The 962,807-nt window shown below is 39.9% G+C and overlaps 5 protein-coding genes and 3 long non-coding RNA genes across 25 annotated transcripts; 5 read left to right on the plus strand and 3 right to left on the minus strand.

Moving 5' to 3' along the window:
• The first annotated feature begins 9,616 nt into the window (after positions 1 to 9,616).
• scn3b (sodium channel, voltage-gated, type III, beta) lies at positions 9,617 to 40,442 on the plus strand. The gene is made up of 6 exons (XM_069894561.1): positions 9,617 to 10,298; positions 20,203 to 20,363; positions 22,999 to 23,224; positions 25,405 to 25,543; positions 27,575 to 27,671; positions 32,100 to 40,442. The coding sequence occupies exons 1-5, from the start codon at positions 10,244 to 10,246 to the stop codon at positions 27,639 to 27,641; spliced, it is 648 nt and encodes a 215-aa protein (XP_069750662.1). The 5' UTR covers positions 9,617 to 10,243; the 3' UTR covers positions 27,642 to 27,671; positions 32,100 to 40,442.
• Positions 40,443 to 61,702: 21,260 nt separating this feature from the next.
• On the minus strand, positions 61,703 to 637,349 carry gramd1ba (GRAM domain containing 1Ba). 16 transcript variants are annotated; one of them, XM_069894563.1, is made up of 25 exons: positions 526,466 to 526,594; positions 526,057 to 526,174; positions 521,130 to 521,361; positions 493,767 to 493,956; positions 458,225 to 458,946; positions 400,110 to 400,187; positions 220,128 to 220,335; positions 181,119 to 181,139; positions 122,532 to 122,616; positions 119,955 to 120,058; positions 109,864 to 109,959; positions 108,556 to 108,636; positions 106,586 to 106,701; positions 102,497 to 102,653; positions 97,945 to 98,122; positions 97,269 to 97,307; positions 95,249 to 95,392; positions 90,498 to 90,616; positions 90,017 to 90,159; positions 87,811 to 87,914; positions 84,437 to 84,640; positions 82,492 to 82,582; positions 76,590 to 76,697; positions 69,579 to 69,699; positions 61,703 to 67,820 (listed from the first exon to the last, which is right to left on the minus strand). In XM_069894563.1, the coding sequence occupies exons 5-25, from the start codon at positions 458,563 to 458,565 to the stop codon at positions 67,734 to 67,736; spliced, it is 2,625 nt and encodes an 874-aa protein (XP_069750664.1). In that variant the 5' UTR covers positions 458,566 to 458,946; positions 493,767 to 493,956; positions 521,130 to 521,361; positions 526,057 to 526,174; positions 526,466 to 526,594; the 3' UTR covers positions 61,703 to 67,733. The 16 variants fall into 16 exon arrangements, with proteins under 16 accessions (XP_069750664.1, XP_069750665.1, XP_069750675.1 ...); XM_069894564.1 differs by lacking the exon at positions 493,767 to 493,956 and having other exon boundaries at positions 526,559 to 526,644; XM_069894574.1 differs by lacking the exon at positions 493,767 to 493,956 and having other exon boundaries at positions 102,620 to 102,653; positions 526,466 to 526,595.
• LOC138741067 (uncharacterized) lies at positions 385,462 to 400,222 on the plus strand. Of its 2 annotated transcripts, none has more exons than XR_011343307.1 (3): positions 385,462 to 385,567; positions 386,784 to 386,925; positions 400,136 to 400,222. It is a non-coding gene; the product is annotated as an uncharacterized lncRNA (long non-coding RNA). The 2 variants fall into 2 exon arrangements; XR_011343306.1 differs by lacking the exon at positions 400,136 to 400,222 and adding an exon at positions 390,067 to 390,182.
• Positions 637,350 to 703,980: 66,631 nt separating the features above from the next.
• On the plus strand, positions 703,981 to 810,034 carry LOC138741068 (CXADR-like membrane protein). Its single transcript, XM_069894580.1, has 7 exons — positions 703,981 to 704,398; positions 775,424 to 775,581; positions 782,578 to 782,782; positions 791,472 to 791,639; positions 794,981 to 795,103; positions 795,582 to 795,720; positions 804,881 to 810,034. Exons 1-7 carry the CDS (start codon positions 704,362 to 704,364, stop codon positions 805,164 to 805,166), a joined length of 1,116 nt encoding a protein of 371 aa, XP_069750681.1. The 5' UTR covers positions 703,981 to 704,361; the 3' UTR covers positions 805,167 to 810,034.
• An 8,771-nt stretch (positions 810,035 to 818,805) lies between these two features.
• On the minus strand, positions 818,806 to 827,952 carry smfn (small fragment nuclease). The gene is made up of 7 exons (XM_069894582.1): positions 827,649 to 827,952; positions 826,839 to 826,922; positions 826,668 to 826,745; positions 823,868 to 823,979; positions 822,421 to 822,529; positions 819,991 to 820,044; positions 818,806 to 819,448 (listed from the first exon to the last, which is right to left on the minus strand). Exons 1-7 carry the CDS (start codon positions 827,904 to 827,906, stop codon positions 819,310 to 819,312), a joined length of 834 nt encoding a protein of 277 aa, XP_069750683.1. The 5' UTR covers positions 827,907 to 827,952; the 3' UTR covers positions 818,806 to 819,309.
• An 11,099-nt stretch (positions 827,953 to 839,051) lies between these two features.
• Positions 839,052 to 842,884, minus strand: LOC138741071 (uncharacterized). The gene is made up of 2 exons (XR_011343308.1): positions 842,457 to 842,884; positions 839,052 to 840,189 (listed from the first exon to the last, which is right to left on the minus strand). It is a non-coding gene; the product is annotated as an uncharacterized lncRNA (long non-coding RNA).
• On the plus strand, positions 842,231 to 853,485 carry rbm7 (RNA binding motif protein 7). The gene is made up of 5 exons (XM_069894581.1): positions 842,231 to 842,427; positions 843,000 to 843,162; positions 848,710 to 848,800; positions 849,416 to 849,539; positions 851,111 to 853,485. Exons 1-5 carry the CDS (start codon positions 842,335 to 842,337, stop codon positions 851,516 to 851,518), a joined length of 879 nt encoding a protein of 292 aa, XP_069750682.1. The 5' UTR covers positions 842,231 to 842,334; the 3' UTR covers positions 851,519 to 853,485.
• Positions 853,486 to 918,672: 65,187 nt separating this feature from the next.
• LOC138741074 (uncharacterized) lies at positions 918,673 to 934,079 on the plus strand. Of its 2 annotated transcripts, XR_011343312.1 has the most exons (4): positions 918,673 to 918,837; positions 919,686 to 919,913; positions 923,969 to 924,170; positions 933,802 to 934,079. It is a non-coding gene; the product is annotated as an uncharacterized lncRNA (long non-coding RNA). The 2 variants fall into 2 exon arrangements; XR_011343311.1 differs by lacking the exon at positions 933,802 to 934,079 and having other exon boundaries at positions 923,969 to 924,394.
• Positions 934,080 to 962,807: the final 28,728 nt, after the last annotated feature.

Genomic DNA, 962,807 nt, shown 5'->3' on the forward strand with positions numbered 1-962,807 from the left:
CAAACAGTCCTTCTGAGGGAAGCAACACTTCACTGAATCTCCAGGCATCATCTACTGCATCCAGTGCTCCAGTTGTGGCCTCCTCTGCATTGGAGAGACTGGACACAGATTATTTTGATGAGCACCTTCACTCTGCCCTCTCCCAGTGGCCAACTATTTTACATCAGTCCCACACTGACCTGCTTATCCATGGTTTCATGTACTACCAAATCAAAGCTACCCGTGAATTGGAGAAAAAACACCAAATATTTCATCTGGGCATTCTCAACCAGACAGCATTAACATCTCCAGTTTCCATTAAACCCCTCTCCCAAGTCCTTCTTTATCCTCTCCCTCTGCCTATTTACCTCTAGATACCCACCCCAGTCCCTTTCCATTCACAGCTACCTACTCTTCTACCACTTCTCAGCTTTTTTTTTTCTCTTCTACCCTCCCACTCATTTCCATCCATGACTATTTGCCTATGGTCACTCCTCTCTTCTTCCCCCCACCCCCCACCATGTTTTCATTCAAGTTCCTCCCTACTTTTTGCTTATATCTTGCAGAAGGGGTCATTGGTGGTCCTTTACCTCCTATAAATGCTGCGTGACCTGCTGAGTTTCTCCACACTTTAGTGCATTCCAACCTACTGTACTGCATTTGGTATTGAAAATACAGTGCACTAGATCGGAGAAACCAAACACAGACTGGACGATAGCATTGCAGAGGGGTGACTTGAGCTGCTCATTGCCAGTCACTTTATTTGTGGCCTCCGTACTTCCACAACAATGTCAAACTCAAGCTTATCATTTGTCTGGGCACATTGCAGTCTCCTGAATTCAATATTGAATCCTATTGCTTCAGGTAATCTGATTTATCTGTCTGCATCAGTCATCTGACTGAGACATCAGCTCATCTTTGTTCCCACCCTCAGGGAGTGGCTGTCATCCCAACATTATCTACTAGATGTGTCTTTCGGCTCTGCATCTTACACTCCTACATTCTGCTGTCTGTGTTCTTTTGTCTATGTTTACACTCTTTAACTGCTCCCATTCACTCATTGGCGAGAGAGCCTGGTTTACAGTTGATATTCCTAGTCCTCCCAGTTTTACCCACTCAGATACATCCCTTTCCCCCAGTTTCTCTGCAGCTTAACAATCTTCATCTGTCTCCTTTCCAGCTTAGATGAAGGATCTTCAAGGTGCAAGGTTACCTCCGTCTCACTTTCCACAGCTGCTGTCTGACCTGCTTTATTTCACGCAGTCAGACATCAGTTGCATTTCCTGATCTTGCAACCACAATATCGACGTGACTGCTTTGAGCAAAGGATGTTTGATGATATCACAGCTATTAAAGTGAAGGATTGAAGTCTGTGCTTATTATTTGTGATGGTCTTCACTGACATTTACACTGAAGGCAATAGTACACTGCCTCTCAGTTTGAGCCAAGATGTTGTTCAAGTAATGCTATAAGGTGACATTATCTTAGGCAATGTAAATGTTGTAATTAATGACAAGCACCCTCACCACTTTACCTAATGTTGGAAGAGAAGCTAATGTCCAACATCTTATGGACTGGTGGAGGATTCGTCCCTGAGGAGCAGTTACAATGATATCCCCAGTAGACAAACACACCACATTGATTTCAGCTGCTGAAAGATTTTGATTTTCGTCATGAGCATTTTTGTTCAGCTTCCTGAATGCCTCGATGTCAAAACTAACTACCCTCTCCTCTTAGCAGTATCCAATTCTTGTGCCGATCAATGCAGTGTCCACAATCAATGCAGTGATGTAGCCGAGAGTGGAAACATGGTGCTTAAACCCGAGCTGCTGAGCCAGTTATTGGTGAGGAGATGCTGTTCAACTGCAAAGGAGGCACTTTAGATCAATTCGATTCCGAGAAGGCGTGGATATGGCTGAATTTGATATGTCCTGGGGAGTTTTCCTGGTTCAGTTATACCTGGACAATACTTCATTTTATTTGACAAATGCAGGCTGTCTCAAGAAATTTGCATGATATAAAATGTAAGTGTGATAAATTTTGATGACAGCTTATTAATCGGCAGAATTCTAAATTAAAATAAACCTTCTGGTTGACCATGGTTCCAAAATGTCCTATCTGGGTGTAGCCTAACAATATATTGGCAGCACCACTGACTGCACTTGCGGTGAACTGTAAGCTACAGCCATGCCTCTTCCCCTCGTGACTATCATGTGCGACTAGTGTCTCGATGCAATTTGCCTTTCACGGTACAGCAGTCACATACAATAGTAAATGCACTTATTAAAGAGGACATCTACAGACTTCAGGATCATTTGGAATCAGTCTCATTTTTTTCAGTACTTTTATTCCTACAATCCCCTTGCTAGTTCAGACATATATCTCTAAACCCAGATCATAAAATCAGGTAAAAGAATTACAAAAGAAGGAACTTGAAAAAGATTATAAAACATAAATCTCTCATGCTAACAGCTCTGTGCAATTCACATATTTTAAAATGTCTTTGTCTTACAATGGCTTAGCATTGACATGTAATTATATAGGCCAGAGACTCCATTAAATGGGCATATGAGAAATTTCATTAAAATGGGTGTGTCCTAGATTAGATTTTATTGCTCACATGTAAATTAGTGTCATTTACATCTATCATCTATGCTTTCTAACCTAGGTTAAGTTGATGTCAACATTAGAAACGAAAGTGACAACTGTAAAGAACTGGGGTTTTTTTAAGTATGGAGATTGGATATCTTGCACTTCAGTTGCATTGAGTCTAAACAATAAGTTAGTGTCAGGAAGAAATAATTCAGTTCCAGTTCTATCAAGATCTATAATATAAATGATGTTCAGGCTGAATATCTGTGTACTGCACAATGTTTTTCAGATCCTCCGATTATAACAATTCAATCATTAGATGGATTCAGTAATTTATTTTGAGGTGCAGTGTGTAACACAAAAGTCTACAGACGCTGTGATAAGTAGTAAAAGCACAGAAATGCTGGAGGAACTCAGCGGTCTCACATTTCAGGCCCAAGATGTCAGCATATCTTTCCCTCCTCTGGATGCTGTGAGACCTGCTGAGTTCTTCCAGCATTTCTGTCCCTTTAATTCATTTTGAGGTACAAAATTAATAAGTACCCAAATTCATTATAAATGAAAATGTTCGCCCATCTTCAAACATGTGAATCTTGATATTTTCACATAACATGAAAAAAAATGAACATCTTCAGCCATGTATTTTTTTAAACACAAATAACGTAATGATACATGATTATGTGTAAATAATAAAATTGCAAGTTAAAGGAGTTAACTGCAAGATTCGATGGAAAGAACAGAAGTTTTGAGGAACGATGGGAAAAGTATTCGGTTTTACAGACAGATTCTCATAAAACAGAAATCATTATTTTTAAAGAGCTGCTGAAATTAGCAACTTTTGGAATGTCCTCAGACATATTGATTTGTTGTTGAGAATTTGGATCTGTATCAGGAAACACTAGGCAAACTGATCATAGCATTTGTTCAATTTGCTTGGTCACTTTTCAGAAAAGGTTATGACAAATCTCCACATTGATATCCAATCCAATATTATCAAACCTTTGCATTGTTAATGCGGTCAAACATGGTACCTCATACAGTACAGTCAGAGCATTCACATTATAAATTGGAGAAAAATACATTGTTTAATAAGGTCACCCAAGTCTGAATTGAATCTCATGACTGTTTTGAATCCCAGCTCCAATTAGTGCCCCCTGTAACATAATAAAAGGTCATCAACTATACCCTATGCAAAATACATTTCATTTGTAAAATAGATTTCTAAGCATAATCTATTATTACCAGCAAAGTTACAGTTTAATAATGGTTGTACATCTTTTAATTTTGTTTAAGCTTCATGTAGATTTATCATGGCTTTATCAATAACAAAGGGGCTCAAAATAGCTATGTTCATTTGTTTTTTTAAATGTCAGCTTCCGTCACTTCGGCAGGCAGTGGTTTGTTTATCTGGGGCTTTTCCATGATGTATGGACCACTTCCCAGTGCTGGCATTTTCGTTACATGTGATCTTTTCACAGTTGGTGTCCTAATTTCAGAAATATTTTCATTTCAAATATATTTTTACCAAGTGTTATAAACAAGATTTAAACTTCTCACTTTTTTTTTGAAGTATTATTTTCTAAAGGACATGGGCATTGCTGCCATTAAAGGATGGAGTCACTCACATGTAAATCAAGTCAAGTTTATTGTCATCTGATTGTACAAGTGTTCTCCGGTCCTTGATGTAAAACATCCAGACATAATACACATACAGAAAAATAATACATATGCAGAACAAGTATTTTATCTATATATAAAAATTGTTTTGTACAAATGAGAGTCTCGGGTGGTTCGTGTGAGCAGTTCCTTTGGTCGTTCAGCATTTCTCAATGCCCATGGGAAGAAGCTGTTCCTCAGCCTGGTGGTGCTGGCTCTGATCCTCCTGCACCTCTTCCCCAATGGGAGCCACTGAAAGATGCTGAATGCAGGATGGAAGATGTCCTCAATGATTTTGCACGCCCTCTTCAGTTAACATTCGAGTAGATCACATCGAATAGGGTGGGGGGGGGGGGGGCTTATGATCATGTGGAATGATCTCCAATCCATTTCTCTGCAGCAACCATACCACACTGTGATGCAGCCAGCCAGGACTAAGGATGGCAGATTTTCTCCTTTGAAACGTCAATAAAATGCTATTTTGAAACAATTCCCCACCAAAGTCCACCTTTTCCCCCATAAAATAGGCATATGGAACGAGCTGCCAGAGGTTGTGGCAGGGTCGGGGGCAATTTCAATGTTTAAAAATCTTTTAGATACATGGATAGGAGTTTTTGAAGGACATGGGCCAAATGCAAGCAACTAGGACTAGCTTAGGTGGACAATTTAGAACTTGATCAGTAAGGACCAAATGTTCTCACAGCTAAGTCTCTGTGCAGCAGGGCTCATAATTTTAACTGATGACCCCAGTTTTTAAACATCCAGGTTATTAGCAGCTGCCATAATAAGATTTGAACTTGGGTCTCTAAATCAATCTCTAAACCAACGCAGGCCTCTGGATTACTAAATCTTATAATATGGAGTGATTGGATTTTCAGAAGGCTTTTGATAAAGTCCAACACGAGAGATTGCTGAACAAGATTAGAGAATATATTAGAATATCTATGAATTTTGATTAATAAAGCAGAGTAGAAATAAATTCATCTTCCTCAGGTTTGCTGGCAATGGACTTGTGGAAATCAAGTGATCCATGGTTGGCCCCCTACTATTCAAAATCCATATTAACAATTTAGATGAGGGGGCACGATGGAATGTTCCTGAGTTTTCTGATAATAGGTGGGAGTATGAGAAGTAATGAGAATGGCAAAAAAACCCAAAATCATGAAATAGCTCCAGATAAACAAACCACTGTGAGATGACGGAGGATCACATAATGATTGTTTACACCATCTGTTTGCTCTAGGTTATTGAAGTGATGGGAGCCAACATTAAAAAATTGAATATACCCGGTAGCTGTTTTGAAAAGTACTTCCCAAAGCATTTGTTATGAATGAATGGGAATGACATGGCAGTTGGGGTACAATGTGCAAAAATATGAAGATATTCACAAAAAGAAAAAAAAGCAAATGGTGGATTGTTTTCAAATATTGATGAATTGGAATGTTAATATTCAAAAAGAGGGGTGGGGCTAAATAAAAGCATTATGTAATTTTAAAAATATTCAAAAGAGACCTCATCAACCACAGAGAAGTCACTGAAAACTAACATTCAATGAAGCAGCAGTTGGGAAAGCAAATAGTATGCTGGTATATGTTAGTATTATTAAGGGAACAGAGTACCAGGGTAAGGATATCTTACCACAGTTATATAGGAAAAATATAAATTTCTGGAGGAACTCAGCTGGTCTTGCAGCATCCATAAGAGGTAAAGATATATAACCAATGTTTCAGGCTTAAGCTCTTGTTCAAGGTCAACACTACAATCACAGTATCTGAAGACTTTCATGTTTCACACAAAAAGATAGGACATTAGAAAGATAATTCCTGGAGTAATGTACACTGCTTTGGTTTATCTACTATTATAGAGGGAGTGCCACAGACATTGACCAAACTGGGGTGGAAGGTTTGTCACATGAAAACAGATTAGGTAGGCTAGGTCTCTCTTCATTTGAGTTTGGGAAAATGAAAGTTGACCTCCATGAAACATAATTCAATTCTTAGAGAGTTGGCAGGAATAGTGCCCCAAGATGAGGATTCTAGAATGAACAATTAGTCTCAACACTTAAGCTATTTAGGACTAAAATAAAGAGAAACATCTTCATTCAGACAATGGTTGATTTTTTTTTTAAATCTCTCTACCCTGGAAGGCTGTGGAGTCATTATGTGACATAACAAAAAAACTGCCGTTCTGAAAGTACAATCTTGGACTTTTTTTTAAATATATAAAAATAAAATGTGCCACATGGAAATATGCCAGATATGTAGACATTTTGTTTATTGTATATAATAAAAATCACAAAAAATATCTTAGTTTTATACTGAGAATAATATACCATTTACTTGGAGTGTACTACCTCCTTTATTATACTGTATATTTTGTTCAAATCTACAAATATGTCTATTGTCAAGCATGCAATTAAATTAATAGAGCCTACATAAAACCCACTAATGGTGTTATCAGGAAGCATTAATTTTATGAAATTAAAAAACAACCATCAGCTATTTGACTGATTTTTGTTCTCTTGTGGGATGTGAACATCACTGGTGAGGTCAGCGTTTAATGTGCATTCTATTCTGTTCAGATGGTAGTAGTTAACTCATCTGCAAATGTTGTAATGCTTGTGGTGAAATTACATGGTGCTGTTAGCTTCCATCGCAGGATTTATCCCCCATGCTCATGAAGGAACAGTGATATATTTTTATCTAACTGAAATGAGATTTGGAGGGGAACGTCTAGCAGGTGATATTGTAGATGATATACATGCATCCATAATGTACCATTGGTGGAAGGAGTGAAGGTTTCGACTGATGAATGGCATACCATCAAGTGGGTTCTGTAATTCTAAAGAGTGAAATCCTTGTATATTGATGGAGGTACATTCATCTAGGTAGCAGTGTTCCATCACACTATAGACTTGCATCGAGGAAGGATTTGCCGAAAACAGATGTCGAGTCATTTGCTTACACCAATTGAAATCCCCTTGTTTTCATTGAATCGATGGGGCCAATCCAGTCAAGGTTTTACTGATTCTGGACATTCTTCCCAAACTGTTTAGGTACACAAGAAAGTTAGATCTTGTTTATTTATTTCATTGAACTCTTGAAATAGCATTTTACAGGAAAACTGCAGATTCCAAACCATCCTGATAGAATAAATTGTGATCTAACTTCTGGTAAGTGATATTAAAGGCAAAATACATTAACTGGTTAATATAGATCGAGAAACTATTTAGTTCAAGTTTAGTGGATCATCACAGCTGGACTCATTGAGTTGTACGGGAAATCACAAAAGGTATCTTTTCTTTTATTAATAAATCATTCTTTGTGTCCTCTTAGTGAGCAGTCCAAGATTGTTCTGTACTTTCAGTGGACAGAGGTACACTGTGTATTTCAACAGCAAAATTCCAAATGGCTTTTGTTTAATTTGCTATCAGGATCATTTCCAACTTGCTCAATGAAACCTTTTTGTTCTCCGACTGTCCAGTCAATTTGGATTTGAACTTTAGAAACCCAGAATATCCCATTGCTTAACAGCTGTTGTGACTTCTTATCTGCCTGAAACTGGCCCTTCCAAACAATTCCCTGACAGAATAGCTTCTGGAATAAAGCACAGAAGGACAGTCAACTCTCTGCATCATGACTCAAGTGAGTAAGTGTCTTTCTTCACAAGTGGACAACAAGTTTATTCTAAAGGACTACAGGGCCAGCCATTTAGAATCAAGAAGAGGATAGATTTCTTAGTGGATGGCAAATCTTTGGAATTCTCATGCCTACAACTGTGGATTCTCAAAGCTGATTTTTGAATTAAAAATACAAGTGCACTGTAAAGAGCATTCCGGTCAGTTGCATAAATGTCACAAGACAAAACTCCAGAGGGTTGTTAACTCAGCCTGCAACATTACAGGCACCAGACTTCACTCCATCAATGATATCCACAAGAGGCAGTGTCTTTAAAAAAAAGCCTCTATCCTCAAAAGACCCCCACCACCCAGGTCATGCCCTCTTCACTCTACCATCGGGAAAAAGGTACAGGAGCCGAAAGACAAGCACTCAGCAGCACAAGGACAGCTTCTTCTTGCTGCCATCCTGAATAATCAATGAACCAAAGACATACGCTATTTTCATGCACTATTTTTAAAATGTTATTGTTGTAAGGTGGTGTACATGAATGTTTGCTCTATGACGCTGCCACAAAACACTGAATTTCATGACTTGTTCATGACAACAAATTCTGATTGTGGCAAGCAAATGGACTTGGGTCACAGCTCTGATTTAGTAGAATGACAAAAGGGCTTGAGGTATCACATGGTCAAGTTAGTTCTGTTCCTCACTCCTACAAGATTTTTGAGGATAGCTGTTAAGTGTGGCCTTATACTTAATCTAGTAGTAGATTAAAAAAATAAAATTACTATAATATTAAGTACAAATATAATTTAAACAAATTTCACTACAGTAAAACCAATGTCTATAGTCCATCTCCCAAGGGTGCATCCCATTTGAATACGGAGGTATTTTCTGTTAAACATTCAATGGCATTTCCTCTTTCTGAGTCCTGTTTTGTCAACGAGATTACCCTGCCACAATTGCAGCATGTAAAACCATCAGCGTCAATCGACATGATACACCGGATTTTAGAAAACTTTGCATAAGGAGTTCCTGGGATCAATGCTTTAAATACCCGGAGACAGAATGGAGTCCACATAACGTCAACAGCATACTCAATGTTGCATTCAGGCAAGAAGTGAAAGTAAAGTTAGTGGCTGATGTCACTACGGTAACTTTTTTTAAATTCAATTAAGTCTATTTGACAGACATTTGATTGATAGGGTCGCAAGTAGACTGTGTCACAATACTTTGATAACCCATTCTCAATCTTTTAAGAAAGCAGGTGTCTAAAGTTTCAACCAAAATGGTTACAAGTATCTGCACTTAGTGAATCTTATAAAAGAATGATTGTCAGCGAACAATAACAATCGTGCGCTCGCTCCTCACTTGTTTTACTGGGCTCAGGGTAAAGCCATTCCCATTTTACATGCAAGTTGGCATCTTTCCCAAGGGCAGAGGTTTCCCCGAACAAAGATTGGACACCATATTTAGCTTTGTTGGTCTTAACTATCTCGGATAGTAAAGTAGGGTGAAGCATTATCAGAGCGTTGATAAATACATCAGGGCGAACGAGAAGGGCGTATTCAAACAGGCTGATTCCTATGTCTTCACAAGATTGGGGGGTGGGGGAGAGGGGAAGAGAGGATCAAGTTCAGATTTAGACATTTCAGTTCATGGTGAAACTACCCCCCCCCCCCCCCCCCCCTGTCCTCTTGGCCTTTCGCAGGTAAAACCCGGCGAGACAAACGTGGCTGACAGAAGCAGCACAGATGGCAGGAACAACGAGGATAACAGGTTACAACGCAAGCTGCCAACGCATGCGTGTGTGTGCGGTTACTCTTTCTGGAAAGAGGGTGGAGTAAGGGTGGGAATATTAATAGAGGAACCGAGACAGACAAGAGAAGCTCAAACCCAAATGGATCTCCACCAGGAGCCCAAACGAACAATATCGTGAATTGGTTTTAAAGTGGATATTAATAGGAGATTCTTCAGTCATTTGACGTTTATTTTGTTTGCACCTGACCCCAACCTCAGGACCCAACAAAGACTGAACATCTCATGTTATTCGCCCTGGGTTTGGAGGTCAACACCGGCTCTATTTCCAGGTTGTGGCAGCATTTACAAATAAGCGAACTGAAAGCATCATTCGTTTCAAAGAATGCGCTCTATCAGGCGCTGTCCGTCGTGCTGAAATTCGCAAAAGGCAGAACGAGCCACACAAAGGAATCAACCCTCGGCGGAGGGGAACCTGTTGGTTCAAGGATCACGCCGAAGATGTATTCGACCCCGCCGCTTCGTTGAAACAGCACTGGTCAATCTGTGCAGCGACAGACAGGGTGGGTTCCCACGAAACAGCTGCGAGTGGATCCGTGCAACAGCTCTCAAGCCGGTTGTTCCCGCTTTCCACTACTATGAGTGCGTGGAACACGTTTCTTTATTCGGTCCCGTTGCTATTGATTCTGTTAGGTAAGCTGAGAGATATTTCAACTTACTGGGTCAATAAGCTGAATGTCTGAGCCACCAACATCAATGGTTTATTATATTAGAGTAAAAGATCATTTGTTAGAAAGAGAACGTCTTATTTTTGTCCTGTCTTCAACAAGTTCCAGAATTGATCATGGTGACTTCAGCATCGGCTTTATAGTAGTATCGCCATTGTTTGATGAGTGAACCGGTTGACTTGATCAAAAACAGGAGGCGCCGCCAACCCAGACGCGTTTCCCCCATGTACATGGACTGGGTGTGTTTGGAAAGAACCAGCTCCGAGCTCCTATGGCCTTGCTTTCTGCTTTGTCTTCAGTTTTCCGCCTTACTTTTTTTTAATATAGTTGTTCAATGAAGTTTCATCTCCAGGGCGGGGGGTCGAGTTCAGCCCAATGCTCTCCTCCAAAAGATCAGAACCAAATTATTCGCTGAAACCAAATTTTTCTCATTTAGAAAAGGGACAAAGCAGCAGTGATGGGTCCAGCCAGAAACATGGAACATCCAATCCTTCTTTCTTTCGGTGAAACCAAATTTTTCTCATTTAGAAAGGGGACAAAGCAGCAGTGATGGGTCCAGCCAGAAACATGGAACATCCAATCCTTTTTTTTCGGTGAAACCAAATTTTTCTCATTTAGAAAAGGGACAAAGCAGCAGTGATGGGTCCAGCCAGAAACATGGAACATCCAATCCTTCTTTCTTTCGGTGAAACCAAATTTTTATCATTTAGAAAAGGGACAAAGCAGCAGCGATGGGTCCAGCCAGAAACATGGAACATCCAATCCTTTTTTTCGGTGAAACCAAATTTTTCTCATTTAGAAAGGGGACAAAGCAGCAGTGATGGGTCCAGCCAGAAACATGGAACATCCAATCCTTTTTTTTCGGTGAAACCAAATTTTTCTCATTTAGAAAAGGGACAAAGCAGCAGTGATGGGTCCAGCCAGAAACATGGAACATCCAATCCTTCTTTAGTAATTAACAAACCCCGTGTCCACTTGTAAGTGTTGAGTGTGTAAACAGACAACAAATCCTATGTTCACTGCCCTGGGAGGCAGCAAGAGGTACGCCTTTATGAATAAGAAAGGTGTCATTAACCCGCCAATCTAAAATTGTTCATTGGGAAATTCCAGTGCATACCCAAATACAGAGCTGGTGTTGGAGACACTGTCTCCTTTTATTTTAGCAGCTAGCCAATTGTAGGACGGCCCGTTTAACATTACGGTAGTGTGGAGCCCCACTAACATGAACCCACGTTTATTCTATTGATTTGGGCATCTCTCTCTTCCCCCACCCAACCCCGCCCTCCCGAAGCATTCAAAAGAAACTACATTGCCCACAATGATTGGCGTCAACAATTTGACATATGTGTGTGTGGAATGGGGGGGGGGGGTGTACAGGGCTAAAATTATGTTGAAACCCGGCAATTTTTTTTTAAACTAATGATATCATCAAGTGTCCTGCGTACTTCATAGTTATTGGTTCAACAACCTGACTGCCTTTTGAAGAATAACAGTTATAATTAATATTTGGGGGGTGGTATGGGCGCTATGTGCAGGTCTCTGGGACTAGGTCTAATAGAAGTTTGGCACATACTAGATGGTGTTCTCTGGTTCATAAATGCATGAATTTAACTTTTATTTTGGCATCAAATAAATATTCTGTGATCATAACATATTTGCCATAAAGGGTCATCTAATTTGATTTTTTTTTAAACACCTTGGGTTTAATACTTCTGTAAGATAATTTAGTTCAGCAGTTTTCAAACTTTTTCTATGCCATAAGTGCTCTGCGATTAGTAAGGGATTGCTCAAGGGAGTATGTGAGTGGGAAGGGAAGGTTGAGAATCACTAGACCCAATTGTTATTGAGCTATTTTGTCATTGGCCCATTTCCTTTGGAGTTATGAAACTGTGCACATAACGAGTCAATGAGGTGCAATTAAAACAGTAGTTTTCAAACTTTCTTTCCACTCACATACCACGTTAAGCAATCCCTCACTAAACAAAGAGCACCCATGGCATAGGGATTACTTAAGGTGGTATGTGAGTGGAAAGAAAAAAGTTTGAACACCACTGTTAAGGAGGATTAAAAATAATTGTCCGATCAGCCACTTGTTGACTGACCATCTTTGCCAACCCAAGAAATTGGTCAACGTTTACAATCAAACATTTTTTTTTCTAATCCAAAGCCAATGAACTATAATCGTTTATAGAAGCAAATACCTACAATCAACATTCAGTGAAATAAGACTTTCCAAAACAGATTGAACTATTGGGCGGGCTCCTTTACCTGTACTGTGTTGTTTACCAGTTCATTTTTGTTTTCCTCACTGTTGCTATTTGTTCAGAAATGGATAATTTGACTTTCATGACTGATACAAAGAAAAAAATAATCAGTTGATGAATTGTTCAATGGCCTTCACAAGAGAGAATAACCTACACGTTTGTTTTAATGTTTTTGCAAAGCATTATTTGGACAGTGTCATTGGAAGTCAGAAACATTTTCTAGCAAGAAATGGACTTCCTAATCTTTTTTAGTCTCAAAAGCTGATTTTCTTTACATTTTTCATGTAACTGCATGAGTTTATAAAACATTATGCAACACTGGGGGACACCTCATATTAATAACTATGCTTTTAAAATATAAAAAAAGCTTTGTCATTTCTCTGTTGTGATGATCGAATTTCTTGTCCGATCATAATTAATATCATGTGAATTCACCAGGTTTAACTACTTCCATGTTAAATACTTCAATTTAATTTTGAAGTACAGCAAAAGTCCAAAAACACAGATCCAAAAATCCAGACCACCTGAGAAACCATACTTCTCAAGCTCTCCAACTTTTTAAATTCAGCAGGCTCTTGCATGGGTATACAGAAGACGTGGATATGAACGAATAAACATTTTGGGGTGTTTTTTGTACTTGTTATTTTATATGAAAAATGTTTGTAAATAAACTATCAACATTTACCTGTTTATCTCTTTATTCCCCTTAAATTTAAATCTTAAAAGTGCCGCCCAAGAATCCAGAAAAATCCAGACTGACCTAATCCCCGAGAAGTCCGGATTGAAGGACTCTTACTGTATGAATTTTAATAGGACACTATTGTATAAAACCAAAGTAGTTTTTTCTCACAAATGTACATCAAAGACTAAAAAAATTCTGGCATCATAAATAAAGCTAAAGATCAAAGAAATGTCAAGGGATAATAATTAAACCAAAGTTTATGGGCCAAATTTTCTGATCAATATTGTTACAAGCCCAGAGGACCCCACAACCCAGCAGCAATAGATATTCACCACAACAAATGGTTTCTTAAACAAAAGTTGCTTTTAATTATCTTTAAACATGAAAACAGAATCACACTTTAACTTGTCACTATTGACTTACTTAACTTAACCCCCCTTCTAATTCTAACCACAAGTGTCTGTAATGTGTGTAAGTTCAGAAAAGTTCTTTAGTTCACAGACCAATCTCACTTCTCATTCCTCCAAGTTCACTGGTTGCAGGCAATTCTTATACTGTGCACAGAATTTAACATTTATATAGTTCACCAGGCTTTGGTGCTTGAAAGGTAAATGGTTATCGCTCAGGAAGGTTCTTTTCAGAGAGACATTTATTGTTCCAGGACATTCACAACTGATGTTCCTCCATCAGCCACTTCAGTGTCTTGCTGACAAATCTTGCCCCTTCAGGAATCTCCAGATGATAACCTTTTTCTTTCAGGTCACCACAAAATTCCTTTTTGTTTCACTTATTCCAAGTGAAACATTAGAAAGCAAGTCCTCTCCTCTTGCATGAACCACAAAAGCTTTGACCAGGCCATCTTACAACTAGACATGCCAGCTTGTCCTGTTTCAGTCCAGCTTCTTCTGGTGGCTATAAGTCTGTATAAGTGATCTCTGTGTCTCTCTCTCTGAGAGAAAGCCTGTTTGACTCTCAGTACAGCAAGTTTGCTTCCAGACAGCTGTGGCTCTGACATGCTCTTTCATCTGTTGCCTTTTGTAAACAACAATCCACTAGTGAAGTCTCTTGAGCAATCTTCAAACCTCTTGCAAAAGCTCTGGAGCCGATAAGTCTACCATTGGGGCAGAGCTCTAGTATTTTAAATAAGATCTGTTTTAAAGTGTTTGTATGTAACCTACTCTAACAAACCTTTCTCAATTTATCTCCCAGAAACATTTCTATATACTCTGTCACAATATATTACTGCCTTGATCGATGATCCTAGGCCTCCAATTTGTTCCCTGAACCAGTATGAGAAAAAGTAAAATAAACTGTTCAAAATATTGCAGGCACACAATGGTCATGTTATGAAAGGAAAGAAAGTTTGAGAAGTCAAAATCCAAATCCAGAAGGCAAGGGGATAAAGCAAAAATGTGCAGATGGAGAAATTAACTCTCAGAAAAGCTTGTTATTAAAAGTTAAGAAATTGAAACGTCTAATTCATGAAGATCACAATATTAAAATACATAAAAGAATTAAATGAGCTGCCAACATTCAGATACAACATACAAATTTTCAATAATAATCTTAGATAATTTTTGAGTCCTGAAAAACCATACATGTTGTAAAATTCAGCCCACATGCAAATTATATTTAAGTTAATTATCAGTATTTATAATAAAGATTAGTAAAGGAAATGAAGATTTATGCCCCCAAGTATTAATCATCATGTAATAAATTCATTGAGCTATTAAAAACACAAGTCTGGTGATATTGTGGTAGAAGTTTTAAAAAAAACAATGCTGGAGAAACTCAGCTGGTCAAAGCACACTTTATATAGCAAATCTAAAGATGCATAGCCAAAGTTCAAGCTTGAGCTCTGCATCAAGGTATGAGCAAAATGTCAGCAGTCCGAACAATATGGTGATGGTGGGGGGACAGGGAGGAGCATGGTCCCAAAGGCAGGCAGGCATAGGTGGAAAAGGGAAGGAGGGCACAGCAGCAAGCAGGGGGAGGAGGGATGGCTCTGTGAATGGAGGTAAGGGGTTGGAGAGCATGAGGAAAGAAGACAAAGGGAAAGGGAATGGATGGAGAATGGAGAGTAGGCTAGCAGAAACCAGAGAAGTCAATGTTAATGCCATGTGGTTGGAGAGTTCCCAGACAGAAAGTACTGTTGTTCCTGCAATTTACGAGTTGTCTTGGTGGGATAGTACACAAGTACACGTGAGCATGGGAGTGTGGCGTGGAATTGAAGTGGTCGGCCTCTGAGAGATCCCCATCACTGATGTGGGCAGAGTGCAAGTGCTCAGCGAAGTGATCTCCCAGTCTGTGCTCAGCCTCTCCGATGTAGAGAAGGCCACAGAGGGAGCACCACCTGCAGGAGATGACTCCTGCAGCAGATACACAAGTGTTACTTCACTTGAAAGGCCTTTTTGGGGCCCCAATTGGTGGTGAGGGAGGAGGTGTGGCACAAGTGCAGCCACAGGGTAAGGTGCTGGGGTTGTTTTGGTGGGGGGGGGAAGGGACTCATTGAGGGAACAGTCCCTATGGAAGGTGGACAGGGGAAGATCCAGTGGTGGATCTTGTTGTAGGTTGTGTAAATTACAGAGGGTAATGTGTTTGATGTGGAGGCTAGTGGGATGGTAGGTAAGGACAAGGGGAATCCTGTGTTTGTTACATCTGGGGGTAGAGGGGGCCAGGGCAGATGAGGGTGAAATTTGGGATCAATTACCAAATTACATTGACCTATTTCCAACCTGAAGATTGGATGTTTGAGTATTTACCTTATCTAAGGGTTTGTGTGGTTTCACTGAATCCACTTTGTGTGAAATTAATTCCAGCTTCCCAGTCCTAGCTTTCTCGTTACCCAAGCCCAATAAAATTCAGATGAAATGGCCTGCTAACCTTGAATACGGACTTTCTGCATCTGTAACTTTTGTGAGGAAATAATCTGGATGCTTGTAAAAAGGCGTAGAAGTCGGAAATTAAAAATAACAGGAAATGTTCAGAAAGTCAGATAGCATTCATAGAAAGAAAATCAGATCAAGCATTTCAGATTTAGACCCATCTTTGGAACAATGGTGATAAACCTTCAACCTGAACCCGAAGGGTTACATTCTCCTTTCAGCAGATGCTGCCTGGCCTGCTTGATTGTTTCCAGCATCTCCTGTTTTAATTTCATCAATGGCTCTAGCTTTCTGTTTCCGACTGTGGAACTCTTTGTGCAATGTGGCAATTCAATTTTGGGTTGAGGACAGTCCTGAACTTTTGAAATATCTATTTAGGACTTAAAAGTCTTGGACTCAAATTGTTCCCATGTGTTGGTAATGTCCAGTCCTGAATGGGTTCCTCAGTCATCAGTTTCTCAATTCATCAGCTGAAAAATCTGCCGTCATCTCAGTCACCTTTCACACTCTCTTTACAGTAAGTGTTGAATTTTACTTTCAAAGAGTCAAATACAGCCTTCATGTTATTGTTCATGATCTAGAATTTTACGACTGGCCCAGTGATATCACGTTAATCCTTCTTCCCAGATGTAAAGATTCAAACCTATGTTTACATCGTATTTTTAGTCTACAGGTCATGTGTTCCTGAGATAAACAGGTTTTCAAGGCAGAGTATAGTGATGGGGTGTACTACATACATTTCGTATACATGCTTCTATAACATTTTTGATTCCTATTCATTTTTGCAATCCATGTTTGGAATTTTCCTTTGTCTAGACTATAGAAAACTGGAATGCTTTTCTGATTTAAATATACATTTTTAGATATTCATTTGAAGTACTTTCATGACCTCTCTCAAAAGTAGTAGCTAATTTTAATATATTCTATTATATATATTAAAAAAATCATGCTTCTCAGGGGCATTTACTTTTGGATTCTCTGCATTTAGCCTAATGAGGAAGCCAACTTGAAAGAAACTGACCTATTTTGTGATACAAATCACAGGCTTCATTTTAAAAAAAAATTCAGAAGACAGGTTGAAAGTTTCCTCTTGGTGCTAAGAGTAGCGTTTCGAAAGAGTGGAAGAGGCACGGTGTCAGTGCTCTTTAACTTGGCACCTACTGAACATTACTTCTATTGGCTTAGAGTTTCAAATAGAATATTTTGTATGCTAAGTAGGAAAATAAATAGCAGCTGAAACTTGCCAGCTATTATTGATATATTTTAATACATGGGAAGGCAGGTAGTGGACATTTAGAGCACGCAGTTCATGAAGGGATCAGGGGTGAAAAGTCTTGCTATTTATGTTGGAAAGTTTTGAGTTTGGTCACATGGACAGAGTGGGATTGTCACACAGTCGCAGTTCACTTTCACTTAGTAGATTGGAGCATAAAGGTGCAACCTTGTGCAAGATTGTCATCCCAGGAACATCCAGCTGCAGGAGATCAAGGTCCAGGACCCAGTGAAATTGAGCAGGTTCACAAGGGTGACAAACGGCAAGGAGTGCCCAGACCTGAATTATTAGCTATACAAATAGCTACAACGATTCTCCAATTCCAGCTTAAAAAGCTCTGAGAATGAACAAATATTATAAATGTAGCACTTCAGCATAAAATGTTCATGGGTTTATCAACAAACCCGTATGTGTTTACTTTTTACTTTTCCTTCCCCTTCTATACAGTACAACCTTGTGGCTTCATCAAAAGAATGGCTGCTCCCTTTTCTGGATGATTTCAGCTGATGTCTTGTGAATTATGGGGCTAACGAGGGATCCTTCACAGCGTTTCTCCCTCCAGTTACCCAGGGATCCATGGATTTTGAACCCCATTGATTTTTGTCTCTGTCCTGGCCTTCTGCTTGCATGACTCTGCCAATCAGGTCATCTGTCATCCATTAAACATGAGGCAATGCACAAGTTCTAGGCGCAAAACCATACGTCATTGTCATGTAGCCTCATTTACTGTTTCTAGTCCTTTCATAGAAAGAGACAAACATTCTAGAATAATGTTTTTAAATATCACCACAAACCTGTCCTAGTTCAACCATATTGACATGATTGCCATGAAACTGCACCAAATGCAAGAATTCCTCAGAATCCTGAGGAAATTCAGCACGTCCCCAGTGTCTTTTGCTAATTTTTATTGATGTGCTCATGGAGGTGTCTTGTCTAGATTTATTACGGCCTGGTATTTAAACTCTTCTGTCCAAGATTGCAGAAAACTGCAGAGTTGTGAATGCATTTCAAACCAATATCCCCATCATTGAATATTTTCCACTCTTGCTGCCTTAGAAATGCCGCTAACATATTAAAGTACACATTCCAATTCAATCACACACTCTTCTTCCCTTCTGTCTTCATGCAGAAGATGCACATATTTAAAATCACTCATCTCCAGCTGTTATCAGATTTATTGTCAGAGTACATACATGACATCACATGTATCCCTGAGATTCTTTTTCCTGCAGGCAAGGCAGAATTATCACACTCTTGCACAGACCTCTCATTAGCAATGGAGCTTGCATTAAGTGTACTTTTTCTCTTCATTACACCCTGCACATTAGTTTTATTGTAATTTTGTTTTATTCCTGCTCTATTATGGGGAAGTTGACCTGCCTGGATAGCACACAAATTAGTGTGCTTGGCAAATAATTTAATTCATAGAACAAAGGGACAGAGTCCCAGGCTAATGGGTCAACCACAAAGAGCTAAGATGGGACTAATATCTTGGCACAATGTAGTTAAAAAATTAGAATTCATTACTATGCTGACCTTCTGCAGCTAGAATTCAGACAAAATATTTAGACTGATGCCATTTTCTTCACATAAGCAAGGAATATAATCATCCTGTGAGTGTTCACAGCCCTCAACAGTGTCCTTTGTCCTCTCTTTTACTGCATTTACAAATTCTGGAGTAGGTTTTCAAACTCATCTTCATTCAGACAGGAAACCTGGATCTAATATAGAACTATTGTCCAGGCTGAGTTAAAATAACTCCATCCATAGACCTGCTGAAGTACATTATGTGCTGACAAGGACCCTTCCTGTATCTTGCACAATGGTTTTGGGGTTTCATTCAATAAAAAAAATGACAAGAATCTTTTGTGAATGTAATTCACTTAAATGTCAGCCTCTTAAATAAAAGATTGGTATTAAAAGATTAGATATTACTCCAGATATTCATAGAAATCAATGACAAAAGAACAAATTATAATTTTAGTGAGACTGTTTATTGTATGAGAAAATCTGAACAGATCAGTAAAAGTTTTGAAACAGTGTAAAAAGATTGAAAGGTAGCATTAAATAGTTATAGGTTTTAGATCATTTACTGATGCAGAAAGATAAAATTTTTATCCAATATTTAATTGGATAACGGTAAAATTAAGTGATTAAATTAAGAAATGGAAATAAGCTTTTGTGATCAGATAAATCAATTTCATTAAATTTTTTCTGTGAATTAAATTAAATTTGTCCCTTTGTTCTATGAATTAAATTAAATTTGTCCCTTTGTTCTATGAATTAAATTATTTGCCCATTTCTAAATAATGTTCAATTGCTGATAATATTCAATAGGTTGAGTTGAAACCATTGAAAGATCTGTTGTTCCATGGAAAATTAATACCTGTTACATTTTACTAATGAAGTACTGATGAGAATACTGAATTAGTCATTAAATGTATTTTTTCAGTGTGAAGGTGGAAAGGAATAATAGAATTAACCGATTATTGTTTAAAATGTTAAAACAAGTTAAATATTTTAACTTATTTAAATATTTAAAGCAAGCCTTCTCCATTTCTCCAAAAAATGCACTTCTGTAATGTACATCACAATACGAGATAGCAAGGTGTATTAGGATGGTTGAATTCAGACTGATTTTACAGAACACCAGTCAAAAGCAAGCAGAACGTGATTGCCCTTATGGAGCCTATCCACACTGATGAGAAGTATCGGCCATTACATTGAGGTAAATATTGATTGATTTCTGCTTCTTTCCCCTATAGTACGGTGTTGCCAGTTAGTCTGTGTCGAAGTTCCTTCGGATACTGAAGCTCTCCATGGAACCAATATGAAGCTCACTTGCATTTCCTGTGTGAAGAGAGAAGAAGTAGATACAGACACCATGGTTGAATGGACTTACTTGAACAATGATCGAGAGATATCAGTATGTGTTAACTTTAAAAAAATATCAAATGGGCAAGCTATTTTATTCATTAAGTAAAAAAGATATTTTAATGTGCAGATTAATATTTGCAGGTGAAGACTATGTAATGACCCAATCAAAAGAGGGTTAAAATTTGCAGAGTTATCTTAAGGATTGCAGTGAACTCAATCTACCCTATTTAAAGGCACATATTTTCTCAATGGCGCCTTCCATTCTGTAAATAAATCTGCCTTAACTAACTATTAGCTTGACACATTTCACAGAAAATTGCAGAAGGCCAACTACCACAAAGAGAAAGTGAAATGTGTATTGCTACAAACTACATTTGGAAGTTTATCCTTCACTTTTCCTGATCTAGAATAGATTGAATGACTTATTAAAATTAGGTGTAATGGCTTCAACAACCTATACACACCAAAAAAAAAACAAATGTGGATCTGTTCATTCATTATTAAGTGTCTGAGATGAAAACTCAGGGATTCACACCATATTACCATATGTGCACTCTTTAGTATATTGAAGAAAAAGTTAGAAACTGAAGCTATTCACAATCAAAATAAACAATTATGTTGCCTGAGAACTGCAATCCTTAAATGCTATAAAAATACTTAAATCACAAGAAAATGTAGTACAACTTTTTCAATGGAGCCAAATGAATTGGATGGATATTTTACCGATGCTGCTTGGTCCACTGAGTTCTTCCAGCATGATATTTATGTTCACCCAAATATAAGTTTGCCTTTGAAAAACTAAATAAAACTGCAGATGTCATAAATCTAAGATTAAAAACAGAACAAGTTGGAAAGGCTCAGGAGGTTCTCAAGGATCTGTGGAGAGAGAAAAAGTTAACACTTTTTATGGGCGGAGAGCAGGAGGGGGAAGCTAGTGGAGTTGTTCAAGTGAACCGGCGTGGACTTGAAGGGCCGACATGGCCTGTTTCCATGCCGTAAGCAGTTATATGATAGTTATATGGTTCAGGTGGATGATTTGAAAACAGTTCATTCTTGGTTGGTAGCATTAAACATGCAATCTAGTGGCTGCTGCACACTGAGCTGTTAAAATTCAACTCCATCGACATTAATGAAATTGAATTTTGGCAGAAAAAATCTGAAGCCAATACCATATTGCACATTTTAGTGCTGCTAACTGATGGAAATTTCTGGAATAGTTTGCAACTAGTTCACCAAGGATTTTAGTCCCTTTATGGATCAAAAGCGTGCTTAGGTATGATCGCCATTATTGAACAACTTGCTGGAAATTGAAAAGAAAATTCTAAAAGTTTACAATCATATGGAACATACAACATAGGAAGTCGGCACAGGAGTAGGCCAAAAATGGCCCATCGAGCCTGCTCCACCATTCAATACGATCATGGCTGATCTAATTGATGACCGAACTCCACCTACCTGCCTTCTCCCCATATCCCCTAATTTCTCTATCATGTAAAAATGTATCTAACTGAATTTTAAATAAGTTTAATGAACCAGCCTCGACCACTTCCCTGCATAGAGAATTCCAAACATTCACTACTCTCTGGGAAAAACTATTTTTCCTCATCTCTGTCCTAAATCTAGACCCCCAAATCTTGAGACTGTGTCCTCTCGTTTTAGTTACCCCGGCCAGCTCAGAAAACCTTCCTACATCTATCCTATCCATACCCTTCATAATCCTATATGTTTCTATAAGATCTCCTCTCATTCTTCTGAACTCGAGCGAATACAATCCTAGACGATTTAATCTTTCATCATAAGTCAACCCCTTCGACCCAGGGATCAACCTAGTAAACCACCTCTGGACCGTCTCCAAAGCCAGTAGATCCTTCCTCAAATATGGAGACCAGAACTGGACACAGTACTCCAGGTGCAGTCTCACCAGTACCTTATACAGTGGCAACATTACCTCCCTACTCCTGAAAGAGAAAGATCCCAAAGCAGAATGTGATTAAAATTTGAAAACCAAGGTATGTTGACAATCAGATTAAAATTATAGAAGTCAAGTAGATTTGAAATATAATTAGTCTAATGGCTGCACTTCTCAGTAAAATATGATCTGTCATATGAGGTACACAATAACAATAGACCATTATCAATGGCCATTGTACCATAGATTTTTTTCTAGACATTTTAAATAACTTCATTTTATTCATAGCTGTCTAGTGGCCCTTAGTTTAGATCTTAAGGAATATCTTTAGATATTTTTATATGACATTAGAATTTGTACTGTTTCATGGTGAAATCAGTTCAGTTTTTTCCCAATAAATTAAACATTGAATAGTCCATCGGAAGTTAAAAATGAGCAGAATGGATCATAGTAAGGTTTCACATTTGATGATAGGTTTTGGCCTCAGTACCCTTTGGCTTGTGGAAGAGGAAACATCAGCCCCCTACTAAAGAATACACACAACTGTGGAAAAAGCATGTTTGTGGAGGCATTGCCAGGATGAGCTTGGATTCCCTTCTAGAATCCAAGAGTCTGTGAAAATTGTATATTGGCGAGACATTTCAAAGGGTACATGTGGTTGCATTTCAGCAAAACTCAGTGTGTTCAATGTAGGAGATTAGGGGGGAAAAAAACTGACATATAAAGTTGGCATTTTAGCAATTCATCGTTGATGAAATCTGTATCTTTGTGACAGATTTATGAGTTCAACGGAGAACCACGAGAGCTAAAAGGACCTTATCAGGGCAGAATTCTGTGGAATGGAAGTAAAGATCTGCAAGATGTATCCATAACCATAGTGAATGTTACAGTTAACGACAGCGGTTTGTACCGGTGCACAGTCAAACGGTATTTTAATTATAAGAAACACAGACCTTCTGTGACAGATGTGAAAGAGGTTCGCCTAACAGTGCATGAAGACGGTGAGGAAATTAAGTTCTGAGTGCTGAGAATTACAGAATTTAGTTCACATCACTGATGGTTAATACTGTTCAACTTTTGAATGATACCATCATTTAGAGCAGCCGTTCTTAACTTCCCCCCCCCCCCCCCCCCCCCAGCTATGGCCCTCTGTTCAAAGTTTATGGGCTCCCTTCACTGTGAAGCAGTCAAATTTAGTTGGTTTCTGTACTTTTCTTCTTCTCCCTATACATCTTGGGCCCCCCCCTTAGTAAGGTTTTCAGTCCCATGACCCACCTCCTCCCTTATGCTGTGTCCCCCATTGAAAGTAGCTGATTTAGAGCACCACTTCACAGACAGAGTTTTGCAAGATACTCTTCTGTGATCCTAACTCATGGACTCTGGCAGACCATATGGATAGATAATGCTACTGTTTGAATTGTGAAGCATCGTTAAATATTCATTTTAAATTTGATATTAACATGCAGGTTCAGTGTGCAAGACAAGCTACACCTAGCAATTGTCACCTGTCTTGATTTGGCTAATTTCACTTCAAGAAAGCATCTGGCTGCTGAACTCCCATGGGCAAGGAAAGACAAAAATAAAACAGGGAGCTTTTCGACTGCTATCCAGAGATTCAGTCTCTGCTCACTCCCTTGACACACAAAGCACCACTTTCACAAAAGGATATTGTCAATGACTGGTCTTTAACATGAATAGCATAGTCAGGAGAAGGGAATTTTTTTTAAAAAGTGATGTACCTGATGTTTATCAGCTTAGAATAGCAAGAACTATATGGTACTGTGGGCAGTGGGGAAACACTACATTTAATCCTTTATTTAGGCTTTGCAATTATAAAAAGTGATTGTTTTATTGAACATAGTCTTATATAGAACACAATTCTTTTAATTTCTAACCAGTGTACAGAATAATTAAAGAGTATATAAAAATGTAAAATACTTATTGAGCATTAATTCATCATTCTGAGAATTCATTTTAAAATGTTAACTGAACCCATGTATGTCTATTACATCATCCATGGATAGTCTTGGAAATCTTCGTGTTAAACTCATTTAATTTAGAAATATTTTGGCACTGTAATAAAGGGAAAAATATGAAGAAAATGACAGCTGGATGAATGAAGTTTTGCAGAAGTCAGAATGCAAAGATAAATAACAATCAGATCAAAAGTGGTGAGATAACAATTGAACTTTCAAAGGAACATTGCCACAAAGAAACACCTCAGAAACAATGGAGTTCATGAAAACTAGGTTATCCTGGTGTAATGTTTATTTCACTGAATGGTTCGAGTCCCCGTTCAAGGCAGAAGCTTTCAAACTGCAGCATCCTTAACCATTGTGATATGTACTTCAGTGATACTAAATATGGGAAAAAAATGAGAGAATGAAAGTCACCTCCATCAGAAATTAAGAGAACCTCAGCAATTATGGATGACTTTTAGCTCCAGTAATCTCACGTCCAAGGAAAAGTCATTAATTACTGAACATTTTAATTAGTGTTTCAATAAATACTTAAATAAATTAAGACTGGGGTGTACAGATAGGATATCAGAAAATTACCTTTCAAGTGGTTGTATTAATCCTGGAGAAATGACAAATCCATGCACTAAACTTTTTCAGATCCAGAGAAGTTGTTCAACATTGTTTCATTATATCATCAAAATTCACTTGAAGCTCATTCAACCAGGATCACACCTTTAAGTGGCTTTCACATTGAAAGTTTAAAATTTACACACAATTTTGTAATTCTATTATTATAACCACAGAAACTACAACAGTGCTCCTTTTAGCTGTGTAGTTCTCACTAATGTTTCTTGTATTTTTGTGTTTTATTTCACACACCCAGACACCAGAAGATGTCAGTTTCATTGGCACGGTGATGAATTCACCATCTGCAAATTCTCAGTCATCTTATTTTAAGTTTCAAAGGGCTTAATCTTAAAACAGTGGCATATTTCTGACAAAAGTATTTAGCAATGGGAGTTTGAACCGTACCTTATGGCAATAGATCAGACTACATTTGAAACCATCTCACATAGTTATTGTTCCGAGAGAAGGTGCAAAAATACGGCCTATGGAAATGAAACACGAGATACAGTGGAAAGTTTAAATAGGCATAGCAGAGATTTGAAATTGCATGACCTTTTCATACAATAACTGGTTTCACTTCCATTTCCTTCTAGCTCTTGAAGACTTCACTTCATACATTTCAGAAATCATGATGTATCTTCTCCTTGTTTTCCTCACTTTATGGCTTGTTATAGAGATGATATATTGCTATAGGAAGATACTGAAGTCAGAACAAGCTGCACAAGAAAATGTGTAAGTAGCACCAGGGCATTGTGTACTTGTTTTGGGCCCAATTTAGTGGATGTATTGCCAAAATAATTTAACATTATTCTTATAACATTTAACACCAGAAAAATTAAGATGGGAAATTGAACCTTTGTTGGAGTTGACATTCATCTTCAGCTGGTAATGCAATGTCTACTAAGTCATCAGAATCCATTGGAAGTCAGCAGTTATTACATTGATGCCTTAATTCTACATGCTTAGCTCCACTGACAGACTACATTGCTTGCATGCCCATGACCAAAGAAGGATGATCTATGGCAAACGATTACCAGGGAAGAGAGGAAAAATAAAAATAAAAATCAAGAATATTGCCAAAAGCTCCTTGGAGAAATATAACATTCCCAACAACAGACCTTTAATTACTCAAAGGAGCATTTAGGTCAGGATTAAGAATCTTGAGTCAATTCACAGATGCCCTGTAGCAGAAGGGGTGCACTGCCTCTCAAATTACCCTCCTGCCCTCTTGAACAAAGAAAGCCTATCCTGTGGCGAAGGCAGCTGATTCCATTGTGGCTCATTAACCACCTCAGAGCCCACAAAACTCGTCTGAAAGTTATCCTTGGTCCCAAGTAATTGCCCAAAAAGAAATATCAATAATGTTGTACCTTGTTTCAGAAATTTAGTTCCATAGCAATCAATAAAAACAAAATGTAAAAACAAAAGTTTTTACAACTGTTTCATCATCAGTGCCAACCTCCCAGCTGCACTTCATTCAGCGAGGTGAATTTCTATCTTAACTTTCATTACTTTCTACAAACCCACGTGTAGATGCGTTAACAAAATGAAGTTGGTGTGTATTTATTCATTTTATTTTAAGACAGCTGACAGCAAAATGTAATGAGCAGAATTGTAAGTCAGGTATTGAAAACCAAGCAGTATTTCCAATTTTATCTCCCTTGTGTGAATCTCAAAGAAGGAACTATTACAATCTTCCATGAAAGGATGCAGTCCATGTTTTTTTTTTAAACTGCATGTGTTAATTACAAGCTATTTTTGTCAAGCACACTTGCATATTCACCTTTCTGTACAAATGAATTATTCCCAATAAGCCAAATGACATTTAACAACTGACATTAGAATACTTTGTACAATGATCTCATAAATGATAGAAAGCAAGAATTATGTTTGGCCCAAACTTGCATATTAAACATTATTTACAGCTGTCTCAGCCTTGTAATCAGAATACGCAGGTTGAATAATTGAAAAAAAAACTATTTTTGAGTCAGGGACTTTGTTTTCAGTTAATGTTTTAATGTACCCAAAAATAACACCACAGAAAGTTTCACAACTGAGGTTTGACCAACAGTATCCTACACAAACCCAACAATTAGGGGAACCCAAGATGAGCAATTAGGCCACGGTGGACCTTTCCTCTTCTTTGGGCACTTAAATGTTCCCATTGTTGGGCACATTTATAGAGTGGCCAAAATACATCAGTGACTCTGCCATCTGTGACCCACTCCCATGTACATTCAAAAACGATGGTTTATCCTTGCTTGAAACTGCCCCTTGTCATTTCTGATGAGTTGAATGTAGACAAAAAGCACCCCTAACCTGTCCTTCCTCCTTAAATTTCATGAGAAATGTTGCATCGTCACATTGCTCATGCTTATGATTCTTCACTCGTTCCACACAAACAAGGTCCAAGTTCTGATGCACCTTTGGCCTAGCCATTCAACCATAGGGATGGATTCTAGTGCTTGGTTGAATTTTTAGGATCTGAATACTCGACTTAACGAAATATATCCAATTATTTTAACATTCCATTTAGACCTTCCTTTGTGCAATCTCACAGTTGATTATTTTTCTCAATAATGCATATTCAAATTTGTCTTGGTTCCACTGAAGTTGTATTAAATTAAACAGCAAAGTTATTTCATGGACTTCCCTGAGTACTAACAGTAAATGATTTAGTAGACTGGGTCCAAGACAATCACAGTGAAATTTGTGTGACATTCTGAACCATTAAATTGATTTCCAATCCAATTATCATTACAGAGCAGACTACCTGGCAATACCCTCTGGAAACAAAGAGAACCACTCATCTGTTCCTGTGGAGGAATAGAAACATTTGCTTTGAATATCGAATAGACTGGTAAGAATTATTTGGAATAGGGCTTGCTTGAATAAAAATTAAAGCTGCAAAGTTTGAATTGCCAGGTAACATGAAGGTTTTATCATCATGAATATAAAAAAAATCTAAGTTCACTAAAGAGTAATAATATCAAATTCCCAAAAATCAATTTGAGTTAAAATGCATAATAGGACTAACTGTTTGCTATTAAAAGTAGTCCCTTTACATAAGAACCTAAGAAATAGGAGTGTTTCTAGAAATAAGCCCATCATTATTACCCAATTCTGTTACTTAAGGTTTTCAAACTGAAGCAAATCTGTTCCAATTAAAACTGATTATTTTCCATTTAATTTCCAATGCAGTTTTCATACAAGGGATGGGACCCTGTTAAAATTAGCCATTATTAGTTAACTTTGTGAGGAAGCAAGCTGCAAATGGGACATTTCACCAGGAAAAGAGATTAGATTTAAGAGTGCTGAAACATTCTAACCACAAATGTGCTCAAAATTACGTTCTTCCTGCCCCATGCCAGGCTTCGGTTCCAGCATGGCCCCGGCTACCACTATTTTGGTACAGCTCAGTACAATATCAGCGCCTTCCTAGTGTAAGCAGTCAGCTCCACTCAAAGAACCACTTTGACATTTGCAATCAGTATACTTAAATTGCTCAAGCTCAATTCTTCAACAGTAACTGAGCTACAGGACTGGAGAATAGATTCACAATCATATATCACCGCTACATATTCACTTGATCCACACAGAATTCATTTTGGAAATGATATTAAGTGTGTTTTTGAATTACAAACACCATTACTTCAGTCAAATCCTACAGCTCATCAATTTGATTACGCAAACTCTTTCACTTAGAATTTATTTTCTTTACCTCAAAAGATCACTTATTAGAATTATTGCCTTTCTATTCCCCCTTGTACTTTGTACAAAGCTAAAAAGACATTGTGATAGCCCTAAAGTAAAGCCAGCATTTTACAGTGTTCATAATCAATTAACCAATGATTCATTGTGAAGTCTTTATTATTTAGTGTATTTTAATCATACATGAAGATATCGCTGCTTTCCTACTAGAATCACGATTAGTTTAGCGGTTAGCGCAACACTATTACAGCACCAGTAGCATCTGGTGTTGTCAATAAGGAGTTTGTACATTCTCCCCGTGTCTGTGTGGTTTTCTCCAGGTGCTCTGGTTTCCTCCCACTCTTCAAAACTTAACAGTGGCTGCAGATTAATTGGGGTATTTGGGAGGCCAAAGGGGCTTGTTAGCATGTTGTATGTTTAAATGCAAATTTAGGCAGGAATGTTATGAAAGGATGAACAAATTATGCCACACCAATCAACAAAACTGTCAAACAAATAAGTGACTATCAGACAACTAGCCATTGTCATACACTTTCCCACAATATTCCATGGATAGCAAAGATCCACCTTAACTCTTCATGGTTCATTATCGTATAATACCTATACCCATTCAATGGGCATAAATGAGAAAAAAACATTGTTCATTTTTGATAAAAACCTGACATTAATTCATTGGAACAATCAAATGATTCACTTCCATGGATAGAATGATCGCATGGGTGTATTATTCTGCATTGCTGGCAAGCTGAGCAAACTGACACACCTTTAAACCTTTATTGTCAAATATGAGCCCAATGTAGCTCAGCCAACATCACTTCTGAGAATAGCAGGGATAACATTCTAATGCGCTTATTTGACAATTCAATCGCTCATTGTACAATAGCTTTAAATTTTCATTTATACAGTTGTCCATTATAACACAACAGAGATAACAAATTCCTTCACCTCTACAGTAAAAGTAGTCCAGGTTCAAGATGTAGTTGAAGAGCTAACTTCATCAAGTAACCAATCTGTCATACTGATTTAAGAAGATCCCATATCCAGATGTATCAAAATACAAATAATGTTTTCTTAAATCTCTTGGGGTTAGGTCTTAGTAGTCAGAGCCTTGTACTCTGCCCTTTTAGGGAGATCTTCTTCTGTTGCTGGTCAGGCTAGAAGCCCAGCAGAAGCAAGTGTTATCTAAATCACAAGCAGACTTCACTTCTCATGTTCCCTCAAGTGTCCAGAGACATTGCAGTTCAAACTTCAAGGTGAAGGTGCCTCAGGAGTTCTATTATCGACAAACCTGGAAATAATTGAAGAGCCCATTGCATCATGCAGGTTCAAGGCTTTCCTTGCTATCAGTTCTAATTTCTTGAACCTGACCCACACAATGTGGCCATTGCATTTATGCTAATCATTTTCACAGGCATATGACAGCGTTTGTGCAGGAGAATTTACTTCATCCCTACAGGCTTAAGGCTTCTGTGCAAGTTTGCCAAAGACTTACAAAACATATGTCATGAGTGAATTTTTAAGGAGTTATGGTTCCACACATTATTTTCACAGTCCTGATTACGATATCATTAGGACATAATTGAAGAAGACTGATTAATTAGATCATCCTTAGATTGAGCTTCTGCTCAATTTCATGGTTGGTTTATATAAGAAATAGGTGCAGGTGTGGGCCATCCAGCCCATTGAGCCTGCTCTGATCATTGAGTCCGTATGCCTTTTCCCCACAGCCCTTCATTCCTTTTTTTTAATGTAAAACTCTATCTAACTAAACCTTAACTATGTTTAATGAAGTAGCCTCAAGTGCTTCCCTGGGCAGAGAATTCCACAGATTCACTACTCTCTGGGTAAAACAGTTTTTCCTCATCTCCATCTTAAATCTATTCCCCTGAACCTTGAGGCTATGTTCCCTAGTTCTGGTCTCACCTAACCAGTGAAAACAATTTTCCTGCCTCGATCTTATCTATCCCTTTCATAATTTTATGTGGTTTGTAGGGAAGGGAGAAGATTTAAGGTGAAGAGGGAAAAGGAAATTCCATAGCTTCTCTTAGAAATGTTAAATGCCTCAGATTAATTTGGGGAGATTTGGCAATGGCCCTTTGTACCTGGCCATCGGAATTAAATGAACTCAGAAAGCCAAGTTGGTATTTTACTAGTTCACATCGTATTGTGTTTTATTTGAAGCTTGAGAATAATTTGATACAGGAATAATTTCCAGGTGAGACAATTTGGACTCAAACTAAATACAAAGTTAACAAATTATCCAAATTTATTCCCTGGAAAAGCAAAAAAATGCAAATGCTGGAAATTCTAAAATTAAAAACAAAAAATATTCAGCACCTCTAATTTGAAGCTGAGGATTTCAAGCATTTTTTGCTTTTATTTTAAAAGTATTCATTAATCTTGTATATGTAGCAATCTTTTCAAATTTGACCACATCCCCAACTTTACCTTCTTGCTTTAGATAAACCATCAAGCGATCTCCTGAACCAAAATGATTTCTCTACATTTTTTGGAAGAGGTCATTTTACATCAGAGAAGAATTACTCTTACTGGAGTCTGATTACCAAACATGAACATACATTTTGGATATTGAAAATTATATATGGGTGAACTAATTTGTAATTCTGCTATGGGTACTTGATCATGCACATTTGACATGAATATCAATTGTTACTTATCAAGATAGTTGCAACAATTTAATAACGATGAAATACATGTACTGTAATGTATAAGGGACTAGACTTTCATGTGCCATCCAACGTAACACTTAAGTAAAATAATAAGATTATTTAATCAGATTAGCAATATTTGCTACAAGTGCAAGGTATTGGACTTTGGTAGATTAGAGCAGACTTTACACACTGAATGCTAGGGCAGTATTGCAGAACAAAGAGGCAGGGTTATAAGTACATAGCTTTATTAAAGTTATGATGCAGGCAGACAGTGAGGTGAACAAGGTATTTAATGTGCTTGCCTTCATCAGACAGAACATTGAGTACAGGAACATCGTGTTACAACTGTTTAATGTGTTGGTGAGTATTATGTGCAGTTTTGGTCTCCCAGATATAGGAAATGAAAAGGATGCCAAAAGGATACACGAGAATATTTCTGATTGTCTTGCTTCATAAGGAGAAGCTAGATAAGCTGGATTTTTTCCTCCCCAGAATGTGGGAGGCTATGGGTGGGCCTTATAGTGTTTTCAAAAATCAGAAGAGGTTATGGATAAGTGAATAGCCATAGCCTTTACCTTAGGAATAGGGGAACCTCAAACAAGAAGCCAGACATTTTAGGTGAGAAGGGAGAGATTTCAAAGAGACCTGTGGGGCACCTTGTTCACACAGAGCTTGATATGTATATAGAACCAGCTCCCAGAGGAAATGGGGACAATTGTATTTTTCAAACGACATTGAGACATAAATAGGAAAGGTTTAGATGGACATGAGCTGGATGCAGGCAAATAAGATCAGCTTTAGCAGCATGGACAAGCTGGGCCAAAGGGCTGTTAAATTCTATGATATTTCTATAAAATATGAATTTTAATATTTGGTACCTTGTCCACCTTCTGCTTCTTCTCAAGGTAATTGACTGCTGCCCACAGGAAGATAAGCCCACTAGTAAAAGAATTGATTGGAACACTGAAACCTAGAAAGACAAGCAACTGTTTGGGCTCCCATGGATTGAACTCCAAGCCACATTCATTATCTACCACCAACAACCGATTGGCAAGTGATAAAAAGGAGTCAAACACTCCCTTTTACAGCACAGTGCAAGGGGTTCTTGTCCATCTACTTGAGTCTTTTACATTTAATTTGGATGACTTTCCTATTTAATAGTTGAAGTATTATGCCAAATTTACTATTTGCACAGATTAGATTGCCAGTTGACAAGTTTGCAAATAGGGTGCAGGCTAACTGATAGTCTATCTGTTTATCTGTTAAACAGGTTTGCAATATTTAATGTACAGAATCTATTCATGATATCCCACAGCTTTATAATAATTCTTTGTTCATGTTATTGGTCATTGAAAGATAAACAGTTTTTCTACAAAAGGAATAACAGTGGATTTCATCATACTATTTGTTGTACAAAACCTTTTGCATTGACACACATTTAATGGGAGTGTTTAAAGACTGTAATATTTCAAATCTAACACAAAATCGAAGGAAACGGGTTTCCATTTCTGATGAAATTATAATGTTCATTTCTCTTTCCACTATTTCAGTCATCAACGCTACTTTTGTGGCAAAGTGATAACATTTGCTTACAAGCTTCAAAACAATTAATAGTGTCTTATACGGTGTTTGGATAAATTGGTATTCAAGTGCTATTTGTGTTTAAAATGTACACACAGAAGTCACACTGCCAAATGTGGATTTGTATAATCGGTTCCATTCTGTGGGCTGGTACATATAATTGCCATATTTCCTTAAAAAATATTTTCTAATGTGTACCTTGAAATGTAAACATTCATGTGATTAGTGATGGAATTAGAGTTTCTTACACAGTAAAGAAAGAGTAATAGCAGAGGAAATTAAAAGATACAGAAATGGTGTTCAGTCGATTCTCTGCTAAAAATTGCTAGAGTTGATACAAGAACAATTTTCCTTCAGTCAGCTGCAAATTAGAACTCAGTGCCCATTGGAACAGTTCAGCTCATCCAACACCTTGGAATTAGTGTTTTCTTTTAAATTGTGCTATTAGCTATTAATTACATCATGCACATAGTTGTAATTGAAGATCGTCCAGCACATTCACTTCAATAAGTACTTCAAGGACATTAAGTCTCCAAGTCTCCCATTAATTTAATTTCATAAAAACAGAATTTGCTGGAAATACTTAGTAGGTCAGACACAATCTGTGGAAGAGAAACAAATGTTGCAGGGGTCTGGGACCCTTTCCTTTGCTTTCTAATAGCACTCATTCAACCCCCATACTTTTCATAAAATGAAAGTGTTAAACCTTGTTCTCTTTCTGTTTACCACCTCACTGTGTTTTGATATTTGGCAGATTATGTAACATTCATTAAGGGAATAACAACAGAATTAATAATGGCCCTTTCATTGGATCTTCTTGGAGTCAACAAGACTGATTATTCTATTATATGATGGGGCAGTAAGGTTTCATTTCTACAAAGAAAATCATTTTCAGATTTTGTTTAAATCTTATGAAATTTGCCTGACTCAAAGTTCAGATTTATTGTCAGAGTACATACATGACATCACATACAACCCTGGGATTCTTTTTCCTGTGGGCCAGACAATATTACTAAATATTGGTAGTGCAAAACAAAAATGTTTTCCCTTAACTGTATTCTTTAACTGGAGACAATAAATGATTATTAAACATCAAGAACATGCAAATTACTAAAGGGACCTGAAATTATTTTATTGCAACTGCAAGAAAATTTTCACTCTCCCATTTCAGTCCATTTCAGCTAAAGCTCTGATTGCTGCTTCTTCACTTCATCTTCCAATCAATTTGTCACAGTGGTTCAAAAATCTTCTCCCCTTCAAACTGAAATTCCTTTACTCAAAATGACCAAATAATAACAGTAATTTCTGAAAATTATACTAGGTGCACCTTTTAAGTGCATATGTAGCTCATGTCAGAAGATGAATAATGACCATCCTTGTTCACTCCAACTAGATCTTCCATCAGTAATTATATTAATTGAGGGCCTACCTCTCAGTTGCATAATAAAATTTTACTAAAATTTATTATGAAATTTATTTCATAAGTTTAGAATGCTTCTTTGGCATTTTCTTAAATCTAATGTTAGTTATTGACTAGGTCAGCTTTATAACAAGGCACCTAGCTTTTATGGAAATTACAATTTGCAAGGTCAATATTAAAGCAGAGAAACTAAGTGATAGGAATATATCATATAAATGTAGTGTTTTAGATTGGTATTATGTGCTAAAATACATCGTTTCTGTACTTTGAAGTTGTGTGATTCACTGTAGATGATTCAATTGAAGCTGATTTTGACTTGTGGTCATAACTCACAGGTAACATTAAGTTTATGTGAAATGAACTGCAGATAGTTGATAAAATTTATTTATAAAAGAGTACAAATTATGGAACAATGAGATAGAGTGGATAGAGCATTGTTTCCCTTAGCAAGGAAATTAATAATTGGAAGATACAGATTTAAGGATATGTGGGGAAGTGGAAAAACATCCCATTCAGAGTATCTTCACCACACAACTGTAATGGATCAAGAAATCCTTCCAAATATACTCTTAAATGAATGAAGATGAAGCTTTCCAGAGTATTGTAGGGTCCAAAATTCACTACCTGAAAGGATGTTAAACACAAATATTCATCACATTTGAGAATTACCTGAAGGAGCACTCAATATGATGTGACATGAAGCAAAAGCTAAGAACTAGAATTACGCTGGATTATGTTGGACAGATGGGCAAAATGTAATAAATTTCTATGATATATTTAGGGAGGGGGGGAAGAAAATCTGCACCTTCCTTTCATTGCTCAAATTGTTCTAACCAAAGGTTACTTCTCATCAAAATGATAGATTTACTCAAAAGCCGCTACATTACTCAATGACTGTCTTGGCTGTGAAACCGTGGGAATGGCAAAAAAAGTCACAAGTAACAAGAATTATTTTAGGATCAAGAACAATAAAAGAAAAAAAATATTAAACATTGTAGTCACCCTTTGGGGAAAAAAATGACTATTTTTCTGAGGTTGAGATAATTTAAAATGACCAGGGAGAAATGTTTTTATCAAATTACACATATGTAAATGAGCCTATTGCAGGAAATGCAGTAATATAGATTTTTAGGATTATTCCAACATCTTTTAATTCAAATCATCTTTATTTTCGACTCCTTTCTACATATAAATTTTCTGGTGAATACATAACCATTGTCAGCATTATTGAAATAATGCCATGGCAACTATGAGGTGCCATTTGACAGTTAACAAATTAAATTAAGTACTTAAAAGCAGGTGAACTGTACAGATCTGAGATCACTTGTGTGAATGCTTGTCATTTAAGGTAGCATTTTTGATGTATTGAATCCAGATATTGATAATCCCAGTGGGAGGTAGACTTTTAGAGCTTAAGGTGCATGAATGTTACAAGAAAAGCTGAGTAAAGTTCTGGAATCAGATTTCTTTAGCAGTACAAATTTCTTGGAATCCAACTTCTAATTGTCATTTATCACCAGCAACTTTTCATGGGTCCTACTGCCGCTTCCACTGGAGTTTTGAGATGCAATAATACTCTTGTAGCAAAGGGAGACGGATGCCAAATATCTAGGGTAGATTTTTTTTGTACACAGTGTTACGAGCCCAGAGGACCCCTAAACCCAGCAGCAATAGATATTCACCAAGACAAATGGTTACTTAAGCAAAAGTTGCTTTTAATTATCTTTAAACATGAAAACAGAATCACAGTTTAACGTATCACTATTGACTTAACTAACATAACTCACCCCGTTCTAATTCTAAGCGCACGTGTATGTAATGCGTGTGTAAGTTCAGAAAAGTTCTTTGGTTCACAGTCCAATCTCACTTCTCATTCCTCCAAGTTTACTGGTTGCAGGCAATTCTTATACTGTGCACAGAATTTAACATTTATAAAGTTCACCAAGCTTTGGAGCTTGAACGGTAAATGGTTACCGCTCAGGAAAGTTCTTGTTAGTTTTCAGAGAGAGATTTGTTGTTCCAGGACATCCACAACTGATGTACTTCCATCAGCCACTCCAGTGTTTTGCTGATGAAACCTGTCCCTTCAGGGTTCTCCAGATGATAACCTCTTTCAGGTCACCACAGAGTGAAACATTAGACAGCCAGTCCTCTCCTCTTGTATGAACTACAAGGGCTTTGACCAGGCCTTCTTCCAGCTTGTCTTGTTCCAGTTCCAGCTGCTGCCTGCTGGCTGTAACACTATACAAGTGATCTCTGTGTCTCCTCTCTCTCAGAGAGAAAAGCCTCTTTGACCCTCTCCGCTTGCAAAACCACATGACCCTTTTAGAACAGCAAGCTCTCTTCCAGACAGAAGCGGCTACGACATGCTCTTTCATCTGTTGCCTTTAGTAAACAACAATCCATTAGTGAAGTCTCTTGAGCAAAGCTCTTGCAAAAGCTCTGAGGGCCCGATATGTCTAGCATGGGGCAGAGCTCCAGTATTTTAAATAAGATCTGTTTTAAAGTGTTTATATGTAACCTACTCAAACAAACCTTTCCCAATTTATCTCCCAAAAACATATCTATATATTCTGTCACAACAGGAACGCATTAAAAATTGTTACTGATAAACTTAAGTATACAATATTGAAGAAATAAATCAATAATCCTTTCGAGGATTATGAGTCAGTTGTTTAAACAGCAGGTACTTTAAAGGATTTGTTGAGAATTTTCATACAGAAAGACGTTGAGGTGAAATCTCTTGGCTGTACCTATTTTGAGACACAGATCTCGTGTACAGTAAAAGCCCACTAAACCAAATAGAAGGATTCATTACATCAGACATCACAATGTCAACTATTGTATTTTATTTGTAAGAGCTACTAAAACAGATCCCAGCTCCAAACTATCCTCTGGTCCATTTAGTGTTTTCCAATTGAGGAAAATTGATTTGCAAAATATTGTTGCATTTTGATTATTGGTAGTCCTGGAAATTGACTTTTTTTGGCTTGAGATTTGGTATTAACTATAGTTAACTATATTAACTATAGTTAATACCAAAACTTTCTTAACTAAATACCGATCAACCAGCTGGTAAAATGAAACAGACTAAGCCTATTGTGTCTCCATCACTGTCATTGATCTACATTGATTCTTCAAAGTAGTATGTTACTCCTATTTATATCTAATTGGACTGTGTGATTGTACACTTTCTTGAGATGAACCAGTCCTGAACTGGTATAATAAAAGCCATTTAAATACAGATGGGTCATGTTCGATATTAAAAAAAGACACACTGAAGATGAAAAGGACTAAGGGGATCTGCTGAAAACATCTACATCTTCTGATGATGTCAGAATTAAATTTATAAACCAATCACTGTTTATTGTTTACTCACAGACGATTGTAGTGATAGTGGTTTCAACTGAAGGGTTTTTGAGCCCAACAATGCAGAAAATTGCAAAAAGCATCTCTTCCCCATCCGCCTCACCCAGTAATGAAGATGTCCATCCTCTTCAATGAAAAATTTAATTTTTCAATGTTTTATTTAAATTTTCTTGCAGCATTGCTAACTAATGTGCAAGCATTAACTCAAAGTATAATCAATTTGACTTTAAAACATTTTTCTTTAAAATCCCTGCTGCATTAAACAACTGATGATAGTATCATGGACAACTAATTTATGCTGCATTACATACTTATTTTATGGACCATTTTCTCTAATTTGATCACTGGTTTATGTAGAAGCAATTTTATCTACCATGCCTGAAGTTCAAAGGAGGCTGGATTTAATTTCCTGGGGGACTTTTACTAACTAGTAAAAAGTAGCGAAGGAGAAACTCCAGAGAAATCACTGGTAAAGAGTTTCCACCCCAATCCTATTGGAAATGAAGAAATCAGTTTGGAAGCAGTGATGTCACTTTGTTTAAGTAATGAGGATGAAAGTGAAGTTCAAGCAACTTATCACTAACGTTATGGTTGATAATTATTACCGTGAAACCCTCTCCAAGAATTATTCTTGCATGTATAGGACTAGATTTTGTTGTCAATGGTGCTAGCCACTGACTTCAAAGAAAGCTGCCATAAAGACTTTGCCATGCCTGTGATAATAAACTATACATTTTCCACTATTTGTTGTGGTCTCAGATTTACGTATTAGATGGATACTATCCAACATAACTCACCCTGATAACAATCACGTTGAAGAATTCTCACAGGAAGCAAGCCAATTTTTTTTAAAAAAGCACAGTACTAATGTACACATCTCAGAAGACAAAAATAAAGAATGAATGTACCTATGATTAAAGTGGAATCTTATATATGAAATGTACTTTAAAAGTTTTAGTTTAAAAGTGCATTATCTATTAAATAATTGATGAATTAAAATCACCCAGATAAATTATTTTCTTAGTGAGAAAGGTTTCAAAGCAGCAAAATAGTGGAGTATGTTAATAGAACATTTATAAATCACGGAACATCTTCAAGGTATTTTGCACCAAAATCATTAGTTCTTCTTAAATACAATTCTTGCGAATCAGACTGGAAATGGTGACAGATCAACACACCCTTTGGAGGAGCACTGATGACAAATTCTAAACCCACATTTAATTGCAGAGGCACGCACTCTAAAAACTACTGCCAAATTCACAGTGAATATATGCTGGATAAAACAATTTAATTCAATATTTAAGCATTAGTATTCTTAGCTGGTCAAATTTGAGATGGCCATGTAAATTGAAGGTTCATTAAGTAAGACAAATATATTGTTGATTTATTGCTATATCATTCTGGACTTTCCTTAGACATTACATTCAGTTGTCATTGACTCTTAGAAACATCTGGAAGGATTTTCATTCATACTTGTTAATCATTGTACTGCACTTAAATGCAACGAGTTAACGTTTATTTAATTGGATAAGGATAAACAAGTGGAATCCTTTCATTATATCTTCATATAGTATGTACTATTGCTGCACTGGAGAAATTTTTTAATAATGTATAATGATGTATCAGGAAAGTAATTTAGAATGGCAAACCTGGTCACTTTTTAATTATTCATTTTAATTGTGAACTCGTTATGTGTGTGAGTTTTAAATTATTTACAATTATATTATTGTGAGGGATTTAATCTGATGATTGATTAAATGTCATAGTATGTGCCAGGTCATTTATCAGGCTGAACAGCATTACCAGTTTAATTTTTGCATTTTCAATTATTACAATAGCTGAGTTTGATAATATTGACTCGTTTGTCTCAGAATGTGTTCTGAGACAATGTGAAGACATTATGTATCATCTCTATAAACTACCTGTCTCTTGAGAAATGTAATGAGGCGGAGTTTATGTTTTAAAATGCAGGTCTCATGCATCTGTTCAATTACCTTGTCTTAATCCTTCTTTTCTTCACCTCTGGGATTCCTTGTTCTCCCACCCACCCCACATCCGGACAAAATTTATAGATGGATACGGAGTTCTAAAATGTTCTTAATCATATCAACTGTATCCATTTAAATTCCAATACAAAACAAATGTAATACTGGATATGGACATCTAGCTTATAATTTTTGAATCAGTAGTTACCCAAGTGTTACTGTTCTAAGTGTCTTTGAGGAGTGAGAAAAGTCTTCCTGTTGCACAGGCTTCCCTCATAGAAATGAAAGTTGCATTCAACTGAAAAACTAATAGAATAGATCACAAGAACACATTTCTAAAATTCTCTCTTTCTGAGATGAATTAACCGTACTGAGCTTTAGAAGGATGTAACAAAAAGTAACAGTTGGGACCAACCTCTTCTCACAAATTAATCTTTCAAGTTGAAGTTTTAATGGATTTTGTATACGGTATATATTCCTACTGTTTTGCTATGTCATTGATGCCAGATTAAGCAGATCAGTCACTAGCTCAGATATTTGGAGAAAACATGCAGAACATACAATTTATAGTGAGCTTCTATTTGGTTCAGAATTATGCAGTAAAACAATCAATTCTTAAAGCAAATATTTTTGAAAAATGCAAATATTGATGTAAACATTGGGATAAATAGCTGATAATAGAACTGGATCATTTATGATTAAATTGAAATCTGTGTTCTTTCTTGAAGCAAATAATGCATTCAATGCATTTTGGTATTTTAGCACTGACCAATGAGCATTACTCTGGCACACAATGCTGTTTTCCATATTCTCAAATAGTCATAGCTGATATGATTCATGAGATGTATTGTGGAACATGTATTTATATTGTGTCTTTTAGTAAAGTAAATCTCTTTATGGCTTTAAACTATCAGTGTGTTTCATTAGGACCGCAGGTCCTTACTGGTTCAATAATAATCAAAGGGAACGTAATATTGGATTAAAAAGTGGCTTTAGTGAGAGTTAGGAACAGATAATAAATGGCCCAAGAAGTAGTGACTGGGGAGAGTTAGGCAGTGAGGCCCTACATGATTCTTGCTTCAGTGAACAGTATGTATAGATGATTTGGACTTTCGTATTCTGAGCGTAATAAAGACAGCGACTCCAAAAGTAATGGAAGCAAGTTTTAAATTTCAGGAAGCTATCATTAGACTAGTTAGGTGGGCTATGTGAGGTGCAAGAAAATGCATTTGGAAAATGTAAACACGTCAAAGGATGAGTCAAGGGATCACCCAATGAAGATATGTGGAGGGACAGAGGGATCTCGGAATCCATGACCATATACAGGTAGTCAAGGATTTTCAGAAAGGAAAAGGTGAATTTGCCTGTTAGAAGAAAATATAATTATTGGGTAAGACTTGATTTTTTTAATTGAAGAACTACAAATATGATGAAGTAAGTTATTTTGAGCCAATCTATATGAGAAGTCAAATTCAATGCAACCAATTACCATAAAATTTGAAAATGGTTTGCGATGAAAATTAGTGGTTTGGATGATTGTTTGAATTCAATTATAGCTGTTTTTAAAACTTTTCCGCATATTAACATTACTCATTTAGCTCCTGTATTCAGCGTCACAATTAAAATTCATGTTTGCGTTACCTGGAGTAAATGTTGAAAATCAGGAGAACTTTAAAACAAATTCTATCTCGGGCTCATGCCATGTCCTTTTCTCTTAATGCTCATGCTTCTAGATCCCAATGCCTACTTTTTGTTTAATATAAACACTGTAGAGTTGATTGGTCTCAGATCCTTCGCCATTCAATTACAGTAAATCAGAAAGAATTTAGTAATAATGTGAACAAACAAAATTACAATGACCTATGAGTTATGAAAAAAATAGTGGATAGTCCAAAATCTTTTTTTTTAAATATTGGTTCAATTTTTCCTCTTTAAGACCATTTTAAAAAAGATAAGAGCAGAATTAGTCCATTCGCCCATTGAGTCTGCTAGGCCATTAGAATCATGGATGATGTAATTATCACTGATTTCCTGTGTCCAACACAATGGAAGGTCATTTAGTCTAAATTCAAATGCCCCAAGATAATTTTAGTGTCATCTGCTGTGATTCTCTGCAGGAAGTAGCTAAATGTAAATTTTAATCTAACATCAGAGGTAGTGAAGAATTAATTTCAAAAAAAACCCAAAAACTTACAATTGGTCACTTCTATACATACCTGTGTTGAAAAGGAGAACCAAGTCTGTGCCAAACTGTTAGTCTGCCCTGTCTCAGACCATAGCCCTCCATACCTCTCCCATCCATGTACCAACCCAAATTTCTCTTAAAAGTCAAAATTAAAACAGAAAATGCTGTGGAAGCATAGCAGATCCATCTGTGTTCAAAGAAAAATATTGACAATCATTTAAAATTCCAATCATTATTAGGAGTCTTTTAATGCATTTGGTAAAATCCTTAATCAAGGTTTATACACAGTTTAAAGCTGGTGAATCTTTTACTATATAGCAAAGACAATGCAGAAGGCTTTCTCCAGGTACTTGTCGTGGTCAGGCATTTTTCTGACCAATATAATCCTTCATGATCTATCTCCACTACCACACCACTGGTGATTCGCGTTCCAATGAAAAAAAAAATCAAATTGAATTCACTTAGTATTGTGGATCCAATTACACATACCATTTATTATTGGAAAGACACATCCTGTCCTATAACGCAAACCAAACAGTGATTTTGTTCTCATGAATTATTCTTAATATCTTCAAGTGTTGCATGATATCTGTTGTGGAAAATCACTTCCAGCAATTATTTAATAATATGGCAGAGAAACTGATGACAAAATGACAGACAGGAAAAGTTTCACTTCGGACGGAAACCACAGGACAAAAAAAATCATTTGACTCAAACCAGTTTACTTTTTTTCTTCCACATGATCTTCTTTTTCCATTTAATTCTGATCAACACTTTTCCTTTCACCTTCATGTGATGACCTCATTATAAGCATTTATGTTGTCAATTCAGCTACTCCCTGCTATTGCAAATTCCCCATCTCTCCATTCTTTGTTATTTCTCATGCCATTCCTATACATAATTTCCATCCATGTGATATGTTGAATTTTTCTTCCAAATTGACCAGGAGCTGGTTTGAAATGCTGAGTAAATGTTGTACTGAAAATTAGTGTTTTTTAAACAACAAACCAAAAATTTCACTTACCAAGTCAGGTTTCTCTGAAAGGAAATGTTATTCTGAGTGAAATTAGAGTGACATAATTCAAAAAGAAATCACAGAACCATAGAACATTCCAGCACAGAAACAAGCCCTTTGGCCCTTCTAGTCTATGCTGAACTATTATTCGACCTTTCCGACTGAACATTCAAATCACTCAAACGATTCTGCCTTTACTGCCTCAAATTAATGAGGAAGTAATGAAATTTGAAAGTAATGAAATTAGGCTAATCTGACTATTCTTGCATGAGAGTCAAGCCCTTTCCAAATATTCCTTCAATTTGTTTTGAAAACCTGCTACCACTGTTCTTTCAAGAAATAAAATAACATAAATTGTGTTGCCTTGAGCAACATAAGGGCTCATTTTGTTTTGTTTTATTTGATCGATACTTCCTTTAGTTTGAAACTATCGGTTTACATTAAACTGCTATAGTTTAAACATAATTATCCTTTAAATTGTGAATAAACAGTTCTATGGTCACAGTGTTTTTTGAGGTGGTTCTGCCCTCTTCTTAAAATTACAATTTTTATATTGCTGGAATTTATACATTGGGCATTAATAAATTTCAAGTTTTGGTGAATAGTTCACCAATGGGTGAAATAAACAATCAATGGGATTTACCAGGATTGTTGTTTAAAGAGGGTTCGCAAAATCAGGGAGGTCCCCTACCACTCCACATGCAGTATCATCCAACTACTCCAATCAGGAAAAAGAGATCCAGGAGGATCAGAGCCAGAACCATCAGGCTGAGGAACAGCTTCTTCCCTCAGGCAGTGAGAACGCTGAACGACTGCTTAAAAACAACTCTCCATGACTTTCCTATTTATCAAGAATATTTATTTTAATACATGTGCTGTGTAGATGTATTGTTTATCTGTATGCGTGTAATATCCATACATGTGTCTTGCACTGTTCTGCACTGTGCACCGGAGAATGGTGTTTTATCAGGTTGTACAGTTACAATTGGAAGACACAAACTGGAAGTAGAACTAGATAATGACAAATTAACCAAGAGGCCAGGTTGAAATAAATTTCTCAGAACTGCATGATTTTTTAAAAAGCAAAACAACATATCTTAATATGGGAAAAAAATCATTTATTTGTTCTTTTAAATATTTTATTTAAAAATTTTCATCCATAATGCAGTCAATTACAAAGTTTAAATACGTACATGAAACATTAATCACATATATATCTTCTTTCTTTCTTTGGCTTGGCTTCGCGGACGAAGATTTATGGAGGGGTATTAATTACATTGTGTTTAATTTCCCCCCCACCCTCCTTCCCCCAGAAAAATAAAGTGGGAAATAAAAAGGCTAGAATAGATATAGCAAAAGAAAGAAGAAAGAAAGTGAGGATTTTCCCAGAAGTACTTTTCACAGCACAATATAAAGAGGATCATTATAAAATAATGTTTCATGTCTCTAAATTAACATTTAACTTAATGAATACAGGCATCCATTTTACAAAGTATAGTAATTTCTTTTCATCTCCTAGTATTCCTTATCAATTAATTAAAACAAATAAACTACCTCTTCCATTTATAAATGTATATCATTATACTATTCCTTTGTATCTGCCCAAGCTACAAATCTCCTCCAATAAATAAAATTTTTACTTCCAAGTCACCCTCAACTTCTCTATAAATCAAAATATAAAAGGAAAAAAAATAGTGAATTTAACCATACCATTAATTAATACATAATTAGTAATAAGTAAGAATTTCCCCTACTGGAGGTGTTTAAATATACACAGCACCATCCCCCTCCATTGTTTGGGATGCAGCATCTGCCACATCATCAGAAGCTATCAGACCTTGACATCCTGACCTCCTGGGTCATATCTTTTAACAAAGTAATCAACCTTAATAATCAAATTACAACAACCAATAAAATAAACACATCTCATTCCCTTGGTTCATTAATAGGCAATGTCTCCATGAACTTTTCCACTTGTTTACAATCTGTAAAAAAAATTCTTGTTGCCATCAGGTAATGAGATCTCCAATGGAGCTGGAACTTGTAACCTTTTTCCCCAAAGAGTCTTCTTAACCGGATTGAACTCCCCTCTTCTAGTCAGCAATTGTGTACTAATATCTGGGTAGAAGAAAATCTTTGATCCATGGTATTCAAGTGGGTTCTTTCTTGTTCTTGCTCTTTCATATGCCAACGCTGATTTTTTTTTTCTTTATCTTGATATTTTAAATATTTAACCACTATAGAGTGATGCTTTTCATCTGGTTGTGGTTGTGGCCTAAGGGATCTATGTGCCCTTTCAACTTCAATAGGATTATCAAATTTGTTCACCCCCAGAACTTTAGGTATTCATCTTTGTAGGAATCAAATCATCTCCTGTTTTTCTTCTCTTTCTTTCTATCCAACAATCTTAATATGATTTCTTCTACTAACATTTTATATATTGTCAAATTTTCTGACTGTTTTCCTTTCAATATTGCCTAATATAACTTCATTCTCCAATTTCCCCACTCTCTCCTAAATATTTTCAACCTTTGCATCCATTTTTTTTAACCTTATGATTTGTTTTACCCACATTTGCATCTTTTCCACATCAGCTGTCAGCTTAATAAACTTTGTATTCATGTTTTACTTCAGTCCTCAGATATAGTATTCCTTCACTCATTTCATCATATGTTGGCGAATTTCTCTTACAACCACCTCAAGTGGAGTCTCTTTAAATTTACTCTCCCCTGTAGCTTTTTGCTAAACCCAGTACTTAACTTGCTCTTGTTCTTGAGATACTGGTTTATCTTCTTTTTATTTACCTTCTTCTTCTCCTTGTTTCCCTTCTCCTTCATTTTTATCACTGTCTGGCTTCATCTCTTCTTCTGATCCTTGTGAGAAGCTCTATTTTGTTAGGTCTTTTTTTATCAAATGAACTGCACATGTGTGCCAATTCTTTTCCAGCACTATTTTTGTTCCAGTCTTCAGGAGGGACGCACCTATGAGCGTCCCCTCTGTCTCAGCCTTCCATCAGGACTTTGTCACAACTCCAGCTCCAGGCTCCTCCTGCAATGGAGGCTTCCCTTTGAATTCCCTGGAGATACTTCTAAATGGTCCAATGATGGTTTTTCTCTTGTTTCGATACATCTTAAAAGGTAAGTATATTATTCTTACAATGTTTCTTCCTGTTTTTATTTTGTTTTACTTCATTTAAGTTTTTTTTTCTGTTTGGTCTTCCCTCTGCTGTATTTAAAAGATATCCTTCATAAAGGCTTCATTGTCATAATTTTGTGCACAGATATTCATAAAAGTCCATGTCTCTGCATAAATTTACAATGTGCCATTACAAACCTTCTGGCTTGGTCAGTAAACATCTCTTCTATTATTATTGGTATATTTTTATTAATTAAAATCACTTCTCCTCTTGCTTTTCAGCCAAATGAAGATGATATTACTTGTCCCACACATCCTCTTTTTTAGTTTAGCATGTTTCGATATGGTAAGATGTGTTTTTTCTAGAAAGACTACATCTACCTTTAATTTTTTTTTTATAGCTGTGCCAAGACCCGCTTCCTTTTCACCATCCCATTTATTCCATTAAGACTAATAAATTTTAGCATTCTATCCATATTTTAACAAATATGGTTTAACACTAAAACCTTATTGATTGTTTAAATAATAGTGATTTTTTTTCCCTTTAGAAAAACATACAATATCCCTGCCCCGACGGTGACATAAACAGGAAACCCTGAAAGCCTGTGAAAGAAGCCTGTGGAATCCTTTGAGGAAGAAGAACCCTTCCCTTTAGTGCCATCTTTTATAGAAACTCCTCTCAGGGCATCATTCTCTCCCTTAGATAGAGTCTGCACCCTGCTACTACTTTTCCCAAGTTTTCACTCTTTTCTGAGTTCTTCGTGAAGATTTCAATAAAATTTACTTTTCAACAATAAACACAAGACAGTTTTAAAAATTACAACTTTTATTTAGTCCCATTGTAAATATTCTTCAGTCTTTTTTATCAACCTTAGTCTTTTCATAATCCTCTCAGGAAGTCTTCCACCTTGTTCTTAGTCTTCTGATACTTTAACCCTCAGAGTCACAGAGTACATCATTGAATATTTCAAGATTTTGGAATGCAATTGTCTTTTTATATAGTCATACTCCTTCCTTTGCTTAATCAAAATTGGACTAAAATTTTGTAAAAAAAAAGCACTTTTTCATGGTCATTTTTGGGCACCCATTATTTTGCTTAGAGCATTCATATACTGCTCCCAGAATTGTCTCCCATTCCTAGTAACTCAAAAGTCTTACCAGGACCAGTCGTGGTCGGTGATCGCCAGCTTTCCTGGGTTCGATGGTCCAGTGAGCCCTTTCAGTATGTAGTTTTTCTCTGAATTTGTCTTCTCCCAGCACATGCGGGATCCATGTTTCAAAGAAGTTCATCGGATCTCTTCCCTCGATTCCTTCTTTCAGTCCAATAATTCAAATATTATTTCATCTGCTAAAATTGTCCATGTGGTCAATCATGTCCAGCAGATCCTGTCTGTCCAATCCCATTTCTTCACATCTTTTTCCAAAGCTTTTAGCTTCTCTTGCATATTTACCATGTCTACTTCTGCTTGGTTCATTCTTTCCATTAAGTTTTCAACGATTTCTTTAATTTCAGTCATCCTTTCAATCATGTCTCTCATTACACTTTCAATACTTGCAAATTAATTGCTCAAGTCTCCATTTTCTCCAGGATAATATTAGTTCTTGTCACAATTCCCCAGCTCTGCCAGGCTGCGCCAGTCCTAGGGTCACTCTGACGCCGCTCCCTTTTGGGCTTTCATTCGATGTTCCTCAATTTTTCTTCTCATCTGCCTTGGTTTCTTAGTACTAGTTTTGCTCAATTTTTTGTTGAAAAAAATGTTAATTTTTAAATTTAATTGTATTTTTGATACTTTTCACAAAGAGTTCAATCAAAACATGTCTGTCACTCCTTCGCACGGCCACAACCCAAGATATCTTGAATTTGAAGGAAATTGCAGAAATGCTTGAAATGTTCAGCGAATCAGTCAGCATTTATGGACAGTGATGTAAACGTCAGCATTTCCGTCAAGAACTTTTCGTCAGACCTGGAAAAACTTACAAAACAGGTGTGTTTAAGTTTCAGAGAAGGGAGAGAAATGGAGAAAACAAAGGAATATCCATGATTGTGGAAAGCAAAAGAGTATAGATAATACAAATAATGGCAGTCAGCTGAGAGAAGATGAAGAAAATTTGTACTAATTTTGAGAGGTATAGTTACAGGACAGAGCAGAATTTAAAAAAAAAAACAATATATCTGCGAGGTTCAATGCTGGAAATTTGAAGTAAGTGAAAATGCTGGAAATACTAATCAAGGATAGTCAATAAATGTCAATTACACTGAGTAACCTTGTGGAATCCTGAGGATGTAGTGTAACCAGAGGTCATCGGGGCAGTATGGTTCATGTAGCAGTTAATGCAACGCCTTTACAGCACCAGCGATCAGGACTGGGGTTAAAATCCCGTGCTGTCTGTAAGGAGTTTGTATGCTCTGCCCATGTCTGTGTGTGGGTTTTCCCTGGGGGCTCTGGTTTCCTCCCACTGTTTGATATGTACCTGGAGGGGGAGGTTCATTGGGTGTAAATTGGGCAGCATGGGGACGTGGGCCAAAATGGCCTGTTATCGTCCTGTATGTCTAAATTTAAAATTAAAATTTAAAGCTGCTCCTTCATTTTACATTGGGCTTTGATGAAAGAGTGTAAGAGGGCAAAGGCAGATGGATCATTGTGTTTGAGAAGGAAAATTAAAATGACAGGCACCTTTACGTTCACAACCTTTGAACTAAATGGGTATCATCCAATCTGCATTTTGCTCCTCCAATGTTGATAGAGGAGAGCAATCAAGCACTACAATGTACCTCATAAGTAGTACAAACACAATACTAAATTGGAAATATGTGAGTACAGTAAAATCCCTGTTATCTGGAATTCAAGCAACTGGCAAAAAAATAGGTGAAAAATACAGAAATTTAAAGTTGGCTCATCTCGCTGGCAGTTCACCAATCACACAAAACACAACCTCAAGCAACTGGAAAATGAACTTATCTGGTATCTACCAATCCCCATGGGTGCCAGACACCAGCAATCTACTGTATTAGCTTTTCCTGGAAGGCTAGTTTAGGTGCCTGGATGGAGGGATAGGAATAAGTGAAGGGGCATGTGCTGCATCTCCTGAATCAGAAGGTGCTGTGAGAAGGAGAATAGATATTATTGAAAAATAAACAAAGGATTTGTGAAATGATTTCTTCAGAGCACTGAAAAGGGTGAAAGGGGAAGATGTTAATGGAGTCGGGTGGAGTGCATGGTAAACACCTTGTGTGAGTGGGAGGAGGAGCAAAAACTTCATTTTAGATCATCTAAAATCCCAAAAATGACTTGCACCAGATGTGATGTCTAGTGTAAATGTGTGCAAATATGAGACAACTGTATGTGGAAGTGCTCAGTGACCTTGCACCAAAGAACTATTACTAGATGGCGTGAACTGGTGAATGTAGTTCAGAAAATGAGACAGTCTTTTGGATCATGAAAACAGTGGAAAAACTATTTTGTGGAAAGTTAAATCTATCTGTCAAAGAAACAAAAATTAAAGTTGAAACAAAGGAATATAGAATTTGGATTGGTGCATTTGAAGAATGGGGAGATTATAATTGGGAAGTATATTTACAAGATGGATACTGAGAAACAAAATTATGGAGGGATCTTTGAAGTCCATGATCTTTTGATATTAAGGCTCACATTGAACTAGCTGGATAGTATCATAAGATTTTCTTTGACCATTGTGTATTTTGAATTGTATGCATAGAAGAATGAGAAGCCATGCTGCAGAAGGGTAAGAAATAGGAGCTCCCCTTCATGTCCACGACTGTGCCATTGTCAGCTTTTGACAAACAGAAGAATTAGATGTTTCTTAATGCCCAAGGTTTGGCTAGAACTTCTAATCAATAAATTGAACTGCATTTAGATTTTCTGAAATTTTAGCTGGTGCTTTCCAAGGAATTAATTGTTTGTATTGCTAGAGAAAGATAACAAAATATTTTATATTTTGATCTGAAGGCATTGTCAATAAATAATTCTCTTTTACTTTAAATCCAGCATTCTCTGATAGATTGTAGTTTGACATTAAGTTCAATAGACTGAAATAACAAACAGAGAAAAGAAACTTTTCTATTTAAGATCCTCTGGAAATCCCATTGAATGAGGATTACTAAAACATTAGTCTCAGCAAGTTCCAAAGTCTTGAACACAAATTTTCTCCCAATGATTGTTTGCTACTGCAGGATTTTCCTGGTTAGTCTCAGAAGGGCACATGCGCACAAGCTTTCTAAACAAGGCTGAAACAAGATGTAATTCACAGCTATCCTTTAAATGCTGTATGTATTCAGTGCCATTTATAATTAAGCAAAAATTACAACCAATATCTAAAAATATTTTTGAGTATTGAAAAATTTACATTAACCTCTTTTGATCAGATAAAATAATGACACCGAAAAAGACTGACTGGTACAGATAAACTTCCCATGAAATTCTGAGTGGTAATTTCAGGTACATATGTAGCTTACCTGTATTATTCTTTGTAATGTATGTTGGTTCCCCAATGAGATCCCATCTGCGCATGCATAACCATTACATCCGTTGACTTGTGAAGAGCAGTGTAAAACAGTACAAGATTGCAAGAGAGTGATCCACAAATGGAATCAAACTCCCGAACAAACCCTCCGGAGAAGGCGGTGAGCGGAAAAAATTCTGGGATGACTGGCGGGAGGTTCTCAGGTCCTGATGAGGGGAGGCCCTGATGTAGCCCTCTGGAGGTGGAGGTGTATAGGAAAAGCTCCAGGATGACTGGCGGGGGGTTCCTGGGTCCTGATGAGGGGCTAAGGCCGGGCAGTGAGCCCGATGAAGAAGGCCTCCAAGAAGTGCTCCTGTAGCACTTTGAAAGCACCAAAAAGTCAGTGGGCCTGCCGAGGTGTCCCAGCTGAGGAGCAGCAAGGCTGATCTACCTCCACTGGGGGTGGAATCAGGCGGCGGTAGCCTACCTTCGCTGAAGGTGGGACCCAAGGCTGGTTGCACCGACCTGGCTTCGTGGAAGTCAAGGTCTAAAAAACAGGCAGTGATACTGTTACGCTGCCTCATGAGGTGAGCTGCATGAGACAAATGGACCTCAGTACATTGAGCTGCAGCAAAGGGGAATACCCTGCACAGGTAGGACCTGATTTAAACATAACACATCGCATAGCAAAGCCGCCCACTTGACGGGCGAGAATAACCGCCACACCAAGGGTGTGGTCTCTATATGACGGGCACCCGCTCGACCAGGGTTCGAGTGTAAGGCCTGCCAGAGAGCAAAGCCCTCAACCACCAATGAAATTGTATCATCTGGACAAATTGGAGGAACTGATGACGGCCATGGTGAGTAAAGTTCCAACATCATCAGAGCAGGGGGAGAACCTTTATGATTATACATGGGATGATGATGAAGGTCCGGTAATGGAGGCCGAGTCACCTAAATCCCCATACACTACTCAGGCCAGTCAGGGTGAGAGCCATATACCAGCTATTGCCTCAAAGTTTGCAGTACCGAAGGGTATCAGCCAGCCGCTAGAGGATGATATTGTGGGGTCAATAACTTTTCGAATGCTTTTCAGGAGATGGTTGTGGTGGTACACCACCGGCCTACTGCAGGGGGCAACCTCTGTACCTGCAGGAGTGCAAGGGGACAGGACAACACCTGGCCGGATGTCAATCAGTCGGCCTGAATGGATCAAGCCCCACCCGGTCGTGTGTCAATCACCCTCCAGGATATAAGCCTGCGCCGGCCTCCCGAGGCCTCACACAGAGTTGCTGCAGCCACAGCCAGCTTGGCTCTGTGGGAAGTCTTTGTGGATTAAAGCCTGTTGTACAGTCTTTACTTTGTGTGTGTCTGATTCTGTCTAACAGCACACCACAATTTAATCCACAAAATTTTCCCAAGGCTGCGACGGAAAAACTCCTGAGCCCAGGGAGCTTTGAGGTCGACCCACGCCACCCGGAGCCCAGACATGCTTTGAGATCTGGCAGCACGTGATCGAAGCAATCATCGAGGCACACTAGGGCGACATCCTGGACTCCAATTGGAAGAGGTTGGTCCTACTCCAGTCAAAGCTGGGTCCCCACGCCTTCCAGGTACCAAAGGCTGCTCCACGTACAAGAGCACAATTGACACTCTCGAGAACTTGTATAAGCCCCCCATGAATGTGGTCTGTGCAAGCTACCTCCTCAACACCCGAGCCCAGCAACCCGGAGAGATGGCTGAGTCTTACCTGGGACACTTGGAAGAGTTGGCCCGACCGTGTCTGGCTGAACCCGGGATAGGTGTAGAGGAGGTCGAGAGGCTGACCTTGGATGCCATCATCCGAGGGCTACACTTGAGGGCCATCCGACAGAAGCTGCTGGAAGACAACATCTATGCCCTATCCAGGACTGTGGAAGTGGCCCAAACCCTGGAAGCAGCAGCCCTGCACGTCGAAGCCTTCGATTCCAGGTTCTCCCAGGCTCCCTCATGGCCCTCTCACACTGCAGCTGCAGCCCCAGGACGAGCTGGGGTGGAGAACGTCGCTGTGGCAGGCACCTAGCACCCCTGTAAGTACTATGGGTCCTGGTGTGGGTCAGATCGATGATCGTGCCAAAACTGCCCAGCTAGGAACCAGTATTGTTTCCGATGCGGCAAGAAAGGCTACTTTGCAAATGTGTGCCTCTCTAAACCTGCCGGCAGCTCACTGGCCCTCTATGACCTCCCTACCTCCCCCGCGGACACCCCACGTGCGCATGCTGGGCGGCGCCATTGTCCTCGCGATGACTTCCCCCTTCCCCAACTTCGACTGCGCAACATCCGACCCTGCCAGCAACCGTCACAGCGTGTGCCATGAGCATCTGCACCAGCCCCCGCCCTCGCCGGTGCCGATCACTGAGAACTACAATGACGTCACTTCCGGCGCACGGCGTGATGTCACTTCCAGCTGACGTAACGACATCACTGCTGCCGGCCGTGATGACGTCACTTCCCCCAGTGCAGCGAACACGGCTGGGGAAGGAGGCCAGCCACTCAACGGTTCCCCACGTGCCACCACCATCTTGGGCCATCCAGTGCCCGACACAGAGGGTCGACACAATGACCAGGCCGCCCTACCAACGCTCCCCACGCCTCCAGGTGCCATCAGCTGCCGCACACCGCACCCAGCAACCGACGGCAACGTGGTCAACACGGGCAATAACCAGGCCACCCAATAGACACTTCCCATCCCTCTGGATAGCAACGACTCCGACACCGAGATGGTCCTGGCCATCACAACGCTGACCAGGGACATCCCCCACAATCTTGGGTGATCGATGATGGACGTTTGAGTCAATGGGCAGGTAACAAAGTGCCTGTTGGACAGTGGCAGCACCAAGAGCTCATACACCCGAGCGTGGCCCACTCCCTGAGGTTAAAGGTCCACCCCACCACCTGCTCGATCGCCCTCGCCACCAAGGATAAGACTGTTGGTACTCTCGGGCGCTGCTCGGTCGATATAACAGTGGGAGGGGAGACTTACACAGGATTCAGGCTCCTGGTCATGCCCAAACTTTATGCACCACTCCTCCTGGGCCTGGATTTCCAGTGCCACCTGCAGAGTGTCTCCCTTGCTTTTGGAGGGCCCCAATCTCCACTCACATTGCAGAGCATGTCAACCTACCAGCCCTGCTCAACCTGTGGCCTCTCCACACTGCGCATCACCCCACCGGATGCTCTTTCCACATCTTGTGCTAGGCTGCAAGCCGATCGCCGCCAGAAGTAGGCGCTATTGCACTGCAGACAGGGACTTCATCGAGGCGAAGGTGCGGCGACTCCTGGTGGAAGGCGTTATAGACCCCAGTAACAGCCCTTGGAGAGCCCGTCCTGGTGGTCAAAGGGGGAAGTAAGCTGAGGATGGTCGTGGATTACAGCCAGACCATTAATCGCTACACCCAGCTGGATGCCTACCCTCTGCCTAGGATCACAAACATGGTCAATGAGATAGCCCGCTACCGGGTTTTCACCACGATTGACCTGAAGTCGGTGTATCACCAAATCCCTATCCACATGAAGGACAACCCCTTCACCGCCTTTGAGGTGGATGGGCGTCTGTACGAGTTCCACCGGGTTCCTTTTGGGGTCACCAATGGGGTCTCCATCTTCCAGCGGAAGCTGAAGGTGACTTTCCCATATCTGGATAACGTCACTATCTGCAGCCATAACCAGCAGGATCACGAGGCTAACCTGGAAAAATTCCTCCAGATGTGCTCGGAGCTGAATCTCACTTACAAAAAGGAGAAGTGTGTGTTCAGCACCACCCGCCTCGCCATCCTGGGGTAAACCGTGGCCCATGGAGTCGTCGGCCCAGATTCGAGCTAGGGCACTCCGCCATTGAAAAGGAAGCTCAGGCGATTGTGGAAGCGGTCCGCCACTGGCGCCACTACCTGGCCAACAGGAGATTCACACTCCTCACGGACCAATGGGCCATGGCGTTCATGTTCAACACAACCCACAAAAGAGCAAGATCAGGAATGACAAGATCCGGCACTGGAGAGTCGAGCTGGCAACCTACAGCTACGACATCCAGTACTGCCCCAGGAAATTTAACGACTCCCCTGATGCCCTCTCTCGTACCTGCGTGTCTATGCATGACGACAGGTTGCAGGCATTGCATGAGTCCCTCTGCCATCCGGGCATCACCCGGTTGTACCATTTCGTTAAGTCCCGAAATCTGCCGTACACCATCAGGGACAAGACCGAGGTCTGTCGGGTCTGTGTGGAGTGTAAACCCCGTTTCTTCTGCCCTCCACCCCCCCCAGGCCCATGTTGTAAAGGCTACTCGGCCTTTCGAGCGTCTCGGCGTGGACTTCAAAGGGCCCCTGCCTTCCACGAACTGAAATGTTTACTTCCTCACAGTAGTGGACGAGTACTCACACTTCCCTTTCACCATCCCTTGTCCGGACACCTCCATGGCCACCGTCATCAGGGCCTTGGGGCAGATTTTCACCATGTTTGGCTACCCCACCTTCATCTACAGTGACCGGGAGACTAGCTTCATGAGCGACGAGCTGCACCAGTACTAGACAGCGCAGGGCATTGCGACCAGTCGCACGACAAACTATAACCCGAGAGGTAATGGGCAAGTGGAATGCGAGAATGGGGTGGTCTAGAAGGCAGTCCTCCTGGCTCTCAGGTCAAAAGGGTGGGCTGTTGAGCACTGGCAGGACGCCCTGCCCGAGGCGCTCCATGCCATTAGGTCACTGCTGTGCACAGCTACCAATGAGACCCCTCATGAACGTCTGTTCTCATTCCCCAGGAAGTCGGTGACTGGAATATTCCTCCCAGCGTGGCTCACGTCCCCGGGACCGGTGCTTCTGCGTAAGCATGTACGGACACACAAGGCCGAAGCCCTGGTAGAGCCGGTTTTCCTCCTTCATGCAAACCATAACTACGCTTACGTTAGGTTCGGCAGTGGTAGGGAGGACACCTTCTCAACCAGGGACCTGGCACCAGCAGGAGCATCCACCACACCACGCCACCCTCCAACCCAGGACGATGCTGACAGGGCATACATCCCCGTCCCCAGGCAGCTATGGGGCATGTAGGTCCTCCTTGACCACCAGGATCCCGTTCAGCCTTAGGAAATGAACCCGCCCCCCCACCCATCCAATACGACCTGCATACGTCGACCACGGCCACCACACCAGCCACACACACCCCTGCCGCCAGCACCCCCCACTTCCCCTCTGATCAGTGACAAGGAGCCAAATTGTCTCAACCTGTAAATATTGTATGTACATAGTGGGTGCGATTCCTTGTTACTGCCCGCACCCCCCCCCACCTCCGGGACAATTTTAAAGGGGGTGAATGTGGTGGTACACCACCGGCCTACTGCAGGGGGAAACCTCTGTACTTGCAGGAGTGTAAGGGGACAGGACCACACCTGGCCAGCTGCCAATCAGTCGGCCTGAATAGATCAAGCCCCACCCGGTCGGGTGTCAATCACCCTCCGGGATATAAGCCTGTGCCGGCCTCCCGAGGCCTCACTCAGAGTTGCTGCAGCCACAGCCAGCCTGGGTCTGTGGAGGATTTTGTGGATTAAAGCCTGTTGTACAGTCTTTATCTTTGTGTGCGTCTGATTCTGGCTAACCACGCACCACACTGGTACTAGAAGAATCTATCAAGAAATACCCCTTCCCTGTTAATTGCTCTGTGCTGGAGATGCCTAAGGTAAACCCAGCGACATGGTACAATTTGAACGTTCCCACAAAGGCAAAAGAAATGAAATTGCAAAGACTACAGGGGGTCACTGGATACATCCACTAGGTCACCAGGTGAGATGGAGACCCAACCCCCCTCATTCTGGCCTAGGCTTGTACAGAGGCAAGGCCTCAAGACCTAGCTCTATATATTAGCCTATTAAAACTAGCGTTTTACCTGCACTCTGCTTCGTGTGATTTGATGCTAGTCGCCATCACACTGGTTAAAGGTATCACTGCATTCGCACAAACGCTCTCACATGATTTATCGGAGAACCGACAAGATGCTCTGGGGCTGTTATTCCATGCAAACTATGAACTTATTTAGTGCCTTCAAGAAGGAGACGACGAAGCCTGACCTAAATGTAAAATTCACTCATTTGTGCAGACCATCTATCCCTGTAACAAAATTCTATCTGGTGATCATCTCACCAAACAGGTGAAAGATTTACATGAACAGCAGAAGGCAGCATCTAGCATGGTCAGAAGTTCTAGAGCACAGGCAAAAGAACCCGTATTGTTTTAGCCCTATTAAAGGTATGCGGGTGAATTGAAGCAGGTAACCCAAGGCGGATTCCCGCTCTAAGCGGCAACAGCCAGCAGGCCTTTTTTAGGGCAATGCCCTCTGTGGAGAGAGTGGCAGCAGAATTTTCCTGCTCAAAGTGCTTTCCGGAGATGGGCCCAGAATGCACGAGCCCGCAGACAAGGCAAGTCAAGGAAGTGAATGCTACACAAAAACAGTTGAGTGCACTTAATAATTACAAGGCTTTAACGGTTGGCGATCGATTAACGCTATTCTTTGACAGATAGTATATTACCACTGATGCTTCTATTCGACAGAGAGTGAAGGGGTATAAAATCAAATTTGATTTTATCTCTCTGATAAGGGGAAAGAGTCTATATAAAGAGTCTACATGCAGACCGCAACTGACAGAGACTATATATGCCGAAATCATGGCATTAATAAATGTTATTGAATGTTATAGTCATGAAAAACATGACTTTGTATCGAACATCTTCACATGAACTGAAAGAAATGGCGGCACTAGAGTGATACTGGATCTTTTGGATCTTATCGAATATGTCATGTACAGGCATTTTAAAATGGATAACATATATTCTGTGATGCCATTGTTACGCAAGGGCTATTACATGGCCTCGATAGATTTGCAAGATGCATACTATTCGGTTCTGATCTGCCCACAGTACAGGAAATTCTTGAAATTTAACTGGAAGGGAAAGCTATGGCAGTACAAGGTTTTGCCAAATGGGCTGAGCTCATTGCCCAGGGCATTTACCAAGTTACTGAAATCGTTGTTTGTAAGGCTCAGGAAAGAGGGGAGCATGGTAATGGGATACCTAGATGATAGGTTTGTGGTTGGCAGATCGATCAAGGAAACAAAATGGGAACAAAATGGGCAGTAGCGGCCACTTCGAGGTTATTAAACCATGTGGGGTTTCTTATACATCCCGAGAAATCAGAGCTGGTGCCTACCAAGAGGTTAAAATTCCTCGGCTTCATTATCGATACTGAAGCCATGAAAGTTACCCTGCCAGAGGATAAAGTGGCAGAGATTAGGGCATCCTGCAGAGGGCTCATGAAAAAGTCTCATCCCTCTGTAAGAAAGGTGGCCAGGTTGATTGGGAAACTGGTGGCGGCTTTCCTGGTGGTACAATATGGCCCACTAAATTGCATGGTTCCTGGAAAGGGACAAAATATCAGCTCTTAAGGCAGCTAGGGGTAATTTTGTCAGGACAATGATAACCAGAGGCCAGATAAAATCTTGCATGTTAGATCAACAATATCTTGTTGGCTTATGTGATGATTGAGCTCAGAAAGGTGGACCTGGAGACCAGGTTAGATGCTAATGGCGAATGTTGGGAACCCACGAATCTAAAGGTCTCTACTGGGGGCAGATGGATGGACGAAGAGTTTGGGGAGGCCTCAAAATCAGGTATCATTTATTTGGAAATGCTGGCGGGCTTATTAACACTAAAGTATTTCTGTGCGAGGGAAGCCGACATTCGTGTATTGCTGAGGTTGGATGATAACACTTCAGCAGTAGTTTACCTCAATAATATGGGAGGTCTCAAATCTACCTCCTGTAACAAGCTAGTCATTGAGACTTGGCACTGGTGCATTCAAAGAAATATTTGGATTAAAGCCGTCTACCTGCTGGGTCGGATAAACACCCAGACGGACCTGATGTCTAGGAAATTCAATGATAGCACTGAGTGGACTCTGGGGAAGAAATACTTTAAATTGCTAGCAGACACCTTTGGCACGCTGGAAATAGATTTGTCCGTGTCCCAGCAGAATGCTCAGGTTCTGAGGTCCATGTCCTGGCTGCCAGATTCCGAAACGGAGGCCGTTGAAGCCTTCATCCTAGATTGGGCTTAATATAACTTTGTGTTGAAGTGCCCGAATAAGATACAGGACAGGGCCACGGGATTGCTGGTACAGGTACACGATCCTTTATGTGGACAGTGTGTTCCGAATTTTGGGTTTTTTCGGATTTTGGAAAGCCCAACCGAATTGTGCTGCCGTATCCACCCCCACCCCCTTCCAGTTGCTTGGCCGTCTCCCCAACCTTCGGCCACCTCCACCAAGCACCGGTCCCACAGCCGCCTCTCTCCCCACTTACCAGATTTTGGAGCTTTTTGGATTTTAGATATCCGGATAAAGGATCGTGTACCTGTAGTGCCAAATTGGCCTTCCCAATGTTGTTTCCCCATACTTCTAAGGCTTATTGTGGGGAGTCCATTGGTATTCACAAAAAACAAAGGTCTGCTAATTCATGCAGTGTCAAAAGATATCTCATTGATTGTTTCATTTGTCTGTTAGGTTGCAGGATCCAAAACAAAGGTCTGCTAATTCAACCAGTGTCAAAGATATCTCATTGTTTCATTTGTCTGTTAGGTTGCAGGATCCAGGAGAGCGAGGATCAACATAATTGCTCTGCAGCCTAGAACTCTGGACATTCTGCAGACATCTTGGAGAAAGTCTACACAAAAACAGTACACCTCCTATGTGGGGAAATGGAAAAAGTACTGTACCCAAAATGGTCAATGAACAGTCAGCCTCTATTGGAGGTGTATTGAGATTCCTAACTGATATGTTCTATGTGCAGGGGGCCAGCTACAGGGCAGTGAAAACAGCAAAGACTGCAGTGGCTGCTTTCTTGACGCTCCAGGGCTCTGAGCATGAGCCGATGAACCACACCTGACCAAAAGATTAATGAAAGGAGTGTTTCACTTGTACCCAGATATAATTTGGGACGGACGTAAAGATTGTTGTGGACTATTTAAGACTATTGTTGCCAACTTCCAGTTTGGACTTAAGTAGCCTGTCCCATAAGTTGATCATACTAGTGGCCTTGACATTGGCCCAAAGGGTACAAATTTTGTCTTGTATTCATATGGACTATATCTGTTGGGAGGACTGCATAAGCATTAAAGTTACAGACATTCTGAAACATAACAGGCAAGGGATAATTGGGACAAAATTTTCATTGTATGCATAAAGAGAGGACGAACAGTTATGTATGTTGGATTGTTTAAAAAGATACGTTGTATGTACAAAACATATTAGGCTAAATGAGAAATACCTTTTTATATGTTATTAAAAAAAACCACATCAGCGGCAGATGGCTGTGGGAGGTCATGAGAGTGGCTGGAGTGGATATTACTCAGTTTGGGTCCCACTCAACAAGAGCAGCGGCAACCTCGACTGCCAATAGGGCCGAGGTCCCTATATAGGATATCCTCCACCAAGCGGGATGGAGTAATGAGAGAACCTTTAATAGATTCTACAATGAGCCATTAAATTCAGAGGGGCAGTGTTTCATGGCCTCCATCCTACACGCAGCAGATTGTCAAAGGCTGCAGATGGGGGACCCATTGAACTGATTATGTTCTGTTGGACCACCCGAAGGGGATAAGCCTCTGGGCTACAAACTCTCACGTTGGCGAACCAACGTACATTGTGAAGAATAATGGAACATTAAACGAGCATTTACCTGTGGGAAGTTTGATGATTATTATTCGAGCAATAAGAGTTGGTGAGTCAATGTGCTCACCTCTCCCTCCCTTTCTTGATTATGGATAAAGGTTTGTGTTATGGTTGGTTCGTCCAGTTTATCTCAGTTAGGTTCAGTGGCTTCTCCCCTCCGGACTGTAAAGCAATGGCTGCGAATGGGATCTCACATTGACTCACCAACTCCCAGTGTTCGAATAATAATCATCAAACTTCGCACAGGGAAGTGCTCGTTTAGTGTTCCATTCTGTGACTCTACTGTGGAAATGCATTAATTCTCAAATGTACATAGGTATTTTAGAAGGTCTCGTGCCAACTGCCTATAGCTTATGAATTTTTGCATTATTGTTAATTCCTGTTGCTCTAATTTGCAAACAACTCAGAAGAAACCAAATGGAGTAAAACCTTACAAATGTGATTAAAGAGCTTTTGAAAAAGCAGATTTTATCCTGGATGGTATAGACCTTCATTTTAGAAGTTGGAATTAAAATGTGCAAATTTCAAAAACACTTGCACTTAATTTATTCTGTTCTTTTGAACTGCTTTAGTAAACACTAGTGTTGCTATTCTGGCTTGCAAGAGATTCATTTCACAGCCTTAAGTATTTTTGTAACTATCAGTGTTCTGAACTCTCTTCTATGGCGAGCTCTCCACTGGCCACCGTGACAGAGGTGCACCAAAGAAAAGGTACAAGGACTGCCTAAAGAAATCTCTTGGTGCCTGCCACATTGACCACCGCCAGTGGGCTGATAACGCCTCAAACCGTGCATCTTGGCGCCTCACAGTTTGGCGGGCAGCAACCTCCTTTGAAGAAGACCGCAGAGCCCACCTCACTGACAAAAGGCAAAGGAGGAAAAACCCAACACCCAACCCCAACCAACCAATTTTCCCTTGCAACCGCTGCAATCGTGTCTGCCTGTCCCGCATCGGACTGGTCAGCCACCAACGAGCCTGCAGCTGACGTGGACTTTTTACCCCCTCCATAAATCTTCGTCCGCGAAGCCAAGCCAAAGAAGAAGAATATATGTTGTATACCGCAAAATATAATCCAGAGGTCTGATCAGAATAAACTGTGGAACCTACAAAAAAGGGGGAAAATCTGCAATGAGGATCCTTGATCTTATCCAATCTCACACTGGAAACAAGTTAATACTTTGGCTTGGATCTTTCAAATTCCTCAGATCTTTGTTCTCTTTAACCATTGATAGAGACAAATATTTATGTTAAATGTGACACAATTCGTTTGGAAAGAAAACAGATGTTCACGAAAAATATTAACATTTTACTTATGAGCTTAATTTCTGCGTCACATCCAAGAAATGAAACAATATTTAATAAACATGATATCCGAAATGGCATATTTTTTTAAGAGATTGGTAACATTACTTTAACTACTGGTACATCTCCCCCCCCCACCCTTCAAAACCATATACAGAAACAGTAAAGCTGAAAGTAGGCCAAGTATATGGCTGTGTACATTTCTAACACATTTTCTTAGACCTTAACAAATAAGTAAAAAAATACTTTCATAACCAAAAGTAATTCTTCAACATCACCCAAAAAAAGAGGTGACTAAAGTATTAAAGATTTTTTCGAACATTTTTTATTCATAGTTTGATTCTACTTTACATGAACTTGCAGGTGGGTTTTCATGATTATCTAAACTCTAGTAGGCAAGGTTATTAAAATGAAACCTGCGCACAGCGCGAAGTTCATAGGTCATATACGGAGATCGAAACATTTTTTTTTTAAAAAGTACCTTTTTCTTGAATGCACATTATGATATTTACTACATCATGTTGAGGCGTTGTCAAGCCAAACAATACAATTTTACCTTACTTCACCTGATGCATATCCTGCAGGCTAGCATTAGGTAGCATCAGATCCACATGCACCTTAATAAAAAAGATCTGCCTGGACTGGGCACAATGTTTAGATGAACTAAATTACACTATAGTACAGAATCAGCCAGTTAACATCACGCCATTGAATTGGAAGATCATATTATAAAAGGGGAAAATTTCCTTTTGAGAGCAGTTCATTCCTTCTACATTCTAGAGAGCACTTAAATTAAAGCAATAGGGCAGAGAAGCCAGTTTGTACAATTGGGACATTTACAATAACATTTTTTTTTAACTGCACTGTTAGCCACATAAAAATCTCTGCATTTTCTTCAGTTGGGAATATTATAGAATCGAGAACCATAATGAGTTACTGAGCATCAGGCTCAATGGTTTAAGTAAATATTAATTTGTCCAATTCTCCATAAGCCATGTCACCTTAGAAGATCCCAATCCCATAACTATGACCACAGGTAACCCCTGTATTATATGGTCGGTCAGTTTCTGAAAATTCACCCTTACAGTATTTACAAACCATTACCCAAAAATTTGACGTAGAGAATAAAATTTGCTGTCTCAGAATTTTTTGTGGGGAAAAAAGGAAATCAATGAATAGAATTTTTTTCAACTTGTGTTTCGAGACACAAGCGCCAATGAAGAGACTTTGCATGGTAGAAAAAGATGATATGGGCAGCTATCCACCTACAACACGGGGCTCACCCATATTTTTCTGATTCTTTGCATTATTTAAATACAATGAGTAACTGATGATGCAGACCCTGTCTCTTTTAAATTATATTCTTGCTGCAATCACAATTTGAAATCTTGCATACAATAAAATGATCATTGTTCAATGCCTTATAAAACTGCAATCAGTTTAATAAAAATGCTTTTCATATATTTCTGAAAATATACAGCCCATAAAACACTTGAAAAGCAAATTCCATTGTGTTATGAATCTACTTTTTGCAACACACAATAGAGCAGTAAACCAAATTTAACATTTTATGAGCTGTTTATTTTATTTCTGAAACAATACAATATTAACTTTCAGTTCAAGGAAAAGAAAATGCAGTAATACAGCTGTTACCTTGAGCAACACTCAATGAATGGGAGAATTATCACAGTATAGTGCCTAAATTATAGATTTAATTGATGTGCAATAAAGTCACTGCAGTTTACTCAAGGAAAAATGGTTCCAACTCTTAAGGTCCAATGCCTAGAAGTCCAGATGTACCCACATTGGGCAAGTGTGGGCTGTGGGAGTCTGGGAAGGGTTGAAGATTACTCAGATATCTTCTTACATTGTGACAGAACTTACATTTGGCTTTAATGAGAGATTGATTATTATACCACCACATCAAAAGCAGCAGCCTTCATGTAAATGATTCAATGACTGGAATGGAAGAATAAGGGGAGAGACAAGCAATGGGAGGTGAAAGTGAGCAACAAAACACATTTTAAGGTAGGATGTAGAGGAGATGATTGGGGGAGGAAAGTAGCAGAGACTGAAGGGAATAGGAAAGCAATGACTGGCAGTATCTATAAACATGGGATAAGAAGCAGCAATCCTACTCTTGCTGGTTCCAATACAAGTATATTTTGAAGCCTTCCACATGTCATTTGTGGTCTAACGTGTGGCCCCTTTATGACATGTAAAAACTAGTTTCCCCAAAGTGTAGCCAGTGCCAGCACTGCTATCCTTAGGGCAAATGTACTGTGGTGGAGGCCTCAAGAAAGGATTAGACCTTTTAATTGCATATGCATATAATTTTTGGTCTCTACCAATGGGCTATGACTACTAGCTTGCAATAAACATGTGTTTCCTGTCCTCCAATGCTGGAGGTTTATGAAGCAAATTTATAGGCTCACATTAATGTTCAAGCACCAGTGACTAAGCAGCTCCCTTTGCAATTAAACATAGCACTTCCTTTACCTGTAACTTGATTTCAGAATATACTGAGTTTGGGAATGATTGATGGTTGCTGTGTTCAATCTTGTTTAACAATAATATAGAAAGCAGGAAATAAAAGATGGCCAATGTGCATGACCATTAACTTGAGCGTAGAGAAAGCAAATAAGTGTTTAAATATGTATAAGTAGGCCCTGAACATTCATACACATTATTTGTATTTTGTTCAATAGGGCACAACACTTTTGCAAATGCACTTTAGTTTGAAGCAACATTAATACACTAACATTTCAAAAGTACCATATATGATTACGAAATGATTTCAATAAAGTTTACTAAAATTCATCATCATTTCTACCTTTGCTTGAAACTCAATTCTTTTGGTCACAAGTTATTTTCATGCATGGCACTTTTACCACTATTAAAACATAATGATTATATAATGGTAAAATTGTGCTAATTTTCTTTAAAAAAAAACTTCAACCATGTCATCCAAACTATTACTTGTAATCCAGATTAAAACAAGAAATAAAATGATATACAGATAAAAACCACCCCTCGTCATAAAATCCAACAGAATTTTTATTTCCTCTATTGAATTCTTTAAAATATGTTGTGAAAGCCTTACGATTCCAAATGGGAGTTTTCATTTTTTTAAATTGAAAGCTAAGGATATTTCAATCAGATGACTCACCAGGCAAAGTATTGGCTCATCTATATTTCAAGCAAAATAAACATTCGGATTTAATGAGAATATTCAACAGTGTTCTCTCTCCAACTGAAATTTGATTCATGGGTTACCAACCAGTAGTCCTTGAATGTATGTTGTGCAAATTTGCCTTTCCATGCACACTCACAACCAACATAGACTTGTAATCCTAACTTCAGATCCTGACCCTTTCATTATACACAAATCTGTCTTGAGTGATTTTTGGTGTAACACATAATAAAAACACACAGAACAAAACTAGACATAGACATTAGCTCATTTAAAACAAAAGTTTCAACTCAATTCTGGCAGAGTCCTATTCCATACCAAGCACAGAAATAAAACTAAAATGAACTTAAGCAGCTGGACAGCATCAAGATATCCATTTTTTACTTCTGCAGTGCAAATCTATTTTTCTGACTACATTTGAATCTCATAACATCAATTGAAAAATTGAAATTAAATATTATAGGCAACAAAAGTGTAATCCAGAATTTTACAAAATAAGTTACTACTATAGCACAAAAAGGATAGCCTGTACTCATCAACATGATGCTAAATATGGAGTGATTGACGTCACAAATAGAACCTACTGAATCGGATCAGTGGCATGCAACACAATTCCACTGCTCTTGTTGAGTGTAAAAACAATGCAGAATTTAAAAAAAAAATAAAAAAATGATGGAGCACTGAATAACAATGACCTGTTTAAAGAAAATATGGTGCCATCATTTAGTTAGAAATCGATTTGTTAGCATTTTCCATCTAAAATCGACATGGCAACCAGACAGTGCCTTTCTCAGTACACTCAACAAGCCACACAATCCATTGCACAGAAAAATTCAGTTTTTAGGTGAAAATAGTGCACTTGGACACATCTTCCCACATAATTTAATACAAAGTCAGCTGCCTAGCCATTCACACCTCATCTTAACAGATTAAATATTACTAATTTCTAATTGGTAGCAAAAATTGTCTGACCAATAGAATGCTTTGTTCATTTTAGAATGCTATCTTTTTAAAATGCTGTATCAGTCACGTTAAAAGCACCTCATATTTGATATCAAATCTTACTACATCTCACGCTAATAAAAGGGTAGATATTGGTCACTTATCATTGTCCACATAGCAACAACCTTAGGCAAGATTCATTCATATGGTTAGTTACTGCAGTTACTTTTAACAATTCTAAATCGCAAAGGTCTCTTACCACAAAGTATTGGATGTCTCCGAAATTTCAATTTTCATTTGATTATTAAGTATTTCTAACAGCCTACAATGCTGGAGAGTAATACAGCTGCCCGTAAAATACGTAGGCCAATTTGCCACCAATTTCACACTGAGGAGCATAAAAATCCATCAAAATTATTTTGTTTAAAAATGTCAGAATTCCCTGACCTCCCTCCAATTTGTCCCACCAATTTTAAATAAATCAGCTCAGGAATTTTCATTAAAATTGTCATAAATGAATAATCAAATCTTCGAACAAAATGAAGAGGCAATTCTCTATCTGTTAACCCTACACCATATCTTCCAACTTGATCAGTTCAAACATTAGTCCTGATAGACAAATAAAAAAACTATTTAAATATTTATTTTCCCATATCAGCTAATTTTTTTATTTGTTCAAACCCAAACAGCTCAGAGATGAACCCCACTTTTCACGGATTTAAAGATTGTATTTTAACAGGCCGTATTTAATTTAGAAATCTACTTTGTTTTATTCTTGCACGATTAAAGCATTTTACCTACTGAAGGTTAAAGTACCAGCATGCACTTCTTCAGTGCTAACTGGATTTTACCATTTTTTTCTTGTTTTTTTTATCAATTCTGCCAGTATCCCATCACTCAGCATACCTCTTTTTCCAGTTACAACTGCCTGTATTTCTGCTCTGGTCTGATTAAAAACTTTGAATTTTGGTACTAAATATTGCATCTGCCTAGATTAGCAAGTGCACAGCACAATTTATCTGCTTTTCAAGTAAGAGATATCATCAAATGAGAGGATATTCAAAAAATTCATAGCATCTGATAAGATCTTGTCAAATCCTTGAATCAACTTCTACAATGACTTTTGAGACAATTCTTTAATATTTTCCGTTTCTTAAACTGTGGCTTATTAACATTTGTTGGACAATTGAAATCTTATTTTTTAGTCTGGGCTATTTAATTTTTCAATTTTCCACCATATGACCACAAAATTTAACATTAATTAGACTGGCATGCTATACATTTCCGAAAAGTTAAATATGACAGTATCACACTTCCCTTGTGGGTGCCTCGGTATGTTAATAGGTGCTAATTAAGAAATTCCTCTCTGATGAATTGATATCATTATGAATGCTTTATAATCAGGCTTCACATCTGTTCACTGCAAGTTTGAGGTGAGCAATCTACAATTCTTAGACATGCTGCTTTGAGGGTAACAGAAGGTAAACATGCTTTTGCCCTATCTCTTCTTGGACCTGCCTATGATAGATTGTTTTAGACTGTTTTTAACAATAATAAATAACTAAGTCAGTTGTATCAGGATTCCAGTTACTTTTCATTTGTAACAAAGAAAATATTCAAGTTTTATCAACACAGATATTCACAGTTTCTTTAACCATCACTCTGAGCTGAATCAAATATTGGATTAATTTTGTTAATATTAAATACATTGTATCTGATGTTTCTGCAGGCACAATTAACCAGTAACAGCTTCAAGATCCTCACCCTTCTCCTATCTCTGTTTGATGAGTACCTTATTTTAAATAAAGGTCACATGGTACATCAGTTACACATCTTCCATAAAAAAGACAGCTGAGAGATTATTACATGCTTCTGTGAACTGTTACACCTACAGTACAACGTTCTGGAATTTATAACAGGAGTGTGTGGGCAGATTAGTGTGGCTGCTATTTTCCCACAATGTCTCAATAATTTTGCTACAGTTTTAAAATCAGTGCAGGATCTTAGTTTTGTCAATTGTGAATTTGCTGACTGGGCAGCAATCCTGCAGATCCAGCTCAGCTTGTGGTTCCAGTGTCTCTTCATTTCTTTTATATATACATATATATATGTATGTATAATATATATGTAACATATATATTTGTAATTTATACATAACATATTGCACACAATTCCCTCTTCGGCCTTGGTAATGCCCATCAGTGAAATCGATCATGTGTGTCTGTTTCTGAATTGTAATCACGCAAACCAATGCCTTTTTGTAGAGTTATTAACGAGTTTCTCATCTGTAATACAAATCAAAAAAAGAGGTGATATTCTATAATTTATCTGTTCAACTCAACTTACATTTGCTTTACATGCAAAGGAAGCTCAAATTCTTCCTGGCACAAGGCCATGGCTTCAAAGTGAGCAAAAGCTCTGAATACTATTTCTGTGTCGTTGACACACACCTTTAACAGACAAGGCAAATACAAAAGGAAGCATCACAACACAGTTTGCTCCCATTGGATGTGGACAAAAAAGGAGCAGTTTTAACAAAGAGCTATTACAGATGAAAGAGAATGATTTTCATGAGGGGTGAAACCATGCACAAAAAATAGAATTTTTGAAGTGAAAAATGAAATCCCCCCCCCCACCCCCCATGGATGCTGCAAGACTGGCTAAATTCCTCCAGTAGTCTGTGTATTTTTTAATAACATTTTTGAACCAACTATGCCAGTACACTGCAACAATCAGGATATTTATTGGGGAAATATTCCTTTCCTGAACTTAATAAGGATTTTGTGTTTAATTTTCACCCTGCAGTTACTGAAGATTTGGTGTTTGGTAAAATGTCATATAAAAATCTAGTTAGGAGGATAATTAATAAAAGCCAAATAAATGTTCAAAACAGGAGCTGGAAAGATTAATATTTCTTGCATCTAAGATGAAGATTCTAACTGATAATCTTTGCCAAACAGCTTATTGGAACCATACTGCAAATCACAGACCCATAGATCCTCTTGTCAGTCACAGCTGCTAATTTGGTAAAAGCCAGATTGATGTGGTATAAGCTTCTTCAGGATGTCCAGCTGCTGTGTTTCACAATATATAGCTGCATTCATGCAGAATGGGATCAGATACTGGAGTAGTGAGATCCAAAAATAACTTCACTTAAACTTGATGAGTGTTGTGCTTATAAGAGAAGAGTGTCAGTAAATGAAACGCGTTCTCATTCCAGATACCCCACCCTAAACTGTTCTTTCAATGTTCCTGTCGTGGGAAAGCCATCTGAAACCATTTCTTGCTGCCTCATCTTTCTGATAACCAGCTCTATCAATCTGAGTGTCTGGGTGGGAAGGGGCAAGGTGGTGCATGGGGGAAGGGAAGGAGAAAAAGTGCAAATGCTGGGAAGTCTTGACACTTATATGTAATAATCCCGATTGGTGCTAGGGAGTCACCTTTGGACCAGGTTGGTCTGTTATTGAGGTAAATCAATCAAAGGTGGCATACTGTGATTCCTCAGGAACAATATTAGAAGCAGACACTTGCTATAGTTAGCTGAGATGCAGAGAAAAGCAATCTTAATTCTGTTCTGTCCCACAAAATTATTTAATCTCTTTAAGAGGAGGCATTTAAAAAGCCAATAAATTTGAAGTATTTTTAAACTGATGAAAATTTGTTGTAGATGATCTACATTTATATTAAGCAAATCTGGAAAAGATGTGAGTGAACTGCACCATACATGTAAAAGTTGTTTTCTTCCCCAGAAGGAAGTAATCTGCATTTATATGTTTTGAACCCAGACCGATGTGACAACCAAACTCATTAGGACCACCAGTTTTTTCTCAATTCCTATGCTGTGTAGTCAATTAATAGAAGGTAAACAGGATACATCATGGAGAACACTTGGATTCAATATTATCGACTTTTCAATGCAACAAACAATAAGAGTAGGGACGAATACTCCAATAACTCTTCAAAGCAGGTTGGTTTTGCTCATGGTTAGAGCTGCAATATAGACTTGGCTGTGTAACTATACTAGTTAATGAGAGAGCAATCACCTGATCTAGAAGCACCACTGATGATTTTAAAATATCTCTCCATTTCTGTAGTTCAGTATCATGGTAACGCTGTTGTGACTCTAATAACTGGGCCCACTCCACTTGAGACTGGGGTAGTTTGCTGTAAAGAAGAGAAGGAAAAAAATAAGACCAGTTTGGTAAATAGCAAGCCAGGATTGTGGCAGAAGCTGTAGCTCACAAGGCAATAAACAACTGATGCTGTCACATGAAGATGGTCTCATAATAAATTATTTCAGAAATCCCATTCCCTTCTGAGTCCTTACATCAGGCAGAAGATATGAGCTTGAAAACATAATCAATAGAAAAACTTTTAAACATCCAGATTAAAGGACAATTTCTTTGATGCTGTTATCAGACTCTTGAGTGGGTTGATTGTTGGTTAAAGATGATGCATTTGCACTGTTTTAACTGCACATTTTTCTGTATCCTGCACTTTGTCTTTGTAATACTTTATCTGGCTCTCTGATTTACAGTAACAAAACACCATGCTGTTCTTATGAGTTGTCTAGCCTGAATGGCATGCAAAACAGTTTACACTGTATGTCAGTATTGGTGACAATAAACAATTCAATTTAATTGGGTTGACCAAATACTATTGGCTCAGATCCGATTTAAATTATAAATAGTACTAATTAAGTTTTAATCTTAAAAAAAATTAAAAGAATTAGCATAGAAATTGAACTGCATAGTGTCTAATTTGTTAGAAAAATCTAATTGTAAATGGATTGAGAAACACAAGAGATTGCAGATCCTCGAATCTGGAGTGAAGAACAATCTGCTGGAAGAATTCAGTGGCTTGAGCAGGATCAGTGGGAGAAAAGGAATTGTTGGCACTCGAGGCCTGTATCAAAACTGAGAGGAGAGAGGAAGATGGTGGAAAAGAGGGGGGAGGAATGTGACAGGTGTTGGGATGTGATAGGGCAAACCCAGGAAATGTGAACAATAACAAACAGAAGGAGCTAGCTCAGGGCAATGGAGTTTAGAATCAGAGGCAGGCAGGTGACAAATAGAAGCAGACAAGGAAAGAAAACATGTTCCTACAGTCCTACTATGTAGGAAAAAAAAGGTCATTTCCAAATAACAGCACTGAAATTAAACTGAATACATGTACTTTCTGCCCACTGTCTACAATCATTAGTTATGTACAGTAAACATGCAAACTTAGTGTTTTTTTTCTTATTTCATCAACTGTTTGATTATTGTGCTGGCAATGTACTTATGGTAATGCAATACTCTTTATAGATTAAAGATACTATTGGTTTAACTCAACCAAGAAATTTGCAGTTCAGAGTAAACTGCCTCATAGCAAAGGTCGTGAATATTAGACCATAGAACAGAGAACCAGAGCAAATTAACAAGTCCTTTGGCCCACAATGTCTGCACCAAACATCATGTCCAATTTAAATGAAAATACTGCTGCTTGATACTTAAACACTATTACCCTGGCAGCCCATTCCAGGCACCTATACTAGTAAAAAACTTTTCCTGCATATTTCCTTGAAACTTCTGGGCACCCTATAAAGTTTGTTCCTGTATGACCTTACAGATATTTGTACTCTCAGGTCCTTTTACTTTTTACCTATTTTAGATTCTGACCTAAAAATAATAATAATGCAATTTCCTTATCATTCTCACCAAAATAAATTTCACACTTACACTTGTTGAAAATAATTTGTTGTCACTGTTTTCCTCAGTATTGTTACCTACCAACTCAACCAAGTCAATAAAATTTGTCATCCCAGAGTTTTCCTTTTTAAATTGATGCCTGGAGTCTAAGTGCCTGTTAATTATGAAACTATAGATAAATAGAGTCACACAGGAGACTGCAGATGCATGAATCTGCTGGAGGAACTCACTGAAAAAAAATGTTTATGTTTTGGGTTGGAATCCTCGATAAAGACTGTGTTACGAGCCCAGAGGGCCCCAAAACCCAGCAGCAATAGAAATTCACCAAGACAAATGGTTACTTAAACAAAAATTACTTTTAATTTTCTTTAAACAAAAAAAAACAGGATCAAATTTTAACTTATTACTATTAACTTACCTCAACCCCCTTCTAATTCTAAACGATGTGTATGCAATGTGTATATGTTCAAGAAAGTTCTTTGCTTTGATAGTCTAATCATTCACTTTTCACTCCAGGTTCACTGGTCTCAGGCAATTCTTTTACTGTGCACAGAATTTAATATTTATGAATTTTCACCAGGCTCTGGTGCTTAAAGTTAAATGGTTACCCCTCAGGAAGGTTTTTGTTGGTTTCGGAGAGATATTTGTTGCTCGTTGGACACACACAAACTGATTTCATCCAATCAGTCACTTCAGTCTTACCAAAGAAATTTGCCCCATCTTGGGTTTTCCAAATGATAACCTCTTCTTCCAGGTCACTACAGGTCACTGTTTCCCTTATTTCACGAGAAACACTCAAGCCAGCCAGATCCTCTTGTAAGGACTACAAGGGTTTTCAACAGGCTGAACTCAAGAACTCACAACCCGTCTTCAAAATGGAACTGACTTTTCTCTCTCTCTAAGGGAAGAATCCTGTTTTCTTTCCTCTCTCTCTACTTGTAAAAACCAGAAACCCTCCCAAGGCTCCAAATCCAATCCTTGAAAGATCTTTATCAGCATTTGAGCCCAGAATCTTCCATTTGCACCTGCTTTTGTGAAATTCTTTCCCAAAGCAGTTCCATTGTCTTTGCAAAATCACTGGTGCCTGAATGTCCAGCTTCAGCCAAAGCTCTTGCATTTTAAATGAGACATGTCTTGTTACTTTTGTTTGTGAAGTGGCTTACACTGAATCCCCACAATCTATCTCTTATAAAGACATACATGTCAACCATAATAACTGAGAGTGCAGAGAGGGAGTACAATAATGTAGACAAAGTGGGAGGGGTTGGGCAGGGGAAAGTGCAGATTGATGAATCAGGGAGGGTGGAGGATGATGGACAGGGGAAGTTTATTAGCTGGTGCCAGACAAACAGAGAAAGAAGAGGAGTAAAAGGGATCAGATTGGAGATGAGTAGATAAGAAGACAAAGGCTGCCAGTGCTGGAATCTGATAAGGTGACATAAGTAGTATAATGAGACCTGTTGGGGAAGCACAGATGGGACCAGATGACCCAAAATGAGAAGGTGGAAGGGGAAGAATGTAGGGAAAATGTGGGTGGAAGTTGATGGAACTAGAGAGGAGAGGGGAGGAGACTAGATTGGGAGCTGGGTAGGGGGGTGCTTGGGTGTTGAAGGAGACAAAAATGGGGCAGAGGGAAAAGGAGTAGAATTGTTTGTTGTTGAAGTAGTTAACTGGTTCCCATAACATTATTAAACCCCCCCCCCCAAGGAAAATCAAAAGCACTGCAGATGAAAAAAATTGGATATAAAATAAGATAATGCTGGAATAACTCAGATGATTCTATGGAATGAGAAACAAAATCAGAAATGTTGGAAGAACTCAACCGATTGAGAAAAATTAGTGATGGTTTCAGTGAATAAGTGAGATGAAGAAGGAAGGGAAATTCTGTGCAACAGAAACATTCTTTGGCTTGGCTTCGCGGACGAAGATTTATGGAGGGGGTAAAAAAGTCCACGTCAGCTGCAGGCTCGTTTGTGGCTGACCAGTCCGATGCGGGACAGGCAGACACGATTGCAGCGGTTGCAAGGGAAAATTGGTTGGTTGGGGTTGGGTGTTGGGTTTTTCCTCCTTTGCCTTTTGTCAGTGAGGTGGGCTCTGCGGTCTTCTTCAAAGGAGGCTGCTGCCCGCCAAACTGTGAGGCGCCAAGATGCACGGTTTGAGGCGTTATCAGCCCACTGGCGGTGGTCAATGTGGCAGGCACCAAGAGATTTCTTTAGGCAGTCCTTGTACCTTTTCTTTGGTGCACCTCTGTCACGGTGGCCAGTGGAGAGCTCGCCATATAATACGATCTTGGGAAGGCGATGGTCCTCCATTCTGGAGACGTGACCCATCCAGCGCAGCTGGATCTTCAGCAGCGTGGACTCGATGCTGTCGACCTCTGCCATCTCGAGTACCTCGACGTTAGGGGTGTGAGCGCTCCAATGGATGTTGAGGATGGAGCGGAGACAACGCTGGTGGAAGCGTTCTAGGAGCCGTAGGTGGTGCCGGTAGATGACCCATGATTCGGAGCCGAACAGGAGTGTGGGTATGACAACGGCTCTGTATACGCTTATCTTTGTGAGGTATTTCAGTTGGTTGTTTTTCCAGACTCTTTTGTGTAGTCTTCCAAAGGCGCTATTTGCCTTGGCGAGTCTGTTGTCTATCTCATTGTCGATCCTTGCATCTGATGAAATGGTGCAGCCGAGATAGGTAAACTGGTTGACCGTTTTGAGTTTTGTGTGCCCGATGGAGATGTGGGGGGGCTGGTAGTCATGGTGGGGAGCTGGCTGATGGAGGACCTCAGTTTTCTTCAGGCTGACTTCCAGGCCAAACATGTTTGGCCTGGAACAGAAACATTGCTACAGATCAAATGATCCATATGGGTTATTGGTGTGTTATTGAAATTATCCAGTTGTAATTATTCTGCTTTTTACCAATTCATTTTACTGTCGGCCTTAAGATTCAGTTACAATGAAAATACAAAGAAATTCTCTACATCAGCGTCACGCAGCTGCCCTGTGGCACTGACCTCCATCATTATGAAATGCTTAGAGCACACATGTCAAACTCTGGCCCGCAGGCCAAATTTGGCCCGCGATATAATTATATTTGGCCCGCAAGATCATTTAAAAAATGTATTAGAGGTGGCCTGCCCTGCAGCGAGAGCCGATGCTGTTTTTTGGTAATGTCACCCCCACCATCCTCCCCCTTCATTGCACATCCTTCCCCACTGTAACACGAGAAATTGTAACACGAGAAGTCTGTCGACGTCATCAGCCGGCAAGCCAGTTGGAAGGCTCCCCGCACAACCAGTCACTTCTCCCACCTGTCGAGCGGTGCGGCGGATGGGCGAGCGCCTGTGATTTCCTGTCGGCGCGACGGGCATGGCAGGCTGCGCACGGCCCCCGGGCAGCGCGAGCCCCGCGCGACTGGCAACGGACGGCCCTTCCACAGCGCGAGCGCACTTCTCCCAGTCGCCACGGCCTTCAGCGCTTGCACCCGCGCGGACCCCAGGGACGGCTGGTTCGGCCCTGCACGTGAAGAGAGAGATGGTGGCTGTCCGCAAAGGCTGATCGGCAGCGCGCTGGGCCTGAGTGGGTGGGTAAGCAGGGGTGGGCAGAGGGTGTAGGTGAGGAGTAATGGGCAGGGGAAGTTATGGTGGTGCGAGGGGCAGTTAGAGGGAGGGATGAGTAGAAGGAGGGGTGGATAGGGAAGAGGTAAAAGGGGAGGGGCAGGGCGAGTAGGGGAGGGGTGATTAGAGGGTGAGAGACGGGTAGAGGGAGGAACAGGTTGAGGGGAGAGGCAGTAGAGGGGCGTGTATAGGATGGGGTGGGTAGAGGCAGAGCGAGTGGAGTGAGGGGTGAGTAGAGGTTGGGTAAAGGACTGGTCAGGTAGAGGGATGGTGGGTCGAGGGTGAATAGAGGCCTAGAGCCTGAGGAGTGAGCAGGAAATGCTGAGTCCTGATGCAAGCCAAAATGGACACAGCCTGTGAATGTTGACTACATCTCCACAGGGACCAAATATGTTTCCCTCAGGTCAAGCAAATGGTGAACTTGAGCTACCTACTCTTGACCTGTAACATTATCCTCCTAAAGTTATATCCTAAAGTTTAACATTACATATGTTGAAAGAAGAGAAAACATGCAGATGTTGTTGAAAATTTTCAATAAATATTTAGTTCGGCCCTCGACTTAGTCCAAGTTTTTAATTTTGGCCCTCCGTGAATTTGAGTTTGACACCCCTGGCTTAGAGAATCTAGTGAGGGAACACATCATAGTGCATCTCTTTGGACCCATTTCAATTCACCTACAGACAGAATCATCCCACTAATGACGCAAAAGCTTTGTCCCTCCACCCCATCCTGACCCACCTGGAGAATGACGCCTCATATTCTAGGCTGCTGTTCATTGACTTCAGCTCAGTGTTTAATACAATCATTTCACAGAGGCCGGTAGAGAAGCTGTCCTTGCTGGGATGCAACACCCCTCTCTATAACTGGACTCTGGACCTTCTAACGGAAAGACCACAGTCTGTCTGCGTCAGCACCTGAACATCGAGCACTGGAGCACCTCAGCAGTGTGTGTGCAGCCCACTACTGTTCATGCTACTGACCCACGACTGTCCTGCCAGATCCAGCTCCAACAGAATCATCAAGTTTGCAGATGACACAACAGTACTTGGCCTCATCAGCATGAGTCGCTCTACAGAGAGGAGGTGGAAAACCTTGTGAGTCTCAACATGGACAAAACAAAGGAGATGATTGTGGACTTCAGAAGGACTAGGGACCACCACCCTGCACCACACATTATAGCTTGGTGGTGGAGAGAGTAGAGTGCACCAAGGTCCTCAGAGTCCACTTAAGAAGAGACCTATCGTGGACATACATTGTCAAGAAGGGGCAGGAGTGACTGCACTTCCTTAGACGACTGAAGCAGGCAAAGCTACAGGCGACCATCCTGTCAACTTTTTGAAGGAACTCTGAGCATCCTGACCAGCTCCATCACCGTGTGATATGGTTGCTGTAGAGCACTGGATTGGAGGTCAATACACATGAGCATAAGAGCAGCAGAGAGTGGGTCTCCCACTCCCCATCGACATGATGTTTGAAGAGGGCTCGCAAAATCTTCAAGGACCCCTACCACCCTGTGCGCAACATCTTTCATTGGGAGTGAGATAGAGGACTATCAGTGCCACAGCCACCAGGCTGAGAAACAACTTCTTCCCACGCACAGTGAGAATGCTGAACGACTGAAATAAATTACTCATACAAACCCTCTGAGACTCTACTATTTATTAAATAATACATTTTTATATAAGCCATTTATTTAGTTGTCATTTTCAGATAGGTTTTACTTCCGTTAAAAAAAAAACCAAAGGAACAATTACCTCTCCTGAAGCCTGATCCCATGCCAAGAAGTGAGACTCTGCGTTGTATACTCTAACATCCAGAGCTTGTAAAACAGCATCATATTCAGAAATACTAGTAACACCAAGCTGAGGAAAACAAGGTTGTTAAGTCATTACTCAGGCCAAGACTAAGGAGCTTGTGCTATAGGAAAGTACAATGCTATATCGGTTTATGGATTGGTTGGAGTGCAGAGGTAAACTTATTAAATATGGGAGTAATGCCAAAATTTCATTGGAAAATCAATGATTACTTTAGACAAAGTCGTTTTTTTTTTAAGCTTTCACTGCCTTGATTTCAAAACAACATTTCAATCTAAGTACTTAAGGTGCATTTTGAGTTTTCAAAATCATATCGGTTAAATTTTATAGAAAGCAATAATTCCTTAGTACTACATACAGATGTTTTCCTCTCTTGCCAAGCCTGCAACTAGCATCCACCATCCTTAGCCTGACTCCCTTACAGGGTTAGTTTCATGGGCATCTATGATTCAAATATGTATCTATATTCATACATGAACTTCAGCAAGAATTTAAATCTGGAATTGAATCAGAGAACTTCCCATCTTTGGAACTAATATGCTCTTGGTGTAAGTTACTGAGACACGAGCAGAACCCAATCCAGATTATTAATGATAAAATTATATCTTGCAATTGGATTTATCATTCAAGAATGTGAGACGATTATTCATAATTGGAATTCTAGTGATTCAAAATTTTCTCAATTTGAGAAACATTTCCCTCTTTTGAAATATTGTCCTCTCTCTGCTATCTAAAAAAAATGTATGAAAAACAAGGTAATTGTAAATCAACTCTGTAAATTATAGATCAATCATTGCACTCTCAAAGATAACAGAAGATCTGAACAATGAAAATTAGCAAGGACTTCTTAGTCAAGGCAATGAACTTGAGTGAACTTTCTGAAGAGACAACTGAATTAAGAGACAGAAAACATCCATTTATTTAACAATGAGTGACTATCAAGTCCCACAAAGCTCTCTGTTGCAACTTCAACAAAGCATTTGAATGGTGTGTAGGGACACCAAAAAAGGTGCTGCACCAAACAGCGTACATGGAAGCATTACACTACCAAGAGACATTTAACATGTTGAACAAATGGGTATGAATATAGGCAAAATGATAGGTCTTGATTATGGAGATGAAAAGAATATTGAAAAGTAATAAATATTGGGAATCCAAAGAAAATTAGGGATCCAATCACAAAGTATTAAGGAAATTATGAACTACTTCAGAGAATAACATTTATGAATTAGTTTTTTTAATCCAAAGGATTGGAATATAACTACTTAAAAATTATGTCACGGCTATCCAGTCCCCTGCCTAGAGCACACCACATGTTCTGTGAGTTTCTCCTCACACTAATCCTTAGGAAAGGAATAAGTGTAGGTTTACCATTGAAACAAACTAAGGTTGTACACCAGAGGAAGTACAAGTTAACGGGATGATTTGATGGAAGTTTAAGGAAAGAAGGCAAATTGATGAGGGCAGGTAAAACTATTTTTGCCTTTTCGAGCATTGGTGAGTGACTAAAAGTAGAACAAGGAGTGAAATTAAAGAATAAAAAGAAGTTGATGTATGGTTATGTAAATTTTAAATGTCTTTTGTTAACCAAACTTCTTATGACGGGGAGGCAAGAGTGGGTACCTAGAATTATGACACCCCACTTACTGCCAAAACAACCACATAAGTCTAAATACTGTGGACCTGTCCCATATTCCTAATCCATAATGGCAAACATATTTGTTTTAAATTTTAAAATGGAATTTTACTACTAGTCCAGATTGTGAAATTATTATACATTTGCCATACTTCAATAGCCACTGCACAACAAACCATCATTCAACTTTGAGATCTTTTTAGTGAAATCCATTAGGACCCTACATAAACATGTATTTCTTACACTACAGTTTGTTCTATATCTGTGAGCAGGCTGAGAGGAGTATGGTTTTTCTTTCCCCTGTGGGCCTGGTTTCTAAGGTGTCTGGTTTGCAGAGTTATTTGGATTTTCAAAAATTAGATGGGTTGATAATCCTTATTATTAGATTTCCAAATGAAAATATTCCATAGAGGGTAGATTACACTGAATGGGTCTAATCCATTGGGACTTTTAGTCCCAAATGAATGATTGGAAATTGGATAAGATCCTAAATGACAAGTGCAAGCTCTGCCATGGACTTGATTAAGCAGGTCAGAGGTGAAATATAGAAATAAACAAAGGACTGAGGAATGCATGATCTTAGAATCAATCTCCCATTCTACAATTCAGAATTCAGCAATGCTGAAACAAAAAAAGCCATTAAGTGCTGTATATCTGCTTATACAGTGTCTATCACAATTCAGAATCACTTTAAACAAAATAAATAATTGAGATGTAAATGAATACTTTTCTATGAACAAGTCACAAAAATGGTCAATAGACAAATGATCCACAGAATGCTAAAATTTCTGGAGAACTAAAAGTTGCTTTTTTGAATGTTGCTAGGAATGGTGCTGGTGTGGAACACCTCACTGTCTCTGCTTGAACTACAGCATGCTGGTACAAAAAAAATAGAGAGAGCCTGAATGAGCCACCAGAGCTACAAATATAATCTTCAAATTAAAAAAGTAAGTTAGCATCTGCTGCACTTCAAATCTTTCCATATACTTGCAGCTGGGATTTCAGAAAATATCCCATGCAATCATTCAAATCCTTTTCAATCTGCTCTCTCAAAGAGATATTTGGCTTCCTCTGAGCTGGAATTAATTCATGAGTTTGAAGTGCACTGTTCAAATGAGGTTCATGTTAGTTCTTCTGTTAAGCAAGTATCCAAGAGAAAGTATAACATTCCAGACTGTGAAATAACTATAGTTGTACCTTAAACAGATCCTAAAGAGAGCAGCAACAGAAGAGGAAAATAGTGATCAGAAAGGAAAGTTTCTCTATTCATCCAGAATGGCCCAGAATTATAAGTTTTAAATATATTTATAGACTGAAAAATATAATAATTAGCTAAGCTTTAAAAGTGTCTGGAACAGCTTTAACCCTTGAGGATGAAAAAGTCAAGCAGTTCATGAATTATACATGTGTATTCTGAAGGAAGGCAATTATTAATTGCAAAGGAGATCTAAAATTCCACATTCACAAGAAGCACAAGTTGAAAGTGAGGCGATATTATTTTTGGATCTCGTCTGACCCATTCTTCCAAGGCAACAAACAGTGAATGCTGAATTGTAGAAATCTCCTTTAAAAGTGTCTTGCACTTTTAAAACAAAATCTGATGCAAAATTTCCTGTAGGATTGTGTTTCAACAATTTCAATTGCTTGCATTTTCAGGATACAGATGTTGCTTTGCATTCGAAAACATGGATTGCTAAAATACAAAGGAAGCTTATATCATTGAAAACTGGCTCGAATTTTTCAGTTAAACTGGGCTCACACAGAGTTCATGTGCAATGAAATTACACCAGTTTTTTTTTCAATCACAAAACGTTACAGGCAGTCCACAGGTTAAATACAAGTTCCATCACCTAGGTCTGTCTTTAACTCGAATTTGTATTTAAGTTGGAACAATTACAAATAGTTCTTCTTTAGTGACAGTTAGGCAAATATTTATCTTATTGTATAGCATATTTAGTATAAATTTTACCTTTCAATGCATATAAAACACTTCCCAACACTAAAACATCTTAAACATAATACAGTACATAATAATGCAGCACTGTACATAAGCAAATCTAAGATTGATCTTTAAGCAAAACAGATTAGAGTTCTATACCCAGTCTTTAACTACTATATTAATGTCATAAAGTGAAAATAATAAATCACACAAGTTTTATTGATAATTCAGCAGGCCACTTCATACTTCATTCAGTGCTGTAAGCTACTGTATAAAGGATTACTTTGGCAAGCGGGTGGGGGGGAGGGGGTATATATGGATCATATTCCATTTAGAATTCACTATACAAAAAAAAATCCAAGGATCAAACAGGAGAAGCAAACCCTTGGAAGTTACCAATATTCTTGGAATGGCACACTGCTAGCAGAAAATTCAAGACCCATCAGCAAATGCTATCACTGAGTTTTAACAATGCCAGTTTGGAGAACGTTTTCATCTCTCATAAAGATGCTAGATACCAAAATCAGCAGTTAAAAGAGTTTTATTTGGGTGAGTTTTCCATCTGATTTAGAAGATATCCAATCCAGTGGGAGGGCGGTGGATGCATCAGAGTGAGTGGAACGGGCAGGGTGGTGGCTGGGCCACACTAGAGCGATGAGAGGGGGCAGGAGGGAAACAGCGCCGGTGTAGAGAGTAGGGTAGTTGGGGAACCATGTCAGTGCAAGCAGGGGATGGGGACCACGTTGGAATGAGGGGGGGGGGGGGGGGAACCACGTTAGCGTGAGTGGTGGGGGTGAGGCATCACTTTTGAATTTAAATTATACTCAACCACACTCAAATCGAAAGTTGATGCAATTCTACTTCTGGTGGGCTTGCTGGTTCGTAACTACAGGTTGTTCGTAAATCGGTTGTCTTTGATCTTCAGTATACAGGTTGACTGCCTGTATACTGTTTCCCAACTTCTGAATTTACTTCTGAAATGATGAATTTATACCTTTCTCATTAACTCGTATACTTCCCACGGCTTATAGGATATAATTTTCTCCTGTTTATCCAATCAAAACTTTCAAAACATTGAGCAGAGGCATTTTAGGATCCAGAGGGCCACAATTATGTTAATCATATTTCCACAAATTAAAATGACTGCACGTTGTGTGAACTCCATGTGGTTGGCATAGATGAATACCATTGCAACTTGAGGAAGCAGATATAGTTATTATATTGGTTTGGTCATCCATAAGACTGGATTAATGGTCCAAAGAAAGGAGCTGAAATACTACCACACAATTTACCATATATACGTGTGTAATAGTCGATATCATGTAAAAGTTAACCCCTATTTTTGCCCCAAAAATATGGAATTTTCCATATATCGCTTGTAAAACTCAACCCCCCTTTTTTTGAGACTGGCCGCCTGCCCATCAGAGCTCCCTATGCCCCAGCAGTCTGCCATCCAAGCTCCCGATGCCCCTAATGAGGCATTACCACCCGGTCCCAACCATCTGCCCACTTAATGCCCTCCCGATGCCCTGAATGTGGACTTACCACTCGGTCCCAACCATCTGCTCCCTTATTCATACTCCTGATGCCCAAAATGCGGACATACCACCCGGTCCTGGCCAGCTGCCTGCCCAGCAAGTTCCCAGTGCCTCGAACAATGCAGACACTTACCGCAGTCAAAAGTAGCATACGTGTAATAGTTGACCTCCTAAAGTTCACCCTAAAGATTGGTCCACAAAATTAGTCTAGTACACATGTATATACTGCAAATTCAATTATTTAATATAAATATCAGGAATTAAGAATTAGTTTCAATAACAATGAGCACAGAGTGAAATAGAGATCCATTTGGGTCAAGAAAGGAACCTGCTATCCAAACTAGACTACACATGACCTCAGACTCACAGCATGGGTAGATTTTTAACTGCCTTTTGAAGTGGACTTGCTATCCATTTAGTTCAAGGGCAATCGGAAATAGGCAGAAAATGCTGACCTTACCAGCAACATCCACAATTAAATGAATACTGATAAAATACAATCAAGGGAAACATATTTGTTAGTTTTTATTAGAAGTAAATATCTTAGTGCCTGTAAATGTGGAAGGGGATTCCATCAGATTTAATGAGAAACCAAATATGTTTTAACTTAGCTAAAAATTTCCTGGACATACAGTATTTACCAGTTTTATGTGCATAAAGACATGGCAGTCATTAACCCAGGTATAATAAAACTGATCAGGAAAGGCAACTGATAAAGATGTTACTTACACAAAGGTTATGATGAGTAATAACTTGGAAACACTGTAAAGCTGAATTCCTCCTGGAATTTCTTCAGGGATATGTTTTGTCTGAGTGGAACCTGTGAGAAGAAAGAAACCGGAAAATGATATTTTGGATATCTGTATCAGACAGTGTTTGAATGTTAAGACCTGAAACATCTCATAATAACTGATTTTTTTTTTCCATGTCATAACTTGGTTCATACAGTTCTTTGCACTACTGACAAGTAGAAATTTTGTCTGGCCTACAGGAAAAAGAATCTCAGGGTTGTATATGATGTCATGCTTGTACTCTGACAATAAATCAGAATTTTGAACCTGCATGTAGAAATAAAATACAAAAGCCTCTGGAACAAAAACCAATAACAAATATAATGGTCAAACTCATGATAACTGCTATTAATTTTAAAATTAATGCCAGGTCTGCAACTGAAAAGAGACCACATAAATTGAAAATACCTTGTTAATTGACTTGTATTGTTTTTATTTTAAGGCACCTCATCTGTGACATTTTATAACATTGGATTTGTACCTAAACTAGCCTATGCTGAACAACCTCTCCAGCCCAGAAACTGTCTTATTCCTGCAAGTAATACACTGCTGTTGAGATAGTGAAATTTTCAAGTTATTTATTTGCTCTCATTTTGAGTTTGTTTTTAAAAGTTCCTCCAAATCCAATTTTCAATATTAATTTTTCAAAATTTGAGAATCACCAGCAAGGCTAACACTTGTGATCTAATCCTGCAAATTAAAATGATAGTGAACTATTTTCTTGAACCACTGCAACTTTTCTGGTTAAAGCATGTGGCCAAAGCTATTCCTTTTATGTTAGATTTGACTCAAGCCAATGCATGCTAATTCAATCTTCTCTATTTTTAATGAGATCTTTTTCAAACCTTAAGTCTCCTAGGTTGAGAAAAAATAAAACATGTTGAAGGACACCCAACACTTTTATTTGTTAGCATTTTCAATTTACTGTCTGACGTCAAAGAAATCACAAGTTCATTGATTTATTTTTAGATACATCACAACTGCATACCATATCAGTTTAAATCTGCACGTGATAAATTCTATTTTTACTGAAAGTTTTACAGGTACATAATCCTTTATCTGGAACCCTTGGGGGAACAGTGTGTTCTGAATTTCGGATTTTTCCGGATTTTGGAAAGCCAGATTTAAGCCCCCCCGAATTGTGCTGCCATATCCACCCCACCCTCTTCCAGTCACGCTGCCGTCTCCCCCCCACTTCGCCCGCCCGACTCGTGCTGCAGATCTCCCTCTCTCCCCCCCCCCCCCCCACTTCGACCGCCTGACTTGCGCTACCCATCTCTCGCCCCACTTGCCGGTTTTTGGAGCTTTCCAGATTTTCGATGACTGGATAAAGGATTGTGTACCTGTATTTGCAAGCAGTTGGATATAGTTGAACAATTCTATGATGCAGTAGGAATGGAGGACTGATTCACGCAGAGTTGTATATTCAGACAGAATCCTGTAGTAATTACATAGTACTCATAATGGCTTTTTTACACACTAGACCTTCAAGTCAGAGCAGTGGAAGTAACAACGTGCAGTTTGGAAAAAAATGGCATCCTTTCTGCCACACTTATTCCAAGTGAGAAAATGTATAAACACAATTAAAAACCATCAGGTTAATGCATCTGTTGAAGATGGAGGCTCACCACCGCCTTTTGAAGGGAAATTACAGATGGATAACAAATAGTGGCTTCTCCAACAACATCCAAATTCTATAAAATGAATAAATAAATAAAAATATGATGAGAAACTATTATTGACTCTTATTCATGAAAGTATTTGGAATTATTAGAAGGCAAAATGCAATTCTGTTCATATCTCAGAATTTCGATAATGAAGCACAAACCAATAAATAAAAACCTAAAAGATACTTGTGACTTGTTTTCTATTTTCACCTTTACCTGCCACGTGTTTTATCCTCTGGCCGATCTCTTCGTCGGTTGGTGTGGTTACAGGGCTGGCGGTTTCATCGAGGTGTTGGCCTCGCACATGAATGTGAGGTCGCTTTCTCCGCCGGATTGTGGATGATTTGTTGTTTTTATCTTTTGGAGATTGCCTGTGCAGTTCAGCAGCATATTGTTTCTCTACCTTTGCAAGCTCAATATCTGTGGAAAAAAGCAAATTGGTCAACCTTTATCAATGATTCCGTTTCATTTATTTTATGCAATTGTGATGGATAATTCTTGTTTGACCACAAAATTAAAATAAAACATTAAAAAAGGAGTTTGTACGCTTCCCCATGTCTGTATGGATTTCCTCCAGGGGCCCTGGTTTCCTCCCACCTGTTGAAACATAGTGGATGGGGGGCGCAGGGCGTAAGTTAATTGGGTGGCACAGGCTCATGAGCCAAAATGAACTTTTATCGTGCTGTATGTCTAAATTTAACATTTAAAATCTCAATTTAAATTTATATTCAAAATTTTCTTTGTCCACCAAAAAAAAGAAAAAGCAAATTGGGAATGTTTTCAACCCACATTAAATCAAAGAAAATGGAGCCTAGTTTGATTCAGTTGCATTATCGCTTCTCATGATGAGACCATAAAACCACAAAACATAGGAACAGAAATAAGCCATTCAACCCATCAATCTGCTCCATCTAATCAGGTGCTGTGAAATTGTGCCCTCTTGCCCTGGATTCAGGGTCTTCACGGACCATAAACCGTTAACCTTTGCCTTCCATAAAGTGTCGGACCCATGGTTGACCAGCACCAGTGACGACATGCTCACCACTATCATCCAACACATCGCGGGTAAGACCAACGTGGTGGCCGACGCACTGTCCCGTCCCACGACTGACTCCATCCAGGCCCTGTTCCAGGGAATAGACTATCCGCCCTAGCCAGGGCACAGCAGGAAGACCCTGAGAGCCCAGCATACAGAACAGCAGTTTCCGGGTTCAGGCTGGAGTATGTCGCCGCTGGCCCAGGTAACCAGATGCTCCTCTGCGACGTCTTCATTGGCAAACCCCACCCCATCGTGCCTGCAGCATGGAGGCGGCAGGTTTTCGACGTAGTGCACAACCGGGCGCACCCAGCCATCAGAACTACTGTAAAAATGGAGGCCAGTAGGTTCATCTGGCAAGGCCTCCGTAAACAGGTCAGTCAGTAGGCCAAGACCTAAACGCTCTGCCAGATGTCTAAAGTGCAGACACACTTCAAGAGACCACCCCCCCACCAGATTTTTGAGCCAGCGCGATGTAGGTTTATCCACGACCATTTTGACATAGTAGGGCCGCTACTGGTCTCCCACAGGGTGAGATATCTACTCATCATGATTGACCGCTTCACGAGGTGGCCGTAGTTGTCCTGCTGGACAACAGAACCACCGTTAACCAGGGCACTGATCAACACCTGGGTGTTGAGATTCAGAGTCCCAGAGCATATGACTTCTGATAGAGGTACACAGTTCACTTCGGGACTCTGGGCAACACAGGCCAATTTGCTGGGAACCCAGCTGCACCATACCATGGCGTACTACCCTCAGACCAACAGCTTGGTGGAGCAGTTCCACAGGCACTTAAAAGCGGTCTCTGGCTCAAGGGGCCAAACTGGGAAGATGAGCTACCTTGGGTCCTCCTGGGGATCTGCACCACGCTAAAAGAAGACTTCAACGCCTCAGTAGCTGAGATGGTGTAAGGCGCACTGTTGGTGATATAACCATATAACGATATAACCGTTTACAGCACGGAAACAGGCCATGTCGGCCCTTCAAGTCCGTACCGGTTCACTTGAATCACTCCACTAGCTCCTCCACAAACTCCTGAGGAAGTAGAGGCTTTCAAATCTAGGATGAAAAATCACCTTAAAATTTTCCTCACATACAATTTTTTTAAGATATAAAATATGACAAAGAGAAAAAATCATTTCAAGCATACAAAATCATGAAGTGCCGCATTTCACTGAAAATTAATTTTCTAAATTCGCACTTAGACTTCTTCCCTGCTGATCTTGGTGCAGTGATACCAGGGAGTTCTTAGCTGCCGCCAATGACGCAGAGGTTGGCCACCGAAAGTGCAAACAGTGCTCTGATCGCTGGTTTTGGTGGGGGGGGAGGAGGGGGGAGGAGGTGTTAATGTAACGGCCCACTAACCAGGACGCGACTCATTACACAAGATGGTCATTGAACGTGGTGACTGCATAGGCCAACGAACTTCATTTCAGGTGACAACTTGCACGGCGGGGAACAATGAGCAACAGCGGGAACACCGACCAACCCGAGGCCAGCGCTGCTGTGACATCAGTCCTGTTGTCAGCAGGTGGGAGAAAGTATAAACCGAGTTGCCAGTGCAATAAATCATTCTTTGACTTCTTGAGTGTGTGTCATTCTTTCCACACTTCGCAGTAGAGCATACGTTACAATATTCCATATTTCCTCAGGTGGCAGTAGAAAGAGCATTTAGCGACTGACTAACCCTCAGAGCATACCCATCAGTTTATTTCTCTGTAATTTAGTCTCTCGCATAAATTTGCCATGATGCTTCTGCCACCATCCCCCCCTCCCCCACTCTAGGGCCAATTGATAGTAGCCAACTAAATTTCCAGCATGCTTTTGGGATGTGGGAGGAAACTGAAGTCATGTAGGGGAAACCATGTATATTTTACACAGACAGCTCTCAATGTCAGGACTGAACCTGGTCACTGGACTGGGATGTGGACATTCAAGTGTAAGATACAGAGTAAACCATGGATACGTTGGTGTTAACTCAATACAACTGTCCCAGTAATTTTAATGGAATACTTGTAAATAAATTTCCATTTAAGACTATGCTACTTGGGAAAATATTAACTCGAAGGCCACTCTACAATTTAGAGAAAAATATGATGTGGCTCCAAACTTTAATTCCTCTTCAAATTATGTTTCTTGTCAGGGACACAGTTTTCACCCCACCCCCAGTGTTTATTGATACTATCTTGGTTGACATTCGGTGCTCAACTTGCTTTTAAAAGGATTGTGTAAGTTCCTGCATCTGATCAACAATCAGCATCTTTCATAGTAAATACACCAAGAGATATGGCACAGCATCCACTTTGAACATGATGGTCACAGAGGTGAAACCAACACTAAGTGAAAAACTGGCATTTAGATGACCAGAGCTGGCAGAATGCCAAAAATTATACTCAGCATTTATACAGGAGTGAAAATGATCAAATCAATGTCTGGAAAACTGAAGCGTAAAAATGCAGGAAACATTCAGAGAGTCAGGTCGCATCAGTTAGGATGGAAGATTTTTGGGTTGATGACCTTTAACCAGAAATGAAAATTAAATATTCCTTACCTAAATGTCTGAAGTAGTCATCTAAACCATTCCAGAAATTCTTCTCAATAAACGATTTTACCAATCCCCAAGGTTGTTTCCGGTACTTCAGTTCTGTTGATATCCTGGATACAAAAAAATTACATTTAATTCATCAAAGAATAAATTTTCAGTGTGGTTACTTTTGAAAATTTTTATTTACAAAAAGCATTCTAATAGCAAGATAGTGAAAATGATTTACTTTCCTAAATTCCCAAAGATCTGAGTGAATGAATTGGATCTTACCCTTCAGTAAGGTTATGGGAAGGGTATGTACCGGGTGCTGGTCAGTGGGACTAGGAGGGTGGGGATTTGTTATGGCATGGACTAGTAGGGCCGAACTGGCCTGTTCTGTGCTGTAAGTGGTTATATGGTTAAGATGCAGCGTTTCTTTGTTCTGTTTATTGTCCATTAAAGTCAATAGAGTTTGTAATTAAATGTTAAATGGTGCAACAGCTGTTTGAAGGAAAGTACTGATACTTCAAAACCCAACCTGAAAACCTTCCATACGCATTGTGACTATATTTGGGCTTTGATGTATACAATTTTGAATGTGATTCTGCCTTATCAGCATTTAATTATATAAGGAGCACATTTCAGCATCTTCTAAGTTTTATCTATTACCATTGGAAGATATCAGGATTACAGGAGTGGTATTTGGTTGTATTGCTCATCAAGCAAATTCTCCACTTTGACTGGATCAATTCCATCTACTCATCTTGATTCTGTAATCACTAATACTCTGGATTTAGAAAAAACCAATCTATGTTTGGAAATTGAGGAAACTGAAGAGAGTTCCAAATATCCATTACACTTTTTCTGAATACACAACAGTAAGTTTACAAATGACTAAAAGCGAAGAATACCTTGCAAGGTTATTGCTGAGGGATACCTGACAGATCTAGGATTAATAAGATTAGTAAAGAATTTACAGTTGGCATAGTGGTTAGTGCAACGCCTTTACAGCGCCACTGATTGGGACCAGACTAGGGTTTGAGTCCTGCCCTGTCTGTAAGGAGTTTCTACATTCTCCCCGTGTCTGCATGGGTTTTCACCTGTGGCTTCAGTTTCTTCCCACCATTCAAAACGTACCGGGGGTGTAGGTTAATGTGGTGTCAATTGGGCGGCATGGACTCGTGGGCCAAAATGGCCTGTTACTGTGCTGTATGTCTAAAGAGAATTAAAAATTATGTGCTTATTATTTTTTGTATTGGAACTTTTGGCAAATACTAATACCTCTGTATTTTCTTTCCTGTTGATATCAGCAGCGTATTCATGAACTTTTCCTTGATTTAGGTTAAATAGTGTTTCTTGACTTAGTCTTCAGAGTTTTGAAAGAGTTTTTTTTATTAATTAAAGGGACGTGGGCTTTGCATGCTGAACCAGCATTTAATTGACTATCGCTAATTTCCCTTAAGAAGTTGCTTTGTGAGGTGGTGGGTTGCCTCGAAGCATTACAGACCTTGAATTGTGGCTATTCCCACAATGCTGTTAGGGAAGAAGCTCCAGAATTTTGACCCAGCAGTGGAGAAGGAATGGTACTATATGTCCAAGTAAGGACAGTAAGGCAACTTTTAGATGGTAGGATTCCCATGCTTTTGCCCCACTCCTTCAACCTTGTTCTCTAGCTGGTAGAGATAGTGGGTTCGGAAGATCCTGTCTGAGGAGTCTTAGTAACCTGCTGCAGTGCACCGTGTAAATGGTACAAACTGCAGCTACTTTGCGTCTGTGTGCTGTGTTAATGGTTGTTGATGGGGTGTCTATCAAGTCTATAACAATGATATTCAATATTTGTAGGATGACAAATTAAATGAATCAAGTTCATCATTGAACTGTGAACTTTTCATATTACCAAGCAATGGGTGTATAATACTCCAAGTTAATTCTTAGAGAGTAAAAGCTCATCCACATAGAAGGTCGACAGGAATGTATTTGATAACCCACAGTCAGGTATTCATTCGCATTCCATTTATATTTAAAATTAAAGGACTTTAATATATGTAAAACTAAAGGATGCAATGATTACCCTCCTTGGCAGAGATGGTCTTAAATGATACTTACTTGAGGGAAGAAACATAAAAGTATGAATACTGTAACCATGGATGCTTTTTTGACACTTGCCAGATTTAAAAGTTGCCATTGAATGTATATTTCTGTAAATTGCTAATTAATCAAAAAACCTCCATACCTCAGTCTGCTTTTGTTTTTTGCGACCCGTGTAAGGCTGTATCTGTTGATTGTATAGAAGTAATCATGATATGGAACATCATGAGTTATCACTTCTGCATCGATCACATAACACTCACTCTCCTGGCTGGCTTTGTACAGTGTCTGAAAATACATTTCAAAGGATACAAATCACACAAATGACAATAGAATAATTGACAGATGATTGACCTTGTCAATGGTATCTGCTTAGTCCAAGATTAATCCTCCACAAATATATCCCAAAGCTCCGTGAAAATTACTGGCTCTAAACTGTCTACACCTTGGGGTTTGGAGTGGATATATGATCATCTAGTACTCCAAGACACAGACTGCAATTCAATGTCAATAGCTCTTTGTAGAATCATGAAACTGACAGCTCTGGTGCATACATCTATGAAAATTAACTAGGATATCCTATAATCAAATTTTAAATAGTGCTGACTGCAACAGGAAAGTCTCACCTGGGTCTCAGTAACTGTGGCAGTTTTGGGCGCAAGTGGATTAGAGAGGGCAATAGTGTACAATATCACTCGAGTCTGATTGCCATTAATTTCCTTCTTCCAGGGGTGACTTACCATGTCTGGAAAAAAAAATTAGTTTTACTGGATTTATTTTAACTCAGAATGCAAGGTATACAGCAGTAATTTTCATAGTGAATAACATATTCAATTTTATCATCAATCACTTTTATGACACAAATATACATTTGTGATGAATATACATTTATTGAAAATCTTTATTTGAGTCATAAATGTGAAACAGTGGATTTTTGATGAAGTAAGATTTATTTTAATCCTACTTGGAAAAATTTTGATTTTTTAAAGATTAAAATAAAGCAGTATTTGCAATTCTTGTATGAAAATATGTCTTTCTTTTGCCATTTTTTAAATGTCAGCTCTGGGTTAGTTTTCTACATTTTATTTTTACTTTGACCAAATGTGGTAAACAATTTCATCACAATTAACCTCTATCCCTTGCTTCAATTTTACTCTTTCTGGTTCCTCTGGCCTCAGTGCAGTAAAAAAGTTCCAAACCCTCCACTTCCGTGTTTCCCAAAATGCTATAATGTTTGCAATTTAATTATAAATGAAATAAATTCAAAGGCATATATTGAAGAATGGAATAGATTGCTTTAACATTGGAACTTAATTATGCTCAAAAGCTGTGATTCAATTACTCCCTCCCCTTTGATCTTGTTTTACCTGAAAACTGCGCAGTATTGAGAGATCCTGAAAACTACACAGTATGGAGACTTCCTATGTAACAGTATTGAGATTTCCTGAAAACTACACACTATTGAGACTTCCTATGTAACAGTATTGAGATTTCCTGAAAACTACACAGTATTGAGACTTCCTATGTAACAGTATTGAGACTTCTTGAAAACTACACAGTATTGAGACTTCCTATGTAACAGTATTGAGATTTCCTGAAAACTACAGTATTGACACTTCCTATGTAACAGTATTGACACTTCCTATGTAACAGTATTGAGACTTCCTGAAAACTACATAGTATTGAGACTTCCTGAAAACTACACAGAATTGAGACTTCCTGAAAACTACACAGTATTGAGACTTCCTATGTAACAGTATTGAGATTTCCTGAAAATTACACAGTATTGAGACTTCCTATGTAACAGTATTGAGACTTCCTGAAAACTACACAGTATTGACACTTCCTATGTAACAGTATTGAGACTTCCTGAAAACTACATAGTATTGAGACTTCCTGAAAACTACACAGAATTGAGACTTCCTGAAAACTACACAGTATTGAGACTTCCTATGTAACAGTATTGAGATTTCCTGAAAACTACACAGTATTGAGACTTCCTGATAACTACACAGTATTGAGACTTCCTGAAAACTACACAGTATTGAGACTTCCTATGTAACATCACAGGTATTTGACAACATGAGCAGAACAAAAAATGTGTTATCACACTTTTAGATGCTCCAAGACATCAAAAATAAAAAAATATTGGTGTAAGAGCATGTGTTAGCACAATCTGTAAACAATAGAATGATGGCAGATATGCAATTATGTCAAAATCAAACTCATGACCAGGTAGTAACAAGCATCTATATTGTGAAAGATTTATTTTAAAGAAAATTACTGAACTCAGAATGCAATTACACAAAGCAATTGTTTGTCTCAATTAAGATCAATAGCAGAATAGAATATAATGTACTGATAGTGATATTATTTCAGTGGGCCACAGGGAGAGAGCAGGGCAGTGAGATCATTGTGGGAACCAACAGCAGGAGGTGGCAGCACTAAAAACGCAGCGCTGGCCACCTGAAGGGACAACTGCACCAGATGCGTTTCTGAGTGCACTCTGGCTCCTGTCCCTTCAGACTGTCAGAGTTGGGACAGCCGGCAAGGGCTGTCAGTGTGGGGACTCATATCGGGCTGTTGGGAGAGAGTGGGGCAGCGGTATCTGTGTAGGGACGACCCGTGCAGGACGTCCCCAAGCTGACAACCCATGCCGGCTGCCCCTGCCCTGATATCCCATGCTGGGGTGCAGGGGCAGCTGGGAGGGGAGCTGTCAGGTGCTCGCCAGCTGACTGTCATCCCCTTAGTAGCCGCTTTCAGGTGGCTGCATTCATGTGCCGGGGGGAGGAGGGGGGGGAGAGAACCTCAGTGCTCTGGCGATTATCCTTCCTGGAGGAGGGTTACAAAGTTCGCCTCACAGGTGCCTCCTGCACTTTCAAGTGGCCTCCCAACAGCCACATATTGGTATAATATGTGGGTTTACATTCGGGGATTTTGGCCACCTGAAAGTGCCTTTATACCTACACAACTGAAACAATTAAACCCAACTGAGTACTCACAAACACCTGTGAAGCTAAATGTCCCAAATATTATGGTGCCTTGAAATGAGGGGAGTATGTATAAAAAGTGCTGTAATTTCTATGTGGTCAAAACAAAATGTACACAAATAACCTTGAATAAATTCTGGAATGTGCACTTTAATTACATGTGATGTGATGAATTATGTTATATTTGATATAAAGGAGTTAAATTGTGGCAGGCTTCACTTGATACAAACAGTTCAAAACAGATCTCATTTAAAATGCCAGAGCTCTGTTCAAGCCAGACAGTTCAGACTCCAGTGTCTTTGGAAAAACTTTGAAGATAAGGACTTCACAAGTAGGTGTTAATTGGACATGCTGAGAAGTAATGGATTATTGGTTTGGAAAGCAACAGATGAACAAATTCGGAAGATTAGGTCTGGTGCCTGCAAACTGAGTGCAGTTTGCTGTTCTAAGAAGGACATGTGGATTTTCTCTGTGAGGAAGGGGGGGGGGGAATACAGAGAGAGAGAGAGATAGAGAGAGAGAGTAGAGAGAGAGAGAGAGAGAGAGAGAGAATTCAGTTCTACAGTTCAGCAGCAGCAGCTGGGACTGGAACAGGACAAGCTGACAAGCTTATGGAAAAACCCCATTTTGAAGATGGTTGTGAGTTCTTAGTTCAGCTGAACAAAGCCTTGTGCTCTATACAAGAGGAGAGGACTGGGTGCCTAATGTTTCACTTGGAATAAGTGAAACAAAAAGGAACTCTGTGGTAACCTAAAAGAAACAGGTTATCATCTGGAAAACCCTGATGGGGCAAGTTTCTTCAGCAAAACACTGAAATGGCTGTTCAGCGGGAATCAGTTGTGGTGTCCAATGAACAACTAATCCCTCTCTGAAAACCGACAAGAACCTTCCTGAGCGGTAACCATTTACCTTTCAAGCACTAAAGACTGGTGAAATTCATAAATGTTAAATTCTGTGCACAGTATATGAATTGCCTTCAACCAGTGACCTTGGAGGAGTGAGAAGTGAGATTGGAATGTGAATCAAAGAACTTTTCTGAACTTACACACACATTACATACACGTACACTTAGCATTAGAATGGGGTAAAGTTAAATTAATAGTAATTAGTTAAAGTTTTATCCTGTTTTCCATGTTTAAAGATAATTAAAAGCAACTTTTGTTTAAGTAGCCATTTGACTTGGTGAATTTCTATTGTTGCTGGGGTTTTGGGTCCTCTGGGCCCATAACATTGAATTGTTTCATTACAGATTTAAAACTGTTAAGCACAGGGTCAAATTTAAAAAAAGTGTCACAAATGGAAAGCATTGCATAAAGATGGATATTTTACATTTTATATATATACACACACACACACACATATATATATACACATATATACACACACACACACACACACACACATATATATATATCTATATATATAGATATATATCTTGGCTTGGCTTCGCGGACGAAGATTTATGGAGGGGGTAAAGTCCACGTCAGCTGCAGGCTCGTTTGTGGCTGACAAGTCCGATGCGGGACAGGCAAACACGGATGCAGCGGTTGCAATGAAAAATTGGTTGGTTGGGGTTGGGTGTTGGGTTTTTTCTCCTTTGTCTTTTGACAGTGAGGTGGGCTCTGCGGTCTTCTTCAAAGGAGGTTGCTGCCTGCCGAACTGTGAGGTGCCAAGATGTACGGTTTGAGGCGATATCAGCCCATTGGCGGTGGTCAATGTGGCAGACACCAAGAGATTTCTTTAGGCAGTCCTTGTACCTCTTCTTTGGTGCACCTCTGTCATGGTGGCCAGTGGAGAGCTCGCCATATAAAACGATCTGGGGAAGGCGATGGTCCTCCATTCTGGAGACGTGACCTACCCAGCGCAGTTGGATCTTCAGCAGCGTGGATTCGATGCTGTCGGCCTCTGCCATCTCGAGTACTTCGATGTTGGAGATGAAGTCGCTCCAATGAATGTTGAGGATGGAGCAGAGACAACGCTGGTGGAAGTGTTCTAGGAGCCGTAGGTGATGCCGGTAAAGGACCCATGATTCGGAGCCGAACAGGAGTGTGGGTATGACAACGGCTCTGTATGTGCGAATCTTTGTGAGGTTTTTCAGTTGGTTGTTTTTCCAGACTCTTTTGTGTAGTCTTCAAAAGGCGCTATTTGCCTTGGCAAGTCTGTTGTCTATCTCATATATATATCTAAACACACACACACACACACACACACAAGCATATATATACTGTATATATGGTTCATCTTTATTCTCCATGTGATATCAAGGTTTTATTGAAAGAAAACCAATTTCTATCTTGTTTTAGTCACACAAAAAAAATTGTATTATTGTTAGTAAATTCAGAGTTCTCCAGCTATAATTACACAAGTTATAATGGAAAATACTGTACCAGTAAACCGACGTTGCTCAAAGAAATCTCGTAGAAACTGGGAGTCAGTGAAGAGCAAATCATATAGCTTGTCCACATTAACATGAAAAACTTCATTAATGTACTGTCTGCCATTGAGGTCCTCATAAAATGCTTGCACTTCACCTGGAATGAGGCAGGGAGTTAAAAGTAAGATTAGACACAAGTTTACTTTGCACAGGACAACCAAAAGAAATACAGTTAATTAAATATTATAACAACATTGAGAAAGATGAATAATTGCAAAGTTTATTTTATTTGACCTCATATCGTAATATACAGTAACAATAGCTCAATAATTATGGTCTTATTAGGGAAAGCTTCAGGTGGTAAGATCTCCTGCTCTTACATTTAATCTGATCAGCTGCACATTTACTTGATTTTTTTTTCCCCTGTGATTTCTTATGTTTAGAACAAAAATTGGATGTCTCTGGGCTCTCTTGGTTACTTAAGAAATGATTTGCCATCAAGAAGTAATATTAAAGGTGACATAACTTGGATGGGAGAAATCCAAATATTCAAACGATATTAGATTTTTTAAAAAATTAATACATTATTTTGAGATTTATGAAGAACATTTATTGCCTATCCCCAAATAACGTTGAGAAGGTAGTGGTGAGCCATTGCAGTATATCTAGTGAAAAGTCACTAGTTTTAGGAAAGCAGTTTTAGGATTTAGACTACAAAATTAATGTAATAACAAAGTAGTTCAAAGTCAGGATGATTTATGACTTGGATGCTAACCTGCAGCTAGAGTGGGCCCATAAGAATGTAGCTTTTTTCCTCCTTGGTGGTGAATTTGATTTAGGGACTTGCCATTCATTGTCCTTTTCTCGGAGGAAAGTGGGCAATCAAGTTCACTCACCATATGATTGTCCAGCAGATTTTATAATAGTTATCAGTAAATATTCATATCCTAAACAATAACCATAAATTCATTTGTCTTAGATTTAATCTGATTGTTCTAATAAATACCTACCTGCATTCATTTCTGATCAACATCACTTATTATTTGAACATTTGTGAAATTTATTCCAATATGAAAACACTGATGCTTTGGCTCAAATTGATTGCCAGTAAATGATCCACATCATGTGTCAACTTTGGGGCTCAATTTGAATCATAGAGAAGTAAACATGCACTAGTGAAACAAGATTAAAATAAAAATAAAATTGTAGTGATAATGTCATGCCTGATTTCTCTTTTACTTATAATTACCTGAAAAGTCACCGTGAGCATGGGAAATGAAAAAGTAAAACAGCATCACAAATGAAATAACTCATCTGACAGCTTTATTTACATGCTGTAAAATGTCCAGTTTACTTGGTAGAAAAGAATTTCAACCCCATTTAAAATTTTAAAAGATTAAATATCTACGCACCAACACAATCCTTTAGTTATTATTCTATACATGAAATAACTGAAGCATTCAACAAGGATTGTGATGGTTCCTGCTCCATTATGTTAATTTAGAAAAATAAACAAAAATTCCTTCATAATAATTTTTTTGTCAGGGTTGAGAATCTAGCTTACATGACATTGCTAAATAAGTAGCTGATCAGCAGGGAAAGAGAGAAGGATGAAGAGGCAGAAAGAGTGCTGTGTGTGAAAAGCTTTAATGATAAGTAAATAATTTCACATCAGGACCATGTTGTGCATGTTTAACTCCGGGAATATAGGGATGAACCATAGTGAGTGATGTCTACCAAGTTTTACTAGCGACAAATAAGGCAACTTGTACAGTGATTCCATGGGTAAACCATATGATTGTGAGATTCCTGTCATGAATATAAACAACATGTAATAGACAAACTAATTTGAGGATCTTGGCAGTAGAATATGCATTTCTAAATATACTACTAAATGTAACTAATTTTAAATTGAGTTGAATTCCACTCATAGGTATGAAATCTTTAAAGCATTCACAAGACACAAAAAGACTTATGAAGTAATCTTAAAGTATTCTAAAGATCGTTTATTTTTAAACTCAATGGTTCCATACCTGTCTTCAGTTTTTTAAAATCAGCTGTTGTTAGTCCCACTGAAATGAATGGAGACAGGAAAATTGAAAGTGAAAACAGGACAACATTTTGTAAAGTGTGTTATGTTTACTCCAGTTTTCATTACATCTTTCATCTGCACTTTGTGTCCATGGATCTGATCCCATTTGTTTGGTGGGGAAAATATTCTAAATTTTATATAGATGTAGTTTATAAGATAATCAATAATAAACAAGAAGGTTTCTGAAAATGTTCTAGAAATTTTAAATATCAAACCACATTTTTGAAGATGCATGCTGTGCTTTATTTTATCATGCAAAATTTCAATTAGTTAAAATTCTAACTGCTCATTTCTGTCCCAAGGTGAGAGGGCTTTAGCCCCCATGCAATTTTTAAAGCAGTTCAAGCCGATTAAAATTATGCAAAACATGGTTTTGCTGATTAAAAAACTCCCACAAAGTTCACATTTTCAGCATGATGGTCGATCAACATAACATGATCAATATCACATGATTATTTTCATAGGTCTGCACAATATTTACTAATGGTTGAAGTTTTAATCTAGTCATCAACCTCCCCCACCATTCAGTTATATCCAGATTTCAGCTCTGAACTTGTGGAAAACTGTCTGTGACAAGTTTGAAAGTAACAAATGATACCAAAATGTAATGACAATACCCTCGTCATGTGTTTCCGATGAGTCACTCAGCTCTGTTGGAATGTCTTCATTATCATTGAAGTCCAAAGATGGAGTGTTTACAGACAAATTGATTTCATTCTTGTCAATGACCTGAAGAGCTGCAATTTCTCCTTCTAGCTGACAGTCGACTTCATCTTCCACTGGAATACCATCAAACTACAACAGAAATAAACAAAGTTCAATTTTCCATAATAATTTTGAAACTCTCTTCTGAAATTCTAGCAAATTACAGAATATTGTATTACTTATGATCAACATTTTCTTCCCCCATTACACTACAATAGGGCTTAGTTCTTTTTCTGGAACCTTTAAAATTTGAGTTTGTTCATTTTTCCATTAATGAAACTAAGCTGAGGTTGAAATTTCTTCAGTTTTTTATATTCTATGAATCCCATGTGGTAATAAAATGAGTTTACTTTCAAAAGATTGTGATCAATTCTGAGCAAGAATGTTTTTTTTGTTTTCAGTCAACCTCTAATATGTTGATTAAATGCTATTGCCAATATAATAGAAGGCTGACATTAAAGTGGTTAAATTTAATGAAACACTGATTAGTAGTATATCTACTATTAACTAGTAAATCTTCAGCTATAATGTTGGACTAAAGTTTACCAACTAAAATTCATGAAGGATTTTGTATAGTTTAACTCAGAGAAAAAGGTGGTGAGAGGGAAGGAGGCAGCTTACACTGAACTACACGAAAAGGATCCTCAGACCCTTCCAAGCTTCCAACAATTATGAGGCTAAAGAAGTACTGTTGATTGCTTGGGAAGATTATCAAGAAGGTCCTAGATCACCAAGCAATGCCTTATTAAAATGTCATCACAACTGAGCATGGGGATCAGTTTAATATATTAAAAATGTACTAACATTTCAAACTGAAAAATATCTTGAAAACAAGTCAAGGTTTTAGTTGATACCTGTGATAACTGACCCAATTGTATAAATGCATACTGATGACTTACACGAGAATGAAATTTACGCATTGTAAAATTAAAAATAAAATTAATCATTTTAGAAAGCTAGTTGACATTTTTTAAATTTCCGGATCCTTTAAATATTAAGATGAATGTGGTCGGCTTTGTATAGAGCCAAAGGAGGTGGGGGAGATCTTAAAACATGTTTTTTGTTCCATCAGTATTCACTCAAGAAATGGGTGCAGAGTTGTGGGAAGTATGTAAAACAAGCAGTGAGATCATGGAACCTATACAGTTTCAAGAGGAGGAAGTGCTTGCTGTCTTAAAGTAAATAAGGGTGGATAAATCCCCAAGGCCTGACAAGATATTCCCTTAGACCTTGAGGAAGGCTGGTGCAGAAATTGCAGGGGCTCTGGCAGAAATATTTAAAATGTCCTTAGCCACATGTGTGGTGCCAGAGGATGGGAGGGTAGGTCACATTGTTCCATTGTTGAAAAAAAAGCTCCAAAAGTAATCCTGGAAATTATAGGCTGGTGGGACTGATCTCAATGCTAAGGTGTTCTAAGAGATCGGATATACAATTATTTGGAACGCCAGCGACTGATTAGAGGTAATCAACATGGCTTTGTGCGTGATAGGCCATGTTTAACCAATCTTACAGAGTTTTACGAGGTTACCAGGAAAGTCGACGAAAGAAAAGCTAAAGTCTCCATGGAGTTTAGTAAGGCCTTTGACAAGGTCCCTCATGGGAAGTTAGTCAGGAAGGTTCAAAAGCTAGGTATTCATGGTGAAGTAGTGAACTGGATTTGACAATGGCTGGACAGGAGAAGCCAGAGAGTAGTGGTGGATGACTGCTTCTCGGATTGGAGGCTTGTGAATAGTGGTATGCTCAGGGATTGGCAGTGGGACTATTGTTGTTTGTCATCTATATCAATGGTCTAGATGACAATGTGGTAAATTGGATCAGCCTGTTTGCAAATGACACTAAGATTAGAGGTGTTGTGGTCAGCGAAGAAGGTTTTCAAAGCTTGCAGAGCTGATAAAAAGGAATGAAAAATGGAGGCTGGAGTTTAATGCAGACAAGTGTGAGGTGTTGCATTTTGGAAGATCAAATTAAGAAAGGACATACACGGTAAATGGCAGGGCTCTGAGGAGCGCAGTAGAACAGAGGGATCAGGGAATACAGACACATAATTCCCTGAAAATGGTGTCACAGGTGGATAGGGTTGTAAAGAGAGCTTTTGGCATATTAGCCTTCATAAATCAAACTATTGAGATCTGGAGTTGGGAACTTAAGTTAAAATAGTATAAAATATTGATAAGGCCAAATTTTTAGCGTTGTGTGCATTTTTGGTCACCTAACTACAGGAAAGATATCAATAAGATGGAAAGAGTGCAGAGAAGATTTACTTCAGGAATTGAGTTACAGGGGAAGGTTAAACAGATTAGGACCTCATTACCTGAAGTGTAGAAGAATGAGGGGAGATTTGTTAGAGGTACAGGTACTCCCTGTAATTGGGACCGAAGGATTGGTCGTATCTCAAAATGGACGCAAATTTGAAATTTTCCTGCTTGTGTGGAGTAAATGTCGAAAAGGCAAACTTTTTAATAAAAATTTCATCATGTGAACTTTCCTTGTTAGTCAGCTTCATTTTTATTATCTGAACTCGTTCATCGGCATCCAAGGGTTTGTAGGCAGGGCACCGCCATCTTGATTCCTGTGCACATGTACGTCTTTGGCTAGCGCATGCATGGTGGGTTTGGGTACTGGAGATCGGTTGCGAATGCACAGGAGTTAAGTGCCCTGACGATATTGAATTCGCACCCTGAAATCTCATGCATGTGTGAACTAAACTCCAATACACGAACCTACCGAGCATGCGCCAACCAAAAATTCACTCATGTCCAAGGAATCAAGATGGTTGTGCCCAGCCAATGGACCCCGGACGCCGACTAACAAGGTAAATACGTACATTTTGGTTCTTACTTGCCCTGTATCCCTGTAAAAGTTTGTCAAATACAACATAAACTGTGTAAATTTTATATTTTTAAAATTCAGTCTTATATGCGGATGGACGTAAGTCACATAGGTCGCAAATCGGGAAGTACCTTATTTCAAATTATGAGGGAGATAGCAGAGTAAATATAGATAGGCTTTTTCCATTGAGGGTAGGTGAGATAGAAACCAGAGGACACGGGTTAAGGGTGAAAAGGTAAAAGTTTGGGAGGAACACGAGGGGGAACTCCTTCACACAGAGAGTGGTGGGAGTATGGAACAAACTTCCAGCTGAAGTGGTAAATGCGGGTTCAATTTTAACATTTAAGAAGAATTTGGACAGGTATGTGCATGGGAAAGATATGGAGGGCTACGGGCTGGGTGCAGGTCAGTGGGACTAGTAAATAAAAATGGTTCAGCACAGACTAAAGGGGCCAAGGTGGCCTGTTTCTTTGCTGTAATTGTTCTATGGCAGTGATTCTCAACCTTTTTCTTTCCACTCACATACCACTTTAAGTAATCCCTATGGCACAAGTTCTCTGTGATTAGTAGAGATTGCTTAAGGTGGTGTGTGAGTGGGAAGGTAATGTTGTGAATCACTGTAGACCCAATTGTTACTGAAATATTTTGCTTGAGAAAAATTGTCATTGGCCCATTTCCTTTGGAGTTACAAAACCATGCACATAACGAGTCAATTAGGTACGATTAAAACAGTGGTTTTGAAACTTTTTCTTCCCATCCACATACCACCTTAAGCAATCACAGAACACCTATGGCATAGGGAGTATTTAAAGTGGTATGTGAGTGGAAAGAAAAAAGTTGAGAATCACTGTTCAATGGGTTCTATTAACAACTTATAATGTAGCATCCAAAAGTATTTTCTGATTATCTCTATTAGTGGCACTCCCAGAAAATGATTGCTGGTAGGCTGGTTAACCACCCAAACATCTTAGGTGAATTTGATCTTATATTTATCAGGCATCCATAAAGCAACATTTTCCTGTAAAAATCTTTAAATATCCATTAGCAGAAGGAATTGGAGTTGATTTTCATTTCTTAGACCAGGACTATTGCAACCTCCTATTATCTTGACCTTTGAAGCGATTCCTCTGCAGGCATTGAAAATGTATCTAAAAGCATTGTGGAGGTTAATTATTAGCAGATTATTTTCTATTCCTATTTGTCATTTTTTTAAATCTGACAATTTGATTCAGGTAAACACTATACTTAAGGCTTAACGAATTCATAAAGATAGGAAAGTGCTGAGAGCATACACTCTTGGAAGAATGGGATACAATTTATGAGCACAGTTTGGCAAACATTGCAATGCTGATACACAAAATGAAATCGATCACTTTTTGCATTCTTCTTGTTTGCAGTGTCCTTCATGTGAGTCATTGAGGTTTCCTATATTAAATTTAAACATATGGAGAGTGAATGGATTATTTCAAAATATTTATCCTCTAAATTGGTTTTTGTCAAATTACACTTATTTTACTATTTCAGAAATTCTGCAGTAACTGGATTTTTTTTCTTGTTTCTGAATTGCATTGTTACTTGGTTTTATTGAACTGATTTTCGGGCAGTGAATTAAAAGCATCTGAGTTATTCACATACTGAGGCAGGAGCCTCATTGCTCCCTGTAGAGGTTAATGTGCTGTTCGTGACTGATTTCTTGTGCAACTGAGGACTGGCATCCGTCTTTACTTCTATGCTGCTTTTAGATGAGTTATCATTCACCTCTACTTCTTCTACTGGGATCTCCTCGCAAAACCTGTGAGACATAAAATACACACGAATTCATGTTGCAGAAAAATACTCATATATATTTCACTACAGTTAAGCAAGACAAACTTTCTGCATATAGGATTATGCATTGTAATAACAAATTCCTCAGACAGGAGCATTAGCACAATTAAAATAAAAAGTTGGGGGAGACGGCCGGGCAACTGGAAGGGGGTGGGGGTGGATACACCCCCAATTCGGGTGGGCTTTCCGAAATTCAGAAAAATCCGAAATTCAGAACACACTATCCCCCAAGGGTTCCGGATAAAGGATCGTGTACCTGTATTGCGTTCAGTTCTGGTCTCCAAATTATAGAAAGGATATAGATAAGGTGGAGAGGGTGCAGAGAAGATTTACAAGGATGTTGCCTGGCATACAGCATCTAGAGTACGGAGAAAGATCAAGGAGACTGGAACTTAATTCATTGGAATGTAGACAGCTGAGAGGGGATTTGATAGAGGTATTTAAAAATATGAAAGAAATAGATAGACTAGATGTGAGTAGACTCTTTCCCCTGAGGGCAGGGGAGGTTGGAACAAGAGGGCATAGTTAAGGGTAAGGGGGCAAAACTTTAGGAGAAATGTTAGAGAGTGGTGGCAGAATGGATTGATCTTCCAGAAAAGATAGTTGCGGCAGGGTCCTTTCTGTCATTTAAGAGAAGGTTGGATGTGTACATGGATATGAGGGGTTTGGAGGGTTATGGCGGAGAGTGAGAGGGGGGAGCTAGTGGAGTTGTTCAAGTGAACCGATGCGGACTTGAAGGGCCAACATGGCCTGTTTCCGTGCTGTAAACGGTTATATGAGGAATTGATTAGAAACAGAAGGCTTTTTAGTCCCTTGCCAAATACATCACATGAATCTGGTTTGCCTGAACTGATTCTGATGCTGAATTTCTGAGTTGCCATCAATGTCCATGAGTCCGTCCAAACCAAAAATATCAAAGTAACTCTCAGTTTCATCTTATGATCATATCTGTTTAAGATATTTAAATCACTGAAACATGCTTTAAAAAGACATATTAAACTCAACTATTTTGTTATGATGTCCAAGTATTAATACCAGATATAACAATGTTTGAACACAGAGATGTCCATAGGAGGTAAAGATATTTTACCAATGTTTCAAGCCTGAGCCCTTCCTCAAGGTACAAGTTTAAAAAAAAGGGAGAGAATGGGAGGGGTGGAGTACAGAACAACAGACAAAAAGATATGATAAAGAGGACAGGAGAGAGGAAAGATGAGAATTGATTTTTGGCTCTGTGAAAGGAGACAGAGGGAAAAGGGAAGAGAGAGAGGGAGAGAGCCAGAGCTAAAGGACAGGAGACATGGGGAAACTGTGGGGGGGGGGGTTAATGGAAACCAGAAGTCATTGTTAATGCCATCCAGATGGAGGGTGCCCAGACAGAATATGAGGTGTTGCTCCTCCAATTCAAGGATGGTCTCAGTCTGGCAGTGCATGAGGCCATGGACAGACATGTCCGCAAGGAAATGGGACCGAGAATTGAAATGGGTGGCCATTGGAAGGTCCACACAATTGTGGCAGACAGAGCTGAGGTGTTTAACAAAGTGATTGGCCAGTCCACGTCCAGTCTCACTGATTTCAAGGAGACCACCACAGGAGCATTGGATGCAGCAGATGAGCCCTGCAGATTCACAAATTAAGTGTTGCTTTTCTTGAAAGGACTGTTTGGGGCCCAACTGGTGGTGAGGGAGGCGATGGGGGCAAGTGGAGGACCTCCTGTGGTCACAGTGCTGGGTGCCAAGGATGAATAGTGGGGAGGGAGGAGTGGACGAGGGAGTCACGGAGGGATCGGTCTCTGCAGAAGGTGGAGAGGGGAGGAAAGGGAAATGCATACACCGTTCCCTCCGTGACTCTCTTGCCCCTGGCTTTTTACCCTTACAAGAATATTTGGTCTTATTATTTCTCTTTTGAATGCTTTCCACATTGCATATGTAAGCTTACATGAAAGTAGATGTACCCAATCTACTTTTGCCATGTGCTTCCTTACATAAATAAAATTGGCCTTCTATTCATTTAATAGCTTTATTACGAGTTTATCCCTATCTTTTTCCACAACATGTTAAATACACAGAGTTAATGCTACTAACTCCCAAACTCTCCCCACTGACACTCCCTCCTCTTGACCAGCTACAATCCCCAAGATAAGATCCGGTAATGCTCTTTCCTTCATTGATCTAATTATATACTGCACCAACAAGCGCTCCTGGACACATCTCAAAAAATTTTGTCCCTCTTGGGACAAAGATAATCCATTAATATTTGGGAACTTAAAATCCCCCAGTACAATGACAAAATATTGTATCTCTCTGATACCTGCCTACATATATGCTGCTCTATTTCCTGTTGACTGTTAATTGGGCATGGAATAATTATTACTCAGTACAGAGGAAAAAACTACATACCATATATGTTGTTGCATAGGATGATCCTTGAAACTTAAAAATGTCACCTTAAAATCAGGGAACATCCAAAACAATGAGTATAAAATTCTTACCTTGATGACGAAGTCACAACTCAGCTGCCAAGTTCCCGCCAGCTTCAATGCAATCCCATAATGCCCGTTTATTATTTTCAAAGTCAGCGTTCTTATGCGGTGTCCATCCACCCGGTCTGACTGCTGTCGGCTCTCTACAGACTTTAAACAGCCTGTTACAAGTGCCGACAGTGACATTTTAAAATATTTTATACAAAGAGTATTGCTCAAAACCAATATTTTAGGTAGAAATTTGATTCTATATCTTTCTTTCTTTGGCTTGGCTTCGCGGACGAAGATTTATGGAGGGGGTAAAAAGTCCACGTCAGCTGCAGGCTCGTTTGTGGCTGACCAGTCCGATGCGGGACAGGCAGACACGATTGCAGCGGTTGCAAGGGAAAATTGGTTGGTTGGGGTTGGGTGTTGGGTTTTTCCTCCTTTGCCTTTTGTCAGTGAGGTGGGCTCTGCGGTCTTCTTCAAAGGAGGCTGCTGCCCGCCAAACTGTGAGGCGCCAAGATGCACGGTTTGAGGCGTTATCAGCCCACTGGCGGTGGTCAATGTGGCAGGCACCAAGAGATTTCTTTAGGCAGTCCTTGTACCTTTTCTTTGGTGCACCTCTGTCACGGTGGCCAGTGGAGAGCTCGCCATATAATACGATCTTGGGAAGGCGATGGTCCTCCATTCTGGAGACGTGACCCATCCAGCGCAGCTGGATCTTCAGCAGCGTGGACTCGATGCTGTCGACCTCTGCCATCTCGAGTACCTCGACGTTAGGGGTGTGAGCGCTCCAATGGATGTTGAGGATGGAGCGGAGACAACGCTGGTGGAAGCGTTCTAGGAGCCGTAGGTGGTGCCGGTAGAGGACCCATGATTCGGAGCCGAACAGGAGTGTGGGTATGACAACGGCTCTGTATACGCTTATCTTTGTGAGGTTTTTCAGTTGGTTGTTTTTCCAGACTCTTTTGTGTAGTCTTCCAAAGGCGCTATTTGCCTTGGCGAGTCTGTTGTCTATCTCATTGTCGATCCTTGCATCTGATGAAATGGTGCAGCCGAGATAGGTAAACTGGTTGACCGTTTTGAGTTTTGTGTGCCCGATGGAGATGTGGGGGGGCTGGTAGTCATGGTGGGGAGCTGGCTGATGGAGGACCTCAGTTTTCTTCAGGCTGACTTCCAGGCCAAACATTTTGGCAGTTTCCGCAAAGCAGGACGTCAAGCGCTGAAGAGCTATATAGAGTTGTCCTATACAACAACATATACAGTATTTTTTGTTCTAGTTCTGCTTTGATCCATGTCAGTTCTTAAATATAGTTCAATTATTCAATAGTCTCCAGTCTTGCCTGGTTCTATTAGGTCTGTTTACTTTACATCATGGTAAATCAATACTAAGAGAAACTAGTTTATTCAAATGAAAGAAAATGTTTGCTCACCCCATTGTGTTGAAGTCATCATCCGGGGGAACATAATCTTCATCGTCACTAGTCAGACCAAGTTCATTCCCATAACACTGATGAACAAAGTGCCACAGCTCTTTGGGACAAAGAGGCTGTAATCATAGGATTAAATCCATAGTGATATTAGGTTAATTATATTGCATGAAAAATAATTAAGTTTGCATTAACAGCTACAGTTTTTCCAATAAAAATGAAGCAAAATGAATCTCTATCTCAATCTATCATATCTAATGAAATGTGCAAGGTACCTTTCTCTAGTAATTTATCAGATAACTTTTTTTGCAAATCTCACCATATATTGTTCAGTCTAGAAATGATCTTGCATTTGCCAGTGATATTTGCTTTAATAAATGCTCTCTAAATTGTTCAATGCATTGACAATATTGATGCTTATACTGGAAAGCTTGCATTCACTGACTAGGTCTTAAGGGAAGTGGAAATTTTTAAAAATCTGTAATGTTGACACAAGGTTAAAATGCAGGGTCCTGATAGATATTTCCATTAAAAAAATGTTGGTGTCTATTTTTGTAAAGAAAACCTGTCATACTGTGTTTACTGTCCCTATGTGAAGAAGCTGCAGGGCTATTTTGGGCAAAATGCCATAATTTATCTGGGCAGTTCCTCTTAATTAATTTCAAATAATTCTTTTTCTTTGGCTTGGCTTCGCGGACGAAGATTTATGGAGGGGTATGTCCACGTCTGCTGCAGGCTCGTTGGTGACTGACAAGTCCGATGCGGGACAGGCAGGCACGGTTGCAGCGGTTGCAAGGGAAATTTGGTTGGTTGGGGTTGGGTGTTGGGTTTTTCCTCCTTTGTCTTTTGTCAGTGAGGTGGGCTCTGCGGTCTTCTTCAAAGGAGGTTACTGCCCACCGAAATGTGAGGCGCCAAGATGCACGGTTGGAGGCGTTATCAGCCCACTAGCAGTGGTCAATGTGGCAGGCACCAAGAAATTTCTTTAAGCAGTCCTTGTACCTCTTCTTTGGTGCACCTCTGTCTCGGTGGCCAGTGGAGAGCTCGCCATAGAACACGATCTTGGAAAGGCGAGGGTCCTCCATTCTGGAGACGTGACCCACCCAGCGCAGTTGGGTCTTCAGCAGCGTGGATTCAATGCTTGCGGATTCTGCCAGCTAAAGTATTTCGATGTTGGTGATGAAGTCATTCCAATGGATGTTGAGGATGGAGCGGAGACAGCGCTGATGGAAGCGTTCTAGGAGCCGTAGGTGATGCCGGTAGAGGACCCATGATTCAGAGCTGAACAGGAGCGTGGGTATGACAACGGCTCTGTACACACTGATCTTTGTGTGTTTCTTCAGGTGTTTGTTTTTCCAGACTCTTCCAAAGGCGCTATTTGCCTTGGCGAGTCTGTTGTCTATCTCGTTGTCGATCCTTGCATCCGATGAAATGGTGCAGCCGAGGTAGGTAAACTGGTTGACCGTTTTGAGTTCTCTGTGCCTGATGGAGATGTGGGGGGGCTGGTGGTCATGGTGGGGAGCTGGCTGATGGAGGACCTCAGTTTTCTTCAGGCTGATTTCCAGGCCAAACATCTTCAAATAATGAAGACTGTGCAAATGTTCAAATGGGAACTGAAAGTGGCTCCTTAATCTGCTTTCTTACAAGACATCTTAACCAAGTTTATAATTTTTGACACTGATCTCCTTACACTTTTGCAGCTGCTTTCTTCCTCAGATAAATGCCAAATTTTGGAAAATGTTACTTTGCATAAAAACTAGATTTTCTTGTAACTGGATGAATGACTCTTGTCCTTTCTCTTGAAACCCTTACACCTGATATCTAACATCTTTGAACTGATTATGGCAGGAAAGGAAACTTTGCAGAGAATGGGATGTTGAGTTCCACTCAATGGGGTTTCATCTTCATATTCTAGCATGTTCATTGAGATTACTTCAACATAAAACTCAATTCTCAATAGCTTTGATTCTTATTACCTTTTCAAGCAGTGCATTCTGCCAGAGTCTGAACATCATCATGTAGGTTCTGTCCCGGGCTCCAAAAGAAGTAAAAAAGTGCTAGCAACAACATAAATAGCAACAATTAACCCAAAAAAAAAACTTTTCACAACTAAATTTCAAGAAATCTAAAGTCAAACCCGTATAGTCATTCTCAGCAGAAAATATATTTTGCCTCTGCAGAAGTTTCAGCCACTCTTGAGTTATAATGTCAAATCCCAGCCACAAAGCAACATTAAATATTCCTAAATATCATTGTATGAGGACTGTACATCTTCTCTATGTGAAATGGTCTTTCCACGACACCAAGCTAACACTGGTGCAGCTGTCACTGAAGTTAACCCGAAAACACAAAAACACATTGCCCATTTGTGACAGGGCACAATGATTACACTGAGCTTCTGTGATTGGCCTTGACGTTCTCAATTCGATCCCTGATGCCCTTTTTCAACTTTAGATGGTCATTGGCCAGTGGTTCCTGCCAGTCAGTGGGGTCACTGCACTTCTTCAATGAAGTTTTGAGTATATTCTTGAATTTTTGTCACAGGTCATTGGGTAATCGCTCATCACAAAACTCAGAATAAAGTATATTGTTTGGGAATTGTAAATACTAATGAAGTGGTCTTCCCAAAATAGCCAAATGAGGATAGCTAGAGCCGCAAAGTTCAGAATGTTTCCCTGGAAGAGGACACTGAGGTCGATTCACTTATCCGTCCAAGGTTTTTGAAAGCTATGACAGCAACACACTGCTAGTTTACCATTGCCTTAGGCAATTATTTAAGTACTTCAGGTCTTAGGACCCCATATGACAACAAGGATCACTGTAGTTTAATAGATCATATGTCTTATCACAATGTACGAAGTATTCATCTTTAAATATACTTTGTTTCTAAATAGACAAAGGGTGTTTTTGTGCATTGCAGATGGTGGTGAATTTTACAATCTCCATTGGCTTTCACCAAGATAAGTTTCTGAGAGATGGGAAGAGTCCACATTTTTCAGGTTCACACCAATGACCTTTATCGATGGATACCAACTCCGTGAAGTGAGGCAAGTTGGTAGTAGAGGAACTTGGTCTTAATGGATGTCTGAAGCAATTACTGTTCAGATCACTTAGCATTGCTAAAAAACACAATACAAATTTCTGTTGTTGATTGACTGAGAAAATCCATGTCACTAACTGCTTCAATAATATCAATTTACTACATTAGACAGAGCATTATTTTCAACATTATGCTTTGGCAGATATGCTTTGGTTCTGATGTATGAAACTGTGATGGTACCTACCTTTTCAGTATCAGTGCAAACTTGGACAGCATTGGGAATAAGTCGGGCTGTTTTCTCCTTTGTCATTGAACAAACATCCTTGAGGCGTACAGTCAGCTAAAGCAAAAAAAAACAATCATTCAATGATTGCTAGAGCTTATACAATGTAGCATCATCATGGGTAAGTTACTCTGGCAGCCAGAGATGTGAAACTGTCATCCACATATTTATTCAGGTTCCATCATGTAGTTGTGGAATTCAAATCCAAATAATTATCATAAATATCTGGAATAAAAAGAAACTCTTTGGCAGAAATCATAAAATGCTGTACAATTATAAAACCCCACCTGGCTCACTAATGCAGTTTAGTGAAGAAGCCCATCAAATATGGGATGGTCTGGCCGAATTGACTTCAGACGCACCCATGCGGTTGACTTTTAACTGCCTCAAGACCATTAGGAATGGACAATAAATGCTGGTATTGTCAACATCCTCCCCAATTCAGAATGATTAAAAAAAAGTATGCTGTGAAATAGTCATCGAATATCCAACTCATGGAAGTTTGTGCGTCCTTTCAGCTCGGGTGAATTTGCTTATCTTAAATGAAGTTGATAATAGTGATATTTTAAAAAAAGCTAATTTTTAGATTTCCAACATCTGAAGTTTGATGAGCCATCAATAAAAAATATACCCTCCTGAATGTGATTGAGAAAAATAAATGGGCATAAATGTAGGATATACTTCCTCTGTCTTAAATTGTGGGACATTTCATGATGACGTAGATTAAATTTTCTGTGAAAGGACTGGATGGGTTAGAGTTTGTGAAATGTGTGCAAGATAGTTTTTTACAACTATATGTAGAGGTGCCAACCAGAGAAGGAGCAGTGTTAGATCTACTGTTGGCAAATGGGATGGGTCAAGTGACGGAGGTTAGTGTTGGCGAGCACTTCGGGTCCAGTGATCATAATGCCATCAGCTTCAATGTCATTATGGAAAGAGAGAAGTCAGGGCCAAGGGTTGAGGTTTTTGATTGGGGAAAAGCTAGATTTGAGGAGATGCGAAAGGACTTGCAGGGTGTGGATTGGGAAAATTTGTTTTATGGGCAGGATGTAGTAGAGAGATGGAAGTCTTTTAAAGATCAGATTTTGAGAGTGCAAAAGCTTTATGTACCTGTTAGGTTAAAAGTAGGGGCAAAAGGTTTGAGAGAGCCGTGGTTTTCAAGGAATATTGGAAACTTGGTTCGAAGAAAAAGGGAGGCATACATTAGATATAAGAAGCATGGAGTTAAGGGGATGTTTGAAAGATACATTGAATGTAAGTGGAATCTTAAGAGAGGAATTAGGAAAGCTAAAAGAAGGTACGAGGAAACTATGGCAAGCAGGGTGAAAACTAATCCAAAAGAGTTCTACAAATATGTTAATGGTAAAAGGAAAGCTAGAGACAAAATTGGTCCCTTAGAGAATCAGAGCGGAAAACTGTGTGTGGAGCCTAGAGAAATGGGGGAGATATTGAACAGTTTCTTTTCTTCGGTATTCACTAAGGAGAAGGATATTGGGAGATGTGAGATAAAAAAAAGCAAATTGGGTAAATATGGGGAATATAGAGATTACAAAAGATGTAGTTTTAGGGCTTTTGAAGAATATAAAGGTGGATAAGTCTCCGGGACCAGACGGGATCTTCCCCAGGACATTGAGAGAAGTGAAGGAGGAAATAGCAGAGGCTCTGGTGGTAATTTTCCAAATGTCATTAGATATGGGGATAGTGCCGGAGGATTGGCGCATTGCGCATGTGATCCCGTTATTTAAAAAGGGTTCAAGGAGGAAGCCTGGCAACGATTGGCCTGTAAGTTTGACGTCTGTGGTAGGTAAATTAATGGAGAAAATTCTTAGAGATAGTACTTATAAACATCTGGATAGACAGGGTCTGATCAGGAGCACTCAACATGGATTTGTGGGAGGAAGGTCATGTTTGACCAATCTGATTGAATTTTTTGAAGAGGTGATTAGGAATGTGGATGAGGGTAGCGCAGTGGATGTTGTCTATATGGACTTCAGTAAGGCCTTCGATAAGGTACCACATGGAAGGTTAGTTAAGAAGGTGCAGTCTTTAGGTATAAATTTTGAGATAGTCAAATGGATTGAACATTGGCTGAAAGGGAGAGGCCAGAGAGTGGTAGTGGATGATTGTCTGTCAGGTTGGAGGCCGGTGACCAGTGGTGTGCCTCAAGGATCTGTATTGGGCCCATTGTTGTTCGTTATATACATCAATGATCTAGATGATGGGGTAGTAAATTGGATTAGTAAATATGCAGACGATACTAAGATAGGTGGAATAGTGGATAATGAAGAAGGTTTTCAAGGATTGCAGAGGGATTTGGGCTGCTTAGAAAAGTGGGCTAAAAAATGGCAGATGGAATTTAATGCTGATAAGTGTGAGGTGCTTCATTTTGGTAAGAAGATTCAGAACAGGACATACGTGGTAAATGGGAGAGCATTGATGAATACAGAAGAGCAGAAAGATTTAGGAGTAACGGTACATCGTTCCCTGAAGGTAGAAACTCACGTGAATAGGGTGGTGAAGAAGGCTTTTAGTATGCTGGCCTTTATCAATCATTGCATGGAATATAGGAGTTGGGAGGTGATGTTGAGACTGTATAAGACGTTGGTACGGCCTAATTTGGAGTTCTGTGTGCAGCTCTGATCGCCTAATTATAGGAAGGATATAAACAGAGTGGAGAGAGTGCAGAGAAGGTTTACCAGAATGTTACCTGGGTTTAAGCATCTAGAGTATAGGGAGAGATTGGACAGATTAGGTCTTTATTCTTTGGAGCGTAGAAGGTTGAGAGGGGATTTGATAGAAGTATTTAAGATTATGAAAGGGATAGACAGAGTGGATGTGGATAGACTATTTCCGTTAAGAGGAGGAAAAATTAAAACAAGAGGACATGAGTTAAGAATTAAGGGGCAGAGGTTTAGAGGGGGAACTTCTTTACTCAGAGAGTGGTAGACGTGTGGAATGAGCTTCCGGGAGAAATAGTGGCGGCGGAATCAATTGTATTATTTAAGAATAGGTTGGACAGGTATATGGATGAGAAGAAGATGGAGGGTTATGGGCATTGTGCAGGGAGGTGGGACTAGAAAGGGGAGTTTGGTTCGGTGTGGACTAGAAGGGCCTAATGGCCTGTTTCCGTGCTGTAAATTGTTATGTTATATATGTTAACTGAAATAAACAGAAAGTTATTTCAATTGAAGAGAGTAATAATAAACAATATTAAAAGCTGCAGAAGATCGATCATATCATTGCCGCAATCACTATATCACTGAAAATTACATTATTACTAATTTAAATGCAAAAATGTTTAGAGCAGAAATAGAAGTTTTCTCCTTGCATTTAGGAACATTGAAATTGGAGGATAAAGAACAAAAAAGCAGCAGAATTTATCATGGTTATTATGAAGCTGCTGTCAAATAATTTCAATCTGTGTCATCTTTTGTAAAGCAGCTAACAAAACAGTAAACACCACAAACGGCAAATACTGACGTGCAAAATCAATCACATTAAAAAGTCCCATAATTCTAATAATTTTCTATTTCAACATGTTTACTTTAAATGTTTATTTAAATAGTGATGGCTGACAAACTGATTGTGAATGTCGGCTAATATGAGTTACAAACCTGAGGGCCTTGAGCTAACAGTTAATGCAAGAACATCCTAACTTGAGAGTTCATTGTGTAGCATTGATAGAACACTATCTCAATGCTTGTATTCATTTAATTGCCCTTCGAACATAACTTCAATGCTCAATTATAAATGTTTAAAAGATCAAAAAAATGCAAGGATGTTAACATGAACAAGATCACTAAATCTGTTTGATTTACAGAAATTATCAAATTATTCTATTTCTTGTGTGATTACGTATAACTAGGCAATTTTGATGATAATTTAAAAGGAAGAGATTGATCACTAAATTGTAAAAGTTTCATGCCAAAAGACTCGCACCACCAGGTTTAGGAACAGCTGCTCCCCTTCCACCATCAGATTCCTCATCAACAAATTCAATCAGGGACTCATTTTAAGGATTCTTACATTAGCACTTCATTGATTTTTTTCCTCTATGTATTGCACAGTTTATTTACATATGTTTGTTTTGTACAGGTTTTTTTTTGCATTTCAATAAGTGGTAATGCTGCCTTGCCCGCATGAAAAAGAACCTCAGGGTTGTATGAGATATCATGTATGCACTTTGACAATAAAGTGAAATTATGATTGGACTGCTGGTATGTCAACAGACAAAGATTCCAGCAGGCTTTTCTCATCTTAGCTGAGCCCTGTCACAGAACAGAAAATGGAAATACAAATGTGGCAAGTCATTATAAGCTGCACTAAATTCCTGACACTACTGGATAGTGACATTATCCACTACTCACACTACTGGATACTACATGAGGTGGTGTTGTGGTGGCCCACTAAGTATGCAAGACAGCCTCCTGTATGAGACAGACAGTCTGGAAGCTGCTCCTTAGTCAACACTGGAGTGGAAATCAGTGTAATTCTCCCGATGGGGCACTACACCTGCAACAGGAAGGCAGGTCCTCCTCTGACAGTGGCAAACAGCAGCATGATATGCACCTATGGTAGTTCAACAGTCCAGCTGCAGTTTGGTACTTACTAGCTGTGCATGTGGGATTTCACTGAAGCCGCCGTGGACCAATGCTCCTGGGGGCAGACTTCCTGCGAGCCAACAGCCTGCTGGTGGACCCACAGGGGAAATGACTGGTTCATGCCAAAACATTACAGACATTCTCTCTAGGGGAAGCCAAGCTTCCAGCCCCACACTTGGACTAAAGCACACTCTTGGGGGTCGAGATCTCCAAAATCCTGGCAGACTACTCATTGGTGCTAGCCGCACAATTCATGGCAACCATGCCTAAACATGGGGTGCAGCACCCTATAGTGAGCCAGAGACCACCATTTCACGTCAGAGTTCGCAGACTGCCCCCCAGTCAAGCTCCGCCTAGCAAAGGAAGAGTTCAAAGAATTGGAGGAATTGGGGATCATCTGGCGATCCGACAGACCATGGTGCCCAAGGCAGCAGGGGGCTTGTAACCTTGCAGTGACTATCGCCTGCTGAACGAGGCCATCACACCAAACCACTAACCTGTACTGTACATTCAGGACTTTGTGGCAAACCTGTACAGGGCAAAAAACATTTCCAAGGTGGACCTAGACCAGAAGACATACCCAAGACATAGAAAGATAGAAGATAGGAGCAGGAGTAGGTCATTCGACCCTTCGACACTGCTCCGCCATTCAACGAGATCATGGCTGATCTTAAAATTCAGTACCCTGTCCCCGCCTTCTCTCCGTAACCTTTAATACCCTTATACTGAAGAAATATATCTAATTCCCTCTTAAATATATTTAATGAACCTGCTTCTACTGCCCTCTGTGGCAATGAATTCCACAGATTCACCACCCTCTGGGTAAGAAATTCCTCCTCATCTCGGTCCTAAATGGTTTGCCTATTATCCTCAAACCATGGCCCGGGGTTCTGGATTTTCCCATCATTGGAAACATCCCATCTGCATCCATTCTGTCCAGTCCTGCCAGAATTTTATATGTCTCTATGAGATCCCCTCTCAATCTTCTAAACTCCAGCGAGTACAATCCCAATTTGCGCAATCATCATCCTGTTCAGCTTGTTCGAGTTCCTCCGCATGCCGCTAGGACCGAAGAACGCAGCACAGACCTTCCAGTGGCTGATGGACGTGGAGGGGCACAACATGGACTTTGGTTTTATCTACTTAGATGACATCTTGATTGCCAGCAACAGTCGTCTACAGGATCTGTCCCACCTCCACACTCTCTACACCTCCCTGTACAATTTCGGCCTCACCATCAACCTGACGGAATGCCAGTTCAGGCTGAACTCAATCGATTTCCTGGGCCTCAGAATCACCAAGCACCACTACTAGCCAGATTCGACACAATCTGCCAATTCACCAGGCCCAAAAAGGTCAAAGGCCTGCAGGAGTTTGTTAGCATAATGAATTTCTATCACCACTTCATCCCCTCAGCAGCCCAAATCATATGCCCTCTGCACACCATTATGGCGGGTAAGGCCAAGGACTGCCTTCATGAAGGCAAAGGAAGCTTTGGCAGACGCCATGCTGCTAGTGCACCCCAGGACAGATGTTCTGATCGCCCTCACAGTGGACCCTTCCAACACAGCAGTCAGTGGGGTGCTGGAACTGTTAATCGAGGGGCACTGGCAGTCGCTGGCATTCTTCAGCAAACACCTGAGGCCACCTGATCTAAGTACTGCGCTTTTGACCAGGATTCGCACTATACCTGGTCATCTGCCATTTCAGGTATTTCCTAAAGGGCAGGGCATTCACCGCCTTCATGGACCACAAACCATTGACCTTTGCATTCACCATGAGATCCGATCCTTGGTCCTCCCGCCAAAAAGCAACATCTGTCCTACAACTCCAAGTACTCAACAACCATCAGACATGTCTTGGGGATGGACAATGTGATGGTAGACACACTTTCCAGGCCAACAATTCAGGCCTTGACCCAGGAAGTGGACGATGCAGCGTTAGCAAAGGTATAGCGGAGGACAGTGAGATGCCCAGCTACAGAACTGCAGTCCTGTTAGGGCCTGGTGGGGACACCACCCTGTGCGACATGGCCACCGGCCCACCATGCCGTATCGTTCCAGCAACCTGGAGACAGTGAGTGTTCAACTCTATCCACAATCTCACTCACCCCTCTATCAGGATAACCATCTGGATGGTCACCAGCAAGTTCGTATAGCACAACCTCTGGAAGCAGGTCAATGACTGGGTGAAAACTTGCACACAGTGCCAGATGGCCAGAGTACAGCAGCATACCAAAGCCTGCTGCAGATGTTTGAACCCACTTGCATAAAGTTTGACCATATCCACATGGATATTGTGGGTCCTCTCCTAGTGTCACAGGGAGCACGATACCTCCTCACCATAGTGGACTGCTTCACCAGATGGCCGGAAACAACCCCTGTGCCCGAGCACTGATTGCGTCCTGGGTGGCACTTTTCAGATTACCTGCCCACAATAACGTCCCACTCAGGCGTATAATTCACCTCCAGCCTGTGGTCGGCCATCGCCAGCCTGTGGGTACACAGCTACACCACTGCATACCATCCTCAGTCAAATGGGCTAGTAGAGCATTTCCACACACCTGAAGTCGACATTCAGGGCCCACCTGGGTAGACGAACTCCCCTGGGCCCTGCTGGGAATCTGCATAGCCCCCAAAGAAGATCTGAACACTTTGCTAGCCGAACTGGTCTACGGGACATCCCTGGTGGATTCATACCAGCCTCACGGGAGCAGGAAGAAGAATCTGCAGGAGTCCTGGGCAGGTTACAAGAGCAGGTCGGCAACCTGGCCCCAATACTGACTTCGCAACACAGATGCACCGGATGTGCATATCCAAGAGCCTACAGAACTGTGAGTCCATGTTTGTTGTTGGGGGTGATGGGGGGGAGGGGGGGTGGGCCTCATCAGGCATCATTGCAGCAGCCGTATGAAGAGCCATTCAAGGTGATCAAGAATAACAGCTCCATGTACGTTCTGGAAATTGGGGGGAAAGAGGAGGCTTTTACAATAGACCGACTGAAGCCGGCCCATATGGAAATGACTCAACTGGTAGAGCTCCAGTCACCTCAGCGCAGGGGCAGATCATCCAAACAGAGACTCATTCAGACTTTGGGCACTGGGGCTGTCGCGCAGGTTCTGGATGGGGGGGTGCCATTTGATGGCCCACTAAATACATGGTCGAACCGGCGAAAATGGCAGCCGCACGCAGCTAAAGAGATCCGCTCTCAAAATGGCACCTCTTCATCGCAGAGCAAAACCCCCATCTGTGAAGAATTTTTTGTATTAGTAGGCGATTTCACTTCTGGCGAGAGGGCCACGCCCTCTTCACTGTGCTACCATCGGGAAAAAGGTACAGGAGCTGAAAGACAAGCACTCAGTGGCACAAGGACAACTTCTTCCCCACTGCCATCAAATTCCAGAATAATCAATGAATTTAAGACACTGCCTTACTTTCGTGCACTATTATTTTTATTTTTTAATATTTATTGTTGCAAGATGTCTTATAAAATGAATGTTTACACTATGATGCTACCACAAAACAATGACTTATTCATGACTATAAATTCCGACTCTGATGGTGGGAAAAAATTAACCACCTCTCCCCCCCAAAATGAGCTTTAAAAAGCATTCAGGGAAAATTAGAATTTAGACATATTTTGTCAAAGTGTAACAGGGTTACTTTGAAACATGAATCTTCAGAGTTTAGAAGGTATTGGATAAATAAAACATGAACTTCAAATTGTATAACAGCATAACTAAATAAACAACCCAAGGCACCAAACAATATTTACTTTGGAAGGAATCCTGTGTCTTATGTTTGAATTTGTCCTTGTGGTGAACTGAAAAAAAACATCAGACTCAGTAAAATAATTAATTGAAACCTCTTGATCTGGATCCATTTCATTTGCTTACCTATTACTGACAATAAGGTCCAAAACAACCTCTGAAAATTGTGTTGTTAAAAAAATTATTATTTTAATCATGAAGTAATCTCCTGAACCTATTCACTAGAAAGCCAATGCAAAACATTTTCTTCAGCATTTTGCAATTAAAAAGTTTATTTTTCCCTGAAGTGAAACATGGTAATAACCACTCTGGATTATTTTATGTCAATCCAGAAACTCAACAGATTATGATATCAAAGAAACAAAAAAAGTTGCAGATGCTGGAATCTTGAGCAGAAAAAGAAAAGCTAGAGAAACTTATCAGGTTGGCAACATCCATGGGTAGAAATGGCCAGCCAATGGTTCGGGTCTGAATCAAGATGAGGCTTATCACCTCTTCTAACCTGATGCAATTAGAATGACTATTTATAAGACAGAAACTGGTCATTCAATGCATCTGGTCCATGTTGATCCAACAGAGCAACTTTGTTGGTCTCGTTCCTCCTCTCTGTTGGGAGTCCATCATGCTAATCCACCTTTGTATTGATCTCACCCTATTCATTCCTCTCCCAATGTATTATCAGTTCAGATTCCTCCACACAAGATCCAGTCTCCCCATTCCAATGTGCCAGTAAGCAGATTGATAAATTAGCTGGGTCCTGGGAATAGCCAGACGGAAAGATTGTCATTTAAGATTAAACTGTGTGATGCTGTAATTTAATTCTTCAATGTTTTTATCCAAATAAAACTATTAATTTAATTGTAAAAACACAAAGCTGGAGAAACTGAGCAGGTCGAACAGTGAACTTTATTTAACAAAGATAAAGAGACATAACCAACATTTCAGGCTCGAGTCTTTCATAATTTAAATTAATTTAATAAATTAAGATTTATCTTAATTTTAATTAGAAATTTAAATACAATTTAAGCAGTTTAGTCAATGGAAAATTTTGCAGTTTATCAAATGGAACGAAGCATCCAACATGGTGGGGATCTGGGAGGGTAGAAGGGAAAACTCTATTACTGGTGTCTTCCACTCTACTGTCCCTGATCTCCTCTATAAGTCCCACCCATCTTAAAACCCTTCACAAGTGTTGGTATTTTTAACCCAAATTTTCTCGGATTTTCTTGAAATGCTTTCACTTCTGACTCCCTTTACAGAAGCTGGTGTCCACATGATTTTCTCCAATCCACTCCCATGATCCTTTTCTTGGGTATACTGTATTACCTTTATTTTCAGTACCACCTTTTCAATATGACATCCTAAGCTATTACATGATATGGCCCTCCAACAAACAATTGAATTTTTCAGTGGTTAAGGTCTATTTCACGTTAACATGTTTTCCATCGAGACCAAGGCTACAACTTAGTTCCTTAGTAAATGAGTTACATTTTATTTGGAAAGATATTACACAACCAATTTTATAACATTCACAGATGAAAATTTATCCATCTCAGTATGCTCAGGATACAACCCGTTTATAATCTTGCCTCCTGGCACAGTGATTTACTGATACTTCCAAATCACAACAATATTTTCTTTGCTATGATTCGCAACATAAGAGAAAAAAAATATGATCTTACCAATGTTTCCCATCTGAAAATGTTGCTATAGAAACAGATCCAGTTTTCTGAGAGGTAGAGTCGCCCCTGAAGGAGGATGTCCCTTTGGAGGGCACATGAGTAATCTGGAAAAATGTCAAATCACACAAGGAATAAAATGAGTCATGACCAACAGGCATAAAGCTATCCACTGACTAATAAATCAAGCACTAAAGAAATGTACATTCTAAAGGTCAACAGAATTCCACTTCGAAAATTAGTCAACACACTAACTCAATTTATTGAAATGAGACTGTTTTCCAGGTGAAATGTATGAACCTTAAAATGAGGTGAACCAATATACTATAAAAATGATTTTGGATATAAACAAAATGGCAGAAAGTATTTTAAAATTAAATTATCATTTAGCTTTTAAATATGTCACTTTAAAATGTCTCATTTCCTCCTTCCAGAGGAAACATTGTTCAGTTCCACAGTTAACAATATCCGCTTCACAAAAACTCGTTTTTATGGTGTTACTTTTGAAGCTGAAAAATAGGTATCTGAGATAGGCTTTGAAGGAAATAAAATAATTAGCTATTGATGCAAATCTATTTGGCCACAGTCAGTATTCCAGGAGCAAAGACCAGCTTTAGGCCATTGAAACCTCAGCAATTATCAAGTTTTCATAGAATCCAACTGCAAAGTCCTGGTTGGTGGAGTTTCTTCAAACATTATGCTGGGGGAATATTAACCGTGTATCGAGAGTATGGCTTCTTTCCTTGTTAGTCTTTGTCACTCAATTTAAGGCATAATGAATCAGCCTTCTGTATTCAGCTTGGAAAATTCAGGACCAATAAAATCAACTGGACAATTGAAATGCAGAGGCATAAAACTCTTTACCCCAGGGACTCTCAATCCACTTAATTCTGGTGCAAGTTCTAACTGATTCTGGTTCCACGATGCACATAGACTATAGATGTAAGAGTAATTTAATCACACACTCCCCTTTTATTAACTTGAATGATTTGTTATTAATTTATTAACAGTGTTTTGCTCCAATCTAAACAATGATTTATTCCCACACATCCATGAGGAAGGAAAAAATCAGCTTATTACTGTAATGAAGAAAGGATGGCTTGCAACCTGGAGAGCTCAGAAATGGTAGTGGTCTGATGCAACTGCTGCCCTAGCATTTATTGGGGTGGGGGGGGGGAGGTTATGAGGAATGGGTCTGGCAGCTACTGTCTGTGAATTACAGCATTACTAAGGAATAAAGCACTGAGGAAGAGAAACATTGCCTGTATTACATGGAAAATGGGCAAACAGGATCAAGTGCAAGCATGTAATCTGAAGAAAGACAATTGCTCCAAGGCACTTATTGCAGCAAAAGCCTGTGGCTAAAATGTCAGGTGTCCAACAATTACAAGCAATTTCCTTTAAATCAGATAGAGGAACTTAGCATGTTGAGTAACATCAGTGAGAGAAATTGAATTGTTAACGTTTCAACAATGTTTGGAGTCTGACCCCAAAAAAGTCAGTTCTTTTTCTCCTGCTGTTGAACCCACTGAATTCATCCAGCAGATTTTATTTTTTGCTCCATAATTCCAGCATCTACAGTCTCTTATGTTTTCTCTTCCTCTGCTCTTGGAGGGTGATGGAGAGATTTCCTCTTAAATGTAACTGTCTTCAATTTTACAAGAGTTCCTTAATGCTATAGCTGATCAGCTGCTGCCTGATAACAAGGGCAGTCACCCAGGCTTCACATCCAGAATCAACTTCTGGAGCAGGACTGAAAGGAGGTCTTGAGCTCCTGGCAGGACACAGTTGAGTATTACTGAGTAGGTTACTTGTAAATAACTGACGCTGAACTACATTTTGAGGGAACCCTTTCTCACTTTATTGATAACAATTAGGAGTATCTTAATTAAATGATCAGATTAGACTGACCTACATTCAGAAGCATGGGCAGGACTGGCAATGTGCTACTAAAATGGGTAAACTTTGTGATTGCACAGGAACCATTTAGTTGTATCTTTGTCTGGAGGAAACACTTTGAGCACTGAAACTCTGTGGTAGTCACCAGGACACGTGGATTTTTCTACCTCCCTAATATTTAGCCATTTCCTTCTATCACGTCATGAAAACCAGCTTCTTTGTATGTAGAGACTTCAGAAGTGGGCCAAGTAGGATGATTTGTTTGGATGAAAATAGTTCTAACTGGTTCATTCTGGTCTTTTATACTCAGTTGCTGGCTGCCATTGAGAAGGGTGGTATTCATGAAGATTCATTATCTCTTTATGTGCTGAATTACTCCCCAACATTTTGTTTGTCATTTCATAAAATTAATTTAACCAGAAATTTAAAAAGCATAATATTCCAAAAATCATTAAAATTAAGCAGCTTTTCTGGTAAATTTCAGAAACAATTATAATAGTAAAAAAATTCAGTATCACTGGTGCTTTGATGTGGGCTTTTTAACATCAATAATTTTATACTTCTATCAACAAAATGCATCTTTATTAGAATGTAAATATCTTAACTGATGTTAAATGTTGCAGCCAATCTTTTCATAAACAAGCTTATAACAGGGGTCCCAAATGTATGCTTATTCTTTACCAACAATAAGACGCTCTGTATCTGGCAGCTGCTTAAAGAGCTTTCTGAAATCCTCATTCCGTTGCTTGTATGTTGGACTCAAAACCTGAAACATAAAAGTGAACTCCTTTTAAACCATTTTATAAAATTCTAAGAGGAACAGTTTGGAATACTTTGCAATGCTTTATTTACAGATATAAGAGCACAAACTTCCAATCCATGATTAATGTATCAGTTAATTTTAAATCTAATTTTAATTCCTCAGAGAAACTGAACAATCAAATGAGTTTGAAAAGGTGAAACTCATTGGACTATTCAGTTTCTCTGATGAGTCCTAAGTTATGCTACCCTCAATGCATTTCTTCCAGGCATACCATAGAGTCCCTACCTGACCATATTTTAAGTTACACTGCTTATCTCAAAATGATTGAGATCCTGATTTATTCAGTGAAGAGGAAACTACTCTTAATATTTGTGCCCTCAATATCATAAAGGACAAATCATTACGAGTCAAATCAAACCAGATTCAGCCTTCTACCTGAATTCACCTCTATCTGTAGTATCTCCCAACCTGCACTTACCTGGGGTGGATGAGAAAGACTGAAGAAATTAAATTGTCACACCCAAAAAATGGAACCTGAGTGATGAGCTGGCTCAGATGATATACTGTTGTGGCCTTACCCACCATAAAAGCCTGACAGCATTTGACAGGAAGCAAAATCCTGGGTTAGAGCTTTATTTCTTGTCAAAACTAAAATGGGTTTTCATTAGTTTTTAAATATCTCAAACAGATATTTACAATTTAAATATTTCTGAGATTATTTTTAAAATATGATTAGTTAAAATATACAATTGCACCAAGAAATAATAAACCAATTAATTTTTTTCTCTCCTACTATTCTTAAGGCTTGCAATCTTTATTCAAGTGAACAGCATTTTGACCCCATGCCTTGCTTAGTATGGATTTCCCAATAAGAACTTCAATGTTGGACTACATTTCAATTCCAGCAATGAAATGTAATGATAGAACGTCCCAATCTTACAGCAAGTCTAGGACTCGCATACCTCACTGCAGCAGAATGCCAACAATCCAGCACAACTTATCTCAAGAGCTTTAGAAATGATACATAGATGCCTGGATCAATCATAAATCCTGAAGAACAGATTCTAATGTCCTGATTAACTCTTCCACAAAATCATACAGAATAGTTATTGCAAAGGACAATGTTGTCCAATCTTCAGTTATTTGTCAAAGATAAATGGTGTTTGATTATTTTACAACCAATGTAAAGAAGGCTTCTAACTGAAAAAAATCACAATGTTACAATAAATATTTAGCTTTGTTAAATGTTAACTCACATGAAAAATATGTGCATATTGTAACATTTTGATTATACATTACAGCATAATGAATAGCTTTGATTATTTAAAGAAACTATGTCAAAAGTTGGTAATTATATGCATGAAATTCAGACACATTTCAAGGCGATTCTTTTATTGTCATCCAATAAAAACAGTGTAATATTATAAGAAATTGCCTTTTGTCTGCTGTAAGGCAGACAGATTCACCCTGAGCAGAAATTGCTGGGCACCTCTCAGAGAAAGAGAAGCAAAAGTGAATCCCTCCAGAGTCACTGAGTGTCTGAAGATTCGTCTCTAGTGCTCCTGCAGCATTCACAGCCACAAACTCCAGTCCAAACTATCAGCAATCCAAACTCCAGATCGGAACTTCAAACACGATTAGAAACCCTCAGCACCCTTTTGCATCCTTTTTCCAATACCTGATACCCCTTCAGCCAATCTTGAGCCAGTCTCCAGCATTCTGCAGCCTGCTGAGAGTCTTTTGACCGCAGTCTCCAGCAGTGCGCAGTCTGCGTGGGTTCCTCGCGTCGTATTTACATTGAATAATGACCAAGAGACACTCATTCAAGTCCACCTATTTTTCAATTATATTGAGACTTGTACTCTTTTAGATATTGGAAATTGGAAATTTGTGGCTACTTTATGACATTACAACAAGGAATTAAAGTATACAGAAAGCTAACTTTACCATAGACAAAATAAATATTGGAATGAATTATGCAACATGTTTGAAATTATTCAAATCTCATGCATTTTAAATTTACATAATGCACAATAATTTGTTAACTTCACTTTAACCTTATGTCAATCAGAAAGGATAGCGTCAGAGTTTCACAGCACAAAAAACAAGTCCTTTCAATCCAAACTGCACATCCTAGTCTCATGCCTTGCGTTCAAACCTTTCCTATCCATTTATCTCTCTGAATGTCTTTTAAATGTTACAATTGTACTCATCTTTAACACTTCCTCTGGCAGCATTGTCCACCAATCTTGTGAAAAGAGTGCATCTCACATCCCTTTTAAATGTTTCCCCTCACCTATGCCTCTAGCTTTAGATTCCTCTTTAACAAATGGCAATAGGGAATAAACATTTTTGTTCCCCTACTCCTTTCGAAAACCTCTACACAAAGAACCTAATACATCATGCTTTTTTCTCTAAATCCATAGAGGCCTTCATAAAAACAAGCTCTTTGTTGTTCCCCCCAACCCCCCCGCTCATGCCAACCATTAGGGACATATTTAGACAAATCCTACATGAATCTCACGATTTTTATTCTCCCCACTTTCCATTCAAGCCCTGTAGATTCTACCACTCTCCAATGCACAGTGGCCAATTATCCTACTGACTCACAAGTCTTGGAATATAGGAAGAAACTGGTCCCAAGGGAATGTGCAAAGTTCACACAGACAGCACCCAATGTCAGGATTGAACCTAAATATCTGGTACTGCAAGATAACAGTTCTACTAACTGCACCACTGTGCTAACCATACACAGAAATGAAATAAGAGGACAACCAAACATGACACTAAACAATGCAAATGAGATTATTTAAATTTAAGGTGGCAGTGTTTGAAACACATATGAACTGTCAGAATGAAAATAATGGTTATGCCAGAGGTAAAATATCATGTCAGAATGCAGCTTAAGGATGAATACAAATTAAAATTTAAAAATGCTAAAATAGGTATCTACTTGTTGGATTGAGCTGATAAAACAGCTGAAAAACTAAAAGGATGCAAGTACACTGGTTAAGTGTAGATTTGAGCAGCAAAGCAGCCAGGTCTTTTTTAGATGCAATATACATCCTGTAATTTTATAAAGAAGACATGACCACTTTGTAACAACAGAAGGATCATCAACAATAAAATAGCAAAATTATTTTTGCCCTCAGATGACAACCACAGAATATTGCTCAGGTCAGGTAGCTGGTTGGAAGAAGGAATGATGCCTTATGTTTCCTGCCCAGAACAAGTGTATTGTGCCAATCTTAATTAACCTTCTGCTAAGATCAATTTGCACTGATCAGAGTTAAATTCTGGGGTATCTTAGATTTCTGATCATCAAATTCTGTAATGTTTACTGTTCACAATGGTTAAATTAATAATGATGAGACAAATAAAATATATAACCTTGAAGTATGCCTGACAATAAAGATTAGATAATATAACTCGTCTATAATAACAATAAAAAATACCTCAGAGTACATTTTTTTCTATTTCTGCATGGAAGATTTGAGTAGCGAGGGAAGGATTGGGTGAGAAGAGCAAGCGTCTTTCTGACAGCATCTGAGACCCTGACCATCTACAACAGGCACTGGAAAAATGTTGTTGGTGCAGACTCTCCAAAAATTTTCAAATTCATTAAATATGTAAGTATCCTCTTCCAGGCCATCCTAATTGAACTCAGTGAGTTATGTTGGGCAGTCCACATAATTTCAAGTCAAATTTATTGTTTCTAATTCTACAAGAACCTGATGAAACAGCGTTCTCTGGTCCTCAATGTAAAACATGCAGATACACATCCAGACATAACAAGCATGCAGACAAACTTGTTGGACAAGTATTTAATCTATACAAATAAATAAATAGTTTTTTTTTGTACCTATGAGAGTCTCGGATGATTAGTGCGAGCAGTTCCTTCAGTCATTCAGGAATCTAGATTCCTGAACAGACATTCTATTTCAAGATCTGACATGGGAAAAGATTACCAGTCAGAAAGAAGAATTAATTCAGGGATGAGCTCAAAACTTTCGTAGAGGGTTGCAGCATCCCATCAATGCCTGTCCCAACTTCATTCAATGGAGGAGGAGCATTCAGGTTGGTACTGAGACCTCAAAGCCAAACTTTAGGAGAACACAAAGGTTCAGCAGAAGAAGGGGACACCACTTGTTCCATCAGCTACCAGATGACTCATGTGTGGAACAGTCTGCAGTTTCTTTAATTACCTCATTATTGAAGTTCCAAAACTGTGTGGACCAAGTTATCCCTGATCTCAAGGGAATTCTTAGAAAAATAATTTGGAGATACGTGATTTGAACATTACATACTGTACATTTTAGATTTGTTTTTTTGAAATTGTTTAATTGTACTCAGAATATATGGGCAATACCGAAAATATTCCAAAGAAAGTTCAGTTAGATTAAAGCAAACTCTGGTTAGCAATATTTTCCCATTCAACATGTAATTGTGGAGTCAGGACCAAAATTTAAATTCAGAATTTAAGTACATATATACTGGTGGTCAAACTAATCATCACCACCTACTCTTTAACAGCTCCAACTCCTTCAAGCTGTCCATCAAACATTCTTTCTTAACTCCTGCTTCTTTTAGTTATTACCAGATGAGGACATTGACCAAATTATCATTTTAGTATGAATCTACACAGAGTACAATTTTAGGCTTTTTTTGGAATTATGGTAATTGAGACATAATGGTAATTGAGACAGACTGAAGACTAAAAAGAACTCCCAACTATGGTTGGGATTATGTCATTAACAAGAAAAGAATAAATGTTCAATACATGCCCCAGGCTGTCATTAACTCATTGAACATACAAATCAAACAAGATTTTTTTTGTTTTCACACTCACTGGTCCATCACAAAACTTTATGGCCAAAACGTCATACCCAAAATAAACTCAACAACCATCATTATATTCTCTCCCCTCCTCCCCTCATTACATTGCATGTCCCAATTGATAATGTCTGATTTTATAACAAGTGCTTTATTATAGGAAGTACCTCATTATAGGAAGGATGTGGAAACTATGGAGAGCGTGCAGAGGACATTTGCCAGGATGATGCCTGGATTGGTAAATAATTCTTTTGAGGCAAGGTTAGCAGACCTGGGAATTTTCACTTTGGAGCATAAGAAGGTTGAGAGGAGACTTGATTTAGGTCTACAAGATTATGAGAGAGGCATAGATAGCTGCGGGGGGGCGGGGGGGGGGGGGGGCAGGCAGCACCAGTTTCCCAGGGTAGGATCAGCAAATGCCAGAGGACATATGTACAAAGTTAAGGGAGGGAAGCTTAGGGGAGACTTTAGGATTCAGTTTTTTTACAGAGAGTTGTGGGTGCCTGGAATGTCTTGCCAAGGACAATGGTGGAAACTGAAACATTGGGGGCATTTAATAGACTCTTGGATTGACATATGAATGAGAGAAAAATAGAGAGTTATGGGGTAGGGAGGGTTTAGTACTTTTTTTAATAGGAAGGGATATACTGGTCAGCACATCGAGGGCCGAAAGGCCTGTACTGCGCTGTATTGTGTTCTATGTTTAACTGAATGACGATGCAAACTACAGGGGCAGAACTAAACTGCATATTAATCTTCAGAAGACAGAGTACATGAGCAACTAGATTATTTTCACAGGTCTTTCCTCTCTCCTCCTCCCCCCAACCATTATCTTCCTTATTTTCCTCAATGTTTATAAAATTGACTCTGTAATTTTTTTAGGCTTTCCTTAAATCTGATGTTCATGTTAACTTAAAGCACGACAGAAAATAATTGTGTCTGCAATGACATTGAACAGGCCAATCCAAATAGTTCTGCTCTTTTGCTCTCCCAGTGGCCATGGCAGCATCTTTTTTTCACACAGCGTGGATCCATATTATGCAGAGTTCTTTCTGTGCTTCAAATGATGTTGAGGTTGGTTAATAAAACCTTTTCTAATCTCTGGAACTAATTATACCATCAAGCTGAAGTTAAAAACAGAACAGGATAGTGCAGTACTCCTTATTTGGAGAGTTACTGCTGATAAAAGTTTCATTTCAACCTAAATTTGCACAACCTTGACATCTAATGTAGCAGGCAGTTTGCTGACATTCCACAAATTAATTTTACCAGACCCTTGGAGGTAGAAAAATCATATTGATTGTTGTGGTTAGACATCAAGGATAGTCCTTGAATGATTAAAATAGTCCAACCTATGGTAGGTATCCTAACCAGTTCCCTTCTTTTGTCCACAATTAAAGCTGGTGACAATAAATCAGAACAGTACAAGCATCTGTTGAAAGAAAGCCTGACATTTACTGGAAATCAATCCAATTTATTACATTATTCTATTTCTCTAAAAAACCTCAGGAGTCTTTTGGAGATTGCAGTGGTGCCAAATTTGTAACCCATAAAAGATTTTATTTTAGTTCCTCAAATTCTAGAGATCATAGGCTTAGAATTTGACTACATTTAACAATAGTTTTATGCATATAGTTTCATTGAAAATCCAATCACTGAACTGTGTGTGGTGGTCTACATGAATATTCAATTTACACTTGGAAAGGTGTTCGAGTTACGTAAGCAGCCATGCAGCTGGTGCCTATGCTATGCTAATGGAACCTTCTGCTCCACACATGCAGGACTGGAACAGAGCAGGATTTATCTGCAGAAGCAGGCTTGTTCTCAATTTATTTGAGGCCCTTTAATTACCTATCATCTCATATGCCAGTGCCAATGAAGTTCTCATCCAGCAAAAGCCACAAGGTAGGACTTGGAGGCAAGTTGCATGCATTTTCAGAAAGCAGGACTATGACCCTGGATTTAAACCTGCACAGTGCTTTACATGGCATGTAAATTATATCACTCCCATCATGCAGGGCTCACTTGACACACTTCAGATGTGAAGGACATCTTTCAGCCATTCACCTGTTGAAGCAGTCTCAAGTGAATCAAGAATATAAAAGCTCCTGACACCCATGAGAAGCCCTTAAAAACAGTACAAAATGACAAATATGCTTCATATTTGGCACAATGCAAGAAATCATTCACATATCGGCTGGAATGATTGGTGTCACAATAGGAAATCTCAGACATATGAAATAATGAATACTTTTCTTAGGCTTCGGTTAAACATGCCAGCTAGGCATTGATAGAATTCTTGTCCACAGGAGTATTTGATATCAAATGACATAGAAAAGGTTTCATTCCATCCTTCAGCTTGAAGTACACAAATAAAACTCAGTAATTATTCCTGCAGCTTCAAGTTTGGATATCAGGCAGGTACATTAATCTATTGGTTTGCCCCAGTTTAAAAGTATCTTAAAGTCCAGTGTATACCATGGAAGTCCAGGAATTCTACTGATATTCCAACTAGAGGTATGTAATTATCTCCAAAAGGACAATAATAAACTAAAAGTGGAAGCTATATCCTCTTCAACAAAGGCACATACACCAAATTTTAACAGCCCACTGGAGGAAATATTTTCTCTTTTTTTAAAATTATTCATTAGTAAGTGCAAAATTCCAGGATTTTATGGTGCGGCCATCAGAGTGGCTGAGGGTAGGTAGCTGCATTGTACACCTATGGTTGCAGATTGGAGTTCCAGTGCCTACTAGTAGTCCAATCCACCATATACATGTAACAATGACTATTAGTTTTCAATAGGGCCACCAGGTGGGACGGTGGAAAAGCATCGTCCAACTCACCCCGCAACAAGCACAACTCCTATCAACTGAACATGGAGCACCACCAGCAGAAGTCATCAAAGAGAAGCCTGCGTTCCCGTCCGCCTGGTCCTCCTGGATTAAGGAGGATACTTTGGGGTGAGTGGCCTTGGGTGAAAGGAGAGGAAGGAAGAAAATGGAGGGCAAAAATACATTTGAATTGAATCATCACAAATGACCAATATAAACAATAAAGCTGCAGAAAGTTTGAAGAATGACTTAAACTGGAAACTTCACCTGTTACATCTGGTTGGAAAAAAGACTTCTCTCACCCCCTCAGCCAATCCCTGTAATATTGCTCTTGATGGTTTTGTATAAATAATGGCTATTAGCAGTATCGCTGCTTGGGACTCTTTTGGGGATGTTACTTGGGCTATAACGAGCTGAGGGAAGATTACCGTTGGCTGCTTCACTTAAAGTTCATCAGCTACACTCCCATTTCAAATAATTCAGCTTACTCATGCATCTGGGGTCCCATATTCTTTCCACCCAATTTACCAAATTACATGATTAATAATTGCTCAACAAATACTCAACAGATCAAACAAACTGACAGAAAACAAGCTTCAAAACTATTGAAGTTAAAGTGAGCACTCCTTACTCAAAATGCTCAACTTACAAAAAAAAAACTATTCTTGGGTTAAAAAAAATGCAACACCACCTCAACCAAAATCTGCCAGTTTATCTCCTCGGTACAAAGCAACACCATGATGTTAGACAGATAATTTGAGCAACCAAGTGAGAGCCACAATGGAGACACACCATCAGAGAAAGATTCAAATCTAATACCATTTTTTAAAATGTGAGAGGCGAGTACTTTAAATTAAAAATAGTCCCAAGACCTCCCACCCGCTTCCAACATCAATCTTGGTAACTGAATGGTTTAAAAAAGATGCAAATGATGAGACAACCTCATTTACCAACCATGCCATAGATCTGTTTCATTGCAAGACACGTGCTCTGCACCTCCAGCATTCCAAAGCTATATATGGGAAAATTATTCATGAGATGTATACTGATGAAGCAAAATGCAGATTTGTGAAATTATGAATTTCATGCAGCAAGGAGAACTTATCATGAATTTTTGACAAGGCAGATTTTAAGTGGCTTTGCCAGTCGACTGACAGAGCTCTTGCCCACTCACAGGATAGCATGAAAAAAAATATAGAGCAAAAGTAACTATACAGGAACAAGTAGGGATGTTCATTCACAACAGCTTATTGAACAACATTGGTTGTCAGGTCTGACAGGACTAAAGTGATCTGCATTGTGGGAAAAGTAGAAGATTTTGCAGTTTCTGTTATTTTTCCCAAGTGTCCCAATTAATACAGATAATCTCTCTTTCATTCCAGAATATAATGATTGTTAATATTTTACTTCACATTGGTTGGTGTAAGTAGTTCCTGGTACTCTTCTCGTACTCAAGTCATGTAAGTAAAACTGATGGCAAACCTAGGAATTGGTCTCAAGCTAGTATAGCAGCAAAGCCAATATATAACCCTAAATTTGCTAAGAAGACAATTTGTGAATGATACATTGAGAATGATATGATAACCTAACTCCTTTATAACCAGCTATCCTTCCTAATTGACACAGTCTAGTTAACACTGACATTATCCTGAAAGGCAGGTCTTGAAGGCGGCCATTATCTCCATGTACAAATCTGCCCTATGATTATCTTTGCAAATCAAAAGGTACATTCACAAGGAATTAAGAGAGCTTGATATGGAGCCAAATAAATTACACAGACTAGGGTTTTTTTGGGGGGGGATGGGGAAAGAGAGGATAAGGGAAACACCTCTATGTATGTTATCACACTAAATAACCAAGAAGTGTGTTTGAAACTGATCGATGCCTTAAGGAAGTGATCTAAAGCAATCCTATAAAATTGGGCTTTATTGGTGAAATTTTGAAAGGCATGTTAAATTTGGAATCAGAACCGATACTGGTGATTCTCATATGCCAGTACTAAAATATTAATCTGTATCCAGCACAGTTAGTGTCCGTGGTTAACTCAACGTTGTTACAGTGCCAATAATCGGAACCTGGGTCTCGAAGGAGTTTGTACATTCTCAACAGTCTGCAAGGGTTTCCTGCAGATGCTCTAGTTTCCTCCCACCATTCAAAAGGTACAGGGGGTTGTAGATTAATTGGCTGTGATTGGACGGCATGGACTCATGGGCCAAACGGACCTGTTACCAGGCTGTTGTCAAAATTTAAAAATTAGAAAAAAAAATCAGCTTAACTCTTTAATCCAAATCGCAAACTGCCCTCAGTAAATCTCAAACCAGTAGATTTCTAAATGAGTCTGCTTCATGTGTTGAAACAAAATAACAAATATATTTATCAAAACTGTAAAAAATGAGAATATAAGCATGTTTTAAGCTGCAGCAAGGGGAAGGAGTGGAGGGAACAGAAGAATGCCTGACTATTAACTCATCATAGCTACTGTCTGAGCTGTTGAGCATCCTTGGCAATTTTTGTGCATATTTACTTTCCAAATGGATGTGTTTTCTGTTCGTCCTTTTGCTTGTAATTTTGAATGCTCATCTTCTAAGTCCCTTTTCAGAGAATTATTGAATGTGTCTTCAAACAGCTCAAAGAGGCTTTAGTTTCAGCTTGCATTATTACCTTCTGAATTATTGTTTAGTTTTGGTGCTGGAAATTAGGGCATCCTTCAGGAATATTATCTAATGTGGTTTGTTTTGAGAATTCAATGAAATTTGGGCCCAGATTGCTTCATAATTATTGCTGTTTTATACATTCTTTATATTTTCACACAGAAAAATTATAAATTGACGATTGTTTACCAGATCAGATTACAAGTTGGATTAAAATTAGCAAACACTATTTTTTATTGTATTGATAACCAGATAATAGTTTGAATTCTGAACAAAGTTTAGCATATTACAGTGGCAGGATCTACCTCGCCAGGGTTTGAATCCGGCGCTGTTTTTGTACATTCTTCCTGTATCTATGTGAGTTCCCTCTGGGTGCTCCGGTTTTCTCCCATGTTTCAAAGATGCATGGAGTAGGTTGATTAATTGGTCACATAAGGTCTATTTGGGCAGCGTGAGCTCAATGGGCTGGAAGGCCCTGTAACCATGCTGTATCTCCAATTTAAAAGCAAATAAAAATTAAAATACCTCAACTACACGATGCAATAGCCCTGACCCAGCACTCTGTCCTGACCCACTTTAAGAATGATGCCTCATACTCTAGGCTTTATTTCACTGATTTCAGATTGGGATGCAACACAATCGTACTTTAGAGGCTGATGGATAAACTGTCCTCGCTGGGACTCAGTACTGTACCCTTCTCTACAACGGGATCCTGAAATGTTTGATTGAAAGACCACCTCAGGGCTGCATGCTCAGCCTGCTGATGTTAACACTTACTCAAATTACCAGGTTCAGTATCAACAGAATCATCAAATTTGCCAATTTGTGGCCTCATCAGCCACAACTTAAGTCTCAAAGTGGACAAAACAAAGGAGATGATTGTGGACTGCAAGAGAAATTATGACCATGCACCACTACATATCAATGGCTCCATGGAGTGAGAATGGGGAGCACAAAGTTCTTTGGCGTTGATTTAAAGGACGACCTATTCTGGACTCACAACACCTTCTCATTAGCCAGGAAGGCGCAGCACCACCTACACTTCCCAAGGAGGTTGAGGTGAGTAAGGCTAGTGGCCAGCATCCTAACAACATTCTACAGGAGCACTATAGAGAGTGTCCTAGACTGCTGCATCAGAATATGGTATGGCAGCTGCAAAGCATCAGATCAGAGGTCAGTACGGAGGGTGATTAAAACTGCTGAGATCACTGAGGTCTTCCTTCCCTCAATGATATCTACAGGTAGTGGTGCTTAAAGAGGGCTCAGAGAATCATTGAGGATCCTTACCATCCAGCACCTTCAAGGAAGAGGTACTTGAACATAAAAACAAGGACTGCCAGACTAGGAGACAGCTTCTTCCCACAGGTGATGTGACTTGAACAATCCTAGAAATCCATAAATTTTATATATATTTATATTTTGTTTTTGGATCACAATATATAGATATCATTTGTGTTTACCCCCTCCATAAATCTTCGTCCGCGAAGCCAAGCCAAAGAAAAGGGTGTACTGTTTGTTTGTCAGTGTGTGTGCACTTAGTCTGGAGATATGCTGTTTCATTAGGTTGTGTATGCATATGTACAATCAGATGACAATAAATTTGAATATGAACTTGAACCATAACCACCATTCCAAGTTATCCACGATTGCCATATATTGAAATTATTCACTTTAAATTAACTCCTTATTTAAGATTCTATCCTAACAATACAGACTTTTTTTTTCCTTTGCAGTCTGATGCAGTGCAAAGCAAAGCCCCTTTTCCACTGGGACCCTGTCCCAGGAATTGAGAGCCAATTTATTGGTTAAGGGTCCAGTGGAAAGAAGGGGAGGGAGGGAGAGGGTGGAGGAGAAAGGGAGAGAGGGAATGGGGAAGAGAGCGGAGGGAGAGAGAAGGGGAGAGAATACCTGCCATAGGTGAGGGAAGTGAGACGGGCATGTAAGAAAGTTTATAATCAAAACAAACGATCTATAATTATACAGCTTGTCAGCAGATATTTAATTGTACATTTTATTAGGAGGTAGAATTATGTACTTGGTGCTAAAGTGTACGGTCTGTGCACATTGAACCCTGACGTGTGTGCAGGTGAATCTGATCACTGAAACTCATGGACAGGTTAAGACACAGTGAAGGCCACTCCACACTGTGTTTTAATAGTTGCTCTTGCTTTCTCATTTGATGTTTATGATATTAAAAACATAGGAGCTAAATAATTTTTAAAAATGGGTCCAGTGGAAAAACAATGCAATTGGATTGACGGCCTTGCCCTCCCACTCAAATCCCCAGCATCAGCTGACACCAGCGTGCCGATTAAACCAGTGGAAAAAGGATAAGTTGCAACCCTGGACTACTGTTGAAGGTAGACTCTCCTATCCCCAGGGATTACTTGTGGCCAGTGAGAAAACAGTTTGTATCCTGGTTAAAAGTGGCCCAGTGGAAACAACAAAAATGGCTTCGTTAACCAGGACATTGCATGGCAAATAACTGGGATGCCAGTGGAAAAAATAATTTTGATTATTACCATTGCTTATAGACTGAGATAGAAACATAATACTATACCAAACTATGTGAATTAACATTATTGGCTAGATATCAGGTATTGGAAGTTAGAAAACTGTTCACATAGACAATTCAGTATCGCATTGAAGGAGCTTAGTGGACCACTGGAGGCTTTATCATTTCAATGAGGTATTAAACCCAGATTACTGCAGGTTTCAAATCAGTGACCTCCAGCATCATAGACAAGAATGACATCCATACTTACAACAATCATAAATATTAAGACTAATTAACCATTTTTGATTTACTGCATTATGATGCTGTCAAGCAAAACAAAAAACACCTTGATTATTTGTAAATAATAATGTTAACAAAATAATTCTACCTTACAAATATAGTGGGATTTTGAACCTTAGAGAGGGAAATTTCTAATAAGTAAAAATGTGTTGACGTCTAGTGAGTTTTTACAAAGTTCTAATTTGATTTGAGTTGTGATTTTCAAGAATTATACATAAATCTGAGAGAACATGATTCTATAAACATAATCTTTCTCCTATCTGGGTATAGATCTTACAATTGAAAATAGTGTTCACACAGTGTGCAGCACAGCAGGTAGTGTTGATGCCTCACAAGTCCAGTGACCCCAGGTTCAAATCAGACCTCCAGTGCAATCTGTTTGGAGTTTGCATATTCTTCTTGTGATTGTGTGGGGTTGTTCCATGTGCTTCAATTTCCTGCCAGACTTGCTGGTTATTCTAAATTGCCCATAGTGTTGACTCGTGATATGAGATTCAGGGTGGAGCTGCTGGCACATGAGAAATGATAGGTTACAGAGAAATAAGTTGGGTGATGGCATCTGAGAGTCGTTAAAGCCACAGTGGGCTGAATTGAAAAAAAAAGAGATAATACTGGTGTCTGCAGACACCAGGTGGCTGCTTTTTCTCTCATTGTAGCATTATTTTACCTTTACCAAACTATGTGAATTAACATTATTGGCTAGATATATCAGGTATTGGAAGTTAGAAAACTGTTCACATGGACAATTATGATCAGCGAGTGACATCAGTATGTATTGTAAAGAGAGATACGATTCAGTCCAATCTCCAATCTTGTTTAATGAGAGTAATTCAAATTTGTTAAATCCAGAGAATCTGCTCAGCAGGTTATAAATCCTGGGCTCCCCTGCAACTCCCCAGACCCCCAGTTCCCACATTCAGTCAGCTTCTTCAGGTGGATTCTCCGCTAAGAATGCGCCTGAAGAAGAGAAAGCGGCCCTTTGATTTGCTGTTCAGGTGGCAGTGTGTTGGACTCTGGCTTTAACTTACTCTTAATTTAGTCTATGTGTAGTCTGAGTCCAGCGCGTTCTTTGAATGAAGTGATAGGAGAAGGTATTCGGTTCAACAGTCAATTTATTACACAGCACAAGAATAAAACTTAACAGAGCTCTGGGTCAGTCTGTTAGTTCATAGGTCACCTGCCAGTGAGCTACTCCCCGAGACTGACCCCTATTGTCCAGTTGGCACAGTTTATATAGGTCAATCTTATCACACAGAACAAAAGTTGTTTTCCCTGCTAGATCTTTTTGCATAAGGGTTATCACAAGTCATCTCCTGTTTTGCAGATTTCTGGGGTGTAGCATTCCCATGTTAATCCTCCAGGCCAGACTATCCTGTTGTTTAGATCTGAAATTAATTCATCCCCAGATATTTCTAATCACCATTCGGTCCCTGTCTGGCCAATTTCTGCTGTTCTCTTTAACACCTCCTCGTGCCTTAATCTTCCTCCTAGACTGGTTTTCTATTCCCTTTGATTCTTGCGGGCCATTCTTTGTTCTGATCTGGCCTGTGTCTCCTGTGCTATTTCCCACCTCCTTCAGTTAAGCATTCCTCCTAAATCGTTTTATTCATATCCTCTCCCTGTATCTTGGGAGCAGCCAATTTTGTTCAGCCAACTTTGCTCCATGCTGTGACAGCCACTTAGCCACATTCCTCTTTCCCTGACTCATGCAGTCCAAATAAACTTATTGATTAATCATTTATTTCATACTGTTTTAACCCCTAGATTCCAACAAGTGCTAAAAGCGCCGCGCTGGACACCTGAAGGGACAGCTGCACTGGGATGCGCATCTGAACACATTCCGGCTCCTGTCCCTTGGGCTGTCAAGTTAGGATGGCTGGCTGTCAGCTGGGACAGCCAGTGCGGGCTATTAGCGCGGGGATATCCCCCGTGGAATGTCCCCACACTGATCGCTCTGCCCCCCTGGCGGGGGAGAAGGGGGCTGGGGTGGCCGATGGGGGGAGTACGGCGCTCGAGTCGGGTACCGGCATTGTTTCGGCCAGCCCCCTTCTCCCCCACCGGCCGGTCCAACCCCCTTTTCCCCCACCGGCCGCTCCAGCCCCCTTCTCCCCTGCCGGCCGCTCCAGCCCCTTTCTCCCCCGCCGGTCGCTCCAGTCCCCATTCTCCCATGCCGGCCGCTCCAGCCCCCTTTTCCCCCGCTGGTCACTCCAGCCACCTTCTCCCCCGCCGGCCACTCCAGCCCCCATTCTCCCCTGCCAGCCGCTCCAGCCCCATTCTTCCCGTCCAGCCGCTCTAGCCCCCATTCTCCCCCGCCAGCCACTCCAGCCCCCTTCTCACCCCTGCCGGCCGCTCCAGCCACCTTCTCCTCTGCTGGCCGCTCCAGACCCCTTCTCCCCTGCCGGCCACTCCAGCCCCCTTCTCCCCCGCCGGCAGCTCCAGCCCCCTTCTCCCCCGCCGGCCGTTCCAGCCCACTTCTCCCCCGCCGGCCGCTTCAGCCCCCTTCTCCCCCGCCGGCTGCTCCCCCGCCAGCTGCTCCAGACCCCTTCTCCCCCGCCGGCCACTCCCCAGCCAGCTGCTCCAGCCCCCTTCTCCCCCGCTGGCCGCTCCAGCCCCCTTCTCCCCCGCTGGCCGCTCCAGCCCCCTTCTCCCCCGCCGGCCGCTCCAGCCCCCTTCTCCCCCACCGGCCGCTCCAGCCCCCTTCTCCCCCGCCAGCCGCTCCAGCCTCCTTTTCCCCCACCCTCCTTTACCCCCACCAGCATCTCCAGCCCCTTCTCCCCCGCTGGCCGCTCTAGCCCTGCAGTTCCCATGCTGACAGCCTAGCCAGCTGCCCCTGCCCCGACGTCCTGTGCCGGTGAAAGAGGCACCTGGGAGAGGAACTGTCAGGCGCTTGCCATCTGACTATGTCATCCCGAATGCAGCCGCTTTTAGGTGGCTGCATTCAGATGGCTGGGGAGGCCACTCTGCTGCAGCGATTATCCCTCTCGGAGGAGGGTTACAAAGTTCGCCTCGCAGGTGCCTCCTGCACATTCAAGTGGCCTCCCAACAGCCACATATTGCCAAAATATGCAGCTTTACAAGCAGGGCAAATGACCACCTGAATGTGCCTTATGAAACTCACTCAGACCAGTTCCTGAGACATGAGTTGACTTGCATAACAATAATCAATTAATTCAGACAGGATGCTCCCAGCCTTTTGCAGTACAATTGATGTGCAATCTAAAGTCACTGCATGTTTTATAAACATCATCCACCCCATTTCAGCAAAGAAAGTGCTTAAGTAATAGCAAAAGATTGCAAAATTCATCCTCTTGGTCCTTCACATTGTGAGCTATTTGTTTACAAAGAGGATTTACCAATATGTAGCCTCCTGTCTTCAGTTTATAAAGGTCACAATTGTTACATATGAATTGCACAGATTTACTAACAAAGCTAAAGGCATTTTAGAATGACAAATCTTAAATAAGCTTGAACTGAATGTTGGCTATTAAATACAGTATGAGAGCCAACCCCCAACAACATTTGGCTGAAGGTTCACAAATTTGATTTATATACTCGAGAAAAATCTTGGAAATAAAGAAATATTTGCCAGGCAACTCCCCAATAACAAATCATCTAGTACTTCATAGCAGATAGCTTGGGAAAACCACCATGTGCAGCGCAATAAGGCACTTTTAAAATTGCTTAATGTTTTGTGACTGGGGCAAACTATTTAATGTTAATACACAAATTAATATTTATAACTTCTACCCAAGTGTTAGCTTCAATGGTACAGAACCCTCAGTGAGTGAGGGACTTGAAAATTTTCATATATTTCAAAACAACACTTTGACAAAGATCAGTTAGCTTTTAACTTACTGCTGGGATTTCTTCATCATCCGTATCTGGATCAATCCAAATATCAAGGCTGTCTGGGAAATAACGAATCTTCTCCAGATACTGTGCCACTGTTGTCTCATGAAGCTCATATGGGACATCCCAGCCAGGATACAGCTCACTTTCAACATTCATAATTCACACGATTAAACTCAGAAATGTAAATCTAGTTCCCTGATCAGTTGTCTTTTGGGAGCTGCAACTCAACTGCAATTTTAGGTTGAATGCTGTTTTTGCTCTCAATTTAATTTTCTTTTCTGTTTACCAGTACTGTTGGAAGACACAACCAATCTGACTTCCACATGCAACAATTAGGTGTCCGACTGCCTTGGTTCTCTGTAATTCCACTGCCCTATAGTAACCTCAGCTCTTGCACATCGCCAACCACAGATGTTTCCTGTCAGCAAGGAGGAAGAAAACTGTTCTAAGAATCTAGCTAGAATAATTTCATACAACTTCAGAACAAATGTAAAGTATCTCTTTCGGTACTTTTAAGTAAGTACCAAAAGTTCATCAGATTGCTAAGATTTCTCCCTGTGGGACGAATTTGACATGGTTCCACAAATTGAACAAACACAGGCAATTCATATGTGCCAACTATAGGGCAATGGCAATATTAACTATTAACCTGTCAGCAAATAATAAATGATGGAACCAATTGGTACGCAAACAGGCTCTCCTCTCCATCACAATAACCTTTGTTCTGTGGTGACTTATTTTTTTAAACTTTGAAAAAAGAGATCTTTGATCTCTTGAGAAATGAATTATCAGATTGCCCACATGCAATAAATGAGAACTTTTTCACAAACATTGCATGAGTCAAATGAAAGGCTGAAGTGCCAGGTGAAACTGAAATTGGATATACTAAGGTCACAAGGTGAATGAACTCTATTTCTCTATAATCCAGATACAGTCTTCTTCTTTTTTTCTTTCTTCTTCTTTGGCTTGGCTTCGCGGACGAAGATTTATGGAGGGGGTAAAAAGTCCACGTCAGCTGCAGGCTCGTTTGTGGCTGACCAGTCCGATGCGGGACAGGCAGACACGATTGCAGCGGTTGCAAGGGAAAATTGGTTGGTTGGGGTTGGGTGTTGGGTTTTTCCTCCTTTGCCTTTTGTCAATGAGGTGGGCTCTGCGGTCTTCTTCAAAGGAGGCTGCTGCCCGCCAAACTGTGAGGCGCCAAGATGCACGGTTTGAGGCGTTATCAGCCCACTGGCGGTGGTCAATGTGGCAGGCACCAAGAGATTTCTTTAGGCAGTCCTTGTACCTTTTCTTTGGTGCACCTCTGTCACGGTGGCCAGTGGAGAGCTCGCCATATAATACGATCTTGGGAAGGCGATGGTCCTCCATTCTGGAGACGTGACCCATCCAGCGCTGCTTCAGCAGCGTGGACTCGATGCATCGAGTCCAGATACAGTATAGAACACATAAACATCAAACTGCTGGGCTGTATCAGTTTCTCCTTTACAGACAACATGCAATGAAGCAGATAATACCTTTCACTATTTCTATTGTGATTATATCCATTGTGCATATTGCATTATTCTACAGTTTTCTGATTGATGGCAGCAAATTGCCCTTCAAGAAGCACTCTATATAAAGGATAAAGTGTACTTCAACTTCTTCACTGTCCAGAGACTCAATAGGGATCAGCAAGAAATTTTCCACATGAACATTTTATAGTCTTTTTAATTATATTAGCTGGAAAGATGCTCACAAATTCCTGTTTCTAGGCATGGCTGTAGCAAGGTCTGAGCATTTTGTTTTTCCTATAGGTGCATCATTTCAATGCCCACAGTGTTGGAAGGCACTAAGATACATTGAGATGGTTATATTGTGCATTTTCATCTCAAAATGTCATTACCATTTGCAATAAATACTTTTTCATCATTTTGATTTCTGTGATTAATTTCCCGTCGCACAAAATCCCCAATGAAGATGAAACTGAGCAGCAAACTACTTCCAAGCTTTTAATATTTAACTGATTATTGGAAAGTGTACAAAATCAAAATGCAACTCTCTATTACCAATCTGTCAAACACAGAATGATTAGAACATGGAAGACATTATACCTAATACATCTGTATAGGCAATACAATGGAAATTCCCCGCAGCCATGCAAATTCTTTCAAGAGATTTTCAGTTTCCTTCAGAGGAATCAGGCTCCACTTCCAGACTAAAGTCTCTCATTGTAAACACATTTTTCCTCATGTCACTTCTGGATCTTTAATCATCCCTCTTCATTCTATGTTCCTTTTCTCTTGAGGCTTCTTCCACGTTGTGCAGTTTCTTGCTTTTCAATCTGCATAATTTTATGTATCTTTCTCATATTCCATCAGATTCTACTTTGGTTCAAGGAGAACATCAATTTCTCAAGTCTACCCAGACAACTAAAGTCTATTGTGCTCGGAATCTCTTCTGTACACTCTTGTAATCTTTCCTAAAGTGTGACATCCAACACTCCAACTCCCACTGAGCCTCCATTAAGATCCTTTGTGTTCTTTCACTTTCTCAACCTGCCCTGAGAGAAACGTATGTGTTAAATACATACATGTATCCCCTTTAGAACTGCCCCTAGTTTACTTTCTGCTCTCAATTTTCCAAACAAAATCATACACTTCACATTTCTCAATGTGAAATGTTAGCTTGCCTCCTGAGATCATTTCTCTTTTTTTTCTGCAACTTATCAAACACTCAATTTATTTCAGATAAAATTTGTCCCTGATATAAAGATGATCATCCTACTTTGAACAAGTGATTGGGGGCAAGAGGAGAGAAGGTTACCATTAAACTGGATGAAAAAAGGCAAGTCAAAGGGATGGTAGTGACATGGGTGCACATGACCAGAGGCTGAATTTTGAGTTTGGGGCCTTGAGAAAAAAGTCAGTAGTGAGGTAGATGTTGTGCAAGTATTGTGAGCATGAAATAATCAAAAATAAAGAAGTATACAAGTTAAAGTCAACCTAATTGACTCAGATCTGGTCGGGCAGTGTATGTTGAATCATACAGCTGTAGGGTTGGTGGAGATTAAATAGCAAGGATTAAAACCAAGGCTGGGTGTGGAAAAAAATGTCCTGGAACGTGCAAAGGGTAAAAGATGAACAGAGTCTAATAGCAGGAAATAATTAAGATCAGAAGCTTCGTTCAAATAAAACTTTAAAAAATTGTGCCCTGGAAATTCATTTTGATGAGGTTGAATTTATGGGGGGTAGAATTCAGGAAGTTGGCTTGGAATATATTAGAATATCAAAACTCAGTGAGCTGTAGAGTTGAGCAAGATTTATGGAGATGAAAGTGAGGCACAAATTCCCAACAAAATTGATTTATTTTCACAACTGAACCTTTTGTTAAAGTTTGGCTGAAACTCAAGTATAAATTTTCCAGTTATGTAATCTTACAAATTTTAGAATATGTTTATAAAAATACTTTGTTTCCACAACGTTATTTTATGTAGTCAAAAATATACAACGAAAAGTAAGCAATTTACTGAGAACTTTTAATCCAACAACAATGAAGAATCCAATTTTATATTAATGACAACAAAACTCAAACCATTTACTTAAGCTCTTTTTTAGTTACATTGGCAAACAGTAATCAGTTTAAGAACATTAAACATTTTTTGATGGTCAAAAGCTTTTAAAGGGTGTCTGTTAGCAATGGTGGTCAAACTTTGGTCCACAGGTCAACTGTGGCTCATTGCCCATTTTTATGTGGCCTGTTAGAACATTGTCTCTAACAAAAAATTGTATTGTATGTAAATTGCACTTTTTAGTTTCAACACTAGATGTCTCTGCCATTTTGAACAATTACTAGCTGACCGTTGCTGTTACTCATGGATTAAAATGTTTACCTCAGTTAAAAAGTTTACTTCAGTTTAAAAAAAAGGTTAACTTAATTAAACAAACATGTATCTCAGTTAAAAAAAAGTTTACATCAGTCAAAAAGATGTTTACCTCAGTTAAAAAAAAAGTTTACCTCATTTGATTAAACATGGCGGAACTGTAAAGATGGAAAATAGAAAAAGAGTGCCTAAAATTTCAGACATGGTGGGAAAATGAATACTTTATCACAAAAGTCAAGTTGAAGTGTGTTTGTTTGATTTGCAAGGAATCAGTCAGTGGCAGTGATGCAAAATTATAATGTTCAAAGACATGATGAAACATCAGTCCTACACTTCGTACACTAACACAGAGCAAGACTAGGCAGTTAAACAACTGACAGATAGCCTGTTAGCTCAACAGCAACAGATTTTTGTGCCAACAAAGCACAAGTATGCGCTGCTTAACGTCTGTTCGGGCAATGTCCGACCACATATTCGACCGTCATGCATGGTCCCATAAGGTTATAATAGAGTTCAGAAATCCCAATCAGAGAACAGGATGTAGTGGACGTAATTGGACACGTGTATCTCATGTCTTTTGTATACAAAGGCTAATGTATGTAGAAACTGTACTGTAATTTCTATCTATCATGCCTCCCAAACGCAGCAAAACCAGTGCAAGTGATAGCAGCAGCAAGAGGCAAAGGAGAAGTATCGATATGGAAGTGAAACAAAATTATTAAACAACACAAAGGTGAAAAAACAGTGAATGATATTGCTTGCAATTTAGGCATGTCACACTCAACAATCATGACGATCCTCAAAAACAAACAAAAATTTTTCCAAGCTGTTGAAGTATCTGCTTCACTGAAAGCTACAAGGCTAACTAATGTGAGAGGGACCTATATCAAATATGGAGAAAATACCAATGACATGGATTGAGGATCAAACACAAAAGTGAGTTCCTCTCAGTATGTTGACGATCACAGCTAAGGCACAAAGCTTAAAATATAGAATGATACAGCACAGTACAGGCCCTTCGGTCTTCAATGGTGTGTCTACCCTTGTTCCAGATGCTTAAAGAAAAAGCAGGACCTGACTATGATATCCATTTTAGTGCTAGCTCTGTGTCGTTCAGGCACTTTAAACAACTTTTTTCGATTCTTAACGTGAAAGTGAGTGATGAGTCTGTGAGACATCAGAAGAATTTGTTGAAATCTTAGATAAACTAATTATAGAGGGAGGTTATTTGCCTCACCTCCTTATTCTGGAAGAGAATACCTGAAAGGACATTCCCAAGGAGGCCAAGTGAATGCCAGGCTTTAAGGCTTTTAAAGACAGAGTGACAGTGTTGTTAGGAGGCAATGTTTCTGGGTACAAGTTAAAGCCATTTCTTATTTGGCATAATGAAAAGCCCAGGGCTTTCAAGAACATTAACAAACACACCTTACTGGTTTATTACAGGAGCAATAAAAAATCCTCGATGACACAAATGCTGCTTCAGGATGCCCTTCTCGATTGCTATGCCAGTGAAATAGAGAAATGCTGCTTGGAAGAAGGCATACCTTTTAAGACTTTGCTAATTGTAGATAATATTCCAGGATAACCTTCTTTCATTGGTGACCTCCAGCCCAACATCAAAGTGATGTTACTCCCACGAAACACCACCTCGTTATTCCAGCCAATGGACCAAAGGGTTATATAGCATTCAAATGCTACTACCTGAGGAGCACCTTTCATGATACTGGCAAGACATTGATGCAGTTCTGGAAGGAGTACATTTTCCACTGCATTGCTTGGATGATGTGAGCAAAGAGTGCATGAATGGCATATCAAGAAAAAAATACTGAAGCGGTATGTGTATAACTTTAAGGGTTTTGAAAAAAATGATGATTGCAAGGATTAATAGAGCAGTTAACGATATGGTACACAACAACATGAACCTAGATATATATGATGAGGACATTGAAGAACTTCTAGGGGGACGTCACGTAATGTGGTAGAGATAGGAAGCAGAGTTCTGGCTCTCCTGGAGAATTGTTTTTCTTTCTCTTTTTTATCAATGTTTAACAATTCAAGTTGGAATAAAACATAAATTTAAACCTTACCAGAATATCACCAAAGAAGAACAAGGGCAGCAACAACCTCTGGAGTCCAATGAGTTGGAGACGGTAGTTGGGAGCAGAAGCCTAGGGCTGAGGCTCACCATGGTCCCCCGTGTAAGTGGTTCACCCAATGGGGACAAGTGGTGATGCATTTTCACAGCTGGAACGAACATCGCTGTGCAAATCAGTCGAAGGTGCCAAGATTGCTGGTACTGCTAGTTTTACTGAAGGAAGATGACAGCAATCTGACCCAGAGGAAGAAGAAGAGACTGACAACAATAGCACTGAGAGTGAAGAAAGCTATACAAGTTTGGAAGAAGATGACAAACAACAAACTGCTACAACATCTGGTAAGGGTAAAATAAAAAGGAAAAAAGTGTTAAATATACCATTGAGGATGTAATGAAGACCTTGGTTAAGAAAGAAAAAGACAAATAAGAAATAATAATATTTTATCAGTAGTGACTCAATTGCAAGGAGCTATTGGAAATTTGACTGATTGAGTAACAGATATGGAGGATGTAATGGATAGAACGGATAAAATAGAAAATGACAGAGGTTGGTCTGCATAAAGAAATAAAATGTGGGGAAAAATGGACATATTAGAAAACTTTAGTAGAAGGAATAATGTCAAAATTGTTGGTCTTAAAAGAAGGAGTGGAACCGATACCTTTCTTCCAGAAATAGCTGTCTAGGTTTTGGGTGAAGATAATGTTGGAACACAAATTGAGATTGAGAGGGCACATAGATCCCTTATGCCTCTGAATTGATTAAATGTTTAAGATATCAAGACAGAGAAAAAAATACTCAGCGCAGCAGCAATGGCAAGAGGAAGACTGTCGAGGGAGGCAAAGTATTGTTTTATCCAGCTATAAGTGCAGCATTGTTGAAACGCAGACAGGAATTCAATTCAGTAAAAAAATTCCTTTGGCATTAAAGACATAATTTCATGCTGCGACATCTAGCAATTCTGAGGATTACAATGCCGAGTGGTGAAAAGAGATTTTTCTTGGATCTTCAAAGTGCAACAGACTATGTGAACTAATTGCCAGAAGTTAAAGATTGAAATGGTGTATATATTTTTAAGAAACATTTTCTTTTATGTTTTTATATATTTCTCTTGCATATTAAGAAAGAAATGTTATTATTTGGGGAATACTCTGGGGACGGTGGGGACTTGATTTCTGTCATATCATGTGTGTCCCGTAAAATGAAGGGCGGGGGGGGGGGGGGTGGAACGTTGAAAAATATCAACACTATACCGGGGGTTATTTATTTCTATTTTCTTCACTTCTACTTCATTACCTCTTTCTTCTTTCCATCAGGATTGTTGGAGACCATGTGCTTATCTCCAGAGGATAAAGGTTGATCAATCTATGGGGGTGGGGGGGGGGGGGGGGGGGAAGGTGTGGGTTGAGGAGATGGGAGGGGATGAAGGGCTTGACTTGATAAACCTCTGTAGAGATGACTAATTTATGTTTAATGTTAATAATTTGAATGGCCTGGTGAAAAGAAAGAGGATACTGACACATATTTAAAAAATGGGGGCTGACCTAGCCTTCTGCTAAGAACTCACTTAATTAAAAAAGAACATCAAAAGTTAAAAAGAGATTGGGTCGATCAGGTTATAGCTTCCTCTTTTAAATCAAAAATAACAGGAGCTGAAATATTAATACAGAAAAAAATCTTCCAGTAAGAATACAGGAAGAAGCTACAGATCCTGCAGGTAGATTTATATAATGGTACTCTGGTAAATGTACTCAGAATCCTGGACACTGATGATGAGAAATTTATTAACAATTTTTTTTTCAAATTGGCAGATGCACATGAAAACATCTTAGTGGGAGGGGATTTTATTTTTGTCTGGATCCGGCTCTAGATAAATCAATAAGGGCGGTTTCTAGGTAAAAGGTGGTGAAAGTTACCTTGGTATAAATGAGATAATTGAATTTAATGGATGCTTAGAGAAGATTTCATCTCAGGGAAAGGCATTATTTTTTTCTACACTAATAGACACAATTTCTACTCTAGGATAGAACAGATTTGTTTTTGGCATCAACTCAATTGCAGGGTTGGATCATGGAAGCAGAATATAAAGTGAGACTTTTATCAGATCATTCACCCCTGGTATTAACAATTTCAATGCTGGATAAACAACAAATGGTTTATAGGTGGCATTTTAATTCATTGCTGTTGATAAGATCGGACCTTTGTGTCTTTATAAGGAGACAAATTGAGTGGTTCTGTGGGACCAATTGTAATTCAACTACAAATAAATTTATTATGCAATGCTCTAAAAGCATATTTAAGAGGATAAATAATAAGTTATACTTCAAGGATTAAGAAAGAATATACAAGGGAAGTAGAAGAATTAGAAAAAGAGATACTCCATTTGGAAAAGAAGCTTCCGCAAAGGGGTTCTGAAGAAAAATGCAGATTACTTATTAATAAAAACTAATATATTACAAACATATAAGGCAGAGAAAGCAATATTAAGAACTAAGCAAAGGTACTTTGAGTTAGGGGAAAGAGCCTATAAGGTCCTCTCTTGGCAGTTGAAAGCAGAACAGGTCTCAAGATCAATGAATGGATCAAAACAGATACAAATAGAACGTCCTACAAACCACAAGAAATTAATATCAGAATCTCAAGGAGAGGCCAACATGGCCTGTTTCTGCTCCGTAAATGGTTATATGGTTATATATTAATAAAATTGAAGAGTTTCTCTCACAATTGAAATTTCCAAATTTAGATTTAGGAAAACAAGAAGGACTCAAAGCCCCCTTTATTCAAATGGAGATAAGGGAGGCATAGCTCATTGCAGGTTAATAAGTCTCTGGGGGAGGATGGGTTCCTCCTGAATTTTATAAAGAATTGAAAGATCTTTTGATACCTCTTTCTATGGAGATGTTAGACCAGGCGATTGAGACATATACACTCCCAGAATCATTTTTAACAGCAATAATTACAGTGATACCTAAAAAAGACAGGGACCCACTGAAACCGTCATGTTATAGACCTATTTCATTATTGAAGATGGATTATAAAATTATTGCTAAAGCTTTGGCAAATAGACTGGTGAAATATTTTTGCCAAAATTAATTTGTGAAAGAGAGATAGTCCGCTGATTATGTAAGCACGTTGCTTAGTATAATTTATCTAGCTCAAAAAAGAGGTGATTCGAGCATAGCTGTAGCCATGGATGCAGAAAAGGCATTTGAAAGATTGGAATGGGATTTTTTATTTCAAGTGCTCTTAAGATTTGGATTAGGGCAAACTTTTATCAATTGGATTAGGGCATTATATTATGAACCCAAAGCCAAATTTCTCCAGCATCCCCCTTATCTAGATCTAGCAGACATGGATCTCCACCATCTCTGGCTCTCTTTATATTAACTATATAACCATTATCCGAGGCAATATGGCGAGATCCAGACATTAAGGGATTCAGAGTTAACCAGGAGGATTAATCTATTTGCAGATGATGTATTGATATATTTGACTGAACCAATAACTTCATTACAGAAATTGTACTCAAAACTGGAAGAATATGGAAAAGTCTTGGGTTATAAAATAAATTGGGATAAAAGTGAAATTATACCACTTACGGTATAAGAAATACTCAAGATAAATGGCCGCCAAAGGGGATAAAATATTTAGGGATCAAAACAGATAATAATTTACAGAATATACAAATGATCTCCCCTTGCTTAAAAAGGTTGAAGAGAACTACAACATGTGGACGGCTCTACCAATAACGCTAGTTTGCAGAGTCAATTGTGTAAAAATGAATACATTTCCAAGAGTACAATATCTCTTTCAGACACTGCCCACATTATTGCCTCAGAAGTTTTTTTTTCAGGAATTAAATAAACATGTCAGAAAACTTCTTTGGAAAGGTAAGATGGCTAGAGCCTCCATAGAAAAATTAACAATGGAAATATGAGCTGAGAGGTCGAACACTCCCAAATTTAAAAAATTATTATTGGGCAGCCTAATAAATTCCTTACTTCCCTATTTGAGGGAGGAGATAAGTCTTAATGGGTAAAAATAGAACTTTATAAAATGGGAGAGAAGAAAGCGGAAGATTTTATATATAAATGGGATTCAAAGTTAATATCTGGTGAGATGTTAAAACATATAATTAATATTTGGAGTAAAATAAATGATCAGATGGAGGCTAAGGGGGGAATATCTCCAAAAACTGACTCAGAATAGACTTACACCCCTATCAATGGGTAATTAGATTTTAGATATTTGGTCCTGAAAAGGGATCAGATTTATTGAGGACTGTTATGAGCGGGGGAAACTTATGTCATTTGAACAATTTAAAAATAAGTTTGGTATTGCTAATAATACAATATTCTGCTATTTTCAGTTAAGAGCATAGGAAAGCAAATTCCAGGCTTTCCTATCTGAAATTGATGCTGAACGAGACATAATCTACCACTCCAACCACTCCACTCAGTCATGGCTCTGTACTGCAAAGGTTTTTTTTTTCCCAGAGATGTGAAATTGATGAGTTTTTGAAAGAGAAAGACTGACCTCTTCATGAACTGAGTGACCCTCTAAGATTGGCAGTCCTGGCTTTTTTTAGTTAATCTGATGAGCCAACTAACGCGCTGAATAAGAGCTTGAAAGGCAAAGATCAGCTTACAGACACCTGAAAGTGTTCTTCAAGACAACTATGCTGCTTTTACATGCCACACTTCCTCAAACTGTTAGAACTTGAGACTTTTTTCCCAAATGCCAACCTTTCTGCAGAAAAGGTGAAATTGGAGGTTATTGAGATACAATGTGACGATTCTCTGAAGAGTCAAAATCAGCTTCTTCCAATCAGAGTTCTATCGGAGTTTGGAAAATGCCAGGTTTCCTCTGATGAGGCGACACGCAGCTAAACTGATGAGTCTCTTCGACTTCATAAGCTTATGCGAGCAAATCTTTCCTTTGATGACTCTGAACAAACGCCAACTGAGAAACAAATTGACCGACAGCCTCCTCTGCGACATTCTTTCATCTCAACAACAATACTTGCTCGAGGTGTGCCAGCTATTGTTCAGTCCAAGTTGCAACATCACTACTTCAAATGCATGACACAGTTAGTGTTTAAGAGTTGTGCAGGAATGTTAGAGACTGCCTTGTCACTTGATCTTTTCACTTGTTCTTATTTTTTACCCAGCATTTTATTTTGCACTGTTTTCTGAACATTTTTAATATTGAATTTTGGTGAAATTATCTATCTTAACCTCTTGGCACAGAAACCAATAATTGGCCATTTCTGAATGTTCTGACTTTTAAAAACTTTAATAGCCTATCTACAGATTTACACCGCATCCAAATCAATAAGGTGGACATTTGGGCCATGAACTGTATTCATTGAATATTGTGGAGATATGTTGAAGTTTGCCTTGTACCTTTCTTGATCTCTGTTCTTATAATTGAAGGCGCAGGTGTACAAAGCTGCAAAGAGCAGTGGGAAACTGGAAGATTGGGTAACTTTAAGAGACCACAAAGGGTTACAAAGCGGGTAATAAGAAATGGGAAAAAGGATTATGAAAGTAAATTGGCACAAAATATAAAAACAGAAAGCAAAAAAATTTTATAAATATATAAAACGGAAGAGGATGGCCAGAGTTAACATAGGACCCTTGGAGGATGAGAAAGGAAAACTGGTAGCAAAAAATTAGGAAATGGCTGAGGCATTGAACAAATATTTTGTGTCAGTCTTCATGGTGGAAGACACGTCCAGCATGCCCAAGTGTGGAGTTAAGGATGCGAATGTTAAAATAGTTGTTACAAAGGAAGTAGTGATGGAGAAACTAATGGGACTAAAGCCAGACAAATCACCTGATCCTGATGATATGCATCCAAGGGTTCTGAAGGAAATGGCAGAAGTTATAGTTGATGCATTAGTGGTCATATACCAAAATTCCATGGATTCTGGGCAGCTCCCGGCAGACTGGAAGACAGCAAATGTCACGCCACTTTTTAAGAAGGGATGTAGGCAGAAGACTGGAAATGATCGGCCAATTAGCTTGACGTCTGTAGTTGGAAAAATGCTTGAAGCCGTCATTAAAGATGAAATAGTAAAACTTTTGAACGTAAGGGTTTAATCAGGCAGACGCAGCATGGTTTTAGAAAGGGAAAATCTTGTTTGACAAACTTGTTCGGATTATTTGAGGATATAATGGGTCCGGTGGATAGAGGGGAAGAGGTTGCACAAGAGACTTATCAGTAAATTACAGGAAAGTGGAGTGCGGGGAAGTATATTGGCATGGATCGAAAATTGGTTGTCTGACAGGAGGCAGAGAGTCAGGATAAATGGGAGTTTTTCAGGTTGGCAGAGAGTGGTAAATGGGGTGCCGCAGGAGTCGGTGCTAGGCCCACAACTGTTCATCATTTATATTGATGACTTGGAAGAGGGAACAAAATGTGGTGTAGCCAAGTTTGCGGATGACATCAAATTGAGTGGAAGAGCAAATTGTAATGAGATGTGGAGAGTCTGCAGAAGGATATAGTTAAGCTGGATGAGTGGGCAAAGGTCTGGCAGATGGAGTACAATGTTAGTAAGTGTGAGGTTATCCACTTTGGCAAGAAAAATAAAGGAGCTGAATATTATTTAAAGGGTGAAAAACTACACCATGCTTTGTTCAGAGGGACTTGGGAGTGCTTGTGGATGAATCACAAAAAGTGAGGATGCAGGTGAGCAGGTTATTAAGAAGGCAAATGGAATGTTGGCCTTCATCGCTAGAGGAATTGAATTCAGAAGTAGGGAGGTAATGTTGCAACTGTATAAGGTACTGGTGAGACTGCACCTGGAGTACTGTGTCCAATTCTGGTCTCCATATTTGAGGAAGGATATACTGGCTTTGGAGACAATCCAGAGGAGGTTTACTAGGTTGATCCCTGGGATCAAGGGGTTGACTTATGATGAAAGATTAAATCGTCTAGGATTGTATTCGCTCGAGTTCAGAAGAATGAGAGGAGATCTTATAGAAACATATAGGATTATGAAGGGTATGGATAGGATAGATGTAGGAAGGTTTTTTGAGCTGGCTGGGGAAACTAAAACGAGAGGACACAGTCTCAAGATTCGGGGGAGTAGATTTAGGACAGAGATGAGGAAAAATAGTTTTTCCCAGAGAGTAGTGAATGTTTGGAATTCTCTATCCAGGGAAGTGGTTGAGGCTGCTTCCTTCATTAGACATATTTAAAATTCGGTTAGATAAATTTTTACATGATAGAGGAATTAGGGGATATGGGGAAAAGGCAGGTAGGTGGAGTTAGGTCATAAATTAGATCAGCCATGATCTTATTGAATGGCGGAGCAGGCTCGATGGGCCATTTTTGGCCTACTCCAGTTCCTATGTTCCTATTTTGAACCCATCCTTTTATTTTTCACTGCTTTTTGAATATTTTATTGTATTCATTTAAATTAAGAGCAGCAGATACAGAAATGCCGACTGTCATGTGTGAGCACATCAATAAACTACTCCAATGCCAACAGTTAAACTGTTCAGCATTGTTGTACAGTTATTTTGATCAAAAATGTATTTTCGATGGCACCATATTTCTTGTAGTGTAGCTGGTTGAAAACTGCTGGGCTTAATATTGTTTGGCCCATGGCTCCTTATATTTTCTGTTCGTGGCCCACAACTAAAAAGTTTGGCCACTCCTGCTGTTAGCATCCTGGTGCCCGAAAATAAAAGCCTAATTTTCAGATATGACTGAAAGCTCTGTGAACTTTGTGAATCAGAATTTATTGTCATGAACACGTATGAAATTCATTTTGCAGCAGCTCAGGCAGCTAAAAGAAAATTTAATTAATTTTTTTGGCAATTCAGAGTTCTCTGGGTGAACCCGACTCTCAACATACTGTGCAAAGAATTATGGAAACCAGTTTTGCTCAATGTACTTTAAAATTTTATATTTATGATAATTCAAGGAAGTTTTGCCCTGGTTCTGGGAAGGATAGGTGGATAGTGGCAAGGGGTAGGAGAGTGGGGTGAGAGGGGGAGAGAGATGAAGTGGGAGGGAAGAGGAAAGACAAGTCTTCCTGAGCCTCACTAGAGACAGTTTATGCCACTCTGCTTGACTTCCTGCAGTGGACAGGACCCAGTTCAAAGTGAAGTTTGCATTTAATAACTGTGTTATTTTTAAAGTATCCAACCAGTCAGTCAATACTACTGTGAAACTGCATAACCTTAAACATGAGAGAGTGCTAAATGACTGATGATCACCAATGAAAAGAATTGCAACGCACACTCATTTCATTTTGTTGATGGTATGCTAAAAAAAATATAATTTTGGCTTAGTATGCTATTGTAACTTCACTTCTGACTCATCAAGCAAAAGATTTTTGTAATTTACTGAGGAGTTAGTTCAATGGCAGCATCAATTCATTTAAGTTGATGTACTGCAGCAAAGCCCGTGAAAGTCTGCAGAATCACAGAGCATTTTAAGATTTTCCATGTTAAACTGCATATGTAAAGCTGCTGGCATGTATCCATGTATCTGTCTAAATGTCTTTTAAATTCTGTAATGGTACATGGCTCTCCATCTTCTTCTTCTAGCCGCTTGTTTGATATATCAACCACCCTTTGTGTGAAAATGTCCCTCAAGTCCCTTTAAATCTTTCTCTTCTCAACTTAAATCTATGCCCTCTAGTTTTAGACTCCCCTTCACTGAGAAGAAAACTGTAACCATTCAAGTTATCTGTCCCTCTCATGATTGGTTAATTTACAATAATGACCAAGGGTTCATTGGAAGTCTCTTGCTTTGTTTACAGCTTCTCACAAAAAAAAACATTTTGTTCCTTTCTCTATTATATAAAACCACCCAGCATTACGGACACTGCTCCACCTGTTTGCTTACTCCAATTTGTGGATAATTTTAAACTCGGCTTTATGCAAATGAGTGTGTGTGAAATCTGCAGTGCAACTCAAGCAAGCGTGGTGAAATCTTCCATTTATTCTGGATGCATTTTACCAACTCCATCTTAGCAGCAAAACAATTTTCTCTAGTTGATTATACTACATCAAGAAAAATGAATGGTAAAATTGATGGAATTTTCACTGAAATTTAAGCAAAATTGGTAGTAATAATACAGAAATAAATTATGATAAATTCAATAAAGCACAAAACAATTTACTTTTTTTTTAATAAATTCTATTTTATCCTTGCATTATTTCATTTAAAAAAAAACTTTTCTGAGTTTTTCCAACATCATTACAGCAGATTACAAGAATAGACCAAGATGGGGGGCGTGGCAAGATGGTGTACAGACCAGACATGTAATCCCTGCCCTCTCTGGTCAGACTTTTAAGTGCCCGTTTTTTAACCCTTTATTTCTAATTTTAAAACTTTAATTTTCAGTTTGATATTTTGATGAGCCATTATGGTTGCTAATGCAAAAAAAAACTAAGTCTCAGTTACAAAAGAAAATACAGTTTCGAAGTGCAGAAGAATTGGGGCCAAAACGACCTGGAACAGCCTCGGATCCATTTTCAGCGATCCCCCAAGCTTCAACGATCGCCGGTGGGGACAAAAGCTAAGGTAACAGCTACTCACCGGTCTCAAGATGGTGCTGGTGCGACCCGTTCTGTGGAGGAAAGAGCGCGCTCCCAAGAAGTCGGGCACGAGCCTGGAGGCTTACAACGAACACCCCCGTTGGAAGAGACAGGAGTGCGGAGGAAGAGGATTGTGGGCTTGGGTGGTGCCGTTAATTACGGAGAACTCCGTAAATTTATGAAAAAATGGTCTGCGGGGGGACAGCAGTGATGACCCCCTGAGGAAGTCGGGGGGGTCGTCGTTGGGTGTCCAAACTTGCAGCAAAATGACTAGAATGTTGCCTTTTGAAGAACAACAAGAAGAGGACTTACCTTACTCTACCACTGCACAGGAAATGGAAGAAGAGCTGGAAGAAAGTGAGTTACAACTTATGGAATTGGATCCTGCATTTCAAACTGCACTTCAGCCTGTTTACATGATGCTTCAAGGTATTGCTTCTTATTGCTGGTCAATTGAACCAGCTGGTTCAAATGAATACTAATATAACTTCAGACCTAACTGTGGTTAAGGCAGAAGTTAAAGAAAATCGGGAAAACTTTAAAAAATTTGAAGCTTCTTTTTCTGAATGTAAACAACAAGTACAATCCAATACAGAAACAATAGTAAAGGTGGAAAAATCAGTTAAAGATTTAGGAGCCCGGGAAAAAGAGTTAACAAAAAAAATGGACTATTTGGAAAATCAAAGCAGAAGAAATAATGTGAAAATTGTGGGTTTGCCAGAAGGTATAGAAGGTCAAGATCCTGTCAATTTTTTTAAAAATTGGATTCCCCAGATGTTGGGGGAAGAGTCTTTTTCTGATGGATTGGTATTGTAAAGATCACATAGACCTTTAAGAAGACCACCCTTATCTGGTCAACCTCCAAGACCTGTGTTAGTTCGTTGTTTGAATTATTTGGACAGAGAGACAATTCTTCAACTTGCAGTTCAAAATGCAAGACAAAGGCAAGCGCCAATGATGGTTCAGAATAGCAGAGCTTTCTTCTACCCTGATTTGAGTCAAGATATCATCAGATGCCGACGTGAATTTAATCCAGTTAAAGATGTTTTATGGCATAAAGGTTACAAATATGCTTTTCGTTATCCTGCTGTGTTTAAAGTGTTTTATGGAAACTATCAGTTTCAATTCTTTGAGAGTGAGCATGAAGCAATTGTTTTTCTTAATTCGTTACCGATGTTAGAGGACAAAGAAGAAGTCCACCATTATCTCCTAAAAGAAAATCTGAAGGACTTGGAAATGGGCAAAATGGCAGAAGTGGAAAGAGTTCACCTACTCTTGAAATGAGTTCACCTACTCTTGAAATGAGTTCACCATCTGGACTGGAATCTCAAGGCTGATTTTTTTTGTAATATGTTAATATTTTTGATTGGCTGACTGGGGAGGAGGGGATTGCACTAACTTTTTTGTTAGTCATCAGTAATCCATACCCAGTTTTTTTTTAGGGAGTTACTACCTTTTGGTAGTTTTTTTTTGTTGTTTTTCCTTTTCTCTTATTAACGAATATTATTTTTATTTGGAGGGCCTATATATTTTAAATTTGAGGGTCCTATATAAAAAAAATTCTGTTTGTTTTCTTTGTTATTATTAATTTTGTGATTATTTTTGGTATTTAGCAATTGTATTAGATATGTCGAATTTGAAATTTGCTACCTTTAATGTTCAGGGATTAAACAACCCGATCAAGCATAAGCGAGTTTTGGCTTACATTAAAAAGATGAAGATTGATATTGCTTTTTTACAGGAGACACATTTGAATGAAAAAGAAAGTATGAAATTGAAGAAGGACTGGGTTAGACATGTTTTTTCTTCTTAATTTAACTCCAAAGCTCAGGGAGTAGCAATTTTAATACATAAAAGTTTATCTTTTGAATTACAATCAATGGAAATGAATGCAAGACGTATTCTTAAATTGAATTGTAAGATTTTTAATGAATTTTGGACTTTACTTAACATTTATGCACCGAATGTGGATGATGAAGCATTTATTTTGGATGCATTTCTGCTTCTGGGGCAATCTAATGAAAATGTTCTGGTTGGAGGAGATTTTAACTGTGTTTTGGAACCTTTATTAGATAAATCTCTAAAAAATATTAAAAAAATTTAAAATGGCAATTCAAATTCGAGCTTTGATGAAAGATTTTAATTTAGTGGACATTTAGCGACGTCTTAACCCAACAGAGAAGGATTTCTCTTTTTTATTCATTTAGACATGAATCTTTTTCCAGAATTGATTTTTTATATATAGTATCGGCACATTTACAGGGGAAAATACTACAAGCAAAATATAAAAGTCGGGTAATTTCAGATCATTCTTTGTTGTATTTTACTTATGAAAGTTCTGAAAAAGTTCGTGCAGCTTCTTGTTGGGGATTCAATACGATGTTGTTAAAAAAAGTGGAATTTATTGAATTTTTAAAAAAACAAATTAATCTCTTTTTGGGAGAAAATGTTAACACCGTTCAGAGTAAATTTATATAGTGGGATGCAATGAAAGCTTACTTGAGAGGTCAAATAATTAGTTATACCTCTAAGATTAAAAAGAATTATCTGACCGAGAGCCTTGAATTAGAGAAACAGATTGATGAATTAGAAAAGGAATTTCAGAGAGATGTGACAGAAAATCAGAGGATAGAGTTGTCTAGATTGAAATTGAAATACAATACATTGCAATCTTATCAATTTGAACGTTTGATTAATAGATCTAAACAATGGTATTATGAGTGGGGTGAGAAAGAGCATAAGGTACTTGCATGGCAGTTAAAGAAAGAACAGGTATCAAGGATTATTAATGCAGTCCAACAAAATTCGACTATTACTTACAAACCTCGTGAGATTAATGATGAGTTTCATTCATTTTATAAGAAATTATATACTTCTGAGGAAAAACAGGAGAATGGATTGATTGACTCCTTTTTATCAGTGTTGAAATTACCGGTACTAGGAGAAGAAGATATACTGGAGCTGGAGGCTCCTTTTACTGATTTAGAAATTAAATCAGCTATGTTGGAAATGTCAAAAGGAAAATCACCTGGTGATGACGGGTTTTCGGTTGAATTTTATAAGGTATTTTATGATGATTTATCTACAGTGTTTGGAGATCTGTTATGACAGATTAATGAACATTATGATTTACCTGAATCATGCTCTAGTCAGTGCCTTAGTTACTGTAATTCCTAAGAAGGATAGAGATCCGTTAAAGGTGTCTTCATATAGACCAATTTCTTTGTTGAATGTAGACTATAAAATAATAGTTAAAGTATTAGCGAATTGATTGACTAAATTTTTACCTAAGTTGATACATGTTGATCAAACAGGTTTCATAAAGAATAGGTATGCTTCAGATAATATTCTTCGAGTGATGAGTTTGATTAATAAATATCGACAGTGCCCTGACCATCCGATGGTGATATCTCTTGATGCAGAAAAGGCTTTTGACAGAGTTGAGTGGAACTTTTTATTTAAAGTCTTAGAGAAATTTAAGTTTAGTCCTTCTTTTATTGGTTGAATTAAAGCTTTATATAATAAACCAATAGCCAGGTTATTGACAAAAGGTCAGATCTCAGAACCTTTTAAATTAACTCGTTCAACTCGACAAGGTTGTCCTTTGTCTCCAGCTTTGTTTGCGTTAGTAATTGAACCTTTAGCACAGCTGATACGACAAAATACACAGATACAAGGTATGAGAGTTTTAGATGAGGAGTATAAAATTAATCTATTTGGTAATGATGTACTGGTGAACTTAACAAACCCACTTGAAAGAATGTTTAACACAATATGGATCTTTGTCTGGATATAAAGTTAACTGGGGGAAAAAAAAGAAATTTTACCGATAGGTGAAGGAGATTATTCAGTTTATAAGAATATTATTAATTTGAAATGGACTGATTGAATTAAATATTTGGGTATAAATGTGGATGTTGATTATCAATCTTTATATAAATTAAATTATGTGCCGTTAATGAAAAAGATTAAAGCTGATTTGATTAAGTGGAAGGATCTTCCTATAAATTTAATTGGAAGAATAAATATAATCAAAATGAATATCTTTCCACGTATACAATATTTGTTTCAGTCAATTCCGTGTTTACTTAATAAGGATTTTTTTTGAGATATAAATAAAATGGTTAGGGAATTTTTATGGAAGGGTAAATTTCCGACAGTAGCTTTGAATAGGCTAACCAGGAAATATGCATTAGGAGGGTTACGTTTACCACATTTTCAAAATTATTATGAGGCAGCTCAATTTAAATTTATTAGTTAATTAATGGATTTGGAACGGCCCCCTAGTTGGGCTAAAATTGAGATGGGGAATATTTCTGAATTTGAAATACATACATTTTTGTTTCGGTCGAATTTAAATTTATTACAACAATATAATGTGCCTATACTAAAACATTTAATGAAGTTATGAATGAGTAAAAATAGAACGATAGGTTCTAAGGGTAAATTATTGACTTTAACACCGTTATATAATAACCAACTTATTCCTTTTTCAATGTATAATCAATGTTTATTACATTGGAAATCTAAAGGTAAAAAAAAACTTGGGGAATTGTTTTAAAGGTCAATTTTTAACCTTTAATCAAATGAGGTAAGATTTTGGTATTAATGAGAATTCTTTATTCGTTTATTATCAACTTCAATCCCTAGTAAAACAAATATTTGGTAGAGATATGATTTTACCTAAATTGACTAAATTTGAATCTTTTCTTGTGATTGCTCCAAAGAAGGGATATATTTCATTGATATACCAAATATTACAGGAAAGTATGGAAAAAAAGGGATGGGATAGATTTAAGATTAAATGGGAAAAGGATATTAACCTTACTTTTTCTGAGGATGACTGGTTAGATATCTGTCATTATAGTGTTACTAGATTGATAAATGTTCATTATGCAATGATTAATTACAATTTTTTACATCAATTGTATTTAACACATGAAAAGTTTAAAAAATATATGGTTTTAGTGAATCAGACTCTTATTTTAGATGTGGTAATTCGGTTGGAACTTTTTTTCATGCTGTTTGGTTATGTGTACATATACAATCTTTTTGGAAAGCAATTCAATTGTTTTTGGAACATTTGTATAAGATCAAAATACCTTTGGACCCGACAATATTTTTGTTGGGTGAGTTGAATCTTTTTAAAGATTTGGGATTAGACAAATTTCAGATTGCTTTTGTATATTTAGCTTTATCTGTAGCAAAAAAAATGTATAGCAAGTACATGGAAAAATTCTAATTTGATTGATATTAATAGATGGCATAATGAGATGAAAACTTGTTTAGTAATGGAAAAAAATCACATATGTTTTACATGATAATTATTCATTTTTTCTTAATAAGTGGTCTTTATATTCAGAATATTTACATTTAGATTTACCTTGATTAGATTTTAGTAAATATATTTCAGTTTTTTTTCTTTCTTTGGCTCTCCTAAAGAGATCTGGCTGAGAGGGGGAGGGGGGGGTTTCTTTTTTTTCTTTTTTATATAATTTTTTATCATTCATAATATGTACTTTTTTTTTAACTGTATGTAATAACCTTGTTGAACGAATAAATAGTTACTTAAAAAAAAAGAATAGACCAAGAGGATTGATGAGGCCAAGGTGGTGAACATTGTACATGTGGACTTTAGCAAGGCCTTTGACAAGGTCTCGGATGGCAGGTTGTCAGGAAGATTAGATCACATGGAATTCAAAGTGATCTGGCCAATAGCATTGAAAATTGGGCTGGTGGAAGGAAGCAGAAGGTGGTAGTGGAAGGGTAATTTTATGATCGGGTCCTTGTATCCAGTTGTGTGCTGCAGAGGTTGGTGTTGAGTTCACTGCTGTTTGTTATCCTTAATGATTTAATGAGGTGGTGTAGACTCGATGGGCTGAATAGCCTATTTCTGTTCCCATGCGTTATGGTCTAAAATTTATAGATATAGATAAAATTGGTGGTGTGGTGGAAAGTGAGTAAGGACGCCTAAATTTACAAGATCAATTGAGAAGTGGCATCAACTCAAAGCATATTTAATTTAACCCTTACAGTGTCAGGTATGTCAATCAAACTAGGGCAGGACTCATACAATAAATGTTAGTCACAGAGAGTGTTGTAAAAGAGAGAAACCTGGAGTACAGATGCATAGTTCCCATGGTGACTCAGGTTTACAGAATGGTGAAAAAGGCATCTCTTACTTGCCTTCACACTTGGAGAACTGTGTGCAGTTTTTGTCAACCAGTGATAAGTAGGATATGAATACGTTGGAAAGAGTGCAGAAAAGATTCACTAGGATATTGCCAGGTCTAGAATACTTGAGTTATAGGGGAACATTAGTTAGATAAGCTAGGAAACTTTGTTTCCTGGAGTGAAGGAGTCTTAAATCTGACATAAGAGATGTACAGTATAAAATCATGAGGGGCATGGATAAAGTGAATGCTTACAGTCTTTTCCTAGGGTAGATGATTCTAGAACTAAAGAGCATAGGTTTAAGATAAGAAGGGACATTTTAAACATGTCCTGAGGGGTAGTGTTTTCACTTAGAGAATGGTCCATATTTGAAACAAACCACCAGAAGAAATTGCAGAAGCAGTTACAATTACTGGGAGTTAACAATTCATGGTGTAATTGGATCATGGATTTCCTCACCTCCAGACCACAATCAGTAAAGATTGGTAAGAACTTGTCCTCCATCATCTCCATCAGTACCAGAGAACCACAGGGCTGTGTGTTTTAGCCCCCTGCTCTACTCACTTTACACCTACGACTTTTTGGCTCAGTACGACAATAAGACTATCTACAAATTTGTTGACGATACCCATTTCCTTTATAGTGGGTTGTATAAAGGAAGGGGATGAGTCAGCTTGCAGGATGGAGATTGAAAACTTAGCTGAACGGTCCAACAACAATAACCTTGCACTCAATATCATCAAAACTAAGGAGCTGATTGTTGACTTCAAGAAAGGAAAGTCAGAGGTGGACAATCAAGTAATCATTGGGGTATCAGAGGAGGAGAGGGGGAAGCACATTTAAGTTCTTGGGAGACACTATATCAGAGAACCTTTCCTGGACTCAAAGGGATCATAAAGAAAGCACATCAGCGCCTCTACTTCCGCAGGAGTTTGTGGAGGTTTGGTATGACATCAAAAACACTGGTAAATTTCTAAAGTGAGCTGATCAGCTGCATAGTCTGGCATGGAAACACCAATACCCGAGCGTAACGTAAAGCACTCCAAAAGGTAGTGGACAAAGCCCAGGACATCAAAGGCAAAACCCTCCCTACTACTGAGCGCATCTACAAGGAGCGCTGCCGTCAGAGAGCAACATCAATCATCAAGGATCCACACCTACCCAGCACACATGCTCTGTTCTTGCTGTTGCCATCAGGAAAGAGGTAGAGGTGCCACAAGACTCATACTACTGGTTCAGGAACAGCTGCCACCATTACACTCCTCAACAACAAATTCAATCAGACTCATTTAAGGACTCTTACTTGTCCACTTTATTGACTTTCTTTTTGTTCTCTGTGTATTGCAGTGTGCTTACAGTTCTTTGTTTGTTTACATGTTTTATGCTGTGCATAGTTTATTTTTTGCACTACCAATTAGTGGCAATTCTGCCACCCAGCAAGAAAAAAGGAATCTCAGGGTCATATGTGATGTCATGTATGTATTCAGACAATCTGAAATCTGAAATTATGATTTGCATGGAAATAATGAAAATCTGAATTTACAAGACATTTGGACAGATATACAGATAGGTAAGGTTTAGAAAAATATGGACCGAATGTAGGACTAGCTGTAAATTCTAACTTGATGGCCTAGAGAAGATGGGTTTAAGAGGATTCTAGTTATTTCAGAATGTTAGAACAGAGTAATAAGATTTTGGAGGGAATTGGTGAATACCAACCTGGAATTTGTTTCTATACCTGAAAAGGATAGACTGGGTTTGGGTTAGTTGCAGCATTGTTTTATTGGATTTATTCGAGAATGAGGGGATTGTCATTTGAACCATGTTTAGAAGAAATGAGAGGTCACTTGTGTAAGAGATGCAAAATTGAGAAAGGGATAAATAGGCTGGAGCATCATGGGATAAATGGTTGGCCTTTTCAGAAAGAATGGTTGTAAATTCTCTTTCCCATAGGGCTGCGATACTCAGGATCCTCAAGGCTGATTGAAAGATTTTTAGATAACAAGAAATCAACAGGATGGACAAAAAAAGACAAGGTAGGTTCAGACATGATCTTGTTGAATGTTTATACGGGTTAAAAAGGGAAGACATAAATCCAGACAGAAATGGTAGGTTGATTTAAATATTACAATTGATGAGATAAGATGGGCAGAACTCTGTCAAGACTATATGACAAATATTATAAATATTAGTTCAATATAATTATTTACATCAATTATATTTAACACCACAAAATTACACAAAATTAAAATGGATTTATCATAAAATGTTTTAGACATGATGAAGAATTAGGAACCTTTTTGCATACAACTTGGTCATATTCCAAAGTAAGAACTTTTTGGATGGATTTCGGAACAGATTACTGGGATTGCTATTCTAAAAAAATCGAGACTTATCTTTGTTGGGGAATATAGAAACAGGACCTGAATTAAAACTATCATTTTATCAAGTTAAATTTATTAAAATAGCTCTAGCGGTGGCAAGGAAGTGCATTGAAGTTATTTGGAAATCAGATGTGCATTTGGGTACAGAAAGATGCCCTTCAGAAATTCAAAGTTGCATATCTTTGGAGAAAATCACATATAATTTGAGAAATAAATATTCAACTTTTGTACAAATGTGGAGCCTGTATATGCAAAGTTTAGGGCTAAATGTGTTTCTAGCCTCTTAAAACCCTGTACAATCTTCTTCCTTAAAGTTGTTTAATATAAATATGGTAAGATTCCAGTGTGTGAGCCAACATTTTGTGCAATCCAGATTGATATTATTTTTTCATTTGTGCTTTTCTATAATTCTTTCATATTACTATATATTGTATCTATTGTTGTATTTATAGTCGTTTGGGGGGTAAGAGGGAGGGGAGGGCAAGTAAGGGGGAGGAATCAATACCATGTAATCACTGTCATTTTAAAATTTCATTAAAGTATTGACTCGATACTATTATAATTACATGGATGAAAACTTTCAATAAAATATTCAAAAAAAGATTGAAACACAGGGAATGTGTAACACAAGCAGTGACAAGAGTTTTTGCTGGAGGGAGAGTACAATTGGGAAGACCACCCCTTTTTTCAGCTCAAAGAAATAATGCATTTTCAACAAACTTCAAAGGCATCATCAACTTTCCTCTATGTGCTGAAAACACAAATCTGACCTTACTGCACAAATAAAATATTTCTATTGTTTCAAATCAGAGCAAATTGGGCAGTAGTAACACAATTGAATTTACAATGATAGATGATAAACATCTTTCCTTTTCCATAAAAATGTTCGTAAGGTACCAGCATTTTTGCTTAGTCTAACAATTTCAAGCACTATCTCTGGTGGCTTGGAAGGAGTCAGTGACTGAATTAATATGGCATTTCCACCTTCAGCAGGTTAGTTTCAGGAACTGACATAAATTGGTAAATGTTTTGATAATTAAGCATGGATTATGAGTGATACATTATCAAGGAATTGGTGACTTTAAATGATGAAAACTATCAAGATTAGAAAACATGATGTCAAAACCAGTCAGTTACTATAAAATGAATGAGACAGTCAGTTATGAGAACCACTGACTAAGGACATGCAAGAACTTTGTAAAGTCAAATCAATGGAATCAACAGACTGAGGATATTGAAGCTTGGAAACCATGATTGAATTAGTAAAGTCAATGAACTGGAGCTGTATATTCATTGATAAAGTCAATAAACAAGAATCATCAATGAAATGGAATAGGATTGCAACAGTGAACTGAGAAAAATCAATGGTTTTGATCCATCAAAGTTAATGAAAAGGAAATGTCAGAATTCTGTTTGGGTCAGTAAAGCTCATGATGGGCATATGTGGTTTTTTCTCTACAGAAACTCCTCATCTTTCTTCAAAAGTAGGGATCATCCTATGAAATGCAATAATGAGCAATTCCAATAACATAAAATAGTCTCCCACAGAACTCTCTTTTGGTGAAAGCTTGTCTCCTGAGATGGAGACAGAGAGATCCAGAAAGGGGAGAGTGTTGTTGGAGATGGACCAGGTGAGTTTGAGATTGGGGCGGAAGTTGGCTGCAAAGTGAATGAAGTTGATGAGCTCATCGCAGGTGCATGAGACAGCCCCCATGTAACCATCAAAATAATGGAGGAAGCATTGAGGGGCATTGCCTGTGTAGGCTTGCAGCATGAATTGCTCCACAAACAGGCAGGCATAGCCGGGACCCATGCAGGTACCCATGGCTACTCCTTTATTTGGAGGAAGTGAGATGAATTAAAGGAGAAATTGTATCGAGTAAGGAAAAGTTCCGCCAGGTGGCGAAGGGTGGTGGTAGGGGGTGAGTGGTCGGGTCTCTGGCAGAAAGAAGTGAAGTTCTTTAAGACCTTCTGTATGGGGGATTGGATATCCATCGTGAAGATGAGGCAGTCCAGTTCGGGGAATCAGAAATCATTGAAGAGATGGAGGGCATGTGAGGTATTGCGGATGTAGTTTGGGAAAGATTTGATAGGGGGAAGAAAAGATAGAATCAAGGTATGAAGAAACTAAGTCGGAGGGCCAAGGGGAAGCGGAAACAATGAGACTATCTGGATGGATGGGTTTATGCATCTTGGGTAAAAGGTAGAAACGAGCAGTGAGGGGATGGAAGACAATGAGGTTAGAGGCCAAAGGAGAGAGGTGACCAGAGGCGATGAGGTTGGAAATGGTGTTGGAGATCTGCTCCACCTATTATCTCCTCCCTTTGCACCACGCCTCCTCCCTTTACCCTTTTATTCGGATGCCTGTCAACATTTTTCCATAACTTGATGGCTCAAGCCCGAAACGCCGGTAATATAATTTTATCTTTGCCATATAAAGGACACTGTTTGACCTGCTGAGTTTCTCCAGCACTGTGTGTTTACATAAATAATTCTGTCTGAGCTAATGAATAAAGAAGAAACAAGCAGGAAATAACATGGCTGAATATCAATGGTAAAATGACAATGAAAAGTCAATAATGTAAGCTTTTGATAATGTGGTTCCGGTTCCACCTAAAAATTACATTGAATGGTCCAAACCCCATTCTAGCAAGGAGTGCCAGATCTTTTGGATTATTATTGCATACCCAAGTTCATGCTCATATTCACATGAGAATATTCAGCTCGTATAAACGGAGTCATGGCATTAACGAACCAGTGAATCCTCCCATTAATACATACCATTCTTCAAATGTGTGGAAAAGAAAAACATTGATGCTCAGAAGATAACAACAGATTTAAAACAATGTTCAACATATTTAACCACTAACATTAAATTTATTATTTGCGTAATTATGAATTCTGTAAAATGCACCGTTATTTCTGCTGCTGAGACTCTGTTTAATCAAAAGATTCTCTTAGACCACGTGATCATTCAATCAGGTCATTGTGAGTAGGAGGATGAAGACCAGATTCTGGGCAGTGTGGAAATCATGCACAACAGCCACTTCTATTCATTGTTTGAAAGTGAGGACATCAAATAAGGCTAAACTTGTCTAGTTCTTGCTAAATCAGCATTAAATCTTCTGGGCAAACATTCAGAATGGTTTGAGAGCAAGATATCAGAAAGAGATTGCTCTTCAAAATTAGAAAATGTTTCTTGAAGGGAGGAAACTGGAAACCAAATGAAATGGAGACCATTAAATTAATTGTGGAGAACAAAGAAAGGCTCCAAAATTCACTTGAAAATACTGTACACACAAGTAGTCTTCTAATCAGTGTTGAATGGCTATGAGTTGTGAGGGAAAAGTTAGTGCAGAGTGAATAAATCCAGTGGATGATCGGAGTACTTCAGACAAAATTATTAAACTTAGATTGGAGTAAGAATAGTGATGACAACCAATCTCATGTATTTACCATTTCCATTAATATATTATCAAGAGGGTAGAATCTATATGTTAAAATGATGAACATCTGAATCATTCAGTGTTTGTTCACTCATTGACAATGCACATCCAGAGGTGGTTTTCCAAAAGGTTTTGGATCCTTAAATTTTCAAGACCAAGATTCACAGCTTTCTATTAGGTAAATGTATCAAAGAATATGGATTGAAGATATACACATGTACTAGACTTGTCTATTAGGAGGGTCATGTTTCAGGTCCATGTTGAAAATCATGGGCTCAACAATGTACCAGGTGTTTACCAGAAGGGTATTGACCAAAAATGCTGTAGGCCAATGGCCTTATACTGCTAGAGCATTGCCTGAGAGTCCAATGTGTCAATCTTCAGTAACATTCCATTATTTCTGATTACTCAGTCTTACTCCAAGTTACATTTTCCACTCTCTTAAGCCAAAGATTGGCCCATCCTGTTACCCATTTATCAGCTCAGCCCAACCCTACCCCCACCCCACAGCTTCATCTCCAATTATGTCTGACTGCCTATATCTAACTCACTGCACCAATCATCTGGTCTACTGCCAGCACCAATTATTTGACCATCACATCAATTTCTTTTAAACTGTTCTCAGCCAATCATTATATATCCAACCCACTCCCCCCCCCCCCCCCGTCTTAATCATCTCCCTGCCCTAAACGGTGAGATTTTGTGTCGATCTCAGAGGAAGGGCCTGTTTTATTACAAATAATACCTTGGTGGTCCTGAGCATTAAATGTCAAAGGTCTTTCCAGCAGCTAAATCAGGGAGTTGCTGAAATCAGAGTTTGGGTGACTGATCTAAATGAATGACTCATGGGGCTTTCTGATCTCACCCTGTTCCAGTTTTTTTTTGTACATTTTATTTATCAATACACATATTCCAAAAGGAAAAAAATTGATACATATCTTATCCCCTCCCACAGAAAATAGGAACCCCCCCCAAAGCAAAAAGTATGAGAAAAGAAAGATTAAGAAAATGTATAACAACATTTTTAAAAAAACTATTATTCTTATATAAACAAAATTCACAGGTCTATAAAATACTAAATGTTACTCATATTACTAAAATTATGAAACAAATATATTCTATTATAAAACTACTGATTGTAGTCAAAAAAAACCTGTGAAATATATATGAAAAACTAATTATTCATTCTTAGCAATACTAAAAATAATATATAACACTACGAGGTGAAGGTGAGGTCAGGAATTGACAAACTATCTCTAAAAAAAATTCATAAAGTAATCACCTCGATGTTTTGCATATAAGGAAAACAAGTTTTCAAAAGTGACTATTTTTATTTCGTAGATTGTAAGTAACTTTCTCCAAAGGTATGCAGCTTCTCATTTCAGTATGCCATCAATCCATAGTTAAATTTGCTTCTAACTTCCATTTTTTAGCTACTACTAGAGCAATTGAAAAAAAAATCCCTCTGAAGCCACTCTAGGTGAACTCTTGGGTCAATCCTTGCAAAATCACCAAGTAGAACTAACATAGGATCTCGCAGAAGTGGGATCCCTATTATCTGTTGTAGAAAAACCATTAAATTAGTCCAAAAGAACCATGTTGAGTGTATAAAAGTACCAACATCTTGCTTACGTTGAAAACATCTATCAGACAGTTCAGATTTTAATATATTAAGTTTTTGAGGGGTTAAGTATAACTGGTGCAGAAAATTAAACTGAACCATTCTATATCGAGTGTTAATAATGCCTTGCATACTATCAAAACATATCTGGGTCCATTTTTTATCAGCAATAATCTGGTCTAAATCAATTTTGCATCTATGTTTAGATTTAAATAAATCTTTCTTATTAGTTCCTTCTAAAATTAACAAGTACATAACTGATATAAAATGTTTCCAGTATGGACTGGTAACTACATTTTTAATCTTATCTTTAGGAGGTAATGAATATAGAGTAGATAATCTCGCAAGAAAGCCTTCAAATGGAAATATCCAAAAATAGCATTATTTGATAATCCATATCTAGTTTTTAATTGATCAAATGATTCTAATTGCCCATCATGAAAACAATTTCAAAAGCTTTTTCTGCATCAAGTGCATTGCAACACTTGGATTGTCTTTTATTTGAATCAAGTGGATCAAACTAATCAGACTAGTCACATTATCTGTACATAATAGATCTTGTTTGATCTCTATGAAACAATCTTGGTAAGAGATTTTCCAATCTATTCGCTAATAATTTAGCTAAAATATTATAATCCACATTTAGTAAAGAGATGGACCTATAAGATGATGTTATTAATGGATCTTTACCTTTTTTCGGAATAACAGTTTTAAAAGAATCTGGTAAAGTTCCTGTCTGGTATAGCTGTAGTAATATCTTCATGAAAACTGGGATAATACATCCTTATAGAATTTGGAAGTAAAGCCATCATCTCCTGGAGACTTACTATTCTGTAATGAAGTTATTACTTTTGCAACTTCCGCAACTGAGAACGGTGTTCCCAAAATCTTGTTCCACCTAGTGAAGTTGAGGTAAATTCACTAGATCTAGAAATTGATCAATTCCATCTTCATCATTCTTTGATTCTGATTTATATAGTTTAGTGTAAAATTGTTTAAAAGAGTCATTTATGTCTTGAGAATTATATGAAACAGTATTTTTATCAAACCGAATAGCTAATTCTCATTCCTTTTTCAATTGCCAAGCCAGGATCTTGCTTGCTTATTCTCCCAATTCATAATATCTTTGTTTACTATTTAAAAGCAACTTTTCTATTCTAGGTGGCTGTAAAGTGCAATATTGTAACTTCTTATTCAATAAAATCCTCTTCCTATCTTCCGACGGACATTTGTGTAATTATTTCTCCAAGATTAGAATCTCTTTTTCCAAATTATCAACTTGGATCATATGTTCTTTTTTAATTTTAGAGGAAAAACTCATTATTTGACCACGAACACAAGCCTTAAGAGCTTCCCAAAGGATGAATTTATTATCCATTGAACTATCATTAAATATTAAAAACTGTTTTATTTGATCGCTAATAAATTGACAAAATTCTTCTCATTTCAATAGCATGTTATTAAATCTCTATCGATAAGCTATTTCCCTTTTATCCTCTAAATTTAGCACCATATATAATGGGGAGTGATCTGAAATAAGCCTGAGTGTATATTGGATTTGCTGTACTCTACCATGTAGTTTAGCTGACATTAGAACATATCTATCCTAGAATATGAGTCATGGCAATTAGAGTAAAATGAATAATCTCTCTCCCTCGGATATTTCTTTCTTCAGACATCTATCAAATTAAAATTCTTCATTAATAACAATGTTAACTTTGCCGCTTTTGAGTTTCCCACTGTTCTTGTTGACTTGTCCACCAAAGGGTCTCAACAGAAGTTAAAATCCACTCCTACCAAAATATTATCATTTGCCTCACCCAATTGAAGAAAAGTCTCTTGTTTAAATTTATGGTAATCAAGATTAGGGGCGTAGATATTCATCAGTGTTCATTTTTCTGAGAAAATATGACAATTAATAAACACAAACCTACCAAATGGGTCTAGAATGACTTTTTAAAAATCAAAATATGTAATTTTTTATGGATCAGAATAGTAACCCTTCTAGTCTTGATATTAAAATGTGAAGCTACAACTGTACCTACCCAATCCCTCTTTAGTTTCTGGTGTTCTTCTTCAGTCAGATGGGTTTCCTGTATAAAAGCTACATCTACTTTAATTTTTTAAGGTATGCTAAAACTCACTTTCTTTTTACAGGGTGATGGAACCCATTCACATTAAAACTAATACATTTTAAATTACTATACATTATTATCTTGTAAACTATTCCACACAAGGATCTTTAATAATAAATTATATGCCAATTCCTGACCTCACCAAATCCATAATCTTAAATTTAAATCTAATTTCATTAATGTTTATTATGCATAAATACAGTAAGTAGAAAAGAATAGACAAAATACCCCCCCCTCCCAAAGAACTGACAAATATTCTCTTGACACTGCTACCCCCCCCCCCCCTCTATTGACCAGGATGTAAAACAAAAGTATAACCTTTCTTCCACAGAATATTCTTAATTAGATGAAAACTTTTACATTTTTTCAATAATTCCAAACTAATATTAGGATCAACAAAGATTTCCTCCCTTCTATTTTCTCTCTTTGGCTTGTTTTGCCACTAACTCCAAAACATTTTCATGTACTTGATATTGAAAAGATTTCAGTACTTGGATTCTGTTCCAGAAGGGGTTTGGATCATAAAGCCATATGGGTACATTCAATCTTAATACCATCTTTAAAATGTTCAAGCTCAAAAATATGAGATCTATCCCTGCATAAACGTAATCATATCTTCCCCCACCTTTCCTTCTTTAATACCGATAATTTTGGCATTGTTTCTGCAGCTATAATTTTCCAGAGTCCACTTTTGCAAGTATTTCTTCATTTTTCTCTTTATCATGTTCAAATGCTTCAGAGAGGTCATTCAGTCTATCTTGAAAATGTTGGTTCTCCTGTTCCTGTACTTTAACTCTTTCATCTACTGCATTATATTGTATTTGAAATTCTTTAATCAGTTCATATACTTTATCTATCTTTCCATTCATTTTGGTTTCTATTTTAACCTCATACTATTTAATATCTTTCCTTACCAACTTTAATTCTTCCATTATAATAGTTAAAGGATCTTTAATAGCCGTAGCTGATTAAAGTTTCAGCCTAACCCCTTCCTCTTCCTCTCCCAACAGCTCTTCCAGATTTACCTGTTCTTCTCCTTCTTCTCCCTGTACATCCTCCCAATTCTTCTTGTCTTTCTTCTTCCTCATTTCCTTCAGTTTGCTTAATAATTTGTAATGTTGCTGTTCTCTGGTTGATGTCAGGTCCTGGCTCACTGATTTTGTGAGCCATTCAGCCAGGACTCCCTTCTGCCGATGTTCGCACATGTACGTTCGTATTATTCCTTCTACCATATCATCCAGGCGTCCCTGATGTTGCAGGGATACCTCAGCCCACTGTGCGGCAGATCGGGGAGCTCGTTTTGAATGAAGAGCCGGCCCACTCCTGCCCCCAGTCTTGTCTGCAAGGTAGGCCCTTCTTTTTCTTCCAGCTGTAATTCTTTTCCATCTTTGTTCTTCTCTTCTACTTCTCTGTCCTTTTCGAGTGGCATTTTTTTTTCCACATTCCAGGGTAGTTCCCTCTTCTTCCTTATTATTTTTTAAAGTAAATAGTTTGATTTTCAAATCTTTTTTAAATTTTTTCTCAGAGGAGTCAGATGCCCCTGTCCTGGCTCTACGTCATTGCGTTAGGTCCCCCACCCTGTTCCAGTTCAAATAGGATCTCTCGGTCTCCATCTCGGGAGACAAGCTTTCCACCGATAAATATTAAAAATCCACCAACTCCCACAATGACCTAGGCTATGCTTCCTCACACTCTCTCCCCTGCAAGGATTATATCCTCTTCTCTCAATTTCTCTGCCTCTGCCGCATCTGTTCCCAAGATGAGGTCTTGCAGTCCAGATCTTCCAAAATGTTTGCCTTCTCCCACAAATGTGGCTTCCCCTCTACCACCAACAACTCAACCCTCACCCACATCTCCTCCATTCCCTGCTCAGCTACCCTGGCCCCTCTGCATCTAGACGCAACAAACATAAAATGCTCCTTATCCTCACCTACCACCCCACCACCCTCCACATCCAACACATTATCCTCTGAAATTTCTGGCCCTTACAACAAGATTCCACTACCAGACAAATCTTCCCCTGCCCTCCCTTCTGTTGGGACTGCTCCCTCCATGATTCCCTCATGTACTCATCCCTCCCCACCAATTCCCCCCCCCCACCCACGGCACCTTCCCCTCACTTGCACTCACACCTCCTCTCTTATCATAGCCCGGGGCCCCACACAAGCCTTTCAAGTGAAACAAAACTTCACTTGTGTATCCACAGGACTGATTTGTGACCTTCTCTACAAGGGTGAGACAGGACGCAGATTAGGAGATCACTTCACTGAGCACCTTTGCTCCATCCACAACAGTGACATAGACCTCCTAATAGCCAACCATTTCAGTTCTGCCTCACTCCCATACTCACATGTGTATCCTTGGCTTTATGTACTATCCCACCAATACCACCCACAAATTGGAGGAACAACACCTGATTTTCCGTCTGGGCCTCTCCAGCCAGATGGCATTAACATTGATTTTTCTTGTTTCTGCTAACCCGCTCTCCTCTTTACCCACCTCCTACCTTCACCCTACCGCCTCCCTTCCCTCTCTATTTACCTTGCCATCCCTTCTCCCCTTGATCACTACTGTCTCCTCCTGCCTTCTCCACCTATTACCTCATGACTTTGCGACCACACCTCCCCCTGTTTTTGCTTGGATGCCTGCTGATATTTTTCCAAACCTTGATGAAGGGCTCAAGCCCGAATCTTCAGTTAGGTATTTTTACATTTGCTATATAAATAAAAGTCACTGTTTGACCTACTGAGTTTCTCCAGTATTGTGTCTTTACTTCAACCACAGTGTCTGCAGATTTTTATGTTTTACTTCCAGCTGCAACAGATTCAGACAGAATTTCCAACATGACACTATGGTGCCACCTAGAGACGATAGCTATTGCATCTACAGTCATACAAAAAAGACCCAATTTTTCAATTTTCTGCAATTTTACGTCCACTTAAGGGAATAGGAAAAATTGCAGATTGACAAAAGGAGAAGAAGAAAAATTCCAATTTCATCCTTGACACAGTCATCCATTCCAATGCAATATTTTAACAAAATGGAGTCTGGCATATTCCATTATGGGCAATTAAAAAAAAATCAGACAGTCAATTACCTGATTAAATTTTAAATTTAGACATAGAGCCCCGGTACATTTTGAAGAGTGGGGAATTGGCACCCCCAGGGAAAATTCATGCTGGCACGGGGTGAGCATACAAATTCCTTACAGACCCCCAGGATTCAAACCCTTGTCCCGATCACTGGCGCTATCAAAGCGTTGCACTAACCACTACGCCAACTGTACTGCCCCACTTCAACCAAGTCAAGTTTATGGCCATCTGATTGTACAAGTACAAACTGACGAAACAGCGTTCTCCATTCCTCGGTGCAAAACACGCAGACACACAAACACATATACAGACAGACAGTACATATGCAGGACAAGTATTTCATCTAAATAAATAGTTTCACGAACACAAGAGTCTCGGATAGTAAGTGTGAGCAATTTCGTAGCGGCCTTTGGAACCAGCCAAACAATGCAACCCTACTACCAACATGATTTGTTGGGTTGTCTTTGTTTGATTGTATCAAAAGGCCACATTACCAAATAAATCTCATGAGAAGAGAGGCAACAATTATTAAGCAGATAACAATTCATTACACCTTTGGTTTAATTTTGAACTGCTATCCACAAAACTCTGTAATGCAGATGCAGCCATTGGATATTTCTGACTTAAATATATTTTATGTTTGCTACTGAAAGATGTTAATGTACAATGATGCTATCCTTTTTAAATACTTAATTTGTAGATGATTGAAGCCAAATGTATTCTGCTGGACAGATGCTGATAGTGGACGATGAAATCCCTTTAGTTTACCAGAAGGGTGGTCAGCTACATTCTCAACTGATTCGGAATTGAGAAAGGGGCAGATCATGGATCTATTTATTAACAAGGTGCACTCAAACCAAAGCACTGTAATGATTTAACACGGACTGATCAGAGTCACCACTTTAAAGATTATCATAAACCAAGCCACTATTCCAACTCATGTACAAAGTATTAAGATTTGAATTGAGCCTACAGAACAAATGCAAACACTCAACTTTTTTTCAGTATACATTTGAATAATCCTAAGTTGGTATTTGATAGCTATGGCTTTGAAAGAAATATTTATTTCTCAACAGTACACCTTGCAACTAATTTTTGTATTATAATACACCAAAGTGGTGGAGAAATACTGCAGGTCACGCAACATTTATAGGTAGCCAAGCTTCCTGTGGAGATGCAAGATGACCTGCTGAGTTTCGCACTCTCCGGGCTTGAAAGAAGATTGTGGAGGCATAAGAAATGTTCTTTCCTGCATCACCCTGCAGGACATTAAAAAATAATCACAAATGTCACCCCAAGAAGGGAGGGAGGCAGCAGAAAGGAAATTATATACCAGTTAGCCTGACGACAGTGGTTGGGGAGAAGTTGAAGTCAATTGTCAAGGATGAGGTTATAGAGTACTGGAGACACATGACAAGATAGGCCAAAGCCAGCAGGTCTCACCAAGCAAAAATCTTGCTTATCAAACAATGTTGGAATTTTTTGAAGAAGTGATAAGCAGGCTAGATGAAGGAGATGCAGTGGATGTTCAGAAGACCTCTGACAAGGTGCTCCACATGAGGATAGTGTTATGCTTATTGGCAGGAAGCAGAAAGTCAGAATACAGGGATCATATCTGGGTTAGCTGCCGGTGGTTAGTGTTGATTCACAGGGGTCAGTGTTGGGGCTGCTTCTTTTTACTTTAAATATCAAATTTCAGCTTTATTGTCAGAGTACATGCAGGACATCACATACAACCCTGAGATCCTTTTCCAGAAGGCGAAGCAGCATTACCACTTATTGATAGTGCAAAAAAACTAGACAAGATGTACACATGTAAACAAATAAAGAAATGTAAACATTACAATACATGAAGTGCAAAAGTAAGCGATGTTAAATGAGTCCCAGACTGAGTTTATTGTTGAAGAAACTGATGGTAGAGGGGTAATAGCTGTTCTTGAACTTGGTGGTTCGAGTCTTATGGGAGCTATACCTCTCTCCTGGCAATAACAACGTGATGTGGATCCTTGATGATTGCTGCTGTTCTCCGATGGCAGCGTTCCTTATAGATGTTCTTGATGGTTGGGAGGATTTTGCCTCCTTGGCTGTTCCCACTACATTTTCCAGGGCTTTATGCTCGGGGATAATGGTGTCCCCATACTAGACCGTAATGAAGCTGGTCTAAATCAGTGATTTAGATTATGGAATGAATGGCTTTCTGGTTCAATTTGCAGATATTGTTGAGGAAACAGAGGTTGCAGAAGGATCTAGATTAGAAGAATGGGCAGAAAAATGGTAAATGAAATACAATGTAGGAAAGTATGTGGTCATGTAGTTTGGCAGAAGAAATAAAAGGGCAGACTATTTTTATAAGGGGAGAAAATTGAAAATTCCCAGATGCAAAGGGAACTGGGAGTCGACATGCAGGATAGCCTGAAGATAAACACAGGCTGAGTCAACGGTAAAGAAAGCAAATACAATACCAGCATCATTTCAAGAGGATTAGAATATAAGAGCAGGGATGTGAAGTTGAGGCTTTATAAGCACTGTTGAGAACTTATTTGGAGTATTGTAAACATTTTGGGTTCCACATTAATGAAGAGTGTTCAGAGGAGGCTCACAAGGATGATTCTGGGAATGAAAAGGTGATCATATGAGAAGCATTTGAGATCTCTTGGGCTGTACTTGTTGGAATTTAGGAGAATGAGGGTATCTCATTGAAACGTTAAATGTTCAAGATTCCTTTATTATCATGTAATAAAACAATATTACATGAAATTCATCAGCAGAAATTGCTCAGCACCCCTAACAGCCAGAGAAAGAGAAGCAAAAGAAAGTCCTCCTCAAGTCACTGGGTGTTCATGGATTTTCCTCCAGTGCTCCCACAGATTACGCAGCAGATCCAAATGTCTGACTCAATCAGGAAGCCTTCAGTGTCCTCAGAACCCTCTTACATCCCAATTCCGATACCTGGTACCCCTTCAGCCAGTCTCAAGACAATCTCCAGCAGTCTGCAGCCTGGTGTGATTCCTTTGCAGTCGCCAGCAGCCCACAACCTCATGGGTTCCTTTCCTCATGTCACCAACAACCTAGCTGCTACCTGTGTGTTCTTCAGCCGCAAACCCCTCACTGGTCCGCCAACATGGTCACCGTCCCATAGGGCTGTCTACTCTGCTTCTCTTTCTCAAACAGGAGTGGTCTCCCCATTTTTGGTGCCCACCATCAGCCCTCTGCTTTCTGGGGTCTGCATCTCCTCGAGGCTGCTGGTGAACACAGGTTGTACCATCTTGGGCTCAGTCCCCGAGGTTGCAGAATTTTAAAATATATTACTATTGGCTCCTTTAACAGGCCATTTAAAGCCTGTACGGAACTGACAGTAATTGGACTCGTTGGCATAATTCTGTGGAGGAGCACTGTGTCTCCACTCCCCATGGGTCCAAAAGTACGGATAAAAGACATGGATAAAGTAGATGTAGAAAGATTGTTTCCCATGGAGGGAGAGTCTGGACAAGAGGGCAGAACTTCAGAATTGAATTTCTTTAGCCAGAGGGTGCTAAATCTGTGGATTTTGTGGCCACAGACAGTTGTGAAGCCAAGTCGTTGGGTGAATTTTAAGATAGAGATTGATAGGTTCTTGATTAGCCAAGACATCAAGGGTTATGAGGAAGATAGGCAGAGGGGCCAAATGAAAAAATGGATCAGCTTATGATTAAATGGCAGGGCAGACTCGATGGGCTAAATAGCATATTTGTGCTCCTATTTCTTCTGGTCTAAATAATGATAATGGATCAATTGTTTTAGATGAAGGAGGTTTGGAGTTAAGAAGTCTTTTGGTGTACTGGGAAAGAACAGGGACACTGGCCCAGTTTGGGATATGCTGGGGAGTTGGAAGAGGGAAAGGGAAACAAAAAAGAAGCAGCAATTTGAGCAACCTGCTATTCATTTGTAAGATAACAGTGAATGTCAAACCAGCAAGGAATTGGATTGCTTATTCAACCAAACATGGGCAGCAGAGACTTATTTTCAGTTTGTTTACCAATGTAATTTCCTTGCAACCCACAATTCCCTAATGAAGTGGTGGCATATTAAGCATCAATCCTTTCTCTAAGCCTATCTGTTTCCACCATCAACACAGCCCTTAACAATGCCCACAGAGGAAACATAATGCAACAAAGTGCTTTCCTTGGCCCCAAGGATATGTTTTGTCTCTGTGTAACCACTGATTCAGCCTGATATTCCAGTAACAATGAACACAGAAGTATACAGGATTAAAAAAATCATACTGGAAATCCTTGCAGGTCAGATAGCATCAGAGTTCTGATCAAACGTAAACGACACACATCTCAACTCTGTTTTGTCTATCCATTGATGCTGCCTGATCTTGAGTATTTACAGCACTTTCTGCTTTTATATCTGATTTTCTACAACTACAGAAATTTGTTGATGCAGAGCTATATAAATTGCATACTCTAGAGAAAAAGCACAGCTGTAAACTCCCATGAAAGACTGAACAGATTGACATTAACAAAATGGAGGCCACTGCTGAAAACTTAGCTGAAACAAAACTATATGAAAACCTTGCTAAAAGGGATTTAATTACAATCAGGAGATGACGGAATGATTAAAATTAATTGAGTTTAATACTTTTCAATAGTATTCTGCAGATTACGTACCATAATAGAGGTTATAAAATATTTTGCAGTCCACACAAAATGTGCCTAGGCGAGAGTCCGCAGTCGAGGTGTCGGGCACTCCGGTAGGCAGCCGGGACCAAAAACCTTTACAGGCTATATAGGTAAAATACCAAATTTTGGGGCCTAAAATAGGGGGCTGACTTTTACATGATAGTGATTATTACACGCCTATATACAGTAATCAGTTTTTCTCTTGTCCCTTTTCTCCTCTTCCCTGCCAAGAATTTTTCTGAGGCATTTTAGTGTTATTATTGAATATGTTTCTATCTATCTCAAGCTCTGCTTTGCAGATTATGGAAATGGTTTATACATCTCCTGGGTCTTTGCCTTCTGATCCTCCAGCAACTGGTGGTCTGCACTATTGAAATTAAGAGAATAATAATGCCATGATGATTTTTTTTTTAGCAAACCTTCATTTGGGAAAATGGAAATGCCAGAAACCAAACAGTATTCTATCAACAATATGTCATGCATACATGACAGAAGAGAGGTTTCTTATGAAATTTATGTAATTATTATGTGATGAGCTTGTAAATAAATGATAAAGATTTGTTAAATCTTCTAATTCTTATAAGCATCCTCTCTAATTTGAAGCCACAAAGAAAGCAGGAGGAAGGAGTAGCTGGACAAAATGCAAAACAGATAATACTGCCAATTAAATTAGTCTCAAATGCTAATCAGTTCTAAAGATTTTAACAAGTTATTTTGATTATACTTTGCCTTTCGAATCCAAATGAAAATGAAGCACATCATGGCTTGGCATAAAACATCTCCAGATTTAATAAAATCAGCTTTTACTCCATTGCTTCTGTTTAACTTGATCAAAGATAAGGAGTCCAAGAAACATATTCATCCACCTCGATTACTCTAAAGTTACAAAAAAAGCTATACTTTTTAAAATAAAAGGATTTTCTTAGTATTTGCATATTTATACATTAACAATTGAATGGGTATGATATTGTGTGCTCATTAACTGCCGGTTGAATTGCTTCAGAGATCAAATTATAGTACAAGGACCTCAAAAATATGAAGCAGGTGAAGTTAGACGTAGAAAATTTGTTTCTGAATATTGTGTCACATGGATTGCCATTTCTAAGAAATTGGTCACACAACCTAAATATTCTCTCCAACCTTAAATTTCCCTTTTGCAATACTATCAAATCAAAAATATTTAAGATTAATTTTCATATTGGGAAGTAAATACAGGTATACCCCACTTTACAAATACTCGCTATACGCAAATTAGCATTTACGAAGAAACCTGTGTTCAATATCCAAAATAAATTTGAAAGGGGTTTCACTTTTACAAATTTGAATGTTTCTTTGCTTTACGCCATTTTGACCTAACGTAAAGCGGGGCATACCTGTACCTCAGTGTAATTTAACATTAGCACTATTTACATCACATGCACAGGAAGGGAGATGCAACTAAATCCAGTTTTATGCCATTGAAATTAAGTAACATTATAATGCAGATGAGAGAGAGAGAGAGAGCATAAATATTGGTTAATGTGATTAAGGTTGCATTGTTCAAGACATTAGCAACACCATTCTATTAACACATGCAAAAATAATTGCATAGTTAGCAAGAGATGCATTATGACATCATCACTTCAGCATGCCTCATTAGCATTCCTGATTATAAATCATTTTGTGAAATCATTGTGAAAATAGTCTTTGTTGAAAAAAAGCTGTAGATTGTAGTAAATATTTGTATTAACTGCTACTTCAACCTCGGGATTATTCAGAAAACCAAAACAAAGAGCCGCAATTGGAAGTGACATGATAATTTTTGCTCCAAAAAACTAAAACTTTCACCGGAGCCCAATTGTGTTCAGAAAAAAATTAAATTATCAAAACAATCCCTGCCCTGAGACGTGAGCCACAGAGATGTTATAATGGCTGTTCAATTTTTGCAATATTTCATTATTGTCAGTGTAACTTGAGATGGTGTAAAAATGAGATATCAGAACTGGATTGAGAGTGATCCCTGCTGCATCAACAAATCAGTTGAAGCAGTTATAATTACTGACTCCTTTTGATCTTTTGTCCCTGCTTCCCAAGCTAGGATCAATAATATCCTGTTGTCCCTGGTCCTGCCAGAACATAAGACAAACCTCTCAATCCCTCATTTAAAAAAAACTACAGCTTTTGATTTCTTAGTCATAAAAAGTTGCCATTACAAGGCAAGAGTGTTAACAGGAATCTGCCAGAATCAATATATAGTTAAGAGTTCTTTGCCAAATTGATTGAAAAGTCTAGAACTTATCATTTCTGGAAAAAACGTTGCAATTGATTTTGAATGACTTGTCATGACAATATATTGTATCTATATTATTCATATGTGCAGTTAAATTTATCCTAGTACTTGCTAATTTGTGATCATGTGTGATGATGAAAAATTTAGTTGCGAGTAAAATCACTTAGAGCGGTCAAATGGAATCATTTGTGTCTGATGGATGATTTCACACAAAGAAAACAGATATTAAACAAGACTTACATTGTACCAGCTCTGGCTTTTCTGTAAGAGAACAAACCAAAAAAAAAACCTGTAAATATCAAAAGTGGACAACAGAACATTCAATGGCAAGACATTACAAAATTAGAAACTGCACCAAGCAAATAGTCATACAGAGCAATTTTAACCCAACTTGGTTAAGTAACAGATTTGCATCCAGTCCTTTCTCACTCTCTTTTCAAGTCGGTGAAGAGTACAATTAAGAGTTTATTAAACAGGCACTCTATCTAAATCTGATAAGCCAATTATTTAGCAACAAAACTTAAATCAGATGCTTTTAACCCTGCAAATATATGCCCAATACATGGATACTATTACTCCATCCATTAAGATGAATCTCATCAATTAAAAAATATACAGCATTTTTCTAAAAATAAAAGTTATTCACAATAACATGGTGTACAAAGGAAAACCATGCAGTCTTTTAGCACCTTTAGCATTATATTCATACATTAATAATTGTACATTGTTATGTAGTACACTCAGCCATTAAGATCAATATTGCTTCTGAATATATCTGCAACATATCTCCATTAAACTTGTGATTTCTAAGCTCACTAGGTTGTGGTGGGCGAGTAGTTACATTCTAAAGATGCTCTTTTCCCACCTGGATTGCGGACACTTTTTCACAAGATGTTATCAGTTTAAAGAAAGCAGGTGATGCTGACCCAGCTTCTATTTATGTACATTCAAATCTACATTCTGGCTGAAGGAGACAAATGGTTTTTCAGTATCACTTCTGCTGTGATTATGGAATTTAGTGATAATAATTGCACATTGGTGCATTTCGATGCTAAGAGCTTAGCATTAACAATACAGAGTGCTGTCTGCCCTCTTTCAATATTAATGTGCCCTTTTTCCATTTTGAATCTGGAAGTGGAAAAAATACACAGCTGCTGATGGAGTAAATGATTTCCCACATCTACAAAAAAAATGCTGGGATAAAATGATCAATCTTACATAGAAATAAACACAGAGCATTTAATTTTAAACATTTCTGAGACATGAACAATTAGGCCTTACTTTTAAAATATCCAAGTTACTTTAATTATATATCTTTATCCCCAAGGTTGTTATGGCAACATTCAGGCTCAAGTATATGAAAATATATTAGCTCAAAGAGGTGGCATGGCAAAGGCAGGATTTTGACATAACAATGCACATAAATTTTCTGTAATTAACTGGTTGGGATACTGTGAAAATGCATTTGCTAAACCACAAAGTTCAAATCTCCAACAATATTTGCTGGGAGTGAGATATACAGGGGCCTAACCTTTTATCTATCCAGAATCATCAGGACAAGACACCTGCCATTGTTTGGAATCATCCTGATTTCAAAATCATTTTGATTTCCATCCCTTTAAGCCCACCTGAGTCACGGTGCTGTCTCTTCCCCCACTGCTTGCCAAAGTCGTACTGCCATCTCTCTCTATCCCCCCTCGCCTGCTCAAGTCACGCTGCTGTCTCTTCCCTCTCGCCCGCCAGAGTTGCGCTGCCATCTCTCTTGTTCGCCTGCAGGAGCTGCGCTACTGTCTCTCCTTTCCCCCTCCCCCACCCGAGTTGTACTGTCGTCTCTCCCCCTCACCTGTCTGAGTGGCACTGCTGTCTCTCCCTCCTCCACCTGAGTTGCACTGCCATCTCTCCCCCTTGCCCAACCAAGTTCTGCTGTCATCTCCTTCTCCCCCCCCCCCCCCCCCCCGTCCCGTTGTACCAGTGCCGCACTGCCAGGCTGAAAAGGCGCCACTATTGAAAAATTTTCTCAGGGAGAACGGTCGCTCTCCCTGCTCCCCTCGAGCTATGCCTTTGATACTGACATTTTTAAAAACATTACAAAAGATTAGACTGTACTAGTTTATTTGGCAAAATGGTACAAGAAATTGAACCCACATTGATCTGCAACAATGAGAAAAAAGGCAAGAGTGAGAACAAGAATTTAGCCCCACTGCCTTAGAGAGAAAACTAAGCAACCTTAGGTTGCCATACTGAAACAAAATGGGAAAGGAACATAGCAGGATGGGAAAAAATGATTCATAGATCAAAAGGCAAGGCAGAAGAAAGAAGACCAGGAATACAGAGACACTATACAATCAAAATATCAAGGAACATGAAACAAAAATATTTTGCCAACACATTAAGAAAAATTATGCTTGGATGGGAATGGGATCATCAAGACAATACGATAGGGAACAAAAGCTTGATGGCAGATAATTATTATGCTTCCGTATTTTCCAAGAAATAAAACAGATTGATATGACTTTGGATGATGAGGTGAGCAATGAGAGTAATGCACTTAAAACAGATACAATGCATATTTCAATAAATTAATCAAATACAGGACAAAACAGTAAGATACCACCTGCACAAATAAGCTGGGAAAGATATTACAAAACATCACCATGCATATTTGTTGGAAAAAGGTGTAATACAAGAGGATTAGTGAATAGCAAAAAAAACACTAAAATTTTAGAAGGGAAATGAACGTGCCCAGAGAGCTATGGACCAGTCAACTTAATAGCAATGGTGGGAAAATTAATGGAATCCCTGTTAAGTGAGAGAAGAGAGCATCTGGAAATGAAAATTATAACAACGAACAGTCAATATGGATTGTCAATTGAATGTAAATTTTAGGAAGAGCACATCATATTTCTTCTGAACACTCTTAAATGCAACAGCATGAACATAGAATATTTTCAATTTTGGTTAATGTCCACCCCTATCCGTTTCCATCTCTATCTACTCATAAGGTTAGCTTCACCCCCCCCCACCCCGCACCTAACTTTTCTGCCCCCTTTCCCAATGGTCTCTCCATCTCTCACACCTTCTGTATTACCCCCTTCACTCCCCCCCCCACTTTGTATATGTATTCCACCTTATATCTTTATCTTGAAGATGGGTCCTGACCCAAAATGTTGACTGACCATTTTTAGTCATGGATACTGTCTGACCTGCAGACTTCATCCTGTAATTATTTGTTTGCTCAAGATTCAACCATCTGCAACTTTTGTATTTCTCTGATTTCCACTTGCTAACTGAAATCTAGTTTTGTTAGTGTGAATATAAAGAATAGATCTTGCAGCAAAGTATATTACACTCAACTTTCCTTTAAAGAACAGCATCAAAGGCAAGATGTCTTACTTACATAATCGAGTAATGAAGATAATTCATTGCTGTTTAATTTAATTTAAAAAAAATAATTTAGAGATACAAAACAGTTTCAGGTCCTTCTGGCCAACAAGCCTGTGATGCCAAAATGTACTAATTAACCTACAAACCCCATATGCTTTTGGAGGGTGGGAAGAAACTGGAGACCCAGAGGAAACTCATGCAGAAATGGGGAAAACTACAAACTCCTTACAGACAGTGCAGGAAAGAGATACAGGAGGATCAGAGCCAGCACCACCAGGCTGAGGGACAGCTTCTTCCCATGGGCAGTGAGAATGCTGAACGGCCAAAGGAACTGAGCACATTAACCATCCAAGACTCTCATATTCATGAAACACAATTTATTTATTTATTTGTAGATATGAATGTTCGTCCTGCATGTGTACTGCTTGTCTGGATGTGTGTTATGTCTGGTTGTGTATCTGCAGGTGTTGCATCAAGGAATGGAGAATGCTGTTTCGTCAAGTTGGACTGTCCAATCAGATTTCAATAAACTTGACTGGATTATTCAAATTTTAAATCCTGCAAAATAATTCCAATTTGCTTTCCACAGAATTTTTATACAGGAATCAGTTAAGTAGGCTATCCATAATGGGTTAGAGATATCATCAAATCAGGAACTCCCTGAATTTCTCAATGTATTTTCTGCTAACTTTGGATATCCTGCTGAGCAGCACTCAGTCAACAAGTTGAGGATATATTTGCTCATGAAGAGATTCTATACTAAAAGTAAGGAGTTCTGGGATTTAATGAACCTCGAAATCTACGAAGGTGTGTTATTAAGAATCTGAAGGCAGCAAGTTGGGAAGACAAAGTTAATTTTTGATAGGAGTCCAGATTGGACCCCATTTGTCAAAACCAAACTACCATGAATGATGTATACATTTTTCATTCAACTATCAGAGAATGGTATCACTGTATGGCTGGATATCATCACGTGCAATTTGTTCTGCACAGTGGTAAAGTAAGCATAATTTTTAATGAAGCATGATTTAAGTCCACTGAATCTCTAATTACAAAACAACAAGATAAATATTTTTACCAAAAAGTTCAAAGATTCAAAAATAGCTGTTGTACTTCTTGTGATCTTGTTCCCTCCCTTTCTGTGTTATTTCATTCAATTTACTGTCTACAAATGAGAAAAAGTATTGTTCATAATTAAATATATAAAATTCAAACAAGTGGAAAGTGCTGAGAGAGATTAATTCTGTTTTTATACTGAATCTGTTCTATAAGTTAATTTATTTCATAATTATTCTTTAAAAATTACAAAACAATGAGTCAATAGTGAAATTATATTCTGCCTTTTTTTATAGATAATGTTTGAGTAAATGTTGTGCGTTAACTCCTTAAAATAAACTGCCCCTTTAAAATATCCATCCCTAAACATATTCATCCATAAATGTACTACATTTAAATTCTTCTGGTGGCAAGTTGCAAAGACAATTGAGATCACAGTCTGAACATGAATCAATGATGGTGGAAAAGGTGCTAAGATGTGAATAATTCAAGATTCAAGAATATTTTACTGTCATGCAAAAAAATAGAAAATGTGATAGTACACAAAATTTCCTTTACTCCACTGAAAAGCTGTCAAAGATTCACTATCAGCAGAAATTGACCAGTGAATCAGAGAAAGAGAAGCAAAAGAGAGTTCCCTTCAGAGTTAATGAGTGTCCATGGATTTGCCTCCAGTGCTTCCATAGCCACCAGCAACCCAAGCTCCAGATGCAAACCTCTGACACGATCAGGCAGCTTGCAGCACTCTTGGCACCCTCTCACGTCCTGTCTCTGATAATTGGTACCTCTTTCAGCCAGTCTTGAACCAATCTCCAGAAGTTTGCAGCCTGGTGTGAGATGTGACTGCAGTCACCAGCAACCTGCAGCCTACGAGGATTCCTCACCTCGAGTCACCAGCAACCGCTGCCTGTGTGTTCCTTAGCCTCAGAGCCCCTCAGTGATCTGCCATCATAGTCATTGTCCCATGGGTCATCTCCTCTGCTTCTCCTTCCAAAACTGGGGACGGTTTACCCATTTTCTGGTGCCCTGTGCCAACCATCTACTTTCACGGAGTCTGCAAACCCTCATGTCCACTGTGGTACATAGGCCCTGCCATCTTTGGCCTAGACCCCTTGGTCGTAGGTTTTTAAAATAAACCACCGTCAGCTCCTTTGACGGGCCATTTGAAGCCTGTACAGAGCCGACAGGAGTCGGACTAGACAATTGATCCCAGCAGCGCAGCACTGACTCTCCACTCCCTGCTTTCCCTGGGTTTACAGCACCTATGGTGGTGCCTCTATTCTTTTTGTTTTCTAAATTAAAAATTTGAACAAGTTATATGTTCTGTACACAATATAGGCTTATTTAAAAAGTAAGTGTGTGTGTGTGTGTGTGTGTGTGTGTGTGTGTGTGTGTGTGTGTGTGTGTGTGTGTGTGTGTGTGTGTGTGAGTGAAGGGGTGGATTATACTCTGGAGGGTCATGGCTGTCACATGACAGGTCTAGTTGGAACACTGCCTAGTTGGAAGACACTCCACCAACCAATCAAGTTTTGGGCCCGTCCTACCCATTAGTGCACACCGGACCACTGGTCTCTTTAAGAACTTTTCTACTTGGCTTTGGACCATTGGCTTTTTGTAATTGACTTAACCTTGCTTGCACGGAGCCATTGTTACCCTGTAAATTACCTGGACTGGACCCTCCAGCCTTCATGTACTTGGCCTTGGGCCAGTGGCTTTCATAATTGATTAGTCTTTAGTGGCATCAAGGCATTGGGTCCCCGTAAGTTACCTGCACTGAGCCTCCCAGCTCTATAAAGGGGCAACTTGTGCTTGGCTCTCTCTCTTTGCCATCTTCAAGGGTCCACCCTGCTTCACTCCAGGCCAAGCACTGTGGAACAGCGCTGAAGAAATCGTTAGTGAGGTGTGCACCACTGATAAAGGGTTGAGAACATTTTAGTTAGTGTCCCTAATAGCATAGAGCCATCCTTTATAGGCCTGCGGGTGGGGAAGGGGGGGGGGTGTGTTCTTCCCAGGTAATTTACAGGGTTACAATGGCTTGGTGCCAGCAAAGTTGTTATGTGGAAGAAATGTGGCCTCCCTGCCTGTCTGGGATATGCGTTTTGTGGGTGTTCACGTGTTCTTCCCCGTCTGGAACTTATTTGGAAGTCACATCATCTTTCAGTCAAGGATGGGCTCTGGGCACTAATTAGTGCACATCTTGCCATTGGCTAATTCAAATCACTCAGTGACACTACTGGCTAGACACACAAATTATCACTCCATTTAGCACTAGCACAGAGCACATTTCACTCTCTCTGCCTCGTGGTGATAGCGCCGGACATTGCTCCCTGCCAGGTTGCTACTGTGGACATCGCTTGGAAGGGTCGCAGTGTGGAAGGTGTGCATTGAACTGAAGCTGAGCTGTAGCATTGCTATAGATCAAATTTCTATAGATCAATACTTGCAGTAGAGACACCAGTCCCAATGATCAGGGGTCCAGGAATGTGTGTATATATCCCTGCAGGTATTGTTTGTACCAGAACCACCTCCCAATGATCAGGGGTCTGAGAAGGTGTGTTTGTGTACTGTTTAACATTTTTCCACATTCTTTTATAAATTGTGTGTGTATGTGCGGTTTATTCCTGTTAACATTTTCCCACGATCTTTTATAAATTCTTGTGTGTTATTAAAAGCTACGTGTGAATGTAAACCCTTGTGTCCAGACTTGTCTCTCTGATACTTTTCTCAACACAACAAAGATTACTTCGATTACAAAGTCCAATGACCCAAGGCCAAGTACAAAGGAGTTTAAATAAACCAACAGCAAGGTGTGTACTAATGGCTGGGGCGGGGCCAAACCTTGATTGGCAGGTGGTGTCTTCCGACCAGGTAGTGGGCAGTGCAGTCACGTGACAGCCACGACCCTTCACAATACAATCCATCTTTTGGAAGTCACACCACTCACCAATCATTACATGGAACAGAAAAGAAAACTAATACATCTTAATAGAGTCTTACCCTTAACTGACCAATAAATCATGGTTACAACTATTTTTAAGTTAATACTATATGTTAATATACAGGACTAATGAAAGGCAGACATGCTCTTGATAATCTGGCAAACACAACGTAATATACAGGAAGCAATTACAACGAGAATGAGAGCAGTCGAATAACCACTCCTAAAAAAATGGCTCAGATTGCTTATTTTGATTTCCATAATCACAAATTCACATGCAGCTCATTATGAAAGTAAACAACAAAATCGTTTAATTTAAAATACATACTCAGAAGAAAACAATTTTAAAATATTTGCTGTCCTCATATTATCTCTTCCTCTGTTGATTAAAATCTTGAACATCTCTGAATGCCCACAAGGGCACAATAGTCATTTACTAAGAGCTAACTCAAATACTGGCCACCGTGACAGAGGTGCACCAAAGAAAAGGTACAAGGACTGCCTAAAGAAATCTCTTGGTGCCTGCCACATTGACCACCGCCAGTGGGCTGATAACGCCTCAAACCGTGCATCTTGGCGCCTCACAGTTTGGCGGGCAGCAGCCTCCTTTGAAGAAGACCGCAGAGCCCACCTCACTGACAAAAGGCAAAGGAGGAAAAACCCAACACCCAACCCCAACCAACCAATTTTCCCTTGCAACCGCTGCAATCGTGTCTGCCTGTCCCGCATCGGACTGGTCAGCCACAAACGAGCCTGCAGCTGACGTGGACTTTTTACCCCCTCCATAAATCTTCGTCCGCGAAGCCAAGCCAAAGAAGAAGAACTCAAATACTGGAGGTAAACAGGAAAATCTGCAGACACTGTAATTGTGATGCAATACACAAAATTGCTGGAGAAACACAGCAGGTCATGCAGCATCTCCAGGACCCTTAGTCCTTCATCAAGGTATAAGTAAAAAGCAGGCATCTAAATAAAAAGGTGATGAGAGGAAAGGAGGAAAAGGGAAGAGGAGGAGCACAGGCCAACATGAAATAGATGGATATGATTGCGAGGACAGAAGAGAAAAAAGCTGAGAATTGATGGGAGAGGGGATAGCTTACTGAATGGAGAGGGAAGGGGATGAGGAGCTTGAGAAAAGGAGAGAGAGGGAAAGAGAGAGAGAGAGAGAGAGAGAGAGAGAGAGAGAGAGAGAGAGAGGCGGGGTACAGCTCAATGGAAACTGGAGAAATCATTGTTAATGTCATCTGGTTGGAGAATGTCCAAACAAAATATTAGGTGTTGTTCATCCAATTTGCAGGTAGCATCTGTTTAGCAGTGCATGAAACCGTGGACAGTCACATCAGTAGCCGTTTCAGGTGGAATAGCTGGGAGAATGCAGTTCTGGAGCCGGCTGTGGGTGTGTGCGAAGCGACGTTCAGGTGGCAGCACTGAAGGCGTTGTTCTGGCACCTGAAAGGACTGCAGTGGGGAGGGGCGCCGCGGAGCAAACACTGGCTTCTGTTGACTGTGGCCGTAGTCTCGCCCCTTTCAGGCACCTAGGGGGAATGCTCGGAAGCGGAGAAGACACCTACCCAAGGAGGGTTGAATAAGTACTCCCCGGATTGGGGTTCTCCGCTCTCAGGTGGCCTCCCAACATTCGGGTATTTTAGGTGGCTTTATGTTGGAGTATTCTGGCCACCTGAAAGTGGCTAGTGTGGGAATGGAGTGCAGAATTGAAATAGTTGGGCACTGGGTATACCCCACCTTTGCAGCGGATAGAGCAAAGGGCTCCCTATCCCTATTTCCTCCAGCTTCCCACTCCATTCTATCCCCATTCAGAGAACTACTCCCCTCTTGCCTGTTGGTCGTGCTCCTCTCTCTCTGCCTTCTTGTCTCTTTTTATTCAGGTGCCTGCCTGCTTTTTGCTCATACCTTGACAAAGGGCTGAGGGCCGAAATGTTGGTGATATTTCTTTGCTTCCTATAGATGCTGTGTGATCCATTGAGTTTCACTAGCACTTTTGTGTATTGTCAGGAAACCTAGATTTTATTGTCAATCAAAATTAACAGACATAATCATCATCAGGCAGGGAAGGATTGTTTGAATGTGTTTTCCCTCTGCCCAGGAGAATGAGCAGATCTGGAAAATGGAACAGATTACCTTTGCACCACTGATAGTATCGAATACTTCCCGAGAGAGGTCAAAATTTGCTCAGGTGCAATACAATGTTCCACTAAGACTACGAATAGTAAATTATATTTTAAACAGTGATAAACAATAAAAAATGACATCATATTGCAGGAGATTAGATTGGAATTGTTGCTGACCCTGGCCGAATGAGAAAACAAATGACAGAATCAATCCTGAGTTCATTGTTATTTTATGACAGTAATCTCATCTCCCATTAAACAAAGACTCAGGAAGTACCCATTCAGCAACTCTTCCCCCCCCCACCAAGGAGAAATTCCACACATTGTTTTATTACCATCCTGAAAAACAAACTGACTGAAACAAATAAAAAGGGATGTCGAACTTAATTATGGATCTTTATTATTGACTTTTATTAATGAAAATGAGCTTTGTTTTATGAATCTTTTTATTGACTTTTATTTATGAAAATGAACTTTATTTCTGATTATGAGCTTTGTCAACACTATTTTAACATTGCTACAGTAGCATTTTATTGTGTACTGAATGCCAAATATGAGGCAATGCCCAATTCTTCAACAATGACAACCCTCAGTTTTGACGGGTACATAAACAATGGCCATCTGAGTTTTTGAACTTCAGCTCCATTGACTTCAATCAATCACATTTCAGAAGATTACAGCCAACAAGGTGCTTTCAATGCAAGTGACACTCAAGTATAAGGGAGAACCCACACTCATCAAAAGTGATGAAGTAGAGACAATAGAAAGCTTCAAGTTCATGGGAGTAAACATTACCAATCACCTGACCTGGACCAACCGTAATGGTCAAGAGGGCACACCAATGCTTCAACTTTCTTCAAAGCCAAAGGAAATTTGGAATGTCGCCAATGCCACATAACAATTTTCATCAAAAACGTATTGGATGCACGTCAGCATGGTAATGGAGTTACTTTGCCCAAGACTGAAAAAAGCTGCAGAAATTGTTGAATGTATCTCAGAACATCTTGCAAAACTCCCTCCCATCCACCAATTTCATCTACACCTCCTCCTGTCTAGCTAAGGAAACTGACATGCTGAAGCATCCTCACCATTTGGATACACTCCCTTCTCCCTCCTTCAATCTGGGAAAAGACTCAGGAGGGTGAAATCATACAACAGGCTTAGAGACCATTTCTTCCATGCAGCCATTAGGCTACTGAATGAACTCAATTGTTCTCTCATGCTGCCTTTGCCAACAACTAATTGATCTTTCTCATTGCAATTCTGTACTTAGTAACAGTGCTCTACTCTGCTACTTTGGATGTTAAGAGTTCATTTGCCAGACTGTTGGTGGAAGAACCCATCTCACTGTGCTGAGATTTTTGGACAGTAAGTTTGAATATGAACATTGAAGAAAAAAATTTCCGAGATTCTCTCGATAATGTGAAATGGAAAGCTTAAGATCAATGCAGGTCATCTCTCACATATATTGCCATTGATAATTTACTAAGGGAAAGAACAGTTTTGAATACGACCTCCTGAAGCAAGACAATGATGTGAAACAGAATCAAAATTTTTTGCCTTGAACTAATTATGACATTTGGTGTTTTGTGGCAACATTATAGTGCAAACATTTATATAAGCTTCTTATGACATTACTATAAAAAATTAAATTAATATTGCACGAAAAGGCAGTGTCGGGTTACTTGATTATTCAGGAATCTGATGGCACCAGGGAAGAAGCTGTCCTTGTGCCATCGAGTGCTCATCTTTAGGCTCCTGTAGCTTTTTTCCGATAGTAGCAGAGTGAAGAGGGCATGGCCTGGATGGTGGGGGCCTTTGAGGATAGAGGCTGCTTTTTTAAGACACCGCTTCATGTAGATGTTCTCGATGGAGTGAAGTCTGATGCCTGTGATTATCACAGGTCGAGTTAACAACCCTCTGGAATTTATTCTTGTCCTGAGAGTTGGCGCCTCCATATAAGGCAGTGATGCAACCAGCCAGAATGCTCTCCACGGTACACCTGTAGAAGATTATGAGAGTTTTCGGTGATATACTGAATCTCCTCAGACACCTCACAAAGTATAGCTGCTGATAAGCCTTCTTTGTGATTACATCAACGTAGAGACTCCAGGACAGATCCTCAGAGATGTTGACACCTGGCATTCGAATTGTGCCTGGCCACAAATTTCCTTTGGCTTCGAAGAAAGTTGAAGCATTGGTGTGCCCTCTTGACTATTACTGGACCATTATGGTTGGTCCAGGTCAGGTTATTGGTTATGTTTACACCCATGAACTTGAAGCTTTCTATTGTCTCCACTTCAGCACTTTTGATGAGTGTGGGCTCTCCTTTGTACTTGAGTGTCACTTGCATTGAAAGCACCTTTTTGGCTGTAATCTTCTGAAATGTGATTAATTGAAGTCATGGATGTATAATGAGCAGAACTGTGGGCTGAGCACGCATCCTTGTTGGAGAAGTTATTTCTAATTTGTACTAACTGTGGTCTTCCAATGAGAAAGTTAAGGATCCAGTTGCAGAGGGGGGTAAGGAGGCCTGAGGGAGTAATGGTATTGAAGGCCGAGCTGTAGTCGATGAAGAGCAGCCGTATGTAATCATTTGGAGCCCTGATTCCATTTCTCAAAGCAGCCTTGGACATTGTGTTCCAGGATGTGGCCACAGAAATAAATTTAGAAAAGATGGTCTCAGATCTTACCCTGTGGTACAGATAAACTCACCAGTTACATTGTGAGGTGGAGGGGAGAACAGAGTTAGTGTCTGAAATAAGAAATTGTTATCTTTGGGTGCAGAGAAGGGGAGGGATGGAAAGAAATAAGGGAATGTTTGTGATAAGGAGACCAAGGTTATCCAAGTGACACAATATTTTCAGGGCTGCCTGGTTAATAGATGAATGGGAAGGTTAAAGAGAGGAGAAGAACATGCTGGAACTCTGAGAGGCAGAGTACAGCATCTGTCATGAAACCTGAAATAAGAGAGTGCTGGAAATATCCAGATCAGGCATATTTCAGGTTTCTTAGAAGTTGCTCCATTCTGCCTCTCAGAGTTCCAGCATGTTCTTCCCATTCATCTATTAACCAGGCAGCCCTGAAAATCTTATGTCACTTGGATTTTATTATATTTTTGGCATCTAGATTGCAATGGAAAGGCTACCATTTATTGCCTGTCCCAAATTGTGCACGAGGAGAGGTAATGAACTTCCTTCTTGGCCACTACAATTCTTCTGCAAAAAGATATTTTTATGTATTTTGGGCTGCAACTTCCAGAATTAAGATGCAGCAACAATAAAGGACTAGAAATATATTTACAAGCCAGGATGTTATCTGACTTGAAGAGGAACCTGAAGATCATGGTATTCCCATGTTCCTGATATATTTTTATGTATCTCACTGAAGCAGGGTTGGCTTGATAGCAATGGGAAAGAGAAGGGTACAACAGCCTGTAAATTTACAAATTCTGGTTATGATGATGGCCACAAAGTGTCATGGACACACAGCTTTCTGCTCCCAGATCTTTTCTGAGTCTATCCCATATAGAAGGGGTGGCCAAACCGCAGCTCGTGAGCCACATGCGGCTCTTTGACATGTAATGTGCGGCTCGTGGGAAGGATAGGTGTCAGCAGTGGGGAGGGTAGGTGTCCGCAGCGGGGAGGGTGGCTGTCAGCGGGTCGCCAGCTGAGTGTCAACAGCCTGCCAGCTGCTAGGCACCTGGAAGGTGCTAGCCTTTGCCTTGCTGCTTTCAAGCACCTAGGGGAAATGTTTGGTGTGTAGACTTAATTGGAAAAAAATCTTTTGCAAAATTGCTCCCTTTGAAACAGGGCTTCTTCACTCTCTGCAGTCTATCAGCGTTTTGCAAATGGATGATTTGCGAGACAAGGATTGGAAAATACTTTCCTCAACAAAACTGTACCGGGGTGGGCAACCTCCCGTGCCGGCCACCCCAGCCCTGATGTCCCACGCCAGGCGGCAGTCAGGCAGCGGGGAGTTGGGTGGCCGGGCAGCGGGGCTGTCAGGTGCGGGGAGTTGGGTTGCCAGCTGACTGTCATCAGCCCGCCCTCTGCTAGGCACCTGAAAGCTGCTAGCCACTTTCAGGCTGCTGCTTTCAGGTGCCCAGGGGGAGCGCTCGGAAGTGGAGAATTTACCTCCCCGAGGTGGGTTGAGTAAGTGCACCTCAGGGATGGGTTCTCTGCTTTCAGGTGACCTCCCGACAGCCGCAATCGGGTATTTTAGGCGGCTTTACATTCAGGTATTATGGCCACCTGAAAGGGGCTAATGATTGTGTGTGTAGCTTACGATCATGTGATTGCTACGGCTCTCAAACATCTGAAGTTTATGGTATGTGGCTCTTATGTTAAACAAGTTTGGCTACCCCTGCCATAAAGCATATGTACAGTGCCTGTGGTAAACCACTGTATGTATATATTTATCTGTCTGGGCACACCAATTTGCCAATTGTACCTGTGGCTCCTCCTACAGGCTCCTGAATAAAGGTGACTGTCTCTCAGCCCCCTCCTCAGTTCAGGACAGTTGACCAGCGGGGATGTGTCTTCATTCTATTGCAAATAAAAGCCTAATAGTTCTGCTCAACTTCAGTCTTTTGAGTTATTGATGGAGCATCGATTTTATTCACAACAGTTTTGACAATGGAGGTGATCCTGATGCCAGAGAAACTAGAAACTGAACCTCAATTGCCCGAGGCATCTACCAATTTAGAATTCTGGTTGCGCTGTTTAGAAGCATTCCTGCAGGCATCTTCAGCCATCGTTCAGTTGGAGAACAAATTACAGGTACTTCACTCTCGAGTCAGATCGCTGGTGTACTCAATGATCAGGGGCGCCGTGTCATATCTGAAGGCAATGGACATATTGAAAGGCCAGTATCTGAGAAAGTATACGCCAGACACCTCTGAGTGACCAAAAAGCAGCAACCTGAGGACTTGAACACTGAGTACCTCTGGGCCCTGTGAACCGTCAGACGGGCCTAGGAATGCAAGGCCATGTCAGCCACAGAGTACACAGAGGACCTGATTAGAGATGCCTATGTTGCAGACATCAGGTCCAATTACCTCCACAAGAGACTACAGGAGCAAGGTGAGCTCAGTCTGCGGTGGGCAGTCGAATTGATAGGCACACTGGATGTGGCCATTCAGAACCTGGATAACTACTCAACCGACAATGTGGACTCCTCGTGGTTGCCCAAGGCACCGCCAAATTGGGATGTGCCATCACCGTCACGTTCCGCCAGTGATCCAACCACGGGAGCCATACTCAGCGAATGTCTAAAACTGCTACCGCCATGTCCCACCAGTGACCCGACCATGGCCCCTGTACTCCACAAGTGCTACTTCTGCGGCCTGGTCATGCAACCAAAGAAACGCTTCCTAGCAAAAGATGTGGTCTCCTCCAGCTGCGGGAAGGAAGGGTGCTAAGTTGTGCAAGTCAAAACCACCCCTCCTTAGCAGCGTTGTGTGCGGGCCATGGGGGCTACCACCTTGGATGCCGCCATACCCGGGAAATAGCGGTGTCGCGTGTGGGTCGTGGGGGCTGCCATCTTGGATGCCGCCATCTCCTTACTCAAATTCTCTGATGCAGCATAAAGTAATGATCCGACACTGGCTTCCACCACACTCAAACATGAACTCCACAGATCGATGATGGACATTCAGGTAAAAGGCCACATGACAAGTTTCCTGTTCGATAGTGGGAGCATGGAGAGCTTCATCCACCACAACACGGTGTTGCCCTACTCCCTTGTTATAATACCAGTAAGCCAAAAAGTCTCCTTGGCCTAAAGATCATGAGGTGGATGTCCACGATTACTGTGTAATGACTCAAACCATGCGGGGCACAGACTATAAAAACTTTAAACTTCTGGTGATGCCACAGCTAGCACTACCGTGCTATTGGGATTGGACTTTCAATGTCACCTTAAGAGCGTGACAATGGCGTATAATGGGCCCCATCCATCCCTCATTGCCTGTAACCAGCAGTTTTTAAATCACCCATTGTGCTCCAGCGACCTTTCAGCCCCCTCCCCACCTCGCACAGTCAACAGTCTGATCATCCATCGTGCATGACCTGCGAACTCTCCACCCTCAAAATCACCCCTCCATCGCTGTTTGCCAACTTCACCCCTGACTGTAAACTTGTCGCCAGAAAAAGTAGATTGTACAGTGCTGGAGACAGAGCCTTCCACCAAGTGCAGTGACTCAAGGAGCTAGCACCAGTCCTTGGAGAGTACAAGTAGTGGTAGTGAGGAATGGGGAGAAAAGTAACAGGTATATTTTGTTGGATGCTGTTGAGGGAAATGACCTGACAGAAGCTGGCAGCAGTGACCAGGTCGCTGGCACAGAGCCTGCCATGGTGGACCAAAAGGTAAAGAGGAATGCAGTGGTCATTGGGGACTCCATTGTCAGAAATACAGACAGGAAATTCTGTGAGCCAGATAGGTATGCCCGCATGGTGTGCTGCCTCCCTGGTGCAAGGATGCGGGATATCTCAAATCGGGTCCAGGGAATTCTAAAAGGGGAAGGCGAACAGCCTGATGTCTTGGATCAGGTGGGTACCAATGACATAGATAAAAAGAAGGAGGAAGTACTGAAAAAGGATTACAGAGAGCTAGGACAGAAACTAAGAAATAGGACAGCCAGGGTGGTGATCTCTGGTTTGCTACCTGTGCCAAGTGCAACTGAGGACAAAAATGGAAGGTTAAGAAAAATGAATGTGTGGCTGAAGGGCTGATGTAAAGGACAGGGTTTTGGCTTCTTGGATCATTGGGATCTCTTTTGGGGAAGGCATGACATCTACAAGAAGGATGGGTTACACCTAAACCCAAAAGGGGTCAATATATTGACAGCTAGGTTTGGTACAGTCGTCGGGTGCGGTTTAAACTAATTTGGCAGGGGGGTGGGAACCTGTATGATAGGGCAAAGGACAGAAAAGATAAAACAGGAAAAGTTAGGTTAGGCAGCAAAAGTAAAAAATTAGAAAGAGCAAGGAGGATGAAAAAAAGCAAATCTGAAGGTTTTATATCTTAATACAAGAAGCATTCAGAACAAGGTAGATGAATTAGCTGTGGAAATTGAGATAAACAATTATGATTTGATTGGGATTACAGAAACATGGCTGCAGGGTGGGCAAGCCTGGGAACTTAACATCCCGGGGTATACGATATTTAGGAGGGATCGGCAAGAAAGAAAAGGGGGTGGGGTAGTATTGCTGGTGAGAGAAGGGACCGACACGATTGACAGAAGGGATATCAACTCGGAAGATGCGGAATCTATATGGGTAGAACTGAGGAATAGCAAGGGGCGGAAAACGTTAGTGGGGGTGGTATATAGGCCTCCAAATAGTAGTGTAGAGGTGAGGGAAGGCATTAAAAGAGAAATTAGAGAAGCGTGCAATAAGGGAACAGCTGTCATCATGGGAGACTTTATATTGCATATAGATTGGACTAGCAAAATTAGTAAAAATACTGAGGAGGAGGAATTCCTTGAATGTTTACGGGACGGTTATCTAGACCAATATGTCGAGGAACCAACTCGGGAGCAGGCCATTTTAGATTGGGTATTATGCAATGATAAGGGGCTAATCAACAATCTTGTTGTACGAGGCCTTTTGGGTAGGAGCGATCACAATATGATCGAATTCTCACTTGACATGGAGAGTGTTGAAATTAAAACCGAGACTAAGGTCCTGAATTTAAATAAATGGAATTATGATGGTATGAGACGGGAGTTGAGTAAGATTGATTGGGTGGTGTTTATGGGAGAGTTGACTGTGGATAGACAATGGAAAGCATTCACAGATCTACTGGAGAAATTGCAAAAATCGTTTATACCGGTTTGGCATAAAAATAAACCAAAAAAGGTGACTCAACCGTGGATAACAAGGGAAATTAGAGACAGCATTAGGTCCAAAAAGAGAGCATATCAATTGGCCAAAAAAAGTCCCACAACCGAAGAATGGGACCAGTTCAAGATGCACCAAAGGAGGACAAGAGAGCAAAAATAAATTACGAAAGTAAGCTTGCAGCAAATATAAAAACCGACTGCAAAAGCTTTTATAAATATGTCAAGAGGAAAAGACTGGTGAAATCCAGAGTAGGTCCTTTGCAGTCGGAATGAGGGAAATATATAATGGGGAATAAGGAAATGGCAGACCAATTAAATTCTTACTTTAGTTCTGTTTTTTACAAGAGAGGATACAAATAACCTCCCAAGGATGTCGGGAAACATAGAGACTAATGCAAGGGAGGAACTGAAAGAAATCAGTATCTCTAAGGACATGGTCTTGGGGAAATTGATGGGATTGAAGGCAGATAAATCCCAAGGGCCTGATAATCTACATCCTAGGGTACTTAAGGAAGTGGCCATTCAGATAGCAGATGCTTTAAGAATAATTTTCCAGAACTCGATAGACTCAGGATCAGTTCCCATGGATTGGACGGTAGCTAATGTTACCCCACTATTTAAAAAGGGGGGGTAGAGAAAAAGCGGGGAATTATAGGCCGGTGAGCCTTACATCAGTAGTGGGCAAAATGATGGAATCCATTATTAAGGATGTAATAGGGGAGCATATGACTAGCAGAGAAGGGATCGGACAGAGTCAACATGGATTTACTAAAGGTAAATCGTGCTTGACAAATCTATTGGAATTCTTTGAGATGGTGACAGTTAAAATAGATGGGAGAGAGCCAGTGCATGTGGTGCACCTGGACTTCTAAAAGGCCTTCGATAAGGTCCCGCATAAATGACTGGCTTACAAAATCAAGGCTCATGGGATTGGGGGCAAAGTATTGATGTGGATTGAGAACTGGCTGGCAGGTAGAAGACAGAGAGTTGGGATAAATGGCTCGTTTTCTGAGTGGCAGGCGGTGACCAGTGGGGTGCCACAGGGATCTGTACTGGGACCCCAGCTGTTCACAATTTACATTAATGATCTAGATGAGGGGATTGGATGTAATATCTCCAAATTTGCAGATGACACTAAGCTAGGAGGGGTTGTGTGCTCGGAAGAGGGGGTCAGGAAGCTCCATTGTGATTTGGATAAATTGAGGGACTGGGCAGATACATGGCAAATGCACTACAATGTGGATAAATGTGAGGTTATCCACTTTGGAAATACAAACCGGAGGGCAGATTACTATTTGAATGGCAATAGATTAATAGATGGGGAAGTGCAGAGAGACCTAGGCGTACTTGTACACCAGTCTCTGAAGGCAAGCATGCAGGTAGCAGGTACAGCAGGCAGTTAAAAAGGCAAATGGTATGTTGGCCTTCATATCAAGAGGGTTTGAGTATAGGAACAAGGATACCTTACTGCAGCTGTACAGGGCCTTGGTGAGACCACACCTGGAGTATTGTGTGCAGTTTTGGTCACGTTATCTAAGGAAGGATGTTCTTGCAATGGAGGGAGTGCAGAGGCGATTCACCAGGCTGATACCTGGAATGGCAGGAATGACTTATGAAGAAAGATTGCGCAAATTGGGATTGTACTCGCTGGAGTTTAGAAGATTGAGAGGGGAATCTCATAGAGACATATAAAATTCTGGCAGGACTGGACAGAATGGATGCAGATGGGATGTTCCCAATGATGGGAAAATCCAGAACCCGGGGCCATGGTTTGAGGATAATAGGCAAACCATTTAGGACCGAGATGAGGAGGAATTTCTTTACCCAGAGGGTGGTGAATCTGTGGAATTCATTGCCACAGAGGGCAGTAGAGGCAGGTTCATTAAATATATTTAAGAGGGAATTAGATATATTTCTTCAGTATAAGGGTATTAAAGGTTACGGAGAGAAGGCGGGGACGTGGTACTGAACTTTAAGATCAGCCATGATCTCGTTGAATGGCGGAGCAGGCTCGAAGGGTCGAATGAGTCTCAGTCTTCCAACGGGAAATGGACCACATCGTAAATCAGTACCAGCTGCAGGCCACATTTCTGTATTTTAACAATGTCACCATCTGCAGTCACAACCGCAGGACCATGACATCAATCTTCAAAAGTTCCTCCACACCGCCAAGCTTAACCTCGTATACAATAAAGCTAAATGTATACTTTGCACAATCCTCCTTGCTATTCTTGGCTGTGTCATTGAGAATGGAGTCATTGGTTCAGAGCCTGACCACATGCGCCTGCTCCTGGAACTCCCCCTCCCTCACAGCCTCAAGGCCCTGAACAGGCGGACAAGGCTCACCCCTCATTAAATCCACCCCTTTTCCCCTAACACCAGAGGGCCATGCAACCTTCATCCAGATCAAGGCATTCCCAAAGCCATGATACACGCTGTGGATTAATTCACCCCGTTCCAGATGGAGAGCAATGCATCAGACTTTGCTATGACTACCATAGTTAACCAGACCGGCAGATCCATTGCTTTCTTTTCCTGCACGCTTCAAGGCTCCAAAATTAGACAATACTTTGTCGAGAAGGAGGCCCAAGCTATTGTCGAGGCAGTCCAGCACTGGAGGCACTACCTGGCCAGAAAACGGTTTACCTTGCTAACCAACACACAGTTGCGTTCATGTTCAATAACCAGCAGATATTGTGGTGGAGAATAGAACTTTCCATGTACAAGCCCGGGAAACTTAATGAGCCCTTAGATGCCCTATCCCACGGAACCTGTACCAGTGCACAAATCAACCATTTATAACCCCTTCACAATGATCTCTGCCACCTCAAAGTCATCAGGTTCTTCCACTTCGTCAAAACCCGCAGCATGCTCTGCTCCATCAAGAAGATCAGGTTGATGACCAATAACCGCCAGGTCTGTGCAAAGTGCAAACCATACTTCTACTGGCCAAGCAGAGTGCAATTGATAAAGGCCACCCGCCACTTTGAATGCCTGAGTGTCGATTTCAAAAGACCACTTCCCTCCTCGGTCTACGATGTATACATCCTCAATATCATTGACGAATACATGTTTTCTATTCATCATCCCCTGCCCCGACATGATTGCTGCCACAGTTATCAATGCCTTATGCAGTTTCTTCACTCTGTTTAGCTTTCCCAGCTGTGTTCATAGTGACTGGGGGCCCTCATTTACGAGTGATGAGCTGCGCCAGTACCTGCTGGCCAGAGGCATCACCATGAACAGGACTACCAGCTACAACCCCTGGGGGAGAGGGCAGGTGGAAAACGAGAATGCTACAGTCTGGAAGGCTGTCTTCCTAGCCCTAAGGTTTAGGGACCTCCCAGTACACGCTGGCAAATGGGCCTTCCTGAGGTGCTTCACTCCATCAGGTCCTTTCTATGGATGGCCACCAATATTACACCACTGGATATCAGCGACAGACACCATGCTGCTGGCATGGCTGATGTCCCCAGCATTGGTCCTACTCTGAAACGTGAGGAGTCACAATTTTGACCCATTAGTCAAAAAGGTCCACCTCCTCCACGCCAACCCCCAATACACCTATGCGGTGTACCCCAATGGGCATGAAGACACTGTCTCTGTTAGGGACCTGGTGCCCTCAGGGACTCCGGAGACCACTGCTGATCACCCGACACCCCTCCCACCCCTAGCCCCTCATGATGCATCATGGCCATGGTACATTACCTTAGCCCCAACAAATGACACATCCGACTCGTCACCATGCACCCACCAGCTCAACACCAATGACTACAAACAGGTTCTCCAGACTGTCCAGGACCCCATTGCTGCACCGCAGACACAGTTGGTGCTACGAAGGGTCACAGAGAAAAACCAAAGCGCCCAAAAGGCTTAATTTGTAAGTGTATCGTCAACACTTCACCTTGCTAGACAAGGGGTGTATGTGGTAAACCACTGTATGTATAGATTTATCTGTCTGGGCACATCCATTGGCTGACTGTATCTATAGCTCCTCCCACAGGGTCCAAAATAAAGGTGACTGTCCCTCAGCCCCCTCCTCACTTCGAGACAGTCGACCAGTAGGGATGTGCTTTCATTCAATTGTGAATAAAAGCCTATCAGTCTTGCTCAACTTCAGTCTTTTGAGTCATTGAGTCAGTGCCGTTCAAAATTATGAAGGAAATTTTTATGGAAGGGTAAATTTCCGAGAGTAGCTTTGAATAAGCTAACCTAGAAATATGCATTAGGGGGGAATTACGCTTACCACATTTTCAAAATTATTATGAGACAGCTCAATTTAAATTTATTAGTTCATTAATGGCCCCCTAGCTGGGCTAAAATTGAGATGGCGAATATTTCTGAATTTGAAATACATCAATTTTTGTTTCGGTGGAATTTAAATTTATTATAACAATATAATGTGCCTATATGAAAATATTTAATTAAGTTATGGATGAAGAAAAATAGAATGATAGGTTCTAAGGGTAAATTATTGACTTTAACACAGTTATATAATAACCAACTTATTCCTTTTTCAATGTATAATCAATATTTATTACATTGGAAATCTAAAGGTATAAAAAGCTTGGGGGATTGTTTTAAAGACGGTCAATTTTTATCCTTTAATCAAATGAGGTAAGATTTTGGTATTAATGAGAATTCTTTATTCGTTTATTATCAACTTCGATCCCTAGTAAAACAAATATTTGGTAGAGATATGATTTTACCTGAATCTTTTCTTGTGACTGCACCAAAAAAGGGATATATTTCATTGATGTACCAAATATTACAGGAAAGTATGGAAAAAAAGGGATGGAATAGATCTAAGATTAAATAGGAAAAGGATATTAACTTTACTTTTTCTGAGGATGACTGGTTAGATATCTGTCATTATAGTGTTACTAGATTGATAAATGTTCATTATGCAATGGTTAATTACAATTTTTTACATCAATTGTATTTATCACATGAAAAGTTTAAAAAATATGGTTTTAGTGAATCAGAATCTTGTTTTAGATGTGGTAATTCGGTTGGAACTTTTTTTCATGCTGTTTGGTTATGTATACATATACAATTTTTTGGAAAGCAATTCAATTGTTTTTGGAACATTTGTATAAGATCAAAATACCTCTGGATCTGACAATATTTTTGTTGGGTGAGTTGAATCCTTTGAAAGATTCAATTGTGAATTTCAGATTGCTTTCATGTATTTAGCTTTATCTGTTGCAAAAAAATGTATAGCAAGTACATGGAAAAATGCTAATGTGACTGATATTAATAGAATGAAAATGGCAATGAAAATGAAAATAATGAGATGAAAACTTGTTTAGGAATGGAAAAAATCATGTATGTTTTACATGATAATTATTCTTTTTTTAAATAAGTGGTCTTTATATTTAGAATATTTACATTTAGATTTATCTTGATTAGATTTTAGTAAATATATTTCAGTTTTTTGTTCTCTTTCTTTGGCTCTCCTAAAGAGAGTTGGCTGAGAGGGGGACGTTCTTTTTTCTTTTTTTTTATATATATTTTCTTTAAATTGTTCATAATACGTATTTTTTTATTATATGTAATAACTGTTGAACGAATAAATAAAGTTATTGAAAAAAAAGGATGATCAAGGGGTCTAATACTATAATGGAACACATCCATCACAGGTAAATTGGAACGGACACACTCAAGTGGGGTTATCTCACTTGATGTTAAACAGGAAAGTCTGCTAATGCTGTGAATGTAATGCAATACACAAAAGTGCTGGAGAGACTCAGCAGGTCACATAGCATCTAAAGGAAGCAAAGTGAAATAACCATGTTTCGGTCATTCCTGATGATGGATATTAGAAGTGTCCTACCCAGAGTAAATACTATGCCATTTTAGTTCTTCAGAATGGATCAGTACAGATTCATCTGCTGAGGAAGAATAGTGGGTGGTAATCAGGAGGAAGTTTCCTTGCCCATATTTAATCTGCTGCCATGAGCTTCATGGGATCTGACTTCAAAGTTGAAGATGCCAAGGTCTATTCCACATTACGTAATGGTGGAATTCTGTGCATTGCAATTTATGATTCTGTGAATTTCAGGCTGTTGTAAGAACCAAATTTAGGTATTAGTCCATAGATATTTGAGAGGACGACAGAGCAAGATTGACAGCACTGGGAGTGACTTTGCCATGTCCGAATCTGGAGTCTAGATCAGAACAAGATGTTCCATCCAATATAATTAATTATCTGTTTGAAAGTAGTGATATCACTTTTTTTCCTCAAAATTCCATATTATTAACCGAAAAATTCACCAGTTTATGAGATGGTACTTGAATTTGGATCTCTGGATTGTTAATCCAAGTCTTCAGGTTACTAACTTGGTGGCAACCACTGTGCTTTACAAATGCAGAGAGTTGTTGAATTATCTCATTCCATCCCATATTCTTGATAGTAGTTTGTCTAATTAGCTTAGTTATTTTTTAATTCCATTCAAGTGATCAAGGAAGTGGATACATGAGAAAATCTTCAGCCATGCTATTTCATGTAATAAAACATCCAAGATCAAACAATTCCTGAGCGCATTTCAAAATCAACATATTCAGAGCCATAAAACTGCAGCTTGGTTTAAACAGTCAAATTTGGATGAAAGGCAGTAAATTGGAGATGGAGATGGTTTTTTTTTGGTGGCAGAAATGTAAAAGGAATTTTCAGTTTCGTATAATACCATAATGAGATGCCAAGTTTTATTTTCCATATACCAATAATTCATGTAACATTAACTTTGCACTGACAGTGTTGTTTCATCAAACTTTATTTTTAAATAAAGTCAAACTGAAATGGTGGCTTATTCAGATGGATTTCCAAATAAATAAGAATGCCATTTAAATCCTATATACATTAAATAATTTGGTTCATAGTAAACAAAGCATGAGCTATACATCCACTATAGCAATGAGTGCATCTGTTAGGTACAGCTGCTTTCTGCCCTTTCTTTGGTTGTTACATGCTTAATTTAAATTGTGATGTACTGTGGTGACACACAATTGCAATGGCAAACTGGCCCCATTTGTTACATGCAGGTGACAGGGCAGCCATGGCAAGGATAGCGCTGTGGGACCGCCTCTTCTGGAACAGACCAGAAGGGCGCGTACACGCTCGCGTCATCGTGACGCGAGCACCGGTGCATAAGGGGCGGAACGGAGTCGTGCTTAAAGGCTGCACGCAAGATTCAAATCAGTTAGTTGTGATACCTGACCACACAGGCTGCCATTTCAGTTCCTGCGCTGCGCTCACTCACAGCACACTACATTGGTGACCCCACGTCCTGAAGATGCAACACAATGGAACAAGCAGCTGTAGACGCCGTTGCGTTAAAGCTGCCGACCTTCTAGACGACAGGCCCCGCACTTGGTTCAGACAGCAGAGGCCCAGTTCCAGATCAAACGAGATATTTCTATGTCGTCAGCTTGCTCGAACAGGAAACCACCTCATGGTAGATGACCTTATTCAGGCGTCGCCAGAGGAAGGTAAATACATGGCTCTGAAAAACCTCCTCACTAACACGTATGGCCTCTCACGATGTGAGCGAGCAGCCAGGCTCATGAACTTAAGATGGCCTGGGCAACAGGACCCCCTTGGCCCTAAAGGACCAAATGCTCACACTGGCAGAAGGGCACAAGCCCTGCCTCATGTTCGAGCAAGCATTCTTCGAGCAGATGCCCGAGGACATCATCCTGTTGGCCGTCGTGGATTTCTGCGACCTGCGCAAGGTGGCAACGCATCCAGATGTCCTTTATCGTTTGAAACATAAGGCAGTACACTCCGTCAACTGTGACTCGCAGCCACCACCAAGGACAAAGCCCAAATCCAGTCAACCACGTGAGCAGACTACGCCCCGCTGGAAGGCAGAGAGGTGAGATCCCAAATGGTGTTTCTATCACCAATGTTGGGGGGGGGGGGGTTGTCCACCTGCAGGTGCTGAGAGACATGTTCGTTCCTGGAAAATGACGCGGCCAGCCGCCATTGGTGGCTGCGGCAGCTGACCGACAAAATAGCCTCCTCCATGTTTGGGACAACATTTCAGGCCGCAGGTTCCTTGTGGATATGGGGGCAGAAATAAGCGTCATACCCGCTACGGCACTCGAAACACGCACAAAGCCCCAGAGCCCTCCCCTTCGAGCTGCCAACAACTCCGCCATTCAAATCTTTGGCAAAAAGCAGATTCCTTTACGTTTCGGCAACAACACTTTCAAATGGTCTTTCACGCTTACTTCGGATGACAAACCCCTGCTCGGCGTGAAATTCCTCTGTGCAGACTCTGCTCATCAACATCCAGGGCAGACAGCTTGTCCACACAGAGACTTTCCACACAGTGCCCCTCAGCAATTCCAATGAACTGTCCACCCAGCTCACTTCTGTGGAGACCAAACACGGCCAATGCAGCCACCTCCTGGCGGACTATCCCTCCATTCTGTGCCTGCAGTTCGGCCATGCCCAAACATGGTGTCCAAAGCCAAATTGATAACACGATTGTATTCACTTGCCTGATGCCTAGCACCAGACAAGCTCACCCTCGCTAAGGCAGAGTTTAGGCGCATGGAGAAACTAGGCATTACTTATCAATCAGATACTCCATGGGCTTCACCCCTCCACTTGGTGCCTAATTCCAAATCCAGCTGGAGGCCCTGTGATGATTATAGATGTCTCAATGACGCAACGACACCGAATTGCTACCCAATTCCCTATATCCAAGATTTTTCAGCAAATCTCCATGGCGCAGAACTCTTCTCCAAAGTTGACCTGATCCAGGGATACCATCAGATCTCTGTGCACCCAGATAATCATCACCCTTTTCAGCATTTTCGAGTTCCTACGCATGCCATTTGGGTTGAAAAACACAGTGCAGACCTTTCAGTGCCTCATGGAGCAGTTGAAAGAGACTTGCCTTTCCTTTTCAAATACCTCGACGATATCCTGGTAGCCAGCTGAACACCTGAGGAGCACATGAAGCATCTCCGCCAGCTTTTCACTCACTTTGCACAGTTCAGCCTCACTGTCAACCTGGAAAAGTGCTAGTTTGGCCTCACGAAGATCGACTTTCTGGGCCACAGAATTACCGCAGCAGGAGCAAAGTCAATGCCATCCAGCAGTTTGCCAGACCGACACATTGAAGGGGCTTCAGGAATTCGTGGGCATGGTGAATTTCTACAACAGATTCATCCATGCCGCTGCCAAGATTAGGCGCCTGCTTTTCACATTGATGTTGGGTTCATCGAGGGAGCTTGAATGGACAGAGGAAGCTCACAGCGTATTTGAGCAGACTAAGGAGGCACTGGCCAACACGACGATGCTGGTACACCCATGTATGGATGTACTGATGGCCCTCACAGTGAACTCTTCCAACACCGCCATGGGCACTGTCCTGGAGAAGTTCAGGAATGACTCATTGCAGTCTCTCACCCTTTTCAGTAGACACCTGCGGCTACCTGAGTTGAAGTACAGCGCATGCGACAGGGAGCTGCTCATCCTCTACCTGGCCGTCCGCCACTACCGTTACTTCCTGGAAGGGTGTCTGTTCACTGTCTACACCACTAAGCCTCTAACTTTTGCCCTCTCAAAGTCCTCCGACTTGTGGTATGCCCGACAACAAAAACATTTATCCTACGTCTCGGAATTCACCACTGCTATCCGACACTTGCCGGGAAAGCACAACGTAGTTGCAGACGCATTCTCCAGATCGAGAGTCAATGCTCTGTCACAGGGCATAGACTACCATAGTCTGGTCAGTGCACAGCTGGATGACCCAGTGATACTCAGCTACAGAATGTCAATCATGGGCTTACAGCTCCAAGATCTCCCGCTGGATGCTGACAGGGCAACACTCCTCTGCGATGTTTACAATGGCCAGCCCCGCCCTCTCATTCCTGCCCAATGGAGGAGGACGGTTTTCGGCATGATCCACGGGTTGCTGCACCCCTCAATCCGCACAATGGTGCGGCTCATGTCAGCGAAATTCGTTTGGCATGGCCTAAGAAAAGACCTGCACAGACTGCCAAGCAGTCAAGGATCAGCGACACACCAGAAACCAGCTACTAAACTTCGACAATCCTTCCCGCAGGTTCCAGCACGTACATATCGACATTGTCAGGCCCTTGACAGTCTCCCGAGGATTACGTTACCTGCTCACAATGCAGACAGGTACACTCATTGGCTGGAAGCCATACCCATCCCAGATGCTACTACAGAGACATGCGCAAGGGCTTACCTCTCCACCTGGGTTTTCCGCTTTGGTGTACTGGCAGACATTACGACAGACCGAGGTACCCAATTCACCTCAGCCCTGTGGACAGGGCACCTAGCTTCATAGTACCATGGCCTACCACCTACAAGCAAACGGCCTAGTCGAGAGGTTCCATTGCCACCTCAAAGTAGTGCTGATGGCATGCCTCGAAAGGCCCAACTGGGTGGATGAACTATCCTGGGTACTAATGGGGATATTCATGGCACCCAAGGTCAACCTCAGAGCCTTCTCTGCTGAACTGATCTATAGCGAGACCATTTCAGTCCTTGGCCAGTTCCTCCCACCTTTGACCAAGCATGGCACTGACACCGCAGCCCTCCTCAAGAGGTTGCACAAGCTGGATTCATTTGCACCATCACTGCTATCACGGCATGGTCAGCCACCTTTCAGTTACTTCCCAGACTTGGCCTCGTGACTGTGTATTCGTGTGCAGAGGCCCGCACAGGACTTCCCTTTAGCGGCCTTATGAGGGACTGTACAAAGTTCAGCACAGGAACGCATCCACGTTCGCTCTCGACACTGGGGGAAAAGAGGAGCAGTTCACAATAGACTGGCTCACTTGGACTTTTCCCAGTCGGTACAGGTCCCACCACCAGTGCGCAGAGGACAGCTGCCAAAGCAGCACACCTCACCCACGGTGCATCGCAGGACTACTGATGCCGTTTTTGTGGGGGGGTGTTGTGTGGTGATGCACATAACTGAAGCGGTGAACCGGTCCCGCTTGTTAAGTGCTGGCAGTGGGGCAACCGCTGCAAGGATGGCGTTGCGGGACCAATTCTTCTGGTACAAACCGGAAGGGCGCATACACGCTCACGTCATTGTGAAAAGGTGGACGAAAGGTGTAAGGGGTGGAATAGAGTCATGCTTAAAGGCTGTGTGCAGGATTCAAATAAAACCAGTTAGTTATGATACCGGAGCACATTGCCTGCCGTTTCAGTCGCTGCATCACGCTCACTCACAACACGCCAGTACCAGCTTTTTGGTGGGAAGAAAGAATTCCTTCTGCATCTAACCAGTGGTCAATTCATTTGCAACACTTGGCATTTATACATTGATTTAAAATGTAATAAATAAAGGAAAAGTTTACAAGGCTAAGTGTCCAGAAATAGTTGCAAGGATGCAAATTGGAAGCTACCAACAGGAATCAAGTACACACAAGGACACTAGTTAGAAAAGCATTTAGAGCTATTGGTTCATTTCTATCTAAACAAAAGGAAAAGGGATAAAGAATGTATTTGAGTTGGCCTTACTTTTATCAGGTTTAGGCGGTCATACTGAGAATGAAACAAAAATAAAAGAAAACAATATAAATAAGAACAAAATGTTAGGAAATATTCATGCAATGACTTCAGCAAATAAAATTATATGTTCAAAATGCACATGAATTTGGCCTTCATAAAATTAATGTTGTTTTAAAGATCATTTCAATCTAGATCCAAAATAACAAGGTTATTTTTTTTTGTCTTGTGAATGTTGAAGTAAAACTACCACATTAAAAAAGAAACATGCTTATCCTCTCAAACAACAAAAAATATGTAGTTATCAGTGTGAGCTTAGGTTATTTAAATATTATGGCTGCTTTTACATGCAACAAGAAAAAGTAATATTTCAAAATGCATTCATGTTTCACAATAATGTAATGCAGGCGAGACCAGCATTTATTTCTTGATGGCCTATGTAACTGTATGAAACAAAAAACAAACAAAAAAAAGGAGCCGGCCATTCAGCCCCTTAAACCTGCGCAGCTATTCAATATCATCAAAGCTGATTTTCAAATTCATATGGTCTTCTCATACTCCCAATGCCTTATGTGTTTAGAACTCCATTTTCTTTTGGAAAAGACCATTTTAATATTGCTCCTCTGCCATTTCTCAAACTAGAATTTCAAAACAATCCCTTGGTCAGTAATTGGAGGGGACACTGTGAGCAGCACTGGACAGAGTGGCACTGTCTGCCTTATGATAGACAAAAGTTAAAGAATTTAATGCATGTTATTATAAATGTAGTATTATGTGACAATAATGGAACCTTCATCTTGACCTTACCTTTATCTATCAAGACGAAGACACTGATTAGAAATTTCTGCACACAGAGTATAACCCTTGGAATTCTCTATCAAGAGGGATGTGAAGTATCAGTCACTGAGCATTTTCAAGAGACATTGATGGATTTTTATATTTTCTTGGAATCAAGAAATATGGGGTGAAAGCAGGAAAGTGGATACTGAGGTAAAAGATCATCATGAAGTTAATGATTATGAAGCAGACATTGGGGGCTGAATGGCATACTTTTGCTCCAATGGGAACCAAGCAGATTTGCTCTGTATTTTCTGCCCATCAAATTTTGATGAAATATTTCTGGACAAGACTTAAGACTAGAACAGTATAATAATGAATTAGCTCATATATTAAGCATCTTGACACAATGAGTTTCCCAAATAAGTTGCCCTAATCTGTGTTGCAACCTAGCCAGATAGCTTTGCAATATTTGTTCCTCCAATAGCACAAGCTCATGCAGGGGAAGAAATCATTGGTTTAAAATAACTCCTCTCATGTAGTTTGAGTGACCATTCCTCACGTGTGTTCCAAGACAGGATCAGCAAGATGGTTAACCCGAAGGAAGTATAATGGCCAAGCCCAATCCTATCATCACCCAAACAATTTTTAGCGTAGGCCATAGATCATTGAACAGAAAAGTGGTTAAATAGTCTTTCTGTCGCCACATCATGGAGTGCAATATTCTTGCCATGATTAAATAATGCAGAAGACAGAAAAATGGTGATCTTACTCATCTGAATGTCTCAATTCTACAAAAAGGTAGTCACTAATCGGTGAATCACCATTCTGATTAATAACTGTGAAATAAATATGATGCAGACAACCTCGCAGTTAATCTCATTAAAACAGTTAAATTTTTAGAAAAAGCTGAATATAAGGAAACATAATCATCATTTAGAATATAATTTTCCCTCCTCACAGTTGGCCAATTTAAATTACACAATAACTAAAAAAGTTTTAGCATGAGAATATTTTTCTGCTGTGCTCGTTCCAACATGAAATCATTGTTTTTGTCGGAACTGGATGACTTGTAATTATCAAGAATAAAGATATTAAATATTTAAAGCATCAATTCATCACTTCTAGTAAATATTAATAATAACAAAGGCTTAACGTCACCAGACTGAGTTTCTCCCTATGTTTATTGTAGATTCCACAAGTCAAGTTTTTATGGCCTCTAAACACACAAAGGTATTCAACATACATTTTTAGACAAGCTTCAGCCATGAAGCCAGACTATTCAAAGAATTGATGTGGGATATGAAACAATGCAAAAAATACAATCAGAAACCACAATCTATTAAGGAAATGGAAAAGAAAATGCTTACTTTTGAAAGTCGCTTGTGAGACTAGAAGAGACAGAGCATGCACAGAAGAGAACAAAGAAATCACAACATAAAATTGTTTGAAATGTTAAGAAGAAAAGCACTTAGAAATTGAACTTCAAGCCAAGATGTTAGTGGACTAAAAATGTCAAAGTACAACATTACTTCTATTAACTACCTGAGCCCATGTTATTCTTTATTTTGAACGATGCTGGGTGCAGTACATTATATTCATGTGAAAAATGACAAACTTAACAAACAATATAATTGCTGAGATACTTACAGGACTTCTAGACAGCAAGTCTAGTAACCACATTTTTGCATTATACCATCATTTAACTAAAAATAAAAAAAAGTCAAGCTATTTTTCTACAAAATGGCTGTTCTCTCCGTGGGAGAGTGATGAACAGGGGAGGGGAGTCTATATGGAGGGCAAATGCCAATAAGAGTGTGTACAAATGAAATGAAGCATACGGAGAATCAGGAATTAGGATTAGACAAGAAATTAAAGGTGAGGTCAAATGTTAGATCAGCCATGGTTGTTGAATGATGAGATAAAATCAAGGGGTTACATGTCCTAATCCTGCCATTTTATATTCTTATGTTTCTCAACAATAACTGTGAATGCATGTAGCAATTATTTTATCTTGCTGTCTCCAGATTGTGGTAGTTCCTGATGGATTCTTCAAGTAAATGGTTTAAAATAACATATGTTTGGAAAACAACAATGAAATTGGCATCCAATCTCTTCAGACCTCCATCCCTCATACAGAAGATCTTAAATTCCTTCATTTCTTTTTTACAAAATACCTAACCAGTTCTCCTCCACTATCACCCTCCTCCGCCTGCCATAACTTGTTTTCACCCTCAATAGGTCGTGAATGGTGGACATTGTTGGTAAGATGCACACTACACTTATCGTGGGACCGTAGTATTGTGTGGCAATACTTAGCATTGAACCACCCCCCCCAATGGTAGAGGGAACCATTGAAGTCCCTGTCTTGTAAGAGTGTTAGTACTGTATATTTCTTAACGTTTAGCCACACCCCGTTGGTACAGGGATGCTGAAGTCCATGTTTTGTAAGAATGTGTAAGTAACCGTATATTACTCCACGTATGTAACAAAGAGAGAGGGAGTAAGAGGCCACTGGTATCGGAGATCACTGTATCCAATGTGAATGTCTATGTAGTTTTTAGTATGGTGTTGTTTTGCATTCTCCCTGTAACAATTTCCCCATGTGTACAATAAAGATTACTCCTTGTGTCTGGATTTGCTCCTCTGTGTACCGACCAAACTTGACTTAAATCTCACATAATACTCATCTATGCAGCTCAGTTTCTCATTGTAGATGTATTTAATTCTATTTTTAAAAAAATGAAAAACTTACCAGTGAAAAGGCCACAAAATAATCAAATTCACCATTGGTATATATTGGGTCAAAAAACACTGATGTCACCATCTGATTATTGGTGACTTTCACAATAGTTGTGAGAAATTACTGTATAAACTGACTATCAACTTTTCAACATTGCAAAAATGACTATACTTCATAAGAACTTCACTGGATGAAAAACTGTCTTATAAGATCATGAAGGGCATCATATACTGTAAATGCAAATGTCACTCTTTTAGGTCAATATTCGTTAGGAATGTAACGTACTTGTTGCAATGGCATAGGAATTCGGGACAAATATAAATTAATAAAGACTATCAGAAATATAACATTGAGATAAATAAATTAAACATAATTAACATAGCAGTAAGGGGTGCTCCAGTTGTTAAGCTTGTTTATTAGGATCGGTTCTAATACAAGTCACAAAAAAGCTGATGATTTCAACAAATAGGCATCATAGAAATGGGCCTTTCATCCTGAATCCTCCATGTGCTTGCAGTGTCTATCTACACATTCCATTTGCACATTAGGCCCATATATCTCCTACTGAAGAACCTGCCCAAATGTCTTTTAAACTACAGGTACACAATCCTTTATCCGGACATCTAAAATCCAGAAAGCTCCAAAATTCGGCAAGTTGGGAGAGAGACGGTAGAGCGAATCAGGCAGATGATGATGGGGGGGTGGGGGGAAGAGACCGGCAGTGTGATTCAGGTGGGCGGGAGACTGGCAGCGTGACTGGAAGGGGGTGGGGGTGGATACGGCAGCACAATTCGGGTGGGTTTAAAGCTAGATTTCCAAAATCTTGAAAAATCCGAAATTTGGGACACACTGTCCCCCAAGGGTTCCGGATAAAGGATTGTGTACTAGGTAACTATAATCTGCCTCTCCTGCTTCCTCTGGCAGCTTGATCCAATTGACTACCACCCCTCGGATCATTTTAAATTTCTCCCTTCTATGCCCTCTAATTTTAGACTCCCCCATCCAAGATTAAAGGCTCTGACTATCTCTCTATTTATGCCCTTCATGATTTTATAAATCTATGGCATGCCTCAATCTACTACATTTAGTGAGAATAAACCCAATCTTTTTAAATTTCTGAATGGTCAATGAACCATAGACACTAACTCACTTTATCTTCTTTTTGCACGAATTAATTTTTAATATTTGTAATTTATAGTAATATTTACACTCTGATGCTACTGCAAAACAACGATTTTCGTGATATGTTCATGACAGTAAATTCTGATTCTCTAATATCACCTTAATGGTGAAGCCCTCCATTCCAGGCAAGATTCTGGGGAATATCTTCTGCACTCCTGATTCAATCACATCCTTCCTATAGCATGGCAACCAGAATGGTACAATATACTCAAAGCACAGCCTGATCAATGTTTTGTACACAGCAACATGACATCCCAACTCTTACACTCAATGTCGTGCCTCAGAAAGGTAAGATACTTAGGTACTCTAAATATCCTCCTTTACTTGCCTTGCCATTTTCAAGGAGTTGTGAACTTGCACATCAGGATCCCTCTGTATATCAAAAATTTCTGAGTTGTTGCTATTTACTGCATTATTACTCCATCCTCTCTATTCCATCCTAAAACATATGAAAGGTTATTGATTGGAAACATTAACTCAGTTACTTTCACCTGACTGAAATGTTTCATGCACATTCATTTTTAAATTAACATCTATAAAAATGATTTTTCAAGTTAGGAACTAATGCTGAGATAACGGAGGCAACTGATTCAGTCAAACATATTTTCTCAGTGAAATGAAATATGCATCCCAAGCAGAAAATGTTGGAACATGTTGATTTGCTGTTTTTAATGATGATCAGTTATATTTTACTTGTTTCACAGATCTGTGTTAATATGAATCCTTAGTTTGATATTAAAACTATATGTTATCTAGATATGGTTTAAGAAGTTAGTTTGGGTGGTTACAGGGGCACAAAGATAACACATTAGCATTTTAAACACGCATGGTGCTTTGAGATAGAAGAGAGAAGCCAGTTTGAGACAAAAAGGGATGCTGATTGAAGTTAGAATCAAGAAGATGAAAAGGATTTATGATGGTTCTTGAGATTTTGGAAACAATAGGTGTTATTTTAGAAGCATCTAGCATCTATATAAACACACGGCCATTTTAATTCAGAGGAAGGCAAACTTCTCGGAGACACAAGTGGACTTAAATGCTTTTAGCACATTAGTGTCAAAAGACCTTGAGCTTCAAAGACAGAAATTATGCCAAATACCATGTGACATGAGAAATGGACAAGAAATAAAGACAAACTGTGAAAGACAGGGTTGAATTACAGTAACCAGAATAGATGCTGTTGTGTGTTACTCCTGGGAAAAGGGGAACACAGAATGTGGCTTTTGAAATAAGGAAGACCACTTTGCTGTCTCTTTGGAAAAGAGGATAGAATTTTACTGTGTCCATTTTTGTATGGCCACTTCGTTTAACCCTTATCTGGGTTTGTGAATTAATCGTGGAAGAAAATAGCCACATTCGCTGTCTCTTTGAAAAGTGGGCTGATTCTTCATGTGGAAAACAGATTCAAAAATCTTCAGTAAAAAGATTTGATCCTGGGATGACAGGAATTGTATTCTCCTTTTCACAAGAGGTACATTGGTGGCTCCTAACATGGTCACTTCTATTTAAAGAATATCTCTCAAGACATCTCATCAAAAGAATTGTGAGTAAAGAGTCCTGAAGATATGATGTTTATAATTATTTCTGAACTGACAATTTAAGACCTTCAAGCAAGACTAAAATGATGGTGAAGTTTTAAAAGTTGACTTTTCTGTATGGGACTTTAATTACACACACACACACACACACACACACACACTTACATTTGCAAATAGTTGGGTTAAATTTAGAGTTAAGTTTAAAGAGAAGTAAGAAATATTATGTTATTGATAGTTTAATAAAAACTATTATTTTGAATTTACTATTGTTTGGTGAATTTTCCATTGCTGTTCCTTTGTTTGTACTAACAAAGTCTCAAACAAAAAAAATTAAAAGGGTTGTTAGTTCATAACACTTGTTATGTTTACGCTGTAACAACACTATTTAAAAGGTCATTTACAACATCTACCATCTGTTGATGACATACATTTCAACCTCAAGACTTCACCTATCACCTGATATTGTGCATAATCTGAAGATCATACATGCGCGACTGGATAGTTCTCTCATTACACAAAATAGATTATCTTCCCTTCATTAGTTCAACCATACTTTGTAAATCTCTCTCTCACTCTCTCTGTCTGAAAATTTTCAGGATACAATTTCCGACATATCTTTAGTGTGTATTTGGTAATGTTTGACCAACTCCTTTACGAACTGTAATTCAAGATATATAGCTGCTGGTAGGTGTTTAGATTGGAATGATAGCACTGTTTCATTATTTACTACATGACACTAATTTGTAAATGGTGGAAATTGAATATCACAATGGAAATTGTATCTCCATAATTGGTGCACGCTACAATATTATAGCAATGGTTTTTCATCTATATTCAATATCTAGACGAAGGTTTGGAAGATTGCATGAATTTTTTTTTTTAATGTGACAACATACACAATGAATAATATTGCTAGTGGGTAAATGGTCTTTATAATGTAGATACTGCAGGAAAATTCAACTAATTAGCCATATTTATTCTGCAAGAGGAAAACCTGACTATTTTATGCAAACATAGAAGTCCTTAAATTACAGCAACGTGTGGGTCAATGTTGCTCCGTTGATATTAATGAAAAACAAATGAGAAGGAATAAAGTTTGGATTTGGGAAATTTATTTTTATTTATTGCTTGAACATTTTAGGGGGTTGTTGCATTTGTTATTTGCTTTATTCTAAATTTTAAGATTTTAAAGTTTATAATTCTATAGAAAACAATTTAATTTAGACTTACAGCACAGGAACAGACCTTCATACTCACGAGTCTGTGCCGCCCAAATACCCTAATTAACCTACAACCCCTGTATGTATTGAAGGATGGGTCAAATTCCAGAGGAAACCCAAGGAAACATGGGGAGAATGTACAAACTCCTTAGAGACAGCACCAGATTTGAACCCGGGTCGCTGTCACTGTAATAACGCTACATTAACCACTACACTAATCGTGTCACCCTAACCACCAAGCCAACCATGATGTTCCTAACAGCAATGTTGATTATTTTAATGTATATTTCTAAATGTGAGAAACTTTAAAAAAAAATCATTATTTTTTTGACACCCATATAAGGAAAGTGCTTTTCAAGACTTTTTATTCAGCTGCATTATAGCCCAGGCTACTCTGGCCCCTCCACAAGAATATGACTTCATGGAGAGCCCTGACAACATAGTGCCTCATACCAAGTACTAAATTAGGTCTGAATCACAAGTTTCTGGTGTGGAAAACCACAGCAAATAAATCTGGCTTTTCTTCTAGGACAAGTACTACCTTCTTGAGGTGTCGCCATTTTTGGTTGAATGGATTAATAGGACTCACAGTTGAAATGTGAAGAAATGTCTTGGTAGAAAGTAGTGCCATCAATTTACACATGAAATTAACTCATTAATTTTAATACCTTGTTTGCACACGTTGGACAAACATTGCACTCGATTTCAAAAATTTTGAAAAAAATTGTTAGTGCTGAATCATTTCTATAGACCACATCTACCCCACTGTGAGTGTCAGCAGGCCTCTGTTCCAATGACTGTGTTTCGGTATTGATAATTGCCCCATACCTTTCAATGACCCATACATTCTACTCTTTGACTCACTGACTGTTGACTTGAAGAACCTTTTTTAACTATTGCTCCTTATCGTCGTAATCTTTGCAATGGGCTTCTACTCATCCCTAAACACTGCCTCATAATCCTCCACCATCCAGCCCCAAAAGTGACCCTACTAACCTTTGTTGCCATGAAATATCTTCCATCCACTGCCTCAAATACCACTTGTATACTGCAGGCAATGATCACTCGACTTTGATACTTTATGAGATGTAGCTTAGGGAAGAATGACAAAGAGAAAGCTCGAAAGAAGGGGAGTGATAAGATGAAGAAGAGGTGTAGAAATGTATTGATGGGAAATGGGGAAGAGAGAGGATACAAGATAGAAAAAGAGGGAATGGGTGTATGGGGGAGGGAGAGATGATTAAGAGAATAGGATGGGAGGGTTGAGCAATTAACTGAAGCAGAAAAGGAGAGAGGAAGTGAGAGGGAGAAACAAAAAAATAAAGTGGAATGGGGAAGGGAGAACAAAGCGTCTTGAAGAGAAAGATCCTAGTGGGGAGAGAGAGGGTGAATGAAAGGGGAGAGGGTGGGAAGGAAGAGGAGGTGGAGGGAGAATTAGTTCAAGGAAAAAAATGAAGGAAAACATTTGAGAGAAACAAAGGATGAGAGAGCAAGTGGAAAAGGGAAAAAAAATAGAGGGATGTGGGGATGTAGCAAAAAGTCTAGTCTCTCCTGGATCAGATGTCTGTCTTGCAAGGATTCCATTTGATTCACCATCTACTCTCCAGCCAATGGCTCTGGCAGCAGCAAATTCAGGGCAAATTTTCCAACATAGGGATTGAGCGAAAGCATCTGCAGTGCAATCAGGAGTTCTGCCTGTATCCAGAAGTAAAGTGGTGACTCATATCACCCTAAACTAATTCCGGTTTAAATCAGTACCGAGTATCTGGAGAATATAGAGCAGCCACATGCATTGATTACATAATACAACAATTCATGTGCATTACATTCTGCTCGGAGTACAACATGCATAGGCTGATTTTCCATTTGGTGGGGTGACAATAGCGCTTGACAATGTATTGGTTAATAAAAATAACAAAACCTTGTGTTTTGCGATTTTTCCAGATGGAACTTGTGGATTTTATTCAGTGATCGCTCTATAGTGAAGCCTTCCACATTGTAAAGAGTTACCTCCATGCACAAAGGATTTTTTTTTCCAGTCAGCAAAGTCATACCCCAGAGTTATTCTTAAATCCTTTAAAAACATTCTCAAAGTTTCAAAATATTATAAAAGCTTAGCAATAAAAACTAAAGTTTAAAAAGACAAATTAAATGAACTTAGGGTACATTATTACAGAAAACCTAATTTGTGTGTCAACAAAACAGGGAAGGTCCAAATGCAATTTAACTTTGAAGTGGAATACAACTAAAAATCAATCCCCTCGCACTTGATGTGCACATATACAGTCTGTATATGCCTTGTACACATCAGATTGTACAGTCCCACAAGTATAGGCTGACTTTTCTCTTCCAAATCTAGTCGTTCTGAGGTAAAATTTAACTGAAATATTGCCATACATCTGAGATCAACCTGATAGCCCAATTCTTGTGGTCCAGCCAACTTTTAAACTGTCTCACATGTTCAAATGAAAAGAGCATTTAGACAAGCCTATGTCCCCGTAGTTGAAAGTAGAGAGATGAAGAAAGCAAACTCCATGATCATGCAAGTTATCGGTTAACAACATAATAACTTATAGAGTACAAGGTTAGCAAAATTAATTAGTTTTCACAAGAACACAAGTACAGCACCCAAAAGAACATCCATGAACAAAATAATTATGATTATTCATTGCAGTTGTAAAAAATGTTCAAAATATTAAATGATATTTTTAAATAATCATGATTTAAAAATTATTTGACTACTTTTATTCTGGTCTTTAAAATGCAGGTATTCTGTTTACTTGGAATGATTATTTTAAAGAAAAGCATTCAGCAGATTTCTTTGTTGTTAAATAATGGGCGTGCAATACTGATACAAAGATAAAGAATCTTTTTCGAGGTGTGTATCTCAATTAACAACCAACTTCTTTTACACGACCTTTAAACTCTGCTCACCTTGGAATTCTTGCCACTTCGACCAGACTGGGAAGAATAGTTTCGCTGGATTCCCTGTTCAGGGGTGGAAGGTGATTTGTCTGAGGAATGGTCTGAGCCCTTTTCCACCATGTTCTCGCCCTCTAGATTCTGAGGTGTTGGGGATCTTGACCGCTTCCTCAGGATGGGTGAGCAGGCTGGAGTGCTCCGAGCAGAATTACTGGCAGTACTGATGAGAAAGGAAGAATCTTGTAAGAAATGATCAGAGCTACAAAAGTTAAGCCATTGATGACCTTGTGCCAACATCTCTCCTCAGTTGTTAAGCAGTTTAAAATTCCTTCCGTTCTGCCTCACTCTTTTCTGATCTTCATTTATCCAATATGTAAACACATTTTTATGCACATTCCTATACAACATTCCATTGATGCAAGTAGTTTATCCAGCATACAATCTTGTTGGATAATCTCTATAATAGAGTAACAAGATAAACTGTCTCTGATAAGTGCTGATCATTAATCACAAAGAATTTTTTATGTAATAGTGAAAAGCTTTCTATTAATAATTTTGATTGACCATAGTTTTAACCACCAAAAGGAGGAATTTCATCCTTATAAATAAATTTACAGTATATGCAATTTCTCTGGCCTCTCTCAGTAGTTGCTGAATGTCATTTCGTCGTACACCACGTGCAATATCCCAACATTTGACATTGGGTAATAGGCCTACATTACACACAGAAGAGAAGCAAGATCTGTAATGGTTTGCTTAATTCATCAACCCTGCAGAATATCCAATATTTTGTTCAATTCACGTCCAACCATCTGTTTATCATATGAGCAATAATTATCCTCTCCTAGTGAGAAATCCTGACTGCTGTTCAGAAAAATATTACCACTATAATCCAGGAAATGAACAAATGATAGAGGCACATTGCACAGAAAGAACTCCTTCTATCACTCGGCACAGCATATGCAAGAACACATCTCAATATCTGCATCAGAACACGTTGTAGCTCGCCATCCTTTCAATTTTTAATTATTTTCTTTTCCTCTCTGCTTTCTTGCAGATATTCCTTTGCAAGATTCTGCACCATAGACCCTGATCCTAAAACATCATTCTGACTGAATTTTAACCTACAAAGTCAGAACAAAAAAAAAGAGATTTGGGAGCAGGAGTACCTTTTCCCAAAATTAACAGCAAATATAAAATCACAGCTAATCAATTCTGTCATTGCCAAATCCCCAGCAGAGTTCACAAGGTAATAATCAAAAAACAGCAAGTCCTGCCTTATTTTTGTCTTCCCAAACAAGGTCTATTTTAGTGTTTTTATTGTTACGGAGATCAACCCAATCATTTTGAATTATGAAACCAACTTCCAATCTACTTGGTCTGTGCAAATTTAGCATCTGATTAAACTTAATCTTCATACAAAAGAAAACTTATTCAGTCCTTCACAGGAACTCCACTAGCACAACTACACATTAAGCACTGTTCCAGAAGAAAATCTTTCCTTTGTATACACTGCATCACTCATCCAGCCATAGTGAGTCACGTGTAGCCTGTAAGACATCTCAGAATTAGAAGGCATTGCATTAACAATTTGAAGTTATCCCTCAGTTTAAAACCATATTGAACTGCAATGCCATGCAAAATAAAATAAACATATGCCACAAATTTATATGGATCTCTATTTGAAAAGTCCATATAGAATATCAGCAATTTAAGTACAGGTCTACAAATACGGCCACAGGGAAGGAAGTAAAAATCTAGCTACACCAATGAAAATTCAATAGGCTGTGCTTTGGGAGCCACTTCAGAATAGCTGTTCGCACATGAAAAATGTTCTGGTTGGGCAAGGATGCAACTACTAATTTGAAAAATATTTTTCATATAAAATACATGAGAAAAGTACTCACTCAAATCTAAGATTTGTGTTCCAAAAACGCTGCATTTGATGGTAATTTTAATATGTAGAATTCCTACTGCAAAGATGTGCTTTGTCTCACTCGACAATACTTGGATATAAAAAGAGAATCTCAGCTGTGGCAATGGTAGATGCTGAGTGACATTGTAACAATTGAGTGTCAGCTATTGCTCTGAGGTGGAGGAACATGTGAGTGGGTAGAACCAAGATTTGGGGAGGGAGTATCTGTATCCAACCACTGTTGTGAAATTAGGCATTTTTTTTTAAATTTACGAATAGTGGATCATAAAAATATGAATGATTTTAGCTTATAGAAATGATTTAGCAGGAATCTCATTTCAACAATTTGAAATACTTATGACTGTGCCCCTGTTTCTGATCCCAGTTACCGACCATGGAAATGGTCTCCCAGAAAATGCTGAATAGGTGTCATTTTCCTGAAAATAGTTGGAAATTCACAGATCTCTTCATTTCAATTAGACCAATTAATTTGCAAGGGTCTGGCACTCGTAGTTAACTATACTGAATGCATACTATCAACGAAGAACAACATAGAGAACCATAGAGCATTACAGCACAGAAACAGGCCCCTTTGGCCCTTCTAGTCTATGCCAAAAACATAACAAACAAATAGACAAATGATGCAATGCAATAAAAGTATATTATCCACACAAAAAAATATTGATTCATGAATATGAGAGTCTCAGATGGTTTTATGAAAAACAACTTGCTTCCAAGGTTAAAGAGCTTAAAATAGAGCATTTTGGACAATGACAGATTTTGAGGAGATCTACTGGTTTATAAAATCAGTAAGACCACAGGTTAGCAAATTATTACTATTTTTTTCTGAGCCAGAGACATATTTCCAGTCTTTTGTCAAAATGGTAAAACAATTTAGAGTCATATTCTAAATAGTATAATTAACTTTGTTACGATCCCAAATTAAATACCACCCTCTTTCCAATTTGTAAGCCTTGCATTACAGTACTATAAATAAAAACCTTTGTCGTGTGAAGAACTCATTTTTACATTATAGTGAAATTCAGACAGAAGGTACAGGTATGTACACAAAGGGTTTTGATACTACAGTCGCGATGTTTATGTTGATTGGACTAAGTGTTACTTATAAGTTTTTAAAAGTACGAACAATCAATGTTAGAAGAAAAAAAAGATATAATTTCAGTATTAACTAGAAACTAGTTAATGCCATTGCTTAACACATTCTGGATCTACCAAAAATGATCAAGAATAACAAATGTTTTTCACAGCTGAAGGCTGAACATATGAAAAAAAAAGTATACTGAACCATTAATTGCATCACTATGTTACAGGATTCCCTTCTGGTTAAAGGGAACTTACATTTTGAATGCTTGATGGATGTGACAAGACCACTCCCACTATCTCCCACTCCTCAGAACTGGAGTGGAAGCAAATCATTCTCAACCCTATGCTATCCATTAATTTATTATATTTCATTTACAATTGAGAAATATTATTCCTTAATGTCTCATTGTATATGGTTAAACAATTTGCACAAAATACCATGATTAAAAAAAATTACGAATGGATATTGTGACTTCCTAAGGAATTTTGATGACCAGATGGAAAAGAAAACAGCGAGGGCAATGGTGATGATCCAGATGGGAGGGGGAAAGAGGGCTGGGTGGGGGGGGGGGGGTGTGACTCAAGTGGAGCAGAAAGATTGTTTGGGTAAATTATTGTTTCCATTTTCTTCTTAATATTAAGTTACAAATTATCCTATTTTCAATCGTCATAATATACCCATACCAAGCTGTAGACCTCTAATGCAAAGACTGCAGCTCCAGATGCAACTTTTATGATCAAAAAGGTCATGATACAGAGTTTATTTTCCATTAATGTTCATTCTATCCCTTTCATTCTCTCCAAGTCTTCTCACTAAGGAGAGTGGAACAGGTTTCCTCATGCAAATTACTGAACCACTTTGGAACCTGACCTGTGTCACTCCAAGCAAAAGCACAACTCAATCAAAATCAACATTTAACATAATTTTTACAAACACATATAATTGAACTCACTACATTTGATTTCTCAATATATTTATTTTATATCTATTTTCTGTTTTCTGACATTTCTAGCACCCTCCTTTGCAAACTCCAAAATTTAAGCTTTAATCAAGGTGAATGCTGAATGATCCACCATGTACAATCTACCTTAACTGTCTTGTTTTCTTTGGAGAAGTTTAATACTGTAAAAATCTACTGGTGGGCCTGAAAAATATGTATTTCTGCATTCTAAACCTTGCTTCAGATACATTTTACAGAACTCTATCTATTGGTTCAACTAAAAAGTACTGCAGTTCAATTCACAATTGATAATACAATTGAAAAAAATAAGTTAATGTCCTATCGAAGTTGCCATCTATCCCTATGCCAGACTTTCCATCTATGTGATCTGACCTGCTACATCTGACCTGCAACTAAACAGCATGGAGAACAGTGCCAATATGCAAATCTTCCATTTCTAACACTGCTATTCTACCCGAGATGAAACAACATAAAAGCAAGTTGCAAAGGACAAGTTATATGCTGCTTGGAAATAATTCTACAAATCGAGTGAAACACTGCACTGTTTCACATTTCACAGCTGAAACCTATTTGCCTTGGCTTAATTGTGCTGTACATGTTATATAAAGTACACACTGTCTGAATAGTGCCTAAAAATAGCTTTATTTATGACTTTGTTGTCAACTTACTATTGGCTCATTATGGATATCCATAATGTAAAAGTGTGACATTGCAACTTTGTCAATCCTTGAATTGTTCCTATTTCAATTACATTCTTTCCAGAACAGACAGGAACAAGGAATATTAAAGTGACTGGATCCAACTCTAGTTACTTACTATATTCTGCTACACAATCTACATCAACCTGTTTTTTTGCAAAACTCTCTTCATCAAATGAGTATCTATTGACAATGCATTCATCAAGTCTGTTAGAAGTGAGCCTTTGCATCTTGATTTTCCAACCAGAAAACAGCTTTCAATTACATGAACGTGGATTCAACAGAGAAATAGAGGACAGAATTGTCCATTTAACAACATTTTCATTCCAATATTCAATTATACAAAAGATTTATAAGTGAAACCACAAAGTCACTCTAATTCATCATTGAAGAGAAAACCAATTACAGCCACCCTTTTTGAACTTGTGAGTGCACGACTGCATCATAATATTTATGGTGAAAGCTATACATTGAAAATGATACTGTGCTTTCGTTATATACTGTATATTGTAAGTAATTCTTACTTCCTGCAGCCCAATGGTACTTTGCAAAAAAAAAAACTAATCATTAAATTCAATAGTAAGAAAAAAAGTGGTGTTACAACAGTGCAGGGAGTCCATTTGTTGGAGTGGTTTATGGCTTGTGTAGTAAGGGGAGTTCAAGAGCCTGATCGCTGTTGAAATGAAATGGCCATCCTAAACCTGGAGTTGCTCGACTTCAAGTTTCTGTACCTTCTTCCAGAAGGTAACAGCGAGAAGTTCAAGTTGATGTTTATTATCATCCAATTGCAAAAGTACAACTCGACGAAACAACTCTCCTATCCTCAGTGCAAAGCAACTAGATATAACAAATAGACAAACAATACACACGCAATAAATACATACACAATAAATATTATTGACTAAATACTAGAATCTCAGGTAGTTAGTGTGAGCAACTCCTTTGGTTGTTCAGCATTCACCTTGCCCTCCAGATGAAGCTGTTTCTCAGCCTGGTGGTGCTGGTACTCAGGTATCTCTTTCCCAACAAGAGCAGTTGAAAGATGGTGCATGCAGGGTGGTAAGGGTCTTCAACAAAATTGTTTCCCCGCCCCCCTTCAGACAATAATCCCGATAGATCACATTGATGGGAAGGAGGGAGACCCCAATGATCTTATCACTCTTATGGTCCTGTGAATTGACTTCTGATCTAATTCTCTGCAGCAACCATAGCATTCTGTGATGCAGCCGGCCAGGGCACTCTCAATAGAGTTCCTGTGGAAGGTTGACATGATGGGAGCTAATTGTCTTGCCCACTTTAGTCTTCTTCAGAAGTGCAGTCGCTGTTGCGTCTTCCTGACATGTGAAATGTTTTATGTTCGCGATAAGTCACTTGTTGAGTGAACTCCAAGGAACTTTGTGCTCTCTACTTTATCCACTACTGAGTTATTAATGTGTAGTGAAGGATGGTCGTTCCTGGTTCTCCTGAAATCCATGATCATCTCCTTTGCCTCGCCCACATTGAGAATTCAGTTGTTATTCACGCACCATATCATGAGATTTCCCACCTCATCTCTGTTGACTCATCATTGTTGCTGATGAGGCCAACTACTGTGGTGTCATTTGCAAACTTGGTAACTCTGTCAGAACTGGATCTGGTGATGCTGTTGTGAGTCAGTAGCATGAACAGGAGCAGGCTGTGCAAGCAGCCCTGTGGTGCACCTGTACTCAGTGTGACATGACTTGATGTTTTGCAATTGACCTGGACAGACTGTGAGCTTTCTGTTAAAAAGTCCAGAATCCAGTTATAGAGAGGGGCATTGAATCCCAGTGAAGACAGCTTCTCCACCAGCCTCTGGGGAATTATTGTATTAAATGTTGTTATTACCAGGTTATGACCAGAATGCTGGGAGTCCTTTAAGATGTTGCCTGCCTTCTTGAGACTGTACTCACATAGATGTCTTCGATAAATGAAAGGTTCAATTCTGTGATGCACTTGGCTACATTTGCTACAATCTGCAGTCTTTTGAATTCTTGAAAACTCACATTACAAGGCCAGGTTGTCATGTGATCAACAGTGGTGTCATCAGTGAATTTATAGATTCTGCTGGAGCCGAACTTGGAAATGCAGTCATGAGTGAACAGAGAATAGATCAGCGGTCATTGAAGAGATGATGTTGCTGATCTGTACTGATCGGGGTCTGTCAATGAGGAAGTTGAAAATCCATTTGTAGAGGCATGAATAGAATTCCAGATCCCTTGGTTTGGTCATAGGCTTCGCTGGAATGATGGAGTCGAATTTTAGATGCATTGGAGATGCTATAGAAACATAGAACACTACAGCAGAGAAATAGGCCCTTCAGTCATGTTAGTTTTTTCCAAACTATTCTTCTATGTTAATAGTACAGGCAGTCCCAGGGTTAGAAACTTATTCCATTACCTAGATATGGCTTTAATTCGAATTTGTATGCAAGTCGGAACAGGTACGTACAGTCCTTATTTAGCTTCAAACACTAAAACATCTTAAACATAATAATACAGGAAATAATAGTGCTTTACACAATAATAAAAGTAACTACATAAAAGTTAACACAGGACATGATGATGGAGAGATGACTACAGTAGATACCCCACAACCCTCCTGCATCTTCATTCCTTCCAATCTGTGCCCAACTCCTTCACTCACTCCCTCCCCCCCACCCCTTTGGTGGCATCTCGCCCACCTGCTGCTTTGTCCAGGCCACATGTGGTGTAGCCTGATAGCGGCGTCGCGATGGCGCATACTGCTGCTGCTTCTTCTCCTCCCCCTCTCCCTCCCTAAGATCGGTGTGGAGACTGGTGATGGGCTTTCAGAGCAGCGGGACCAGTGCAGGGGACTGTTGGTAGCACAATACTAATAAGATTTAACAATATTTAGTTATTACTTTTGGAATTATGACTCAACCTTGCTCAAACCAGAAGTTGATGCCATTCTACTTCTGGTCTGCTTGTTGGTTCATAGTTATGGGTTGTTCGTAAACCGGGGACTGCCTGTATATTCTATTTCATAACATAGAAGTCTGCAACTAATGGAATCTGATGCCAAACACAATATGCTGAAGGAAATAAGCAGGTCAAGCATCAGTGAGAGGAAAAGAATGGTCCACCTTTCGAGGTGAAACTCTTCATCAGGACGGAGGAAAATTAGGATATAATCAGTAAAAAGAGATACCTTTGTTCAGTCTGTAATGGTGTCTCTGAGCTTCCTGTTGCCTACATTTTATTCTCCACCCCATTCCCACTGGGGTTGTCTTTTTACACTGTTCTAACAAAGTCTGAATGTAACCTGAAAATTTACCTGGCACATGATAATATTCAGACTTCAACAATGAGTTCAATAATTTCAAATAATAAGCGATTTCAGTCTTGCATTTTGAATTTTCTTTCTCTAACTACTCTTAGTCTTTCAGACTCTGCCTTCTCCTCGTTGCCCGTTATCCAGAGGCACCGTTATTCACTAGCATCACCAATACTTTTGTGACAATCTGTACCCTGTTACATACCTTGTCTTCTCTCCACCTTCCCCTACTTTTATGCAACTTATTTTTTCATAAATTTTATCATTTTACCTTGAATAAAAATGGACGCAAAAGTCCAAAATAAAAACAGAAAACGTTGAAATTCACCCACTCCATGACAGCATTTGTGGAGTCATGTGGATCATCATTTCAGCTAATTAGGATCCAAAAAATAACTGCATAGCAGGACATATGACTCCTTGTACCCATTCTGTCATACAACAAGATCATGGCTGATCTGATTCTAGCTGCAAATCCATTATCCTCTCTTCTCCACATAACCTTTAAATCTCTTGCAGATCACAACTCTGTTTAACCCAGTATTAATATTCAACGATTCAGCTTCCAAAGTTCTTGAAGCATGAAGAATTCTAAACATTTATGGCCCTGTGTCAGTAGGAATTCTTTTTCATCTCTGTTGTCACAGGTACCTACTTCTTCTGAAACTATGCTAACTGGTTCTTGATTTCTCCACAAGGGAAACGTCTTCTTAGCATTTATCCTTTCAAACCCCCACATAACCTTCCACACCCAATAAAAAACATTTTATTTTGTTGAACTCTAAATAAGACGAGGAAACAATCACACTGCAAATGCTAATTTGCAACAAAAGCAGAAAATGATCGCTGAACATCATTTATCTTTGATGTTAAACCACCTCTCACTTCACACTTTTGCTATTTTATTTCAGTATAAGGTGCATTTTGCTTATCACAATGGCTTCATCAGGGGTGTCAAACTCAAATTCACGGAGGGCCAAAATTAAAAACTTGGACTAAGTCGAGGGCCGAACTAAATATTTATTGAAAATTTTCAACAACATCTGCATGTTTTCTCTTCTTTCAACATATGTAATGTTAAACTTTAGGATATAACTTTAGGAGGATAATGTTACAGGTCAGGAGTAGGTAGCTCAAGTTCACCCTTTGTTTGACCTGAGGGAAACCTATTTGGTCCCTGTGGAGATGTAGTCAGCATTCACAGGCTGTGTCCATTTTGGCCTGCATCAGGACTCAGCATTTCCTGCTCACTCCTCAGGCTCTAGGCCTCTATTCACCCTCAACCCACCAACCCTCTACCTGACCAGTCCTTTACCCAACCTCTACTCACCCCTCACTCCACTCGCTCTGCCTCTACCCACCCCATCCTATACACGCCCCTCTACTGCCTCTCCCCTCAACCTGTTCCTCCCTCTACCCGTCTCTCACCCTCTAATCACCCCTCCCCTACTCATCCTGCCCCTCCCCTTTTACCTCTTCCTTATCCACCCCTCCTTCTACTCATCCCTCCCTCTAACTGCCCCTCGCACCACCATAACTTCCCCTGCCCATTACTCCTCACCTACACCCTCTGCCCACCCCTGCTTACCCACCCACTCAGGCCCAGCACGCTGCCGATCAGCCTTTGCGGAACAGCGGGGGCCCTGCGCAGCCTGCCATGTCCGTCGTGCTGACAGGAAATCACAGGCGCTCGCCAATCCGCCGCACCGCTCGACAGGTGGGAGAAGTGACTGGTTGTGCGGGGAGCCTTCCAACTAGCTTGCCGACTGATGACATCGACAGACTTCTCGTGTTATAATTTTGTTTTCCCCGTTCTCAAAGTTTGCACAGTCAACCTGCAACACTCTTGCTCCCTCCGCGTCCCGTGGATCTGATGCCCGGGTGTTGTTAGGATTCCCAGCAGAAGGTTTGTGGAACTTTACCATTCTGGATTCCTTTTTGAGAATATTCTGGCCATCTTTTAAGGGGGGTGGTTTTAGGGGGGAGGGGATAGTTAGGGGGTGGGGAAGGATGTGCAATGAAGGGGGAGGATGGTAGGGGTGACATTACCAAAAAACAGCATCGGCTCTCGCTGCAGGGCGGGCCTCCTCTAATACATTTTTGAAATGATCTTGCGGGCCAAATAGAATTATATCGCGGGCCAAATTTGGCCAGCAGGCCAGAGTTTGACATGTGTGGGCTTCATCCTAAATTCGTCAGCTTTCACCCAATGTTAATTCATGGGCCAGAAACAATAATCCTGTTTTCTCTTCCTCCTGATTAATTTTAGTGGTTTCTAACAAATCAAGAAATAGTTTATATCACATGTTGAGGTGGTTAGATTACAATACATGGCAGAACTATTAAGAAAAGCAATAAAAAAGTAATTTCAATTACAACTCTCTGGTTAAATAAGAGGGGGTAGAAATCTTTCCGAGATAAATAAGAGAGACAGTCAGGTGCAGGAAACCAGGAGAATAACCACAAAATGCTGGAGGAACTCAGAGGGTCAGACAGCATCCATGGAAAGCAAAAGATTGTCATAATTTTAGACCAAAACCCTTCATTAGGAATTAACCATATCAAGAATAACTAGGGGATAGTACATTCTTTCATTTTAAAGATAGTTATAATAAACAACTCAAATTGGTACCTATACAACCACTGGGAGGACTTGTGCTGTTGTTATAAAGAATGTTAAAAAAAATAATTTTATGACATTTATGTGCCTATTTGTTCCAATTGTGTAACTGTGCAACAAAAATTGTGATCTCATAGGTACGAAGAAGATAATACCATCATACATTATTCAAAATGTCCATAGCTGCTAATTCGGTTGGGTTATATAATATGGTGATGCCTTACCCTAGCTCTAAAAAAACAGGCTTAAGTAACATATTACGGTTGAGTGTACGCATGAAAGAAATATATCAAAAGAAAGTGTGTTAAGGAAGAAACCTATAAACCAGAGTTATTAATAACATATTTTAAAGGTCAAGTGTAAAAAAATTGCACATTAAGGCACGCATGAGTGGAAATTCTTGCAAGTCATAGTTATTTGGTTTCCATCTGAACATTTACACGCCATACAATGATGATATCCAATCACCAATTTCTTGGCCACTCAGTGCAAAAGAACATCATGGAATATACAATTGAAATTCTGTTGTCAATGGTTTATTAGACTAATTGAGCACACGATAATGTCCAAGCCTTTACCAGCCCGACCAGTGACCACACGGTCTCAGGTCTGCCACGAAGGGACTCTGCCAACCCTCCAAAACAGGGAGGTAGCCCCCATTGTCCAGCAGGGGGAGGGGATTGACACGTGGTTGGGCGATGGGTATGTGTCGATAGATGGTTATAACTCTGAGTCCCATGACACATTTCCTCCCCTGTGTTTGCCCGAGCCTTTACCAGCCTGAGCAATAACCATGCAGTCCCAGGTTGGGTGAGGAGACCAATACCACTAGTGGCCAGACGAACATGTAGCCATACCACTGCCTAATGGGTAAGCGAGCACCTTGGGTGGTCTGTCTGATCAGCGCCTTGTAGGCACTGCCAGGAGGGGTCAATAATGGCACCACACTGTAGGAACGGGTGGTAACTGTGGTCGAGCCAGGTTCCCTGCCCTCCTAGAATAGGGTTGATGTGGCCTGCCATAGTAGCACCCCATTAACATGGGAATGTAGATTGTTAGGGAGTGGGCACTGATTGTGGGTATCAATGAGACCACCCACAAGCACCACCTCCCAGGGAGCATGAAGGTGTCTGGTGCCTTGGTGGGCCATTTAGTCACTGGCGCACGCTCTGACCTGAGAGGGGTGGTCTTGCCCAACATGGGACTGGCAACCGGGAAGGTAGTCCAGAAGCCATTACCCTCCTAGAGGGATCAGAGTACATGGAGCAGAGAGTTCCCACTCGAAGTTTCAGGACTGAGGGGAGGTTCTGCGACATCACCCTGCTGGTGACTTATGGAGACATGTGGGGTCTCTAGAGAGAGCATTGAGGAGGGAAATCCCGTGTGGGTGGAGTTTCCCATGCGCCAACCACTCTGATCTGGACCAGTCCCTCCTCTGCTCATCCTTCACCAGAGGTGGTCCCTGACTAATCTATCCCTCCACCTCCCCCTCCCCAGAAGACGTCTGCCACTCAAGCTGTTCCTCTTCTCAATGTGAGGATTTACAAAAGAAAGCATTGAGGAGGGAAACCTCGTGTGGGTGGAGTTTCCCATGCGCCAACCACGCTGATCTGGACCAGTCCCTCCTCTGCTCATCCTCCACCAGAGGTGGTCCCTGACTAATCTATCCCTCCACCTCCCCCTCCCCAGAAGACGTCTGTCATTCAAGCTGTTCCTCTTCTCAATGTGAGGATTTACAAAAGAAAGCATTGAGGAAGGAAACCTCGTGTGGGTGGAGTTTCCCATGCGCCAACCACTCTGATCTGGACCAGTCCCTCCTCTGCTCATCCTCCACCAGAGGTGGTCCCTGACTAATCTATCCCTCCACCTCCCCCTCCCCAGAAGACGTCTGCCACTCAAGCTGTTCCTCTTCTCAATGTGAGGATTTACAAAAGAAAGCATTGAGGAGGGAAACCTCGTGTGGCTGGAGTTTCCCATGCGCCAACCACGCTGATCTGGACCAGTCCCTCCTCTGCTCATCGTCCACCAGAGGTGTTCCCTGACTAATCTATCCCCCCACCTGCCCCTCCACAGAAGACGACTACCATTTAAGCTGTTCCTCTTCTCAATGTGAGGATCTACAAAATACTCATCTCAACAGACTGCTACTCACCAGACTACTGTGATTGAATATTTATTATGCAAAACGTAACCATCAAGAACCAGCTCTGTCAACTTATTGTGCAAAGAACTCTCTCCTGTAAGACAGGCAGCAGCTGAAAAGGTTAACATTGGACATTTGATTACACCTATTGTCATTTGTATAACCAGCAAAGACTTTATAATGAAACTTTTTTTCTCTGTTTTACTGTTTGTGTGTTTTTTTTTTCTTTTCCAATCACCCTGATCTATAGTAATTGGTGCCTCATAAGTAGTGTCAAGGGATTAAAGTTACAAGTTATAGATTAATTGTCACAATTTATAGATTCAAAGTTACAGTTTATAAATAGACTGTCATTGATCAAGCCATGGTAAGATATATTTTGTTTCACTTGACAATAATAGCGTCACCCCAGAACTCCCATTAACAGAAAAACACCTCATGGGGTTGGGGGGGAGGGTGGACTACAGGAGCTTTTATTTTAAAAAGACTAAATTGGCTAACTTTCAGTCCTGACTCCTCCTAGCTATTGCTACAGGATCCAATACAGGCACTTGTGGCACCCTTTGAAGAGAACACGAGCAGAAACGGCATCCTAGTGTCAAACGATAGCCCTGCAAAATGGGGCACTCCGGATAAATGCCTGCTGGCCTGCGCCCCCGCCCCCCCCCGCGCCTCACCATGGGGTAGCACGTCGACAAGACACCTGGGCCCTGTGCGCAAGGAGTGCCCAAACACGAGGCCAAGGCGCATGATACACAGAGGGCTCTGGCATCTGATGCATGATTTTGCATTGACTGCTCGTAGACATTGGTGGTAAGGGTGTTTACATTTGCCAGCCAAGGTGGAGAAAACAGGCATTCGAGTCAGTGACCATACAAATTCCTTTTCCACACACTCTTCTGAAACTGGGGAGCAGCTCCCAATTGTAGTACCCTGCTCCATCAGTAACACATTGACCTTGTTTGGTTGGGGGGGGGGGGGTGCTGGTGAGACACTTGTCATTCAAGTTACCTTGTCCAACATTCAGAAGGCACTTCTATATATATTGATCTGCTTGATCAGTATTTTTTTAAACTTTGTTTTTTTAGTTATTACATGTGCATAAATTAATTGATTGTCATCATAGTAATTCCAGAGTGATATGGCTTCTGAAGGGTGGAACGTTGAGTGTGAAGGAGATACGGCCCCATTCCCTGTCTGGAATATGTGGATTGTGGGTAGTCACGTGTCCTCCCCCCCCCCCCCCCCGGAGCTTATTTGGAAGGCACTTCACCTGTTAATCAAGATTGGCCACTAATAGTGCACACCTTGTCATTGGCTAATTCAAATCACTCAGCATCACTAGACATACAAATTAGCATTCCATTTAGTACTGTTACGTAGTCCTGAGGACTCCAAAAACCAACAGCGAAAGATATGCACCACAACACCGGGTTACTTAAACAAAAGTTATTTTTATTATATTTGAACAAGAAAACAGAATTAAACTTCAACTTATTACTTAACCTACCTAACTACTTAATCTCCCCTCTAATACTAAGCGCAGGTGTGTGGAATGTATATTTAAGATTAGAAAAGTTCTTTGGATCACAATCCAATCTCACTGGTTGCAGGCAATTCTTATACTGTGCACAGAAGTTAGCATTAACAAAGTTCACCCGTCTTTGGTGCTTAACAGGCAAATGTTTACTACTCAAGAGGGTTCTTGCTGGTTTTCAGAAAGAGATTCCTTTTCAGGACATCCGCAACCGATTCTTTCTCAATCAGTCTTGCTGACGAAACTTGCCCCCTTCAGGGTTCTCCAGATGATCCTCTTTCTTTCAGGCCACCTTTCAGACTCCCAATCTCCTCCTTTGACCAGGCAGCCTTCCAAAGTTTGCCAGCTTGTTCTTCTGGAACCGATTTCTGTCTCCTCTCACTCTGTTTCACACCCTCCCTCTCTGAGAGCAAAACTCTTCTCTTCTGCCTGCAAGGATCACATGCTCCCCAAGCAAGCTGCTGTCGATACTTTGTTACCTCCTGCAAAAAGCATTCTGCAAAAGTCCTGCAAATATTTTGTGCTTTAAAATGTGTGTATGCAAACTGCTCTGACAATTCCTTCCAAACCACCTCTAAATACTCTGTCACAGTACCAGCACAGAGCACATTTCTCTCTCCCTGCCTCGTGGTGATAGCCCCGGACAGTGTTCCATGCTAGGTTGCCGCTGTGGACATCGTTTGGAAGGGCCGCAGGTAAGGTGTGCACTGCACTGAAGCTGAGCCGTAGTATTGCTATCAATCAAATTGCTTTAGGTCAATACTTGCAGTAGAGCCACCACTCCCAACAATCAGGGATCCTTGTGTGAATTAGTAATTGTGTACTGTTTAACGTTTTCCCACGCTCTTTTATAAATTGTGCGCGCATGTGTTTTATTCTTATTAACATTTTCCCATGCTCTTCTATAAATTGTGTGTTAATAAAAGCTAGGTGTGAATGCAAACCCTTATGTCCAGACTTGTCTCTCTGTGAGTCCACCGAATCTGATACTTGCTCAACACAACAGAGGCCAAATGTCCCAAATGTTATAGTGCGCTGAAATGTACGTATGTCTAAAAAGTGCTACATGGTGAAAGGAGTGCCCAAACATGAGGCCAAGGAGCATACTTGATTAAAATCTGAAATATGCACTTTAATCATGTGAATTGTTTAATTACAAATTTAAAACTGTGGAGCACAGGGTCAAATAAAGGAAAAAAAAAGTGTTTGTCCCAAACATTATGCAGGACCTACACGTACTCTTGTTTTACTACTAGTATAACATTGGAAATAGTTTGACTGCAGTCTACTCTATCTATTACCCTCACACCTTAATCATGTCCTTTCTTAACTTCCTCTAGGGAGAACAGGCCTAGCTTCTCAGATGCTCTTTATTAAAGAAATGCTTCATTCAAGCCGACCTTCTCTGCATCTTTTCGAATACTATTACATCTTTCCAATAAAATGATACCCAGAACTGCACACAGTACTTCAGATGAGGCCTAACCAAAGTTTAATAAAGTTGGAGTGCAACCTCCCTGCTTTTCTGTTCAGTTCCAGTATCCCTTATACCTTCTAAACCACATTATCCACTTGTGTTTTCATTTTCAAGGTACTTGAAGTACAGGTATCCCAACTTACGACTGTAATTGGGACGGAAGGATCAGTCGTATTTTGTCCATAAGCATGGAGTACCAAAGTCTTAAAGTGAACTTTTTAAATCAATTATTTTTTCATCGTAGATTTGACAATAAAAACTTATAGCTTCCTGAATTTGTCAATCAACCTTGTGAATCTTTCCACATTCTGTCTATGCTTGCCTGTTAGTCGGGGTCCATAAACTGGGCACGGCCATCTTGATTCCTGTGCGAATGTGCGTTTCTTCAGTTGGCGCATGTGCGGTGGGTTTGCATATTGGAGTTCAGTTGGCGGATGTGTGAGAATTCAACTCTAACGATATTGAATTCGTACCCTTAACTCTAGCGCATGCGCACAGGAATCAAGATGGCCACACCCAGTTACGGACCACAGAACGCCGACTAACAAGTTAAGTACACACATTTTTACTCTGACATGCCCTGTATCCGTGTTATAGTTTGTCAAATACAACTTATTTTTATATTTTTTCTTTAATTTTAAAAATAAATTCAGTCGCATATGTAGATGGTTGGAAGTCGCATCGGTCACAAGTCAGGGAGTACCTGTACTCCAAGGTCCCTCTGTTCTTCAACATTTTTCTTAAGATCCTGCTCTTTATGATCTTCCCTTAGCTTAATTTGTAACCCAAAATACATCACCTCACATTTATCTGGATTGAATTCCATCTGCCGTTTATAAACCCATTTTACCAACACATCAATATCACTCTTGTAGCCTAAAGGCACTTTCAGGTGGCCAATTGCCCTGCATGTAAAGCCACATTTTTAGGCAATATGCGGCTGTTTTGAGGCCACCTGAATGTGCAGGAGGTGCTCTTGAGGCAAGCTACGTAACCCTCCTCTGAGAGGGATAATCAGCTCAGCTCAGAGGCTCCCCCAGCCACCTAAATGCAGCTGGCTGAAAGCAGATGTTAAAGGGTCAGGCTGCTGATCACAGCTGACACTGGGCAGGAGCCAGAGTGTGCTCAGAGCCGCATCCTGTGCAGCTGCGTCCTTCAGGTGGCCAGCATTACGCTTTAAACGCTGCCACCTGAACGGCAATTTAAAGGGCCGCTTCTGCGTAGAATGCACCTGAAAAAGCCTTTAAGACTACCCTCCAAGTAATCCACGATTCTGCCATTCATCATGTCATCTGTAAACTTGCTGCTCATGACTCCTGCAACCACATCCAAATCATTCATGTATATTACAAACTTCATAGGTCAATGAACTAAACCCTTGAGAAGCACCACCAGTAGCAGGCATCCAATTATTAAAAGCAACCCTCTGCTATCACCCTCTTCCTATTACAAAATGAATTTTCCATCTAGTTTGCCACATTATCCTGGATCCCATGGTTCCTAACATCTTTAAAAAATTCAGATTGGTCTGATAGGATCTGCCCTTGACAATGTCATGTTGGCTGTCTCTGATTAGACCCTGTTGTTCCAAGTGATCATTAATCCTGTTTCTCAGCATTTTCTCTTATAATCTCCCTACTGCTGATTTTAAACTTTCATAATTACATGGCAATTCACTGCTGCCGTTCTTGAAAAGGGAAACCGCATTTGCTACCCTATTGTCAAGAGGAACCTCACGTGGTCAGCAAAAAAATAAGTCTAGGTTAAGGCCTCAGTAATCTCATCCCTTTCATCCTACAATAACCTGGAACAAATCCTATCCAGCGCCATAGAACATTACAGCCAGGAAACAGGCCCTTCAGCCCTTCTAGTCTGTGCCGAACTATTATTCTGCCTAGTCCCACTGATCAGCACCCAGTCCATAGTCCTCCATACCACTCCATCCATGTACCGGTTCAAATTTTTCTTAAATGTGAAAATTGAGTCCACATTCACCACTTCAGCCTGCTATGGCATTGAATACTTTCTCTTTATTTATTGAGACTTGCAATTGGCTTTCACCTACCTTTTGCTGAATTCTCGAACAACAAAGTCCATTTGGTAAAGAATACTGACAAAGTGTTCATTTTGGACATCTCTTTACACAGATTCTTCCTGTTGTCCCTTATGGGCCCAACTATTTTCCTAGTTATTTTCTTGTCCTTAATATACTTACAGAATACCTTCAGATTAACATTAATCCTGTCTCATCTCCTTTTTATGCACTTCTCTATTTTTTTTTATACTCCTGAGTATATTTAGTTCACCATACCTACCAGATGTTTCTTTTACTCTATTTATCCATATCTCAATAATTTTCAACATCTACAGTTCCCTGAACTTGTTACCCGTGTTGTTTCATCTTACACTGAACACTATTACACCTTTGAAAGCTTAAGACCACGAGACTAAGACCCCAAGACCAAATCTCCAAATTACAAATTCAGAATCTACTTTCCTATTCAGCAATTCCTTTTAGAATTACTGCTGAGCAGCCCAATGGCCTATAAAATTTAATTTTGTACATAAGGAGTCTAATTCCCTCTAAATAATTATCTGGGGATGCACAAATTTCTGAATTGTTCACTGTTATAATTTTTATTATTTCAGTGGGCAGGTAAATCCATTTAAATTTTAGATTTAGTTTCACCACGGTAAAAGATCCTTCCAGCCGAAGAGCCTGCACTGCCCAAATACACCCATGTGACCAAATAACCTTCTAGTGCAGGCAAAACTCAGCAGGTCATGCAGCCTCAATGGAAAGCTTGCCATTTCTTTTCATTGATGCTGAATGATCTGCTGAGTTGCTCCAGCATTTTTGTGTACTGCACTAGACCTGAGCACCTTCAGATGACTAACCCTGTATGTCTTTGGAACATGGGAGGAAACCGGAGGAGGGCCAAGAGGAAACCAACTCGGACACAGGGAGAACGTGCAAACTCTGTTTAGACAACAATGTCACTGGCACTGTGATAACGTGGCACTCACCATGCCGCCCCAAATGAGCATACTCCAATTTCTGTTTTGTAAAGAAATGTTAAAAAAATTATTTGGCTGGTTAGCAAGTTAATCTCTTTTATAGCTACTGTCTGAGCCAACATAACTGTTGCTGAACATAAAATATCTCCTGCATAAGTGTCTGTCATCACTTGCATCCAAACACAAGAAATCCATTCCAGAAACTTCAATGAAGCTTTGGCAACAGGATTCTTTGAAGTCAAAGATAAATCACCCACTTTGCTACTGAATTAGAAGTCCAGTCCTTTAAGCTTGCGTAGATTTCCTGTAAACTGTTAAACTCTTACAGCCAAGATTTTCCTGGAAACCCTTTCATAACATTGTTCTTTGTCTTTTTACTTTGCTGATGGAGGATGCAAATCAGAAAATAAATGTGATGCATTTATGTTGGCAAATGATATTATAAACATGTGAATACAAGTATATATTTAAAATACAAAAATAGCAGATGCATAACTTTATCCATTTATGTCACTGTCTTTTGAAAAAATATCCCAGTAATGCAAGAGAGATGAAGAAACTCTACTTTCCAAATGCAGAAACACATCTTCTCTCTTGCTGTGGTCTCTCTTGACAGTGATTCTTATGAGACACTTCATTCCATTTCTTGAGGTGATACTTTTTGAAATGACATTTGTGGATAAATACAAAGAATCCCATAATCAATATTACCAAATGATAATCTGAGCTTTCATGATTTTGATAGTGAACTCTTTCACAGAGGGCCACTATAGAGATAATAGACATTTTTGAAATCATCTGGCAAAATTCAAATTCTCAATCCTATTGTGGGAGAGCAAATGCGACACCATCGATTTAAAAAAAAAAAGGAGAGAGAATATGGGGAACGACTGATGTTAACCAGTAAGAAAAAAAATGCTGGTTTATACAATGAAGAATCTAACAATATAACAGCTTAAACTAAGAATGAGAAGAATCATGGATATATGAAAAGAAAGTCATGCTTGACTAAAGTACAAGAGGTTTTTGAAGAAGGCTCAAGAAGTATTGATTATGAAGATCCTTTGGATCTTTAGAAGTTTTTTTGATAAGGATTCAAAAAAATACAAATTTAGAGCATTCAGAGCTGGATATAATAAATTGGGTAATCAGGGGTAGGTAATAGATGGGGGGGGGGGGGAGCTTGCCTGCAATGCCCATATCTCATTATTGAATAAAAAGGCTCCAATCTGGGATGCACAAATAAGGAGGAGAAACAGGAAAGTATGCAGACGCTGTGATTGTACTGCAAATCACACAAGTGCTCATCAGGTAACACAGCATTTATAAGAAGTCAAGGGTAACCAATGTTTTGAGCCCGAGACCTTCATCAAGGAATGAGCTAAAAGTAGGTAGAAAACCTGAATAAAAAGGTGGCAGGATGAGAGGAAAGCAGGGATCAAGGAGCAGGGAGAGCAGGATAACTAACAGGTAAGATGACATGAGAGGATATGGACAGGAGGGTAGAAGAGATTTTAAAAAAAGACTGAAAAGTGAAAGGGGGAAGAGGTAGCACTCTGAATGGAGGGGGGGAGATATTGAGGAGCTGGAAGAAAATAGGCAGAGGGTTAACAGAAAATGGATGTCGACGTTCATGCCATTTGTAGGGAGAGTCCTTAAATGGAATATTAAATGTTGTTTCCTCAATTTGTGGATAGCCTCAGTTTGGAAGTGTATGAGGCCAAGGATAGAGAAACATAAAGTAGTTAAGTCAAGGAGCAAAATTCCTGACTCTAGTAAATTCTGGTTTAAATATTTGAAACATATCTCCATATAGAGCACAAAAATAGACCCCTAAGCTTGCCAAGACGTCAACAATCATCGACTACCTACTTTCACTATACCTTTCTGAATCCCATTTTTATTCTCCCCATTTTTTCATCATTTTCCCCCAGATTCTACAAATTACCTGCACACTTGGGCAATCTGCAGTATAAACTCATGTATCTTTGGAAAGTGGAGGAAACCCACAGTCACATGAAGAACATGCAAACTCCAGGGTGGCACGGCCAGCATAGTGCTTAGCACAACACGGTTACAACGCTTGCGATCGGGACCAGAGTTTGAATCCCATGCTGTCTGTACAGAGTTTGTACGTTCTCTTGGTGTCTGCGTGGATTTTTTTCCAGGTGCTCAGATTTCCTCCCACCCTTCAAAATGTACTGGGGATTGTAGGTCAGTTGTGTGTAATTGGGTGGCAATGGTTCATGGGCTGAAAGGGCTTGTTACTGTCTATGTACGACTGAACTTAAAATTTAAATTTTTAAAAATTAGACAGTCAATGCTAAGTTTAGGAATGAACTTTGGTGGCCGGGATAGCAACTTTTCTATCTTCACTACTGTGCTGCTATTATACAAGTCTAAATCTGGATTCAGAGACAAAAATATTTATATTGATATTTATGAGAAAGTATTATGGTGTAAGATGGCACTATTAAACAAATATGGCCAAAATATAATAAATTCAACACCAATTATTGTTCTCAGTCATATTAGAGTGGCTGGTCCAGCAAATGGAAATAACACAGCTTTCAATTTGAATAGGGAGAGCACTTTTCTTTGCAACCAACTCTTCCATATACGGTGTCACAATTAGAATAGCAGTTTTTGTTAATGTTACTGCAGCGCCAGAGACCCAGGTTTGATTCCAATGCTGTCTATAAGGAGTTTGTATGTTCTCCTCATCTCTGAGTGGGTTTCCCCCAGGTGATCTGGTTTTCTCCCACCCTTCAAAACATACGGGGATTGTAGGTTAATTAGGTGGCACAGGCTCGTGGCCCAGAAGAGCTTGTTACCGTGCTCTATGGTCTAACTTAAAAAATTTATGACAAGGATATTTTGAACAAATAGCTGTCACTCGAGTTGGAAGGGGGTTTCATTCAGCACAAACATCCACCCTTATACATAAAAATCTACAACACAGTTGCAAAAACAAGATAGCATTCATTGCCATGGACATTTGCTTATCATTCAACTTATCATTCTTCTTCAGTAACTTTTTAAAGAACCAGAAATTTCTTTATAATGTTATGGTGTCAACAATACAGCCATACCTCAACTTACACCCGATCGAGTAACGTCGGATCACAGATATGTCCAAGATCACCATAAGGGCTTAATAAAAAAATTAAAATTAACGCCAGGACCGACATTGCTGGGTGTTAGCGGATATTAAATTGTGCACTTAACACATGGGTGCCAAAACAAAGCAATTGCGCAGCCAGCCATATAATACACCTAACTTATAGTACAGTACATATATGTAATTGAAATCTATAACACATATGTATGTACATGTACATGTGTATGTACAATATAGAGGTTTAGGTAAATATGTATGTGTGTCATGGTATTTTAGGTTGCACAGTATATTTCACTTATAATGATCGACTTACGCCCAAATCGATTTGCGTCCCCATTTCCAGAACGTAACCCGAACGCAAGCCGATGCACGGCTGTATTGCATTTTCCACTCCATAAAAAGAAACCTAGCTGACAAGTGGCAAATTGAAGACTGAGCATATTTTACTCCACCAGTGTGTGTAAAGTGGAATATACGGAACAGCTATCTTCTTCTCGTTAGGTCAATAGCATTCAGGACATTTTTTGTCTCCCTCTTTTATACTCTATTAAAAAAGGTGACTATCATATTCCGTATAAATCTTTTGAGCCTTATTTATATCAAATCTTATAAAGTTTAAAGACAGTTTTGATACAGTATACAAAATGCAGCCTAAAACATTTTACAATGACATATGTTGCTTTTGCAAAACATTTGAAAACAGTATTGCTCCTAAACTTTATAATGACTGCTTCCAAGTTTCATAGTTAACACCCCTGTGCTTTTTTTTGGCGTATCACACATGTACATTGGAAAAAATATTTAGGATATTTCACCGCATTTGAGATATCACAAACATAATACAAATTTGCATAGCAGATTAAACAATGGCAATGCTACAAACAGAAAATTTACCAAGTGAAAAATCAGGTAGTAAAATCACTATCAGGGAAGGAACACTGTTCAAATGGTTTGGGAAAATGCCTTCAGCAGCCATCTTAATTTCACCATGTCTTAAGGCTAGAGTGGTGAAAACAAAATTTCAAACATAATCAGCATGCCACATTTTAACAATTCATGGCTAAATTTAGCCTACAGTCTTTCTGCTTGAACATTACATTATGTCCGTACAGGACTTTTTCTGAAGGCCAGAGCTCTGACTCTACTACATTTTGCAAATATTTCCAGCTGACAGACTCAGTCAGGGAGCAGATTTAACAGTATTTGACTCAAATCATTCTGCACTGTTCAAATGCACCACAGTCAATGCATGTCAATGTGCTGCACCTTAAAGCTGTCATTTACTGCTCAAGCAGAAACAACACATACTTTGAAAGCTCAGTGCCACCGCCAAATATTTGTAACTCAAGATGCAGCGGACTCCAGATTAAGATCAGCAATAGATATAACCTGAGCTCAATCCATTGTCTGTCACCACCATTCCTGTTTTCTTGCTGAAAACCTTTAATTCTGTGTTTGAAATATTCTTCAAGTATAGTCAATTACATTAACCACTTTAGCTCTGGAGATGCAACAGATCATCTCCAGAGGAAATCAACCATTTTTCAAAAAAAAATCACAATTCAAAATTAAATAATGTAATTTAATTATTAGTAAGGGGTATGAAGATGTTTACAGAGCTGACATAAATAACTCAAATATAATTTTAAAATAAATATAAACAAAATCTACTACAAAGAATGCTGCAAGATGTATTTCTTGGAGATGTGCAAGGGTTAACTACATACATCAGGAGGATAAATGACAGACTACCACATCAAAACTAATGTGCACCCAGAATCAGACTCCACAGTGACAGCTTACTGACACCCTGAATACAGGATGTTATTTGGTGTTTTGAGAATAAGCATGGAGATATACATCCTGGGAAGACAATATGGACAATGGTCTGCACTGCATGCAGCACTGGTTCAAACTCCAGCCCTTGATGCCAGCTAGCCCCTGCACCCGCCCTATGACGCATTCAGAATTGAGCTATCTTTTTGGGTGATCAGTTACTTCAATTTTTTTTAATGAAATCACGGAGAAAGCCCGGTGAATAAATCAATCCCACTACATCTCAACAGAAGGGAATAAAAACAATGCACAATGTAACTAGGCCTCAGAATCACAAATGAAATCTTTCCCTCCTCCCCCACTCTCCCTTAATGATTTTAGGATTAAATCGCTTTCATAAACATGCCTGGAAAACAAAAGCCAGCAATAATCCAGAATCCACTGTGACACAGACACCCATTTGTAGGGAATTTAAACCCTACTACACTATAATTGATACTTGCTGGAATTAATACAAGAATTTTAAGAGGGTTGTATTCTATTTGACAGGAAAAAAAAAACACTAACAGTCAAAACAACATTTTAAGGTCCTTTCTTCATATCAAAAGAAAATATAGAAACGTTACCCAAGCAGAGGAACTAACCTGGAAGCCATTAAGAACTGCAGCACACTGACAAGTACCTAGAGCTTCATTCATACATTCAGGGTCTGTGAGGAGGTGGGAGGGTACTCACCTCCACTACCAGCTCAAGACCTCATTTAAAAGCGACAAAAGGCTGTTTTGAAATGAAAGTTCGGTATTATATAAGCAGCTCAGTCAAATTCTCTTCCGATCATTACTATCTTATGGCTGCTTTTCCACTCGTGCTTCTCACACACACACAAAGCACACACCGGTTCATGCTGTTTTACAAAATGCTGCTGCTTGCTGCAGTCTGCCAGTTGCTGAATTATTCATGTTCCTTATGAATGGAGGTGACATCATTCAGTTTAGGCTGGTATGGTTGCATATCTCAACCAATCTGTCTCTTCAACAGCATCATTTCAAGACCCTACCTCCCTAGTTTTAACTAATTTTACCACGCACAATCATACCAAAATTAACAATGACCAGGTTTCTCTATTTTAATGGATAATTTGCATTCTAATTGTATACACTTGCAATGTAATTAAAATATTATTTTCATATATTGCAGTAATGGCATACTTTGTAATCTGTTCCAAAACACAGGTAATATGGTGGGGGTAGAGGTGGGGAGGGAGCTACATTCTCAGAAAGTGGGGCACATCACACACTTCTATAATGCTGACCATGTATTTGTCAAGAAAGGAGAGTTGAAAAAATGGTGTGCTTTTATTGATATGAAATGTTTACTCACAAGAATTCCATGAGAGCAAATTTTATTCTATATCTCAAATTTTTAGATCAAAGGAGAATTTCTGCAACTTGAACATCTGTAACAAGGATATAACCTGGCTTTTATATTTTAAAGAGCCCGTTATTCCTATTGTACGGGTTCACATAGGATAAATCTCCATCAGTAATTTTTAAATAAATCCAAGATATGCAAAATCATTTAATGAAATGGCAGTACATGGGTCACTAGAATGGGAATACTAGCAATAGAAAAGGAAGAAATTGACATGGGTAAGAAACACTCAATTGGAACAGATTTTCACCACACTTGGGGCAGAAGACAGGCAAACAACTCTATTAAGATGTACTTGTTATCAACAATTTAGTAGAGAGATGTCCCTCATAATTAAAACTTGTTTTAAAAATTGTCCAGCCATATTAATTTTCCAATGCTCTGAAGGAGACAGCAGCTAAAAGACATAGGGATAAAATGTAGATAGTTACAATGATTGACAGAGAAGCTGAGTTTGGAACAGCTGAGGGGTTGATAAGGACATTTACAGAAGTTTATTTATGTTTTATTGTCATGTGGACTGAGATACTGTACATCGAAAAGCTTTTCTTTGTCATGCTATTCGAATGTTGGCAAAGAGTAGCTATGCCTCAGTGCCATTTTAAAAAAGGAGCAAAAGGAAGAAATATAAAGTCCTTGCAGAGAAAGGGAGCGGTTGAGGATCACCTGTCTCCTCCAAAGCAGCCGCCTCGATTAATCTAGATACTGTGTTTAAGTCCTGCTCTCCATCCCATCTCACTCCACCCTGATTGCTGATTGACCCACTGAGTTGTTCTCATCCCTGTATCTGATTCCAAAATCTCTTGAATTTTCAGATCCACTGAGAATCTGCTGCTGTCACTGTCCAGGAGTCCCCTCTCCCCTCCTCCAGGACCACAGTCCACTGTTTGCTTGCCATTATACTCTCCTTCTCCAATCTTTAAACATTCTTCTTCATAGAGTTTGATGACGACATTAAATATATATTCAAAGTAGATATGCAAAAACTGTTTATATTTCTGGACGAGGAGCAAGAACTCGAGAATTTTGAGAATACAGCCAAAAAAATTGAGATGAGGATGATTGGTCTTTAAACACAGCAAGTGGTTAAAACTTGGACTGCATTGCGAGGGATAGTAGTGGAAACAGATTGAAATATAGTTTTTAAAAGAGAGCTGGATAAGTATCTGAAAGTAAAGCTTTGCGATGTCTATGGTAGGGAGATCAGCTGGATTGCTTTGACATAGAACTAGTCAAATGGCTATCATGCATAACATAGCCATTCCACGATTCTATGAAGGGAAATAAGAAATGCAAAATTTAGGAAGTACATGTTAGATCCTTTAAGCAAGGATAGTTCACCAACAATCACCTCTAACTCACAATCAGACAACTTTTCTGTTCTCTTCCATAAGACTTCTGATCTCTCTGCCAATTCATTCCATCACCCATCCTATTATGAGATCCAATCTCCCCATAATGCCAGGTTCTGGCCTTTTTATGACCTTTAACATCCAAAAATCAGACCTCTAATCTTCCATTCTCTATTCATCACTAATGCACTCCTCCTTATTTTCACATCTTCAACAGCACAATCCAATTTCTTTCTATTAGGTAGTCCCTCAAGGTCACAGACCACCTGTTTTAAAATTTTATATACAACACAGGAGAAACCAATGATGGCCCTTTAAACCTGTGCAGCTGAATTAACCAGCAACCCTGTACATTTTCGAAGATGGATGGAAACCAAAGGAAACTCAAAAGTTCAAACTGCCTACAGATAGCTCCAGATTTGAACCTGGTTACTGTAACAGCATCACGCTAACCGACTAATGAAGCCAATGTGGGAACCACAGCCTCTTTCTCAGTTGGGCAGGTGTGGGTTGACATGGCAAACAGGTGGGCTGATTACTTATGAGGTGCTTCACTCCTTCTTCCATTTACATAGGGCTCTGTGCACTCCCAATGTTCTCAATAGCATCCAGAATGCTCCTTCCCCACTTTGTGTAGTCAAGAGGCATATTTATTGTTAGTACATACATGACATCACATTCAACCCTGAGTTTCTTTTTCCTACAGGCAAGGCAGAATTTCTACTTATTGGTAGTGCAAAAATAATTATACTCAAGAAAAGATATGTACACAAAAGACAGAAATTTCTTATACAATTCCACAGTAAAACCATCCTCGACTCATATAATGATTCCAAAATAAATGGCAAATTTTTATGAACAAAAATTGCCACCCCTCTAGCTTTAGAATTAAAAGATGAATAGAAAACTTGAGCCACCCAGCCTCTTTTTGACTTTTTATGTTCAATTTCAGTTAAATGAGTTTCTTGCAAAAATGCAATATTAACTTTTAATTTCTTAATATAAATTAATACTGTTTTATGTTTAATCATGTTATTGAGCCCATTCACATTAAAAGTAGCAAATTTTAAATTAGTCATATAATTTCATAAAGATCCCAGTCTGTGCAGCAGGGTTTTCATCCACATAAAAATTATAAAGTTAATCCAAATCTCCTCAAAAGAATAAAAGAAAAGGGGAAAAAAACCATACTCAAAACAATATATAAAAAACCCCATCTCCCCCTTTCCCCCCCTTATGAACTAAAAGTACTACTCCCCTTTATAACACGTGTAGTGGCCTAAGCAACTAAGTGAGCAACAGTGTCGGTTGAACTACAATGAGATTTTGCATCTTTCCTGAACAGAAATAACAAGAATATAAAAACAAAAAGTTCAGGTATGATAAGCTTCTTCCAAGTCTCTACTCACTTGTTCATCATCAATCAACATCTCTTCAGAATTACAAGGTTCCTTTTTTTAAGCATCTCCTCCATTCGATTTTTCTGTATTTTCTTCTTTTTCTCCTTCTGAACAGACCACATCACCATTATCTTCAAAAAACTGAGATTCATATTCCCCATAAATTTTTTTTTTAAAACAGCAAGAAATCTAAAAGCAAATTTGTAACCCTTCTGCTAGAGGGCTGTTTCGCTTTTCTGTTCGGAACCATCAATGGGCCTCCATGTTGCCGTGCATTTTGAACTCCCAATCTTAAAATCAGTTCTCTATCCTGATATCATAAACACCTGACCAAAACAGATCAAGGTGGTTGACCAGGCTGTGGTTTCCTTCTGAGTCCTCCATGGGCCCTATCCAATTCCAATCCATTCAGATACAAATCTGAATCTAAGACAATTCTTGAAAGAATTTTACTGGTTCAGAGGCTTCAAAATCTTCTGGTAAACCCACTATCTTCACAATGTTCTTCCAGCTCTGATTCTCCTGAGTCAATTTTCTTCAGTAAATCATTTTTCTCTATCCTCCATCCAGTAAAGGAATCATCAAAAGTATAAAACTTTTGTTGATACTGATCAATGTCACAAACACAATTGTCCAGTTTATCTTCCATCTTTTTAACCTTCTCTTGTATTTTATCCACAACCTTGGCATATTTTGCTTTAACAGTTGCAATGTCCCCCATAACATTTGAAAGCTTATTATTAATAGATGTAAAACCCAAAGAAATCTGCTGAGACATTGCTTGAAATAGTTGCTCAAAATAGGTAAATGTCTACCCTGAGCTGCAACGGGTTTTTCTTGCATTTCTTCTTGTTCACTAAATTGAAATTCTTCTGAACATGGCTCTTCAAATTCTTCCATTGCTCCTGCTCCCAGTTTTTCTGCTTCCACCACTGTTACTTTTTTACCTCCTCCCCTCAAATCTTAGACCAATCTTCCACCAATCCAGACTCGATGGACCAGTGAGCACCAGCCCCCAGCTCAAGGAGAAAAATACTAGGAATAGTGTGCATGCGCACAGAAGTGCACATGTGTGAAGACTCTCCAACTTCAGTGGAAGAACGTTACTTAATGTTGGCGCCATTTTGCCCGGGACTCCGCTGCGGACCTCGGAAGAGAATGTCTGTTTCAGAAGTATGGAGTCAGGCATGTAAAAAACATGGGCAACTAAATATAGCCAGATGAGTACAACTAATGCCACATCACAAGAGAAGTTAGTCTGTGGGAGGCTATATTAGCTTGCTTATCCTTCCACTGCATTTTGAAGATGTTGAAGAAACAGGTTTGCACAATTTTACCACTTCCTCCAATCGGTGGCACAGTCTGCAGAGTGTTTAGCGCAATACTATTACACCACCAACGACCTGGATTTGAATTTGGTGCTGGTGGTGTAAGGAGTTCCCTGTTTATGGGTGCTCCAGATTTCACCCATCCTCCAAAATGGGCAGGGTTTTAGGTTAATTGGGTGTAATTGGGCAACATGAGTTTAAATGGACGGAATTGGCTTCTACCATATTGTAAATAAAAATTTAAAACATTTAATATCTGCAAATGATAGCCCAGACCTTGGAAGGATATCAGAGACTATGAAACTTACTTCCAATGACAAATGCTCTTGTTCTCAATTAACCATGGACTGTGCTAGTATAATAAAACCAATGGTCAATTATCAAGATTTGTGTTCAGAACATAAATTGTCAGAGGGCAGTATGGTGCAACATCAGTAGATTAACAAAGGACCTTCATGTTCTGGACACAGAGTTAAAAACATCCTTTTATATTCTTCAGTGAAAGCATCAAAAATGGCTTTAAATTCAGCCTCTGAGTATGCACAGATGCCTGTCTCTCAAATGGCAATCTTCCACTGAGTTTTAGGTAACCTTGGTTCTAGAATGCGGTCATTCCAGACTTTACTCATTTCCATTATTGTGGAATACTAATTTAGTTCCTGCAGGAGGTTTATGGGCAATGAAATGCAATATTGTAGAAATTACTGAGAAAAGAGTAGGGTAATTGTAATGTTTTAATGCTGGCTTTCTCTAAAAATAATTCTGTTGTAGACCCATCAGTTGAAATCAAACAGCAAGTGTCAAATTTGAGGGCAATGTATCACAGTGCCTCCATACTGATGAAGCCAAAGGTTGTGTGGTGCCAGAGCAACAATGCTGCTCTCACTCTTATCAAGGCTAAGGAGCTTATTGTGGACTTTAAGAAGGGGAGGCCAAGGGCCTATGCACCTGTCTTCATTGGTGGGACAGCAGTGAACTGGGTTAGGATCTTCAAGTTCCTGGTTTCCACATATCAGAGGCCCTTTCCTGGACCAGGAGATACACACCATCACAAAGCACACCAATGCCTTTAATTTCTCAGAAGTATGAGGAGATTTGACACGTTGCCAAATATTTTATCAAACTTCCACAGGTGTACTGTGGAAAGTATACAAACTGGTTGCATCATGGCCTGATTTGGAAACTTGAGTGCATAGGAATGGAGAAGACGGACCTCCTGTCCACTGCCGCAAGAAGGCAGTCAACATTACAAGATCCTGGTCACATTCCCCTCTCACTAATTCTTTCAGACAAAAGGTACATAAACCTGAAATCTGATGCCTCCAGATTCAAGAGCAGTTTTCCCCATCAGCTGTAAGGCTCTTGAATCTTCACCAACTACCCTATCCATAAACTACTCCCCGACCACCAAAAGATCTGTCTGCGTTATTGCAGTAAACTGGGATTCACTGGTAGGGTGTTGTGCTGATGGCTGGCTCTGCCTCCCAGCTCCACTCCCATCTGCTTACATATAACCCCGATTTCCCACCTAAACTCAGAACCCTTCTGAAGACTATTGTGAGACCCTACCCTAAGTTATAAGCTAATAAAAGCATTTATTCTCCATTCAGTTGTGAAAGCTTTTATTCATGCTACAATTTTATTAATTAATTTCCTAAATGTTGGAAGTGCTTCTCAAGCCAGGTACGCTGCTGATAGACGCTCTGTCCTCTGATGCGGCTGAGGAGTTCACGTACTGGCTAGACTGCTTCCAGGCCCATTTGAACATGACCAGAGACGTCTTCCACACTGATGAACTCAGGAGGTCCACACTCGTTTTAAGGGTAGGAACGAAAGGGTATGCAGTCATCATGATGGACTGCACTACATAAGATGCTGCTATTGAGGCAATGAAGGCACAGTACTGGAAGGCACAAAACAAGGTCCTAGGGAGGCACCAATGACCATGAGAGACCATCGATGACCACCTGCTGGATCTGTGGATGCTTACCAAGAAGTGTAGGTACGAAATACGGGTCGCGTTCAAGAAGAAGAACAGATCTGGGACACCCTTGGGGTACATGAAGCAGTGACTGCTCGAGTCAGATAAGAAGGACCTGGCTAGTCATGTTGAACTGGCAAAGTCATTGGAACAGCCCAAGCTCGAGAATGACGACCTCAAAGCCAGCGAGCTCACTCACCCAAGTGACCCATTCCAAAGACCGGCTGCTCCAGCTATCCCTGCCCTAACGGCTCCTGCTTCCCGTGCTAGGGAGTGCTTTTCTGCGGCATGAGCCAGCATCCCCGACCTCGCTGCCTGGCTAAAGACTAAGTGTGTTCCAGCTGTGACAAGAAAGGGTGTTGGGTTAAGGTTTGCCGTGCAAGGAGAAGCCTGGGGAAATCCTCAGCCTGTATTGCTCCCAAATCTGATTGCAGAATTCAACCAAACCCACTTGCTGTGGTACACACCAACGGAGGGTGGCAGTGAGGAAATAGCGCAAAAAGGCTTGGGGCCATCTTGCTGTGACTCAAATTCAAACTCAGTGCCATCATCGTTGGAGGAGGAAGGAGGGTGACCATCTTGCTGCACCACAAGGTCAATGCCATCTTACACATACAGGGCAACCCAGGACAGCGGGGGACACTTGAGTGAGGATTATGGAGTCTCTGGGGTCCTGGCCTCGATAGTTCTGGACCAGGACAGACGTCACCAGCTCAGCAACTACATAGTGAGTGAAGGTAAACAGACATTCCACTAAATGCCTAATCAACTCTGAAAGTTTCATAGGCTCACGGACTGTGCAGGAATACAACCTAAAGATGTATCCTTCCAATTATCACATATTCTTTGTGCCTCATTCGCATTCTATGTGTATTCAACAACATTGTATAGTGCATTTGTTGTTCAAAAGGAGAGAGTTCACCTGTATGTACTCGATGAATTGTGTGCTCCAGTGCTATTAGGTCTGGACTTGCTGTGTCACCTTAAAAGTGTGACCTTGCAGTATTGTGGTCACCTCCCCCCATAATGTTTTGGAAATCAGAACCCACATGCAGTCTCTCCACAATGAATAACGACTGCCACCCCCCACCCCCCTTCCTGAATCAGGCCTCTGACTGCAAACTTATTGCTACCAAGAGCAGGAGGAACAGCAGAGCAGACCAAGATTTCATAAAGCCTGAGACATAACGATTGCTCGACGAAGATATAATCGAACCTAGCACCAGCCATGAAAAGCACATGAGGTAGTGGTAGTGGTAAAAGGGGACAATAGCCAAACTATTAATCGGTACGCATTCCTGGACGCATATCCTCTCCCTCGAATTTCGGACATGGTGAATGATATTGTGCAGTATCAATTCTATTCAACCATCGACCTGAAAGCTGCTTATCACCAGCTGCCAATCCATTCCGAGGTCTGTCCATAATGGCATTTGAGGCTGACGGCCACCTCTATCAATTCCGGAGCGTCCCTTTCGGTATCACTAACTGGGTTTCTATCTTCCAGAGGCAGATGGACAGAATGGTGGATGAGTATGCGTTGAAGCCCACCTTCCCCAACCTTGATAACGTCACCATCTGTGACCATACCTTGGAAGGCCATGACGCCAACCTCCAGAGTTTTCTCCATGCGGTGAAAGCCCTGAATCTCACTTGTAACAAGTGCTTGTTCAGGACTAAACATCTGGCTATCCTTAGCTATATGGTGAAGAATGGTATAATTGGACCCGATCCTGATAGGATGCGTCCCCTGTTAGAGCTCCCCATTCCCAGGCTTTGAGGAGATGCCTGGGATTTTTCTCATATCACACCCAGTGGATCCCTCAATGCGCTGATAAGGTTCACCCTCTCTTAAAAGCCACTAACTTCCCTCTCTCGACTGAAGCTCAAACAGCTTTTAACCACCTCCGGAATCATATTGCGAAAGCCGCCAAGTACGCGGTGGACACGAATGTACCTTTCCAAGTGGAAAGCAATGCTTTGGATGTAGCCCTCGCCGCTACCTTCAATTAGACAGGCAGGTTGGTTGCATTTTTTTCTCAGACATTACAAGGCCACGAGCTCCAGAACCCATCAGTGGAAAAGGAGGCTCAAGCCATTGTAGAAGTCGTGAAGCATTGGAGACACTATTTGGCTGGTAGGAAATTTACACTCCTCAGTGACCAGCGTACTTATCGCATTCATATTTAATAATGTCAAGAGAAGCAAAATCAAAAATAACAAAATTGCTAGATGAAGGATCGAGCTCTCCACTTACAATTATGACATCGGCTATTGGCCAAGAGCATTAATGACCCTCCAGATGCCATCCAGAGGAAGCTGTACCCCTGCACTCACCGGGCAATTGCAGTCTCTGCATAATGAGCTCTGCCATCCAGGGGTTATCTGCATGGCTCATTTTGTCAAGGCATGCAATCTGCCCTACTGCATGGAAGACATCAGGGAAATGACTAGGTCTTGCCAGGTCTGCGCGGAGTGCAAGCCGCACTTCTACTACCCAGCAAAGGCACACCTGATCAAGTCATCCAGGCCCTTCAAATGACTTAGTGTCTATTTTAAGGGACCTCTCCCCTCCACAAACAGGAATACCTTCTTCCTCTCTGTAATTGACAAGTACTCTTGCTTTCCGTTCCCCATTCCGTGTGTCCAGACACGTCCACTTCGTCAATCATAAAGGCCCTAGATTCCATTTTTGCCCTGTTCGGGTATCCCAGCTATATTCATAGCGATTGGGGCTCATCCTTTATGAGTGATGAGCTATGTCAGTACCTGATGGCGAGGGGCATCACATCCAGCAGGACTACTAGCTACAACCCCTGGGGGAACGGTCTGGAAAACTGTCAAGCTGGCCCTGAAGTCAAAAGGCCTTCCAGACTCACTTTGGTAGGAAGTCCTTCCTATGGCACTGTAATGAAAGATTTAAACTGTGTTTTCACTTCTGCAGCTGCAAGGCTGAGAACCTGTTTGGAATCAGCAGACATAATCTAAATTCCACCATGAGCCCAGGATGCATATTTAGTAAACACCCACCATGGGGTCCAGGATGCAGTTGAATACGAAGACATTATCTAATTTACACTTATGACGCCCAGAGCAGTTTATATTTGTTGGTCGCAGACTGTCAGGAGACCTTGAAGATAATTAAACCATTTGTTCAAAGAGATAGGATTTGAGGTAAACAACTTTTGGGGTGATATGAGCCAAGCCATGGTCCCACTGCTGAAGTGAGAGACTCTTCAAGAGGTGGCAACATCTCTCAGCAAGAGGAAGATAATAAACCATTTGTTCAAAGAGATAAGATCTGAAGTTAACACTTTTGGGTAATATAAGCCCTGGTCCCACTGCTGAAGAGAGAGACTCTGGAAGAGGTGGCTACATCTCTCAGCAAGAAGAAGAACTTCAAGAGTCCAGCTAATGTCCCGGTCGAGGGAGTTAGAGAAGCTGCTACCGGTGCCCCGACAACCTACTACAAGTGTGCAGTCGTTGCCTCGCTTTGGCAGTTGGGACCAGTCCATGCGTTGATAAGTATAAATGGGAAGGGTTTGCATATTGTAGTGTGAATTCAGCTTTAGATTTAGTAATAAAGACTTGTATAAACTGAACTGCTCTCGGGGTGTGTGTCTATTTTCTTTCGGTAGTTCGAACACTGTGACCAATCTAAAACGAACAAAGTGAGAGGTACAAGTTTACCCAAGACAGGCACTCCATTCTATCCATCTGCTACTATGTACCATGACAATGCTACTCCTCACGAGCTCCTATTCAATTTCGAAAGGGGTTAGCATCGGCAACTATACTCCCAACCTGGCTCACCACTCCTGGTTCAGTCCTTCTCAGGAAGCACGTGAGGAGAAGCAAGACCATCTGCCTGGTGGAAAGGATTAAACTGCCCCACGCCAATCCCACGTTCGCCTATGTGGAGTACCCGGATGGCAAAGAGGATACCGTCTCCATCAGGGACCAGGCACCCGCCGGAACAGAGGGTCCATTTCCTCAAGTGCCCTACGAGTCATGGAGCTCATTCTCGTCACCCCCAGTCAGGGCCTCAGGGGATCAGGTACATCCGCTTCCACCACTGAGCCGGAGACCAGCCCGCCTCTCTTTCCTCACAAGTGGACCAGGAGACCCAAGGAGGCCAAGGCCTCCCGGTGCTAAAGCACTCCACCAGGATCTCCAGACCCCCAGACCGCTTAAATCTGTGTGTAAATTATTGTATATTTTTTGACATTTTTTCTGAATCCACATTCTCTGTCTTCATTTCACAGACCCTAAATTCTGCAGGAAGGGGTGAATGCAGTGAACTGGAATTCACTGGTAGTGTGTTGTACTGACGGCTGGCTCCACCCCCATCTGCTCACATATAACCTCGGTTTCTTGCCTAAACCCAGAACCCTTCTGAAGACTACTGTGAGACCCTACCCTCAGTTATAAGCTAATAAAAGTGTTTGTTCTCCCTCCAGTTGTGAGAGCTTTTATTCATGCTAGTTATAAAAATATTTTTGCATTAACTGGAACTGTGAATATGTATTTATATATTCTTTGATATTTATTTTTCTGTTTCATGATAGATTGTGATATAGTAATTTAATCTATGCTAATGTATTATTATTATTAATGTTGTTTACTATTTTCTTACATACCTGTATGGATGCAGCAAGTGATAATTTCAAACATCTGTACAATATATATGACAATAAACTCTCATATCATATCACGATCAAACTACCTTTCAATGGAAATAAAAATAAATTATCACTTCTTATTGAACAGCAGACAAGGCAACATGTTTCTTCTAAGCTTCATTCCTCAATCACCTGACTCGAGTTAAATATTCAGATCATACCAACTCTACACTTTTACCAACATGTACATATTGAAAAGATAAAGCCAATCCAGGAACACACACACAAACTGCTGGATGTCATTCATTGACTATTTCAGTTATCTATCCGTCCAAAGATTTGGAATTATCTGACATGACAAAAAAATGCATTTATAAAGCACTCCCAAAAAAATGGTAAAAATGCTTCATGTGCAATTATACTGAAAGGATAGCCATTGCAGTTAATACCATTTACCATGACAAAGACTGTTTTTAAAGCAGGAATTCAGAACCAATATACTCAAAATTCCACAACATTTGCATTAGCCTTCAATATCCACTTCATCCATTGTATTATGCATAAATAGATTTGTTCTAATGTTATACAAAGAAACCTCAATGGACTGCCAAATGAGTGTAAGAAACAGAAGCAACCCAATCTGTCCATCCAGCCTTCTCCATCATTCATTAAAACCATGGCTGATCCAAATTTGGCCTGCTAGGTTAGTTCCCACTGGATGCTTATTTAGAGGCACAAATCCAACTAACTTACCTCAGGTGTGGCAATTAATATTCACAACTATATTGCATAGAATTAATCAATTTAAAATATGAGCTTCAGTAAACAATGTCTATGGCTTCCTGTAAGTTCACTTTTTTAAAAACTTGATGAGGGACCTGGAAACATCTCTACACCAGACAACAAGGGAATTGGTGATATAATCCAACTTGATTGTCAAAAGGATCAACAAAAGACATTGTTTTTTTAAATATATATACAACATCTGCGTTATTTAGTCACACAATAGTTCAGGGGATATTTGAACTCTGCTGTCCATCTCTTTAATCAAGCTGAGGATCTATGTCATACTTTGAATACTACACATTCTGCATAGTGAGCCACAATCCCACAGAAATTTGGTCCTTGTCACTCCGTTTGCCACTAAATACCTCCACACTGCATCTATTAGTGAACTGTTATTTAACATACAAAGGTGGTTACAGATGATAAATTGAGTTTATTTTATTGTCTAAATATTTTTTGCTGCCAACTTTTTGAAATAGACATAGAGACTTTATTTCCACAAATACCGATAACAAATCAATAGATAAATAATACCCCTCCCCCCATTTCCCCTCCCCCATTCTCTCCATTCAGATGTATTCCTTCCCGTCTCACTTCTCAGCCTTTTTTTTCTTGAGCACTCTCACCCCTATCTGCCTATGATCGCTCCCTGTGGCCCTGTGCTCCTATCCCTCTCTCCACACCCACCATTTCATTCAGGTGCCTGTCTGTTTTTAGCTCATACTTTGAGAGAGGGCTCAGGCCTGAAATGATGGTTATGCCTCTTTACCTTTGCTACATAATGAATGCTGCATGACCTGCTGAGTTTATCCAGCATTGTGTTTTTACTTCAATCACAGTGTGTGCAGATTTTGGTGTTTTACTCCTATCATTGGTCACACTATTTTTTTATGATTAAGTTCATAAGGAAGTAACATCCCACTCATGTTACAATCCTATTTCTTGAAGAGGTTATTTGGGATGCGATCTGGTTCTCTATTACACCACTGCGGTTGGTAATGCACTAATTCAATTCTACTTTATAAATGGGGTGAATTTTGCATGGCTTCAGGATTAGCCTTCATTGCAGAACCACCTCCACACAGAAATGGTTCTGCATTATTAATGAAGTTGAATGAATTGAAAATCTGTATTCTCTTCAGCTAGGATTGAGCAGCCTTAAACTGTTGTATTTTTTTTGTATTATTGCATGACCAGCGCATTCATAGTCACTTCCTGGACAGCAAGGACATGTGACTCATGTGGAAGGGCATCCAAGATATTACCAACTACAAGACTACTCCATCTGCCTGTGCTGGTGATGCCTCCCTCCCAGATGTACTGAACAACTTCTACACGTGTTTTGAGGTGAAAAATGATGTGGCTACAAACAAGACCACCTCTCCTCCAAAATGATCAGGTGCTGTGTCTTACAGTGGCTGATGTGAGGAGAATATTAGGCAAGGTCAACCCATGGAAAGCTGTTGGATCAGATAACGTTCCTGGCAGAGTGCTCAGGGGATGTGCAGCTCAGCTGACAGATGTTCTCACCGATATCTTTAAGATATCTCTGAGAAGCGCCGTGATCCCAATGTGCTTCAAAGCTGCTACCGTTGTTCCTGTGCCAAAGAAGTCATCTGTGTCCTGCCTCAATGACTACTGCTCTGTTGCACTCTACCATCGTGAAGTGTTTCGAGAGGTTCATCATGGGGCACATCAAACTCATGCTGCCCCAGTCACCAAACCTCCTGCAGTTCACCTATAGATCTAACCACTCTACAGATGATGCAATTGGCATCACCCTCTATCTTGCCCTCACTCACATGGAAAATAAGGATACATTTATTCAAATGCTGTTTATTGACTTCAGTTCGACATTCATCACAATCAGACCTCAGTACCTAATAAGGAAGTTGAGCCTGCTGGGTCTAAACACTTCCTTCTGCATTTGGATTCTTGACTTTCTGTCAGGGAGACCTCAAGCAGCCCGGATCAGGAACACCACCTCCAAGACCATCACACTGAGCACGTGGTCCCTGAGGGTTGCGTGCTTTGTCCACTGCTGTTCACCCTGCTGACTCATGACACAGCTCGAACCGCATCATCAGGTTCACTGACGACACAACTGGGGTGGGCCTTATTAGTAAGAATGCTGAGTCAGCGTACAGAGGTGAGGTGGAGTCACTAGAGGACTGGGGCAGAACCTACAGCCTGTAAGGGAATGTTAATAAAATGAATGAGATAGTTGTCGACTTCAGGAAAGGCCGGGGGTGGGGGGATCACTCTCTGCTGACCATTGATGGCTCTACCATTGAGGACAAGAGTATCAAGTTCCTTGGTATGCACTTGGCAGAGAATCTCACCTGGCTGCTTAACACCAGCTCCATAGCCAAAAATCCCAGAGGGCCCCTACTTCCTGCGAAGGCTGAGGAAAATTAATCTCCCATCTTCTATAGAGGATATATTGAGAGCATTCTGAGCAATTGCATCACCACCAGGTTTGGTAGCTGTACCACCTCAGACTGTAAGACCCTGTAGAGGACAGTGAAATCATCAAAAAAGATAATTGGGGGCACTCTTCTTACCAAGACAGACATATACAACACATGATGCACACAGAAAGCAATAAATATTGTGAAGGACTTCACACACCCCTCTTGTAAACTTTTCTCCCTTCTGCCATCTGGTAGGAGGTACTGTAACACTCAGGCCCTCAGCAGTTCTTTCCCCCAAGCCGTCAGGATCCTGAATTCCAAAAACATATGTGGATCGTGTACCATGGACTTTTATTGGATATGTCTTAATATTGTAACTTCTATTTATGTAAATCTGTTCCGTGGTCCTGGAGAAATACTATCCTATCCTTACCGTGCAATGCATGGTATGAACAATAAATAAAGGTGAAGACTTGAAATAACATTGAATTGTAGCTAGACAAAATTTGCTTGGTCAGTGTGAAGATGAGAAAAGGTAGAGATAGAATTACAACACTAAGTAAAAAAACAATCACTTTGGATAAGGATGATGTCAAGTGATAAAAAAATAAAACTCAAAAGAAATTAATCAAATTTCCTTTTGATTTTAGACTGAGGGATATAGACTCAGAAATGTAAAATAATACATTATGCATTAAATCTATTTTAGATTCTTGCTTAATAAAATCCAAATGATCCATACGTCTAAATGTCCAAAAATGTGCACAATTCTGACATTAGAAAGCCATTGGGATTTAAGGAAAATTTTCTTTAATACAAAATTTTTCAGTTACATGAACATTTTGAATTGGACTCACTTATTTAATTTCCAAGAAATGAATTCCAGAGTTGAAATGACATTGGTGAACTAAAACAAAACAGTCAGCCAAGAAGATGTCAAATCAGTCAACTAGCAGGTCCCATTTGAAAAATGTAATTCAACTTAAATAACTCAAATTCCTTCATCAAGGTATTGGAGTTTTGAGTGTGGTGACACATAATAGCCATCATCTGGTGGAGTTGCAGGATATGACATGCACACATGCTAAAGAAAGTGAATGACTACATCTCCACAGATAGATATTAATTCAGCCAGGTCAGAGATGAGTATAAGAGTTCACAGCTTGTAAACATTTGTAAAAATTAGTTGCAGAAAAAAAAGTGAATCAATTTTAAATAATCAGAATTTTCATAACTACCGTATATTTCGGCATATATTTGCAGCTTGTCTGGGGGAAGTCGTCTGGCCTTCATGTGGAGGGGTTGGCCCTGCGTCAGAACGTAGTGCTGCACACTGCGTTTTGGTATGGTGGACATGAACTGGGGCCGGAGAATAGACATGAATTTGCCAAAAATACAGCTGTACCTGTCGGTGGAAGTGGTTATGGTGGCCACTTTCTGGTCCTGAACACTGGTGGCCGCGAGCTGAATCATCTGGAACATCTGGGCGTGTATCAGGCATTTAGCTTTGAGGTTTACGAGCAGGCTGTGGGCTCAAAGAAAATCTGCACTGAGGAGTGGCTTCTCCACCGTGGCCAGTGTGAAATCTCAGAGGAAGGTATTGTCACCAAGGCATATTGGTAAGTGCCATTTGCCTAAGGTCTTGATGGCAGTATTGTTGGCTGCCCACAGGGTTGGCCCTCGTGGGCGTGTTCAGGTCTCTAAAGGCGTCAGCAGGATGATGCTGACCTCTGGTCCTGTGTCGACAAGGAAATGCCGACCCGTAGTTTTGTCTGTGACATGTAGTAGGCTGTTTGTGTGGCCATCCGCTGTAGCCATTAGCAGTAACTGGCCTGGGAGTTTCCCAGGAATGCGCGGGGCTATTTGCATTTGCAAGCTTCTGCCCCCTAGCGTTGGTGGTAGAAACACCCATGTGGCTCCGGTGCCTCTGTTGGCCTGCGAGGGTGTGGCTGTTCACTGCTTGTTCGGGTTTTCAGCTGCTGCTCCATCTGGGAACATGTCAGCCGATTCATGGTGGATTCGTTCTCTTTTTTGGTGCACCTGAGAATGTCTGCCTTCACTGCAACCTTGCGAGGGTCGCTGAAATCCGTATTTGCTAGCAGCAGCTAGATGTCATTGGGCATCTGTTCTAAGAATACCTGCTCAAACATGAGGCAGGGCTTGTGGCCCTCTGCCAGCATGAGCATTTTGTCCATAAGGGCGGATGGCTTTCTGTCCCCTAGGCTATCCAGGTGCATAAGCCTGGCTGCTCTCTGGCATCAAGAGAGCCCTTAAGTGCTGATCAGGAGCACCTTCAAAGCAGAGTATTTACCTTCCAACGGTGGGTTCTGTACGAGGTCGTCAACTCTGACTGCAGTGTCTTGGTCCAGGGAGCTGACAACATGGTAGTACATGGCAGAGTCTGAGGTAATCTGCTTTATCTGAAACTGTGCTTCTGGTTGTCCAAAACAAGTGCGCGGTTGAAGTGACCAGAAAGTGGGGAGTTTGAGGATGAATCCACTGACTGTTGCAGCGTCCATAATGTTGAGTCCAGAGGCGCCTGGACCCGTCAAGGTCACTAATGTAGTGGCAGCTAGACGGGAGTTGAAAGAACGAGACCAGTACTCAGTGCACTCGCCTGCACTCCAGTTGTTTATTGAAACCTCCTGCACTGCACCATGGGTCAGTCCCGCCCTTGTTGCCCCAAATGCATATGGACATGACCTGGCTGGCGGAAAAGACGCGGTTGCTCTGCTGCCGCGACTGTAACACACAAAGCTGGTTCCCCTGACGTCAGGGATGTGCACCGTCACAATCTCTAATTTAACTTTGTCCCTTGCCTTGAGCACAAAGTTACACAACACGTCAAGTGATGCAGCATGCAATGCCCTGCCTTTTGTAAATGACGTTTCTTCACTCAATATCTATGTATTTTATTCCTCGCGCACATGGTCGTTGAATGGTTTGTTCAAGCAGATACCAAGAGGTTGCAACAGCTATAAGTATTATGTAGTGCTAATCTACTTTTAGTCTTTTCAGTTAAGTGGCTATGAAACATATCCCAGACCAGCAAACTCTGTTCTTTGCGCAAATCATTTTCATCCATCCATCATTTTCCATGAAAATGTACAAAAATACCTACTGGTAATTTCATTTTAGGTTTAATTTTTCATTTAGAATGACCATGGGTCTTAACTTCATCCTGTCGGCCATGCATGATACCACCACCATAAACCTGGTCCTTTCATAGCCTGTACTTCCGGTTTGCACAGATCTAACACCTTTCCTTTCAATTCCACAATATTCTATTGCCTATCATGTCGAAATTCATAGCGGTTTTGTCCATGTTTCTGATATTTTCCAATGCAAACTTGTGTTTCTGCCAGTTCTGTGTAATAAATTGGTAAAAACTTACAACTTTATGATCAAGATATTTTGGTAGTTTCTGTTCAACTTTTGTTTTTTTGTCAAATACCAAAATTTTCCTGTTCATGAAACGGTTGCACCAGCCTACTGTAGTCTCAAAATCTTTACTGAGGTCTGTGTGCAACTTGGCCCTCCACAGTGCAAATGTTCTTATTTTATTTCAGGTGACAATGTAGCAATTTTGCCTCTGATCACGTACCCATTTTGCGACTTGATTTTCCAACTCTGGCCAATGAGTGAATCCTTTTCTCAATGTACATTGCCTTTTTAGTATTTTTCTTAAAGTTTCTTCTTTCTCCACTCTCTTACCAACTTCTCGTTTACATCCAATTTTCTTGCAGCAGCCCAGCTGTTGGTTTTCTTTGCCATTTCTATCACTTTCAATTTAAAGCTCGCTTCATACTTTCGTCGCGAGTTGCATTATGTCGATGGACCCTCCATGATAGCAATCACCTCCAGTAGATCAATCTGTGCAATCTTTGGGGGTCAACTTATATGCTGGTCAATGGGCCAACTCAGGCATCCCGAAAAGTGGAGTCAACTTCTATGCTGGATATACCATAAAAGCCTTAAAATGAGGCAGAAAAATGGGGGTCGACATATGCAGAAATATGGATTATTTGTAGAAGTGCTTAGTTGTCAAGTATTCTAACATTTCCAAATGTATAAAAATGTGGATTCATATGTTTAACACATGTTCAATACCTTGCAGACAACTTTAATATCTTCATTTTGCTGGATTTGACAATCTGATTTTTCCTTCTTCAAATATGTTATTATTCAAATTCTCCCTGTAGCATTTGTGGTGTTCAAATTAAGAATCATTTCTCTACAGTATTTCTAATTCATTGGCCTAGTTTTTTCCCCCCAAGGGAAAGGAGCACATGCTTGCAGAACTACGAACACTTTTGATGTTAAGTGACACCAATTGTCATTTGGACATAAACAAGAAAACCTGCAGTCCAGTGTAAGACACAAAAGTGCTGGAGAAATACAATAAGTCATGCAGTATCAATGGAAAGTAAAAGGCAAAATTTCAATATAACAATTCCAGAAGAAAATTGAGATAACATGCTTGATCTAATTAGTAATACTTAATTTAGTGCACAACATTGTTTAATACAATTTAAAGTTGTACATAGAATACATATGTCCAAAGTTAGATTATCCCGTTTTTATCCTGATGTTGATCCACTATGTGACAAAAGTAAAATTTTTATGCCCTCTCTAATTCATATATTCTAGGAGTTTCCAAATCTACAAGAATATTGGGAACAGTTCTTTAAAACTCTATCACAAATTCTTAGGATTAAATTAGACCCATCTCCTTTTATTGCTTTGTTTGGTTATTCTCCAGGATTTCCTTGATTTCACTCAAAAAATAATAGTAGCTTTTACTTCATTAATGGCCAGACGAGCAATTTTCATAAGATGGAAATACAGCATAACATCAGTCATATGCAGGGGGTACAGGATGTTATGTCTTGCTTGAGTTTGGAGAAAATTTAATCTAATGGTAAAGAAATCAAGGTTGAATTTGACAGATATGGGGCCCATTCATGGACTATTGTCATAATTGATGTGCTCTGGGGGTTTTCTATCCGATGTCTGAGATTCTTTACTCAATTTATTTGCTGGTGACCGTCTTTAGTGGGAGGGGTTAGATTAGTATGGGTTTTTTTCTTTCATTTTTCTTTTGTTCTTATTTTTGTTTTATTTTACAACTAGAAGAGATTGAGATAATCACAATGTATATCTCAATATTAGAATATGAGGTGAAATTCTCATATTTTTCACAATTAAAGTATAAGACAATGTATAATTGATACGACTCACATTCTGTATTGCATTATATAAAGACTATATAATTAATTAATATCTAAACAATATATACATGTAATATTTCTCTGTCAAATTAATAAAGATATTTTAAAAAGAAAGGAAAGTAAAAGGCAGTGAATGTTTCAGGTCTAAGGCCCTCTTCAGGAATGGCAAAAAACATCAGCCAGAATAAAAAAGTTGGTGGAAGGGAAAGCGGGAGGAGAAAGAGATAGGACAAAGGGTAGCAGGCAAGAGTAATAGGTGGATACAGGTGGGAGGATAGAACAGAATTGTTTTTTTTAATTTAGACATACAGCACGGTAACAGGCCCTTTTGGCTTCAAGCCTTTGCGGCCCAATTATACCCAGATGACCTACAACCTCGCTGGTACATTTTAAACAGTGGGAGGAAACCGGTGCCTCTGGGAAAAACACAAAGACACGAGGAAAACAAACAAACTCCTTACAGGCAGTGTGGGATTTGAACCACAGTCGCAATTGCTGGCACTGTAACAGCATTACATTAACCACTACCCAAACCGTGCGTCACAGAGAGGTGACAGTGGGGGTGGGGCGGGGGGAGCAAAGGGCCAAGAAAGATAGCTCTCTGACAGAAGAAGGAAGGGAGACAGAGTCATGAGGGAAAGAGGGAAACCATGGGTAGGAATTAATGGAAATGGGAGATCAATATTGATGCCGTCTTGTTGGAAACAAGAGGGTGGCATCAACTTAGCAGTGCATGAGGCCATGGACAGACATGTCAATGTGGCAGAGGAATGTGGAATTAAAGTGAATGGCCACTGGGACATCCTTGCTATTACAGTGGACAGGGCAAAGATGCTCAACAAATCGATCTCCTAATCTGAATCCAGGCTCCTTGAGGTAGAGGAGGCCACATTGGGAGCACTGGCTGCAGCAAATGACATTTACAAATTCACCGGTGTAGTGATGGTTCACTTGGAAGGACTGTTATAGGCCCTGAAAACAGTGGTGAGGGAAGAGATGTAAGTGCAGGTGTAGTACTTCTTGCAGTTACAGGGGCAGGTACCAAGGAGATTGGTGGGTAGGGATGAATGGAATGAGTGGATGATGGAGTCACGGAGGGAGCAATCCTCCAGAAAGTGGAGAGGGAAGGGGTGGAGAAGATGTGCCTGGTGGTAGGATCCTGTTGCAAGTGGCAGAAATTGGGTTGAAATATATTGGATGCAGAGCTTGGTAGGTGATAGGTGAGGATGAGAGAAACTGCATCTGGGGAGGGAGGGAAGGAAGGGTCAATGGCAGATGTGTGCGAAATGGAGGAGATGGGGTTGAGGGTTGAGTTAACGGCTGTAGAGGGGAAGCCACATTTTGTGAAGAAGGAGGCTTTCTCAAATGTCTTGAAATGGAAAGCGTTATCCTGGAAGCATATGTGGTGGAGACAGAGAAATTGAGAGAAAGGAATAGAATCCTTACAGAAGAAAGGGTGGGAAGAAGTGTAGTCAAGGTAACGGTGGAAGTTAGTAAGTTTATTTTTTTTAAACATTTAGACATACAGCAATGATAACAGGCCATTTTGGCCCAAGAGTCCATGCCGTCCAATTTACACCTAATTAACCGACACTCCTGGTACATTTTGAACAGTGGGAGGAAACTGGCACCCCCGGGGAAAACTCACACAGACACAGGGAGAACATACAAATTCCTTACACACAGCACAGGATTCAAACCCCAGTACCAATCACTGGCATTGTAAAGATGTTGAAATAACCTTTATGCCAACCATGCCTTTATAAAAGATATCTATAAATAGTTTTCCTCCTGAAATGGAATCAGAGAGATCGAGAATCAGGAGATAGTTATCAGAGATTAACCAAGTGAGGTTAGGGTAGAAGTTGGCAACAAAGTGGATACTGTTGGAAAGCTCATCATGTGTGCAGGAGACAGCACTGATGTAGTCATCAATGGCATGGAGAAAGAGTTGAGGCAACTTGCCTTTGTAATTTTGCAGTATGAATTACTCTATATATCCAATGAAAAGAGAGTCAAGCTAGAACCGTTGAGTGTACCCCACTGGTACAGCTTAGTGAAAATGGGTTTGACCAAAGGAGAAGTTATTGAGGGTGACTACAAGTTCTGCCAGGTGGAGGAGGAATTGCGTAGGTGCGGAGACAATGGAGGGTAGCGCATTCAGAAAGGGTAAGTTGGAATAGGTACTTGGAGTGAAGTTGAGATGGTTGATGTCTCAGCGGCAGTTGGAAATGAAAAAATCCAGAGCAGGTAGAGTGCCAGAACAAGGTGTCCAAAAGGAGTACAGCTTAAGGTGGGAGAAGGGGTTCTCAGTGGAGGTAGAAAATCCTTGTTGAAGAAGTACACTTGGAGAGGCAGAGAGCAGAAGAAGAGTCCAGCATTGTGCAGACGAAGAACTCATTGAGGTGTGGGCATAGGGGATGAAAGCAAGGCCTTCACTGGGGACAGTGTGATCCATTAGAGAGAAGGTCAGAGAGGATGGCATTGGGGACAGAAGAGGGATGACTGTTGGAGGTGTCAAAGGGAGGTAGAAAGTGAAAAGGGTCAGAGGGGGGCAGTTCTTGATTGAAGGGGCCAGAGAGGGAGGAGGAGGGTTGAGAGGGCCAGTGGAGAGATGGGGAGCAAGTGAGAGAGTCAAGAGGTGGTGGGAAAGTGGGACTCAGAGGAGGAGAGGAGGGATAAAGTAGGATTAGGGGACATTTGTGAGAGAATAGGGAAAGGCAGGAAGCGATGGTGGGGGAGACAAGACAATGGGATCCAGCAATGGCAGCATCCACAACTCCAGCTTAGGGACAGATTCTCACTTTCCATCCATATGTAACCAAGTGTAAATGTTCCAAACAAGCTCATGCTCTTCACTAGGCTTTCATTAACTAGGTCTCTTTTCACAGAGCCAAAAACAACCTATACTCCCCCAATCAATTCTCACCTTTCCTCTCTCTTGACCTCTTATCATATCCAATGAACTCCTCCCCCTCTCATTCTTCCCTTTTCGCCAGCCTTTTAATAAAGGTGCCTAACTGCTTTTTGCTCAAACCTTGAGGAAGGCCTCAGGCCCAAAAACTTGGTATACATCTTTACCTCCTATGGATGCTGTGAGTTCCTCCAGCATCTCCATGCTTTTACTACAATCATAGTATCTTCAGACTTTCGTGTTTCATTTTTTAAAAAATATTTTATTTTAATTTTCACAGACTCGTCAAACATAATTTTTTTTAACATTCATACAACTGAAAATTCCATTGATTTATTTACCTCAATAGTAAATGAAAAACACCCCATAAATTCCCCTCTCCTCCTCTTTTCCCCCTCCCAGTTTATCCTTACCTCCCCAGCACCAATAACCAAACTATTGGTACCAATCCCCCACCATTTTGAGACATGTCCAATGCACCCATCTACCACTCGTACCTCCCTCCCTTTCCTTGAAAATATTCATTCTTACTTCTAACATACATTCATCTTTAAACATTAACATCATGGAAAAAAAAACACATACCCCCCTCGTATTCCTCACAATTACAATATTTACAGTCCCTGATTCCTTCTTTCTGCCTTATTTACTTTACATTTAATTCCAAAGCAGTGGGAGGGTTCTTATAAAATCCATTGCCTCCCTTGGATCCTTTAAAAACTTTCTTTCCCCTCCTGCCCTTACTAACTTCAGAGTTGCCGGGTGAAGGAGGGTAAACTCAATTCCTTTTTTGTTTAAGGCTCCTTTTATTAACAAGGTCAAATCCTTCCTATGTTTCAATATCACTGCACTTATGTCCAGGTAGAATAAAACCTTCTCCCGTATTCCACTGGGCCACCCATAACCTTCTCACTCACCACCGCTGCACATAAATCCTCTCTCTATTCTCACAGTGAAGGAGCTTTATTAGGATAGAGCATGGGTGTTGGTTTGGCCCCGGGCTGGGATGGGGGGTGGGTGAGGTGGCGAGAGGCCGGTGGGCCCATTCTATTCTTAGGTTATTTGCAATTTGTTCTCTCTCTAGTATATATAGGCTTCACCTTTTCAGGAATTCCATCATGTCTATCCCCACCCTCACCCCCACAATTTTAACTGTATTTCTCCTGCTGACGTTTTCTAAGGTATTTATCTTCTCCCACATCCTTACCTTATCCCTTTCCCAAGCATCCATTTCATTCTCTCTCTTATCCAATCTTTCTTCCACTCTGTCAATTCTCTCTTCTGTTTCAGATAACCTTTCTGTTAAGTTATCCAACCTTTCTTTGATTGCCCTCTGCTCTGCCACCAGTGTTTTCAAAGTTCTTTTTATCTGGTCAATGGCCTCCAGTCCTTTCTGGCAAAAGGCATCAGGCCCTCTGCCCCCTTTATGTCTTTCATCTCCCTGTAATATCCTTCATTTTCTCCCTCTTCCATTTCTTCCTCCTCCTCTATCTCACTTTCCGTACTGCCAAGCTATTTTCCCACCAAGTCTCCTCTGGCCATGCTGCTTCTTGAGTCCTCCAGGCCTGACATCTCAAACACCCTCTGATGCCTCAGGCCTGACCACTTCATGCCCGCTGGTTGGAGTGGCCTTACCAGGTAAGTCCTTGTCTTCAACTTTACTTTTTCTTCCAGCCCACAGGATCTTTCGCTCCGCAGCCACTAACATCGCCACCGACTCCACCTTGATTTGACTCCCCTGACCTCAGGCCCCTGAATCTCCTGCGTCCATCAGTGCTCCCATTGCTTCCTGAGTCACCATCTGTTTCTCCTCAGCTTGGTTCCCCCAATCTTGAGTCCCCAGATCATCCATGCCACACAGCACTCCCGTCGTCACCCGTGTTGCCATCAGCTCCACCTCGGCTAGGCCCCACCATGTCTCCCTTGCCCAACAGTGCTCTTGCCGCTTTGGCTGCATCCTTCCCTTGGCGCCCTTGAGATCCAACCTTATCGGGGCCATCCTGTCTCTCCCTCCCAAGCAAGACCCGTTTCTTCGGCAAGCTTCAGGTCTCTGTTGTCACTGCCACAGCCGCTGACATCCTGCTAGACCCCAAATCGTCCTCTCCACCTCCACCATATGGTGAGTCTCTTCCTCCATCCTGTCTCTTTGGTTTTTTTCCCCCATCTTTTTTCTTTCCTTTCTCACTCTTTCTTCTTTTCATATTCTTGGTTGTCTTCCTTCTTTTTGGCGTCTTTTTATTTTAGGGAATCTTCTTGTATCTATCCTTTATTCTCTTTTTCTTGGGGAGCTCTTGTATCACCCTATAAGTCCCTTGCTGCCATCTTGGATCTCTCATGTTTCACTTCTTGACATTTAGGACAAGGATAGTGATAAGTTCAATCTTGATATTTTCTGTTTTGCATTTTGCCCCCTCGTGTTTCTGGAATTAACAATTAAACTACTTGGCAAAAGTGTAAAAGGCATCTATTTCAATGGTAACAATATCTGTAATTAAAGAGCCATAGAGAAAAAAAACATAGCCTTTACCACAGAAAATGTGTACGTTTAATACACAATGAGATTTCCAAAGTAACTTACTCTTACTGAATTGTAGAGAACAGTATGGGATTAGTTAAGACATTTTTTCCTCAATGTAACGTGTGGCTCTGCATGGTTAAAGACAACTGTACCATTCTGACAGTTTCCATGATGATTTTTTTGTACTGGCTATAAAATAACTAAATAAGATAAAGAAAATCTCCATCCTTAATACCCTAAGTGCAATAATGATTCAAGAAATATAGAAAACTATTTATATTTATCAAGGAAGCTACCTGCAATAACAGAAATGAAAATATAGTCAAAAATGTACTTTGATTTATTAAACAAAGAATAATTTAAAAAATCATTAACTATACCTGTGAACATCCACACCAGTGTTCAATAGCATGTTTGAAATATTAACACTTGGCCCCTACTTACAAAAAAAGTTGATTTTATTGCAATGTTTTAAAGTAATTTAAAGGGTGGGTGTCTTTAAGTTTCCCAATTCCCAGCAAAGGACCAACAATACCCAAACTCATTTTATCAAGAACCTCAACAGTGCCTATTTGTTCACTATCCCCAGCATATTCGAGTGAAAATAAGTGCCTGCATATTCACACTGAAAAATGTGAAAAATAAACACAAGCAACTCCCATTATGCCACTTCCGTATTCGGAAGATTCTTTCTCATTTCTCAAGAAAAGCTCTATCCTGACAGCTCCAGTACAAAACTATTAAGTGGAGCCTGAAAGCATATTATTAAGTATTTTACTGCTTAGCGAACAAACCAACTGTGAAAATAAAATCAGCACTGCCATTTGCTATCACAAAATGACAATCTTGAGTAATTTACATACGAAAAAATCAAAATGAGCATGTTGGTTTCTGTGGTAAGGACCCTGGAGAGCTCCCAGTTTGCTCATTGATTGTATATCTCTGCACTGCACAAAGTGTTCTTTAATTCCAGACATTTTACAAGATGAATAAGATTTTTCATGAGAGTTTGAGGGGAAAAAACAGGAGTAAAGGTTGGTACATTATACATCTTTTAAGAAAGTGAAATTTTAACACAGAGTCAAACTGAATAAAAATGCATCTTTGCATTTCTGAGGAAAAATTTCTTTACCTAAAGAGAGGTGAACCTGTGGGATTTTCTACCACAGTGGCTAATCATTGCATATTTTCAAGGAGAAATTAGCTATTATACCATTGGCTAAAGACATCAAATGATATGGGGAGAAATCAGAAACTGGGTTTGGATTATCAGCTATGATTATATTGAATGGTGATGCATGCTCAACATTTTATATAATTGAATATTTTTACAAAGGGTATTTGGATCTCCCATGAATAAATGAATTTAAAATCACTGATATTTACTTCAAATCAGTTTTCTGAACTATTTCATGATTTGTTCAGTTTCCTGTTAGATTAAATCAGTGATATGCAAAAAAAATGTTTGCTTTGAAGTTTAGAAAATGAAGAGCATATCCAAAGTAGATCAATTGGCAATGCAATTTCGAGATTTGGGTAAACTGCATGTTAAACTACTGAAGCAAAAGAAAATCCAAGCTTCCTCATGGAAAGGACTGGTAGTCAATCTACTCAGAGCAGGCATCAGCTCAATGAACAAAATCATCTTGAATTATCCTAGCAGTGCAGGAGGCAGAGGATTGCTGGTTGGTGTGGGGAGAGGAATTGAGATAGCTTGCAAATGAGAGTTCCAGATGACCAAAGTTCAATGTTCATCAAAGTGATTGTCTAGTCTGTGCTTGATTTCACTGATGTAGAGAAACATTCGGATTGAAGACCTTGGGACTGGACAAGTTATACCCCAGGTTACTATAGGAAGTGAAGGAAGAGATTGCTTGGACATTGGCAATAATCATTGCATCCTCCTTGGCCACAGGGGAGGTAATGGAAGATTGGAAAGTGCTAAATGTCATTCCTTATTTTAAAAAGGTAATAAGGAGAATCTGGGAATCATGGACCACCTTATGTCAGCGGTGATCAAACTATTGAAGAGGATTCTAAGGAGCAGGATTTACAAGCATTCAGAAATGCATACTCAGCATAGCTCTGCAAGTGGCAGATCGAGCCTCATGAGCCTAGTTGAGTTTTATGAGGAATTGACAAAAGAAATTGATGAAGGCAAATGGATTTTAGTAAGGCATTTAACAAGGTCTCCCATGTCAGACTCACTCATGAGGCACGGGATCCATAGAATCTTGGCAGTCTGGATTCAGAATTGGCTTGTTTGCAGAAAGCAGAGGGCATAGTAGGTCAAACATATTCTCCCAGGAGATTAGTGCCTAGTGTCATTCCGCAGGGATCTATACTGGGACCCTTGCTCTTTGTGATTCTTATAAATGACTTGAAGGAAGAAGTGGAGGATGGGTCAGTAAGTTTGCAGATGACACAAAAGTTGGAAGAGGTGTGGATAATGTAGAAGGTTCTCGTAGGTTACAACAGGATATAAACCAGATGCAGAGTTGGGCAGAGAAGCGGCAGATGGAATTCAATAGAGATAAATGTGAAGTATCAAACACATTTGCATGAATAGAAGGTCAATGGCAGGATTGTTAACAGTGTGGAACAACAGAGGGGCCTTTGTATTCAAATCCAAAGATCTCTCAAGGTTGCCATGCGGATTGCAAGGGTAGTTAAGAAGGCTTATGGTATGCTGGCCTTCATTAGTTGGGGGATTGAGTGAAAGAGCAGTGAGGTAATGGTGCAGCTCCATAAATCAGTGGTTAGGCCACACTTGGAATATTGTGTTTAGTTCTGGTCATCTCATTATAGGAAGGACTTAGAAACTTAGGAGAGGATATAGAAGAGATTTAGTAGGATGCTGCCTGTGTCTAAGAACATGTCTATGAGGCAAGGCTAACAGAGCTATGGTTTTTCATTTTGGAGTGAAGAAGGATGAGAGGTAACTTAATAGAAGCCTACAAGATTATGTGAGGTATAGATGGGCTGGACAGACAACACTATTTTTTTCCCAGGACGACAGTAGCAAATACCAGAGAAAATCTGGTGACGGGAGGAAAGTTTAGGGAAAACATCAGAGGTAAGTTTTCTGTTTACACAGAGAGTAGTGAATCCCTGGAATAATTTGTCTGGATTGGTGGTGGAGGCAGGTACAATAGGAACATTTAATTGACTTTTACAGCATTACAGCTTTCAGAAACAGAACCAAAAGAGATTGAAACTTTAAAGAGGGTTTTAGGGTTAATATCCAAGAAAGATACTGACCCATAATGAGCTTTGTTGGACCCAGGAGATATGAGAGCTGGGAAAATGGGAACAGGTTGAAAAGATGGACAGGGGCCAGTGGGGGATTGGTGGACCAAGGTGAGGTGACAGATGACAGACAAAGGTAATTGCGTGGCTTGTCAATGGGAGAGAGAGGCAAGAGAAACAAAATGGTCAGGTGGAGAATGAGTCATGCAGAGTTGGTTGGCCAATCAATCCTGGTAAAATAGTATTACACTGTACCATATTATTCCTGTCAATATGGGGTTAATTTGGTCCAGCAAAACACTTTGGCAAATCACAAAGCTTCAAACATTATATCTTTGGACTGTGCAAAAAGTTTAAATAAAACTTTTGTTGGTTTTGCCTGCCTTAGAGATCTTAAGACAAAATACAACTCTTCCAGTTTTTGTTGTGTATACATCAGAAAAACTGGTCTGTTTCTCAGGTCAGCAGCAGATCCAATCAAATCATCCTGGCACAATTTTCTTGTACATATTTATTTTGTATAATAAACAGAATCATTCTGCAATTAATTCATAATGTGCTACAAAATATATACATTTTAAGTCAATTACTTTTCTGATCTAAATAATATTAAGAAATTCTATAAAGTAACTGCATATTGAAATAAAACCTTGCTGCCAAAAGCTCTTGGCACAAAAAAAATATACTTTTTTTCCCCCCCAGTGACAAATAATACAATACACATCAAACGAAAAAGACTGCATTTGAAGAAGTACAAAGGCAGTCCTTTGGACCACTATTTATAAAAATTGAGTTGAGTTGCAATGGCATTTTATGTCAAGTACTTTAATTGCCAACAACTTTTTGAATTAAAAGCAATTAAGTCATGTGTTCACGATCAACTGAACAAAATATCACAGCAGCTTAACTGAAGCACAGGGAAATATGAGTATGTTTAAATTCATAAATCTGGATTAGTATAATATGTTAACCGAATGTAAACATCAGATAGACAAACAGAAGTACAACTCATTCATTTTTAAACAAGGTTATAATCCTTTTTAAATTTGAAAAATCTAAACGTCACATTTTCCATATATTTGGAAAGGAGAACCAAGGCAAATGTTGGCTAATTCTGTTCCACAGGTATCAATGCTCACACATATAGATGCCAGCTTGCAGTTACAAGGATGAACTCACACACAAGCATGAATTTATCCACTGTTTCTTCTTCAATCTTCACCCATTTCATCTACCCTCCTATTAGTGCTCAAGAACATGAGCCAGTGTGCTAAAGAATTGGGAACAAGTTAGATAGCATCTATGGATGGAAATTGTCTGTTAATGATTCAAGTTGAAATGCTTTATCAAGACCAAGATAAGAAAAGGTAAAAGAGATGAAGAAGCCGTGGGAGGGGTCACGAGTTGATAGGACAGAATGCATAAGAGGTAAAGACCTACAAAGAGAGCATAGGCATTTGGGGAACCGGTCACCAAATCTGTGTTTGGTCTCACCAATGTAGAAGCAGCCAATGTGGGTTGGTGTGTGGTCTGAGCCAAATCAAGCACATGAGTAAGTAAGTGTATGAATAGAACCTGCAGCCAGGCATAAAGATATTCCAGTGGGGTTGGAGGGTGTGAAATACCATACATATGTATATACTTGCTTAAAATGCCATGGTTATTAAGACACACTCCAGCAGCTGATAACATGTTGCAAAAGCTTTTTTTTGTTTGCCAAAGGATGGGACCATAATTTATTCATTTGTCAAATCTGGGGCACAAATGTTATCATTACTAATGACAGCTGCTAACTCAGGCAGGATTTGTTAGAATTCCTTTCAGTTTTCTCCTCTGAATGAGGAACAAGTTAAGACTCAGGTACTTCCGGATTTCCTTACAAGATACCAAATCACACAGCCCACTGAGTCCATGACAACTCAGTACAATCCCTTTCTCCCACCAAGTTTTTTCCTGATATTACCCACATACTTCTCTGATTAAGTATTTCCCCAATGCAAAAGGAACTAGATTAAATGCAAGCACATAAACACCTGTCCTACCTCCTACACATGCAGTTGAGTGTTAATAGTGATTCAGGGTAAAACAAATATATTTATGCAGGAAATAAACAGATTGAAAGATCATACTGGCAATTATATTAAGATAAAATGTTTACAATGGTTTACCCCTGGAGCAGGTATAACAAACAGAGGTACCCCAGTAGAGTAAAGCAGGAAATTGTTGTGAGCAAGGAAACATGAGCAGACAGAATTACATTTTTGATCCATTCCTCACTTTGAATGTACATTTCAACACTACAGTGTATGACTTAACAGTAGTTCAACAATTCATTTTGTCGAACATCAATAAGGAATTATGAATTTCCAATACCTGATATATTTAGAGTTCCTGAGATATACAGCTCTGAAACAGGCACTTTAACCTACCATATTGTTGATGTCCCATACTTTCTGGTACACCCTGCTCAAATTCAAGATTACAAGTCTTTGCTCAACTCAGTATATGATCCTGTACAAATTATACCTCACATACTATATATTAAATATACTACTGCCGATGGCAAGTGATTAATTTGTATCATTATCAAGCTTTACTTTTGACATGGACTCCTTAAAGAAACATTCACTTATATTAGTTGTTTCACTCTTCCCAACAGATCAAAAATATTTTCAAGTGGATTGGAAGAAATATTGGCACATCCTGAAATCAAACTACACCATAAAACAATTCTTACAATGAATTGCCATGGTATCTAATTTGTAACAGATGCAGAAATATTTCTGAGTGGATGTATTTATGTTGTAAAACCAGTTCCTGGAATAACAAATACTGAAATGTCAGATTTAGAAACACCATCATAACCTTTGCTCAAACCTGAATGGCCTCAAATTAAATAGTGAATCACTCCGTTATATAAAAAGGAAATTGCATCTCAAGAAATATTACATTCCTGGACCTAATCCTTTAAACAGCTTCCAGGAGAACTTAACACAGATTTGAAGCAGACTTACTGAAACAGAAATACATTGTTGTAGCTGCAAAGTTAAAAAGCTTTAATGGAGCAGAATGCACCAATTTTACGATGGTCATTCGATATTGGAAACACATTAAGAAACATTGGTATTATGAAGCACTGTTGTACATCCGACACAATTCAGTAATTTAATGGAAACCATCTGGAGCCTAATCCATAATAAATGCACTATTCATTGGACTCAACATTAGTTTTATTTTGGACTTAAAATCATCTGGTGCCAAGTATTAGTGCTTAGTTTAGTCCTGGAAGAATGGAAAACAGCTGATAAGCATTGTTCAATACATATTAATTGATTAAAAACCTGGCTTGAAAGGAAGGGGCAAGGAAAACAAATATGATATTTGTTTGTTCATTATTGCTGTAGCTTTACAATAACAATTTATGTTACACCATGCAACTCCACTCAGATGTCATAAATTTCATCTTTGGGATATTTCAATTCTGCCAATTGTGAATCAATTTATGAATCTCCAATATGAAGTGAATCAATCTCCAGCACTGCAATTAATTTAGCAGCCACATGAACAATTATTTTTAAGTTTTCTTCTAAACAGCTTTTGAAGGTTAATGTCCTTCAGCTCTGGAATACAGATTTCAATGAAACCCAAGCTGATGAGATAAAAATCCACTCTGAAGTTATAACAGGATTCCATATGAAATGAAGGAGTCTCAATCAGTTCTGAAGCCAGAGTGTGGAGTTGATGATTACAAGAGGGAGCTAAGTACACAGCATAAAATCAAGGTTCAAGGTTCCTTTTATTGTCACGTAACAATACAGTACAACTCCGATTATTTTATGCTGGAATTTTGATCCTATTATTTAAAAAAAGTTGTGATAGAGCTATTTCAATCTATACATAATATTTAGAGATACCTGGAAGGGTCAACTGACTATAGTTGCTTTTATACCGCACGCTTGAAGACCTCACAATTAGCACAGAGGAATCTCCCGTACTTAACAGAAGAGCTGCTCAAAAAAAAAATTAAGATCATATTTCAATTCTTTAAAAAGTGCAATCATGATCATCCACTTGAGAGGGTAGGTGAAGCTGAATATTTTGTCTTAAAGCAAAAGATCTTTTTAGATAAGTGAGGTACTCTCTCAGTACTGCACTGCAGAGGGTGCTGAGACCATGTTATCAACTCTCTACAGAGGATCATTCATGCTTTTTACACAGAAATCCCACAATATTGCCGTAAAAAAGACCCAGCATTAGTCGTTTACACTGCACCAAGCAAAGCCGGCATAATGTTGGGTGAGTGTGCATTTTACACAGCAAGCCAGGATTATGGGAGCAAAAGAGGTGGGACACAACAGCATCGGTGTCTAGTGTCATGTATAACATATCGTATTTGACGGTAGGTTAGACTCACATTTTCCTCCAAAAAATGGCTCAAAAAATATTCCCTTTGAGTTATATGTGAAGTTAAAATTAGGGTAATAATGGTGAGAAATGCTGACAGTGAAAATTGTCACTGCATGACTCAAACTTTACTTTTATTAACACACAATTTATAAAAGAGTGTGGGAAAATCATAGTGGGAATAAAACACGTATGCGCACAATTTATAAAAGAGTGTGGGAAAATCATAGTGGGAATAAAACACGTATGCGCACAATTTATAAAAAAGTGTGGGAAAATATGTGCAGAATCTTAATAAAACACGCATACATTTATAAAGTACGTGGGAAAATGAACACAAAATTTAATACGACATATGTACACAATTTGTAAAAGAGTGTGGGAAAATATGCACAGATTTTTAATAAAACACGGATATATTTATAAAGTACGTGGGAAAATGAACACAAAATTTAATACGACATATGCGCACAATTTATAAAAGAGTGTGGGAAAAAATGCACAGATTTTTAATAAAACACGCATACATTTATAAAGTACGTGGGAAAATGAACACAAAATTTAATACGACATATGCGCACAATTTATAAAAGAGTGTGGGAAAATATGTGCAGATTTTTAATAAAACACGCATACATTTATAAAGTACGTGGGAAAATGAACACAAAATTTAATACGACATATGCGCACAATTTATAAAAGAGTGTGGGAAAATATGCACAGATTTTTAATAAAACACGCATACATTTATAAAGTACGTGGGAAAATGAACACAAAATTTAATACGACATATGCGCACAATTTATAAAAGAGTGTGGGAAAATATGCAGATTTTTAATAAAACACGCATACATTTATAAAGTACGTGGGAAAATGAACACAAAATTTAATACGACATATGTGCACAATTTATAAAAGAGTGTGGGAAAATATGTGCAGATTTTTAATAGAACACGCATACATTTATAAAGTACGTGGGAAAATGCACACACAATTTAATAAGACATATGTGCACAATTTATAAAAGAGCATGGCAAAATCTACTGCAAGATTTGATCCATAGCAGTAGTTTTCATACCTTTTCCTTGCACTCACATACCACCTTAAATAATCCCTATACCATAGGTGCTTTGTGATTAGTAGGGGATTAGAACCTCTGCTCTAGACCCAATTATTACTGAAACGTTTCGCTTGAGAAAAATTGTCATTGGGCCATTTCCTTTGGAGCTATGAAACGAGTCACTTGTATGATTAAAGCAGTAATTTTCAAACTTATTCTTTCCACTCACATACCACCTTAAGTAATCTCTTACTAAGCATTGCTATCTATTGTTGGGGGCTGGTGGCGGATAATGAAAGAAAAAGTTGGGGGTTTCAGACTGTTCAAACTGAGGACAAGCACACAGACCAGCTTGCTCACAGCACAAAGTGGCTAGAGACACCTTGGGGCAGCTGAGAGTGGGGCTGTGGGATAAGTGTAGGGGCAGGTCTTTTATCACAATGCCACTCCCTAACACTAATCTCCTCTTCCTTAATATCTGAAGGTCTGTCAGTGACTGTTTGAATACATTCAATAATTGAGCATTCACACATTCTGTAGAGTTCCAGATTCAGTACCCTTTGATACAAAATTTTTATCTTATTCATGAATGATCAAGCCCTATTTTGAAAGACCAACAGCCACCCCACTTCTGTCCTGTCAAAGCCATGAATTATGTACATGAATTAAATCATCTCTCATTCTCAACTCAGCAATACATCAATGCTTCACCAAGCTAACATCTGCTAGAGGATGCATCACTATTTCACCATCAGCTCATTTCATTTCCAGTTCCAGCTATTTCACGTATAGCTCATTTCATACTTCTGCATTTATGGGTGCATGCATAGACATATGAGATGGACTAAACCCTAAGTGCTTGCCAGTCAGGTATTCCCGAGTAAACTACTTGCTGTCTACCAGATGCTGCCTTTGCTGTATAATTGCAGTTTTCAATCTTCTTCAGCATGATGCTGAAACAAGCCATGAAAGACCTCAACAATGAAGACGCTGTTTACATCCGGTACCGCACGGATGGCAGTCTCTTCAATCTGAGGCGCCTGCAAGCTCACACCAAGACACAAGAGAAACTTGTCCGTGAACTACTCTTTGCAGATGATGCCGCTTTAGTTGCCCATTCAGAGCCAGCTCTTCAGCGTTTGATGTCCTGTTTTGCGGAAACTGCCAAAATGTTTGGCCTGGAAGTCAGCCTGAAGAAAACTGAGGTCCTCCATCAACCAGCTCCCCACCATGACTACCAGCACCCCCACATCTCCATTGGGCAAAGAAAACTCAAAACGGTCAACCAGTTTACCTATCTCGGTGCACCATTTCATCAGATGCAAGGATCGACAACGAGATAGTCAACAGACTCGCCAAGGCAAATAGCGCCTTTGGAAGACTACACAAAAGAGTCTGGAAAAACAACCAACTGAAAAACCTCACAAAGATTAGCGTATACAGAGCCGTTGTCATACCCACACTCCTGTTCGGCTCCGAATCATGGGTCCTCTACCGGCATCACCTACGGCTCCTAGAACGCTTCCACCAGCGTTGTCTCCGCTCCATCCTCAACATTCATTGGAGCGACTTCATCCCTAACATCGAGTTACTCGAGATGGCAGAGGCCAACAGAATTGAATCCACGCTGCTGAAGATCCAACTGCGCTGGGTAGGTCACGTCTCCAGAATGGAGGACCATCGCCTTCCCAAGATCGTGTTATATGACGATCTCTCCACTGGCCACCGAGACAGAGGTGCACCAAAGAAGAGTTACAAGGACTGCCTAAAGAAATCTCTTGGTGCCTGCCACATGGACCACCGCCAGTGGGCTGATATCGCCTCAAACTGTGCATCTTGGCGTCTCACAGTTCGTCGGGCAGCAACCTCCTTTGAAGAAGACCACAGAGCCCACCTCACTGACAAAAGGCAAAGGAGGAAAAACCCAACCCCAACCCACCAATTTTCCCCTGCAACCGCTGCAACCGTGCCTGCCTGTCCTGCATCGGACTTGTCAGTCACCAACGAGCCTGCAGCAGACGTGGACATACCCCTCCATAAAGCCGAAGAAGAAAGAAGAGTAAGTGAATTCAGTTTTATTGTACCTTTATTTTATTAGTAGTTTTAACATATTCAAGCAACAGCCATCCAGTTAAACAATTTAAAATTATGGAGTGTTAAAGATGTTGGCATAACAGTTAGCGCAGCACCTTTTCAGCGCCAATGATCGGGACCAGGGTTTGAATTCCATGCTGTCTGTACAGAATTCGTATGCTCTCTCCGTGTCTGTGTGGGTTTTCTCCAGGGGCTCCAGTTTCCTCCCACCATTCAAAATGTACCGGGGGTGTAGTTAATTGGTTGTGAATTGGGTGGCACAGATTTGTGGGCCGAAATGGCCTGTTACCGTGCTGTATGTCTAAATTTAAAAATTTAAAGAGCAGAGCATAATCTTTAATTCTAATGTTTTAATTAACTCAGATTTCAGATTTATTGTCATAGTACATACATGTCATCATATACAACCCTGAAGATTATTTATTCTGCGGGCAAGGCAGAATTACCACTGATTGGTTGTGGAAAAAGAAACTGTACACAGCATATACACGTAAACAAATAATAAAGAACTGTAAACCGATAACAAATCTAAACAAACTGACTGTGCAATACAGAGAGAATTAAAGAAAAAAAATCAATAAAATGCACAAGTAAGAGTCCTTAAATGAGTCCCTGATTGAGTTTGTTGTTGAGGAGTCTGATGGTGGAGGGGTAGAAGCTGTTCCTGAACCTGGTGATATGAGTCTTATGGCACCTATACCTCTTTCCTAATGGCAGCAGTGAGAACAGAATATGTGCTTGGTAATGTGGATCCTTGATGACTGATGCTGCTCTCTGACAGCTGCGTTCTCTGTAGATGCTCTCAATAGTGGGTAGTGCTTTGCCTGTGATGTCCTTGGCTGTGTCAACTACCTTTTGGAGGGTTTTACGCTCAGGGGTATTGGTACCCCCCATACCAGACCATAATGCAGCCGATCAGCACACTTTCCATCACACATCTGCAGAAATTTGCCAGGGTTTCTGGTGTCATATCAAATCTCCACAAACTCCTGTGGAAGTAGAGGTGCTGACATGGTTTCTTCATGATGCCATTGGTGTGTTAGGTCCAGGAAAGATCCTCCGAGATAGTGACTCCTAATAACATAAATTTGCTCACCCTCTCCACCTCTGATCCCCAAATGATCACTAGATTGTATACCTCTGGCTTTCCCTTCCTGAAATCAACAATCAGCTCCTTAGTTCTGGTGACATTGAGTGCAAAGTTGTTGTTAGTGCACCATTCAGCCAAGTTTTCAATCTCCTTCCTGTGTGCTGACTTATCACCTTTCTTTATACAATCCACTATCATGGAATTTTGGCAGATATGTAAATGGAGTTATTGTCGTACCGAGCCACACAGTCATATATGTACAGTGAGTAGAGCAGGGGACTAAGAATGCAGCCCTGTGGTGCTCCAGTACTGAAGGAAGTTGTGGAGGAGATGTTTTTACCAATCCTCACTTATTGTGGTCTGGAAGTGAGGAAACCAACATTCCAATAACATAGTGGGGTGCTAAACTGTAGTCAATAAAGAGCATCCTGATGAATCCATCTTTACTGTCCAGTTGTTTCAGAGCTTTGTGTAGAGCCAGTAGGATAGCATCTTCCATAGACCTGTTGCTACGATAGGTGAACTGGAATGTATCCTTGTCACCTCTCAGACAAGAGCTGATATGCTTCAACACCAGCCTTTCAAAACATATTAATGGTGGTGCTACTGGTCGATGGTCATTAAAGCAGGTTATTACACTTTTCTTGGGCATTGGTATGATTGACGCCTGTTTGAAACAGGTGGGTACCGCACTCAGCTGGAGTGAGATATTGAAGATATTTGTGAATATATTGGTAAGTTGGCCAGGCACTCTGTCCAGGCCAGTTGTTTTCCTTACATTCACTCTCCCAAAGGCAGCACGCACATCATCCTCAGAAACAGACAGCATGGGATCATCAGGGGACATGGGGCTGTGGAGGGGTGGTTCTTCGTTGTTACTGTCGTCAAATCAGGCATAGAGACATAGTGTTCTTGTGGGAGTGAAGCTTTGCCGGCTGCTACTTCAACGGATTTGATTTTGTAGCAGGTTATGGCACTTCGACCGTCGGGTGTGCCTTGTTTCCATTTTCATCTGAAATCTCCACTTCATCCAAAAGATAGGATTTCACAGCTTCTGTATTAATCTGGATTTCTGTATTAAAATGCCTGTGATCTTATTCTCAGCAGGTTCCAGATTTCATTGTTCATCCAGGGGTTATGGTTGGGGGAAACCTTGAACGATTTGGTGGGGACACAGCTGTTTTGATAAAGTCTGTGATAGTCGTGGTATAATCATTCAGATTCTCAGCTGAGTTCTTGAATAGCGCCTAATCTGCTGACTCTAGGAAGTCCTGTAACCTTTCATCAGCCTTCTCTGACCACCTTCTAGCTGTCATGATACGCAGAGCCTCTTTTTTTAGGCTCTGTCTGTATGAAGGCAGTTGGTAGTTTATGAAGTTATCTGAAGCCTCCCCCGGTAGACACTTATGAAGAGCTTTAGAAACTCTCACAAATGTTTGTTAAGAAATTGAAAAGCTATTTTTCTATCATTCAGCATCTTAATGAACCAAAGACAGTCTTACTTTTTGTGCATTATTAGTTATTTTTTTATATAGTAATGTCATAAGACGGTTATAATATGTACGTTTGCACTGTGATGCACATCCACAAAACACCAAATTTCGTGACTTGCTCATGATAATATATCTTAATTCTGATTCTGATTTTTATGGTAAACCATTCTGCTGACATATTCCCAAATTTGTTGAATGATTTTGTTCTCAAGTTTCAAAGCCATAAGGGTTCAGTGGGTTCATTGGTCACATGGGTGACATGAGCATCTGGTCAGGAAGGGGCTGTTATTGTGCTGTATCTCTAAATTAAATTTAATTGAATGTGAATAATTAGACTATTAATCTATCAATAAATGGAAGCTTTTAAATACTTCATATTGTAGCTCAAAAATTACAACAGTTTCTTCTTTCAATGAAGAGATTAAATTAAGATAATTTGCTGGGGTTTCTAGTATTTGCTAAAATGACAGCAAAACACAATAGAAAAGCTTCGGCCAACAGATAAATCCATAGGACAATAAGTTTCTGAAATTAACATCAACTCGTTGTTCTTTTGAATAATGTGGGTTTGTTACTTAATTTGTTAAATGAAGAAAATTTAACTAATAATAGTCCATTATCACAAACAAATTTAATCATATATTTCTGTGATCTGGATTCAATATTGCTTTTTGCTTCATAACACTACGGTGCCAAACAACTGTATTTCCTGGTTCTTCAATTTATCCAGCAAAATCTTATTGATGGAGTCTCCACCTAGAATTAGCCTCTGTGATTTTCCCCAGTCCCATCACGACCTAGAGTATATTGCAATAAGAGACATGCAGTGCATTGATGATATCTACTCAAAAAACATTTCAGAATGACTTTGGCAGCAACAAAGCCAGGAGCAGGCCATTGATTGTTGCAGACCTCTAAAGATTTCAACAATTAATAATTTAATTGAAATAAATCACTGACAAAAACAGTAAATTAAGAAAGGTTAACTAAAATACGTAAAGATAAAAATGAAATGGTTAGAATAAAATAATATTCATTGTTCCCTTTGCCTTCTAACTTTATGCTGTCAATCCAAAGAAAGAAGAGTTTGGCTCAGAATCCAAATGGAGATTCCCCAATGCAATGTGGGAATGTCAGCAAGGTCAAGCTCTGTCACGAGACTCAGAGTTAGACAGGACTAACGTATTTGTGCTCTGGATCTCTCAGCTGGTTTCCTACTTCTGCATTTCACACATAATATATCGAAGTACAGAACTGACTTTAGTTTTAAAATACAAATGTCAGAAGTAGCCAGTCATCAGCAGATTTAGCCTTTCAAACCAGACACAATCCATTGTGCTGCCAGATTGTCAACCTGAAAGCAATACTTAAAGAAGCTCGAATTCATAATATCTGAATATGAGCAACAGGATCACAGAACATGGCCATGCTATCTAGAACAACATTAATACCCATCGCCTTCCCAAGATCGCCTTCCCAAGATCGTGTTCTATGGCGAGCTCTCCACTGGCCACCGTGACAGAGGTGCACCAAAGAAGAGGTACAAGGACTGCCTAAAGAAATCTCTTGGTGCCTGCCACATTGACCACCGCCAGTGGGCTGATAACGCCTCAAACCGTGCATCTTGGCGCCTCACAGTTTGGCGGGCAGCAACCTCCTTTGAAGAAGACCGCAGAGCCCACCTCACTGACAAAAGGCAAAGGAGGAAAAACCCAACACCCAACCCCAACCCACCAATTTTCCCCTGCAGCCGCTGCAACCGTGTCTGCCTGTCCCGCATCGGACTTGTCAGCCACAAACGAGCCTGCAGCTGACGTGGACTTTTACCCCCTCCATAAATCTTCGTCCGCGAAGCCAAGCCAAAGAAAAGAGTACCCGACCTCTAAATGTCCCTGTACTGAGCAGTCATTTCAAAATGTCATAAAAAGTCAAAAACATTGTTGTGCATTTGAGATTTCAACCCGACAGTTAAAGGCAGCATATTTCCATCCATGAAGAAATGGAGAAAGTGAGGGGTTTCTACAATAGTTTGATATTATTATGGTCACCAACCTGATACAGCTTTTTATTTCGATTTGTTCCATTATTACATTTAATCTTGTACGTTAACTATTCTAGTTCAATTCAAAACATCTTCAAATTGGAAGCACAGGACTCTGGACATGAATTAATCCAGTAGCTCAACTATTCTGTTACCAAACCCTCAGCAAAATATTTGGCTACAACACTGGGGGAACTCACAAACTTTAAGATTCCTCCTTATGCAAATTATTTCAAAATCTGCCCATCATTAAATAGACTATTGATTCACATGATAGATCATTAGGAGAGGACATGGCAAACTTGCTAGTGGTTTGTACAGGTTAAAGCTGACAGGGAAGGTTGAAGCTAATGGAGCAGGGGATTGGGAACCTACAAAAAAAAAAATCATGAATTCATGCTGCATACTGCCTGACGGAATGACATTGTTTTAAATGTCTCGTTATTTCATTCTTAGTGACAACTTCAACCATTTTCCTGACTACAGACATTAAGCTAACTGGCTGACAGTTATCCGTCTTCTGCCTACATCCCTTTTTAAAAAGGGGCCTGACATTTGCTGCCTTCCAATCTGCTGAGACCTGCCCAGAATCCAGAGACTTTTGGTAAATGACTACCAACGCATTGACGATAACTCCTGCCATTTCCCTCAGTACCCTGGGATACATCCCATCAGGACCAGGGGATTTGTCAGTTTTCAGTTCCATTAGTTTGCTCATCACTACCTCTGCACCACCTTCGAGGCCAAAGCTAGAATTAGAAAAGAGAAAAAGAAAAATAGAGGGCAGGAGAGGGAAAAGCAAAGGATGCAGAGGTCACTAGATTCTAAAAGGACAATGAGCCTAAGGGCATTCAGAGAATGCCCATAGTGTTAGAAACGGTTAGTGAACTTGAGGTGCAAATCAATACCCAGGCCTATGATTTAGTGGCCATCACAGAAACATGGTTTAAGATGGGCAGGATTGGGTATTAAACTTTCAAGGGTATCAGGTAGTATGAAAAGATAGAAGGGAAGGTAAAGGTGGTGGGATGGCGCTCTTAATCGAGGATTAGATTAGGACAATAGTAAGAGATGATATAAGCTCCAAGAAACAAAATGTTGAGTCCTTCTGGGAAGAGATTAAGAATAGTAAATAAAGGGAAACGATCACTGGTGGGAGTTGGTCCTATTGCTCACCAAATAACAATAGCACAATGGCACAGGAAATTAACCGAGAGATAATTGAAGCATGTAAGAACGGAAGGGCAGTTGTTGTGGGGGACTTTAACTTCCACATAGATTGGGAAAATCAAATTGGTCAAGGGAGTCTGGAGGATGACTTCATAGAATACATCTGTGATAGCTTTCTTGAGCAGCATGTTAAGGCATCAGCAAGGGAGAATGTTATTTTAGATCTAGTATTGTGCAATGAGATAGAAAAAATTAACGATCTAGTAGTTATGGACCCTTTTGGAAAAAGTGATCATATTATGACTGAATTTCTCATACAGATTGAAGGTGCAATAGTTAGAACTAAAAGTAGTGTATTGCTCTTGAACAGAGAAGACTAAAACAGGATGAAGGAGGAATTGGTCAGTGTGGACTGGGAGCACAGGCTAGTTGGCAGAACAGTTGAGGAACTGTGGAAGACTTTCAAAGAAATTTTTCACAGTGCTCAACAAAAATATATTCCCATTAAAAATAAGGGCAGTAAGAGAGGGAAGAGTCAGCCTTGGTTAATTAAGGAAATAAAGGAAAGTTTAAAATTAAAAGCTCATATGCACAAAGTAGCCAAGAGTAGTGGGAAACTGAAAGATTGGGAAAACTTTAAAAGGTAACAAAGAACAACTAAACAGGAAATAAGGAAAGGGAAGAAGGATTATGAAGGTAAATAAGCACAAAATATAAAAACAGATATTAAAAAAATTATAAATATATAAAACGGAAGAGGGTAGCTAAAGTCAACATAGGTCTCTTGGAAGATGAAGAAAGGGAAACTGATATTGAGTAATGAGGAAATGGCCGAGGCATTGTACAAATATTTTGTGCTAGTCTTCACAGTGGAAGACACGTCCAGCATGCCAAAAAGTGGTGATAGGGATGCAAAAGGAGGTGAGGGCCTCGATAAAATAATTGTTACAAAAGAGATAGTGATAAGCAAACTAATGGAACTGAAAACTGACAAATCCCCTGGTCCTGATGGGATGTATCCCAGGGTAATGAGGGAAATGGCGGGAGTTATAGTCAATGCGTTGGTACTCATTTACCAAAAGTCTCTGGATTCTGGGCAGGTCTCACCAGATTGGAAGGGAGCAAATGTCAGGCCCCTTTTTAAAAAGGGATGTAGGCAGAAGACGAATAACTATCAGCCAGTTAGCTTAATGTCTGTAGTCAGGAAAATGGTTGAAGTTGTCATTAAGGATGAAACTTTTTCTTTGGCTTGGCTTCGCGGATGAAGATCTATGGAGGGGTAATATCCACGTCAGCTGCAGGCTCGTTTGTGGCTGACAAGTCCGATGCGGGACAGGCAGACACGGTTGCAGCGGTTGCAAGGGAAAATTGGTTGGTTGGGGTTGGGTGTTGGGTTTTTCCTCCTTTGCCTTTTGACAGTGAGGTGGGCTCTGCGGTCTTCTTCAAAGGAGGTTGCTGCCCGCCGAACTGTGAGGCGCAAAGATGCACGGTTTGAGGCGAGATCAGCCCACTGGCGGTGGTCAATGTGGCAGGCACCAAGAGATTTCTTTAGGCAGTCCTTGTACCTCTTCTTTGGTGCACCTCTGTCACGGTGGCCAGTGGAGAGCTCGCCATATAACATGATCTTGGGAAGGCGATGGTCCTCCATTCTGGAGACGTGACCTAACCAGCGCAGTTGGATCTTCAGCAGCGTGGATTCGATGCTGTCGGCCTCTGCCATCTCGAGTACTTCGATGTTGGAGATGAAGTCGTTCCAATGAATGTTGAGGATGGAGCGGAGACAACGCTGGTGGAAGCGTTCTAGGAGCCGTAGGTGATGCCGGTAGAGGATATAATAGTGAAACATTTAAAACAAAGTGGTTACATCAGGCAGTATGCAGCATGAATTCAAAAAGGGTATGTCTTGTTTGACAAACTTGCTGGTTCTTTGAGAATATAATGGGTGCTGTAGATAGAGATGAACAGGTTGATGTTGTACATTTGAATTTCCAGAAGGCGTTTGATAACGTGCCGCACAAGAGACTTATCAATAAGATACAGATGAATGGAGTCGGGGTATGGATTGAGGACTGGTTAACTGACAGAAGTCAGAGAGTCAGGATAAATGAGTGTTTTTCTGATTGGCAGACAGTGGTAAGTGGGGTGCCACAGGGGTCAGTGCTGGTCCCGGAGCTGTTCACCATTTACAATAATGATTTGGAAAACAGGACAGAGTTTAATGTTGCCAAGTTTGCACTTGATACTAAATTGAATGGAAAAGCAAATTGTACAGAAGATATGGAGAAGCTGCAGAAGGATATAATTAAGTTGGATGAGTGGGCAAAGATCTGGCAGATGGAGTTAGTAAATGTCAAGTCATCCACTTTGGTAGGTAAAATAGAAGAGCATATTATTATTTAAATGGTGAAAAACTGCAGCATTCTGTACTGCAGAAGGACTTGGGAGTACTTGTGCATGAATCACAAAAAGTTGGGCTACAGGTTATTAAGAAGGCAAATGGAATGTTGGCCTCCATCACAAGAGGAATTGAATTCAAGAGCAGGGAAGTCATGCTGCAACTAAACAAGGTACTGGTGAGGCTGCATCTGGAGTATTGTATACAATTGTGGTCTCCATACCTGAGGAAGGATATACTGGCCTTGGAAGCAGTCCAGAGGAGGTTCACCAGGTTGATCCCGGAGATGAGGGGGTTGACCTACGAGGAGAGACTAAATCGCATGGGATTATACTCCTTCGAATTTAGAAGAATGAGAGGAGATCTTAGAGAAACATATGAAATTATGAAAGGGATAGATAAGATAGCAGCAGGAAAATTGTTTTCACTGGTAGGTGAGACCAGAACTAGGGGACACAGCTTCAGATTCAGGGGTGTAGATTTAAGATGGAGATGAGGAAAAACTGTTTTTCCCAGAGAATAGTGAATCTGTGGAATTCTATACCCAGGGAAGCAGTTGAGCCTACTTCATTAAGCATACTTAAAGTTCCGTTAGATAGATTTTTATATAAAAAAGGAATTAAGGGATATGGGGAAAAGGCAGGTAGGTGGAGTTCAGCCTATGATCAGATCAGCCATGATCTTATTGAATGGCGAAGCAGGCTCGATGGGCCGGATGGCCTACACCTGCTCCTATTTCTTATGTTATTATTTAAACCTGCTGCAAGCAGCAACAGGATATGCAAATAATCAGATAATAAGAAAGCAGATCAGGGTAATGCAACATGGAAAAGCACAGATTCCTAGCTATTTCCATACCATTATAAAGCAGAAAAGATAACAATTCATCCTTTTCCACAGTTTGCTTATCGCTATCTCTTTTGTAACAATTATTTTATCGAGGCCCTCACCTCCTTTCACATCCCTATCACCACTTTTTGGCATGCTGGACGTGTCTTCCACTGACAATTGTCTGGGTTCTGAGTTAACTGTGAGATAAACATGGGAATAGACTCCTCGACAGATGAGGCAGGAGGTGCCTGACAAGTAGAGTGACTTGGTAGTTTAAGAATTAGCACACTCCTTTGGCTATTCATGCTGTTTTATTGTGTGTTTCTGACCCAAGGACTCAAGGTTCTCTATGCAATCCCAAATGGTCCTTCTCCATTTTAATTCCTAAGAGACAATGGGAAACATTTCAGCATATAGAAGGCTCTTCTGGCCCATGAAACACGTGCCACCCAATTACACTCAATTAACTTAACAACCCCACCTCTTGAAGGGTGGATGGAAACCAGAGCACTTGGAGAAAATTCTCACAGGTCATGGGGAGAACGTACAAATTTCTTATAGACAGCGACAGATTTGAACTCAGGTCGCTAGCGATAAAATATCATCACCCTAACTACTAATTAAACTATGCCGCCCTTTAATATTGCCTCGTTTTGAGAATATTATTGATTCTTTTCTTGTCTGCCTGGCAAACATCAGAAGTCAGGAGATCCTCCATATACACATTTTCAATAGGCAGTGCAAACAGATACTGTAGAAACCAAAGATGCAACCCTCTTATATTCAAATAATAAATCATACAATAACATTCCTGCTCATTTCTGAATATTTCAATATTTTCATTCTCTGCTGTTGCCCACAATCTCAGCAACAAGATTATCACAAATGTAATAACCTTAAAGGAACTGAAGCAAAGTGCCTGACAAGATGCCATTATTATTTTCAATTCATCAACCTCTCTTCCCCACCTCATACCTACAGAAATCACCACCAACCTGGTCCACATCTAATGTATTTAACTTCACGCCATACTCATAGACCTGGTAAACCTTGCAACTAAATTTCAAAACTTGTACAAATTTCTAACTGTTAAATCATGAAAACGCCATATTACTCAAAAGGAATATAAAATACTTACTGGTTCTATAGCTAAAGCAAACAGTGAGGGAGATAGTGGACATCCCTGCCGAGTTGACCTATTTAAATTAAATTGGTTCGATTATATATCCATTTACTGTCACCTTCACCAATGGTCCCTTATATAATGCTTTAATCCAATTAATATATTTCTCTGGTAGGTTGAACTGCTGTAGTACTTTAAATAAATAATTCCATTCTACCCTGTCAACGGCTTTCTCTGCATCAAAAGCAACCGCCACTGTTGGAGTCTTCTTTCCTTGTACTGCATGGATTAAGTTAATGAGCTTAGAGATATTGTCCATTGTTTGTCTTTTCTTAATAAATCCGGTTTCGTCAAGTTTTACTATTTTTGCTACACAGACAGCCAATCTGTTTGCTCTTCTTTGGCTTGGCTTCGTGGACGAAGATTTATGGAGGGGGTAAAAGTCCACGTCAGCTGCAGGCTCGTTTGTGGCTGACAAGTCCGATGTGGGACAGGCAGACACGGTTGCAACGGCTGCAGGGGAAAATTGGTTGGTTGGGGTTGGGTGTTGGGTTTTTCCTCCTCTGCCTTTTGTCAGTGAGGTGGGCTCTGCGGTCTTCTTCAAAGGAGGTTGCTGCCCGCCAAACTGTGAGGCGCCAAGATGCACGGTTTGAGGCGATATCAGCCCACTGGCAGTGGTCAATGTGGCAGGCACCAAGAGATTTCTTTAGGCAGTCCTTGTACCTTTTTTTGGTGCACCTCTGTCACGGTGGCCAGTGGAGAGCTCGCCATATAACACGATCTTGGGAAGGCGATGGTCCTCCATTCTGGAGACGTGACCCATCCAGCGCAGCTGGATCTTCAGCAGCGTGGACTCGATGCTGTCGACCTCTGCCATCTCGAGTACTTCGACTTTAGGGATGAAAGCGCTCCAATGGATGTTGGGGATGGAGCGGAGACAACGCTGGTGGAAGCGTTCTAGGAGCCGTAGGTGATGCCGGTAGAGGACCCATGATTCGGAGCCGAACAGGAGTGTGGGTATGACAACGGCTCTGTATACGCTTATCTTTGTGAGGTTTTTCAGTTGGTTGTTTTTCCAGACTCTTTTGTGTAGTCTTCCAAAGGCGCTATTTGCCTTGGCGAGTCTGTTGTCTATCTCATTGTCGATCCTTGCATCTGATGAAATGGTGCAGCCGAGATAGGTAAACTGGTTGACCGTTTTGAGTTTTGTGTGCCCGATGGAGATGTGGGGGGGCTGGTAGTCATGGTGGGGAGCTGGCTGATGGAGGACCTCAGTTTTCTTCAGGCTGACTTCCAGGCCAAACATTTTGGCAGTTTCCGCAAAGCAGGACGTCAAGCGCTGAAGAGCTGGCTCTGAATGGGCAACTAAAGCGGCATCGTCTGCAAAGAGTAGTTCACGGACAAGTTTCTCTTGTGTCTTGCTCATAGTTTTGCTATTATCTGATTCCACCTGCACTGAATTCGCCCATCGTTATTGAATGAAGATCTACCGGGACCAATGCCTGAAGAGGGCGCACAAAATCAGTGAACCGGTGCGGACTCAAAAGGCCAACATGGCCTGTTTCCGCTCTGTAAATGGTTATATGATGCCATTTCTTTTGCAAGGCCAGGTGACAGCATACATTATCGGTTGGAGAAAAGGGGAGGAGGAAAGATGTGCCTACATATTCTAAACCCATTGTGGTAGAGATGATGTGATCTGGTTGCTAGGGCTGCAGTGAGCAATTAAGCTGTGAAATGGTCAGCAATATTGAAGCATGCTTTCCAATAAACAATCATGATTCTTAGATTTTAGAAATGGCATTTACAGAAAGGTCTATGCTCTCTGCTTCACTGGGCAGCTAGCCAATATTTATGATGAAAGAACAAATACTATAGAAAATTAACTCAGAACCCTTGATGGAATTGATCTGAGGGCAAGAAAAAAGAAACCAGGTATCAACAAGCAAATTTCGGATTTTACACAAGAATGATCACTCAACAAAGACCACAGTAAGGGGGGAGAAAAGGGCACAGCCAGAGGTAACCTTAACTGTAAGGAATTGGGGGAGGGAGTGCTGAATTTTAAATCTGATCAGAAGAAGCTGTTTATACTTTGACAAACAGTTAGACTCTGTAGGACAAATGTATGCATGAAATAGATTTACAAAGATACATCTATCTTTAATTTTAAAGGACAAGTTGAGGTAGCATGTAATAGAATATTGAAGTCAATCAAATATACATGACTTAAAAGACATTTTACCATGAAAGGAATACAATTAAAAACCCATATCTTCTGCTAATTGCTTCTCTATTTATAATAGTTATTTTAAGGGTGATGGAATAGGGTGTGATATATGATCCATTATCTAAATACATAATACAGCCAAAGGTAAATGAAAGAATCACTCCTCTTTTTTGTACAGTTCATAAGACATTTGACGATTATATCAGTTCAACCTTTCAAAGACAACTGAAACTGAAGCAAACTATTATTACTATCTTTTTGTTTCTTTGGCTTGGCTTCGCGGACGAAGATTTATGGAGGGGTATGTCCACGTCTGCTGCAGGCTCGTTGGTGACTGACAAGTCCGAAGCGGAACAGGCAGGCACGGTTGCAGCGGTTGTAAGGGAAAATTGGTGGGTTGGGGTTGGGTGTTGGGTTTTTCCTCCTTTGACTTTTGTCAGTGAGGTGGGCTCTGCGGTCTTCCTCAAAGGAGGTTGCTGCCCGCCGAACTGTGAGGCGCTAAGATGCACGGTTGGAGGCGAGATCAGCCCACTGGCGGTGGTCAATGGGGCAGGCACCAAAAGATTTCTTTAAACTGTCCTTGTACCTCTTCTTTGGTGCACCTCTGTCTCGGTGGCCAGTGGAGAGCTCGCCATATACTATACTGACAGCATAAACAAAGCAATTTCAGAAGTTTGAAGTTCTTTTTCTTTGATCCAAGAAAGCTTGCTTTTGCCATTGTGTTTGCAGTTTCTACAACTTAAAAGCCCCCCCTTCAGTTTATGTCACTGACAATCAACAATGAGACATCCACCAATTACAAATCAATTTGAGTGGGTCTCCTAAGCAGAGACAATGATATTGCATTTATGCAGGTGTAGAGGCCTCTGTGTGGCAAATATGTAGGTGACAAATCATTGTTTAAAATGGTTAAGACAAAAGAGATCAAACCTATGTATCCTATTTGAAAGGAGAAAATGTCTAAATGACCAAAACAAAAATAATGATTTTATATTTAAAGCAATACAACCCCATAGTACCATTAAGCAAGCTCTGGATCAGCCCAAGCTGTTTGTCACTTACAGCAATCTCTGAACAAATCTGTCTTAAACATAATGAGGGCATGGTGCAGCAGATGGGGATGAGAGTCTGTGGAGATTCAGTAGTGAAGGGAAAATTTCAACAAACCAAGATCTAGCCAAATTTAACAGCATGATTTAGGTTAACATTTCATTTCCATTCCCCACATGGCATAAACAGCCTAACAGGGAAAAAAAACCTGAAATAATAGGGTCTCATCTTAGGTTTAGTGTAGGTATCTTTTTGCAGCCAGAAGCATAGATGCCAATAACAGAGGAAAACCTGAAGGTTTCATTTCGAGTTTTTAGACTGCAGGCATGTAACGGCACAATCAATGAACTTTAAAATTACCTGGGCAGTCTAAAAAGGAAAGTGCAGGAATTTTTAGTCAATTCCTGCACCACGATTTATCCTGGAGGATCCCGACTACACTTTGAGGTAAGCCTACAGTCTAAGTCGCACCGCAAAACTCACCTCATGAATTTGACGTCCAGCTGATGACTCAGGCCATGTTGCTCCTTGAAAAAGCACTGGGATTAATGCGCACAGGAACTTAAGGGGTGCCGTAATTATGTTAATTTATGTTAAATTTTTCATCGATTTTTCCAACAGATTTCTGTCTGAAAAATACTATTGAGAGGTCGGTGGGAGGACATCTGGTATTTCTGACCAATTTGAGCAACCAGCAGTGATTTTGTCACCAGATTTTTGTGTGTTGGAAAACTTGTGCAGAAACTGTTAAATTTAAACAAACCTTTCTCAGGAGTTTTACTTAAACATCATTAGTATAAAGGCCCTTGTTTCCCATGCCTTAGGCCTCAACAGCATATAATTTTCAATTGAATTTACAATGATTACATACACTGCATTAGTTTCCCACACAAAAAGAAAATCAAATACATATTCTCAAGAAGATTTGCTAAAAAATAAAATTACGAAAAAGCCAAAGAGCAACACAAAAGTGCAGATGATTGAATACTGAGAAAACAATGAGATGCTGCAGGTCACGCAGCATTCATAGTGAGTCAATAGGACAGTTCAGGACCTTTTATCAAAGAAGGGGTAATGTCAACAATATCAAAGAGGAAAGAAAAGGATGAGGAGGGAGAAGAAGCTGGGGAGGAGCTAAGTGGTGATAGGTTATTGGACAGAAGAGAAGTAAAGAAATAAAGTGAGAGACCACTGAGGGGAGGGAGGTTAGAGAGAAAAATAACAACACAAGTCAATAAAGATAGAAAAAAAATGAGATGAGAAAGATGGCTGTGAGAAAAAAAAGCAACGTTTCCAACACTTAATAATTTTACGAAGAAGAAAAAAACAAAAATTAAACATCAAAGGATTAAAGAAACCATTATAAAGAGAACCTGGGGGTCTTTTCAACACTGAATCGCCACTGACAATAAATATACAAAAACATCTATTATGGTTTATTTTAATAAAAAGATGCCGAACCTTTACTTATTACTAACTAGCAGGAAAGTTGTGAACAAGGAGATATAACTACAAAATAATGGGCAGGTCATTCAAAATTGACGGGATTCTAGAGATTCAAAGGCTTTTGAATCTCTAGAATTCTCTTCTCCCAAGACAATGGTGACTAGATCATTAGATATATTTAGGAGGGAGATAATAAATACAATAAAATCCCTGTTATCCGGAAATCAAGCAACCGGCAGCCTCAAGCAATGGGCAAAAATATCTCAGAATATAAATAGATAAAAAATAGTCATGTTTAAAATTGGTGATCCCCTTGAGGTCAATTTGCCTATCCATGCAACACATGATCTCAAGCAACCAGAAAATTCACGTATCCAGCATCTACCAAACCCCATAGGTTCTGGATACTGGAGGTTTTACTGTATTTTTAAAAAGTGAAGAACTGAGTATTATGGAGAGAGAAGTTGAGATGTGCATAGATCAGTCATAATCATATTAAATTGCAGGGCAGGCTTGAAAAGTCTGATGACTAAACCTGGTCCTATCTTCTTGTATTCTCGTAACATAACAGAAATTACATTAATGAGCAGCTGTTTCAGCATCAAATGCTAAGTAAACATATTTCTACTGTTACGTCACAGACCAGCAGCAATGGAAATTCACCAGGGCAATGTTATATTTTTCTTTTAAAACACTATATTTATTCACTATTAATGATATAAGACATTAGTCAAATAAAAATCAACTATGTGCAAATGTGTGTGTGTGTGTGTGTGTGTGTGTGTGTGTGTGTGTGTGTGTGTGTGTGTGTGTGTGTGTGTGTGTGTGTGTGAGAGAGAGAGAAAGAGAGATTCCAAAGTTCAGTCTTACAAATTCATTGCCAAAACGCAGACTTTTAAATTGATGCCTGAAGTGATCATGAAGGTGGTGAGGAAGACTGAGTGATCGGAGTGGTGAAAACTCACAAATCCTCGTCTTGTTTCTTCCAGAGAAATATTCTTTCATATGAACTGTTGTCACAACTCCCCTTTTCCTTGCATAGGGAAAACAAAATGTGTGACTTCCACGATGCTTCCAAAACCCAGGTACTGGTCAATCAGAGTCACTGTGGGGTGCAATAATTTTCCTCACAGGGACAATAAGCTGAATTGTCCATTATCACACAGAGTCATTCCTGCTCTGTGTTCGATGAGATAGGTACTAGTCAATAAGTGCTGTTCCTTCAGTATTCCACAGACAGGACTCTCTCACCACATGAGTCCCAATGTTCTTTCTCCTCTCCAAACTAGTGAATTTGGTACAGCTAATGCCACCCAGACTCGCCAAAGCTGTGAATGGTTGCAGCCTGTACTAGCCCTTAAAGTGATATCCACGCTAAATGAAACAGGAGCTTGTAATACAAGCGAATCCAACTGAAGTTGGGAAACATTATTAAATGAAACTGACAAACATAAAACATAGGCCATACTTGTACAAGATTAACCAAGCCAGTCATTTGAAAAATCTGTCCTTAAACCATTTTAAGAAAAATAAATCCATCCTGCAACTTGTATTTGTATTCATTTAACTCGGGATGGCAGCAGAGCACCTGCATATTCACAAATGTCAAATTCAACAACAGGAAATCATTCCTAAGTGATGTCATAGTCACATCCAATTTTCTACACAGAGAGCATTATTTTTAGACTTACATAAGAGAGACAAGATTAAATGACATACATGTGGTGCCCCATCCAATCTCAATACAACTGCCCAAGCTTTATCTGAATTCTTTTACATACATGTACATGGCTTTATTTTCTGTAAAATAAATTGTAACATACATTTTCTTAAATCTGTACCACTGCATGGAGATTAAAAAGCTGTCAGCCATCAGAACATGAAATAAAACTCTATTTTGTCCTTAATAATCCATTTTCATTTTGATTTAGCTCACCAGTTAGAAGCTATTAATATCCCATATAAAAGTCCAAGTACATAGAAATTAATTATCAATTGTGTTTTCCTACTTTTGCATTTCTTTGCATCTATTCCAGAAATCAGGACTCATTCAATCTTCCCAGAATGTGCTCGATGTAGCTGTGCCATAGATTTATACTTACCAAGCAAGCTTGAAACCTTTCATCGGTGCAGTACATAGCATCCAACACCCACAGCCGCTTCTCCCCAAACACAAGGTTGATAACTCCACGACATGCTATTACACAACAGCAAATGCTCATTCACAAATGCAGCAGAGATCTCCAGTCTCTGCTGTTTAGCGAGACAAGTGCCTCACCTTCACTTGACACTTCACTACTGGCAACAGTTCTGCATGCACCTACATTCACACAGCCTGCAGTTCCAAACTCTGCTACTGACATTCCACACCCAGGACAGCTGATTGAAGCAGACTGACAAGAACTGATCATTGAAGTATGGAAAGATTCATGGCATCAGCACCATCCGCCTTTCTGTGTTATGCCCTCGACTGAGTAAAGAATTATATGGACTGAATGTAGCCAACGACAGAGGACGTCACTGGAAATCGCTGGTTGCAGCTTAAGTGTAATCTCTTAATGAATGCTAAAATGCTGCATATACAGGTTCAGCTGTACTTCTCAGCCAGTACCCTTGGATCTAACATCATCATATATTTTACATTTGTAATGAATTTGAATAAGAATTTGCACACAGGAATCAAAATGCAATCATGTCTATGCAGACTGGGAAAGGAAAAGGTACTCACTGGTAATTTATTTCTAATTCTTTTCCCATTATATTAAAAATACTGACTATTTAAAAATGTGGTTATGTATAACATAATCCAACAAAATTTTATAAAAATTCACCAATGAGGAGTAACTAGAATGTCCAGAAAAGCCCAAAAAAAAGCAGATGGAAAATTACTTTCAAACTAACAAATGTTGGTGTGAGTTTTGTTAAAACAGTCTCAGAAAATAGGGCTCTTCAGTTCCGTATCTCTAAAAGGACACAAATGGGTAGGTAGATTCCCTTTTCTGATGATATACAATATTTTGTTTTACAATATTTCTGACATGATAGTTATGTCAGAAAGTTACCAAATACCTTTAGAAAATCACACTAACCACCCTGTTATTTAGATTCTCAAGGAACTCCATTTCTTTTCAAATACCACTTACTTTCCATAAATCCAAGTTGAATCTCTCTAAAATTATTTGTTTTAAATGCCCTCTTGCCAATTCCATAATGATGGAGCCGAGCATTTTCGCAAAGGCTGATATCGTGCTAACTGATCTATGTTGCACCATTTTGTCTGTCCAGCTTTTATTCAGTCGTTGCATTATGTCTACTGTTTTCCAACTGTCTGGAACTGTTCTGGAGTCTATTCTAAAAGATCACTATTTAATGCACCCATCAACTTTGCACCTCTATTTATTAGGAATCCTTGGAAGTAAGACACCAATTTGTCATAAGTTTTAAGCTTTGGTTTCATATTTAAATATGTACTTTTCAACAGAAATATTCATCACATTCTTATAATTTTTCCTTAGAATATTCCATACTATATAATTACTAATTACATCTGTCTCATTACACAAAAAAAATCCATGACATATACGTTCCAGAAGAATGTTGATAATACATGCCTCTAAAGAGAATTTGCAGATTCTGGGACAACAATGAAATGTGCTTCATGACATGATGTAATGTGATATGAGAACTGTCAGTTCCACAGAAGTATAATGTATAATTGCACTTAAATTCTTACAGGCTGCAGCCACACAGGTACGTATGATACATGAACAATAATATAAATTAAATTACCCATAATATGCCATGAGACAAATGACATAATAGAAAGGATTAAATGTTATCTTCCACCATTTCCAGTATTTATCAGACCCGTGCTTCTGTGGGTTTTAGAAATCTTCATGACAATACAAATGCAATTAAAAATAATAATGGAAGTTCGGGATCCGCAATCTTTATGGTGATGTTAATAAAAGAGTATTGTGGCCTCCAAATTTACAAAGGAAGAAAATGTGGCCAAAATCAAAATAAAAGGAACTTGAGATGCAGTTGAGATTCCTGACTCGACTGTCTCCAGTGTCATTTATTGTCACTTGCGTAAGGTAGTGCTGTCAGATAGGCTACTACACATGTGAAAATTAATAAAACAGAAAACCAACAAAAGTTGCTGAAGCCAAACATTTAATCAACAAATTGAATTTACTGATCAGTTGAGAGTGAACTGATGAAGATAATGCAGTTGATATAATCTCCACATCTATTTAAAATCCTGTCATCAAAATTTAAGACCATGGAATTTAATAGATACAAAAATGGCTTGACAACAGAAAACAGGATCATGGTAATTGTTTCCTTTTTTAGTTTATGGATATAGCTTTCATTTATAAATAATTGTACTTTGGTTGCACTGGGACATTTTTCAGAAAGTACAGAAGACACAAAACTTGGAAATCTAATAAATCTTGACTTGGGCATAAAAGTGGCGGATGGAGTTTAATCTGGGTAAGTGTGAGGTGATGCATTTTGGAAGGACAAACCAGAAGGCTGAGTACAGGGTTAATGGACGGTTACTTATGAGTGTGGATGAACAGAGGAGCCTTGGGGTTCAAATTCATACATCCTTCAAGGTCACCATACAGGTTGATAAGATAGTTAAGAAGGCCTATGGGATGCTGGGCTTCATTAATAGGGTGATTGAGTTCAGGAGTAGAGAGGTCATAGTGCAATTTTACAAATCACTTGTGAGACCACACTTGGAATACTGTGTTCAGTTTTGGTCACCTCGTGATAGAAAGGATGTGGAAGCCATGGAAAGGGTGTAGAGGAGATATACCAGGATGTTGTCTGGATTGGAAAACAAGTTTAATGAGGCAAGGTTAACAGACCTGGGAATGAAGAAAGATGAAAGGAGACTTAATAGTTGTCTATAGGATTATGAGAGGCATAGATAGGGTGGACAGCCAGCATCTGTTTCCCATGCAGGAATGGCCAAAACCAAAGGACATGTATAAAGTTAGGGGAAGTAAGTTTAGGGGAGACATCAGGATAAGTTTTTTTTTACACAGAGATTTGTGGGTGCCTGGAACGGTTTGCCTGGGATGGTGGTGGAGGCTGAAACATTAGGGACATCTAAGAGACTCTTAGACAGGCACATGGGTTACAGGGTAGGGTGTGTTTAATACTTTTTTTTAGGGATACATGGATCGGCACAATATCGAGGCCCAAAGGTCCTGTATTGTGCCGTGTAGTGTTCTATGTTCTATTGGAACTCAAGAAAATGGAGACAGACTACTGGTCTGACTGGGCATTTGGAAGATTAGAATTTATGCACAGAAATGTAATACATTTGGTAGGAAAATTAAATCTTGAATATTGTGTTCAATACAATATAATAGCTCAGTAAGTGTACTTCAATAGTTCCAGAGAGGTGAGAATTGAATAGATAAACTGAAACCAGGGTTATTGCATTTGGAGCAGAAAATGTAAAGAAGATTTGATAAATAAAGAGAAATGATTTCCAGTAATAGAAGGTTCAAAAACCACAAAGTAAAAAATTACGCTGATTGGCAAAGTAAAACTTTGTCATATGGTGCATGATTTGTAATGTACTGTAAGAAAGGGTGGAGGAAGTTGTGGCATTCAAAAGGTAAATATTTGAAAGAAAACAAGAATGCAGGGCTACAAGGAAGAATTTGGGAAATAGGATTTTCTCTTACAAATTTATAATTGCCTTGGACCTGATATCTGTACAACAAATATATTCCGCTAGTGTTATGACATTTTATGACTTTATGGTTTTATGAACCTCTTTGGTATCAAGTGAGAGAAGAGCTGCAACATTTTCCATATGAAAAGACTACAATCACTGTTTAACCTTTAACCATTCTAAGTGATCCTTCTGACTGTCCAGCCAGCTTTTCAGATCAAATCTAGAAACTTTGCTCAACCAAAGGCTGAACACAACTTATTTATAATATATTTTAGATACATCTTACATTTAATATATTTCCCACCCTTTTGAATTTAGATCATATTTCTATAATCTTCAAAGATTTTACACTTCAGAATAATGAATACTTTGTTATGAGTATAGTCTCCTACGCCCCATCCTCATTTCACTGCATTTAAATTGCACAGCAGTAAGCGCAATTGGGTGTGTGATAGTACAGATTCTATCACCAATGTGTATATGTACATATGTACAGATGGTAGTGTAGGATGACTGTGATTGGCTGAGAGTGTAGCCACACCTACTGGCAGGTCTTAAAGGATTGCTCCTAGTCAGACCAGGTCATTCTGGACTGGTCGACCTACTTGTGATATGCTCCAGTCTTTTAGTTAATAAAAGCCTTGGTTTGGATCAACAAGTCTTTGGTTCTTTTGACACGCACTACAGGGTGCATTGCCCAGAAGCAGACCTGAAAATGAGCTAAGTCATATTTAGTGAAACTTCTAAAAAGATTATAATAAATGCTTGTGAATGAAATGATTTTGCACATCTTCCTTTCCTACTGATCAAATCACCCGAGGATAACACAGCCGAGCCTCATTCTGTAATCCCCAAAGGTGCTGGAAAAACTCATGGGAAGTAAAAGGCAGTCTCCCCGTTACCATACACACATGCAACCAGGGTCAATCAGAGACAGAAACATTACATGAGATTTTTCTTTCCTATCTCGGGGGAAATTAAGCATATTTATGCTAATATTGCATTTCCAATACCCACTGTGTCCAACTAACAAAATCTCAAAACTTGGATAAAACACCCAGATGATATTATTTCCTGCAAAGCTCTCAAATTATTTAATATTTCTCAAATATTCAGCAAACATATCTGACCAAGCTGTTTCAAATATGTGAATAAAGTGTAAGTAATAATGTTGACCATACCAATCAATATTTCAAGAAACCAGTATCACATAATGCATCCAAATGATTATTGCACACATATTGGAAATGAGAAATCAGTAATCCTTTATTTATGATCTACAACTATTTTAAATTTATGATTCTACTTTAAGGGGTGCAGCCTTCAGGAAAACATTTGGAAAAACCATTTTGTCAACTCAGATGACTTTAATTTCAAACTCATAACAATAGTATATCTTTGGTATTGTTGCTCAAAATCTTTTCATTAAGAATAAAAAAAGACCTTAAAATGTTCTTGTTGATAATAAGAAATTTTGTAAAATGCTAACAATGTCAATGTGATTAAACAATGAAAAGTTGGAGGGATTCAGCAGATCAAACAGAATCCATAGATTCGAAATGATCAGTCACTGTTTCAGGTTAAAAACCCTACATTGAGTTGACAACCTTCAGCTTGTCTGTTCACTCAAGTTGCTAAAATCCGTAGTTTTTGTGCTTTTCACATCAATGTGATTTTCCAAACTTATATTAAAAAAAACTTGCTTCAGGACTACTGGGTGGATGTTGCAAGTCAGATTGCAAAATACCACCAAAATAAAATAAATGCCAATTATTATTCACTCCGTTTATAACTTTATACTCACTACTATTTTTTGAAATCTTCCCCAGCATTGGGTTCCAACCAACATTGAGGAGAAACCTTGTATTTACGTTGGAAATGACTACTTCGCTGACAGTATTTCATGTGACATGCCCACCTCCACTCCAAATCAAAGGGCAGGTATAAAATATTCAGAACTCAGCAAAGTAATGCTACAGACTTAAATTGCATTTTGTAATCTATTGTATGGTATTGTTCTAGAAGAAAGCCAGACATCAAGTTACGAGGGCACAAACGTGGATGATTTTTTTTTTCAAAGATTATTATGGTGATTAAAATGGAAGCAGGACATTTTAAAAAAATCTTTGTGGGAACCAGCTGCTTTTCAGCGCTTGAAGGTCAAATGACATGTCAACATTTTATGCCTGTAGTCTGCTTTCATCAGACAATAATCAGGGATCCAGCATTTGCTTTAATTTACACAATTCAGCAAAATTTATCTAAATTTAACAAGAGCATTTCACAGCATCTGTTGGTTTAATGCATTTTCATTCTGCATACTAGCCTCCAATGTGAAAAGAGCCATTTAGCCAAACCACTTAAGCTCCTTGCAATCGTCACTTTTGAACCCATAAAAAAGTTGCACATTTAACACACTTTCAGGAGTAGCAACATCTTATATCTTTAGAATATCAATTTGCTTGCCTTTGACCTTGATTTACATAGTATTCCAGAAAGACTGTGTTAATCTTTTATATTAAAGGCACAGATTGTATAACAGAGAAATTGGTCATTCATCTTATTTGGTTGGCTTACGCCAATGTTTATGCTTCAAAAGTTTCTTGCCTCTTATTTACTCATATCCTATATTCCACTTCTAAATCTGAAGCATTTCACTGAATTGCTGACCTTTAGTCCCGCTGTTCTTCGAGGTCTCTAGACCTCCAATTTCGCCCTATTTCTGTTGATGCATCCATGGTAACCATGCTATTAGATACAGAAGTCTCATCTGAAATTCTCTCCCAAAAAGGTCTGCTTTTAATTTTCTTGCTTGAAGCAACTCTAAAAAGGTGTCAAGTTTGGGTAACTTATCAGCATAGCATAGCATGACCATAAATTAACTCATCTGCCCAATTTTAACTTGTGTTGCTCAGATAAATTTTGCTTGATCATGCTCCTCAGTAAAGGTCCATTGATCAGAGGCATTACAAAGTGAGTTTTGTTTCTCCTTCATACTTTTCTACTTTGAATACATCTGTACTATTTGATTCAACCACACCACAGAGCAGTGGGAATCATGTTCCTATGGTTTTGAGAAAACAAATTTTTCCTGCATATTGATTTCTACTTGTTCGTAACATTTTTATATTCACATTTAATTACTAGTTCTGGTCTTCCCTACAAACATCATCTCCATCTCCATGTCCATTTCATGAAACATTTTTGAATCCTAGGTTACCCCTGACATCAGTGCCTCTACGTATTAGGAGTTTGCAGAGGTTCCGTATGACATCGAAAACCTTGGGAAACTTCTACAGATGTGTAGTGGAAAGTGTGCTGACTGACTGCATCATGGCCTTGTATGGAGGTACCAATACCTCCGAGCGGAAAACCCTACAAAAGGTAGTGGTCACAACCCAGTAAGTCAATCAAAACTCTCCCCAGCATCAAGAAAATGTACATGGAGCACGACTAGCAATTATCAAGAGTCCTCACTGCCCATGACATGCTCTGTTCTTGATGCTGCCATAGGAAAGAGGTATAGGTACCAGGTTCAAGAACAGTTGCCTCCCCTCCACCATCAAACTGAATTATTACTGAATATTTTTGTTCTGATTTGCTGTTTGTTTACATTTTTCTCTTTTGTGTACACACCTTTTCTTCAGTACAATATTTTGCACTACCAAGAATTTGAGTAGAAATTCTGTCTGGCCTGCAGAAAAATCTCAGGGTTGCATGTGATGTCAATTATGTACTCTGATAATAAATCTGAACTTTGAGCTTGCTGAGAAGAGTTCTCACTTGTTCAGTATTTCTAGATACGCTGTCTAAAGTGCAGTAAACGTTAAATGAAAATCAGCAACTCAAACTTGGAAATAATGGGAAAACACAAATTAGTATAATAACAAATGTGCAATTACTCTCGAGATACCACACCATGGTAGAGATGACTATTGAAGATCAGTGTCATTCATAAATCTTATCTGTGGTATCTGAGACAAATTGTGTTAGCACAAAAGCTGATTACAGCAGATGAACAGGGAACCATGCGTCTACGAAGGTTACAGGGGCTGCACAACGCAGCATCACCAAAGGAGATGACAGAAACTCTGGATGTGTCTCCGGAAGGCCCCTCTTTTGCTTCTCTTTCTTGTCTTGGTAGTTGTGCTGTTTGGTGGTGCCTCTTTGTGCACCTTTACAGGGCAAACAGGGGAAGAACTTTTTTGTGTATTCTGTGCATGCAACATTGAGGTAAATTTTGAATGATTGATCTCAGTCTCATCCCCACCAATATCTTTATTACATTGAACAACCACAAATGATAACTCCTGCCAAATCATGTTCCTGCATTAATCTAAGGATAGTTAGTACAAAAAAACCATAAAGTGCAATTATTGCATGAAATAATATTATAATAGAGGTACTGGAATCCTTGGCAAACTTAAGTCTCCAATGCGCAACGACAACATCAATTTTCCTTTAATACAAATCAAAATTTAGCAGCTTGATCTGATTGTGTTAGGTAAGTAAATCAATGTCAGTATCCTCTCCCAGGCCATTCATTTAACTTTACAATTAAATGCTTACATTAAAAGTTAGTCCTTCAGTTCTTTCAAAAATCCTCTTGAACATGAATCCACTGCCTCCTAACTTGAAAATGAGAACATGTCACTGTAGCATGATCACTGAGCACCCGCAGATACGAAACAAGTAGTCAAAGACTTTATTAATCAGAAAACCTTGGCATGTCTCGATATGCTGCTGGCTCACATCAAAGGCAGTTATAAGATAGAAGGTGAGGGCTATCAGCATTTATTAAGAATCTTACAGGGAGGAAATATAGGTATGGAAGGCAGGCCAGCCTGTCAGTCTAGCTAGGACATGCTTGCAGTACCGCGTTCCACCACATTCATCTCTTTTTTTGGATGAAGTCCATCAGGGCAATGTCCATTGCCACTGGTCATGCAATTCATAGGTTCAGCTGATCCGGTGGTTTTATCCAGCTTGTTCGGCAGGCTGGGGGTTGGAGGGCTGTGTCTGTGTGTGCCAGTTCCGCCAGGGGTGGGTGGGGGGGGGGGGTGGCACTCTAAGGGCCCCTGGTGGTGCGTTCACTTCATCACTTGTCGGGGTTGTACCTGGGGCCGACTGATCGCTGACGAGGGCCACTGGGTACACCTCCCATGCTAGGGCCCCAGCTTGAGCAAGGTTCTGTATGGACACTGTGTTGTCCCGTCCGTCCTGGTACCATACCAGAGCATACTGTGGTTTAGCATGCCTTGTGGGTCCTAATGTGCTTCCAGCAGCCCTGGGATCATCAGCCAGACTGGCAGCGTGTTTCTCGATGCCGTCCTCCTTGGGAAGGAGAACAATTTTTCATGTGGGGTGGTGTTAGTTGCAGTGCAGAGTAAGGACCTGGTGGCATGCAGCACTTCTGGAAGGACCTTTTGCCATTGGGAGACAGGCGTCCTTATCGACTTGAGGGCCAAAAGGACTGCCTTCCACATCATGCCATTCTCCCTTTCCACCTCCCCATTCCTGCAATGGTTGTTGCTGATGGTTCTGCTTGTAGCTATGCCCCTTCGAAAGGAAATATTGCCACAACTCCTCACTCATGAATGAGAACCCCCAATCATTGTGAACAGTGATGGTGTGGAGTGCTTTAATGGACGTGGTCACATCGGGGTAGGGGGATGGTGAATGGGAAATGTGAGTACTAGTCCTCGATATTCAGGAAGTACACATTTCAATTCGTGGACAGGAGGGGCCCACTGAAGTCTATACTGAGATGTTCGAAGGAGTGAATGGACTTAATGAGCTGGGCTCTCTCTACTCTATAAAAATGTGGTTTGCATTCTGCGCAGACCAAGCATTTGCGAGTCAGCTCCCTGACCTCCTCTACTGAATAGAGGCTGTTATAGGCCCTCACAAAATGGTAGAGCTTTATGAGCCCAGGGAGGCAGAGGCTATCATGGAGGGCTTGGACGGGGTATCCGGTGGCTCAATGAGCTTGCCTGGCTGATACAAGATCTCATAATTATAGGTGGACAGCGTTATTCTCCACCTCATGATCTTGTCAGTTTTAATTTTCACCCGCTGTTTATTATTAAATATGAAAACAACAACTCTCTGGTCCATCAGCAGGGTGAATGCTCTGACGGCTAAATAGTGCCTCCAGTGACTCACAGCCTCCAATATAGCCTGTGCCCCTTTTTCAATGACAGAGTGCCTGTGTTTGGGGCCTTGGAGGGTTCAGGAGAAAAATGCCACTGGCCTGCCTGCTTGGTTCAGCTTGGCAGCCAGGGCGAAGTCAGAGGCATCGCTCTGCCCTCGAAAGCCTTACAGGCCTCCGCTGATGGGAAAAGGTGGTGGTTTTCACCAGGGATTGGGCCTTGTCTGAATAATTGGGGATCCACTGGGCATAGTACGTGAAGAACCCCAGGAACCTTTTTAAAAGCTTGCGGTTCTGGAGCAGAGGAAGTTCCAGAAGGGGGCGCATGTGTTCGGGGACAATGACACCATGCTCGATCATGTACCCCAGGATTATACATACACCTTTACTTACCATACATGAGATTGAGGGATTTGATGGTGTCCAGGAACCTCTGCAGGTTCTGGTCGTCCTGAAGATGGTGACATTATCCAAATAGGGATAGGTAGCTTTTAGTTGTCATCCACCATGTGATCCATTTCCCTTTGGAACATTGACATCCCATTTATGAGGCTCTATGGGTCCCACAGGAAGTGATAGCAGCAACAGTTTGCCTCAAATGCTGTGTAAGGCTAGTCTTCCGGAATTTGGTGGTATACCAATTTGAAGTCTATGATAGAGAAGAACCTGAACTGGGTGATCTCATTCACCACGTCGGCTATGTAGTGGAGAGGGTAGGTGTCTAATAAAGTGAACCCATTGATGGTCTGTCTGTAATCGATGACCATGCGGTACTTCTCCCCACTCTTCACCACCATTACTTGCACCCTCCAGAGGCTATTACTGGGTTTTATTAATGCCTTCCCCCAGCAGTTGCCCCACTTCTATTTTTATGAATTCCCTGTCGCTGGGGATGTATCACCTACTCTTAGTGATGTCTGGTTTGCAGTCTAGGGTGAGATTTTGGAACAGGGGTGCAGAGGACATAGAGGGTGGCCAAACCACAAGTTGGGTGCCCTGCATGGTGGGCCATCAAGGAACTGGTTATTACTGACCGTGAGTAGTGGGTGGGGGTCTGTCAAACTGCATCTGTACACTCTTAAGGTGGCAATGGAAATCCATTCCCAGTATGATGGGCGCACAGAGGTGGGGCATCACCAGCAATTTGAAATTTTTAATATTTCATGCCCTTCACAGTGAGATGACAGTGCAACACCCACTGATTTCAATGGAGAGAGATTTGGAGGCTAGCGCTACTTTGCACTTCGCCTGGAATAACGTTGGGCTGTGCCCAGGTTTTATGAAATTTTCTGTGCTTCCTGTGTCGAACAGACAGCCTGTAGTTTGGCCATTTACCTCAATGTCCATCATCGAATGTCCCATCTGGTGCTGCCCACTCTGGTCCAGCACGATGGAGGCCAACATTAGCTCACTGTTCAAGTCGCTATTGCTATACCATTGGGACAGCTGCCACCAAGATGGCCGCCCCCATGGCTCGCATGTGGTGGAGTCCGGAAGAGAATCCAGATGTGACGTCCTACCGTGTCATCGCGCTCCTGTTCCGAATGTTCACTTCTCTGCTATTAGAAGTAAGGCTGTAAGTGGATCAGCCCAAGATGGTGACATGGGTCATGATCCGCACGCGATACTGTTAGAATGGGGTTTAGAACGGCATACCTTTGGATAGTGCCCCTTCCTCCAGCAGTTTGAGCAGGTCGTACTACAGGTCAGTCAGTACTTCTGTGGGTGTTTGCCCTAGCCGCAGTACTTGCACCTTGTATGCTCGGTGGTTGCAGCGGCAGTCGGGGACCCTGCGTCTCAAGATGATGTTGCTGTTCTCCCACCTGGCGGCTGCGTGGCCTGCCAAGTAGGCTTCCACGTTCTTTTGGGCTGTCTCCAGCGATCTGGACAACTTCCTGAAGGGTCCAGTCGTTCTCTTAAATGATGGGAGTGGAAGTCCGTGACTAACCCGTCACAGATGAGCTTCTCCTGGTAGGTTGCTGCAGTCTTGATCTCGCTGGATTGGGCAGGCTGGCATGCCTTCCATACCTGTAGCTCCTCCCCGTAAGATCCCTAATAAAGGGTGATAGCCCTAGTCTTCTCCCTCATACCTGTCTTGGATGTGAGCCAGCATGTAGAGGGAGAAGACTAGGGCTATCACTCTTTATTAGGGATCTTACGGGAAGGAGCTACAGGTATGGAAGGTGGGCCAGCCTGCCCAGTCCAGCAAGGTCATGCCTGCAGTATCACATTCCACCACAGTTACTGACATACTTCCTAAATAGTCCCATAAGATAATTTCCTTCCATATGGCTCTGGAGCTGCTGAGGTCAATGTGGTCAGGAAGTGTTTGGAGGGACTGATGGTGGATTATTTATGGAGGTAGTTTGCACCTTCTATCTTTTACCCTGGTCTTATGTGTGTTCCTGACCAAATGAATCAAGGTTTTCAATGCCATCCTGTTTAACCCTCTTGGACCAAGGATTTCCACAATTTGATGGGAACGTAACACTTTCTCATAGAAACTTTGAGAACATCCTCAAACCTTATTGACTTTAAATATTGTGCCATGATAGAGTTTGAAGTAGAATGTTTTAGTGTCAGGCATGCAAATAATATTGCTCATCTATCAGAGCCAACTGAATAAAACTGGGATCTCATTGCTGAGGATATTGATTTGCAGGAAGATATCTGATATCAGTTTAATCGATCTGAAAGATTTTGTGGAGTCAGCTCTTCTGGTGCTTTACATGAGTTTCTGTCAGCAATCAATGTCTCAGAAGCATACAAGGCACCAGGGATTGCTGCTGCCTGATCAATTATGAGATTTCTCCCAGGTTTCAGATCTTGAACTTTAAAAAGATTTTTCATCAAAGGGTAATGATAAATTTCATCACTAATGTGGAGTGTGTTTGAAGATTCACAAGATTTCACGATGCATCTTTCTTGCTACAGTGTTCTATTACAGACGTTGGTGCAGGTGAGGTCCTTGTTTTACAGATAACAAGTTCAAACTCATTTATATAGCTCAGTGATCGTTAACAGTGGTTTGGAGCAAATTCTCTAAATCTGTACATATGGAAGTACCAAATGTGTACTAAAGCTCAATAACTGAAGTTGGAGCAATCTTGCTTCTGAAATTGAATTTACAGAGGTTACATCATCTCACATTTGTCCCATGTTCATTGCTTTTCAGTCTCAAGGTTGCTGAATGTAGGGGACAGCATTGCTGCAAGAAACCTCAACAAATGAGTTGAGGCATTGTTGCACTGTCTTGACACCAGTTTCTGCATAGACTGAATCTAATTGTAGCTTACATGGCACTATGAAAGAAATGTAAGATAAAGATTAATTTCTGTGGCCAAGCAAATTAGAGAATGCTTTACAGTCTCAATCAACAAAATTAAAAAAAAACTTTTGTGAGATCAAGAATGGCTGTGGTTCATGCTAAGGATTTGTTGAAGTTATAGAATGGTGAAAATCATATTCATTAAGCTTCTAATTAAATATAATTAACACTGTAAGTCTGAGAATAGTTCTTCTATTAAGAGAAGATAGCATTTGAGTAAGATCTCAGTGATAGCATTTCCTGTTGCAGAGGGTTTTTGGCATTTCTTCCCCTTCCAGGTGCAGGAGGTGAGACATCAAATATTTGACTGAAGTTCATCAGTGATACCACTGGCTCTTGAGGTCCCATTGTTTATTATTTGTCATATGGCTCTTTTAACTTCACCAAACAAGATGGCAATGAGGTTAGTCCAGGCAGTTTGCTGTGGAGTGGATTCAAGGGCACTCACATGTTAGGCAGAATTACAGTTTGTAAGTTCTTTGAAGTGCCCCATCCCATCTGTGCTGATTGCTTCTCTGTATTTGACAAGTTCACCTCTGCCTTGGTCTAGTTGGGGTATCTATAGCCCCTTTCACATTTGCAAGTGATTCCAAGAATTAGCCACCAATCGGACTTTAAAGTGCTTAGTGTGAAAGCAAAATGAGCTCAATGCCAGTGTTAAATGACTTCATCTCACGCCAAGGATTGACAGCCTCGACCCTTAGAACAATCCCCAGCGTCTGCAGACGCCAGCGTTGCAATCAGTCAAGTGTGAAACGGTTAATTGCATTGTGGGATTGAAATTACCCAAGTTTTTGTGTGAGTGCAGGAACGTGTTGCAAGTAACTTTGCCATGGGAAAGTTGCAGCAGGAGAGAGAGAGGGGAAAATAAATACCAATAAATAGCAATACTGGATCATTTTTAAACAGCATGGGAAAATTGGTAGCAATTTAGCGCACAATTAATAAAGACCATGGGAAAAAGCAATGGCAGAACTGACTTCCCAGAATGCCATGCAGCAGGGAAACCCCTCCATGAATTCTCCGGGCATGCAGCCGGGCATACAGCCCTTTCTCTGCCACATGGAATTCTGGGAGGGCAGGTCCGTCATCACTTCTTCCCCATGGTATTTATAAATTATTCGCAATAATGCTATCAACTTTCCCACTCTATATAAATTGTGCGCTATAGTGCTACAAATTTTCCCACACTATATAAATTGAATGCTATAACGCTACCAACTTCCCTACCATATTTAAAAATTGTTCCTAATTGCTATTTATTGCTAATACTTTCCTATGGTCCCTTACGAAGGTTTATATAGGTTGACACAACAAAAGGGGCAGAAGGGCTCAAACTTTGCTGACATAAAGCTTAATTATGTTATAATTAGTCATGATTAATTTTGTTCAAATATAAGATCATTATATATTGATCAGGATTTAGGGCAGGTCCACCATCGCTTGATGCATCATGACGTCATGGGTAGAAGGTAGAACAGTCCTAACCCTGGAGATAGCTCCTTGCAAGTATGAAAGCGTTCAGTATCTGAGTTAGGAGTGGTCAAGTGTGAAAAGCCAAAGCCCCCATTCCTACCTATCCAAGGGCACTGAACGGCCAATTTAGTGGGACGCAAGTGTGAAAGGGGCTATTGATAGATTGAATAATAGAAGAATGAAGCCTTCCCTTATTCTCAAAAGGAGTCACTGATGTGTCTGACCAGCTCATGCTTAAACCTAATGAAGGTGGCCTTCCACTTCCAATTTTTGCTTCCCATTGCTTTATTCTTTGAATTAAAACAATAAACTATGGGAAATACTTAGCATGTCTGACAGCATTATCAAATAAACAGAATTAACATTTCAAGTCAAAGCCTTGCATTGGAACATGGAACTCTGCTTCTCTTCTGCAAACACAGCCTAACCCAATTAATATTTCAAGCAGTTCCTGTTTGATGCACACTGTATGAAATTGACATTCAAGAAGTGTATATTCCTTTAATTAGTGCTTGCACATGGCCCTTTCTGTCATTGATCACAAAATCAGACATGAGAGTTTGAGAGGGTCTTACTGAACATCTAGCCTCTAAAATTATGAAATTAATATCATACTAACTTGCTATTATGATTTACTTGATCTTCATAAATCCAGTGGATAGATGTTCACTGCACATACGAACACCCTCATTAAATGACATCCAGCAGAATCCATTCCAAATTTGTTTGATGACAGACCTTTGGGAAGCTTTGAAGATATCCACAATGTAAAAAAAATTGATGTGGTCAAGCTCAATTACAAAATCCAAGTGCAAATCATTGTTCCAAAAATAGCAAGAATACTAACGTAATTCTCCTGTGTACATCTGAAATATTGCCTCAAAGGGTAGCACCTTTAAAATTAATCATGTCCAAGTGATATATCAAGTAACATCTTCAAATGTGTACAGACACAACAAAATACAGGCCCTTCATTCAGAATAATTATCAACTATTAAATCACCCATTTTCTCCTCTCTCCAAAATTAAGTAAAACACAAAAGTCTACAGACACCGTAGTTGAAGTAAAAACACAGGGCTGGAGAAACTCAGTAGGTCAAACAGTGCACTTTATCTAACAAAGATAGAGATATATAACATTTCAGGCTTGAACCCTCATCAAGGTATGGAAAAATGTCAGCAGGCGTCCGAACAAAATGGAAGGCTCCTACCATTTTGTTTGGGCACCTGCTGACATTTTTCCATACTTTGATGAAGGGCTCAAGCCCAAAACATTGTGATGTATCTTTATCTTTGCAATATAAAGGACAGTGTTCAACTTGCTGAGTTTCTCCAGCACTGTTTTTACTTGTCCCCTCTCTCTATATTGATCCTGTATATGTAATTGTTCAACCCAATATTCTTTGGCCTAATGCCTTTTTGCCCCTCCTTCAACTATTTTATGCTTATTTCATCCTCAAAGATTTCAACTTTCAAATCTGCTTAGATCCAGTGAAAGGTTCATAACCTCCAATTTTTGCTTCTTCTTCTCTGAATGATACTGAATGCAACATGGGCACTAGTGGTCATGCACTTAATGCTCATTCAAATTTTAGGTTTGAATATTTGTCATCATCTTGGCAAATACACAGGTGAATGGTTAAAAAAAAATCTCCTGCATTCCCCCTAACAAATAAGATGGATAACTGGAGCAGGCGTCTGGTATTTAACCAAGCTTGAAGTTTAAATAATTATACATATGGGACAAGGCAGAATAACTAGTTTGGTACAGGCAAGATGGGCTAAAAGGCCTGTTTCTGGGCTGTAGTGTTTTCTGCTTTAATGATACTTTTAAATACACATTTTTGCAAGCACTTTCTGCACAAATTTACAAATATTTTGTACTTTAGACCATTTAATTCCCCCTTATCTTTCTGCTTCTCTCCAGGGCTCCACTGCCTAATGGAATTTTTATCAATGTTTTCCAGTAATAGAATGATCACAGAGCAAGGCCTAGCTTCCTGTTTACTGACACCATTCAATGAGATTGCCCCAGGAATTGTTTCCATGACTACTAATGGCTGTAGATTCAAAGCAGGAGTATTCAGACTTGCATTCTTAAAGTGGTTCTCATTTTCAGTAATTGGTTATATTTTCTTCTTAGGTTATTCAATTTTCTTGATATCAAAACACAAATTTGCTATGCAATCTGTTCAATTAAATTTAAAATGATCTGATTGAATCCGCTAATTTCTTAAATTAATAAAAAACTGGGACATGAAACAACATGGGAACGCAACTCCTTACCTTACCAAGTCTTTATTTTACAAAAGACTAATTTCACACTTCTTGTCTGGACAAAAACACAGGATAGATTTGAATATCGGTCATCAACAATGATGGAAAGAAAATTAAAATAGCGGTGAAGAAAGTGTGCTTGGTTAGTACTAAGGCTTTCAACCATAGCCTCCAAGAATAACGAGATTAATCTTCAAAAGACCACTACAAATATCCTGGGGAAGACAAAAAAAATATTGGGGTACAAATTGGTACTGTACAAGGCCACCAGCAATAAATCCACAATAAGGTTACAGCTGAAGTAGGTAGAACTGAAGTTAGTCAGATTTACAGGGCATTTAGTGCATCTGGCTAAGGAAATAGTTATAATACTGTATACAGTTACATTTTGCAGTTTCCAAATTCATTGAAAACTTTGTCCATTCGTTGTAAAAATATTGGGGGTGGAGAATGTCTGTTGAACTGACAGTAGAGAAATAGCTATCCAGTGAATTTGCTTTTGAAATTGTATTGAATATGAGCTATGAAGCTGGATGAAGAAGGGAAATGCAATGCTGGTATTCATTTCAAGAGGAATAGAATACAAGAACAGAAATGTGATATTGAGGCTTTATAAGACAATAGTGAGACCTCACTTGGAGCATTGTGAACAGTTTTGAGCACCTCATTTAAGAAAGGATGTGTTGACATTAGAGAGGAATCAGAGGAGACTCACAAGATGATGCTGGATAGAAAGGGTTATCATATGATGGCTCTTGGCTTGTACTTGTTGGAATTTAGGAGAATGAGGGAGATCTCACTGAAACATTTTGAAAATTGAAAGGCATGGTCAGAATAGATGAGACGGGTTCTTTCCCATGGTGGGAGAGTCAAGGACAAGAGGACACAACTTCAGGATTGAAGAACAGAGATGAGAATTTTTTTAAGCCAGATGTAGGTGAATCTGTGGAATTTGTTGCCACAGGAGGTTGTGGAGGAAAGTTTTTTTGGAGAGAGGAGGCAAGTTTTTTTTGGAGAGATTGAGGTTCTTTATTAGCCAGGACATCAGGTTTTGGGAACAAGGCCAATGAATGGGGCTGAGTAGGAAGATGGATCAACTCAAGACTGAATGGTTAGGCAGTCTTGATGGGCTAAATAGCCTATTTCTGCTCATGGGCATATGGCAATGGAGTGGGGTCTCTCAGTTGCATGTAGATTATGAAGAAACCATTTGGAATCCATCAAATCAAGTTAACCATCCCAGAAGAAAACATAGAACATAATACAATACTTTCAGGCCCATGATGTTGTGCCGACCAATGTAAATCTACTCCATAACAATCAAATTTTTACCAACCTCACACCCCTAACCCACTTTTCTTACATCAATGTACCTACCTGAGAGTCTTTTAAATGTTCCTATTGTTCCAATCTCCACCATCACCCCCCAGCAATGCCTTCCAGGCACCCACCACTTTTTGTGTTAAAATAAATCACCCTTACATCCCCCTTAAACTTTCTTCCACTCACTTTAAACAGATTTGCTCTGGTATTTGCCATTGTTGCCGTAGGAAAAAGGTGCTGGCTATCCACTCTATCCAAACCTTGCATAATCTTATTTATTAAGTCACCTTTCATCCTTTCTCATGCCAAAGAGAAAAGCTCTAGCTCTGCAATTCTTGATTCATATGACATATTCTCTAATCTAGGCAACATCCAGGTAAATCTCCTCTGCCTCCACTGTAGAGCTTCTATATCCTTCCTGTAATGAGGCAACCAGAACTGAACGGAATACTGCAGTATGGTCAAACCAGAGTTTTTAGAACTGCAAGGTTACCTCACCACTCTTGAAATCAATCCAACACACCTTATATATGCCCTCCATCCACTTTTGTGACAACCTTGAGGAATCTACAGGCCTTGACCACAAGATCTCTGTTCCTCGACACTGTTAGGTATCTTGCCATTAACCATGCAGTCTGCCTTCAAGTTTTACCTTCCAAAGTGCATCACTTCACATTTATCTGGATTGAACTCCATTTGCTACTTCTCACCCAACTCTGCATCCTGTCACTCAGGTCACTAAGAAGTATTTTTTCTCCTCAATCAGATTGTGGATACACACACAGTTAAAGATTTGATCAAGCAATTCAGTGCATTAATAAGAGGGTGGTGCATCGATGGAGGAGGCATCCTTTGACTATGCAATTAAAATCAAGTTCTACTTGCCAATTCAAATGGGTGAAAAACATTATATTGATACAATTTGAAAAACAGTGAATTTTGCTAACATAGCTCACACATCTTTAAAGAACACAAAGAAAAAGCAGATTGACTGGCTATCAATGTTGCTGCTTGTGGGATCTTGTGTATTGAGTTTTACATTTATCTGCATAACATAATTCTTCAAATAACTTAATTGCAGCACCTCAACATATCTATAAATAATAGCCCTTTGTTATGTTGCATGTTGACATTTACAGTAAAAACAAAATCATCCTCTGCAACTCGCAGAATGCAACATTAATTTTGATATCATGCAAAAAAACCCACATTGTGAAGCTGTCTATCTTCAAGGATATATATTCAGTGGGCTCTCTAGCATATTAATTTGGAATAATTTAGAATGCAAATTAATAACCATATTAAAAGTGTATTATTAAGAGCAGTGTACAATAATTGTTCATCAAAATAATACTGTTTCTGCATGCACCAGAGGGAGTGGACTTCACCTGAAACACAAGTCCCTTTTCCACTGGCATCCCAGTTAATTGGTTGTGTGGTGTCCTGGGACAGGAAACCCTTTGTGCCATTTCCACTGGGCCACCCTTAACTGGGACACAACTTATCCCCATACCTTCAACTGGAAATGGGTGACTTTCTGCTGTTCCCTTTCCACTGGTTTTATCAGCACGCCGGCATCAGGGATCTAAGTAGGGGTCGAAGTGGTTAAGCCCCAGGGTGAAATGATATCATTTGACGCTGGCATGCTTACAGTTTTCTTTTTCCACTGGACCCTGTCCCAGTTAATTCCTGGGACAAGGTACCAGTGGAAAAGGGGCTACAAATTTCTACACTGCAGTATTCCCTCACAACAATATTTTTGTGCTCAAGTCATTGGAGTTACAACTTAAAGTTACAGCCTTCAGACTTTCATTATTCAATGCATATGTAATATTGCAAAAACAGGGGCCCTACTCTGGGGACCACAGCGCAGTTAAGTAATCTCTTAGGTTTTTTTTCCAAGGTCACATTATGTAATTTCTTTTGTTTTTTATGTAGTTGGTAGGCGAGAAGTATGGAAGAAACCAAAACTTGAGCGCTTCACAGGGAGGGCCCATAAACTTTGAACAGGGTCCAAAGGGGAACATGGCCAAATAAAGGTTGTGAATGTCTGGTCTAGATAAATGGGGGCATTTACAGAGCAAGTAAAAAAATATTTTGAAAGATCGAGGCCTAAAGGAAACTGGTGCAGAAGAGAAGCAAGGCATGGCAGAGATCAACCAGGATTACAGGCAGGCTGACGGGGAAAAGAGGTCAATTCCTATTCCTTGTGTTCTTTATCGTTGGTGCCATAACAAAGCTGAAATCACTATTGGTTTAAAAATATCAATTTAAGTGCTCTAAAAAGCTGGACTGAAACTTTAGATAATGGAATGTGAAGAAATTGTGGCAGTTGTGGAGAGAGTTTACTTCAATCTACTTCTTTTTATTCATTAATGTTTCCATTCTTCTATGCAGAACCGGTTTAGTTAGGTGAATTTGTTTACTGGAATCAATTTCATGAGAAAAAAACATATTCAACTGCAGTTATACCTCTCAAATCCTTGCCTGCCATTTGTATATTTTCCTGTTATATGACATTGTGGTGGAACACCACTGGCCTACTGCAGGGGGCAACACCTGTACCTGCAGGAGTGTACTGCCGGCCTACTGCAGGGGGCAACCTCTGTACCTGCAGGAGAGTAAGGGGACAGGACAACACCTGGCTGGCTGTCAATCAGTTGGCCTGAAGGGATGAAGCCCCACCCGGTCGGGTGTCAATCATCCTCCGGGATATAAGCCTGCACCGGACTCCCGAAGCTCACTTCGAGTTACTCCTGTTCAACAGTGGCAGCACCGAGAGCTTCATTCATCTGAGCATGGCCCACTCCCTGAGATTAAAAGTCCACCCCAGCACCTGCTCGATCGCCCTCGCCACCAAGGATAAGACTGCTTGTACCCTGGATTCACAGGATTCAGGCTCCTGGTCATGCCCAAACTCTGCGCCCCAGTCCTCCTAGGCCTAGATTTCCAGTGCCACCTGCAGAGTGTCACCCTTGCCTTCAGGCAGCTCCAACCTCCACTCACGTTACACAGCATGCCAACCTACCAGCCCTGGCCAACCTGCAGCCTCTCCACACTGCACATCACCCCATCGGCGCTCTTCCCACATCTTGCGCTAGGCTGCAAGCCGATCGCTGCCAGAAGTAGGCACTATTTCGCCGCAGACAGAGATTTCATCAAGGCGGAGGTGCGGCGACTTCTGGCGGAAGGTGTCATGGAGCCCAGTAATAGCCCTTGCAGAGCCCAAGTCCTGGTGGTCAAAGGGGGAAGTTAGCCGAGGATGGTCGTGGATTACAGCCAGGTGGATGCCTACCCCCTGCCGAGGATCGCCAACATGGTCAACGAGATAGCTCGCTACCAGATTTTCTCCACGATTGACCTGAAGTTGGCGTATCACCAAATCCCCATCCACCTGAAGGACAAGCCCTATACCGCCTTTGAGGTGGACGGGTGGCTGTACCAGTTCCGCCGTGTTCCCTTTGGGGTCACGAATGGGGTCTCCGTTTTCCAGCAGGAGATGAATCGCATGGTAGACTGGCACAAGCTGAAGGCGACGTTCCCGTATCTGGATAACATGACTATCTGCGGCCGTGACAGCAGGACCACGATGCTAACCTGGAGAAATTCCTCCAGACGGCCGGGGAGCTGAACCTCACTTAAAACAAGGAGAAGTGTGTGTTTAGCACCACCCACCTTGCCATCCTGGGGTACAACGTGGCCCATGGAGTCATCGGCCCAGATCCAGAAAGGATGCGCCCATTAATGGAGATACCTCCCTCTCCCCCACGCTAAAGGCCCTCCGCAGGTGCCTTGGCCTTTTCTCATTACTCGCAGTGGGTCCCTCGCTTCTCGGACAAGGTCCACCCACTGGTCCAAGCTACAACTTTTCCACTCCCACCCGAGGCGCAGGCAGCCTTCATCCACATCAGGCAAGACATCGCGAACACCACGATGAAGGCTGTGGATGAGGACTCCCCCTTCCAGGTGGAGAGCTATGTTTCTGAGGTAGCCCTCGCCGCTACCCTCAACCAAGAGAGGCGCCCCGTCGCTTTCTTCTCCAGGACCCTCCATGGCTCCAAGCTAGGGCATTCCGCTATTGAAAAGGAGGCTCAGGTGATTGTGGAAGCAGTCCGCCACTGGCACCACTACCTGGCCAGCAGGAGATTCACCCTTCTCACGGACCAGCAGGCCGTGTCGTTCATGTTTAACACTACCCACAAGAGCAAGATCAAGAACGAGAAGATCCTGCGCTGGAGAGTCGAGCTGGCAACCTACAGCTACGACATCCAGTACCGCCCCGGGAAGTTTAATGACTCCCCCGATGCCCTCTCTCGCACCTGCGTATCTATGCATGACGACAGGATGCAGGCATTGCAAGAGTACCTCTGCCATCTGGGTGTCACCAGGTTGTACCACTTCATTAAGTCCCAGAACCTGCCCTACACCATCAGGGATGTCGGGGACATGACCGAGGCCTGTCGGGTCTGCGTGGACTGTAAACCCCGTTTCTTCCACCTGCCCCAGGCCCATGTTGTAAAGGCTACTCGGCCTTTCGAGCGTCTCGGCATGGACTTCAAAGGGCCCCTGCCTTCCATGAACCAAAACGTCTACTTCCTCACAGTAGTGGACGAGTACTCACACTTCCCTTTCGCTATCCCTTGCCTGGACACCTTCATGGCCACCGTCATCAGGGCCCTGAGGCAGATCTTCACCATGTTTGGCTACCCCGCCTTCATCCACAAGCAACCAGGGGTCTAGTTTCATGAGTGACGAGCTGCGCCAATACCTGATGGGCATCGCGACCAGTCGCACGAGAGGCAATGGGCAAGTGGAACGTGAAAACGGGGTGGTCTGAAAGGCAGTCCTCCTGGCTCTCAGGTCAAAAGGGTGGGCCGCTGAGTACTGGCAGGATGCCCTGCCTGAGGCGCTCCATGCCATTCGGTCGTTGCTGTGCACGGCTACCAACGAGACCCCTCACGAACGTCTGTTCTCATTCCCCAGGAAGTCGGCGACTGGAATGTCCCTCCAAGCTTGGCTCACTTCCCCGGGACCAGTGCTTCTGCGTAAGCATGTACAGACACACAAGGCCGAGGCCCTGGTAGAGCAGGTTTTCCTCCTTCATGCAAACCACAACTACGCCTACATTAGGTTCGGCAGTGGCAGGGAGGACACCGTCTCAACCAGGGACCTGGCACCAGCAGGACCACCCACCACACTATGCCATCCTCCAGCCCAGGATGAAGCCTACCGGGCATACATCCCCATCTCCAGGCAGCTATGGGGCACATAGGACCACCTTGACCACCAGGGGCCCACTTCAGATCTGGGAGATGAATTCCCCCCCCCACCCACCCAATACGACCCTGGCCACCCCTCCATGTGGCACCACACCAGTCACACAGACACCTGCCACCAGCCCCCCCACTTCCCCTCCAACCAGTGACCAGGAGCCAGTCCTACAACGGTCTCAACCTGTAAATATTGTATGTGCATAGTGGGTACAATTCCTTGTTACTGCCCCCCCGGGACAATTTTAAAGAAGGGGGTGAATGTGGTGGTACACCGCTGGCCTACTGCAGGGGGCAACCTCTGTACCTGCAGGAGAGTAAGGAGACAGGACAACACCTGGCTGGCTGTCAGTCAGTCAGCCTGAAGGGATCAAGCCCCACCCGGTCGGGTGTCAATCATCCTCCAGGATATAAGCCTGCGCCGGCCAGCCTCCCGAAACTCACTCAGAGTTACTGCAGCTACAGCCAGCCTGGCTCTGTGAAAGTCTTTGTGGATTAAAGCCTGTTGTACAGCCTTTACCTTGTGTGTGTCTGATTCTGGCTAACAGCGCACTACAGACATTTCTAGATTTTAAAAGCCAAATAATTTCCAGAGGATTGAAAAATGTAGTTATTTGAAAACAGGAGATATTCTGAAAGATTTACATGCTTCCAGAGAACCTTTTGGGTTTAAGATGATTGCAACAGCTGAACAAAAATAATCCACACAATTGCTTCTCCACAGAGCACTAATTCATCATAGTGCTCTTGGCCCTCTGGTCTGAACAATCAGATACGTACCTCACTGTACTTAAAAAAGAAGCATCAACTCAGGTTATGCAGTATTGTGCCGTCTTCCATTTACACTTCCACAAAAACAATCAGATTGAAGAAGCTGACTCTGAGGGCTGGTGTTTGACAAACTGGAATGAACAATACAGCCACTTAGCTCTGAGATAGGAATCATAGTGAAAGCGGGCCACCGCCAGGAATTGGCAGCATCTAATCCCTGCGTTGAGAGCCATCCTGTCTCTACAATTTCTCATTGCCAGCTGTTGGAAGCAGCTGTCTCTCATCTACTTGTCTGGCTGCACACACTCAAAGGCCACCAACCACCATTGAGCTTGAAATCCTAGACCGGTCTTTGGTTTGGGGAGAGCTCTGTAACTGAACAAATAGACAAGAGGACAGCAGCTTCCAATGAATCCCAAAAGAGGTGATGAGATAGACCAGAGGATCTGGGCAGTCTGTCAACACACAGAGCAGGTGTTGTCAATCCTCAACAGTGACCAACATCTCATTGACAGTCACACCATTCATCTAAGTTTATCAAACTCCAGCTTTCATAGACAGCCTCACCACAGTGAGCTATGAGCTATTCATTGCTGGGTTTTCACAGCAGATTTACAGCAGGACAGCAGCATCATTCATGCATTTCTTTATTTACATCAATTCAATTAATGTTCTCATTCCTGGGAAAGCATCCTGTGTTTGAATTGGGGTACTAGTGTATTCTTTAATTTACCATCTGGCTTGCTAATTAAGCAAGTGTTGTCTCTGTTGGCTCCTTTGTGTCATTGGGGAAAAATATACAAAGGTAGAGTTAGAAATAGAACATCCCTTACTTTAAAAAAGACAGTAACTCACAACAAAGCAGCAGAACCTGATATAACAATAAATCAAAGTAATTCTAAAATGGATCACTATTTTTTTTAAAAGGCACACACACTGATACTCACATCGCAGAGAAGATAACTTTTATTGATTATTCTAAAAAAAACCAAGAAATAACACGCACAAAAAAAATCACTCAAGTCACAACTTTAAATCAACAAGAATATCTTGGTGCTCAAATCAACTAATCCCTTTCACAATAGATAACCTTTTCTTCAGAGAATGGGAGAGAAAAGGGATCAAAAGAATAGAAAATTGTTTTTCGGGAAATAAATTATCCTTTGAACAAATGAAGATAAATATAATATAACTCACGATACAATGTTTGCATACCACCAACTGAAAACCTACTTGTAGGACAAATTCGGAAACAGTCTGAGGTTACCAGAAGGAAGCAATTTTGAATATGTGATTACAGACACAATGATAATTAAAAAATTTATAACAAACATGTACATCAAACTGCAAGAAAAGGAGAATGAGGAAACAAACGGTAAACCTAAACAAAAATGGGAACAAGATCTAAACATAAAGATAAAGAATGAAACATGGGAAAAGCAATGCTCCGGAACTATGAGAAATACAATAAACACGAGGTTACGCATGACAAAATATAACTGATACACAGGCTATACATCACACCTCAAAAGTTAAATAAATGGGACCCAACAGTATCAGACAGATGTTTTCGCTGTAAAAAGGAAACAGGAACAAAAATTCATGCAATTTGGACATGTGAGAAAGTGAAAAAATTTTGGGAAGATCTAAATCAGATATTAAATAAAATCACAAAAAGCAATATACCAAAAAACCTAGAGATCTTCCTCCTCAGTAATATAAGAAATAAAGAATTTGGACTCGATTTGGATGGAGCACAAAAAAGATTTGTTATGATAGCCCTAGCTGTAGCAAAAAAATGTATTATGTCAACCTGGAAATTAGAAGACAACTTGAGAATACAACAATGGTACATAGAAATAAATAAATGTATTCCATTGGAAAAAAATAACATATAATTTAAGAAATAACATCACAATATTCGAACAAATATGGGAGCCATACATGAAACACAATAGAGAAAGCCTACCATGGACTTCCATCACCTAAAATGACAGAAGGAGAAGACAACGAAAAGAACTGACTCAGTAAAATTTCTTGTTTATTTTTATTAAGTGACAACATTGTTTAATGGGTTTAATGTATCTTATAGATTGAACTTCAAGTAAATGGGAAGGGGGGCGGGGGAGGGAGGGAAGGGAGGGGGGAAAAAGGGGGAGAAAATGACACTATACATTCAAGAGAAAAAATGTCTGTATGTATCTTGGTCAATATGGTTTATAGTGTGAAAAATAAAAAAATTTAAAAAAGAGAATATCTTGGAGCTCCACAGAAGTGTAGGTGAACAGCAAGTTATGACAAAGGGAGATTATAAGCAGTAACCAAAGGCTTAACTAAAATATGTAGCATCTTAAAGGGAGATAAGCAGAGGGAAATTCCAGAGCCTCATGGCAGGTAAAGTTCTGGTACAATGATTCAATTCATGAAAATTCCAGATGCCAAAGTGAATGAGGACAGGTAGCTTGAAAAGTCATATTGCTGGAAGAGATTACAGGAAAGGATAACAGAGGATTTGAAAGCACAGTTGAGAATGTTAAAATAAAAGCATAGCTTTAGGTTCAGCTTTGATATTTATAAATGAACTTCAATTGTAAATGATTTTGGAACTACATATCTTTTATATTTATCTTAATATTAAATTTTTATTGTGAAAGAAATCTAGCAAATTTACAAATGAATGATCATCATTAACTGCTTCCACCATCTTTTTGAGGATTTTTTCCTTTTGTTAATCATGTTCCTGGAATTGCTTGTAAAAGTAGTTAAAACAATGAAATTATAATTTGATTTTATATCCATCTATTTCTTGAAATTTATTCCAGTATAAAATGGTTCCCTTAATATGGTGTTCCCTTGGTGATCTCCATACATAACCAGTAATTTCACTTCACTAGAAAATCTAAATATTAAAATAATTTTCACCTTGAGCACATTGAATATACAGATTTTCTAGATCCCACATTGAATGTTGACCCTCATTAAGATTTCCGTAATAAGAAAATAACATTGTTAACGTAGCAGTAAATGTAGCAGAATATTAACACTGACTCCTTTACAAGAATCAGGAGTGATGATGTCTGTCATAGTTACAACTAACCAGTCATGGATATAATTAATGAGACTACAGAGTTACACATTTGAAAGCTCACAAAATAGTGGAATCTAATGCACTTTCCTGTCTGAGATACTTGCACATTAAAATATCTCTTCTCTTTAGCTTGGCTTCGCGGACGAAGATTTATGGAGGGGGTAAAAAGTCCACGTCAGCTGCAGGCTCGTTTGTGGCTGACAAGTCCGATGCGGGACAGGCAGACACGATTGCAGCGGTTGCAGGGGAAAATTGGTTGGTTGGAGTTGGGTGTTGGGTTTTTCCTCCTTTGCCTTTTGTCAGTGAAGTACTATATGTCAATTGAACATTTAAACAGTGTTATGAGGTATATGATATTTTATATTATATATTTCTTTGGCTTGGCTTCGCGGACGAAGATTTATGGAGGGGGTAAAAAAGTCCACGTCAGCTGCAGGCTCGTTTGTGGCTGACCAGTCCGATGCGGGACAGGCAGACACGATTGCAGCGGTTGCAAGGGAAAATTGGTTGGTTGGGGTTGGGTGTTGGGTTTTTCCTCCTTTGCCTTTTGTCAGTGAGGTAATATTATATATTAATATGTCTTTAAAAGAGGGTTTAGTGTGTAGGCCACTTCACAAAAGACATCTCATTTAAAATGCAAGAACTTTTCTGAAAGGGAGACTTCATGTCCACAGTGACTTTACAAAAACTTTGAAGAATGCCTATAGAGACTTCACAAGTAGGTGTTAATTGGACTGAGTAAATGGGCTATTGTTTTGAAAGCAACAGATGGCCAGGCAGAAATCTGGCTGGTTTCAGTTTGTTGTTCTCTAAGAGGGATCATGAGATTTTGCAAGCAGAGAGAAAAAAAAGACCAGACAGGTTTCTTCTCTGAAAGAGAGAGATAGAGAGAGAACAGACTTCTGCAATGGCTTGCAGAAAACCCCATTTTGAATAAGGGTTGTGAGTTCTGAGTTCAGCCTGTTGAAAAACCCTTGTAGTCCTTACAAGAGGAAATGGCTGGCTAGTGTATTTCATCAGAAAAAAGGAAAACAAGAAGAACTCTGTGGTGACCTGGAAGAAGAGGTTATCATTTGGAAGACCCATGATGGTGCAAGTTTCTTTGGCAAGACACTGAAATACTGACCATGGGAAATCAGTTTGTGTGTGTCCAACAAGCTACAAATATCTCTCTAAAACCAACTAGAACCTTCCCAAACAGTAAACATTTACCTTTTCACTAGAGCCTGGTGAAAATTCATAAATGTTAAATTTTGTGCACAGTATAAGAATTGCCTGATACCAGTGAACTTGGAGGAGTGAGAAATGAGATTGGACTGTGAATCAAAGAACTTTCCTGAACACATACACATTACATACACATACGCTTAGAATCAGTGGGCTGATAACGCCTCAAACCGTGCATCTTGGCGCCTCACAGTTTGGCGGGCAGCAGCCTCCTTTGAAGAAGACCGCAGAGCCCACCTCACTGACAAAAGGCAAAGGAGGAAAAACCCAACACCCAACCCCAACCAACCAATTTTCCCTTGCAACCGCTGCAATCGTGTCTGCCTGTCCCGCATCGGACTGGTCAGCCACAAACGAGCCTGCAGCTGACGTGGACTTTTTTTACCCCCTCCATAAATCTTCGTCCGCGAAGCCAAGCCAAAGAAAGTTATGTTAAGTTAATAGTAATAAGTTAAAGTTTGATCCTGTTTTATGTTTAAAGAAAATTAAAACTAACTTTTAAGTAACTATTTGTCTTTTGAATTTCTATTGCTGCTGGGTTTTGGGACTCTCTGGATCCGTAACAACTGTGAAACACAAAGTAAATAAAGAAAAATAATATTTAAAAGCCCCTAATTAAGTATTTAAGTGTTGCTTTCACATCAATTTTAAAAAAGAAATAGTGCCTTCCAATTTTATAACAGTGTTTTATACCCAATTAAGCTCTGAAAAATTTGTGGCAAAAAATGACTGAAGCGTATAGGCAACAAAAGTTGGGAATGTGGGAGCAGTGTTCTTTCGATGGCGGATAAGCACTTGGTTTTCATATTCAAGGTACTCACTCTCTCTTTGCTGCACATGACACAAGGGTAAACCACAACCTCCTCTTGCAATATAGCTCTCACCCATGCCATCTGTCTTTCCATCTGAGGATCTAAGGTAGAGTACATTGAACTGTTTGTGATGTTCAAAGCTCTAGAGAACAGAAGAAAAAACATCTGACATTGCCCTCATCCTGAAAGCCCCCTTTGTGTGTGGCTGTATTAAGCTGCACATAGAACCAAAGTACTCAAACATTCAATGTCACAATATGCACAGAACATGCTCAATGTTGTGAAGGATGGGATTGGCTTCACTGCCACATAGCATTCCATTCAGTTGGACATTGCCTTCACAGAAAAGTACCTTCAGATAAACCACTTTGATCTCAAGTCCATCAGACAGTGTTCACAGCTGAACATCCTACAAATCTTGCGGGAAAGCCCACAATGGTGGCACAATACCTTTACAGAGCCAGCAGTTTGGACCAGGGTTTAAACCCGCACTGTCCGTAAGGAGTTTGTACATTCTCCCCACGTCTCTGTGGGTTTTCCCTGGGGTCTCCAGTTTCCTCCCACCGTTCAAAACGTACCAGAGGTTGTAGGTTAATTGGGTGTAAATTGGGCAGCAAGAACTTGTGCGCCGAAATGGCCTTCTACCGTGCTGTATGCCTAATTCTTTTAAAAAATAGGGATGATTTTCTGTCAAGACTATTTGGCAGAAAGCTTCAGTGGCAGAACTCACCAGCAACCATGCTGGACTAGCAGTGAGAGAAATCCTCCTCATCACAGATATAAACCTGAGCAGACATTACCCAGAGAACTATTTTGATGCTCCCTCAATTGTGAATAGGGCAGAATGTATAATATATATTAAGAAATATGATTGCTATTTTAGGGTTTTCATTGCTTTAAGAATTGTGTTGAGTGGCTCAGTGCTCTCTGGACTACAGTAATGTTTGATAGAAATTACCACAGTCAATCTGTAAATAATTCCTGAATGCACACTTTGTTTGAGCTCTTCATATTCGATATGCATAAATCTAGACGTTAACGGTGACCTTTGCAGAAACCATTGAGCATGCATAATTTACACCTGCAATGAGGACAGCAAAAAATCAAAATCAGTCCTGAGCACAGGAAAAAAAACACATTATGGGGAAAAAAGTCAAGCCTCATAATGGCCGAAGGTGCTTTTTTTCCCTTCTTACACAGGAATGTGGTTAACTCCCTGACTCTAGTCCGTGGGTTCTGAAGTGATAAATGAGGCCAATCCTAGACATTTTCATAGTAATGGATAAGACATGCAGATTGGTAGTTTGCAAAGTGCTGGAATGGGTGAAGAGGTGACTCACAGAATGTTGCTTTGCAAGGTTTCAATTCTGAGGAGAGATGGACAGGTCAAGGGGATAACCTGATAGATGTATAGAAAATTTTGAGCTTATCGGAAAAGATAGATAGTATTAAACTAATTCCTATGGCAGAGGTATCCAAAACTAGAGAACATAGGCTTTGGGTAAAGGGTGTTTGGAGATCACTTGAATATTTTGGAACACACTGCATGAGTGGGTGGTGGAAATGGCACTCTCACAACATTTAGCATATTAACATTTAGCATATTTAGGATGAACACTTGAATCTTCAACACATTAAAAACTATGGAGCAGCTGTTGATAATGGGATAACTGTTGATAACTACTTGATAGTTGGCATGGGCCTGTTTCTGTGCTGTACTACTCTATGACTGTGATTCACACATAGGCATCAAATTGGGCTCAAAACTTGCATATGTGTAAAATAACACCAAGCTCTTCAACTATAAACCCTGACATGAAATCCTCTACACTAAAAACCTGAGAAACACAGTCTAGTGGGGAGTGAAACACAAAAGTCAGCCAGTTGCTATGATTATTGTCAAAACACAGAAATGCTGGGAGAACTCAGCAGGTCTCGTAGGCCTGCTTTTTGCTCACACCTTGAGTAAGAGCTTAGTCCTAAAATGTTGATAATATATCTTAACCTCCTAAGGATGCTGTGAGAGCTGCTCAGTTCTTTAGGTGATTAACAGTGGCAGGGCTGAAGGTTTATGAAATTATAAAGTGACAGCAGTAGATGAACAATATCTCCTAGTTGACAAAAATCTTCACTAAATTGGACCCATCAATGCTTCCACTCAGCTTAAAGTTGAAGACGAGTCAACATTCCTTGATAATTGATACCTATGAGGGGATCCATTCTTATATTAAATTACATCAAGGGTAAAATTATTGGAAAAACATTCCAGTAAAGAATAGATAAGAAAGATCCTGTAAGGGATCCAGCATTGCTTGTGCAATCAGGATGATATTCTAATTATAAAAGCCACATAAGAAGTTAACTTTCAGGCATTTAGGAAACAACATCACTACACAAACTAAAGCACATGAGCTGTGGTAAACCACTGTAATGTATAATTATCTGGTCAAGCACACCTATTGACCATGTCTGCAAATCGCCAACATGATCAACCAAATTGACCAGTATCGGGCCTTTTCAACCATCAACCTAAAATCAGTATTTCATCAGCTACTCAGAGGACTGCCAGTATATGGCACTTGAGGCAGATGGCCATCTCTACCACTTCTTGCGGGTCCACTTTGGCGTCACAAATGGAATCTTGGTCTTCCAGCAAGAGATGGAGCATATGGTGGATCAGTACGATTTGTGGGCCACTTTCCTGTATGTCGATAACGTCACTATCTGTGGCCACAACCTGCAGGACCATGATGCCAATCTCCAGAGATTTCTCAAGATAGCCAAGCTCCTTAACTTGATGTACAATATGGCCAAGTGCATGTTCCGTACAACTTGCTGGTCATCCTTGGCTGTGTCGTGGAGAATGGCATCATTGGCCCAGACTCAGACTGCACGCGACCATTTTTGGAGCTTCCACACAGCCTCAAGCCCCTTAAGAGGTGCATTGGGTTTTTCTCCTATTATGCTCAGTGGGTCCCGAACTATGTGGACAAGGTCCGCCCTCTTATCAAATTGACGTTCTTTCCTCTGGCAAAGAAGGCTTGTGCAGCCTTCAACCGCATCAAACCTGACATTACAATGGGCACAATGCATGCTGTGAACAAATCCATCCCTTTTCCGGTGGAAAGTGATGTGTCAGACTTCGCCCTGGCAGCCACCCTTAATCAGGCTGACAGGCCCGTTGCATTTTTTTCACAGACCCTGCAGGGCCCTAAGATTCAACACTCCTCAGTCGATAAAGAGGCCCAAGTCATTGTCAAGGCAGTGCAGCACTGGCGCCAATACCTGGCTGGTAAGAGAGTCACCTTGCTGACCGATCAATGCACTGTCGCGTTTATGTTCAACAATAAGCAGCGGGGCAAAATCAAAAAGGATAAAATACTGTGGTGGAGAATGGAATTATCCTCCTATAACTATGACATCCTGTACTGGCCAAGACAACTTAACATGCCACCTGTCCCTTGGGACATGTCAGTGTTCAGGTTGACCGACTGCAAAACCTCCATAATGATCTCTGTCGCCCTGGAGTCACCAGGTTTTTCCACTTTGTTAAAGCACGCAACCTGCTGTACTCCATTAATGAGATCAGGACCATGACAAAGAACTTCTGGGTCTGTGCTGAGTGCAAGCCGCATTTCTACCAGCCAGACAGGGCACAATTTATTAAAGCCGCCCACCCCTTTGAGCGACTCAGTGTCGTCTTTAAAGAACCCCTGCCCTCCATCGACTGTAATATATCTTTCCTCAACATCATTGACGAATACTCCCATTTTTCATTTGCCACCTCCTGCTTGGACATGACTGCTGCCACAGTCATCAAGACCCTGCACAGCCTCTTCACTCTATATGGCTGCCACAGTCATCAAGACCCTGCACAGCCTCTTCACTCTATATGGCTTCCACAGTTATCTCCACAGGCCTTCCTTTATGAATAATGAGCTGCACCTCAAGCAGGTCCACTAGTTACAACTCCCTGGTAAGGGGTGTGGAGAGGGAGAATCCTACTAGAAGGCAGTCTTCCTGGCCTTGCAGTCCAAAGGTCTTCCAGTTTCCCTCTGGCAGCAGGTCCTCTGAACCAGACACCATGAAAACATAAATGAACTTTCATTTCTATGACTTTGTCATAGTGTTTACCAACTATAATGGGAAGATAATCACCCCTGTCACATTCAGTGGCCACGTGACTGAAGGTTCAGGATACATAAAATACAAAAAAATCTCTTTGTTGTTTGCCATGTAAATGGAAATGAAGAGTTGCCAAGTAATCCAGCGCCCTTATTAAAACAAGAAAGAGAAGTAAAAGACTGTGCCTTCAGAAACAAGAGTGGCCTTGGATATTGCCATTTCTAATCTACATGGTGGCATGGCCTATCTCTCACTGGTGAACCTGAGCTTGAAGCATCATGACCCCTGTTTCTGAATCTCCTAATCATTAGGAGCCATCTGTACATGAGGCTTTTTAGGAGGCCTGCTCACCTTTGCACCTTTACAAATCCTGGATCCAATTCCTGGGTCCCAGAAGCCTGTCACCAGTAACCTGGTGTGAGGTCTTCAGCCACCAAGTCCTAAGTTGAATCCTGCCTTAGCAGCCACAGATAGCTGTGTGCACTCCATATAACACCCCTGACATGTTCCTACAGATTGGCCCTGCCTGACCTAGTCTGCTGCTATGGCTTCCCTTCTCTGTCATGTTCTCTTTAGGGCATTTCCCCCAAGGCTGGTGCCCAATTCAGAACTGCCACTTCCTCAGCGACCACAACCCTCGATGTTTCACACTGTACGTAGGTGCCGTCATCTTGGATATGGACCTCTGATGTAAACAAAATGGGTGTCAGCCCCATTCTATGGGTATTTAAATTTGTGTAGGAAATGAACGATAGGTCAACGAAAATGCTAGTTATGCCCTGTCAAGATTACCCAAGAGGTAGCAACTATGAGTATAGAAAGAAATAATAAGATGATTTGACAAGATGAATCACAAGAGTCACACGCACAGAGCATGTTTTGAAACAATCTATGAACTTTAATTAAGGAAATGGACAAATTAAGATGCAAATCTGAAGATTTGAAATCATCTTATCAAAGAAACAAACTGGGCAAAGAAATTGTAAAGCTAAATTTTGCAAGAACTCCTTGTAGAGCACCTTGGTATACTAAAAAATGAAGGCAATTGATCAGGCTTCTTTCTTGGCCTAACAATGATGCAGGTATGGAAGATCTAGCTGGTAGATGTAACATCCATCGGAATCATAGAGCCCAACTTCTGAAAGCAACACTCCAGGCATGAAAGTTGGTTCTTGTTACCCAACTTCAAGTTTTGTGCAAGAACGTACTAAACTTAACATCAGCCCATTCTTATTCCAATGCACTCAACTTGTCCTCTTGTCAGTTTGGTCAAGAGGTTTACCTTCTTGTTTTAAGGTCTAATGAAATAACTAATCCTAAAACTGAACTGTCATTTACTAATGTCCTTTCTCTTTCTGAATGGTCGTTGCATATTCTTTGTCACATGAATTGGAGCTGTTGAAGAGATTCTCAAAACAACCAGGTAGAACAGTAACAATCATACATTCTACTGGACAAACAATATCATACCTGGTGCTAAATTGACACCTGCACTGGATCTAACTTAGCTGCAATTATCCTGGAGCCCTGCATATCTATTGTTCAACTCTTGGTATTATTCCATCTGGCTGAGGTTCAATGCTTGTAATGCGCGTCGAAAGAACTAAAGACTTGTTGATCCAAACCAAGGCTTTTATTAACTAAAAGACTGGAGCATATCACAAGTAGGTCGACCAGTCCAGAATGACCTGGTCTGGCTAGGAGCAATCCTTTAAGACCTGCCAGTAGGTGTGGCTACACTCTCAGCCAATCACAGTCATCCTACACTACCATCTGTACATATGTACATATACACATTGGTGATAGAATCAGTACTATCACAATGCTTTCCTGCAATTAACAGAGTTCAAACTCTGACTCATACTTCAGGGCAATGGATGGCTATTATTGGTGACATCAATAAGTACAGCTGTCATTACTTGTTTAATTTACAATGCACTGGCGGTGGTCAATGTGGCAGGCACCAAGAGATTTCTTTAGGCAGTCCTTGTACCTTTTCTTTGGTGCACCTCTGTCACGGTGGCCAGTGGAGAGCTCGCCATATAACACGATCTTGGGAAGGCGATGGTCCTCCATTCTGGAGACGTGACCCACCGCCAGTGGGCTGATAACGCCTCAAACCGTGCATCTTGGCGCCTCACAGTTTGGAGGGCAGCAACCTCCTTTGAAGAAGACCGCAGAGCCCACCTCACTGACAAGAGACAAAGGAGGAAAAACCCAACACCCAACCCCAACCAACCAATTTTCCCCTGCAGCCGCTGCAACCGTGTCTGCCTGTCCCGCATCGGACTTGTCAGCCACAAACGAGCCTGCAGCTGACGTGGACTTTTACCCCCTCCATAAATCTTCGTCCGCGAAGACAAGCCAAAGAGAGAATTTACAATGCACAGGGAAATATTTCAGGGAGCTCAATATCAACCTACAACCTGGTCTTAAAGAAACAGTGAAAGAGCTCGTACATATAAATTATCATCACCTATCAGATCAGTGTTTTAAAACAAATTATACTAAAGTATGAATGATTATCTAATCTGTCACTGTTGATATTAGTTTAGCATTAGCGTCTTAGGCAGTCGCTCAGGAATGAAGATAAATTATTTCCACTCCGTTTTGTAGGTTTTGAGGTGACTTTTGAAGCCCACGTGGGAAATGGATATCTGGTCAAGAGATAAACAAACCAAACCAGTCACCTGCTAAATGCTGTTTTTGAACAAAATTGGGAGGCATTGCTGCCTGGATCAAGAAAGCCAATGGATTCACAAATCTGGGCAAAATTATCATCTTACCTTATCTGCTTCCAGATCACTTTTCTCCATTTCTTCTGCTTCTTCTATCAATGCACAGGAGGGGAGGTTTAGAAGTAAAATCAATACATGAAAAGAAGGGGCATATTTAATGAAGGGAAAATGTTTTTACATCATGGTTCTATTTTTGCAAGTACAGGATAGCTGTTTTTAAAATTCTTTTCCATTTATATTGCAAATTTAAAAAATAAATATCATTCATACAATTTTTTAAAATCTCAATCATTGTCAAAATTTATTGTTATAGATCAGATCCACAAGATTCATCATCCACAAAAAATGCCAGAATATTTCAAAACTTTAAATATCCACAAAATAAAACAAGTATCTATGGATGTAACTGAATCGTACTTTACCCAGGATAATATTTCAGAATTTGTAAAAATCAGGTGCTTAAGACTTGCTCTGTTTCTGTAATAATCCATATTAAATGTTGGATTGATCTCTAAATATCCTTAATAATGTACTGTGAATAATACTGTGTCAACAAAACATATTTTCAATTATGAAAACTGTAAATAAATTATTTGAAAAAGACAATGTTATGAACCACGCGTAAAAAGCAGCAATAGGCGGTGGAGTCACGTGATGGAGTAGTGGCCGGACGGTGAACTCCAGCCCTCTCCAGAAAAGTCGGGAAAAACAAAGGAAAACACAAAGGCACAGAAATAAAAGTTACAGAAAAGTGAGTATTAAGGTGGAAAGAAGATGGCGACAAAAAAAGAAAAATCGAAAGCAACGGTAAGAAGAGAGGAAGAGAAGACAAAGGAGGAAAAAGGTGAAGGCCTTACCTGTCCGAAGAGGCCCGCTGCGGAGAGAGAAACCCGCTCCCTCAGGTCGGTAAATAATGGACTACAAAAATGGCTCACAGAGCCGAGTAAAAGTGCGCAACCGCGCATGCGCGAGGAGTCGCGCATGCGCGATGAGAATGAAAAAAAACACACCGACAGGAGGGGGGACCAGCTGGGGAGTCGATCTCCACAGCCGGCAACGACAGCTGCAGAACACCTGCAGCAAGAAGAGACCACAGAAGACAATAGAAACAAGAAAGAAGAGGAGGAAAGGGCACCAAAGAAACAACAGATGGCCAACCCAGAGGAAGAAGAAGAGGAAGAGGAAGAGTACAGGGAAATAGAAGAAGAAAAGAAAGGCAAGGTAAAGGATATACTTGCTCTTATTAAAGGATACATGGTGTCATTTAAAGAATGGCAAACACAGGAATTTAAGGATTTAAGAAAAAGAATAAACAACACAGAAGAGAAAATAAATAAAATGGAGATGACCTTAACAGAAATGGGAAAGAAAATGGACAAGATGGAAGAGCGGGCAGTAGCAGCAGAAATGGAGGTAGAAGACTTAAAAAAGAAATTGGAGAAATCTAATAAAAAAACTAAAGAGACACAAGAACTACTAGCTCAAAAAATAGATACAATGGAAAACCATAACAGAAGAAATAACATAAAGATAGTGGGCCTTAAGGAAGATGAAGAAGGCAAGAATATGAGGGAGTTTATAAAAGAGTGGATCCCTAAGACCCTAGGATGTCCAGAACTACAGCAAGAAATGGAAATAGAAAGGGCACATAGAGTATTGGCCTCTAAACCACAACCACAACAAAAACCAAGATCTATTGTAGTAAAATTCCTAAGATATACTACAAGAGAAAAGGTACTGGAGAAGACAATGGAAAAAGTAAGAGAGGGCAACAAACCACTGGAGTACAAAGGGCAAAAAATCTTCATTTATCCAGATATAAGTTTTGAACTCCTAAAGAAGAGAAAAGAGTTCAATACAGCAAAGGCGATTTTATGGAAGAAAGGGTATAAATTTATACTAAAGCATCCAGCGGTATTGAAAATATTTATTCCAGGACAACAAAACAGACTATTCTCGGATCCAGAAGAAGCACGAAAATTTGCAGAACAATTACAAAAATAGACTGAGGGAGGAAGATGGGTAATGAGAGTTAAAATGATCACGATTGATATGTATGTGGGTAAAGACAAAAATAGACTGAGGGATGAAGACGGGTAATGAGAGTAAAAATGATCACGATTGATATGTATGCGGGTAAAGAGGTATAAGAGTGAATAGAGACAATGAGCATACATGAATGTATCTGTACTTAGAGGAAAATATAGATAGTATAGACAAGAATTAATAAGGGAAGGTAATGGAATAGAGAGAATAAAGAGAATAAGGAGGGAATTAAAAGAGTGACCTTTGTGACATATGAAAAGTGAAATCTTTTCTGGGGGAGGCAGGGTGGGGGGAAATAGCGGTCACTGCAAAATCAGTTGACGCTTGCGAGTGGATTCGCAAATCCAAATGGAGAGGGGAGATGTGGTTGTCCGACAAGGGATAAAGGACAACTCAGGAGGTGAAGGGGAGATTGGGGATAAATAAGATAGAAATAGGAGAATAAGGAAAATGTTGGATGTTGTAGGAATGTTGTCTTATAAAGAGTTGAAAATAAGAAAACAGAAATGGAAAAGGAGGAAAGGTAAGGATGGAAAAACGGAAAGAGAAGATAAACAAAATATAAAAGGGCTACGCTGAACTATATGTCTTTAAATATTAATGGAATACATAACCAAATTAAAAGGAAGAAACTACTAAATTTAAATGAATAAATGTATTCCATTAGAAAAAAATAACATATAGGTTAAGAAATAATATTGAAATATTCGAACAAGTATAGGAGCCTTACATTAAATACAATAGCGAAAACCTACCGGGGACAAACATTACCTAAGTTGATGGAAGGAGAAGGAAAGAAAAGATGGTGTAATTTTGTAAAATGACAACATTGTCTGACTGGCTTAATGCAACCTAGATTGTATACCTAAAATGGATGAGAGGGGGGGGTGGGGGGGTGGTTTGGGAGGAAAGGGGGGGGGGAGAAAAAGTCACTGTATATGTGTGAAAAAGAAACAGTGTATATCATGGCTAATGTGATTTATGGTGTGAAAAATAAAAAATTAAAAAAAAAAGCAGCAATAGGCAATGAACCAGTGTTTTATTTTAATTTTATTTCTAACTCTTAAACTACAGTCTTAAACGATCCTCAACACTAAATCTATCCCCAGCCTCTGTGTGTGTGTGTGTGTCATAACACTCCTGGCCCTTTTGAAGGCAAGACTCAAACTGGGCAGCCTTCACAAAGCTTCAAGACCCTAGCCCTGGTCTCTCCAAGTAACTTCGCTGCTAGTCACACTTAAAATGAAGCAGTCTCTCCAAATGACCTTCACTGTTAGTCACAATCAAAATGATGCATGTTACTTCCCAAAAGACCATCCTGGAAAGGCCCAGTCATTCACAGAGTATTCTTTGCTCTGAATTCTATAAAAAAGAGCTGCTTCAAAAAGCTGTTTTCTCTTCAGTAGTCAGAATGGTTCTCCCTTTGCTAAATAACAATGTCTTTGCAAATGCATCAATTTCTGGAAGAGACTATGACAAACCTTCCCTCAGTCCTTCTAATGTATCAAATTATGGCTGGGCTGTGACTTGTGTTGTGCTTGTGTGAAATGTTAAATATTAACTGTGACCATTAAGTCCCTCTGGTCTATATCCCTCACAGTGATAATCCCATTTTACTAAAATGGGAGCTCATAATAGCAGAAAAAAATGAATGCTATTTTAGGATGAAGCTTGATGAAATTTGTAGAACCTTAACTGTCTTGCAAGTATATATGAGCAAGAATTTCTGGTTATGTGAACAAAGCATTATTTGTCAATAGCTAGTAGTCTATATATTAGAGTCCGCAAGCATCGAATCCACGCTGCTGAAGACCCAACTGCGCTAGATGGGTCACGTCTCCAGAATGGAGGACCGTCACCTTCCCAAGATCGTGTTCTATGGCGAGCTCTCCACTGGCCACCGAGACAGAGGTGCACCAAAGAAGAGGTACAAGGACTGCTTAAAGAAATCTCTTGGTGCCTGCCCCATTGACCACCGACAGTGGGCTGATCTCACCTCCAACCGTGCATCTTGGCGCCTCACAGTTCGGCGGGCAGCAACCTCCTTTGAAGAAGACCACAGAGCCCACCTCACTGACAAAAGACAAAGGAGGAAAAACCCAACACCCAACCCCAACCCACCAATTTTCCCTTGCAACCGCTGCAACCGTGCCTGCCTGTCCCGCTTCGGACTTGTCAGTCACCAACGAGCCTGCAGCAGACGTGGACATACCTCTCCATAAATCATCATCCACGAAGCCAAGCCAAAGAAAGAAATATATTCGCAAGGTGATTAATAAGCATACTTCGGAAATCTCACCAACATTTTTCAGCAGTACTCTATCATTTTACAATTGAAGCAGATAGTCTACCGATGGACTTTGTGATAGATTATACCATATTTTATATTGTACATAGATATGTTTTTGAAGGAGATTGTAGCTCACAAACACAAACACTTCACAAAATAAATCTCATTTAAAATTCAAGAGGTTTACTGAAAGTTGAGTCGTGCAAGCACCGAAATCCTTTGCAAAGATAATAAAGCAAGGAGACTGCTTTGCTAACGAATTTCAAAGGCAGATGTAAATGGATTATTGTTTTGAAAGCAACAGATGAACAGACTCAGAAGTTTGGGTCCTGTACCACAATCTGTCTGGTTGCAGTTTGCTTTTATAAAAAGGTCAATTTGTTTTGCAAGCAGAGAGAGAGAGAGAGAGATAGAACTGCTTTCTGCAGTAATGGCAAGCTGGCAGCTTGCTGAAACCCCATTTTGAAGATGGCTTGTGAGTTCTGAGTTCAACCTGTTGAAAACCCTTGCAGCTGGCTAGAGTGTTTCACCTGAAATAAGGGAAACAAAAGGAACTCTATGGTGACCTGCAGAAGGAGAGGTTATCATTTGGAAAACCCACGATGGGGCAAGTTTCTTCGGCAAGACACTGAAATGGCCGATCGGAGGGAATCAGTTCGTGTAGGTCCAACGAACAATGAATCTCTCTTTCTGAAACCAGCCAGAACTTTCCTGAGTGGTAATCAATTATTTTTAAGCACCAGAGCTTGGTGAAAATTCATAAATGCCAAATTCTGTGCATCGTATAAGAATTGTCTGATACAGGTGAACTTGGAGGAGTGAGAAGCGAGAATGGACTGTGAATCAAAGAACTTTTCTGAACTTGTGCACATTACATACACATGCGCTTAGAATTAGAAGGGGGTTGTTAGGTTAAGTTAATAGTGGTAAGTTAAGTTTGATCCTGTTTTTATGTTTAAATAAAATTAAAAACAACCAATTGTCTTGGTAAATTTCTATTGCTGCTGGGTTTTGGGGCCCTCTGGGCCCATAATAATTTGGACAGGTTGGGAGAATGCACAAAGTAACAGCTAAAATACATCATGGGGAATTGGATGATCATGCATTTTGGGAAAAAGAATAAAGATGTAGACTATTTTCTGAATGGGAAGAGGATTCAGAGAGTGAAGCTCCACAAGGTATTGGAAGACCTGCTACAAGGTTCCCTAAAGGCCAACTTGCAGCTTAAGTTGGTAAAAAAGAAGGCAAATACAATTTTAGCATTCATTTCGAGAGGACTAGAATATACAAGTTCGGATGTAATACGACCAGGGTTGTGGGGGGAGCGGGTAGGCAGCAGCAATGGTGGACTGGGTGGCTGGGGGGGGGGTGGGGAGGGGCACAATAACACATTTGGGGAGTCATGGCCATCCATGACATCAACCCTGATCAGATCACATTTGGAGTATTGTGAAGACTTTCAGGCTCAATATCTAACAGAGGAAGTTTAAGAGAATTATGCTAGGTTGAGGAGCTTTCATGGTTCAGGGCCTATATTCCCTGGAGTAAAGTACAAAAAAAGTTAAAGGCAGACACCATGATTGAAGTAAAAACCCAATGCTAGAGAAACTCAGCAGTTCAGTGTACTTTATATGGCAAAGGTACAAGGACTGCCTAAAGAAATCTCTTGGTGCCTGCCACATTGACCACCGCCAGTGGGCTGATATCGCCTCAAACCGTGCATCTTGGCGCCTCACAGTTTGGCGGGCAGCAACCTCCTTTGAAGAAGACCGCAAAGCCCACCTCACTGACAAAAGGCAAAGGAGGAAAAACCCAACACCCAACCCCAACCAACCAATTTTCCCCTGCAACCGCTGCAACCGTGTCTCCCTGTCCCGCATCGGACTTGTCAGCCACAAACGAGCCTGCAGCTGATGTGGACATTTACCCCCTCCATAAATCTTCGTCTGCGAAGCCAAGCCAAAGATATGGCAAAGATAAAGAGAAATTAATATCTTAACTTCTTGGCATTGAAGACATAGAAGTGCAGGAGTGAATGTTTCAATCAAACAGAAGAACTTTGGAGAGATAAAATGTCTCTGAAGATAGTGATGGCAGTTGTGCAAATGGTAGCTTGATTTGTCAATTATAAACACAGAGGCCATTTTCTACTTCTTGAGAATTAAATGTTCTAAACATGAAAATACAGCATTCTGTAATTCCTCTCCTAGCTCTAAATTAAATCTTGCCTCTCAAGTAAGAATATCTACAACTCATACGACTATGCTGGTCTGCATTGTTACATATTCTCAACACATCATGGACTCATCTTTGGAGCATTTTTCAGTTGTTAGCTTGGGTATAATTTTTTTATGTGCTTTACTCATCAGGTATAGTTGCAAATAATCTCAGAACACACAAAGGCTTGAGAAATTAAATTAACATGAAATCGTCACTAAATAACACTAAAAGGATGCCATAAAAATTTTATTAATTTTTTTTTCTTGCATATATTGTACTTTCAAATTACTGTCAAAGTTACTCTGGCCATTTTTTTTTTACCCCCATACATCTATGTCATAACATCACACATTTCAGCAATAATGAACGGAAATGTCTAATTAAGCACCTAATCATATCATGATAAAATTAATTTATTAATTCAGTGAATGCAGCATTCATGTTCATTTCTTTAAAATGGTGCACTCTCAACTTTGTAGGATAAAATTAGATACGTTAAAAATAGAAAGATGGTAGCTTGCATCTCTGAGATTGATCAACATATTTCAATTCAAACTTCTTTGGCTTGGCTTCGCGGACGAAGATTTATGGAGGGGTATGTCCACATCTGCTGCAGGCTCATTTGTGGCTGACAAGTCCGATGCGAGCCAGGCAGGCACGGTTGCAGCGGTTGCAGGGGAAAATTGGTGGGTTGGGGTTGTGTGTTGGGTTTTTCCTCATTTGTCTTTTGTCAGAGAGGTGGGCTCTGCGGTCTTCTTCAAAGGAGGTTGCTGCCTGCCGAACTGTGAGGCGTCAAGATGGACGGTTGGAGGTGAGATCAGGCCACTGGCGGTGGTCAATGTGGCAGGCACCAAGAGATTTCTTTAAGCAGTCCTTGTACCTCTTCTTTGGTGCACCTCTGTCTCGGTGGCCAGTGGAGAGCTCGCCATAGAACACGATCTTGGGAAGGCGATGGTCCTCCATTCTGGAGACGTGACCCACCCAGTGCAGTTGGGTCTTCAGCAGCATGGATTCGATGCTTGCGGACTCTGCCAGCTCGAGTTCTTCGATGTTGGTGATGAAGTCATTCCAATGAATGTTGAGGATGGAGCGGAGACAGCGCTGATGGAAGCGTTCTAGGAGCCGTAGGTGATGCCGGTAGAGGACCCATGATTCGGAGCCGAACAGGAGCGTGGGTATGACAACGGCTCTGTACACGCTGATCTTTGTGTGTTTCTTCAGGTGGTTGTTTTTCCAGACTCTGTGTAGTCTTCCAAAGGCGCTATTTGCCTTGGTGAGTCTGTTGTCTATCTCTTTGTCGATCCTTGCATCAGATGAAATGGAGCAGCCGAGGTGGGTAAACTGGTTGACCGCTTTGAGTTCTGTGTGCCCGATGGAGATGTGGGGGGGCTGGTGGTCATGGTGGGGAGCTGGCTGATGGAGGACCTCAGTTTCCTTCAGGCTGACTTCCATGCCAAACTTTTTGGCAGTTTCCGCAAAACAGGACGTCATGCGCTGGAGAGCTGGCTCTGAATGGGCAACTAAAGTGGCATCGTCTGCAAAGAGTAGTTCACAGACAAGTTGCTCTTGTGTCTTGGTGTGAGCTTGCAGGCGCCTCAGATTGAAGAGACTGCCATCCGTGCGGTACCGGATGTAAACACCGTCTTCATTGTTGAGGTCTTTCATGGCTTGTTTCAGCATCATGCTGAAGAAGATATTAAAGAGGGTTGGTGCAAGGACGCAGCCTTGCTTCACGCCCTTGTCAATGGAGAAGGGTTCGGAGAGCTCATTGCTGTATCTGACCCGACCTTGTTGGTTTTCGTGCAGTTGGATAACCATGTTGAGGAACTTGGGGAGGCATCAATTCAAACTAATAGTGTGATATTGTGGCATGTACAAAATAATTCTATCAGTAGCAGACTCAGAACCACATCAAAGATGTTTTATCCATGAAAACAGGTTGTATTGACAACTATTTACAATGATATCATGTTGAGTTCCAGCATATTCTGCAACAATATTACTTTTGAGCACAGTACCAGGACAAATTATGTATTACTTCACAAGGACAGCAGTAGAGATATGCTTTATTCAGAGTTGGCAATGGACATTTTAAGTAGAAGCGCCTTAGATTAATTATTACCAACATGAAGCATATGGATTGTTGATGCAAAATGTGAATTTAATATTTTGTAGCCTCTTCAAAGTAGTAAAATCGTAGCCATTTTTAAAATCCTTCCACAGGATAGGTCTGTAAACATCCTCGTGTGTATCAAAGTAACTGCCACATTGCTTGTGTTTTATATTCTATCACATGGGTTTAGTTGGATACATAAAGACCAATTCCTTGCAGACTTGTCAAGTTTTCTACATTCCATCAGTATAATAATGGCAACCCCTTCAGTATGGAGGAGTTGCATTCCAAGGAAACCATCATATCACAATTTTTTTGTAGGACGAACTGCCTTCTCCCATTGAAATATGGCATTCCCATGGGATTTTTTTTAAAAAATCTCATTGTTTTTTTTTCGGCAATGTGGTCTTATTAGGGATAGTCAGGGCACATCATGCCTCATGAGTCTGAGTTTTTCAAGGAAGATGATAAAAGAAATTGATGAAGGTGGCACAGTGAATGTGGTGTATATGGATTTTACCAAGGTTTATGACAAGGTTGCCTATAGTACACTGATCCAGAAAATCATGAGGCAATGGTCCATGGAAACTTGGCTGCATGGATTCGGAATTGGTTTTATAACAGAAGGCAAAGTGTGGTGGTAGATGGAGCTATTTTCTGCCAAGAGGTCAGTGACTGTGGTGTTCAGCAGGGATCTATTCTTGTACTGTCCTGCTCTTGGTGATTTTTACAAATGACTTGGTCAAAGAAGTGGAGGGGTGGATCAGTAAGTTTGTAGATGACATTAAGGTTTGAAGGGTTGTGGATTGTGTAAATGTTGTCGTTGGTTACAACGGGATATAAATGAGCTTCAGAATTGGGTAGAAGAGTGATAGATCGAAGTCAACCCAGAAAAATATGAACTGATAAAGTTTGGAAGATAGGTTTGAAGGTGGAGTACATAATTAATGGCAGTTTACTTAGCAGTGTGGAGCATGGAGAGATCTTGGTGTCCAAGTCTGCAGATCCCTCAGTGTTGTCAAGCAAATGGTAGCGTATGGTGAGCTAATCGGGGAATTGAGTTTAAGAGCTGTGAGGAAAAGTAGCAGCTCTATAAAACTCTGATTATACGACACTTACAATATCATGTTTAGTTCTGGTCCCCTCATTATAGCAAGGATGTGGAAGCTTTAGGGAGAATGCAGAGGAGATTTACCAGGAAATTGCCTGGATTGGAGAAGGTCTTATGATGAAAGATTGAGCAAGCTAGAGCTTTTCTCTTTGGTGTGTCAGAGGTTGAAAGGTGGCATAATAGAGATGTACAAGATTATAAGAGGCAGATATAGGGTGAACACATGGTACTTTTTTTCCATGGGTAGCAGTGTCCAATACCATTGAAGATCCATTGGAGATGAGTGGATGTTTAATGGAGACATCAGGGATAGTTTATTTTTTACACAGAGTAGTGGGTGACTAGATTGCATTGCCTGTGTAACCGGTGGAGGCTGCTACAATAGGAACATTTTAAAAACACTAATATAGGCATATAGATGTTAGAAAAATAGCAGGTTATGGGTCATGAGGAAGGGAAGGGTTCAATTGATTTTGGAGGTAAACAATAATTCAGCAGATAATGGAGTTTAGTGCAGTACACAAAAGTGCTGGAAAAAACTGGGTTATGCAGCATTCATAGAAAATAGGCATTTCAGGGCTGAGCCCTCTTTCAGGAATGTGAAAAATCAGCCAGACACCTAAAAAAGGTGGGGAAAGGAAAGAACATAGCTAGCAGGTGATAGGTGGATATAGAAGGGAGAAGGAAGAAGAGAAAGGAGGTGAGATATTTCAGAGAGAGAGGGCAGAGGCTAAGAAAAATGTTCTCTGATAGGAGAATGGAAGGGAAAGGGACAGGAAGCTAGAGCAAGAGTGTCAGAGGATGAATGAAAACAAGAGAACAGATAAACTGGATGCCAATATTGATGTCATCTAGTTTGAAACTGTCAAGACAGATTGATCGTGGAATAGGTTTATATAGATCATCACAACATTGTGGGCTGAAGAGCTAATACTATGGTGTACTTTTCTATGTTCTATGATATGTCAGATGCAGAGGTTGGTGGAGTGTAAAGTGAGCACGGTCCTTGTTCTTCCTGGGGGGGGGGGGGGAGGTAAAGCAACAGCAGAAGTATGCAAAATGGAGAAGATAGGGGTGCAATCTTTATCAATGGCATAAAAGGGAATCCACGTTTATGAAAGAAGAAAAACATTTTGGATGTCCTGTGGTGGAAAACCTTATTCTAGAAAAAGATGCAGGGAAAGGGATGGTGTCCTTACAAGGGACAGGATGGAAAGAGGTACAATCCAGAAATCTGTGAGTTAGTGGGTTCGCCATGAATGTCTGTGGAGAACACACTTGATGGCATTACAGTAAGTTCTTCATGGAAATTTAGCTGTTCTCCATGTTCACTGAAAATGAATGGCTATTTTTCAACATACACATAAAGAAATAATATGTATTGTCTTAGCATTCTTAACAGCAACAAACTGATAAAAAATAAACTTTTCTAATTCAGGTAAGAAAATGATCCAATACACAAATATACTGGAGAATCTCAGTAGGTCACACTTTCTATAGGGAGTAAAGTGTAACTAATATTGCAGGCCTGAGCCGAGCATCAACAGACTTTCTTGATTAATTCAAGAAAAAAATCAAAACCTTGAAAAGCGAGGTTAAAGGTAAACAAGAAAATCTGCAGAAGCTGGGGTCTGGTGCAGTGCAAAAAAAGTGCTAGAGAAACTCAGCAGATATGCGGCATATGTCAAAAGCATAAGGCAGTGAACATTTCAGGCCTGAGCCCTTCAACAGGAAAAGAGAGGTCATGAAACATGGCCAACATTCTAGAGGATGCAATGAGAAGCAAAAGCTGGAGTTCAACATTTGATACTTGAGAGTTTTAACAATGCCAGAAATGGCTGCAGAAATAAATCTGGAATAAAAAAAAGTCATTTGGTTTTCATAGTATAAACTGACAAGCAAATAAGATAATTCTCTAAAAATGATCATGTTGGCTACAGAGAGCACAGTGATGTTCTGTTATTGTAAAAAGCATTAGATAGATGTAATCTCTTTCTTTTAGATGACCAGTTCAATAAGCCAGTACTTAAAGTAGCTATGCAAAGCACATGCCACATTTCTTTTAAATTTCTGTTGTTATTTGTGATCTCCTTTCATAATATAGAAATTGTCTGCATTTGATACAACCTGGAACACTATTTATTTAAAAAGAGATTAAATTGTGCTGGCTTCAACTACTTATTTTCAGCCTTTTGCAAATGCAGTTGCTGACAAGCCACAAATGCCAACTTTAATTGTAGTCATCAGATTTATCGAGTGCAGCTGCCTTTGGAGGAAAAGGGGAAAAAAATCTAAAGAAAAACACCCCATTGTATATATAATAGTTGTCTCCTTTAAGCTGCAGCCCCACCATCAAAGTCAAAGTTACTCTCTCTGGCAGCACTACTGAGAAGGAAAAGACTGAACATCAATTTTTAATCCACTAATAACTTTCAGGTAATTTGCTCATTCTTTACTTTCCTGTTGCAATCATACATTATAACCAATAAATAAGGATTCTGGCAGGACAAGTAGTTGATCTTTTTATTCCGCTGTTGTATTTTGGAAGTCACATAATACTTAGGGCCAAAAGGCCTTTAGGTAGTTATTGAAACCAGCCTGCAATAAATAGTTTTTAGTTGGAGACCATCCAATTTCACCAATCTAATTTCCTCACCAACAAACTCCTGGCTTTTGTGTTGGTGAGCAGTAGCCCCTTTTCCACTGGCACCCTGTCCCAAGAAATAACTGGGAATTTATTGGGACAGGGTGCCAGTGGAAAAGGAACACTGTCCGAACGCCAGCATCAAATTATGTCATTTCACGCCAGGGATTAAATGCTTCTACCTCTACTCATATCCACCGGCATGCTGATAAAGCCAGTGGAAAAGGGGGAGCAGAAAGTCACCCGTTTCCAGTTGAAGGTAGAGCATTGATCCCTGCGGATGAGTGCGTTCCGTGGAAAAGCAATTAATGTCCCAGTTAAAGGTGGCCCAGTGGAAAAAGCACAAAGGGCTTCCTATCCCGGGACACTGCACAGCCAATTAATTGGGATGCCACTGGAAAAGGGCCTAGTGTTTACCAATTGATGATCCAAGCAATGTTGATATTTTCCTGCATAGCTGAACAAGGTAGTGTGTGATCTTAGTTCTCTAAAATAGACAATAAAAGTTGAACTTTTTGCAGTTCCTTCTGTAGGTTAACCCCACTCTGGTGGAAAGTTTATCATTGGTAAAGGGAATGAGGAAGCTTGAGAAAAATATTTCTGCAATATCACAGCCTTGCCTGGACCTGGTCTGGATTGGGATTAAGTCTGCAGTGTATTTATTTTTTGATAAGAATTTACATGGACACAAGAAGTGGGCAGAAAACACATTTCTGAAGAAGCTAAATTTGAAAGGATTTCTCAATAATAATCTCTTTTGATTGAAGGAATCAAAAACTTTTGTAGAATCACAAAATACCATGCAAGTGATTAATATTGCTTATTAGTCTTTTGCAGCTTTTGTTGCATGAAAATTATACTCATTGTACACCAGAAAGATTATTCATTCCACTGGAAGGAGCTCTTCACTACAAGAGGAGATATCAGAGGATCCTCGCAATGACTTGCTCCATGGCAGGCAACAAATATCCCCGAGTCTCTGCACCTCACTCTGCAACTGGATCCTTGATTTCCTCATTGGAAGATCACAGTCAATACAAATTTAAAACAATGTCTCCTCACTGATTATCAGCACAGGCGTACCTCAAGAATGCGTGCTTAGCCCACTGCTGTACTCACTATACACCTATGATTGTGTGACCAGGCACAATTCAGTGCTAGCTACAAATCTGTCGATGACATCACAGTTAACGGCAAAATCACTAACAGCAATGACGAAGTACGCAGGAGGGAGATAGATCAGCTCGTTGAGTGATACCACACCAACGTTAGCAAAACCAAGGAGATGACTGTGGACATCAGGAGGAAGTCAGGAGAACATGAACTAATCCTTAACGAGGGCCCAGTAGTGGAGAGGGTCAAGAAATTCAAACTCCTGGGTGTCAACACCTCTGAGGATCTGTCCTGTCCATGTCGATAAAATCATGTAGAAGGTTCACCAACAGCTATACCTTGTGAGGTGTTTGGAAGAGATTTGGTATGTCACTGAAAACTCTCAAAAACTTCTACGGGTGTACCGTAGAGAGCATTCTGGCATTCTGGCTGGTTGTATTACTGACTGGTTTGAAGGCACTAACTCTCAGAACAGGCGGGTGAGGGGGGGAGACAGCAGCGTGACTGGAAGGGGGTGGGAGTGGATACGGCAGCACAAATCAGGTAGGCTTAAATCTGGCTTTCTGAAAACCAGAAAAATCTGAAATTTGGAACACACTGTCCCCCAAGTGTTCCGGATAAAAGATTGTGCACCTGTACAGGATCTTAAAGATAAGCACTCAGCGGCACAAGGACAACTTCTTCCTCGTTGCCATCAGATTCATGAATGATCAATGAACTAAAGACACTGCCTTACTTTAACTTTACGTGCACTATTTTTAATATATTTTTAAGGTGGTTTATATTAATGTTTGCGCTATGATGCTGCCACAAACAACAAATTTTGTGATTTGTTCATTTTGATTCTGAAAAAAAAAAGCTCTGCAATTATTCATTTCCTTTCTTGAAGTTTGTTCTGATTAATGCAGTCTCTGAATTCCTATGCTCTCCTCTCCCTAGATTAAGGAAAATGAGAACATGAATTTGCACCATAAGTAATTCTCTGCCATATTTCAGCATTTCAACAGGATATTTCATTTGCACCGTAGGCCTTGCTTTCTTAGCTAATGTGCAAGAACACAACATAATAAATTTAGACCTAGGATCAGGAGTAAGTCATTCGGCCTTTCTCCACTATTTAACAAGATCATAACTGATATTTACTGTAACATTCTTTCTCCCATTCCTTTATTTCTCAAATACTAAACCTCAATCTTAGTTTTGAATGAAATCAATATCTGGGCCTCCACATACCTGTGGAGTAAAGAGTTACAGTAAACACCCCTGGTAACTAGCACCAATGAGTATTGGTAGATGCCAGAAAAGTGAGCTTTTCAATGTTTGAAACTGCGTGTTGCGTGATTGGAGAACTAATGACAAGATTTGCCAATTTTAAACTTGTGTATTTTTTACCAATTTATTTTCCACAATATTTTGCTGGTTCCTTGAGTCTGTGGTTGCTTGAATTCTGGATAACAGGGGTCTTATTATCCTGAAGTTTACAATCCTCCGAATGAACAAGTTTCTCCTTATTTTAGTCTTAAATTAGTCTTTCTTTTCAGACTGTTGTACCTTGACAAGGGATATTTGTTCTTAGAGCCCATCAAGCTTTTAAGATTTTGTATATTTCACTGAGATCAGCTCTCATTCTTCTGAACTCTAAAAGAGCCATTCCCAATGTGGGCCATATGCCTCCCCCCCCCCCCCACCCCAGGGGCCAGAGCACATTTAAGGGGGGGAGGGGAGAGAAGTATCGAAGAAACTAACGAGAATGCTTCACAGGGAAGGGGGAACCATAAACTTTGAGCAGAGTCTGGAGGGGGGAGGGGGAATAGCTTGAAAAAAGGTCAAGAATGGCCAGTTTAAGGAATATAAGTGGTCACTTACTCCTAACAAGGCAGACCTACTACCCCAGGATCCACTGCTGGTGAATCTTTTCTGCACTTCCTCTTTCGCAAACACATCAATTTTTAGGCAAGGACATCAACAATGTATACAACACTCCTTGATGTTACATTGTGGCCTGACAGAATTGTAGTAAGACACCTTTACTCTCATACTCAAATTGTTCTGCAATAAGGACAAATATATCATTTCCATTCCTAAAATCTGCTGCTTGTATGTTATGCAAGGTTTCAATAATGGCATTCTGATCCCTTTGAGTATTCACATTGCTCAGTTTTTCGCCATTTAAAAAAACTTCAGTACAGTACAGTAAAATCCCCAATATCCAGAATTCAAGCAATCGGCAACCCAACCACCCAACAAAAAAAAAATACATAGAATAAATAAAAATTAAAGTGGAAGTTTAAAAATTGTAAAAGTAAATGCTCTCTGAAACAACACACAACCCCTTGATGAAGATGGGAGCAAATATTCAGCTGGTTGTCGCCTGCCTGCAGCAGCAGTTTGAATAAAGTTCCAATAAAGTTATGTTTGAATAAAATGGTGGTGCCCAGAATGAAGAGCCAGCCAATGCTGCTCACGGCTGGGGCGACTTTCCCGAAGTGTCTCCCTATCCCTGCCTAGTAAGAGTATTTATCTTCATTGCTATTAAGTATATATCATTCAGGTTTTATCTTTAACCTTGGGGGTGGGGGATTAATTATGATGGTGGCACAGTTAGTGGAGCAGTTAGGCAATGTTGTTACAGCACCAGCCACTGGGGTTCAAATTTAATTTTTTTAAGTTACAGGAACTACCTACCTGATTAAAGTGAATGTTACATAATTAAGGACAACAATACTGATTAATTTTTCAATTACATTTTGTACTGTCTTTTGTCTTTTAAACTCTGTATTCTTAATGCAGTTGTATTTGTTAGGCAAAGAGAGAGTGTGTCTCAGTAAACTGGAAAATATACATATCCGGCATCTGCAATCCCTGTCGGTACCAGATACTATTGGGGATTTTTCTGTGATTGCCTTTTCCTTCCATAATGTATCGTACTCTACTGCCAATTCATCTGAGCTAACATTTCCTATTGAAGCTTCTTAAAAGCTTCATCACTATTACATTTTCACTTGGTTTTCTGTAATCAGAAAACTTGAAAATGATATACTTCTCAGCCAAACTGTATTGGAAATCATGAGTGTGGGTTCCAAGGACCAATCCCTGTGGTACCCCATTGGTCCCAGACTACCAACCTGAGATGGAGCCTATTATTTTCTGTCAACCAATTCTCACTCCACATTATATAGTGCTCCCAATTCCATGTCAGCTACCTCCCATATGATACATATTTAAGGCCTACTGAAAATCCAAATAAATCACATTCAAAGGCTCTCCCACATTACTCTGTTAAATCAATTTCTAAGGAACTCTAATGAATTAATCAAACATGATTTCCCCACTTAAATCCATTGCGACTTTGCTCAAAAGTACATTTTCTTAAGTGTATTGATATCGTATCTTTTATTGTAAAAGTCAGACTTTTCAACCTCTTGCAGCGGTTGAGTCAAACCATGTGTGCAGCAGATTGTGCTACGGAGTGGAATTCATGACAGATACAGTCAAAGACAGTCTCAATTCAGTTATCTTTAAAGTGCTTCTTCTAACAATCCCTAACAGCTTCTCTTGCCCTTTTTGAGCTCTACACCATTCTCAGTACTCAACAGAGTGGGTTCTTGGTGTTCTTCAACCAGCTATTGACCTTGCTTCTTTATCCATCATTTGCAAATGCTAAATTTCATATCTTTTGGTCACGCGCAGTAGGTTCTTTGTATGGCTCACTCTTTGAACAACTGTATAAATCAACAAATAGATATCATACAAAAAACAATTTACATTGACAGGGCATAGTCTTACAAATTAGGATATACTAATTTTCAAGCAATCAACTGTTGTAAAATTGTAAGGCAGTGTTTTTCAGCAGATAGAAATAGCCAGACGACATTTTCGTATAGCAAATTCATGGTAAAACAGATTTCATAGATCATGTTAGAATATTTGTAGTTGCAACTCTACCTGCTTCTACCACTTGTGCCATATAATCATCACTCTGTATGAAAAAAATTGTTCCTCAGATCTCCCTTAAACTTCTTGCTTCTCACCTTAAAAATGTGCCCTCTAGTTTTAGACTCTCCCACTCTATAACTATCTACCCTATCCATGCCCCTCATAACTTATAAACATCAATAGACATCATGATCAGCATAGAGTGGGTTAAAGAATGCATTTCTATACTGTACTGTATATCTTTATGAATAATTTGAAAATGAATACTGAATCAGTGAATCAGAAGATTGTGAAATTAAAGCAGAGCTCAAAGGTCAAGGCTGGCAGGTGTGCAGTAATGACAAAGCGCAAAGATGTCAAAATGCCACTTCACAAAGCAGGCATTAAACCAAGGCTTTCTTTGCTCTCCCAAATGTAGGTAAACATCAGATTGCATTATTTTAAAAAAGGAGGAAGGTTGACAACATAAATATTTATCCCTCAATCAACATCACAAATACAACTCAGAATCACGTGGTTTCTAAGGCACCTTGCTGTGCTCAATTGACTATCACATTACTGCCAGAACTTTATTCAACTTGCTATTAAATCTCTCCTAACTAGTTTTGTACCTCCCATGATCATGATATGCACCTCACCATAAATTGACCTGATTTTCTAATTTCTTAGACATGTATTGCTTCCCTTAATTATTTTATCATTGCCCATTCTGAACTTCTTCATGTTACCTATTTTTTCCCTATTAGAACATTTTCTCTCCTTTGTAAAGTATGAAATGGATGTTAGATCCAAGAGAGAGAATTCAAAGAACAAAATCAGGATCCCACAACACAAACAACAAATTGCAGTGTCAAAATTATGACAAAGTTTTGTTAAAATATATAATTCTGCTTGTCAATTAAATTCCAGGTGTTCAAGCACATCAGCTACAACTCAATGCATTGATAGATCATTGCCAGTTTCTAAAGTTTCCTTCCTGAAAAACAGCAATAAAAATTTGCAACACAATCAAACAATAAAGTTAGAGTAGAAAGCTTAAAAATAATTAACTACAGATGTGTATCATTCACAATGAATTGACCTGAAAGATTAGCTTACTACCAGAAAACAACATCAGTGAGATGACTATAACTATCTTTGAACAGAATGCTGCTTCCTGTTCTAACCCTACATTAGCATCTCTTCATTATCAAGAGATGAGGCATGGGGTGGAGAAAGACTTGATATAAATTAAGGCATAGTAATTATTGGTCTACATAGTACAGCTGAATAGTTAGCTTGCTAGCTTTTGGCTTTAAAAGAATGAGCAGCGATGACGGTGATCCATTTCACCATCTATAAAACCTTTTGTCTAATGTAAGCATGTTTGTAAGCAACTTTAAATTCAACGCATTTGAAGCTACTATACTGTATATTATTTTCATTTAGATTTCCATTGCAAATTTTCATAAAACAGCTCTCGCACAAAATGGAGTAAATGAAGTTCAAAGTTACTGGCAGAGGACATACATTGACATCACGTACAACCCTGAGATTGTTTTTCCTGTGGGCTAGGCAGAATTTCTACTTATCAATTGCACAAAAAACGACTCAAGAATAGATACATATGTGGCCGTGCACTTCAATGATGGCAGACGAACTGGCTCTGCGTGTTAAGGTCGCAACAGCGGAGCAGCCGCGTCAAGATCCGCCGCCAGGGTCATCTTTTCCGACGGCTGAGTCAGGTCCGGATGCATGCGGGACAACATCATGACGTGGTTTCCAGCGCAAGGGCGAGGCTTTCCCGGAGACTTATAAGGAGCAGCGCGGGAAGATTCAATAAACAACTGGAGTGCAAAAGAGTGCACCGATTACTGGTCTCGTTCTTCCCGACTCCATCTAGCTGCCACTACATTGGTGACGCCGATGAGTCCAGACAGCTCTGGACTCAACAGTATGGACATTGCAGCAGTCAGTGCAGTTACCTTCAAACTCCTAACTTTCTGGACGCTTCACCCACACACTTGGTTTGGACAAGCAGAGGCCCAGTTTCAGATAAAGCAGATTACCTCAGAATCCACAAGTACTAACATGTTATCAGCTCCCTGGACCAAAACAACCACAGCCAGAATGGATAACCTCAAACAGAACCCACCAGAGGAAGGTAAATACTCCACGTTGAAGGCACTGCTCATCAGCACCTACAGACTCTCCAGACGCCAGAGAGCAGCCAGGCACATGCACCTGGACGGGCTAGGGGACAGAACGCCATCTGCCCTCACGGACGAAATGCTCACACTGGCAGAGGGCCACAAGCCCTGCCTCATGTTTGAGCAGGCATTCTTAGAACAGATGCCTGATGACATCTAGCGGATGTGGATTTCAGCGACCCCACAAGGTCACAGCGAGGGCGGACATCCTCTGGTGCACCAAAATGGAGAATGAATCCACCATGAATCAGCGGATACGTTCCCAGACAGAGCAGCAGCCCAAAACCCAATCAAGAAGGGATCAGCTCTCCTAAGCCAGAAGAGGCATAGTGGTGTTTACACTACCAATGCTGGAGAGCAGAAGCTTGTAAATGCAAGAAGCCTTGTGCGTTTCCAGGAAACGTCCAGGCCAACCGCTGCTAATGGCTTTGGCAGCTGGCCATGCAAATAACCCACTAGTTGTAACAGACAAGACCATGGGCCACAGGTTCCTTGTCGATATGGGGGCAGAGCTCAATGTCATTCCATCAACGCCACTAGAGATCCACATACAACCATGTGGGCTTAACCAGCAAGCGGCCAACAACACCACCATAAAGTCCTTCGGCACAAGGTGAGTGCCAATATGCCTCGGCGACGAGACTTTCTGCTGAAAGTGATTTCACACTGGCCACAGTGGAGAAGCCACTCCTCAGTGCAGACTTCCTTCGAGCTCACAGCCTGTTCATCGACCTCAAAGCTAAATGCCTGGTGCACACCCAAACATTCCAGATGATCCAGTTCGCTGCAACCAGCATGCGGAATCAGCAAATGGCCACAGTCATCACCCCCTCCAACAAAGTACAGCCACATTTTGACCAAATTTACCTCAATCCTCAGGCCTCAGTTCATGTCCACGGTTCAAGACACTTTGTGCAGCACCACATTTTGACACAGGGCCCCTCCCTCCACGCGAAGGCCAGACGCCCTCCCCTAGACAAGCTGCAACTGGCAAGGAGGAGTTCAAACGTATGGAGGAGCTGGGGATCGTCCACAGGTCTCCCCTCTGCACATGGTACCCAAGGCCATGAACAGTTGGCCAATGAACTACCGGTGCCTCAATGATTCAACTACCACAGACCGCTACCCAGTCCCCTATCTGCAGGATTTCACAGCCAACCTACATGGTGTGACTGTTTTCTCCAAAATCAACTTGGAGACTATGAGACTACCACAAAATCCCTGTCCACCCAGACTACATCGGGAAGACAGTCATCATAACGCCTTTCAGACTTGAAGTTCCTGCACTTTTTAAGTTATGAACTTAAAAACGCAGCGCAGAAGTTCCAGTGCCTCATGGACGCAGTGGGAAGAGATCTGGACTTTGTTTTAATCTACCTGGACAACATTCTCATCACCAGGAAAACACTACCCACCTACGCAAACTCTATTCCTGCCTGGCTGACTTTGGTCTCACGGTCAATCCAGCAAACTGCGAGTTCAGCTAGGAAGTGATCAATTTCCTTGCACAGAGGATCACCAGGGACAAAGCGACACCATTGCCAGAAAAGCTGGAGGCCATTCGGTAGTTCAGAAGACCCAACACGCTCAAAGGTCTTCAGGAATTCGTTGGCATGGTCAATTTTTACAACCGCTTTATACTCGCCACAGCACAAATCATGCACCTCCTCTTTGCCTTGATGACCTCCAAACAGGACTTGGCCTGGAGCAAGGAGCCAGCCACGGCTTTCAAAAGGACCAAGGAGGCCCTAGCCCATGCCATGTCATTGGTCCACCTCAGAACGGACGTTCCCACCTGACAGTCGATGCATCAGCCACAGCGATAGGTGGTGTACTCAAACAGTTGGCCAATGGACATTGGAAGCCACTGGCCTTTTTCAGCTGCCATCACCCCCCCCCCCTCCCGAGTTAAAATACGATGCTTTTGACCAGGAACTCCTAGCCTCTACCATGTGGTCAGGCACTTCCACTACTTCAGAGGGCAGGCTTTTCAGCATGTTTACTGACCACAAACCCCTCACCTACACCTTTTCAAAAGTTTCCAACCCCTGGTCAGCATGCCAATAATGCCAATTAGCATACATCTCAGAATTAACCATAACCATATAACCGTTTATTCACCACTAATATTCAACACCTCTCTAGCAAGGAGAATGTCGTTGCTGATGCCCTCTCAAGGCCGGCTATTCAGTTGTTAGCACCCAGTCTGGACTATTCCGAACTTGCATAGGTGCAAGAAGACAACATGGAGTCCCAGATATTTCGCATAGCATCATCGACCTCTGCTTCAAAAATGTCCCCTGCTAGACAGCGGCCGCACCCTGCTCTGCGATGTGTCTACCAACCAGCCATGACCAGTCATTCCGGGTCAATGGAGACGATGGGCTTTCCACTCCATCTACGACCTCTCGTACCCATCCATCAAGACCACAGCATGAATGATCACTGCATGGTTTACAAAAACAGGTCAGATTTCGAAAGTCCACGGACACACAAAAGTTCCCAACCAACAATTCAACCACATCCACATATTGTCAGTCCCTTGCCTATTTCACGGGAAGCCTGGTACCTCCTCAAAATGGCCTCCCGAGCTACAAGATGGCCAGAAGCCATCCCCCTCAAGACAAGTCAGGGCAGAGCTCACAAGTGATAACACGACATACAAACACATACTAGCAGATAGATCAGATTTTATAATTTACAAAAATCATTTATACTTCAGATTTAATTTGTTTAACTATAAATCACGATACTTTATACAGCCTTTTATTTACCCCCCCCCCCCACATTACTCGGGTGGGCGGTGTCACACTCCTGTTTCCTAGAAAACAGTGCACTTCATGATTTTTCCAAAGTAGCATCATCTATATACATGTTAAGAGAGTTGAAAAATAGTAACTTTAATGTTTGTTTACCACTGTTAACATAAATTTTGTGAGTGTGAATTATTGAGGCATAATTTTCTTTCTTCCATTATGGGAAACTACTGAGTTGGAAAGACCAGTGGTCCAATGGCTATAACACAGGGGTCTCTTGAATTGATGAAAACCTACATCAGTGCAAGTTGGTTACATCATGTACATCATGAATTGTGTCCATGGTTAAAGATGGTGGAGAGAAGTTATGTTCAAATTATGTTGCCTAGCACACAAAGAAAATGGGATGGATTGAAATCTTGTTAAAGATAAAAAGATTACAGATTTCAGAATGCTTCAATGTTCAAATAGTGATTATTGGAACCATTCAGATAATCTATTTGGAGCTAAAGGTAACTGAAATGACAGCACAATTGGCATGGCAGTCAGCTCCTTTACAGCGCCAGCGATTGGGACCACATCTGGTTCGAATACCACGCTGTCTGTAAGGAATTTGTACATTCTCCCCTGTGTCTGTGTGGGTTTTTTCCAGGGGCTCTGGTTTCCTCCCTCCTTTCGAAACATACTGAGGGTGTAGATTATTGGGGTGGCACAGACTCGTAAGACTGAATTAGCCTGTTACAGTGCTGTAGGTCCAATTTTAAAAAAATGGAATTAATAAAGAACAGTAAAATAGTAACAGGAATATCAAAATATCATATTGAAAGAGGTGGTACCCTTCAAGATACACCGAATGCATGAATAAATTGTTTCAAACTTCAACATAAAGAGAAGTACAAAAAATGATGTAGAGATTTAAAAACACAGAATAATTTCTGAGGGTGGCACAGCTGGCATAGCAGTTAGTGCAATGCTTTTACAGCGCCAGTGATCAGGACTAGGTTTCGAATCCCAGGCACGATCTCCCTGTGTCTGCATGGGCATTTCCCGGAGACTCCAGTTTCCTCCCACCATTCAAAACGTACTACTTTTGGCATGGACCTTTGGGCCAAAATGGCATGTTACTGTGCTGTATGCCTAATATTTTTAATTAAAAATTTTAAATAAAAAAATTTACACTAGAATAGCATTGTGCAGGAAACTCATGCCACTCTCCCACTTAGTCAGGGAGATGCTTTCTTATACAATGTGTCCATAAGTGCCATTTCAGGAATTGCAAACAGAAAATTGCCCTAGCCAACCATAAGAGAACCTCTTAAAACACCAGTTCAATTGAGGATTTCCTGGTTCCAGATTAGATGACTCTTTCTTAGAGTGTCATCACAGAGAGCTGCATGGGAACCACACATTTGTAATGCATGATGAGATATTAGGGCATTGGAGGTGGAATCACAAAGGAGATCTGGCAGTCCCTCCTCCAAAAACAGAAATGATCTAGGCCCAAGTACACAGCCATCTTTGGTGTAAGATTCGCTAACAGTGAACCAGATAATGCCAGGTGCTTTCACTAACAAATTAATAGAATTTTCTCCTGTTATTGAATCTCTCCTTTCCTCTACAGCTTTTTCACTGTGTGCTGTGCCCAGGTACATGTGTAGAGGACTATGACACAATTACATAGTAAATGCCAAAAGTGCAAATTGCTGTACTCAAATAAATTTTCATGTTAATTATACGTAAAAAATTTCTTTCAAATTTCTAAAAATATTTGTGGTGTGGATGCAGGAAATGCTTCCTATATGTCATGAAACAGGTTTTTCCTTGCTATTTTCTGCACTTATCCTTCCTTTGTAATGAGTCATGTGAAATACGGTTCCAAGAGCATCATTGGTACTTGCCACTACATTAACCAAGCATCTTCATTCATGATTCATAACAAAATTATTTAAAGCAAAATAATTTGAATCTGTTTACTAAATCTTTCCAGAATCCTGTAATATCTACAGCTGTAGCTCTACTCCCAGCATACAAGTGGGGACTGAAGACCATAGCACCCAGTGGTGAAGACTGTGATGTGGTCAAGGGAGGTAAGGAGTGCCTGCAGGACTACTTTGAATCGGTGGATTGGAACATATTCAGGAACCAATCCATAGTTGGGGTGGGGGGGGGGGGGCATGGCATAGGAAGAAGACATGGAAAACACCTTCCCTGGCAGAACTTTTAAAAACCCAGATAAAAGTTTTAAAATTATCTTCAAAACTGTTGATTATATAGTTGAAGTATTCTGCTGGCAATTATGAGAAAAACCAAGACTCAAACTGCAAAGAAAACAGCTACCAAACAGTTAACTACTACTGAGGAATCTCAGCCTACCTTAAATGGAGCCTCAGGACTCAATTTCCATTCAATCCAGACCACAGCGCCAGTCCAGCGGTAAGGTGCATGCAACACTAGCGCTGATTTTGCTTGCGGTCACACAAGATGATGCCAGTGCTCGACGTCAACTTACTCCCAACCAGGAAGATCAACTGTGCATCCACGAAACTTTGCACATGAGCACATCACCCGAAATGGTCCAGGTGGCAAAGCGACCGGTCTCCCTGGGCCCAGTAACTCTGGGCTGATGGGGGAAGGCATACATACCCTCAGTCAGGCCGAGGTGGCCCTTATATTGACGGAGGAAGAAGAGGACATCGTTGGAATGGAGGAGGAAAAGCAACAGCACCAGATGGAAGAGGAAACAGTAATATTTCAAGGTAGGCCTATGGTGAGGCAGGCTTCTAAGTTTAAGTCTGATCCTCACCAATCAGATTTAGCTTCAACTGCTGATTTATCTAAGTAAATAGAAAATCTCGCTGTACAAATAAATCAAGGATTCTTAATTATGAAAGATCAGTTTGCTGAAATGAAGGGAGAAATAGCTTCTGTTAAAATGGATGTGACAAAATGTTTGAAGGCTGTGGATAAGGTTCAGGATAAATTTCAGAAGACTGAAGAATTTATTGACTGTAAAGATGATGTTGATTAGAGCAAAGAGAAGGTGGGACAGATGGAGGATTTGTTAAATGGCTGGAAAATTCAGAAAAATGATTTGTTGAAGAAAATTGATGATTTGGAGAATCAAAGTCAGAGAAATAACGTTAAGATCGTCAGTCCAGATGCAGTCCAGTTTTTCCAGAAGTGGATTGCCGAGGATTTGGGAATAAAACATTTTCCGAATGGTCTGGAGTTGGACAGGGTCTATCGAGTAATTCAAAGGAAGCCACTTCATGGTCAAGCGCCACGTTCCATCTTGATTCAATGCTTGCGTTATCAGGACAGAGAATTGATTTCGAGACTTGTGGCACAGAATGCGAGAAGTAATCAGGGTCTATTGCTTGTTAAGAATAACAGGGTATTTTTTAATGCTTATTTGAGTCAAGCCGTGATTAAACGTAATTTAATTCCGCTAAAGCCGTTTTGTGGAAAAAGAAGAAAGGGAAGAATAGTAAACGAGAGATGGAATCTCAACAGTTGATTGATATTGGATTTGATGATGATCAAGACTTGGAAGAAGCGTTTCAAACTTGAGATGATTTTTTGTTTTATTTTTGATTGTTCTGTTTGGGGGGCAGGGTGGTTCAACTGCTGATCCTTCCAAAGTCGACGGCCACTTTGCGGCATTTATCACTCCTGCATAATTGAGGGAGGTAATACTATTTAGTATCTTTTGTTGTGTTAGTTTTTTTATGGGGTTTTCTGTTTTTTTCCTTCTTTTCTTTGAGGAGATCTTCAGTTCTGTTTGTTTTAATGTCATGGGAGGTGCTTCACCATTTATGGGGGATGGTTATAGCGATATTTTATGGCTAATTTAAATTTTACTACTTTCAATGTTAACGGGCTCAATAATCAGATTAAGAGAGAGTATTGGCATACATTAAAAAATTAAAGGTTGATGTGGCCTTCTTGTAGTAGACACATTTGACTGAGAAAGAACATCAAAAATCAAAGAGATTGGGTTGGACAAATTATAGCATCTTTTAATTCTCAAGCAAGAGGAGTCGCTATTTCGATTAATAATAAGTTAGCTTTTAAAGGCTACTATCAGTCTTTTGATTGTCAATTGTAATTTTTTTTTCTGAATGTTGGACTTTAATCAATATCTATGTTCCTAATATTGATGATGAACAATTTAAGTCAATTTATGATAAGTTTATGGTCGGAGGCAATTTTAATTTCTGCTTAGACCCATTATTAGATAAATCTCCTAAATCGGTAATCAGAACTAAAATAGCTAATCAGTTAATGGTGCTAATAAAAGATATGAATTTAGTAGATATATGGGAAAAAATTAAATCCTAATTAAAAATATTTCTCATTTTATTAATTTTGCCATGATTCTTATTCAAGAATAGATTTGTTTTTAGTATCAGCACAATTACAAGGTCGAGTTTTTAAGGCTGAATATAAGTTTAGGATTTTGTCTGATCATTCCTTGTTATTACCTGCAATGCTTCAGAGAGAGTAGAGAATGTTTATCATTGGCGATTTAATACTTTTTTTGTTGAAAGATCCAGAATTTTGTAAATTTAAAAGGGATCAAATGCAATTTTGTTTTTAAGACAAATACAGGATCTATTGACAGTAAATTTGTTTTATGGGATGCTTTGAAAGCTTATTTATGAAAACAAATTATTAGTTCTACTGTTAAAATTAAGAAACAACAAATGACTGAGATGAGCAAATTGGAAAAGGAGATAGAGATTTTGGAAAATGGTTTACAATGCAACTCCATGGAAGTTAAGAAAATACGTCTAGTTAATTTAAATTACAGTATAATTCATTACAAATGTTTAAGTTTGAGAAATTATTAGAGAACTAAACAGCAATATTAAGAATTGGGAGAGAATGCTCAAAATATTAGCATGGCAGCTAAAAATAGAACAAGCTTCTAGAACAATAAATGCTATTAGACATGACTCGATGATTACATATAAACATCAAGAAATTAATGATGAGTTCTGTATGTTTTATGAGAAATTGTATACCTCTGCAGTATCAGAAGATGAAGTCAAAATTGATTTTTTTTATATCAGGTTTAACTTTAGCTTCTTTGAAGGATATGGAAATTAAGGAATTAGATGCTTCCCTTACTATCAAAGAATTGATGGAAGCACTTCAGTCCACGCCAAGTGGCAAGACTCCAGGTGATGATGGGTTTACTTCAAAATTTTATAAGGAATGTCAGGATTTATTAATTCCTTCATTGTTGGAGGTTCTGGACCAAGTGGTGAAGACTGGATCTTTTACAGATTCCTTTTCTAAAGCAATTATTACTGTTATTCTTAAGAAGGATAGGGATCCCTTAAAAATCAGGATCCTATAGACCTATTTCTTTGTTTAATGTGGATTATAAAATTGTAGCCAAGGTTCTGGTTAATAGATTGGCTAAATACTTACCCAATTTGATTCATGTAGATCAAGTGGGTTTTATTAAGAATCGTTATTCAGCAGATAATGTTGCTAAATTGATTTCTTTAGTTAATACTTCTCGGGACCAATGGTAATTTCTCTTATTGCAGAAAAGGCATTTGATAAAGTAGAATGGAGTATTTTTGTTTAAAGTTTTAGAAAAGTTTCAGTTCGGGCCTCTTTTTATTGGTTGGATTAAGGCTTTATATAACAATCCTACTGCTAGAGTGATGACAAATGGACAGGTGTCTTTACCTTTTGTGTTTTCTAGATCAACTAGACAGGGCTGCCCTTCGTCACCAGTATTGTTTGCATTAGTTATTGAACCTTTGGCTCAGATGATTAGACAGGTCAGAACTATTAAAGGTATTAAGTGAATTCTGATGAATATAAGAAAAATTTGTTTGCTAATGACGTTCTGATATATTTAACACAGCCTTTGCAATCCTTTGGGAATTTGCATAAACGATTGGAGCAGTACGGTGAGGGATGCAGATATAAAATTAATTGGGAAAAAAGTAAAATTATGCCTTTAGCTGAAATGGATTATTCGCTTTGTAGACAGGTTGCCAAGTTTAAATGGTCTGATCGGATTAAGTATTTAGGTATTATAATTGATAGTAATTATAATCATTTATTTGAATTAAACTACTTACTTTTATTGTATAAAATTAAGTATGATTTGAATCAGTGGAAGGATTTATCAATAAAATTGATAGGATGAGTTAATTGTATTAAAATGAATATCTTTCCCTGAATTCATATCTTTTTCAGTCTATTCTTTGTAAGATTCCTCAAAAAATTGTTAGATTTAAATGCTTTGGTGAGGAAATTTTTGTGGAAAGATAAAATGGAGAGGTATCATTACACAAACTAACTTGGAAATACGCATTATGAGGTCTGCAACTTCCTAACTTCCAAAATTATTATAAATCAGCTCAGTTGAAATTTATCAATAGGATGTTTCAAGTGGATAACCTTTTGTTATGGGCCAATATTGAATAATCTCAAATTGGTGAAGAGCATGGATCAATTTATTTATCAATGGAATTCTCAGTTATTAAGTAATTATAATTTACCTGTGTTAAAATATTTAATGGAATTATGGAATAAAATAAATGGAATTATAGGTACCCAGGGTAAATTTTTGGCTAAAACAACTTTATTTTAAAATAAGCGTTTTCCTTTTACGATTAATAATCAACTTATGCAGCTGTGGGAAAAGAAAGGAATTAAATTGGTAGAGGATTGTTATGAGGCAGGATATTTTATTTCCTTTCAAAGAATGCAAGAGAAGTATGAAATCTCTTCAAGTACTCTTTTTTTCTTATTATCAAGTCAAAACATTATCATTGGATAATTTTGGGTATACTTTAAGGCTATCTAGACAGTCTAAATTTGAAATTTTACTTACTGATGGTGGTAAGAAAAGATTTATATCTGAGATGTATGCTTTATTTCAGAATAAAATGCTTAAGCTGGAAGTTTATAAATCTAGAGTGAAGTGGGAAAAAGATTTGGCGTTATCTATTTCTCAGGATGTGTGAGGACAGTATTGACAAAAATTGTAAATGTAAGGCATAGATTGGTTCATTATAATTTTATCTATCAATTATATTTGACTCTAGAGAAATTAAGGAAATATAAATATATTTCTTCTGATTTATGTTTTAGATGCCATAAGGGAAGTGGGTATGTTTTTACATTCGGATTGGTTATGTGAGACAGTTTAAACCTTTTTGGAACAAAATTAAGGAATTTTCGGAGGTTATGTTTAAATTTAAAATTTCACATGACCCTATCATATTTGTATTGGGTTATGTTAAAAAATTGAGTTAAGAGTTAAAATTAGGTAAATTTCAATTTTTTTTTGAGATTGGCTTTACGTATAGCTAGGAAATGTCTTGCAATTACTTGGAGAAATGAGACTAATTTGAGTATTCAAAGATGGCATGTTGAAATGAGATCTTGCATTCCTTTGGAAAAAATGACATGATTTACAAAATAATTAGTCCTTTTTTGTTAAAACTTGGAGCCCATATGGAATATATGCAATTTAATCACTAATATCTTCTTTCCCATACATTGATGGTGTTGTCCCCAACCATGGCAAATAATTGAAGGGTATTTTGTTAGTTAATCTTCTTTTTCTTTCTTTTGTGGTAGTTTAGAGAGGGGTTGGGATAGGTGGGTGGGATAGGGTTCAGGGTCAGGGGTTATATGGGATAAATTATGTATTGGCTTGTATTTTGATTGTATGATATATTAAGATTTATAAATAAAATTTTCAAAAAAAAAGGAACTCATTCATAGACTTGAGTGAATATGTGTCACTGACTTCATCAAGACCCGCGTAGATGAGTGTGTGCCCATGTGCAAATATGGGGTGTTCCCCAACCAGAAACCCTTAATGAATGAGAGAATCCACAACCTGCTGAGGGTGAGAACAAGGGTGTTTAAGGCTGGGGATCGAGATCTTTACAAGAAGTCTAAGTTTGACCTGTGGAAGGCCATTTCCAAAGCAAAGTGGTAATTCCGGAGGAAACTAGAGACAAATACATGCCAGCTATGGGAGGGAGTGCAAGCCATTACAGCCTACAAAATGAAGGCAAACACTATAGATGGCTGCGATGCTACATTACCCAATGAGCTGAACACCTTCTATGTCTGCTTTGAAAAATAGAACCTAACAATACCTACTAGAATTCCTGAAAAGGCTGAGGACCCTGTGATATCTGTCAGAATATCATTTAAGAGGGTGAACTCTCACAAGACGTCAGGCCCTAGAGGCATTCCTGGCAGGAGATTGAAAATCTGCAGCAACCAACTAGCCGGAGTGTTCACGGACATTTTCAACCTCTCACTGTGGCAGTCAGAGGTTTCCACCTGCTTCAAAAGGGCATCAATCATCCCAGTACCCAAGAAGAGTAGCGTGGGCTGCTTCAATGACTACTGACCAGTAACGCTAACTTCTACTGTGATGAAATGGTTTGAGAAGCTGGTCATAGCCAGAATCAACATGTACCTAAGTAAAAATCTGGATCCACTGCAATTCGCCTATTGTCACAATTGCTCCATAGCACATGCAGTATTGCTGGCTCTCCACTCAGCTCTGGATCACCTTGAAACCAGCAATTGATACATACGGCTCCTCTTCAAAGACCACAGCTCGGTCTTCAAAATCATTATTCCCTCAGTGCTGGTCAAGAAGCTACAAACTCTAGGCCTCAGTACCCATCTCTACAACTGGATCCTTGACTTTCTCATTGGAAGGCTACAGTTAGTACGAATTGGAAACAATGTCTCCTCCTCACTGATCATCAACACAGGCGCACCCCAAGGATGCGTGCTTAGCCCACTGCTCTACTCGTCATACACCCATGACTGTGTGGCCAGGCACAAGTCCAATGCCATCTATAAGTTTGCTAATGACACCATATCTGTCGACAGGATCACAAACGGCAATGAGGAAGCGTTCAGGAGGGAGATAGAGCAGTTCTTTGAGTAGTGTCACAACAACAACCTTGTGGTCAATGACAGCAAAACCAAGGAGATGACTTTGGATTTCAGGAGGAAGTCAGGAGAAAATGACCCAGTCCTCATCGAGGGCTAAGTAGTAGAGAGGATCAAGAAATTCAAGTTCCTGGGTGTCAACATCCCCAAGGATCTGTCCTGTAGTCTCCACATTGATGCAATCACAAATAAGTCTCGGCGGCAGTTATACTATGTGTGGTGTCTGAAGCAGTTTGTTACATCACCGAAGACTCTCATAATCTTCTACACGTGTACCAGCATTCTGGCTGGTTGCATCATTGCCTGGTATGGAGGCACCAACTTTCAGGACAAAAATAAACTCTGCGACATCACAGGCTTCAGGCCTCACTCCATTGAGGCCATCTACATGAGGCAGTGTCTTAAAAAAGCACCCTCTATCCTCAAAGACACCCAGCACCCAGGCCATTCCCCCCTCACTCTGCTACCATCAGGTAAAAGGTACATGAGCCTTAAGGCAAGCACTCAGTGGCACAAGGACAGCTCATCCCCGCTGCCATTAGATTCCCAAGTAATCAATGAACCAAAGATACTGCCTTATTTTTCATGCACTATTATTGTTTTATATTTTATAGTAAAATGTCGTAATATGTTTGGACTATGACACTCCTGCAAAACACCAAATTTCATGACTTGTTCATGACAATAAATCCAGATTCTGATAATAACAACAAACTCCTTCAGTGCCCAAAGGGTTAATTGAAACAAGTGACTCATGATGTTATCACTTTGAAATAATCCTGCAGGGACTCCAATAGAGATTAACTTTCTTGATCAACAGAGCAGGTGCTCTGCTGTATATGGGGGCAGGGGAATGAAATGCTTACTGCTACACTTACCATGTTCTCTTTGGTATTGTAGGACAATCAGCTGAACTTCACAGTTTAATGGTGCTTCAGACAGGCTTGATCCATTTCATGTGTATCCATTCTGGGAATATTTTAATTATAGGACAATGAGGAATAGTGATGCCTTTCACAATGTTGCTATCCTAAACGACAAACACTATTGAAGGAGAGAAACCTTATTTATTTTCCCATTTGTTCTGCTCATCAAAAAACTTTTTAATCTATAAAAGTCAAAACGTACTTTCCGATAAGTTTTACTTCATGTATAACTTGAGGATTTGGACATCAGCATGTTCTCCAACCATGAAAGAAAGTTCATCCCAATTTTATTGTGTGCAAAACTTGAACACAATTTTGCCAGTGGTGATCAATGAATGGCATTCATGAAACAAACACAAATCTTGATTCCATCACCCACTCCCACCCCAGAATTATTGAAACCAAATGGCATCTCCTAAAGACACAGTGGAGATTGCAAATTCTGGAATCTGAAGCTAAGTCCAGCCTGCTGGAGGAACTCAGCAGGCCCAGTAGCATCAGTATAAGTTTACACATGCTTTTTTTCTTGACAATCTTAATCTTGATGAAAGTTTGAAGATCAAAATGTCAACCATTCTTCCCCCCCCCCCATGATGCCGAATTCCTCCAGCAGATTGTGTTTAGCATTTGCCTTCTAAAGTCGCCTTTTAAATCTCCAATGAGGTTTTATTAGGGTATTACCTAGGTCCAAACCAGCCTTTGTATATCAGACCACATGTAGAATATAAGCATCTGTATACTGTTGTAGAGAAACAAACTTTCCAGCAATTGTCTTTTGGATCAATTGAAATACCCAGATATAATAGTGTTTCCAATTATCCAAAATGCTTGGGACCTGACCTATATTGGTGAAACGTATTTTTCAGATAATCGAGAAATTTCTTTAAGCAGCCTAGTGGCATCAGAAGAATACATGTATCGGCTGTCATTGTTCCCCGACACTTTCCCACTACCGTCCTTTGTTAATTTTGCCAGGGAGCCCGAGGTCTCACCTCACCTGTAAGTGGTAGGAGATTGTACATACAGTCCCAGGGATTGTCCTCCGGCAGAGGTTCAACAACCTTGGTGAAAGGGTATTTGACAGAGAGAGTAGCTCAGGTGAGCAGGGAGAGTGGACAGTTCGGGTAAGTGGGGAGAGCGCGTGACTCATGCAGATATGCAAGTCTCCAAGATTCTGAAAATAGAGCTAAAATTTAGCTTTGCAGAACTATTAAATAAGTTGCCATAACCGACATAGGGAAATATTCTCAAGCATTTCCTAGGAAGTTTAGTTGTAATTCGGAGTGATTTCAATTTAGTTCCAAGTCAAGGCAAGTCTGTGCCAATTTTTCAGTTGACCTGCATTCTGGGAAAATTCTGGTGTGGTTTGCCCTGAGCAGATTGCTATCTCTTGGGATGGCAAATCATGCAATTCCTTTTGCAAACAACCTTTAATCGAATAGTAAGAAGAAAAATCATTCTTTTAATCTGCAACAATTGAGTAGCTAGGTACTTTCACTCTGAGATCCCAGTAAATTGGCGTGTCAACAACTGATGTTTAAAGCCAGGTCAGGTCAGATCAGAGTGTTCACTCTGAACCAAGAGAAGCTGGTTCATTGGGACCTTTTACATAGGGACCCACCAAAAGGAGACAGGTCCTGCAGAATTACAGTGTTGGCATCCTGGGAAAGCAGGTAATCTTTGTATACAGGAGCCGATGCAAAACTAATTGGCTCTGATACTACCTACCTTGGCGGATAAGTACCAGGATGAAAATGAACCCCCCCCCCCCCAATACCGTATTGGCTGTGTTCACACAGGAAAGTGAAACAGTAAAAAGGCGATTAAATACCAGCTTTCAGAGCAGTGTGAAAGCACCTGATGGGAAACCAATTGCATCTCTCAATTTAATAATCTTTCTTTATCAATTTTTCTTTATTAATTATTTAGACATATGAAATCCAGATAGTCACCAAGAAAAATGTATTTAGTTTTCAGGTAATTATATAAACAATTTTATTCAAGTTTTATTTTTTAAACAGCCAATTAAAAAGACAACTATTCGAACATAAATTGAGTACATGACTGTAATTTAATTGAATACTTTATCTGTTAAAAACGAGCCAAAAATAAACTTATCAATTTGAAGCAGAAGATCATTTCTGCCAGCAGATTTTGTTTTAAATTATTATGTGCTAAGTAGAATTAAAGACACGTCATTCCACTCAGTTACTGTGCAATAGGAACTGCTCTACAATGCCACAAATGAAGTCTACAATTATTTTATTTTCAGCTATTTGCATGTGCAATTCTCCAGGTGTTTACTGTACATGATTATAGTGACCCAAATTTATGAAACCATGAAATGCATTCTTAAAATTACTACATCAAATTTTTCATTCACTTTGTGTCCTGCTTCTTGTGCATTGAATTTCTTCTTTGTAGAATATCTGAGTTTTCACATTCTCTTTAAATTAAATAAAATCTGATATAACACTTGAAAAAACATGTTGATAAGCATTTATTTTAAATTAAAATTTCACTTTAACTGGCATACTCACAAAATAAACAAAACATTCTCTCTCTGAAAGAACAATATGTTGACATAATATTTAATTCCAGACCACTTGATAACGGCACCTCAAAAGCATTAGACATTTATTGTTGGAAATAAAACAAAGCAATAAAAGAGGATACAAAACAAGATAAATATATATAAAAAAGGCAGCTTATTTTTTGTACTAATTTTGTTAGGAAGTGATTAGAATTCTTCCTTGGATTACATATTCCTTTTAAAATAACTAGGATATTAAGGAAAGATGCACCTTTTTTCACCTTACCATTCTACTCCTGCTATCAATATTTGTCCATTCATTATGCTGTTCACACAACTTGTAATTTAGAATAGAAAATGTTCACTTTCAAATGTGGTCAATAAACGAAAATAGCAGTCTAAAAAACTTACTTGGATTTTTTGAAAGGCAGTCGTTTTCTGAGAGAAAGTACACGGAAATGGCAGCCTTGTTTTACAGCTGACGTACAGGAAATTGACTCCGTTGTCTCATTCTCTGTTTCAATCATCATTAATCAACTCCTACTAACCTGTCCAACAGTTAGAGGCAGCCAAGTAGCTCTAAAATGTTCATTTTTAGTACTGCCATAAATAAAAGAGGATATAAAAAACAGGTCTTCAGAAACACTAGAAATATTCCTCTCAGTTTCAAGATAAAGCAGGTTTCTGCATATTACATAGATGCTTTGAGTTGGAAGCAGCACAGGTACATTTTCAGATATTTGTTTTCCTCTGTGCTGTACATTGTCAGGCTCCATTAGTGACTGCAAAACTTGCAGAAGCATGTGGCTTCAAATCATACCCAACTTGAAGAATAAGTATTCTGTTCATTCCCTGATTACAGCCACTCCCCATTCACAGGGTACAAGTGGATAACCAAGGAACCCGACCTTCCTGTAGCAAAGGAAAGACATTTGTTCTTGCAAAATCAAAGTAAGGTGAATGCCTTTGAGCGCAGCTTCCTGTTGGCCCAATTGTGGATAAGCATTTTTTTTTGCAGTGCATTTTAATCCTGTACAGTGAGCAAATTTCTCTTAAAGCTCACAAGTACAGTCAAAGTATTTCTCACAAATTCTGCAAAGCCTCAACCAAAAATATTTAATAAATTGAGACCTTTTACCAATCAGTTAAATAAAATGTATTTTCTTATGTGCATTCAAATGAAATTTAGAGGAGCTATTCAGAATAACTGAAAGATATTACAATTTATATATAATCACTTCATAAAGGAAACGCTAGTCCCTTTGAGTACATCTAAATTTTAAAATCTGCATAAATTAGCTCTGAACAACAAGGTGAAATAATTAAGTAGATATATAAAACAAGAATTAGAATATCAATTTTACAACTACCAACTGGATTGAGTATTTGAAAACTATTCTACTCATCGCATTTCTGTCATCAAGATCTAATCCAAACATAAAATCCAATGTAGCACAAATTAGAAAAAATTACTCTTCAATTCTACCATGCAGTTGTATAATATTTCTTATGTCTAGAAAGCACTTTGGAACAGTTTATGTAATGAAGAAATTGACTGCAGGAATCCATCAATATTCCCTACTATTTACATCCCATTAATGAGTATTACAATGTTAAAGGATAGACTCAGACTAACAGAGCTGAAAGATGTCATTTGCAAGTCAATGTTCAAAGCAAAGGAGAAAAATTATGAGTTTGATAAAGGAGCATAGAATATCAGCAATACCTGAAAAATAGAACCGCATGCAACAATAAGCTTTATGAGTTTGAAAACAGAAGCAGGACATAGGCTAAGCATTAATAATAGTTTACATGTGGTTAGCTGTTCCAGTCAAGCTCAGTACAAGGTCCATTGTATGAAGGTGTACTGAGTTAATGACAGCAAGATGAATGGTTTCAACTTTATACTATGTTTACATGAAAATCTCAAATACAATCATACATTTTCCAGATAGGTATTTCTATCATCTCAAAATTTCTTACAAAGGCCTCTCAAAATGTATTTTCCTGACCTTTGAATCATATAGTGATTCAACAGACAGAATCTTGGAATCTCAGAGGAGATTACAGATGCTGGAATCTAAAGCCAAACACAATCTGCTGGAGAAACTTTGTAGGTCAAGCTGCATCAGTGGAAGAAAAAGAATGGTGAACATTTCAACCCAAAACTCCTAACAAGCAGTTTTGGCTCATAACATCAATCATTTTTTTTCTCGCATTGACACTGCATGACCTGCTGAGTTCCTCCAAAAGATTGAGTTTGGCTACAGGTAGAATCCAATTCACCCCAACACATCTTGGCCATCTCTAAATTGTCCTCAATGGTTAAATGCCTGCTTTTCAAATATATATTCCACATTTCCAACTGAAATCCATTAGTGAACCAGCCTTTACCACCCTTTTGATTATTTTGAGTTTATTTTCATTAATTTAATTTAATTTCTTATTTTAAAATGTTCCTAAACAATAATAGTACTTTTTCTGGAGATGAACTGTTTAGTAATTGCTTTTTGTCACAATGTAATGATGCAATAAATATTTATATTCCACAATGAAATATTTCCAGCCTTGCAGTATTTGGATGATGTTTCATCTTGTATTTGTATGTGTGAGTTCTTAACACATAGATGAAGAAAGGTTCTTTACTTGAAAGTTGATGTAAACAGCACCATGAGGCATGCCATGAGGATGCAAGCCTCCATTACAGATCTTGCATACAGTGTGTCAGCCCCCTGCTGGCAGACAAGTCTAATCAAACAGTAACTATAATCAAGGCCTTACAGGTGGCAATGCAAACATGATCACTAATCATTAGTTCTCCCTTTCTTAAAACAAATGTAGCTTACTATTAACTAACATGTTTTCTTTGTATATCTCTGCAATGTTAACTTTAACACCAGGAACTTACACTTTCATCATTATCAACTTTTTAAACATTTTTTAAACTTGTTTTGTATGTTCACGTTTACATACACTAAAACTTGAAGAGCGAATAAGATTAGCATTACTTCATTCTACAACAGGAGGCTTTGAATTTTCTCAATGACTCTCTTAGGAGGATTCAAATGTCTTGACGATCTCCATATTGATTGTACTTGAATCCAAGTTGTTGCCTCAGATGATGTCTTCTCAGATGTGCATTCAGGTTGTTCAACAGTCTCTGTCTTTCCATTTACTATAGCTGGTTCCATTTGAAGGTCTCGACAATTTTTTCGCAGGACAGCACCTTCATCTGTCTGACTGGTGCATGATCTTGGTTGGACTTCACCAAGGACAGATCCCTTCTGAGTCCATAAGTTTGTTTTGTCTTTTTGCCTTACTTGGTCACCAGTGTAGAGTTCTGGTAGGTTTTTTGTTCCTGTGTCAAAGTAAAACTTTTGCTTTTCTTTCTGTTGTTCTTTGAACTTCTTCACTTTGTCCCCTTCTTTTGCTTTTATGAGAATCTCCTGAATGGGTAGGTTTGATCTTAGCCTACATCCCATAAGGAACTGTGCTGGTGACATACCACACTCAAGCGGCGTTGTGTGGCATACTATCATACTCTGGTATAAATTAGTTCCACCTTTTGCCTTGTATATCAGTCTTTTCACTGTCTGTACTGATTTTTCCACTAGATCATTGGAATGTGGAAAATGAGGACTTGGCATGGTGTGTACAAAGTCCCACTCTTTAGCAAACTGTCAGAACTTTAAATTGCAAAATTGGGGTTCATTGTCTGTGAAGACCACGCTTGCCATGCCATGTCTGGAGAATATGGCTTTCATACCTGTAATTACAGCAACTGCAGTGGTGGTCTTCAGTCTACACACATCTGGATACAAGGAGTATCCTTGTAGTCTGTGACTACAAGATAGTCCTTCCCTTGACATTCGAATAAGTCAGCGCCTACCTTCTGGTAAGGTCTGTGTGGTGCTGGGCGTGACTTTAGTGGTTCTGCAGGATTGCTCGTTTGATATTTCTGGCATATTGTACAGTTTGACACTTCATTTGTTATATTATTATTGATTCTTGGCCTCACCTCTTGTGCTTTTTTCTTACACTTTTTGATTCCGAGATGTCCACCATGGACCCTTTTTAGCATCTCTTTTCTCAGACTCTTTGGGATAAAGATTTTGGTTCCTTTGTAGATGATGTCTTCAATCACTGATAGTTCTGCCCTGCAGTTTCAGTATTCTGAAACATCAGGTGAGCAGTTCTGCTTCATGTTCAGCCATCTATCCAAGATGTTCTTTCTCAGTTGTCTCAGTGTTTCATCTTTGTTTGTTTCTGACTTTATGAGCTCCAATTTTGCATCTGATATGGGCAGTGCACTTGCGATTATATCCACAAAGGCATTCATGTCTTCATCCATTTTGGTGGTTGCAGGCTCTTTCGTGTCAAAAGCTCTAAGTGTCTGCTGTGTACATTTGCTTACCCGGAGTGTACGCTACATTCAGTGTATAGCGTTGCAGCCTAATCATCATTCTTTGTATTCTAAGTGGGCATTCATTTGAAGGCTTTTGGAACAATGCAATCAAGGGCTTATGGCCAGTCTCTACACTGATTACTTGTTCTGACACAAACTGATGAAATCTTTCACAGGCGTATGTGATGCTGAGCTGTCCTTTTCAATTTGGGAATATCGCGTCTCCGCATCTGTCATTGAGCGTGATGGATACGCAATGGTTGTCAGTCATCATTTTTGCAGGAGAACTGCACTGAGCTCACTATGTGATCATCTGATGATATCTTGATGGGTCTCGCTGGGTCGAAAAACCTCAAAACTGGTTCCTCTGTGAGCAGTTTCTTTAGTTTGCTCCTTGACTTTTCATGCTCATGATTCCACTCCCATTCAATGTTCTTTTCTGTTTGTCTTCTCAATGGAGACGTCTTTTCTGAGAGGTTGGATTTGAATTCATGCATACAGTTATCCATTCCTTTAAACCTCTGTGCATCCTTTTTGCATTGTGGCCTTTGCATGTCCCCAGTGGTTTCTAGGTCTGATGCTCTCACTGCCAACAATATCTCCTACAAATGTTAGTTCCGTCACTAGTTCTCTCTATTCAGCTTCAGGTTTGCTTTCCTTGTTGATTACAGCACATTCCTTAGTCTCTCATCATGCTCCATCTCATGGTTCCCCATACTATGATATCATCCATTGAGGTGTCAACTCCGTCAAGGTGCTCATAGACCATATGGATAGTTTTGTGATACACTTCAGGAGCTGAGGCAATTCTGGATGGTAACCTTAGGAATCTGTATCTGTCAATGGACTATTGAATGTGCACAGTCTTGAACTTCCTTCATCCAATTTCAACTTCCAAAATCCTGATGATGCACCTAACTTTCTGAAAAACTTTGCATTTGCAAAATGTGACATGATTTCTTCACACGTTGGAAGCTTTAAGTGTTCTCTCTTCAGTGAACTGTTTAGATTTCTTGGATCCAGGCAAATTCTAAGCTTTCCATTCTTTGTGTTCACAATGACAAATGAACTCACCCACTCCATTGGCTCATCTATCTTCTGAATCATGTTTAGGCTTTCAATCCTCTCCAACTCTGCTTTTAGATGCTTTTGAAGTGCAAATGGAACTTTTCTGCATGGATGCATTATCAGTGGCACACGTTTATCCACTCTGATTATGTGTTCTCCGGGAAGGCAGCCTAGACCCTGAAATAGGTCATTGTACTCCTTCAGTTCATCAGACTGTCTCTGATTTGCTTTCCACAACGAGGACTCTTTTTTACCAGGTTCAGTTTCTCACAGGCTGTTAAACATAGAATGGCCTGTACATCCTTTGGTACCATGATGAATGCTAGCATATGCTCTTTGTCCTTGTGTTTCACTTTGACCATGCATTCTCCTTGCACTGGTATATCAGTACCTGAATAGCCTGTAACCTTAACTTTTGTTCCATAAATCTTTGGTCTGGGTCTAAAGTTCGTAAAATCAGTCTCTGATATTACATTAATTTGTGCTCCAGTATCCAATTTAACTGAAATATATACGTCATTCAATTTTAATCTCAACATCCAGTCTCTGTTTTCTTTCTTGTTTTCAGTCACATTTACATAGAATTCCTCTTATCTCCCTTTATTCTACTGCATGAACCTTGCTTTTTTGCACTTGGTTCCGACAGCAACGGGCATAATGGTTGCTTTCGTTGCATGATTTATCATATGCTGGACACTTTTTTTGGTAGGTGTTGTGCACCACATCGACGAAATGGCTTTCGATTGTCCCTTTGATTTTTGTTCGCTGGCCACACCTCTTTCCACTTTGGCACGCTTTTTGTTAAATAATTTATGTCTGTTCTTGCTCACTGCAGCTAGTTTCACTGAACAGCTCTTTTGCCTGCATTTTTATAGTTTCTATAGCCCTAAAGAGTGCTTTGGCTTTTTCCAGGTCTAAATTTTGCTCTCTTAGCAGTCTTTCCCTTAGACTATTATCTGGAATACCAGACACAAGTCTGTCTTTTATCAGCAAGTTGTTCAGTTCACCAAATTCACATGTTTTGTTTCAGTTTCTCAATTCAGTCACATACTGATCAATACTTTCTTCTGTTTTCTGTATACATGTGAAAAATCTGTGCCTCTCAAACGTCATGATACTTTTAAGTATGCAGTATCCCTCAAACTGTCCCATTATTTTTTCCAGTTTCATTTTGTCTCCTTCAGCAGCAAATTTTAAGTTATTATACACTTCCAGGGCTTCATCACCCACAACATGTAAGAAAACTGACACTTTCACTTTATCACTTTTCTCATCAGCTCCGACTGCCACTAAATATAATCCAAAATGCTATTTAAATCTGTTCCAAATTTCAGCCACATTACCTGTCAGCTGAAGTTTCACTGGTGGATGTAATTGTTCCATTTTTCATTTTGTTAGATTCTCTTCACTGATCAGTTGCTGACTTTAGATTTTTCTTTTAAAGTATTTCCTTTTAATTACCTTCATCCCACGTCTGACACCATGTATCATCTTGTATTCATACGTGTGAGTTCTTAGACAATACACGGATGAAGGAAAAGGTTCTTTACTTTAAACTTGATGTAAACAGCACCATGAGGCATGCCAAGAGGCTGCAAACCTCCATTACAGATCTTGTATATTGTGTGTTAGGCCCCTTCTGGCAGCCAAATCTAATCCAACAGTAACTATACTCAAGACCTTGCTAATGGCCATGCAAATATGATCACTATCATTACATGTGATATTGTATAAAAACTTTGCAATGATGCTGTCTGTAGTTCCTGAACTACAAAATGAAACCAGGCCTGCTAATTTATTTCAGTTTAACTTCTGGCATTAATTCTTTTGGAGCTTCATTTCTTCAATAAAAAATTAATCAATGTAATTAATCTTATGCATTTTGTCTGAATACTATTTCAAACAAAATTACAATTTGACATAAATCACAATAACCTCATTTTAAGAATGAGCTTTTTTTTTGGAGGATTTCTCATTAACAGAGATTTTAAGACTCAATCAGCTGTTCAGCAGAAAGCACAGGAGGAGATGAAGTACAACATCGAGCTGAAGAGGAACTGGAAACACACAAATTGGACTAAAAATATAAATACATATGCTTGAAGAACTGCTAGAAGTGGTCCAAAGGACACCAAGCATCTTGCTGAACATGTTTGAACTTTTTTCTTCATTTACTGCATCCTTTAGCTCAACATTTCTGTAGTGAAAGTCAGTAACAAATTGGTGGCAAAAAACTTATATTTGGAATACTGTTGTAGTAAAGGATATAGAGGAATGACAGTCAAGTAAATTGGGATTAAACTTAATCCGCGAGAAGAATTGAAATGAAGGAAACAAAGGCTGGTTTAAGAGAGAAAAAAAGGCAAATTAAGAGGAAGTCATTTAACATCATGAAATTACTCATACAGCATTTAAGGAAATTTATTTCCTGTGCATTAATACATTTAATTGACAATAATCTACCCATCAACATTTTACATTAAAAATTGGCTTCATTGTAACTGCCATTTGTGGAAGTGTTTAAAAGTCTATTACTCATTCAGCAAAAGAAAGTTTCCTAATATCAATCTCAAAATATTCTAATTAATCTTTAATCTAAATTCCCCAGACCTAGACTCCTCAACCACAGGATACAGTTCTATGTTGATGATTTTGATCAACCTTTAGCTTTCTAAATTCCAGGGAAATGTGCCATCATCTCCCCTTGCAGTTTAATCCCTGGAGCCCAAATAACATTTCATGGTCAATATACAGCCATATCTCAATTTGTGTCTGCATTACATTCTGCAAGTGGGGATGCAAGTTGATTTAGGCATACGTCCATCATTACAGGTGAAATATAGTCATCCAAGCTCCCGACACCTGACCATGGTTCCTCATCCCAACTGCCCACTCACCAGAGCTCCTGACACCCCAACTGCCCACCCGAGATCTAGGCGCTCCAACCACGAATCCTCGATATCCCAACGTACTGGCCACAGACTCTCACCTAGCTCCTTTCCGCCTGCCTATCCAAGCTCCCCAAATGCGGATCTTCACACTGGCCGACACCCACTTGAGGTCCTAACGCACCAACTGCGCAACTGCAGGCACTTGTCTTGGCCACCTGAATACCAGAGCTCCTAACTCCCCACCCACAGACTCTCTCCTAAGCTCCTCAACTTACTACACAATATAAATTTACAGTGTAAATTTTAAAATTTTTATTAAGTACTTATTTGGTGACCTCGGGAGTATCATATGGACAATACTCGATCAGGTATAAGTTGAGGTATAGCTGTATTCCTAAAGTTTGATAAATAAAGTCAACAAATAATGCATATATTCAATCAATCTAATGTCTACAAGACTAAGGGACCAGTTTTAACTGTTCCTCATTTTTCCACTGGAGAATTGAGTGGCAGATACTTCCAATCACTAAAAGTGCTTATACACCATTAAATATGGTGAAAAGTAATTTTCTGACACTCGTGTTAAGATTAACCTCAATTTTAAGCAAGGTTTACAATGGAGTAGTTTCATATATAAATTTTCAGTGAGTAGCTATGATTAACAATTCATAACTTATCCCTCGTTCACCAGCAAGTTCTACCAATATGATCAAGTGTATTGAATTTGCTTCTTTCTCCCAGCAAATTCCAGACAATGTCAACAGGGAAAAGAATGAAAACAGCTCCAATTGAAAATCCTCAAAGAAAAGCTGAGCCTTGCAGGATTCCTGAAGTTCAAACATACACTATATTCCACAATAACTTAATTCAAATATGATTATTAATGTTTTTTTATTTCTAACACCTATGGCTAATTTCAAGCCAGAATGATCTGGACATTTGTCGCCCATGCTTAAATTGTTAAAAGGGAAACCAGTCCATTGAGGATATTGTTGCAATTTATATGTTTTTGGAACATTTAAATTATTATTTTTATTTCAGACTTCCTTTCCCAAATAGCCACATTTTAGTTTCAATGATGATCAGAGCACTTGGCCCAAGGGGTTGGTAGAAGTTTCCAATTTGTTCAAGGGTGGCCATTTGAGTCTGAATATGCAGCACCACCTGAAAGTTTATCAAGGTCATTGCAAAGAGATTGAGCAGCTGCCAAGAGGCTATTATATAGAGGCTGATGCACCATCAATTACTCGAACAACTATTTTAGAGAAACCAATAGGCTTTTATTCACTTAAGAATGAAAGCACATCTATACTGTTCAGTTGTCCTGCACTGAGCTGCAGGTGGCTATGGAACAGTCACCTTTAGACAGGAGTCTGTGATGAGGGGCCACAGGTTCAACCAGCCAATAAGTGTGCCTGACCAGACAATTATACTTAACAATGGTTTAACACATTCACTCCTTGTTTTTAAAAGAGTCCAGCAGGGTGAAGCGGAACTTACAAGGTTACAATTGAAAGTCACAAGGACCATTATAGCATTGGTTGTGGTTGCAGTGCCACGGCGGGGTCTTGGATGGTTTTGTCCGCCAATTCTCTTCTTTTTATTGTGTCTTCCCTTGTTGCTAGTTCTTTTTCTGTACTTACTATTTCCCTTTCCAGCTGTTCTATTTCCCGATTGTAGTCCTTTTTCATCTTAGTTACAAAACTTATTATCTGCCCTCTAATTAAGGCTTTCATTGCATCCCATAATATAAATGTGTCTTTCACTGATTCCGTATTTATTTCAAAGTACATTTTAATTTGGCGCTCAATAAATTCTCTAAATTTCTGTCTTTTAAGTAGCATGGAGTTTAATCTCCATCTATATGTTCTTGGTGGGATGTCCTCCAATTCTGTAGCTAATAACAGGGGTGAATGATCAGATAACAATCTAGCTTTATATTCCGTTTTCCTAACTCTCCCTTGGATATGGGCTGACAACAGGAACAGGTCAATCCTTGAGTATGTTTTATGTCTACTCGAATAATATGAGCATTCCTTCTTTAGGCGTTGCCTCCTCCATAAATCAAAAAGTTGCATTTCCTGTATTGATTTAACCATAAATTTGGCTACTTTTTTTCTTTTTGCAAGTCTTTTGTCCAGTTTTATCCACCTTTGGGTTCAAATTAAGGTTAAAATCCCCTCCTATCAATATATTCCCCTGGGTAACTACAATCTTCAAAAAAATATTTTGCATAAACTTTTGACCCTCTTCATTAGGTGCATATATATTGACCAAATTCCAGAATTCTGAATACATCTGATACTTTATCATTACATATCTCCCTGCTGAATCTATTATTTCCTCCTCTACTTTGATTGGTACATTTTTATTGATTCATATAGCTACACCTCTGGCTTTTGAATTATACGATGGTTCCGTTACGTGCCCTAAGAGATGGGGAAGTGCAGAGAGACCTAGGGGTACTTGTACATCAGTCTCTGAAGGTGAGCATGCAGGTACAGCAGGCGGTTAAAAAGGCAAATGGTATGTTGGCCTTCATATCAAGAGGGTTTGAGTATAGGAACAAGGATACCTTACTGCAGCTGTACAGGGCCTTGGTGAGATCCCACCTGGAGTATTGTGTGCAGTTTTGGTCACCTTATCTAAGGAAGGATGTTCTTGCAATGGAGGGAGTGCAGAGGCGATTCACCAGGCTGATACCTGGAATGGCAGGAATGACTTATGAGGAAAGATTGTGCAAATTGGGATTGTACTCGCTGGAGTTTAGAAGATTGAGAGGGGATCTCGTAGAGACATATAAAATTCTGCAGGACTGGACAGAATGGATGCAGATGGGATGTTTCCAATGATGGGAAAATCCAGAACCCGGGGCCATGGTTTGAGGATAATAGGCAAACCATTTAGGACCGAGATGAGGAGGAATTTCTTTACCCAGAGGGTGGTGAATCTGTGGAATTCATTGCCACAGAGGGCAGTAGAGGCAGGTTCATTAAATATATTTAAGAGGGAATTAGATATATTTCTTCAGTATAAGGGTATTAAAGGTTATGGAGAGAAGGCGGGGACGGGGTACTGAACTTTAAGATCAGCCATGATCTCGTTGAATGGCAGAGCAGGCTCGAAGGGTCGAATGACCTACTCCTGCTCCTATCTTCTATGTTTCTATGTTTCTACCCAGTCTCTCCTTAATTTATTGTGTCCACTTCAGTTAGGTGCATTTCCTACTCGAATGCTATACCTATTTTTTTCTTTTTTCAGTAAATTTAATAGCCTCTTCCTCTTGATTTGGTTATGTATTCCATTGATATTTATAGTCATATAGTTCAACATGGCCATCTCATACTCTGTTTACACCTCATTTCCGGTTCCTCACCACCACCTTTCCCCTTTTTCCCATTTTCATCTCTCAGTTTACCTTTTTTGAACTCAATGTATGACAACACTTCTAAAACATAAAATAATTTAACCACTCCCACATCTAAAATTCCCTTGTCCCTTGCTGGGCAACCACAACTCCCCTCTCCATTCGGATTGTGAACCCGTTTGCAAGTGTCAACTGATTTCACAGTGACTGTCATTCTCTTCCAGAAAAGACTTTTATCTTCACATTAAATCAAAGCTCCCCCTCTTTTCTCTTTTTATTCCCCCTCCTCTTTTTTCCCCTTCTCCCTTACTTCCCCTTTCTTCCCTTTTTTAGTTCTTACTTATAAATTATTTTTACATCTTTATATGTAGTTTGTCATCTCTTCATTTCTCTGTTTTGCAGGCGTTCTGTAAATTCTCATGCTTTCTCCGGATTCGAGAACAGTCTGCTTTGCTCCCCCGGGAAAATATTTTAAGCACCGCTGAATATCTTAACATAAATTTATAGCCTTTTTTCCATGGGATCAACTTTGCTGTGTTAAACTCCTTCCTCTTCTTTAGGAGTTCAAAACTTATGCCTGGGTAAAAAAAATTTAAAAAAATTTTTTGACCCTTTACTCCAATGGTTTTTTGTCTTTAATTTTATTCCTTGCCTTCTCTTTTATTTTCTGTTTTATTTTCTGTTATTGCCTTCTATTTTCACTTGACATGTGTTTCAGAAATTTTAATAAAAAGGATCTTGGTTTTTGTTGTGACTGTGGTTTCGGGGCTAGTGTTCCGTGTGCCCTTTCTATTTCCATTCCTTCCTGTATTTCTGGTATACCCAGGACTTTTGGGATCCATTCTTTTATAAATTCTTTCATATTTTTGCCTTCTTCATCTTCCTTTAGGCTCAATATCTTTATATTGTTTCACCTACTATCTTCTTTGGCTTGGCTTCGCTGACGAAGATTTATGGAGGGGTAATGTCCACGTCAGCTGCAAGCTCGTTTGTGGCTGACAAGTCCGATGCGGGACAGGCAGACACGGTTGCGGCAGTTGCAAGGGAAAATTGATTCGTTGGGGTCTGGTGTTGGGTTTTTCCTCCTTTGTCTTTTGTCAGTGAAGTGGGCTCTGTGGTCTTCTTCAAAGGAGGTTGCTGCCCGCCGAACTGTGAGGCGCCAAGATGCACGTATCTGAGGTGATATCAGCCCACTGGCGGTGGTCAACGTGGCAGGCACCAAGAGATTTCTTTAGGTAGTCCTTGTACCTCTTCTTTGGTGCACCTCTGTCTCGGTGGCCAGTGAAGAGCTTGCCATATAACACGATCTTGGGAAGCCGATGGTCCTCCATTCTGGAGACGTGACCTACCCAGCGCAGTTGGATCTTCAGCAGCGTGGATTCGATGCTGTCAGCCTCTGCCATCTCGAGTACTTCGATGTTAGTGATGAAGTCGCTCCAATGAATGTTGAGGATGGAGCGGAGACAACGCTGTTGGAAGCATTCTAGGAGCTGTAGGTGATGCCGGTAGAGGACCCATGATTCGGAGCCGAACAGGAGTGTGGGTATGACAACGGCTCTGTATACGCTAATCTTTGTGAGGTTTTTCAGTTGGTTGTTTTTCCAGACTCTTTTGTGTAGTCTTCCAAAGGCGCTATTTGCCTTGGCAAGTCTGTTGTCTATCTCGTTGTCGATCCTTGCATCCGATGAAATGGTGCAGTCGAGACAGGTAAACTGGTTAACCATTTTGTGTTTTGTGTGCCCGATGGAGATGTGGGGGGGCTGGTAGTCATGGTGGGGAGCTGGCTGATAGAGGACCTCAGTTTTTTTCAGGCTGACTTCCAGGCCAAACATTTTGGCAGTTTCCGCAAAACAGGACGTCAAGCGCTGAAGAGCTGGCTCTGAATGGGTAACTAAAGCAGCATCATCTGCAAAGAGTAGTTCACAGACAAGTTGCTCTTGTGTCTTGGTGTGAGCTTGCAGGCGCCTCAGATTGAAGAGACTGCCATCTGTGCGGTACCGGATGTAAACAGCATCTTCATTGATGAGGTCTTTCATGGCTTGTTTCAGCATCAAGCTGAAGAAGATTGAAAAGAGAGTTGGTGTGAGAACACAGCCTTGCTTCATGCCATTGTTAATGGAGAAGGGTTCAGAGAGCTCATTGCTGTATCTGACCTGACCTTGTTGGTTTTCGTGCAGTTGGATAACCATGTTGAGGAACGTTGGGGTCATCCGAGGCGCTCTAGTATTTGCCAAAGCCCTTTCCTACTCATGGTGTCGAAGGCTTTAGTGAGGTCAACAAAGGTGATGTAGAGTCCTTTGTTTTGTTCTCTGCACTTTTCTTGGAGCTGTCTGAGGGCAAAGACCATGTCAGTAGTTCCTCTGTTTGCGCGAAAGCCGGACTGTGATTCTGGGAGAACATTTTCGGCGACACTAGGTATTATTTTGCCTGCAATGGAGAGCAGCGTGATTCCCCTGTAGTTTGAGCAGTCTGATTTTTCGCCTTTGTTTTTGTACAGGGTGATGAAGATGGCTGCATGCGCGATGGAAGGCTCGTTTCTTCTCTGGCCTGGACGGCTTTGCAAGGTGAGCCTGGTGGGCAGCAGCTCCTGGATTTCCTGGTTGTTTTCGTCGAACCAGTCCTTGTTTTTCCTAGAGGAGAAGCCCAGTACCTCTTCAGTGGATTGCAGTATGGCAGTCTTCAGCTGATCCCAGAGGGTTTCAGGGGACGAGTCCGTGAGGCAGATTGCATCCTCGAGCTTTGCTTTGAGGTTTGCCTGGAAGTTTCCTCTCACTTTGTCTGACTGCAAGTTTCCAACATTGAACCTCTTTCTGGGGGCTTTACTGTTCCTGGACTTTGGCTTGAAGTGAAGGTTGAACTTGCAGCGAAAAAGCCGGTGGTCAGTGTGGCATTCCACGCTGGGCATGACCCTGGCGTGGAGCACATCTCGTTTGTCTCTTTCTCGCACCAGGATGTAGTCCAGGAGGTGCCAGTGTTTGGATCGGGGATGCATCCAGGTAGTCTTAAGGCTGTCCCTCTGCTGAAAAAGGGTGTTTGTATTGACAAGCCACTGTTCTGCGCAGAGCTCAAACAGGAGGCGCCCGCTGTCGTTGCACTTGCTGACACCATGCTTGCTCAGGATTCCTGGCCAGGTTTCTGAGTCTTTGCCGACGCGAGCGTTGAAGTCGCCAAGGATGACAACCTTGTTGGCTGTAGGGGTGTGTTGAATGAGGTTGCGCAGATCAGTGTAGAACTTGTCCTTTTCTGCTGGTTCCGCCTGGAGGGTTGATGCATAGACACTGATGAGGGTGATGCGATGCTTGTTTTGAAGGGGGAGTCGCATGGACATGATCCGGTCCGAGTGGCCTGTCGGGAGGTTTTCGAGTTTGGAGGCAATGGAATTCTTGACCATGCAGCCTACAACAGATAGGCGTCGTTCATCCATAGGCTTGCCAGACCAGTAGAGTGTGTAGCCCACGCCGCGTTCTTGGAGGCTGCCTACATCTGCAAGGCGGACCGCTGAGAGCGGCTATGTCGATGTCAAGTCTGAGGAGTTCATGTGCGATGAGGGCAGACTGACGTTCAGGTCAGTGGCTGTCAGCCTTGTCTAGCATGGTTCTGATGTTCCAGCATGCTAGCTTGAGTTTGTGAGCATTTTTTGAGGGGGAAGACGTGGAGGGGGAGGACGTGGACATGTCCTCGGGCCTGCGCAAAGGAGCTTTTAGGTAGAGTGCAGTGTGCGCAGTACTGGCCCCACCCTTTATACCTATGGTCCGTGTGCCGTGGCCGAGCGAACTGAGACGTGGCAGTGAGGTCCTTGGGTCGTAGGTTTTATATCGGAATGGCCTTCTCCTATGCAGGTTTTTTACCCGGGCTGGAGGGGCTTGCCTCCCCTCCTAGGTCAGACCATACCTGGTCGCAATCCAACCTGTTGGCCTCCGTCTGCTTCACTCTGCCGAGGCCGGCGTCACCGTCTCTCCCTTGCTTCTGCCCGGACCGGGGCCTCCGCCTGCCTCACTCTACCGAGGCCGGGGCCGCCGCCTCCCCCTCGCTTTTGCCTGGATCGGGGCTGCCTCTGCCTACCTTCTGCTCGGACCGGGGCCGGGGCCGCCGCTGCCTTCCCTGTGCCCGGACCGAGGCCGCCACCTCCTTCTTTCTGCCCGGATTGGGGCATCCGCCTGCTTCACTCTGCCGAGGCCGGGGCCATCGCCTCCCCCTCGCTTCTGCCCGGACCCGGGCCTCCGCCTGCCTCACTCTACCAAATCGGGGGCCGTCGCCTCCCCCTCACTTTTGCCCGGATCGGGGCCGCCGCCGCCTACCTTCTGCTCGGACCAGGGCCGAGGCCACCACTGCCTTCCCTGTGCCCGGACCGGGGCCACCGCTTCATTCTTTCTGCCCGGACCGGGGCCTCAATGGAAGACCATGTTTTAGAGAAAACTACTGCAGCCCATTGTTCACTGGTGGCATTGGTGGCACCAATACCTACTATAGTTTTCCATTATATCCATCTTCTGAGCTAACAACTCTTGTGACTCTTTAACTTTTTTGTCACTTTCTTCAATTTTCTTCTCAAGTCGTTCACTTCCACTTCTACTACCATTTCTCGTTCTTCCACATTTTCTAATCTTTTCCCTACTTCTGTTATGACCAGCTCTATACTCACTTTTTCTTCTGTACTTTTCATTTTTCTTTTCATTTCTCTAAATTCTAGTGTCAACCATTCTTTTAATGCTTTCATTTGTTCTTGAATTTTTAAAATCTCTGTACTGTCCATTTATTTTACCTTCTATTCCTCTGTGCAGAGCTTGGTGTTCTTCTTCTTCTGTGTCTAGGGTTTGTGTCTTCTACTTCTCTTCCTTGGATCTGTGTCTCTTCTGACTTTCTTGTTGAGCTGCTTGCCTCATTTTGTTGGGTGTTTTTTTTCATGGCTTCTTGATGTTGGTCCTCTTCTTCTGGGCTAGTTATCTGTTCGGCTTCCTGTTGCTGTTTTTCTTTCTTATCACTCCCTTTCCTGTTGCTTTCCTCTTCTTCCAGTTGAGATCCCTGCTGTTGGGCATCTCTCAGCTGATCGCGTTGTGTAAGTTCACTCCACAGCTGGGCCCCCTCCCGTCAGTGTTTTCCTTTTCCTTGTTGTGCACATTGCGCACTTCTATTTGGCTCAGTGAGCCATTTTTGCAGTCCCGCAGTTGGGAGGTTGCAACCCTGCGGGGTCTCCACTAACCTCAAGGAGCGGGCTCCTCTGTCCACGGCAGGTCCCTGCTTCTTCATGCAGGTAAGATCTTCTCCTTTCTCTTCCGGCGTCTTTCCTTTTTTTCCCATTTTTGGTTTTTCCTTCTTAGGTGCCATTTTCTTTCTTTCTCCACAACTTTATCTTTTATTTGTTGTGTTTTGTGTTTCTTGAGCTTTGTATTTTCTTCACTTTTTTTCTTCTTTTCTGGAGAGGGCTGGTATTCACCTACTGGCCACTACTCCATCACGTGACTCGTCAGGCTACACTGTTTTGAAGCATTCCTGCAGGCCTCCTCTACCATTGTGCAATTGGAGGCCAACAACTTCAAGTGCTGCATTCCCAGTTCGGCACCCTGGTGTATTCCATGATCAGGGATACTACAAAGGACCAGGAAGCCATGGACATTCTCAATGGACAGTACCTGCGTAAAATCAATGTTGCCTACGCCAGACTCTTCCTAGTGACTCGAAAACAACAACCTGGTGAGTCCAATGCCGAATATCTTCAGCCCCTGCAAGCACTCAGCAGGGCCTGTAAATGCAAGGCTATGCCCGCCATGAAGTATACAGAGGACTGATCTGGGACACCTATGTCGCAGGGATCAGGTTAAACTACAGCCGACAGACTCCTGGAGAAAGAAGAGCTCAGTCTATGGAGAGCAGTTGAGCTGGCAGATAGGCTGGAGGTGGCTCTCCAGAACATGGAGGCCTACTCGTCCGACAATGTGGCCACCTCGTGGTTACCCGGATGCCACCATCTTGAGGCATAGTGCACCGTTTTTCTCTCACAGTACTACCAGTGAACCAGAAAATCTCCTTGGCATCCAGGTCGCACAGAGCGAATGTCCGGGGCTTCTGCATAGTAACTCCAATGGTGCAGGGTGCTGAATAGAAAGTTTTTGGTAATGTCCCAACTCTTTGCTGCTGTACAGTTAGGACTGGATTTTCAGTGTCACCCTAAAAGCATGACGATGGAGTTCAATGGGCTCCATCTGTAATCGGCAGTTTTTGAACCAGCAACTCTACCACTCACCACATACAACCTGTCCCCATCACTATTCGCCACCCTCACTTGGCCAATAGGTGTGCCTGACCTATTGTTATACATAACAATGGTTTACCACAGAGGCCACTCAAGTGTCAACATACTAGTCAAAGCATTAATCTGTTTTAAATAATTTAATCTTCTGAGACTGATCCTTGCTTCTGAAGAGGGCTTAAAATTGAATGATTTAGTCTCTATTCTTCTTCCTCTTCAGATTGCATACACAGTTGTAGAACACTTGCACGACAGAACACCTTCAATGACATGAGGACATCTCCCAAAAGACTGAACAGGCAATGAAGTACTTTTCAAAGTAATAATCACTGCTGCAATATTGAAAATTTGAACATACCAAGGTACCACAAATACCAATAATGATAATTCAATAACCCTTTCTAAAATCACTTAATTTAATAATGGAGCTGATTCAAAATTCTGCTCGCAGCTTTTCCATCTCTGACAAGCAACTTATCAAAATGATAAATGTTTTAAATATTTTTATTTCCTTGCAACAATGTGAAAGTATGAGCTTATTCATTAAGTCAAAGTTAGTTTCATATATAAATTATGAAAATTCATCAGTTGTCAGATTTTGGGGTCCATATTTTATGCTGCTTGAGTTTTAAACTGGTTATATCCCTCAATTTTAATTTGTCCGGTATACCAAGCTTAATCTTTTTATAAATTGAACATGTTAATGCTTTAGCTTTTTTTCTCCTTTTTTAAATATGGGCTCACTCTATTGTAACTTTTACTCTCTTCCTCTCAATATATTAACTGCATGACAAAACAAACCCCAAGCTTCTGTCTGTAGATACTTTTTAGTAGCCATCACTTGATAAAGCATTGTCAGTGAGAAATTATAAAGCCTCCAACAATAGCTCCACCACAGAGTTCAAGTAGGCCAAAGTCACCGACAGACTGCAAGGAAAAGTGGTGGGTGTGGGAGTTGGTCTGCAGAGTTTTCAGAGTCCGCGTCTCAGCTAATGACTGGCAGATTGGACACACCCAAATCCAAGAAAAATAGGGGTTGCATATCTTTAAGTCAGGTTCTGAGATGCAGTAAACCTGCCCAGTCTTCTGACCATCTGTTCCAGATGCTTTCATTTCCAGAATGATGTCTGAGGCAGGGTAGGAGAATAAATTGTCTTCAGAAGTATAAAAATTGTTTAAATTGCTTTTCTCCTTGAACCAAAAATATACAATTCTGTTCACAGACCTTACAAGTCAGGATTTTGTGTCTTGTTTGTAAGTCAGTCACAATATCTTTGTTAAGTTCGTCTCAACACTGAAACCAAATCTTGGAAATAAGTTAAGCATGGACTGTCAGCATAGATTGAAAGAAGGATGTGTTTGATGAACTTGAATAAGAGATAACAAGAGCAATGATAATTCCAAGGATTTCATCAAGGCATTTGATAACATCCCAAAGGCAGGTTATTCAGGAAAACAGCCAATTCGATTAAAAATTTGGCTCTAAGGGAGAGTCAATGGGACTTTATGTGACTAACAGGCCTTGTATAACAGAGGCCACAGGAGTCCTTAGTAGCTGAAGCTTCCCATGGTGTATATTAAAGATACATAACAAAGCAGTCAAAATGTTTTTTGAACATATAAATTATATCTCCTTCTGTAGCTTTCTCTGGAAGCTCTTACAGATATGCCCTGGATGAAAAATTTCTCCTCAGATCCCTCTTAAATCTTTTCATTCTTACCTTAAACCTGTACCTTTTAGTTGTACAATAGTCTACCCTGGGAAAAAAGATTGTGAACATTCACTTTATCCTTACCACTCATGATTTTACAAACCTCTAGGTCACACATGTCAAACTCAGGCCCGCGGGCCAAATTTGGCCTGTGATATAATTATATTTGGCCTGCAAGTCCATATCAAATATGTATTAGAGCTGGCCCGATGGCTGCCGCGCCAGTATAGCGCATGCACAGCTAATACTACAAATCCCAGAATGCTTTGCAAATGCATTGGCGCCGGCCCATCAGCACGCTAATCGCCCCCACCTCCTCTCTTTACTTTCATTGGAATCTGCGACCTGTCGCCCAACTCACATGTAATAAACCCCTTACGAAAAATGGCCAAACGAAAGACAGAAAACAGGACCTTTCAAGACAGGTGGGAGGCAAACTCTGACCCCAGAGTTTGATGAACTTGCATCTAAGAAGAGATGCCAAGTATCTGGTTTAGACCCAGGTGCATCAGAGTAAATCACAATGTAGCAAGCTAAGCTTGGATTAATATTTTCTTTGGTTAACTTTGGACTGTTCATAGTTGAAAGATTGGATTTTCATTGAAGCAAGTTGTTATTTTTTTGACTTGTTGGCTTGTGAAAAAAAATACATTTAAAAGGATCTTAAAGGCTATAGAGAAATATTATTTATTGAATATTTTATTTCTCATTTGTTAATGCTTCTTCTGGAAAGAGTTTAACCAAAACTATTACTAAACATTTATTTTAATAAGACAAAGTTTAACATTACATATGTTGAAAGATGAGAAAACATGCAGATGTTGTTGAAAATTTTCAATAAATATTTAGTTTGGCCCACGACTTAGTCCAAGTTTTTAATTTTGGCCCTCTGTGAATTTGAGTTTGACACCCCTGCTCTAGGTCATCCCTCCTACACACCACAGAATAAAGACCCAGCTTATCCAACCTCTCCTTACAACTCAAGTCTTCCTGTTGCAGCAACATTCTGGTGAATTTCCTCCGCACCCCTTCCAACTTTAGGATTCCTTCCTGTGACTGGGGGACCAGAACTGCACACCAAATTTCAATGGTCTCACCAACACCCTCTAAAACTGTATCATGGAGGTACTCAATACCCTGCTCAATGAAGCCAAGTGTGCCAACTGCCTTCTTTAATACCCAGTCCACCTGAGTCACCACTTTCTTGCACTTATAACACTATGTCTCTGTGTTCTATCATACTTTCCAGGGCCCTGGCATTTACTGTGCAAGTCTTATCCTCTTTTGACTTGCAAAACTACAATATCTCATACTTTTGTCACTCCTTGACCCATCTTCTCAATTGTTCTACATCATGCTGTAAACTTAGGAGGTACTCTTTCTCACTGTCCACAAGATCAAAATCACAAATTTGATGTTATCTGCACATTTTTTAATCACATTAACTACTTTGTTATCTACATTGACAATAACATTAACATCTCCTGTTTTGACTGCTTTCTGAGACCAAGGTAGGGTGCAGGTATGAACAATTGCAAAGAAAAGCAAGAGGAAGTACTCCAAGAGGGAGAGAAATAAGTGAGGGTAAAAAACTGATTACTGAAGCTTCGAGTGAAGGAACTGAAGCTGGAAACAAAATGGCTTATGAAGAACACTGAGCTAATTAGAGAACCAGGTTAAAAACCAAACAAAGCAGCACTGAGAGGAAAGATCACATGATCAACACCTGTAAAGTATTGATGAGAATACAGAGCTGAGACAGCTTTATTGTGAAACTAACTTCATTTACAGAATCAGCAAATAGGTGCTTTGTGAGCCAAGATGGATTGGGCTGCTGTTGCTCGGAGGGCAACAGAGTCGGCGTTTCCCAAGGTGACTGTTGGAGGAGGGACGAGGAGAGACTGCTAGAGCAGTAAGTATTTAAATTCTTGATTTAGCTTCGCGGGCCTAGTTGAATTGGGATGCTGCTGCTTGGAGGGCAACAGAGTCGGCGTTTCCCAAGGCGACCGTTGGAGGAGGGACGAGGAGAGAATGCTAGAGCAGTAAGTAAATTGCCTGAGGGCCAATAAAATAAAAGGAGTGAAAGGTGAGGGAGCAGCCAGCGAGGAGCGGCTCAGTGAGTGAGTGGGGCAGTGAAGGAGTGGAGACTTGAGACTTTGGCTCGAGAGACTTAGGCGCAGAGAGGCTGAGTCACAGGTAAAGGGGTAAGTCTCTTTTTTTCTTTTTTCATTTAACTCAATATTAGGCGGTCATTTTAGAAATGGCAGGTGAACTCAGTCCCGTGCCATGCTCCTCTTGTGCTATGTGGGTGACTGACCATGTCCCTGGACACTACGTGTGCAGGAAGTGTGTTCAGCTGCAGCTCCTGATTGACCGCATGACAACACTGGAGCTGCACATGGACTCGCTCTGGAGCATCTGGGATGCTGAGGATTTGGTGGATAGCACCTTTAGCGAGTTGGTCACACCACAGCTTCAAAGAGTTGAGGGAGATAGGGACTGGGTGACCAAAGGTAAGAGTATGAACAGGAAGGTAGTGCAGGAGTCTTCTGTGGTCATCTCCCTGAAAAACAGATATTCCGCTTTGGATGTTGTTGGGGGAGATGGCCCATCAACAGAAGGCAGCAGTAGCCAGGGTCAGGGCATTGTGAGTGGCTCTGCTGTGCAAGAGGGCCGGAAAAAGAGTGGTAGGACAATAGTCATAGGGGATTCAATTGTACGGTGAATAGACAGGATCTTCTGTGGCCGTAAATGGGATTCCCGGTTGGTGTGTTGGCTCGCGGGTGCAAGGGTCAGGGATATCACAGAGCGGCTGCAAGGCATTCTGGATGGGGAGGGTGAACAGCCAACTGTCGTGGTCCATGTTGGTACCAATGACATAGGAAAAAAGTGGGATGAGGTCCTACAAGCAGAATTCAGGGAGCTTGGAAGGAAGTTAAGGAGTAGGACCTCTAGGGTAATAATCTCTGGATTATTGCCAGTGCCACGAGCTAGTCAGAGTAGGAATTGCAGAATAGATAGAATGAATATGTGGCTTGAACAGTGGTGTAGGAGGGAAGAGTTCAGATTCTTGGGGCATTGGAATCGGTTTTGGGGCAGATGGGATCAGTTCAAACAGGACGGTCTCCATCTGGGCAGGGCCAGGATCAATGCCCTCGGGAGAGTGTTTGGTAGTGCTGTTGGGGAAGGTTTAAACTAATGTGGCAGGGGAATGGGATCAGGAGTAGAGAGACGGAGGGGTTTAGTATGAGGGAAGAAGTCAGAGATAGGAGGGTGAAAAGCAAAAGAGGCGGGCAGGTAACAGGGCAAAAAATGTAAAAGGGCCACTTTACAGCATAATGGTGATAGGGTTAAGGCTCTGGTAAAAACAAGCTTGAAGGCCTTGTGTCTTAATTCAAGGAGTATTCGTAATAAGGTGGATGAATTGAATGTGCAGATAGCTGTAAATGACTATGATATAGTTGGGATCACAGAGACATGGCCTCAAGGGGACCAAGGCTGGGAGCTTAACATTCATGGATTTTCAATATTCAAGAGGGACAGACAGAAAGGAAAAGGAGGTGGGGTAGCATTGTTGGTTAGAGAGGAGTTAAAAGCAATAGAAAGGAAGGATGTTAGCTTGAATGATGTGGAATCAATGTGGGTCGAGCTGCAAAATGCAAGGGGGGGCAGAAGACATTAGTGGGAGTTGTATATAGACCACCTAACAGTAGTAGAGAGATTGGGGATGGCATTAAACAGGAAATTGGAAATGTGTGCAACAAAGGCAAGGCAGTTATAATGGGTGACTTTAATCTCCATATAGACTGGATGAATCAAATTGGTAATGGTTCTGATGAGGACGATTTCTTAGAAGGTATACGGGATAATTTTCTAACACAGTATGTTGAAGAACCAACGAAGGACCAGGCCATTCTAGACTGGGTTCTGAGTAATGAGGAAGGGTTAGTTAACAATCTTGTTGTGCGAAGCCCTTTGGGCAAGAGTGACCACAATATGGTAGAATTTTACATTAGGATGGAAAGTGACAGGATTAATTCTGTAACTCAGGTTCTAAACTTAAAGAAGGGTGACTTTGAGGGTATGAGACGCGAATTGATTAAGTTACATTGGCAAATGTTACTTAAAGGTTTAACTGTAGAAAGGCAATGGCAAGCATTTAAGGATCACCTAGATGAAATACAGCGTTTGTTCATCCCGGTTTGGAAAAAGAATAACTCAAGGAGGGTAGTACATCCTTGGATAACAAGGGAAATCAGGGAGAGTATCAAGTGTAAAGAGGAAGTGTATAGACTAGCCAGGAAAGACAGAATACCAGAGGATTGGGAGAAATTCAGAGTTCTACAGAGGAAGACAAAGGGATTAATCAGGAAAGGCAAAAGAGATTATGAGAGAAAGTTGGCAGGGAACATAAAAAATGACTGCAAAATTTTTATAATTATGCAAAGAGAAAGAGTCTAGTAAAGACAAATGTGGGTCCCTTGCAGTCAGAAACAGGTAAATTGGTCATGGGGAACAAGGACATGGCAGACCAATTAAATAACTACTTTAGTTCAGTCTTCACTAGGGAAAATATGAATAATCTTCAGGAAATAATAGGGACCATGGGGCTAATGTGATGGAAGGACTGGGGAAAATAAGTGCAAGTTATGAGGTTGTGTTGGATAAATTGAAGGGATTAAAGGCAGACAAGTCCCCAGGGCCAGATGATCTGCATCCCAGAGTGCTAAAGGAAGTAGCCCATGAAATAGTGGATGCATTGTTGATAATTTTTCAAAACTCTTTAGATTCTGGAGTAGTTCCTGAGGACTGGAGGGTGGCTAATGTAACTCCACTTTTTAAAAAGGGAGGGAAAGACAAATCAGGGAATTATAGACCGGATAGCTTGACATCGATAGTGGGGAAAATGTTAGAGTCAGTTATTGAAGATGTGATTGCGGCACATCTGGAAAGTGGTGAATTCATTGGTCAGAGCCAGTGTGGTTTTATGAAGGGAAAATCGTGTCTGACTAATCTTATTGAATTTTTTGAGGATGTAACTAGTAGAGTGGATAGGGGAGAACCAGTAGATGTGGTTTACCTGGATTTTCAGAAGGCTTTTGATAAGGTCCCACACAGGAGATTACTATACAAACTTAAGGGACACATTTAGGGGATATGGTATTGAGGTGGATAGAGAATTGGTTGACAGATAGGAAGCAAAGAGTAGGAATAAACAGGTACTTTTCGGAATGGCAGTCAGTTACTAGTGGGGTACCACAAGGCTCAGTGCTGGGACCCCAGTTATTTACGATATATATTAATGATTTAGATGAGGAAATAGAAAACAGCACTTCCAAGTTGGCAGACGACACGAAGCTGGGTGGGATTGTAAGCTGTGTAGAGGCTGTTAAGAGTGTGCAGGGTGACTTGGACAGGTTGGGTGAGTGGGTAAATGCATGTCAGATGCAATATAATATGGAAAGAATGGGAGGGCTGAGTACTATCTTAATGGTATCCAATTAGGAAAAGGGGAGATGCAAAGAGACCTGGGTGTTGCTGTGCATCAGTCATTAAAAGTGGGCATGCAGGTGCAGCAAGCAGTAAAAATGGTGAATGGTATGTTGGCATTCATATCAAGAGGATTCGAGTACAGGAGCAGAGAGGTATTGATGCAGTTGTATAGGGCCTTGGTGAGACCTCACCTGGAGTATTGTGTTCAGTTTTGGTCTCCTTATCTGAGGAAGGACATCATTGCCATGGAGAGAGTGCAGAAAAGGTTTACCAGCTTGATACCAGGGATGGCGAGACATGCATATGAAGAAAGGCTAAAACGACTGGGCTTGTACTCACTGGAGTTTAGACGATTAAGAGGAGATTTAATAGAAACGTTCAAAATTCTTAAAGGATTTGACAAACTAGATGCAGGAAGATTGTTCCCAATATTGAGCAAGTCTAGAACCAGGGGTCACAGTTTAAGGATAAAGGGGAAGTCCTTTAAGACTGAGATGAGAAAGAATTTTTTCACTCAGAGGGTGGTGAATTTATGGAATTCTCTACCACAGGAAGTGATTGAGGCCAGTTCCATAGCTTTATTTAAGAGAGAGTTAGATTTAGTACTTGTGACTAGAGGGATCAGGGGGTATGGAGAGAGAGCTGGAACAGGGTACTGAGTGGATGATCAGCCATGATCAAAATGAATGGTGGTGTAGGCTTGAAGGGCCAAATGGCCTACTCCTATACCTATTTTCTATGTGCTGAGGAAGTGAGTGATGAATGGCAAAGTAGTGATTACTGCCATCTTACAGTAAAAGTCCTAAAATCTGGTCTGCTCAGGGATTGGTTCAGTCCATATTTTTGGATTTTCAGGATTCTTGGCCAGTACTTTTTAAATTAAAATTTAAGGAGAATAAAGAAGATATGAACAGATAAATTTTGATAGTTTAAACCTTTTTGCACATAAAATACAAAGTACAAAAAAACAAATATTTATTCATTCAATTCCACAACTTATGTGCATCTTGAGTGCTTATGAACATACGCACATAAAAGCCCACTCAGTTTAAAAAGTTTGAGAGTTTTTGAGGTCGGAATTCTCAGGTGGTCCAGATTTCTGGCATTTGGATTTTTGGACTTCTACTGTATTTACTTTACCTGATCCTGGAAGGCCAGTTGTGAAGGAAGCTCAACCTTGGTGAAGGATCATGTCTAAGTTAAGAATGGTTAAAAAAACAAAGAAGATATGTTTTGTTTATACAGTCCACAAATGAGTGGCAGGTTAAATTGCTAATTTCAGGATATTAAGGATCCTGACCCTGTGTGAGAACAAAGAAAATCTTCAGAGGATTAAATCAAAACTCATGTTAATGGGCAAAATGTAACATCGGAACTCAGAGAAGACTGTGAACTGCATGAGTGAGCTTGGCTAGTTCCTATTACATAGTTAGTATTTAAATCCAAACCATGAGGTTTGTGGCTTAGTACGAGTGATAGATTGGAACAATGATTCAAATGTGGTTATTGGAAGTTAGCTGTAAATTGAATGCCATTAAACAGTTGTAAGTTGTACAGTACTAAAACCTGGTTTAGAGTCCTTTAACTCGAATTCGACAATAGAGGTAATAGGATCACAAGATCGCAAGATAAAGGAACAGAAGTAGACTATTCGGCCCATTGAGTCTGCTCCACAACTCCACCCTGAGCTAAACCATTCTCATATCTAGTTCCAATTTCCGGCCTTTTCCCCATATCTCTTGGTGCCCTGACTATTTAGATACCTATCAATCTCCTCCTTATACTCCCTCAATGATAGGGCCTCCACAGCTGTATATGGCAATGAATTCCTCTGTTGACAGGAAAAAAAATGGTGGGCAGCTGGAGCTACTGTAATGGCAGTACAGATGCTGGTGCAGACCCACAGAGAGCGGGGAGCAGTTACAGAGCTCCCATGGGGTCCAACTCTCCAGTCTGACTACCATCAGCTCTGCACAGGCTTCAAATGGCCTGTTAAAGGAGCTGACATGGTTTATTTTAAAATCCGGAGAATCCCAAGTTGCTGGAGCAGATGATCAGCAGTGGCCATAAAGGGCTGCAGACTACGGGGAAGTGGAGGACTGGCGCAGGGCACCAGAAAATGGGGAGACCACTCCCCTGTTTGAGAAAGAAAAGCAGAGGTGATGACCAATGGCACCGAACCAGTGAGGGGCTCTGTTTTATTACGAGAAAATAATCATGAATCTTGAATCTAAGGGATGGAGTTAGGAAAAGGGAATAGAGTGAGGGAGGTTAAGGGAGGAAGTTCAAGATGGGTGAGTTACGAGGGAGCAGGTTGTTCACAGTGCATTTATCTGTGTTAAAAGTGTGTGTACGCCTCTATGTGCGTGTGCCTGTGTGCATGTGTGTGCACATGCATGTAATTATGTGTGTCTCCCAATTTTGTTTATAAGAGTTACCCCACTTTCTCACAGAAATAATTTCTTCTGTCATGGCCACCTCATGTTAAAACAAATATCGCACACACATCTGCCACTTGTCAGTAGCTGGATTGACAGCACAATTCCTTTATCAGTCTCCTTTTTATTGGACCATATCAAGAATAGAAACATAGAAAATAGGTATAGGAGTAGGCCATTTGGCCCTTCAAGCCTACACCGCCATTCATTATGGTCATGGCTGATCAGTACCCGGTTCCTGCTTTCTCCCTTTACCCCTTAATCCCCTTGGCCACAAGGGCCAAATCTAACCTACACTTAAATATTGACAGGGAACCAGCCTCAACTACTTCCTGTGGCAAAGAATTGTACACATTTACCACTCTCTGAGAGAAGAAATTTTTCCTCATCTCAGTCCTAAAAAATTTCCCCCTTATCCTTAAACTATGGCCCCTGGTTCTGGTTTCTCCCAGCATTGGAAACAACTTTCCTGCGTCTAGTCTGTCTAAATCCTTAAGAATTTTACATCATATGTGAGTCCCTCCATCCTCGATATCAGCCCAGTGAACCTTCTCTGCACTCCCTCCAAGGCAAGGATATCCTTCCTCAGATAAGGTGACCAAAACTGCACGCAGTACTCCAGGTGTGGTCTCACCAAGGCCCTGTACGGCTGCAGCAGAATCTCCCTACTCCTGCACTCAAATCCTCTCACTATGAACACCAATATACCATTCACCCTCCTCACCGCCTGCTGCACCTGCACGCCCACTTTCAACGACTGATGCACAGCAACACCCAAGTCTCGCTGCATCTCCTCTTTTCCTAAACAGATACCATTTAAATAATAATCCTCTTTCCTGTTCTTACCTCCAAAGTGGATAACCTCGCATTTATCCACATTATACTGCATCTGCCACGTCCTGGCCCACTTGCCTAACTTGACCAAATCACCCTGCACTCTACTAGCATCCTCCACACAGCTAACCCTGCCACTCAACTTCATATCGTCTGCAAATTTCAAGATACTGCTATCTAATTCCCACATCTAAGTCATTGATTTATATCATAAATAACTGCAGCCCCAGTACTGAGCCCTGTGATACCCCATTAGTCACTGGCTGCCATTCTGAAAAGAATCAATTTATTCCTACTCTTTGCTTCCTGTCCCTCACCAATTTTCTATCCACCTTAATACCATACCTCCTATACCGTGCTCTTTAAGTTTATACTCTAGTCTTCTGTGTGGAACCTTATCAAACACTTTACTAAAGTCCAGATATACCACATCCACTAGTTCTTTCCTATCCACTCTACTGGTTACATCCTCAAAAAACTCAATTAGATTCATCAGACATGATTTCCCCTTCACAAAACCATGCTCACTCTGTGCAATGATACCATTACTCTCCAAATGTATTGCAATTGCATTTTTAATAACCGATTCTAGCACCTTCCCTACTATCGATGTCAGGCTAACTGGTCTGTAGTTTCCCGATTTCTCTCTCCCTCCCTTCTTAAAGAGTGGGGTTACGTTGGCCACCCTCTAATCCTCAGGAACTAATCCAGTATCCAAAGAGGTTTGAAACATTATCACCAATGCATCCACTATTTCCTGGGCTACTTCCTTCAGCACTCTCGGCCCCGGGGATTTATCTGCCTTTAATCCCTGCAATTTAACTAATACAACTTCTCAACTTACAATTATTTCCTTTAGTCCCTCTGTCACAATAGATCCCCGATCCTCAATAATTTCCTGTAGATTAGTTATGTCTTCCTTGGTGAAGGCAGAACTAAAATAGTCATTCAAACAGACTGCCATACCCTTATTCCCCATGATCAACTCACCCGTTTCTGTCCGCAACAGACCCACATTTGTCTTAACTAATCTCTTTCTCTTAACGTATCTATAAAAACTTTTACAGTCATTTTTTATGTTCCCTGCCAGTTTCCTCTCATAATCCCTCTTACCATTCCTAATGAATCCTTTTGTCCTCTCCTGCAGAACTCTGAATTTCTCCCAATCATCAGGGATATTATTCTTTTTGGCTAATTTGTAAGCTCTTCTTTGGATTTGACATTCTCTCGGATCTCCCTTGTTAGTCACAGATGCGCTACCCTCCTCGATTTATTCTTCGTACAAACTGGGATGTACATTTTTCTGCACTTGCTCCAAGCTATCCTTAAACGACTGCCATTGCATTTCTACTGTTAGTCCTTTAAGTACCATTTGCCAATCTATTTTAGCCAATTCACATCTCATACCATCAAAGTTACTCTTCGTCAAGTTCAAATCCTTTGTATCCGTATCAACTCTGTCACATTCCATCCTAATGAAGAATTCCACCTTATTGTAGTCACTCTTGCCCAAGGGATTCCTCACAACAAAATTGCTAATTAACCCTTCTCCATTACTCAATACCCAGTCTAGAATGGCTCGTTCCCTCGTCGGTTCCTCAACATGCTGATTTAGAAAACAATCCTGCATACATTCTAAGAAATCCTCTTCAACCTTACCCTTACCAATTTGGTACACCCAATCTACATGTAGATTAATGTCACCCCTTACAACTGCCGTCCCTTTGTTGCATGCATTACCAATTTCCTTCATGACTCCTTCATTAACCTCACTGCTACTGTTAGGTGGCCTGTACACTACTCCCACTAGCATCTTCTGCCCCTTCGTGTTTCGCAGCTCTATCCATATGGATTCCACATCCTCTACACTGATGTCCTTCCTTTCTATGGCATTCACCTCTTCCCTAACCAAAAAGGCTACTCCACCTCCTTTTCCATTCGGTCCATTCCTCCTGAATGTTAAGTAACCCTGAATGTTAAGCACCCAGTCAAATTCTCCCTGAAGCCACGTCTCTGTGATCCCAACTATATCATAGTTATTAATAGTTATCTCCACATTCAATTCATCCTCTTTATTACAAATGCTCCTTGCATTGAGACATGAGGTCTTCAGCCTTTCTTTAGCCACATTCTTATCCCTTTTACCATTATGTAAATAAATAGCTCTTTTTGATTTTCCTCCCGCTTTTACTTGCCTGCCACTAATGCTTTACACCTTGCTACCCTTTGCTTCTATTCTCATTTTACAGCCATCTGACTCTCTGGATTTGGTCCCATTCCCCTGCCACATTAGTTTAAATCTTCCCCAACAGCGCTTGCAAACAAACCCCCAAGAACATTAGTCCCAGCCCTGCTCAGATGCAGTCCTGTTTGTACCAGTCCCATCTGCCCCAGAACCGGTTCCAATGCTCCAAGAATCTGAAACCTTCCCTCCTACACCACCTTTCAAGCCACAAATTCATTCTAGCTATCCTGTTGTTCCTACTCTGACTAGCTCGTGGCACGGGGAACAATCCAGAGATTGTTACCTTTGAGGTCCTACTCCTCAATTTACTTCCTAAATCCCTAAATTCATCTTGTAGGACCTCATCCCTTTTTTTTCCCTATGTCGCTGATACCGATATGGACACAACAGCTGGCTGTTCTCCCTCCCCTTCCAGAATAGTAAATTTTCTTGAGAGAACTTCCAGAAAATTTGCTCGCAACTGAATATTTTGCTTGTGAAATTAAGAGCAACTTAGAAAGCAAATTTTCTATTTCAGTTAGATCTCAATTCCAAAGAAATATATTCATTCTTTGAGAATGTACCATCCTAATACATTACTGCCCCTTCACAATTCAAGACCAAAGTCACAATACATTGTATAGTATATGCAAAGATCTGCAATGTTCAAACGTTTGCCCTAATGTGGTAACATGGATCATTAAAATTAGTAAATTAGTTCAGTTTTCCAAATAAATTATTTCTCTGAGTTGCACCATAATCCAGATATCATTGATATATATTATGGAGTTTGGGAAGAAAATGCACTATAACTGAACTTCAACAAATTTTGAGCTAATACTTACCTTTCCTCTCGAATATATGGGGTCAGGAACCGAGAAGAGTCATCGTCATGGCTACTTTGTTGACTACTCTGCTGGCTGCTGAAGATTGAAAAGGAATCATTAACCACAAACAGTAAAAGTAGCAGCACTTTTTAATATTAATATTTTTAAAATCAAAAGTAATTTTACTCTGAATAGTTGACGTCAGAAATTGTTGCTTTTCTTCCTCAATGACCTCCCAACTATCACCCTCCATCAAAATAAACTGCAAATTCCCTTCCTCATCTTTAAATGTTAAAGTGGTTGATAGAACAAAATCACTTTGTTAACTGACTTGGAATTACAAAAAGCTCAGCACCTATAAGCATCATTGTTGCTCCAAAATTAATTCCTGGTATTTAGCACTCATTAAATTTACCTATTATTTTTTTAAAACTGATAGAACAGTTACATCAGGATAGACCATGAGATTTTACAGCCTGGCTGGATTTTTATTTAACCTGAAGAAATACAGGTGCCTAACCTTGTATCCGGAATTGTCGGGACCAGAAACCTGCTGTTGTTTGGAATCTTCCAGATTTTGTAATCATTTTGATTTTAGTGTCTTTAAGCAAATGCCTCACACCTAGCCCCTGTCATCTGCCCCCACCCCCGGCCATTCGTTTCCTCCAGCTGTCTGTCCGTTGCCCCCCCCCCCCACCTCCCCACCCACCAGGGCCAGTGCCAAACTATTTTGCTGGTTTTTAGAGGTTGCCGGTATTTGGAATTACAAAAGTTAAAAATAGATAAAGCAGCTGTTGAAATGTTCCTGCTGCAATGAAAGCTGGGCAATAACAACTTCTCTCCAAAAGCCTCAGCTTTCATGTACGAGATTCAGTGTTCAAAAATTAAGTCAAGGACAAAAATCTAAAATGTTCTTCCCACTGTAGGGAAGCTAAGATGTCTGTAAAGAGGGAAAACAACTGCACGCCAGAATAAAGAATGGTCAATATGGGAACCAAAAATAGACAATGCCACAGCATTTAGCAGGTTATGCAGCATCCTTGGGAGAGAGAAACAATTTTTCACTTAAATGATCCTTCATGAGAACACCAGGTTTGAACTAAAACATTTCAAAACAGGTCAAAGCACAAAGTTAAACGGTGGGAAAACTTATCCAAAATCAGAAAATGCTGGAAATACTCAGTTGGCCACACAGCACTTGTGAAAGGAGAAAGAGTTTCTATTCACTATTTCTTCTTCCACAGATGCTGCATGACCTAATGAGCATTTCTCACATTTTCTGGTTTTATTTCTCATTTCCAATAGCTGAATCTCTTGACTCAAATAGAGTCTGTCTGAAAACATCTAATGAATGGTGAACACGGGGTCATAAGGGGCTGAGCACAATATCTGAGCTGTTGTTTCACTGTCATGTCAACAAAAAAAACAATAACAGTGTAAAAAAAATACAAGATCAAATACCTGCAACCTCTTTGTCATGGACTTTAAAATGTTTGAAAACATCTCGTCCAACTGCACAATTTGAATCATTATCAAACTTGACACAGCCAGGTGGATCCATAATGATGAACAGACTTGTTAACCGTTTTTGAATAAAAGTAACTATTTAGCCCAGTGGTTCTCAACCTTTTTCTTTCCACTCACACACCACTTTAAGTAATCCTTATGCCATCGGTGCTCTGTAATTAGTAAGGGATTGCTTAAGGTGACATGTGAGTGGGAAGGGAAGGTTGAGAATCACTGCTCTAGAACCAATTGTTTCTGAAATATTTTGCTTGACAAAAATTGTCATTGGCCCATTTCCTTCGGAGTTATGAAATTGTCACATAACAAGTCATTCAGGAACGATTAAAACAATGGTTTTCAAACCTTTTTCTTTCCACTCACATGCCACCTTAAGCAATCCCTTACTAATCACAGAGCATCGATGGCATAGGGATTACTTAAAATGGTGTGTGAGTGGAAAGAAAAAGGTTGAGAACCACGGATTTAGCCTGTGATTAATTCTCATCATATATTGATAACTTCCACCAGATGTCAGCATTGTTCAAAAACAAGAACCCATACACAATAAACTGAAAAAAATGGCTTAAAAATCTATTCAGCTATAAAGTTAAAACCTAACCTGACCACAGCTAATCTGAATCTAATTTGAACACTTACTTTCTCATACCTGACCACTGTGTGTATATATAAAACAATCTCAAACCCCAAATGATGCAAAAGAATAAGAACCTGCTCCAGATAAAGCACTGAACCTGGCAAGCAATGCACAAAGAATATGCACCTGATTCAAAGCAGACAAATATAGTTCGATCGAGTAGCGTCATTCTAATTTGATTTGCTTTGAAGAGAATCAAATAACAATAATAACACAATTTTTACTCTCAACCCAAATCCAAGCAGAAGCAGGGGTATTTTTTTTTTATTTTTATTGATTTTCAGTAATAATAAATTTGTACAGTACAATTATGGAATGTGATTTTTTTGCAAATTTTATGTATTAATCAAAATTAGTCATACAATAAAAATACAAATAAGTACATAATATTTTATTCAATATAACCCCCCACACCCCCCAACCTTTTTCTTTCCACTCACATACCACTTTAAGTAATCCTTATGCCATCAGTGCTCTGTAATTAATAAGGGATTGCTTAAGGTGACATTTGAGTGGGACGGGACCCCTTCCAACTCCCCTCTAACCTACCCAAAAAGAAAGAAAAGACAGAGTAGAAGAGGAGGTCAACTTACATAATAAGCTTCAATTATTGCCATAGTTTGGTGCAACCCCATCAATTGTGGGATTAAAAAAAACTATTACAAATTAAATCCCATATATCTCGTATATAGGCACCAAACCTTAACAAAGAAAGGATAATTATTTCATAAATTATATATTATCTTTCCCAATGGAATACAAGACCTCATTTCCGAATGCCACCGTTGAATTTTCAAATCAGTCTCATTTTTCAAAGTAATTGCCAAACATTTTCTAGCCACAGCTAATGGCAATCTCAAAAAAGCAATTTGAGATTTATCTAATTTTAATTCCAAATTCAATTTCTTAATATAACCTAATAAAAATACCACAGGATCAAGCAAAAATTTAAATTTAAATATGATTTCTAAAAGTTCCTTAATTCTCTTCCAAAAAGATTTCATGGTTTCAAATAATCAAGTAGAATGCAAGAAAGAGCCAGACACCTCAAACATAAATCAGAAGAAATAAACATATTTCTTTAACTTCTCAAGTTAAATATAACTGGTGAATAAAGTTATAATGAACCAATCTATACCTTACATTTACAATTTTAGTCATACTATCCTCACATATAGTCATCCAATCATCTTGAAAAATAGATATAGATAAATCTTTTTCCCATGTTAATTTAGATTTATGAACATCTGGCTTAAACAATACATTCTGTAATAAAGCATACATCTCAGATATAAATCTTCTCTTTTCCCCTTCAGTAAGTAAACTTTCAAATTTAGACCACCTAGGCAACCGTAACATGCGCCCAAAATTATCCAACAATTAAGCTTTAACTTGATAATAAATAAATAGCGTTCAAAGAAATTTCATACTTCTTTCATTGTTTGAAACAAAATAAAATATCCAGCCTCATAACAATCATCTACCAATTTAATTCTTTTCTGTTCCCACACTTTCAAAAATTGATTATATAATGTAAAAGAAAAAAGCTTATTTTCAAATAAAGGAGTTTTAGCCGAAATTTTGCCTTCCGTACCTATAATTCTATTCTTCATTAAATGTTTAAACACCGGTAAATTATTATTCAGTAAAAGTTGAGAATTCCATTCATAAATAAAATGATCCATCCTCTTCTCGTCAATCTGAGATAATTCAATCTTAGCCCATATCCTATTAATAAATTCCAACAGCGCCGATTAATAATAATTCCGAAAATTGGGAAGTTGCAGTCCTCCTAAAGTACATTTCCAAGTTAATTTCCGCAATGACACCCTGCCATTTTACCTTTCCGTAAAAAATTCCTCACCAAAGCATTCAAATCTTTGAAAATTTTTTGGAGAATTCTACAAGAAATAGAGTGAAAAAAGAATGGAATACAGAGAAAGGCATTCATTTTCACACAGTTAACACGTTCTATTAATGTTATTGGTAAATCTTTCCACTGATTTAAATCATATTTAATTTTCGACAACAAAGGTAAGTAATTCAATTCATATAAATGATTATAATTACTATCTATTATCTAAAAACTGAATTCGATCAGACCACTTAAATTTCGTAATATGTTTACAAGATGAATAATCCACATTCACCAAAGGCATAATTTCACTCTTATCCCAATTAATCTTATATCCCGATAATTTACCACACTGCTCCAGTCTTACATGCAGACTCCCCAAAGATTGCATAGGTTGTGTTAAATATATCAAAACATCATCTGCAAATAAATTTATTTTATATTCATCCGCTTTCACCCTAATACCCTTAATATTATTATCTTGTCTAACGAACTGAGCCAAAGGTTCAATGACCAATGCAAATAGAGCTGGTGACAAAGAACATCCCTGTCTAGTCGATCTAGATAATACAAAGGAAGAACATACCTGTCTATTTGTCACAATTCTAACCGTAGGATTTCTATATAAAGCCTTATTCCAGCCAATAAAAAGAGCCCCAAATTTAAACATTTCCAACAATTTAAATATTCCACTCTATCAAGGACCTTTTCTGCATCAAGAGTAATTACCATCGGTTGGTCGGATTGCTTCTGAGAAATATTAATTAGAGAAATGAACTTCACAATATTATCTGCTGAATACTGACTTTTAATAAAACCAGTCTGATCTACATGGATCAAATCTGATAAATATTTAACCAGTCTATTAGCTAGAACCTTGGCAGCAATTTTATAATCGACATTTATTAAAGAAATAAGTCTATAAGATCCCACTTTCAGTGGGTCCCTATCTTTCTTAGGAATAACCATAATAAGTGCTCTAGAAAAAGAATCTGGAAAAGAGCCAGTCTCCGTCGCTTGCTTCAATATATCCATCAATATAGGAATTAATAAATCCTGAGATTCTTTATAAAATTCAGAAGTGAAACCATCCTCTCCAGGAGATTTCCAACCAGGCATTGATCATAATGCTTCCCTCACCTCTGTAACATTAAAAAAGGCGTCTAAATCCTTAATGTCCGTATTCTTCAAAGATGGCAGAACCAATTCAGACAAAAGAGTACCAATTTTAACATTGTCTTCCAAAATACTTTAGAAGTATACAATTTCTCATAAAATAAACAAAATTCATCATTAATTTCCTGAGGCTTATAGGTAATTAGCGAGCCGCGTCTAATAGCATTTATTGTTCTAGAGGCCTGTTCAGTTTTTAATTGCCATGCAAATACTTTATGGGCTCTTTCACCCAACTCATAATAATGTTGTTTAGTGCTCTGCAATAACTTCTCAAATTTATAAGTTTGTAATGAGTTATACCGCAATTTCAAATTAAACAAACTTTTTTTTAGCTTCCGTAGAATCCCACTGTAAATCTTTTTCCACAATTTCTTCCCCCTTCTCTAGTTTATTATGCTCAGCCATATGTTGTTTTTTTAATTTAATTTTAGCTGTGTATCTAATAATCTGTCCCAGCAAATAAGCTTTCAAAGCATCCCATAAAACAAATTTACTATTGACTGAATCTACATTTATTTTCAAAAATAACTGTATTTGATCCCTCATAAATGTAATAAATTCAGGATTTCTCAACAACATAGAATTCAATCTCCATCTATACACACTCTCCAATATCTCGGAACCAGTACAGGTAATTAACAACAAAGAATGATCAGACAAAATCCTACTCTTATATTCAGCTTTAAAAATTTCTTCTTGTAATTGCGCTGATACTAAAAATAAGTCTATTCTAGAGTAAGAATCATGTCAAGTTGAGTAAAATGAAAAGTCCTTCTCCTTAGGGTTTAATTTCCTCCAAATCTCTACTAAATTCACATCTTTTATTACTGTCATTAACTGTTTAGTAATTTTTCTACGTTAGGGGTGTGAGCGCTCCAATGGATGTTGAGGATGGAGCGGAGACAACGCTGGTGGAAGCGTTCTAGGAGCCGTAGGTGGTGCCGGTAGAGGACCCATGATTCGGAGCCGAACAGGAGTGTGGGTATGACAACGGCTCTGTATACGCTTATCTTTGTGAGGTTTTTCAGTTGGTTGTTTTTCCAGACTCTTTTGTGTAGTCTTCCAAAGGCGCTATTTGCCTTGGCGAGTCTGTTGTCTATCTCATTGTCGATCCTTGCATCTGATGAAATGGTGCAGCCGAGATAGGTAAACTGGTTGACCGTTTTGAGTTTTGTGTGCCCGATGGAGATGTGGGGGGGCTGGTAGTCATGGTGGGGAGCTGGCTGATGGAGGACCTCAGTTTTCTTCAGGCTGACTTCCAGGCCAAACATTTTGGCAGTTTCCGCAAAGCAGGACGTCAAGCGCTGAAGAGCTGGCTCTGAATGGGCAACTAAAGCGGCATCATCTGCAAAGAGTAGTTCACGGACAAGTTTCTCTTGTGTCTTGGTGTGAGCTTGCAGGCGCCTCAGATTGAAGAGACTGCCATCCGTGCGGTACCGGATGTAAACAGCGTCTTCATTGTTGGGGTCTTTCATGGCTTGGTTCAGCATCATGCTGAAGAAGATTGAAAAGAGGGTTGGTGCGAGAACACAGCCTTGCTTCACGCCATTGTTAATGGAGAAGGGTTCAGAGAGCTCATTGCTGTATCTGACCCGACCTTGTTGGTTTTCGTGCAGTTGGATAATCATGTTGAGGAACTTTGGGTACTCGAGATGGCAGAGGTCGACAGCATCGAGTCCACGCTGCTGAAGATCCAGCTGCGCTGGATGGGTCACGTCTCCAGAATGGAGGACCATCGCCTTCCCAAGATCGTATTATATGGCGAGCTCTCCACTGGCCACCGTGACAGAGGTGCACCAAAGAAAAGGTACAAGGACTGCCTAAAGAAATCTCTTGGTGCCTGCCACATTGACCACCGCCAGTGGGCTGATAACGCCTCAAACCGTGCATCTTGGCGCCTCACAGTTTGGCGGGCAGCAGCCTCCTTTGAAGAAGACCGCAGAGCCCACCTCACTGACAAAAGGCAAAGGAGGAAAAACCCAACACCCAACCCCAACCAACCAATTTTCCCTTGCAACCGCTGCAATCGTGTCTGCCTGTCCCGCATCGGACTGGTCAGCCACAAACGAGCCTGCAGCTGACGTGGACTTTTTACCCCCTCCATAAATCTTCGTCCGCGAAGCCAAGCCAAAGAAGAAGAATTTTTCTACTAACAATCGATTTTGGAGATTTATCTAGCAGTGGATCTAAACAACAATTAAAATCACCTCCAACCAAAATTTTATCAGAAATAAAAATTATAGACCAAAATTAAGAAACAAATATACCATGAATTGTTCATCATCTATATTAGGAGCATAAACATTCATTAAAGACCAGGATTCTGAAAAAAGTTTGCAGTTAACGATCAAAAGCCTACCAATGGCTTCAAACACTGAATTCAATTTAAAAGATAACTTCTGATTAATCAAAACAGCAGCACCCCTTGCTTTGGAATTAAAAGAAGATGCTTTAACTTGTCCAACCCAATCTGTTTTTAACTTTTAATGTTCCTTTTCAGTCAAATGTGTCTCTTGCACAAATGCAAATCCACTTTGAACTTTTTAATAAGATAATACCCTCTCTCTCTTAATCTGATTATAAAGCCCATTATCATTAAAAGTAGCAAAATTTAAATTAGCCTTAACAAATTACATATTCATCCCAGATAAGTGGTGAAGCACCCCCCATGGCACCATTACACACATGTTTAAAGGCCTCCTCAAAGAGAGAAAACAAGAAGGTTTTACCATACATCATATTGACCTTGAGTAAAAGAAGCAGTAGCCCAAAACATTGGCTACCTTTAATGTCCCATGGATGCTACATGACCTGCTGTGTTTATCCAGCACATTTGTGCATTGCAGCCAAATTAGAAAGTTTTCCCCGCACCCTAGTCACAATCTGTTTGTGTTGCTACCTTCAGCCAAAAGATACAGAAGACTCAGTAGCATGGTTGGCACAGCACATTTACAGTGTCAATGATTGGGAAGGGGATTTGAATCCCAGTCTGTCCGTAAGGAATCTGCACATTCTCCATGTGGGTTTTCCCCAGGGCCGCTGGTTTCCTCCCACGATTTAAAACATACCAGGGGGGTAAGTTAATTGCATGTAATTAGGTGGCACGGCCCATGGACCAAAATGGCCTGTTACAGTGCTGTATGTTTAAATGTCTAAGACTGAAGTCCAGCATCTTGAGGTTCAAGACTATTTTTTCCAATAGCTATCAGGCTCTTAAACTTCCACATTTAACACTTTCTGGAAACTACTTCAGGACCAGTAAAAGATCTGTCTACACTAGTGAAACAGTTCTTTTCTTCTAACTGCATTTGGGAATATTTATCTATTCTTTTATATTTATTTTCTCTTTTCCCATCTCATGCCATTTTCTGGTAACTTAACTTGTCCGTGTATCTTTGAAACCTGTGTGGCTGCAGCTCGTAAAAATTGCAGTGTGTCTATACATTTCTCCAGAAGGCATGACAATAATCTCTTGTATCCCTCCAATAACCATTGTGTTCATATACATTGCAAAAAGGAATTTCTAAAGAACCCAAAGTGATGCTGCAAACTTATTCTGATACAATTATTCAATAGAGCAGCCATTCTCAAAGGGGGCCCCTGTGGGCCACAGCACATTTACTGGTAACTAAAAGCCTTATTTTCTTTCAACTTCAGGTACCATAAATATTTTTATCCTTTTTATGTCATCAGTACAAGAAAAGTATGGAAGAAACCAAAATTTTGCCCCAAGGATGCGTGCTTAGCCCACTGCTCTACTCGTTATACACCCATGACTGTGTGCCCAGGCACAATTCCAATGCCATCTACCAGTTTGCTGATGACACCACAGTTGATGGCAGAATCACAAATGGCAATGAGGAAGCGTACAGGATGGAGATAGATCAGCTCGTGGAATGGTGTAACAACAACAACCTTGTGCTTAATGTCACCAAAACCAAGGAGATGATTGTGGACTTCAGAAGGAAGACAGGGGAACATGACTCAGTCCTCATCAAGGGCTCAGTAGTGAAGAGGGTCAAGAATTTCAAAGTCCCTGCTGTCAACATCTCTGAGGATCTGTCCTGGAGCCTCCACATTGATGCCAGTGGCTATACTTTGTGAGGTGCCTGAAGAGGTTCAGTTTGTCACTGAAGTCTCTCGTAAACTTCTACAGGTATAACGTGCAGAGCACTCTGGCTGGTTGCAACCCTGTTCTGGAATGGAAACACCAACTCTCAGGACAAGAATGAACTCCAGAGGGTTGTTAACTCGGCCTGCAACATCACAGGCACCAGACTTCACTCCAGCGAGGACATCAACATGAGGTGGTCTCTTATAAAAGAGCCTCCATCCTCAAAGACCCCTAGCACCCAGGTCATGGCTCCTATCGGGGAAAAGGTACAGGAGCCTAAAGACGAGCACACAACAGCTCAAGGACAGCTTCTTTCCCACTGCCATCAGATTCCTGAATGATCAATGAACCCAAGACACGGCCTCACTTTTCATGCTCTATTATTGTTATTATTATTTTATGTACAACATTATTTTATAATAAATCCAAGGAAGGGGGCCCATAAACATTGAGCATTCCTGGGGGGGGGGAATGCCCAAAAAAAGGTTGAGAATGGCTGCAATAGAGCATTAAAAAATCTGCTAACTCAATTTGTGCTGCAGTGCAACATCTTTGAAAGGCATGCATGAACATGCCATTCCACCCTTATCTAAACAAATTCCATGTAGCTTCTAATATTCTATGTACAACCAACATAATGCTGTGATACCATCCAGATAAAATTTAATTCTTGCTTTTATTGAAACAAGGTACAATTGGTTGGAAAACGCTAAACACACCCACTGCTTTTTGAAGCTGGAACATTCACACATGGAACTTGTGCACCATAACCAAGTTTAATGTCTCACACTATAAATTAAACAACCATGGCCAATTTATATGAGATCTGGCAACTTTGCTTTTACCATATACTGAAATTGAAAAAATATTTTTCTCAGGATAAAAAAAGCAGAATATGACCCTGTAAATTTAAAATTCTTGATGAAAAAATAATGTTCATGGGATCTGGAATGCATTAGCCCATACCAGAAGATCTGCCAAGACTCTGATGGAACTCCTGAATTTTGTTTCTGAAGCTACACAATCATCTACAATTCAAAAATAATAATATACATCGTTAATCCCTTTAAAGAACAGTGTTTGGTACACTGGTAAATCCATTTTTGACCTCTCAAGAAGCAAGTCAGCATCATTGGGATGCAATAACAGGCGTTGTAACTAGTTTTATAGTCAGGAAATAAACTAACCTTTCTTTCTTCCCCAGATTTCAACTAAAAGTTTGCTTGATGCTTTCACACTCCATCTGAACATCAATTTCAACAAAGTTAAGCAGCTTTTACTTTCCATCAATAGCTTTTGCCAAAACTCCAATTCAAACTTCAGGTTCTGCCAAAAGTAGTAAATACATCTGAAACATTCGAAGCCAAACCATTCAATGTCCTGAACTCAAATGCAGATGCCAATGGTGAAAATAAGCTGGGAGCTCCTTTTCATTGAGCACAACGGACCAATCGGACATCTCGTGTGCTGTAAATTTTCCATGATTCACAAACATTTTCAGCAAAAGACTGGATGAAAAGCATCAAAGTCATTAACCAGTATTTATGGCAACCAAGTGAACATCAATTGGTGAGTTAATTGCATGAAAGCTGAGAAAAGTTAAGTTTATCAATGTTTGTCTTATTTAATTCACGTCACAACTTGGCAGAGACAGTCCTTATTTTTGCCCTAAAGACATAGGTAGAGGCTCACCTTAACATTGCAGCTGACCAAATGGTTCTGCAATTTTGAAAAATTCTTCATATAATCACCTTTCCAAAATGACAGCCATGTCCAAAGTCATCCAAATGACTAATGAGCACTTTCCCACAGACCTAGTTTACAGTGTAAACTGTAAAATCTATAATTAACTAGATTTAAAACAGTTTGCACATAATGTTAGGTAAGACAGCTCTTTCATTGTTGGAGTAAACTCTGAATCCAACCAGCTAAATGTATTTTTTTTGTTTTGGAAAATTAGAAGAATCAACAAGAAATCCTCAGCAAGTATCCTCATACATGTTTTACTGCAGAATTGAAATCAGGACTTTGGTATCTTATGAATGCTGAGAGATTAGCAGAGCAAGGACAAATGAGGATAGAGTCAAAACAACTCTGCTTGATGAGATTAGCCATTTGCTTCCTTCAAATGTGAACAAATTCAAAGCTATTCCAGGATGAATGAAATATGAATAGGTTTCATCGTAATTAGCTGTTGGCACAAATTGCAGCCAAGTGCTGCTAAGTTTATCCAACAGAAGCTAAGTCGGAATGACTCCAAATCAGATAACCAAGGTAGAATGAAAGTGCATGATTGAGCAAATATCCCTACCCTTGAAAGCTACTTTCTAAAATGTAGGAAGTACCTTCCACAAAGAAATAATTTAACAAAACAATGATTCCGATTTACTGAAGTTTCATTTAATGTTAGAACAAAATACTTTTCAAGCTATTGAACAATAAACTGAAATCAGCTCAAAATCATATTAAAAAAAGGTCCAGCAGTTACAGGCCACGGGTATTAACAGGATGGTCACCTACCACCCCACCAGCCTCCACATCCAACACATCCTTCTCCACCATTTCTGCCACCTGCTTTGTGATCCCACCATGGGATCAGGGACCCCTGCACCATTTCTGCAGGGACCACTCCCTCCATGACTCCCGCATCCTCTCCTCTCTCCACACCAATCATCCCCGTGGGACCTACCCCTCTGACCGCACGAGGTACCCTACTTGCGCCCACACCTCCTCCCTCACCACCAAACACTCCTTTTAAATAAAGTAATATTTTAGTTGTGAATCTGCAGGGGTCATCTACTGCATCCAGTGTTCGCGTGTGGTCTCCTCTATATTGGAGAGACTGGAAGCAGGCTGGTAATATAGCTTTTTTGAGCACCTCAGCTCTGTCTGCCACAATAGCATGAATCTCCCAGTGACTACCCATTTCATTTTTCCATCCCATTCCTTTGCTGACGTGTCTTTCCATGGTCTCATGATCTTCTAGACATAGGCAAACCATAAATTGGAGAAACAACACCTCAACTTCCAACTGAGCACCCTCCAACCAGATGGCATTAATGTTGACTTCTCTGGCTTTCATTAAATCACCCCCTCCCACCCATCTCTGTCTCTCCATTCAGTCTCCTTTCCCACAAACATGATAAATTATTTCCTTATCCATTATCATATCAATTAACACCTTCTGTTGGTCTAGATTCCTCCCCCATTGTTTGAATTTTGAGACTTTCTGAGATTTCTTGCTTCTGGCTTATTCTGGTTATTCCTTAAAGAAGGGCTCGGGGCAAAAATGTCGGTAATATATCTTTGTCTCCTATAGGTGCTGAAAAGACCGGCTGAGTTCCTCCAGCATTTTGGTGTGTTTTTACTACAATCACTACATCTGCAGACTTTTGTGTTTCACTCTGTTAGCATGTAAGAGGTGCCTAGGTAATTTCTGCCAGTGACAAATCTGTCTGCCTTGCAGCAGGCAAAAGGGAATTTCATGTAATAGGACACTGTTTTGCTACTATGACAATAAATTGAGTCTTGAATCTAATTCTACTTAACCACCATGAAATGAAAAGTCTATTTTTGACATTTCTGCTTTCCTGAATGATTTTGCTACCAACAGGAGACATTTGACATTTCCTGAAACAAACAACAACCAGACGAAATATGAATATTTAGTGTTTTTTTTAAAGCAGGTATGTTTTAAAACACAGAGACACTGCAGATATCAAATTGATAAAATAATTTTACCATTCAACAATATAAAATAACTGATGGGGAGATAAAGTGAAATTTCTGACAGATGTTACCCGTTACTCACAACATCATCAAATTGGGATTTATTCAATTTTGTTTTATTCTTTCAGGCACAGACTCTTTAGAGGAAGTGCATGGTTCAAATTCTTCCCTTGTACCTTTGCTTGTAAAGACCTTTTAGGAAAGTTAGGCAGATAATGATTGAAAGAGCCCCAATGATGAAGATCATCTGAAGCAAAACAATCATCCATAACTGGAGCAGAAACTTAAAGCAAATGGATGAGTTGAGCACTGTATTTTTCTCCTATTATGACAAACATGTATTTTGAAATGCATTTCCATTTAGTTAACAATTCATTTTACACATGTACCTAAAATCAAAATAATTTCATCAATACATCCAAAGTGTTGAATAGGTCTCCTCTTCATCTGGAAACGACATGTTCCAATGAAGTGGATAGGTATCAGTGTTATTTTGTCTGGACATCTTTACATTTCTACAGATGTTTGCTGGAAGGTGTGCTGACCAGCTGCATCACAGACTGGTATGGGGACACCAATACCGCTGAGCATAAGGCCCTTCAAAAAGTAGTTGACACATGCCAGGACATCATAGGCAAAACTCTCCCCATTATTGAGAACATTTACATGAAATGTTACCATTAGAAAGCAGCAGCAATCATCAAGGATCCACACCACCCGGCACGCTCTTTTCTCACTGCTGCCATCAGGAAGAGATATAGGTGCACAAGACTCACAGCACCAGGTCCATAATAAGCTGCTACCCCTCCATCATCAGACTCCTCCACAACAAACTCAATCAGGTACTCATTTAAGGACTCTTATTTGTGCACTTTATTGATGTTTTAAAAATTCTCTCTGTCTTGCAGTTTGTTTATATTCATTATCTGTTTACAGTTCTTTATTTGTTTGCATGTATATGCTATGGACTTTTTATTTGCACTAGCAATAAGTGGTAATTCTGCTTAGCCCACAGGAAAAAGAATCTCAGGGTTGTATGTGATGTCATGTAGGTACTCTGACAATAAATCTGAAATCTAAAAAGATAATGACCTCATCGAGTTCAACACAGCACTCTGCATTTGCAAAACAGTCTACAAAGATAGCCAAAGGGATCCACAGGGTGCATAGATGGGATTTCCACATCAATAGGGCAAATGTAATCAGAACACATCTTGTGAAATTCCACCTTTATCCTGGTCTGTAATATTTTGCTGAATATGCTGAATAATCCTCACGATCAGAGATGCCGTTGAACTATCTCTGTGATGCTTCTTTCTTACTCCAAATCTTCTGATCGAATGTGTGGAGAATATTTTAAGTAAAAAATGATTCCTTCCCAGCATAGGTACTGAAGGAATATTCTGTCCTTCACTGGAAGTTTGTCAATTATGATTAGCTTTCTGCACATTTAACTATGCACAATTTCTACAGATTGTGAAAATGTCTCGAGGTTATCTCCACTGCAGTTGAAATGTACTGTGGAGTCTCACAAACCTCTTAGCAATGGAACCCAATTCTTTTCCCCCACATACTTCTTTGCAGATTGGGCATGGAGTTGCTGGAATTAGATCATATTTCTTTTTCCCCATCACACACTAGAAGACATGCAATTAAGGTAGGGGGGAGAAAGTTTAAGGATGATGTGCAGGGCAAACATTTTACACAGAGAGGGGTAGGTGCCTGGAACAGGCTACCAGCAGTAATGATGGAAGCAGATACAAGTGGCTTCGAGATAGATACATAAATATAAGGGGATGCTGGGACATTGACCAGGTGCAAGCAGCAGGATTTTAGTTTGGTTTGGACATTGTGTCCATCACAGCATGTGTTTCTGTGCTTGCCCAGATTATCTTTAAATGTTGGAAGAGTACCTGCCTCTATCAACATCTCAGACAGTATGTTCCAGAATGCAACAATTTGCTCATTGAAAAAACAATTCCCTTATCCCTCACTGCGGTTAGCACAACGTTGTTACAGCACCAGTCACCAAGACCGGAGTTGGAATCCTGCAAAAGAGAATCTTTCACTGATAAATATAATTGCTGCTGCAAGGAAAACAGTTTTAAAAAAAAAAAAATCATGGTGCATGTGCATCAGCCTCATAAAAAACTAAAAGAAGCCCCTTATTTGTAAGCTATCATTGCGCAAATTGGATTAAAAATAGCTTCTAGAAAAATATAAACAATAACTTCACATTTATTTTTAATGTTAAAATGGGATACATCCTTGGCTCAAAATACATTTTGCTGCAAAATGATCAGCTGTAACCAAATGAAATATTAATTAAGCCTTTTTGACTATTAATCAAATTACAATTCTTGTGTTTAGAATGTGGATTTCAATCAATAAAATAAATTAATTTATTCTATGTTGTGGCAAAAACAACACATCTGCAATGCACTATTCAATCTACATATCTATTTTAAATGGAATTTTATACATTTTTCGAGATCCTGGTAAGTAATACCAATTGCAACAGCTTTCAAATATTCCACCAGTAAACTCTTGTGACAGACCGGAAAATGAGAACAAATATGACTATTCTATCAGTAACATTGGCCACAGGAAAGGAGTCACAGAAATTCTGAATGAAGTATTATCTTGGAAATTTAAACTGTACTTGCAAGTTAAACTGTTCATGAAAGAAAATAGTTTAAATAAAATGTTGCTGGTTTTAGCAGAGACTGCAAGCTCTAATGTAGCATGATATCTAGGCAAAAATGTTGAAGTATAACAGCAGCTTTTATTTTATATTTCACTAGAATATCCATTAGCACAGCTGGAGAGAATTTAATAATGTCTAGGATTTTGATTGCCATTTGATGGAAGGTAAGGAAGAGAATTAATCAATAAAAACGAGATTAAAGCATCGTAGCTATAATTTGATCAGAATTGTACTTGGATAGTTCACAATATTTTGAGGACTAGACTCATGACAAACAAGTGTTGAGGTTGATGACATAACCCATTACTCAGGTTTGCTTGCTGTTAGTGAACATTGTATTAGATTTTCACCTCTTTATCACTGCACAGCGTCGGAAGAAACATACACCTGCAATAAGACTGCAGTGTCAGCAGTTGTTAGATAGTAATCCTGTTCACCTAAAGTGGAAATAATATGCCTGAAAAGGAAGGAGAAAGAAAATGCTGCAATGTCATCGCCTATCAGCACTCATCAGACACAAGCCAGAAATATCCTGACTAGGAGCCAGATGGAGAGCAGACAGCTTCATTGGCAATGATCAGAAAATTGAGCATCTGCCTCATTAATTTATAAATAAATAAAAGAAAACTAAGAGGCTTCTCTATTCCACTCAAATGTAGTTCTCCACTCTACTCCCTGCTTTATCCTTTCCCAAATGCTGACCTGTTCCTTCACAGTTCTTCGTGCCATTTATTAAATCGACTAATTTAGATTTCACTCAATGATGCCAATAAACAAAATGAATAAGCTTTCCCTTTGTTGTTTACTTAAAAATTTTGTTTACTTTTCTGCATTCATTTTCATAGTTATTCAAATTGTTAATTTTTCTAACCAATGATACATTTTTTTTATTTTCATTGTCTCATTGATAGAATCATCTTCCTTCAAATTATTTGCTTTTTTCATTATGTTTAAAGGTAAAGCTTCCATTAATGTCACATACTACAACATTTAGAAAGTAACATATATGAAATTCTTTAACTTTTGTATTGTAAGACAGACAGAGTGTTACCACTTTGTTTAGAGCCCCTCACAGAAACCTACAGCACCTGATGTACTCAGGCGGTCTCCCCTTCAAGTACTGACCAGTCCTGAGCCAGCTTCACTTTCAAGATCAGACAATCCCAGGCATATTCAGGCTATTAGATGCTGGATCTTTCAAATTGTTTCCACTATAGCTTAATGTTTATTTCACAAAATTTTCCACAGCATTTTTGCCAATCATATTGTATATGGATAGGATAACAATGAAGAAGTTCTACTAAGAACAAAATCAAAACATACATTACTTAAAGAATCTGAAAACAGCAATCAAAATTCTTTGGACACATCATGCGAAGAGATACATTAGAACATTAGTTACAACTGGAAAGCTGGAAGGAAAAAGAAGCAGAGGCAGACAGAGAATGAAAATGATAGATGGATTAACATCATGGTTAGAAACGGGGAAGGCAACAACTACAATACAGAGGGAAAGAGACGATGATGGATGGAGAGATATGATCGCCCAATATTATGTGCCCATTTAGTGTGAATGTCACTTTAAGGGTTAATACAGGCTGCAAACATGCACAGTTGTGGTGAAACTGGATGACACCATCAAGTATAAACTATAAACAAAGTTAATGCTCTGGAAGTAGAGAAAGAACAATGGTTGTTTATCCAAGAAAACAGGTGGTGAGTGAGTCATATGAGTGGGACACTTAAAGAAACGGGTTTTTCATTATTGACCAGCCAAAGGTGGAGTGACTTTGTGTGAAATGGACAGTTCAGATGATTCTCCTTGTCAGGGGAATTATTGAACCACTGTGACCAAAGGAATGGTCACTTTGATTGTCCTGTATCTGGGTAAAGGAAGAAAGAAAATTTCTGCATTGGATCATGACCATTGTGTTGGTCATATTAACTGGCCCGTGCCTGTGTTTTGGAAGCATCATGGAAGTCACACATTTTGTTTCCCCCGTTACAAGGCCAGAGGACTCCAAAACCCAGTAGCAATAGAAATTCACCAAGACAATGGTTACTTAAACAAAAGTTGCTTTTAATTTTCTTTAAATAGAGTAACAGGAACAATCAATATCAACTTAACTTAACCCCCTTGTAATTCTAAGCGCACATATATGTCATGTGTATATGCTCAGGAAAGTTCTGTTTCACTGTCCAATCATTCACTTTTCATTTCTCCAAGCTCACTGATATCAGGCAATTCTCGTACTGCGCAGAGAATTTAACATTTATGAATCATCACCAGGCTTGGTGCTTAAAGTTAAATGGTTACCCTGCAGGAAGGTTCTTGTTGGTTTCAGAGAGAAATTTGTTGCTCGTTGGACACACACAAACTGATTTCCTCCAATCAGTCACTTCAGTATCTTGCTGAAGAAACTTGTCCGACCATAGTTTCCCAAACGATAACCTCTTCTTTCAGGTTACCACAGAGTTCCTCTTGTTTCCCTTATTTCAGGAGAAACACTTGAGCCAGCAATTTAATCTTGTAAGGACTTTGAACATACTGAACTCTGAACTCACAACCTGTCTTCAAAATGGGGTTTTTCAACAAGCCTGCCATCTTGCCATTTTGCAGCCTCAACTGCTACTGTAGAACTGACTTCTCTCCCTCTCTTCTCCAAAAGAGAATCACTTGTTTGTTTTTTCCTCTTTCTGTTTGTAAATGCCACATGACCTCTTCCAGGGCTCCAAACCCAATAGTCAAAAGATCCTATCAGTATCTCTGAGCCTGGACCTTATTGCCCACACAATAGATCAGCATTCTTCACTGCTTCTGCAAAGTCAACAGGAGCCTCAACATCTAGCTTCAACAAAGTTCTTGCATTTTAAATGAGATGTCTTTTGTGAAGTGTTACTCTGTTTGTGAAGTATAATCTACACTAAACCCCCACAATCTATCTCTTTTAAAGACATATTTTACCTTATAACTATTCTAGCATGTCCCATAACATCCCTAAGCATGGAAAAGGGGAGCTGTGACAACCATTTGTCTGAAATTATATTTCCACAGAAGAATGTTGACAAGGATTCGTGAGTTTTCAGCGGTCCAGTCACTCAGTCTCTTCCACCTCCTTCATTATTACTTATGTTCATCAGTTTAAAAGTCTGTGTTTCAATTATGTATTTCTAAGACTGAAATATGGCAGGACATTCCAGAATTGTGCCTAATCTGTAATGGTTTGGGTATCTCTCTCTCTCACTCATATACACATATTTGCACATAATAGGGATTAAGTTTAGTTAAGACATTATATTATTAGTAATTTTTAAATAAATATATTGTTTTAAAAGAAAAACAATGACAGTCTCTTGGTGAATTTCTATTATTGCTGGTCTATGACATAACACCAAGCTGAACGGCAAGGCACCTGAATGAACGAACCTTTAAACTTCAATTCCAAATAACTTATGATAAACAAGTTCTTAGTTCGATGAAACTATGACTTTACACTAAGTGACTTCATGACTCTGTGACTTTACACTAAGTGATTTCCTTTCTTTTGCTGTCATCTTCATTCAACATAACTTTGCCATGCTGTTCATTTCTTGAAACAATCTAATATGTACAATATTGCAAACAAATAATGGTAAGTGATTTAAAGAGCAACTTGATCATATCTGCTGTGTTTTGTTGTTATCATTCACTTCAATTCAAACTATTATTGAAATTAAACATGTGGCCCTGTCAATATATTTTCAAGTTTCCTTGGTATAAAATGTTACTCAATACAGGCAAACAATCCTTTATCTGGACATCTAAAATCCGGAAAGGTCCAAAATCTGGCAAGTGGGGAGAGACAGCAGCACGAGACAGGCGGGCGAGGGGGGCAGACTGGCAGTGCGACTGGAAGGGGGTTGGAGTGAATATGGCAGCACATTTTGGGTACGCTTTCCGAAGTCCAGAAAAATCTAAAATTCAGAACACACTGTCTCCCAAGGGTTCCGGATAAAGGATTGTGTACCTGTACCAAATCTGTATTGTCTAAATGTAGCATTTCTTTGAAAAACACCAGAAAAAAAATGTAAACTATGTGACAAAAGAAAACAAAGCTAATCATAATAGCTGGCTACTGATCTGTATAATTTTTTTAAACAATAAAGTTGCCAAAAAAAGAGTTGAATTGCAGAGACATTCCTTTACTGTTTTTATTAATTCTGAATTACTTGTCCATATCATCACATTTCATATTTAGAAAATATCAAATAACACAACCAATTTTTAGAAAAGTTTGTTGTCAGACTACACTTAAATTCTTTTTTTAAAAAATGTATCGTCATAGCCTTCAAAAAGATTTGTGAACAACATAATAACAACTAGAAACCTGATCCATCAGTTTGAACATGATAAGAAACTTCTACGTGTACATAAACATTTTTTACACTCATATTTTACATTAAGAATCTACTGCAATTAAATGTGTTTCATAGAAAATCTACCCATTTCACCCTATGTATTCCCCAAAAGTTCAAAAAACAAACAAAATTCTAACTGACCCAGTGTAAGAAAGCCAAGGCAAACCGACAGTTTGAATTTGGCTAAACTGAAAATGTCTACAGTTGTTTTTCTTGTTGTAGAAGTCACAATTTCAATTTGATTACCTGTATTCAATCATACTCTGCGTGGCTCACACTTTTCCAACTGCATGGGAATTCTAGCAAGATGACATGGCACAATAAAACTGGAAAGCATAACCAAGATAGTTTAAGTATTAAACCTACTTATTAACTCAAGTCCAAAAATGGCATTGAATCCTGCATTCCTCTCAATCATGAACTTTAAATTATATTGTACCAGCTAAATCTTGTTATAACTGTTACCATATATTAAGGATCAAAGGTGAAGATAAAAGTAGTTACAGTTAATGGTTGAAGGGATAAATTTCTATTAATATCAACTTTGGGCACATCCCATGAAAATTACCAAAAGTGAAACAGGAATTTGAAAAGTTTACAAACTGTTTACAGATTGGTTCTTTTAGTTAAACACTTCAAGCTCTGAACATGCATTTTCCAGAAGAATACCAAGCATTAACTTGACTAAAGGAGAAAGTTTGTTACAACTACTACATAAAGATACTCTGTATTGTTTCTTAATGCTATCAAAATATGCACATAATGAACTTGTGTTATAATATTTGTTTAAAATGCAACAAAGCATTAGAATAAATAATTTTTTAAAGAGGTGATGTGATGCTGGATGTCTTCTGGGATAGGTTATTTTCTGCCACATTTTGTATTTATAAAGTAATTACTTACAGGTAATTATAATATTGCCTTAAAGTGGAAGAGAGAAATAGAGGGCCAGAAAGATTTAATGAGAATTTCAGAACATAGGATTTAACATAAAATTACAGGAACCTTTTTCAGAGTAGTTTATATTGAGGAATGATTTGGAAGATTAACTCAACTGGGAAGGATACTTGGATTTCAAAGATATGGTGAATCAAGGCCACGTAGGGACTGAAACGCGAGAGTTTTAAAACTTAATTAGTGACCACAAAAGGTCAGCAAATACAGGCATCAAGGGTTACACTGGAGAAAGTTAGAGCACTGACAGCAAAGCTTCTGATTATCTCAAGTTCACAGGAAGGAGAATGACCTATTTTTGTCAGATGATTAAGCTGGAAATGAATATTGGAATAGTATACTGGGAAACCAAATACTGTGCAATTTTTTTTTGTCTACCATTCCATGTATTGAATTCCAGGGCATCAGGAGAAAGTTAATAAATAAAGCCTGAAGCTTTTCTCCGACATGGCCTGTTTCCATGCTGTAAACGGTTATATGGTTAATACAATAGTCGATTTCCTCCATTTCCCACACATCTGCCCTCACCTATCTCTCCCATGGCATAACAGGGCCAAGATTCCCTTTGTCCTCGTCTACCACGTCACCAGCATCTAACATATTCTCCACAATATCCATCACCTCCATTTGGATTCCCACCACCAGACACATCTTCACTCCCACCCCCCCTCCGTAGGGAACTCTCTCTCCATGCCTATTGTCTGCTCACCCCTTCTCACTGGTACTTAGCCCTGTGACTGCAACACCTGTACTTCCTCCCTCTCCACCATTCAGGGCCCAAGCGATTCTTCCAAGTGATGTAATACTTAACCTGCAAATCTGAACGGGTCATTTACTGCATCTCGTACTCTTAGTGTGGCCTCCTGTACATCCGAGAGATCAGACACAGACTGGGGGATTGTTTCACCAAGCCCCTTTGCTCCATCTGCCACAACAGCCAGGATCTCCTGGTGGCTAGCTATTTTCCTTCTACTTCCCATTCCTATACCAACATGACTGTCAATGGCCTACCTTTACTGCCAAGTTGAGACCACACATAAATTTGAAGAACAATACCTTATATTCCACTTCGAGAGTCTCCAACCAGAGGTAATCAACATAAACCATGTTTTATCATCATCAAATAACTTTTACAACATAGATTACGAATAATCTTGGAAATGTCTCTTAAGAATGCCATGTCCTTCATAATGGATTGCCCATTAGATTTTCAAATCTGCATTAACAATGCCCAGTAGCGCATGCAAATAAATTACTTTACTACAATGAAACCGACTCAATTTTTTTAACTGTTTAATCATTTTTATTTGTATTTGAACAATGATGCAACATTCTCTACTATCTATTTATTTGATTTAATTCTTGACTCCTAAGAAACCTTGGTAAACTATTGAAACCTTTGTCATTTTATCTTTAGCAATCAACATTATTTTGGTGCACAGATCAATAAAGCCTGAGGTTTCATCAACTTGGCTCTACTACCAATTAATCCTCTTTGTATTAATTGGGCAGTTCAGTACATAAATAAAACAATTATATTTGCATGGCTACTTTCATGACTGCAATCTCTCACAAATTATTTTGTCTTTGAAGTGTAGTTATAGTTGCAATTTCATAAATAGCAGTAACAACCAGATGACGAATCAAATTTTGGAGTGGTAGTGATATCAGAATGTGTTACATTGTGAAACTAACAGAAACTCCAGAAGTACAGACATGCACAGTTAAATATAAGCCACTTTCACACTTGCATCCAGTGGGACAGTGAACACTTGCACATTTGCAAGGAACCATCACTGGGGTTAGGACTGTTCTACCTTCTACCGGTGATGTCATGATGCATCGAGCGATGGTGGACTTGCCCTAAATCCTGATCAATGTATTATGATCTTATATTTGAATAAAATTAATCATGCTTAATTAAAACTTAATTTTTTTGTACAGAACAGTAGAAGCCCTTCAACCTGTGTTGTTGTTGTGCCGACCTATATAAACTTTTATAAGTGACCATGGGAAAGTGCTAGCAATAAATAGCATAGTGGACAATTTTAAAACAGGTGGGAAAGTTGGTAGAGCTATAGCGCTCAATTAATATAGCATGGGAAAGTTTGTAGCGTTATGGCGCACAATTTACATAGTGTGGAAAAGTTGGTTGCACTATTGTGTTGGAATCAGCAATGGTGGACCTGCCCTCCCAGAATTCCATGCGGCTGAGAAAGGACTGTATGCCTGGCTGAATAATTGGAGCATTCATGGAGGGGTTTCTCTGTCACACGGCATTCTGTGAAGTCAGGTGTGCCATTGCTTTTTACCACAGTCTGTATAAATTGTGCACTATATTGCTAACAATTTTCCCACGCTGTTTAAGAATGATCCACTATTGCTAATTATTGTTATTTATTTCCTCTCTCTCTCTGCCCCCCCCCCCCACCCATTCCGCCTCGCTACAACTTTCCCACGGCAAAGTTTATAGTTTCATTTTAATCTTTTCTTCCTTCATGTTCCTGCATTCACGTAAAAACTTGGGTCATTTAAATTCCACAATGCAATTACCCATTTCACACTTGACTGATTGCAACGCAGATTTCTGCAGATGCTGGGGATTGTACTAGGGGTTGAGGCTATCAATCCCCAGTGTGAGATGATGTCATCTGATGCCAGCATTGAACAGATTTTCCTTTCACACTAGACACTTTAAAGGTCGATTGACGGTTAATTCCTGGGATCACTTGCAAGTGTGAAAGGGGCTATAGATATCTAGAGCTGTCAATGAATGGTTCCTTGCTCCTTCACAGGGTACACTGAACCAACAATGACCAAAAGTGGATCAGTGTTGCTAGTGTGAACCACAGAAGAGTGGAGGCACAGCACAGCTCCTAAGGGTTCATCCATCCAGTCTTATGCAGACACTCCATAGAGGCATTAAACAGCCTGTTTGTTAAAGGAGCAGACAATGTTTTTAAACTAAAATCTTGCAACCATTGAGATCTGTGTCAAGATGGTGGTGCCTGAGCTCGGCAGCAGCCATGAAGGGTTGAAAACTCAGGGGGAGCAGTGGACCAGCACAGGGCACCAGAAATGGAGAGAACACCTTCCTCCCCTTTGAGGAAAAACAGAGATGACCCTATGGGAAGGTGTACAGGGCAGCAGACCAGCAAGGGGCTCAGCAGCTGAAGGACCCTCAAAGGCTGCAGACGACTTGCTTTCGGTGGAACTGAACAGGCTACAGATTGCTTTATGGGAACCAGCTATTGGAACTGGGATTTGAGAGGATGTTGAGAGCAAGAATGGATCTTGAAGTGCCTCAGTGCTGAAGGCTTCCTAATCAAATGGAACTTGGATTGCCGATGGATCGAACAGGAGTCCAACAGAGGCTGTGGTGTGCTGGAGGTGAACCCATGGACAATCAGTAACTCTGAAGGGATTCTTTTTTGTTTCTCATACTCTGAGGTGCACTGGACAACAGTAATGCCAATTCTTTGTCTTCCTTAGGGCAGATAGAGGGCAATTTTGTGTAATACATCTTTTTTGCTATTATGACAATGAAGACATCTTGAATTTTGAACATCAGTTAAAGTACAACCTTCACAGAATGTTCTTGGTCTAATTGCATGGGAATCTAGGCTGTATAGAGACCAGATTTAACACATATATCTACCAGGACACAAAAAAAATACTGATTACACATACACAGAATGCAAACATAAATTTTCTTGATCATAGTCTCTTCCTCAGTCTTCCTCCCTCATCCCATCTCTTTTACAGCCCTCTCATTCCCAGCTCATCCATTTACTCACCCTTCTTCTAAGATGCCTTCCCTTCATTCATCATTCTTCTAAATTCCCACACATTAGTGCAGGCAAACTTGGCACAGCCAAAGAGTAGAGACTATTGACTCCAGTCTTGAAACTATTAGAATTTGTCTGTTTACATGATGGGATTCCAGTTTATATGACTTTGAGTTTATGTTGTGATAGAGTATATAAAGATATTTTTGGGAGATAAATTGGGAAGGCTTGCTAGAGTAGGTTACATACAAACACTTTAAAACAGATCTTATTTGAAATACTAGAGCTCTTCCCAATGCTAGACGTATCAGCTCCACAGCTTTTGCAAGAGCTTTGGAGAGTGACCAAGAGACTTCACTAATGGATTCTTGTTTTCAAAAGGCAACAGATGAAAGAGCTTGTTGGAGCCGTCTTCTGTCCAGAAGGGTAATTGCTGTTCTAAGAGGGTCACGTGGTTTTGCAAGCAAATAAATAAAAACAGCTTTTTTTTCTCAGTGAGAAACACACACACACACACACACACACACACACACACACACACACAGATCACTTCTACAGTGTTACAGCCAGCAGAAGCAGCTGGGACTGGAACAGGACAAGCTCACCAGCTTGTGTGGAAAGCCCCATTTTGGAAGACAGCCTGGTCAAAGCCCTTGTGGTTCATGCAAGAGGAGAGGACTGGTTGACTAATGTTTCACTTGGAAGAAGAAAAACAAAAAGGAACTTTGTGGTGACCTGAAAGAAAGACCTGAAAGAAGGGGCAAGTTTTGTCGGCAAGACACTGGAGTGGCTGATGGAAGAACATCAGTTGTGAATGTCCTGGAACCACAAATCTCTCTCTGAAAACTGACAGAAACTTCCTGAGCAGTAACAATTTACTTTTCAAGCACCAAAGCCTGGTAAATTTTATAAATGTTAAATTTTGTGCACAGTATAAGAATTGCCTGCAACCAGTGAACTTGAAAGAATGAGAAGGGAGATTGGACTGTGAACCAAAGGACTTTTCTGAACTTACACACACACATTACATACACATGCACTTAGAATTAGATGAGGGTTTAGGTTAAGTAAGTCAATAGTGATGATTCTATTTTTATGTTTAAAGATAATTAAAAGCAACTTTTGTTTAAGTAACCATTTGTCTTGGTGAATATCTATTGCTGCTGGGTTTTGGAGTCCTCTGGGCTCATAACAATGTGAATTATTATTTAATGGGATTATGTCAAAATTTCTGAGCTTTAAAATAATGAAAAACTATTTTATGTAAAGAATCTATTCAGCTTTTACCTAATTCTCTGTGCATGTCACATTTCTAAACATATTTAAAATGTCAGTTTAAAAATATCCTTCCTTTCCAAATTTGCTGCTTAATGAGAATTCTTCAGTATGACTGGCTGCCCAATTTGCATGACAGCATCAACACTGGAGACATTTCTGAGATTTGGTATCTGACAGAAACTGACATGCAAGAAAGAGGGAAACCATGGCATGAAGAACATTTGAACATTGTGAGAAACTTGGTAAAAGAAACTAATATTGTAGCAATGTTGGTTAATGGATAAATATGGCTGAGAACTGCTAGGAAAGTTTCCCTATCCTATTTGTCTTTGAAACTGTAATCATCACATGTCAACCCAGGAAGACAACCCCAGTTTAACATCCAGCATCACCAACATGCCTTTATTACTGCATTGATGAGTTATCATTGATACTCTGCTTTGAAGTGGGACAAATAAATATTTTAAGAACACATGATGGAATTGACCATTTTTCATTTCAGGAATTGCATTATTGCTGAAAATATTCCCATTTAAATTGGTAACCTCATTGAAAAGAACAAAATTTTGAGATTTTGAGATGTTTTTCCCCATGGCAAGATTTTAGAACTAGGGTACACAATTTCAGAGTAGGATGCCATCCATTTAAGATTGAGGAGGATTTTTTTTTTTCTCAGAGCACCACAATATTTTGGAATTATTTACTCCAGATTGTCAGCAAATATATCCAAGACATTTTAAAAAAATAATTACTTAAATTTAAAATGATTATAATTCTATCCATTAACATTGAGACCCTTAGTTTCCACTACAAATAGACTTTTCTTCTTCCAATGCAGAATTTAACAGCAATGGATGACAAATCATGGGCAGAATTTAGTGGAAATATTATCCATCAGCAATGCCTATAAATATGGCATGTGGGTTTCTATATCAAAATAGATAGTAATCCAAACAGAATTTTTTTTAAAGTTAAGAACAGAAAATGCTGGAAAACTCAATTTTCTATTAATATTTTTCTTCAGAACCTGATATGTTACTATTAATTTTCTTTACAGAACAAATTCTGGTCACCAGTGAAAGTACTATATTATTGCCTCTTTTATCAATGATGCAGAAAATTCAAAACCACATTGAAGAACAGAAAGTTTCCAGACTGCATTAAATTATAACATTTTTGATACAAGCATCTGTTGGGTTTTAATTACAACAAACATAGATATGGGTCCAAAAAACCAAATCAATTTTTACGAGTGAGTTCTGAATATGGGTACAAAAACCATAGAAAGTTAATGGTGAGCCTAATGCAGGTCGGTTTCTCTCCCACTTGACAAGATTTTATCAACATTCCTAGCCAATCCAGTCAAATGAATCCAGGTTCCTTTTATTGTCAAGTAATAGTACATAAAAATGTAATATACATGATATACAGGTACTTCAGCTTTTCTCTGGTGTAAGACAAACAAAGAGTCATTATGAGTATTACCCAGCCACCTTAAATACAAGAATAAGAGAAAGAAAAGCGAAAGCCAATGAGTGTCCATGGATTCACCTTCAGTACTCCCACAGCCTCTGCAGTCTCACAGTTCAAACCATTAGCAACCCAAGCTCCAGATCCAAAGCTCTAATACAATCAGGAAGCCTTCAGCACCTGAGGCCATTTGAGAGCCCATCTTGCCCTCAGAACACTATCAAATCCCAGTTCCGATACCTGATGTCCATAAACCAATCTCCAGCAGTCCGCAGTCTGTGTGGGTCCTTCAACAGCAAGTCACCAACAGCCCACATCATTCCTACAGCCACTGAGCCCCTCACTGGTCCACCTCTGTGGTCGCCTACCCTCTTGGGTCATTCCCCATGCTTCTCCTTTTCAATGTGGGGTGTCCTAGTGGTGGTCTGCTGCTCCCTCAGAGTCTGCAAGCATTGTGGTATTATGCCCAGTGCAGGTGGCGCCATTTTGGCACATATCTCTGTGGCTGCAGGATTTAAAATGCACCATTGGATCCTCTAACAGGCCATTTAGCCTGCATAGTACTCTCATAATGAGACTAGGCATTGGAATCTTGAGGAGCAACACTGTGTCTCCATTCCCCGCTCTCACATATGACAACATTCATTGCCCCATGAATTTTGATGTGATCATTTGTGGGGGAGTGAAGTCATGACAGTCCATTTCATCTCTGGAATTCTGGGGTTACCTGACAAAGAAATAATTATCCCCTAATTGGACAAAATATAACTCAAAATGCAACCCTTGCTACCTGCCACATTTGTATAGCTCAGTCTCAGCAGAATGACATTTAAAATAGCATGCAGTCTTTGTCTTTCTGAAAACAAGTGTCTTTTTTCAATTATTAAATTAAAGAAAAATGTATATATCAGTACATCCCTGAACAATACTTATCCTGAGGTTCCAATCACTGTTTACTTATCATGACAAATAATGTGATTTCCAACAATCTCTATCTTATGGTCTACAGATGTTTCAGAAGCCTAAATTGTTAATCTTTGGGGATCAGTAGATTCCAGGTGTAGAGAAACCGTTTGTGTGCAATTCCAGCAGTTTCTTGTGCAACTGATGACGCTAGGTGTTCGGAGAATTCATTATAATTGCTGCTTATAAAATCAATTTAATTTGTCTTTTCTTTTGAAACAATGGAAAATTAGTACTAACAATTATAAATTAAGCATACCAACTTAGTTTAGCAATGTTCATTATCGAATAAGAGAACATTCCAGCCTGTGTTCTGCCTTTGGAGTGATTTAAGTACCACTCCAATTTACTTTAAACTTAACTGCTCTCCTTAATCAGCTTCATCACAAGTAGAAGGTTCACAAGCACCTTGTCAGTGGAAAATGCCATGATTATGTATGATTGATGAAAATGAGAAAAAGGTTCCTTACATCAGTTCTGTGAGTGACATTCGTACAGCACCACAAACATCTCAAGTCCTTCAGTAAAGCATTATCATACGGCAATGGCCATAATATATGATAAAAGTAAGTCAATGTGATAAAGTCCACCTGAAAGGGGGAGAAGTTGAGGTGGAGAGGTTGATTGCCTTACCAACTTGTCTGTCCTTCACCTTCTCCACTGCCACAGTGATGTGAAACACAAACCAGAGAACATATCTATTGTATGAACATTACATTTTCCTGTTTCAGATAATGCAGAGTTTTCCATTCCCACTTCTATCGGTCTATATCTCCTTTGGTTCATCTTTTTCATTCCCCCTTCCTTTCCATTCCGAAGATTTGTTATTCTCCTAAATCTACGTTCATCTTCCCATCACCCACCCTCCTACCCATCTAGCTATTTTTTTCTCTGATGGCCTATTTTTCTTATCCTCTCCCTTATTTAGTTCCATCTGACCATCATTCCTTCCTTATCTGGTTTTACTTGTTAATCTTCCACCCTGTCTCAACTCTCTACCTTGCCTCCCATCCTCCAAATCTGGCCTCATTTTATTTTCTTTATCTTTATCTCAACAGATAAAGATACCACCCCTTGTTTCAAAATTTCCCTCCTCCATTAGGGAATGGGAAAATGTTATCGCCTACTGGCTCTGCTTCACCGTTTCCTCTCACCTTTTGACTTTATCTTATCTCAATCCTGATCCCAAAAGGCTGCCTACTCATTTCTCCCATAGCTGCTGTTTGACCCTGTGTGCTCCTCCAGCAGATTTCTTTATACTCCAGACTTTGACACAGTCATCTGATGGGATGAATAACAATGCCAAAGTGCAAAAGATTGAGTTACTCAGAACAACAGCAATGATGGAATGCAAAGATCCCATAGGAAGAATTTTTACAGGGATAAAATGCAAAGACCTTGAAGTGATCTGATAACTGGACTATTTATTTTATTCAGAATTTACTCTTGGTACACCAGAAATCAATAAGAACATAAGAAATAGGGGCAGGAGTAGGCCTCCGGCCCATCAAGCCTGCTCCACCATTCAATAACATCATGGCAGATCTGATAATTGACTCAACTCCACCTACCTGCCTTTTCCCCCCATATCCCTTAATTCCTTTTTTATGTAAAAATCTATCCAACTGAACCTTAAATGTTTAATGAAGTAGCCTCAACTGCTTCCCTGAGCAAAAAATTCCAGAGATTCACTACTCTCATTTCCGTCTCAAATCAACTCCCTGAATCTTGAGGCTGTCTCCCCTAGTTCTGGTCTCACCTACCAATGAAAACAATTTTCCTGCCTCTTTCTTATCTATCCCTTTCATAATTCTTCTGAATTTGAGTGAGTATAATCCCAGGCGATTTAGTCTCTCCTCGTAGATCAACCCTCTATCTCTGGGATTAACCTGATGAACCTACTCTGGTCCGTCTCCAAGGCCAGTACATCATTACTCAAGTATGGAGACCAAAATTGCACACAGTACTCCAGGTGTGGCCTCACCAGTACCAGCAGCATGACCTCTCTACTCTTGAATTCAATTCCTCTAATGAAGAAGGTTAAGATTCCATTTGCCCTCTTAATAACCTGCTGTACCTGCCACCCAACTTTTTGTGATTCATCCCAACTTTTTGCTTTTCAAATTCAAAAATGGATTTTGGAGAAAGGGGCCATATGGGTTTCAATGCCAGTGGTTTAACTGAGATCAACATTAACATGAGAATAGAGGATACAGGGCTGGAGAAGAGAACTGTTAACAAATTAGGTTTGAAGAAAGCAAAAGATTTGATGTGAATTTCTGCCTCAAATAAGCTGAGGGAAAATAAATTACAGCCAAATTTAGAGACAGAAATTTATCAATTTGAAGATGTATTCAGGATATGGTATTTACAGTCCAGAGTAGATTAGAATTGTTCTCATCCTCAAGAAATGATCAGGCAGCAAGTTGGAAATGTAAACTTTAAAAACACAATACATACTAGAAATCAGAAATTAAAAAAATCAGAAAATGCTGGAAACATTCAACAAGACAGGCAGTTCTGATGGTCTTTGACCTAAAACATTAACGGTATTTCTCTTTCAACTTCCAGCCTACGGACCCCGGAACGCCAACTAAAAAGGTAAGTACGCATATTTGGGCTCTTACATGCCCTGTATCCCTGTTTTAGTTTATCAAATACAATATAAACGCCTGAATTTTATATTTTTTTCTTTTAAAAAAAAAAAATCGGTCGTATGTGTGGATGGACACAAGTTGCACAGGTCGCAAGTCAGGAAATACCTGTACGTTCCAACTTTAACCAAAGCTGTTTCTAATAGTGTGACAGGATCAGAAATCTGACGTCATATACAATTATGAAGTTCTGAAAAAAAATAGACATGGTGTGGAGACACAAAATATCAAGAACTTCAGGTGACATAACTTTGAGAATGGATCGCAATTTGCAAGCAGAATGATGAATGAATTTTCTGAGGCATATAATGAGAAATGGAGCACACCAAGTAAGTTAAAAAGAAAGGAAAGAACATATCAACAATTAGATGCGATAAAAGGATCGATTTTAGATTTGAATCTAAATTATATATCTAATCCATATTCAGATAATCAATATTTAAATTGCATAATTTTATGTTCAACTAAATGTAACAAAAATTCTGTTCTCTCACTTGCACAACTGAACAGAACATAAAACTACAAACAATGCAAGAAACTTTATATTGTCCTAATATTTTCAGAACAATCAAATAGTTATGTTACAGCTGTTATGAGCCCAGAGAACACCAAAATCCAGCAGCAATAGATATTCACCAAGATAAATAGTTAATTCAACAAGAGTTGCTTTTAATTATCATTAAACATGAAAATAATCAAACTTTAACTTATCTCTATTGACTTACTTAACCTAACTTAACCCACTTCTAATTCTAAGTGCACGTGTATGTAATGTGTGTGTAAGTTCAGAAAGGTTCTTTGGTTCACACTCCAATCTCATTTCTCATTCCTGCAAGTTCACTGGTTGCAGGCAATACTTATACTGTGCACAGAATTTAACATTTATAAAATTCACCTGGCTTTGGTATTTGAAAGGTAAATGGTTACCGCTCAGGAAGGTTCTTGTCAGTTTTCAGAGACAGATTTGTGGTTCCACGACATCAACAGCTGATGTCACTCCAGGGTTCTCCAGATGATAACCTCCTTCTTTCAGGTCACCACAGAGTTCCTTTTTGTTCACTTATTCCAAGACAGCTAGTCCTCTCCTCTTGCATGAACCACAAGGGCTTTGACCATTTCCAAAATGGGGCATTCTTCAAGCTTGTGAGCTTGTCCTGTTCCAGTCCCAGCTGCTGTCTGTTGGCTGTTACACTGTACAAGTGATCTCTGTTTCTCTCGCTCTCTCTCTCCAAGAGAAAGCCTGTTTGACACTCTCTGTTTGCAAAACCACATGATGCTCTTACAACAGCAAGCTCTCCTCCAGACAATATGCAGCTCCAACAAGCTCTTTCATCTGTTGCCTTTTGTAAACAACAATCCATTTGTGAAGTCTCTTGAACACTCTTCAAAGCTCTTGCAAAAGCTGTGAGGCCCCGATATGTCTAGCATGGGGCAGAGCTCCAGTATTTTAAATAAGGACTTTTTACCCCCTCCATAAATCTTCGTCCGCGAAGCCAAGCCAAAGATATGTAACCTACTCTAACAAACCTTTCCCAATTTATCTCCCAAAAACATATCACTATACTCTGTCACAGAGTATAAATAAAATTAATACTATATATTGACTTTTGTGGACCAATCTTTAGAGTACAATTTAGGGCACACATGTCAAACTCTGGCCCTATATTTGGCCCGCAAGATCATGTTAAATATATATTAGAGTTGGCCCGCTGGCCGCCGCACCAGTATAGCGCATGCACACTGAAGGTGAAAATGAAGACGCCGGAGGTGTGGAGGGATCTCAGAGTCCCGAATCCCGTGGATCGGAGCGCCGCACTCAGCCCGCCCTGCTCCTGGACACACAGACGCGGCTGGTGTTGGGGACCATCCTCGCTGGGTCTGCGCTTCAGCGGCGACACCGGACCGAACGTCTCGTTGGCGATGCCTTCCCCCTCGCTCCATGCGCAGCGGACCCTGCCTCCCGCTCCTTTTGTTTGAGACGAGTTCGGCGCCGTGAGATCACAGTTTAATCCCTCTCCAACCATGGGAGGGGGGTGGGAGCAACGCGCTCTTCTCAGCCAATTCCTCCACCGCCCCGGACGCCGGCGTTTCAACGGGGGTTCGGGTGCCTTCGTCAGGTGACCGACCTGTTGGTCCAAGACAAGGGGAGAGCGTACAAACTCCACACAGACAGCACCTGAACTCGGGTGAACGTGGAGCTGCGACCCCACATTCCACATCAGGACTGTGTGTAAGATTGGGAGCAGTGAGACAGAAGCTTATTTTGTTCCTGTGACTTAAGCCTTTCTTGGGGTGGGGGGGGGGGTCCTTCTCTGACCACTTGCCTAACAATTAACCGAATCAGATGTGGAGTTACCACAATACAACAGTTCTCAACCTTTTTCTTTCCACTCGCGTCCCTGTGCCATTGGTGCTCTGTGATTAGTAAGGGATTGCTTAAGGTGGTCTATGGGTGGAAAGAAAAGGTTTGAAGACCACTGCTTTAATCATCCCTCATTGACTCGTCATGTGCACGGTTTCAGATGCTAAAGGAAATGGGCCAATGACAATGACAATGAAAGAGTTTATCCAAAACTATTATTAAACATTTATTTTAATAAGAAAAAGTTTAACATTACATATGTTGAAAGAAGAGAAAACATGCAGATATTGTGGAAAATTTTCAATAAATATTTAGTTCGGCCCTCGACTTAGTCCAAGTTTTTAATTTTGGCCCTCCGTGAATTTGAGTTTGACACCCCTAATTTAGGGGATCGACTATTACAAGCATACTACTTTTGACCACAGTAAGTACCTGCATGTTTTGAGGTATTGGGAGCTCGGACGGGCAGATAGACAACCGGGTCCATGTAGTCAGTCTGTGTTAGAGGTGCTGGGAGCTCAGATGGGTGGGAAGACGAGGCCTAAGCGAGAGTCCACAATCGAGGTGTCAGGAACTCTTGTGGGAACAGAGTCGGGGCCAAAAAAAATCACGGTGGGGGGTTGACTTTTACATGCGATATATTTCAAAAGTACAGATTTTTGGGCCAAAAATAGGAGGTCAACTTTTACATGGTATTGGCTATTACACATATATATACGGTAAATCTCTGCAGTGTAATTAAAATTGTTAATTGTAATCAGTAAGATTTATGTGTTCATTATATTAATTTCAGTTGATTAAAAATGTTCTGCATTCTAGTTTAATTCAGGGAAACTGATGAGAACAAAAATTAATTCCTATAACCTTATTAAAACTTGTAATGATAAACTTACTCAAAGCTTCCTTTCATTGTAACAGTCAACAACCAGTTATTCCACCAGTATGTTGCTCACAAATGGACCGATTTCAGATTGATTGGAAATGAGTGGAAAGTTCAAATGTTGATATGAGACATGAAATTCAGGGTCGAAAAATGTGAATTTGAAATAGATTAAATTACCAGTGGGCATCATTGGGTTGGATGAAGTTAAACTACAACTCCAACTTCCACTTTTTTTTTAAAACACGTAAAAGTTGACATGAAAGATAGAATTATGATGTTCCGAAATGGATGAAAATACATTAAATTAAATATTAATTCTAAACCTTAGAATCTAGAATTCCCTGGAAAATAAAACAATGTTTTAAGACTGCAAATCATATTCTTGGCCAATTGTTAACAAACTCACATCTGAAGCCTTCTCTCCTCTGAATGAGGAAATGCCAATACTGTATAGAATTACATCATATTTTTTGCAGGAACTGGCCTATTTTGACTAAGTTGGAATTAATTGACCATAATTATTCATGATTTATAATTTTGTTTTTATTGTGTTAAGTATGCTTTGTAGAATTAAACAAACTAATGCCGACCACTGTAATGCAACTGATTAGTTTCCATAAATTTCCTGTTTAACTATCACAATATGATCGCCTTGATTTTTAATTTAAAAAAATCAGCATCATGCTTTCAAGTTTCTGCTGAAGCATGGAAATATTTTCCGACATTTGTCAGTATCTTATTTATTATCAGTTTATCATTTCAGTATCCAGCATGTAAAAATTAATCTTCCTTCCATGTCTATTAACCAAATAACATTTGGGTACAGTTTTCAAATGTTAAGACAGAGGTTCAATCCAGTCTAAGCTCAGATCCAGTTCGATATTATTTGTACTCTTCAAGTAGACACAGGTCTGTCATCTGGGGATTCATAGAGACTGGTTACTTGGTGACATGAACTGCATTTTAACAATTTCTCTTAAAGCTCTTGTACAGGCAAAATGGGTCATAGAATTCTTTGAAATACCATGTTATACCCTGTTATTTCTGTTAGCTCTGTTATACCCTCCCTCTCAATCTTTACTTCTGTTAGAGACAGGGACAAATACAGGAATTTGAAAATGATCGGTTAAAGAATAGACTAAGAGGAAATGTGTCCAGTTTCCTGACTAAGGGAAGTTAGATGTCTTTGACATCAAACTTTGTTAAATTATTTTAGAGGAGTAACAACCTTTCTCTCTGAATGATTTTGATAAAATAAATAGGTTTTTTTTGTGAGTGACCACTAGGTGTGGCTAAAAAAAATCACATTACTTCTCTACAAATTTTAACTGCAAATCCAACCCTGTTTATCATTGCACATATAATATGAAGCATGATTCAAGTGTTATCTCTGATTATGACTTTGGTGTGAATAAGTATTTTCTCTTGTTCCATTAATATGCTTTGTGATAACATTCTTTACTGACAAATATTATAAAGCATGATAAAAGTGCCATCTAAGGGGAGCAAAACATTCTTTTATGTGATCTGGTTGGAAAGGAAACATATTTCATAAAATTATTTGTCTTTTCTATGTTTACTATTTCGAGATGGCAGAGGTCGACAGCATCGAGTCCACGCTGCTGAAGATCCAGCTGCGCTGGATGGGTCACGTCTCCAGAATGGAGGACCATCGCCTTCCCAAGATCGTATTATATGGCGAGCTCTCCACTGGCCACCGTGACAGAGGTGCACCAAAGAAAAGGTACAAGGACTGCCTAAAGAAATCTCTTGGTGCCTGCCACATTGACCACCGCCAGTGGGCTGATAACGCCTCAAACCGTGCATCTTGGCGCCTCACAGTTTGGCGGGCAGCAGCCTCCTTTGAAGAAGACCGCAGAGCCCACCTCACTGACAAAAGGCAAAGGAGGAAAAACCCAACACCCAACCCCAACCAACCAATTTTCCCTTGCAACCGCTGCAATCGTGTCTGCCTGTCCCGCATCGGACTGGTCAGCCACAAACGAGCCTGCAGCTGACGTGGACTTTTTACCCCCTCCATAAATCTTCGTCCGCGAAGCCAAGCCAAAGAAGATTTAGAAGATAGTAGATATTACAGGGTTATGAACTTCGAACACCAACAAAACTGTTGTAAGTGTTGACAATCTGTCCCAACTTCATTTGTGCTGAAGATATCAGTCATTTAAAATTTAAAAATTCTAAAGCAAATTAAACAAAGTATAAACATATGTTTATTAACAATAATTTGTTCCTTTAAAATGTAAAAATATCTGTTATTTATGCACTCTATGTGGAACGTGCATTTTGTTTTGAGTTAGCTGAGAAAAATATCTTTACATGTGAAAAATATTTGATGTCTATCAGCCTTTTTCATCGCAGAACTCTGGATATTAATCCTGTCTAGTGAATGCAAGCTTCAAAATGAAATTAGTTAATTTGTTAATAAATCACTTTCAAGGTAAATTAAAATCTGAAAGTGCCTCCAGCTCATCTCAAATTAGCAACACATTCGTAGCTTCTGTACAAAAGAGTGGACTCAAAGATGACAGATCGTTCATCAGATTACACTTACAAGATGGATTGGTAGATGAAAATTTATGGTCTAAGATCCCAAGCCTGACTTGTAATTTATTCACATTTCTTAATATCAAGAGTGGTTTCTAATTAGTGTTGGATGGAAATAACGGATGTAAAATAATATTTCCATTTTTGTCAGAGAAGGACTTAAAATAAGCTTTAGCAGAAATTAACACAGAGACCAAGTAAAGAAATGGTATGAGAAGTGATTAAAAAAAAACCTGTCCAAATGGGAGAAATTCAGAGTTCAAAAGAGGAGGATTAATTAGGAAAGGTAGAAGTGATTATGAGATAAAGCTGGCAGGGAACATTAAAAAAATGACTAAAAGTTTTTATAGATACATAAAGAGTAAGAGATTAGTTAAGACAAATGTGAGTCTGTAACAGTCAGAAAAAGGTGAATTGATCATGGGGAACAAGGACATGGCAAACTAATTGAATAACTACATTAGTTCTGTCTTCACTAAGGAAAATATAAATAATCTTCAGGAAATAGTAAGGGACCAAGGATCTAATGTGAGGGAAGGACTGAAGGAAATAAATGCAAGTCAAGAGGTTGTGTTAGATAAACTGAAGGGATTAAAGGCAGATAAATCACAGGGCTGGATAGTCTGCATCCCAGAATGCTTAAGGAAGTAGCCCAATAAATAGTGGATGCATTAGTGATAATTTTTCAAAACTCCTTAGATTCAGGATTATTTTTTGAGGATTGGAGGGTGGCTAACGTAACCCTACTTTTTGAGAAGGGAGAGAGAAAACAGGAAATTATGGATCAGTTAGCCTGGCATCAGTAGTGAGGAAAATGCTAGAATCAGTTATTAAAGATGCATTTGCAGCACATTTGGAAAGTAGTGATATCATCGGACAGAGTCAGCATGGTTTTATGAAGGGAAAATCATGTCTGACGAATCTTATAGAATGTTTTGAGGATGTAACTAGTAGAGTGGATAAGGGAGAACCAGTGGATGTGGTGTATCTGGATTTTCAGAAGGCTTTTGATAAGGTCCCACACAGAAGATTAGTGTACAAACCTAAATCCCACGGTACAGGAGGTATGGTATTGAGGTGGATAGAGAATTGGTTGACAGACAGGAAGCAAAGTAGGAATAAACGGGTTCTTTTCAGAATGGCAGGCAGTGACTAGTGGGGTACCGCAAGGTTCAGCGCTAGGCCCCCAGTTATTCACAATATAGATCAATGACTTAGATGAGGGAATAGAAAGCCGCATCTCCAAATTCACAGGTGACTCGAAGCTGGGTGGCAGGGTTTGCTGTGTAGAGGATGCTAAGAGGATGCAGAGTGATGGACAAGTTAGGTGAGTAGGCTAATGCATGGAAGATGCAATATAATGTGAACAAATGTGAGGTTATCCACTTTGAAGGGAAGAACAGGAAAGAAGATTATTACCTAAATGGAAAAGGAAAAGGAGAGTTGCAGCAAGACCTGGGGGAAGACCAGAACCAGAGGTCACAGTTTAAGAATAAGGGGGAAGTATTTTAGGACTGAGATGAGAAAAAAAAAATCTCTCAGAGAGTGGTGAATCTGAGAAAGTAGTTGAAGCCGGTTCCTTATCTATATTTAAGAGGGAGCTAGATTTGGCCCTTGTGACTAAGGGGATCAGGGGGTATGGGAAGAAGGCAGGTACTGGGTACTGAGTAGATGATCAGCCATGATCCAAATGAATGTCAGTGTAGGCTTGAAGGGCCAAATAGCCTACACCTATTTTCTGTTTCTATGGTATCTTGACCACTGGTGCTTACCAATATCCCTCCATCACAAACTTGAAGGGAAACTACAATGCTTTGTGAATACAACAAATTCCTGTTAAATCCATCCCTAATCTTGTATACTGAAATAACACACCCATCAAGTCTTGCCAACTCATATGTAATATAGATCAAAAGCTGGTGAATTAAAATCTTCCTTGGCAATGAGAAGGAGAAACAGTGATAGGCATGTCACGAAAAAAATTGTTCGTGTATCTAAGAACTGTAATTTCCATAACTTCTTCTTGGTAAAGTTGCTGCATTATTTTTAACCACAGTAAGTAAACCCAAAGTAGATCTAAATTTCTCATACATACATTGAGGATGGTGGGCAGTCCAATGTATAAATTTGGAGAACAAACTCAGAATCTTCCACATTGTGGTCAATTGCCCTATCCGCTTCTCTTCTCATTTTGATGATTTAGCAAATGTGTTGCAGAAAAATAAAAAGATAACACTGGATTTTTCAATTAAACAGTGCAGCGACAACATTCTTTCTTTCAAACATTTTAAATTGCCTTAGTTAACTTTTCCACAGCAAGCTTAAGAGACTTGTTAAAATATATCTTACTCATCCTAGACATTTCATATAAAACTGTAATACATAGGCAGAAAATCATATTACATGATTACAAAGAATTTCACAATAAAAACAATACAATAATTACCTTAAGTACATCTCCTGGATTACATTTTCCAATTAAGTTTTTTTTAATTTCTAAAGACCTGTCATGTTAATTAAAGTGCTTTATAAGCACATCAGAGCAAAAGCAGTTGCAATTCACTTCTTCAAATCTATTCTGCATTTATCTCATGAAAATCTTAATCTTGAGGGCATGGCAAGATGGCGTAGAGGGCAGATGTGCGATCCTGCTCCTCCTCAGCTAGTTTTTAAAGCAGCCGTCTTTAAAGTTTATCTAAATGAATAAAAGTTGTATTTTTTTATTTTTGGGAACATTAGTGGGTCACAATGGCGACTAATGTTAAAAAAACGAAAGCTCAATTACAGAAGAAATTACCTTTTAAAAGTGCTGAAGAATTGAGACATACCTGTCCAGTTGAAGCCACGGAATTGTTGTTTGGAACCTCCAAGGTACAGAGAACTCCTGCCAAGCTGAGTATTATACCGGCGCCGATCTTGTCTCCACAAGATGGCGCCGGCAGGTTAATGAGCTCAGCAGTTGATTCACGCATTCGCGATGTTGGACGCGTGGGCAACCCGGCTGAGAGAAGGGCCTTTGAGCCCGGGCTGCCGTCAGGTGAACCGGGGATGCGCAGAATGGTGTTGGAAGCTGCCTCTGCGGGTCCCTGTCCTTGCCGGGCATGCGCGGTGCCTCCAGAGTCCGTGAATTAATGGAGCGTATGTGGGCTTGGAGGGGCTCGAACGGTGGCATCCCAACGTGGTCAGGATGCCGCCATCAGGTGTGCAAACTCACAGCCGCACCGGGAAGGGCCCGACAACATTGGAAGAAGAAGACTTACCTTTAACGAGCAGTTCACAGGAACAATTGGAGGTGGAGTCTAGAGAAGTTTGGCCTCAAGATGTGGAACTGGAACCTGGAATGGAGTCTGTTTGTACAGTTTTGGAAGTGATTGCCTATCATATGGACAATATGTCTAAACAAATGACTCAAGGATTTTTGGAAGTGACAACTAAAATATCTAATATGTCTGAAGATATATCTACACTTAAGAGGGATGTCAATAAATGTATTAAATCAGTGGATACAGTGCAAGAAAATTTTTTAAAAATTGAAACAGCTTTTTCTGAATGTAAAATTCAAGTTGTACGTAATAGGAAAAAATAGAGAAAGTGGAAGATTCGTTTGTGGATTGGGGAATCCAGAAGAAAGACTTACTGAAAAAAATTGATTCATTGGAAAATCAAAGTCGGAGAAACAATGTGAAAATTGTGGGTCTTCCAGAAGACATTAAAGGGTTTGATCCAATAAAATTTTTCAAGAGTAGGATTGCCGAGGAATTGGGCAGAGTTTTTCTCAGTAGGTTTAGTATTGGAGAGGGCACATAGAGCGTTACGAAAGAAACCGTTACCGGGACAAACACCAAGAGCGGTCTTAGTTTGGTACCTGAACTATCACGACAGAGAAATTATACTACAGTGGGCGGGACAGAAGGGACGACAAAGTATTACAGAGTATTTTTTAACGCAGATTTGAGTCAAAAAATTATTAGGCATCGACGGGAATTTAATTCGGCTAAAGAAGTACTGTGGCTGAAGGGTTATAAATTTGCTTTTCGATATCCTGCTGTGTTAAAGGTCTTTTATGGTAACTTTCAATCTCAATTTTTTGAGAATGGTCACGATGCATTAGTTTTTGCTAATTCATTACCGGATTTACGAGGACATGCAAGAGTTTTGCCATCGTCGCCCAAAAAGAGGGCAAATGGAAATGGGCAGAATGGGAAGAATGAGAAAAATGGAAAAAAAAGAAAGAGGTTTTAACATAAAGTCTTATTGACCATGAAGATCCAAAACAATCATTGGGAATGGAGTCACTGGGTTGAATATATTTACAGTATTGTATTGCATTAATATGAATGATGTATTTCTGGCTGGGGGGGGGTGGATAGCACTGAAATCTTTGATAGTCATCTGCCACTAGTGGGGTTTACCACACCCAGTTTTTTAGGTGTTACTACCTTTGGGTAGTTTTTTTTTGGGGGGGGGGGGAAATCATTAAAAAAATGTTCTAAATACATTTTCTTTTAAAAAAATATTTAGGGGAGGGAGAGTGGTTTTCATTTATTAGAAGAGGAGTGATATTTTCTAGTAAGTGATTATATTGTTAGTTTGTAAAGATGTCTAATTTGAAATTTGCAACTTTTAATGTTCAGGGGTTAAATAATCCAATTAAGCAAAAGCGAGTTTTGGCTTATATCAAGAAAATGAAAATTGATATTGCCTTTTTATAATAAACACATTTGACTGAAACAGAACATTTGAAATTGAAGAGAGATTAGGTTGGGCATGTGTTTTTTTTCTTCATTTAATTCTAAGGCAAGGGGTGTAGCCATTTTAATTCATAAGAATTTGTCTTTTGAGTTGCAAACTATGGAAGAGAAAGCTAGAAGGGCTTTAAAGGTGAATTGTAAAATTTTTACTGAATTTTGGACTTTGCTTAATATTTATGCACCTAATGTGGACGATGAGTGTTTTATTTCCGATACTTTTTTGTTATTAAATCAAGCTAATGAAAATATTTTAGTTGGGGGAGATTTTAATTGTGTCTTGGATCCTTTGTTGGACAGATCCACAAAAAGTATAAAGAAATCAAAGATGGCGATACAAATTGGGGCCTTGATGAAGGATTTAAATTTGATGAATATTTGGAGAAGGGTTAATTCTACAGAGAAGGATTTTTCTTTTTATTCGTCTCGACATGATTAATTTTCTAGAATAGATTTTTTTTAATATCGGCACATTTACAAGGAAGGGTATCACAGGCAGAATATAAAAACAGATCATTCTTTATTTTTTTTTCTTATGTAAGTTCAGAAGTGGTACGTTCATCTTATAAATGAAGATTTAACATAATGTTGTTGAAAAAAACAGAGTTTGTTATTTTTGTTAAAGAAAAGATTACCTTTTTTTGTCTGAAAATGCTAATTCAGTAAAAAGTCATTTTGTGCTATGGGATGCATTAAAAGCTTATTTAAGAGGATAGATTATTAGTTATACCACTAAAGTTAAGAAACATTATATGGCTGAAAGCTTTGAATTAGAAAAGCAAATTGATGAATTGGAGAAAGAATTTCAGAAAAAAGTTACAGAAGATAAAAAAAATTGGCTTTGACTAAATTGAAATTGTGTAATAATACATTGCAGACTTATCAATTTGAATGTTTAATTAATCGATCTAAGCAATGTTATTATGAGTTGGGTGAGAGAGCACATAAAGTACTTGCATGGCAGTTAAAGAAGGAACAAGTTTCATGGATTATTAATGTTATAAAAAAGAATTCAACAGTTACCTATAAACCTCAGGAAATTAATGACCAGTTTTATTCATTTTATTAAAAATTATATACTTCTGAGGGGAAACAGGATAGTGGTTCTATTGATTCTTATTTATCAAAGTTAACGTTATCAGCATTAGAAGAGGAGGATGTTATGGATTTGGAAGCTCCGTTTACAGAATTAGAGATTACGGCACCTTTGTTGGAAATTCCCAATGGGAAGTCACCAGGCGATGATGGGTTTTCGGTGGAATTTTATAAAACTTTTTATGAAGATTTATCTTCGGTGTTTGGGGAGGTATTACAACAAGTGACTGAACAGTATGAGTTACCAGAATCTTGCTCTAGTGCTTTAATTACTATAATCCTGAAAAAAGATAGAGACCCGTTGAAAGTGTCTTTGTATAGATGTATTTCTTTATTGAATGTTGATTATAAAATAATAGCAAAAATGTTAGCAAATCGACTTGCTAAGTATTTACCTAAATTGATACATGTTGATCAAATAGGTTTTGTTAAAAATAGAAATGTTTCAGATAACATTCTTCGATTGATTAGTTTGGTCAATGCATATTTGACAGCAGCCCAACCACCAATGGTGATTGGGTTTGATGTGGAAAAAACCTTTGATAGGGTCAAATGGAATTTTTTATTTAAAGTATTGGAGAAGTTTAAATTTGGCCCTTTTTTTTATTGGTTGGGTTAAAGCTTTATATACGAACCCGACTGCTTGGGTGGTGACAAATGGTCAAGTTACATCATCATTTAAATTGATGTGTTCGACTCGACAAGGCTGTCCATGGTCACCAGCTCTGTTTGCATTGGCTATTGAACCGTTAGCTCAAACAATAAGGCAGAATGAACAGATAAGAGGGATGAGAGTTATGGATGAAGAGTATAAGATTAATTTGTTTGCAGATGATGTTTTGATATATTTAACAAACTCAGAACAATCGTTGCCACATTTACGGGAATGTTTATTCAATATGGAACATTATCTGGATATAAAATTAACTGAGATAAGAGTGAAATTTTACCAGTCAGAGAAGGAGATTATTCAGAGTATAAAAATATTATAAAATTGAAATGGTCTGATAAAATTAAATATTTAGGAATAATTGTAAATACTGGGTATTAATCTTAATACAAGTTAAATTATGTTCCATTATTAAAAAAGATTAAAGCAGATTTAATTAAGTGGAAAGATCTTCCGTTAACTTTAATTGGTCGATTTAATTGTATTAAGATGAATATTTTTCCTCGTATTCAATATTTATTTCAATCAATACCGTGTTCTCTTTCAAAGAGTTTCTTTCAGGATTTAAATAAAGTTACGAGAGAATTTTTATAGAAAGGTAAACTGTCACAGGTAGCATTAAATAAACTTACTTGGAAGTACGCGCTAGGTGGGCTTCAATTACCTCATTTTCAAAATTATTATGAAGCAGCCCAGTTGAAATTTATTAGTAGATTGATGGATTTGGACCATCCCCCTAGTTGGGCTAAAGTTGAGCTGGCCTGTATTTCTGAAGTTGAGGTGTATCAATTTATATTTTGATGGAATGTAAATTTGTTGAGGGAATATAATATGCAGATATTTAAAACATTTATTAAAATTATGGATTAAAAAAATAAGATTTTAGGATCAAAAGGTAAATTGTCAATTTTAACTCCATTATATAATAATCAGCTTATTTATTTTTCAATGTTTAAAAGTCATTTAAAGAGTTGGGATTCGAAGGGTATAAAAACATTACAGGATTGTTTTGTAGGAGTGTTTCTTTCTTTCAATCAATTGAAAGAGTGTTTTGATATTGCTGAAAATTCTTTATTTGTTTATTATCAACTTTGATCTTTGGTGAAAAATATGTATGGTAGAGAGATGATTTTAGCTGTATTGGTGGAATTCGAGTCTTTGATTTCTTCTATACCAAAAAGGGGTTATATTTCTGCTATGTACCAAGTATTACAAGACAATATGGATAAGTAGGAATGGGAGAAATCTAAGCTTAAATGGGAAAATGATTTAGCTTTTGTTTTTCCTGAAGATTACTGGGCAGATACGTGTCATGATAGTGTTACTAAATTGACGAATGTGCGGTATGGAATGGTTAATTATAATTTTCTACATCATTTGTATTTAACACCAGAGAAATTGAAAAAATATGGTTTTAGTAATTCGGATTCTTGTTTTAGATGTGGTGTAAGTACTGGAACTTTTTTTACATGCTGTTTAGTCTTGTGTGCATGTACAACCATTCTGGGATAAAATTGTTAATTTTGGAAAAATTATATAATTTTAAGTTACCATTAGATCCATCTATTTTTTTTAATGGGTTATATGATTCCTTTAAGGCAGTGGTTCCCAACCTTTTTCTTTCCACTCGCATACCACTTTAAGTAATCCTAATGCTATTGGTGTCCTGTGATCAGTAAGGGATTGCTTAAGGTGGTATGTGAGTGGGAAGGGAAGGTTGAGAAGCACTGCTCTAGACCCAATTGTTACTGAAATATTTTGCTCAAGACAAATTGTCATTGGCCCATTTCCTTTGAAGTTGTAAAACTGCACATAACAAGTCAATTAGGTACAATTAAAACAGTGGTTTTCAACCTTTTTCTTTGCACCCACATACCACCTTAAGCAATCCCTTACTAATCACAGAGCACCTATGGTATAGGGAATACATAAAGTGGTATGTGAGTGGAAAGAAAAAGGTTGAGAACCACTGCTTTAAGGGGATTAGGGTTGGATAAATTTCAAATTGCATTTATATATTTAGCATTGTCTGTAGCTCGAAAATATGTAGCAAGTACATGGAAAGATAATATAGTGATTAATATAATGCGATGGCAGAATGAATTGAAAGCTTGTATTGTTATGGAAAAAATTACATATAATCTACATGACAATTATTCTTTTTTTGTTAATAAGTGGTTACCATATTTGGAACAAATGCATTTAGATATATTTTGATTTATTATATACTTTTAGTTTCTGTTTATATATTTTTAGCTCTCCTTAAGAAAGTTGGCTGATGGTGTGGGAGGGGGGTGGGGACTTGATTTTTTTTGTGTTTTGTTTTTTTTAATATATACTCATATAAAATTTTCTTTATGGAATGTATTTTATATTACTATTAATGATTCTTCAAATAAATAAAGTTTAAAAAAAATAAAATCTTAATCTTGACATTTACTCTAAATTCAAAGCATGGGGGCGAGGAAAGAGCAGAGAAAAATTCCATTGTTACAGGTATATGCAAAATGTTTCCTGATTTTCAACAAAACTTTTTGGTTCTAATTTTGGAATTTCCTCACCAAATAGAGGTTCCAATAAACCAAGGGTCATGAATTCATTCCTCACTGGGGCCTCATTTCTGTGAGGGGCACTGGACAAAGGCTCTCTGTCTTCCTCACAGTAGACAAAGTTAAAGTATTTCATGTATGTTTCATTGTAAATGTAGTATTGTGTGACAATAACAGAACCTTTCATTTACCTTTCATTGAGACTAAGCATTTAAATACTTCAGTTAAACCATCCTTCAATCTTTTCAGCTCAATAAAATACAAACCAAATACAAATATCCCTTCAGGAATTTACCCTTTTAGGTCTGGTATCGTTTTAGACAATGTGTATTGTACCTGCAACCCAACCCCTTTCTCCAGAATCCAAGCCAAGTATCTCCTGGAGTCACTCTCCTCAAAACTGATTATTAAATGAGTGAATGAATACTAAAGATAGGGTGACGCTAAAGCTTTGCACTAATAATGTATCACATCCTCTCTTTAGTACTCCCAGTTCTCTTTTAAAAAAAGCACTAGATTACCCTTTTCGAAACATTTTGCAGGTCTGAGGAGTACACATTTTGGTTAACAATCACTTTTGCTTGTTTGGTTGAATGAAAAATCCAATATTCAATTGCTTATCTCTGTCTCTAATACTGCCCAAGTATGGGTTTTCAAAAAAATTAAGTCAGGACGCTGGAACACCAAAACAAAACCAATGAGATATTTTAATAATATTCTCCCTAAACATAATGTTCACAATTCAGACTAAAGAATTACAAATCTGAAAGAATGTTGAAATGACTAATGAATACATTGGACATCATGTAATTTTTCATTTGTTACTTTTCCTTTTAAACATGATTGCACCTTTACATATCCATCCAGTCCTTCCCCACCTTTCATTCGTGCAAACACCCGAAACAGAAACTAATTCTTGGTTGTAAGAAAATAATCTATAATAGCACATGGAAGTAAATTTGGAGATATGTATGAACTATAGAAATAGACATTGTTCTCCTGATCAGTTATTTTACATCCTATCAAGCTCCTAAAGCTGATATTATTGCATAAATTCCAGAACTATATTCAAGCACCAATTTTCAAGATAATTATCAAGGAAATTAAATTTGTTTAAGGAGAGCTGTGATTCATTACAATGTTAAAAACCAATAGACATTAAATTTTAAATTTAATTTAAAGATACAGCACAGTAACAGCCTTTTCTCTTCTGGCCCATAAGCCCATGCCACACAAATGTTACCGATGTGACCAATTAACTTATGAACCCCTGTACATGCTTCCTGGAATGAAGAGATTAACATATGAGGAACGTTTGACAGCTCTTGATCTGTACTTCTTGGAGTTCAGAAGAATGATGGGGGACCTCATAGAAGCATTTCTAATGCTGAATGACCTGGACAGCGTAGATGTGGCTAAGTTGTTTTGCATGCTAGATTAGTCTAGGACAAGAGGGCACAACTTCAGGATTTGAAGGGCGCCCATTTAAAACAGAGATGTGGAGGAATTTCTTTTGATATCAAATTGTCCTGTGTTAAAAAGAAAGGGTGAAAAGGAAGCAGCACCAGTTGCCTGTACAGGTGCCTAACCTTTTATCCAGGACCATCGGTGTTATATAGAGAATTTAGGTTAAAAAGACTTAAGTTAAAATGTGATGATTAATCATACACAGGGAAGCCAGAACGGACAGGGAGTTTACTAGCAGTCAAGGACAAAAGGATCTGCTGAATATGTTTTTTTAAACCTATCTTTTCATGGTCATAGTGAGAGACATGCAGGAGACAAAGGATTGATAAGAAGGGTGAGAAACAGAATTTAGTGTATGTAGAGTTCACAGCGTACGTAACGAACGTGATAATTAATAATGCAGTTATACTTAGAATGCTTTTGTAATACTAACCAATTAAAACAGTATTAATAAGAAGGGGAAGGGCAAATAATAAGGGTATAAAAATCAATGCACTGTATGTATCGGGGCTTAACTGGTGAGAAACCAGTTGAGTCCAATTCTGCAGACTTGTAAATAAAGCTTGTCGTGTCATCAGTTTTAAAGAGACTCATGTGTGAGAAGTTTTATTTCTGACAAATGGGGGCTCATCCGGGATCTACACTCCGGCCGTGAGGGGAGGCGAGAAGAGGGACATCGGAGGCGGTGCACCCCGCTGAGTTCAGCAGCTCCTAGTCCCTTGCTCGTCGCTTCGGGCGGCTTGAGCGAGTGGTATCCGGACAGGGTGACACGACAAGACGGAGAGGAGAAGGGTGACGGTTCAATCCCCGGGAAGACACCGGTAAGTGACGACTTACGATTGTGGTGTGGGGATTGGGTAACAGGTGTAATGGGATACACCTGTTTGGATAAAAACCTAATGAAATAGATTAAGTATAGATCTTTTGTCGTGGTGTGAGGACCCTGTCGCGGGACTCTAGGATAGACCCCAGGGAAACCTCGGCGGTAACCGAAGGAGGGACAGCATCTCCGACGAAGTGCCGAGAAGAAGGGAGTAGGGTCCAGAACGAGAGGGTCCTCAGCAACGATAAACAGATCTAGGTGGGAAAATGGGAGGATCAAAATCTAAGGGCTCGTCTGAAAATTTAGGACAATTCCTGGGAGTATCCCTTGACAGCCCTTTAGGGAGAATGTTTGAAAATTGGGATAGTAAAAGATATCGGGACAAAAACAAGAAAAAGATGGTCCAATATTGTCTCCTTTAGTCAAAACAACCTATTAAAGGTTCCTCGGTCTGGTGGCCGAAATTTGGATCTGATGAGGATTGGGTTAGACAAGCATTAAACATATATGTAAATTCGAGACCAAAGGTGAATCAAGAAGAGTCAGCATATGCATTTTGTTGGGTTCCCTGGCCAGGATCCTTAACAGAATGTTTTAAATTGAGGGTAGCAGGAGAAAAGAAATGGGGACCTCTGGACAACCTTCCCCCTCCTTATATTCCCCCGGTGCCTACTGCGCCCGAGGAAAGCTTATTACCGGAGGGGAAAGGTGATGAATCTGATTGCCCCGAAGGGGGCCGGGAAAAAAAGGATGAATTAAGGGAGTCGGACCCTAAACTTCCACCGGTAAACCGACCCTGGACAAGATCCCAGACTGGTCCAGGACCATCAAAGTTTTCAATAAACCTAAATCCCCTGAGAGAAGTTCCTATGGGAGGACCGGGAGGGGGAACGGGATATGTGAATGTTCCCCTAACTAGTACAGAGGTGCGGGGATTTAAGAAAGAAATGAAAAAGTTATTGGAAGATCCTATAGGACTGGCTGAACAGCTTGACCAATTCTTGGGACCAAACACATATACGTGGGAAGAGATGCAGGCAATAATGGGAACATTATTTTCACCCCAGGAGAGGCAGATGATTCGACGGGCTGCCCTCCTCATGTGGGAATATGAACAACCTGGGGACCCTAGACCCCATGAACAAAAATATCCCTTAAATGAACCCAGGTGGGACAAACGAACACCCGAGGGATTGGCAAGTATGAGACAATATAGAGAGTGGACAATTAAAGGGATACGGGAGGCTGTGCCAAAGGGTCACAATTTTACCAAGGCATTTGGGAATCACCAGGGGAAAGACGAGTCCCCTACTGATTTTTTGGAGAGGGTGAGAAAGAATGTCCAACAGTATGCTGGTGTGGACCCTAGTACACCAATGGGTGAACAGCTTATTCGAATTGAATTTGTTTCCAAATCATGGCAAGACATTAGAAAGAAACTAGAAAAGGAGGAGGACTGGAGTGAAAAACCCCTAAGTGAACTGTTAAAAAAGGCACAAAAAGTATATGTGCAGAGAGAAGAAGAAGATCAAAAGAGGGCGACAAAGGTTATGGTACAGACTATCCGACAGATGAATGCTGAATCCAGAGGGGAAAGAAAACAAAACCTTCCTCTAAACAATCCAAGATATCCAAGAGAGGGAAGACCCCGGAGGTTCGTTAAGTGCTATTACTGCAATGAGGAAGGACACTTTAAGAGGGAATGCCCCCGATACAAGAGGGAATTGCGTGCCCTCGAACTTATGGAAGAAGATTAGGGGTGTCAGGGGTTCCAAATGTTAGGGACCAAATATAAGAGGGAACCCCTGGTAAAACTAAAAATTGGTCCCAAGGGAGAAGAGGTGGCGTTGGTGCAACCAAGCTGAGCTGCAACCCAGCTCAGTTTTTATACGGCAGTGAAACAGAGACAGAGGTGGAGCATGACTGTGTCGAGTTGACAGATCTTCAGACCAAGACCCGAGAAGACCTTTGCGATACTCCGCTGGGAGAAGGATATGAATTCTACATTGACGACTCCGCCAGATGTGTTGACGGAATGAGAAGAAATGGGTATGCTATAATAGGAGGAAATACTTGGAAAGTAGTAGAATCCACGAGACTACCCGGAAGCTGGTCAGCACAATCCTGTGACCTATATGCCTTGCAGAGAGCCCTCAGAATACTGGCAAAGAAAATTGGAACGATTTACACAGATTCCAAATACGCATACGGGGTAGTGCATACCTTTGGTAAGATCTGGAAGGAGCGTGGTCTAATTACATCAAGAGGAAAGGAATTGGCACACGAACAGATGATTACTCTGACTTTAGAAGCCTTAACATTACCCCAAGAAATAGCAGTGGTCTACATACCAAGCCATCAAAGGGGAGATAACCCGACAGCAATTGGAAACAGACTGGCTGATGAAGAAGCCAAAAGAGCAGCCATGCAACAAGAAGTCCGTTTGCTGACTTTAATCCCAATAAGGCAAGGCATAAAGACAGCTCCCATTTTCACTGCTAAGGAAGAAAAGAACATGGATCAGCTGGGCGCAAGCCAGTTACCTGATGGAACATGGAAAACACCAGATGGAAGAATGGTTCTAAATAAAGAAATAACTCGTAATATTTTAAAACACCTGCATCATCAGAGCCACTGGGGCACCCAAGCCTTATGTGACACAGTGCTTCGAGAATATGTGTGTAAGGGAATCTACACCTTGGCCCAACAAGAGGTGCAAAATTGTTACCTATGCACAAAAATTAATAAGAAGATAATGAGGACAGGGACCATGGGAGGTCAACCATTAGCCATACACCCTTTTCAACGTATCCAGATCGACTTCACAGAGTTACCTCAAGTTCAAAGATGGAAATATCTGTTGGTGATAATAGATCACTTTACCCGATGGGTAGAAGCCTTCCCAACAATAAATACTACAGCCTCTACAGTAGCTCGCCTCCTCCTAGAGCAGATAATCCCCAGATATGGTATAATGGATTCTATAGACTCAGTCAGGGGTCCGCATTTTTCTTCAAAAATCCAGCAATTGATTTGTAATGCATTACAGGTCTCTTGGAAATTACATACCCCTTGGCATCCACAAAGCTCAGGGAAGGTTGAACGTATGAATGGAACACTAAAAATCCAATTGACAAAGTTAATGGTGGAAACTAAAATGCCTTGGATAAAGTGTCTGCCCCTGGCCTTATTGAGAATTCGTACTGCCCCACGAAAAGATGTAGGGCTGTCCCCTTATGAAATGATGTTTGGGCTTCCCTTCTGGAGTACCTTGGGGGAAGGGGATATATTTGTTAGGAACTATTTACAGGCACTGTCACGCTCTCTTACAGATTTACGAAAGAGAGGACTATTGGCACAAACACCGCCTCTAGACTTTTCTTTACACAAAGTGGAACCAGGAGACTGGATTCTCATCAAGACCTGGAAGACTGAAAAACTCCAGCCCCAGTGGGAAGGTCCATACCAAGTTCTCTTAACTACAGAAGCTGCAGCACGAACAAGAGAGAAGGGGTGGACACACGCATCCAGATTTAAGGGACCTGTAGAGGCGCCTCAGGACCCTGATACGAACTCAGATTGGACTTGTGTTCCTGGAGAAAAACCTCTTACCTTACGATTTCACAAAAAGACTTAATTCACAATGTTATTGTTATGTTCTTTGATTTTTCTTAGTTTGCCTATGTCTTTATCAGGTGTGAAATGTAAGAAATGCAGAGATACAGGGGTCCTGTTTCAGGACCACATTTGGGGAAGAAAGGAAGGTAATTTCATTTCCCATACCTCAGTTCCTGAGAAATGCTGGGCAGAAAATACCACCCAACATCCATATACCCTTTGTGTGGAAAAAGAAGGAAATAATATGGGTCATTATATACAGATTCCTAATACCACTCCTTTCCCTCTTAACGGTTGGAAAGGTGACTCAAGCCCACCATGCCCTGATGGACTCTGGTTTTGCATACACCAGCGTACTGTTCCAATGAAAAGTTACACTCCACACTCGAAATTGCCTGTCCCTTTAAGACAGCCGGACTTAGTTCGAGTCCATCCAAATAGCCATGTAAGTTTCGGTAATGCAATTGGGGGAGATAACCTTTTTGTAGATCTGGCAACTAAAATTGCAGGAACTTTTAATGTAACCAATTGTTGGGTCTGCGGGGGTCCACGGATGTCAGAACAATGGCCTTGGTGGGGGGAGCCCCTCAATTCATTGACCATGATTTCCCGGATTTAGACAACTAACCGAACGAGATTAAGAGAAACCTCGTCTCTCTCTAACTTCCCCTCTGGTTTTTATTGTCTCTCACGAGCCGGCAAATACCCAGTAGGAGAAAGTCCCTGCAAAGCTGTATGGATTCGCATTTCGCCTGGTGTTTTCACTTGGTTTCCTAAACCTCAGACTTGGTTCTTATCCACTGTTTTTAAAACTAATTGCCTACCCCTGTCTAATAGCAGTATTCAGTTTTGGAATTGTACCACTTCCACCATCACAGGACCGTACCAATCAAATCCCGTTCTTAAAAGAGTTTGGGAAAGGGGGTATGGAGTATCCCCAAATGGATTATTTTGGATATGTGGTAATAAAGCTTATACTCGTCTTCCCTCACAGTGGAGTGGAACTTGTTTCCTAGGAATAATCCGCCCAGAATTTTTCCTTCTACCCCACGATCACGGTCATAAATTAGGCGTGAAAGTCTTTGATACATTACATCGTCAACCCCGCTCTACCACGGTACATTTGGGACAATGGAGAGATGATTGGCCTCCAGAACGCATAATTCAATATTATGGTCCCGCTACATGGGCTCAAGATGGATCCTGGGGTTATCGTACTCCTATATATATGTTAAATCGTATAATTCGCTTACAAGCAGTCCTTGAAATAGTTACAAATCAAACAGCTATAGCTCTGCAATTACTTGCATCCCAGCAAGGTCAAATGCGCTCTGCTATATATCAGAACCGTCTAGCCCTAGACTATCTCCTAGCCACGGAAGGAGGTGTATGTGGCAAGCTTAATTTGACTAACTGCTGCTTACAGATTTATGATAATGGAAAAGCCGTTCGTAAAATCGCTGATAATATTCGTACATTGTCCCATGTGCCGGTTCAAACCTGGCATCCTTTCCCACAATTTAATTGGATGGACAAATGGTTTGGAGGAACCTGGTGGCGTACCTTCTTGTGGGTCATCGGAGGTATTTTATTCCTCCTACTTATTTGGCCCTGTATTATTCCCTGTCTACGCAGCCTGGTGATTTCCATGGTCGAACAAGCTATGCAACCAGGGGGAATGGGAGACCCTGTAAGACTTTTATTTCAGCGTGAGATTAATATATCATAAAACGCTTCTCTTCCCTAGCTTAGAATCCCCATTCATATCTATACATATATTCAACACATTTTAAAGAGAGAAAGGGGTGGATTGTTATATAGAGAATTTAGGTTAAAAAGACTTAAGTTAAAATGTGATGATTAATCATACACAGGGAAGCCAGAACGGACAGGGAGTTTACTAGCAGTCAAGGACAAAAGGATCTGCTGAATATGTTTTTTTAAACCTATCTTTTCATGGTCATAGTGAGAGACATGCAGGAGACAAAGGATTGATAAGAAGGGTGAGAAACAGAATTTAGTGTATGTAGAGTTCACAGCGTACGTAACGAACGTGATAATTAATAATGCAGTTATACTTAGAATGCTTTTGTAATACTAACCAATTAAAACAGTATTAATAAGAAGGGGAAGGGCAAATAATAAGGGTATAAAAATCAATGCACTGTATGTATCGGGGCTTAACTGGTGAGAAACCAGTTGAGTCCAACTCTGCAGACTTGTAAATAAAGCTTGTCGTGTCATCAGTTTTAAAGAGACTCATGTGTGAGAAGTTTTATTTCTGACAATCGGGATTGGACACTTGCCATTGTTCAGAATCTCCCGATTTTGGAATCGTTTTAAAATGGTGGTCCCTTTAAGCAAATGCAATGTTTCAAAATTACACAAAACAGGGAGCATGAGGTGTTAAATGAATTTAGATAAATAAAGACCAAAAAAGACCATAATATCAATAGCATTTTTTTTATTTTAAAGTAAAACTTCAAAATAAAACTGGCTCAGACATCTCAAACAGTGCAAATGCAGTAAACACACATTACAGCTCAAACATCACGTCAGAATGAACTCTTTTTAAAATCTTCTTCCATTGGGTCCCTTAGGGAATTCTGCAGCTCTCCTTGCCATGTTCACAGGTTTCACAGAGGCTTCTAACTGGTAGCGTCAACTGGCATGGCTGCTTTGGGGGCGTTCTCTTACCTTTGGTGGAAAGGTGACTCTCAGCCCCATGCATCAGGTGGGAGAGAAGCAGGCAGAGGTTAGCTCAACACAGGATCAATGGCCATCTTCCTTACTCATAATCCCCCATGCAGCTAGAGCAGCTCAGTGTATCCCTGGCGCTGGTAGAGTGGTCCAGCTGCGTGGCCAATTATGGGAAACAAAGACAGCCATTGCTCCTGCATTGAACCATTGCTGTGAGCTGGTGTGGCGCTCCGGTGAATTACAGGCTTGGCAATACTGCACCCCTGCTGCCACATCAGGAATTAGATGGGGGGCAGGGAAACAGACGGATAGCTAAGGGGCTTGGGGTAATGGCAGCTGGGTCGGGGAGGTAAACAAAGTCAGTTAGAAGCGAGGCAGTTGGCATATTCATTAGTGTATTGTTGTAGACAGCCTGCAGTTCAGTTTAGACTGCAGGCTGGCCACAAAAATATCTAGAGCCACCACAGGAAAAATTCTGGATGGGAATTAGTTTCCCTCCTTGAACCTTTTACAGCCAGCATTGCAGGTATTTTCCAAGAAATTCCCATTATGTAGCAGCAATGTAAAATTGATGAGCAGATGTCATCTGCCAAAAAAAATTACTGGTCTTTGGCGGTTGCTGGTGTTCAGAATTTCAGATAAAAGGTTAGGCACTTGTATTCAAAAAGAGAGTTCCAAACCTGTTGGTAATATTACGGAGTCTTCTGTGTCAGAGATTTGATTTCATTGGAAGAAGTGTCAAAACAAGTGACAATTCAGCCAGGCATTGAGGAAACCAAGACAGATAGAATACATATCCGGCCTGTGCAGGCAGTTTGGCCCAGAGTTCTGGATGTAAAAGTGTGAGTAAGGACTCGTCATTGTCCCAGAAAGAGTTTGTGGAGGGCCAAAACAGACATCCTGATCATGGTGAGGTGAGAGAGGAGACCTTCTCTGAAGAGGAAATTAAGGAAGTGACACTTGGAGATAGTAGAGTTAAGACTGTGTCAATAACTCTGGGAAAGTTACCCACCTTTTTGCTTTGCCTAAAGAGATTCAATCTGATCAGTAAGTGATTTCATGTCAGGATTGTTTCAGCAATTAGCTTGTAGAGTGGGAGCTAACTAGATCACGTCATCTGGATATTATCCAGAGTTTCAAGGGGCCTTGCATAGGTTCCATTTGACTCTCAAACCCAGGATGAGGACCTATTGTATGGAGCATGGGATGGACTGGAATGAGGGTGTCCATTGGTTTTTGTTTGCAGTATGAGAGTCTGTACAAAAGTCATTGCACTTTAGCATTTTTGAGTTGGGGTTTGGACAGCAAGTTAGACGACCTTTAGGGTTGTTGAAGGAACAATGGGTTAATGAGGATGTCCAGTTGAAATTCCTAGATTATGTCTCGAAATTTTTAAAAATTGCTTGCTGGAAGGCTGTGAATTGGTCCAAGTGAAACTATTTGACAAACACTCAAAGTCCAACATTACTGATAATTTGGCGAGGAGTGAACTTGTCCATGCTACTGTGACTTACCTCTGTTATATAGCTGGTCAAGGCAAGATGGCACCTGTCCAGTTCAGATGATTTCCAAGTTCCCCATTCCCATGGGTAAGAAAACCATTGGGAGATTTTTGGGAATGGTTGGATGGTACAGAGTTCTGTAAAAATTTTTGTTGATTCCCTTTCAATAGGTTAAGTTTGCGGCGTTATTGAAAAATATATATTTGCCTGTATTATGTCATGTAATGTATTTTTTAAAACATTGTGATTTGCAGTTAAAATTTTGCTCTTATAGCTCAAAATTTTCTTTGACAGTGGAAGGTATAATGTCCTCCTATTTTTCAATTCATTTCATTTGAGTAGGATGTCCATTTAAAAGAACAGATTTAACAACCTGCCTACAGGATTTTAAATGACTAAAACTAGAAGCAAGCTTTGAACACCATGTTCCTTTTACTGGATACGTTTGCAGAGTCAACACAGAAGCCCTGGAGAAGCCAGTTTCTAAGACCATGTGACCAGTTTCTTATAAAGACAGTGCATCGTTTGTTCAGGAGGCCATTTTAAGGAAGCAGCACAAAAGTAACGAGCTTTTCGACCTCCTTTGTGGGATTGAGAAACCCATTTGGCCTCATTGTGTGGTTATAGACAAATTGTCAGAGTTCCTCTTGTTTGTATAGAGGGATGAGAGACCACTTCTACTTACCCACGAAAAAGGTTTTAAAGTTGTAGAAGAACTGACCAACAAAAATGGTTCTCTATTGGCAGAAGAAATACTGCACTCTACTCAAATGACTCATGAAAAGGGTTCTAATTGCAGAAGAAGGCACTCATCCAAAAGGACATTCCTCTGAAGCACCTCAACAAGGTTGTCATAAGTAATCAACCTCTGTCACCCCTGGTTTCTATCACCCACTTCAGGAACTGTTAACTTCATCCTAAAGCCTGTGGGTCTCACCCATCCTAAAGCCTACGTGCCTCACCTTTCTAAGGCCTGTGTGTATTAACCATCTTAAAGCCTGTACGTCGCATCAATTTCAAACCCACGTGTCCTCACTGAATTTCTGAAACTGAAACTTTAAACTGCCTTCCAAGAATTGAGTCTTGAGCTGGAGTGGCTTGGGGTATCCCATACACACCAATATATTCACGCATAGTTTAAATTAGACAATTGTTTATAAATTTGGTTACATTTAGATAAATTAGTTAAATTGGATTAGGTGTTATAATTGTTGATTAATAATTTAAAATATTATTTTAAATATAACACTGAATTTTGCTACCACGGGCAACTGTGGAGGCCAGGTTGTTTGGTGTATTTAAGGCAGAGGTACCTGAATATGCCTTAGGTATTTGAAATAGTTAGGTTATGGGGAGAAGGCAGGGGTGTGGGGCTGAATGGGAGAATGGATCAGCTCATGATGGAATGGTGGAGCAGACTCAATGGACCAAATTGCCTACTTCTGCTCCTATGATCTTATGGAATGTGGGAGAAACAAAAGCATTCAGAGGAAACCCATGCAGATACAGGGAAATAGCACCAGTTTAGAATTCAGGTCGCTGACTCTGTAATAGTGTTGTGCTAACCACTTCACTAACATGTCTTAATATTTAGTTACAACTACATGTAAACAAAATGGCAGTGAAATGATTAACCTTATTCCATCAGAAACACAAAGCACATCGATAACTTTACACGTATGTCATACATTACGACCAGATATTTCTACAGAAATATCAAAATGCCCTTTAAAACGAAGTACCTGTCCAACATTTTTAAAAAAATCTAGAACATATTTAATAGTGTGAGTAGTCCAGAAAAGTTTTGGTTTGGAAAAGAGATAGTTTACTGTCAAAGCATGTTACAGATTTCTGCTTTAGGTTATTTCACTTGTTTAGTTCACAGTTCTATATTTAATACCTACCTGGTTTCACTTGTGTCCTTTTTTTCGCGAACCTTCAGCCATTTCTTCAACAGGAAACGTTTTCGGCGAGGGGAGGCACTTGGTGTCGAACAATTTGACCAGGGAGTATCCTCATCACTTGACGGAGTAATTTCAATGGAAGGAAGCTGAAGATACTCTTTGGTTATTGAGCCACAGTAAACATTGTTCACCATTTGTTCTTTCTCACTCTGAACATTCTTCCAACGTTTCATTTTGAAACGTTTTCTACGAAGAGTTGGAGTTGAAGATCTTGACCAGGCCACACTGTCACTGGCCGAAGATGAAATTTGAACAGCAGGAAGCTGCAACATTTCAGTCATTTCTATGGTTTCAGCAAAATTCCTTTATGTGCTGTTAAACATACTTCTAATAAGTCTTATACAAAAAAAAATGTATGCACACCAGAAACCAGTACGCATCACCAAGAACTCAATATGAAATCAATGAATTATAGATCCAGTACCTCTTCACTTTACTTATCTGTAATGTTCCTTTTAGATTAAATAGGATTTTTAGGCAGTCAAACAATTCATACAAATTGAGTTTTAAGATTTGAAAGAAGTCTTTCTAGATGTTCATGAAATTGAAATAATATAGCTGGAACTTCTTTGCTGTCCTTTAGGTCTCCTGAATGGATACTGACAGCAGCAAGCTTTTAGCAGGCTGGACGACTACTGACCCATATCTTTAGAGTGTAGATACTGCAAACAAAAGTTAAAAACCAATCAAAATCACAATGGGAATAACACTATTTATTTGAGCAGCAGCGAAGAGATGAAATCACTAACCAACTCCCATGTTTGCATGAAAATATCACTATCACATGCTAACTTATTTTTCACAATTTTGTAAAATATAATTTTAATGCATTCATTTAGTGACTCCAATCAGAATGCATATGCATGCATCCCTTAATTCACTTAATCTATTTAAGTATGCAATACATGAACTAAAAGCAAACAATTAGTTATTAAAACAAAGAATTTACTGCAATTTAAATTCATATGCAATTTGGCATCTTGAAGAGATGTTACAATTCATTAATGGCATACCAGTGTTGTGATTCAAACTTATTAAAGGCATTTTTGTTGATTTGAGTGAATAGGTGTGTGGGTTGGGAAAGGCAAGCTGGTTGCAGGTGAATAATGAAATATTTTTTCAATGCACTCGAGCAAGATTATTTCAGAATCATAATTGAGCCACAATTAAGACAGCTTTTAAAGGATTTATCGATCTTCAAGACAAAATGTAAAAGATTATTTCCTTCCACTTAGAAAGATGCAATTAATCTTGAAAGAGCGCAATGCCAATCCACCAAAGTTAATCTTCAAAACAAATCACCATAATCCACAATAAAACCCATTTTCTAAACAAAGATTGAAACTCTCCATATACACTGGATAGCTGTGCAAATTAATAGACACAGCCAGGATTTAATTTTATCTAAAGGTTAATGATCAATATTTATGCAGAGGTGATTCTGTGTTAACAATGATTCGGGTAGCTGGAAGATGCCTTGCTGGATTCACAAATCATTATTCAAAAATGTGGGATATGAAATAAGATTCACTCTCACAGAATGTGTGTGGGAAATATGTAATCAACACATTTTTTAAAGATTCTTGATGCAGATGATATGGCATTGTGTTATAAAACGTCACTTTTACAGATCATTTCAAAGAGCATAGAGCGGTACAACACAGTACTGGCCCTTTGGCCCATGATGTGGGGTCAATCCATGTAAACCTATTCCACAACAAACTAATTTTTGCCTACCTCAACTCCATAGCATTCTATTTTTTCTGACATCCATATGCCTGAGCCTTTCAAATGCCCATAATGCACCAGCCTTCACCACCACTCCCAGCAATTCATTTCAGGCACCCACGCTTATCTGTGTAAAAAAACGTACCTCTGGCATCTCCCCTTAATTTGCATTTAAAATGTACAAGTTAATTTTCAAAGCTTGCACCAATCTTGAACTAAAATAATTCCATTATTGAGATACAGTATATTCTCAACTAGTTGGTATCCATGGGGAATTGGATTTCCAATTGCATGAAAAGTGGCCAAAAGAAAATTACATATCTCACCAATATTTTGTGCATAATACGTGAGAAGACAAATGGCTTTCTGAACTTTTTTCCATAACATTCCTTTAATCTTTCCATTAGCTTTGTTCCTGAGATATGTGCACTGTCTGATTTCTTTAAAAAACCAGCCATATAAAGCATGATAAAAATAATCAAGCTTTGCATTGTATAATGCTTTTCAACATTTTTATTGCATCTATATCCCAAAAGCAATGATCATGAGCAAGCCCTTTACGACTGTGTACTTTGGAGTAAATAATCAAACTACCAAGATTGTCAAAAAGAGAAAAACTATTGAAGAAAATACACATTTTGTATAATTAAGATTGTTAAAAAGAATTGCTGAGGAACATATTACTCAATTCTTGTAGTTGTACTTTCTAAGCCATTAATTGTCACTCCAGTATTCTCTCTGCTCTATTACACTCAGACCATTTTTTCTCAGATATGTGTAATGCCATAGATACATGTTCATTTGTTTGATAATATTCATTTTAAATGACTTTGAACACTTCATTATATAAGACACATAATATAAATAAATGATTCAGCCTTTACATGTCACTAGGATTGAGCATTTCAGATTCATAACCCTCTAAGAAAATAAATTATTTCTCACATCATCTAAAATGGGCAACCCCTTAGTCTGAAACAGGGCCTTCTATTTCCAGGTTCTCCCATGAGGAGGAACATTCCATTAGGAGTCTTCTGCTTGAATAAGGACCTTCTGAACTTCTCCGTACAGGGACAAATTATTCCTCATAAGACAAGCTCCTCATTCCACAAATTAAACGAATATAACTCATCTGAACTGCCCTCAAAGCAATAAAATCACTTCTCAAGCAAGATTAAACAGGTATAATCCAACCAAAACCATGAAAAGTTGCAAACATGACTTTTGCACTGAATGCCCTGCTGGCAAAGTACCCCACATTCCATTTATTTTTGGAATTACTTGCTTCACCTGCACGTTTAATTTCCATGCGTTGGAAATGTGGACTCTTAGATTGCTATGCACAAAAGAATTCTGTTCTTTCTTTCCACATAAGCAACCATTGTGGATAACCTCACAGCTTCCTCAGATCTATCGAAGCCTTTCGCAGATCCTCGCAACACATTTCCTCACCTTTCTTTGCATCATCAGAAAATTAGGCTACAAATTAGGCAAAGCAGCGTTCCTTCAATTAAGTTATTAAAGTAGATTATAACTGAATCAACAATATTGATCCCTTTGGTGCCTTCAAGTTGCATCCAACCTGAAAATGATCCATTATTGCTATTCTGTTTTCTGTCCATCAGCCAATCCTCTATTCATTTTAATACAACCTCCAATTTCATTAGCTTTGATCTTCACAGTAAATTTTAACATCGTATCTTGTCAAATACTTTTGGAAATCAAAATGCACTACATCAATAAGTTCCTCCTTATACATCATGAAGAACTAACAAATATGTTCAATACCACTTCTCTTTAATAAAATTAATTTGGTTCTGGTGAATAGTGACTATAATTTTCTAAATGTCCTGAAAATTTTTTTCCCAATATAAGAGATTTCAAAATTTTATCAGTCATGTATAATTGTCACAGGCCTACAGTTTCCTGCTTTCATCTCTCGTTTTTCTTGATTTAAGGCATTATACATTTGTTGTTTTCTAATCTACTGAAACCTTTCCAGAATCTAGGAAATTTTGCAAGATTACAACCACTAAAATTTTCAACATATCATCCACTGAAGGACATAAACTTTTAACTAATAAGAACATCTGGTCCAACATTTATCAAATGCAGTACTATTGGGTTCCTAACTTATTTCCACCATGATTAATGTTTATAAAATGGCCAATGGCTATGTTTATGTGCACTAATTCGGGGTCATCTTGTAATGATGATTCATAGTTTGAAGAGTAAATGTGATCAAATGTCTACTTCTCCACCTCTGTTGCTCAAAAACATCAATAGGCATTTCAGGATGCGTGCTTAGCCCACTGCTCTACTCGTTAAACACCCAAAACTGTGAGGCCAGGCACAATTCCAATGCCATCTACAAGTTTGCCAATGACACCACAGTTGTCGGCAGAATCACAAGCAGAAATGAGGAAGCATACAGGAGGGAGATAGATCAGCTCATTGAATGGTGTAAGGACCACAACCTTGCACTCAAAGTTAGCAAAACTAAGGAGATGATTGTGGACTTCAGGAGGAAGTCAAGGCAACAAGACCCAGTCTTCATCGAGGGCTCAGTAGTGGAGAGGTCAAGAACTTCAAATTCCTGGGTGTCAACATCTCCGAAGATCTGTCCTGGAGCCTCCACACTGATGCAATCATAAAGGTGGCTCGTCAGCAGCTATACTTTATGAGGTGTCTGAGGCGGTGCGGTATGTCACCAAAGACTCTCATAAACTTCTACAGGTATCCATGGAGAGCACTCTGGCTGGTTGCATCACTGCCTGATATGGAGCACCAGCTCTCAGGACAAGAATAAACTCCAGAGGGTTGTTAACTTGGCATGCGACATCACAGGCACCACATCTTAGTCCATCGAGGATATCTAAATGAGGCAATGGCTTAAAAAAATCAGCCTCTATCCTCAAAAATTCCCACCACCCACGCCATGCCCTCTTCACTCTGATACCATCAGGGAAAAGGTTTAGGAGCCTAAAGTCGAGCACAGCTTCTTCCCCATTGCCATCAGATTCTTGAATAACCAAGGAACCAAAGACACTGCCTTACCTTTTGTGCACTGTTATTATTATTTTATTTTATTTTTTAAGGTAATGTCATAAAATGAATGTTTATGATTCTGCTACAAAACCTTGAATTTCATGACTTGTTCATGATAATAAATCCTGATATGGAAATAGTTTAGCTACTGCTTAGTTATGCATGTACCAAGCTCACAAAATAACTAGTCAACACCGCATTTCACATCATCTGTCAGTAATTTACTTCCAAGATTTTAATTGAGCTTATTTCAAATCTGTACAAAAGTGATTGCCTTTACCAGAGTAACTATTAAAAAGTCCTCAGCTGTAAAAGATTAGTCTGATTCCACTAAAAATACCTTCCAGTTTAAATATCTAAAATAGATTTTTTTTAAATCTACTTTCCACTTCAAAAATCAGTCATGGCACATTTGTATAATTTTTCCCAAAGCTACTATTGTGTTTTAAAGAGCTTGTGCATATAGCATTTTTTAAAAATCAAGATCATTCTGGTAATTAACCCAATCTGTCATCTTTATTTAGCTTACCTAACTGAGTCAATGAAAAATTTTGTTTATAGAGATACCACATCAAGATATAAACACTAATCTGTGTTCAACAATTTTTAACACATTTGATAAACTCTAACTGATTTCACAGAATTGACTTAACCATACAAGGCAAGGGTTGTATTTCATGCAGTTAAATAATTATAATGCTTTTGCTCACATACTTCTAGTTAAGTCATGTTCATTGTAATCTGATTGCACAACTACAAATCGACGAAACAGCATTCTCGGATCCTCAGTGCAAAATACGCAGACACACAACCAGACATAACACAAATAGGTATGTATGACAAGTATTCAAACATACAAATAAATAAATATTGTTTAATGAATATGAGAGTCACAGATGTTTACTGTGAGCAGTTCCTTTGATCATTCAGCATTCTCACTACCTGAGGGAAGAAGCTGTTCCTCAGCCTGGTGGTGCTGGATCTGACACTCCTTTTTCTTTTTCTCAATGCATCAGCTGCACGATGCTGTGTGCAGGGTACAAAGCTGTGTGTGGGGGGGGGAGGTAGAGGGATATTACAGTGATCATCTCTGCCACTTTTATGATCGTGTGGGTTGACTTCATATCCATTTCTCTGCACCAATCGTACCACACTGTGATACAGCCGGCCAGGACGTTCTCGATAGAGCACCTGCAGTAGAATGACATAATGGTGGCCGGTATCCTTGCCCGCTTCAGGCTTCTCAGAAATTGCAGTCGCTATTGCACCTTCCTGACAAGGGAGATGTGTGTCAATTACAGGTCACTAGTTAAGTGAATTCCATGGAACCTGATGTTCTGCACTCTCTTCACTACAGTTGTTGATGTGAAGTCCATGATCTTGTCCAGGTTGTTACCCTCGCACCATATCACGAGATTTCCACCTCTTCTCTGTAGTGTGACTCAACGTTGTTGCTGATGTCATCGGCAAACTTGATGACACTTACAAGAAGCCAACAATAACACTTTATTAATGGAAAGAAAAGATCCAAATTGCTTAATAGAAACTATGAATGAGGTGAGAGCTTACACAGAATGTATAAATGCACTGAATTTTTTCTTGCTTGCAACTTTGCAAGTAAGTAAAATATACTAATAAACAAAAGTATAAATTAACATATAGTATAAATATCCAGATACCTTTGTGCAAAAAAAATCTATTACAGTAGTGCAGACCTGCATTTTTGTCGTGTCAGAGCAGTCCACGATTAGTGTAGCAAGAGGAGATTCAAAATCTGGCAGCATTTGAAAAAAACTGTGAACAGAGCTGCATGCTTCAGGCTTCTGTGCCTCCTTCCTGAAGGTATCAGCGAAGTGAGGTTGTAACCAGCATTATAGGGATCATTCATGACATTTGACATTGGATAGATGTCTTCAATAGATTAGAGGTTGGAGTCTGTGATGGACTTTGCTATGTTTGCTACTTTCTGCAGATTTCTGCATTCCAGAGCACTCAAATTACCCAACCAATTTGTGATGTAACCAGTCAGCATAACCTTCTACAGTACACCTGCAGAATTTTGACAAGAGTGTTAAATTTCATGCTGAATCTCCTCTGATTCCTTTGAAAGTACAAACACTAATGTGACTTCTTCATGTGCCTTACCTCAATGTGCTAGATCTAGCAGAGGTCCTCTGATGTATGGACATCAGGAATAAAAGCTACAAACCATGTCCACTGTGTTCTTATCAACGAAGACAGATGCATAGTCCCTTGGCAATCCCTTTCTAAAGTCCACAATAAGCTCCTTGATCTTAATGAAGTTAAGAGCAAAATTGCTTTCTGATACTACATCATTAGATTCTTGTTCACTATTCCTACTTCTTATTATTACATTATCCAGCTAACAATGGCACTGCCATCAACATAGAGTCCCCAAGTTATGAACGTCCAGGTTATGAAAATTCATACAGACTCATCCCCAATTCGCACGTGCGCATAATTGTGCCCCAATTCGTGCATGTGCATTGTGCGCATTTTGCCCCAATTCACGTCTGTGCATAAGGTGCATATCATTATTTCATGAGCGCTAAATAAGAACCGCAAGTACCTGTTCCACCTTACGTATAAATTCGGCTTATGGACAAACCCAGGTAACGGAACTCATTCGTATTTATAGATTACCTTGCAACTGAACTTGGCTACACAATCATAGGAATAATGGGAAGAGAGCAGAGGTTGAAGCACACTCCCTTGAAGTCCCATGTTGATGGTCAGTGAAAAGGCGGTCATTTTGCCATTCTGAATTGATTAAGGTCTTGCGATGAGGGAGTTGAGGATCCAGTTGCAAAGAGATGCATAGATTCCCAGATCCCCGAGTTTGATGATTAATTTTGCTGCATTCTATTAATCAGTCTTTCATTATTTAGACATGGCCATGATTTAGTACTGGATACAACTTTAATTTGTATAAATCTATTCAAAGTGTATTTATATAAATATGCACTTTATAATTCTTTACACCACATACATACACAAAATGAGTGACCACATACCAACAAGGGGCAAGCAAATAATTAGGTGGTGAAGGAAATGAGAAAAATCAACAGAAATGGGATTTATCCACCAATCTTAAAATATACAAAGATAAATTCTGAGTGAAAATACATCTGAAATTGCCTTTTTTTTTTGCAATTCACAAACCAATTTCAAATGCTCAGATTGTATTGATTATAACTGGGAAAACACCATTTCCAAATGTCTAGCCATCATGGGAGCCAGTGCAGACAAGAAGGGCCTGTTTTCTGTGCTGTAGCATTCTATGGTTCTATGAACCAAACAATGATTTTGAACATATCAAATTAATACTTTGAAAGAAGGGTTCTTAGCTGCCTGCTCTACTCACTTTACACCTACAACTGTGTGGCCCAGTATACACAATAGAATGATCTACAAATTTGCCGATGATAACCACTTTTTTTATAGTGGGTTCTATAAAGGGGATGAATCAGTTTACAGGATGGAGATTGAAAACTTGGCTGAATGGTGCAGCAACACAACTCTGTACTCAATGTCACCAAAACTAGTAGGGACGAACTGGCCTGTTCTGTGCTGTAAGTGGTTATAAAACTAAGGAGCTGATTGTTGACTTCTGGAAAGGAAAGCTAGAGGTGTACTATCCAGTGATCATTGGGGGATCAGAGGGGGAGAGGGTGAGCAAACTCAAGTTCCTGGGAGTCACTATACTGGACAATCTTTCCTGGACCCAACACACCAATGGCATCGTGAAGAAAGCACATCAGCGCGTCTATATCCTCAGGAGTTTGTGGAGGTTTAAAATGACATCAGAAACCCTGGGAAATTTCTACAGCAGTGTGGTGGAATTTGTGTTGACTGGCTGCATCACAGTCTGGTATAGAAACACCAAAACCCATGAGCGTAAAGCCCTCCAAAAGGTGGTGGACACAGCCCAGGACATCACAGACAAAACCTTCCCCACCATTGAGTACATCTACAGGGAACACTGCCGTCGGAGAGCAGCAGCAATTATCGAAGTCCTTCACCACCCAGCACACGCTGCTGCCGTCAGGAAAGGGCTCTAGGTGCCACAAGACTCGCACCACCAGGTTCAGGAACAGCCGCTACCCCTCCACCATCAGACTCCTCAACGACAAACACAATCAGAGACTCATTTCAGGACATTTACATGTGCATTTTATTGAGTTCCTTTTTGCTCTCCCTGTATTGCACAGTGTTTGTTTACATTCATTATCTGTTTACAGTTCTTGGTGTGTTTACATGTTTTATACTGTGTACAGTTTATTTTTTGCACTACCAATAAGTGGTAATTCTGCAGGAAAAAGAAAACTCAGGGTCGAATGTGATATCATGTTTGAACTCTGACAAATTTGAAATCTGACATGATGTTAGTCATCAACAGGCTATAATTCTTCTCCCTCAATGTCAGCAAGACCAAAAAACTGATTATAAACTTCAAGAGGAGGGAAGCTCACTCTCTAGTACATATCGATGGTCGGGAGATGGAGATAAAAGACAGCTTTAAGTTCCTTTGAGTATATATCTCCAGTGATTTGTCCTGGTCCATCCATATCAAAGCAGTGGCAAATAAAGTGTACCAACACCACTTCTTCTCCAGAGCTGAGGAAATTTAACATGTCATCAGCACTGCTTAGCAACTGCATGGTACGTGAACGGCTCTGGCCAAGACAGAGGGCTGTGCCACGGCTCAGTTCATTACTGTACACACACACTTTTCCTCCATCAACTCAATATTGAACTCCCACTGCCTTCGAAAAGAAAGCAACACATTGAAAGACTCATCACAACCTGGCCACACCCCATCACCCCCTTCTTGTCAGGAAGATTCACACATCACCACACTCAAGGACAGTTTCTTTTCCATTATCAGACTCCTGAAAGAACTCCAAAATAGTAAAATTTTACCTTTACTCTGTACCAACTAATCTTCCCTGTAACTCTGCATTTTGTATTTTTGTAACTGTTCTTTCTTGTTGTATTCCATGAATTCTATTGGTCTGATCACAAAACAACCTCTATTACTCTATTTTTGATACATGTGACAATAAACTTGAATTTCACTTGGTCTACACAAAAAGCTAAAGAAACCCAGCTAGTAACACAATGTTCATTATGTTGCAAAGATAAAGATACATAACCAATGTTACAGGGCTGAGCTCTTCAATGTATGAGCAAATATCAGGCAGGTGTCTGAATATTGGAGCATGGGCAGAGGAAGGAGCACAGGCCCATGGGCAAGAGGTCATAGGTGGATATGGGTGGGAGGGCACCAAGAGAAAAAAAAGTTAAGAAGAGTTATATTTTGTTCTAATTTTCTGATTGTAACGTGATCAATGAGCACTCACAGACACAAAGGAAGGGCCAAAGGGTTTATTAATCTGAAGGTCCAAGCATGCCTCAGCAAACTGCTGGCTCAAATCCAAGGGCAGGTATGAGGGAGGAGACTAGGGCCCTTGGCTTTTATTAGGGGTCTTAAGGTGTTCAGCAGGTGAGCCAGCCTGCCCAGCTCAGTGGAGAACGTGCCCATAATACCATGTTCCACCACATTCACCCCTCCTTTTTAGGTAGAGTCAGGTGGGGTGATGTGGGGCACTGTCTTTATAGTCCATGAGTTGCACAGCAAAGTTCATAGGTTTAGTCTCTCTGGTGGTTTAACTCGTCATTGTGACCTCCGCAGTCCTGCTAGCTCGATCATTGGGCTGGCTGTTGGGGGGCTGAACAATGTCAGTGTCTCCCATGTCCATGGGAGTGGGATTAACCAGTAACTAGTGGGGGGGAAAACATTCGGCGTACTATACTAGAGGTGGGATCTCTAAATCTGCAACCTAGATGGTCCCTGGGGCTGGTCGCTGCTCAAGGGTATTGGATGCACCTCCTGTGCTGGGGTTCCCACATGCGTCAGGTCCTGGATGGACACCGTGTTGTCCCGTCCATTTGGATACCTTACCAGTGCATTCTGGGGGTTCGCATGCAGGAGGTGGACTTCCTCCACCAGTGGGTCTGCCTTGTGGTTCTAACATGCTTCAGGAAGAAAACCAGCCCAGGGACCGTCAGCCAGACCAGCAGCGTTGTTCTTGACGCCAACCTCCTAAGGAAAGAGAACAATCTTTCATGGGGAGTTGCATTCGTAGCAGTACAGACTAGGGACCTGGTGGCATGCAGCACTTCCAGGAGTACCTCTTGCCACTGGGATACAGTCATCCCTTTTGCCTTTAGGGCCAAGAGGATTGCCCCCCAATTGGTACTGTTTTCCCTTTCTACCTGGCTATTCCCTTGAGGGTGTTAGCTGGTGGTTCTACTTATAGCTATGTCCCTGCAGAGGAAGTAATGTCGCAGCTCCTCACTCATGAATGCTGAACCCCAGTCACTATGCATGTACGTGGGATACCCCAACAGAGTGAACATGGTGTGGAGTGCTTTAACGGCCGTGGCTGTGGTCATGTCTGGGCTTTGAATGGCAAATGGGAAGCGTGAGTATTCGTCCACAATGTTCAGGAAATAGCTGTTCTGATTTGTGGACGGGAGGGGCCCCCTGACGTCTAAGTTGAGAAGTTCAAAGGGGCGAGTGGTCTTAATGAGGTGCGCTCTTTCTGGCCTGTAAAACTGCAGCTGGCATTCCACACAGACCAGGCAATTGGTAGGGAAGGTCACAGGTCCTCACAAAGCGAGGACCCCAGGGTAGCAGAGGCTATCGTGGAGGGCATGGAGGCGATCTTTTTGCACCCTGGCACAGGTTCCCCTGGGCAGAGCGTCAGGCGGCTCGTTGAGCTTACCCGGCCGGTACAAGATCTTGTAATTATAGGTGGAGAGCTTAATTCTCCGACGCATGATCATGTCATTCTTAATTTTGCGCTGCTGTTTGTTATTAAACATAAAGGTGACCGCACTCTGGTCCATCAGCAGGGTGAATGGCCTGCCGGCTAAGTAGTACTTCCAGTGGCACACCGCCCCCACTATAGCCTGTGCCTTCTTCTCCACGGTGCAGTGCCTGCGTTCGGGACCCTGCAGGGTGCGCAAAAATAGTACCATTAGCCTGCCTGCCTGGTTCAGTGTGATGGCCAAGGCGAAGTCAGAAACATTACTCTCCACTTGGAACAGGACTGACTCGTCGATGATGTACATTCCTGCCTTGGCAATTTCGTCCCTGATGCTTTCAAAAGCCTTACGGGCCTCCGCTGATGGGGGAAAGGTTATGGTTTTCATCAGGTGATGAGCCTTGTCAGCTAGTTGGGAATCAATTGTGCATAATACTAAAGGAGCCCCAGGCACCTTTTTAAAGCCTTGGGGTTATGTGGCAGAGGTAATTCCAGGAGGGGGCGCATGTGCTCAGGATCGGGAAAATCACACCATGCTCCATCGCAAACCCCAGCTGCTCCTTAGGACCTTAAGGGGAGGGGCTACTGGTTAAGCATGCGGGCCAGCCTACCCAGCTCAGTGGGGAACATGCCTGAAATACCATGATCTACCACGCAGATTATTGAAGGCAACAGCTTGTCCTTAGACAAAATTATCTCCTTGTCCAAAATTTGTCTCAAATAACTTTCATTGCCTTTCTCTTTCTGGGATCTCCACTGCTTTTCTGTCTTGTCTTTCAGAACATAATTTTCCTACCTTTCCTCTTAATCCACCTGTAAGTATTACACATTTTATTTCCTCTCTCTCGTTCATTCAAGCACCAATCACTTCATTACTTGATGAGCAAAAATCTTAAATAAACCAACAAGAAATAACTGAGATGGTGAGTAGAAAGGTGAGCATCATATTTGAGTCCTTTCATCACAACAAATATATTTTCCCATTTTTAACAGAACTGAAAGAACTGTTGTCAAATACAATTGGATTTAATCTTTTATATCTCTTTCAGGAGTAAGTTAAACAACTAATTTTTATTAGTTTTCTTACTTCTTGCCATAACTTTTAAGATTTCTATATGGTTGGTTTTCCATTCTGGTGATAAAGCCTTGAGGTTTCTGGATTCTCCGTGCAATTAGAAATATATTGCTTAGTTGGTGTGAATAGGCAACATCACCTCTTCCTCGCTGATCTTCAACAGGGACTCCCCAAGGTTACGTGCTTGGTCCACTGCCTCAATCCTTATCCACTTATGACTGCATAACCAAGTTACACCTTCAAAGTAATCTCAGGATTCACTGACACCACCACTGTTGTTGGTCGAATAACTGGAAATAATGAGTCAGAATACAAGATGAAGATTGAGAATCTGGTTATGTGATGCCAGTATGTTTTCAATCTTGTTCTCAACATCACCAAGACCAAATAGCTTATTGTTGATTTTAGGAGGGGGAGACTGAGAGACCACACACCTGTCTGCAATGATGGGACAGAGGTGGGACTTGATATTTCAGAAGACCACTCCAGAGATAGCACATCAAGGAAAAAGTGAAGAATATCAATGCCTCTGCTCTCTAAGTTGTCTGAGGAGATTTAGCATGTCATCAAGTACCCTATCAAATTTCAACCGGTGCACTGTGAAAAGTTATATCACAGCCTGGTTTGATCATTTGAATACCCAGGAAACTAGAAAGCTGCAGAAGGTGGCAAACATATCCATGTCCATCACTGACGCTGACCTTCTATCCACTGAAGACATCAGTACAAGACACTGTCTCATGAAGGCAGCCAACATCATAAAAGAATTCCATGACCATGTTCAAAACCTCTTCTCACTGCCACCTTCAGAAAGAAAATGTAGAAGCCTGAAGACTATCGGTTCAAGATCAGTTTCTTTCCAACAGCAATCAGGCTCTTGATCCTTCTCTTACTGCGCTAATCATAAAATACTCCACCACCAAAAAAGGTCTCTCTGCACCACTGTAATGCCATTTTTCTTCTTGCACTATGTTAACTGTCAATATTTATTATCTATCAATTTTTTGTATTTATTGCCTCTTATTAATACAATGCATATATAATTTTTAAACAAATAAATTTTAAACAAACTACCTATTTCACTGCAGCAAGCAAGAATTTCAGTACAATGTATATGACAATAAACACATTATCAATGATATTTATTTATTAAGGTTAAAAGCTTGAAGGAATGTTTATGTGTGAATCTGTAATTAAAATCTTTGCATTTTCATTTTCACTTATGGATGGTTAAACTAACAAGGCAATAAGCATTCCAAAAATATGGCTTTATTAGAACATTGGGGAACCATCAACTGGATTTTGTGCTGGCTTTCAGAAATCATTTAAAACACAGGGCTTATGAAGCACGCTTAATTAATTATGTAAAACATGTTTAATTAAATATTCTGTATAATTTGTAACATTGGATTTTGTTAACAATTCATTGATCTCAGCACCTGAATCCTTGACTCAGTCTAATTGACCACGAATAGAGAAGACAGGAAGCAACCTTCTCCATGATTAAACTCAAGACTATCAGCTCTCAAAATTGTACACTTAGCCACCTACTATACTCCCTCACACCCATGACTGTGCAGCTAAATACCATTCCAGCACCTATTTAAATTTGCTGACAACAAATAATGATGAGTCAGAACACAGGAAGGAGACTGAGAACCTATGGCCTAGTGCCAAAATAATCTTACTCTCAATGTCAGCCACACAAAGGAGCAGATTAGAGGCTTCAGAAAGGTAGGGGGATGGGAAAGAGCCCACTCTCCTGTTCACAACAATGGCACGAAAGTAAATAGCTCCAGGTTTTTGGTAGTAAATATTCTCAGTGACTTGATCTGGATTAACCAGATTGATGCAATGATCAAGGAAACACACCAATGATTAAACTTTCTTGTAAAGCTAAGGAAGTACATCATGTCCCCCATAACACTCAACAACTTTGAGAGGGGCATAACCAAAAGCATACTTGCTGGATGCATCACAGGTTGTTTTGGGAGCTGCTCTGCTCAAGATCAGAAACTGCTGCAAAAAGTAGCCAACACAATTCAGAACATCACACAAACTTCCTTCATCTCCATCAACTCCAGTTCCTGCTGCTGTGGAAAGGAAGCCAACATAATGGACAAGCTCTCTTCTCCCCTCTCATGGTGAGCTATACTCTTGATAACAATAATAGAGGGAGTAAACTCAAAGCTCAGACTAGAAAAAGACACAAGGATTCCTTTCCTAAATTACATATTGAAACAATTATTATTTAATTGTTCAATATTTCATGTCATCAGCTTTCTTGCAATTAATCCAGATTTAATTAACAGAAATGATTTCCCCACCCAGCGGAACTTAAACTTGTGTCTTTGGCCCATAATTGGATTCAAGAATTAGAATTAGGATTTATTGTCATGAACAAGTCGTGAAATTCGGGATTTGGTAGCAGCATCATAATACAAACATTCTTTGGCTTGGCTTCGCGGACGAAGATTTATGGAGGGGTATGTCCACGACTGCTGCAGGCTCGTTGGTGACTGACAAGTCCGATGCGAGACAGGAAGACATGGTTGCAGCGGTTGCAAGGGAAAATTGGTCGGTTGGGGTTGGGTGTTGGGTTTTTCCTCCTTTGTCTTTTGTCAGTGAGGTGGGCTCTGAGGTCTTCTTCAAAGGAGGTTGCTGCCCGCCGAACTGTGAGGCACCAAGATGCACGGTTGGAGGCGAGATCAGCCCACTGGCGGTGGTCAATGTGGCAGGCACCAAGAGATTTCTTTAAGCAGTCCTTGTACCTCTTCTTTGGTGCACCTCTGTCTCAGTGGCCAGTGGAGAGCTCGCCATAGAACACGATCTTGGGAAGGCGATGGTCCTCCATTCTGGAGACGTGACCCACCCAGCGCGGTTGGGTCTTCAGCAGCATAGATTCGATGCTTGCGGACTCTGCCAGCTCGAGTACTTCGATGTTGGTGATAAAATCATTCCAATGAATGTTGAGGATGGAGCGGAGATAGCGCTGATGGAAGCGTTCTAGGAGCCGTAGGTGATGCCGGTAGAGGACCCATGATTCGGAGCCGAACAGGAGCGTGGGTATGACAACGACTCTGTACACGCTGATCTTTGTGTGTTTCTTCAGGTGGTTGTTTTTCCAGACTCTTTTGTGTAGTCTTCCAAAGGCACTATTTGCCTTGGCGAGTCTGTTGTCTATCTCTTTGTCGATTCTTGCATCAGATGAAATGGTGCAGCCATACAAACATACATATGTTACAAACTAACAACCTTTTTCAATTTTTGTTTTGGACTTAAGGGACTTTGTTAGCACTAACAAAGGAACAGAAAAGGAAAATTCACCAGACAATAGTAAATTTAAAATAATGGTGTTTATTAAACTATCAATAACATAACATTACTTACTTATCTCTAAACCTAACTTTAAGTTTAACCCCACTATCCACAAATATAAAATGTGTGTGTGTGTAAAATTAAAGGTCCACTCTGAAAAGTCAATTTTTAAAACTTCAGCATCATTTTAGTCTTGCTTGAAGACCTTAAAATCTCAGTTCAGAAATAATTATAAAATGCTTTTAAACATCAACAGGCCTCTTTACTCACAATTCTTTTGATGAGATGTCTTGAGAGATATTCTTTAAATAGAAGTGACCATCTTTGGAGCCACCAATATACCTCCCGTGAAAAAGAGAATACAATTCCTGTTTTCCCAGGATCAAATCTTCTTCTTACTGATGATTTTGGAATATGCTTTCCACACGAAGAGACAGCGAATGTGGCTTTTTTCTTCCAAGATAAATTCACAAACCCAGACAAGAGTTAAACAAAGAGATCATACAAAAATGGACCCTGTAGAATTCTACCCTCTTTTCCAAAGAGACAGCAAAGTGGTCTTCCTTACTTTAAAACCACTTACTCTGTGTTCTACTTCTCCCAGGAATAACACACAACAGCACCTATTCTATTTACTGTAATTCAATCCTGTCTTTCATCAAGTTCCAACTCCTGTGTGTCACAGGATTTTGACTTCTTTACTCTCCAAACTCAATTGAATTTGATAATATATTTCTCCAAATCAGGTGACAGTTACATCATCAACAAGGTCAGTCCCAATTCTTCGAAACCACTAGACTAACAGTTTTATTTCTATCAAAAATTTGTTCCTTTTTCAAAACCACTCCATAACTATAACAATTTCTGACCTCATTTCTGTTCAAAAGGCTTGTGGTTTCGTTTAAAAACAAATGGCTTTCTCAGCAGTTCTTATTGAGTACTTAGATACTTCAATTTTTAATAAAGCAAACACTCTATTGTTCTTCAATAATTAAAAACCATTTCAGATCCATTAGGTCTGTATTTCCAAGATACTGCGCCTTCCAAGAATGAACTCTCTTCTCTGAAATCAGTGGTTCTCCGTAAATGTGCTGAGACTTGTGTGTGACTTACTAAGAATACATATACAATATTTTACTTTACTAAGACATTTTTAATCAGAAATATAGCTTAATCTTAACCTAAATATTACTAATAATATCGATCCATAACACATATTATAACCATCTTACACTATTACTATAAAACAAAATAGTAATAATAATAATAATGCACAAAAAGTAAGGTAGTGTCTTTGGTTCATTGATTATTCAGGAATCTCATGGCAGCAACAAATATACTGCAAGTAATATCATCTCTACCACAAATATTTAGTCAACTTGTTAAAATTTTTAAAACTTTCAAATTATTAGAAATATCTGATACTCGAAGGACAAGAATATAACTAAAGTAGGGAAATTCTCAAAAACAGAGGGAAAGAAGGGGGAGAGTGAGCAGCAGCGAGGGTGCAAGTGGGAGGGAGAGAGAAAGAGAGTACGAGCGGGAGAGAGGGGGAACCATGAGTGGAAGATAGATGGTGCATGAGCGGGAGAGAAAGAGACAATGCGAGTGGGGGAGAAAGACGGCGCGTGTGCGGGGGAGAGGGAGCACGAGTGGGAGAGATGGGGGTGCGAGAGGGAGCATGAGCGGGAGAGATAGGGGGCTCAAGTCGGAGACATGGGGAGCACGAGTGGGAGAGGGGTTGCAATCAGGAGAGAGCACCATCCTTTAACGTATCCAATTGAAAGTCAACTTTTAAAAGCAAAAGGTCAATTTTATATCCATGGAGATAAAACAGGTAAACTATTGCTAATCAATTAAAAGCCTTCGCAGCCAAACATCAAATTAAAGAAATTTCTGAAGCTAATGGGGATATGACAATTGATCATTTAGAAATAAATGATAAAGAATTTTATTCTAAACTGTACTATTCCAATAATATTGCAATGAATAATTTTTTAGATAAGTTGAATATTCCTGTACTATCTGCTGCTAATCAAAAGCAATTGGATAAACATATTTCCCATGAAGAAATTATCAAGGCTGTATGTCCACAACACTTTGGGAAGTCACAGGTCCTGATAGATTTCCTGAAGAATTTTATAAGGTTTTTTCCTCATTACTTGCATCTTATTTATGTTGTTCTTTCTGATTCTTTTAAACTTGGCCAAGTTGTCACAGTCTCTTTATGAGGCTTCTATCTCACTAATTCTTAAAAAGAATAAAAATCCAGCCAAATGCTCCTCATATGGGCTAAATTCTTTACTTAATCTCGACACTAAAATTCAATGTAAAGCTTTGGTTCATAGACTTGAAAATATTTTACCAATTTTGGGGCTGGCTTTATTCAATGGATTAACTTACTATATTTATCCACTTCTGCCTGTGTTCTTACTAATTTTCAATTTCTAAATATTTAGACTTCAGCGTGGAACCAGACAAGGATGCCCTTTAAGTCCATTGCTGTTTGATCTGGCTTTAGAACCCTTCACTTCTGCTTTCCAAGAATCTAATGATATTACTGACATTTTTAAGAAAGGCACAACCGACAAAGTTTCTATCCTGATGATTTATTGCTTTATATTTCTAATCTTCAGACCATTGCCTTTTATGCTTTCTTTAATTTCTCATATCAGTCAATTTTCAAGGAATAAATTAAATCTTCCTAAGAGTGAACATTTTCCTTTGAATAATTTGGCACCAATGAATGCTTATCTTCCTTTCAAAATAGTTAGAAATCAATTTACCTATTTAGCTGTACAACTACTAAAAACTGTAAGAACTTATTTAGAGAAAATGTTCTCACACTAATCAAACACATGAAAGGGTCAATATCAAATTGGTTGCCCCTTTCTTTATCATTGATTGGTCAAATCAACTCTATTAAAATGAATATATTACCTAAATGTATACCTTTTTCAGGCTTTGCCTGGTTTTATTCTCAAGTCTTTTATTCTCTTAATTCAATATTATCTTATATATGGAAGAATAAACATCCTCACCTAAATAAAGTCCATTTACAAAAACATTAAAAGAATGGAGATTTAGCATTGCCAAAATTTAGGTTTTATTATTGGGCAATCAATATACAAAATCTTACATTCTGATTAAACTATATTAACCGTGAAGACTGTCCAATATGGATCTCTTTGGAATCCAATTTTGTTGGAAAAATTTCTCTCGTTTCTCTTCTTAGATCCTCACTTCCTATATCTTTAAAAAATTAACTGATAATCCGATGGTTAAACATACTTTGAGGATATGGATACAATTTAGAAAACATTTTGGTTTAATTACATTTTCTCTTTCTCGTCCTGTTTTATCTAATTTTTTTAAATCTTCCACAATTGATGTAACTTTTAAAAAATGCTATAGATAGGGCATTAAATGTTTTAACAATTTATTTGTTGAAGGGAGTCTCGCTTCCTCTAAACAACTTTCAGTTAAATATGGTCTACCAAACACTCATTTCTTTCATTATCTACAGATTAGAGATTTTGTACGATCTCAATTACGTACATTTCCTAAAAGGAATGATAAGAATTTAATTGATTTAACTTTTAATTAACAACTTTTTATAATGGTTCAATATCTATCATTTAGGATATGTTGCTTGGAATAAGAGAGGCTCCCTCAGATAAAATTTTAAATGTCTGGGAACAAGACCTACAGTTTTAATTTCTGAAGAAACTTGGAATGCAATTTTAAAACTGGTTAATACCTCTTCTTTATGTGCCCACCACTGTCTTCTCCAATTTAGAGTAGTCCATAGGACTCACATGTCCAAAGTCAAACTATCTCGTTTTTATGTGGATGTATCTCTTCTTTGTGAACAATGGAGATACTTCATTAATTTACATGTTCTGTACATGTCAGAGTCTTGAGAAATATTGGAACAAAGTATTTCAAACTTTCTCTGCACTTTTTAATTTTAAATCTAATCCCTTAACTGCTTTATTTGGTATTGTTGGAGAGAATGACAGAACTTGATGGCATCTGAGCTGCATGTATTTGATTTTATTTCTCTTATGACTTGGCAGGTGGTGTTTCCCCGCCTAATCATGTTCAATGGCTACATGACATCATGTAATATTTAAATTTAAAGATCAGATGGTCAATTTCTGATTCAAATTCAAATTTTCAAACATTGTGGGGATTCTTTTTGAATTACTTTTATAATCTTTAATTTGTTATGAAGGTAGAACTGTTAACTCATGAGGTAATTTATCATTCTGATAAGAATTCTGTTTTCTTTTTAAGCCAAACAGCTTCTTTCTTGGTAGTGGGTTTAGATTTTCCTTTTTTGTAATAAAATAAAATATCAATACAATATAATCTGTTTGATTAAAATGTGGGGTACCTTGGATGAAATTATGTGATTTAAATGCAATGTATCTTTTGACTTTTATCATGTATCCATATGTACTCTGTATTTTTGGATGTGAAATTTCAATGTTAATAAAAATATTGAAAATGACAGTTTAAAAAAAAATCACATAATTGAAGTGCACATTCCAGATTTTATTCAAGGTTATTGTGTCCATTTTGGTTTGACCATGAAGTTAAAGCACTTTTTTATACATAGTCCCCTCATTTCAGGGCATCATAAAGTTTGGGACAGAGCAATGGTGCGTTTAGACCAGTCGCACGGCATTTGCTGCAATTGTGTTGCAACCACTATACTCGCAGTAGCGATCTGCACATGCATGAGCTCCAGATTGGCAGGCTGGAGTTCAACAGAGTCGAAGCACGGAATGGCCACCATGTTCAGAGCTCCCACTTACCTGTAAATAGTAGTAAATAGTTATTTTTATAACCTCTCCTCTCAAGTCATGTCATTACGACAACGTCGACAAACATGGCATCAGAGGTGGGATGGCGAGTGTCCAAAGCTTGAGGCTTCTCGGCTGACTTGCAAGTGAGGAACCAGCAGAACAATGCAGCAGTCGCCATGGCGGATGCATTCAGATGACCCAATCCACTCATCTTCGAGGGTAACATTGCCAAGAACTGGTGTATTTCGAACAAGAGTATGATATATTTATCGCAGCAATGCATAGTGACAAGCCTGCCCACACCAGAGTGTAAATTTCATTAAATTTGGCAGATCCAGAAGCTATTGAGAGTGAGAGATCATTCGTTTATGCAAGTGAAGTGCATGAAGGGGAGCTGATACTCAGTCCGGCAGAATCAAAAGAGGACCCTGAGTGCTTGAAAAGAAATTTAGAGAATTGTGCAATCCACAGACAAATATCATGATGGAAAGGCACAACTTTAAACCAAGAGATCAAAACTCTGGGGATCAGCGATTTAAAGATAAGAGCAAAGGCCTGCAACTTTGGAAGGGTCTGCAAGGAACTAATCAGGGACAGACTGGTCTGTGGCATTTATAATGACAGCATGAGGAAGGTGCTTCTATCCAACAGTGACTTAACATTAGCAAAGTTTATGTCTACCTGTCCGATTAATGAAATGACTGAGGAGAATAGCAAGAAGTTAGTCTCTCCACAGCAGCCAACTATGTGCGTTGATGCAGTCCAGGTTGAAGTCTTTGAACATGGACATCAACAGGTTCTAAGTATCTTCTCTAGTGATGCTCTGTCAGGCTACTACTGCAGCCATCTTCAGCTTCTGCTTGTTTTGGGGGATTGTCCCCTTAGGTTTTCTCTTCAGCATTTGGAAGGTAAAGGTAAAGGTTCCATTATTGTCATATAATACTACATTTAGAATTTAACATATTTTAACTTTGTATACAGTAAGGAAGACAGAGTCGCCACTTTGTCCAGCACCCCTCACAGAAATGAGACCCCAGCGAAGAACAAACTCTCTATTCCTGGTTTACAAGGCCGTTGTTCTAACCACTGAGCTATCAGAGCCTCAATTGGATTTAGCTCAGGTGACTGATGTGCCATTCAAGAATTTTCCAGTTTTTAGCTTTGAAAAACTCCTTTGTTGCTTTAGCAGGATGTTTGGGATCACTGTCTTCTGCAGGATGAAGCCCCGTCCACTGGAACTCCCGTCTATCCTGCTTGTAATCTCTTAAAAAAAACTGTAATAGCTTTGTCAGGCACGATTTTCCTTTGAAGAAATCATGCTGACTTAGGCCTATTCTTTCATTCACCTCCAGATATTCCATATTATCTCATCCTTGACAATCAACTCCAACATCTTCCCAACAACCAACATCAGGCTAATAGGTCTATAATTTCCTTCAATAGGTCTATAATTTCCTTCATGGTGCCTTACTCCTTTCTTAAACAGTGGAGTAGCATCCTTTATCCTCCAATATACCGGAACCATGCCAGACTCCATTGATTCCTGGAAGATTATCACCAATGTATCCACAATCTCTTCAGTTACCTCCTTCAGAAGGCAAGGCTGCATCCCATTCAGTCTGGGAGAATTATCTACCCTTAGACCATTTAGCTTCCTAAGTACCTTCTCTCTCATGATCATGACCACACTCACGTCTCTTCCAAGAGAGCCATGAGAGTCCGCTATGCTACTAATTCAAGAGAAGACAGATCCAAAATATTATTCAGCTCCTCTGCCATCTCCATGTCTCCCATTACAATTTCTCCATTATCATTTTCTATTGGTCCTATGTGTTCTTTGATCACTCTTTCACTCTTTATTTATATTTTTAATATCCCAGTCCTCTCTCTACTTATTTTTACTTCTGTGTATGCCCTCTCTTTTACTTTTACTTTAACATCCCTCATCAGCCATAATTGTCTCATTTTTCCATTCACAAATTTCTTTCTTCTTGGTATGTGACTGTCCTGCACTTTCCTCATTTCATGTATAAACTCCAACCATTGTTGAAGTTTTTGGCCAATTCCTCTCTCATATAAATGTAATTTCCTTACACCTCAGAATCCATTTTGCTAATGCCATCAGCAGTTACATCATCAATGAAGATAAGTGAACCAGTACCTGTGGCAGCCATACATGCCCAGGCAATAACACCTCCACCACCATGTTTCACTTATGAGGCGGAAAGCTTGAATCTTGGGCAGTTCCTCTTTATCTCTACAATTTGCTCTTGTCGTCACTGTAATAAAGGTTAATCTTGGTGTCATTTGTCCACAAGATCTTTTATCAGAATTCTACAGGATCTTTTAAATACTTCTTGGAAATCTGTAATCTAGCCATCCTGTTTCTGAGGCTAACTAGTGGTTTGTATCTTGCAGTGTAGCCTCTGTATTTCTGTTCAAGAAGTCTTCTGCAGACAGTAGTCATTGACCCACATCCACAGCTGTCTCCTGAAGCATATGTTGGACAAACATTTGAGAATTTTTCTTCATTATGATAAGAATTCTTCTGTCATCAGTAGAGGAGGTCTTTCTTGGCCTATCAGTCCCTTTGTGATTACTGCTCCTAGAACCCTTCCATCAGCGCTGTCTCCGCTCCATCCTCAACATTCATTGGAGTGACTTCATCACCAACATCGAAGTACTCGAGCTGGCAGAGTCCGCAAGCATCGAATCCACGCTGCTGAAGACCCAACCGCGCTGGGTGGGTCACGTCTCCAGAATGGAGGACCATCGCCTTCCCAAGATCGTGTTCTATGGCGAGCTCTCCACTGGCCACCGAGACAGAGGTGCACCAAAGAGGAGGTACAAGGACTGCTTAAAGAAATCTCTTGGTGCCTGCCACATTGACCACCGCCAGTGGGCTGATCTCGCCTCTAACCGTGCATCTTGGTGCCTCACAGTTCGGCAGGCAGCAACCTCCTTTGAAGAAGACCTCAGAGCCCACCTCACTGACAAAAGACAAAGGAGGAAAAACCCAACACTCAACCCCAACCCACCAATTTTCCCCTGCAACCGTGCCTGCCTGTCCCACATCGGACTTGTCAGTCACCAACGAGCCTGCAGCAGACGTGGACATACCCCTCCATAAATCTTTGTCTGTGAAGCCAAGCCAAAGAAAGAAAGAAGTACACTCTGTCTTCTTAATGATGTCCCAGATGGTTTTTTGTGATCTTAAGGCTTGGGCAGTCTCTTCCTGTTTTATTCTTGTTTTTCAGCCTCATAGTGGCTTGACTTTCATTGGATCAACTCTGCTCCTCAGACTCCAAAGGTGATCAAAAGCTAAGAAGCAAGACTCGCACTTTTTCACCTTGATGAATAAAGCAATTAAACATCCCTGAGTAATATAAACAACTGTGAAGCCAAATATCCCAGTTATTTTGATGCCCTGAAATGAGGGAACTATGTAATTTCCACAAGGTCAACAAAAATGTATACAAATAATTAATAAAATCTGGAATGTGCTCTTTCAACACGTGAATTGTTTGATTACAAATTTAAAACTGTGGAGCACAGGGGCAAATAAAAGAAAAAGTGTTTTTGTACTTAACATTATATGGAAGGCACAGTATCTCTTCAAGTTTGTCAAGTTCAAGTTTATTATCATCCAGCTGCACAAGTACAACCTGATGAAACAGGGGATTTCATTGAAACCTATCAAATACAGAAAGGCCTGAATAGAGTGGATATGGAAAGGAGGGGGAGTTTGGACCCAGAGGACATAGCCTCAGAACACAAAAACATTCCTGTAGAAAAGAGATGAGGAGGAATTCTTTACCTAGAGAGAGATGAATTTGTGGAATTTGTTGCTGCAGACCAATTAAATGCGGTCATATTTTTGTTGACCGAATATCACTTAAAAATTTTAATGACTTATTTCAACCAAGTGGAATCAAGTCATATTAATTTTTAAAAACCTCAGATGATTGGCATTTAACAAACTAAAACTGATGCAGCTTTAGCATATATTGTTAAACAATTAGCAAATTGTTGGCCTGTTTCCAGCACTTCATCTGCTTTGTATTGGGACAGTTTTAAAATCGCTTGAAGAGTGATAGTGATGTTAGTAATAATACTACTAAACAAGGACTATCTAGCAAATGACAATCTTTTAAATTATGCTATCATGGGGATATGACTCAAATCCATCAACTATTTATTTATCTATGTGAAATTCCTAATAAAAATCTACATAGTTTAGATTTATTGTCGTTAAATATTTTCATGTACAAATCTGTTTTAAGATTATAATGTTCCTGATTGCTTTAATTCATCCAAATAACATGAAACTGTAGCAACCCCTAAACCGAGTCGCGACCCGACTCACAAAATAGCCATTGAACGTGGCGATTCCAAGGGCCCCGCAGGGACCGACCGTCGTCATCCCATGTGACCTCCTGCACAGCAGGAAACAGCAGGAATGCCGGCCAGTCGGAGGCCGGCACTGCAATGACATCACTCCTGTTGTGAGAGGCAGGGAGTGAATATAAACAGAGCTGGCAAAACAATAAATAAGTCTTCATCCACGACCTCGACTCAACTGTGTATGCCTCGTTCTTACTCCACACTTCACATAGCACGCACGCTACACTGATGACCCCAAAGATGACGGACCAAGCAGCTCACCACTCAGTCTCGCTCAAGCTGCCAACATTCTGGGCGTAGCAGCCACACGTGTGGTTCCAACAGGCCAAGGCTCATTTCCACCTTTGACAGATCAACGACCAAAACACGCACTACTACTACATAGTGAGCTTGCTCAACCAAGATATGGCAGCCTCTGGAACAAGGCAAATACGGTGCTCTCAAAGAGCTACTAACCCACATTTTCAGGCTATCATGGCATGAGCGCACCATTCATATGTTGCACTTGGATAGTTTGGGGGTCAGGGCCTCAATCTGTCCTCATGAGCGAGATGCTTGTATTCGCCGAGGGGCACAAGCCTTGCCTGCTTTTTGAACAGATTTTCCTGGAACAGCGGCCTGAGGATATCTGACTCTTGCTTGCCGACAAGGATTTCAGCAACCCGAGGAAATTCACAGCCCAGGTGAACATGCTCTGGAGAACGAAGAAAGAAAATTGTGCCTTGGTGAAACAGATTGCCAAGCCCCGACCCCAGCTGTAAACAAGACCACAGCAGATGGAGAGGCAAGTGAAACCCCCTACCCAGTAATATTGTTATTACCATCAGCGATAGGGTGTGGGGGGCCCGTCGATGCCACACACCCCTTGGGTTTCTGGGAAATGCCATAGCCAGTTGTCGATAATGGCTGTGGCAGTTGGTCCATGTGACAGCCTCCTCAATGTGTGGAATTCTCTGTCGTGAAGGTGATTCGACACCAGTGCTGAAATATGTGTCCTTCCCATCCCCACAGCCTATGACACCTGAAATGCCAAGCTGGGCCCGGCACTAAGGACAGCAAACAGCACCTCTATACAAACTTACGCCACCCTTGCCATTCCCCTACAATTTACTGGCCACCAATTTAAATGGACTTTTACCATCGCGACAGGGGCACAACCGCTCCTGGGAGTCGATTTCCTGCACACCCACTGCCTGCTGGTAGACTTGAAAGGGTGGCTTTTTGTGCATGCCAGAACTTTAGAAACGACACCCTTGGGGGAAGTCAATCTACTGCCCCCCCCCCCCAACTCCGTCACGCAGTCTGACGACACCTACACATGCATCCTGGTGGAGTTCCCTGCAATTGTGCTGCCACAGTTCTCCTTCACAGAACTAAAGCACAGGGCAAAGCACCATATCATCTTCAATGACGACCCTTGCTCCACACCAGGGGATGCCGCTTCCCCCCGCCCCCCGAAAAACTTTCCCTCAACAAAGAGGAATTTAAGAAAATGGAGGTGTTGGGGTTAGTGCGGCAGTCGGACAGCCCCTGGGCCTCTCCCCTGAACATGGCCTCGAAGGCAGCAGGAGGGTGGAGGCCATGTGGTGATTACCGATGCCTCAATTAGGCCACCACACCAGATACCCCGTGCCCCATAACCAAGACTTTAACACCATCTTACAAGGGGCACAGGTGTTTTCAAAGGTTGATTTAATCAGGGATTATCATCAAACCCCAAGAACATACCCAAAACCACCATAATCACCCACTTCGGACTCTTCAAATTCATGAGGACGTTGCTCAGACTTTCCAGCGGCTGATGGACGTGGTGAACCAGGACCTCCCCTTTGTGTTCATCTACCTGAACGATATCCTTATTGCCAGCCACAAACATTCAGAGCACACAACCCACCTCAGGGGTTTGGATGCCCCGACTTCGTGGGGCATTGAATCAACAGGTATGGGCAAAACCTCTGCCCACGAAGGTGGAGGCCTTTCAGCAGTTCACGAAACCTCGCACCGTGAAGGGGCTGCTGGAGTTCGTTGGTAAGATTAACTTCTATCATTGATGCATACCAGCAGCAGTTTGAATCATGGCAGGGAAGGCCTCAGAAGCATTCCAGAAAGCAAAGGACGCTCTGGCCAACACCACCCTTCCAGTTCAGCCCAGCCCGGAGGAATTGACCACTCTCACTGTGGATGCCTCCAGTACAGCAGTCTGAGGGGTCCTTGAGTAGCTGATCAATAGGCAATGGCAAACCCTAGCCTTTTTCAGCAGGAAACTCTGGCCACCTGAACTTAAACACAGCGCCTTTGACCAGGAGCTATTGATGCTGTACCTGGCAGTAAGGCACTGCCAATACTTCCTGGAAGGCAGACAATTCAAGGTCTTCACAGACCACAAGCCACTGACTTTCACCTTCCACAGAGTCTGATCCGTGATCGGTTAGACAGCAGAGCCACCTTTCCTATGTGTCCAAATCCACCATGGACATTCAGCCCATCGTTGGCAAGAGCAATGTGGTGGTCGATGCACTCTCCTGTCCCGCCATCGAGTTTGTCCATAATCTATCCCAGGGCATAGACTATTCTGCCCTAGCCAGGGCACAATATGATGACCCTGAGATCCCAGTGTACATGACAGCACTTTCCAGGCTGTGGCTGGAGGGTGTTGTCATCTCCCCCAACAATCAGACGCTCCTCTGCGACATCTCCACTAACCCCACCCCATCATGCTGGTAACATGCTGAAGGCAGGTGTTCAACACGGTGCACAACTTGGCACATCCGTCCATCAGAACCACGGTGAAGATGGTGGCCAGCAGGTTAATCTGACATGGGCTCCGCAAGCAGGTCAGTCAATGGGCCAAGACCTACATGCACTGTCAAGTGTCCAAGGTGGAAACTCATACTAAAGCACCTTCCCAGACTTTTGAGCCAGCGTGCCCTAGGTTCAACCACGTCCACATTGACATTGTGGGGCATTGCCAGTTTCCTGTGGGGTGAGATATCTCCTCACCATGGTTGACTGCTCCACGAGGTGGACTAAGGCAGTCCCAATGACTGACAGGGCATTATTCAACACCTGGGTGTCCAGGTTCGGAGTCATGAACATCTCGCCTCTGATGGGGAGCACAGTTTACCTCAGGGCTCTGGACAGCGCTGGCCAAACTATTGCAAACCTAACTCCACCATACCATGGCATATAATCCGCAGGCCAACGGGTTGATGGGGCGATTCCACAGACACTTAAAAGCTGCCTTGATGGCCCAGCTCAAGTGGCCCAACTGGGCAGATGAACTGCCTTGGGCCCTTCTGGGGATACCCACCATGTTGAAAGAGAATTTTAATGCTTCCACAGCAGAAATGGTCAACAGCACCCCCTTGGTAATCTTGGGGGAGTTCTTGGCCGCCGCCAAGGATCCAGAAATCCCACGGTGCCACTGAAACAGCTGAAGGAAAGATTGGGTACCCTAGCCCATTCACAGCCCCTGCCACACAGCCAGCTCAAATCTTTCGTCCCCAAAGATTTGCACATCTATGAATATATTTTCGTGTGAACTGGGCACCACTCCAACGGCCATACATGAGACTATACAGGGTCTTCAGGCACAATGGGTCAACATATACATTGGCTATTGCCAGCTAAGAGGAGACCTTCACCCTTGACCTTCTGAAACTGCTCAATATTGACATTAGCCAGCCAGTTGAGACAGCCCCGTGATGTAGAGGTAGGCCACTTAAAGCGGTAACCGACACTCCAATCGCCAATTCGTGGGGGGGGGGGGGGGGCAGGTGTTCGTGTAACTGCCGTGAACAGAGTTGCAACCCAGCTCACAAATGCGACGATCACAAGGGCCCTGCAGGGACCAACAGCTGTTGTCCCATATGACGGGAAACAGTGGGCAATGGTGGGAAACAGCAGACAATGGCAGGAACACCAGCCAGTAGGAGATCGACTCTGTGATGAAGTCACTCCCGTCATCAGAGGGAGGGAGTGAACAGAAGCAGACCTGGCAGAGCAATAAATCAATCTTCGACCTCAACTTGACTGTGCGTTTCATTTTTACTCCACACTTTGCTTAGTGTGCATGCTACAAAACAACATTAAACATTACTGAATTGAATTATTTGATTGGAATAAACAAAATGAAATGATGTCAAAATAAGAGAAATTCCACTTTAAATATACTCTGCTAGCATTTTATCTGTGTTTAAAATTGATTAACAGGTTAACTTGAATCTCGTAGTTGCTTTGTTGGTCTTTGCTTATCTCAAGCATATTGGGAGGGGGTTGGGGGGGAAATAGGATTTTAGCTGACAGATGAATGTTGATTACTAGGATATTAAATCCAGATAATCATCTTTGGCTCCTCAACTGAGCACCAAATATAGGTCGGATTATGCATTTTGTGATATTACTCTCTGATCTATACTTCACCCATTTTTTTTGACTGGGACTTTCAATCACATTCATAATGTTATTGAGTATTTCTCAAAAATTACATCTTTTGTTGCACGCTCTATAAACTATTTACTAATTTCACCCTGCACAATATACCATTCTCTTTCTAAATGAATGAGTAAAATTGTACTAAATAAACTGCTAAATTAAACAGAAATGATTAAGATGTCATTTAATTTGATTTCTTCGGCCTTGTAAGGGAGATACCTGTATTCCATTGTCCACCTGGTGTGTCCATGCAACATACTCTCACACTTCATAATTAATCATATAAAGGATTAGTTTTTTTCTATTTAAAAACATAAATTGCACTGTTAACCCCAAAGGTACGTGTTTTATTTGTCAGCTTTTTTGAGTAATTGTTGACTTAGTCTTGAGTTTGCTAGGAACCTATCAAATATACACAGGCAAAGTTTTATTATGTTTACAAGGAAAATTTAGATGTCAGATCCAAGATCAGTCTGCCAAATTCTCTTAGGAGTATTACTGATTGATCAATAAATACCAAGTCGTCCACACTTTGGCTGGAACTAACCAGCAAATCTTGAGCAGCTATTTTCTTGGATGAGTTAGTCTGCTATATAGTGAGGCTAGGATATGGTAGTAGTAAAACACATGGAATAAGTTTTGTAGGCTGAATACAACAGAATTGTATGACTATATATAGTGCATTTGTAAAAACAAGAGAGATCAATTTCCTATCAATATTTCCCCCTTTAGAGTTAATTTGACAATGGAATAAGAAATAAAATCAAGATAAGCCATCTGCCTTTGAACCTGCTCCAGTTTAGGTCAAGATTTTGGTAGGTCTACAACTGTCATGAACTATCCCCATTTCTCTTAATTCATTTACTCTTCAGAAATTTATTTAGATTTCAGTTTATTGTCAGAGTACACCCATGACATCACATACAACCCTGAGATTCCTTTTTCCTGCAGGCAGAATTACCACTCATTGGAAGTGCAAAAAAATAGTGCACACGGTATAAAACATGTAAACAAAGGATAAGCAGGTACCAAATGTAAACAAACTGACTTGCAATAGAGATAGCAAAAAGGAAATCAATAAAGTACACAAGTAAAAGTCCTTAAATGAGTCTGATTGTGCTTGACATTGAGGAATCTGATGGTGGAGGGGTAAGCATCTGTTTCAGAACCTGGTGGTGTGAGTCTTTTGGCACCCTTACATCTTTCCTGATGGCAGCAGTGAGAACAGGGCGTGTGCTAGGAGGTGAGGGTCTTTGATGATTGCTGGGGTTTCTGGTGTCATACAACACCTCCACAAACTCCTGAGAAAGTAGACTTGCTTTCTTCACGATGCTATTGGTGGGTTAGGTCTAGGAAAAATCCTGCAAGATAGTAATTCCCAAGAACTTAAAATGTGCTCACCTCTGACACTTCAATGATGACTGGATTGTAAACCTCTTCCTTTCCTTTTTTCTTAAGTTTGCATATTTTTATTTGGACAAGTACAGAACAATTTGTATCAACAACAGGCAGAGGTGCTCACAACATACGTACATATCAAAGGGAGCAGCATTCAACCAATCATGATAAAAGTTAAAATCCCTGATTCTTCAGATTTAAAGCTTGAGTCCTAATCCAATTCAAACATACTCCGTTGGACATAACCAGCATGAAAAAGATAACTCTGCATAACGCACACAGAATTGCAATGTACTTTAAAACCATTTAACTAATTGCTTTCTTTTCCTGAAGTCAACAATCAACTCCTTAGTTTTGGTGACATTGAGAGCAAGGTTGATGTTAATGCACCATTCAGCCAAGTTTTCAATCTCCATCCTGTATGCTGACCCAACAAGATGCAGAATGCTTTGATATTTGACATTCATTTTCTTTTGAAAATTTTAATCTATATATACTACCATGCTTGATGGTAATTATTATTTTAATCATAATAATTATGGCCGATATTGTAGGTGTTAAAATGTGTTTAAGGCTTGCATTTGCCTGCATGCTGTTTTAACCTATTTCATGCTGTCTCCACTAAAATAGTATCGTCGGCAAATTTGTAGATGGTGTTATTGTCGCACCGAGCTACACAGATTTTGCACTTTTGAATGAACTCGATGTCTATATTGCCTCAATCCTCCGGTTTAGACCATTCCAAAGATTCTTCACCCTGAGCAAAGAGACTGGTCCACATCTTAGTCTAGATGGCCTACACATTCTGAGATGGTACCTCAAATATATTCAGATGATTTGAAATAGGAATTATTTCTTTCTACATAGTGTATTATCAGCAGTTCTTTTTATTAAAGGTGGAATATGATCAAGGTTGTCAACATAAATTCCTGGCTCAGATATTTAATCTTAGACAGACAAAGAATAAAAGAACAAGTTCAAAGGCCAATTTGATCAATTATCATAATACCTGTACTAATGTTCCTTCCTAAAATCTTAAATGATTGCAAAAAATAAAGATGGGGGCCAAGTTTGGCCCCACTTGAGATTAGTGAAATGGAATGAACGATTTGGCGGGGAACACACCTAGATTTATAATGAAGATGTACTATGCTCTCCAGAATGAAAGTGTGAAACCAGGTTTACAGAGATCAAGAGAGATGGGAGTCAGACCTAGGTGTTGCAATAATGGAAAGATGTTGATCTGATTGGTGTTTGGATAGCATGACATCAATAATAAATGCAAGCTACGCATTAATGCAATGTTATTTTCTTCACCAATTATATCTCACACTACAGAAGTTGAACAAATCAAAATCTGAAATATCAGAGATGTGTTTTAGATGTGAGATAAAACAGGAATGTTTTTACATGCTACATGGTCGTGTGTGAAGGTGAGGCCTTTCTGGCAGGATTTACTGAAATATTAACAAGGATAATGGGGCCTTCATGGATGACCCAGAGCTTTATGTTTTGGGCAACTTCATTGAAATAAGTAATAAACTAATTAAATTCCAAATTTCATTTGTTAAAATAGCCTTAGCATGGCTTTGAAATGTATTGCAAATACTTGAAAATCCTACTCCCCTCTACACAGAGCACGATGGACTGCTAAGATGAACCTATGGAAAAAAAATGATATACAACTTGAACAAATATGACATATTTATCAAGATATGACAGCCACATTTGGATCAAATAAGGGCCCAATTGTAATTATAACTATGTGGCGGCTCACCACAAGGCAGGCGAACCTGCCCCGCTTTTAAGCCACGCGGCGGGGCAGCTGGCCAAAATGGTGCCATCGGGGGTTTCCCTTCCTTCCAGCACGGGGCTCAGAAACCCGTGCTAGGGAACCACGTGATGCCCAGGTGTCATCAGCACCCTCCAGCACGGTTCTCAGCCAGGTCTGGGCTGGGAATATAAGTGCAGCCCAGCAGCCTGCAATAGTCTGCTCACTGAGCTCAACACGTCTGGTTGTGTGCGTTATTGCAGGAACAGTATAGCCGCCGCTACAACTACAACAATAAAAAGTATAATAATAAATGCTGCTATAATACAAGTTACTTCCCCATATAGAATTTTTGATGATCAACATAAATGTGAACCCTGACTCTGTGTGGATTTATAATGTGAAAGATGGGCGGGGGGGGGGGCATGGGGCAGGGAGGAGGGATGATCTTGTTTTGTTTGTTTTCTGTAAAGAAAATGTTTTATATAAATATTATATGCACACTCACATACATATATATAGTTTTTCTATGCATATGTAGGAAAAAAAAACATTTAAAAAATTTTTTTTAAATTGTCTCAAAAATTTTTAACTCAGAACACAAAATCAAGATTCAAGATTCAGTTGACATAAGTGTCCTATTACATGAAATTCCATTTTGCCTGCTACAAGACTGATAGAATCACCACTGGGAGAAATTGCCTGAGCGCCTCTTACATTTCTTACAGTCAGAGAAAAAGAAGCAAAAGAGAATCCCCCAGAGTCATCAAGTGCCTGTAGATTCATCTCCAGCATTTCCACTGCCTCCTCAACCACTCAGTGTCCAGTCCAAACCATTAGTGACCCGAGCTCCAGATCTGAACCTGCAACACAGTCAGGAACCCTTCGACGCACTCAGCACCGTCCGTCCAGTTCGAGCCATTCTCCAACAGTCCGCAGCCTGGCGCAAGTCTCCTGATAGCATTCTCCAGCAGCCTGCAGGTTCCATGGGTTCCACACCTTGAGTCGCCAGCAGCCTGCCACTGGTACACCTCTGTGGTCACAGTCCCATGGGTCACCTCCTCCACTTCACAGACAGTACGTGATCTTCCTGACCTCTGGTGCCCTGCTCCAGTCCTCCACTTTCCCCAGAGTCTACAGCCTCTCATGGTTACTGCCGATTAATAGGGGCTGTTATCTTGGGCGCAGACCCCGAGGTCGCGGGATCTCAAATAAAATCACCACCGACTCCTCCACAGGCTGTTCCAACCCCGTGCAGAGCCAATGGCAGTCAACTGGGCAGCTGGACCCCACAAAAGCAGTGCATCTCCGCGGGTCCTACCAGTGGCAGCGCTGCCGCAGCGCCGTCACAACTCAACCCTGGGAATGGGGAAAGGTCAATGATTATATTAAGCAAACAACTACATCAAAAGGTTTATTGAAAAACTATTTATAAAGTGGCACTATAAATTATAATTTAAGATATATTTTATATTACGCAGGGCTTATGAAAATTAGCTTTATTTCATTCTGATCAACACATGACAAAATACTGTTACGCAAGAAATTATTTTGGCCATAAACTGTTATATGGTTATATGATATTTTTGAGATTCTACCAAAAAAAACTTCTGCAAATCCTCATGGAAATTAGAGCAAATCACAACAAATTTCAAAATGAGGCAAAAACAAACAAAACTGCATCAAGGTCAGCAAGTAAATTTCCAGTTCATGATGCTAATTACATTGACATACACCCTCAAATTCTATTACGGGTTGAGATCACAGATGCCTGGATAGCTCACGATTTGTCCTGGCATTTTCCACACTAAAATAGAAACTGAGAAATCATTACAAAGTCACAACTTTCTTCTCATCACTCAGGCTCAAAAAGACTGAACTTTGTCCATTGATACATACTTCGGACTCAATTTTTTTTGTAATTCTTTCAAAAGTCCAAAAAATTACCCAAGTTTTGCAATAAACAACCATGATTTCAGATTTAACATTCAACTCATGGATGCTATCAGATTTTGATCATTATGATGCAATAGTGAAACAATGGAAGATGCTCCCACAGTGGTTTCTTAGCAACATGCAATGACGAGCTGTCTGCACAAGAACAATGTGACCCACTTGGGAACTAAATAATAAATGGCATATGTATCATCGTTTTTCCAACATAAAGGCTGTATTGTCGATTTGCTGATGAATAGATTGTTGATGGGTACAGAGTTTCATCTTCCAGTGCTTAAAAATTTACACCTTTTATTCTGTTCCCAACAGTCATAAGAATATCACTCCAGGAAAAAAAATGCCTTAACTTTTATAAATTTTCAGACAGTTAATGGTATTAATTGTGCCATTAAAACCATCCCTTTCAACATTTCCTTCCATCCCAAATAAAATGCACTCAAAACACATTTTAATTGCATCTAAAATAAGAGCAATTAGATAGCTAATATAAGGAAACAATCTAAGAGCAATGATCAATTACAGAATCAATAAAACAGATGGCTATTTGTAATAAAAAGTAAATCAAACAAAATTTAAGTATTTTCAAAATTCATTGCAAGAACTGCTTGTTTGCAACAAGAACAGAGATCCAGAAAATTTTGCTAAGTGACAATAGAAAAAAATTGAATGGACCAACTCTTACTGGTAGCATCAGGAGCACGAATTCTCCCGTTTCCAACTTGAGAATAAGTAGTATAAAAAGACTGGTGAAGTAGCTGCTGACGGACCTTCCACTGAAGGTAGTAATGACCAAAGTTAGTGGTTGCATGTGACGCACAATTCAAATACCATGTAAATAAATAGTTCCATCTTGATCATTCAAACGTCCTCACCTGCAATTGGTTAAAACAGCATCAAAACCAAAGGAAATTGCTAAATCTAGGACAAATTTGATACCTCTTTTAAAACTTGAAATTGCCACTTCATTTCATTGATCAAAATGAAAACACAATGCTGCAATTCCAAATTTATCTGCGGTCTAATGTTCAGCATTCTTTCCATAGTCAGATGCATATGCCGATTAATATGGGCCACCATCTTGTATTAATGCAGACTTAACACTGAGCATTATGCAGAAATAAAAAGGCTAAATAACTAACAATGTAAACCAGTCTGAGAAATTAAATAGTGTTAAATATTACACAAGAGAAGATAATCAAAATAAATCTCACCTCTTACAGAGATAACCAGATTAAAATATAAATTAAATCTAGGAGAGTGAACTACAAAGATAATCGCGACCACTGCTGGACTTCAATGATTATATTATGCACAGTATTTTTTTTAAATTCTCTTTTAAGAATCACCTTCCACAATTCTTTTAAGAAATCTCAAAGTGTCTTGGTCTAAAGGTACCTCTTAACTACAGTCATTTTTATAACATAGAGAAGTACTACAGCCAATATGTCAAGCAAGAAAATACAAACAGCCATTTGATTAAGACCAGATCATCTTTTTTTTGTCATCTTAAAAATAAGTATTGGATAGGAATAACTCTCCTTTAAAATGGCGCCAAAGGATCTTTTAGAACAATCAAGAGTATTCACAAAGAGCTTTAACATCATATGCAAAAACATTACATTCTTGCTTCACCCCGAAGTAAAAACAGGTTTTCAATGCTGATCCTGTACAATCCTATTTTAAGTCATATTTTATTTCATGCCTTATCACCATACATTATGCTGTTGAAGACAGGATACTAATTCTTCTTGTGTATTATTCACAATTAAAATTATTAAACGAGCACTAATCCATGAGCAGCTAAAATTATAAGCTTGCTTTATTAATTACAATTTACATCAACCATGATGATGCTACCTATCTAAAATGACAAAGTGAACATTTCAAAATTTCTTCAAAGAGTGATAAGAAAAATATTTGAGCACTATTTCTGCAATGTTCTTTCAAATGCTGAAAAGCTCTGATGTTCACAGGCAAAAATAGATTGTTGAACATCCCTCTCCACAATCATGAACTTGCCCTCAACTTGGCACCTGTGCCCAATATAACAACTGAGCACCGAAAGTTCCAAAACCCAAGTTGTGCATCATCAAAATAATGTGTCTTCACACTTGCTTTTTTTTTCAATTCTGTCCTCAAGTGGTCATGAAACAGTAACATCTGAAATATCAGTGAAGCTTCTTTCCAGATCTAAAATATCTTGCAGTTAATATCAACCAACATGAACTTAGGAACACAAGTCAACATTCAGCCATTTGAATGTATTCCAGGATTCATTTAGGTCATTGTGGTCCTTCTGCGTGCTCTGGCATAATAGAACAGGTTACAGGTGCATCTTGGGGATTGAATAACTGAGTAGGGTTGGACCTTAAAACTTAGGTTAAAACAACAGAGTTGACTTCAGAAAGGAAAGTTGAGGTAATGTAGTGATATTCAGAATTGGCTGACGTCTAGTTGGCCAGATAGACAAACCTTTCAGGATTCATTCAAGGAGGGTTCCAGAGTCACAGATTTCTAATACTAGGTTTTTTGTTTGCACCAAAGCAGACATGAGGTGTTGTGCACAGTCAAATCCTTCCACATAATGGAGAGGATTTTGAACAAATACTGCATATTTTGCAATCTACAGGTAATGCCCACATGTTCTTTACTAAAGATTTTTTTCATTGACATCCATTCACGTAAGGCACAGAGAGGCTTTGCAAAGATGCTCCAGTGAACTACGAACAAAATGTTAACTTGCTCATTCACAACATCTTAGACATGTATGGCAATTTTCAGTTATAGAATTATGCAAACATTATTGATCTTAAAATAAGATTCAGTGAACTATAAACATGCATTTTCATATTGTTAATCCCTGTGGCAGAATTAAATAAGCTTAATAAGAACATAAGGAAAAGAAGAAGCAGGTGTTGACCATCTGGCCCATTGAGTCTGCTCCACCATTCAATTAGATCACATCTTATCCAAGTAAATAAGTGGGTCACCTTGGGAAAACCAAAAATAGCATCATCCCTTTTGCAACACAATAAATATATTTCCCAAACTATATATATTTTAAATCAATGCATTGAAGTTAATGATTTTTAAAAATTATTTAGACAGGAGATGGCAAGATGTAATCACAAGGGGCAGGATTTATTGTTCATCCCTATTACCTCTGCCATTTCAGAGAGCTGTTATAAGTCACCACATTGTTAAGTCCAGTAAGATTTACGCACGTTAACTGGCTATGTCTATTAGCTTCTCTCTCTAAACTACAACAGTAATCGAGATAGGTTTTTTTAATTAAACTTATGCATTTTCATTGTCACCTCGACTGACATGGATGTTTTATTTATTATTACTACAATCCTACAGTTGTAGAGTCACACAGCACACAAACAGGTCTTTCAACCCATGGCATCTGGTTTCGTCATCAAATGCTCATCCACATGAATCCCACATTTCCTCAGCATTCCCATTAAATCCACCATTCTCCCATCTCCCTCCACCCCTTACCCCTGCCCCACCGACCCAGATTGTAAATTTGGACAAATGTATGGATAGGAAGTGTTTAGAAGGCTATGGACCAAATGAAACTAAATGGAACTAGTCTTGAAGGTCTTCGTGGGCAAACTAGGCCAAAGAGCTCTTCCATGATGCATGGCACTAATGACTCCTGCCATTTACCTCAATCAAGGGCAAGTTAATGTTGAAAATTAACCTTCCAATCCACATCTGTGGCATTTGGGTGCAACCTAGAGCATCCAGGGGAACAAACCCAATCACAGGGAAAATGTACAACCTTCCAGCTTCTGGAGCTGCAAGTCAACAGCACTGATCACTGTGCAGCTTTGCCTTTCAGTGAGCTCAATTAAAATTCCATGGTGGGATTAGATCTTACTTTTCTGAATCATTTGATCATAATGCAGAACTGATTATCCAGCAATTTAAACATTAAACCACAGTATACATCTTGCATAACTACCTTTCTACAATGATAAAAAAAAATTATTTTTAGGGATACAATAAAATTCAATAAAATTAATCAAGTGGATCTAAAATTTCTGAAGAGAATGTGCTCACTCAGCAGATTTAAGTAGCAAGCAAAGTTAATTTTGTATTATTTTCCACTTTCAACCGTTGTTTTTGATAACCTGGCACTAGAGATGGTTCATCAATAAAATGTTGCCCAATTCATGTTTACAAGTCAAGATAAATTGGGTAAAATATTTTGCACAAAGCATCCTTCCTCATTTAGAGAAAAACTACACCAATTTTATAGAGCATGGACCATGACAGCACGGTATAGGCCCTTAAGTCCGACTGATGTAAACCTACAACACAACAATCAAATCATTTCCTCCTTCACACTCATAACCATCAATTTTTCTTACATCTATGTGCCGATCAAAGAGTCTTTTAAATTATTTTTGTTCCAGCCTCCACTGCCACACCAGGCGCTCAACATTCCCTGTATAAAAAAACTGACATTCCCTCTCCATTCAGCTTAAACAGATGTGCAATTGTTACCCCAGGAGGAAGGTATTGGCTCAGAACAGTTGATGGAATAAGCCACAACCTATAGAGCTCCTGCAAATTGTATTAATAATTTTAGCAGTAATCCAGGCAGAGCCCTATGATTTGATTAGCAACACTTTGAAGTGACGAAATGCCAAACAAGAAGGCTAAAAGAAGAAAAAGCATGCAACAGACCCAGAGGCCTACCCCACAGACTGAAGTCGGGCCTCGTCTGATCCTGTCTCCCCTAACATGGATTCCCATGTAGATAGGGTGGTGAAAAAGACTTTTGGTATGCTGGCCTTTAGCATAGAATATAAGAGCTGGGAGATGATGTTGAGACTGTTTAAGGCATTGGTGAGACCAAGTTTGGAATATTGTGTGCAGTTCTGGTCTCCAAATTATAGTAAGGATATAAATAAGGTTGAGAGGGTGCAAAGAAGGTTTACTAAAATGCTGTCTGGATTGCAATATCTAGAATACAAAAAGATTGAGTAGACAGGGACTTTATTCATTGGAGCATAGAAGGTTGAGAGGGGATTTGATAAAGGTATTTAAAATAATGAAGAGAATAGATAGAGTAGATGTGAATAGGCTCTTTCCCCTGAGGGTAGGGGAGAAATGGAACAAGGGATTGGGGGAAAAACTTTAGAAGTAATATAAGAGGATGCTTCTTTACTCAGAGAGTGGTGGCTGAATGGAATGACCTTCTGGAAGAGGTAGTTGCAGCATGGTCAGTTCTGTCATTTAAGAAGAGGTGAGACGAGTACATGGATGTGAGGGGGTTGGAGGGTTAAAGGGCAGGGAATAGGTGAGGACTAGAAGGGTCAATATGGCCTGTTTCCATACTGTAATTGTCATATGGTTAAAACAGCTCATTGTCGGACCAGGAAGAACAAGTAACTGACTTTGAGCAGCTAAAGCTAGCAGTGCTAACTGAACCTCAAGACATTGTAGAAACCATTAAGAAGGAGATAAGAATGTGTATTGGAGAAGAGATGGTTGCCATTAAGTTGAAGCTACAGACTATAAAGACACAATCCACGGCTGAAAAAGTATCTCTAGACACCAGACATGTATGCAGATTTGTTTGTGTATGTTTGGGAGGGGTTGGTGAGACCACCTTGGCACTCACACTCAATTAGGGCAGTACAGCCCACATAATCTAAATTTATAATCAAATAAATACAGGTTCTCCCGGCAAGGTGATGCCTGCCAGATTTCTGAGTATTATAACAGAGGAATGGGATGCCCTATCGAAAGATCAAAAGTTTTCTATCTGAACTAATTAAACAAAAATTAAGGAGAAACTATGGGAAGTGGCTATTGAGAGAATTTGTTCTGCCACTTCCTGGGCTCGCTTGGGACTCAGTTAAGATGTTTGCAAAATAGACTGTCAGCCATTTATCCTGAAATTGAGAACAAATGCCATAGGTGTATACTCCCCTTGACACCTAAGTCACATGTTTTATTAGTGCCAAAAAATACAAGGGTTTTGAAGTGGAGTCTTCTGCACACTATCCAAAATATTTAAAGTAAATTTGCAACCCTGCCTATTGACTGAAACATTCGGAATCGCCCAGCAACTTTGTAAATTCCCTGCAGAAAGATGTGATACCATTTACGTCCCTATTAGCCAAGCTTGCTATGCTGGAAATCTGACAAGGGTATTTCTATACACAATGGATGAAGGATATCAGTTTCTTTATTAAACTGGAGAAAATCAAATACACATTATGAAGGTCACCAGAAAACTTTTCCACAAATGACAACCCTTTATGCATTTCTTTTTCTCTGAATTATGAGTGCTTATGGAGTAAAAGACTGTGAGAGGGTTGTACCAGCACAATCAGTAATATATCAATTATACTGTAAGCAAAGGTGCCAAGGTGGTCAGGGGGTGGGATGTCTGGGTGTGTATCTGAGGATATATATGTGTACTGAACTTTGTGTATGTGTGTGTTGGTAATTCTGTTCAAAACAGAAAATAGGAGCACATGTACATTTTGATGCTCAATATATATTTTGAAAAAAAATCATTATCTTGTATACCTCTATTGAGTTACTTCTCATTCTTCATTGCTCCAAAGAGAAAAGCCCTAGCTTTGTTAGCCATGATTAATAAGGCATATTCTCCAATACAGGTAACATCTTGGTACATTTACTCTGCACTCTCTCTAAAGCTTCAACATCCTTCCTGTAATGAGGCAACCAGAAAAGAATGCAATACTCCAAATATAAGTCAAATAACAGCACCCTTTTCATTTCTTATTTATCTTTGTAATATCACCCAAGCCTTCACCAGGATGCCAGAAGTAACCTCTCATCCCACAAATCTATCTGGTACCATTGACTGGAGCAGGTGGATGTTTCGCTATCATCCACATTTGCCAGTCAAGGAGATGGGTGTTGTCTTTCAATTTTTACAGCAGTTGGTGTTATTAACAGCACTTGGAATGGTCCTTTCCAACGAGATGATAACTTTTTTCAATCCTAATTTCGGATTAGCACATAGTCTCTTGACTGTATTCAGGGCAGCAGGTCGCTGTTGTAACCTTCTTTTCTTTGTATTTTTCGTACCTGTGGGTGTAGTTGTCTAAGAACATCAGTTAATGCCTGAACATATATCATCTTATCACTTAGGGCATGCAAATCTCGACATATATTAGTTTATATATTTGGTCCCCAGGGTGTGTGGAGAGGGTGACCAAATAAACTATCAGCCGATGTTAGTCTGGTACCAACATGTGGGAGTGAATGCATTTCAAATAGGGCCAGAGGTAGTTAGTACCTTCAACCATCATAATCCAGTTTGTTTTCTTAGTTTGGCCGATTTATTCTTTAAAGAGCCATTAGCTCTTTCTACCATTCCAGCAGCCTGGAGGGTGATGCGAACCGTGGAACTGCTGCGTTATTCTGAAATGCTGGCATAATTCATTGTTTCATGAAATAAAGCTTCTACAGCTGCTTCAGCCATTGTTCCAATCATTGGTATTGCCTCTATCCACTTACTAAACACATCTAACGTAACCAGACAATACCTGGAACTATGTATTCGGGTAATTCTATAAAATCTATCGGTATGAATAGTATAAAATTAACTTGTTTGCAGATGATGTGTTAATATATTAAACACATCTGAGAAATTCCCTGGGGCAACTTCAGAATCTTTTGAAACAATATGGAGAAATGTCTGGTTATAAAGTTAACTGGGATAAAAGCGAGATATTACCAATTTCTGATGAGAATTATTCAGAAATTTAAACAGATTATGAAATTTAGGTGGTCTAATAGAATTAAATATTTAGGTGTAATGGGGTATATTGATTATCAAAATTTATATAAATTAAATTACGTACCTCTATTAAATAAAATTAAGTTTGATTTGAATAGATGAAAGGACATACCTTTAATAGGAAGAGTAAATTGCATTAAAATGAATATATTTCCTTGTGTTCAATGTTTTCCAATCTATTCCTTGTTCAATACCAATTTTTTTTTAAGGAATTAAATGTGGCAGTACGATTATTCTTATGGAAAAGCAAATTATCGAGAGTTTCTTGACAAAATTTGACATGGAAATTAGTTAGGAGGACTTCAATTACCAAACTTTCAGAATTACTATGAAGCAGCACAATTAAAATTTATTAATAGGATGTTTGATATTGATCAACCTCCAATATGGGCTAAAGTTGAACTAGCACAGATTTCTGAATTTAATGTACATCAATGGAATCCTTATTTTTTACAAAAGTATAAGTTGCCTATACTGAGACATTTATTTGGTATAAAATAGATCAAAATATAGGAACTAAAGGTAAAATTTCAGCTAAGACTCCGTTATATCAGAATAAAATAATTCCTTTTCAAATTAATAAATCTCAAATCATTTGTATTAATACCTCCCTAAGATCGGGAGGGACAAGCAAACAGCAAACCTATTACAAGGGAATGGTCCCCAGAAATCAGAATGTAATTGGTCAACTACTTAAATTTCAGAAGTGATCTCTAAAATAATTCAATTTGGAAGAAAGCAGTTCAAATTCAAAAATATTACTGCTCTGCATGATGGAATGATCTTGGATTTTAGCTTTCATATTCAGGGTTTCACCCGACAATATTCCTCCTATAATGACATCAAGGTAATATTCACTTCCCTTAAGAAAGACAGGTGTAGATAATTAGAATAATTGATTGGTTGTCTATTTGTAGCTTTTGCAGTTCAGAGTGATTGATCCTCTCAAAAAACAAGCTCTTTGAGTGAAATCAAATTTACACCTTGTTAATAATTTTCTCAGAAGTTGTAAATGTAAAATATAACAAAGAGTGATCTGAAATCACCCTACTTTTATATTCCACTTGTTGTATTTTCCCTTGTAAATGTGCCGATATTAAAAAGAAGTCAATCCTCAATAACGATTCATGTCTAGATGAATAAAAAGAGAAATCTTTCTCTGTCGGATTAAGACGTCTCCAAATATCTACTAAATTAAGATCTTTCATCAACGCTTGGACTTGAATTGTCATCTTGGATTTCTTAACTTTCTTCGGAGATTTATCTAATAAAGCTTCCAAAACACAATTAAAATCATCACTCTTCTTCTCTATGTGCAAAACATTCACTAATACAGTTTAAAGTTGTTCATAGAGCTCATATGTCTAAAGATAAACTCCATCGCTTTTATTCTCATGTCGATCCTATATGTGATAAATGTCAATTGGAAATAGCTTCCCTTACACATATGTTTTGGTCCTGTCCCTCTTTACAGAATTATTGGAAGGAAATTTTTTCCATTATATCTACTGTTTTGAATATTGATTTACAACCACATCCCATTACTGCAATTTTTGGATTACCTATGATAGATTTGACTTATTTATCTCTTCCTGCGGATCGTATGATTGCTTTTCTTACACTAATGGCTAGAAGATCTATACTATTAAATTGGAAAGAGGTAAATCCTCTCACTGTTTTCCAATGGTTTACCCAAACCATACTATGTTTAAATTTAGAGAAAATTAGAAACTCTGTCTATGAATCCCCTTCTAAGTTTGAGTTAACCTGGCGACCATTTATTCAATATTTTCATTTGTGGTGAGTTGATCTGGCTCTGTTTTCTTTCTATGATTATGTATGATAATTGGGCTGTAAGATGAGATCGGAGTGATCGGCGTGGTTTAGCTATATCTGTAGGTTTTTTTTAAAGTTTTTTTTTAATTCAGATTTGTTTTTTCTTCTTTTTTGGGTTTTTTTTTCTCTTTTTTCATATATTGTTATTAATTATATCTTTTTTTTAGAGATAGTTCACACCCTAAACTGATCAAAATTTTTTTTTATGATATATTTTTATTCTGTAATATTATTGTTTAATATCTCTGTATTAATTCATTACTTACTATGTATTTTTTTATATCTCTTTGAACTGTATGTGTTTATAAATTATAATAATAATAAAAAGATTGAAAAAGAAAGAAAATCACCACCAACTAAAATATTGTCATTAGCCTGACCCAAACATAAAAATGCATCTGAAATAAATATTTCATCATCTGCATTTGGGACATAAATATTAAGTTAAGTCCAAAATTCATTAAAAATCTTACAATTCAATTTAAGAATACATCCTGCCTTTTCCTCCATTGATTGTAATTCAAAAAATAAATTTTTATGTATCAAAAGTGCTACACCTTTAGCTCTAGAATTAAATGAAGAAGAATATACATGCCCAACCCAGTCCCTCTTTAATTTCATGCTTTCCTTCACATTCAAATGTGTTTCTTGTAAAAAAGCAATATCAATTTTCATTTTCTTAATATACACCAAAACTCACTTACGCTTAATCGCACTGTTTAATCCTCGAACATTAAAAGTAGCAAACCTCAACTTTGACGTACCTACTATTATTACTAAATACCAATAATATCTTTATACAAAAACTCAAATCAATATATATAGGCCCTCCAATAGAAAAAAAATCACAAATTTAAAAACTAACTAAAATGAAAATAAAAAAAATAAATAAAAAAAAGAAAACCCCCCCCCCCTCCAAAAAAACTACCAAAAGGTAGCAATCCCCTAAACAAAAATTGGGTGTGGGTCACCCACCAGTGGCTGATGACTAGTAAAGAACTTCGTGCAAATCTCTCCCTCCCCAGACAAACAATCAATAACATCAAAATATCATAATAACAAAAAAAAATAGAATAAGAAAATTCTTCTTTTCATCCAAAAGATTCCAATCTTGGAGATCCCATTTCAGAAGGAGGTAGACTCTTTCCATTCCTGTTTTTCCCATTTCTGCCATTTCTTCCGTTTCCAGAACAACCAGATTTTTCTTTAGGAGATAATGGTGGACTACGTCTTTGTCCTCTTATATCTGGCAATGAATCAGCAAAAATCATTGCTTCACATTCATTTTCAAAAAACCGAAATTGATAGTCTCCATAAAACACCTTCAACACTGCAGGGTAGCGAAAAGAAGACTTATAACATTTACGCCACAAAACTTCTTTAACTGGATTGAATTGACGTTGACATTGAATGACCTCTTGACTCAAATCAGGATTTTAAAAAACTCTGCTATTCTGAATCAATAACGGAGTTTGTCGTTGTCTCGCATTTTGCACTGCTAGTCGAAGTATTGCTTCTCTGTCCAAATAACTCAAACATCGAATTATTACCGGTCTCGATTGTTGACCAGCTGAGGGTGTTCTTCTTAAAGCTCTATGGGCTCTTTCCAGTACCAGTCCCCCAGAGAAAAATTCTTGCCCTAATATTTGCGAGATCCAGTCTTTAAAGAAACGAAGAGGATCTTGTCCTTCTATACCTTCTAGCAAACCAACAATTTTCACATTATTCCTTCTGCTTTGATTCTCCAAGTAATCTATTTTTCTTTCTCGCTCCTTCTCACGTTCTCCTAGTTCTATGACTGATTTTTCCACATTCAACATTTTTTCTGTGTTAGAAGTCACTTGTTGTTTACAGACCAAAAAAGCAGTCTGAAATTTTTAAAATTCTTCATAAGATGCATCCACACGTGCTTTAGCCATATTTAATTCTGAACTTATACCTGCATTCATTTGAACCATCTCATTCATTAAAGATGTTAACATAGGTTGAATAACTGCATTTAATTGCATTCATTGTGAATCTGTAAATCTCAACTCTGCTCTCTCTGACATGGTGGCAGAACAAGGTAACTGCAGCTCCTGCTGCAATTCAACAGAAGGCATTTTAAAAGATTTACTGCCAGTGATGGCACTCCGACTTCCTCAGGGAGTCGCCGCTGGACTCCCCCCTTATCTCGTTGTTTTTCCATCAATTCACGAAGATAAGCAATTTCTTCAGATTGAAGTGCTACCTGATGCTTTTCCAACAATGGAGTCGTCTTCCTGCGTGCTCCATCTGTTGAAATCGATAGGCTTTCCAAATCGGGGTCCACTTCTTGGGAAAACGCACCTTCTTCCAGAGAACGGGTAATTCCAGCACCATCCTTCACTTGGTGAGTAATATACATTTTTTTTCAGCTCCCACAGGCAGTCTTCAAGGTTTAGACAATGAAAAGATTAAGCCTGGGGCTGTATCAAATCGTCTAGGCCCCAAATCTTCAGCACTTTGAAAATGTAACTTCTTCTGCACTTGAGGTTTAATCTTTTTACCATTAGTGGCCATAATAATTCCTTAATATTTTAAACTAAAATTTAAAAAATTTAAACTTGAAAACAAAGAGTTAAAAAAACAGGTACTTAAAAGTCTGGCCAGAGAGGTTGAGATTACACGTCTAGACTCTACCCCATCTTGCCACGCCCCCGTTCAGCCTGGTCAAAGTCCTTGTAGTTCATGCAAGAAGAGAGGACTGGGTGTCTAATGTTTCACTTGAAATAGGAGAAACAAAAAGGCACTCTGTGATGACCTGAAAGAAAGAGGTTATCATCTGGAGAACCGAGGGGGAAACCTTCATCAGCAAGACACTGAAGTAGCTGATTAAAAAAGGAATTAGTTGTGGGTGTCCTGGAACAACAAATATCTCTCTGAAAACTGACAAGAATCTTCCTGAGCGGTAACCATTTACCTTTCAAGCACTAAAGTCTGGTGAACTTTATAAATGTTAAATTCTGTGCACAGTATAAGAATTGCCTGCAACCAGTAAACTTGGAAGAAGGAGAAGTGAGATTGGACTGCGAATCAAATAACTTTTCTGAACTTACACACACACATTACATACACGTGCGCTTAGAATTAGAAAGGGGTTAAGTTAGGTTAGTTAAGTCAATAGTTATAAATTAAAGTGTGATTCTGTTTTCATGTTTAAAGATAATTAAAACCAACTTTTGTTTAAGTAACCATTTATCTTGGTGAATATCTATTGCTGGTGGGTTTTGGGGACCTCTGGGTGCATAACGCTCTATCGTTTTTCAACACTTCTTCCATATTTTACTTGTAAAGGAACAAAATATACAATTCCCACGTATGTAAATAGGGGTTCATCAGGCGAAACTCTGTCTTATGACAAATCCGCCATTTGTTGCTGTCCAGGTTTATCATTTGCACGTCGACAATTAACACATTTTGATATAATTATTTTGATCAATGTTGAAACACCAAATATCCAATATTTCTGGAGCCATTCTGATAATACATGATTACAAACACCATGACCTGCTTTCTCATGTATATGTCGAACAATCAATTGAGAAATAGGAGAATCCTTAGCTAATATAATTGGATGCTTCATTTCTTCTGACATTATTGCTTTTTCCAATCTTCCTCCTACTCTTAATACATCATTTACCAGAATAGGATTCAGCTTGTAAACATGACTGTAACATTCAGATATTTCTTCAATTTTGATATCTCATTATTAAATGCATTTTTCTAACAAAAACGAATTATCTCTAATTCAGCATTCACCAATTCATTAACTGTTAGATTACAACTCTTTTGAGACTTTAGATTTTCTTTTTTGATACCATGTAAGAACTTAATTTTTAATTTAAGAATTAAACCATGAAGAATAATAGCAAATTAATCGAATGATCAGATCTTTCTCAGTAGATATTTGAATAGTATTCACATTAGTGTTTTGGATTTCTGGATACTCCATTGAAAATTCTTTCAACTCTTCTGGATTTTGAGGCCATTCTTCTTGAGATTGCAAAAGAAATTGAGAACCAAGCACCTAAGTGTTGGCTCCTTTCAGAAACGATTGAACATTTGATCCTCGTGAAGCCACATCAGATGGATTATTCATTGGTTTAACATATCTCCATTAATTAACATGCAAAACTTTTTTGATCTCATTAATTCTGTTATTCACAGGGGTATGAAACCTCATGGTTTTGTTATTAATGTATTTAAGCACTGATGTACTATCAGTCCAAAACATAGAACCATCTGTAATTCTTTTCTTAACACAGAGTCCATCTTGCTCACCATAGTAGCAGCAGCAATTCCATTTGTGGTATGGTGACTGGCTTTAATGGAGCCACTCTGGCTTTTCCCATTATAAATCCACAATGTATTTGCTCTTGGTTATTTTGCAATACTAAAAAACTGACAGTACCAAAACCATCTTTGCTTGTGTCAGCAAAATGATGAGCAATCATGGCAATTCCAACATCTCCTAGTTTAAAACATGTCAACTTCAAAGTTTTCTTAACATTTTAAGACTTTCAATCCAATTCATCCAATCTTGTGTGATGGAAGCTGGTATAGCTTCATCACATCCAATTTTCCTCTGCACAATTCTTGCAAAATTTTCTTCGCTATTAATACTACTGGTGCCAATATTCCCAAAGGATCAAAAAAAAATGCCTCTTCTTGTTAAAGGTCATTCTTTCAAAACAATTTTGAATTTGAAAATATCAGATTGAACACACCATTCCATTCCCAGAATTCTTTCGCTAGATAGGACATCACAATCCAAGTCAAGATGTTTCATCTCCTTTGCTCTTTCTGTCTCAGGATTAACAGACAACACATATCAACTTTTGCTAATTCATTTTGTAAGGAAGAAACCCCCTTTTATTACAGATCCTGTTAACTCATGATAAAGATCTATTGCTTCTTTTTCTGAAACCACTGAAGACAATCATCAACATAGAAATTATTTTTGATGATGCTTCATACATCTTCAGTACATTTCCTGAGAGCAAATTTTCACAACTCGGTGATGAAGTTGCTCCAAATAATGAACTGTCATTCTGTATTCAATCATATGTTTACTGTAATCACCATTAGGCCACTATAACAATCGTATAAAATCACAATCTTCTGATGGTATTTTCACTTGATGAAACATCGCTTCAATATCTGCAGCAATTACAATAGGCTCTTTCTAAAATCTTATTGAAACACCTATTAAAGTATAGGTTAAGTCTAGACCTTGTAAAAGTTGATATTTCAATGAAACTCCTTGAAATGATGCTCCACAATCAAATACTGCATGTAGTTTCTCCTTTTGTGGATGTGTAACTCCATGATGAGGTAAATACCATTTTCTACCATCTTTACGTTCCAAGGTATCTTCTGATACCTTTTCTACATAACCCTTGGTTATCATGTCCAACATGACATTGGTATATTCCAAATGAAATTAAATATTTTTCATGAATTTTCTCTTCAAATTCAGCATACGTTCTTCTGCAATTATTTTATTGTCTGGCATACAAATTTCCCCTTTCTTCAAAGGTAATACTGTACAGTAATGACCATCAACATGTTTAACAGAATTTGAAACTAAATCCAGAAACTGCTTATCCTCCTTCAGAGTTTCTTGAATATCTTTGAGACATTCAGGGAAATGAATTTTAAACTCTTGTTCCCATAGATCATTAAGTCTGACAAATGAAATTCTGTTGACATTTACATTTGACAGCTCCTGATCATTATTCATTTTTCCTCCTAATAGTCTGTTAATTCTCCATCCATGCAACGTTCTCACGGCACAAGGCCCATCATTTTGACTCTTTATTACTTGTAGAAGTTCAAGAGCCTTTGGTACATCTAATTCAATTAACATCTTGATCTTAGCATCAATCTTAGGTAAGCAAATGTCCTTTAAATTATCCCACTGTTTGATATCATCCTGATAAGGATTATTCTCCTTATTCACAGGCATAGTCTTCTGATATTGCATAATTCATTGCTATTCAATCCAGCAATTTGTAGACCTGAAACTATATTAGTTTCAATGTTTTCATCATTCATTGTCTTCAACAAGATCTGTGATCTTTTACCATGAAGATCAAGTTTATCATTAACTCAAAAGTACAAAATGATGTGGAACTTCCTGGATCAAGAAATGCATAGGTCTTCAATATGAAGCTTCATTTTTTAGCTTTAATCTGTACAGGAACTATCAAGAGAGCTTTGTCACTGGCTCTAGTAAGACTGTATGTCTGAAGTTGAAGCATACTCTTTGACTGTGTCTTTAGTCTTGGATTCAGATTGTTTGACATCCTTCTCAACTACTTCATTGAGTATGCAGGATGTTTTAAACAGCATATATGACAATTGAGTCACTTGTTACAAGTTTTGCTTTATACAAGTAACCAAAACATGTTCCATTTTTCTTTGAAAAGGTTAATTTCTCATCATATGATATTTTCTCCAGTCGTGAATATTTTTCTAAAGCATGCTTATCCTTGCAATACAAACGGCTTTCCTAAGCAGTGTGATCTTTTTCCATTGTTTTCTTGTTCTTGTGCTTGTATCTAACACAGCAGTAACAAAGATACTACCCTTTGGTTTCTATTGAAACGATGATTTAGACTTCTTTACATCTTTAGGAACTATTGAAGTGTAGCGGCGGCTACACTGCTAACTGAAGGATCGCACAACCAGACAGGTTGAGTTCAGTGAGCAAAACTGATTTACTGAAGGCTGCCTGGCCGGTCTTGTACACCCAGCCCGGACCTGGCTGAGAACCGCGCTGGGGGGCCCCGACGTCACTGGGGCATCACGTGGGTCACCAAGCATGGGCTTCTGAGCCCGGCGCCGAGATCGGGAGGAAACCCCCGACGGCACCATTTTGGCCAGCTGCCCCACCGCGTGTGACAAGCGGGGCCAGTTCGCCTGCCTAATGGCGTACCGCCACAGAAGCATCTTTAATATTTCCAAATATTGGTATGGAGTTAACATGCCATTTCTAAAATTGTACAACATCCTCAAAGTAGCATCCCTTCTGGGATCATTTTAAGCTCTGCAACTTTGGTTCTCCACAAGTCCTTCAGCTTGTAAGGTAATTTGTTTTTAATAATTGATAAATTAGCAAGAAAATTCAGCTCTTGCAAGTGTACACTACTTCCCATTGCGTTACAACATCCTCTCAGAAAGAGTGCCTATGTTTGTAAAACCCTTGCGTCCTCTGATTTTATTGCTGACCAAGAAAGAATCTTGTCTATGTGGGCCCTTGCAATTTTATGTTGATCTCCATAATGATGATGCAATAATCCTTTTGCCCTTTTAAAACCTTATTCTGGACCCATATATTGGCAACTTTTGACTAGTTCCTTCACCTGTCCTCCAGTAATACAGACGATCTTTAGCATTTTTAGTATTATTTTAAATGTGATGTTCAAATGATTTCATAAACATCAGATATTACAATGAATCTCCATTAAAAACTGGAATTTCCTTCTTAGGTAAACCATATGAACTTTTTTGCTTTGCTAACATAGCAGAAATTTCATTTTGTTTCACTATGAGTGATAATATATTGTCTTGTCCACCATGGCTTGCAACTGGTTGTCTGATGAATGGACCTGGCTGAACTTGAACTGGTGCCATAGGTGTAGAACCATGGGATTGTGACAGAGTATATAGATATGTTTTTGGCAGATAAATTGGAAAAGGTTTGTTAGAGTAGGTTACATACAAGCACTTTAAAACAGATCTTATTTGAAATATTGGAGCTCTGCTAATGCTAGACATATCGGCTCCACAGCTTTTGCAAGAGCTTTGGAGAGTGCTCAAGAGACTTCACTAATGGATTGTTGCTTACAAAAGGCAACAGATGTAAGATCTCGTTGGAGCCGCAATCTGTCTGGAGTGGAACTTGCTGCTCTAGGAGGGTCATGTAGTTTTTAAAGCAGAGAGAGTCAAACAGACTTTTTCTCAGAGAGAGATACTTCTTCTACAGTGTTTCAGCTAGCAGAAGCAGCTGGGACTGGAACAGGACAAGCTGAAAAGCTTGTGGAAACCCCATTTGGAAGATGGCCTGATCAAAGCCCTTGTGGTTCATGCAAAAGGAGAGGACTGGCTGTCTAATGTTTCACTTGGAAGAAGAGAAACAAAAAGGAACTCTCTGGTTACCTGAAAGAAAGAGGTTATCATCTGGAGAACCCTAAAGGGAAATGTTTTGTCAGCAAGACGCTAAAGTGGCTGATGGAAGTACATCAGTTGTGGATGTCCTGGAACAACACATTTCTCTCTGAAAACCAACAAGTACCTTCCTGAGCGGTAACCACTTACCTTTCAAGCATCAAATGTGAACCAAAGAACTTTTTCTGAACTTACACACACATTACACACACATGCACTTAGAATTAAAAGGGGGTTAAGTTAAGTTAGTTAAGATAAGGTGTGATTCTGTTTTCATGTTTAAAGATAATTAAAAGCAAATTTTGTTTAAGTAACCATTTGTCTTGATGAATATCTATTGCTGCTAGATTTTGGGGTCCTCTAGGCTCGTAACAGTATGTAAGTGATGGCATTGGTGGGGATCCTGGACTTGTCGCTTGTTCTTCAACAACATAAAGAGACAGCAATTGTTGAGTATGATCAACTCGTATGGTGGAACTTTTTTGAAATGCTCTCCTTTCAGGAAGATTCATATATTGTGCACTCGGAAAAGTTTGAATGTCAGTAGCTCTTTCCACAGGGTTGGTCCTTGTCATTTGAGCACTAGGAGCATCACCCATGGATCCTTGCTTGAGCATGCTCATTTCTTGTGGTTGTGGTACCCACTGACCTGTTGGAATATTAGGTTCTAGCCCTTTGGGTATTTCACTTGAGTGATAGATTTTGCAAAAGCCTGAGCTAATGTTTTTTATCTGGCTATATTCATAGCATATGGTTCCTCAAGATTTAGTATTTTCTTTTATCTATTCAACAACCTTTTTTGATCTTCATTAGCTATTTGTAATTTCAGTTGCTGATTCTTCATTTCAGCTTCTTCCTTTAGTTGCTGATTCTTCATTTCAGCTTCCATGTCTTTTCTCAAACCACTCATGTTGTGTACAGATAGTAGTAGCCAAGTCTGCTTGTGCCTTAGCATACATAGCTGATATGCTTAAAGCACGCAGGGGTACTTGCTCCAGATTCCTTTGAAGATCTTCCTTCACTTATAACCTTGGAAATACTATCATCAGAATTCATATCTAAACATTCAGATACCGCTGAGTCTCTATTTTCAGCATTTAGCTCATTAAAGCACCAGTGGGCCCTTGCAACGTAGATTAATCTGTTCCAGTTCCATTAGCCTCTAAGTCAGCGAATGAGGTCTGCAGTGCCTTATTGTGGTCCTCTTCTTGCTTAGTAGTTGAAGCCGCTTCTTCATTGGTGGCTGGCTCCAACCTCCAGCCAAGCATTCTCGGTCCGCGTTGCTGGGTCAACTCACAATCAAACAGTTCTCTGAGAGGAGCTGCTTGCTTGAGGTCTTTAGCCAGATGAGACTGATTCTCCATCTTGGATTCTTCACACTGCAGCCTGTCTTCTGGTTGTCCTGGTTCCTGGGAACTGTAAACAAATTTGTATCTTGCGTGGTCCCTTTAAGAGGATTTCTCTTGCTGAATTTTTATTCTGTACACAGCTTTTCTTATCTCAGGTTGTTTTTACAACATTCTTCTGGGCTTCCTGCCAGATTCTGTCTGCTAGCAGTGTCTTTCGCTCTATCTTATCTGTCAAGATTAACAGGTGTCTTGCAAGACATCAGCTGGTTTCAAACTGCGCAATTCAAACAGATATAGCCGTTAGGCATTTTCTCACAGAAAACTGTTTATCTTGTTAAACTTTAAATACTTTTCAATTTTAAATCTGGTTGTAACAAGTTGAGTTTTTTTTTAGCCTTTCTACAAACAAAGTTCACAATTTTATTACTTCCTTTGAATAATAGATGACACTTTCCATTTTCTAGTATTTCCCAATTTCAAAACGTGTCATCTTCAAAGAAACGAAAGGACGATATTCCAAATAACAATCTTACCAATCCAATAAGCCACACTCTGTAGATGCAGATTTATGTAGCTTTAATTCATTGATAAAAACGGATAAACATTTTGTATAACTTCTCATCAAAATTTTCATAACAATGAATAAACAAAGCATTTGGTTATATTTAAAGACATAATGATATAAAACTATAAGAAGGGTAAATTAAGATGATAAGAAATGATTAAGATGAATTCAAAGCAAAGTATTTCAAGTATTTCAAAGTATTTCTCGGTTCTCCGCAGAAAGAAAATGCAATCTCTTGGTCTATACGGATATTACGACATATGATGTCATAGTAACTATGGTAACACTACAAACAATAATTACCCTTAAAGGGATAGGCACAAAATTACTAAGAAGCAAAAACACAACGTTTTAACCTTTACAGTTGCTAGTTTCTGCAGTGTTCAGTCTGATGTGACTGATTATACAGTATTTTGTGATGGAGAATGTATGTGTGCTAACCTTGTGACAATCCTCTTGCGTGTGTTTTAATGAAGAATATTTTTGTGTTCAGCCTGTGTCCAGATTCATTGCTCTTTGAACCCACCCAACTTTTTCCTTCACACACAACCGATATGGATGCCAGGAGAAAAGAATGGTAAGAATTGATTGGGGGAAGGTTTGTCTGGGCTAAAGGAGACAGAAGGAAAAGTAAAGAGAGAGACAGAGCTACAGGAAAGGAAAGATGGGAGAGGCCTAACGAAAACCTGAGAAGTTTATGTTAATGCCATCCAGTTGGAAGGTGCCCAGACAGAATACAAGGTGTTGCTCCACCAATTTGCAGGTGGCCTTAATTTGGCGGTGCATGAGACCATGGACAGATGTGTCGACAAGGGAAAGGGGCAGAGAATTGAAATGAGTGGCCACTGGGAGATCTCCGTTATGTTAGCGGACAGAGTTGCCATGCTTCCAATTCACTTGTAAATCTACAGGTTCATCTTCTGCATCCAGTGCTCCCCATTGTGGTCTCACCTACATCAGAGAGACTGGACGCAGACTAGATTGCTTCCTTGAGTACCTTGGCTCTGTCTGCCACAATTACAGCATGCTGTCATGCAAAAAGACTTGAGTGGTTGTGCATAAATTGCAAAAGGTTAGTTTGCAGGTGCAGCAGGCTATCAAGAAGGCTAATGGAATGTTGGCCTTCATTCCAGAGAGGTTATGTGGCATCTGGAGTACTGTGTACAGTTCTGGTCTCCTTATTTGCGGAAGGATGTACTGGGTTGGAGGCAGTGCAGAGGAGGCTCACCATTGATTCCAGAGATGAGCGGGTTGGCCTATTAAGAGAGTTTAGTCATCTGGGACTGTACTCACTGGAATTCAGAAGAAAGAGAGGGGATCTTATAAAAATATATAAAATTATGAAAGACATAGATAAGGCTGAGGTTAGCTAAGTTGCGTCCATTAGTGGGTGCGACTAGAACTAGGAGAAATAGACTCAAGATACAGGATAGTAGATTTAGGACAGCGATAAGGAGGAACTGCTTTTCTCAGAGGTGGTGAATCTGTGAAATTCACTTCCTACTGAAGCAGTAGAGATCTCCTCAGTACATGTAGTTAAAAAAAAGTTGGATAGATATTTACATGGTAGGGAAATTAAGGGATTTGGAGAAAAGGTAGGTAGGTGGAGATAAGCCAATCATCTGATCAGCCATCAGCCAGAGTCTCTTGATGGGCCAGATGCCCTATTTCCTATGTTCTAATAATGAGGATCTCCCAGTGGCCATCTATGTGAATTCTCCACTCCATTCCTTTGCTGACATGTCTGTCCATGGTCTTATGCACTGCTGAAATGACACCACCTGCAAATTGGAGGAACAATACCTCATTCTGTCTTGGTACCCTCCAGGCGGAGAGCATTAACCAACTTCTCCAGCTTCCGTTAGCCCCCCCCTTCATATTTCCCTATGTCTCCTTTCGTGTAGCTCTTTCTCTCTCATCTCTTTTCCCAGTCTCCTTTGCCCCAGCTCTACATTCCCAGAGCCAAGCCCCATCAAACCTCTCCCAATCAATTTCTCACCTTTCCTTTTCCATATCCAATTAACACCTTTTGTCTGTTGGGCTTTACTCCTTCCCTTCCCTTTCCTTTTATTCAGGCACCCACCTGATTTTTCTCATACCTTGAAGTAGGGTTCAGGCCCAAAATGTCAGTAATCTACTTTTAACTCCTATGGATCCTGCAAGACCTATTGGGTCCCTCCAGTATTTCAGTGTTTTTAATGTTTCTAACACAGGGGATTTTTCCAGTTATGGAATTCCAGATTCAGGACGGATTTATTAAATGCAAAAGAGATACTTTGATATGCTATTTTTTAATCTAGACATGAATTGCACATATTTTACTTCAATGACTCTCAACCTTTTATTTCCCCCACTAATATACGACCTTAAATAACCCCTTACTAACCACAGAGCATCTATGGTATCCTATAACCACAGAGCATCTATGGTATCCTATACTGAGTGGGGGGGGAAAAAGGTTGAGAACCACTGTTTTAGTTTGAGTTGATTGGTTGATATGATGACTTGTTAAAAATGTACAGCAATGCATCCCAAGATGTAAAACAAGAAAAGATTTGAAGCAATAATTATTTTTCTCCTAATTTATAAATTGACAATAAACACTCAGAGAAACATATTTACAATTTACATGATTCAATATTAAAAGAGTAATATTTTCCAATGAAAAAAATGCAAAATAATAAACCTCCTGTTTGTTTTTATTAAAAACAAAAACTGAATTGCCTTTCAACTAATACAACTTTCATTATTTTTCTTCAGTATGAATAAACAAGTTCAATTAACTGGGCAAAGGGTTACTGATAATTCTAAAAGTCTGTATGCCTTTATTTTTAAAATGTAGCATCACACATGCAATGGTATATAATTATTCTTTGTTTCACACATATAGATACACACACACACAAATTGTATTAATTGGTTCAGCCTGCAGAATTAAGTTTAGTGTGTATCCTTCCATCTTACAAAATATTTAAAGGGCAATCTAATTTATGCCCCATTGTCCAATTAACGTCAATAAGAGTGAACAACTAATCCATGAAAAACAGAGTTAGAGGGATTCAGTTTAGTGGAAAGTAAATACTATTCTTTGGTGCGTGCACACGCCATCTTCTCGCGGCTGCCCTGCCAGTGCGGCAGTACACGCGGGGCCGGTACACCATGAGTATGTGTGCCGCCAGACAACCCCCCCCCCAGAACCAGCTTACACGTCCCACCGCTTGGGCGGCCGTCTTCGGCACTTAGGTTGGGCCGTCTGAACCGGCTGACTGAGGTCTAGGTGCACCGCCTTGAGGGTTGATCGTGAACAGTTCTACTTTGCCCCAATGACCAAAGTGAAAGTCTTGCCCGATCACTACAGGACTCTGTAGGGGCCTTCACAGGGGCACAGTGTGCAAACTGGGCCGGACGAAAACATACTCGGCTGCGTCCAGTTCCTTGGGCAAATGGGACGGTCGGCTGCCATGTTGGGACGGAGGTTGGGGGGGCTAGCGAGGTGAGCTTACTCCGAAGGTCTGCTAATAAGGTCTGATTGTCGGCTGCCAAGTCTGTGTCCGGCCCGAAAAACTCTCCAGGTAGCGACAAAGGCACACCGTAAACCAACTTCGCGGAAGACTCCTGCAGATCCTCCTTCGGTGCTGTTCTAATGCCAAGCAGAACCTAGGGCAACTCGTCCACCCAACCGGGGCCGGTGAAGCAAGCCATGAGGGCCGACTTGAGATGTTGGTGGAATCATTCCACTAGGCCGTTGGCTTGAGGGTGATATGCAGTGGTGTGGTGGAGTCTGACCCCCAAAAGGCTTGCCACTTGTACCCAGAGAGCAGACGTGAATTGGGCATCTATGTCGCTCGTTATATGCGTCGGGACTCCGAACCTGGCGATCCAGTGAGCGAGTAGGTTACTGGCGCATGTCTCGGCGGAGGTGTCTTTCAGCGGAATGGCTTCCGGCCACTCATCGCTCGGTTGACCACTATCAACAGTAGCGGACATCCCTGGACACCGGCAGAGGGGCCACAATGTCTACATGTATATATTAGAATCTCTTGGCTACAAAGTCAAACTGTTGTATCGGGGCTTTTGTACGACAGCGAACTTTGGAGGACTGGCACTGCGTGCAGCTCCTCACAATCTGGATGCCACACAAAATGCTCTACCTCCATCCGAACCGATGTCTTGACCGAAGGATGGGCCAAGTCGTGGACCACGCTGCAAGCCCGCGACCTCCACTGCAGCGGGACTACAGGATGCAGTGAGCTGGAGGAAACACCGCAGAGCAGCGTGTCTGGGCTGCCCGGCCACCGTAGGTTCCAAAGTTGGAAGCCTGTAATGGCGGTGAGGAGGGCCAGTGTTTTCACGTTCTCCCTCTGTGCCTGCGCTAGCTGGGTATGAGCCCCCCAGCACTGATGGTAGAAACACCAGGTGGGGTGGTGCTCCACTGGCTTGTGCTTGAGGGGCGTTTGTGGCCAACTGGGGCCTGAGCGGGTGATCTGGCTGAGGGCGGCCTCGTTCTCCCGCTTGGTCCACCAGTGGACGTCTGTGTGGGCCGTGACTAGCCGTGGGTCGGAGAAGTCCTCGTCTGCCAGCAAGAGCTTTATGTCTTCAGGCATTTACTCAAGGAAAATTTGTAGGAACAGGAAACATAGTTTGTGGCCCTCTGATAATGCCAGCATCTCGTCCATCAGGGCAAATGGGGTTCTGTCTCCCAACCCATCCAGGTGTAGGAGCCTGGAGACACGCTGCAGCGGGGAGAGGCCAAAGGTCCCAAGGAGGAGGTTATTGAAGGCGGGATATTTACCATCCTCCAGTGGGTTATGGATGAGATCATCCACCCTGGGCGCAGTCGCTTTGTCGAGTATGCTCATGACGTGGTAAAACATCATGGCGTCTGATGAAATGTGTCTGAGGCAAAACCATGCCTCCGCCTGCCCAAACCAAGTATGTGGGCGATATGTCCAGAAGGGGGACATTTTCACCGCAACTGTGTTGATCTCTGAGGAATCCATAGTGAGAGGCCAGAAAAACATCTGGACTTGTCGAGGTCACCAATATAGCGGTAGCTACGAGGAATGAGAATCACAACCACCACGTTGGGGGCTTCAATGACCATTTTATTCAAAACTCGCACGTTCCCCTTTAAGGGCAGCGTGAGCTCTTCCCCCGCGCGGGCGGTAACATCATCACACTTGCCTGAGGAGCGCGCTACATTCAAACCATACGGCAAGAAGGTCCCCTGACAGCGCCATCTTCTCACGACTGCCCCGCTGGTGCGGCAGTACAAGCAGGGCCGGTTCGCCACAAGTATGTGCGCCGCCACATTAAACTGTTTTCTTACAAAAAAAAACTCCTCCCCTCCTTCATAATACAAATCCATAGGTATGCAACTATTCATCTCTGCAGTCCATTTTGCTATATGTAGCGGAGAGTCACGTTTCCTAGTCACTGCTACAGCTATTTTGACAAATGAAATTTGGCATTTAGTTAATTTATTACTTATTTCAATAAAGTTACCTAAAATATAAAGCTCCAGGTCATCCACAAAGGTCACCCCTGTTATCCTTGTTAATATTTCAACAATATCCTGCAAAAAGGTCTCACCATCACACAAGACCACGTAGCATGTAAAAAGTTCTTGTTTCTGTCCCACATTTAAATCACATCTCTGATATTTCATATTTTGATCAATGGAACTTCTATGGTGTAATTTCTATACTGTATTAAACTAATCCGTATCTTGCAAACACCAATCACATCGGAATCTTTCAGACATGCAACAAGTCTACATATGTAAGACCCCCCCCCCCACCAACTCTTCCTCTGCACCCGTGATGATCTCATCAATTTCGTGACCAATTTCCACCCTGACCTCAAACTCACCTGGTCAATCTCTGTTAACACTCTCCCTTTTCTGGATTTCTGTCTCCATCTCAGGAGACAGGCCCTCCACTGACATTTATTACAAACCCTCTAATTCTCACACCTACCTGGACCACACGTCCTCACACCCTGTCTCCTGCAAGGACTCCATCCCCTTCTCTCAATTTCTCCATCTCCGCCACATCTGCTCCCAAGATGAGGTCTTCCAGTACAGAGCCTTTGAAATTTCTTCCTTCTTCCACAAACGTGGCTTCCCCTCCACCACTATTAACTTGGCCCTCATCCACATCTCCTCCATTCCCCGCTCATCTGCCCTACCCCCCTGCCCCTAGAAACAATAAACACAGAATCCCCCTCATCCTCACCTACCACCTCACCAGCCTCCACATCCAATACGTTATCCGGTACTTACTACAGGACCCCACCACCAGACACATTTTTCCTTCTCCTCTCCTCTCAACTTTCTATTGGGACCTCTCCTGCCATGATTCCCTTGTGCACTCTTCCCTCCCTACCCATCGTCCTCCTGGCACCTTCCACTATGGTTGTAGGAGGTGTAATACCTGTACTTACACATCCTTCCTCACCACGGTCCAAGGCCCCAGACCTTTCAGCTGAAGCAACTCTTCACCTGTATCTCCAAAGAACTCATTTACTGCATTAGGTGCACCCCCTGTGGCCTTCTCTACATCAGAGAGACCGGTCGCAAATGATTTCACCCAGCACCTCCTCTCCATCCACAACAAAACTGACCTCCCCGTAGCCAACCATTTCAATTCTGAGACACACTGAGCTCACTTGACTGTCCATGGCCTTTCACAATATTCCACCATGACCACCCGCAGATTGGAGGTACATCTCATTTTTCATCTGGGCACTCTCCAACCCCAGGGCATGAACATTGAGTTAACTGCATTCCACAAATCAGCTTGCCTTTCACCCCCCCTCCCCCCTCCCACCCTTTTAACTAGTTATTCCAGTTCCCATTTCCTTTCTCTCTCCTCTTTCCCTTCCCCCCATCTGTCATCTCCCACCCTCACCACCCACCCCCACCCCCCCCTTCACTTTGTTCAGACATCTCTCATGCTCCCCCACACCTTCATGAAGGGCTTAAGCCCGAAAGATTGGTGATGTATCTTTACCTTTGCTACATAAAGGCACTTTTTGACCTGCTGAGTTTCTCCAGCATTTGTTTTTTTCACTTAACCACGGTGTCAACAGAATCCTGTGTTTTAACAGCAATGTATTGCTTCACAGTCAAAGAAATGAGCCATTTATGACATCCAACCCCTCCTAGTGAAAAGCTCATATTAGAAAATAATTTCAGCCTTCAGAAATTTACTAACTGATAATGTTACAAATGTTATATTGGAATCCATTATAAAAGTGCACAGCAAATCCATTTATAAATGAACCTAAATGAAGAATTTATGGCACCAGTAAAGATGATATTTTGATTGATCTCAAAACTTGTTCACTGCATTTATTAATACTTTGGAATGCACTTGTATCTGGGATGTATTTACTGCAAACATTTATCTTACCATTATTATAAAAATAGCACCATAATTTAGGTCTTCCAAAACTAAGCCTATCTTTATCTGATTATGATATGTGTAGAGAGGTGTTTGGGAGATAAATTGGGAAAGGTTTGTTAGAGCAGGTCACACACAAACACTTTAAAAACAGAATTTTTGCAAGAGCTTTTGAAAGAGTGCTCAGATTCATGATGAACTGTTATTTGCAAAAGGCAGCAAATGTAACAACATGCAGTGGCAGCTTTGTCTGGGGAACAGAATTTACTGTCTGGAAGGTCATGTGATCGTTGCAAGCAGAGAGCATAAAAAAAGGCTTTGCTATCAGAGTTGGAGGGATTGAGAGAGAGAGAAGCCGCTTTCAGGTGCCACAAAACCTGATTGTAAAGCCACAAGGAAGCCAGACTAAAGTAGACTCCTTCAAATTTTATTTTGTACCCTCTCCCACTGCTTGTCTCTCTCCCCCCCCCCCCCCACCACCTTGCCCGCCCGACTCCTGCTGCCGGTCTCTCCCCCTCCCTCGCCCACTCAACTCCCACTGCCGCTGCCGGTCTCTTCCCCCCCTCCACCTGCCCGACTGCCACTGCCGGTTTCTCCCCCCCCACCCCCCACCCTCACCTGCCCGACTGCTGCTGCCGGTTCCCACCCCCCCCACTCACCCCCGCCCGACTCCCGCTGCTGTTCTCCACCCCCCACCCTCGCCCATCTGACTCCCACTGCCGCTTAGGGGGTGGGGGGGAGGGCAACTGGCAATGGGAGTCAGGTAGGTGAGGGTGGGGTAACTTGCAGTGGGAATCGGGCGGGGGACGGTGGGAGGGGGAAACCGGCAACGGGAGTCGGGCAGGCAAGGGTGAGGTGGGGGGAGGGGAGACCGGCAGTGGGAGTCAAGTCATACCTGAGCTGTTTGTCGGGCATGTCTTGACCCGCTGCTAATGACGCGAGGTCAGCGTGGGTGGGACTAGGCACCTGTCTGGAGTAGCCGGCTTTCGCTGCTCGACGGCTAGCAATCAGCTGGGACATTTAGGTGCCAGAAAGCCGTCCATTCCATTGCTACCGAAACATGCTTGCTGAGCTCCTCTAGCCGTGCCTGCAGGCGCCTAATCTTCTATCAGAACATCTGAAAGCGGCTAGAGAGAGAGGAGAGAGAGACACAAACATCGGTTCCAGAGGAAGAAGCTGGCAAGCTTTGGAAGACGGCCTGATCAAACGAGAATAGACTGCATTGATAAAATTGGAAAAGTTAAATTTCTTACTAATTTGGATTTGTTGAAGGGTTACTGGTGTGTGCCTTTAACTGAGAGAGGAAAGATTATTTTGGCTTTTGTAACTCTATCTGGTTTATACGAGTATAATGTGTAAACTTTTGCTAAAAAAAAATGCCCTTTCAACATTCCAAAGGATAATTAATTTGATTATCCAAGGGTTAACACATACAGATACTTATATTGATGACTTGTTCACAAAAAGTGACACATGCAAAGAACATCTAAGGCACACATGTCAAATTCTGGCCTGCGGGCCAAATTTGGCCCGCGATATAATTATATTTGGCCCGCAAGATCATTTCAAAAATGTATTAGAGGTGGCCTGCCCTGCAGCGAGAGCCGATGCTGTTTTTTGGTAATGTCACCCCCACCATCCTCCCCCTTCATTGCACATCCTTCCCCATTGTAACACGAGAAATTGTAACACGAGAAGTCTGTCGATGTCATCAGCCGGCAAGCCGGTTGGAAGGCTCCCCACACAACCAGTCACTTCTCCCACCTGTCGAGCGGTGCGGCGGATGGGCTAGCGCCTGTGATTTCCTGTCAGCGCGACGGGCATGGCAGGCTACGCACGGCCCCCGGGCAGTGCGAGCCCCGCACGACTGGCATCAGACGGCCCTTCCACAGCGCGAGCGCACTTCTCCCGGTCGCCACGGCCTTCAGCGCTTGCACCCGCGCGGACCCCAGGGACGGCTGGTTCGGCCCTGCACATGAAGAGAGAGATGGTGGCTGTCCACAAAGGCTGATCAGCAGCGCGCTGGGCCTGAGTGGATGGGTAAGCAGGGGTGGGCAGAGGGTGTAGGTGAGGAGTAATGGGCAGGGGAAGTTATGGTGGTGAGAGGGGCAGTTAGAGGGAGGGATGAGTAGAAGGAGGGGTGGATAGGGAAGAGGTAAAAGGGGAGGGGCAGGATGAGTAGGGGAGGGGTGATTAGAGGGTGAGAGACGGGTAGAGGGAGGAACAGGTTGAGGGGAGAGGCAGTAGAGGGGCGTGTATAGGATGGGGTGGGTAGAGGCAGAGCGAGTGGAGTGAGGGGTGAGTAGAGGTTGGGTAAAGGACTGGTCAGGTAGAGGGATGGTGGGTCAAGGGTGAATAGAGGCCTAGAGCCTGAGGAGTGAGCAGGAAATGCTGAGTCCTGATGCAGGCCAAAATGGACACAGCCTGTGAATGCTGACTACATCTCCAAAGGGACCAAATATGTTTCCCTCAGGTCAAGCAAAGGGTGAACTTGAGCTACCTACTCCTGACCTGTAACATTATCCTCCTAAAGTTATATCCTAAAGTTTAACATTACATATGTTGAAAGATGAGAAAACATGCAGATGTTGTTGAAAATTTTCAATAAATATTTAGTTCGGCCCTCGACTTAGTCCAAGTTTTTAATTTTGGCCCTCCGTGAATTTGAGTTTGACACCCCTGATCTAAGGGAATTGGACAATTTGTTTGCAAGATTATCCAAAGCAAACGTAACTGTTAATTTAGCAAAGAGTCAATTGCAAATGCCACGGTAACATACTTGCGTTATGTAGTTGGCCATGGCAAAGTTGCACCTATTCAAGCTAAGATGAATGCAATTTCTGAGTTTCCTATTCCCAATGGCAAGAAAGCAGTGAGAAAGTTTTTAGGAATGGCAGGATATTTTGCAGAGGTTGCTGTTCCTTTAACCAACCTTTTGAAGGGGAGAAATTTGTGTGGACTAAAGGTTGTCAGACAGCTTTGTAAATTTTAATGGAGATTGCCCTGTGTTAAAATTTCCTGATTTTGACAAACTATTTTCTTTAGCAATGGATGTCAGTGAAGGAGCAGCAGGTGCAGTTTTATTGCAAAAACTTAAATTGACCATCCAGTTGCCTACTTTACAAAAAAATTTAATGCTCATCAAAGGAACTATTCCACTATTGAAAAAGAACTGTTGTCTATAATAATTGTGATATTCACTGACCAAAATGGTATTTTTGAATAAAATGAAGAATAAAAACAGAAGATTGTTAAAATGGAGTTTAATATTACAAGAATATAATCTGCAAAATAATCATATCTCTATAAATAATGTGATAGCAGAATGTTTGTCAAGATATTAAAATTGATCATGTATAAAAATACTCTCAAAATTGGGTAACTGTATATATTGTGTATTGTTATCTCTTCAGTGATTTTTAAGACAGTTAAGTTATAACTGAATTTTAACTCAGGACTTAAAATTCCTTTAAAAGGGGAAGGTGTGGCAGAGTATATAGAGGTGTTTTGGGAGATAAATTGGGAAAGGTTTGTTACAGCAGGTCACACGCAATCACTTTAAAACATAGAGCTTTTGCAAGAGTGCTCAGTGACACATGATGGACTATTATTTGCAAAAGGCAACAAATGTAACAACATGCAGTGGCAGCTTTGTCTGGAAAACAGAACTTACTGTCTGTAAGGTCATGTGATCTTTGCAGGCAGAGAGCAGGAAAAAAAAGAGGCTTGGCTCTCAGAAGCCACTTTCAGGTGGCCAGAATACCCCGATGTAAAGCCACATACTCTACCTGAATGCGGCTGTCAGGAGCCCACCTGAAAGTGCAAAACCTGGCCCTGAGAGGTACTCATCCAACTCTCCTCGGGGAGGTATAATCTCTGCATCTGAGCACCTGAAAGCAGCAGCCTAAAAGCAAAACCTATCTCCCCACACCTGACAGCCCCCCTCCCTGCTGCCCCTGCCCCCCGGGGCAGCCGGCGCGGGATGTCAGGGCTCTGGCGGCCAGAGCCTCTGCCCCGTAGTCCTGTGCCGGCCGCCCCTGCCCCATAGTCCCGCGCTGGCTGCCACTGCCCCATAGTCCCATGCCGGCCACCCCTGTCCCAAAGTCCCACGCTGGCCATCCCAGCCCTGACAGCGGGCAGAACTACAGCCACAATCAACAGGAGCCGGCGTTCACTCCGAGGTGCCTCTCCTGCAGTCGGACCTTTCAGGTGCCAGAACAGCTTTCAGCGCTGCCACCTGAATGTCCATTCGAACACACGTGCAGCCACTTCTGCAGGCACATTCTCGGAGCAATTGCACCTGAAAGCGGCTAGAGTTGGGGGGGGGGGTGAGAGAGAGAGAGAGAGAGAGAAGAGGCACACACATCGGGTTCCAGAAGGACAAGCTGGCAAGCTTTGGAAGACGGCCTGTCAAAGGAGAGGACTGGCTGTCTGGTGTTGGAATGGGGAAAACAGAAAGGAACTCTGTGATGACCTGAAAGAAAGAGGTTATCATCTGGAGAACCCTGAAGGGGGAAAGTTTCATCAGCAAGACATTGGAGTGGCTGATTAAAAAAGGAATCAGTTGTGGATGTCCTGGAACAAGAGAAACTCGTTCTCTGAAAATCCACAAGAGCCCTTCTGAGTAGTATCCATAATACTTGTTAAGCACCAAAGCCTGGTGAACTTTATTAATGTTAACTTCTGTGCAGAGTACAAGAATTGCCTGCAACCAGTGAGATTGGACTGTGAACCAAAGAACTCTGCGGACACGTGTGCTTAGAATGGGGATGGGGGGTGTTAAGTAGGTTAAGTGAGTCAATAGAGGTAAGTTAAACCTTGATTCTATTTTCATGTTCAAAGATCATTAAAAGCAACTTTGGTTTAAGTAACCCTTTGTCGTGTTGCATATCTATTGCTGCTGGGGTTTGGGGTCCTCTGGACTCGTAACATAGTCAGTGTAGGCATTCAAATATTGCCTAAGATGCAATATCTATGTAATATCCTACAGACGTGTTCAATTCTGATCAATCCCAACATACACAGAAAACAAAGGTCCTTATCAAGGTGTTGACAGAAACATGGCCCATCCTTTCCCCTCCAATTTATTTTTGCCATGTAATAAAACTTGGTGTGGCCTTAAATACCGTTTCTTTTTAATTAAATGCTTTAACGACACTATAATTCGTAAAAGTGACGCCCGAACAATGCCCAGTGAACATGCATCTGCCTGAAACTCTCGGGCACACTTTATGCTTTACAATACTGAACAATCAAAAGATGAGAGTCTGCAAAGATTGATAGTAATACTCTCCAGGGCCTGAATACACTGAAACCTCGCATCAAGCCATACATGAAACGGGAGTAATCGCGCTTGGTGAATGTATATTGAAAACCCTGAAGCGTTCGTCAAAACGTCAAAGGTCCTGCAATGTAACTGCAGGGAATTGACTATTTGGCACTATTAAATTGGTTTACCCTAATCCCAACCTTTTCTAAAAATGTCCCTATTCCAAATAAAATCGATATTACAAAGTAATTCAATACTTCTTGATCACTTTCTGAAAACAAAACTAAGTGACGTTAGCATTTCCCACTTCACAATACTGGCATGGAGAATGGCAACAGTTCCTCCGCGAGTCCGGAGTCTCCTCTTTCAGAGACGCTCTAACCCTCTTGGAATAACTGTTCTTCCAAAATGTTGCAATAACTTTCGCGAACAGACAATGAAGCCACCGGATGCCACCACCTCCCGACCAGTTTCCAACACCACCCACCCCGTCTCCCTCCCCCCTCCCCCTTAAAATCCCTCCCTCTCCTAATTCTGTACTAATTTCACTTACCTTTCACTTTGAATAGAAAGTTAAAAAATACTCCTCACTTTGTTTCCGAAGTGTTTTAGAACCGGAACACCAGTTCCTTCTACTTTCGAGATTTCTTTTTCTCACTGCTCTAGATTTCCTGTCAAATACAACAAACATGTACAAGCTCAGGGGGTTAAAAGTCAAGTCTTTGACTCAATGGACCATTGATCTAACGTCCTTCAGCATAAAACGCCAATATTTCACGTTTACACTTATACTATAATAACCTGGTAAACTTGCAAATACAGTGAGTTTAAAACAGGTTTTTCTGAAAATTAAAAATAAACTAAATAACTGCCACCCACCCCCCACAATATACAATATTGGAGTTGCCTCCATTCAGTCCGGTTCCACTAGGAGACAAAATGTAATTGACAACCATATTTACCAATCACGAAACAGATCGGTTCCAGCGAGGCAGTAATTATTCCGAGCTTGGAGGTAGTGCGTAGGCTATCCCGTTAGAAACATTGCATCTCACCTGGTGTTCGTCAAAATGTTAACGTCCACGAAAGGCAGTTAGTGAAAGTTGTTTGACAGGCATGCGATAGAAAAAAGCATCCCGACAAAGGGCTTTGTCATAATCATTTTTTTTTAATCACTGAATCATTACGCAACCACAATTTGCGGCATAAACTTGTCACATCTCTGGCTTGTAATTTTGAAAATGCCATTTCCAGATATTTGAAATGATCTCATTGCAGCTGATGCAAAACACAAAGGAATGCAGGATCTCATTTTACACCCATGACCAGGCACAATTCAAATGCTATCGACAAGTTTGCCATTGCACCACAGTTGTCAGCAAGTGTACAGGAGGGAAATAGATCAACTTGTGGAATGGTGTCACAACAACAACCTTGCCTCCCCTTCAGGAAAACCAAGGATTTCAGGAGGAGGCTAGGGGAACTCAACCCAGTCCTCATCAAGGGCTCAGTAGTGGAGAGGGTCAAGAACTTCAAATTCCTGGGTGTCAGCATCCCTGACGATCTGTCCTGGAGCCTCCATGTTGATGCATCACAAGAGAAGGCTATACTTTGTGAGGTGTTTGAGGAGTTTTGGTTTGTCACCAAAGACTCTCAAAAACCTCTACAGGTGTACCATGGAAAGCATACTGGCTGGTTGCATCTCTGTCTAGTATGGAGGCGCCAATTCTCAGGACAAGAATAAACTCCAGAGGGCTGTTAACTCCACCTGTGACATCTCGGGCACCAGACTTCATTCCATTTGAGGATAGAGGCTGTTTTTTTAAGGGACATCTAAAAGAGGCAGTCCCTTAAAAAAACAGCCTCTATCCTCAAAGACTCCCACCACCTTGGGCATGCACTCTTGACTCTGCTACCATTAGGGAAAAGGCACAGGAGCCCAAAGAGGCGCAGCCCAAGGACAGCTTCTTCCCTGCTGCCATCAGATCCCTGCATAATCACTGATTCTGCCTCACTTTTTGTGCAGTTTTAAAATTTATTTTTGCAAGGTGGTTTATAATATGAATGTTTACACTAAGATGCTGCTGCAAAACTCTGAATTTCATGACTTGTTCATCACAATAAATTCTGATTCTGAATTATCTGCTTAATGAGTTGTCTAATTACTGACTTAAAAGCAGGTATCACTGAATATTTAACTGTAATAGAAATAATTATACTTGGCCACAAAAGATTGTCACCATTGAATACAACTGATATTTATTGAAGTGTTGCAAATAATTTTGCTTTGTATTTTAAAATGAAAGATTAGGATCAACCAACTTAAGCATATTTTGAAGAAATGAAACTTTGTACATGCACAGCTGTGATTGCAACAGTTATTAATTACATGTACAAGAGAATCAATTATAGATTGCTTCAATATGGGATTTACAATACTGAATAAAAGTAGATGAGATCCAATGACTTGGAAATTAATATTTGTAACAATTGAAGTTTACTTGTTTCTTACAAGTTTAGTATGATCTGAAATGCAATTACAAAGGTGCAATGATGATTCCACCCATTCCTACCCAACTTAAGCCACATGCAGAAAAGGCAAAGATCTCCTGTAATCAGAGACATCGGTGTTCTGCCACAGTTTTAACATCATGTGAACTTTGTCACCCTGGATCAAGCATACACCATCATCCCGTGTCCCGTCGCCCCTACCTTGATACTCAGACCATGTCTGTCCTGCTAACTCCAGGCCCTCTGGTAAAATAAATGAAGCAAGTTCGCAGGAAAAGCAGGATGTGGCTGGACTGGAGCTGTCTCAGGGAGGTGTCCACCTACTACTGTAATGTAAACATCAGTGTGCGTATGAGCTCAGTTACTGGCTACATGAGTAAGTGCATCGAGGATATCACGGAGCTCAAATGCAACATGCCTCAGTTGGATGCAGAGATCCATGCACATCTCGGGAGTTCGGGATGTATTCAGGACAGGAGACAAAATGGCACTAAAATCAGCCAGGGATGAATTCTCCCATGCAATCCAAAAAGCAAAGCAGGGGTATGAACAGAATACCCATTGCCAGCTGTTCCACACCAGCGAAAGGAGGCACATGTGGCAAGGTATCAAAACAATAACAGATTACAAGACAACTTTGGAAGTCAACGATAATGATGCCTCTCTTCTGGAAAGACTGAACATCTGCACAGTTCGGATGATAAATAAACTTGAACTTGTATGAAAGTATATTATTTTTCCACTGCATCTTTTCTATCATTCTTTTTATAATATCTTAATGTTGTTCTCTAAAATTCAAACTGGCCAATAAAAAAAATATGATGAATTGAAAAATTAATTGGACAAGAAAGTAAATTTAACCAAAAATGACAATTTAACTTTCTCTTCCAGGAAATGAAGCTGCAATACTCTTTCTGTACATTTTCCTTTGACAACCCAATGGTAAATGCACAATAATGTTCATGCATAGTAATAATTAAAGAAAACAAATACAGCAAGACACATTTAGAAAATGCTTAGTATTATTAATTTTCTTATGATACTACAGTAGTGAGCTTCATAAAAAGGGATGATGAGTCAGCACAGAGGAGGAAGATGGAAAATGTGTAGTAACAACCTTTCATTCAATGTCACCAAAACCAGGGAGCTGATTGTAGAATTTAGGAAGGGAAAACCAAAAATATATGAAGAAAGTGATCATTGGGGAGTTCAGAGGTGGAGAGGGTGAGCAAATATAAATTCCTGAGAGTCACTATTTCAAAGGACCATACCCGAGTCCAACATACTGATGTCATCATGTAGAAATCACATCAGCACCTCTACTTCCTCTGGAGTTTCCAGAGGTTCAGTATGTTATCCGAAATCTTGACAAACTTGAACAGTTGTGTATTGGAAAGTGTGCTGAAGCACAACCTACTACGAGGGTAGCAATACCTCGGAGCAGAAACCCCTGCAAAAGGTAGCGTACACAGCCCAGACAGAACTCTCCCCACCATCAAGAAAATCAACATGGAACGCTGCCATCAGACAGCAGCAGCAATCATCAAGGATCCACACCACCCAGGACATACTCTATTCTCATTACTGCCATCAGGCATATAAGCATGAACTTAGAAATTCAATGAGCTCTGCTGTATGTTTAGGTTAAACAATGAATGGTTAAAAATTTAAAGGACTGCAACAAAGAAGAACATAGAATGAGGTCACACACACACACTTCCCTCCATTATGTTTCAACTCTATCATGTACAAATAATGTTCAAAGTCTTTGATCAAAACTTGATTCTCAAAGTTGTCCTACAAAAAAAAGTGCATCTCTCGAACATTATCATTTTGAAAGCTCCCAAGCTTGGAGTGATATTTCTATATTTCTAGTGTCGGATAAGATGTTATACAGAATCCACTTATCTTCATATTCCTTACATACTGAACAGTCTTTCTTGAAAATGATAAAATCTTTTTTAAACTATGGGCTTGTTCTCCTTGTTAAATAATTAATGGAAAGTAATTCTTCTCATCGAGACTATCTGAAGCACATGTTATAATTAATCCCTACATTTTCTTGACGTGCTGGATTTATACTTTCCGTTCTTGTGCTTGCAATGTTTACTGAAACCTCTTTTAATCACTGCCAATAATTCAAATCCTTTGTAGTTCAAAAGTTTAAAATGGATTTATATCTGTGTGACTTTGTGTAATCACTGTTATTTTGCTATCGTATCTTGCAGTCACTTTGCACAGAGAAAGGGCCCATAAATAAATGAGATTATTGACTGTTGAATGTTGATAAGAATGCTGCGAGGGCAGTCTTTACTTTTATATTAACCTGCACCATCAGACAATGTTGATTTAATGCTTGATCTAAAAGACGGAAAAAGTGTCAAGTAGTGGAGTAGAACTTGCATGCAGAAATTTACTACACATTGCATTCGCTAAAGTTATAATGAAAGCGGTGTTCTTTCATAAGTTGCTCAAGTTTTCAGATATTGACATGAAGCTATATCTCACTTTCATACTGGAAGGTAATGGGTGCCAGGCAAAGCCATGTGGAAGTTTGGAGCTGGAGTTCCCGCAATGGTTCCAGACATGACATGCTTATCTTCAGGCTTGAAGCATTGTCCAGCATCTTTTGGATTCTCCTTCATTGTCCTCATTTGAGTCAAGAGCAGAACAGATGAATGAAATTGCCCTTCTGACATGAGCTACTCTTTGTGCATACAAATCAAACCATGGAGGATAAAGGCCAATACATTCCCTCGACCTAATTGCCCAAGGAGTCACTGGATGCAATAATTATTATAGTATTTTTCATATTCTGGAGAGGTTCCAGAGGATTGGAGAACATAAATGCAAAGCTGCTTCTCCACAAAGCATGGAGACAGTAAGCAGGAAACTATATGCCAATTATCCTACAATTCAGAAAGAACTGAAATACATTGTTGAGGAGGTAATGGCCAAACATTTAAAAAAACACAAGAAGCATAAGAAAACCACAATCAACATGAAATGGAAATATCATAACAAATTTGATATTATTTTTTGAGGATTTAACGAAGATTCAAGATAAAAGAAACCAGAGATGTAGTACATTTTAATTTCATAAATCAATTGCAAAGGTACATCATAAAATGTCTCTACATAAACCGAGATCACACAGGATTGAGATAATATATTGGTTTGGATACAGCAGTGGTTAAGAAAGCAGAAAAACAATAAACTAGTAATTTTCAGAATGCAAATCAGTAGATAGTTGGATACCACAGGTATTAACACAGGGGCATATTTAATCTATAATCGATGTCTATGGATAAAGAGACCAAGTGTCCTACTGCAAAATGTGTTTATAATAAGAATAAAATGGTTCATAAGTTATGAGGAGAAAACAAAAAAAATCTGCAAAATAATGATAGGTAAGTTAAATGAGAGGTAAAATGATGGGAAATGTCAGAAAATGTGTGAAAATTAGAGGTTATTGAGTTTGCAAGGAGGAATGTGCAGATCAATTATTATTTAAATGTAATGAGAAATGTAGCAGGGGAAGGGGGGGTTGTTAATTGGGTGTAAATTGGGCGGCATGGAATCGGGGGGGGGGGGGGGGGGGGGGGGGGAGGGGAGGGGGCAAAATGGCCTGTTACCGCACTGTATGTTTAAAAACAAAGTTTAAAATGTACTGCTACAAAGGGATTTGAGGCTTGCTGCTGTTACAAGTCCAGAGAACCCCAAAACCCAGCAGCAATAGACATACACTACGACAAAGGGTAACTTAAACAAAAGTTACTTTTAATTATCTTTGAACACAGAAATAGAATCAAACTTTAACTTATCTCTATTGACTCACTTAACCCCCTTCTAATTCTAAACGCATGAGTGTGTAAGTTCAGCAAAGTTCGTTGGTTCAGTCCAATTTCAGTGGTTGCAGGCAATGCATATACTGTGCACAGAAGTTAACAGGCTTTGGTGCTTCACAGGTAAATGGTTACCACTCAGAAGAGTTCTTGTGGGTTTTCAGAGAGAGTTTTTCTTGTTCCAGGACATCCACAATTGATTCTTTTTTAATCAGCCACTCCAGTGTCCTGCTGATGAAACTTTCCCCCTTCAATGTTCTCCAGGTGATAACCTCTTTCTTTCAGGTCACCATAGAGTTCCTTCCTGTTTCTGCTATTCCAAGGGAAACACTGGACAGCCAGTCATCTCCTTTGACCAGGCCATCTTCCAAAGCTTTCCAGTTTATCCCTCTGGAACCGATGTCTGTGTCTCTCCTCTCTCTCACTCCCTCCAACTCTGAGAGCAAAGCCAGTTTTTTTTATGCTCTCTGCCTGCAAAGATCATATGACCTTCCAGACAGTCACTTTTGTTTTCCAGACAAATATGCCTCTGCCTGTTATTACATTTGTTGCCTTTTGCAAATAACAGTCCATCATGAGTCTGAGCACTCTTACAAAAGCTCTGTGTTTTAAAGCGTTTGTAACACTAATTTAGCCTGCTCTAACAAACCTTTCCCAATTTATCTCCTAAACACCTCTATATACTCTGTCACGCTGTTCATAAAACAAAAGGTTGCCATACAATTATAGCAAGAAAAGAAGGCTAATATAATATTAACCCATACACAAAAGGGCTTGATGTACAAATGAAGGGAAGTTCTGATAGAAATTTGCAGGATACTGGTCAGACCATATCTTGAGTATTTCATTTTGTTTTGGCCTCTATACTTATGGAAAATATGCTTGCCTAAAGAGAAGGTTCAGAGTGCAGAGAAAGTTCAACAAATTGATTCCTCGGATAAAGCAATTGACAAAAACTGAAAATTTATGTTTGGGCTTGTACTCACTGGACTAATGAAAAAGAAGTGAAATCAAAACAAGATTCTAAAGGGAATTGGATGCTGAGAAGCAGTTTCCTATGGGGTTAGTGCTTTGTACTGGATGTCAGATATGGGAACCATGGGTGAGTCCCACCCTCCCAAATAGCCACATCTGCGTCAGGTGCACCGAGATGCAGTTCCTTAAGGACCGAGTTGGGGAACTGGAGCTGCAACTTGAGGACCTACGGCTGGTAAGGGAGAGTGAGGGGTTGATAGATTCAACTTTCAGGGACATAGTTACCCCAAGACTAGATGTGTCAGGTAAGTGGGTAGCTGTCAGGGGAGGGAAGAAAAATACCAGGAAAATGGAGAGCACACCTGTGAATATCCCTCTCAGTAACAGGTATATTTTGTTGGATGCTGTTGAGGGAGATGACCTGACAGAAGCTGGCAGCAGTGACCAGGTTGCTGGCACTGAGCCTGGCATGACCAAAAGGTAAAGAGGAATGCAGTGGTCATTGGGGACTCCATTGTCAGAAATACAGACAGGAGATTCTGTGAGCCAGATAGGTATGCCCGCATGGTGTGCTGCCTCCCTGGTGCAAGGGTGTGGGATATCGCAAATTGGGTCCAGGGTATTCTAAAAGGGGAAGGCGAACAGCCTGATGTCTTGGTACATGTGGGTACCAATGACATAGATAAAAAGAAGGAGGAAGTACTGAAAAAGGATTACAGAGAGTTAGGACAGAAACTAAGAAATAGGACAGCCAGGGTGGTGATCTCTGGTTTGCTACCTGTGCCAAGTGCAACTGAGGACAAAAAGGGAAGGTTAAGAAAAATGAATGTGTGGCTGAGGGGCTGGTGTAAAGGACAGGGTTTTGGCTTCTTGGATCATTGGGATCTCTTTTGGGGAAGGCATGACCTCTACAAGAAGGATGGGTTCCACCTAAACCCAAAAGGGGTCAATATATTGGCAGCTAGATTTGGTACAGGTGTCGGGTGCGGTTTAAACTAATTTGGCAGGGTGGTGGGAACATGTATGATAGGGCAAAGGACAGAAAAGATAAAACAGGAAAAGTTAGGTTAGGCAGCGAAAGTAAAAAAATCAGAAAGAGCAAGGAGGGTGAAAAAAGCAAATCTGAAGGCTTCATATCTTAATGCAAGAAGCATTCGGAACAAGGTAGATGAATTAGCTGTGGAAATTGAGATAAACAAATATGATTTGATTGGGATTACAAACATGGCTGCAGGGTGGGCAAGCCTGGGAACTTAACATCCCGGGGTATACGATATTTAGGAGGGATCGGCAAGAAAGAAAAGGGGGTGGGGTAGTATTGATGGTGAGAGAAGGGACCGACACGATTGACAGAAAGGATATCAACTCGGAAGATGCGGAATCTATATGGGTAGAACTGAGGAATAGCAAGGGGTGGAAAACGTTAGTGGGGGTGGTATATAGGCCTCCAAATAGTAGTGTAGAGGTGAGGGAAGGCATTAAAAGAGAAATTAGAAAAGCGAGCAAAAGGGAACAGCTGTCATCATGGGAGACTTTAATTTGCATATAGATTGGACTAGCCAAATTAGTAAAAATACTGAGGAGGAGGAATTCCTTGAATGTTTACGGGACGGTTATCTAGGCCAATATGTCGAGGAACCAACTCGGGAGCAGGCCATTTTAGATTAGGTATTATGCAATGATGAGGGGCTAATCAACAATCTTGTTCTACGAGGCCCTTTGGGTAGGAGCGATCACAGTATGATCGAATTCTCACTCGACATGGAGAGTGATGAAATTAAAACCGAGACTAAGGTCCTGAATTTAAATAAAGGGAATTATGATGGTATGAGACGGGAGTTGAGTAAGATTGATTGGGTGGTGTTTATGGGGGAGTTGACTGTGGATAGACAATGGAAAGCATTCACAGATCTAATGGAGAAATTGCAAAAATCGTTTATACCGATTTGGCATAAAAATAAACCAAAAAAGGTGACTCAACTGTGGATAACAAGGGAAATTAGAGACAGCATTATGTCCAAAGAGAGAGCATATCAATTGGCCAAAAAAAGTACCACAACCAAAGACTGGGAGCAGTTCAAGATTGCACCACAGGAGGACAAAGGGATTAATCAAGAGAGCAAAAATAAATTACGAAAGTAAGCTTGCGGCAAATATAAAAACCGACTGCAAAAGCTTTTATAAATATGTCAAGAGGAAAAGATTGGTGAAATCCAGAGTAGGTCCTTTGCAGTCGGAATATAATGGGGAATAAGGAAATGGCAGACCAATTAAATTCTTACTTTAGTTGTGTTTTTACAAGAGAGGATATAAATAACCTCCTAAGGATGTTGGGAAACATAGAGACTAATGCAAGGGAGGAACTGAAAGAAATCAGTATCTCTAAGGACATGGTCTTGGGGAAATTGATGGGATTGAAGGCAGATAAATCCCAAGGGCCTGATAATCTACATCATAGAGTACTTAAGGAAGTGGCCATTCAGATAGCAGATGCTTTAAGAATTATTTTCCAGAACTCGATAGACTCAGGATCAGTTCCCATGGATTGGACGGTAGCTAATGTTACCCCACTATTTAAAAAGGGGGGGTAGAGAAAAAGCGGGGAATTATAGGCCGGTGAGCCTTACATCAGTAGTGGGCAAAATGATGGAATCCATTATTAAGGATGTAATAGCGGAGCATATGACTAGCAGAGAAGGGATCGGACAGTCAACATGGATTTACTAAAGGTAAATCGTGCTTGACAAATCTATTGGAATTCTTTGAGATGGTGACAGGTAAAATAGATGGGGGAGAGCCAGTGGATGTGATGTACCTGGACTTCCAAAAGGCCTTCGATAAGGTCCCACATAAATGACTGGCTTACAAAATCAAGGCTCATGGGATTGGGGGCAAAGTATTGATGTGGATTGAGAACTGGCTGGCAGGTAGAAGACAGAGAGTTGGGATAAATGGCTCGTTTTCTGAGTGGCAGGCGGTGACCAGTGGGGTGCCACAGGGATCTGTACTGGAACCCAGCTGTTCCCAATTTACATTAATGATCTGGATGAGGGGATTGGATGTAATATCTCCAAATTTGCAGATGACACTAAGCTAGGAGGGGTTGTGTGCACGGAAGAGGGGGTGAGGAAGCTCCAGTGTGATTTGGATAAATTGAGGGACTGGGCAGATACATGGCAAATGCACTTCAATGTGGATAAATGTGAGGTTATCCACTTTGGTAAAACAAACCGGAGGGTAGATTACTATTTGAATGGCAATAGATTAAGAGATGGGGAAGTGCAGAGAGACCTAGGGGTACTTGTACACCAGTCTCTGAAGGCGAGCATGCAGGTACAGCAGGCGGATAAAAAGGCAAATGGTATGTTGGCCTTCATATCAAGAGGGTTTGAGTATAGGAATAAGGATACCTTACTGCAGCTGTACAGGGCCTTGGTGAGACCACACCTGGAGTATTGTGTGCAGTTTTGGTCACCTTATCTAAGGAAGGATGTTCTTGCAATGGAGGGAGTGCAGAGGCGATTCACCAGGCTGATATCTGGAATGGCAGGAATGACTGATGAGGAAAGATTGCGCAAATTGGGATTGTACTCGCTGGAGTTTAGAAGATTGAGAGGGGATCTCATAGAGACCTATAAAATTCTGGCAGGACTGGACAGAATGGATGCAGATGGGATGTTTCCAATGATGGGAAAATCCAGAACCCAGGGCCCATGGTTTGAGGATAATAGGCAAACCATTTAGGACCGAGATGAGGAAGAATTTCTTTACCCAGAGGGTGGTGAATCTGTGGAAATCATTGCCACAGAGGGCAGTAGAGGCAGGTTCATTAAATATATTTAAGAGGGAATTAAATATATTTCTTCAGTATAAGGGTATTAAAGGTTACGGAGAGAAGGTGGAGACGGGGTACTGAACTTTAAGATCAGCCATGATCTCGTTGAATGGCGGAGCAGGCTCGAAGGGTCGAATTACCTACTCCTGCTCTTATCTTCTATGTTTCTATAGTCAGAGATGAGAAAGAATGCTTTATTTTTCTGAGGATAATTAATCTTTGGAATTCTCTATCCAAGAGCTATCACAATGGAGTTATTGAATATATTCATGGTGATAAATGACAAACATTTAAAGAGAGTCCAGAAGTTGGGAGAAGAGCACAGGAAAGTAGTACTGAGGCTGATTGGATCTAACTTGATCTTGTGTAATGACACAGAAGAATTGAGGGGGCTAATGGACTTCTCTTGTATTGAGCATCAATGAATTAGGCTCTTGACTTCCATCTTCAAAACACCAGTATCTGAACTAGTGGATAAATATGCCAGATGCAATGGCACAGAATGCTCTTTCATTTTACTTACCCTTATTAGATGCAGTACAGTACTTGAGTTTCATTGTAAGGAGTGCAAGCAAATAGGATGGCCACTTTTAAAAAATATTTTATTTTGAAAATTTTCAATCAACATGCAGAAAAATTGAAGAATAATCAAATAGAAAAACATCATTATCAGTAATATTAACAAAATAATATAAATATCAATCCGCTATCGATATTAAAGGAAGTAGAATAATTTAATGATTATAAAGTAAGAAATGTTGCACTAAAGGGAGAAAAATACAAATAGAGAGAAAGAAGAACAAAATAAGAGAAACCCTCCCACCCTCAAGAAACAAGAATTAGAAAATGTAAGAGAAAGAACAAGAAAAATAAAAGATTGGCTTCACCTAAAATAAACCCCACTCCCATCAAGGGATAAATAACCTGGCTTATCTACGCCTCTGCAAGCACCAAGGGGAAGAGACAGGAGGGGGAAATCATTAAAGATTTACCCTGATGTACCTTAGGTATGGATTTCATATTCTTGAAAATACATCATACTTGTTTCTGAGGTTATAAGTGATCTTCTCCAGGGGAACACAATTATTCATTTCTATCTTCCAGCAGGCTAAAGCTAATTGGGAATCAGATTTCCAAATAACTACTATGCGTTCCCTGGCTACTGCTAAAGTGAGCTTAATGAATTTTGTTACAGAGTTCTGTGTTGTGTATTGGCTTATATGTTGCATGGTTTTATGTTAAAAAGTGACATTTTGCCTTAGAGAGCCAGGGTGAAGGTGGACTGCTGAGAGAGTGGGAGACGGACTGAGCATGTGCAGAAAATTATCTAACAATTTCTGGAGTTGGACGATAAACCACCACTGGGGGTGCTGTGGAGTGGAAGAAGGCCCAGAGCATGAGTCATGGTCTGGAGGACAGTTTAGAATGTTGGGATTTCAAAAAGGGATGAACATTCCGAAGGCAGCCAGAAGGATCCGGATGGACCAAGCCAGTGGTTCCTCTCCCTGCAAGCAAAACGAGACAACTTCGAATTTTGTACTCTCTCTCCCTCTCTCTCTCTCACAAAGATCTTTTGGCTTCTGTTTACCTAATTAACAGAATTTTGTTTATGATCTTTGCTTCAGATGAGATCAAAGTTTTGTGAGTCTTGTGTGTTTTGTGTTTGTTTTGTGTCTAAGTTTTTCTGTGGGCTGGTTGGAAATATACTTTAGACTTTAATTACATATGTTATATTTAGGCTGGGGAATTTATTAGTTTTACACTGTTTTAGAAATTTTCATAGTAGGCATTATAACCAGTGGGCATTGTTATAAAAGGGGGAATTTTGAATTAAAGTTGAAGGTGTGGCGGCTCACCACTAGGCAGGCAGACTGGCCCCGCTTGTAAGCCACGCGGCGGGACAGCCAGCCAAAATGGCGCCGTCGGGGGTGTTCCCTTCCTACCAGCATGGGGCTCAGAAGCCCACGCTGGGGGACCACATGACGCCCGGGTGACGTCAGCACCCTCCAGCTCGTTTCTCAACCAGGTCCGGGCTAGGAGTATAAGTACAGCCCAGCAGCCTGCAATAAACTAGTCTGCTCACTGAGCTCAACCCGTCTGGTTGTGTGTGTTCTTTTAGGAGCAGGTGTCGCTGCTGCTACAGAGGTGAATTTTTTGTTAATAAAGTAATTGTTCATCTTTACCCCTGTATGATATGGCTTCTTTGTGGTTGCTGGTTTGATCTTGTAACAATTTCAATTGCTATTTTGACAGCCTCATTTTAGGTCTTACGTCTTCTAAATTCCCCAATAAAAATAATTCAGATGCCCGAGAGTATCGAATTCCAGTACTTTTTTTCCCCAGGAGATTACCAAAATCTTCCCAGAAAGGCCTCACTTTAGGGCATAACCTGGTTGAATGCAAGTAAGTACCTATTTCTTGATCACAACAAAAACATTGGTCTGATGATTCTGATTTCAATTTATGTATTTTTTTGTGGAGTAAGGTATAGCTGATGAAAGAAGTTAAATTGCACCATCCGATTCCTTAGATTAATCGTGTTAATCATGCTATCTCAACATAAGTCAGACCAGCAAAATGGATCAATTTCTATACCTAAATCTGATTCCCACCTTTGTCTTGATTTATCAAGCCCTTGTTTACAGGTTCCTGCCTTAATTAAGAAATACATTTTTGAAATAATTTTTTTGTGCTCTCCTTTTGAACCAGAGTCTCTATTTCGTGACACTGTGCTAAGGTTAGTCCTGGACCCAATTTGTCCCTTAAATAAGATCTTAACTGAAGATGCATTAAAAAAATGTACTGTAAAGTCCATATTTATTCCTAATTTTTTCAAATATCATAAATTGTTCCTGCTTATAACAATCCTCAATACACTTGAAGGTACAGGAGGTGAGTTAAGCAGTGAGCAGCTCACATTCCAGCATATTTTTAATTTGAGGAATCAATACTTCCAAAATAAAAACAATATTATTTTGACTCAGTTCCTTAAATGTTTTTAATGTTTGTATTTTCATTTGTTCCTGTTCGATTCGACAGATGAATACAATGTAATACAAAATACAGTTAAAAGAACATGAGCAAGATCTTGAAGCTAAAGGCCATTCTATTCCTCTTTGACAACTGATAAAACTCACAACAAAAAGGAATACACAGTAAGAACAATATCATTTAAAAAAAATCATAAGATTGATAAAGCCTTCCAAAAGCTGACTTCATTTTTGAGACAAGACTAAAGCATTTTCATTTTTAAAAATCTCTTATTTTACAATATTTAAAAAAAATGAGTAGCACTTAGCAATGCAGGAGCTCAATTACATGAGAAAATATGATTAAATGGTCCGAGATAATAGTTGCAATACACTGAAGAAATGAAACAAAGTGAATTCCCCTGTGCCAGGTTATAAATAAACCTACCAATGTATCCCACAGCATCACCTGTGAATGAATTTGAATACGTAACAAACCTTGTCTGAATTAACAGGGTATATATGTTACTGAAAGAGTATTCAATGTTACATACTGGATGATTATACTTTGAGTCCAACGCAAATGAGTTCAAAACTTACATTAATACCTTCCAGACCATATTTACTCCATTTTGCTTATTTCATATTTTCATATATGAGAATGCAATGGAATCCTATGTTATTCTGATATTGGATTAGAGTGTCATGCTGAAAGAAATGTACAAAAATTATTTCAGGATGATGGACTGCAATTTAATATAACCACCATACACTAGACATTGCTCAACCATGACTGACACAGCAAATCTTCCTCAAAGACAGTCTTTTTTCTTTGTTGCTTTCTTCATTTCATTATACTCCTGTACAAGAGATAACAATAGATTGGCGTACACAGGATCAGATGATGTGAACTTTCACCATAATCTTTACCATTCTAAATCATGATTTTTTTTTACTTAACTACTGCAAAATACTAACTCATAGTGCCTCCTAGAGTTCCCAAAGGTTGCAGGCAACATTGCACCAAAAGCTAGCAAAAATAATTGCTTTTTCAAAGCTGTATCCCATTACCTTCTAAAAAGAATGAATTTTCATTTACAGATCTGATCAAAATATTTCATGTCACACACAAAATTTCTTTTGGAAACTTTGAACATAATTTGGCTAAATTAACAATTAAATGTTGCTTCTAGAAAATATTTTAAACTCACTACTACTGCTGCAATTAAAATGATGAAAAAGATAAATATTAAAGGAAAAAATTGTTTCAATAAACTACATTTGCCTAATCTCTTTAACACCATCTATTTATTTTATAAGCCTCAATGTTTTGAGTATGGCTCTCATCTGGTATTTCTAATAATGACACTAAAGTTTCCTAGCTGAATATGTCTCCAGGTAATTCAGAATGTTCTTGCATTTGAATAAATTAGACTAAGAATGTGATGCGAACATGTTTTGAAAGTAGCTTCCTTAAAGGCTATAAATTTCAATGTTTTAAGACAGGAACATTTGTACAATTTTCCAATTTGCGAATTATGCAATATATTTTATCTAATGAATGCCAGAATTATATTCTCTGAGAAAATCTGGGTAATCTTTCACTTCATTATTATCAATGGTACTTATTCAATGTCTTATATACATGGTCTCAAATACACAAGAATCTTAATAAAATAGAACTTATAGCAGAATACAAAATGTGTACCAATACCATTGCTACCTACATTGTTCCTCTGGAAGTCACCACAGTGAAAGGAGGAAATATAAAAAGAGAATCATTACATGTAGCAATGCTGTTATCTGCCACAAGTTCACAAACACATCTGTTTCTGCAATTGTCAATTATTCAACTAAACATGTGGTTTTCCAATTTTGATTTGCAAAAGACACCGTTTTTGTGCCTTTTGCAAATCAGGTATATGAAGGAAGGAAGGAGATGAAAATGTTTATTATCATACATAATGCACAATCTACATATGTACTGAAGTTCTCATTTGCTGCAGCCATACAGGAACTTGCAAAGAAAAATAGTAGTAAACTAATTGAATTAAATTAAAAGAGACAATAAATACAAAAGCTAGATGATAAACATTCACTGTGGAAAGAAAATGTTTGACAACACTGTTTTAATCGTACTTAATTGACTTGTTATGTGCATGGTTTCATAACTCCAAAGGAAATGGGCCAATAACAATTTTGGCCAATAACAAAGCAAAATATTTCAGTAACAAATGGGTCAAGAGCAGTAATTCTCAACCTTCCCTTCCCACTCACATACCTCCTTAAGCAATCCCTTACTAATAACAGAACACCCATGGCATAGGGATTATTTAAAGTGGTATGTGAGTGGAAAGAAAAAGATTAAGAGCCACTGCTGTAGATTATGATGGGTTGATAACAACACAGGGTAATAAATTAATTAATAAGACAGGCAGGACAGGTGATATTAGCATGGAATCCAGAATTAAGTAGTGGCAGAACCTCAGTCCTTGCACTTGTCCAAAAGGTATAATATTTTTTTTAAATCTGAGATTGCGTTAGATTCAAATTTCTTCCTGATTATACATCTGTCCAAATGGCTTTTGTAAGTTGTAATTGTACAAGTTAATAGCTTCCACAAGCCACTACTTGTTCCAGATATGGATCACCTTCTGAGTGAAAGAGTTGCCCTCAGATCCCTCTTAAATTTCTCATCTGTCACTTTAAATCTCTGAGCTCTAGTTCTAGAATCATCTATCCTGGGAAAAAGACTCTGAGCATTCTCTTTATTATGATTTTATATACGTTTAGAAGGCCACCCACCAGCCTGGTTTGTTCCAGTAAATAAGACCCTGTCTATTCACCCCATCCTTATAATTCAAGCCCTCCAGTTCTGGCAACATTCTTCTGCACTTCCAAGTTTAAAATATTGTGGTGGCTTGCCCATGCAACAGGCGAATCAGCTGACGGAGTCGTGCGGCAGATCTGACTGTGAGAGCTCCGGGTGCGGGGAAAGCCCACGGCCTGGCAGCTGATGTCATAAAGGTCCCGGGAGTCGCAAGCGTCATCGGGTTCCGAGGGATTTAAGCGTGTGTGAAAGTTCTATGAAAGTCAGTTGGTTCAATTCACTTTTGACTCTGTGGTTCTTTCGCTTGCTGCATGTCTAGTGCAAATACAATATAAATTTTAAATTTAGACATACAGCACAGTAGCAGGCCCTTCACTCCATGAGTCTCTGCTGCCCATATAACCTACAACCCCCATTCGTTTTGAAAGTTACTAACATCTATTTCTATAGACGGAACTGCAGACAGTACACCAAGTGTAGTTTCAGCAACATTTTGTGCAGTTGCATCAGGATGTCTCAATTGTTTTACTCAATTCCTTGCCCAATAAAAGCAAGCATGCCAAATGCCACATCCTGTCCAAAATTCATGTATTTCAAGGAATTATGCACTTGAATTTGCATAGTTTTCGTGCATAGTTCGGGGCAGCAGTGGGCATAGTGATTAGCACAACGCTGTTACAGCTCCAGAGATTGGGACCGGGGTTCAAATCCCACGCTGTTCTCCCCCTGTCTGCATGGGTTTTCCCCAGAGGCTCCAGTTTCCTCCCACTGTTCAAAATGTACCACACCCATAGAAGATTGTTGTAGGTTCATTGGGTGGCATGAGCTCAGGGGCCGAAATGGCCTGTTACCATGCTATATGTCTAATTTTTTTTTAATTAAAAATTTTAATGTAAAAAATATTAAATTTGTACTCTTAGGTGCTCTTCTTCCACAACACCATCAAGGACCCTACCAATTACTGTGCAAGTCATGTCCTGCTTTGGCTTGCCAAGGCGCCACTCTTGTTAATATAAAATATTGACAAAGGTGGAATTAAGAAGGAGCTCATGATGAAGTAATGCAAGATCCAATTTAAATAGTAGAATCACAAAGGTAAAACTGCTTGGATTATTCCCTGATTTAAAAAAAAAATGCATAACATACGATTAAAGAGATCATAGAAAATAATACATGCTCAGAAATTAGCATATGGGAAAAATAAGTTTTAATTCATGGGACATTGATGTTAGCACTGGGGAAATAGCAACACCTTTGCTGAAATAAGCTTTAAACAATAATATGGGAGAGGAGTGTGCTTAGGTGAGGGAATATGTAGAAAGTTAAAGAGAAAGTACAGTAGTATAGGCTAGGGAAATGGATACTAGAAACCAGTCTGTCCATAAAAATAGGATTCAATAAGAGTCTCCGATTAGTCAGATTAGTGAAAACATTACAAACAGATTTGAAAGGTATTTATCTGAAGACTGAAGCAAAATTGCAAACAGGGAAAAGTATATTTTATTATAAAAGATGAGAGGCGGGTAATGGAGAAGAAGAATATTGGCTAAGAAAATCAACAAGTAGAACTGTTTTGGATCAAGCTCAAAAATAACCAGAGGCAAAAACCTTTGATGGAACCTGTCGACTTTGATGGAAACTCTCCTAGGCAGTACAGTTGTAGTAATGCAGTACACAGTACAAATCAGAAATACATGAAACAGGGCATCAAAGAATATAGTATAAAGATGGGGATTTGGCTAAATGGCTTGCTCCCTTTCCTATTTTCATGCATTTGCATGAATCCTTAAGTGCAATAACAGTGATCATAAACTACTTTAACCTGTGTACATATTTGGCAAACCAAACTTATAAATGTATATTTTTCTGTCTTTTGTCTATGTTTTTTTTTCTCCTGGAGTAGTTTACTGTTACCGGAGAATAGAAAATACTGCTTGGCCTGCAAGAAAAAGAATCTCAAAGTTGTATGTGATGCCATGCATGTACTCTGACAACAACTTTGAACTTTGAAAATGGTGGTAATAGTTCAAATTCATAGAGATTATTCAAGGTGGTTTTCTACATCGGAATGCTGAGGGACCAACAAGTTAATTCAGATCTAACACTTCGCAATTACTAAGAATTAATGTATAAACTTGTAGTTAAATGGGCTGTTAGATCACTTTCTAACACACAGGACTCCAGCAAGGTTTATATGATCAATTTAGGGAAGAAGATTAACACAGGTTTCAAGAGGCTGGGAAAATGCCACTACATATTTATACCTAAAATTCTCATATACAGACTCCAAATTTGCAAAAATATACAATATTTATTTTTGTTGTAACTGTGGCCAAATGTTTGGCTGCACACGTACATGAGGAATCTAACTCCCTTTTTGAGTTTACTCAGAGAATTAATGATCGACACAGAGGTTCGCCAAACCAGATTCAAACTCTACTTACTTTGTTTTACAAAAAATTTACACAAGCTTGACTTCAAGTCACAAGACAGACTTGTGAGCTATTCAGTTGATTGATGGCCCCAGTGGTAACATCCACTCCTGGCGACTGTGGGTCGCTCTGCTTGGGGCATCCTAGCACTTCCCGCTTTTGAGCTGTTTTACTCATCCAAGTGAGACCTCGATTCACTTGGGAGGGCTTTACTTGCTTGTGAAGTTCGTACAGATTCCAGGTTCTTGTGATGGTTGTCTTGGTTGGTCACTGCTTTCTGCGGTTCAAAAGTCTCCAAATCCAAACTGAGTTGTTCAGGTGTCTCAGCGAGGTTACATTCGGTTGGTCGCAACTGGTTGGCATGTCTAGTCCATCTGTTCGGTCCAACCTGCACATGATAGAGAACATCCCCGATCTTCCTCAGGGTCTTTGTTTTGATCCAAGCTGAAAATTGAACTATCTTTCCATATCCAAATCTCTGCATCTAGGTTCTGACTTTTGTGGGAAAATAACATCAAATGGTGCTCTAATTTTCCTACCGAAGATGTTTTCAGCAGGCGAAGTGCCTCCAGGAGTTTGTAGGTTTAGAGTGATCCTGTAATTTAACAAGAATGTCTGCAGGATCTCCTCCAATGGCTTTCTGTAGACCTCATTTGAACGAATCCACAAACCATTCTGCCTGATCATTGGACTGTGGATGACATGGAGGTGAATGAATATGAGTGAAGCCATATTGTTTGCAGAATAAATAGAAATCAGCTGCCGTGAATTGTGTCCCATTGTCCGAAACTAATGTTGCAGGAGCACCAAAACGATTGAGCGTGGACTTGAGTTCCGTAATTGTAGCCGAAGCAATTGGTCGAATTACTTTGATGATCTCCGGCCATTTGGAGTATGCATCCACTACAATTAGATAGTACTCCCCATTAAGTGGTTCTGCATAGTCTATATGAAGACGATTCCATGGCCCATTTGGTTGTAGCCAGGATTGTGAATTTGTCTTGACAGGGAATTTTGCAGCTAAGGCATATCTGACAAATGATCGTGTTAGTTGTTCAATCTGGTCATCCATCAGAGGCCAATAAACATAGCTTCGTGGAAGTGATTTTCCTCAATTTGTTCCAGGATGTCCCTGTGAAACTGTTTTAGAATTGCTGATTGCAGGGTTTTTGGTATCACAATCCTTTCTGCAAAAAGACAGCCTTTCGAGATTGTTAATGATTCTCCTCTTAAAAAATGGCTGAATTTCCATTCTGGGACAGGTTTTTGGCCACCTAGTTCGATGGTAACGCATTATCTCTTGAAGAATGTCATCTTCGCTCATTGCTTGTCTGACTTTCTGATGTAACTGGCAGTGAGTTAATAACATCTTTAAATACCTAGTTGACCCCTGTCTCTACCGAGAACTCCACGACAAGAATATCTTCCAGCTCTGTTTCCTGTTCATTAATGAGTCATAACGATGCATCAGCTTGTTCAATACTTGTAGTCAGAAGGTATTTAACTTTGAAATCATACCCAAGAAGGATGGCTTCCCCATCTTTGCAGTCAATTTGCCATGTTAATTGGAATTCCTTTCTTTGAACAAAATACTATTCATAGCAGCTTGTGATTTGTCAGAAAAGTGAAATGTCGACAATAGAGCATTTTATGGAATTTCTTCACTGCAAAAAACAATTGCGAGAGCCTCATTTTAAATTTTACACAATTACGCTCTGCAGCAGTTACAGAGCATGCTGTTTGTGCTATGGCCTTTTGATTCCCATCTGGGAATATATGTGAAATGACTGCACTCACCCCAGACTGTGAAGCATCTGAAGCTACGATAATCTCCAAGTTTGGATCATAGTGCGTCAAAAGAAAATTCGAAATTAGCATCATCTTGACTCTTGATATTTTGTAGTCCAATTCTATTTGCTACCCTTAGTAAGGAGCTTGTTTTTTTTTTTGAAAATTCTATTTAAGAATTTTACAAAATAAACATATACAATATACTCATTTTTTAAAAATACCCCCTACTCCCCCCTCCCCACCCCATCAACCCACCCCCCCATTTGGAACATTTTTCCCCAAAAAATAATTATATCGGGTTTTAACAGGTTGCTGTTTGGTGTGCCATTTTTTTACATTTAAAAAATACATTTACTTAACATACACTCCAAATACAGACTCCACATTTTAACAAAAAAAAACAATTATTCTGCAAATTGTGTTATCTTTTCACGATTGAATTTAATTATGCCATCTTTGTATACTCAATTCAAAATCTTTTTTCCAAATGAAAGCTATACATTTTCTAGCTACTGCCAGCTCCAAATGTATAAACGCAATTTTAGGTTTTTCCAGTCGCAAACCTGTCATTAGTGTATTCGTATAGCCCAATAAACATACGCATGGATCAACATATTGATCTATTTTGAATAAATCTCACAAAATAATTTTTTCCCAAAAAGGTCTGACTTTTGTACATTCCCATACTGAATATAAAAAAAAGTACCTGTCTGTTCACCACACCGAAAACACAAATCTGATTAACTAAATCCATACTTTTTTTTAATTTTCAGGGGTTAAATATAACTGATGCAAAAAATTATAATTAACCAAACTATTTCATACATTAATTAACTTCATAACACTGTCAACGCACATATTAGACCACTCCTCCAAAGATATAGGAATAGATAGGTCCTTCTCCCATTTATCTTTCATTTCATACATATATATATATATATATATTTCTCAACCTTCATCATCTTTTCCTGTATACATTTCTGAAACAAATCCCTTTTTCCCCTTATCAACAATTAGTTTCTCAAATTTTGTTTGACCAGGTAATATTAACTCTCTACCAAAACTTTCTAACAATAAATCTCGTACTTGATAGTAAGCAAATAAAATGTTTGGTAGTATTCAGAACTTCTCTCTAAATCTATTGAAAGAAAGAAATAGACCTGCTTCAAAACAATCCTCCACTAGTACCACACCTTTTGATTCCTAGTTTTTCAAATAATGGTTATTCAAAGAAAATGGGATTATCTGGTTCTGATATAATGGTGTCTTAGCTGAAATATTACCTTTCGATCCTATAATTTGATTTTGTTTATACCATACACCCATCAAAAGTTTCAAAACTGGCAGTTTATACTGCTGTAGAAGCGATGGATTCCATTTATATATAAAGTGATGTATGTTTCTCTCATAAATCTGGTCCAACTCCACCTTCACCAATTCCAGAGGTTGATCAATATCAAACAAGCTATTAATAAACTTTAATTGTGCCGCTTCATAATAATTCTGAAAGTGTGGTAATTGAAGACCACCTAAATCATACTTCCATGTCAACTTTTGCATAGAGACTCTTGACATTTTGCCTTTCCATAAAATGCCTGTTTAATTTCTTTAAATTCATCTTGCACAGTATCTACCGCTCTCAGGCATTTATTAACATCTTTTTTTATTTGCAGACACTTCTTCATATATATTGGCCATTTTCCCTTTCATTTCAGTCAATTGAGTCTTATTATCCATAAAACCCTGAGTAACTTGTATTGCCATATTATCCATTCTTCGCATAAAATCTTCTGATAGAGTGGCATCCCCTTTGGCAACTGAAGCTTTAAAAGTTTGTAATGGAGGAGATGTAAATCTGAGGCCTACATTCAGTAATGCTTGCAGCTTGTAATATTGCTGCTTCTTCTTCTTCTTCCTCCATCATTGTCAACATTTCTTCTTCCTCTTCATGCTCCACAGCAATCATCTCAGTCCGTGCCACTTGGCTGTGGTCTGAAACCCCCCCCCTCCCCCCCCAACTGAGCCGACATCATCGGCCTGGCAGAGGCCGGTCATTCCCGCAGCCTGGGCCCGATCGGGCATAGAGCGCATGTGCAGTTCACCGTGCATGTCCAGTTCGGTTAGGGCCCGGAGGTATAGTCCCTTCAACCCTACACCAACGGCTGCCATGTCGCTGGCCACGCCAATGCACTCGCGTCGGAGTGCTCACCCCCACCTCCTTGTGCTCACGATCTGTTGAAAGATAGCCGGAGCAGTCTTCACTCTGATGGTAGACGGGTGTATCTGAACAGTCCATGGTTCATGTTAATGGTTAGCAATTCTCTGGATTTGGCATCAACCACTTCCTGTAAATATGCCTCTGCTAAGTCAATCTTCACAAAGCATTTGCCACCATTCTATTCAGCTTTGTGAAAAGGTCATCAGGCAATGGCAGTGGGTATTGATGGGTGTCCAATATTGCAATCAGACCAGTTGAAAAATCAGCACACAGACTTATGGATCCATTTGATTTTTTCACCACCACAATAGGTGCAGCCCATGATGAGTAGTTGGCCTGTTCAATTACTCCTTCATGTTGCAGCCGTTTCAATTCTTGCTTCCCTTCTTGCAGTGCTGCTCAGAAAATACTGTTGCATGGTGTTGCTTTAACTGTATCAGCAACTCGTGCTGTATTTGCCGCTGTTGGGGTATGTGTCACTTCCAACTTTTGACTATTATCATTAAGTGGACGGTCCAGTAGGTTCAACCTTTCGATCCAATCGAGACCCATGAGATTGAGGTTAGGACATTTTACCAGATAACATGATCCATTTACTTCTGCACTGTTTAAGTTGTCTGAACAGTCAACTTTGCCTAGCAACTCTAGGATCCCCCCCATAAGTGTATCATGCCATGTTTTCGGTTGGAGTCACCTCTGGCTGACCAATCTGTTTCCACGTTTTCTTTGATATTAGGGTAATCTCAGACCTTGTATCAATTTGAAGCCTCACTGGGATGCTCTTCATGTGCACTTTCACATATTTCCTGCATTTAGCGTTTGCCACCTTGAAAGTCGCTTTAAATTGTTTTACTTTTGTGTGTGAAGGTAACTTATCAGGTGTTTTCCATTCTGCTTTATGTCCCCGACGCTTGCATTTATTGAGCGATGCTGTCTGTATGGGCAGTCATGAGCGTAGTGCCACTCACTGCAGTTCCAACAGACGCTGGGTGGTTTGGCTGGGCGGGTCACACTTTTATTTGGTCTCGCAGGGTCTGCTTACTTGACTGTCTGGACACCACTTGAAGATGGGTGTGCCGCTTCCACCATTTTGCTGTCATGTTTTAAATTAATTAAACATTGGCATATGACAGTTAATTTTTGAAGGGTCATATCAGACTCCTGCTTCATCTTTGCGAGCAACCGCATTCTGAGGTCTGCATCTTGGTGCAACTGCATTCCCGCTACAAAGACTAGACACTTGAACTGGTCTTCAGTCAGCATAGTTTAAAACGCTTGCACTGTCGAGTTACCATACTCGTGAATGGCACATCTCTCTTCGTAAATTTTAAACACTGATACCGCATGTTGAACAGAGATGCCTGTTCACTGAATATTTCTGTTATTACATTGTGTTTCCCTGAAAATGAGCTCCCGTGGAATTTTTGCCAGAATCAAGTTTATGTAGCACTCATGTTCTCGAGTGCCTAACTTCCTCAACAACTGCCTAATCTTCCATGCCTCACTGAACTGGGAAAAATCTACTGAAACAAGTCTTCGTACTTTTTGTACTAGGTTTTAAAAGTGCATGACTCTGAGTCATAATTAAACTCAGTGATAGAATTCATTAATACATCTGCCAAATTTGTTTTAACTGCAGACTCACCTTCTTCAATGATTGAAGCTCTAACGGACATTTTTGTTGCCAGATGGTCCATTAGCTTCGCTTGTATCAATTCAAAGCTCTCTTGCTGTTGTTTGAGGACAGCCTTGAGCTGTTCCATTGTTACCAACATTTTTCTTTAGCCTCGCTGCCAAAATATGTTGTAACCATGCTCAAAATGTTTGGGCTGTACGCGTCGCTGAGGAATCTAATTCCCACTTTGAGTTTACTCGGAGAATTAAATACAGACATTGTTTCACCAAATCACACCCAAACTCTCTTTACTTCCTCTTTTTTTTACAAAAACTGGAGTGAGCCTTCTATAGAAATTTACACAAGCTTAACTTCAAGTCACAAGACAGATTCATGAGCCATTCAGTTGATTGATGGCTCCAATGGTAATACCCACTCCAGGCGATTGTGGGTCTCTCTATTGAGGGCATCCTAGCAATTTCTAAAATTGTATGTAATTTTCTCCAAGGGGATACAGCTTTGAATTTCTGCATTCCATCTTCCCATGCCTAAGTGTGAATCTGATTTGCAGGTCACTGCAATACGCTTCCTTGCCATCGCTAATGCTATTTTAACAAATTTTATTTGGTATATTGATAGTATTGGGAAATATAGAAGGAACAAGACACAAAAATAAATCTGGGTTTTGTGGAAATATAATGCCTGTTCTAAAAAATTAACCAAGTCCACCCAAAAAGACTTTACCTTGGCACATGACCAAGTTGTTTGCAAAAACAGTTCCTGTCTCTTCACCACACCAAAAACATTGATGTAATAGTCTGATTTCATTCTATTTAACTTTTGTGATGTCAAATATAGCTGATGTAAAAAATTATATTGTACTAATATTATTTGTCATACAATCTCGACAGAGATCTGACCATCTTTGCTCATCAATTTTAATATTAAAATCCAGCTCCCACCTCTATCTATATTTATGAACTCCAAGTTTAATAGTACCTGATTGTAATAAAAATATATTGCAGAAGTAAATTTCTTAGTATTTCCCCTCCCAATAAGAATTTCTACTTTAGGTTACAGCATTATTGGACCTAACTTTTCCCACAAATATCCTCTCAATTGAAAATAACAAAAGGGTATTATTAGTTATTCCATATTTATTCCTTAGTTATTCAAATTACATCAATTGGCCTTATTCATAACATCTTCAATATTTTTAATGCCTTGAGTTTGTCCCACTGTTGAAACGGTATTTTGTCAAGAGAAAGATACCACTGGAGTTCATTGCCCTGTTCCTTTCTTGCTGATGCTGTTTTAGTAGAAGATTATGTTCCTTCCCACTAAGATGATGAAGTCACCAAAGTGTATGTTTATCAATCACATGCTGTCCAATCTGAGAAAGGGACTGTGATTTATGATGCCTAAATTTGCTTCAATGGCCACTTTAGAGCACACAAAAACAAACTGGAAGTTATCCTTGATCCAAGGAATTGAACAAAACAAAAATTATGTTACCCAAAAATTACAATTTCCTGGCACAAATTTTGCAAGAGGCATATCACCTCTATATATTTACTGGAATTCAAATTGAACATTTCAAATCCTTTTCTTATGCCAATAGGGGCCTTACATTTTTTTTACATCTTCCTTTCAGCACAGTTTACCCCAAGGCCCTCACATCCATTGTATGCTCCATTCATAGAAAATCGTCTTATGGATCATCTGTCATAAAGATTCTAATTAACTCAAACTTAAAGAACACTTGCTAAAGCAAAAGCTGAAAATCCACCAGTCTGGCACAGCCAAAATCTCAAAATGCCAGACTGGTGGATTTTCCAGACAAATGAATGTTGTCCCTATTAATATTCAAACACATTTTAATTCAATTTTTTCATCTTACAGAGTAGCATAACATTTTCAATAAACAAAGTGAATTTAAAGACAAATAGAGGAAACAAACCTGGGAAATAAGTATTTAAAAGGACTGAGAACTGGGCCTTGTTGAAAGGAAATGCAAGAATCAGGTGTGCACAAGTATAGGAGTGAAACATGAAATTCTGCAGATACTGAGGTTGTAAGAACACAGCATGTTTCATAGAATCCATCAGAAATAAAGATATGTTACTGACAATTATGGGCTGAGCTCTTCAAGGTATAAGAAAAAAGCAGGCAGGCTTCCGAGTTTAAACAGTCTGTGAAAACCAGACCCTGGTAAGTTTAAAGGAATTTGGAAAACATGTAACTAACAGACCATCGGAATTATTGGAGTTGTATGTACTGCATGAATGTTTTAATTTAGAAAAATTCATAATTTCCATATCATTTATTGAACCTTAATATATCATGTTAAATATCTTAAATACACAGTTTTGATAAAGGGTTCTTAATCAAAGTATTAACAATTATTTTATCCTCATTGATGCGATTTAACCTGCTGAGTTCATCCAGCAGATTTTTTTTGCTCCAGATTCCAGCATCTGCAGTCTCAATTTTTCAAATTGTGTCCATTTCTTCTTTACCTATTCCCATTCTGGTTTTCTCTTTAACCCTTCCGCCAACCCAGTTATTTCATAGGCCGGCTGAGCCTTGCGACTATGTCATCAGCAGGCATGGCCTATGCCCCACCAATCGCTGATTGATGGCTTTACGATCCACTGATAGCTGATTGGTCTGTTTCCTCTGTTGCCATTGTGATCTATTGAAGAAGGCTGTCAAGGCACATGCTACTTGCTGGATTGATGAGTTCGGATGTCGCTACTTGTGTTGGGCCATGGAGTAGGCCACGGTTCACTACACACGTGTTTTATTGTTGCTACCGCTTTCCCAAGCTCACTGTAAATTATGCACATGATTTATTGCTGATGAGACTTTCCCACGTTGTCTATAATTGTGCACGTGTGTGTTTTATTTCTGCGAGCGCTTTCCCACACTCGCTATAAACTAAGCGTGCATGTTATCTGTTACCATTTTCCTATGCCTGTCTTTTGTAAATAATATCATTTACTACAAAACTACGTTCAGAGTCCTTGCTTTTGAGACCTATCAAATCTGTTTTCTCACTCATAACAACCAGTCTCTCCCTCTCTTGTCCAATATCCTATCACCTTATCTCCCATTCCCAACTTCTTCATCCCCTCCTTCCCAGACTCCCACTTTGATATACAGGACCTTAATCTTGTTAAAGGGTCCCAACTCATACTGACTCTGGATGCTTGCTGAACCAGAGTCTCTCCAGCTTCTCTTTGTTCACAAAAGAATCTCTCAGCTATCAGTACATAAAGGTTTCCATGACAGCGAGGCTGATAGGAGCTCAGATGGTGCTTTCTTTTTTGCAAAACTGAAACTATTTTTTCCTCTAAGTACACCTAAGAGATGAGAAATCATCTACAATTATGGCACTTTGATGGTGTTCCAATGATGGACCACTAAGGAGGACAGAAGATTAAAATGAAAGGAGAGAAAGCAATTATGGGAACTTTATATAATCTCTTATGTGTGAGATGAACTTCAAAAGCCGTGGCATAGTTGCAGATGAAGGAGACAAACTAGGTGAAATTTAATATTCATATTTATTCATGCGGTAATTTGCAAAAGTCATTTGTTAAGGAGAACTACCAGCTTAAACTACGTAAACAGTATTTGGACTTTTTGAACCATTTACATCTTGATGTTAATTCACTTCAAAGATGTACTTAACTTTAGGAACTTCTATTTTTTATTCAACATGCATTAATTGGTGCAAAATTTCATTTTTCTAATCTGTGTTGTTCCAACTGGTGTCTCCTCTACGACCTCTCCAATTGTCTTTTCAGTATTCAGCTGTTGACATCCGTTCCCACCGGCGTCTTTGCTATAATGCGTAACATGCATACGCGATTCTGGCATTTCCTTTCCAGGCTCTGCAAGCCAATGTTCGAGTTTACCCTGGGGGACGTAGCTTCACCGATTGGGCCATCCTCTTGGGGAGAGCTCCCTGCTCCCGGACACCAGTAAGGCCTTCCTCTTTTTTCTCCGGCAATTTCTTTATCTCTTCTTTACTTGACATTGTTGATTTTTCCTTCTTTGGAACTATCTTCAATTTATTCTTGTACTTTTTATCTTGTAATTTTTTTAATACTTTTCTTTTCTGCCTTGTTTTTCTAACTATTTTTTCAACTTGCTCTGTGGAGGGCTGGTTTTCCCCGACCAGCCAGTACTCCACATCGTGGCCTCTTTGTTGCGACTGTTGATCTCTGCAATGCTGGTATGTGTGTAGGTGGTGGTGTTGCTTACCACGTTTCACCTGCTGCTTGCTGTCCTGACGTTGCAGTGCTAGTGGTTGAGGTTTTGCCATGCATTGCCATGCTAGTTATTGATTTTGCAGAAGTTGCTGGTGTTTCCGGTGTTGTCCGGTTTCGGGCAGATGTGGAGCTTGTTTCATCTCAGCTATCTACCAGATTTTGTCTCGATGATGTAGGACCTTAGCATCTCAGCTTTACTGACAATCTTTGCTGTGCTATAGGTTTTCATCACTGGCTTTTGAACATGCACATGCTGCCTTCTGAAGAGTTCTGGTGAGGATTGTGCATGCCTGCTGTACTGTTGTCCTCCCTCCTGTATGTCAGCCACCATCCCTCTGGTTTTCTGCTGATTGTCTGGAGGATGGATTTTGCTTGGCAAGGTTATTTTTTATTTCCTTCCATTCAAAATCTCTTTGGGGAGTTCATGTTGGCCCGCAAGGTCGTTGTGCTATCCTTCCTTATAACAGCCTTTTGTACATCAGGATGGGCATTTCCCCAGATCAGTTGGTCAACTAGGCCTTTCTTCAATTTCCTTGAATTTGTATTTTGTCACAACACCTTCAACCTAGCGAGGAAATCATCCACAGTCTCATCGGGCTCTTGCTTTAGGCTCTGAAATTCATATTATTTGATTCTGTAGTTAGATATAGGTTCCAGGTGAGGAGAATTTCTCAAATATATTCTCCAGATCATTGTCTTCCATCTCAGTAAGCTCCCAGCTGTTGAATACATCTAGTCCTCATTCCCCCATCCCAGAGGAGGATATAACTAACTTTTTCCTCCTGTGTGGCTCCTTTCAGGAAGTTTTGAAAGCCAGATTGCACTTCTGCTGACATTTCTTGAAGGTTTCTACAACATCATCAGCTTCCCAGTCCATTACCGGGTACAGCATTGCTGCCACAGTGGTAGCCATTTCTTTCCGCACTGGTAATCAGGTGATTTTTTTCAAGCAGATTTCTAGTGTTTGTAGGATCCAAAATAGCCTGTATGGCATGGTTTTCAACATCAGCCACCACTGCCACCATGTTGTGTCCCTTTTTGTAAGTGGGAGGACAAAATAAAGCACTTGGGCGATGTGATTTACAGTTAACTTTCTTGTTGTAATTACGCCATGTTTACTGCCATAACTATGAATTAATGACACATGCACCACAAATGAGTGTGATATGCCCTTTACACTTTTTATGCTCCTAGCAACAAAATAGTCACAGGTATCTTGAGTATACACAGAATCTTCTGTGCAAATTCTCAAGCCCTTGATGCTCTGATTTTTAAAATATTTATAACATTCAGTATATTATCCTGATTTAAAAATGAACCAATCACTAAAATAGATTAGACTCATTGTTGAATACCTTTTTGTGTGAGAACAAGCTATGATATTCCAAATCTCCTCTTTAAGATTGGATTTCAATGTTCATTCCAGACTCAGCTAACTTGTCATTTTTTCCAGTATAACTTTTGTGCTTCCAAACATTTGACATGTAATCCTTGCTGCAAAATTAATTTTCAAGTATAATTTGCACTCTGGAAGATTTCAATGGCTTAGCAAAACAATTTTAACCCATGGAAGTAATTATATGTCACAATATATAACTAAAAATACCAACAATTTTACAGTGTAATTTTGACTAATCACACCCTTGACTAAAAGTACTAGGTGTAATCATAAAAATATCAAAAGATAAAAAAATATTTTCACCCTTTAAATGCATTGCATTGTTAGGAAATTACATTGAAAGACATCAGCTGAAAGTATTATAATCTCTGCACAATAATATAACAAATCTGAATGTTGTCTTTTCATTTTACAACATTATTTGCTTAGGGATCAAAATTGCAAATTTTTCCTCAGTCATGATGAATAGATTTAATAATCATCTGCTGCTACTTATTGAAAACATTTTAAACCCTCATTCCAATTTATGCAATTCTTCAAAACTCTATTTCTTCAAAAATATTAACACGTCAGGTCTATAACTAGAATCCTCCAAAATATTATTGATAAACTTTGAATCAAAGTGCAAAAGCTTTAAAATAGTTACTTCGATTCACAAAATCCCCAACTCCATTGACCAATAGGCCAGCCATCACTATGTATTACTTTTTAATTACACACCATCACCAAAAATATGCACTTGTTACAAAGTTTGCCACCAGCTGAGGAAATATCCATCTCCAATACGGTCACTAAAATAGCAGAGCTGCACTGACAATTGTAAAATATCAGTTTCAGCTCTGTGAGTTAGTTGCTTAATTTAACAGCTATCGTACGACATGACAAAAGTGAAGTACCTTGTGAAGACTTTGGTCCATAGCAAACCAACTGCAACCCAGATCTCAGCATTGACTCTAAAGATCAATATAGAATCTGTTCACATATATGCAACACTAAATTTGTTTGTCAGATCAAGAGATATATATTTAATGCAGAAAAGTGGTACTGTAGTAAAGATCAGCCATTAGGGACAAAATGGCCTAACTGTGCTTTTACTTAATTTGCTCTTATTGTATCCCCCACATGCTTCTCCAATAATCAGATATGCCACCATCACCATATTAGCAACAAAATCCCAATGATTCTGTTGAAGTAGATATGCAACATCCCTATTAAAGATTCACTGTCTCCCATCAGTCAGTCAATCAAAATTCAGGACCAATATCTGCATTCAATTACATTTGTTTTTACCTAGACACTTCATGGATTGTGTCAGGAACAGTTTGGTGGCCCATTCTGCTTATTTTCATTCCATTACCTTAACTGAACTGTCAAATAATGATAACTTTGATTCAAAAACATGAATGATTCTGTGATCCACTATAAACATTACCCTTGATAAGGAGAAAATAGACACCCAAATGTAATTGCACAAAGAACTGTGGGTGTGAGGAATCCAACACAAAGACAACAAATTCTGAAAGTACTCACCAGGTATAGACAGCTGCTTCTATTGGCTGTCTACACCCACTGCAGCCACTGTACTCGCTACGATGCTATTGGACATGCGCAAGTCCCCACAAAACGTGCTAGTTAAAAAAGACAGAGCTTGGCTGGTGGTGGATGCCATTTCCAGGGGCTCCTGTTATACATTGTATTGTAGAATTTAACAGTAAAGCATTCATCAGAGGTTGCCGCTTCGTGTTGTCTGGTTATTCGATGCATCAACAAATAGGGTGTCAGAAGTCTGAACCTGAAGCCTTCAAGCCTTCATTTATGACTGCACCATAATGGCAGACAGATTCAGAAGGACTGACCCACTCATGTTTGAAGGCAATGTGGCTGAGAAATGGCGTGTGTTCGAACAAGAATATGATATCTTCATCGTGGCAGCGCATAGTGAGGTCTGCCTGAGTCAAAGCATACATTTTACTAAATTTAGCAGGCTCTGAAGCCATCGAAAAGGCAAGGTCATTCATATATGCAAACTAGGTGTGTGAAGGAGGTATCATTATCAGTTCTGCTGAGTCAAGAGAGGACCCTGAGTGTTTAAAAAGAAAATTTCGAGAAATGTGCAATCCACAAAAGAACTTAACAACGGAAAGGCACAGATTTAATACCAGAAACCAGAGGCCTGGCAAGTTGATTTAATCATATGTCAGCGACCTAAAAATCAGGGCAAGGACCTGTGTCTTCGGTGCATTCTGTGATGAGTTGATTAAAGACAGGATGGTCCACAGCATCTGCGACGAAGGCATGAGAAAGGCACTGCTGCATGATAATGAACTAACGCTCGGCAAAGGCTATTTCCACGTGTCTGGCTTACGAAACCATGGAAGGGAACAGCTGAAAACTAGCCCCTCCACAGCAGCAAGGCGTGAACACAGGCGCAGTCCAGGCGGGACCTGTGGACAGGCAGTGGCTGGAAGCCAGAAGACAACTGTCACCCAAAACGGAATGGGGCAACTGCAGCAGCAACCATGTGGCAAGATGAGAGATGTGCCCGGCATTTGGCCAGCAGTGCAGAGCATGCCAAAAATGGAACCATTTCAGTAGATACTGCAGAGCTAGGCAGCAACTCACCCCGAGACCAAGATACAGAAGGATGATTAACCATTTGGAACCTGAGCAAAGATAAAGCAACTCAGATGTTTATGGATTGATGTTGCAGATATCAGGAGACCCAACAAGAATCAAGAAATAACAAAGCATTTTCCTGTGAAAAAAATCTCAATTCTGCCCAAGAATGATATTGTATGTTTATAATAGCATGTGATACTTCCAAAGCAGTTATCTTAATAGCTAGGGGTGCTCCATTAACCTAAAAGATAGGTTGCCTCAAAACGCAAGAATGTCCCCATCATTTACCATATCTTGCAAAGACCAGGATATTAATCATGACTCCCAGAACACTAGAATGTCCTTTTATTGTTATCCCCAAGACCATTAATATAAAACCAAGGACTGGCCCCTCTACCACCAAACTGAGGACGTTTAATTTACACAATATACAGAGTAATGAATATGATTGTGAAACTTGATTACAAAAATATTCACAAATCCCAGAATACATTCATATCAATATATTCAGCAATGGCAAATCAATACATTACTTCCAGCAAAGCATAATTTATATTAAAAAAGCAAATTATAACATTGCAGTTAAGGCTTAATAATTCTGCACATAATTGAAAATTTGGCATAATGGCTCACTTTCTTTCCAGTCAATGCCCTAGACATTACAGTGTAATCTGATGCTTGCACAAGATTGTCATAATAGCCATTGGTCAATACCTTTGGTTCTGAAGATTGGGAACTGGAAAAAAGTGGAACATTCAACTAGTGCCTGGGGTAGTTCATCATTCAGTATTTGGCCAGCAGCAGGGTGGAGGCTTTGAGGATCAGAATTCTGGACTGAATCCCACGTGGATAGAGTTTGGGTCCTCTATCAGGCACATTAGGGGAAGAGGAAAGATGGTTGGGGGGGGGGGGGGGAGGAGGGGAGGAGGATCTGATTTTATTTACCCAGGAGATCACTGACTCAGAAGAGACTGTGCTCTTAAAGGATTGATCTTTGAGTGAGATTGTGGTTCAGTGCCCAAGTCAACTGGGTTCCAATTCAGGGAAGGATAGAAGATTGATGTGAGATCCAAAAGATGCAAATAAAGGGCTTCTCTCATTTGATTCTCACTCTGGTGCTGTGATATCAATACCTAGATATTCTGGAAGAAGTCAAAATGATTGCTATGGGATAACCCCGACTAATCTCTCCAAAAGTATGTTGCACACAGAATAATGTAACTTCATGAATATAATGGCTTCATTTAACATGATTCAAATAGTTATTTATTGCAGCCATACAAATTACTTGGTTAATAATATAGTAATGAAATCAATGACCATATCATGAAATTTTATGCAGCTTTTTAATAAAATAATTTATCTCATGACTCAGAGCCAAATAGCCCTCTCACTTCCTGTGGTTAATTAAAATAGTATGAAACCTTTTCACCATCTTCTTTTCCAGCAAATTCAATTTTTAGAAATCTGAGTCTTTTCCCTTTCTTTTAGACCATTGAACTATCTTCTCCAAGAAAAAATCCATTGCAAACTTATGCAATTGCCCATTTGGAAAACAACACATATATAAAGCAAGTTAAAATTGTAGTGCATTGTAAATACTGAAAAACATTTATACAGGTTCGTGGTGATGAACCATAATGTATGAGCTAGATTTCAAGAGTAAGTCCACTAGTTATCAAACTCAAAGAAATAGTCACATGTATCAGCAAATCCAGATTTAAATATAACACCAATTCATCCTGTAGTTTAAAATACTGGAAACTAGCTTAATTAAAAGTTTTTACTACTAAATAAATTCTTATCAGTAAAAGTATAATTTTATGCATTAATACACCAAGACAAAAAAAAATTCACATGTCAATTCTCCAATCTTTTGAGCAAAGTTTACAGCTAATTGTTAATTTAGTCTTAAATTTTAGTTCCTGTTTCAATGAGACCTCTTTGCAATTCACATTCTGGTGATTGTGCAAATTAATATTTTATTGTTACTATTCAATTCTGGTGATTTTCTACAGACTGAGAGCAGATTAAATATCCAAAGCAAACTGAAATTCAAGAGTTCCTTCAGGTAATTCAAAAAGATTGTTAACAGGAATTACCCATGTAAGAGAGCCAAGAAAGATAAATATCAAAACTGCACTTAAATAAGGTTGTTCATACCCTTAGGATGGCACAAAGCATTTTACAAATAACGAAGTATTTGTTAATGCACACCACGGTCCAAATCAGCAATATAATAAATGACAACATTATGATGCTGTGTACAAAACCAACTGTGGAAGAAATATTTTTCAGGATGCCAGAATTCCAATGATTTATTTTAAATAATATAATGAAAACATTTGCATTCACCAGTAGTAGCAGTATCTGGTGCTTTGGTTTAATGTTTCAGCCAAGGAACAATTCATCTGGCAAAACAACTCTCCCTTAGTACTGCACTGAAATGTCAGAACAGATCACACAGTTAAATAACTGGATGGAGGATTGAACCCAATTAGTTCCATTTTGGAGGTTAGAATGTTATCATTGACACATGATTGACGCCTACAGCTGAAATTAGTCATTTTACATCAAATTTGCTACATGCAAATCAAATAACATTTGGATAGAAATAAGGTACAATGTTCTTCTGCTTTCATTTCCAACAGCTGTGATCTTTAAGGTGATCAGAAAGTCAGCAGTGTATTCACTGTTGCTAAAGGCCAGAAATCCTGGTGATGGACTGGATGCCTTATGAAAATTATGTTTTCAAAGACATTTAATATGATTTAACATTTTGGATATTGGACTTGATTCCTCATGTACAATTATTTTGCGTTTCAATCATAGCTTAATAGTATTTAAATTAACCTGAAATTCCTCTTTCGGCAGACGTTAAAATACTTTTGAATTATCTGATTCCACCTGCATTGAATTCGTCCATGGTTATTGAATGAAGATCTACCGGGATCAATGCCTGAAGAGGGCGCGCAAAATCAGTGAACCGGTGCGGACTCGAAAGGCCAACATGGCCTGTTTCCGCTCCGTAAATAGTTATATGAAGTGTTGCATCTTAAATGTTACTGGTCTTTCACACATCAATTAAGCTGTTGAGCATTTTTAGCATTTTCTATATAAATAGCATCAATAAAGAATCCCACGCTTTTTCTACCCAAAAATTTTGAGTCTGATTAGACAAGAAAAGTCAGGAGCTAATAAATTATGAATATAAATCATTCTTGAATTGCAAACACTACCATGATTCTTGGGAAAGAAGCACACTAGTCATTGAAAGGAAAAATTAGTCACCCAATATACAGGTTACTGTGTATTCATGCACATATTTTTCAATTCTATATACATGGGCCATCAATGGCACAAAGCAACCAGAGGATTGAGGGAAATTTATCATGGACAGGAAGTAAACATCCGTTGGAAGGAGCACTTCATATGAGTGTTCCTAATGCTCTCCAATACCTTGATTCATGGTTCAATCCTGCCAAAAGTTACATTGGCAGGGGATTCAAAAGGATAAACAAGCAAGTGATAAACAAGATTCCGGATCAGATGAAATCCTGCTGAAATACTAAACATAGTGAGAAGCACTACAAAAGCAAATAGATGACCTTATTTCCTTCAACTGGAAAGAAGAGCATGCCAGAGAAGCTTTAATGATGACAATCATCAAGAAAGCAAACATTGGGATGCATTAACTACAGGGTCATCTTCCTGTTACCTGACACACAGAAAATTATTGCATAAATCCTTCTCAACCATCAACTCCCAGTGGCTGAAGATCACCTCCCACAGCACAATGCATATTTTGAACCACCACGCAAAAGATCCACAGCACAGCCAATAGATGAAGAACATGAGAAGCAAGCATTTTTTGAATGACTAAAAGCCTTTAACTGTGATGGAGAACTTTCCTCCACTTTGGCAGGCTACAAAAAAAATCATCATCTTCTGACAACATGCAGGCTGTGATCCTCATCAGTCGGTGCAATTCCAGTTAAGACCAGAATCTAGCAAGGCATCATTTACAGTAATTCTCTTTTCAATCTTCCATAATGTCATTCTTTAATTTACCTTCACCAAGCTCCCTGCTGGAGTGAGGAAGTCTCAGACCTGAAATGTTGGTTATGTATCTTTACCTCTGATGGGATACTGAGAGACCTGCTGGCTGAGTTCCTCCAGCATTTTTGTGTTTTTACCCTGCTGGAGTGGTTAGTTCATTAAACGGACAGTGAACTGCTCAATCTCAGAACCCAGAGTTGAAGTGAAGCTTCATCAGAGATATACACTTTATCCTTTGCACTAAACTAAACTTGTTTTCTAATCTAGTTCAACCTGAAATTATAAATTAGTTTTTCTTTCTTGTCACAAACGCTGCCGACCCTGCTGAAGTTTCAAGCATGGTCTATTTTATTTTTTGAAGTTTTTAAATTCTTGTTCCCCTGAAAATCAAAAGGAAACCTTAAACTTCAAACTTAAACAGATCATTCACACGACAATGATTTGCTGAATCCCTGGATGGAATCTCCTGTCACCTGCGGTTCTATATGGCAACAAGCTACAATATTGAACCAAAACTCTCATTAGTTATGCTATTTGAGAAAAAGGAAGGAAATGAGGAAAGGCTCTGTAAATTTTTTTGTTTCATCATTCATGGGAAACCAAGTGGTTTATGAAGCTTAAGAATCAAACATGTTGCTGCAGTTCAGAGATCACAAAGACAGTCTTGGATAGATATCTTTCACAGTACAACATTCATGAGCTAAATGAGTTTTTTCCAATAATCTAGAAATTTCATAGTTACAATTATCAGTAAAATCTCTGTTATCCAGAATTCAAGCAACTGGCAAAAAAAAAATCACAAAAATATTAAATTTTTAAATTAGCACGCCCTAGGGTCAGTTTGCCAATTTCATGCAACATACAATCTCAAGCAACCAGCAAATCCACTTATCCACCATCTACCATTCCCCATAGGTGTCAGATAATGGGGGTTTTACTGTATCCTCTGATTCCAGAATTATATGTTTAATTAAATTTAAATTTCCTAGTTACCATGAGGAGGAGAGCAGGAAAGGGCTGTGGGATTCAAATTTGTGGCTCCAACTCACCAGTAAAAGACACGATCATAATTCAGAAACTAAAATACTGTGCCGCTGCGCTGCTTTCACTGTAATGTTACAAGATCAACTACAATCAGTACTTTCAATGAACAATGCTGAAAATTATGTTATCTTAAACTAGTGACTCATTAAATTATTTGTTTATTTAAAAAAAAGACGTGAATCACGAAAGTCTGCACTGTGATTGTTGTGAAAATACAGAAACATTGGAGGAACTCAGCAAGTCTCGCAGCATCCATAGGAGGTAAAGATATAAACTGACGTTTCGCAGCCAAGCTGTTTTCCAAGGTCTCAGTAAAAAGCTCACAGGTGCCTGAATTAAAAGGCCGAGGAAAAGAAAGAGCAGGAAGAGGAGCACAGAACAACAGAAAGGTGACAAATGGGTATGAATATGAGCACAGGAGAGGAAAGGTGAGAATTGATTGGGGGAAGGAGTAGCTCTGTAAATGAAGAGTTGGAGGAAAGGAAAGAGAGGGAAAAGGAGAGAGAAAGACTTAATGGTAGAGTACTGGGGAATAGACGGGGGTGGGTGCGTGGATGCCCAGATGGAATGAGGTTTTGTTCCTCCAATTTACGGGCAGCCCCAGCCCCAGTCCAGCAGTATGACACCGTGGACAGACATGTCAGCATGGGAATGGGGCAGAGAATTGAAATGGGCTGTAACTCGGATATTACCACTATTGCAGAAAACAGAGCCAAGGTGCAACACGAAGCAATTTCCCAGTCCGTGCCCAGTCCCTCCGATGCAGAGGAGACCACAAGAGCACCAAATGCAGCAGACGATTCCCACAGAAAGTAAAGACATTATTAGTTTCAGACAAAGATTATTATCAATGAGTTGCTGGAGGAAATCAAAGGTCAGACAAGGTAGAAATGGTCAGTCAATGTTTCGGGTCAGGACCCTTTATTGAAACTGGTTCTATCAAAATTTACTATGTTTTGCCTTCATTTATTTCTCTTCCTATTTACTTTTGCACAATTTTTACTGTCCTTAAAGAATAAGAACAAAGATAAATGATTGCAAACTTGGATTGACAAAGTCAGCATGATGTTATGAATAAAAAAGTTTCATAATTAGTAAAGATATGCCAACAGAAATGAATATTAATCTCTGATGAAAAATTGCAATCTGCAAGCTGGGTCTTTGCACCTCTCAGAGAAATGCTTTTACTCCCTCTCAAACTGCAGGGATGATGACATGCCTGCAGCTTTAGAAACACCATAACCATTGAAAGCTGTGATAGTAGACATGATTCATACACCCACTCTCCTGTTGAATGAAGCATGACTTTTTAAGTGCATAAAAAATTGTATTAAAGATAATTAATTCACAGCTAACATTTCCCTCAAAAACATACTGAAACCAGTCTCTGACAACTTTCATCAATTTTAAACAACTGTCTGCGATAGAGTCAGGATTTAAAGTCTGAACACGCTCCAATTAGTAATTGTTTCGTTTTGTTATTTAATAGCATAACAATGGAGGCAAAATTATATATTTTAGAAAAGCTATTACCTCACATTTCCAAATCATCTTTAGATTTTAAAAAAAATCGAGGACCATCGCCTTCCCAAGATCGTGTTATATGGCGAGCTCTCCACTGGCCACCGTGACAGAGGTGCACCAAAGAAGAGGTACAAGGACTGCCTAAAGAAATCTCTTGGTGCCTGCCACATTGACCACCGCCAGTGGGCTGATATCGCCTCAAACCGTGCATCTTGGCGCCTCACAGTTCGGCGGGCAGCAACCTCCTTTGAAGAAGACTGCAGAGCCCACCTCACTGACAAAAGACAAAGGAGGAAAAACCCAACACCAACCAACCAATTTTCCCCTGCAACCGTGTCTGCCTGTCCCGCATCGGACTTGTCAGCCACAATTGAGCCTGCAGCTGACGTGGACATTTACCCCCCTCCATAAATCTTCGTCCGTGAAGCCAAGCCAAAGAAGAACATCAATAAAAAATACATAGCAACAGTTGAAAATTGTATGAACTATATATGAAAAAGCAGATTAGTTGTTTTTCAAAAAATTGCCCAGAAATGTAGGGAGAATAAAATGGTTAAGGTAGATCAGAATTGCTGTAGTAGTACTGATGGTGGGGGGTGGGGAGGAAGAGTTGGAGGAGGAGAAGGAGGAGAGAGAAGGGGGGCTACACTATCTGTGCCACCCTCGTAAGATTTCAGCTAGTATGATTTGGAGGCACAGAATAGAATGTGATAAATTGAGGTAAAGTAATGTTGTTGGTAAGGTGATATAGTTGCTGACTGAGGTGTAATGAGAGATCAATGGTTTCTATGGCACTACATCCAAGTCCAGGCAGTGACCTCCAAGGTATCTACTACCTCAGTATTCTCAAGTTACATCTTGGTTTTTTTTAAATATATAAATACAGAGAGGTGTGGGTACCTGCAATTCCTTGCCAGGGATGGTGGTTTAGGCTGAAACATTACAGGCATTTAAGAGACTCTTAAGCAGGCACATGGATGGAAGGAAAATGGAGGGTAAGGAGGTAGGGAGGGTTAAGTACTTATTTTAAAAGGAAAATATGGGTCTGCACAACATCAAGGGCCTGTAGTGGCCTGTAATCTTTTTTGTTCTATGTTTTAAAAGTCATCTTGCTCACAAGTCCACAATATCTGTTGTACTTTGCACTCACATTGCTGACGGCTCCAGTCTGAAAATTAGAGTCCACACTCTACCATGTTATGTCATTTTTCAATGCTTCCCAAATCAGATTCACTTTCTGTCCAAATTTTAACCATCTACTCATGGTATTGATTCAGTGAGATTATGTCCAACTAATCAACAGTACAATCAATAGAGCTCAACAATGACAATATGATAAACAGACACTGCAAATGTGGCTTGCCAGCATCTATTGTTGTGTATTAAAATGCTTTGCAATCTTATTGCCCACTTTCAGAAATTAGAAAACACCCATATTTTACAATACAGTAATAGACAAATCACTTTGGAGCTTGTGCATTTCCTAATGAATAAACATCATTCAGTACAAGCTTTGACACATGATGTATCTTTATTCAAGATCAATGAAGATGGATGTTACTTGGGCATTGGAAAAGCTTTCACAAGTTAACACAGGAAAAATGAACAAAAATCATGGAATGCAAAGAATTCAATTATTGGGTAAATCTATTTATATTAGCCCTTAAATCAAAACTAGTATATGAATCACAAAAAAGGCATGCCATTAGTAATTTAGGAGAACCAATTCATGGAAGTTTTAAAAAAAATACCATATTGAAGACTAAATGAGTTCACAAATATAATTTTTAAAAGAGGAAAGGCAAACACCTCAAGAACAGAAATTTATTTATTCATACATAAAAGTGTGTACTACTAACATTCAATTTCCTTGAATGTTTTTGAAAGGATTTTTCCAACAACATTATGTCTGAATAATGCATTTTTAAAATAGGACGAGTGAGCAAATTTAATTCCTATTTTAGACTGAAGTCCGAAAGAATGCTTCCCAAATGTTCCAGATAGCGATATACAAGTATATGGCACCTCAGATCATAATCTAAAATCTTTACACATTTTTTCATTCACATATGTGCTTAAATTCATTTTTGATTCTTTTGATAATGCCAAACCATTATTCATCTGCAAATGTCTCCAAGCCTTAGCATGAAATGGAAATAAACACTATGGAATTTAAAGACTATAACTCCATTTTTTTTTAAAACGAACATCTGTTAAACTTCAGAAATCATGCTTTCAGTGCTTACCATTTTTAATACAATTCTACCCTTAATATTAAAGACTTTTACTTAATTCTTACACTGAAACTTAAATTTATGAAAGCTATTTGAGATTTTAAAATGAAGTTCCACTTCTTCTCATTAAATGGGTAAGTTCCGAAAATCTTTTATCCTCATTGCTAATAAATTAAAATTGATCAATGGAGAATAAATAGAGAAGGGTTCCTGGGCTAATTCAATCTGTTTGTGGAATAATGTGCAATCACAATAACAAACTAATGGTGTTGCCACAACTAGAAACTTAATCTATCAGGATAATTGTGAAAACTATACTAGTTGCACAGAGCAAGTGCAATTCTGGAAATTTGGCTGTATCTGTGGAGAGAGAAATAGAATCATTAATGTTTCAGTTGAAATCTTTAATCAATGTGGAAAAATCTAGGATGCAAGAAGTTTTACGCATTAAAAAGTTGATAAAGGGGAAAATGACTGCCATTGCAAACTTAAGACTGAAAGGTAAAGTGGAGAGGATGATTAAAATTATGCAACTAGAATATTAGATGACAAAAATCACTTAAGGGAACTGTTCTACAAAGTTATATACTAATTTTGTTGGTCTCAGTGTAAAAGAGGCTAGACCATAGATAAGACTTACAAAATAAATATTAGGGGACCTGAAGAGTGTTGTAAAACAGAGAGACCTAGGGATAAGTGACGACACAGATGGTGAAGAAAGCATTTCTCTTCATCGGTCAGGCCATTAAGTTCAAAATTTGGGCCATCATGTTACAGCTGTATAAGATGTGGTAAGATTACACAGAGTTTTGGGTGCAGTTCTGGTCATGTAGCTAATAGGAAGAATGTCATTAAGCTGGAAAAACACAGAACAGATTTGAGAATGTGGCTTCAACTGAAGGGCTCGAGTTATGAGTAGAGGCTGGGATCTTCTTACCTGTTTACCTCCTACGCTGCAGGGAAAGATGTACAACATCATGAAGGTGAATGGTGAATAGTTCCAGCCTTTTTCACAGGGTAGGGAAGTCTAAAACTATGGGCATCGCTTAGGGGTGAATTTGAATGGGAACTAAAGGCTACTTTGTCCAGAGGGTGAAAGTATATGGAACAAGCTATATGGAAGAAATATAGTCAAGAGAGGTGATTTTAAGAAGCTATTTTCCTCCAAATTCCAACATCTGCAATCTTTTGTGTCACTTATATATAATTTAATCCCTAATTAATTCTTGATATGCAGTGATGATTAAACAACCATAATCAATCCCAAGGATACAACCAAAAAAAACACAGCTTTTTCTCCAAATGTGCTCAATCTACCATGACCGATCCTTTTAGAAGCCAAATGTCTGAAAATGTTGAGAATGAATTGCAATATTTTTTGTTTTAAGAATTACAATTAAAAACTAAAAGATATATAGTCTATTTAAAGATGCATCAAAGACGACATGCTAGGAAAGTGCTCAAGACCAAATAAATTCTCTACAATTCACAATAGAACATATGCTGCTTTGACAGACATCAGAGCCATTATCTGCCTTGCACCCAATTAGCAGAATCAAAAACATGTTTTAAACTGAACAGATTTAACTAAAAGAATCCAACATTCATATTTCTGATAAAATCTTTGATTTATTGACAATCAATGATACAATATCAAATTGTATTTGTACTATAAATCAAAATCTGATACCAGGTACCTAAAAGCTCAAAGACAGAGGTTTTAGGAAAGGACATGGATAAAGCATGGAGGCATATGGATGGAAAACTAGAACTTGACTATTACTAAACTACTCAGGACTTTAAGATGCAAATGTCCAGTACACAATTTCCACTTTTGGCATTGGAAGAATTTTGTAGGTGTGGGATTTGAAAAAGTTTGTTGTCTGACAAACCTAGCTGTTGCACATGACAATAATCATAACACAGAAAATGAAGACGTTGCTGCACATTCAATGTACATCACAGAACAATATCTCAAAAGATCATACATACGCATGTATTACATATTTTAAAATAGAACAATGATGTCTGAATTTTGACAGGTGATTCGTTAAAAAAATTTTCATCCAGTGATATTTATAGGAGCTAAGTCTTTAAGGCAGGAGGATGAAAAGTGAAAACATTAATTTCATTCTGGCATCTCAATCGCAGTTGTGTAAATCAAAACATTTATGAAGAGATTTAACAGCATTTTGTAAATCGTGCAAGTAATTTCACACCAGCAATAGGTTTGGAGACGCTTGCGATAGCAATAGTTTACCATTACAGTGATGTGGCAGTCAGTATTGAGAGAATTCAGGTCCCAATTTTTAACCAATGAATCCAAAGATTTAGAGAAAATAAAAGACTTTGACCTGAAATCCTACAGTTTTCAAGGGAGCAGTTCATCTTCTGAAGACGCCCCTTCTCGGTAAGAAAGTGATCATTTATTTGCACATCACAAACTCACGCTTAAAAAAGTGAAGCAATTACATTTCTTTTACATCCTTAAATCGTTTTTTTTTGTGGTTAAAGAAAATAGAGAGACAGTCCCCAAACATAAATAAATTAAAAGAACAGAAATGCATTGGGCAATCCCAGTACCTGAATTTGCTGAAAACAATGAATCGTTTCCACTGACTGGACATAAAAGCCGAACTCTTTAACCCAGAACACTGGCGCAGACAAGAACTGGACAAGCTGCCTTTTTCTTGTCAGAGGTCGGTCAGACTCAACAGACTTTGACGCTCGAGGTTTTCCGAGGGAGCATGTAATTCTAATCAAGTGCCTCCCGCTGGAGAAACTCCGAGCCTCGAGCTGCGCGCACCAACACAACCAGGGAGGCTCGCCACGAAGAACACGGCTTGGGTAATATTCATCACTGTATTCTCACTGCTGGCGAAGTCCAAAAAGTTGAATGTATCATCGCCTCATGATATGCATGCGAACATAAAGGCAGACCAGGATGAAAGAACCAGAGTGATAAGCCTTGCCTGCTCCCATTCATCGTCACTGTACATTTAGCTGGTAATAATGATAATGGTATTAATCATGACGAGCCACTATAAATTTCAGCGTTGACGTGTCTAAGGAAAAGTCAGCACATCAACTTGCAATTACTTCAACTTTTTGACCACGAAGGCCCTGTACGAAAAGCATAAAAGGCCATCTGTATATTTACATGAAATTCCCATGATAAATCTGGATTTAGAATATATACACTGATCTAAATAACAAAAATAAAGAAACAAATATCCACCATTATTCTGGAGTAAAACAGACACCAATCTGACGCCTTCAAGAACACATTTAAATGCTAATGTTGGACTCTATTCCTCCACAAGAGCTGCAATATTAATCCCCCTTGTAGCATTGAAGCCCCCGGAATTCATGAAAAGCGGGCCTACTTAACAATATTTGAACAAAGGTTAACCAAATCGTCATATTTCTTGTAATTCCATTTTCCTTCCTTTAGTTCAGTTTACATCCATAAATTTAGAATCAAGTATCCGTGTTATTATGCATGTGTAATAAAGAACTACTGTAGCAATGTGCTACACAGTGCTGGAATAAAAAAAACACTCAATCGGAACAAGTTCAAAACTGGATACAGTATTCACTCGACAGGCTTTTATGCACTTCCGGAACCTGGCGCTCTCGCCGGAAGTGACGTCGCCCGCTAGGATGAAAGATACTTCCCTCAGGCGGGTTTTGCTCCGCTATGATGAAGAGGGGGAATCCTTGGCATCATTTTGAGAGGGGATCTCCTTCGTCACATGCAGCCCCCATTTTCGCCAGTTCGACTGCAGATTTAATGGGCCGCCACGTGACCCCACCAAGAACCGGCGTAACGGTTCCCATTCCCCAAGGTCTGAATGAGTCTGCCGGCTTGAGTCGGTCTATCGTAAAAACCTCCCCCCCCCCCCGCATGAAATAGGACATACGTGGACCCGTTATTCTTGATCATCTTGAATGGCCCCTCGTATGGCTGTTGCAATGGTGCCCGATGTGCTCCCAATCCCTGCCCCCCCCCCCCAACAAACATGAACTCCCAGTTTTGTAGGTCCTTGGGTATGCATGTCTGGGTCTATCCGTATGCAAAGTCGATAATGGGGACCAGGTTGCCGAGCCGCTGACGTAACCTGTCCAGGTCTGCTGCAGGTTCTTCTTCCTGTCCCCACAGGGATGCTCTGTGACCAGCTTGGCCCAATTGGGCCTCTTCAGGCGTGCCATGAACACCATCTTCAGGTGCCTATGGAAACACTCTTCTAGCCCGTTTGACTGCAGATGGTATGCAGTTGTGTGGTGTAGCTGTGTATCCAAAAGGCTGGTAACAGCTGTCCACAGGCTGGAGGTGCATTGTGTACCTCTGTCAGACATTATGTGGGCCATAATCCGAAACTTGCCGCCAAGGTTGTGATCAGTGCTCAGGCACAGGACTCGGTGGTCGTGTCAGTCAGCAGGGTTGCTTCCGGCCATCTGGTAAGGAGTTACTGTACTCCCCATGACACCGGGAGGAGTGTGACAGAATATAGATATGTTTTTGGGAGATAAATTGGGGGAGGTTTTACTGTAGGTCACATACAAACACTTTAAAACAGATCTTATTTAAAATACTGGAGCTCTGCTCATGCAAGACATGTTGGGGCCAACAGTCTTTGTGAAAGTTTTGGAGAGTGCCCAAGAAACTTCACTAATGAATTGTTGTTTACAAAAAGGCAACAGATGAAAGAGCTTTCCAGAGCTGCAGATTGTCTGGAGTGGAACTTGCTGTTCTAAGAGGGTCATGTCGTTTTGAAAGCAGAGAGTCAAAAAAGCTTTCTCTCAGAGAGAGAGGCGCATACACACAGAGATCAGTTCTACAGTGTTACAGTCCGTAGCAGCAACTGGGACTGAAACAGGACAAGCTGGCGAGCTTGTGGAAAACCCCATTTGGAAGACTAGTTGTGAGCACTTACTTCAGCCTGGTCAAAGCCCTTGTGGTTCATGCAAGAGAAGAGGATTGGTTGTCTAATGTTTCACTTGAAATAAGGGAAACAAAAAGGAACTCTGGTGACCTAAAAAAAAATTATCATCTAGAGAATTCTGAGGAGGCAAGTTTCTTTGGCAAGACATTGAAGTGACTGATTAAAAAAGGAATCAGTTGTGGATGTCCTGGAACAATAAATCTCTCTGAAAACTGACAAGAACTTTCCTGAGTGGTAATCATTTACCTTTCAAGCACTAAAGCCTGGTGAACTTTATAAATATTAAGTTCTGTGCACAGTATAAGAATTGCCTGCAACTAGTGAACTTGGAGGAATGAGAAGTGAGATTGGACTGAATCAAAGAACTTTTCTAAACTTAACACACACTTTACATACACATGCGCTTAGAATTAGAAGGGGGTTAGGTTAGTTAAGTCAATAGTGATAATTTAAAATGTGATTCTGTTTTCATGTTTAAAGATAATTAAAAGCAACTTTTGTTTAAGTAACCATTGGTCTTGGTGAATATCTATTGCTGCTGGGTTTTGGGGTCCTCTGGGCTTGAAACATGACATATAACTTCAAGCCCACATCACCTAAAACTAATGGCCTCGGAGAGAGTTCTGTCAAGGTGGTGAAGAGCCTCATGAAGAAAGCGCACGATGGATGAGACATTTCTGCGGTAGTCTAATGATTCTCAGAAGTGCACCACTACAGAACGGCCTTTCTCCTGCCCAAACATGATGGGTTAATGCATACGTACCAATCTTCCAATGCATGAAAATCTATTGACACCTAAAGGAGCATACAAGGTCAAACAGACTAAAGTAGAAGAGAAAGTAAAACAGAAACAGTATCACAATAAGATTGCGAAAAGCCTACTATTCCTGAAGTTCAAATGCGAATCAAAGATCACAATTCTGGCATATGGTCCATGCAAGGATACGTGCAAGAGGAAATAGATTCACATTTCTATCAGATCCAGACAGAGGGATGGACACTTCTGAAAAGGAATTGCATGTATCTATGTCCACAAGCTCCAACCCATGGTCATGACCCGTCACCTGTCAGTACACAAAAGGAAAAGGAACATGCTGTTCAGAATTCACAGAATGACACAAATACTAATGCAGGAAGTGCAAGTAGTACACCAGTGGAAACATATACCAAACCAAAAAGGACTGTTAAACCACCTCAGAGACAGTTTGAAAGAGACTGGCCACCGAATGTACGTACCCTTGTTATGTAGACAAAGTATTGTGTTTGTGTTGTTTTTTTTCTATTAAAAGGGAAAAGATATGTTATTATGCATGTATAATGAAGAACCACATTCCCAGTTGTCAATGCACATGGTTTGTACGGGATCAAGTAGACTGCATTGTTGGTTCAAGCACCTAGAAAATAAAGTTGTTTCAGTGTTAAAATCACGCAAAGTTGTTCTTCTTCAAGGAACAACATAACAGTATACTTAATAGCATTTCCTGATTTATACTCTACAATCTCAATGGGAATTCTTGGTCAAGAATTATTTGAAAAAGATACTATTGCTCAAAATGTCCAGAGTCACTGTTATATGCAGTGGAAACTGGGGACTATTTTATGCCGGAACATGAACATTGAAAGACTGTAAGAGCCACATCACACTGAGTGGTGAGCATGCTCAGTGCAACAGTGTATTCATACATGACCAGCAGCCTGAGATGTAGTAAAGGTTTGTGCTATAAACTTACAAGCTTCTCTGAGTGTTTATTAAGACCTCAGATGGTACAACCAAGGACATAACATGGTGGCAGCGGTGGGATTGACAGAAACCCACATCAGATAGGAAAGAAATCCCTATAAACCAAAATAAACACGAAGAGAACAAAACAAAGAAAAAGAACAATTCCCTGACTACCAGACCTGGAGAAGATGCCCACAGCAGCAGCAGCAACATTGCACCCAGTCATGGACGGGGAAGCTGACGACATCATAGAGGCTTTTAAAAAGTTCAAGCAGAAGTGTAACCTGGCATTCAAAAGTTTCCTCCAGGGAATCACATCAGAGGAAAAGGTTAGTTACATCCTTGTTTGGATGGGGTAGCGAAGACTAGACCTGTTTAATAACTGGGAGCTGGCTGAAGGGGAAAAAAATAACGCAGAAAGAATATTAGAAAACTTTTCCTCTCATCTGGAACTGAAATCCAACCATAGAATAAAGTGACAGGAGTTCCAGGGATTAAAACAAGAGCCTGATGAGTCAGTAGATAATTTCCTCACAAGGCTAAAGAACATGGCAACAAAATGCGAGTTCAAAGAAATCGAGGAGAGAATAGTCGACCAACTAATCTGGGGAAGTGCTCAACCTGAAGAGCAGAGAGCTCTCATAGGAAAAGACAGCTTGAAACTAGCAGATGCCGTAGACACAGCTAGGGCCTTCGAGGCCACTAGGAGGCAAATGCAATCCCTCTCCGTGCAGGTCAACATGCAGCACAGAGATAGAAGGGTTGATGCCATAAAGCGCATGCAGAGAAAGTCGCAGACATCCAAGAACTGCAGGAAGTGCAGCAGAATACACCCCTTCGATGACTGCAGGAAATGCCCCGCATATGGTTCAAAGTGCATGACCTGTGGGAAGGTCAATCACTGGGAAAAAATATGTAGGTCTGACATGAAAACAGAAAGAAACCAAGAATACAGAAGGAAAGTACACCACATCAAGGGAAGTGAGACAGCAGTGACTCCGACTCACTGACGCTCGGCAATGAAACAATACTCCTTCATGAGATGTCCAAGAAAGGGAAAGGAGAAAAAAATGAATTGCACACCAGAATCCAAGTTAAAAGAAAGATCAGAAACAAACCAACAACATTCAACTTGAAAATAAAGTTGGATACTGGATCACAAAGCAACATCCTCCCGCTAAGACTGTACCGCCAATGTTTCCCGAATACATAAAGAATGGGTATCCGGAGGAAGGCACATTAGAAGACACAAATGTCACACTCACAGCCTATGGTGGCCCCGTGATTAAAGAAATAGGAAAAGTACAAATAAAATGCAAACATAAAGGAAAGAAGATCATATGCACGTTCTTCGTGGTTGATGCTGACGGACCAGCAATCCTAGGCCTGAATAGTTGTCAGAAATTATAGCTAATCTCTGTAAACAATGAGATCAAGGAGAAGAAAATGTCCAAGAGGATCAATGGTGACACCCCACTTGAGCAATGCCCTCCGATCACAAACAAGGCCAAGCTCATGGACATGTACCCTGAATGCTTTGATGACACAGTCGGGTGCTTTGGGAACTTTGAATACCACATTTCTATAGACCCAAAATACAAACCAATAATCCATGCTCTACGGAAGGTGTCAATAGAGCTGAAACAAAAGCTAAAGAAAAACGAGTAATAGCAAAAGTAGTAGAGCCAAGTGACTGGGTAAATTCTATAGTAGTAAAAGAAAAACAAAATGACCACCTAAGAATATGTCTGTTCCCCAAAGACCTAAACCAAGCAATCAAAAGAGGGCACTATCCAATACCAATGTTGGAAGACATCACTTCTGAACTAGTGGGGTCCAAAATCTTCAGTAAGCTAGATGCCAAGAATGGGTATTGGAATGTGAAGCTGGGTGAAGAATCGACACTGCTAACAACTTTCAACACTCCATTCAGCCGGTACAAGTTCCTGCACCTAACTTTTGACCTAAAGGTGAGCCAAGACATCTTCCATCTTCAAGCATACTTTTAGTATGCTGGCCTTTATCAATCATTGCATGGAATATAGGAGTTGGGAGGTGATGTTGAGATTGTATAAGACGTTGGTGCGGCCTAATTTGGAGTTCTGTGTGCAGTTCTGGTCGCCTAATTATAGGAAGGATATAAACAGAGTGGAGAGAGTGCAGAGAAGGTTTACCAGAATGTTACCTGGGTTTAAACATCTAGAGTATAGGGAGAGACTGGACAGATTAGGTCTTTATTCTTTGGAGCGTAGAAGGTTGAGAGGGGATTTGATAGAAGAAGTATTTAAGATTATGAAAGGGATAGACAGATGTGGATGTGGATAGACTATTTCCGTTAAGAGGAGGAAAGATTAAAACAAGAGGACATGAGTTAAGAATTAAGGGGCAGAGGTTTAGAGGTAACATGAGGGGGAACTTCTTTACTCAGAGAGTGGTAGCCGTGTGGAATGAGCTTCCGGGAGAAATAGTGGCGGCGGAGTCAATTGTATTATTTAAGAAAAGGTTGGACAGGTATATGGATGAGAAGAAGATGGAGGGTTATGGGCATTGTGCAGGGAGGTGGGACTAGAGAGGGGTGTTTGGTTTGGTGCGGACTAGAAGGGCCTAATGGCCTGTTTCCGTGCTGTAATTGTTATGTTATGTTAAAAGAAGGATGAGACCTACAGGGGATGCAAGGGCACTGTCAGCATCGCAGATGATATCCAGATTTTTGGCAGAGACGGGAAAACCCACCATCTCCATCTACATGAGGCCATGGAAAGAACAAGTAGGGCCAGCATCAAACTCAATGCAGACAAATACATCATTAAGTGGAGGAGTGCCAGTTCTTCGGAATGGTGAACACACCTGAAGGGGTCAGGCCAAGCCCAGAGAAGGTAGCAGCCAGTGCTGAAATGGATCACATAAAGGAACTAAGAAGCTTCCTCAGCCTGGTCCAATTTATGAGTTCCTTCACCCCATACATGTCAGACCACACAGCCAACCTCAGAGAGTTGCTGAAAGAGGATGTGAAGTTTCAGTGGTCACCATCGCATCAGTGAGTTTTTGACAAGCTTAAGGAAGTGGTCTGCAAAGTAGAACTGAGCTACTATAACAGGAAAAAACTGTCACATTACAAGTAGATGCTTCCATCAGAAGCCTCGGGGCAGCAGGAAGGAAAACCGATAGCCTTTGCCTCAATAACCCTGACAACAGCAGAGACCCAATATGCCGATATTGAAAGAGTTGCAGTCATATATGGATGAGAAAAATTCCACAAATTCCTCTATGGGAGACAGTTTATGGTAGAAAGTGATCATCGCCCACTGGAACACATCAAGAAAAAGAACCTAAGCAAGGCACCAGCCAAACTACAGAGGCTAATCCTCTAGCTCCAATGTTACGACTTTACCTTTGACGTACAGGCCAGGGAAGGAAATGTTGCTTGCCGATGCTTTGTCACGCCTTTCCCCAAATGAAAAATATGAAATGAAAGACATGGAAATCAAGATACATCACCTCGTCAGGGTAACCAATAACAAACTAAACCTGATTAAAGAAGAAACCGCAAAGGATGAGGAGCTGCAGCTGCTCTCCCAACAGGCGATACAGGGATGGGCAGAAAGGATAAAACAGGTATAGCCTACATAGGTCAGTATTGGTCTGTCAGGGACGACATATCCCTGGAGAACAGTGTACTGCTAGCAGGATCTCGGATGATAATACCAGACAATGAAAAAATAAATTCTCCAGAAAATACACCAAGGTCACATGGGAATGGAGAAATGCAAACTTAGAGCAAAGTCAGCAGTTTACTGGATATGCATGTACAAGGACATTGAGCATGCCAGAAATACACAACAAAAAGAGATGATACCCAAGGAAATACCCACCAGACCATGGCAAACAGTGGGAGCAGACCTGTTCACAGAAAATCAAGAATGGCATCTGATTGTGTCCTGCTACTACTCCAAATTCCACTTCATCAGGAAAGTGAAGGACCTGAAAGCATCGACCCTCACTGCAGCAGCACGTGCGTTCTTCAAAGAACAGGGGATACCCGAGCAAGTGATATGTGACAATGGAACCCAATTCACATCGCGTGAATTCAGAGAAATAGCTGCAGAATATGGGTTCACCACCACTACTTCATCACCACATTACCCCAAAGGCCATGGATTCATTGAGACAATTAAACGCACTCTCACAAAGTGTCGAGAGACAAACGAAGATCCCTATCTCGTCCTTCTGTCACTGTGAGCCATGCTGAATGGCAGAAAGTACAAGACAACCCTGCCATGCAAAATCCATCCACCAGATGACCAAGAGGAAATAAGTTGACCAACATACAAGAGGAAAGTCGTCAACATTATAATAAACATGCACAAACACTACCAGAACTCTTCCGAGGGCAGATTGTGCATGTTCAAGAGGCAGAGACAAAAACCTGGAGTCCAGCAAAGATTGTTAGAGAAGCTGAAACGCCAAGGTCATACAACATTGAGACAGAATCTGGCAAGCAGCTGAGATGAAACAGGACCCACATTCGCCCAACCCCAGATCTGACACGGAAAGCGCCAGAAGTACCAGCAGCTTCTAAAAATCCAACAACTTGTGAAGGAATAAGAGTAGAAACCCCAACCAACAACACCATAACAACTGAACAGCAGGCAACAGGAGAACCAAGGCAAACAACACCACCACCCACAACTGTACTAACACCACCGAAGCAAACAGACAACAAGGTCTACAAGGTGGAGAAGAAACATCCTATCACCAGTGTGATACCTCTGAGAAGAATATAGAACTACAATTGTATAATAGAATATTTAATTCTTAATGGCAAGTGCAGGTAAAGAAGCAGTAACAATTTATTTTTAAGAAATTTTAATTTTAATAAATCTTTTAGTTTTTAGACATTTTTTAAAGAAGGAGGGATGTTATATACAGTGGAAACTGAGGACTATTTTATGCTGGAGTATGAACACTGCAAGACTGTAAGAGCTGCATCACACTTGAGTGGTGAGCATGCTCAGTGAGACACATTGTAAGAGCCACATAACACTGAGTGGTGAGGATGCTCAGTGCGACAGTGTATTCATATTGGGCCAGCAGCCTGAGATGGAGTAAAGGTTTGTGCTGTAAACTTACAAGCTTCTCTGAGTGTTTATTAAGACATCTGATGGTACAACCAAGGACATAACAGTCACCTCTGATCTAAAATGGAGGTTGATGTCCTGGATCAACTTCACAATGGCTGAAAATTATCGTTCAAAACCCCGCATAAATTCTGTGGATAACTTTTAATGGAGTCAATAGCAAAGCACCATTCTTTTCCTGTAAAGCTGGATGCAAAATCCTTGTGATCATGTACCTTTTATTCTCACTCTTCTGAATTCTGAAGAATAAAGGAATGTCCGTGCCTTCTGCATGATAACCCTTCCATTCTCGCAATTTAATCTCTTAACACTTTACCAAAAGTCTTCCAAAGTACTTGTATCTTTAATTAAATAACGCCATTTACTAGGCACAGAATTCCAGGTGTACTTTCACTAAAATCCTAAATTATTTAAGAATGACCTCCCTTACCTTCTATTCAGTTCATGAAATAACTACCACAAAAGTAAACAAGGTTTTCAATTTCAAAAATAAGTTTTATTCCTAAAAATATACTACCAGAAAAACAATAATTGTTTTCTTTATATTACATATGTACATTGAGAAAGTTTATTTTGTGAGCAGTCCAGTGAGTTAACCCACACATAGTACTGCAGTAAAAATACTGTACAGTGCAGAGTCAGAGAGATAGATCAGTTAGATCAGAGCAAAGACATTTTTTAACAAATGTGTAGTTTGTTTAGCGGTCTGAACAATGGCAAAGAAATTGGTGGCACACAATTTCATATTCATAAATCATCTTCCTGTTTAGAGTAGGCTGTAGGCAGGGTGGGATAAATCATTTATTACTTTGGCTGCTTTTCCAAGTGCAGATGGAGTTAATCTGAGTTGTGTTCAGAACTTCGCAAATTTTTAAGGTCTTGGGCAGAGCAGCTCTCATACCACACGGTGATACATCCTGCCAGTATACTTTCAACGATTCATCTATAGAAGTGTTGAGGGACATAGGCTACGTGCCAAATCTTCTCAAGTTTTGGAGTCATTGGAGATATTTATCCCTAGGAAGTTGTAGCTGTCTACAACCTCTACCTCAGTGCAGTTAATGTAGACAGGGAAATAACCTCCACCTCTCTTCTAGAAGTCTATGACCAGCTAGTTTGTCTTGCTGACATTGATAGGTTGTTTCATTTATTCATTTTGCCTTCAAATCAATATACAGTGCCTTCCATTATGTTTAGACAAAGGTGCATTATTTTTCCTTTTTTGCCACTGTGGTCCACAGTTTTAAACTTATAAATTTGTAATCAAACAATTCACGTGATTAAAGTGTACATTCCAGATTTTATTCAAGGTTATGTGTGTACATTTTGGCTTGATCATGTAGAAATTGCAACACTTATACAAGTCACCAGACAATGGGAACAAGTGTGTACCTAACATCAGCTTCAACCTGATGACTCCCTTCATGTGTGGCCACATCAGGGTGTGTGTGGAACCAAAGTACACTTGTACAAAGTGCAAGTGCTACTATGTACTGAGGTTCAACCTATTTCAGGTGTTGTGAAGGATAGGCTTGGCCCCATTGCTGTGCTATGTCCCGGTCACTCTACCACTGTGTGGGAATTTTTTTTTCCAGTCCAACACTTTTGACCACAAGGCCATCAGGCAGTGGTCAACACGGAACGTCCTGCAGATACTGAGACCAGGATTCGATAAACCCAGTGGAGTGGTTCTCTGAGCAGACCATCAAGGTCATCTGGCAGAATGCTTAATTGTCAGTACTCACAAACAAGCACCAGGACTTGGCCTTACTGGCGGAGAGAGGAACCCTCCCAGTCAGATCCTTCCTGTACAACCAGAACATCACTCACAATGCATATTGTCCCCAAGATAACTTAAATAGAGAGGAGACACAATCATCTATCTTTTTGCAGAATGCAGATTTACTAAGTGTGGCAAAAGATGAAAGGGTTCTTGTCACAGTGCATCCCCAGCATGATAGAGGACTCTGCTTTACGTCTGTTCCTGGGGACAGACGGACACACACACACACACACACACACACACACACACACACACACACACACAACTGCTGGAAGACCATCAACATGGTGAAATACACAATTTGGTCTGCACAAATCCTGTTGATCTTTCAGCACACTGAGATGTTGGTGCAGGAATGGTTCCAACTGGCATATTCCAGCCTGCAGGAGTATTTACCGAGGGACACATTGAGGCTTGGTGCAGCCAACCACAGTCTACAGTTCTTCCATTACCGGACATTGAGGGGAAGTAGAGGGGGAGTAACAACAAGATGCCACTGTAGTGGTAATGATGTAAATAGAAATGAATGCAACAATGTACAGTGATGGAAAGGCATGGATTAAAAACTAAGGATGGGAAGAGACTATGAACGGTTTTCCTTTGTAAATAATTTATCATGAATAAAGTCTATTTTTTGTTTAAAAATGTGCTCAGACATCTGTAACTTGGCAGTAGTCAGCTTTCACCATTGCACTGGAACAACAAGCTTCAGGCAAATCAAAGTGCTTCAACAAATTAATGATCTTTCAGCAGAAGTTTAAGTTCGTTTCAGTGTGGGTCACAGGGAACTACCCATAGATCAGAGTCTTCTGTTATGCAACTCCTTTGAGCGATGAAGGATGAAAGGTGACTTAATAGAGATATATAAAATTTTGAGGGGCTGAGATAGGGTGGACAGCCATCACCATTTTACTGGGACAACTTCAGTCATACCAGAGGAATGGAGGAAAGTTCAGAGGAGATGCACATTCAGAGTGCGATGGGTGCCTGAAATGCATGCTGGGAGTGATGGTGGAGGCAGGTATAATAGGGATATACAAAAAACTCTTAGATTGCACATAAATATAAGAAAAATAGAGGGTTAGGAGTGTGAGATGGGGAAAATTAGATTGTTGTGGAGTAGGTTGGCAGGAATACCTTGAGGAAGGGCTCAGGTCCAAATGTTGGTAGTATAGCTTTACTTCCTATGGATGCTACAAGACCACCCGAGTACCTCCAGCATTTCTGTGTTTTGATTACATATATTGGCACAACATCATGGGCAGAAGAACCTGTACTGCACTGTAGTGTTCTATGAATCTTGACAACTATTGCATTCTTTTCCAGACTTTCTTAGAAAAATAAGTCCACAAAGAGGAAGGTAATGATCTCATCTCCACTACAGTGGGCATTAGGACTGAGATTCTGACCGAGCAAGAGAATCTGATAAAGAAGGTCCCTCTTAGCCAAGTGAGATTTTGATGATTATGAATGAGTTCTGGCAAAGGGGTATTCTTTCCTAATTAATGTATCTATATGGATGCGATCCACTGGGACATCCATATCTTCTGCATCTTAGGCTTCTTCCGCAATCTCTAACCATTTAGCTCACCCTGAAAAAAATGGACAATTTTACATTTTTGCACATAATATTTCATTTGCCAGATTTGAGAGACATTATACATCTCTTGGCAGCTTTTTGATGTGTTCTTCACAACTTTCCCAGCCATCTTGGTGTCATTAGCAAATTTAGAAAATAAAACTTCAGTCCCTTTTGAAGTCATAGAGATAAATTTTAAGTTGTGCTCCTTGTGACAGAATCCATTACATCTTGACAATCAGAAAAAGATGTACGTGTAACTATTCTCTCGCTCTCTCTCTCTGTGCTTGATGTTAGCCAGCCAATCTTCTTTCAGCCAAATGTAATACTTGCTACACCAGTGGTTTTCAAACTTTTTCTTTCTACTCAAACACCACCTTAAGTAATATAGGTGCTCTGTGATTAGTAAGGTGGTATATGGCGGGGAAGGATGGGGAAAGAGGCGGTTGGGGGTAAGTTGAGAACCATTGCTCTAGACCCAATTGCTACTGAAATATTTTGCTTGAGAAAAAATGTCACTGGCCTATTTCCTTTGGAGTTATGAAACCACACATATAATGAGTCAATTAGATACGATTAAAACAGTAGTTTCCTAACTTTATTTCCATTCACATAGTACCTGAAGTAATCCTTTACTTACACCTACAGCATAGGGATTACTTCAGGTGGTATGTCAATGGAAAGAAAAAGTTAGAAAACCACTATCCTATACTATGAGTATTCATTTCATACAATGATCTTTGATGGAGCACCTCATGAAATGGCTTCTGGATGTGTAATTGTACTACATCACATTTACTTATTCAAAGAACACCAATAAATGGGTCAAGCAGCATTTCCCTTTACAAAATCATTTGGGCTGTGTCTGATTATTTTAAATGTTCTAAGTACCAACCCGAAAAGCTCCTAATATTTTCCTTATGACATCAACTAACTGGACTGAAATTTTCTGCACTTTGTTTCCTACCCTGCTTGAACTAATTTGCTATTTTTCAAAAAAAAAGGGACTTCCCAAATAAAAGGAATTATGCAAAATTAAAATGAACGCAGCCACCATCTCACTACCCACTTCTTTTAAAACCCAGGGTAGAGCCATCACAACCCTGGGATCTAGCAGGCCACAGATTCAACAACTTGCTCACCATCACTTTCCCAATTATTCTAATTCTCCCAAGTACATCCCTCCTTTTCAATTAAATTCATAGCTATTTATTGGATTTTACATTTTCTCTGATGCAAAATGAAGGCAGATGCAATAGTGCTTTTCTCCTAAATACCTTCATGAATTGTCAATTGGCTCTAAAATTCAGCCATTGTGGCAGCGCACATCTCTCGTGGCAAACCAGCCCCCGCTTGTATTGCCATAATGGCGGGGCAGCCATGGGAAGATGGTGCCGTCGGGGGTATCTCAGTGCCTCGTGGCTCAGGCCACAGCACACTCCTCGGGCAACATGATGATGTCACACTGCCCACACAGGGTGGAGCTTACGCTGCCCTTAAAGGGTGCGCGCAAAGTTCAAATAAATAAGTTCAACTGAAACCCCTCAGCGTCCTGTGGTGTGTTTCAGAGTTTGTAGCTGCCGCTACATTGGTGACCCCAGCGAGTCCAGACGTTTTTCTGGCCTCACGACATGGATTCAGCAGCGGTCAACGCGGTCGCGGTGAAACTTCCCCCCCCCACCCCCCCCCCCCACCTGGACACATCACCCACACACTTGGTTCAGGCAGGTGGAGGTGGTTTCAACTCAGAAAAATCACTTCAAACTCCACGATGATCTACCACGCCATTGACCAAGAAACTGTTGCCAGGGTGGATGACCTAATCCATGACCCACTAGAGGAGGGTAAATACCTCTCCCTCAAAAACCGCCTCCTCAGCACCTTTGGCCTCTCTTGTCAACAGCGCGCCACCAGGCTCCTGCACCTGGACGGCCTAGGCGACAGAACCGCGTCCACCCTCATGGACGAGATCCTCACATTGGCAGAGGGCCACAAACCCTGCCTGATGTTTGAGCAAGCCTTCTTTGAGCAGATGCCAGAAGACATCCAACTCCTGCTGGCGGACAAGGACTTCTCAGATCCACAGAGAGTTGCAGCCCGCGCTGATGTACTCTGGCAGACGAAACGAGAAAACGAAGCCGCCTTCAGTCGGGTCACCCGCCCTGGACCCAGCCAACCACAAGCACCCCCAAGCACAAACCAGAAGAGCCGCATGCCACCTGGTGCTTCTACCATCAATGCTGAGGGGCTCAAGCCCGCAGGTGCAGGCAGCCCTGCTCATTTCGGGGAAACGACTTGGCCAGCCACCATTGATGGCTGGCCACACTAACAGCCTCCTGCACGTAACCAACACCATCAGCCGACGTTTCCAGTTGGACACCGGAGCCGAGCTGAGTGTGCTTCTGCTGACCACCCTCGAGATCCACACCCGAGCACAAGGCCCCACGCTATGAGCGGGAAACGGATCCGTGATCAAGATCTTTGGTACGCGCAGAGTCCAGATTCAGCTTGGCAAAGACAAATTTCGCTGGAGTTTCGTGCTGGCCATGGTGGGTACAGCGCTCCTGGGAGCCGACCTCCTCCGGGCGCACAGCTTGTTGGTGGACATAAAAGGCGAACGTTTCGTGCATGCCCGCACTTTTCAAACTGTCCTCCTTGATTCCACATCATGTGCGATCCGGGGATAGCTAATCTCAGCGCTCCCAAAGACGAATATACCCACATACTTAATGAATTCCCCACCATTCTGCGGCCTAAGTTCACCTCCGTCATGCCCCAACATGGCATCCGCTACCATATCTCAACCCAGGGTCCCCCCTCCATGCCAAAGCCAGGCAGTTTCCCCCCGAAAAGCTACAACGGGTGGAGGAATTCTCCCGATTACAAGAGCTGGGGATTGTCTGCAGGTCGGATAGCCCTTGGGCAACCCCCCTCCACATGGTCCTGAAGGCTTACGGGGGTTGGAGCCCATGTGAAGACTACCACCGTTTAAACGATGCGACCTCGCTGGACCGATACCCCATCCTGCACATACAAGACTTTACGGCTAACTTGCATGGCACCAAAATTTTCTCGAAGGTCCATTTGGTATGGGGTTACCATCAAATCCTGGTCCACCCCGACGATATTGGCAAAAGTGCCATCGTTACCCCCTTCAACCTATTCAAGTTTCTGCAGATGCCCTTTGGACTTAAAAACATGACCCAGACTTTCCAGTGATTAATGCAGTGAGCAGGGATCTGGATTTCATGTTTATTTATCTCGATGACATCCTCATCGCTAGTTGGGACTACAATAAACACAAAGGCAATCTCCACGGACTATTTGCCCACCTGGCAGAATTTGGCCTAACTGTCAACGTGGCCAAATGCCAATTCAGCAAAGAGTCCTTGCAGTTCCTGGGTCACACCATCTCCGCGGACGGGGCCGTCCCATCACCAGAAAAGGTTGCGGCTGTACGCCAGTTCCCAAAACCCAACACCCTCAAGGGTCTACAAGAAATCACCGGAATGGTCAATTTCTACCACTGTTTCTTCCTGGGGGCAACCCGCATCATGTGACCATTGTTCGCATTAATCGCCGTCAAAAATAAGACCCTAGAGAGGACGAAAAAGACGCCCTGGCGAGCACCACCCTACTGCCCCACCCATGGCCCAATGCCCACACTGCACTCTCAGTGGACGTTTCAGCCACAGCCATCAGGGGCATCCTAGAGCAATTGGTGAACAGCCAGTGGCACCCACTTGTGTTCTTCAGCAAGCACCTCTGCTCTCCCGAACTTAAATACAGCACTTTCGACAGGGAGCTCCTGGCCCTGTACCTTTCCATCAGGCACTTTCAGAACTTCCTGGTGGGCAGACCGTTCATGGTGGTTATTGACCACAAGCCACTCACCCAAGCCCTCACCATGGCCAAAGACCCCTGGTCGGCGTGCCAGCAGCGACATTTGTCCTACATCTCGGAATTCACTACCAACATCCGACACCAGGCGGGTAAGGACAACGTCGTTGCCAACATGCTCTCGTGGTCCATAATCCACAACCTGTCCCCCAGCCTGGACTACACCCAACTAGCGTAGGCACAGAAAGGGGTCAAGGAAATGCAGGCCTTCCGCACCGCCATCATGAGCCTCCACCTTGAGGATCTAAAGCTACCGGACAGCCCTGACACGCTACTCTGCAAAATCTCCACCGGCTCGCCGCACCCAGTAGTCCAGCTGCAATGGAGGCCACAGGCCTTCGGGATGGTCCACGACTTGGCTCACTCCTCTATCAAGGCCTCAGTGCACATGGTGGTGGAGCATTTTATGTGGCACAGCCTCAAAAAGCAAGTGGCCCAGATGGTGAGGAACTGCACACAGTGCCAAACCTCTAAGGTCCAGCACCATGTTAAAGCTCCAGTGCAGCAATTCAACCCCCTGGCCAAGAGGCTTGAGAACATTCACATTGATATCGTGGGCCCCCTACAGGTGTCCAGGGACGCCCGCTACTTATTGACTATGGTTGATCGCACGACGAGGTGGCCAGAAGCCATCCCACTAAAAGACACTCCCGCAAAGTCCTACGCCAGAACTCTGCTCGCCCACTGGATCGCCAGGTTCGGCGTCCCAGCGACAGGGGCACCCAGTTCACATCCGCTCTCTGGTCACAGCTGGCGGACCTCCTGGGTATTAAGCTTCACCATACTACCACTTATCATCCTCAGGCCAACGGACTCGAGGTGCCAGTGGAAACACTCTAAAAGTCTGTTCTCATGGCGCGCCTCACCGGCCCCAACTGGACAGACGAATTGCCCTGGATCCTGCTTGGCATCAGAACAGGCCCGAAGGGAGACCTACAGGTATTGTCCACAGAGCTGGTCTATGGTGCACCGTTGTCGCTGCCTGGGGAGTTCTTCGGCCCAAGCACGGACTCCAGGACCAAGAAACGGGCCTTCCTGGCAGACTTGTGGGACAAGCTCGCCTCACTTGCCCCCCCACTACTGACCCACCACGGCAGCCACTCAACTTTGCTTTGTCTGTTCCAAGAGTGGGGATTTCTCAGTGGCCATCCATTTCTATTCCCATGCTGACATGTCTGTCCACCCGCAAATTGGAGGAACAACATGCCATACTCCACCTTTGCCAGTTTCCATTAGACACCCTCCATCTTTCCCATTCCCCTATCACTATTTTTATTTTCCCTGGTCTCTATTTCCCTTTGGCTCCTTTCTTCCTGTTCTGCATTCACAAAGCCATCCGCCCCAGACCAATTCTCAACGTTCCTCTCTTTTCCTCCTATCGATATTCAATTATCGCCTTTTGTCAGTTGACTGTGCTCCCCCACCACCCATCCCCCTCTTTCCTCCTTTCTGCCCAGCTTTTTTATTCAGGTCCCTGTCTGCTTTTTACTCATACCTTGAATAAGGGCTCAGACAGAAAACATTGGTTATAGATCTTTACCTTCTATGGATGCTGTGAAACCTGTTGACTTCCTCATATATTTCTGTGTTTTTACTACAATTGCAGCATCCGCAAGCTTTTGTGTTTCACAAGAAAAAGGAAATAACATGAACCAACAAAATGTGGCGGCACACCACTAGGCAGGCGATCCGGCCCTGCTTGTAATCAACACGACGGGGCAGCCAGCCATCGGGGGTTTCCCATTCTTCTCAGCACAGAGCTCAGAAGCCCACGGTGGGAGACCACGTGTCGCCCAGGCGACGTCAGCGCCCCCCAGCACGGTTCTCAGCCAGGTACGGGCTGGGAGTACGAGTCCATCCCAACAGCCTGCAATAAATCAGTTCTGTTCACTGAGCTCAACCCATCTGGTTGTGTGTTCTTTCAATAGTAGTGTAGCTGCCACTACAATAACAACTTAAGTAATAATAAATTGAGGTTGTCAGGAAGGGACAGATTTTTAACAAAGTTTTGTCTACAGGACATTGACATTGCTGGCAAATAACATTTACTATTCCTTCCTTAATTGTTCCTGAAGTCTGGAGGCAGTTAAGAATCAATTGCATTACGTGTTTTCACACTTGCGCTCCACTAAATTATCCGTTCAGTATCCTGGGATAGGAATGGGGGTTTGGTTTTTCACCCTTGACCACTCCTAACTGGGACACTGAATGCTTTCACACTTGCAAGGAGCCATCCACGGGGTTAGGACTGTTCTACCTTCTATTGGTGACATCATGACACATTGAGCGATGGTGGGCCTGCCCTAAATCTTTATCAGTCTTATATTCGAACAAAATTAATCATGCCTAATAATAATTAAACTTTATGTACAGCACAATACAAGCCCATCAGCCCCTATTATTGTTATGCCAACCTATACAAACTTTTATAAGGAACCGTGGGAAAGTACTAGCAATAAATAGCAATAACGGACAATTTTTAAATAGTGGAGGTAAGTTGGTAGCACTACAACACACAATTTATAAAGACTGTGGGAAAGTGGGTAGCACTATCGCACACAATATAGAAATACTGTGGAAAATGCAATGGCGGACCTGCCCTCCCAAAATTCCGTGCAGCAGAGAAAGGACTGTATGCACGGCTGCATGCACAGAGCACTCATGGAGGGGTTTCTCTTCTGCACAGCATTCTGGGAAGTCAGGTCCACCATCACTTTTTACCCCCCATGGTCTTTATAAATTGTGTGTTATAGCGCTACCAACTTTCCAACGCGGTTTAAAAATTGTCCACTATTTGCTATTTATTTCCTCTCTCTCTCCCCCACTGCGACTTTCTCACGCAAAGTTTATACCTTCATTTTAATCCTTTATTTCTTCACTCACCCAAAAACTTGGGTCATTTCAGTCCCACAATGCAATTGACTGATTGCAATGCTAACGTCTGCAGACACTAGGGATTGTACAAGGGGTCAAGGCAGTCATTCGCCGGTGTGAGATGACATCATCTAACGCTGGCGTTGAGACAATTTTCCTTTCACACTAGACACTTTAAAGGCCGATTGGCCATTAATTCCTGGGACTAATGATGCCTTTGTAATCACGCACAGACCAGACCTACTAAGCATGGCAGAATATTATTAAAGAACCAGATGGGATTTTACTCCAAATCAGTCATTTCATGGCTTTCATTATCAAGACATTTTTTTCTAAAGTCTAGGTTGATTGGAAAACAGGAAATGGAATTACAATAGATGAAATTATTACATGGGTAAAGAAACACCAAACTACTTTACAGGCTGCCTAATTGCAGCAAAACTGTTGGGTATAATATTTACAATAAAAAGAGCCAGTTAGAGAATTATTACAATAATTGTGAGGTTGGTAATTTTCACATCGTCTTAGCAAAATTAATAAATAATGATTTCACAGAATGCACATGAGAGTCTTCTGCAGTAATGTATCATGGGACACCCAGGGATCAGACTAGTTTAGACCTTGTCAAATAAATTGAGACATGGTTAGTTAGTAATAGGCCATTTCATGTCAGGCTTCTGCCTTAAGGCCAGCGACAGGAGCACAGGAGCAAATGGAAAACTAAGAACTCACCTTTTAAACAGCAGCCCTAAAAATATTGAGAGGTGCCTCGTAGCGCCCTCCAGAGCCAATGTAGGCAGGGCAACTGGTGTCGTAGCACCACCCATCATAAATATGCAGTACAGCAATGGCCATCTTCCCTACCCATAATCCCTCAGGCAGCTGGAACTGCTCTGTGGTTCCAAGAACAGTCCCAAAGGCCAAAGCGGCCTGGTGTGGCTGTCTCAGCCCGCACTGGTCACTCCCGACGGGCCCCGCTGACAGCCACCGCTGCCCCGACGGGCCCCGCTGACAGCCTCCGCTGCCCCGACGGGCCCCGCTGACAGCCTCCGCTGCCCCGACGGGCCCCGCTGACAGCCTCCGCTGCCCCGACGGGCCCCGCTGACAGCCTCCGCTGCCCCGACGGGCCCCGCTGACAGCCTCCGCTGCCCCGACGGGCCCCGCTGACAGCCTCCGCTGCCCCGACGGGCCCCGCTGACAGCCTCCGCTGCCCCGACGGGCCCCGCTGACAGCCTCCGCTGCCCCGACGGGCCCCGCTGACAGCCTCCGCTGCCCCGACGGGCCCCGCTGACAGCCTCCGCTGCCCCGACGGGCCCCGCTGACAGCCTCCGCTGCCCCGACGGGCCCCGCTGACAGCCTCCGCTGCCCCGACGGGCCCCGCTGACAGCCTCCGCTGCCCCGACGGGCCCCGCTGACAGCCTCCGCTGCCCCGACGGGCCCCGCTGACAGCCTCCGCTGCCCCGACGGGCCCCGCTGACAGCCTCCGCTGCCCCGACGGGCCCCGCTGACAGCCTCCGCTGCCCCGACGGGCCCCGCTGACAGCCTCCGCTGCCCCGACGGGCCCCGCTGACAGCCTCCGCTGCCCCGACGGGCCCCGCTGACAGCCTCCGCTGCCCCGACGGGCCCCGCTGACAGCCTCCGCTGCCCCGACGGGCCCCGCTGACAGCCTCCGCTGCCCCGACGGGCCCCGCTGACAGCCTCCGCTGCCCCGACGGGCCCCGCTGACAGCCTCCGCTGCCCCGACGGGCCCCGCTGACAGCCTCCGCTGCCCCGACGGGCCCCGCTGACAGCCTCCGCTGCCCCGACGGGCCCCGCTGACAGCCTCCGCTGCCCTGACGGGCCCCCCTGCCTTGGAGGGAGAGGGGTGAGTGGGGAGATGGGTTGCAGGCTGACAGCATTATCAGCCCGCCTCTAACCAGCTGCTTGCAGCGGCTGTATATTTCGGTCAGGTGGCTGAGCGTCGCGGTCTGGTGATTATCCTTTCCCGAGAAGAGTTGGAATCGGCACCTCTGAGCCAACCATGGCGCATTCAGGAAGGTATGTCTTTAGGCGTAAGGGCGAAGAACCTCCACCTTTACAAACGAGTGTTTGGTCTATCTGAAACTGCCTAATGCTACAGTGAAGGATCTAGTTGGGAAAAATAAGTACAATCTGACAGTGTCAAGGTTGTTTTTGAAGCAAGAGTGCTTATTTTAAATAAAGCCAACTGCACAGGGAAAAGTGGGAGTTGGCTATTTTCTTTGGGAAATTTGTTTTAAAGATTTGTCTGTGATAAAGAATGGAAAGTTGTTAAAGAACAATAAATTCATTAAATAATAAAAAGCAAATAAAAGGCAAGATCTATTATTAACAAAGTTAAGGATAATATTCGTAAGAAATAGGAAGAGGCCCATTTCATTACTGGAACTATGTTTTGTTTTTAAAAGAGTGCATTTGTACAGCAAAGTAAGGAGTAACAAGAAAGGAACACAAATGCCTTAGGATCAGAGATAGCGGTAGAAGAATTGACGGTAAATGAAATGTTGGAGGCATTAACAAACCATTTTGCATTTGTTTGCATTGGAAAATACAATAAAATGTGCCCAAAACAAGCTTACAATGACAGTGTAATTTTAAATACAATCTAAATTCATTTCGATTCATGATTTTACAGTATGTCCACTTTAAGGGGATCAAAAGCTCAAATATGAAAAAATTGCTCTTGGACTTTAACTGTTGTATGGAAAGTTAAATAAATGAATACTGAAAAAGAACAATTAAAACCAGTTTAATGCTTAAACATTAAATTGCCTAGGGAAAATAATGAGCTCTGAACTTCTTCACTAAAATAATTTAACAAGCTCTTATCAAATCATCTTAGAAACTATGCATTTTCCAAGATGTACACCAACACGATAGGAGAGATATTGTCATTGGTAATGATTTAAAATACTTTTAATTCCTCATTATGCCATACATACATTTCAGTAACTCTATTTGCAGATCACGGTCTCCATGCTTCAGAAAACAGGCAGCTCATAGGGCGATTGAGAAATAATTATTAATACATATATGATTTTTTTTTGTGAAGCTGAATAAATGAGAATTTCAAACATAGTAAAATATACCAGACCTTCCTTCTACCTCTTGCTTAATGTAAAATTGTAATTTCCTAGATATTTATCCTTAATGTGCCAACATAGAAAAGGACTGAACAAAAGACAGTATTTACTAAACACAGACTAATTTGGGACAACTCTTGGGTTCTTAAAGTAGAATATTGTGGGAATCTCAAAACTGATCAACCAGTCATCTCTTTAGGAACAATAAAACAAAAATGTTATTGTTCAATGCTACCACATGGTGTCAGCAAATACACATAGACTGCATCGACATGTTTTATTCGTCAATAAGATGCAAACAGCATTAAATTCACAAGTGGTGGATAGCAGTGTCAATATAATCCTGACAAATGGCATTTTAGTCAGTGAGCATCTTAGGTGGCCAAAACTTCATTCTTATAACTCATTTGAAGTTATTCAGCCCACCATTCTCACTCCTGTTGCTACTCAGATCTATCAGCTTAACATTGTTCTCTATTATATAGGCAATTGACTTTATTGTCTAGCAAAATGACCTTTTCTAAGCCCTAATAATTTTGTGAATGCCATAGTCCATTTTGGAACCTTTAGTTTCCCAGAAGTATGTGTGCAACATTCAAATTCACTCAGCAGAGAATACTTGGAATTGGTATCACTGAGCTTGCACTGGAGCTCGGTTAAAACCAACGTTGAAATATTTTTCTATGCATCTTTTGACCAAAGACTCAAAAACAAAACAATACTTTATGACAGCCCTTCGAGATTAAGAATTTGTCATGAACACGTCACAGAATGTGTTGTTTTGCTCCAGCACCACAGGTGCAAATATTGCTATAAATTACATTTTAAAAATAAATAAATTAGTGCAAAAGAAAAGAAAGTGAGCTAGTGTCTGTGGTTCATTGTCCATTCAGAAATCTGATGGCAGAGATGAAGCAACTATTTTGGACAGCTGGATGTTTGTCTTCAGGCTCCTATACCTCCTTCCTGATAGCAGCAGTGAAAAGAGGGCATGGCCTGGGTGGTAAGGGTCCTTAAGGATAGAGGCTGCTTTCTTAAGACAGCGCCTCTTATAGATGTCCTCGATGGAGTGCAGACTGATGTCCATGATGACGCTGGCTGAGTTCACAACTCTGTAGTCTTTTCCTGTTCTAGGGATTGGCATCTCCACACCAGACAGTGATACAACCAGTCAGAATGACTTGTTTTTATTCCTGTTTTGTGTGTTCTCAGGTGATTGATGAGGCCATTGTGTAAATTACAGATTCAGATTGTGCCTGATGGAGTGTGTAACTAATGCACAGGGGATGGTAGAGGAACACAGAAATATTTTACAAAGCAAGGAATTGAGGTTCTCAATGTCATCCTCGATATTCCTTCTGTATTTTAAGCAGTCATGGACTAGGAATTGTCAGGAATTCAAAAGGATGCAGCATTTATTTTCAAGGAGGGTTTGAAATATTTCTGTCTGCCTACTGATTTCTGGGGGCATTAAAGCCAATTTTATAAAGCTCCAAGGAGTATCCTATAAATTGTTGTCCATTTCCTCTATCACTGCACAGCACGCTGTGCATTTCCATGTATTTTTGTCGTTTTTTATAAGATATTACGCCTCACTCCTGCCTCACTCCCTAACATCGAAGTACTCGAGATGGCAGAGGCCGACAGCATCGAATCCACGCTGTTGAAGATCCAACTGCACTGGGTAGGTCACGTCTCCAGAATGGAGGACCATCGCCTCCCCAAGATCGTGTTCTATGGCGAGCTCTCCACTGGCCATCGTGTCAGAGGTGCACCAAAGAAGAGGTACAAGGACTGCCTAAAGAAATCTCTTGGTGCCTGCCACATTGACCACCGCCAGTGGGCTGATCTCGCCTCCAACCGTGCATCTTGGCGCCTGACAGTTCGGCGGGCAGCAACCTCCTTGGAAGAAGACCGAAGAGCCCACCTCACTGACAAAAGACAAAGGAGGAAAAACCCAACACCCAACCCACCAATTTTCCCCTGCAACCGTGTCTGCCTGTCCCGCATCGGACTTGTCAGCCACAAACGAGCCTGCAGCTGATGTGGACATTTACCCCTCCATAAATCTTCATCCGCGAAGCCAAGCCAAAGAAAGATAAAATATTATAATGATACACATGGAGTTGATTTTTTTTTAAATTGCATGAAACCAGACAGACAAAGCCATACAGTGCAGAAACAACCCATTTAACTCCCGATATTCATGTAAATCATCAAGTACCTATCTAATTCCATTTATCAGCACTTGGTCCAAAGCCTATCATGTCTCAAGACATCTGCCCCTGAAAGCTTGTATTTAATTACCTTTTTACCATTTCACTTACCTGTGTCTTGGGGGGTGGGGGGGTCTTTACCCGGTACTTACCCGCCAAGGTCGGTAGTATCAGAGCCAATCCATTTTGTATCGGCTCCAGTGTAAAAGGCTTACCCACCTTCCTGGGATGCCAATGCTGCAAGTCCCGACTCCTTTTGCACCAGGATACCAGGTCCCTATTTAAATGGTCCTACTAAAACTTGGTTCAGTGTGAATGCTCCAATCCAACACGGCTTTAAACACTGGTCGTTGACATGCCAATTTACTGGAATCTCAGTGTAAAAGCACCTACATGTGCTCATTCAAACACTTCTCAAATGTTATGAGAATACCTGCCTCCACTACCTTCTAAGGCAATTAGCCCCTGGATTTTAAAAAAAAATCTTTATCCCCTCTAAACCTCTTACTCCCAACCTTTAAGCTATCTATTGTCTTTAGTCTCAGATATCTCTATCTTGGGGAAAAGTTTCTTACTGTCAACTCTATTTATGCCCCTCAATGCTGTTTACCTCCATCAGGTTCCCTCCCACCCCTCTCAACTCTAAGAAAAACAAATTCAGCCCATTGAGTCTTACCCCAAATTTGAAATAGCACTTCCCAGACAATGCTACGGCAAATTTGCACCCTCATCGGTGTGATCACATCCGTAAATATCTAATATACATGATACATATACATGGCAGAATAGACGCACTTTCAAAGAGTAAAATTACTCTTTCAAAGTTTTAAATATATGACAAGCAAAACAGTTTCCACTTTACAATATTACGAGTTTGTAATTATATAATATGGAAACTGATTAGGCTTCAGATTTAAACTATAAAACTATGCAAAGTTAAAATGTATTAAAAAAAATTAAAGTTTGTTGAGACAAAATATGAAGTTTACTCATTGAACTTATCAGCAAAAAATTCTAATGTCCTTTTAGTAGCAAATTTTGGGAAAATGCATCAACGAATACATAATGCATTAGCTCTGTGAATTAACTAAGCCAATAAGGCCTGGAAACAGCTGATAAAAGATGAAAATGGGAGATTAAAACAGAATGAACCACCATTGGCTATGATGACAGAAACCAGCTCCACCATCAGGGAATCCAGTTACAATTATCCATAAACAGTACAAGTTTGAGAATGAGTGGGTGTAGTAACAAAAGCGAATTGTGGAGAAATATATCATTCTGCTGATTGAAGAATTGATAGACATCAACTTTATGGAAATGATTCACTTCAAAAGTGAATTCATAATTGTCCACAATTCCATGGTAACACTATTCCAGTAATATAACATGGCTTGAATTTATATGCTACAGAAACTGTCATAAAATATATTCATTGACAAGATCACCTACAAATAAACTGTGGCACAGAGGAACACAAAGAATTATTAAGACAAGCAACAGATACACATCAGCTGATGTAGAAAATGGACAGTCGACATTTCGAGTTAAGGCTCGTCACATGGATGAAAAGTATAGAGTGGAGACAGCCAATGTAAAGAGGTCGCAGGCAGGGGTGGTGCAAGTGCTGACAAGCAATAGGTGGATCCGGGGGGAAGTGGTTGATTGAATCAAGTGGAGAGGGAAAGGTGGATAGACTGACAGAGGCAGGAGGTGTTGTGAAAATAGTGGGCTGCAATATATGGAATCTGATAAGAAAGGAACGTGAAGAATGGAACCCTGTTAAAGAGGGATGGTGGGCAGAAAGGAACAGTGGAGTGAGGGGAAGGGGAGGAAACTAGGTTACAGGGGATGGGAGTTGAGGTGATTTCAAAGAAGGGTGTGAATGAGAAGACCTGGGTATATCAGAAGATGTGAGAAAAGAACAGAGGAGGAGCAGGTTACCTGAAAGTGGAGAATTCAAACATTCTCGACGAGTGTTAGGTCTGCTTTGTTCAAGAATGAGTGAGTCAGACACCAGACTGAGTCGAAATCAAGGTTCTTTATTACCGGATTGTAACACTTACAACTAACAGTGTTAGTTGGAGAAGGCGCATTCTCCCGATATCAGCAAGTGGTGTTTTTTTTTATACCCCAGGACATGCATTTAGTAAATTATCATACCATGACATTGTCCAATGAATAAGCTGTTGCTACCCTTCTCTGTTTGTCTGCTGCACATCATTCTTGTTAGTGCCAAGCTTATCTTGAGTGTACAAGGTCACATCTGCATTCTGTTACTCCTGAGTACTGGGTGACTCCTTCTCCGGTCCCATCTCATCATGTTTTTACCTTACACTAGCCAAATGGGATGAAGAGTCTTCAAGTCTGCATTTGGTCTCACCCTGGCAGTAGAGGAGGCCGAGTTCAGTAGAAATAGGAAGGGGAATTGAAATAGCTTGCATCCAGGAGCTCCAGATGACCGACGTGGACTGAACATAGGTGCTCAACAAGGAATTTCCTGGCCTGTACTTGGTCTCAATACAAGATGCTTGTGAATCTCTGCCTCATCTGGAAGATATAGTTAGGTACATGGATGAAGGTGATGAAGGAGGTGTGGGGAAAGGTGTTAATTCTCTAATGGGTGCAGGGTTAAAGTGCTTGGAGAGAGGAAGGGATCATCAAACCAAAGAATCATAAGCCCCTTTCACACTTGCAAGTGGTCCCAGGAATTAATGGTCAATCAGCCTAAAAAGGGTCTAGTGTGAAAGGAAAATCTTCTCAATGTCAGCGTCGGATGATGTCATCTCACACCCGGGGATTGACTGCTTCAACCCCTTGTAAAATCCCCAACATCTGCAGACACCAGCGTTGCAATCAGGTAAGTATAGAATGGGCAATTGCATTCTGGGATAGAAATTACCCAAGAAAAGATTAAAATAAAGGCATAAACTTTGCCATGGGAAAGTAGCAGCAGGAGAGAAAGAGAGGGGAAATAGATAGCAATAAATAACAATAGCGGACAATTTTTAAACAGCATGGGAAAGTTGGTAGTGCTTTCACGCACAATTTATAAAGACCACGGGTAAAAACAATGGTGGGCCTGCCCTCCCAGAATGTTGTGCGGCAGAGAAACCCCTCTATACAGTCATACAAACAGCACTTTCTCTGCCGCACAACATTCTGGGAGGGCAGGCCCACCATTGCTTTTACCCACGGTATTTATATATTGTGCGGGATAGTGCTACCAACTTTCCCACGCTGTTTAAAAATTGTCCACTATTGCTAGCACTTTCCCATTGTCCCTTATAAAGGTTTATACAAGTTGGCACATCAACAACATGGGCTAAAGGCCTTATACTGTGCAGTACATAAAAGCTTAATTATATTATAATTAGACATAATTAATTTTGTTCAAATATAAGGATCATAACACATTGATCAGGATTTAGGGTAGGTCAATCATCACTCGATGTGTCATGACATAACCGGTATGAGGTAGAACAGTCCTAACCCTGGGGATGGCTCCTTGCAAGTGTGATCATGTGCAGTGTCCCAGTTAAGAGTGGTGAAGTGTGAACAGTAAAAACACTATTCCTCTCCTGGGACACTGAACAGCCAATTTAGTGGGATGCAAATGTAAAAGGGGCTGCAGAGACAGTGGTTTGTGTCGAAAGCAGAAAGGGGTGGGAGGGGAAGATGTGATAAGTGGTGGGATCACATTGTAGTTGCCAGAGATGTCGAAAAATGGTATGCTGGATGTGGAAGCTGGTACAGTGAAAGGCAAGGACCAAGGGAATTCCACCCCTGTTCCATCTGGGGGAAAACAGGGTGAGAGCAGAAGAACAGAAAATGGAACGAAATGCTGTCAGCTTGCCTTCTTGAATGATTGTGCAGAGGATATAACAGGTAGATGAGACAAAAGTGGGAATAAAGGTCTTAATATTTAGGAGATGGCGTAGTGGTGCAGGATCAGAAAGAGAAAACAGTACTTGATTCATCTACTAAAATATTTTATCAATAATGTTAAAATCAAGTGTAAGCTCATTTTTTAAAAAAAAACAATTTTACATTTGTTCTCTTAACACAATTTTCCTTTCAGTAGCACATAAAATGTCATTGTTCCCTTTGCACATAATTTTTGGAGCATTCCAGAGTAAAATGAAATTAGGCTGTCCACTAAACAGCAATTATTGGGCATTATTTGGCAATTAGATTTTCACAGTTCAATGCTGGAACAAGGACCCACTAAATCCTGTTCTTATCTTTAAACCCTATATTTCCACCCTCCCAAACAAAATCAGTGACCATTTCATCTTCTCTTCTAGAGCATTAATTTCCTGCTTGACCCATCGACTGACCATCCCCCACTAATTAACCATGACCCATAAATCGTAGTTTAACTGAGGCTCAAAACTCTCTTCAGTCTGGAGCAACAATGGACATTCTGACTTCCAACTCTAGACACCAACTTTCACCTACCTACTTGAACACACAACCATTTAGCTGATCACACATTCCACTGTTATTTTATTTGCAGATGCCCTTACCTTGGCACAGCACCTAATAGCCTGAGATTGTCTGATCTCAGAAGCTAAGTGGCTGAGGCATGGTCAATACTTGGAGGGGAGGCTGCCTATGAACACCAGATGCTGTAGGTTTCTGTGAGGGGTGCTGGACAAAGTGGCAACTCTCTGTCTGCCTTACAGTAGACAAAAAAGTACTGTAGGTATATGCTCGATGCTGGATGTTATTGAAATAAGGACTAGTGATAGCCAGCTGTACGATTACTATGAATAAAATGCCTTTGGTGAGATATTGCAGCTCCCTTGTGCACTTCAATGTGTTTTTCTTAATATAGTTTTTCATACTGTTCTCTCTTTCTGATCCTGCACCACTACCCTGTCTCCTAAATATTAGACCTGTATTCCCACTTTTGTCTCATCTACCTGTTATATCCTCTGCACAATCATTCAAGAAGGCAAGCTGACAGCATTTCGTTCCATTTTCTGTTCTTCTGCTCTCACCCTGTTTTCCCCCAGATGGAACAGGGGTGGAATTCCCTTGGTCCTTGCCTTTCACTGTACCTGCTTCCACATCCAGAACACCATTTTTTAACATCTCTGGCAGCTACTTATTCAAAACCCATTTACGTTAAAAAAAAAACACATTACTCCAATGTACACAGCTGAAATCACACTGGGCTTAAAGAATGAAGCATTGCACTACAATTAATCGTTGGATGGCGAGGATGATGAGGATACTAAAAGGGTAGCCAGAGGCATCGGGAGCTCCAATGGGCTGGTGGCCAGAGCGTGAGGAGCTCAAGTTGCTGCCCATCAAGTCGATACAGATTTCCTGTTGGTCTACGACCACCTGCTCTGGTCTCTTTTCAATCTTTCTGACCTGAATTTCTGTGCCTGAGCTTCGTTGCCACATCTATTCGATCATACAGCGAGTGAAGGGAGCCCGGGGAGAGAGGCAAGGGAAGGGAATGGAAACGGGAAGCTGGGGTGGAATGGATGCGAAGCTGGGAGGCAAGATGGTTTACATGGAATGTTGGTTGCGTCGGGGGAGGGTGGAGGAAGGGGAGCCGGGGATTTGCTGATTGAGTTTTTGCATTTTCTATGTCTGGGACTACGGATTTACGTCGCACACATAAAATGTCACCGCAACATTATCTTCCCTTCCTGTTTTAACCCGGCAACATGGCACTGGCCCTGTTTTGCCTCTAACACTACCTACCTTGGCAAATAAAAGCTTCGTCAGTTCAGACCCCCCAATCCACCTTTGACATGTTCACACAGGAAGACGAAGCAGTTGAAAGGTGGATAACACCCAGCTTGAATCTCTGTGTAAAAAGGGTATGAAATAAAATCAGGAAATCTTTTCTGCATCATCATACTTTTGAGATACTCTCTAAAGTAAGCCATAAAAGACAGATTAATGAGGATAATTAACAATAAGATGGAATCTTGAGTTTGTTTGGATTTAATCATGTCCGACCTTCATTGGAAATTAATCCATTATAATTCAAGGAGCTGCCATCATTGGTCATTCAGAAATAACTAGTTTTAATATAATCTGTCCAGTTTCAGATTATATTTAGTTACATCAGTTGAATCTTCATCAATCTTCACCCTCCCATTTCCCTTCGCCACAATACCAACTGCCAATAATAAGATAAACCTTCAACCCTCTGACAATTACATTCCCCTCCTACCCAAATTAAAGACATAACTCTGACTGGCAATATGAATTGAAAGGCATATCATGGGGTCCAGTGCAAGGACCTAATTTTATTTCAATTTACAAAGACATGGTTGCTAAATTTAATTAACAGTATGCTACAAAAGTAGTTTGGAAAGTAGCTGATGAAGATAGAGGCTATAGAAGCAAAGTTGTAACATATTAAATAAAATGTGAAAAAAAATGTAAAATTGTCAATTACAGCAGAAAGAATAAATATAAATGATGAGAGAATGCAGAAGGATCTGGATGTTTCATGCGTAATTCACAAAATCGGACCGAATCATGTCCATGCGACTCCCCCTTCAAAACAAGCGTCACATCACCCTCATCAGTGTCTATGCTCCAACCCTCCAGGCGGAACCAGCAGAAAAGGACAAGTTCTACACCGACCTGCGCAACCTCATCCAACGCACCCCTACAGCTGTCAAGGTTGTCATCCTGGGCGACTTCAACGCTCGTGTCGGCAAAGACTCAGAAACCTGGCCAGGAATCCTGGGCAAGCATGGCGTCGGCAAGTGCAACGACAATGGGCGCCTCCTGTTGGAGCTCTGCGCAGAACAGCGGCTTGTCATTACAAACACCTTTTTTCAGCAGAGGGACAGCCTTAAGACCACCTGGATGCATCCCCGATCCAAACACTGGCACCTCCTGGACTACATCCTGGTGCGAGAAAGTGACAAACGAGATGTGCTCCACACCAGGGTCATGCCTAGCGCGGAATGCCACACTGACCACCGGCTGGTTCGCTGCAAGCTGAACCTTCACTTCAAGCCAAAGCCCAGGAACAATAAAGCCCCCAGAAAGAGGTTCAATGTTGGAAACTTGCAGTCAGACGAAGCGAGAGGAAACTTCCAGGCAAACCTCAAAGCAAAGCTCGACGATGCAACCCGCCTCACGGACCCGTCCCCTGAAACCCTCTGGGATCAGTTGAAGACTACCATACTGCAATCCACTGAAGAGGTACTGGGCTTCTCCTCCAGGAAAAACAAGGACTGGTTTGACGAAAACAGCCAGGAAATCCAGGAGCTGCTGGCAAAGAAGCGAGCTGCCCACCAGGCTCACCTTACAAAGCCATCCTGTCCAGAGAAGAAACAAGCCTTCCGTCGCGCATGCAGCCATCTTCAGCGCAAACCCCGGGAGATCCAAAATGAGCGGTGGACTAGCCTCGCCAAACAAACCCAGCTCAGCGCGGACATTGGCGACTTCAGGGGTTTCTACGAGGCTCTAAAGGCTGTGTACGGCCCCTCACCCCAAGTCCAAAGCCCGCTGCGCAGCTCAGACGGCAAAGTCCTCCTCAGCGACAAGATCTCCATCCTCAACCGATGGTCAGAACACTTCCAATCTCTTTTCAGTGCCAACCGCTCAGTCCAAGATTCCGCCCTGCTCCAACTCCCTCAACAGCCCCTAAGGCTAGAGCTGGATGAGGTTCTCACCCTGGATGAGACATATAAGGCAATCGAACAACTGAAAAGTGGCAAAGCAGCAGGTATGGATGGAATCCCCCCAGAGGTCTGGAAGGCTGGCGGCAAAACCCTGCATGCCAAACTGCATGAGTTTTTCAAGCTTTGTTGGGACCAAGGAAAACTGCCTCAGGATCTTCGTGATGCCACCATCATCACCCTGTACAAAAACAAAGGCGAGAAATCAGACTGCTCAAACTACAGGGGAATCACGTTGCTCTCCATTGCAGGCAAAATCTTCGCTAGGATTCTCCTAAATAGAATAATACCTAGTGTCGCCGAGAATATTCTCCCAGAATCACAGTGCGGCTTTCGCGCAAACAGAGGAACTACTGACATGGTCTTTGCCCTCAGACAGCTCCAAGAAAAGTGCAGAGAACAAAACAAAGGACTCTACATCACCTTTGTTGACCTCACCAAAGCCTTCGACACCGTGAGCAGGAAAGGGCTTTGGCAAATACTAGAGCGCATCGGATGTCCCCTAAAGTTCCTCAACATCATTATCCAACTGCACGAAAACCAACAAGGTCGGGTCAGATACAGCAATGAGCTCTCTGAACCCTTCTCCATTAACAATGGCTTGAAGCAAGGCTGTGTTCTCGCACCAACCCTCTTTTCAATCTTCTTCAGCATGATGCTGAACCAAGCCATGAAAGACCCCAACAATGAAGACGCTGTTTACATCCGGTACCGCAAGGATGGCAGTCTCTTCAATCTGAGGCGCCTGCAAGCTCACACCAAGACACAAGAGAAACTTGTCTGTGAACTACTCTTTGCAGACGATGCCGCTTTAGTTGCCCATTCAGAGCCAGCTCTTCAGCGCTTGACGTCCTGCTTTGCAGAAACTGCCAAAATGTTTGGCCTGGAAGTCAGCCTGAAGAAAACTGAGGTCCTCCATCAGCCAGCTCCCCACCATGACTATCAGCCCCCCCACATCTCCATCGGGCACACAAAACTCAAAACGGTCAACCAGTTTACCTATCTCGGCTGCACCATTTCATCAGATGCAAGGATCGACAATGAGATACACAACAGACTCGCCAAGGCAAATAGCGCCTTTGGAAGACTACACAAAAGAGTCTGGAAAAACAACCAACTGAAAAACCTCACAAAGATAAGCGTATACAGAGCCGTTGTCATACCCACACTCCTGTTCGGCTCCGAATCATGAGTCCTCTACCGGCATCACCTACGGCTCCTAGAACGCTTCCACCAGCGTTGTCTCCGCTCCATCCTCAACATCCATTGGAGCGCTTTCATCCCTAACGTCGAAGTACTCGAGATGGCAGAGGTCGACAGCATCGAGTCCACGCTGCTGAAGATCCAGCTGCGCTGGATGGGTCACGTCTCCAGAATGGAGGACCATCGCCTTCCCAAGATCGTGTTATATGGCGAGCTCTCCACTGGCCACCGTGACAGAGGTGCACCAAAGAAAAGGTACAAGGACTGCCTAAAGAAATCTCTTGGTGCCTGCCACATTGACCACCGCCAGTGGGCTGATAACGCCTCAAACCGTGCATCTTGGCGCCTCACAGTTTGGCGGGCAGCAACCTCCTTTGAAGAAGACCGCAGAGCCCACCTCACTGACAAAAGGCAAAGGAGGAAAAACCCAACACCCAACCCCAACCAACCAATTTTCCCCTGCAGCCGCTGCAACCGTGTCTGCCTGTCCCGCATCGGACTTGTCAGCCACAAACGAGCCTGCAGCTGACGTGGACTTTTACCCCCTCCATAAATCTTCGTCCGCGAAGCCAAGCCAAAGAAAAGAAGAATTCACAAAAGGTACAGGTCCAGATCCATCATAATTTAGGAAAGCTAACACAACATTACAGTTTACTGCTAGGAGAATCAAATCCAAAAATTAAAAAAAATTAAGCTAAAGTTATTTATTGTATGATTCAATAAAGGTCAGAATGCAAGTACATCATGTAATTAGGAAAGTTCACACTAAGTTATTGTTTATTTCTTGGACTATTGAATACAGATGTAGGGTGGTAATGCTTCATTTATATAGAGCTTTTACTGTATGATTCACAAACAGAATGTAAATATGTCCAGTAATTAGAAAAGCTAACACTATGTTCATGTTCATTTCTGAAATTTAAATGCAAAAATGGGAGGTTATGCCTCAGTTGACAAGACCACATTTCGATAATGAGTATAGAGTTGGTCTTCCTTTTTAAGGAAGGATGTAAATACACTAAAAGAGGATCACTAATATCCAGAGGCACCTCATAGTACCTCCGGTACTGATGAGGCGGGGCAACTGGTGCTGCAGTGCCACCTGTCATAAATAAGTGATATAGCAATGGCCATCTTCCCTACCCATATTCCCCCACACAGGTGGAACCGCTCTGTGTTTCCCACAACAGTTCCAGCTGCGTGGAGGGTTAAGGGTAGAGAAGACCGCCATTGCTAAGACGCGTTTTGAGCTGCAGAGAGCAGCCTCGGTGCAGGAGCGGCCAGCAGGCTGTCACAGGTATGTCTTCAGCCGCAAGGGGGGAGATTATGCAGCTTTACAAAGGGGAGTTCAAGCCACCTGAAAGGGCCTTTTGTGTACCTCAAAACATGGAAATCAAAAGATGCCAATAACATTTGAGGACAGGAATTTTAAGGAGTGTCATGGATGTCCTTCTAAATTAATTGCTTAAATATTCATGTACAGCAGTCATTTGAAGAGAGTTTGAGTACAAGAAAAATTTTGCAGAGGTTCCAGAGTGAAGGTGCTCAACAAAACAATCTTCCAGACTGCATTGATTCTCGCCAATGTAGAGGAGACCACAAGAGAAGCATCAGATGCAGTAGATGACCCCTGCAGATTGATGAGAGAAGTGTTGCTTCACTTGGAAGAACTGTTTGGCATCCCAAATGGTGGAGAGGGAGGTGGGTGTTGGAGCAAGTGTAATATTTCCTGTGGTCACAAGTGTATGTGCCAAAGAGGAGATTAGTAGGAAGGGATGAGAGAAGTCACAGAGGAAGTAGTCCCTGGGGAAGGTGGAAAGGGAAAGATGTCTCTGGTGGTAGGATCATGCTGTAGGTGACGGATATTGCAGAGTATAATATTTTGGATGCAGAAGCTGGTGGTGTGGTCTGTAAGGACAAGGGAAACCCTGTCCTTGTTGCATCTAGGGAAGAAGGGAGCCAGGGTAAATGTGTGGGAAATGGAGGGGATGTGGTTTGGACTGAGTTGATGGTAGTGGAAAGGAAGCCACATCCTTTTGAAGGAGGAGGACATTTCAGATGTTCTGGAATGGAAACCCTGATTCTGGGAACAGATGAGATGGAGATGAAAGATTGGGAGAAAGAAATAGAATCATTATGGGGAACAGAGTGAAGAGGAGTAGATGAAGCAAATGTGGAGGTTGGTGGGTTTTTAGAAAATGACTAGAAAATTTATCTCCTGAGATGGAGACAGAGAGATTGAGAAAGGAGAGATTGTAGCTCAACATGGACTGTGAATTTAAGGTCAGGGTGAAAGTTAGCAGCAAAGATGATAAGTTGACAAGATCATGGGTGTATGAAGCAGCATAAATTAGGTCATCAGCGTAGCAAAGGAAGAGTTGAGAAGCCTTGCCTGTGTAGGCTTGTAGCACAGATTGCTCCACGTGGCCAACAAAGGTAGGCATAGCTGGCTACCCCTTTGACATGGAGAAAGTGGGAGTCAAAGTAAAAGGAGAAAGCATGTTCTTCTGCCAGAGGAGGGTGGTGGTGGAGGGAGACCTTCTGGGTCTGTTATTGAGAAAGAAGAAGAGGGCTTTAAAACCTTCGGTTATGGGGGATGGAAGTGTATGGAGATTGGACATCCATTGTTAGAATGAGGTGGTCAAGTTCAGGGAATTGGAAGTTGTTGAAGTGATGGAGGGCACCCGAGGTATCGTAGATGTAAAGATGGGCTGGATGAGGGTGTAAAAAATTGGAGTCAAAGTAAGACAATACCAGTTCTGTTGGGCAGGAGCAGAATATTGTTTACAGGTTCGTTCTTCTTTGAAGGACATGCTTGCAATCAACAGCATGTGGTTGATTCCTGGGATGGTGAGTTGGCATACGACTTGAGACTAACAATCTAGGCTTGAATGTGGAACACAGCACAGCAAAGGGACACATCATTTGGCCCATCATTCCTGTGTTGCCCATAATGCTAATGTAAACTAATATAACCTGAACACAGCAATTTTCGAAGAATGAGTGGCATTCTCATTGAAACATACAGAATATTTACAGTGACTGACAGGGAGAATACAAACTTTGTAGTGGTCATGCTACATGGGCATGGAGAAGAACAACACGGGTACCAAAGCCTTGAAGTTGAGACTGGCTTATTGCATGGGCCATCACATTTATATGAGCCCCAGGCGCTGACATCAGCGCCCCACGTCATCAGAGCACCGGCCTTTGATTAGCAAGAGTTCCTGCCAGTTCCCCATCATCCCACCATGCAGGAGGTCACCTGGGACAATGGTCAGTGTCATCCCCAGGTCCGTACGGTCGCCACGTTCATCAGCCATTTTGTGAGCCGGTCCACATGAGTGGGCCGCTACACCCTCCCCGCCCACATAACCCAAACGACTTGGGTAGTTTATCCTTTCATTGCGGGGGTGGAGTGGAGACTGACTGGTCACAGTCCAGATATGTCAGTTCAAGCAGTCTGCTGCCTACTGCCAAAGTCGAGGACGAAAGTGGAGCCATTCTCCCTGATGACCATGCAAGGCCCCTCAGTGTAGGGATGGCCAATATGTGCCCTTTCACACAAACACACACTAACAAGTCTTTAAGTCCATGGGGATGTTATGCTTGGGCTGGCCACGTAAAGGGATTGACGTGAGACAAGGGAGCCCAGTGTTCACTGCAAGTTCTCAAGTGTAGCCATGGGGTCTTCCAGGGATTTGTTTGGGGCCAGGAACTCCCTCAGAATGATTAAGGGTGCTCTGTAGACCATTTCTGCCGCTGAGGCTTTGAAGTCTTCCTTTGGCTCGGTGTGAATCCCAAGCAGGACTCAGGCAGTTCATCCACCCAGTTAGAACCCTTGAGCTAGGCCTTCAAGGCTGCCTTCAGGTGCCTGTGAAACTGCTCCACCAATCCATTAGCATGACAGTAGTACACCATGGTGTTGGGGAGCTGTGTTCCCAGGAAGTTAGCCAGCACTTCCCAGAGCCCACAGGTAAATTGTGCCCAATGTTCAAGGTTAGGTGCTCTGGAACCCTGAATCTGGACACCCATGTTTTGATGAATGCCCTGGCACAGGCTTCTGTGGTTTTATCAGCCAGCAGGACTGCCTCAGGCCACCTCATGGAGCAGTCAACCGTGGTCAGCAGTTATCTCGCCCACGGGAAATTGGTAGGAGCCCCACCATATCAATGTGTACATGGCTGAACTTGCACCGTGGTGGTTCAAAAGTCTGTTTGGGCACCTTTGAATTAATCTGCACTTTTGAGGACTGGGAGTTCATGCAAGTCTTGGCCCAATGGCTGACCTGCTTATGGAGACTGTGCCAAACTTGTTAGCCACCATCTTGACCTTGGATCTGATTGCAGGATGAGGCAGATTGTGTATGGCATCAAAAGCCTGGTGCTTCCATGCGAATGGAGCGGGGGCTGGCAGTGGAGATGTCAAGTTACCTCGGCCGACGGAGTAGAATCTTCCACTCTGAGACCAAAGATGGCTATCCTATATGCAGGGATCTCAAGGCCCCGATGCTTTGGATCGGCTGTGGCGCCACGATTGAGGGGAATTCCAACAGGAGGTGGGAGAATTCAATATCTGAAAGCCTTATGGAGCCAAGGTTGGGGGCGGGTGGTTTGGCTTCCCCCCCCCAGAGGTAGAGTCTGAAAAGTTCTAGCATGCACCAAGCACCATCCCTTGAGGTCTCCAAGCAGGCAGTGAAAACAAAGGAAGTCGGTCCACAGGTGCAGTTGCACCACTGCCATGAGGGTAAAGTGGCATGTACACCGGCTGTTGCCAAACTGGACGGGGATAGTGCAGGTACCAAAAGTCTGGATGGAGGAGCTGTTAGCTGCCCTCAATGCAGGGCCCTGCTTGCCGTTGCGGGTGTCAAGACCTGTGGGGAACAGGACGCTCATCTCGGTGCCAGTATCAAGCAGGAAACGCCTGTCTGACAAGGAGTCACAAACGTAGAGGAGGTTATCACATGGGCCAACCACCGCATCCATCAATGAAACCTGCAGGGTGGGTGGCATCAACGGGCTTCTACACTCCATTGCTGATGATAGTAGCAGAATTCTCCCAGGGTCTTGCTCTTGCAGTCTGTTGTTTGTGGGGCTTGCTGATGTGGTCTATGATAGAGCTGATGTCCTTCTTTGTTCTCCAAAGCACGTCCATCCGGGCCGCAACTCTCCAAGGGATGCTGAAGTCCTTCTCCATAAGCAAGTGTTGGACATCCTCAGGCAGCTGCTCCAAAAAGATCTGCTTGAAGAGCAGGCAAGGCTTGTGGCCTTCAGTCAAAGTGAGCATCTCACTCATTAGGGTGGATGGGGCCCTGTCCCCCAATCCATCCACATGCAGCAAACCGGGCAGTGCACTTACGCCAGGAGAGCCCGAAAGTGCGGGTTAACAGCTCCTTGAGGGCCACACATTTGCCTTTCTCCAGAGGCTACATAGGAAGTCTACGATCCTTGCCACTGTGTCTTGGTCGAGTGTGCTCATGACATAGAAGTAGCGGGTGTCAGCAGTGTTGAAGCTGGAACTGAGCTTCGGCCTGCTTGAACTTCACATGTGACAGCAACACCCAAAACATTTGGAAGGTGAATGAGAGCACATGGATGGTCACTGGCACTGCCTCAGTCATCATCAGGTCCAACTGTGTGAAAGTCACTGTTGGGGTCACCAATGTAAGATTCATGGAGAATAATGACACACACACCAAAGCCTTGAAGTCAAGACTGGTTGATTGCACTGACCGACACATTTATATTGGGCCCAGGCACTGACATCAGGGCCCCGTGTCATCAGAGCACTGGCCTGGGATTGCCCGGCGTTCCTGACACAGTTTCCCATCTTCCCACCATGCAGGAAGTCACCTGGGACAATGGCCAGCGTCACCTTTGGGTCCGCACGATTGCCATGTTTGTTGGCCATTTTCTCGGCCAGTCTGTGTCTCCATGCACAAGCTACTACAAGTTCATATTTCCCCTGTACAAGGTTTCTAGAATGTCGAATCATAATCTCCAAATAAGGGGCTGGTCACTCAGGACCGAGATAAGAAGAAATTGCTCACTTATTCAAGTTCAAGTCAATTTTGTTTATAGACTTGGTTAGCATAGCAGTTAGTGCAACGCCTTTACAGTGCCAGCAATCAGGATTATGTTCAAATCCCGCACTTATTGCAAAGAGTTTGTACGTTTTCCCCATGTCTGCATAGGTTTTCCTCAGGGAGTCTGTTTCCTTCCACCATTTGAAACATACCGGAAATGTTGGTTAATTGGGTGTAAATTGGGCAGCACGGACTCGTGACCCAAAATAGCCTGTTACCATGCTGTATGTCTCAATTATTTTTGTAAAAATTAAATTTATTGACCAAAATTAAGAAGGTCTTGGATTTATATAGCGAGTTTCATAATTTTTGGATGTCCTAGCGATTAGAAACTTCTGAAGCAGAGTTAACCTTATAATGTAGGAAAGGCAGTACTATCATTGCTTTACAACTATGGAAAGTCAAACACAAGCCTCCATTAAGTAAATAAACACAATACAATTTAGTGTGGCAGTGCACATCTCTGACAGGAGGCCAACCGACTCCGCGTGTTATGGTTGCAGCAACAGAACTGCCGCATCAAGATGGCACCGCCAGGGTTGACTTTTCCACCATTCGGGTTGGGTCCACATGCATACAGAACAACATCATGCTGTGGTTTCCGGGGCAAGGGTGGGACTTACCTGTAGCCTTATAAGGTGCAGTGCAGGAAGCTTCAATAAACAACTAGAGTGCAAACAAGCCCCCAACTACTGGTCTCGTTCTTCCCAACTCCTTTTAGCTGCCGCTACATTGGTGAACTTGACATGGTTCAAACACGCAGCCTTCTGCTCCCCAGCGCTGGTGGTAGAAACACCACCATGCCTCTGCTGGCTTACGAGGGCATGGCTGCTCCCTGCTTGTTTGGGTTTTAGGCTGCTGCTCTGTCTGAGTGCAGGTGAGCTGATTCATGGCAGATTCATTCTCCCTTTTGGTGCGCTAGAATATGTCCACCTTTGCTGCGACCTTGGAGGGGGTCGCTGAAATCAGCATCCGCTAGCAGCAGCTGGATGTTATCGGGCATCTGTTCTTAGAATGTCTTTTCAAATATGAGGCAGGGTTTGTGTCCCTCTGCCAGCGTGAGCATTTCATCCACGAGGGCAGACAGCATTCAGTCCCCAGGCCATCCAGGTGCATGAGCCTGGTTGGTCTCTGGTGTCTGGAGAGCCCATAGATGCTGATAAGCAGTGCCTTCAACATGGAGTATTTACCTTCCTCTGGTGGGTTTTGTATGAGGGTGTCCATTCTGGCTGTGGTTTCTTTGTCCAGGGAGCTGAAAACATGGTAGTACTTGGTGGAGTCTGAGGTAATCTGCTGTATCTGGAACTAGGCCTCTGCCCGTCCAATCCAAGTGCGTGGGCGAAGCATCCAGAAAAATCAGGAGTTGAGGGCGACTGCACTGACTGCTGCAGCATCCATAATGTGGAATCCAGAGGTGTCTAGACCCATTGGGGTCACCAATGTAGAGGCAGCTAAACGGAGTCGGGAAGAATGAGACCAGTAGTTGGGGGCTTGATTCCACTCTAGTTGTTTATTGAAACTTCCTGCACTGCACCTTATAAAGCTATGGGAAAGTCCCGCCCTCACACCAGAAACCACATCATGAAGTTGTCCCACACTCTTGTGGACCTGACCCAGACAGCAGATAAGACGGCCCCCGTGGCGCCATCTTGACATCCGTAATACGCAGAGATGTACACCGCCACACAAGTATGAAAAAAAAACGAAGAAAATTCCAAGTGCATACAGCAAAATGAGAAATTGTACGATATGAACAAATACAATATACAGTACAAACTAACAAAGTTGCTCTGCACAAAACATTCTGACATTCACTAGATCCAATGGCATTTTAATAGAAAGCTGTTTAAAAATGGAGTAAGTGCTGCAAATTTCAAAAAAAGACCAGGTAGCATTCTATGGAGAGAGAAATGTGCTTTGAGGAGAAGCATGTTAGATCCTATGGATGCTGGGTGACCTGCTGAGTTTCTCCAGAACTTTTGTGAACTGCTGCATTTTACTGTTACAATAACTAAAATACTTAATTGGCTGTGAAAGACATCATAGTCAATGCAAGCGTTTATTGTCCATCACTAATTGCTGAGGAGGCAGCAAAGATTCGACCACAGTGTCATTACATATATGCCAGGCAATGTAAGGATAGCAGATCTCCCCAAAGAACATTAATGAATTAGATTTTGTTATGTCACAATTTCGCAGTTTTAGGTGTACCAATACTGGGACTTTCAGTAATTCCAGATGTATTTTATTACTTCAATTAAAATTCCCTCATGAAGGCAATTAGAATTGTGCCTCATATCCCTATGATTCAGAACTATGCGTATTAGTCAATGAACTTAACCACTACGCTATTGTACTGAAGAAAATGCACCAAGATTTAAATAAAACATTTAAAAATCAAATGCTTGCAGCTGCGCACTACTTGAAAGAAGACACGCACGTAGTGTAGTCAGGTTAAGCTCTGAGTTTTATTAGGGCTCAGGCCCGACTTTTATACTTGCACTGTTCCCGCTCTGACCCCCTTTGGCTGATATCACAACATGCATAACAAAAGCGGGTTTCCCATATGCGGGTACTTTCCTGCATAGTAATGCCCTTCTTCCCCGCATGCTGTCCTTGTCTGTTGGCTGTGCAGCAAGACCAGAGCTATTTTGGGGCCGCTGGCCTTTAAGATATCCTTGCCATTCACCCGCCGATTCGCTTGTTGGGGCCAGTGCCATTGTGCAGGCTACTGGCCTTTGGTTGCGCTCGCCGCCTGGTGTGCTGGCTGCATCACTGCCACGGCAGGCCGCTACATGAGTATCTTTTGCATCTAATTTTTATGCTATCCTTATTTTAACAGCTTAAACATTATAAATTACAAACAACTTTAACGATGTATTTATTTATTTAATTTCTTTGAGCAAGTTCCCAGGAATGGCATAGGAACATGGAGGGAAATAAGTCTACAGAATTATTTTTTATTATAATGGAAGAAAATAATTAAAGAGACTGCAGCTGTAAACTATGCATGCTGTAAAAATTTATGTCCATTAATTCAGCTGTTTTGCCAACTTGCCATCAGAGACTTTTGCAAAATCATTCATTATTTAAAATTTCATGTTTCATTTCTTAAGGAATTGACAGTTTCTTTACAGATGGGCAAGTCCCTGGGGGAAGATGTCTTCCCCTCTGAATTGTGTTGCCCCTTCTTATGAAGGTGGTGGAGACACTTGCCCTCCCAGAATCCTTCTCAACAACAATCATTAAGGATATTCCAAAAAAAAATAGGGATCCCCTGAAACCTGCTTCGTATAGGGCTATCTCGTTGCTGAATGCAGATTACAAAATTATTGCAAAAGCATTGGCAAACAGACTGGAACACCTGCCAAAGATCAGGGTTCCGTAGAAAAGAGGCAATCAGGGAATAACAAGACAGCTAAATGTTGTACATTTAGCACAGTCAAGGGCGGACCTGGGAGTGGCTATAGCTTTGGATGTGGAGAAGGCCTTCGACAGATTGGAGTGGGATTTTCTGTTCAAGGTGCTAGGGAAATTCTGACTGTGACAGACATTTAACAATTGGTTTAAGGCTCTTATAAACCTCGAGCCAAAATTATTATAAACAGGCAGATATCGCCGGTGTTTTCCTTGAACATGTCAAGTAGACAGAGTTGCCCTTTGTCCCCAGTGCTATTCATACTGGCGGATGCCATTCAGTGGGATCCAGATATAGGGGATTCAAGGTGGGCCAGATGGAACACAAAATCAGTCTTTTTGCTGATGATGTGTTTGTATATTTGATGAATCGGGGGGGGGGGGGGGGGGCTGGTTGTCATTGGCCGAGCTGAGGACCATACTGGAGGATTATGGGAAGGTTTTTGGGAAATGTAACAGTGAGTTTGAGTGGCTGAGGGAAGGCATAAAATACTTGGGGATCAAAATAGATAAGAACTTACATAATTTGTATAAGCTTAATTATATCTCTTTGCTCCAGAAGATTGAGGAAGACCTGGTCAGATGGAGGACTCTGCCCATTACATTGATGGACAGAGTCAACTATGTCAAAATGAAGGTGATGCCAAGGCTCCAACATTTTTTCCAATCATCACCCATTGTATTACCTCAGGTTTTTTTTTTAAAGGTGCTTAACAAGTTCGTCAGGAAGTTTCTGTGGAATGGGAAAGTTGAAAGAATCTCCATAGAAAAGTTAACATGGATTATAAATTAGAGGGTTAACATTACCTGACTTTAAAAAGTATTATTGGACATCCCAAGTAAGATTTATTACCTCACTATTTGAGGGAGAGGGGGCTCCAGTGTGGACATAGATTGAGCTGCATTTGTTAGGTGAAGAGATAGCCGAAGTATTTATTTATAAATGGGATGTAAAATTACTCTTTAAAAAAAAAAAATTATAATCCCATCCTAAAACATGTACTTCAGATTTGAAAAAGGATATTGGATGGAAGATGGTGATATTCCCCCAAAATGCCCCTGACTCAGAATAATTTAATACCCTTGACTCTGGTTAATAAGATCCTGGAAACCTGGTGCCAAAGGGGGAATCAGGTACATCGAGGATTGTTACAGAACATTCTTCTGCTATCTGCAAATACGATCTTTTTTGAGGGAAAAAAATTGGAACCAGCAATGACCCTGCCTGAATGTAGAGACATGGAAATTCTCAGAAATTTCTAAGATGTATTACGTATTCCAAAATGAGGATCTGAAACCGAGCCTTCAAAGGTCTTGGGTTCAATAATCAATGAAGAATGGTGGCAGGACCTGTATCTGAACAATGTGACAGGAGTCGTCAATGCCAGATATAGCATGGTGCAGTATAACTTCCTGCACCAGTTGTACCTTACACCTCAGAAACTACACAGATCCAAGTCAAGAAATTTAAGAAATGTGTTTTAGATGTGGTGTGGAAGTGGGAACTTTCATCCCCTCTAAATGGCTGTGCTCAAAGGTAAGAACTTTTTGGGAAGACCTAGGGGATATTCTAAAAAAAAATTGCAAGAGTGGATTTCCCACAGGATCCAGAGCTGTTCCTCTTGGGGGATATTAGAGAAGTGCAGTTTAGGCTGACTAAATTTCAAATTTCATTTGTGAAGGTCGCTTTGGCAGTAGCCAGGAAGTAGAAGCAGTTTCATGGAAGTCCAACTGCCAGCTAACTACCACACGATGGAATATAGAAATACAGAGTTGCATCCCCCTGGAGGAAATCACATATAACCTACGGAGGAAACATGGCAACCTTATTTGCAATACATTGGTACTCAGATAGATTGATTCCTCCCTTTTAAAAATGGATAAGGTTAAATGATCCCAGTAAGGCCAGAGGTGTGATTACAGAAATAGGACTTGGTGCAGACGATACACCTACCCTTTTCTTTTCAGGTCCTTAGTTTTTCTTTAGTTTCTTTTCTTTTTAATGTTTTCTTTGAATGGCGTTTCCATTGTGATTTCATTACAGGTCTTGATAGGGGTTGTGTGCCCCTTAATGAGTGGGATCAAGATAAGTTTTTGGAATGTATTTGCTGTGATGGGTTGAGACTAATACAAACTTTGGTTATGCATAATATACATGAATGGCTTGTTTATTGTGTTTTGTACATCTGTGAAAACTAAAATATTTAATAAAGAAATTGACAGTTAATCTCAATTATTGGTAATGAAGCTAACAATTCTTCTGTGACAAAGATAATAACACACATTTTTACTCATTTTAAATGAATGGATAATTTCACTACATTGAAATAAGTGTTCTTTCCATTCAACTAAAACACTTTTCTAATGTCATATGTACAACAACCTCATTTTTTTCATTGGCAGGTTGAAATATAACCAAAAGCCACAGCATCAATCCACTTAATCCCTCATTTGTAACAGATCAAGAATAAATATGATGCAAATTAAATTTTAAACATAGTTCAAATCAATCATAATGATTGTTTTAAGAATATAAACTAAAAATTGAATTGTTCACTGACATTCTTCAGGCGATGACAGCATATTGCAATTGTTTAATCAACCTAAATGACATGTTCTGGAGGCAAAAACTAAACATTAGAGAAGCTGGCTGCAGTAATTTGCAATTTAACTCAGTTTTTACACACATTGTGTATTGGTAAGTACCAATCATATTGTTTGTTTTACTTCAGTTCATTCTCCAACTTAAATGTATTACAAAAATTTTATTCATATTGCACCTTCCACAATATTCCAAAGCCATTTTCAGCTAATGAAGTATGGTACAGTATTATTATTGGAAAAATGGCAGTCAATTTGCCCTGATCACAAAAAGCAGATATTTTATTGATGTTGATTAAGATTAGTAAGGACACCACAGACAACTCCCCTGTTGTTCATCAAAATATGTCATTGCACCTTTCAAATCCACTTATTGGGTACTGACAGGGCCTCCATTTGAGCCCCAGATATGGTAAACAATCTAAACTTATCATGTTCAAATCCATTTTGTCAATCACATTGACTGATATTCCAGTCAAGTCGTGATGTGCTCTGTGCGTCATTCAAACTTCAGATTTCATCATCAGATGACCTGTTGGAGCCAGAATGAACTCTACCAATAAATATCCAGAAATAGGTGGTAAAGTCATGCTGTCACCATTGCCTTATCAAATCTCATAGATCCTTAACATTCAAAATTATTAAAAATCTATTCAGTGTTTAAACCACCAGTCAATTTCTTTCAAAGATTATAGTCATGTGGAAGAATGGTCATTCCAAGTATGGTAAGTACTCTATTGCAGGGAGCAATGCCTCAGTGATTTGTTGATTTTGCTTACAGTTTTCATGATCTCACCTGCAATAGAAATGGAAATGTATTCAAAAATTGTTGCCATGAATGTTTGGGTGATGAGATTATTGTGATTAAATTTCCTCCAGTGCATGCAAGCTAAGAGATGGATGTGAAGCGTGAAACAGATATGTATGAAGTTGCAGGCATAGATAGGAACCATCCTGATTAGAGTTTGTTGCAAGATGAGAGAGGGGCATGTAAGAAAATGATCAAGGACTGCAGCTAATGGTACTGTTGAACAGAGGCAATTGGTCAATTGTACATTCCAATACCTTCACCTTTTATGCCAGCACTATCCAAACAATTGCCCAAGTATCTTGAGCACAACTGTTGTTTGAAAATGCTATCCAGACTTCTGCATCTAATATTAGTTGAGAGAGAAGTTATGCTTTTGTCTCTTTTCATACAAAAACTCAAGCTGCCAAGAAAGTCCCTGCACAGTGCCTTTTTTTTTGGTGTGTTTAGATCAACTGACAAACCAAAATGGTGGCAGGAAAAGGGCAAATTTGCAGCCAAAAATGTACTTTCCTCTAGAGTGGGAAAGAACCAAAAACATCCAATCTTCACACACTGGGCCCTTTTTAAAAATGCAAGTGTCTGAAGCATTCACCTAAAAAGTCAATATTGTTGCCCATACCCTTGACTTCAGGTCCAATTTTTAAAATTATATTCCTGAGCAACACCATGGAGAATTCAGAATACGAGACCCACAGTTCCCCACTTTAGTGCAAGAATGAACGGTGCATGTACCATAAATTTCTTGGCTTCATTTGCAGAGACAGAATTCATGTCTACATTGACAGCAGAGGCTTAATTTTTAAAAAAAAAAGATTCATGATGTGGAGTTCTAATAAAATTGATTTTTGAACCATTTATTCTATTTGTTTCAAGGAGCTCTTTAATCATGTTACATCATACAAACTCAGCATTATTTCCCCCAACCACGGTTCCCATTGAGAACTGTCACTTTGCATAAATAGTGAGTGATTAATTTAAAACTATTGGATAATATTAATATTTTAAAAATCTACTTTCTAATAATGAGCATCAGAACTATATCAGAATCACAGTTAATGGAACTTGAATGACACAAAACAGATGATTATGTCTTAAAGATACAGCAGATAATGCATAAAATGGTGGGGATTAATTCACAGAAGAGAATTACATACCAACTGACAATTAGATTTGATATTAAATAATTTTTGTAATAATTTTTCTCAGCTAATGCTCTCAATGCCTTTGGCAGTCTTCAAAAGACTTGTTAAGCAATAAAGTCAAACAAGAATAAGCAATAAAACCCTACAAGCCTTTACTGAAATGTTAAGCCATAGATATATGGCAATGCAATTTCTGAATAATATAGTCCAGCCATTCTCATCAGAGGTCATACAGTCTCCTGGGGGCCACAGCACATTTAAGGGGAGGCCACAAACTGAAATCCTAAATATTTTTTATGTAGTCAATAGGAGAGAAGTACAGAAGAAATCAACTAAATGACTGCTTCACAGGGGCGGGGTCCATAAATTTTGAGCAGAGTCCTAAGGGGGCCAAAAAAAAGGTTGAGAATGGGTGCCGTAGGCTATAAAATCTAAAAGGTCCACAAATCCAGAACATATCAGCAAACTAAGTGTAGCGCCAAGCATTAACAGTCCCAAAATATTAATCCGCTTATTAAAGTGATAAATAAAATAAACCTTTATTTATCAGATCAAATTCTAAAGAAAGCAATAGAATTTTACAAAATATTGCATTGTAGCTAATGACGGCCCTACAAATCCTAGAAGGCATCGAACTAGCTATGGGATATCAGTACGTGATGAGGTCAGCACATGTTGAGCTTGTGATTCTGGCTTTAAAAAGGTTGCGCAGGTTATGAAGAATAAATATATTTGATTCACTAAAAACACCTTGTGTTATTATTTTGTCATGTCCACTATGATTGCAGTGGTCACAGCATAAAATTTTAATTGATCATCATTTATTTGAATAAATGGTTGTGAAAGTCAACATAGCTGTGACAGAATCAGAATCAGACCCCACAATATTTGAAATACTAAATTACATTGCTCCATCTAGCTGGTCACTTTGAGAAAGTGTACTCTCCATGTGGTTTAACTCACGATTCTTAAAAAAGGCATCACTGATGTCTGCATCCAATATTTTTAAAATATAAGCCCTAATCTGAACAATGAAACAACTTCCCTAGTCTTCTGGTACATACCTAAACTAATTGAAATTGAATTCCATTTCAACAATTTGTTGGTGTCAACAATCGTTAGTTCTGTAAATGAGCCCCAAGACCAAATAACTAGTGTGTTTTGAATCAACCCAGAGTGAAGATCTTCTCAGATATAAAGCAAATTCTTGCCCCCACTAATTTGATTTCTCAACTTTTCTGCATTTTTTTTTACATGGAAATTTATTCACCACATTTCTTTCAGAATGTAATAATTCAAAACGGATTTCAAAAATATTGCCAATTAATTGAATCATATGCATGCCTTTCATAAATGACACAGTTGCTAAAAGTCATCACTACCACATAGAGATGAAATTTTAAGATACTTTCAGGTGGCCACAATACCCGACTGTAAAGCAGCCTATTGTACTCCTATGCGGCTGTCGGGTGGCCACCTGTAAATGAAGAACCCGGCCAGGAGGTTTACCTACCTAACCCTTCTCCGATAGGTATAATATCCTGCTCTAAGAATCCCCCATTGCACCTGAAAGTAGCTCAGGCAAAGCTGCTAGCAGCTTTCAGGTGCCTAACAGTGGGCAGGCTGTTGACAGTCAGCTGGAGACCTGCTGACAGCCATCCTCCCTGCTTGTGACAGCCACCCAGCATGGGACTACGGGGCTGGGGCGGCGGATGGGGGACTACGAGACTTACATAAACACACAAAAAATCCCACTAAATTTAAAAGGTGAGAGCTTTCGATGTCAGGATTCTCGGGGACGGCCGTCCCAGCCCCGAACTCCCCCGCCGGGGGGCTTCAGGCAGTGGGGAGGCGGGCTGCCAGGCAGCTACCAAGCTACTAACACAGAGAAATGATTTGGCAAGTCCTGAAAGTCATGGCTGATAGACTGGTCCTGTATAGCTCTGTATAGCTAGTGAGTAAACACATACAAGGTATAAACTTATTTGAACTTGTTCTTACCAATCCTATATGCTTTTGTGGAGTAAATTACTGCTCAATCCACTTGGAGACAAAGTTCTGTCTTCACACAGTGGACATCCTCCTTCATGTTATATGGCACTCCGAATGTTCGAAATGGAATAGAATATGGGGTTGATTATAGGTTGAGGGAGGGAAGGGTTAAATTGATTTGTATAGGTCAGCAAAGCATTGTGGACTGAAGGGCTTGTACTGTGCTATACTGGTCTATGTTCTAGAATCAAAACTGATCTGATAATCTTAGACCCAAGTATCTATGAATTGCTATGGACCATCAGCAACAGCAGAAATGAACTTGACCACAATCTGTAACTTCAAGGACCAGTTTCCCCAACTCTAACATTACTATCAAGCCAAGGAATCAACTAAAGAAAGCATTAAACATACCGAAAAACAGTAAAGAACTGGCTAGTGTGGCTGCATACAGGATTATATGCATGCAAAACAGTAGGCAGTGGACTGATCTAAATAATATCACAACCAACAGATCATGAATGGCAGCACCCAATTAAAGAGCAGGAACAGTACACTCCATGAATATTAACGATGGCCAGTGCAACCATATTCAGCAAGGTGTGCCAAATAAATCTTGGCTTTTTCCTGAGATACCCGCCATCACGGGAGCCAGTCTCCAACCAATTCACACTAAGACGACTAAGAGCTCTGTAAAATTGATTGAGAACAGGTAACATTTCAGCTTTAGTACCAAAGATTTGACCTCCTAAATGAACCACATCTCGAGCCAAGCTGTTTCAAGACACTGGCTAGTTCCTAATAATTTGGAGTATTATCCGGATATGTCTTGTTGACAAAAGAGGATAAAACCAATCTGACTAATCAATGTGTTTTCTCTTAATCATGAGCAAGGTAATGGAAGTAGTCTTCAACAATACCTATCAGGAGGGAGTCACGTGATGGAGTAGTGGCCGGACGGTGAACTCCAGCCCTCTCCAGAAAAGTCGGGAAAAACAAGAGAAAATACAAAGGCACAGAAATACAAGTTAAAGAAAAGTGAGTATAAAGGTGGAAAGAAGATGGAGACAAAAGGAGAAAAATCAAAATCAACGGAAAGAAGAGAGGAAGAGAAGACAACGGAGGAAAAAGGTGAAGGCCTTACCTGTCCGAAGAGGCCCGCTGTGGAGAGAAGACCCCACTACCTCAGGTCGGTAGAAAGAGAACTACAACAATGGCTCACAGAGCCGAGTAAAAGTGCGCAACCGCGCATGCGCGAGGAGTCGCGCATGCGCGATGCGCATGAAAAAAAACACACCGACGGGAGGGGGGACCAGCTGGAGAGTCGATCTCCACAGCCGGCAACGACAGCTGCAGAACACCTGCAGCAAGAAGAGACCACAGAAGACAATGGAAACAAGAAAGAAGAGGAGGAAAGGGCAGCAAAGAAACAACAGATGGTCAACCTAGAGGAAGAAGAAGAGGAAGAGTACAGTGAAATAGAAGAAGAAAAGAAAGGCAAGGTAAAGGAGGTAATTGCTCTTGTTAGAGGATACATGGAGTCATTTAAAGAATGGCAAACACAGGAATTCAATGATTTAAGAAGAAGAATAAACAACACAGAAAAGAAAATAAATAAAATGGATATGACCTTAACAGAAATGGGGAAAAAAATGGACAAGATGGAAGAACGGGCAATAGCAGCAGAAATGGAGGTAGAAGACTTAAAAAAGAAATTGGAGGAATCTAATAAAAAAACTAAAGAGACACAAGAATTACTAGCCCAAAAAATAGATATAATGGAAAATTATAACAGAAGAAATAACATAAAGATAGTGGGCCTTAAGGAAAATGTAGAAGGCAAGAATATGAGGGAGTTTATAAAAGAATGGATCCCTAAGGCCCTAGGATGTCCAGAACTACAGCAAGAAATGGAAATAGAAAGGGCACATAGAGCATTGGCCCCTAAACCACAACCACAACAAAAACCAAGATCTATTGTAGTAAAATTCCTAAGATATACTACAAGAGAAAAGGTACTGGAGAAGACAATGGAAAAAGTAAGAGAGGGCAACAAACCACTGGAGTATAAAGGGCAAAAAATCTTCATTTATCCAGATATAAGCTTTGAACTCCTAAAGAAGAGAAAAGAGTTCAATGCAGCAAAAGCGATTTTATGGAAGAAAGGATATAAATTTACACTGAAGCATCCTGCGGTATTGAAAATATTTATTCCAGGACAACAAAACAGACTATTCTCGGATCCAGAAGAAGCACGAAAATTTGCAGAACAATTACAAAAATAGACTGAGGGATGAAGACGGGTAATGAGAGCAAAAATTATCACGATTGATATGTATGTGGGTAAAGACAAAAATAGACTGAGGGATGAAGACGGGTAAGGAGGGTAAAAATGACCACGATTGATATGTATGCGGGTAAAGAGGTATAAGAGTGAATAGAGACAATGGGCATATGTGAAAGTATCTGTAATTAGAGGAAAACATAGAGAGTATAGACAAGAATTAATAAGGGAAGGTAATGGAATAGAGAGAATAAGGAGGGAACTAAAAGAGTGACCTTTGTGACATATAAAAAACGAAATCTTTTCTGGGGGGGGCTGGGTGGGGGAAAAGAGCGGTCACTGCAAAATCAGTTGACGCTTGCGAGTGGATTCGCAAATCCAAATGGAGAGGGGAGATGTGGTTGTCCGACAAGGGATAAAGGGCAACTCAGGAGGGGAAGGGGAGATTGGGGATAAAGAAGATAGAAATAGGAGAATAAGGAAAATGTTGGATGTTGTAGGAATGTTGTCTGGTAAAGAGTTGAAAATAAGAAAACAGAAATGGAAAAGGAGGAAAGGTAATGATGGAAAAACGGAAAGAGAAGATAAACAAAATATAAAATGGCTACGCTGAACTATATGACTCTAAATATTAATGGAATACATAACCAAATTAAAAGGAAGAAACTACTAAATTTACTGAAAAAGGAAAAAATAGATATAGCATTTGTCCAAGAAACACACTTAACTGAATTGGAGCACAAGAAATTAAAGAGAGATTGGGTAGGACATGTAACAGCAGCATCGTATAATTCAAAAGCAAGAGGAGTGGCTATATTAATTAGCAAAAATGTGCCATTTAAAATAGAAGAGGAAATAATAGATCCAGCAGGGAGATATGTTATGATAAAATGTCAGATATATTCAGAGCTTTGGAATCTACTTAATATATATTCACCTAACGAAGAAGATCAAAAGTTTATGCAAGATATCTTTTTGAAGGTAGCTAATACGCAAGGGAACATACTAATAGGAGGGGATTTCAATCTGAATTTGGATCCAAATATGGATAAAACGGGGAAAAAAATTAATAGGAAGAACAAAGTAACCAAATTTATAATTAAATCAATGCAAGAAATGAAACTTGTGGACATATGGAGGAAACAAAACCCAAAAGAAAAGGAATACTCATACTACTCGACTAGACATAAAACATACTCAAGGATAGACCTATTCCTGTTATCAGCCCACATACAAGGGAGAGTTAGGAAAACGGAATATAAAGCTAGACTATTATCGGACCACTCACCCCTGTTATTGGCAATAGAGCTAGAAGACATCCCTCCAAGAATGTATAGATGGAGATTAAACCCCATGCTACTTAAAAGACAGGATTTTAGAGAATTTATTGAAAAACAATTAAAAATGTACTTTGAAGTAAATACGGAATCAGTGGAAGATAAGTTTATACTATGGGACGCAATGAAAGCATTCATTAGAGGGCAAATAATAAGTTATGCAACCAAGATGAAGAAGGACTCTAATCAGGAAACAGAGCAGTTGGAAAGGGAAATAATAAACATAGAAAAAAAATTAGCAATAAAGGAAGATACAACCAAAAGAAGAGAATTGGCGGATAAAAAAATAAAATATGAAACATTACAAACATATAAGGTGGAGAAGAATATAATGAAGACAAAACAGAAATATTATGAACTAGGGGAAAAAACACACAAAATCCTAGCATGGCAGCTTAAGACAGAGCAAACTAAGAAAATGGTATTGGCAACAAGGAAAAAAGACAAACAAATTACATATAATCCAAAAGAAATTAAGGAAAACTTCAGAGAATTCTATGAACAATTATACCGAACCGAAAACGAAGGGAAAGAAGGGAAAATAGATGAATTTTTGACTAAAATTGAACTACCAAAACTACAAATAGAGGAACAAAATAAATTAACAGAACCATTTGGAACAGTAGAAATACAAGAGATAATAAAAAATTTACCAAATAATAAGACACCAGGAGAGGATGGACTCCCAATAGAATTCTACAAAACATTTAAAGACCTAATAATACCGCCCCTCCTGGATGTAATCAACCAGATTGATGAGACACAAAACTTACCAGATTCATGTAAAACAGCAATAATTACAGTGATACTAAAACAAGGGAAAGATCCACTCTCACCAGCGTCATATAGACCAATATCTCTGCTAAACACAGATTATAAGATAATAGCTAAACTATTAGCGAACAGATTAGCAGAACAGGTACCGAAAATGGTAAATTTAGACCAAACTGGATTTATCAAAAAAAGACGCACAACAGACAATATTTGTAAATTTATTAACTTAATTCATGCAGTAGAAGGAAATAAAGCACCGGCAGTAGCAGTTGCTTTAGACGCAGAGAAGGCCTTCGACAGAGTAGAATGGAATTACTTGTTCAAAGTATTGCAAAAATTCAGTTTACCGGAGAAGTATATTAATTGGATTAAAGCATTATATAAGGGACCGTTAGCGAAAGTGACAGTAAATGGACATGTATCAAAGCAATTTAACTTAAGCAGGTCAACACGGCAGGGATGCCCACTATCACCATTATTGTTTGCGCTAGCTATAGAACCACTAGCAGAATCGATAAGAAGAGATAATAATATAAAAGGAATAAAAATAAAAGACAGGGAATATAAAATCAGTCTGTTTGCGGATGATGTGATAGTGTACTTAACAGAACCAGAACTATCAATAAAAGAACTATATAAGAAATTGAAGGAATATGGAGAAGTGTCGGGATACAAGATAAACGTAAATAAAAGTGAAGCAATGCCTATGAATAACGCGGATTTCTCAAAATTTAAGGAGGAATCCCCATTCAGATGGCAAACGCAGGCAATAAGATACCTAGGTGTGCAAATAAACAAAAATCTAGGCCAATTATATAAACTCAATTACAATCCACTAATGAAAAAATTACAGGACGATTTAGAGCATTGGAAAGAGCTACCACTAACACTGATAGGAAGGATAAACTGTATTAAAATGAACATTTTTCCAAGGATACTATACTTATTTCAGGCATTGCCAATACAACTGACAGAAAAATTCTTCAAAGAGTTAAAGAAAATAATAAGGAGATTTTTATGGAGAGGGGGGAAACCGAGGATAGCACTAGACAAATTAACAGAATGGTATAAACAAGGAGGCTTACAATTGCCAAACTTCAAAAATTATTATAGAGCCGCACAATTAAGGTACCTATCAGATTTTTATCAAACAAGGGAAAAACCAGACTGGACGAGACTAGAATTAGATAAAATAGGGGAAAAGATACCTGAACACATATTATATAAATGGGACGAAAAATTGGTACAACATAGAACTTCTCCAGTATTACACCATCTCCTCAATATATGGAAGAAGATTCATGTAGAAAGAAATAAAATAAATTACCAAATACCAAAACTAATATTGACGCAAAATAAGCTACTCCCTTTTACAATAGACAACCTTGCCTTTAGAAAATGGGAAAAAAAAGGGATTAAAAGAATAGAAAATTGTTTTTCAGGAAGTAGATTCTTATCCTTTGAACAAATGAGAGATAAGTACAATATAACGGGAGATACAGCGCTGGCATATTACCAACTGAGATCCTACTTGAAAGATAAATTAGGAAGCAACTTGAGTTTACCAGAGGGAAGTAACCTTGAATATGTGATTACAGATACAATGTTAATCAAAAGATTTATAAAAAATATGTATATTAAACTGCAAGAAAAGGAAAATGAGGAAACAAATGGTAAAACTAAACAAAAATGGGAACAAGATTTAAATATAAAGATAAAAAAGGAAACATGGGAGAAGTTATGCTCTGGAACGATGAGAAATACAATAAATACGAGGCTGCGTATGATACAATATAATTGGTTACACAGACTATACATTACACCGCAAAAGTTAAATAAATGGGACCCAACAGTATCTGATAGATGTTTTCGATGTAAAAAAGAAAGGGGAACAACAATTCATGCAATCTGGACATGTGAGAGAGTAGAAAAATTTTGGGATGATCTCAATCAGATATTAAATAAAATAACAGAAAACAATATACCAAAGAATCCAGAGATCTTTCTCCTAAGTAACATAAAAAATAAAGAATTTGGAATTGACTTGGAGGATGCACAAAAAAGATTTGTTAAGATAGCCCTAGCCGTAGCAAAAAAATGTATTATGTCAACCTGGAAATTGGAAGATAATTTGAAAATACAACAATGGTATATAGAAATGAATAAATGTATTCCATTAGAAAAAATAACATATAGTTTAAGAAATAATATTGAAATATTCGAACAAGTATGGGAGCCTTACATTAAATACAATAGCGAAAACCTACCGGGAACAAACATTACCTAAGTTGATGGAAGGAGAAGAAAAGAAAAGAATGGACTCAGTAGAATTTCTGGTGTATTTTTGTTGAATGACAACATTGTCTGACTGAATTAATGCAACCTAGATTGTATACCTAAAATGGATGAGAGGGGGGGGGATGGGGGGGTGGCTTGGGAGGAGGGAGGGGGGAGGGAGAAAAAGTCACTGTAAATGTGTGGAAAAGAAAAAGTGTATATCATGGCTATTGTGATTTATGGTGTGAAAAATAAAAAATTTTTAAAAAAAAACAAAAAAAAACAATACCTATCAGAGAACCATAGAACAGGACAGCACAGAAAACAGGCCATTCGACTCTTTTAGTCGGTGCCAACCATTATTCTGCTAGTCCCACTGACCTCCTCCCATTCCATAACCCTCCAGACCTCTTCCATCCATGTATCTATCCAATTTATTTTTAAAACTTAAGATCAAGCCCAAATTCACCACATCAGATGGCAGCTCATTCCACACTCCCACCACTCTCTTAGTGAAGAACTTTCACCTAATGTTTCCCCTAAATCTTTCTCTTTTCATCTTAAAACTATGACCTTTCATGTTTATCTCCCCAATCTAAGTGGGAAAAGCCTACTCACATCCACTCTGTCTATACCTCTCATAATCTTGTAAACCTTTATCAAATCTTCCCTCATTCTTCTTCGCTCCAAGGAATAATATCTTAAGCTTCCCTGTAACTCAACCTCTGAAGACCCAGCAACATCCTAGTAAATCTCTGCACTGCTTCAATTTTATTAATATCCTCCCTGTAGTTAGGTGACCAGAACTGTATAATATTCCAAATTTGGCCTCACAAGTGTCTTAAAAAAAAAACTTCAAAATAACATCCCAACTCCTATACTCAATACTTTGATTTACAAAGTTACCAATAAACTACAAGTAGTCCTCAGCTTATGACCTACTTGAGTTACGTCCACACACACGATCAAAATTTGTTTAAAAATATACTGTACATACAAGGTTAATTTGTTGAAATTTTTTTTGGAAAAGTGCTTTAATACCTCATTAAGATGTGTACATCTGACTTACGACCAATCTGAGTTATGACCAATCTTTCAGTCCCAATTACAGTTATAAGTTGAGGACTATCCATACTCCATGTTGTGATGGTAACCTAACAAAGAACTAAATTTCTGAGTTGGTGTGAAAGTGACTAATCTTGCCATCAAGAAAGAATTTGATCAACTGTGGCATCAAGGAATCCTGAAAAACATGAACAAATATGATAAAAATGGAAAATACTCCAAAGCCTAGGGTTATACAAGGAAGAAGGTTATAGTTGTTGGAGATCATCCCAGCTCCATGACATCACTGAAGGGAATTCTTGAGGGCAACACTCTCAGCCAATCACGTTCAGCTGTTTCATCGATAACTTTCCTTTTATTAGAATGTCAGAAGTGAGATTACTACCCGACAATTGCATAGTACGGTATTCAATTGCATGTGCAACATGTAAGAAAATAATTCAGGTATGGCCCAAGTGATGTTTAGGGTTAGGGTTAAGAGTCTAATTAACAAAATACTAACAGGGATTGTTTGCCTCTTGTTGACACCCAAAGCCCTTCCATATATAAAATACACGATGTTTTCCACCCCCACCCTGGTTTCTTCAATAACTTCTCCCAAACCTACAACCTCTACCACCAAGGGCAGTTATTGCATGGGAACATCATTTGAAAATTTATTTCCAAGTTGCACAAGTTTCTGACTTTGAAATATATCATCAGTCCTTCATTATAATTGTGTTTAAATCCTGGAACTGCTTACTAAACAGCAATGTCAAAGTAACTTCACCAGAAGAATTGCAGCAGTGCAAACGGCACATCAACATTACCTTTTCAAGAGTTACTCAGACTGGCAATATATGCTGGCCTTTGACAGCAACTTCCAGATGAAAGAGAAAATAATAAAGTATTAGTTGAACAAATGCAATGAAGGACATTGAAACTATAAATTGATCACAATTTCACTTAGGAGAAATGTTATATCCTTGAATGGTGAAAAAATTAAAAGGCAAATATTGCATCTCTTGTGGTTCTTTCCTTCAATAAAAAAGCTAAATGTAACTTGGATGACTGTTTTGCAGAATATTTCTGTTTAGTCTTCAAGGACCTGTTGCCCTGTCATTTTAATTCTACATCCAATTCATGATCTAACATTTGTCCCCTTATACTGTTCCAATGAAATGCAAAATAAACTCAAGGAACAACATCTCTTGATCTGGACAGATCACAATCCTCATGATTTAATAACTAGCCTTTACTGTTTGTATCAGAACTAGCCAGTGTTAATTAAATTCCATCTCCTCAGATGCTACCTGACAGCCTGCTTTTATTTCAGATTTCCATTATCAGCAATATTCTGCTTTTTGTATTTTATACTGTTTTCTCTTTCACTTCCCTCTATTTTGATTAACGTATTTCCATTTGCATCCACTCCAAGCAGATATTTTATGATTAGCATGTAATCACCAACTTCTCTCAGTGCATCCAATCAACTTGTTTGATTCTGTCTCTATTGATCTATTAAGTTTTCCTATTGCTTCCCCCATTTCTGCATGCAAAAATATGGAAATCTAACTTTTTTCAGTTCCAATGAAAGGTCATCAACCTGAAACATTACCTCTTGTTTCTAGCTCTATGGATGCCCCCTGGCTCTGACTGGAGTATTGGGAGCATTCTGATTTTATTGGTTTTCTGCATGACCAGGCTTTTTCACTTTAGGATCTGAACGAGTTGCCTTTGAGCAGATGAGAACATGTGCATTAAGAAACAAACCAAAGAGGGTAACAAAGGAAGTTTTAAAAGGGTGCAGAACCAGTGATTTTGCAAGTCTGGATGCTAGGATTAATTCAATGGTCTGGAGTCGATTTGAATTTTGCAAGTCTTAAGGAAACATGGTGAAGGGAGGTAATGGGATAGAAACTAAAAATTGGTTTGGGCATTAAAAAAAAGAATGATAATGGCAGTGATTTCAGAAGAAAAAAGCAGGATAAGGAGGGAAGGAGCAACAAGAAACTGCCACAAAATAGTTGAAATAAATAAAATAAATTCTTAACCAAGTGATATTACAGCTAAGGTTTGAGCAGGGGAGATCAATTGATTCATCATAAAAAGCAACAGTTTTAATGATGGCTCTAAAGTAAATGAAGATTGGTTTAGTTGAATGTTTAAAGATTTTAATCAAAAAATGAACATACTTGAGTAACAATCTCTTAAAATAGTAGGCAAAGAATATGTAAACCACAAGTTTCATCTTCAATAATTTATATATTTTTGAGATAAAATCTGAATCCATCAGCAAATGCAATCACAGTCATTGATTATATAACTAAAAGCATTATGGCCAAAAGGCCTTATTTCAGCAAGTATTTTTGGTTGTTCAGTTGAACCTTATTTAAGCAAAAACACATGAAATAGAAAAGCAGCCCCAGTCAGCGCTTCAATATTCAATACGATAATGTTTGATTTTTTTTTTTTTACTTGTCCACTTTCTATACTGATCCCTTTTTCCTCAACATTCTTTACATGCAAAAATTTGAAGGTATATATTGAGAACATGAAGATCCATGGAAAAATATTCAAGAAAAACATGTAGGAGAAAATAAACATTCCAGCTCAACCATTAGATGATGTTGTAGTGGGATTGCTACTGCTACAGCCAGGTTATAGATCATGGTTAAATTTCCTGGACTGTAGCTCAAGTCTAGGATAAGAAAGAAGACGCGCACACTGGTAGAGTGTATTTAACACTAAGTTTATTCAGGGGCAGCTCTGCCTTTTATAGTGAGCTTGGCTGCATCACCACAGGGCATGGCTTGAACGGGCCGACCACCGATTGGTTGGTTCCAGCATCCAGACCCCAATTGGGCACCCCTGGGATCGGCCAGTTTCATTGTTCCACCAGTGGCCTATGGAAACTGGCATCTCAGCCCATGTGAGGTCTTGCCAGTCGCCGCGTTCGATGGCCCTTTCCAGTGTTGGCTCGAGGCGCAGGCTACTACACAATATTCCCCCCCCCCCCCCCCACCAGAACCGGCGATCGGGACAGAGTTCTTAGAAGGCCGACCCCTGCACTTTGGGGTCGAATGATGGGCTAGTTGATGGTAAAAGTCTCCTCTCTGCCACTAATGTCCAGAACACTAGTCGTTCTTATGAGATGGTATGGCCCCTCGAACATCTCTGGAGAGGTGGCTGGTGTGTCCCATACTGAACAAATACATATTTACAAACAGCCAAATCCTTGAGATGTATGTGTGGGGCTGGCTGTGGGGTCTGGGCTTGGTGGGGGCCAGGGTGCCTAGGTGCTCACGAAGCCAGGACAGTATGGTCACTGGGGGCTCCCTTACATCCTCAGGGGTCATTACAAATTAGCCCGGTATGACCAGGGGAATGTCATAGAGCAACTTAGTGGAAGATGCCTCGAGGTGCTCCTTGGGTGTTGTTCGAATTCCCAACAGGATTCAGGGAAGTTCATCAACCCAGTTAGGTCCAGTCAGCCTTGCCATTAAAGTCACCTTGAGGTGGCTGTGAAACCTCTCCACCAACCTGTTGGCCTGCGGGTGACACACTGTGGTGTGGTGGAGTTGGGTCCTCAAGTCATAAGCTAAGGCGGTCCACAGACTTGAAGTGAATTGGGCCCCCCATCTGAAGTGAGGTTTGGGGACCCCGAAATAGCTACCCAAGTGTTGAGTAGGACCCATGCACATGCCTCTCTGGAACCCTCTGATAGTGGCACCGCCTCGGGTCATCTGGTCACCCAGTCGACCAGTGTGAGGAGATACTGTACACCTCTGGACACAGGTAGGGACCCCACAATGTCACAGCGCCTGAACTGGCGCTGTGCAGGCTCAAATGTCTGTGGGAGGGCCTTGGTGAATTTTGGACAACTGGCAATGAGTAAAAGTCCTGGCCCATAGCATGACGTCTTTGAGGAGGCCACGCCAGACGTACCTGCTCACCACCATCTTAACATTAGTCATGATGGCTGAGTGAGCCAAGTTATGGACAGAATCGAACACACGCCTCTTCCATGCGGCTGGAACAATAGGGTGAGATTTACCCCTCGAGATGTTGCAGAGCAGCGTGCAATTGCCAGGGGTGATCAGGACATTCTCCAGATGTAGGCTGGTGAGCACTGTCCAGTACGCCAGAATGTCAGGGTCTGCCTGCTGCACCTCTGCCAGGGCTATATAGTCGATGCCACGGTTAGGGTTGTGCACTGCCGAGATAGCCGGCCGGGATAGGGCATTAGCCACCATGTTGGATTTACTGGTTATATGCTCAATGTCCGTAGTAAATTCAGACAAGTAGGGCAGGTGCCGCTGTTGCCTGGCTGACCATGGGTTGGACACCTTACGACAGGCGAACGTAAAGGGTTTGTGGTCCTTATAAATTTTGAACTTCCTGCCCTCCAGGAAGTATCAAAAGTGCAGAATTGCCAGGTACAAGGCGAACAGTTCTCTGTCAAAGGCACTGTACTTGAGATCTGGTGGCTTGAAAAAGGCCAGCGGTTGCCAATGTCCATCAACCAGCTGCTCAAGTACATCCCTGATTGCTGTGCTGGAATGCATGAGAGCAGCGTTGGATAGGCTAGCACCTTGGGTCCATTGTAAGTTAGTATTGGGCCCTGCTATGAGGGGAAAAAGTGGGCTCACGATGCATGCCACTGCAGGTATGAACCAGTAATGGAAGTTGGCCATACCTGCAAACTCCTGTAGCCCTTTCACCATTGAAGGCATGGAGAAAATGTGGATAGCCTCCACCTTTGCTGGCAACAGTCTGGCCCCGTGATGATCGATCTGATGGCCCAGGAAGTCTATAGTCTATAGTCTCTTGGCCAAACTGGCACTTGGTTGGTGGTGAGGCCAAAAATCGCTCAGCATGAAGATCAGTTGCTGTAAGTGGGTGGCGTGCTTGGCGTGGGTGTGGCTGGCGATTAGAATATCGTCAAGGTAGACTAATACAAAGAGTAGATCCTGACCCACCACGTCCATCAATCTCTGGAAAGTCTGAGCTGTGTTTTTTAAACTGAAAGGGCATGTGGAGGAATTCAAACAATCCAAAGGAGGTTATGATGGCCATCTTTGGGCTGTCCTCTGGGTGAATTGGGGTCTGGTGATAGCCTCTGATGAGATCCAACTTTGAAAATAGCCATGCCCCCTTTAAGTTCTCAGTAAAGTCTTGAATATGAGGCATGGGATACCTGTCCGGAACTGTGGCCTTGTTAAGGCAGCGGTAGTTACTGCCACCTGTTGACTTGGGGACCATGTGGAGGAGTGAGGCCCAGGGGCTACTGGAGTGCCACTCGATGCCAAGTTCCTCCATTTTTAAAAATTCTTCCCTGGCCAAATTAAGTTTTTCAGGGAGGAGGCAGCACACCCTGGCATGATGGGGAGATCCCTTCATTGTGATCTGGTGCCTCATCCATGTTTGAGTTCTGCTGAATGGAAGTGAGGCACGGTGATGGTGGGGAAATCTATCAGGATCTTGACGAGCTCGGTGGCAGTACTCACCAAGTGTAGTTGGGGGTTGGTGAGCTTGGTGCCATTGAGGGAAAGCAATTGGAATGTCCAGGAATGTACAATTCAATGCCCCTTGATGTCCACCAGGAGGGAGTGGGTCCTTAGGAAGTCGGCACCTAAAAGTGGTTGTTGCTCGGCTGCCACGGTGAACTTCCAGGTGAACCGGCGTGGCCTGAAATGGAGGGGCATGGAACAGGTGCCAAAAGTCCAGATACTGGAGCTGTTTGTCGCTTGGAGCTCTCGGCCCATTTTGCCACAGATGATAATCTCTTTCTTTTAGGTCACCTCAGAGTTCCTTGTTTCTCTTTTTCCAAGTGGAACATTAGACAGCCAGTCCTCTCCTCTTGCATGAGCCACACAAACTTTGACCATGCAGTCTTACAAATGGGCTTTTCATAATCTTGTCAGTTTGTCCTGTTCCAGTCCCAGCTACAGTCTATAACACTGTACAAGTGATCTGTCTCTCTCACACACACACACAAAAACCGGTTTGATTCTCTCTGCTTGCAAAACCACATGACCCTCTCAGAACAGCAAGTTCTGATCCACACAATATGTGGCTCTAGCAAGATCTTTCATCTGTTGCCTTTTATAAATAACAATCCATTATTGAAGTATCTAGAGCACTCTTCAAAGCTCTTGCAAAAGCTGTGAGGGCCCAATATGTCTATCATTGAGCAGAGCTCCAGTATTTCAAATAAGATCCGTTTTAAAGTGTTTGTATGTAACCTACTCTAACAAACCTTTCCCAATTTATCTCCCAAAAGCATATCTATATATATCTATATACTCTATCACAGTTTGAACTGTGGTCATTGTTGCCTTAATCTGATCTAAATTGTAGATTTGATGACTACTTAGTTCAAAAATGGTTTGCAAAGAACTTTAATGAATTAAAATGCATTATTAAAAGCCAATCATTACTGAAGATTATTTATTTGTGACTTTTATTACCAAATTTTTTCTAGCATTTAATGACATCTCAAACATAATCAATAAATCAATTTTGTTCAATTTATAAATTTATAATCATATTGTAGTGGGAACTAGCATTTTTGTACCTCCAACAAAAAAAAGTGAAATTATTTTGCTTTTCGGCCACAAGTTAAATTTAAATAAACGGAAACATCAAACCAAAATACGTACTTTAACATTGCATGATTTTACCTTGGTTTATCAAATACTATCATTTTAATATTCATTATACTGCCACATAAAAGTAAAAACAATGAAAAATCTGAGCCAACGTGCTTGTCATATTAACTATTAAGCACAATTCACTATATTTTTCTATTCAGTTTCCCCTGGTAAACAGTACTTCTACTAACAGGCACACTTTGCTATCAGGTGGGTGATCTGAAATGTCTTAATTTCTAAAGTATATACAATGTAAAAATCAGTGTTTAAAACTAGAAGTATTCAAAACTGTAGCAGTATGAAATGATATTGCTATCAAAGACTAAGCAACTTCATTTTCTTTGACTGTATGCTCATCAGTTCCTCATAGGATTCTCACAATTTGTTTCAAGACTGATTTTATTGAAGCATTCTTCAGCATTGGAAATCTAATATTGGTCATACAAATGCAAATACCTCCAAGCCAAATCAATTTCACCCAGGAAAAAAAAAATTTTTTTAAATAAATTAATAGAAAGATCGGAATAAACAGTTCTGAGTACGTTTTGCTGAAGCTTTAGTTGTTCTTCTCAAGCATTGGCCAAGAAACCAAATATATTCAAGTCTGACAACAATAGTACAAAGACAAAAGACAGTGTCTACAGTTCATCCAAATGTTGGCATGAGGGTAAGTGTGCTGACATGAACAAAAGTGTTATAATTAAAAACTAGTGGCATAATCTCATAAGAATGCAAAATGCATAAAGCAGACCATTAATACAATTTCACACAGAGCATTTGTAGATTACCTTATGAATTTAGAACAAGAACATATGTGCATGAAGATGCCAACTAATTTTTGAAATACATTAGAAGATTTAATGGTGTTAAAGTTTAATGGTGTTAAAATATTTAGTCTGTCCACCATGATGAACCAATTATATATTTCTAACCCACAATTGAAAGCTTTATTTAAGCAATACAAATTACAATTATCTACATAGATTTTCCATAAAACAGTTATTTTTATAGAAATTTATAATGTATCATCCACGTTGGCCAGAATTGCACATTGTTTTTCTAGCCTTTCATAAATGCCTCACTTCCTTTCAAAACTACACTAAGATGTAGTTTTGAACATTTCAAAATTTAACACTGAAAAATATTCGGCAAATATTCCTGCAAAACATGTTACATTATATACTGTAAATAATTGTCATACTCAGACTTCAAAATCTAAACAATTTTTTTTTCTTTACCGATAATACCATAACATTTGAGAATAATATGCATTAATAGTTATGTTGTATGAAAGCATTCAAGGACTGTTCTATATTATTGAGAAATAATGAATGATCAAACAATTTTACTGAGACGCATCATCAATGACTGGACCAATGAAAGTATTATATACAGATGCAAAAAGCAATTATAAAATGCTAATTTCAAATGACAATCGATATTGAGCAATATTACAAAAGCACACCGATGAAATTACAACACCACTAATGAATAGCTTGGAGTATTCTAATTTTAGGTCATTTATGACATTAAAATCAAAAACAAACCCCGTGCCTTTTAAATCAAATTGGGATTGGTTTATAAATTAAATATTACCATCTATTTCAGTTATGTGTATACTTCTGATATGATGAATTAATATTATTGCCAACATCACGGTAAATCCATTTTAAAAATGATTGGTTGCCAATTGACAGCCAAGAGAATGTAGACACGGTGCACATTGTCAGCCAAAATATTTTCTGCTACATGTATTGTTTCAGTAAATCAAGGCAGTATATTTTCCAGAGGTGGACAATTGAGTGGACTGTGACACACTAATTGTCAATCCTTAGGTCAAATACAAATAAATTTTCAGAAAAATCAGCATGCCAGTTAAACAGGGTCAATTTGCGTGCCTACAAAATGAACGTGTTCACAAACAAATATACTGTCAAGGAATCTGCATGTTTATTATTTATACTATTCTACTGATTAGAAACACCTTTGTTAAGGGATAATTATTAATGGAACTGTAATTTTTTTTTAAAGTCTGATAACAAAATAGCACATTTTTTTCCCCATGATGTTGGGAAAACACTTGAGGATATTGGGACACCTGATATAAGAACACACATTTCTCAAAGAGGACATCAGGAATTCACAATGACAGTCTACAGACAAGTCATTAGGGATGTTTGAAATAAATGATACAGAACTATCTTCATACTAATACATAAGTTACGCTGCTCAATCACAAAGGATGGCAAATGCAAATCACTGCAATACCCAGCCAGATATATTATTTGTTTGACCAGCAGGAACTGAAATCGCTCAACTTTGCAGCATAGTTTCCACCGCATCCTCCCCCTCCCCCCCCCCCACCCCCTCCCCCCCCCCCCTCCCCCCCACCCCCCCCACCCCCCCCTCCCCCCCACCCCCCCCTCCCCCCCCCACCCCCCCCCACCCCCCCACCCCCCCCTCCCACCCCCCCACCCCCCCCCACCCCCCCACCCCCCCCTCCCCCCCACCCCCCCCTCCCCCCCCCACCCCCCCCCACCCCCCCACCCCCCCCTCCCACCCCCCCACCCCCCCCTCCCCCCCCCCCCCCCCCCCCCCCCCCCCCCACCCCCCCCCTCCCACCCCCCACCTCCCCCCTCCCCCCCCCCCACCCCCCACCCCCCCCCCACCCCCCCCCTCCCACCCCCCACCTCCCCCCTCCCACCTCCCCCCCACCCCCCCTCCCACCCCCCCTCCCACCCCCCCCCCCCACCCCCCCCACCCCACCCCCCCCACCCCACCTCCTTCCTTTCCAGCTCCACCACCAAGCACCTGAGCCGTGGAGAAGCCAGCGGGACCAAACCCACTCCCCTACCTGGGTTGCCTGGAGCTGCCTGGGGAAGGCATCTTGTTTCTCAGATGCTGGACCTGCTGGAGGGACCTCAGCGAAATGTTCTTGAACAAACTGTCCTCAGCCGCGTCCTCCAGCTTCAGCTGAGGGATGATGTGACCCGGGTTGGCGAAAGCCATCGTTCCTCGAATTTACTTCCGTTGAAATCGAGGCGACCATCAATAGCTCCTCTCGGCTGGGTCACTCGCCGGCGCTTTCCTGGCCCGGACCGCACAACTACGGGCGAGGGACCGCCGCCGCCGCGCGTGCGCGCACACGCGGGAGCGGCCGAAGCCGAACGTGGGGCGCGCGCGACGGCCGGCCAGCGGCCACTGCGCGCGCGTGCACCTGCGTCCGGCGACCTGGATGGGCGCGCGCGTTCTTTGGGCGGCGCTCAGCTTCGCGCGGCGGGCCCGCCCCTCCCATGGCCAAGTGGAAAGGCCGCTCACACGAGCCGTGTGTTAGTTTGCAGGAGGCCGGTGTTGAAATGAGCTTTCGAGCTCGCATGTGCTGCATCGCCAATGACAAAGCAAATTCAACTTGGCGGGTCCTCGTGTGATCACAAGCCTCGTATTTCTTCAGTTGATCAGAATCAGCAGGTGAACAAGTCATGAAATTCGGGGTTTTGCTGCAGCATCATACATATTCTAACCATATTACTATCTATAAACCATAATAGTGCCGGAAAAGTAAGGCAGTGCCTTTGGTTCATTGATTATTCAGGAATCGGATGGCAGCGGGGAAGAAGCTGTCCTTGTGCCGCCGAGTGCTCGCCTTGAGGCTCCTGGACCTTGGCCCCTATGGAAACAGAGGGCATGGCCTGGGTGGTGGGCCGCCTTTTTTAAGACACCGCCCCTGGTGCAGATGTCCCCGAAGGAGTGAAGCCTGGTGTCTGTGATGTCGCGGGCCGACTTAACAACCCTCCGGAGGTTATTCTTGTCCTGAGAGTTGGTGCTTCCCAGTGATGCAACCAGCCAGAATGCTCTCTGGTATATTCATCCAGGGGAACACTCCGTATTTGCGCGTTGGCACATATCCGTCTTGAAGTCTATGACACCTGATGAATGAATATTCATTCAAGTCAATGGATGAGTTCTTGTATTTGTTCCAGTCCACTGATTTAAGAGCATGGATGGGTGAAGCAGTATTTCAATCTCTTTTTATTTCAGATTCCAAACATCTGCAGTATTTTGATTTTGAACAAATATAATATGACTTGTAAATTATTAGGTGTTTTAAAATACTTTGTATAAATTGTTTTCCCTGATCATAAAACAAAATGCAAGAAATGCAATATCTACAAAAAGGAAAAGGTAAACTGTGCAGACCAATATTTTTGTTAATGGGCAAAGTATTCCAAGTCCAAAAGCAGTGCCTTGAACCCAATGAGTTTGCATAGGCCATCAAGGTTTCATTTCATGCTAGCCTGATTTTAATCTCCCCGAATTTATAGCAACTCCCCTCTAGATCCTGCAACCCAACGACGTGCTAGGGGCGATGTTACGGTCGCTGATTAATCTACCAATCTACACATCTTTCAGGATTGGGGGCGGTAACCAGAACACTCAGGTGAAACTCACTCAGCCATCGGAAGAATATAGAATCTGCACACAGACAATGCCAGGAGTCAGCTATGCCACTATCTTTACCATTTGGAGATAATTGTTTTATATTTTCAGTACTTTTTAAATTTACCAAATTTATTTTCTATCTTATTTATTTTCCTTTCCTAATTTATAATATACATGTCATTCTTTTAACAGGTATAAATATTGCCAATTTATAAGAAAATTTCAGATACTGTTTTTGCATTAAACACAAAACCATTGCATCAATTAGTTCTAACCCCTTTTTGATTCTTCACAGCCCCAAATGAAACTGATTTCCTTAAGGCATCCCGCAATGTTGGACTCCATGAACAAGATGCTTTGATTGTGCAGGGTTTGACAAACAGTACAAGACACCATAGACCTTGAATGCAACTAAAATTTAAATCAATGGTGTGCTTACATAAATAATGTTGATTAGTCCAGCACAAAAAAAATCACTAAAATGCTTTAGGCAAAACTGACACATTCCAACACTCTTCAAATCAGCTACTAATTGGATATACAAATAGTTTGTGCTGAACTAAAATATCGACAACATTGTTAACTTTTTTCTGATTCAGAGATGTTCAATGGGTCAAGTAACAATCGCATTGTTTATGATTCAACAAACCTGGAAGTCTGATGCCCTTCTGGATACAGCCCGATGGAATGCAGAAATGTTCTGTTCCCCTGGAGAAAATTACTTACAAATTAAAGGAAAAAATACAATATGTTTTGCAGGTATGACAGCCACATTTACAAATATAGGACTGAATACTTCAGGCATATACTATTTTTGAATTTTATATCCTTTCTTCTCCCATATTTGAGATCTAGGTAGAAAAAAAAAGAAAGTGGACTTTCTAAACTGGATTCTGGACCCAAACAGTTCCTTTTTCTTTCTTTCCTTTATCTTTTCTTTCTTATTTTTCTTCATTCTATTTCTTTCTGTTCTTTTCAAGAGGTTTTTGTTTGGCGGAGGAAGGATGGGATCTTTTCTTTTTTGGAAATTTTAACAATCTGTATCAATGATTCCTTTTCATTTATTTTATATATTTATGATGTTAATTTTTTTTTTAAACTTTATTTAAAGATTTTATCACAAGAATAAAAAGAAAAATTACATTTAAAGAAAAGATAAAAAATAAAATAATAAGATTACAATACAACATTAGTAACCTAACTTAAATCCAACTAACCCCCCCCCCCCCTCCCATACGGCCACTAAGAAAAAATAAAATCTATATAAAAAAAAAACACCCTTTCCCCCCAAAATAAAGAGTGAAGAGTTAGGAAAATTAATAAAATTATATATATATTAAAAAAACACCTACAAGAAAAATAATAATGAAAAAAAAGAATCATCAAATCTAAAATATCACACTTAAAAACATATTTAAGTCAAACTTAATTGCATGTACTTAACAAATGGAGTCCACTTCAGCTTATAAAAAGACATCTTGAATTGAGAAAGATATATTTTCCATAATTAAACAGGATTTCATCTCTAAGCACCACCTATCCAAAGTTAATATATTTCTATCTTTCCAAGTAAGCGCTATACATTTCTTGGCCACCGCTAAGGCTAAATAGATAAAAGAAATCTGATAATAATTTAATCCTAAGTCAATTATTGATTGCATATTCCCTAATAAAATGATGGTTAATTATTGATATTTGTTTGATCATAAAGCTAAAATAAAATATTTAAAAAAAAACAAAATTCTTGAGTTCTACTAGTAGTCTGAGGGTGTGCTCTATTTAATCATCACCATTAAAGTCAGATTAAACTTGCTGTTTCTTCCGTTACTGATCATGAAATTTTGCTGCACAATATGAAACAATTGCTTACATAACTGTTGCTTGAGTTTAAAGTAATTAATTTTACAGTGACATGTATGAGAAACATACCAGAGCACCATAGAAAGCCACTGGACTTGTTGATGTAGGAATCAATGTATTTTATTCAGAATTACCTTCAGCTTTTTGAATCTAAATTAAAATATCATGGAAGCGTTATTGCTGTAGTGTGGTAGTGACATCTCCAACAACAGTTATTCTTAACCTCTGTGAACAAGTCTGAAAAGTTAAGGTTAATTAATGTTTGAGTTATGGAAAAGTAAAACACAAAAGTCTGCAGACACCATGGGTGATGTTAAAACACGATGCTGGAGAAACTCAGCAGGTCAAACAGGGTACTTCATGTAGCAATGATAAAGATGCATAACCAATGTTTTGGGCTTGAGCCCTTCATCAAGGTATGAAAAAATGTCACGGGTGTTTGAACAGCATGGTAGGGTGGAAGGGTAGGAGAGGAGCAGGAGGTAATAGGTGGATAAGGGTCAAGTAAGCACCCATGACTGCTATTAGAAATAAGGATGAACCAATCCAGGAGCAAAACAACATCAAATCAGTGTAGAAATCAGATTAAGTGTTAGAGAATAAGATGTAGAATGTGTACATTAAAATAAGCTCAATCAATTATGTAAGGTGAACCATTTCCTCAAAATATAGCCTATGGGTAACACCTGTTGCAGGGGAGGCAGATGGCCAGTAGCGCAAACAACATTATCTCTCTGAAAGTTTAGAAGAATCCTTTGGCAGAAGTCAGTTTGAGGCTATAAAATTGATTATTTGAGAATGAAATTGTCCAAAGGATCAGAAAGATTCATTCCAGCTTGGCAGATTCTGCAAAGATACAACTGACATTCTCTTTCCGAATTGTATACTGACAAGGACAAGGACAGTTAATGTAGCAGTTCGTGTAATTCTATTACAACAACAGTGACAGGTGTTCAAATCTGTCAGTGTCTGTATAGAGTTTGTGCATTCTCCCCATGACCAAGTGGGTTTCCTCCAGCTGTTCCAGTTTCCTCTCACCTTCCAAAGACATACAGGTTTGGAAGGTTAATGGATGAGTATAATTGGGCAGCACAGGGCTGGAAGAGCCTGTTGCTGAGCTGTATCTCTAAATTAAAAATTAAACATAATGAGGAGTTTATTACGATATTGTAGCGGCAGCGACACTACTCCTGAAAGAACACACACAACCAGACGGGTTGAGCTCAGTGAACAGACTAGTTTATTGCAGGCTGCTGGGCTGCACTTATACTCCCAGCCCAGACTTGGCAGAGAACTGCACTGGAGGGCGCTGACGTCACCCAGGCATCACGTGGTCCCCCAGCGCGGGCTTCTGAGCCCCGTGCTGAGAGGAAGGGTACACCCCCGACGGTACCATTTTGGTCCGGCTGCCCTGCCACGTGGCTGACAAGCGGGGCCGGTTCGCCTGCCTTGTGGTGAGCCGCCACACAGCAGCCCCCCTCCCTAGAACCGGCATCCATGTCCTTTTTTGCTGGGCGGCCTCAATTCTTGGGCTGGGCTACAACCACGGGCTCAGTGGGATCGAGGTGCTCTGGCTTCAGCCTGTCCACGGTAAACAGCTCCCATCCGCCCCCAATGTCCAGTGTGAACATGGAGCTGGAACGCTGTACAACCCTGTATGGCCCCTCGCTGCAGAGGTGCCGCAGTCGGGCCCCGCCGAACGAAAACATACTCCGCGGAAAGCAGTTTGCTGGAAATGTGAGACGGGCGGGTGCCATGCCTGGGCGGCGGTGGGGGTTCGGATGAGTCCAAGTGTGCCCTGAGGTGAGGAAGTAGTTCGTGCGGCGACCACTGGGAATTGTGAGGTGAGTTAACAAACTCACCAGGTAGTGTCAGCAGTGCACCGTAGACCAGCTCAGCAGATGATGCCTGCAGATCTTCCTTGGGAGTGGAGCTGATACCCAGGAACACCCAAGGCCAGTGCGATGGGCCATGAGTGCCAACTTAAGGTGGCAGTGCAGACGTTCGACCAGTCCATTGGCCTGCAGGTGTTAGGCCATGGTGTGGTGTAGCTGGATCCCCAACCTGTTGGCGAGCTTTGCCCAGATCGCAGATGTGAACTGGGCGCCCCAATCGCTGGTGAGGTGAGCCAGGATGCCGAACCGGGTGACCCAACCATGCAACTGTGCCAGGGAGCAGGAGTTGGTGGAGACGACTGGCATTAGGATCACCTCAGGCCAGCGAGTGGTGCGGTCCGCCATTGTAAACAGGTAACAGTTGCCCCGGGAAACGGGTAAGGGCCCGACGATGTCCATGTGAATGTGGCTGAACAATTCCCGGACATGCTCGAACTCCTGATGGGCACCCTGGTGTGCATGTGCACCTTGGACATCTGGCAATGGGTGCATGTTCTGGCCCAGCCCGCGATCTGCTTCTGCAGCCCATGCCATACGAACCATTCTGCCACCATCCGGACCGTGGACCTCATGGACAGATGTGAAAGGTCATGGATGTGACGGAAGACCTGCCTGCACCACTGCTGGGGAACCACTGGTCGTGGGGTGCCCATGGAGATATCGCACAGGATGGTACCTTAGCTGCTCGGAGTCAGGAGGTCTCAGAACCGCAGGCCCATGATGGCGGTCTTGAAGGCCCTCATCTCCTCATCAGACTTCTGGTCCTGGGTGAGCTGGTTGAAGTTGAGGCCGGGCGTCAGCACGCAGATGGCCGGTCGCGAGTGTGCATCGGCAACCACATTGACCTTCCCCACCTTGTGCCAAATGTCAGTGGTAAACTCCGACACGAAGGAGAGGTGACGCTGCTGGCGGGCCGACCAGGGATCCTTTGCCATCGCGAGTGCCTGGGTGAGGGGTTTGTGGTCGGTGAAGATGGTAAAATTTCTCCCCTCCAAAAAATAGTGGAAATGCCGCACCACCAGGTACATGCCCAGTAATTCGTAGTTGAAGGCACTATACTTGTGATCCGGCAGGTGGCTGAAGAATCCCAGTGGCTTCCATTGTCCATTCACCTGCTGCTCCAGGATGACACCGACGGCTGTGGCAGAGGCACTGACAGAGAGTGCCTTATGCAGGTCGGTGTGCGGATGGGCGAGCATGGTGGCCTTCGCAAGGGCATCCTTGATGGCCTCGAATGCGGTGCAGGCTTTTGGGTTCCAAGCGAGCATTTTGTGCTTGGCTGCGATGAGGGCGAATAGCGGCTGCATGATGTGCGCGGCTCCCGGGATGAAGCAGTTGTAAAAGTTGACCATACCCGCGAACTCCTGCAGCCCCTTGAGGCTGTCCGGGCATGGGAACTCCCTGATAGTGGTGACATTTGCAGCGGCGGTCATGGCTCCTTCAGCCGTGATGGTATGGCCCAGGAACTGCATGGACTCTTTCCCAAACTGGCACTTGGCCGGGTTGATAGTAAGGCCGAAATCGGCCAGCCGGGAGAAAAGGGCGCATAGGTGGGCCTTGTGTTGCGCCTGGTCCTTGCTGGCGACAAGGATGTCGTCCAAATAAATAAAGACGAAATCCAAGTCCCTGCCCACAGAGTCCATGAGGCGCTGGAAGGTCTGAGCGGTGTTCTTGAGCCTGAACGGCACGTGCAGGAATTCGAACAAGTCAAAGGGGGTGATGATGGCCGTCTTGGGCATGTCCTCAGGGTGCACCGGGATCTGGTTATATCCGTGCACCAGGTCAACCTTGGAGAAAACCCTCGCACCGTGCAGGTTGGCCGTAAAGTCTTGGATGTGAGGGATGGGGTAATGGTCAGTAACTGTTGCCTCGTTGAACCGTTAATAGTCGCCACAGGGATGCCAGCCACCAGAGGCTTTCGGGAACAGGTGGAGCGGTGAGGCCCACGGGCAGTCGGACTGCCGAATGATCCCCAGTTCCAACAGGTGTAAAAACTCCTCCTTCGCCACCTGGAGTTTGTCAGGTGGGAGCCGGCATGCCTTGGCGTGAACCGGTGGGCCCTGGGTGGGGATGTGGTGGAACACCCCGTGGCGCGGCGAGGCAGCGGAGAACTGTGGCTTGAGGAGTGTCAGGAACTCGTCTCTGGGTGTGCTGATCATGGCTATCTGCGGTTGCTCCGAGTGGGAGGCGTCGAGGGGAATGGCCTGGAAGGTATGGGCATCCACCAGGCGCCTACCTCGAATGTCCACTAGAAGCCCGTGTGTGAGGTGGAAGTCTGCACCCAGGATGGCAGTCAGGAGGGATGAGATGGTGAACCTCCAAGTGAAAATTCGTTGGTTGATCTGGAAGTGGACTGTCTTGTCTCCATACGTCCGGATTGCTGTTGCATTGGCCGCACGGAGGGGAGGTCCACGAGGTTGGTTCCTGGACTCAACGGCCGTTGCCGGGATAATGCTGACCTGGGCTCCAGTGTCAACGAGAAATCGCTGGCCGCTGACTGAGTCCCACAAGTAGAGGAGACTGTCCTTGGCCAGCCACCACAGCCATTAACAGTGGCCAGCCTGGTCATTTCCCTGGAATGAGCAGGGCTGACGACAATTCCAAGCCTTGGCTCCCCAGTGCTGGTGGTAGAAGCAAAGGCCTGAAGTGGATGCTGTGGCCTTGGATATGCTCTTGGGAGCCGGATGCTCTACCGCAACGCTAGGGGCGGGCTTGGCGTGGTCGTGCCTCGCGCTGGAGGGTGCTGACGTCACCCAGGCATCACGTGGTCCCCCAGCGCGGGCTTCTGAGCCCCGTGCTGGGAGGAAGGAAACACCTCCGACAGCACCATTTTGGGCGGCTGCCCCACCACGTGGCTTACAAGTGGGGCTGGTTCACCTGCCTTGTGGTGAGTCACCACAATATCACATCATTTATTGTATTGGAAGATGGTTTGCAGAGGTAAAAATCTATTCTTGTTTTAAATGACTTCTTTGTATTGTTTCTTTTACATAAAAGTTGTTTTAAATGAGAAAAGATTGGAAAATAAACTGCCGAATGGGCCACTTGCTGGGGTGGATAAATCAATGAATTTGCTGCACAGGCCATGTTGTAGTTTTGTCATCCTCCAATAGAGGGAGACAGACAGGTTAGCAATATAAACCAGAATTTACCTATCAATAAATAAATGAGGCCAAGTGAGTCTGTGTTTGTTTCTGCACAATTGAGACACCAACTTCATGTGAAGGGCAGATGTTCAATTAAATCCAAAAAATACAGAAATGTGCAGTTCCATTGTTAGCTCTACGAAGAAGGAAAATCACTAACTCACAATTGAAAGGTGTTGAATGGCGTGAAGTTGCTGTACTTATTCAATAGAAAAGAAGTAAATGCCACAAAGAGTTGAATCTTGCCAGGACAAGCCTAATGTTGTTTTAAATATGTGATTATTATTAATTATTCTAAATAAATCTCCCTTTGTCATAAAGTAAATATTTATAAATGTGGAACAGCATCCTTCAGTCACTAAATTGCCAAAATTAAAAATGTCATTTTTAATTTGATATTCACTTCATGTCTCTTAAATTTCTTTTCCTTAGGAAAATGGTATAATTGAAACATGAATGTTGTTGCACCATTCAATGAGGAGTTTATCTGGATGACATGCACTTTGAATGCAGATCCTGAAATTACTTTGATTAACAAGAGCCAATCCATGTCAAATTTAACATTAACAATGGAGTTAGCCTCAACTGTTGTTGAGGGAAGTGAGATGAAAACTTCTGTTGTCTTTTGCGAGTAGAATTTTTCCAAACTTCATGCCAGAAAGACCTGGCTTTAATTTTTAAATTATGCTCTCTGGTGCTAGCCATATCAACTAGCATAATTTATTTTTTTCTATTCCTTGTGTAAATTCTTCTAAATTTTTTAAATTAAACCCTAAATATATATTTCATGAAGCATAGACAAAGCTTGTGCAATATCTCTCTGTAATTTAATCTTTGGAGTCCAGATAACAATCTGAACTCTTTCCAAGACCAAATTATTTGTTTAAATATAGCTCCCAGAATTATTCACAGTTATAATCAGAAAATTAATGAATAGGTTTACAGGTCTATTCCAATAGATTTTTTTAAATCTGTATCCATTGCCGTTAAAATTTATGTTTAAGGATCCCTTTCTAGACTTCCACTTCATCTAAATTCTCAAAATTTAGGGTCCAAAGTAGAAGATATTTCATTCTCCTCCATTAACATCCATTGTGTCATACAGCTCTTTAGGTCATTGGCAAATTTCAACAATAATCTTTTTTATACTATCACCTACTGATGCTCCCAATATGGCTTCCTCTACATCAAGGAGACTGAGTGCGGACTGGTAGATTGCTTTACTCTTCTGTCTACGGCCTTCTGCAACAGTAGGGACCTCCCAGTGGCCAACCATTTAAATTCCACATTCCATTGCCAAAGTGATTTGTCTGTCCATGGCCTCACCTACTGCCAAGTTGAGGCCATATGCAAAACTGGAGGAACAACACTTCATACTCTGTCTCGGCAGTTCAAACCAGAAGGCATCGCTATCGACTCTCCATTTTCAATTAATCCCCTCTCTCAGTCTCTCTCTTTCCTCATCCCTCTATCTCAATTCCTACATCTCCCCATCCCATTTCCTTCTTTCTCTTATCAGAGGGTAATCTTTCTTAACCTACTACTCCCTTCAGTTTCTTTCTCTTGTACACTCCTACCTGTATCCACCTATTATCTCTTACCTGTTAAACTCTGTTCCTCCCCCTTTTCCTCCCCTTTCCCTTCCACCCTGCCCCCCCCCCACCTTTTTATTCAGACATCTGCCTGATTTTCATCACTCATGAAGAAGGGCTTAGGCCAGACACACCATCTACCTTTTACTTGCTGTGGATGATGCGTGACCTGCTAAGTTTCTCCAGCATTTTTGTGTACTACTCTTGACCCAGCATCTGTGGATTTTCATGTTTAAGCTTTATACCATCTCCTAAGTCAGGGTGGCCAAACCGCAGATCGTGAACCATGTGAGGCTCTTTGACATAAAATATGAAGCTTGCAGAAATATGTTGGCTGAGACAGGAATCATACGAGTCGATGTTCACAATAGTTGTTTTAGTAGGTGTGGCTTGTGATAGAAAATATTTTGAATATAAACTGTATATATGTGTGTAAAAGTTGATCCCTATTTTTGGCTCCGGCCACCTGCCTGCCCATCAGAGCTTATGACACCCCAACCACCATCTCTCACTGAGGCCCCAGCTCCAGCCCACTAGAGCTTTCAACACCTCAAACACAGACTTGCCACCCGGTACCAGCCACCCATCCACCCATCTGAGCTCCTGACACACCAGATGATGCAGGATCTTATTATCATGGTCAAAAGTAGTATGTATGTAATAGTCGACCCCCTAAATTTTACCCTAGAAGTTAGTCCACAAAATTTGAATATTACTCAAGTATATATGATATATGTACTTTTTGATTATTGAAACTAATACAATTTAACAGTTTAAGAAATACGTATATGAATATAAATATTATTACATGTATTTATTGTACAGTATTTATATAATGTTCTTTAAGAAAATGTGCATGTAAGAGTAAACACATGTATGTAATATTTTTTCATGTCTTCCAGCTTTCAAGCATCTCAAAATTATTGTATGTGGCTCTTACATTAAGCAAGTTTGGCCACCCTAACCTAAGTAGTTGAAATCTCACAGAATTCCATGCAAGATGACATTAATTACTAACTGTCCATATAAGAAATTGCCCACTTCTCTTTATCTCCTACCACTCATTAAATCTCCTAACCAAGCCAATAATTTGCCTTCTAGTATTATGAGTTTTAGTTTTAGTTATCAATTACAGTACAACTCTGATTATCCAAAATGGTTGAGACCACGCCTATGTCAGATAAACTTTTTTTTCAGAGAACTGGTCATTTTTTTAAAAACAGCCCAGTGGCAATAGCAAATCATTTGGATCATCATTTAAAGAACAACAAATTACATGGGAAGGTCTCTTAAGCATTAAAATAATGTTTAATTCTCACCAAAAAAATGCTGGCCACGGCTGATCCCCAACACATCCCAACTGCTGATCATCGACATGAACCCACCGGTGCCGCTGATCCCCGCGGTGGCTTCCCGGCTGGAGGAACACTCACTGATGAGTTGGTGTGCTCCTGTCTCCTGCTCACCTGAGCTCCTGACCCCAACACCCAAGTCCCAACTCTGAATCCTCCCCTAGGCCTACCGGACACATACACCAGGTTGTCTAGTGTCGTGTGCAGTAGTAGGCCAAGGGGATAGTTCAGGTCAGCGTCAGGAGCTCCACTGTGCCGAAGAGGGAAGGGGAGGGAATGCCATTGCACCTGAGGTCCTGCTCTTGCCTGGAAGTCCGAGGTCCTGCTCCTGCCCGGGAAACCGCTCTCCTTAATGACGACGGGACAAGGGATTTTTTTCGACCACTTACGGCTGGGAGACAGTGGCATGTTGTTTGAGAGGGACAGTTGGAAAGAAAAGTTAATAGGGGAAGGTAAAGAAGAAAATGGAAAGAGAGAAGGGAGGGAGTTACCTGAAACGAGGATAATTGTTGTTCTAATTTCCTGTTGATTTAATTTTTTTCAACCTTAAGGTCAGTTTGGCTCCAAATAAATTTCTGATAAATGAGGATTTCGGAGAATCTGATTTCAGATAATCTGAGTTGTACTGTATTTTATTAGATGTGTGTGAACGTCCAGAGCAGCAATATTCTTAAGTATTCCTCTTTCCATTACTTTCTCAGAAATGTCTTTTGTGAGAAGTTTCCGAGGTTTCTGGGTGTCACCTGATGCAATTTGAATTATTTAATCAATTGTGATTGTTTTTTCTGAAATATTTTCTATTTTAGTTCTGGGACCATTATAGTTTTTAGCTGGGGGTGTGCGGGAGGGGTTTTAGTTTTAGCTTTTTTTAGTTTTAGTTTTTAGCTTATTTCTAGTTTTAGTTTTATTTATATATATATATATATATATATAAAATATATATATATATTAAAAAAAATATATATATATAAAATATATATATATAGTTTCAGCATATATTTGTTAACATTCCATTATAAAATGATATATTTTTCTCAATTATTTGATCTTATATATGTCAATTAAATAAAGTATTAAAATGTATTTGAGAGTTAATGCTGTAATTTAGTTGTTCTAAGTCTATTAAAAATTCAACTTTTGTTTCCTTGGTATTCTCTTCCACTGTAAATACTAAAGCAAATAAATTATTCAACATTGCCCACAATTGTATTTTTCAGATAGTTTAAAAGCTCCCATTACACAAGACACAATTTTCCCAATTATAGTTGCAAAAATTGATAGTTTAATTTTAAATTTCCTGATAATTTTCTTTTCCTACATCATTTCTCCAGCTTGCACCATGTGGTGCTTAATAGTACTTTCAATGTGATTCTTACATCATTTTATTGATGATTGTAAGTTGAATGAAAGAGAAATAATTAACCAGAATTAATGGGGTTTTTTTTAGACAGGTCACAGAATCAGAGAATGGTTGGAAAATGGAAGGAAACTATTGAATTAATTGAGTCTATTTTTTTTCTTTGAAAGATCAATCTATTTGATCCCACTCCACTACCCTCTTTCCATGGCCCCACACATAAGAGCATAGTTGTTGCTTCACAATTCCAGGAAAACCAAATTCAAACCTGCCCTCCATTATTGTCTATGTGAAGTGTACATGTTTTCCTGTGATTCCACTGATTACATCTGGTTGCTTTGCTTTCCCTCTGGATCCCAAAGATACAGTGCCTTCCAAAAGACACTTTTTTCCTTTATTTCCCCCTGTGCTCCACAGTTTTAAATTTGAATTCAAACAATTCATGTGAAGAAAATCACATTATGATGAGAATTCTTCTCTCATCAGCAGTGGAGATCTCCTTGGCCGACCAGTCCCTTTGTGATTACTGAGCTCACCAGTACGCTCTTTCTTCTTAATGATGTCCCAAACTGTTGATTTTGGTAATCCTAAGGTTTGGACGATGTCTCTTCCTGTTTTACAGGGTCAATGCCAAGGGGAGGCATCCACGGAAATTGCCCCCCCCCCCCCAACGAGGTGATGTGCCCCCTAAATGACATGCTGTGCACCCCCATACAGTCTCAGCCATCTCTGGGCATTAGACCCACTCCCACTCCCTCCCATATCAGTAGTGTATATAGGTTGATGCACGCTAGCAATTCTCCACCCGCCCCGGCCACATCACTAGTATGCATCAAGCATCAGTAGCATCTAGTGATGCTTGACGTAATAAAAAGAGTATCCTCATGTCCCATGTCGGAGGGGCCAATGGCATTAATGAGAGGTATCTCCCAGCTTGCAACCCCCTCCCATCTACTGGTAGGTCCCTGCTAGCACCCCCACCCCTCCCCCACTGCTGAACAAGCCCCCCTCTAACTTGCTAATGGCCCCCTCTAACATACAGTCTGGCACTGACCTCGCTGTTTTATTCTTGTTTTTCAGCCTCATAATGGCTTTTTTGACTTTCATTGGCTCAACTCTGATCCTCATGTTGAAAAATGGGATCTACAGACTCCAAAAGTGATCAAAAGCTTAGAACCAAGCCTAGCTCTCTTATACTTGCATCAATGATGCAATTAAACATACATGAGTAATCACAAATACCTGCAAAGCTAAATGTTCTAAATATTATGGTGCCCTGAAATGAGGGAACTACGTATAAGAAGTTCTGTAATTTCTACATAATCAAACCAAAAAATATACAACTATCCTTGAATAAAATCTGGAATGTGCACTTTATTCACAAGTAAATTGTTTGATTACAAATTTAAAACTGGAGCACAGAGGCAAATAAAAGGAAAAAAGTGTCTTTGTCCCAAGCATTGGGAGGGCAATGTTTGTGTTTTGGTAGGTTGATAAAATGAGTAGTTTAGAATTAATAAATGCATAAATTCAAAGAACTGGAAGGTCTTTCTGAGCTGTGTGCTTTATAAAATTTTGACTTTCCTTTGGATACTTAACAAATTTCCTTTGGAAAACTGCAATTGAATTTATTCACCACTCCAACTACATTCCTGACTCTAAACAACCACAGTGTAATAATATTTTTCAGAGGGCTTATCATTTAATTCTCTATCAACTAGTGTTTGATTCATCTGCCAATTGGAACAGTTTCTCTCTATTTACTTTCTCCATACATTTCATGATTTCAAATGTTTCCATTTGACCTCCACACAATTTCCTCTGCTTCTGAAGAAAGATGTGCAAGCAGTGATTTGGCCTCAAATGATAGAATCTGAGACAGAGCAGCCTTGACAGCATTTGACAGCTTTCTTTTCTCTCCTTTTAATAGTTAGACATGCAAAAGCAATTTAAACAAATTTAATTTTTTTTAAATAGTAAATTTAATTAAAATGAAGAAAATATACAAAATAATTTAACATGGACTTCCTTTACTCTGTCCACTGTAACAGCAAGCACCTCCCAATGGTCAGCCACTTCAATTCCACAACCCATTGCCATGTCTATCCATAGCCTCATGTACTTCCAGATTAAGGCCACACATAATTTGGAGGAACAACACCTTATGTTTAACCAGACATCGTTAATATCAACTTCTCCAATTGCTGGCTACCGCCCCCCCCCCCCTTCCCTTTCCTGCCACTTCCTGTTCTCTCACTTTCCCTCATTCCTCTGACTCATTTATTCTCATTACCCACTCCTTCCCTTCATTTCTCCTGTCAGAGAGCATTTTTCTCAGCCCTTTGTTCCTTCCTTGCTGTATCCATTATCTTCTGCTAGCCTGTGCTCCTCCTTCTTCACAGGCCTGAAACAATGACTGTCTCCTGCTTTCCGTGGATGCTGCATGACCTGTTGAGTACCTACAGCACTCTTGTGTATAGTACTAATTCCCCAGCATTCTCAGACTACTTGTTTACCTTATCCTGGTCTTATTGGAGATTGGTGACCACACGCGCTAACAGTCATCAAGTTTGCAGATGACACAATAATAGTTGGCTTTGTCAGCAACAATAATGAGTTGCACTACAGAGAAGAGGTGGAAAATCTCGTGATATGGTGCGAGAATAACAACCTGAATCTCAACATGGACAAGAAGAAGGAGATGATCATGAATTTCAGGAGGACCAAGAACGAACATCCTCTATAGTGGAGAGAGTTCCTTAGAATTTACTTAACTAGTGTCCTATCCAGACACACAACATCTTATCACTTGTCAGGAAGGCACACCAGCGGCTGCACTTCCTGAGAAGACTAAAGTGGGCAAGACTATTGGCCACCATTATGTCAACCTTCTACAGGAGCGCTATCAAGAACATCCTGGCCACGTGCATCACAGTGTGGTACAGTTGCTGCAGAGAACTGGATTGGAGGTCAATCCACAGAACCATAAGAGTGGCAGAGACAATCACAGGACTCTCCCCACCCCCCCCACCCACCCATCAATGTAATCTATCACAATCATTGTCTGAAGAGGGCACGCAAAATCATTGAGGGCCTCTTCCACCCTGCACATACTATCATTCAGCTGCTCCCATTGGGAAAAAGATACAGGAATATCAGAGCCAGCACCACCAGGTTGAGGAACAACTTCTTCCCATGGGCAGTGAGAATGCTGAAAGACCAAAGGAACTGCTCACACTCACCCTCCGAGACTCTCATATTTATATATGAATACTGCATATGTATTGTTTGTGTGGAACGTCTGGTTATGTGTCAGCATGTTTTGCACTGAGGACTGGAGAATGCTGTTTCAGCAGATTGTACTTGTGCATACAAGTGACAATAAACTTGCCAACTTGATTTGACCTAAGAAGAATTGTGAATGGCATCTGACTCTGCTCTTGAATAATCCAGAACAGCTTTTAGCTTACATAATAGCCCCAGAAGCTGTTCCACAGTTTTAGTGAACTGATCCATAATTCAAATAAGCTACTAGACTCACCAATTAATAAAAAGAAGCCTACTGTGCATTTCTGATTTTCACATTGGACACCCAATCACAGAAGTCAAAGATGAGCTGGATATCAAAAAGTATCAAAAATCTCAGCAGTTAATTGTAATTGGGAACACGGTGCTTAACAAAGTAGGGGATCCAGATTCCTTCACAGCATTAAAAAAAATGTGGGTAAGTGCTTGAATTGCCGACACATAGGCCGTGGAACAAATCTTGGTCAATGGGATGAGTACTGAAGGGTACTTGAAAGTTTGCATATATATGGTGTATCAGTTGTCTTGCTTTTGTGTTGATGACCATAACTAAAACATCCAGGAGTGGCACAAATTCTCTTTGGCATAGTCCAAACCCCACTCCTGTCCTTTGTTTGCTACTCCATATGGCAGAAAACTCCACATCATTACAATTAGACTGAAATTAATTTTTTTTTAGACTGGCTGTGTCCTCCTGTAATTTCCAGTGAGGGTCACAATTCTGTGGGTTTTTTTATTTATGCCATCTTCTAATCAAAATGGGTAGAAATTGTCAAAATTGTAAAACAAAATTTCACATACATGATGTGATTACCTACAGTTAAAATCCTGCAGGGGGCAGGCAAAACAAAGAGGATAAATAATTTGAAAAAAGTATGAAAAGAGGTTGGTTGTCCAAATAGTTCAAGCATATTTTGCCAGGAGATGAACTCAACCTAGTTTTGAATAAGTTACAGGATGATTTGAGCACTTCCTATGGTAAGCTTTTAAGCCACATATATCCATTCCATTTAGTTATTAAAAAGGGAATATATTTAGCATCTGTCTTACAAGATACTTTAATATATCTGTTGAATTAAATCTCTAGCAAATCACTGATGTTGGAAAATTGAAGGCATAATTTTAGATATGTTGCTACTGTTAAAAAAATGTCTTTTTAATCTGACACATTTGAAATTAATTTCCTTGTCTTCACAACAAATTACCATGTTCAATAATTTGATATTGTTTTTTTTAAATATTTTATTCAAAATTTAAACAACCATGACTACACACATAATACAAAATATACCTTCAAAACAAACATGGTTTATTTAAAAACCCTTTTAATCTACCCCTATCCTCTTCTACTAACATTACTCCCTTCCCAACATCACAACCCTTATCTATAACCTCACTAACCCCTAAAAAGAAAGAAAATGAGAAGAGGAGAAATAACCAAAAGCAACCATGACCAAACCATGTGATGGATATACCTTGTTGCAACTAGGTCCGAATCTTTAAAATTTCAAATCCAAATAATCCATGTAAGGGCTCCAAACTTTCCTAAAAGTAGAGTATTTATCTCTCAAAGGCTAGAGTTGTGACAAATGGACTTTTATTTGAGTCCTTTAAGTCACTGGCATTATTTGTATTAGTGATGGAACCTTTAGCACAGTTAATAAGGCAGGATAGTGATATAAAAGGTATTAAACCATAATTGGATGAATTTAAGATTAGTTTATGCTGATGACATGTTGATTTATTTAACAGAACTACAAGAGTCATTAAAGTTTTACAGGAAAGAATAAAACAAATGTTATTTTTTTCTAAAAGAATACAAGATCTTAATTCTGAATGCCATCTCTGTAAATTAAGTTCTATCTGGTCTTTGCACGTAACTGCAATACGCTTTCTCACTACTGCTAAAGCTAAACCTTTAAAAAGTTATTTGAAATTTATCTGAACCATTTTTCAAACAAATTGTACTTATATCACCAATTAATAAGACTTTTGGATCCAAAGAAAACTTATTTTTCAAAATATCATGTAAATATCCTTAACCTGAGACCAAAAAGTTTAACTCTTTCACACATTGAATGTAAAACGTTCCCTTATCCTTCTTAAATCAAAAATATAAATCAGAAGAAATCAAATTATATCTTTTTAAATGCTCTAGGGTTAAATATAATTGATGTAGAAAATTATAATATACAGGCTATATTGAACATTAATAATCTTTGTCATGCTATCTTTACAAATAGTTTCCCAATGATCTATATTAAATTCAACTCTAAATCCTTTTCCCATTTTAATTGTAAATTTATTTTAGACATTTTCTGTTGCAATAATTTATACATTTCAGATATAAATCCTTTCTTTCAACCTTCTCGAATTATCATTTCAAATTTCAACTCCTTTGGAAGTTCCAAATTTTTCCCATAAGAATCATAAAACAATTATTTAATTTGATAATAATAAAAAAGCAAATGGGTTGGTATTTCATATCTTTCTTTCATTCTTTCAAATAAAATATATTGATTTGATTCATAACAATTATTTACTATCTTAATGCCTTTCTGATCCCAAAATTTTAAAAAGATGATTATTCACCATAAATGGAAAAAGTTTATTCTGATACAGAGGAGTATATCTAGATATTTTACCTTGAGTATCAATTTCTTTATTTATCTTCTCCCATATTTCTAACAAATGAGATAATATTGGTGACTTATATGGGCATAACAATTTAGTATTCCATTTATAAACAAATTGATCCCTTCTATTTTCATTAATTCTATTTAATTCTAGTCAACAAACTGTTAGAATCAAACATTCTTTTAATGAATTTTAACTGAGCAGCTTTATAATCATTTTGAAAATTTGGAAGTTGTAAACCTCCTAATTCGTATTTCCATGTTAATTTCTGAATGGGTACTTTTGTCATTTTACCCTTCCATAAAAACTTCCTTACCCATATTCCTAACTAAATCTTTAAAAACATTTTTAGGAATTTTACATGGAATAGATTGAAAAAATATTCTGAAGTCTTGGAAATATATACATTTTAATACAATTCACTCTCCCTATTAATGTTATCGGTAAGTATTTCCATCTAACTAAATAATCTTTAATTTTAGAAAATAGTGGTAAATAATTTAAAACATATAAATGATGTATATATCTATCTATTTTAATACCTAAACATTTAATTTGATCTGTCCATTTAAACCATGCTACATCTTTACAAGAAGAATAATCAGCTTCAGATAATGGAATAAGTTCAGTTTTCTTCCAGTTAACTTTATATCCTGATAGTTCTCCATTTGTTTTAATCTTTCCTGTAAAATTTTAATGACTCTTGTAGTTCTGTTAAATAAATCAACATGTCATCAGCAAATAAACTAATCTTAAATTCATCCAATTATGTTTTAATACCTTTTATATCACTATCCTGCCTTATTAACTATGCTAAAGGTTCCATCACTAATGCAAATAATGCCAGTGACAAAGGACAACCTTGTCTCGTTGATCTTTCGAACTTAAAGGACTCAAATAAAAGTCAATTTGTCACAACTCTAGCCTTTGGATATTTATATATTGCCTTAATCCAATTTATAAACATTGGTCCAAATTGAAACTTTTCCAACACTTTAAATAAAAAGCACAATTTAACCCTATCAGTTGCTTTTTTGGCATCTAATGATAAGACTATTAGTAAGTTGGATGTCTCCTGTGAAACATTAATTAAACTAGTTAATTTAGTTATATTATCTGCAGAATAACAACCTTTAATAAAACATGCTTGATCAATTTGAATCAACATTGGTAAAAACTGAGCTGATCTATTAGCTAGAACCTTAGTCAAAAGTTTATAATCAACATTCAATAATGAAATTGGTCTATATGACTCTGGATTCAATGGATCCCTATCTTTCTTAAGAATAACTGTTATAATAGTTTGTGAAAAAGAGTCTGGTAAAGATTGTGTTTCTCTAGCTTGCTCTTTTTCTTTGGCTTGGCTTCACGGACGAAGATTTATGGAGGGGTAATGTCCACGTCAGCTGCAGGCTCGTTTGTGGCTGACAAGTCCGATGCGGAACAGGCAGACACGGTTGCAACGGTTGCAAGGGAAAATTGGTTGGTTGGGGTTGGGTGTTGGGTTTTCCTCCTTTGTCTTTTGTCAGTGAGGTGGGCTCTGGTCTTCTTCAAAGGAAGTTGCTTCCCTCCGAACTGTGAGGCGCAAAGATGCATGGTTTGAGGCGATATCAGCCCACTGGCGGTGGTCAATGTGGCAGGCACCAAGGGATTTCTTTAGGCAGTCCTTGTACCTCTTCTTTGGTGCACCTCTGTCATGGTGGCCAGTGGAGAGCTCGCCATATAACACAATCTTGGGAAGGCGATGGTCCTCCATTCTGGAGACTTGACCTACCCAGCGCAGTTGGATCTTCAGCAGTGTGGATTCGATGCTGTCGGGATCTGCCATCTCGAGTGCTTCGATGTTGGAGATGAAGTCACTCCAATGAATGTTGAGGATGGAGCGGAGACAACGCTGGTGGAAGTGTTCTAGGAGCCGTAGGTGATGCCAGTAGAGGACCCATGATTCGGAGCCGAACAGGAGTCTGGGTATGACAACGGCTCTGTATACGCTAATCCTTGTGAGGTTTTTCAGTTGATTGTTTTTCCAGACTCTTTTGTGTAGTCTTCCAAAGGCGCTGTTTGCCTTGGCGAGTCTGTTGTCTATCTCATTGTCAATCCTTGCATCCGATGAAATGGTGCAGCTGAGATAGGTAAACTGGTTGACCGTTTTGAGTTTTGTGTGCCCGATGGAGATGTGGGGCGGCTGGTAGTCATGGTGGGGAGCTGGCTGATGGAGGACCTCAGTTTTCTTCAGGCTGACTTCCAGGCCAAACATTTTGGCAGTTTCCGCAAAACTGGACGTCAAGCGCTGAAGAGCTGGCTCTGAATGGGCAACTAAAGCGGCATCATCTTCAAAGAGTAGTTCACGGACATGTTGCTCTTGTGTCTTGGTGTGAGCTTGCAGGCGCCTCAGATTGAAGAGACTGCCATCCGTGCGGTACCGGATGTAAACAGCGTCTTCATTGTTGAGGTCTTTCATGGCTTGTTTCAGCATCATGCTGAAGAAGATTGAAAAGAGGGTTGGTGCGAGAATGCAGCCTTGCTTCACGCCATTGTTAATGGAGAAGGATTCGGAGAGCTCATTGCTGTATCTGACCCAACCTTGTTGGTTTTCGTGCAGTTGGATAACCATGTTGAGGAACTTTGGGGGCATCCGAGGTGCTCTAGTATTTGCCAAAGCCCTTTCCTACTCACGGTGTCGAAGGCTTTGGTGAGGTCAACAAAGGTGATGTAGAGTCCTTTGTTTTGTTCTCTGCACTTTTCTTGGAGCTGTCTGAGGGCAAAGACCATGTCAGTAGTTCCTCTGTTTGCGCGAAAGCCGCACTGTGATTCTGGGAGAACATTTTCAGCGACACTGGGTATTATTCTATTTAGGAGAATCCTAGTGAAGATTTTGCCTGCAATGGAGAGCAGCACGTTTCCCCTGCTTGCTCTAAACTTAAATGAACAGAGAAAACAATAATTTCTGAATTTTTTTGTAAAATTCTGTAGTAAACCCATTCTCTCCTGTAGATTTATTATTCGCCATTAATTTAAGAGCTGCCGTAATTTCCTTAAGATTTATAGGTTTATCTAATTCTTCCCTAATCCATTCATTCAAAATAGGTAATAGTAATTTATTTAAACATTTATCTATTTTAACGATCTTGTTCGACTTCTGAGGTATATAACTTCTTATAAAATTCTTTGGACTCCTCGTTAATATCCTAAGGTTTATATGAAATTCTTGAACTTTTTCTATCAGCATTTATTGTTCTAGATGCTTGCTCAGATTTCAATTGCCATGCTAAGACTTTATGTACGCTTTCTCCTAATTCATAGTATTTTTGTTTAGATCTTTGCATTAAATGTTCAAACCTATACTTTGTAATGTATTATATTTTAATTTCTTTTAAGTTAATTGTACTTTTTTCTTTTTATCGTGGATTTCTTTGTAATTCTTTTTCCAGAATATTTATTTATTTCTCTAATGTGTCTCTATCAACAAAATATTGTTTTTAAGTTGTTGTATTATGCATCGTATAATAAAAATTTACTATCCAAAGACTGTCTATTTATATCTAAAAACTGTTGTATTTGTTCAGTAACAAATTTACAAAATTCCTAATTTTTTAATAATAAAGGATTAAATCTCAATGATATATATAATTCATATTTTTCCATTTTTGTATATGTCAATAAAACAAGTTTTTGAGCTGACAGAATTCTAGACTTATATTCAACCAATACCACATTATCTAATAACTGAGCCGGTAACAGAAAAAAATCAATTCTAGAATAAGTATCATATTGAGCCGAATAGGAACAGGTTTAATCTCCTCCATATATCACCGTGAGCAGGAAAGGGCTTTGGCAAATACTAGAGCGCATCGGATGTCCCCCAAAGTTCCTCAACATGATTATCCAACTGCACGAAAACCAACAAGGTCGGGTCAGATACACCAATGAGCTCTCTGAACCCTTCTCCATTAACAATGGCGTGAAGCAAGGCTGTGTTCTCGCACCAACCCTCTTTTCAATCTTCTTCAGCATGATGCTGAACCAAGCTATGAAAGACCCCAACAATGAAGACGCTGTTTACATCCGGTACCGCACGGATGGCAGTCCCTTCAATCTGAGGCGCCTGCAAGCTCACACCAAGACACAAGAGCAACTTGTCCGTGAACTACTCTTTGCAGACGATGCCGCTTTAGTTGCCCATTCAGAGCCAGCTCTTCAGCGCTTGACGTCCTGCTTTGCAGAAACTGCCAAAATGTTTGGCCTGGAAGTCAGCCTGAAGAAAACTGAGGTCCTCCATCAGCCAGCTCCCCACCATGACTACCAGCCGCCCCACATCTCCATCGGGCACACAAAACTCAAAACGGTCAACCAGTTTACCTATCTCGGCTGCACCATTTCATCAGATGCAAGGATCGACAATGAGATAGACAAGAGACTCGCCAAGGCAAATAGCACCTTTGGAAGACTGCACAAAAGAGTCTGGAAAAACAACCAACTGAAAAACCTCACAAAGATAAGCGTATACAGAGCCGTTGTCATACCCACACTCCTGTTCGGCTCCGAATCATGGGTCCTCTACCGGCATCACCTACGGCTCCTAGAACTCTTCCACCAGCGTTGTCTCCGCTCCATCCTCAACATCCATTGGAGCGCTTTCATCCCTAACGTCGAAGTACTCGAGATGGCGAGCTCTCCACTGGCCACCGTGACAGAGGTGCACCAAAGAAAAGGTACAAGGACTGCCTAAAGAAATCTCTTGGTGCCTGCCACATTGACCACCGCCAGTGGGCTGATATCGCCTCAAACCGTGCATCTTGGCACCTCACAGTTTGGCGGGCAGCAACCTCCTTTGAAGAAGACCGCAGAGCCCACCTCACTGACAAAAGGCAAAGGAGGAAAAACCCAACACCCAACCCCAACCAACCAATTTTCCCCTGCAGCCGCTGCAGCCACAAACGAGCCTGCAGCTGACGTGGACTTTTACCCCCTCCATAAATCTTCGTCCGCGAAGCCAAGCCAAAGATATCAATCAAATTCACTTCTTTCATTAAAGATATCAATTTTTTAGCCATCTTTGTTTTACCAGATTTATCTATTAAAGATATAAACAACAATTGAAATCGCCCCAAATCATAATTTGATCACAGGACTGTACCAAAATAAGAAAAATATCTTGAATAAACACCTTCCTACTGATTCATGTACAGATTCTGAACTGAATTATATTTTTATTAACCAAAATCGCAAAACAATTAGCTTTAGAATTAAAAGAACAAACACTTGACTGACCCAATCTCTTTTTAATTTTTGATATTCTTATTCAGTTAAATGAGTCTCTTGTAAAAATGCAATATCAACCCTTAATTTTTTAATATAAGCTAACACCTTTTCTTTTAATTGAATTATTGAGCCCATTCACATTAAACATAGCAAATTTTAAATTAGCCATCTTATTTCACAACCATCCTAATTTGTGTAGCAGGATCCCCATCCACATAGAACATACTCAAATTAATCGACAACTCCTCAACAAAGTAAAAAGAAATGGAAAAAGAAAGAAAAAGAAAACATCCCCAAAACTATAAAAGAAACCCCCCTCTCCCAACCCTGCAATGTACTTAGTGTACTACCCCCCCCCCCCCTCTCCCTATGACCCAGGTAGCAGCCTAAGCCACTAAGTGACCAACAGTTTCGGTGTGAGATACAATGAGAGTTTGCATCTCTCCCAAACAGAAATAGTAAAATAGTATAAACAAAAAGTTCAAGTATGATAACCTTCTTCCAACTCTATTCATTTGCTCCTCATCAATAGATATCTCTTCAGAATCACTACATTAATTTTTTTGCATCTCATCCTTCCAATCTTTCTGTACATTTTTTATTTTTCTGCACCCCATTATCCTTCTCTCTGGAAACTCCATTTGATTTTTGCATCTTAGAAGGTGAAGATTGACCCTTTATAAGATCAGGTAAAGAACTGGCAAAAATCAATGCATCTCGATTGTCATCAAAAAATTGATATTCATATTCCCCATAGAAAACCTTTAAAACTTCAGGGAATCTGAAAGCAAATTTATAGCATTTCTGCCAGAGGACTGCTTTCACTGAATTAAATTATTTACATCTTTTAATAATATTTTGATTAAGATCCACATAAAAGAACACTCTTCTATTCTGAACAAGGGGCTCCATGTTCTTTGACATTTTGAACTGCTAATCTTAATATCAGTTCTCTGTCTTGATAGCGTAAACACCTTATCAAACAGACCAAGGTGGCTGACTGGGCAGCGGTTTCCTTATAATTGCTCTGTGGGCCCCATCAAATTCCAACCCATCTGGAAACAAATCTGATTCTAAAATCTCTGGAATCCATTTTTTAAAAATATTTAATGGTTCAGAGCCTTCAAAATCTTCCAGAAGTCCCATTATCTTCACATTATTCTCCAAAGAATCAATTTTCTTCAATAAATCATTTTTCTCTATTCTCCATCCAGTGAAAGAATCATCAAAAGTATTCAACTTCTGTTGACATTGATCTATATCGCAAACACAATCCTCCAGCTTATCTTCCATCTTTTGAACCTTCTCTGTACTTTATCCACTACTTTAGCATATTTTGCTACATCAGCTTTAACAATTGCTATATCTTACATAACATTAGAAAGTTTATTATTCACAGATTTAAAACCCAAAGAAATCTGCTGAGACATTGCTTGAAATTGTTGTTCCAAATAGTCTTTACGTTTAGCTGTAGGCCTCCCATGCGCTGCAAACACTTCTTCTTCAGCTTCTTCTTCCTCACTAAATTCCAGTTCTTCCTCTGGACTTTCAGCATCAACCACTTCTGTAGCTCCAAGCTCCTGTCCCCAGTTCTTCAGCCTCCACCACAACATGGAGCTCCTTGTTCAGAATAGAAGAGTGTTCTTTTATGTGGATCTTAATCAAAATATTTTTCTTCCCTCCCCACCACAGGTTTTAGTTTGATCCTCTACTGACCCAGACTCACTGGGTTGGTGAGCACCAGACCACCCCCCTCCACATGGGAAGAAAAATGCTCAGTATAGTGCACACGTACCTCTACTTCTTCATCTTCAGTGGAAGAGTGTCACTTGACATCGTTGCCATCTTGCCTAGAGCTCCACGGCACTGGTGCTGGTGTCACTCTCGGAGTCACCGGTTGTCGTCGCTGGGGACGAGGAGGAGCATTACTTGAATCCCCCGGATCCAGCTCTGAGGTAGGCCTCACTTTTTCCAAACTTACCAATTGTTTTAAAATCAGTTTCTTCATCATTTAAGCTCTCTTTTTTTCATAATTATTTGTGCTTCTTCTTATAATGTTTTCTTAAAACTTTTATACTGTTAGAAGGATATTTCAAAATGGTCTTTTCTTTAATCTGTCGGGAGAGATATCCACCCACATCTCTCACCTATGCCATCACGCCACACACACACCCCCACCCAGTTTGACATTGTTAATCTTATTTCCTTCCCTACCTCAATTTTCATTGGAGAAAATATGAAACTCACAAACTGCAAGACCTTAAAACAGGCAGTGTTACATTCACAATACAGAAAGCTGTTGGAGAAATTCAACAGGTCACGCAGCATGCATAGGAAGCAAAGGGATATAATCAACGTTTCGGGCTTGAAACCTTTGTCAAGGTACATTTAAGAGCTAATACTGAGTTTGACAGAGTTCCTTAGAATTGGATATTAGTTGGTCCTGCAATGGACAACAAATGAGATTCTGGTTTCTTTTCACCAATTAGCTGGGTGCCATCAAAGAAAGATTTCAGGTAAGGGTAAGTAAAAACTTGATCAAGCAGGTTACATTTATGGATTACCGGTATGCTTAAAATGGAAGAGGAAGTGGAAGTGTTTAAGGACAGAATTCCTGCATAAAAATTTGCCATGACTGAAAAGTAAGCGAGGGTGAAGGAGAAGGGTATACAAAATGTCAGAGACAAAGAAATAGAGTTTGTGGTTATAAGACAAGAGACTTTTGCAGAGATTGAGAGAGACAAAGTCCGAATAGGATTTAAAGACAATCTTAAAATAATCAGACAACAATCAGTTTTTCTAACATGGCACAAGGCAAAGAGCATGCATCAGTGGCCTAAACACAATAACCTCAACATTAATTCCGTTTGTGTTTTGTATTTCTTGAGGTATCATGTCTCTGTCCTTTATTCAAAAATGAAAAAAAAAACCAAGAAAAATAATTCTAGAGCATTTATATTAATATTGAAATGCTGAGGATTAAGAGATGCGCAGCTAGAACTTAAGAGTTTCCCCTCGTCTGCTGCAGTTAATATGTGCTTAAATTTAAAATTAAATTTTGACATAACAGCACATAATAGGCCCTCTGGCCCATGAACACACACCACCCAAATATACCAATTAACCTACAAGTGTAACATTAATTGGGAAATGGTAGATTATAAGTTGTGCTGTGCTGTGGAATTTTCAATCGTAACTTGTGTAATAAAATGGGAACTGTTACAAGGCAGTTGGAGATTGGAAAGCTTCTCTCCAAGGCAGCTACAGAGATGCTGCATAATGGCTAGTTGAAAAATAAACATCGGGAAGGGAATAAGCTGCTGTCTTTAGAGTGATCATGTATCCCTAAGTCCAATACTCTGGTTGAGACCCTTGTCATGAATACCTCCATAGTCACTGTGAGGTATGGACTAAACAGTTGCTGCATCTCAAGCAATAGTACTGTGATAATTGAAAGAACCACAGCAATAACTGTATGTATGAAATGAACATTGAAAGACAAGTCTAGTGGAGGCAATTAGTGTAAATCAATGTAGATTTGGGGACTTTTAAATTTACTGAAAATATGTGGCAGCAGATGTATGTGTCCCCGCTCTTCAAGCCTGTTACATCAATCATCGTTCATGACTGGTCTTCCCCATTTTACCAACTATCCTTATCCCTTGAATCCTTTTTATGCCCAAAAATTTATCCATCTCCTTGCCAATCTGTCAAAGTCTTTGCTTTTTACCTTTTTGTGTTTAATAAACAAAGATTGCATCACACCTAATTGAATCAATTTAGATTGGATTTGTTTGTGGAATGTGATATTATTAGCCTATCCAACTAAGTCAAGTCAAACCTAAGCCACACTCAGTGAAATTGCAATAGAGGAGCTGAGCCCAATCACCCCAGGGGCACTAAGTAACCTGGAAATGATGACTGACACAATCTAACCCATGAAAAAAATCACTTTTTTTTCCTACATTGCACATGATATGAGAAAATGGTCATAATTTGAAAACTCCAAAGCATAAAAAGTTCACAAAGGAGATTGATTTCACTATCTACTCAGTGAGCATATCTGGAATAAATAACTCTGCCATTTTTAGATGTTAGATGGATACTGAATCTTTCCATTTGACAAGCTCTTTTAATATATAAGTTGTACATAATTGAAATTTATAGCTTCTTGCTGATCTGAAATTCCAGGTCCTTAGATGTTTATGTATATATATTATTTATAATAATATACTGAATTGGAACAACTTTCATGATTGTCTATGTCTTTATATAGTAAAAATAAATATCTAGTCTGTTACACTCTACAGTCAACTGATTGAAGCTCTTGGCACTAATACTTTATATAATCTTTTTACCTAATACATCACCATAAAACATGTTTGATCATTCCACTACAAACAAATAATAAATCACTTATGCTTAGTCTCAACAATGACTAATTGTTAAGATTCCACAGTATTCCTGTGTAAGATTGTATTTTCCAAAATACATTTTAATGCATTGTAATATTTGGAACTGCTTTGCAGAAAAAAAATTGAAGGCAGAAATTTAAAGTGCAGTGATTAGTTAGAAATCTCCTTGAAATTTATGCAAAATTCTGATAGAAGTAAAATTCAACACAAGAAAAAATGTCGTCAGATGTTTCGTAAAAATCCCGAATGTTCCCAAGCCATCATGATGCTCCATATCTTACTTCAGACCCATATTTTCAGCTGGTGAAACAACAAAATTCCTGATGAAGAATGAAGAACTGCTGTTACTATTTATAGAATTCAACCATATAACTAGTTCCCCCATGACTGAGCATTGTACATTACTTATCACTTTATGGAAGTGATACTCCTTCCATATTATCTTAGGCCAAAGAATTTAGGTGTAGCTTGGGAGAGAAAATGCTGTGGGATTTCCAAATGTACACAGAATTATGAACCAACCAAAAGTAAATCATTAATAAGGGATATATTGTATACAAATGAAGACCTTGCCACTGGCATCAGCACCTTGTGAACATGTATTTTTTTAATGTACCGTACAAGTATTTTTATTGATAAATGTCCATCTTGTCAGGGAGAGTTTGAAAGATAAAAGTTGATTATCTTTTTGCAATACTAAGCTGAGCTAAGATCACATTACATGTCTTTGCAATGTTAAAGTGTGACAGCAACATCATGTTACTTTGTTCATCTAAACCACACATGTCAAACTCTGACCTGCTGGCCAAATTTGGCCCGCGATATAATTATATTTGGCCCGCAAGATCATTTCAAAAATGTATTAGAGGTGGCCTGCCCTGCAGCGAGAGCTGATGCTGTTTTTTGGTAATGTCACCCCCACCATCCTCCCCCTTCATTGCACATCCTTCCCCATTGTAACACGAGAAATTGTAACACGAGAAGTCTGTCGATGTCATCAGCCAGCAAGCCAGTTGGAAGGCTCCCCGCACAACCAGTCACTTCTCCCACCTGTCGAGCGGTGCAGCGGATTGGCGAGCGCCTGTGATTTCCTGTCGGTGCGACGGGCATGGCAGGCTGCGCACGGCCCCCGGGCAGCGCGAGCCCCGCGCAACTGGCACCGGACGGCCCTTCCACAGCGCAAGCGCACTTCTCCCGGTCGCCACGGCCTTCAGCGCTTGCACCCGCGCGGACCCCAGGGACGGCTGGTTCGGCCCTGCACGTGAAGAGAGAGATGGTGGCTGTCCGCAAAAGCTGATCGGCAGCGCGCTGGGCCTGAGTGGGTGGGTAAGCAGGGGTGGGCAGAGGGTGTAGGTGAGAAGTAATGGGCAGGGGAAGTTATGGTGGTGCGAGGGGCAGTTAGAGGGAGGGATGAGTAGAAGGAGGGGTGGATAGGGAAGAGGTAAAAGGGGAGGGGCAGGGCGAGTAGGGGAGGGGTGATTAGAGGGTGAGAGACAGGTAGAGGGAGGAACAGGTTGAGGGGAGAGGCAGTAGAAGGGCGTGTATAGGATGGGGTGGGTAGAGGCAGAGCGAGTGGAGTGAGGGGTGAGGAGAGGTTGGGTAAAGGACTGGTCAGGTAGAGGGATGGTGGGTCGAGGGTGAATAGAGGCCTAGAGCCTGAGGAGTGAGCAGGAAATGCTGAGTCCTGATGCAGGCCAAAATGGACACAGCCTGTGAATGCTGACTACATCTCCACAGGGACCAAATATGTTTCCCTCAGGTCAAGCAAAGGGTGAACTTGAGCTACCTACTCCTGACATGTAACATTATCCTCCTAAAGTTATATCCTAAAGTTTAACATTACATATGTTGAAAGAAGAGAAAACATGCAGATGTTGTTGAAAATTTTCAATAAATATTTAGTTCGGCCCTCGACTTAGTCCAAGTTTTTGATTTTGGCCCTCCGTGAATTTGAGTTTGACACCCCTGATCTAAACCTTCCTTTATTTTCAGATCAGCTTATTTGCTGACATATCTTTTCCAACTATCAAGGTATTTATTTATTGATGAAATATGTACAATATTTCTGGGCTATAATGTTTGTATTCTTTTAACAGTATTTATATCTTGCATTTGTTTGTATTGAAAGAATTGAATATGCATTTATCTTGGGATAGATACAGATGAGTTATAGACCATTCTTGGGTGCTGGCCAAAGTATTTCTTATCTATTTCAATCTAATTAAGCCTGTGCAATGCCTTTTATATAGGGACTCTGAATGATTCTGAAAAATCCCAACTTCAGCATTGTTGGGGATAAGCAATGTTTATGCTTTTGCAGACGATGGATTCAAATCCTGCTGCATTTGCTTTGTAGTGGCCGATCTGACAACACTACCTTATGCAAGTGAGAATGAATGACACTGGAGACAGTAGAGTCAGGAATCAGTACCTTTATTGTGCTTAACCACAGCTTTTATAGTTCCCTCTGTGCATTTCACGCTGAGCCTTCTGGGATGTGGTAGTGATGTCACATTCAAGCCTCAAGAGTCGGGTGCTATATAAAGTGCGGGCTCTTATTCGCGCGCTTTTCCTAATTGCTGGTGCCTGGTTTGTAGCTGGAGGACTTGGACATCGTTGAAGGCTATGTGCTCTGGTAATGCACTTGCTTAACTGTTGTGGCTGCACGCAATTCTGTTATGTGCGTGGGGATCGCGCTACACCACCCCCCGCCCAGAATTAATCACCACCAGTGCTGCAGCTAGCGAGGCTGTGTCGACCTCCAGCTTCGAAGTCGTCAGTTGCTCGTCCATGTCAGTCACATGGGACTCAGTGTAGCTGAGGCCCGTCAGGGTCATCAAAATATGTAATGGCCTATCTGACGACACTACATTTTGCAAGTGAGAATGAATGACACTGGAGACAGTAGAGTCAGGAATCATTGTGCTTAACCACAGCTTTTATAGTTCCCTCTGTGCGTTTCACGCTGAGCCTTCTGGGATGCGGTAGTGATGTCACTTTCCAGCCTTGGGTGTCGAGTGCCATAAAATGTGTGGGGTCTTATTCACGTGCTTTTCCTAATTGCTGGTGGCTGGCTTGTAGCTGGAGGACTGGAACATCATTGGAGGCGATGCGCTCTGGTAATGTGCTTGCTTAACTGTTGTGGCTGTGCGCGATTCTGTTGTACGTGTGGGGCTCCCGCTACACCTTCTAGCTGTCCTGGTTATCTAGCTGTTGCTTGGAGATACAAGGAAATCAAAAGCTTGTTCTGGCTGGAGATCTCCCAGATGCACTCTGAAATTAACTTTTTATTTATCTCTGAGCCCAAGAGGAATACAATTCACAATACAAGCTGGACGATAGCTGTTGGTTCCATAAAATTTATGGATAAATCATAAAAGTTCAAGCTTTAAATGCTTAGTTATGGTGTTCATAAACAGGTCATTAATTCGGAGCAGTGTAGGATAGGTGGTACCTGTATCTGTTCTGCTGTTCAGTAAGAATATGAAAATCATGTCCATTGCCTTATTCCATCTTCCTGCTCAATCCTATGACAAAGATTATAAGGTAGTACCACCATTATTTCAAGGAATCTATATCCTCATGCTCTAAAACTGAGGTCCTCCATCAGCCAGCTCCCCACCATGACTACCAGCCCACCCCCATATCTCCATCGGGCACACAAAACTCAAAATGGTCAACCAGTTTACCTATCTCGGCTCCACCATTTCATCGGATGCAAGAATCGACAACGAGATACACAACAGACTCGCCAAGGCAAATAGCGCCTTTGGAAGACTACACAAAAGAGTCTGGAAAAACAACCAACTGAAAAACCTCACAAAGATTAGCGTATACAGAGCCGTTGTCATACCCAGACTCCTGTTCGGCTCCGAATCATGGGTCCTCTACCGGCATCACCTACAGCTCCTAGAAGGCTTCCACCAGCATTGTCTCCGCTCCATCCTCAACATTCATTGGAGCGACTTCATCTCCAACTTCGAAGTACTCGAGATGGTAGATCCCGACAGCATTGAATCCATGCTGCTGAGGATCCAACTGCGCTGGGTAGGTCACGTCTCCAGAATGGAGGACCATCGCCTTCCCAAGATCGTGTTATATGGCGAGCTCTTCACTGGCCACCGAAACAGAGGTGCACCAAAGAAGAGGTACGAGGACTGCCTAAAGAACTCTCTTGGTGCCTGCCCCATTGACCACTGCCAGTGGGCTGATCTTGCCTTAAACCGTGCATCTTGGCGCCTCACAGTTCGGCGGGCAGCAACCTCCTTTGAAGAAGACCGCATAGCCCACCTCACTGACAAAAGACAAAGGAGGAAAAACCCAACACCCAACCCCAACCAACCAATATTCCCTTGCAACCGCTGCAACCGTGTCTGCCTGTTCCGCATCGAACTTGTCAGCCACAAATGAGCCTGCAGCTGACGTGGACATTACCCCTCCATAAATCTTTGTCCGTGAAGCCAAGCCAAAGAAAGAAAGAATCCCAATACTGGTGAATGGAATTGAGATGTTTAGTCCACTTTCAACTCATACCCTTGGGCAACAGCACCTGAAAAATAAAATAATATTTTCTTGGTAGTTATTATCTGTCAACATGGAAAAAGTAACACAGAGTACCAGAAATAAATGTTTATGAAGTTGCTTGAAACAGTTACTGAAAGTAAAAGCTTCATTTAGAAAACTGATGGAGTATGACTTATGGGGCAATAAACGTGATACTGAAAAATGGAAATCATTTGGATAGCACAGGCACCTACATGATGGGCTGAATGGCCTTGTTTGTTACATAAATTGTCTGCAATTCCATGATCTCAGTCTATACCTTATTAGTTAAGAGTGAATAATATGAGTGATCTCATCCATTTTCAAAGTTTCTTTTTACAGCATGGGTGTGCATTTCTAGTTCTAAATTACAAATAACTGTAATTGAGAAAACTGGAAGATTTCACTAGAAAAATGTTTCATTTTTCTCCTGCTGTACAGATTATAGCAATGTATATGGAGTGACAAAAGACCGTCTTTTGCCAATTTATTTTTTTATCTTAAATTCTTAATAGTTTTGTATTGATCAATTTTCAAACTTCAATCATGATCAATATCAATTGCAAGCCAAACAATAATCATGTGGTGAGGAGGTGTGAGCAGTGGAAGAAACACAGTCACCACGTTGAGGGTCGTTAACAATTGTTTTTATTCAAATTTAGCATGCCCCTTTAAGCTCAGTTACCTGGTGCATTGTTACATCATAATCGCTGCCCAGGCTGTGCACTGGAAGGGATGCTGGAGTCAGAGAGAAACCTCTGACGATGCCATTTCCCCATGGTTGCCCTACCACGTGGCAAAACAAGCGGGGCCGATTCGCCATGAGGATGTGTGTCGCCACACAAATGCCCCAGAACCGGTTACGTGTTCTGTCGCTTTAGCGGACAGCCCCGGCATTTGGGCATGGCCATCTGCTCCGGCTGTGATGTCCAGATGGGCCACATTCAGGCGGTCCACCATAAAAAGTTCCTCTCTCCCCCCAATGTCCAGGGTGAAGTTCCGCTAAGACTTTATATGGCCCCTTGTATGGTTTCTGTAGCGGTCCCCTCCGCACGAAAATGAACCGGGCTGAGTCGAGCTCTTTGGGGAGATGAAACAGCTGGGTGCCATGGCGTGCTGAGGGAGGGGGAGCTAGGGAAGCCAGTCACCTGCATAGGTCTGCCAGCAGGTTTTTGTCGGTTGCCGTGGTGTCACGGTCTGGGCTGAAAACCTCACCTGGCATGGAAAGCGGTGCGCCATAGACCATCTCCCATGCTGAAGCCTGCAGGTCCTCCTTGGGTGCCGTCCTAATCCTGAGGAGGACCCAGGGTAGTTTATCCGCCCAGCGATGCCTTCAGGTGCCTATGGAACCTCTCCACCAACCCATTGGACTGTGGGTGGTATACAGTGGTGTGGTGGAGCTTGAGCCCCAGGAGGTTCACTATCTGAGTCCACAGGGCAGATGTGAACTGTGCCCCTCTGTCGCTAGTGATGTGCGCCAGGACTCCTAAACAGGCAATCCATTGGCTGACCAGGGTCCTGGCGGACGTCTTCGCTGAGGCCTCCTTAATTGGGATGGCCTCCGGCCACCTTGTGGCCCGATCCAACACCGTGAGGAGGTAATGAGCCTCCTTGGATACCGGCAGGCGCCCGACGACATCAACATGGATGTGTCGGAATCTGCGAACCGTCAGGTCGAAGTTCTGGATGGGGGCTCGCGTGTGTTGCTGGACCTTGGAGGTCTGACACCTGGTACAGTTCCTGGCCAGTTCTTGCACCTCCTTCTTCAGCCGTGCCACACAAACCACTCCACAACCATCCGCATGGTTGTCTTTACTGCTGGGTGAGCGAGGTCATGGATCAGACTGAAGACCTTCGCCCACCAGTGCGGCGGGACCACCCGGCACGGCATGCCTGCTGAGATGTCACAGAGCAATGTGTCCAGGCTGCTGGGCACCTGGACATCCTTAAGTTTGAGGCCCAAGATGGCGGCCCGCAAGGCCTGCGTCTCCACATCGTTCCTCTGTGCCTGAGCCAGTTGCTCGTAATCCAGACCGGGTGCGAGAGTGTTGATGGCTGGATGGTAGACTACATCCACCACTACATTGTCCTTGCCGGCCCCGTGTCAGATGTCGGTCGTGATCCTTGGCTATCACCAGTGCTTGAGTGAGGGGCTTGTGATCGTGAAGGCTGTGAATGGCCTGCCCTTGAAGAAGTAGCGGAAATGGCAGATGACCAAATACAGCGCCAGGAGCTCCCAATCGAAGGCGCTGTATTATAGCTCTGGCGGACGCAGCTGCTTGCTGAAAAAGGCCAGCAGGCGCCATTGTCCATTGAGCCACTGTTCCAGAAACCCCCCAACTGTCGTAGCTGAGGCATCCACGGAGAGTGCCGTGTGCGACTCCAGCTACGGGTGCACCAGTAGCATGGCGCTGGCTAGAGCCTCCTTTGTCGTGATAAAAGCCCTGTCTGCCTCCTCTGACCACGATAAAGTATTTTCTTTGGTGGCCATGAGCGTGAACAATGGGTGCATGGCGTGTGCAGATCCGGGGATGAAACAATCCCCGTGAACTCTTGGAGGCCTTTCAGGGTGGAGGGTTTGAGGAATTGTTGAACAGCCGCTAACTTCTCCGGCTCCGGCGCAGCCCCAGCCGTCGAAATGGTGTCCCCCAAGAACTGAAGGGACTCCTTGCTGAATTGGCATTTGGCTGTGTTGACCGTGAGGCCAAAGTCTGCCAGCCAGGCAAAGAGTGTGCGGAAGTGAACTTTGTGTTCATCTCGGTTGCGACTGGCAATGAGAATATCATCCAGGTAATAGAACACAAAGTCCAGGTCTTTTCCAACCGTGTCCATGAGGAACATTTGGGCCACATTCTTTAGACCAAAGGGCATATGCATTAACTCAAAGAGGCCAAAAGGGGTGATAATGGCCATCTTACCCACGTCATCTGGATGCACCAGGATCTGATGGTGTCCCCCCACAAGGTCCACTTTGGAAAAGACCCGTGCGCCGTGGAGGTTGGCGGAGAAGTCCTGTATGTGGGGAACCAGGTACCTGTCGGGGGTGGTTGCATCATTCAACCGACGGTAGTCCTGCACAGTCTCCAGCCACTGGACAATTTCGGTACCATATGGAGCGGCGATGCCCATGCGATGTCCAAGCACTGGATGATTCCCAATTCCTGGAGGCTAGAGAACTCCTCCTTTGCCTGCTGGAGCTTCTCAAGCTGCAGCCATCTGGGTCTAGCATGCAGCAGACGACCCTGTGTAGCAATATGGTGGAAGTCCCCTTGCTGGGGCTCTAAGATGGTGGGGAATTCGTGGAGGATCTCATTGAACACATACCTGGCGGTGGCTACGGTAGCGATTTCGGGCCTGCAGGCTTCTGCTGTGTCCAGTCGGGTGGAGTGGAACATTCAGACATTGACCAGCCTTTTGCCCTTCATGTCAACCAGTAGGCCATGAGCTCTGAGGAAGTCGGCCCCTAACAGCGCGGTGCCCACGGAGGCTAGGATGAACCTCCAATGGAACTTCTCCTTCCTGATCTGGATCTGTACCCTGTGGTTGCCGTAGGTCCTGATGGTGGATCCGTTGGCCACCCGCAGGGTTGGACCTCGAGATCAGGTGCGAGTCTCTAATGCTGTGGGGGGAAGGACATTGAGCTCAGACCCTGTGTCCACCAGGAATCGCCGTCACATGAAGGACAGATCATGTTTGTGTGGCCAGCCGTCGCAGCCATCAACAGCGGCCGGCCTGGTCATTTCCCTGAAACCCGCAGGGCTGGCGGCACTTTTTGGCTTGCGCTCCCCAGCGCTGTTGGTAGAAACACCAGGTCAACTGGCCCTCCTCTGGCTTGGTCTTGGGAGCGGCTTGCGGTTGGCTGGCTCCTGATCATGCCACCTGGTAGAGGGCTGCCTCAATCTCCCTCTTCATGCACCAGAGGGCATCCGCACATGCTGCTGCTCTCCTCAGGTTCGAGAAGCCTTCATCTGTGAGGAGCAGCTGGATGTCCTCCGGCATCTGTTCCAGGAATATCTGGAAAAGAGAAAACAAGACTTGTGGTCTTCCACCAGGGCCAGCATTTCGTCCATCAGCGCCGATGAACTACGGTCCCAAGCCCATCTAGGTGAAGGAGCCTGGAAGCCCATTGCTGGGGAGTTAGCCCAAAAGTTGCAAACAGCAGGTTTTTGAGGGCGGTGTACTTGCCCGTAGCCGGGGGGTGGTGGATGACGTCATCCACCCTCACTGCCATATCTTGGTCCAGAGCGCTCTTGACATGATTGAGCATCGTGGTGTCTGAAGAGATGTTGCGAAGTTGAAATTGTGCTTCCTCCTGACGGAACCACATTCTCGGTCGGTGGGTCCAAAAGGGGGAAAGATTGATGGAATCCATGGTGTTTTGAGTCCAGAAAAACATCTGGGCTCGTCGGGGTCACCACTGTGCCCCTTTAAGGGCAGCATGAACTCAGTCACCTGGTGCATTGTGACATCATAATTGCTGCTCAGGGTGCGTGCTGGAAGGGATGCTGGAGACAGAGAGAAACCTCTGATGACACCATTTCCCCATGGCTGCCCCGTCACGTGGCAATACAAACGGGGCTGGTTCGCCATGAGGATATGCGCCGCCACAGTGGTACATTCTGAATAAAATGAATTTACTAATAACACAAAGTTGTGGAATTGAGGTTTGATAAACTAGACATTCTCAAGTAGGAAACTAATAAGCAGAAGCCAGTGGAAAGGAAATAGAAATACAGATCCATTTCTGGATGTTCTTAAGAACTCACTTGAAGCACAAAAGAAACCAAGAGAAAACATAAGTGGTGTGTTTCAAATATGTTAGTTCTTAGTTATTTGTAGGAAATAATACTTTGATTAAATTGAATTAAAAGTCATGATGCAATTTTTTTTTCATCCATTCACGTAATCATGAAACTTCAGAAAACAGTAATTCCTTTACCTCCTTCACCAGACCTTTTATTTAGGTACTTGCCTGCTTTTTTGCTCATGAAGAAGGGTTCATGGTTATATATATTTACCTCCTATGGATGCTACAAGACCACCTGAATTCCTTTCTTTTCAGAGATTAATTTACATTTTTTTTGTTCTCATAAGCCCTTTTCACACTTGCATCCCACTAAATTGGCCATTCAGTGTCCCGGAATAGGAATGGGGGTTTGGCTTTTCACACTTGACCACTCCTAACAAGACACTGAACGCTTTCACAATTGCAAGGAGCCATCCCCGGGGTTAGGACTGTTCTATCACCATGGCGCATCGAGTGATGGTGGACCTGCCCTAAATCCTGATCAATGTATTATGATCTTATATTTGAACAAAATTAATCATGCCTAATTATAACATAATTAAGCTTTATGTGCAGCGCAGTATGAGCACTTCAGCCCCTGTTGTTGTTGCACCAACCTATATAAAACTTTATAAGGGACCATGGGAAAATGCTCGCAATAAATAACAATAGTGGACAATATTTAAACAGGGTGGGAAAGTTGGTAGTGTTATAGTGCTCGATTTATATAGCATTGGAAAGTTGGTACACTATCTTGTATAATTTATAAATACCATCGGAAAAAGCAATGGCGGACCTTCCCTCCCAGAATTCCATGTGTCAGAGAAAGGGCTGTGTGCCTGGCTGCATGCATGGAGCATTCATGAAGGGGTTTCTCTGTTGCATGGCATTCTGGGAAGTCAGGTCCACCATTGCTTTCTCCCACGATCTTTCCCACGGCAAAGTTTATACCTTCATCTAATCTTTTTTTTTCCTTCACCTTCTTGTGCTTACAATCCCACAATGCAATTACCCATTTCACACTTGAATGATTTCAACGCTGGCATTTGCAGATGCCAGGGGTCAAGGCCGTCAATCCCCAGCATGAGATGATGTCCTCTGACGCCGGCATTGAGCTGATTTTGCTTTCACACTAGACACTAGACCAATTGGCGGTTAATTCCTGGGATCACTTGCAAGTGTGATAGGGTCTATACTATGCTATCTCTAATCAAGTTGTATAAATGCAGCAGAAGACTTTCTCCCATAAAAGAAGCTGATTAAAAAATAGCAGTCAGGATTTCCAAATGTAGAAACACATCATCTTACAATTTACTAAATTACAGCAAATCTGAAAGTTTGTTCATTGATTACTATAATTAATCCGGATGTGGGAGATGGATAGTAAATCTAAAACTTAAACAGAATGAAATACTCCAAAATTTTGTTGAGGAAAAAATAAGTTCATTGCTCTATTTAGTCAAGGTATGTTATAAAATAGAAATCATTTCAAGAGAACTTGGAAATTATTTTAATTTGCAGCTAAAAGTAACACTAACTGCAGTCACCAACATCTAAGGAACCTTCCTTCAGCGTATCTGTAACGTAATGACTTTTGTTATGGACCATGGACTGACCTTTTGGACTATGGACTGTCATCATCAAGGATGGAATTCTGCTGGGATCTCTGGGTGACCTGTGGTGCAGCTGAGTCGAGCTGCGCAGACAGAGAGAAAATGGAACGTCCAGAGCAGCAGTTGGAGCAGCCAAACTGCAGTTGGAGTGGCAGAGGCCATCTGGAGAGCTGTGTGAAAGTCACATTCCTCATAACTTAATGAAAGGTTAGAAACCACAATTTGATAGTGAGAGAAGTCATCTAAGGAACCCTTGAAAAAGGATTCATAAGCTTATGGCAATGCAACATTAATCACTTCTCTCTCCCAATGTTCAATACAACATCCTTTTGTTATTCAGTTAAAGAACTGAAATTGGACATTGAGCCTTGAGATTGAATTCTGTGGGCTATATTTTTGGACTGACTTATTTGACTGACTGACTTGGGTTTTTTTGGGGATTTTTCTCTTTTTGAATATTGGGCACAGACTGTAATGGCCTGGGCTTTCTTTATAAAGATATGATATCTGTATATTTGTTATAGATACCTATAGTGGGGTTAGTTGTATTAAGATATTGTATTGTTTATAGTCATTAATAAATTTAAAGTTAAAAATTAACCCTTTTGAATTGCGTGTTCTGTTGCTACTTTGAGGGATAACAAAGTGGGGGCTCATCCAAGAGTGGGGACTCATCCAAGAGTGGGGGCTCATCCAAGAGTGGGGGATCATCCAAGAGTGGGGGCTCATCCAAGAGTGGGGGCTCATCCAAGAGTGGGGGCTCATCCAAGAATGGGGGCTCATCCAAGAGTGGGGGCTCATCCAAGAGTGGGGGCTCATCCAAGAGTGGGGACTCACCCAAGAGTGGGGGCTAATCCAAGAGATCCAAATAAATTTGTGAGCTTCAAGGTTGATTGATTAGTGATCAATCATCTGAGTCTGAATAAAGCTGGAGCTTGGTGTTTGATGGAATTCCAATCTGGTCTTGGAAATTCCTTTGGTAAATATGATTAAAAGCTAGTGTGTGTGTGTGTGTGTGTGTGTGTGTGTGTGTGTGTGTGTGTGTGTGTGTGTGTGTGTGTGTGTGTGTGTGTGTGTGTGTGTGTGGAGAGTCGGAGGGCAATTAAAGGGAAATCTCAACGAGCTTGTTGAATCTCATCATGGTCAAAAGCGACTTGTTGAATCCCATCATGGCCAAAAGGGACATTGAAACTCATCATGGTCAAAAGGAACTTGTTTAATCCCGTTATAGTCAAAGGGGGCTTGTTGAATCCCATGTGGCCAAAGGGGACTTGCTAAATCCCATCATGGTAAAAGGGAACTCATTGAATCCCATCATAGCAAAGGAAAAGTCACTTCTGAAGGGAATTGGTGTGGCTAAAAGAAAAGGACTGTGTTGGCCCATTGACCAAAACCAAAGTTAGGAATCCATTATTTGTTGACAATTATGTGTGAAGCCACAAGGTTTTCAGAGGCCATTCCTCTGAGAAACATTAAAGCAAAAGCAATTGTGAAGGCTTTGTTAAAGTTTTTCACCTTGGTTGGCCTGCCTAATGAAATTCAGTCAGATCAAGGGAATAATTTTATTTCAGGCTTATTCCAACAAGTAGTTTATGAATTGAGAGTTAAGCAGATTGTATCTTCTACGTACCATCCAGAGAGTCGAGGGACCTTGGATACCTTCCATTCTACCCTGAAAAACTTGAGGAAACATTGTTTTGAGAATGAAAAGGATTAAGATGAAGGGGTTATTTTGCTTTTATTTGCAGCGAGGGAGTCTGTCGAAGAATCACTTGGTTTTACTCCATTCAAGTTGGTTTTTGACATGAGATGAGAAGCCCTTTAATGTTATTAAAAGAACAGTGGGTTAATGATGATGTGCATTTAAATTTGTTGGATTATGTTTTTAAATTTATGGATTAGTTGAATAAAGTTAGTGAAATGATAAAGGAGAATTTAAAGGTCATTCAACAGAAGATGAATGTTTGGTATGATCACAAAGCAAAGATTAGAAATTTAAAACCCGGTGACGAAGTATTGGTTCTGTTTCCTACACATTCAAATCTTATTAGGGCTAAGTTTTCAGGACCCTATGAAGTTAAGTCTAAAATAAATGAGATCATTTATGTTACGTAAAACACCTAATCGCAAAAGAGAAAGTCAAGTCTGTCATGTAAATATGATTAAGCCATATTTTAAACAGGTGCCTCACAGTTAAAATAAACTTTCACCAGAGGTGATGGTTATCAACCAGGATAATGAGGAAACAAGTAAAATACGTTTCAGAGAAAGTCATGGAACACAAAAATTGATAAGCCTGAGGTTGCAAATTTCTATAGTTTTGCAGGACTTGGAAACAAAATTGGCTCATCTTCAAACTTCAAAAAGGAAAAAAATGAGACAGTTACTTTTAAAATTTGAGAATTTATTTCCAGATGTACCTCTAACTTACCATGATGTTGATATAGGTAATGGTAGATCTATTAAACAACATCCCTATCAGATGAATATGGAAAAGTGCAGACTAGTAGATCAGGAAATTGACTATATGTTGAAGAATGGTATCATTAGAAAGTCTACTTCAAATTGGAGCACCTTGTGTTTTAGTGCCTAACTCTTAGGTTTGCACTGACTATAAGAAGGTAAATGCTTATCCTATTCCTAGAGTGGATAATTGTTTAGAAAAGGTAGGGAAGGCAAAATTGCTTACTAAAATTAACTTGTTGAAAGATTACTGCTATTTTCCTTTAACAGAGAGGGGTAAAGAGATTTCTGCATTTGTAACCTTTTTAGGCTGTATGAGTACAATGTCATGCTCTTTGGAATAAAGAATGTTCCAGGGACATTTCAAATAATGATTAATTCTGTAATTCATGGGTTGAAGCACACAGGTACTTACATTGATAGTTTAATTATTAGTAGTGACATGTGGGAAGAGTATGTCCTTGAGTTAGAAGAATTGCTTAATTGATTTTCAAAAGCAAATCTCACAGTTAACTTAAGTAAAAGTGAGTTTGGTCATGTGAGTTTTACTTCTCTGAGTTATGTTGTAGGACATAGGCAATTGGTGCTAGTTGTAGCAGAGGTTTTGACTATCTCTGTGTTCCCTGTTCCAATTAGTAAGAAAACTCTTCCAAGGTTCCTGAGAATGATTGGCTACTATTGCAAGTTTTGTAAAAAGAGTTTGCAGATATTACACTCCCTCTAACAAAACTGTTTAAGAAGGGAGTAAAATCTTCCTGGTCAAAATGTTGTCAAGAAGCATTTGATAAATTGAAGGCCACTTTATGCTACCAACCTGTGCCTAAGTCACCTGAGTTAGAGAAACCATTTTCTTTAGCCGTGGATGCCAGTGATGAAGCTGTAGATACAGCACTGTTTCAGAAAAAGAATGATGATGATATTGACAATTCTGTATCCTACTTCTCAAAGAAGTTTAATGATCATCAGAATAATTATTCCACCATCGAGAAAGAGTTTCTAGCTCTTGTGTTGGCTCTACAACATTTTGATGTTTACATTTGTACAGTGCAAAAACTGCTTATGGTGTATACTGATCATAATCCATTGTTTTTTTTATGTGTAAAGTGAAGAATAAGAATAGACCCTTGTTAAATTGGAGTTTGATTTTACAAGAGCATGATTTGATGATAATAATATTAAGGGAAATGATAATGTGATTGCTGATTGTCTTTCTAGATGCTAAACTTGTAAATGAAATTAGTTACTGTGTGTACTTGTAGATAAACATAATGTTTTGCTTTATATTGTAACATAATTCATTACTAAAAATTTGTTCTTGCAAACCAAAACATTTTTTGTGCGTGGGTGGTGTTCTGGACCATGGACTGATCCTTTTGGACTGTGGACTGTCATCATAAAGGATGGGATTCTGCTGGGAACTCTGTGTGACTTGTGGTGCAGCTGGGTTGAGCTGTGCAGACAGAGAGAGAATGGAATGTTTAAAATGGCAGTTGGAACTTCTTTTGGAGCAGCAGAACTGTACTTGGAGCAGTAGAGACCAACTGGAGAGCTGTGTGAAAGACACATGCCTCATAAGTTAATGAAGGGTTAACAGCCACAATTTGAGAACTGAAGGAAGTCATCTAAGAAACCTTTGAAAAAGGATTTGTAAGCTTATGGCAATGCAACATCAATCATTTCTCTCTCCAATGTTTAATACAACATCTGCTTGTTATTCAGTTAAAGAACTGAAATTAGACATTGAGCTTTGAGACTGAATTTTGTGGAGTGTTGTTGAACTGACTTACTTGACTGACTGACCTGGGGATATTTTTTTGAATATTTTATTTATGATTTTCAAAAATTAAACTCTTAACAATATTATTGTTTAATGTTAACTATATCAATATTAATTACAATTATCAATCCTTTACAAGATTTTCTGTAGAGTTCAAGCTTTTTCTTTCCCTTTCCCTCCCTCCCTTTACATCCTCCACATTTAACATTTAACCAAACACAGTTCCACACAACATTCAGGACATTCACAACAAAAGTATGAAACATATATCAGGGGTTTCTCACATCATGGCGGGCAGTACTCAGGCTATTTTCTTTCATTTAGCTTTTCCTGGTTGGGATGGGATGGACCCCCCCCCACCGTTCCCCCACCAATTGAGGGGTTGTAATGGAGGATTTAGACCAGCTTATGCAAGAAGGGATGCAGTTGCATCAGAAGACATAATCTAATTTATACCATGAGGCCCAGGATGCATATGAATTAGTAGACACATCTAAATTCCACCATGAGACCCAGAGATGCAGTTGTCTTTTGTTGGTCACAGAATGTCAGGAGATCTTGAAGATAATTAAATAATTTATTCAAAGAGATAAGCTATGAGTAAACAATTTTTTGGGTAATATAAGCCATGGTCTCACTGCTGAAGTGGAGACTCTCTGAGGGGTGGAAACGTCTCTCAGCAAGAAGAAGAACTTCTAGAGTCCAGCTAACGTCCCGGTTGGGGGAGGTGGAGAAGCTGCTACCGGCGCCCCGACAATCTACTACAAGTGTGTGGTCATTGCCTCGCTTCGGCAGTTGGGACCAGTCCAGGTGTTGATAAGTATAATTGGGAAGGGCTTGCATATTGTAGTTTGAAATCAGCTTTTGAATTTGTAATAAACATTTGTATAAACTGAACTGCTCTCGTTGTGGGTGTCTATTTTCTTTCAGTAGCTCAAACACTGTGACCAATCTAAAATGAACAAAGTGAGAGGTACAAGTTTACGGGTAGACGGGGAAGGTAGGATGGTGAGGCATGATAGATCTCCCTATAATTTTGCTCATATGGAATTTGTCTGGTTGCCAAAATTTCAAGAAAGTGTTATACTTTTTTCTTTGTATTTCTGTGTTCCAGTGCACAATGCTCAAACAGGAGTCAGACTTCCAGGTAACCGCTAACCGATGCGATCATCACGAATTGGATTTGAAATTTGTGCAGGTTCATTGTAAGTCTTACGTCCATTATGTTTCCCAAAAGGAACCACTGTGGGTACTATGGAAATTCTTTACCTCTGATTTTTTTTCTAATGCTTGGCTCTGTTTCGCCCAGAAGGGTCTCACCTTGGTACTGAAGTCTCGGCAACACATTCATTTTCACACATTTTACCCTGCCCACTAACTTTATGGCCAGGGACATCCACCTATTTAGGACCTCCTCAATTCTCCCAAGCAAAGGGGTATAATTTCGTTCATATAAATTATTCAAGTTATTGTCTATTCTGACTCATAGATATTTGATCCCATTTTGTGGCCACTTTGAATGACTATTTTCTTGATATTGACTATAATTCCCCCTTAGTAAGTGGCATGATTTCACTCTTGTCCCGATTGACCTTATACCCAAAGATCTCCCCATAGCCCTCCAGAGTAGAGCAAAAATTCCACTCCAATCTGTCAAATACCTTTTCTGCATTCAGGGCCACAGCTAAACTCCTCTCATTTCTGGTTTGTGCCAGATTCATTAAACTCAAAAGTCTGCTAATATTATCTGCTGCTTGTCATTTTTGCACGAAGCCTGCTTAATCTTTATTTATTAGTTTCATCAAATTTTCACCAATCTATTTGCCAGGGCTTTGGCAAATATCTTATAGTTTGTGTTTAGCAGAAAAATAAAAAGATGTGATTAGCAAATCTTTGTCTTTTTTTAAGGATTGTCATAATGATTGCTGTTGAAAAAGATTCCAGGAGGGTATGGGTCTCCATTGCCTGGTCTGCCACCTCCATATAGAGAAGGATCAATAAATCCTTAAATTCTGTATAAAACTTAGGTGGAAACCCATCCTCCCCTGGAGACTTGTTAGTCTGCGGTGCTTTTCGTATCTCTTATTCCATGAAGGGAAGATCTAGCCCTTCCTGCTCTTCTAGGTCTAAATTTGGTAACTCTAATTTAAACAGGATCTCATTGGCTTTATCAGACCCCCTGTCAATTTTGATTTATATAAACTCTTATAAAATTTCCTGAAGATCTCATTAATCGCTTTTGGCTTGTGTGAGATCCTTCCATTCCTAGTTTGTATTGCATTTATCATCCTTGAGGCCTGTTCTGTCCTCAGCTGCCAAGAGAGGACTTTGTGGGCTCTCTCTCCCATTTCATAAAATTTTTGTTTTGACCCATTATGGCCTTTTCCATTCTATACATTTGAAGTGTATTGTATTTCAATTTTTTTTATTGTTAGAGCCCTGTAATGGTCCGCTGAACCTGATTTTTGGAAATCCTTTTCAAGACGAGTAATTTTATGCTCTAATTCATCCACCTCCCTCATATATTCATTTTTTTACTGTTTTGGTGTATCCAATTATTTGACCTCTCAAATATGCTTTGAGGGTATCCCTTAGGAAAAATTTGGAGTAGATGTACAATTGGTCTTCCAGAACATGTCGATCTCCACTCTTATAAAACTACAAAACTCCAGTTTCTTTAACGGCAACATATTAAGACCCCATCTATATACTGTATCCTGCTTATCTGGCATTTCTATTGTTAGTATCAAGGGTAAGTGATCTATGAAAAGTCTCCATGATCCTACCTTCTACATGGGCTGAAGCCAGGAAAAATCTATTCTAGAGTAGGAGTTGTGTTGTTTTGAGTAGAAGGAATAGTCCCTATCCCTTGGATGTTTGCACCTCCACACATCTAGCAAGTTCAGCTCCTTCATACAGTCAATAGTAGACGTCACTACCTTTATTTTTAGTTTTTTTCTTTGTTGACTTATCAAAGACAGGATCCAGACAAAAATTAAAATCTTCCCCAACCAAGATATTCTCGTTTCCCTCTGCCAAAGTCAAGAAAGTGTCCTGTATGAACTTTTTGTCATCAAACTTGGGAGCATACACATTTACTAAGGTCCAGGATTCTTAATATAATTGACAGTGCACCATTACAAATCTTCCTGTTCTATCTGTAATCACATTCTGCACTCTCACTGGAACACTCATCCCTATCAGAATTGCCACCCCCCCTTGCCTTTGAGCTAAACAAGGAGGCTATTACCTCACCCATCAATCCCCTTTATAGTTTTTGGGGTTCCCACTCCATTAAGTGTTTCTTGGAGAAAGGCCAGACTTACTCCCATTTTTTTAATGTGTGGCAAGACTCTTTTCCTCTTCACTTTCCTGTTCAAGCCATTAACATTAAAACTAACGTAACTTATACTCTTAGCCATTGCTCCAGAGATGCTCAGACCTGTGTTTCCCCCATACATCCACCATTCATCCAATCTTTATCATTCAGCCGTCTGCTCAGCCTACTGGGCCTGCGGCAAACCCTGGAAAGATGAAACAAGAATAAAGACAACAAAACCAAAAAGTATAGATAAGAGAAAAAATACTCAACAAAAAAAAAGAAAAGGGGAAAAAAACAAAAACAACACATAATGCTGCCACAAACCTCACCCCTTGCCATATACCCTTCTCCTATCCCCCTTATACTTCCCCCCATCCCCCGGCGATTGCTTCTCCCATTCCATTGCCATTTCCCTCTATTATTGGCCCCTGTGATCCACATCTCTCCCTTTCATCTTCCTCCTTATCCCCACCCCAGAGTTCTCCCGGATCCCTTGTTTCACATGCAGTTTCATAAACCCAATACTTACACCAAAATGCTTTACATTTTACAGTAGTTGTTTACAGTGTCATACATTAATCCCCATTTTTACTTTTGCTTTTCTTTTCCCCTCCCGAGGGCAAGTAATTAATTTGCACACTGCTGTGCCTTTCCCAGCTCTACCAAAAACTTCCTTCCCCCCAGCAATACCACTTTGAGGGTGGCTAGATATCTCAGGACACACTTGTATCCTTTCTGTTTCATGAAACTTTTGACTGGTTCAAACTCTTTCCTTCATTTTAAATGCAATGTGCTAATATCAGGGTAGAAAAATGCCTTATACCCCTCTATTTCCACCAGTCCCACCCCCCCTCCCCCATTCTTGCACCAATTGCCACTGCTCCTAAACTTTTTTCCCTGTCCTGGTAATGCAGCAGATTCATCAGGACTGAATAGGTTTCTTCCCAGGGCCTAGCTTCAGAAGGGGTGACCAATGTGCCCTCTCCACCTCCACTCTTTCTCCCAGTACATCTTTGCCTAGCACTTCCAGGGATCCAGCTCTGAAAGAAGTCCACTCGGTTTTTCTCCTTGGTGTTCTCCTTCAGTCCCACTATTTCTATGATATTTCTATGGCTGTAGTTTTCTAGGGCATCCAATTTTCCCCAGACACGCTCTCTCTCCCTTACCAATGCGTCTTCCACCCTGCTTATTCTGTCCTCACTTGCTCTCACCCTGTCTTCAACTTCTGCCATTCTCCCCATTAGACTGGAAAGCGAACCCTGCATTTTGTCCAACTTTTGTCTACTGCTTGAAACAGTCTATCTTCTATGAGGCCCAAGGCCTCCAGTACATCCCGCAAGGAGGGCTCAGAATCCTCCTTCTCCCTTTGCCTCATTAACAAGTCTTTTCCAGGCTTCCTGGGCTTGTAGTGCTCTCATCCATTGCTGCTGCCTCCGTCGCTGTCATAGTCCCCATCCTCATCTCCCCAACCCAACTTTTTGGGGTCACCACTTCCCGACTCGACTCCTCTCCTGCACTTCCCAGCCTCTCTGCCCCACCACCGTTGCTCTCACCAACTGCAGCGCAAACATCGCACTCGGTGCAAAAGCTCACAACCTAGCGCTTTTGCTGCAAGAGGGAAGACCTGAGCCTCCCCTCACCCCAGTCTACTTCACAGGGCTCCTGCCATCCGTTTGCCAATCTGAAGTAGTGTTACCTCCTCGGTAGAGCAGGCTTCACGGGCTAAACAGGCAAAGTGACATCTTCCACAGTGGGTCTCAAAGCGGCCCCACTATTTTCTCCACCATGAGGCACCTCAACTCAATCTTCTGGCTTTGGAGCCAATTCTTTGCTATTCTTGCTTGTAGTTTTATTTTTCTTTGTCATTCGGTTGCTCTTAGTGTCTTCCCACATCACCAATAAGTATTTTGATTGTTATTTTGGTATTTTTCTTAGTTTATATTTTTGTAGATCTTGGAGCTACGTGGTTCTGCCTTCTCTTGCTCTCCTCGCATCACATGATCTCCCTGACCTTGGGATTTTTGTCTTTTTGAATATTAGGCGCAGGCTGTAATGGTCTGGGTTTCTTTTACATACACACTGTTCATAAATATGATAACTGTATATTTTTAATAGATATTTATAGTAGAGTTGATTGTGTTAAGACATTATATTGTTAATAGTCATTAATAAATTTAGATAGAAAATTTAACCCTTTTCAATTGAGCCTTCTGTTGTTGTTGGTTTAAGGCGTAACACTTTTCTTCCCAGTCAATTTGATATGAAATACAGGACACAGATGCTTATCATACACATAGATATCCAATATTAATCTCTATTCATGTCTAAACAACTTTGATGTTTTGACTTCAAATATGTTAAACAGCTCATACACATTTTGCATTGCTTATCAGGACAAATGAAATTTACTAAAAGTAATAATTGAACTAAGGTTAAACAATTAAAATGACCTATACATTTTTTGTATGTACTTGGAAGTCAATGAGCAGGCAGTAAAGACTGAATAATTTTAAAAGTAATAACAAAAATTACGTTCTGGCAATAACTGATTTGAACCTCTGTGACCCAGTTTTAGAATTGCACCAGTGGTCAAATCCCCACCATCTGGAGTATTCATAACTGAAAACAATGTTAGTGACAGCTTTAATTATACCCTACTATGAATGGAGAATTTCAATAATTCCCTTATGACATAAATCATATCAAAGAACCACAGTAGAGTAAAGCTTCTCCCAAACACCTGCTACCATTACAAAATGACTTTGAAACGTTGAGAGATGTTAAATGATTTGAAAAGAAACAAATTCCTATCTGGCAATGAATTGTTTCAATAACTAATCTCTGAATTAATGACAAAATAATTCTGCAAAAGAATTGTTCAAGAGTCGTGAAAAAAGATTAAACTAAATAAAGTCATGAACGTGACAAGAGTTATTGAGTATCTGAGCTAGCCAACCACTCTGTTTTGGCTATGGTCCCCTTTGGACTCTGCTCAATGTTTCCGGGCCCACTTTTGGTATCTCCTGAAGTTCTCTCCTACCAAATGTATAAAAAATATATTGTTTATGTTATGAGGTGAAAAGGAAGGAAGACTTTTACTTAAATGTGCTGTGCCTCCTGGCTGGTGGGGGGGGCGGGGGGTGGGGGGGGAAGCGGTGCAGTACAATGGTGTGGCGGGGAGGGAGAGTGTAGGACCCTCATTGAGGGACCTACACTTAACTGGACAACTACATCAAGAAGAACAAATTTTCAAATAAATTAGTTTTATAAATAGTTTTGGATGACACAGTTAGCATTACAGTTAGAGCAGTGCCAGCAATTTGGGTTTGAATCTGATACTGTCTGTAAGGAGTTTATAAATTCTGCCCATGACATACATGGATTTTCTCCAGGTGCTCTGGTTTCCTCTCACCCCCCAAAACATACATAGTTGGTAGGTTCATTGGTTGTAATTTGGTAGCATAGGTGTAATGGGCAAGAAGGGTCCTCTACAGTGCTGTATCATTTTTAAAAAATTTTTAATTAGAAATTATGGTTGTCATAGTGATCTTCTCATACTTGGTTTTCTTCTCAGGACTTAATTTTGATAATGCAATGTGTTAGCTGAGCAACCCAGGAATCCTTGATTTATATGGCAATGGTTCTGCTCCTGCTCGTTCCATTTCAATCTCATGTTTCTTAGTCATCTGATACATTATTTGTTTCTGTTATTTTCTGACAGCAAAGAGGAATTTAACTGCTGAGGTTCCAGCAGATTCTCTCAATTAAGCGGACATGACTTACTCATTATCCACTGGTGTTTCCTGTAATGGAATTTTGCTTTCTAGGTAGTTGTTGTTAAGGATGGTTTTGATTGTCTTCATCCAGCATCAGGTAATAACTTCTGAACAATTCCAAAATGGTGCCAGTAGCTCTCCCTTTATATTAGTTCTGTCAATAAATGGTTCTCCATTTAGCTGATAGAAGTTAGTAGACCCCTTATGAACCAAATTGGTTTTATTTTACGAATGATCCAAGTCATATTTGGGGAGCTGTAAATATAAGTTGGGTCATTAACAAGTTTTAACTGACAGATGGAGACACAAGAGACTGCACATGCTGGAATCTGGAACAAAAAAAATAGTCTGCTGAAGGACTTCAGCAGGTCAACTTATATCAGTGAGAGAAAAAGAAACATTAGCACTTCAGGTTGGAACTTGTCACCAAGATAACGAGAACAGAGGCCAGTGGGGGATAAATGAACCAGCGAGTGGTGCAGATGATATATAGATAGGGAGGCCGTGGAAGTATTTGATTGGCAAGTGCCACGAAAGGGAGAGCGAAGCAAGAAAAATAAAATGGGGTCATATGAAGGAAAACAAGTCATGCAGGGTGGAGTTGAAGTCTTCACAATGTATGTGACTCGACATCATCAGTACTAAATCAGAACAGGTGAGATATACATAAGATAGGAAAAGGTGTGGAGGAAAGGGATGATGTCACATCAACAGATTGCAAGAACTTTATGAGGTCTACCAAGGGGTTTGAAGTCTGTTGACTAGGACTTGTGATGAGTGCAAAGATCTGAGAAGAATGAACTATACCAACAAAATCTTCATTGAACATTACCCACAGGAAATCAAGTCTGTTAATCAATCTCATGGGAGTGACCTTCCCAGTAGACCCAGAGCATTGTCTTCTGGGGAACTTTACCACAGTTGGTAGATCACTAACTAATTCTCAAATTAAATTCACAAAAATTGCCTTATGTGTGGCCAGGAAGTGCATAGCAGTAATGTGGATGTTGATCTCTCATCTACTTATGGATAGGTGGCCTTTAGAGATGAATAGCTGCATCCACTTCAGGAAGGGATATAACACCTTCCTTTTTTTAAATTTTTGACTTTTATTTTTGATTTTCTAAGACTCATACAAATCCAAACAAACAATTCAATCTCTTTCAACAATAGTTAATAAAATTTAGAGCCTGTTTTTCCCCCTACCCCTCTCCCCTCCCTCCCATACTCTAATACAACAAAGAAAAGATTATATAAATTAAACAAATGCAAAGAACCAAATATCAGTAAAGTCACAAATCCTTAAGGGAACTTAAGAAAAACCCAAAGAAACCTAAAATAAAAAAGATAAGAAACAAAATACAAGAGAACATCATCTGCACCACAACCCATTTCATTGATCGCAATCATTTCTTTACTGGCATGGATTGTTGCATTTCAGAAAGGGTATAATTATATCTGCATACCGATGTGTTGTAAATGCACCATATTTCCTCCTTAAATTGTACATGATTTTCTCCAGGGAAATACAACTCTGCATTTCCATTTCGCATCATGTAATATTTAGTTGGGAGTGACTTTCTGGCTACTGTCAAGACATCCTTCCCAAACTGAATTTGGTACTTAGTTTAAAACACAAGTCCATAATTTTTACCAAATGTTATAATTCCGGATCCTGTGGCAAATCCACATATAATTTTTTTCAGAATGTCCCCCAGGTCCTCCCAGAAGGATCTCACCTTTGAATATAATACCTTCCTAAAAATCTGGCAGCCTTTTTTAGAGCATATATGTGCCTCACTGGCACCAATAGAGGGTTACGATTGCTACTGGCTAGCCAGTAGAGTTATGTAAAGATTTTAACATTATGCTCGATGCTTGCGGATTCTGCCAGCTCGAGTACTTCGATGCTGGTGATGAAGTCATCCCAATGAATGTTGAGGATGGAGCGGAGACAGCGCTGATGGAAGTGTTCTAGGAGCCGTAGGTGATGCCGGTAGAGGACCCATGATTCGGAGCCGAACAGGAGTGTGGGTATGACAACGGCTCTGTACACGCTGATCTTTGTGTGTTTCTTCAGGTGGTTGTTTTTCCAGTCTTTTGTGTAGTCTTCCAAAGGCACTATTTGCCTTGGCGAGTCTATTGTCTATCTCTTTGTCGATCCTTGCATCAGATGAAATGGTGCAGCCGAGGTAGGTAAACTGGTTGAACGTTTTGAGTTCAGTGTGCCCAATGGAGATGTGGGGGTGCTGGTGGTCATGGTGGGGAGCTGGCCGATGGAGGACCTCAGTTTTCTTCAGGCTGACTTCCAGGCCAAACATTTTGGCAGTTTCCTCAAAACAGGACGTCATGCGCTGGAGAGCTGGCTCTGAATGGGCAACGAAAGCGACATCGTCTGCAAAGAGTAGTTCACGGACAAGTTACTCTTGTGTCTTGGTGTGAGCTTGCAGAAGCCTCAGATTGAAGAGACTGCCATCCGTGCAGTACCGGATGTAAACACTGTCTTCATTGTTGAGGTCTTTATTGGCTTGTTTCAGCGTCATGCTGGAGAAGATAGTAAAGAGGGTTGGTGCAAGGACACAGCCTAGTCCCCAAGCATCGAATCCATGCTGCTAAAGACTCAACTGCACTGGGTGGGTCACGTCTCAAGAATGGAGGACCATCGCCTTCCTAAGATCGTGTTCTATGGCGAGCTCTCCACTGGCCACCGAGACAGAGGTGCACCAAAGAAGAGGTACAAGGACTGCTTAAAGAAATCTCTTGGTGCCTGCCACATTGACCACCGCCAGTGGGCTGCTATCGCCTCCAACCGTGCATCTTGGTGCCTCACAGTTCGACGGGTAGCAACCTCCTTTGAAGAAGACCGCATAGCCCACCTCACTGACAAAAGACAAAGGAGGAAAAACCCAACACCCAACCCCAACCAACCAATTTTCCCTTGCAACCGCTGCAACCGTGCCTGCCTGTCCCGCATCGGACTTCTCAGTCACCAACGAGCCTGCAGCAAACGTGGACATACACCTCCATAAATCTTCGTCGGCGAAGCCAAGCCAAAGAAAGAATAACATTGTGCTATTATCCTAGCTCCATATGTTTTACTGTATGCACTGACAAATGGGATGCTTTCTTTTGTATTTTTTTTCTTCGTTCTTTCTGTTTAATAGGACATATAGAGGGGAGGGGTGAAAGGATGGGTTCTCTTGATGTTCTGTATTTGGTATGATTGTTGATTATTAAATATATTTAAAATGATAAATAAAATATTGCAACAAAAAAGTATGTTAATCAGTCCAGTTGGTTGAAGAACATTATGAACATAGCTTATTTGACCTGCATCAAATACACTGATTTAGCTTGCATGGCATAATTCTCGAGTACTCAAATTTCAAATCTGATTAAAATTCACAGAGGTTTGGCAATTGCACATGGAAATAATAAATTTGTTGATTAAACGTTTAAGGGGCCTATAGGGTTTTGCAAATTGTAACGGTTCCAACCGCAGTTTTATTAACGAGTTAAGGAGATGAGAGTGTATTGCTAACAAATACTCTTGATTTAGATGTACTGAATTAGATATTTAGTATAATGTTTTTCTTTTCATCTTTATTTATAAAATGTAACATAGGTCTCAGTACTATTTGTATTGCTATACAAAATTTGTTAATACTTTCCTTTATTGTTATTTACCTATGGAATATTCATTTGATAAAACAAAAAAAATTGAAAGAGTTGTGAAGTACTCTTGAATATTATCATACAATAAATCTGCTGAGCTTGATTGTTCACTCAGTCACTAATAAATCAAACCAGAAAGTCCAGAAATTATTTCCAGACTATTAATTTAAAAATAGCTCAGTAAAGCAGCATAATCATCCCTGTAATTTGTAACCCAATTTCAGAGAGTACACGGCACAAAAAACATTAGAATGAGGATTAAATGAGAGTTTCATAAGGAGGATGCCTTTGAGTGAGGTCATCTATAAGAGATTTCTCTTTTGATGAGTGGGGGAAGGATGTGTGAAAGGAAGTCAAAAAAATGAACACACCATTCACCTGAAATACGATTATCATGGGTTCTAATTAGAATGGCATAAAACCAGAAATTTTAAAAATACATCCTTTGACATATAAATTGCTAGTAAGAGTGGCATTTATTGTTTCTAATAATCCTGATCGGTCTATAAATCAAATGATTTGCTGAGATCTTTCTTGGGCAGTTCATAGTAAGTCTGGTCACGCATCAACAAGATAGTAGATTTCCTGGACTACTGAACTGTCCAACCAAGCAGGTTTTACAACCATCCAATAGTTTACCATTGTTGATTTTCTTCTGAAATTCTAGTTTTACTCTATTGCTAGATTTACTAGAATTTGAATTCTCCATTGCTGTACTGGTACCTCAGCATGTTGAGTCAATAACTAATGCCTGCATACTATTGCTCCCTTTATACAAAGAAAGAACAAGCACCAAGCATATCATGATTGTTGAACTAACATATCACAAACTAAGATAAAACATTACATTAAAAGGATGATAACAAAACATTTTATCAATAAGATTGACAGATTATTTATATGCCCTCTATTCTCTCAAGGCATCTCCAAGTAAAGCATTTATCAAAACATAAAAGAGAACTTTATAGTTAAGCATTAGCACATTGCTGTGACTTTTAATGTTATAAATGTATAATGAACCTCAATTTTGACACCAGTTTCAGGGCATCAACTCATGAGTTAAACAATAATTAATAACCCTAAAAAAGTACAAGAGATCAGATTAACGTCTGGAGAATTCCAAGTTTGACCGTAAGTGCAGAAAACATATCAGCAATTTAAAAACAAAGGTTCATATTTTGGAGTTCTTGCACATTTAATTATTCATCTCACAAGATTTCAAAAATCTATAACTTTGGTTTTCATTTCCCACTCCTAATTGACTCATGGCTGTGGGTATTTTGAGTAATATTCGTTGATTTTAAATGAGAGGAAACAATGGGAAGACAAATAATTATTCAAAAGTAAGCACAAAAGTATCATAAAGTGCATATATATGCTGGAACAAAAAAAACTTAAAATGTCTCTTAGAATCTTAAGCCCCTTTCACATTGGCAACCCACTAAATTGGCGGGCGAACAAACCATTTTGAAATACCAGTAAGGTCGTTCACATTGGACCATGAAAAACCGGTTCTGTGCGCCCTTTCACATTACTTACACAGTATTGCCCGAGGGGGGCCAAACCTCCAGCAGTGACATTCTGAAAGATGTTTACATACTCTCAGGCAGTGACATCTCCACCTTCTCAGCAATGGCGGATGACAATGCGGTCTGTATGATTGTTTTGAAAATTGTGGCACTCTTATCATGCAGGCAAGTATTATCAACATCATTATCAACAATTGAGGAGAATCAGGGAGGATTTTGAGGAGGAAACTCAAGCTGAGATGATTAGCCATTGATGAAGACATCTGGTTATTCTGAGGCATTTTATTTCTTTTTAAAAATATTTTTTATTGAGTTTAACCTATAAGCATACATACAGAATTGACAATTGCATAATTATTTATTTGTTTTCAAGTAAGTATGCACAAAAAGTAGATAAAACTACATCAATAATTGCTCAAAAACATTTAATTGAAATGATCTATGCAACCATGTTAATTAAACCCATTTGTTGAAATAACTTGTATAAAATAAAAGAAAGAAAAAGAAAATGAAAAGTAAAACTAAATCTAATCTACCCCCTCCCTCAAATTAAGGTTACCTTATATAATTAATTTTAAAAAATCAATAATGTGAAATCACTGGTGACCCCTGGAAAACAGGCAATAAATGACTGCAATATACAGTAATTGTTAATTCTTCCAATTATAAAAAAATCTAAGAATGAGCCCCACAATTTCATAAATTGGAATTTTCCATCTTTAATATTATATCTAATTTTCTCTAAACTTAAATAGGACCATACATCATATAACCACTGTGTATGTGTAAGGGATGAATCATCTTTCAATTTCAATAAAATTGTTTGTCTGGCTATCAACCTGGTAAAAGCTAAAACTTTTTCCTGAGATGCATCACAAGAAAAACCAAACAGAGCAATTAATGGGCAAGGTTATAAATTAATCTTAAGAATCGGTGATAAAGTTTGGTAAAATGTCTTTCCAGAATCTCTCTAAATTTTGGCACTCCCAAATCAGAGAAGCCTCAAAAATTTTATTTCTCACATAGTGGATCAATATCTACATAAAAACAAGATCATTTAAGTTTGGACATATAAATTCTGAGTACCACTGTAAATTGTAATAAGCAGTGCCTTGGTCAAAATGAGGAATCATTAATCAAGCTGAGAGTAGAGTACCAACATTCATCTGAAAATGTTATATTCAAATCTCATTCCCAATCACTCTTGAACCCAGCCATGGGAATTGAATTTAAATCCAATACATTATTATAAATATGTGATGTTAATCTACCATGAAAATAAAATCATAAATTAAAAAACATAAAGAATATTAATGTTAGAAATTCTAAAAGCTTCGACTGAACAAAATGTCTAATTTGTAAATATCTAAAAAAAAGTGTTCTGTTGGAAAGATTAAATGTAGCTGGTAATTGTTCAAAAGAGGCAAAATAGTCTCGAATAAAAATTTGTTTAAAACTTTGAATAACTATTCTATGCCTTTCCTTGAAACCTACATCCAACAAGGATGGTTGAAAAGGATAGTTATCTATAATAGGACTAGCCAGTGAAAAACTATTTAGCCTGAAGAATTACCTAAATTGAGGCCAAATTCTCAACCTGTGTTAATTTGGGAAAGGAAAATGGTAAAAGGGATCCTAGAACTGCCAACATAGAAAGTTTTTTTGGAGAACTGCAATTCCATTTCTACCCAAGAGGGGTGATTCACTGACATATCTAAACGTAGTAGTAAGGGTAAATTATGTATGTTAATCACCCAAGAGTACAATCTATTGGACAATTAGATTTTGAATGGCTATATAATAATAGAAGAATATGGAGGAGAGAAAGACCACAGGGGCCCATGTTCTAGTCTAATGTCTTCAATAATTTTGATGATGAACAGTGGTGAATCATTTTAGAATGTCTCATAGTACTTTTGAATTTGTAATTGAGCTCCTCGAGCCAGAACTGAGACGCAGGACCATAAACCGCTGAAAGCCTATGGAGCCTTCGCTCAGACTTGGCATCACTTTGTGATATCATCCCTTTTGGTACAGGTGTCTCCATTGTGTACACGGTGATGCGCAAAGTCACTGTCACATTGAGGGAGACCCTCATGAAATGTTTCATTGACCTGCCGAATGGAGCTCACCTTCAGGAGTCAATCGATGTGTTTCCAGAAAGGGGCTATCCAATGTGCACTGGTGCACATATTCCCATCATTGCCCCACATGATAATGCAGCAGCCTACTACAATCAAAAAGGGTGGCATTTTGTTGTTCTTCATGGTGCTGTTGCGCACAACTGGTGGTAAAGATCATGCCCTGAGTTACAATTATTTGCCTTCATTGACCAGTATTTTCCATATGTCAATCAATGCATTGTGCTTTTGTGGTTCCAGCTTCACAGATGTGTATGTGGTTTGCCCTGGTTGAGTTCTAGCCAACTCTCCCATTTACAGAAAGGCTGAGGTTGCAAGCAGGTATCTCTTTCCACATGAAGTAAATTAATATTCCTCACTCTACAGTGCTGCTTGTGTGGGATTATATCATATTTTATATTGTATATAGATATGTTTTTGAAGGAGATAGATTGTGGAGGTTTAGTGTAGGTCACAAACAAACACAAACACTTCACAAAACAGATCGCATTTAAAATGCAAGAGCTTTTCTCAAACCAGACACTCCAGGCCCAGTGCCTCTGTAAAGACAATAAAAACTGCTTTGCTAGAGGTTTTCATAAGGAGGTGTAAATAGAAGAACCCAGCTCAAAAGACTTCATAAGTAGGTGTTAATTGGACCTGCTGTGGAGTAATGGATTATTGTTTTGAAAGCAACAGATGAACAGGCTCAGAAGTTTGGGCCCAGTGCTGCAATCTGTCTGTTTGCAGTTTGCTGTTCTAAGAAGGTAATGTGGTTTTGCAAGGAGAGAGAGAAGGAGACCAGACAGGCTTTCTCCAAGAGAGAGAGAGAACTGGTTTCTGCAGTCATGGCAAGTTGGCAGCTTGTTGAAACCCCATTTTGAAGACGGGCTGTGAGTTCTGAATTCAGCCTAATGAAAACCCTTGTGGTTCATACAAGAGGAAATGGATGGCTAGAGTGTTTTACCTGAAATAAGGGAAACAAAAGGAACTCTGTGGTGTTCTGCAGAAGAAAAGGTCATCACTTGAAAAACCCTCATGGGACAAGTTTCTTCAGTAAGACACTGAAGTGATGCAAGTAAATCAGCTTGTGTGTGTCCAATTAGCAATGAATCTCTCTCTGGAACCAACAAGAACCTTCCTGAGTGATAACCATTTAAGCACAAGAACTTGTTGAAAATTCATAAATGTTAAATTCTGTGCACAGTATAAGATTTGCCTGATGCTAGTGAACTTGGAGGAGTGAAAAGTGAGATTGGACTTTGAATCAAAGAACTTTTCCGAACTTATACACATTGTATACATGTGAGCTTTGAATTAGAAGGCGGTTAAATTAGGTTAAGTTAAGCTAATAGTAATAAGTTAAAGTTGAATCCTGTTTTCATGTTTAAAGATAATTAAAAGTAACTTATGTTTAAGTAACCATTTGTCTTGGTGAATTTTTATTGCTGCTGGGGTTTGGGATTCTCTGGGCTCATAACATTATAACCTCCCTATATTAAAACATAAAAACTACAGACACTGAAATGTTGAATGAAGAGTTGCATGCTGGAGGACTTCAGCAGGTCAGTCAGCATCCATGGGTGGTAATGGTCAATCAATGTTTCAGGTCAGAAACCTTCAACAAAACTATAGTGGGAAGGGGAGATATATTAACTAATCAATATCAATATATCAGTCATTTTCTCTGACATTCCATATATCCACCTGTTACAAGCCCAGGGGACCCCAACACCCAGCAGCAATAGATATTCACCAAAACAAATGGTTACTTAAACAAAACTTGCTTTTAATTATCTTTAAACATGAAAACAGAATCACACTTTAACCTATCACTATTGAATTAACTAACCTAACTTAACCCCCTTCTAATTCTAAATGCACATGTATGTAATGTGTGTGTGAGTTCAGAAAAGTTCTTTGATTCACAGTCCAATCTCACTTCTCATTCCTCCAAGTTCACTAGTTGCAGGCAATTCCTATACTGTGCACAGAATTTAATATTTATAAAGTTCATCAAGTCAAATGGTTACTTAAACAAAAGTTGCTTTTAATTATCTTTAAACATGAAAACAGGATCACACTTTAACTAACCTAACTTAACCCCCTTCTAATTCTAAGCGCACGTGTATGTAATGTGTGTGTATGTGAGTTCGGAAAAGTTCTTTGGTTCACATCCAATCTCACTTCTCATTCCTCCATATTCATGGGATGCAGGCAATTCTTATACTGTGCACAGAATTTAACATTTATAAAGTTCACCAGGCTTTGGTGCTTGAAAGGTAAATGCTTGTTGGTTTTCAGAGAGAGATTTGTTGTTCCAGGACACCCACAACTGATTCCATTTTAATCAGCCACTTCAGAGTCTTGCCGAAAAACTTGCCCCTCAGGGTTTTCCAGATGATAGCCTCTTTCTTTCAGGTCACTACAGAGTTCCTTTTTGTTTCACTTATTTCAAGTGAAACATTAGACACCTAGTCCTCTCCTCTTGCATGAACCAGAAGGGCTTTGACCAGGCTGAACTAAGAACTCAGAAACCTTCTTCCAAATGGGGTTTTCCACAAGCTTGCCAGCTTGTCCTGATCCAGTCCCAGCTGCTGCTGCTGACTGTATAACTGCAGAACTGATCCCTGTCTCTCTTTCTCTCAGAGAGAAAACTCTCTCTGCTTGCAAAACTACACGGCCCTCTTAGAACAGCAAGTTCCACTCCAGACAGTCTGCGGCTCTGACAAGTTCTTTCACCTTTTGCCTTTTAGTAAACAATCTATTAATGAAGTCTATTGGGCATTCTCCAAAGCTTTTGCAAAGGCTCTGGAGTTGACATGTCTTGCATGAGCTGAGTTCCAGTATTTTAAATAAAATTTGTTTTAGTGTTTGTATGTGACCTACACTAAAAAAAAACCTTCCCCAAGTTATCTCCTAAAAACATATCTATATGCAATTGAAACACAACGTAATTTGTCACAGTCTTTAACCTGAACTGTTTTTCTTTACTGATGTTGCCTCAACTACTGAATATTTTAAGATTTACTGTGTATTTTTTAATCTCAGATTACCATCATCTGCAGTTTTATTGACTTCCATATTCTTTTGATTGCTTGGCCAGTATTTACTTCAGCTCTTGCAGCCTGAGTGCTGAGCTGAATTCTGTTGCAGTTTTTTGCTGAGAGTTTTTTGCTCATTTACATGACTCATCCTATTCAGATAATTCTTTATTTTAGCCACATTTACACAAATATTTTTACTGACTCAAAATCATAATGCCCAGAACTAAAAATAATCCAATCCTTATCAATTTTTATATCAGAATCAGAATTTATTGTCATGAACATGTCATGAAATACATTATTTTGTGGCACCATCACAGTGCAAACCACCTTATGAAATGAATAAAAATAGTGCAAGAAAAAGTCAAAGTAAAGGCAGTGTCAATGGTTCATGTTCATTCAGGAACCTGATGGCGGAGCAGAAGGAGCAGACCTTGTGCTACTGAGTGCTTGTCTTCAGGCTGGGCCAGAACAGAGGAAGGGTCAAGTGGGCCAGTTGGCATGGGCCTACAATTTTGAGGGGGCCTGCTCCCTCTGGTGGAGGGAAAGGGACAGGATGGCTGCTGATTTGTATACATTTTGAATAAAATTGCTTGCCATTATCTTTTTTATAAATCATTCTTGTGTTTTATTCTGTTCTGTTACTTGTAAGTACATCATGTGTCTGTATCCCATACATAAATCATATATATTGAGCACTGATTACAAAAATACTTAATGACCAGTTTGAAATGGGGCCTACATTTCCCATCTGGCCTGGGCTTATTACCAGCTTTGCATGGGCCTGCTTCAAGCTCCTGTACCTTTTTCCCAATGGGAGCAGAGTGAAGGGGGCATGGCCTGGGTGGTGATGGTTCTTGAGGATAGAGGCTGCTTTATGTCATTCACTGCAATATTTGTTGCTTTAATTTAATCATTATAATGAAATCATTCTTTTGCTCAACTTACTTAATAAAATAGGCAAAGGTTACAAGAGAAGCCTATCATAAAATTTTATTTTTATTGGACACTCTTTTCTCCTGTCTAAGGCACCAACACAATTCAATTTCAGTTGCACAAAGGCTAATATAACCACTTGGTATTTCATCACCTGTTTATTCATTTTACACCACATAACAATCCACAAATCAAGTTCTTTCCAAAGGAATAAACCAGCACATTATTAATTACCTCTGCCAGGAACAAATCATTTGTAGGATTTTTATCCTGATATTTTGTTACATGTTAAACTTCAACACATTCAGAATCAGAAGCAAAACTGCTCCAGATGTGTAAATTGAACAGTCTTCTGACAATCATGAGCTGTATACAAGTAGAAAAAATTCCAGCTGTTGAGCACATTATCTGAGGCTCACTGGTTCACTGATTTTATTTATTAAGCTTGAGAGCACTGAGTTATTATTCATTTTAACCATGGTACAGAATAACAAACAAATATATTTCTAATAATGCTGCACTTGGAAGAAAATACTCTCCAGTTCTTGTTGGGGAACATTGTAACAGCCTCAAAACCTAGGGTAGTAACATGATGAAATTAACAGCGTTTCTCAAAAACAAGAGAATACTTATTCGAAGTATATTGAATTAACGTATTTAGAATTCTGACAATTAAAACATAAAATTGCAAGAATGATGAATATATAAGCTTGTTTTTGGTCCAAAACTTGCCATGTTGCCTGAATTCCATGCAACACAATGATAAACTTATGGTTATTATGAAAGTCATAACTCAACCCCTCTTCCAATAAGATAGTTCACAACAAATTTGATCATGTCTCTCTTTCATGCAAGCATAAGAATCATCTATAATATGTCAATTTGATCCTCAAGGGAATGACAAACAATTGTACATTACACAGAAGGCATTGTACCAATTGAATTATGATAGCAGGGTAACTGTGACAGATTATGTTGTATTTAAAATTGTACATAGATATGGTTTTAAAAGGAGATAGTGTAGATCACATACAAACTCTTAAAAACAGATCTCATTTAAAATGCCAGAGCTCTGCTCAAGCCAGACAGTCCAGCCTCCAGGTGCCTTTGAAAAAATTTTGAAGAATGCTTATAAGGACTTTACAAGTAGGTGTTAATTGGACGTGCTGTGGAGTTATGGATTATTGTTTTGGAAAGCAACAAACTCAGAAGGTTAGGTCCGGAGCTGCAGTCTGTCTGAGAGCAGTTGGCTGTTCTAAGAATGTCATGTGTTTTCTCTGAGTGAGTGAGGGAGAGAGAGAGAGAATTCACTTCTACAGTTCAGCAGCAGCAGCTGGGACTGGAACAGGACAAGCTGGCCAGCTTGTGGAAAAACCCCATTTTGAAGAAGGGTTGTGAGTTCTTAGTTCAGCCTGGTCAAAGCCCTTGTGGTCCATGCAAGGGGAGAGGACTGGCTGCATAATGTTTCACTTGAAATAAGGGAAACACAAAGGAAATATGTGGTGATCTGAAAGAAAGAGGTTATCATCTGGAAAACCCTGATGGGGAAATTTTCTTCAGCAAGACACTGATGTGGCTGATCAGAAGGAATCTTCCTGAGCAGTAACCATTCACTTTTCAAGCACCAAAGACTGTTGAAATTCATAAATGTTAAATTCTGGCACAGTGTAAGAATTGCCTGCAACCAGTGAACTTGGAGGACTGAAAAGTGAGATTGGACTGTGAATCAAAGAACTTTTCTGAACTTACACACACATTACATACACGTGCTTAGAATTAAAAGCAGGTTACGTTAGGTTACGTTAAGTTAATAGTAATAAGTTAAGGTTTAATCCTGCTTTCATGTTTAAAGATATTTAAAAGAAACTTTTATTTAATTCATCATTTGCCTTGGTGAATTTCTATTGCTGCTGGGTTTAGGGGTTCTCAGGGCTCATAACATTACAACCCCCCTATATTGAAACACAAAAACTGCAGACACTGAAATGTTGAACAACGTGTAGCATGCTGGAGGACTTCAGTGGGTCAGTCAGCGTCCATGGGCCAGAAACCTTCATCAAAACTATAGTGGGAAGGGGAGATATATTAACTAATCAATATCAATATATCAATCACTTTCTCTGACATTCCATATATCCACCTGTTATGAGCCCAGAGGACCCCAAAACCCAGCAGCAATAGATATTCACCAAGACAAATGGTTACTTAAATAAAACTTGCTTTTAATTATCTTTAAACATGAAAATGGAATCAAACTTTAACTTATTACTATTAACTTACTTAACCTAACTAAACCCCCTTCTAATTTTAAGTGCACATGTATGTAATGTGTGTATAAGTTCAGAAAAGTTCTTTGGTTCACAGTCCAATCTCACTTCTCATTCCTCCAATTTCACTGGTTGCAGGCAATTCTTATACTGTGCACAGAATTTAACATTTATAAAGTTCACAAGGGCTTGGTGCTTGAAAGGTAAATGGTTGCTGCTCAAAAAGGTTCTTATCAGTTTTCAGAGAGAAATTGGTTATTCCAGAACACCCACAACTGATTCCCTTTTAATTAGCCACTTCAGTGGCTTGTTGATGAGACATGCCCCTTCAGGGTTCTCCAGATGATAGCCTCTTTCTTTCAGGTCACCACAGTGTTCCTTTTTGTTTCACTTATTCCAAGTGAAACATTAGACAGCCAGTTCTCTCCTCTTGCATGAACCACAAGGGATTTGACTAGGCCATCTTACAAAATGGGCTTTCCATAAGCTTGCCAGCTTGTCCTGATCCAGTCCCAGCTGCTGTTGCTGGCTCTAACACTGTACAAGATCTCTCTCTCTCTCTCTCTCTCTGAGAGAAAGCCTGTTTGACTCTCTCTGCTTGCAAAACCACATGATCCTCTTAGAACAACAAGTTTTCTTCCAGACAATCTTCAGCTCCAGCATGATCTTTCATTTGTTGCCTTTTGTAAACAACAATCCATTAGTGAAGTCACTTGAGCACTCTCCAAAGCTTTTGCAAAAGCTCTGAGGCCCCGATATGTTTAGCATGGGGGGAGAGCTCCAGTATTTTAAATAAGTTCTGCTTTAAAGTGTTTGTATGTGACCTACTCTAAAAAACCTTTTCCAAATTATCTCCCAAAAATATATCTATATACCCTGTCACACACCAATATCTATTTAAGAAAGGTGACCCTCGGGTTACTTTTAAATATTTTCCCTCTCACCTTAAACCTATGCCTTCTAGTTTTAGATTCCCCTATCCTGGGAAAAAAAGCAATAAATATCTACCTTATCAATCTCCCCATCATGATTTTATAAACTGCTTTAATGTTCCCCTCAGCTACCAATCCTCCAGGATGAAATGACCAGCCTATCTAACCTCTAATCTTTCTGCACCTTTTCGATCTTAATGATATCTTTCTTATAGATGAATGAGCAATATTGTGCACAATATTCTCCAGTATGAACTCATCAATGTTTTGCACAGTTGTAACATGTAGTGGGAATTGCAAAGGCATGAATATGATCTATTCTCCATTAATCAATTAAGATGATGTTTTCCTGATTCCCAATCCTGCATTAAACCATTAAAATAAGTGAAAGTGCAAGATCATTATTTTTTTTCCAGGATCAGTCCTTTATTAATGAACTAATTTTGTGTTTCCATCCGATTTTAGCCCTTATTTGAAAATAATGTCCAAACTTGAAAATATATTTGGTCAAAATTCATAACATAAAAATAAGTTTTAATGCCAAAAGTTTTATTTTTGCTTGGCATTGCACGCAGATAAAAATTTAATAACATTTCCAAAATGGACTCTGACTTGTTGCCTGCATTCACAGTCACAAAATGACCAGCCTGTCCAGTTAGGGTTCAACTCAGTCCAATGCTCAAAGCCACTCACTGTCTGTGGTTGCTGTCATTTGGACTCTGTACCTGAGAAATGACTTGTGAAGAAGATTAAGCCAGGAAATTCAGGCAGTTTACCCTGAAACCTTATCCTTAGGACACACTGGCAACTTTAAAGAGCTTGCCACTGTCAATGACTGGTTATGGAACATCAACTTGAATTTAAGTGTGATGCCACAGGAATGTTTTAAAACTTTATCTATGTCCAAGTTTACACCATAACTCCTTTCATTCTATCTCCCAAATCTCTCCAAAATTTTGGATCTACTGTCAATATCAAAACTTAACAGATGGTTAATCTCTGAATCCAGTTTGTATCTGTGAGATTGGAGCTGTGTTTGTCCTGATAGCAACACAACCATGAACGATTGTTGATAAACGGTAGAATACCACAGCACAAAAAGGCCATTGGTCCTACTACATGTACTAGTTCTTCAAAAGAGTTCTTCCAGTCATCTTACTCTTGGTTGTGCAAACACATATTGTCAAAGCATTTTCAGGAAGAAAAGATATATTTAGAAATGCTTTCATTCTTCAACATTGTAAATTTTGGGGGAAAAATAAACAACTCAATGGAGAAATCAGGTATTAACATCACAAAATAAAATAGAAATTGAGAAGTTCAAAATCAATGTCTGTGTGTCTACTGTTTGTTTTTTTTTAATTTTTTTTTAATTAACCAGGAGCCAGTTAGAGCAAGTTTTGCTTTGCTGTGAAAGATCTGTTGGGAAATATTCTGTTACTTCCCAGCATTGAATCAGGTAGGAAAGGCATTGGTTTTATTAACTATTAGTTGAGAAAACTGATGGGATCTAGTTTAGATTCAAACACTAAAGAGGGTAGGATTCCTTTTGTTTAAATCACAGTATGTGTCTTTTGATTGTTGAAACAAAACTTGCATGAAGGAACAGAGCCACTCACAAGTGAGCAATAAGTCACTCGAAGAATTGTTAGCTTGGTCAGCAACAACATTCTGCACTTTATGCAGACTTTTGGTTGGACTTGCTCTGTGCATTTTTCAGACAGGAAAACGTGCGTAATGTCAGTTGGGGCAGTCACTGTTCTCTCCATTCACCCGTTCAAGCCAATCAATCAGCCTTCAACTCAACGGACCTGTCATATGAAGTCTCAGAAAAGACGGTTTGAGCACAGTCCTCATCTGGGCATCTGGAATAAAGGGGATGGGTTGACAAAGGGATATATTTGAATGAGGTGCCTTTTGAAGATCTAAATTTTCCGCAGTGCCATTGCCTCTCCCGATGTTTTAATGTGCTCAGGTCTGTCCCAGCATTCCAGTCCCAAAAATCAAGGAGGCGGAGAAAAGCAGTACGAAGTTTCCTCGTCAAGTTTTGGATTAAATGTCGAATTTGTGAAGCCAGCATGACTTTGTCCTCTCTTACACTAGCGCTGATGGTCGGTAAGTGGCTCGGATTGTCATTTGATTTTCGTTCCGTCTTTCAAATTTAAATGAGAAGTTACATTGGTCAAAATTCATAACATGGTTTTTGGATCGTTTTCTGTCTGGGTTCCGTCAGTGTGTGGGTGAGGCTGCGATGAAGACTTTGGGACGGTCAGTAAATTGGGGAAAGGAACAGAGCCACTCACGAGTGGTAAAAGGAAAATCCTCAGCAGTTTTAGTCCTTTGCGTTTTGTTTTCGATTATAAGTTTATCCTTTTATAGTTTAAGCGTTTTAACATTAGCAAAACGTTCTGTTGCAACATCGACAATGTTGCCACATCTAATTAAATTAGGTGATGCTGCTGTGTATGTTGTTGCCCTTTTATTTCTTTTTCAGGTTAAAAACTTTTTTAATGCAATTTCCGAAGTAAAAACCAGCATTGTTTCCAAAAGATGTAACTCGACCCATATTGGAAACAGATGTGGGTCTTTACATTAACAGTTTCCAGACCAAATGCTTCTTTTAAAAAAAATAGCAGACTGGGTTAATGAAGGGGTGGGTGGAGTTGATCAAAAAGGAAGAATGTTGAAAAAGAAGATTTAATATTGTTTTGAGTTTCTGTTCAGGGTCGTTTATTGATAGCGTGGCCCCAGTAACCCCGCAGTCGTGACGCATCTGGAGAGAGCCTGAGCTATTGACCTGGAGCGTAAGCCTGTCGCTGCTGGGTGTGAGCCACTTGAGCGGCGCATTGCAGCCCCAGTGAGCGACTCTGACCCCGCGTGCTGTCCTCACGCCTTCCTCTGGGACTGAGAGACTACAGAGCAAATGAGCCACGCAGGGAACAGAGACTTTTAGTTCTATTTTTTTTTGTCATTCGGGGTACTTGAAATAAAACAGCATTAAAACCAGAATGCTCAGAAGGCATAAATCTGCTTTTAATGGATAATATTATTTCTGTTTATATCATCATTAGAAAAAAAAATCTCAAATTGGTTTTGCTGTGGTTTACCGTTAATGTATCAAGCAAAGTTCAACTCCGTGCATTTGTTTCTTTCAATTCCAAAGTGTTTTAAAAATATTTACAATTATTATCTCATTGTGTGTTTTTGGAATGTTGCATTCAATAATTGGATCCACTAACTTCGGATCCACAAAATCAATGCAAACCGTGCCCTTTTGTTAGCTTAACATCAAAACCAAACTGGACTTTAACCGCAATTTCAGGAACATTGTCCCAAAGTTTCTTCAGCCAGGATGTGGAAAAAGACGGAATTTCAGAAAGCAATACGAGGTAAAAAAAAAAAATAGGTCAAGGAAAAAGGTTTTGAACATGACCAAATAGGTCTTCAGAGAGATGATTCTAGCATGCAGCAATGTAACAGTTGAAGATATTCGCATACATCCAATGCATATTAGGCCAGAATCAGAAAATAAGTTCTGAAACAAAGGGCTAGTAACAAGCTGGAGAACTATTGAGGACCATAGAGAGTTTGAAATCAGTAAATTATTCACATTAACAAAGAATGCACAAGGACAATCAATGATACAAGTTTGCAATTTTATTAAGTGGCTTTAGCTCCATTTTGACCCAATAAAATGAATGTTACATTGATTTTCTTTTGAATAAATGATTACTTACAAAGAAATATGGCAGAGTTTTAATGAGATAGATTCCCATTTTTATTTTCAATTTATTAAAATGTACAAGTACAAATAAATTAGAGTATATTCCCATGTTTCTAACTGAGTAACGATTGTTAAATTCTTATATATAAATAGCATTTCTCAAACCGATGTCTAATGGATAAATTGTTGTTTTCTGTGTAGGATAGATACTTGCTTTGTAAACTTTCCCATATTTTTAAATAATTAGGCAATCAATTTCCTCATCGATCCAGACCGAGTCCATCAGATTGACACATATGATTACAATCGTATACTGTGAGAAATGGAGAATGTGCTTAAGCGGGATTTGTGTCTGCTCTATTTTATCCACCTGTGACTTTGGCTTTCCTGCTTGAAGTTCAATTCTTTGCAGTCTTGTAACACTTCTTACAGCAACATTTGCAATCCACTTATTAGCCTTTGCCTTTAACATGTTCTGGAAAACTTTCTCTTTGAATTGTTTTGGTCCATGTGTGCAGAATATTCTGACAGTTTTCAAGTGTAAACTGTTCATGGATGTTGACAAGTGACAATGAAAGAACAGTTGATTTCCCATTTTAAACTGGTGTGTATTATTGGGATGAATTTGCTAATATATCCACCCTTGAAAAAAATAAGGTTGTGATAGTCTTCGTTTGGGGAAATGTTCATGAAGAATCTGTGAGCTGCTGCAGTGAATTCTGCAAATGATATATGTAAATTTTCTCTAGTTGGAGTCGATCATTATGTCACACCATCACGTGGGTGAATGTCCTTTCCAATTCCCAGATCAAGCCCAGCTGGTGCCCAGGTTTTTCTGAAAGCAGACATGAACTGCTTGATTAGAAATATACAAATTTTCTAAGTATTTCCAAGGCTGATACAGGTTCCAGTATAAATTTACTTCAATAAAATTTAAGAGAATAATACTCCATTAATAGACAATAGGTGCAGAGTAGGCCACTCAGCCCTTCAAGCCAGCACCGCCATTCACTGTGACCATGGCTGATCATCCACAATCAGTACCCCATTCCTGCCTTCTCCCCATATTCCTTGACTTCACTATCTTTAAGAGCTCTATCAAACTCATTTTTGAAAGCAACTAGAGAATTGGCATCCTCTGCCTTCTGAGGCGGAGCATTCCACACATCCACAACTCTTTGGATGAAAATGTTTTTTCTCATCTCCATTCTAAATGGACTACCTTTATTCTTAAACTAGGGCCTCTGGTTCTGGGCTACCCCAACATCAGGAATATGTTTCCTGTCTCTAGAGTGCCAAATCCCTTAATAATCTTATGTTTCGTTACGAACCCAGAGGACCCCAAAACCCAGCAGCAATAGTTATTCACCAAGACAAAAGTTGCTTTTATTTATCTTTAAACGTGAAAACAGAATCACACTTTAACTAATCACTATTGACTTAACTAACATAACTTAACCCCCTTCTAATTCTAAGTGCACATGTATGTAATGAGTGTGTGAGTTCAGAAAAGTTCTTGATTCACAGTCCAATCTCACTTCTCATTCATCCAAGTTTACTAGTTGCAGGTAATTTTAATTTTGTGCACAGAATTTAATATTTATAAAGTTCACCAGGCATTGATGCTTGAAAGGTAAATGTTTACCACTCAGGAAAGTTCTTGTCGGTTATCAGAGAAAGATTTGTTGTTCCAGGATACTGACAACGGATTCCTTTTTAATCAGCCACTTCAGTGTCTTGCTCAGGGTTCTCCAGATGATAACCTCTTTCTTTCAGGTCACCATAGAGTTCCTTCTTGTTTTTCTTATTTCAAGTGAAACATTAGACAACCAGTCCTCTCCTCTTGCATGAACCAGAAGGGCTTTGACCAGACTGAACTAAGAACTCACAATCTGTCTTCCAAATGGGGTTTTCCACAAGCTTTCCAGCTTGTCCTGTTCCAGTCCCAGTTGCTGCTGCTGACTGTATCATTGAAGAACTTATCTCTGTCTGTCTCTCTCTCTTTGACACAGAAAGTCTGTTTGACTCTCTCTACTTGCAAAACCACATGACCCTCCTAGAACAGCAAGTTCCCTTCCAGACCATCTGCGGCTCCAACAAGTTATTTCATCTGTTGCCTTTTTGTAAACAACAATCCATTAGTGAAGTTTCTTGGGCACTCTCCAAAGCTTTTGTAAAGGCTCTGGGGTTGACATGTCTAGCATGAGCAGAGCTCCAGTATTTTAAATAAGATCTGTCTTAGTGTTTGTATGTGACCTACTCTTTAAAAAAAACCTGCCCCAATTTATCTCCCAAAGACCTATCTATATACTGTCACAGTTTCAATCAGATCCCCTCTCGTCCTTCTAAATTCCAGTCACTCCAATCTTTCAACATATGACAGTCCCGCCATCCCAGGAATTAAATTTCATTAATTCATAAATTCTTCAAAACAATTTTCAACAGAGAAATAAAGTAGTCAGAAAATATCAATTTGGAAACAAATACATATGAAATGATCTTAATTTGATTCTAAATGAAAATGGTGTAAATATGAAATAAGCTAGAAATTACTGGAAACCCTCAACAGGTCAGGCAGTGTCTGATAACACAGCCTCCACTAATTGTTTCCAGCATTTCTGCTTTTATTTCTTGAGACACTCCTGAATGAAAGTTCTGCATCATTAGCCTAATTTGGTTTACTGTCAGATACATGTATGGGAGGGGTATGAAGGGAGATGTTCTGGGTGCAGGTCAATGGGACTAGGCAGAATAATAGTTTGGCATACACTAGAAGGGCTGAATGGCCTGTTTCTGCGCTGTACAGTTCAATGGTTCTCTGATTCTAAAGTCAACAGAATCTGATTACACTTCTTAAAGGGTTTGTTCAGATTATTGAAGTCAAGGCTCTCGTAGAGTTATGAATAAAAATGAGTGTGAGCTCTTTCAAACATCCCACTGGAATTACAGCTTCTGTCCATAAACTTCTATGGACTATCTAAATGCAAAATGCTAATTACATCTTTAAATATACTGCACTGCTGTGACTTGTGTATTCAATTCTTCAACCAACCAAGAATTCCTGCTCCCCCAGATAATTTGGTTATCTGTTAGAGATATTTCAAATTATATGCATATTTGGTAGAAATAAATTATTCCCCTTCAAAATCTGAAGGATATTGTATGATAGGGATTGGCAAAAGAACCAAATGTAACATCAGGAAAGGCTTATAAATCCTTGTGGGGGTGTGGAGGAAGGGTGAGGAGATGATCAAGAAGGATAGGCCATTGTTATTATTATTTGGGTAGATTCCTGGAGGAGTATAGAATGAACCTTATCTGGGACTTAAAGTATTGCATTACAAGACCTTTGAGTAGGGTAGATCATAATGGGTTCCTCTATTGCAGTAATTTAACTCTCCCTCTTTCCCTCTCCAAACAAATGAGGGAAGGAGATTTAGATTCAAAGAATGCTTGCGCATTCTGAAGATGAAGATCATTTACCTTTGGATAGTTGTTAGGGAACATTTGTTTGGTGCAATCAATTACGGTGTAAACCTGGAATCTTAAAAATTTAAATCATAAAACAACTGAAATGCTCTGCCAGCAATGCTGGCCATATTACATTGATGGAGGCAAGTTAGGGTTTAAATGAATAATATGGGCTGCTTTGTGTTTGCTTTCCCAGTAGGTTGAATGTGTGCAAGAATTCAGCTAAGCGATAATTAGCATGTCTGACTTCTTGGCCTGGAGCCAACCTGATGTTTCATTGGTATTTTGAAGAGTATTAAGTGCACAGCTTGAAATTATGATTTGCCTCTTTCAAAATATTTAACCAAGAAGTTGATTACCCCCAAAAAATTCATCCACATCTTAGCTCACATATATAGCTCAGTCAAGGACATGTCAAAGTTGCAGCTCTGGGGGGTGGAGGGGGGGAGCAGAAATGCTTGGTTGGTTGAAGAATTGAATACACAAGTCATAGCAGTGTAATTAGAATTTTGCATTTAGATAGTCCATAGAAGTTTATGGACAGAAGCTATAATTCCAGTGGGATGTTTGAAAGAGCTCATACTAATTTTTATTCATAACTCTACGAGAGCCTTGACTTCAATAATCTGAACAAACCCTTCAAGAAGTGTCATCAGCTTCTGTTGACTTTAGAATCAGAGAACCATTGAACTGTACAGCGCAGAAACAGGCCATTCAGCCCTTCTAGTGTATGCCAAACTATTATTCTGCCTAGTCCCATTGACCTGCACCCAGAACATTTCCCTTCATACCCCTCCCATACATGTTTCTGTCCAAATTTTTCTTAAATGTGAAAGTTGAGTCTTCATTGACCAATTCAGCTGACAGCTTGTTCCACACTCCCACCACTCTCTGCTTGAAGAAGTTTCCCCTAATAAACTTTCCCCTTTCACCCTTAACCCTTGTCCTCTATTTTTTATTTAACCTGACCTCAGTGGAAAAAGCCTGCTTGGATTTATTGCAGTAATACCCATCATAATTTTGAATACCTCTATCAAATATCCTGTTATTCTTCTACACTCCAGAGAATTAAGTCCAAGCCTATTTAAACTTTTCCTATAACTCAGTTCTTCATATCCTGACAACATCCTTGTAAATCTCCTCTGCAGGGAGAAAAATGTTGTTTTTCTTTCTCTTGTTAAACCTTTCTCTGTTTTTATTAATCTTCTATATACATCTTATTCACATAGATCACCTGTGAATCTACTCCACCAAGTAAGACATTGGTTGCATCTGTACATTGTACTTGTGTATGTGACCATAAACTTCAAACTTCACCCACTCTTTACCAGAACCATCATTTGTGACACTTAGTCTCTACTCGATCATAGACATTCTCATACTTCTCTTCACACTTCCCATTTTTGCTGCCTAACCTGCTGAGTAATTGAAAACAACAACTTATCTTTTTATGTTATTTTCCAAAATCTATAGTTTTTACCTTTTAGTTTTTCAAGGAAGTGTTCCACCTCTAACCACCCCTTCTTCCTTCTAGATCTTTTATCAATTATTGTAGAACTGCATCTTTTAGTTAATTACCTCACTAGTATGTCACCTTTGTTGACCTCACCAAAGCCTTCGACACCGTGAGCAGGAAAGGGCTTTGGCAAATACTAGAGCGCATCGGATGTCCCCCAAAGTTCCTCAACATGATTATCCAACTGCACGAAAACCAGCAAGGTCGGGTCAGATACAGCAATGAGCTCTCTGAACCCTTCTCCATTAACAATGGCGTGAAGCAAGGCTGTGTTCTCGCACCAACCCTCTTTTCAATCTTCTTCAGCATGATGCTGAACCAAGCCATGAAAGACCCCAACAATGAAGACGCTGTTTACATCTGGTACCGCACGGATGGCAGTCTCTTCAATCTGAGGCGCCTGCAAGCTCACACCAAGACACAAGAGAAACTTGTCCGTGAACTACTCTTTGCAGATGATGCCGCTTTAGTTGCCCATTCAGAGCCAGCTCTTCAGCGCTTGACGTCCTGCTTTGCGGAAACTGCCAAAATGTTTGGCCTGGAAGTCAGCCTGAAGAAAACTGAGGTCCTCCATCAGCCAGCTCCCCACCATGACTACCAGCCCCCCCACATCTCCATCGGGCACACAAAACTCAAAACGGTCAACCAGTTTACCTATCTCGGCTGCACCATTTCATCAGATGCAAGGATCGACAATGAGATAGACAACAGACTCGCCAAGGCAAATAGCGCCTTTGGAAGACTACACAAAAGAGTCTGGAAAAACAACCAACTGAAAAACCTCACAAAGATAAGCGTATACAGAGCCGTTGTCATACGCACACTCCTGTTCGGCTCCGAATCATGGGTCCTCTACCGGCACCACCTACGGCTCCTAGAACGCTTCCACCAGCGTTGTCTCCGCTCCATCCTCAACATCCATTGGAGCGCTCACACCCCTAACGTCGAGGTACTCGAGATGGCAGAGGTCGACAGCATCGAGTCCACGCTGCTGAAGATCCAGCTGCGCTGGATGGGGCACGTCTCCAGAATGGAGGACCATCGCCTTCCCAAGATCGTATTATATGGCGAGCTCTCCACTGGCCACCGTGACAGAGGTGCACCAAAGAAAAGGTACAAGGACTGCCTAAAGAAATCTCTTGGTGCCTGCCACATTGACCACCGCCAATGGGCTGATAACGCCTCAAACCGTGCATCTTGGCGCCTCACAGTTTGGCGGGCAGCAGCCTCCTTTGAAGAAGACCGCAGAGCCCACCTCACTGACAAAAGGCAAAGGAGGAAAAACCCAACACCCAACCCCAACCAACCAATTTTCCCTTGCAACCGCTGCAATCGTGTCTGCCTGTCCCGCATCGGACTGGTCAGCCACAACGAGCCTGCAGCTGACGTGGACTTTTTACCCCCTCCATAAATCTTCGTCCGCGAAGCCAAGCCAAAGAAATGTCATTGTTTTTTTTTCATTCTTTTTCTGCTTTGGGTATAAGAGACATTGAGAGGTACTGAAAAAGATGTAAATAAAATTACACAAAGCAGAATTTTAAAAACTATTAAAGAACTCCCTTTACCTTGAAACTCTCAAGTACCAACTCTTCATCTGGAACTTTGCTCCAAGCAATGTCAGATATCCCTCTTCTGTGGAAACATTTTGATAAACTTCCTGTGTACCCTTCTTGCTTTTTCTGAACTGTGATTTATAGAGATGTCCTCCTCCATCAGTTGAGGCCCAACCAATGGTTTATGTTTATGAGGGGTGGTTGCAAAGCCACAAGGTGATAGGTGGAGAAGGGAGAGTGGGGACAGCAGTGATCAAGGGGAGAAAGTTCTCTCCTCTCTGTGATCACTGCTGTCTTCTCCCTCCCTTCTCCACCTATCACCTCCTGCCAATGCGACCACCCCTCCCCCTGCTACTCTTTTGTTCGGACACCTGCTGACATTTTTCCATACCTGATGAAGGGATCAAGCCCTAAAACATCGGTTATGATTTTTACCTTTGCTATATAAAGGACACTGCTTGATCTCTTGAGTTTCTCCAACTTTGTGTTGTTACTTGGGTAAGCATAGAGTCAGCTTCACATAGTGTCACCTGCTTTAAAGACTGCCTATGAAAGTTCATTTAAATCATATCACTGGCACTTAATTTCCATTTGTGTGACTTGTGCCTTGTCATGTGTACACCAATAGGTCAGGCACAGCCATCTTCATTTTTTAATTTGTTTTAAATTTGGTGATACAACATGATAACAGGTCTTTCCAGCCCATGAGCCTACACTGACCAAATACATCCATGTGGCCTATTAACCTACTAACCCTGTATGTCTTTGGAATGTGAGAGAAAACTGGAGCGCCTGGTGGAAACCTATGCAGACACAGTTAGAACATACAAACTCCCTCAGACAATGCTTGATTTGAAACGAGTTCGCTGGTGTTGTAATAGCATTGTGCTAACTGCTACACTAACCAAGCAGGATTTCTTTATCATGTCGCATGCTTTGTATCTTGTCAGGCATCAGACCTATCAACCATTCCATGGCTCATTGTTAAAGAAATATTAAATGAATTGCAATGGGAAATTTGTGGAATACAATGTTTATAAGCTGACATATGACCAAGGAATAAATTTAACCTCCATAACCTTGTATTTCATTTTGATACCTGACACAAATTAAGCCATCATTGAGAATTTTGAGCAGAATGAGACCAAAACAGAGAAGAGACAAAAATTTAATTACATCTTCCTCGCAACTAATATTTAATTATCTCAGTGAATTTTTCATTTGTAAGTACAAAGTCAATTAAAATTCAGTTTAAATACTCAGAAGGTTGTTTATTGGTGCTTGTGTCCTGACTTGCCCATTCACTTCAATTTATAACTAAAAAATGTTATGATACGAAAATATAGTTGTAAAGGTTAAAAAAAACAATAATCAGTACATCTTTTCAATTGATACTTTGACTTGCTGAGTTACTATCTGGCAGGCAGCTGTTTAGTGGATCATGTTTAATTTTTCCTTGCATAAATAAATCTGTACATCTGACTTTTTATACACTGAGTGAAGTAAGAAAAACTATTTCTGTTTGTAGTGCTCATTGTTTTTAAAGCATTTGTGATCAATCCAATGATTTTGCACTTCATCCATTGCATTTTCTAACTCAAGTGAATTATTTCCCACTATTGTGGCAAAGATTTGGTTCAAAACTTTGGGTACAGTCATTTAGTGGTTGTGATACTGCATTAAGCAAGCTCTTTTTGGAAAGTAAATGAATTGTACTTGCTTGATCTCGTGGACTTGAGACTTGAGTATCACACCAATGAGTTTGCTGGTGAGCTTTCCTGTGAAATAGTCAAACAAGTCACTCAGGGCAACTGAGGTTGGGCAATAAATGTTAGCATTGTCAATGGTGGCCTCATCCCAAAATTAAATGCTTTTTGGTTTATGTATTCTTTATTCTTTCAATTTATTAATTTATCAGATTTATTACCTTTTATGAGGCAAGTTTAGAGATGGGACTTGGGTTGCAATGATCAACAAGTTAAAAATGCTTTACCAAAAGAATATTTTAAAGCATTAATGTACCTCAGCTAGCCACTTTGGCTAAATCAGTGGCAATAAACCAAAAGTACCCTTGAATTATTTTACCACAAACCAATATTGCAGCTATTTCCATTTGGTACACAGTATACTTGGAGATAAAAATAATGAAACAGGATATGTGAAATGTAGACAGCATTGGGGGATTCTGATGCATTGAAACTACATTCTGATTTTAAAATTTTAAACAGATAGATGAAGTTCAAATATTTGTTTCAATACCATCAAAAACCCAAAGCAACTTTTTATTTCTATATTACATCCACTAGAAATCAGATGACAAAGGGAAAACTCAGCACTTGAAATTCCCACTGATCTGAGGCCAGAGAGATGGATAAAGACGTCACCAGTTCTTTGATGTGGTTTTCTAAAGTCATATAGAAGTTGCACAGCGAATCTTCTTCTGGAATGTTGAAACCATTTTTAACATAATTGTTCCATCACTGCTGCATTAATGGTTCAACTAGAATATGGATTACTTACATTTTTCAAAATTTGAATAAGATATAAAAGCAGAGAGACTATGCTAAAATTTCATGAATCACTGGTTAAGCCTGAGCTGATGGGAAAGTATTAATCTGGGAATCACAATTCAGAAAACCATATATAGATACATAGGAAGAGGTTGTTTTAATGCTGTAAAGCTCCATTATTTTTTTTTTGTTCATGTGAGCCTGTTGAAAGCAAACTTATTTTACTACATAATGATGAAAGCCAAGGATATAAAGAAATGTATTGGTTGGAGAATCACTTTGGGTCACTCTGTGAAATGACATGTTACTCTCAATTTGATCAAAGTCAAAGGAAATTAAAGACAGTAAAGATTTGTATATCAGTTGAATCAATACCAACCTTTTCATGGAGTTTCTCCGAAGTCAAATGATCTCCACTCAGAGAATCTTGCCATTTGTAGAGTCACAGATTCTGCAGTTACCCATAAAACTTGCAAATTGGTTGAGAGCTATGTTGATGCCTGGCATTGATACCTGGATAGGTAAAAGTTAGAGAAAGAGAAAAAAGATTACATTAATTTATATGGTGCCTTTGATATTCCTTTACGGTTGTCTCAAGTGCCAATGAATTATTTCAGAAATGTATAATCAAGGGTTCAATTATGGAAGTCAATTTGTGAAAATAAACTCTCACAGGCGATAATTATCATACAAATTGATTGTAAGTGACAAAGACAGAACACGATGAAATAGCCTATTTGGAGATAGAAATAGATAAATTACTTTTATGGAAAGCCTCTCCCGGACTTGTTTCAGACTTCCCACATCTGTAGTATTTCAATTTTACTTTTGGTGCTATTGGTTAAAGGGTAGAATATCAAGAATAATTTTCATATATTTTGTTGGTTCCACTGGTACTTTTAACACAGGAAAGAAGATATGCACCAATACTGCTTGAGTCCAAATGCCAAGAATATGGAGTTGGATTTTATCATTGAAGTGAAGTTCTATTTAAAGGGCAAGAGTGCTATCAATTAAACTTAAGTTGACATTGCATGTTTACAAATTTATGTTATTTAAACATTTGTGGAGAACTGATGGATTTTGGATTATTGTCTACATTTTGTACATTAGAGAAAGGTGTATGGTTTCTCGTGGCCAATTGTAACTTTTGAGAATTCATCATGAATTCCTTAGCTGAATCATCTTCAGCTATTTCATCTGATGTTCCTTCTACCAAATGGTCAGAAGTGGGAATGCTCATTGATGATTACATGACGTTCAATTGGATTTGCAACTCCTCAGCAAATCAACCAGTCCTTGCTTGTATTCAACAAGATTCAGACATGGGCTAGTAAATGGCAAGTGACATTCCTAATCCAAAAGTACCAAACAGTGATCTCCAACTTTACTTCCAGCACTGAGTCCTCACCATCAACATCCTGGAAACCACCATTGATCAAGATCTCAATTGGACTATAGTCTCTGCCACTCCAAGGGCAGAGCAAAGTTTGGATATGCTGAGGATGCATAACTCATCTCATGACAACCTGAAGGTTTTCCATCTTCAACAAAACAGAAGTCAGAATGTGATAGAATACTCTTCACCTGCCTGGTTGTGGGCTCCAACAACTCTCAAGAAGCTAAACACAATCCAGCACAAGCCAACTCTTTTGATTACTTCCCTATCCACCTCACCTTCTCCCATCATTGCACATGCAGGCTTCACCAACTGCAAAATAATTGCAGTAATTCTCCAGGTATCTCATAGCACCCGCAAACTTGACAGCATGAAAGTCAAGAACCAGGTATACACAAATACCACAACCAGCAGAATCTCCTTCAAGGCATGCACCACCCTGACTTGGAAATTCACTGCCATTTCTTCTTTGTGGCTAGCTTCAAATCCTGAAATCACTTCTCATTGGCTCTTGTGGTTACATTCATCAGATCATCTGCTGCTGTTGAAGAAGGTGTCTTGTTAACACCTTCTCATGGGCAATTAGGGATGGTCAATAAATGCTGGTTTCCTCTCACCCTTCAAAATATAGCGGGCAGCACGGTTAGCACGGCAGTTAGTGTTACACTGTTACAGTGCCAGTGACTGGGCTTCGAATCTGGCACTGTCTGTAAGAAGGTTGTATCTATGTGATACATGTGTCTATGTGAATTTCATCTAGGTACTCTGGTTTCCTCTCACCCTTCAAAACATACTGGGGTTGTAGGTCAATTGGGTATAATTGGGTGGCACAGACTTGTGGGCCAAAATGGCCTTTTACCATGCTGTATATCTTAAGTATTTAACAGAAATGACAAGAACCTCTAAAATGAATAAATTTTCAAAAATTATTCCTTGTAGTTCTGTATAGAACTTTAAACCAGTTTTCCCATGAGTGATAACTTTTGTCTTCATTTTTTTGAATCTGTTGTGATTCCAATTTGTGGTCATTATCTTTCTTACCTTAAACTCCTTTAGTACTGGCTGAGCTGAACTATAGTACTCTGAGGGTTGAACTGTGTGTATATATATATTAAAAAAAAATTATACCAATTAATGTTGGGGAAGGTTGCACACAAACTTTAAATAATTTTCTAGATCCTGACAGGTCAAAGATTGATTTGAATGAAGTTTTTTAAATATTAAGGAGGAATGACAGCTTAAATATCTGCTAGTTTTGTTTTTGGGGTGCGTGAATGATCCAAAAAATTGTCCCCAACCATTTAGGAGTTAAATTGGGAAATAATTTGACTCCAAAATATGGTACAGTTTCTGCAACATGTTTGAGGTGTTTATCTTAAATTTAATTGATAGTTTTTGTTTTGTTTGCAGAATTACTAAGAAATAGGAGCAAATACAGATGTCTGGTGATAGGTCATGGACCTGCCAAGATTTCATCATATGAGAAAAATACATATGATGTACTAACCAATCAGCTTTTCCTTCTATTTTCCAAAAGAATGCTGTAAAGCCCCATTAATTTGCTCTCCAGCTGTTTGGAAACACTAGTGGTTTGGTATCTGGCTCACTATGGCCTCAGTTTCTGAATTCCCCTTAAACAACAACATTCACCATAAAACCATCAAAATAAATGGAAATTGCCAGTGTGTTTGTGTATTAACTGGAATAACATCCAGTGCTCTGGAAAATCTGAAAGTCCTGAGTGTGCTGGATTTTTACTGTAGCTCAAAATATTTGGCCATTAAATGTGAACCTTCCATTTAAAAAATTGGGATGTGGGATGAAACCAGGGCACCCATGTGCAGTGAACTGGGAGAGTGCTGTATTAATGACTGGCTCCACTCCTGTTTACCCATATATAACCCTGGTTTCCCTGAAGCCTACTAGTGAACCCTACCCATTGTTAAAACCTAATAAAAGTGTTTGTTCTCCCTCCAGTCATGTGAGAGCTTTTATCTATGCTACACCAGTGTAACAGGGAGGACATGAAAACTCAGTACAGACAGCACCAGAGGTGAGAATCACCTCTCGATCACTGGAAATGCCAACAACTGTAAAAGGGTGTTGCCCTTTTAAAATAAGAAGGCTGTAATAAAAATGTGGGGGTATTGCATTATCCTTTCTGAAAACATTGCAGAATACTTTTCACCTTCTCTGAAGTTTGGGTTGTAGAGAGCAAAGAAATGTTGAAACAATCTGTGAAGAGAAAGAAATGCTCCAGTAGAAGAGGGGGGGAAAAACATGCAAATGAGCTATTTAATGCTGAACGAAGTTAAACCATAATTCTTGTTCAACTGCATTTATTCAATTAGAAACACATTTCTATACTTAGTGACCCCTTAAATATTAATGGAGACTGTCTTGAAGTTATAGATATGGTGGTTAGCATTCCAGAAATATTATGCATAAAAACAACAAATCATGGAAAGGATAGAGAAAAAAAACTTCAAAGATATGTGACACCATTATTAATGTAGAAAGTGGGTGGAAAGCCAAATAAAAGAAGATACAGATCAACTGAGTAAATAAGGTTCATATTGCCAATGTCCTTGCTGTTTCATGCGCGAAGATATTAACTGACTCTCAAAATCCTTCCAGTAATCAGTGAATATTGTGGCATGATTATTAACTTTACCCCAGTTTCATTCCTTATCCCTCTTGATTTCAGTAGATACTGAAACAGCTGTTTACATCTGTATAGTATGATACACCAGTTACCAACAGCTGTCCCGGAAATTATATATATGTCCATCTGTGGTCACCCAATGTTCTTTGATGTGTGAGTCAGAGATACAGTTAGTGAGAAGGAACAGGCAGATCGGCAAATCTTCCATTCACTGGCCCACTTATAATGATCATCTCAGGGTGAGATCAACTAACTCAGCAGGGAGATGACTACTGTGGTCATGACTCCCATTACTCAGTACAACTACCCATTGCATATTTGCCACTGTCAAATCAAGAGAGCTCTGAAAGCATTTTATTTATATGATTGATGTTAGAGAAACTTGGAGGACAATCCTCATTATTTATTAGACAAGCTGGGTGATTGCACTATCTTCCTGTTTTCTTAGGAGAAATCGATTTAAAAGGAGGAGGCTAACAGGCTTCAGATTTATTTAGGATAAGAGGACTTGGGTATCTTCTGTACCTAGGGAACATTTACAATCATGACCATTAATTTAAAAACCTATTTTCGGGTTCACAGTGTAAAGATAAGGGGTGAAGTATTTAGATCCTAGATAAGGTGAAACCTCTTCGCAGAGAGTTGTGAACTTTGTGGTCCACCTACCATAGAAAATTGTTGAGGCCAGTTTGTTAGATACATTTAAAAAGGAAATGGATCTAGCCCATGTGGCTAGAGGGGATCTTGAAGAATGGAGAGAAAGCAGGAATAGGCAAATAAGGTTGGATGATCAGCCATGATCATATTGAATGGTGATGCAGGGTCAAAAGGCTGAAAGACCTACTTTTGTACCTATATTCTAGGATTCTACAAAAACAACTAATCATTGTTAGAAATTTGCTAGTCCCAACCTAGCAGACTTTCCAGTCTATTGGATGTTATTCCCACCATGAAAACACACTTCCATTTCACTCTTTGCTTAGATATTAAAGTTCAAAAGGAATGTTGGAACAGAATCAGGTGAATGTATGAGGTATTGTATTCAGTGTTGCAAGTCAAACAAGGGTGGACTGACACAGTAGAGGACAGGGCCCAGGATTCTTGTCAAACAGAGAGGCCAATGAATGCAGATGCATAGTTCCATGAAAGTGACGATTCAGATAGACAGGGTGGTGAAGAAGGTGTTTTGCTCACTTGGACAGAGTATTGAGTACAAAAATTGGGACTTTCTGATGTACCTATACAAGGTGATGGTTCTGGTCACCCAGCTAGAGGAAGGATATCAATAAGTTGGAAGGAGTGCAGAGGAGATTCATCAGGATGTTGCTGGGATTGGAGTGTGAGTTATTGGGAGACGTCAGATAGGCTGAATCTTTATTCCCTGGAGTGTGGAAGACTGCAGGGTATCCTTATCGAAGTTTTTGAGAACTTTGGAGGCACCGATAGAGTGAATGCTCACTGTGTATTTCCCAAGATACATGATTCTAAAACTAGAGGGCATAGGTTTAAGGTGAGAGGGAAGAGATTTTAGAGAGGCGGAAGAGCTACTTTTCCCACTCTATGCTTGAATAACTCCTGTTTAACTCTAACAGGTCCTACTGTTACGAGCCCAGAGATCCCTGAAACCCAGCAGCAATAGATATTCACCAAGTAAAATGGTTACTTAAACAAAAGTTGCTTTAATTATCTTTAAACATGAAAACAGGATCACACTTTAACTAACCTAACTTAACCCCCTTCTAATTCTAAGCGCACGTGTATGTAATGTGTGTGTATGTGAGTTCGGAAAAGTTCTTTGGTTCACATCCAATCTCACTTCTCATTCCTCCATATTCATGGGTTGCAGGCAATTCTTATACTGTGCACAGAATTTAACATTTATAAAGTTCACCAGGCTTTGGTGCTTGAAAGGTAAATGCTTGTCGGTTTTCAGAGAGAGATTTGTTGTTCCAGGACACCTACAACTGATACCTTTTTAATCAGCCACTTCAACGTCTTGCCGAAAAACTTGCCCCCTCAGGGTTCTCCGGATGATAACCTCTTTCTTTCAAGTCACCACAGAGTTCCTTTTTGTTTCACTTATTTAAAGTGAAACATTAGACAACCAGTCCTCTCCTCTTGCATGAACCAGAAGGGCTTTGACCAGGCTGAACTAAGAACTCACAATCCGTCTTCAAAATGGAGTTTTCCACAAGCTTTCCAGCTTGTCCTGTTCCTGTCCCAGTTGCTGCTGCTGACTGTAACACTGTAGAACTGATCTCTGTCTCTGTCTGTCTGATTCTCTCTCTCTCACACAGAGAAAGCCTGTTTGACTCTCTCTGCTTGCAAAATCACATGACTCTCCTAGAACAGCAACTTCCATTCCAGACAGAATGTGGCTCCGACAAGTTCTTTCATCTGTTGCCTTTTTGTAAACAACAATCCATTAGTGTAGTCTCTTGGGCACTCTCCAAAGATTCTGCAAAGGTTCTGTGGCCGATATATCTAGCATTAGCATAGCTCCAGTCATTTAAATATGATCTGTTTTAAAGTGCTTGCATGTGACCTACACTAAAAACCCTGCCCCAATTTATCTCCTGAAAACATATCTATAATCTGTCATGCTATCAAGAAATGACCACTTCAAGTTGCCAAGGCAGAGGCTCTTTCTTGGGCACTCTACCAATTTCATTCACATTGCTGAACTTTGCTTTTGCATCTTGTGGCTCTGGCTATTTCCTAACCCAGCACTCCACCTTATCATTCATAGAATTATTCCAAAAAAATCCCTGCATAATGCAAATCTTTGGAGACTTGTTGCAATTGGTCTCTGACAATTATTATCCATGAGAAGTGAGAATGGTGTGAGCAGAGGAAAATTATGCCCAAAGGTTATTGTATAAATGGTTCAGATGTTTTTAAGAATGCCAGATTTGAACAGATGGTGGCTGGAAGCTGGCCACAAATGGACCCAATTAGGTCTTACTAATTTCTTTTTGGTGTACATGCATCAAGTTGAATGATTGCAATGGTATAAAATGAAATGTTTTTGGCTGCATGCCAACTTTCTGCATTAATTACTCCCAATTTAGCCATGACTCCTATATTTCTATTCCTCTTACAATGGACCTCATTTCCTTTATGAGATTAGCATTTTATACTTCTTCACACACACTCACTTGATAAACACAGCTGTCATCCCATTCAGGTATTAATTTGTCTTACTAATTGCTAATATTTTGGTAATACATTTCAAAGTCATCCTCAAAATCTTGAATGACCTGCCATCTCATCATCACAAATCTGGTTGCTGGAGAATGTATTGACTGTGGGCACATTTCTTTTGGTCTCACTGAGATCAGACTTTGTTTTTGTATCCTTAGTTGGTAGAATCTGTGGTTATAATGGTGTAGTGGCATCTTACAACAGAGAACAAGACCATTTGATTGCTGAGTTTTTGCTAAAACAAAAACAAATTTCTCTCTCTCTCATATATTTTCTTCTGCTTCAAATATCTAACTTGTTACCCTAAAAATGAAACTGTCATTTGTCTCTCATGGTGGTAAATGATTATCCTATCAATGGAAGTAAATAATCTATCAACAAAATCAATCAATAAAAGCATGAAAACATTAGTGCCACTTGGTGTTTCAGCATTTGCATCTGGGAATCCTGGGCAACAGTTAAATTTGTTTTAGTAACTATAAGAGGATAATGTGATTCCAAATATATCCTTGAGAGTCACACCTAATGTCTGAAGACTGGTGGGAAAATTCCATAAATGATGCTACAGTCTTGTCCCTTCACTCCAACCTGACTCACCTGGAGAAGGCCAATGCTCATTGACTTTAGCTTGGTGTTTAATACCCCCATTGATGTGATTTACCGGGACCATTGTCTGAAGAGGTTAAGCAAAATCATTGGGGATCCCTTCCACCCAACTCAGAGCACCTTTTAGCTGCTCCCATGAAGAGAGAGACAGCACCATCTTGCTGAGGAACAACTTCTTCTCACAGGGATTGCGAGTGCTGAATGACCAAAAGAAATGCTCCCACGAAACATCCAAGACTTTCATATACATGAAACATTTTCTATTTGTGTAGATGAACATTCATCCTGTATATGTTTCTATCTGTATGTGTGTTATGTCTGCTTGTGTGTCTCCATGTTTTGCACCGAGGACTGAAAGAATGTTGTTTTGTCGGGTTGTTATGGTTTCATGAGAGTACAATAAACTTGATTTGATAAATTCTTGTTTCTTTGCAGGTTTTTACTCTATCAAGTCCAAAAGGCTGGCTGGAGTAAAACACAAAAGTCTGCAGACACTGTGATTGAAGTGAAACCCAATGCTGGAGGAACTGAGCAGGTACAACAGTGTACTTTATACAGCAAAGATAAAGATACATAACCAAGGTATGATGAAGTGCTCAAGCCAGAAACATTGGTTATGTTTTTTTTTTGCCATATGAAGTGCACTGTTTGACCTGCTGAGTTTCTCCAGCATTTGTGTTTTTACCATAAGGATAGTTTGGGAACATTTGTCCATTTGATCTTGGTTTGCACCTGACTGATGGATCATGATCATATATCTATATAATTTCCTCCCTTGCAAAACATAACTTTACTCTCTTGTTCCAACTTACTGTTTTATGCAATCTTTTTAATTAAGCCTTGTGACAATTTGTAATGAAGCACTTTATCTGAACGGATTATTAATACTTTTGTGCATTTTCTCCTTCATTTCATATAGAGTCACAATGGGGGTTGGATGATGGTGGGGAAAATGGAAGATTCTCATCATTCTATTTCTGAAACAAACATCTTTTACTTCTGTTTATATTAGTAATTTATTTTGAACAGTTTGTCCAAATTTGAAATAATCTGTTTCAAATGATCAGGTATTCTTCTCAAAATTGACTTGTCTGTTGAAATCTCTTTTGGCCATTTCTCTTTGGATTAATGTCTTATTTTCAAATAAGCAAAACGAGCCAGATTACTTGATAAACTGTTGAACCACACCTTTAATAGCTGACACTATTCTGGCTCGCCCATACCACTTTCAAATCGTCCTGTCCATCTTCATAGCGTCGAGTTTATTACAGCATTCAGATTCTGCATGGCCCCATGCCCAGCTCAACATCAGCTCCATATGATGCAACTTCATTTCTTTCCAGTTTTATCTCCCTTTCATTTAGCCAATATTGTAGCTGCCAGTGCGTGCTAATAATTCCAAGCTACATGCTACATTGCTTTGGGTGACATTCAAGATTATGGAGAGTAGAATAAGGAAGGCCTTCCAGATATACATCGGAGTCATCGAGTCAAGGGAAATTAAGGGCCTACAAAAGGATTTTAGTAGCAAATGAACTCCAATAGAATGGAGTAGGGCAGTATTAAGCAGATAGAAATAGGTGCTCTTTGTGATAGAATAGAAATGTAATTTCGACAGTCATGTTCGTTAAGCTTCATATAGTTCAGCAGAATTGATGCCCATCCTTCATGGATGATGTTAGTTAACCTTGGTCCAGCTACCTTTTATTCTCCTTGTCAACATGGAAAGCAGTCAGGAATCACTGATTTTTGATGGTGCTTCCACTTGTGGTAACCATTGTCAGGTTGAAAGAGTCAGGTCAGGCACAATACTAAGGACCAAAACTTTACCTTCTCCCTCTTAATATAGGGCCTAATAGGTCACTGTAGAAGATTGCACTTATTAATGTTTGTGGTCATTATTTTTGTGGTCTTGGTGAGCAGAGGATGTAGTTCTACACTCATTTTGCCAAATAGGGGATAGTTTTTGACTGGAATTTTCCTGCTCTGAGCAGTGTGGATATTGCCCCTTAACTCATAACACATGAATATTTGGAGTAGAAATAGAGACTGAAGGTTTATTCAGTTATGCTGAATTCAATACTAAATTTTAGAGAGAAAGGTAAATGATTTAGTCATTGTTGTTTCATTGTACTGCACCCATGGAACACCTTTAGCAGCCACAAGGATGAAATCTTGGCTAATTTTACTTTGGGTTACAAATTAATCCCATTACTGTGAACTATAATCTAATCTATTTCCTTCCACTTACTTACACATTTTCAAGTACAGTAATAATCAATAAGTTTTAATAGGGAAATGGGAAATCCACTTCTTAATGTAAACATAAAACAATCTTGCATTGTATGTGAGCAAAACAAAGAAATTGATTGTGGACTTCAGGAAGGGGAAATCAGAAGAACACAAATCAGTCCTCAGCAAGGACTCAACAGTGGAGAGGATAAAGAACTTCAAATTCCTGGGTGTCATCATCTCTGAAATCTATCCTGGTACCATCATGGTGAAGCAATCATGAAGAAGGATCGCCAGTGACTATATTTTGTTAGGAGATTCGGTACGTGTACCATGGAGAGCATTCTGATTGGTTGCATCACTGTTTGATATGGAGGTACCAAGGCACAGGATAGGAAAAGGCTGCAGAGAGTTGTGAAATCAGCCTGCACCATCATTCCATTAAGGACATCTTTAAGAAGCAGTATCTCAAGAAAGCAGCATCTACCTTCAAGGACCCTCACCACCTAGGCCATGCCCTCTTCTCACTGCTACCATCAGAAAGCTGGTACAGGACCTTGAAGCCACACATGCCAACATTACAAAAAAAGCTTCTTCCTCTCTGCCATTAGATTTCTGAATGGTGAACCTATGGGCACTAACTCGCCTTTTTTTCCCCACATTAATTCTTTATTTTTAAATATTGTATTTACAGAACCATAATTTCTTGTACTTTTGCAACCATTATGCACAATACTGCTGCCACAAAACAACAAATTTTGTGACATGTTCATGACCATAAACCTGATTCCGATTTTGAAACCAGTCGAATGCAGATTAAAAAAACAAATAATAATTATTTGGTGAATTTCTAATAAAGTGAGGCAGGCATAACACAATTTTAGAAATGTCCTATTGAAAAATAACATTTTTATTGTTCATAGACATGATTCTGATAAACGTTTGCTCAAAATTATGTCCAACTTTTCTAGGCGTACTTCATATTTTTTTCCAGCTGTGACTTTTGGCAGTCTTTACTCTTCAGGCTTTGTTACAGATAATTTTATTGTAGGCAAGATGGAAAAAGATAAAATTTGCAATGAAAAGAATTTGGAAAATAGAAAATGGAGATTTGCTGCATTTCTAAAAATTATTTTTTTTAAACCTGCATATTGTGCAGGCAAATATTCCATTTATCAACACCTCTTATTTCATTATAAAGTAAAATAACTAAGTTTTGAAGTAATTTAGCTGCATTATTTATCAGATTGCATCTGATTTATGTGGACCTTATTCCTAAAAATGGAATATGATGTGTTCATTTATTCAACTTTTAAAGGTGGTCATGTCAACTGAAGCATAAATCAAAGAGCATTGCTGAATAAATGTGTCCTTTGATTGTCTACAGACAAGTTGAGAATGAGGAAGATGATGTGTACTGTACTCCAGGTAGCTCTCAGTGAATTAGAGATCACAGGATATAAGGGCAGAAGTAGGCCAATTGGCCCATCAGGTCTGCTCTGCCATTTAAACATGAGCTGATTTTTATCATTCAGCCCCACTCCCTGGCCTTTTCTGTAACCCTTGATGGCCTGACTAATCAAATACCTCTCAATTTCTGTCTTAAATACACCCAATGATCTTGCTTCTACTGCTGTCTGTGGCAACAAGTTCTGAAGACTCATGGTCCTCAGGCTAAAGAAATTTCTGCCCATTTCTGATTCAAATTATACTGAAATTGTGGCCTTTTGTCCTAGACTCCCCTATCATGGAAAACATCTTTGTCACATCTACTCTGTCCAGGCTTTGCAGCATTCCAGAAGAATTTTTAATTGCTTTTGTTTGGCCATTTTGATTCAGCTTCAGGTGCTGTCTTTAAATTTTTGTAATATATAGGGAAATTCAATGATGTGTTCTTCACTGCTTACTGTTCTCCACAGAATCAATTTCAGATTTTCAGCCCCCAAACACATTCAGGACATTCCTGTGGTTACAAACTGTGTAGAGCCAATCGAGAGGAATGGCATTATTTTGTTTTTAGACGTAGGCTGTTTATTTGGTGATCATTTCGCAATGCTTACAACATCAGTTTATATCAGAAGTTAGCAGACTGCTGCCATCATTTCTAACCAATAAACAAAATATTTTGAACTAGATTGTTCAAAATTTTGATTTGCGTACATCAAATTCCTAAAACCATCATTCTTATTTCAATTGATAATGTTTATAGTGTTTTTGTAAATGAATATTTCATTGTTGATTGCAAATATAAATTGAGCATGTTGATTTTAATAGCTAAGCAAACAAGCTTGCATCCATCCTTGACAATGACTGTCCTGAAGTTCTTGTTGATGTAATCTTTTATCAATCCGACAAAAATCTTTTACACAACTGACAGCAGTTCTGTCATATTATACTGTTCACCTTCAATGTGTGAAGTGCTATAATGAATAAGAAATAAATTATAGTGATATATCTTTGGGGGAACGTCAGAGTGAGTGAAGTGGGTGGGTTGTGCATTGGAAGAGCTGGGTAAAATCTATTGAGTTGAATGGTCTCTTTTGCTCTTGATTTCATGATCGTATAATAAAATCTTTGGGTAGGGAAGTTCTTGAATTTTAGAGGATCTTAGGGGAAGCTGATCACCTTCAGATGTAAACCTGCTCCATCCTCCAAGCACTGGGATCCTTGTGTTCCTTTCACTCTATTGTCAACCATAATCATTCCACTCTCAGTGACCCCAGATGTTAAATAGTGGATTTCTCTCTCTGCAAGCATTCCTGCCTCCACTGCTCTTTCCTCTGACTCCACTTCGATCTTCAGTTCTTTCATGACTCAGTTATATTTTTATCATTAACGCTCTTTTATCATGCAATGGATGGCTATGTCAAAACATCTGTCAATATTTTTTTGTGAGGTTATATTACCAGGTCATTAACAGGGTTAGAAACTTGAAATTTTGCAGAATTAAATTGAATGGACCATAAATATAATTAAGATTCTACCAACCGCATCATTCACTGTGCATGTGAAGGCTGTTTTGAAAAGTAAAAAGATGAGAGCAACTATTTCACAAATAGATCCTTTGGATTTTTTTTTTTTTGGTTTCTTCAAAATGGAATCCTAACAATTTTAAAGAATGTTCCTACCTTCAGGAAAATGCACAGAACCTAACAGGGAATAGAGTATGTGGCCAAGAAAAATGGTTAAGTTAGATTTGGAAACACTTTAAGTGGCAAAAAAAACCCCAGCCCAGTAGTCATTTCAGCCACGCACAAACATGTATTTTTCATGCCACGATTGGCTGAGATATTTACTTTATTTGCTGATGATCAAACATTTGAAATTTTGATTGTAATTAATCTGTTACGATAGTCAGGTTTGCATGAGCTCAAATCATTAATCATAAATTGGCATGTCATTTACAATTATAAAAATTGTGAAATAATGTCAGGGATGGTGTCTACATACGAACACTGAGGTGGAATGACTCTGTGTGAAATGGACTATTTGGCTGACACTCCCTGTCAGGGGAACCATTGAACTCCATCATGACCAAAGGAAAGGCCATTTTGATTGACCTGTACCTAGGTTTTGGAACCAGGAGAATTGCTGTATTGGATCGTAACCAAGGTAATGGTCATTTTGATTGACCCGTACCTAGGTTTTGGAACCAGGAGAATTGCTGTATTGGATTGTAACCAAGGTAATGGTCATTTTGATTGACCCGTACCTAGGTTTTGGAAGCAGGAGAATTGCTGTATTGGATCGTAACCAAGGTAATGGCCATTTTGATTGACCTGTACCTAAGTTTTGGAAGCAGGAGAATTGCTGTATTGAATCGTAACCAAGGTAATGGTCATTTTGATTGACCCGTACCTAGGTTTTGGAAGTAGGAGAATTGCTGTATTGGATCGTGACCAAGCTAATGGTCATTTTGATTGACCCGTACCTAGGTTTTGGAACCAGGAGAATTGGTGTATTGGAAAGTAACCAAGGTAATGGTCATTTTGATTGACCCGTACCTAGGTTTTGGAAGCAGGAGAATTGCTGTATTGGATCATAACCAAGGTAATGGTCATTTTGATTGACCCGTACCTAGGTTTTGGAAGCAGGAGAATTGCTGTATTGGATCGTAACCAAGGTAATGGTCATTTTGATTGACCCGTACCTACGTTTTGGAAGCAGGAGAATTGCTGTATTGGATCGTGACCAAGGTAATGGTCATTTTGATTGACCTGTACTTGGATTTTGGAGGCATCGAGGAAGTCACATGTTTTGTTTTCCCTATGCAAGGAAAAGGGGAGTTGTGATAACAGTTCATATGAAAGAATATTTCTCTGGAAGAAACTCGATGAGGATTTGTGAGTTTTCACCAGTCCGATCACTCAGTCTCCCCCACCTCCTTCATGATCACTTCAGGCATCAGTTTAAAAGTCTGCGTTTTGACACAGGATCTCTATGACTGAACTTAGGAATGACTTTCTAGAATTGTGCCTCACGCACGCACGCACGCACACACCTCCCCCCCACTGGATTTGATTTAACTAATGTGTTATATTATTAGTAGTTATTAATAAATAGTGTTTTAAAAGAAAAAAACAATTACACTGTCTTGGTGAATTTCTATTGCTGGTGGCCTGCGATGTAACAATAGGTATACAGGACAGTGTCAGACACTTGGCTTGTCTGCAGATGAAGCTTGGTGTGTTGTTCCAGCTTTCATGGATTTGGTTGATTTAAAAGTAGAGGATCGTAAGGAACTTTAAGGTAACTTTCAGTTATTATTTTGAAAATCTTTAAGCCACAATAAGTGAAGTTTCAGAATGTATGAAGCTCTAAATATCGCTAAATTACCTCTCTAGTTCTGAAAATGTCACCAAAATCCTGGCCCATGTTCTTGACTTTTTTAAAATATTGCTGTGGTGGCTCACTCAAGCAACAGGCAAACTGGCTTACAGAGTCACAGGGAAGTCCATGGCAGATCTGACTGTAAGAGCTCCAAGTGTGGGGCAAGCCCACAGCCTGATGGCTATTGTCTCTTCCACCTTGCTGGTCGAGGCGGATGCTGAGAGAAGGTTCTTAAGCACGCGGCCTTTGAATCAGTTAAGCAGTTGGTTCAACTCTGTGTGGTCTTTCGTTCGCTGTGCAGCTAGTGCGACTACATTGTGATCCCAATGGTCCAAATGGTGTTTGGACCCAACAATGACCAACCCAAGCATGCAGAATGCAGTTTCACTGAAACTGCCGATTTTCTGAACCTTTGAAACTGCCTTCGAACACAGTGATCAAGCAAACAGCATGCGGGATGAGATACCTGCTCCCATAGGCCACAGTAATAGCGGTTGAATCAACCAATTGTCGCCAGCGGATCACAGGGGGTCCAATCTGGGCCTGTGGATCTGGGACAGCCAATGGGTAGCCAGCCCTGCTCAAGCCACACCCCGGTGGTGACGCAGCCAGCTGCCTACAAAAGGCAGAGCTGCAGCCCAATAGAGTCAGTGTTGATTACACTCCCTTCATGTGAGAGTCTTCTTTCTTAAGCTATAACCATATTATATTGGAAGCTATAACTGTAGTGTCCCTGCTACACCTTGCAGCTGCAGGTCTGGTTTGAACACGCTGAAGCCCAATTCCAGGTCAGGCAAATTGTCTCAGATGCCACAAAGTACTACTATGTGGTTGATATTCACTCGACCAGGAAACAAGCCACATCATTAATTTCCTACAGCAGCCAGTGGTTATGGGCAGGTATGTGAGAATCAAGGCTCTCCTGATCCGTACTTTTGGTCTCTCCTGCCGTGAGTGTGCAGCATGGTTACTGCATATGGACGACCTAGGCAACCACGTACCATCAGCCTTAATGCGCAAGATGCTGGCAATAGCAGATGGCCATAATTCATGTTTACTGTTCGAACAAGTTTTTCTCGAGCAGATGCCAAGATATCGCTAATGATGATTTCAGTGAGCTATGCAAAGTAGCGGCCTGCGCAGATATCCTGTGGCTCACCCAGCAGCATGGTGGGGCCTCCATCAACAAAGTTGCTGAGTCATGCCATAAGGCCTAGGCCTTCCCCATACTACCAATGAACCTGGTGATTCCTGCAACAGGGAGCGATCCCAGTTCAGATCGTTTGTGTTTTTACTACCAAAAGTGGTGTTGAGGAGCTCATCATTGCCGCCGACCCTGTTCTTTCTTGGAAATGCCAGGGCCAGCTGTTGCTAATGTCTACAGTGGCTGGCCACAAGATAGCCTCCTTTACTATGGGACTGGCACTCAGGGGTAGAGGTTAGTGCCTTGCCCCTTGAGCCATGTTACCCACACCAGCAAGGCAGGACCGGCACTCATCGCTGCCAACAGCAGTATTCGCATATACACCATGTGAAGCATCCCACTACAGTTTGGTTCCAGCCTTTTCACCTTGTCGTTTTCTCTGGCAGTAGTGTCGCAGCCTTTATTGGGTGCAGATTTCCTCCAGGCACACTGCCTCCTAGTGGACATCAAAGGACAGTACCTAGTGAATGCTAAGACTTTCCAGACCTTCATGCTCAGCAAAGCCAAGATACTGGCACCACACCTAAACTCTGTGACTTTGCCAGGCAATAAATTTGCCAGAGTACTAGTGGAGTTCCCAACCATTATCACGCTGCAGTTTTCCCACAGATGCTCCTAAGAATGGTGCCTAGCACCACATTCCCACTCAAGGACTACCACTACATGCCCGGGCACAGAGGCTCCCACTGACAAACTCTGCCTCACCAAGGAGAAGTTTGTTCAGTGTGGGCCTCTCCGCTGCACATGGTGCCCAATTTAGCTGGAGGATGGAGGTTATGCAACGACTACAGAAGGCTCAACAATGCCACCATGGCTGACCACTACCCAGTGCCCAACATTAAGGGTTTTATGGCCATTTTTCATGGGGCACACATCTTCTGCAAGGTTGACCTGGTTCACAGGTACCATCAGATTACTGTCCACCCCAGCAATGTCCCCAAGATGGCCTCATCACCCCATTTGGCCTATTTGAGTTCCTGCAGATGCCTTTCAGACTCGAGAATGTGGCACAGATGTTCCAGTGGCTCATGGATTCAGTGGGGTGTGGCTTGTATTTTGTCTTCATCTACTTAGATGATATCCTGATCGCTAGCCGGTCGCACCAAGAGCATTTGAAGCACCTGCGCCAACTCTGCCACCGTCTGGCCATTAATTCCCTTGGACACTGCATTGACAGGCATGGAGTGGTTCCCTTGCCAGTGAAAGTGGAGGCCGTACACCAGTTTGCCAGGCCAGGATGGACAAGGGCCTACAGGAGTTCATGAGCATGATCAACTTTTACCACCGATTCCTGCCATCAGCAGCCAGATTATGTGACCACTGTTCGTCCTGTTGTCCAGCAGGGCCAAGGAAATCACCTGGGACATGGGGTCAATGGTGGATTTTGAGCAGGTCAAGAACACCCTTGCAAACGCCACCCTCCTGTTACACCCACGGATGGATATGCCCATAGCCCTTGTGGTTGACGCTTCCAACTCACCAGTCGGTGGCATGCTGGAACAACTAATTGAGGGTCAGTGGAAACTGCTCGCATTCTTCACCTGGCACCTGCAACCCCTGGAGCTGAAATACAGCACCTTTGACAGGGAACTGCTAGCCCTCTACCTCATAATCTGGCACTTTCGGTATTTCACGATCTTCATGGAGCATAAACCCCTCATTTTCACATTCGCCAAAGTGTCAGATTCATGGTTGGCGTGGCAGCAACGCCACATATCGTACATCTTGGAGTATATCACCACCGTCAAACACATCTCCAAGAAAAACAATGTCATGGCTGACTCAATGTCTCGCACCTCCTGTGCAGTCCCTGTCCCCAGGTTTGGACTATGCAGCGCTTGCTGAGGCACAGCAGCTGGACAAAGAGATGCCGGCCTACTGCACTGCAATCTCTGGCCTGCAACTTAAGGACATCCCTATCGACCCAACAGGCAGCAATCTCCTCTGTGACGTGTCCACCAGTCAACCCCAACCCCTCATTCCTGCTGCTTGGAGGCATCGCGTTTTTGACACACTACATGGTATGAACCACCTGTCCATTCGGGCAACCATCTGACTGGTAGCTGATAGATTCATTTGGCACGGCCTATGCAAGCAGGTCAGGCAATGGGCCAGGGCATGCATACTCTGCTAGACCTCCAAAGTCCAGAGGCACGTGAAGGCCCCCTGATGCACAATAGGTTTGAGCATGTTCATGTGGATATTGTTGATCCACTGCCCGTCTCCTGGGGGCAAGGTACCTCTTCACCATGATCAACAGGTTCAACAGGTGGCCAGAAGTCATACACATCCATGGAGTCCTGCACCAGAGCACTCATTGCAAGCTAGGTTTTGGCCTGCCTGCCAACATCACCTCAGTGGGGGGGGGGTCACAGTTCACATCCAGCCTATGGTCAGCACTAGCATAGCTACTTGGGACCCAGCTGCACCCTACCATGGGCAACCATCCACAGTTCAACAACCTGGTAGAGTGTTTCCACCGGCACCAGAAGTCAGCCCTGATGGCGCACCTCCGAGGCCCAGATTGGGTGGATAAGCTCCCGTGGGTGTTTCTTAGCATCCGCACGGCTCCCAAAGAAGACTTGGCCATGTCATCAGCAGAGTTGATATATGGCACCCCATTGACAGTTTCAGACAAGTTTGTGCCAGCGGCCCATAGCACAGAGGAGACACTCACAGCAGCGCTCACAAGACTAGCCCCTGTCCCAACCTTGTGCCATGGCCTGACACCTTTGTCCCCAAGGACCTCCAGGATTGCAACTACAATTTTGTTCACAGGGGCATACACCAGAGCCCGTACAAGGTGGTGCGTCGGACCGAAACCACGTGCATCCTCGATGTGAACAGCCATGTGGAGACCTTCACCATTGGTCACCTCAAGCCGGCGCACCTCAACCTGGAACATCCTGAGACTGTGCCACCCTCACGCTGACAAGGTCGGCCACCCAAACAGAGTAAAGGGGTGTTGGCCATAAACTCCACACGTCCTATCGCTAGTTCTTGGGGGAGGGGTGGTCACATGGCAGCTTGCCCAAGCAACAGGCAAACTGGCTCATGGAGTCACAGGCACGGCACATCTGACTGTAAGAGCTCTGAGTGTGAGGCAAGCCCATAGTATGGCGGCTGACATCAGTTCCGCCCCGCAGGTTGTAGGGGCTGCTGGGAAAGGGTTCTTAAGCACACGGCTTTTGAATCAATAAAGCAGTTGGTTCAACTCACTTTCGATTCTGTGTGGTCTTTCGTGTAGCTGCAAGGCTAGTGCGATGATTAAAAAATGGTGTGACTTTTACGTCTAATCTTATGCTCTGTGAAAACTTTCATATCTGATTGGCATGATTGATAACTTCACTATTATTGAACTCCACTCTTCTCCTGTAATGGATGTGTCAGCATTGGATACATGGAACTTGATGCTTCAGAGGCTGGGAAATCTTTGTAGCCTGTCCTCTTTGGGGTAAATGGTGCCAGGCGCTCACTGTTGAATGGAAGCCTTCAGTTTATTACTAATTGGAGTGCATGTGATCTGAAACTGATAGCGAGTAATAATAATTTGCAAAAATTGAGCTGTAATTGTGAAATAAAAATGCTCAACAAATAGTCGTCGTGATTCGGACTTCAAATCTGAAATTGCTGTCCACTTTGGCTTCCGTAATCAAAGGGTTAAAAAGATCTTTATAGGACATATTTGGTGTGCCATGATAACTAGTTTCTCCTGCACATGCTTTTTGACCTGCATTGCCCAGGGATTTTGTTCTTTTGCAATGTTCAGGCAGTGGAGCAAGAATGCATGGGGTGCAGTGAAAATAAAGAATATAAGCTATTAAAAGATAGTTTGTTTGTCGTTCATTTTAAAAGACCTTGTTCAAACATTTTGCAGTGTTCTGTTCCCACCAGGGTATGGTTGCTGTTGGCACCATTTGTCAAAGGTGTTACTCCTTTTCCTCTACTTTAACCATTAGTAACTATCATTGAGATTCTCTGCCTGTTTTACAAAGGATCTTGGCCCCAGTAACATCTGCAGATGTTGTTACTTGTTTTTTTTTTGGTCAGCAAGTGCCCTGGACAGACAAACATGAACAGTCAAAGAACTCCAGTAATTAGACTTCACAATGAAAGACACCTGGCCCACCCAGCAACAAAGGCCTGTATTATATAAGCATACATGTCAACTTGGTATTCATCCTTGTTCATGAGGTCTGAGACATAGTTTTGTTGGAGACGATAAGATTCTGCAATTCATTAGAAATTTAATTAGTTGACCTGGCAGCTTGGATTAACCACATATGGCTAAGCTGTATCTGGGCTGATATTAATACTATTTTAAAATATTTCTTCATGATTTTTTTTGTGTTCAGTGAAGAAGATTTAGTGATGTGGTTTGGAACATATAAAACACTTCAAATTAATTATGGTGCAGTTACATGCATTTTGAAGCTTTCTCTGACCTCTAATCTTGGCTCGGAAATACATTGTCCAATTTTAAGAGATAAAGTTCAGACATAGAATATTTCAACATCTTTTCATAGACTCGACAGAGGAAGAAAGAAGGAATTCCACTTATAAAGGGCCTTTCACACTCTTTTGAGTATCTGAACAACTAATGAGTAGCTTTTGAAGTGTGGAATCTGGTGTGTAATGTAGGAAACAAATAATCTGATTTGCTCACAGGACCAGGTAATCTGTTTTAAAGAGTTTCATGCTTAAATGTTGGCAAATAAACCTTGCTGTTCTTTAAACACTGCCTTGGAGTTTTTTTGTACTGTTTGAAAAGCAAAAGGGCTCTGGTTTAATGCCCTACCTGATCGACTCCTTTCAATTGTGGAATGGAGTGTTAACATAAAATTTTGAGCTTTCATCTCTGGAGTGGACTGTGAAGCTGGAACCTTTTTATTCAGATGTCACAGTTTATCAGCAAACTCAAAGAAATGGGGCTCAATTCCCAACTGTGTAATTTGATCTTGGATTTCCTCACCACTAGACCACAATCAGTGAGGATTGGAAAGAACACCTTCTCCACAATCTCAATCAGTATTTGAGCATTTTTTTTAACCCCACTCTACTCACTATTGTTACAAGATCAAGCCAGCAACCACAAAGAAGGCAGATCACAGAGATGTAAAGATGAACAATTACTTTATTAACAAAAGTTCATCTTCAAAATTTAATTCAAAATCCCCCTTTTTATAACAATGCCCGCTGGTTACTATGCAAATTTCTATAACAGTGTAAAACTAATAAATTCCCCAGCCTAAATATAACATATGTAATTAAAGTCTAAGTTATATTTCCAACCAGCCCACAGAAAAACTTAGACACAAAACACACAAGACTCACAAAACTTCAATCTCAACTGAAGCAAAGATCATAAAAAAAATTCAGTTTGTTTGGTAAACTGAAGCCAAAAGATCTTTGAGAGACAGAGAGCACAAAATTCAAAGTTGTCTTGTGTTGCTTGCAGAGAGAGGAACCACTGGCTTGATCCGGATCTTTTCGGCTGCCTTTGGAATGTTCATCCCTTTTTGAAATCCCAACATTCTAAACTGTCCTCCAGACCATGACTCATGCTCTTGGCCTTCTTCCACTCCACAGCTCCCCCAGTGGTGGTTTATCATCCAAGTCCAGAATTTTTTTAGATCATTTTCTGCACATGCTCAGTCCGTCTCCCACTCTCTCAGCAGTCCACCTTCACCTTGGCTCTTAAAGGCAAACTGTCATTTTTTTAACATAAAACCACACAACACAGAACTCTGTAACACTATACACATATGACTGTATGGCTTGACACTACAACACCATTTACCAATCCACGGTAGTGGATTGTATAAAAAGGGTCAATGAGTCAGCACACATAAGGGACATTGAAAACTTGGCTGAATGGTGCATCAACAACAACCTCAGACACAATGTCACCAAATCTAAGGAGCTGATTGTTAACTTCAGAAACGGAAAACCTGAGGTGTACGATCCAGGAATCTTTGGGGAATCAGAGGTGGAGAGTGTCATGATAATGAATATGTATGAGATGTACTGGAAGTCACGTGGTATGAGAGAGAGATAAGAGCACAAGCAGGAGAACTAAGGAAAACTGGAAAATAAAGACACTGAGAAGTTTACCTGATAAAACTTGTGTTCGATGTTTTATTAACTTCACATTTCGGGCCACAAATGTGACATTGGCGACGAGGATGAAAGAAGCTTGAAGAAAATTAAAGACTAAAGAAGATTACAAAGGATTACAGACAACTTCAAGGTGATAACAATTTTCTCTTTGACTCAGTACTTTTGGGGCTGGAATATTTCCTCATGGCTGGTGCAGACGGTGACTTTCTAACACATAGTGGAATTGCTCATTTTGACCCAACGGGTGATGCAAGCACTGTAAGTGTGAAGTGGAAGGCATGGCTGGAAGAATTTGAATCCTACGCCGACAGTCGTGGCCTATTTCTAGATACCGGTACGGTTGAACAAAAAGCGCAGAGGAGGGCATTACTTCTTTTCACTGCTGGTCCCGCAGTTCGGGAAACATTTAAGACACTTTTGAATACTGGAAGAAAGGATGAGTACCGGAAAGCGGTAGATGCATTAAATGCACACTATGTAGTGACACCGAATGCTACATTTCAACGCCATTTATTTCGGAGAACGAGACAAGAAGATGGCCAGACAATTGCTCAGTACATGACGAGACTACGCCAGCTAGCTGTTGGATGCAATTACATGCCAGCTGATTTGGACAACCAATTATTGGATCAAGTCGTACAGCACTGCAGATCAGATAAACTCAGAAGACGTCTACTGGAAAGAGGGAGTGAGTTGGAACTCACCGATGCTTTAGCCATTGCTGCTGCATTAGAGGCCGTTGAAGGGCAATTTCATACCATGTCCCTGAAAGACAACTCAAGCCAGCAAATTAAGAGGCTCACATCGCCATAACCAGCCAAGATATACGTCGACACAGGACGTGGAGTGTTATCGATGTGGAAACCGAGGTCACTTTGGAAAAGACCCATATTGCCCGGCCAAAGGCAAAGTTTGCAGAAAGTTTGGAGGTAAGGACCACTTTGAAAAGAAGTGCAAAAGCAAGTCCAATGCAGACCAGAAGAGGAAGAGTACAACTTCCAAAGGCAAAGCCTGGGGGAAAGGAAAGTATCCTGGAAAGAAAGATACCATTCGCCAGATAGACGGTGACGATGAAGATACCCAGGAGGAACAGAGTTGTTACCAATTTACGTTGAATGAAGTACATCATGAGAAGGTCCCAGTGATCATTGGTGGAGTGACAGTGCAGGTCATTGTAGACTCAGGCAGTGACAGTAATGTGATTGATCGACATTTATGGGAGAAGTTGAAAAGGAAAAAGATCATCTGTACCTCAAAGAAGTGTTCCAAGAAACTGTATCCATACACAGCAACCAACCCATTGCAGACCATTGAATGTTTTACTGCAACTGTTGAAGCTGGAGATAAGTACACCGAAGCAGAGTTTATGGTCATAGAAGAGAGGGGAGAACCATTGCTGAGTAGAAGCACAGCGCAAGACCTGGCAATACTTCATATTGGAGCTTGTGTCAATTCAATTCAGTCATATGAGGATATGAAGCAAGAATTCCCCGCAGGCTTCCAAGGAGTAGGAAAGCTGAAAGGTCGACAATTGAAGCTAGCGGTAAATGAAACGGTCAAACCCAAGGCACAACCAATGCACCGAACTCCGTTTGGACTTCGTGGGAAAGTCGAAGCCAAAATTAAAGAATTGATCGAACAAGACATTATTGAACTGGTGGAACATTCGACACAATGGGTCAGTCCCGTAGTGATTGTGCTCAAACCAAAGGGTGACATAAGACTATGTGTTGACATGAGAATGGCCAATGAAGCTATAATTAGAGAACGACACCCTATACCAACAGTGGAGGAAATACTTCAAGAACTAACTACCAGCAAGGTATTCTCAAAAATTGATCTGAAATGGGGCTATTATCAATTAGAGTTGGATCCAGGTTCCCGAGATGTAACAACATTTGTGACTCACTGTGGATTGTATCGTTACAAGAGACTATCATTTGGAATTAATGCAGCTTAGGAGATCTACCAGTATGAAATCCATCGAGTGATTCAAGGCATTCCTGGAGTTGCCAACATTTCTGACGACATCATAGTCCATGCACCAACGAAGGAAGAGCATGACAAACGGTTGAGGCGTGTACTATCTAGACTACAGGAGGCAGGCCTTACCGTGAATGGAAACAAGTGCCAGTTCGGTGTGTCAGAAATGGACTTCATGGGACACAGACTTACACGGGAAGGACTAAACCCTGCAGAGGCCAAGGTGAAAGCTATTGCAGAGGCACGTGCACCTCAGAACGCAACAGAGGTGAGGAGTTTCCTGGGATTGGTTAATTTTTGTGCAAAGTTTATTTCTAATTTCGCTACAGTGGCAGAACCACTAAGGAAACTAACCAGGAAAGGTGTACCATTTCATTTTGGATCTGAGCAGAAGAAAGCGTTCACAGCGCTGAAGCAAAGCCTGACAGATGCAAAAACTCTTGGATATTACGATCCGGCGGCATCAACCAAAGTCATAGCAGATGCCAGCCCGGTTGGTTTAGGAGCCGTGTTGGTCCAGATGCATGATGGAGGACCAAGAATCATTGCCTATGCCAGCAGATCGTTATCAGATGTGGAAAGAAGATACTCTCAGACAGAGAAAGAAGCACTCGGACTTGTATGGGCCTGTGAGAGGTTCCATGCATATTTATACGGCATTGAATTTGAACTCATCACAGATCATAAGCCATTAGAGGTGATCTATGCACCTAGATCCAAACCATGTGCCAGAATAGAGAGATGGGTACTCAGACTACAACCCTACAAATATAAAGTAATCCACATTGCAGGGAAAACAAACATTGCAGATCCGCTGTCCAGATTGGTGAAGGATGGTGGTCCACAATCCAAGTCAGAATTGGGAACAGAAACAGAGAGCTTTGTACGCTTCGTAGCTATTCAGTCGACACCGAAAGCTGTGACTACGAAGGAAGTCGAGAGAGAATCCGAACATGATCCAGAACTCATGGAAGTAAGAGAATGCATACAGAGTGGACAATGGGACAAGTGTACTCACAAGGCTTACATTCCCATTAGAGACGAACTTTGTTGCATCGGACAGTGTGTATTGAGAGGTTGCAGATTGGTGATACCACAAAGATTGAGACCGAAGATAGTATCCTTAGCGCATGAAGGACACCTAGGTATTGTTGGTACCAAGCAAAACCTCAGGACCAAGGTATGGTGGCCAGGTTGTGATAAAGACGCAGAGAAATTTGTTAAAACTTGTCACGGATGTCAAATCACAAGTAGGAGTAATCCGCCAGAACCGATCCGGAGTACGCAACTCCCGACAGGACCATGGATCGACGTAGCTGTTGATTTTCTTGGACCTTTACTGACGGGTGAATCAATTATGGTAGTGATAGATTACTACAGCAGATACTATGAGTATGTGGTGTTGAAGTCCACAACCACTGAAAAAACAATACAAGCATTAGCAGAGATATTCGCAAGATATGGATTACCTGTTACATTATTCTCTGACAATGGTCCACAATTCATTTCAGAGACATTTGCGGAATACATGAGGACCACAGGTATCCACCATCATAAAGTAACTCTGAAATGGCCACAAGCCAACGGGGAAGTAGAGAGACAAAATCAGTCCATTGAAAAACGATTGAGGATTGCACACGCAGAAGGACAAAATTGGCGAGAAGCATTGCTATCTTATGTGGCTGTCTATCGAGCAACGCCTCATGCAACCACTGGAAAAAGTCCTGCAGAAGCATTTTTTGGGAGAAAAATCCGCACAAAAATGCCAGAAATAAAGGAAATCCGAGACGACCAGGAGATGAGGGACCACGATGCTGAAAAGAAAGGTGCAGCAAAGCTGTACACAGATTCGAAACGTGGAGCCAAGTACTCAGACATCATGCCAGGAGATAATGTTCTAGTGAGGCATGAAACTGATGGTAAGCTAGATACACCTTATTACCATCAACCCTATACTGTCGTATCCAGAAGTGGCAATATGGTGACAGTCAAGTCTCCGACTGGAGTCCTGTATAAGAGAAATGTATCAGGTGTAAAAAGGTACCAGTCCAGAGATACATCGAGCGAAGAGGTTGAAAGGCCAATACGAGATGCTGAAACTGAGAGACCTGATGATGTTCCAGAGGCAGTTACCAGCACTCCTGATGAAGTGACTAGAGCACCAGAAACACCCAAAGCCGTGGCGAGCAGTATTTCCGACACTGAGAGTGAACAACCGAGAAGCGACGACAATATCGCAGGCAGGCCGAAACGAAACCGGAAAGCGCCCAAACGATGCGAAGACTTTGTGCCATAGTTTTAATAAGAACTTTGGGACAGTATTTTAATCTTATATCATAAAGTGCATGTATGAGTGCTGTAGGAAGTAAATTTTATGTAGTTGAGTTATAGTATTACCATTAGTTACGATATTTGTAGGCTTCCGAGGGATATTGATAAGTGAAGGTAAAGTTTATTTCTGATTAAAGGAGGGATGTCATGATAATGAATATGTATGAGATGTACCGGAAGTCACGTGGTATGAGAGAGAGATAAGAGCACAAGCAGGAGAACAAAGGGAAACTGGAAAATAAAGACACTGAGAAGTTTACCTGATAAAACTTGTGTTTGATGTTTTATTAACTTCACATTTCGGGCCACAAATGTGACAGAGAGGGTGAGCAAATTTATGTTCTTGGGAGTCATTATCTCAGAAGATCTCTCTGATGGCATTGTGAAGAAAGCACATCAGCACCTCTACTTCCTCAGGTGTTTGAGGAAGTTTGATATGACATCAGAAACCTTGGCAAATTTCTACAGATGTGTGGAGGAAAATATGCTGACCAGCTGCATCACAGTCTGGTATGGGGTCACCAATACCTCTGAGGAGAAAGTCCTGGAGAAGGTAATGGGCACAGCCCAGGACATTAGAGGCAAAAACCCTCCCTACCATTGGAAATATCTGTAGGGAGTGCTGCCGTCAGAGACCAGCAGCCATCATTAAGGGTCTACACCACCCAGCACATGCCCTGTTCTCGCTGCTACTATCAGGAAAGATGTCTAAATCCCACAAGATTCACACCACCAGATTCATGAACATTAGCTACCTTTCCACCATCAGATTCCTCAACACCAAACTCAATCAGAGGCTCAATTAAGGACTCTTACTTTTGGATTTTATTTTTTTTTTTCATCTTATTACACAGTTTGTTTGCATTTCTTTATTGAGTTCACTACCAATAAGTGGGGATTCTTTCTCAACTGCAGAGTTATAGAAGATGTCATTCATGTATTCTGACAATAAATCTGAGTATTTGTACTTTGAACTTTACTGAGTATTGTCAGGGCTGTGTACATCTTAATTTCTCACAATTAAGGTCATGCAGATAAATGCAACCTATTTTATTTATTTGAATAATTGCGTTGGCCACTTTCATTCTGATACTCTGCACCAGTTTACTTTAATCTCCTAGGTGTGTTGAGCTACCTCTTCTTTGCCCTGGATTTGAAAAGCGTGCTTCAGAGCAAACACATCAGTGGATTGATTTCAATCCCTTCTGTTACATCGAAATGAGTCTTTAATAATGATAGGCCTGTGTTCAGCTGGTTATCAATTTATCATTATTATTTGGGAACAATACAATTAAGCACAAACACACAGATAAGAACTAATTGAGGTGTTGTTGATAAATAAGTCTAGATGTTACAATCCCTGACGTTTCAGTATTGGTTAGATTGATCCTCTCTCATCGAGTTAGTATGTTCAGTTGCCTCAATTACAATAATGGAGGATGACCACTCAGGAATATTAACCGGTATTGGATACATCTCCAGTTGTATTCCCTGGTATCAATGGGTGTTTTGGCCTTTTAAATACAACACTTTCTGCCAAGGCATAATATATTGAAAACAAAGGTTTGTTTTGGCTCTAGCCAAGCTGTAGTTTGATGTTAGTGGATCTGGCCCATCACCTAAACAAGTGCACAGATATAGAATGGATGCAGAAGGCTGATGTAGCTGATCCTCTACTCTGAGGTGGTAATTGGTGATGTGTAGCCATCAACCAGGTTTTAGGTGGTTTAGCCCTGAGACCAGACTTCCAGAACATCCACACAGCCCTTGAAAACAAAGATGGAAACAGAACATTGATTGTTTTTAAGACCTGGACCAGAGAATTATAGAATCACACATTGAGAAATGGGCCATTTGGTCAACTTTGATGACTAATGCAATTTATCTATGCTACTCCCACAGCCTTTCATGTCTTGCCATTCAAGAGTTAAAGTTCATAATTTAAAAGTTTGTAAATTTCTCTGGTATTCAAGGGCAAGTAAAATTATTAAGATTTCTGTAAATATTTTAATAGTAAAAATTAGGAATTAAAACACTAAAAAAAGAAAAATTATTTTTTTAAAAAATTAAAGAATAAAAATAAATGTTTACTCAAACTTCCAAATTGACAAGATGGAACGCTCTAGCTCTGGGTAAATTCTGCATCAATTTCATATTATGCAGCAACATCTTGTGTGCTTAATATATATATTTTTTAAAACGATGGTGCTTCACAAGAGCTTCATCAAACAAAATCTGGCCCTAAACCAAGACTCTGTCTGAAGAATCAGATGCCCTGAAATAGATCCAGATGTGCAGCACTTTGCAGTTCAAAGACTTGAGTGAAATGGCAGAATTTGCATGTTGGATTTTTGTGTTATCTTATAAAATGTGTTTATAATTCTTTGATTGTTTTCAGGTGATGTTTAAGGATTGTTGAGAAGATAATTTGATTATTTTAAAAATGTGATATTTTTTACCATTCAGAAGCACTCAGGGGAGCAATCATGAAACAGACTGATAGCCTTTGTTTTCTCATTGTGATTTGATTAGTAACTTGACAAGCTTCAATTTGGACATTGAGTTTTCTTTCACAGAGACAGGATATTTCTCTTATATTAAGGTGCTCAGAGCAGCAAACAAAAAGTGTAGAGCCCACTTCCTTCCATGTATCTTCTGGCAAATTTCTATCACTGTAAGAAAAAACAACAGCAGATGGTATAAATCTCAAATAAAAATAGCAAATATCAGGCAGCATCTGTGGAAAGAGAATCATTCCATCTTTCAAGTCAAGACCCTTCACCAGAACTAAAACCTTAAATAGTTCCAGACAAAGATCTAAACTCGTGCACTTTCTGATCTGTGTTTTTGTGAAAAGCTGGAAATTAGATCTGCCCAAAATTGAAATGGAAAGTGCATCTTCTCTGTAACACATAGCTAACCTCTAACACATATCTTAAAATCCAACTCTCTACTATGGAGGCGAATTATCAATGGTTTATACAAGGACCGTGTAGTTTTGCTTTTGTTGTTGGAATTGCATCCAGTTCTCTAAGCTTTTCTCCATTTAGTTGGAACTTTGCAAGACTTTTTCAGCTAATGCCTGGCGATTAACTATAGTAATCAGGCTCTTTGTAAAACCTCCAAATTCTTTCATTTCCTCAACACCTCACCACAAAACAGAAAGTCCTTCTGCAACCATAAAACTATCAAAGGAAGATTGAACAATACCTTCATCTTCGTGCCAACATGTTTTCAGCAATCAATCTGGAGTGACTTGTTTGAACTTATCTAAACTATACTCACTTGCTTTCTTGATGGATTGTCAGAATTTAGATTGGAGCTGTGAAATGTGAGTTTAGCTGGGAGCCTAAGCAGCTCTGGATTTTTGTAAATGTCAAAGCTGTGTACATTTTGTCTCAACTTGCAACCACTTAGCATGCCTGTGTTCAGTAGCGCAAGCTCTTGTGCATTTTACACGATGACCAAGTATAGTAGCAATATGAAACCTAAGGGACAATGCCAGAGAAATCAATTTATTGGCCAATGAATTGGGAGGAGTCCCCTGGTTTGCTGCAGATCAGGTATTTGATTGTGCACAGAATGTTTACCCTATTGTTGTGTGACTTTAAGTGCAGTTTATATCAATGAAAACTATGCAGAATAGAAAATGTTACAAGTAATGTGATGAAGGAAAAAATATCAGAACAACATGGAAAGGGCACAGAAATGCCTTGCACAAAGACCTCTTTCAGGACTGGAGGAATAAAAGTGTTCAAACGAATGAGAGAACTCAACAGAGAGAAACAGTTTCTATTGGTAGATGGGTCAAACATAAGAAACACATTTTGTACTGTGAATGGTGAGCATCTGGAAAGTATTGCCTGGAGAAGGAATGTCGACAAACTAATTTATGGAGTGTGGGACCAGTGGAGCTGCTGTTGCAGAGAGCTGACGTTTGCCCCTTTCACACTGACATCCCACTAAATTGGCTGTTCAGTGTCCTGGGATAGGAATGGGGGTTTGGCTTTTCACATTTGACCACTCCTAACTGGGGTATAGAATGCTTTCGCACTTTCAAGGAGCCATCTCCAGGCTTAGGACTGTTCTGCCTTCTACCTGTGATGTCGTGACACATTGAACTGACCTAAATCCTGATCAATGTATTATGATCTTATATTTGAACAAAATTATCATGCCTAATTATAGCATAATTAGGTTTGTATACAGCACAGTATGAGCCCTTCAGCCCCTGTTGTTGTTGTTGTGCTGACCTATATAAACCTTTACAATGGAGCATAAGAAAGTGCTAGCAATAAATAGCAAAAGTGGACAATTTTTAAGCAGTGTGGGAAAGATGGTAGCACTTTAGCACACAATTTGTACAGCATGGGGAATTTTATAGTGCTATAGAGCACAATTTATACAGTGTTGGAAAGTTCGTAGTGATTATAGAGCACAATTTATATAGCGTGGGAAAGCTGGTAGCACTTTCACGTACAATTTATGCAGCATGGGAAAGTTTGTAGCAGTATCATGTACAATTTATAAATACCGTGGGAAAAGCCGATAGCGGACCTGCCCTTGCAGAATTCAGTGAGGCAGAGAAAGGGCTGTATTCACGGCTGTATGCACGGAACATTCATAGAGGGGTTTCTCTGCTGCACGGCTTTCTGGGAAGTCAGTTCCGCCATTGCTTTTTCCCATGATCTTTATAAATTGTGCACAACTAACTTTCCCACGCTGTTTAAAAATGTCCACTATTGCTATTTATTTTCTCTCTCTCTCCTGCTGCAACTTCTCCATGGCAAAGTTTATACCATCATTTTAATCTTTTCTTCCTTCACATTCCTGCACCCACGCAAATACTTGGGTCATTTCAATCCCACAATGCGATTTCCCGTTTCACCCTTGAATGATTGTAATGCCGGTGTCTATCAATGCCGGGGATTGTCTAAGGAGTCAAGGTGTCAATCCCTGGCGTGAGATGACGTCGTCAGAAGCTGGTGCTGAGCTGATTTTGCTTTCGCACTGGACACTTTTAAAGGCCAATAGTGGTTAATTCCTGGGATCACTTGCAAATGTGAAAGGGGCTATTGACTCAAAGAACCGATCATCTTCATTTTTCACAGTTATAATTCTATGATTATATTAAAATGAATACAGTGCAAAGTATTAGAATAGATTTATGGAGGTAATGGTGAAGATTCTGTTATTGACATTGTGTTTGAAACAATTTGAGTGAACTGCATAAATCATACAAAATTCAAGACACAGTGCTGTGTGTCTCCTTTGATTAAAAGCTAGATCTTTGCTGCATTGTGCACTTATTTGCTGTTGATTTGGGGCAGCGGACTTTCTCTCTGCCTCATGTTCATCTGACTCAATGTTTTTGCTCTTCTGGGCTCTCATTTCCACTATATCTGGCTTTGACTCTCTCTCTCAAAGCATTTTCCTCTGTAGTTTCCTTAAGTGTATTTGTTTGATAATGCAATTAAAACTGCAATTCATGTTTTATGATAGTGTGATTAAATATCTAATTGGTAGTCAGCTCTAAGTATAAATATAAAGATGTTGATAACATTCTACCACCTTGTTATGTTAATGATGAATGCAGACACTGACTTAGTCATTGTATTTTTGGACTATCCTTGATTATGTCTAAAATGGCAAGAAGAAAATTCACATTCTACACCACTTTAAAATATAGTTCCTTTGACTTTAATGAAGTTAAACCTTGGAAACAGAGGCCCACATGAGCGATGGATGAGGTTGTGCTGGAGAGAGTGCAGAGGAGGTTTGCCAGAATGTTTCCTGGATTAGAGGACTTTAGTTATGGGGAGAGATTGGATCACTTGGCTTGTTTTCCCTGAAGTAAAGAAGACTTAGGGGTGCCTAATAGAATGTATAAGATTACGAGAGGCAATATTGGGTAGATTAGGAAAATAGTTTCTTCTTGATAGTAGTATCAAAGGCAAGGGGATAGCTTTAAGGTGAGAGGTGGGAGGTTAAAATGGGATTTGAGAAGTACGTTTTATATGGAGAGTGGTCAGTATCTGGAACCTGTTTCTGAAGGGGGTATATACAATTAATTTAGATTGACACTTACATAACCAAGGTCAGCAATGACATGAAGGGCCCAAGCATCTATTTCCATGCCATACAATTCTAAGACTCTATGATTTAATGAACATAATCTGTGTATCATATGTTGGAACATCCTTGAGGGAAATTCTTGTCCATGGAGATTTTCATGTCAAACCATTCCCTAAGTTTAAAGACTCAATTGATAATCTTTCAGTGTTCCTTTATATACATTTAAGATCTCCAGACTGTTCAGAATTTTACATAAGTTGTTTTGAACACATTCAACTCACTAATTCAAAAACTTTTTGTGGGTAACAAACTTTGAACTATGGCTTCACAACATTGTACATTATTATGCAGATACAAGATTGCAATTGTAGACAGATGAGGCAAGAAATTCATTCACAAAAGAGAAGAAAATAAACATTATTGTACTCTTGAAAGTCATAACCCAAAGTAGACCAGTTTTCTGCACATTGACCAAGATCAGGAAACCTTGTCTTCACATTTGCCAGTCAGATTTTCATCTTAACCCAAAGTAGACCAGTTTTCTGGACATTGTCCAAGATCAGGAAACCTTGTCTCCACATTTGCCAGTCAGATATTCATCAACCCAAAGTAGAGCAGTTTTCTGGACATTGTCCAAGATCAGGAAACCTTGTCTCCACATTTGCCAGTCAGATATTCATCAACCCAAAGTAGACCAGTTTTCTGGACATTGTCCAAGATCAGGAAACCTTGTCTCCACATTTGCCAGTCAGATATTCATCAACCCAAAGTAGAGCAGTTTTCTGGACATTGTCCAAGATCAGGAAACCTTGTCTCCACATTTGCCAGTCAGATATTCATCAACCCAAAGTAGACCAGTTTTCTGCACATTGTCCAAGATCAGGAAACCTTGTCTCCACATTTGCCAGTCAGATATTCATCAACCCAAAGTAGACCAGTTTTCTGCACATTGCCCAAGATCAGGAAACCTTGTCTCCACATTTGCCTGTCAGATTTTCATCTTCCCCAGTACATTTATCAAGTCCTGGACTCCTCCAAATAGCATCAATGCAAGTACAAAATGCAAAGTTCATCTGCAGTGGGATCTTTAACCTCACCAGCCTGAAAAATTTTATTAGGACAACAAGAATATATTTTTCTAGGGTGAACATTCAAACCAGGATTCTTTGTTTTCAGTAAGATATGTGAATTGCTACAATCCCAAATAGGACCTTATCAAGGGTGCCTTGGGGCTGGGTGGTATCCACAGTATCTTGCAATGTAATGCTTTGCATGGGAGTCCTGAATATGCTGACCTAGAACCTAGGAAGTGGCGAGTGGTTCTTCTTATCTGCTGACTACAATAAAGCTGAATTTGGGCCGTTGTTAAAATGCAGGTCAATGACCTGTGAGTTCATCACAGGTAGCAAACTGTTACTTCAGAGGGTAGATCCCAAATGATCATTAGAGGAGGAAGGAATGAGGATACTAATAATAAGACTGGACACAGACTGGAAGATTGAGTTTCATTGAGCACCTTCACTCTGTCTGCTGCAATAACCGGGACCTCCCAGCAGCCAACCATTTTAATTCCTCACACCATTCTCACACTGACATGTGGCCTCATGCAGTGGCAAACCAAGGCTACCTGCCAACTGGAGTAAAAACACCTAATATTATGTCAGTGGACTCTCCAACCATATGGCATTAACAATGATTTCTCCAGTTTTTGTTGAACCCCTCTCCAAGTCTCTCTCTTTCACTATCCCTCTGTGTCCTTTCCCCCAGCTCCCCACCCCCTCTCCCCTTCCCTCTCCATTCAGAGCTGCCTTATCTCCTATCACTAATCAGTTTTCTTTTTTCTTCCACCCACCAACCTATTTCCACCAATGACCTCTTGTCTGTTAGTCTATACTCCTCCCCTGTCCCTTCCTCCCTCTTCTCCACTTTCCCCCCAGCTCTTTATTTAGGCACCTGCCCGCTTTTTGTACATACCTCGATAAAGGGCTCAAAACATTGGACACTCTTTACTACCTATAGATGCTGCATGACATGACCTGCTGAGTTTCTCCAGCACTTTTTTTGTTTTGCACTACAATCGCAACATCTGCAGACTTTCCTGTTTAACTCCATTGTTAATATTAATTATTAAATTATTAATATTAATTATTAAATGTTTAACTCCCATTATTAATTCCTGTTTAACTCCCATCGTTAATATTAATTATTAAATTATTAATATTCATTATTAAATGTTTAACTCCCATTATTAATTCCTGTTTAACTCCCATCATTAATATTAATTATTAAATTATTAATATTAATTATTAAATGTTTAACTCCCATTATTAATTCCTGTTTAACTTCCATTGTTAACATTAATTACTTGTACATTAGGCATGTGGTGGCATATATATTGACTATTTAATTTGGATCCTGAAGAGCGTTTGCTTTTTCCTCTGACTTAAGTTCAAGGAGAATTAAAAGTAGTTGCCTTACTTGGACAATATTTTTAAATAGAAATGCAGGTAAATTTGAGGCAATTAAATATGATATAGATTTATTTTACTTACAGATCAGACAGTCATTTACCCAAATTGTTAAGCTGTCTTTTCAGAAATGTCAGCTGTTTGTTTCAAATTTTACTTCTGATTTTTCCCACTTTGTTCAGTTAGTTTGCTTCTTCATTGATTTTATTTGTCATATTTACAGAAATGCAGCTGATACATCATGTGTTGACCTGCCTAAGGAAATTATCTGCAACCATTCTCCTTTCTGGCTGACAGTAGTGATGGTCTTTTCTTCCTTGGCAAGTTGTAAACCTGCCTGACTTCTAAATGAATCAAATATGCGAATGTAGGAATGAGGAAACTCTGCTTATCTTATCCAACTTGTACAGTAGGACTGATTTAAGCTTCCACCTGCTTGGCAACAAGGCCTTACTGTTTATTGAAAACACTTGCCGGTTTATTCACAATATCATTCAAAGCATTTTGTAAGCAGATTTGTGGGAGCATCCTTTAGACTACAATACTTTTTAAATACCAGTGATCACCATTAAGGAAAAACCAGTATGGTGATCTTTCAAAGATGGTTAAAATATAGTAAATAACAGTGATTACCATTTTGAAAAAAAGTATGGTAATCTTTCAAAGATGGTTAAAATATAGTAAATACCAGTGATCACCATGAAGGAAAAACCAGTATGGTAATCTTTCAAAGATGGTTAAAATATAGTAAATATCAGTGATCACCATTAAGGAAAAACCAGTATGGTAATCTTTCAAAGATGATTAAAATATAGTAAATACCAGTGATCACCATGAAGGAAAAACCAGTATGGTAATCTTTCAAAGATGGTTAAAATATAGTAAATATCAGTGATCACCATTAAGGAAAAACCAGTATGGTAATCTTTCAAAGATGGTTAAAATATAGTAAATACCAGTGATCACCATTAAGAAAAAACCAGTATGGTAATCTTTCAAAGATGGTTAAAATATAGTAAGTACCAGTGATCACCATTAAGGAAAAACCAGTATGGTAATCTTTCAAAGATGGTTAAAATATAGTAAATACCAGTGATCACCATTAAGGAAAAACCAGTATGGTAATCTTTCAAAGATGGTTAAAATATAGTAAATACCAGTGATCACCATGAAGGAAAAACCAGTATGGTAATCTTTCAAAGATGGTTAAAATATAGTAAATACCAGTGATCACCATGAAGGAAAAACCAGTATGGTAATCTTTCAAAGATGGTTAAAATATAGTAAATACCAGTTATCACCATGAAGGAAAAACCAGTATGGTAATCTTTCAAAGATGGTTAAAATATAGTAAATACCAGTGATCACCATTAAGGAAAAACCAGTATGGTAATCTTTCAAAGATGGTTAAAATATAGTAAATACCAGTGATCACCATGAAGGAAAAACCAGTATGGTAATCTTTCAAAGATGGTTAAAATATAGTAAATACCAGTGATCACCATTAAGGAAAAACCAGTATGGTAATCTTTCAAAGATGGTTAAAATATAGTAAATACCAGTGATCACCATGAAGGAAAAACCAGTATGGTAATCTTTCAAAGATGGTTAAAATATAATAAATACCAGTGATCACCATTAAGGAAAAACCAGTATGGTAATCTTTCAAAGATGGTTAAAATATAGTAAATACCAGTGATCACCATGAAGGAAAAACCAGTATGGTAATCTTTCAAAGATGGTTAAAATATAGTAAATATCAGTGATCACCATTAAGGAAAAACCAGTATGGTAATCTTTCAAAGATGGTTAAAATATATTAAATATCAGTGATCACCATTAAGGAAAAACCAGTATGGTAATCTTTCAAAGATGGTTAAAATATAGTAAATACCAGTGATCACCATTAAGGAAAAACCAGTATGGTAATCTTTCAAAGATGGTTAAAATATAGTAAATACAAGTGATCACCATGAAGGAAAAACCAGTATGGTAATCTTTCAAAGATGGTTAAAATATAGTAAATACCAGTGATCACCATGAAGGAAAAACCAGTATGGTAATCTTTCAAAGATGGTTAAAATATAGTAAATACCAGTGATCACCATTAAGGAAAAACCAGTTTGGTAATCTTTCAAAGATGGTTAAAATATAGTAAATACCAGTGATCACCATGAAGGAAAAACCAGTATGGTAATCTTTCAAAGATGGTTAAAATATAGTAAATACCTGTGATCACCATTAAGGAAAAACCAGTATGGTAATCTTTAAAAGATGGTTAAAATATAGTAAATACCAGTGATCACCATGAAGGAAAAACCAGTATGGTAATCTTTCAAAGATGGTTAAAATATAGTAAATACCAGTGATCACCATTAAGGAAAAACCAGTATGGTAATCTTTCAAAGATGGTTAAAATATAGTAAATACCAGTGATCACCATGAAGGAAAAACCAGCATGGTAATCTTTCAAAGATGCTTAAAATATAGTAAATACCTGTGATCACCATTAAGGAAAAACCAGTATGGTAATCTTTCAAAGATGGTTAAAATATAGTAAATACCAGTGATCACCATGAAGGAAAAACCAGTATGGTAATCTTTCAAAGATGGTTAAAATATAGTAAATACCAGTGATCACCATTAAGGAAAAACCAGTATGGTAATCTTTCAAAGATGGTTAAAATATAGTAAATACCAGTGATCACCATGAAGGAAAAACCAGTATGGTAATCTTTCAAAGATGGTTAAAATATAGTAAATATCAGTGATCACCATTAAGGAAAAACCAGTATGGTAATCTTTCAAAGATGGTTAAAATATAGTAAATACCAGTGATCACCATGAAGGAAAAACCAGTATGGTAATCTTTCAAAGATGGTTAAAATATAGTAAATACCAGTGATCACCATTAAGGAAAAACCAGTATGGTAATCTTTCAAAGATGGTTAAAATATAGTAAGTACCAGTGATCACCATGAAGGAAAAACCAGTATGGTAATCTTTCAAAGATGGTTAAAATATAGTAAATACCAGTGATCACCATGAAGGAAAAACCAGTATGGTAATCTTTCAAAGATGGTTAAAATATAGTAAATACCAGTGATCACCATGAAGGAAAAACCAGTATGGTAATCTTTCAAAGATGGTTAAAATATAGTAAATACCTGTGATCACCATTAAGGAAAAACCAGTATGGTAATCTTTCAAAGATGGTTAAAATATAGTAAATACCAGTGATCACCATGAAGGAAAAACCAGTATGGTAATCTTTCAAAGATGGTTAAAATATAGTAAATACCAGTGATCACCATGAAGGAAAAACCAGTATGGTAATCTTTCAAAGATGGTTAAAATATAGTAAATACCAGTGATCACCATGAAGGAAAAACCAGTATGGTAATCTTTCAAAGATGGTTAAAATATAGTAAATACCAGTGATCACCATTAAGGAAAAACCAGTATGGTAATCTTTCAAAGATGGTTAAAATATTGTAAATACCAGTGATCACCATGAAGGAAAAACCAGTATGGTAATCTTTCAAAGATGGTTAAAATATAGTAAATACCAGTGATCACCATTAAGGAAAAACCAGTTTGGTAATCTTTCAAAGATGGTTAAAATATAGTAAATACCAGTGATTACCATTTTGAAAAAAAGTATGGTAATCTTTCAAAGATGGTTAAAATATAGTAAATAACAGTGATTACCATTTTGAAAAAAAGTATGGTAATCTTTCAAAGATGTTTAAAATATAGTAAATAACAATGATTACCATTTTGAAAAAAAGTATGGTAATCTTTCAAAGATGGTTAAAATATAGTAAATACCAGTGATCACCATTTTGAAAAAAAGTATGGTAATCTTTCAAAGATGGTTAAAATATAGTAAATACCAGTGATCACCATTAAGGAAAAACCAGTATGGTAATCTTTCAAAGATGGTTAAAATATAGTAAATACCAGTGATTACCATTTTGAAAAAAAGTATGGTAATCTTTCAAAGATGGTTAAAATATAGTAAATAACAGTGATTACCATTTTGAAAAAAAGTATGGTAATCTTTCAAAGATGGTTAAAATATAGTAAATAACAGTGATTACCATTTTGAAAAAAAGTATGGTAATCTTTCAAAGATGTTTAAAATATAGTAAATAACAATGATTACCGTTTTGAAAAAAAGTATGGTAATCTTTCAAAGATGGTTAAAATATAGTAAATACCAGTGATCACCATGAAGGAAAAACCAGCATGGTAATCTTTCAAAGATGCTTAAAATATAGTAAATACCTGTGATCACCATTAAGGAAAAACCAGTATGGTAATCTTTCAAAGATGGTTAAAATATAGTAAATACCAGTGATCACCATGAAGGAAAAACCAGTATGGTAATCTTTCAAAGATGGTTAAAATATAGTAAATACCAGTGATCACCATTAAGGAAAAACCAGTATGGTAATCTTTCAAAGATGGTTAAAATATAGTAAATACCAGTGATCACCATGAAGGAAAAACCAGTATGGTAATCTTTCAAAGATGGTTAAAATATAGTAAATATCAGTGATCACCATTAAGGAAAAACCAGTATGGTAATCTTTCAAAGATGGTTAAAATATAGTAAATACCAGTGATCACCATGAAGGAAAAACCAGTATGGTAATCTTTCAAAGATGGTTAAAATATAGTAAATACCAGTGATCACCATTAAGGAAAAACCAGTATGGTAATCTTTCAAAGATGGTTAAAATATAGTAAGTACCAGTGATCACCATGAAGGAAAAACCAGTATGGTAATCTTTCAAAGATGGTTAAAATATAGTAAATACCAGTGATCACCATGAAGGAAAAACCAGTATGGTAATCTTTCAAAGATGGTTAAAATATAGTAAATACCAGTGATCACCATGAAGGAAAAACCAGTATGGTAATCTTTCAAAGATGGTTAAAATATAGTAAATACCAGTGATCACCATTAAGGAAAAACCAGTATGGTAATCTTTCAAAGATGGTTAAAATATAGTAAATACCAGTGATCACCATGAAGGAAAAACCAGTATGGTAATCTTTCAAAGATGGTTAAAATATAGTAAATATCAGTGATCACCATTAAGGAAAAACCAGTATGGTAATCTTTCAAAGATGGTTAAAATATAGTAAATACCAGTGATCACCATGAAGGAAAAACCAGTATGGTAATCTTTCAAAGATGGTTAAAATATAGTAAATACCAGTGATCACCATTAAGGAAAAACCAGTATGGTAATCTTTCAAAGATGGTTAAAATATAGTAAGTACCAGTGATCACCATGAAGGAAAAACCAGTATGGTAATCTTTCAAAGATGGTTAAAATATAGTAAATACCAGTGATCACCATGAAGGAAAAACCAGTATGGTAATCTTTCAAAGATGGTTAAAATATAGTAAATACCAGTGATCACCATGAAGGAAAAACCAGTATGGTAATCTTTCAAAGATGGTTAAAATATAGTAAATACCTGTGATCACCATTAAGGAAAAACCAGTATGGTAATCTTTCAAAGATGGTTAAAATATAGTAAATACCAGTGATCACCATGAAGGAAAAACCAGTATGGTAATCTTTCAAAGATGGTTAAAATATAGTAAATACCAGTGATCACCATGAAGGAAAAACCAGTATGGTAATCTTTCAAAGATGGTTAAAATATAGTAAATACCAGTGATCACCATGAAGGAAAAACCAGTATGGTAATCTTTCAAAGATGGTTAAAATATAGTAAATAACAGTGATCACCATTTTGAAAAAAAGTATGGTAATCTTTCAAAGATGGTTAAAATATAGTAAATACCAGTGATCACCATTAAGGAAAAACCAGTATGGTAATCTTTCAAAGATGGTTAAAATATAGTAAATACCAGTGATCACCATTAAGGAAAAACCAGTATGGTAATCTTTCAAAGATGGTTAAAATATAGTAAATAACAGTGATTACCATTTTGAAAAAAAGTATGGTAATCTTTCAAAGGTGGTTAAAATATAGTAAATAACAGTGATCACCATTTTGAAAAAAAGTATGGTAATCTTTCAAAGATGGTTAAAATATAGTAAATACCAGTGATTACCATTTTGAAAAAAAGTATGATAATCTTTCAAAGATGGTTAAAATATAGTAAATACCAGTGATTACCATTTTGAAAAGTATGGTAATCTTTCAAAGATGGTTAAAATATAGTAAATAGCAGTGATTACCATTTTGAAAAAAAGTATGGTAATCTTTCAAAGATGGTTAAAATATAGTAAATACCAGTGATTACCATTTTGAAAAAAAGTATGGTAATCTTTCAAAGATGGTTAAAATATAGTAAATAACAGTGATTACCATTTTGAAAAAAAGTATGGTAATCTTTCAAAGATGGTTAAAATATAGTAAATATCAGTGATCACCATTTTGAAAAAAAGTATGGTAATCTTTCAAAGATGGTTAAAATATAGTAAATATCAGTGATCACCATTTTGAAAAAAAGTATGGTAATCTTTCAAAGATGGTTAAAACTTTTCATAAAGTTAATTGCGAGTTATTTATCAGTGACACAAATGGAGGCATCTCAATTTTAAAACAATGAGGCAATGAAAAATCTTGCAATACATGTGGTACTAAGCTTTTGGAGTATTTCATTAGCTGTAAAGCAATGCTTGGAAAGTCATCATGGGATGAAATCAGAAGCACTGAAGTCAAGTGAATGAATTTTATGGATAGTATAGAATACCTTGACATAATGGTGTAATATATTTGGTGCTACTGATTGAACATTTATTCCAAGCAATAGGTTGTCCTGTATTTTTTTAATTTTCCTGTGAGCACCTTCCCAAGAACCTACCTTAGATGTATAAGTGTATCATTAACAGCGAAACAACGTGTGATTGTTAGGAAAGCGTTGGGTGTCATTTATTTGAAGAAACATGAGCTAGATAGGCTCAGGAACAGCCCAGTGTGTCTATGACTCGTGATACTTTTAACCTGACCAAACTCAGCCTGAAGTTTACTGCCAAGAATGTAACTTTTTCTTTCTGAGTTGCAATATAGCAGATTAAATGTGCCAGTAACTCTGGGATATGCTGATAAAAACTTCAACTTGTACCCAATGGTGGGCACACGTTCATGCTAATCAATACTTAAACTGAAGATGACATAAAGGAGAATTAATATTCAGCATAGTAAATCTACAACTAATACATAAGGAATTGCAAACGACGTATCTACACCACGTCCAAACGATGTATATACACCACGTCCAAGCGACATATCTGCGCCACGTCCAAGCGGCGTAGCTGCGCCACATCCAAGCGATGTATTCACACCACGCACAATACTTCCACAAGTTTCCAATCATCACATTGTTGGCAAGGAAAATAAATGTATATTTTCCTTTTTCCTCTCGTGGAACATTTTTCCATAATATAGAAATAGTCATTTAAAAATTAGTGATTATATCTTGCAGTGAACAACAAGGAATATATAGATGATATCTACTGTTGGTGTTCTGTGTCCACACCACAGAATACATTAAGTTTGTAATTTCTTTCCCACAGAATGCACTACCATTCACAGCCACAAACGAAGACAGAAATTGCAGAACAATTCTTTCTTCATTTTCTGGGGGTTTTTTTTGTTACCTACTTCCAAAAAATTGATTGAGAAACTCTTGGATGAATTGCCCTTCAGTGAACCCTGAGAAAAATATCAATTTTTGTGTTCCCAGCAAATCTCTGGAATTCTCCAGCCTCTGAGGGTCAAGCAGGAGAGATCACTTGATATATTTAATGTGGAAATGGGTGCATGTTTTGAACGATTGAGGATTTTGGGTTCTGGGGAACCGATGAGAGTAGCAGTCAGGTTAGTCTTGAGCCAAATGGCAGCACAGTTCGCGCAGCAGTCAGCGGCACACTATTTTAGTGGCAACAGCCTGGCTTCGAATCCAGTGCTGTCTGTAAGGAATTTGCATGTTCTCTCCATGACTTGCTTGGATTTTCCATGGGGGCTCCGGTTTCCTCCTACCCTCCTGAAACTTATGGGGTTGTAGCTTATTTGGGTGGAATTGCGCGGCACAGGTTTCTAGACGTTGCGAGACCTTCTGAGTTCCTCCAGCATTTCAGTGTTTTTATTACAATCACAGCATCTGCAGAATTTTGTGCTTCACTCAATGGCTGAAAGTATGGCCCACTCTTTTCTTGTTCTAGAAATTCATGCTCATTTAGTGACGCTAAACATGCTGTGTTATCACATCAGCACATTGTCCTCTATCTCCAAAGTTCGTTCCGTTAACATTAATTAACAGAATGAAGTTCAGAACCAAATCGAACAAGTTGATGTGAGTCTTTGAATGTTTAGACTTGTCAATTAACATTTATTCTAGGTAAATGATTATTAAAAACACAGGTTGGCAGCCTTGAACAGTAACATTTTATTGACTTTTCCCTCACTGAGTAATTTCTCTATATTAATAAGGAAGAACAAATAGTTTACATTTATTTAGTACTTTTCACAACCTTCAAATATTTCAACCATTTTACAGCAAATGCAATATTTTAGAAATGTCACTGATGGAAAATACAGCATAAATTACAAAGAGTAATATCTCATAAATAGCAACAAGAAAAATGATCAGATAATTTACTTGAGATCATTTGGCTAAGGGTGAAATGTTGGCCAGAATATTGGAAGCTCCTTCTGCTCGGTGATGGATTAATCATTTGGCTGAGTAGTCTGAAGCCTCGGGGGCCAGAAGGTAAAGGTGCCCGAAGCATTATTGTCTGATTAAACTGACTTAAAAAAAACAATAAGGTTCATTATTGTCCTTCATTCTTTGTATTTGTTTGACTTCATTAAAAATTACATGTAGCCTCCAGCAGATGAAAAGTTCTGTTGTGCTAAACAAATCATCAAGGTGTCAAAACTATTTATAAAGTAGCAGAAATGGACCATATTGTTGCAGGTTGGAGAAGAGCATGCCTATATACAGGGAGAACTGGAGGAACGGTGCACCCAACCACAGTGCTACAGGAACCAGTGGGACATCTGCGGCTTTTCCTCCCCGGGGCTGCAGTGAGTTACGACCCCCACCTGGCCTGAGCGGCACAGCAATGTCTCCCTGCCCAGTGGGTGGGGACCTCTTCCTGCCTAGTGGGACAGAGCCGGGGTCAGCGACCTCTCCCTTCCTAGCAGGTCAGGGGACGGGGACCTCTCCCTTCCCAGCGGGACAGGGGACAGGGGCTGAGGGATGCGATCTCTCCCTACCCAGTGGGACAGGAGACACAACCTCTCCCTTCTCAGTGGGATGGGGGCTGTGGAATGGTGACCTCTGCCTGCCCAGCAGGATGGGGCTGGGTTATGCAACTTCTCCATGCCCAGTGGGACAGGAGACTCAACCTCTCTGTGACCAGTGGAACGGGGCCAGGGAACAGCAACCTCTCCCTGTCCAGCAGGACGGGGGATGGACCAGGGGACAGGGATCTCTGCTTGTCCAGCAGGATGGGGGTCAGGCCTGGGGAGTGGTTACCTCTCCCTACCCAGCAGGATGGAGGTTGCAACCTCTCCCTGCCCAGTGGAACAGGGGATAGAGCTGGGGAACAGTGATATCTTTCTGTCCAGAAGAGCAGGGCTGGGGTATGCAACCTCTCCCTGCCCAGCGGGACAGAGGATGGGCTCACTGCTTTAACATTTCGTTGAAATAAACAGGGTCAGCAAAAAAAGTGCACATTAAATTAATTGCTGGATTTGTATATTAAACTAAATTAGCGATTTCTCTTCAAATAATACAACCAAAGGTGATAGCGATTGTTTTAATTTTAATATGTCTACATTTTTAATCATCATACTACACTGATTTTGCATAGTCAAGTTTTATTAATAAATGAAAGCCTAATATATTCCTTTGTTGCAGCGATGTTTGGTTGGTTATGTATAAATTGAATGAAATCTCAGAAAATGAAAGGGAGAAGCCGAATTCACGTTTATAATTGGGTTGTAAAATTATAATTCTGGAGGAAGTCAGCAGGTCTCACAGCATCCGTAGGAACTAAAGATGTATTACTGACTTTTCGGGCCTGAGCCCTTCTTCAAGATAGTTTTACCTCCTGTGGACGCAACAAGACCAGCTGAACTCCTCCAGCTTTTCTGTGTTTTACTGCATCACAATATTGGAGGGGCCATGGGGCAGAAGAACAAGACTGGGGGTGGGGGGTGGGAAGTGGTGGTGTCTTACTGAAAGCCGAGGGCCTGGGTGGTGGTTAATCTGTCACAGCCTCTGCTCCTTGAGCAGTTCTACAGGATCTCAGGTTAACTGCATCTAATGGACTCTCCCTCTGTCTCTCATTGAAATGTCTGCTTTGAATGTATGCTCCAAGTTTAAGTGGGAGTTGAACTTATGACTCAGAGAAAAAGATGTAATATTTAGCCAAGAGTGACACTATGACATATTAATTACCCATCATGGGTCAAACACTTAATTTATAATTGCATGTCATCTCAAAATTTTCTGCCTGCTTCTCTTTATTACTCCTAAAAAAGCATTACAATTGACGTTAGGAAAGAAAGGTGCTTTCTGCAATGGATTTTCTTCACTTTTCATTATCCAGGTGCTATTTCTGTTCCAAAGTCTATTATTAAATAGTTGCCTGTTCTTTCCTGCTTCCTAGATGTAATGATTACTTCAGTTTTTGCAATAACATATATTAATGTTTAATGTTCAGTGTGATGAAGTAGAAAAGAATTCTGGTTGGTATAATGTGTAATTCCAGATGTTCCTGGGTTCAGATACCAATGTATTCAGCAGTGAACTCGAACTGAGGTGCAGTATGATTAGATTATTGGAAATGTATCTAAGCTGTTATGCACAATGTTGTTATGCCTTATTGCATGGCTGGATTCTGTACATGTGTAGATGTATTTCTGGGTAGATGCTATGGTTAGTCAAAAGAAAATTGATGATTATGTGCATGACTAATTTATAATTTTATTAACATAAATAAACTCAAACACAAAAGCTCTATCAGTCAGAAATTAATTTGAACTGACGAAGATGAGAACATTGGATTGTAGAGCAGCCTTGAAAGCCAGAGCTTCTCTCTCAACTGAATGCCTGTCACATTCAAATATTAGCCTCCATTTATGCTGACTTTATTCTTTGTTTACTCAGTTTTGAAGTCTCCTGTTATGAAAGATGGGAAATATTTAAACAGAAGATGCTGAAGTCAGTTGACAAAGATTTCATCAGGATCTTGATTGGTTTGGCAGAGGAATGGTGGATGGAATTTAAAACAGAGAAATGTGAGGGGTTGCATTTTGGGATGTCTAACATAGGGAGAACCTACACAGTAAAAACACAGAAATACTGGAGGAACTCAGCAGGTCTTGCTGCATCCATAGGAGAAGATGGTAGATAACTGAAGTTTCAGGCCTGAGCTCTTCCTGAAACAACAGTTATATATCTTTACCTCCTATGGACTCTGCGCAGCCTGCTGAGATCCTCCAGCGCTTCTTTTTTTTTAACTACAATCGCAATATCTGTAGACTTTTGTGTTTCAGGTCATTTATTTATCATCTGATTGCACAACGAAACAGCATTTTCTGGTCCTTGGTGCAAAACATGCTGACACACAATCAGACATGGCAGACACACAGACTAACAATACATATGCAGACAAGTATTCATATATACAAATAAATAAATAGTATGAGCAGTTTGAACATCCACAGTGAATGATAGGCACCTGGGCAGTATGTAGAGCAAAGGGATATAGGATATGGGTGCGTAGTACTTTGAAAGAGACATTACAGGTGGTCAAAAAATGCTTTCATCACATTGGCCTTCGTCAGTCAGAATACAGAAGTTGGAAGATCATGTTATAGTTGTTTAAGATGTTAGTGAGGCCCCATTTGGAATATTTTATCGAATTTTGGTCACCGTGCAGCAGGAAAGATTTTAACAAGCTAGAGAGGGTGCAGAGAAAATTTATGAGCTGTTGCCAGGACAGGGTCTGAGCTACAGGGTGAGGTTGATCAAGCTAGAGCTTTATGCCTTGGAACACTGGAAGAAGAGGGGTGATCTCATAGAGATGTACAAAATCATGAGAGGAATAGAGGGGTGAACGCAGAGAGTCTTTTGTCTGGAGTAAGAGAATCAGTAACCAAAGGACATAGGTATAAAATGGTGGGGGGGAAAGAGAGAAATATTTAACAGGAACCTGAGGGTAATTTTTTTGCAGAGGATGGTGATTGTATGAAACGGGCTGCAGGAGGAGGAGGAGCTATTGCAATGTTTAAGAAAAAATTGGATTAATACATGGATAAGATAGTTTTAAAGGGATATGGACCAAACAGCCAGGTGAGACTAGTATAGGTGGAATAATTTGGTCAGTCAGGGCAAGTTGGACCAAAGGGCCTCTTTGGCTGCTGTGTGACTCTATGACTTGAAGAAATACTGCATTAAAGTTGAACTACAGAGGAGAACCAGGGTAAGCAAGTGTGAGTAACAACATTTTACTGGACTTACATTCACTACAATTGTGTGATAGATTCACAACCTGTAAAATTGATGTTAACTGCAAAATTCTGAGTGAACTGCAAGCTTTGCTCTCAGATATCCTATGGTGACTTGAGCTTTTAAAATGCCACTTTAGGACTGACTGGTTCTCAGTGGATAGTTGGAGATTTTGAACCTCCTCCCTTGCACCTCTGCTGGATATGGTGCTACAGAGAAGTAATTGCAGTACTTGGGGCACCATGATTTACTTACAATTAACAACATAAGAAATAGGAGCAGAAAAAGTCCAAGTGGTCAATCGAGCCTACTCTGCCATTTACATGGGTGATTTGGCTGTGGACACAGTGATTGGCCTTGGGTATATTCTGTCTTGAGGAGTAGCCAGGGTTGTCCTTCACAATTGAGATACAGAAATGAGGTTCCAAGAGTGATGCCAATTGCTGGTTTATGTGCATGTTGAGTGGTCTCCGTGCATCTTACAGGAAATATAATTTCCTGTGGTGCATCATGAATGCTCAAGGCATAGATAATGATTGGATTTTAGAATAAATTTGATCATGCAGTGCATGAAAGTTTGGCCTGTACAATGGAATTTCTTGGACAAAGTTTCATGATATTTGAACAAAAAGATTTGATATTTTTTGACTAGTTATAATGGATACAGTAATGGCAATGGGCCCTAACTATATTCCTGATTTCTAAACATATACGTGTTAAGAGCCTTCACCCGTAGTGCGGCCTCCAGAATTTATGCTCTCTGAATCAATAAATCACAAATGTTGTCAAATTGACTTTAATATCCCTTTTGACATTACTGAAACCACAGCATCCAGGCAGGTAGCTTGTAGTTGGAGCCATATTTAAAGCTCTTTAACTAAATAAATTTCAGTTTTTAAAAATTTCACTTTTAACATATGGTATAAACACAACACTTAATGAAGTTCTGTAAGATGTGATTTATATTCCAATTAAAAGGATGAGAGAATTATCAGGCCTGGTGATTTGTAAGATAAAATCATATTGCAATTTTTTTTGAGTGTTCCATGTTTCAATTCCATAAACAGGCTGGCATGGTAAGGTTATATTCAATCTTGAGAACCCCAGCTAATCCTGTGTTTTTTATGTATTCACAATCTAATTACACAAGGTAGAAAGCAAGGTTTTAAAGTAAATAAGCTCTTTTAATGTAGTAATTAAACTTTAACTGAACCTTATGCTGATGTAATGGATTTACTCAGATGTCTGGCATTAAATGCTGCTGACGACCTACTCTGCGGGCTCTGCTTTTGTCTCCAGCCCAATGCCCCAGACAGTAACTCCTTTGATTGTAGTGTTCATACTGTTTTAGTCTCAACAGTTTATGTGCAACAGTAAGGACCAACACATTGAACTTTCTTTTCACCTCTCATAACTTTTTTTTGTGACAAATCAGCATCTTGTTTTAACAGATGTGTCAAAGAAATCGATCTAAATATTAGCTAGTCATTCCAGAACCTATGCATGAAAATATAAATGAAATGGTAACAGTGCTTTGCTTATATGTATTGGGCATAATTCACTGATCTCTCTGCATTGATATATATATTCTTGAATTTTAATGTTGTTCTGATTTTTCTTAAGTCATCATTGACCTTTCAGACATTTCAAGACTATATTCTTCTTTCATACTCAACAGTTGTTCCGTCGGGAATACAGCCTACTCCAATGAATGTTCATTTTCTTGCTCAATCACATCATTATTTTTCTAGTTAAGCAGCAATCAAGTCACAGGATTTCACACTTCGTGTGTGTGTGTGTGTCGGTGGGGGGGGGGGGGGGGTAGGGGGTGGAGTGGGGGAGGGTGGTCTCATGGATGGGTGGGAAAATTTCAATTAACAGGATCCAGTGAACTAAGATTCACTGGTGGTGTGTTATACAGATGGCTGGCTCAGCCCCCATCTATAAATGTATACTCCTGTTTTCCCACCTCAACCCTGAGCCCCTCTGAAGACCACTATAAGACCCTACCCTCAGTTATATGCTAATAAAAGCATATGTTCTCCCTCCAGTCGTGAGAGCTTTTTTTCATGCTACAATTTTATTAGGTTATTCCCTCAAAGATGGAAGCACTATTCCAGCCTGGTACACTGCTGACAGACCCTCTGTCCCCGACGCAGCTGAGGAGGTCACATACTGGCTAGACTGCTTCCAGCCCTACCTGAACGTGATCAGAGAAGTCTTCCACACCGATGAACTCAGGAGGTCCGCACTCATTTCCAGGGTAGGAACAAAAGGGTATGCAGTCACCAGGTCTGCACTACTTTGAAGGCTCAGTAACTGAAGTCGCAAAACAAGGTCGTAGTGAGGCACCGACTCACTCTACGTCACCAATGGCCAGGAGAGACCATCGATGACTAACTGCTGGATCTGTAGATGCTTGCCAAAAAGTACAGGTATGAAGCAGCTATGGGCCACGTTTGTGAAAAAGAACACATCCAAGACACTAGTCACGGGGGTCCACTCGAGGTACATGAAGCAGTGACTGTTTGAGTCTGGTAAGAAGAACCTGCCTAGTCACGTTGAACTGGCCAAATTGTTGGAACAGGCCAAGCTCAAGAATGACAACCTCAAAGCTAGTGAGCTTGCTCACCCAGGTGACCCCTTCCAAGGAGCAGCTGCTCCTACTACCCCTGCCCTAACTGCTGCCGCTTCCCGTGCTAGTGAGCGCTCCCACGCTAGGGAGTGTTTTTTCTGCAGCAAGAGGCCAACATTCCTGATTGCATTGCCCAGCTAAAGACTCAGTGTTTTCCAACTGTGGCAAGGAAGGACTTTGGGTAAGGTTTGCCACCTGAGGGAAAGTCCACACTCTGCACCACTCCTGGATCCAACTCCACCCCCAGCCGTCTGCCCCGAATTCACCCGAACCCACTTGCTGTGCTACACACCGACGGAGGGTGGCAGTGAGGAAATCGAGTGAAAAAGGCTCAACGGCCATCTTGCCATGACTCAAATTTAAATTTGGTACCATCATCATCAGAGGAGGAAGGAGAGCGGCCATCTTGTCTTGCCACGAGGTTGACGCCATCTTACCCACAGGCAACCTAGGACAGTGAGGGCCACTTGAGTGAGGTGTACGGAGTCTCTGGGGTCCTAGCCTCGATGGTTCTAGATTAGGACAGACCTCACCAGCTCAGCAACTCCATAGTGACTATGAAGGTAAATGGATATTCCACTAAATGCCTTATTGACACAGGCTCTACTGAAAGCGTCATAGACTCACAGGTTATGCAAGAATATAACCTAAAGATGTATCCTTCCAATTATTGCATATTCCTTGCATCTCAGTCGCACTTTACACATATTCATTAACATTGTAATGTACATTTGTCATTTGAAGGGGGGAATTTTGTAAAATTCGCCTGAACGTACTAAATGAATTGTGTGCTGCCGTGCTGTTGGGTCTGGACTTCCTGTGTCAGAAAAGCATGACCTTGGAGTATTCTAATCCTCTCTTCCCTGTAACTGTTTGGAATGGAGGGCCTCGAAAATCAGACCCACATGCAGCCTCCCCACACTGAATATCCACCCCCCTCCTCTCTTCCCGAATGAGTCCTTGACTGCAAACATATTGCTACCAAGAACAGGAGGTACAGCGCAGCAGACTGAGATTTCATACAGTCTGAGACACAACGTCTGCTTGATGAAGGTATCATCAAACCTAGCACCAGCTCATGGAGAGCGCAAATGGTAATGGTAAAAGGGGAAAACAAGTCCAGGCTAGTAATTGACTATAGCCAAACCATTAAAAGGTACACGCTCCTGGACGTATATCCCCTCCCCTGAATTTCAGACATAGTGAATGATACTTCGCAGTATTGGGTCTATTCAACCATTGACCTGAAAGCTGCTTATCACCAGCTGCCAATCCGTTCCGAGGGCTGTCCATGTATGGAATTTAAGGCTAACAGTCATCTTATCAAATCCAGAAGGTCCCTTTCGGTATTATTTACAGGATTTCTATCTTCCAGAGGTAGATGGACAGAATGGTGGATGAGTATGGGTTGAAGGCTACCTTCCCCTACTATCTGTGGCCATACCTTGTAAGATCATGATGCCAATCTCCAGAGCTTTCTCCACACGACAAAAGCCCTGAACCTCACCTAATTCTAGCATGTTCAGGATTAAACGTCTGGCTATCCTTGGATACGTGGTGGAGGATGACATCATTGGCCCTGATCCCGATAGGATGCGCCCCCTGTTAGTGCTCCCCATTCCCAGGACCACAAAAGCTTTGATGAGATGTTTGGGGTTTTTCTCATATTATGCCCAGTGGATCCCTCAATAAAAGCTCTCTTAAAAGCCACTAATTTTTCCCTCTTGGCTGAAGTCCTAATGGCTTTTAACTACCCCCGGAACCACATTACAAAAGTCCCCATGTGGATGAAAAGGTACCTTTCCAAGTGGAAAGCAATGCTTCGGACATGGCCCTGGCTGCTACCCTCAATCAGGAGGGCAAGCCAATTGCATTCTTTTCTCAGATGTTGCAAGGCCACAAGCTCCAGAACCCCTCTGTGGGAAAAGAGGCTCAAGCCATTGTAGAAGCCATGAGGCACTGGAGACACTACCTAGCTGGTAGGAAATTTATGCTCCTCACTAACCAGCGCTCTGTCGTATTCATGTTTAATAATGTCAAGAGGGGCAAAATCAAAAATCACAAAATTGCTAAGTAGAGCATTGAGCTCTCCACCTCCAATTATGACATCGCCTATTGGCCTGGAGTTCTTAACGAACCTCCAGATGCCTTATCCAGAGGAAGCTGCGCCTCTGCACACACCGACCAGCTCAGTCTCTGCATAATGAGCTCTGCCATCCAGGGGTTACCCTCATGGCTCATTTTGTCAAGGCACACAATCTGCCTGACTCCATGGAAGATGTCAGGGAAATGACCAGATCTTGCCAGGTCTGCGCGGAGTGCAAGCAGGACTTCTACTGCCCCACAAAGGCACACCTGATCAAGTCATCCAGGCCCTTCAAACAGCTCTGTGTCAATTTTAAGGGACCACTCCCCTCCACGAACAGGAACACTTTCTTCCTCTCTTTCATTGATGAGTACTCTCGCTTCCTGTTCGCCATCTGTGTCCAGACACATCCACTTTGTCAGTCATAAAGGCCCGAGATTCCATTTTCACCCTGCTTGGGTATCCCAGCTATATTCATAGTGATTGGGGCTCATCCTTTATGAGTGACGAGCGATGTCAGTACCTGGTGGTGAAGGGTATCATGTCCAGCAGGACTATGAGCAACCAGCACTGGGGGAATGGGCAAGTTGAAAAGGAAAATACCACGGTCTGGAAGGCTATCAAACTGGCCCTGAAATCGAGGCCTTCCAAACTCACACTGTCAGGAAGTCCTTCCTTTTGCGCTCCATTCCATCCAGTCGCTACTATGTACCGCAACCGACACTACTCCTCACGAGCTCCTATTCAATTTTGAAAGAAGATCAGCATCAGGAACTACACTCCAAACCTGGCTTACAACTCCTGATCCAGTCCTTCTCAGGAAGCACGTGATGAGAAGTAAGACTAACCCCTTGGTGGAAAGTGTGAAACTGTTCCACGCCAATCCCACATAGACCAATGTGGAGTACCTGGATGGCAGAGAGGATACCGTCTCCATCAGGAACCTGGAACCCACTGGAACAGAGAGTCTGTTGCCTCAGGTGTCCTGCGAGCCATGGAGCTCATTCCCATCACCCCCAATCAGGACATCAGGGAATCTGGTTCAGGAGGAAAGTGCATCCCCTTCCATTGTAGACCCAGAGACCCCGCCCACCACTTCTCCCCCACAAGGTGCTCTACCAGGATCTCCAGACCCCCAGACCACTTAAATTTGTAAATAATTGTATATTTTGTTCCTGAATCAGTGTTCTCTGTCTTGATCCACAGACCCTAAATTCTGCAGGAAGGAGTGAATGAAGTGAACTGAGATTCACTGGTGGTGTGTTATACTGATGGCTGGCTCCGCCTCCTGGTTCCACCCCCATCAAGGCATATGCAACCCTGGTTTTCCGCCTAAACCCTGAGCCTCTTTGAAGACCACTTTAAGACCCTACCCTGGGTTATAAGCTAATTAAAAACATATGTTCTCCTTCCAGTCGTGAGAGGTTTTATTCACCTATACTGGAATTAGTTAGCTTTCTTTAATATACATTCTCCCAAAACAGAAAGTAATCTGCTTCACAGGAGGAGGGAGCAAAGCCATTCAGATCCATAAATGTTTGATTGGCGGCTCCATTCGAGTTCAAGAATTTAATTGTTGTTATCAATTTTTAAATTATTTTTTGGCACTGTCCTGCTTCAAATAAGGAATCAATGTATCCTGGGTAAAAAGAGAGGCTGTAGATGCACAAAGTGAGTCAGGCAGCATCCATGGGAGACAAAAGATAGTCGACATTTTGGCCCATTCTCATGGGGGCTGCCTGACCCATTGAGTTCATCCAGCATTTTGTGTGTTGCATCAATCAATCTGAAGCTACCAGAAAGACTCTCTGTCAGCTGAAAGGCTACTTCAGGTTAAGTCAGCTTGTTATTGTCATTTGATGACATTGATATAATATACAAGTTGTTTCTATTACCATGGAGGAATAGTTAGTCTATTATATGACTTTAAATGTACAGGAAAAATGAAGGTGCTGAAACAAATAGTAAAATTGCAAATAGTTCTGCGATGTTGTTTGGAAATACTCTGGTAAGGAGGGGATAGGGGAAGTCAGTTAAGGTTTTAGCACAACTCCGGTTGAGTCCTCCTGAGCTGTTATGAGAACTCATTTATTTTGTATCCCAAATCAAAGAGCAAAGGATAACAGGAACTCCTTTCACCAGGAAGCCACTATTGACATATGATCAAACTGGATGGTAAAATACCGTTTCAATGATTGCAAGAGTTATACCAAGGCAGCTGCCTTTTTGGTGTTGCATTTCTGATTTGACCTGATTCACTTTGCGAGATTTATGGAATGGAATGTCATATTGGGATTATTGAAAGCTCAACTGAAATATCATAAAGCAGACATTAAAGGTTTAGTTATGGTCTTTGGGATTAGTATCTTACTGATTTTTTGGCCATTAGAGGTTGCACTCAGATTTGGGGTTTTAATGCAGAGAAAGAAATCTTTATAGATGTGAAAGCAGAAGGCCACCAGATATTTAAGGAAAGTTACTGAGCAGCAACAGATGGGGAGGAACATGAAAGACTGCAGCAGAATTCTCATAATTTATTACATCCCTAAACATGTCAGCCATCTTGAGTAAATTGTATCTAACCCACACATCACCATGCTATCAGGAGAATATTGATTGCAGGTAGTGCCAAACTTAATAGACAAGGTCCACCAGCCATGACCTTGCTGCATTTTCACGTCTTCTTATAATGCAGAAAGAGGCCAATCAGAGCATCACATTCTGCTACTCATTTTCTCTGTAATCCATTTGCTCCACATTCCCATCAATTCCTCCCCAGATTGTACCCCTCACTTACACAATTGAAGCAAGTTAACCTATCAACCTTTATGCCTTGGGGATATGGGGGGGGTGGGGGGGGGGAAGCTAGAGAACTTGCAGGGAAACCATGTGGGCCACAGAAAGAACTTGCAAACTCCACACAGTCAACATTCAAGATTGGAGTTGAGCCCGGATCTAGAACGGTGAGGCAACAGCTCTACATATCATGCCTTTGTGCCACATTCCTCAGGAATCTGGCAATTAATGATTGTTTTTAGATTTCCTGATATTTAAGTGGGAGTCTGCTCTCAGATTCGATGTAAAGGTAGAAAGGGGTATTTAAGATATGTGATTCTTTATATAATTTTAACAAGTTCACAATGTTTCTGAATGTCATTAAATATTGGAAAAACTGGCTGCTTTGATACTTGGCAAAGATGGAGGGTGGGGCTCGAACAGCTGTCAAAGATTTACAGAAGTATTTCATGGGCGGGGGTCATGTCAGTCCTTTGCATTGGTCAAGTCCTTTGTTTCTCCACCCTGGGACCATACGAACAAGCCACCTCAGGGACTTGCACCAGTAAAATTCAGCCCATTTCGTGAAGTTGCAACTGAATACAACACTGGTCAATCAGCACAACTAATTCCATGAAGGATTATTGTGACCTAGATCTTTTAGCTGAATTTAAACACCAATAAAGCCATGCCAGAATTAATAATTAATCTTCAGTGTTCAAATAGCTTTTTTTGTTAGATTTTAAAATAAAGCAATATTATTTATTTTTACAAGTTTCTAAGCAATTACTCAAATTAGATGCACAGTGGTTTTAAAAATACTATAGTTGGTCACAGTGGAGAGCGCAAGGCAGCAAGACAAAGGGACCATTGCTAGCTAGCTCTGTCATGAAGAGTGCAAAGAGCACAAAGTTACTTGGTGTGCATGTAACAGAAGATCTATCCTGGACCCACAACACCAGCTAATCAGTGAAGAAGGTGCAGCAGCTCCAAAGAGGTTCAGGAAAACAAGGCCACCAGCCTCCATTTTACAGGAGCGCAGTTGGGAGTGTTCTGTCTGGCTGCATCATTATGTGGTACAGTAGCTGCAAAGCATCGAACTGGAGGACAATACAGAGGATCATTAAAATGGCTAGGATGATTAGTGGGGTCTCTCTTTCCTCTATTGATGACATATACTGGGAGTGTTGCCTAAATAGGGCTCAAAAAATTATTGAGGGTCTCTACCATCACACAGTATCTTTGACCTATTACCATCAGATAGGAGGTACAGGAGCATCGAAATTAGCACTTCTAGGCTTTGAAATAGCTTCTTCCTGCAGGCTGAGAGATTGTTGTAACCTTGGGCCTTTTATTAATGAAACTGAGTAAATTATTTCACAATTTTTATTTTATGTTATATTTCTATGCATCTATGTGTGAGAAATGATTAGCAGAACTGCTGTTTCATCTGGTTGTAAATGTAGTCAAAAGATAATAAATAAACTTAATTTCATTTTAATTTAATTTAATTTAGACGTACAAGCCCTCTGGCCCAAGAGCACGTGCAGCCCATCTATCCCATTAACCGACAACTCCTGTTCATTTTTGAAGCTTGGGAGGAAACCCATGCAGACATGAGGAGAACATACAAACTCCTTACAGTTGGCGCCGAATTCCAACCCAGGTCACTGGGGCTGAAATAGTATTATGCTAACGGCTATGTCAACCTTGCCACCCTCAATGCAATGTCCTAATTTGAAATTGAAACTGATGCCTGAGACTCAGTGGTTAAGATGAGAATAAAAGGGTGTTTTACTTATTGTCAGATGTGTCATTGGAGCTTTTCTGCAAACCATGCCTATATACATTAGTGCATTGTCACAGGCATTGGGTCTAAGCCAAAAATAAACTAATCTTGGTGAATCTAACAATTGGGAATAACCCTGAAGATTAATGTGCCCGCTTCTGTGGGCAGCTGAATATTACTGACTAGAAGATGTTATGTTCAGTCCCAACTGAAGCCCCTTTTACATTTGCATCCCAGTAAATCAGCCATTCAATGACCTGGGATAGGAATGGGGGTTTGGCCTTTCACACTAGACCACTCCTAACCAGGGCACTGAATGCTTTCACACTTGCAAGGTTTTACCCCCGATGCTTGGTCTGTTCTACCTTTAATCGGAAGTGCCTGCAATGTTCCTGCCCATTTCACACTTGCCTGATCTCAACACCGGCATCTGCAGATGCTGGAGTCTGTACTAGGGGTTGAGGCCGGCATTGAGTAGATTTTGCTTTCACACTTGCCACTTTAAAGGCCAATTGGCATTCGATTCCTGAGATCACTGGCAAGGGTGAAAGGGATTCGGCATTTGTAAGGTTGCTCTGATCAGACCACATTGGGAATGCAGAAAGTGACCATCTTTCCCAATTGTTGAAAAATCTGCATGTGTGGATATTATCTCTCATTAGAACGAGGCACAATATAACTAACTTTTTGTCAAGGCTTACCTGAACACTAGCCAATCAGACAATGTACCAAAGGGTACCTGTCTCCCATAAAATTAAAACCATGCATAGTGTCGATATCTCTGGGAAAGGAAGGGATGTAAGACAGTGAATGCATGTTAAAAAAGAAAGCAGAACCATTTGTGATTTATGTATTCTAAAGGTGTGTAGGTTCATGTGCTCACGTTCCCCCCCCATCCTAGAATTTAATGTCAGAAGTGATCAAAATGTAAAATTTTGTGAAAATTCCAGTGTAGCCTCCTACATGTAGTTCCAAGCTGTTCTGAGATAGATTTTTCTCGTCATTGTTGTATAAAATAGCAGCACTTTCATGCATAAATAGCATCCAGAGAGCAGATATTTCCAGTGAATCATTTAGCCTGCAGCACATTGGTTTCATACATGAAGTGCGTGCAGGCCTTTCTTGGAGTGCAATGCCGCGTGTCCCCACCAGCAGCCCTCATGAGAAGGGGACTTGACCTCCTCTTGGCTCCAAGCACTTCTTTCTGTGTTCCAAAGAAAATAAAATATTTTGCGTCCCAAAACCAGATGTTGGTCGAAGTTTAAGCCAGGCTTTAAAATTGAGCTAAATTGCTTACAAAAACCTTGAATACATTTAATGAAAGCTTTCTGTTCCTTTATTGAGTTAGAAGTACTTCTAGTCAGGAGCAGAAAATCTGAATGGCATCAAGATTCAAAGCAGAGAATGGATATATTAGTTGTTACCATTTCCTTCTGGTGACAGATTAAGAGAAAAGTACATGCTTGAGGTAATAGTGAAGAATAAAGCAGAGCTTCAGCGGAAACAATGAACTATGTATTCGATATAAACAGGAAAATATATGCAGAGTCCATTAAATGTTATGATTAGTACTTTAGACACAGTACTCAGTATTGCCTTGTTACTTTGATGGGTCTCAGACTCCTACTGACTAACGTTCTGATGGCTGTGCTTGGAAATGCCAGATCATTTTTTTTCTAAATGTCTACAGAAACCTTGCATGTATTTACATTTTGTGCCGAAACTTTTATCGAAACTTGATAAGGGTTTCAGCTTGAAAAAGTAATCATTCTTTTCCTCCTTACTAATGCTGCTTGACCTGTTGAATTCCAACAGCAGATTGTTTTTTGACCATGTTGTACTGTACTGCAATTACTGTAAGCAGCGCAGGAGCAGTTAGGAAATATTCCCCAGTTCTTCCAGGACACTGCAGCAGCTGCCAAATTGTTATTGATTATGTATTTAAACTACAGGAAAACTATTTGCTATTTGAAAACTGATCATCTCTGGGGTGACGTGAATTGAAGAGGCCTCCACATATTATTTACTGCTATCAGTACTTATATCTGAAGCATATCCTGCTTGTACGTTTTCTGTAATGTTGAACTGTGGGAAGGAGAAATGTTGCGATGCTTAATCCACGCACATTTAGTGATCAACATGGAATTTGACTGGCAGCTTGTGTTTAATTTTCAGTGCACAAAAATGAAATACGACAATTAATAGAGAGGAGAATAGTAACCAAACAGAAAACCAATGGAATCCAGACTTCAATTTAATGTTAAGTAGAGTGGCATCTAGTTTAAATTGACATGTATAAGGTTGGGCCAAACTAGCTGTATGATGATACCCCTTTGGCTGCATTACAAAGACTCCTGGCAAGGTAGTAATTCCAAATGTGCTTTAGAAACCAATAAATGAAACCCAAAAAAAATCCAAAACAAAAAGGAAAAGGAATAAATAATACGTGCTAAACATCTTGTGATAGAATGATACACCGCACAAGAATAACACACCACATACTGTAATCATTTTATAAGCCAACACTGGGTCATCCAATTCCTCTCGCTTGCTATCCCCAACCCAACCTCACTGGTCAAGCCCTACTTTGAATTACATTCTGCCATATTCTTCTTTGAGTCATTGAACATGATAATGAAGACCTTTCTGATGAATTAGTCCAAGACTTGGATTTGGACATACATAATGCATTAAAAGTGGTTTCAGGTTCTTCTGTTATATAAGGGATGTATAAGTCTCAGGTACGTTATAACACCCGGATGATACGGATAATATGATAGAGTTTATAATGGATTCATCACCCAGAATAGATTCAGTTGTGTCTTTGGTAAGAGTGGGAGTCCATTTGTTTGATTGGTGAATTTGTAGTAAAAAAACAAAAGCAATTGCCTAATGCATAGGAATATGTAAAGGAAGTGCATACAATCATGGATATGTAGGTAATCTAAACGAGCTATCATCAACAGGGCCCATGTGCCCCACGGGGGTCACAGTACATTTAAAGGGGGACTGTGGACTGAAATCATAAAATATTTTTAATGTTTTTAATGCAATCGGTAGGAGAGAGAAGTATGGAAGAAACCAAATAAACTTGACTGCTTCACAGGAATGGGACCATAGCCAAGAGCAGGTTGAGAATGGCTAGTCTAAAGTGCTTGGTTGGAATATAACCAGTGGAAGGCCCAATTATAATGCAACTGGTAATATATTTAATCATCTTTCCATGTAAATAAACACAAATGCTGAATGATAAAGGCTATGCTCACGATACCACGGATGCCAAAAAGAGAGAGATTCATTTTTTTTGAATATATGGAAGGTTTTCTCTCCATGGAGCTAAACCAGAATTAATGTGCTCATGGGGATACAAGTCATACAGGTTTGAAAGGTTTCAGCATTCTCTTATATTGTCCTAACTCTTCTTCTTTTGTTTTTGTTACTTAGGCTCTGCTCATTTCTGGACTGTGATATCCCAATCTAAAATAAAGAAGGTAGAGGAACAGGATGTTATTCTACCATGTCAGCATCGCTTTGGGCATTTAGTAACAAAGAACCTGGACATTGAATGGCTTTTACAAAATTCCGAACCAAATCAGAAAGTGGTGAGCAATTTTTTTTTGCAAATGGTTTACATCAAGTCAATCCTTGCAATGACCACATTGCATTTTAATTTACTTTAGTTTTTAACCAACTGATAGATATTAACCCATTATGCATTTCTAAAAAAAATGAAGCAAGAAATGTATCATTTATGATGGATTGCGAGATATTCTTCCTGTAAGAGTACACTTAAAATATTAAAACTGGGTAGGAACTAATAACTTTAAATCTGGAGAAGGTTTCTGGTAGTTTTGATTCATGCTTACTCACTTAAATAACAGAGCTTATGAAGCTGTGAAGTCATTCTGTAAGTGACCGTACATATGGGCAAAACAATTTCCTGCTTAAAGATGTAATAAATCGTACATGGTTCATTCAATTTTACATTTCCCAGTCAACTGCTGCAAAAATCATGGAAATGGCAACAACTTGCTTTGATCAGGAACCTACTGATGTCATTGTATAAATATGTCCAGCATAATGGTTGAGAGGGATAGAGAGAGATAATGCGATTGTTATGAATATTCTGCCATTTTGAATCCACAACAAGGGAGGTTTGTAATTGTCAATCTATTATGGTTTTTACACAACCATCGACATAATTTTCAATCGATAATTTTGACACTCATCCTCCGTAGTGGCTGTTCAAATAGGAAGAACGTTTACATTAAAATACTTGAGTTGCATTGAGTTCAAAGGCTGGACATTGTATTCATTAGCCCATTTGTGGATGGCCTGCAGTTCAGTTTTAGTCTGCAGGCAGGTTGCAAAGATGTTTAGGGCTGCCACAGGAAAAATTTCAGAACGGGAATGAGTCATTCATTTCTGTTCCAAACTTTTTACACAGCCTGCATTGCAGGAAATATTCCTGTTTATGCGATGGCTGTTTAAAAACCATATTTTATTTTCACTGTTTCATTTCTACACCTTGTAGTTAATCATGAGGTCAGCTAATTTTAACATTCATTCCTTGCTGCAGTGAAAGAATGTGCTAACATTTAAATTGCTTGGAGCACTCCATCTCCGCAATAAACAAAGATATCACACCTGCCTCAAGTGTTCATTTATTCAATAAGGAACTGGAAAAGTGATCTTCATTCAGGTCTATGACAAAATTATTTTAAAGTTTAAAGAAAACCCAATGCTGGTGAAACTCAGCAGGTCAAACAGTGTAAACTCTCTGAGATCTCTTCGAGGGATGCCTACCCGGAAGAAGTTCTCTTTTGTTTTACTCAAGTTACTTGAAAGGCCTTGAGTTGATTAATCAGTCCTCTCCTCTCCCTCTTTCAGATTTCAGATTTATTGTCAGAGTACATATATGACAACACATACAACCCTGAGATTTTTTTTCCCTGCAGGCAAGGCAGAATTACCACTTATTGGTAGTGCAAAAAAAAACCTGTACTCAATGTATGCATGTCCACAAAAAAAGAAATGTAAAACTGTGCAATACAGAGAGGAAAAAAAATCAAATGCAAAAGTAAGAGTCCTTAAATGAGTCCCTGATTGAGTTTGTCGTTGAGGAGTCTGATGGTGGAGGGGCAGCAGCTGTTCCTGAACCTGGTGGTGCGAGTCTTGTGGCACCTAGACCTCTTTCCTCATGGTGGCAGCAAGAACAGAGCATGTGCTGGGTGGTGTGGGTCTTTGATGATTGCTGTTGCCCTCTGACAGCAGTGTTTCCTGTAGATGTTCTCATTGGTGGGGAGGGTTTTGCCTGTGATGTCCTGGGCTGTGTTGTTACCTTTTGCAGGGCTTTACTCTCAGGGGTATTGGTGTCCCCATACCAAACCCTGAGCAGCCAGTCAGCATACTTTCCACCCCACATCTGCAGAAATTTACCAGGGTTTCAGGATGTCATACCAAACCTCCATGAACTCCTGAGGAAGTAAAGGTCCAGGAAAGATCCTCTGAGATAGTGACTCCCAAGAACTTATCTTCTCCACCTCAGACCCTCCAATGATGAATTGATCGTACTCTTCTGGTTTTTCCTTCCTGAAGTGACCAATCAGCTCCTTGGTTTTGGTGACATTGAGTGCAAGATTGTCTTTGTTGCACCATTCGGCCAAGTTTTCAATCCTCCTCCTCTATGCTGATTTATTGTCCCATTTTATATAACCACTACCATGGCTTCATCAGTGAATTTGTAGATGGTCTGGTTGTTGTACTGAGCCACACAGTCATAGGTGTAAAGTGAGTCAAGCAGGGGCTAATAACACAGCCCTGTGGTGCTCCTGTAGTGATGGAGATTGTGGAAGAGATGTTCTTACCAATCCTCACTGATTGTGGTCTTGAGGTGAGGAAATCCAAGATCCAATTACATAGTGGGGTGTTGAGTCCCAGGTCTTGGAGCTGAGGGGATGATGGTGTTAAATGTTGAACTGTAGTCAATAAAGAGCATCTTTGCTGTCCAGGTGTTCCATGGCTTTGTGTTGAGCCAGTGAGATGGCATCCGCCATACACCTGTTGCTATGATAGGCAAATTGGAATGGATCCATGTTGCAGTTCAGACAGGACCTGATATGCTTCAACACCAGCCTTTTCTGTTGATATGAGTGCCATGGATCAATAGTAATTTAAGCAGGTTCCCACACTCTTCTTGGGCTCCAGTATGATTGGCGCCTGTTTGAAACTGATGGGTACCATGCCCTGCCAGAGACAGATGTTGAAGATATTCCTGAAAACATTGGCAAGTTGATCAGCATAGATCTGTCTGGATTGATGCTTTTCTTGGATTTACTCTTCTGAAGGCAACCGGCACATCAACCACAGATATGGAGAGGAGGGGACATCACGGGACATGGAGTGCACAATGGTTCTTCCTTGTTATTGTGGTCAAATCAAGCATAGAAGGCATTGAGTTCACCTGGAGTGGAGCTTTGCTGTTTCCTACTGCACCAGATTTGGTTTTGTAGCCATTTATGTCATTTATGCCCTGCCACAGCTGTCCTTCATTGTTTCCATTTTTGTTTGGAATCTCCACTTCTGTAGTGATCTAGATCTCTGGACTTCAAAGCCTGTGATCTGACTCTCAGCAGGTTCTGAATTTCATTGTTCATCCAGGCCCACAGGGGTAGCCAAACTTTAAAATTTTTAATTTAGACATGCAGCACGGTAACAGGCCATTTTGGCCCATGAGTCCATGCTGCCAAATTAACCTACTCCCTCGGTATGTACTCATGGGCCAAAATGGCCTGTTACCGTGTCTGAATTAAAATTTAAAAGGTTGGTCACCCTGATCCAAGGCTTCTGGTTGGGGAAAACCCCAAACAATTTGGTGGGGACATATTAGTCCAAGGTTGTTTTGATAAAGACTGTGACAGCCCTGGTGTAGTCATTCAGATCCTCAACTGAGTCCTTGATCACCGCCCAATCTGCTGACTCGAGGAAGTCCTGTAAATGTTCTCCTGAGACCATCTTCAAGCTGTCCTGATCTCTGAAGCCCCTCTTTTTAAGCTCTGTCTGTAAAAAGGTAGGAAGGGCACAGCCAGGCAATCTGACTTGCCAAAATCAAGTCTACCAGCCTGACACATCACACCTGATCAAGGCCACTTGCCCCTTTGAACGCCTAAATTTGGACTTCAAAGGCCCCTTACCCTCTACGAACCGCAATATGTACTTCATCACCATCATCGATGAGTACTTGCACTTCCATTTCACCATCCCATGACTGCAGCCACCATCATAAAGGCTCTGAACAATCTGTTCACCATCTTTGTATATCTCTGTTACGTCCACAGCAATAGGAGTTCGCTCTTCATGCGCAATGAGCTACACAAATTCCTGCTGTCCAAGGGCATTGCCTCTAGCTGTACCACCAGCTACAACCCTAAAGGGAATGGCCAGATGGAGCAAGAGAATGGCACTATCTGGAAGGCAGTACTACTGGCCTTAAAGTCCAAGGGGTTCCCTGTCCCCCACTGGCAAGAAGTCCTCCCAAAGGCCCGCCACACTATCCAAACCTCCTGTATACGATCACCAGTGAGACACCTCATCAGCTTCAGGAACGACCCTACCTACCTGGCTGATGTCCCCTGGGCCAGTACCCATAAGTCTGACCTACTAGTCGAGAGGGTCCAGCTGCTCCACACCAACCCACAGTATGCCTATGTTTTATTCTCAGACGGACTCAAGTATCCATCCAGGACCTGACACGCATGGGAGCATCTGGAAACCACCCCCCCCCCTTCCTTCCACTGCCAGTTGGGTACCCCAGCACCTGCCCCCAGCTCTCCAGGGCCCCAGATCCCTACTTCCATCGCCTCGGCCAACCTGACACCCGGTATACATGCGCCCACCCCATTGGCTCAGCCAAGCACCCCAGGTGGGCCAACTAAGAAGGAGCAGCCCCAAACGACAGAGGCCACCACACCACCAGAAGTACGTCAGTCACAATGCCAATGGAGCTGCCGGACTGACTCAACTTATGAGGGCATCTGACTACACCACACCCCCCAACAGGACTTCTTTTTTAAAGAGGGGTGAATGTGGTGAAACCACTTTGTGTATGTAGTACCTTGACCTTGTATGTTAGACCTTGCTCTCATTGGCCAGCTCATGACTCCTCCCCTTTCCCCTCCCATGAAGGCTGTCATGCCACAACCCTGCCGCCAGTTCAAGTCCGGGTCAGTGTGAGCCAGCAACTCAAGAGATGTTGTCCATCTCCAGCTAATAAAAGCCTTCAGTTCCAATACTTCAGTCTTTTGGTTAATTGATTGTGCATCAAACCGTGAATCTTGGCACCTCACAGTTCGGCGGGCAGCAACCTCCTTTGAAGAAGACCGCAGAGCCCACCTCACTGACAAAAGACAAAGGAGGAAAATCCCAACACCCAACCCCAACCAACCAATTTTCCCCTGCAACCGCTGCAACCGTGTCTGCCTGTCCCGCATCGGACTTGTCAGCCACAAACGAGCCTGCAGCTGACGTGGACATTTACCCCCAAGCCAAGCCAAAGAGAAAGAATGTTTTGCCCTGGATTTTTGTTTGTACTCATCATCTGATGCCTCTTGTATCAGTGTCCAACAATACTCAGCTAACATTGATTAATTCCATTTGCCCTGATACCGCTTTTCCACGGCCATAATGTCCTGGTGAAACCTTTCACCACGATCATCACTGACCGCACTAAGATCAGCAGGGAAGACGTCCAAGTGTAATTTTCAAGGACATGTTACATTTCATGGTTTTGTATGCTTGAAATAGACTTAAAATATGACAGGAAGTCACAAAAAATAAATTATACCTAAAAAAGCAGTTTGTGCCAAGAATATTTAAGGTAATTTTCACGATCAGCAGCCCAAAATCCATAAACTATACCTAGAAGTGTTGAGGAAACAAAATCTTTGTTGTTCAGTGCCATTGATTCCCAGGTAAAATTGTCATATCATTGCAGCACACCATACCAATGAGTCATCGATGTGAGTGTATTGTCAGTGTTACCACCAGTTCTGGAAAGAAAGCAGAGGAAATGAAAGAAGTAATTCATGGAAATATTCTGTGAAATTATGAATCATATTCTAAGGTGGTGACATTTTTTGAATGCTTGAATCAATGGAATGTGGTTTTGAAATGGCCACATTATAGCATGGAACATCCTGTGGTAAGGAAATATCAACATGAGCAACACACCATTCGCTATGGCTTCCTTCCATCTATGAGCACAGATCCCTGCTACAGCCTCATGCCAAATGATTCATTTCTCAATATGTGGACACAGGCATCACATCAATTTTCAGTGTTGGAAATTAAAGAATGTAGATATTCCTACCATGCTATGTAAATTTACTGACCAGACCTGCGATATTTTCACTTTCTAATCTATAGCATTTTTAACCTAAAGACATGAGACTGTTAGAACACATTAATAAAGGTTAAATAAAAATTACTTGAATTTGGTAGGAAAGCTGGTAGGAGTTGTATGGCCTTTATGAATTATTATGAAATATAATGATGGTCACAAGAGCACAAGTTCCACTCTTTATAAATTCTTTATGAAATTAAATCACTTGTTTTTCATTTTATTCATCCATAGGACATAAGACGTCTGATCAGAAATAGGTTATTTAGGCCATTGAGTCTGCCCTGCCAGCCATTGAAATATTGCTGGTCATCTACTTCAGGAAATAGCTGGTAACTTTCTCTTTCATGGTTTAGTTTTCTTGAACCCCAGTAATTTTTCTTTCACCCACTATCCTCAGTAATTTGACTGTGAGATTGACTAACCCTGCTCTTCATATTTTACTATTCATCACTAGGCTACTTATTATAATCCTGATATCTTGACAGAGAAAGGTGAAGGGGAAATGTTCATCTTTAGTGCCAGATACCAAATGTGGAATATAGTATGGCTGTGTATTTTACCATGCTCCACAATTTGCTTCCACTGTGGGTTCAGCAATCCTGATTGGCTGATGGCCTTTTATTCTTTCTGATTGTATCAGTGCTATCTTACCTCAACAAGTACCAGATTTGCATTATAGTCTTAAAAAATGCTAAACATTGCATTAACTGATCACTAAGTGAATGACTACTACATACTAATCTCACATAAGGAAGTAATCACAAAGTATGCCAGTGCAGTAGAACTCACAGAGCTGCTGATACAAAGCTCCAGCAACCCACTTTCAATGCTGGTCATGGTAGTCTTTGTGGAATTTGCACATTCTCTACCTTCTATAGATCATCCTTTCTCAATGGGGACCATATGGTCTCTCTGGGGGCCACAGCACATTTAAGGGGGGGGGGCACAGGCTGAAATCATTAAAAAAAAATTATGTAGTTGTTTGGAGAGAAGTATGGAAGAAACAAAATAAACAAGACTGCTTCACGGGGAGAAAGGGCCCATAAACCTAGAGCAGGTTCTGAAGGGGGCCATTGCCAAAAAAAGGTTAAGAATGGTTGCACTGGATCTCAAGGACGTCTGTAGGTTCTAAAAGGACAATGAGTACAGGACTTTATCTATTAGAGGATGATCTAATTCCATGTTGTTTAATTCATAGGTAATCACTTACACATCGGGGTCTGTGTATGAAAATGTAAGTGCAATGCAAAGAGGAAGAATCTCCTTTGCAGCAGATTACCTGATGGGCGATGCTTCTATTAAAATTTCTTCCCTGCTGGCCACAGATTCTGGACTGTACACTTGCAAAGTGAAAAATGCAGGAGAGTATGATTGGAAACCCGCTATTAACCTTGTGGTTTTGGGTAAGCGTCTAGCAAGATTACTTAACATTTTTAATTATTCTTGTGTTCTTTTAATATTGAGACAACTAATTAATTACATTTTTGTGAGCCTAGTAATCTCAAGATTTATGAAAAATAACTGACCATCGTTCTTACTTTGTGTTTTGATCTGAATTATAATTCATTAGGATATATCGAATTAGCTTGCTGTATAAAATATTTGGATACCTGTAATAAGTTAAAATTAGCCACGCACCAATTCCTATTTTCAAAACTTTTTTTATGATCATACTTTCTACAATCATTCAGGAATTATTCTTTGGCATTATGAACTCGAATGTTCATATGAAAATGGCTCAAAGTTGTTGAACTCTTTCACTGTTTCTGGTACTGTGGTGGCTCAGCAGTGAAACGTTACATATCTCCCTTTGAGAAGGTCAATCAGTTCAGCCACTGTTTCTGAAATTGTGACACGTAAATCTCGTATAATATTGCAGCATTAAGTCCAAGGCTGTTCATACTGACAATAATAGTGACACGTTTATTGTCATATACATGGTACAACGTACACGTGCACCAAGATTCTTACTTGCTAAAGTTGAACAGGTACTCTAAAGAATTTTAAAAAAACCACTATGATAGAATACATTAAATAAAAAAATACAAGATAGATTGAGAATAAATATTCACTGTTACCATAATGCAAGAAAAAGGTAGCATTACACAATAGTGCAGACAATCTTTTTTGTGGTGTCAGAGCAGTTCATGATTAGTGCAACAAGGTAAGTTCAACAGCCTAAAAGGCATTAGAAAGAAATTGCTCTTGAACCTAGAGGTCCTAGCCTTCAAGCTTCTGTACCTCCTACCTCCAAGGCAGAATGGAGATTATTTGATAATTTTGCTGTCAATTAATCTTAATATCCACACTGTTGTTAGTGACCGAAAATAATGTCATGCACATCAATTATATGCAACTGAATCAGTCCCCTCCATTTTTATAGGGAAATTGTCTTATTATTTGCAGAAGTTGCTGTAGTTTCTGTTCCTCTTCTCTCTAAATGGAATGGTTTCTGTATAAATTGATGTGGTCTGCTTTAGCAACAGACTGTTGGCTGTATATAGGACTTCCTACAACTTAATTTTACCCCAAAACAACATTAGATGTTCACTCTTTGCACACAATGCCAGTAGAATTAGACGAGTTGCATTGCATGCTTTCCTCATAGAATGTGCACTTCCAATAAGCGTCGTGATTTTCTGTCATAATTTCCATGTCATATTTTCCCCGTCACATTTGCCTTATGACATTGTAATATTATTAAGCGCATATTCCTTAGCTTACCGTGGAACATGTTTTTGTTCCCTCATTTTAAATAATAATTAATATCACATTCATCTTTGAGCCAGTCAATATTGTTTAGTCAAACATGAATAATCATGGGGCAGAACATACCAATAAATGGTAGAAGTACCTATACTGTTGGGCACTACTGATTAAAAGTTATTGTTCTTCTTTGGCTTGGCTTCGCGGACGAAGATTTATGGAGGGGGTAAAAAGTCCACGTCAGCTGCAGGCTCGTTTGTGGCTGACAAGTCCGATGCGGGACAGGCAGACACGATTGCAGCGGTTGCAGGGGAAAATTGGTTGGTTGGGGTTGGGTGTTGGGTTTTTCCTCCTTTGCCTTTTGTCAGTGAGGTAGGCTCTGCGGTCTTCTTCAAAGGAGGTTGCTGCCCGCCAAACTGTGAGGCGCCAAGATGCACGGTTTGAGGCGTTATCAGCCCACTGGCGGTGGTCAATGTGGCAGGCACCAAGAGATTTCTTTAGGCAGTCCTTGTACCTTTTCTTTGGTGCACCTCTGTCACGGTGGCCAGTGGAGAGCTCGCCATATAACACGATCTTGGGAAGGCGATGGTCCTCCATTCTGGAGACGTGACCCATCCAGCGCAGCTGGATCTTCAGCAGCGTGGACTCGATGCTGTCGACCTCTGCCATCTCGAGTACTTCGACGTTAGGGATGTAAGCGCTCCAATGGATGTTGAGGATGGAGCAGAGACAACGCTGGTGGAAGCGTTCTAGGAGCCGTAGGTGGTGCCGGTAGAGGACCCATGATTCGGAGCCGAACAGGAGTGTGGGTATGACAACGGCTCTGTATACGCTTATCTTTGTGAGGTTTTTCAGTTGGTTGTTTTTCCAGACTCTTTTGTGTAGTCTTCCAAAGGCGCTATTTGCCTTGGCGAGTCTGTTGTCTATCTCATTGTCGATCCTTGCATCTGATGAAATGGTGCAGCCGAGATAGGTAAACTGGTTGACCGTTTTGAGTTTTGTGTGCCCGATGGAGATGTGGGGGGGCTGGTAATCATGGTGGGGAGCTGGCTGATGGAGGACCTCAGTTTTCTTCAGGCTGACTTCCAGGCCAAACATTTTGGCAGTTTCCGCAAAGCAGGACGTCAAGCGCTGAAGAGCTGGCTCTGAATGGGCAACTAAAGCGGCATCGTCTGCAAAGAGTAGTTCACGGACAAGTTTCTCTTGTGTCTTGGTGTGAGCTTGCAGGCGCCTCAGATTGAAGAGACTGCCATCCGTGCGGTACCGGATGTAAACAGCGTCTTCATTGTTGGGGTCTTTCATGGCTTGGTTCAGCATCATGCTGAAGAAGATTGAAAAGAGGGTTGGTGCGAGAACACAGCCTTGCTTCACGCCATTGTTAATGGAGAAGGGTTCAGAGAGCTCATTGCTGTATCTGACCCGACCTTGTTGGTTTTCGTGCAGTTGGATAATCATGTTGAGGAACTTTGGGGGACATCCGATGCGCTCTAGTATTTGCCAAAGCCCTTTCCTGCTCACGGTGTCGAAGGCTTTGGTGAGGTCAACAAAGGTGATGTAGAGTCCTTTGTTTTGTTCTCTGCATTTTTCTTGGAGCTGTCTGAGGGCAAAGACCATGTCAGTAGTTCCTCTGTTTGCGCGAAAGCCGCACTGTGATTCTGGGAGAATATTCTCGGCGACACTAGGTATTATTCTATTTAGTAGAATCCCTGCGAAGATTTTGCCTGCAATGGAGAGCAACGTGATTCCCCTGTAGTTTGAGCAGTCTGATTTCTCGCCTTTGTTTTTGTACAGGGTGATGATGGTGGCATCACGAAGATCCTGAGGCAGTTTACCTTGGTCCCAACAAAGCTTGAAAAACTCATGCAGTTTGGCATGCAGAGTTTTGCCGCCAGCCTTCCAGACTTCTGGGGGGATTCCATCCATACCTGCTGCTTTGCCACTTTTCAGTTGTTCAATTGCCTTATACGTCTCATCCAGGGTGGGAACCTCATCCAGCTCTAGCCTTAGGGGCTGTTGAGGGAGCTGGAGCAGGGCGGAATCTTGGACTGAGCGGTTGGCACTGAAAAGAGATTGGAAGTGTTCTGACCATCGGTTGAGGATGGAGATCTTGTCGCTGAGGAGGACTTTGCCGTCTGAGCTGCGCAGCGGGCTTTGGACTTGGGGTGAGGGGCCGTACACAGCCTTTAGAGCCTCGTAGAAACTCCTGAAGTCGCCAATGTCCGCGCTGAGCTGGGTTCGTTTGGCGAGGCTAGTCCATAACTCATTTTGGATCTCCCGGAGTTTGCGCTGAAGATGGCTGCATGCGCGACGGAAGGCTTGTTTCTTCTCTGGACAGGACGGCTTTGTAAGGTGAGCCTGGTGGGCAGCTCGCTTCTTTGCCAGCATCTCCTGGATTTCCTGGCTGTTTTCGTCAAAGTTATTATACAAGTTATTGTATAAAGGGAACAAAAGACATCAGAAGTGCTCAGAAAGTCTATTTTAGTTATATCCTCTGTGGAAAAAATACCATGCGGTTTTTTTTAAAGCACTATACTACACAAAGAGCATTTGTTTGGAAATTGGATTGATTTGCACCTTTTTTTTAGCTGCTAGTCATGCAAAGAATTATTTTCGCATGGAAGATTGCCCAAACATCCATTTCCATTGTGAAGTTGAATCAACCACTTATGTGTGAACCATGATCTAATTAGGCACGCATACTTGACATTTCCATTAATGCAAATTATGTTTCCAGTCTTCCGGGTATAAATTAGAGCTGAATAGTGCAATCCATATCTGTTGAACACCCCCTATAAAACTAGGACATAAGACTAGTTTCTTGCTTGCTAAAGATATTATTCTGCTGACATATGGAAACTTGACAAGGCATTTTAAAAACCATGTACAGCTTCCAGAGTTCATAGATTTAGATTAAAATAACAGTGAGTGTTTTCTCCAACATTCAGCTGCAAAAATATTAACAATTCAAAGCGTCAGTTGTGAAAAAAATTGCATATGTGGTAAAACCAAAATAATCCAGAAATGCTTGAAAGACTGAGCAGGCAAGGCAGCTGCCTTTATTTCAGGCCAGTCCGTGTAATTGTTATGCCTTCTTTACATCCGTTGGAGTTCAGACAGTTCTCGGGGTTGTGCATATGACAGATGACATAAGTAAGTTCTGTTTCTCCCTTGAATGCATTATGTTAAAACAATAATTTTAGTTCATTCCAAAATGGCTTTCAGATGAAACATTAAACCATCTGTCCTATTAGGTGGACATAAAACATCCCTTGGCACCAATCAAAGAGCAGCAAGGGACTTCTTCCTTGTATCCTGTCCAATATTTAACCCTTAATTGCCTTCAATAGTTTGGTTCTTACCTCATTGCTGTTTGCTGAACTATGCTGTGATAAAATCTCCTCCTAAGTTACCTACATTTTTCACAGTGACCACATAACAAAACTAAAACAAAAGTACTTAATTGGGTTGTGTAACACATTGAAACAACTAGAATTTTAAAAAAAATTGATTTAAATGTACAAGAATGCAATTACAAATTATCTAAATGGAACAACTGGAATAGCAAGTTCACCTACTAGCCAAAGTTGTTGGCTTGATTTAATGGTGGCACAGTGGCACAGCTTATGAAGCTACTGCCTCACAAAGCCAGGTACCCAGATTCAGTCCTGGGTTATATCTGTGTAGAGTTTGCATGTTCTTTCTGTGACTAGGCAGGTTTTTTCCTGGTGCTCTGGTGTCTTCCCACTTTCAATATTGGTGCAGGTTCATAGGTTAGTTGACCATTGTAAATTGTTCCCATTGTGTAGGCCAGTGATAGAACCAAGTGAAGACTAATGAGAAGGTGGAGAGAAAAAAAAGTTGATGAAAGTAAATGGATGGTTGATCGTCAGCACAGAGTCGGTGGGCTGAAGGGCCTGTTTTCATGCTCTCTTTCTCTGATGAACACTCCATGAAAATCGAGTGTTGAATGCATCAAGCTGTGAAGCATTTACTACCTAGAATTTAGTTCTTAGTAGTATTAAATACCACATATAGTCATGGCAGAACCTTAGATAGATCGCATGAAGCTAAATTCCAGAGAGGAATACAATATGCTGTCACAGTTCTGCATTATATTTATCATTGTTTGACTGAGAATTACCTTCTTGACTACTGCAATTGCACAAGTAGTCAAAATCTTTCGCAGGAGTGCCACCTGCTGTTCATTTAGAAGAAATAACTAGAGCATTTGATTCCTATCTCCTCTGCACAGTGAATCTTATTTTATCAGGTGATGCCAAATAAATTGGAGATCTTTGCATCAAAGTGAAGGACTAAGAACCAATTCAAGAAAGGCACTCACTTGACCCTCACTGACCCCACTGGTCAGTCAGTAAGTAGGAACTTGAGAAGTTTTCCTTCATGGATTTTATTTCCAACTGCCGCCAAGACATCAACCATCTCAACTTTACCACCCACCCCCCATGATTTCCAACCTCCCTCTCCTCAGAATGCTCTGAAATAATTTGACCTGCTGAGCTTCTCCACCACCTTGTGTTCTTACTCCAACCATGGTGTCTACAGAATTTTGTGTTTTACTCCCTTCATGGAAAAATTTGTGGCAAGATACAATGTCAGAGCAAAGATAGTCACTGAAATCCAAGGGTGAACATTAATTTAAAAAAAAATGATTAGGGTCATGAGCTGCTAAAACTTCATAGACTGCCCACTCAATCCCAGTTTCACAGAGGTAGGAAGAGAAAGAAGAAGCTGATTTCTCCTGGAAGATGGGCTGTTCAATTAAACAGCAAAGAATTGTCTGCAGGTCAGACAGCAGAAATGGTCTGTCAACATTAAAAAAAAATTTTTTTTCATAAATATATTCATACAGTCCCTAAACCTTTATACATTTCAAATATATATTAAATATTTAAAAACAAAAAACAAATGAAAAAAAAGTCCCCCCTTTCTCCCTCCCTCCAACCCACCAAAATAAAAATATAACTTCATACCATCAGAGTTCTAACTTTTTTCTTAATTTTTTTTGGGATATCACATCTTTACATACATTGAAGGGTCAAGTTTTTACAATTGGACCCCTATATAGACTAAGTATGGTTGCCAAACCTTAATAAAATTGACATTTAAGTTATACGTATTTTTTTCCATGGGTATACAACTGTGCATCTCCCTGGCCCATCAAGCAATAAGTAGAGGAGAGTTGGTTTTCCAGGTGATTGGTATACACTTCTTGGCCACAGCCAAGGCCACCTTAACAAAACAAATTTGAAATTTAGTCAGTTTATTGCTCACATTCTTAAGGTTGCCCAAACGTTATAGCTCTGGGTCATATATGAAGTTACTTCAGTTATTCTTGTTAGTGTTTCAGCAATATCATGCCAGAACGATCTTACCTTCACACATGTAGAATGTAGGAAGATTCCAGTTTCGATGCCACACCTAAACCACATTTCAGATATTTCAGATTTTAATTTGTGTAGTTTTTTTTTGTGGTGTGAGATATAATTGATGTAGAAAATTATATTGAGCCAATCCATTATTTCATATTAATCAATGCTGTCCAAACACCAGTCAGACCAGCATTCCTCTGGTATTGTAACACCGAGATCTGACTCACATCTCTCCCTTGACCTTTGTAGGCCTGGCTTAAATATTTCATATTTGGAGAGCAGAATACATCCTAGTTATGAATTTAGGTGCATTTCCCAATTGAAGCAACCTCTCCACTTCATTACATGAGGGCAGGGCCATTGTGGGACCCCTTCTCTTTCTCTCAGGAAAGATCTCAACTGAAGAAAGCAGAACAAGGCTCCATTTAACAGATTATATTTCTGTTTTAGTTGTACGAAGGACATAAGTAGCCCTTCTTCATAGCAGTCCTCAATATGTTCAATTCCTTTCTCATGCCAAATATTTAAAATTCTCTTGCCCAAATTCATGAGGCAATAGTTTGTTCTTTAACTTATATTTTGTACTTTTGGTGATATCCCCATTTTTTTTCCAATACTTTCATTAATCTTATACTAAATTTTAATGGGATTATCTATTTTTTTTGTTATTAATTTGACATTCTATTTATAAATGAAATCCTTTGCTGCACCCTCTCTCGTTATATGTAGTCTCATTTGAATCCATGAGGGAGAGTTCTCTTCTTTGAAAAAGAATGAGAGGAACCTCATCTGGACTGCTAAATAATATATTTTTTAAAATCCCGTAATCTTAATCCTCCTAAGGTATATTCCCATGTCAGTTTTTCCATAGCGATCCTAGGAATTTTATTATTCCATAGAAATTATCTTATTTGACCATTAAGTATCTTTAAAAAGTCTTTGGCAAAGAATCCAGGAAGAGGCATCACTTCCGTTTTTTGAGTGTGAATCTTTTATCAAAGATTACTTCCTATTGAAATCACTCCCTGTGATCCAGCCACCACAACCCTCTTTGGTAGAGAATTCCTTTTATTTATTCTCACCCTGTTCAATTGATGAGATGAGGAAATCAGATTTATCCTAATGTGTTGATTTTAGCCTGTTTTGCCAAGCATCAAGAAAGAGGTGAAAGGGGGTGGGGGGGGGGGGGGGTGGTTTTGGAGACAGAACGCAAAAACAATAATGTAAAAGCATACTTTGTAGGCTAGGAGGAGTTAGAATGCACCCATCTTCCTCTACCTAATGTCAGATCCAAGAAGAAAGGCTGGAAATTCCTCACATGAGGCAAATGCTTACTCTGGAGTGCCCCATGCCTGGCTGAAAGGCATGGCTGTTAACTGAAGTTAACTGCCTGTTAACCAGGCCAATTCCAGGTAGGAATCCTGGTCAAAAAGTTTCCCAATATGGAGACAAAATGCCACAGCATGAGAGGGATCTTAGTTTTCCAATCAGAAGTTCTGCCTCCCTTTGCCCTCATTAGGTAAGAAAGCAAAACAGGTTTTATGGTAAGGGATTAAAATATTTTAGAAGTTTAAAAGAGTCTAAGGAAAAGGCAGTGGTTGGTAACACTGAAGCTTGTATCGAGCTTATAGAGTGTATGTTACCAGATCAGTGAATCATTAAGGAATAGACATGACTCACTCATCAAGAAACATATGGCAGTGGTGCCAGCTAACTAAACAAATGAAACAAGCTGTTTTGTTTTCAAATTTAGCCTCAATGTCCTTTTGCTGACAAATACACCTTCTCCTCTATTCTCAAGGGGAATAAAAGCAAATAGCTCACAACTTTAAAAAATTAATGATTGTATGAATCCCTGAAAGACAGATAAGCCTGCTCTATAATATTTTTTTCAATCTGTAACCTTAATATTTTATATAAATAATTGTAATAGAGAGAATGAATGACTGCTATAAAATTCAACATGCTGATCAAAATACCTTTCTTTCTGCTTCAGTCAAACCTTCTAAACCCAAGTGCTGGATCCAAGGGAAGTTACTGCAAGGAAATGACATCAAACTTCAGTGCAGATCAGAAAAAGGCACTGAACCTATCCACTACAAGTGGGAACACCTTCTGGATGTAGATGGACACCAGACCAAACTTCAATCCCACTCACACATAGGTTGGTGATTAAAATCTCACAGAAGATTGTGAATATCCAATGGGATAGAATTTCATTGCCATGTATATTTCACTTTTCAGCTTGGAAATGAGCATGCACAGCTTAAAGTCTCTGAACTATTGAACAGATCTACCATTATCTTAAATGTATTATAGAGCACAGTAACAGTCCCTTCTGGCCCATGAAAAGCCCATGCCCCACAAAATACAATTAACCTACAACCCCTCTATATTTTTGAAAGGTGGGTGATTCCAGAGTGCCTGGAGGAAACCCACGCAGACGTGGGTTGAACATACAAACTCTTTATGGACAATGGTGAGTTCGAGCCTGGGTGGCTGGTGCTATAATAACATTGTGTTAACTCACTATGCTAACCATGTCACTCATATTTGAAATGGGAACAATGACTTGGTGTTTCAAGCTGAGGGCTTTTTGCTGAATGAAAAATTGCAAATAAGCAGTAGAACTGAAATTACCAGATGTTTTAAATACCTACAGTAAATGCTGGAGGAAGCTAGCCAGTCTCACTGTGTCCATAGGATGTAAAGAGACAGTATATTTCTGACATTTCCAGCCTGAATCCTTCAAGGTACAGACTGGAAAATTGCTTTGTTGAGCACCTTGGCTCTGCCCACCTTCCCCCAACTCTCCATCTCTTCCTTTCCCCTGTCTCCTTTCACACAAACAAAATCAATTCTCATCTCTCGCCTTATCATATCCAATTAGGCATAGCGGTTAGCACAACATCTTTACAGCGCCAGCAATTGGGACCAAGGTTAGAATCCCACTCTGTAAGGAGTTGGTACATTCTCCCCATGTCTGCATGGGTTTTCCCCAGGGAGGGGCTCCAGTTTCCTCCTACCCTTCAAAACTTACCGGGGATTATAGGTCAATTAGGTGTAATTTGGCAGTATGGGCTTGTGGGCCAAAATGGCCTGTTACCTTGCTGTATGTCTAAATTTAAATATAAATTTGACACCTTCTGTTGGTCTGGACACCTCCCCCAGCCAGCACTGTCTCTATACTGAGATTTCCTGTTTTTTGCTTATTCTTTGCTTATTCCTTGAAGGGCTAAGGCCTGAAATATTGGCAATATATCTTTGTCTCCTTTGGACGCTGAAAGACCAGTTGAGTTCCTCCAGCATTTTATGTTTTTACTATAATCACAGAGCTGCAGACTTTCATGTTTCCATACTTTTTGTTGGTCTGGACTCCTACGCCTCTCATTGTTCCCCCTTTCTCTCCCAGTATTTATTGAGACATTGCCTGCTTTTTGCTTATACCTAAAGGAAGGGCTCAGGCCCAAATTGCCATTAATATATCTTTCCCTTCTCTGAATGCTGCAAGACCAGCTGAGTTCCTCCATCATTCACTGTGTGTTTTTATTACAATCACATATCTGCAGACTTCAGTGTTTCACTAGCACAGTGAAAAGAATACTTTTCCTCGTGATGTTCCTTTAATTTTTCATAGCCTCACCATTTGGGAATGTTACCTCAGTGAATGTGACATTATAATTCTAAACTAAACCAAGATTAGAATTCTCTGCCAAGATTATAAATCTATTGAAATGATTTGAGAGACAGTTTAGCAATTGACTGAATTGGGCATCTCAGCACCTTTAAGTAGAGAAAACAAAATGGAGTCAAAAATGCATTTACTCTATCCTTGAACAAATCCAACACAATGTCAAGAGTCGATCGATGTCAGCAGACAACCACAGTGGAGAATGCAACTAGATGAGATAGTGTCAAATACACAATTCCCCTGGTTGTGCAAGATACAATTTTCAAATGTGCCATCAAAGGCAGAAGAAAGGAGAGAATGCTTAGAGCTTTCACAAAAGAAAGTTAGAAATTCCCAAAGGTTCTTATTTCTTCCTGGTGTCTGATTACCAAATAATGCCTGTCAAATCATGAGAGCTGATTTCTTGTCTTGGTCACACCTCATTCATATGAAAGAAAACCAAAAAAAAAGAGGAAAATTAAATCATGCAGACAAAGGGATCAGCAGGGAACACTTTGGTTTTCACAACAAGAGCATATAGAACTTGCAAATATTTTAAAGATTTTCTATACTGCAAATCTTGTAGATAACTGAATTGCTGGCTTATCAAAATGCTCATTCCAAAATGCATCATTTAATAGGACTGAAATAAAAACTAAAGAAAATACTATAAAATCTCAGCAGGTTCATTGGGTTTGAAAACACTGAAATGCTGGTGGAACCTCAGATGGTCTTTCAGTGTCCATGGGACACAAAGGTATATTGCCAATATACTGTTTACAAGCAAAAGAAAACAGGAAGTCTCATAATACAGATGATGCTGGCTGAATGAGGAGCCCAATTTGCTAATTTTTTACTTATTCCTTAAAGAAGGGCTCAGGCCCTAAACATTAGCAATGATGTAGAGGATGCATCATTATTTCACCATCAGCTCATTTCATCTCCAGCTTATTTCAAACTTTTGCACTTATGGGAGCATTCATAGATATATGAGATGGCCTAAACCCCAAATGCCTGCCTGGTGAACTACTTGCTGTTAGCCAAATTGACTCTGCCTTTTACCTTTGCTGTAAAAATTGCAGCTCAATCTGGCAGACCTAGTGTCAAATCAGTGATGTACTGGGAGTGATGCCCAGCCACACTTTGTGATTGCCCTCACCCCTCTCCATGAGCGGCCCACAGCAACAGAGAGCGGGGCAGCGGGCCGCCGGAGAGAGCGGGGCAGCGGGCTGCCAGGTGAGAGCATGACGAGCCGGAGGGAGAGACTGGGACAGTAGGCCACTTGGAGAGAACAGTCAGTGGGCTGCCAGGACAGCAGTATTATTAAAAATAATTTGTCCAATGCTTACCTGTAAATACACAAAAAAAAAAATAAGGGTATACATACACATCCTTACCTGAACTGGTTCCGGAACACCAGGAGCACCTTTTATATAGCTGGCATTCTGGGATCAGGTCTGCAGCTGGAAAAAAGCCAGGACTTGAATTAACCCTCTATTCTGTCTCGGTGTTTTATAGACAGCAGGTGTTCTGTTAAAAAGAACCAAATGTCTCAGGATGAAAGAGCTGTGTAAAAAGCATATTTGTCTCCTATGGACGCTGAAAAACCAACTGAGTTCAATGTGTTTTTACTAGAATCACACCATCTGCAGACTTTCCTTTTTCACTCACTGTGTTTGAAACATTGTCAGACCTGAAACATTAATCATTTCTCTTTCCATAGATGTTTCTCGACCTGATGAAATTTTCCAAATCCTTCTGTATATATTTCAAATTTCTATCATCTGCTGATTTAAAAATAATAATTTACTGGGACTATTCTTGCTTTTATTCAGATTCAAGAACTCCAGAAATGCTTCTGCTGAGAAACCTGAGCCACACAAAAGCTGGAGTGTATCAGTGCAGTGCCATGAATGAGGCAGGACAGGAAACCTGCTTTGTGAACATCACCATTATGTGTGAGTAGTCGACCTGCATTAATAAATCAAATAAAAAGATATCCCACTGAAATCTACTCAGACAACAACATATCAAGCATATTCATGCTGTCAGGAAGGTGATACTGAATTCAGTAGTTTTAAATCATTAATTTCAAGAAATGGAAGAAGGTTGTGGAAAAATATCATCAAAGAGTGTATATTTTAAACAAGAACTCAATCTGCTTTCATTCAACTTGGATACAAATGCCAATATTATTATTAGTTTTTTTTTAATCTGGCCTAGCAACACGGTAACAGGCCCTTCTGGCCCAAATACGTCAACTTACCACTCCTGTACATCTTTGGAATGTGGGAGGAAACCCATGCAGAGACCAGGAGAATGTGCCAACTCCTTACAGACAGTGCTGGACTTGTACCTGGGTCACTGGCACTGTGATAATGTTGTGCTACACTAGTTTGTGTCCCCATTAATTTGGATGCTTTTATTTACTTCCAGATGCAAAAGACCCTGGGATCATTGCTGGTGCCATTATCGGAGTTATACTTGGACTGTTAATCTTCCTTGTAGTTTGGTTCACACTGTACAGAAAAGCAAAGCATAAACATGAGGAAGAGGAACAGCCAAATGAGATAAGGTACATGTGTAGTTGGCAGTGCTGGGTACTGTTAGGTCTGCTTTGTTCATGAATGAGTGAGACAAACACCAGGCTGAGTCGAAATCAGGGTTCTTTGTTCTTTATTACCGGATTGTAACACTTGCGACTAACAAAGTTAGTCGGAGAATGCATTCTGCCGTTATCAGCAAAATGGTGATTTTTATACCCTTGGATACATGCTTAGAACATCATCATATCATTACTTGTCCAATGACTAAAACTGTTGCTATCCTTTCCCTGCTAGCTTCCTGCCTCTCAATCCATCAATGTCTCTCTTATCTTGTAAGTACAAGGATGCATTCTGTTACTCCTTAGTACTGGGTGACTCCTTCTCCGGTCCCATCTCATGATGTTTTACCTAACAGGAGTACAAGGACACCTCCCCTTCTTGTTACTGCCCTGTACAGGGTAACTCCCTACACATTCCCATCTCATGATGTTTTACCTTACAATCCCTCCTTTGTCCTCTTTAGAGGACAATCTCGCCCTGACTATGCTACCACCGCGTTACATTAGTTCGCCTATTATTGCCAAGCTCTATACGGGTTCTGTTCACAGGGCAGTTCGGCTGGTGGGCGAGGGCTCCCCCAACCCTCCTTTGCGTACACCCCCCATCCGTCACCCCGATCCCATTGCCCGTTTACAAGTTTCATCCCATTTGCCCCCAAGCAAAAAACTAGCTAACCCCCCGTACATTAGTAAATTCCCAAGTTAACATATGGTCTACAATCTAATTCATAATACTTGTTCTACAATCTGATTAATAATGTTTGTGTTACAATCAATGTTATAATATTTGGGTTACAAGCAAGGTTAAAATTATATGTGTAACAATCTAATTCACAATCCCTCCTTCCCATCACATTCCCCTTCAGACTCCAGATCGATCTCAGCAACTTTCTCCGCCTCCTGTAATGTGAGATAGTCTTGCTCCACAGCCTGCACAGCTTGATATTTCGGAGGCAGTTCATCACGGTCAGCAAAGGCTTTCTCTATGGTCCTCGTGACCAGCGTTCGAATGCATGGAATACAACAACAGCCACAAGTGATAAAAATTGATACAGAAATGAACAAACCCAGCAAAAGTTGTCCTAACAATGTGCTCCATCTCCCAAACACTCCCTGTAACCAGGATAAAACAGGATTGGAGACTCCAGACTGGGCTTTTAATTCTTTCGCCAATGCCCTAAGTTTCGTTAACCCCTTAGTGAGTGATCCATCTGGCCCTGTGTTATTAGAGATAGAAGTGCAGCATAGATCTCCAAACATAGCACACACTCCACCTTTCTCTGCCAGGACCATATCAATCGCTATCCTATTCTGAAGTGTCATAAGGGAAGTTTCTGACAGTTGTTGATGTATTGCCTCAACAACGTCCCTGGTCAAATTTGCAAGGCGCTGGACATTATAGTGAATAAGGTTGATCCTATTAACATTCTTATTTACAGTGATGGGAAATATTGCACTAAAAACAGGAAAGCTTTCAAACCCAGCTGCAATCTCATCGGCTAATTTAAATTCGTCCGGAATATTCCGGGCTTGGCCAATGGCATCAATCCATACCCCATCAGGGTTCCTTCCTCCCGGCCCCAAGAGTCCAACACTCCTCCTTTTTCTCCACAGCCAACTCTCTGTGTGGCGCAATTCTAGGGAATCCTCGTCTCCCTCCTGCATTTTGACAATCAGCACTGGCGCATTAAGGGTTACTAGAGCACACCGACCATCCCAGTTAGCGGGGAGCCAGTTGTACAGCACTCTTCCTCCACAAAACTCATCTGTGTAGTCATTCAATCTGCTACAAGTCTCCTTAGTTTCAGATTCATTTTTTTTGTTATGGGACCTCAAAATCATCCCCTGTATATGTTCATGATAACCAGTAACCTGTTTGGCTGCCCTGTCAGGCACCCATGTGGCGTTTTCCCTGCTAATAGTAGGTCGTCTACATACTGAATCAGTGTAACCTCTTCCGGGAGCTTTAATTTCATTAGGATTTCGCTAAGGGCCTGATTGAACAGTCCTGGACTGTCCTTATAACCCTGAGGTAATCTAGTGTATGTGTACCGATGTGCTTGGTAAGTGAAAGTTAACCAGTCTTGCCATTCCTCAGCTAAATTCAAGCAGAAGAATGCGTTTGCCAGATCAATGACAGTATAGTATTCGTGCTCCGGACTCAGAGCCCTAAGTGCTACATATGGGTCTGGGACTGGTCTCCCGATGGTCTTGGTAGCCAAGTTAATCTCCCGGAGGTCGTGTACCATCCTCCAGTCTTTTCTACCCGGTTTGGGAACAGGCATGATGGGCGTGTACCACATACTGTCAGGTGCCGCCCTTAAAACCCCTGACTCCATTAACCCTTCTATCGTTCCTTTAATACCCTCCTCCTGACTGGGCGACAAGCGGTATTGTTTTCTCCATATTGGTTTCTGCCCGGGGTTGGCCAATTCTAGAAATACCTCTCCTTTTATTACTCCCACATCATAGGGCCCCGTTGTCCATATATGTGGACTCAGATTAGAAAGATATTTGTCTGAGTCTCTGTGATCAATATTTTCTCCTTCTATGGCTCGGTCTCTTTCTACTTTCTCATTCACTACCTGGTCCCATGCTTCAATATTCAGTCTGACAAATTTTCCTCCCTCCGAGGTGGAATATCCCGGGATTTCTGTCTGCCTGTATTCACACCCTATCGCTTCCTTTACCATCGGACCCAGCTGTCGAGCGTGATGATCTTTGTCAATACCCAAGGTCACATGAGGCACACTTTCTACTCCTAAGCAGAACCACTCCATTTGTTCTTCTGTCATGACAACCATAGCAGCTATTCCCTCCTTACCTACAAAGATAAATGGACAATGTATCGTTTCTGTCTTCCCTTCTTTTAGAGAGTCCCACCTCTCCTCATATTCCTGGTCCGGGTGGATGGTGTAGTTTAATGTAACATGCATAGGATCTAGTGGATAATGGTAATCCCCATACCGAGGAATACTGGCCCTCCACTCAAAAAACTGTTTAATCAGCCCTGGGCCTGGTTCATCATACAGTAGCCGACTCCAGAAAATACTTCTGAAGCGTTAGATGGGGTCATTACTATAAACTGTCCTCCCCTTCTTATTGTATCCCCTGGGTATGTTAACCGAAGGCCCTTCTCAGAACATTGTATGGTTATTCCTAGTTTGGTAAGAATGTCCCTTGCTAATAAATTAATGGGGCAACTTGGCACAACCAGGACAGGCGTTTTAACCCTTTGTCGTCCAAATGTCATGTCGATGTTATCTGTATAGGGCTGTGTTTCCCTTATTCCGGAGAATCCTATTGTAGATAATGTTTTGCCCGAAAATGTGCTCCCTGGGGGTTTTTTAATCACTGTCGTAACTGCTGCCCCTGTGTCAACCATAAATTCAATTTTTTCTCCATTTACCGTCCCCCAAATTTTTGGTGGCTCCCAGGGAGGCGTGATTTTTGATTCTCCAGGGCACCTTCAATAATCAAATTCAGCACCTTCCTCAATATAGTCATTACACTGAGGTGCCTGGACTTGTTGATCACTCTGCCACCCCCCGATTCTCTGGGGCCCATCAATATGTCCACCCCTACCCCTTGCTTGTCCTCTTAAGTTTCCTCCTCTTCCCCGATAGCCTCTAATAGAGGGTAATCTTTTTCCCCTTGCTCTCCCAGCCTCCGGACAGTTCCGCTGGTAGTGTCCAGGATTTTGGCAGTACCAGCATACTGCATGTTCCCCTCTATACATTGTACCTAGCTGTCTTTCCCAACCATTTCTTACTTGGGGTCCCGGATTTATCACTGGCCCCATGACCTGTGGGACTATCTGTTGGGCCGCTAATTTAACCCCTATATGTTCTATGGCTCTCACCAATTTATCGGTTGTTTTGTCCACCTCCTTCTGGGACGCACTTTCTGACTTAGCATGCTCTGATTGACGATGTCGTTTGATTGCATGTGTCAGGTGTCTTTTCCACAAATCCTCTGACATTGTCTCTAATCCCACAATGTCCCTTAATTTTGCTTGAACCGTAGCAGGTAGTCCGTTTATTATCCCATTACGAAAGTGAGCCCTTCCTAAGGGGCTGTGGTCGGGTCTTTCTCCAGTCCCTGTTTCCCATAAGTCCCATGCTCGAGTGAAATACTCGTGTGCAGTCTCTCCTTCCTTTAGTTGAAGGGTTACCAAGGCATCCAAACTATAGGGTGTAGGAAATGTTTCTCTAAGTGCTTCCCAAAATTTATTCCGAAGTGGGTTAAATTCTATTTCATCCCCCAATTTACTGCTTCTTACAATTCTCTCTATTTGCTTCAGGGCCCCTTCTGCCTTTAATTTTATCATGATAGTTCTGACATCTGCGAGTGCTAATTGTTCTTGGCAGGTTTCTCGCTCAAAACAAGAAATCCATGGACTAGCCCCATTACTCAACGGAGGTAGTTTTTTCATTAAACTCTCTAAGTCCATTCGTGACCAGGGTACATATTTTTGAGTTCCCCGTCCCGTGATCAGTAATGGGCATTGATATCTCAATTTTGGGGATTTCTGCTCCTTCTTTACTCTTGGCATGCATTTATTTATCCCACCTTGTTCTGACTCTTCTTTGTCACTGTCACTGTCCCTATCAGTTTCCAATGTCTCAGGGTCAAAGGTATATTGGTCACGTTCATCTCTAAGATAATCTTTTCGGCCATAGTTTAGTTGTTTCACATCTTTCTCTTTTGTTCTAACTATGTCCAGGTAGGCATGTCTATTTTTCTCCCTCCCGAGTCTTTTCCTTTTACTTTCCTCCCATGGTGGATCGTATCTCGTTTCCTCATCTGTACTACACTTTTCGTCCTTTACTCCTATTACCATTCCTTCAGCTTTAATTTCTCCTGACAGTGTTGTAGTTATCTTTTCCACTTCCTTAAATACACCTACCATTAATTCTTTTTGATCCTCACTGATCTGCCCCAGCACATTAATATCTCTGTTTAAGTTTTTAATGTTATCCTGAACCTTTTTCATGTTCCATTTTTGTATCTCTAACTCCTTTTCTATTTCCTTGGACTCCAGAGGGGTCTCTACATCTATTACTCCCCCTTCTATTTTTATTAAAGGGGCCTGTACCTCGTCTGATGTGTCCCTATTCCCGTGGTTCTTGTCACACCCCAGTGTCTCAATATCTGAATATAAGGGACGTGACTCCAGTGTCCCATCTGGGGTGCCAGAGAGAGAGAGAGAGAGAGAGAGAGAGAGAGAGAGCATAGCGAGAGAAAGAGATAGAGAGGCAGATACACAGAGCACAAGAGATAGAGAGAGAAAATGCCTTGCACTGGCCCCACTGGGAGAAAAGTCTTCAGATTAACACTTTCGTTTCAAAGGTTTTAAAAGGTTCTCATCCTGTGATCACTGGTCTGGATCAGATTGGGTCTCCCACCACTGGGAACTATCACTCCTTCCTTCCCTCCCACCTCGAGTGAGCTACACGTCAGCCCACAATGTCTGCCCTGATCCCGCAATGGTGGGGGTGCGGGAAAAAGGGAGGGAGAGAGGATAAAACAGGATCCCATTTGATGCGGAGCTGGAATTGTGGGCACAAAATTAAAACCAAATTGTATTTCTCTGCCCTGCCCAACCTGGGGATTTCAGGGCAGCACCGCCACAGATTGGGATCGGGAGGGGGAGTGGGTGAGAGAGGAGGGGGGGGAGAAGAGAGAGAGGGGGAGAGAAGAGAGAGGGGGGAGGGTGAAAGGAGGGAGGGAGAGAGCAAACCCGGACACTTCGTGGCTGGAAACTGGAAACAGGCACTTTTCCTTTCCCTTCTGTGTTTTGTTTCTTCCAGCTTATCTAAGACACTACGTTTTTAAATTTTTTTTTTTTCTCTCACCTGTCAGGAACATCTCAGTGCCCCCGGGTAACCAACCCCTCTTCCTCCAGCGGTCTACACATTTTCGGAGCATTTTTTGTTTTTCCAATGCCGCATTACTGGTATTTCGCTCCTCTAATTCCTGATTAATTTCCTTAATAACTTGGTCAAAAGTCTTAGCAGGCAACTGTACAGCCATAGCTGCGGGACCGCTTTCTAATGCCTGTTTTAATTTAGGTTTTTGTCTGTTTAGGGGATCTATGTCAACGAAAATTGCTTTTAAAAATGTCCCCTTGCAAGCTGGATGACTAATATCTTTTAAAAGAACAGTCTCGAAGTCTTGTCCTCCAATTGACTTCAGACTGTCCTGTATACTCTGATTGCTCGTTTTCCACTCTCTGTTTTCCCAAAGGGGTCTGAAAGTTAAATTACAACTAGAAAACCAAATATTTGGGCTATACTTTTGTCCTGTTTCCCTGTACCAATCTATGAATTTACGTAACTTTATCTCCTTGGTGATGTTGGGAATACCCTCATTTAACTTATCAAAAGTATTTCGAATAAACTGGGTGTCTCTTAGGAGTTTGTCAACTTTTTCATTAATATCTCCTACCTGATCCGGACACAGCTGTCGCAGCCTTCTGTCGTCGTTCTTGTTCACCAGGCAGGCGTCCCTGAGTACTTTTTTTGTTGTCTCAAGGTCTCTAGTGTCTGCTGTGGTATTCCACCACGGCGAATTGGGGAAATAAATTCTTAACTTCTCAAGTGTACAGACATTATCATACCTACCGGACATTTATAAGTCAGTCTCTCAGATACAATTGAGGCCAATAAGCCTGAACCTTTGTTTTCTTTCAAAGCCCAACCTTCACGTGGGAGATTTCTCCTCTTAATAACCAGTTTAGGGCAGAAAACTCAGGTCCTCAATTGTTTATAGACCACCTTCTCACTCTATTGGACTTTGCAACGACACAATAAAGACTTTTAAACTCTAGTAGTTTCTTGCGAAGCACTTAATAAATGTCATTCAAACACCTTAAGGACTTTTATCTTGTCTGTAATCACTTACGTGTTACAATCCTGGCATGCGACCTTCAATTGTGGTCGTCTAATTTGTCCGATCTCCAGTTCTTACTGACAATCATAAAGATTTTAAAAAAAAAAAAAGAGAATTTTGTTAAAACAGGCTTCTCTGGACCTTTTTATCAGCCGGCTGAGATGATTGTCAGAAAAAACAGAAACCGTCGTCCAGTGTTCACTCACCCATCACGTCGGGGTCACCAAATTGTTAGGTCTGCTTTGTTCATGAATGAGTGAGACAAACACCAGGCTGAGTCGAAATCAGGGTTCTTTGTTCTTTATTACCGGATTGTAACACTTGCGACTAACAAAGTTAGTCGGAGAATGCATTCTGCCGTTATCAGCAAAATGGTGATTTTTATACCCTTGGATACATGCTTAGAACATCATCATATCATTACTTGTCCAATGACTAAAACTGTTGCTATCCTTTCCCTGCTAGCTTCCTGCCTCTCAATCCATCAATGTCTCTCTTATCTTGTAAGTACAAGGATGCATTCTGTTACTCCTTAGTACTGGGTGACTCCTTCTCCGGTCCCATCTCATGATGTTTTACCTAACAGGAGTACAAGGACACCTCCCCTTCTTGTTACTGCCCTGTACAGGGTAACTCCCTACACATTCCCATCTCATGATGTTTTACCTTACAGTACACAGTCACTTTAGTGTATACCCAAGGTATTAAACTTGCATGGATGTTGTCACTAACTGACGAAGTGTGACAAAGATGTAGTTCTGGGCAAAAATCCAAGGCAGAAACGTCATTCCTGTGGCTTACTTCTGACCCCAAAAAGCCCAGAATCTGAGCTTGTGCAACGTTTATATTTTAAATACTGTTTATTCTTGTGGTTCCTGATTCTGTCATGGTGCCACACAAACATTTTTAGAAGCGAACCAGAGAGTCTGGGTGTTGCTTCTTGGCAGATGCTGTGCAGCTAAGTCCATCCTTTTTCCTTATATTTTCAACTTAGCACTTTTTAATTCAGCTGAGAGTATCTGTGACTTTTTAGTAGTCCACATGGACTACTGCAGACATCACTGGTGCATATCAGTTTCATTACGAGCCTGCTGCGTAAGCACTTGCTCGAACAAGTAGATCACAACAATGAGTGATAATCTGATTAAAGTAAAAGTCAGGAATTTTTTTTGAACTAACAGTGTCAGTTTAAATGTTATAATTATTGTAAGTGTTTGTGGGTACTTTAATCTTCAAGCTTAATTTTTAACAATTATATTTTTAATGTGTCCTCAGATAGTCTGATATTCACAAATACTCCCTACCCATGAGAACTTTACCAGCTCCTGAGCTCAGGGATGGAGCTTCAGTGGGTTTCAAAGCTATTCTGTAGGTGCTGTCATCTACTTGCCCATATGCTACATTATGCCACGTTAATGCACTCCCAACCAAAGACTATTCCTACAATCATGCTTTGTTTAGGGACATTCGGCACAGTGCAAGACCAGGCTGTTAAGGCATTGGCAGGAACTAACTTTCACAATTTCAAATAAAGCTTATTCTGATAAAGGTAACAGAGTTCTCCTTTGTCTCACCTCCCTGCTAGAAAGGAAGGATGCTCACCTGTTATTCCAACCCTAGTTGCCTTTGGGAAGTGATGATCTTGACCCTATGTAATCTTCTGCAGAAGGCACTATATATAGACCTCTCTGATATAGCCTCCGTCATAATGAAGGACCACTGATCTATTCCCAATTCAGCAGAGAACCTGCCGCCCTTGTCCTTTTGATGGTAGATATCATTGGTTTGGGAGCTGCTACTGAACTGGATAAAATTTTGCCTCCAATAGCCTGTTTCTTACAATCAGATCTGAAGGGATAATGCTTGATGTCAAAGAAAGCCATCACCAAAGATCTTATCTTTGTGGACTATCCAACATCAATTGATTTAGCTTCAGCTAAATGGGATCTCTGGTATCCAGCATCAAACAGATTTAATAACTAATCATGTTATATTAATCTTAGACCACAACCAGTTAGCAAAATAATTGGTCTTATCTATCACTTTTTTTATTCATTTTACAGAGACCAAACTAAAGGTTGTAACATACATAAAAAATAAAGAAGTTAAAATACCTTAAACCTTTATATCTATTATTATTAATTTAAGTTTTCTCAAGGAACAGAAAGAATTGATGTTTCTTAAATAGAAAATCTTGAATTATAATTTTCTATTTCCTTTTATTGTGCATCAACAGGGAAGATGCTGAGGCACCAAAGGCAAAACTTTGCAGCACACATTCCTCAGTGGGTACAGGAAGCACACAGTCTGGTTCCTGCTCAGTTAAATCCATCAGAAGTGGCACCCCTTACTCCCAGCAACCTCGCACACTATCAGCCAAAGAAGACAAGATGCCCATTCCATGTACCTTAACAGAAGAAGTCAAGGTCAACAAGAATGGACCAACACAGGCACATATGAAAAGAATGGGAGCAGTCCCTGTTATGATACCAGCTCAAACCAGGGCTTTTCAGACTGTGTGAATACAATTTAGTTGGGAAAGGGAAATGTTTTCTAACATACATTGGGAGCTTTCAGCATTTGAGGGAAATATTCATCTTTGGTTGCCTGAGCCAAACTTGAGTGATAATATCAGCCACTGGATGAACTCACCTGTGTACATTTGGTTTTGCTGATTTCATCGAAAAGGATGTTGGGTAATTGTGTAATTGGTATTGAATTGGATTTAATGCTGGCAACCAAAGATGAACTTCTCCCATTCAATTTAAGGCAGGATTGTGTGAAACTTCTTCATCCACATTTCCATGACACAAGCAAGATAGGCCATGTCGCTGAATGGAATTACCCAACCAGGCATCATCTCATATACTGACTGGATTATGGGAAAAATTTCCAGAAATTCCAGGTGCCTTTTGAACAGATTAATCTATTTTGCACAACAATGTTCTTAACCTTGCTTCAAAGTTTGCCTGAATTTCATATGGATTTCATGAAATTTTGTAATAACTTTTGGGACATTTTAATGTTGTTCTGAGCTGGGTAAGTGATGTTCTTAATGATTCAGAGTGTTATTCAAAGGGAAGGCAAACAGCATTTCATTATAGCTTTTCTTCTTGGGTTGACGTAGAAGATGCTTATGGTACTATTTCGAAAGAAGAACAGGAGGATTATCATTAATGTTTTAATTTCCACTGCCTGTTAGAGTCAAGTTCAATGATAAATGTCATTAATTAGCCCATGGTCTCTGAGGGACACATATCTCACAAATTAAATGTCTGAGATGGTTCTGACGGCAATCATTTTTTATCTGTAATTTTGTGATGTCGGTTTAATGATGGTCCAAGAAGTAATTGGAAAGGGAAGTAAAATTGCATGAATGACACTGTATGTTTTTAAATTGTAGACCAATTCCTAAGGAATGTACCTTTAAGGTGGCCCAATGATGCATTTGGTAGTCCTACTGCCTCACAGCTCCAGCAACCCAGGTTTGATCCTAATAACAGCTGCTGAGTGGAGTTTGCATGCTCTCTCTATGACTCTATGGGAATTGCCTGGGTGTTCCAGCTTTCTCCCACAGTTGATTGCTGGTTAATTGGCGACTTTAAATTATTCTCAATGCAAGTGGATCAAAGGAAAATCAACTTTGAGTTGAGAGAAAATAGGTTATAGGGAAATAAGTAGGAGAAAGGGATTGCTCTGTGATCCAGCATAGACTCAAGGGCCAAATTTCCTCCTCTGTCATAGGGATATATAGGAAATGTAGAATTAGTTGTTAGGGATCCGAATTTATTCAAACTCGGATGCAACCACCCAGGAAGCACATAACTGCTGGGCTAGGGAATAATATGGGGAATGATATATACATCTTCAAAAATTAAACATAGGAATTAAGTAATCATTTTACCTTAGAGTTATACAGAACTCAACTTTTCCATGGCAGCCAATTTGTTTATGCGTCTTCAGAGGCCATCTGTGCATGTCACCATATCAACAGTACTTTGCAAGTATACAGAGCCATTCAAAAAGGAGAAGAAAGTTTACTATTCTGCACAGAGAAGTTCTGGTATTTTTCGTGTTCTAATTAAATAAGAATGTTGGGTTCATTTCTCTGCAAATATTTGCTTAATTTTTTTAAATAAAAACTGCCAATTTCTTTATTTTTAATGAATGACAATAATGCAGCATTTGTTAACATTTATATAAAATCTGTTAACAGTTTGTTATCATTTTCAAGCATTGTATTTCTTTCAGTGGAACTAAGTTACAAAACTCACTGTGCCCTGTATAAATATACAAAGCGCAATTAGTGTAGTCATTAATGTGTTTCAGCTGATGGAGTAAAGTTTATTCAATTAGTATTCCTTTCCCTTATTTCAGTAACTATAGGATTGAACAAAGTTAATCATTGCAGTTTTGTTTTAAAGGAAAAACCTATACATCCTTTTAGTTTAAAAAGAATTTAAAGAGAAATTTACTTTACCCATCAGTTGTGCTTCATAACAAAAGAGAAACAAAGTCAAAACTAAACTTAGTTACAGAATTTAGCCGTTCTATAATCATGAGGAACCAAATCACTATGTTGTTTAATCATGTTCTGATTCCTATTTCTTGTGTTGACAGGAACATAGTTCAACTGTATAAAATGGACAAAAAAAAATCTTCATTTGTATTACAAACTTGGCTTTTAAAATATATATTCAAATATGGTTTATATAAATGAAATCAGTCTAAATTAAACAAGTCATGTCTATGAAAAAGATATAGGATATGGTTGTTGCAGCTCTGGGAATACTTCAAACAACATTAAGGGAACCTGTCACTGTAGATTCAATGTGAAGCATGTTTACATTTGGAGTTAAAATGTACAAATGGAGAAGACTGTTTAAAAACTGAGCAGAAGTGAAAGCTGTGAATAATGAAAACAAAAAAAGATGTACAGCAGGTCCATTGAGAGCTGAAAAGAACTCAGCAGAGGCTGATAGACCTGACTATTCTGAGAAAAACGTTTAATTTTAGTTCTCTTTTTAGTTGTTTGCGGCCTGCTCTGTTTTTCCACGTTATTATGATTTAGTGTCTGTACATTTTTGAATATTCCTATGTTTGTGTCACTTTGAAAAATACTTTAGTAGCACATTATTTTGATTTTTAATACACACAGGGGTTATAAAAGGTATTTTATGTTTTGCTCTTGCTTATCTCTTTGATAATCCATATTCTAGAGCAGCCATTCTCATTGGGTGCTTTACGGACTCCCTGGAGGCCATAGCACATTCAAGTCAACCTTTCCTTTTCACCTCATGAAACAATTTTTTTAAAATGTTTATTACGTAGTCAGTAGGAGAGAAGTATGGAAGAAACCAAAACTTGACTACCGTATTTGATGGCATATAGGACCCACCGGCATATAGGACACAACCCCCCCCACCCCCATATTTAGCGTGAGATTTCAGGAAAAAATTGTTTTAGTGTATTTGCCTTCACTCACTGCAATGGAAACCCTCCAGCCTTGCATGGCTGAGTCCTTGCACACAAGCAACAACAGCAACACATCCTCTTGCTCGCTGCACCCCGAGGCTCAGGGTGCTCCCCACCCACTGAATAAATGCTGATTGATTGATTGATGGGCACTCTGGGACCCATGGGCGTGTGAAGGCAGGAGGGAGAGAACAGGGTCCAGGCATACTGTCACAAGGAGCAGATGATAGATTGCTTGCTTTGAGAGGAGTGCTAGGCCTCAGTGATTAGGCTCCACACTGAGCCTATGTTTGACAAGCACGGCTCCCTGAACAGATTGAATGAAGTGCGGGGGCAGGTGGCAGTGAGGAAATGGTCTGTTGAGCTCAGCTCAACAGGCTGCTCGCTCACTACCACCCATCCCCATGCCTCGTTCAATTTGCTCAGGGGCAATGCTCGTCAAACAAAGCCTAATCATCGAGACCCAGCGCTCCTCTCAAAGTACTGTGGCAGAGAGCAAGCAGGAGGGAGGGAGAGAGTGAGCAGTGGGAGCAAGTGGACCTTCTCACCAAGGAAGTGAGTGGCGGCAGTGACTCCGGAAAGCACATGGGAAGATGGTCTCCAGAGCTGCAGGCCCACCTCCTCGACAGCTACTGCACCTCTATGGGCTTCTTTAAGCTGAGTGAGTAGTTTGAGCGCTTTCCTCCTGTCACTAACTTGCGGATGAAAGCCTTCTCTACGTTTGTTTCTTGGTGCCCAAAATGGCAGCGCCAAAATGACACCTTCGCATATAGGTCACAAGGTGTTTTTTTATGTGATTTTTTGGGGAGGAATAAAGGGGTCTTATATGCAATCAAATATGGTACTTCACAGGAAAGGGGGCCCATGAACTTTAAGCAGAGTCTGGGAAGGGGGGGGGGGCTATAGCTGAAAACAGGTTGAGAATGGCTGGTCTAGAACAAAAATTTTAACTCTCATTCTAGCTGTGCATTAACAAATTCACAAACCAAGGGAAAATAATAAAACGCCTTTCCATAATTTGTAGTCTGTAGCCAATTATTCCAATGCTTGTAGCTATGAGACCTAGAGAGATGTTAATATGATTTAAATAAAACCATGCCAATAAGGTTGTGCTAATGACATTAGTTAAATTGCAGTTGGCATTCCTCAAGAGAATGGAGATTCTAGTTCAATTAAATGCAAGATATTGTAGTTTTAAATGAACAAGACATAACATTGGAACTAAAATGCAGCAAAAATTGATCAGGGGATGCTCTGGTATTTAAATATACCAACTTTTGGAGAGACCTGTGCATGAGAATACATGCGTACACATCTAAAGCTTTGAGCAGTATTAATTGTATGATTATTAGGCAGGCCCATGCCCTTGCTTCCCCTCTCGTGAAAGGCATATCGGTGTTCTTTGGATCAGGAGCTTTGATTTTTTTGGGTAGTATTTCAAACTGCATGTTTAAATAATGCATTGTAAAAATAACTTGCATTTCAAAGTAAACCACTTCAACATTCAATGGATACTGTAAATGTTTTATGTTTGACGTAAAAATAACAGATAACTACAATATTATTTACTCAGTCCGAACTAAAAATTGCACGTGGAAAGGATAGGAGAAATGTTGGAAGGATGAATGGAGCTTTAATTTTCTTAACCAATGCTAAATGTTAAAATGGATATAGAAAATACTGTAATTTTTGGACTCTGGTATAATATTTCCTTGTATAGTTCGATGTTTGGAATTTTCTTCTCTCTCAAGATGCATTATTTGAAAAAAGGGATCATCTTTGAATTGTCCTACGCAATGCAGCACAAACTAAAGTTTCTCTTTTCATGTGTAAATGTATATTTTTGTAATTTGCCGCAACATTTTCTGCTTCGGATGCTGTAAGTATTCTCCATTAAAAAAATTTTTTTAAATCATCTTGTGCCTCTAGCTATTTGTTGCGAAGCTTCAGTAGTGGAAGGTGCAAAACATTTATTAATATGCATAACCGATCAATATCCAACTCTCCTCCTGTCAACACTGCCACTAATTTTCTGCAAACTTCTTCATCATAACTCTTACCTTCCTATCTAAATCATTCATATAATGTATATTCAAACAAGAAGGTTGTCAGCACCAATTTCTATGGTGTGACACTCTTCCAATCACAATCACTGCCTCACAACACCAATACAAACAATGTTGTCTATTTGCCTGTATTGCATGGCTTCTAATCCTTAGGACCAGTCTCCCATGTGTGACTTTAACAAGAGCCATATGCGGTCCTTTGCTGATCATGAGAGGAGGTCGATGGGTCAGTAATCACCAGGTTTGTATTTGTTCTACTTATTGTGGACATGCACATATTTTTGAATAGATAAGTTCAAAATTCAGATTGGTTGTCACAGCACATACAATCAAATCTGATATTTTCCCTGCGGCCCAGGCAGAATTTCCGCTTATCAGTAGTGCAAAAAGACTATTCTAAAGCTATGTATGTAAAAGAGAGAAATACAAAGAAATAAATGTAAACAAACTGCAATACAGAGAAAAAAAATTAGTATTAGATCATGTGCAAAGTAAGGGTCCTTAATGAGTCTGATTGAGTTTGTTGTTAACGAGTCTGGTGGAGGGGAAGCATCCGTTCCTGGACTTGGTGGCAGCCTGTGACACCTATACCTCTTTCCTGATGGCAGCAACACAACAGTGTGCGTTGGGTGGAGTGGCTCCCCCATGATTGCTGCTGCTCTCCGATGCCAGCACTCCGATGTAGATACTAGTATCATAATTGTGATTGAAGAGTTTGGTTAGAAATGACTAATTCTGGAGTGTGTCTTCATTAGTGGAGTATTATTGGGATTCACAGGCATTGTTTGAGATATTGAATGAATCTACTTAGCTGACGTACTTCTAGCAAAGAAAGAACCTCAGGATAAAGAGAAGCTGGGCTGTTCACTTCTTTCTGAAGATGGCGTTCAATTTCTGGACTTCAACAATGATTAGTATGAGGATATTCTTGGAGTCTTCCCCTGTTATCTGTTTAAGTAACTATAACCATTTATAACTGGATAACATTATATAGTAAAAATGTAAAAATCATTTAAACTATGATGCTTTAGGTGCCATTATTTACAGTTGTGGAATGAATCATTAATTACAATTTGATAGGAAGATGGTATGTGGCTGTGGAATGAGACTGTTGTGGGGATCTCATTTGACTTCATTTAAATGTTTCATCCAAGACTCTTGTGTTCGAATGCCTGCCGGTATTTTCTCATACTTTGATGAAGGGATCAAGCCCGAAATGATCCTCTTGTACCTTTACCTTTGCTACATAAAGGACACTGTTTGAGCTTCTCCAACATTTTGTGTTTTTACTAGCTTATTTGGTATGTTAGTTATAGCGTCGATTTCACACCCAGTGAAAGCAAAACCTACTTCTGCATAAACCGCGATACATATAAAAATATCTCAATTTTCTCACGCCAAGTGCATGCAAGAGTCATTAGATGTGGCAGAACAAATAATTCAACAGGTTTTAGCAGCAGGCAAAAGGGAATGTTTCTTAGCAATTCAATTAGGAAATAAAAATTAAACAATGATTCACTGCAGTCCAAATAATTTTGAACTAGTTATTCTGGAACACTGAGCTACATTAAATGCTCAAACATCTTTATTATCTACTTTCCAGTCCACAGATGTTATAAATTTTTCTTCTTGTATCAAAAAAAATTAGAGAATGTTAAAACTTGGCATGAAAACACAGCAAGTCATTCTCCTATGGTCAAACCAAGTCATTAAGTACAGCAGGATATTTCAGCAGGTCCCTCCAACAGCAGTTCCCTCTTTCACCAGTTTGTTGTACCATGCCACTGCTTTCTCTGTTTGTACAACCAAAACATCAATACCCTTACTTCTGATAAGGCCTAGTGTCTCTTCGGGTACCTGAAATGTGACTGTCATGCCAAAAATAGATATTTTTTATAAAGCAAAAAAAAGTTTCTTAATGCATTAATTTCTAACATCTCATCCAAGTCAACATCAACTGATAATGCTGCACACTTGGAAAGATGTGTCCAAATTTCGGAACGAAGTGAGTGGAACTTGAATCCACTAACTATTGAAATAAAAGAACAGCATCAATGTATCATGGGTGACAACTGCAGAAACAACTAAATAAAAAGACAATATAGTGGCCTGCAAGAGGATATGATTGGGTAATACCCCTGTTGTTTGGACCCACTGTTGGATAAATCTCCAAAAATTGTCAAGAAAACTAAGATGGCGAAAAGGGTAATAGAATTGATGGAGGAGTTGAATTTAGTTGAAATATGGCGACAAATTGGTCCGACTGAGAAAGATTATTTTTATTCTACTCGCCACGAGTTATTTTCTAGAATAGATCTTTTTTTGGTATCAGCTCATTTACAAGGTAGGGTTAAAGGTGCGGAGTATAAGAGTAGAATTTTGTCAAACCTTTCTTTGTTGTTGATTTCCTGTGTGGAAATAATGTCATTGGAGGTTTAATGAGATGTTAAAAAGATCTGAATTTATTTTGTATTTGAGAAATCAGATGAAATTTTTCTTAGAGATGAATGCGGGATTGGTGCACAGCAAATATACCTTGTGGGATGGTTTGAAAGCATATCTGCGAGGTCAAATTATTAGTTACACGGCTAAAGTGAAAAAGCAATACAAGGCAGAGCTTTTGGAGTTAGAAAAAGAAATTGCAGTTTTGGAGAAAAAGGTTCAGGAAAATGCAATGAAATTTGAAACTTAGTTATAATACGAAGCAAACATAATTATGAGAGATTGATTTTGAGATCAAAGCAGCATTATTATGAGTTAGGGGAAAGGGCACATAGGTACTGGCATGGCAGTTGAAGACCGAACAAGTTTCTTGAACAATTAATGCAATACGAGGAAATTCAGGTATTACTTATAAACCACAAGAGATTAATGAGGAATTTTGTGCTTTTTAAAATCAGGATTCATATGCATCCGAAGGGACCGCAGATACCAAACAGATTGATTTATTTTTGTCAAAGTTGAATTTACACTTCTTGGATGAGAATGATATAAAATTGTTGGATAATCCATTTACGGATTTTGAAATTAAAGAGGCACTACAATCTATGTCGAGTGGAAAATTGCCCGGGGAGGACAGTTTTACGACAGAGTTTTACAAAGAATTTCATGATTTGTTGTTTCTGGTGTACATGGATGTACTTAAACAAGCTACAGATATAGGTTTATTTCCTGAGTCATTTTCAAGAGCATTGATAACAGTTATACCAAAGAAAGACAGAGATCCATTAAAAGTTGTGTCATATAGAAATGTTATGTTATTAAAAGTTTAATTAAAAACTGTTTTGAATTTGCCATTGTTCTAGTGAAATTTCCATTGTTGTTCCTGTGTTAGTGTTTACAAAAACCATTTAGTCCCAAACTTAATTAAAGGATTGTTAGTGCATAATGAAACAAAAAAGATTTATAAGACTGAACTTTGAAATTGACTTTTCAGAATCCTCTCTCATTCTCACTCTCACTCTCTTACATTTGCACATAGTTGGGGTTAAGAAAGATTTTATATTATTAATATTTATTAATAAAAATTATTTTTTTGATGATACCATTGTCTTGGTTAATTTTTGTTGCTGCTGGTCTATGATGTAGCATCATGAATAAAAGTATTTCTTTTAATGGCTCTGTAGGTTGTATCCTAATTGTTCCCGAACTCTGCTGAGAATCTGAATGAGTACACCAAGGCTTTCAAACACTTCATCAAAACAGCTGTGGATGAGTGTGTCCCCACCAAATAATTCAGGGTTTTCCCCAGCCAGAAGCTCTGGATGAACAATGAAATCTGGAACCTGCTGAGAGCCAGATGGCAGACATTTAAGTCTGGAGATCCAGATCTGTACAGCAGGAGCTGGTATGATCTGTAGAAGGCTATCTTCTGGGCAAAGTGGAGATTCTGGATGAAAATGGGAAAAAAACAAGGAACACCCAACAACTGTGGTAGGGCCTAAATGCCATAACCTGTTACAAACCCAAATCCGGGCAAAGCTTCTCCTCAAAAGAGCACAACATCTCCTATGCTGGATTTGATGACAGTAACAACTAAGAACCACCCCTCCTCACCCCACATCCCCTGATGATCCCACTCTGTCCGTACCTGAGGATGACGTGTGTGCTGCCTTCAGTGGAGTGAATCCAAGGAAAGAATCCAGCCCGGAAGGAGTTCCTGGCCAAGTACTAACGATCTGTGCTGATCAACTTACAAATGTATTCATGGATATCTTCAATACCTCAGTCAGCAGGGCATGGTACCCACCTGTTTCAAACAGGCGTCAATCATATCGGTGCCCAAGAAGAGTGCAGTAACCTGCCTTAATGACTATTGACCAGGAGCAATTACATCAACAGTGATGAACAGTTTGAAAGGCTGGTGATGAAACATATCAGGTCCTGTCTAAGCGGTGACATGGATCCATTCCAATTTGCCTATTACAGCAACAGGTCTATGGCAGATGCCATCTCACTAGTCCTACACAAAGTCTTGGAACATCTGGACAGCAAAAGTGCATACAGCAGGATGCTCTTTATCAACTACAGTTCAACATTTAACACCATCATCCCCTCAAACCAGTCAGCAAACTCCAAGACCTGAGAGTTTACACCCCACTGCATAATTGGATCATAGATTTCCTCACCTCCAGATCACAATCAGGGAAGATTGGTAAGAACTTCTCCACAATCTCCATCAGTATTGGAACATCACAGGGCTGTGTTTTTAGCCCCCTGCTCTACTCACTTTACAGCTACAATTGTGTGGCTTGGTATGACAATAACACCATATACAAATTTGACGACGATACCATGATAGTGTGTTGTATAAAGGATGGGGATGAGTCAACATTTTGGATGGAGATTGAAAACAACAACCTTGCTCTCAATGTCATCAAAACTCAGGAGCTGATTGTTGACTTCAAGAAAGGAAAGCCAGAGGTGGACAATCTAGTAATCATTGGGGTATCAGAGGTGGAGAGGGGGAGCACATTTAGGTTCTTAGGAGTCACTATCTTGGAGGATATTCCCTAGACCCAACACACCAATGGCATTGAGAAGAAAGCACGCCAGTGCCTCTACTTCCTCAGGAGTTAGTGGAGGTTTGGTATGACATCAGAAATACTGGCAAATTTCTACATATGTTTGGTGGAAAATGTGTTGACCAGCTGCATTACAGTCTGGTATGGGAACACCAATGTCCTTGAATGTAAAGCCTCCAAAATGTAGTGGACACAGCCCAGGATATTACAAGCAAAACTCTTCTTACTAATGAGTACATCTAGAGGAAACACTGTCATCAGAGGGCATCAGCCGTCATCAAAGACCACACCACCCAGCACACACTCTGTTCTCACTGCTGCCATCAGGAAAGAGGTAGAGGTGCCACAAGACTCACACCACCAGGTTCAGGAACAGCTGCTATCCCTCCACCATCAGATTCCTCAACAACAAACTCAATCAGGGACTAATTTAAGGACTCTTACTTGTGCACTTTATTGATTTTCTTTGCTCTCCCTGCATTGCACAGTTTGTTTACATTCGTTATCTGTTTCCAGTTATTTTGATTGTTTACATGTTCATGCTGTGTGCAGTTTATTTTTTGCACTACCAATTAGTGCCCATATTCTCAGCCTTTGTCTCATTATTGGATTGTCAGTCAATTTATAAAGAGTAAAAATGTCCCTAAAATTGCCAATGTAAATTAATTTTTAGAAATATTCAATTCCATTTCTATCCAAGAAGGGCAGTCAATTAGTTTACCAAAATTTAATGAAAAGAGCAAATTATGTATATTGACCACCCAATAATAAAATCTAAAATTTGTAAGTGACAATCCAGTTTTATTTAAAAGACAGTTTTCCTTGCTGTGTGTAAGAAGAGATAAATGAATCCAATAAAAGTTTTTTGGATTTCAGGGTTTTTTTCTTGCCAGCCTTATTATATCGAACCATCTTTTTCAACCTTCTTCATTAGATATAAATTTTAGGGATTGGCATAGACTTGGTATTAAATGTTTTAAAGATCTTTTTATTTGAGATAAATTTGCTGCCTTTGGATAATTGGTGGTAAAATTTAAACTATCAAACATTCTTTTTTTAAAGATATTTACAAGTCAGAAATTTTGTTCATTCCAAACTCTCTAATTTCCCATGAATTCCTAAGACAAACATTCTTGATTTACAGCTGTCTCTCATGGAGGCCTAATATCAATTATTTACAATAATAATTTGCTAGATTTAAGAATAGCCTTGCAAGAGCAAGAATGAAGGCAACTCAATTTGAATTTATCACCTTCGGATGAGGATTGGATACTATTCTTAATCTGATTAATGAGACCTCTTTCTGTGCATGGCATTATTTGTGGCAATTCAAGGTGAGCACAGAATACATACATTTAAAGTCAAATTATCTCATTTTAATTCTGATATTGATCCATTATGTGACGAATGTAAAATCTTTGAGGTTTCATTCATATGTTCTGGGCTTGTCCCAATTTAAAAAAAAATTGGAAAAAATATTTTCAAACTTTATCAGTGATTTTTAAGATCAAATTAGAACCCTGCTTCTTAATTGCTTTATTTGTTTTTTTCTCAAGAGGAGAATATTTTAGATGGGAAATTTTAAAGAATAAACAATTTAAAAGACAAAAGACTGGGAAATGTAAATTATTTGAAAAAAAATCAGTATTCAAGTTCTTAATTATGTAAAGTTCACTTTAATCAGGTAATTCCTGTAATTTACAAAATTTAAATTTGAATCCTGGTAGCTGAGTTGTTACAGTATTGCGCTAACCACTATTCTAATTGTTCTTTTCTTTGGCTTGGCGGACGAAGATTTATGGAGGGGTATGTCCATGTCTGCTGCAGGCTTGTAGGTGACTGACAAGTCCGATGCGGGACAGGCAGGCACGGTTACAGCAGTTGCAAGGGAAAATTGGTGGGTTGGAGTTGGGTGTTGGGTTTTTCCTCCTGTCTTTTGTCAGTGAGGTGGGCTCTGCGGTCTTCTTCAAAGGAGGTTGCTGCCCGCCGAACTGTGAGGCGCCAGATGCACGGTTGGAGGCGATATCAGCCCATTGGCGGTGGTCAATGTGGCAGGCACCAAGAGATTTCTTTAAACAGTCCTTGTACCTCTTCTTTGATGCATTTCTGTCTCGGTGGCCAGTGGAGAGCTCGCCATATAACACGATCTTTATAGCCACCATAATTACCCCCCCCCCTCCAAGTTTACAGATAAAGCGTTACTAATAAAGGCTCTTACTAAGCAGAGATAAGGTGACACTAAGAGTAATCCCTAACAGCGAGTAGCTGTCCATCCTGGGCAAAGCCATTTTATTCAAATACAGTTTTATTCAAACAGCTGCGATAAGCAAAACACAACCAAGGCACTCTACTGGCTGAACATATTCACCAAAGGTTTATGTGCTACTACAGAGAACATTTACTTGCACAATTTAAAACTTTTATTTACATTTTTATTTATTTGTATTTTTATTTTAATTCTTAAAACTATATTTATTTCAATTTTTTTGCCAGTTGCTTGAGATTTCTAGTTGGTTGAATTCCAGATAATGGGTTTTACTGTACCCAGCAAGGTCAGATCTAATATGAATTTTCTAAAGCTGTTGAAGAAATCTCAAAATGGTGATAGTTCTTACAATATATGCTCCTCCTTCTACTTAATTCTGATTTACAAACTTTTAAGTAAAAGTGCTCAGAACAACTATTAAAGTCTTGGAAACCAAATCTATCAGTAAAATCAGAGAGCACCTACATGTAATTTAACCTTTTACACATGTTAGATTCCAGAATGAATATTAAAGGGAACATTAGGTAAAATTAATTAAGTGCAAAGCCAAAAATAAAGGTCAAGCAAATAGATTTCATAATAATTCATTGTTTTTTTTTAATATAAATCAAAATTTTCCAATGAACCCAATGACTCAAAAGGGTGTGTAGAATCTGGACCCTAATGGGTGGTAACAGAACCACTACCAAACTACTCAGATGTCAGAAGTTAGATAATAGACACTAAGAATTTTGTTGTACACATTTAAACAGCATCAATAGACAATTACTTCCTATCAGAATCAAATTAGAAATTAAATAAATTAGATTTAAAAAAATAGAAACTCTCAACTTAAAAAATAGCTTGAAAGGTTACTTTTTTTTTTCTCCAAAGCTTCCCGACTTGTTTGTCATCTGATTGTACAAGTACAACTCAAGAAAACAGCATTCTCCAGTCCTCAGTGCAGAAACACTTAGGACCCAAAGTGGCTGTTACCACCTGGTCTGCCTCTCAGGTCAATTCCAGTGCCTCTTGGAAACCTCATTGCATTAGACAATGGTTTAGTTCTAGTGAAAAATTGATGAATTATTTTGGGGTTATATTCTCCCACACATCCAAATTCTTTAATAGGTTTCCTCAAAAATAAATCATTACAAAAGGTACAGGAATCCTTTGAGGTCTGACAGACTGTCTACAAAAGGTTACTTCTATAGAGAATTTTGTTTTTGATGAAAGGTCATTAAAATGAAGGAGCAACTCCAGATGCTTCCCAAATTGTTAAAAATGGAAAATGTTTGCACTTTGTCAGAACTTTTTTCTAAACGTCAAATTGATGGCCAAAAGAAACAAATTTGCTGTTACAGACAGAGTTTAATTTTGAATACGGTTTTAAAAAAAATTACATGGCATATATTAAAGTGGAGGCTGAGTGAAACAGTCAATGCAAAAGGCCCAAATAAACAATCTCTGCATAATTATCCATGTTACAAACATTTCAACATAATTTAAAAATAGTTTGAGTTCAGCCAAAAACACTAACAAGTCACTGAGCATGCAATTTGGAGTTCAAAAACCATCTTCTCTCCCCAGAAATAGAGGAGTTAATGCAATGTTCAAATTTAAAGCAATGTTCTAAATTAATGCAACTGCAGGTTTATGGTTCCAGTTAAAATAAAAAAATAACATGCTAAAGTTTCATTCTAATTGTTCAATCAAAAGATTAAAACTAAACATGGAAGAAATTTTAGACTTTAATTTTAACTGTCACAAACAATATTGCATATTTAAGTGCTCCAACAAAGAGCAAGAATTGTGCAAATGACCATTTCAGATATGTGGAGTTTCTTGGGACATCTTATTCAGTCTCTCTCTTGCTGTTGTCACCATTTTCTAAGTGTGTTTTTCTTTTCTTCTCTTCTGCTCTGTTTTCTTTAAATACATGCATCCTATAAAATCTTAGCTCTCTGATACTTTCCCGGATGTCATCCAATGCTCTGCAAGATCAAACCAGAATTAGTTAATATAATAAATATCATCTTCTAGATCAGCAGTTTTCTTGAAAACAAGTCCTAGGTTTCAAATCACAATTCCAAAGGATCAGGATCAGTGTACAAGTTGCTTTCAATCCAAGCTGTCTTTGAAACTAAAAAAAACCCACATTTTATTTCTCCCCATCAAATTAAAATGGGTGCTTATCATTTCAGTTCAAAAAGCCTTTTCATTATACAATCTTTTTACTACACAATGTCTCTGATATGTTTCATGTTTTTTTGTGACTCTTCTGGCTTTACTGCAAAATAAAGCATAAACTGTACAGATTTAAAAAAATAGATCAAGGTTACTCAAATCTGCTTCATTTTAAAGTTAAAAAAACTATTGGGGAGACAAGATTTCCCAACCCCCTTTTGGCACAATGTCTCATGATCTAATTTCCAAATAATCAAAATGTTTTAACCAAATCAGTCACAATATTTCAAACAAACAAATTTACTCTATTCAATTATTCCTCCAGATAGCTAAAGCAGCCATCACTCACCTATGTGAAGCTTTCTTCTTGGGTGCATCTTCATATTCATCTGGGTACCAGCGTCTAAGAAAAAACAGTGAACTAAATTCCATCATACATAATCAGAAGCACCTCTCCAATTAATAGAACAGGTGAAAAAAAAATTCTAAAGACCAAGCATCAACTTTACTCAAAATCTGAAATAATGTGCAAAATGTTCTATTAACAGGAAATACAGAAGTCTTTGACCAATATTTTCCTTTCATCTTAAAATATAAAATTTTGTACTTTAAGGAAGCAATGACATTAAACTGGTCAAGTTACGTTCAATATCTGTTACAAAAATCATTGGCCCACTCAAGTGAGAGCTTTTTAAAAACCCAACATTGATTTGTTTGAATTTTATGTGGAAGTTTAAGTTAAAAGGTTGTGGCACTCTGAGGAGCTGAAGTAAATCACAGCCACCACACGAGGGAAGGCAATGTTGAAGCAAGGCTCCAGGATGGCAGGGAACTCACGGAGGATCCCAGCGAATTAGTCTTCAGTGGCAGCGATTGTGGCGATCTCCGACCTGGCATCGTCTGCCGTGCCCAGGCGCAATGAGCAGAAAGTGCGGGCATTGAGCAGCCTCCTGCCCCTCACCTCCACCAGCAGGCCTTGAGCCCTTAGGAAGTCAGCCCCAACAAGTGTTCACCAAGGCCAGGTCAAACCTCCAAGTGAACTTCTCTTCCTTGATCTGGATCTGTGCCCTATGAGTGCCAAAGGTTTTGATTGTAGAACCATTGGCAGCCCGCAGGGTTGGACCGGGGGTTTGAGTGTGTTTCCAGTATTGTGGGGGGGACAAAGGACGGTCAGCACCTGTGTCGATTAGGAACCGATGGCCTATGGATTGGTCTTGGATGTAGATGAGGCCAACCGTCGCAGCCATTAACGGCAGTTGACCTGGCCGTTTCTCTGGTAATCGCAGGGCTGGCGGCACAAGGGCTTTAGCCCCCCCCCCCCCCCCCCCCCCGATGGTAGAAGCACCACGATGACTGGGCTTCTTCGGGGAATCTTGCTGATGACAGGGTGCCAGCTTGGAGACCTGGCTGAGTGCTGCCTCGTTCTCCTGCTTAGCTCACCAGAGGGCATCCGCCCGGGTTGCTGCCTTGCAGGGGTTGGAGAAGTACTCTTCAGACAGATAGAGCCGAATGTGCTCTGCCATCTGTTCTAGAAAGATCTGTCTGAAGAGGAACCACGGCTCGTGATCTTCTGCCAAGGCCAGCATCTCATCCATGAGGGCTGAGGGGCTGCCCTCACCACTGTGTCCTGATCGAGGGCCCCCATGACATGGTAAAACTTGTTGGTATCAGCCGTGATGTTGCAGAGGTGGAACTGTGCCTCCGCTTGGCCGAACCACGTCCATGGGCGATGTGGCCAGAGTTTGAGGGCTACCGCGTTAACTTCTGCCATGTCCATTGTTGGTTGGGTAGAAGGTCGTCTCGGCCCGTTGGGGTCATCAACGTGACACTCTGAGGAGCTGAAGTAAATCACTGTCACCACACCGATGGTCGTTAACGACTGTTTTTATTCAAATTCAGTGAGCCCCTTTAAGGGCAGCATGAGCTTAGTCACCTGGTGGATTGTGACGTCATAATTGCTGCCCAGGGCGGGCGCTGGAAGGGATGCTGGAGTCAAGAAGAAACCCCTGATGACACCATCTCCTAATGGCTGCCCCGCCACGTGGCAATACAAGCAGGGCCGGTTCCCCATCAGGCTGTGTACCGCCACAAGGTTTAAATTGAATTTTAACTTGTATCAAAATACCAGAAAAAGATTTGTTCAATAATTGTTGGTAAAGACTTCCAGGTTCTGAACTTATTCCATCTTATAGATTCTTATCTGAAATTTACAATGTTTATTGCATTAAAAAATATAGTAACCTGGCTCAGAGTGGTAAATGAAAGGAAGATAAGTATTCATGTTCCAATACATTGGGCTTTAAATATTCAACCACAAACATAAAACACTGTTGCAAGAAATCTTGGATAGGAACTACTCTTCCACAAAAATTCCAAGTTTTAAAAGTAGTTTTATTCTATTAAGAGATTTTATCCAAAAGCAAGGCAATTAGATGGAATACTCAATTAGCTTTGGCCAAATGAATAGACTCAAGGGGTTAACAAGTCTGAACCAATAGAAGAAACAGGTAACCTTTACCATGCAACTTAAAAATCATGATTAACAAAGTTTGTGTGACAAGTGAATTATTGGTAGCCATCTCTTCCACTACAACCCATCAGGTCTGAATATCTTGTGTGCTTCATATGAGCAACATGCTTGTGCAGTAATTCACTAATAGTCATTTACACAACATGAATGTGCTCTTAAACTGGGATACACCCAGACATTGACGTTATTATTTTGTATAATAATATTGGCCACGTGTGCAAAGTACAAAATTACTGAATAAAATTTTACCTGCATAATTCCTTGATGGTGCTGACATCGATTATTCTGTAATGCAAGTGCCTCATGAACTGTGGCATATACTTGTCAAGAAACTTTTTATCAGCATGGACTGAATTTCCTAGAAGTTAAAAACATTACATTTTCTATGTTACACTGCATCATTTTGACTTTTCTATGCTCTTGAAAGACAGCAGAATAGATTTGGAACAGACGAGCAAGAATTACTTTCCCCGCCCTCCCCCATATAGTACGGAATTGGAAATTCTCTGCCTAAGGAAGCAGCAGAAACCTCCTCATTAAGACAGTTAGATATTGTTATAGTAGGAGAATTAGGTTTTTGTACAGCAGGACAAAAAAAAAGGTAATGGGGAAAAAGGCTGATAAATGGCATCAAGTCCATGCCCAGATCATCAATTAAATGGCAGAATAGGCTCAACAGGCTGGATGGCAACTCCAGGTCCCACTTCTTGTGTTCCGATGCCAGAGGAGCAGGCGTGACATTCAAAAATATTGAGACAAATTATGGATATGTGTAGGTTAGTAGAATATTTCACACAACCGGTGAGCGGTAATCCTACTTGAACCAGGGTGAAATTCCCGGGAAGGCAGGATCTCCTGAACATTTCACACTGCAGTCTAAATTCCTTCTAATTTGCCCTCCTTGGCAATTTGTGGGGGAAGGTCACACCCCAGTGATGACGCACTCACAGAAGTAAAAGTTCCCTCCCCCACCTGTTTATCTGCCGCCACCACCACCCCCCCCCCCCCCAACCTCGGCATGTCGTGATGCGTGATGGCAGCACAGTGTGGGATCAATGGCCAACTTAGTTTTTCATAATCCTTCAAGCAGCTAGAATCGCTCTGGGAAATGCACAACAGTTTCAGCTAAGTGGGAGATTATGGGTAAAAGGACAGCCATTGATCCTGCATCAAGCCACCATTGCAATGTCCTGAAGTGCCCTGCCATTGTCAGGTAGTAGGATTCTTTAATTTAATTGCCTATGTGATGCAACACATAAGCACTGATGTCACAACTTTCCCCCTGTTTGGCCATTTGCCTTTTCACACCACAAGGAGAGAGAGGGTGACTCGGATAATTTTCCCAGGCTGACATTGTCACACCACTAATTTACAGGAGGGTTCCTGGGAACATTTCCCAGGAATCCCCATTTTACGTGGTGGTGTGAAAAGGCCTATTGAGGCAAAGACAAGACTAGCCTTGAAAGCCAACTTGGTCAGCATGGACGAGTTGAGTCAAAGGTCCCGTACTGGACTGGGAAAACTATAGAATTACTCTAGTCTCATCCACTGAGAAGGTTATTTATTTTCCTACCCAAATGATTCTTTATCCCTAATGGCATAAAGAGTTCACCTATTACTCTACTCACTGTTACTTTAAATTAATGACCTTAGCAGAATGAAAGGATTGCAAGTTAGAGAATATTTTTATTAATACCTGCAAGAGGACAGAGTCCAGGAGGAGTATGCTGGCGTATAAAGGACAGGAATTCGTATTCTGCTTGTTGCAGGTTGATTTTGCTATCCCGCACAGCCTGTGTAAGACCGGACTGCAAAGTTTAAAAAAAGTACATCTTTATTGTTTAAAGTCAGAAGTACAAATTCTTGGTAGAGTTTATATTTATTCATACTGTTCATGATTTTGCAGCAACTTTTAAACATAATGGAAAAAATATTTTGTAGTCTTAATACTTAACATTCACCTTCTACTTCTATTATCCACATCACATTCCCACAGTCAAACCAAAGACTGGGATTCTGCTGTGATGATAATGACAAAAGTATGAATGCTTCAAAGTATTAAAAAGTAAATCCAGGTGTCATCATCCATCCAGAATAGAGGACAAGATCCAGCTCTGCGTGTGGGGAGTTTGTACGTTCTCCCAGTATCTGCATGGGTTTCCTCTGAGTGCTCAGTTTTCTTCCCACCCTTCAAAAATGTACAGGGTTGTAGGTTAATTGTGCGGTTGGAAGGGCTGCATGTCTACATTTTAAAAATTGATATACATGGATACAGGGCAGGAAAATTATATTAAGATGCACATTTGGCCTAATGAATAGAGGAATAGGCCCATGGGGCTAACACGTCTGCTCTTACACAAGACACGTACAATATTTCTCATGCACCTTGAGATGTTTGTGTATTAGTAGGTGCTTGATTGGTATGGAGGGCCTGCTTGTAGAAGATGGCCACAAGTGATTTATTTCTATGGGGGATAGCCATTGCACATTTGCTAACACATGATCTAGACTTAACCATATGGTTCAAGATAACTGGAGACCAGTTTCAACTGCAGATACCAACTCCATGCAGATGAATTCTGCTGATTCCCTCAACGCAACCACAAATCATTTTGCACAAACTTTTCCTCAGCCCCAGCCTTCCTTTCTTCCTTACCTTTGGGATCTATTCCCCCAATGGCTCCTTCAATCTTCCAGTCTCCTTCATCACCTTGTTTGTGGTTAGAGTGTCTCCATATCTTCTGTTGCTTTCTCTCTAAGTGAGGGTGCCCACCAATCTAGGATTATCCTCTTCTGATTACCAATCAACTTTCCCCCTGTCACTTACATTCTCAAGACCTCTGGGATGCCAGCTTTAAACAGGAAAGGTATCTTGGATAAACTTACACAGTTGTGGCCATCTTAAATACTGGTTCCAAGATGTGCTACTACAGTGTGGCAATAAACTGATGACCAACATAGTTTCAAATATCCAATTACAGGTTCCAATAAAAGGCAAATGCAATTGGAAGGTTTCGTACTATAACTGACATTTAAAACACATTTTGTTCATGACTCATGACTACAGAGTTTTATGCTAAAACAAAAATCAGGTTAAAAGAGTTTAGATGTTTCTCTTTTAATCTGTATTTTGAGGTTTATTTATTTTATGTACAAAATTCATTCAAGTTGTAATTTCTTGCTTTAGGTTATCTCAGTGAGGGTTCTTCAATCAGATTACAAATGTGGAACATTTGCATGGGCAGATCCTAGTATTGTTAACAGATAAAATGTTACAGAATTGCAAAATACCTGTCAGCAGACCTGAGAAATAGTTGTGACAAACAGAATATTGTTGGAAAGGGGATTGAAGTCCAAGAATACAAAAGTTTTATGATAATTTGAGGTCTTATCTGGAATACTATGCACAGTTTTGAAATATACAGTACACTTGACGCCGGCGAGCGGCCCCGCCGGCGAGCGGCCCCGCCGGCGAGCGGCCCCGCCGGCGAGCGGCCCCGCCGGCGAGCGGCCCCGCCGGCGAGCGGCCCCGCCGGCGAGCGGCCCCGCCGGCGAGCGGCCCCGCCGGCGAGCGGCCCCGCCGGCGAGCGGCCCCGCCGGCGAGCGGCCCCGCCGGCGAGCGGCCCCGCCGGCGAGCGGCCCCGCCGGCGAGCGGCCCCGCCGGCGAGCGGCCCCGCCGGCGAGCGGCCCCGCCGGCGAGCGGCCCCGCCGGCGAGCGGCCCCGCCGGCGAGCGGCCCCGCCGGCGAGCGGCCCCGCCGGCGAGCGGCCCCGCCGGCGAGCGGCCCCGCCGGCGAGCGGCCCCGCCGGCGAGCGGCCCCGCCGGCGAGCGGCCCCGCCGGCGAGCGGCCCCGCCGGCGAGCGGCCCCGCCGGCGAGCGGCCCCGCCGGCGAGCGGCCCCGCCGGCGAGCGGCCCCGCCGGCGAGCGGCCCCGCCGGCGAGCGGCCCCGCCGGCGAGCGGCCCCGCCGGCGAGACATAGGTTTTTAATTATCTTGTGGAACAAATTTGGAATCAAGAGGTCACTAAACCAAATAACACGCTCTAGTTTTTTTTAAATTTTAAATATAGACTTTAATTATATCTAAAAAGGATACATTGTACAAGGCAGAAAAATGTTGACTGTTTGATTAGAAAAGTAGGCAGAAAGATTTGACAGTATCAAAAAAATGCAGACAAATGGAACAGCTGCAACAGCAGGGTAGCCACTGGTGTGGACCTAGGATGATTGGGGAGCAGACACAACACTCCATCGCAGGATCCTACTACCTAGTTCAATTGCCGATGGTTCAATATAGGCTTTAAATGGAGGTGAATTCACAGCTACTCATCAACCCCAGGGAGAGGAGCTAATGGCAAATCCTTGTCTGTCTTACAGCAGACAGAAGGCAATTTCATGCAGTAATGACATACCTGTATTAGTGCAGGTCAATAAAAAGCATCTATTCTGAACTTTTAACTGTGCGGAACTGCCAGTGTCAACACATTTAGTAGACATACCTTTCCATGGTGTTCCGCACACCATTCAGACATGCCATCCAGGAGCTCATTTGGTTGGTTAACAATCAAGTGTGGACCCTGATTAAAAAAAAACTCAAGATTCAGATTAAAGTTGAAAAGAATTAAGAAATATGCACACTGATGAATCCTGCCATATTTTATGCACCTTACCTCAGCTACTATATTCAAATCGGAATCCGTTATAATGCAAGCCATTTCGATGATTTTATCTTTTTCTATATCTAATCCAGTCATCTATGTAAGAAAGAAATCAAATGTCCAGATCACAGTGTAATTTTAGATTAAACAAAGACTCAACCTTAGAACTCATTCCCAATGAGCCTTAGAAAATAGAAAGCTCCTTTTTGTTTGATTTTTCATTCAAGAAAAAAAATGCACGATCGACAAATAGGAGTGCATCCCAAGATTTGATCCATTTTCAAACTCCACCTCAAAACTTTCCACATTAGCGTTTAACAGGATTTGCAGCATAAACTACCCCAGCATGATGCAAGGCTCGACACATACAGTGAAATATGCTTACTCAATCTGGCAGCATCCAGCACATCAACTAATTTCAAATGAATAGAGGTAGAAGGGGTATCAATCATCCTCCTTAACGCTGAAGGCATCATTAATTTCTACAAATGGGGCAGATAACCCAAATGTCCAATTGCAGTTGCCTTGTCCTGTCCCTGACTAAATTGCGATTTAACTTTCCAGCTGATACAACTTCTATTTGCCCTACATTAGTTTGAATTGAAGTAACCCGAAAACGCGCAAAATAAAAAGCCTATTTCGAGTGTCAGCTCAAACCAGGAGTGACTCAGGAAAACGCACCTGAATGAAACTGCTACTTCCTTAACCCGCCGCCCTGGGATTTTACGTGCAAATTGCACGATAAACGGACTCCCTGTGAAACTTTGTTTCTCCCCTCTCTCTCTCTCTCTCTCACAGACTCCTGACCACACAATGACTGACCTCAAGGTCCACCCAGACCATCCTCGTTGCCATATCCTGTGCCGCCATGTTGCTCAGGCGCCGAGACGTCAGCGAGACGGCAAGGCGACCCCAACCGAGGCCCTGCTGCCAGGAAGCCCAGAGCGGTCGACCGGCAGAAAGGTCGGAGCGGCCAGCGGCACCAACACCCAGACGAGGCCTGACCACCACCGCCGCCGCACTTCCGCCCAGGTCCACAGCTTTAAGAGCGGCCCTGCGGTGACCGCACAGCCTCAGCATGCCAAGGCCTGCGGCGCCGCCAATCGGCCCTCGCGACGCCTAGCAACAGGCCCCGCCCGCCTAGCAACAGGCCCCGCCCTCCCGTTCGACGAGGGCGCAGGCGCGGGCCAACCCGGAGCCGGGCTCGTGGTTGCACGCCCTTTCATCGTTGAACAGTATCCATGAACGCTGCGGGCGGATTTGGTGCCTGGAGCACGATGGTCCTGCCTCCTCATTCCTTCGCCTGCGCCGCGATGCCCGTGTGCAGGGGACCCTGCAGCACCCGTCCCGGGGCTGATGTGCGCGGCCGCGGCGGGCTTCTCCCTCGCCCAATTTCACCGCATTAGCCGCTTCGGAGGCCGACGGCGAGGTAAGTTTAAAAAAAATTATATTGCTTTTTTAAAATCACGTTTGCTCAGGAAGGCCGTAGAATCTCTCCTCCTTCCGACTCCACTTTCTCCCTGCTCCCTCATAAACCGCCCTCGCTCATGTTTCCTTGCCCCCCTTGGCTTGGTGTTGCGCCACCGCGCATGTCTGAGTGACGTCACGTGCGATCGCGGCCCGCGGTCGGCGCCATTTTGGAATGGAGGCAGTGACTGCGGACGCTAGTGAAGGGTGATGCAGGCTACATTCTGGGCGACGGAATCTCGCACAGAGAGGACGTCGGAGCACGTGTGGGTCAGCATTGAAAATTCATGAGGAAGATCGCTTACAAAAGTGAATATTAAGTTGTGAAAATGGCAGAAGGGCGTCTTGGTCAATGTAAAGAGACTGATTCTGTTGATAGGTTTGACATGTATTGTATTGTCAAGGATATAAAAGATAGTGACACTTGCAACAAGGAACAGGAGTTGTTTTTGAACCAGGTGGGGTTCATAACTCTTTACAAGTCTTGTAAAACCATCTACCAAAACTTGTAAAGTGTTATGTGATCTGTGCCCAAAGCCCATAGGAATGGCGGCAAGAATGAAATTCGATACCAGAAAGCAAAAGATTGGTGAAACCTTGAGCCAATATCTAACATAGTTGTGCAAGTTGTAGGAGACAGGTTTTTTTTTAAAGTCGAGGGCTTGAGAGAAATATGGGCCGACGCTCAAAAGTGATGGTTGAGCACAAAAAAATTTGGACATGAAGTCCACCTACGGGACAGCATTGGGCTTTGAAATAACCATTCGTCACATAGAGGTCATACATGGGGATCACACAGTGAAGAAAATAGACCAATGAGAATATCTCTGCTGTGGGAGAAGTAACCACTTCCCTGATCACTGTCATTACAGGAAGACTAAGTGTTATTCATGTGACAATGTGGGATACATCAAGTCCAAGATAGAACACAAGACAGAAAAAGAGAAGGGGGACACAAGAGGAAGAAACATCAAGGAGGACATTTTGATGAATATAAAGAGACTGACAACTTGTCTGATTATATCAAAATATTTGACATGTATTGCATTGCCCATGATATAAAAGCTACTGATGCAACAAGAATCAGGCATTTTTAAGCAAGATGAGGAGCCGAGCAGTCTTATCAAGATTCTATTGGGACCTGCAAAACCATATACCGAGATTATAAAGAGTTACATGACCTGGCTGGAGACCATGTGTCCGCAAAGCCCAGAGGAAATTTTCACCCATAAATGGCACCAAATCTGTGATTTCGCTGGTCCACTTATGAGTGAAAACTTTCTGATTATTGCCGATGCACACTCCAAATGTGCTATTGTGTGGTGAATGCGATGAACAACAGCTGAAAATACCATTGAAAGACTACAACATGCGTTGCAGATCATGGATTACCCAGAGAACTGGTTTCTGACAACGGACCTCAATTTGTATCAGACTTTTTTTAAGCATCTCCTTTGAAACAACTATGTGCAACACACATGACCTGCACCCTACCATCAGAGTACAAATGGGGAAGCTGAGCACTTTGTTCAGACCTTTTAAAATTGCGACGAAAGCAGTTTATCAAAAGCATCATGGAACCACAAAAATCACAGAATTTTTGTTATTAAACAGAACAAATTGCACTCAACTACAAAACGCACACCTGCAGAACTGATGTTCGGATGCAGCTTGAGAACCTGACTCACTGCGGTGCCCCCAAATATCGGATTTTATACTTAACTATCGACATCTCCGAGTAAGCCAACAAGATCTCTCGAGATTAGAGAACAAGTATTAGTGCGAGATTACAGGGAGAGTAAAGAAACATGGATAAGAGATATGTTTGTATTCTGTGTTAGTTGGTGACATGATATGGAAACGACACATCGACAGTTAAGAGCAATCAAGGACCCCATTTCTGTGCCAATATTAGATGATCTCCCTGACATTTCTCCTTTGGCACAAACCAACCCTATTTCCTCTGGGATAACCCCGTTATTAACTTGTATGCTAGATATAATTTTGAGACCTAAAATCAGCTCAAAATCTGGCATACAAGTCGACCCTTAAAAATATTTTAAAAAAACGACTGTGACAAATTTTCATTGAGATTTTTATTGAAATCAACAACACAATTAGCTCTCTTCAGATCACTTGCTATCATTGCCTGAAGCAAAGATGGTGGTAAGCGCATCCATACTCTCACTGTTTAGACAGTCATCATATGGGTCCCAGTCTGTATCTGATGAGGCAGTTTCAGCTTTGTTGTCAGTGGCCCACAATAAATCCTCATCTGTGCCATCAATTGCTCAAGAGATACCTCACTTTTTAAACAATTTTATCAGTCTCCACTTTAACTTTGTACAATGCCTTGAGCACGAAGTTACACAGCACAACAAGTGATGCAGTATGCCTTGCCCTGCTTTTTGTAAATGACCTTTCTGCACTTAACATCCATGTATTTCCATCCCTTATGCACATAGACTTTGTTTCCCCTTACAAAAAACAAACAAAACAACCCTTCTCTCCCCCCCCCCCCCCACTCCCCCCCATAATATAAGTCACACCGTCGGGGCTCACATTTATACTGAATTGTATTTGTACTATAACAGTATCTATTGTCCTTTTTATTATTGCTGTTATAATTAGGCCCATATATGATCCAAATATGGCTGCCATTATCTTAACAAACTGCCATATTTGTTCTTCAAATTATATGTAATTTTTTCCATGGGTATGCAACTATTCATCTCTGCAGTGCATTGTGCTATATAGAGAGGAGAATCTGATTTCCAAGTAATTACAATACAGTTTTTTGCCAATGCTAAGGCTTTTTTGACAAATGACATTTGAAATTTAGTTAATGTATTATTTCAATAAAGTTACCTAAAAGGTAAAGCTCCAGGCCGTCCTTGTAAATATTTCAGCAATATTCTGCCAAAAGAGGTCCACGTAGCATGTAAAAATGTTCCTGTTTCTGTTGCACATCTCTGATATTTCAGATTTTGATTCCTGCAACTTCTGTGTTGTAAGATATAGTTGGTGTAGGAAATTGTATTGAACTAATCCACATCTTGTATTTCTAGTTGATTTCATACTATCCAATCTCTCTCTCATTTCACTAATTTTAGCTGGGATCAACATTGGCCCCCATCTTTCTTTCAGGAACGATCTTCGCTGTAGATAACAGAAAAAAAAATCCCGTTGGCTACTCCATATTTATGTCTTGGTTGTTCCAAAGAAACAAGAAGCTCCTCTGCAAGGCAACCATCAATGTATCTATTTCTTCATCAACCCGGAGTTTAATATTCTGTTGCCGAGGTTCTTGGGCAGCAAGACATTTTTATAGAATGGTGCTCTTAGTGATATCCCTGCTTTTTTTTCTCCAATACACTCAATTGATATCTTGCCATATTCTAATCATATGTATTACTATAGGGTTATTTTTTTTTTAATTAACTTTACATATCATTTATAAATAAAGTCCTTCGCTGTTACCTCTCTTATTGATCCCATTCAGATCCAATTTACTCTTCCCACTTAAGTAATCAGCAGGTCTTTCTATCTCTGTAGATCTTTCACTTTTTTTCTAAAAGAGGAGTCTAATTAAATTTGTAAGTTCTGTAAAATTATTGTCATTATTTCTAAATATTTGATTCCATCTATCTTCCATTTAAATCTGCTACCTTTTTGATATCTGTCATAGTCAACATTTGTCAATGGCATTATCCCTCTCTTATCCATATTTATTTTGTAACCTGAAATTCTTCCATATTTTTCTAATGTTGTTTGTAGTTTTATCAATGTCTCAGCCAGATCAAATAAATATAACACATCATTCAATTGCTAGGATAAAAAGTGCTGGTGACAGAGGACCCCGTGTCTATCTACTCAAAAGGAAAACCACTGACATCTGACTATTAGTTATAATTTTGGCTTGCAGTTTATGGTAAAGAATTTTTATCCAATTTATAAATATTCTATATGCCAAATTTCTCCAATCTTTTAAATAAGAAAGGCCATTCTAAGCAATTTCTGCATCCATGGAGACTGTCATGCTTGGATTCAGCTTTGATTTTGCTGTGTGTATTATGTTAAATTGTCTGCTCAGACTATTTGAAAAGTGTATTCTTTAACAACTCCCACCTGGTCTGTATGTATTAATTTTGGGAGATACTGTCCCAAACTATTGGTTAGTGCCTTTGCCAATATCTTGTAGTCACTATTCAAAAGTGAAATGGGTCTATATGATGAGGTTTTAAATGGGTCTCTATTTTTCTTTGGTAGCACTGTAACTATAGCAGTTGAAATAGAGTCTGGATCTCCACTGCCTGGTCCACTGCATCCATCATAAGAGGCATCAACAAATCTTTAAATTGTCTATAGGACTCGGGCAGAAACCCATCCTCTCCCGGGAACTTGTTAGCTTGTAAAGTGCCCAAAACTTTCTCAATTTTTTCTCTTGTACAAGGAACTTCTAAATAGGACTGTTCTCTATCCCCTAGTTTTAGAAGTTAATTATTTGCTAAAATTTCATCCATTAATTTTGATTTGTATAATTTTGTATCACATTGTCTAAATATATTATTTACTTCTTTCTGACTATATGTGAAAATATCAGCCTCTGTTTTGATTACATTTATCATCCTTGATGACCCCTCTGCTTTTACTTGCCAAGATAAGACTGTGTGTCCGTTCTTCTAATTCATAGTACTTTTATTTAGTTTTTAATATAGTGCTTTTCCATTCTGTATGTGTTATATCTCAGTTTTTTATTCTCCAATTGTCTATACTTGCAATCCTGTTCTGTGATTTTTCTTTTTCTAGTTTTGTTATATCTTTCTCCAGACCATCTAATTTTGTATTTTAAATCTTCCGAGATTTTTTTTGTATAAGAAATAATTTGTCCTCTCAAGTAAGCTTTGTGTCCTGTTGAAGAAGCTCCAAATGGTAGAAGGGAGATTAGTTTCACAAAACAGTTCTATCTGTCTCTTAATAAATTCACAAAAGTCTTTCCTTCTCAACAGTGTGGCATTGAGATGGCATTGATACATTTTCTGGTTTTTCCATTATCGCAATAGTTAAAATTAACTATCCTGTATCACTTCAAAGAGAGACAGGATTCATGTACAATCCAGTCCACTTTATTTGGTATTTCTGATGTGGTTTCCTCCACGTCGGCCAGACAAAGCGCAAATAACATGATTGGTGTGCAGTGCAGTCCCTTATGACCTCCTGGTTACATGCCATTTCAACTCCCTTCCAATTCTCACCTTGACATGTCTGTTCTCAGCCTTCTCCACTGCCTGGATGAACAGCTCCTTAGGTGCTACCTAGGCAATCTATATTCAAATGGAATGAACATTGAATTTTTCAATTTTAGATTTTCAACTTACCTCCTGTGTTTCCCACTTTCCTCCTCCGATCCACCCCCAGTAATCCCATTTTACACATGCACTCCTACCTACCTATCTGCCCTTTATCTCTCCCTTAATGGTTCCCATTATCACCATCCTTACTTATCAGATTCCAGCCCTGGTAGTTTGTAACTCTTGTGACCCTCCAGCAGCTCGCTCTATTTTCGACATTCCTTCCTTGTACACCTAGCTCCAACTGCTCATTGACCATCACCATCCTCAGTCCACCTATCATTAATGGCCCCTGACACAATTTCCCCTCTGTTTATACTAGCTATTCTCTCTATCCACATTCAGTCCTGGTGTACTGCAACTCATTGATCTGAAACATCAACATTCCTTGCCTTCCTTCTCCAGCAAATTATTATTTTGATCCAGATTGTGTCTCCTGGCTGATCTAATGTTGGTCTATATTCCTTTATAATCCCCAAATCTATCTGAATGCACTTGGTGGATATGGTTATTTAGATCTCCATCTTGCCATTTAAATAGGGAAATTACAATTCAGTTTTATTTATTTTTCTTAAATTGGAATTGTGTCTAATATTTCAGTCTCTAACAGAATTGGGTCCTGAAGTTTGAAATATGAGTGCAATTGTATTATATTGACTGGCTTTTTTTTCCAAAAGCGCTGAAATGGAAACAATCTACTCCATGAAATTTGACTCACTCTGGTGCCAATCAAAACAGCACCTTATCTTTTGACTGGGCACAATATAATCAAGGAGACTAAACATTGATTTAAACATTTTTTAGATAGTTAACATTTGAATTTCACATTTACAGCATTTTCTCTTGAAGGTATTTTGGATTGTCTCACCATCAACAGATGTACCATTTTATTATTTCCAGATTTCTTTAGTGGGCTGTTATACCCAGATTCAACACCTTTGTCATTTTTTTTCTGCACTGTTTTATCTTAATCTTGACCTATCCTTTATAATTTGCTTCTTCCCCTTTCCCTCCACATTTAGATCTGGGAATGAACAAGTCAGGGGTGGCTAAACTGTGGCTTGTGAGCCACATGTGGCTCTTTGACAATCGTGGGGCTTGCAGAAATATGTTGGCTGTGACAAGAATCGTTCAAGCCGCACAATATGTCAAAGAGCCATGTGACTGGGGACTCTCATTTAGGCCCCAGCTGCCCACCCATCCACTCTCACGACACCCCAAATGCAGACTCAAGCCTGGCCACCTGCCTATCCAACATGCCGACTGTGGACTCTCATTTAGACCCCGCCAGCATGCCCATGCAAGCTCCCAATGCCCCAAATGCAAACTTAACACCTGGTCCGGGTTACCCACCCGCTCATTCGAGCTCCCAATGCCCTGAACAATGCAGGTACTTACCATGGTCTAAAGTAGTATGCATGTGTGAAAGATTCTATTTTTTTCAGTAATCCGGAAATTACAATTGTTAAGGAAAAGCAAGTCTGAATTAATCTTTATTAATACAGATTCCCCTAGCCTTAAAACTAATGTTAGAAAAATTACCACCTCCTGCTTATTGAAAGCAGACTCATTGGCTTTTCCAGACAGCTGAATTAGCATTTAAACTAACAGTGTGAGGCATCTTCCAATTGTACATTGATAAGCAGGTTAAAAGAACCGTTAATAATTTAGCAATCTGACAGAACTTGTCAGAAGCTGTTCCCCATTCATAAACAGCCTAGCGATCTGTCACAGCAATTCCCCATTCATAAATGGCTAGCCAATAAGCAATCTGTCAAAGTTACTAGAGAAGGCAGAAACCTCTCGCATCACTGTCCTATGCCAATGGAAGTTCCTTTGCTTTTAGTGCCTTAAGGAGAGGCTTCCTTTCTTTTGTTTGTCTTAAAGAATTAATTAACTCTCCAGATTAATTATCATTTGTTAATTGAATCTTAACCCAACAATAATCAGAACATAGATGTTCGATATGCATTGAAGGCAAACCTCTATTCGGATAAGTGATTTTGATGTAAACAGGATATAGGTACTTGCATTCAATGTGGACATGTCCCAAATTGAACTCTTTGGATTGGTTTCAAAAGGAATTTAAAAAAAAAATCTCACTGGCAGTTGCCAGAAAAGGTATTGCTGGAAATTTGGTACAGATTTAGTATTAGATAGATGGCATGGTGAAATGCGAAGTTGTATACCTTTGAAAAAATTACATACAATTTAAAGAATAAATATAATTTTTTGAGAATTTGGTTTCCATATATGCAAAAGATTGGTGTCATAACTTTATAAGTACTTACATTATATTAATTGTCACTTCCTGTCCTTATCCTAATCTCTCAATTCATTATTTTTGTTAGATGTTCTATGTGGGATTTTTTGTGTGCATATACTTAGATTTTGATCCAGTATTATATTAAACAGTTGTGTTTTATTCTATTAATATTTTATGTTTAGTGGATATATTTATAGTTGTAAATGTTAACATAATTAGGACATAATTTAGTTATAAGGTAATATCCAGTATTGTTTTTAAAATTAATCTATTTCTTTTTTTTGTTGGGGGGGGGTTTGTGTGGAGGGAGAGAGTGGGGGAAAAAATGATAAAATAGCATGTATTGATTTTGATATATAGTAATTTTGGCTGTATATGTAATTTTTACATGTGCCAATAAAATTTGAAAAAAGGCAAAACCTCTAGACATTACCTCAACTGTTTTAAAGACATGAAACGTAAACAGGATTAACTGTTAATGTGGGTGATCTTATTCTGCCGTCGTCATTCCATAGGATGACAATAGTTCCTTTCAGTCAGTTTTTGGAGTTTGATACAAGGATACCCCTTTTAGAAAGGAAGAGCGTGTGCGTGAATGGATTTAGGTGAGTAGGGATTGCATGGGTCCAGACCCACCCTCTTGACATACCCTCTCCGATCCAACGACATGAGGTCCAAGACAGCTGGGGGAAGTTCTGTTGCAGCGCATGGCCAGGTCATGCTTTGATGCAAGGGATGCCCTTTGCACTTCACAACATGTGTTTGCTAGATGACTTGTGCCTATGAGAGGGTTCATCCGTTTGTTTTTCATCCTGCAAGGTGTCTAGCCACCTTCCGCACCATGAAAGCCTGGTGAGGGAGCCGGTTTAGTCGCCAACCATGTGACAGGGTTATGTAGGACCAGTAGCACTCAGACAAATGACCCCTGAGTGGGTAACTGTTTGACGTCAGTTGTTTACATTTCTAAAGAGAGAACCACAATGACAAAGGCAAATAAGGAACTGGAACAATGTACATCAAATTAATGTGATCTTTTAGTGAGGTTCCATATTGACTAAGATGAGACTGTCTACCTGAACTTGATATTCATCACTCCTGCTAGTGCAATTTAATAAACCTGTATTGTATGCTCCATGGTTCTCCTGTGTACTTTCTGTCTTGACAGCATGGGTCAACTATCACATTGGCGGCGTAGTGCGGCAGAATCTAGCTGGGATGATTGCTGCAGATGGAGTAAGAGGTCACAAGGAAACTGGGACTTTGGATGGAGTTGAAGTGCACCATTGGGACTCTTGAGCCCGAACTCCATAGCCGACTCCTGGGAGCACTGTGGTCCCTCATTCTAAGTTGATCTGATTCCCTCCTGAGATCGAGAGAAAGAACCCAAGAGTGAAGATGGGTAATAAGAATAGAATTCTGCTTATTGTCGGAATAGTTTGTTAGCCTGGTTAAAATTTTTATTGTTGCACTCTGAGACTGGGAAACGAGAAAGAGTACCATCTCTTTTTGAGAATCGCTTTGGAAAGCAGGCTGGAGAAATAGAACAGGCTATGTACAAAAGTGAGTGCTGTCTCTCTCTTGTCAGCAGTTTTAACAGACTGAGAAAGGAGGCATGGACAGCAGGAGGAATAACGTGTGAGAGAGAAAAGAACAAACTTTGGGATCTCAGTTACATGTCTGGCATATCGACCTTGTTTGGTAACCATAGGGTGGGAGCTTCCAATCATTATTAGCTTCACTATCTGTTGCCCTCTGTGCAGTATTTTTTTTTAAAGTCAGAAATTAAACTTTTCTCCAGGAGTTACAATATTCAAAACATGCCTGTTTGAAATTATATTTTGTTCTTTAATTATACCAATTATGTTGATTTAGGAAGTTCAAGGGGACCAATTTGACTAAATTAAAAATACTCAGCTAAATGATTTGGATAAGCTGGATATCAAACGAGAAGGTACTAAGTGGAGGCTTGCAAGCATCACAACTGAAGCCCTATAATATGCATTATTCAATAGTGATCAAAATTGAAATAAAAATTAAGTGGAATATTTAGACCACAGATGGTTAAAATTGAAATGAGGAACATGGTATTCTGATAATATCCAGCACCATCTACAGAATGTGAAACTGGTATTTGCTATAAAAATGTTAGCGGCAATGAAACGTGCAAAATTTATAGCAAGCGTGGGAAAACTACTTGCATAATTTATAGACAAGCATGGGAAGATCGCACTGGGGATGAAATACATACACAAACAATTTATAGAAAATTAACATGGGGAGATCTCAACGGGGATTAAAATACACACATACAGGGTGCAAAATTTTTTTTAATGTCTCTTGAGGTCACTTTATACTTTTTTGCTCAATCTCTCTCACCCCCCACCTTATTCGAGAGAGAGAGAGAGACTTGCTTTCCTCTTTGTCACTGACTTAACCCTTAGTGCTGATCTGTGTGTGCAAGTTAAAGTACCAGTTCTGCTGACATCTATACTGGTACTTCTATCAATAACACTCCTTTGTCATAAATCTGAAATAACAAAGCTCTGCAGCTCGTTGCTAACTGACTGAGAATAGATCTTGCATTTCCAGCAGCATGGGGGATTATGGGTAAGGATATCTACCACACTCCCTCATTGAGCCATCACTGTGAACTGGAGTGACACATCAAGGCAGCAACCCCCACCCCACCCCATTCACAGCAGTGGCACATCGCTGTGTGGGTGGGGGGTGTGACTGACAGAGTGGGGGGGGGAGGGAATTGACAGCCGATACTTCCCGTGAGTGTGTGACGCATCACTCACCACATCATCGCGGTGGTGAGATTCCCCCTTAAATTGTCAGGTTGGCGATTTAACAGGTAAGTCCACCTGCGATTTGAAAGGTGCATACTGCACCCACAATGTAGTAATCCTACTACAAGGTGCTGCAATTTGAAAGCACCTTGAGTAAGCAGAGTATTCAAGGCAGAGATGGTTGAACTTTTGTTGAAGAGTGAGAAGTTTTGCGTTAATTACTTGGAGCAGAACAATGGTTGCCAGTCAATCTATGGGAATCATTGGAAATGCAACATCACAACTTTGCAAATTTAAAGTTGGTACTGTAGCCGCGTACTACTCAAAAGAAGGACACACACGGGTGCAGTCAGGTTAAGCTCTGTGTTTTATTGGGGCTCAGGCCCAACTTTTATACCTCTCGCGTTCCTGCCGTTTCCCCTTTTTACTGACGCAAAAGGGGATCATCCCTTCTTCCCCACACGCTGTCCTTGTCTGTTGCTGTGCAGCGGGGCCAGTGTCATTTTGGGGTCACCGGCCCATAAGATCCCCTTGCCATTCGTCCGCAGGTTCACTTGCTAGTGCTGCTGCGCGGTCTGCTGGCTTTTAGGTGCAGATTTGATCGCTATACTCTTTCAGTACAAGGTGTAGGTTTGCTTGTGTAAGGGATTTGCAGGGAAATGCCTTGAATGAAAAAATATTTCTTTATTTGTTTGTTTTGACCTAGATTACTCCAAATGAGGACATTAAGAAAGGTTTCGGATTGAGATGTGTGACAAAATGTGTTGAGAAAATACAGTTTAAAATGTTTGCTGCAGTATAGATTTTACTGCTTTTTTAAAAACAAAAACACCTCCAGATTATTCACTTTTAAACCAACCTTTTTTGTTTAAAAACGCCAATTTTCTTTAAGATGAGGACCATTTAAGCTTGTCTATCCTCCTTTGAAGTATAAACCTGGTTCAAATAGAGTTTCAAACATTCAGTCATGTTAATCTAGTGTTCCTGTAAGGGAACATTACTTCAAAAGTAATGCAATCAATAAGTAGTTAAGTTTCTGAATGCTGAATGTCTTTGAAATGTAGCAACAGACAAGATAACCAAAGAAAAATACACAAACATCAAGTTTTGTAGGCATATGGGACAGTGAAAAAATTGAGAAAAAGCAAAACATTTATACTACTTTGACTCCTAGACACAAAATTGGAATGGTTTGGGGGATATTGTCAAAATGCAGCAGATAGGTAGTTGAGCTTTGGGATAATAAGCTGCAATGAGGTAGGATGTGAAAGTGAAGAGTTGTATTTTTCCTATACTCCGAAAGTTCTGCACAGAGTCTTCCATTTTTCAGTATCTGAATTTTCATTCAGACTGCATTCTTTTGCCTTTAAACAACAGGATCCCTGAGTGGGAGGTCCCAGGAGGCGAATAAACAAGCTGCTTTACCGTTAGTCCACAGACTGGATTTGCCAGATATGTAACAAACATGTAGATGGACGCCTCTGCTGCTGAGAAACAAAAATGGAAATAGATAGGTTGTGCCCCCATCCCAATACTCAGTTATGGATTATGGTGGATGGGCAAACGTGTACCTGATTTTTTTTTTTTACCCCTGTTGATTATGTGCACACTGATATCCACCTGGGCAAGGAGGGAATGATACATATCTTAATTGCTGATATGGTGGCATCCAAATTTTAGTGAAGTAGCCAAAGACCTCTATCTTGCCGTCCAGTCGACATCTCTCAGACACCTCCTCCTATCGACCCCTCCCACAGGACCCTACCACCAAACATCGTCACTGTCTCCAAAACCAACTCGAACCTCATCACCTCTGGTCACCTCCCCTCCAAGGCTACCAACCTCATTCTCTCCGACCCCACAATGCTGTTTCTACCTCCTACCCAGGATGCACAAACCTAAACATACAGGTAGACCCATCGTTTCTGCCTGCTCCTGTTCCACTGAACTCATTTCATCCTACCTTTCTCCCTTTATCTAATCCATCCCCACTTACATCCACGACACCCCGCATGCCCTTCATCTCCTCAATGAATTCAAATTCCCTGAACCAGACTGCCTCATCTTAAGGATGGATGTCCAATGCCTTTATATCTCTATCCCCAACACAGAAGGTCCAAAAGCACTTTTCTTCTTTCTGGACCAAAGACCTGATCAGTCACCCTCTACCACCACCCTCCTCCACCTGGCAGAACTTGTCCTCATGCTCAATAACCTCTTTCAACTCCTCCCACTTCCTCCAAATCAAAGGAGTAGCCATGCATAGGTCCCAGCTACGCCCGCCTGTTTGTAGGCAAGACCCCAACTCTTCCTCTGGTATATACACTACTACATTGGGGCTGCCTCATGCACCTGTGATGAGCTTGTCAACTTCATCTACTTTGCATCCAAATTCCACCCCAACTCAAACTCACCTGGTTCATCTCCAATAACACTCTCCTCTTCCTGGATCTCTCTGTCTCCATCTCAGGGGATGTTCTATAAATCCTTCAACGACCTGAACTACACTACCTTGCATCCTGCCCCATGCAAGGATTCCATCCCTCCACTCTCAATTTCTGTGTCTGCCAAATCTGTTCCCAAGATGAGGTCTTCCAGTACAGGGCTTCTGAAATGTCTCTTCCACAAATGTGGTTTCCCCTCCACCACTATTGGCCCAGCCCTCACTTGCATCTCCTTCATTTCTGGCTCATCTGCCCTGGCCCCAGACACAACCAACATAGAATCCCCCTCACTCTCACATACCATCCACCAGCCTCTGCATCCAATACATCATCTGCTGGAATTTTTGGCACTTAATACAGGATCCCACCAGTTGACACATCTTTCCCACTCCTCTCTCTCGGCCTTCCGCAGGAACTCTTCCCTCCCCACCCCTCGCATCTCTGGCACCTTCCCCTGTGCCTGCAGGAGGTGCAACGCTAGCATCCACACCTTCTCCCTCACTTTTTGTGGCATCTCTATAGCGGAGAGACAGGGCACAGACTGGGAGATTGCTTTGTTCAGCACTTCCTCTCTGTCTGCAACCACAGAGACCTTCCAGTGGCCAACCACTTCAATTCTGGGTCACACTCCTGCATTCGCATGTCTGTTGATGTACTCTGACCACCTTATTTTCCATCTGGGCACCCTCCAGCCAGATGGCATGAACATTGACTTCACTGCTTTCCATTAAACCTACTTGCCTTTTCTTACCCCTCCCGTATTTTCTGCCATTCCAGTTCTACACAGGCTCCCTTCTGCACCTATCATCTGCCCTGCTCCCACTCCTCACCGGCATTTTCTCATACTTGGATGAAGCCCGAAATTTTAGTTCTGTATCTCTGCCCCTGCCTCCAGCATTGTGCTTTACTAAATTCATACGGTGTATATAAATCTGTCATTTTCTAAAGTACTGGTAAAGGCGCTGCCAAAAGGTTATTATTAAAAGCTATTTAAAAAAATATGCTCAGTCTCATCAGGAAAGTTTAGGATCAGGACCGGCGGGGCGGAAGTGTGTTCGGGTGACGCAATAGGCGGGGCGGAAATATGCTCGGGTGACGCAATCAGCGGGGCGGTTTTCCAAGGGAGAAGTCCAAATTGCGAGTTGATTCGGGGTTTTGGTACCGGACGGGCGCTGGATTTTAGCCACCATGGGCGTATCGGACGATGCAAATAAAACGCTGTTCGTTGGGAATCTGGATGCGAAAGTGACGGAGGAGCTTATATTTGAGCTCTTCCTCCAGGTCAGGGAAGGCGGACGAGCGAGGCCTACCGGTACTCGGGCGCACACTTGCCGACCTCGAGTGTGCGGTCGAAGTCCTGGCAGCCCCAGGCGGGGGTCGGTCCAACGTCTCCCCCTTTCCCACGATGTGCGGCGAATTTGCCCGGCGTTCGCAGTTGGAATCGGGGGAAACTCGCGCAAAGTTTCCATCTCGCCGGACGTCGCCCTGCTGTGAAATTCGCACCAGGAAACGGTTCCAGGGCGGTTTATTCTCGATTCCGTGGCCGCCCAAACTTTAGCCACGTGGAGAAATTCCCCGGCGGCTCCGGTTTCCTCCCGCTGTCCGAAAAGTACCGGGGCCGAAGTGACCTGTTAACCGTGCTTGTAAAAACCCGGCCGCTCTCCTTCCGACCCGAAATGTTGACGATCCCTTTTCTCTCACTAATGTTGTTCGGCCGGCGAGGGGGGTTGGGGGGGGGGGGGGGTTGCGCTCCAGATTTCAGTCTCCTTTAATCCCAGTCTCATTCTCCCCTCCCCCTCTACTTGCCCGAGCACGGTGAGGAGATGCCACTCAAAAGTTACTCTGTGTATCAGGCTGGCCCGCTCCTGGCGGTAAAAATACCTCGGGATAAGGATGGGAAAGCAAAGCAGTTCGCGTTCGTGAATTTTAAACACGAGGAGTCGGTCCATTATGGGAAGGATTTGTTGAATGGAATCCAGCTGTATGGCAAGGCTATCAACATCCAGTTTAGATCAGGTAAGGAACAATTTTAATAGTATGCAATAAACAGTTGAAATCTTCGGTAATATCATTCGAGATTTAAATTGGCTAGAGAACAGGTCTCAAGTGGAGAGACTCCATTGTTATGCGCATATTGTCTGGGCACTCTCCAACCAGACAGCAATTAACATCACTTTAACATTTAACATCACTTTAACATTTAACATCACTTTAACATTTAACATCACTTTAACATTTAACATCACTTTAACATTTAACATCACTTTAACATTTAACATCACTTTAACATTTAACATCACTTTAACATTTAACATCACTTTAACATTTAACATCACTTTAACATTTAACATCACTTTAACATTTAACATCACTTTAAACATTTAACATCACTTTAACATTTAACATCACTTTAAACATTTAACATCACAATTAACATCAACCAGACAGTAATTAACATCACTTTTCCAGCTCCCATTAACCCACTCCCCTTCCCCTTAAGATTTTTTTTGCACAGCCGCTGCATTCCAGGAAATTATTCCCATTTTACTGGGTGTGTTTTTTTATATAAAAAGCTCAGAACTGGAAAGGAGGTGCCATTCCAGTCTTGATTTTTTTTTCCATAAACTATTTATTTAAAAGATCATTAAGAAAAAAGTGTATACAATCCAATAAGTATAATTTTGTATTTGTGTATATATATATATATATATATATATATATATATACAAACAAACCCTCCCACCCCATCAGCCAGCACTCTTAAGGAGAGCCAAAAATATAAACAAAAAAAACCTAAAAGTATTTAATAAATCAAAGTACATCCAAATGCATATATTCCTCGAAACAATCCTGCAATATCTTTATACCCTTAGAATCCCAACTCTTTCAATGATTATTAAACATTGAAAAAGGAATAAGCTGATTAGTGGGATTAAAACTGATAATTTGCCTTTTGATCCTAAAAACCTTATTTCTTCTAGTCCATGCCTTTAACAAATGTTTTAATACCAGCATATTATATTCCCACAACAAATTCATATTCCATCAAAATATAAATTGATGCACCTCAACTTCGGAAATACAAGCCATTTCCACTTTTGCCCAGGTTGGTCCAAGACCATCAATCTACTAATAAATTTCAACTGAGCTGCTTCATAATAATTTTGAAAATGGGGTATATGAAGTCCTCCTAACACATATTTCCATGTAAGTTTATACAATGCTACCCGTGGTAATTTACCTTTCCATAAGAATTCCCTTACAACTTTATTTAGATCCTGAAAAAAATCCTTTGAAAGGGAACATGGTATCATTTGAAATAAATATTGGATTCGAGGAAAAATATTCATCTTAATACAATTTACTTGACCAATTAAAGTTAATGAAAGGTCTTTCTATTTAATTAAATCTGCTTTAATCTTTTTTAATAAAGAAACAATTTAACTTATAATGATTGATAATGAGCATTTACAGTTATTCCTAAATACTTAATTTTATCGGACCATTTCAATTTTATAATATTTTTATACTCTGAATAATCACCCTCTCCAACTGGCAAAATGTCACTCTTATCCCAATTAACTTTATATTCAGATAATTTTCCAAATTGTAATAAACATTCCTGCAAATGCATCAATGACTGTTTTGGTTCTGTCAAATATATCAAAACATCATCTGCAAATAGATATTCCACATCCATAACTCTCATCCCTCTTATCTTTTCATTCTGTCTTATTGTCTGAGCTAACGATTCAAGAGCCAATGCAAACAAGGCTGGTGACGATGGACACCCTTGCAGGGTCAAACATGTCAATTTAAATGGTAAGGAAACCTGACCATTTTTCACCACCCTAGCAGTTGGGTTCGTATATAAAGCTTTAACCCAACCAATAAAAAAAGGCCCAAATTTAAACTTCTCTAACACCTTAAATAAAAAAATCCCATTCAGCTCTATCAAAGGCTTTTTCCGCATCTAGTGTAACCACAATTCTAATCTGTAGGATTAACTCTTTTCCAAATATCCACCAAATTTAAATCTTTCATCAAAGCCCCAATTTGTATCGCCATCTTTGATTTCCTTATACTTTTCGGAGATCTATCCAACAAAGGGTCCAAAACACAGTTAAAGTCTCCCCCAACTAAGATATTCGCATTGGCCTGATTTAACAACAAAAATCTCACAAAATAAAACATTCTTCATCTATATTAGGGGCATAAACATTAAACAAAGTCCAAGATTCAGCAAAAATTTTACAATTCACCCTCAAAACTCTCCCAGCATTTCCTTCCAAAGATTGTAATTCAAAAGGCAAAATCTTATGGATTAAAATCGCTACACCCCTCGCCTTAGAATTAAAAGAAGAAGAAAACACATGACCAACCCAATCTCTCTTCAATTTCGTGTTTCTTGCAAAAAATCAATGTCAACTTGCATTTTTTAATATAGGCCAAACTCATTTCCGTTTAATTGGATTATTCAACCCCTGAACATTAAAAGTTGCAAATTTCAAATTAGACATTTCTACAAACTAACAATATAATCACACACTATTAAATATCGCTCCCCTTGTAAATCCTTAAAAACACAATACCTCCCCTATAAAACGTCAAGAAGAAAACAAATTAAGAAAAAAAAATCACTCCTTCCTTAAAAAAAAAACATCCAAAGGTAGTAATGCCCTAAAAATGTGGGTGTGGTAAACCCCACAAACAGCAGATGACTGTCAAAGATTTCAGTGCCATCCACCCCCACTCCCCCAGTCAGACATTCATACATTATTCAATTAAACATAATCAAATACAGCAAATATATTCAACCCAATGATTCCAGTCCCAATAATTGTTCCAGGTCTTCAATATCAAGAAGACTTTGTGTCAGCTCTTCTTTCTTTCCATTCTCATTTCCCCTTCTTTTAGGTGACATCAATGGAGATCGGCCATTCCCTTGAAAATCTGGCAATGAATTGGCAAAAATTAATGCATCATGTCATTTTCAAAAAATTGAGATTGAAAATTACCATTAAAAAAAACTTTTAACACTGCAGGGTAGTGAAAATCAAATTTATAACCCTCCATCACAATACTTCTTTAGCTGACGTCGCCTAGTAATTTCTTGACTCAAATCTGCATTAAAAAATACTCCATTATTTTGAGTCATCATTGGAGATTGATGTTGTCGGGCCTTCAGTGCCGCCAGTCGTTATATAATTTCTCTATCTTGATATTTCAAACAACAAATTAAAACCGCCCGTGGCGATTGTCCTGGAAATGCCTTCTTCCTTAATGCTCTATGTGCTCGATCCAACTCCAAACCTTCCTGAAAAAACTCTTTGCCCGACACCTCAGGAATCCATTTCTTAAAAAATTTTATCGGGTCAGAACCTTCAATATCTTCTGGAAGACCCACTATTTTCACATTATTCCTCCGACTTTGATTTTCCAATGAATCAATTTTCTTCGATAATTCTTTCTTCTGGATTCCCCAATCCACAAAGGAATCTTCCATTTTTTCCCTATTACATTCAACTTGATTTTTACATTCCAAAAAAGCTGCTTCAATTTTAAAAAAAATTATCTTCTACTGTATCAACTGATTTTATACATCTATTAATATCACTTTTAACTACAGACATATCTTGCTTCATATTTGTTATGTCTTCACACATAGTGCTCATTTTAGTTTTCACTTCCAGGAATCCTCGAGACGTCTGTTTTAAACAATTTAGATTTAGCCAATCCCTTCCAAAACAGCACACATAAATTCCATTCTTGGTTCCATCACCTCCCTTTGAGGCCTACCTTCCCTGGTCTCCACCTCCATTTGTTCTTGTCTGCTGCTCAGTGAAGGTAAGTCGTCTTCTTCTTCAGGCACCGCTGACCCTCTTCAGGTGTGGCTGCGGGTTGAACACCCGACACAGCCCACACCAGTTCTAATAAATCCCGAACCCTTGAAGCACTGCACATGCCTGGTAGGATCAGTGACTGTGCAGGTGCATCCTCCGATGCAACACTTCGCGTCCCTGGCCCACCCGACAACATCGCGGGCTCAAGGGCCCCTCTCGGTTGGACCGCCCACGCGTCCGACTTCACGGGCGCGTGGTTCAGTACTGGCCGAGCTTAATGTCAAGCTGGCGCCATCTTTCGGAGGTAGGATCGGCGCCGGCGTCATACTTAACTGGGCAGGAGTCCTCTGAGCCTTGGGGGATTCCCACCAACGACTCAGTGGTTTCAACTGGACAGGTAGGCCTCAATTCTTCGGCATTCTTGAAAGGTAATTCATTCGGTAATTGAGCTTTTGTTTTTTTTCACGTTAGTAGCCATTATAGTCCTCTAGTATTCCAATAATTGTAAATACTACTTTTATAAATTTTTTAAACGGGTATTTAAAAGACTAGCTGATGAAGGGTGGAATTGCAAGTTTGTCTTCTACGCCATCTTGCCACTCCCCCTCCCCCCCCCCCACTCCCGTTTGTGGGTTTGTAGACTATCTGTCAAGCGTTTGTTTCATGAGATGGAGATAGAGTTTGAGGAAAGTGTGGAGAGGGAGACTTCACACCCTGTCTCTGTTGCATCTTCACCCAGGACGAGGACTTCCATGCCAGATCATCAGATGGCCTCTTCCTTCAAACAATGTGGCTTTCCCTCTACTGCCATCAACTTGGCCCTCTCCATTCCCACCTGCAACAAAGATAGGATTCCTCTTGCCATTACCTACCACCAGCCTCCACAATCAATACATCATGTCCTACGACATGATCCCACCACTAGACATATTCTCCTCTCTGCCTTCTGCAGGGACTACTCCCTCCATGACTCCCTTGTCCACTCCTCCCTCTGCACCAATCCTTGGTGTCTATCCCTGAGACTGGAGCAGATGCTCCACTTGTCCCCAGACCTTCTCCCTCACCATCCTTCTGGGCACCAAACAGTTCTTCCAAGTGAAGCAACATTTCACTTATGAATCTACAGGGGTAATCTACTGCATTGGGTGCTCCTGTTGTGGTCTCCTCAGAGACACTGGATACAAGCTGGGATATTGGTTTTTTTTTGAGCATTTTGGAGGAACAATATCACGTCTTCTGTTTGGGCGCTCTCCAAAAGGATTGCTTTAATATTCACTTTTCTGGTTTTCATTAACCCCCTTACCCTTCCCCCCCCCCCCACTTCTTCCCCCAGCTCTCTCTCTCTCTCTCTCTCTCTCTCTCTCTCTCTCTCCCTCCCCCTCCCCCTTTTTCCCCTGTCTCCTTTCACACAGACAAAATCAATTCTCACCTCTCCCCTGATCATATCCATTTAACACTTTTGTTGGTCTGAACTCCTTCTCCTGCCAGCACTGTCTCTATTCTGAGACTGTCAGATTTTTTTTCCCTGATTCCTTGAAGGGCTCAAGCCCAAAATGTCAGCAATATATCTTTATCTCCTATAAATGCTGCAAGACTGACTGAGTTCCTCCACATTTCAGTATCTTTTTTCTCCTGTTTCTTGTTTAACAAACATACTAAACTAAATTGTGTTTATACTTGAAATTGAGATTCACAACCAAGTCCTCTTTTCTGCTCCTAGGTAGTTCTCATGGATCTCGGGAAGGGAGCCAGTATCAGAATTCAGCTGCTTCTCTTGGTCCTTATCAACCTAACCAGTTCAATAATAATCGGTATAAACTTTGATTTTTCTCTGATCTAAATGTTGATTTTTTTTTTGTATGTTACCACCCAATCCATTTGTTTAGGTTTTAAAATGGCATAAACATTGTCAGAAATTAGATTTTGAATAGTCTTGGTTTCTTTGTTTTCAAGTTCAAAATATTGTGCAAAATACAAAACTGGGGAAAAGCCTGGTCTATTCATTAGAATTGTAAAAATTGCAGAGTTAATTCTTTGATTCTAAATTTTAGAACAATAATATGAGAGTTCTGTTTAAAGCAAATTTAATTAAACTCACATTCACATTCAGTCTTTCGTTGGCAAAACATGCTTTTCGCATCACATTTTCTAGGGAAAAGTGGGCTTTCAAGTGCCTGACTATTGATAGGAATGGGCTTAGTTTAACTGCAGGACTTTATTTTGTATGTTTGTTAGGGAGATTAAAAGAATGCTTTTGGTTCAAAGGACAAAGTAGTTTGTCTCATTGTGGCAACAAAGGAGGAACTCTGATTAATGTGGTATATTCTTGTGTGTCAGTCACTCCATTGAACTGCAGTCTTGAGAAGCTTTGAAATGTCTGTTAGTTTTTGTAATTAACTTGTGTTTATCTTTTTTTCTCCCTCTAGCTCCCTCAATCTTTGCAACAGATTAGATCGGGCTACAGATAATATGGGGTTACCATTGATTGCATCTCCACAGTTGATACAGAGATCAATTTCTAAGTCTGATGATCTTCATATGCAGGTTGTGGTAAGTGAATTGTGAATTTTTGAGGAAAATGTAGGTTTTAATCTGGAATTTGTTGGAATAAATTTAAATTTCAAGCAGTTTTCAAAATGAAGATATGCTGATGGTGTAATACCTTGGAGGAAGTTTAACTGGGCAGGGGCTGGTAGAGAAGAGAGCAAAGGTTCTCTTGGTCCTTATCCAGCTTTTGAAGAATTGAAGTGGTAAAGTTTGGGGAGAATTGTTTGTGCAGATGCTTGCTGGTTTGTGTTTGAAAAGGATGCAAGTAGTGGGAGGAAGGCATGCAGTGGTATTCTTCTGTTTCATAAAATTTTTTTAGTAGTAACCAATTTTGCAAACATAATGTAATTGATGTTTATCTGGGCCTTCACTGGTCAGAGAATAAAAGCCAAAGCAACATTTTTTTCAGTTTTATTGTTTTTATTTGCAATATTGTGATTTGTTGCTTGTCTAAGTAGTGAATTAGCTTTAATAATTATAGAATTTTAGGAGGATACTTCCTTTTTTTCTATTTTGCTGGAATTGTTTTAAATATATAATGATCTTGCGTCACATTTCACACATCAATCACCCTCTGGAAAAAATTGACACTTCAGTTTTTAAACTTGCCAGCCCTGGGATAAAGATTGACTTTTTACCTTGTCTATGCCCCTCATAATTTTGTATACAAGTATAACCCTCAGCCTCCTACACTCCAGGGAGAAAAGTCCCAGACTTTCATCAAAACTCAAGCCTGCCAGTACTGATACCATTCTTGAGAATCTTTTCTGCACCCTTTCCAGCTTAAGCTCCACAACAAGAACTGCACACAATACTTCCAAGTGTGGTCTCACCCACATCTTGAGCTACTGTAGCATGACATTCTAATTCCTGTACCTAAAGTCCAGACTGTTGAAGGAAAGCATGCCAAATGCTGCTCTATTGCCCTGTCTGCCTGTGCTGCTCTTTTGAGGAACTATTTACATCTACTCCAGTCTTGTTCTTCAATCCTCTTCAGCTCCTTGTTTACTGTGCAACTCCTGCTCAGATTTAACTTTCTAAATGTGCAACATTTCAGACTTGATCAAGTTAAATTCATTTGCCATTCCTTCTGGTTTGTCTCTATTCTAATCTCTGGTAACCACCATCATTGCTCACTGTACCACCATTTTTGTTATCTGCAACTTACTAATCATGTCATCCAAGTCGTTAATATAGATCACAAAGAGCAGTGATCTATATCACCAATCCCTGACTCGTACCATCAAGGTAATTATATCCAGTTAGCCAATCTGCCCTGGATATTGTCATGCATTCGGGTCTAGGACCATGTCAGAAGACTTGCTGAAGTAATTGATGCCCAACACTGTGCCCTTGTCAGTACACTTCACCTCTTCAAAAAAAAACTTAAATTTGTGTGACACAATTTCACGAAGGCATGTTAATGGTTTCTAAGTTGATGTTGCCTTTCCAAATACAAGGCACAACATTTGCCGCTGGCTATAGATGATACAAATATCTGTCAGGGCAGCTTTTTACTGCTCATTATATCTGGTTTGGCACCTTGCTGATTTTAAACTTTTTTTTCCTTTCAGATAAACAACACGTGGCAGAAGCATGCCAGAGGAGGGTCACAGAATTACAATCCCTTATTGCAACATTCAAACTCCAATAATCGATCCACCCTGCAGCAACCAAATCAAGCATTGCCTTCGAGCCAGAATTTTGTTTTCTCTGTGCAGCCACAGTCATCCAGTAGAAATTCTCATGTGTGGCTTTCAGAAAAGCCATCTGTCACCCAAAGGCAACAAGCGTATAATTCCTATAATTCGAACAATGGCAATTTCACCCAAGATGCTCGCTTCCAGGATCACAATCCAGACTGGCATCATAGGGGAAACCATGACTCTGAGTACCGACAAGACCAAACCTCTTATTACAGCAGAAGCTGGGAGCATGACTACAAGGTTAGGAGAGAGTACCCCAGAGGTGGGAGACGTTGAGGAAATTGTCAATAAACTGACACAATATTGGATTGTGGGAGTTGACCTGATTTGATCTCCCACTTGAAAAATAGAATCCAACTTTTAAAAAAAATGCCTACTATGTCAAGCAGTCATGTCTATAAAAAGAAATTTAAACATGGAATACCAATTGGTAATTACTGTACTTTGTAATGTCTATATAATTTTTTAATGTTTATACAAATGCCCATTTTCCATTTGTGCCAATCTGCCTCAGTAGTACTTGTAAACTTTCCTTAAGTTCCTAAATTGTCTCTAAATTATCAAGCAGTGTACCCATAATGAAATTCTGGTTAAATTTTTAAACAAATTAATGTTCGTGTTCAATAGAGGCAAATAATTTATAAATGGTTTGTATCTTGTTCTTATTGTGTGTGAGTATTGTAGAAGCATAGCTTTTGGAGAAAATGCAATCATTTTGAGTACTTGTGCAAAGAATAGTACTGGACTTTTTAAATTGATTGCATAAATCAGGATTGGGCAAGATTTTTCTTCCACTTTACCGTCTAGTTTTACTTGGGAGCAATGATGAAAATAAATGAGCAGTATCTAATTTTTATAACAGTTGACTTGAATTAGTGGTTGGCTCATTTCCTGTCATACATCAAAGTGAACATTCTTCCAGTGAATATGCAGTTTTTAAAAAATTGACACGAAGATTAGACTACATGTCCAGACCTTGTAGTCTAAATTAAAGCTTTCAGCGATCTCAATTGAGTACCACTGTATTTGCAATTTACAGCTGAATCTCGAGGGGTTTACAAAAAAATTAGTTCAAAATGGGATAAAAATGACAGTATTGAACGCTTGTCTGGAAATGACTTTCCTAAAAGATCAACTTGCAAAAGTTTAAATGAGTGTTTGATTTTGACAGTTTGAGCTTTATGGTGGAATGTAGTTTGTTCCCAAATTGTATCCAGTTTAACAGTTTGGTATGTGAGAGACAAAATTTGGCTTGCCTTGAAGTTTCACATCTCAGGCAGTTACTGTGTGGCATTGGTCTCTATCTTTAAACAAGCAAATGTAATGGGACCTACTCTTGGATTATTGCAGTTTTTCTTCCAAATAGAAAAAGCAACTGGGCTGTATGAATTAAGGAGATAAATGGGAGCTGTTTAATCTCTCTCTTCTGCCTCAAGGCAGAAGTTTGGAGTGGGGATGTTCCTAGTGCAGGGAAATCATCGTTACAATTAATAATTGTAGAGTGCACGCATTTCCTATGACCTACTCATTTTTGCATTCAAAATTTTCAACTCTCCATCTAGTGAAATGTTCTAATTTGATTTTTCTTGAAAATATGCTGTCCGATCTATTGACATTTGAATGTAATTTTCACTCCACATGAAGAACAAATTTGTATTTTTACTGCCAATGAAGACTTTTGTAATCTAAATGAGTAATTTTTAATTTGAAAATAATTTTTTAAGGTAATCTTTGGATGGGGTGGATAAGAATAAATACAGACATAATTTTCAAAAAGAGTAGATTTTTTCCATTGAAATGTTGACTCTTTCACCCTTCTATATATCCTAAAAAGCTTTTGTTAAAAAAGTGCATATCTAATTAATTATCCCCTAATTTTTTTTAAGAGTGAAGTTGGAGATAACATGAAGAAATTGCAGAATTCGGAGTACTAAAAAGTTGTACCTGTAAAATTAGCTGTTGTACAGCTTTATTTTCTCTTGAAATGTGTAATATTTTAATAGAATTATCTGTTTGGTATGGTCTGAATTTTAGTTCTGATGTATTTGGCATATATACCTGATAACAGCGTGCTGTTTTATCAATTATTATTCATGTATCAGGTAAAATTGTGTTCAAATAATTTTATGCTTCAGTTCATTGTCTTGTGATTCTTTTCCATCTTAAATTTCAAAATAGCTACATGCACTGAATGAAGTGTGTAAGTTTAAAATCCAGAGAATAAAAGATTTCCCTTCATTTAATATGTAATCCTGTTTTTTTTTAACTGCACCAAATGCTTGAAAAACATTTATTGTGTTCAGCAGTATAAATTCATTAATTGAGTTACAAATGATTTAAGATAAATAGAGACATAGAAGTGTAGAATTTTAGGTGGTTTAACTGACAAAATTGGTGTGGAGGCTCACACCTTGGGAATGCAAATATGCTAGTTATAAAGAGCACATGATGTACCAACAGGAATGGAATTGAGCCATTTGGCCCATTAATCTGCACTGCCATTCCATCATGGCTGATTTTCCGTTCTTTTCAGCCCCATTCCCCTGCCTTCTTTCTGTAACTCAATTCCCTCCTGATGAAGAATATATTTGCCATAAATATCCCCACTGACTGCCTTCTGGGTAAAGAAATTCCTGCTCATCTTGGTTTTACAGGGATGTTTTTGTATTCAGAGTCTATGCCCTTTTGTCCCAGACTTTGCCACTATTGGAAACATCCTCTCCACATCAACTCTATCCAGGCCTTTATATTTGATAGGTTTAAATAAGGTGCCCTGCCCCCCGCCCCACCCCCCATTTCTTCTAAACTCTAGTAGTATAATCCCAGAGCCTTCAAATGCTCCTTATATTGGAAACCATTTCACTCTTGAGATAAACCTTGTAAATCCCCTCTGAACCTTTTCAATGCCAACACATCCTTCCTTAGATATTAAAACCCAAAATTGCTCTCAATATTCCAAATAGGATCAGACCAATGCCTTATAAAGCCTCAACATCACAGATTCTATCATTGAAATGAATGCAAGCATTCAATTTGCCTTCCTTACCACTGAGTCTGTATGCAAGTTGACCTAGGGAGTTGTGCACGAGGGACCCCCCCGTCCCTCTTTTTCTGAATGGCCTTTTCCATCCACCAAAGTGCATTATCATACACTGTACTCCATTTGCCATTTTCTTTCCCAATCTCCAAACCAGAATAAAGTTTTTCTGAAGACTCTGCTTCCTCAACACTACCTGCCTCTCTGATGTTTGTATTGTCTGAAAAGTTGGCTATAAAGCTCTAATCCATCATTCAAAACATTGATGCATAATGTCAAAAGAAGCGACCACAACACCAATGGCAGAGTGAGTGACACAATTAAATCTGGGCTGGAAATTTTCTTTATCTCTTTCACTGATAAAACCGAGATGAAGGTGTCCAAAGCCTGGTTTAATTTAGGCAATATACACTGCCTCTTTGTTTTCTTGGGCTGATGAAAAGTGCCTCAGACCTGTCAGTTGCAAATCATACTTGTGTAGCCTGTATTCTGTAGACAGTGTGGTTTGTTTACAAAGCTGTCCTTTTAATTTCATTACTGATTACAGCGTGGAATATGCATTGGGCCAAATTTTTTGCAGATTGGTTTTTTTTGCAGATTGGTTTTCATTTGTATCAATATTATTCCATACTGTATAATCCTGAATGGTGACAAACCTTTTAAATTGTTAAAATTCTAGAAATCAATTGTGAGAAGTATGCATAATATTAAAAGGAGTACAGTACAGCATTGCCAGTATTCCAAGGATTTTATTATATTTTTTAAAAAATGGGTAGGGGGAATGGATGAAGGATAATATTCTGGGAAGATAAAATGTCACTGATGGTAGATTGGACATTCAAGAACTGAATCCTGTTTTTTTTTATATACAAGTCTTAAGTTTGCACACAGGTCTTTTGAGAATTATAAAATTGGGTCAGACTAAAGATTCCAGCTTGAGTCCAGTAATTCAACAAAACTCTTCTGCATGTAGACATAAATGCAAAGTTTTTTTAAAAAAAATCAGCATGCAGCTGTACTCCATTATCATAGGTTCTTAATTCCACACACCATAACCATGTCAAGCAAAGCAGTGAGTGGTTCAAGAAGGAATCTTCACAAGGGCAATTGGGTATAGCCGTTTGAAAAATGCTGGCTCAGGCTGCAAAGCCCTCAATCTCTTGATTAAGGGCTGACTGAGGAAGTTCGATTTTAAAATGTACTGCTTGTATAATATGACCTTTCATTTAGCTAGCAACTAAGAAATTTATTGTATTATCCATAATCAATTTTTATAAATGTAAATCTTACTATATAAAAGTTTAAAGCGATCATGTTGCAAACTTTTGTCTGTCCAACTACCGATTGGTGATTATGCATCTATAGCTGTTGATTAGGGCCAAAGTTTCCAAAAGACCAATAACATTAGAATCATTTGATTTTTTTTTAAACTTTGCAAACTGCATTAACGATGGAGCAATTTTGTTTTATTTCTTTATTTGAGAATTGGGAACAATTATCTATATCTGAATCCTAATGTTGAGATTTCTGAATTAGAGTAAGTTTAGTTTTGTCACAAATGTAGTTCAGTGAAAAGGTTCTGCAAAGAGCTCAACAGATTATCTCTAATGTTACATACAGCCATGTGTAGAGCACAATTTACAGAGTATAGGATTACAATGAAAAGAAAGATCAATTAACACCAAGCAAGGGTTACATCCAATTATTAAGAGTGCATCATGTCCTGATTAATGAATGTCCTTGTTTGTCGATTTAATGGAAATACATTATTTCTTTCCCCATTCCCTAAGAACTCCATGTTAAAATTGTGAGAATTTTAATCCATTATGCACTCCAGTAACTGACTTCGTGTTCAGGTAGTTGTACACTGCATCAATGAAATTCTTTACTGTCACTTGTGTTCTTTTTTTTTCATTTTATATTGTTCATGATTTAAATGTCATCATTAACAACTTGCTATTTCCTGTTGGTTATTATTTATGTGGATTTTAGACCTTGCATGGTTTACAAGCCAAGCTGCTGAACTAAACCTATTAGTCAAGTGAATGAAATGTTAAGATTTTCAAACTGCCTATTTGTGAATAGTAATGGGATTACAAAGGCTCGGCTTTTAATTTTTTTCACCAGATTACTGTGATGACATGTTGAATGAATGTCAGGCAGAGTATCTTCAAAAGTAACGGTGGTGTCGGAATCATTCATCAGGACTGAAGTTTGATGAAGGATTACAATTCAAAACATTAATCTTTTTTTCTCTTCCACTGATGCTGTTCGACCTGATGAGCTTTTCCAGCAGATTATTTTGCTTCAGATTCCAGCACGTGCAGTCACCAATCACACAGTGTCCAAGAAGAACACCACGAATTGCCTCCATGGCTGTCATCCAAAAGTACTATAATGAAACGCTTTGAGAGGTTAGTCATAGCCAGGATTAACTCGTACTTAAGTAAAGACCTGGATTTGCAATTTGCCTACCTGCAAAACCTTTCAACAGCAGATGCATTCTCACAGGCTCTTCACCTGGACAGCAGCAGCTAGTATATCAGGCTATTCTTCATCGATTGCAACTCAGCTTTCAACACCATCATCCCCTCAGTACTGATTAACAGGCTTCAAAACCTGGGCCATTGTACCTCCCTCTGCAAATGGATCCTTCTTCATCAGAAGCCAGAGTCAATGAGGCTCCTCACTGACAATCAACATAGGCGAACCTCGAGGATGTGTGGTTACCATGCTGCTCTATTCGACACCCATGAGAGTGGCACAATTTAAATGCCATCTAAAAAATTTCTTACCCCACGGTCAGTGGCTGACAGAATCACAGGCAGCAACGAGGAAGCATACAAGGTTCAGATAGTTATGTCTGTCGTGGCAACCTTGTACTCAACCTGAACAAGACTTAAGAACTGGTTGTGGACTTCAGGAAGGGGTATCAGGAGAACACAAACTAGTCCTCATCAAAGGGTCAGCAGTGGACAGGGTGAAAGACTTCAAATTTCTGGGTATCAACATCTCTGAAGAGCTATCCTGGGGCCATCATGTTGATGCATTCGCGAACTGTTATGTTTAGTTAGGAGCTTGATGAGATTTAGTGCATCACCAAAGACTTATAAATTTCTACAGGTGTACTGTGGAGAGCATAATACTGTTTGCATCATTTATATGGAGGTCCCAATGCACAGGACAGGAAAAGGCCACAGAGGTTGGTGATCTCGGCCAGTGCCATCATGGACATTAGTCTTCACTCCATGAAAGGACATCTATAAGAGATGGTGTCTCAAGAAAGCAGCCTGGGAGTCACTTGATAGAGTAGTGGCTGGTCGATTGGAACCAGCCCTCTCCAGAGAAAAGAAAAAAAAAGTGAAAAAACAGAGCTCAATAAAGATAAAATACAGGAAAAGAAAGATAAAGTTACAGAGAAGAGGCAGAAGATGGCCCCCAAAAGAGAAAAAGTAAGAATAACAGAGAAAAGGGAAGAAGGGAAATCACTGGAGAAGAAAGAAGAAGGCCTTACCTGGACACCGGAGCAGAGAGCCACCGTGGAGAGGAGCGGCCGATCTCCGGTGTTGGTGAGTCCCTAGAGGAGCGTTGTCCTCCTGACCGGCGGACTTCAAAAATGGCTCTCAGAATCAAGAAGAGGTACGCAACAGTGCATGCGCACCCAGTATCAGGGTGTTCGGCTGGGGGAAGTAAAGAAAGAAGAATGGTGAGAAAGAGAATGAAGGACTGGAAGAGGGTGAGCAGTAGCGGGGCGCCCGGCGGGGGGACGACCTGCAGCAGGAGGCCCGGCGGGGGGGACGACCTGTGGCGGGAGACCTGGCAGGGGGACGACCTGCGGCGGGAGGCCCGGCGGGTGGACGACCTGCAGCGGGAGGCCCAGCAAGGATACAGAAGCAGTTCACCAGAGAAGAGAAGAAGATGACACAGACACAGAAGAGGAGGAAGAAGACCAAGAATTTCAAAGGAAAGAAGAATGTAAAATAGGACAAAATTTAGATAAAGCCTTTTTCGAAGAACAAATGAGGTCATTAAAAGAATGGCTATCATTAGAATTTAGTTCAATCAAAAGAAAAATGAAAAGAGCTGAAGCCAGAATCCAAAGCTTAGAGTTGTTCATGAATGAAATAGGGAAAAGAGTAGAAAATGTGGAGGAACAAGAGGCTGCTGTAGAAATGGAGATAAATGATTTAAGAGAGAAGTTGGAAGAGAGCGAAAAAAATTAAAGAGACACAAGATTTATTGTCACAAAAAATTGACGTATTGGAAAACTACAGTAGGCGAAACAACATGAAAATAGTGGGCCTGAAAGAAGGCAAAGAAGGGTCAGATATGAAGGAATTTATAAAAGGATGGACCCCGATTGTGCTGGGAACGACAAATTCACATGAAGAAATAGAAATCAAAAGAGCGCATAGAGCACTAGTACCGAAACCGCCACCACATCAAAAACCAAGATCCATATTGGTAAAACTTCTAAGATATACGGCAAGAGAAAACATACTGGAGCAGGCAAGAAAGAAGGTTAGAGAAGATATACAATAAGCTGTTGGAATATAAGGAACAAAAAATATTTTTTTACCCAGACATAAGCTTCGAACTTTTAAAGAAAAGGAAGGAATTCAACACGGCGAAAACAATCTTATAGAAGAAAGGTTATAACTTTATATTAAGACATCCAGCAGTACTCAAAGTATTTATTCCTGGGGAACAGAATAGACTGTTCTCGGACCCAAAGAAAGCCCAAGAATTTGCTGAACATTTGCAGGACAGGAGAAGAGAGTGACAAGAAGGATGTCTGGCAAGAAAATATACAAAAATATGTAAAAATATAAAGTAAAGATAATGTGTGTATATATAAAGATTTAAGATGGACAAGAGAAGGGGGATGAAGGGGGAAAAAGAGAGAGAGCTTTGTTATAAGTATAGGAAAATAGTGTTCTATTGGGGGGGCTGGGGGGGGGGGAAGAATAATGGTCACTGCAAAATCAGTTGATGCTTGGCGAGTAAGTTTGCAAGCCGAATGGAAAGGGGAGTTGTGGTTGCCGTCAAGGGAGAAGGGGCAATCCAAAGAGGGGAGGTTCATTTGGGGTTAAAGGGTTATTGCTTGTGGGGATTGTTGGGGTATTTCATATCTGAAGTGTGCTGTCATATATTGAGATTAAAAAAGAAAACTTAAAAAACAGTAATGGAAAAAAAAGAGGTTGGAGGTGTTGAAGAGGCGGAAAAGAAGTGAAAATAAAGGTATGAGATGGCCACATTGGACTATATGACTATAAATATTAACGGAATATATAACCAAGTTTAAGTGCATCCCACTGGAGAAAAAAAATCACATATAATTTAAAAGACAAAGTTACAATGTTTGGAAAAACCTGGGAACCATATATGCAACATAACAAAGAGCAGGCCTCGGACCACCACCTCTTAAAATGATAAGAAGATAAACACAATCAGATTTAAGGTGAATAAGTAGATGATGTTTGTATTCCTTTTGTATAAAGATATTGCTTTATTGTATTTTATATGTTCAAGATTTACTGTTTTTGGAGGGGGGTGGGAAGAGAGAAGGAGGGATGGGGAAAAAAGAGAAAATGTCACTATAAAGAGATGCATCTGCAAATATATTGGTTGATTATGGTTCATAGTGTGATAAATAAAGAATTACCAAAAAAAAAAGCAGCCTCCATCCTCAAGGACCCTCATCACCCAAGAAATGCCCTCTTCTCACTGCTACCATCTGAAAGGAGGTACAGGAGCCTGAGGATGAATACTGTAAGGTAAAACATCATGAGATGGGAATGTGTAGGGAGTTACCCTGTACAGGGCAGTAACAAGAAGGGGAGGTGTCCTTGTACTCCTGTTAGGTAAAACATCATGAGATGGGACCGGAGAAGGAGTCACCCAGTACTAAGGAGTAACAGAATGCATCCTTGTACTTACAAGATAAGAGAGACATTGATGGATTGAGAGGCAGGAAGCTAGCAGGGAAAGGATAGCAACAGTTTTAGTCATTGGACAAGTAATGATATGATGATGTTCTAAGCATGTATCCAAGGGTATAAAAAATCACCATTTTGCTGATAACGGCAGAATGCATTCTCCAACTAACCTGGTTGGTCGCAAGTGTTACAATCCGGTAATAAAGAACAAAGAACCCTGATTTCGACTCAGCCTGGTGTTTGTCTCACTCATTCATGAACAAAGCAGACCTAACAATTTGGTGACCCCGACGTGATGGGTGAGTGAACACTGGACGACGGTTTCTGTTTTTTCTGACAATCATCTCAGCCGGCTGATAAAAAGGTCCAGAGAAGCCTGTTTTAACAAAATTCTCTTTTTTTTAAAAAAATCTTTATGATTGTCAGTAAGAACTGGAGATCGGACAAATTAGACGACCACAATTGAAGGTCGCATGCCAGGATTGTAACACGTAAGTGATTACAGACAAGATAAAAGTCCTTAAGGTGTTTGAATGACATTTATTAAGTGCTTCGCAAGAAACTACTAGAGTTTAAAAGTCTTTATTGTGTCGTTGCAAAGTCCAATAGAGTGAGAAGGTGGTCTATAAACAATTGAGGACCTGAGTTTTCTGCCCTAAACTGGTTATTAAGAGGAGAAATCTCCCACGTGAAGGTTGGGCTTTGAAAGAAAACAAAGGTTCAGGCTTATTGGCCTCAATTGTATCTGAGAGACTGACTTATAAATGTCCGGTAGGTATGATAATGTCTGTACACTTGAGAAGTTAAGAATTTATTTCCCCAATTCGCCGTGGTGGAATACCACAGCAGACACTAGAGACCTTGAGACAACAAAAAAAGTACTCAGGGACGCCTGCCTGGTGAACAAGAACGACGACAGAAGGCTGCGACAGCTGTGTCCGGATCAGGTAGGAGATATTAATGAAAAAGTTGACAAACTCCTAAGAGACACCCGGTTTATTCGAAATACTTTTGATAAGTTAAATGAGGGTATTCCCAACATCACCAAGGAGATAAAGTTACGTAAATTCATAGATTGGTACAGGGAAACAGGACAAAAGTATAGCCCAAATATTTGGTTTTCTAGTTGTAATTTAACTTTCAGACCCCTTTGGGAAAACAGAGAGTGGAAAACGAGCAATCAGAGTATACAGGACAGTCTGAAGTCAATTGGAGGACAAGACTTAGAGACTGTTCTTTTAAAAGATATTAGTCATCCAGCTTGCAAGGAGACATTTTTAAAAGCAATTTTCGTTGACATAGATCCCCTAAACGGACAAGAACCTAAATTAAAACAGGCATTAGAAAGCGGTCCCGCAGCTATGGCTGTACAGTTGCCTACTAAGACTTTTGACCAAGTTATTAAGGAAATTAATCAGGAATTAGAGGAGCGAAATACCAGTAATGCGGCATTGGAAAAACAAAAAATGCTCCGAAAATGTGTAGACCGCTGGAGGAAGAGGGGTTGATTACCCGGGGGCACTGAGATGTTCCTGACAGGTGAGGGAAACAAAATTTTAAAACGTAGAGTCTTAGACAAGCTGGAAGAAACAAAACGGGACACAGAAAACAAAATCTTTAATCGCGAGTCAGCAAAAAAGAGGGTTAGAGACAAGGAGATGCAGTACCGCGATGTCCTAGCTATATTCGAAGAATTTGGTCTCCCTGATAACCCACCTATTATGGCCCCTGTAGAAATAGCTTGTAGACCCCCGCCCTATACATATGTGGCGTCAAAAGGTGCCCCTGGCACCCCAGATGGGATCCTGGAGTCACGTCCCTTATATCCAGATATTGAGACACTGGGGTATGACAAGAACCTCGGGAATAGGGACACATCAGACGAGGTACAGGCCCCTTTAATAAAAATAGAAGGGGGAGTAATAGATGTAGAGACCCCTCTGGAGTCTAAGAAAATAGAAAAGGAGTTAAAGATACAGAAATGGAACATGAAAAAGGTTCAGGATAACATTAAAAACTTAAACAGAGATATTAATGTGCTGGGGCAGATCAGTGAGGATCAAAAAGAATTAATGGTAGGTGTATTTAAGGAAGTGGAAAAGATAACTACAACACTGTCAGGAGAAATTAAAGCTGAAGGAATGGTAATAGGAGTAAAGGACGAAAAGTGTAGTACAGATGAGGAAACGAGATACGATCCACCATGGGAGGAAAGTAAAAGGAAAAGACTCGGGAGGGAGAAAAATAGACATGCCTACCTGGACATAGTTAGAACAAAAGAGAAAGATGTGAAACAACTAAACTATGGCCAAAAAGATTATCTTAGAGATGAACGTGACCAATATACCTTTGACCCTGAGACATTGGAAACTGATAGGGACAGTGACAGTGACAAAGAAGAGTCAGAACAAGGTGGGATAAATAAATGCATGCCAAGAGTAAAGAAGGAGCAGAAATCCCCAAAATTGAGATATCAATGCCCATTACTGATCACGGGACGGGGAACTCAAAAATATGTACCCTGGTCACGAATGGACTTAGAGAGTTTAATGAAAAAACTACCTCCGTTGAGTAATGGGGCTAGTCCATGGATTTCTTGTTTTGAGCAAGAAACCTGCCAAGAACAATTAGCACTCGCAGATGTCAGAACTATCATGATAAAATTAAAGGCAGAAGGGGCCCTGAAGCAAATAGAGAAAATTGTAAGAAGCAGTAAATTGGGGGATGAAATAGAATTTAACCCACTTCGGAATAAATTTTGGGAAGCACTTAGAGAAACATTTCCTACACCCTATAGTTTGGATGCCTTGGTAACCCTTCAACTAAAGGAAGGAGAGACTGCACACGAGTATTTCACTCGAGCATGGGACTTATGGGAAACAGGGACTGGAGAAAGACCCGACCACAGCCCCTTAGGAAGGGCTCACTTTCGTAATGGGATAATAAACGGACTACCTGCTATGGTTCAAGCAAAATTAAGGGACATTGTGGGATTAGAGACAATGTCAGAGGATTTGTGGAAAAGACACCTGACACATGCAATCAAACGACATCGTCAATCAGAGCATGCTAAGTCAGAAAGTGCGTCCCAGAAGGAGGTGGACAAAACAACCGATAAATTGGTGAGAGCCATAGAACATATAGGGGTTAAATTAGCGGCCCAACAGATAGTCCCACAGGTCATGGGGCCAGTGATAAATCCGGGACCCCAAGTAAGAAATGGTTGGGAAAGACAGCTACGTACAATGTATAGAGGGGAACATGTAGTATGCTGGTACTGCCAAAGTCCTGGACACTACCAGCGGAACTGTCCGGAGGCTGGGAGAGCAAGGGGAAAAAGATTACCCTCTATTAGAGGCTATCGGGGAAGAGGAGGAAACTTAAGAGGACAAGCAAGGGGTAGGGGTGGACACATTGATGGGCCCCAGAGAATCGGGGGGTGGCAGAGTGATCAACAAGTCCAGGCACCTCAGTGTAATGACTATATTGAGGAAGGTGCTGAATTTGATTATTGACGGTGCCCAGGAGAATCAAAAATCACGCCTCCCTGGGAGCCACCAAAAATTTGGGGGACGGTAAATGGAGAAAAAATTGAATTTATGGTTGACACAGGGGCAGCAGTTACGACAGTGATTAAAAAACCCCCAGGGAGCACATTTTCGGGCAAAACATTATCTACAATAGGATTCTCCGGGATAAGGGAAACACAGCCCTATACAGATAACATCGACATGACATTTGGACGACAAAGGGTTAAAACGCCTGTCCTGGTTGTGCCAGGTTGCCCCATTAATTTATTAGCAAGGGACATTCTTACCAAACTAGGAATAACCATACAATGTTCTGAGAAGGGCCTTCGGTTAACATACCCAGGGGATACAATAAGAAGGGAAGGACAGTTTATAGTAATGACCCCATCTAACGCTTCAGAAGACTCTGTGGAGGTTAGTATTTTCTGGAGTCGGCTACTGTATGATGAACCAGGCCCAGGGCTGATTAAACAGTTTTTTGAGTGGAGGGCCAGTATTCCTCAGTATGGGGATTACCTTTATCCACTAGATCCTATGCATGTTACATTAAACTACACCATCCACCCGGACCAGGAATATGAGGAGAGGTGGGACTCTCTAAAAGAAGGGAAGACAGAAACGATACATTGTCCATTTATCTTTGTAGGTAAGGAGGGAATAGCTGCTATGGTTGTCATGACAGAAGAACAAATGGAGTGGTTCTGCTTAGGAGTAGAAAGTGTGCCTCATGTGACCTTGGGTATTGCCAAAGATCATCACGCTCGACAGCTGGGTCCGATGGTAAAGGAAGCGATAGGGTGTGAATACAGGCAGACAGAAATCCCGGGATATTCCACCTCGGAGGGAGGAAAATTTGTCAGACTGAATATTGAAGCATGGGACCAGGTTGTGAATGAGAAAGTAGAAAGAGACCGAGCCATAGAAGGAGAAAATATTGATCACAGAGACTCAGACAAATATCTTTCTAATCTGAGTCCACATATATGGACAACGGGGCCCTATGATGTGGGAGTAATAAAAGGAGAGGTATTTCTAGAATTGGCCAACCCCGGGCAGAAACCAATATGGAGAAAACAATACCGCTTGTCGCCCAGTCAGGAGGAGGGTATTAAAGGAACGATAGAAGGGTTAATGGAGTCAGGGGTTTTAAGGGCGGCACCTGACAGTATGTGGAACACGCCCATCATGCCTGTTCCCAAACAGGGTAGAAAAGACTGGAGGATGGTACACGACCTCCAGGAAATTAACTTGGCTACCAAGACCATCGGGAGACCAGTCCCAGACCCATATGTAGCACTTAGGGCTCTGAGTCCAGAGCACGAATACTATACTGTCATTGATCTGGCAAACGCATTCTTCTGCTTGAAATTAGCTGAGGAATGCCAAGACTGGTTCACTTTCACTTACCAAGCACATCGGTACACATACACTAGATTACCTCAGGGTTATAAGGACAGTCCAGGACTGTTCAATCAGGCCCTTAGCGAAATCCTAATGAAATTAAAGCTCCCGGAAGATGTTACACTGATTCAGTATGTAGACGACCTACTATTAGCAGGGAAAACGCCACATGAGTGCCTGACAGGGACAGCAGTTTTACTCAAGGGGTTAGGCGAGGCTGGATTTAAAGTAAAAAGGTCGAAATGTCAGATCGGAAGGAGGGTGGTAACTTTCCTAGGAAGACTCGTGGGTAAAAACGGTACGGCCATGTCTGAGGCACATAGAGAAATGATACTAGGGTATCGAAAACCTACTACAGTACAAGACATGCTGGCATTCTTGGGGCTTTGCGGGTATAGTCGAACATATGTTCCAGGATATGTGAGTCTAACCCAAGGTCTGAGGGAAATGGTCACAGAAATATGTCACCGGAGGCTTAAAGAACCAGTCAGGTGGAATGTAGAACGTGAAGCGGTTTTTCTGCGTGTCAAACAAGAACTGGGAAGAACGATCAGCCTGGCTAATCCAGATTACAGTAAAGAATTCTACTTGGACGTGGCTGAAACTGAGAGCATTGTTAGCTCAGTACTGTATCAGAGAGATAGAGGAAGAAGGAAAGTACTAAATTACTATAGTTGCAGACTGGATAATGTAGAGAGAGGAAAAGCCCCATGTCTCCGTTACCTCGCAGCAGTAGCTAGAACGATACAAAAAACCGCGCATATTGTTCTCTGTCATCCCCTAGTTGTTAATACAGACCACAGTGTCTCAGCCCTTTTAATGTCTAATGCTTTCAGCTTTTCGGCCAACAGATCCATTAAGATGGAGGACGCCCTTAAGGGTCCTCACATCACCTTCAGGTCACCCAGGGACAACTATTCCAACATGGCTAGAGGATTGAACTCGGGGTTTATGGAGACGCATGACTGTGTAGCAAGAGTCAAGGTAGATTCCAAGCTGAGGGAAAAGCTATTTGAGGAACCCATGGAGGAGGTGGACTGGGAGTTATTTACAGATGGTAGTTGCCATAAAAATTCTGAGGGTAATGTGGCGGGTTATGCAGTGGTAGGATGGGAGGATGAGGCACCCTATCTAGTAGAGTCCTCTATTATTCCCCAACCGGCATCAGCTCAGTTAGCAGAAGTGATAGGGCTCATACGAGGATTGGAGCTTAGCGAAGGTAAAACAGTTAATATTTATACTGACTCTGCATATGCTTGGAGTGCAGTACATATTGAAGCACCAGGCTGGCTAAGAAGGAATTTTCGGACTGCTGCCGGACAAAACGTCCGTCATGATCTGGTTTTACGGAGACTGGTCAGGGCGGTCATGCTTCCCCGGGCTCTGAGCCTAATTAAGGTGGCGGGCCATTCCCCAGATAACACAAAGGAAGGGAAGGGAAACACAGCAGCTGACAGGGCAGCCAAACAGGTTACTGGTTATCATGAACATATACAGGGGATGATTTTGAGGTCCCATAACAAAAAAAGTGAATCTGAAACTAAGGAGACTTGTAGCAGATTGAATGACTACACAGATGAGAAGGGAGAGGGACCCCCACCGAATATTGAGCACCTAATAGAAATACAGGAAAAAGCTAGCCCAAGTGAGAAAGAGGAATGGATGAAACGCGGTGCCACTCGACAGGAGATCAGCTATGAAAATCAGACAGTACATGTTTGGCGCTCCCCTATAGGTACGATAGTTGCCCCTCGTCAATTACTCCCACTATTATTTGAAGAAGCACATGGGCCGACTCACATTAGCGCCACCAAAACTTATAATACGCTTAAACAACATTGGTGGAATCCCCACTTACGCGAGCACATTGACAACTTTAGAGCTGAATGTACTATCTGCAACGGGCATAACCAAAGGATCACCTTACCCCACCCGCTTTTACGATTTCCAGTACCGACAGCCCCGTGGAAAGAGATCTATATTGACTATACAGATATGGGTACTGACCTTAGGACAAAGGAGGGTTACCGATATCTTTTAGTGGCAGTAGATAGGTTCTCAGGATGGGTGGAGGCTATTCCAACAAAGAAAGAAGATGCGGATAGTGTAATAGGCTGGCTAACGCGAGAGTTAATACCCCGCTATGGAGTCCCCAGCAGGATATGCTCTGATAATGGGTCTCATTTTAAGAATGAGCTGATCCGACAGGTTGAAGAATACCTAGGGATCAAACATCGTTTTGGTAGTGTCTATAGGCCTGAGAGCCAGGGGTTAGTAGAAAGGGCAAACAGAACGATAAAATCTAAATTAGGGAAAGTTTTAGGGGGGACCAGGTTGAATTGGGTTGAGGCATTGCCATTAGTACTGATGTCTATGCGACAAGAGAAGGCAAAAGATACCTTCCTGTCACCGCATGAGATTCTAACGGGTCGACCCATGCCCGGTCCAAAGACTGATCCAGCATGGGTTAAGTTGTGGGAAGAAAGGGAAGTGGAACTGGATCATTATATGCAGATGCTGGGTAATATGGTTGCTTTAGTTTCACAACAGGTGGCGAATGCTAGTAAGGAGAACCCGGACACCGAAGGAGTTCCAGTAAAGGAGGGAGACCTGGTGTATATCCGTAAACCAAGTAAAGTACATTGGACTGAATTTAGGTGGTCTGGACCATACACTGTTACCGCCGTAACAGATAGGTCGGTAAGAATTGACAAACCAGGGGATCATAATTGGCATCATTTTGCCTACTGTTCCAAGGCAAAACAGCACGTAGCCAGCCTTGATAGAATTGATGAGACTCATGCAGACGATACCGGGGGCCCTATGGGCAGTACTACTAATGGGATGCCGGATAAGTCAGCAGAATAGCTCGGATTCTTGCGGGGCCAAAGTTATTCTAAAGGTAGACAAAGACAGGGATAACACCTTCCAGTTCGATCTATGCAGTATAATAGCGTGTGGTAAGAATGAGGCGTCCTGGAGAGGATATGCTATTTACATGTGTGCCTTTAAAATAGGATATCCTAAATGGGGTCTACATGTCTGTCCGTCTTGGGGTGAGGTTTGGTGGTGGACAGGACCCGACACTAGATGGATAAGAAAACCCCTTAACAAAGGGTCCAGCAAACCTTATTATAATTTTTTCACTAAAATCTCCCTGATACGTGGTGCTGTGACCAATTCAATGAAAGGAGAGAATCCCCTGATTTTGACAGTAAAGGCGGGGCTGCGCAACCCGTGGAATATGAAGGGATGGAGCTCTAAGACATGCGAGGGGGGCACAGGGAGAGAACATGGTGTCGGAGACCTCTTCTATCTAATGATTGGAGTGTCTATTAGTGGAAAAGATCCTTGGGGAGTGGTGAGGTTCGACTTACAAACATACACAAAGGACATAATTAAACCCACTTCGAAAGAGGGGGAAGTGAGAAAATTCGACAGTACGAAGATGACCAGGGGAGAGAAGATAGCAATTGAGACAGGTATTGATGAGTCAAACTCCTGGATAGATCAGATGGGTAAATATGCGGACCAAGCAGGGTATGGGAACTGCTGGGTCTGTGCCCGAGGAAGGCCATTATTACGGATGAGCAGATCAATTTTTGAGGAGACAGATGCTATGGACTGCGCCTTGAACCTAATGTCAGAATCCAACCCACTGAATAGGTGTCTGATATGGGAACAGACGTTTCCCATAGCTCCGGCTAATGTAGCTCCCCCTGTCTTTAGATCCACAGGCATAACTAATGTTACTTGTTTTGCCAACAACAACACAGCAGCGCACGTTTTCCATGTGGGTTGGCTGCCCAGCGACTCGTGCAGGACTCATGTTGATCTCTCACATAGCAGTAGTGCAACCCGCTTGACCCAGGCTAGGGCGGATATTTGGTGGTTTTGTGGAGGAAGAGTGCTGTACAACTGGCTCCCCGCTAACTGGGATGGTCGGTGTGCTCTAGTAACCCTAATGCGCCAGTGCTGATTGTCAAAAGGCAGGAGGGAGACGAGGATTCCCTAGAATTGCGCCACACAGAGAGTTGGCTGTGGAGAAAAAGGAGGAGTGTTGGACTCTTGGGGCCGGGAGGAAGGAACCCTGATGGGGTATGGATTGATGCCATTGGCCAAGCCCGGAATATTCCGGACGAATTTAAATTAGCCGATGAGATTGCAGCTGGGTTTGAAAGTTTTCCTGTTTTTAGTGCAATTTTTCCCATCACTGTAAATAAGAATGTTAATAGGATCAACCTTATTCACTATAATGTCCAGCGCCTTGCAAATTTGACCAGGGACGTTGTTGAGGCAATACATCAACAACTGTCAGAAACTTCCCTTATGACACTTCAGAATAGGATAGCGATTGATATGGTCCTGGCAGAGAAAGGTGGAGTGTGTGCTATGTTTGGAGATCTATGCTGCACTTCTATCTCTAATAACACAGGGCCAGATGGATCACTCACTAAGGGGTTAACGAAACTTAGGGCATTGGCGAAAGAATTAAAAGCCCAGTCTGGAGTCTCCAATCCTGTTTTATCCTGGTTACAGGGAGTGTTTGGGAGATGGAGCACATTGTTAGGACAACTTTTGCTGGGTTTGTTCATTTCTGTATCAATTTTTATCACTTGTGGCTGTTGTTGTATTCCATGCATTCGAACGCTGGTCACGAGGACCATAGAGAGAGCCTTTGCTGACCGTGATGAACTGCCTCCGAAATATCAAGCTGTGCAGGCTGTGGAGCAAGACTATCTCACATTACAGGAGGCGGAGAAAGTTGCTGAGATCGATCTGGAGTCTGAAGGGGAATGTGATGGGAAGGAGGGATTGTGAATTAGATTGTTACACATATAATTTTAACCTTGCTTGTAACCTAAATATTATAACCTTGATTGTAGAACAAATATTATAACATTGATTGTAACACAAACATTATTAATCAGATTGTAGAACAAGTATTATGAATTAGATTGTAGACCATATGTTAACTTGGGAATTTACTAATGTACGGGGGGTTAGCTAGTTTTTTGCTTGGGGGCAAATGGGATGAAACTTGTAAACGGGCAATGGGATCGGGGTGACGGATGGGGGGTGTACGCAAAGGAGGGTTGGGGGAGCCCTCGCCCACCAGCCGAACTACCCTGTGAACAGAACCCGTATAGAGCTTGGCAATAATAGGCGAAATAATGTAACGCGGTGGTAGCATAGTCAGGGCGAGATTGTCCTCTAAAGAGGACAAAGGAGGGATTGTAAGGTAAAACATCATGAGATGGGAATGTGTAGGGAGTTACCCTGTACAGGGCAGTAACAAGAAGGGGAGGTGTCCTTGTACTCCTGTTAGGTAAAACATCATGAGATGGGACCGGAGAAGGAGTCACCCAGTACTAAGGAGTAACAGAATGCATCCTTGTACTTACAAGATAAGAGAGACATTGATGGATTGAGAGGCAGGAAGCTAGCAGGGAAAGGATAGCAACAGTTTTAGTCATTGGACAAGTAATGATATGATGATGTTCTAAGCATGTATCCAAGGGTATAAAAAATCACCATTTTGCTGATAACGGCAGAATGCATTCTCCGACTAACCTGGTTGGTCGCAAGTGTTACAATCCGGTAATAAAGAACAAAGAACCCTGATTTCGACTCAGCCTGGTGTTTGTCTCACTCATTCATGAACAAAGCAGACCTAACAATACCCAACATTAAAACAAAAGCTTCTCCCTTCTGTCATCAGATTTCTGAATGGGCAATGAACCACAGGCACCGCCTCCATTTTTTTTCTTCTTTTGCACTCATTTATTTTAGTGAATTATGGATATGTAATTTATAGCTATTTCAGCACTTGTAATGCACAATACCTGCTCCTGCAAAGTTTTGTGATATCAAGTTTATTGACATCTGATTGTACAAGTACAACCCGACAAAACAGCGTTCTCTGGCTCTCAGTGCAAAACATGCAGCACAATCAGACATAATACACATACAGACAATAAATCTGATTCTATCATGTGTCTCCATCTTCCAGATAATATCTATTTCACTGAGAAAAACTAAGATAATTGTATAAATGAATTAAGTTTATTGTCTTATTTCCAAGTACAATATACTGTATAGGTTCAATGAAAGTCTTACTACAGCTTCCCAGAAACATAAAACAACATATGAAGGAGTAAAAGGATTATCAATATAAATGAAACAGAAAATATAATATAAATATAGCTGTGAGGAAAAAATATGCTTTGGTGCTCTTGTTGCAGTGTTAGAGTGGACATAGAAGTTCAAGAGCTTTGTGGCTTTTGGGGGAAAAAAAACAAATCCTTGAACCAAGAGATGCTGAACATTAGGTTTCCACACCTTATACCTGAAAATAGCAGTGAGAAGAGAGCCTGGCCATGGTGATAGGGACCCTTCATGACGTTGGTTGCCTTGAGGCCACACATTATGTTGAATTTTTTAGAACAGTGCTTTTAGCAGAGAGCATTTTAAACAGTGAAGGCAGTGATGAGATGTGTCAGAACATCTGACTTTTTGGTGAATGCAGTATTTCTAAATGCCATCTCTTCTGGGAAGAGGGAGATCCATGTTGCTTTATGAAGATAACAATTTATAGTTACCAATCTTGCTATCTGGATCTTGATCAGAATGAAATAAAATTACTGCTGCCATGATACATTATTGATAGATCAAAATACCTTTGCAAAAAGACAAAAATATTGCAAATTTTGGCAATCTAAAATAACGGTTAAAAAAATTGGGTCAGGCACCATCAGAGAATAGAAACACAGTAGACATCTCAGAATCTGGGAAAAGTCGGTTACAAAATATAACGTAGAATTTGGGAGAGGTGGAAAGAAAGGAGAAGATCTTTGATGGAGAGCAGTAGTGAATGAGTGACTGAATGGTGTTGGCTGAAAGAGGTTGGGAAAAATGAGTGAATAGCAAAATATAATATTTGGATATTAAGGGCGAGCTCTTGACCTTGCATTGAATTTTGATGGGAGACCAAAACCACAGATCAGGTAGGCATGGAAAATTAAAGTAATGGGTAATTGGAATTGTCACTCTGTGACCAGATGGAGATGCAACCCCAGGATCGAGGCATCTGTATTTGCACTGAATTCTGTATGGTAAATTGGAAAGATTGGGATAAAATCATTGCTTCAACTGAGCAACAGTGAATAGAATTTTCCTGAGTTGCCTCTTGCCCTTCAAATTTTCAGTTTACAGCAATTTCTGAGATGCTAACTTTAGTGAAGACTGATGCAAAAATACATTGAATGTATCTGCCATATTATTTTCCATGACTAATTCAAACTCCCAGCTTCTTCTCATTTTCTACAGAATCCATGCTCACTTTGCTTACTCTTCTTTTAAATGTTTTTAATTTTTCACACTATGAACCATAATGACCAAAATACATAGACATTTTTCTCTTGAATATATACAGTGTCATTTTCTCCCCTTTTTCCACCTCCCTTCCCTCCCTCCCTCACCCCCTCACCCCATTTATTCAAAGTTCAATCTATATGATACATTAAACCCGTTAAACAATGTCATCACTTAATAAAAATAAACAAGAAATTTGTGTCTTTTACTTTTACATACTGGGTCAGTTCATTTCGTTGTCTTCTCCTTCTGTCATTTTAGGTGGTGGCAGTCTGTGGTAGGATTTCTCTATTGTGTTCCATGTATGGTTCCCATATTACTCTTTTTGATGCAGTATCTAAAAGTGATCAAGTTGCAATGGTAGAAATAACCACTGGGGGATGGTGTTATCCAGCTGTGGCCAACTTGAACAGAGGCCCTGTGGGTTTCAAATAACCTGATTTGTACAACTTTAAGCAAATTCTCCCATACGCTTTTAAAACATTTTGCAAGCCAGTAAAAATAAAATGTTTCATAGTATTTATTAATGACTGGTTATAGTTGTATATTCCGTTAGTTTTAACTCTGGGTAATAAGACCATAAGTCAAAGGAGCAGAAATAAGATATTCAATCCTTAATCATGAGCTGATCCATTTTCCCACAACCTCACTGCCCGGTCTACACCCCTTAACCTTTGACACCCTGGCTAATCTTTGCCTTAAAAACACCCAATTACCTGGCCTCTACATCAACCTGTGGCAATGAATTCCACAGATTTATCACCCTCTGGCTGAAGAAATTCCTATGTACCTCTGTTCTAAGTGGATGCCCTTCATTCCTGAAGTTGTGCCCTCTTGTCCAAGACTCACCCATCAAGGAAAACAGCCTTTCAAATCTACTCTGTTCACGACATTTAACAATCAAACTATTTCAATGAGATCCCCATCCTACAAAATTCCAATGAGTATAGGCTGAGAGCTGTCAAATATTCCTCGCATGATGACCCTTTCATTCCTGGAATCATCCTTGTGAAATGTTTTAATATTAATCCAATGCCATGAAAGGATTACATCAAATGTATATACAGCAATAGTAGTGCTTTACTGTACAGTCAAGTCAAATTTATTGTCATCTGATGGCACAAAAACAACTCAACAAAACAGCATTCACACACACACACACCCACCCAGATTATAACACACATACAGACAATATATATGCAAGACAAGTATTCATATAAATAAATATTTGTGAATATGAGAGTCTCAGATGGTCAGTGTGAGCAGTTCCTTTGATCATTCACCATTCTCACTGCCCGTGGGTAAAAGCTGTTTCTCGGCCTGGAGACGCTGGTTCTGATACTCCTGTATCTCTTTCCTGATGGGACCAGCTGAAAGATGCTGTGCACAGGGTGAAATAGGTCCTCAGTTTTTTTTTTTGCTTTTGAAAACTGATGTTTATCACTTCCTGAGAAATTGGCTCATAGACAGTTCTCAGAAACGGAGGTTTCATATAATGCAGGCACCGCATTACTGCATCATTTAATTTTTGTTTGCTAAGAGCAAGTAATTATGTGTTTAGCAAAAATTGTATTTGTGATATAGTTGTATAATGACTTATTACATGTAGAAAAGGTTAGTGCTCAAAATTTCAAAACATGGGTGTTGTAGGTTAGTTAGGGTATGGGCCGCACAAGCTCATGGGCCAGAGGGCATGTTTCTGCACAAAATGTCAAATTTAAAAATTTGGGTAAGATTCTTTTCAAAATATCACTTTAAAAACTAAATATTGCACATAAGTAAGATGGACAACAATTATCAATGTTTAAATGAGAAATATTCAATAGTAATATTTAGGTCCTTTCACATTTGCAAGTGATCCCAGGAATTAACCACCAATCGGCCTTTAAAGTGTCTAGTGTGAAAGCAAAATTGGCTCAACGCTAGCATCAGATGACATCATCTCACATTGGGGACTGACAGCCTTGACCCCAGTACAATCCCTGGTGTCTGCAGACAGGCAAATGTGAAATGGGTAATTGTGGGATTGAAATGACCCAAATTTTTGCATGAATGCAGGAACGTGAAGGAAGAAAAGATTAAAATGAAGTTAAAACTTTGCCATGGGAAAGTTGCAGTGGGAGAGAGAGATGAAATAAATAGCGGACAATTTTTAAACAACGTGGGGAAAGCTGGTAGTACTATATTGCACTATTTATAAAGACCATGGGGGAAAACTACAGACTTTTCCACACTATATAAATTGTTTGCTATAGTGCTACTAACTTTGTCCACACTTTTTAAAAATTGTCTGCTATTGCTATTTATTGCTAGCATCTTCCCATGGACCCTTATAAAGGTTTATATAGGTCGGCACAACAACAACAATAGGGGCTGAAGGGCTTATACTGTGCTGTATATAAAGCTTAATTGTGTCATAATTAGGCATGATTAATTATGTTCAAATATTAGATCATAATACATTGATCAGGATTTAGGGCAGGGCAGGTCCACCATCGCCCAATGCATCATGATGTCACTGGTAGAAGGTAGAACAGTCCTAAGCTCCTTGCAAGTGTGAAAGCATTCAGTGTCGCAGTTAGGAGTGGTCAAGTGTGAAAAGCCAAAGCCCCATTCCTATCCTGAGACACTGAATGGCCAACTTAGTGGGTTGCAAGTGTAAAAGCGGCTATTGGTAGCATTTCGGTCACTGGGATAATTCATTATTGCAATGAAGGCTACAACACTACCATCAACACAAATGAAGTCTAAAATTGTTTGTGAGTGTGAATTAATGATCCCTGCCCCTCCCTCACTTGTAAAGGGTAAGAAAATGTCCCTCTTCTGTTGCTCCGTGTCCAAACATGCTAAGGAGAAAAATGGATAGCTGATGCACAAAGTGCAAATAACTGCTACTAATCCGCAGGGTTTTAATATGAACCAAATTTTGGATAAGGATCCCACTTCTGTCTCACTCTGTTCATTTGAAAATGGGCCCAATTCAGTTGAGATGTGCATACTCAAGAATTGAGCGGCCACCATCATTGATCCCTGAACACATTTCTGGAAGAGAAAGATGCAAAGTTCAGGTGCTGCCACCAGAGGGAAGCCTCTTCCAAAGATGTTCCGAGAATTTTACATTTTTTTTAAAAAGCGCTGAGAAGCATTCATTTCTTTCTGGATTAAGTCATTTCGAACCAAAACTTAGGATAGTTTTAATATACATTTCCCCTGTCGTGTATATCCAAGTGAGTTTACTGTTTTTTAATGACTGCACATACTATTTGAATGTATCAGTTTATAGATGGATTGATGCCAGTACAGATGCCATTTCCTGCCTGCTTTCTTAAGTTGGCTCAGTTATCCGACCCCAGTGTGTGAAACAGAATTATATAAGGAAGCCCGAAGTCTGATTTTGTTACTTTTGCTTATTTAAAAGAAAAGGTTGGTTAGTGGGAGAAGCCACTGCTTTTTTCTTGAGCTCCTCAAAAGAGAAAAAAAAAAGCCTGATTTTCTCCCCTGATTACTTTCTGGTCAATCCAGTTCAAATCCCGAATGGTATGTGAGTATTTCTCACATTTTCTGTTTTTATTTCAGATTTCCAGTGTCTGTATTTTTTTTTGTTTACTGAAACAAAATGAACAATTGACCAAATGATAATTATTTCAGCAGGTGAAAGCATAAAACAGAAAATAGCAAAGGAATGTCTGGACAAGATAAATACAAAGAAAGAAAATGAGACTGTCTGACAAATCAGAAAATGTTCAACACATTGGAAGTAGCAGCAAATATGTTATTTATGCTCTGCAAAATGAGGCAATAAAGTTGTTTATTGTCATCTGATTGTACAAATACAATCTGATGAAACAGCATTCTCCAGTCCTTAGTGCAAAACACGCAGACACACAACCAGACATAACACTATACAGACAAACAATACATGGATAAAACAAGTATTTCATCTATACAAATAAATAAATATTGTTTTGTGCATATGTGAGTCTTGAATGGTTAGTGTGAGCTGTAATGGATCTGTGTTAATAGTAATATTTAAGTTACGATTAAGCTATATCTCATATAAATTCCTATAAATTCTTATAGTTAAAATATTGTACAGGTATATGTATTCTTACTAAGTTAGATGTGCTGGTACAGGGTCACACACAGGTCAGCATATTTACAGATACACCACTGAACTCAGAATGTTCATTTTCAGAGCTAACGTGCCTTGGAAAGATAGCTAATGGATCTGAAGTGGGTCTTAATTCTTCAAGAACAATGGGGTGTTTGCTTTATTGAAAACTGAAGTAACTAAGTACTCAATAAGAACTGCTGAAGGAAGCCATCTGTTTATAAGCTAAACCACTTCGGGCTTCTTGAAGAAGAGCAATGAAACTCAGCCATGTGAGTGATATACTTAAGCCTTCGAAACAGAAGTGAGGTAATCTTTTGGAGTCAGGTCGTCTATAAGGCAGAGGTATGAAGATCACATGGTTTACAAGAAACTGGGGTTGGCAACTATTTAAAATTCCAATCTGATAACATATAATTATCCGAAGGCAGAAGCTTCTTGAGACCAGAAGGAAAAGAAGATTGACAGTATCCTCTGGAGAAGAAGATGGTGCTGTTCTAAATGGCTTTAAAGTAAACCAGTCCACTTTTGTCTTAATTTTTGTTATTAGAAGGCAGCCTCAAGAAGGAAAAGAAATTCCAGAACATTTAAGAAGCTAAGAGGGAGTTGAAGATCACCAGTGTAAGTGTTTAAGAAGAAATCTCTTCCTGGGAAAATAGCTCAACAAAATTTGTGAGCTTGAACAGTGTAAGGACTGAATTAGTGTTAACAAGCATTTCATTCATCATTGTTTTAACAACAATTTAAAAGAACTTGATGCTTCACTTCTGAACTACAAGTTAATAGATCTTCAAGTTCAACAAGACTTCAAAATACAGAGCCTTAAAAATAACTTTTCAGACTTGAGTTTAAACTGAAGTAGTTTGTACTTTAATACACACACACACACACACACACACACACACACACACACACACACACACACACACACACACACACACACACACACACTCTCTTATACAATTACATTTGCACATAATGGGGTAAGCTTAGAGTTAAGTAAGTTTAGAGTTAAGTGAGAACTATTATGTGTGCCTGCAGCTGACGTGGACTTTACCCCTCCATAAATCTTTGTCCGCGAAGCCAAGCCAAAGAATACAATGTTTAAATAATGTTTAATAAAAACTTATTTTGAATTTACCACTATCTGGCGAATTTTCCATTGCTGTTCCTGCATTCGTACTAACGGGGTCAGTTCGTTGGTAACAGAGCAGCTCCTTTGGTTGTTCGGTATTCTTTGCTGCCTGTGGAAAGCAGCTTTTCCTCAGCCTGGTGGTGCTGGCACTGATACTCCTGTATTACCTTCACAATAGGAGCAACTAGGACGGTCCCAATAAAACTAGCTCAGAACGTGATTTTATTGCAGTTTAAATCTTGAGAGGCTAGTCCACCACTCATTTTGGATCTCCTGGAGTTTGCGCTGAAGATGGCTGCATGCTTGGCAGAAGGCTCGTTTCTTCTCTGGCCAGATCCTCAACATTCATTGGAGTGACTTCATCACCAACATCGAAGTACTCGAGATGGCAGAGGCCGACAGCATCGAATCCACGCTGCTGAAGATCCAACTGCGCTGGGTAGGTCACGTCTCCAGAATGGAGGACCATCGCCTTCCCAAGATCGTGTTATATGGCGAGCTCTCCACTGGCCACCGAGACAGAGGTGCACCAAAGAAGAGGTACAAGGACTGCTTAAAGAAATCTCTTGGTGCCTGCCACATTGGCCACCGCCAATGGGCTGATATCGCCTCAAACCGTGCAACTTGGCGCCTCACAGTTCGGCGGGCAGCAACCTCCTTTGAAGAAGACCGCAGAGTCCACTTCACTGACAAAAGACAAAGGAGGAAAAACCCAACACCCAACCCCAACCAACCAATTTTCCCTTGCAACCGCTGCAACCGTGTCCGCCTGTCCCGCATCGGACTTGTCAGCCACAAACGAGCCTGCAGCTGACGTGGACATTACCCCTCCATAAATCTTCATCCGCGAAGCCAAGCCAAAGAAAAGAAAAAAATCTTGAGAAACAACAGGATAATATGTAATGGGTGATTTTGTATTGATGCCTTGAAACATTAACTGCTTCCTTTTCCACAAATGCTGTCTCAACTGTGGAATATTTTCCACAGTTGTTTGATTTTCCACCAAACATTCTAAAATATCAATGCCTTCTCTTTTAATATTTGGTGTAAAGTACTTCTTTAATTTTTCAGATCAAGATTTCAAGCAGCTCAAACCATTTTAATTTGTGAAATAGGAAGCGGAAAAAGAAATATGAAGCTATGGCTCAGCCTCATTGTGTAAAAGAACACCATGCAAATTATAGGTAAATATTGATATTGAGGCCCAATACTGGTACCAATAAATGTCCCCTAAATGTAATACAGTTTTTTAAAAATTATATAATAAATGGTCTGTACAATTATAGGGTGTTTTAAATGTTCTCAAATAATAGATCCTCCTGAGGTGTTCTGGCTAAATATGTATTAATGAAATTGAACATAAAACATAGAACATTGCAGCACAGTGCAGGCCTTTCTGCCCACAAAGTAGTGCTGACCTTTATATAAACCTACTCAACAATCTAAATCTCCCCTACCTCCCCACCCATAACCCTCTATTTTTCTTGGACCCATCTGCCTGTCTAAGAGTCTTTTAAATGTCCTTACTGTGCCAGCCTCCACCACCACCACCACTGGTAATGCATTGCAGGCATCCACTACTCACATTCATTTTAAAGATAATGTATCCCTGATGTCTTCCCTAAACTTTCCTCCCAATAGATGAACACTTTATTGATCTTTCAATCACATTAATTGCAACCGCGATCTGAGCAACAGAGGTAAACCATAAATGTAGAACAACTTTGTGAGGTTCTGTTTGAATGTTCACTGAGCAATGGGAATATTCTCAAAGTTGTTTCATTTTAACATTGTGCATTCTGAATATTAATAGTGAACTGATTAGTTTCAAGTTGAGACCTTGAAATAACTGCATTGCCTAATATCTCTAATCCCAGTACTTCATTCACTACAAAATATTTGTTGTTGTTCTGGATCTTTCACATGATAGATGAGACATAAAATTAAGTTATTACTGAAGGATTAATCCTTGAATTATTGTATTTCAAAAGTGTAACACTTTATGCAGATACAGAAAGACAAATTTAATAAAACTTCTGGAAAATATATGTACTGACATACAATGCAGGAAAGAGCTGGTTTTGGTTTGCTAACATTGTATAATAGTATCCTGGAACAAAATATATGGTTAACTTAATATATAAATGATTGTGTTACCATAGTACTTGGATTTAAAGCTACCTTGTTATTAAGGGACAATAAACTGTCTTTTGTTGACAACTACTCAAGCTCTAGATAATTTTACATTGGACAGTCAACAATAGTACAACATGGACTCAGATTTTGCATTAATTGAAACAAAATTTTCCATATCTGTACAGAAAGACCATGGCATTAAGACATGGGATATGGAGCATCAGAATTATGTTTTAGCTTATCTGATAGGTTATAAGATTTTACAACATTCCTTTACTTCAATAAGTGTTACTATTTCATATATTTCAATCTAACTGATAAGATCGAGGCAGTGCGATCAAATTGCATTTCATTCTTCACTTGGACTCAGAAATTTTGAATGCTTCTGTTATATTGGAGTGAGTTTTGTAGCCAAAGTTGAACGATCGGTAGGAACAAGTTGCCTAGAGTAGTCGTGCAAGCAGATACTATAGTAGAGTTTTAGAAGCTTTGAGGTAGATGTGAATATGCAGATAATGAGGGGTATGGATCATGTGCAAGCAGCAGAGATTTAGCTTAATTTGGCATCATGTTTGGCACAGACATTGTCACCCGAAAGGCCAGTTCCTGTACTGTACTGCTCTGTGTTCTGTGAGTGTTTCCAACTATTCATTGCACTTATACTTCCCCAGAGTTTCTATGGATGCTGAGATTGAAGCTGCAGCGATACAAAGGTGCAATATCCACTACAGGCAACTTTAGGTTTGTTTGAGCAGACCAAGAAACCATTGTAGAAAAATTTGATCACAATTCTCTGGTGCTTTTCTTAGATTAGAAATTGATTTCAGGGTCCTTCAGGTAAGTGAGGAGATTGCATCTCCTCCCCAGATTTTCCTGCTCGGAACGGTATCCATGACATCTCTGACTTGCTTTTCGAAAATGTTTTCCTACCACTCTGTGTGTGGCTGCTGCTTGCCTCACCCCAACCTGCTCACTGGGTGGTTAAAATTACCTGCACAGTGTCAAAACCAGGAAATGCATGTTTTAATCATAAGTAGAAAGTAAAATGGAGAACACTAAGGTAGGAGATAGAAAGAAAATACAAAATGATTAAGCCAAAAGAACAAATGCAGTAGCATATTTAAAAATATCCAACAATAATCATATTCTAAATGAAATATTTTATATTCAACTGTTAATTTTCAAAATCACAGATGATGTTTAACAGTAATTAGCCATTATGCTTTAAAAATGCACAATGCAATGTATAATCTTTTCTGGTGGGTTTTAGTGCGTTTCTATCAGAAAAGTACAGCAAACTTAAGTTGTATGTATTTCAGTGCCAAGATCCTGTTTCAATGCATCCGATGAGCAACTCAGACACCTACCTCTTACCATATTTCTATTCTGTCTGGGAATGTTGGAGCCTTCGGAACTTGGTATTCAATTTTACAAAGTCAGGTAAACTCCCTTTTATTTCTATTGCTCCGCAGATGCAGTTGTAGCTTTTCTGCTTCAAATTGTTTTATTTCTGTTTCCAACTGTTATTTTTTTAAGTATAGAGGCTCCTATTGAGGTTACAGATGACCTGATTCATGGAAATCTAACTTTATGCAAATTCTTCTATCCATTATTAAAGCATTTTTCAAGTAATGATGAAAATAATAAAATATTTTATATTATTCATCAATGGCTGAATACACTATATATTCCATTAGTTTAATTAGTATAAAGGTGAATATTTGAAGAATGAAAGAATTATAACAAGTGTATGTAGAATGATACAATATGTGGAGCTATAGAAGATGGATGCTTCTGGCTAAGGGAGAAATCAGATGACAGACAGTTCTCAGGAACAGAATCTTTATGCAACTCAGTGACTGCCTGTAAATAGACCTCAGCAACTTTAGTCTGCACTCTATTGCATTCGTTCCACCAACCTTGTCTCTGCAACTTAAAACATCCTTGTAGAATTTTGCAAAGGGTTACTCTATGTTATGGCTTGCCTCTGTTGCTCAGTGCGGTTGAAATTAATATGATTGAAAGATCAATAGTGTTAATTTATTGGGAGCAAAGTTCAGGGGAGATGTCAGGGGTAAGGTGTTTTTTACAAATGCAAGTAGTGAATGTCTGAAATGGATTGCCAAGGGTAGTGGTGGAAGCTGGTGCAAAAAGGACATTTAAAATGCTCTTGGGCACATAGGTGCAAGACAAATAGAGGGTTATGGGTGGGAGGTAGGGGAGGTTTAGATTGTTGAGTAGTTCTGATTAATGATCTTTGGCCCAAAATGTTCTCTCTATTTCTTTCCAAATTGATGCAGCCTGTTTCTGCTCATTGTTTTCAGCATTTTCTGTATTTGTTTCAAAACACGCATGCTATTAGGAGAAAAATATATTCAGATTTCTCAGAATTGACTTTACTTAGTTTTGCTTGATTTCTTTTCTGTAAATGCCAGGCAATTTGGAATTTATATGCATGTTATCTTTGTTGATTACTGTTTAGTGGTGTTTTGCCACCTGCAGGTTAACATTTAGCTCTGCATTAATGCTGTCTCAGGTTATGAAGTCACATTTCACTGCTACCTACAATGGGGAACCAAATCTAATGATCCGCGCAAGGTTGGATTGATTTTAAAGGTGTCATGGAGTCGTAGCATGGAAGCAGGCCATTCAGTCCACTGAGTTGGAGTCAACCATCTGCCATTCATTTACAATAAACTGTCATTAATTCTTTTTTTTAAATCAACTCCCCGAAGTTCCACCATCAGCTACATATTGGGTCCAATATACGTTGGCCAATTGGACATCTTTCAAAGAGCACCAAGAGGAGACCCATGCATGCACAGTGAGACCATACAAAATCTACCCTGACAGCACCTGGCCAGGATTGAAGCTGGGTCTCATATGCTTTGTGGCAGTGACTCTCCAAACTCCACCATTGTGCCGCACTCCAGTAGATTAAGGTAATATTTATAGATTTCTTCTAATTGAGTTCATTTGAGTTTTAAGTGTCTTCATTTTTTATTTAGATGTTTTTCTAATTTTGTTTCTCTAGGTTGATGAATTAATGATTTCTAAAGGTTTCGGATTTTTGAAATATTCAGAAATATTCATTATTTTTATAATGACAGTTTGACTAATCTTTCTACTGTTTGTGATTATAAATGGTGAGGGTTTGATAAGAAAATAAAAGGTTTTCTAAAATCTTTGGCAGATGGTAAACTGTGAATATGTAACATAATTGGATAAATAGCATCAATTCTACCAGGCACTGTGACAGGAAGCAAGCTTAATGCAATAATGGAGGGAGCAGGTATAAGATGTGGTGACAGCCTGTGCACTCTTGTTCAGACAGCACAATTAAATGTAACTGATAAGATCATTCAAAATGTTTTAAGTGCAAAATAACGGTCATTTAAAATATTAAGATCTTTTCCTGCTATAGCTTGAAAAAGTGCCCTACAAATTGCCTCAAAGTGACAATGAATTCCAAAAAAGGAAATATTTCCTATTAATTTAAACATGAAGGCTTAAATTTGCAATCATGCCTTCCAGGGACAGAAAACATAAAAACCAGGACATTGGATTAGAGATAGTTTTTCAAAGGAGAGAGGTGTGAGACTTGATGGAAATATTTCATGAGTCGTGAGAAATTGCAATGTTGAGATATTGTTTTTTTTAACCATCCTGGATGTTATTAGGTATACCAGCATGTCTATGTAGATGACACAGATGCTTGAAAGTCTGATAAAGGTGCTCCCAAAATGCTATTGAGTAGGAATTAGATTCAGCTCTCATGAAGGAATGGGAATATACAATAAAAACCCATGGTATCCAGTACCTAAGGGTATTGGTAGATGCTGGATAATTGTATTTTCCATTTTCTTGAGACTTGAAATGCCTAACTAATACACCTGCATTAAGAATAAACAGTTTAAAAGACAAAAGACATAATTACTATTCTGTACTTACACTGAGCAAACTTCATTTGCATGAATATAAAAACCTTAAAGCATTTTACTTTATTTTCAGCCACATTTTTTGAAAACATTTAACTGAAAGACAAACAATAACATCACAGATAATTAAACCCCCCCCCCCACCCCCAAGTTTACAGATAAATCATCATCTAGCTCTTCAACCAGGGTGATTTTATTCAAACAGCTTCTATGGACAAAGCTCAGTTAAGCCACTCCACTGGCTGAATATTTGCTTCCTTCTTCTCCAAGGTTTATCTGTTACTTCAGAGAGCATTTACTTTAACAATTTTAAATGTGTATTTTTTCCTATTATTTTATTCTTATTTGTTTACTCTTTCCTCAGTTTTTTTTTCTGATTGCTTGAATTTCGGATACAAGGGGTTTTACTATTTTTCCAAGTGAGAATCTGCATACACTGCTTTTGTCCTATTTTTATGGTAAAGGTGATGGGTTTATGAAGTGTTGTTAGAGTTAATAATGATATTTTTAGATGATACTCTAGAGACATTCTGCAACCTTGGTGGAGAATGAATATTTTGGCAAACTCAGCCATTGTTTTCCTGAAGGATAAAAATGTTGGTTTTGATATTAAAATCATCTGGCAGGAATCCCTGTTGTCTTTACAGTGGAAAACAAATGATTTCTTTGTCTAGAGCACACAAAAGACGTATTTAAAATCAAAGTGCATCTCCGCTATGAGGAGAAAGGTTGTGGGTATTAGAATTTTTAACAGCTCCAGCCAAGCAGGTACAAGTGTAACTCAGGTGCACATTTCCTTTCTATCAAAGGACATGAGGCCTATGGTAACTGGTCCAAATCTACTATAACTATCAGAATAGATGAATTAACCCAGATACAGATGATGCAGGAGGAACTTTGGAGTATTGTGTGCAGTTTTGGTCACCTAACTACGGGAAAGATTTCAATAAGATTGAAAGAGTGCAGAGATGATCTACTAGGATGTTGCCTGGACTTCAAGAACTGAGTTACAGGGAAAGGTTAAACAACCTTATTCCCTGAAGCATAGAAAAATGAGGGAAGATTTGATTGAGGTATATAAAATTATGAGTTGTCTTGACAGGGTAAATGTAGGTAGGCTTTTTTCCACTGAGGATAGGTGAGTTACAAACCAGAGGATATGAGTTAAGGGTGAAAGGGGAAAGGTTTAGAGGGAACATAAAGGGGAATTTCTTCATGCAGGGAATGATGGGAGTGTGAAACGAGCTGCCAGGTGAAGTAGTGAATGTGGGTTCAATTTTAATATTTAAGAAGTATTTGGACAGGTACATGGATTGGATGGGTATGGAGGGCTATGGTCAAGGTGCAGATCAGTGGGACTAGTCGAACCCAAGTCCGATCCCAATCGCTGGCTAACCACCACATCAACCATGCATACACAATCTTTATATTTAGGTTATAATTATTACATTTGTCTATATACTCTAACCTTCGATAATTGAAAAGAAAATGATGGTTTATTCATTCAGTAACTTGCCAGATTCTGAGAGAATTGAGCAATTTTTAACTTTAGCAAAACTGGTTAATATAAACATTTATACCATTAGCTCCAAGCGATGGTGAAGTATTTGATATGTGTGGTGACATCAATAAATATTCTGAGTTGGATATCAATCCCAATGTTTTTGCATGTGAGTCTCAAAGTTACAAATTCTTGTATTCTTCCAAAGAGTCCTGAGTCACTTTAATGCAGCCCATGTTATTGGAAAACATTGTCAAGGTTTCTGTTAAATGTCAGTAACCTTAGAGCTTCCAGGCATATGCGGTCAAATGGTGAAGTCCAGAACTTACTAGATGACACTGGGCACATATCCTTCATCATGTCCTGCTATTCCTGGTGGAGCTTGATTTTCTTTTCCTGAGGTTTTCCCCCATTTACACTGAGAAATCCAGTGCCATGCTAATCTGTAATCATTTCCATTGTAGAGCTGAATGAAATTCCTTTGTAAAAATATTTTAAAAATTTATAGGTACTTATGATTTTTCAAAATTACGATGGTTCGAATCTGTACTTACAATTCCAATCTATTCTCACGCTTGCGATATGCAGTACACTCCTCTCTCGCGATGCTGGGCGATGCCAGCATCATACAAGAGTATCGTACAGCATACTCTCTTGTAATGCTGGCTCAACCATGCTCACAGTCTCTGAGGTGATCACGTGTATGAGTGCACTGTAAACAATCCATCATGTCTACTAAATGCCCATTTGTGTCTCCTGATTCTGCTGAGAAGAAAAAGAGGAAAGCAATGACTCTGGAGATGAACTTTAAGATACTTTCTCAGCATGAAGGCAGAAAGCTGGTTATGGCTATAGCATGAGTTAGGGCTTTCACAATCGACGATCTCGACCATCTTAAAGGATAAGAGATGAGTCGGTGATGCAGTGAAATGTTGGCATCGGTGAGTTCCACTATCATCATGAAGTAAAGAGCTGGGCCAATTGATGATTTGGAAAGACTACTTGTCACATGGATGGAAAATCAAATACAAAAGTGGATACTGCTTAGCCTACTGACGATACAGGCTAAGCCAAGAAGTCTTTTCGATACGGTTAAAGAGCGCGCTGATGATCCGACATATACACAAACGCTTACAGCAAGTCATGGGTGATTCCAATGCTTCAAAAGGCGTAATAATTTTCATAATGTGAAGGTTAATGGTGAGGCAGCATGTGTCGATACTGAAGCTTTTAAGGAAGATCTGTTCTCGAGCATCATCAAAAGAGAATGAAATTGATGACCCTGTCGCTTTCACATCTCCACCACCCTCACCATCCAGCAATTAATTTTAGTTTAAAGCTTCAAACATTCTTCATGTCCAGTGTGCTTTCAGGTGTGCACGTTAATTGTTTTTTTTCAGTGTAGAATCAATGATTTCAAAATGTAATTATAAAAAATGGCAGGTGCAGTATTCTTTTTTGACTTACATTTTTTTTCGACTTACGATGTTTGCCGGAATGTAACCCCATTATAAGTTGAGGAGCGCCTGTATTTATAGATAACTATATGTGCTTTAGTAAAAACACAAAATGCTCATTAGGTCAAACAGTGTCCTCTATGTAGCAAAGGTAAAAATATATAACCGATAATTCGGGTTTGAGTCCGTCATCAAGGTATGAGAGAATGCTGGCAGGCATCTGAACAAAAAGGTAGGGGGAAGAGGGGGTGGCAAAGGCATGAGGTGATAGGTGGAGAAAGGAGGGAGGGGAGAGCAGCAATGAGGGGGAGAAGGGATGGCTGGGTGAGTAAGGAGAAAGGGAGGGGAGAATTGGAAACTTTGAAAAGGGGAGGGGAAAGAAAAGGCGACCAATTTAGCAGAAAGCAGGAATTGAAATGGTTGGCCATGTTGTAGATGGAGAGGACGTGCTCAGCGAAACAATCTCGCAATCTGTGACTGATCTCTGATGTAGAGAATACCACAAAGGGACCTCCCAGTAGCCAACCATTTCAGTTCTGAGTCACACTCTCAGGTTCATACGTCTGTCCATGGCCTTGTATACTATCCCACCCAGACCACCCACAGATTGGAGGAACAACACCTTATTTTCTGTTGGGGGACTCTCCAGCCAGATGGCATTAACAATGACTTCTTTGTTAAATTTACTCATCTTTTCTTTTCCCTCCCCCTTTCCTGTCTTTCCAATTCTCCCCCCTGACCCACCCAGCCATCCCTCTTCCCCTTCATCAATGCCGTCCACTCCTTCCTTTCTCCACCCATCATCTCCTGCCTTTGCCACCTCTCCCTCCCCTTCATCACTGCCGTCCACTCCCTACTTTCTCCACCCATCATCTCCTGCCTTTGCCACCCCCTCCCTCCCCCTACCTTTTGTTCAGATGCCTGCCAGCATTCTCTCATAAACTGATGGGCTCAAGCCTGAAACGTCGGTTCTGTATCATTACCTTTGGTACATAAAGGACGCGGTTTGACCTGCTGAGCTTCTCCAGCATTTTGTTTTTACTTCAAACACGTTGTCTACAGATTTTCGTGATTTACTATGTGTCTTTAGTTACTGATAGTTGGCTGTATTTTAACATGTGCAAAATAAATGCTTACAGCTGATTTTATGTTTTAAAATTTAATTATTTTAAATTTTAATTTTTAAAATTTAGACATACAGCACAGTAACAGGCCCTTTCAACCTACAGGCTCATGCCACCCAATTATACCCAATTGACCTTAAACCTTAAACCCTGGTATGCTTTTGATCGATGGGAGGCAACACACACAGACACAGGGAGAACATACAAAATTCTTACAGACAATGCAAGATTCGAACCCCAATTGCTGGCGCTGTAAAAGCATTGCACTAACCACTACGCCCTAAGTGAATTGTTCAGTTTTTAACTTTTTTAAATGTTTCAGAAGTCAGAGACATTCAGAAGCATTGATTGTTCCTGATAAATTTGAAAGCTGCTAAAGCAAGGAATGAAAACTTACTGGTCACCGAAGCTTACAAGGGACTTTCAGGTTCAGGTACTCATCAAAGCACCAGTCGAGCACAGCATGTCCCGGAACAAACCTGCTGAAGTCCAGGACAGAAAGATAAGCTCCATAGAACCCACTTTCCAGGTTCTAGTATTTCTTAATTTCAGAACGTATCATCTTCAAGGAAACATGGGGACAATATTCCAAATTACTATCTTATTAATCCAATAAACAAAATGTTGTAATTGTAGCTTTATGTAGTTTAAATGTGTTGATAAAACAGATAAACATTTTGTACAACTTCACATTAAGATTTTCATAATTATGAATAAACAAAGCATATCCTGTATTTAAAATATAATGATATTCAACTTTAAAGAGATGTATATGAAGAAATAAGATGAATTATCTTATTATCCCGAGCTTATGTCTCCTTCATAGTTCGTCGAAGAATGAAATGCAAGCTCTTAGTCTGTGTGGAGATTATGACATACTACATCATAGTCACTATGGTAGCACTACAAACAATATTTTTTCTTAAAGAGATAGGCACAAAATTAACTATGAATCAAAAACACATTACATTCCGGCCCCTAATTATTATTATAGACATGAATGGCTAATATAATAATTACTATTACAGATACAAAAGTAAATATGGTAAGCACAAGATTAGACATCAAAACTTCCTGCTTCTTGTAAAAGACAGATTTTAGTAATAGGTTGATTTAAGTAACCAGACTTGGTTTTAATTCACACTTGCTGAATGAAACCTTTCTTGTCCGGAACTGTATCCATGATTTTCCACAGCAAGCAAGAATTTCTCGGTACATAATCATCCATGATAATTACAATGTCTTCATATACAAAATTATGTTTAGCTTTGGTCCATTTTTGTCTCTCTTGTAATAATGAAAGATATTCTTTAATCCATCTTTTCCAAATTAAATCTGCAATAAACTGCACTTGTTTCCATCTGCATCTCACATTCTTTCTGAAATTGACCCATAGGCATTAAAGGTTTAGATTTAAGAAGTAAATGATGATTCTGTGTAAGAGCCTCAATGTCATTTGAACCGACAGAAATTTTAGTTATTGGACGACTATTTAAAATAGCTTCAATTTCATACAATACTGTCTGAATATTGTCATCATTGAATATTTGATTATTCAAAAAGGAATTAAGAATTTTCTTGATTGATCTAACCATTCTTTCCCACGTATATCCATGATGTGATCCTGTGGGTGGATTAAATATCCAATTAATTTCTTTTTGAAGTAATGCATCATGAATTTGATGTTGATTCCAATTTTGAATTGCTTTTTGTAACTTTAGTTGAGCTCCTGTAAAGTTAGATCCATTATCAGAATGTGATTCCTCTACTTGACCACGTCTGGCAATATAACGCCGAAGAACATTGATAAAAGAGTTTGTATCAAGTGATGACGCTACTTCAATATGAATTTCTCTCATAGTCAAATAGATAAAAATAGCCCGCATCATTTTTCAACACTTCTTCATTGTACTTGCAAAGGATCAAAATAATCAACTCCCACATATTTAAATAGGGGTGCATCAGGTAAAACTCTGTCTTGAGGAAAATCCATCATTTGTTGCTGTCCAGGTTTAGCATTTGCACGTTGACAATTAAAACATTTTGATTTAATTCTTCTGATCAATCTTTTGCACCAAGTATCCAATATTTCTGACGTAATTCTGTTAACACGCGATTACAACCACCATGACCTGTTTTCTCATGTATACGTCGAGCAATCAATTCAGAAATATGAAATTCCTTGGCCAATATAATTGGATGTTTCACTTCTTTTGGTTTTATTGCTTTTTCCACTCTCAATACCTCATTTCCCTGCATTGGATTCAGCTTGTAAACACGACTTGCTTTTGGAACATTCAGATTCTTCTTCAGTTTTAATATCTCATTATCAAACACCTTTTTTAACAAAAATGAATTGTCTCCAATTCAGCATTTGCCAACTTATCAAGGTTGGTAATGGCTTTGAGACTTCAGATTCTCTTTTTTGATACAATTTAAAAACATAGTTTTAAACCTGAGAATCCATTCTATTGCTTTTCTTAAATGAAACCATTAAGAGTGATAGCAATTTAATTGAATGATCAGATCATTCTCATTAGATATTTGAATAGTATTCACATAAGTGTTTTGAATTTCTGGATCCTCCACTGAAAATTCCTTTAACTCTTCTGGATTTTGAGGCCATTTTTTTTGAGATTGCAAAAGAAATTGAAGACCGGACACCCAAGTGTTGGCTTTTTTCAGAAATGATTGAACTTTTGATCCTCAAAATGAGAAGACGGTGAGGCACAGCTCAAGCTCTGAACACATCTAACACTGATTAATGAGGTTTCATTGGATAGGCCGCAGGTTATTTTAAATTTATAATCATTAAAGATATTGATAAGATTGTGAGTCAGACTACTAAACCATCTCCATTTACTTGGTAAGTGGCAAGGTTAATGCCTCATCACATACAATGCACTAAATATTAAATTAAAATATTATCGCCATTCATGACAAGTAACCTTTGGATAAAGATTCATTCTGCAGTGAAAGGTTAACACTTGATCAACACAGATAACGTACATAAAATTAAAATAACAAAACAAGTGTCTGGTAAGTGAATGATATTTTTACCCATTGAATAAATTGCAACTGCACAAAATTCATTTTCTTTAATAAACCATTTACATAAATGTGCCAATAAACAGTCTCAACCATTAAAGACCCAAATAATTAAATTGATCCAAGAAATTTCAAACTATTTTCAATTGATATCTTTGCTCTTAGATTACCTCACCAACTTAATAAATATTCTGGCGATTGATCTTTGTGTTTTTTTTCTCTTCAGATACCCCCTGTTTATATTCTCAAAATCATATTGAATAAAAAGTCAAAGTTAATAGAAAATCAAAGCTACTCCAGTAAAATAATGATGGTAAAAAGTATTTAAATAGATCTTAATACAATTCTTTTTTGTAATGAGTTAATTAGTTTGCAAGTGACATCACTGTTTGAACGTAGGGAAGCAAATTATAACTAATGTATTCTTCAGAAGTTACTAATGACCTTTCAACAACTTTGGAAGCTCTCTGCGATTTGTCAGTTAGGCCTTTTATTTCCATGACAGTACCGGCAAGTATCTTCGCTCGACATTTCATGAAAAAGTAAGATATCAGCTGAATGGCCAGCTGTCAAGTGTGGGGTTTTAACCTGTGTCTCCTAGTCCAGATGAAAGACTGCTATTAGTGGGTCAAAGTCAAATTGCCAGGGGTGTGCCCAGGCAGTTCCACACTGTTACCACTCCCCACATGCAGATTTTGAATCAACCTACTCTCCATCAGCAGCAGGTGATGGAAGTCAAGGAATGCACTTGGGAGATTGGATTTACAGTGTTTGAAAACATTGGGAATGCTTTTATTGAAAATTCTGTGTAAATAAAGATTTAGGTTAAATTATCTAGACATTTGTGCCACTGCTGTTTGTCAGATCTTGCTTCGTTTAATGATGATTATTACAATTCTATTGTCTAATAGTATGTTTGCCACAAATTTATGTGAACCATTTTAGGTTGTCTTCATTCTAAGTTACAGAATAGAACTATGTTTTCTCTCTTAAGTTCTAATGATGAGATAAATCCTCTCCTTTCATTAAACATTTATCTGCCTGTGAATATGTAACTGTTGTTTATTATCTCTTTGATCAGGTTTTTTCTTTGAATGTTATCTTGCTAAAATGTCCTAGTGAGGAAGAAAATATTTTCCGCACTTTCTTTTGCTTCTGGTCATTCGTCATTTTTAATGGTATATGAGTAATGTTCTGATGTGTTACAGTGGTAGTTATTTCACTATGATTATCATTGCACTATGGGTTTTGTCTGAACGTGTTATCCTTACGTGGGATCCACAAATGCTATCCTAAACAATTTTGTATTCACCCCAAATTCCCAACAACCCCCTACAGATTCTACCACTCACAGACACATTAAAAAGAGTTTTCAATGGATAATTAACCTACCAATCTGCATGTCTTTTGGGCGTAGGAGGAAATACGCGTAGTCACGGAGAACACGCAAACTTCACACAGACAGCACTGGAGGTCTGAATTGAATCCAGCCGACTGGAGCGTATGACACTGTCTTTGATTGCCAATTGAATCAACAATGGGCTAAAATTCTGTCATATATTAGCCATCAGTACCCACTCTTGCCTCCCAAAGTAACAGCAAACGCATGAAAATCAGTAACAAAAGTCTTTCTGATCCCTTGAGGGAGGCCTTCTGCAATATAGAAGCCTTACCCACGAGAAAATTTGTCATCCATCTATCTTAGCCACAACTACCAAAGACTGGATGTTTCTGAGTGTTTCATTCATTCAGATGCCAAGTCAAGTTTATTGTCATCTGATTGACAAAACAGTGTTCTCCGATCCTTGGTACAAAACACCCAGACATAACACAGGTACAAACAAACAATACATAAGTTCAAATAAATAAATATTGTTTCATGAATATGAGAGACTTGGATGGTTAGTGTGGTTAGTTTGGTTGTTCACCATTCTCACTGCCCAACCTAGTGGTGCTGGCTCTGATCCTCCTGCATCTCTTCCATCTAGGAGCAGCTGAAAAAAGCTGGAGATCACGTCGATAAAGGAGGAGGGAGACCCCAGTGATCCTCTCTGCCGCTCTTACGGTCCTGTGGATTGACCTCCGATCCATTTCTCTGCAGCAAACGTACCACACTCTGATGCAGCCGGCCAGGAAGCTCTCAATGAGCTGCTGTTAGTAGCTCAATAGTGACATAATAAGGTAGACATAATGGTGAGCGGTAGCCTTGCCCACTTCAATCTTAGGAGTTGCAGTCACTGTTGTGCCTTCCTGATAAGTGAGAAGATGAGTGTCTATGATAGGTCACTAGTTAAGTAAACTCCAAAGAACTTGGTGCTCTCCAATACAGAGTTAATGATGTTTAGTGGAGGATGGTCATTCCTAGTCCTGAAGTCCATGATCATCTCCTTTGCCTTGTCCACATTGACACTCAATTTGTTACTCTTGGACTGTATCACAAGATTTTCTACCTCTTTTCTGTAGTGCCCATTGTTGCCCATGAGGCCACTGGGAGGACACTGGGTGCTAAGGAAAAGAAGCACAGTAATGGAAGGTAACTTGAATGGCACCTGGACTATATAAACGTGAGACCAAATCTGAAATATCTTTACATCCCGCTGAGAACTGTCTCAGTGTGAACCATCAGGAGAACAGAACAAGCAAATGGGTGTTTTGGCAGTTGTCATCTTGTGAAAGTGACAGTCTGTTAAATTGCAAATAGACACTCTGATAATCAAGGGACCAATGTTTAAGCTCAATGTGGGAATGGCTTAAGCAGGAATTTGAAGGAGATAATGAAACAATCTTGTATGAATAAGGACTGGACTTAAAGCTGTATAGTTGGGAATAATGAATGAAGCAAAGATTGGAAGTTATGCAAAGAAATGTACACAAGGTACTTTATTAGATAACACACAACAATGGCACTGGTGATTAACTGCTAAAGATGATCCTAGTCAGGGATACAGAGAAAAAAATTGCCAAAATAATGCCAGGTGCATTATTACTAATATCTGAATACAATTAATGGGTTTTGAATATAGTGAAGAGTTGTGTGACTAAAGGAGTTGTGAAAAAAAAGGGTTAAGCAATTGTTTGAACGATGTAATAAATCTTTGGCCAAACACAATCTGCAGGAGAAACTCAGCAGTTCGAGCAGCGTCAGTGGGAGATAAAGAACGGTCAATGTTTTGAGCCTGAACTCTTGCACTGATTCCCACCGATGCTACTTGAACCGTGGAATTCTTCCAGCAGATTGTGTTTGAATTCAGATTTAGCATTGGCATTCTCCTGGATGTCACTAGTGAATTGTTTGAACTAATTGTGATTAATTTTAAAAAAGTACATTTGCTAGACAAAACCATTGACTAGTGTATTTTATTATGTAATTGACCGTAAAACATGTTTATGCAATATATTTTAAATTTTATATAGATATTTTTAATATATATGCTCATATTCATAAAGCAATATTTATTTGTATATATTGTTTGTTGTATGTGTGTATGTCTGGTTGTGTGTCTGCGTGTTTTGCACTGAGGACCAGAGAATGCTGTTTCATCAGGTTGGACTTGTGCAATCAGATGACAATGAATTTATTATATAAAGACTTTGCATCATATACTCAGATATGGATTATTGTGTTTAAACACATGAAGCTTAAGAAAAACTGATAAACAGCACAGGACAGGAAGAACATTACCATTGGGATTTATATCATCTATTAAATATTTAATTTGTTTTTCTCATTTGGAAGTACTGACTACATCTTCAATTTCACAGCTTAGTTTAATGGTCTTTTTAAGCTGCACCATTGTTGTTGATGTTATGCAAAATGTTCAGCTCTGTGATTTTCCGATTAGTATGAGAGGGTATTGATATTCAAAAGAAATCTTCCCTCAGCTTTGCATTGTGCTTATATTTAGAACCAAATTTATTGAAAAGATTTAGAGTTCCACAAGAATATGCCATCATTCAGTTACTGTTGGTTGAGAAGAATTCAGAACAATGAACATTCTCAATAGTAGGTAGTCAGTAGTTAATCAGCTTTTCTCCATTCTCTTTCTTAAAAGGGATATTGGAAAAAGTTGGAAGTTGAATTATAATTAAATATCTCTGATAATGGCTTTCAAACAATGAAGTACGTTCCAAAGTTTAGTCATGGATGTACTGTATAAAATAAAAACTGTAGTCAAATTCCACTGGGTGCTCTGGTTTCCTCCCACCCTCCAAAACATACAGGGTTGTAGGTTAATTTGGTTGTAATTGGGGTGCATGGATTTACATGGCTGGAATCAGCTTTCACCGTGTTTAAATAAAATGTAAATGGATAAGAATTACATAACCTTGGCCTAAAGTTATACAGTGTGCCCAAGGTATCAATTTCATTTATATAGTCAACTAACCAAGTAGGCCCTAAGAGATTCATAACAATTACAGTATGAAAACAGGCCATCTTGGCCCCTCTAGTCTGTACCAATTGAAGTGATCTCCTCTAATCCCACATTCCTACACCCTGCCCATAACCCTCCAATCCCTCACATCCATGCACCTATCCAACTTTTTCTTAAATGACAAAATTGACCTTGCTGCAACCACCTCGTCTGGAAGAGGTAATTTCACTCAGCTACCTCTCTGATTGAAGAAGCTCCCTCTCATGTTACTTCTAAACTTTTGCCCCTAACCCTTAACTCGTGACCCCTCGTTCCAATCTCACCGACCCGCAAGAGGAAGAGCCTATTCACATCTACTCTATCTTTCCCCCTCATAATTTTAAATACCTCTATTAAATCCCCTCTCAACCTCTTACACTCCAATGAATAAAGACCCAGTCTAATCAATCTTTCTTTGTATTTTAGATACTGCAATCCAAGCAACATTTTAGTAAATCTTCTCAGCACCCTCTCTACCTTATTGATATCCTTCCTATAATTTGGGAACCAGAACTGCACACAGTATTCCAAATTTGGTCTCACCAACACCTTGAATAGTCTCAACATCACTTCCTAACTCTATGCTTTGATTTATAAAGGCCAGCAAATCAAACACCTTCTTTACCACTCTATCCACATGAGATTCCACTTTCAAAGAATGATAAACCGTTATTCCAAGATCTCTCTGTTTCCCTGCATTCCTCAATGCCCTCCCCTTCACTGCATATGTCCTGTTTTGATTATTTTACCAAAATGAAGCACTTCACACTTATCGATATTAAACTCCATCTGCCATCTTTCAGCCCACTCTTCTAAACAGTCCAAATCCTTCTGCAGTCTCTGAAAACCATCTTCATTATCCACACTCCCCCCTATTTTTGTATCGTCTGCATATTTACTAACCCAATTTACCACTCCATCACCCAAATCATTAATGTAAATGACAAACAACAAGGTACCCAACATAGATCCCTGAGGCATACCACTTGTCACTGGCATCCATCATGACAGACAGATATCCACCTTCCTCACCAACCTTCCATGTGGAACCCTATCGAAGGCTTTACTGAAATCCATATAGGCTACATCCACTGCTCTACCTTCATCAACCTTCCTAGTCACCTCCTCAAAAAATTCAACAAGATTTGTCAAAGATCCTTACCCACACAAAACCATGTTGAGTGTCCCTGATCAGTCCCTGCCTCTCTAGATACTTATGCATATTATCTCTAAGAATATTCGCTATTAGTTTACCGACCACCAATGTCAAACTTACCAGCCTATAATTGCTTGGCCTGCACTTGAGCCCTTTTTAAATAGAGGAATCACATTTGCAATCCTGCTGCACCATGCCCCCCTCTAGTGACTTTTGAAAAATCACTGTCGAGCCTCCACTATTTCCTCCCTGACTTCTCTCAAGGTTCTGGGGAAAATCCCGTCAGGACCCGGAGACTTATTCTCTTTTATATGCCTCAAAGGTTCCAACACCCCCTCTTTCCTAATCCCTATATTTTCACTAATCATCCCTTTTGCTTCTCTTATCCTACACGTTTCATATCCTTTTCCCTAGTGAATACCGAAGAGAGGAACATGTTCAATATCTCCCCCATCTCATTCGGTTCTGCACACAGTTGTCCACTCTGATTCTCTAAAGGATCAATTTACTTTTAACTCTCCTTTTGCTATTTACATATTTGTAAAAACCATCCGAATTTACTTTCACCCTGTTTGCTATAGCCACCTCGTAATTTCTTTTTTGCTTTCCTAATTTCTTTCTTAAGCTTCTTTTAAAATCCATGTATTTTCCAAGCATCTTACTTATGCCTTGTTTCTTATATTTAATGTAGGCCTCCCTTTTACTTTAAACCAATTTTATAATCTCTGTTAAAAAACCACGGCTCTCTCAAACTTTCGGCTCTGCCTTTTTCCTAACAGGAACATAAAATTCTGCACTCTCAAAATCTCACCTTTAAATGCCTCTATCTCCTTCCCAAAAACAAATCAGCCCAAACCACTTCTCATTTCTTCAAATCTGACTTACCCCCATGCAAAAACCTTAATCTTTGGACTAGACCTATCCCTTTCCATAATTATATTGAAACTAATGGCATCATGATCACTGGATCCAAAGTGCTCCCCAACACACCTGCCCCATCTCATTCCCCAACAGTAGATCGAGCACTACCCCTTCTCTAGTGTATACCTCAACATATTGCTGAAAAAACTATCTTGCATACATTTTACATATTCTAATCCATCCAGTCCCTTCACAGAAAGGAAAATTAAAATACCTCGTTAACACAATCCTGTGCTTTTTACTATTCTCTGCTATTTCCTTACACATTTGCTCCTCTATTTCTCATTCCCCACTAGGTGGTCTATAATACACCCCTATAATTGTAACTTCTCCTTTTCCTTTACCCCTCCAATTTTCATCACACCTAAAGCAGCGAAATCCTGGAATACTTAGCTGCCAGCCACAATCCTCCTGCAACCACGTCTCATTAATCGTCACCATGTCATACTGCCAAGTGTCTAAGAAAAACAAGAGTACTTTTTAAAGCCACAACTTATCCAAAATGTCTGCATCAGTAAGCTGTTTTAGCAGATCCATGGTGTCAGATTCCCTGCCATTTATCACTATGGTTTTTCTGATGGGTCTTCCAATCTTTTGTTTCAGAAAGCCAGCATGAATTAATGAACAAAAATGTATTGTCATGTACAGATTGTTATAGGTTAAAAAAAGTCAAAAATATCAACAAATTGCATTCCAAAATTAGAAAATATGTTATTGTTTTGAAAAATAATTATAAAATAATGATTGCCATCAAAGTAGCTTTCATTTTACTTTTGTAAAACCAGGATTAAGCAACAATTTTGTGGAATTTCATGGCTACTTTAGGTGCACAGTTATATGAAGATAAAGCTTAGAATGATTGTACACCCTGAACTTCTGCAATCCAGCAAAAAACATTAAGAAAACCATCAGGAAATTCTATTTCATTGATTTATAAAATGAATTAACTATTGTCTATCTAATCAATATACAGTATGTAATGTTTAAATATGTCATTGATACAATTCCATCAAATGCAATAGAAATTAGTAACATATTTAATTGGAAAGGTAGGAGACAGAACAGATTAATTTCCATCAGATCAGAATCCTGAAAGTATTCTGGATGAACGTTCGTAATTCTATTGCAATTAACATTCAGAAACTAATTAACATTCTGTCATTTAGAATAATGCGCAATAAACGTCTTTGATTATTTTTGAGGGCTGTAACCATTGATATTCTCAGGGGCCAGGCCTTGAGAGATAGGCAAGTGCTGCAAAGCATAAGAAGTCAAATTAATTCTCCAATACTATTGAACCCAGAAAGATGCAGAATATGCAGATCTCTGTGGCATGTCAATGCCTTCTGCGGCCCTGATTGAAATTTTACAAGCATTACAATTCTGCAGCATACTTTTTTTTGCTGCAACCCATAAAAAATACTGCAGTCTATTTAAAAACCCATTCACTATATTCAGAGGTGAAAGTAAATGGTTACCGGCCAATACAGGAAGAATGTTAAACAAACCAACACAGTCAGTATAAATGGGTTAAATTGGCAACATTACCCACACAATCATGAGTACTAAACAATTATATCAGGGTCATTTATTAAACATGATTCTTTGAACAATAAGTGTATTAGATTAGTTAAGACACTTGAGTTTGAAGATGTGAGACTTAAACAAAACAAATAGGTTCTGGGAAAATAAAATTACCTGCACTCAGTCTTTGAATCCATTGGTAAGGGAGGTGGAGATATAGATTTGAATGGGTGTTACCATCTACTCCTAAAAGATAAGCTGCAGTAAAGATTCACAGAGAATCTGAAATGACAATACAAACCAAAGCTTTTGCAGACCATTCAGTATCTGAATGCAATACACAAAATTACTGGAAATACTCAGCCAGTCACATAGCATCTACATCTAAAAAGTAACCAACATTTCAGGCCAAAGTCTTCTTTAACTCCATGAAAGAAGAGCTAACTTTTTAAATCCAGCTCTTCATCAACAGAGTGGGATTTTGAAGGTGCCAGCTTCCAGGGAAGCAGTAAACTGGCACCACAAATGGGAAAAACAGACCCCATTGAGGAGAAACAGAGAAAACTATCACAAGGATGGTGACGGTGGCTGACTATCAAGAGGCTCTGCGGCTACAGGACACACAGGCAGTGAACTGTTGGTGATGTGGGCAGCTGGCAAGTTGAGGCCAAAGAACTCACACCAGATTGCAGGCTGCTGGAGACTGGCTCCTGAGAACCAGATATTGGAACCAGGATTCGAGAGGCTGCTGAGGGCAAGAAAGTCTCTCAGGGTGCCCTTGGAGCTGAAGGTTTCTTCATTGTGCCGGAGGTTTGGATCTGGCCTCAGCTTGCCAATAGTTTAACTGAACTGGAATCTTGTGTGGCTGCAGAGGCTGCGAGAGTGCTGGAGGCAGATCCATGGACACTCAGTAGACTGATGGGATTCTCTTTTGTTTCTATTTTTCTGACTGTAAGGGGTACAGGCAATGCTCATGGTGACTCTCTGTTTGCCCTATGGCAGACTAAAGGCAATTTCATGTAATATAGCATTTCTGTTTTATTATATGATAATAAATAATATCTGATCTGATCATTGGATCAAGATTGGAGTCAGAAGCATTCCCCCAATATATTGCAGTAAATAAGCCATGTCTGTACATAAGATACAGAGATTTCCAGGTCAAAGGAAGAATTACTTCCAGGATGTTTTCAAAGCCTCCTTGACAATGATGTAACAAAACACACACGTCTGGTAATCACTGAAATGTTATCAATCAACATGGAGAATGTATGTCCAGTATGAAGTACCTTGCACCTTTTCATTAAGAGTAGTGGATGCCCAGCAAAAATAACAGAAGCACAGCTTGCAAGCATGTAAGCAAATCATCTTCCAGCCCAAAGAATGGCTTGACCAAATGCGATATTCGAACTGCATGTTAGTGTGCTTTTGTGTTAGAATCAATGGCATGGATTTCTTAGATTGAGAAATGGATCCAGGATGTCAAAAAGTGGGAGAAAAAACTAGACCCAATGATCTAAGGAGAACATGATGATTAAATAATATGATGGTAAATATAGCTGATTGATTGATAATGAAATAGCTACATATCTATTTGATTAAGAAAATATTAAATATCTATGGAAATAATCAACTGCATAATTATGTATCATTATATGGTGATATATTTTAATGGAATAAAAGCTAGTAAAACAGGTTGTAAAAGAACAAATGTCCCTGCATTATTAAATGTTGGATCTTATTTCTGATCTATGAGTTAACAGGCTTGGTAGAACAACTGACCAATTGGAAAATATTTTTAAAATAACCATGTCCAGAGACATAGTAATCTCCGTCAGAATGCCATGGCCTTTAGGGGTAATGGATCACCATAAATTATATGATCAGCAACAATGATCCGGCTTGCAGAGAGAAGTTTGAAAGGCTTGTAAAATGGCATGAGAACAACAACCTGAGTCTCAGCATGGACGAGGTACTGTGTAGTGTGTGTTTTTGTGTGTGTACAGTGGTCTAGAGAGATGCTCTTTCATCAGGTTGTATATGTACAATTTGATGATAATAAACTTTAATTTGAACTTGATGTGACAAGTAAGAAAAAGAGTAGAGATATCAAAGCAAGACAAACAAGTCTCTTGATGACTGATTGGGCTGGATCATATTTAAATTTATGTACAATTCCCAAACAATGTTTTGTGTAGACATCACTGCAACTTTTGAAAAGCTTGAGAGAAACTTAAGAGCTGAGTTTAATGATAAACACCATAAGTCACCAGAATGATATGACATAAGGCTTTCCAAGCCAAATTTAATTGACCTGTTGTCTCCATTTTACTCCAAAGTATCTAAAGCATTTAACCCCTGAATGAATGTAGTGACAGGCGATGGTTTTGGAAACTCAAAGCAAATGTGACTTCTGATTAGAGCAAGCTATTGAGCACAAATGACCTTTGAAGGGATATGACATTGGTTGAATCAAAGGAATGTTTGGTTTTGATTGGACACTGATCAGGGGCAAGGGTCCCATTTTCAGTTGATCAAAAGGTAAAGGTTGGTTAAATGTTTAGTGATTAGTTATGAAAATGCTTCTATATGATATGTAATTTCAAAAGTTTCATTTAAGTCGTGTTAAGGGTCACTGTGTGAGCAGAGATTTTGAAGAACTTTGTATCTGGATAATCCCCTTGCACGTGCTTGAATAAAGTGGCACACAAAGGAACTTGAATTTTAACTAATTACTGTGGGGTATACAGAGTGATGAATATAATTTGTATTGTCTGCAAGGGAGGGCAGAGTTTATTCCAATTACACTGTTCATGAAATGTTGGTGTAGTCGTTATTACAGGGCTAGGAGCCAGGGCTTTAGAGGGTTGATTTGGGAACAAAAATTCAATCTGCAACTATGAAAGCTGTAGAATTTACTGTAAATTAAAAAAAAAGCAATAAAAATCTTGAATTAAAATGTTTCAGAAATGGTAAACGTGAAATGTTCATATTATTGCTAAGAAAATGAGCTGGTTCACTAATGCCCTTTGGGGACGGAATGCTGCTGTTCTTACCTAGTCTGGCCTTAATGTGACCCACTGATCTGGTTAACTGCGTCCACATAACAGAGGCAAATTGCAATGGATTATAAATGCTGGGATTTGCCAGTAAAATCTATAATCCTTAAAAGAATAAACTACAAAAATTAGATCACAGGGATCCATTCATATTTTTATCTCGTTGCCTGATTTGTTACTTTCTTGATTAAGCTTTGTCATGGAATCAGTAATTCCTGGAGGAATGAACTGAATTTAAAAAAAAACTGTTAAAAGCCATCCTTTTTACAAGTACTCCATTAAAAAAATGTACATCTTCCACTGCGGCAGCAGGGCAATGTGGTAATGCATTTCTTTGAAGGTCAAATGTTCAGTTACAGGAGGCTGAATTAATTCTCCCATTGATGAACTTTGAATTGAAGTTAGCCACTTGAAGAATTCTGATGGATTGTAAACTCACTTGAAGAAGTCAAGCCTGTAGTGATATTATCCCATTAAAATGTCAGTGAAGACAGGATATTCAAATCAGGCATCACTGCAGAAAGGACAGGACTAGATAATTATAGACTCAACATGTCACCTCTGGCTTGTTTTTCAGCTCCTTATGTGACAAATGGGAACTGCTTAGTAATTCTGATAAGCAAAATATGACATTTAAAATGCTCTGTTGCAGAAATGTTTCTTTAAAGTCTCTTAGGCTCTGACAGGGCTTGTGCAAATTTTAATTTATGTAACAATTCCTGAGCAATGTTTTATATAGTGGAAGCATTCCAATAGGCTGTGACTTTTTGAGAGGAGGTAAAGAATAAAAATTCATCTTGGGAGATAGTGCACAGGGAGGAATTGCATGAGCCACCATTCTCTATGCTTGATATTCAGTTAGATTGAGTTAAATTGTACCAACACGTAGGACTTGCACAGTTCAAATTGTTTGTTCATGTTCCATCCAAATTGAAAATCAACCCTAAATATTTTAGTCCTAAGACAGAGGATGCCAGCAAAAATGTCCAGAAATTTATCTCCATAATACTATTTTTAAAATAGTTTCTTAGTGTGAGACCCATGAGATTTGAGATGACATCATTTGGAGTTATTGGACCATGCTATTCTTTCAGCAACCATCATTATGAAACCTTGGACAATATGGGGATCTCAGCATGGTGCCAGACAAAGTTTGCTATCAAGTAAGTGATACCTTCATATTTTGTGCAATGTCCCTGAGCTCCAGCCTGTCTCCCAGACCATCTTCTGACCTCAAAATCTTCTAACCCTCACCCCAGGATGGCATGAGGCTGGGTTAACCAATTGATCAGCTATTTTCCTGATCTGCCACCAGCACCTCCTCCCTCACTAGAATCTCTGATGCCCCTCTAAACACATCAACTGATCTCAGATCTTTCCCTCCCAGCATTTAAAATACTTCTGCTCTTGGTTCCAACTTCCCCCACTGAATATTCAAGTTACACAGAGCTCAGATATCCCCAAATTTACTCTATTTCCATCCTAGATGGCAATAAAGTTCTGGTCATCCTTGAGCCAAGTGTGCAACTGGTGTTTGCAGTGGAGCTAATAACCAAAATGGTTATTGGAGCCCTGACCCCTCATCTTGGATACCCATTAGGTACTGTAGAACTTCGAGGCAAATGTCTGCATCCATTGTCAATGTGAATCTCAATAATAGGCAGATTGCAATATATTATTCTGTCATTCTGACCTTCCCTGCTGCTAAACAATGTCTTTTATTTTCTGGGAAACAATTGAATCTGGTAGAAAGTAAATCCAGAAATAATGGGTCCTTTACAATTTCCAAACTATCTATCAGGTTGCTCAATGTTTTGCATTTGTAACTGTAAGCCTGTGAGCTATGTTTTTGACAGCAGTTAATGTAAGTTTTAATCCAAGTCTCTATTACCTCATGTAAGTCCCAATTACTTTCTGTCCTCATTTTATGATTTATCAATTGTTGATCTTTTCTAGTGACAATAGGATTTCTCCCGTCTCATAATCTTCTGCACCTGATACGTTAAAAAAAGAGAAAATTTGCAATACTGTATGTGAATCTGAATCAGACCTAAAATGTCTTTCCCCAATATGCTCGAAATCTATCAAGGTCAGGGTAGTTATGTGTTAATATGTATTGACTTACATGCTCTTTTTCTAAGATCTAACTGAACAATTAGATTTTAATCCTATTCTCCTCTTATTAAACACAAAAGAGAAGATATTAGATGTTAGTTATTAGAAGGTATCATGGCTGTTGCGATATTGACGAGACAGTTCTGCTGTATTGAATCTTCCTGAAGACAATAAATGCTATTATTAAGTACACTTTCTATGCTATTGCCTGAAGAACATGTGGATTGACATGCATTCAATCTACTTCAATGTAATGCACAGCATCTGTATATGGGATGGGGATGACATTTTGTACAGTAAAATGTAAGATTATATACTTTGATAGGTGCTGGAGCAGAGGGACTGGGGGGTGGTGGTGGGGGGGGGGTGTTGATATGTATTCATAAATCATTGAAAATGGTAGCATCAGTATACAGAAATCCCAGAAAAAACTCAGCAGCTCATGCAGCATCCAGAGGAAGTAAAAAGCAGTCAGTGTTTCGGGCTATCCTTTGTTAGGAAAACTGGAGTACTGAGGAGAAACCCACATGGTCAGTGGGAAAATGTACAAATTCCGCATGGCAAGACTGAAGGTCACGACTGAAGCTGGGTCACTCGATCTGGAGGCAGCAGAGATGTGGTGCCCTGTGCTCTTTTATTGGGACACTAATAGAACTCGGTCGTTCAGGTCCTACTAATCAGTCTCCCCTGCCCCCTAATTGATCTTGAATACATTTTAGAGGATCTTTCATACAAAATTAGCAAAATGTGTTCAGAAGGCCTAGTGCTGTTAGAAATTATAGATTCATGTCCAGATCTCTGATAACGGTGTTTGATCAACCATCAGCAAAGCTTGGGCTGAGGGTATTACAGAGTAATATCAGTTCTTTCACCTCAATCCCATTAAAACGGATCAATCATGAGGTCATGATTGATATTCCAATGTGCTGCTTGCATCCATGGAAATCAGGAGCTGTATTTAAATTTCAAAAGAGTTATAAAGTCATATTGCATTTAATATTATTTTGAATTTATATTTATATGACAACACAATGCTGCATTCAGAAATGCTGCCTCATAGCTTCTGACTTTTGGCGCTCATACTGTGGAGTTTGCATCTTCTTCCTGCACGAGCTTCCTCCAGATGCTCAGGTTTCTTTTCATTCCCTAATGATGTGCAGTTTATAGGTAATTGGCCACTGTTCAGTAATAGAATACAGAGTCGTCAATGGGAATGTTGGAAGAACTGGATTAGTGCAGCGTTAGTGCAAAATGGGTGCTTCTTAGTTGGTATGAACTCAGTGGGGTGAAGAGTCTGTTTCCATGCAATATGACTTTATAACTCTTTTGACCTTTCATTTTCAATTTACATTTTAGAAATATTCCTGTTAAACAGCATGAATGGCAAATTTATTGGCTCCCAATGTGCGCTAGTTCACATTAAACATGTTGCATTGCAGCCCTTGCCCATTTTAGTCCAATTACAAACATTTCATTGTATTTAAGACATTAGATCCATGTTTCAAAAGTACAGAATACAAACTGAAGATAAATTTCTAGGATGCTGATTTAATGTAAGTTTTGCTTGCGAACAGAGTTGTAGGTCTCTGTTTAAAGTTGTTTACTTAGCTCATGTACTTCTATCCCTGTACAATTTGTGTATTAATTTACAATTTGGAATGAACAGAAAGTATATTGAGCTTGAAATTGAAGTTTGGTCCTTAAAGTGTGTAATTAGTCATTGCAAGGCTGAAGGCTTGTCACTTGCTGCATATTACAACAGCACCTAAGGCCTGGCGAGGAAAATACCATGCTTTGGAGAACATGTTCAGGTGGTTGGCAGGACAAAAGACTTTGCACAAAGAGACCAAACTAGGGTCTGGTGGGGCTGGTCCAGAGGCCTGATTAAGATTAGTGGGGTGAGGAACGTGGACGTGTTCATTATGACCAGCACAAGGTCTAATATGCCAGAGGTCAGTGCCATCTTGATGTAATGTGGCGATTGGTGTCTCAAGGAATTAGCAACTCAAAAAGGATGGCGAGATTTTTTAGCACCTGGAAACTCGAGGTTGAAGGAGTGCAAGAGGGTTGGAAGCTCAGGAGTCTAGATCTATGTTAATTTGGAAAATGAGATGGGTGGAGAAGGGGCAGAAAGTAGGTCATGGAGTCTACTGTGATAGGACATGCAGCAATTAATATAATATTGTCATGGGATATTATATGCCTCCAGGGTTAAGTGGACTAACTTGCTCACAAAAACCACATGGATAAGTTGGGTTTAGACATGAAGATATAACTCGTGCTGGGAACAACTCAGTTGAAGCCCTCATGGCAATTGAAAAGACACAGAAATGGTCATTGTCAGATCTTCTGATAAAGTCCATTTTCACCCAGGTACTAATGAAATATACTGCACGACAAAATGAATTTCTGACAAACTTGTTGACATTTCAGATTACAGCAAATGGTGATTATTAGATCAGAGAATTTAGATACTATTTATTGTTATGTCATAAAACAAATGTAATATTACCTTTAATCTGCCATAAAGTAGACAAAGATTATCCATTAGCATTTCCTGGTGCCCATTATAGTCAGCAAAAGAGAAGCAAAAGAGAGTTCCCCCAGAGACACTGAGGGTCCATGGACTTGCCTCCAGTGCTCCCACAGCCTTTTAAGCTATACATGACTCCAATTCAGGCCAAAGTATTGGTAACCTATGCCCAGATCTAAACTTTCCTGTAAAATACAACTAATAGTTGCTTTCATTTGTGACTTGGTGCCTTTGTCACTGTCTCTGCGTGAGAAGGTTCTACATTTAAAGCCCACAATGTCAGGAGAATGACGCAACTGGGATTTCTCAGATCCAAGGTGGATATAAAAGATCCTTGCTCTCCTCAGTGATCTGACTGAAGTCCACCCCTTACTCAATATTACTAAAACAAATTATTCTGATCCTAATCTATTGGCCTTTGATTGAGTTTACTTTGTGCAAATGACTATGCCACGTTTGCACTGCAATGTTTCTTTCCTAATGTTAGTCCTATGTGTGATAGATGTAAATCACAAGTGGCCACACTAACACATAAGTTTTGGTCTTGCTTTTTATTGGAGAAGTATTGGACAGATATTTTCAAGACTTTGTCAATTATACTGGGTATTAGATTACGACCTAGTCCATTGACTGCTATTTTTGGAATTATCGTTCCAGAGGTGGGTCGAGTTCCCACTTCTGCACATCAGCCTTTACTACACTGTTGGCCAGAAGAGCCAACTTTTGATACCTCTGTTAAGTTTGAAGAGATTTAGTGTCTTTTTATAAACTATTTTCATATGAGTTAATTTGTATTTTGACTTTATCTCCCAGACTGTTTTGGATTTTTTTTTATTGGCAAGGACCAGATAAATAGTTTGTATTGATCTGTTGTAGTGACTTTCAGTTTAGGCTGCCCAGCCTTTTTTGTTGTTGTTGCTGCTGTGTTTTTTAAAATTATTTTAATAGGTTTTAATGCCATTTTTTTCCATTTTTTGAATTGAATAAAAAAGACTTCAAATAAAGGGACATTGTATTGCAATGATCGTGATCGTGGTTGCAAGGCAACTAGCAATGCCTTACTGTTTGATTATACTTGGCTGCCACCAGGGGCTGAAACAGAGCAGGAGACACACAGTATGCAGAGCTGTAATGGTGACTTGCAGCCTCATGGCGCTCTTCATATCAACTTTAAAGAATCTTTTCCTTCATCCATGTGTTGTCTTAAGAACTCACACAAGATGAAACATGGTGTCAGAAGTGGGATGAAGGCAATTGGAAGGAAATACTTCAAAAGGTAAAATCTAAAGTCAGCAACTGATCAGAGAGACTAACAAAGTGAAAAATGGATGGATTACATCCACCAGTGAAACTTTAGCTGACAGGTAATGTGGCTGAAAATTGGAACAGATTTAAACAGCATTTTGGATTGTATTTAGTGGCAGTCGGAGCTGACTAGCAAAGTGATAAAGTGAAAGCATCAGTTTTCTTACATGTCGTGGGTGATGAAGCCCTGGAGGTGTATAATATCTTCACATTTGCTGCTAAAGGAGACAAAATGAAACTGGAAAAAGTAATGGAATAGCTTGAGGCATAACGTGACTTTTGAGATGCAGATTTTTTATATATGTATAGAAAATGGAAGAAAGTATTGATCAGTATAAGACTGAATTGAGAAACAGAAGCAAAACATGTGAATTTGGTGGACTGACTGACTCGCTGATAAAAGAGAGACTTGTGTGTGGTATTCCAGATAATGGTCTAAGGGAAAGACTGCTAAGAGAACAAAAGCTAGACCTAGAAAAAAACCATAGCACTCTGTAGGGCTACAAAAACTGTAAAAACACAGGCAAAAGAGCTGTTCAATGAAACTAGCTGCAACGTGGATGCAGAGAGCAAGAACAGACATAAACCATTTAACAAAAGGCTTGCCAAAGTGGAGAGAGAGGCATGGCCAGCAAACAAAAATGAAAGGGACATTGAAAGCCATGTCGTCGATGCGGTACACGACACCTACCAAAAAAGTGTCCAGCATATGGTAAAACATGCAATATGTGCAACAAAAGCAACTATTATCCCCGTTGCTGTAGAAACCAAATGCAACAAAGCAAGGTTCATGCAGTAGATGAAAGGGAGATAGAGGAATTCTATGTAGATGTTGTGACTGAAAACAAGAAAGAAAACAAAGTCTGGATGTTGAGATTAAATGTGAATGTCCATTTAGAATACAAAGAATGATGATTAGGCTGCAATGCTATACACTGAATGTGCCGTACACTTCTGGTAAGCTAATGTATACAGCAGAGATGTTGTCTAGAGGCTGTAGACACGAGAGAACCTGCAAACACCAAAATGGATGAAGATATGAATGCCTTTGTGGACATGATCACAAGTGCACTGCCCATATCAGAAGGAAAAATGGAACTCATAAAGTCAGAGACAAAGATGAAACACGGACAACTGAGAAAAAAATATCCCGGATGGATGGCAGAACTATCAGTGGTTGAAGACATCATCTACATAGGAAACAAAATCCTTATCCCAAAGAGTCTGAGAAAAGAGATGATAAAAAGGATCCATGGAGGACATCACAGAATTGAAAAATGTAAGAAAAGAGCACTAGAGGTGATGTACTTGCCAAGAATCAACAATAATATAACAAATGAAGTGTCAAACTGTAAAATATGCCAGAAATATCAGGCAAGCAATCCTGCAGAACCACTAAAGCCACACCCAGCACCACACAGACCTTACCAGAAGGTAGGCACTGACCTATTTGAATGTCAAGGGAAGGACTATCTTGTAGGCAAAGACTATTACTCCCTGTACTCCCTATATCCAGAGGTGTGTAAGCTGAACACTACAACTGCAGATGCTGTAATAACAGATATGAAAGCTATATTCTCCAGACATGGCGTGGCAAGTGACATCTTCACAACGGACCCCAGGTTTGCAATTTAAAGTTCCGATGGGACTTTGTACACACCATGTCAAATCCTCATTTTCCACACTCCAATGGTCTAGTATAAAAATCGGTACAGACAAAGACTGATGAACAAGGCAAAAGACAGTGGAATAGACTTCTATCAGAGCATTCTAGTATACCGCACAACACCGCTCGAGTGTGGTATGTCACCAGCACAACTCCTTATGGGAAATAGGCTAAGATCAAATCTACCCATTCAGGAGAACCTCCTAAAAACAAAAGAGGGGGAGAAAGTGAGGAAGTTCAGAGAAAAGCAAAAGTATTACTTTGACAGAGGAATGAAAAACCCCACCGGAACTCTACACTGGTGACCAAGTAAGGCTAAAAGACAAAACAAACTTATGGACTCAGAAGGGAACTGTCTTTAGTGAAGCCCAGCCAAGATCATACACCATTCAGACAGATGAAGGTGATGTTCTGCGAAGAAATTGTTGAGACCTTCAAATGGAACCAGCCACAGTAGATGGAAAGATGGATATGGTTGAACAATCTGAATGCACAGCTAAGAAGACATCATCTGAAGCAACAACTCAGATTCAAGGACAATCAGGAGATCGTCAAGACATGTGAATCCTCCTATGAGACTCATTGAGCAAATTTAAAGACTCCTGTTATAGAATGAAGTAGCGCTATCTTATTTGCTCTTCAAGTTTTAGTGTATGTAAATGTGAACACACAAAACAAGGTTAAAAAATGTTAACAATGTTGATAATAATGAAAGTGTAATTTCTTGGTGATAAAGTTAAAATTGCAGAGTTAAACAAAGAAAACATGTTAGTTAAAAGTAAGCTACTTTTGTTTTAAGAAAGGGAGATGTAATGATAGTGATCATGGTGAAATGCAACTAGTAATGTCTTAAGATCATAGATCCTGTTTGATTATACTTGGCTGCCAGTAGTGTGCAAGATCTGTAATGGAGGCTTGCAGCCTCATGGTGCTGTTTACAACTTTAATGTAAAGAACTTTTTCCTTCATCCATGTGTTGTCTTAAGAACTCACACATACAAATAAAGATGAAGCATGTATGGCTGTAAGGTGCTTTGGAGCATGCTGAGAATAAAAATAAACTGTAACCCAGGATAGATTTGTCTCTTTAATGGAGTGAAGTGAAATCATTAAAATGTTGAGTAACTTTTTGCACCAATGACAGGGCCATCCATTTCAGTTCCTTGCCACACTCCCATTCTGACCACCTGTGAATTGGAGGAACAAGACTTGATTTTCTGTCTGGGCACTCTCTATCCGGCATTAACATTGACTTCACCCATTTCTGCTAGCCTACTCCCTGTTCTCCTCTTCCCAGGTCTCCTCCCCCTTCCCTCTCTATTCACAGAGAAATCCCCATCCCCTTATTTGCTGGAGGGCCCTCCCTCCCTTATCCACCTATGATCTTCTGTCTGTGAGACTGTGCTTCAACCCCCCTGCCCCTCCCTCCCACCATTTTGTGTGGGTGACTGTCTACATTTTGTCATACCTGAAGCCGGAAATGTTGGATTTGAATCTCTATCTTTGCTATATAAAGTACACTGTTTGACCTGCTGAGTTTCTCCAGCATTATGTTTTTATTTTCAGAAATAATTCAGGTTTACAAAACATTTGCCACCTTTGGTTTGGTTCCTGTGAGATTTAACAGGGAAACAGAATCAAATAACACTCTAAGAGCAAACAAAAAAAGGTATGTGCCTGAAATCTGCCTCTTTAGATCAGTCCATTTTGCTGGTAAATTTACAATATCTTGGTGTAACCTGCTTAACTCACATAGGACAACAATTTAGCAGAATAAAGAAACTTCCAGTTTTGTTTTTTGCAAAGATTTATTATATCAAAATACAAAACATTTTTGAAGCAGGACAATGTTACATGGGCATTAAGCAGCTGAAAATGTCCACACAATAGATCCCACATCACCTTGCAGTTAAATGTCTTCTATTGTTTTGACAATGAACATATTGTCACATGCTCTTTTCTGAGCATATATATTTTTTCATGAGCATGCAATAATTTTTTTTCTCTGACTGAAAACACAGGTTTGAAATATTCAGAAATGGTTGGACACCAGGACTCCTTCCAGCCACTCAGAATACATTAAATAAGGAGTTTAAAAATTACTTTTTGTTCTTTTGCTATTATCACCTATCATTTTAAGCCTGAATTCCCTGTCAGAGGATACAACAATTAAAGGAGTAATAATACCTTTAGAAATCATAAAATAAAATAATAAATACACATGGGCATAGAATGTATGTATTTGGGTAGTTGGTACGAAATGTTCACACTTGGAAATATACAGCCCTATTATAAGGTTCACTTCATTATCAAAACATCGCAACTCCTGGAGCAGTATCATATTGTGGGTGTGTGAAGGACTTGAGAAATTCCACATCTGAATATCTCCTTGATAGCACCGCCTAAATCTCCATCACACTGAAGGACAGTGGCAGTAGGTGCAAGGGGACAGTGGCATCTGTGGCTCACATCTCTCTTGCAGGGTGAAGTAATAACTAGCCTTGCCAGTAAAAACACAACGCTGGAGAAACTCAGCAGGTCAAACAGTGTCTCTTATATAACAAAGATAAAAACACACAACCAAAGTTTCGGGCTTGAGCCATCATCAAGGAATGGAAAAATGTCGGCAGGTGTCTGAGCAAAAAGGGGGGGAGGGGTGGGGTTGAAGTGTGATCCCTAAGGTAATAGGTGGAGAAGGGAGGGAGGACACAGCATCAAGCCGCAATGTAGAGGGAAGAGGGTAGAGAGTTGAGGGAAAGAAGATGGGCAAGGGAAGGGAGGGAGAAAGGAGAGTAAATATGCAGAAACCAAAGAAGTCGATGTTAATGCCATCCAGCAGAGAGTGTCCAGGCAGAAAATCAGGTGTTATTCCTCCAATTTATGCATGATCTTGGTGGGATGGTACATGACGCCATGGACAGAAATGTGAGTATGGAAGTGGGATGCAGAACTGAAATGGTTGGCCACTGGGAGATTCCTGCCACTGGTGCGAACAGAGTGAAGGTGCTCAGCGAAATGATCTTCCAGTCTGCTCCAAGTCTCTCCGATATAGAAGTCACAAAGGGAGCACTGGATGCAGTCCTGTGGATGCACAAGTAAATGTTGCTTCACTTGAAAGGCCTGTTTGGGGCCCCAGACTGTGGTGAGGGAGGGGGATTAGGTGCAAGTGTGGCACCTCCTGCGGCTACAGGGGAAAGGGATTGGTGGTGAGGGATGAGTGGATGAGGAAGTCACAGAGATAGCTATTCCTATGGAAGGCTGGGAGGGGAGGAGAGGACAAGATGTCTCTGGTAGTGGGATGCTGTTGTAAGTGCCAGAGATTCCAGAGGATAATGTGTTAGTTGCGGAGGCTGGTGGGGTGGTAGGTAAGGACAAGGGGAATCCTGTGTTTATTGCATCAGGGCAAATGACCAAGAAATGGAGGTTTTCCTCCAATTTGATCTTCTGACTACTAGCCTTCTCAGTGCTGCCTATATCTTGTAAATTAATAATTATATTTAACATCATATGCTCTTACAATGGTGTAACATGCAACTCTCTCTGGGTTGCACTACATTTACATCCTCATGGCTTTATTTGAAAAGTCTGCCAATTTAGTCAGTTTTTAATCACCATTCACCTTTTCCCTATTGAAGGTGTTTAAATTACATATTCATGAATGGTTTAATATAGTCTGCAATAGACACTCTCCAATGTTTGCAATTTATTACACTATTCAAGAATCCAAATACGGCTTGAATTGAAGTAATTTGGTGACACCAGGCAACAATGTTTGCAGTGATGTGTGCATGTGAGCAATGTTTGGAGTGATTTTTTACATGTGGGCAATATTTGCAGTGATGTGTGCATGTGAGCAATGTTTGCAGTGATTTTTTACATGTGGGCAATGTTTGCAGTGATTTTTTACATGTGGGCAATGTTTGCAGTGACGTGTGCGTGTGGGAATGTTTGCAGTGATTTTTTACGTGGTCAATATTTGCAGTGATGTGTGCATGTGAGAATGTTTGCAGTGATGTGTGCATGTGGGCAGTGTTTGCAGTGATTTATTTACGTGTGAATGTTTGTAGTTACATGTGCGTGTGGGTAATGTTTGCAATGATGAGCATCCTCCAATCCTGCCCTCAGTAGAAAATGCATTGGAATGCAGGTGTTAAGAGTGAAACTATTAAAGCCATAAAAAAGATAAATCCTTGTACAAAACTAAAAGAATCCTAAAACTATTTCTTGACATATAAGGAAATAAAAAATGATGACAATAGGTGTATAATATGGTACTGGGATAACATGCCAGGTAAATGTAATCATCTTCTCAAATTATTAAACGGACTAATCAACTACATTTATTTGTAGTTATGTAATCCATAAATTCCTACATTCAATGCACAATTCCAATGTTGTCCAGTAAACCTCCAAAGACTGCATTTGGCACTTTTCTCTTACGGAATTGCATTGTTTATGTCTGTATTTAGTGCCTGCTTTCATTTAACTTGTTAAATGCACACATTTAGAAAAAAATCTATTCATTGAAAACTAAAATGATCAAAAGTATTTCACTGAATCAACTTTTGAAATATTATTTCAGGTGTTAACATGGAAAATGAAATTGACTAAATGAAATGTAAAGATGAAATTAAAGTAACAATTACACAGCTAATGGCAGAATTCTGAATACACTACATTTATTTAAAAACAAATTCATATACCATCATCAAAATTTTCAAATAGATAACTGTTTGATTTTTGTTTATATTTGTTCCAGATACAAATGCCAAAATTGGATTATTTGAGAATTGTTTAATGAATTACAAAGTTGGAGTAAATATGTTTTAAGAATCTAGTTATGTAATGTTTACTTTTTCCTTGTAACCTGCAAGGCCATTTGACTCATCAAACTGGTCTCATCAGTCCCATTTCCTTATTTACTATTCTCTCTGACATGTCCTTCAACTCCCCTCAAAATATTGTCAATCACCTACCAACTTACAGTAGCCAATTAACTAGCACATCTTTGGGATGTAGGAGGAACCTGGAACATCCAAGGAAAGCAGACAGGAGCCCAGGTTATAGTAACTGTGTGGAACATCTCTAACAGTTGTGCCATCATGTTGTGTCAACAATATGTTGTAGAAAGACAGCCTTTACATAAATAAATGGAAGAATACTGTATTATGAAATAGAGGGTTCAAGTTATTTTTTTCACAAAATGGCCTCAGAGATGGAAATGTATCTTGAGGGAAAAAGATAACAAAAGTTTGGAATGTAGTAGTTACCTGTCTATGAATTCCAGGGTTTCACTTACAGTATCATGTGCTGTCCTGCTATTATTGGCTGACAAAAGAGAATTGGAGAAACCCAGGAGAACGAGACATGGTGGGAGTTGTTTTCAATGATGAAACAAAGTACAGACATCTTCATCACAGAATCACACTCACCCCATTTCAAATGAGGTAATTGATGAATTAAAGGACAAACCAAGTCAACAAAAGCACACTGAAACGTCATTGTATCAATTGACAGAGAAATCCAGGCTGTTGCAATGATCAGTCACCTTTTCTTTGAACTAAATGCTCAGGAGATTTCCTCCTTCAATTGTACATTATTATTTAAGTTTAAAGAAAAATTCAAAATAAACAAGGAAGGCGATATTCATCACCCTTTTTAAAATCTGAACATTGATCATTTTTGCATACAGAGCTTTTTCCTACTCAAATTCGTATTTCAATTATTAGCCATTTAATTATATAAATGGCAAAATCTCAAGATGATTTAAATGTTATTTTTGGCTGTTCCTTGTTCATCTTGATCTTTATCCAGGTAATCAGGCTGAATCATTGCCATATTGATTTTAATTTCACATGGTTGGGGCAAGAAGAGGGAGATAATAAGCCTATATAGGATATATGTAGTGTTAAATATTCCGCAGGTAAGGCTTTGGTACAGCACCATTTTGTTATGATCACACACTCAAGTATCTTGCCTTTATGGAAAAAAAATGACAACCTGAAGTTAATTCAATTAACACTCGAATTGCCAGTTTGTAGGCAATGCATTTATATGTTAACTGAATAATGCCTGTATTGGGAAGCCAGAGATGGGATTTCCCTCTTTAAGTTCATTGTGAAACATTCCTGGTCATTTAGAACATGCAGTGATGCCACAGGCAGTGTATATTCACACCTTTAAAAGTAAAAAATGGAAGCATCACATTTCTTAAGTTTATAAACCTGAAAGAAAACAAATAAATAAAATGATTTTAAAGCATCCTAGAAAGAATTTAGAAAATTTAACTGATGGATTTATTTCTACAATTTCAGCAAAGATTTAGTTTGCTAAGTGTCAGCTGAAAGCATCAGCATCGAGGGTTAATATTTCAGCAAAACTGTGCTTACTTCTCCAAATGTTTACTATTATAATATACAAGACAAAGATATTCTAAGTGAGGCGTTGATAAATAAAAATATTAAAGCTTATGAACCACATGTATTGCACGAGATGAGTATTACCTCAGCTGCAGCACAGAGATGTGATTGGCAGGAACTAGCATTGGGAAGGTTGTTATTTGAACAAGTCACTTGCACAAAAGGAGTCTTGAAATTATTCTGTTTAGATATTGGCTCAGTACACGTGAATAGCTATTTTAATGAAATCCCATTTAATTCAAGTTCTAAAAGATTTGCTCTTTGATTAAAATGGAGCAAATTTCTCATTTAGAGAAACAGAGAAATTACGGTATGTCCATTTAAGTCTCGAAACAGGGTCATTATTGCTGGCGCAAAAATGAGCATTAATGTTTACATTATCCCAAGAACCACCTTAATCTTTTATTCCAAAAACATACTGTAAGATGTGTTCTATATAGTTTCAATAGTATTATTATAAACAAAGATATATTTTTTATCAATATGCAAAACCTTCAGTAACTCAACAGCTGGTTCTGAAATATTGGTTGTTATTTGAAAGAGACAATTATAACATTGAATATCACTTGTATTAAAATTAACTCCACAATTACATTAAAAAGACAGCACACACTTTTCTGGTTTATGCAGACTGTGTCTCAAAACACAAAGGCATTAAAACACCAAGTAAAATTTCAAATAAAAAATAATTTTTTTGCAAAAATTATACAGTAATCTTTATACCAGCTTTTTAAAACACTCATTAAAAACATTTCCAAACAATAATTATATTCATTTAAATCACATCATATTTTACTGGATGTTCTTGGCATCATATAGGCTGAGTCTTGACATTTCCAAAGTCTATAGCTATTGTTTTTCACCAAAATTATCTCCTTTAATTCCAAAGAATAAATATACCAACTATACAAATTCCTCAGAAATGGCACAAAACTTGAAATAACGCACTGTAAAATCTATCCCATTTATGATAACTATTGCCATTATGTTTATAATAAAAAGGTTGGAGTCAGTGACTAGTGGCATATTTATTCTTTAACCGTTCGGTTTTAAAAAGCCCTCAAACTATTCAAATCAGGACTTCACATTGATTTAATACCAACAAATCTTTAATGAAATTCAGATACTTGAGTTCTGTTTGTTGCATTGCAAAAATACATGACTATCTCTTCTTCAAAACATTAGCAGACTCAGCTGTGCAGTCAATATGCAAAAGACTCCCTTCACCATGTACTCCGAACAAATAGTCGAAAATTTGCACAGTGGGTAATTGCAATTTGATGTGAAACAATTTTTGAGCTAAGGCCTTACAAACTGATAAAAAGGATCCCAGGTTATTCAAAAGAAAGTGTAGATTTTTCTAAAATACTTATAAAATTCCATTGGTTTTGTAAAAAAATAATGAAATACAGCTTTAATGACTCAGAAAAGGTGACATTAATTTTTTTTTCAGTCTTATTTGAATGTCAAAAGCACTAGATAGGTTAATTAGTAAATTAACTTCAGTTTAAATATTTAATCATTTATGCATATTTAAACCCAGTATTAAAACATTTTATGTAATGTTTCATAGGCATCAATGATAACTGCTATGGAAATGAATTTAAGTTGCAAATAGAATATCTTTACATTTTCACCACTATTTTATAGTGATTTGTTTTTGATCTTTATGAGATGACTTTAAAGCAATGACTTTACAGAGTGATCTAGATATGTTATATCACACCATTTATGGTTGACGAGTGCAGGCTATAAACTATTCAGACCAAAGTTTAACCTTTGGTCTGAGCTAAGCAGTCAATAATCTCAGCCATGTTGGCAATGGATGAGGAAGGGCAGTAAAACTGGTCACATTCATGGCATGGAGATGAAAGAAGAGAGAAATCACTCAGCCACTTGAGAAATCTATTATACATTCTGACTAGAAGTGGATTTAAGTGGGCATTGGTGCGATACCTCACATTTAAATCAGTCCCCAGTGGTATCTGTCCAGTCTCAGGTGAAGAAGAGGTGCATACAGTTTGAGGTTCCAGCTCTACCAATGAGCCAGTCTGCTGAACAAACTTCATCAGAAGAGGTATATGGGAGGAGAGACCAGATTAAATAAATCGACCCTCATACACCTACAAAGCAAGATTTATAATCAAGAATACAATGGAAGTATTTAGCCCAGAATACGGGGATTGGTAACCAGAAGACATGGGTTCAAGTTTAGGAGGGAGAGATTTAACAGGATCCTGAGGGATAAAGTTTTACACAGAGAGCGGTGGGTGTATGGAACAGGCTGCCAGAGGAGGTCGTTGAGGAAGGTCCTACTGCAAGTTTTAAGGAAAAAAAAAATTGGATAGGTACATAGATAAGATTGGTCTAGAGGGATATGGACCAAATTCAGGTAGGTGGGACCAGTATGGGTGGGACATTTTGGTTGGTGTGGGCAGTTTGGGCTGAAGGGCTTGTTTCCATGTTATGGGACTCTATGACTAGCAAGACCAGAATTATTTTTCTTTAAAAGTGATTAGAACAGTAAGATTACAGTGATCCCATTGTGAGGTATATGCCATTAGATTGTCAATGTTCAGCAAAGGAAACTTATTTACATCCAACTGGTTCTTTACCTCTCTTAAAAGACAACAAAGAAGAATTCCTATCATTTGTACCCATCCTATAAACACTACTTCACCATCCTCACCAATTACTCCTGACATAGTTGTAAACACAAAGTTGCTTCTCATATCTAAAGGAAAGCAGCAAGTGGTGAGCATCTTTTCTGAAGTTTATCTTCCTTAAGAAAAAAGCCCTGAATGGGGATGGTCATTTATTGATAACAGTGGAGGCACAATGTGCACATCACTGGTTCAGTTCCTTCATAATTCGAAAGCAGAGACGTTGGTTCTCCTTGTAACAACTACCTGAAAAAAATATTTAATTAAACACCTACATTTATAAATGGAAAAGTAGCTTCACTTTACTTGCTATATATTATAAATGAAGCCAATGGATACCAACAGGCTCGTTGTCATGGCCTGTCTAATTTACCAAGTTACCAGTGGCACAGATTACAATACTGGCAAAAATTATAAACTAGAGACATGGAAAAATCTAAGTAAAATGTGGGACTTAATGTGTTTTTTTTTAAATTTTAATGATGGTAGGACAAACAATTAAACTATTTTATTTGTGGTTACACAAATGGAATCAGAGAGAGGAGTCTAGTAATTCTCAAGCAGAACGAGATGCAGCAATTAGGAAGGTGCTGCTTGATCAGGTCAACGCAATGCAGAAACTTCATAGCACTTGTCCTTACTAAGAGTTAGAAATAAGTACATGATAAATACAATTAAACTCACTAAACTGGAATCCAAGTACCCTCCTATTAACGTCTGGTAAAAAGAAACCTGCCTGGCACTAAGAACTGCACATGTGCAGATTCTTTTCATCAATCAGACTTTGGTTATTGGTGGAGATAAAAAGGTATATAGGTTTTAAAACTATCTTCTATATCTTTTCATTCAATGCCTTTTTATATGCTTCTTGTATGTGATTTGACACTGCATTCATAACCTTGCTAATGTTTATTGTTTTTGGCATGATAAATTAATTAGGTTGCTGACACAGGTTAGAGTTGTACTTCCGTCATATACACGAAGAGCATTTGACTACTTCCGATAGAACAGGATCTTGTGAGTTTTCTGCTGCTGTAGGATGGGTTAAATCTACTCCCTAAATACATCATTTTGATGAATTTTGTGTGAAGGATGGACAACTGTGAATGCAGGTTCATTGAATGTGGAGCCAAAGAATGAAAACATTGTCCATCTATGGACCAGCAGGTAAGGAGGAGAGTGAATGCTTGAGCCAAAAATCACAGCTGAAGTTACTTGAAGGGATTGCCCCACACGCTGAAGTGCTCTGGGATTACAAATGCAAAATTAACTGTGAATGTATCCACCAAGAATTGGACTGAGGATATTAATGCTTTTTTTCTTCCCCTTGTGCCTCTTTTAATCATCTCAAGATGCATACTGAAATTCCACAGGTTAAAGGTAAAGAAAAGGAGCTGGCAGATTTCTGAGTCTATTAAAATAACCTATGAAACAAAACAGAAAAATGTCTCTGGGGACTACAATTGTATTAAAGACTAAGAAAAAAAAATGCTGGGCATACAATTAGTTGCTCAAACAAAACTTGGGAAGAGAAAATTGTTGGAAAAGCAGTGTACTGATTAAGCTTGTCTATTCATATTTTTATTTCCTAGACACTTTTTCATTGGAATATTATTGCCTTCTACATTCTCCTTAAATTTTATTCCTTAGAAAATAAAAGAAAGCTTCATGACCACCAAATTTTAGAGTCCAACATTTTTGGTCTCAAGATGCAGGGGTCTATCTATAGGATGCCACGGAGAATAATTTGCAAGATAATAAATGACTACTTGGAAAAGACTATGATTCAATGCAGAACAAACTAAAAAAAATTACATTTCTGAAATAAAATGGAACACAACTAACATTTTCCTTTCTAATATGAATAATTAATGTTTGAGTCACTTGTGGTGTGATGATGCTTCCCCCCCACAGACAGCCTGGCTGTTGAGAACATGGTTCTGTGTCTGTTATCTACATGTTACATTTACAATGCTCTCCTTTTAAAAAAAAAATAAGTTGGGATGGGAACAGTCACCATGATCCTGGTCAGCTTCTCTACCATTTCATTGAAGAAATAAAACCTTGAAAAACTCGTGTTGGGGGTGGAAAAACAGGTGGTCGAGAAGGTAAAAGATCGATGCAGTGATGGAGGAGGGGTGATGGTAATAAATAATAGATTTTACTGTAAAGATAGGGTCAGAGGGAAATATGTTGGAAATCTCTGAAACGCTTTTACTTTAATTCTAGTATTGTAAGGAAGGTGGATGAGCTGAAGGTGTGGATAGACACTGTTGTGACTGGCAGCTAAATATTCTGGGATTTCGCTGCTTTAGGTGTGATAGAATTGGAGGGGTAAGAGGGGTAGGTGTGGCATAGCTTGTCAGGGAAAATATTACTGCGGTGCTGATGCAAGATAGATAGGAGGGCTTGTCAAAGGAGGTGATATGGGTGGAATTAAAAAATGGAAAAGGAGAGATTACAATTGCAGGGATGTATTATAGACCACTAGTGGGGAGAGAGAAATAGAGGAGCAAATGTGTAAAGAAATAGCAGAGATTAGTAATAATCACAGGGTTGTGTTAGTGGGGGATTTTAATTTTCCTAATATAGATTGGGAAACACATTCTGTGAAGGGGCTGGATGGATTAGAATTTGTAAAATGTGTGCAGATAGTTTTTTGCAGCAATACATTGAGGTACCCACTAGAGAAGGGGTAGTGTGGAATCTACTGTTGGGGAATGAGATGGGGCAGGTGACTGAGGTGTGTGTTGGGGAGCACTTTGGATCCAGTGATCACAGTACCATTAGTTTCAATATAATTATGGAAAGGTCCAATGATTAAGGTTTTTGCATAGGGGAAAGCCAGATTTGAAGAAATGAGAAGGGATTTACAAGGAGTGGTTTGGGTTCATTTATTTTATGGGAAGGAGGTAGAGGAGAATTGGAGGGCATTTAAAGGTGAGATTTTGAGGGTGCAGAATCTTTATGTTCCTGTTAAGATAAAAGGCAAAGCCAAAAGTTTGAGAGAGCCATGGCTTTCAATGGAGATTAGAAAGTTGGTTTAAATTAAAAAGGAGGTCTACATTAAATAAAAGAAAGAATGTATAAATGAGATGCTTGGAAAATACAAAGGCTGTAGAAAGAAGCTTAAGAAATAAATTAGGAAAGCGAGAAGAAATTATGAGGTGGCTATAGTGAACAGGGTGAAAGCAAATCTGAAAGGTTTTTACAAATATGTAAACAGCAAAAGGAGAGTGAAGGATAAAATTGGTTCCTTAGAGAATCAGAGTGGACAACTGTGTACGGAGCCGAATGAGATGGGGGAGATATTGAACAAGATCTTCTCTTTGGTACTCAATAGAGAAAAAGATGTGGAATTGTGTAGGATAAGAGAAGCAAAAGGGGTGATTATGGAAAACGTCGGGATTAGGAAAGAGGGGGTATTGGAACTTTTGAGGCATATAAAGGTGGATATGTCTCCAGGTCCCGATGGGATTTTCCCCAGGACCTTGAGAGAAGTCAGAGAGGAAATAGTAGAGGCTTTGACAGTGATTTTTCAAAAGTCACTAGAGGGGGCATGGTGCCGCAGGATTGGTGTATCGCAAACATGGTTCCTCTGTTTAAAAAGCGCTGGTGGCGCAGGCCCAGCAATTATAGGTCAGTTTGTTTGACATCGGTGGTCGGTATACTAATGGAGAGTATTTTTAGAGATAATATGTATAAGTATCTAGAGAGGCAGGGACTGATCAGGGACATCCAACATGGGTTTGTGAGGGGAAGGTCATGCTTGACAAATCTTGTTGAATTTTTTGAGGAGGTGACTAGGAAGGTTGATGAGAGTAGAGCAGGAGATGTAGTCTATATGGATTTCAGTAAGGCTTTCGATAAGATTCCACATGGAAGGTTGGTAAGGAAGTTTCAGGTCCTAGGTATTAGAGTTGAGGTAGTCAAATGGGTTCAACGGTGGCTAGAGGGTAGATGCCAGAGAGTCATGTTGGATAACTGTCTGTCAGGATGGATACTAGTGATGAGTGGTGTGCCTCAGGGATCGGTGTTGGGTCCCTTATTGTCATTTACATTAATGATTTGGACGATGGAGTGGTAAATTGGGTGAGTAGATATGCGGATGATATAAAAATGGGGGAGGGTGGGTTGTGGATAGTGAAGATGGTTTTCAGAGACTGCAGAAGGATTTGAACTTCTTAGAAGAGATGGCAGATGGAGTTTAATGTCGATAAGTGTGAGGTGCTTCATTTTGGGAAGAATAATAAGAACAGGGCCTAGGCAGCGAAGGGGAGGGGACTGAGAAATGGAGAGGAACAGAGGGATCTTGGAAAAATGGCTCATCATTCTTTGAAAGTGGAATCTCATGTGGATAGAGTTGTAAAAAGGGCTTTTTGGTGTGCTGGCTTTTATAAATCAAAGCATAGAATATAGGAGCTGGGAAGTGATGTTTAGACTATTCAAGGCATTGTTGAGACCAAATTTGGAATACTGTGTGCATTTCTGGTCCCCAAAATATACGAAGGATATCAATAAGGTAGAGAGGGTGCTGAGAAGATTTACTAAAATATTGCCGAGATTGCTGTATCTAGAATCAAAGTAAGATTGATTAGACCCAATCTTTATTCATTGAAGCGTAGAAGGTTGAGGGGAGATTTGATAGAGGTATTTAAAATTATGAGGGGGATAGAGTAGATGTGAATAGGCTCTTCCCCTTCTGGGTAGGTGAGGTTGGAATGAGGGGTCATGAGTTAAGGGTTAGGGGCAAAAGTTTAGAAGTAACATGAGAGGGAGCTTCTTCACTCAGAGAGTGGTGGCTGAGTGGAACGACCTTCCTGAAGAGGCGGTTGCAGCAGGGTCAAAAAGTTGGATAGGTGCGGGGATATAAGGGGATTGGAGCGTTATGGGCAGGGTGCAGGCAAGTGGGACTAGAGGAGATCATTTAAATTAGTACGGACTAGAGGGGCTGAGATGACCTGTTTCTGTACTATGTGGATACTCCTATGGTTATAGTATCCACTGTATTTTCTGCTTAAATTTTTACAGATTTCATTTGCTATTTCTGGCTTTTATATTATTTACTTAACCCCCTTGAATGTTTTCTGATAAGTGATACTCAAAATGAGATAATGCCCCATCCTCTGTCAAACACACATTTCATGCATTACAAAGTCATGCTGAGACAGAAGTGACTATGTCATTCCTTCACTCTTTTCTAACTTCTGTTTCCTTTTCAGATTTATAGGAGTTGAAAATCCGAGCCTGGGAAGAATGTACATGAAATATTTCTAGAGCTGCCATTGAGAAGCAACATCTCCGAAGTTTCAGCGTGGTGCTGTTGTGGGAACATTCCTAAAATATTGCTAGGGATTGCCCTTGCAATGGAAAGGCATGTGGATATTAAATCAATATTGGCAAAATTCTCAATTGATGTAAAAGGTGAGTTGGAAAGCATGTAGGATTGCTGAATAGAGGGAAATAGTAATGGGAAATTTTGCTCAACACAAGCTTCGCTTCAGTTTTACGATCTTGGATTACATTCTATTAATAAGGAAATGGAAAGAGCACTGACCACTCAACCACCTTAGAAATTTCATAGTAAAACAAAAGGAATTTTGAAATACCCTAACAAACATATTTTGATTGCTTTCTTTTCTGTAGAGTGACATGATGATTATAATAAAAAATATTCTATGCAATGTTGTCTTTAAAACTATCTAATGGTCAAAATGGCCTCCAAAATGCATGATGATGGATAATCAAAATATAAAAGTGACAGTTCTAATGTTCATTTAATAGAACTTTTAAAAAAGGCACAATGTCCACAATGGCAATTTTACTTTCTGATCACCTTTTAATTCTATCCTGAATGTGAAATAAAAGAGACAGAAAAATTAAAAGTAACTATTTCCTTTTAAAAAAACCTCTCGTGTGAGGGTGACACGGTTAGCAGAGCAGTTTGTGCAACACCTTTACAGTGCCAGCGATCGGGACCGGACCGGGGTTCGAAACCCTACAGTCTGTAAGGACTTTGTCTGGGTGGGTTTTCTCCTGGGGCTCCAGTTTCCTCCCACCAGTCAAAAACATACCGGGGGTGTAGGTTAATGGGGTGTAAATTGGGCAGCATGGACTTGTGGGCCAAAATGGCCTGTTACCGTGCTGTATGTCTAAATCTTTAATTTAAATTTAAACTACATTCTGAAGAAATGTTGCGGGCCTAGAGAAAACACTTGACAGTATTTGAAGGACTGAAAAAAATTCAAAAGTAGACTCACCATCACTTCTTCGAGGACAATTTGGGATGAGCAATCGATAATGTTCATGCCGGTAATGTACAAATCAAATAAACAATTAAATAAATCAATAAAAGTTAGAAGCTTTTCTCAAATGACTTGCAGTGACTACTATAGTCATGGCACTCAAGGATTCTGGTGAGGGTATTCTAATAGATTAATTACAAAAGACAAAAGAAAAACTGCATTAAGAATAATAGTGACTCTAACAGCATGACTTCAGTGAATAAAATAGCAACATGTAGCATTGTCACATACACAGCTAATTGAAAATCCAGAAGCTATGGTTGAAGTTGTCTATCAGTACTTTAATGGCAGAGTCTGTGATGAAATTGAGACTTTGTACCCACCAAGTGTTACGGGTGATGCATTCATATGTAACTATAATTACTGCCTATTTACTTCTCCAGCTATGAAAATTTAATTTTGCACATGGAGTTTCATTCCTGAAGAGTACAGTTAGTGTTAAACATTTTAGAAAAAGAAAAAAATTCTTTCTTTTATTTCATTCTCTCTTAATCCCATCCCTTTAATTTAAAGTTAAATTATATATCCAAGTTTGGAATTTAGAGAAAGCATTGGTCCCTTCTTACTAAGTGGCCATTTGCACACATGGTGCAGAGCAGAAAGGAAGGAAGTGTGTGGAACCATTTATTGTTGGAATATTGGAGTTCTGAAATAAATGACCAAAGTTCAAGAGGACAACAGAAGAGATGTGAGGAATTGGGAGATATTTAGCTGGAGGCAGAATTGATGGAAGCAGTGGTTGATTACTGAGTCAAATGCTTTTTGTTTGCAAATGCAATGATGGAATCACTTAATGCATAGAAATCATGACTAGTCACATCAATTTGAATATCTCATTTTACAATGCCATTTTTCATATTTCTCAAGTTTATTGTCGGCTCATTTTATGTTATCGTGTTGGTGAGACTTGTACCTTAGCCCATTGTCATGCGCTGCCAATGTATAGACAGTGCTCTAGCATTCTGTGGCCTTGTAGCTGCCTGGAGAGTCATGATGTGAACATGATCAGATGAACTTATTTTACCTGGATGGCACACTGATGAAAAATTACTGGAAATGCCACTGGAATCTGATTTGAACAGGGTAGGTAAACCTTGTTCCTCTAGCCTACTGATTTTCAATTAAATATTGACTCATCTCTCTCACTCCCTTTTATCTTAGTTTATTCTTTCCTTATTCACATTTTTTGTTCGTAAAGGACAAACCTGGGTAAAAGAACATTTCAATTGATTCAACTACAGCCTCTTTGGGGAGTGAGTACCATTCTTCCACTGTTCTTTATGAGAGAAAGGTTATTTATTACAGACTAAAAATCTATACTTGTAATATTCTAGTGTGAGGAAGTAATTTCCCTGTAATTAGTTATTGATTTGTAATGACTATGATTAGATTGGCACAATGACCTTGCAAATGGTACAACACAGAATGAGTCAAATGCTTCAAGGATGGCATTATTAGCATAAAGCTGAGTTTAGAAGGTTGAGAGGTGATCTAACCCAGGGGAGATCAATGCTTGTTATTACTATTTTACTCAGTTTGTGTAGAGAATAAATACTTACATTTTAGAACCCCTCCATTTATGCAAACAAGCAAGCAGCATGTTGCGTGGGAAATACCAGTTACTTTGAAAATATATCCCTAAACTTCATTCCCTAAGGCTCACATCAACAAATACTTCCAAAGGTCTACCATGCAGCAGATTGCTCTGCGAAACAACTACTTTAATAACCTACAGTTTATCTTTTTATACATTTTCCTGGCTACAGTAATTTCACTTTCATTTTCCTCTACATTTCTTCAAAGTATGTTTGACTTTTAAGCTGCATGCATCATTAATAAAGCATCTGTAAAAATGTCTCTGTACATAAAGATTACTGTTACAAAGAGATAATGTTCCTATCCAATATTTTTGAGGCAGATGTCACATTAATTACATAGCACTATAAATATATCTCTTGTATTTATAACGTCAGTACATTTCTGAATAACATTTTTTTTTAGATGTGTTCACACCAAGCCAAAAAGAATTTAAATACAGAAAAGGATGTCATTATTCAAGTACATTTGCCTTTAACTTTCACACAGGGGATGTACTGATTGCATCTAAAGGTTATGAGAGAAATCTCTGGTTTCTCAGTAACAATTATTCAATGCGTTCATAAAAAATATTGCAGAATATCATGAGTGGGTGCTCCCTCAAGCAAACAATCATCATCAACTATTTCATTCATACCATACACACTGATGTTATGGAAATCTCAGGTTGCGCTGTTAATAGTGCAATGGCAGTGTGAACCAATGGAGAGATGGGAGTCATATTCCTCGTACTTATCAATCAATGTAGGCTATTCAATGGATATCCCAGCTGAGACACTGAGTTCTGGGAGACCGTTTACAAAGTGGCCACTTCCACAAACTCCTAAGCTTTCCATTTATGCTTTATGCAAGGATACCCAATGCTTCATTACCAATGATTACAAGGGCAATATTTCATTTAAAATGATTTTTCAAGATTTGGACTAAATTGTTAACAGAGCAATATTATATTGAACACCAAAATAGCACTTTATTGCCCAACGTAAGGGTTCTGATATAACATTAAATTGCAGGTACGGAATTTCATTTTTAATCTCCATTACTGAGAATTTTTTCAGAATTCCAACTAAATTATTTTACATTGAATTGGTTGAATGCACATTTGTTGACAGAAAGGAATACTGCAACCTGAAATGCAAAAAAAAAAAGAGGGATACGCTGCAGCTGGGGTGAACTCTACTAGGGTGGACTATCCCACATGATAGGTCAATGACAGTTAACAAGTCTTGCACATTAATAAAGAGTGGAAATGTATCCTGGCTATTACAACACTATTTCATGTCAGTAACCCCTCTTCTATTCATTTGTCCTCAAAGAAATACAAGTAAAGCAGCTAAATCTTCAAATGTACATTTTGATTGCTACTTTATTAAAAGCCAGATTTTATACGACAGAAAATATTCCACTGACATTTTATTAATTCATATCAGCTAAGCTTACTTTTGAAATGTCCAATTGGTTATTAATTCATTTTGAATCTGCAATATTCAGAGGCTCACACTGATCATTTTGATTTTGAAAATTTAATTCAATTTCCTTATATAAAACCCACTTGATTCTTTTAAAAGCCCAAGTAATCCAATCACACAATGAGATTGTGGTTTTCACACATACATCCACTGATAAAAACAGGATGTTTGCTCATTTAATAAAATTTGAATGTAAGTAATCAGATTTGCTAACAAAGAATCCCAATGGTGATCTCCATATATAACTACATAGGTTATTGGCCTGATGAAGAAGTTGGCCTGTCCCTGTGATAGAATTCAACTTCATGGCTAGGAACCTGCTTTATTGCCATTTTTATCAAGCCAAAATTATTACAGGGCTTTGTAAAGAACAGGAGGAGGTGAAAGAATTAATTAATCCACTTTGACGTGGGAAACAAGCAATCTATCAAATATGTTAAGGTTACCAACTTCAGTGATAAAAACATAATGGACCAATTTGCTACTAAATGCAGGTCTTGGAATTGAAAACTCATGGAAAGATTTAAAGATTGTCAGTTCTGTCAGTGTTTTGACATTTAAAATGATCTTGAACAAGGTGAACAAATTATTTCCTCCACCTGTTTACCTGCCTTTAATAGAATGATAGGATTGTTTGGGTGAATTACTCATTGTTGTTATCCACCTCTAAAATCCAGTTTGTCTCAATCACTGAATATACAATTGTGAAAATTGTGATGTTAAGCTAAAGAGAAAACATAAAACCTAATAAATAAATTAGTACCATCTTACGCAGCATTTAACATTTTTTATGTATTATGACTTTTTAAAAATTAGTTTAATTAATTGAGACTAGTAAAATAAAATGAATATCAGGGCCTTTCAATAGAAATAAAAGAAGGGCCAGACAAATATTAACAAATGAGAGCAGGCTTGAGCCATTCAACATTAAACTTGCATTATAAATTTTCTCCTTGGCAAAGTATCACTTCACTGTTTAGATGTGCTGTACACAAATGATAAATTCAGCACCTGAATGATGCCATCTTAAGTGGTAGATTGAGATGGAGCACGTGTAACTATCAGAAACGGTGACATCGTAAAGCAGCGAGATCTGGAGAAACACACATACCATTTCACAAGATATATGCCATATGACCTGTTACATCGATACAATGACATCATCTTGGAGGGGATATGGCATTGATGGACAGATCAATGTTCCTCATTTAGATGTGCTTTCATATTCTTGGCATAAAATTATTACAAACTACACGTTTCTTCACAGCAATTTCTTCAAGCAATTCAACTAAGTAGGTTGGCAAATCAAAATATTGCCATCCTTAATTAGACCTTTCATGGGATATATATCTGAATGCAATTGCTGATATTTTGAATTGTGGCATAGGTAGCAAAGAAAATAGCATTATAATACTGCTGTTTCCATAAGGCTAACTTCTACCACGGGGTTGATACTCGACTTCTCTGAGCAGGGAAACACATTCTATACATTGATTCACAAATCTTGATGAATATTTTGTTAAACTAATGATGATTACTTAAGCAGGGTTGATTGCCCTTGGTGTTCTTCATGATCCACCTTCCCCAGAATAGCCACTTCATCCTCAGGCTGGTGTCTGTACTTGTGAAACTCTTCCTTCATTGCAGAAAAATAAGCATAAGGGTCCTGACGAGAGTGTCTCTTCTTCTTTTGGAGGTAGAGAATGCCTTGGGGCTGGAGAACCTGAGATTCACCGGGCTGCTGGACCTGTGAGATTGGAAAACCTAACCAAAAAGAAAAATATTTAATTATTGGCAACTATATCTTAATTTGGTCGGCCATAAATACTTTGGGAACAGAATCACCCTTTGATCTCTTTGCAAGGCATTATTTGTACCTGCAGAGGGGCAACACAAATTTTAAAATAATATTGAACACTATCTTTTCTTGAAGAAAACACCATTATTTCTCATAACCAGTGCAAAGGCTGAAATATTAAATGTTCAGATTGCCAGTTTATAAATTTCAGTTTATAGATTTTCTCTCAAAGTTGAATGGTATCATGTCTGTGCTGACTGTTTAGCCCACCCACATTAATCTTGTTCACACTAAGTCTGTATCCTTCCATGCAATGCCTATTTAAGCAGCTGTCCAACTGTTTCTTAAACAGCATGATTGCATTTGACTCCACCATCTTTCCTGGCAGTGAGGTCCAGCCATAGATCATTCTGTAAAATAATCCTTCTCAAATCCACTTTAAAACTATGTCCTCTTACGTTTGGTACCCCGACCATGGGAAAAGAAGATTTTGACTGGCTATTCTATCAACACCTTTTATAATCCTACAGCTTCTTTCATGGCATGAAAAACAAACCAAAATGCACAAAGTAAACAAACTCATCCGCTGTCACTTGCATCAGGTGTTCCCCAGCATGTTGTGCTTTTGATCATCCTCCATATAGATCAGATAATGGGGGTTTATTTTGGTCATTGCAGCAGGAACTCATCTTACCCTTACTCAACACTTCCCCTGGCACATTGACTGGGAGTTCGATACTAGGTTTTCACTCCCTAGCTCTGGGTGATGAAGCCAATTAGTATTTGGTACTTTGGAAGAGAGACATATGGATCATGTAGTCTTGCAACTAGGCAAGGACATTAAAAGGTATCAGCTTTATTCTGCAGTGTTCATTGTGAAGACTAAGTACTTTTGAAAAACTCTATTAGAAAATTTTTTAAAAAACATGATGGATGTTCTATTGTTTAAATAGTGAAAACCAACTTGATCAGAAAATGCTTTCAATAATCAGTTTTGTCATATGAAGAAAGTAAGAGATAACATTTTATCCAGGCAGAAGATTTAAGATATCTTAAGCTTGTCTTTAAGCATTAGTTGTCAAGTTCACTTCTCTGACTAGCTTTGGTGCACATTTTCAGCCCAGAATCTAGATCTCTTCTTAACCTTTGGCAAATATAGTTCTGCATATGCCTTCCAGGAAGGGAGCTCTTACAATTGTTCAGAGTAACTAACGTATTATATTTTCCACGAATCCCCTCAAGCACCTGCAAGATACAGAGAGCCTTAGTTCAGCAGGTGGCTGAGAGAACACTCCAGCACATTATGACAGACAATTAGTCAAATCCCTTGTTAAATTGATCCAGTAGTAACAAGACTGTGGTAAATTAAATATTTCATGATGACCAGAACAAAGTTGAGTTTTGAACGCAATCCTGATGGTTTGATTCTACACACAAACGTCAGCTTGTAACTGATTTTGAGGAGAACTTATTATTGGAGGACAGTGATTATGTTTATCCAATCAGAAATAAACCATAGATTCTTTATTTTGACGCTGGGCTGGGTTGCTTGACCCTCCACTCGCTCGTTATATTTTTAGAAACTGGTGGCTGCTTTTTTCACATTCCTTCACCCCTCACTGGTTCTGTTGAACTCCCAGAGTTTGACAGTTAGCTTGATTGGAGTCAGCAGTTCAGCATAGACACCTTTATTACATGCTGAAGACCATATAACCATTTCTCCTGTGTGTGCCTGTGAGCTCGTTCAAAGATTGCATCTGTAATTATGAGAGCCTACATATTTCTCAAAGGAGTATTTTAGCAAGTATTAAATGTGCAACCGTGCAAAGGCAATCCCTTTATCACTGAATTACATTATTACAGTGCGACAGAAGGGCACAAAGGTAGTGACATAGGATGGGGAAGAAAGCATTTGGCAACCTTGCCTTCATTGGTCAGGGCATTGAACACAGGAGCAAGGAGCTCATGATTCAACTGTAGATGATGCTTGTGAGACAGCATTTGAAGAACTCTTTTGTCTTGGTTAGTAAAAATCGATCTTGATTCTCACAAATATATGCACCATGTTATCACATACCTTTGCTATATTCTTGAATCATGCTATTTGAAAAGGAAGAGCATTAAAAACAGAAGGATAGTGGGGAGGGACCTCATAGAGACATTTTGAATGCTGAAAGGCCTGGACAGTGCAGATATGGCCAGGATGCTTCTATGGTACGAATTCAAGGACAAGAGGGCATAATTTCAGGATAAGGGCATCAATTTAAAACTGAGTCAGAGGGTTGTGAGTCTGTGAAACCTGTTGCCACAGGTGGCTGTGGAAGTGAGGTCATTGGGGTATTTAAGGCAGAGATTGACCGGTATTTGATTAGTCATGGCATCAAGGGTTACGGGGAGAAAGCAGGGCAGTGGGACTGCGTGGGCAGATGGATGAGCTCATGATTAGAATGAGCTAACACCGACCCCTGTGAGAAACCACTGGTAACTGGTAGCCAACCAGAATAGAATCCCTTTCTACCTATTCTCTGTTTCCCACTGACCAGCCGAACGCTCTAGCCATGCTAGTATCCTTCCTGTAATTCCATGGGCTCTCATCTTGTTTAGGTTATGATTAGAATGGCAGAGTAGACTCGATGGCCAATGGGCCAACTTATGTCACTGTATGTTATGATCTTGTAAAAGAACTGGTGAAGAAAAATAAAACGGTCAGAATGGGAAATATATTTCCTCACATGAAACCATATTAAATGTGATAAACAAAGTCAACAATTTTGAACGCTGCATGACTAGTTAAATGAAAGAATGAGACAGGATATATTAATTGATAATAAACCCTACATAAACTAGCAAGAATCAGAATTGAGAATAATTACTTCATGATCTGTTTCTCTTTAAGTTCTGAATGGCAATATACCATATAAAATCAGTTTTATAACAGTAAGATAAGAATAAATCTAAAATGTCAGCATGTTTGAAGTTGTGGTAAGTTTCCATCACAGTGATGCTGAATTGCATTTTTAATGATTCAAATGTTGAGCAGTAGGATAGACAATTCCCAGTTCAGGCATTGGGCTGCATCACTGCACTTCCTATTGGTAATTTTATTTATACTTCTCATCATTGCTTCCTATACATTTAATGGAGTATTAGTGATTACCATGGTGTATAGATGCAAAAGCCCTACGTGCAGTTTATTGGCTACTTCTTCAATTCTCCTACCAGGCAGTAGCTGGTAGAAGATCCAAGATTCTCCTTAAAAATTCTACTAGCTGATTATTTGATTCAATCAATGAATTTATGCTGTGAATTTGACTATCAGAATTTACACAAAGAGCTAAGTAATTAAGCAACAATCAGAAATGTATAATTCACAAAAATATCAATGAGATGTTAATTGTAAGAGATTAGGGCGCTTAACAGCAGCTGTGTCTAGGATGCAGTGTTGGTTGATGATGACTAAATGAGTAGACTAATGGAGGAGTTGCAAAATGTTTAACCTGGGAAAAATAGCGAGATATTTAGAAATACAGATGTTTGTTTTCTTAAACAAAAAGAGTTGATTGCAACAAGTTAGTTGGCCGACGAAGTGAATGCCAGGAATTTATTTCTGTTGGTGTGAGAAAAAAAATGGGCCTTCTTTTTCTGAGCAGTAAGTTGATAATGATTTGTTATTCATTTAAGTGTTAACTGAATGTGTTTGAAAATGTCTAGTCCTCAGCACTCAGTTCTACAGCTGTACAATTACAAGACAACAAACAGTGAGACCATTGTGGGTTGACATATGATCAAGACAAGTGTTGGGAAATTTGATGTTAGTGCTCAACAGCATTAATGACCTAATGAAAAGTCTTATTTGACACTGATCCAACATTTATATTAAATTTCAGACTGATATGGTCTTCTATATCTGATACCATACAAGAAAACAAGAAGCTACTGATGAGAGAAAAATAGTGATGTGGAAGTACATTCTGTCTGTTTTGATCCAGAAACCCATTTGTGTTAAGTTGTATTCCTGCTTGAAATAAGCAAACATTACGGTCTATTAACAGGACTGAAGCCACAAGCAACCTGAAGGTGTTGATTATTTAAAATGCAGGCAAAGTCCTGAAGCAACAAATGATTTTTTTTAAACACACTTGACATTTATAATCTAAAAGCAATGCTATCCTAAAGATAGAATAAACAGATATATTTTGATGATTTGATTTTTACCTAAAAGAGGTTGTCTGAAAATTTGTGCTACAAATATTCCTCTTTAACTTACATCAATGTTCTGGGATGCCTGGAGGTCATATTGATGTCAAAGAACCAAAGATCAACTGCTTCATCACAAACACCCAATCCTTTCCAAAGCACATGAATGTGCTGGTCTTTTCCAAATCTGTGTCCATCTTTTCTTAACTTCAGGTTAGAACCTTTCCAATCAAGTTTCTTAACTCCTTATAGTGTTGAAACCAAAGTGATAGCGATGAATCTTAATACATTTTTTAACCTACCTGCAGCTTTAGACCACACCATCCTATTCCAGCGCTTCTTCACTGTCATCCACAACATGGGACCTGGTTCAAACTTATCGAACCAACGGTACCAGGGAATCATCAGGAATAACTTCTCGCTGATCAATGACTTCAACGATCTTGGGCCCCTCCTGTTTCTCATCTACACTGGCAAAGTTATCTAAGAATATATTGTCACTTTCCACAAGCATGTCCACAAGCCATCAACAGCTCTACTGACTGCTCATTACAGCCAAAATTCAACACCCAGGGTTGGATGAATAGAAATATTTTATAATTAATTATTGAGAAGACAATATGTATTGCCTTCAGTTCTTGCCATGAACTTTAATTCTTTTCTCCAGTTCCAATTTACCAAGATTAATTGGGTTAACTGAAACTGATGAATGACAATTTGAGATTTAAATATAAATTTTTTAAATTTAGTTATACAACATGGTAACAGGCCATTTCAGCCCACTAGCCCATGCCGTCCATTTACACCCTATTAACCTTGAGCTCTGGTATGTTTCGAACGGTGGGAGGGAACTGGAGCCCCCGAGGAAACCCACACAGACACAGAGAGAACATATCAACTCCTTACAAACAGTCCGGGATTCAAATCCCGGTCCCAATCTCTGGTGCTGTAATAGCGTTGCGCTAACTATGCTGCCCTTATTGGTACAACAGAAACATTTGCAAGACATAAGTTTTAGACATAAATTTAGACGTACACCATGGTAACAGGCCCTTCTGGCCCACGAACCTGTGCCTTACAAAATACACCAATTAAACTATAATCCCTGTCCATTTATGAAGGGTGGGATGAAACTGGAGCACCCGGAGGAAACCCACACAGACACAGGAAGAACATACAAATTCCTTACAGACAGCAAGGAATTGTAACCCCGGTCGTTAACACTGTCATAGCGTTGTGATAACCACTACACTAACCATGTCACCCAAATATCAGCATTAAATTAATTAAAGTCATTAATTTAATCACTTTGTGTTATCTAAAAGAATGTTACATGAATGGTTCAAAGGTTCCAATGTAAATACTGCATAATCTACTGTAAAATCAAATGCTAAATATATGAAGCGCGCAGTTAAAATATTCTTGACAAAGAACTTGTGGAAGATATGAATGCATTATTCATTGGCCATCAGTCCTCTCGAAAATTATCTCGTTCTCAGCCCTTATTCTGTTCACTATATCACTCACTGTTTTTTCGGCGTGGTTTTGAAGGGAGCTGGGTTGCCTTTTTGGGCTTTCTCACACGTTGATATCTCAGTTCTTCGAAGCTCTCAGGTACAGCAGCCGCACCATGTGTATCTGGAGGCCTCCTGTAAGAGCAGAGATGCAGAAAGGGGATGGGGAAAAAAATCCAACTTTAACAGTTAGTCTGACTTGCAAACCTCCATCCTCACTAAACATTAACTCGCTACAGTAAAATAACAACTTACTGAAATATGTTGTTATAGCATCCAAACCAAAATTCAACTATTTGTTTGGAGAGAGTGGATTTAAGATATTAAAGTGAATTCAAGTCAAATTGCCTTGAATGCATGTAGGTTTTTAAAGTTTTATAATTTTATATTTCCCAATCTCTTCATTCCCTTGGATCAGGGACCATCTTCTCCAAGAAGAAGCCATGTTCTGATACACTCCCAGTCCTCAGGCTTTGCCTAGTTATAATTTGGTAGAGGAGAGGAATGATTGGACGAATATTATAAAGAGATGGGTGTGAGGATAAAGCAATGGACTGCTAATTCACATCTGGATCAAATCCTATTCCCATTTCTTTTTTGAACTATTTTTGCATATTGTTATCTATGGAAATTGAACATATATTTGTGCATGTATGTCTGTTTGTTTGCCTGATCTCCATGCAAATCAATATGGAACACTGTAGAAATGTCCAAGGAGGTTCAGAAGGGGTAACATTTGATGCTGAATGTCATGACAACATTGAATTTCATCCTTAAGGTCATATGAAGTTCAAAAGTGGTTTTTTAACCAGCTTACAATGACTCGCATTACTGTTTAGTGTAATTGTGGTAACATTTGTTGCTGAATATCATGACCTCATTGAATTTAACCTTTAAGGTCATATAAAGTTCAAAACTTCAAAAAAAAATTAAAACGTGCACCAGGAACACCTCAATTAGTTACAGTGCTGTGCATCCATGCACATTCAGAATACAAACAAGTGGTCAAACCCAAGTCAATATGGGATAAAAAAAAGCAAAACAACATTGGCAGAAGCTCTTCAGAAGCCCATAGAGTTAGACAAAGGAGAAAGCAAGAGATAGCAGAGGAACATCTGTCTCGCCTCACTGTTGATGCTTCCAGACATGCAAGGAGCAGGCTGCAGGAAACAGAATTCTAGCACTGACTTGCATTACTGCTGACTATAATTGTGGTAACATTTGATGCTGAATGTCATGACCACATTTAACTTTTATGGTCATATGAAGTTCAAAAATGTAAAATAAACAAATTTGAACTTGCACTAAGAACACCTCAATTAGTTAAAGTGCTGTGCATCAATGTACATTCAGAATAAAAGCAAGTGGCCAAAGCCAGTGCATTATGAGCCGAAAAGTTTTTTGGGTATTTTGTTTCAACCATGTAGTCAACATCTGAATGTTTTATTTCCTGGGAAATGCTACGTGTCCTGCTAGTATTGAATACAAAATGAAGTATTTTGTAAAAATAATATAAAATTATTACTTCATCTTCATGGGAGCTGCCAGCCTTCTAATGGGTGTTTTTGTCCATCTAAAAATGGCCTGAAATCTCAAAGTCACCATAAAGGGAACTGAAACCTTAAATCTTGAACTCTACCTGGCAAACTGAAGTCCATATCACTGTGCACTCTGTCAGATGCTGGTTCTCTGTAAAGAGGAAGGAGCATGAGGGTGGAAAATGATCATGGTCCAATTTCAGCCACATGGAACATGTCTCACAAGAGTAAAGCCCGAAGCTCACCCTAAATTGAATGTTGGGCTTTGCCTGCTTCATTTGGACAAGCTTGTAATGCCTTGCATTGCTTCACATTTAATCTGCCTTCTTTACCTGCATTGAAATAGTCTGAGTGACTAAAAAACAGAGGGTGGGGTACAGCTGTAATAGAGGAGGGGTATATGTTTTGAAAACACGGGAAGAACATGCCATCTAAATTGGGAAAGATCCACTCTTGCTCCAGTGGTCAGAATTAATTCCTGTCTAGGCACCGAAAACACAGACAGTCCTGCATTAAATATATATATATTTATGTAATGAATAGTTTATTCTCGGTGGTTCCAAGGGACACTGCGAGGTTAGATGTCTATCAGAGGTCCACAGTCTATCGGAACCAGGCCCACACTCCATTAAATAGGTCAAAGGATATAATTTGCTGTACATTTTCATATTTTATCCAAATATTTCCAATCTCAACATGCTAAAAATTATAATTGGTATATATTATAAATCCACTCATTGGCTTCTTTCAGAAAACAAAATGTTCCAAGTTCTTTATTTTCTTTTCATTCTTTAGTGCTTCTAATAATAGAATGCATTTTCTCAGATGAGAGGATGAACTGATACCTCTGTCCCTATACTCAGGCACCAGGATACCTTGGCTGAGTTCTCTCATATATTTGCCTCCCTGTCCTCTCTCAAAGGTCACAGAGCATATTGTGGAGCAAACAGATGCATAATACTATGGCACATCACTCAAAGCATTGGTAAATCATGGACTGATATGTATATTATTAGTAATTAGTTTGGGGTTGGCCAAGTAAAACAGTGAAAATTATTGAAAGATAATATAGAATCATTCAGCACAGAAATGGGCCCTTTGGCCATTCTAGTCTGTGCTGAACTATTTTTCTGCCTAGTCCCACTAACCTGCACCCCAATCATAGCCCTCCATACTCCTCCAATCCATGTACCTGTCCAAATCCTTCTTAAAAAATAAAATTGGCAGCTTGATCCATGCTCTCACCACTCTCTGTGCAAAGAAATTCCCCCTAATGTCCCTTCTAAATCATTCCCCTTTCAAACTTAACCCATGCCCTCTGGTTTGTATCTCGCCTACCCTCAGAGGAAAAAGCCGACCTACATTTATTCTGTCAAGATTCCTCATAATTTTAAATACCTCTATCAAATTTCCCCTCATTCTTCTACACTACAGGGAATAAAATCCTAACCTGTTTTACCTTTCCCTGCAACTCAGTTCCTGAAGTCCGGGCATCATCCTAGTTAATCTTCTCTGCACTTTTTTATATCTTATTAATATATTTCCTGTAGTTAGGTGACCAAAACTGCACACAATACTCCAAATTTGGCCTCACCAATGTCTTGTACAAATTTACCATAACATCCCAGTTCCTATAGTCAGTACTGTACTTTGATTTATGAAGGCCAATATGCCAAACCATCTCTTTACAGCCTGTGAAGCCACTTTCAGGGAATTAAGTACCTGTATTCCCAGATCTCTTGGTTCTACCTCACTCTTCAGTGCTCTACCATTTACTGTGTATGTCTTTTCTTGGTTTGTCCTTCCAAAATGCAACACCTCATGCTTGTCTGCATTAAATTCCATCTACCATTTTTCAGCCCATTTTTCCATTTGGCCCAGATCCTTCTGCAAGCTTTGAAAGCCTTCCTTGCTGTCCACAACACCTCCAATCTTTGTGTCACCTTCAAATGTCCTGATCCAATTTGTCACATTGTTATCCATATCATTGAGAGAGATGAGAATCAACAATGGTCCCAGCACCGAACCCCGAGGCACAGCACTAGTCACAGACTTCCAGTCTAAGAAGCAACCATCCACCTGCACTCTCTGGATTCTCCCGTCCAGCCAATGTCAAATCCAGATCACTACCTCTCCATAAATACCTAGCATCAGAACTTTTATGACTAACCTTCAGTGGGACCTTGTCAAAGTCCATAGTGAAGTCCATGTGGACAACATCCTCAGTTTTTGCTTCATCAATTTTCTTGGTAACCTCCTCAAAAAATTCTATAAGATTGGTTAAACATGACCTATCACATACAAAGCTGTGCGATCCAAATACCTGTATTCCCGATCCCTAAGAACATCTTCCAATAACTTACTTACCACTGAGGTCAGGCTCACTGGTCTATAATTTCTAGGGTAACTTTTGGAGCCTTTTGCAAACAATGGAGAAACAGGAGCCACCCTCTAATCCTTCGGCACAACACCTGTTGCTAAGGACATTTTAAGTATTTCTACCCTGCAGTTTCTACACTCATCTCCCTCAAGGTCCGAGGGATTATCTTGTCAGGCCTTGGGAATCTATCGACCGTTATTTGTTTAAAAACAAGCAAACCTCCTCTTTAATCTGTATAGGTTTCATGACCTCACTGCTTGTTTTCCTTACTTCCCACAACTCTGTGCCAGTTTCCTGAATAAATTCTGATTAAAAAAATGATTTAAGATTTCCCCCATCTCTTCTAGCTTCATGATCCTCAAGGGGAGCAATTTTGTCCCTTACTATCCTTTTGCTCTTAATATACCTGTATAAACCCTTAGGATTTTCCTTCACATTGTTTGCCAAAGCAACCTCATGTCTTTTTCGAGCCTTCCTGATTTCTTTCTTGAGGTTTTTCTTGCATTCTTTATACTCTTCAAGTACCTTATTTGCTCTATGTTGCCTATTCCTGCTACACACCTTTCACTTCTTCAGAATCAGATCCCCCAATATCTCTTGCAAACCAAAGCTCACTGTGCCTGTTTATTAGGCCTTTAATCCTGACAAGAACATACAAACTCTGTATTCTCATAATTTCATCTTTGAAGATCCTCAACTTACCTCACACAGCCTTGCCTGAAGACAACTCCTCCCAATCCATGCATTCTAGATCCTTTCTCACTTCCTCAAAAATGGCCTTTCTCCAATTTAGAATCTCAACCCAGAGCCCAGACCTATCCTTCTCCATAATTAACTTGAAACTAATGGCACTATAATCACTGGACCCAAAATGTTTTCCCACACAAACTTCTGTCACCTGTCCTGTCTCGTTCCCTAGTAAGAGATCCAGTATTTCATTCTCTAGTTCGTACCTCTATATTTTGATTTAGAAAATTTTCCTGAACACATTTGACAAACTCTAAACTATCCAGCCTTTTACAATATGGGAGTCCCAGTCAATGTGTGAAAAGTTAAAATCTCCTACTATCACAACCTTATGTTTCCTGCAGCAGTCTGCTATCTCTCTACAGATTTGCTTCTCTAATTCTCATTGACTATTGGACAGTTTATAAGAGAACCTCATGAGTGTGGTCATACCTTTCCTACTCTGCAGTTCCACCCACATAGCCTCAGTCGACGAGCTCTCTGGTCCGTTCAGTCTGCGCACAGCTGTGACATTTTCCCTGATGAGCAATACCACTCCTCCTCCTTTCATTTCCCCCATTCCATTGTGTCTAAAACAATGGTAGCCTGTATCATTGAGTTGCCAGTCTTGCACCTCCTGCAACCAAGTTTGACTGATAGCCACGATATCATAATTCCACATGCCAAATCCATGTTCTAAGCTTGTCTGCCTTTCCTACAATACTCCTTGCATTGAAATTCTATAAATGCACCTGAGATAATTGCCAGCATGTACAACATTGACTTCTCTCATTACATGAAATTTTCAATTTATCTTTTACCCCCTCAACTTCCCTACTGGTACTGTTTCCCATCCCCTCCCCCCCATCTAGTTTAAAACCCCTGGAGAAGCACTAGCAAACCTTTCTACAAGGATAATAGTATTCCCCCTTGAGTTCAGGTATGAACCATCCTGTAAGAACAGGATCCACCTTCCCTGGAAGAGAGCCCAGTGATTATAGTGTTGGTTAAGTGTTATAATGACATAATTGAGTTAAAATGAACAATGATCATAGGTTTAATATCATTAGTCGAGTAACCCAACCATACGTTCAGAGCCAGAACTATTTCATATCACTGATGTTATAAACATTAAACCTAACAGAATCAATGTCATTCTTCAAAGGAAATTTTCTTTATTCAGCCATCTTCGATTAAAAATAATATGAAGGTTGCAACAATTAATTTCAATAGACTAATATTCTATTCATTCTAAAATGGCTACAGTTAAAGCAAGGACAGCAAGCAGTGCTGAAATAGGCACTTGCAATGGTAAGTAGTGAAAGCTAATAATATTAACACACCACAAATCACCAGATGACACAGAAAAATTAAGTGCTTAGCAAATTAAATGATGACCCAATGCTTCCCTTCACCTCCCAAATGTACAGCGTCACTCGAAGTTCTGAAGGCCTCCTTTACTGACCAAAATTCATTGATATGAAATCTGCAGCAACAATACAATTTTCCAACATTCAGTTTTAGCCTCTAAATATCCAACCATTGAATTGACCTCTTCATTTACCTCATCCTTTAGCCTCCTTGCCTCTTTTACCTTTCTTAGACCAATTCCCCCCATTCTATTCAGTCTTAAACAATCTGAATACAACTTGGTACAGACCATCTTGAGGAGAAAATTGTTTGGGTTTTGGTGCTAATCATATGAGAATATTTACTACTGATTCTGCTCACTATAATACTGTACATATGTTCAACCATATGTAGAAATCTAATTACCACCAATAAATGATACTTACAACAGCTGACAAATTTTCAGTGTTTCCCTGTTATCAAAAGCACCATAGAAGGTCGACCAGTAAATGTAACTGAATATAGTGGCTTTGAGATTCCTATACTTTCTACTTGGTTATCTGCTTCCTGTTTAACTACAGCATCATCTTTAAAAATACTAAATAAATTGAGAATTAATGACAGAGGGCAAAATAATTTGAGGTTTTAAACCAATGGTATACTAACAATGGTGTGGGCTCATGGTCACGAGTCTTAATACTGAGTAATCCCCAATATATGGATTTGCTAAGAAATCATAGTTTAGAAAAAGGCCAAATGGCCCAAACGATCGGAGCCAATGCTCAACTTCACTGCCCCATTCAACACATCTTCATCTAAATGTTCATCATTCACTTCTCCATCACATGCACCCAGCCTTATCTACAATATCTTTGTCCTCTTCATCTTAACTCCACATTTTAATCACTCTGGGTTCATTCAATTCTCCTGGCTTGATCCTGGATTTATTAGAGAGAATCTCAGAATCATGGCGAGAAAATTAGGTCCACTTTGATTTTTAGGTGACAGGTTGAAACACCACATTGTCTGGCTGGTTTTGGTGCTACAATGTTCCATATACTTTTTTTTAATACTTTATTTTAATTTTGTGGTCAAACATGTATCGAGAAATAATCATTACCTGAATACATAAATTGAAATGAGAAAGTACAAGTTGTCCATATCTCCAAACAGCCCCATTCCCCTCCCACAAAACAAAACCACGATATAGAAAAATAGAAAAGAAAGAAGGAGAAAATAGATAAGAGAGAAAAAAAAACAGAAAAGCAGGAAAAGAGGAGGAACTGTCGGGATCCAGGATCCATTTCCTTTTCTTGCCTAGATCTCAAATAGGGGAAAGAGCAAGGATGTAGAACTCAGGTATAGAATAAGTATCCTTAAATGTTCAACCCTGAATTCTGCAAGTATGGCTGCCATACCTGCAAAAACATGTTATACTTCTTTAGATTATAAGATACTTTCTCCAGGGGAACAAAACTATGCTTTACCATATTCCATCAGGATATACCCAGAAGGAAATCAGACTTCCAAGTAACCCCAATACATTTTCTGGCCACTGCCAATGCAATTTTAAGAAATTCTAATTGGTATTTGGACAGCTAGTTCCAAGTACTTGATACTTGACAGGGATGCTGCAAAGCATTAAACAAATGACTACTAGATTAAGGGCTCAAGATTGGACCGGAGAAGCCACTTGCAAGTAAATTTTGTGTACAAAGAAGATGGGAGTGGAGTGAAATTGTGGAGGCTGAGGCACCCGAGTTGATAACTACTAGAACATTGAATGCCATTTTACAAGAGACTATTGCCTATAACAGGGAGGTGTTTCAGATAAAAGGGCATTGATGTTGATCAGAGAATAAAGCTACTGATCCTAATTTGAGGGTAACATGATCCTTTAATGGTCAATAGGCAATTAAGAATAATCTTTTTGAGTGGATATCATCACTCCTGAATCTCTCCAAGGACTCAGAACAGTAATATTAGAGTTCAGAGAGTCGGTTATCTAAATCCCTCCTTGCATGGAGTTTACCACAGGTCAAGAAGATATGGAAAAAATACTTAAGCTGGAGATCAATGCTCAGAAAAAAGGAATTCAAATTAAGTGCATTTAAAAACAAATTTCTGCATTGAATATTATCTTTGAAGTTTTAGTGGGAAATTCTGTTGTATTTGGATGCAGTTATAGAAGTGAAGTTGGTGTGGGTAGGTTTCCTGTCATTTTGGATTAAATCTTACCTCTACGTTTCTACAATGATCCCCATATTGCTGTCATTTTTGGAAGGCAATGAAAGCATTAATTATTTCAACAAAGACAAATTTGGGCATTTGCTAGAAATACCAACAGGTGCTCATTGTGAATACTCAGCCCATTTTACAGCACGCCAGATTTCCTGTTCCACGTCTGATTTTTAAGTCATCATATAAAAAGTCAGCTGATTGGCTTTGAGCCAAGTTTGTGTCAGTTGAGAAGGCTAATCACACCATCCAGTGCCTCTTTTTGTTCACACACTTTCATTGAAATTAACTATTTGTTGCGGTGCTACTACAAGTACAATGTTCAGTTAATATTTGGATTTTCTCAGCAAAATGCCAAAGGAGAAAGCACACATGCTGGAATCTTGAGCAATTAAAGAATTGCTAGAGAAACTCAGGACAGCATCCATGGGTAGAACATTTCAGATATGAACTCTTCATCAAGATTCATTTGTATAAAATACTCTTGATAAAGCATTCAGAGCTGAAATGTTGACTGACGATTTCTACTCATGGATGTTGTCTGACCTGCTGACTTCCTCTGGGAATTCTTTGTCTGCTCAAAACACTAAAAGGGTCTCAGTGGAAATATTGGCAGTTAAAATGGAGAAATTGAGTGCTTTATTGCTCTCGTATTATATTTCCATTTTGTACAGCATGCATTTCAAGAGATTATAAAAAAAATGACTTGGATCCTTTAGTTCTATTTTAATGATCTTCGAGCTTACTTGGTGTCAATAAAACTTTGTATTTGATTGCTGATATGTGTGGAGCATTTTGTCAGGTTTCTGATCAGCTTCATGGGATTGAGGGTGTGCTTGGAAAGCTCCTTAGGATATTCCTGAATTTTAGTGCAGGACTCTTAGCAGAATGATAAAACAAAAAATTATGCCACTGAATGACTGGGTCCAGTTCCACTGTTACAACTGTTCGCATGAGCTCACAGACTGGGTAGGACTGTTAGTGGGTAGAACAAGGGGAGGTTGTGGTGGTGGGAGAGGACACAGGTCAACGAGACATCAGTGAAGTAATAGATTGGGTGTCACCACTAGTCAACTGTGAGCACCTCAATTACAGGGAATTACAGAGGAGCATGGGCATATACCTGAATGGAGCTTGCCAACCCTGCCTCTCAGCAAGGAATGCCAAGTGCTGTGGAGGAACCTAAAGAGGAGGAAAAGAAATTTTGTGAAGCAATATATGTAAGTAAATGGAGAAGAGCAATTACAATACACAATTTATGAAATATTGGGCTGGATCACATGATCTGGCCCTCTTCCTGCACTCGACCTTTACATCAGCCCCACAGCCAATCTTGCATGTTGTCAGCAACAGGCAGGCCACAGTTCTGAGGTCGTTCTGCAAAGTTATGAGCAAGTAGTACACCCTGAGGGCCTGTCCTCAGTTCCCTCCCCAACCCCACCTTCATGATTTTAAATGTTGAAATGGATTTAAATAATTAAAAATAATTATTTCAAAAGACATGAAGCTGCTGTAAATTAATTGAAACAGTGAAAAACAAAATTCTTGGGTAAACTTACCTTTTTAAATGGAGGCTGGTAACCTTTTTCAGCAGAAGTGTGTCCGACCCCACATCTCAGTACATTATGCACACAATGGCGTGTGATGGAGCAAGAGGTCATCTAACCTCCAATGCATCTGTTCTTCCACACTGCCGTGCGGTGGTGCAGAACATGCTGACTGCAGTCAGCCATCATTTCTCTACAGAACTGCAGGCTAAATATTATCAGGATCTGGCCCATTAACTTTCCTGTCTGGTTTATTTGAAGTTCTCTAAAAGGACAAGTTGAATGGGAAGTGCCACCAGTGGCTCGCTGCTTGCCTTATGTCCAATGGTCTGTGTGGGCTAACCTCATTGGATGCAGTGCACCCTCAGTTCTGGACTTTTTCACATAAATTGTCAGATTAGGAGATTAAACAGCAAATCTTCACTGAGCCTTTTCCTGACATTTTTATCTTCCTCATATATAATCGGGTAGCCTCAAAAGTAATCCAAATCCAAATCATCGTAAATGTGCTCAAATGTTTTAATTAAAACAAATCTCATTAACAGACTAACACAAACTATGTAAAAACCTTCAGCAATTCCCTGTTTAATGTTCTGCTCCAGTACTAATGTCAAGGCAATCAGTTATGATATTATTATTTTTAATTAGAGATAAGGAAATTATATATTTGGCAGTGAGAAATACTTCAACACAATTTATTTTTAAATGAATGTTTATCAGAGTAACTTAAGGGGTTCCTTTTTGTAAACTCTATTCTCTACATTATTACAATAGAAATACAAAAAATAAAAAAAAATGCTGTAAATCCAAAACATATTGCGAAAGAGAATGTGCTGGAAATGTTCAGCAGATCAGGCAGGATCTGTTGAGAGAGAAAAACAGAAATAATGTTTCAGGTCGATGATACTTGCTCTCTGATCTGATGAGTATTTCCAGCATTTTCTATTTTTAATAGGTAAAAAAATATTATTTTTTCTTCCAATATCCTGGCTCTGCAGTACTTTATTTGGAATAATCCACTTCATTATAATTCAAATATGGCTTTAAAAATGGAGTAAATTATTATACCACAATAAAAGCTGAATGGTTTGGATACAAAGGCAAAGAGATATAATTGTGGAGTGGTAGAAGAAACAGGAGGGAAGTTGCCAAAGAAGGTTAAATTGAAGCCACTATAAATCATTTAGAATATAAATTCATCCTTGGTCACTTGCATCCAATGCACAGTTGTAGTGGTGTCTCCGTATTGAAATTTGCTACAATTGACTTCAATAGAAACAAATAAGGAAAATAACTAATATAAGCTGCTATATCTTTCATTTAATTCAGGTATCTGTGGACTCGGTTCTAGTCTGGATGTTTGGCAATAATTTTAATCTAATTCACTGGATGTGGTGGACCAAGGGATGATCCTTCCAATGATGGAAGAGAGTGGAACAGAGTGGGAGACAGGTGAACTGGCATTGTGTTTAAACATATTGCCCAGATGTTGTGAAGTTGTGAAGTGCCTCATCCCAGACATAAATTCTCTTTATGTGCACACTTGGTAACCCTAGACCAATGAGAATTAGAAATTGTAGTCATAATTTAGTAACAGGTAACAATTTCCCATTGGTGTATACATTAGGTAAAAGAACATGAAGCACATTTATCACGGATGCCACGTTTTAGTTTAAATCTTATTGATTCTGTATAACTTTATATCTCATAAACAATCTTGTTGCATCTGTTTCATCAATGCCGACTAGCCCTCTTTCATATGAGTATAAAACTGCAAATGTATCAAAATCAGCATCTTGAAAAGTAGATCTATTAATTAAAAAAAGCTAATTATGGTGTTCATAGTACAGCTACATTATAAATAGTAGACATTTAGCAGGTAAAAACATTAATAATTATAATATATAAAATCTGGGACGGGACAGACAGCACAGAAATTAAACTCATCTGTATCAAATATATTTAGAAGAATTCTGTTAGCTATTTGTTGCACAACTGTCAAAAAACATAAATTATTACATAATACACAAATGGGAACACGTCTCATTTAAGACCATTACTCTAAGTTGAAGGTTATCATATTCCTTTTGCAAGTTGCCCATTCACAGTGTTAATTAATTATTTTGAGATAATAGCTTTCTCGTTTGGTCAACAGGGGGAAGGCATCAAAGGAGAAATGCAGCCTGTAACCAAGCGGAGCAGACATACTCAACTAAGAGAAAATCATGTCCTGAAAAACATTCATGATTTATTACTTAAGCATTGTGGTTAATAGATTTATCTGCTGGCAGAGGTTTTCTTAACCAACAGGGCTGAATCCATGAAGAATAGCGGGTGAACAGTTCCTCTTTAAAATTGTATGATTAAATTAATATGAATACACAAGTATAAGGTTCTATAGAGGTCCTATAAAAGGTTGACATAATGGTGGGCAGAAGCCTTGCCTGCACCTCTGGTGAAGACTGAAGGGCAAGGCTACTGGCAACCATTATGTTCACCTTCTATCAGAACTCTATTGAGAGTGTTCTGGCCAGCTGCATCAAAGTGTGGTACGGTTGTTGCAGAGAAATGGATCAGAGGTCAATGCACTGGATCATAAGAGTGGTAGAGAGGATCAATGGAGTCTCCCCCACCCATTGATGTGATCTACCAGGATTGCTGTCTGAAGAGGGCATGCAAAAGTATTGACAATCCCTTCCAACCTGCACACAGCATCTTTCAGCTGTTCCCGTCAGGGAAGAGATACAGGAGTATCAAAGCCAGCACCACCAGGCTGAGAAACAGCTTCTTCCCACAGGCATTGAGGATGCTGAACGACCAAAGGATTGCTCACACTAACCACCCGAGACTCTCATCTTCATGAAGCAATATTTAATTATTTATTTGTATAGATGAATACTTGTCCTGCATTTATATTATTTGTATGTCTTTTATGTCTGGTTGTATGTCTGCATGTTTTGCATTGAGGACCAGAGAATGATGTTTTGTAGACTTGTACTAGTACAATCAGATGACAATAAACTTGACCTATCTTGATAAAACTGCATGAATAGTTAAAAGCTCTTTTACCTATTACTATTTTATATTGTTATGTTTATGACTGGGAGTGTCTTAAGAAGATTACTTAGGGGATCTCAGTGAAACAATTTTTTGGTGTAATGAACCAGCAGCATCAACCTGTGATGATCTACGATAATTGCATGCTAAATTAAGGCAGTGATATGATGATTCTATTTTGCATCTAGACTATGCAAATCTTGGACAGGATTGACTGATGTTTTTATAGATTCCCCCTAACACCACCAATTATTAGCTTGCTAAGCATGACAATCTTTTCAAATTACACAAAAAAAATGTTTATTTTCCAACTCTTTCCTCTACACAAAATGGGATTTCTGTTTCTTTTTAGATGAGGCATTTTTCTTCAAGTAAAATCCCATCAGCTTCTGAAACATAACTAGATTTATCTACATTGAGTATTCAATAAAAACTTAATATGATTAATTTACACCACATATTTTCATATCATCAAATCTAGTTTTCAGTTAGTCTTATCTAATGAATAATTTATCCAAATGTACCATGAATGCCTCTCTGGGCTTAGCCCTCATTCTGGGCCAAAGGTTGCTTCAAAAACGAGTCTGTGGAAAAAGCCCGTTTAATGTTGCTTCTTTTGCTTTCACTCTGATGACAATCACAATGTTTAAGAATTAAATAGACTTCATAAACCTGCAAAAAGATGTCTGCAAGTGAAAAGCTTTGATTAAAGTTTGAAACAGGGGAAGGAGGGTTGGGAGAGTACTGGTAAGTGCATGAGTAAGATCATCCTAAGGACAAGTGCATTTCTTAACCTGCCTCCATAAAGGTGGTCAGATCTAATTTTTTCTGTATGCATCTCCCCACATCATTATTCATCTGAAGCTCTGAATCGAGTGTTCGGCTGGTTTTCCGTTTCCATGAGTTATTTGTAACCTGCTATGCTGCAACTTCTTTTAATGTTTGTGGGATTACCAAGAGGATTGCCAAAGGGAGGATATACGTTTAATTTTCTTGTTTGCTTTGACAAATCTGAGAGCAAGTAATCATTCAGCATGACTCATACCTTATCATTTAGATGTAATGGCAGACAGCTTCTACTCTTGAGAGACAAGCCTCTGGATAGTACCTGCTATTCTATATTAATGATACTTTCACAACCTGCTCTTTCAATGCTCCAGAACAAATCTGTCCATGCTAATGGTAAACAGCATACCAACTCCCCTGACTCCTCATTGAAGGAATTTTCCACAATTGAGTCTGCACAAGTTGACCCCAGCTCAAATTTGTGGATGCTGTGCTGGGTGAGTACAAGACAATGTTATTGTACAATATCTTATTCAAATGGGAGTGTACATTAATGTGGTAAATAACTACATCTATAGAAAGTGCATTATCATTCTTTTCAGTTATTGATTTGCAGATTCTCCACCCGCCTTTCAAAATGGAAATGTGAAATCAAAATAAAAGAGGGAAAATTTAGAAGCAGTAAGAATTATTACAATTGTCTAAGATACTATAGTTTTCCCAATTTTACACATGCAAGAACATTTCATATATTTTTACACAGAGCTTGAATTTCTAGTAATTTGATTTGATATGAAAATAAATGGATGTCTCTTAGCTTTATCACGGAGAGCAAATTGCATTGTTTTTGTACATCACATGGCTTAATTGAAATGAATAACACAAAATCCAATGGAAAATTAAGAACTTAAACTGTATCTATCACTAATTTTCTATCTGATTCGATAAGACCAAAAGGGGCAATGACATACATGAACACTATTTCCATAATTTGTATTGGTACACTGTGGAATGTGTGTCAGTTTTAGCATTATTGACAGAAATACAGCAGTATTAAGTCATGTTGTCCTTGGGCACTCCATATCCAGTTTCCCCAATGACAACACCCAACCTCATCCAATTTAGTGATTCTTATCTGTCCTCCCTATACTGATCCATAAGCTGAAGCCCCATCTACAACTAAATACCTCCTCTTTAACAGACTGACCCTTGACCCACAGTACCTTCTCAAAGAGTCATCTCTCATCAGTTCTACCAATTATTCCCTAACAACCGATGATCTGCAGGTTGCATTGAACCTCCACCATCAACTGAACTGTTTGATTGGGCAGCTGAATCCCACATCTCCACCTCATGATTTCTGGCAAGCAATTCTCATCCCAATTGGCCTGCCCATCCCTCCACCAATGGGTATTGAACCTACCTTTCCATTCCCCACTCTCTACCATTCTCAACTGAGGCCCAGACCTATCCTGCTAGATAATTAACTTGAAACTAATGGCATTATGATCACTTGACCCAAAATGTTTTCCCACACAAACATCTGTCATCTGCCCTGTCTCGTTCCCTAATAAGAGATCCAGTATTTCACTCTCTAGTTGATACCTCTATATATTGATTTAAAAAACTTTGCTGAATACATTTGACAAATTCCAAGCCATCCAGCTTTTTTATATTATGGGAGTCCCAGTCAAGATGTGGAAAAATTAAAATCTCCTACTATGCATCTCCTACTCCTACCTTCTGTTTCCTCCTGATATCTGCTATCTTTCTACAGATTTTCTTCTCTAATTCTGGTTGACTATTGGGCAATCTATAATACAACCCCATGAGTGTGGTCATATCTTTTCCATTCCTCAGCTCCTCCCTTGTAGCCATAGTAGACAAGCTCTCTGGTTTTCCCTACCTGAACACAGCCAAAATTTCACTGACGAGAGAAATGCCACTTCTCCCCTTTCATCCCCCCCACACCCCCCGCCCCCGTATTGTTCTGTCATGTCTAAAGCAACAGAAGTCTGGAACATTGAGCTTCCAGTCCTGCCTCGCCTGCAACCAAGTTTCATTAATGGCCTCAATGTCATAATTTCACATGTCGATCCACACTCTAAGCTCATCTGTGTTTCCTACAATACTTTTTGCATTGAAACAGATGTAGCTAAGAACATTTCCACCACATTCATCCTGTCAACTTCAAAAGGTGGATGCAATTTTTCACTTCATATTTTCCCTCCTCCTTCCCACGATCAGCTCTGGGATTCTGGTTCCCATTCCCCTACAAATCTAATTTAAACCCACCAGAGCAGCACTAGCAAATCTTCCCGCAAGGATATTAGTCCCCCTCCAGTTCAGATGCAAACTGTCCTATCGGAACAGGTCCCACCTTCCCTGGAAGAGAACTCAATGATCCAGAAACCTGAAGCCCTTCCTCCTTCACCATGTCTTTAGCCATGTGCTAAGCCTCCTATTTCTAACCTCACTAGCACATGGCATGGGAAGCAACCCTGAGATCACAACCCTGGAGGTCCTGTCCTTCAAACGAGTGCCTAACTCCCTGAAATCTCCTTGCAGGACCTCCTCACCCTTCCTACGCACATCATTGGTCCCTATATGGACAACGACATCTGGCTGTTCGCCCTCCCTCCTGAGAATGCTGTGAACTCGATCTGTGATATTGAGAACCCTGGCACCAGGGAGGCAACATGCCATCTGGGATACTCGATCTCTTCCACAGAACCTCTTTTCTGTCCCACTAACTATGGAATTCCCTATCACTACAGCTCACCTCTTCTCTTCCCTTTCTTTCTTAGCCACAGGACCAGACTCTGTGCCAGAGACTTGATCACAGTGGCTTGTCCACGGTAGGTTGTCTCCCCAAGAGTATTCAAAATGGTATACTTGTTATTGAGGGGAACAGCCACCGGAATGCCTTCATTTACTGTCTGTTCCCTTTCCCTCTCATGTCTGTCACCCATCTACCCATCTCATGTAATAATGTCCTTGTAACTCCTGTCTATCATCCCATCTGCCTTCCCAATGATCCATTCCAGCTCCAATTCCTTAACTCAGTTTGTCAGGAGCTGCAACAGGATGCACTTCTCGCAGATGAAGTCATCAGAGATACTGCTGGCTTGTCTGATGGCCCAAATTCTGTAAGAGGAGCATTCCTCTGCCTTGGCTGCCATTCCCACTGTTTATGACTAGAGGAAAAAATATGATATCTAAAACCTGCCTTTACCTTTGCCTACCTGCTGAATCCTTTTCATTCCTCGAATAGTGTGGGCCTTTCTTACTCCTTCACCACCACTTCAGCCCCTTTTCACTGAAGCCTCTTGAGCCAAAGCCTTTCCACTCTGATCAGCCCACTCTGACAGTGACTGCTCCGTTAAACAGTCCCTCACTTTTTAGAGGGATGTATTGGAACTATAATTAAATTCTAGTGGCAATCTAGCCAATGAGGGAAAATCAAGAATCTCTGAGATGCCATTTAAAGGCATCTATATCTCTCATAGCTATTCCGTATTTGCATTTATTAAATTATCAACATAAGAAATACATGCAGGAATAACTATTTGGCCTCTCATTCCTGCTCCATCTTTCACAGCTGACCTTTTTCCTCAGCGCCACTTTCCTGCACCAATCACATGTTCTTTGATTTCTTTTATGTCTGGAATACAGTCAGTGACTGAGCCTCCTTTGCCCTCTTGGGTAGATAATCACAAGGATTAATTACATTCTGGATAAAGAAACCCCTTCTCACATTTGACCTGGATCTCCAACCTTTTCGAGATTCTGATGCCTGTTGCTGGACATCACATTCGTGCGTCTAACCTTGCATCTATCTCACCAGGTCTGTAAGAAACCTGCTTACTCTTCCTTTGGGGAAGTTTCACTATTCCAGAAATCAGGCTTGTGAACTTTTGGTGCATCCTTTCTTTAGCAACAATTTCATTTTGTGGGTAAGGAGGCCAGATGTGTAAATGATATTCAAAACATTCAAACACAGACTCACAAGAACCTGATAAAATTGATGTAAAACCTTTACTGTTGTCTTCAAATCTTCTTCCATTAAAAGGTAACATGCAACTTGTGATTCCACTTTTTTGCTCTCTGCATGTTAATGTTAAGTGATGCACATGCAATGAGATCTGTCCCTCTAAATGCCAGCATCTTTCAATCTCTTCCCATTTGAAAAGATCTGCTTTATAATTGTTCTATCAAAATGGATAATCTCATATTTACCACACTATATTGCTTCTGCATGTCTTTACACACTTATTCAGCTAATTTATTTCCTCCTGAAAGCTCTCTGCACCTCAAAGCCTACACCAGTGCCTAGCTTAGCTTCCACTTTCCAATAACATATTCTTGCATCTTCCCTATAAATGTGGCCCTAAAAGATTCCCTTTTAACTCTTTCTCCTTTCTTTGAGTGTGGCCTTACAATTGGTATCTTCTATTCTGCGGGAACTGTTCTAGATGTGGAATTTTTAAGGCAGTAACCACTGTTCCATTTGCTCTGTTGTCACCTCTTTCAAAACTTTGGGATGAAGGTGATTTATTTTGGGAATTTGGATATATTATATTTAATTCTTGCAGTTTTGAGCAGCTAAAGTCTCAACATAGATCCCTGCAACACCCCACCAATCAGAGCCTACCAATCTGAAAATGACCTGTCTTGTCCAATCCTTGGATTTCTCACTAGTAAACAATCCTCAATTACTCCAACTACACATGTCCTAATTATTAAAAAATGTTATAATTGGCACCTGATCAGAGGCTTTCTAAAGGCTCAAATTCACCACAAGTTCTCCCTTATCTAGTTTACGTTACAACTCAAAACAGTTTAAAAGATTTGTTAAATTGATTTCTGTTTCAAAAATAGTAGAGTCAGCATGGATTAAAGAGTCGAATCCACTTTCCAATAACATATTCTTGCATCTACCCTACAAATGTGGCCCTAAAAGATTCCCTTTTAACTCTCTCTCCTTTCTTTGAGTGTGGCCTTATTATTCTGCGGGAACTGTTCTAGATGTGGAATTTTTAAGACGGTAACCACTGTTCCATTTGCTTTGTTGTCACCTCTTTCAAAACTTTGGGATGAAGGTGATTTATTTTGGGAATTTATCAAGTTATATTTTCATGAATTCTTTCAATAATCACTAAAACAATTGTAGTTTTCTTTTTCTTCTAGTCTGCTTTCTTTCACTATTTCCAAGGGGCTAGTCATGTCTTTTTCCATGAAGACATTTGTACTTTAATTTTTTGCCATTTCATTATTCCTTAAAATAATTTCTCCTAATCTGAGTCTGTTAGGAAACACATTAACTTTTTCTCTTAACATATCTATTGAAGCTCTTATGGTCTGATTGTATATCTCTGGCTAGATTACTCTCTTACTGAATAGAGAAGACTGTCCCTGGTTGAGTAGTGCTAAGCAAACTGGACTACAGATATCAATCAGTACTGTGGCACACCAAAAGCATGAATTTACTTTGAGTTATACATTCTCAAAGCATCTCAGTAATCAGCAACCTTTCCCTCTCTTTATTCCTTACATAGACAAGAAGATGAAAACCTCCATTTACTCTCTCTCCCTAATCCAGAAATGGAAGACAGAGATTGTGGCTTGAGTCTGAGACATTGGAGGGAGAGCAGCCATGCTGCCTTCACTCTATCTCATTGAAACCTTTCGCTCACATGCTCCACATAGAGTTTACAGCCAGTCAATGTTTATCTGGAACTTTAAATGTTGACATTTGTTCCCCTTTCCGTGCAGCACCAAAGCCCTTCATTAGATAAAGAGATGGAAAGGGATTATGCCAATGTAAACACAATGCCACGGTTTATAGACTGGCATTCCATTTAGTGGAAGGGTCTAAGCACAGAATTGGCAGAATGGCTTGTGCTCATGGGCATGGATTAGGAAGCAAACAACTAGTCAAGAGGACAGGAATGAAATCTCAAGGTGCAGCCCACAGAACACTCGCACTACTGAATGGGTTTGGCTCCATGAGATAGGTTAAGGGTTCAACTATAAAAAGAGGCCGGTCACATGAAATAAGGAGGATGTTTAGTCAAATGGCCAATTTAAAAGGTTAGATGACCTCTATTTCTCATGGCAAGGGATGGCGTCTATCCATGCTATTTGAAGCTGTTCCTGCTCCATTAATACAAAGTAAGGATGCCCAACATAAACTACCATGTTTAGGTATCTAAATAGATTTAGTTGGATGCTCTGTAGTCCAGACGATCACTGACATTCACTGCTCATTTGTGAAGATAAGCCACTCTGCTAATACACTATGTAGCAGTTACTATCTGGGCCTCACCTGTCAACAGGTCATGTCTGCTAAATACAGGAGAAAGGCAATGAGAGCAGAAAAAGGATCTGTTTGAGAGAAGCCAACCGGTTACTTAATATCAGGTGCAAGAACAAATGATTGGCCAGATGAACCACATCTTTACTGTTTTAAAGCTTTTGAAAATCTTAGGAAATGTGATTGTTTATGCATCTAACACTTCACTTACAGTTCACTAATTTTCCAGGAAAGATGCAAATGTGACAATACCCATAAATTAAGTCTGCTGGTATAGGTTAGTGTTATATCAATATTTGGCTAGATTCCAGCCAATTGCGTCCAGAGAACGGTGCACATTAGGGTTCATCCTAAACAAAGCTTTCAGGGAAGTAGTACATATGCAATGCCTGCAGAAAAGAAGTACAACTGAACAAATGAAATATAAAGCATGCAATTATCAAATGCTACACATGCAATTAAAAAAAAAATCTATGCTAATAACAAGCCAGTTTCATTGTCGGAGGCAATCTTCAAAAAGAATATAGTCATTATTTATTTTGACTCCTATCATGCTTTCTGGAGTAGCAATCATTTATCTGTTGGCTTTCATTCGAAGGCCATTTTAGAGGTGAAATGACATACCCACTCCCTTCTTTAATTTCATCACATATTACAAGTGATTTGTTCTTCAACCTGAAGCATAGGCTGTTTATACAGTAGCAAAACCTTTGGCAGGTACTGAAAAATGCTCTCAGCTAAAGTGAAATAGCACAATAGTATAACCTGTAGACACTATTTCTTTGCTTGTGTGAAATATATTACTCTTCCCTAAAGTAGATGACATGTCACAGAAAAGGCAAATCCTTCTCAGTTTCATCAAACCCGTCAATCACAGAAAACTCATGATATCCTTATTTAGCTTATACAGTAAAACCCCTGGTATCCGGAATTCAAGCAACCAGCAGTTTCAAGCAACCGACAAAAAGAAAAATCAAGGAAAATAAATTTAAAATAAATAAGCATAAATTAATAGTAACAATACATAAGTTTAAAACTCCAAAAATAAATGTTCTCTGAGGTAACACATTTACCTTTGGTGAAAATGGGAGCAAATATTCAGCCAGTGGAGTGCCTTGGTCATGCTTTGCTCATAGCAGCTGTTTGAATGAAGCTGTGCAAAACGGCAACGGTGTCGCCCAGGATGAAGAGCAGTTGATGCCGCTCGACGCTGGGGTGACTCTCTTAAAGTGTCTCCTTATCCCTGCTTAGTAAGAGTTGCTCCGGTCAAAGGCTTTATCTGTCAAGGTGGGGAAGTGGGGGCTAATTATCTGTAATGTTCGTTTTTCGGACCACTTTGTGGAGGGGTGAAGCTTGCAGATGTAGCAACAGTTAAAAACTTTCTAAGAATGTGACTGAAAATTCAGTAAAACGCTTTAAGCTATCTATATATCTATGTAAGTGAGGTTTGTTCAGTGTAGGTACAGTATAGTATTTTTGTCTTTTAAACTGTTTATTCTTAATGTAGGTGCATTAGATAGGCATTTTAAGAGTAAGTCCCAAGCAACCAGAAAATACACTTGACCGGCATCTACCAGACTCCATAGGTGCTGGATACCAGGGGTTTACAATACAATGTCATCTCATCAGTTCAAAATAATCCCTTTGAATTTCTTTGATACTCCCTAAATTTGCTGCAATATGAAATTAATGATGGTTAGTAAATGATTACACTGCTGTGCCACAGAGCATCACTTGTATGTGTCTAGTAAGATAAATATTCATCAGTAATGGGCTTCACCATGCTAACAGAGGGGAGGAATGGCAGGATTAGGGGAAATGCTTTGGAACAATCACATTGCGTCACTCAGAAGACAAATGCAACAATGTTGAACTAGCGAAAGCATGCATTGCTTTAGCAGATGTGACTTTAAAGGGGAATACAAGAACATTAAATAACAGAAGAGTTTTGTTTCTTGAGAAAATTTTTCTACAGTTTTTGAAAAACAGAAAGGACGACAGTCCAAGTGGATTGCGAGTGAGCTATGTTGTGAAAGACAGAGGTGCGTCAAAGCAGCAAAAATAAGCACATTGAGGAATATCATTTGACACCCAGAATATTTCAAATCAGAAAGAAAATTATAGCTTGGTTTGTCAACCATTCACCTGTTACTAAACTGGGCAGATCAGTGGCAGATCATTACAGCTTTGAGGAAATCACTGCCATCCCTGCCTAACTTCAGGAACTGAAGACTGAATGAGGTAAATACCGCATCAAAAAAGCTGCATTGATTATGTTTCACAATTTCGGGAGATGAGATTTTCTTTCAGAATTTATAGTACTTCCTTCATGATATATTCACTGAAAATGTCACTTTGAACTTTAAGGAACTATCTTTTCCAAATATTAAACTGGTGACTACTTTGTGTAATGCTGAGAAAAAAATGGAAAGTAAGTACATGCTTATAATTGGGGAACTATCACCACTTGGTAGATTTGATGTTTTGCTCTGTGCTTTTACGAAAAACTGCTATTTTGTTTTCAAACGTTCATAATTAAGGAGTCCAAGGGGAATTATAGTGTGGACACGGGTCCTTTGACCCATCAAGTCCACACTGACCATCCAACATAAATACTATTTTATTCTTCTCACATTCCCATCAACATATTCCCATGTTTTACCTCTCATCTGCACACCAGGGCATCTACAGTGGCTAATTATGTATCAACCTCCATGTTTTTGGGATGTGCAAGGAAATTTGTGTACTTGGGGGTCAATCCATGCCATCACAAAAAGAAAGTATAAGCTCCACACAGAAGCACGGGAGGTCAGGACAGAACCTTGGCCTCTGCAGCTGTGAGGCAGCAGCTCCGTTAGTTGCACCATCAGCAAGTCTACTGGGCATAGAATCATACAAGAAATAATGAGATATTTTGCCCATTGGGATCAGTTCTGACACTTTGAACAAACCTAGCAATCAGTCCTGTTACAAATTTGAAACAAGAGGACAATGGTGTTTGATTCAACAGATAATGTTAATGCTTGTCCTGAACACTGATCTATAAGTCATTGAGGAAAGTCACGTCTTTTGAGTGGGTTTTCTTGGTGGTCAGGAAGAAAAGTTTCTGCTTGTTAATCGCATGAATGGGTGAGTTGACTAAACAGGACAAAATAAATAATAGCTTGATCGGTTTGCAACCGTCTATAGCAGGATGAACCTGCAGCAACTATGCTGTGGTTGTGAAAAAAATCATGCCTCATTCATTGGCTGTCGAAACAGAAAATGTTTAGGACAGAGATTCCACAGTTGGGAATTATGAGGAAATAACACAGAAAACATAAAAGCAGGAACACTGAATGTGAAGGGAAAGATGGAGGGCAATGAAGGTTCCAAGTATTGTATTCCCCTTTAAAGGAAAAATGAGATTAAAAGCCCCGCCTGCTGCTCCCCTTTCAGACATGGATTCAACCCTTACCTATTGAGGTGTTGAGGACCTGGTCACAACAACACTGCCGTGATAGCTGAGATTAATCAAAAACAAAGCAGTTAAGACTCTGAATGATCCATTTAATTGGAAGAAAATTCATTAAACGAATGGTGACATTCAGGTACATGAGAGGAATGCTCAATAATGTCAGTGGGTTCCACGCACAGAGCATCTGACATCAATGAAAATGAAACAGGAACCTGAACAAACAGAAAAACACTCTCATTAAAAAGAAACGATTGTAGAGTTTTCACGCACAGTGACAAGACATGATAGCTTTTACCTTCAGCTCACCCAGGAAAGAGTTCATTGAGAAAAGGGAAAATGAATGCGGTGACTGAGCACATCAGATGACCTTGGGTTACCACATCTCAGGGCAACATTAACATCATTCTTCCAACCCATGTTATCACACCCTGATTGATGGAGTCGGTAAATTGGACCAAGACTCCTGGAGTTCAATCGTAGAAGAGCACAAATTCAAATCAGCATGACTAAATCAAAATATTTTGCCTGCCACTCCCTCCTTGATATAAGAGCTGAGTACATCATAGTTATGGAGTCACCAATGTATAAGTAGAGCGTTTGTTGTTAGTTCCTCCAGAGCTTTATGCAATAGTTCATTTCCATCTCAGTAGACTCTCATGATAAAAACATACTAATTTCCTCTCCATTTCCAATTTATTCTTTGTTAACAGATAATTAATTAGTTTGCACCTGTCGAGATTCATTATACTTTCCAATATATTCATCAACACAATGAGAAATAATTTTCTTTGCATTTATGAAGAGACAAAGAAACAATTCTAAGTCAAGCAGGTACACAATTTGACAGGCCTCTTACCCTGGTCCAAATTGGTGTTAGTTCATACTTTTGCTACCAATCCAAACTGTAACTGGCACAAGTTCATATGCTTCACACTGCCTAGGCTATTGCTATGGGTAAGGAGATCAATGGCAATAAAATAATGTGAATATTGTATTCAAGATTGCTGAGAAATCAATAGAGGACGTCAAAATTTACTGCATATGCTGCTTTAATAGGCAAGAAACAGACGATAACCTTTATTTCTGGGGTTACTGTTCACCTTGACTTTGAGTTTGTCCCAGGGCTGAATTGCAGTTATTCCAGCAATTCTGAGTAAAATGCCATTTAGAGCTAACATCTTGTAGTACAGACTTTACAGAATTATTCATGCAATTCTGAGTAAAATGCCATCCAGAGCTAACATCTTGTAGCACAGACTTCACAGAACCTATGTTAAGATTGGTGGGCATATCTCAGGTCTTCAGTCCATGCACCTTTAAATGCTGAGGCTTAAATTTGCATGTTGAAGATTATTTCCCAAATATGTTTGTATAGATTCAATGCTGCCAAGCCTGGGTATATACATAATTATGCAAGTAGCAGAAGGAAAAAATAGAGCTATCATCCCTAAATGTAAAGAATTACCACAGCTGGTATCACATCCTTTGGAATGGAACAACAGCTGTTTCTGAGTATTTATCTTTGGTAAGATGTCCAAGTAACTATATAAAAGTGTTTAGAGCAAGTTAATCTGACATTAGTAATTTCAGTATTTATACCAATACATTAAGAGTATAAGGGAATTTTCAACCTCTCTATCCTAGCAAAAAAATGCCCTCACCCAAATAAATTATGACAATTATTATATTTGCTGGTGTAAATTGGACACTGCACTTCATATTACCAAGTGAAAGCCAATTACTGACAGAATGAAATTAAAAATAAAAATCTCCCAGATTTCTGCAAGGTACCTTTAAGATTTGAGCTTAATGTTCCAGCTTTTTAACTGCACTTGTAGAATATCCAGTTTGGTTTGATTTTATGTGATTAACATGACATGAGCGATTTTCTCTAACCCTTCAATAGATGCAGCAACAACTAATTCAAAATGGAATTTTCAACTCTTTTGTTGATGATAACACATGTATTTATCTAGCCACACTTTAAGAAGAAATATGCGATTGACATAATGCATAGTTCTATATTTTCTTGCCTACTGATTCATGAGGGAGCACACTTTCATAAACATGTAATGTTAGAATGGAGTGAGATGCAAATGCTCATGGAAAGGATACGCATCGACTCAAAAAATAGCCCCAACTAGCTGATAGCTAGCTAACTGCAGGCGCAGTATGAATACTGTTAAACTTATTACACATACTGCCAGAATCCAATGCAATGTAGGGACATCACTCCCCTCAATTTCTTATCAAGGAGTTGAAAACACTAATGTTTAATCAAATGCAATATCAATGTCTGATCTTTCATGATTAAAGGCAAAGCCTTCCCATCATCTCTGAACACAGTTCCATTGTCTTCAATGGAACTACACTTCAGAGTGAGTGTATGAATACAATGCTGTATCTATGAAGTGCATTTAGATCTGCTGGCAGGAATGAATTTCCAGGCACACGCATACCTGGCTTTATTTTGGTGATAGGCTCTCTCTTAGATATTAAACCTTTTCCTTTAACATTTAAACATTTGGCATTTCTTCAAATGAAGGCTTGATTCTTCACAGCAAACTTCAATACTCTACAACGTAACCCATGATTTGTAATAATAAGAACTGATCTGAGACTGAAGGGGATGCTTTTTATTCTCAACAACTTAAATGAAAGAGCAATTAAAACACACATCTGTTGAAGTGATGGATTAAGCCTCTCAGAAACTGAAACTAACCCAGGTTTTAAAATATGTGATTGTCCCATCAATGTGAAATTATCAAGGAACTGAAAATGACAGAGCTGAAGGCTTTGCAACAATTTTTGCACCAAGGTTTCGAATGGAGGACTGATCTTGGGTTCATGGCTGAAGAGAAAGATGCTGGTCTTCAGTTCATTTGATTCACCACATATTGTAAAGGAATGACTGAGAGCACAGGATACAGCTAAGTCCATGGGACCTGGCTGCAGTAGTCCAAAGCCACTGGGTCCTCAGCCAAAGTACTGGCAGTCCAGCTACAATATAGACACCCCCATCCCCAACAATGTGGAAAATTGTCTTGCTGCGTCCCGTCTCCTGAAAGCAGGATCCATACAGTCATCTATAAAGAAATGGATTGAATTGTTCATCATATTCAAAAATAGCCTGCTTAGCTGTGCTCAGTTTAGCTTCCAATAGGACCATTACTTTAGTACAAACATGGTTAAAAGAACTGAATTCCAAAGGTGAAGTGATATGTACTATCCTTGATGTTATAACATTTTACTGTATATGGTATTATGGAGCCCTGGCAGTATGTAACCCATTGAGGAATTGGGAGATTGGTATCATACCTATCAAAAGATTGTTGGGAGCCAATTATTACTGTAGATCTTCATAACAGTGCCTTGACCAATCATCTATAGCTGCTCAACTGCTATCACTTGCCCCCAACTAATTAAACATCAGGGATCTTAGGTGATGGTTCTCAGTGTTTGGTTTTATTTGCAACTCTTAATCATATATTAATTGTAAGATGATGAGTTAGTCCACAAGCACACATTAGAATAGATAATACTTAGGCTCAAGCCAAATGTTTGTGCTTCATATGTTATAGACAATGAGAATGGCCATCTCCAAAAGAGTCAGTTGAGTCACCTTCACTCACTTTTAATGATATTACCATCACCAAAACCTCTTCCATAGAAAATAACTGGTTACAAGAGCAGATCAACACACTGGTATTATTCCGCAAATGGTCCAACTCCCAATTTCCAAAGCCTTCCCTCAATAAATTAAGTTTGAGATGGATGGCTCTCCATT

This window comes from Narcine bancroftii, chromosome 8 (assembly GCF_036971445.1).
Source record: "Narcine bancroftii isolate sNarBan1 chromosome 8, sNarBan1.hap1, whole genome shotgun sequence".
In the NCBI taxonomy this organism is placed as follows: domain Eukaryota; kingdom Metazoa; phylum Chordata; class Chondrichthyes; order Torpediniformes; family Narcinidae; genus Narcine; species Narcine bancroftii.

What these genes read in the sequence shown, in the direction of transcription:
- scn3b (XM_069894561.1), top strand. Translation starts at nt 10,244, where the DNA reads ATGAGTGCGTGGAACACGTTTCTTTATTCGGTCCCGTTGCTATTGATT. An exon ending in GTTGCTATTGATTCTGTTAG is followed by an intron (nt 10,299 to 20,202) that starts GTAAGCTGAGAG and finishes TTTCCCCTATAG; the next exon opens with TACGGTGTTGCCAGTTAGTC. An exon ending in ACAATGATCGAGAGATATCA is followed by an intron (nt 20,364 to 22,998) that starts GTATGTGTTAAC and finishes TCTTTGTGACAG; the next exon opens with ATTTATGAGTTCAACGGAGA.
- gramd1ba (XM_069894571.1), bottom strand. Translation starts at nt 458,565, where the DNA reads ATGACTGAAATGTTGCAGCTTCCTGCTGTTCAAATTTCATCTTCGGCC. An exon ending in AAGGACACAAGTGAAACCAG is followed by an intron (nt 400,188 to 458,224) that starts GTAGGTATTAAA and finishes TTCAATCTTCAG; the next exon opens with CAGCCAGCAGAGTAGTCAAC. An exon ending in AAAAACAAAAGCAGACTGAG is followed by an intron (nt 87,915 to 90,016) that starts GTATGGAGGTTT and finishes TTTTGTATCCAG; the next exon opens with GATATCAACAGAACTGAAGT.
- LOC138741068 (XM_069894580.1), top strand. Translation starts at nt 704,362, where the DNA reads ATGACTTTGTCCTCTCTTACACTAGCGCTGATGGTCG. An exon ending in TATTAACCTTGTGGTTTTGG is followed by an intron (nt 782,783 to 791,471) that starts GTAAGCGTCTAG and finishes TTTCTGCTTCAG; the next exon opens with TCAAACCTTCTAAACCCAAG. An exon ending in GAACAGCCAAATGAGATAAG is followed by an intron (nt 795,721 to 804,880) that starts GTACATGTGTAG and finishes GTGCATCAACAG; the next exon opens with GGAAGATGCTGAGGCACCAA.
- smfn (XM_069894582.1), bottom strand. Translation starts at nt 827,906, where the DNA reads ATGCTGAGGCTGTGCGGTCACCGCAGGGCCGCTCTTAAAGCTGTGGAC. An exon ending in TGGTCTGGGTGGACCTTGAG is followed by an intron (nt 826,923 to 827,648) that starts GTCAGTCATTGT and finishes TTTCTTACATAG; the next exon opens with ATGACTGGATTAGATATAGA. An exon ending in GTGCGGAACACCATGGAAAG is followed by an intron (nt 823,980 to 826,667) that starts GTATGTCTACTA and finishes TAAACTTTGCAG; the next exon opens with TCCGGTCTTACACAGGCTGT.
- rbm7 (XM_069894581.1), top strand. Translation starts at nt 842,335, where the DNA reads ATGGGCGTATCGGACGATGCAAATAAAACGCTGTTCGTTGGGAATCTG. An exon ending in TATTTGAGCTCTTCCTCCAG is followed by an intron (nt 842,428 to 842,999) that starts GTCAGGGAAGGC and finishes TCTGTGTATCAG; the next exon opens with GCTGGCCCGCTCCTGGCGGT. An exon ending in CAACATCCAGTTTAGATCAG is followed by an intron (nt 843,163 to 848,709) that starts GTAAGGAACAAT and finishes TTCTGCTCCTAG; the next exon opens with GTAGTTCTCATGGATCTCGG.